The following is a 1153433-nucleotide window of genomic DNA, read 5'->3' as shown; positions in this document are numbered from 1 at the left end:
CTAATGTTTTATCCCTAGTGGCAACAAGACAACACAACCTTAGAACTTTCTCACATCGTCCTGTGTGTCAATGCAGGCATGAACCCACTATCGAGCATAAGTACTCCCTCTTGGAGTTACAAGCATCTACTTGGCCAGAGCATCTACTAGTAACGGAAAGCATGCAAGATCATAAACAACACATAGCATAACTTTGATAATCAACATAACAAGTATTCTCTATTCATCGGATCCAAACAAACGCAACATATAGAATTACAGATAGATGATCTTGATCATGTTAGGCAGCTCACAAGATCCGACAATGATAGCACAATGGGGAGAAGACAACCATCTAGCTACTGCTATGGACCCATAGTCCAAGGGTAGACTACTCACACATCACACCGGAGGCGACCATGGCGGCGTAGAGTCCTCCGGGAGATGATTCCCCTCTCCGGCAGGGTGCCGGAGGCGATCTCCTGGATCCCCCGAGATGGGATCGGCGGCGGCGGCGTCTCTGGAAGGTTTTTCGTATCGTGGTTCTCGGTACTGGGGGTTTCGTCACGGAGACTTTTTATAGGCGGAAGGGCAGGTCAAGAGGCGGCACGGGGGCCCCACACTACAGGCCGGCGCGGCCAAGGGGGGGGCCGCGCCGCCCTATGGTGTGGCCCCTCCGTGGCCCCTCTTCGTCTCTCCTTCGGACTTCTGGAAGCTTCGTGAGAAAATAGGCCCCTGGGCTTTGATTTCGTCCAATTCCGAGAATATTTCCTTACTAGGATTTCTGAAACCAAAAACAGCAGAAAACAAAGAATCGGCACTTCGGCATCTTGTTAATAGGTTAGTTCCAGAAAATGCACGAATATGACATAAAGTGTGCATAAAACATGTAGATAACATCAATAATGTGGCATGGAACATAAGAAATTATCGATACGTCGGAGACGTATCACCATGGTGATTCGAGCTTCTCGGTACTTTTTTGATTTAACCGCAGGACCAAATCCCCAACTTAAAAAGATCTTGGTCTTAACCGTCGACTGTGGTAGTTTTTGAGGTCTTGCTGGTATTTGGTGACTCGTGAAAGTACTTCATCGCGAGCTTCGTCTAGTGCGTCCATATCATCCTCCCGAGCTTTTTGTGATGTTTCTTCGTCATATTCTGTTACCCTTGGAGAATCGTTCTCTATTTCAATTGGTAGTACTGCTTCGTCTCCGTGGACGAGAAAAAACGGAGTTTCTTGTGTCGCTGTATTTGGTGTTGTTCGGATGCTCCACAAAACACTTGGCAGTTCCTCTGGCCAAGTATGTCGAGCTTTTTCAAGCGGTCCTAGCAGGCGCTTTTTGAGGCCGTTGCAGATGATACCATTAGCTTTCTCGACTTGTCCGTTAGTTTGCGGGTGCCCAACTGACGCAAAGTGCAATTTAATGCCTACTTCTGCGCAGTATTCCTTGAATTCCTTGGATGTGAAGTTTGAACCATTATCTGTAACAATGCTATGAGGCACCCCAAACCGAAAAACGAGACCTTACACAAATTTTATTGCCGACGCTGCATCTGGTGAATTTATTGGCTTCGCTTCTACCCACTTAGTGAATTTGTCGACAGCGACCAGCAAGTACTCATATCCTCCTGGCGAAGCCTTGTGCAACTTGCCCACCATATCAAGTCCCCATTGGGCAAAGGGCCATGACAATGGTATTGGTGTTAGTTCTGCCGCTGGAGAGTGAGGTTTTGCGGCAAACCTTTGACACGCGTCGCAAGTTCTTACTATTTCCTTGGCATCCTCGATTGCTGTCAGCCAATAGAATCCTGCTCGAAAAACCTTGGCTGCAATAGCTCGACTACTTGCGTGGTGGCCACATATTCCTTCGTGTACATCCTTCAGAATTATTCTTCCTTCTTCAGGTGTGACACACCTTTGCAGGACGCCTGAAATACTTCGCTTGTATAATTCCCCTTTGATCACTGTGAAAGCTCTGGATCGTCGAATAACTCGCCTTGCTTCAACTGGATCGTCGGGTATTTCTTTCCTGAGGATGTATGATATATATGCTTGCATCCACGGAATTTGTACCATCATCACAAGTTCTTGGTCCTCTTCATCCTCCGTGGTTTCTTTGAGAAGCGTCGAAGTTTTCTCTTCTTTTGCTTTTTTCTGCACCTTTTTTGGCTTCGTGGATCTCTCCGCTATTTCTTCCCAAAATACTCCTGGCGGGATTGGGAGGCACTGCGACCCGATGTTTGCGAGAATGTCGGCTTCATCATTGCTCAATCTACTGATGTGATTTACCTCGCATCCATCAAACAACTTCTCGAGCTCGTTGTATACCTCCTTGTATGCCATCATGCTATCATTGATTGCATCACATTGGTTCATAACTTGCTGAGCCACCAATTGTGAGTCGCCAAAGATTTTTAGTCGAGTTGCACCGCAAGCTTTTGCCATCTTCATCCCGTGTATGAGGGCTTCATATTCTGCTTCATTATTGGATGCGTTAGGGAACGTCATCCGAAGGACGTATTTCAACTTGTCGCCTTCAGGTGATATAAGTACTACTCCTGCGCCAGCTCCTTCTACTCTCTTGGACCCATCGAAGTTCATGGTCCAGGTTCTCGACAAATCTGGGGGTCCTGTGTTTTGCAGCTCCATCCACTCTGCGATGAAGTCTGGCAGAACTTGCGACTTGATTGCTTTTCTTTTTTCATACGTGATGTCCCGAGGGGAAAGTTCTATTCCCCAAAGGGAGACACGCCCTGTAGCTTCTGGATTGTTCAGTATGTTTGAAAGAGGTGCTTCGTTGACTACTATTATCGGGTGTGCCGAAAAATAGTGGCGCAACTTCCCTGCCGTTGCAATTACTCCATATGCTAGTTTTTGGTACTGCGGGTACCGCTGTTTGGAAGGCGACAGAACTTCACTGATGAAATATACTGGCCTTTGCACTCCATGGAGTTTTCCTTCCTCTTCTCTTTCAACGACTAGCACCGTGCAAACCACTTGGGGCGTGGCTGCAATATATAGCATGAGAGGTTCCTTTTCCTTCGGCGCCACCAAGATCGGTGGTGTCGAGATTGTGCGCTTTAAATCCTCGAAAGCTCTGTCGGCTTCTTCGTTCCACTAGAATTTTTCTCCTTGCTTTATCAGAGCATAAAATGGTAACGCTTTTTCTCCCAACCTGGCGACGAATCTGCTCAAAGCTGCGACTCGCCCAGTTAGTTGCTGTATTTCTTTCAACTTTGTTGGCTTCCTCATTGTTACGATAGCTTGTATTTTGTCGGGGTTTGCTTCAATTCCTCTTGCTGAAACTAGAAACCCCAGAAGTTCTCCTGCTGGGACGCCAAAAGAACACTTCGTCGGGTTCAGCTTGAGGCAGAACTTGTTGAGGTTGTCAAAGGTTTCCTTGAGATCCTCGATCAACGTTGCCCCCTTTTTTGACGTTATGACGACATCGTCGATGTATACTTGCACGTTTTTCCCAATCTGTGTCGCCAAACACTTCTGCATCATCCTCTGATATGTTGCTCCCGCATTTTTTAAACCAAAAGGCATTGTTCTGTAGCAAAACACGCCGTAAGGTGTTATGAACGCTGTTTTAGCCTCATCGTCTTCTTTTAGTCTGATCTGGTTATAACCAGAGTATGCATCCAAGAAGGAAAGACGTTCACATCCTGCCGTGGAGTCGATGATTTGATCGATCCTTGGGAGGGGAAAGTGATCCTTAGGACAATGTTTATTGAGACACGTAAAGTCGACGCACATGCGAAGAACTGTCGTGTGTTTCTTCGGCACCATCACTGGGTTAGCTACCCATATGGCTTCTGTAGATATCTCTTTGATAAAACCAGCATCTCTTAATCGATCGATTTCTGACAGCATAGCTTTGCGGTTTGGTTCCGAAAAACACCGCAAGGGTTGTTTGATTGGTCTCGCGAGGGGATCCAAGTTGAGGTGGTGCTCGGCAAGTTCCCTGGGTACTCCTGGCATGTCAGCTGGACACCATGCGAAGATTTTCCAGTTCTCACGGAGGAACTCGACGAGTGCGCTTTCCTATGCGAGGTCCATGTCGTTTGCGATGGACGTCGTCTTTTTCGGGTCTGTCGGGTGAATCTGCACTTCCTTAGAATTTTTCTCGGTGTTGAAAGTTGATTCTTTGTTTGGTCTTCCAACGTCTGGCAGCACGTCGTAATCAGTCATACTCCTTAACGCCAGATACTCAGCTTGCATCCCGAAAGTTTCTGATATCCGGTGAAAATCCTTATCGCACTTATCGGCTAAGGCGAAGCTTCCTTTGACCGTGATTGGTCCCTTTGGTCCAGGCAACCTCCACAACAGGTATGTATAATGTGGCACCACCATAAATCTAGCATATGCTGGTCGTCCCAACAAAGCGTGGTATTGCGACGGAAAATCCACGACCTCAAATTCCAGCCTCTCGATTCTATAATTCTCTCGGGTTCCAAATTGAACGTCGAGATTGATCTTCCCCAATGGGTGACTTGGTTTCTCCGGTGTAATACCGTGGAACCTTGTGTCTGTTGGCTTCAAGTTTGCTAAGGATATGTTCATCTTCCTTAATGTATCTGCATACATAAGGTTTAAGCTGCTGCCGCCATCTATGAACACTCGAGAGACATCAAATCCCGCAATAACTGCTGGTAAAATAAGTGCTAACTGCCCTGGTCGAGGAACTTGCTGCGGATGATCTGCTATGGTGAAGCCAATATCTTGCCCTAACCAGTTAAGATACTCGACTGTTGGTGGAGGCATTTTTTCTGCCATGAACACCTGTCGTGAGATTACTTTCTGAGCTCTATTGGATGGCCTTCCCTTCTGAATCATCGATACTGCTCCGTTGGAGTTAGGATCAACATAAGGTGGTGGTGGAGGTGCTGCCGCTATTCTGAGCTGATGTCGATTGTCTTCTGTAATCGCGGGGGGAGGTGGTAAGTGAATCTCGCTCCTGGGTTCTCGAGGATTTCTTTGTGCTGCCCGAGCGTTAGCGTGCTCTGCCCATCTTAACATTGCCTGAAAATTACGGCAATCTTTCTGCAGATGTCCTGACTGTCTTTTTCCGTTGTTATCGAGGAAAAAGTGCATCTGACACGGCCCATTCATCATCTCTTCAGGAGACACGAAAGGCCTCGGGAACCTAGTCCCGCTATTTTGCCTGTTGTTTCGAGAATCGTCTCTATTATCGCCTCGCTGCTCATTGCTTCTCTGATAATCATCTCTGTTGTTTCCTCCTGTGTTTGCCCGAAAACCTACCGAAATTTGTCCTGGAGCGTCATAGTTCGGGTACTGCCGAGGAAATCGTCGCCTCGGTTGATAATTTCGACCACGGTCCTCCTCTGGCGACCTGTGCCGTTTGTTGTGGACAACATCTTCTCCATCTTCCCATCTGTTTGCTATTTCCATTAACGCGGATACTGTCTTTGGGTTGGTCCTTCCCAAGTCCTCGACGAAATCTCCACGCCTGATTCCTGCGACAAACGCATCTATCGCTCTCTCGTCAGATATATTTTCTGCCGAGTTTTTGATGATGTTCCACCTTTGGATGTATTTTCTCATTGGCTCGTCCGGCTTTTGTCGACATGCTCTCAACTCCTCCAATGACGCAGGTTTCTTGCATGTGGACCGGAAGTTCTTGACGAACACATCCTCGAAGCTTTCCCAGCTGTCGATAGATCCTGGGGTAAGTTTCTTTATCCAAGATCGTGCGGCTCCACTCAGATGCACCTGGATGCTTTGCATAGCTATTGCTCTGGTTCCTCCTGTGAGCTTTACTGTCTCGAGATAATCAACTAGCCAATCCTCTGGATCTTGAAGGCCGTCGAATTTCTTGAAATTGTCGGGTAACTTGAATCCTGAAGGGACTCGAGTTTTTCGGACTCTCCTCGTGAAGCACGGCAAGCCGCACATATCTTCGTCGTTAAGCTCCGGGGATTGCCGATGTTCCCTTCTGCTTTGCCGCGCTCTATCGACCCTTGCTTGTGCTGCCGTGTCTCTTGCTCCGCTTGGTCCTTCAGGGGCTGCCGCTGTTGCTGCTGTAGGTCGTGGACTATTTTGCCTTGCCGCTCCTTCGGGAGGCGTTGATACAAATGTTGTCCCCATAGCTCCAACTCCTGCTATCGCCATATTGTATAGTGTTTCCCTTGGATCGCCTGGAGGTGGTTTAGATACGAGGATAAAAGCATGTGTCGCCATATACCCAGCCTCTGGTGTCTTAGGGATGATGTTTCCTCATGTATCTATCGACATAAAGGACATGTCGAGGTTTTGGACCAAATGCTCTCTTTCTGCTTCGGGTATATGTTGCAACCTTGATCTTGCTCTGTTCCGAGCCTCCCTGTGGCTATCACCCAAAGTTCTAGATTGTCGACTTAGATCTGCCCTTCTCCTGCTGGATGCAGAAGCTGCCTCCTTTCTCCTGTTTAACTCAGCTGTCTGTTTTTCCAATTCTCTAGCAGCTCGTGCGAGCCTATATTGATATGCTTGCAATTCCTCTGGTGTGGCCGTGGTGGCCATTGGTTCTGAGCCGTCCATAGCTCTCGCGGCTCTGTCCCATGCTGCTTGCGGGAGTTGAACTCTGTGTCGCGGCTGTGGCCCGACGTATTTATTGCCCAGGCCTCGTCGCAGATCGGAGGGATCGACGTATGGATTTCCCAGATCGTCGAAAGCCTCAGATGTTTCCTCTTGATCATTATTTGGCTCTTCAATGGCATAAATCTGATGATATTTTGTATTCAGATCTATGTTGGGTTTGGTGACACCATCGTTAAGATTGATGAAGACCTTGCCCACTGTAACAGACTTGTCGATGAAGTCGCAACTGTCGACACTGCTGGAGCCATCGCTTATATATGAGTCCGCAGATGACTCAAATGACATGTCGCTGAAGATCTTGGCGAGTTTCTCTCTTGCCCTGGTGCTGACGTAGCGTGTCGACGAAGTTTCTTCTTCTCCTGATTCGGTTAACGATGTATAGCTTGAAAAATCAGAATCGACCGCCGACGATCCCGACGAAATCGGAATTTCGACACGATACGATCCTTCCTTCTCGACGCGAAAGCGAAACCTTCCGAACATCATCTCCATAGGCTCCGCCAGATACGCATATGCATCCAAACGGGAGGGTGGGTGAGGAACAAAATCGACAGGACCAGCAGCGATCTGTTTACCTCGATCCATTACGTTGCTTGCAGTTGATGATGTCGAAGATCTTGAACGTGCCATCGAGATCAGATCCTTACGCCTCTAGTTCCCACAGACGGCGCCAATTGACAAGGTATCAACTTGTCAATGCCTATGGATTGTAGGCTAGGGTTTAGTTGGAAGTAGAGGGCAAGTAGATCTCGAAGGTTTCAGCCGAAAAGTACTTGACGATTATGAAAACTAGGGTTTGTAACAATGATTCGATGCCTTCCTCGTCCCTCGACTCCCCCTTTATATAGGAGGCGGAGCCGGGGGATTCGTGTTGTACAAGTTACAGAGTCCGGGATGGTTTCTAACTCATCCCGTAAGATTACAAATAACGCTTCCTATTACAACTCTAACTTTCCTTAATAATATCTTGGGCTTCCGAATCTTCTTATTCTTCGGGTAGTGGGCCTTCAGTAAACCCCGGGTACTATCTTCGGCAGGCCTATTTGGGATGCCTATGTCACCCGACATGTTCTCAAAGCAGAGAAGTAGAAGCTTAAGATTGGCAAGCCCAACCTCGGAGGGTTCCAGCAGAATCAAGGTGTCATCTACGTATTGGAGGTGGGTGATCCCGCTCGGGATAAGGTGGGGCACCACACCCTTGAGGTGCCTGATACGTCTCCGACGTATCGATAATTTCTTATGTTCCATGCCACATTATTGATGATATCTACATGTTTTATACACATTATATATCGTATTTATGCATTTTCCGGCACTAACCTATTAACGAGATGTCGAAGAGCCAGTTGCTGTTTTCTGCTGTTTTTGGTTTCAGAAATCCTAGTAAAGAAATATTCTCGGAATTGGACGAAATCAACGCCCAGGGTCCTATTTTGCCACGAAGCTTCCAGAAGTCCGAGGGAGAGTCGAAGTGGGGCCACGAGGTGGCGACACACCAGGGCGGCGCGGCCCAGGCCCTGGCCGCGCCGGCCTGTGGTGTGGGCCCCTCGCGTCGCCTCCTGACCTACCCTTTCGCCTACTTAAAGCCTCCGTCGTGAAACCCCCAGTACCGAGAGCCACGATACGGAAAACCTTACTGAGACGCCGCCGCCGCCAATCCCATCTCGGGGGATTCTGGAGATCACCTCCGGCACCCTGCCGGAGAGGGGAATCATCTCCCGGAGGACTCTTCACCGCCATGGTCGCCTCCGGAGTGATGAGTGAGTAGTTCACCCCTGGACTATGGGTCCATAGCAGTAGCTAGATGGTCGTCTTCTCCTTATGTGCTTCATTGTTGGATCTTGTGAGCTGCCTAACATGATCAAGATCATCTATCTGTAATGCTATATGTTGTGTTTGTCGGGATCCGATGGATAGAGAATACTAAGTTATGTTAATTATCAATCTATTACCTATGTGTTGTTTATGATCTTGCATGCTATCCGTTATTAGTAGAGGCTCTGGCCAAGTTTTTACTCTTAACTCCAAGAGGGAGTATTTATGCTCGATAGTGGGTTCATGCCTCCATTAAATCTGGGACAGTGACAGAAAGTTCTAAAGTTGTGGATGTGCTGTTGCCACTAGGGATAAAACATTGATGCTATGTCCGAGGATGTAGTTATTGATTACATTACGCACCATACTTAATGCAATTGTCTGTTGTTTTGCAACTTAATACTGGAAGGGGTTCGGATGATAACCTGAAGGTGGACTTTTTAGGCATAGATGCATGCTGGATAGCGGTCTATGTACTTTGTCGTAATGCCCAATTAAATCTCACAATATTTATCATATCATGTATGTGCATTGTTATGCCCTCTCTATTTGTCAATTGCCCGACTGTAATTTGTTCACCCAACATGCTATTTATCTTATGGGAGAGACACCTCTAGTGAACTGTGGACCCCGGTCCTATTCTTTACATCGCATACAATCTACTGCAATACTTGTTCTACTGTTTTCTGCAAACAATCATCTTCCACACAATACGGTTAATCCTTTGTTACAGCAAGCCGGTGAGATTGACAACCTCACTGTTTCGTTGGGGCAAAGTACTTTGGTTGTGTTGTGCAGGTTCCACGTTGGCGCCGGAATCGGCCGCACTACATCCCGCCGCCATCAACCTTCAACGTGCTTCTTGGCTCCTCCTGGTTCGATAAACCTTGGTTTCTTTCTGAGGGAAAATTTGCTGCTGTGCGCATCATACCTTCCTCTTGGGGTTCCCAACGAACGTGTGAGTTACACGCCATCAAGCATATTTTCTGGCGCCGTTGCCGGGGAGATCAAGACACGCTGCAAGGGGAGTCTCCACAATCCAATCTCTTTACTTTGTTTTTGTCTTGCTTTATTTTATTTACTTTCTTGTTTGCTGCATCATATCAAAACACAAAAAAATTAGTTGCTAGCTTTACTTTATTTACTGTCTTGCTCTCTATATCAAAAACACAAAAAAATTAGTTACTTGCATTTAGTCTACTTTTTGTTATCATGTCTAGCTCTGCACCTGTTACTTCTTCACCTGAGGAATTAGTTTTTACTTTTAAACAAGGGGATGAGGAGAGTTTTAAAGATGCTTGGTCGAGAATTTTTACTTCTTATCGTAAAGCTGAACCTCAAATGACGCTAAGTTTGCTCCTTAGTAATTTTTATTTTGGTCTTATGATTCGCTATAGATATGCCTTGGATGCTGTAGTGGGAGGAGATTTCCTTCATTGCAATGGGGATCAAGCTTTTAATGCCATAAAAAAGTTGGTTGCATCACATGATTCAGCTAATAACTTTGATTCAGCCCTTATTAGCATTTATAATAGATTAAACACTCTTGAGACAAGAGCATCTCGCTTGAATGAAAATTATAGATATGTTCGTAACCGTCTTGATCAAGTTTTAGTGAACTCTGAACCTTCATTATGGGATCCTACTATTAAAATTGTTATCGGTGACCAAACTCTTCATGCCAATTGTGATATTATGTCTGAATTTTGCTTAATGCCTAGGAGTATTCATGAATCTTTGCAACTTTGGGGATTCGTTGAAGGGGGAGAAGGAATAACTCTTATTGATAACTCTGTTATAATTCCTAAAGGAATAGCTGCGGGTGTGCATACAACCATTCTTGGGAGAACAATATCCATTGATTATCTTGTTATTGAATGTGCAGGAACAGGACAAATCACACTCGGAAGATCCCTGCTGAAACTATTGGGAGCAGTCATAGATATGGGAGAAGGCACCCTAAAATTCACCTCTACACCTGGGGGTAGACATATATTCCCTAAATCAAAGAGTAAGAAAAAGAACAAGAAAGGTAAGGGTAAAGCCCAAGGTAATGTCGATGCTTCATCTCTTGATAACACTTGATATACACTTTCTGCGCCTAGCTAAAAGGCGTTAAAGAAAAGCGCTTATGGGAGACAACCCATGTTTTTACTATAGTATCTTTGTTTTATATTTGAGTCTTGGAAGTTGTTTACTACTGTAGCAACCTCTCCTTATCTTAGTTTTGTGTTTTGTTGTGCCAAGTAAAGTCTTTGATAGTAAGGTTCATACTAGATTTGGATTACTGCGCAGTTACAGATTTCTTTGCTGTCACGAATTTCGACCTGCCTCTCTGTAGGTAGCTCAGAAAAATATGCCAATTTACGTGCGTGATCCTCAGATATGTACGCAACTTTCATTCAATTTGGGCATTTTCATTTGAGCAAGTCTGGTGCCATTTTAAAATTCGTCTTTACGAACTGTTCTGTTTTGACAGATTCTGCCTTTTATTTCGCATTGCCTCTTTTGCTATGTTGGATGAATTTCTTTGATCCATTAATGTCCAGTAGCTTTATGCAACGTCCAGAAGTGTTAAGAATGATTATGTCACCTCTGAACATGTTAATTTTTATTGTGCACTAACCCTCTAATGAGTTGTTTTGAGTTTGGTGTGGAGGAAGTTTTCAAGGATCAAGAGAGGAGTATGATATACTAAGATCAAGAGGAGTGAAAGCTCTAAGCTTGGGGATGCCCCGGTGGTTCACCCCTGCATATTTTAAGAAGACTCAAGCGTCTAAGCTTGGGGATGCCCAAGGCATCCCCTTCTTCATCGACAACATCATCAGGTTCCTCCCCTGAAACTATATTTTTATTCAGTCACATCTTATGTACTTTGCTTGGAGCGTCTTTTTGTTTTTGTTTTTATTTTGTTTGAATAAAATGGATCCTAGCATTCATTGTGTGGGAGAGAGACACGCTCCGCTGTTGCATATGGACAAATATGTCCTTAGGCTTTACTCATAGTATTCATGGCGAAGGTTGAATCTTCTTCGTTAAATTGTTATATGGTTGGAATCGGGAAATGCTACATGTAGTAATTCTAAAATGTCTTGGATAATTTGATACTTGGCAATTGTAGTGCTCATGTTTAAGCTCTTGCATCATATACTTTGCACCCATTAATGAAGAAATACATAGAGCTTGCTAAAATTTGGTTTGCATATTTGGTCTCTCTAAAGTCTAGATAATTTCTAGTATTGAGTTTTGAACAACAAGGAAGACGGTGTAGAGTCTTATAATGTTTACAATATGTCTTTTATGTAAGTTTTGCTGCACCGGTTCATCCTTGTGTTTGTTTCAAATAACCTTGCTAGTCTAAACCTTGTATCGAGAGGGAATACTTCTCATGCATCCAAAATCCTTGAGCCAACCACTAAGCCATTTGTGTCCACCATACCTACCTACTACATGGTATTTCTCCGTCATTCCAAAGTAAATTGCTTGAGTGCTACCTTTAAATTTCCATCATTCGCCTTTGCAATATATAGCTCATGGGACAAAATAGCCTTAAAAACTATTGTGGTATTGAATATGTACTTATGCACTTTATCTCTTATTAAGTTGCTTGTTGTGCGATAACCATGCTTCTGGGGACGCCATCAACTCTTTGTTAAATATCATGTGAGTTGCTATGCATGTCCGTCTTGTCTGAAGTAAGAGAGATCTACCACTTTAATGGTTAGAGCATGCATATTGTTAGAGAAGAACATTGGGCCGCTAACTAAAGCCATAAATCATGGTGGAAGTTTCAGTTTTGGACATATATCCTCAATCTCATATGAGAACACTAATTGTTGCTACATGCTTATGCATTAAAGAGGAGTCCATTATCTGTTGTCCATGTTGTCCCGGTATGGATGTCTATGCATGAGGCTTGCAACTTGTAAGATATAACTTACATAATACATATGCTTTATTACTACCGTTGACAAAATTGTTTCATGTTTTCAAAATAAAAGCTCTAGCACAAATATAGCAATCGATGCTTTCCTCTTTGAAGGACCTTTCTTTTACTTTTATGTTGAGTCAGTTCACCTATCTCTCTCCACCTCAAGAAGCAAACACTTGTGTGAACTGTGCATTGATTCCTACATACTTGCATATTGCACTTGTTATATTACTCTATGTTGACAATTATCCATGAGATATACATGTTATAAGTTGAAAGCAACCGCTGAAACTTAATCTTCCTTTGTGTTGCTTCAATACCTTTACTTTGATTTATTGCTTTATGAGTTAACTCTTATGCAAGACTTATTGATGCTTGTCTTGAAGTACTATTCATGAAAAGTCTTTGCTTTATGATTCATTTGTTTACTCATGTCATTTCCATTGTTTTGATCGCTGCATTCAGTACATATGCTTACAATAGTATGATCAAGTTTATGATGGCATGTCACTCCAGAAATTATCTTTGTTATCGTTTACCTGCTCGGGACGAGCAGGAACTAAGCTTGGGGATGCTGATACGTCTCCGACGTATCGATAATTTCTTATGTTCCATGCCGCATTATTGATGATATCTACATGTTTTATACACATTATATGTCGTATTTATGCATTTTCCGGCACTAACCTATTAACGAGATGCCGAAGAGCCAGTTGCTGTTTTCTGCTATTTTTGGTTTCAGAAATCCTAGTAAAGAAATATTCTCGGAATTGGACGAAATCAACGCCCAGGGTCCTATTTTGCCACGAAGCTTCCAGAAGTCCGAGGGAGAGTCGAAGTGGGGCCACGAGGTGGCGACACACCAGGGCGGCGCGGCCCAGGCCCTGGCCGCTCCGGCCTGTAGTGTGGGCCCCTCGCGTCGCCTCCTGACCTACCCTTTCGCCTACTTAAAGCCTCCGTCGCGAAACCCCCAGTACCGAGAGCCACGATACGGAAAACCTTACTGAGACGCCGCCACCGCCAATCCCATCTCGGGGGATTCTGGAGATCACCTCCGGCACCCTGCCGGAGAGGGGAATCATCTCCCGGAGGACTCTTCACCGCCATGGTCGCCTCCGGAGTGATGAGTGAGTAGTTCACCCCTGGACTATGGGTCCATAGCAGTAGCTAGATGGTCGTCTTCTCCTTATGTGCTTCATTGTTGGATCTTGTGAGCTGCCTAACATGATCAAGATCATCTATGTGTAATGCTATATGTTGTGTTTATCGGGATCCGATGGATAGAGAATACTATGTTATGTTAATTATCAATCTATTACCTATGTGTTATTTATGATCTTGCATGCTCTCCCTTATTAGTAGAGGCTCTGGCCAAGTTTTTACTCTTAACTCCAAGAGGGAGTATTTATGCTCGATAGTGGGTTCATGCCTCCATTAAATCTGGGACAGTGACAGAAAGTTCTAAGGTTGTGGATGTGCTGTTGCCACTAGGGATAAAACATTGATGCTATGTCCGAGGATGTAGTTATTGATTACATTACGCACCATACTTAATGTAATTGTCTGTTGTTTTGCAACTTAATACTGGAAGGGGTTCGGATGATAACCTGAAGGTGGACTTTTTAGGCATAGATGCATGCTGGATAGCGGTCTATGTACTTTGTCGTAATGCCCAATTAAATCTCACAATATTTATCATATCATGTATGTGCATTGTTATGCCCTCTCTATTTGTCAATTGCCCGACTGTAATTTGTTCACCCAACATGCTATTTATCTTATGGGAGAGACACCTCTAGTGAACTGTGGACCCCGGTCCTATTCTTTACATCGCATACAATCTACTGCAATACTTGTTCTACTATTTTCTGCAAACAATCATCTTCCACACAATACGGTTAATCCTTTGTTACAGCAAGCAGGTGAGATTGACAACCTCACTGTTTCGTTGGGGCAAAGTACTTTGGTTGTGTTGTGCAGGTTCCACGTTGGCGCCGGAATCCCTGGTGTTGAGCCGCACTACATCCCGCCGCCATCAACCTTCAACGTGCTTCTTGGCTCCTCCTGGTTCGATAAACCTTGGTTTCTTTCTGAGGGAAAACTTGCTGCTGTGCGCATCATACCTTCCTCTTGGGGTTCCCAACGAACGTGTGAGTTACACGCCATCAGTGCCCAGCATCGGTGGCCCTGGCAATGATAGCCGCCAGGGAGTCCACCATGAAGTCAAACAGGATCGGGGATAGCGGGTCTCCTTGCCTCACACCCCGAGCGTTCCTGAAGTTCTCCCCGATGACACCGTTAACGTTGACAGCAATCTGGCCACCCGAGACTAGCTGCATCAAGCGGTGGACAATCATGGGAGAGAAACCCTTCCTTAACAGAACTTCTCTCAGGAAGTCCCAACTTACCCGATCGAAGGCTTTCTCAAAGTCCAGTTTGAGGAGAAGGCCCTTGAGCTTCTTGACCCTCAACTCACGGGCAATCTCATGCAAGGCGAGCACACCCTCGTGCAGGCATCTGCTCCTGATGAAGGACGATTGACTACGGTCTATAGTCCTATGCGCAAGTGGTGCAAGACGGGTAGCGTAAGCCTTGGCGACGAATTTAAAAATGACATTTATGAGAGCGATAGGTCTAAATTGCTTGATGGTGTCCGCTCCCTGGATTTTCGGAATAAGGGATATGACTCCAAAATTAAGGCACGCAATGTCGACCCTCCCTTGGGCAAAGTCATTGAGAATCTGGAGAATGAGAGTTCTAAGGATGTCCCAGAATTTCTTGAAAAAGAGGACCGGTAACCCATCCGGACCCGGGTCCGAGTCAGGTTTCATGCCCTCCAAAACCTCATCAAGCTCGTCAGGAGTAAAGGTGAGCTCCAAACCCCTATTCTCCTCCTCGGAGATCCTCTTGTCAGCTGGCCACAGGTCCTGAGCTAGGGAGAAGGCCCTTTCCTCCCCCTCGGCACCCATCAAGCCTTAGTAAAAATGATATACGTGCCCCATCATCTCCTGCTGGTCAGAAATTTCCCCATTGTCCGTCAGTAGGCGAGGAATAAGACACTTCCTACGCCTCCCATTGGCAAAAGCATGGAAGAAGGCGGTACAGGAGTCCCCTTTAAGGGTCCATTGAAGCCTGCTGCGTTGTCGCCAGTAATCCTCTTCCGCGCCATCCAGCTGCACGATCTGGTCCTCTAGGAAGTATCGGAGGGCCCAACCCTCCTCATCAAGTCCAGACGAGTCGGCAAGCTCGTCAAGCTCCTTAATCTGGGAGAGGAGGTTATCCCGAGCCTCCCTCCGTAGTTTGCCAAGATTGCCCCCCCACCCACGAAGATGTTGGCGAAGGCACCTCGCGATGCATTGCCAGAGGTCAATGCTGCACCGGTGAGGCCCCTTCTCCTGGATGCAGAAGGTCAACTTATCCTTGACCATCTGCTCGAAGCCAGCTACCCTTAGCCACCAGGATTGGAAGAAAAACCTCGCCGGCCGGTGAATCCCCTGTTCGCCGTCATCCAAGAGAAGAGGACAGTGGTCAGAGCCCACACGGGTGACCGCCGTAAGAGAGCACAGAGGGAAAAGCGTCTCCCAGGAAGGAGAGACGAAGACCCTATCAAGGACCGAGCGGATAGGGGATAGCTGCTTATTGGTCCAAGTGAACCTAGCCCCGGTTCGATTGAGCTCTCTAAGGGAGAGGGAAGCAATAGTGTCGTTAAATTGGCGCACCCTTGGCCAATTGATATTGGCATTGCTCTTGTCCCTGGGTCCGCGAATGAGATTGAAGTCGCCCCCCACAATGAGGGGAAACCTGCAGTTACCAACCTCGGCAGACAGTTCCTCCAGGAACTCCCTAGTCCTGGAGTGGTCAGCCGGGCCATAGACCAGAATACAGGTCCATTTGACCCTTTGGCTGCGATGGAAAAGGTTGGCGCTGATGAAGAACCTCCCCTTCCGCCAGGTCCCTACCTCAAAGCAGGCATCACGGAACCCCAGGAGCATCCCCCCGGATTGTCCTGTGGCCGGCAACCAGTTCCAGCAGAACTGGCCGCCGCACTCTAGGCTCCGAAGCTCCGAGTCCGTGAAGTCTTGTCGGACCGTCTCCTGAAGGCCTAGAATGTCCACCCTGTCACGCTGCATGTAGTCGCGGAGCTGGGTACGACGCCCTTGTCCCCCAAAGCCCCGTAGGTTGTAGATCAAAGCTCTCATTTGGAAGCGCGCTTCTTGTACTGTCTCTTCGAAACAGCGAGCACTGGGGCCTTAGCACACTTCCGCCTTGGACGGGAACGCGAGGGGCCGGACCCTTCACAGGCCCCACGGTGGTAGCCAGTGTTGTGGATGCTGGCTCCGGGGCCCCTGCCCCGGTTGGGTGCGACGAAGCGGGGGGCTCAGCCTCAGCCTCACCCCCGGCCTGCTCCGCCCTGAGAGCAGGTTGCTTGTTTGGAGTACGGGTCTTCTAGATTCGTGTAGCCATGCGACGGCCTTTGAGACTTTTCTTCGAGTCGTTCCATAAACTCGTTGAATTTCTGTGACAAACTAGACACAAGAGTAGACTGAGGGCAAGCACAAATCATAGAGAACAGGAATAGAATGGAATAAGGAAAATATTATCAGTATATATTTGGTTAGACTATTTAATCATTAATTCCAGTAAAAATGACGGCCACTCCGAACCCTAGACCTTTTGGGTTGAGAGTCTCCCAATCAAACTCCTCTCCTCTCCCTCCTCTCCCTGGCGGCCTCGCCGGTCGGTGCGGATGGGGGCCGACCTCCCCTAGATATATTAGGGTCAAGTTTAGGTCTACGTTACTAGGGTTTCAGCGAGCATGTTGGTGTTTGGCGCTATGCTAGCGCCATATAGCCAGCTCCTGGAATTTCATCGCGGCAGTGGGAGTGTGTCTTTTTTTTTTTGCTTAGCTGACGATTCTTTGTTGTAGAGAGTGAGGCCAAAAGCTTGATCTGACGGATCAAGCACAAACAAACCTTGTTCTAGTGGTGGTGATCCAAATCTCAATGACATGGTTATGCTAATTCCTTCTAATCCTAAAGAGCCAAGTGGTATCAACTAGATAGCATATGCCTCATACTTTGTTGGTCGAAACAAGTACTAACATTCAGGGATGGAGTAAGTGAGGTCGGGTAGGATGCACAATATATTGATATTTGTGCCATCACACTAAGCTCACTTGCTCCACCCCCGAGTGTACAGATGACCAAACATTCTAATCATCGGCACTAAAATGGAAGAAAGAGCCAAGTGGTATCAACTAGATATCATATGCCTCATAATTTGTTGGTCGAAACAAATATTAACATTTAGAGATGGTGTAAGTGAAGCCAAGTAGGATGCACAACAAATTTATAAGGAGAACAGTTATAACCAGAGAATGCCCATTTTATTTCTATAGGCTATACTTTTCAGAGAAACATGTACAACATATACACATATATAGCAACCAAACCACTGAGCATGAGCATATAAACTGCAATCATTTTGAGCAACCAGTGAGCCTGATAGACAGAGCAGTAGCAGCAGCATTTCCTTTTATTTTCTAGCAGTAGCAATAAACTAATTCTCATAACTTATTGTACCTTCCTGATTTTCATTGTTTCCCTTCTTTCAATTAATCACACCTACTTGCTTCAGGTGAGGAGCGGGAGCGGTTCACCACCTTCACAATTGCTCCATGGCACAAGCAGGCATGCCCTACTCTTCACAAACTCACAATTGCCTTCCGATGAGAATCCTTTTTTTTAAACAGAAGGCCAAAGGCCCGGCTTTATAGATAAAGCGGCATCACCGACGAATAAGTTCTTACAACACCACGGGTCCTAGACCCACCACACCTCAAACAGATAACAAGCGACTACAAAACATCCGACGGGGCATAAAAAGTATCAAGTTATGAGGGTACAACACATGAGAGCACGCCCAGCAAAGCACGGCCAGCACATATCACCCCGTTTCTTCATTCCGCACCCGTTGTTGCAGCTTCCGGATCTCGTCCATCGTCACGTCAAGCAGCCCTCGGTCCTTCGTTCTGACCAGAGCCCTCCAACGCTGCATGTATAGCACCATTTGAAACATCGCATCAGCCGGAGAGTTAATCATTTTCCTTTCGATAGCCAGTTTATTCCTAATATTCCATAGAGTCCAGCATTGCGCCGCAAAAGTAAACCAAGCTATCCTACGCAGGGGCCCCGATAGGCTATGGACGATCGCGAGAAACTGCCCAGTTCCTGCCGGATTCCAAGCGTCACCAAGGAGTTCCCGCACTCCCGCCCACATAAACTTAGCTAGGGCACAGCCAAAGAAAATGTGAGCACAGTCCTCTCTATCCCCACAGAGAGCACAATTCCCATCGGATGGGCCATGCCGTTTGACCAGCTGATCCCCAGACGGAAGGCGTCCCCTGAGCAGCTGCCATAGGAAGATCCTAATCTTAGGCGGGACCCTAATTTTCCACACGTCTTTAAGATGAGTGACCACCGCACCCAAGGACATCCTGTGATAAATGGAGGTAGTGGAGTATTCCCCCGAAGCCTCCAGTCCCCAAGACACCAAGTCCGGACCCGTATCAAAAGGGTGGAGGTCAAAAATCCTGCATAAGTTCGACCATTCCACCGTTTCCGCCAACCCAAAGGCGCGTCTGAATCTAATGTGCCACCCCCCGTCATTGCGGACCCCTGCCACTGTAGCAAAGGGGTTGTCACACACCTCGAAAAGACGAGGAAAGCTCTCTCTTAGTGGCCCATTCCCGGTCCACCAATCAAGCCAAAAATAGGTTCGGGCCCCGTCCCTTACCTGGTGTTTCGCCCCCAATTTGAAATACCATTTTATCTTGTGGATGGAATTCCAGAATTGGGACCCTTTCGTTGGCACGAGAGGCGAGAAGAGGTCATTGTCTCCCAGGTATTTGGCGCGAATCAGGTCTGCCCATAGACCATCCGCATTCTGGTAGAGCTTCCAGACCCACTTCAGCATCAAGGCAATGTTCATAAACTTCGTGTTAAGGATCCCCAGACCCCCGAACGCTTTCGGCCTACATACAGTGGCCCAGTCCACCATGTGATACTTCCTTTTGTTCCCAACCCCTTCCCAAAAGAAGCGGGACCTGGACTTGTTCATCGTCCCATGCGTGGATTCGTGAAGCAGGTAAATGCCCATCGCAAACATGGGAAGGCTCGACAGACAAGAGTTCGTCAATTCCAGTCTGCCCGCCGAGGCGAGGAACAGCCCTTGCCAAGGGTCAACCCTATGACCCACCTTCTCAGTGAGGAAGTGCCAGTCCGCCACTGAGAGGGATTTATCCGAGACCGGGAGCCCCAAATACTTGATTGGAAGGGTTCCCAATTTGCAGTTCAGGCCGTCCGCAACCCTGCGTCGCACCTCGTCGGTGACCCCTGTCACCACCGCCTCGCTTTTCGCCAGGTTAATCTTAAGTCCTGACATGTTCTCGAAGCAAAGCAGAATGGTCTTAAGGTTGGCCACCCCCAGGTAAGACGGCTCCACCAAGACCAAAGTATCATCCGCATACTGCAGATGAGTGACTCCCCCTGGAATCAGGTGTGAGACCACACCCTGAATGTGCCTAGCCTGATTAGCCTTAGTGAGGATGGCCGCCAGCGCATCCACCATAAAGTCGAACAGGATAGGGGATAAGGGGTCCCCCTGACGCACTCCCCGTGCATTCCTAAAATAGGGGCCTATCTCCCCATTAATATTTACAGCGGTCTGGCCCCCAGACACCAACTGCATCAAGCGATGAGTCAATACTGCCGAGAACCCTTTCCTCAGCAATACCTCCCGCAGGAAACCCCAGTCAACTCTGTCGTAGGCCTTCTCGAAGTCCAGTTTGAGGAGTAGACCTTTAAGCTTCTTAGATCTGAGCTCATGAGCGATTTCGTGTAGTGCCAGCACACCCTCGTGAAGGCATCTACCCTTTATGAAAGCAGTTTGGCTACGATCAATCGTCCTGTGCGCTATCGGGGTGAGTCTAGACGCGTAGGCCTTAGCTATGAATTTAAAGATGACATTGATAAGGGCTATGGGTCTAAACTGTTTGACCGTATCCGCCCCTTTCACTTTCGGGATTAGCGAGAGGATCCCGTAGTTAAGGCGGGAGATGTCAACCCTCCCTAGGGCAAAATCATTAAGGATGGCAAGGATCGGACCCTTGAGAATCTCCCAGAATCTCTTGAAAAACGCCACCGGGAAACCATCCGGCCCTGGAGCGGAGTCAGGCTTCATGTCTGCCAGCACCTGGTCCAGCTCATCCGGGGTGAACGTTAGTTCCATCGCGGCGTTTTCCTCGGCTGCCACTTGCCGATCAGCCGGCCAGAGGTCCGCGGCCAAGGAGAAGACCCTCTCCTCCCCAGTAGCTCCCATCAACCCCTGATAGAAACCGTAAACATGCTCCACCAGATCTTTCTGTTCCGAGATCTCCCCTGTCTCAGTTAGAAGTCTGGGAATTAAACATTTTCGACGTCTCCCGTTCGCGAAAGCATGGAAGTACGCCGTGCAGGCATCCCCTTTAAGGGTCCACTGAAGGCGGCTCCGTTGGCGCCAGTATTCCTCGTCTAAGGCATCCAGCTGGGTAATCTGGTCCTCGAGGTGATATCGGAGTGCCCAGCCCTCCTCATCGAGTCCTGCGGCATCAGCCTGGCTGTCAAGAGAAGCAACCTCCCGAAGCAGCTCCTCTCGAAAGGACCGCTTCTCCTTTCCAAGGTTAGCACCCCACCCCTTGAGGAACAGCCGCAAGCCTCTAGCAATCCCCTGCCAGACATCAATACTACAGCGGTGCGGCCCAGAATCCACCATAGCTCGCAGGATTGAAAGAAAAACCTGGGTGATCGACGGATGCCCTTTTCCCCATTATCGAGGATAAGAGGGCAGTGATCAGACCCAATCCTGGTGATCGCCACCAGCGAGCACAAAGGGAAGAGGGTTTCCCAGCTATTGGACACAAACACCCTATCCAACACTGCCCTAATGGGGGCGGCTTGGTTATTAGTCCAGGTGAAACGGGCCCCTGCCCGACAGACTTCCCTAAGCGCAAGGCCAGCCAGCACATCGTTAAAACGACGCACCCTTGGCCAGTTAACAATCCCGTTGCTCTTATCCGCCACCCTGCGGACAAGGTTGAAATCCCCTCCCACCACCAATGGGAGGGGACAAGCCAGGACCTCAGCCTCTAGTTCCCCCAGGAACTCTGCCGTCCTAGCATGGTCCGCCGGTCCATATATTAACATGAACCGCCATTTAAGGTTCAGGTTTCGTTGTAGAATGTCCGCGCTTAGAAAGAAGGAACCCATCTTCCAACTCCCCACCTCAAAACAGGTGTCTCGAAAGCCGAGAAGCATACCGCCCGAACGCCCCTGCGCTGGTAGCCAGTTCCAAGCGAACTGGCCCCCTTGTTCGAGGCGTCGGAGTTCTACCGTAGAGAAGTCCTGCTTAATAGTCTCCTGAAGGCCAATAATATCCACCCGTTCCTTGTGTATCGTGTCCTTGAGTTGGGAGCACCTCCCTGGTGCACCGAAACCCCGAATGTTTTGGATAAGGAACCTCATGGCGCGGTTTTCCTTTTGGAGCTCCCTTTCCGTACCGTGAGGTTCGATTTGCGCCCCTTGCGCCGATGAGAATCCTTTTTAAACCGCCAATCATACAAACAACTAGCATTTATATCACAAGTACTGAAAATCAATTCAAACTGTTGGCTTTTAATCTTGATTTGTATCTGCATTAGTTCTTTTAGTTCTGCATGTAGTAGTCATGGGCAGGTAAGCTCCACCTGAGCGTGTACGGCCAGAATGTAGGAGCTGATCGCTCAGCTCCTTGGCCTCTCTCTGCTACCTCACGTAGCTCTCACGAGAAATACACAGAGACAAGTATATCTTTGGTTTTGGCTGAATCACACAGCCCTCTCGCCTTTTCTCTTCTTAATATCTGAAATAAACTTGATGAGTACATGGGCTTAAGTACACGCACGCACAGCTGGGGCACCACTTCTGCCACTAACCTATGCACGCACGAACTAAAGCCACTACTACCGGCCACTAACACTTGACCCGACCATGCACTAGCTAACCAACTAACTAACTATGACCACGTCTTCCTCCTAGACACGCTCTAGGAGAAACAACACGGCCATACTCGACCAGCTACACATGCACACATGCAGCTAGCTAGCCCAGGACACGCACAATAGCCTCTCGCCACCGTTGGCATCTCGCCGGAACGCCGCATCGCATGTGTACCTATGGGGTCAAAACTAGAGCGCATTGAAACTAGGGCACTCCACTATAGACTTACACAGTTCTCCATCGAATATATGGTCCATCTACATTGACAACAATCCACCATGTTGGAAGGAGGCTCACATCTTATCATGCTTTGCCAGTGCAAATACAATGTACGGCAACAACATTGAAGCATAACAAATGTAGGATTGCACATTTACACACATGGAGCAATCTGATGTAAGAATGTATGTGACATATGAGCATCTACACACACATCATGATTTTTTCTGTAGTTTGATGAACTTGTACATGTCCAATTTCCATCTACACACAACGCACCTGTGGGGAAGGGACTTGAGGTTGGAGGCGAGGGATGATGCGTGGTGGTGGACGCAGGCGGCGGCACCGAGGGAGAAGGCGCCGATCCAGGTGGTGGCGCCGAGGGCGAAGGCGCCAGCCCACGCCGAAGCGGGTTCTGCAGGTGGTGGCGGGGATGCGTGGAGCGTGGAGGCATCCGACCATCGCGGAGGAAGGAGGCGGAAGCGCGCTCCATCTAGGCCGGCCGTCGCGGGGGCAGGCGGCGGCAGTCGAGGCCAGCCGTCTCGGGGGTAGGTGGCGGCTGCGAGATCCGTGGAGGCCGCCCAGCGCAGGAGAAGGGGGCGGCGTCGAAGGGGACGCGCTACGTGGCCATCGTGGCCGTCGAAGGGGGCGGCGTCGATTTGGGGAGGGATACGGGCGAGGGGAGGAGGAGGGGATACGGGCGAGAGGGAGAGGGGAGGAGGTTCTCCCAACGAAAAAATGGAAACATGAAACATAGATCCCAAATCCAAGGTAAAAAAATAAGAAATCGGGAGAAATCAGAGCGAGAGAACTAAGATCTAACCTTCCCACCTTTGTCTTGCTCTCTCATTTCACAAATTTGCGCCAACAGTTGCCATTCTCCTCCTTTATAGTGACCTTTCGCTTAAGTGGCGTGATGCATGGGCAGGTAGGGCATCATGTCAGGGGCACTACACCATACCCCGACCATGAAGGACGGGAGGCCGAAGAGGAGCACGACATCTCTTGCCGGCTGGCGTTGCCACAACTCGTCACCATAGAATGGGTAGAAGAAGAATGGTTGGGGGAAAGGGGAGGCAATGGGGACATTAGGCACGGGCACGGGGATGGATCGAGCTACCATCTTGTACTAAAGCTGAGTTGAATAAGTTGTGGTTCTCACCCTGAGGTGCATATGTGGTGGGTCCTGCTCTGAGGTGGATATGTGGCGGGTCCCCTTCTCAGTGGACAGTTTGTGGGTCCTGTGCCAAGGTGGATAAGTTCTGGGTCCTGGTCACCTCACATGATCCAAAATACTAAGTATGTCTCCTGCACTTAATTAAGGCCGATGTCTGGCCATGAGAAACGCCGTGCGAGAGCTATTTGTGTGAACGATATCACTCTCCTGGCAATACCACACAAAAGCGTCGCACATGAGCTATTGTCACCCTTTTTGTGTAGCGGGAGAGAATATCTTTTTTTCATGTATTTCATCTAAGCAAAAAATATGATATGCCATATAACTTGAGAAGTGGGATGATTGTGGTAACATAATACATCCTAGAGAAGTAGTATACAATCTAATAAATGAAATGTTTTTTATATCAAACATACGGGTTATTACCTACTATGAAGATTTGAACATAGAGTAGTAATATATGCATGACATTAGTCTATATTACTTCTTACAGCTTACTATGAGTAACCTTATTTCAGCAATCAATTTTTGTGGGAGGATTTGTTTGCGGGATTTTCAAATTTATTCGATAACACACCAAGCATAACACTGTAGACTGTAGTACAACTTAACACACACTCAAGGCACTCAGCACTAAAATTATTAAGTTCTAGCAGGTTACACACACAGACTGCAACTGGACACCTCTGCACTCTCCCTTTCGTTCCTTGCCGACGTACGCTGCCGATGGATGCTCGGCCGTATACGATGCATGCATTGCATGGAGCCATGGGCGAGTAGCAGTGGATGCCAGCTACATGTCAATCACTTCTGTTGGAGCTGCTTGACGAGTCCGAGGTTGATGATGCCCCACGCGGAGCGCGGCCACTCCTTGTCCATGGCCTTGTCCCTCATCACCCTCCCCCACGACACCCACCCTTCCCACGACATCCTCTTGTCCCAGCTGCTTCCCCACTCCAGCACCAGCCTCAGCCCCTCCTCCGCCGCTGCGACCGCCTCTTCCCACCTCCCGCCACCGTTCAGCAGCACCTGTGCCAGCACCAGCCACGGCTCCCCCACGAACGGATTCTTCTCGATGCTCTGCCGCAGCAGCGACTCTATTTTCGTCCAGTCACCGTCGACGCCTTTCACGTCGCTGCATATCGCCTCCCAGTACAGGTCCCTTGCCGCGATCTGCTCGTCGGGGTCCAGCACCTTCCTGCACCGGTCGAACACCGGCGGAATGGAGAGCTCCAGCCCCGCGTCCTCATCCACGTTGTGGTCGATGGCGTCATTTTCCATGCGGCGGATGCGCTCGTCGGTGGCGATGAGGCGGTAGATGGCGGCCAGCCTGGACATGACGCACATCCACAGCCCCGGCTTGCCGGTGCCTGGCCAGAGTGCGGCCCAGTTGTCGCCGGTGAACTCCAGGCGTCCGTCCTCGTTGCCGAACAGCTTGTCCTGGTAATCTGTGTACTGGTCGCTGAAGTCGGCGACTGTCATCAGCACGAACACCGCCAGTACCCTCCGAGACAGCGCCACTGGCTCCCCCGTCCGGATGTGCGGCGCGACCACGCCCTCCTCCGGCACCACCGACCGCAGCTTCACCCGCCACGCCTCCGACCTCGCGTACTCGCCGTTGGCAGCCTTGACGAGGGAGGCCTCGGCTTTGGCGAGGTGGTCCCTGAGCTCTGCGTCGGTGTAACGGAGGTGTAGGTCATCGTGCATGAGAGCGTGGCGCGGGACGACGCAGAAGAGGTGCACGAGGCGCTCGGCGGCGTCGCCGATGATGGCGCGGACGCGTGCGCGGCTCACGTCGGGCTCGAAGATGGCGAGGTTGACGTAAGAGTTGGAGTAGGAAGAGTGGTAGAGGCCGCAGCGTGACACGGAGTCCGGCGCGCCCCACAGGTGGAGGATGCGGTAGACGTCCACGAGGTGGTCCAGGAAGGTGCCGTGCTTGTGGTAGCACTCGCCGGCACCAGCAGAGACGAGGACGGACACCAGCGAGGGGAGCTCCGGGTCGACGGCGGCGAGGTCGCCGCGGAGAAACGGCCGCGCGGCGGCGAGGAGGGACGGAAGCGCGTCGTGCGATGAGCCTGCTGTGCCGTTGGTGCTGCTGCTGCTGTTCTTGGTCGCCATGATCGATTCAGGTGGTGGGTATGCTTGGTGTGCGCTTCTCTGTTTCACACTTTCACCTGTGTTGTGTGGACTGCATTCTGATACCTGGAGTCTATTTATCAGCGGTCTCCTTGGCTACACGTACGGCCATTACCATAAAATTTTACAAGTTTGTTGGATCAAACTAACAATTCAGTGGGCGCATGCAGCAGAGCATTCACGTACGATTTTCCAGGACGGTGTTTTTCTTGCAAGCTTGCATTGTCACGTAGTACGAACCTAAGCTAGGCTAGCTGGTGTCCCTTGGATGTTCATGGAATGGCTCCAAGTTAGCTTTGAAGCGCTCCGTTGGAGCCTAGCTTAGCTGGTGTTTCACGAGCTATCTACTCTGACGTGCACCGATCAGCTGAGGTACGTTCATGATCGATGCGTCCATTTCAGATGAGATGAGATGAGATGTGATCGACTTTGCTTTTGGATCACTATTCCAACCACTACGGGAAAAAAAGGCCAGTGCCGTGCAGGGCTCTTTGCCGTGTGCTGCCAGCACCCTTTGCCGTGCGAAGATTCTTTACCGTGCGCCTCGCGCACGGCAATGAAATCTTTGCCGTGCAGCTTTGGGTCGACGCACGGCAAACAATCGGCTCACGGCAAAGCGCCAGCTCAGCGCTCGGCAAAGGCAGCAGCCCACGGCAAACAATTAAAAAACGCACGGCAAAGTAACCTGCACGGCAACAAGGAAGCCAAGGCGCACGGCAAAGACACTGGGCACGGCAAAGAATCCTTTGCCGTGCATACCATCCCTTTGCCGTGTGTTTTTGCACGGCACAGAGGGCAATTTTATTTCTTTTCCTTCTTTTGTAGTATTTATATTTATATTAATACTTATATTTGTTGTAAAATTAGTTTTTACTTTTTGTAGATTATTTGTTAGTGTTACTTAATACAATCTGTATACCGATAAAACAAGTAATCTACATCTTCATCGACCCTCTCCCCCAACATATCAGGGTTTCGGAGCACATTAACGGGGTTCGGTGAATCTACTAAGTGTTATCGCCCCCCACATATTTGGTGCAATTTCTTGCAGCTTTACACCTTACACGACACTTCCAAACATATTCTAGGTCCACATGCAAGTTTTGCTGGGATTCAACTGCTCCGGAGGTCTCCCCCCCCCCCCCCCCCCAAACAGCGGTCTACGGGCCCCGGCGGTCTACCCCCTATAGATTTCGCCTGAAAGAGAGGAATGTCACACATGGGAGCTATGCCTTGCACCATTTTGTGAATCACACCTTCCACCACACTTCCACACATATCGTAGGTCCACATGCAAGTTTTGGTGGCATTCCGGTGCTCCGGCAATCGTTCACCCCCCCCCCCCCCCCCCCGAAAACGGCGGTCTGCGTGCCTCGGTGGGGTCTACCCCCTAGATTTCACCGCGCGAGGTTCCACCAACATACTTTTGATAGGTTTGGTTTTGGTTAGTTCATATACACATGGAAAGCAAGGTTTGGCACCATTTGGCACATTATAGCCTCCGGTATACCCGCAGCGGGACACTTCAGCCTACAAATCGAGGAATCTTCCAAGTGGTATCGCCCGAAAGAGAGGAATGTCACACATGGGAGCTATGCCTTGCACCATTTGGTGAATCACACCCTCCACCACACTTTCACACATATCCTAGGTCCACATGCAAGTTTTGGTGGCATTCCGGTGCTCCGGCGGTCATCCCCCCCCCCCCCCCCCCGAAAACGGCCGTCTACGTGCCTCGGGGGGTCTACCCCCTAGATTTCACCGCGTGAGGTTCCACCAACATACTTTTTGATAGGTTTGGTTTTGGTTAGTCCATATACACATGGAAAGCAAGGTTTGGCACCATTTCGCACATTATAGCCTCCGGTATACCCGCAGCGGGACACTTCAGCCTACAAGTCGAGGAATCTTCCAAGTGTTATCGCCCGAAAGAGGGGAAGGTCACACATGGGAGCTATGCCTTGCACCATTTGGTGAATCACACCTTCCACCACACTTTCACACATATCGTAGGTCCACATGCAAGTTTTGGTGGCATTCCGGTGCTCCGGCGATCGTTTCCCCCCGAAAACGGCGGTCTGCGTGCCTCGGTGGGGTCTACCCCCCTAGATTTCACCGCGCGAGGTTCCACCAACATACTTTTGATAGGTTTGGTTTTGGTTAGTCCATATACACATGGAAAGCAAGGTTTGGCACCATTTGGCACATTATAGCCTCCGGTATACCCGCAGCGGGAGACTTCAGCCTACAAGTCGAGGAATCTTCCAAGTGTTATCGCCCGAAAGAGAGGAATGTCACACATGGGAGCTATGCCTTGCACCATTTGGTGAATCACACCTTCCACCACAATTTCACACATATCCTAGGTCCACATGAAAGTTTTGGTGGCATTCCGGTGCTCCGGCGGTCGTCCCCCCCCCCCCCCCGAAAATGGCCGTCTACGTGCCTCGGGGGGTCTACCCCCCTAGATTTCACCGCGCGAGGTTCCACCAACATACTTTTTGATAGGTTTGGTTTTGGTTAGTCCATATACACATGGAAAGCAAGGTTTGGCACCATTTGGCACATTATAGCCTCCGGTATACCCGCAGTGGGACACTTCAGCCTAAAAGTCGAGGAATCTTCCAAGTGTTATCGCCCGAAAGAGGGGAAGGTCACACATGGGAGCTATGCCTTGCACCATTTGGTGAATCACACCTTCCACCACACTTTCACACATATCCTAGGTCCACATGCAAGTTTTGGTGGCATTCCGGTGCTCCGGCGGTCGTTCCCCCCCCCCGAAAACGGCGGTCTGCGTGCCTCGGGGGGTCTACCCCCATAGATTTCACCGCGCGAGGTCCCACCAACATACTTTTTGATAGGTTTGGTTTTGGTTAGTCCATATACACATGGAAAGCAAGGTTTGGCACCATTTGGCACATTATAGCCTCCGGTATATATACCCGCATCGGGACACTTCAGCCTACAAGTCGAGGAATCTTCCAAGTGTTATCGCCCGAAGGAGAGGAATGTCACACATGGGAGCTATGCCTTGCACCATTTGGTGAATCACACCTTCCACCACACTTTCACACATATCCTAGGTCCACATGCAAGTTTTGGTGGCATTCCGGTGCTCCAGTGGTCGTTGCCCCCCGAAAACGGCTGTCTGCGTGCCTCGGGGGGTCTACCCCCCTAGATTTCACCGCGCGAGGTTCCACAAACATACTTTTTGATAGGTTTGGTTTTGGTTAGTCCATATACACATGGAACGCAAGGTTTGGCACCATTTGGCACATTATAGCCTCCGGTATACCCGCAGCGGGACACTTCAGCCTACAAGTCGAGGAATCTTCCAAGTGTTATCGCCCGAAAGAGGGGAAGGTCACACATGGGAGCTATGCCTTGCACCATTTGGTGAATCACACCTTCCACCACACTTTCGCACATATCGTAGGTCCACATGCAAGTTTTGGTGGCATTCCGGTGCTCCGGCGGTCGTTGCCCCCCGAAAACGGCCGTCTACGTGCCTCGGGGGGTCTACCCCCCTAGATTTCACCGCGCGAGGTTCCACCTGAAGGAGATATGCCCAAGAGGCAATAATAAAAGTGGTTATTATATATCTTTATGTTTATGATAAATGTTTATATATCATGATATAATTGTATTAACCGAAACATTAGTACATGTGTGATATGTAGACAACAAAGAGTCCCTAGTATGCCTCTTAACTAGCTTGTTGATTAATGGATGATTAGTTTCATAATCATGAACATTGGATGTTATTAATAACAAGGTTATATCATTATATGAATGATGTAATGGACACACCCAATTAAGCATAGCATAAGATCACGTCATTGAGTTATTTGCTATAAGCTTTCGATACATAGTTACCTAGTCCTTATGACCATGAGATCATGTAAATCACTTATACCGGAAAGGTACTTTGATTACACCAAACGCCACTGCGTAAATGGGTGGTTATAAAGGTGGGATTAAATATCCGGAAAGTATGAGTTGAGGCATATGGATCAACAGTGGGATTTGTCCATCCCGATGACGGATAGATATACTCTGGGCCCTCTCGGTGGAATGTCGTCTAATGTCTTGCAAGCATATGAATAAGTTCATAAGAGACCACATACCACGGTACGAGTAAAGAGTACTTGTCAGGAGACGAGGTTGAACAAGGTATAGAGTGATACCGATGATCAAACCTCGGACAAGTAAAATATCGCTTGACAAAGGGAATTGGTATCGTATGTGAATGGTTCATTCGATCACTGAAGTCATCGCTGAATATGTGGGAGCCATTATGGATCTCCAGATCCCGCTATTGGTTATTGGTCGGAGTGAGTACTCAACCATGTCCGCATAGTTCGCGAACCGTAGGGTGACACACTTAAGGTTTGATGTTGAAATGGTAGAACTTGAATATGGAATGGAGTTCGAATATTTGTTCGGAGTCCCGGATGAGATCCCGGACATCACGAGGAGTTCCAGAATGGTCCGGAGAATAAGATTCATATATAGGAAGTCATATTCCAAGTTTGGAAATGATCCGGTGCATTTATGGCAGGTTCTAGAAGGTTCTAGAAAAGTCCGGAAGAAATCACCATGGAAAGTAGAGTCCCGGAGGGACTCCACCTTGCATGGCCAGCCAACCCTAAAGGGGAGGAGTCCAAGGTGGACTCCCCAAGGGTGGCCGGCCAACCCCCCTCATGGAAGGGGGGAATCCCACCCCAAGTGGGATTCCCACCTTGGGTAGGTTTCCCTACACATGGAAGGTTTTTGGTTCGGGTCTTATTCGAAGACTTGTAGTCCAACACTTGGGGCTTCCACCTATATAATGAGGGGCATAGGAGAGGGGGCTGACCACCACAAGCCCATAGCTTGGCCGCACCCATAGGTGGCCGGCCACCCCCTCTCCCAAACCCTAGCCGCCCCTCTCTCCTCCTCTTCTCCCGCACGCTTAGCGAAGCTCCGCTGGAGATCTCCACCGCCACCGCCACCACGCCGTCGTGCTGCCGGATTCAAGGAGGAGCTACTACTTCCGCTGCCCGCTGGAACGGGGAGAAGGACGTCGTCTTCATCAACACCGAACGTGTGACCGAGTACGGAGGTGCTGCCCGATTGTGGCACCGTGATCAAGATCTTCTACGCGCTTTTGCAAGCGGCAAGTGATCGTCTACCGCAGCAATAAGAGCCTACTCTTATAGGCTTTGGAAATCTTCAAGGGTTAGTCTTGATCATCCCCTCGTTGCTCCCGTCTTCTAGATTGCATCTTGGCTTGGATTGCGTCTCGCGGTAGGAAATTTTTTGTTTTCTATGCAACGTTTTCCAACAGTGGTATCAGAGCCGTGTCTATGCATAGATGGTTGCACGAGTAGAACACAATGGTTTTGTGGGCATTGATGCTCTTGTTATCTTTAGTTTGAGTACTTTGCATCTTTGTGGCATAGTGGGATGAAGCGGCTCGGACTAACTTTACATGACCGCGTTCATGAGACTTGTTCCTCGTTCGACATGCAACTTATATTGCATAAGAGGCTTTGCGGGTGTCTGTCTCTCCTACTATAGTGAAGATTCAATTTACTCTTCTATTGACAACACTAGTATCACCGTTGTGGTTCATGTTCGTAGGTAGATTAGATCTTACTCGAAAACCCTAAACCACGTAAAATATGCAAACCAAATTAGAGACGTCTAACTTGTTTTTGCAGGGTTTGGTGATGTGATATGGCCATAATGTGATGATGAATATGTATGAGATGATCATTATTGTATGGTGGCAACCGGCAGGAGCCTTATGGTTGTCTTTAAATTTCATGTTGAGTAGTACTTCAAAGTAGTTGTAATAGTTGCTACATGAGGTGAACAACCATGAAGACGGCGCCATGAACCTTGACGCTATGCTGATGATGATGGAGATCATGCCCGTTGATGATGGAGATCATGTCCGTGCTTTGGAGATGAAGATCGAAGGCGCAAAGACTAAAGGGCCATATCATATCACATATGAATTGCATGTGATGTTAATCCTTTATGCATCTTATTTTGCTTAGGACGCGACGGTAGCATTATAAGATGATCCCTCACATTAATATCAAGATAATAAAGTGTTCTCCCCTCGTATGCACCGTTGCATTGTTTGACGTTTTGAAGCATCTCGTGATGATCGGGTGTGATAAACTCAACATACAACGGGTGTAAGCCATGTTGCACAAGCGGAATACTTGGGTTTGCTTGACGAGCCTAGCATGTACAGACATGGCCTCAGGACAACGGAAACCGAAAGGTTGAACACGAGTCATATGGATGATATGATCAACATGTTGATGTTCACCATTGAAGCTACATCATCTCATGTGATGATCGGTTTTGGTGTAGTGAATTTGGATCGTGTACCACTTAACAACTATGAGGGATGTTGTATTAAGTGGGAGTTCATTAGTAATTAGATTAGAACATGAACTAATTATCATAAACATAGTCTGAGTAGTATTTTGAATTAATTTTGTAGTATTGGCATCCGTTTTTTCTACCATGCGCTAGTCTTGTTATTGAGATAGAAATACTGTTAAAATCTGACAAGAAACTTTACGGATTGGTACCGTATTGTTAAAAGAATCAAGAATTGATTAAGTCCTATTGCAAACTTTTAGTAAACCTCACATTGTTGATTCAAAGAGCTATGGTTTCAATTAGTACCTAAAATTATCTTGTCTCCGTGAAACTTGAAGTTCAAATCAGTTTGAAAAGTAAGGAGCTGAAAATTTAGTTTTCAGAAATAATCAAGGTATGAGATATATGTGATATCTAAGACCTTATTGCAAGATGATAGAATATATTTTGGTGAGACTACATAAACTCATAAGTTTTATGGGAATGTACGAAGGTTGAAGACGCAAGGCGTCCCAATCCTCCAACTATTGGGGCACTAACGATATTCGCATATCCATGAAGTGATTGTCCTTAGTATGCACCGTTGCTGAGACTCGTCGTTTCGAAGCATCACGTGATGATCGGGTGTTATAGATTCTACGTGTGCTTACAACGGGTACAAGCCAGATTTGCACATGCGAATACTAAGGTTAAACTTTACGAGCCTAGCATGTACAGACATGGTCTCGAAAATTCATCATGATATGATGGATAAAATTATGAGTGAAATTGTTCATCATATTAAAAGGTTATTATAGAGAAATCTGGAACACTTGTCATATGATGATCAACATCAAAGTAAGAACCTCAAGGTTATTGGTATTTGACCAACAAACCTAGAAGTTATTGATGTTGAAGTGTTTTTCTGAATAATGAGAAAAGCTAAAAGAGAAACTGCAAAAGATATTTTGGCAGAAAGAAAGAAAAGACTAGAAAGTCTAGCTCAGGTGTATATAAATGATATACATGTTATGGTTGTATTCTTAGTTAGGTTACACTATGAAATTCTTGGGTATTAGTACTATATTGGTTGGTATGAAGTGTCATACAAAACAACACAATACAAGAATACAATGGCCTAAGTGACTGACAAGGAATATGATAGAAATACACGTCTGGAACAAAATAAAGTGTTATTATGTTCGTCGTTGGCATTCTATCTAGCCCTTAGAATTTATAATAAAGAACTTAATAATTGTTATTTTGCTCTCGTCAAATGAAAACAATGAGTTGTTCAAATTATGACATTACTCCATGTACGATGGATAAGTTATTATAAATCTTAATGGTGAAACACACATACATAACACTGACGCTAAAATGCCATAAGGCAAATGATTTAAATTCCACGTATTTGTGGAACCGCCATTTAGGTCATGTTAGAAAGGAACGCATGAAGGAACTCCATGCAAATGGATTTTGGAGTCATTTGATTTTTGAATCATTTGGCGCTTGCAAATCTTTTCTAAAGAGAATGATTAAAATACCGTTCATAGGCCAAGAGTTGAACGGGCAACTAACTTAGTGAAAAATACATGATGATGTATGTGGTTCACTGGGCATAGTTGTGTGCGGGAGATTCTTCTACTTCATGAAAACTTTCAACAATGAATTGAGTATATATATGTGGATATATTCAATAAGGAAGAAGTTTGAAACATTTGAATGGATTCAAATAAATTTCACCATGAAGTGGAAATCATCGTAATAGAAAAGTCAAATATCTATGATTGGATCATGGTGAAAATATTTGAATTACGAGTTTTAGCGAACATCTAAGAGAGTCATGAAATTGTTCTACAACTCACATTTCTTGGAGCATCATAATGATGATATAGTATCCGAGAGATGTATCCAAGCCTTGTTGGATTAATGATGAGATAAAATATTATGACGCCATTATATTTTTGTGGATTATGCTTTAGTGACTACCGCTTTTACACTGAATAGAGCATCATCATGATCCGTAGAAATGACACCATACAAGTTATGGCATGGGTATAAACCCTAATAGTCCTTTCTTTAAATTTTGGTCTAAAAGTTAACAACCAAAATCGGATGAATGTCTTTGTTGGTTATCCCAAAGAATTGATTGGGAATTCTTTCCACTATGAAGTAAACGACAAAAGTGTTTGTTAATGTTACTTGCTTATTTCCAAGAAATTGTTTTTTCTAACGAAGTATTTGAGTGTGAGGACAATAGAACTTGATAAGGTTTATGAACCTGAGCATAATGATCAGAGTAGCGCAGCATCGAAAATTGGTTCCGGAAGCGACCATGACGAACATGGCTCCCATGACTACAAAGTGTTTTAGCCATGGAGATCGAAGTACATATTGAACCTTGTAGGTATGGTTTACTTTGTGATCAAATAAATGATTTGTGAACAAAAGATTGATTTTGAACAATGATAAACCAACTACAAACAAAGAAGTTATGATGGGCCCTGACTCCGTTAAAATGGCTATATGCCATGAAATCCAAGATAGATAAATACTTTTTGAAAGTAAATGGATCTATAAAATTGATGGACTTGGATGAAATATCCTTGAAGAAGCTTGACTTGTCGAAAAGTTGTTTACGACAAAGTTCAAAGAGTTGACTACGACAAGATTAGATCTTCCGTAGCAATGCTTAAAGTCTATATGGATTATTCTAGTAATCACTACATATTTCCTTTATGAGATATGTTAGTAGGATGGCAAAATACATTACTTATCAGAAGTGTGTATTAAAGGTGTATACAAGATACAACCAAGAGTTTTGCTGGTCCGTGGAATACTAGATAGGTATACGAACTTCAAATTGGATGAAGTAAGTATCACGGAGTTGGAATCTTCACCAGATGAAATAGTCAAAGAGTTATTGATTTCATCAGAGACAATGAAGAGGCTTGCATTTGCAAGAAATTAAGTGGGAGCGCTAAGACATATTTATAATACTTTATGTAGGTGACATATAGTTGGTTATAAATGATGTAATTATATACTTGATTAAAAGGTTTCATTGAGAAATTAATTTCAATGAAAGGATATGGACTGAAACATATCTAGTGTCAAGATCTATGAAGATAGATTGAAACACAAAATAAGTTTAAGTCAAAGTACATAGAATGGATATTGAAATAGTTCAATATAGAAATATTAAGAAAATGTTCTTGTCATGTGAAGTTTTTACAAGATTTGAGTGTATCTGACACTCAATGAGTAAAAACACATGAGTGATTATAGATCACAAATAATATGTACACAATCAGATGTCATGTGCTCTTAAAAATGTTATGAGCATGTACCAGAATGATTCATGTGATGATCATTGAAAAACAGTAAGAATATTCTTGAGTACTTAAGAAGAACCAAGGATATATATATATATATAGTTTTGTATGGAGAAATGACAAACAAATTGCTGTAAGGTGTTGCACCGATATTTGTTTTGTCACATATGAAAATAAAATTTCAATCTCAAATTAGACTAAGTATTGTTTAAAAGGTAGCACAATGAGCTAGAAGTTGTCTATGCTAGATTTAGAAGAGTTCTAAATATTGTGACGGATTCTACAAACGAAAGGCAGAGTATGTTATTGTTTTAACAATGACTGAGGATGTTAAGTCAAGAAGTTCTTTGAGAATTTGGTGTAGTTCCGATTGTGTCAGAATTTTGAAGCTATATTGTATGTGACAATATTAGTGACTTATTTCAGACCGCGGAATTAAGGTTCCACCAGAAGATCAAACATATTTAATGCCAACTCATTTGGAAATGAGTGATGCGTTGAGACGCAAATGAATTACAAAATACATACGGTTCTGAGCATGTCAGATCCGTTGACTAAAACCTCTCCCGTGAGCAAAACATGATAAAGCACCAGAAGGCCAAGGTGTTATATCTTTACAAATGTAAACTAGATTATTGACTCTAGTGCAAGTGGGAGACTGAAGGAGATATGCCCAAGAGGCAATAATAAAAGTGGTTATTATATATCTTTATGTTTATGATAAATGTTTATATATCATGCTATAATTGTATTAACCGAAACATTAGTACATGTGTGATATGTGGACAACAAAGAGTCCCTAGTATGCCTCTTAACTAGCTTGTTGATTAATGGATGATTAGTTTCATAATCATGAACATTGGATGTTATTAATAACAAGGTTATATCATTATATGAATGATGTAATGGACACACCCAATTAAGCATAGCATAAGATCACGTCATTGAGTTATTTGCTATAAGCTTTCGATACATAGTTACCTAGTCCTTATGACCATGAGATCATGTAAATCACTTATACCGGAAAGGTACTTTGATTACACCAAACGCCACTGCGTAAATGGGTGGTTATAAAGGTGGGATTAAGTATCCGGAAAGTATGAGTTGAGGCATATGGATCAACAGTGGGATTTGTCCATCCCGATGACGGATAGATATACTCTGGGCCCTCTCGGTGGAATGTCGTCTAATGTCTTGCAAGCATATGAATAAGTTCATAAGAGACCACATACCACGGTACGAGTAAAGAGTACTTGTCAGGAGACGAGGTTGAACAAGGTATAGAGTGATACCGATGATCAAACCTCGGACAAGTAAAATATCGCGTGACAAAGGGAATTGGTATCGTATGTGAATGGTTCATTCGATCACTGAAGTCATCGTTGAATATGTGGGAGCCATTATGGATCTCCAGATCCCGCTATTGGTTATTGGTCGGAGTGAGTATTCAACCATGTCCACATAGTTCGCGAACCGTAGGGTGACACACTTAAGGTTTGATGTTGAAATGGTAGAACTTGAATATGGAATGGAGTTCGAATATTTGTTCGGAGTCCCGGATGAGATCCCGGACATCACGAGGAGTTCCGGAATGGTCCGGAGAATAAGATTCATATATAGGAAGTCATATTCCAAGTTTGGAAATGATCCGGTGCATTTATGGCAGGTTCTAGAAGGTTCTAAAAAAGTCCGGAAGAAATCACCATGGAAAGTAGAGTCCCGGAGGGACTCCACCTTGCATGGACAGCCAACCCTAAAGGGGAGGAGTCCAAGGTGGACTCCCCAAGGGTGGCCGGCCAACCCCCCTCATGGAAGGGGGGAATCCCACCCCAAGTGGGATTCCCACCTTGGGTAGGTTTCCCTACACATGGAAGGTTTTTGGTTCGGGTCTTATTCGAAGACTTGTAGTCCAACACTTGGGGCTTCCACCTATATAATGAGGGGCATAGGAGAGGGGGCTGACCACCACAAGCCCATAGCTTGGCCGCACCCATAGGTGGCCGGCCACCCCCTCTCCCAAACCCTAGCCGCCCCCTCTCTCCTCCTCTTCTCCCGCACGCTTAGCGAAGCTCCGCCGGAGATCTCCACCGCCACCGCCACCACGCCGTCGTGCTGCCGGATTCAAGGAGGAGCTACTACTTCCGCTGCCCACTGGAACGGGGAGAAGGACGTCGTCTTCATCAACACCGAACGTGTGACCGAGTACGGAGGTGCTGCCCGATTGTGGCACCGTGATCAAGATCTTCTACGCGCTTTTGCAAGCGGCAAGTGATCGTCTACCACAGCAATAAGAGCCTACTCTTATAGGCTTTGGAAATCTTCAAGGGTTAGTCTTGATCATCCCCTCGTTGCTCCCGTCTTCTAGATTGCATCTTGCCTTGGATTGCGTTCTCGCGGTAGGAAATTTTTTGTTTTCTATGCAACGTTTTCCAACACCACCAACATACTTTTTGATAGGTTTGGTTTTAGTTAGTCCATATACACATGGAAAGCAAGGTTTGGCACCATTTGGCACATTATAGCCTCCGGTATACCCGCAGCGGGACACTTCAGCCTACAAGTCGAGGAATTTTCCAAGTGTTATCGCCCGAAAGAGGGGAAGGTCACACATGGGAGCTATGCCTTGCACCATTTGGTGAATCACACCTTTCACCACACTTCCACACATATCGTAGGTCCACATGCAAGTTTTGGTGGCATTCCGGTGCTCCGGCGGTCGTCCCCACCCCCCCCCCCCCCCCGAAAATGGCTGTCTGCGTGCCTCGGGGGGTCTACCCCCTAGATTTCACCGCGCGAGGTTCCACCAACATACTTTTTGATAGGTTTGGTTTTGGTTAGTCCATATACACATGGAAAGCAAGGTTTGGCACCATTTGGCACATTATAGCCTCCGGTATACCCGCAGCGGGACACTTCAGCCTACAAGTCGAGGAATCTTCAAAGTGTTATCGCCCGAAAGAGAGGAATGTCACACATGGGAGCTATGCCTTGCACCATTTGGTGAATCACACCTTCCACCACACTTTCACACATATCCTAGGTCCACATGCAAGTTTTGGTGGCATTCCGGTGCTCCGGCGGTCGTCCCCCCCCCCCCCCCGAAAACGGCCGTCTACGTGCCTCGGGGGGTCTACCCCCCTAGATTTCACCGCGCGAGGTTCCACCAACATACTTTTTGATAGGTTTGGTTTTGGTTAGTACATATACACATGGAAAGCAAGGTTTGGCACCATTTGGCACATTATAGCCTCCGGTATACCCACAGCGGGACACTTCAGCCTACAAGTCGAGGAATCTTCCAAGTGTTATCGCCCGAAAGAGGGGAAGGTCACACATGGGAGCTATGGCTTGCAACATTTGGTGAATCACACCTTCCACCACACTTTCACACATATCCTAGGTCCACATGCAAGTTTTGGTGGCATTCCGGTGCTCAGACGGTCGTTCCCCCCGAAAATGGCTGTCTGCGTGCCTCGGGAGGTCTACCCCCCTAGATTTCACCGCGCGAGGTTCCACCAACATAATTTTTGATAGGTTTTGTTTTGGTTAGTCCATATACACATGGAAGGCAAGGTTTGGCACCATTTGGCACATTATAGCCTCCGGTATACCCGCAGCGGGACACTTCAGCCTACAAGTCGAGGAATGTTCCAAGTGTTATCGCCCGAAAGAGAGGAATGTCACACATGGGAGCTATGTCTTGCACCATTTGGTGAATCACACCTTCCACCACACTTTCACACATATCCTAGGTCCACATGCAAGTTTTGGTGGCATTCCGGTGCTCCGGCGGTCGTTCCCCCCCCCCCCCCCCGAAAACGGCGGTCTGCGTGCCTCGGGGGGTCTACCCCCATAGATTTCACCGCGCGAGGTTCCACCAACATACTTTTTGATAGGTTTGGTTTTGGTTAGGCCATATACACATGGAAATCCAGTCTTGGCACACTTTGGCACATTATAGCCTCCGGTATACCCGCAGCGGGACATTTCAGCCTACAAGTCGAGGAATCTTCCAAGGTTTATCGCCTGAAAGAGAGGAATGTCACACATGGGAGCTATGCCTTGCACCATTTGGTGAATCACACCTTCCACCACACTTTCACACATATGCTAGGTCAACATGCAAGTTTTGGTGCTCCGGCGGTCATTCCCCCCCCCCCCCTCGAAAACGGTTGTCTAGCTGCGTGCACCGGGGGGTCACTACCCCCTAGATTTCACCGCGCGAGGCTTCATCCGTGTAGTTTTAAAATACCATGATAATTATATTATTAAATAATACACATGTTAAAATATAGGTTTAATATAATTTTGAAATATATTTGAATCTTAACGATAATGAAAATGGTGAAGAAAAAAATTTATATGTGCCAACGCACACGGCAAAGGTGAATCTGCACGCCAAAGAGCTGTTTGCCGTGCAAAGCCGCACGGCAAAGCCTAGTGCGCACGGCAAAGGCCGCAACGCGCACGGCAAAGGCGTTTCGCACGGCAAAGAGCTCTTTGCCGTGCACCTTGCACGGCAAAGCCGCGGGGCACGGCAAAGGCTGATAACCTTATCTGTTGGCCCGCCCCTGATCCGGCAGATCCCCGCGCCTGATCCGGCTGTGATGGCGCTCCTCCAGCAAGCGCCAAGTCAGAGCCCGCTAACACCTGGCTTGACCGTCAACAATACAGGCATCATCCGGAGCCTACAGCAGTTTCTAGGTGAGTTCTCCTACACTTCTAATTCTTCCATACCATGTCACTTGTGAATTTTAGCCATTCAACCATGTCAATTTTAGCCATTATGTTCAATTTTAGCTATTTCATGTTAATTTTAGCCATTCCATGTCATTCTTAGCCATTATGTTGAATTTTAGCCATTTCATGTCAATTCTAGCGATTATGTTCAATTTTAGCCATTCCATGTCAATTCTAGTTCTTCCATGTCAATTCTAGTTCTTACATGTCAATTTTAGCCATTCCACGTCATTCTTAGCCATTATGTTGAATTTTAGCCATTTCATGTCTATTCTAGCGATTATGTTCAATTTTAGCCATTCAATGTCAATTCTAGTTCTTCCATGTCAATTCTAGTTCTTACATGTCAATTTTAGCCATTCCATGCCACTTATGCATCTATATATGAACTTGTAGGAGGACAAGGAGATGGAGGACAAGGAGGTGGAGAAGGACAAGGAAGTGGAGGACAAGGAAGTGGCGAAGGTTGACGTTGCTTGTATGAACTTTGTTGTGTGACTTGGAGCATTCTATGTATGAATTTGTTGTTGGACTTTGTTGTTGGACTTTGTTGTTGGACTATTGTATGGAACATTCTATGTATGGACTTTGTTGGACTATTAGTGGTTGAACTTTGTTGTTGATAGTGTGCAAATGTCTATATATTGTGCTATATATGTATCTGGAAATATATGTGTATTTTGTGAATTATATGTGCAGGGATTAAATGGAAACAGCAAAAAGCTGGAATTTTTCAGCACCTTTGCCGTGCACATGCACACGGCAAAGACAAAATCGCACGGCAAAGGCTGTCTTTGCCGTGCACATGCGCACGGCAAAGGATGCCCAGCTGTGCACTGCGCCGCCCAGCTGCCCAGCTGTAGAAGCTTTGCCGTGTGGGGTTGAGGGGAAGCGCATGGCAAAGCCTTGTCTTTGCCGTGTGGCTTCGTGGGGAGGCGCACAGCAAAGCCGGCCGCACGGCAAAGCTTGCAAGCGCACGGCAAAGGAAGGCGCACGGCAAAGGAAGGCGCAGCGCACGGTAAAGCAGCGTCGCTCGGCAAAGCCTTTGCCGTGCGATTTTCGCTCGACGCACGGCAAAGGTGGCTTTGCCGGGCGGGTCGTTGCCGTGCATTCTTTGCCGTGCAAGGCTGCACGGGAAAGGCTTTGCCGAGCGTGTTTGGGCCTTTGCCGTGCGTTTTGGCTGCACGGCAACGCCCTGTTCTGCCGTAGTGAACTCATGTGCACATATATCAGATGATCTGTATGATGTGATCACGCGTTACTTGTTTCTTTCTTCAAACTTGTTGGACATTACCAGCTGACATAGTGACATGTCGCACGTTACTTGTTGCTGGGTGGATGCACTAGTGGAAAACATGCCTAATGTCGCGGGTCGTATGAACCTTTTGTCGGGCGGCCAGCCGCGACAAGGGAGGCGCGACAAAAGGTCCACCCTTTTATCTCGGGTCATTTATCACCCGCGACATATGGTCCTCCACGTGGCAAGCGTGGGGGGACAACCCCTTTTGTCGCGCGCAGAGTATTTTCGGCCCCGTGGAGATTTGGGCTCTGCCCATTTGGTAGGTTGGTTTTCAGGCCTTCTAGCAGCCCAGAACAGCGCCCCTATTGTTTGCTTGCAACCCGGAATCTGTTTTTGCTTACCTCTTACCTTCGGTGATGAGGTTACCAGCGAACAACAACACAAGCAAGAACACAATTCACAGTTCAGGCAAACTTGGCACTGATCATAGTTCAAACATGGTCATAGTTCACGACACAGGACGATCATAGTTCATGACACACCATACACAGTTCAACAGACGACATGAACATCAACTAGACACAGACATGGTAGCAGCGACACGGAACCAAGTTAGCTTCAGATAAGACTTTGGAAGATGACACACCTGGTGACGTCCCATGGTAACGGCACATGGTCATCACCTAAGTGCAGGTGTGGTCGAAGATGACCACATTGTACTGGAAGGTGGACACCTTCTTGAAGATGAGGAATTGGCCTATCTGCAGGTGATGAGCGACGGCGAAGGCCGCCCACCCCTGGTCGATGTATGCATCGTCGCCTTCTCTCGCCGTAGTCATCCTCCAGTAGCAACCAGTGTTGGTGGTGACGATGACGTTCGAAGGGATTTCTCCGAACCACCTGACGAAATCATGAGGGATCCGTAGCCGGTTGAAGGTGGGCGTGAAGACGATGCGCATGAACTGGTCCGGCCCTACTTCTGGCTGGAAGTGGCTGACGTTAGCCACCCTTCGCTTCTTCGACGGTTCCTCCTCGGGGGTCTCAGTAGGTGACCCAAACTTGAGCTTCTCAGTCTTCCACAAGAACACATGGCATTAGAGGTGTGCCTGCTCACAAGTATATAGATGAAAACGAACATTGAAAACATGTGATGCCTCATACATTGAATCACACGGTAGCTCAAGGAACTACCCTCAAATTAAGTCTAGTGTGCCAGTAATCACACACACACGACTAAGTTTGATGGCAGCACATTGCCTTCCAGTGTTCCATTGTTTAATCATTGGCCAATGCACTAGACAAACAAAATGAGGCCTCATATATTGGATCACACGGCAGGCAAAGGGATTGTCCGCAAACTATGTCTAGTGTGCAAGTAATATGGAACATATGACTAACTTTGAGGGCAGCACCTGCCTTCCGTTGTGCCATAGTTAAATCATTGACCACTGCACAACTAAAGAAGTACAAACATGCAAAGAAATGTAGCATAGGCCTCATACAATGAGCACATATGGAGGAGATGTTTGATCAGAACCAATGGCATGGTGATGTTCAGTCATGCCATAGGTTCTGATCAATCATCTCCTCACACTATGATACCCGGTTACAATCATCGGGCTAGTTCAATCAGAAACAAAACAATCTAGACCAAACTAGCACGACTCATTCCGCATAGCTATCTGAACATGCTAAACCCCAGCACAAAAAACCCTTCCCCTCTTTGCATGCACAGTAAGATCTAGCAGTTTCAGCAATCTACAGTCCGATCTAGGAAGGATCTACCGCAATCCGATATTTAGAGTAACAAATTTAAGCAAATCCACACCGTGAAAAGCAAGAACTGGACAAGAACAACAATAAATGTGGACGAACACCTTGCAAACATCAATCCGAACGATATCCTAATGGAAACCCTAGCAGTTCTAATGTGCATGTCGTCGCAAATGACCGAGATTGGCATGTTCTGGTACAACGAGTACCAAGGTGAGAAGGAGAGGTCGTTACCGCCATTGTTCCGGCCGAGGACGAGCTCCTCGAGATGCCGATGAAGACTGCGGAGCAGGTTGCGGCCGATGTCGTGGTGCTGCGAGCCGATGTCTCCTCCTCTGGTACCGGTGCTCCTTCGTGCGGCCGTGCGGTGGATTGGTCGGCGGGAGGGGAACCGCCGAGTGATGTGACAGTTTGGGGGAGATCGCGACTAAGAGGAAAGAGAGGGAGCGATGAGCCTAATTATGGCGCGTGTTCCCGAAGGGACGCGGCATTTCCGCCTCCCTTCTCCACGCGTGCAGGCTTCAGGCCTCAACGGGCCTGGCCCTGGAGAAACTGTCATTCCGGGCGTTCCTCCAGGACCTGTCCCGGGATGCTTGAAAACCCGGTTCATGCAAGAACGCAGTGGGCTGTAGGCATCCAAACGAACCGAAATTTATTGGACCGATGCGAGCCAAAGTTCATCCAAGCTACCAAACGCGCCCCTAACAAACTCCACTAAACTAGCTAACACCTGGGCCCTGGTCTCACGCACCGAACAGAGCTGCAGCGACACATGCCATGCTGCCGTTTCTCCAACCACGACCACACGCGGCAGCGGCAAGCTAGCACACTGATCGGACGCACGGACGTCCATTGCCCCTAGCTACCTGAAGAGTAAAACCAAAACTAAATGCAGATACATGAATTAAGATTAAGCAATCTCTCCCTAATCTTAACTCGGGTAGTCGCCACGCCTTCAAGGCCTCCACGGTCGCCGCTCCACGGCCATTGTAAACCGCCGCTGCAGCCTCTGCACACCGCCGTGTGCACGCTGCACCACGCCGCGCCATGACGCTGCGCCTCCACGGCGACTGCACCACCACGCAGGTCCTTCTCCACCGGTGACACATGCCTGACGTTCTAGCGATATACGCCGTTGATGACGTCGCGCACAAATGCTTACCTTCTTTGACACCTCCTTGCCACGCCGTCGCGGCCTTGGTGCCACCACGCAGCGCCTCCAGAGCCTCCGCGCTCGCCGCACGTACGGCGTCACAGCGCGCCGCCTCCACATCTGCGTGCTCACTGTGAACTCACTGCGCACATAACCACAAAACACGAAGCTCTGATACCAATTGTTGGGACTACCTCCGGCCACGAATGCCGCACAACTCTTCGGCGACACGACCGCCGGAACGGAAGAAAACGAAGAAGACACCACAAAGTTTTCCCGCGACGAACGCCACAGCGCACGAACGCTTGTATGTTGACTATTTTTCACAGCGACTCGAACACATACATGGAGGTACACATGCACACACGGAGAACTACCTAGAGGAGCTCTCCTGCCCAGCAGGGTACACACCACGGTCGTGGCGAGACTACATCTCTGGATCCTCCCCACACGCTCACAACCACTAACTCATGCACGACCCGTCCACGAGCGCATGGTTGCATGTAGCTGATGCGCTTTGTCCGGCCATGCGCACGAGGCGGGCCTGCCCAACAGAATGTAGCAGCCAGCCCCTGAACGCCAACGGCCTGGCGTGGTTTAGTGCTAACACTCGGTTGATTTATTCCTCATGGATATGTCTTTCCTATGAACCAAACGAGCTTTTATTGTAACCGAGTTCGAATCCCACTGAGGCCTTGTTGGGTTTGCTTGGTATAGGGGTGAATTAACATGGATTGAGCTAGATAAAATTTCCTCTGCGTCAAAATTCACTCAAATCCACTATCTTTACTACTCCCTCCGTTCCATTCTATAGTGCATATAGTTTTTTGGCACGGAAATTAGCGCAAGAGTATTCTTTACATCAGACCCCCTGGCCTAACGATTTGAGATCAACGTAAAATGAGGAAAATCGGTAACTTCCTAAATTAACATAACAAATCCCACAAATCTCTCTGGTTGACTCTCCATGTATGTGCAGTCATGTTCTACTATTAAGGAAAGAAAAACAATGCTTCCTAAATCTAAGGAATCATTGGGTCATGCCTTAGGAATCTCAATTAATTTTTTCTCTTTTGTATGAATTTTTTTTATGCATGTCATGTGGGAGCTGATGGGTAGAGTGGGTAATTGAAAAAAAGCCAAGCTACAACCTTCTATTCCGAAACAAATGCCAAAAATCTATAGGCATTATAAAAAGGAACTGAGGGAGTATTAAATTGGAGTTGGTCGTTTGACACTCAACGCGTTTGATGGTTATCGTTGAAAGCATCCTAACTATTAAGTCTAATCTCACGGCCTCTACAGCGTCACGCTCTTTTCCACCCCCCCTATGATTTAAGGAATCGTCAATCAAAACGGTTCTCAGTCAATATACTCTCATATATAGGATGTTTAATTTCCACATATGTATCTTTCCTTGCCTTGGTATAGAATCAATCACTCCTATCATCCATGCTACAGTGTCGCCTAGGCAGACCAATTTAAACCGTCCGATCCACGTTTCAAGATAACCCGCTCCTTGTTTTCCATTTGTTGCATTCACCACCTGTGTAATCGTGGAAAGTGTCTCACATTCTATGAACACACACGGAGCGAGACGCAAATCCATGTATTCTCCCGAGCACACGCACCGGCCTCAAATCCTCCGGCAGCGGCGCTGGTCTTCGTCGCGCCAGCCCTAAATCCTCCGCTCGTCCTCGTCCTCTAGTGTGCTTGGGTGCACTGGCACGCGTACCGGGAGCGTGCTGAGCGAATGGAATGTGTTGGCCTTCTGACTGCGATGTATCCATGTAGGGTTACCTCCCCCACACGCTGACGCGCAGCTGGGAGCGCGCTGAAGACTCCTTCCAAGCCCGTGTTATCGGCCAGGGTGGCTACAGTGAAGAACCCGTTCATGTCCGCCTTTCGTGTGGTCCTATTACTTCCAAGTCTGAACTCTGACCTCAACATCCTCGACTCGCCTCCTCCGACCACATCCAAGACTCCGGCCAAGGCCCATGTCACCGCATTCCGCCAGGAAGAAGCGATGCACGCCCGTTGCCACTCCCGCAACAGCGTTCCTTGTGGCATAGAACTGTGCGCAGCGGCAGAGGCACAACAGCACCGCGAGTAGAAGAGGTGAGTTCGACTTTGACAAGTGCGGGGAGCGCTACGCTTGTCGTAAGAGTTCTTCCAAAAGGAGAGCGAGTTGTATGCCGCCACCAACGACGAACAGTCAAAAAAGGGGAGAAAGTGGGCTAAGAGGAAGCAAACAACCGATCAACGATAACATCTACGAGTTAGTTTTTACTGACAAACAATCTAGAGAGGATTTTTATTTAGGTTGCTATTGATGCAATGCATTTATCAAATTTTAGTCTCTTTTTAGACCGAGCTCGGACAGCCACACATCAACTACAGGGCAGAGGAGCCGGTGGAAGGTAATGGTAACTTAGCTGTTTTTCTCTCCGGAGTCGATTATAGTTTGACAGTCATCTGAATCATTAAAGTAGCAGCTGGAAAATCTCAAGGTCACCAGCCAACATCCTTTAAAGCCGATAACAGAGCTGAATGAAAAAAATTGGTTGTGGATATTTGTAGATTTTTGTTAGTTGATTTTCTTTAGCACATAGCTATGAAGGAGACCCGGCTATCAAGGGATCTTTTTTGATAACCGATATATTTGCATAATGTTTATACATGGCTTCTTCTAAATCACTACTACGGTAAGTGCCTGCACAAGATGATGTCAATGGACTGCGTCGTGCACAGTTCGATTATTCTACTTGAGTATGTTCTTGGTTCAATTCAAATGATGGCTAAAATGTGCGCCTTCATGACTTATCTACCTGATCGTTGTCTTCTATGATTGTTCAAGGGGATAGCTGAAATTGCAGGGTTCTCCTATCCCTTTCTTGATGCTATGTGCTCATGCACTTCCGACCCCTATGGCTAGCTAGAAATGTCAGCAGTCGCCGCTTGCCATTTGTGGCATGCTACCACTTAGGTGAGAAAAAGTTTATGTCTTACATATCTCTTAAATCTAGATTGATCAAGCATTGATATGTTAAAAGTAGCATGGTGACTGGCTTGTTTTTTCTGATTAATGTACTGTTTTGTTCAAGAAATATTTTACAAAGCATTTTAATTCACTGCCATGTGAATTTGAAAGGCTTGATTGCATTGTCAAACTATTTGTCTTCATATTTGCAAGAGAATAAAGAGGCTAACAAAACAAAATGAGTGCACATGACAATATATAGTGCCAAACTTCCCATCAAAAGGAACAATGCATCAGTGGGCGGTTTGTTCTTCTGGTTCAGATAAGTGCATGGACGACCAAATATGGATGCCCCTGGATCCTAGTTGCAGTCCAACAATTGGCACTTCAGAAAACTATTTTCCATTCACCACTACCTCCAATAGCTCAACAGATTTCTGGGTGCTGACAAACTCCAGCGAGTGAAGGCTGCACACCATAGGCAGCGTGAGCAAAATAAGATCCGTTGGGCTATGACCCAGCATTAGAAGGTGTCCTCATCCTCATTCATGGGTGAAAAATTACATTACTAGAACAAACGCAGCAGGTTTAGATGAACATTCACATTCATCTGATACACAAGAGTAGAGATGATCAAGAGAATTTTTCTCCTATGTCAGTATGAACAAGAGGGTGATGGATGCTGCAAGATGTGTTTTCCGCCAAGAGATCATTATCATGAATCGTGTAGATGGTACATTGGTCTCAAGTCTCTCGAGAGGGAACATATCAAAAACACTATCAAATTTCAAGCAACATGTCTTACGTTGATGAGGTCAGTCCTGCAACCCTTGCTGATATCTTGCATTTAGAAATGTAAATTCCAGCAAAATAAATTGGAAGCTGTGTACAACTACGCAAGCTGCTTTGCAAGCTCGATATAGTGTAGGAGATGGCACTGAACTCCCACTTGTAGGATCATGTCCTGATCTCATTTTCCGGAAAATGAATGAGGTGAAAATTTAGGTGACTAAAGGTGTTATTTTCATTGCATATTCCATGAATACTTTATTATGTGATCTTGAAATCTTGCAAGTGTATCTTCACTTGCATAAATGCAATGTTACTGTATGTGTGTGGGTCAAGTTTTATCATCAGAGATGAATTCATTTGGAAAATGTTGGTATGCTGTATATTTTGGTCGTTCGTCCTTATTTTAATTCGCTTAGTTCAGTCCTAGAAACATGAGCATATTTTGGGCTCTCGAGTCTGCATCCAAGATTGAAGATGCAATGTCATAGTGTGCAATGGCTACTGCATTTTACAAGTCCGTATACAGAACCTGAAAAAATCCAAGGAAGCTTTGTTGTTTGATATAAATGGTAATGCATCCGCTAGTGAAGTTGGCTCAGCAAAATCCTATTTGGACAAGTAGATCAAGTTTTTTACTCCATTGTTAGCTATTCTAGGGAAGCAGGTGCGTAATTTGGTGTGTACATGAAATTTTGTTAAAGTGGTCATCATATGGTGATCAAGCATTACAAATTTTCAGATTGCACCGTGGTACACCAAACTTAGGGATCCGTAGCAATGCACATGCATTCAACTAGTATTGATTAGAATTCGTGTTCGCTAGTGAAAATGTGTCACTTGCATGATTGCATCATATTCTAATTAATATACCACGGGCCTCCTTCCACACGATCTTGTTTAGCAATCTTAGTGAACGAAATTTGATTTCACGATTGAAATTTTCACAACTTTTGTCCAAAATTAATTATCATCTAGATTCACACGTATCTGAACACGTCTAAGTCAATTCAACAATCCACGACATCTAATTTGCATCCTCCACTTAATTGAAACGTGACCGCTCCTTCTCTACTGATCTTGTTTAACACGTTAGGTCCCGCTGCACCAAGCCGCCCCACCTCAGCCCTTCCAGCCATCACATACTCCAAAATCGAGGCCCTCACAAGTCTGAACGACGGCATGCGGAACCATCGTTCGATTCGGAAGACCCAGATCTGGGATTCCTCCTAGTGAAGCCCGGGCGACAAGACGGGAGCTAATAGCGATGCCTTCGTGAATGTAACGAACCAAAGACGTTGCAATCAGGGCCGGGCCGGCAAAATCCGGGGCCCTGTGCGAAAATTTTAAATGAAAAGTCCTCTCTTAGTAGAAAAAATCATATAGATGATTCCTTAAAAAAAGATGTTGAAGATTTGTTTATTTAGATATATCAATACACTAAAACATATCTAGATAAATTTAAATTTAGACTAATGTGTGACAGAGAAATTTCTAAAGATGAATAAAACGAGATTAAGAGGCTTGACATCATCAATCAACAAGAGTATTAACAAAATTTGCTAATTTTGCTTGGCCAATAGACAGTTTTTGATGAGCGTGGAATAGGTACAGGCAACAACGGAACAACTTGTGCATTATTATGTTCGTGGTGTACTGGTGTTGTAAAATTGAAAATGGGCCTTCCAAATCTCACTTAAGCCCACTACTAGTGCAGACCCATTTTTCTTTTCTTCCTCCTCTAGATCGTAACTGTTCGACAGAAAAGAGAGCTCTCGTCAATGGCGATGCTCACCTTTGAAAGAATCCAGCGGGGAGCTAAGAAGGATACGCTGCTCCACCCCGAATGAGCCGGGGAAGCCGCCGCTTCTCGCCACTGCCAGCGGCAGTACAGCCAGATGGACTCCCAAACCTAAGGAAGATACAAAAATTTGGGGCCCCCAAAAATTTGGAGCCTTGTGCGGGCCGCACATGTTGCACACCTGTCCGCCCGGCCATGGTTGCAATCATCCACCATGACTTAAGTCGGTGCAGCTTACACTGGCAGCCTTGTGTCCTCAACCCCCCGCCAACTAGATTGCCACCAACCGCGAGGTCGGTGCAACCTCCACTAGTAGTCTTGCATCCTCAAAACAACCACCCACTAGATCGCCCCCAGTCGCGAGGTCGATGCCGCCACCCGCTGCAATCCGCAGGTCCCGGATGGCTACACTTCTCCCGCATCCAGCAGCATCTACGCCGGAGGAAGCTCTAGCCGTCACGGACCCCCTGCACACTGAACCTGGGCTTGGGATCCTGTGATCCGACGCCCCTTTGTGCCACCACATGGAGCCGCCTCCTTGGAAAACATCCTTGATGGAGGGGATGGCACCACCGATACAGGAGCCGCTGCTTTGGGGTACTTGTGCCGCACATTGGTCGACACCTCCTGCTGACACTGACGTCCCCGCAAAGCCGACGGTGTAATGCCACGTCGCCGAGAGTACATGCCCAGAAGGTCGCGCGGCCACTCCAAATTTCCTCCGATTATTTCTCATTCCATCCACGTCACGGCTGCGATGTGCTAGGACTCTGCAGTCTCCTTCACCGGCGGTGCGTGGGGTTTCACGGGGGCCACCTCTGGGGACTGCGAGGGGTGGGGTGGGTAGCAGCTAGGGGCAAGGGTTTGTCCCTGGCCGCCTGGGAGGGAGGCGACGCGAGGAGATGCTAGAGCCTCTGCTGGATTCTACCCTATCTGGTGGCGGAGGATGATTAATAGTTTTGCACCTAGAAAAAGTGTAGCTATTAAAGTACATATATGATGATACTAAATAGACAACAGGTTGAAGATCATACCCTTTCTTACTGAGGTGGTACCATTTCTGCACCCAATGAATCCAACATATGTAGTACACCACCGTATGCTCAAATACCGTCGCATCCCGCTGCCAAGCGTGCTCTTATAAGGATGCTCATTCAGAGGAACAATGCATCAAAGTATTGGTAACAATGACAAGGCGTGACACAAATAGAAAAATAATTGGATTTAGCTAGAAAAGTGTTGTGATGAATTTGCCAAGGCTAACCTTCCCCCTATTATCTGCCCTCATTTATCTTGGTTGTTTTCCTTACTAGAAACAAAGTAACCACAATATGAATATGTGAGAATGAGAGTTGGAGGCATCATGAATTTTCATCTGTTGGACACGCTTGATATCCCCGTAGTTTTAAGCCACCACGGTTCGAAGTGCTATCAGGCCTGTACCCTGTGTTTTCTAGCATCAGTGCAATATATGTCCAACAGTCGGTGGTGCCATTTCGTGGTCTCCAACCCTGATGGGTTGCCCAAATGAAGGTAACCGAGCTTACATATGGCCAATACGTGACATGTCAAGAGATTCTTAATGGGGTTGTTGATTGTGGGCACATATCATGCTTTTGCCAGCTGAATTGACAAACTTAACAGAATCTTCCTTGAGCGCCCCCATGGAGTGAGTCATTCTCACTCTCAGGTTCTTAAAGGCACTCTTCACTTAACCATGGTCATTACGACGCTCAATCATTTGATTATGAGCTAAGCGGGCGAGTTCGTCCATTCTCGTTTATGACGGCCATAGAGTGTAAGAGCATCTCCACTCGTCTCCCCGAGAAGCCCCCCACGAGCCGTTTTTTACATCCGGACAGCGAAAAACGGCCCAGTCGCGCCCCCAGGTTCTCGTTTTCATCCGGAAAACGGCCTAATTTCGTCCGGACTCCCCGGGCCATCCTCGGTTTCCCGGGATCTCTCGGGGACTCCGGATGGAGCAAAACCAACCGCCCACGCCCACGTGTCTCCTCTTTCGTCCGGACTCCCCGGGCCATCCTCTTTTTCCCCGAGAAACACCGCTTGGGGAGCACACGACTGGAAATATACTGCCCCCCCATACCAAAAATTGATCCAATCCGGAGCTATTTTCATCCGGAATTCGCCCCGAGGGCCTCCAACGGCTGGGGATGCTCTAACTGGCGGCAGGTGGTTGTGAGTTGTGACATGGACTGCACCGCCGCCCATGAAGCTTTGTTGCATCTGTCGCGGCCATATGGAGCCCTCCGATGCCGCGCTTGAATCTGTCATGCTGGTGGGTCGGACCGTGACGAAGACCAAGAAGACGTAGGAGAAGAACAAAGCCCAAGAATACTTGATGTACCGTTATTTCGCTGGCTGCGTCCAGTCGGAGCGAGGGGCCAACCGGCCAAACCTATACACCGACTAGGTCGGTGGCTATAGGCCACCGCACAGCCCTCGCGCGGGTGTGGGCCTTGCCCAGGTAGGCTTTTTTGGTTTTCATTTTTCTTTTCTATTTTCTGTTTTCACTTTTGTTTATATTTATTTTCAAATTCGATTTTTTTTTAAATTGCTTAAAGTAAAAAAATGTCCAAATTTGAAAATCATTCGATTTTGAGAAACATTCAAATTTCAAAACCGTTCAAATTTGAATAATGTTTAAATTTGGGAATTTTTCATATTTAAAACAACAAATGTAAAAATGAAAATTTCCAATTTTTTTAAAATATTCAAATTGAAATTATGTTCATATTCTAAAATGTTCAAATTTTTTTAAAAAGTCTAAATTGAAATCAGAACATTTTTTGGATTTCAAAAATTTCGAATCTATTTTTTTCTTCAAAATTTTGTTCTCCGATTTTTTTTAAGTTAGATATTGTAAATGAAAAATTAACAAAAATAAACAGCAAAAAAAGAAAAAAAGAAGCACCTGATGTTAGTGGGCCACGACCCAACCAACCGAACTAGTCCCAGGGGTGTTCGGTGCCCCGTCGGTGTATAGACGCCTCCGGAACGAGGTCCTATTTGTAACATCCCAAAATTTCAAATCAATGAAGACAAGGAGTTTTCAATATTCAAAATTTAGAACCAACAAAAACTTTTATTTACATATGTGCCATGCATAGTGCTCATACTTAATTCTTTGTATGATTGCCATGATGAGTGTTTGCAACCTTGTACCATGTGCTAAAACCTCAAACCCTACCTTTGATTCTTGGAAGATCACAAAGAAGAACAAAGAAGAAGAAAAGAAAGAATTTAGGAAATCACAAAAACCCTCACATATGGTTATGGCCATTTTTTAAAATCTTTAACCTAGGCCAATTTGGCTTGTGCCATTGGTTGGAGAAGGTTACTAAACACTTATAAACACTTTTGGAATCAAATAAACTCAAATCAAATCAAATTTGAATTCAAATTGAGCTCACATGCAATAATGGTCAAATCTGCCATTTTTTACCTGATGCCTACTTTGAGCCTCTGTTTTAAGAGATTTTCAAACCAAACAATTCCAACTCTTTGCACCTCATCCAAGAACTCATCAAGGTGAACAACTTTGGTAAAGCACACCCCTGCAAATTCTTGCTAAATTCGAAGTTATGCTCAAGCAAAGTTGGAACATCAAAGCAGAAACAAGATCATACACTTTCTGAAATTTCACAAACCAACTCAATTTTGCACACCACCACCACCATTGTGTGCCAAATATAATATGAATCAACTCCACCAAAATTCCTTTCAAATTTTGAAATTTTCTTTCTTGCGGCCATTGTGTCGAACACTTGGTGGGCAGGAATCAAATAAAATCAAAATCACTATTTCAAATAGTGTTCTGGTCCAAATTTGAGTTGCACTTGATCTTACCTTGTCCCCTTGTCCCCTCCAACACAATGCCCCTGCTGCTCAACCCTAGACATGGCCAAACATGGCAATGCCATGCCATGCATGCAACATGCCATCCCTAGCTCCCCTCTCATCTAGCCTTGCCCACCATGTCCCTCTGCTCCTCCTAACTCTACTGAGCATGCCTGTGCTAGCCTTGGTCGGAGAGGAGCACCGCAGCGCCGGGAACGCCCCGTGCCCACGACGCCCAGAACGTGCCAGAGTTGGCATGGACGCCGCCCACGGGCACGACAGTACACGCGCCGCCCCGTCGACTCACCCCTCGCCTGGACCCCCTCTTCTGCCCTGAGCCTCTCCACAGTACCAGGAACCCACCGGACATCCTCTCTTCCCCAACCGTAGCCCACCGTCGCCGGAGAAGGAACCAAAGCCCGCCACGGCCGCACAGATCATCGCATGCCCCCGACCGCGTTAGGCACCGCCTAGCTGCGCCATTACCGCCAGGAGGACCGCCAGGACACGCTGAACAGCTCCACGCCCTCGCCTAGCTCGCTAGCGCTCTACAGACACGTCACCATGGTCGACCTCGCCGCAGCACACGGTCTCGCTCCGCCGCTATAAAAAAAGACCCTCCCCGCTCAATTCTTCCACACCACCTCGCGCCCCTCTTCTCCCTCGCTCTCCTCGACCTCTCGCCGCTCCACATTAGCCACCATCGCCGCCCAATTGTCTCATCGGAGCCGTAGCACCGCCGCAGACTTCGCCGTCGATTGGAGCCGCCCCAGGAAACGCCGCCGGTACCAGGAGCTTCGCCGTCATCGACAACGACCATGCGCACATCGCCGACCCTCGCCGGAGCACCGGTGAGCTCTCCAACCCCAACTTGCGCCGCCAGTGAGCCACCCTCTCGCCGTCAACAACGATGGCCGTGATCCGTTGGATCGTCGCCTAATTGTGCGTCCCAGATTAGCCGTACCGTTTCGCGTTTTAAGTGAGACTGGCAGGTGGAGCCCACCATGTCAGGCAGCCCACGCGTGCGAGACGCGTGGTGGGCTGGCTTTCTCATGTTTAAACCATTTCGGCCCATTTAGGTTTCCCGCGCTGGCCCAGGAGTTTGAATTCGAATTTTCGATTTAAATCAAATTGCTTGCAGAGACTTTTTCAAAACTAAATAGCTTCAAATCCTATGGGCCAAATTTTATGAATTTGATATTGTTGGAAAGCTTGTGAACATCTCTACCTAACCTCACTGGTCTCAACACTAGATTCTTTGTAGAATTAATGTGGTAAAAATAACAAGGCAGGGCCTTTTGCAAATTCAAACTTTTATTAAAAATCAACCAAAAATGCTTTTGAGTTGATTCCAACTCTCAAATTTCACATTTCATGTTGTCTATCTGAATATGTAAAAATATGACATAGTTACTTTGTATGATCATGGGCTAGAATAAGTAATGGCTCTATGGCTATTTCTAGTCCATTTAAATGATCCAAAACTATTTATTAAATCTTATGAGAGGTTTTTCCCTCATTTAAATCTTGTCTCAAGTAACTCAACATGAGGTAGTGACCATGGTCTACATAATCTAATATTGAATTATTTGGTGATATTAAATTATGATTAGGGTAGTGTTAAATTGCATGAGGTACTTTACCTCATTTAAATCATTTTCCCTAATGATAATTATGAATTGTTGACCTTGGTCAACATGGGTTCATACATTATTGATTTGAGGAGATTAAATCTTAACAAGATTCAGTGAGAGGAAATTATTTCTCCAAGAACTAAAGAGAAACCCTAATCATTAATTGTAATGTGAGGAAGTTATTTTTCTTAAAAAGGAAACAAAGTCAACCAACATGTGTTGACCACCAAAACCCACCGGCGAGCAGCGACGGGCAACACGTAGAGCCGGGAGGCTCCCAGGACTGCTGGTGGGCCCTGGTCCCTAGGGCGACAGCCCGCAATGCTCCGGCACGCACGTCCGATGCTGGTGCAAGGGCGTGCCACCTGACCTATACCTGGTCAGGAAGGTGATGGATTGCTTCGACTAGTTTCCTGCATGGCATACACGTAAACATTAAATACGAGCCTCGATCGGCTCTCAGGTTATCCTGTGAATCGCCTCATGGAGCCGATCCACCCATGATTCGTATTGGATCTACGATAACATGGTGGTCCTGCTTGATCAATACTAAGCTAAAACGATCTACGACGATTTAGGGTTTTCACCACACAACCGGAACATCTTACACGTAATTGAGCCTGGCAGGTACGAAAGATGACGGAAAATCAACCCTAGAAAAGGCCTAAAAACCAACATGAAGTTGATCCTCGGAACATCCCTTCTAGGATCAGCAAACCGTACCTCACGCCCTACTGGATCCTTCAACCCGTTTGCAAGGCCTAACCATATGGATATTAAACTAATCCTTGAAGAACAAGGAACAACCGTAACAAATCGAATCTACTAAATAAAGACTAAGCAAGGTGTTGTCCATACACCTAAGATAGGTGTAAGGACAGCTAGATATCTAGGGATAGCAAAGCTAAGCGAATACATCAAGTAAATATCGATGCAAACCCTAACATATCTATGATAATGGTGTTGCTCTCCATCAAAAAGGCTTCAGTACGAGCAACACATGAACAACAAATAAACAAGATACTGCCTAGATCGCAAGATGCGATCTAGGCAGCATAGCATTTACCCGGAAGAATACCTCGAAACAAGGGGTGGCGATGCGCCTATATTGGTTTGTTGTGAGCGTGATCATCCTCCTTTCTCAATAACCCTAGATACATATTTATAGTCCGTAGACTCTCTAACTTGGGAATAATCCCAACCGTGTACGAGCTAAACTCTATCTTTTAATCCTAACCGACATGTAACCTACTATAATTTACAGTTACACGGGCAATCTAGCCCAAATTCTTGCACGAGGCCGATTCATGAATATTTCCCGTGTATATTCTCCAAGCCCATCTCAATCACGGCCCACCTCCTGACTTGGTTAAAATCTGGTGATAACACATGCCCCCCTGGTTTTGGCATTGATAATCCAAAACCACTCTGTTTTTTCTTCGTAGGGTCATGTCGTGGCAGAGCAGAACCGTCGCAGTATCCTTTCATCATGATGCCTTGCCTTCTCAACTTCTCTGCACGATTTGACAGTTTTTTGGCATCGCTTCCTCGGAAACCGCTGTGGCATTAAATCTCCACTATATCCCCTTTTATTTAACCGCGCCGAACAGTTCGCCTCTTCATCCCCTTGCTCTGTACTAGCCATCGGCAAAAAAAACCCTTCCTCTGTAGCAATGTCTTCCTCCTCCTCCTCTGCCTCATCGGTTCTCTCCTCCTCATCTTCCTCCTCCCGCGAGCCCACACCGGAGTGGAATTTGATGGCGGCGTACAACCGCCGCGCCCCAGAGGAATGGGACTAGGAGGACCATGATTCCTCCGTCTGGTCCGACGATGACAAGTCCTTGACCGACGGAGACGACGACCTCCAATTCCTCGCCGATGGGGAGCTGGAGTCGGAGAGCGAGGACGACCGCTTCTCCTGGGACGACTTCACCTCCTCCGACGAGGAGGAAGAAGAGGAGTCCGACGATTCCCTCGAGGACTACCCGCCGGCGAAGCGCTTCCGCGCCGGGTCGGATGACGACGATGACGAGGAGGAGGAGGAGGAGGCTCCCATCGAGGGCTACGGGAGCAGCGACGAGGAGCCCGCCGGCAGCAGTGCCGACGGCAGCTTCGACGGCGACGACGAGGGCAGCGACGGCCCATAGAGTAGCATCTACTAGTATAGGACTAGTAGTAGTAGTAGATTGGTCAATAGATCTCTCTTTTGTTCTTCCTCCCTCGAGCAATCGGCTCTTCTCTGTAAGAAATTCCTTCTATTAATGAAGAAAATGTTCCTATATCGATTTTGCTTTCACACCAATTTTGCCGATTGTCAAAGTAAGTCAACGCGCCAAGAGCCGATGGCAGCGCATCGGCCTTTACCAAAAAACGCGATTAAGGCCAAATCAGTTGCCTATTCACACGGTAGACTGCAACTTTCGTCTGAGAGAATAAACTCAAATCCCCCAGATTGCCGTTCCAACAGGTCAATTCACGGCCACGCGAAACTTAGATCTCAAAAGCACAGATTCAGCTCCTCAGCGAATCCAATGGGAGAATCATCCCAATCCCTCGATTGAGCTTGTTCCTCTAGAGTCGATGGCTGTGCATCGGCTGTACTTGCATCTTGTTATTTTGCATATTTTTCTAAAGTCGATGTCCGTACATCGGCTATAGTTTGTATGTAAAAAAATTTTACTGGCCGATTTTATGCATCGGCCCCCATATTTCACTGTCTGTCATCCCACATGCTTGGGAAATATTTCTTGAGATGTTGACCATTGACAGCTACTGGGAATTTAACCCCGTCCAGCTGCTCGAGCATGTATGCATTACCCTTCAAAACCTGGTCGACTCTGTACGGCCCGTGCCAATTAGGAGACCATTTACCATATGCTTTATCCTTAGTTCCTAATGGCAACATACCTTCCCATACTAGATCACCAACCTGAAAGTCCTTTGGCCTCACCTTCTTATTGTATGCGCGAGCTACCTTGGCTTTATTCTCTTTAATCTTCTCCAACGACCAAAGTCTGAGTTCCGTTAGATCCTCAATACTATCACTCATCAGGGCCGCATATTCTTCAGATGTTAGATCATTCTGAAACGTAACATGTCTCGATCCAGCCGTAATTTCCCAAGGCAATACGGCTTCTTGTCCATAGACCAGCTGGTATGGCGAGGTTTTTATAGCCCCATGACATGACATGCGATAAGCCCACAAAGCTTCTGACAATACCTCATGCCAACGTCTAGGGTGCTCGTCAACTTTTCTCTTAATCAGCTTGATGAGGCTCTGGTTGGACGCTTCAGCTTGCCCATAGTATGGAGATGATCGGATCAACTTAATTCCCATGTCGTCACAAAACTTTCTGAACTCTTTAGAAATAAAGACCGAACCTCCATCGGTCGTAATAGTCTGGGGGATCCCGAATCTATGAATGACATGTTCTTTCACAAAATTGATAACATCTTCCGATTTTACCTTCTTCATAGGGACGGCCTCCACCCATTTAGTGAAGTAATCTGTAATGGCCAAAATCCACTCGTGGCCTTTGCTTGATGCAGGATGGATTTTGCCGATCATATCCATGCCCCAACCTCGAAATGGCCAAGGCTTGATGATGGGATTCATTGCTGATGCGGGTACCATCTGAATCTTCCCAAACATCTGACACGCTTGGCATTCTTTATAGTACCTGAAGCAGTCCTCAAGCATGGTGGGCCAGTAAAACCCTGATCGCCTGATCAGCCACTTCATCTTATGAGCCGATTGGTGAGTTCCACAGGCGCCTTCGTGTACCTCGTGTAAGAGCCGATTCGACTCGGCTGGTCCCAGGCATTTGAGAAGTAATCCCTCCAAGGTCCTGTAGAACATGTCATATCCTATAAGGACATATTTCATGGCCTTGTACCTTATCCGTTTAGGTGCCCCCCGAGCCGAATCTTTCAAGTAATTGAAGATATCGGCTCTCCAGTCATCCTGTTCCAGGAACTGCACCTGAACATCGTCTTCATCTGTTACGTCCTTGTAGCTGATGCCACCTGTGCGAGGTCGTTGGCCTCGGTATTTTGTGATCTTGGGATCCAATTAAAGTTTATGTACCTAAATTGTGCCATCAGCTCACGGCATTGCACCCATAATGGGAAAAGTGACTCACTTTCGCACTTGTATTCCTCTGTGAGCTGGGAAATCACCAACTTGGAATCTCCAAAAAGTTCCACCGCTTCTGCCCCGGCTTCCAAAAGCAACTCCATCCCCTTGCGTATTGCCTCATACTCAGCGACATTATTAGTGCAAGGGGTAGATAACCTGATTGAGAAGGAGTATGTTGCCCCCCGAGGCGACACGAGTAGAATGCCGATACCACAACCATCATCACAAGCCGATCCATCGAAGAACATGGCCCATGCACGTACAGATAGTGCTGCTATGTCAGTGTTGATTCGTTCAGCAATTAGATCGGCCAATGCTTGTCCTTTGACTGCCTTCGCAGGCTGATACCGAAGATCAAATTCTGACAACGCAAACATCCATTTGCCGAGCCGGCCTTTCAACACAGGGGCCGACAACATGTGTTTGATGACGTCTGACTTGCATATGACGACAATTTCCGCTGACAGAAAGATGTGACGAAGCTTGGTGCAGATGAAAAATAGGCAGAGGCACAACTTCTCGATCTCAGGGTACCTTGTCTCTGCATCCAACATCCTTCTGCTGAGGTAAAAAGCCACCTTCTCCAGACCATCATAAAGTTGTACCACCACTGACGCGATGGAAGTGTCAGCCACTGATAAGTAAATATAGAACGGTATGTCTTGCTGAGGTGGAACCAACACAGGCGGCGTCGTTAGGTACTGTTTAATCTCGTCAAACGCTCGCTGCTGCTCTGCCCCCCAGTGAAACTCGTCATCAGATTTAATTTTCACCAATGCCATGAACGGCTCGATTCGTCCTGACAGATTGGATATGAACCGTCGAACGAAGTTGATTTTGCCGATGAGACGTTGGAGTTCTTTCTTCGTGGTAGGTGGCTGCATGGTTAAATCGCCTCCTGACTCTTCAGGCCGATCTCAATTCCACGTTCATGAACCAAAAAACCCAAGAACTGACCGGCCGTTACACCAAAGGCACACTTCTTTGGATTCATTCTTAGCCTGAATTTTCTAATTCGGTCCAGGATGCATCGCAAATCATCCAAGTGCCCTTCTATGGAGACAGACTTGACCACCACGTCATCAATGTAAATTTCCACCAACTTGCCGATCAGATCATGAAAGATGTAATTCATGGCCCTTTCGTATGTTGCACCGGCATTCTTCAGCCCAAAAGTCATGACCACATATTCAAACAAGCCCACTGATCCTGGTACTCTGAATGCCGTCTTATGTATATCTTCTGGAGCCATGAAAATTTGGTTGTAGCCGGCATTGCCATCCATGAAACTTAGCATCTTATGACCAGCAGCTGCGTGGATCAATGTCTCTGCTACAGGCATTGGATACTCGTCCTTTGGAGTAGCTCTGTTGAGATCTCAAAAATCTATGGCGACACGCCATCGGTCGTCCTTTTTCTCTACAGGTACGATACTAGAAATCCATTCAGCGTACCTGCATGGCCTGATGAACCCGGTGGCCAACATCTTCTCGATCTCTTTCTTGACTTCTTCAAGAATTTCGGCCTTCATCTGACGTGCTCGTTGCTGAAATGGCCGAAATCCTTTCTTGAGAGGGAGCCGATGCTCAATTATGCTCCTGTCTAACCCAGGCATCTCTGTGTAATCCCATGCAAAGCAATCTGGGTATTCTTTCAATAGAGCTATCATCAGGCTCCTCAAGTGCGGATCTAACTTTTTGCTGATAAAAGTTGGTCGTGGCTTATCCCCAGGACCAATGTCAACCTCTTCTAGCTCATCAGCCGATGTAAACCCGTACCCTAGCTTTCCGTCTCCTGCTAGATCAATGCTCAACACAGGCAAAACGTATGGCGAGGATAATACGGGCCGATTGCTGGAATCGGCCCCCATTTTGATTGCATTGCTCAATGAAGGTTTACATCTTGTTCGTGCTCTACTATACCTGCGTGACATGCTTGAGTTGAGATCATTACTTCTTATTTTTTGGGGCCGGGGCCGATCACATGGATCGGCCTTGTCACGTACGTCCATAGGCTTTGCTCTTACTACACGGTCAGGCCGGTGGATAAGACCAGCCTCACCCCGTTTTTTGTCACTTTGATGCGCTCACAGCCGTCCAAACTGACTCCAGAGAGTGGCTCTTGGTCTACCGCATCCCAAATGTTCATGCCAGCCGTTGAGATTTCGGCTGAGTCATCTGCATGGACGACCTCCACTTCATATCCATCCCACTGTATCAAGCATTGGTGCATTGTGGATGGAATGCAGCAGTTGGCGTGAATCCAATCCCTCCCTAGCAGGACAGCGTAGGTGCTCTTGCTATCGACGATGAAGAATGACGTGGGGATGGTTTTTTGGCCTACCGTTAGATCCACGCTTAGAACACCTTGCGCTTCTGATGCTTGGCCGTTGAAGTCGCTCAATATGACGTTAGTTTTGATCAGATCCGCGCTAGAGCGTCCCAGGCGACGTAGCATGGAGTATGGCATTATATTGACTGCCGCTCCCGTGTCAACTAGCATCTTGTTGACAGGCTGACCGTTGATATAACCTTTCAAGTACAGGGCCTTCAGATGTCTGTAGCTTCTTTATCGCGGCTTTTCAAAGATAACTGGCCGTGGGCCGCAGTCAAGTTGTGCTACAGATGCCTCTTCTGCTCTTGGAGCGCAGAACTCTGACGGAAGTATGAACACCATGTTTGTGCCAGCCGATGTCTTATCATCGGCTTTCTTGGGGCGCCATTCTTTCTTCTGTGGACGACCCTCCTCGTCCAAAGTTTGCTGAATTTTCGCGGCCAGATCGGGCCGCGCCTTCCCCAGCGTGTGCAGGTATAACCTCTCGGCTTCCTCCAAACTACGTAGCCGCTGCACCCTACGATTCTGAGAGTGGCTGAGTCAATCAGGGCACCACCTTGGTCGGTGGTATCTATCTTCTTCTTCTTCCTCATCTTCTAACTCCTCGAGATCTTCCACTCGAGAGGACTCAGCTTGTTTGTTCCGAGATGGGAGAGGCCCTAGACGTTTGAACACTGACACGTCTCCTGCGTCCTTCTTCTTTGGTCTACATTCTGGGCAGCTTTCGATTGTAGGCAATCGGCTCATTCCTGAGTCCCAGCAATGTTTAAAGAAAGGGCAGTCCCAGTGACGGTCAATGTCTTCTCGCTCCCTTGACCTTCCCTTAGCGCGGCGCTCATATCCTTCGTCGTCTCTATCATACCGACGATACTTTCTGTCATTTATGTTAGGCCGACGATCTATGTCGTCGGCTGTGTCATACCGCCGGCGTTGGTCATACTGACGCTCATATTTGTTAAGAAGGTGCTCGGAGAGTGTTCGTTGGTACCGCACGCTTCTCACTTGTTCCTCGGTGACGTACCGTTTGTCATCATATCGGGGCCGGTCGCGTGAACCGGCCTCCTCCTTGTCCTTGCCACGAGAACGACTGCTCTCTTCTTTGTCCTTGCCAGGGTGGTATACAGGCCCTGCCATGTTAATACCGAACGAGAAATCTGGCTGACGCCTCGTGGGGTAACTGTACTCCACCATGTTGACGGCAAGGAACGGTTGCGTGTCCACTTTCATGGCATACTGGCTGAAAATCAGCCGGCCTTGTTCTATCGCCATTTGGATCTGCTGACGCAACACTTTGCAGTCGCTGGTGTTATGGGTGAACGAATGATGCCACTTGCAGTATGGCCTTCCGTTCATCTCTTGCACCATAGGGATTCTATGGCCTTTGGGTAACTTCAGCTGCTTCTCTTTAAGCAAAAGATCGAAAATCTGCTCAGCTTTGCTCACGTCGAAGTCAAACCCTTTTGCAGGACCTTGTGGTTTAACCCACTTGCAGGACACGGGGTTTGCCCCCCGAGCCCATTCAGCCACGGCTACTTCCTGGTCTCTTGGAGAGTCTTCATCCTCTTCTGTCTCAACCAGGCTTACCGCGCGTTTGAATTTGTCCTGGTACAATTCTGGGTGGCGCTGTTCATACAATGAAAGTTTCTGAACCATATGCGCCAGTGAAGTGTACTCCGCTTGGGAAGCCATGTCCTTGATCGGCGACGCGAGACCTACCACTGCCAGATCAACTGCTTCTTTCTCATTCAAACGAGCCGAATAGCATCGGTTCCTCACGTTCCTGAAGCGCTGAATGTATTCTGACACTGTTTCTCCGCGCCTCCGTCGTACTTGTGCCAGATCGGCAATGCCAGCCTCAGAAGCTTCTGAGTGATATTGCATGTGGAACTGCTCTTCCATCTGCTTCCACGTCCGGATTGAATCTAGTGGCAACGAGGTGTACCATCCAAAAGCCGATCCTGTGAGAGACTGCGCAAAAAACCTTACGCGTAGCGGGTCTGATGCTGAAATCATGCCCAACTGTGCCAAATATCGGCTCACGTGCTCAATTGAGCTAGAGCCTTCTGATCCACTAAACTTTGAGAACTCAGGGAGCCAATACTTGGGCGGCAGTGGAATCAAATCATACTCGTTGGGGTACGGCTTGGAATAGCCGATTGCCCTCCTTTTCGGCACCATGCCGAACTGGTCTCTCAAGATTGCACTGATCTGGTCCACTGTAGGAGCTGCTGGGGTTGAAATTTGCTGATCTATTGCGGTGGCATATTTAGCTAGCCACGCCTGTTTATCGGCGTCTCCTCCAGTAATTGCTCCTGTGGCTCCAGAAATTCCTCTTGTGGTTCCAGAAATTCCTCCTGTTGTAGTCTGGTTCATGCGCGCCAAGTTGTTGCAGTCCGGCACGTACATGCACGTGTATCCATGCGGGATTTCCTTAGGCGGTTCCAGCATGAACTGGTAATCAGCAGGGTCGCCTCCAATCTTGTAGACGACGAACTCCGGTGAACCCGGCGGCTCTGGAGCTGCTAGCGAGAACGGCAGCTGCGGTCTGGTGTAGAGCGGCATCTCTCCTTGGTGAGTCCCTAGTGTAGGACCTGACGGAGAGTACTGATGCTTCATGATTTCCTGGACCACGCGAAGCGCAACGCGCTCGAAAGCATTCACCAGGCTCTCGGAATGACGGTGTAGCGAATGAGCTACCATGTAGTTAACTTCCTGGCGTAGAGCTCTGGTGCGTTCTTCTGAAGAAGTAGACAGATCTACTTCATCGAGAGCGCCTTCAACTGAGAACCCCTTCCACCTAATGCCGTGTGAGCGGGTCCTCTGGAAAGAGCCGATGAGGTCGGCTTCGAATAGAGCTTTGATCTCGTCATACTTCTTCTTGTACTCCTCAGTCAGATCTTCGTACGTGACTGGGTCTTCCGCCATCCCTGATGCAGATGTTGATGCAGTTCATGTAGAAGAACGTCCCACCGGGCGTGCCAGAATGTGTTGACCACCAAAACCCACCGGCGAGCACCGACGGGCAACACGTAGAGCCGGGAGGCTCCCAGGACTGCTGGTGGGCCCTGGTCCCTCGGGCGACGGCCCGCAATGCTCCGGCACGCACGTCCGATGCTGGTGCAAGGGCGTGCCACCTGACCTATACCTGGTCAGGAAGGTGATGGATTGCTTCGACTAGTTTCCTGCATGGCATACACGTAAACATTAAATACGAGCCTCGATCGGCTCTCAGGTTATCCTGTGAATCGGCTCATGGAACCGATCCACCCATGATTCGTATTGGATCTACGATAACATGGTGGTCCTGCTTGATCAATACTAAGCTAAAACGATCTACGACGATTTAGGGCTTTCACCACACAACCGGAACATCTTACACGTAATTGAGCCTGGCAGGTACGAAAGATGACGGAAAATCAACCCTAGAAAAGGCCTAAAAACCAACATGAAGTTGATCCTCGGAACATCCCTTCTAGGATCAGCAAACCGTACCTCACGCCCTACTGGATCCTTCAACCCGTTTGCAAGGCCTAACCATATGGATATTAAACTAATCCTTGAAGAACAAGGAACAACCGTAACAAATCGAATCTACTAAATAAAGACTAAGCAAGGTGCTGTCCTTACACCTAAGATAGGTGTAAGGACAGCTAGATATCTAGGGATAGCAAAGCTAAGCGAATACATCAAGTAAATATCGATGCAAACCCTAACATATCTATGATAATGGTGTTGCTCGCCATCAAAAAGGCTTCAGTACAAGCAACACATGAATAACGAATAAACAAGATACTGCCTAGATCGCAAGATGCGATCTTGGCAGCATAGCGTTTACCCGAAAGAAACCCTCGAAACAAGGGGTGGCGATGCGCCTAGATTGATTTGTTGTGAACGTGATCGTCCTCCTTTCTCAATAACCCTAGATACATATTTATAGTCCGTAGACTCTCTAACTTGGGAATAATCCCAACCGTGTACGAGCTAAACTCTATCTTTTAATCCTAACCGACATGTAACCTACTATAATTTACAGATACACGGGCAATCTAGCCCAAATTCTTGCACGAGGCCGATTCATGAATATTTCCCGTGTATATTCTCCAAGCCCATCTCAATCACGGCCCACCTCTTGACTTGGTTAAAATCTGGTGATAACAACATGTTACTAGTATTGTGATGCTAGAATAGCTTGTGTGAACCAATTGTGTGCTTAGGCTAGCTCTTAAGCTTTGTTTGGTGATTGTTACCTTGTATCTATTTTTAGACGCTAGTACCGAGGAGTACCAGGAGGAGGAGGTTTACTTCCAGGGAGAAGAAGACCACTTTGATCAGTACACCAACCAAGGCAAGCAAATATTCTTGAAAGTGCAAAGCTCTACTAGGGCAAGGCACCATTACACTTTTACTTTATATTCAATGATCCAATCCCAAGTTTTTACCCTTACCAGCTTTTACTTTGTTTATCAAATCTTACTTTTATAGTTAACTTTGGTCCAAGTATAGAGTGTTAAAAGAGTATCAAATTTAGCCTCAAAGCTTTATAAGCTAGATAGCACCCCTCATGACTAGTGATAGTGCTAACACATAAAATTGGCTACTCTAGATGGGAACTTGTGATTTGAAATGACTTTGAAAACCTTGGAATGATGAGTCATTCTATTGAAAGATTTTTGAAGGTGAATATGGCTTGTGGATGACATGGTGAATTTAACAAAAACTGATGGTTGGGTTTGGATGTGATACCTTTCCAATTATTTAGTACCCCCACAATACCTGATTATGGGTAGGGCTTAACTGGAAGTTTATGCATCTTAGTATGGGTTCCCTCTAAACAAGAATCATAGGGGTTATGCCGAGGCTGCCTCCGTTGCAAGTGAAATGATGTGAACTGAGGTGAATGTCCGGCCCAATCCCTGTGCAGTTCCCAGGCTGACGGTTTGTCTTCACTGGGAGGCCAAGCTCATGGGGAGAGGTACCTATACTAGGGTATGTAAGTGAAAGGTTATGGTTGATGATCCGTGTACCGAGTTACGATGATTCATGGCTATCCCTGACGGATGTAATCAAATGTTGTGGCACAAGTGTGCAACCTCTACAGAGTGTAAATCTATTCGAATAGCCGTGTCCACGGTTACGGACGACTGGAAAGGCCATACTGTTCCGTTGTCAGATGTTTTCTCAAAAAGAAATGATGAATTGAATGGTGACTTGACTTGAATCACAACTGAGTTGTGGGAATGACACTAATGTTCCCACTTGAGTTAGTTAGCATATGAAGAGTCCGTTATTAAATGCTTGTGAACTAAAATTGGCTTTATGCAAATAAACCTAGAGCTTAGCACCCTCTTAATCAAATTGATAGTACTTACAGTAGTATTAGTTTGCGAGTACTTTAAAGTACTCACGGCTGTGTCCCTTGCTATTCCAATGGCCAGACTATGAAGAAGAGCAGCAATACCAAGATGACGGCCAGCAGGACGTCTACGACAACTAGGAGTATCTTCTGACATCAAGCGTTGGCATGTGGATTAGATAGTCCACTACTACTACTACGCTTCCGCTATGTAATTTGTTCGTTGATCCTTAGATCAACTATTTGTGTAATATTTGATCATGTGATCTATATTTGTAAGACGACTATGGTTTGTAATGAATTATGACTGATGATATCAACTGTTATGTCTCGCAACAACAATCTTCTTGGGATTGCGATGTATGACATAATAGGCATCTGGACTTAAAAATCCGGGTGTTGGCAAGTTGGTATCAGAGCCATTGTTTGACCTTAGGAGACCCTAGTTAGACTGGATGTTCGGAAAAACTTAGTTTCAAAAGCAAATGAAGTGAATATGTCTAACAAAATTATTCACCCCCTTTTCCTTGAGATCTTTTCAAAATGATAAGTCATGCTCTTCCTTATGAATCTACATAAAATTTTGACACACTTCTCTAACTTACTCATCCAATTCACTTTCAGATGGAGCCAACCACCACCAAGTTTTACCAGCTGGGGAATGGCGGGAGCCTAATCTTCGAGATGGACTTAGATGCCCTATCAGAGTTCCTTGGACGCCCGCACCCAGAGTTCCACGGAGTCAAAGTCAACGACCAGCCCGGAGGGGAACTTCAGTGGGTTATAACCGCTGATCTGAGGGGCAAGATGGAGCCTCCTACTTCTAAGAGGATCCTCTTTTCCTTCAGGGAAAGCAACTGGCTGGACGGACTCGCTCGTGCTCTTCTGGAAGCATTTGCCCGTCTGTGCGAGTAGAATGTGGTTGCAATCCAAGGGGCTCGCTTTGCTCACCTCGCAAGCCGTGACTCCATTGGAGGAACCATGGACTTGCAGTCCCACCCCGAGCTGAAGCACCACATGGAGCATCTGGACTTTATGCTGCACGAGACTTAGAAGGAGCTGGACAACGCTCGTGTTTACGCCAACCAGACTCACCTCCACCTGGCTCAGCATGCCGATGCCATCAAGATGCTTGCAAAGGACCGCAAGTCACTCCGCCAGCAGCGTGCCAAGAAGGACGCTACCATCGCGCGCCTTCGCGCAAAGATAGTATCGTTGGAGGCAACTGTCAAGGCCCAAGAGGACCAGCTGAGGGAGATGGAAGAAGATGGTGAAGACCTTCAGGGAGGAGAAGCCTTCCTGAGTGATGATGATGACTTCGAGGAAGACGAGAACACTGACGTTGAGGACTACGAGTTCCTGGAGGCCGGAGAAGATAACTTCATCCCGATCGATGTGGATGATGAAGAGTAGTTGCACTTGATCACTTGTGTAGGTGTGAGTTTGTATCCCGTCACATGTATCGTAGCGCGAGTAAATGGTTCTTAAAAGTTAAAACCATGGATGTGTTAGCTTGTAATATGTGATGTTTGAATGAATTAATGTGTGTTTGTGTTTAACATCAAAAGAATTCAAGTGTTAAATTTTTGAACTTACCAAAAATAAGCCATAGAAAATTCCCTCTTATCTCATGATCTATCTCAATGTTCAGATGGCCCCTCCAACTCGCAACAGCAGCCAAGATGCCATGATGCAACTGCTGCAGACCTTGATGGCAGATCGAGAAGATGAAAGAGCTGAAAGACAAGCCAACATAGCTGCACTAAAACAGATCGCTAACAACAATCATGGCCATGGAAACCATGATCACCCAGGATCAAAACTCAAGAACTTTCAGAACACCAACCCTCCTATGTTTAGCAAGACCGAAGAGCCACTTGATGCTGATGACTGGCTCCAGACAATGGAGAACAACTTAGAGGTTGCGGGAGTCGAAGCTGCAGAGAAAGTCCTGTTCGCCACTCATTACTTAGCAGGACCAGCCAGAGCCTGGTGGACCAGCATCCGTGCCATGAATGCCGGATAGATCATGACTTGAGCAGATTTCAAGCTCAGGTTCAGCAAATATCACGTGCCCCTGGGTCTGACTAAGAAGATGAGGGATGAGTTCCGGGAACTCAAACAAGGTAGGATGTCGGTGGTAGAATACCGCGACAGGTTCCTCACACTGTCAAGGTATGCCTCCGATGAGACCGACACCACAGAGAAGAGGAAGGAGAGATTTTTGAACGGACTGCACGACGAGATGCAGAATGTGCTAGTCAACATTCCCTTTGCCGACCTTGAAGCCCTGGTGGACTCCGCCATCCAGATGGAAGGAAATCTCAATCAAGCAAATGAGAACCGCAAACGCCGCATGATGCACCAGAGTGGGCCCAGCAATGCCCCAAGGTATCGCCCCAGCTCAAGCGGAGGTTTTGCCCCAAGAAACAACAAGCCGCAGATGCAGATGTCACGTCCGGGTTTTCAGAACCGGAGTGGAGGACACCCCAGGCCAGGAGGCCACAACAGCAACAACACCAACCACAACAACAACAACTTCAACCGTGCCCCGATGAGAGCCCCCCAACAACAACAACACCAACACTGCTCCAAGGACTGGGAGCAACACTGTCCCCATCACCCCCAAGGACAAGTCCACCATCATTTGTTATGAATGTTGAATTGTGGGTCACTACTCCAATGAGTGCCCCAAGAGGTTAGCCAAGACTGCCCCCAACACCGCTGCACCTACTTAGCAGTAACGTCGTGTCTCCACCGGCAGAAAGTTCACCCCCAACAACCCCAACAACCGCAACGGCCGTCTCTTCCACATGAATGCTGAAGAAGCCCAAGAAGCACCAGATGTTGTACTGGGTATGTTTTCTGTTAACTCAGTTCCTGCAAGAGTGTTGTTTGATTCTGGAGCATCGCATTCGTTTGTTACTGAAGATTTTGCATGCACTAGTAAAATTCAACCCATCAGTTTGAAGCATGTCATGATAGTTCAAATACCTGGTTCAACAACAAAAGCTAGAAAAATTTGCAAAGATGTGCCTATCAGAATACATGAAGTAGATTTTTATGCAAATTTGATTGTTCTGGGAACAAAAGGTTTGGAAGTAGTACTGGGTATGGATTGGATGTCAAAACACCATGGATTGATTAACTGTGCCAAGAAGGCCATCACCATGACTAGTAACACCGGTGTGTTAGTAGAACACGTATCTGAAAGGCTGCCCAGAAAATTTACCTGCAACCAGAGTGTAGCCAAGCCAACTTTGGATCAAATCAGGGTCGTCTGTCAATACCCTGAGGTGTTTCCCGAAGATCTACCCGGTATGCCCCCAGATCAGGATATCGAGTTTATCATTGAGTTAATCCCTGTAACAGGACCTATAGCCCAGAGAGCCTATAGTTTGAACCCGACAGAACTAGTGGAGCTGAAGAAGCAACTGGATGATATGTTAGCCATAGGTTTGATCCAACCAAGTGCATCACCCTGGAGATCACCAGTTTTGTTTGTGGATAAGAAGGACGGTGCCACTCGTTTATGTATGGATTACCGTAAGCTTAACGATGTCACCATCAAGAACAAGTACCCCTTACCCAAGATAGAAGACCTGTTTGACCAGTTGACCGGTGCCAAAGTGTTCTCTAAGATTGATCTTAGGACTGGTTATCATCAACTGAAGATTCGTGCAACGGATATCCCAAAGACTGCCTTCACCACCAGATATGGGTTGTATGAGTACAACGTCATGTCGTGGACTAACCAATGCCCCAGATTATTTCATGAACCTAATGAATAAGATTTTCATGACCTTTTTAGATAAGTTTGTCGTTGTCTTCATCGACAACATCCTAATCTACACCAAATCCGAAGAAGAACATGAGCAACATTTGGAGATTATCCTAGAAACCCTTAGACAGCATAAGTTGTATGCCAAGTTCAGCAAATGTGAGTTTTGGTTGAAGGAAGTAGGATTCCGGGGATATATCTTGTCTGCAGGAGGAATTGTCGTAGATCCCGCCAAGATCAAGACTGTTACAGAATGGAAAGCCCCAACCACTCAGACCAAGGTCCGCGAATTTCTTGGATTAGCGGGATATTACCGCAGATTTGTTGAAGCCTTTTCAAGCATAGCAAGACCAATGACTCAATTGTTGAAGAAAGACAAGTGATATGAATATCCGGGCCTGGTACTCTAGGACAGCCATTGATATGATATTTGGGTCTAAGGTTGTACCAATAGTTTATTATAATCTTGTTATTAGGAGATAATAATGTAGCCAGGTCATGCTGTGGGCCATCTAGGGTTTTATTAGAGTCTATTTGACTTGGGCCTGTCCAAGTCGAACTAGGTTAGGCCCAGTAAGGGGGCCGGCCGGCCACCTCTCCCTCTCATCTAAGGAGATGGCATGGCTAGGGTTTAGGACAGTTCAAGTTTTAGTCTAAAAGTTTAGGGTTCCCCTATCGCCTGTGTTCACGTGTATCATCCCTCCGGGGGTACGGCGCTGCCGTTATCTATTATATTCGCTGCGAAGGTTCTTGTGTTCATCAAGGATTGTCTAGCTCTTGGTTTGAGGCGTATCGTTCATTGATCCGTTGCTTGATGGATTCGTTCCCTCTTCTCCAGGCTGCGTTCATCGCGTTGTTGGGAGGATTCTCTACCCCAGGTTCTCGCTGTGAAAGATCGGGCATCAACCTAAGGAGGATCCAGTGGGTCTCTCCTTTATCATGCCAAATATCATATCAATGGTTGTCTTAGAGTACCAGGCCCGGATATCCATATCATCTAGGAACATGACACGTGATATGAACATGACAAATATCATATCAACCTAAGGTGACGTGATATGAACATGACACGTCCTCGCTGTCCTCAAGTCTTGCTTGCCTTCCACACCACATCCTCCCTCGCGGCCTTCTCGACTTGATACATCACTTGGCACCTCCTTTCTTCTCCATATGAGCTTGGACTTTAGCGCCAACACCTTCTTCTTCTGAGGTCTTGATGGAACCCTATGTTGCTGAACATGACCCTGCATAAGATGTGTAATGCATGGGCCACATAAATGTCTCACACATCCATCCTTGCCTCGATGCATCCGCGGTGTCGCGAAAAACTGGACTGCAATACACCGAGCACGGTAGTGCTGCTGCCCACTATCTCCACTGACGCGCTGTGCCACAGCCGGTCTAGGCGCCGGTTGACCGGGTGGTTGACCGGCCCGGCCGGTCCTGGAGCCGGTCGGCCGGCCCTGGCACCGGGCTGAAACACCATCAGCAGTGGCTTCTCTAACCTGCTCGCCTCCCACTCCTCCCACGCGCATCTGCGCCATATGTACTGGAACATCATCAACACAAACATCATCAGTCTGCATACAAGCATCAACACAAACTGGAACGGTAGCACATGCTGCAACATCCACATCAACAATAAGTGTAGCTTCATCCGGCTTGTCACCAACAAGAACTGGCTTGTCATCTACAGGCTTGGCTGAAACATCACCAACATCAATGCTCGGAACATCATGCACCTCTTGCTGCACTTTAGGCTTGTGCAACTTCTCTTTACGCACCACTATCTCCACATCGGACTTGATATAATCATCACCCATAGGCTTCAAAGTCCGCTGTTTGCCACCATGCATAAAAGAATATGTATTTGCTCGCCCAACATGTGTCACATTACGATCATACTGCCAAGGACACCCAAGTAGCAATCCACACACCTCCAATGGCAACACATCGCAATCGATCTCATCAACATAATCATCAACTGTAAATGGCACACGCACCTTATGAGTAATCTTCAGCATACCACAGCTATTCAACCACTCAAGAGGTTTAGGTTCAGGAAGACGCCATGTAGACAACCCCAATGCTGCCACCATCGCCTTGCTAATGCCATTAGTACAGCTACCACCATCAATCATCAACTTGCAAGCCTTGCCCTTGATCAAGCACTCAGTCTGAAACAAACTCCACCGCTGAATCTTGTCAACTGTCTTGCAAGCATCATCTTGTACCTTCTTGAGTTGCATATTCAGCCCGCTCAATGGTACATCCTCCTCAACAGTCACAATAGTGCTCTTGGTATCAGAGCCAGGTTTCTTCTCCTCTGAAGATTTCACCTCGACCGTTGTGACTGTTGGTAGTGGAACAACCTCCTGAATAGGGACTATGCACTTGTCCACTTCCTCTATTGCATGTACAACTCGGGACGACTGCTCACTATCCTCCATATACGGTAGCACGAAACTATTACGAAGAAAAGTTTTGTAATCCACCCAAGTTTCAGCAAATTCACCTCTATCAACTGCATCCCACCAATAAGCATACAACTCTTCGTCCACACGCCGGTGAGCAAGAATATATGCATCATAACCAGTGAACTTTCCTCCATATCGGCGACAACGAGTGAAACCCAATTCCATGTTCCTTTCCCAATGTTCATATTCCTCAACACTCACATCATGGTGTAAATACCACTTTAGTTTGGACAAATGACGTTGTACGCCCTTCCGTATGTCAAGGTAATCATTGAACACATAACCGGCCTTCATGCCACGCAAACACCGTATGCCACGCACATCGTCTGCAAACGAAGCAAGAACAGTAGTAGCATCAAGTAGCATCGCCGGAGATGAAACAGGAGCAGCAGTAGCTAGTATCGCCGAAGAAGCAACCGTAGTAACATGCGCCGGCCCGGCCCACCGCCCGGCTGAACCGGCCTGGGAACCGTCCGATCCGGCCTGGGACCCGGTCAAACCGGCCTGGGGACCGGACGGTCCGGCCAGGGACCCGGTCAGACCGGCCTGGTGGCCGGCCGCGCGTCTGTGCGGCTCAGTAACAGCGCCGGTTGGCGTCAGTACCTGGTCCGGTCCAGGCCGGCTGGACCCGGTCTGCCGCCCGGTTGACCGGCTGGTTGACCGGCCCGGCCGGTCCTGGGTCCGGTCGGCCGGCCCTGGCACCGGGGCGCGTCACGAATCTTCGTCTTCTTCCCGATTCCAGGCTCGATTTTTCGCGATTTTGACCTCCGAAACAGCCATGGATGACCTCCAAACTGCACCAAACAACGCCAAACTTCCTCCAACCAACCTCCTTCGATCGAGAGCCAAACTCCTCCGATCTTAGAGCTAATTATCTCCGATGTAAACCGATCAAAGAGATCGGTCAACAACACCTCGCCGTGAGCAACCCAGAAAGCTGATACCACATAATAAGGGAAAGACCCACTGGATCCTCCTTAGGTTGATGCCCGATCTTTCACAGCGAGAACCTGGGGTAGAGAATCCTCCCAACAACGCGATGAACGCAGCCTGGATAAGAGGGAACGAATCCAGCAAGCAACGGATCGATGAACGATACGCCTCAAACCAAGATCTAGACAATCCTTGATGAACACAAGAACCTTCGCAGCAGATATAATAGATAACGGCAGCGCCGTACCCCCGGAGGGATGATACATGTGAACACACGCGATAGGGGAACCCTAAACTTTTAGACTAAAACTTGAACTGTCCTAAACCCCAGCCGTGCCATCTCCTTATATGAGAGGGAGAGGTGGCCGGTCGGCCCCCTTATTGGGCTTAACCTAGTTCGACTTGGACAGGCCCAAGTCAAACAGACTCTAATAAAACCCTAGATGGCCCACAGCATGACCTGGCTACATTATTATCTCCTAATAACAAGATTATAATAAACTACTGGTACAACCTTAGACCCAAATATCATATCAATGGCTGTCCTAGAGTACCAGGCCCGGATATCCATATCAACAAGAAGTTTGAATGGACTGATAAATGTGAAGAGATTTTCCAGCAGCTCAAGAGCAGATTAACCTCAGCCCCAATATTAATCATGCCGGATATCACCAAACCATTTGACGTTTACTGTGACGCTTCCAAGATTGGTCTTGGATGTGTGCTGATGCAAGAAGGAAAAGTAATATCATATCTGTCAAGGCAACTGAAGCAACATGAGCAGAATTATCCAACCCATGACTTAGAGCTTGCAGCTGTAGTCTTAGCCCTGAAAGTTTGGCGTCATTACCTCATGGGTAATCGATGCGAGATCTATTCGGATCACAAGAGCCTGAAGTACATTTTCACCCAGAAGGAGCTGAATATGAGGCAGAGAAGATGGATAGAATTAATCAAGGATTATGATATGTAAATTCATTACCACCCCGGCAAGGCCAATGTGGTAGCGGATGCCCTGAGTAGACCGCTGTGTCAGTGGAACTCCATGATCGCAGAAGACCAACCTAGCCTGCATCAGGAATTTGAGCAGTTTAGACTGGAGCTAGTTAGTGAAGGATTCCTAGCCAGCATAGAGCTTCAGCCTACCTTGATTAGCTAGATCAAAGAAGCCCAGAAAGGAAATGCGAGCATCAACGGAATCAAGAGCCAAATAGCTGCAGGGAAGGCACCTGGATTCACCGAAGATGAAGCCTGAGTTCTTTGGTACAACACACGCCTATGTGTGCCAGCAGATTCAGAGTTGAAGCAAGTCATCCAGAAGGAAGCCCATGACACCCTTTACTCCATTCATCCCGGAGGGACCAAGATGTATCAAGATTTGAAGGAACAATTCTGGTGGCATGGAATGAAGAGAGAAATTGGAAGCTACATCGCCAAGTGTGATATCTGTCAGAGAGTCAAGGCGGAACATCAGCGACCCGCAGGATTGCTGCAGCCACTGCAGATTCCGAAATGGAAGTGGGATTCTGTAGGAATGGACTTTATCACTGGATTGCCCAAATCAAGAAAAGGAAATGATTCTATTTGGGTAGTGGTAGATAGATTAACTAAGGTAGCCCATTTCATCCCCGTCAAGACCACATACCAAGGCCCAAAGCTAGCTGAGTTATACATCGCCAGAATAGTCGCCCTGCACGGAACCCCGAAGTCAATTGTGTCAAATAGAGGATCCCAATTCACCTCAAGATTCTGGCAGAAAGTACATGAAGGACTAGGAACCCGGCTAAATTTCAGCACCGCATATCACCCGCAGACTGATGGACAGACTGAAAGAGTCAACCAGATACTCGAAGACATGTTGAGAGCCTGTGTATTGGAATATGGATCTAAGTGGGAAGACTACCTGCCTTACGCAGAATTCTCGTACAACAACAGTTACCAAGCCAGCTTACAAATGGCCCCCTTTGAAGCCCTGTACGGAAGGAAGTGTTGTACCCCTCTGAATTGGTCGGAAGTCAGAGAGAGCCAAGTCTTTGGACCAAATGTTCTCCGAGAAGCTGAAGAAAAGGTGCACAAGATCCGCGAATACCTCAAGACTGCGCAGTCAAGACAGAAGAGTTACGTCGACAAGAGACGCCGAGAGATGACCTTCGAGATCGGAGATTTTGTCTATCTCAAAGTATCCCCCTTAAAGGAATGCAGAGATTCCAGCTTAGAGGAATGCTTGCACCCCGATATGTTGGACCCTTCAAGGTTCTGAGTCGCCGAGGAGAATTATCTTATCAACTGGAGATGCCAGAAGAAATGTCGGCTGTGCACAACGTGTTTCACATCTCATTACTCTGGAAGTGCTTGGAAGTGCCCGAGAAGACCGAGGTTTTCAAGAATATTGATCACAGATCGGTGGATATCAACAAGGACTTGACCTATCGCGAAGTGCCTATTCGCATCCTGGAAGAAGCTTTCAGAACCACTCGCACCAGGAGTATCAGGTTCCTGAAGATTCAATGGAGCAACCATACCGAAGAAGAAGCCACTTGGGAGCGAGAAGACTATATGAGGAAGGAATTTCCAGATCTCCTTAGTACCTAGTTTTCTTTACGATCTCGGGACGAGATCTTTTGTAAGGGGGCAGGGTTTGTAACATCCCTCAAATCAATGAAGACAAGGAGTTTCCAATATTCAAAATTTAGAACCAACAAAAACTTTTATTTACATATGTTCCATGCATAGTGTTCATACTTAATTCTTTGTATGATTGCCATGATGAGTTTTTGCAACCTTGTACCATGTGCTAAAACCTCAAACCCTACCTTTGATCCTTGGAAGATCACAAAGAAGAACAAATAAGACGAAAAGAAAGAATTTAGGAAATCACAAAAACCCTCACATATGGTTATGGCCATTTTTGAAAATCTTTAACCTAGGACAATTTGGCTTGTGCCATTGGTTGGAGAAGGTTACTAAATACTTATAAACACTTTTGGAATCAAAGAAACTCAAATGAAATCAAATTTGAATTCAAATTGAGCTCACATGCAATAATGGTCAAATCTGCCATTTTTAACCTGATGCCTACTTTGAGCCTCTGTTTTAAGAGATTTTCCAACCAAACAATTCCAAATCTTTGCACCTCATCCAAGACCTCATCAAGGTGAACAACTTTGGTAAAGCACACCCCTGCAAATTCTTGCTAAATTCAAAGTTATGCTCAACCAAAGTTGGAACATCAAAGCAGAGACAAGATCATACACTTTTTGAAATTTCACAAACCAACTGCTCAACCATAGACATGGCCAAACATGGCAATGCCATGCCCATACCGGCCATGCCATGCATCCAACATGCCATCCCTAGCTCCCCTCTCATCTAGCCTTGCCCACCATGTCCCTCTGCTCCTCCTAACTCTACTGAGCATGCATGTGCTAGCCTTGGTCGGAGAGGAGCACCGCAACACAATGCCCCTACTGCTCAACCCTAGACATGGCCAAACATGGCAATGCCATGCCCATACCGGCCATGCCATGCATCCAACATGCCATCCCTAGCTCCCCTCTCATCTAGCCTTGCCCACCATGTCCCTCTGCTCCTCCTAACTCTACTGAGCATGCATGTGCTAGCCTTGGTCGGAGAGGAGCACCGCAGCGCCGGGAACGCGCCGTGCCCACGACGCCCAGCACGTGCTAGGGTTGGCCTGGACGCCGCCCACGGGCACGATAGTACACGCGCCACCTCGTCGACTCACCCCTTCCCTGGACCCCCTCTTCTGCCTTGAGCCTCGCCACAGTACCAGGAACCCACCCGACATCCTCTCTTCCCCGACCGTAGCCCACCGTCGCCGGAGAAGGAACCAAAGCCCGCCACGACCGCGCAGATCATCGCATGCCCCCGACCGCGTTAGGCACCGCCCAGCTGCGCCATTACCGCCAGGAGGACCGCCAGGACACGCTGAACAGCTCCACGCCCTCGCCTAGCTCGCTAGCGCTCTGTAGACACGTCCCCATGGTCGACCTCGCCGCAGCACACGGTCTCGCTCCGCCGCTATAAAAAGAGACCCTCCCCGCTCAATTCTTCCACACCACCTCGCGCCCCACTTCTCCCTCGTTCTCCTCGACCTCTCACCGCTCCACATTAGCCACCAACGCCGCCCAATTGCCTCATCGGAGCCGTAGCACCGCCGCAGACGTCGCCGTCGGTACCAGGAGCTTCGCCATCGTCGACAACGACCCTTCGCACATCGCCGACCCTCGCCGGAGCACCGGTGAGCTCTCCAACCCCCCACCTGCGCTGACAGTGAGCCACCCTCTCGCCGTCGATGACGATGGCCGTGATCCGTTGGATCGTCGCCTAATCATGCGTCCCAGATTAGCCGTACCGTTTCGCGTTTTATGTGAGACTGACAGGTGGAGCCCACCATGTCAGGCAGCCCACGCGTGCGAGACGCGTGGTGGGCTAGCTTTCTCATGTTTAAACCATTTCGGCCCATTTAGGTTTCCCGCGCTGGCCCAGGAGTTTGAATTCGAATTTTCGATTTAAATCAAATTGCTTGCAGAGACTTTTTCAAAACTAAATAGCTTCAAATCCACTGGACCAAATTTGATGGATTTGGTATTGTTGGAAAGCTTGTGAAAATATCTACCTAACATCACTGGTCTCAACACTAGATTCTCTGTAGAATTAATGTGGTAAAAATAACAAGGCAGAGCCTTTTGCAAATTCAAACTTTTATTAAAAATCAACCAAAAATGCTTTTGAGTTGATTCCAACTCTCAAATTTCACATTTCATGTTGTCTATCTGAATATGTAAAAATATGACATAGTTACTTTGTATGATCATGGGCTAGAATAAGTAATGGCTCTATGGCTATTTCTAGTCCATTGAAATGATCCAAAACTATTTATTAAATCTTATGAGAGGTTTTTTTCCTCATTTAAATCTTGTCTCAAGTAACTCAACATGAGGTAGTGACCATGGTCTACATAATCTCATATTGAATTATTTGGTGATATTAAATTATGATTAGGGTAGTGTTATATTGCATGAGGTACTTTACCTCATTTAAATCATTTTCCCAAATGATAATTATGAATTGTTGACCTTTGTCAACATGGGTTCATACATTATTGATTTGAGGAGATTAAATCTTAACAAGATTCAATGAGAGGAAATTATTTCTCCAAGAACTAAAGAGAAACCCTAATCAATAATTGTAATGTGAGGAAGTTATTTTTCTTAAAAAGGAAACAAAGTCAACCAACATGTTACTAGTATTGTGATGCCAGAATAGCTTGTGTGAACAAATTGTGTGCTTAGGCTAGCTCTTAAGCTTTGTTTGGTGATTGTTACCTCGTATCCGTTTTTAGACGCTAGTACCAAGGAGTACCAGGAGGAGGAGGTCTACTTCCAGGAAGAAGAAGACCACTTAGATCAGAACACCAACCAAGGCAAGCTAATATTCTTGCAAGTGCAAAGCTCTACTAGAGCAAGGCACCATTACACTTTTACTTTATATTCAATGATCCAATCCCAAGTTTTTACCCTTACCAGCTTTTACTTTGTTTATCAAAGCTTACTTTTATAGTTAACTTTGGTTTAAGTATAGAGTGTTACAAGAGTATCAAATTTAGCCTCAAAGCTTTATAAGCTTGATAGCACCCCTCATGACTAGTGCTAGTGCTAACACATAAAATTGGCTAGTCTAGATGGGAACTTGTGATTTGAAATGACTTTGAAAACCTTGGAATGATGAGTCATTCTATTGAAAGATTTTTGTAGGTGAATATGGCTTGGATGACATGGTGAATTTAACAAAAACTGATGGTTGGGTTTGGATGCGATACCTTTCCAATTATTTAGTACCCCCACAATACCTGATTATGGGTACGGCTTTACTGGAAGTTTATGCATCTTAGTATGGGTTCCCTCTAAACAAGCATCATAGGGGTTATGCCGAGGCTGCCTATGTTGCAAGTGAAATGATGTGAACTGAGGTGAATGTCCGGCCCAAGCCCTGTGCAGTTCCCAGGCTGACGGTTTGTCTTCACTGGGAGGCCAAGCTCATGGGGAGAGGTACCTATACTAGGGTATGTAAGTGAAAGGTTATGGTTGATGATCCGCGTACTGAATTACGATGATTCAGGGCTATCCCTGACGGATGTAATCAAATGTTGTGGCACAAGTGTGCAACCTCTGCAAAGTATAAATCTATTCGAATAGCCGTGTCCACGGTTACGGACGATTGGAAAGGTCATACTGTTCCGTTGTCAGATGTTTTCTCAAAAAGAAATGATGAATTGAATTGTGACTTGACTTGAATCACAACTGAGTTGTGGGAATGACACTAATGTTCCCACTTGAGTTAGTTAGCATATGAAGAGTCCGTTATTAAATGCTTGTGAACTAAAATTGGCTTTATGCAAATAAACCTAGAGCTTAGGACCCTCTTAATCAAATTGATAGTACTTACAGTAGTATTAGTTTGCGAGTACTTTAAAGTACTCACGGCTGTGTCCCTGGCTATTCCAATGGCAAGACTATGAAGAAGAGCAGCAGTACCAAGATGACGGTCAGCAGGACGTCTACGACAACTAGGAGTATCTTCTGACGTCAAGCGTTGGCCTGTGGATTAGATAGTCCACTACTACTACTACGCTTCCGCTATGTAATGTGTTCGTTGATCCTTAGATCAACTATTTTTGTAATATTGGATCATGTGATCTATATTTGTAAGACGACTATGGTTTGTAATGAATGATGACTTATGATATCAACTGTTATGTCTCGCAACAACAATCTTTCTGGGATTGCGATGTATGGCATAATAGGCATCTGGACTTAAAAATTCGGGTGTTGACACTATTTAACGGGACTGATATGCATCAACAGTCCCATAAGTTACCAACAATGGCTGAAAAGGTCCCGAAACTCAGAAAATGCATCAAAAGTCTCAGAACTTGTCCTCCAAGTTCACATACGGTCCTCTATACGGTAACGTGGCAATGTAAATGGAGGACCCACCGGAGACGTGACAATTTTTTATTTTTTCAAAAGTTTCAACAAAGTGACGTAAACCAATCATTAATTTCACGTTCCAAAACTTGTGAGGTGGCGACGATGATCCAGATAAATGCAGAGTTGAAGCCTCTTCAGTGCCAACAACTTGGGCGGTCGTGGGGGTCGCTGGCCATTGCCGGGGATGAAGTTGGGCGAGGGAGGCGAGATCGCGCATCCTTTGCGCCACCTCTACATGTACCCTCAACTGGCTCGCATCTGTGACCTATGGGCTATGGTTCCCCTGCTAACCACATGTGCATGACAAGTTCGATTTACAGTTTCACACACAGGATATATGAGGCATCCGGAACTTAATTTTGGGTGCAGTCTGTCATACCATGTCGGTCAGCAAATCCATATGCAATATTGATTTGTTTTTTGGTTTCTTCTTCCACGAAAAAAGACCAGTGCAGTTTAACGGTGTGAAAATAAAATTCCAGTTTTTACCCACTACTTTACATTTTTCGACATTAATTACCCATTTAGCAAACTTTCATCCTCACTACCCTATTTAGTGGATTTTTTGCCACTTTTTACCCTCTAAGATAATTATTGTTTCTGGGTTTTAGCCCCAGCATATTTGGTTGGCAGTTTTGTTCTCATAGCAAGGAACACCCTCGGGCGGTTAGATTTTGTCTCAAGGTAATGGACCGATATTTTGTTGCTCAACTCACCCTTTCTTAGTTCAGGAAGAACTGGACTAAGCTGCAGTCTACATCAATATGGAACTCGTCAAGATGATTGCCAGCGATCGTCGGCGCCGAATGGTCTAGGAGTACAGACCGTGAGAGAAGTTCAGGATTGCAGACCGTGAGAGATGTTTACCAGTGCAGATCGTTTGAGCTGGTAGAGTTAGGGATCAATGTTCCTTGTTTTGGTCTATCGGCGGACACTTCAGGCCGAAATACTTAAGCAGCATGTCCACATGCAGAGATAGTTGCACTCTATAGAAGGAAGGGCATTGGACTGCCGTCGAACAACTTATCCATGGTGTGGCTCATAGACAAGAGAAATCTCATTCGGTAATGGGTAAATTGCTGGTCCAACATGTTCCCTGCGCAAAAACAAAAAGAAAATGCTAGAGATAAACTGGGACGTGGTTCCCAAATATTCCAAGGGGGTAAATTTTAGCATAAATTTTGTTAAATGGGGTATTTAGGATGAAAATTTGCTAAATGAAGTAATTAATGTCAAAAACCTCAAAGTAGGGGGTAAAAATCGGAATTTACTTGCTAATTTAATATCAACCTACGATATTAAGAATTGATTTCTCAAAAGGCCCACAATAATGTAAAATTGCATTCTTCAGCAAACTCTACGGTTGATGGGATTCTTCCTTGTCAGGTAAAAGTGGACTAATAGTTTCGTGTCTGAAGAGATTGTAGATATTGAAGTATACGATGGTACTAAACACTATTATTGAAGATCCTACCCTTTCATAATTAAGTGGTACCAGTTTCCCCTCAATAAATACCACAGTTGTGGTGCACCAACGAATGCTCGAATACCGCCATATCCCGCTGCCACGGGCGCACCTCTTTTTTTCGATAAAGGGAATATATTAATATCAAAAAGATATCAATTACACCCAGCCTCTGCAACAACGCACCACCCTAATGGCACTACGGATGCACACAGCCAAAAAAAGGAAAAGAAAACTAAGAAATAAAAGTCCCGCTACAGTATCTCGGGCCTAACAACAACAATACATCCACCGTCAAGACAACACCTGAAATACAGACTCTCCAAAAACGACGCCTCCAAGAAGGGAACAGTGCTCTAACACCGTCGTCGCCCGATCAACGATCTTAGGTTTTCACCCTGAAGATAGTCCCCACTCTCAAAACAATGCCTCCAACAAGGTCATTGCCAGGCACAACCAGTTAAGGCCAGACCTTGGGATTTCACCCTGAAAGGTAGGACTCTGAACTTCACATGTGTTGTCGCCCCCACTATCATACCGCTGTTGTGAGGCCCGGAACACCAAGCAAGTCCCTCAACAGCGTTAAGACTTGAACCTCCCTTAGCTAGTCCTCCCCTCCGGCCTTCATGTACTTCTCTTCTTCCGACTTTCATCATGGATCCATAGTCACTTGATGTCAACACAGAAAAAGAGCTTCGCGCCGCTCCCTCCAGAACCAATCGGTCGGAATAAAATCATGGGTGCGCACGACCGAATACCACCGATCCAGCAAACTCCAGGCACAAAGCACTGTTACATTCGCCGGCGAAGCCTTCCGGAACTCAACACTCCGGCTAGATCACGAGTCCAGGCCACCTGTAGGTCTTCCTCTTCACGCAAGAGAGACCCTAGGACCACGCCCGCCACCTGCCACCAGGTCGACGGCGCCACCGCCAAACAGGGCCGCCGCCCTTGGTGCCGTGGTCCCAAACCTTGAGGAGGAGCAGTGCGAGATCCGTCTCCATCATTGCTGGCCCGGCGATGCCGAGGCTAGGACGGAAGGAGAGGATCGCGCCGCCATGTTCCGGGTTTGCTACGCCGCCCCCATCACCGCCCGCCCGAAGGCCGCGACGAGGAAGAGGAGAGCTGCGCCCCCAGATCAAGGCCATGCCGCCGCCACCAACACCGGCCGCCCGGCGAGGGGCCGCGCCGCCACCACCCTCCACGGTCCGGGGCCATCCCCCCCCGTGCGGAGGCTAGCCTCCTTCCGCCGCATGGAGGGACCACGCGAGGAGCCCCGCCGCCCCCATCACCGGCCGCGCCTGGCTTCGCCGGCGACGACCTCCGGGGACGACGAGGAGGGCGGGAGGAGGAGGGGAGGACGGCGGCGGCGGCTAGGGTTTCCGCCCTAGGTCGCCCAGGAGGGGGAGCGACCCGAGCGGCCTTCTTTCCCCGTAGTGTTAGACGTAGAGACACCTCTTATTAGTTTGCTTATAGATAGGAACAAGGCATCCAGAAGTAAGGTAGCAATGGCAAGCCGCAAGCCTAACTACTTCTATTTACCTTGTTGGTCTCCGTTTTATAAAAAAAAAGCAACAACAGTATAACTACAAGAGAGTAGGAGACATCTGGAATTTTGAGCTGTGGGGCATTCTTGATGTCCCAGTAATTTTAAAGAACGCAGGTTTGTTATACCAGAAGGAGCGTACATTTGTCTCTCAGATAGTATCAGTGGAAGATCTATACGACTTAGGGTCGCTGCTACCTCGTGGTCGTTAGCCCTGAGCTGGCTTGCGTAAATGAAGGCTACAAAGCTTCTCCTCGATGACCCTTGGGCTTGTTTGTGGGACTGCGGCCCCCGGTGCTTTGCCTCCTAGATTGACAACAGTACCAGTTTCCCCCCAATAAATTCAAAAAAAAAAATGTTGTTTTCCGACTGACACAAGATGTGTTCCAAGATTGCCGAGCCAGCTCTATCCACAACAGTAGCATCTGAAATCACATGTTGGAGTTCCATAATTTCCCAGAGTTGTTTCGCAGCAGGGCATAAGAACAACAGATGACGGATATCTTCTGCATCTAATTGACAAACTGGACATTCACTACTTTCACCGACATGCCAATTCGCCAGAATACAGTTCAGAGGAATAATACCATGCAGCGCCCTCCATGCGAAAATTGTAATCTTACTTGGCACTTTCAGTTTCCACATTATTTGCCAAACAGGATTATGCACTGAGGATCCGGGCAGGGTCATCTGATGTGCCCTAGCACCGAATTGGTGCTTCCACTGTAAATAATACACCGATTTGACAGTATATCTTCCATGTGGGGAGGCGCCCCAAGCAATAAAATCATCAAAGCTATCTCCGTAGAGGGGGATGTTGATAATTCTAGCCGCATCAACATTGTTGAATAGGCTATTTATAAGTTGCACATCCCATGTACCTGTAATAGGACATATGAGCTCACTGACTTTTGTATAAATCGCCCCCGCCCTAGGTGTAGGAATTCTTCTATCCGGGCTTGATGGAATCCATGGGTCAGTCCATATATTAATAGATTCACCCGTGCCGACTCGCCATATATATCCACGTTTAAACGTTGGTAATCCAGCAATGATACTACGCCAAGTGAAGGATGCACCTGCTTTTGGTCCTGCTCTAAGGATATCACCATCTGGGTAATACTTTGCTCTCAACATACTTGCACATAGAGAGTCTGGTGTCGAGATCAGCCTCCAAATCTGTTTTGCTAGCATTGCAAGATTAAAGGACTGGAAGTCCCTAAACCCCATGCCACCCTCATTTTTTGGATAACAAAGTTTCCACCAAGCGAACCAATGCATATGTTTTCCATTCTCATTATCGCCCCACCAGAATTGGGCAATAGCATCCATCATCCTTTTACGGACTCCTTTTGGGATTTAAAATACAGACATGGCATATACTGGAATTGCTTATGCCACCGCCTTCAATAACACCTCTTTGCCGCCCACTGATAGCATCCTCTCTTTCCACCCATTAATTCTCTGAATTATTCTTTCCACAAAGTGCAAGAAGCATTCACTTTTATCTGCCCTAACAATTGCATGAAGTCTGAGGTACTTATCAGAAATCGCCTCCGTATTGATATTAAGAATTCCAAATCTCTGCCTTTACCACAACATGAGTGTTTGGGGAGAAGAAAATACTTGACTTTGCCACACTCACCAATTGTCCAGAATTAGCATAGTAGGTGTCCAGAACTTGTTGCAGGGAAGTTGCATTATTCATATGTGCTTTCATGAAAATAAGGGAATCATCAGCAAAGAGTAAATGCGAGACTGACGGTGCATTTCTGCACACCCTTACCCCATCTATGCCACCAACTTCTTCTTCATACAGCAAGAGACTAGATAATCCTTCTGCACATAAGAGGAACAAATAGGGGGGGGGGGGGGGGAGCGGATCTCCCTGTCTAAGCCCTCTAGTTGGAACAAACATCTCAGTTCCCTCAGAATTAAATCTGACCTGATACTTCACAGATCTAACACAGGCCATCATTAGCTGAATCCACCTCTCAGCAAAACCCATCCTCCTCATCACATTTTTCAAGAAAATACATTCCACTCTATCATAAGCCTTGTGCATATCAAGCTTGACCGCACACCAACCATTAGAGCCACTCCTTCTATTTTTAATTGCATGGATTGATTCATAAGCCACCAGAACGTTATCCGTAATAAGTCTTCCAGGGACAAATGCGCTCTGCATGGGTGAGATAATATCTGGAAGACTTCCCTTGAGCCTATGAGCCAGCATCTTAGAGATAATTTTATAGATGACGTTACATAAGCTTAATGGACGATAATGTGTAATATTTTCTGGGTCATCAACCTTAGGAATAAGGACAATAGTAGTTTTGTTCCAATCCTCCGGAATAATGCCAGAATTCAGAGCTTGAAGAACTTCCTGATTAATAGCTACTCCACAAATATCCTAAAACTTTTTATAAAAAACAGCGTGGAGACCATCCGGCCCTGGAGCTTTAAGATCACAAATACTGAATGCCGCTTTTTTAACATCATTAGCATCAAAAGGGGCAAGCAATAGATTGTTCATATCATTATCCACTCTCTGGTTGATTTTCTCCAACATTGCCAGATCTATAGCGTGAACTTCCGAAGAAAAAGATTAGTAAAATAATTAAGAATTAAAGGCTTCAAAGCATCAGTACCTTCAACCCAAATACCATTATCATCTTTCAGCTTGGAGATAGTATTCTTTTTCCTTCTAGCCGAGGCGAAATTATGGAAGAAAGAGGTATTTCGATCTCCTTGATGCATCCAATTTGCTCTAGCTCGTTGAGCCCAGTAAACCTCATCCTGTTCCAACAACAATTCTATAAGATTGGCCATCTCATTCGCCGTCACCTCATTCTCATCTGTCATAGGGCCACTCATCGCCTTTTCGAAGTCACGCTGAGCTTTATGCAGGTGACGCTTCGGCTTCCGCAGGATTTGAAAATCCCATGCACGGAGGGTCTCATGCATACGGCCTAGGCGGCCCAACACACCATCATCGGATGTGCTCAACGCGTTGTCCCACGCCTTCCTTACCTCCTGTCTAAATTCATTTTCCTTTAGCCATGCAGCCTCAAACCGGCGAGGTCCAGACCTAGGAGACAGAGGAAACGATATGGTTGTCCTAGTTCTCGGTTTGTTCTCTTTTTTACACATCGTATATAAAGACTATTTAATCACCTCATGTTTGTGGAGAGCAGGAGAACAGTCTCCAGAACAACATCACTGGTTTGGTGAACTGCAATTTTGAATAGAAGAACTAAGAGAACAAGTATGAATAGTTTTCCCAGAAGGAAACATTCCTATCTTATCGTTTGGAACACATGAATAACTGTAGAAAATTAAGAATGCACTTCCTAGAAGAATTCTGCTGGATTACATACGTACTACGGAGTACCTCGTTTTTTTCTCGCTCGTGAATCTGCTGATTATGAGCGAGTCGGGAGATTTTGTCTATTCTCGCGTGATGGTCACATAATGGACTCTCCGGTTAGCGCCTTGGTGGTCGCGACCGCCGCCAGCACAGGGGTTTCCACCCTGTAATTGTTTCTGCCCCCTCCGAGGGGCGTCCAAACGAAGCCCTCCCACCAAGCGCATACATCGTGCTCTCTTTTTTTCCCGGATGAAGCTGCTGCGGGATGTTTCATGTTTTTACTATGGATACTTTGATAGAAACATTACTAGATTTTACCACCAACAAGATTTGTTAAGCAAGATGCAGCGAATATCTTAGCCAAGTTTTTTCATCTCGGTCACATTCTCATGTTTTTGTTTCCTTTTTTTTAAAAGAGACCTTGTAACAATACTTTTTTGAATAAAGCAAAAGATATTCCATTTTCATTAATTAAGAAGAAGTTAGAAGCCTTACAAGCCTAAAAAAACTTAGGATATTACACGGAGCCTACTCTCCTGACATTATGTAACTCAAGAATTTAGCTCCAGCTATCCTACAAGCCCTCGCCTCATCCTTCGCCTTATGATGACAGCGATTGCTGTGAATGCATGATTTCGAAAGATTCTCGCATTGCCTTCCTTCCACACTACCCATGAGATAATCATAGTCAAACAAGCCAAATCCTTCCTATTACCTCCATTTTGCAAGGTGAACTGTGCCCACCAGTCATGAACCATACCTTCATTTTCCCATTAAGCTGGTTGTATGTCTTTTAGACCACACCAGTCAAGCATGGCCGCCGAAATGAGTTTTGAAATGCCATTTGAAGAGAAGATGTGTCGCGGATTCTTGAACTTGGTTGCACAGAGAGAAATTGCCACAATTATTCCAACCACGATGTTGGATCCTATCTGCCGTCCAAATGCTATTTTGTAAAGCAAGCCACACAAAGAATCTGTTTTTTGGTGGAGCCCAAGGTTTCCACACCATGGGGTTCATTGAAGTTGAGGAGACACGTTCCCATAGACGGACAAATTGTTGGATATGTTCCGTGTACGATATATTAGGGTTATACTATTTATGATGTCCTTTGGCCTCCTGCATATTGGCCTTCGAACTCCATTATGCATGTATACACGATGGCTTTTGCCAATTCAAAATACAAAGTTACATATTTCCTCTAACATGAAATCAAAGCTAGGATTATTTTGCACACGTGATTATCCTGGATGCCTGCTTCTCGTCCTTGTTCTCCTCCTAAGATATCTTCAATATGGATTTCCCATCTCGAAGTCTATCTGAGCTGCTAATCAGTCGCAGCTAAAAATGGCAATCCAGGTCCATAATTCTTGTAATTTTATTTTGGATACGATACTTATGGTAATTTGGGAACACAATATATGAATACTTTTTTGATAAAGGAAATATGTTAGTACTAAGAAGATAATGGTTACACATAACTTCTGCAACAACACCATAACTAGATCAAGTCTTCAAAGATGCACACAGCTAAATAACAAAGGAAGAAAGAAAAAATATAAACACCCCGAAAAGCAATTAGAGACTTAGCAGCGCCAGTATTGATGACACCTCGACACTGAAGAGCTTCTCCAAAATAATGCCTTCCTTAAGCTAATAGCACACAAACACCATCGTTGGCTGATCTAACCATGGTTAGATCTTGTATGCAATGGCATGACAGATGATACGTACCAGGTGCAACAACATGACATATGTATCCAGTTAACTCAAACGCATAAACATAGAATTATACACCATAAGGATGGTTCAATCTCAGCATGGTGGTCTGGATTCTTGGAATTAATTTCGAGTGCAGTCGCTTGTACCATTTTTCTTCTCGATAAAGGGTGATTTATTACTTAAACGATAGTAATGCACACGCCCTACATAACGAGGATGCACACAACCCCAAAACGTCTAAAAGAAGCTAAAATGAAAAAGGGCGAAATACATATCATCATTTAGAAATCTGTCATACCATGTCTCTTATACAATGTCGGTCGGCAAAAGTAGTGGCTAGCTAGGGCTACCCCTTTTTGAAGAAAGAAAATTTGGTCAGCAAATCCATATGCAATTTTGATCAGTCGTTGTTTTCTCCTTTCACTAAAAGGATCAGCGCAACTAAGGGAGTCACAATATCTAACGGTTTGAAAATAAAATGCAGTTAATTGAAGATCAACCTAGGATTTAGAAATGATGATGTTCAAAAGGTCTACAGTAGCCTAAAATTCCCTTTCTTCAACAAACTCTCTCCTCATTTTTTTCGATAAAGGGAATATATTAATATCGAGAGATACCAATTACACCCAGCCTCTGCAACAACGCACCACCCTAATGGCACTACGGATGCACACAGCCAAAAAAAAGGAAAAGAAAACTAAGAAACAAAAGTCCCGCTACAGTATCACGGACCTAACAACAACAATACATCCACCGTCAAGACAACACCTGAATTGCAGACTCTCCTAAAAACAATGCCTCCAAGAAGGGAACAGTGCTCCAACACCGTCGTCGCCCGATCAAAGATCTTAGGTTTTCACCCTGAAGATAGTCCCCACTCTCAAAACAATGCCTCCACCAAGGTCACTGCCAGGCACAACCAGTTAAGGCCAGACCTTGGGTTTTCACCCTGAAAGGTAGGACTCTGCGCTTCACATGTTTTGTCGCCCCCACTTTCATACCGCTGCTGTGAAGCCCGGACACCAAGCAAGCCCCTCAACAGCGCGGAGACTTGAACCTCCCTTAGCTAGTCCTCCCCTCCGGCCTTCATGAAATTCTCTTCTTCCGACTTTCATCATGGATCCATAGTCACTTGATGTCAACACAGAAAAAGAGCTTCGCGCCGCTCCCTCCAGAACCAAACGGTCGGAATAAACGCATGGGTGTGCACGACCGAATACCTCCGATCCAGCAAACTCCAGGCAAAGCACTGTTACATTCGACGGCGGAGCCTTCCGGAACTCAACCCTCCGGCCAGATCACGAGTCCAGGCCTCCGGTAGGTCCTCCTCTTCACGCAAGAGAGTCCCTAGGACCGCCGCCTTTATTCAGGCCGGACCCCCACGTCGACGACCATCCCGGGCTGGCCAACCCAACCCTCCACCGGCGACACCATCGCCGGCTTCCATGCACCTCAATCTCACCGCCGGATGGCGATGATAGATCAACAATCCACCACCACCAACCGCAGGCCGACCCTCTCCGGCGAAGAAGAGGCCACCTCCTCCGTCAAACCCAAGGCTGCTGCCCGGGCGCCCTCGTGTCGCGGAAGATGCCCGAGATCGCCTCCACGCACCAACGAGAGGCGGGGGTGGATGGCATGGCGCAGACCGAGGGTCTGGCCGCTGCCCACCACCAACCCCTGCCGGAGTGCTGCGGGAAGCCGACGAGAAGAGGGAGACCGCAGCGCCGCCCATCCCACCCGCGCCGACCGGTCCGCCAGGGGACAGCCGATGGGAGGAGGGCCGCTGTCGCCCATCCCACGCGTGTATGCTCCGCCAAGCGTCGAGGAGGTGGGGATCCGGCCGCCGATCTCCACGCGGCGACGAGGAAGGGCCCCCGCCGCCGCCACGCCCCGAGGGACTTTGCCCCGGCGGCGCTACCGGCGGCGGCGGCGGAGGGTTGGGGGCGGAGGGTTAGGGTTGGGGGCCATGAATTGGACTAGTACTGCCAAAATAAACTATCGGAAGGACAAAATTTTGCTCTCTGACAAAATAAACTCTCTCCTCATGAAGGGATTCGACCTTGTCAGGTAAAGGTGGATTAATAGTTTTGTGTCTGGAGAGATTGTAGATATTGAAGTATACGATGGTACTAAATGGTAGTATGAAACAATAATCATCTCTTCTTTCCAACCACACATTGAAGTTCGTTCCCTTTCTTAACTACAAGTGGTACTTTGTATACCAGTTTGGTGCACCAGCAAATGCTCACTACCGTCGTGTCCCGCTGCCATGGGCGCGCCTATTATAAGACTTTCTTTGGTGAGGAACACGGCATCCGGATTGTAATAGTAACAATGGCAAGGCGTGGCACAAGTTCAAAAGGAGTACAATTTAGAGTAGTGGTTTGATTCGTAAAAACCTAACCTTCTTCCAGTTTACTTTGTTAGTATCCTTGCTAGAAAAATGTAAGCACGGTATAATTATATGAGAGTAGGAGGCATCAAGAAATCTCATCTGTTGGGCACAGTTGCTGTCCATGTAGCTTTGAACTACGCAGGTACATTATTCCAGAATGTGTGTACAATTGGCTCCCTTCTGGCTTTCAGTGGAAGATATATGCATCGGCGGTTTGCTGCGAGTCTACGATAGTCTTCAACCCTGAGCTGACACATGCTCAGCCACAGGTTCAATGTTGCTTTCATGGCATTGCGCTGCATTATACTTTCTAGATTTACGACAGTAACATAACCTCTCCTTTAGCGTCCGTCTCACTACGGGAGAAGAAAACGTTGCCATGCAAGCAAAATGCCTGGCAAAGGGCATAATTTGCACGGCAAAATCTTCGCCGTGCAACCCCGCCCGGCAAAGTCCGGACTGCAACGTTTGGCTCGGCAAAACGGTTGCTGCCGTGCGTCTCACCAAACTGCATGGCAAAACGGTCGCTACCGTGCGTCTCACCAAACTGCACGGCAAAGGCTGTGACGTGCATCGTCCGCTTTTCCGTGTGCCGCCCTTCTTTGCCGTGCGGCCCTTCTTTCCCGTGAGGCCCGCTCTTTGTCGTGCGCATTTGACCCGCGATGCACAGCAAATAAATTCAAGAAAAAAAAAAGGCAAGCGCCGGCGCCGGCGAGCCACCAGTGGTAAGCTAGCGGCAGAGGAGGGAGTCGAGCCCAGCGGCGCGGCGTCGGGCGGAGTGGGGTTGGCTGGTGGCGGAGGAGGGCCTCGAGGCGGTGGCTGGCGGCGCGGCGTCGGGCGGAGTGGCGGCGTAGCCAGGCGTCGATACCGGTGGAGCGTCGGGCGTTCAGGCCGGCGAGTCCTCCGGTGGCCGTGCGTGTGGAGAGCCACACGCCTCGCTGGCGCCGCCCTCCCAGCGACGATGCTGCTCCATCTTCCCGTCTCCCTGAGAGCCACACTCTCTTCCTTGGTGCGTTGTGCGTGTGTGGAGAGAAAATGAATAAGAGAGAGAGGGTGTGGTCACGGGTGGGTGCTGGTGGTTGAGTGGTGGTGGTGGGCCCAGAAAATTGGGTGTGCCATGTCATCTATCCAGGTGACTATCTATCTCGGCCGTTCAACACAAGTGCGATCCTACGGCCGTATTACTGCAATCTTTGCCGTGCATTATTTTAAAAGTGCTCGGTAAAGAAAACATTTGCCGTGAGTGGTCTATTTGCCGTGTGTTTCGGGTTTCTTTGCCGTGCACCTCCTGTTTCTTTTGCCGTCCGTTTTTCTTTACCGTGCGTTTTCTGTGTTGTTTGCCGTCCGACTATCTTTGCCATGCGTTTATCTAAACTTTGCCGTGCTTCAAATATTTGCCGTGCGTTTTACTGTGCCGGATTGGAAGCCGCGCACGGCAACAACCTCGTGGACGGCAGTGGCATTTTTTCCGGTAGTGTCTACTATGATGTAGTCGGGGTGAATGTACGTGACCAACATAAACTGTGTGCTTAAGCACCACCCTGAGCAGTTTTTCATCAAATTCATACACCCTCAGCATTGCCCTATCGTCGCTGTTTTGACGCACGTTGACAAGTGGTTTTAGCCATGTTCCTGACTATTCCACCGTAGCATATTGGCGCGTTGAACATCAAATCCTAGAGCCTGCGCAGGCATGGCGCGTTCACCACCAAGAATAGAATCGATCAAGTCATGCTTCCTAGATACTACGCACGCGTGTGTACGTGCGAAGTTGCGCATCTGGCCGGTACAGCTCTTGGAAGAATTCGGCACGAGCAGTGTATGCAATGCCTCGCAGGGGATGAGTTCGTTCATACTGTTGTCGAGCGCGCGGCGACGAACACTACACCCTCGATTCGGCAGTGCAGTTCACCTGGATGTGCGACACCGCAGGTTGCCCGTGCTCACAACCGTCAGGTCAAGAGCCATGCCCTCGTTCTCCGCTTCTGGTTGATATGGTGGCACCACGATCACAAAGTATTTCTCTGCGCGGGACATGCGTTAGCACAGCCACGCTCGGACGTGGTCGACCTTGATGAGTGTGCCGTGGGGGTGCTCCGATCCGTGGCATCCTTGCCGATGCTGGGGAGGTAGAGCTGGAAGGGGCGTGTAAGACGAGGGAGATCTCGAGCGACTCAACTTGGGCGTCGGCGTGGCGGGGTGAGGGCGTTGACGATGGAGGAGATGAAGCATGGAGCGTCTGCGGGCATGTGGGATTTCTTCTGCATCGACGCTCCCGAGGAGGATCTAGTTGAGGCAGCCGACCTCCTACTCCAGGTACCCGCTCTGCATACCCAGGGTGTGGTGACCCGGCATACCACTGCATGGTGTAGTATGCAAGTCTGATATAACACCGATGAAACACCGTTTCACTAGTATTATATCGCTCAGAGTGGTACAACAGAAACATATGCGGGTCCAAGGCATGTCTATAGAATTACATACAGACTCTTTACAAAAGATCCACACAGCCTCCTACTTTACAATGAGGTAAAACTGCAAATAAACTCCAGAAGAACGACTCGTGGTCTAAGCCTATCACGAACTCTATTTGTAGAGTATTTAACTAGCTATAGAGGCTATGAATAGATTCTAGCTAAATAGGAGCTAGGTTTAGGAAACTAGTTCCCTTCTATGGCTATACTAGGTTTTCTCCTTGTTGGATGTGGTATCTGACTCCTCTGACAGGGTCCTGTCTCTTGAAGTAGTTGTTGACTCCTCGGTCTTCGAGTTGCACTGTGGATCCTCCTTCGATGCCTCCATATCTAAGCAGGGGATTTAAGAGTGGGATGAGTACGAGCGTACTCAACAAGTTCATTATAGGAAAGAGGTATTTAATGCACTAGCTACAGCATTAGACCAGAGAGTCTAATACCAATGCAAGTTTTCATAACCATTTCTTCAAAAGGTTGCTTTTATTCAGAAGAACTATGTCCGTCAGCCTTCACCGGTTTACTAGAACTTCATGGAGCTCCTTTCCGGCCGCGTTCGCAGTTCCATATCCCGGAACAGGGAGTGACAGGTCACGGTTCTTTACACTCTGCAGAGGTGTGTTGCTTTACCCATAAGAGATCTTAACCTTGGTGCCAACCGAGCCGCGAGCTCGTCCACACTTCCTATGGTGTGAGGCCCGTTGTTGCATGCCCCGACCCTGGGTCCACGCCGGTCCCATTATTCCTGTAGATTTCAAGGTGGACCCCGACCACGACAACAGTGCTGGGCTCTACCATACACTCCTACGCCGGTAGCTGCAACCCATCATAGACCGCAATACCGTGGGGACTTAGGACTCCCCAGCCTCACCGCTTGCTCCTTCGGGCGACAAGTGTACTACGGACTATGCCGTGGGGACTTAGGACTCCCCAGCCCCACCGCTTGCCCCCTTGGATTACAAGTGTACTACGGTAAAGCGCATCCGTTGATGAACGAGAGGTGGAAACACTTTTGACTACTCCGTCCCACTCCGGATCTTATGGTTAACACGGGTATTACGGCACAAGAATCACTGGCGACATTTGTTGTTTAATCCTAGATGGATATAAACCCTTGCAATGGAACCTCCACCATATCAACACAATCCATGGTTCCATTGCCCACCACATAGTCATATTCATAGTTATGAAAGTAGTGGTTTTGGTTTTTTATGCAATAGTGATAACCATAGTACTTTGCAAGTAATTTGATAGAAATACTCAAATGACATGTGCAAGTGATGAACTTGCCTTTCTTGACTGCAAGATTATGCAGGCAAGGTCTTCGATACGCAATAACTCCAAATTCTGAAATAGCATCATCGTCCGGTAAGGACGATGTTGAAAAGATTGGCAAGGATGCAATAATGCATAAGAATGAGATGCAATCGCTCTAAGCGTGACCTAACCCTGATGATTTAGGATTAGTGAGTTGTGATGATTAGTTCAGGATGTGTTGCACTTTTAGAGTGATTCACAAACAAGGTTCTTATTAATGGTGGATTACTTGGTATCAGGTACAAGTCATATAATAAAGCATGGTAATCAATTAAGCACACACAAGGAATGATTGTTGGTATAATGTTAATATGTAAAGAACAGTGGTCAGTTTTAGTACTATATGGCATGGTTAATGATTGATTATCATATACTTTAAAAGAATAACTTTTGAAGAACATGTACTTTGATAAAGAACAAGTATGGTAATTAGGTTTGTGGGTTGCTATAATTTATTCTGGTTCTAAGTAGTTTCTGGAGTAAGTATAAGATGGATTACAACATAGTTGGATTCATCAGCAACTAGGCTTGATTGGTTTTACTTAAGTATGAGCAACTTAAGCAATTAGTTATACATGGTTGTTATTAAGATTGGTTCATCTAATGGGTGTTAGCTAGCTAGGGTTTATGGGTCCTTATAAGTAGGGTTGATGATGATTCCTTATTTTCTTCAAAAGAATAACTTTTGAAGAACATACTTCTTAATTAATAAAAAGTATTACAACTAAGGTTGAGGTTGTCTAGGTTTTGTTATTGGATTCACTAAGTAAGGATTGGTTAGTTCCTAAATAGGATGGTTCATAAGTATCTCACACTAGTAGGGTTTAGTGGAACAGGGTTATGTAATGTGAAATAATAGGTATGGTTGCTATTAGGGTTCATCACAATGGTGTGATGCTAAATAGGTATAAACAAGGATGATGGATTTTGTAATAGGAACTAGGGTTTTACACTTGGTTGACCCTACTTGATTATCTAGGTTTGATGAAGATGAACACATGGGATGCTAATTAGTAGTGCTAGGGTTCCCATATTTTATGTGGATTTGAATTAGTATTTAGTTGCTAGATAAGGATCTATGATTACTAATGAAGTAACATGATCACATGTTACTTGGGGTTTGGGTTTGGAAACCATTTAGGGTTTAAATGAAGTAATGGTTCTAGGGTTTCTAATTGAATTAGGGTTTTAGGAGTCACATGAAATAATAGAGTTGTGATATCATTCCATATTGAATTAGGGTTTGCTATTTACCATATAGTTCTATGATTAATAACTTCATTTTTAAAGTTGAAGTTGTTAGTAACTTGGAAATAAAAATAATATTGAATTTGTCATAATATTATTTTTATTGAATTAATAAATAAGGTAATTATTAATTAGGGTTTGAATTCCAATATTAAGGATTACATAAATTACAAATAAAGAAAATTATTGTCAATGTTTTCTTTATTTGATTAACTGGTTTTTATTTATTTTAGATAGTTTTCCTAATTATTGAAGTTTAATTGAGTTTAGATTTAATAAATAAGGTTTAAATAACAAGTATTAAATAATTGAATTTTTATTAAAAATAAAAATTTCATATTATATTTTTATTTGATAGAGTTTTATTTTCTAAGAATTTTGATATCTTATATTTATTTTTCTGAGTTTTTATGAATTTTCTATAATTAAATGAAGTTGCAGCAATTTTCTCGATTTTAATTAAATGGGTAAAACTTTTGGTACCGTGGCAGACCGAAGCAATAGACACTGACCCGTGGGGTCCGTGCCACGTCGGCTGCCACGCAAGCGGCGACGGGTCAAGTTTGACCGGGCTTGTTGACCTCGCCGGCGTTTAAACGCCGGTGGCCACCTGGGGACGGCGCCGCCGATATACGGCCCCCCAGGACGTGCGAGTAGGCTTTTCTGAACCTCCTCAACACGCTGAATCCGATGGTGGTATCGTTGCTTCCCAAAAGTTACCGGAACATCGTCGGCGACCACCCTCCGCGGCGGCGGGCTCCGGCCAACAAGCAAACTAGAGCTACGGGACGCGCAAGGATGCGATAGATAGCTCGGGAGATGCGCAAGAATACCAGGAACGCGATGATGAGGTCGGAGAAGCTCGCCGCAGTCTGGTTCGCCGGAATTTGGGGTCGCCGGTGTCAGAGCAGACGAGCTCGTTGGTGTCGATTTCGGGCACCTCGGCTCAATTCCTCCCGTGGGCGTAGCAAGTCGAGGACGGCGGTTGCGCTGGTGTGCTTGGCTTGGCTCGGGGAGGCCTAGTTCGCCGGTGGTAAGGGAGACTGGCGGGGCCAGGGTTTCGGCATGGATGGAATTGGAGCAGAGAGAGGAGAAAACAGAGATTGGTCGCCGTCCAGAGTACTTATAGGGTTCGGGAATGCGCCTCGTCGCGGATTCGGAGCAAGGGGAGGTCGACAGCACGAAGGGGAAGACGAGCACGGCGTCGCCGTGGCCTCCAGCGCACGGAGGGGATGAGGATGACCTCCTCTTCGTTTGTTTTTAACGAAGAGGTACATGGGTCGCTAATTGGGTTGCGGCTTGGGCCGCATTGGGCTGCTGCCAGGACGTTTGCTGGGCTTTCCTTTGGGTTGCTACATGGTCTGTTGCTGGGCTAGCAGGTAAGCTACTCCTCTCTCCATTTTCTGTTTTGTTTTCTATTTCTGTTTTATTTTCTGGTTTACAATTCTGTTTTTTGGTTTCTATTTGAATTCCATATTTGAATTCTTTTATTTTTGCAGGTTTCTCAATTGTTAATTTTATCAAGGTTTAATATACTGACTATTATGTTATTGTTCTACTTGAACAAGCATTTCATATGAGATTCTATTGCAAACTTGTGATTTTTTATTCAAAATGTTTAATAGACATGAATTGATACTCTCATTTTGATTTTCTTGTGAATTATATCTATTTGATATTATTAGAGTTGGGTATTACTACTATGAGTGTGCTAGAAGTTATTAGTTGGGTTTGATCTCATAACTGAGGATTTAACTCTATGCATATAATTTTATGTGAGCACTTGCTTGTTAAGGTCTTGTAGTTTTTATTATAACCATTTCAGGGTTATAATGTTATTTACCTAATGGCATATGGTTTGGGATCTCAATTATGACCTAGGTTTATATTATGATCACCATAGTGATGCATAACTAGGGTTGAGATATACTTCTAATTTGTAAAGTCGAGGTGATATCATATTGCATTTGCTAGGGTTTAATCTCCCCTAACCAAGGTGATATGGTTACTTGCTTAATAGTTTCTGTTCTTCTTTAATTACTAAGGACTTGAGAATTGATTTTATCTTATACCAATTGACTTTTATTACTATCCTCGATTTATCATTGAAGTAACTAGAGTGGTTATGGTTTTTCTATAGTTAACTTTGGTCATATGAATGGATGATTTCGCACCATATTAAGTATGGAGTTTTACACTAAGGTTTTCTTATGTTTCTTAGGTGAAGAATAAGTGGAATGCAGATGTGTTAGAATACTACTTATGATCACCAAGTTGTTCACGAGTTAAGGTTGGGATATAAGTCTAGAGTTTCTTACTAGTGATCTCCCTATAATTACATGTGGAAATGGGATCTACTTATACTAGTAGGGTTTAACTTATCCTCACATATCTCCAAAGCATGATCATATATTATATATGATCATCTTGTTCATAATATCTTTACTTCAAATTCTTAGGGTTTATGATCATTACACAATTTATAATGATCAAGGTTGGACTTCCTAAGGTATCTCTCCTTGAATGGGTTTCTCACTCTCAAGATCAAGTGTTGTCTTGATATATTAAATATATACTTTCTTTTATAGTTTCTTGAATGGACAGGGTTATGGTTGTCTCAATTATCTTGAGTATAACACCATAGGTTGAGCTTTCTCATTTAAGAATGGTTATTCTAGGGTTTATGGTGTACTCCTAATATCTCCTTAGGTATCTAGGCTAGGGTTTCATTTGTCTAGCTTAATTGGGTTAGTCTCTTCCTCACCTTATCAATTCAGGGGTATGGTATTATTCCATGTGATATTAGGTTATCCCACCACTCCAAGATGAAATGGTTAATCTCCTAATACTTCAGTTCCAAGGTTGTCCTTTATTCTTAAATAGGTAAATCTAATATTGGTATGAGTGGTCTCTCTCTCATTTGGGAAGGACTTTAATTCCATCCTAAGATTAAGTTCCATAGAGAATGATGTGATCATCAATATCAATGTTTAACATAAATGGATTCTCTCTCTAGGGATTGTCTTGAATAATATCCTAGGGTTCTTTCTAAAGATGATGATTTGAATACTTGGATGTATATCCAAGGTTTAGCTCAAGGTTTGTTAATGCTTCTCTAATAATTAAAATAGAACTCTCACCTCTCTAGGTTTGATGCTTAATAATTTGGAATAGAGAAGAATTATATTCCTTAGTTGGATCTCCATGTCTTGTTTCCAAAAATGGAGTAAAATGAATACCATGAGATTCATGGTAGGATTATGGATTAGTTTAAGACATGGAAAAGATAAGTCAAGAATGGTTTCTCCATTTTATTGTTACTTGGTTTGTAATTGAATAGATATTTATATGCTATGGCAAGGATTACTATATTATATTCTTTTATAAGATCAAGCAATTGATCATTGAGTAAAGTGTTGTTGTGTTGATTATTAGTTCCATTTGATCTAACCCCTTAGATCAAATCATCTCTACCCAAAACAAAGTTTTAGCAAAGTCACATTGAGGTTTATAACGCTTGACTTGATGAGCTACTTCAATTCCACCAAGGTCAAGTGAAACTTCAGTTACTGTGGCTGTTTTACTTTAAAGCGCGAAAATTCCCCAGATTTTCAATGCATGAATGCAATGCACACATCTGTTTCCTCTATTTTTGTAACCCCATGACCTGGGATATTACAGTCTCTACCCCTTAAACTAAACTTCGTCCTCGAAGTTTGATCTCTCTCACGTTTTGGAATGTGGATCTGACTTGTGCAGACTAAATCTTTTCTCGAACTCCATGGTGATCTTACTGGATATAATTGAATATATCCCTTGTCCAGATTCTTCCTGGAATCCATTAGGGTTTCTCGCTGATCATCAGTTTCTTACTCCAGTTCTATGATCTTTTTCTGGAATCTAATAATACCTGTCTCTGAGCCATGGCCTTTAATTATTTGATTTCTTTCAACTCTATAAGCTTGTTTCCTTTCTCATTGAAGACTCAATGATGGGACTTCTTCTGGTGCTGCTAGTCTTAACTGAAGACTGATTTGATAATACACTCCTAATTGATAAATAGGTCTTTGCTTTCCCTTACTACCAGAACTGCAATAATGGTACTAAGTAAGATACTTAACATGGAGATGATCATGGTGGTTTATTCCTCTAAGAATGGATTAGACTCATTTAGTCCATCCAATCATGGTTTATAGTTGATACCTATAACTATTTTGTGTTCTTTAGGTTCCATGAAAGGAATCATTCTATTAGTCGTTGATATTGGTATGTTCAATCTTCTTCATTCTTTGACCATCTTGGGTTTTATTGGTCTACGGTATTTCCTTCGTCCAACTTCATTAACCTTAGTTTTCTTGAGCTATCGTACTTCTGAGTAAATCTTACTCACTTTCTCAAGTTATAGTCCACTTCTTACTTCCTCGAGGTATAAACCTCGGCTTCTGGTCTGACATCCATCTGAAAGTAATGTTCAACAATCTTATGAAAATAAGATCGAACTTCCTCTCATTTCAGTCATTCTGCTTCTATCAGGCTTAAAGTATTGAGTTATTGTATACCCAACTCAATCTTTACTCTACCCCTTAGAGTTTTCTTATTGTCTTCAACTCCTTTTCTTCCAACTATTGGTCTTATGATTAGAATATTGGTCTAGGTCTAGCTTAGGGTTTGTACTTCTTCTAAGGTCTTACGAGGAATGTTTGTGGTATATCCACTCAATTGTGGACATCCAACATGAATCCTTCGACTGAATGATTATAAGTCATAATTATTTGGCTAACAAGATTTTATTGGTTCACAACTTCTAGGTACAAGTAATCCAATGGTGGGCTACTAGATATCAATTGTGGCTATTTGTTATCTAAGAATGGATTCTATTATTGGTTCTGATCAACTGGACGAGACATCTTCTACTCTATCTCGCAGTATTGATCCCATACCACAACAGTGGTCTTCTGATACCAACTATGATCTTCTTATCTCTGCTATGGTTTCATAGGTCATCTTCCTTCTGTCAGGGTTTATTTTGCAAGAGAACCACTAGCTAACACTATGATTATAGTATTCGAAGTGATTTCCCATGCATTCCCTCTTCTATGTGGATTATGGATCTGCTTCAGCTTCACCATAATCATCATATTTCTCACTTTCCTGCTTCTTCCGTACTAAAGTACTCCTCTGTTGAGGTAAAGCATGAGTTTTGATTGGTACTTACTTCTGAATATTGTGGTTGCTTCCCACAACTTTGTTTCCTTTATCTGGTGAACCTTCATCTTGTCTTCAGAATCTCCAGAATTCGTCACTTCCTCACACGAATATCATTACCCTCTAGATCTATAGCATCAAGTAAGGACTTGATATTGCAACATGCATTTGCATATCAACGTCAAACTTCATGTATGGATCTAGTCAAACAATGAAAATCCAATAAGATCCAAGAAGATTCAGCTTTGTCCATATAATACACATCATCATAAGCCTGAATATGCTAGTTGAGTAAGACATCTCTAAACATCAGGCTGAGATGTGTAGTATATAACACCACATAAAATAGGTTTATATCGTGATACTTAGCACGATTATATGGGATTCTACTATTTGTCTCAACATTTACCTTAATTGCACATTTGTAATGAGATAAACTTGAAACAAAGTGGTCTAGGATAGTTAAGGTTAACCTAGTTTTGTTTGGAAGTACTACTTAACTTTTATTTTATTGAGGACTATCTCACATGATATGTCTAGGTTCTAACATTGCTACTCTAAACACCTAACTATGGAAATATAGCTCCTATACTTCCAAGTGTTTTTACCATAAACCTATGGTCATGATGTGCTTGGCACACTTCCCATGGTTTTGGAACACAATTCCTGCACTTTTGTTGAACAACTGGATTCTTATTATTCTCCTCCTAAATGTTTATGATGTTCTATTCCCTCTCATAATGATTCTCAGGTGAATCATATATGATTAGCAACTCTACCATGTAAGTAGACATATATATTCCTATCACTCTTCCTTATTTTCCATGATTGACTCATCATGGTCTATACTACCTCATATCACTTGTTTTTATCACTTACTATCAGTTGATTCACAAGTTTGGATAATTTACTTACCCATTACTTGTATTGGTTTACACCTTCTAATAGGATATCTTCCTGATATACTGATTTTAATCACTTGCTATTACTCCTATTACAGGTCTGGATAACTCTTATTTATTCATGACAGGTGTTGGTACACATCTTCCAATAGGATATTTTCCTTATGGTTGTATCCTCTCTTTGGACTACCATGTATTGTATACCAACTGTGATCTACTCATCTATTGTTTTAAGGTCTTAATAGTGTACTACCTACTTGGGATTAGCTAACTAACTTTACTTTATCTTGGTAAGCTAGGTAAGAAATGTTGACTCAAGTGTGTCAGGATTATTCTCAAGTGAATATCCATCTCAAGTCATAGGAATTATTTGGTTTACCTAGGACAACTTCCTATAGACACTAACCTTCCTATAGGTCTCCTTTAAAGGGTTTTAATCCTAGGGTCAAAGCATTTGCTCTGATACCAACTGTGGTGACCCGGCATACCACTGCATGGTGTAGTATGCAAGTCTGATATAACACCGATGAAACACCGTTCCACTAGTATTATATCGCTCAGAGTGGTACAACAGAAACATATGCGGGTCCAAGGCATGTCTATAGAATTACATACAGACTCTTTACAAAAGATCCACACAGTCTCCTACTTTACAATGAGGTAAAACTGCAAATAAACTCCAGAAGAACGACTCGTGGTCTAAGCCTATCACGAACTCTATTTGTAGAGTATTTAACTAGCTATAGAGGCTATGAATAGATTCTAGCTAAATAGGAGCTAGGTTTAGGAAACTAGTTCCCTTCTATGGCTATACTAGGTTTTCTCCTTGTTGGATGTGGTATCTGACTCCTCTGACAGGGTCCTGTCTCTTGAAGTAGTTGTTGACTCCTCGGTCTTCGAGTTGCACTGTGGATCCTCCTTCGATGCCTCCATATCTAAGCAGGGGATTTAAGAGTGGGATGAGTACGAGCGTACTCAACAAGTTCATTATAGGAAAGAGGTGTTTAATGCACTAGCTACAGCATTAGACCAGAGAGTCTAATACCAATGCAAGTTTTCATAACCATTTCTTCAAAAGGTTGCTTTTATTCAGAAGAACTATGTCCGTCAGCCTTCACCGGTTTACTAGAACTTCATGGAGCTCCTTTCCGACCGCGTTCGCAGTTCCATATCCCGGAACAGGGAGTGACAGGTCACGGTTCTTTACACTCTGCAGAGGTGTGTTGCTTTACCCATAAGAGATCTTAACCTTGGTGCCAACCGAGCCGCGAGCTCGTCCACACTTCCTATGGTGTGAGGCCCGGTATAAGGTCTAGCCAATCATGTTCCTCCGCTACCTCGAACACCCACCCGTTGTTGCATGCCCCGACCCTGGGTCCACGCCGGTCCCATTATTCCTGTAGATTTCAAGGTGGACCCCGACCACGACAACAGTGCTGGGCTCTACCATACACTCCTACGCCGGTAGCTGCAACCCATCATAGACCGCAATACCGTGGGGACTTAGGACTCCCCAGCCTCACCGCTTGCTCCTTCGGGCGACAAGTGTACTATGGACTATGCCGTGGGGACTTAGGACTCCCCAGCCTCACCGCTTGCCCCCTTGGATTACAAGTGTACTACGGTAAAGCGCATCCGTTGATGAACGAGAGGTGGAAACACTTTTGACTACTCCGTCCCACTCCGGATCTTATGGTTAACACGGGTATTACGGCACAAGAATCACTGGCGACATTTGTTGTTTAATCCTAGATGGATATAAACCCTTGCAATGGAACCTCCACCATATCAACACAATCCATGGTTCCATTGCCCACCACATAGTCATATTCATAGTTATGAAAGTAGTGGTTTTGGTTTTTTTATGCAATAGTGATAACCATAGTACTTTGCAAGTAATTTGATAGAAATACTCAAATGACATGTGCAAGTGATGAACTTGCCTTTCTTGACTGCAAGATTATGCAGGCAAGGTCTTCGATACGCAATAACTCCAAATTCTGAAATAGCATCATCGTCCGGTAAGGACGATGTTGAAAAGATTGGCAAGGATGCAATAATGCATAAGAATGAGATGCAATCGCTCTAAGCGTGACCTAACCCTGATGATTTAGGATTAGTGAGTTGTGATGATTAGTTCAGGATGTGTTGCACTTTTAGAGTGATTCACAAACAAGGTTCTTATTAATGTTGGATTACTTGGTATCAGGTACAAGTCATATAATAAAGCATGGTAATCAATTAAGCACACACAAGGAATGATTGTTGGTATAATGTTAATATGTAAAGAACAGTGGTCAGTTTTAGTACTATATGGCATGGTTAATGATTGATTATCATATACTTTAAAAGAATAACTTTTGAAGAACATGTACTTTGATAAAGAACAAGTATGGTAATTAGGTTTGTGGGTTGCTATAATTTATTCTGGTTCTAAGTAGTTTCTGGAGTAAGTATAAGATGGATTACAACATAGTTGGATTCATCAGCAACTAGGCTTGATTGGTTTTAATTAAGTATGAGCAACTTAAGCAATTAGTTATACATGGTTGTTATTAAGATTGGTTCATCTAATGGGTGATAGCTAGCTAGGGTTTATGGGTCCTTATAAGTAGGGTTGATGATGATTCCTTATTTTCTTCAAAAGAATAACTTTTGAAGAACATACTTCTTAATTAATAAAAAGTATTACAATTAAGGTTGAGGTTGTCTAGGTTTTGTTATTGGATTCACTAAGTAAGGATTGGTTAGTTCCTAAATAGGATGGTTCATAAGTATCTCACACTAGTAGGGTTTAGTGGAACAGGGTTATGTAATGTGAAATAATAGGTATGGTTGCTATTAGGGTTCATCACAATGGTGTGATGCTAAATAGGTATAAACAAGGATGATGGATTTGGTAATAGGAACTAGGGTTTTACACTTGGTTGACCCTACTTGATTATCTAGGTTTGATGAAGATGAACACATGGGATGCTAATTAGTAGTGCTAGGGTTCCCATATTTTATGTGGATTTGAATTAGTATTTAGTTGCTAGATAAGGATCTATGATTACTAATGAAGTAACATGATCACATGTTACTTGGGGTTTGGGTTTGGAAACCATTTAGGGTTTAAATGAAGTAATGGTTCTAGGGTTTCTAATTGAATTAGGGTTTTAGGAGTCACATGAAATAATAGAGTTGTGATATCATTCCATATTGCATTAGGGTTTGCTATTTACCATATATTTCTATGATTAATAACTTCATTTTTAAAGTTGAAGTTGTTAGTAACTTGGAAATAAAAATAATATTGAATTTGTCATAATATTATTTTTATTGAATTAATAATTAAGGTAATTATTAATTAGGGTTTGAATTCCAATATTAAGGATTACATAAATTACAAATAAAGAAAATTAGTGTCAATGTTTTCTTTATTTGATTTACTGGTTTTTATTTATTTTAGATAGTTTTCCTAATTATTGAAGTTTAATTGAGTTTAGATTTAATAAATAAGGTTTAAATAACAAGTATTAAATAATTGAATTTTTATTAAAAATAAAAATTTCATATTATATTTTTATTTGATAGAGTTTTATTTTCTAAGAATTTTGATATCTTATATTTATTTTTCTGAGTTTTTATGAATTTTCTATAATTAAATGAAGTTGCAGCAATTTTCTCGATTTTAATTAAATGGGTAAAACTTTTGGTACCGTGGCAGACCGAAGCAATAGACACTGACCCGTGGGGTCCGTGCCACGCCGGCTGCCACGCAAGCAGCGACGGGTCAAGTTTGACCGGGCTTGTTGACCTCGCCGGCGTTTAAACGCCGGTGGCCACCTGGGGACGGCGCCGCCGATATACGGCCCCCCAGGACGTGCGAGTAGGCTTTTCTGAACCTCCTCAACACGCTGAATCCGATGGTGGTATCGTTGCTTCCCAAAAGTTACCGGAACATCATCGGCGACCACCCTCCGCGGCGGCGGGCTCCGGCCAACAAGCAAACTAGAGCTACGGGACGCGCAAGGATGCGATAGATAGCTCGGGAGATGCGCAAGAATACCAGGAACGCGATGATGAGGTCGGAGAAGCTCGCCGCAGTCTGGTTCGCCGGAATTTGGGGTCGCCGGTGTCGGAGCAGACGAGCTCGTTGGTGTCGATTTCGGGCACCTCGGCTCAATTCCTCCCGTGGGCGTAGCAAGTCGAGGACGGCGGTTGCGCTGGTGTGCTTGGCTTGGCTCGGGGAGGCCTAGTTCGCCGGCGGTAAGGGAGACTGGTGGGGCTAGGGTTTCGGCATGGATGGAATTGGAGCAGAGAGAGGAGAAAACATAGATTGGTCGCCGTCCAGAGTACTTATAGGGTTCGGGAATGCGCCTCGTCACGGATTCGGAGAAGGGGAGGTCGACAGCACAAAGGGGAAGAAGAGCACGGCGTCGCCGTGGCCTCCAGCGCACGGAGGGGATGAGGACGACCTCCTCTTCGTTTGTTTTTAACGAAGAGGTACGTGGGTCGCTAATTGGGTTGCGGCTTGGGCCGCATTGGGCTGCTGCCAGGCCGTTTGCTGGGCTTTCCTTTGGGTTGCTACATGGTCTGTTGCTGGGCTAGCAGGTAAGCTACTCCTCTCTCCATTTTCTGTTTTGTTTTCTATTTCTGTTTTATTTTCTGGTTTACAATTCTGTTTTTTGGTTTCTATTTGAATTCCATATTTGAATTCTTTTATTTTTGCAGGTTTCTCAATTGTTAATTTTATCAAGGTTTAATATACTGACTATTATGTTATTGTTCTACTTGAACAAGCATTTCATATGAGATTCTATTGCACACTTGTGATTTTTTATTCAAAATGTTTAATAGACATGAATTGATACTCTCATTTTGATTTTCTTGTGAATTATATCTATTTGATATTATTAGAGTTGGGTATTACTACTATGAGTGTGCTAGAAGTTATTAGTTGGGTTTGATCTCATAACTGAGGATTTAACTCTATGCATATAATTTTATGTGAGCACTTGCTTGTTAAGGTCTTGTAGTTTTTATTATAACCATTTCCCCAAAGGTAGTACTAGGGTTATAATGTTATTTACCTAATGGCATATGGTTTGGGATCTCAATTATGACCTAGGTTTATATTATGATCACCATAGTGATGCATAACTAGGGTTGAGATATACTTCTAATTTGTAGAGTCGAGGTGATATCATATTGCATTTGCTAGGGTTTAATCTCCCCTAACCAAGGTGATATGGTTACTTGCTTAATAGTTTCTGTTCTTCTTTAATTACTAAGGACTTGAGAATTGATTTTATCTTATACCAATTGACTTTTATTACTATCCTCGATTTGTCATTGAAGTAACTAGAGTGGTTATGGTTTTTTTATAGTTAACTTTGGTCATATGAATGGATGATTTCTCACCATATTAAGTATGGAGTTTTACACTAAGGTTTTCTTATGTTTCTTAGGTGAAGAATAAGTGGAATGCAGATGTGGTAGAATACTACTTATGATCACCAAGTTGTTCACGAGTTAAGGTTGGGATATAAGTCTAGAGTTTCTTACTAGTGATCTCCGTATAATTACATGTGGAAATGGGATCTACTTATACTAGTAGGGTTTAACTTATCCTCACATATCTCCAAAGCATGATCATATATTATATATGATCATCTTGTTCATAATATCTTTACTTCAAATTCTTAGGGTTTATGATCATTACACAATTTATAATGATCAAGGTTGGACTTCCTAAGGTATCTCTCCTTGAATGGGTTTCTCACTCTCAAGATCAAGTGTTGTCTTGATCAATTAAATATATACTTTCTTTTATAGTTTCTTGAATGGGCAGGGTTATGGTTGTCTCAATTATCTTGAGTATAACACCATAGGTTGAGCTTTCTCATTTAAGAATGGTTATTCTAGGGTTTATGGTGTACTCCTAATATCTCCTTAGGTATCTAGGCTAGGGTTTCATTTGTCTAGCTTAATTGGGTTAGTCTCTTCCTCACCTTATCAATTCAGGGGTATGGTATTATTCCATGTGATATTAGGTTATCCCACCACTCCAAGATGAAATGATTAATCTCCTAATACTTCAGTTCCAAGGTTGTCCTTTATTCTTAGATAGGTAAATCTAATATTGGTATGAGTGGTCTCTCTCTCATTTGGGAAGGACTTTAATTCCATCCTAAGATTAAGTTCCATAGAGAATGATGTGATCATCAATATCAATGTTTAACATAAATGGATTCTCTCTCTAGGGATTGTCTTGAATAATATCCTAGGGTTCTTTCTAAAGATGATGATTTGAATACTTGGATTTATATCCAAGGTTTAGCTCAAGGTTTGTTAATGCTTCTCTAATAATTAAAATAGAACTCTCACCTCTCTAGGTTTGATGCTTAATAATTTGGAATAGAGAAGAATTATATTCCTTAGTTGGATCTCCATGTCTTGTTTCCAAAAATGGAGTAAAATGAATACCATGAGATTCATGGTAGGATTATGGATTAGTTTAAGACATGGAAAAGATAAGTCAAGAATGGTTTCTCCATTTTATTGTTACTTGGTTTGTAATTGAATAGATATTTATATGCTATGGCAAGGATTACTATATTATATTCTTTTATAAGATCAAGCAATTAATCATTGAGTAAAGTGTTGTTGTGTTGATTATTAGTTCCATTTGATCTAACCCCTTAGATAAAATCATCTCTAACCAAAACAAAGTTTTAGCAAAGTCACATTGAGGTTTATAACGCTTGACTTGATGAGCTACTTCAATTCCACCAAGGTCAAGTGAAACTTCAGTTACTGTGGCTGTTTTACTTTAAAGCGCGAAAATTCCCCAGATTTTCTATGCATGAATGCAATGCACACATCTGTTTCCTCTATTTTTGTAACCCCATGACATGGGATATTACACAGGGCGGCCGACAGCAACCCGACCAGCGTGCTTCCCAGCCATGGATGAGAACCCTGGAATAGCTCTCCACCGTGGCTAAAACCACTTGTCCACATGACCAAAACAGCTACCAAAACAGAGAGACTGGCTATTGTCCCATGCACGGGACCTCCCGTGCATGTGGCTGCCATCGGATTTGCATTGTTTCCTGCTTTGTGATTCGGGCTGCCAAATATCATTAAGTTTCGTTATGTTTCCGTATCTGAAACATATTGATTTGCAACAGAACATAGTGTTTTCGTGCACGGGATGTCCCATGTACGGAACAATGTCAATTTTCTCCCAAATCTACACTTAGGGGGGTTTAGTATCCCAAACGCAATACTTAGGGAGATATCTGGACTTGTTTCCCCTGCAGGTATTATCTTAGCATTTGGAAACTCATGCAGGCAACGTATAAATGGATTATTATGTGCGCGTCAGGCTTGAAAGTTGAAATTAGTGTCCCTCTCTAGGGGTGGAAACTAAAGAGGCTCGCACCGGCCGCAACCTGCCGTAACCCTTTAGTTTCGGTTGTTATCTCCAAACGGAATTAAAGGTAACCGGGACTAAAACCGTACGACGTTCTAGCCGTTGGAACCGAGACCAATACCCACATTAGTCCCGGTTCCAAATACGGACTAATGCTCTGGGCAGCTTCGAACGAAAGACCCGTTTTTATTAGTGTTGCCTAATCTAATATGTTATAAAAATTAAACTAATCTGCTAAATATTAGTGGGTGTACTCCCTCGTGGCCACATATTGAGCATTCCACTACGGCAGTCCAAAAATCTCGCACTAGAAGTTCTTCAGCGTGTCATGTACTTAATTCCAAATCCAAAACACTAATCAAGAATGAAAATGACAAATGCAATTATGAATAGTAGCTAATCCAGTTTGGTCCGTGAATTGGGCCCATAGACAACATCAAATCCAGAGTTTTCTTTTCTTGTTTGTTTCTTTTCCTGTTTGTTTCTGGAGTTACATTCTTACACAGCATGTAATATCAGGTTCTCATTTCTTCTACTCCTTATTACATACCTAAAAATGACAGAAATATCAGGACTACTCCACGCCTTGAGTACAAGGATACTCTCTCCATAAATAGAACCCGAGCAACCACTTCGTTATGTATATTTGATGTATAGATCCCTAGTTCTATACAAATCAACTCAGCTAACTAGGATGTTTCCCTCATGGGCATTCGCCAAACATTTTGCATGCTCACAGATTTCGGCATTCGTGCCGCCAGAAAGGAGCTTGATGCAGAAATGGGAGGCCTCGGAAACGATAAGTGAGGAGTACAATGCGTTCTTCCTGCGGTGGTACTGACTGTGGCTATTCATGCCTGTTTGGCTCGCGGTTGAGACACCAGACGCGACGATATAGCACGTCGGTTCCACGGGAATATTGCCAACCAAGTCTCTATGCATAGCGTAGTCCTCACCGCAATGTGCCTGACCTGTTAGCGTGGTCCTTTTCAGCCTGAGCGTGAGGTATCCCGCGAGACCCAGCTTGCCAAGTGCAGCGAGCGTGAGAAGGGCTCTGCCCTACAATGATTAGTATCAGAGCCACTCGTTCAGACGTGTCCCGGCACACGCTCGGATGCGATCGAGGCCGCTGCAATGTAAGGCACAGAGCATCCGGCTCGCCGAAACCTAACGTGCCGCTTCAACAAAAAATATCGCGGGGCTACAAATCAGATGCGAAGCAACTTAGGTTATTTTAATCAACAAAGATCTAGCAAGAGCATACATCAAAATAATCTCAAGGCGCCACATAACACCTACAGACCCAACAAGACGAGAGATGGCCTTACGTCACCGTGTGAGAAGCACGCGGAGACTGGCACCCAGCCACCGAAGCCACCCACTTGTCCATCCAGCCAATGTATTTCCCTAAGACGATGCCATCATCCGATCTGGAAAGCCCGGATCTAGAGTTTCCCCGCAGCACATATGGTCCGAGGGGAGCCCTGCCGCCGCCATCCTCCCCAGCCTAGGCTCTGCCCTACAATGATTAGTCAGCGGCAAACCTAATCCAGATTGCCAAGGGGTCGTCCTTTGTTTCTTTGCATGTGTGAGGAGAAGACTGTTTCTTAGAATAAAAGAACCATTTAAAACACGAAGCTATTTTTCGATAATCATATTGGAAAATTTCTTAGCATGTTAAATAGGTCAGCGCTAGGTATCAGCCGGCTACAAAAAGGCCATTTATCAGTCGCCTTTGGAACCGTTGGATCAACTTAAGTAAATGAATTTCGCGTGTCCGATCATGGTACAAAACCGATTCGTATGTAACAATTTTGTAGATAATATGTAACACCGGTCTCCAACATTTTTCACTTAGTCGCAAAAAAGTGGTACAATTATTTTTGCCAATGGTACGAAAAATTCTCAAATGTATCAGATTTCTCTGCGTATGTAACATTTTTGAAAATGAGACATTGATATACAACGTTTCTCTGCAATCCAACTATTTTATCTAATGTATCGAACATTAAATGATAACACATGTAACATTGGCGCAAAATATCTCAGTATCAAATCCATGGAGACACCACAATGCCAAATTTGAGGTCGCCGACAACAAATCCACCGGCGGCGGAGAAGCTTCTGACGAGGACGCCGGCGCACTGCTTGTACGATGGCGGCCCGCTCGCTGCGGTCGGGGCAAGAGCTTGTGAATGCAGTCCGCTCGCTGCGGTCGGGGCAGGAGGTCATGGTGGGAGCATGCAGTGGCGACAGTGGCAACGTGCGGCGTGGAGATCGCCAGCGGGCGAGCACGCGGCGGTGGCCGAGCGGGGGAGGCAGTTGAAGAAGCGCGCGGCTTAGGCCGAGTGAGGGCGATGGTGACACGAATGCGCGACGCGGTGGAGGCCGAGCAGGGGCGGTGGTGGCAGAAACACACAGATGCGGAAGGCAAAGGAACGAGGAAAAATGGAGCGACTGGCGGTTGAACCGGCTGGTAGCAACAGCCGGTTGATCTAAAGAGTTTTATTAAAACATGCATGTACTACTATAAAATGGTTTTCATTATTCTCTTTTAGATAGGCTATCAGAAGGACATAAATATCGGAGTACTCTATGGCGCCTTGGGTACAAGTTATCTCTCCATAAATAGAAGGCGATCAACCTCGCCGGTGTGTGATAGCTCTAGTTCTCGACTTGTACACAAACCGACTCAGCTCACTGTAGTGCTTCCCTCCATGAAGTTCGTTAACATTTTCTCGTATGCGTAATCTGAAGGCTTTCGGTCGTCATGCCACTAGAAAGGTGAAGTTTATGGAAATAGGAGGCCTCGGAAACAATGAGCGAGGTGCACAATGCGTTCTTATTGCTAAAGTTGTTGATGTCCCTGCTCATGCATGTCTGGTTCGCGATTGAGACACCAGACGTGACGATATTTCCCGTCGGTTCCACGGGAACCTTGGCAACTAGGTCTGTACGATACACGTCCTCGCCACCAGGCCTCTGCCTCCTCTTGATCAGGGTCTGGGATGTGTTCTGTTCTTCATCTTGCCGAGAAGAAACACGTGTCCTGGATGTATGTGCTCGCCGCGAAGAGCCCTGGCAAGAGTGTCTGCAGGAGGCGGCCCTAGGATCTGCTTGGACAGTGTTTTGTTCGTGTCGCTTTGAGCTCGCTCCATCCGGACCTAACCACTGCTTCGGTTGGAGGACTTTTAGGGTACGCCCCGGCCAGTTTAAGGAGTACCGACTGGAAATCACTAGAAAGGTGAAGTTTATGGAAATAGGAGGCCTCGGAAACAATGAGCGAGGTGCACAATGCGTTCTTATTGCTAAAGCGGTTGATGTGGTTGTTCATGCATGTCTGGTTCGCGATTGAGACACCATACGTGACGCTATTTCACGTCGGTTCTACAGGAACCTTGGCAACCAGGCCTCTACGATACACGTCCTCGCCACCAGGCCTCTGCCTCCTCGAGAACAGCCCTGTTCATATCGGTCTGGGCTGTGTTCTGTTCTTCATCTTGCCGAGAAGAAACATGCGTCCTGGATGTATGTGCTCGCCGCGAAGAGCCCTGGCAAGAGTGTTTCCGGGAGGTGTGATACGTCTCCGACGTATCGATAATTTCTTGTGTTCCATGCCACATTATTGATGTTATCTACATGTTTTATGCACACTTTATGTCATATTCGTGCATTTTCTGGAACTAACCTATTAACAAGATGCCGAAGTGCCGATTCTTTGTTTTCTGCTGTTTTTGGTTTCAGAAATCCTAGTAACGAAATATTCTCGGAATTGGACGAAATCAACGCCCAGGGTCCTATTTTGCCACGAAGCTTCCAGAAGACCGAAGAGGAGACGAAGTGGGGCCACGAGGCAGCCAGAGCATAGGGCGGCGCGGCCCCTGCCCTGGCCGCGCGGCCCTATGGTGTGGGCCCCTCGTGACGCCCCTTGACCTATCTCTTCCGCCTACTTAAAGCCTCCGTCGCGAAACCCCCAGTACCGAGAGCCACGATACGGAAAACCTTCCAGAGACGCCGCCGCCGCCAATCCCATCTCGGGGGATTCAGGAGATCGCCTCCGGCACCCTGCCGGAGAGGGGAATCATCTCCCGGAGGACTCTACGCCGCCATGGTCGCCTCCGGAGTGATGAGTGAGTAGTCTACCCCTGGACTATGGGTCCATAGCAGTAGCTAGATGGTTGTCTTCTCCCCATTGTGCTTAATTGTCGGGTCTTGTGAGCTACCGAACATGATCAAGATCATCTATCTGTAATTCTATATGTTGCGTTTGTTGGGATCCGATGAATAGAGAATACTTGTCATGTTGATTATCAAAGCTATGTCTATGTGTTGTTTATGATCTTGCATGCTCTCCGTTATTAGTAGATGCTCTGGCCAAGTTGATGCTAGTAACTCCAAGAGGGAGTATTTATGCTCGATAGTGGGTTCATGTCTCCGTGAATCTGGAGGAGTGACAAGAACCTCTAAGATTATGGATGTGCTGTTGCCACTAGGGATAAAACATTGGTGCTATGTTCGAGGATGTAGTCACTGATTACATTACGCGCAATACTTAATGCAATTGTCTGTTGTTAGCAACTTAATACTGGAGGGGGTTCGGATGATAACCTGAAGGTGGACTTTTTAGGCATAGATGCATGCTGGATAGCGGTCTATGTACTTTGTCGTAATGCCCAATTAAATCTCACAGTACTCATCATAATATGTATGTGCATGGTCATGCCCTCTTTATTTGTCAATTGCCCAACTGTAATTTGTTCACCCAACATGCTGTTTATCTTATGGGAGAGACACCTCTAGTGAACTGTGGACCCCGGTCCAATTCTCTATACTGAAATACAATCTACTGCAATACTGTTCTACTATTTTCTGCAAACAATCATCATCCACACTATACATCTAATCCTTTGTTACAGCAAGCCGGTGAGATTGACAACCTCGCTGTTTCGTTGGGACAAAGTACTTTGGTTGTGTTGTGCAGGTTCCACGTTGGCGCCGGAATCCCTGGTGTTGCGCCGCACTACATCTCGCCGCCATCAACCTTCAACGTGCTTCTTGGCTCCTACTGGTTCGATAAACCTTGGTTTCATACTGAGGGAAAACTTGCCGCTGTACGCATCACACCTTCCTCTTGGGGTTCCCAACGGACGTGTGCTGTACACGCCATCAAGCAATTTTTCTGCCGCCGTTGCCGGGGAGATTAAGACACGCTGCAAGGGGAGTCTCCACTTCCCAATCTCTTTACTTTGTTTTTATCTTGCTTTATTTTATTTACTACTTTGTTTGCTGCACTAAATCAAAATACAAAAAAAATTAGTTGCTAGTTTTACTTTATTTGCTATCTTGTTTACTATATCAAAAACACAAAAAAATTAGTTACTCGCATTTACTTTATCTAGTTTGCTTTATTTACTACTGCTAAAATGAGTAATCCTGAAGTTGAAGTTCGTACGTTTAAGCAACGAGGGGGAGAATGTTTAAGAGATGCTTGGTACAGAATTAGTGATGCCCATAATAGGTGCATTAAGAAACACTCCACCACTATCCTACTCAGGAATTTTTATGTTGGTATCTCTAGCTGGAATAGGTATGTTCTTGATAGTCTCGCAAAAGGTAACTTCCTAAGTACTCCTGCATTAGAAGCTAGCTGCATTATTGAGAGTCTATTTGGAATACCCCCTGTTGATGAAGTTAAAACTGAAATCTCTCTTGAAGATGTTATGAAAAAATTGGAAACCTTAGAGAAAATTTTTCCAATTATTGGAGCTAAATTGGAAATGTTACTTGATAAAACTGATGAACTTGATAAATCCTTAGGAGGAATTGATGAAAGAATTAGTGTCCTAGGAACTTGTGTTGTCCATGACGATCAAAGCAATAGGATTGACGAACTTGAAAAAGCTATGGGAACCTTGGGTTCAACATTTTCTTCTCTTAAATATAAGGAGAAAGCTTATGTGGGTAAGGAGCAAAAGTTTATGTATGTCTCTAAAGTGCCTAAACCAAAGAAGTATTATTATAGGCCTAAAATTGACAAAGCCCTCAGTACCACTACGGATGGGGGAGCTCATGATAACGATGCACCATCTCTTGATAATACTTGATACACACTTTCTGCGCCTAGCTGAAAGGCGTTAAAGAAAAGCGCTTATGGGAGACAACTCATGATTTTACTACAGTACTTTGTTTTTATTTTATGTCTTGGAAGTTGTTTACTACTGTAGCAACCTCTCCTTATCTTAGTTTAGTGTTTTGTTGTGCCAAGTAAAGTCGTTGATAGTAAAGTTCATACTAGATTTGGATTACTACGCAGAAACAGATTTCTTTGCTGTCACGAATCTGGGCTGTTTTCTCTGTAGGTAACTCAGAAAATTATGCCAATTTACGTGAGTGATCCTCAGATATGTACGCAACTTTCATTCAATTTGAGCATTTTCATTTGAGCAAGTCTGGTGCCTCAATAAAATTCGTCAATACGAACTATTCTGTTTTGACAGATTCTGCCTTTTATTTCGCATTGCCTGTTTTGCTATGCTTGATGGATTTTTCGATTCCATTGACTTTCAGTAGCTTTGTGCAATGTCCAGAAGTGTTAAGAATGATTGTGTCACCTCTGAACATGTTAATTTTTATTGTCCACTAACCCTCTAATGAGTTGTTCTAAGTTTGGTGTGGAGGAAGTTTTCAAGGATCAAGAGAGGGAGATGATACAACATGATCAAGGAGAGTGAAAGCTCTAAGCTTGGGGATGCCCCGGTGGTTCACCCCTGCATATTCTAAGAAGACTCAAGCGTCTAAGCTTGGGGATGCCCAAGGCATCCCCTTCTTCATCGACAACATTATCAGGTTCCTCCCCTGAAACTATATTTTTATTCCATCACATCTTATGTGCTTTTCTTGGAGCTTCGGTTTATTTTTGTTTTTGTTTTGTTTGAATAAAATGGATCCTAGCATTCACTTTGTGGGAGAGAGACACGCTCCGCTGTAGCATATGGACAAGTATGTCCTTAGGCTTTACTCATAATATTCATGGCGAAGTTTCTTCTTCGTTAAATTGTTATATGGTTGGAATTGGAAAATGATACATGTAGTAAATTGCTATAATGTATTGGATAATGTAATACTTGGCAATTGTTGTGCTCATGTTTAAGCTCTTGCATCATATACTTTGCACCCATTAATGAAGAAATACATAGAGCATGCTAAAATTTGGTTTGCATATTTGGTCTCTCTAAGGTCTAGATAATTTCTAGTATTGAGTTTGAACAACAAGGAAGACGGTGTAGATTCTTATAATGTTTACAATATGTCTTTTATGTGAGTTTTGCTGCACCGGTTCATCCTTGTGTTTGTTTCAAATAACCTTGCTAGCCTAAACATTGTATCGAGAGGGATTACTTCTCATGCATCCAAAATACTTGAGCCAACCACTATGCCATTTGTGTCCACCATACCTACCTACTACATGGTATTTCTCCGCCATTCCAAAGTAAATTGCTTGAGTGCTACCTTTAAATTTCCACTCTTCACCTTTGCAATATATAGCTCATGGGACAAATAGCTTAAAAACTATTGTGGTATTGAATATGTACTTATGCACTTTATCTCTTATTAAGTTGCTTGTTGTGCGATAACCATGTTTCTGGGGACGCCATCAACTATTCTTTGTTGGATATCATGTGAGTTGCTATGCATGTCCGTCTTGTCTGAAGTAAGAGAGATCTACCACCTTATGGTTAAGCATGCATATTGTTAGAGAAGAACATTGGGCCGCTAACTAAAGCCATGATCCATGGTGGAAGTTTCAGTTTTGGACAATATCCTCAATCTCAAATGAGAAAATTAATTGTTGTCACATGCTTATGCATAAAAGAGGAGTCCATTATATGTTGTCTATGTTGTCCCGGTATGGATGTCTAAGTTGAGAATAATCAATAGCGAGAAATCCGATGCGAGCTTTCTCCTTAGACCTTTGTACAGGCGGCATAGAGGTACCCCTTTGTGACACTTGGTTAAAACATGTGCATTGCGATGATCCGGTAGTCCAAGATAATTAGGACAAGGTGCGGGCACTATTAGTATACTATGCATGAGGCTTGCAACTTGTAAGATATAATTTACATGATACATATGCTTTATTACTACCGTTGACAAAATTGTTTCATGTTTTCAAAATCAAAGCTCTAGCACAAATATAGCAATCGATGCTTTTCCTCTATGGAGGACCATTCTTTTACTTTCATTGTTGAGTCAGTTCACCTATTTCTCTCCACCTCAAGAAGCAAACACTTGTGTGAACTGTGCATTGATTCCTACATACTTGCATATTGCACTTATTATATTACTCTATGTTGACAATATCCATGAGATATACATGTTACAAGTTGAAAGCAACCGCTGAAACTTAATCTTCCTTTGTGTTGCTTCAATACCTTTACTTTGATTTATTGCTTTATGAGTTAACTCTTATGCAAGACTTATTGATGCTTGTCTTGAAGTACTATTCATGAAAAGTCTTTGCTATATGATTCACTCGTTTACTCATGTCATATACATTGTTTTGATCGCTGCATTCACTACATATGCTTTACAAATAGTATGATCAAGGTTATGATGGCATGTCACTCCAGAAATTATCTTTGTTATCGTTTTACCTGCTCGGGACGAGCAAAACTAAGCTTGGGTATGCTGATACGTCTCCGACGTATCGATAATTTCTTGTGTTCCATGCCACATTATTGATGTTATCTACATGTTTTATGCACACTTTATGTCATATTCGTGCATTTTCTGGAACTAACCTATTAACAAGATGCCGAAGTGCCGATTCTTTGTTTTCTGCTGTTTTTGGTTTCAGAAATCCTAGTAACGAAATATTCTCGGAATTGGACGAAATCAACGCCTAGGGTCCTATTTTGCCACGAAGCTTCCAGAAGACCGAAGAGGAGACGAAGTGGGGCCACGAGGCAGCCAGAGCATAGGGCGGCGTGGCCCCTGCCCTGGCCGCGCGGCCCTATGGTGTGGGCCCCTCGTGACGCCCCTTGACCTATCTCTTCCGCCTACTTAAAGCCTCCGTCGCGAAACCCCCAGTACCGAGAGCCACGATACGGAAAACCTTCCAGAGACGCCGCCGCCGCCAATCCCATCTCGGGGGATTCAGGAGATCGCCTCCGGCACCCTGCCGGAGAGGGGAATCATCTCCCGGAGGACTCTACGCTGCCATGGTCGCCTCCGGAGTGATGAGTGAGTAGTCTACCCCTGGACTATGGGTCCATAGCAGTAGCTAGATGGTTGTCTTCTCCCCATTGTGCTTAATTGTCGGGTCTTGTGAGCTGCCGAACATGATCAAGATCATCTATCTGTAATTCTATATGTTGCGTTAGTTGGGATCCGATGAATAGAGAATACTTGTTATGTTGATTATCAAAGCTATGTCTATGTGTTGTTTATGATCTTGCATGCTCTCCGTTATTAGTAGATGCTCTGGCCAAGTTGATGCTAGTAACTCCAAGAGGGAGTATTTATGCTCGATAGTGGGTTCATGTCTCCGTGAATCTGGAGGAGTGACAAGAACCTCTAAGATTATGGATGTGTTGTTGCCACTAGGGATAAAATATTGGTGCTATGTTCGAGGATGTAGTCACTGATTACATTACGCGCAATACTTAATGCAATTGTCTGTTGTTAGCAACTTAATACTGGAGGGGGTTCGGATGATAACCTGAAGGTGGACTTTTTAGGCATAGATGCATGCTGGATAGCGGTCTATGTACTTTGTCGTAATGCCCAATTAAATCTCACAGTACTCATCATAATATGTATGTGCATGGTCATGCCCTCTTTATTTGTCAATTGCCCAACTGTAATTTGTTCACCCAACATGCTGTTTATCTTATGGGAGAGACACCTCTAGTGAACTGTGGACCCCGGTCCAATTCTCTATACTGAAATACAATCTCTTAATACCGTTCTCTTGTTTCTGCAAACAATCATCATCCACACTATACATCTAATCCTTTGTTACAGCAAGCTGGTGAGATTGACAACCTCGCTGTTTCGTTGGGGCAAAGTACTTTGGTTGTGTTGTGCAGGTTCCACGTTGGCGCCGGAATCCCTAGTGTTGCGCCGCACTACATCTCGCCGCCATCAACCTTTAACGTGCTTCTTGGCTCCTACTGGTTCGATAAACCTTGGTTTCATACTGAGGGAAAACTTGCCGCTGTACGCATCACACCTTCCTCTTGGGGTTCCCAACGGACGTGTGTTGTACACGCCATCAAGGTGGCTCTGGGATCTGCTTGGTGTTGTCCCTAGTCTACAGTTCGAGAGAGAGGGTGAGTTCAGAGCTTGAAGACGGTGAACACGGTAGAGTTTTTGTGCAGCGTACAGTTCTGCTGCTTTTCTGTTTCTCTTATTATCTTGAAAGAAAACAAGATCCATAGTTTTAGCCACTCCTCCGACTAGATCGTGCCATCCCACGATCTGAGAGGTGGTCTACGGTGATCCTACTTTCACGCCCACGATGCACAGACGCGATCGGGACTCCTACGTGAATTGATCAAAAGGAAAACAAACGGGAAACTAAAACCCCTAAACAGTAACTTGACGAAACTGACGAAACTGTCTAAACCTAACAGCACACAAGCAACTAGCTTATTCAACAATGTCTCCCTAAGCTAAGTTGTGTCAGGGCTTGTTCACTTGATCTCGACGATGCCAATTCTCCCGCGGAGTTCCTGGAACTTTACTCGTCCAAGTGACTTCATGAAAATGTCCGCGAGTTGGTGGGAAGTGCCGATGTACTCCACCGTGATGCGCCCCTTTTCAAGCTGATCACGGATGTAGTGATACTTCAGCTCAATGTGTTTGCTCCGATCATGAAATACCGGGTTTTTGCAGAGCTGGATTGCGGTCTTGTTGTCCATGAGCAGTGTTGGAACCCCACCTTCCCTGCTAAAGAGTTCACCTACGAGCCGTCCGAGCCACACTGCCTGGCAGGATGCAGTTGACGCATCCATGTACTCTGCTTCGCACGACGACAATGCCGTGGACTTTTGCTTCTGTGACTGCCAGGTGATTGGGCACTCTCCAAAGAAGAAGATGGTCCCTGATGTGCTCTTCCTGTCGTCGATGTCTCCAGCTAGATCAGCATCGCTGAACCCGTCCTTGTTGGAGATCACATAACGACAACCAAAATTCAGTGTCCCAGAGATGTACCTCAAGATGTGCTTGACTGCACTCATATGCTCAGTGGTTGGGGACTCCATGAACACACTGACATAACCCACCGCAAAGGACAGGTCAGGCCTTGTGTGCACCAGATATCGCAGTGAGCCAACAATGCTTCGATACTCTGTCACATCCACAGGAGGATTCTTGCTCTCCTTCGACAGCTTCAGTCGTGGCTCCATTGGCACGTGAACCAGATTGCAGTCGCCCATGCCAGCTTTCTCCAGAAGCTTGCTAGCGAATGCGGTTTGCCTGAGAGTGATCTTGCTAGGCGCCTGGCCGACCTCGATTCCAAGGTACAGTTTGAGCAAGCCAAGGTCACTCATGGAGAACCTGATGCTCATCTCCTCCTTGAATTTTGTGATCGCAGAGGTGTTTGAGCCAGTGACGATCAGATCGTCGACGTACACGCCCAGAAGGAGCTGTTCACCGTTGATGACGCACATGTACACCGCGTGCTCTGACGGGCTGCGCTCAAACCCCGGAGTGATGAGCACGCCGTCCAGCTTGATGTTCCACGCGCGCGGTGCTTGACGAAGCCCATAGAGTGCCTTGTGCAGGCGCAGAACCTTGCTAGATTGGCCAGCATTGACGAAGCCTGCTGTGCGACGTACACCTCCTCTTCGAGCTCGCCGTTGAGGAAGGATGTCTTCACGTCCATGTGATGGACCTCCCACCTCCTTTGCTTGGCGACAGCAAGCAGGAGACGAACTGAGTCGAGTCGTGCCACCGGAGCAAAGACTTCGTCGAAGTCAATCCCCAGTCGCTGGACATAGCCCTTCGCCACCAGACGGGCCTTGTGCTTGAGCACGTTGGATTCGGCGTCGCCTTTGAGTTTAAAAACCCACTTGAGGCCGATCGGCTTCTTCCCTGCAGGTACCTCAGTTAGGCTCCATGTGTTGTTTTCCTCGATCGAAGCCAGTTCCGCGCGCATCGCGGCGCTCCACCTCTCGTCCTGCTCGACCTTGGCGACAGTCGCTGGTTCTCCGTGCGCCATCAGGAGAAGACTTTCGTCATGATCGTGCACTGCATCCTCCGCCTGGTACATGTCAGCAACACTACGGTAGCGGTGTGGTGCAGCAGGGGCGACGCCGTCCTCGTGGACCTCAAGGTCGGGCGACGCCGGTGGTGAGATGAACCGCACCGGCGCTGCCGGTGTCGTTGTCGTTGGCGGTGATGCTGACCATGTTGGCGTAGAAGTGGCATCCGATGGTGGCGTTGCAGGAGTAGAGGGCGTTGGAGGTTGTGCTCGCGACGGCGAAGAAGGAACGAAGTGGCCTGGCGTGGCCTCGCGCGAGTAATCCACGGTGAACTCCATGTCCTCACCACTCGCCGCGTCTGGGCCGGCCCAGTTGCAGCCTCTCCCCTCGTCGAACATGACATCGCGTGAGACAAGAACGCGCTTGGTCGCCTGGTTGTACAAGCGATAAGCTTTGCCGCCTGGCTCGTAACCAACCATCACCATAGGCTTGCTCCTATCGTCGAGCTTCTTCAGGTCCGGCCTCGTCACCTTTGCGTGCGCCCTGCAGTTGAAGACTCGAAGGAACTTGACGTCAGGTTTGACCCCGTGCCAGGCTTCATAGGGCGTGCGTCCCTCCACGCTCCTCGTGTAGGAGCGGTTGAGGAGGAAGACAGCGGTAGACACTGCCTCTCCCAAAAAACGAGCAGGCACCCCCACCCCATGCCCTTCAGCATGCACCGTGCGGTGCCCACCACCGTCTGGTTCCTGCGCTCGACGACGCCGTTCTGTTGCGGTGAATATGGCGCGGTGAGGTGGCACTTTGATAGGGCAAAGGTGGCCGATCTTTCGATGATACGTGGATAGATCGATTTGTTGGTGGAGTTCGTGCTTGACGATCTGACTACACGTGCAAAGCTCGTGCGCCAATGCAATCGCTAGGACAATCTCCGGGAGTTACTGATCTTGCGGATGCGCGATCAGCCTGACCAGCGAGGGTCTTAATTCCTACCTGAAATCGAGAACAAGTAAGAACTAATGATGCAATCAGAATATTGCGGATAAAAGATGAAAGCTTTATTGAAGAAGCTGGGATTCCGAATAGTAGGTCTTGTTCTGAGCGTTAGCCTCAAAAAAGTACACGAGATTTGCTGCAATGGCTAACTTTTAATCTAATCAAAATCCGAGTCTAAACGTGACGGCTATGGGGGTATTTAAAGGAGAAAAAGGTGGGGTTTCGGCCAGCCATACATATGGTGGCCGAACCAAACCCTAAAAGGCCTTTCCCCCTTCAATACGGACTCTAAAAAGTGGTTGACTTAATTCCTGCGAAAATGACATGGGCCTGGCCCAAAACTAAAGGTGACGCAGCACCATATTATGCTATGGATGAAATTATGAAATGGGAAACTCTATATTTCGTCCATGTCTTCATCTCTTCTTATGGTGGCTTCAAAGTTCTGAAATCTCCACTTGCGGCGTCATCTTCAATCCTCAAATGCTTGCTGCCATCTCCTCCATGTGTGATCATGCTCCAATGCTTGTCTTCCTCATCCATGCTTGGTCCATCATTCCTAAGAGTAACAAACATATCTGATTTAGGCAGCATCATATTCTCATGTATGTGAGGAATAGTTCCAAGAAATGAAAGTACATGATAGTTAAGTTGTTTGGCACGAGCTCGAGTGATTGGTCCTTGTATTTGTGTGGCTGCAGGTACAGCGGTTGTATCAAGAGATGGGATGTCCTCATCATGCCCCCCTTCTTGAATTGAAGTCGTCCTCGTCAAAAGCTCCTCTTCTTCACCAAAGTAAGGCTTCAAATCTGCAATGTTAATTGTAGGACTAACCGGACCCAATTCTGCAGGAAGCTCAAGTTTATATGCATTATCATTTATTTTCTCTAACACCTTAAAAGGACCAGCAGCGCGTGGCATTAGTTTAGACTTGCGCAATTCAGGAAAACGATCTTTGTGCAAATGCAACCAAACAAGATCACCAACATCAAACACAACATGTTTTCTTCTTCTATCCCTAGCAATTTTATAATTAGCATTCATGCGTGCTATGTTGTCTTTAGTAGTCTCATGCAATTGTAATATCAATTCAGCACGTTGTGTAGCATCCAAATTATTTTGCACCGAAGATGGTAAAGGCAATAAATCAATAGGTGCATGATGACCCACAAGTATAGGGGGTTGATACGTCTCCGACGTATCGATAATTTCTTATGTTCCATGCCACATTATTGATGTTATCTACATGTTTTATGCACACTTTATGTCATATTCGTGCATTTTCTGGAACTAACCTATTAACAAGATGCCGAAGTGCCGATTCTTTGTTTCTGCTGTTTTTGGTTTCAGAAATCCTAGTAACGAAATATTCTCGGAATTGGACGAAATCAACGCCCAGGGTCCTATTTTGCCACGAAGCTTCCAGAAGTCCGAAGAGGAGACGAAGTGGGGCCACGAGGTGGCCACACCCTAGGGCGGCGCGCCCCCCCCCCTTGGCCACGCGGCCCTGTGCTGTGGGGCCCTCGTGCCGCCTCCTGACCTGCCCTTCCGCCTACTTAAAGCCTCCGTCGCGAAACCCCCAGTACCGAGAGCCACGATACGGAAAACCTTCCAGAGACGCCGCCGCCGCCGATCCCATCTCGGGGGATCCAGGAGATCGCCTCCGGCACCCTGCCGGAGAGGGGATTCATCTCCCGGAGGACTCTACGCCGCCATGGTCGCCTCCGGAGTGATGTGTGAGTAGTCTACCCCTGGACTATGGGTCCATAGCAGTAGCTAGATGGTTGTCTTCTCCCCATTGTGCTTCATTGTCGGATCTTGTGAGCTGCCTAACATGATCAAGATCATCTATCTGTAATTCTATATGTTGCGTTTGTTGGGATCCGATGAATATAGAATACTTGTTATGTTGATTATCAATTCATGTCTATGTGTTGTTTATGATCTTGCATGCTCTCCGTTATTAGTAGATGCTCTGGCCAAGTTGATGCTAGTAACTCCAAGAGGGAGTATTTATGCTCGATAGTGGGTTCATGTCTCTGTGAATCTGGAGGGGTGACAAGAACCTCTAAGGTTATGGATGTGCTGTTGCCATTAGGGATAAAACATTGGTGCTATGTTCAAGGATGTAGTCACTGATTACATTACGCGCAATACTTAATGCAATTGTCTGTTGTTAGCAACTTAATACTGGAGGGGGTTCGGATGATAACCTGAAGGTGGACTTTTTAGGCATAGATGCATGCTGGATGGCGGTCTATGTACTTTGTCATAATGCCCAATTAAATCTCACTATACTCATCATAATATGTATGTGCATGGTCATGCCCTCTTTATTTGTCAATTGCCCAACTGTAATTTGTTCACCCAACATGCTGTTTATCTTATGGGAGAGACACCTCTAGTGAACTGTGGACCCCGGTCCAATTCTCTATACTGAAATACAATCTACTGCAATACTGTTCTACTGTTTTCTGCAAATAATCATCTTCCACACAATACGGTTAATCCTGCGGTGACAATGTGCAGCGGTGGAGACGGCAGTGATGATGATGTAGATGATGATGATGGTGATGAAGATGATGTCCAGCTCGATGGTGGTGACGATGGCTTCGATTTCCCCCTCCGGGAGGGAATTTCCCCGGCGGATCTCAGCCTGCCGGAGAGCTCTTTTCTCTCTGGTGTTCTCCGCCCCGCAGAGGCGGCTGTGACTCTTCGCGACTTACTTCCTGGAGCTTAGGTTTTCGGGACGAAGAAATACGCGAACGAGAGGAGGCCAGAGGGGGCTGTGGGCCCCCTCCCCACAAGGCGGCGCGGCCAGGGCAGGGCCCGCGCCGGCCTGTGAGGGGGGCCCATGGTGGCCCTCCTCGGCTCCTCCTTCTGGCTCTCGTCATCTTCTGGAAAAATAGGATTTTTCATATAACTTTCTTCAATTGTTGATCTTCCGAAATATTGCATTCTGACGGCGCTTTTTCCAGCAGAATCCTGACTCCGGTGCGCGATCCTCCAATAGTCATGAAACATGCAAAATAGATGAAATAACATAAGTATCATCTCCAAATATGAAATATATCAATGAATAACAGCAAATTATGATATAAAATAGTGATGCAAATTGGACGTATCAACCCCCCCAAGCTTAGACTTCGCTTGTCCCCAAGCGAAACTGAACTCGGTAAACAGGACCACATGTTTATGGAGTGAAGAGTCGATAAATAAAATACGGACAAGAAGCATCATATTCATTCACACAAGACATTCTAGTAAGCAACTTCCTCATATAATCGAACTTGAAACAAGTATAAGGTAATCACAAATAAAGGTGCATAAGAAATCATAGTTGATGATGGCAAACTTCGTTCTTGGTCAGAGAACAATTAACAGGTTATACTAATCTATCGAGCAGCGCTCTTATGTTAAAGTTTATATGGCACAACTTGCATACTCAATCATAATAATCTCCTCATGATCATTGATAACTTTCAAAGCTATATTCATTCAGATAAAACTTGTACTAAACAAGGAAGAGTAAAAGACATGATGAGGTAAATCACAATATAATGGTTTGATCACAACAACTCAAATGCTTGCTTAAGATGGAGGGAAATAGGTTTACCGCAACATAAAGTAAAAGACAGGCCCTTCGCTGAGGGAAGCAGGGATTAAATCATGTGCTAGAGCTTTTTCAGTTTTGAAATCATATAAAGAGAATAAAAGTAACATTTTGAGAGGTGTTTGTTGTTGTCAACGACTGGTAGCGGGCACTCTAACCCCCTTGCCAGACAAACCTTCAAAGAGCGGCTCCCATGAATTATTTTTATTTTTGTGTGGCACTCCTTCCAACCTTTCTTTCACAAACCATGGCTAACCGAAACCTCGGGTGCCTGCCAACAATCTCATACCATGAAGGAGTGCCTTTTTATTTTAGTTTTATTATGATGACACTCCTCCCCACCTTTGCTTTCTCAAGCCATGGCTAACCGAATCCTTCGGGTGCCGTCCAACAATCACATACCATGGAGGAGTGTCTATTTAGGTTAATTAATTTGGGACTGGGAACCCCATTGCCAGCTCTTTTTGCAAAATTATTGGATAAGCGGATGAAGCCACTAGTCCATTGGTGAAAGTTGCCCAACAAGATTGAAAGATAAACACCACATACTTCCTCATGAGCTATAAAACATTGACACAAATCAGAGGTAATAAATTTTGAATTGTTTAAAGGTAGCACACGAAGTATTTACTTGGAATGGCAGGAAATACCATGTAGTAGGTAGTTATGGTGGACACAAATGGCATAGGTTTGGGTTAAGGTTTGGATGCACGAGAAGTATTCCCTCTCAGTACAGGTCTTTGGCTAGCAAGGTTAATTAGCAAGCATAAGAGTCGAGGGAAACAAACAAATATACATGTGATAGAAACAATCATGCATCTTCCTTGTAAGCACAAACAATTTTAACTTCAGAATAATAAGCTATGAGCTAACAAGGAAGGAAGACAATGAAACAACTACATGTATTTCTCTTTTCTACTTAAACCTCAAAGTGTTGTTGCTATTGACCAATGCTAAGTTTGCCAAAACCAAATAGATTTATTCAATGCTCCCAAAGTGATACCAATACTAATAACAAGATCAATTATATAATAGAGATTGCAAACTAAAATAAGATGTGCAATATGTAAATGATAAGACTTCTCATTAATATTCCATAACGATAACTCACACCAAGGGATACATAGACAACCAACTAAAGGAGAGATACTTCCACACTGCAACCCATCTTATATGATAACTTCCCTACTCATGATATGACACTACTTGATAGTAAAAAGTAAAAGGTAGTGATGATGTGATACCGCGGCACTCCCCCAAGCTTGGAACAAACCAAGGGGATGTCAATACCGATGATGAATTACTCCTTCGGCGATGGTGGTGATGAATTCCTCCCGGGCTTCTTACAGATCTCCTTCAGCTTTAGTTTCTCAGTTTGGCAATTCTACACTAAGACTCGAAGAGATTCATTGTTATCTGAAGTTGGCGGTGGCGACCTTGTGATGGGAATCGAGTAATATTCCAGCATTCTACGGAGTCGGTAATTCTCCTCCTGGAGTATCTCCACTTCTCTTCTTAGAGCCCGGTATTGATCACAAAACTCATCGGTAGTCCGTAGAGCTTCTTCCAACACAGGGAAAGAGTCGAGGCTAAGAGCAGGTGGTAAGGGTCCCTGCAAGTTATGAGAAAAAGAACGTCGAGTGTCAACAGATCCCACCAAGATTTGCTTACTCCCAACGGCTTGTCGCTCTTGTTTTGACGACACCCTTTTCACTTCTTTCTCCGAAAGCCCCTTGCCCTTGTTGTTGGAGGCCATGGTGCTTCTAGATTGAAAACAGATCCTGGCAGAAACAGCTCGAAACAAAACACGTCGAGAAAACGATATACGAACCTCCAGGGGTCCGGGGGATTATATAGCAGGAATTTGTATGTCATAAGGAAAGTACCAGGTCGAACCAGAGTCGGAAAGAGGCGACGAGGCGGCCAGATCATAGGGCGGCGCGGCCTGGCTGGGGCCCGCGCCGGCCTATGGGGGCACGCCCTCGTGCGTCTCCTCCACTCCGTTTCGATCTCGTAATTTTTCATATTTTCCAAAAACAGCAAAAACATTGTTCGGAAAGTAAATCGCGAACTTTATATTACCAGTACTGTTACCTATTCAAAGTCGAGTTCTGGCGGACTGTCAGTTTGACCTTTGATGAAAGCCTCCGGTGTTTCCACTCGAATAACATCAACATCTACATTGTAAGAATCACCTGAAATATAATGCTTGAGTCTTTTTCCATTCACCACTTGTGTGGCATTGCCTTGGAGAGAGCTAATTTTAATTGCTCCTGAACGATACACCTCCTCAACAACATATGGTCCTTCCCATTTCAAGAGTAATTTCCCTACAAAGAATCTGAGACGAGACCGATACAATAGGACTTTATCTCCAATATTAAATTCCCTTTTGATAATCCTTCTATCATGCCATTTCTTAACATTCTCTTCAAAGAGTTTAGCATTTTCATAAGCTTCACTTCTCCATTCATCTAGAGAACTCAATTGTAGCAATCTTTTCTTACCGGCTAGTTTAGGATCTTTATTTAGTTCTCTTACAGCCCAATAAGCTTTGTGCTCTAGTTCTAAAGGTAAATGACAAGCTTTTCCATAGACCATTTTATACGGTGACATACCCATGGGATTTTTATAAGTAGTTCTATAAGCCCATAGTGCTTCCTTCAATTTACTAGCCCAATTCTTTCTAGTTTTATTAACAATATTTTGCAAGATAGATTTAATTTCTCTATTTGATAGTTCTACTTGCCCACTAGTTTGAGGATGATAAGCGGAAGCAATTCTATGATTAATACCATATTTAGCAAGAGTTTTCCTAAAACCACCATGAATAAAATGAGAACCTCCATCAGTCATAATATATCTAGGAACTCCAAATCTAGGAAAAATAATATCTAAAAGCATTCTTAAAGAAGTCTCACCATCAGCACTTTTTGTAGGTATGGCTTCCACCCATTTAGTAACATAATCAACAGCAACAAGTATATGAGTGTTACCTTCTGAAGAGGGAAAAGGTCCCATGAAGTCAAATCCCCAACAATCAAACGGTTCAATAACAAGAGTATAATTCATAGGCATTTCATTGTGTCTGGAGATATTACCAACCCTTTGGCATTCATCACAAGATAAGATAAACTTCCTTGCATCTTTGAAGAGAGTTGGCCAATAAAAACCTGATTGTAGAACCTTTTGCGCAGTTCTTTCTCCGGCGTGATGTCCTCCATAAACACTCCATGACATTTACTCAATATCTCTTGTTGTTCATATTCGGGAACGCATCTTCGCAGAATACCATCCACTCCTTCTTTATATAAGTGTGGGTCATCCCAGAAATAATGCCTCAAGTCATAAAAGAATTTCCTCCTTTGCTGAGCTGAAAAGGTTGGAGGCAAGTACTTGGAAACAATAAAGTTAGCATAATCAGCATACCAAGGACTGTCTCGCGAGCTCACCTTTATTACAGCCAATTGTTCATTTGGAAAACTATCATTAACAGGAACAGGATCATAAGCAATATTTTCCAATCTAGACAAATTATCAGCAACAGGATTATCAGCACCTTTCCTATCTACAATATGTAAATCAAATTCTTGCAACAGAAGTACCCATCTAATAAGCCTTGGCTTAGCATCTTTCTTTTGCATTAGGTATCTGATTGCAGCATGATCAGTATGTATAGTAACTTTTGAATCAACAATATAGGATCTAAACTTATCACACGCAAAGACTACAGCTAACAATTGTTTTTCAGTAGTAGCATAATTTCTTTGAGCAGCATCAAGAGTTTTACTAGCATAATGAATAACATTCAATTTTTTATTTACTCGCTGTCCAAGAACAGCGCCTACAGCAAAATCACTAGCATCACACATAATTTCAAATGGTAAGTTCCAATCAGGAGGTTCAACTATAGGAGCAGTTGTTAAGGCTTTCTTTAGAGTTTCAAAAGCTTCCTTACAATCATCATCAAAAACAAAAGGTACATCTTTTTGAAGAAGATTAGTAAGAGGCTTTGAAATCTTGGAGAAGTCTTTAATAAACCTCCTATAAAACCCAGCATGACCAACAACACTACGAATACCTTTAACATCCCTAGGATAGGGCATCTTCTCAATCGCTTAAACTTTAGCTCTATCAACTTCAATACCTCTCTCGGAAATTTTATGTCCCAATACAATTCCTTCATTAACCATAAAGTGGCATTTCTCCCAATTAAGAACAAGGTTAGTTTCTTCACATCTCTGCAAAACTTTATCAAGGTTCTGCAAGCAATTATCAAAAGAATTCCCATAGACAGAAAAATCATCCATGAATACCTCTACAATACTCCCGCAAAAGCCATGAAAAATAGCAGACATGCATCTTTGAAAAGTAGCAGGGGCATTACATAAACCAAAAGGCATGCGTCTATAAGCATAAGTTCCATAGGGACAAGTGAAAGTGGTTTTCTCTTGATCCTTAGTTTTAACAGCAATTTGTGAGAACCCAGAATAATCATCAAGAAAGCAAAAGTGAGTATTCTTAGACAACCTTTCTAACATTTGATCAATAAAAGGCAAAGGGTAATGATCTTTCTTAGTAACCTTATTAACTTTTCGATAATCAATGCACATTCTATACCCTACAACTACTCTTTGAGGTATGAGCTCATCATTATCATTAGGCACAACAGTCATTCCTCCTTTCTTAGGAACACAATGCACAGGACTAACCCATCTACTATCAGCAATAGGATATATAATACCAGCTTCAAGAAGTCTTAATACCTCATTTCTTACCACATCCTTCATCTTAGGAATTAGACGACGCTGAGGTTCAACAACAGGCTTCGCATCATCTTCCATATTAATGGCATGTTGGCAAATAGAGGGAGAAATCCCCTTCAAGTCATCAAGAGTGTAGCCAATAGCACCTCGGTGTTTCTTCAATATTTCCAATAACCTTTCTTCTTCAAAGTCTGAAAGCTTAGAACTAATAATAACATGATATATTTTCTTATCATCAATATGAGCATATTTAAGATTATCAGGCAATGGTTTTAAATCAAAGACAGGATCTTCCTTTGGTGGTGGTGTTGTACCCAGATCTTCCACCGGTAAATCATGCTTAAGAATAGGTTGACGAAGGAAAATTTCATCAAGCTCATCTCTTTCTTCCCTAAAAACTTCACTCTCACTATTCTCCAAATGCTGCTGCAAAGGATTATTAGGAGCAAGAGCAATAGATGCACACTGTTCAACTCTAAAATCATTATTAGGCAAATCAGCTTTATAAGGAGTTTTGGCAAATTTAGAGAAGTTAAACTCATAAGATTCACCAGCAAATTTAGTCAAAATTTTCTCTTTCTTGCAATCTATAATAGCTCCACAAGTATTTAGAAAAGGTCTACCAAAAATGATAGGACAATATTTACTAGCAGCAGAACCAAGTACCAAAAAGTCAGCAGGATATTTAATCTTACCGCATAGAACTTCCACATCTCGAACAATACCAATTGGAGAGATAGTTTCTCTATTAGCCAGCCGAATAACCACATCAATATCTTCAAGTTCACAAGAACCAATTTCGTGCATAACCTCCGTGTAAAGCTCATAAGGAATAGCACTAATACTTGCACCAATATCACATAAACCATAATAACAATGATCTCCAATTCTAACAGATAGCATAGGAACACTAGCTTCCTTAGACTTATTAGGATGTGAAACAATATTAGAAGCATCTTCACAGAAAATAATATGACCATCCTCCACATTTTCAGTCACAAGATCTTTAACTATTGCAACAGCAGGTTCAACTTTTATTTGTTCTTCAGGTTCTATAGGTTTCTTTTCACTTTTATGAACCGCACTATTTATAACAGAGTACTCCTTCATTTTAGCGGGGAAAGGAGTTTTTTCAATATAAGCTTCAGGAATAACATGATCAACAGTTTCAACTACAACACATTTATTTATAGATGAATCAATTTTATCTTTATACGGTTCATGATACTTGTCAAAATTCTTCTTAGGCAATTCATAATGAGAGGCAAAAGCTTTATAAAGATTTGCAGCAACTTGAGAATCAAGACCATAAGTAGCACTCATATTACGAAATTTATCAGTATCTATAAAAGCTTCAATGCATTTATAATCATAATTTATACCTGATTCTCTATCCTTGTCGTTCTCCCAACCTTCAGTATTTTCCTGGATCCGATTAAGAAGGTCCCTTTTAAACTATTCTTTGTTGCGCGTGAATGATCCAGAACAAGAAGTATCCAGCAAGGTCTTGTCTTGAAAAGAAAGTCTTGCATAGAAATTATCAATAATAACATTACCAGGAAGCTCATGAATGGGGCATTTGAGCATTAAAGACTTCAATCTCCCCCACGCTTGGGCAATACTCTCTCCATCATGAGGCCAAAAATTATATATGCGGTTCCGATCCTTGTGAATTTCACTTGGAGGATAGAACTTAGAATAAAACCGGGGCACAATATCATTCCATTCAAGAGAATCCCCATTATTCAGTAATTTATACCAATGCGCCGCTTTACCAGACAGCGATATAGAGAATAGTTTCTTCCTCACTTCATCCATAGCAATACCTGCACACTTGAATAAACCGCATAATTCATGTAAGAACAGTAAATTATCTCCAGGGTGGACAGTTCCATCCCCTGTATAACAGTTATCCACTACACGTTCAATAATTTTCATAGGTATTTTGTATGGTATTTCTTCCTCACCTGGCGCCTCATCCACCACCTTTGCAGTAGTAGTAGATTTTCCAAATAAAAACACAAGAGAAGATCTCTCCATAATGAATTATGGCAGCAGGCAGAAATAAAATCAGCACAAACAGTAGAAATTTCCCTTACCAATTCCACTTACCAATAGCGCTTCACTCCCCGGCAACGGTGCTAGAAAATAGTCTTGATGACCCACAAGTATAGGGGGTGTATCGTAGTATCTTCGATAAGTAAGAATGTCGATCCCAACGAGGAGCAGAAGGTGTTGACAAGCAGTTTCGATGAAGGATTCATTGTAAATGCTCACAGACAAGTATTCAGGGGGGTTTTGATGTAGCAGATGAATAAAGTACGAGTAAGTAAAGTGCGAGAGTAACAATTGCAGCGAGTGGCCCAATCCTTTTTAGCACAAAGGACAAGCCGGTTTGTTTACTTATAATGACCAAACGTTCTCGAGGACACACGGGATTTTAGTCTAGTGCTTTCGCTACATACGGCTAATTAATCTTCATTGTTTTGATAAGTGTTGTGTGGGTGAACCTATGCTAATGTACCGCCCTTCCTAGGACTAATACATACTTGTGATTATACCCTTGCAAGCATCCGCAACTACAAGAAAGTAATTAAGATAAATCTAACCACAGCCTTAAACTCTGAGATCCTGCTATCCCTCCTGCATCGATATACCAACGGGGTTCCGGTTTCTGTCACTCCGGCAACCCCGCAATTGGCAAACGAGTACAAGATGCATTCCCCTAGGCCCATAAAGGTGAAGTGTCGTGTAGTTGACGTTCACACGACACCACTAGAAGAATAACACCACAACTTAAATATCATAACATTGAATATTACTCAACCATACTTCACTACTAACATTTAGACTTCACCCATGTCCTCAAGAACTAAACGAACTACTCACGAGACATCATATGGAACATGATCAGAGGTGATATGATGATGAATAACAATCTGAACATAAACCTTGGTCCAACGGTTTCACTCAATAGCATCAATAACAAGTAGAAATCAACACCTGGAGAGTTTCCCCTATCAAACAATCAAGATCAAACCCAAATTGTTACAGCGGTGACGATGTGCAGCGGTGGAGACGGCTGTGATGATGATGTAGATGATGATGTAGATGATGATGATGGTGATGGAGATGATGTCCAGCTCGATGGTGGTGACGATGGCGTCGATTTCCCCCTCCGGGAGGGAATTTCCCCGGCGGATCTCAGCCTGCCGGAGAGCTCTTTTCTCTCTGGTGTTCTCCGCCCCGCAGAGGCGGCTGTGACTCTTCGCGACTTACTTCCTGGAGCTTAGGTTTTCGGGACGAAGAAATACGCGAAGGAGAGGAGGCCAGAGGGGGCTGTGGGCCCCCTCCCCACAAGGCGGCGCGGCCAGGGCAGGGCCCGCGCCGGCCTGTGAGGGGGGCCCATGGTGGCCCTCCTCGGCTCCTCCTTCTGGCTCTCGTCATCTTCTGGAAAAATAGGATTTTTCATATAACTTTCTTCAATTGTTGATCTTCCGAAATATTGCATTCTGACGGCGCTTTTTCCAGCAGAATCCTGACTCCGGTGCGCGATCCTCCAATAGTCATGAAACATGCAAAATAGATGAAATAACATAAGTATCATCTCCAAATATGAAATATATCAATGAATAACAGCAAATTATGATATAAAATAGTGATGCAAATTGGACGTATCAACCCCCCCAAGCTTAGACTTCGCTTGTCCCCAAGCGAAACTGAACTCGGTAAACAGGACCACATGTTTATGGAGTGATGAGTCGATAAATAAAATACGGACAAGAAGCATCATATTCATTCACACAAGACATTCTAGTAAGCAACTTCCTCATATAATCGAACTTGAAACAAGTATAAGGTAATCACAAATAAAGGTGCATAAGAAATCATAGTTGATGATGGCAAACTTCGTTCTTGGTCAGAGAACAATTAACAGGTTATACTAATCTATCGAGCAGCGCTCTTATGTTAAAGTTTATATGGCACAACTTGCATACTCAATCATAATAATCTCCTCATGATCATTGATAACTTTCAAAGCTATATTCATTCAGATAAAACTTGTACTAAACAAGGAAGAGTAAAAGACATGATGAGGTAAATCACAATATAATGGTTTGATCACAACAACTCAAATGCTTGCTTAAGATGGAGGGAAATAGGTTTACCGACTCAACATAAAGTAAAATACAGGCCCTTCGCAGAGGGAAGCAGGGATTAAATCATGTGCTAGAGCTTTTTCAGTTTTTAAATCATATAAAGAGAATAAAAGTAACATTTTGAGAGGTGTTTGTTGTTGTCAACGACTGGTAGCGGGCACTCTAACCCCCTTGCCAGACAAACCTTCAAAGAGAGGCTCCCATGAATTATTTTTATGGTGGGTGTATCTGGCAGTGGCAGAAGTATGTGGCAGGTGTATATAGCAATGATGGCGGTGATCTGCATATGGTGCGAGTGGCGGCGGCGGCGTAACTAATATGACCAGAACTCGAAACTCTAAAGGAAATAGACGCTAAGGCCAGCAACTCGACACGAAGATGCAGACACAAATTCAACAATACAAAACTGATATGATCTAAACCCTAACTGTAATTTTTTTTTTTTGGCTTTTTCGTGGTTTATGGGTATGATGGCAGATGCAATGTACACTAAGAAAACAGTAAATTCTCACCGAGCAACCTTAAATCTGATACCACTTGATAGGGCAAAGGTGGCCGATCTTTCGATGAGATGTGGATAGATCGATTTGTTGGTGGAGTTCGTGCTTGACGATCCGACTACACGTGCAAAGCTCGTGCGCCAATGCAATCGCTAGGACAATCTCCGGAAGTTACTGATCTTGCAGATGCGCGATCATCCTGACCAGCGAGGGTCTTAATTCCTACCTGAAATCGAGAACAAGTAAGAACTAATGATGCAATCGGAATATTGCGGATGAAGGATGAAAGCTTTATTGAAGAAGGTGGGATTCCGAATAGTCAGTCTTGTTCTGAGCGTTGGCCTCAAAAGAAGTACACGAGAGTTGCTGCAATGGCTAACTTTTAATCTAATCAAAATCCGAGTCTAAACGTGACGGCTATGGGGGTATTTAAAGGAGGAAAAGGTGAGGTTTCGGCCAGCCATACATATGGTGGCCGAACCAAACCCTAAAAGGCCTTTCCCCCTTCAATACGGACTCTAAAAAGTGGCTGACTTAATTCCTGCGAAAATGACATGGGCCTGGCCCAAAACTAAAGGTGATGCAGCACCATATTATGCTATGGACGAAATTATGAAATGGGAAACTCTATATTTCGTCCATGTCTTCATCTCTTCTTATGGTGGCTTCAAAGTTCTGAAATCTCCACTTGCGGCGTCATCTTCAATCCTCAAATGCTTGCTGCCATCTCCTCCATGTGTGATCATGCTCCAATGCTTGTCTTCCTCATCCATGCTTGGTCCATCATTCCTAAGAGTAACAAACATATCTGATTTAGGCAGCATCATATTCTCATGTATGTGAGGAATAGTTCCAAGAAATGAAAGTACATGATAGTTAAGTTGTTTGGCACGAGCTCGAGTGATTGGTCCTTGTATTTGTGTGGCTGCAGGTACAGCGGTTGTATCAAGAGATGGGATGTCCTCATCATGCCCCCCTTCTTGAATTGAAGTCGTCCTCGTCAAAAGCTCCTCTTCTTCACCAAAGTAAGGCTTCAAATCTGCAATGTTAATTGTAGGACTAACCGGACCCAATTCTGCAGGAAGCTCAAGTTTATATGCATTATCATTTATTTTCTCTAACACCTTAAAAGGACCAGCAGCGCGTGGCATTAGTTTAGACTTGCGCAATTCAGGAAAATGATCTTTGCGCAAATGCGACCAAACAAGATCACCAACATCAAACACAACATGTTTTCTTCCTCTATCCCTAGCAATTTTATACATAGCATCATGCATGCAATGTTGTCTTTAATAGTCTCATGCAATTGTAATATCAATTCAGCACGTTGTGTCCTCATCACGTTTGATGCCACGATCAGTGTACCAGTCCATGAATTCCGCCGCCGTGAACTCTCCGCCACGGTCAGTCCTGAACTCACGCAGAGTGTGGCGCAACTCGACCTCCGCGCCGGCATGGAATCAACGTATTGCGTCCGCGGCTTCATCCTTCGCGCGAAGGAGCTTGATCCACATGAACCTGGAGTAATCATCAACCATTAGAAGGAAGTATCGATTGCCCGCAGGTGTCGCCGGCGAGATGGAGCCGCAGAGGTCCCCATGTACCAGCTCCAGTGGCGCGGCGGCGCGGTACTTGGCCACTTGCGGGAACGGCGCCCGCCGGTGCTTGCCCGCTAGACACGCCTCGCACAGCTGCTCCGTGTGCGTGATACAAGGCATGCCACGCACCATGTCCTTGGTGGAAGCCCAGGTGCCCGAACCATGCGTGCCAGATCCAGGCGTCCTCAGCAGCGTGCGCAGCGAGGCAGATCGGCTGCTCGATCTTGAGGTGCACGACGTAGAGACGGTTCCTGAGGCGCGCAGCCTGCGTGATGATCCTTCTACCAGGGTCGCGCACCGTCATCACGCCGTCCTTGACCAGTGTCGGGCACCCGATCTCGTTGAGTTGCCCAATGCTGACGATGTTCGTCTTGAGCCGCGGGATCCAGTACACATTCGTCAGTGCCTTGTGACGCCCGCCGTTGACGAAGAACATGACGGTCCCACGACCCTGTATCTCGACGAGCGATCCGTCGCCGAAACGTACCGTGCCGGTCACCTTCTTGCTGATCTCCGCGAAGACGTGCTCGTCGACTGTCATGTGGTTCGACGCGCCCGTGTCGAGGTACCACGCCGTGTAGACATCGTTGGCGTGGCGGCGCAGCTCGACACGTGCACGCTCCTCGTTGAGGTAGACGCGCTCTCCCGTCACGGAAGGAGGGAGTTGCTCGATGACGGCGCCACGATCGTCCTGCATGGCGACACAGTCAATCGCCATGAGGAGGGAGGACTCCTCCTCCTCTTCCACTTCCACGAGATTCGCGACGCTGCCGCGCTGGGCGATCGCGTTTTGCCTTAAGGCATTCCTTGGCCCAATGGCCTGCCTTGCCGCAATAGCGGCAGTTACCCTTCTTGCGGTCACCGGAGCCCGCACCTTTCTCGCTGGTGTGGGACCCTCCCCCTTGGTTTCCCTGGGGTTTAGGATTTGCGGCCGGCTTGGTGCCGCTGGAGCTTCCGCCGCACTGGCGCTGCCGGGCAGCCCACTCCTCCTCCGTGAGAAGGAGTTTGCCAACGCCGTCAGTGGCGTCGTCAAGCTCATACCCTTCCTCCACGGTGAAGAAGCGGCCGGTGAGCTCCTCGATGGTCAGATCCCTGAGGACCACCGTTTGCTCGATGGCCATGGCCACCATGTGGTACTTGCGCGGCACCGAGCGCAGGTACTTGAGCACTGCTCTGTACTCGTCAATGGGGTCGCCCAGGAGCTCGAGGTCATTCATGATCGCCGTCAGATGAATCACGAAATCCTCAATGGACTCCCCGGACTTGAACCGCAGCTTCTCCCATTCGCGGCGACGTGTATGGGCCTTGGCCTCCCTGACGCGCTCGCAGCCGAAGCGCATCGTCTTGATGGTTTCCCAGGACGTCTTGGCGCAGTCCTTGACGGCGAGCGTGCGAACCAGCTCCAGAGGCACGGCGCGCAGCAGAGCCGCGAGCGCCGCACGATCGTCACCGTCATCGTCCGCGCCATACTGGATCACGTCCCAAAGGGGTTGTGCCTGCAACTGAACCCGCATTACTATTGCCCACTCGGCGTAATTCGATCGCGTGAGGGTTGGGTAGGTCGCGGAGCCGGTGCTCTCCCACACCACTTGCTCCCGGACCACCAGTTCTCCTCCACCGCGCCTCGATGGGCTACGCCCACGACGTCGGATCGGGGACAGAGACGTGCGGCGCGGTGGATCTTGCGGGGGCTTGGACTTCCCCGACACACCGCCCTTGTCCTTGTCCGTCCCGATCTTGTCTCTTGCCGCCGGTGAATTCGACATCTCTCTCTATGGCTCTGATACCACTTGTTGTCCCTAGCCTACAGATCGAGAGAGAGGGTGAGTTCAGATCTTGAAGACGATAAACACGATAGAGTTTTCTGTTTCTCTTATTACCTCTGAAATAAAACGAGATCCGTAGTTTTAGCCACTCCTCCGACTAGATCGTGCCATCCCACGACTTGAGAGGTGGTCTACGGTGATCATACTTTCACGCCCACGATGCACAGACGCGATCGGGACTCCTACGTGAATTGATCAAAAGGAAAACAAACGGGAAACTAAACCCCTAAACAGTAATCTGACGAAACTGACAAAACTATCTAAACCTAACAGCACACAAGCAACTAGCTTATTCAACACTTGGACAGTGTTTTGTTCGTGTCGCTTTGAGCTTGCTCCGTACGCTCCTAACCACTGCTTCGGTTGGAGGACTTTTACGTTACTCCCCGACCAGTCCAAGGAGTACCGACTGGAAATCGCTCAGGATAGTCGTGGAGTACCTCCATCCTAGGGGAATACAGTAATTTCTTATATTACGTGGCCTGTGTAGGGGTATTTCCGTTAGGGCTTGTTTGGTACTAGAATTTTAGTGAGGATTAAAGGAGATAACTCGCTGCAAACTTCAAATCTCCACTTATCCTTAATACATGTCTGCTACTAGAGTATGAGCAAGTTAATCTCCACTTATTTCCACTTTTTTTAAATTTTAGTGCAATTTTTCAATCCCCTATATTTTACCCCTATCTAGTGGATTGAGGATGGGGTTTTGTGGGGATTGGGTGACAGCAGAAATTCACATAATATTCTAAAGTATTATGTCGCTAATCCACACTAAGGCCTTGTTTACTTCTAGTATATTTATGGGGATGGGAAGGGATTATTTCGTATCCCGAAAAATTCCCATACTTCTCCGGTGTTGAACGATATAATCCCGAGATATCCCGCCCATACCCTCTCATCCCCATATTTTTGCCTAAATCAAAAACTCTCCATCATACTAGTGTATTTTTTAGAAAGAGTATTTGAGGGGTTGTATGAACACCAAATCCCCTCCCATCCCTATACCCAATGGGAAGAAAAATATGACAGAAGTAAACAAGGCCTAAAACACTTGTACCAAACAAGGCCTCACCGGGGAGGGCGACGAGGCGCCTCACGACCGTGGCGTACAGCCCCCCGACGGATGTGCGTATGAAGGGCCGACCAGGGAGGGGAGCGTGGCGCGGCCATGGCGTCCAGCCCTCGCAGGAGGAGCCGTACGCGGATTGGGACAAGGCGCAGCGCGGCCGTGGCGTTGAGCCCCCCGACGGATGCACGCGGACGGATGGACACCGTCTGCTCCCTGCCGCGGCGAGGTGGGGGAAAGGTAGGAGCGGCCGTGGCGGCCAGGTCAGTACCAGTGGTGGTTCCTCGTCGGCGTGGTGGGTGAAAGGGAGGAGCAGCCGCGGCAGGTGGTCGTCTCTCTTCACGGAATCACACTCTATGTGAGGAACAACCAAATCCCAATCCCAATCCCCCCTCTATTTTCTCTGCATGATTTAGAATGGGTTTTAGGGTTAGTCTGCGTTTTGCTATGGCTAGTTTCAGTTTTAGAATTGCTGTTATGGATTTAGTATTGCTGTTATGCGAGTTAGGTTACATATAAGCTTCTAATTCCAGGAAACGTGTTCTTCGGGACATAATGCTGATCTAGTCTTCAGGACTCAAACTCTTGGAAACATGTTCTTCTGTAACCATTATAGAGTCTGGACACAATTTACTTCTCATTTTCTATGAAGTTTTACTTATAATATCGTGCTCCGCATTTAACAGTTAACATCATATCTATGGAAAATAGGAGGATTGATAACAACACTAATAAATGTGATTCCAATAAAAATCAACTAGGCGCCAAGTAGGCATATTGATATTACTTGCACAAGATGGATTTCATAGAAAAAGCTAGAATTAACAAGATGCACTATACGGTTTTATTACCACTGCCACCGCGATGCTACTCACAGTGATCAACGCTCAATTGTCACAATATAGGGAGAACATGCGGAGAATTTGCTATCAGAGTGATATGTTTCTCAGTTTTAAGGTCTCTCATGATTTATGTTCCTGAATTGCATGAGGCACATGCCACAGGTACGATTTGTTCCTCCTTTGTAGAGCTATATGCACCGGTAGAAAAAGGGCCTTCCATCCGTCCCCATTAGTCCCCAAAATATACGAACCGTGACTAATGGGATCTTTAGTCGCGGTTCGGGAGGCGAACCGCGACCAAAGGCCTGGGCCCAGGGCGCTCGGTGGCCAGCTGGTGCACGGGAGGGGCTTTAGTCGCGGTGGCCTTTAGTCGCGGTTTGCCAGGCCAACCGCGACTAAAGCCCCTCCCCTATATATACCCGTTCAGCACACTCACTTAGCCATTTGGTGCCACTTTCTTCACAATCTTCATAAGTGGGTGGTTGGTTTGATTTTGGTTCCTCTTATGTATAGAAGGTGTTCGATGAAATGCCCGAGAGATAGAAAGAAACATGATATGAAGTGTCCGAGCCACACTTGAGCTTTCTCATTTATTTTTCCTCGATCGCGGTTAGCAACTTGAACCTTTCATGTGCCATTGATAAAATATGCATGTGTGTAGTTCATTGTTTAATTTCTATTATTTCTAGCTAGTTAGTTTAACAAATGCATGATGGTTAATTATATATACTTTATATAATAATAATGCAGATGAATCGGCAATGGATGTACGGTAACCGACTCTCCGGCGAGTTCACTACGGGTTTGAAAGATTTCCTCGTAGTGGCTAATGCGAACAAGCAGGGGGGTTTTGTTACCTGTCCATGTGTTGGCTGTAAGAATCAGAAGGGTTACTGTTCCTCAAGAGAAGTTCACCTGCACCTGCTTCGGCACGGTTTCATGCCAAGCTATAATTGTTGGACCAAGCATGGAGAAAGAGGGGTTATAATGGAAGAAGATGAAGAAGGGGATGATTTCATTGATGACAACTATCTTGATCATTTCGGTGATACTTTCATGGAGGATGCTGAAGGTGGGGAAGGTGAAGGGGAAGGTGAAGAAGAGGCACGTGATGAGCCCACTCATGATCTTGGTCGGACCATTGCTGATTCACGGAGACGCTGCGAAACTGAAAAGGAAAGGGAGAATTTTGATCGCATGTTAGAAGATCACAAAAAGTCGCTGTACCCCGGATGCAATAATAGTCTGAAAAAGCTGGGCTGCACACTGGATTTGCTGAAATGGAAGGCACAGGAAGGTCTACCTGACTCGGGATTTGAAAATTTGCTGAAAATGATAGAGAATATGTTTCCAAACAATAACGAGTTGCCCGCCAGTATGTACGAAGCAAAGAAGGTTGTATGCCCTCTAGGTTTAGAGGTTCTGAAGATACATGCATGCATTAACGACTGCAACCTCTATCGCGGTGAATACGAAAATTTGAATGAATGTCCGGTATGCACTACATTGCGTTATAAGATCAGAGGCGATGACCCTGGTGACGATGTTGAGGGCCAGAAACCCAGGAAGAGGGTTCCCGCCAAGGTGATGTGGTATGCTCCTATAATACCACGGTTGAAACGTCTGTTCAGGAACAAAGAGCTTGCCAAGTTGTTGTGATGGCACAAAGAGGACCGTAAGTCGGACGGGGAGTTGAGACACCCCGAAGATGGAACGCAATGGAGAAAGATAGACAGAGAGTTCAAAGATTTTGCAGCTGACGCAAGGAACATAAGATTTGGTCTAAGTACAGATGGCATGAATCCTTTTGGCAAGCAGAGCTCCAGCCATAGCACCTGGCCCATGACTCTATGCATCTACAACCTTCCTCCTTGGTTGTGCATGAAGCCGAAGTTCATTATGATGCCAGTGCTCATCCAAGGTCCGAAGCAACCCGGCAACGACATCGATGTGTACCTAAGGCCATTAGTTGATGAACTTTTACACTTGTGGGGCAGACCTGGTGTACGTGTGTGGGATGAGCACAAAGAAGAGTAATTTGACCTATGAGCGTTGCTTTTCATAACCATCAACGATTGACCTGCTCTTAGTAACCTTTCAGGACTGTCAAATAAGGGATACAATGCATGCACGCACTACTTACATGAGACTGAAAGTTTATATTTGCCAAATTGTAAGAAGAACGTGTACGTTGGGCATCGTCGATTTCTTCCGAAAATTCATAACGTAAGAAAGAAAGGCAAGCATTACAACGGCAAGACAGATCACCGGCCGAAGCCTGCGGAATGTACTGGTGCTGAGGTATTTGATATGGTCAAGGATTTGAAAGTCATCTTTGGAAAGGGCCTTGACGGACAATCAGTTCCGCAGGGAGCTGACGGGCACGCACCCATGTGGAAGAAGAAATCTATATTCTGGGAGCTACAATATTGGAAAGTCCTAGACGTCCGCTCTGCAATCAATGTGATGCATGTTACAAAGAATATTTGCGTGAACCTCCTAAGCTTCTTGGGCGTGTATGGTAAGACAAATGATACAAAGGAAGCACGGCAGGACCAGCAACGTTTGAAAGACCCTAATGACCGGCATCCGGAATGGTTTCAAGGTCGTGCCAGCTACGCTCTTACCAAAGAAGAGAAGATCACCTTTTTTGAATGCCTGAGCAGTATGAAGGTCCCGTCTGGATTCTCGTCGAATATAAAGGGAATAATAAACATGGCGGACAAAAAGTTCCAAAACCTGAAGTCTCACGACTGCCACGTGATTATGACGCAATTGCTTCCGATTGCTTTGAGGGGGCTCCCACCGGAAAATGTTCGAGTAGCCATTGTGAAGCTATGTGCATTCCTCAATGCAATCTCTCAGAAGGTAATCAATCCAGAAGATCTACCACGGCTACAAAACGATGTGGTCCAATGTCTTGTCAGTTTCGAGTTGGTGTTCCCGCCATCCTTCTTCAATATTATGACGCACCTCCTGGTTCACCTAATCGAAGAGATTTCCATCCTCGGTCCTGTATTTCTACACAATATGTTCCCCTTTGAGAGGTTCATGGGAGTATTAAAGAAATATGTTCGTAACCGTGCTAGGCCAGAAGGAAGCATTGCCAAGGGCTATGGAAATGAGGAGGTAATTGAGTTTTGTGTTGACTTTGTTCCTGACCTTAAGTTGATTGGTCTTCCTCGACCGCGGCACGAGGGGAGACTAAGTGGAAAGGCATCATCGGAAGGAAATAAACGATATGTATGGAAGGCCATTCTATGACTGAAGCACACCACACAGTTCTGACCAATTCCAGCTTGGTGGCTCCGTACTTTGAGAAACACAAGAATATTTTGCGCTCGGACAACCCGGGGAAGCCTGAATCCTGGATTAGGAAGGCCCACATGGAGACTTTCGGCAGTTGGTTGAGAAAACATTTAATGAATGAAAATGATGTTGGAGATCATCTGTACATGTTGGCCAAGACACCATCTTCGACTATAACGACTTTCCAAGGGTACGAGATAAATGGGAATACATTTTACACGATCGCCCAAGATAAAAAGAGCACCAACGAAAACAGTGGTGTCCGCTTTGATGCAGCAACCGAGAATGGGCAAAAGGTCACATATTATGGTTACATAGAGGAGATATGGAAACTTGACTATGGACCCTCCTTTGAGGTCCCTTTGTTCCGGTGCAAATGGTTTAAGCTAACATGAGGTGGGGTAAAGGTGGACCAGCAATACGGAATGACAATGGTGGATTTCAACATTCTTGGTTACCTTGACGAACCATTTGTCCTAGCGAAAGATGTCGCTCAGGTTTTCTATGTGAAGGACATGAGTAGCAAACCGAGGAAACGGAAAGATAAGAAAACGATCAGTACATCATGCGATGATCCAAAGCGCCACCTTGTTCTTTCAGGGAAAAGAGACATCGTGGGAGTGGAGGACAAGACAGACATGTCAGAAGATTATAATATGTTTGGTGAAATTTCGCCCTTCAAAGTGAACACCGACCCAAGCATTAAGTTAAATGATGAGGATGCTCCATGGATACGGCCCAATCATAAGCAAGCAGGGACATAAGGGAAGAAATGATGTGTAATAATTTATTGTACCAAACTTTGTTGAATGGATCATGTGAATTATATTATCTGTGATGTGTTTGGTGTCCATTTTCGAATGATTCGATTGATTCGAGATACCACTGATGATACATGAAATTTGGAGTGACTTAGTCATACTCCTGCCTAGGCGTATAATATGCATACAGGAAGCTGCAGGATGATCCATATGGACGCGTCTGCCAATCAGGTTATCATCGATGAGATAGAAATAAGAACGCATCCATGCATGATGGGAAAAGGACTAGAGGAGCCGTAATTGCATGGGATTTGGTGGATCTAGCATTGCCGAAATTGATTGGCCATGCCATAAATACCACTGATGATACATGAAATTTGGAGTGACTTAGTCATACTCCTACCTAGGCGTATAATATGCATACTCGTAGTCTTCATAGTCGCCGTCGTTGTACTGGTAGTCGTCGCCTTCTAAGTTGCCGTTGTCGTCGCTGTCGTCGTCGTCGCTGTCGTCGGGCGGCGCTCATGGCTCGAACTGAGGGTAGCGCAGGCGGGGGATATCGCCGGCCGTGATGTAGTCCATGACGCTCTGCAGAGTCCGGCCGTACCACCATAGCCGACGGCCGGCCTCGTGGAAGTTCCCAGGAGGCAGACCGTCCTCCTCATACCTGGCGAGCGCCCTGTCACGCCGATTGATGAAGAAGGCGTCTCAAGTATGCTGGTTATCGGGATGCCAGCGGGGATTCATCCGATGCTCCGGCGTGAGATCGAGGTAGTAGTGGATCGTGATGGCCGCCCGGCGCGCAGTACCCTGAAGGACGGGAGGGACCGGCACGCCTCCGGCGCTTAGGCTCCAGCCGACGGGGATGCGGTAGCCCTGTGGGCAAGGGTAGTTCGAGGCGCAAAGCTCCTCCACCTGCTGGTAGGTTAGAGTGGGTGCGGTGGAAGACATGAGAGAGTGATGGGAGATTGTAGAGATGTGATAATGCTGGCAAAGCCGGGCTACATATATGTAGTGAGAAATGGCGGGAAAAATGGGAGCGGGAAGACAGGAGGCGGGAAGAAAGTGGCAGGAAGAAAGAGGCGGGAAGACAGAGAAGAAATGGCGGGAAGAAGAGGAATCCAGAGCTGGTCATCTAACCTTTAGTCCCGGCTGGTGGGTGCAACCGGGACTAAAGGTGGTTTTGTATCATCTAACAAAACCGTCGGTGGGATAAGCACGTCTGGGTAAGCTTTAGTCCCGGCTGGTGGGTGCAACCGGGACTAAATGTGGTTTTTGTGTCATCTATGAAAACTATCGGTGGGACAAGGACGTTTGGGTAAGCTTTAGTCCCGGCTGGAGGGTGCAACCGTGACTGAAGCTGTCGGCAGGATAAGGACGCATGGGTGGACGCACTGCTCGATGAGATAAAGCATGTAGCGCACGACGCCCTGTCGGAGGAACAAGACAAAGCAGCAGCGGCGCCGTGCCTATAAAAGGAGCATCGATACGCCTTGGCAAGCAGACCAACAAGCCAACCTAGCAGGTAGGGAGAGTTTCATCCCCATGGATGGAGTTAAGGGTTGGAAAATCTCCTGTGGCGCAGCTTCTCGAAGATGTCATCGGTGCACACGCCGTACGACATCTTCGGAAGTTGCTCCTCGGGAAAATTTTCCTGCAAGCCCGTGAAAGACTCCATATCCTCTAACAGTGTTGGGTAAAGGGTTCGAAAATCTCCCGTGGCGCAGCTTCTCGAAGATGTCGTCGGTGCACACGCCCTACGACATCTTCGGAAGTTGCTCCTCGGAATTTTTTTCCTGCAAGCCCGTGAAAGACAGAGGCGGGAAGACAGAGGTGGGAAAGAACTGGCGGGAAGAGGGGCGGGGGAAGACAGAGGTGGTCGGGAAGAACTTGTGGGAAGCGGGGGCGGGAAGACAGGAGGTGGGAAGACAGATGAGGGAAGAAATTGGAATTTTCTGAATTTTTTGATACATTATTTGTAGTTTTAAGATTTTGAAATAAATTAGTTTTATTTTTCTGAATTTTTTCGTATATTATTTGTACTTTTAAGATTTTGAAATGAATTCGTTTTAATTTTCTAAATTTTTTGATATATTATTTGTATTTTTAAGAATTTGAATTGAATTAGTTTTATTTTTCTGAATTTTTTGATATATTATTTGTATTTTTAAGATTTTGAATTGAATTAGTTTTATTTTTTTGAATTTTTTCATATATTATTTGTATTTTTAAGAATTTGATTTGAATTATTTTTATTTTTCTGAATTTTTTGATATATTATTTGTATTTTTAAGATTTTGAATTGAATTAGTTTTATTTTTCTGAATTTTTCATATATTATTTGTATTTTGATGATTTTGAAATGAATTAGTTTAATTAAACTGGAAAAGGACCTTTAGTCGCGGTTGGTGTCCCCAACCGCGACTAAAGGTCGTTTCTGCGGGAACAACAAAATTGGCAAAAAAAAAAAGGCTTTAGTCGCGGTTGGGGTCACCAACCGCGACTAAAGGCACCAACCGCGACTAAAGGGTACCCTTTAGTCGCGGTTGTGACCCCAACCGCGACTAAAACTTCGCGCGCCCACGGTTCACTTCATCTTCTTTCTCTCGAACATGCCAACAAAGCTGCGACGCTACCGATCGATCTCCTGCGCCGCCGCCCTCCTCGACGCCTCCGCTGCCGCCGCCGTCGAGTCCACGACGCCCGCGCCGCCGAACTCTGCGCGCCGCCTCCTCGTCGCCGCGTCTGCGCCGGCCGCCGCCCTCTCGACGCCTCCGCTGCCGCCGCCGTCGACTCCACGACGCCCCGCGCCGCCGAACTCCTGTGCCGCCGCCTCCTCGTCGCCCGCGTCTGCGCCGGCCGCCGCCCACCGTACGTCGACGTCGAGCGTCTCTGCCGGCGCCCGCGCCACGCGCCGTCCTTCCTCCGCCGCCGCGCGTTACATACTACGCGCACACAACGCAGGCCGCGCGCTGGCGGCGGCCGCCGAGGCGCGCACACCACACGCGCCGCCGCCGGCCGTGTGCACCTTACGGCCGGCCACCGCCGGCGCGCCGCTCGCGCACGTACGGGAGATCGAGGGGCGCGTGTACTGTGTGCCATCGCCCCTCTCTCCACAATTTTTTTTTAAATTATAAATTTGACTTAACTACAAAATTAACTTAACAAAATTTGAATTAAATCTCTATCTTAACAAAATTTAATTATAAATTTGACTTAACTAAAAAATTAACTTAACAAAATTGACTTAACTAAAATTTAAATTCATTCTCTACCTTACCAAAATTTTAATTTCTGAACGTACGTACCACCGCGCGTATACGGAGGGGACGCGCGGCGAGGGGGCGACACACAACTTTGTGCGCCGCACCCCCTCGCCGCCCCCTCCATATACGCGCGAGTTTTTTTTATTTTTTTTACGAGAGAGAGGATCGGAGGGGCGGCGAGGGGGCGGTGCATGCACTACCGCCCTTTCGCCACCGCCACCGCCCTTTCACCACCGCCACCGCCCTTTCACCACCGCCACCGCCCTTTCACCACCGCCCCCCTTTCGCCACCGCCTCCTTCTTTACTTAATATAATTAGTTTTTAATTAGTACATGTTTTCAGGAGTGACACATATGGCGGACGATAGAGCCGACCCGATAAGGGACAACTATAATGCGGAAGCTGAGGCACATCTTTTCGGCATCATAAAAGGCGACATTCTTTATGTGCCGGCCGTAGAAGATGAAGAAGAGGATGTCTCTTCTTATCTGAACCTTGACGGTGAAGATGAAGGTCGTCAGCGAGGTGATGACTAAGGAACGGGCATTGTCGATGGAGGTCAACCGTCGACAAACACCTCCGGCGATGTTGATAAGCAATTAGCAACCACCTCCGGCGAGGTATATATATACATTGAGCCTCTGGTGATACAAATTTACCGATTTCAATAAATATGTGTATTAACTCGACTCTCTTTCTAATTTTATCCCTCGGCCAGCGGATCGTCGAAAAAATCGGTGAAGACAAAGCATGGCAAAACCAAGACGCTGAAACAAGGAGTAACATATAACATTGATGTTATCAGTCCAACCGGCAAGCCGCTGGAGCCCGAAGAGGCGTACACCAAGTTCATCAACCAATGCGGAGTCGTTGTTAGAGACAGCGTCCCGATCACCGTCCAGGAATGGCATGAGCCAGTGAAGGCACGTGTTGGTTCCAGTTTCGTCAGCAAGAGAACGAAAAAGGAATGCTGGAGAAAGCTTATGGAGCATTTCGTTCTACCTCCGGAATACAACAAAAAAGATGAATTCGGTAACGACGATCCGGAGGGACGTAAGAGGAGGAGGCCGTTCAAAGAGTTCGCTCTTCAGAAGATGGCCACAGCATTCCGGACCTACAAGAAAAATTTAGCGGCTCAATATGTCGAGAAGGGGAAGACTCCGGAATTCAACGGACAGTATGAGAAGCTGAAAGATGATTGGCCCGAATTTGTGAGGCAAAAGAAATCAGAGTAATTCAAGGCCATATCGGAAAAAAATAAGGCAAATGCGGCTAAGAAAGTGTACAATCATATTATGGGGCCAGGAGGATACCGCCTTTCGGAGCCTAAGTGGCAGAAGATGGAGGATGACCTGAGGGCGCGAGGAATCCCTCTAGGTACAGAGGGATGGGACCCTAGGGCCAAAAGCTGGTGGTACGGGCATGGGGAACGCTAGACCCGGTGACAGGGGAGTGTGTTCACCGAGACACAAAGTTTAAACCCACCCAAGTCCTTATTGACGCAATGAGGGATGCTCAACAGGGGAAGATCGAGTTCAACAGAGAGAATGACTAGCTGACAAAAGCCCTCGGGAATCCTGAACACCCAGGACGTGTACGAGGCAAAGGCATCATTCCGTGGAAAGAAGGGTTTTCCCAGGAAAATGACCCCTACAGTTAAAGAAGCCGTAAGAGAAAGGCGGATCGAGATGCAGATGTTGTGGCGCGGTTGGCATCGGAATTCGATGAGATGAAGAAAACCCTGAATGTACTAGTACAAGAAAGAGAGGCAGCTGGGACGCATGAAGATCATCCAGCGGATGTCGGAAGCCAGCTGCGGAGAAGCAGCGTGGCTTCCAAGGAGCCCCCACCGGCTGGTGCTAATGCACCGACGATCGATATTGTTGCACCGGAGCCTCCTCGCGACCCCGTGGACGATGTAAAGGAGATGAAAGAATGTCTGTATTATCCAATGGGGAAGATTTCCATGAAGGTAGCCATCGGCAGTGCTTTACCATGTTTACCTGGAGCACTCCACCACAACAACCCCATTCAAGATGGCTATGCTCGTGTCACGGTGGAGGACATAGTGCAAGGGTTTGAGGACCTGGAGATTGACATTGCTACACCTGAAGGGGAGACAAGACTTGGAGATGTCAAGCGCCATTTCATTCTATGGCAAAAGAAGTTTATCAAGTTTCCAGGCGAGGTGCCAAGGCCAACAAGTCCACCCCCCTACGGTGGTGGTGGCGGTGGCGGCGGTGGTGGTGGTGGTGGTGCTTCACCTACACCTCCTTCACGTCAGCCGACGCTGCCCCTGTAATGTCCCAGGTTTGGAGACGATCGAGGGGTAGATTTTAGAAATGGATGTTCATTGCATCGTAAATTCTGGGGAAATTTCGCGCTTTTAAACGAAAACTGCATCGAAGGGAGACAAGTTTCTCTCTCGACACCTTACATGGTTAGGGTTTCGAGAGTGCGACAAACTTGCACCTCACTTAACCTAATTTAGGTTTTTGAGAAGAGAGAGAGAGAGGTTAGTGCATCACAACTTTAAGTTGCATGATTGAATTCAAACAACTTGTGTTTGAATTTCAAATTCAAACATCACATGATTATTTAGTAATTTAAATTGAGATAAATCATGAAACAAATATAAATAATCAAGAATATAAATAGTACATCAATTAAGTAAAGCTCATTAGAGAAACATTGAGCTTTATTGATAATCACACAAGATACAAAGTCATTTACAATATCCGGAATTGAATTATGAAATATTACAACACATTACAAGAATGGAATAAATGGAAAAAGAAAAAGGAAAATTACAAATAAATGTAATGTCCTAAACTACACAAGATATCTTCATGAAGAGCTTGTGCTTGATGATCTTGATCACCTCATTGATTCCTGCAATCACACACACAAATCAAGCAAATTGATTATGCCAAGTGGCATTGCCACTTGGCAGGTTAGCAAAAGAATGTAGAATTAAGTGGATATGACAGGAACCAGCCGAGCTGATCCACTCAGCTGCTCAAGCCACACACACACACAAGCTGCTCACACAGCTTGAGTGCATGTGCAACAACAAGCCATGGGTGTGCATGCACAACAGCACACACACACGGCCAGGGGAGTCACCAAAGGATGTCAGGCCTTGTTGTCGACCAGATAGGCAAAGGAGAGGGCATATATAACATTTTCACTGCCCAAACCCTAGCCATTTCATCGGCAGCAACTCAAGTGGTAAGAACACAGCAAGAACAACAAGAACAGGTGAAGAGCTAGAGCTGCTCCACCTATTCCAGTAATCACTAGAAACCAACCAAGATCACAAGTTTGCAAGGAGGAGCAGGGCAAGCAAACCAAACCAACCAGAAGCAATCCTCTACACCAACAACTCATTCTAGGAGATGGAGTGAGGTATACACTGATGAACATGAGCAAGCCAAGGTTTTGCTCATAAAATAAGCATATGCATAAATCACAGGAACAGAAAAGGGTAGAAACCCTGTGTGAGTCATCATTTGGCTACTAGCCAATTGGTGCAAGTAAACAGGAGAAAAACCAATAGGAAATCACCAGGGAACATTGGTTAAGCCAAACCAGTGGCTTAACCAAAGGCATCCAGCAAGGAGATGAACCTATCTAGCTAGCCAGAGTTACTTAGCACCTAAAGCCTAGCACATCATCAGACAGATAGACAACTTGTGTCTATTCTTGTTTGTCAACAGCAAAGATCACTGGAAATCCAACAAGGAATTACCCAGTGAGGTATTCACTAAGCCACAGCAAGCCATCATGGGTGGGAGCTTCCTGAACAGCAAAGAGTTGCTGTTGAGGCCACCTCAACCACAAAACCAGCCAACAAAGCCACCCATCATAACCCAGAGGGTTCTGAGTGAGCTAGGGTCCCCAACAAATGGTTGGCATCCCTCTAGCTCAATCAAAGAAAAGAATCATCACTGAATTACAGTGCATCCATTTATCCATTTGACCAAGCCAAACTAGACAGAGAATTGAAATACACAAGCAACCAGTGGTGAGACACATGCAAATGATCCAGTGGATCACTGCAAGCATCAGCAGATGCTTGAGCAAGCACCAGCACACACCAGCACAAGTCTGTGTGACACACACACATCACAGATTGAGCAGCAGTGTGGCACAGACATAAACTGCAGCCTGTACAATCAACTAATGATCATCTGATCATCAGGAGCTTGTTAAAAGCATGACAGAGCATGTTACAGCTCAGCCTAGCACCAATACAGTAACAACATGAATTAAATAGCCACATAACTTGAACAATTGCATCACAGATAATTAAATAGAAGCATTACAATTGTATCCAGAAGCACTCCATCAAGGGATGGAGCTGTCTAGTCAAAACTATGCTCAATAGAGCATGTCCATGAATATAAGCACAAGAGATAGCACACTAGGGGCATAGGCTCTTGCAATATTGCAAGGATTATACACAGTAATCAAGCCAGGGCCAGAAATTGAATACACTTGAGTATATAGCAAGAGTAGCATAAGGAGCAGAGGCACAGAGAGTGATACAAGCAAGAAATGCAAGCATAAGCAAGCACATGGCTTAGGATATTTACACAGAATCACGAGAGTAGCAAGGCAAAGCTAGTCATACATCAGCAGCAGCCATAGCAAAGGAATAGGACAGGGCAAGTAGAGCAGTAGCAGCTCGAATCCATGGCAACAGCAGAGAGCACATCAGCATACACGCATCCACAGCAAGCACAGCAGCAGAGCACATAGGTGTAGCAGCAGCACAATCAGGTGGATGCCAGTGCATCCAGAGGAAGGAGAAGAGGCAGAACAGGTAGCAGAGGAGAAGGAGGAGCACATACCGGGGAGGAGATGGTCGACACGGCCATGGCGGCCATGGCGGCCACGGCGGAGCACGCCAGGGCACACGGCGGCACCAGGCCTGGCCAAGCCAAGCCACGACGACCACCACAGCACCCCAGCGTAGCACCACGCGCCCAGGGGAGCACCAGGAAGAAGGTCCACGGCCTCTCCAACGCGCGGCGGCGGCGCACGCCGAAAGCCAGGCGCACCGGAGGGTCGATGGCGAGCGAACGAGGACGCAAGCGTCAAATCGACGCAGACCAGCATGTCCGCCATCGAGAGGCGGTCCAGATCCGCACCATCTCGTCGCCGGCGATGGCCGGAGACGGCCGGATTAAAGCGGCGACGGCGGAGGCGATTTCGGTGTCGTGGGAGCCGAAAGGGGATTAGGGTTAGGACGCAGAGACAAGACGACGCAACTGGGTCGGTTGGACCGAGCCCAGTGGGCTGGTCCAACCTAACCAGCTCGGCCGCCTGACAGGTGGGCCCAAGGGGCAAAATGGTCTTTTCACAATTTCATTTAACCCTGAAACTTTGAAAATGCATAGAAAATGATAAATAGCTCTAAAAAATAATTAAAAATATGAAAACTACTCAGGATAAAATTCTCTATCATAATAAAATATGAAAAGGAATTTTTGGAGACAAACAAGATTAAGTCCAAATTTGATGATATAAATAATCATTTAAATCACACCTTATATTTTCAATAATGAAAATAAGTCCATAAATGCTTTTGGACTTTAAAAACACCTTGACAACATTTCAAGGTTGTATTTTACCCTAAACAGAGTATCCCTAAATCATTCTTAGTATTTACCTCTCACATGAAATGATAAAAACACCGGAAGGGGGGAAACAACCCTAAAAGCTGAATCATGCATAATTGCTTCTTTAACCATTGCCCTTATCGGACAATGATGCTATTTTTTCAGCAACAGAGGACAAGGGTCAGTCCACACCATCCAACTGCAACACTTTGCAGTGTTCAGGCAAGTTCATCACTTGCTCATGTCATTTGAGTATTTTTACCAAATTACTTACAAAGTACTATGTTTATCACTATTGCATAAAAAGCAAAACCACTATTTTCATAACTATGAATATGACTAAGTGGTGGTCAATGGAACCATCGATTGTGTTGATATGGTGGAGGTTCCATTGCAAGGGTTTATATCCATCTAGGATTAAACAACAAATGTCGTCCAGTGATTCTTGTGTCGTAATACCCGTGTTAACCATAAGATCTGGAGTGGGACGGAATAGTCAATCGTATTTCCACCTCTTGTACATCAACGGATGCGCTTTACCGTAGACACTTGTATTCCAAGGGGGCAAGCGGTAGGCTGGGTAAGCCATAAGTTCCCCACGGCAGAGACCGTAGACACTTGTCGCCCGAGGAGCAAGCGGTAGGCTGGGGAAGCCATAAGTTCCCCACGGTATTGCGGTCTATGAGGGGTTGCAGCTACCGGTGAAGGAGTTTATGGTAGAGCCCAGAACTGTTGTCGTGGTCGGGGGCCGTCCTTAATTGGAGTAAGTACACCGGCGAGGACCCAGGGTCGGGGCATGCAACAAAGGGTGGGTGTGCGAGGTAGCGGAGGAATATGATTGGCTATGACCTTATACCGGGCCTCACACCGAAGGAAGTGTGGATGGGAAAGCTGCCCGGTTGGCACCAAGGTTAAGATCTCTAATGGGTGAAGCAACACACCTCTGCAGAGTGTAATGAATCGTGACCTGTCACTCCCTGTTCCGGGATTTGGAACTGCGAACGCTGCCGGAAAGGAACTCCATGAAGTTCTAGTAAACCGGTGAAGGCTGACGGACATAGTTCTTCTGAATAAAAGCAACCTCTTGAAGAAATGTTTATCAAAACCTGCATTGGTATTAGACTTTATGGTCTGATATCGTAGATAGTGCATTAAACACCTGTTTTCTATAATGAACTTGTTTAGTACGCTCGTACTCATACCATTCTTAAATCCCCTGCTTAGATTGTCTGAATCGACTGGAGGAGGACAACGACGACCCTGAAGGAGCCGAAGTCATCGGCTATGAAGAACCAGACCTCTCCAGAGGTATAGAAGGAGTTGACTACCTCATCGTCTACGGAACCGGGGAGGGTTCCGGAGGAGAGCAAGCTTAGACATACCTAGTACTAGTAGTATCCGAGCAGTACGAACTCTTAGTACTTAACTGCTCGAGGAGAATAAATGTACAACCTAGTAAGACTTCTATATTGTAAGTTGAGTTGGGTTCGCCTCGAACCCAGGAGTATTCCTCTTAGGACCCAAGAGGAACTCCGAGATGATATGTACATGTTGCTTGTAATAATAAATGAATGAGTTATGGACCTGCTATGTTCTGTTGTACTACTCTGAGGGATGTAATATTTGCGGATTGGTACTTCGTGAATGTTATATCAACGACTGGCATACTACAACATGCAGTGTTATGCAGGGTCACCGCAGTTGGTATCAGAGCAAAAGCTTTGACCTTAGGTTGGAACCTAGTAAATGGGACGGAACGTTAGGAGTCAAATAGGATTAGTAAAGAATTCTCTAAAAATATGGTGTATATTCACTTGAGAATAAAACAATAATATCTTTTAGTGCGATAATTCTTTATTATCTCTATTATGATGCATCATTACTAATATTATATTCTTTCTATTCTACAGCCAACTATGGCAAGTTCACGTTCGGGACGTAACGTGAAAGTGATGGAGTCAACATTGAGTGACTATGACGGAGGACTCGCGGATATTCTTCGTGCCATGTTACTTGAATTTGGGTGCGATCCCCAGATCCAAGTAATGAAATACATGTACTACGACGGTACAGTATTGGCAAAGTGTAGCGTAGGACTAAGACTTCCAGAATCCCTAGGAATGAGTGTAGTGATGCCAGCAGGTGAGGCTAGAACCATTCGAACAGCCTACCACATAGCCATCATGAAAGCCATCACTGATATTCGGGAACATAAGACGAAGGAGCTTATTGGTTCCGAATTCGCACACATTCCTCATATGGAGGAGGAAGATGATCCTATGCTTAACTACTTCAAGTTTGCAAAACGCAAACCAGCAGAAGCCGCTAAGTACATGGATAACAGCCGCAACCTACTGTCATTGTTCTTTCAGTTGAACCGACATCTGTCGGGGGCAATTGATACAATGTTAGAAGAGTTCACTGAGCCCAAGGAGGAGACGAAGGGGAAGGAACCAATGGAGGGTGAGGTTCACACACCAATTTATTCAGCTGGTGACTTTATTAGTATTGACCATCCAGAACATCAAACCACACCCATTACACCTAGGTACTTTCGTAGTAGTTCCCACGGAGGATATGAGGGCGGAGAGGAATCCGGGGACCATCAGCGTTCCGAGACTCCTATAGAGAACTCCACAGGTTGGCGTTGGGGGTCAGACATGGGAACCTATGGCGATCCAGTCAGAGGTAATTCTGAGATGAATGAGGACGCCACAACCCAGTTCCAGAACTATCAGTATAATAGGGGAGACTATGAGGAGTATCCCATACTGATTGAGTCGGATACAGATGGTGGAAATACCTACAGCGGAGTCACAGGGGAGTACACCCCAGGGGTGGATTATGCTGCATTGAATGACCAGTTCATGAACACAAATTTCTCCCTGGGATCATCCTCTGATTCTGACTACCAGCCGACGGGAAGACCCTATGTTCCAGATTCTGTAAGGAGGACTACACGTTCGACCGGATGGAAGCCTGGGTTGTACCGGGAGTGAAGCACGACTAGAGACCACCATGGGAGGCGAGACTACAATACAGTTGTACCACATGTATTGTAGTATGTAATATTTATAGAAATTTGTACATATACTTCAATAAGTGAGTTTGCATACTCACATCGCTACTGAGTATTGTAATAAACCACTTAAGTATGTATATACATGGTATATGTTTTGTATGATTTGGATTTGCTTCTTGATTTCCATTGCGTGACTAGTTCTGTGCACAAAGTTGAGCTCAGAAAACTTGCGCATGGAGTAACTATGAGTACCACTTTGTGTTGCAGAACTAGGGGGATATGTCAGGAGCGACGGGTGAGGAGAGTGAAGCACAGCGCCTCGAGCGCGAGGCCAAGCAGAAGGAAGAGGCAGATGAAGCAGCCAGAAACCAGTTTCCACCACCACCAGCACCTATGACGTAGCAGAACTTCCTCCAATACATGCAAATGTTGGAGGAAAGGCAACGAGTGACCATGGAGCAGCAAAATAAGTTCTTTCAGGAGCTGCTTCAGCGGAACAAGGTGGAAAGGCCAGATAATCAGGGAGTCACTTTGTCGGACTTCCAGAATACAAAGCCAATATCCTTCGCATACGCGCCCGAACCCATGGACGCGGAGGATTGGTTGATGGACACTTCGCGAAAGCTCAACACGGTGGGATGCAACGACCTGGAGAAGGTCAGGTACGCAACACACTTGTTGTGTGGACCCGCCGCATCTTGGTGGGATAACATAGTAGCCGTTTATCCGACTGAAAAGGTGTTTTCATGGGAAGAGTTCAAGAGGAAGTTTAGGGAATCCAATGTCCCTGAAAGTATAGTGGATTTGAAGCGTCGAGAGTTTGAAAGTCTCGAGCAGAAAGATAAGGCCATCCTGACTTATGTCAGGGAGTTTTCAAAACTGTCCCGGTATGTCGTCGAGGAGGTCAACACCGAGGACAAGAAGAAGAAGAGGTTCTTACGGGGATTAAGTCCTCAGTTCAAGGTATATCTCAGGATGATGAGAGCTACCGAGTTCCAGGAGTTGGTGGATGCAGCCATCACTCTTGAAGATGACTTCAAACAGCTGCAAGAAGAGAAAAGGAAGAAGGCCAAATTTGAGCCTAAGAGATTTGTCAGCAACAAGCCTATCACTGGCTTGAGTTTCAAACCGAGGTACAACAACAACAACAACAACAACAACAAGAGGAGGAACCAAGGATTCCAGCCTGCAAACCAGATAATTTGCCGAAGCTGTGGGAAACCAGGACACTTTTCCAAGGATTGCAAGAGGCCAAGGATAATATGCTTTGATTGTCGCGAGGAAGGACACATGCTTAGGGATTGCCCTAAGAAGAAGAATGGAGGAGGACAGTCAGGAGGAGGAGGAAACCGAGGCGGAAATACCGGAGGGAACTGGAAGAACAAGAAACCCTTCGGCAAGTTGAACTGCACCAGCTTGGAGGAGGTGGTGAACTCCGATCAGGCAGTGATAGGTACGCTTCAGATACTCACTCATCCTGGCAAAGTACTTTTTGATACTGGTGCAACTACATCATTCATTTCTCAAAATTTCATCATCAAACATGGGATTAGTTGTACTAAGTTAGATACACCTATAACCATACTTTCTGCGGGGGGAACGATAGTAGTAACCCACACCAAACAAGGACAGGTCATTATGATCAATAAGTGCGCATTTGACGCAGACATGTTCATTTTACCGATGAAGGACATTGATGTCATTCTTGGTATGAATTGGTTAGAGGCAAATGGAGCCTTGATAGACTGTGTAAACAAAACAGTGTCTTTGAAAAGCCCCGATGGAAGTAGAATGATCTACCAAGGAGATAAGCATACCCAGATAGAAGTAGAGCTACAGTTGAATAGCATGAAGGAAGTAAAGCTGGAGGAAATACCTGTAGTTAATGAATTCCAGGATGTATTTCCTAAGAAATTACCTGGAATGCCACGAGATAGAGAAATAGAGTTTACTATCGACCTAATTCCAGGAACAGCTCCGATTGCTAAGGCACCTTACAAGATGGGGCCTAAGGAGTTGAACGAACTCAAGGAACAGTTGGATGACTTGGAACAGAAAGGATTCATTCAGGAGAGTATCTCACCATGGGGATCACCTGTGATATTCGTGGATAAAAGAGATGGAGGTCGAAGGATGTGCAGAGATTACAGGAACCTGAATAATGTTACTATCAAGAACAAGTATCCACTTCCTAGAATACAAGATCTATTTGATCAAGTTAGAGGCGCGGGAGTCTTTTCCAAGATTGATCTAAGATCCGGATACCATCAGATAAAGATCAAGAAGGAAGACGTTCCAAAAACTGCCTTTGTCTCAAGGTACGGACATCATGAATACCTAGTAGTACCCTTTGGATTAACCAATGCCCCAGCAATCTTCATGAATCTTATGAATAAGATCTTCATGCCATGCCTAGACAAGTTTGTCATCGTATTCACCGATGATATCTTGATATATTCCAAGGATAAAGCTGAACATGCTGAACATCTTAGGATAGTGTTGCAAACACTAAGGGAACATCAACTCTATGCCAAATTCAGCAAGTGTGAGTTTTGGCTAGATCAAGTAGAATTTCTTGGTCATGTTATCAGCAAGGATGGGATAGCAGTGAATCCAAGCAAAGTAGCAGCAGTTTTAGAATGGGAAGCACCCAAGACTGTCAAAGAAATCCGAGGATTCTTAGGAATGGCAGGATAATATCGGAGATTCATTGAAGGATTCTCTAAGATTTGGAACTGCGAACGCTGCTGGAAATTGAATACACGCATCCACAGCAAGCACGGCAGCAGAGCACATAGGTGTAGCAGCAGCACAATCAGGTGGTTGCCAGTGCATCCAGAGGAAGGAGAAGAGGCAGAACAGGTAGCAGAGGAGAAGGAGGAGCACATACCGGGGAGGAGATGGTCGACACGGCCATGGAGGCCATGGCGGCCACGGTGGCGCACGCCAGGGCACCCGGTGGCACCAGGCCTGGCCAAGCCAAGCCACGGCAACCACCACAGCACCCCAGCGCAGCACCACGCGCCCAGGGGAGCACCAGGAGGAAGGTCCACAGCCTCTCCAAGGCGCGACGGCAGCGGACGCCGAAAGCCAGGCGCACCGGAGGGTCGATGGCGAGCGAACGAGGACGCAAGCATCAAATCGACGCAGACCAGCATGTCCGCCATCGAGAGGCGGTCCAGATCCGCACCATCTCGTCGCCGGCGATGGCCGGAGACGGCCGGTTTAAAGCGGCGACGGCGGAGGCGATTTCGGTGTCGTGGGAGCCGAAAGGGGATTAGGGTTAGGACGCAGAGAGGAGACGACGCGAGTGGGTCGGTTGGACCGAGCCCAGTGGGCTGGTACATCCTAACCAGCTCGGCCGCCTGACAGGTGGGCCCAAGGGGCAAAATGGTCTTTTCACAATTTCATTTAACCCTGAAACTTTGAAAATGCATAGAAATTGATAAATAGCTCTAAAAAAATAATTAAAAATATGAAAACTACTCAGGATAAAATTCTCTATCATAATAAAATATGAAAAGGAATTTTTGGAGACAAACAAGATTAAGTCCAAATTTGATGATATAAATAATCATTTAAATCACACCTTATATTTTCAATAATGAAAATAAGTCCATAAATGCTTTTGGACTTTAAAAACACCTTGACAACATTTGAAGGTTGTATTTTACCCTAAACAGAGTATCCCTAAATCATTCTTAGTATTTACCTCTCACATGAAATGATAAAAACACCGGAAGGGGGGAAACAACCCTAAAAACTGAATCATGCATAATTGCTTCTTTAACCATTGCCCTTATCGGACAATGATGCTATTTTTCAGCAACAGAGGACAAGGGTCAGTCCACACCATCCAACCGCAACACTTTGCAGTGTTCAGGCAAGTACATCACTTGCTCATGTCATTTGAGTATTTTTACTGAATTACTTACAAAGTACTATGTTTATCACTATTGCATAAAAAGCAAAACCACTATTTTCATAACTAGGAATATGACTAAGTGGTGGGCAATGGAACCATGGATTGTGTTGATATGGTGGAGGTTCCATTTCAAGGGTTTATATCCATCTAGGATTAAACAACATATGTCGTCCAGTGATTCTTGTGCCGTAATACCCGTGTTAAACATAAGATCTGGAGTGGGACGGAATAGTCAATCGTATTTCCACCTCTTGTACATCAACGGACGCGCTTTACCGTAGACACTTGTATTCCAAGGGGGCAAGCGGTAGGCTGGGTAAGCCATACGTTCCCCACGGCAGAGACCGTAGACACTTGTCGCCCGAGGAGCAAGCGGTAGGCTGGGGAAGCCATAAGTTCCCCACGGTATTGCGGTCTATGAGGGGTTGCAGCTACCGGTGAAGGAGTTTATGGTAGAGCCCAGAACTGTTGTCGTGGTCGGGGCCGTCCTTAATTGGAGTAATTACACCGGCGAGGACCCAGGGTCGGGGCATGCAACAAAGGGTGGGTGTGCGAGGTAGCGGAGGAATATGATTGGCTATGACCTTATACCGGGCCTCACACCGAAGGAAGTGTGGACGGGAAAGCTGCCCGGTTGGCACCAAGGTTAAGATCTCTTATGGGTGAAGCAACACACCTCTGCAGAGTGTAATGAATCGTGACCTGTCACTCCCTGTTCCGGGATTTGGAACTGCGAACGCTGCCAGAAATTGAATACACTTGAGTATATAGCAAGAGTAGCATAAGGAGCAGAGGCACAGAGAGTGATACAAGCAAGAAATGCAAGCATAAGCAAGCACATGGCTTAGGATATTTACACAGAATCACGACAGTAGCAAGGCAAAGCTAGTCACACATCAGCAGCAGCCATAGCAAAGGAATAGGACAGGGCAAGTAGAGCAGTAGCAGCTCGAATGCATGGCAACAGCAGAGAGCATAGCAGCATACACGCATCCACAGCAAGCACAGCAGCAGAGCACATAGGTGTAGTAGCAGCACAATCAGGTGGATGCCAGTGCATCCAGAGGAAGGAGAAGAGGCAGAACAGATAGCAGAGGAGAAGGAGGAGCACATACCGGGGAGGAGATGGTCGACACGGCCATGGCATCCATGGCGGCCACGGCGGCGCACGCCAGGGCACACGGCGTCACCAGGCCTGGCCAAGCCAAGCCACGACGACCACCACAGCACCCTAGCGCAGCACCACGCGCCCAGGGGAGCACCAGGAGGAAGGTCCACGGCCTCTCCAACGCGCGGTGGCGGACGCCGAAAGCCAGGAGCATGGGAGGGTCGATGGCGAGCGAACGAGGACGCAAGCGTCAAATCGACGCGGACCACCATGTCCGCCGTCGAGAGGCGGTCCAGATCCGCACCATCTCATCGCCGGCGATGGCCGGATACGGCCGGATTAAAGCGGCGACGGCGGAGGCGATTTCGGTGTCGCGGGAGCCGAAAGGGGATTAGGGTTAGGACGCAGAGAGGAGACGACGCGACTGGGTCGGTTGGACCGAGCCCAGTGGGCTGGTCCAATCTAACCAGCTCGGCCGCCTGACAGGCGGGCCCAAGGGGAAAAATGGTCTTTTCACAATTTCATTTAACCCTGAAACTTTGAAAATGCATAGAAAATGATAAATAGCTCTAAAAAAATAATTAAAAATATGAAAACTACTCAGGATAAAATTCTCTAACATAATAAAATATGAAAAGGAATTTTTGGAGACAAACAAGATTAAGTCCAAATTTGATGATATAAATAATCATTTAAATCACACCTTATATTTTCAATATGAAAATAAGTCCATAAATGCTTTTGGACTTTAAAAACACCTTGACAACATTTCAAGGTTGTATTTTATCCTAAACAGAGTATCCCTAAATCATTCTTAGTATTTACCTCTCACATGACAATGATGTTTTCAGCAACAGAGGACAAGGGTCCGTCCATACCATCCAACTGCAACACTTTGCAGTGTTCGGGCAAGTTCATCACTTGCTCATGTCATTTGAGTATTTTACCAAATTACTTACAAAGTACTATGTTTATCACTATTGCATAAAAAGCAAAACCACTATTTTCATAACTATGAATATGACTAAGTGGTGGGCAATGGAACCATGGATTGTGTTGATATGGTGGAGGTTCCATTGCAAGGGTTTATATCCATCTAGGATTAAACAACAAATGTCGTCCAGTGATTCTTGTGTCGTAATACCCGTGTTAACCATAAGATCTGGAGTGGCACGGAATAGTCAATCGTATTTCCACCTCTTGTACATCAACGGACGCGCTTTACCGTAGACACTTGTATTCCATGGGGGCAAGCGGTAGGCTGGGGAAGCCATAAGTTCCCCACAGCAGAGACCGTAGACACTTGTCGCCCGAGGAGCAAGCGGTAGGCTAGGGAAGCTATAAGTTCCCCACAGTATTGTGGTCTATGAGGGGTTGCAGCTACCGGCGAAGGAGTTTATGGTAGAGCCCAGAACTGTTGTCGTGGTCGGGGGCCGTCCTTAATTGGAGTAAGTACACCGGCGAGGACCCAGGGTCGGGGCATGCAACAAAGGGTGGGTATGCGAGGTAGCGGAGGAATATGATTGGCTATGACCTTATACCGGGCCTCACACCGAAGGAAGTGTGGACGGGAAAGCTGCCCGGTTGGCACCAAGGTTAAGATCTCTTATGGGTAAAGCAACACAACTCTGCAGAGTGTAATGAATCGTGACATGTCATTCCCTGTTCCGGGATTTGGAACTGTGAACGCTGCCGGAAAGGAATGATACGTCTCAAACGTATCTATAATTTCTTATGTTCCATGCTACTTTTTTTTTGAAACCCATGACTGTGAGGCAACAGCCCCACAGCAATTTATTACTCCAACTTAAAGAAAGTTATGTACAGAAACCAAAAAACAAAAGAAAAAACTATGTACAAAAAGAGGAAAAAAGGCTCTAAGGCAGAGACCTAATCCAGTCTAACAATCTATCCTTATGCTTGATCCTGTATTGTAACAAAGAGATGTCATGAATAAACTTCCCCTTCCACTTAGTGAAAGAGTAAACCTCAGCACTGAAGATCTTCCCATTTCTAAGTAACCAGATGTTCCAACAGGCCAATATGACTACTTCCATGAAAAAAGGTTTAGCAAAACCCTTCCTTGCTCCATTCAAAACCTGCTGCATATCACCAGTACCTACCCACTCAATCTGTAGATAGTTCCAAATTCTCCTGCTGAAATTACACTCAAAGAACAGGTGAGTGCGATCTTCATAATTTCTACCTGGACAAAGCACACAATGCTCATCATCAGTAACATGCCAGTGCCTTCTCTTTAACAAGTCCCTTGTATTCAGCCTATCAGATAGCAGCAGCCAAGCAAACACCTTATGCTTCATGATACAAGATGATTTCCAAAGCCATTTATATACACTAGGTACCTGTATGTGTTCATGAATGTGCTTATAAAATTTAGCCGAAGCATAATGCTCTCCCCAAATATACACCCACTAATCATTGCCCTGTGTCAAAGGATTATCCTGTAAAATTTGCTTGACCTCCCCCAATTCCTGATAAGCTTGAACAGACAAAGGCCAAAAGAACATTGACTCCAAATCCTCCTCATTATACATATCCACCAAAGATGCATTTGGGAAGAGTGCATAAGAAAACAGCCTGGGATATCTTTGACACAAAGGTAAAGATGAACCATTAACCTTCCAATTATCAGACCAGAATAATAAAGTATCACCTTTACCATGAATAACAGCTGCTACTCCTCTAAAATTATCAACATGTTTCATGACATCTCTCCACCAAAAAGAACCACACAAATTCTCCTCATGAGGCACCTTACCCTGATAATGTGCAAACCATACCAGATCAACCCAAGGTAATGCCTTTCTATTATAGAACTTATCCAGGAATTTAATGAGTAGTGCAGCATTCTGCTTTTGAAAGTTGACAATCCCCAATCCTCCTTTTAATTTAGGTTTACATATCAATTCCCATGCAGCTAATGACTGTTTTGGCATACCATCCTTATCTCTCCACAAACACTGTCTCAAAATTCTATCCAACTGGTTAGTCAACCCAATAGGCATTTGCAAAGAGCACAGGAAATGCAATGGCATAGAAGATAGAGCAGAGTTAATCAGCTGCAAACGTGCCCCTTGAGATAAAAAACTAGAGCTGGATGTTAACTTCCTCTCAAGACGACACACCAGAGGTGACAATTCAGTGATTGTTGGTTTAGTAGTGCCAACAGGCAGGCCCAAATAAGTAAAAGGCATTTTACCCACCTGACATTGAAACACATCCACCAGTTGTTGGAGTAAATCCTATCTTTAGTCCAGTTGATAATGAGAATTTTCTCAAAGTATCCTTTATGAGCAACAACTGATCCTTATCAGCAGGCAAAATTAGCAGAGTATCATCAGCATATTGAACAATAGGGAAGTCAGGGTCATTTGTATGAATAGGCAGTGTTAATAACCCTTGCTGTACCAAGTCATTCAGGACAGACTGCAGCAGATCAGAGCCAAAAAGATAAAACAAAGGGGAAATTGGATCCCCCTGCCTGACTCCTCTTTTGCACTCAAAATGTTTCCCAGGTATACCATTCAATAGAATAGAAGATGTACCAGTGGATAAGATGATTCTAGCCCAATTTATCCATTTTTCATTAAAACCTTTATACCTCATAACTTGCAGTATAGCCTCATGCTCAATAGTATCAAATGCTTTGGCAAAATCCAACTTAAGGAGTATGATTGGTTTCTTAGAGGCATGACACAAAAAAAGATATTCAAAAGACCAAGCCAAACAATCTTGAATGGACCTACCCCTCAAGAAGCCATACTGATTCTTATGTATACAAGAAAGAATTTTATCTTGTAGTCTATTTGCAGCTAGCTTAGTAAGAAATTTCACACACACACTTGTCAAAGAGATAGGTCTAAAGTCATTGACCTGCACTGGGACAGGCTTCTTAGGTACCAAGGTGATGAAAGAACCATTAATATTCTTTAACTGGACAGACTCATCATAAAAATCAGCAGCTAGTTTATAAAAGTCTTGCTTGACAATAGACCAACACTTTTTTAAGAACAAACCATTAAAACCATCAGGCCCAGGAGCCCTATCTGCTGGCATATGCTTGATTATGTCATCCATCTCTGCCTCTTCAAAGGGTTTAGTTAGCTCTTGTAACCCATCCACTTTGTGCAAAATTCTATCCAAGTCAAATTGCATGGAGATGGGCTCAGATCTGCCCATCCTCTCCTTATACTCCCTCCAAAAAAGCCCTGCCATACTATCATGATCTGTTACTTCATTCCCATCAACATCTCTGAGCATGGCAATAGTATTCCTCCTATATCTTTCAGTAGCCATGGCATGAAAGAACTTTGAGTTATCCTCCCCAAGTTGAATCCACCTAATAGTGCAACGTTTCCTCCAGTAATTACACTCAGCCAGGAGCAAACTATCCAAATGCTCTTTAACAATTCTCCTGAAATTAAATTCAGCCACATACAAGGGTCTCTGCTCCTCCAAAGAGTCCATTGATAAAATCACTGAATTACAATTCTTGATCATCTGTTTTAATTTAGCCATACTAACATGCCATTTCTTCAGTTCATGTCTTAAAGTCTTCAATTTGTCTGCCAAAATAGCTGAGCTATAATTCTTTTTTGACCCCTTATCCCATGAACTCTTAACACATTCCAAAAAGCAAGGCATATTAACCCAATAGTTGTCAAATCTAAACAGAGATGCTTTAGGTATATTAGTATCCACATTTAAAACACATGGCACATGGTCAGAACCAATTTTTGCTAGAGGAAACACCATGGTATTGGGATAATCAGTTATCCAGTTAGCACTAGTAAAGAACCAATCCAACTGCTCTAATAATGGCTCCTTCTCCAGGCCTGTTCCTATTATCTTGTGATCTCACAAAATTAAAATCTCCCAAAATAATCCAGTTCTCATCAGCTGGAATATGGATATTATAAAGCCAAGACACAAAGTTATCCCTTTCTTCCCCTTGGCAGGGCCCATATACACAAATCAAATTCCAAGACTCATTATTATGCACAGATGTAAATTCCACTTGCACCCCATACTTGATAGATTGCACCAACAAACCAGTGAACACAGAGGAATTCCAAATGACAATTATACCCCCAGAAGCCCCCACAGATGGAGAAAAAGCAAAGTTATCAAACCTTTTGGGGCAAAATTTTCGAATTAGGGACCAGTCAAAAGATTCACATTTAGTTTATTGTAAGCAAATCACATCACAGTCACTTTCCTCTATCTTAGCTCTCACTTCCCTTTGCCTGTTATCAGAGTTTAAACCACGAACATTCCAACAGAACACACGCCATTTCCTCTTATACACCACACTCATGAAGAACAAGAGTAAAATACTTCACCAAGCTGACACATAGTGTCAACAGAGCCCATAATATAAGAGTGCTTTAATAGTTCATACACCATGGTCATACTATTGATAAAAACAGTAACTCCACTGCCATAAACACATAACACCACCACAAAAGCAACACATGACACCCACACTCCAAAAGCATCCCACCAGCAGCAGCAGTACTGCACTGAATTGACTAACATCTGCAACTTATTTATTGGAAGACTCCTTTCCTTGCTCATCATCAGGACCAGCCTGAAGCTGCTCCTTGCTCAATCTATCAGGTGCTATCCCCAATGAGTGACCCACTCTCTGCAACAAGCCAAAGGAATAGGTGGCACAGGCACTGCTTGTTCCTCATTCCTCTTCTCCTCCTCCTCCTGCACCTGCTTCTGCTCCCCTGCCTCTTTTTCCATTGTCATTAGCAAGTTCTTAGCTCTCACCTTCTTCCTAATCTTAGGCTACACTGCCAACACAGGTGTTGGCCTATATCCATCCAACTTGAGGCAACTCCTAGTAAATCTCCTTTCCGCAGATTGCACTAGAGGTGCAGTTGCCTTTGCTCTCCTCTTCTTAGCTCTGGGAATAAGGACTTCATGCTGCAAAACTCCATGTAAATCATGTCCTTTCTCCATAGTACTAATCACACCACCTCCAATTACAGATACCTGCAGCCTACCAGACTCCAGGAAGCTCTCAAAGAGCTGAGTCCCCCTTTGCAAATCCAATATAGGCCCAGCCCCAAAGATTTTCTTCAGAAAAACAAAAGGAACAGAGAGTCCCTTGGACACATGCATACTGAACCAGGAGGGAAGAGCCAGCTGTAAAGCTTGTGCATACAACATCTCAGGTGGCAATGCAGGTCCAACAACAGTATGAACCATCCCAATATTAAGCACATTATGCAGCATCTGCAAACCATCCTCTTGTTGCTGTTGCTGCACTTCCATCATGTTAACTGAAGATCCTGAGCTGTCAGACATATTGATCACCATAGACTCCTGAATATCATGCAGAATCACTTCACCCTGCTCCCAAGCACCATGTTGCTCATTGTTCATCATGCCCCAACCACCATGTTGCACATTGTTCCCCAAACCCCAACCACCTTGCTGTCCATGTGTGCCCCCCTGATTACCTTGTTGATCATGCCCAACATCCTGCACAGCATCCCACCCAATCTCTGGAAACTGAGGGTTAACAAAATTTTTGTTATTGGCCTGAAGCTCTCCTGGGAAGGGATGAGGATTACCATCTGGTGACATCTTGTCCTCATCAGCTGGCAATGCTTCAGCAAACTCTTCTGTGAGAATATAAACTGGAGCTGTCCAAGATTCTTTAACCCCTCCAACAGTAGCAAATTTCCCAAACACCATGATGGCGTGTACAGCACACGTCCGTTGGGAACCCCAAGAGGAAGGTGTGATGCGTACAGCGGCAAGTTTTTCCTCAGTATGAAACCAAGGTTTATCGAACCAGTAGGAGCCAAGAAGCACGTTGAAGGTTGATGGCGGCGAGATGTAGTGCGGCGCAACACCAGGGATTCCGGCACCAACGTGGAACCTGCACAACACAAACCAAGTACTTTGCCCCAACGAAACAGCGAGGTTGTCAATCTCACCGGCTTGCTGTAACAAAGGATTAGATGTATAGTGTGGATGATGGTTGTTTGCAGAAAACAGTAGAACAAAGATGGCAAGAGATTGTATTTCAAGAAAGAGAATTGGACCGGGGTCCACAGTTCACTAGAGGTGTCTCTCCCATAAGATAAACAGCATGTTGGGTGAACAAATTACAGTTGGGCAATTGACAAATAAAGAGGGCATGACCATGCACATACATATTATGATGAGTATTGTGAGATTTAATTGGGCATTACGACAAAGTACATAGACCGCTATCCAGCATGCATCTATGCCTAAAAAGTCCACCTTCAGGTTATCATCCGAACCCCTTCCAGTATTAAGTTGCTAACAACAGACAATTGCATTAAGTATTACGCGTAATGTAATCAGTAACTACCTCCTCGAACATAGCACCAATGTTTTATCCCTAGTGGCAACAGCACATCCATAATCTTAGAGGTTTCTGTCACTCCCCCAGATTCACGGAGACATGAACCCACTATCGAGCATAAATACCCCCTCTTGGAGTTACAAGCATCTACTTGGCCAGAGCATCTACTAGTAACGGAGAGCATGCAAGATCATAAACAACACATAGATATAAATTGATAATCAACATAACAAGTATTCTCTATTCATCGGATCCCAACAAACACAACATATAGAATTACAGATAGATGATCTTGATCATGTTCGGTAGCTCACAAGACCCGACAATTAAGCACAATGGGGAGAAGACAACCATCTTGCTACTGCTATGTATCCATAGTCCAGGGGTGAACTACTCACTCATCACTCCGGAGGCGACCATGGCGGCGTAGAGTCCTCCGGGAGATGATTCCCCTCACCGGCAGGGTGCCGGAGGCGATCTCCTGAATCCCCCGAGATGGGATTGGCGGCGGCGGCATCTCTGGAAGGTTTTCCGTATCGTGGCTCTCGGTACTGGGGGTTTCGCGACGAAGGCTTTAAGTAGGCGGAAGGGTAGGTCAGGGGGCGACGCGAGGGGCCCAGGAGACAGGGCGGCGCGGCCAAGGGTGGGGCCGCGCCACCTGCCCTCCTGGCCACCTCGTGGCCCCACTCCGTTGACTCTTCGGTCTTTTGGAAGCTTCGTGGCAAAATAGGACCCTGGGCGTTGATTTCGTCCAATTCCGAGAATATTTCCTTACTAGGATTTCTGAAACCAAAAACAGCAGAAAACAAAGAATCGGCACTTCGGCATCTTGTTAATAGGTTAGTTCCAGAAAATGCATAAATATGATGTAAAGTATGCATAAAACATGTAGATATCATCAATAATGTGGCATGGAACATAAGAAATTATCGATACGTCGGAGACGTATCAGCATCCCCAAGCTTAGTTCCTGCTCGTCCCGAGCAGGTAAACGATAAACAAAGATAATTTCTGGAGTGACATGCCATCATAACCTTGATCATACTATTTGTAAGCATATGTAGTGAATGCAGCGATCAAAACAATGTAAATGACATGAGTAAACAATTGAATCATAAAGCAAAGACTTTTCATGAATAGTACTTCAAGACAAGCATCAATAAGTCTTGCATAAGAGTTAACTCATAAAGCAATAATTCAAAGTAGAGACATTGAAGCAACACAAAGGAAGATGAAGTTTCAGCGGTTGCTTTCAACTTATAACATATATATCTCATGGATATTGTCAACATAGAGTAATATAATAAGTGCAATATGCAAGTATGTAGGAATCAATGCACAGTTCACACAAGTGTTTGCTTCTTGAGGTGGAGAGAAATAGGTGAACTGACTCAACAATAAAAAGTAAAAGAATGGTCCTTCAAAGAGGAAAGCATCGATTGCTATATTTGTGCTAGAGCTTTGATTTTGAAAACAAGAAACAATTTTGTCAACGGTAGTAATAAAGCATATGTATCATGTAAATTATATCTTACAAGTTGCAAGCCTCATGCATAGTATACTAATAGTGCCCGCACCTTGTCCTAATTAGCTTGGACTACCGGGATTATCGCAATGCACATGTTTTAACCAAGTATCACAAAGGGGTACCTCTATGCCGCCTGTACAAAGGTCTAAGGAGAAAGCTCGCATTGGATTTCTCGCTATTGATTATTCTCAACTTAGACATCCATACCAGGACAACATAGACAACAGATAATGGACTCCTCTTTTATGCATAAGCATGTAGCAACAATTAATTTTCTCATATGAGATTGAGGATATATGTCCAAAACTGAAACTTCTACCATGGATCATGGCTTTAGTTAGCGGCCCAATGTTCTTCTCTAACAATATGCACGCTCTAACCATAAGGTGGTAGATCGCCCTTACTTCAGACAAGACGAACATGCATAGCAAGTCACATGATATTCAACAAAGAGTAGTTGATGGCGTCCCCAGGAACATGGTTATCGCACAACGAGCAACTTAATAAGAGATAAAGTGCATAAGTACATATTCAATACCACAATAGTTTTTAGGCTATTTGTCCCATGAGCTATATATTGTAAAGGTGAAGAATGGAAATTTAAAAGGTAGCACTCAAGCAATTTACTTTGGAATGGCGGAGAAATACCATGTAGTAGGTAGGTATGGTGGACACAAATGGCATAGTGGTTGGCTCAAGTATTTGGATGCATGAGAAGTATTCCCTCTCGATACAAGGTTTTAGGCTAGCAAGGCTTATTTGAAACAAACACAAGGATGAACCGGTGCAGCAAAACTCACATAAAAGACATATTGAAAACATTATAAGACTCTACACCGTCTTCCTTGTTGTTCAAACTCAATACTAGAAATTATCTAGACCTTAGAGAGACCAAATATGCAAACCAAATTTTAGCATGCTCTATGTATTTCTTCATTAATAGGTGCAAAGTATATGATGCAAGAGCTTAAACATGAGCACAACAATTGCCAAGTATCACATTATCCAAGACATTATAGCAATTACTACATGTATCATTTTCCAATTCCAACCATATAACAATTTAACGAAGAAGAAACTTCGCCATGAATACTATGAGTAAAGCCTAAGGACATACTTGTCCATATGCTACAGCGGAGCGTGTCTCTCTCCCACACAAAGAATGCTAGGATCCATTTTATTCAAACAAACCAAAAACAAAAACAAACCGACGCTCCAAGCAAAGCACATAAGATGTGATGGAATAAAAATATAGTTTCAGGGGAGGAACCTGATAATGTTGTCGATGAAGAAGGGGATGCCTTGGGCATCCCCACGCTTAGATGCTTGAGTCTTCTTGATATATGCAGGGGTGAACCACCGGGGCATCCCCAAGCTTAGAGCTTTCACTCTCCTTGATCATGTTGTATCATCTCCCTCTCTTGATCCTTGAAAACTTCCTCCACACCAAACTTAGAACAACTCATTAGAGGGTTAGTGCACAATCAAAATATACATGTTCAGAGGTGACACAATCATTCTTAACACTTCTGGACATTGCACAAAGCTACTGAAAGTCAATGGAATCGAAAAATCCATCAAGCATAGCAAAACAGGCAATGCGAAATAAAAGGCAGAATCTGTCAAAACAGAATAGTTCGTATTGACGAATTTTATTGAGGCACCAGACTTGCTCAAATGAAAATGCTCAAATTGAATGAAAGTTGCGTACGTATCTGAGGATCACTCACGTAAATTGGCATAATTTTCTGAGTTACCTACGGAGAATTTTGCCTAGATTCGTGACAGCAAAGAAATATGTTTCTGTGCAGTAATCCAAATCTAGTATGAACTTTACTATCAACGACTTTACTTGGCACAACAAAACACTAAACTAAGATAAGGAGAGGTTGCTACAGTAGTAAACAACTTCCAAGACACAAAATAAAAACAAAGGTACTGTAGTAAAAACATGGGTTGTCTCCCATAAGCGCTTTTCTTTAACGCCTTTCAGCTAGGCGCAGAAAGTATGTATCAAGTATTATCAAGAGACGGAGCATCGTTATCATAAGCTCCCCCATCCGTAGTGGTACTAAGGGCTTTGTCGATTTTAGGCCTATAATAATACTTCTTTGGTTTAGGCACTTTAGAGACATACATAAACTTTTGCTCCTTACCGACATAAGCTTTCTCCTTATATTTAAGAGAAGAAAAGGTTGAACTCAAGGTTCCCATAGCTTTTTCAAGTTCACCAATCCTATTGGTTTGATTATCATGGACAACACAAGTTCCTAGGACACTAATTCTTTCATCAATTCCTCCTAAGGATTTATCAAGTTCATCAGTTTTATCAAGTAACATTTCCAATTTAGTTTCAATACTTGGAAAAATTTTCTCTATGGTTTCCAATTTTTTCATAACATCTTCAAGAGAGATTTCAATTTTAACTTCATCAACAGGGGGTATTCCAAATAGACTCTCAATAATGCAGCTAGCTTCTAATGCAGGAGTACTTAGGAAGTTACCTCCCGCGAGACAATCAAGAACATACCTATTCCAGCTAGAGATACCAACATAAAAATTCCTGAGTAAAATAGTGGTGGAGTGTTTCTTAGTGCACCTATTATGGGCATTACTAATTCTATACCAAGCATCTCTTAAACATTCTCCCCCTTGTTGCTTAAACGAACGAACTTCAACTTCAGGATTACTCATTTTAGCAATAGTAAATAAAACAATCTAGATAAAGTAAATGCAAGTAACTAATTTTTTTGTGTTTTTGATATAGCAAACAAGATAGTAAATAAAGTAAAACTAGCAACTAATTTTTTTGTATTTTGATTTAGTGCAGCAAACAAAGTACTAAATAAAACTAAGCAAGACAAAAACAAAGTAAAGAGATTGGGATGTGGAGACTCCCCTTGCAGCGTGTCTTGATCTCCCCGGCAACGGCGCCAGAAAAATTGCTTGATGGCGTGTACAGCACACGTCCGTTGGGAACCCCAAGAGGAAGGTGTGATGCGTACAGCGGCAAGTTTTCCCTCAGTATGAAACCAAGGTTTATCGAACCAGTAGGAGCCAAGAAGCACGTTGAAGGTTGATGGCGGCGAGATGTAGTGCGGCGCAACACCAGGGGTTCCGGCGCCAACATGGAACCTGCACAACACAAACCAAGTACTTTGCCCCAACGAAACAGCGAGGTTGTCAATCTCACCGGCTTGCTGTAACAAAGGATTAGATGTATAGTGTGGATGATGATTGTTTGCAGAAAACAGTAGAACAGTATTGCGATGGGTGTATTTCAGTAAAGAGAATTGGACCGGGGTCCACAGTTCACTAGAGGTGTCTCTCCCATAAGATAAACATCATGTTGGGTGAACAAATTACAGTTGGGCAATTGACAAATAAAGAGGGCATGACCATGCACATACATATTATGATGAGTATTGTGAGATTTAATTGGGCATTACGACAAAGTACATAGACCGCTATCCAGCATGCATCTATGCCTAAAAAGTCCACCTTCAGGTTATCATCCGAACCGCTTCCAGTATTAAGTTGCTAACAACAGACAATTGCATTAAGTATTGCGCGTAATGTAATCAGTAACTACATCCTCGAACATAGCACCAATGTTTTATCCCTAGTGGCAAGAGCACATCCATAATCTTAGAGGTTTCTGTCACTCCCCCAGATTCACGGAGACATGAACCCACTATCGAGCATAAATACTCCCTCTTGGAGTTACAAGCATCTACTTGGCCAGAGCATCTACTAGTAACGGAGAGCATGCAAGATCATAAACAACACATAGATATAAATTGATAATCAACATAACAAGTATTCTCTATTCATCGGATCCCAACAAACACAACATATAGAATTACAGATAGATGATCTTGATCATGTTCGGTAGCTCACAAGACCCGACAATTAAGCACAATGGGGAGAAGACAACCATCTAGCTACTGCTATGTATCCATAGTCCAGGGGTGAACTACTCACTCATCACTCCGGAGGCGACCATGGCGGCGTAGAGTCCTCCGGGAGATGATTCCCCTCTCCGGCAGGGTGCCGGAGGCAATCTCCTGAATCCCCCGAGATGGGATTGGCGGCGGCGGCGTCTCTGGAAGGTTTTCCGTATCGTGGCTCTCGGTACTTGGGGTTTCGCGACGAAGGCTTTAAGTAGGCGGAAGGGTAGGTCAGGGGGCGACGCGAGGGGCCCAGGAGACAGGGCGGCGCGGCCAAGGGTGGGGCCGCGCCACCTGCCCTCCTGGCCACCTCGTGGCCCCACTCCGTTGACTCTTCGGTCTTCTGGAAGCTTCGTGGCAAAATAGGACCATGGGCGTTGATTTCGTCCAATTCCGAGAATATTTCCTTACTAAGATTTCTGAAACCAAAAATAGCAGAAAACAGCAACTGGCACTTCGGCATCTTGTTAATAGGTTAGTTCCAGAAAATGCATAAATATGATGTAAAGTATGCATAAAACATGTAGATATCATCAATAATGTTGCATGGAACATAAGAAATTATCGATACGTCGGAGACGTATCACACCACATCACGAGGCACCAACTGAGGTGAAGGGAAAGAAGCATAAACCAACACCCTATCCATGACAGGATCATTATTGTTCCAAGTGTGATACTGACCAAAAGTAGCAACTGCCTGTGCAATGTCAAAATCATTGCGATAATCTGGATGCACACCTAAAAACATCAACCAACCACGACGAAACCCCAAAGCAGCGCGATGATTCTGCGGCGCCTCACCCACATGCACAAACCGCAGCAATCTATTCTGAATCTGATACTGGCCATGCTGAACGAGCGCTTTCACCGAATTCGGACTACTCATCTGATAAAGACCAACACCAAATAAGCTAGGCTGGGACGTTACCACATTGCGCTGAAGGGTCCCGACCAGGAAGTTATGCACTTGCTCCCTCCAAAGCGCCATTGCAGCCGGCGGCGGTGGAGGATCAACCAGCGCAATGCAATAGTCCATGTGTCGAGGTGGTGGATCTTGCGAGGCGAAGTAGAAGGTCCGCGGTAGGCGAGTCGGCCCGCCATCGATGATCTCGTGCCCCCAAGGAAGCCATGGAGTTGGATCTACCTCGAAAACCGCCATCGTCTGTGAGGAAGACGGACTCGCCGAGACAGGAGGAGAGACAGGGTTAATGTGCTCGAACTGTTGCAAGGCATCTAGCATATCATTAATAGAACCAGAAGCCAAGGCGGCAACTCCAGAAGTAGCAACTTCCTTATCCGTACAGGTACCCGACACCACACCAGATTGTACCCATTTAGGCACCCAAACTTTCCCTCTATCTTTATTAGCCAAGCACTTCTTTCTCACATGACCATAGCTAAAACAGGACCGACACCGAATCTCATTGGTACAATCAGGTGTACGATGGCCCATACTAAGACGTCGACCACAATTCCAAACCTTATAAGCCATGTCATCAATCATTTTCCCAAAATCCTCTTGAGTTGTCTTGGACATCTCCTGTTGGGAGTCCTTAGGCTCTTCCAAAATTAAATGTTCATTAGGAGCATCATCATTGATACAGATCTTCTCAGAAGGAAGAGGCATAGTAGTAGAATAAGAAATATGCGGTGTAGAGGAAGTAACAAGCGTGACAGGTGGCACTGTCACTTTGGTCGGCTGAGCAGTACTTTGATAACCCAAGCAAGCCTCATATCCAATATTTTTGGCAAACTCCAACTTCTTGTTAGCCCTGTTATTATGGTTTAGAATAGGTTTAGGCACTTGCTTCTTGAGAGCTGCTAACCCATGTTGCATGATTTTCTTGGATGGACTAACAAGGGTCCATTCCTCCTCCAATTCCTTCTGCTATCTCTGAAACTCCCATGTCCAATTGGGCCCTCCTCGACCCCACAAATAGAAAAAACACTTGAAATGCTTACATGAGAATTTCCGAAGCTTGAGAATATGAAAACCAACATCTTTATTAGAAAAAGTAAAAGAGAAAACTCGATCCTGTAGCAAAGATACCTTGAGTTGTCCACAAAACCCACCAATAGCAGCTTCTAAGGCAATCCCAACCAAATCCTCCTCAAGTTTGAAAGTGGCTCGGCCAAAAGCTACCACCATAAGAAAATGACCAGAGGAAGAAGATGGATGCACTTCCTTGCGAAATTTATTTTTAACATCTTTGGCAAAATTAATACCATGGGAAAAGTCCAGGTCTTTAAATAGAGCAGCATGAGCCAAAGAAGAAGAATCTGTAGGGTCTTGATCAGACTGTTTGGTATCCTGTGCCAACAAAGCCTCAAAAAGATTACCCCCTACTGCATCCTTAGAAGCACCAAGACTCTCTTGACCAGAGCTAACTTGTTGAACAGGAATATCATCCACAGCTGGATTAGATGTAATAGTCTTCCCCAATCTAACCACATGATCAGAGAAACAGATCTTTGAACCAACATGAAACCTATCCTTGGAGGAAACTCTCTGGCACCCAATGAGAGCTCTCTTAGCATTATACAGTCTGAGATGCTTGTCCATGCAATAACACAAAGATCCATCATAAGCTTTCATACATCCCCGATCCATTTCCTTAACCGTGGAATAGGTGATATTCCAAGACCTAACCAGACTAGCTAGATCTAGGGTTTTAGACTGATCATGCAGCGGCCCCTTATCCATCCCAGATTGATCAGGAGGAGCAAGAATGGAATGATCCACTAGTGCATGAAAAACCGAAAACTCAACCACAGATCCAACTTCCAGAACACCATCATCCTTACGCATGAACTTTCCAATGATTGGCGAACCCGCCGCATCGACCAAAGTAATCCATTTCTTGGCAGGCCAGATGTGTAACTCTCCATCCAACACATTTCGAACACCATTATCCAGATCGTCCACCGAAGAGTACCACACGTTCCAGATCCATGCAGGGGAAGACATGGGGGAGACAAGGTGAAGGACCAGTTACCTTGAAGGGGAGAAGGAGACGATCACAATGATCGGATCAGAATGACCCAATCACCAGAATCTCAGGTGATCACCGGCGATGACCCCCTAGGGTTTTAGTCGTCACGTCGTCGCCATCTTCCATGCTACTTTTATGATGATACCCACATGTTTTATACACACTTTATGTCATTATTATGCATTTTCCGGCACTAACCTATTAACGAGATGCCGAAGAACCAGTTGTTGTTTTCTGCTGTTTTTGGTTTCAGAAATCCTACAAAGGAAATATTCTCGGAATCGGACGAAATCAACGCCCAGGGTCCTATTTTCCACGGAAGCTACCAGAGCACCGAAGAGGGACCAGAGGGGAGCCAAGGGGGCCCCACCCCACATGGCGGCGCGGCCAAGGGGGGTGGGCGCGCCCCCTATGGTGTGGCTCCACCAGGGCCCCTCCGAGGCTGCCCTTCCGCCTACTTAAGGACTCCGTCGCGAAAACCCTAGACGAATAAGCCACGATACGGAAAACCTTCCAGAGCCGCCGCCATCGCGAAACTCCAATTTGGGGGACAGAAGTCTCTGTTCCGGCACGCCGCCGGGACGGGGAATTGCCCCCGGAGTCATCTCCATCGACATCACCGCCATCTTCATCACCATCGCTGTCTCCCATGATGAGGAGGGAGTAGTTCTCCCCCGAGGCTGAGGGCTCTACCGGTAGGTATGTGGTTCATCTCTCTCCCATGTACTTCAATACAATGATCTCATGAGCTGCCTTACATGATTGAGATCCATATGATGAGCTTTGTATCACTATCAATCTATGTGCTACTCTAGTGATGTTATTAAAGTACTCTATTCCTCCTCCATGATGTAATGTTGACAGTGTGTGCATCATGTAGTACTTGGCGTAGGTTATGATTGTAATATCTTGTAGATTATGGAGTTAACTATTACTATGATAGTATTGATGCGATCTATTCCCCCTTTCATAGCTGATGGTGACAGTGTGCATGCTATGTTAGTACTCGGTCTAAATTGCAACGGTCTATTATGCACTCTAGTGGTTACTTAAATATGAACTCCGGATGTTGTGGAGCTTGTTTACTCCGGCTTGAGGTGTGCTTTTGTATCCCTACACAATGAATGGTGTTTGTTATCCAACAAGAGAGTGTGAGAAAGTAGCACAAGTGAAGAGCTTTATTTAATTATGTGATCATTGTTGAGAGTGTCCACTAGTGAAAGTAGGATCCCTAGGCCTTGTTTCCAAATATCGAATCACCGTTTATTTACTATTCTACTGCATGTTTAATTTCTGCCATATTTATTTCAGATTGTTATTACCACTCATATTCATCCATATCACTTGTATTTCACTATCTCTTCGCCGAACTAGTGCACCTATACATCTGACAAGTGTATTAGGTGTGTTGGGGACATAAGAGACTTCTTGTATCATAATTGCAGGGTTGCTTGAGAGTGATATCTTTGACCTCTACCTCCATGAGTTCGATAAACCTTGGGTGATTCACTTAAGGGAAACTTGCTGCTGTTCTACAAACCTCTGCTCTTGGAGGCCCAACACTGTCTACAGGAATAGAAGCGTGCGTAGACATCAAGCTATTTTCTGGCGCCGTTGTCGGGGAGGTAAGGTAAAAGGTATTCACATCCTCCGACTACTAAGCTATTTCCTAGAATTGTTGCCGGTGTGTGAGTGCTCGAAGCTATTTCCTTTAGATCCTGCAATTGCATCTTTTTGTTTCTTGTTCACTAGTTAGGCATAATGGAAAATAACAGTGAGCTTTTTAATCTATTTAGTTAACACATAAATTGTGTGATGCGAAAATTAAAAAACCTATGGAACCTTATTTGCATGCTAGTAGCAATGTTATTAGTACGAACACCATTTTTGATAATGCTATGGAAGAATTTAAGCTTGGGGAAGCTGGTTTTGATGAGCATGATATTTTTAGTCCCGCAAGCATCGAGGAGAAAATTTACTTTGACGATACTTTACCTCCTATATATGATGATTACAATGATGACTATCATCCACCTACTATTAAGGAGAAAATTAATTATTATTATACTATGCCTCCTATATTTGATAATTATGGTGATAATGATAGCTACTTCGTTGAATTTGCTCCCACTACAATTAATAAAAATGACTATGCTTATGTTGGGAGTAGTAATTATTTTATGCATTTGAATAAGAATGCTTTATGTGATAGTTATATTGTTGAGTTTTTTCATGATGCTACTGGAAATTATTATGAGAGAGGAAAATATGGTTGTAGAAATTTTGATGTTACTAAAACACATCTCTACATGCTGAAAATTTTGAAGTTACTCGTGTTTTATCTTCCTATGCTTGTCACTTTGTTCTTCATGAATTTATTTGTGTACAATATTCCTATGCATAGGAAGCGGGTTAGGCTTAAATTTGTTTTGAATTTGCTTTTTGATGCTCTCTTTTGCTTCAACTCTTATTTCTTGCGAGCGCATCATTAAAATTGTTGAGCCCATCTTAATGGCTATAAAGAAAGCACTTCTTGGGAGATAACCCATGTGTTTATTTTGCTACTGTTTTTTTGTGTCTTGGAAGTTGTTAATACTGTAGCAACCTCTCCTTATCTTTATTTTATTGCATTGTTGTGCCAAGTAAAGTCTTTGATAGTAAGGTTGATACAAGATTTGGATTACTGCGCAGAAACAGATTTATTGCTGTCACGAATTTGAGTTAAATTATCTGTAGATAACTCAGAAAAATCTGTCAATTTACGTGAGTGATCCTCAGATATGTACGCAACTTTCATTCAATTTGAGCATTTTCATCTGAGCAAGTCCAATGCCTCTAAAAAATTCGTCTTTACGGACTGTTCTGTTTTGACAGATTCTGCCTTTTATTTCGCATTGCCTCTTTTGCTATGTTGAATGGATTTCTTTGTTCCATTAACTTTCAGAAGCTTTGTGCAATGTCCAGAAGTGTTAAGAATGATTGTGTCACCTCTGAACATGTGAATTTTTGATTATGCACTAACCCTCTAATGAGTTTGTTTTGAGTTTGGTGTGGAGGGAGTTTTCAAGGATCAAGAGAGGAGGATGATACAATATGATCAAGGAGAGTGAAATCTCTAAGCTTGGGGATGCCCCCGTGGTTCATCCCTGCATATTTCAAGAAGACTCAAGCATCTAAGCTTGGGGATGCCCAAGGCATCCCCTTCTTCATCGACAACTTATCAGGTCACCTCCACTGAAACTATATTTTTATTCCGTCACATCTTATGTGCTTTACTTGGAGCGTCTTTATGTTCTTGTTTTTGTTTGTTTGAATAAATTTGGATCCTAGCATTCTTTATGTGGGAGAGAGACACGCTCCGCTTGTTCATACGAACACCGGTGTTCTTAGCCTTACTCTTAATGTTCATGGCGAAGGTTGAAACTGCTTCGTTAATTGTTATATGGTTGGAAACAAAAAATGCTACATGTGGTAATTGGTATAATGTCTTGAATAATTTGATACTTGGCAATTGTTGTGCTCAAGTAGATCATGTTTAAGCTCTTGCATCATGTACTTTGCACCTATTAGTGAAGAAATACTGTAGAGCTTGTTGACATTTGGTTTGCATGATTGGTCTCTTTAAAGTCTAGATATTTTCTGGTGAGGGTTTGAACAACAAGGAAGACAGTGTAGAGTCTTATAATGCTTGCAATATGTTCTTATGTAAGTTTTGCTGTACCGGTTCATACTTGTGTTTGCTTCAAACAACCTTGCTAGCCTAGCCTTGTATTGAGAGGGAATACTTCTCGTGCATCCAAAATCCTTGAGCCAAAAACTATGCCATTTGTGTCCGCCATACCTACCTACTACATGGTATTTCTCTGCCATTCCAAAGTAAATTGCTTGAGTGCTACCTTTAAAATTCCATTCTTTGTCTTTGCAATATATAGCTCATGAGAAAAATAGCCTAAAAACTATTGTGGTATTGAATATGTACTTATGTATCTTATTTCTTAATAAGTTGCTTGTTGAGCGGTAACCATGTTCCTGGGGACGCCATCAACTATTTCACCTTTGTTGACTATCATGTGAGTTGTCATGCATGTTCGTCTTGTCTGAAGTAAGGGAGATTTATCATGATCAAATGGTTTGAGTATGCATATTGTTAGAGAAGAACATTGGGCCGCTAACTAAAGCCATGATCCATGGTGGAAGTTTCAGTTTGGACAACAATCCTCAATCTCTTATGAGAATATTATCTGTTGTTGAATGCTTATGCATTAAAGAGGAGTCCATTTTCTGTTGTCTATGTTGTCCCGGTATGGATGTCTAAGTTGAGAATAATCAAAAGCGAGAAATCCAATGTGAGCTTTCTCCTTAAACCTTTGTAAAGGTGGCATAGAGGTACCCCTTTGTGACACTTGGTTGAAACATATGTTATGCAATGATAATCCATGTAAATCCAAGCTAATTAGGACAAGGTGCGGGCACTATTGGTATACTATGCATGAGGCTTGCAACTTATAAGATGTCTTATGCATAATACATATGAATTATTACTACTGTTCACAAAATTGTTTCTATGTTTTCAAAATAAAAGCTCTAGCACAAATATAGCAATCCATGCTTCCCTCTAGGAAGGGCCTTTCTTCTACTTTATGTTCAGTCAGTTTACCTACTTCCTTCCATCTTAGAAGCAAACACTTGTGTCAACTGTGTGCATTGATTCCTACATACTTGCTTATTTGCATTCATCATATTACTTTGTGTTGACAATTATCCATGAGATAAACATGTTGAAGTTCAAAGCAACCGCTGAACTTATATCTTCCTTTGTGTTGCTTCAAAACTTTCTACTAAGAATCTATTGCTTTATGAGTTAACTCCTATGCAAGTCTTATTGATGCTTGTCTTGAAAGTACTATTCATGAAAAGTCTTTGCTATATGATTCAGTTGCTTAATCATTGTCTTTACCATTGCTTTGAATCACTTCATTCATCTCATATGCTTCACAATAGTATTGATCAAGATTATGATAGCATGTCACTTCAGAAATTATCCTTGTTATCGTTTACCTACTCGAGGGCGAGTAGGAACTAATCTTGGGGATGCTTGATACGTCTCAAGCGTATCTATAATTTTTTATGTTCCATGCTACTTTTATGATGATACCCACATGTTTTATACACACTTTATGTCATTATTATGCATTTTCCGGCACAAACCTATTAACAAGAAGCCAAAGAGCCAGTTGCTGTTTTCTGCTGTTTTTGGTTTCAAAAATCCTACAAAGGAAATATTCTCGGAATCGGACGAAATCAACGCCCAGGGTCCTATTTTCCACGGAAGCTTCCAGAGCACCGAAGAGGGACTAGAGGGGAGCCAAGGGGGCCCCACCCCACATGGCGACGCGCCCCCCCTATGGTGTGGCTCCACCAGAGCCCCTCCGAGGCTGCCCTTCTGCCTACTTAAGGACTCCGTCGCGAAAACCCTAGACGAATAAGACACAATACGGAAAACCTTCCAGAGCCGCCGCCATCACGAAACTCCAATTCGGGGGACAGAAGTCTCTGTTCTGGCACGCCGCCGGGACGGGGAATTGCCCCCGGAGTCATCTCCATCGACATCACCGCCATCTTCATCACCATCGTTGTCTCCCATGATGAGGAGGGAGTAGTTCCCCCCCGAGGCTGAGGGCTCTACCGGTAGCTATGTGGTTCATCTCTCTCGCATGTACTTCAATACAATGATCTCATGATCTGCCTTACATGATTGAGATCCATATGATGAGCTTTGTATCACTATCAATCTATGTGCTACTCTAGTGATGTTATTAAAGTACTCTAGTCCTCCTCCATGATGTAATGTTGACAGTGTGTGCATCATGTACTACTTGGCGTAGGTTATGATTGTAATCTCTTGTAGATTATGGAGTTAACTATTACTATGATAGTATTGATGCGATCTATTCCCCCTTTCATAGCATATGGTGACAGTGTGCATGCTATGTTAGTACTCGGTCTAAATTGCAACGGTCTATTATGCACTCTAGAGGTTACTTAAATATGAACTCCGGATGTTGTGGAGCTTGTTTACTCCGGCTTGAGGTGTGCTTTTGTAGCCCTACACAATGAATGGTGTTTGTTATCCAACAAGAGAGTGTGAGAAAGTAGCACAAGTGAAGAGCTTTATTTAATTATGTGATCATTGTTGAGAGTGTCCACTAGTGAAAGTAGGATCCCTAGGCCTTGTTTCCAAATATCGAATCACCGTTTATTTACTGTTCTACTACATGTTTAATTGCTGCCATATTTATTTCAGATTGTTATTACCACTCATATTCATCCATATCACTTGTATTTCACTATTTCTTCGCCGAACTAGTGCACCTATACATCTGACAAGTGTATTAGGTGTGTTGGGGACACAAGAGACTTCTTGTATCGTAATTGCAGGGTTGCTTGAGAGGGATATCTTTGACCTCTACCTCCCTGAGTTCGATAAACCTTGGGTGATTCACTTAAGGGAAACTTGCTGCTGTTCTACAAACCTCTGCTCTTGGAGGCCCAACTCTGTCTACAGGAATAGAAGCGTGCGTAGACATCAAGGAACTCCATGAAGTTCTAGTAAACCGGTGAAGGCTGACGGACATAGTTCTTCTGAATAAAAGCAACCTCTTGAAGAAATGTTTATCAAAACCTCCATTGGTAGTAGACTTTCTGGTCTGATATCGAGATAGTGCATTAAACACCTCTTTTCTATAATGAACTTGTTGAGTACGCTCGTACTCATACCACTCTTAAATCCCCTGCTTAGATTGTCTGAATCGACTGGAGGAGGACAACGACGACCCTGAAGGAGCCGAAGTCATTGGCTATGAAGAACCAGACCTCTCCGGAGGTATAGAAGGAGTTGACTACCTCATCGTCTACGGAACCGGGGAGGGTTCCGGAAAGAGCAAGCTTAGACCTACCTAGTACTAGTAGTATCCGAGCAGTACGAACTCTTAGTACTTAACTGCTCGAGGAGAATAAATGTATAACCTAGTAAGACTCCTATATTGTAAGTTGAGTCGGGTTTGCCTCGAACCCAGGAGTATTCCTCTTAGGACCCAAGAGGAACTCTGAGATGATATGTACATGTTGCTTGTAATAATAAATGAATGAGTTATGGACCTGCTATGTTCTGTTGTACTACTCTGAGGGATGTAATATTTGCGGATTGGTACTTCATGAATGTTATATCAACGACTGACAAGGTATCAACTTGTCAATGCCTATGGATTGTAGGCTAGGGTTTAGTTGGAAGTAGAGGGTAAGTAGATTTCGAAGGTTTCAGCCGAAAAGTACTCGACGATTATGAAAACTAGGGTTTGTTGACAATGATTCGATCCTTTCTTCGTCCCTCGACTCCCCCTTTATATAGGAGGTGGAGCCGAGGGATTCGTATAGTACAAATTACAGAGTCCGGGACGGTTTCTAACTCCTCCCGCCAGATTACAGATAACACTTCCTATTACAACTCTTGACTTTCCTTGATATATCTTGGGCTCCCGAATCTTCTTATTCTTCAGGTAGTGGGCCTTCAGTAAACTCCGGGTACTATCTTCGGCAGGCCCATTTGGGATGCCTATGTCAGTAGCCCCCGAGATTTTGTTTGAATCGTAGAATCAGGGAAAATCTCCACTGTTTATTTTTATTCGAGAGCTTCAACTTTTTTATATTTCTTCACATAAAATTCTATATTGTACAGGGATAGTGGTAGTTGGGGCTAGTTCATCTGACGGATCAGGTACTAGTTAACTGCTCTAGTGGCAATCCGCAAAAACCTACTTCAAAATCACGTCCCTGGACATGATCTCGGGATACTGGTGTAAACTTCGACAGGTGCCGCTTAAGGTCTTACCATTCGTCGAGTCCCGATCAATTTTATCGGGTACCTAACGCGTCCGTTAGGATTTTTCTTCGTATCTGTTGATACGGATAAAGGTAGCAGAGCGCATCTTTGGCGATGCCACGCCCAAATGAAACGGATCTGGGGTCTTACCTTCGCAAATTTGCGGCATTCAGAAATTGATCGCAACTTCGGCGTTCTGAGAATATATTGTCGAGTGCTTTTCCGGCTGTTGGAATGGCACATTTTATCGAGTCAAATATGACTTATATTATTCTCCCGATGGGAGTATATGTAGAGTTAATTATAACTCGAAATATACTCTCTTGCTTTTCTATCTTTTATTTTTGAACTTCATCGGGTACACGAACAGTGTTCCCGATGGGAGTAGCCCCCGAGGCTACAACCAAGAACTTGTGCTTGGTTGTAGGCTCGACATTTTAGTCCACCTTGTCGCTATATTGTCGTTATTTCCCAATATGATCTCTCTCTTCTTTTTTTATCTCTCGGGTGCGCGAACAGCGCTCCCGATGGGAGTAGCCCCCGAGGCTACAGCCAAGGACTTGTGCTTGGTTGTAGGCTCCCGCAATTTCTATATTGCCATACTCGAAATTTTACTTTTTATCGAAGTAGCCCCCGAGCATTTGGGCAAAAACTTGTATTTGATCAAAGGCTCCCGAAGTATTTAATAATTCCTCCTGTCGCCAATCTTCTTTTATTTTTCTTGTCGACATGCTTCCCTTAAACAAAATTGCTTCATCTCTGTTTATAATCTTGATTTTTCTGCCTTGTGGGTCCATTGTTTCCACCATGTTGACACGTCGTGCAAGTGGGGGACACACGTCCTCCGCTTTTTCTGGCGCACGTACAGTAACGCCTATCTCAAGAAAATACCTTTTTACCCTTGTATCTAGAAGATCTTTTTTCACCACACGATTTCTTCATCCAACGGCGCACTGCTTCACCCGATTCTTATATAAACCTTTCTTCAACCTCCGTTCATCCCCTCGCTTGCGCCGCTCATCTATTCCTCTTCGCAAAAGCTTCCCCTGCGCCCAACTCTCTCTAATCATCCGCACTCACGAGCATTGCTCTGCCCATTGCCGTTGATGCCACCGCGCACGCGACTCACTCGCCACAGTACTCCGGAATCCGGAAGGACAAGGGTTGAAAAAATTGTTGAACCTGCCCCTCAGTTGGGCAGTTCGTCGACTCTGCTCTTAGATGATGTAAGCTTGTCGACCTCTATATTTTCCTTATTTTGGTTTTTTTTTTTTTTTTTTTTTTTTTTTACGCCTTCTCTCTTTTTCATGCCGATGTTTCTCTTGCTGTGTTCACCTTGAATAGCCCATGATCAAAGAGCTTCTCCGCATCGGCTCCCAATTTATTGGGTACCGTGAATATGCTAACAGAGCCGAAGGTAACGACTTTTAAACTTGCCATTTTTTCCTTCACTTTTTGCTCCTGTTGCTTGTCGCGATTTTTGATCTTTCTTCTCTCTTTTTTTTTTATATCTCGACAGAGAAACTTGCAGAGGCCAACGAACGTGCCGACGCACTTGCTCGAAAACTTGAGCAAAGTGAGGCGGCTCGCAAGAAAGCCGAACTCACTGCTAGCAAAGCCAAGGCCGAAGCTGATGAAGCCAAGGCGAAAGCTGCTGGTGTCGAGGAACTGCAGAAAAAACTTGAGGATGCTACAGCTGCCTTGGATGAGCACAAAGCTGCGCAAGCTTCTCGTGAAGAAGGAATCCTCAAGCGCCCGAAAACTTCAGTCGCCGCACTTTCAGTAATTTTGCTGATCCCTTCTATTTTTATGAGAATCGTTGTTTCTTGTCTTTTCACTAATGCTTTGTTTCCTTGACAGCCCAAACAAACCAGGATTTTGATCTGACGAATCCTGTCAATGACCCTGTCCTTGACGCACTTTCCTATCTGGAGCTTCATGGATCCGAGATTCGTGAAGGTGTGTCGAATGCTAGCGCAGTGTTGTTGGCATTGTTCCCCTACTTCTTCCCGAAGAAAGAGGAGCCTGCGACTTTCCTCAACCTTGCCAAGATGTTCAATACACCGGAAGACCTTGGACTGAAGATGCGCCAAGAAAATATGAAGGTTGCCGTTGAGAACACTGTCGCGTTGGTTGCTGACAGTCGACAGACTATTGACTGAATGAAAGTTGGCGACACCGAGCAAATAGAGCAGTCAAGGTGGAAGTCGCTGATTAAGGCAGCCAAGCCCAGCACAAAGAAGATCTTGGCCTATCTCGGGATTAAGCCATCGTCGACTCCTAGCTCGTCAAGGCCGGAGGTCTAGTTGCATGCCTCTGTTTTTCTTTCTGTTTCTTTTGCTCTTGTCGCCAAAGTAGTCATTTGGCGACACGTACTTCCTTAGCTCCACTGTAATGCCCTTGTAATTATTCCAAGAGATTAATGAAAACTCTATCTTTGCTTGTTGTTTGATGTTGTCTTGTTTAAATTTCAGTTGATATTTGATAACTATACTCCATCTTCCGCTCCTTCCAATGTTTCGCCTTCTTCTTCTCGCGCGAGGAGAACTTTTGCTGATACTGCACCCGTCGACGATACCTTGTCGCAAGAACTGGATGAGCTTCGACAGCAACTTCAGTATGCAAAGAAGCAAACACTTGTGATGATGGAGCAATCTCGTAAGTCATCTGAAGCCGAAAAAGTTGCTCTTCAGCAAGCTCGCGAGGCCGTGGCTGCTAAGGAAATTGCTGCTTCCGAGGCTGAAAAGGCGACCACTCGAGAAAATTTCATGCTCGAATTAATGAATGAAGCCAGTGCAGATATGTCGGGTACGCTTGCTTCATCCTCCGATATCTTTCATCTTCATGCTATGTCTCTTAAAGGTTTCCCCTTTGTTGTTTTGATAGGTTCCTTTACTGATGCTGCTGCCGAGGAAGAGAGGGTAAATGCTAGGACGAACCTCCTTGTTAACCTTTCCCTGGACCATGGTTCTTTGTTTTGGGCTACCCCAGAGAGGACCCGACAAATTGTCAGATTCCAAGATCGCACCTCTCAAACTCGCGATTTCCTTGACTTCTGTACCAAGACCTTGTCCATGGTTTACAACTCCATGTTTCCTCGGAACGTCCAACCAAAAACTCTCCCTGAATTGATGGAAAGATTCAAGGATGCTGGCAGTATCCATGATTTTGTCAAAGCTCAACTGGTAGCTGGCGCCAGATTTGCTCTTATCATGCTCCAGATCTGCCACTCAAATCTTGACCTTACCCAAGTTGTCGCAAAAGTTCATCAAAAGGTACAACGTCGAAGAGTTGGTGTTGACAGGATTAACACGAAGGTTACGCCTATAGCCGAAGAAATGATTGAGGACCTTCTTCGGATGGACGCCGACTTTTTTGCCGATGGCCATTATGCCGATTTTCTTGGTGCTGCTCCTGAAGAAAACAGAGTTACTCTTGATGACATATTGAATCAAGACTAGTTATTTTCCTCTTGTAGATACTTCTTCTTTGTAATCTATGACTATATTGTAAAGCAATCATTATATTTCTCTGTTCGTCTAGCCCCCGAGTATTTCGGTGACTCTTTACTGTATTTATATATTTGCGAGGTTTTGAACCAAGGCATTTATATATTTATGACGAATATGAGCCCCCGAGCTTCTTTATTGAGTACTATTTTGTATTTTTACTGACTCACGAGGTATTTTAATACCAAGGCAAGGTTTTTTCTTTTTTGATGGACTATATTGAAATTCGTCGGAGCGAAGACTTTGAACATGTCGATAAAGAGAAAGGTATATTGACACTATCTTTATTATATTGCAGCACCGCGAGCCCGCCTCATTAAAAACCTTCTCCGGCCCCACTCGGTGCCCCGAAAAAGGAAAAGAGTGCGTCTGAAAACTCGCGGGCGTTTCAGTATATTGAAGTTGTACAAGGACTATATTTCGACTCTAGGCGTAGAACCGCCTGAGTTGCGCCACGTTCCAGGGGTTTGGTTCCTCCACCCCTGTCTTCTTGTCCTTTATCCTGTATGCTCCTCCTCCGATTACTTTCGTGACAATGTAAGGGCCAAGCCATGGTGACTCGAGTTTTTCATGACTTTTTTGCGTGAGCCGAAGAACTAGGTCTCCCACCTGAAAAGATCTTGGCCGCAAACGTCGACTGTGGTAATTCTTCAAGTCCTGTTGGTATTTGGTTACTCGAGACAATACTTCGTCTCGGGCTTCATCAAGTGCGTCCACGTCGTCTTCTAGTGCTTTTCTCGACACTTCTTCGTCATATTCGATGACACGTGGAGAGTTGTGCTCTATCTCGATTGGTAGTACTGCTTCTGCTCCATGAACCAAGAAAAACGGAGTTTCTGTGTTCTTGTGTTTGGTGTTGTTCGGATGCTCCACAACACACTTGGTAGTTCTTCGGCCAGTGTATGCCGAGCTTTTTCGGTGGTCCTAACAAGCGTTTCTTGATGCCATTGCAGATGATGCCATTGGCTTTCTCGACTTGCCCATTGGTTTGAGGATGTGCAACTGACGCAAAGTGCAACTTGATACCCACCTCTTCGCAATAATCTTTGAATTCGTGGGATGTGAAGTTACTGCCGTTGTCTGTGACGATGCTGTGGGCACTCCAAATCTGAAAACCGAGGCCTTTTATGAATTTGACTGCGGATGCTCCGTCTGGTGAATTTATCGGCTTCGCTTCTATCCACTTTGTAAATTTGTCGACAGCTACTAGCATATACTCCTTTCCTCCTGGCCAGGATTTGTGTAACTTGCCCACCATATCAAGTCCCCATTGAGCAAAGGGCCATGACAATGGTATTGGTGCTAGCTCTGCTGCTGGAGAGTGAGGTTTTGCGGCAAACCTTTGACACGCGTCGCAAGTTCTTACTATGTCCTTGGTGTCCTCGATTGCTGTCAACCAGTAGAATCCTGCCCGAAAGACCTTGGCTGCAATAGCTCGACTACTCGCGTGGTGGCCACATATTCCTTCGTGTACGTCCTTCAGAATTATTCTTCCTTCTTCGGGTGTAACACACCTTTGCAAGATGCCTGAAATACTTCGCTTATACAGTTCTCCTTTGACCACCGTGAAAGCTTTGGAGCGTCGAATTACTCGCCTTGCCTCAACTGGATCGTCGGGTATTTCTTTCCTGAGGATGTATGATATGTACGGCTGCATCCATGGTGTCTGTATCATCATGACCAGGTCCTGATCTTCTTCTTCTTCTTGCTTTTCCTTGGTAGCCCCCGAGGGTTTCTTCTCCTTCTTTTTTGATTTTGTTGATTTGGTGGACCTCTCTGTTATCTCTTCCCAGAATACACACAGCGGGACTGCAAGGCATTGCGACCCGATGTTTGCAAGAACGTCGGCTTCGTCGTTGCTCAATCTGCTAATATGATTTACTTCGCATCCATCGAACAACTTCTCGAGCTCGTTGTACACCTCCTTGTATGCCATCATGCTATAATTGACTGCGTCACATTGGTTCATAACTTGCTGAGCCACCAACTGTGAGTCGCCAAAAATTTTTAATCGAGTTGCGCCGCAGGCTTTCGCCATCTTCATCCCGTGTATGAGAGCCTCATATTCTGCTTCATTGTTAGATGCGTTAGGGAACGTCATCCGAAGGATGTACTTCAACTTGTCGCCTTCAGGTGATATGAGTACTACTCCTGCGCCAGCTCCTTCTAGTCTTTTGGACCCGTCAAAGTTCATGGTCCAGGTTCTCGACAAATCTGGAGGTCCTGTATTTTGCAACTCCATCCACTCTGCGATGAAGTCCGGCAGTATTTGCGACTTTATTGCTTTTCTTTTTTCATACGTGATGTCCCGAGGGGAAAGTTCTATTCCCCAAAGGGAGACACGACCCGTAGCTTCTGGGTTGTTCAGTATATTTGACAAGGGAGCTTCATTGACCACTATGATCGGATGTGCCGAAAAATAGTGGCGCAATTTTCGTGCTGTCGTGAACACTCCATATGCTATCTTTTGGTACTGAGGATACCTTTGTTTTGAGGGCGATAGAACTTCGCTGACGAAGTATACTGGCCTCTGCACGCCGTGGAGTTTTCCTTCTTTTTCCCTTTCAACAACTAGCACCGTGCTCACCACTTGGGGCGTGGCTGCGATATACAGCAGGAGAGGTTCCCTTTCTTTTGGCGCCACCAAAATTGGTGGTGTCGAGATTGTGCGCTTCAAATCCTCGAAAGCTCTGTCGGCTTCTTCGTTCCACTGGAATTTATCTCCTTGCTTTATCAAAGCGTAAAATAGTAACGTTTTTTCTCCCAGCCTAGCGACGAATCTACTCAAAGCTGCGACTCGTCCCGTTAGCTGTTGTATCTCCTTCAACTTTGTTGGCTTCCTCATTGTTACGATAGCTTGTATTTTGTCGGGATTTGCTTCAATCCCTCTTGCTGAGACTAGAAACCCCAGAAGTTCTCCTGCTGGGACGCCAAAGGAACACTTCGTCGGGTTCAGCTTCAGGCAGAATTTGTCGAGGTTATCAAAAGTTTCTTTGAGATCCTCGATCAGTGTTGTCCCCTTTTTTGACGTTATGACGTCATCGTCGATGTATACTTGTACGTTTTTTCCGATCTGTGTCGCCAAACACTTCTGCATCATCCTCTGATATGTTGCTCCCGCATTTTTTAAACCAAAGGGCATTGTTCTGTAGCAAAACACGCCGTAAGGTGTAATAAACGCGGTCTTTACTTCATCTTCTTCTTTCAATCTGATCTAGTTATAACCAGAATATGCATCCAGGAAGGAAAGACGTTCACATCCAGCCGTGGAGTCGATAATTTGATCGATCCTCGGGAGGGGAAAGTGATCCTTTGGACAATGTTTATTGAGACACGTAAAGTCGACGCACATGCGAAGGACCTTAGTGTTTTTCTTCGGCACCAGCACAGGATTTGCTACCCATGTGGCTTCTGTGAATATCTCTTTGATAAAACCAGCTTCTCGTAGTCGATTAATTTCTGACAGCATGGCTTTGCGGTTTGGTTCCGAGAAACGCCGCAAAGGTTGTTTGATTGGTCTCGCTACTGGATCCAAGTTTAGGTGGTGCTCGGCAAGTTCCCTGGGTACTCCTGGCATGTCAGCTGGACACCATGCGAAGATTTTCCAGTGCTCACGGAGGAACTCGACGAGCGCGCTTTCCTATGCAATATCCATGTCGTTTGCGATAGATGTCGTCTTTTTCGGGTCTGTCGGGTGAATCTGCACTTCTTTTGAATTTTTCTCGGTACTGAAAGTTGATTCTTTGTTTGGCCTTCCAACGTCTGGCAGTACGTCGTAATCAGTCATGCTTTTTGATGCCAAGTACTCAGCTTGCATCCCGAAGGTTTCTGACAACCGGTGAAAATCCTTGTCGCACTTATCGGCTAAGGCAAAGCTTCCTTTGACTGTGATTGGTCCCTTTGGTCCAGGCATCCTCCACAACAGGTATGTATAGTGTGGCACCGCCATAAATCTAGCATATGCTGGTCGTCCCAACAGAGCGTGGTATTGCGACGGAAAATCCACGACTTCAAATTCGAGCCTCTCGATTCTATAATTTTCTCGGGTCCCAAACTGAACGTCGAGATTGATCTTTCCCAGTGGATAACTTGGTTTTTCCGGTGTGATGCCGTGGAACCTTGTGTCTGTTGGTTTCAAGTTTGCTAAGGATATGTTCATCTTCCTCAATGTATCTGCATACATAAGGTTTAAGCTGCTGCCGCCGTCTATGAACACTCGAGAGACATCAAATCCCGCGATAATCTTTGGCGAATAAGTGCCGACTGCCCCTGGTCGAGGAACTTGCTGCGGATGATCTGCTATTGTGAAGCCGATATCTTGTCCTGACCAATTAAGGTACTCAACTGTTGGTGGAGGCATTTTCTCTGCCATAAACACCTGTCGTGAGATTACTTTCTGAGCTCTATTGGACGGCCTTCCCATCTGAATCATCGACACTGCTCCATTGGAGTTAGGATCAACATAAGGTGGTGGTGCAGGTGCTGCCGCTATTCTGAGCTGATGCCGATTGTCGTCTGTGATCGCGGGAGGAGGCGGCAAGTGAATCTCGCTTCTAGGTTCTCGAGGATTTCTCTGTGCTGCCCGCGCGTTAGCGTTTTCTGCATACCGCAACATTGCCTGAAAATTTCGGCGTCTTTCTGCAAGTGCCCTGACTGTCTTTTACCGTTGCTGTCGAGGAAAAAGTGCATCTGGCACGGTCCATTCATCATCTCTTCAGGGGACACGAAAGGTCTTGGGAACCTAGGCCCGCTATTTTGCCTGCTGCGTGAATCATCCCTGTTATCACCTCGCTGTTCATTGCTTCTCTGGTAATCATCTCTGTTGCTTCCTCCTGTATTTATCCGAAAACCTGCCGAAATTTGTCCTGGAGCGTCGTAGTTCTGGTACTGCCGAGGAAATCTTCGCCTCGGTTGATAGTTTCGACCACGGTCCTCCTCTGGCGACCTGTGCCGTTTGTTATGGACAGCGTCTTCTCCATCTGCCCATTTATTTGCTATCTCCATTAACGCGGATACTGTCTTTGGATTGGTCCTTCCCAAATCCTCGACAAAATCTCCACGCCTGACTCCTGCGACAAACGCATCTATTGCTCTCTCGTCAGATATATTTTCTGCCGAGTTTTTGATGATATTCCACCTTTGGATGTACTTTCTCATTGGCTCATCTGGCTTTTGTCGACATGCTCTCAACTCCTCTAACGACGCGGGTTTTTTGCACGTGGATCTGAAGTTCTTGACGAACACATCCTCGAAACTTTCCCAGCTGTCGATGGATCCTGGAGCGAGTTTCTTTATCCAAGATCGTGCGGCTCCACTCAAATGTACCTGGATGCTTTGCATAGCTGTTGCCCTGGTTCCTCCTGTCAGCTTCACCGTCTCCAAATAGTCGACTAGCCAATCCTCTGGATCTTGGAGGCCGTCGAACTTCTTGAAATTATCGGGTAACTTGAATCCTGAGGGGACTCGAGTTTTTCGGACTCTCCTCGTGAAGCATGGTAAGCCGCACATATCCTCGTCGTTAAGTTCTGGAGATTGCCGATGATCCCTTCTGCTTTGCCGCGCTCTGTCGACCCTTGCTTGTGCTGCTGTATCTCTTGCTCCACTTGGTCCTTCAGGTGCTGCCGCTGTTGCTGCTGCAGGTCGTGGACTATTTTGCCTTGCCGTTCCTTCGGGAGGCGTTGAAACGAACGCTGTCCCCATAGCTCCAACTCCTGCTATCGCCATATTGTATAGTGTTTCCCTTGGATCACCTGGAGGTGGTTTAGATGCGAGGATAAAAGCTTGTGTCGCCATATACCCAGCTTCTAGTGTCTTAGGGATAATGTTTCCTCTTATGTCTATCGACATAAAGGACATGTCGAGGTTTTGAACCAAGTGCTCTCTTTCTGCTTCGGGTATGTGTTGTAACCTTGATCTTCCTCTGTTCCGAGCCTCCCTGTGGCTATCACCCGAAGTTCTAGATTGTCGACTCAGATCTGCCCTTCTCCCGCTCGGATGCGAAGGCTGCTTCCTTTCTCCTGTTCAACTCAGCTGTCTGTTTTTCCAATTCCCTGGCAGCTCGTGCGAGCCTATATTGATATGCTTGCAATTCTTCTGGTGTGGCTGTGGTAGCCATTGGTTCTGTGCCGTTCATAGCTCTCGCGGCTCTGTCCCACGCTGCTTGTGAAAGTTGAACTCTATCTCGCGGCTCTGGCCCGACGTATTTGTTGCCCAGGCCTTGTCGCAGATTGGAGGGATCGACGTATGGATTTCCCAGACTGTCGAAAGCCTCAGATGTCTCCTCTTGATCTTCAATGGCGTAAATCTGATGATACTTTGTACTCAGATCTACGTTGGGTTTGGTGACATCATCGTTGAGATTGATGAAGACCTTGCCCACTGTGATAGATTTGTCGATGAAGTCGTAACTGTCGACATCGCTTGAGCCATCGCTTATATATGAGTCCGCAGATGACTCAAACGACATGTCGTTGAAGATCTTGGCGAGTTTCTCTCTTGTTCTGGTGCTGATGTAGCGTGTCGCCGAAGTTTCTTCTTCTCCTGACTCGGTTGACGACGCATAGCTTGAAAAATCGGAATCGACCTTCGACGATCCCGACGAAATCGGAACCTCGACACGATACGATCCTTCCTTCTCGACGCGAAAGTGAAACCTTCCGAACGTCATCTCCATGGGCTCCGCCAGATACGCATATGCATCCAAACGGGAGGGTGGGTGAGGAACAAAATCGACAAGACCAGCAGCGATCTGTTTACCTCGATCCATTGTGTTGCTTGCGGTTGACGATGTCGAAGATCTTGAGCGTGCCATCGAGATCAGATCCTTACGCCTCTAGTTCCCACAGACGGCGCCAATTGACAAGGTATCAACTTGTCAATGCCTATGGATTGTAGGCTAGGGTTTAGTTGGAAGTAGAGGGTAAGTAGATTTCGAAGGTTTCAGCCGAAAAGTACTCGACGATTATGAAAACTAGGGTTTGTTGACAATGATTCGATCCTTTCTTCGTCCCTCGACTCCCCCTTTATATAGGAGGTGGAGCCGAGGGATTCGTATAGTACAAATTACAGAGTCCGGGACGGTTTCTAACTCCTCCCGCCAGATTACAGATAACACTTCCTATTACAACTCTTGACTTTCCTTGATATATCTTGGGCTCCCGAATCTTCTTATTCTTCGGGTAGTGGGCCTTCAGTAAACTCCGGGTACTATCTTCGGCAGGCCCATTTGGGATGCCTATGTCAACGACTGGCATACTACAACATGCAGTGGTATGCAGGGTCACCGCAGCCCCCCAATTCACCTCCGGCTGGTAAGCAGCCGCCGCCCCTGATACGTCTGAAACGTATCTATAATTTCTTATGTTCCATGCTAGTTTTATGACAATATTCACATGTTTTATATACACTTTATGTCATTTATATGCATTTTCTGGCACTAACATATTAACGAGATGCCGAAGCGCCAGTTCCTGTTTTCTGCTGTTTTTGGTTTCAGAAATCCTACAAAGGAAATATTCTCGGAATTGGACGAAATCAACGCCCAGGGTCTTATTTTTCCACGGAGCTTCCAGAAGACCGAAGAGCATACGAAGTGGGGCCACGAGGCGGCCAAACCATAGGGCGGCGCGGCCAGGGAGGGGCCCGCGCCGGCCTATGGTGTGGGCCCCTCATCAGCCCTCCGACTCTGCCCTTCCGCCTACTTATACTCTCCGTCGTGAAAACCCTTTTACCGAGAGCCACGATACGGAAAAAGTTCCAGAGACACCGCCGCCGCCAATCCCATCTCGGGGGATTCAGGAGATCACCTCCGGCACCCTACCGGAGAGGGGAATCATCTCCCGGAGGACTCTACATCACCATGATCGCCTCCGGACTGATGTGTGAGTAGTTCATCCTTGGACTATGGGTCCATAGCAGTAGCTAGATGGTTGTCTTCTCCTCATGTGCTATCATTGTTAGATCTTGTGAGCTGCCTATCATGATCAAGATCATCTATTTGTAATGCTACATGTTGTGTTTGTTGGGATCCGATAAATACGGAATACTATGTCAAGTTGATTATCAATCTATCATATATGTGTTGTTTATGATCTTGCATGCTCTCCGTTGCTAGTAGGGGCTCTGGCCAAGTTGATACTTGTGACTCCAAGAGGGAGTATTTATGCTCGATAGTGGGTTCATGCCTCCATTGAATCTGGGACAGTGACAGAAAGTTCTAAGGTTGTGGATGTGCTGTTGCCACTAGGGATAAAACATTAATGCTTTGTCTAAGGATATTTGTGTTGATTACATTACGCACCATACTTAATGCAATTGTCTGTTGTTTGCAACTTAATACTGGAAGGGGTGCGGAAGCTAACCCGAAGGTGGACTTTTTAGGCATAGATGCATGCTGAATAGCGGTCTATGTACTTTGTCGTAATGCCCTAAGTAAATCTCATATTACTCATGATGATATGTATGTGCATTGTTATGCCCTCTCTATTTGTAAATTGCCCAACTGTAATTTGTTCACACAATATGCTATTTCTTATTGGAGAGACACCACTAGTTAACTGTGGACCCCGGTCCATTCTTTTACATCTGAATACAATCTACTGCAATCATTGTTCTCTACTGTTCATTGCAAACAAACATCATTTTCCACACCATACATTTAATCCTTTGTTTATAGCTAGGCGGTGAGATTGGCAACCTCACTGTTAAGTTGGGGCAAAGTATTTGATTGTGTTGTGCAGGTTCCACGTTGGCGCCGGAATCTCTGGTGTTGCGCCGCACTACACTCCGTCACCAACGACCTTCACGTGGCCCTTGACTCCTACTGGTTCGATAACCTTGGTTTCTTACTGAGGGAAACTTGCTGCTGTACGCATCACACCTTTCACTTGGGGTTCCCAACGAACGTGTGCTTCACGCATCATCAGCCCCCCAGTCCACCTCGGGCGGGTAAGCAGACGCCGCCCCCCAATCCACCTCCGGCGAAGAAGCAGAAGCAGTCCTGGACTATTAACCCGGACCCTTATGTACCTAAAACCACAAAGGTACCGAAGCCATCACTGAAGCCTCTCCCAACAAGGCCTTGGGAACGTAGTGCTGAGGAAGTCGACGCGGCTGCAGCTGCTCACCATGAGAAATGGAGGGCGGATATGAAGGCGAAAAGAGAGCCTGAGCCCAAGCCAGTATATTCTGACAAGGAAAAGAAGTGGGCTAAGTCATTTTTGAGCACACCGTCCCAAGCCGCGAAGAATCTGCCTAACGACTATGCACGTGAACTTCGTAGGCAAGCACTCATGTTGAAGGAGAAGAAAGAATTGGCCGAGAAAGAATTAGAAAGTAAAAAAAAGCGGGAAACGAGTTGCCCAGCTCGGGGAACAAAGTAAACAATCGATGCCCCGCTCATAGTGAAAGCCGCCGGTCCGGATGTTGAACTAATGGACCCCACAATCATAGCAGCTGCGGCAGAACAGGGAATGACTGTAACGGGTGCCAGAGAACAAGCGGCCCAGATGGGTATGACTCTTCGTGCAGTGTTAGGCCTTGAGGAGGCGCCAATGAGTGAGGTAGTAATTACATATGTGCCGAATGGGCCTCTCGTCGAGCCTGCGCAGGAAGACGATCTACCTACACAAATGAAAAATCTGCTAATTTGGTACAAGGGTTACATAAAAAATAAAGCCGCCAAAGCATATATTTATGCGGAAGTTAGACATGAGCATCACTTCAAACATTAATATGTAACAGTTCATCTGAGTGAATTGTTCCAGCTGTTCAATCTGCGCGAGCTCGACAAATCTATCATCAGTTGCTACGTTCTGTAAGTGATTTATTTCTACCCCATCTCATTCATTGTCTGCACTATATATATATATATTGTCCTAACTATCTTGTTGTGTACGCTATTATGCAGAATGAAGCTTAGGGAATGCAGAATAAGGAACATCCATGATGTTGGGTTCATTGACCCACAAATCTTTAATGGATATGTGTTACAAAACCACCCCGCCGATGTGGAGCAAGACCTGTGGCTTTTTCTTACAAAGCAGGAACTCAAAAGTGAAATTCTATTTCCTTACCATTTTGGGTGAGTGTTTCTATCTTGAGCACATTCTCTTTTGTTTACTCCATGCATGGTATGTGGCTAATCGATGAGTTATGCATGACTGTGCATGTATCGTGTCCTCAGGTTCCACTGGATTCTGCTAGTAATTCAATTTCACACCCCCACAGTTCTCGTCATCGACTCTCTGAATATGAATATGGATGCAAAGCTTTGGGTCGACATGAGAAAAATGATGCAAAAGTAATTATTTTCATTCATTTGCGCTCTATATCGATCGGCCTATTTCGTTTATTTCCTAATATCAAGTAACTAATAACTCTCTTGTTCATTTAATTTTCTTTGCCTCGTAGGGTTTGGAGACGGTTCGCAGATGAAAAGGTCGGTGAATTCAAAAAAGAGCTACAATTTAAAAGGTCAGTGACTGGGGATATTCAGCCACCTGGGACCAATCTATGTGGATACTATGTTTGTGAGATGATCCGGAGATACACCTCTGAGCGGCAGCCGTCTGATAACAATGTCAAGAGGAATAACCTCCGGAAGACGCTTAGTCCAGAAGCTCGCTTCCGACCACTTCAAGAGGAACTAGCAGGATGGTTCATGAGGGAAGTCTTCCATCCTAAAGGAGAACACTATTACGAGGACGTAGAACTTCTGATGCAGTAAATTATGTATGGAAACTTGTTCAAAATTGTATATGATCATCCGATATTGAATATATATTGTATATTCCTCTTGAATTCTTTTTTATTCTAATTTCAAATTTGTTTGAAATTGTACATTCATATGCATGTATGTAGTACCGTACAATATGTGAAACTCCTTCAAAGTTAAAATAAAATACAAAAGAAATAAAACAATACAAATTAAAAAGAAACCAGATTTAGGGGGTGGGGCTAAAACCCTAAACCTGCGGCGGCCTTTAGTCGCGGTTGGCCAGAAGAACCGCGACTAAAGGTCCTCCGCCCCGACGGTCGCCTGGCGCCCACGTGGACGGGCCTTTAGTCGCGGTTCGTAAGCAACCGCGACTAAAGGGGGGGAGTCCCGCTTATTTAATCCCGATTGCGCAACCGGGATTAATGGTAGTTGCCAACCGGAACTAAAGCCCCTTTTTCTACCAGTGATGCTTGGCAGCAGTGAATCCTCCGAGTGTGAGTAAACAAACATTTGATGTACCAACCAGTAAAAAGATATATATTGCACAAGTTGTTCAAGGAAAGAGAACATCAAGGTCTACTTGATTTAGTGATTTGGTCCGATCATTCCGGATTAGAATCGATTAATGTCTTTATCTCTATCTACTCCTTTCAGGTAATGGTGGAGTGCTTGCATTGTTGGCTGGCGTTTAGCAGTTCTCTGCAATAGTGGGTTGATCTGCTCACGTGAACTTTATTTAAGATACAGTTACATGCACCCATGTTTTTCTTTCCTCCACAATCGTAGGTAGTCCCTTCATAAATAGATGGTGAGCAGCCACTCCGGCGTGTGACAGCTCTCTCCTTCGGTACAAAAAAAATGAAACAAAAGGAAATGCTTTATCACCCGAGCGAGGTAACTAAAGTAAGATCTGTACATGTGACGTTTCTCTTCTGGAGGTTCGTTGCTTAGTGTAGCTGATCATCGGAAATGGGTTGCTTCAGGATCGATCTATGAGGAACAGACACGCGTTCTTCTTGCAGCTGAATGTCATGCGGTTGTTCAAGCGATTTTTCTGTTCGTAGGTCGCGTCGCTCCTGTAGAGAAACAGATGACCTGTCGTGGATGTCGCCGGTGTTTGATTTAGCATGCATGCGACTGCAACACACGAGGCTGATACCTGCTTGCGCATGATTAAATCAGAGAACCAGGTGCGGCAGGTGCAGAGTTCATGTCCCCTCCAACCTCACAGCGTCTGTGGACCGAGGCATAGCGTGGTGGCTAGGCAGTGCTAATAGTACCCGACCGTCCGATTTCGAGACTCCGCAGCTCGGTGCGTACGCACCAAATCTATACCTAATAATAAAAGCAAAAGTGTTTCCGTGGTTTGGTTTGGTTTGGTCCGTCGTAAAATCGTGCGCGTCCGTTCATAAGTGATCGTGAAATCATGTCCGTCTATGCTGATTTCCGCCCGTCCTTGCTTTGTATGTGTACGCGAGTACGTCGGCCCGCCAACCGCAATGGATTCCATGAGCTGTACCCGTGTGGGATTCTGTATCGATCACGGGACGACCTAGCTTCTGCCATGTAGGGTCCTTCCCAGCCCAGCAATCGATTTGTCTTCAACTCGTGCATGTTATCCGAAGTTCATAACAAAACGATTAGGCACAAGCTGATCGGTCTCATTTGTCCAAATTCAACGCTTATGCGTATCGGGTCCGGCCTCCACGTCAACCTGTGAAAGACACTGCCCGACCGTGGAACTCGATCGGCATAATCTCTTCCGAGTTCTCAATTCGGTAGACCGTAGGTGCCGCCAGGATGCTCATGCCTTCCCAGTAGTAGCCACCGATTTTGATGCCTTGTTTAACTCCGCCGAGGATGAGGAAGGGTTGGAGGTTAGAGCCGGACGAAAACGATGTTGGGCTGCTCCATGAGGCCACGCTGGCAGCGGTGCATCATGGCAAGCAACACCGTCTCTTACTGCGAGATCGGAGCTATTTCTCTTCGTATGTCAACAAACAATCGAATCGATATGGTTTCTTTCCATCGTAATGAAGCAGCTTGCCTATGTCGTATAATCGGGCAGAACAACGTACGTGCTTGACCAGATGGTCTGCCAACAGCAGGCTGCAGACGACATGAAGCTCACCCAGCCAAAATCGACGCTGAATCGAAACGGTAAGCAGGATAGCAGGCGGCTCGATGCATCGAAACGCAAGCCTTTTGCGTTTTCGCGAAAAGCAGGCGGCTCGATCTCCGAGTGGAGTGCCGAGCTGTCTGTGCATCGTCGGACAGGTTTCCGCTGAGTCCGTGCTCCTCGTGGCGAACCATAAGGGGAGGAGGACGCACAAGGGGCACGTGGACCGCCGCAGCGGCGGTGAAAGCCAGCAGGGCCTGCCGGAGCTAGCTCGCGGGATACCGCGTTTCGGCGAGGGATAGGAGTACGACCATAGTCTGGACATAGTCTTTGGTCGTACTCGTATGTATAAATATCTAGCTGCAGGTACAGTCGAGTGCTTGATCAGAAGAGGGATAGTTGCATGAGCAAACATGGTGAACCGCCAATTGATGCATGATATGATACACTGTTGGAGGAAAAAAAAATCAAGATGGCTGTCCTGTTTCAGCAGAACAAAAAACATAAGTAATTGTGCTTGGATGCGGTACCACCTAATTTTCATGGAAGATAGAGTATACGGATGCAATCTCTGCAAGTCGAACATGCCAAGTGACTGTTTGAAGGTCAGTTTCCAATCAATGGAGCTATAGCGTTAGTGCTGGTGGCTTAGAAGCCTGACGGCTGGTGTTCATCCGTCCGAGGAACTGCCTCACCACCGCTGTGAAGTCTGTTTTTGTTCAGCTGTTCTCCATTTGCTATCTAGATAAACTTAAAATTTCTAAAAACATAGAGGGATATATTATATTAGATTAAAGCAGAGTATAAGATAGTAGTACCATTCAATAAACGAGTATATCAACGTATATGTATCACACGGAAAATTGAAACTCACAATACATGATTTTTTATATGTGTGGGTTGTTCTTGTATTATATCAATTTATAATCAAAAAATAATAAATATATAGTAATGTCTTAGAGAGTCCACCATATATAAACTGAATCCGATTTATTTAGATATTCTTATATAACTGAACATATAGAGAGATATATTTGTACAGTCCATGCTATGTTGGAGGAGAAAATGGGATAAGGCCAAAGTAGGACTAGGGCTGTGTTGCTCGGCTCCTAGATTGTTGGGCAAAATTTGAGTCATACGATTATTTTAGTTCTGAATTTTTGAACTGTAAGAAAAAAAAATTCTAACTCTGAATTCATTTGAATTCATATCTTAATAGAATTTAATGTCTGCGTCCACCCCCTCATTACCGGTCTGTGGTATTGCAAGTCAGTATAGTGGGCTTGTAATCTATTTTTATTAGGTATGATTAGTTTTGTCATCAATAGCAAAAAAAGACATGACCACCATCACTGATGATGTCAAAAGTGGAAATTTCAACACTCGCTTTTGGGTATTTGTTTCTCCGGTGCAACGCACGGGCACTTTTACTAGTCCTCTATTAAAAAAACCTGAGGCTTCTCTCAATGACGTCCTTTTTAACCTTACATCGTTTGTGTGTCCATCTCGATCACTGCCCCGTCAAATCCGACCCAGAGACCGTTCTTAAATTGTATGAATTTGCTAACAATGTGCCTCCACTCAAATTTGTGAATTGAAAAAATATCCTCACATTTTTAATGAAAAAATCTTAAATTGTTTGTATTTGCTAACAATGTGCTTCCACTCATAAGTTCGGCCTCCACTAAAACTTTCGTCTGGGTCTCCTCGTGTGCGCCTTTGCCAAAGTGCTGACGAGAACATGCAAGAGAGGTGAATGCATTCCGAGGCCATTCATTTTTCTGGAAATACGGAGATCTAGATGATATTTTATACCATGGATATTTTCTGATTACCATAGTTTGTTCGATCACTGTTTGTTACACAATCGTTAGAAACATGGTAGCCTTTCCTAAAGTCTGGAACAAGAGGTAATTAACCCCCTTTTACTTGATAAAAATGTTCAAATTTTTGGATCTTCATTTTTACGATAGAATCTCTGAAAGGCAACTTTTACGGTACCTTTTACCTCCTTTGAAAATGGTAGTTATAAAAATTCACGGAATCTTCCAACTTTGTTCGTCAAATTTATTCCAGAATTATCCAGTTCCTTGTTTTTCCTAATACCATGCGTTCTAATGGGAAAAAGTATCCAAAGAACTACCAATTTATTTCTTTCTTCCGTCCATACCATTCATAGAATTTTGGATGTTCTGTTGAACTACGTTCTGATTTGTTTCAACCTTACAATTTTACTTTAAATGTATAAGGTGATCTTTTAACAAACACTTTTTTTAGTAAACCTATTATTTACATTTATGTTTATAACAATTTTAATCATCTTAGCCTTTCCATCGCTTGGATTGTCAAATGAATGAAACTAATTTCATGTCATCTAGATAGCGCTTCCACATGTGAGGGGCCATATTTATTTTGGTCTGAATGGTGAGTTGTCATTTCACCTAGTACTAAATTTACTTTGTATATAAAGACATGACAAGGAGTGCAGACATATCTGCCTTTATGAATGGGGATAAAAAGGTATAATTTTTTTTGCATAAAACAAGAGAGAAAGGGTTATATACCTCTCAAATACAACTAGCAAGCTCTGAGGTTTCATGTGTCGTTCGTGTGCCAGTATGCTAGATGTCTAATACTGTGCAATACATCTCTGTAGACAACTGCAGTACATACATGGGAGTGGGAGGCTGCAGAAATTAACGTACTGGCGGCGATGTGCAGGGAATGAGATTACCATAGCAACAAAGGTTGTGACCGCTAGATATTGGCCGGAACTCCAATGTACATAGTGTACCATGGTGCAGCTGAGTGCTATCGCGGAGATCTCATCCTTTGGGGGTTTTGTTGGCACAACAAGAGCTACGATCGTCTCCCTTCTCCGCGTGGACACACGCATACGATGTTCAGAATCCCTCCGGTGGAAGCATGTTTTCAAGCAGAGGAAAAGCAAAGCAAAGACAGAGTACTTTTCCGGCTCATGTTTTGCAACATTGCTTCGATACAGCAGTGCAGGGGATGACTACAGGGTCTCGTTGTAATCTTCTACCCGCCAGTTTGTTAATGCAGCGTCTCTGGCCTTCGGGGCATTTCCCGTTCAAAAAAAACATACATCAGCATTCCAAGCTACCTGTCTACCAGCTAACTCTGCTGACAGGTGCACCTGGCGTCTCTACTGCCATGCTGCTATACAAGTTACAGTCATTGTTGATGCTCACATACTAGATACTACCAGTTTTCTCATATGTTAGGGAGTTTTCTGCATATGTGCACATGTACATGTACTATATATTGTGGCATTTCCCCCCGGTAATACATCAAGCATATTGCCCTAATATGGTATCAGAACAAAACTTGGTCCTAGTCTGTACATTATCCCGGCCGTAGTTGCTGCTTTTCGTCCGCCGCCGCCGGCCGCCGCTCTCCGTCCGGCCGTCTCCGTCGCCGGTCTTCTTCCCGGCCGTGCCCACCCCGCCCGATCTTCTTCCCGGCCGTGTCCGCCCCGCCCGATCTCTTCCCAGCCGTGCCCTCCCCGCCCGATCTCTGATTCCGCCCGGCCGGCCGATTGGATCTCCCCAGCTCTGCTGATCTCCGCGCGTGGCCCTGCTCTGTGGTTTCGAGCTCCCGCGCGTGGCCCTGCTCCCTGGCTGGCTTCGATCTCCCGATCGGCTCGCGCCGTGAGATTTCCTTGCGCGTGCGTGCTCGTCTCCTGCCTACGTGCTTCCGCGTTCTCGTCTCCACGCGCCAGGATCCGCCAGACCCTGCCTGCTCATCCCGCGCCGGTCGCCCCGCGATCCGTTTTCTCTCTCCTCTGTTGACTTCGCCCGCGCCGGCCCCTGGTTATCCCGCGCCGGCCCCTGCTCATCCCGTGCCGGCCGTCCCGCGATCCGGTTTCTCTCTCCTCTGTTGAGTTCGATCTAAAAAAAAGGAAAAAAAACTGTCGTCGGCTGTTGTTACCCTATGTCTTCTTCCGCTGATCCCGCCTTATCTTTGGGCCCACCTTCGGTTCTTGGTATTTATCCGCTGCCTCCGTGCATGACGGCTAGCCATTCTTCCTCGTCGTTTGCGGCCTCTTCACGTGGCTCTGCCCGCGCTTCACCGACTCCGTCTACGCCGGCTCGCTGCTCTATACCGACTTTCACGGCCTCTTCCCGCGGCTCTGGCCGCGCTTCGCCGATTTTGTCTCCCTCGGCCTGCCGCTATACATCGACTTTTGCGGCCTCTTCACGCGGCTCTGCCCGCGCTTCGCCGACTTTGTCTATGTCGGTCTGCCGCTCTACATCGACTTTCGCGGCCTCTTCACGTGGTTATGACCGCGCTTTGCCGACTCTTTCTTCATCGGCGTGTTGCTCTCCATCGCCCCCTTTAGTGGCCTATGTGCGTGTGGGTGATAGCTCCTCGTCGGCACCTGATTGTACGTCGACCTCTCCAGTCGCGCCCCTCTCTGCGCATGAGATAGCGCAGCTTCACTGCCTGCTTGATGCTTGGGATTCCAGTTTACGTCAGCAGCCTCGCGATCCGAGTCTTCGCCCTCGTCCTCATTGCACCTACTGTGGCAAGGTTGGCCACACTTCTGCCACTTGCTGGACGCGGGATCCCAGTTTACGTCAGCAGTTCCAGGATCGTCAGCAGGCTGGCTCTTCAGGATCTTCTGCAGTTGCACTCTCTGATCAGGACATTATCAGGGGTCTTCGTGGTCTGCTCGCTACTACAGACTCTTCCTCGCCGGGCGCTGCTGGTTCTGTGACTGGCTCTTCTGGCACTACGCGACCACCACTTTCTACACAGTTAGGTACGTCCCCGTGGTATCTGGATTGTGGAGCTTCCTTTCATATGACCTCTGAGTCTTCTATTATGTCTGCTCTTCGGTCTCTTATTTCTCCTGTCCGTGTTGTCACGGCTGATGGTACCTCTATTCCTGTTTCTAGTAGAGGCACCCTTTCTACTCCCTATTTCTCTGTCCCTGATGTTTCTCATGTTCCTCGCCTTCAGATGAACCTTTTCTCTCCTAGCCAGCTCACCGATTCTGGTTGTCGCGTCATTCTTGACGCTGAGTCTTGTGCGGTTCAGGATCGTCGCACACAGGCCCTGGTTGGAGCTGGCCCTCGTAGCCGTAAGTCTCTGGGGCTTTGGGAGTTAGACTGGCTTCGTGTTCCTTCCGCTGCCACTCCATCTGCCAGTTCTCCTCCGGCTGTTGCCTCTGTCACCGGCTCTTTTCAGCAGTGGCATCATCGTCTTGGTCACCTTTGTGACTCTCGTCTGTCGTCTTTGGTTCATCGTGGTCTTCTGGGGTCTGTCTCTGGAGATGGGTCGTTACACTGTCAAGGTTGTAGGTTAGGCAAACAGATTCAACTTCCCTATCCTACTAGTGCGTCTGTATCTCAGCGACCGTTCGATTTAGTCCATTCAGATGTTTGGGGTCCGGCTCCCTTCGTTTCGAAAGGGGGCCACCGATACTATATTTTGTTCATTGATGATTTTTCACGGTACACCTGGGTGTTTTTCATGCACTCTCGCAGTGAGGTGCTCTCTATTTATCAACGTTTTGCGGCCATGGTCCGCACTCAGTATTCCTCACCCATTCGCGTGTTCCGTGCTGATTCTGCTGGTGAGTATATCTCCCAGCACCTTCGTGGTGTCCTTGCTGAGGAGGGCAACCTTGCTCAGTTTTCTTGTGCCGGCACGCATGCTCAAAATGGTGTCGCCGAGCGTAAGCATCGTCATCTTCTTGAGACCACCCGTGCTATGATGATTGCTTCTTCTCTTCCGCCACATTTCTGGGCTGAGGCTGTCGCTACGTCGGCCCACCTCATTAACATTCAGCCTTCCGCTGCTCTACAGGGTGGCATTCCTCTCGAGCGTCTCTCTGGTGTTTCTCCAGACTACTCGACTCTCCGTTAATTTGGTTGCGTTTCCTATGTTCTTCTCCCTCCTCGCGAACGCACCAAACTGACCGCTCAGTCTGTTGAGTGTGTTTTTCTCGGATATAGTGATGAGCATAAGGGCTATCGCTGTTGGGACCCTGTTGGTCGTCGGATGCGCATCTCTCGTGACGTCACGTTTGATGAGACGCGTCCCTTCTATCCTCGCCCCACCTCGGGTACTTACCTGGTGGATGATATCTCTTTTCTTCTTTTTCCGGATGCACCCCCTGTTGTCTCTCCTCCCCCCTCCTACTTCTGATGCACCCCCTTCGGTGCCATCCTCTCGTTCGTCTAGTCCACCTAGTACTCCTCGTTCTCCGGCTTCGGATCCTTCTGATGCTGTCCCTTCTTCCTCTTCTTCTGATGACTTGTCTTCTGCAGATGAGCTTCCCCCTTCACGGCCTGTTCGTCAGCGTCGTGCTCCAGCTCGTTACTCTCCTAGTCAATATGGTCCCTCTGTCGATTCCGAGCCGATTTCTTATCGGGATGCCGAGCGTTATCCTGAATGGCAGCTTGCCATGGCTGAGGAGATCGCTGCGCTTGAGCGCACTGGCACTTGGGATCTTGTTTCTCCCCCTTCTGGTGTTCGTCCTATCACGTGTAAGTGGGTCTATAAAATTAAGACACGCTCTGATGGATCTCTTGAGCGCTATAAAGCGCGTCTTGTGGCTCGTGGCTTTCAGCAGGAGCACGGCCGTGACTATGATGAGACTTTTGCCCCTGTGGCTCATATGACTATTGTGCGTACCCTTCTTGCTGTTGCTTCTGTTCGCCGATGGTCTGTCTCCCAGCTTGATGTTCAGAATGCTTTTCTTAATGGCGAGTTGAGTGATGAGGTTTACATGCAGCCTCCTCCTGGGTATTCAGTTCCCGATGGGATGGTTGGTCGTCTTCGCCGTTCTCTCTATGGTTTCAAACAGGCCCCTCGTGCCTGGTTTGAGCGCTTCGCCTCTGTGGTGACTGCTGCTGGTTTCTCTCCTAGTCTTCATGATCCAGCACTTTTCGTTCACACTTCTCCTCGTGGACGTACTCTTCCTCTTCTCTATGTTGATGATATGATCATTACTGGTGATGATCCTGAGTATATTGCCTTTGTCAAGGCTCGTCTTCGTGATCAGTTTCTTATGACTGATCTTGGTCCTCTTCGCTATTTTCTTGGCATTGAGATTTCCTCCACTTCTGATGGCTTTTCTATCTTTCAGGAAAAGTACATTCAGGATCTTCTTGCTCGTGCTGCTCTTGGGGATGAGCGCACAGTCGATACTCCTATGGAGCTTAATGTTAAGCTTCCTCCTACTGATGGTGATCCTCTTCCTGATCCCACTCGTTATCGCCATCTTGTTGGGAGTCTTGTTTATCTTGCTGTCACTCGTCCTGATATTTCTTATCCTGTTCATATTCTGAGTTAGTTTGTTTCAGCTCCTACCACTGTTCACTATAGTCATCTCCTCCGTGTTCTTCCTTATCTTCGTGGCACGATCACTCGTCGCCTTTTCTTTCCCCGTTCCAGCTCTCTCTAGCTCCAGTGCTATTCGGATGCTACGTGGGCGAGTGATCCTACGGATCGTCGTTTTCTTTCTGCTTACTGTGTGTTTCTTGGTGGTTCGCTTGTTGCTTGGAAGACGAAGAAACAGGTCGTAGTTTCCCGTTCGAGTGTTGAGGCTGAGTTGCGGGCTATGGCTTTGTTGATTGCTGAGATGACTTGGTTACGGTGGTTGCTTGCCGATTTGGGGGTCTCTGTTACGACACCCACTCCACTTTTGTCTGACAGTACAGGTGCTATCAGTATTGCACGTGATCGGTCAAGCATGAGCTGACCAAGCATATCGGTGTTGATGCTTTTTACACACGTGCACAGGTACAGGATGATGTTGTTGCGGTTCATTATGTGCCTTCAGATTTGCAGTTGGCAGATTTCTTTACGAAGGCACAGACTCGAGCGCAGCATGATTTTTTACTCTCCAAACTCAGTGTTGTGGATCCACCATGAGTTTGAGTGGGGGTGTTAGATGTATATATCTGTCTATTGTAGTTTCCCCATATGTTAGGGGGCTTTCTGCATATGTGCACCTGTACATGTACTATATATTGTGGCCTTTGGCCCCCTGGTAATACATCAAGCATATTTCCCTAACAAGAGCATCTCCAACGACGCGTCCCATAGCGGTCCCGATAGCGATTTTGGGCTGGCGTAGTTTTTAGCTCGCACATGTGCGTCCTAAACAGCGCCGGGTAGTTTTCGAGCCCAATAGAACCGCCGGTATCCACGTGCCGCCCCCCGCGTAGGGCGCGAATCGGACGCGCCGGCGCCTCGCAACACGACGGTTTTCGCGGATGGGGGCGTGTTGTCAGCGAGAGGACGCGACGGTTCGCATCGGCCGCGACGCGGAAAGGTTGGTCATCGGCGTTTAATGGTCTCCCGTGCGGAAACCAAGGCGGCGATGAGGGCAGCGACTGGCCCCGCGGCGTCCAGTCGCCTACGCCGCCGTAAATGCGGGTAGTTGCCACCACTATTTTTGTATGTACGCCGTCCACTACTGCTGCTTGTGACGGTAAAGCACACGTCCGTTGGGAACCCCAAGAGGAAGGTAGGATGCGTACAGCGGCAAGTAAAGGCATTGAAGCAACACAAAGGAAGATTAAGTTTCAGCGGTTGCTTTCAACTTGTAACATGTATATCTCATGGATAGTTGTCAACATAAAGTAATATGATGAATGCAAATATGCAAGTATGTAAGAAACAATGCACAGTTAATGTAACATCCCAAGTTTTAAATAAAAGGAACAAGAGAGAGATTTCAAGAATTCAAAAATCAGAGCCAACAAAAACTTTTCTCATCATATAGGACTATGCATATAGCTCACCTTATTAATTATTTGAGTGTGCTTTTTTCATGATGCTTGCTTATATGTTTACTCTTACTCTAAAACCCTAACAATGATCACTTGATCATCCATAGTCAAATAAAAAGAAAATAGAAAAGAAATTATAAAAATCAATTTCACACACACATATGGCCTATGCCATTTTTACAAATCTTTAATCTAGACCTTTTTGGTTTGCACCATTAGTTGTAAATGAATACTAAACACATATTAACACTTTTGGAAACAATCAAACTCAATTTAAATCAAATTTGAACCAAATATGAACTCACATGTGATTATGGTCATGTGTGACATTTTCAGCATGATACCCACTTTGAGCCCCTGGTTTTTAACTTTTCTTTTCTACACTTGGCCAACTCTTTGCACCTCTTCCAAGATCACATCAAGGACAACAACTTTGCTCAAAACCCTCACCCCAAACTCTGCCTAAATTTCAAACTAGAAGCAAGCCAAGAGGAGACATTGAAACAAAACTAAGATCATATGCAAAATGTGATTTTGCATTTCAATTCCATTTTGATCACCACCACCACCAATATACTCCATTTAAGATATGATTTCAACCCACCAAAAAGAATTGCAAAATTTAAAAATATTTTTTCTTTCGGGCATTACATCAAACACCTTTAGGGCAGGGTACACAATGTTTCCCATGCTGGATTTTGGAGAAGACCAAGTCCAACATGAGCCACCACACCAACCCCTGGACCCTCTTCTCACTTCACAACATCAGTGCTACCACTTGCATTCACCACTGCTCCATGATTTTGACCAAAGCTTGCCATGCCGTGGCATGGCATGCCACCCTCATGCCAACATCGCCTCTGGTCACCACAGGCCTGCACCACCATGCCATTTCTCTTCCCCTCACTCACCTGACGCTGCCCAGCCCTTGACTCGACGAAGCCAAGCATCAGAGACGCCAGAAATCGCCGTGCACAGTGGCGCCCAGACACGCCCAGGCACGCGCCAGAGCGCTCATGGCGTTCACCCTGGACGCGCCAGAGCGTGATGACGCCCGCGTCCTCGCACCACCTCGGCCTTTCCTCTCAGCGCCAGTCGACGCAAGACGACTCACTGAAGCGCCTGTAAACGCCCACTGGCCCGCGGGAACGCCATGCTCGACGACCACGACTCCGTTCACCCGCCGCTGCATTGACACTTCCCATCAAGCTCCCCATCGCCACATAGCCTCTGCCGCGCCACGATCAAGCGCGTCGTCATCGCCAGTGCAGCAGCAACCCGATGCGCCCATAACTTGCCTCTTCGCGACCTTGGAACGGTGACGACGACGACCACCGCTCCGCCCCACGGCCACCTCCCGCTCCTATAAAAGGAGGGCTCCTCCCACCGAATTGAGCACGCCAATCTCTTCCTCTCCTCACCACAGCTCTCCTCGACACCTCAATTTGTTCGATTAGCCACTCCTCTGCCTCAATCGCAAGATCGTCGCCGCCGCCAGTACACGGAGCACGCCGGAGAAGGAGACCACTGATACGCGTACAGAACGCGACCGTTGGGAACCCCAAGAGGAAGGTGTGATGCGTACAGCGGCAAGTTTTCCCTCAGTATGAAACCAAGGTTTAATCGAACCAGTAGGAGTCAAGAAGCACGTTGAAGGTTGATGGCAGCGAGATGTAGTGCGGCGCAACACCAGGGATTCCGGCGCCAACGTGGAACCTGCACAACACAAACCAAGTACTTTGCCCCAACGAAACAACGAGGTTGTCAATCTCACCGGCTTGCTGTAACAAAGGATTAGATGTATAGTGTGGAAAATGATTATTTGCGAAAACGATAGAAACGTATTGCGAGATTGTATTTCGATGAAAGAGAATTGGACTGGGGTCCACAGTTCACTAGAGGTGTCTCTCCCATAAGATAAACAGCATGTTGGGTGAACAAATTACAGTTGGGCAATTGACAAATAAAGAGGGCATGACCATGCACATACATATTATGATGAGTATAGTGAGATTTAATTGGGCATTACGACAAAGTACATAGACCGCTATCCAGCATGCATCTATGCCTAAAAAGTCCACCTTCAGGTTATCATCCGAACCCCCTCCAGTATTAAGTTGCTAACAACAGACAATTGCATTAAGTATTGCGCGTAATGTAATCAGTAACTACATCCTCGGACATAGCACCAATGTTTTATCCCTAGTGGCAACAGCACATCCATAATCTTAGAGATTTCTGTCACTTCCCCAGATTCACGGAGACATGAACCCACTATCGAGCATAAATACCCCCTCTTGGAGTTAATAGCAAAAACTTGGCCAGAGCCTCTACTAATAACGGAGAGCATACAAGATCATAAACAACACATAGATATAAATTGATAATCAACATAACAAGTATTCTCTATTCATCGGATCCCAACAAACACAACATATAGAATTACAGATAGATGATCTTGATCATGTTCGGCAGCTCACAAGACCCGACAATTAAGCACAATGAGGAGAAGATAACCATCTAGCTACTGCTATGGACCCATAGTCCAGGGGTGAACTACTCACACATCACTCCGGAGGTGACCATGGCGGCGTAGAGTCCTCCGGGAGATGATTCCCCTCTCCGGCAGGGTGCCGAAGGCGATCTCCTGAATCCCCCGAGATGGGATTGGCGGCAGCGGCGTCTCTGGAAGGTTTTCCGTATCGTGGCTCTCGGTACTGGGGGTTTCGCGACGAAGGCTTTAAGTAGGCGGAAGGGTAGGTCAGGGGGCGACGCGAGGGGCCCAGGAGACAGGGCGGCGCGGCCAAGGGTGGGGCCGCGCCGCCTGCCCTCCTGGCCACCTCGTGGCCCCACTCCGTTGACTCTTCGGTCTTCTGGAAGCTTCGTGGCAAAATAGGACCCTGGGCGTTGATTTCGTCCAATTCCGAGAATATTTCCTTACTAGGATTTCTGAAACCAAAAACAGCAGAAAACAGCAACTGGCACTTCGGCATCTTGTTAATAGGTTAGTTCCAGAAAATGCACGAATATGACATAAAGTGTGCATAAAACATGTAGATATCATCAATAATGTGGCATGGAACATAAGAAATTATCGATACGTCGGAGACGTATCAGCATCCCCAAGCTTAGTTTCTGCTCGTCCCGAGCAGGTAAACGATAAACAAAGATAATTTCTGGAGTGACATGCCATCATAACCTTGATCATACTATTTGTAAGCATATGTAGTGAATGCAGCGATCAAAACAATGTATATGACATGAGTAAATAAATGAATCATATAGCAAAGACTTTTCATGAATAGTACTTCAAGACAAGCATCAATAAGTCTTGCATAAGAGTTAACTCATAAAGCAATGATTCAAAGTAAAGGCATTGAAGCAACACAAAGGAAGATGAAGTTTCAGCGGTTGCTTTCAACTTATAACATGTATATCTCATGGATATTGTCAACATAGAGTAATATAATAAGTGCAATATGCAAGTATGTAGGAATCAATGCACAGTTCATACAAGTGTTTGCTTCTTGAGGTGGAGAGAGATAGGTGAACTGACTCAACAATAAAAGTAAAAGAAAGGTCCTTCAAAGAGGAAAGCATCGATTGCTATATTTGTGCTAGAGCTTTGATTTTGAAAACAAGAAACAATTTTGTCAACGGTAGTAATAAAGCATATGTATCATGTAAATTATATCTTACAAGTTGCAAGCCTCATGCATAGTATACTAATAGTGTCCGCACCTTGTCCTAATTAGCTTGGACTGCCGGGATTATCGCAATGCACATGTTTTAACCAAGTATCACAAAGGGGTACCTCTATGCTGCCTGTACAAAGGTCTAAGGAGAAAGCTCGCATTGGATTTCTTGCTATTGATTATTCTCAACTTAGACATCCATACCGGGACAACATAGAAAACAGATAATGGACTCCTCTTTTATGCATAAGCATGTAGCAACAATTAATTTTCTCATATGAGATTGAGGATATATGTCCAAAACTGAAACTTCCACCATGGATCATGGCTTTAGTTAGCGGCCCAATGTTCTTCTCTAACAATATGCACGCTCTAACCATAAGGTGGTAGATCGCCCTTACTTCAGACAAGACGAACATGCATAGCAACTCACATGATATTCAACAAAGAGTAGTTGATGGCGTCCCCAGGAACATGGTTATCGCACAATGAGCAACTTAATCTATACCTAATAATAAAGGAGCTAAGGTTTCTGCCAAAAAGTTTCGTCAACGCTTTTTTTTGGGACCGTTTTGCCCTCCCACCAAAACGCATAGTACATACCTATGCCACTATACCGGTTCGTTGTCTATTCTTCTCCCTACTCGAAACAAGGATGTGCTACTCCTTCCGCACAGATCAGATCGAAATTCCTGGATCCCGAGCGGTCCTCACTACCATGAATAATTCTACTTCGCCTAAGCAGGCCACCGCTCGCAGCCACGGATCCCTCAGGTGCCACCCGGCCGCGCCATGGGCTGACCCAAAGCAGCAGCACATCAGAAAAAATTCCACTCACGCTCCACCACGGGGGACAGAAACCAATCGACTCCATGGATCCCGGCCAAGCTTCCCGCTGAAGAGGACAGGTAGAGCTCGACGTCGGCGGGGGAACCCGACGGAGTCGACAGGGAGGGTCTCGCGGGCCCGAGCTGCTGCGGCAAGAGGCGGGGCCACGGGCGGGCTTGCCCCAGCCGGCAGACTATCAAGGCCGAGGCAAGGAGGCCGTCGCTGGTGGCAGAGCAAAGGGGATGGGCTCAGAGGAGGTGCAGCCGTGGGTGCAGGGGGAGGCAGCAGTTCAGGACAGTGAGCTCGGTCCTTGCCCGCTAGGGGAGGGAGCAAGAGTTGGCAGGGGGAGGTGAGCGAGACAGCGAGGAGGTCGGCGCTGTGCTGGAATCGACCAGATGCTACCGAGCAGCAAAGGTATGAGCGCCAGTTAATCAGATTCTTCAATCAGAACATTGCCCATGCAAACAAATCCTTCATGCAATTCGATTCACTTACAGCTGCACATGTCTATGGGCTGCATGTGTTTGGATGAACATTGTTTGTCAAGGTTTGGACATTACTTAGATTGGCAGATTAATTAATTTAGCATGCAATGGCACTACTAGGAATCCAGTGTCGAGTGATTTCGAGCATGCTACCTAAGCTGAATTGAAGCAGAAATTAGACTTGTTTCCCAGCATGAAAAGCTAAGTGGAGTAGCACTAGAATACGGACCGATTTCAGGGTAACATACATAAACCTCGTAGGAATGTAGCATCCGCTTGCTAGCATTTAGATGAGATATGAACATATCATTTACTAACGGCATCCAAATTGTCATGTAGGCAAGTGCTTTGGGTCATAATCTAAAGGATGTCAAGGGAAAGAAAGAAATAGGAATGCGGAATGCACAAATGAATGATGAAATATAGCAGGAAATACGAAAAATGGCCAGCAAGCTTATAAGCAAAACAAAACAAATAGAGGGACAAAGAAATATACAAATTTAGAGCATATTAGGTCGTGCCGACTTTATAGAGGAAAAAATGGTTGTTTTGTTCACTCCCATTGCAACGAACGGGTTGGATGAGAATAAATTTGGAAGGAGAAAACATTTAATGAAGTTCTACACTTATTTCAATATAAGAAAAGGCAATTTTATTTATTCTGCTATTTTTTGATTGTATGATTATCATATAAACTTGTTATTCAAATAAAGTGTGAGCTAAGATCAGAAATTTTCAAAGTGTAAATTTAGTTTGGAAAGAGAAAGTGTTGTCAAGCATACTCTCCTTATTAGATATATTTACTAGAACAAACTAACATCATTATTCAAGTATCTATTTTTCGTGGAATTTAATGGGGTTTATTGTACTTACCTCTTGGCATCTGTTGCTACGGAGGTGGCGCGTGGTGGTATGGGTTTTCGAGTAGACTTTTCAAGTAGCATTCAACAATAATCTACCCGTAGCAACGCACGGGCACTTTTTCTAGTAAGAGATAAAGTGCATAAGTACATATTCAATACCACAATAGTTTTTAAGCTATTTGTCCCATGAGCTATATATTGTAAAGGTAGAGAATGGAAATTTAAAGGTAGCACTCAAGCAATTTACTTTGGAATGGCGGAGAAATACCATGTAGCAGGTAGGTATGGTAAACACAAATGGCATAGTGGTTGGCTCAAGTATTTTGGATGGATGAGAAGTATTCCCTCTCGATACAAGGTTTAGGCTAGCAAGGCTATTTGAAACAAACACAAGGATGAAGCGGTGCAGCAAAACTCACATAAAAGACATATTGAAAACATTATAAGACTCTACACCGTCTTCCTTGTTGTTCAAACTCAATACTAGAAATTATCTAGACCTTAGAGAGACCAAATATGCAAACCAAATTTTAGCGTGCTCTATATATTTCTTCATTAATAGGTGCAAAGTATATGATGCAAGAGCTTAAACATGAGCACAACAATTGCCAAGTATCACATTATCCAAGACATTTTAGCAAATTACTATATGTAGCATTTTCCAATTCCAACCATATAACAATTTAACGAAGAAGAAACTTCGCCATGAATACTATGAGTAAAGCCTAAGGACATATTTGTCCATATGCTACAGCGGAGCGTGTCTCTCTCCCACATAAAGAATGCTAGGATCCATTTTATTCAAACAAAAAAACAAAAAAACAAAAACAAACCGACGCTTCAAGCAAAGCACATAAGATGTGATGGAATAAAAATATAGTTTCAGGGGAGGAACCTGATAATGTTGTCGATGAAGAAGGGGATGCCTTGGGCATCCCCAAGCTTAGACGCTTGAGTCTTCTTGATATATGCAGGGGTGAACCACCGGGACATCCCCAAGCTTAGAGCTTTCACTCTCCTTGATCATGTTGTATCATCTCCCTCTCTTGATCCTTGAAAACTTCCTCCACACCAAACTTAGAACAACTCATTAGAGGGTTAGTGCACAATCAAAATATACATGTTCAGAGGTGAAATAATCATTCTTAACACTTCTGGACATTGCACAAAGCTACTGAAAGTCAATGGAATCAAAATATCCATCGAACATAACAAAACAGGCAATGCGAAATAAAAGGCAGAATCTGTCAAAACAGAACAGTTCGTATTGACGAATTTTATTGAGGCACCAGACTTGCTCAAATGAAAATGCTCAAATTGAATGAAAGTTGCGTACATATTTGAGGATCCCTCACGTAAATTGGCATAATTTTCTGAGTTACCTACAAAGAATTTTGCCCAGATTCGTGACAGCAAAGAAATCTGTTTCTGCGCAGTAATCCAAATCTAGTATGAACCTTACTATCAACGACTTTACTTGGCACAACAAAACAATAAACTAAGATAAGGAGAGGTTGCTACAGTAGTAAACAACTTCCAAGACACAAAATAAAAACAAAGGTACTGTAGTAAAAACATGGGTTATCTCCCATAAGCGCTTTTCTTTAACGCCTTTCAGCTAGGCGCAGAAAGTGTGTATCAAGTGTTATCAAGAGACGAAGTGTCAACATCATAATTTGTTCTAATAATAGAATCAAAAGGTAACTTCATTCTCTTTCTAGGGAAGTGTTCCATACCTTTCTTGAGAGGAAATTGATATTTAATATTACCTTCCTTCATATCAATGATAGCACCAACAGTTCGAAGAAAAGGTCTTCCCAATATGATGGGACAAGATGCATTGCATTCAATATCCAAGACAACAAAATCAACGGGGACAAGGTTATTGTTAACGGTAATGCGAACATTATCAACTTTCCCCAAAGGTTTCTTTGTAGAATGATCAGCAAGATTAACATCCAAATAACAATTTTTCAGCGGTGGCAAGTCAAGCATATTATAAATTTTCTTAGGCATAACAGAAATACTTGCACCAAGATCACATAAAGCATTACAATCAAAATCTTTGACCTTCATCTTAATGATGGGTTCCCAACCATCCTCTAGCTTTCTAGGAATAGAGGCTTCGCGCTCTAGTTTCTCTTCTCTAGCTTTTATGGGAGCATTTGTAATATGTTGCGTGAAAGCCAAATTTATAGCACTAGCATTAGGACTCTTAGCAAGTTTTTGTAAGAACTTTATAACTTCAGAGATGTGGCAATCATCAAAATTCAAACCATTATAATCTAAAGCAATGGGATCATCATCCCCAATGTTGGAAAAAATTTCAGCAGTTTAATCACAGGCAGTTTCAGCAGTTTTAGCAGTTTCGGGCAGTTTTTCGCGCTTTGCATTAGAAGTGGAAACATTGCTAACACCAATTCTTTTATTATTAATAGTAGGAGGTGCAGCAACATGTGTAGCATTAGCATTACTAGTGGTGGTAATAGTCCAAACTTTAGCTATATTATCTTCTTTTTCATTTTCTTCTCTTTCCCACCTAGCACGCAATTCGGCCATCAATCTTATATTCTCATTAATTCTAACTTGAATGGCATTTGCTGTAGTAGTAATTTTATTATCTATATCCTCAGGTTTAGCAGCCATTTTATTAATTAGAGAAGATTGTGACGCAGACATGTATGAGATTCGGTTTTCAGCATTCGCAAGTTTAGTTTGCAACCCAGAGATCTCCATATTCAAATTTTCAAGTTGATTTCCTATATTCTTCGACAAGGTAGATTGCTCATTCATAGTTTTAGTAAACAATTTATTTTGCTCATATTATGATTGCATAAAGTTCTTGGTGGATCTTTCAATTTCTAACATCTTTTCCTCATTAGGTGAAGCGTATCTACCATAAGAGTTACCATTAGCAGGATATGGCCCAGAATTGTTATAATTGTTATTTTTAATGAAATTCACATCAACATATTCTTTTTGAGCACCCAATGACGCTAACGGAACATTACTAGGATCAACACTAGGCCTACCATTCACAAGCATAGACATAATAGCATCAATCTTATCACTCAAGGAAGAGGTTTCTTCGACAGAATTTACCTTCTTACCTTGTGGAGCTCTTTCCGTGTGCCATTCAGAGTAATTAATCATCATATTATCAAGAAGCTTTGTTGCTTCACCAAGAGTGATGGACATAAAGGTACCTCCAGCAGCTGAATCCAATAGGTTCCGTGAAGAAAAATTCAGTCATGCATAAAAGGTTTGGATGATCATCCAAGTAGTCAGTCCATGGGTTGGGCAATTTTTAACCAAAGATTTCATTCTTTCCCATGCTTGTGCAACATGCTCAGTATCCAATTGTTTAAAATTCATTATGCTACTCCTCAAAGATATAATTTTAGCAGGGGGATAATATCTACCAATAAAAGCATCCTTGCATTTAGTCCATGAATCAATACTATTCTTAGGCAGAGATAGCAACCAATCTTTAGCTCTTCCTCTTAATGAGAAAGGAAACAATTTTAATTTTATAATGTCACCATCTACATCTTTATACTTTTGCATTTCACATAGTTCAACAAAGTTATTGAGATGGGCAGCAGCATCATCAGAATTAACACCAGAAAATTGCTCTCGCATAACAAGATTTAGTAAAGCAGGTTTAATTTCAAAGAATTCTGCTGTAGTAGCAGGTGGAGCAATAGGTGTGCATAAGAAATCATTATTATTTGTGGTTGTGAAGTCACACAACTTAGTATTTTCAGGAGTACCCATTTTAGCAATCGTAAATAAAGCAAACTAGATAAAGTAAATGCAAGTAACTAATTTTTTTGTGTTTTTGATATAGCAAACAAGATAGCAGGTAAAGTAAAACTAGCAACTAATTTTTTTGTGTTTTGATTTAGTGCAGCAAACAAAGTAGTAAATAAAATAAAGCAAGACAAAAACAAAGTAAAGAGATTGGATTGTGGAGACTCCCCTTGCAGCGTGTCTTGATCTCCCCAGCAACGGCGCCAGAAAATCTGCTTGATACGCGTACATCACGCGTCCGTTGGGAACCCCAAGAGGAAGGTGTGATGCGTACAGCGGCAAGTTTTCCCTCAGTAAGAAACCAAGGTTTATCGAACCAGTAGGAGCCAAGAAGCACGTTGAAGGTTGATGGCGGCGAGATGTAGTGCGGCGCAACACCAGGGATTCCGGCGCCAACGTGGAACCTGCACAACACAGCCAAAGTACTTTGCCCCAACGAAACAGTGAGGTTATCAATCTCACCGGCTCGCTGTAACAAAGTATTAGATGTATAGTGTGGATGATGATTGTTTGCAGAAAACAGTAGAACATGTATTGCAGTAGATTGTATTTCAGTAAAGAGAATTGGACTGGGGTCCACAGTTCACTAGAGGTGTCTCTCCCATAAGATAAACAGCATGTTGGGTGAACAAATTACAGTTGGGCAATTGACAAATAAAGAGGGCATGACCATGCACATACATATTATGATGAGTATAGTGAGATTTAATTGGGCATTACGACAAAGTACATAGACCGCTATCCAGCATGCATCTATGCCTAAAAAGTCCACCTTCAGGTTATCATCTGAACCCCCTCCAGTATTAATTTGCTAACAACAGACAATTGCATTAAGTATTGCGCGTAATGTAATCAGTAACTACATCCTCGGACATAGCACCAATGTTTTATCCCTAGTGGCAACAGCACATCCATAATCTTAGAGATTTCTGTCACTTCCCCAGATTCACGGAGACATGAACCCACTATCGAGCATAAATACCCCCTCTTGGAGTTAATAGCAAAAACTTGGCCAGAGCCTCTACTAATAACGGAGAGCATGCAAGATCATAAACAACACATAGATATAAATTGATAATCAACATAACAAGTATTCTCTATTCATCGGATCCCAACAAACACAACATATAGAATTACAGATAGATGATCTTGATCATGTTCGGCAGCTCACAAGACCCGACAATTAAGCACAATGAGGAGTAGACAACCATCTAGCTACTGCTATGGACCCATAGTCCAGGGGTGAACTACTCACACATCACTCCGGAGGCGACCATGGCGGCGTAGAGTCCTCCGGGAGATGATTCCCCTCTCCGGCAGGGTGCCGGAGGCGATCTCCTGAATCCCCCGAGATGGGATTGGCGGCGGCGGCGTCTCTGGAAGGTTTTCCGTATCGTGGCTCTCGGTACTGGAGTTATTCTCGACGAAGGCTTAAGTAGGCGGAAGGGTAGGTCAGGGGGCGCCACGAGAGGCCCACACCACAGGCCGGCGCGGCCAGGGCCAGGGCTGCGCCGCCCTGGTGTGTGGCTGCCTCGTCGCCCCACTTCATTTCCTCTCCGGACTTCTGGAAGCTTCGTGGAAAAATAAGATCCTGGGCGTTGATTTCGTCCAATTCCGAGAATATTTCCTTACTAGGATTTCTGAAACCAAAAACAGCAGAAAACAACAACTGGCTCTTCGGCATCTCGTTAATACGTTAGTGCCGAAAAATGCACGAATATGACATAAAGTGTGCATAAAACATGTAGATATCATCAATAATGTGGCATGGAACATAAGAAATTATCGATACGTCGGAGACGTATCAACCACCCCAGGCGACGCCACTGCTACCGTTGGCTTCCTCATCGACGACACGGTCCCTGCGCACATCTCCGACGACTGTCGGAGCTCCGACGAGCTCGCCGACCCTCTACCTCCGTCGCCAGTAAGTCCACCTCTCGCCGGCGACGACGAAGCACCTCAGCCGTCGATCTCCTTTCTAATCGCACGGTTGAGAAATCCCGTACCGATTCGCTGCTTAACCCCCACAGACAGGTGGCCCCCACCATGTCAGCTGCCCGCTGCGAAGCTGGGCCGGCCCATTTCCTTCCCGCACTGCCCAGCCCGTTAGTTTTCCCGCCAGCCCACGATTCAAATCCAATTTGAAAAATAGAGAAATGATACAATCTGATGTCAACTTTGAAATTTAATAGGGACAAATCTACTAGGCCAAATTTTACAAATTTTATATATTTGGAAACCTTAGGAAATTATCTACACAGTGCCACTGGATTGAACCCTAGATCTATTGTAGAATTAAAGTGAGAAAATAAACAAAGCAGGGACTTTTCCGCCTTAGAATAATTCTTAAAAATCAACCATAAATGCTTTTAAGTTAATTCCAACTCCTATAAATCACATTACACTTATACTAATTGTTTCTGCAAAAATATGCCATGCTTAGTTTGAATGATCATGGCCTAGTTGAATTAAAGGACTTCATGGCTATTTCTAGTCAAAGATATTGTCCAAAACTATTAAGAAATCATATGGGAGTGTTTCTCTCATTTAAATCTTGTCACCACCAATTCAAAATGAGGTAGATACTCTGGTCATTTAAGTCTCATATGAATTGTTGGTGATATTAAATCTTTACCATGCTAGTATTAAATGGTATGAGGTGCTCACCTCATTTAAATCATTTTCTTAAATGATAAGTGTGAAGAGGTTGACTTTGGTCAACCTAGGTCACATATTATTCATGAGAGAAATTAAATCTTAATAAGATAATGAGGGGAAATTATTTCTCTAAGTAATTAAAAGTAACCTCCAAATTAGTATGAGAGGAAATTATTTTTCTTAAATAATAAGAAAAACCCCTCCACCAACTTAATAGTAATGTGTGATGATAGTTTAAGTGGTGTGCAGCATGAGTGTGCCTAGTTTAGTAAATAAGTTTGGTATGATGATTGTGTACCCCGTATTCGTATTTTAGACGCTAGTACCGAGGAGTACCAAGAGGAGGAGGAGGTCTACTTCCAAGGAGAAGAAGACCACTTTGACCAATTCCCCAACCAAGGCAAGATAATACTCTTGCAAAGTGCAAAGCTCACCATGAGCAAGGCATTACCCCATTTACTTTATGCTTATGATCCAGTTTCCCACTTTTACTTTCCAAGTTGTATTTATTTTTGTTTTATCAAAGTACTTTCTGATTCATGATTTACTTGGTTAGTATTGGATTAGTACAAGAGTATCAAAGTTAGCCTAGAAACAAAGCAAAGTACTTAGCACCCCTCATACCTAGATGCTAGTGCTAAATTAAAAATGACTACTCTAGATGGGAACATGTGTTTATGAAATGATGATGTTGAAAATCTTGGAATGATGAGTCATTTCTATTGAAAGATTTTGAAGGTGAATATGACATGAATTTGACTTGGTGAAATGACTAAAACTGATGATTGAGTGGGATGCGATACCATTCCAATTTTTGAGTACCCCCACAATACCTGATTATGGGTAAGGCTTAGCTGGAAATTTATGTGTCTTAGTATGGGTTCCCTCTGAACACACGTCATAGGGGTTATGCTTGAGGCTGCCTCCGTTGTTGAGAAATGATGTGAATTGAGGTGAATTGTACGGCCAAGCCCTATGCAGTTCCCGGGTTAATAGTTGGTTTTCACCGGGAGGCCAAGCTCATGGGGAGAGGTGCCTTTACTAGGGTGTGTAAGTGAAAGGTTAACGGTTGATGATCCGCGTACTGAGTTACGATTATTCGGGGTTTATCCCTGACGGATGTAATCAAATGTTGTGGCACAAGTGTGCAACCTCTGCAGAGTGTAAACCTATTCGAATAGCCGCGTCCACGGATATGGACAGTTGGAAAGGCCATACTGTTTCCGTCATCAGAATTTATATCTTTATGACTGGTGAATTTGAACTTGAACTTGAAAGGTGACTTTGAATTTGAATCACAACAGAGTTGTGGGAATGACACTAATGTTCCCACTTGAGTTAGTTAGCACATGAGGAGTTGTTTATAAAAAGGTTTCTAAACTAAAATTGGCTTTATGCAAATAACCCTAGAGCTTAGAACACTCCCAGTAGTAATGTTAGTACTTACATTAGTATTAGATTGCGAGTACTTAAAGTACTCACGGCTTTGTCCCTGGCTATTCAAATGGCCAGACTATGAAGCCGAGCAGCAGTACGAGGATGACGATCAGCAGGACGTCTACCACAACTAGGAGCTTCTAACGTCATGCGTTGGCCTGTGGACTAGAGAGTCCTTGTATCTTTACGCTTTCGCTATGAACTTGTGTTTGTTCGTTGATCAATAGATCAACTATTCGTGTAATATGGATCATGTGATTCCAAGTTGTAAGATATTATGGTTTGTAATGAATGATGACTGTGATACTTAACTATTATGCCTCGCAACAAAAATTTCCTGGGATTGCGATGTATGACATAATAGGCATCCGGACTTAAAAATCCGGGTGTTGACAAGTTGGTATCAGAGCCATTGTTTGACCTTAGGAGACCCTAGTTAGAAATGGACGTTCTGAAAACGTTTAGTTTCAAAAACAATGAAGTGAGTAATTGGAAAAATTTAGTCTTTGTCTTCTCTTTGAGTTCTTTGGGAAAATAAGAAGTCGTGCTCTTCCTTAGAAATGTAACTAAAAATTTGCCACACTTGTTCACTTCTCTAACTTAATCCTTCACTTCACTTTCAGATGGAGCCCGTGAACACGAAGTTTTACCAGCTCGGGAATGGGGGAAGCTTGGTCTTCGAGCATGACCTCAACGCCCTTTCCGATCACCTTGATCGCCCGCACCCGGAGTTCCATGGAGTTCAGGTCAATGACCAGCCAGGAGGCGAGCTGCAGTGGATCATCACCGCTGACTTGAGGGGCTAGATGGAGCCTCCCACTTCTGAGAGGATCCTCTTCTCATTCAGGGAGAGCAACTGGCTGGACGGACTTGCCCGCGCCCTTCAGGAGGCACTCGCACGCTTGTGCGGGATGAGCGGGGAGGCGTAACTCTGCTGGAGAGCCCATGGACATGCAGCCCCACCCGGAGCTGAAGCACCATGTGGAGCATCTCGACTTCATCCTATACCACACTCAGCAGGACCTCGATCACGCGCGTGAGTACGCCAACCAGACTCACGCCCACATCATCGAGCAAGGCAAAGCCATCAAGCTACTCAACAACGACCGCAAGGCCCTCCGCCAGCAGCGGGCAAAGAAGGATGCCACCATCACCCGCCTCCGCGCAAAGATAGCAGCGCTTGAGGCCACTGTCAAGAACCAGGAGGAACAGATGAAGAAGATGGAGGAAGATGGAGAGGACATTCAGGGAGGAAGCGCCTTCCTGAGTGACGACGACGACTTCGAGGAGGACGAGAACACCGAGGAGGAAGACTACGAGTTCCTCGACGCCGGAGAGGATGACCACATCTCCATAGATGATGAGTAGTTCACTTGTGCACTATCGTTGGTGTGAGTTGTATCCCGCCCCATGTATCGTAGCTTGGAGAAGAAGGGTTCTTAAAACCCTTAGTGTGTTAGCTTGTAATGTGTGTTGTTTGTTATGAATGAATGTATGTTTGTGTTATCATGAAAAGACTTCAAGTTTTAACTGTTGAACTTAAACACAAAACAAGCCATAGAGAATTTCCCTCTTATCTCATGATCTATCTCAATGCTCAGATGGCCCCTCCAACTCGCAACGCGACTCAAGACGCGATGATGCAGATGTTGCAAGCTATGCTAGAAGGTAGAGAAGCAGAAAGAGCTGAAAGGCAAGCCAACATTGCAGCACTTCAACAGCTTGCCAACAACAATCAAGGCCATCATGATCATCCAGGATCAAAGCTCAAGAACTTCCAAAATACCAACCCGCCAGTTTTTGATACGCGTACAGCACGCGTCCGTTGGGAACCCCAAGAGGAAGGTGTGATGCGTACAGCGGCAAGTTTTCCCTCAGTAAGAAACCAAGGTTTATCGAACCAGTAGGAGCCAAGAAGCACGTTGAAGGTTGATGGCGGCGAGATGTAGTGCGGCGCAACACCAGGGATTCCGGCGCCAACGTGGAACCTGCACAACACAGCCAAAGTACTTTGCCCCAACGAAACAGTGAGGTTGTCAATCTCACCGGCTTGTTGTAACAAAGGATTAGATGTATAGTGTGGATGATGATTGTTTGCAGAAAACAGTAGAACAAGTATTGCAGTGGATTGTATTCGATTAAAAGAATGGACCGGGGTCCACAGTTCACTAGTGGTGTCTCTCCCATAAGATAAATAGCATGTTGGGTGAACAAATTACAGTTGGGCAATTGACAAATAGAGAGGGCGTGACCATGCACATACATGATATGATGAGTATTGTGAGATTTAATTGGGCATTACAACAAAGTACATAGACCGCTATCCAGCATGCATCTATGCCTAAAAAGTCCACCTTCAGGTTATCATCCGAACCCCTTCCAGTATTAAGTTGCAAACAACAGACAATTGCATTAAGTATGGTGCGTAATGTAATCAATAATAACATCCTCGGACATAGCATCAATGTTTTATCCCTAGTGGCAACAGCACATCCATAACCTTAGAGGTTTCTCACACTCCCCCAGATTCACGGAGACATGAACCCACTATCGAGCATAAATACTCCCTCTTGGAGTTACAAGCATCAAGTTGGCCAAAGCATCTACTAGTAACGGAGAGCATGCAAGATCATAAACAACACATAGATTGATAATCAACATAACATAGTATTCACTATTCATCGGATCCCAACAAACACAACATATAGCATTACAGATAGATGATCTTGATCATGTTAGGCAGCTCACAAGATCCGACAATGAAGCACATAAGGAGAAGACAACCATCTAGCTACTGCTATGGACCCATAGTCCAGGGGTGAACTACTCACTCATCACTCCGGAGGCGACCATGGCGGTGTAGAGTCCTCCGGGAGATGAATCCCCTCTCCGGCAGGGTGCCGGAGGCGATCTCCTGAATCCCCCGAGATGGGATTGGCGGCGGCGGCGTCTCTGGAAGGTTTTCCGTATCGTGGCTCTCGGATGCGGGGTTTCGCGACGAAGACTATTTGTAGGCGGAAGGGCAGAGTCGGGAGAGTCACGAGGGGCCCACACGCTAGGGTGGCGCGGCCAGGGCTTGGGCCGCGCCGCCCTACTGTGGCGCCGCCTCGTGGCCCCACTTCGTCTTCTCTTCGGTCTTCTGGAAGCTTCGTGTGAAAATAGGCCCCTGGGCGTTGATTTCGTCCAATTCCGAGAATATTTCCTTACTAGGATTTCTGAAACCAAAAACAGCAGAAAACAGCAACTGGCTCGTCGGCATCTCGTTAATAGGTTAGTGCCGGAAAATGCATAAATATGACATAAAGTATGCATAAAACATGTAGATATCATCAATAATGTGGCATGGAACATAAGAAATTATCGATACGTCGGAGACGTATCAGCATCCCCAAGCTTAGTTTCTGCTCGTCCCGAGCAGTTAAACGATAACAAAGATAATTTCTGGACTGACATGCCATCATAACCTTGATCATACTATTGTAAGCATATGTAATGAATGCAGCGATCAAAACAATGTAAATGACATGAGTAAACAACTGAATCATATAGCAAAGACTTTTCATGAATAGTACTTTCAAGACAAGCATCAATAAGTCTTGCATAAGAGTTAACTCATACAACAATAATTCATAGTAGAGGCATTGAAGCAACACAAAGGAAGATGAAGTTTCAGCGGTTGCTTTCAACTTATAACATGTATATCTCATGGATAGTTGTCAATGCAAAGTAATATAACAAGTGCAATATGCAAGTATGTAGAAATCAATGCACAGTTCACACAAGTGTTTGCTTCTTGAGGTGGAGAGAGATAGGTGAACTGACTCAACAATAAAAGTAAAAGAAAGGCCCTTCGCAGAGGGAAGCATCGATTGCTATATTTGTGCTAGAGCTTTGGTTTTGAAAACAAGAAACAATTTTGTCAACAGTAGTAATAAAGCATATGTGTTATGTAAATTATATCTTACAAGTTGCAAGCCTCATGCATAGTATACTAATAGTGCCCGCACCTTGTCCTAATTAGCTCGGATTACCTGGATTATCATCGCAATGCATATGTTTTAACCAAGTGTCACAAAGGGGTACCTCCATGCCGCCTGTACAAAGGTCTAAGGAGAAAGCTCGCATTGGATTTCTCGCTATTGATTATTCTCAACTTAGACATCCATACCGGGACAACATAGACAACAGATAATGGACTCCTCTTTTATGCATAAGCATGTAGCAACAATTAATTTTCTCATATGAGATTGAGGATATTTGTCCAAAACTGAAACTTCCACCATGGATCATGGCTTTAGTTAGCGGCCCAATGTTCTTCTCTAACATTATGCAATGCTCTAACCATTCTAGCGGTAAATCTCCCTTACTTCAGACAAGACGAACATGCATAGCAACTCACATGATATTCAACAAAGAGTAGTTGATGGCGTCCCCAGGAACATGGTTATCGCACAACAAGCAACTTAATAAGAGATAAAGTGCATAAGTACATATTCAATACCACAATAGTTTTTAGGCTATTTGTCCCATGAGCTATATATTGTAAAGGTAGAGGATAGAAATTTTAAAGGTAGCACTCAAGCAATTTGCTTTGGAATGGCGGAGAAATACCATGTAGTAGGTAGGTATGGTGGACACAAATGGCATAGTGGTTGGCTCAAGGATTTTGGATGCATGAGAAGTATTCCCTCTCGATACAAGGCTTAGGCTAGCAAGGTTATTTGAAACAAACACAAGGATGAAGCGGTGCAGCAAAATTCACATAAAAGACATATTGTAAACATTATAAGACTCTACACCGTCTTCCTTGTTGTTCAAATTCAATACTAGAAATTATCTAGACCTTAGAGAGACCAATTATGCAAACCAAATTTTAGCAAGCTCTATGTATTTATTCATTAATAGGTGCAAAGTATATGATGCAAGAGCTTAAACATGAGCACAACAATTGCCAAGTATCAAATTATCCAAGACATTATAGCAATTACTACATGTATCATTTTCCAATTCCAACCATATAACAATTTAACGAAGAAGAAACTTTCGCCATGAATACTATGAGTAAAGCCTAAGGACATACTTGTCCATATGCAACAGCGGAGCGTGTCTCTCTCCCACACAAAGAATGCTAGGATCCATTTTATTCAAAAAAAACAAAAACAAAAACAAAAAGACGCTCCAAGCAAAGTACATAAGATGTGATGGAATAAAAATATAGTTTCAGGGGAGGAACCTGATAATGTTGTCGATGAAGAAGGGGATGCCTTGGGCATCCCCAAGCTTAGACGCTTGAGTATTCTTGATATATGCAGGGGTGAACCACCGGGGCATCCCCAAGCTTAGAGCTTTCACTCTCCTTGATCATGTTGTATCATCTCCCTCTCTTGATCCTTGAAAACTTCCTCCACACCAAACTCAAAACAACTCATTAGAGGGTTAGTGCACAATCAAAATTTACATGTTCATAGGTGACATAATCATTCTTAACACTTCTGGACATTGCACAAAGCTACTGAAAGTCAATGGAATCGAAAAATCCATCAAGCATAGCAAAACAGGCAATGCGAAATAAAAGGCAGAATCTGTCAAAACAGAACAGTTCGTAAAGACGAATTTTATTGAGGCACCATACTTGCTCAAATGAAAATGCTCAAATTGAATGAAAGTTGCGTACCTATCTGAGGATCACTCACGTAAATTGGCATAATTTTCTGAGTTACCTACAGATAAATTTCACAAAGTTCAACAAAATTATTGAGATGGGCAGCAGCATCATCAGAACTAACACCAGAAAATTGCTCTCGCATAACAAGATTTAGTAAAGCAGGTTTAATTTCAAAGAATTCTGCTGTAGTAGCAGGTGGAGCAATAGGTGTGCATAAGAAATCATTATTATTTGTGGTTGTGAAGTCACACAACTTAGTATTTTCAGGAGTACCCATTTTAGCAATCGTAAATAAAGCAAACTAGATAAAGTAAATGCAAGTAACTAATTTTTTTGTGTTTTTGATATAGCAAACAAGATAGCAGGTAAAGTAAAACTAGCAACTAATTTTTTTGTGTTTTGATTTAGTGCAGCAAACAAAGTAGTAAATAAAATAAAGCAAGACAAAAACAAAGTAAAGAGATTGGATTGTGGAGACTCCCCTTGCAGCGTGTCTTGATCTCCCCGGCAACGGCGCCAGAAAATCTGCTTGATACGCGTACAGCACGCGTCCGTTGGGAACCCCAAGAGGAAGGTGTGATGCGTACAGCGGCAAGTTTTCCCTCAGTAAGAAACCAAGGTTTATCGAACCAGTAGGAGCCAAGAAGCACGTTGAAGGTTGATGGCGGCGAGATGTAGTGCGGCGCAACACCAGGGATTCCGGCGCCAACGTGGAACCTGCACAACACAGCCAAAGTACTTTGCCCCAACGAAACAGTGAGGTTGTCAATCTCACCGGCTTGCTGTAACAAAGGATTAGATGTATAGTGTGGATGATGATTGTTTGCAGAAAACAGTAGAACATGTATTGCAGTGGATTGTATTCGATTAAAAGAATGGACCGGGGTCCACAGTTCACTAGTGGTGTCTCTCCCATAAGATAAATAGCATGTTGGGTGAACAAATTACAGTTGGGCAATTGACAAATAGAGAGGGCATGACCATGCACATACATGATATGATGAGTATTGTGAGATTTAATTGGGCATTACGACAAAGTACATAGACCGCTATCCAGCATGCATCTATGCCTAAAAAGTCCACCTTCAGGTTATCATCCGAACCCCTTCCAGTATTAAGTTGCAAATAACAGACAATTGCATTAAGTATGGTGCGTAATGTAATCAATAACTATATCCTCGGACATAGCATCAATGTTTTATCCATAGTGGCAACAGCACATCCATAACCTTAGAGGTTTCTCTCACTCCCCCAGATTCACGGAGACATGAACCCACTATCGAGCATAAATACTCCCTCTTGGAGTTACAAGCATCAACTTGGCCAAAGCATCCACTAGTAATGGAGAGCATGAAAGATCATAAACAACACATAGATTGATAATCAACAAAACATAGTATTCACTATTCATCGGATCCCAACAAACACAACATATAGCATTACAGATAGATGATCTTGATCATGTTAGGCAGCTCACAAGATCCGACAATGAAGCACATAAGGAGAAGAAAACCATCTAGCTACTGCTATGGACCCATAGTCCAGGGGTGAAATACTCACTCATCACTCCGGAGGCGACCATGGCGGTGTAGAGTCCTCCGGGAGATGAATCCCCTCTCCGGCAGGGTGCCGGAGGCGGTCTCCTGAATCCCCCGAGATGGGATTGGCGGCGGCGTCTCTGGAAGGTTTTCCGTATCGTGGCTCTCGGTACTGGGGGTTTCGCAACGAAGACTATTTGTAGGCGGAAGGGCAGAGTCGGGAGAGTCACGAGGGGCCCACACGCTAGGGTGGCGTGGCCAGGGCTTGGGCCGCGCCGCCCTACTGTCGCGCCGCCTCGTGGCCCCACTTCGTCTTCTCTTCGGTCTTCTGGAAGCTTCGTGTGAAAATAGGCCCCTGGGCGTTGATTTCGTCCAATTCCGAGAATATTTCCTAACTAGGATTTCTGAAACCAAAAACAGCAGAAAACAGCAACTGGCTCTTCGGCATCTCGTTAATAGGTTAGTGCCTGAAAATGCATAAATATGACATAAAGTATGCATAAAACATGTAGATATCATCAATAATGTGGCATGGAACATAAGAAATTATCGATCCGTCGGAGACGTATCAGTTTTTAGCAAGACTAAGGAACCACTTGATGCAGATGATTGGCTCCAAACTAGGGAGAACAATCTAGAAGTAGCTGGAGTAGTAGAAAATGAGAAAGTGTTGTTTGCCACGCACTACCTAGCAGGACCAGCAAGAGCTTGGTGGACAAGCACCCGTGCCATGAACGCGGGACAGTTTATGACTTGGACTGATTTCAAGCTCAAGTTCAGCAAGTACCATGTGCCCCCGGGTCTGATAAAGAAGATGAGAGATGAATTCCGTGAGCTGAAGCAAGGCCGGATGTCCGTGGTGGAATACCGCGACAAGTTTCTAACACTGTCAAGGTACGCCCCGGATGAGACTGATACTACTGAGAAGAGGAAGGAAAGGTTTCTGAACGGACTGCATGATGAGATGCAGACTGTGTTGACCAACATCCCCTTCGCCGACCTCGAAGCCCTTGTTGACTCCGCCATCCAAATGGAGGGCAAGCTGCATCAAGCCAACGAGAACCGCAAGCGCCGCATGATGAACCAGAGTGGGCCCAGCAATGCCCCAAGGTATCGCCCCAGCTCAAGCGGAGGATTCGCCTCCAGGAACAACAAGCCCAATGCACAGATGTCACGTCCGGGTTATCAGAACCGGAGTGGAGGAAACCCCAGGCCAGGAGGCCACTACAACAACAACAACAGCAACAACAACAACAACAACTTCAACCGCGCTCCACCGAGAGCCCCCAACCACAACAACAGCAACAACAACACCAACACCGCACCAAGGACTGGGAGCAACGCCATCCCCGTTGCAACCAAGGACAAGGCCACCATCACTTGCTATGAGTGTGGTGTAGTGGGGCATTACTCCAATGAGTGTCCCAAGAGGCTCGCCAAGCTCGCAGGCAACCCCGCAGCACCAGCTCAGCAGCAACGCCGTGTCTCCACCGGCAAGAAGTTCGCCCCCAACAACCCAAACAACCGTGGAGGTCGCCTCTTCCACATGAACGCCGAGGAAGCCCAGGAAGCACCTGACGTGGTGCTGGGTATGTTCTCTATTAACTCAATACCAGCAAGAGTGTTGTTTGATTCTGGAGCATCGCATTCGTTTGTTACAGAAGATTTTGTGTGCACTAGTAAGATTCAACTAATCAGCTTGAAACATGTCATGATAGTTCAAATACCTGGAGCAACCTCTAAAGCTAGAAAATTTTGCAAAGATGTACCCATCAGAATACATGAAATAGACTTTTATGCAAACTTGATTGTTCTGGGAACAAAAGGATTGGAAGTAGTACTGGGTATGGATTGGATGGCGAAACATCATGGATTGATAGACTGCGCCAAGAAGGCCATCACCATGACTAGTAGCACCGGAATAATAATAGAACATGTGTCTGAAAAACTACCCAGAAAATTCATCTGCAACCAAAGTGTAGCCAAGCCAACTCTGGACCAAATCAGGGTCGTCTATCGATACCCTGATGTGTTTCCGGATGATCTACCCGGTATGCCCCCGGATCGGGATATCGAGTTCATCATCGAGTTAATCCCTGGAACAGGACCTATAGCCCAGAGAGCCTATAGCATGAACCCCATGAGCTAGTGGGCTGAAGAAGCAACTGGATGATATGCTGTACAAAGGTCTGATTGGACCAAGTGCGTCACCTTGGAGATCACCAGTTTTGTTTGTGGATAAAAAGGACGGTGCCACTCGTTTGGTTACGGATTATCGTAAGCTTAACGATGTCACCATCATGAACAAATACCCCTTGCCAAAGATAGAAGACCTGTTTGACCAGCTGACCGGTGCCCAAGTATTCTCGAAGATTGATCTGAGGACAGGTTACCATCAACTGAAGATCCGAGCAACAGATATTCCAAAAACTGCCTTTACCACCAGATATGGACTGTATGAGTACAATGTCATGTCCTTTGGACTGACCAATGCCCCCGCTTACTTCATGAATCTCATGAATAAGATCTTTATGGAATTCCTGGATAAGTTTGTCGTTGTCTTCATCGACGACATTCTTATTTACTCCAAATCAGAAGAAGAACATGAGCAACATTTGGAAGTGGTCCTAGAAACCCTGAGGCAGCACCAGTTGTACGCCAAGTTTAGCAAATGTGAGTTTTGGTTGAAGGAAGTAGGATTCCTGGGACACATCTTGTCTGCAGGAGGAATTGTCGTAGATCACGCTAAAATCAAAACCGTTGAGGAATGGAAAGCCCCAACCACCCAGACTGAAGTCCGAGCATTTCTGGGATTAGCAGGATATTACCGCAGATTCGTTTAAGGATTTTCAAGCATCGCAAGACCAATGACTCAACTGCTGAAGAAGGACAAGAAGTTTGACTGGAATGACAAATGTGAAGAAAGCTTTCAGCAGCTCAAGCTCAGATTAACCACAGCCCAAATTCTGAGCATGCCCGATGTCACCCAGCCATTCGACGTCTATTGTGATGCATCCAAGACTGGTCTTGGATGTGTGTTGATGCAAGGAGGCAAGGTGATATCATACCTATCAAGGCAACTGAAGCAACATGAGCAGGACTACCCAACTCATGACTTGGAGTTAGCAGTCGTAGTCTTAGCCCTGAAGGTTTGGCATCATTACCTCATGGGTAATCGATGCGAGATATATTCAGATCACAAGAGCCTGAAGTACATTTTCACCCAGAAGGAGCTGAACATGAGACAGCGCAGATGGATAGAATTAATCAAAGATTACGACATGGAAATTCACTACCACCCCGGCAAGGCCAATGTGGTAGCGGATGCTTTGAGCAGACTGTCGTGTCAGTTGAACTCCATGATCGCAATAGAGCAACCCAGCCTGTATCAAGAATTTGAACAGTTCAGACTAGAGCTAGTAAGCGAAGGATTCTTAGCCAGCATTGAGCTCCAACCCACCTTGATGAGCCAGATAAAAGAAGCCCAGAAGGGAAATGCCAGCATTGACGGAATCAAGAGTCAGATAGCTGCAGGAAAGGCACCAGGATTCACCGTAGATGAAGAAGGAGTTCTTTGGTACAACGGGCGCCTGTGTGTACCGTCAGATTCAGAGTTGAAGCAAGTCATTCTGAAGGAAGCTCACGATACACTGTATTCCATTCACCCAGGAGGGACCAAGATGTACCAAGACCTGAAGGAACAATTCTGGTGGCACGGAATGAAGCGAGAGATAGGAAGCTACATCGCCAAGTGTGATATATGTCAACGCGTCAAAGCAGAACATCAACGACCCGCAGGACTGTTGCAACCCTTACAGATTCCTGAGTGGAAATGGGATTCTGTCGGTATGGACTTTATCACAGGATTGCCCAAATCTAGCAGAGGAAATGACTCCATTTGGGTAGTCATCGATAGGTTGACCAAGGTTGCGCATTTCATCCCCGTCAAGACCACATACCAAGGCCCAAACACCGAAGTCAATTGTGTCAGATAGAGGATCTCAATTCACCTCAAGATTCTGGCAGAAAGTGCATGAAGGACTAGGAACCCGTCTAAATTTCAGCACCGCTTATCACCCGCAGACTGACGGACAGACCGAGAGAGTCAACCAGATACTGGAAGATATGTTGAGAGCCTGTGTGCTAGAGTATGGATCCAAATGGGAAGACTGCCTACCATACGCAGAATTCTCCTACAACAACAGTTATCAAGCCAGCTTACAGATGGCCCCCTTTGAAGCCCTGTATGGAAGGAAATGCCGTACCCCTCTGAACTGGTCAGAAGTCGGAGATAGTCAAGTCTTCGGCCCCGATATTCTCCGATAAGCCGAAGAGAAGGTGCACAAGATCCGCGAATACCTCAAGACAGCCCAGTCAAGACAGAAGAGCTACGCCGACTAGAGACGCCGAGATATGACATTCGAGATCGGAGATTTTGTGTACCTCAAAGTCTCACCCCTTAAAGGAATGCAGAGATTCCAACTCAAAGGAAAGCTCGCCCCCAGATATGTCGGACCATTCAAAGTTCTGAGTCGTCGAGGAGAAGTTTCATATCAGCTTGAACTACCGGAAGAAATGTCCGCCGTACACAATGTGTTTCACATCTCACTGCTTCGGAAGTGCCTAGAAGTGCCGGAGAAGACCGAAGTGTTCAAGAACATCGACCATAGAGCCATTGATATCAACAAGGATCTAACATACCGCGAAGTGCCTATTCGCATCCTTGAAGAAGCTCTCAGAACCACCGCACCAGAAGTATCAAGTTCCTGAAAATACAATGGAGTAATCACACCGAAGAAGAAGCCACTTGGGAACGCGAAGAGGATATGAAGAAGGAATACCCATATCTCTTTAGTACCTAGTTTTCCTTAGATCTCGGGACGAGATCTTTTGTAAGGGGGGAAGGGTTTGTAACATCCCAAGTTTTAAATAAAAGGAACAAGAGAGAGATTTCAAGAATCCAAAAATCAGAGCCAACAAAAACTTTTCTCATCATATAGGACTATGCATATAGCTCACCTTATTAATTATTTGAGTGTGCTTTTGCCATGATGCTTGCTTATATGTTTACTCTTACTCTAAAACCCTAACAATGATCACTTGATCATCCATAGTCAAATAAAAATAAAATAGAAAAGAAATTATAAAAATCAATTTCACACACACATATGGCCTATGCCATTTTTACAAATCTTTAATCTAGACCTTTTTGGTTTGCACCATTAGTTGTAAATGAATACTAAACACATATTAACACTTTTGGAAACAATCAAACTCAATTCAAATCAAATTTGAACCAAATATGAACTCACATGTGATTATGGTCATGTGTGACATTTTCAGCATGATACCCACTTTGAGCCCCTGGTTTTTAACTTTTCGTTTCTACACTTGGCCAACTCTTTGCACCTCTTCCAAGATCACATCAAGGACAACAACTTTGCTCAAAACCCTCACCCCAAACTCTGCCTAAATTTCAAACTAGAAGCAAGCCAAGAGGAGACATTGAAACAAAACTAAGATCATATGCAAAATGTGATTTTGCATTTCAATTCCATTTTGATCACCACCACCACCAATATACTCCATTTAAGATATGATTTCAACCCACCAAAAAGAATTGCAAAATTTAAAAATATTTTTTCTTTCGGGCATTACATCAAACACCTTTAGGGCAGGGTACACAATGTTGCCCATGCTGGATTTTGGAGAAGACCAAGTCCAACCTGAGCCACCACAGCAACCCCTCGACCCTCCTCTCACTTCACAACATCAGTGCTACCACTTGCATTCACCACTGCTCCACGATTTTGACCAAAGCTTGCCATGCCGTGGCATGGCATGCCACCCTCATGCCACCATCGCCTCTGGTCACCACAGGCCTGCACCACCATGCCATTTCTCTTCCCCTCACTCACCTGACGCTGCCCAGCCCTTGACTCGACGAAGCCAAGCATCGGAGACGCCAGAAATCGCCGTGCACAGTGGCGCCCAGACACGCCCAGGCACGCGCCAGAGCGCGCATGCCGTTCACCCTGGACGCGCCAGAGCGTGATGACGCCCGCGTCCTCGAACCACCTCGGCCTTTCCTCTCAGCGCCAGTCAACGCACGACGACTCACTGAAGCGCCTGTACACGGCCACTGGCCCGCAGGAACGCCATGCTCGACGACCACGACTCCGTTCACCCGCCGCGGCATTGACACTTCCCATCAAGCTCCCCATCGCCACAGAGCCTCTGCTGCGCCACGATCAAGCGCGTCGTCTTCGCCAGTGCAGCAGCAACCCGACGCGCCCATAACTTGCCCCTTCGTGACCTTGGAACGGCGACGACGACGACGACCACCGCTCCGCCCCACGGCCACCTCCCGCTCCTATAAAAGGAGGGCTCCACCCACCGAATTGAGCACGCCAATCTCTTCCTCTCCTCACCACAGCTCTCCTCGACACCTCAATTTGTTCGATTAGCCACTCCTCTGCCTCAATCGCAAGATCGTCGCCGCCGCCAGTACACGGAGCACGCCGGAGAAGGAGACCACCCCAGGCGACGCCACTGCTACCGTAGGCTTCCTCATCGACGACACGGTCCCTACGCACATCTCCGACGACTGCTGGAGCTCCGACGAGCTCGCCAACCCCCTACCTCCGTCGCCAGTAAGTCCACCTCTCGCCGGCGACGACGAAGCACCTCGGCCGTCGATCTCCTTTCTAATCGCACGGTTGAGAAATCCCGTACTGATTCGCTGCTTAACCCCCACAGACAGGTGGCCCCCACCATGTCAGCTGCCCGCTGCGAAGCTGGGCCGGCCCATTTCCTTCCCGCACTGCCCAGCCCGTTAGTTTTCCCGCCAGCCCACGATTCAAATCCAATTTGAAAAATAGAGAAATGATACAATCTGATGTCAACTTTGAAATTTAATAGGGACAAATCTACTAGGCCGAATTTTACAAATTTTATATATTTGGAAACCTTAGGAAATTATCTACACAATGCCACTGGATTGAACCCTAGATATATTGTAGAATTAAAGTGAGAAAATAAACAAGGCAGGGACTTTTCTTCTTTAGAATAATTCTTAAAAATCAACCATAAATGCTTTTAAGTTAATTCCAACTCCTATAAATCACATTACACTTATACTAATTGTTTCTGAAAAATATGCCATGCTTACTTTGAATGATCATGGCCTAGTTGAATTAAAGGACTTTATGGCTATTTCTAGTCAAAGATATTGTCCAAAACTATTAAGAAATCATATGGGAGTGTTTCTCTCATTTAAATCTTGTCACTACCAATTCAAAATGAGGTAGAGACTCTGGTCATTTAAGTCTCATATGAATTGTTGGTGATATTAAATCTTTACCATGCTAGTATTAAATGGTATGAGGTGCTCACCTCATTTAAATCATTTTCTTAAATGATAATTGTGAAGAGGTTGACTTTGGTCAACCTAGGTCACATATTATTCATGAGAGAAATTAAATCTTAACAAGATAATGAGGGGAAATTATTTCTCTAAGTAATTAAAAGTAACCTCCAAATTAGTATGAGAGGAAATTATTTTTCGTAAATAATAAGAAAAACCCCTCCACCAACTTAATAGTAATGTGTGATGATAGTTTAAGTGGTGTGCAGCATGAGTGTGCCTAGTTTAGTAAATAAGTTTGGTATGATGATTGTGTACCCCGTATTCGTATTTTAGACGCTAGTACCAAGGAGTACAAAGAGGAGGAGGAGGTCTACTTCCAAGGAGAAGAAGACCACTTTGACCAATTCCCCAACCAAGGCAAGATAATACTCTTGCAAAGTGCAAAGCTCACCATGAGAAAGGCATTACCCCATTTACTTTGTGCTTATGATCCAATTTCCCAGTTTTACTTTCCAAGTTGTATTTATTTTCGTTTTATCAAAGTACTTTTTGATTCATGATTTACTTGGTTAGTATTGGATTAGTACAAGAGTATCAAAGTTAGCATAGAAACAAAGCAAAGTACTTAGCACCCCTCATACCGGAAATTCAATTCGGCTCCTGGGTGCGTATGCTCCCTCTACCAACAAAACATATTTCGAAGTGTGGAAAAATTTTGACAAAAAAATCTACATGTACATCTCCATAATATATGGGTATGCGTCAAGTTTCACGAAAAAATAAATTTTTTTGTGGCCTATGTAAAAAAGTGAAAACTTATCCTGTGAAAAGCATCGTTTTCAGCACTGAATTTTATCTTTTTTACACACGTCACATGATAAGTTCATTTTTTATGAAACAACTTTGTGAGCGCGTAGCACGTGAAGATGTATGTGCGAATTTTTCGTTTCAATTTTTAAAAATTAAAAATATGTGTAAGATGCATTTCAAAATATAGGGAGCATATGCTCCCATGTTCCAAAACACCACTCCCCCCTCATACCTAGATGCTAGTGCTAAATTAAAAATGACTACTCTAGATGGGAACACGTGTTTATGAAATGATGATGTTGAAAACCTTGGAATGATGAGTCATTTCCATTGAAAGATTTTGAAGGTGAATATGACATGAATTTGACTTGGTGAAATGACTAAAACTGATGATTGAGTGGGATGCGATACCATTCCAATTTTTGAGTACCCCCACAATACCTGATTATGGGTAAGGCTTAGCTGGAAATTTATGTGTCTTAGTATGGGTTCCCTCTGAACACACGTCATAGGGGTTATGCTTGAGGCTGCCTCCGTTGTTGAGAAATGATGTGAATTGAGGTGAATTGTACGGCCAAGCCTGTGCGATTCCGGGTTAACAGTTGGTTTTCACCGGGAGGCCAAGCTCATGGGGAGAGGTGCCTATACTAGGGTGTGTAAGTGAAAGGTTAACGGTTGATGATCCGCGTACTGAGTTACGATTATTCGGGGTTTATCCCTGATGGATGTAATCAAATGTTGTGGCACAAGTGTGCAACCTCTGCAGAGTGTAAACCTATTCGAATAGCCGCGTCCGCGGATATGGACAGTTGGAAAGGCCATACTGTTTCCGTCATCATAATTTATATCTTTATGACTGGTGAATTTGAACTTGAACTTTAAAGGTGACTTTGAATTTGAATCACAACAGAGTTGTGGGAATGACACTAATGTTCCCGCTTGAGTTAGTTAGCACATGAGGAGTTGTTTATAAAAAGGTTTCTAAACTAAAATTGGCTTTATGCAAATAACCCTAGAGCTTAGAACACTCCCAGTAGTAATGTTAGTACTTACATTAGTATTAGATTGCGAGTACTTAAAGTACTCACGGCTTTGTCCCTGGCTATTCAAATGGCCAGACTATGAAGCCGAGCAGCAGTACGAGGATGACGATCAGCAGGACGTCTACCACAACTAGGAGCTTCTAACGTCAAGCGTTGGCCTGTGGACTAGAGAGTCCTTGTATCTTTACGCTTCCGCTATGAACTTGTGTTTGTTCGTTGATCAATAGATCAACTATTCGTGTAATATGGATCATGTGATTCCAAGTTGTAAGACATTATGGTTTGTAATGAATGATGACTGTGATACTTAACTATTATGCCTCGCAACAACAATTTCCTGGGATTGCGATGTATGACATAATAGGCATCCGGACTTAAAAATCCGGGTGTTGACAGTTAACACAAGTGTTTGCTTCTTGAGATGGAAGGAAATAGGTAGACTGACTCAACATAAAAGTAGAAGAAAGGCCCTTCAAAGAGGGAAGCATCGATTGCTATATTTGTGCTAGAGCTTTTATTTTGAAAACAAGAAACAATTTTGTCAACGGTAGTAATAAAGCATATGTATTATGTAAATTATATCCTACAAGTTGCAAGCCTCATTCATAGATTACCAATAGTGCCCGCACCTTGTCCTAATTAGCTCGGATTACCTGGATTATCACTGCAATACATATGTTTTAACCAAGTATCACAAAGGGGTACCTCTATGCCGCATGTACAAAGGTCTAAGGAGAAAGCTCGCATTGGATTTCTCGCTTTTGATTATTCTCAACTTAGACATCCATACCGGGACAACATAGACAACAGATAATGGACTCCTCTTTAATGTATAAGCATTCAACAACAAATAATATTCTCGTAAGAGATTGAGGATTGTTGTACAAAACTGAAACTTCTGCCATGGATCATGGCTTTAGTTAGCGGCCCAATGTTCTTCTCTAACAATATGCATGCTCAAACCATTCAACTCATGGTAAATCGCCCTTACTTCAGACAAGACGAACATGCATAGCAACAAACATGATATTCAACAAAGGGTAGTTGATGGCATCCCCAGGAACATGGTTATCGCACAACAAGCAACTTAATAAGAAATAAGATACATAAGTACATATTCAATACCACAATAGTTTTTCGGCTATTTGTCCCATGAGCTATATATTGCAAAGACAAAGAATAGAAATTTAAAGGTAGCACTCAAGCAATTTACTTTGGAATGGCGGAGAAATACCATGTAGTATGTAGGTATAGTGGACACAAATGGCATAGTTATTGGCTCAAGGATTTGGATGCACGAGAAGTAATCCCTCTCAATACAAGGCTTAGGCTAGCAAGGTTATTTGAAGCAAACACAAGTATGAACCGGTACGGCAAAACTCACATAAAAACATATTGCAAGCATTATAAGACTCTACACTGTCCTCCTTGTTGTTCAAACCCTTACTAGAAAATATCTAGACCATAGAGAGACCAATCATGCAAACCAAATTTTAGCAAGCTCTATGTATTTCTTCACTAATAGGTGCAAAGTATATGATGCAAGAGCTTAAACATGATCCTTATGAGCACAACAATTGCCAAGTATCACATTATTCAAGACATTATACCAATTACCACATGTAGCATTTTCTGTTTCCAACCATATAACAATTAACGAAGCAGTTTCAACCTTCGCCATGAACATTATGAGTAAAGCTAAGGACATATTTGTCCATATGCAACAGCGGAGCGTGTCTATCTCCCACACAATGAATGCTAGGATCCAACTTTATTCAAACAAACAAAAACATAAACATACAGACGCTCCAAGTAAAGCACATAAGATGTGACGGAATAAAAATATAGTTTTACTAGAGGAACCTGATAATGTTGTCGATGAAGAAGGGGATGCCTTGGGCATCCCCAAGCTTAGGTGCTTGAGTCTTCTTGAAATATGCAGGGATGAACCACCGGGGCATCCCCAAGCTTAGAGCTTTCACTCTGCTTGATCATATTGTATCATCCTCCTCTCTTGATCCTTGAAAACTTCCTCCACACCAAACTCAAAACAACTCATTAGAGGGTTAGTGCATAATCAAAATTCACATGTTCAGAGGTGACATAATCATTCTTAACACTTCTGGACATTGCACAAAGCTACTGAAAGTTAATGGAACAAAGAAATCCATCAAGCATAGAAAACAGGCAATGTGAAATAAAAGGCAGAATCTGTCAAAACAGAACAGTCCGTAAAGACGAATTTTTAAGAGGCACCAGACTTGCTCAGATGAAAATACTTAAATTAAATGAAAGTTGCTTACATATCTGAGGATCACTCACGTAAATTGGCAGATTTTTCTGAGTTACCTACAGAGAATTCAACCCAAATTCGTGACAGCAAGAAATCTGTTTCTGCGCAGTAATCCAAATCTAGTATGAACCTTACTATCAAAGACTTTACTTGGCACAACAATGCAACAAAATTAAGATAATGAGAGGTTTCTACAGTAGTAACAACTTCCAAGACTCAAATATAAAACAAAAGTGCTGTAGTAAAATCATGGGTTGTCTCCCATAAGCGCTTTTCTTTAACGCCTTTCAGCTAGGCGCAGAAAGTGTGAATCAAGTGTCATCAAGAGATGAAGCATTGGCAGCGGGGTTTGGATCTTTCTCCACTATGCATTGTATCTTATCTATGTAAGTTTCAGAGGCTCCCTTTTCATTAGTCTTAGGCTTGCTATTATCATCAAATAAATTTTCAGGGACAAGCCAAGCATAGTTATTTTCTAGTGCTTCATGCATTCCTAGGAGCTTGCAAGGTATTGGTGCTTTAATCTCCCCACCATCATTAACATTATTAGTATACCTTATTCTATCCATGTCCATCTTTTCAAGTGTTATTTTAAAATCGGTGAACAAACCAAGCCTCTTATGCTTAATAAAAACTTTTCTAGCTTCTTTAGCTATATCCTCAAATTCTCGAACGAGGACTTTTAAAACAAAATCTCTCTTTTCTCCCCTCTCCATATCAGAAAGTGTAAGAAACATGTGTTGTATCATGGGGTTGAGACTAATAAATCTAGTTTCTATCATGTGTACCAAACAGGCAGAGGCACTTTCATAGGTAGGGACAGTTTTTGCCAGGGGTATATCTTCAAGATCTTCATTCATGCTAACATGGGTGAAAAATTCTTCTATATTATCTCTTCCAATTATAGACCCCTGTCCTACCGGTATATCTTTAAGAGTAAAATTAGGAGGAAGCATGATGAAATAAATAAAGTAAATGCAAGTAACTAATTTTTTTGTGTTTTTAATATGGAGAACGCAAACAAGATAATAAATAAAGTAAAGCTAGCACCTAATTTTTTTGTATTTTGATATAATGCAGCAAACAAAGTAGAAAATAAAAATAAAGCAAGATAAAAACAAAGTAAAGAGATTGGAAGTGGAGACTCCCCTTGCAGCGTGTCTTGATCTCCACGGCAACGGCGCCAGAAAATGCCTTGCTGCTTGTGACGGTAAAGCACACGTCCGTTGGGAACCCCAAGAGGAAGGTATGATGCGTACAGCGGCAAGTTTTTCCCTCAGTAAGAAACCAAGGTTATCGAACCAGTAGGAGTCAAGAAGCACGTTGAAGGTTGATGGCGGCGGAGTGTAGTGCGGCGCAACACCAGGGATTCCGGCGCCAACGTGGAACCTGCATAACACAACCAAGATACTTTGCCCCAACTTAACAGTGAGGTTGTCAATCTCACCGGCTTGCTGTGACAAAGGATTAGATGTATAGTGTGGATGATGATGTTTGCAGAGAATAGTAGAACAAGTATTGCAGTAGATTGTATTCGATGTAAAAGAATGAACCGGGGTCCACAGTTCACTAGTAGTGTCTCTCCCATAAGATAAATAGCATATTGGGTGAACAAATTACAGTTGGGAAATTGACAAATAAAGATGGCATGACAATGCACATACATGTTATGATGAGTAGTGTGAGATTTAATTGGGCATTACGACAAAGTACATAGACCGCTATCCAGCATGCATCTATGCCTAAAAAGTCCACCTTCAGGTTATCATCCGAACCCCCTCCAGTATTAAGTTGCAAACAACAGACAATTGCATTAAGTATGGTGCGTAATGTAATCAACAAATACATCCTTAGACATAGCATTGATGTTTTATCCCTAGTGGCAACAAGACATCCACAACCTTAGAACTTTCTCATCATGTCCTGCATTTAATGGAGGCATGAACCCACTATCGAGCATAAATACTCCCTCTTGGAGTTACAAGTATCAACTTGGCCAGAGCCTCTACTAGCAACGGAGAGCATGCAAGATCTTAAACAACACATATATGATAGATTGATAATCAACATAACATAGCATTCATTATTCATCGGATCCCAACAAACGCAACATGTAGCATTACAGATAGATGATCTTGATCATGTTAGGCAGCTCACAAGATCCAACAATGATAGCACAATTAGGAGAAGACGACCATCTAGCTACTGCTATGGACCCATAGTCCAGGGGTGAACTGCTCACTCATCAATCCGGAGGTGACCATGGCGGTGTAGAGTCCTCCGGGAGATGGTTCCCCTCTCCGGCAGGGTGCCGGAGGCGATCTCTTGAATCCCCCGAGATGGGATTGGCGGCGGCGGCGTCTCTGAAAGGTTTTCCGTATCGTGGCTCTCGATACTGGAACTATTATCGATGAAGGATTAAGTAGGCGGAAGGGTAGGTCAGGGGGCGCCGCGAGGGACCCACACAATAGGGCCGCGCGGCCAGGGCCTGGGCCGCGCCGCCCTAGTGTGGCATCGCCTCGTCGCCCCACTTCGTATCTCCCCCGGTGTTCTGGAAGCTTCGTGGAAAAATAAGATCCTAGGCGTTGACTTCGTCCAATTCCGAGAATATTTCCTTACTAGGATTTCTGAAACCAAAAAGAGCAGAAAACAGCAACTGGCTCTTCGGCATCTTGTTAATAGGTTAGTGCCGGAAAATGCATAAATATGACATAAAGTATGTATAAAACATGTAAGTATCATCAATAAAGTAGCATGGAACATAAGAAATTATAGATACGTTTGAGACGTATCAACTACCGCGGTGCTACCCTCTCATCTCCACCATCGCTGTCGCGCCATTCTCTCCTCTCCACCTCAAAAATGCCGCGCCGTCTGAAGACGACGTACTCCATGCTTGGCCTCAACGGCCGCGCGCTGCCTGCGACGCCTCCACCACCACCGCAGCCGGAGCCGGAGCCGCAGCCCGACGCGGACTACAGCTGCAACAACGAGGAGGCCTACGTCGCAGACGCGGAAGCTGAGGCGGCGGAGGAGGCAGCGCAGTGGGGCGAGCAGCCACATGCCCCCGCTGACCCGGAGCAGATGGTGATCCTGGCGTTGTTGAACGCGCAATGCTTCCAGAGGTTGAAGGAGGAGCAGCGGGAGTTCGTCAACGACGCTAACATCGAGCACGCCCTCGAGATCTCGCGCCAGCGAGCGGCCACGAAGGAGGTGGGACGCCTCCTCATGGAGGCGGAGCGACAGAAACTCTACGACCTCAACGATCATCGCCACTACAACGCGTTTGCCCGCGAGCAAGCGAGGCGCGCAGAGAACAAGGCTTCTCGGCAAAGGCTGGAAGCTCCTGCGATGCCAGCCGCCATGCTCCACCGCCAGATGCGCGAATCAAGTTACGAGAGGCGGGCACGGACGTAGGCGCCAAAGGCGAAGAACGACGATGAGGCAGGCCCATCGCACGCTCAACCGACGGCCAGTAGATTAGGATTAAGTTCAAGTTTTATTTAGGTTTAAATTCGAGTTACTTTTCTATAAACTTCGTATGAATTTCATATGAATTTCGGTTTTTAAATATCATTTTAAATTTAAATTTCTATTGGAGTGTAATATCCCAGGTATTGGGGTTACAAAAATAGAGGAAACAGATGTGTGCATTGCATTCATGCATAGAAAATCTGGGGAATTTTCGCGCTTTAAAGTAAAACAGTCACAGTAACTGAAGTTTCACTTGATCTTGGTGGAATTGAAGTTGCTCATCAAGTCAAGCGCTATAAACCTCAATGTGACTTTGTTTAAAACCTTGTTCTGGGTAGAGAAGATTTGATCTAAGGGGTTAGATCAAATGGAACTAAAATCAACACAAGAACTTATTAATCAAAGATCAACTACTTGATCTTATTAAAGATCACAACATGGTACTCCTTGCCATAACATATGAACATCCATTGAATTGGAAACCAAGTAACAATAATTGGAGAAACTATTCTTCACTTATCTTCTCCATGTCTTAAACTAATCCATATCCTTATCATAAACCCTATGATATCCATTCTACTTGAATCTTGGAAGCAAGACAAGGAGATCCAACTAAGGAATATAATTCTTCTCTATTCCAAATTTATTATACATCAAACCTAGAGAGGTGAGAGTTCTATTATAATTGTTAGATAAGCATTAACAAACCTTGAGTTAAATCTTGGATATACATCCAAGTATTTAAATCATCATCTTTAAGAGGAACCCTAGGAACTTATTCAAGATATTTCCTAGAGAGAGGATCCACCTATGTTAACCATAGATAGTGGGGACCACATCATTATCTATGGAACAAAATCTTAAGATGGTATTAAAAGTTCTTTCCTAGATGAGAGAGAGACCACTCATACCAATCTTAGCTTTACCTATTTAAGAATAAAGGACAACCTTTGAATTAAAGTATTAGGTTGAAAACCATTTCCCTTGGAGTGGTGAGATAACCTAATATCACATGGAATCATACCATACCCCTGAATTGATAAGGTGAGGAAGAGACTAACCCAATTAAATTAGACAAATGAAACCTTAGCAAAGATACCTAAGGAGATATTAGGAGTACACCATAAACCCTAGAATAACCATTCTTAAATGAGAAAGCTCAACCTATGGTGTTATACTCAAGATAATTGAGACAACTATAACCATGCCCATTCAAGAAACTATAAAAGATAGTATATATTTAATTGATCAAGACAACACTTGATCTTGGGAGTGAGAAACCCATTTAAGGAGAGATACCTTAGGAAATCCAACCTTGATCATTATAAATTGTGTAATGATCATAAACCCTAAGAGTTTGAAGTAAAGATATTAAGAACAAGATGATCATATATAATATATGATCCTGCTTTGGAGATATGTGAGGATAAGTTAAACCCTACTAGTATAAGTAGATCCCATTTCCACATGAAATTATAGGGAGATCACTAGTAAGAAACTCTAGACTTATATCCCAACCTTAACTTGTGAACCACTTGGTGATCATAAGTAGTATTCTACCACATCTACATTCCACTTATTCTTCACCTAAGAAACATAAGAAAACCTTAGTGTAAAACTCCATACTTAATATGGTGAGAAATCATCCATTCATATGACTAAAGTTAACTATAAAAAGAATTATAACAACTTTAGTTACTTTAACAATAGATTAAGGATATAATAGAAAACTATTGGTATAAGATAAAACCAATTCTCAAGTCCTTAGTGATTAAAGGAGAACAGAAACAATTAAACAACTAACCATATTACCTTGGTTAAGGGAGATTAAAACCTAGCCAATGCAATATGGTGTCATCTCAACTCCATAAACTAGAATTATATCTCAACTCTAGTTTATGTATCACTATGGTGATCATGATATAAACCCATGCTATAATTGAGATTCCAACCAAATGCCATTAGGTAGATATCATTAGAACCCTAATGGTTCATTAATTAAATACAATGTATCAATTATAAAACATAAGAGCCACCTAATGCTAAATCCTATAAGTAAACCATATGTGTAGTGATCAGCCATTTACCTTGTAACCAAGATAAACCATGATGGAAACAATCCCTACTGAGATACTTTCAAATGTAGTGATAGTATTAACCTTAACAAGGGGGTTGTACTAGAAATGGAAAAAAACCCTAATAAATATGTGCTCACATAAAATCATATGCAAGTGACAAAATCCTCAAATAGAAACCAAGCCCTAATAACAATCTCTGAAATACTTCGAGTTCAAAGTATCAACTCTAATACTTCAAACAGATTGATACACAAGAAAAACATAAAAATAAAATGAGGATATAAATTCATGCTTAATTGCCATTTTGAATAGAACACAAGTATGTAATATAATTCAAATATAAATACTTGTTCCAAAAGGAAAGAATGGTTTAACAATCACTGCTATACAACTTAATGGAAATAACAAAGTAAGAAAACTTGCAATTAAAATTTGAATTAAAACTAGAATTCAAATCAAGGAATAAAACAGAAAATGAATAAAAGAAATAAGGGAAGAAGGCCTACCTGGACCTTACCTGCCGCACCAGCCCAGCAAGGAAGCCCAAGAAGAGCCCCGTAACCGACCCACCTAGCAGCCCAATACCCCTTCGTGAAATATCAACACGAGGAGCTCGTCCTCATCCTCTTCCCCGCGCATGGTCGACAGCACGAAGACGTGCTCGTCTTCTCCCTCACGCTGGCACGCCCTCCTCGCTCGGCGTCGTGACGAGGCACGCTCCGCCGCCGTATAAAGTCTCCCGACGAGCCCTAGCTCGAGTTCTTTCTTCCTCGTCTCTCATTTTCCCCTAACCGAAACCCTCATCGAGTCGGACTCCGACCATCGCCGCCGGTAGGGACTTCCCCAGACCTCTCCGTGACCACCATTAGCACCGCCATGCTCAACAAGCTCTCCGTGCAAGAGGAATCGGTCCGGAAGGCTCTCAGTCGCCGGAGGGAGCTCGTTCCCTTTCGCCGGTCACCTCCAGCAAACCGGCGATTGCCGTCGATTAGGACCACCTCCGGCCATGCCGAGAAGCCCTACAGCCTCCTGGTGAGCTTCCGCATCTCACCGTGCCCCTGGCATGCTCGATTATGTCCTGTATCGCCATCGCGCCGCATATCTGTGAGCCCCGCCGCTCGGTCTCGCCGGCGAGGGGAGCTCCGGCGACCCAAAAATGGCGGCGCCACCCTCAAAAGGTTCCCTAGCATGCCGTGGTTCGATTAAGTGTAGTCGCCCGTCCTGGGGAGCAGCCCAGCTCCGGCGCCGTCGCCGTTTGACCGCCGGCGTGGAGCTCCCTGGCCACCTCATCTATTTTGACTAGTCAATGCCGGCGTGGCAGCCAACATGGCCACGGTCCCACCAGTCAGTGTCTCTGTGGGTGTGAAGCCCGGGTAGGTTTAGTCATTTCGTTTTATTTTTCAATTCAATAATTACTGCAACTTTAAAAATTTATAGAAAAATCATATTAACTCAGAAAAATAATAATAAGACATCAAAATTCTTATAAAAGTAAATACTATCCAATAAAAATAAAAAATGAAATTTTTATTTTTAATAAAAATTTAATCATTTAATACTTATTGTTTAAGCCTTTTCTTTAATTTTAAATTCAAGTAAAATTCAATAATTAGTAAAAAACTTTTCAAATTAAATAAGAACCAGTACATGAATAAAGAAAACATTAGAAGTAATTTTCTTTATTCATTATTTTGTTAAATCCTTATTCGAGGGATTTAAACCCTAATTAATAATTACCTTAATTATTAATTCATTGAAAATAATAAAATGCCAAATCCAATATTAATTTTATTTCAAAATTATTAATAACTTCAACCTTAAAGTGAAGTTATTAATTCAAGAACTTTAGGGTATTTAGAAAACCCTAATTTCATAAGTAATAAAACCAGGAACTCATCATTTCATGTGAAACCCTAAACCCTAAATACATTTAGAACCTAGTTCCATTATTACATGTGAACCCTAATTTGCTTCTAACCTAAACCCAAGGTTAGAACAGATGATCATGGTACTTTATTTCAAATCATAGAGCCATCCTTAGCAACTAAAAGACATACATATGTTCACATGAAATGTAGAACCCTATCACTAGCAATTTAGTATTCCATGTATGCATATCACTAAACCTAGTTGATCAAGTAGGATCAACCAAGTTTAAACCCTAGCCTCTACTGTCAAAACCATCATCCTTATTCATCCATGCTTAGCATCACACCATTGTGATGAACCCTAATAACAACTATACCAAATATTGTGCATTACCTAACCATATTCCACTAAACCCTACTAGTGTGAGATACTTATGAACCATCCTATTTAAGAACCAGCCATTCTCTACTTAGAAACCCAATAGCTAATACAAGACAACCTCAACCTTAATTGTTATACTTCTTATTATCTAAGAAGTATGTTCTTCAAAAGTTATTCTTTTGAAGTAAACAGAGAACCATCCTCAACCCTGCTTATAAGAACCTATAAGACCTAGCCAGCCATCACTAGCAAGATAAACCAACCTTGACCACAACCATATATAATGAATTGCTTAGGATGCCTAGGCTTATCTTAACCAATCAAGCCTAGTTGCTGATGAATCCAACTATGTTGTGATCCATCTACTACTTACTCTAGAAACCAATTAGAACCATAGAAAACCATAGAACCCCACAAACCTAATTATCATACTTGTTCTTTATCAAAGTACATGTTCTTTAAAAGTTATTCTTTTAAATTATATGATAATCAATCATTAACCATGCCATATAGTACCAAAACTGACCACTGTTCTTTACTTGATAACATTATGCCAATTGTCATTCTTTGTGTGCTCAATTGATTATTATGCTTTATTATCTACCTGTTTATAATACCAAATAAATCACACCTGAATAAGAACCTTGTATGTGAATCACTCTAAAAGTGCAACACACCCTAAACCAATCATTACAACTCACTGATCCTAAATCATCGGGGTTAAGTCACGCTTAGAGCGATTACATCTCATTCTTATGCATTATTGCATCCTTGCCAATATTTTAAACATCTTCCTTACCGGACGATGATGCTATTTCAGAATTTGGAGTTATTACACATCGAAGACCTTGTCTGCATAATCTTGCAGCCAAGAAAGGCAAGTTCATCACTTGCTCATGTTATTTGAGTATTTCTATCAAATTACTTGCAAAGTATTATGGTTATCACTATTGCATAAAAATCAAAACCACTACTTTCATAACTATGAATATGACTATGTGGTGGGCAATGGAACCATGGATTGTGTTGATATGGTGGAGGTTCCATTGCACGGGCTTATATCCAACTAGGATTAAACAACAAATGTCGCCAGTGATTCTTGTGCCGTAATACCCGTGTTAACCATAAGATCTGGAGTGGGACGGAGTAGTCAAAAGTGTTTCCACCTCTCGTTCATCAACGGATGCGCTTTACCGTAGACACTTGTATCTGTCAGGGCAAGCGGTTGGCTGGGGAAGCCTTAAGTCCCCACGGCATAGTCCGTAGACACTTGTCGCTCGAAGTGCAAGCGGTTGGCTGGGGAAGCCTTAAGTCCCCACGGTATTGCGGTCTATGATGGGTTGCAGCTACCGGCGAAGGAGTTTGGTTCGATCCCAAACTGTCATCGTGGTCGGGGTCCACCCGTGAGTGGGAATAATGGGACCGGCGAGGACCCAGGGTCGGGGAATGCAACAAAGGGTGGGTGTTCGAGGTAGCGGAGGAACATGATTGGCTAGACCTTATACCGGGCCTCACACCATAGGAAGTGTGGACGGGGAATATGCCCGGTTGGCACCAAGGTTAAGATCTCTTATGGGTAAAACAACACACCTCTGCAGAGTGTAAAGAACCGTGACCTGTCACTCCCTGTTCTGGGATATGGAACTGCGAACGCTGCCGGAAAGGAGCTCCATGAAGTTCTAGTAAACCGGTGAAGGCTGACGGACATAGTTCTTCTGAATAAAAGCAACCTTTTGAAGAAATGGTTATGAAAACTTGCATTGGTATTAGACTTTCTGGTCTAATGCTGTAGCTAGTGCATTAAACACCTCTTTCCTATAATGAACTTGTTGAGTACGCTCGTACTCATCCCACTCTTAAATCCCCTGCTTAGATATGGAGGCATCGAAGGAGGATCTACAGTGCAACTCGAAGACCGATGAGTCAACAACTACTTCACGAGACAGGACCCTGTCAGAGGAGTCAGATACCACATCCAACAAGGAGAAAACCTAGTTTAGCCATAGAAGGGAACTAGCTTCCTAAACCTAGCTCCTATTTAGCTAGAGTCTATTCTTAGCCTCTGTAGTTATTGAAATACTCTACAAATAGAGTTCGTGATAAGACTAGACTACGAGTCGTTCTTCTGGAGTTTATTTGCAGTTTTACCTCATTGTAAAGTAGGAGGCTGTGATGATCTTATGTAACAGAGTCGATGTTGTAATTCTATAGACATGCCTTGGACCCGCATATGTTTCTGTTGTACCACTCTGAGCGATATAATACCCGTGGAACTGTATTTCATTGGTGTTATATCAGACTTGCATACTACACCATGCAGTGGTATGCCGGGTCACCACAGTTGGTATCAGAGCAAATGCTTTGACCTTAGGATTAAAACCCTTTAAAGGAGACCTATAGGATTGGTAGTGTCTATAGGAAGTTGTCTTAGTTAAACCAAATAGTTCTTATGACTTGAGATGGATATTCACTTGATAATAATCCTGACACACTTGAGTCAACATTTCTTACCTAGCTTACCTAGATAAAGTAAAGTAGTCAGCTAATCCCAAATATGTAGTATACCATTAAGTCCTTAAAACAATAGATGAGTAAATCACAGTTGGTATACAGTACATGGTAGTCCAAAGAGAGGATACAACCATAAGGAAGATATCCTATTGGAAGATGTGTACCAACACATGTTATGATAAGTAAGAGTTATTCAGACCTGTAATATGAACGATATCATGTGATAAAGATAAATATATTAGGAAGATATTCCACTAGAAGGTGTATACCGAGACAAGTAATAGGGTAAGTAAAATTTATCTAAACTTGTGAAACAACTGTTAGTAATTGATACAAACAAGTGATATGAGGTAGTATAGACCATGATGAGTCAATCATGTGAGATAAGGAAGAGTGATAAGAATATTATATGTCTACTTACATGGTAGAGTTGCTAATCATATATGATTCACCTGAGAATCATTATGTGATGGACTAGAACCTCATAATTAATTAAGAGGAGTACAATAAGAAGCCAAGTGCAAAACAATAGTGCAAGAATTGTGTTCCAAAACAATAAGAAGTGTGCCAAGCACATCATAACCATAGTTTTATGATAGTATAAACAATTGGAAGTATATGAGCTATATCCTAATAAATAGGTGTTTAGAGTAGACATGATAGAACTTAGAGATACCATGTGAGGTAGTCCTCAACAAAATGGAAGTTAAGTAGTACTTCCAGAGAAAATTAGGTTAACCTTAACTATCCTAGACCACTTTGTGTCAAGTTTATCTCATTGGAATTGTGCAATTAAGGTAAATGTTGAGACAAATAGTAGAATCCCATATACTCGTGCTAAGTATCACAAAATAAACCTATCTTATGTGGTGCTATATACTACACATCTCAGCCTGATGTTTAGAGATGTCTTACTCAACTATTATATTCAGGTTTATGATGGTGTGTATTATATACACAAAGCTGAATCTTCTTGGATGTTATTGGATTTTCATTGTTTGACTAGATCCATACATGAAGTTTGACTTTGATATGCAAATGCATGTTGCAATATCAAGTTCTTACTTGATGCTCTAGATCTAGAGGGTAATAGTAATCGTGTGAGGAAGTGACGAATTCTGAAGATTCTGAAGACTAGATGAAGGTTCATCTGATAAAAGAAACAAAGTTGTGGGAAGCAACCACAATATTCAGAAGGAAGTACCAATCAAAACTCATGCTTTACCTCAACAAAGGAGTACTTTAGTACGGGGGAAGCATGAAGGTGAGAAATCTGGTGATTGTGGTGAAGCTCAAGCAAATCCATAGTCAACATATAAGAGGGAATGCATGGGAAATCGCTTAGGATACTATATTCATAGTATCAGCTAGTGGTTTTCTTGCACCAATGAACCCTCGAAAACGGAAAATGACTTATGAAACCATAGAAAATATAAGGAGACCATAGTTGATATCAAAAGACCACAATTGGTATAGGATCAATACTGCGAGATAAAGTAGAGAATGTCTCGTCTAGTTGATCAGAACCTATAATAGAATCCATTTTTAGATAACAAATAGCCACAATTGATATCAAGTAGTCCATAATTGGATTATTTGTACCAAGAAATTGTGAACAAACAAAACTTTGTTAGCCTAATAACACTGACTTATAATCATTTAGTCGAAGGATTCACATTGGATGTCCACAATTGAGTGGATACACCACAAACATTCTTCACGAGACCTAAGAAGAAATACAACCCATAAGCTACACCTAGACCAATATTCTAACCATCATCAATGGTTGGAAGAAAAGGAATTGAAAACCATAAGAAAACTCAAAGGGGTAGAGTAAAGATGGAGATGGATGTACAATAACTCAATATTTGGAGCTTGATAGAAGCAGAATGTCTGAACTGAGAGGAAGTTCGATCTTATTTTCATAAGATTGTTGAACATTACTTTCAGAAGGATGTCAGACTAGAAGCCGAGGTTCATACCTCGAGGAAGTAAGAAGTGGGCTATAACTTGAGAAAGTGAGTAATATTTACTCAAAAGTACGGAAGCTCAAGTAAGCTAAGTATAATGAAGTTGGACGAAGGAAATACCGTAGACCAATAAAGCTCAAGATGGTCAAAGAATGAAGAAGATTGAACATACCAATATCAAAGACTATTAGAATGATTCCTTTAATGGAACCTAAAGAACACAAAATAGTTATAGGTATCAACCATAAACCCTGATTGGATAGACTAAATGAGTCTAAACCATTCTTAGTAAAAGAAACAGTCAAAACCATTTCCATGGTAAGTACCTTACCTAGTACCATTATTGCATTTTTGGTAGGAAGGGAAAAACAAAGACCTATTTTATCAAATAGGAGAATGTTAACCAATTAGTCCTCAATTAAGACTGTCAGGACAAGAAGAAGTCCAAATCATTGAATATTCAATGAGAAAGGAAACAAGATTATAATATTAAAAGAAATCATGGAATTGAAGTAAGAACCATGGTTCAGAGACAAACCCTAATGGAGTCCAGGAAGAATCTGGACAAGGGATATATTCAAATATATCCAGTGAGATCACCACGGAGTTCTAGAAAAGTTTAAGTTTGCATAAGTCAGAACCACACTTCGGAAAAGTGAGAGAGATCAAACTTCGAGGACGAAGTTTAGTTTAAGGGGTAGAGACTGTAATATCCCAGGTATTGGGGTTACAAAAATAGAGGAAACAGATGTGTGCATTGCATTCATGCATAGAAAATCTGGGGAATTTTTGCGCTTTAAAGTAAAACAGTCACAGTAACTGAAGTTTCACTTGATCTTGGTGGAATTGAAGTAGCTCATCAAGTCAAGCGCTATAAACCTCAATGTGACTTTGTTTAAAACCTTGTTCTGGGTAGAGAAGATTTGATCTAAGGGGTTAGATCAAATGGAACTAAAATCAACACAAGAACTTATTAATCAAAGATCAACTACTTGATCTTATTAAAGATCACAACATGGTACTCCTTGCCATAACATATGAACATCCATTGAATTGGAAACCAAGTAACAATAATTGGAGAAACTATTCTTCACTTATCTTCTCCATGTCTTAAACTAATCCATATCCTTATCATAAACCCTATGATATCCATTCTACTTGAATCTTGGAAGCAAGACAAGGAGATCCAACTAAGGAATATAATTCTTCTCTATTCCAAATTTATTATACATCAAACCTAGAGAGGTGAGAGTTCTATTATAATTGTTAGATAAGCATTAACAAACCTTGAGTTAAATCTTGGATATACATCCAAGTATTTAAATCATCATCTTTAAGAGGAACCCTAGGAACTTATTCAAGATATTTCCTAGAGAGAGGATCCACCTATGTTAACCATAGATAGTGGGGACCACATCATTATCTATGGAACAAAATCTTAAGATGGTATTAAAAGTCCTTTCCTAGATGAGAGAGAGACCACTCATACCAATCTTAGCTTTACCTATTTAAGAATAAAGGACAACCTTTGAATTAAAGTATTAGGTTGAAAACCATTTCCCTTGGAGTGGTGAGATAACCTAATATCACATGGAATCATACCATACCCCTGAATTGATAAGGTGAGGAAGAGACTAACCCAATTAAATTAGACAAATGAAACCTTAGCAAAGATACCTAAGGAGATATTAGGAGTACACCATAAACCCTAGAATAACCATTCTTAAATGAGAAAGCTCAACCTATGGTGTTATACTCAAGATAATTGAGACAACTATAACCATGCCCATTCAAGAAACTATAAAAGATAGTATATATTTAATTGATCAAGACAACACTTGATCTTGGGAGTGAGAAACCCATTTAAGGAGAGATACCTTAGGAAATCCAACCTTGATCATTATAAATTGTGTAATGATCATAAACCCTAAGAGTTTGAAGTAAAGATATTAAGAACGAGATGATCATATATAATATATGATCCTGCTTTGGAGATATGTGAGGATAAGTTAAACCCTACTAGTATAAGTAGATCCCATTTCCACATGAAATTATAGGGAGATCACTAGTAAGAAACTCTAGACTTATATCCCAACCTTAACTTGTGAACCACTTGGTGATCATAAGTAGTATTCTACCACATCTGCATTCCACTTATTCTTCACCTAAGAAACATAAGAAAACCTTAGTGTAAAACTCCATACTTAATATGGTGAGAAATCATCCATTCATATGACCAAAGTTAACTATAAAAAGAATTATAACAACTTTAGTTACTTTAACAATAGATTAAGGATATAATAGAAAACTATTGGTATAAGATAAAACCAATTCTCAAGTCCTTAGTGATTAAAGGAGAACAGAAACAATTAAACAACTAACCATATTACCTTGGTTAAGGGAGATTAAAACCTAGCCAATGCAATATGGTGTCATCTCAACTCCATAAACTAGAATTATATCTCAACTCTAGTTTATGTATCACTATGGTGATCATGATATAAACCCATGCTATAATTGAGATTCCAACCAAATGCCATTAGGTAGATATCATTAGAACCCTAATGGTTCATTAATTAAATACAATGTATCAATTATAAAACATAAGAGCCACCTAATGCTAAATCCTATAAGTAAACTATATGTGTAGTGATCAGCCATTTACCTTGTAACCAAGATAAACCATGATGGAAACAATCCCTACTGAGATACTTTCAAATGTAGTGATAGTATTAACCTTAACAAGGGGGTTGTACTAGAAATGGAAAAAACCCTAATAAATATGTGCTCACATAAAATCATATGCAAGTGACAAAATCCTCAAATAGAAACCAAGCCCTAATAACAATCTCTGAAATACTTCGAGTTCAAAGTATCAACTCTAATACTTCAAACAGATTGATACACAAGAAAAACATAAAAATAAAATGAGGATATAAATTCATGCTTAATTGCCATTTTGAATAAAACACAAGTATGTAATGTAATTCAAATATAAATACTTGTTCCAAAAGGAAAGAATGGTTGAACAATCACTGCTATACAACTTAATGGAAATAACAAAGTAAGAAAACTTGCAATTAAAATTTGAATTAAAACCAGAATTCAAATCAAGGAATAAAACAGAAAATGAATAAAAGAAATAAGGGAAGAAGGCCTACCTGGACCTTACCTGCCGCACCAGCCCAGCAAGGAAGCCCAGCAGCAGCCCAGAACCGACCCACCTAGCAGCCCAATACCCCTTCGTGAAATATCAACACGAGGAGCTCGTCCTCATCCTCTTCCCCGCGCATGGTCGACAGCACGAAGACGTGCTCATCTTCTCCCTCACGCTGGCACGCCCTCCTCGCTCGGCGTCGTGACGAGGCACGCTCCGCCGCCGTATAAAGTCTCCCGACGAGCCCTAGCTCGAGTTCTTTCTTCCTCGTCTCTAATTTTCCCATAACCGAAACCCTCACCGAGTCGGACTCCGACCATCGCCGCCGGTAGGGACTTCCCCAGACCTCTCCGTGACCACCATTAGCACCGCCATGGTCAACAAGCTCTCCGTGCAAGAGGAATCGATCCCGAAGGCCCTCAGTCGCCGGAGGGAGCTCGTTCCCTTTCGCCGGTCACCTCCAGCAAACCGGCGATTGCCGTCGATTAGGACCACCTACGGCCATGCCGACAAGCCCTACAGCCTCCTGGTGAGCTTCCGCATCTCACCGTGCCCCTGGCCTGCTCGATTATGTCCTGTATCGCCATCGCGCCGCATATCTGTGAGCCCCGCCGCTCGGTCTCGCCGGCGAGGGGAGCTCCGGCGCCCCAAAAACGGCGCCGCCACCCTCAAAAGGTTCCCTAGCATGCTGTGGTTCGATTAAGTGTAGTCGCCCGTCCTGGGGAGCAGCCCAGCTCCGGCGCCGGCGTGGAGCTCCCTGGCCACCTCATCTATTTTGACTAGTCAATGCTCGCGTGGCAGCCAACATGGCCACGGTCCCACCAGTCAGTGTCTCTGTGGGTGTGAAGCCCGGGTAGGTTTAGTCATTTCGTTTTATTTTTCAATTCAATAATTACTGCAACTTTAAAAATTTATAGAAAAATAATATTAACTCAGAAAAATAATAATAAGACATCAAAATTCTTATAAAAGTAAATACTATCCAATAAAAATAAAAAATGAAATTTTTATTTTTAATAAAAATTTAATCATTTAATACTTATTGTTTAAGCCTTTTCTTTAATTTTAAATTCAAGTAAAATTCAATAATTAGTAAAAAACTTTTCAAATTAAATAAGAACCAGTACATGAATAAAGAAAAATTAAAAGTAATTTTCTTTATTCATTATTTTGTTAAATCCTTATTCGAGGGATTTAAACCCTAATTAATAATTACCTTAATTATTAATTCATTGAAACTAAAAAAATGCCAAATCCAATATTAATTTTATTTCAAAATTATTAATAACTTCAACCTTAAAGTGAAGTTATTAATTCAAGAACTTTAGGGTATTTAGAAAACCCTAATTTCATAAGTAATAAAACCAGGAACTCATCATTTCATGTGAAACCCTAAACCCTAAATACATTTAGAACCTAGTTCCATTATTACATGTGAACCCTAATTTGCTTCTAACCTAAACCCAAGGTTAGAACAGATGATCATGGTACTTTATTTCAAATCATAGAGCCATCCTTAGCAACTAAAAGACATACATATGTTCACATGAAATGTAGAACCCTATCACTAGCAATTTAGTATTCCATGTATGCATATCACTAAACCTAGTTGATCAAGTAGGATCAACCAAGTTTAAACCCTAGCCTCTACTGTCAAAACCATCATCCTTATTCATCCATGCTTAGCATCACACCATTGTGATGAACCCTAATAACAACTATACCAAATATTGTGCATTACCTAACCATATTCCACTAAACCCTACTAGTGTGAGATACTTATGAACCATCCTATTTAAGAACCAGCCATTCTCTACTTAGAAACCCAATAGCTAATACAAGACAACCTCAACCTTAATTGTTATACTTCTTATTATCTAAGAAGTATGTTCTTCAAAAGTTATTCTTTTGAAGTAAACAGAGAACCATCCTCAACCCTGCTTATAACAACCTATAAGACCTAGCCAGCCATCACTAGCAAGATAAACCAACCTTGACCACAACCATATATAATGAATTGCTTAGGATGCCTAGGCTTATCTTAACCAATCAAGCCTAGTTGCTGATGAATCCAACTATGTTGTGATCCATCTACTACTTACTCCAGAAACCAATTAGAACCATAGAAAACCATAGAACCCCACAAACCTAATTATCATACTTGTTCTTTATCAAAGTACATGTTCTTTAAAAGTTATTCTTTTAAAGTATATGATAATCAATCATTAACCATGCCATATAGTACCAAAACTGACCACTGTTCTTTACTTGATAACATTATGCCAATTGTCATTCTTTGTGTGCTCAATTGATTATTATGCTTTATTATCTACCTGTTTATAATACCAAATAAATCACACCTGAATAAGAACCTTGTATGTGAATCACTCTAAAAGTGCAACACACCCTAAACCAATCATTACAACTCACTGATCCTAAATCATCGGGGTTAAGTCACGCTTAGAGCGATTACATCTCATTCTTATGCATTATTGCATCCTTGCCAATATTTTAAACATCTTCCTTACCGGACGATGATGCTATTTCAGAATTTGGAGTTATTACACATCGAAGACCTTGTCTGCATAATCTTGCAGCCAAGAAAGGCAAGTTCATCACTTGCTCATGTCATTTGAGTATTTCTATCAAATTACTTGCAAAGTATTATGGTTATCACTATTGCATAAAAATCAAAACCACTACTTTCATAACTATGAATATGACTATGTGGTGGGCAATGGAACCATGGATTGTGTTGATATGGTGGAGGTTCCATTGCACGGGCTTATATCCATCTAGGATTAAACAACAAATGTCGTCAGTGATTCTTGTGCCGTAATACCCGTGTTAACCATAAGATCCGGAGTGGGACGGAGTAGTCAAAAGTGTTTCCACCTCTCGTTCATCAACGGATGCGCTTTACCGTAGACACTTGTATCTGTCAGGGCAAGCGGTTGGCTGGGGAAGCCTTAAGTCCCCACGGCATAGTCCGTAGACACTTGTCGCTCGAAGTGCAAGCGGTTGGCTGGGGAAGCCTTAAGTCCCCACGGTATTGCGGTCTATGATGGGTTGCAGCTACCGGCGAAGGAGTTTGGTTTGATCCCAAACTGTCGTCGTGGTCGGGGTCCACCCGTGAGTGGGAATAATGGGACCGGCGAGGACCCAGGGTCGGGGCATGCAACAAAGGGTGGGTGTTCGAGGTAGCGGAGGAACATGATTGGCTAGACCTTATACCGGGCCTCACACCATAGGAAGTGTGGACGGGGAATATGCCCGGTTGGCACCAAGGTTAAGATCTCTTATGGGTAAAGCAACACACCTCTGCAGATTGTAAAGAACCGTGACATGTCACTCCCTGTTCCGGGATATGGAACTGCGAACGCTGCCGGAAAGGAGCTCCATGAAGTTCTAGTAAACCGGTGAAGGCTGACGGACATAGTTCTTCTGAATAAAAGCAACCTTTTGAAGAAATGGTTATGAAAACTTGCATTGGTATTAGACTTTCTGGTCTAATGCTGTAGCTAGTGCATTAAACACCTCTTTCCTATAATGAACTTGTTGAGTACGCTCGTACTCATCCCACTCTTAAATCCCCTGCTTAGATATGGAGGCATCGAAGGAGGATCTACAGTGCAACTCGAAGACCGATGAGTCAACAACTACTTCACGAGACAGGACCCTGTCAGAGGAGTTAGATACCACATCCAACAAGGAGAAAACCTAGTTTAGCCATAGAAGGGAACTAGCTTCCTAAACCTAGCTCCTATTTAGCTAGAGTCTATTCTTAGCCTCTGTAGTTATTGAAATACTCTACAAATAGAGTTCGTGATAAGACTAGACTATGAGTCGTTCTTCTGGAGTTATTTGCAGTTTTACCTCATTGTAAAGTAGGAGGCTGTGATGATCTTATGTAACAGAGTAGATGTTGTAATTCTATAGACATGCCTTGGACCCGCATATGTTTCTGTTGTACCACTCTGAGCGATATAATACCCGTGGAACTGTATTTCATTGGTGTTATATCAGACTTGCATACTACACCATGCAGTGGTATGCCGGGTCACCACATGGAGCTACATTATGGGAGGCGCCGGCGTGGGAGCATCATCCCCAAATAGAGGATGCTCTGCCGACGCCCCTGCCGGTGACTATATGGAACGCGCTGGTGGAGATGCTCTTACATCAGGGAAGTATTTGTACATGAGTCTAAAATGTGCACTGTAACCATATTTATACAAGTTTAAACCCAACAGTTTTGGACCACCGGGCAGGTAGGTACACGGGAATGCCGGTCAGATTACTGCCAGATAAAGTGGGCGCCGCCCACATAGAAAAATATTTCCGGTCTCGAGTCAATAAGAGCATCTCCACTCGTTTGGCCTTCCCACGACGAAATTCGGACGAAACAACCGCCGGATTGGACGAAATAAAGTCGTGGGGAGTACCGTATTTCCAGTCGTCCACCCGGAGTTCGGCGGACATAGTTTAAATTCAAACAAACCATCGTCCCGCGCTACAAATATGGCCAGTTGATCGGCAAAAGGACCAGCAAAAGGATCAGCCACATATCGGCGATAGGAGGGAAATTACACGGAAACAGGCTCATCGGCAGTCCCGGCTGGCACGGCGGTGTCCGACGGACCAGTTTCCTCACACGCCGTGGTCGAAGCGGCGGCAGTCGACGACGAAGCAGCGGCAGTCGACGGCGTAGACGGTGAGGAAGACGATGTAGGAGCCAGCGGAGACGACGAAGAACTGACCGGAGTGGGTCGGAGGATGTCGCTGCGGTGGCCCTGGTACCAAATCCTCGTCTCCTCGTCCATCAGATCCGTGTTCCCGCCCATCAGAAACGCCAAGTCAGTGTTCCTCTTCTTCGCCGCCGCCGTCGTCTTCAGCATGGCGACCCGGACGCCTTGGTTGGCGAGCATCTCCCGCCACCTGCCGTCGAACTTGTCGTTCCTCCCGTCGGCGTGCGACCTCAAGTCGGCCCAGCACTTGTCGATCGACGCCTGCATCCTGTCGGCGGGATTGCCCGTCTTTTTGAGCTCTTTGAGCTTTTTCTGGCCGAGTTCCGGGCGCCCATCCGCCGAGCCAGCCGCCGGAGCATCGGGGTTGTACTGCTCGGTCTTGCTCTTCGAGAGGTTCTTGCGGGTTTCCGCCCACTTCTCGCACTTCTCGATGCGGGCGTAGACGTTCAGGAACTTGAACTGCATGCCGGTGTCGTCCATGTACATGTCCAAAGCACGACGCAGCAAGGAAAAAAGAGTACGGCGATACGGGCCAGCTCAGGACGATCTACACGGTGCACAGCTAACCTCGGTGATGCAGGGTCGACGGAGCATACCTTTTGCCCCAAGTCGTGTCCACTCATCGGCCGTTCTTCGATCTCCTCCTGTATGCCGTGCCATTTGCTGCACGCCGTCTGTATGATCCCCCAATGGGTGGCCATTGCCTTATCTCCCCGGTTCATGATCGTCTTGTTGAAGTAGGGATCGACGAGCTTGCGCTCGCCGAACGCCGACTTCACTCGAAGCCAATACGTGTCGGAGGACTGATTCGCCCCGGTTATGTCGTCCATGGACACGGTCATCCAAGCTTCGGCGAGGCACTCCTCTTCCCTCGGTGTCCATTTGATGCGCGGTTCGGCCAGTGGCGCGTCCTTCTTCCTCTTCTTCTTTCCCTTCGGCGGGTTGTCGTCGGCGACCTCGACTTGGGTTGGTTCTTCCTCTTCTTCTTCTTCGACGGCTTGGCTTCCGTCGGCCACATCCTCCACATACTCATTGCGCGCCGCGACAGCTGCCGTCGCCCTCGCCTCCTCTTGCGTGAAGAACCCCGGGCTCGCAGCGGCGGCGGCCATGAAGAACCCCGGGCTCGCAGCGGCGGCCATGGAGCCGGAGGTGATCATCTCGTGGATCTCCTCATCGTTCGGCGCCGCCATCGCACCGAACGGGAGCGACCCCCATCGCAGGGCCGGCGAGGTGCCCTCGTACTGGTTCCCGCTGCCGATGTCGAGCTCGGGCGGCGACGGCGTGAACCTGGACGGTTGGACGTAGGCGCCCTCTTGGAACCTGGCAAGCGGCGACGGCGAGTAGATCGAAGGGGAGAAAGTCGACGCGGAACTGCTTGTACCTTGCGTCGGCCATTGGCCGGGGAACATGGCGCCGCCGCCGTGAGCATGGCCCATGCTCATGGCCATGCTGATCTTCCTCGCTTGTTCGTCCTGGGCCGCCGCCGCCCTCTTGGCGGCGGCTTTTTTCACCCTCTCCGCCCTGCCGCTTGTTTTGACCTCGTGTCGGATCTCGTCCGCCGCCACTCTGCGTTCGACATACCCGGCGGCCGCTCCTTCGCCCGCGGCTTCCTCGTCGTCGCCTTCGGCGGCATGGTGGTGGATGAGAAGACGAGGAGGAGAACGGTGGTGGACGAGAAGACGAGGACGGGAACTGGAACTGGAAGACGAGGAGGAGACTGGACAAATTCGGCGGGAGAGTTTGGGGATATGCAAGCAAATTGGAGGGAAATCGACAGAATTTGACTTTCCTGTCGCCGACTACGAGGGTCCACATGACGTTTCGCGCCAAATGCTTTCGTCCGGAGTCCCCGAGCGCGCCCCGGGGGACCGGGGATGGCGTGGGCTCGCCGGATGGATGGAGGGCCAAATCCAGACGAAAACGAGGAACCGGGGGCGCGACTGGACCGAATTTCGCCGTCCGGATGGGAAAATCGTCGCTCGGGAGCCTTGTCGGGGAGACGAGTGGAGATGCTCTAAGGTTGTAAAAGGAAGTCAAGCTCGTCGAAACACCGTATTTCTACTTCCTTCAGTTTACGAGTCTGTGGGCACGATAGTTTTGTATCTGTAAGTGCTCTGTTTTCTGTCAAAGTGTTTACATAAACTGAACCTGATACGTGCTTCGGAGATGCGTCTAGTCTAAGAGCGAGTTGTCATCTCATTGGTGGGATGATACGATGGCATAGGATTCGGTCCAAGTTTGTTAGGATTTCCTTGATGAATAAAAGAAAAAACGAAAATGACGCAAATGTTACGCGTAGCAAAACTCTGTCTCTGTTCCTTGCTTGTATTCGTGCGTGTGGCAGCAGCGAAGTTTCAGAGCGACGAACCCAAAATCCAAGTGTTCGACTTGAGTTCTAGGACTTATATCCAACAGGTTGTACTTTCATGTTCTACATTGTGTCCGAAACCAAATGTACGTGAGTCTCCTCATAGCACGGGAGTCAGAGTTGATATTGCAATTTTTGCCCGTGCGCTAGGCATGAAACAAGAAAGTTAAAGACCCGTGCCACGCCCTAGTGCTTACCGGGCAATGCTACGATATCTCTGCCCCCATTAATTATCGATAAAGATCTCTGCACCCATACCTATTTGGTAATTTTCTAGAGATATTTGTCTACAGTACCGTGATACTCTTTATTAAGCTCTTGTGGAGTATTGGAGTTCCAGTTCGATCTAGCTTTTTGTGAGAGTCTTCTCGTCATCCCCGGGGCTTTCCCCTCTTCTCGCCGGAGTAGCTGGTTGTAGATGGTGGCGGACGGTCGCCGGTGTAGCTGTAGGTAGTAGTTTAGGTTCTGTGTTTGGCTTTGTGCCATTAGTTGGCCTCGTGCCTGTGCTTGGCCTTGTGCCTTTCCTTGGCTTCATGCCCGTAGCCAGATGCGGTGTTCCCGGCCGTCGCAGCCCGGCCGGTGTTCTAGGGTCCCTCCTTGCTGTCTTCCTGCTCCTGAGGCTCAAGTGGTTGGCGGCGGTGAGGACTGACGCATCATCAAATAAAGTAGAGGCTGCTGCCTTCTTCTTTCTCTGTGCTCTGCCTGTCTCTTTCCCTGGCTGTGGTGGCTCTGGGAGGACATGGGTGTGGTGGGGTGAAGAAGATGGCGAGGGAGTTGCTATCCTGGTGCGTGTGCGCGGCACCGGGTGGTGGCCGGTTTTCCTCTCTCCGTTGATTCATCCCCCTCTGTCCGGCCGTGGTGGCAAGGGGATGGAGATGGCGACGGCTCGACGGAAGGCGGCGAGCTCCCTCCTCCGCCAGCGTGGCTACTGGCTTTTCGAAGCTCGGCATCTGCTCTCCAACCTCCTGGCCGGCCGTGGCGGCGAGGGGGAGGCAGGAGATGGCGAAGCTGAGTTTCGAAGGCGTCGGTGGCCTTATCCATCAACATGGCTTCATCATGCGGACGACGTCGTGCTCGTCGTGGCATCTGGCCGGTTTGGCGGCCTCGCAACTTCGCTGCTGCATCTCGGAGCGCAACACATGGATGGCAAGATCGCCGCCATGATCTGTGGCCAAGAGGGCCAACCAAGTCGCCGCCCAGTTGGCGCTTCTTCAACCTCCATGAGGGAGGCCATTTCTCGAGTTTCTTGCCGGCGCTTCACTCCTCCTGGTTGCGAAGTGATTTGTTCCCCGCAGCCAGTAGTAGGAGGCCGGAGAAGGAGGCTCGCCGTCGGTGGAGATAGCCATGGACTGCATCTCACTTCCTGTTACTTTTCCATGGTCTTTTTTGCAAATCTCCAGGACTGCTTTAGAGGTGTTTTTATTGTAAGGTCCTGTGTGAAAATTGTACCCACCGTTTCAGATGTTTAATGCAGCATCCGGGGTCTTCTAGACCCCTCCCCTCGTTCAAAAAAAAAAAAAAAAAAAAAAGATCTAGCTTTTTGTTGAAAGGCTTCTGTCCCATCTTAGATTTATCTAAACTAGCTAAATGCTCGCGCGTTGCTGCTAGTCGAAGTCTCATATGTTGACGCTCAGTCAGAATAGCACCGACCTTGCCGCCTCGTTGATCATCCTCGGCAGCCGAGACCTTGTCACTATATTTATAAACAATTGCAGCACCCAACACCAAGTGGAAGTCTATCTGAAGAAGCATCAGGCTGGCATACTCGAGTCTGGTCATGTGTTGATGTGCGTGGATAGATATAGCCAATATAAAGGTTCAGAAGATAGAGATCTTTGTGTGAACGGAGGAAGCACGTAGCAGCATACATTGAAGAAATTAACTTGCTACCCTGGCTTCGGCAGCGCGCCACAGAGCATGGCTCAGCTTGATTCACAACTTGAAGGTATCGACCACGCGAAATACCTGTTATGACAACATCAACTATGCGAGCTGCACGGTAAACTACCACGATGAAGAGTGCACGTGCCCGTCAATATTGTGTGCCTGATTACGGTCTGACTGCCACGCCCAAAGTAGCTGCAATTAATTAACATGAAGAGAGCAGCAAGGCTGGCGCACTACTTCGTCGACATGGCGCAGGGGTTTGCCTACACAATTTCTCTCTCACGTGTCTGAGCTCATCTACCTGTCCGTCCTAATTCCCGCTGGTCTCCGGTGCCACCACGGCCACGCCGGAGCATGGCGCAGATCTACAACACCACATCTTGAGGATAACCCTTTTGTCGACACCACATCCGCCATCCCTGCGTGCACATCTGGCCGCCATCCCGTCCCTCAACACCGCATCTGGCCGCCGTCTCCATGTCGTACTCATGAGGCCGCCGTCCCTGTCCCGTTTATATTAAAAGCTCAGTGGCGATCGCCCCGACGAAAAGCTCCCAGCGAGCATGGGGAGGCGGTAGAGCTTGGTTTCCTAGCGAACTCGGGTCCGATCAGGATCCCGATGTTTCGATCTATTTTTTTGTATGACACGACCAAGATCTCCAAGAATAAGTCCTACGTACAGGGTTAAAAATAGGAAGATTTCTCTTACGTGGCATGCGGACGAAAGAAAAGGGTGGAATTGGGCCAGCCCACACCCAGCGATCTATATGCAGCGATCAATAGGGACGGAAGAGGAGAAATAGCGGATTTCCTATACACCGACCAGGTCGGCGCGTACCGCGCGCCGCACACCCCCCGCGCGGTTCGGGCCGGCCCAGTTCGGGTGTTGGGCTAGTTGGCCGTTTTTTTCAGAGTCATTATTCTGTTCTTTTTTTTTTCATTTCTGTTTCTTTTTTCGTTTTTAATATTTAATATTTTAAAGTTACATAAATTTTTGAATGTAAAATGTTCTAACTAAAAAATTTCAAGAAAATTTCAAATTTAAAAATTGTTCAAGTATAAAATTTGTTCAAATGCGAAAATTGTTCAAGTATAAAAATTGTTCAAATTCAAAAATTGTTCATATATAAAAAATAATAAATTTTAAAAAATATTTGTTCCAATTTAAAATTTGTTCTAATTTAAAATTTGTTCCAATTTAAAATTTGTTCCAATTTGAAAATTGTTCCAATCTGAAAAATGTTCAAATTTTGAAAATATTTAAATTTCTGAAAAACTAAAATAATTTGGAAAAATCGGGTCCAAAAAGAATCAGCTTTTGAAAAACATAAAAAGAAAAAAAACAGAAAAAACGAAAAAAAAAACAAAAATAACAAGAGTGGGAATGTGTTGGGCCGGCCCAACAACCTGCCTGGGGGTGTGTGACGCCTGGTCCGCGCCGACCAGGTCGGCGTACAGCACCCCCCGAGAAATAGCTACCGATAGATTAGTAGAGAAGATAGAGAGAGAAGAGAGATTACGTACCAATCTCGTTCGATGGAAACGATGTGGGCGCGTGTTGGGCAGTTGTTTTGGGATTTGGCCCATATAAAATTGGCCCAAATGTGACACCAGGCGGTCACCTATTCCAATTTAATAGTAAAGATTTAGATGCATCTATACACTATTTTTAAATTTGGATATATCTATATATATTAAAAATTTGAAATTTTTTTGTGGGACGAAGGAAGTACTTGTTGCCATACCAATGAGGGTAATTAATCTGGCATTGGAGTGATCGAATGTGTATTGCATGTATTTCTGCTTAAATCATCCGCCATGTATGCCTCCTTCTCCTCTTTGTGCATATCCTTTCATGGAAAATGTCTCCATCAGAAACTTCAAAAGCTAAAACCACCACAAAAAGGATTCTGGAATATTCTACGTGTGGCTCTCGTGCCTTAATTTTGTGTGTCAAGGTTCACATGCATCTTTGTCATCGGATGTAATATATATATATACTATCCTTAAAGGGGGAGGCTTTGCCTTTTTCTCCTTTATTTGGAATTTTTTATGGACTGAGGATTAACGATTGCGCGGCACGTATGCTCTTTGGCAGGTTTGCTTCTTGTGTTATTTTTCTATGTACACTTTTGGTGCTCCATGCCATTTACTTTGGGTTCTGGGGTTTAATATGGTGGTGACACCTATGGATACTGAGGTGTTGTCCTTCTTACAATTGGGTGATATTGTTCTTTGGTATGTTGCTGGTGTGGATGTAGCTGCCATGGTCCTGACATGGTGTATCATTATGGGTAGGCACTTGATGGTCAATGTGATCTTTGCGCTGATCATTTTTGTCGTTTGCTTCTTGATTTTGTATGGATTGTCAGTCGGTGGGTCTTGTGTGTGACGCGTGGCTAGTTGAATTTATATGTGGTCCTTACTGTAACCAAGGGAGAAGCACGGTAATTTGGCTAGTAGGTGCAACCGGTCAAAGAAGTTTGCACGTGATTTATACGGTCAATGTACCTGGTGTTTTGATCTTCGGATAACATGCTAGTGCAAAGTGTTTTCTATCCTTTTTAGATTGATATATGTAATGTGTCGGTAGTCTATTGGAGTCACTGCTAGGAACCTACTATGCGGGCAGCCGATAGCACGGTGAAGATGCCCTTGGACTTTCTGTCTTACCCAAAAGGGTAGTATTTGATGATTGATTTAATGCATGATGTTGTCATGGCTACTAGGCACTATGATAATTTCTAACTACAATGAACGTTTATATCCAAGTGTGGCGTCTTGGAGGCCAGCTACACGTAGCTCTTTATTTTCAACCACTTAAAATTTATGTTTTAAAGTGTCAAAAAAATCCGAAACAAAATTCTAGAGGTAGCCAATGATGAATGCTACAATGGTGTAAAATCTCATTGCAAAATAATTTGTTTTCTAGGCTACATGAAATTGACAAAATATATCTGACAAATTTTATAGTCTTGAAATGTGCACTATTCACTATAAATTTGTGAAAATTTGTTATTTTTGTGTAGCATGAATATGAATTAGTTTGTATTGAGATTTTACACCATTGTAGTATACATTATTATCTATTTGTAGAATTTTTATTCGCATTTTTTAAAACTTTAAAACATAAATTCTGAGTGTTTGCAAATAAAGGGGTACATGTAGCTCGGTCTCCGTTTGAAGTTTTATGTTTATATCCCTACTATTTCAATACGAAGCCGTTACCATATCCCGTTAATTACTATTCAAAGATGAAGGACTAGTAGTAAAATTTGTTGAAGCTAGGGAATACTCCGGCCCATTAATTGGCTCATATTTAACCATCATAACCATCATCACCTACTCTTATTAGTAACTAAAAATCATGTCGGTCGGTGATCTGCCTTGCCGTTGAAATGGTTGTCTTTCTTTCTTAAGTTATGATGTCGGCCAAGAAATCGACGATGCCCCATGTACACAGTTTTCTTACAATTATCCAAATATATACTTTCTGTCTCACGTAAGCAGTGCGTGCATGCCTTGTATCCCTTATTTATTTGTTCCGAAAGGTTACTAAGAGCAGCCAATCATTGATGGTTACGAAAAGCAACGCTCGTAGGTCAAATTCCTCTTCTATGTGCTCATCCCACACACGTATACCAGGTCTGCCCCACAACAGTAAAAGTTCATCAACTAATGGCCATAATTAGGTACACATCAATGTTGTTGCCAGGTTGCTTCGGACCTTGGATGAGCACTGGCATCATAATGAACTTCTGCTTCATGCACAACCAAGGAGGAAGGTTGTAGATGCATAGAGTCATGGGCCAGGTGATATGGCTAGAGCTCTACTCGCCAAAATGATTCATGCCATCTGTACTTAGACTTAATTTTAAGTTTCTTGCATCACCTGCAAAATCTTTGAACTCTCTGTCGATCTTTCTCCACTGCGTCATCAGCGGGGTGTCTCAACTCCCCGTCCGACTTACGGTCCTCTTTGTGCCATCATAACAACTTGGCATGTTCTTTGTTCCTGAACAGACGTTTCAACCGTGATATTATAGGAGCATACCATATCACCTTGCCGGAACTCTCTTCTTGGGTTTCTCGCTCTCAACATCGTCAGCAGGGTCATCTCCTATGATCTTATAACGCAATGCAGTGCATACCGGGCATTCATTCAAATTCTCGTATTCACCGCGGTAGAGGATGCAGTCGTTAATGCATGCATGTATCTTCTGAACCACTAAACCTAGAGGGCAGACAATCTTCTTTGCTTCGTACGTACTGGCAGGCAACTCGTTATTCTTTGAAAACATATTCTTCATCATTTTCAGTAACTTTTCAAATCCTGAGTCCATTTCAGCAAATCTAGTGTGCAACCCAGCTTTTTCAGACCATTATCGCATCCTGGGTACAACGACTTTTTGTGATCCTCTAACATGCGATCCAAATTCTCCCTCTCCTTTTCAGTTTTACAGCATCTTCGTGCATCAGCAATGGTCCGACCAAGATCATCAGCGGGCTTAGCACGTGCCTCTTCTTCACCTTCCCCTTCACCTTCCCCTTCTGCTTCCCCTCCTTCAGCATCCTCCATGAAAGTATCACCGAAATGATCAGGATAGTTGTCATCATCTGACGTGGGCATTACCCTTCGGGTAACCGACATTGCCCTATCCTGTATTGATTAATTGGAGGCCCATGAAGACACTTGGACGGCGCACCAGAGGAATCCTTGACGGGCAAGACAAGGAAGCGGCCGAACAAGGAAAGATTAGATCTGAAACTACTGTAAACCTAGTCGTACTCGGTTAGACCTCTTTAGACCTGGCCTCCTATATAAAGGCCAGGAGAGGGGCTGCCGAGGGACAGAATCAATCATAGCAACCTTAGCCACCAGAAACCCTAAGAGCTAGGTCACCGCAATATTTAGCCTCTCGACGAGATCTCAGCTGAACTATTCGGCACCCCATTGTAACCCATTATCATCATAATCAAGAACAGACGGCAGGACGTAAGGGTTTTACCTCATCGAGGGCCCCGAACCTGGGTAAATCGCTCTCCCCGCTTGTCTGTGAACCGATGTCTCGTGTCAGCTTGCAGGATTCCGCTAACCCTAAGCCCCAAACGGAGGGCATTGCCGAGGAGTACCCTCGACAATTGGCGCCGTCTGTGGGAAACTTGTCAGCACCAGGCAAGTCATCGGCAGTACTAGTCACGTCCGCAGCGTTCGTACTCGAGTCGCCAACGCCAGCGGAACCAAGGGATCCAATCCGCTGCGGATCTTTCGAATTCGTGCCGCACCGCGAAGCGCCTCACTTTATCCCCGCAGGATTGACTGGCGATATGGATGCTACTTTCGGTGGTGTTCACTTCATCATCGACTCTGGAGGTTTCCTTCGCCTCCCCGGGGCCAGCGTATCCGGTCTAAAGGCCGCAGTTCCAGAAAGCATCCCTCCAGTGGCAACCCTAAGGATTCCATCCAGGAGCATACAAGAGAACCACCAAGGGGGTTTCGACGTTGCAGCAGGGCGAAGGAAAAGACGAAGGGACTCGAACCATGGGGAGGAAGGACGAACAGTACCTCACCTTCGGCAGGTCAAGCAAGGATACCACGATACATTATCAATCAAGGGACGCACCCACTCACCGTATCTATCGGCTACAGAGCAGCTCGAGGCACCATGTTACCTCCACTCTTACTTCGATCCGAAGGATGGTCGAGAGAAGTCTAGCCACCTACTAAGGAACTGTCGACATTTTCTGGAGATTCGGCAGTTCTGCGATGACCTCAGAGCCGAGGCCATATCAAGAGTTCATGCAATGGAGAGAAGGGCAAGATCTTACAGTTATGCACCGGAGCCGTACGTACGAGAGCCGTACGTACCAGCAGGAGAAGATGAGCTTCGGAACGAGCGTACATCGGCAGAGGTGTTCCCGGAACCATGCGGGCAAGTCAATATGATCCACAAAACCAGCTTTTCGAAGAGAGAGATCAAGAAATTCTCCCGAGAAGTAAAGTACGCGGAGGTCGCCATGGTCGACACACCCGACTTCATCGACTGGTCAGATCAGAGTATTTCCTTCAGCAGGGCGGATCACCCGAAAGCCATTCCGAGGCATGGCCACGCAGCCCTTGTTCTCGAAGCGCAGATCGGAGGATACAATATGAGCAAAGTATTCATAGATGGAGGAAGCGGACTGAACTTATTGTTCGCCAGCACCATGAGAGCAATGGGTTTAACAGTCGATATGTTAAGAGAATCCGATACAGGATTTCACGGCATTATACCGACTCGACCCGCTTATTCTCTTGGAAAAATGTCATTGGACGTGGTCTTCGGCACGCCTAGCAATTTCAGGAAAGAAAAGATCGAGTTCGAAGTAGTCGACTGGGAGTCTCAGTATCACGCCATCCTCGGCAGGCCGCGTTTGCCAAATTTATGGCCGTACCCCACTATGCATACTTGAAGCTGAAGATGCCAGACAACAACGGGACCCCAATAACTGTCCATGGAAGCTTTGCTCGATCGGACAACTGCGACCGGGAGTTCCAGAAGATAGCCTCGAAGTTCGGAGTCAAGGAAGAGCTCAACGCAATTGACACCGTTACAGATCACATGCAACCACCAGCCGTCAATCGAAACGAGAGATCCGATGAGTTTGACGCTGCAAAGGAAACTAAGAAGCTACAGGTGCGCCCTACGGACCCGAAGAAAACGGTCAACACGTCGGCTGACCTTACTGGCGCATAGGAAGGCACGCTCATCGAGTTCCTCCGTGAGCGCTGGGAGATATTTGCATGGGAACCATCTGACATGCCAGGTATCCCCAGGGAACTCGCTGAGCACGCCCTTAACGTTGATCCGACAGCCAAACCAGTGCAACAGTCAATGCACCGGTTTTCCAAACCAAAGAGAAGAGCAATTGGCGAAGAAATCAGTCAACTCCGTAAAGCAGGATTCATTCGGGAGCTCAAAGACGCCAAGTGGGTAGCTAACCCCGTCATGGTACCTAAGAAGGACACCACCGTTCTACGCATGTGCATCGACTACACCAGCCTTAATAAGCACTGCCCAAAAGACCACTTCCCGCTGCCTCGCATTGATCAGATAGTCGATTCTACAGCTGGATGCGATCGCCTCTCCTTCCTTGACGCATACTCCGGGTATAATCAGATCAAACTGAAGAAAGAAGACCAGGAGCTAACCGCGTTCATCACCCTGCATGGCGTTTTCTGTTACAACGTCATGACCTTCAGGTTGAAAAACGCGGGAGCAACGTATCAACGTTGCATGCAGGCTTGCCTTGGGGAGCAGATTGGGAGGAACATCGAGGTTTACATCGACGACATTCTGGTGAAAACGAAGCATGCCGTCACTCTCATCGATGAATTACGGGAAACCTTCGACAACTTGGTGTTGCCTGCTAAAACCCACCGGCGAGCAGCGACGAGCAACACGAAGAGCCGGGAGGCTCCCAGAACTGCTGGTGCGCCCTGGTCCCTCGGGCAACGGCCCGCAAGAATCCGGCACACGTCCTGGCTATTGCGAGGGCGTGCCACCTGACCTATACCTGGTCAGGAAGGTGATGGATTGCTTCAATTAGTTTCCTGCATGGCAGACACGTAAACATTAAATCCGAGCCTCGATCGGCTCTCAGGTTACCCTGTAAATCGGCTCAAGGAGCCGATTGACTCATGCTTCGTATTGGATCTACGATAACATGTGGATCCTGATTTATCAATACCAAGTTAATTCGATCTACGACGGTCTAGGGTTTTTACCGCATAACTGGAACGTCCTACGCGTAGTTGAGCCTGGCAGATATGAAAGATAACAGAAAACTAGTCCTAGAAGAGGCCTAAAAACCAGCACAGAGTCGATTCCCGGAACAACTCCTCTTGGATCGGCAAACCATACCTTAGGCACTACTGGATCGTTCAACCCGTTTGCAAGGCCTAACCATGCGGATATCAAACTAATCCTTGGAGAACAAGGAACAACCATAACAGATCAGATCTACTAAATAAAGACTAAGCAAGATGTTGCCCTTACACCTAAGATAGGTGCAAAGGCAGCTAGATATGTAGGGGCAACGTAACTAAGCAAGCATATTAGAAAAGTATCGATGTTAACCCCAACACATCTATGATAACGGTGTTACTCGCCATCAACAAGGCTTCAGCACGAGCAACACAATACAACGAATAAACTGATACTGCTCAGATCGCAAGATGCGATCTGGGCAGCATGGCGCTTACCCGGAAGAAACCCTCGAAACAAGGGGTGGCGATGCGCCTAGATTGTGTTTGTTGTGAACGTGATCGTCCTCCTTTCTCAATAACCCTATGTACATATTTATAGTCCGTGGACTTTCTATCTTTGGAATAAACCTAACTGTGTACGAACTAAACTCTATCTCTTAATTCTAAACTGAAACGTAATCTACCATAATATACAGATATGCGGGCAATCTAGCCCAAAACTCCCGTACGAGGCCGATTCAGAAACACCTTATGTGCATATCCTCTAAGCCCATCTCAATCACGGCCCATCTCCTGATTTGGCTAAAATCCGGTGATAACACATGCCCCCCTGGTTTTGGCAATAATAATTCCAAAACCACTCTGTTTTCCTTCATCGGTCTACGCGTTGCAGAGCAGAACCGCTACAGTGCCCTTCCATCATGATGCCTTGCCTTCTCAACTTCTCCGCACTGCACGATTTGACAGTTTTGGCACCGCATCCTCGAAAACTGCCACATCATTGAATCATCTTCCACTATATCCCCTTTATTTAATCGCATCCGAGCAGTTCGCCTCCTCATCCTCTTGCTCCACATTAGCAATCGAAACTCCCCTCCTCTGCAACCATGGATTCCTCCTCTGCCTCTTCGGGTCTCTCCTTCCAATCCTCCTCCTCTCGTGAGCTGACGCCGGAGTACGACCTGATAGCGGCGTACGAGGCCCTCGCCCCACTGCATTGGGACGAGGCGGATTGGGACTTCGCCGTCGAGTCAGAGGATGACGAATCCTTGACCGACGGGGAGGATAACCTCCAGCTCCTTGCTGACGGGGAGTTGGAGGAAGAGAGCGACGACGACGCCTTCTCCTGGGGCGAGGACCTCTCCTCCGATGAAGAGGATGAAGCGGAGGATGACACCTCCTCCGACGAGTACCCGCCGGTGAAGCGCTTCCGCGCCGGGTCGGAGGACGACGACGACGCCGAGGAGGAAGAAGAAGCCCCTGCCGACGGCTACAGCAGCAGCGACGAGGACCTCGCCGGCAGCAGCGCCAATGGCAGCGAGGACGGCGACGACGAGGGCAGCGACGGCGGCGACAGCGCCGGCCCCTAGATTAGGGACTGCTAGAATAGGGCTAGTAGTAGTACATTAGGTAGCAGATCTTCCTTTTGTGAGCAATTAGCTCTTTATTGTAAAAACCCCTCTTTAATCAATGAAGAATGCTTCCATGTCTGATTTCTGATTGTCAAAGTAGGTCAACGCACAAAGAGCCGATAGCCACGTATCGGTCCAGCTAGGTCAGACTCAGTTACCTATTTAGACAGATCCAAGCGGACATTCCCCAAATTCAAACGGTAACCTGTGACCCTCGCCTAACCAAACTCAGATCCCCAATTGCCCATCGAACAGATTCAACTCGCGGCAACGCGAATCCCAGATCCCCAACCGTGCAGATTCATCTCCGCAGCGAATCAGATGGCGGAATCGTCCGACGCCAACGCAACGGTCTCTGGCCTGAAGGTAATCTTTAACTGCCCCTCGCCGTGCGAGCATAGTGTTAGAACTAATAGCAAACATCTGAATTAATGCCTTATTTCACCATTTATTTTAGGTATCAGACATTCTGTTGCCGCATCCTTCTCTTCCAAACTCTCTCTGTCTTGGCCCCCGTACTGTCGAGAGTCCTGCTCATCTAATTTCTTGCGAGGCCAATAGGATCCCCTTCGTGAGCCAGAATTTAGGTCTAGCTTCTTGGGCCGACTGCTTACGAGCCTAGCCTAACCCTCCTGAAGATTGGGTTTCCTGGTACAGTAGAGTATCCAAAACTCACCAATCCAAATGGGAAACCACAGGAATAGCCGATGCTCTATCCTTATCATTGTCTCCCCTTGAGAAGCATGAAAATCTTCTAAAAACCATCGGCTACTTCTGGTCTGATGCTCTGAACTGCTTCATGTTTGGCCACGGTCCCATGACACCAACTCTGCTAGATGTGGTCATGATCACTGGCCTAGACGTCACCTCCCCCAGCCCCTCTGCTTTTATGCTGCCAAGGGTTCCTTTCAAACTCTCTTCCAAAACAGAGTGCACAAACTGGGGTGCTTACCTTCGAGGCCCTGTAACAGAGAAAGAACACACGGCCTTCCTAAATTTCTGGTTGGAACACTTCATATTATGTGGCCCTTCACTTGCTCCGACCAAAAATTATCTTTCCTTGGAACACCCAGCTTGGCATCCGCAAACTGTTCCTTGGAGAGGTCTATCGATATCTCCAACTAATGTCTGTCAAATTATCTTCCCAACAGATAGTCAAAACAGGAGGTCCCTGGTGGTTTATTCAGCTATGGGCTCAGCTGTATTTCCAGAACCATATCCCAAACTTCCCACTTTTGGCCACCTGCACCTTTCCAGATGCTAACGGGAAGCAAATCCGATGCACTAGCTACGGCCAAGCTTTGTATAGCCTTCCAGGTAGTAAACTGATCCCCAAGGAAGCATCAAAGTGGTTCAGCATTTTCTTCCAAGGCCTGGACAATCCTCTCTTCTTTCCTTACACAGAATCTGAAAATTTTGAAAACCCAGTCTCCTTCAGGCTAGACAGCTTTGCCGATGACACCAGCACCCGGCAATTGTATTCCACCATGATCAGTCCTTGCTTCCTTCCAGTTGGCATGAGCACATCAAACAGGATAATCAAACCTGGTTATGAGTCCTATCAGCCGGTCGTAGGAGCTCGGCAATTTGGTCTTGGGCAGGTGTCTCCCCACTTCTTCCTCCACCACTTAACAGAGAGCAGAGCTGATTTGCCCGATGTCCTCACCGGTCAGAGGTGTTACTCTTTCTTTGATGCTCTAGCCATCCCAGTCCCCAAGAACCTCTCTTTCACCTCGTCAACCGATGATTTTGAGACCTGGTGGTCAATGTGGAAAACTCATGCCTTTAGGAGAGCACTGGGACCGTTGCTGAAACAACTCGATGCTGAATATGATATCCCTGCAGAATAGGTACTACCACTCGCAAATTTTCTTGAAGTGGCTTACAATGATTTTTATAACCTTGCTATGTCTCCTTGCAGCAACAAGATGGTCCAGAACCTACACACGATGACGGCTCCCCCTTTGAATTCTTCCCACCGGCTCCTGTGGTCCTCTTCTGCAAAAGCTCGCCACCCTTGAAAAAGGTCGTGATGCAGAGCCAGCCGATTTCACCAAAATCGGCTTTCAAGAGTAAAGTCTCTTCTGGGCCAGCTGCCCCCCGAGCCCCAACCAAGGCGAGAACGGCGGTGAGGAAAGTAGCCGCCAGGAAAACTTTGAAGCGCCGGAGCCCTTCTCCAGATCAAGAGAGCTTGCACGTACGTTGATCCATGCCTTGATTGATTTCATCTATCCTTATGGGCTCCTGCAAACATGCTTGTGCTTACTAACTCTTCTTTTTATAGGCCTCCACCGAAGACAACTCCAACGAGGAAACACAATCCAGTCGAGGGGATTCGAGCTCGAGCAACTCTGGGAAAATCATCACGCAGAGCCAGCCAGATTTTCCACCATCGGCTTCCAGGAAAAGGCCAGCTCCTGAACCTGCTGCCCCCAAGCTCCAATCAAAGCGGGGCAGGGCGGTCTACGCACAAAGAGCCGATGCATCAAGAGAGCTCGAAAGGAACCGCAAGCCCCTTCATCAAACCAAGAGGCTTCAAATGTAATTACTCTCCATACTCTCCCCGGCTCATCTTTCATGCTAATCCATTGCTGCTCACATCGGCTAACCACCTCCTTTGCAGACTGATGACACTTCTAGTGGGGAAGTCGAGGAAGTACTGATGCCCTCCGCAAACCTGGATCCAGTAATCCCTAAAGGTGTCGTTGACAAGGTCGCCAATTTGGCCAAGTCCCCAGCAGAAACACAAGAGCCGATTACCTCGTCATCGGCTGCCCCCTGGTCTCAGGAGAGGTAAACTCCTTTCGTTTGGCTTGCCCTTCCTTTCTGCTGCATACTAACGCTGTTTCTGTTTGTCAGGGTTGTAGCCTCTTGGGCTTGTTAACATTCGACCCTGAATCCATCGAGCCAGCTCCTTCTACGGCATGCGATGAACCACGACCCATCGCTGTCCTACATAAATTTCAGCGCCTCAAAGCCCTGCTTTCCTCCCCGATCGAGATGTTGGTCGAAGACCCCGAGGAAGTGAAGAGCGTTCTTGAAGAAATCCAGCACCACCTCCCGGTAACATTGCAGGTGAAACTTTGGCCAGTTGTGACTCTGTCTGCCTACAGGTCAAGGGTGAAGTTAGCTCGTCAGAGAATCGATCTACGCCACGCCCAACTTCCGTTGAAAGCCGATATTGCAGACAAATGTCAGCGGTTCAATGAGAAAAAGGCGGCCTTAGATGCCAAAACTGACACCTCTGTCAGCACCGCCGAACTTGAGACCTTGCGAAAGGAATTGGAGGACCTTGAAGAGAGGGTCCGGGCAACCAAACAGCTTATTCTCGATAAGGAAGCTCTTATTGCCCGCTCCCAAGAGGAAGCAGAAGGCCTCAAAGCTCAGCTGAAAACTGATCTGGCAGAAATACGTGCCCTGAGCAAACAGCTAGTGACGGGCGAGGACGAAGATGACGAGGCCAAGATCGCCGAGGTGGATCGCGTCCGTGCTGATGCCCTCCGTGCCTTCAAGGCATTCCTTCAGTAGAGCTGTAACATCCCAAATTTCAATAAAATGAGCAAGGGAGAAATTCAAGAATCCAAAAATCAGGGTTAACAAAAACTTTTTCTCATCATATAGGTTTATGCATATAGATCACCTTATTAATTATTTTGAGTGTGCAATTGCCATGATGTTTGCTTATGTGTTCTCTCTCACTCTAAAAACCCTAGCAATGATCACTTGATCACCCTTAGCCAATTAAATTTGAAATATAAAAGAAATCCCAAAAATCCATTTCACCCTCACATAAGGCCTATGCCATTTTTGCAAATACCTAACCTAGACCACTTTGGCTTGCACCATTGGTTGTAGATGGTTACTAAACACTTTTAAATACTTTTGGAAGTGAAGAAACTCAACTCAAACCAAAATCAAAGTCAAAATCCAAGTCACATGCAATATGGTCACTTGTGCCATTTTTAGTTTGATGGCCACTTTGAGCCCCTGGTTTTCTTCTTTCCACTTCTAAACTTTGTCAAACCTTTTCACCTCATCCAAGACAACATCAAGCACTACAACTTTGCCCAAAACCACCACCCCAAATTCATCACCAATTTCAAATGGGAAGCAAGCAAAGTTGGAACTTTTTCACACAAACAAGATCTTATGCAAAATGTGATTTTGCATCTCAATTCCATTTTGACCACCACCACCACCAAAATGCTCCATTTATTATTTGATTACAACCCACCAAAAAGAATTTCAAAATTCAAAAATATTTTTCTTGCGGGCATTCTGTCGAACACATTGCAGGCAGGGTAAAATTTTGAGCCCATACCTCATTTTCTACTTGGACTTGGTCCAACCTTGCCCTCTCTGCACCCTGGAGTCTCCCTTTCACCTCACTACACCATCACCACCACTTGCATTGGCCAGGGTTTGATTAAATCAACTCAAACATGCCATGCCGTGGCATGGCATGGCCTCACCGTGCCATCTCCCTCACCCTTCACTTCTAGCCTGCACCACCATGCCCACTGGCTCCCTCTCACCACCCTGGACGAGCTCGTGCCCTCCCTTGACCGAGACCAAGCTCACACGCGTCAGAACACGAGCGCCCAGACGCGCCCAGGACTCGCCCATGCCGTGCCAGAGCGCGCATGGCGCTCACCCTGGACGCCCAGAGCGTGACGACGCCCCGCGTCCTCGCATCACCTCCGCCCTCACGCTCACCACCAGTCGACGCACGACGACCGTCTGCAACGCCTGGACATGGCCCCTGGCCCGCGGGAACGCCGCAGACGACGTGAGCATCCACGCCCTTCCGCCATGACCTGCAAGCTCCCATCACGCTCGCCGCCGCTGTAGTGCCTCTTTTTCATCACCGTCACGCGCGTCATCCTCGCCAGAGCACCAGCTACCGTACGCGCCCACGCCTTGGCTCTTCGCAGCCCTGGACCGACGGCGACCATGGCGAACCCAGCTCCGCCCCACTGCCACCTCTCGCAGCTATAAAAGGAGCACTCCGCGCCCCAAACTGAGCACGCCAATCTCTTCCCCACCTCACCACAGTTCTCCTCGCCGCCTCAATTTCATCTATTAGCCACCGCACCGCCGCAATTGCTAGCTCGCTGCCGCCGCCCGTAGCCGAAGCTCGCCGAAGAAGGAGGCCGCCCCAGGACGCGCCGCTGCTTCCAGGCGCTTCACCCTCGTCGACAACGTCGCGGCGCACCACTCCGACGACCGCCGGAGCTCCGACGACCTCTCCGACCCCCTGCTGCCGCCGCGCTCGCCTCTGCTTCTCGCCGTCGATGACGACGACCCCTGGCCGTTAGATCATCGCCTGATCCAACGCCTCTCCTTCCCCGTACCGGTTCGGTGAGTAACTCCCGCTGACGCGTGGGACCCGCCGTCAGACGGCCTGCTCGCGCTGGACGCGAAGTGGGCCGGCCCAACTCTTTTTCTCTCCGCAGCCCAATTTATTTCAAGAGCGAATCCCACCGTTTGAACTCAAATTTGGAAATTAGAAAAATATCTTAATCTGATGCAAACTTTGAAATTCAATTGTGACAAGTATACTGAGCCAAATTTTACAAACTTTATATTTTTGGAAACCTTATGAAATTGTCTACACAATGCCACTGGATAGAACCCTAGATCTTTTGTAGAATTAAAATGGCAAAATAAACAAGGCAGGGACTTTTCTGCCTTATAATAATTCTTAAAAATCAACCATAAATGCTTTTCAGTTACTTCCACCTCCAATTTTTTTCACATTTCACTTATACTAATTGTTTCTACAAAAATATGCCATGCTTACTTTGAATGATCATGGTTTAGTTGATTTAAATGCCTTCTGGCTATTTTCTAGTCAAAGATAGTGTCCAAAACTATTAATAAATCTTATGTGGGAGTTTCCCTCATTTAAATCTTGTCACCACCAATTCCAAATGAAGTGGAGACTCTGGTTATTTAGGTCCCATAGGAAGGGTTGGTGATATTAAATCTTTGTTATGCTAGAATTAAATGGTATGAGGTGCTCACCTCATTTAAATCTTTTTCTCCAAATGTTAAGTGTGAAGAGGTTGACTTGGGTCAACCTAGGTCACATATTATGCATAAGAGAATTTAAATCTTAATAAGATAATGAGAGGAAATTATTTCTCTAAATAATTCAAAGTAACATTTAAGTTTAGTATGAGAGGAAATTATTTTTCTTAAATAATAAGAAAAACACATCCACCAACTTAATAGTCAAATGTGATGCTAGTTTAAGTGTGTGAACCATGTTTGTGCATAGTTTAGTAGATTAGTTTGGTATGATGATTGTGTACCCCGTATTCGTATTTTAGACGCTAGTACCGAGGAGTACCAGGAGGAGGAGGAGGTCTACTTCCAGGAAGAAGAAGACCACTTTGACCAGTTTCCCAACCAAGGCAAGATAATACTCTTGCAAAGTGCAAAGCTCACCATGAGCAAGGCATTACCCCATTTACTTTATGCTTATGATCCTATCTCCCGGTTTTACTCTACAAGTTTTATTTACTTTTGTTTTATCAAAGTACTTTTTGATTTATAATTTACTGGGTTAGTATGGAGTTAGTACAAGAGTATCAAACTTAGCCTAGAAGCAAAGCAAATACTTAGCACCCCTCATACATAGTTGCTAGTGCTAAGTTTTAAAATGACTACTCTAGATGGGAACTTGTGTTGAGGAAATGATGATGGTGAAAACCTTGGAAATGATTAGTCATTTCCATTGAAAGATTTTGAAGGTGAATATGACACTGAAGTTGACTTGATGACTTTGGCTAAAAACTGATGATTGAGTTGGATGCGATACCTTCCCAATTTTTGAGTACCCCCACAATACCTGATTATGGGTAGGGCTTAGCTGGAAATTTATGTGTCTTAGTATGGGTTCCCTCTAAACAAGCGTCATCGGGGTTATGCCGAAAGCTGCCTCTACAACAAAAGAGATGATGTGATATGACGTGAATATGAGGTGAATGTCCGGCCCAAGCCCTGTGCAGTTCCCGGGTTAACAGTTGGTTTTCACCGGGAGGCCAAGCTCATGGGGAGAGGTGCCTATACTAGGGTGTGTAAATGAAAGGTTAACGGTTGATGATCCGCGTACTGAGTACGATTATTCAGGGTTTTATCCCTGACGGATGTAATCAAATGTTGTGGCACAAGTGTGCGACCTCTGCAGAGTGTAGAACTATTCGAATAGCCGCGTCCGCGGATATGGACAATTGGAAAGGCCATTCTGTTTCCGTCATCAGAATTTTATATCTATGTGACTGGTGTTTTTGAACTTGAACTTGAACGGTGACTTTGACTTTGATTTACAACTGAGTGGTGGGAATGACACTAATGTTCCCACTTGAGTTAGTTAGCACTTGGGGAGTTGTTTACAAAAGTGTTTATGAAATAAAATTGGCTTTATGCAAATAAACTTAGAGCTTAGAATACCATTATGTCAATGCTAGTACTTACTTTAGTGTTAGATTGCGAGTACTTAAAGTACTCACGGCTTTGTCCCTGGCTATTCAAATGGCCAGACTATGAAGCCGAGCAGCAGTACGAGGAGGACGATCAGCAGGACGTCTACCACAACTAGGAGCTTCTAACGTCAAGCGTTGGCCTGTGGACTAGAAAGTCCTTGTATCTTACGCTTCCGCTATGAACTTGTGTTTGTTCGTTGATCATTAGATCAACTATTTGTGTAATATGGATCATGTGATTCCACGTTGTAAGACATTATGGTTTGTAATGAATGATGACTGTGATACTTAACTATTATGCCTCGCAACAACAATTTCCTGGGATTGCGATGTATGACATAATAGGCATCCGGACGTAAAAATCCGGGTGTTGACAAGTTGGTATCAGAGCCATTGTTTGACCTTAGGGGACCCTAGTTAGAAATGGACGTTCTGAAAAATTGAGTTTCAAAAAGGAATGAAGTATTTCTGAAAATTTTAATCTTTGTCTTCTCCTTGAGCTCTTTGGAAAAACAAAAAGTCATGCTCTTCCTTAGAAATATAACTAAAATTTTGCCACACCTGTTCACTTCTCTAACTTAATCCTTTACTTCACTTTCAGATGGAGCCCGTGAACACGAAGTTTTATCAGCTTGGGAATGGGGGGAGCTTGATCTTCGAGCACGACCTCAACGCCCTGTCCGACCACCTTGGTCGCCCGCACCCGGAGTTCCACGGAGCCCAGATCGCGAACCAGCCAGGAGGCGAACTGCAGTGGATCATCACTACTGACTTGAGGGGCAAGATGGAGCCTCCCACTTCTGAGAGGATCCTCTTCTCCTTCATGGAGAGCAACTGGCTGGACGGACTTGCTCGCGGACTTCAGGAGGGACTCGCACGCCTGTGCGGGATGAGCGGGGAGGCACTCAAGCACCCTCGCTTTTCGCACCTCGCGAGGCGTAACTCCGCTGGAGAGCCCATGGACATGTCATCTCACCCGGAGCTGAAGCACCATGTGGAGCATCTCGACTTCATGCTGTACCACACTCAGCAGGATCTCGACCACTCCCGTGAGCACGCCAACCAGACTCACGCCCGCATCATCGAGCAAGGAGACGCCATCAAGATGCTCGCCAACGACCGCAGGACTCTCCGCCAGCAGCGCGCGAAGAAGGATGCCACTATCACCCGCCTCCGCGCGAAGATAGCCGCACTCGAGGCCACTGTCAAAGCCCAGGAGGAGCAGATGAAGAAGATGGAGGAAGATGGAGAAGACATTCAGGGAGGAAGCAACTACCTGAGTGACGACAACGACTTCGAGGAGGATGAGAACACCGAGGGGGAAGACTACGACTTCTTGGACGACGAGGATGATGACCACACCCCCATCGATGTTGATGAGGAGGAGGAGTAGTTCACTTATGCACTATCGTAGGTGTGAGTTGTATCCCGCCCCATGTATCGTAGCTTGGAGAAGAGGGGTTCTTAAAACCCTTAGTGTGTTAGCTTGTAATGTGTGTTGTTTGTTATGAATGAATGTATGTTTGTGTCATCATGAAAAGACTTCAAGTTTTAAACTTTGAACTCAAACACAAAACAAGCCATAGAAAATTTCCCTCTTATCTCATGATCTATCTCAATACTCAGATGGCCCCACCAACTCGCAACACGAACCAAGACGCTATGATGCAGATGTTGCAAGTTATGCTAGAAGATAGAGAAGCAGAAAGAGCTGAAAGGCAAGCCAACATTGCAGCACTTCAACAGCTTGTCAACAACAATCAAGGTCACCATGATCACCCAGGATCAAAGCTCAAGAACTTCGAATACCAACCCGCCGTTTTCAGCAAGACTCGAGGAACCACTTGATGCAGATGATTGGCTCCAAACTATGGAGAACAATCTAGAAGTAGCTGGAGTGGAAGAAAATGAGAAAGTGCTGTTTGCCACGCACTACTTAGCAGGACCAGCAAGAGCTTGGTGGACAAGCACCCGTGCCATGAACGCGGGACAGTTCATGACTTGGACTGATTTCAAGCTCAAGTTCAGCAAGTACCATGTGCCCCCGGGTCTGATAAAGAAGATGAGAGATGAGTTCCGTGAACTGAAGCAAGGCCGGATGTCCGTGGTGGAATACCGCGACAAGTTTCTCACACTGTCAAGGTACGCCCCGGATGAGACTGACACTACTGAGAAGAGGAAGGAAAGGTTCCTAAATGGACTGCATGATGAGATGCAGACTGTGTTGATCAACATCCCCTTTGCCGACCTCGAAGCCCTCGTTGACTCCGCCATCCAGATGGAAGGCAAACTGCACCAAGCCAGCGAGAACCGCAAGCGCCGCATGATGAATCAGAGTGGGCCTAGCAATGCCCCAAGGTATCGCCCCAACTCAGGAGGAGGTTTCAGGACCAACAAGCCCAATGCACAGATGTCACGTCCGGTTTATCAGAACCGGAGTGGAGGAAACCCCAGGCCAGGAGGCCACTACAACAACAACACCAACAACAACTTCAACCGCGCTCCGCCGAGAGCCCCCCAACCACAACAACAGCAACAACAACACCAACACCGCACCAAGGACCGGGAGCAATGCAATCCTCGTCGCGAACAAGCAAGACAAGACCACCATCACTTGCTATGAGTGTGGTGTAGTGGGGCATTACTCCAATGAGTGTCCCAAGAGGCTCGCCAAGCTCGCAGGCAACCCCGCACCACCTGCTCAGCAGCAACGCCGTGTCTCCACCGGCAAGAAGTTCGCCCCCAACAACCCGAACAACCGCGGGGGTCGCCTCTACCACATGAATGCTGAGGAAGCCCAGGAAGCACCTGACGTGGTGCTGGGTATGTTCTCTGTTAACTCAATACCAGCAAGAGTGTTGTTTGATTCTGGAGCATCGCATTCGTTCGTTACAGAAGATTTTGTGTGCACTAGTAAGATTCAACCAATCAGCTTGAAACATGTCATGGTAGTTCAAATACCTGGATCAACAACTAAAGCTAGAAAATTTTGCAAAGATGTACCCATCAGAATCCATGAAATAGACTTCTATGCAAACTTGATTGTTCTGGGAACAAAAGGTTTGGAAGTAGTCCTGGGTATGGACTGGATGGCGAAACATCATGGATTGATAGACTGCGCCAAGAAGGCCATCACCATGACAAGTAGCACCGGAATAATAATAGAACACCTATCTGAAAAACTACCAAGAAAATTCACCTGCAACCAAAGTGTAGCAAAGCCAACTCTGGATCAAATCAGGGTCGTTTGTCGATACCCTGATGTGTTTCCGGATGATCTACCCGGTATGCCCCCGGATCGGGATATCGAGTTCATCATCGAGTTAATCCCTGGAACAGGACCTATAGCCCAGAGAGCCTATAGCATGAACCCCGCAGAGTTAATGGAACTGAAGAAGCAACTGGATGATATGCTGTACAAAGGTCTGATTCGACCAAGTGCGTCGCCTTGGAGATCACCAGTTTTGTTTGTGGATAAAAAGGACGGTGCTACTCGTTTGGTTACGGATTATCGTAAGCTTAACGATGTCACCATCAAGAATAAATATCCCTTACCAAAGATAGAAGACCTGTTTGACCAGCTAACCGGTGCCCAAGTTTTCTCAAAGATTGATCTGAGGACAGGTTACCATCAACTGAAGATCCGAGCAACAGATATTCCAAAGACTGCCTTTACCACCAGATATGGACTGTATGAGTACAATGTCATGTCCTTTGGACTAACCAATGCCCCCGCTTATTTCATGAACCTCATGAATAAGATCTTTATGGAATTCCTGGATAAGTTTGTCGTTGTCTTCATCGACGACATCCTTATCTACTCCAAATCAGAAGAAGAACATGAGCAACATTTGGAAGTGGTTCTAGAAACACTTAGGCAACATCAGTTGTACGCCAAGTTTAGCAAATGTGAGTTTTGGTTAAGAGAAGTGGGATTCCTGGGACACATCTTGTCCGCAGGAGGAATTGCGGTAGATCCCGCAAAAATCAAAACTGTTGAGGAATGGAAGGCCCCAACCACCCAGACTGAAGTCAGAGCCTTTCTAGGATTGGCGGGATATTACCGCCGATTCGTTGAAGGATTTTCAAGCATCGCAAGACCAATGACTCAACTGTTGAAGAAGGACCGGAAATTTGACTAGAATGACAAATGTGAAGAAAGTTTTCAGCTACTCAAGCTCAGATTAACCACAGCCCCAATACTGATCATGCCCGATGTCACCAAGCCATTTGATGTCTATTGTGATGCATCCAAGACTGGACTTGGATGTGTGTTGATGCAAGAGGGCAAAGTAATATCTTACCTATCAAGGCAATTGAAGCAACATGAACAGAACTACCCAACTCATGACTTGGAGTTAGCAGCCGTAGTGTTAGCCCTGAAGGTTTGGCGTCATTACCTCATGGGTAATCGATGCGAGATATATTCAGATCACAAGAGCCTGAAGTACATTTTCACCCAGAAGGAGCTGAACATGAGACAGCGCAGATGGATAGAATTAATCAAGGATTACGACATGGAAATTCACTACCACCCCGGCAAGGCCAATGTGGTAGCGGATGCCTTGAGCAGACTGCCGTGTCAGTTGAACTCCATGATCGCAATAGAGCAACCAAGCCTGTACCAAGAGTTTGAACAATTCAGACTAGAGCTAGTGAGCGAAGGATTCCTCGCCAGCATTGAACTCCAACCCACTCTGATGAGCCAGATAAAGGAAGCCCAGAAGGGAAATGCCAGCATTGACGGAATAAAGAGTCAGATAGCTGCAGGAAAGGCCCCAGGATTCACCGTGGATGAAGAAGGAGTTCTTTGGTACAACGAACGCCTGTGTGTACCATCAGATTCAGAGTTGAAACAAGTCATTCTGAAAGAAGCTCATGATACCCTGTATTCCATTCACCCCGGAGGAACCAAGATGTACCAAGACCTGAAGGAACAATTCTGGTGGCACGGAATGAAGCGAGAGATAGGAAGCTACATCGCCAAGTGTGATATCTGTCAGAGAGTCAAAGCAGAACATCAACGACCCGCAGGACTGTTGCAACCCTTACAGATTCCGGAGTGGAAATGGGATTCTGTCGGTATGGACTTTATCACAGGATTGCCCAAATCTAGCCGAGGAAATGACTCCATTTGGGTAGTCATCGATAGGTTAACCAAGGTTGCCCATTTCATCCCTGTCAAGACCACATACCAAGGCCCAAAGCTTGCAGAGTTATACATCTCCAGAATAGTCAGCCTGCACGGAACACCGAAGTCAATTGTGTCAGATAGAGGATCACAATTCACCTCAAGATTCTGGCAGAAAGTGCATGAAGGACTAGGAACCCGTCTGAATTTCAGCACAGCATACCACCCACAGACTGACGGACAGACTGAGAGAGTCAACCAGATATTGGAAGATATGTTGAGAGCCTGTGTGCTAGAGTACGGATCCAAATGGGAAGACTGCTTACCATATGCAGAATTCTCCTACAACAATAGCTATCAAGCCAGCTTACAGATGGCCCCCTTTGAAGCCCTGTACGGAAGGAAATGCCGTACCCCTCTGAACTGGTCGGAAATCGGAGATAGTCAAGTCTTCGGCCCCGATGTTCTCCGCGAAGCCGAAGAGAAGGTGCACAAGATCCGCGAGTACCTCAAGACCGCCCAGTCAAGACAGAAGAGCTACGCCGACAAGAGACGCCGAGAGATGACGTTCGAGATCGGAGACTTTGTGTATCTCAAAGCCTCACCCCTCAAAGGAATGCAGAGATTCCAACTCAAAGGAAAGCTCGCCCCCAGATATGTCGGACCATTCAAGATCCTGGATCGCCGAGGAGAAGTCTCATATCAGTTGGAACTACCGGAAGAGATGTCCGCCGTACACGATGTGTTTCACATCTCACTGCTTCGGAAGTGTCTAGAAGTGCCTGAGAAGACCGAAGTATTTAAGAACATCGACCACAGAGCCATTGATATCAACAAGGACCTAACCTACCGCGAAGTGCCTATTCGCATCCTTGAAGAAGCATTCAGGACCACCCGCACCAGAAGTATCAAGTTCTTGAAGATACAATGGAGTAACCACACCGAAGAAGAAGCAACTTGGGAACGCGAGGAAGACATGAAGAAGGAATACCCAGATCTCTTTAGTACCTAGTTTTCTCTAGATCTCGGGACGAGATCTTTTGTAAGGGGGAAGGGTTTGTAACATCCCAAATTTCAATAAAATGAGCAAGGGAGAAATTCAAGAATCCAAAAATCAGGGTTAACAAAAACTTTTTCTCATCATATAGGTTTATGCATATAGATCACCTTATTAATTATTTTGAGTGTGCAATTGCCATGATGTTTGCTTATGTGTTCTCTCTCACTCTAAAAACCCTAGCAATGATCACTTGATCACCCTTAGCCAATTAAATTTGAAATATAAAAGAAATCCCAAAAATCCATTTCACCCTCACATAAGGCCTATGCCATTTTTGCAAATACCTAACCTAGACCACTTTGGCTTGCACCATTGGTTGTAGATGGTTACTAAACACTTTTAAATACTTTTGGAAGTGAAGAAACTCAACTCAAACCAAAATCAAAGTCAAAATCCAAGTCACATGCAATATGGTCACTTGTGCCATTTTTAGTTTGATGGCCACTTTGAGCCCCTGGTTTTCTTCTTTCCACTTCTAAACTTTGTCAAACCTTTTCACCTCATCCAAGACAACATCAAGCACTACAACTTTGCCCAAAACCACCACCCCAAATTCATCACCAATTTCAAATGGGAAGCAAGCAAAGTTGGAACTTTTTCACATAAACAAGATCTTATGCAAAATGTGATTTTGCATCTCAATTCCATTTTGACCACCACCACCACCAAAATGCTCCATTTATTATTTGATTACAACCCACCAAAAAGAATTTCAAAATTCAAAAATATTTTTCTTGCGGGCATTCTGTCGAACACATTGCAGGCAGGGTAAAATTTTGAGCCCATACCTCATTTTCTACTTGGACTTGGTCCAACCTTGCCCTCTCTCGCACCCTGAGTCTCCCTTTCACCTCACTACACCATCACCACCACTTGCATTGGCCAGGGTTTGATTAAATCAACTCAAACATGCCATGCCGTGGCATGGCATGGCCTCACCGTGCCATCTCCCTCACCCTTCACTTCTAGCCTGCACCACCATGCCCACTGGCTCCCTCTCACCACCCTGGACGAGCTCGTGCCCTCCCTTGACCGAGACCAAGCTCACACGCGTCAGAACACGAGCGCCCAGACGCGCCCAGGACTCGCCCATGCCGTGCCAGAGCGCGCATGGCGCTCACCCTGGACGCCCAGAGCGTGACGACGCCCCGCGTCCTCGCATCACCTCCGCCCTCACGCTCACCACCAGTCGACGCACGACGACCGTCTGCAACGCCTGGACATGGCCCCTGGCCCGCGGGAACGCCGCAGACGACGTGAGCATCCACGCCCTTCCGCCATGACCTGCAAGCTCCCATCACGCTCGCCGCCGCTGTAGTGCCTCTTTTTCATCACCGTCACGCGCGTCATCCTCGCCAGAGCACCAGCTACCGTACGCGCCCACGCCTTGGCTCTTCGCAGCCCTGGACCGACGGCGACCATGGCGAACCCAGCTCCGCCCCACTGCCACCTCTCGCAGCTATAAAAGGAGCACTCCGCGCCCCAAACTGAGCACGCCAATCTCTTCCCCACCTCACCACAGTTCTCCTCGCCGCCTCAATTTCATCTATTAGCCACCGCACCGCCGCAATTGCTAGCTCGCTGCCGCCGCCCGTAGCCGAAGCTCGCCGAAGAAGGAGGCCGCCCCAGGACGCGCCGCTGCTTCCAGGCGCTTCACCCTCGTCGACAACGTCGCGGCGCACCACTCCGACGACCGCCGGAGCTCCGACGACCTCTCCGACCCCCTGCTGCCGCCGCGCTCGCCTCTGCTTCTCGCCGTCGACGACGACGACCCCTGGCCGTTAGATCATCGCCTGATCCAACGCCTCTCCTTCCCCGTACCGGTTCGGTGAGTAACTCCCGCTGACGCGTGGGACCCGCCGTCAGACGGCCTGCTCGCGCTGGACGCGAAGTGGGCCAGCCCAACTCTTTTTCTCTCCGCAGCCCAAGTTCTTTCCCGCGCGAAGCCCACCGTTTGAACTCAAATTTGGAAATTAGAAAAATATCTTAATCTGATGCAAACTTTGAAATTCAATTGTGACAAGTATACTGAGCCAAATTTTACAAACTTTATATTTTTGGAAACCTTATGAAATTGTCTACACAATGCCACTGGATAGAACCCTAGATCTTTTGTAGAATTAAAATGGCAAAATAAACAAGGCAGGGACTTTTCTGCCTTATAATAATTCTTAAAAATCAACCATAAATGCTTTTCAGTTACTTCCACCTCCAATTTTTTTCACATTTCACTTATACTAATTGTTTCTACAAAAATATGCCATGCTTACTTTGAATGATCATGGTTTAGTTGATTTAAATGCCTTCTGGCTATTTTCTAGTCAAAGATAGTGTCCAAAACTATTAATAAATCTTATGTGGGAGTTTCCCTCATTTAAATCTTGTCACCACCAATTCCAAATGAAGTGGAGACTCTGGTTATTTAGGTCCCATAGGAAGGGTTGGTGATATTAAATCTTTGTTATGCTAGAATTAAATGGTATGAGGTGCTCACCTCATTTAAATCTTTTTCTCCAAATGTTAAGTGTGAAGAGGTTGACTTGGGTCAACCTAGGTCACATATTATGCATAAGAGAATTTAAATCTTAATAAGATAATGAGAGGAAATTATTTCTCTAAATAATTCAAAGTAACATTTAAGTTTAGTATGAGAGGAAATTATTTTTCTTAAATAATAAGAAAAACACATCCACCAACTTAATAGTCAAATGTGATGCTAGTTTAAGTGTGTGAACCATGTTTGTGCATAGTTTAGTAGATTAGTTTGGTATGATGATTGTGTACCCCGTATTCGTATTTTAGACGCTAGTACCGAGGAGTACCAGGAGGAGGAGGAGGTCTACTTCCAGGAAGAAGAAGACCACTTTGACCAGTTTCCCAACCAAGGCAAGATAATACTCTTGCAAAGTGCAAAGCTCACCATGAGCAAGGCATTACCCCATTTACTTTATGCTTATGATCCTATCTCCCAGTTTTACTCTACAAGTTTTATTTACTTTTGTTTTATCAAAGTACTTTTTGATTTATGATTTATCAAGTTAGTATGGAGTTAGTACAAGAGTATCAAACTTAGCCTAGAAGCAAAGCAAATACTTAGCACCCCTCATACATAGTTGCTAGTGCTAAGTTTTAAAATGACTACTCTAGATGGGAACTTGTGTTGAGGAAATGATGATGGTGAAAACCTTGGAAATGATTAGTCATTTCCATTGAAAGATTTTGAAGGTGAATATGACACTGAAGTTGACTTGATGACTTTGGCTAAAAACTGATGATTGAGTTGGATGCGATACCTTCCCAATTTTTGAGTACCCCCACAATACCTGATTATGGGTAGGGCTTAGCTGGAAATTTATGTGTCTTAGTATGGGTTCCCTCTAAACAAGCGTCATCGGGGTTATGCCGAAAGCTGCCTCTACAACAAAAGAGATGATGTGATATGACGTGAATATGAGGTGAATGTCCGGCCCAAGCCCTGTGCAGTTCCCGGGTTAACAGTTGGTTTTCACCGGGAGGCCAAGCTCATGGGGAGAGGTGCCTATACTAGGGTGTGTAAATGAAAGGTTAACGGTTGATGATCCGCGTACTGAGTACGATTATTCAGGGTTTTATCCCTGATGGATGTAATCAAATGTTGTGGCACAAGTGTGCGACCTCTGCAGAGTGTAGAACTATTCGAATAGCCGCGTCCGCGGATATGGACAATTGGAAAGGCCATTCTGTTTCCGTCATCAGAATTTTATATCTATGTGACTGGTGTTTTTGAACTTGAACTTGAACGGTGACTTTGACTTTGATTTACAACTGAGTGGTGGGAATGACACTAATGTTCCCACTTGAGTTAGTTAGCACTTGGGGAGTTGTTTACAAAAGTGTTTATGAAATAAAATTGGCTTTATGCAAATAAACTTAGAGCTTAGAATACCATTATGTCAATGCTAGTACTTACTTTAGTGTTAGATTGCGAGTACTTAAAGTACTCACGGCTTTGTCCCTGGCTATTCAAATGGCCAGACTATGAAGCCGAGCAGCAGTACGAGGAGGGCGATCAGCAGGACGTCTACCACAACTAGGAGCTTCTAACGTCAAGCGTTGGCCTGTGGACTAGAAAGTCCTTGTATCTTACGCTTCCGCTATGAACTTGTGTTTGTTCGTTGATCATTAGATCAACTATTTGTGTAATATGGATCATGTGATTCCACGTTGTAAGACATTATGGTTTGTAATGAATGATGACTGTGATACTTAACTATTATGCCTCGCAACAACAATTTCCTGGGATTGCGATGTATGACATAATAGGCATCCGGACGTAAAAATCCGGGTGTTGACAAGAGCCCATCTATGTAACAGTTTGTACCTCTAGAGTCGATGGCTGCGCATCGGCTTTTTAGTCTAAAGTCGATGTCTGTGCATCGGCTGTACTTTGTGTCCTGTTGCTTTGCATTATTATTTTTTTACTGGCCGATTTCATGCATCGGCCCCCATATTTCACTGTCCGTCATCCCACATACTTGGGAAATATTTCTTGAGATGCTGACCATTGATAGCCACTGGGAATTTCACACCGTTCAGCTCCTCGAGCATGTATGCGTTACCTTTTAAAACTTGGTCGACCCTGTACGGCCCGTGCCAATCTGGAGACCATTTACCATACACTGCATCCTTAGTCCCCAATAGCAATACAGCTTCCCATACCAGATCACCAACGTGGAACTCCTTTGGTCTCACCTTCTTATTATATGCGCGAGCTACCTTGGCTTTATTCTCTTTAATTTTCTCAAGCGACCAAAGTCTAAGTTCCGTTAGATCCTCAATGCTATCACTCATCAGGGCTGAATATTCTTCAGTTGTTAAATCATTCTGAAACGTAATACGTCTCGACTCAGCCGTGATTTCCCAGGGCAGTACGGCTTCTTGTCCATAGACCAGATGATATGGCGAGGTTTTTATCGCTCCATGACATGACATGCGATAAGCCCACAAAGCCTCTGACAATACCTCGTGCCAACGTCTAGGGTGCTCGTCGACTTTCCTCTTAATCAGCTTGATAAGGCTCTGGTTGGACTCTTCAGCTTGCCCATTTGCTTGAGCATAGTATGGAGACGATCGGATCAACTTGATTCCCATGTCCTCGCATAACTTTCTAAACTCTTTAGAAATGAAGACCGAACCTCCATCGGTCGTGATAGTCTGGGGAATCCTGAATCTATGAATGACATGTTCTTTCACAAAATTGATAACATCTTCCGATTTCACTGACTTCATAGGGACGGCCTCCACCCATTTAGTGAAGTAATCTGTAATGGCCAAAATCCACACGTGGCCTTTGCTTGATGGAGGATTGATTTTGCCGATCATATCCATGCCCCAACCTCGAAATGGCCAAGGCTTGATGATGGGGTTCATTGCTGATGCGGGTACCGTCTGGATTTTCCCAAACATCTGACACGCTTGACACCCTTTATAGTACTTAAAGCAATCCTCAAGCATGGTGGGCCAATAAAACCCCGATCGCCTGATCAACCATTTCATCTTATGAGCCGATTGGTGAGTTCCACAGGCGCCTTCGTGTACCTTGTGTAAGAGATGTTTTGACTCGGCTGGTCCCAGACATTTGAGAAGTAACCCTTCCAAAGTCCTGTAGAACATGTCATCCCCAATAAGGACATACTTCATGGCCTTGTACCTTATCCGTTTAGGTGCCCCCCGAGCCGAATCTTTCAAGTAATTGAAGATATCGGCTCTCCAGTCATCCGGTTCCAGGAACTGTACCTGAACATCGGCTCCACCTGCTACGTCCTTGTAGCCTGACGCCATCTGTGCGAGATCGTTTGCCTCGGTATTTTGCGACCTCGGGATCCAATTGAAGTTTATGTACCTAAATTGTGCCATTAGCTCACGGCATTGCATCCATAATGGGAAGAGCGACTCGCTCTCACATTTGTATTCTTCCGTGAGTTGGGAAATCACCAATTTTGAGTCTCCAAAAAGTTCCACTGCTTCTGCCCCGGCTTCCATAAGCAACTCCATTCCCTTGCGTATTGCTTCATACTCAGCGACATTGTTGGTGCAAGGGGTAGGTAGCCTGATGGAGAAGGAATATGTTGCCCCCCCGGGGCGACACGAGTAGAATGCCGATCCCGCAACCATCATCACAAGCCGATCCATCGAAAAACATGGCCCATGCACGCACAGACAGTGCTGCTATATCAGTGTTGATTCGTTCAGCAATAAGATCGGCCAACGCCTGTCCCTTGACTGCTTTCGCAGGCTGATACCGGAGATCAAATTACGATAATGCAAACATCCACTTGCCGAGTCGGCCTTTCAACACAGGAGCCGACAGCATATGTTTGATGACATCTGATTTGCATATGATGACAATTTCCGCTGACAGCAAGATGTGACGAAGCTTGGTGCAGGTAAAAAATAGGCAGAGGCACAACTTCTCGATCTCAGGATACCTAGTCTCTGCATCCAACATCCTTCTGCTGAGGTAGAACGTGACTCTCTCCAGACCATCATAAACTTGCACCACCACCGAGGCGATGGAAGTGTCAGCTACTGATAAGTAAATATAGAATGGTCTGTCTTGTTGGGGCGGAACCCACACATGTGGCTTCGTTAGATACTCTTTAATCTCGTCAAACGCTCGCTGTTGCTCTACCCCCCAGCGAAACTCCTCATCAGATTTAATTTTTACCAACCCCATGAACGGCTCGATTCGCCCTGACAGATTGGAGATGAACCTTCTGACGAAGTTGATTTTGCCGATGAGACACTGGAGTTCCTTCTTCGTGGTAGGTGGCTGCATTGTTCGCACTGCCTCCTGACTTTTCAGGCCGATCTCAATTCCGCGTTCATGAACCAAGAAACCCAAGAATTGACCGGCCGTTACACCAAAAGCACACTTCTTTGGATTCATTCTTAGCCCGAATTTTCTAGTTCGGTCCAGGATGCGTCGCAAATCCTCCAAGTGTCCTTCTACTGAAACAGACTTGACTACCACGTCATCGATGTAAATCTCCACCAACTTGCCGATCAGATCATGAAAGATGTAATTCATGGCTCTTTGGTATGTTGCGCCGGCATTTTTCAGTCCAAATGTCATGACTACATATTCAAACAAGCCCACCGAACCTAGTACTCTGAATGCAGTCTTGTGTATATCTTCTGGAGCCATGAAAATTTGGTTGTAACCGGCATTGCCATCCATGAAACTTAAAACCTTATGACCAGCAGCTGCATTGATCAGTGTCTCTGCTACCGGCATGGGATATTCATCCTTTGGAGTGGCTCTATTGAGATCCCAAAAATCTATAGCGACGCCCCATCGGCCGTCCTTTTTCTGTATAGGTACGATACTAGAAATCCATTCAGCATACCTGCATGGCCTGATGAACCCGGCGTTCAACATTTTCTCGATCTCTTTCTTGACTTCTTCTAAAATTTCGGCCTTCATCTATCGTGCTCGCTGCTGGAACGGCCGAAATCCTTTCTTAAGAGGGAGCCGATGCTCAATGATGCTCCTGTCTAACCCAGGCATTTCTGTGTAATCCCAGGCAAAGCAATCTGGGTATTCTTTCAACAGAGCTGTCATCAGGCCCCTCAGATGCGGATCTAACTTTTTGCTGATAAATGTTGGTCGTGGCTTATCCTTAGGACCAATGTCGATCTCTTCTAGCTCATCAGCCGATGTAAACCCATATCCTAGCTTTCCGTCTCCTGCTAGATCGATGCTGAACATAGGCAAAACGTATGGTGAGGATAATTTGGGCCGATTGCTGGAATCGGCCCCCTTTTTGATTGCATTACTCAATGAAGGTTTACAACTTATTTGTGTTCTACTACGGGAGGGAGTCTCCCTACTACGACTACGTGACATGCTTGAGGTGAGATCATTGCATTTTATTTTTTGGGGCCGATCGCAGGGATCGGCCTTGCCACGTACGTCCATTGACTTTCCTCTTGCTACTCTGTCAGGCCGGTGGATAAGACCAGCCTCACCCCGTTTTTTGTAGCTTCGATGCGCTCACAGCCGTCCAAACTGACTCCAGAGATCGGCTCTTGGTCTTCTGCGTCCCAAATATTCATGCCAGCTATTGAGATCTCAACCGAGTCATCTGCATGAACGACCTCCACTTCATCTCCATCCCACTGTATCAGGCATTGATGCATTGTAGATGGAATGCAGCAGTTGGCGTGGATCTAATCCCTCCCTAGCAGGACAACGTTGGTGCTTTTGCTGTCGACGATGAAGAATGATGTAGGGATGGTTTTCCGGCCTACGGTTAGATCCACATTCAGAACGCCTTGCGTTTCTGATGCTTGGCCGTTGAAGTCGCTTAATGTGACATTGGTTTTGATCAGATCTGCACTAGAGCGTCCCAAACGCCGTAGCATGGAGTATGGCATTATATTGACTGCCGCTCCCGTGTCAACCAACATCTTGCTGACAGGCTGCCCGTTGATATAACCTCTTAGGTACAGGGCCTTCAAATGTTTGTAGCCCTTCTCTCGTGGCTTTTCAAAAATAACTGGCCGTGGGCCACAGTCAAACTGTGCTACCGGCGCTTCTTCGGTTCTCGGAGCACAAAACTCCGACGGAAGTATGAACACCATATTCGTGCCAGCCGATGCCTTTGCATCGGTTTTTATTTGTTTGGGGCGCCATTCTTTCTTCTGTGGACGAGTCTCCGTGTCCAAAGTTTGTTGAATTTTCACGGCCAGATCGGGCCGCGCTTTCCTCAACGTGTGCAGGTATTGCGCCTCGGCTTCCTCCAAGCTACGTAGCCGCTGAACCCTACGCTTTTGGGAGTGACTGAGTCCATCAGGGCACCACCTTGGCCGGTGGTATCTATCTTCTTCTTCATCTTCTGACTCCTCGACATCTTCCTCTCGAGATGACTCAGCTCGTCTGTTCTGAGATGGGAGAGGCCCTAGACGTTTGAACACTGAAACCTCACCCGCGTCCTCCTTCTGCTGTCGACATTCCGGACAGTTGTCGATTGTAGGCAATCGGCTCATTCCTGAATCCCAGCAGTGTTTAAAGAAAGGACAATCCCAGTGTCTGTCCATATCTTCCTGCTCCCTTGACTTCCCCTTAGCGCGGCGCTCATATCCGTCGTCGTCTCTATCATACCGACGATATTTTCCATTGTCTACATCAGCCCGACGATATCTTTCGTCATCTATGTCGTGCCGCCAGCGTCTGTCGTACTGACGCTCATATTTGTTAAGGAGATGCGCGGAGAGTGGTCGTTGATACCGCACGTTTCTCACTTGTTCCTCGGTGATGTACCGTCTATCATCATATCGGGGCCGGTCGCGTGGGCCGGCCTCCTCCTTTTCCTTGCCACGGGAGTGACCGATTTCTTCTTTATCCCTGCCATGGTGGTATACAGGCCCTTCCATGTTAACACCGAATGAGATATCTAGCTGACGCCTCGCGGAGTGATTGTATTCCACCATGTTGACGCCATGAAACGGTTGCGTGTCCACTTTCATGGCAAACTGACCAAAGATCAAACGGCCTTGTTCTATCGCCATTTGGATCTGCCGACGCAAATCTTTGCAGTCATTGGTGACATGGGTGAACGAGTGATGCCACTTGCAGTATGGTCTCCCGTTCATTTCTTGCACCGTAGGGATTTTATGGCCTTCGGGTAACTTCAGCTGTTTTTCCTTAAGCAATAAATCGAATATCTGCTCAGCTTTTCTTATATCGAAGTCAAACCCTTTTGCAGGCCCTTGCTGTTTCACCCATTTGCAGGACACGGGATCTGCCCCCCGGGCCCATTCAGCCACGGCTACCTCCTGGTCCTCTGCAGAGTCCCCAACTTCTTCTGTCTCGACCAGGCCTATCGGGCGTTTGAACTTGTCTTGGTACAATTCTGGGTGGCGCTGCTCATACAATGTTAATTTCTGGGCCATGTGCGCCAGTGAATTGTATTCCACTTGGAAAGCCAGATCCTTGATCGGTGCCGCGAGGCCCAACACTGCCAGATCGACTGCTTCTTTCTCATTTAAACGAGCCGAATAACATCGGTTCTTGACAGTCCTGAAACGCGGAATGTATTCCGACACCGTTTCTCCCCGCTTATGCCGCACCTGCGCCAGATCGGCAATGCCAGCCTCGGTAGCTTCTGAGTGACATTGAACATGAAACTGCTCTTCCAGTTGCTTCCACGTCAGGACTGAATCTGGTGGCAACGAGGTGTACCACCCAAAAGCTGGTCCTGTGAGAGATTGCGCAAAAAACCTTACACGTAACGGGTCTGATGCTGAAATCATGCCCAACTGTGCCAAATATCGGCTCACATGCTCAATTGAGCTAGACCCTTCTGATCCATTGAACTTTGAGAACTCAGGGAGCCGATACTTGGGCGGCAGTGGAATCAAATCATATTCGTTGGGGTACGGCTTGGAATAGCTGACTGTTCTCCTCTTTGGCAGGATGCCGAACTGGTCTCTGAAGATTGTACTGATTTGTTCCACGGTTTGAGCTGCAGGGGCTGAGCTTTCATGACTCGTCCCAGTGGCATATTTAGCTAGCCACGCCTGTTTATCGGTGTCCGCTCCAGAAATCCCTCCTGCTGCAATTTGGTTCGTGCGCGCCAAGTTATTGCAGTCCGGCACGTATGTGCACACGTATCCATGTGGGATTTCTTTAGGCGGCTCATGCAGGAACTGGTAATCGCCAGGATCGCCTCCAATCTTGTAGACGACGTATGCCGGTGAACCCGGCGGCTCTGGAGCTGCAAGCGCGAATGGCAGCTCTGGTCTGGTTTGGAACGGTATCTCTCCCTGGTGAGTTCCTAGGGCAGGCCCTGACAGAGAGTACTGATGCTTCATGATTTCCTGAACCACGCGAACCGCAATGCGCTCGAAAGCGTTTACCAGGCTCTCATAATGACGGTGTAGAGAATGAGCCACCATGTAATTAACTTCCTGGCGCAGAGCTCTGGTGCGTTCCTCTGAAGGGATAGACAGATCTACTTCATCGACAAGGCCTTCGGGTGAGAACCCTTTCCACCTAATGCCATGTTTACGGGTCCTCTCGAAAGAGCCGATGAGATCGGCTTCGAAGACAGCTTTAATCTCATCATACATCTTCTTGTGCTCCTCAGGCAGCTCTTCGTACGTGATTGGTGCTTCCGCCATCTCAGCTGCAGATGTTGACGCAGTTGCTGTAGAATATCCCACCGGGCATGCCAGAATGTGTTGCCTGCCAAAACCCACCGGCGAGCAACGACGAGCAACACGAAAAGCCGGGAGGCTCCCAGAACTGCTGGTGGGCCCTGGTCCCTCGGGAAACGGCCCGCAAGAATCCGGCACACGTCCTGGCTATTGCGAGGGCGTGCCACCTGACCTATACCTGGTCAGGAAGGTGATGGATTACTTCAATTAGTTTCCTGCATGGCGGACACGTAAACATTAAATCCGAGCCTCGATCGGCTCTCGGGTTACCCTGTGAATCGGCTCAAGGAGCCGATTGACTCATGGTTCGTATTGGATCTACGATAACATGGGGATCCTGCTTTATCAATACCAAGTTAATTCGATCTACGACGGTCTAGGGTTTTCACCGCATAACTGGAACGTCCTACGCGTAGTTGAGCCTGGCAGATACGAAAGATAACAGAAAACTAGTCCTAGAAGAGGCCTAAAAACCAGCACAGAGTCGATTCCCGGAACAACTCCTCTTGGATCGGCAAACCATACCTTACGCACTACTGGATCGTTCAACCCGTTTGCAAGGCCTAACCATGCGGATATCAAACTAATCCTTGGAGAACAAGGAACAACCATAACAGATCAGATCTACTAAATAAAGACTAAGCAAGATGCTGCCCTTACACCTAAGATAGGTGCAAAGGCTGCTAGATATGTAGGGGCAACGTAACTAAGCAAGCATATTAGAAAAGTATCGATGTTAACCCCAACACATCTATGATAACGGTGTTACTCGCCATCAATAAGGCTTCAGCACGAGCAACACAAAACAACGAATAAACTGATACTGCTCAGATCGCAAGATGCGATCTGGGAAGTATGGCGCTTACCCGGAAGAAACCCTCGAAACAAGGGGTGGCGATGCGCCTAGATTGTGTTTGTTGTGAACGTGATCGTCCTCCTTTCTCAATAACCCTAGGTACATATTTATAGTCCGTGGACTTTCTATCTTTGGAATAAACCTAACTGTGTACGAACTAAACTCTATCTCTTAATTCTAAACTGAAACGTAATCTACCATAATATACAGATATGCGGGCAATCTAGCCCAAAACTCCCGTACGAGCCCGATTCAGAAACACCTTATGTGCATATCCTCTAAGCCCATCTCAATCACGGCCCATCTCCTGATTTGGCTAAAATCCGGTGATAACACTTGGACAAGTATAAAATTAAGTTGAATCCCAAAAAATGTTTCTTCGGAGTGCCAGGGGGACAAGTGCTTGGATACTTCATTTCGGCCAAGGGGATTGAAGCTAACCCTTTGAAGATCAAAGCTATTCTCGACATGGAGCCGCCAAAGAATCTGCACCAAGTGCAGCAGTTGGCAGGACGACTGGCAGCGCTTAGCAGGTTCATCGCCAAGCTGGGAGAAAAAGCTTTGCCTTTCTATAATCTGATGAAAAAGTCAGAAAAGTTCGAGTGGACTAAAGAGGCGCAAGAGTCCTTCGACAACCTGAAGAAAATCCTGTCGACGTCCCCAGTCCTCGTCACCCCGCGCGAAAGGGAAAAGCTGCTTATGTACATAGCCGCAACAGCACAAGTCTTTAGCAGTGTTTTGGTTATCGAACGGGAAGAGGCAGGACATGTCCACGGTGTTCAAAGGCCCGTCTACTACCTCAGTGAAGTACTCACACCCGCAAAACAGAGATATCCTCATCATCAAAAGCTGGCGTATGCAGTTTGGAAGTCGGCTCGTAAGCTGCGTCATTATTTCACGGAGCACCCGATCGTCGTCGTAAGTGAAGCGCCGTTGAAGAACATAATGACTAACCCAGAAGCCACAGGTCGGGTGTCCCAATGGGCCATCGAGATAGCGCCGCACGATATAACTTACGTTAACCGAATGGCGATAAAGTCCCAAATCCTCCCAGATTTTGTGGCAGATTGGATCCAGTCGCAGACGCCAGCAGCACCCGACATGTCGGGATCATGGACAATGTACTTTGACGGGTCAAAACGGAGCACAGGCGCGGGAGCAGGAGTGATATTGATATCACCGCAGGGAGATAAGATGAAATACATACTACGTATGGACTTCCCCCTGCCGACGAACAATGAAGCAGAGTATGAAGCGCTGCTGCACGGAATGAGGATGGCGAAAGCATGCGGGGCAACTCGCCTAGAAATCTATGGAGATTCAAACTTAGTGGTGCAGCAGTCGATGAACTTATGCGACGCGGTCAGCGACAACATGATCGCTTATCGACAGTTGTACCAAAATATGGAAGCCAAGTTTGAGGGATGCGAGCTCAAACATATCGGCAGAGCCAGCAACGAAGAAGCCGATACTCTGGCAAATATAGGGTCCACGTGCTCCCTCATTCCAGACGGAGTGTTTTACGAAGTCATTGCCCAGCGATCGATAAAGGAGAAAGCTTCGGCACCTTCAAAACCATCGACCACCGAACCAGTGGCGGGCCAGCAGCAAACTGTCGAAGAACCTTCACCATCATCAGCAGAGCAAGTCCTCCTCCTTGAGCCGCTATGGACCAAACCTTTACTAGCATACCTAACGAAACAAGAGCTGCCAGAGGATTCTGTGGAAGCAAGGAGGATCGTCAGGCGGTCAAAGGCCTTCACCGTAATCAATGGTGAGCTTTACAAGCGCAGCATCTCGGGTGTCCTCCAAAGGTGTATCGCCATTGAAGATGGAAAAGCACTACTGCGCGAGATACATGAAGGAACCTGCGGACACCATGCAGCAAGCAGGGCCCTCGTAGCAAAAGCCTTCAGGGCAGGATTTTACTGGCCAACAGCAGCGTCGGATGCTCGAGACCTAGTCATGAAATGTGACCCCTGCCAGCGCTTTTCCCCAAAACCGCACTCCCCCGCAACAGATCTAATGACAATACCTCTAGCCTGGCCCTTTGCTCAGTGGGGTGATGCTAGCACGCAATCGTCATGCCCGTTGGGAAACCCCAAGAGGAAGGTATGATGTGTACAGCGGCAAGTTTTCCCTCAGTAAGAAACCAAGGTTTATCGAACCAGTAGGAGCCAAGAAGCACGTTGAAGGTTGATGGCGGCGGAGTGTAGTGCAGCGCAACACCAGGGATTCCGGCGCCAACGTGGAACCTACACAACACAACCAAAGTACTTTGTCCCAACGTAACAGTGAGGTTGTCAATCTCACTGACTTGCTGTAACAAAGGATTAGATGTATAGTGTGGATGATGATGTTTGCAGAGAACAGTAGAACGAGTATTGCAGCAGATTGTATTCGATATAAAAGAATGGACCGGGGTCCACAGTTCACTAGAGGTGTCTCTCCCATAAGAATAAGCATGTTGGGTGAACAAATTACAGTTAGGCAATTGACAAATAGAGAGGGCATGACCATGCACATACATGTTATGATGAGTAGTGTGAGATTTAATTGGGCATTACGACAGAGTACATAGACCGCTATCCAGCATGCATCTATGCCTAAAAAGTCCACCTTCAGGTTATCATCCGAACCCCCTCCAATATTAAGTTGCAAACAACAGACAATTGCATTAAGTATGGTGCGTAATGTAATCAATAAATATATCCTTAGACATAGCATTGATGTTTTATCCCTAGTGGCAACAGCACATCCACAACCTTAGAACTTTCTGTCACTGTCCCAGATTTAATGGAGGCATGAACCCACTATCTGCGGTGACCCAGCATACCACTGCATGTTGTAGTATACAAGTCGTTGATATGATCTTTGCGAAGGGACTTCTTCACAATTTGCCATATCCCTCAGAGTGGTACAACAGAAACATTGCAGGTCATAACACTCCATACTTTATTACAAACATTGTCTTAACAAGTTGGTATTCTCACAGGTCCTATGAGAACACCCTAAGATACTACTTAAGTACGATTACAACTCATAACAAATATAAAGAGAGCTCAACAACTTATTTAGGTAAGTTCTACGTTGCTCGGCTCTATGATGCTAGGGTATGTCACTACTCCTCCACCTCCGTGTCATCTGGTCCGTAGACTATCCCATAGTCTACGCCTTCCACTCCGCCGGTAAGATCAGGTTCTTCGTAGACCAGCTCGTAACTTCCTTCTGGTGCTCCATCGTTGATGGCCTCCACTTCCGGATCACAGTCTAGCAAGGGTGTCAAAAGAAAGTGAGTACAGGGGTACTCAGCAAGTTCTAAAAGAATAAAAAGGTGTTTGATGCACTAGCTACGACCATTGATCAGGAAATCGCAGGTCAATGCATGTTTTGCAATCATTTCTTCAAAAGGTTGCTTTTATTATGAAAACTATGCCCGTCAGTCTTCACAGGTTGACTAGAACTTCGTGGAGTTCCTTTCCTGCCGCGTTCGCAGTTCCCTTCCCGGAACAAGGAGTGACAGCCACAATTTGATACACTCTGCAGAGGTGCGTTACTTTTCCCACAAGAGATCTCACCCTTTTTGCCATCCGCAGGGACTTGCCCCCGTTCACACTTCCTTTGGTGTGAGGCCAGGTATAAAGATCCAAGCCCACACCGCCTTCTCAGCGACTGCAAACCCACCCTTTTGTCCAACCGTACACCTCCAGTAGACTTCCCCCGATAATACGGCTTTACTCATGGTGTACTCCGGACAATCCATCATAGATCGTAGAGCTTATCATCACAAATGGATGGGGATTTAAAAGGATATCCCAACCTATTGCGGCAGTGCCTCCAGCACCCCACCGGCTCTCCGATCCGTTGGCGTGCAGAAGGGAAAAGATACGGCTGGCTTCCCCAGAGCCATTATAGATCTCATGGTCAACGCGGTTTGTACGGCGCTAGAATCACTGGACGGCATCGGTAATTAATCCTAGGGTGATATAACCCATTGCAATGGAACCTCCACCATATCAACACATACCATGGTTCCATTGCCAGCCACATAGTCATATTCATAGTTGGAAAGTAACATTTTATTTGCGATGCAGGAATGATAAGTATATAGCTTTGCATTAAAGTAGTAGAAAATACTCAAGTTGACATGAGCAAGGGTGAACTTGCCTGTGGACTGCGAGATAGTGCAGTTCAATGCAGTTGATGGAACCTGGACCTCGGGTTCTGTAAGAAGCATCATTGTCCGGTAAGGACAATGTTATAAAATCCAAATAATGCAATCATGGATGTATTATTTTATGTTGGATCCCTTTACCCCGCTGAGTTATATCAATTTAGGGTTGCGTTTAAGATTTATGTCTTCGACAGTAATTTACAATTGATTTAAAAGTATAAATCATTGTAATTCACACAAAGTACACAATTCAAAGTAAAACTATTTTACTTGATGATTTCCTTAATCATTCCAAATATAATTTGAAATTATTGAGTTACCTCTATAGTTTTTGGAATAAAAAGGAATATAGTATTTTTCTTGGAAAAATACCCTTTTCAATAGAAATGACTTGGAATATTAGAATTTCATTTTGAAATGTTTGAAAATAAGTATTTGAACTTATTTGAGATTTTTCCTTGAATTTTAATTACAAGGAAATAATAATTTTAAATTCCAAGTTATTATTTAAATTTGATAAAATTCATAATTTTGAATTTGTTTCATAAATTCCATTTATATTTTATTCTTGTTAAGATTTATTTTTCATTCATTAATCCAATTTTTAATGGATTTTTAGAGTTGTATTTGATTTATTAAAATTTGGTAAAGTTCTGGCTTTTTATTAAATGTTAAAAGACTAAAATACCCCCTGGACCTTATTGGGCCCAGCCCAATAACCTAAGCCCATGGGACAGCCCACTAAGGCTTGCCCCATAGTGGCTCGGTGGAGCCGAACGGCCCACCGCTCTCACTCACTCGGCCCTCTCTCGCTTTTCGTTCCTAACCCTAGCTTCTCTCTGCGACGCCCTGGCGATGGCGTCGCCGCCATGGCCGCCGCCTCGCTCCGGCCATCGCCGTGCTCCTCCGCCGTAGCCACCTACCGATCTAGAACCGCCGCGTGCAGATCTATCGATCTGTCCACGCAGTTTTCCCCTTCTCGTCCTCTCCTGGCGAATCGCCTCCGTCCTGGATCTCGCGGAGATTCGCCTCGACGAACTCCGGCGAGCGCTCGTCCTCGCCGACGATGGTTGTGCTCCTGGGTTGACCTGGCGCGGGTGCTGCTCGCAGTACTCGTGCCGTCGCCTCAGGTGCTTCTGCTACGGTGGTGCTGGGTTCGTGTTTGGGTTCGCCGGCGTAACGTCGGTGCCTACTCTGGACTCGCAGCTGTTAGGGCCGCGCGAGCACTGCCTCGCCATGCCCTAGCTTCTGCTTCCAGGCACAAGTAAGTGTTGCATCTCCTCCTTCTCTTCTGTGCAACTCCCTTGCCACTGTTCTTCTTCCTCCTCATGCTCTGTTGCTCTCTGGTGATCCTGTGATCACGCAGAGCCATGCTATTGCTGCGCAATTTTCCTGTGCTTCTGTTTACTGCAAGCTCATGACCCAATTACCATTTACTGGTACTGGCACATGCTGATTTGCTTGCTATTCATGCTGTGCTTGCTTCTCTGCTGCTCCTAGCATGCTCTGTACTTGCCATGCTCTACTGTGTTTGCTCAAAAGCTAACTATGCCATGCTATGCTTGGTTATGACTTGCTTGTGCTTACTGGTATATCATGCTTGCTTGTCTAGGTGTATTTGTGATGCATCAGTGACACTTGTGTGTGTGCCAGTGGTGCCTGTGATCTGCTTCAGTGCTATCTATGCAAGCCAATGATCCATTGGATCATTCCTTGCTTGTTGGCTAACTTCCCTGTGTAGCTTGGCTTGCTGCAATTGATCCATTTGATCAATTCCATGTCAGTGATGGCTGACTGATTAATACTGTGGCTAAGTGATTCAATTTCCTTTGTGATACTGATGCTCAAGCATCACTATGATGTTGCTTACTTGTGCTGTTGCTCATCTTAGCTACCTAGACTTGCTCTAGTGGGTATGGATTAAACTGTGTTGCCTTATATTATGTTGCTGTCAGTATTAAGCATGGATCTGTGATAAATTCATGCTTGTATTAATTAAATTATGATGAACTGCTTATGCAGTAATGATTTAAATGACTTGCTTGCAAATGATTTGGCTGTTCATGATTATCTGGCAAGCAACTGAATCTGAATCCATTCCTGGATAATGATGTGCTATGTTTGGCTTCATTTTAATTGATGCTAAGTGTGATGTGACCTCAGTAGCCTTGCTACTGATTGGTTGCTCATTTAGTTAGTTGGATTTTGTGGCTACTCAACCTTTGCTTGCATATTTGGGAATCATCCTTGAGATGAATGCCAATATGCTTGCCTGATGAAAATCTAGGGTTACTGATGGTTCATAACTTAGGATTTACTGTGTAGTCTTAGCTGCTAATCCTTGCAATTCATCTACTGGTGCTATCTGTGCATGTGATCTGGCTATGGTGTGCATCTGTGCATATGTGCTAGTTTCTGTGTACAAGATCTGTACCTAGATGCTTTCTATTTTTAGTAGCTTTTGACTCGGCAAGAATCCTTGGTGAAAACCAAGTGATGATCTACCCATATGAGCATCTGCTCATCCCATGCTTATTTCATGCATATGTGATGGATCAGATCCATTGGATCTGTCCAGGTATTTGGTATACCTTGTTCCAGCTCCTAGTGTGAAATATTTGGTTGATGCAGACTTGGGTTTCTGTACTCAGCCCTTCACCTCCAATCTCTGGTTGATCTTCTCAGGTCACCATGATTCCTGGTGGCTAAGTTGGTTGTGTTGTTTTCTGTTCTTGGTTATGAACTGGATGAACTGTGCTTGTTCTTGCTTCACCCTTACCTGATGATTTGCAAATGTGGTCGACTGACATGGTTCTAGGGTTTGTGTGCTATTTATATGGCCTCTACTTCATCCCTGGCCATGACACACAGGCTCATTTACTTTATGACTCATCCTTTGCCTTGCCTTGCAGTTGCTTGCCTAGCAACAGCCTTGCTATGGTGAAACTTGAGCCCTCTGTGGCTGCTCAGGTTTGGTCTCCGCTCGATCCTATCCTCGTGTCTGTCCAGGCTTTGGACAAGCACAAGTGTGCAGTGACAGTGTTCACTGTCCAAACTGAATTTCTGTGATGTTTTTCACTCTGTCCAAACTGAATTTCTAACACTTAATATCCTGTCTAGCACTTGTGATTTGTTTTGCAGGTTTTGAAGTTGAGTATGACCGTAAGATGTCCTTCAAGCATTTAGTCTAGGTTTTAGTTTAGGAAAATCTTGTAATTTTCCTTTTTCATTTCTCGTTTATTATTATACATCAATTCTTGTATCAAAAATATTGTAAAGACTATGTATTCTGTGTTGATGATCAATAAAGCTCAAGTTTTGGTTTATGAGCTTTGTATTATATAATGTTTATATTCTTGATGAAATATTATTTGATATTCACTTTGAAATTCAAAGTGATTTGAATTTTATATCTTGTGTTTGAATTCTAAATTCAATGTTTATATGGTGTGATGTTTATAGTTAATTGTTTAACACTTATCAAATGCAAACATTCCCCAAAGTAACAAGTTACAAAAGAGATCATGTCGAAATTTCCCTAACTCACATTGCCTAACCCTAAGTGCAAAATGAGAGAGAACCTCGATCCCTCTTAGGTTTAGTTGCAATAAGGCGCGAAAATTTCCCCGTTTTGCAATGAAATGCACATCCCATTTCTAAATCTACCCTTCGTTGTTCCTATGTTCTGGGTTATTACAGCCTCTCCCCCTTAACAGAAACTTCGTCCCGAAGTTAAGATTGGTACCTGAACATCTCGGGGTAAGACTTCCTTAATTCTTCTTCCGTCTCCCAAGTTGCTTCTCGCTCAGGATGATGTTGCCATTGAACTTTGCAGTATTTGATTGCTCTGTTTCTTAACTTCTTCCATTGTACTTCTAAGATCTTTTCCGGTCTTTCCACATAAGTTAGGTCAGATTGCAATTCTATTTCTTCATATGTGATGGGATCATCCGGTGCCTTCAAACACTTTCTGAGTTGTGAAACATGAAACACATTATGAACTTGACTTAGTTGTGCCGGTAACTCCAACTCAAAAGCTGTTCCTCGATTCTGACTGAGTATCTTAAATGGTCCAATATATCGAGGACTTAACTTTCCTTTCACTCCGAACCTCTTAAGTCCTTTCATTGGGCTAACCTTTAAATAAACCATGTCTCCCACTTTCGGTTCCCAATCTCTTCTCTTTAAGTCGGCGTAACTCTTCTGACGACTCTGAGCTATTTTGAGTCTATCCCGGATCACCTCGATGACGTCTTGTCTCTCATTGATGTAGTCCGGTGTAAACTCCTTGTTTTCTCCGGTTTCAAACCAACAAATTGGTGATCGACACTTTCTTCCATACAATGCTTCGTACGGTGCCATCTGGATGCTACTCTGATAACTGTTGTTATATGAGAACTCCGCTAGAGGTAAATGGTCCTCCCATGAGCCTCCAAAGTTCAGAGCACAGGCTCTAAGCATGTCCTCAAGTATCTGATTGGTTCTTTCGGTTTGTCCTCCGGTTTGTGGATGATATGTCAGACCGAAATCCAATTTGGATCCCAAAGCTTCTTGTAGTCGTTTCCAGAATGCTGATGTGAAAATTGAACCTCTATCTGAAACTATCTTCTTTGGTACTCCATGCTTACTCACAATCTCTTTCACATATATATCCACAAGCTTTTCTGCAGTATCCTTTGTGTTTACGGCTATGAAATGAGCACTCTTGGTAAGCCTGTCCACTATTACCCATATCATATCCTTCTTCTTACTAGTCATTGGTAGACCAGTAACAAAATCCATTCCGATTTCATCCCATTTCCATTCCGGTATCTCTAGTGGTTTGAGTAATCCCGCAGGACTCGATGTTCGCCTTCACTCGTTGACATGTATGACATTCCGAGACATATTGTGCTATTTCTCTTTTCATGTTGTTCCACCGTAACATCTCCTTCAAATCCATATACATCTTAGTACTTCCTGGATGTATGGAATAAAGGGTTTCATGTGCTTCCTTTAATATGATTGACTTCACTTCTGGATCATCTGGTACACAGATCCTTTTCTGGAAGTATAATGAATCAAAATCCCCTAGATGGAATTCCGATGGTCTTCCTTCACCAATCCTCTTGATTTCCTCTTGTATGAACAAATCATCCGCTTGCTTCCGGATAATCTCATATTTCAAATCTGAATACATCTCATCCATAATCCTCATGGTTGCTATACTTCCCTTATCATCACCTTGAATAAACAAAATCTGAGCCTCCTCTAACTCTTTCCGAAGTTCCTTTGGAATCTCCCATTCCGTAGGTTGATTCTCCGTACTCTTCCTACTTAGGGCATCTGCTACTACATTAGCTTTGCCTGGTGTATAGTTGATCTTAAGGTCGTAATCCTTAATCAACTCTAACCATCTCTTCTGTCTCATGTTTAATTCCTTCTGAGTGAAGAAATATTTCAAACTTTTGTGATCGGTGTATAACTCACACTTGGATCCATATAGAAATTGTCTCCAACTCTTCAGAGCATACACAACTGCCGCTAACTCTAGATCATGTACTGGGTAGTTGTGTTCATGGGGTTTCAACTGTCTTGATCCATAAGCTATTACCTTCCGATCTTGCATAAGAACACATCCAAGTCCATTCTTGGAAGCATCACAATACACCGTGTAATCCTTTCCAGGTTCAGGAACTGCTAACACCGGTGCTGTGGTTAACTTATCTTTGAGTGTTTGGAAGCTGGCTTCACACTCATCAGTCCACACAAATGGAGTATTTTTCTTGAGTAACTTGGTCATTGGTCCTGCAATCTTCGAAAATCCCTCTATGAATCTCCGATAATAGCCTGCCATACCAAGAAATCCTCGTATCTCCTTAGCATTTTTAGGTGATTTCCATTCCAATACGGACTGAACCTTGCTTGGATTCACCGCTATGCCTTCTTTGGTTATGACATGTCCAAGAAACTCAACACTATCCAACCAAAATTTGCACTTGCTAAACTTTGCATATAGCTGATGTTCCCTCAAAGTTTGCAGAACTATCTTCAAATGCTTGGCATGTTCTTCTTTATCTTTGGAATAGATTAGAATATCATCTATGAACACTATCACAAACTTGTCCAAGTACTTCATGAATATCTTGTTCATCAAATTCATGAAAATTGCTGGTGCATTTGTTAGTCCAAATGGTAAAACCAAGTATTCATGGAGTCCATACCTTGATACGAACGCTGTTTTTGGTACATCCTCCTTCTTGATCTTGATTTGATGGTATCCTGACCTTAAATCTATCTTTGAGAAGACTCCCGCTCCTTGAACTTGATCAAAAAGGTCTTGAATTCTAGGTAAAGGATACTTGTTCTTGATAGTTACATTGTTCAAATTTCTGTAATCTCCACACATTCTCTTTCCTCCATCTCTTTTATCCACAAAAATAACTGGTGTACCCCATGGTGATACACTTTCTTGAATGAATCCCTTTTGTTCTAACTCATCAATCTGAGCTTTCAGTTCCACTAATTCCTTTTGCCCCATCTTATATGGTGGTTGTGCTATTGGTGCTGTGCCTGGAATCAGATCGATTGTGAATTCTATCTCTCTATCGGGTGGCATTCCCGGTAGTTCTTTAGGAAATACATCCTTAAACTCATTCACTACAGGAATATCTTCAATTCTCACCTCCTTCAGGCTATTTAGTTCCAATCCGATCTCCAACTCACTGTACTTATCTCCTTGGAACACTATTCAACCTCCGATGGAGTTGCGAAGTGATACTGTTTTGTCTCCATAGTTAATCACCGCTCCATTTTCTGTCAACCAATCCATACCTAGGATGACTGATATGTCCTTCATGGGTATGATGAATAGGTCCGCGAAATACACACAGTCACATATGGTTAGGACTTGTGCTTCTTTCACGTGGGTTACTAAGATCGTCCCCCCCGCGGATAGAACAGTTATAGGGGTTTCTAACTTAGAACATCTAAGCCCGAATTTTTCCACAAACTCCAATGCAAGAAACGATGTGGTTGCTCCAGTATCAAATAATACTTTGCCAGGATGAGTAAGAATGCTTAGCGTACCTAAGACTGTTTGATCCGACTCTTCCGCTTGTTCCAAAGATGTGCAATTCAGCTTTCCATAAGGTTTTCCCCTCTTGTTGTTGTTGTTGTTGTTGTTGTTGTGATTGCTGTTGTTGTTGTTGTTGTTGTTGCGGTTGTTGTTGTGGTTTCCACCTCGTCCTCCAGAGCTCTGTCCGCTCCAGGACGCTTTGTTTGGACAATCCGGCTTAATGTGTCCTTCCTTCCCACAACCATAACAGATGATTCTGGGTTTCTGACAATCTTTCTGCAAATGACCCCTCAGGCCACAATTGTTGCAGATGATTTGTTTGATTGGATTCTGACTCTGACCTCCCCGGTTGTATTGATTACCAGTAGTAGGTCGGTATCGGGGTTTGAAACTCCGACCAGGTGTTGGTTTACTGATTGGGTACTTCCTTGGCTCAATACGAGCCCTCTTCCTCCTATCCTCTTGGACTTGCCGGTAATCATCCTCGAAAGTGATTGCCGAGTCAATCAGTTCCTGGAATTTGGCAGTCCGTGCCAACCTTAGTTGCATCTTCATGTATGGATTCATGCCTTTCATGAACCGCTTCTTCCTCTTCTCCTCTGTATCTACATCCTCAGGTGCATACCTGGATAACCTGTTGAAATCCCGAACATATTGCATAATGGGTGCAGTATTCTGTCGTAGTTCGTCAAACTCCCTCTTCTTCAGCTCCACCACGCTGTCCGGAACATGAGCTTCCCGAAACTTCTTCTTGAACTCCTCCCAGGTGAACACCTTATCAGGAGGGTGTACTGCTACAAGGTTCTCCCACCATGACGCTGCTGGTCCTGACAACAGATTAGTGGTATATCTGATCTTCTCCTCATCGTTGCAACCAACGGTCTTCAGCTTCCTTTCCGTATCCATAAGCCAATCTTCAGCGTCCATTGGTTCTGGAGCTGATGTAAATGGTAGTGGTCTTGCATTTTGGAAGTCCGATAGAGTTACTCCCTTGCCTTCATTACCCTATCATTGATGACGTGGGTAAAGAAATCTTGCATGTTCTTGCTCTGGCTTTCCTGGTAACGCCTCCTATCTTCCTCCATTGACCTCATATACTGTTGGAAGTCTGGGTGCATCATTGGGTGTGGTGGTGGTGGTGCATTCTCTGCTCTAGCTGCTGCATCTGCCTCCTCTTTTTCTCTTGCTTCCCGCTCTCTGCGAGCCTCTTCGGTTTCTACTAACGCCATTTTCCCCTAGTCCTGTAACAAAGAGCGATTACTCATAATTACACCATGCAAATGCTTTCTGAGCTCAACTCAATGCCCAGAACTAGTCTCACAATGAAATCAAGAAGCAAATACAAAACAAACATTTATTATGCATATACTTTGTATAATACATAACACACTCACAAACTTATATTACATGTGGTACATATAAACCACTTATTTGGCTCAAAGCCCAAGCCAACGGGAATTTAAAATACGCTCTATTACAATACCACCTAGATTACTTTATTCTTCCTCGGAGCTCTACTCCTCGTCATCATAGCTCGCCTCCGCGTACATCCCTGGGGTCCATCCGGTACAGCGGTTTGTCCTCCGAACACCGTCCGGAATGAAGGTTCTTCCCGTAGGTATGTAGTCTGAATCGGACGAAGTGCCGAGACAGAGATCTGTCATGCCAAAGTAACTAGATAAAGACTCATATATATCCCCAGTGGGATACAGCTCATCTTCTCCTGTCATCCATGGAGGATTCCTATTCACTTGACCCCTCATCTTCTTCTTCTTCTTTTTCTTAGTTCCAGAACTCTCACCTACGACGTACTGGGATGTTTTGGGTAACCCCATCTCCAAATCTAAAGAAATGGAGTTGGTGTCTTTCTCTTCCTGCCCAAAGCTTTGGTTAACATTCTGGTTAACCGCGCCTCCTTCATCCTCTGACTCACAAGTGATGGGTTCTCCTTCATCTCCAAATGGTTCCCCGAAACGCCAACCAGTCGAATTCTCAATTGGTGACTCCGAGCAGTTTAGGTTCCTGGAATCATCTCCCCCATATCCAGACTCATATGATACTGACACATGTGGATAATGTGGAACAAAGTTGGGTGTGAGTGGATCTTTATGGGATAACTGGTCACTCAAATCTACATAGCTGTCTAGGATAAAGAAAGGTGTAGTATGTTGTCGTTGTGCCCTCAAATCACGCATCCGAGTTTGGACTTTATCAGGGTCCGTGAACTCAGCTAGCATGTGGTCAATCTCACCTCTCATCTTCATGTGTAAAAGGTACATCGTGGTCAATAAAGACTTACAGCTATCCATGTGCTGTGCTGCAGCTTCAGGACTTCTGTGTGCTAACACCAAATGATTTAGAGTGGGATCCTCATCTTCCTCGGCATGAGGTATATGAGAAAACTCTGAACATAGCAGTTCTACTGACTTATGCTGCCTTATCTCAAGGATTGCCTTGAATAGGCCCATGTGGTAGGCTGTGGTGATAGTTTTGGCTTCTCCGTATGGCATTATACGACTCATCAGCAGTTTTTCCGGTAGTTGGACCGATACTCTGCACTTGGCTAGGATTTCCCCATCATAGTAGGTATACTTGATAACAGGTATACGTGGATCACAATGAAGTTCCTTCAGCATCCCACACAGGAGAGCTGTTATTGGTCCATCATAATCACCAAGCCATTCCTCAACCTTCCTCAAAGTCCTCTTAGGAAAAGTGTTCGCCATTATGGCTGTATACAAAAAAACAGAATATTAGTAGTGATAATGCATCATAATAGCTATAATAAAGAATTATCGCACTAAAATATATGGTTTTGCTATTCTCAAGTGAATAATCACCATATTTCTAGAGAATCCTTTACTATTTCTACTAGACTCCTACAGGTTTCTTCCCTATACTAGGTTTTTCCAACCTAAGGTCGCAACATTTGCTCTGATACCAGCTGCGGTGACCCAAAGATACCACCGCATGTTGTAGTATACAAGTCGTTGATATGATCTTTGCGAAGGGACTTCTTCACAATTTGCCATATCCCTCGTGAGTGGTACAACGAAACATTGCAGGTCATAACACTCCATACTTTATTACAAACATTGTCTTAACAAGTTGGTATTCTCACAGGTCCTATGAGAACACCCTAAGATACTACTTAAGTACGATTACAACTCATAACAAATATAAAGAGAGCTCAACAACTTATTTAGGTAAGTTCTACGTTGCTCGGCTCTATGATGCTAGGGTATGTCACTACTCCTCCACCTCCGTGTCATCTGGTCCGTAGACTATCCCATAGTCTACGCCTTCCACTCCGCCGGTAAGATCAGGTTCTTCGTAGACCAGCTCGTAACTTCCTTCTGGTGCTCCATCGTTGATGGCCTCCACTTCCGGATCACAGTCTAGCAAGGGTGTCAAAAGAAAGTGAGTACAGGGGTACTCAGCAAGTTCTAAAAGAATAAAAAGGTGTTTGATGCACTAGCTACGACCATTGATCAGGAAATCGCAGGTCAATGCATGTTTTGCAATCATTTCTTCAAAAGGTTGCTTTTATTATGAAAACTATGCCCGTCAGTCTTCACAGGTTGACTAGAACTTCGTGGAGTTCCTTTCTGCCGTTCGCAGCCTCCTTCCCGGAACAAGGAGTGACAGCCACAATTTGATACACTCTGCAGAGGTGCGTTACTTTTCCCACAAGAGATCTCACCCTTTTTGCCATCCGCAGGGACTTGCCCCCGTTCACACTTCCTTTGGTGTGAGGCCAGGTATAAAGATCCAAGCCCACACCGCCTTCTCCGTGACTGCAAACCCACCCTTTTGTCCAACCGTACACCTCCAGTAGACTTCCCCCGATAATACGGCTTTACTCATGGTGTACTCCGGACAATCCATCATAGATCGTAGAGCTTATCATCACTAATGGATGGGGATTTAAAAGGATATCCCAACCTATTGCGGCAGTGCCTCCAGCACCCCACCGGCTCTCCGATCCGTTGGCGTGCAGAAGGGAAAAGATACGGCTGGCTTCCCTAGAGCCATTATAGATCTCATGGTCAACGCGGTTTGTACGGCGCTAGAATCACTGGACGGCATTGGTAATTAATCCTAGGGTGATATAACCCATTGCAATGGAACCTCCACCATATCAACACATACCATGGTTCCATTGCCAGCCACATAGTCATATTCATAGTTGGAAAGTAACATTTTATTTGCGATGCAGGAATGATAAGTATATAGCTTTGCATTAAAGTAGTAGAAAATACTCAAGTTGACATGAGCAAGGGTGAACTTGCCTGTGGACTGCGAGATAGTGCAGTTCAATGCAGTTGATGGAACCTGGACCTCGGGTTCTGTAAGAAGCATCATTGTCCGGTAAGGACAATGTTATAAAATCCAAATAATGCAATCATGGATGTATTATTTTATGTTGGATCCCTTTACCCCGCTGAGTTATATCAATTTAGGGTTGCGTTTAAGATTTATGTCTTCGACAGTAATTTACAATTGATTTAAAAGTATAAATCATTGTAATTCACACAAAGTACACAATTCAAAGTAAAACTATTTTACTTGATGATTTCCTTAATCATTCCAAAAATAATTTGAAATTATTGAGTTACCTCTATAGTTTTTGGAATAAAAAGGAATATAGTATTTTTCTTGGAAAAATACCCTTTTCAATAGAAATGACTTGGAATATTAGAATTTCATTTTGAAATGTTTGAAAATAAGTATTTGAACTTATTTGAGATTTTTCCTTGAATTTTAATTACAAGGAAATAATAATTTTAAATTCCAAGTTATTATTTAAATTCTTAAAATTCATAATTTTGAAATTGTTTCATAAATTCCATTTATATTTTATTCTTGTTAAGATTTATTTTTCATTCAGTAATCAAATTTTTAATGGATTTTTAGAGTTGTATTTGATTTATTAAAATTTGGTAAAGTTCTGGCTTTTTATTAAATGTTAAAAGACTAAAATACCCCCCTGGACCTTATTGGGCCCAGCCCAATAACCTAAGCCCATGGGACAGCCCACTAAGGCTTGCCCCATAGTGGCTCGGTGGAGCCGAACGGCCCACCGCTCTCACTCACTCGGCCATCTCTCGCTTTTCGTTCCTAACCCTAGCTTCGACGCCCTGGCGATGGCGTCGCCGCCATGGCCGCCGCCTCGCTCCGGCCATCGCCGTGCTCCTCCGCCGTAGCCACCTACCGATCTAGAACCGCCGCGTGCAGATCTATCGATCTGTCCGCGCAGTTTTCCCCTTCTCGTCCTCTCCTGGCGAATCGCCTCCGTCCTGGATCTCGCGGAGATTCGCCTCGACGAACTCCGGCGAGCGCTCGTCCTCGCCGACGATGGTTGTGCTCCTGGGTTGACCTGGCGCGGGTGCTGCTCGCAGTACTCGTGCCGTCGCCTCAGGTGCTTCTGCTACGGTGGTGCTGGGTTCGTGTTTGGGTTCGCCGGCGTAACGTCGGCGCCTACCCTGGACTCGCAGCTGTTAGGGCCGCGCGAGCACTGCCTCGCCATGCCCTAGCTTCTGCTTCCAGGCGCAAGTAAGTGTTGCATCTCCTCCTTCTCTTCTGTGCGCCTCCCTTGCCACTGTTCTTCTTCCTCCTCATGCTTTGTTGCTCTCTGGTGATCCTGTGATCACGCAGAGCCATGCTATTGCTGCGCAATTTTCCTGTGCTTCTGTTTACTGCAAGCTCATGACCCAATTACCATTTACTGGTACTGGCACATGCTGCTTTGCTTGCTATTCATGTTGTGCTTGCTTCTCTGCTGCTCCTAGCATGCTCTGTACTTGCCATGCTCTACTGTGCTTGCTCAAAAGCTAACTATGCCATGCTATGCTTGGTTATGACTTGCTTGTGCTTACTGGTATATCATGCTTGCTTGTCTAGGTGTATTTGTGATGCATCAGTGACACTTGTGTGTGTGCCAGTGGTGCCTGTGATCTGCTTCAGTGCTATCTATGCAAGCCAATGATCCATTGGATCATTCCTTGCTTGTTGGCTAACTTCCCTGTGTAGCTTGGCTTGCTGCAATTGATCCATTTGATCAATTCCATGTCAGTGATGGCTGACTGATTAATATTGTGGCTAAGTGATTCAATTTCCTTTGTGATACTGATGCTCAAGCATCACTATGATGTTGCTTACTTGTGCTGTTGCTCATCTTAGCTACCTAGACTTGCTCTAGTGGCTATGGATTAAACTGTGTTGCCTTATATTATGTTGCTGTCAGTATTAAGCATGGATCTGTGATAAATTCATGCTTGTATTAATTAAATTATGATGAACTGCTTATGCAGTAATGATTTAAATGACTTGCTTGCAAATGATTTGGCTGTTCATGATTATCTGGCAAGCAATTGAATCTGAATCCATTCCTGGATAATGATGTGCTATGTTTGGCTTCATTTTAATTGATGCTAAGTGTGATGTGACCTCAGTAGCCTTGCTACTGATTGGTTGCTCACTTAGTTAGTTGGATTTTGTGGCTACTCAACCTTTGCTTGCATATTTGGGAATCATCCTTGAGATGAATGCCAATATGCTTGCCTGATGAAAATCTAGGGTTACTGATGGTTCATAACTTAGGATTTACTGTGTAGTCTTAGCTGCTAATCCTTGCAATTCATCTACTGGTGCTATCTGTGCATGTGATCTGGCTATGGTGTGCATCTGTGCATATGTGCTAGTTTCTGTGTACAAGATCTGTACCTAGATGCTTTCTATTTTTAGTAGCTTTTGACTGGCAGTAATCCTTGGTGAAAACCAAGTGATGATCTACCCATATGAGCATCTGCTCATCCCATGCTTATTTCATGCATATGTGATGGATCAGATCCATTGGATCTGTCCAGGTATTTGGTATACCTTGTTCCAGCTCCTAGTGTGAAATATTTGGTTGATGCAGACTTGGGTTTCTGTACTCAGCCCTTCACCTCCAATCTCTGGTTGATCTTCTCAGGTCACCATGATTCCTGGTGGCTAAGTTGGTTGTGTTGTTTTCTGTTCTTGGTTATGAACTGGATGAACTGTGCTTGTTCTTGCTTCACCCTTACCTGATGATTTGCAAATGTGGTCGACTGACATGGTTCTAGGGTTTGTGTGCTATTTATATGGCCTCTACTTCATCCCTGGCCATGACACACAGGCTCATTTACTTTATGACTCATCCTTTGCCTTGCCTTGCTGTTGCTTGCCTAGCAACAGCCTTGCTATGGTGAAACTTGAGCCCTCTGTGGCTGCTCAGGTTTGGTCTGCCTGATCCTATCCTGTGCTGTCCAGGTTTTGGACAAGCACAAGTGTGCAGTGACAGTGTTCACTGTCCAAACTGAATTTCTGTGATGTTTTTCACTCTGTCCAAACTGAATTTCTAACACTTAATATCCTGTCTAGCACTTGTGATTTGTTTTGCAGGTTTTGAAGTTGAGTATGACCAGAAGATGTCCTTCAAGCATTTAGTCTAGGTTTTAGTTTAGGAAAATCTTGTAATTTTCCTTTTTCATTTCTGTTTATTATTATACATCAATTCTTGTATCAAAAATATTGTAAAGACTATGTATTCTGTGTTGATGATCAATAAAGCTCAAGTTTTGGTTTATGAGCTTTGTATTATATAATTTTTATATTCTTGATGAAATATTATTTGATATTCACTTTGAAATTCAAAGTGATTTGAATTTTATATCTTGTGTTTGAATTCTAAATTCAATGTTTATATGGTGTGATGTTTATAGTTAATTGTTTAACACTTATCAAATGCAAACATTCCCCAAAGTAACAAGTTACAAAAGAGATCATGTCGAAATTTCCCTAACTCACATTGCCTAACCCTAAGTGCAAAATGAGAGAGAACCTCGATCCCTCTTAGGTTTAGTTGCAATAAGGCGCGAAAATTTCCCCCGTTTTGCGATGAAATGCACATCCCATTTCTAAATCTACCCTTCGTTGTTCCTATGTTCTGGGTTATTACAATATCGAGCATAAATACTCCCTCTTGGAGTTACAAGCAAAAACTTGTCCAGAGCCTCTACTAGAAACGGAGAGCATGCAAGATCATAAACAACACATAGATGATAGATTGATAATCAACATAACATAGCATTCACTATTCATCGGATCCCAACAAACGCAACATATAGTATTACAGATAGATGATCTTGATCATGTTAGGCAGCTCACAAGATCCAACAATGATAGCACAATTAGGAGAAGATGACCATCTAGCTACTGCTATGGACCCATAGTCTAGGGGTGAACTACTCACACATCACTCTGGAGGCGACCATGGCGGTGTAGAGTCCTCCGGGAGATGATTCCCCTCTCCGGCAGGGTGCCGGAGGCGATCTCCTAAATCCCCCGAGATGGGATTGGCGGCGGCGGCGTCTCTGGAAGGTTTTCCGTATCGTGGCTCTCGGTACTGGAGTTATTATCGACGAAGGCTTAAGTAGGCGGAAGGGTAGGTCAGGGGGCGACGCGAGGGGCCCACACAATAGGCCGGTGCGGCCAGGGCTTGGGCCGCGCCACCCTGGCGTGTCGCCGCCTCGTCGCCCCACTTCGTTTCCTCTCCGGACTTCTGGAAGCTTCGTGGAAAAATAAGATCCTGGGCGTTGATTTCGTCCAAATCCGAGAATATTTCTTTACTAGGATTTCTGAAACCAAAAACAGCGGAAAACAGCAACTGACTCTTCGGCATCTCGTTAATAGGTTAGTGCCGGAAAATGCATAAATATGACATAAAGTATGTATAAAACATGTAGGTATCATCAATAAAGTAGCATGGAACATAAGAAATTATCGATACGTTGGAGACGTATCAGCATCCCCAAGCTTAGTTCCTACTCGTCCCGAGTAGGTAAACGATAACAAAGATAATTTCTGAAGTGACATGCCATCATGATCTTGATCAATACTATTGTAAGCATATGTAATGAATGCAGCGATCCAAAGCAATGGTAAAGACAATGAGTAAACAACTGAATCATATATCAAAGACTTTTCATGAATAGTACTTTCAAGACAAGCATCAATAAGTCTTGCATAAGAGTTAACTCATAAAGCAATAAATTCATAGTAAAGGCATTGAAGCAACACAAAGGAAAATTAAGTTTCAGCGGTTGCTTTCAACTTGTAACATGTATATCTCATGGATAGTTGTCAACATAAAGTAATATGATGAATGCAAATATGCAAGTATGTAAGAATCAATGCACAGTTAACACAAGTGTTTGCTTCTTGAGGTGGTAGGAAATAGGTAAACTGACTCAACATAAAAGTAAAAGAATGGCCCTTCGCAGAGGGAAGCATCGATTGCTATATTTGTGCTAGAGCTTTTATTTTGAAAACAAGAAACAATTTTGTCAACGGTAGTAATAAAGCATATGTGTTATGTAAATTATATCCTACAAGTTGCAAGCCTCATGCATAGTATACCAATAGTGCCCGCACCTTGTCCTAATTAGCTCGGATTACCTGGATTATCACCGCAATACATATGTTTTAACCAAGTATCACAAAGGGGTACCGCTATGCCGCCTGTACAAAGGTCTAAGGAGAAAGCTCGCATTGGATTTCTCGCTTTTGATTATTCTCAACTTAGACATCCATACCGGGACAACATAGACAACAGATAACGGACTCCTCTTTAATGCTTAAGCATTCAACAACAAATAATATTCTCATAAGAGATTGAGGATTGTTGTCCAAAACTAAAACTTCCACCATGGATCATGGCTTTAGTTAGCGGCCCAATGTTCTTCTCTAACAATATGCATGCTCAAACAATTCAACTCATGGTAAATCGCCCTTACTTCAGACAAGACGGACATGCATAGCAACTCACATGATATTCAACAAAGATAGTTGATGGCGTCCCCAGGAACATGGTTATCGCACAACAAGCAACTTAATAAGAGATAAGATGCATAAGTACATATTCAATACCACAATAGTTTTTAGGCTATTTGTCCCATGAGCTATATATTGCAAAGATAAAGGATAGAAATTTAAAGGTAGCACTCAAGCAATTTACTTTGGAATGGCAGAGAAATACCATGTAGTAGGTAGGTATGGTGGACACAAATGGCATAGTTATTGGCTCAAGGATTTGGATGCACGAGAAGTAATCCCTCTCAATACAAGGCTTAGGCTAGCAAGGTTATTTGAAGCAAACACAAGTATGAACCGGTACAGCAAAACTCACATAAAAACATATTGCAAGCATTATAAGACTCTACACTGTCATCCTTGTTGCTCAAACCCTTACCAGAAAATATCTAGACTTTAGAGAGACCAATCATGCAAACCAAATTTCAACAAGCTCTATGTATTTCTTCACTAATAGGTGCAAAGTATATGATGCAAGAGCTTAAACATGATCTATAACAATTGCCAAGTATCAAATTATTCAAGACATTCTACCAATTACCACATGAAGCATTTCCCGTTTCCAACCATATAACAATTTAACGAAGCAGTTTCAACCTTCGCCATGAATATTATGAGCAAAGCCAAGGACATATTTGTCCATATGCAACAGCGGAGCGTGTCTCTCTCCCACACAATGAATGCTAGGATCCATTTTATTCAAACAAAACAAAAACAAAAAACAAACAGACGCTCCAAGCAAAGCACATAAGATGTGACGGAATAAAAATATAGTTTCACTAGAGGAACCTGATAATGTTGTCGATGAAGAAGGGGATGCCTTGGGCATCCCCAAGCTTAGATGCTTGAGTCTTCTTCAAATATGCAGGGATGAACCACCGGGGCATCCCCAAGCTTAGAGCTTTCACTCTCCTTGATCATATTGTCTCATCCTCCTCTCTTGATCCTTGAAAACTTCCTCCACACCAAACTCAAAACAACTCATTAGAGGGTTAGTGCATAATCAAAATTAACATGTTCAGAGGTGACAAAATCATTCTTAACACTTCTGGACATTGCACAAAGCTACTGAAAGTTAATGGAACAAAGAAATCCATCAAACATAGCAAAACAGGCAATGTGAAATAAAAGGCAGAATCTGTCAAAACAGAACAGTCCGTAAAGAAGAATTTCTAAGAGGCACCAGACTTGCTCAAATGAAAATTCTCAAATTGAATGAAAGTTGCGTACATATCTGAGGACCCCTCACGTAAATTGGAAGAATTTTCTGAGTTACCTACAGAGAATTCAGCCCAGATTCGTGACAGCAAGAAATCTGTTTCTGCGCAGTAATCCAAATCTAGTATGAACCTTACTATCAAAGACTTTACTTGGCACAACAATGCAACAAAATTAAGATAAGGAGAGGTTGCTACAGTAGTAACAACTTCCAAGACTCAAATATAAAACAAAAGTGCAGTAGTAAAATCATGGGTTGTCTCCCATAAGCGCTTTTCTTTAACGCCTTTCAGCTAGGCGCAGAAAGTGTGTATCAAGTATTATCAAGAGACGAAGCATCAACATCATAATTTGTTCTAATGATAGAATCAAAAGGTAACTTCATTCTCTTTCTAGGGAAGTTTTCCATATCTTTCTTGAGAGGAAATTGATATTTAATATTACCTTCCTTCATATCAATAATAGCACCAATAGTTCGAAGAAAAGGTCTTCCCAATATAATGGGACAAGATGCATTGCATTCAATATCCAAGACAACAAAATCAACGGGGACAAGGTTATTGTTAACCGTAATGCGAACATTATCAACCCTTCCCAAAGGTTTCTTTGTAGAATTATCAACAAGATTAACATCCAAATAACAATTTTTCAATGGTGGCAAGTCAAGCATATTATAGATTTTCCTAGGCATAACGGAAATACTTGCACCAAGATCACATAAAGCATTACAATCAAAGTCATTGACCTTCATCTTAATGATGGGCTCCCAACCATCCTCTAACTTCCTAGGAATAGAAGCTTCATGATTTAATTTCTCTTCTCTAGCTTTTATGAGAGCATTTGTAATATGTTTCGTAAAGGCCAAATTTATAGCACTAGCATTAGGACTCTTAGCAAGTTTTTGTAAGAACTTTGTAACTTCAGAGATGTGACAATCATAAAAATCTAAACCATTATGATCTAAAGCAATGGGATCATTATCCCCAACGTTAGAAAAAATTTCAGCAGTTTTATCACAGGCAGTTTTAGCAGTTTCAGGCAGTTTTTCACGCTTTGGATTAGAAGTGGAAACATTGCCAACACCAATTATTTTACCATTGATAGTAGGAGGTGCAGCAACATGTGAAGCATTAGCATTACTAGTGGTGGTAATAGTCCAAACTTTAGCTACATTGTTATCTTTAGCATTTTCTTCTTTTTCCCACCTAGCACGCAATTCAGCCATCAATCTTATATTCTCATTAATTCTAACTTGGATGGAGTTTGCTGTAGTAACAATTTTATTATCAATATCCTCAGGTTTAGCAGCCATTTTATTAATTAAGGAAGATTGTGATGCAGACATGTATGAGATTCGGTTTTCAGCATTTGCAAGTCTAGTTTGCAACCCAGAGATCTCCATATTCAGATTTTCAAGTTGGTTTCCTATATTTTTCAACAAGGTAGATTGTTCATTCATAGTTTTAGTAAGCAATTTATTTTTCTCATATTGGGATTGCATAAAGCTCTTAGTGGATCTTTCAATTTCTAACATCTTTTCCTCATTAGGTGAAACATTTCTACCATAAGAGTTACCATTAGCAGGATATGGCCTAGAGTTATTGTAATTGTTATTTTTAATGAAGTTCACATCAACATGTTCTTCTTGGGCAACCAATAAAGCTAAAGGAACATTACTAGGATCAAAATTTGTCCTACCATTCACAAGCATAGACATAATAGCATCAATCTTATCACTCAAGGAAGAGGTTTCTTCGACAGAATTTACCTTCTTACCTTGTGGAGCTCTTTCCGTGTGCCATTCAGAGTAATTAATCATCATATTATCAAGGAGCTTTGTTGCGTCGCCAAGAGTGATGGACATAAAGGTACCTCCAGCAGCTGAATCCAATAGGTTCCGCGAAGAAAAATTCAGTCCTGCATAAAAGGTTTGGATGATCATCCAAGTAGTCAGTCCATGGGTTGGGCAATTTTTAACCAAAGATTTCATTCTTTCCCAAGCTTGGGCAACATGCTCATTATCCAATTGTTTAAAATTCATTATGCTAATTCTCAAAGATATAATTTTAGCAGGAGGATAATATCTACCAATAAAAGCATCCTTGCATTTAGTCCATGAATCAATACTATTCTTAGGCAGAGATAACAACCAATCTTTAGCTCTTCCTCTTAATGAGAAAGGAAACAATTTTAATTTTATAATGTCACCATCTACATCCTTATACTTTTGCATTTCACATAGTTCAACAAAATTATTAAGATGGGCAGCAGCATCATCAGAACTAACACCAGAAAATTGCTCTCTCATAACAAGATTCAGTAAAGCAGGTTTAATTTCAAAGAATTCTGCTGTAGTAGCAGGTGGAGCAATAGGTGTGCATAAGAAATCATTATTATTTGTGGTTGTGAAGTCACACAACTTAGTATTTTCAGGAGTACCCATTTTAGAAACAGTAAATAAAACAAACTAGATAAAGTAAATGCAAGTAACTAATTTTTTTGTGTTTTTAATATGGCAAACAAGATAGCAAATAAAGTAAAGCTAGCAACTAATTTTTTTGTATTTTGATATAATACAGCAAACAAAGTTCTAAATAAAATAAAGCAAGACAAAAACAAAGTAAAGAGATTGGAACTGGAGACTCCCCTTGCAGCGTGTCTTGATCTCCCCGGCAATGGCGCCAGAAAATTGTCTTGATGCTAGCACGCAATCGTCGTGCCCGTTGGGAAACCCCAAGAGGAAGGTATGATGCGTACAGTGGCAAGTTTTCCCTCAGTAAGAAACCAAGGTTTATCGAACCAGTAGGAGCCAAGAAGCACGTTGAAGGTTGATGGTGGCGGAGTGTAGTGCGGCGCAACACCAGGGATTCCGGCGCCAACGTGGAACCTGCACAACACAACCAAAGTACTTTGTCCCAACGTAACCGTGAGGTTGTCAATCTCACCGGCTTGCTGTAACAAAGGATTAGATGTATAATGTGGATGATGATGTTTGCAGAGAACAGTAGAACGAGTATTGCAGCAGATTGTATTCGATGTAAAAGAATGGACCGGGGTCCATGGTTCACTAGAGGTGTCTCTCCCATAAGAATAAGCATGTTGGGTGAACAAATTACAGTTGGGCAATTGACAAATAGAGAGGGCATGACCATGCACATACATGTTAAGATGAGTAGTTTGAGATTTAATTGGGCATTACGACAAAGTACATAGACCACTATCCAGCATGCATCTATGCCTAAAAAGTCCACCTTCAGGTTATCATCCGAACCCCCTCCAGTATTAAGTTGCAAACAACAGACAATTGTATTAAGTATGGTGCGTAATGTAATCAATAAATATATCCTTAGACATAGCATTGATGTTTTATCCCTAGTGGCAACAGCACATCCACAACCTTAGAACTTTCTGTCACTGTCCCAGATTTAATGGAGGCATGAACCCACTATCGAGCATAAATACTCCCTCTTGGAGTTACAAGCAAAAACTTGGCCAGAGCCTCTACTAGCAACGGAGAGCATGCAAGATCATAAACAACACATAGATGATATATTGATAATCAACATAACATAGTATTCACTATTCATCGGATCCCAACAAACGCAACATATAGTATTACAGATAGATGATCTTGATCATGTTAGGCAGCTCACAAGATCCAACAATGATAGCACGATTAGGAGAAGACGACCATCTAGCTACTGCTATGGACCCATAGTCCAGGTTTGAACTACTCACACATCACTCCGGAGGCGACCATGGCGGTGTAGAGTCCTCCGGGAGATGATTCCCCTCTCCGGCAGGGTGCCGGAGGTGATCTCCTGAATCCCCCGAGCTGGGATTGGCGGCGGCTGCATCTCTGGAAGCTTTTCCGTATCGTGGCTCTCGGTACTGGAGTTATTATCGACGAAGGCTTAAGTAGGTGGAAGGGTAGGTCAGGGGGCGACGCGAGGGGCCCACACAACAGGCCGGCGCGGCCAGGGCTTGGGCCGCGCCGCCCTGGCGTGTCGCCGCCTCGTTGCCCCACTTCGTTTCCTCTCTGGACTTCTGGAAGCTTCGTGGAAAAATAAGATCCTGGGCGTTGATTTCGTCCAATTTCGAGAATATTTCCTTACTAGGATTTCTGAAACCAAAAACAGCAGAAAACAGCAACTGGCTCTTCGGCATCTCGTTAATAGGTTAGTGCCGGAAAATGCATAAATATGACATAAAGTATGTATAAAACATGTAGGTATCATCAATAAAGTAGCATAGAACATAAGAAATTATCGATACGTTGGAGACGTATAATGGGGACTCGACCAAGTTGGACCACTGCCGAGGTCGTCGCCTGGGGGGCACACGTATTTACTGGTCGCAGTCGACAAGTTCACCAAGTGGATCGAGGCAGTGCCCGTTCGAAACCAAAAGGCCAAAACAGCCGTTCAGTTTTTCAGAGGAATAACTTGTCGGTTTGGTATGCCCCACAGTATCGTCACGGACAACGGATCTAACTTTGATTCCAAAGAGTTTCGGAAGTTCTGCGACGTCGGAGGAATCAAACTAAAGTTTGCATCAGTTAGCCACCCATAGACCAATGGGCAGGTAGAAAGGATCAACGGTCTAATAGGGGATGGCCTCAAGAAACGCCTTACAGGCGCGGCTGGAGCCTGGGAAGAGGAGCTACCATCTGTGCTATGGAGCTTGCGCACTACGCCTAACAGGTCAACTCAGTACACCCCGTTTTTCTTGGTGCACGGAGCCGAAGCAGTCCTACCAGCCGACGTTCGGTTCGAAGCTCCTCGGGTGACAGCATACACAGAATCTTCTTCAAACATCGCGCTGCAGGACGATGTGGACCTTCTCGACGAAGCACGAGACATTGCTTTAGCGAGAACGACGGTGTACCAACAGGCATTGAGGAACTATCACAGCCGACGAATACACAGCCGAAGCTTCAATGTTGGAGATATGGTGCTTCGGCTGAAGCAAGAAAGACCCCTGAAACTTGAATCCCAGTGGGAAGGACCATACATCGTCACTTAAGTGATACCAGGAGGAGCATACCGGCTCAAAAATCCAGCTTCAGGAAAAGACGTTGGGAATCCATGGAACATCGCACAGTCGCGACGGTTCTACACATAGGATACAATTGTTTTTACTTACTCGATAGCCTTTAAGGTTACTTTTGCATTATGAATAAAGTTCTAATCAGGTTTTCTACCTTTTTTCTTAATTCAGGCCCTATCACCCGACCATATCGTTTGGGGCCTTAAACAATCGGCTCTTACTCCCATCGGGAGCGTTGGCCTGAAGAATACTCTTACACGGCGTCATTGATTAAATACTCTCAACGAGAGCTAAGATTAATGACGCACCAAAACAACCAATCCAGGCCTCGAAAAAGCTTCGAGTGCTGCAGTCGATGGTTACATTATCCCAAAATAGGGCTCAAACCGGTGCACCGCGTGACGAAGCCAAGCATCTAATTCCCTCGACTAAGTCGATGGGTCTCGCTCTTACAAAAACTTACATATCGGCTTCGCAATAACATTGCAAAATTCAACAAAGTCGTCGAGCTGATCACTCAGCCGCCCTCGACAATAAATTAACAATCAAACCAGTATAGCGTGTAGCACGCAGTAAACTTGTACAAAACAATCTTATGCAGATACAAGGAGGCTATGTTCATGACTAGGTTCCCTGGCTTCCTGGACCCCTCGTTTCTTTCTCAAGACAAGACTCCATCCGAGAGACAATGGTATATGCGGGGCCTCTAGCAATGTCATAATATTGCCCTAAACTCCTATCAGTGTTTGCTACGGCCCTTAAATCTAAGGATGGGTGACACGCCAATACCGAAGCAAAGGCAAGTTCAGCACCGGCTAGAAGCTCTTTCCGCACCAACTGCCGAATCCTTTTTGGCGACTTGAATCGTGTGAACAGAGCAGATAAGGTTTCGGGAGCTTGATCCAGGGGAAACAAAGTATTCCAGACCATCGTAAGATGGGCATGGAACTTATAGAAGTAGTAATGTGCCTTCTCCACCCGATGCTCAAACTTCGCCATAATAACGGCCTTCGGACGATGCAGCCACAGATCGTGCTTTGGATGAGCAGTATCAGTCATTGCCTCGACCTTCTCACGGATTTTCCTGTCCTCCTCGGATTTATCTGAAGATACAACTGGAAAGGAACGAATATCAGTTAAAAAGAACATCCGAACTACGTCAGGAGTTAGAAGATGGGGAAAACACTCACAGCCCAAACTTTCGGTGGCAACATGAAGACCATCAAGAGCATATTGCTCGACAGCGGTTGCTATTTCCCCCTTTTTCTTCACCAACGCTGCCATGGCTCGAAGAGAAGCAATGTCTTTGTTTAAATGAGACACTTGGTCACGTAAGCGGCGAACAAGGGAAGAATCGTCATTAGTTGAAGGGTTCGAGAAAAGCTCTGCACGGGAAGAAGATGAAGGAATCTGCAGGACAATCTTCGATTCAGAAAGACATTAACATAAAACTCCCATCGGGAGGCGCTGGCATATATATTACATTCAAAAGGTTGTTCAAGCTGGCAACAGAGCCTAAATAAATGGGACTAAGTCAAGATTACGACTGGTCTTATTTACAAATTAACAAAGAAGCAAGTTTAAGGAGGCGCTGATGATGCGCCAGGGGCAGCTTCAGGAGCAGGCTTGGCTTGTGCTTCGTCTACCAATTTCAGCAATTGATTGGCACAAGTTACTGCCGACCTTTTGAAGGGTTCAAGGTCGACTAAGTGGTTGTCATCATCCATAGGCAGTGCCTTAGAAAACTTTTCCAAGTCGGACCCCAGCCCATGACCCATTAGCAGCTGGAAAGTAAGAACCACCCCAAACAATCGAGAGCGGCGTTTCAATACCTCCACAGGCTCGGAAGAGTCGACAAGAAAGGCATCCGCCATCTCGCCAAGGGTCTTGTCCTGCTTCACCTTTGGGAAGATCATCGAGTACAACCTCGACAGTGCTCCTTTGGTCTTTTGCAGAAGTCCAAGGACTTGGACATTTGACTCAGCGGCAAGCGACAAGGCATCGGATGTGGAGTCCTCCCGGAGCTGATCGCGTCGAGTAACAGTTATATTGGCGGCCTCTGGAAGAAAGACAGATTAGCAGCCAGTAAAGAAATACCAGAAAAAGAGATTATGTGTCGAGAATTTTACCCAATAAGTCTTTGATGGACTCACGGAGGACGCCTTCCTTCTTATCGACTGCAATCGCTGCCGCACGCCGGACCTCTTGCTCATCCTTCATCTGCTGCTTTAGCTTCGACAGCTCCCCCTTCAGCGAGACGTTTTCCTTCTTGGCATCGGTGGCAAGCCTGTTGGCCTCCAGCACCTGATCAGCCGAAGACTTGACGGTCTTCCGAAGTTGGGCGTTTTCAGCCTCCAGTCGGGTAAACTGCTCGGCGAAATCTACCACAGCATCGACTGTGGCATAAATCGGCTGTAGCAAGGAAGTCAGGGAGACTCAGTCGATAAGAAGAAGGTTCGAAATAAAGCAAAATAAATACTTACGTGATCACGAGAAGCCGACGAAGTAGGATCATCGCCAGGAGGAATAACCTTCGACACTGGGATTTTCTCCACGGCCGTCCTCGTAGGAGGCGTTGACTTGGCAGAAGAAGGGTTTGGCTCTTTAGCCGATGATGCTCTCTCGGCAGATAACTTAGCCCTTTTTGCGAGAGGGACGAGGTCATCGTCAGAGCTACTTCAGAAAATAAAATGATTAGCATACAAGATGACAAGAGTTAAATTACGAAGAGGTGAAGATGCTTACAGTTCCAGGTCATCCTCGGCAGCAAAAAAGCCTGATGGCCCCTTGTCGGCAAGAGAAGGCGGAGAAGCTCCAACGACATCATTATCTTGGTCACTGGGACTAGATTCAGCCGTCGTGATAAAAGCCTCGTCTATCTGCAAGCAACGCTTGCTCCTGACGAAAGCAACCTCCTCGACAGTGTCGCCCTCTTGGACATCTCTGACCTCGAAGATCTGCTGGGCATCCTCGGTCCCCTCAGAATCATCGTCATCATGCTCTGGCTCCACACCGCTTTCTGGTGTAGGAGGATAGCATCGAGCGACGGTGGAGGCCTATCAGAAAAAAAGAAGTTTTCAAAACACAACGAAGAAAGCAGAAATGAAGGCAAACAAGAAGCAGCAAAGGTTACCTCAGCCGGGAGGTGGTCGAGATCGAAAGGAGGGCGAGCCGATGTCAAGACAATGTTGTCCTTCATACTGAGGCACGTCAGGCGATGAACCTCGTCCCGAAGCTCATCCGCCGTTAGGTCGGCAGAATTGATCCTTGACCTGTCGCCTTCGCCAGTATAAAGCCATAGCTGGTGGGGTCGAGACATTAGCGGCTGCACTCGACGTTGCAAGAACACTGAAACTACTTCAGTGCCGCACATCATCAAGCCTCCAGTGTTCTTCAAGACGACGACCTGCTCAAACAGTCTATCGGCTGTCACCCTCTCTTCGGGAGAGAGGGCGTTTCGCCATGACTTCTTCTTGTGAGCCACCAAGACGTCGTCAAAGGGAGGAAGATTCGAGCGCCATCCAGACACTATGGGATCTCGCAGGTAGAACCACTTGTTGCGCCAGCCCTGGACGGACTTCTTCATTGGATAGTCGAAGTAATCAACCTCCTTCCTGACAACAAAGTCGACGCCACCGACGACGGGGGGGCCATTGCTGTCGTTGTGGCGCTTCACATAGAAGATCTTCCTCCAAAGGCCCCAGTGGGGGTCAATGCCGAGGAAGGCCTCGCAAATGGTAATGAAAATGGAGAGATGGAAAATAGAGTTTGGGGTGAGCTGCCAGAGCTGGATCCCGTAGAAGAAAAGGAGGGAACGAAGAAACTCGTGGGCTGGAAGTGAAAGACCACGAAACAAGAAGGCAGCAAACATGACAGTGAAGCCCTTCGGGGGCTTTGGGCGAGAAACCGCACTTGGAAGACGAATGTCCTCCTCAGATGCGGAGATGAAGCCGAGGGCGCGCAGCTTGTTGATATCGCGGTTGGAAATGGAGGAGGCACTCCAATCGCGGCTAAGTTTGGCCGCCTCCGAGGTGCTGCCGCTCTTCTTCTTGCCCATGGTGAACGGAACTTCTGATGAAGAGGCAGAGGAGGCAGGAAGGCTTGAGCGAGAAGATGAGCAGTAAACGGGGTGAAAGGTAAAAAAAAGAGGAGGCCCCCTATTTATGCCGTAAGAATTTGTGCGAAATCGTGGCCATAACTCCACAGGCGTCGTGGGAGGTGGAGCGGATCTCACTGTACACGTGGCGCTTGAAGAAGGAGTGGAACCGGCGGCCCATTATTCCCACGTTGTGCGAAAATCGAGGAGACGCCTCGGTCGCCGCGCGTGCACTGGTCAAGCCCTAAAAACTGCCCGCGCAGAGCTAGGGTGGGCCCGTCAGGTCAAGTCCTGTCAATCAAACCACAGCAGTCGCACGTCAACAGTGACGTCATAAAAAGCTTGAAGCACTCGAAAGAATAAAAAACTATCAGATGGTGAAATTGAATCTAAGCACAGATTACGAAGCATCTGCGCTTAGACTCGGGGGCTACTCCCATCGGGAGCACTGACGCGCACCCGATATATTGAGGACTCGAAGAAAAAAGGATGAAGAAAAAGAGGGTTACTTAGCTCGAGTCTGCACCCAGTTGCAAGCACCTGTGCCCAGAATCGGGGGCTACTCCCATCGGGAGCGCCGGAAGCGCACCCGATAAAAATTTTTGCACTCCAGGATCATGCCCGGGGACTTGATTCTGTGTAGATTAACGTTGTTTTGACATCGGTAGTTAACCAACAAAAGTTGGGCACGTTACTCATTATCCCTTGCAAGTGGAGAATATATCGGATGACCCATGAAGACCTGCAGAAAACTTCGGCACAGAAGAATGCTCGAGTGGTACAACTTGAGTCTACGCACGGATTGCAAGCATCCGTACCTAGACTCGGGGGCTACTCCCATCGGGAGCGCTGACGCGCACCCGATAAAAAGGACAATGCTGATTCAAGTCGAACAAGGACAATCAAGGAGAAGAACATCAACAGAAGACATGCTTCAGTATCTACCCGAACAATGTTCGGCTAGACACTCGGGGGCTACTGACGTGGACATTACCCTTCGGGTAACCGACATTGCCCTATCCTGTATTGATTAATTGGAGGCCCATGAAGACACTTGGACGGCGCACCAGAGGAATCCTTGACGGGCAAGACAAGGAAGCGGCCGAACAAGGAAAAATTAGATCTGAAACTACTGTAAACCTAGTCGTACTCGGTTAGACCTCTTGAGACCTGGCCTCCTATATAAAGGCCAGGAGAGGGGCTTCCGAGGGACAGAATCAATCATAGCAACCTTAGCCACCAGAAACCCTAAGAGCTAGGTCACCGCAATATTTAGCCTCTCGACGAGATCTCAGCCGAACTATTCGGCACCCCATTGTAACCCATTATCATCATAATCAAGAACAGACAGGCAGGACGTAAGGGTTTTACCTCATCGAGGGCCCCGAACCTGGGTAAATCGCTCTCCCCGCTTGTCTGTGAACCGATGTCTCGTGTCAGCTTGCAGGATTCCGCTAACCCTAAGCCCCAAATGGAGGGCATTGCCGAGGAGTACCCTCGACATCATCCCCTCTTTCGTTTTCTTCCATTCTAACCCTTCTTTCTCCATGCTTGGTCCAACAATTATAGCTTAGCATGAAACCGTGCCGAAGCAGGTGCACGTGAACAACTCTTGAGGAAGAGTAACCCTTCTGATTCTTACAGTCAGCGCATGGACATATAACAAAATCCCCCTGTTTGTTCGCATTAGCCACTGCGAGGAAATCATTCAAACCCGTAATGAACTCGCCCGAGAGTCGGTTACCATAGATCCTTGCCGATTCATCTGCATTATTATTATATAAAGTATATAATTAACCAGCATGCATTTGTTAAACTAACTAGCTAAAAATAATAAAAATTAAACTAATGAACTACGCATGCATATTTATCAATAACACATGAAAGGTTCAAGTTGCTAACCGCGATCGAGGAAGAAAAATAAATGAGAAAGCTTAAGTGTGGCTCGGACACTTCATGTCATATTTGTTTTATGTGCACACAAGTGGCATCATACTCTCGGGCATTTCATCGAACACCTCTTGTGCATAAGAGGAGAAAAGCCAAACCCACCACCCCTTTTGAATAGAAGTGGAAAACCAAGTGGCTCACACACACAAATCAAGTGTGCTGCGGCAGTATTTATAGTGGTGGACCTTTAGTCCCGGTTGGTCTGGCCAACCGTTCTCGTACTCTGACATAGGCGGGGTGATTGTACGTGACGACTAACATCAACTGTGTGCTTAAGCACCACCCCGAGCAGTTTTTCATCAAATTCATACACCCTAACCATTGCGCTATCGTCGCTGTTTTGACGCACGTTGACAAGTGGTTTTAGCCATGTTCCTGACTATTCCACCGTAGCATGTTGGCGCATTGAACATCAAATCCTGGAGCGTGCGCAGGCATGGCGCGTTCCCCACCAAGAATAGAATCAATCAAGTCATGCTTCCTGGATACTTCGCACGCGTGTGTACTTGCGAAGTTGCGCATCTGGCCGGTACAGCTCTTGGAAGAATTCGGCACAAGCACTGGTGGAAAAAGGGCCTTTGGTCGCGGTTCGCAACTGCCAATAGTCGCGGTTGCGCAACCGCGACCAAAGGAGCTCTACTAAAGGCCCCCCCCCTTTAGTCGCGGTTGCTTAAGAACCGCGACTAAAGGCCCGTCCACGTGGGCGCCAGGCGGCCGTCGGGGCGGAGGACCTTTAGTCGCGGTTCTTCTGGCCAACCGCGACTAAAGGCCGCCGCAGGTTTAGGGTTTTAGGCCCCCCCTAAACCTGCCCCCCCTAAACCTGTTTTCTGTTTAATTTGTATTGTTTTATTTCTTTTGTGCTTTATTTTAATTTTGAAGGAGTTTCACATATTCTACGGTACTACATACATGCATATGAATGTACAATTTCAAACAAATTTGAAATTAGAACCAAAAAGAATTCAAGAGGAATATACAATATATATTCAATATCATCGGATGACCATATACAAGTTTGAACAAGTTTCCATACATAATTTAATGCATGTATAGTTCTACGTCCTCGTAATGGTGTTCTCCTTTAGGATCGAGGACTTCCCTCGTGAACCATCCAGCTAGTTCCTCTTGAAGTGGTCAGAAGCGAGCGTCTGGACTAAGCATCATCTGGAGGTTATTCCTTTGAGCATTGGTATCACTCGGAACGCGCTCAGAGGTGTATCTCCGGATCATCTCACAGACATAGTATCCACATAGATTGGTCCCCGGTGGCTGAATATCGCCACCATTCTTAGCCTTTGACCGCATGAAATGTAGCTCTTTTTTGAATTCACCGACCTTTGTATCTGAGAACCGTCTCCAAACCCTATGAGGCAAAGAAAATTAAATGAACAAGAGAGTTATTAGTTAATTACTTGAAGCTTAATTAGGAAATGAACGAAATAGGCCGATCGATATAGAGCGCAAATGAATGAAAATAATTACTTTTGCATCATTTTTCTCATGTCGGCCCAAAGCGCCGGATCCATATTCAGAGAGTCATGGACGAGACATTCTGATTTGTCAACTTTAATTACTAGCAGAATCCAGTGGAACCTGCGGACACGATACATGCACAGTACGTCATGCATAACTCATCGATTAGCCGGCCACATACCATGCATGGAGTAAACAAAAGAGAATGTGCTCAAGACATAAACACTCACCCAAAATGGTAAGGAAATAGAATATCACTTTTGAGTTCCTGCTTTGTAAGAAACTGCCACAGGTCTGCCTCCACGTCGGCGGGGTGATGCTGTAACGTATATCCATTAACGATGTGTGGGTCAATGAACCCAACATCATGGATGTTCCTTACTTTGCATTCCTTAATCTTCATTCTGCATGTATAATAGCGGACACAACAATATAGTTAGGACATATATATATATATAGTGCAGGCAATATGAACGAGATGGGGAAGAAATAAATCACTTACAGAACGTAGCAACTGATGATAGATTTGTCGAGCTCGCGCAGATTGAAAAGCTGGAACACTTCACTCAGATGAATTTGTACAGAGTAATGTTTGAAGTGATGCTCATATCCAACTTCCGCATAAATATATTCTTTGGCGTTTTATTTTTTATGTAACCCTTGTACCATTTCAGCAGACCTTTCATTTGTGGAGGTAGATCCTCTTCCTGCGCAGGCTCGACGAGAGGCCCATTGTTCACATATGTAAGTACTACCTCCTTCACTGGCACCTCATCAAGGCCTAACAGTTCACGAAGAGTAATACCTAAGTTGGCCGCTTGTTCTCTGGCACTCGTTACAGTCAATCCCTGTGCTGCCGCAGCTTCTATGATATCGGGGGCATCCGGACCGGCGGCTGTCACTATAAGCGGGACAATCGATTGTTTACTTTGTTCCCCGAGCTGGGCAACTCGTTTCCCGCTTTTTTTACTTTCTAATTCCGCTTTCTCGGCCTCCTCTTTCTTCTCCTTGAACATGCGTGCCTGATTACAAAGTTCACGTGCATAGTCGTCAGGCAGATTCTTCGCGGCTTGGGACGGTGTGTTCAAAAATGACTTAGCCCACTTCTTTTGCTCATCAAAAAATACTGGCTTGGGCTCGGGCTCTCTTTTCTTCTTGCAGTCCGCCTTCCATTTCTCATATTCAGCAGTCGCGGCCGCCTCAACTTCCTCGGCACTACGTTCCCAAGGCCTCGTGGGGAGAGGCTTCAGTGATGGCTCCGGTACCTTTGTTATCTTAGGTACATAAGGGTCCGGGTTAATACTCCAGGACTGCTGCTTCTGCTTCTTCGCCGGAGGTGGATTGGGAGGCGGCGTCTGCTTACCCGCCCGGGGCGGACTAGGGGGCGGCGGCTGCTTACCCGCCGGAGGTGAATTGGGGGGCGGCGTCGGCTAACGTGAAGGAGGTGTAGGTGAAGCACCACCACCACCACCGCCACCGCCACCACCACCACCGTAGGGGGTGGACTTGTTGTCCTTGGCGCCTCGCCTGGAAACTTGATAAACTTCTTTTGCCATAGAATGAAATGGCGCTTGACATCTCCAAGTCTTCTCTCCCCTTCAGGTGTAGCAATGTCAATGTCCAGGTCCTCAAACCCTCGGACTATGTCCTCCACCGTGACACGAGCATAGCCATCTTCAATGGGCTTGTTGTGGTGGAGTGCTCCAGGTAAACATGGTAAATCACTGCCGATGGCTACCTTCATGGACATGTTCCCGATAGGATAATACAGATGACATTCTTTCATCTCCTTTATATCGTCCACGGGGTAGCGAGGAGGCTCCGGTGCAGTAATTTCGACCACCAGAGGCTCCGGTGCAGTAATTTTGATCGTCGGTGCACCAGCCGGTGGGGCCTCCGTGGAAGCCACGCTGCTTCTCCGCTGCTGGCTTCCGAGATCCAATGGATGATCTTCATGCTGCGCCCGAGCTGCATCTCTTTCGGCTACTAGTACACTCACGGTTTTCTTCATCACATCCATTTCCGATGCCAACCGCGCCACAACATCTGCTTCCCGATCCATCTTTCTCTTACAGCTTCTGTAACCGTACGGGTCATCGTTCTGGGGGAACCCTATTTTCCACGGAATGTGCCCCATGCCTCGTACACGTCCTCCGTGTTCAGGATTCCCGAGGGCTTTTGTCAGCGCGTCGTTCTCTCTGTTGAACTTGATCTTCCCCTCTTGAGCATCCCTCATTGCCTCAATAAGCTTTTGGGTGGGTTTAATTATTTTGCCCCGGTAAACACACTCCCCTGTCTCCGGGTTCAGCGATCCCCCATGCCCGTACCACCAGCTTTTGGCCCTTGGGTCCCATCCCTCCGTACCTGGACGGATTCCTTGCGCCCTCAGCTCGTTCTCCATCTTCTCCCACCTAGGCTCCCAAAGGCGATACCCTCCTGGCCCCATAATATGATTGTACTCCTTCTTAGCCGCATTTTCCTTATTTTTTTCGATATTTGAATGAACTGCTCCGATTTCTTTTGCTTCACAAATTCTGGCCAATCATGTTTCAGTTTCTCATATTGTCCTTTGAAATCCGGAGTCTTGTTCTGCTTGACAAAGTCATGGGCTAGATTTTGCTTGAATTTCCGGAATGCGTCGGACATCTTATGAAGAGCGAACTGTTTGACTAGCCTCCTCCTCTCCTTGTTTTCCTCAATCTTGTTACCCTCCTCATCGAATTTGTTGTATTCCGGAGGTAGAACGAAATGTTCCATAAGCTTCTTGAAGCAATCTTTTTTTGTTCTCTTATCGACAAAAGTGAAACCAAGACGTGCCTTCTTTGGCTCATTCCACTCCTGGACGGTGATCGAGACGTTGTCTCTAACAACGGCTCCGCATTGGCTGATAAACTTGGTGGCGTTCTTGCGGGGCTCCAGCGGCCTGCCGGTTGCACTGTCGACAACCTCGATGGTACATGTTTCTCCATGTTTCATCGTCTTGGTTGCGCCACGCTTTGACGACGTACTCGATTGTTTCGACGATTCGACCGAGGGCTAAAATAAGAAAGAGAGTCGCGCGCGTTAGTACACACATATTTATTCAAATCAGTTAGTTTGTATCACCAGAGGCTCAATGTATATATATACCTCGGCGCCGGAGGTGGTTGCTACTTCCAATTGAAGATCGTCGTTTATCGACGTTTCTTCGGCATCATCTTGCTGACGGCGCCCTTCATCTTCACCGTCAAGGTTCAGATAAGAAGAGATATCATCTTCTTCTTGTCCGGTCGGCACATATAGAATATCGCCGTTTATGATGCCGAACATATGGTCTTCAGCGTCCGGATCATAGTTCTCCATAATCGGGTCAGCTCTATCGTCCGCCATATGTCAGTCCTGAAAACATGTAGTCAAAACAAATTAATTGTGTATATGCATTATCACATCTCTTCTACATATAAAGAGAGAGGGCGACGAGGGAGGCGAGAGGGGGGACGCAGTGACCGCGTGACCGAGAGAACGGTGGCAGTGGCGAAAGGGCGGTGGCGAAAGACCGGTGGCGGTGGCGAAATGGCGGTGGCAAAAGGAGGGGGCGAGGAAGGGGTGGGAGAGGGTGTCGCGGAAGAGGGAGGCGAGGATGAGCGCGTTATTTTCGTTTACAATTTAATTAAGTTACAAATTTAATTAAGTTTTTAGTTTTGTTTTTTGAATTTGTAACTAAGTTTGTTTAGTTTCTTCACATATACACGTTTACAATTTAATTAAGTTACAAATTAGTTCTTCACATATATGCACGTTTACAATTTATTTAAGTTACAATTTTAATTAAAAAAACTTAGTTACGATTTAAAAAAAAACAAAAAAAAAACCGGCCAGGGTGCCCCTGGAACTTCTCTCCTCTCCCTTTGCTCATCTCTCTCTCTCTCTGCGCCGATGGCGCCCACGGCGGTGCGCGCTGGCCGGGCGATCGAGGGCGGCGGGAGCTAGGGCGCGCACGGCAGTCGAGGGCGGCGAGGGAGGCGGGCGGCGACGTCGCGTCGGGCGGCGAGGCGGCGGCGGCCGGCGAGGGAGGCGGCGGCGCGCGCGACAGTACCGGAGAGGCGCGGCGCGGCGCGTCGACTTACGGCGGTGGAGGATGATGTCTACTGGAGCTTCTATTCTTGTAGACAGTGTTGGGCCTCCAAGAGCAGAGGTTTGTAGAACAGCAGCAAGTTTCCCTTAAGTGGATCACCCAAGGTTTATCGATCTCAGGGAGGAAGAGGTCAAAGATATCCCTCTCATACAACCCTGCAACCACAATAGGGCTTCTCGTACCGTGGCTTTTTCGTATCGAAAATTTAGGTCGAGGGGCTACTTATAGGCGAAGAGGCGGCGTCAGAAGGCTGAAGAGGTGGTGACACAATAGGGCGGCGCGGCCAGGGCCTGGGCCGCGCCAGCCTAGTGTCTGGTGGGCCTGTGGCCCCCCTCTGGCTCCTCTCGGGTGTTCTGGAAGCTTCGTCCAATTCTAAGATGCTGGACGTTGATTTCGTCCGATTCCGAGAATATTTCCTTACTAGGATTTCTGAAACCAAAAACAGCAGAAAACAGCAGCTGGCCCTTCGGCATCTCGTCAATAGGTTAGTTCCGGAAAACACATAAATATGACATAAAGCATGCATAAAACATGTAGATATCATCAATAATGTGGCATGGAACATAAGAAATTATCGATACGTCGGAGACGTATCAGCATCCCCAAGCTTAGTTTCTGCTCGTCCCGAGCAGGTAAACGATAACAAAGATAATTTCTGGAGTGACATGTCATCATAACCTTGATCATACTATTGTAAGCACGTGTAATGAATGCAGCGATCAAAACAATGGTAAATGACATGAGTAAACAAATGAATCATATAGCAAAGACTTTTCATGAATAGTACTTCAAGACAAGCATCAATAAGTCTTGCATAAGAGTTAACTCTCAAAGCAATAATTCAAAGTAGAGGTATTGAAGCAACACAAAGGAAGATTAAGTTTCAGCGGTTGCTTTCAACTTATAACATGTATATCTCATGGATAGTTGTCAATGTAAAGTAATATAACAAGTGCAATATGCAAGTATGTAGGAATCAATGCACAGTTCACACAAGTGTTTGCTTCTTGAGGTGGAGAGAGATAGGTGAACTGACTCAACATAAAAGGTAAAAGAATGGCCCTTCGCAGAGGGAAGCATTGATTGCTATATTTGTGCTAGAGCTTTGGTTTTGAAAACATAAAGAGAGCATAAAAGTAAAGTTTTGAGAGGTGTTTGTTGTTGTCAACGAATGGTAGTGGGCACTCTAACCCCCTTGCCAGACAAACCTTCAAAGAGCGGCTCCCATTTTATTTTATTTTTGTGTGGCACTCCTTCCAACCTTTCTTTCACAAACCATGGCTAACCGAATCCTTCGGGTGCCTGCCAACAATCTCATACCATGAAGGAGTGCCTTTTTATTTTAGTTTTATTATGATGACACTCCTCCCCACCTTTGCTTTCTCAAGCCATGGCTAACCGAATCCTTCGGGTGCCATCCAACAATCACATACCATGGAGGAGTGTCTATTTTTGTTAATTAATTTGGGACTGGGAATCCCATTGCCAGCTCTTTTTGCAAATTTATTGGATAAGCGGATGAAGCCACTAGTCCATTGGTGAAAGTTGCCCAACAAGATTGGAAGATAAACACCACATACTTCCTCATGAGCTATAAAACATTGACACAAATCAGAGGTAATAAATTTTGAATTGTTTAAAGGTAGCACTCAAGCAATTTACTTCGGAATGGCGGAGAAATACCATGTAGTAGGTAGGTATGGTGGACACAAATGGCATAGTGGTTGGCTCAAGTATTTGGATGCATGAGAAGTATTCCCTCTCGATACAAGGTTTAGGCTAGCAAGGTTTATTTGAAACAAACACAAGGATGAAGCGGTGCAGCAAAACTCACATAAAAGACATATTGTAAACATTATAAGACTCTACACCGTCTTCCTTGTTGTTCAAACTCAATACTAGAAATTATCTAGACTTTAGAGAGACCAAATATGCAAACCAAATTTTAGCATGCTCTATGTATTTCTTCATTAATGGGTGCAAAGTATATGATGCAAAAGCTTAATCATGAGCACCACAATTGCCAAGTATCACATTATCCAAGACATTTTAGCAAATTACTACATGTATCATTTTCCAATTCCAACCATATGACAATTTAACGAAGCAGTTTCAACCTTCGCCATGAAAATTAAAAGCTAAGAACACATGTGTTCATATGAACCAGCGGAGCGTGTCTCTCTCCCACACAAACATTTATTCAAACAAAAACAAAAACAAAAGCACACAGACGCTCCAAGCAAAGTACATAAGATGTGGCCGAATAAAAATATAGTTTCAAGAGAAGGAACCTGATAATTTGTCGATGAAGAAGGGGATGCCTTGGGCATCCCCAAGCTTAGACGCTTGAGTCTTCTTGAAATATGCAGGGATGAACCACCGGGGCATCCCCAAGCTTAGAGCTTTCACTCTCCTTGATCATAATATATCATCCTCCTCTCTTGACCCTTGAAAACTTCCTCCACACCAAACTCGAAACAAACTCATTAGAGGGTTAGTGCATAATCAAAAAATCACATGTTCAGAGGTGACACAATCATTCTTAACACTTCTGGACATTGCTCAAAGCTACTGGAATTCAATGGAACAAAGAAATCCATCCCACATAGCAAAAGAGGCAATGCGAAATAAAAGGCAGAATCTGTCAAAACAGAACAGTCCGTAAAGACGAATTTTATTGAGGCACCAGACTTACTCAAATGAAAATGCTCAAATTTAATGAAAGTTGCGTACATTTCTGAGGATCACTCACGTAAATTGGCATAATTTTCTGAGTTACCTACAGAGAATTTTCCCCAGATTCGTGACAGCAAAGAAATCTGTTTCTGCGCAGTAATCCAAATCTAGTATGAACCTTACTATCAACGACTTTACTTGGCACAACAAAACACAAAACTAAGATAAGGAGAGGTTGATACAGTAGTAACAACTTCCAAGACACAAATATAAAATAAAGTACTGTAGAAAAATAAACACATGGGTTATCTCCCAAGAAGTTCTTTCTTTATAGCCATTAAGATGGGCTCAGCAGTTTTAATGATGCACTCGCAAGAAATAGTATTTGAAGCAAAAGAGAGCATCAAGAAGCAAATTCAAAACACATTTAAGTCTAACATGCTTCCTATGAAAAGGAATATTGTAAATAAACAAGTTCATGAAGAGCAAAGTAACAAGCATAGGAAGATAGAACAAGTGTAGCTTCAAAAATTTCAGCACATAGAGAGGTGTTTTAGTAACATGAAAATTTCTACAATCATATTTTCCTCTCTCATAATAACTTTCAGTAGCAACATGAGCAAACTCAACAATATAACTATCACATAAAGCATTCTTATCATGAGTCTCATGCATAAAATTATTACTCTCCACATAAGCATAATCAATTTTATTAGTTGTAGTGGGAGCAAATTCAACAAAGTAGCTATTATTATTATTCTCATCATCAAATATAGGAGGCATATTGTAATCATAATCAAATTTATCCTCCATAACAGGCGGTAACAAAAGACTACTATCATTATATTCATCATAAATAGGAGGTAAAGTATCATCAAAGTAAATTTCCTCCTCAATGCTTGGGGGACTAAAAAGATCATGCTCATCAAAACCAGCTTCCCCAAGCTTAGAATTTTCCATAGCATTAGCAACAATAGTGTTCAAAGAATTCATATTAATAACATTCCCATTAGCATGCATATAAAGTTCCATGGGTTTTTTAATTCTCTCTTCAAACACATCATGTCCTAATTCAAGATAAAGTTCATAAAGATCTCTCATATTTTTGTTGTTTTCCATTATGCCTAACTAGTGTAAACAAGAAACAAAATGATGCAATTGCAGGATCTAAAGGAAATAGCTTCGAGCACACACACAATGGCGCCAGAAAATTACTGTTACCTGGAACCGGAGTATGAGTGCCTTTTACCTTTCGTCACCGGCAACGGCGCCAGAAAAGTGCTTGATGTCTACTGGAGCTTCTATTCTTGTAGACAGTGTTGGGCCTCCAAGAGCAGAGGTTTGTAGAACAGCAGGAAGTTTCTCTTAAGTGGATCACCCAAGGTTTATCGATCTCAGGGAGGAAGAGGTCAAAGATATCCCTCTCATGCAACCCTGCAACCACAAAGCAAGAAGTCTCTTGAGTCCCCAACACACCTAATAGGTGCACTAGTTCGGCGAAGAGATAGTGAAATACAGGTGGTATGAATAAGTATGAGCAGTAGTAACGGTGCCAGAAAAGTGCTTGCTCGCATGTGGTTGATGGTGGTAATATTGCGGGCAGTAGAAATGCAGTAAAATAGTAAACAAGCAGCGATAGCAGTATTTAGGAACAAGGCCTAGGGATCATACTTTCACTAGTGGACACTCTCAACATTGATCACATAAATAAATAGATAGATGCTAGACTCTACACCCTCTTGTTGGATGATGAACACCACTAATTGTGTAGGATTACACGAACCCTCAATGCCGGAGTTAACAAGCTCCACAATATTCAATGTTCATTTTTAAATAACCTTAGAGTGCATGACAGATCAACATAACCAAACCAAGTACTAACATAGCATGCACACTGTCACCTTCACACTACGAAAGGAGGCATAGATCACATCAATACCATCATAGCAATAGTTAACTTCATAATCTACAAGAGATCACAATCATAGCCTACGCCAAGTACTACACGATACACACACTGTCACCATTACACCGTGCAGGAGGAATAGACTACTTTAATAACATCACTAGAGTAGCACATAGATGAATTGTGATACAAAGCACATTGCAATCATAAAGAGATATAAATAAGCACTTCACTATGCCATTCATAACAGTGAATAAGTATTCTGTGAAATATAGCCTAAGAGACCCACACGGTGCACACACTGTCACCTTTACACACGTGGGACAAGGAGTCTCCAGAGATCACATAAGTAAAATCCACTTGACTAGCATAATGACATCTAGATTGCAAGCATCATCATATGAATCTCAATCATGTAAGGCAGCTCATGAGATTATTGTATTGAAGTACATAGGAGAGAGATGAACCACATAGCTACCGGTACAGCCCCGAGCCTCGATGGAGAACTACTCCCTCCTCATGGGAGACAGCAGTGGTGATGAAGATGGCGGTGGTGTCGATGGAGAAGCCTTCTGGGGGCACTTCCCCGTCCCGGCGGCGTGCCGGAACAGAGACTCCTGTCCTCCAGATCTTGGCTTCGCGATGGCGGCGGCTCTGGAAGGTTTCTCGTACCGTGGCTTTTTCGTATCGAAAATTTAGGTCTAGGTGCTTCTTATAGGCGAAGAGGCGGCGTCAGAAGGCTGAAGAGGAGGTGACACAATAGGGCGGCGCGGCCAGGGCCTAGGCCGCGCCAGCCTAATGTCTGGTGGGCCTGTGGCCCCCTCTGGCTCCTCTCGGGTGTTCTGGAAGCTTCGTCCAATTCTAAGATGCTGGGCGTTGATTTCGTCCGATTCCAAGAATATTTCCTTACTAGGATTTCTGAAACCAAAAACAGCAGAAAACAGCAGCTGGCCCTTCGACATCTCGTCAATAGGTTAGTTCCGGAAAACGCATAAATATGACATAAAGCATGCATAAAACATGTAGATATCATCAATAATGTGGCATGGAACATAAGAAATTATCGATACGTCGGAGACGTATCAGAGGACGACAACGCTGGGGGCCGGCGTTGGCGGCGGGCGACGGCGGGCGTTGGCGGCGGGCGACGGTGGCGAGGCCAACCGCGACTAAAGGGCATTTTTAAAATTTCTTTTCTTTTTCAAAAATATATCAATAAAAATAAAACTAGTTCAATTCAAAATTTTAAAAATACAAATAATATATCAAAAAATTCATAAAAATAAAACTAATTCATTCAAAATTTTAAAAATACAAATAATATATCAAAAAATTCATAAAAATAAAACTAGTTCAATTCAAAATCTTAAAAATACAAATAATATATCAAAAAATTCATAAAAATAAAACTAATTCAATTCAAAATTTTAAAAATACAAATAATATATCAAAAAATTCATAAAAATAAAACTAATTGAATTCAAAATTTAAAAAATACAAATAATATATCAAAAAATTTATAAAAATAAAACTAATTCAATTCAAAATTTTAAAAATACAAATAATATATCAAAAAATTCATAAAAATAAAACTAATTCAATTCAAAATCTTAAAAATACAAATCTTAAAACTCTTCTTCCCGCCATTTCTTCCCTGTCTTCCCGCCTCTTTCTTCCAGCCTCTTTCTTCCCGCCTCTTTCTTCCCGCCAATTTCTTCCCGCCAATTTCTTCCCGCCTCTTTCTTCCCGCCACTTTCTTCCCGCCTCCTGTCTTCCCGCTCCCATTTTTCCCGCCATTTGTCACTACATATATGTAGCCCGGCTTGGCCAGCATTATCACATCTCTACAATCTCTCATCACTCTCTCATGGCTTCCACCGCACCCACTCTAACCTACCAGCAGGTGGATGAGCTTTGCGCCTCGAACTACCCTTGCCCACCGGGCTACCGCGTCCCCGCCGGCTGGAGCCTAAGTGCCGGCGGCGTGCCGGTCCCTCCCGTCCCTCAGGGTACTGCGCGCCGGACGGCCATCACGAACCACTACTACCTCGACCTCACGCCGGAGCAGCGGATGAATCCCCGCTGGCATCCCGATAACCAGCATACTTGGGACGCCTTCTTCATCAATCGGCGTGAGAGGGCGCTCGCCAGGTATGAGGAGGACGGTCTGCCTCCTGGGAACTTCCACGAGGCCGGCCGTCGGCTATGGTGGTACGGCCGGACTCTGCAGAGCGTCATGGACTACATCACGGCCGGCGATATCCCCCGCCTGCGCTACCCTCAGTTCGAGCCACGAGCGCCGCCCGACGACAGCGACGACAGCAGCGACGACGACGGTGGCAATTTAGAAGGCGACGACTACCAGTACAACGGCGGCGGCTATGAAGACTACGAGTATGCATATTATACGCCTAGGCAGGAGTATGACTGAATCACTCCAAATTTCATGTATCATCAGTGCTATCTCGAGTCAATTGAATCATTCGAAAATGGACACCAAACACATCACGGGTAATATAATTCACATGATCCATTCAACAAAGTTTGGTACAATAAATTATTACACATCATTTCTTTCCTTGTGTCCCTGCTTGCTTACGATTGTGCCGTATCCATGGAGCATCCTCATCATTTAACTTAATGCTTGGGTCGGTGTTCACTTTGAAGGGCGGAATTTCAGCAAACATATTATAATCTTCTGACATGTCTGTCTTGTCCTCCACTCCCACGATGTTTCTTTTCCCTGAAAGAACAATGTGGCGCTTTGGATCATCGCATGATGTACTGATCGTTTTCTTATCTTTCCGTTTCCTCGGTTTGCTACTCATGTCCTTCGCATAGAAAACCTGAGCGACATCTTTCGCTAGGACGAATGGTTCGTCAAGGTAGCCAAGATTGTTGAAATCCACCATTGTCATTCCGTATTGCTGGTCCACCTTTACCCCACCTCCTGTTAGCTTGAACCATTTGCACCGGAACAAAGGGACCTTAAAAGAGGGTCCATAGTCAAGTTCCCATATCTCCTCTATGTAACCATAATATGTGACCTTTTGCCCATTTTCGGTTGCTGCATCAAAGCGGACACCACTGTTTTGGTTGGTGCTCTTTTTATCTTGGGCGATCATGTAAAATGTATTCCCATTTATCTCGTACCCTTGGAAAGTCGTTATAGTCGAAGATGGTGTCTTGGCCAACATGTACAGCTGATCTACAACATGATCGTCATTCATTAAATGTTTTCTCAACCAACTGCCGAAAGTTTCCATGTGGGCCTTCCTAATCCAGGATTCAGGCTTCCCAGGGTTGTCCGAGCGTAAAATATTCTTGTGTTTCTCAAAGTACGGAGCCACCAAGCTGGAATTGGTCAGAACTGTGTGGTGTGCTTCAGTCAGAGAATGGCCGTCCATACATATCGTTGATTTCCTTCCGATCGTGCCTTTTCCACTTAGCCTCCCCTCGTGCCGCGATCGAGGAAGACCAATCGGCTTAAGGTTAGGAACAAAGTCAACACAAAACTCAATTACCTCCTCATTTCCATAGCCCTTGGCGATGCTTCCTTCTGGCCTAGCACGGTTACGAACATATTTCTTTAATATTCCCATGAACCTCTCAAAGGGGAACATATTGTGTAGAAATACAGGACCGAGAATGGAAATCTCTTCGACTAGGTGAACCAGGAGGTGCGTCATAATATTGAAGAAGGATGGCGGGAACACCAACTGGAAACTGACAAGACATTGGATCACATCGTTCTGTAACCGTGGTAGAACTTCTGGATTGATTACCTTCTGAGAGATTGCATTGAGGAATGCACATAGCTTCACAATGGCTACTCGAACATTTTCCGGCAGGAGCCCCCTCAAAGCAATCGGAAGCAATTGCGTCATAATCACGTGGCAGTCGTGAGACTTCAGGTTTTGGAACTTTTTCTCCGCCATGTTTATTATTCCCTTTATATTGGACGAGAATCCAGACGGGACCTTCATACTGCTCAGGCATTCAAAAAAGATGACCTTCTCTTCTTTGGTCAGAGCGTAGCTGGCACGACCTTGAAACCATTCCGGAGCCGGTCATCAGGGTCTTTCAAACGTTGCTGGTCCTGCCGTGCCTCCTTTGTATCATTTGTCTTCCCATACACGCCCAAGAAGCTTAGGAGGTTCACGCAAATATTCTTCGTAACGTGCATCACGTCGATTGCAGAGCGGACTTCTAGGACTTTCCAATATTCTAGCTCCCAGAATATAGATTTCTTCTTCCACATGGCTGCGTGCCCGTCAGCTCCCTTCGGAACTGATTGTCCGCCAGGACCCTTTCCAAAGATGACTTTCAAATCCTTGACCATATCAAATACCTCAGCACCAGTGCGTTCCGCATGCTTCGGCCGGTGATCTGCCTTGCCGTTGTAATGCTTGCCTTTCTTTCTTACTGGATGAATTTTCGGAAGAAATCGACGATGCCCAAGGTACACGTTCTTCTTACAATTTGGCAAATGTACACTTTCAGTCTTATGTAAGCAGTGCGTGCATGAATTGTATCCCTTATTTGACAGTCCCAAAAGGTTACTAAGAGAGGGACAATCGTTGATGGTTACGAAAAGCAACGCTCGTAGGTCAAATTCCTCTTCTTTGTGCTCATCCCACACACGGACACCAGGTCTGCCCCACAGCTGTAAAAGTTCATCAACTAATGGCCTTAGGTACACATCGATATCGTTGCCGGGTTGCTTCGGACCTTGGATGAGCACTGGCATCATAATGAACTTCCGCTTCATGCACAACCAAGGAGGAAGGTTGTAGATCCATAGAGTCACGGGCCAGGTGCTATGGCTGGAGCTCTGCTCGCCAAAAGGATTCATGCCATCTGTACTTAGACCAAATCTTATGTTCCTTGCGTCAGCTGCAAAATCTTTGAACTCTCTGTCGATCTTTCTCCATTGCGTTCCATCTGCGGGGTGTCTCAACTCCCCGTCCGACTTACGGTCCTCTTTGTGCCATCGCAACAACTTGGCATGCTCTTTGTTCCTGAACAGACGTTTCAACCGTGGTATTATAGGAGCATAACACATCACCTTGGCGGGAACCCTCTTCCTGGGTTTCTCGCCCTCAACATCGTCACCAGGGTCATCGCCTCTGATCTTATAACGCAATGCAGTGCATACCAGGCATTCATTCAAATTCTCGTATTCACCGCGGTAGAGGATGCAGTCGTTGATGCATGCATGTATCTTCAGAACCTCTAAACCTAGAGGGCAGACAACCTTCTTTTCTTCGTACGTACTGGCGGGCAACTCGTTATTCTTTGGAAACATATTCTTCAACATTTTCAGCAAGTTTTCAAATGCCGAGTCAGCTACACCTGCCTGTGCCTTCCATTTCAGCAAATCCAGTGTGCAGCCCAGCTTTTTCAGACCATCATCGCATCCGGGGTACAACGCCTTTCCGTGATCCTCTAACATGCGATCCAAATTCACCCTCTCCTTTTCAGTTTCGCAGCGTCTCCGTGCATCAGCAATGGTCCGACCAAGATCATCAACGTGCTCATCACGTGCCTCTTCTTCACCTTCCCCTTCACCTTCCCCTTCACCTTCAGCATCCTCCATGAAAGTATCACCGAAATGAGCAAGATAGCTTTCATCGATGAAATCATCCCCTTCTTCATCTTCTTCCATTATAACCCTTCTTTCTCCATGCTTGGTCCAACAATTATAGCTTGGCATGAAACCGTGCCGAAGCAGGTGCATGTGAACATCTCTTGAGGAAGAGTAACCCTTCTGATTCTTACAGTTAACACATGGACAGATAACAAAACCCCCCTGCTTGTTCGCATTAGCCACTACGAGGAAATCTTTCAAACCCGTAGTGAACTCGCCGGAGAGTCGGTTACCGTACATCCATTGCCGATTCATCTGCATTATTATAATATAAAATATATAATTAACCATCATGCATTTGTTAAACTAACTAGCTACAAACAATATAAATTAAACAATGAACTACACACATGCATATTTTATCAATGACACACATGCATGAAAGGTTCAAGTTGCTAACCGTGATCGAGGAGGAAAAAATAAATGAGGAAGCTCAAGTGTGGCTCCAACACTTCATATCATGTTTGTTTCATGCCCTTGGGGCATTTTATCAAACACCTTGTGTGCATAAGAGGAACCAAAAGCAAACCTACACCCCCTTGTGATGCTTGTGAAGAGAAGTGGCACCAAATGGCTAAGTGCTGTGAGCTGAGGCCCTTTTATAGGGATGGGCCTTTAGTCCCGGTTGGCCTGGCCAACCGCGACTAAAGCCCCACCCGTCCACCAGCTGGCCATCGAGCGCGCTGGGCCCAGCTCTTTAGTCGCGGTTCGCCACCCGAACCGCGACTAAAGACCCCATTAGTCGCGGTTCCTATATTTTGGCGACTAATGGGGCTGGACGGAAGGCCATTTTTCTACCAGTGGAGCAGTGTACGCAGTGCCTCGCAGGGGATGAGTTCGTTCATATTGTTGTCGAGCGCGCGGTGACGAACACCACACCCCCGATTCGGCAGTGCAGTTCACCTGGATGCGCGGCACCGCAGGTTGCCCGTGCTCCCAACCGTTAGGTCAAGATTCATGCCCTTGTTCTCCGCTTCTGGTGGATATGGAGGCACCACGATCACGAAATGTTTCTCTGTGCGGGACATGCCCTAGCGCAGCCACGCGCAGTCGTGGTCTGCCTTGATGAGCACGCCGCATGGGTGCTCCGTGGCGCCCTTGCTGATGCTGGGGAGGTAGAGCTGGAAGGGGCGCGTAAGACGAGTGAGATCTCGAGCGACTCAACTTGGGCGTCGGCGTGGCAGGCGAGGGCGTTGACGATGGAGGAGATTAATCCTCTGGAGCGTCTACGGGCATGGGCGTTCTTCTCCATCGATGACCCCGATGAGGATCTAGTCGAGGCAGCCGGCCTCCTACTTCAGGTATCCGCTCTGCATACCCAGGGCGCCCGACACCAGCCCGAGCAGCGTGCTGCCCAGCCATGGATGAGAACCCTGGAATAGCTCTCCACCGTGGCTAAAACCACTTGTCCACATGGCCAAAACAGCTACAAAACAGAGAGAGCGGCTATTGTCCCATGCACGGGACAGTAGCGGAGGACTAATTGAAATTTTTGTATGGCGAAATCCGGAACCATAGCCTCTGGAGTCTGAAGTTTATTCAAAATGTTTAAGTTATGAACAGTAGATTCCATTTTTTTTGTTACTTATACTAAATTGAACCTAAGTGCAACTAGATTAAGGTATGGCTAAGGCCATAGCTTGCCATAGTGGCTCCTCCGCCGCTGCCTCCCGTGCATGTGGCTGCCATTGGATTTGCATTGTTTCGTGCTTTGTGATTCGGGCTGCAAAATATCATTAAGTTTCGTTAGGTTTCTGATATCTGAAACATATTGATTTGCAACGAACCATAGTGTTTTCGTGCACGGGATGTCCCATGTACGGAATAATGTTTTTTTTTCAAATCTAAACTTAGGTGGGTTTAGTATCCCAAACCCAATACTTAAGGGGTTCTCTGGACTTCTTTTCCCTGCACGTATTAGCTTAGCATCTGGAAGCTCACCCATGCAACGTATGAATGGATTCTTATGTGCGCCACTTGAAATTAGTGTCCCTCTCTACGGGTGGAATCTGGATAGGGTCTTGAGGAGAGGATAATCGGCAAGTTTTCTTCACTGGACTACATCAAGCCTCGCTCCATGCAGGCTTGGGTGTGGACGACGAACTGAAACGACATAGCCAAGGTGAACTGGGTCACACTTCCGGTGCTTGACCCTGTTCAGATTCCACCATGTGCTCGTGCACCTGGCAATCGTTGAGGGGGTGTGGAGCAAAAAAATCTAGAAAGTCTTTAATACTGGTTGGTGTCTCTAACCGGAAATTTTGATAGATTTTCATATATTAAACTTTTTTCGAGTTCATATGCAAAAATTATTACCATCTTATCTAAACATACAGTTTTTTTTGGAAAATAAGTCAAAATTCATGTTTGTTATTTTCATAATAACTAGATCTCCTAACCTACATACATAAAAAATGATTTCTAATTTTGAATTTTCTGTCATTTTATTTTGTATTTTATAAATCCAAAAAAGGCAATCCAGGGGGGGGGGGGGGGTGCTACAAGGATTTTAGTCCCGATTGATGTCTCCAACCGGGAATTTAGATATATTTTCATATATTAAACATCTTTTTTTGGAGTCCGTATGTAAAAGTTATTGCCATCTTATTGAAAAATACAGATTTTTTCAAAATAAGTTAAAATCCATGGTCGTTATTTTTCATAATAACTAAATCACCTAACCTACCTACATCTAAAAGAATTTTCAATTTTGAATTTTGTACATTTTTTATATATTTTACAAAGCTAAAAAAGGTGATCGGGGAGGAGGGAGGCCATGGAGAGAAAAAAACGTAGAAAGTCTTTAGACCCAGTTGGCGTCTCTAACCAGGAATTTAGATAAATTTTTATATATTAATTTTTTTTCGAGTTCTTATGCAAAAGTTATTGCCATCTTACCGAAAAATACAGTTTTTTTGTTGAAAATGAGTCAAAATTCAAGATTGTTATTTTTCATAATAACTAGATCACCTAATCTACCTACATGTAAAGGATTTTTAATTTCGAATTTTGTATAATTTTATTTTGTATTTTATAAAGCTGGAGAAAATACCTAGAAGATCGTTAGTCTCCAACCGGGAATTTAGATATATTTTCATATATTAAACATTTTTTCGAGTACGTATGCAAGAGTTATTGCCATCTTACTGTAAAATACAGTTTTTTTTTTCAAAATAGATAAATTTCATGTTTGTTATTTTTCTTAATAACTAAATCATCTAACCTACGTACATGTAAAATAATTTTTAGTTTTGAATTTTGTATCATTTTTTGTTTGTATTTTACAAAGCTAAAAAGTTGATTCGGGGGGTGTGGACAAAAACAACCTAGAAAATCTTTAGTCCCGGTTGGTGTCTCCAACCGGGACTAAAGAGGCTCGCCCCGGCCGCAGCCTGCCGCAACCCCTTTTGTTCCGGTTGTTATCTCCAACAGGAATTAAAGGTAACCCGGGACTAAAACCGTACAATGTCCTAGCCGTTCGAACCGGGACCAATACCTACATTAATCCCGGTTCCAAACACGTACTAATGCTCCGGGCAGCTTCGAACGAAAGAGCCGTTTTCTACTAAAGTTGCCTAATGTAATATGTTATAAAAATTAAATTAATTTGCTAAATATTAGTGGGTGTGTACTCCCTCGTGGCCACATATCGAGCATTCCACTACCGCATAGTCCAAAAATCTCGCACTAGAAGTTTTTCAACGTGTCATGTACTTAATTCCAAATCTAAAACACTAATCAAGAATGAAAATGACAAATGTAATTATAAATATTAGCTAATCCAGTTTGGTCCGTGAATTCGGCCCATTGACCACATAAAATCCAGAGTTTTCTTGTCTTGTTTGTTTCTTACACAGCATGTAATATCAGGTTTTCATTTCTTCTATTGCATACCTAAAAACGACCGAAATATCAGGAGTACTCCACGCCTTGAGTACAAGATACTCTCTCCATAAATAGAAGGCGAGCAACCACTCCGTTATGTATTTGATAGGTCCCTAGCTCTATACAAATCAACTCAGCTAACTAGGATGTTTCCCTCATGGGCACCCCTAGCTCTATTCAAATCAACTCAGCTAACTAGGATGTTCCCCTCATGGGCATTCGCTAAATATTTCGCATGCTCACAGATTTCGGCCTTCGTGCCACCAGAAAGAAGCTTGATGCGGAAATGGGAGGCCTCGGAAACAGGAGTACAATGCGTTCTTCCTGCGCTAGTACTGGCTGCGGTTAGGACACCAGACGCAACGATACATGTCGGTTCGACGGGAGTATTGCCAACCAAGTCTCTATGCATAGCTTAGTCCTCACCGGAATGTGCCTGACCTGTTAGCGTAGACTGCGTAGTCCTTTACAGTCTGGGACGTGTTCGCGGTTCGAGCGGGAGGTGTCCCGCGCGCGAGACCCAGCTTGCCACAGCCTTACAAGTGCAGCGCGCGTGAGAAGGGCTCACGTAACACACACGCGTGTCCATCTCGTATTAGAGGAGCCACTCGTTCAGACGTGTCCCGGCACACGCTCGGATGCGATTGAGACCGCTGCAACGTAAGGCACAGAGGATCCGGCTCGGCGATACCTAACGTGCCCCTTCCACAAAAAATATAGCGGGGCTAAAAAATCAGATGCGAAGTAACTTGGTATATAGGTTAGTTTATTCACAAAGGTCTGGCAAAAGCATACGTCAAAATTATCTGAAGACACCACCACACAACAATTACATACCCGACAATGGGAGAGATGCCTTATGTCCTAAAAACACAAATAACGTCCATAAGCTAGCTACTGGGGCACACAAGTCACCCTATAGTGAACCGGGGTGACGCATCCGTTCCAACAGACACTCGGCTTGCACCCCATGCACACGTTTTAGAAGCCGTCAGTGCCATCAAACCGCCAAGTCATCGTCAAGTCAGAGTGTAGCTAGGGATTCATAGCATAGAAAACAAAAAAATTCCTACCGCAAGAACGAATAACAAGCCAAGATCTAATCTATTAGATGGTAGAAACGAGGTGAAGATCATCATACCCTTGAAGATCGCTAAGCGTTAACGAGATAGATCTCGTGCTTGATATAGCCGATCAATTGCCGCTTGCAAAAGCGCGTAGAAGATCTTGACGGTGCCACAATCGGGTAGCACCTCCGCACTCGGCCACACGTACGGTGTTGATGACGACATTCTTCCCCCCCGTTCTAGCGGGCAGCGGATGTACTAGATCCTCCTCGGAATCCCACCAGCACGACTGCGTGGTGACGGTGGTAGTGGAGATCTCCGGCAGCGCTTCGCCGTAAGCACCACGGGAGAAGAAGGAGGAGGGAGTAGCTAGGCTTTGGGAGAGGGGGCATTTGGGGCGCCGGCCTTGAGTGCCCTTGGGTGGTGCGGCTTCTGTGGTGGCCGGCTAGCCCCTCTCTTCCTCTCGTTATATAGGTGGAACCTCTAGGGTTGCCCCAAAACCAATTTGAAGTCCAACTCCGAAAACTGCCATAAGGGGGAAACCTAGGTGGAGTGGGATTGCTCCCTTTTCTTCTCCTTTGGCCGGCCAAGGTGGTGGAGTCCACCATGGCACTAGTAGGAAAAGCCTCATCAGTGGCGCACCAAAAATGGATTCTGTGGCGCATGAGAGGTGCGCCACAGAAACTTCGCCACGAAAATAAGGTTTCTGTGGCGCACTGGCCGATGCGCCACAGAATTAACGTATCTGTGGCGCACGTGCTCTTAGGTGCGCCACAGAAAAGCGTGCGCCACAGAATTGGTTTTCAGTGCGCCACAGAATTTGCTTGTATTATACACGATTTTGTGTTGCCTGCTATACACATGCAGTTTATAGACAGCAATATACAGATATACAGGTTATATACAGCAACATTCAGATATAATATAAATATCATGTACATTGCACAGATATAACATAGACATCATCATCACATTACTTAGATCCCGATCGAGATACATATATAGTGGCAAGTGTCAAATGTTTTGCATACAACTCTTAATTCATACAAAATTCACAATTTCGAGATACAAAGTAGTCTTCATCCTACAAAGTAGTCTTCATCCGGTTCCTCCTTTGCTCCCTCATCTCTACCCACCAGGCTCGCTTGCATCGGGGTCCTTCATCCAGTTCCTACTATGATGAAAATGGAAGAAAGTGAGACCAACAAGTCCGATGCACAAGAGAAATGGAATAAATGCCTCATACATTGTTGGTCAACACAAATATTAACATTCAGGGACGGTGTAAGTGAGACCAAGTCCGATGCACAAGAGATTGATATTTGTGCTATCTTACCAGGCTCACTTACGCCGCCCCCGAGTGTACGGTGACCAAACATTTTAATCATCGGTATTTTGAAAATCCCAAAGCAAATGGAATGACAAAATGGAATAAGTGCCTCATACATTGTTGGTCAACACAAATATTAACATTCAGGGATGGCGTAAGTGAGACCAAGTCCGATGCACAACAGATTGATATTTGTGCTATCTTACCAGGCTCACTTACGCCACCCCCAAGTGTACGGTGACCAAACATTTTAATCATCGGCATTTTGAAAATACCAAAGCAAATGGAATGACAAAATGGAATAAGTGCCTCATACAATGTTGGTCAACACAAATACTATGGTCAGAAACCATAGTTGCAGTATACACCGCAGTATACTTTGCAAAAGGGCCCCCTTTGCCCGGCCGCCGTTCCGTGAACGGGTCCTTGACGACACAACAACGCCGATCTGCCTCTCCGGCGCAGAACCACGGCAGTCCCAGCCGCCTCCCTTGCGGCCACAAGGGAGGCGGCTTGGACTGGCGTGGTTCTGCACCGGAGAGACAGGCTGGCGTTGTTTTCTCGTCAAGGACTCGTTCACGGAACGACGGCCGGGGAAAGGGGGGCCCGTCTACAAAGTATATTGCGGCGTATAGGTGACCAAACATTCTAATCATCAGCACTAAAATGGAAGAAAGAGCCAAGTGGTATCTCAACTAGATATCATATGCCTCATACTTTGTTGGTCGAAAGAAATATTAACATACCGGGATGGGGTCAGTGAGGCCAGGTAGGATGCACAAGAGATTGATATTTGTGCCATCGCACCAGGCTCACTGGCCCCACCCCAGAGTGTAGAAGTGACCAAACAATTTAATCATCGGCACTAAAATGGAAGAAAGGCCAATGCAATTAAGAAGTAGCTAGCATGAACTAAATGGAATGCCTCATACTTTGTTGGTCGAAACAAATATTAACATCCAGGGATGGAGTAAGTGAGGCCAGGTAGGATGCACAAGATATTGATATTTGTGGCATCACACCAAGCCTCACTTGCTCCACCCCCGAGTGTACGAGTGATCGACCAACCATCTAATCATCGGCAAGTAAAAAAACACCAACAAACCAGCAATCATGGTGACATAAGTCAAGATGCTCGAAAACACATAGCATGCATGGAGCAGATGCTCCAAAGGGATTATTCATCACTTGGTATATAGACCAAGTGATGCTGGCAAAAGAGAGACCAATCAAGAACCAAGAACTAAGTAAGTGATAGATATGCCTAAACAAGCAACAACACATAGCATATCCCAGCTAACCAGATGAGACAAGTCTTGGTAGCCAACTGAATCACCTAGCACCACCTAGCCTTTTAAAACCATCAGAAACAGTCCTTTTTCTTAAAAGGATACCACAGTGGCATTCATTTACATGATCCCCTACTGTGGATATCTCTATTTTCATCAAAGCCAACAAGAAATAGAAATTTATCATTACTCAGTTGAGTTCAAAACAAAGTTGGGGTACCATAAGGGATTATTCATCACTTGGTAGTAACCAAGTGATGCTGGCAAGAGAGAGGCCAAGCCTGAGCTAGTCAATCCAGTAGAGATGGATATGCATAAGTAAGCAAGAACACATAGCCTATCCAAGTTAACCAGATAAAACCAACCTTGACAGCCAACTTAATAACCTAGCATCACCTAGTCTTTTAAACCATCAGAAACTTCCCATTTTCTTCAAAGGATACCACAGTGGCATTCATTTACATGATCCCCTACTGTGGATATCTCTATTTTCATCAAAGCCAACAAGAAATAGAAATTTATCATTACTCAGTTGAGTTCAAAACAAAGCTGGGGTACCATAAGGGATTATTCATCACTTGGTAGTAACCAAGTGATGCTGGCAAGAGAGAGGCCAAGCCTGAGCTAGTCAATCCAGTAGAGATGGATATGCATAAGTAAGCAAGAACACATAGCATATCCAAGTTAACCAGATAAAACCAACCTTGACAGCCAACTTAATAACCTAGCATCACCTAGTCTTTTAAACCATCAGAAACTTCCCATTTTCTTCAAAGGATACCACAGTGGCATTCATTTACATGATTCCCTAATGTGAATATCTCTTTTTTAGTATCTGTTCTTATCCAAGTTTTTGCCTCAGCCTTTGCATCATTGGCTGAGCCAAGACATCAAGCATCTGGCCAGGGAGCATTCTTTCTTTTCAGGGAACTATATGAACTATATGCACATGATCCAGTAAGCATCCCCACTAATCAGAGCATTATAAGCATAGTAGCATACCATAAGCTCACAACAATCCATCAAGTAAATCTTCACAAGGATACCACAGTAGCATAGTAGCATACCATAAGCTCACAAGAATCCATCATTTTCTTCACAAGGATACCACAGTAGCATACCATAGTAGCATTTAATGCATTTAAATGAACCAGTAGCATCAAAACCAACCAAATGTCCAACTAGCAAGCAATACCAAGTGAGCAAGTCTTCATTACCTTGTACAGGTTCAGACATGGATTTATTTCCAACAAAGGATGGAAATCAAATTAACATCATTGAATTAAATTGAATCATTACCATCACATGGTTCATCAATAACAATTAGGGGCAATGCATCCAGAGCAACAAGAAGAATGCATCCAGAGCAACAAAGAAGAATGCATCCAGAACCACTACTGAGGTACATCAACCATGAGCAATGAGCCAGTAAGTAAATCACTAGCACATGATGATCATTTGACCATTTAGAGCATGGACACACAAGCAATAGCAACAGTATAGTTCACCAGGAATGGTGAGAAGCTGCAAGAGCATGCATCTAGCTGCAGCAACAATGACAACAAGCTAGGATAGATAGATCAACAACAACAGCAGCCAGTACATCAACAGCAACAGCAGCACAACCAGAGCATGCATCTAGCTGCAGCAACAATGACATCAAGCTAGGATAGATAGATAGATTGCATCCAGTAGCACATCAACAGCAACAGCAGCTAGCACATCAACAGCAACAGCAGCACAACCAGAGCAACACAAGCATTTCGTCGAGCACTTTGTGCTCGCGCGGGAGAGGAAGAGGGAGGGGAGGGGAGAGAGTTCACCGACGACAGGGGTGGAGGAGGAGGTTGACGACGACGGCAGCGGTGGAGGAGGAGGAGGACGCGGCGGCTCCTCCACCTTCACGCGATGGCGGCCCCTCCTCGCGGCGGCCCCTCCTCGCCGTAGCGGCAGCTTGTGCTGCAGGTGGCGGGGATGGCAGGACCGTGGCGGCATGCGGCCCTCGCGGAGGAAGGCGGCGGCGATGGCGACGACCATGGCGGCGCGCGGCGGATCGGAGGAGAGGGGAGAGGGGAGAGGGGAGGGGAGAGGGGAGAGGGGAGAGGTGAACAGGCGGGGGAGGGCACGGGCGAGATGATATAAGTTACCTTAATTCTGTGGCGCACCCGAGCAAGTGCGCCACAGAATCAACTACTTCTGTGGCGCATCGAAGCACGTGCGCCATAGAAAGAGTTATTTCTGTGGCGCAGCACGCCATGTGCGCCACAGAAATACCTACACTAATAGTTGGTGGTGGCAGGATGTGGGCCCCACATAATTTCTGTGGCGCATGGTTCAGTAGTGCGCCACAAAATTAAGCTATTTCTGTGGCGCACCCAGCATGGTGCGCCACAAAATAATATTCTGTGGCGCATTTTTAGTGGTGCGCCACAGAACTAAGCTCCGCCTATAAGGGTTTTCCTACTAGTGTGGACTCCACATTCCCTCTTGGTTGGCCGGCTAGGGTTGGTGGACTCCATCCGGGACTCCACCTTCCATAGTGATTTATTCCGGAAGTTTCTAGAACATTCTAGCGCCTTCCATAAATGCACCGGATCATTTCCAAACTTGGAAAGTGACTTCCTATATATGAATCTTATTCTCCGGACCATTCCGGAACTCCTCGTGATGTCCTGGATCCCACCCGAGACTCCGAATAACATTCTAACTCCATTCTATATTCCATATCTATTTAAAACGACATCAAACGTTAAGTGTGTCACCCTACGGTTCGAAAACTATGCGGACATGATCGAGACTCTTCTCTGATCAATAACTAATAGCGGGACCTGGAGCTCCATAATAGCTCCCACATATTCAACGATGACTTCGTGATCGAAAGAACCATTTACAAAAAATAATGATTCTCTTTGTCTCGCGATATTTTACTTATCCGAAGTTTGATCGTCGTATCTCCATACCTAGTTCAAACTTGTTACCGATAAGTTATCTTTACTCGTACCATGATATGATATCCCTTGTGAACCAGTCACATGCTTGCAAGCTAATTGGATGTCATTCCACTGAGAGGGTCCAGAATATATCTATCTTTAATTAGGATGGACAAATCACACTATTGATCCATGTGCCTCAGCCCTATACTTTTCGAATACTTAATGCCACCTTTATAACAACCCATTTACGAAATAGTGTTTGGTGTCATCAAAGCATCCATCCGGTGTAGGTGATTACCGTGATCTCATGGTCGAAGGATTAAGTTACTATGTATCTTAAAGCTTGAAGCACAACGAACTAAATGACTTGATCATATCCTACGCTTAGTATGGGTGTATATCCATCACATCATTCATCCAATGATATGACCTTGTTATTAATAACATCCAATGTTTATGATCATGAAACTATGATCATCTATTAATCAACAAGCTAGTTTAACAAGAGTCTTACTAGGGACTCTTTTATGTTTATAAAACACACATGTATTAATGTTCCGGTTAATATAATTATAGCATGGGATGCAAATATTTATCATAAACACAAAGATATAATAATAACCACTTTATTATTTCCTCTTGGGCATATTTCCAACAGTCTCCCACTTACACTAGAGTCAATAATCTAGATTACATAGTAATGTACCTAACACCCATGGCGTTCTGATGTAGGTCATGTTTTGCTCTAGGGAGAGCTTTAGTCAACAGATCTGCTACATTCAGATCAGTGTGTACTTTGCAAATCTTTATGTCATCGTCTTTGACATACTCGCGAATAGAATGAAAACGTAGCTTGATATGCTTCAGCTTCTTGTGTGACCTTAGCTCATGTGCATTGGCTATGGATCCCATGTTGTCCCAATAGATGGTCATTGGGTCAACACCGCTGAGACTCCCCGTTTTTGACACACTGTTCCACATTGATCACCCTGTGACAAGCATGCGGAGACTGGCACCCATCCACTGAAGCCACTCACTTGTCCATCCAATCGATGTATTTCTCTAAGACGATGCCATTATCCTATATGGAAAGCCCGAATCTAGGGTTTCCCCGCAGCACATATGGTCCGAGGGGACCCCTGCTGCCAATCTCCCCAGCCCAGGCTTTTCCCTACATCGATTAGTCAGCGGCAAACCTAATCTAGATTGCCAGGGGGTCATTCTTTGTTTCTTTGCATGTGTGAGGAGGAGACTATGTTACTTAGAATAAAAGACCCATTTTAAAACATGCAAATACTATTTTTCTCAGATTCATATTGGAAATTTTCTTAGCTTGTTAAATAGGCCAGCGATAGGCACTAGCTGTCTGTAAAAATGCCATTTATCAGCCGCCTTCCGAACCGTTGGATCAACTCAAGTGAACAAATTTCGCGCATCCGATCATGGTACAAAAATGGTTCGTATGTAACTATTTTTTTGATGATATGTAACATCAGTCTCCAACATTTTTCACTTGGTGCCAAATGTTTTGTTTTTCTCTGTCTATGTAACATTTTCTAAAAATGAGACATTGGTATACAACATTTCTCTGCAATGCATCCAACTATTTTATCTAATCTATCAAACATTAAATGCTAACAGATGTAACATTGGTGCAAAATATATTTGTATCAAATTCATGGAGACACCACCATGCCCAATTTGAGGTCGCCCGCAACAAATCCTCCGGCGGCGGAGAAGCTTCTGATGAGGATGCCGGTGCTCTGCCCCGTGCGATGGTGGCCCGCTCGATGCGGTCGGGGCAAGAGCTTGCGGCGGCGGCCCATTCGCTGCGGTTGGGGCGGGAGGTCATGGTGGGAGCATGCAGTGGCGATAGCGGGAACGTGCAGCGCAGAGACTAGCCAGCAGGCGAGCACGCGGCAGCGGGCTAGCAAGAGCGGCGCCGGCCAGAGCGTGATGCACGGCGGCGGCCGAGCGGGGGCAGCGGTTGAAGAAGCGCATGGCTTAGGCCGAGTGAGGGGGGTGGTGACAGCAACGCGCGAGGTGGCAGAAACACGAGGCTGCGGAAGGCAAAGGAGTGACGGATAAATGGAGCAACCGTGGTTGAACCGGCTGGTAGCAACAGCCGGTTGATCTAAAGTGTTTTATTAAAACATGCATGTACTACTATAAAATGGTTTTCATTTTTTTCTCTTTTAGATAGGCTATCAGAAGGACATAAATATCGGAGTACAAGTTATCTCTCCATAAATGCAGTCCGCTCGCTGCGGTCGGGGCAGGAGGTCATGGTGGGAGCATGCAGTGGCGACAGTGGCAACGTGCGGCGTGGAGATCGCCAGCAGGCGAGCACGCGGCGGTGGCCGAGCGGGGGAGGCAGTTGAAGAAGCGCGCGGCTTAGGCCGAGTGAGGGCGATGGTGACACGAATGCGCGGCGCGGTGGAGGCCGAGCAGGGGCGGTGGTGGCAGAAACACGCAGATGCGGATGGCAAAGGAACGAGGAAAAATGGAGCGACTGGCGGTTGAACCGGCTGGTAGCAACAGCCGGTTGATCTAAAGTGTTTTATTAAAACATGCATGTACTACTATAAAATGGTTTTCATTTTTTTCTCTTTTAGATAGGCTATCAGAAGGACATAAATATCGGAGTACAAGTTATCTCTCCATAAATAGAAGGCGATCAACCTCGCCGGTGTGTGATAGCTCTAGTACGTTCTCGACTTGTACACAAACCGGCTCAGCTCACTGTAGTGCTTCCCTCCATGAAGTTTGTTAACATTTTCTCGTATGCGTAATCTAAAGGCTTTCGGTCGTCATACCACTAGAAAGGTGAAGTTTATGGAAATAGGAGGCCTCGGAAACAATGAACGAGGTGCACAATGCGTTCTTATTGCTAAAGCGGTTGATGTGGTTGTTCATGCATGTCTGGTTCGCGATTGAGACACCAGACGTGACGCTATTTCACGTCGGTTCCACGGGAACCTTGGCAACCAGGCCTCTACGATACACGTCCTCGCTACCAAAGCCTCAGCCTTAGCTAGAACAGCCCTGTTCATATCGGTCTAGGCTGTGTTCTGTTCTTCATCTTGCCGAGAAGAAACACGCGTCCAGGATGTATGTGCTCGCCGCGAAGAGCCCTGGCAAGAGTGTATGCGGGAGGCGGCCCTGGGATCTGCTTGGACAGTGTTTTGTTCGTGTCGCATTGAGCTCGCTCCGTCCGGTTCTAACCACTGCTTCGTTGGAGGACTTTTACGGTACTCTCCAGCCAGTCCAAGGAGTACCGACTGAAAATCGCTCGGAATAGTCGTGGAGTAAGTCCATCCGAGGGGAATAAAGTAATTTCTTATATTATGCCTTGTGGACCGTGTAGGGTGATTTGTTATTTGTGCGAGGATGTTTTTGCAAAAGCTATTCCATTCGTCTCCCCCCACCGATTCATTTCCTGGACGAACCCTAGAAGATGAAGCGCGGCGAGGTATCTATCCCCATCAGGCCTTGTTTAGACTAGAGTTTTAGTGGGGATTACCGGGGATAATCCGCTCCAAACTTTAAATCCCTACTTATCTTTAATACATGTTTGTTGCTAGAGTATGAGGGAGTTTAATCCCCACCTATCTCACGTTTTTCCAAATTTTAGTATAATATTTTCAATCCCCAATACTCTACCCTTACCTAGTGGTCTGGGGATGAGATTTACTCTAAAGCATAACCATAGTACACTGGTACCAAAGGCCTCACCGGGGAGGAGGACGAGTCACCTCACGGCCGTGGCGTACAGCCCCCCGACGGATGCGCGTATGAAGGGCCGACCAGGGAGGGGAGCGTGGCGCGGCCATGGCGTCCAGCCCTCGCAGGAGGAGCCGTACGCGGATTCGGACGAGGCGCCGCACAGCCGTGGCGTCGAGCCCCCCGACGGATGCGCGCGGACGGATGGGCGCCGTCTGCTCCCTGCCGCGGCGAGGTGGGGGAAAGGTAGGAGCGGCCGTGGTGGCCAGGTCAGTAGCAGTGGTGGTTCCTCGTGGGCGAGGTGGGTGAAAGGGAGGAGCAGCCGCGGCAGGTGGTCGTCTCTCTTCACGGAATCACACTCTATGTGAGGAACATCCAAATCCCAATCCCAATCCCCCCTCTATTTTCCCTGCGTGATTTAGAATGGCTTTTAGGGCTAGTCTGCGTTTTGCTATGGCTAGTTTCAGTTTTAGAATTGTAGTTATGGATTTAGAATTGCTGTTATGAATTTAGTATTGCTGTTATGCGAGTTAGGTTACATATAAGCTTCTAATTCCAGGAAACATGTTCTTCAGGACATAATGCTGATCTAGTCTTCAGGACTCAAAAGTCTTGGAAACATGTTCTTCTGTAACCATTATACAGTCTGGACACAATTTACTTCTCATTTTCTATGAAGTTTTACTTATAATAGCATGCTCCGCATCTAAAAGTTAACATCATATCTATGGAAAATAGGAGGATTGATAACAACACTAATAAATGTGATTCCAATAAAAATCAACTAGGCGCCAAGTAGGCATATTCATATTACTTGCACAAGATGGATTTCATAGAAAAAACTAGAATTAACAAGATGCACTATACAGTTTTATTACCACTGCCACCGCGATGCTACTCACAGTGATCAACGCTCAATTGTCACAATATAGGGAGAACATGCGGAGAATTTGCTATCAGAGTGATATGTTTCTCAGTTTTAAGGTATCTCATGATTTATGTTCCTGAATTGCATGAGGCACATGCCACAGCTACGATTTGTTCCTCCTTTGTAGAGCTATATGCTTGGCAGTAGTGAACCCTCCGAGTGTGAGTAAACAAACTTTTGATGTACCAACCAGTAAAAAGATATATATTGCACAAGTTGTTCAAGGAAAGAGAACATCAAGGTCGTCTACTTGATTTAGTGATTTGGTCCGATCATTCCGGATTAGTATCGATTAATATCTTTATCTCTATCTGCTCCTTTCAGGCAATGGTGGAGTGCTTGCATTGTTGGCTGGCGTTTAGCAGTTCTCTGCAATAGTGGGTTGATCCATCTTTCTGTTCACAAGTTTTATCAAGCAATGGACTATGCTTGGCCGCTTGAGATATCTATGGTATGTATCCTTTCTATTTTAATTATGTAATGATCTCAGACGACATATCAAACTGAAGATGCCTTTGTTAGTGAACTTGACGTAGAAAACACAGGAACATTCACAAGTTATACTCTATCTCTTACACATTTGACTGCAGTTGAGAAAAAACACCAGATACATAGATTACAGTACCATAATATTTAGGTATGTTTCTTTTTTATAATTTTCCTTGGATACCTAAGGAGATGCAGATTAGGTTGATGTTGCACATAAACAAAAGCACAATTATTTTCATGGTGTAAAAAATACTACCAAGTTGCCTCTTCTATTTTGTTATTTCTTTTGAGAGGTTGGCGTCTATTTGCCGAAACTTGCTTTTTCCTCATGGGCAGATTTATGGTGCTATCTCAAGGATAATTTCTAGGCGTGGGCTAAAGCTCCTTGCGCTTGATGAAAATGGAGAAACAAGAGACATAGTGGTGTACTAAGAGGTGCTTGATCATCTCTGGAAGATATATTTCAATATGTGTAGGTACATCTTCATGCTTAATTTGGAAAATTCCATTACTATATACAGAGCACAAGCTAGCTAATCAGTATTTATTGTAGGATCAGGACTATGTTCAGGGGCAACCCGAAGTTCCTCCAGCAGATGGTTAGAGATTTTCGGTGCTAAAACGATCTATGTGAAATGGATCCCTTGCCAACATAATGGACTTAGGCTAGACAGAAGAACCATATAGACAATGTTCTTTTCTCTGTACCTTTTAAGCTATAGTGTTAAAGTTTACCTTCTTTAGTTTTCTTCTCTGTTGTTTTTTTTTTTGAAACGGAGGCAAAAGTTTTGCCTCATTCATTCATTAAGAAGAAGGTGCCCGATTTTTAGGAGAAAATCGGGCCAAAACCAACAACAACAGTGCAAAGCACACCCAAGACCACACACCCCGCCACAAGGGCACACCCAGCCATCCTGGCTACCCACAAAAGATAAGAAGCTCAAGCCGGCCTATGCCAAACAGATGACTCCTCGAAGAGAGACCCGTAGCTTCGCTTCTAGCAATGAGCCTCGGAGAGGAGATGCGCAGGACAAGCGTCGAATAGGACCTTCACCGGACCGCCCATCGAAGGTCATCGTACACCGCCCGAGGGTAGCTTCGACTTCACATCAAGAAGAGACCACCGTGAAGACATTCGAACACGCCGGAACGGAGCCGACTAACATGACCTTGCCGCAACCAGACCTTGGTCACCACCATCGTTGTTGCCTCTCAAGTCTCCACCCGGAAGACCCGCATCACCGGTGGATCTCCTGCCAACCCAGATGCCCAGTGTGTCGAGGCGCAGGAGGGCGCGAAGGAAATCATCAACTTCAAGACGACGCCCTCAAGAGGGGGCACGACGAAGGATCGACGCCGTCGTCCGATCCCGCGGGATCTAGGCTTTCGCCCGAAGATGTGAACCCGAGGCAGCGAAGGTCGTAGAGCTCCACGACCACCCTCCAAGAAGGACGGCGACATCCGCAGACGCCGCGCGGTCAGGCTTTCGCCCGGAGCAAACGAGCCACCACGGCCTCACGCGGCCGGACAGCGAGACGAAGACCGAAACCGCTGCCAGCCCGCACTCCACAGACACACCTCATGCGCAGAAGCGGCGCCACCGCCGCACACAAGCCACCACCGCCACCACAACCAGACCAAGGAGCCCGCAAGCTCCACTGCCACCACCCACGCCACGCGGGGCTGAAGAGCCGAGCCGCACCATCGCTGCCTACCAAGCTCGCCGAGAAGAGCTCCGCGGGCGCCGCCAACCGCCACAGAGAGGGAGCTTCGACAGACGCCAACACAGGGGTCCAAGGCCCAGCCGTCGCCGCAGCAGCGCGAGCTCCCCGGTCCAGCCGCCGTCGCGGCCACAGCGGCCGCCAAACCAGCCGGAGCACACATCGGGCCGCCACTCCGCAGACCGCCTCCGCAGCAACGTCCCGCGCCGCTGCCCACAGGGCAGCACACCGCGCACCCCAGCCACCCCCGCGCCGCACGCCGGCGCCCCAGCCAAGCCCGCACCGCACGCCGGCCGAGGCCGCGCTCGTCGCCGCTCTACCGCCCACATGGCCCGAACGCCGCCGAATCCGCCGAGCCGCCGCCACAGCCCGCCTCACCACCAGATCGGGGCGTGCTTGCCCCGGATCCGCCACCCCACGGTCCCGGAGCCGCCGCTCCGGCGTCCTAACGCCGGCGAGCCGCCATTCCCGCCCCAGCCAGATCCGGCGGCCGCCCGCAACGCGACGAAGAAGGAGCCACCCCCGGCACCATTTGGCAGCGGGGGGCCGCCGCCACCGCGGCGCGGAGGCCGGCAGCAGCGGCGGCGGAGGGTCGCCGAGGAAGAGAGGACGGGGGCGGCGCGGGATTTTCGCCCCCGGTGTCGCCTGGGGTGCGACACGGGGGGAAGTTATCTTTTTTTCTTCTCTGTTGTTGTACATGGCTGTAAGGAAGAAGTATATCTGAAGCCTCCCTTTCTATTTCTTGCTTTTATGTTGGTCCTTATTGTAACAGAAAAGCTGCTTTATAGTGATCTGCTATGTCTATGAGATTTGCTCGGCTTACAGCTCTCCGGTTTTATTTACCAAGCAGACTAACAAAGGAAAGCTTTAGTAGAACGAACAGTCTGAATTTATCTTCGAGAGTTTATGCTTCAGAGTGATATGGTTGTTCTTTTCCTCTAATGTAGGACGGCTTAGCTTCTACCACAACTAAATAGAAACAGACGGCTCAGCTTCTACCACAACTAAATAGAAACATAATTCCTTTGGTGTCATATACCTACGGCTGCATATTCTAGCATATATTGCTTCACGTTTCATGAAACCACATAAGAAAAGATAACATACCAGTTGATGTCACCACCAACAATACTTACACCATTAGTCCGCTACTCACCGAATGTCGCTAATTCAAGCTTAATAAGCTTTTCAGTAACAGGCACGGCGGCACGCCGCGTCAATGTCTAGCTCCTAGTTATATACTGACGTCTGGTTAGAAACTCAATTCGGCTCCCGGGTGCGTATGATCCCTCTACCATAAAAACATATTTCCAAGTGCTAAAAAAATTTGACAAAAAATTTACATGTACATCTCCATAATATATGTGTATTCGTCAAGTTTCACGAAAAAATGATATTTTTTGTAGTCTAAGAGAAAAAGAGAAAATTTATCTTGTGATAAGTCTTTGTTTCAGCACCGAATTTTGTCTTTTTTACACACGCCACATGACATGTCGATTTTTAATGAAACGACTTTGTGAGCGCGTAGCACATGAAGATGTACGTGCGAAATTTTTGTTTCAATTTTTTTGACATTTTAAAATATGTCTAACATGTATTTCAAAATAAAGGGTGCATACGCTCTCATGTGCCAAAACATCACTCCCGACGTCTGGTGCCCTAGATTTGTTGTGACGTAGTTTTTTTTATATATTCTTGTTACGCAAGACAATTCATTAACCATATATATTCAAAAGGAAGAAAATCTTATTCAATCGAGTTTATTTAGAAATACCATCACGTCATAGATTTAGCTTTTTGAGCATTGGTCATCATCAAATATTCTCCCCTCGCCTCTGTGACATCATCACTACCATCCATCATCCAAACCTGTCATTTGGTTCAAAACTATATATATGATACCACAGACGTTCAACAAAAACTTCTGGCATAACAAATAAGTGAACTCATAAATTAAAACATCAACATCAACTGATTGGCTCCAGTTTTGTTCAAAACTATATATGATACCACAGACATGTTTGTTCCTTTTCAAATTTCCCACCACTTGGAACACACAGGCTACGTTAAAGAATTATAATCTGCACAAATGAAGTACAGTACTACTGTATCACTGTAGGGCCACCACTAATGTACTTCTACTTCATCACAAAGAAACACAAGAACTAACCAGCTCGAGACAGCAATGAAGAGCGCACGCGCCGGGCAGATTGATTCGGGTCGGCACAGCGCGTTGAGGAAGATGGGACTTCCAACAAGGATGTCGGAGGCGGCGGCGCGAGGCGGCCAACAAGGCCAGAAGCAGTGGCAACGCAATGGGGCCGCGGAAACGTCGGAGTCGGCGGCGGCGCAGTGGGCGGCGGGGACGCGGAATTGAACGACCCGGCGACGAAGTGGGGGGCACGAGGCCGGAATCGAGCGAGACGGCGGCGTAGTGGGGACCGTGAGGTGCGGAATCGGCGACGCGAGGCGAAGCGGCGATGACGCAGTGGGCGGCCAGGACGCGGAATCGAGCTTCCCGGCGGCGCTGTGGGGGCCGCGAGGCCGGAATCGAGGGAGGCGACGGCGCTGTGGGGGCCGCGAGGCCGGAATCGAGGGAGGCGACGGCGCAGTGAGGCCGGAATCGAGGGAGGCGACGGCGCAGTGGGAATCGAGTGAGGTTTAAAGTCCAAATTGATGCGATTTACCCTTTTGGCACTCTTAGAAAAATAAAATTTACACTAGTCCTACATGACCGACGGTCAGATATGCCTGGTACTCCAACGCATGATTTTGGAGTACCGGGTACCGTAAAAGACAACTAATTTTGACACTACTAATTTCAAGCTCGCGAGGTTGGAAAAATGGTAACTGAACTAGTGTTGGAGGTTTTATTTTTTTAGATATGGGAGCATCGCTCTAGCCTCTGCATCAATAGATGTGCACGGCTATCTTTATTGAACTAGTGTTGGAGGTCAGGGGCGAAGCTCCCCTTTGGGCAAGGTGTGGCACTTGCCCTACCTTGATTTTTGGCAAACCATATAGTATATATATGCATATGTGGATATACCATCAGTTTTGTACAGTTTTTGAAGGGAAAACAAAAGAAAAAGATGAGTTAGACCAGCAGGAGAACAATCAAGTAAGAAAACGAACTGGGCTTATGCTAGCTGGGCCGCACGTGGTTGGCGGAAACCAATTGTCCGTGTCCTGCTATTTGTTCGCTCCGATCATGAGAAGGACCAGCGATCGTGATTCGTGACTGTTGTTTCGTCTACTCGTCTTCGACGGTCGACGCGAGTCAGGCTAGACGCCTAGACGCGATTTTCGCCCGGGAGACCAAGTGCGGTATGAACTCGTCTTTGATCGTTTCACTATGCCGTTGGCTGCCCACACACTAGCTGCTTCCCTCTGACGAGATCTCTCCGACTTCCTCGCCCCCGGCCAAGCCGTTCGGCCGCGCGCCCTTAGTCCAGCAAATCACGTGGGTCTAGCTTCTAGGTTTTATGGAGACCGCGGAGCTATTTTGATTTTGAATATGTTGCTATTACCATATTACTGAGCGACTATGCTTACCATCATATAAACTAATAGTATATTTTGTTGCGTCATTTTTTGCGTTTAAAATTTCGCCCGACCTTAAATTTTTTTCGTCCTCCGCCACTGTTGGAGGTGAATGCATCTTAAAGTTTTCTTTTGGAAAACAATATATCTGGAGATGTTGTCTCTATTTTCTTATTCAAAGATCTCATAGTTTCCTTATTGCATTCGTGGTGGAGTTCATGGTAGTCACATGGTGCCACAGCCAACATATCATGACCATCATTTTTGCAATCGAATGGACGCACTTGGTATGCATGCCACTGCTGAATGCAACTTGGTTTATTGAGATGTTAGGCTTCCAAAGCGATTGGCGAGGAGAATGTATGTGTTCGTCTTGCCTATCATCAACCTGGTTCTTCAAGGACCTCTTTGTTTCGCGGTTCCCTATTGAAATGGCAGGGGTGATGCTACAACACATCGCGGTGCCGCGCGACATAGGAGAAAAGTAACAGTGAACTATTCAATAAATGAGAAAATTAAAAAAATATAAAAATATCCGCTTTGGAAAAAATAAATGGATTTGAAAATAAAAATATTTATTTAATAAATGCAAATGTGTCATTGGATTTGGAAGCAAATGGGATATGGTAATGTCTGCAATTCTATTTTCTACATGAAAACTATCCAGCCTAAAAAACTAACATATGGTCAAATGTATTTTTGTGTGGTCCAACTTAGAAACTATCTTGCATTATCATAGTGTATTTATCTGCCTAACAGTCTATGGTTTGACTTCCATATGAATGAACCTATTATGTGTGTCACTTTGTTGGTGAGTCCGTTTCCCTAATTTATCGGTAAAATTGTAAAATATATGTTTCTATTTTGATTTGAGTACTCACATGACCCCTATCCATAGTAGAGTAACATTCACTCCACATCTTTATACGATACCATCTATATTATATCTAGATTTGTTTCACAATATGATAATGGAAATGGGCAGTTTCCACACCTGAAAGAAACCTCGTTCACATCTTAAAAGGAGTGTGCCTACTTTTCATAGAACATGAGCCCATTGTGGGAATGTTCTAAACATATTTTGTGTTCAATTTGATAACATGTGCAGTGTAAAGTTTCAGTTATTTGTCACACTATGACAAAAAAACATTAAGTTATCTCAACAAAGAGTATTCAAATATATCACAAAAAGCGATCATATGCTCATAAATAATTGGTTTGTATGTTTCCGAAATGTTTCCCCGTCCATGAAATAAGTGTTAGTCTATCATCTATTCCAATATGTTCCACTACCTCTCTAGGGTGAAGAGAACGTACTTGTATTTTTTCGGGCACTTAGCTCAGCTAGTTTTAGGAGAATATGTGATCCTTTTGTAGCTAGCTCTCGAATTCTAAGACAGTTATTTATCTCCTTCAATTAAATTTTGTTTGTTTCGGTTATTTATTTGCCTCTGCTAGCTAGTATGGTGCTCGACGGGTCGATATATTCCACAAGGAAAACTTTTCCAACACTTTCTTTTTTACTATTGTGTCTCAATGATTGCAACTTTCTTAGGTTTTGCATTGGTGTAAATATTATGACGGCGTGACTGGCCAAAACGAATAAGTTTATTGAACACATTAAATTTCGCTCATTGACATTCAACAGACTTACCTACTTTACTTCTGAGAATTCAACTCATTGGTCATATCTCTCCCTTGTACGTGCTTGATAAAAGAGAACACGTGCGACACATCTCTGCCTTGTATAGAAAGGAAGTGACTCGTTTCTCCAACAAAATTAAGATGATGATATGTACCAAGACATCAGAATAGTGCTAGCTAGTAGACAAAACTAGGTGAAAAGGTTAACCAAATAGTCATCTCCATAAATAAATGTAACAAAGCTTGATCATTCGATATGGTTCATGCTTAGATTTTCTGGTATGCTAGGTGTCTAAGTCTGATTCATCCATTTGAGGATATGGGAGGCTCCGGGAACAATCAGGAGAAGAAAAGCGACAGATGTGGTTCCCATGAGGTGGATCATCCTTGACTATTGGCTGATTGAAACCCCATGTATGCCAGAATAGTTAAACAATGGTGTTATAGTGTAGTACTTTTGTTTCTATGGCAACTATAAAGTGGTTATGTTTGAGGCCATTTTCCCTAGTTGCTTTAAAAAAAGACTAAAATAAAAATGGATGCTTTCATCACCCAAGAGAGCTAAAGCAACATGTCCCGAGCTAGCTACATGTGTTTTCTCGTCGTAATTGTCTATTATAGGCTTTGTAAAAGTTTCGTTCTCTATGCTCGGCCTTTCGATCAAGTGTCTCAAACTTAAGTTGGTTAATGCAACTGGTGTATGGAAATAGGAGGCTTTGGAAACGATCTCTGGGGAACATACCTGCCGTCTTCTTGCAACGGGCAGCCACCTGTTGAGGTGAGCATATGTGGAGGACTGATTTATACATAATAGAAGATTGATGCGATCGGATACCCGTCAATTACATAGGAGACATATAACATCTACCGACTTTGCGGGAAGAACGGCTGTAATATTATGCACGTGCACCAATGATGCAGCCAAATTTCCCTAGAGAAAGAGTGCAGTTGCTCAGTGGCATATAAGACTAGTCATAGTGGGGAGTAACTTACTACCTCCATAGTGGGTAGTTACTAATATGTGGTGTCATGCATTGTGTTATTTACTATGGTGTAGACTCAACTTGTCTTGGGGTGTGTGATGTTATGGTAACATAGCTAGTTACCACCTCATTCTCTTTCTTCATTCATTACCATGCCATGTCACCAAAATGTCTTGGATTGTGTGATGTTACTAGCTAAGTTACTCCACTATGAGCAGTCTAAGCTGGTGTTCTCGATCTCGCAGTTAATTACATTTCCTACTTAAATACATGTCATCATCTTAGATTATAAATCCATAATAAATATGTAAGTTGTCTCTATCCTCCTATGTGTTGACGGCAGGGCAATAAACCGTGCTTCTAAATAAAACAAGCATGATGGCCCGTGCAAATGCTCGAGCAGACCTATATTGTAATGTCTGTACATTTCTTTTGATAATTATCGATGTCTACACAACCAATCTAGTGTACTCCCTAATTATGAAATATAGGCATATGTTGATTAGAAATAATTTTGTGTACTATTTATTTCTAGAATGCATAAAGTACATGCCTAGAATTATTCTAGTTCAGATTAATACATCATAGCCAATTGCTCGATATTATATAGCTCACTACCAAGAAAGCATATATTCACAATATTTCTAGCAGTGGTGCACCACTCTAGGTGCGCCATAGCTATTATACTTACCAGGTGAGGTAGTGCGCCACTACTATGTTTTGCCAAGGTGCGCCATTACTATTTGAGGTAGCAGTGGCGCACGTGGTGCGCCACCACTTCTGCTACGGTGCTTATCCCTTAGAGAAATTATGGGCGCGTCAAATACAAGGACGGTGGAGATCTTTCAATACCTCTTCATAAGCGTGGCACGATCGATCGTAATTTCACCAAATCTGGCATATACATATAACCTTGTACAGACTCGTATGCCCCGCTTTGTCTTGTATGAACCAATCATGTATGCCGCCAATAGGTTTCAAATCCGCGCAAGCAGGAAGTGGGGCGGTACTTAGCAGATGGGATCGTTAACTGGTCACTTGACCTTTTCTTTTTCTTACCGTATACATACCATATCTATGCAGACGGGTATACATGTGCTGGACATGGGTTTCGGTGGACCAACCGTAGGAGAAAAAAAACCGAATATGACCCCTCAACTTTGGTTAGGGGGAGCACTAAAGCAAGGCTCGGTGCGCCATTGGTAATTAAGTCTGTAAGGGGGCTGGGATTTTGGGCACCACCTAGTGGCGCACATGTCATTGTGTGCCAGGGCTTAGTGGTACCCAAAATCCCCCGCCCCCCCAACCACCGTTTCACTTTTGAAAAAAATAGAAAATAAAATTTAGAAAATTCAAATTTCAAAATACTTTGAGATGGCCATGTTGTTGGATATAATGCCCTAGAGGCAAATAAAAAAGTGTTTATTATTATATATCAATAATTTATAATAGTTTTGTGCCATGCTATAATTGTATTAAGCGGAAATATTAATACTTTTGAGATCGTAAACAAATCAGGGTCCCTAGTAAGCACACATGTGCACAACTAGTTCACTAAGGTCAATCGATGATCGAGATTTTCCGATCATGGATAGACACGTCATTGAAAATGGAGTCATATCATTTGGTGAATGATATGATGGACATTTCCAACATAAGTATTGCAACACGGTCAAGTCACAAAGTTCACGCTGCGATACATACTGATGGAAATGTACGTTGTAACCTAATCCTTAGACCGCGAGGCCATATCAAATTACTGTCACCGGTGGCTTCTTTGATTGCATCAACTATCACTTCGTAACAGGGTGATCATAAAAGTGTAATTGGTATTTCAATGGGATGGGTCGAGAAGTATGTGTCAAGAGCGGGATTTGTTCATCTGCATGACAAAAGATACTCTAGGCCTACTGGGTGAGTTTACATCCAAGTTAACACATGACTAGGTCATTAGGATGGAATCACACGAGAATGAGTTGAATTGCCTTGTCGGTAACGAAATCGAACTACGTATAGGAATGATATTGTTTTTGACAAGCAAAAGGATACTAACTTTTCTGCTGGTAATCCATCAAGCCGCATTGCATACATGTTTAGGCATGCCCTCTTCCGGAGGATCAACAGAAGCATATGCTCACTTTGTGACTTCTTTTTTCAGACTACTACATGGCTGCATACTAGAAGAGTTCAAAACTGATGTTGGTTTTAATTTTGCAAATTGATACGGAGAGGCGCCACACAAACGAACTAACCGTGCGGCGGTTCAGTATTACGAAAGAAAAAGGCATCGCTGCCCCTAATAAGTGATTACTACATCTCATCCGCTGCACCTTATCACCTCACGCGTGCCCTCGACCACAGAATACATCTTTTCAAAACCGCCATGACAGAAAAGCAGCGCCCAAAGGGAGCAGCGGGGGAGGTCGCGCCGCGCTAGCACGGAGCAGCGAGGGTGTCCGTGGCCGCCGCGGCGGACGGAGCCTCGGGGGATGCCGCCGCCGCGGAGCACGGAGCAGCGGGAGAGGCCATCGAAGCCGAGCACGGAGCACCGGTCATCGCCACCGAGCACGGAGCCGCGAGGCAGGTCGTCGACACCACCGAGCAAGGAGTGGGGTGTAGCCCGCCGGCGAGTGCATCGAGCCACGGCAGAGAGTTCCTCTAGTATGGAAAAATACGGCAATAGGAGCTCACCCACGAGAAGAGTTTGCCGGACGGTAGAGGTGGGCGATGCATTTTTGCATCTCTATCATGCTGGTCGTGGGTGGGGAATGTTGTATTGTGATCCAAATTCATATACTAAAGGGAGGCTGAAAGGACATGGAGCCCCCATGTGTGGTTTTGGTAATTGATGACGATCCCTATGGACTAATGGTTGTATTGAGAATATATCTTAGGTCATGTCCATAGCCATATGTTGGTCTCAAGGTTGCAAGATGAAGAAGATCGAGTGCAATGAAGAAGACGGATGAAGACGGTGTCGAAGAGAGATGAAGACGGTGTAGAAGATGAAGAGAGATAAAGATGGCGTAGAAGATGGATGAAGACGGTGGTATGCGTAGAAGATGGATGAATACGGTGACGTGTATGTTGGAAGAAGATGGTGGCATGTACAATGATGAAGAGGGTGAAGACGGAGCTTGCCGACTCGAGTGGAACGCTCAAGGACAAGGTTTGTGCTCGATAGGATAGTGGGTTGCGTCATCGGAGAGAGCTCAAACCTCGCATGCATTGCATCGTGTTTCTTGGTTGTTACTGGTTCTTATCCATGAGATGTTTTAGAGCTTTTGTTCATTCTCATGACAAGCTCTAACTCATCGGAAACGGATTCCGGATGCATCGCATGTTGCATGTTCGAGTTGGATGTTTTTCCTGGTTTACCACATTGAGAGGTTGCACCTCTAAATTCATAAGAAAATCATCCTCCCTTCCTTTTCATGTTTTCACCTTGTGTGGAGGTAGCTCTTGTCATCCTCTTTCCAGCAAAATAGGTTTCACCCAAATTGGAGCTTCCTATCTTGAGTTATCGCATTTGCCGTATCGCTCTTTATTTGGAAAAAGAAAAAGGGAAAAAAGGTGGGGCGGTACTACCGGCCTGGGTTCCGGCCCAGTACCGGCAGGGTCTCTGCAAGCCTTGGAGCCCAGCTGGTACCAGGCCGGTACCGGGCCCGGTAATAACGGCCCGGCCGGTTCTTCCTCTTCCCAACTGCCGACCAGCCCAATCCCACACGTGCCTGGGCCGCACCTGCCGTCCCACCCCACACTGGGCCACCGCCCGGACGGCCCGGTCGGCCCGCTCACGCCTCTTGCTCGCCAGGCCACCGCCAGCTTCCTGTGCCCTGGCCCATCCACCGCCGCGAGCTTCACGGCCACTGCTCGCTCGCTCCCGCGCGGGAGTACATCGACAGCGTTGACCCGCGCTGGGAGAGCACGGGCTCGATCCCCACGTGCGCCTGTGCTCTACCTGGATCCCATTACTTGCACCGGCCCCACCTAGCGCTGCTGCCGCTACTTTTTCTCTCTCTCTCTTCTGTCTGTTAAATTCTCTGTGATTTGGTGCAACCGGTACTACCGGTCCCAAATCCGGTAGTACCGGTTCAGGCCGCATTTTTGCATGTTTATGTCTGCTTCTGTTCGTAAACGGTAGTACCGTTTCAACAAGCGGTACTACCAGTTTACGCGGATCTGACCGTTTTTCCAGCCCCCAACAGTCATATTTTTTGGCCCCTATTAATACCCTCCTTCCACCTCCATCCACATGTTCTTTCCACCCATTCTCTCTCCTCCATTGTTGACCTTGAAGAGCTTGATCCTCCTCTTGATTCCCCCACTATTTCTTGCATCTTTTTGGGGAAAGGAGAGAGGAGATCTAGATCTAGTGCACCACCAATTGAATCCCTCTCCAAGTGAGGGGATCTTGCTAGATCTAGATTTTGGAGTAATTTGGTGTTCCTCCTCATATTTGTTCGTCCTCCCTTATCCCCCAATAGCTTTTGTAGCTTTGTTGAAATTTGGGAGAGAAGAACTTGGGCATCTGATACGTCTCCGACGTATCGATAATTTCTTATGTTCCATGCCACATTATTGATGTTATCTACATGTTTTATGCACACTTTATGTCATATTCGTGCATTTTCTGGAACTAACCTATTAACAAGATGCCGAAGTGCCAGTTGATGTTTTCTGCTGTTTTTGGTTTCAGAAATCCTAGTAAGGAAATATTCTCGGAATTGGACGAAATCAACGCCCAGGGGCCTATTTTGCCACGAAGCTTCCAGAAGTCCGAAGACGAAACGAAGTGGGGCCACAGGGTGCCCAAACCCTAGGGCCGCGCGGCCCCCCCCCCCTTGGCCGCGCCGGCCTATGGTGTGGGGCCCCTGTGCCCCCTCCTGACTTGCCCTTCCGCCTACTTAAAGCCTCCGTGACGAAACCCCCAGTACCGAGAGCCACGATACGGAAAACCTTCCAGAGACGCCGCCAACGCCGATCCCATCTCGGGGGATCCAGGAGATCGCCTCCGCACCCTGCCGAGAGGGGAATCATCTCCGGAGGACTCTACGCCGCCATGGTCGCCTCCGGTGTGATGTGTGAGTAGTCTACCCCTGGACTATGGGTCCATAGCAGTAGCTAGATGGTTGTCTTCTCCCCATTGTGCTATCATTGTCGGATCTTGTGAGCTGCCTAACATGATCAAGATCATCTATCTGTAATTCTATATGTTGCGTTTGTTGGGATCCGATGAATAGAGAATACTTGTTATGTTGATTATCAAAGTTATATCTATGTGTTGTTTATGATCTTGCATGCTCTCCGTTACTAGTAGATGCTCTGGCCAAGTAGATGCTTGTAACTCCAAGAGGGAGTATTTATGCTCGATAGTGGGTTCATGCCTGCATTGACACCGGGACAAGGATGTGAGAAAGTTCTAAGGTTGTGTTGTGCTGTTGCCACTAGGGATAAAACATTGATGCTATGTCTAAGGATGTAATTGTTGATTACATTACGCACCATACTTAATGCAATTGTTCTGTTGCCTTGCAACTTAATACCGGAGGGGTTCGGATGATAACCTGAAGGTGGACTTTTTAGGCATAGATGCAGTTGGATGGCGGTCTATGTACTTTGTCGTAATGCCCAATTAAATCTCACTATACTCATCATGATATGTATGTGCATGGTCATGCCCTCTTTATTTGTCAATTGCCCAACTGTAATTTGTTCACCCAACATGCTGTTTATCTTATGGGAGAGACACCTCTAGTGAACTGTGGACCCCGGTCCAATTCTCTATACTGAAATACAATCTACTGCAATACTTGTTCTACTGTTTTCTGCAAACAATCATCTTCCACACAATACGGTTAATCCTTTGTTACAGCAAGCCGGTGAGATTGACAACCTCACTGTTTCGTTGGGGCAAAGTACTTTGGTTGTGTTGTGCAGGTTCCACGTTGGCGCCGGAATCCCTGGTGTTGCGCCGCACTACATCCCGCCGCCATCAACCTTCAACGTGCTTCTTGGCTCCTCCTGGTTCGATAAACCTTGGTTTCTTTCTGAGGGAAAACTTGCTGCTGTGCGCATCATACCTTCCTCTTGGGGTTCCCAACGAACGTGTGAGTTACACGCCATCAAGCTCTTTTTCCTCGCGCCGTTGCCGGGAGATCAAGACACGCTGCAAGGGGAGTCTCCACTTCCCAATCTCTTTACTTTGTTTTTGTCTTGCTTAGTTTTATTTACTACTTTGTTTGCTGCACTAAATCAAAATACAAAAAAATTAGTTGCTAGTTTTACTTTATTTGCTATCTTGTTTGCTATATCAAAAACACAAAAAAATTAGTTACTTGCATTTTTCTTTATCTAGTTTGCTTTATTTACTGTTGCTAAAATGGCCAACCCTGAAAATACTAAGTTGTGTGACTTCACAACCACAAATAATAATGATTTCTTATGCACACCTATTGCTCCACCTGCTACTACAGCAGAATTCTTTGAAATTAAACCTGCTTTATCGAATCTTGTTATGCGAGAGCAATTTTCTGGTGTTAGTTCTGATGATGCTGCTGCCCATCTTAATAATTTTGTTGAACTATGTGAAATGCAAAAATATAAAGATGTAGATGGTGACATTATTAAACTAAAATTGTTCCCTTTCTCATTAAGAGGAAGAGCTAAAGATTGGTTGCTATCTCTGCCTAAGAATAGTATTGATTCATGAACTAAATGCAAGGATGCTTTTATTGGTAGATATTATCCCCCTGCTAAAATTATATCTTTGAGGAGTAGCATAATGAATTTTAAACAATTAGATACTGAACATGTTGCTCAAGCTTGGGAAAGAATGAAATCTCTGGTTAAAAATTGCCCAACCCATGGACTGACTACTTGGATGATCATCCAAACCTTCTATGCAGGACTAAATTTTTCTTCACGGAATTTATTGGATTCAGCTGCTGGAGGTACCTTTATGTCCATCACTCTTGGTGAAGCAACAAAGCTTCTTGATAATATGATGATCAACTACTCTGAATGGCACATGGAAAGAGCTCCACAAGGTAAGAAGGTAAATTCTGTCGAAGAAACCTCTTCCTTGAGTGATAAGATTGATGCTATTATGTCTATGCTTGTGAATGATAGGACTAATATTGATCCTAATAATGTTCCATTAGCTTCATTGGTTGCACAAGAAGAACATGTTGATGTAAACTTCATTAAAAATAGTAATTTCAACAACAATGCTTACCGGAACAATTCTAGTAACAACTATAGGCCATATCCTTATAATAATGGCAACGGCTATGGTAATTCTTATGGTAATTCTTACAACAATAATAGGAATTCACCCCCTGGACTTGAAGCCATGCTTAAAGAATTTATTAGTACACAAACTGCTTTTAACAAATCGGTTGAAGAAAAGCTTGGGAAAATTGATATACTTGCTTCTAAAGTCGATAGTCTTGTCATGATGTTGATCTTTTGAAATCGAAAGTTTTGCCTAATGAGAATCATCATAATAAAATTGTTACTACAGCAAATGCCATCCAAGTTAGAATTAATGAGAATATAAGATTGATGGCCGAACTGCGTGCTAGGTGGGATAGAGAAGAAAATGAAAAACTAGCTAAAGAGAAGAATGTAGCTAAAGTTTGGACTATTACCACCACTTGTAATGCTAATGCTACACATGTTGCTGCACCTCCTACTAATACTAATAAAAGAATTGGTGTTAGCAATGTTTCCACTTCTAATGCAAAGCTCGAGAAACTGCCCGAAATCGCTAAAAGCTGAAACCGCTTGTGATAAAGCTGCTGAATTTTTTCCAACATTGGGGATGATGATCCCATTGCTTTAGATTATAATGGTTTGAATTTTGATGATTGCCACATCTCTGAAGTTATAAAGTTCTTGCAAAAACTTGCTAAAAGTCCTAATGCTAGTGCTATAAATTTGGCTTTCACACATCATATTACAAATGCTCTCATAAAAGCTAGAGAAGAGAAACTAGAGCGCGAAGCCTCTATTCCTAGAAAGCTAGAGGATGGTTGGGAGCCCATCATTAAGATGAAGGTTAAAGATTTTGATTGTAATGCTTTATGTGATCTTGGTGCAAGTATTTCTGTTATGCCTAAGAAAATTTATGATATGCTTGACTTGCCACCGCTGAAAAATTGTTATTTGGATGTTAATCTTGCTGATCATTCTACAAAGAAACCTTTGGGGAAAGTTGATAATGTTCGCATTACCGTTAACAATAACCTTGTCCCCGTTGATTTTGTTGTCTTGGATATTGAATGCAATGCATCTTGTCCCATTATATTGGGAAGACCTTTTCTTCGAACTGTTGGTGCTATCATTGATATGAAGGAAGGTAATATAAAATATCAATTTCCTCTCAAGAAAGGTATGGAACACTTCCCTAGAAAGAGAATGAAGTTACCTTTTGATTCTATTATGAGAACAAATTATGATGTTGACACTTCGTCTCTTGATAATACTTGATACACACTTTCTGCGCCTAGCTGAAAGGCGTTAAAGAAAAGCGCTTGTGGGAGACAACCCATGTTTTTACCTACAGTACTTTGTTTTTATTTTGTGTCTTGGAAGTTGTTTACTACTGTAGCAACCTCTCCTTATCTTAGTTTTGTGTTTTGTTGTGCCAAGTTAAGCCGTTGATAGAAAAGTAAGTACTAGATTTGGATTACTGTGCAGTTCCAGATTTCTTTGCTGTCACGAATCTGGGTCTACCTCCCTGTAGGTAGCTAAGAAAATTAAGCCAATTTACGTGAGTGATCCTCAGATATGTACGCAACTTTCATTCAATTTGAGCATTTTCATTTGAGCAAGTCTCGTGCCATTTTAAAATTCGTCAATACGAACTGTTCTGTTTTGACAGATTCTGCCTTTTATTTCGCATTGCCTCTTTTGCTATGTTGGATGAATTTCTTTGATCCACTAATGTCCAGTAGCATTATGCAATGTCCAGAAGTGTTAAGAATGATTGTGTCACCTCTGAATATGTTAATTTTTATTGTGCACTAACCCTCTAATGAGTTGTTTCGAGTTTGGTGTGGAGGAAGTTTTCAAGGATCAAGAGAGGAGTATGATGCAACATGATCAAGGAGAGTGAAAGCTCTAAGCTTGGGGATGCCCCGGTGGTTCACCCCTGTATATTCTAAGAAGACTCAAGCGTCTAAGCTTGGGGATGCCCAAGGCATCCCCTTCTTCATCGACAACATTATCAGGTTCCTCCCCTGAAACTATATTTTTATTCCATCACATCTTATGTGCTTTGCTTGGAGCGTCGGTTTGTTTTTATTTTTGTTTTGTTTGAATAAAATGGATCCTAGCATTCACTTTATGGGAGAGAGACACGCTCCACTGTAGCATATGGACAAGTATGTCCTTGGTTTCTACTCATAGTATTCATGACGAAGTTTCTCCTTCGTTAAATTGTTATATGGTTGGAATTGGAAAATGATACATGTAGTAATTGCTATTAATGTCTTGGGTAATGTGATACTTGGCAATTGTTGTGTTCATGATTAAGCTCTTGCATCATATGCTTTGCACCCATTAATGAAGAAATACATAGAGCATGCTAAAATTTGGTTTGCATATTTGGTTTCTCTAAGGTCTAGATAATTTCTAGTATTGAGTTTGAACAACAAGGAAGACGGTGTAGAGTCTTATAATGTTTTCAATATGTCTTTTATGTGAGTTTTGCTGCACCGGTTCATCCTTGTGTTTGTTTCAAATAAGCCTTGCTAGCCTAAACCTTGTATCGAGAGGGAATACTTCTCATGCATCCAAAATACTTGAGCCAACCACTATGCCATTTGTGTCCACCATACCTACCTACTACATGGTATTTTCCGCCATTCCAAAGTAAATTGCTTGAGTGCTACCTTTAAAATTCCATCATTCACCTTTGCAATATATAGCTCATGGGACAAATAGCTTAAAAACTATTGTGGTATTGAATATGCAATTATGCACTTTATCTCTTATTAAGTTGCTTGTTGTGCGATAACCATGTTCACTGGGGACGCCATCAACTATTCATTGTTGAATTTCATGTGAGTTGCTATGCATGTCCGTCTTGTCTGAAGTAAGAAAGATCTACCACCTTATGGTTAAGCATGCATATTGTTAGAGAAGAACATTGGGCCGCTAACTAAAGCCATGATCCATGGTGGAAGTTTCAGTTTTGGACATATATCCTCAATCTCAAATGAGAAAATTATTAATTGTCGTTACATGCTTATGCATAAAAGAGGAGTCCATTATCTGTTGTCTATGTTGTCCCGGTATGGATGTCTAAGTTGAGAATAATCAATAGCGAGAAATCCAAATGCGAGCTTTCTCCTTAGACCTTTGTACAGGCGGCATAGAGGTACCCCTTTGTGACACTTGGTCAAAACATGTGCATTGTGATGATCCGGTAGTCCAAGCTAATTAGGACAAGGTGCGGGCACTATTAGTACACTATGCATGAGGCTTGCAACTTGTAAGATATAATCTACATGATACATATGCTTTATTACTACCGTTGACAAAATTGTTTCATGTTTTCAAAATCAAAGCTCTAGCACAAATATAGCAATCGATGCTTTTCCTCTATGGAGGACCATTCTTTTACTTTCAATGTTGAGTCAGTTCACCTATTTCTCTCCACCTCAAGAAGCAAACACTTGTGTGAACTGTGCATTGATTCCTACATACTTGCTTATTGCACTTATTATATTACTCTATGTTGACAATATCCATGAGATATACATGTTACAAGTTGAAAGCAACCGCTGAAACTTAATCTTCTTTTGTGTTGCTTCAATGCCTTTACTTTGAATTATTGCTTTATGAGTTAACTCTTATGCAAGACTTATTGATGCTTGTCTTGAAGTGCTATTCATGAAAAGTCTTTGCTTTATGATTCACTTGTTTACTCATGTCATATACATTGTTTTGATCGCTGCATTCACTACATATGCTTTACAAATAGTATGATCAAGATTATGATGGCATGACACTCCAGAAATTATCTGTGTTATCGTTTTACCTGCTCGGGACGAGCAGAACTAAGCTTGGGGATGCTGATACGTCTCCGACGTATCGATAATTTCTTATGTTCCATGCCACATTATTGATGTTATCTACATGTTTTATGCACACTTTATGTCATATTCGTGCATTTTCTGGAACTAACCTATTAACAAGATGCCGAAGTGCCGATTCTTTGTTTTTCAAGTTGTTTTTGGTTTCAGAAATCCTAGTAAGGAAATATTCTCGGAATTGGACGAAATCAACGCCCAGGGGCCTATTTTGCCACGAAGCTTCCGAAGTCCGAAGACGAACGGAAGTGGGGCCACAGGGTGCCCAAACCCTAGGGCGGCGCGGCCCCCTTGGCCGCGCCGGCCTATGGTGTGGGGCCCCCGTGCCCCTCCCGACTTGCCCTTCCGCCTACTTAAAGCCTCCGTGACGAAACCCCCGCATCGAGAGCCACGATACGGAAAACCTTCCGCAGACGCCGCCAACGCCGATCCCATCTCGGGGATCCAGAGATCGCCTCCGGCACCCTGCCGGAGAGGGGAATCATCTCCTGAGGACTCTACGCCGCCATGGTCGCCTCCGGTGTGATGTGTGAGTAGTCTACCCCTGGACTATGGGTCCATAGCAGTAGCTAGATGGTTGTCTTCTCCCCATTGTGCTATCATTGTCGGATCTTGTGAGCTGCCTAACATGATCAAGATCATCTATCTGTAATTCTATATGTTGCGTTTGTTGGGATCCGATGAATAGAGAATACTTGTTATGTTGATTGTCAAAGTTATATCTATGTGTTGTTTATGATCTTGCATGCTCTCCGTTACTAGTAGATGCTCTGGCCAAGTAGATGCTTGTAACTCCAAGAGGGAGTATTTATGCTCGATAGTGGGTTCATGCCTGCATTGACACCGGGACAAGGACAGTAAAAGTTCTAAGGTTGTGTTGTGCTGTTGCCACTAGGGATAAAACATTGATGCTATGTCTAAGGATGTAATTGTTGATTACATTACGCACCATACTTAATGCAATTGTCTGTTGCCTTGCAACTTAATACTGGAGGGGGTTCGGATGATAACCTGAAGGTGGACTTTTTAGGCATAGATGCAGTTGGATGGCGGTCTATGTACTTTGTCGTAATGCCCAATTAAATCTCACTATACTCATCATGATATGTATGTGCATGGTCATGCCCTCTTTATTTGTCAATTGCCCAACTGTAATTTGTTCACCCAACATGCTGTTTATCTTATGGGAGAGACACCTCTAGTGAACTGTGGACCCCGGTCCAATTCTCTATACTGAAATACAATCTACTGCAATACTTGTTCTACTGTTTTCTGCAAACAATCATCTTCCACACAATACGGTTAATCCTTTGTTACAGCAAGCCGGTGAGATTGACAACCTCACTGTTTCGTTGGGGCAAAGTACTTTGGTTGTGTTGTGCAGGTTCCACGTTGGCGCCGGAATCCCTGGTGTTGCGCCGCACTACATCCCGCCGCCATCAACCTTCAACGTGCTTCTTGGCTCCTCCTGGTTCGATAAACCTTGGTTTCTTTCTGAGGGAAAACTTGCTGCTGTGCGCATCATACCTTCCTCTTGGGGTTCCCAACGAACGTGTGAGTTACACGCCATCAGCATCTTAGTGGTGTTCTTAGCCATTGCATTAGGTGCATCGGTTTGGGTTCTCTCCGGGGTTTCGATCTCGTAGAGGGCTTGTTGACCTTAGTGGTGTTGTTGCCTTCGTGGCCTTGTTGCCTTTGTGGTGTTGTAGCCTTTGTGGCCTTGTAGCCTTTGTGGCCTTGTCGTGTTTCTGGCGTGGTAGCCTTTGTGGCGTTGTTGCCTTTCTGGAGTGTGGTAGCCTTTGTGGTTTTGGAGCCGGTTGTGGCGCGTTGGAGTCTTTGTGGCCTTGTTGCCGGTGTGGTGTGTTGTAGCCTTCGTGGCCTTGTACTTGAGAGCCTCCGTATTGTGGAGTTGCATCAAGCTTGATACTTGGGTGTTTTTCTCAAGCTTGTACGGGTTCGGTGACCACGCTCAAGGGTCCCTTAGTGGATCAAGGCTTTCCCTTTGGTGGAAAGGCTCGAGGAGAATACGGTGGCCCTAGCGGCTCATTGGAGTGTCTCGTGCCTCCACACCGCTCCAACGGAGACGTAGCACCCTTGGGTGTGAACTTCAGGGTACATCATCATCTCCTCGTGCACCAGTTACTTCTCAACCCGAGCTCTTTTACCTATGCGCTTTACATTGTGATATCCGTCATGCTTGATGTTCTATATCTAGTTTGTTATCACCTTGTTGCTCATCACGCTTAGCATAGGTTGTTGGAGCACATAGGCAAACCCCTAGTTGATAGGCTTTGTGCTAAACAAGTAAACCTATTTTGCATTCATATTGGCGGGATAGCTGAAATTTGAACCAGCAGTAATGTCGCATATATCCCTAACTCAGGCAATTGTAACATCTCAACCGCTTCTGAGGTCAAGGATATTGTAGTACTTTTAACCGAAGGGCACCATAACCCGAACCCAGTCGAAATGAACATGGTTTTCCCCATTTCAACAAACCCTAGATCCGCCTTTGCCTCCGCCTCCGTCTCCGTCTCTGGCCACATCCACCACCGTCCTTAGCCTATTTCTCCGTCCCTTTATTCTTACAGATCCCTGCCGCTTCGGTCACATCGTGGCCCTCCATTCATCTCCTTCCCTACCTCCCGCCCGCCGGTGCCGTTCACGCTCATCTCGGTCAGCTGTGTCTTCGGTGCGCGAGCATTGGTGCGGAGCAATGATGACCCACAAGTATAGGGGGTGTATCGTAGTATCTTCGATAAGTAAGAATGTCGATCCCAACGAGGAGCAGAAGGTGTTGACAAGCAGTTTCGATGAAGGATTCACTGTAAATGCTCACAGACAAGTATTCAGGGGGTTTTGATGTAACAGATGAATAAAGTACGAGTAAGTAAAGTGCGAGAGTAACAATAGCAGCGAGTGGCCCGATCCTTTTTAGCACAAAGGACAAGCCGGTTTGTTTACTTATAATGACCAAACGTTCTCGAGGACACACGGGATTTTAGTCTAGTGTTTTCGCTACATACGGCTAATTAATCTTCATTGTTTTGATAAGTGTTGTGTGGGTGAACCTGTGCTAATGTACCGCCCTTCCTAGGACTAATACATACTTGTGATTATACCCCTTGCAAGCATCCGCAACTACAAGAAAGTAATTAAGATAAATCTAACCACGGCCTTAAACTCTGAGATCGTGCTATCCCTCCTGCATCGATATACCAACGGGGGCTTAGGTTTCTGTCACTCCGGCAACCCCGCAATCGGCAAACGAGTACAAGATGCATTCCCCTAGGCCCATAAAGGTGAAGTGTCATGTAGTCGATGTTCACACGACACCACTAGAAGAATAACACCACAACTTAAATATCATAACATTGAATATTACTCAACCATACTTCACTACTAACATTTAGACTTCACCCATGTCCTCAAGAACTAAACGAACTACTCACGAGACATCATATGGAACATGATCAAAGGTGATATGATGATGAATAACAATCTGAACATAAACCTTGGTTCAACGGTTTCACTCAATAGCATCAATAACAAGTAGAAATCAATACCGGGAGAGTTTCCCCTATCAAACAATCAAGATCAAACCCAAATTGCTACAGCGGTGATGATGTCCAGCGGTGGAGACGGCGGTGATGATGGTGGAGATGATGGTGATGGCGATGGAGATGATGTCCAGCTCGATGACGGTGACGATGGCGTCGATTTCCCCCTCCGGGAGGGAATTTCCTCGGTGGATTTCAGCCGCCGGAGAGCTCTTTTCTCTTTGGTGTTCTCCGCCCCGCAGAGGCGGCTGTAACTCTTCGCGAGGTACCCTCTGTGGCTTAGGTCTTCGGGACGAAGGATTTCGCGAAGAAAAGGAGGCGAGAGGGGCTGTGGGGCCCCCTCCTCACCAGGTGGCGCGGCCAGGCCATGGGCCGCGCCGGCCTATGGTCTGGGCCCACCTTGGGTCCTCTCGGCTCCCCCTTCTGGCTTCCTTCGTCATTTGGAAAAATAGGATTTTTGGTATAATTTCCTTCCACAGTTGATCTTCCGAAATATTGCGTTCTGACAGTGCTTTTTCCAGCAGAATCCTGGCTCCGGTGCTCGATCCTCCAATAATGATGAAACATGCAAAATAGATGAAATAACATAAGTATTGTGTCCAAACATGAAATATATCAATGAATAACAGCAAATTATGATACAAAATAGTGATGCAAATTGGACGTATCAACTCCCCCCAAGCTTAGACTTCGCTTGTCCCCAAGCGAAACTGAACTCGGTAAACAGGACCACATGTTTATGGAGTGAAGAGTCGATAAATAAAATACGGACAAGAAGCATCATATTCATTCACACAAGACATTCTAGTAAACAACTTCCTCATATAACTCAACTTGAAACAAGTATAAGGTAATCACAAATAAAGGTGCATAAGAAATCATAGTTGGTGATGGCAAACTTCGTTCTTGGTCAGAGAACAATTAACAGGTTATACTTATCTATCGAGCAATGCTCTCATGTTAAAGTTTATATGGCACAACTTGCACAATCAATCATAATAGTCTCCTCATGATCATTGATAACTTGCAAAGCTATATTCATTCAGATAAAACTTGTACTAAACAAGGAAAAGTAAAAGACATGATGAAGCAAATCACAATATAATGGTTTGATCACAACTACTCAAATGCTTGCTTGGGATGGAGGGAAATAGGTTTACTGACTCAACATAAAGTAAAAGACAGGCCCTTCGCAGAGGGAAGCAGGGATTAAATCATGTGCTAGAGCTTTTTCAGTTTTGAAATCATATAAAGAGAATAAAAGTAACATTTTGAGAGGTGTTTGTTGTTGTCAACGACTGGTAGCGGGTACTCTAACCCCCTTGCCAGGCAAACCTTCAAAGAGCGGCTCCCATTTTATTTTTATTTTGTGTGGCACTCCTTCCAACCTTTCTTTCACAAACCATGGCTAACCGAATCCTCGGGTGCCCGCCAACAATCTCATACCACGAAGGAGTGCCTTTTTATTTTAGTTTTATTATGATGACACTCCCCCCAACCTTTGCTTACACAAGCCATGGCTAACCGAATCCTTCGGGTGCCGTCCATCAATCACATACCATGGAGGAGTGTCTATTTAGTTTAATTAATTTGGGACTGGGAATCCCATTGCCAGCTCTTTTTGCAAAATTATTGGATAAGCGGATGAAGCCACTAGTCCATTGGTGAAAGTTGCCCAACAAGATTGATAGATAAAACACCACTTACTTCCTCATGAGCTATAAAACATTGACACAAATAAGAGATACTAAATTTTGAATTGTTTAAAGGTAGCACATGAAGTATTTACTTGGAATGGCAGAAAATACCATATAGTAGGTAGATATGGTGGACACAAATGGCATAGGTTTGGGTTAAGGTTTGGATGCACGAGAAGTATTCCCTCTCAGTACATGTCTTTGGCTAGCAAGGTTAATTAGCAAGCATAAGAGTTGAAGGAAACAAACAAATATACATGTGATAAAACAATCATGCATCTTCCTTGCAAGCACAAACAATTTTAACTTCAGAATAATAAGCTATGAGCTAACATGAAAGAAAGACAATGAAACAACTACATGTATTTCTCTTTTCTACTTAAACCTCAAAGTGTTGTTGCTAATGACCAATGCTAAGTTTGCCAAAACCAAATAGATTTATTCAATGCTCCCAAAGTGATACCAATACTAAGATCAAGATCAATCATATAGTAGAGATTGCAAACTAAAATAAGATGTGCAATATGTAAATGATAAGACTTCTCATTGATATTCCATAACGATAACTCACACCAAGGGATACATAGACAACCAACTAAAGGAGAGATACTTCCAAACTGCAACCCATCTTATATGATAACTTCCCTACTCATGATATGACACTACTTGACAGCAAAAAGTAAAAGGTAGTGATGATGTGATACCGCGGCACTCCCCCAAGCTTGGAACAAACCAAGGGGATGCCAATACCGATGATGAATTACTCCTTCGGCGATGGTGGTGATGAATTCCTGACAAGCTTCTCAACAAGCTCCTGAAGCTCATCAATCTTGTACGTGAGGTTGCGAATCATCTCCGAATTGTGCTCGACGCGGTTAAGAAGTATGTCCGACGGCGAGTCCCAACTCTTGGAGTTATTTCCCCACTCTTCACCCTCAGGCTTCATCCTTCCTGCAGTGTTAGAACGATCTATATCCCAATTGCTAGGCAATGCTGCCCTGGGAATCCTTTCAATTTGATTATTGAAAATTAGATTGCGGAAGGGATGGTGAGTGCCTGATAAAGATGTCTTCGGAGCTAGGTAATGGCGTGGAACCCCTCCTCCGGTGCGAATTCTTGCGCTCTTGTTTGCACTAAAAGGGTTGTCCACCACCTTGATGCTTGCGATGGTAGCACGCGGGTGTGCGCTCGAGTCTTCCTCCACCTCTTCTTCATCCTCTTCCTTGACGCTCTTGTCCTCCTCTTTCCACTCAGGATCTTGATTATCTTCATCCGGAAGCTCCTTGCCCTTGTTCTTGGAGACCATGGTGCTTCTAAACTGAAAACAGATCCTGGCAGAAACAGCTCGAAACAAAACACGTCGAGAAAACGATATACGGACCTCCAGGGGTCCGGGGGATTATATAGCAAAAAATTTCACGACAAAAGGAAAGTACAAGATCGAACCAGAGTCGGAAAGGGGCGACGAGGCGGCCAGCTCATAGGGCGGCGCGGGCCAAGGCCAGGCCGCGCCGGCCTATGGGGGCACGCCCTCGTGCGTCTCCTCCACTCCGTTTCGATCTCGTAATTTTTCATATTTTCCAAAAACAGCAAAAATATTGTTCGGAAAGTAAATTGCGAACTTTTTATTACCAGTACTGTTACCTATTCAAAGTCGAGTTCTGGCGGACTGTCAATTTATCCTTTGATGAAAGCCTCCAGTGTTTCCACTCGAATAATATCAACATCAACATTATAAGAATCACCTGAGATATAATGCTTGAGTCTTTGTCCATTCACCACTTGTGTGGCATTGCCTTGGAGAGAGCTAATTTTAATTGCTCCTGAACGATACACCTCCTCAACAACATATGGTCCTTCCCATTTCGAGAGTAATTTCCCTGCAAAGAATCTGAGACGAGACCGATACAATAGGACTTTATCCCCAACATTAAACTCTCTTTTGATAATCCTTCTATCATGCCATTTTTTAACTTTCTCTTTAAAGAGTTTAGCATTTTCATAAGCTTCACTTCTCCATTCATCTAGAGAACTCAATTGCAACAACCTCTTATTACCGGCAAGTTTAGGATCTTTATTTAATTCTCTAACAGCCCAATAAGCTTTGTGCTCTAGTTCTAAAGGTAAATGACAAGCTTTCCCATAAACCATTTTATAAGGTGACATTCCCATGGGATTTTTATAAGCAGTTCTATAAGCCCATAGTGCATCCTTCAATTTACTAGCCCAATTCTTTCTAGTTTTATTAACAGTCTTTTGCAAGATAGATTTAATCTCTCTGTTTGATAATTCTACTTGCCCACTAGTTTGAGGATGATAAGCGGAAGCAATTCTATGATTAATACCATATCTAGCAAGAGTTTTTCTAAAACCACCATGAATAAAATGAGAACCTCCATCAGTTATAATATATCTAGGAACTCCAAATCTAGGAAAAATAATATCTAAAAGCATTCTTAAAGAGGTCTCACCATCAGCACTTTTTGTAGGTATGGCTTCCACCCATTTAGTAACATAATCAACAGCAACAAGTATATGAGTGTTACCTTCTGAAGAGGGAAAAGGTCCCATGAAGTCAAATCCCCAACAATCGAACGGTTCAATAACAAGAGTATAATTCATAGGCATTTCATTGCGTCTGGAGATATTACCAACCCTTTGGCATTCATCACAAGATAAAATAAACTTTCTCGCATCCTTGAAGAGAGTTGGCCAATAAAAACCTGATTGCAGAACCTTTTGCGCGGTTCTTTCTCCGGCGTGATGTCCTCCATAAGCACTACCATGAAATTTACTCAATATCTCTTGTTGTTCATATTCGGGAACACATCTTCGCAGAATACCATCCACTCCTTCTTTATATAAGTGTGGGTCATCCCAGAAATAATGCCTCAAGTCATAAAAGAATTTCCTCCTTTGCTGAGCTGAAAAGGTTGGAGGCAAATACTTGGAAACAATAAAGTTAGCATAATCAGCATACCAAGGACAGTCTCGCGAACTCACCTTTATTGCAGCCAATTGTTCATTTGGAAAACTATCATTAACAGGAACATGATCATAAGCAATATTTTCCAATCTAGACAAATTATCAGCAACAGGATTATCAGCACCTTTCCTATCTACAATATGTAAATCAAATTCTTGCAACAGAAGTACCCATCTAATAAGCCTTGGCTTAGCATCTTTCTTTTGCATAAGGTATCTGATTGCAAAGATGATCAGTATGAATAGTAACTTTTGAATCAACAATATAAGATCTAAACTTATCACAAGCAAAGACTACAGCTAACAATTCCTTTTCAGTAGTAGCATAATTTCTTTGAGCAGCATCAAGAGTTTTACTAGCATAATGAATAACATTCAATTTTTTGTTTACTCACTGTCCAAGAACAGCGCCTACAGCAAAATCACTAGCATCACACATAATTTCAAATGGTAAATTCCAATCAGGAGGTTCAACTATAGGAGCGGTTGTTAAGGCTTTCTTTAGAGTTTCAAAAGCTTCCTTACAATCATCATCAAAAACAAAAGGTACATCTTTTTGAAGAAGATTAGTAAGAGGCTTTGAAATCTTGGAGAAATCTTTAATAAACCTCCTATAAAACCCAGCATGACCAAGAACACTACGAATACCTTTAACATCCCTAGGATAGGGCATCTTCTCAATTGCTTCAACTTTAGCTCTATCAACTTCAATACCTCTCTCGGAAATTTTATGTCCCAATACAATTCCTTCATTAACCATAAAGTGGCATTTCTCCCAATTAAGAACAAGGTTAGTTTCTTCACATCTCTGCAAAACTTTATCAAGGTTCCGCAAGCAATTATCAAAAGAATTCCCATAGACAGAAAAATCATCCATGAATACCTCTACAATACTCTCGCAAAAACCATGAAAAATAGCAGACATGCATCTTTGAAAAGTAGCAGGAGCATTACATAAACCAAAAGGCATACGTCTATAAGCATAAGTTCCATAGGGACAAGTGAAAGTGGTTTTCTCTTGATCCTTAGTTTTAACAAAGAATTTGTGAAAACCCAGAATAACCATCAAGAAAGCAAAAATGAGTATTTTTAGATAACCTTTCTAACATTTGATCAATAAAAGGCAAAGGGTAATGATCTTTCTTAGTAACCTTATTAACTTTTCGATAATCAATGCACATTCTATACCCTACAACTACTCTTTGAGGTATGAGCTCATCATTATCATTAGGCACAACAGTCATTCCTCCTTTCTTAGGAACACAATGCACAGGACTAACCCATCTACTATCAGCAATAGGATATATAATACCAGCTTCAAGAAGTCGTAATACCTCATTTCTTACCACATCCTTCATCTTAGGAATTAGACGACGCTGAGGTTCAACAACAGGCTTCGCATCATCTTCCATATTAATGGCGTGTTGGCAAATAGAGGGAGAAATCCCCTTCAAGTCATCAAGAGTGTAGCCAATAGCACCTCGGTGTTTCTTCAATATTTCCAATAATCTTTCTTCTTCAAACTCTGAAAGCTTAGAACTAATAATAACAGGATATATTTTCTTATCATCAATATGAGCATATTTAAGATTATCAGGCAAAGGTTTTAAATCAAAGACAGGATCTTCCTTTGGTGGCGGTGTTGTACCCAGATCTTCCACCGGTAAATCATGCTTGAGAATAGGTTGGCGAAGAAAAATTTCCTCAAGCTCATCTCTTTCTTTCCTAAAAACTTCACTCTCGCTATTCTCCAAATGTTGCTGCAAAGGATTATTAGGAACAAGAACAATAGATGCACATTGTTCCATTTTAAAATCATTATTAGGCAAATCAGCTTTATAAGGAGTTTTGGTAAATTTAGAGAAGTTAAACTCATAAGATTCACCGGCAAATTTAGTCAAAATTTTCTCTTTCTTGCAATCTATAATAGCTCCGCAAGTATTCAGAAAAGGTCTACCAAAAATGATAGGACAATAATCACTGGCAGCAGAACCAAGTACCAAAAAGTCAGCAGGATATTTAATCTTACCACATAGAACTTCCACATCTCGAACAATACCAATTGGAGAAACAGTTTCTCTATTAGCCAGCTGAATAACCACATCAATATCTTCAAGTTCACAAGAATCAATTTCGTGCATAATCTCCGTGTAAAGCTCATAAGGAATAGCACTAATACTTGCACCAATATCACATAAACCATAATAGCAATGATCACCAATTCTAACAGATAGCATAGGAACACTAGCTTGCTTGGGTTTATTAGGATGTGAAACAATATTAGAAGCATCTTCACAGAAAATAATATGACCATCCTCCACATTTTCAGTCACAAGATCTTTAACTATTGCAACAGCAGGTTCAACTTTTATTTGTTCTTCAGGTTCTATAGGTTTCTTTTCACTTTTATGAACCGCACTATTTATAACAGAGTACTCCTTCATTTTAGCAGGAAAAGGAGTTTTTTCAATATAAGCTTCAGGAATAACATGATCAACAGTTTCAACTACAACGCATTTATTAATAGATGGATCAATTTTATCTTTATACGGTTCATGATACTTATCAAAATTCTTCTTAGGCAATTCATAATGAGAGGCAAAAGCTTTATAAAGATTTGCAGCAACTTGAGAATCAAGACCATAAGTAGCACTCATATTACGAAATTTATCAGTATCCATAAAAGCTTCAATGCATTTATAATCATAATTTATACCTGATTCTCTATCTTTGTCGATCTCCCATCCTTCAGTATTTTCTTGGATCCGATTGAGAAGGTCCCTTTTGAACTCTTCTTTATTGCGCGTGAATGATCCAGAACAAGAAGTATCCAGCAAGGTCTTGTCTTCAAAAGAAAGTCTTGCATACAAATTATCAATAATAACATTACCAGGAAGCTCATGAATGGGGCATTTGAGCATTAAAGACTTCAATCTCCCCCACGCTTGGGCAATACTCTCTCCATCATGAGGCCAAAAATTATATATGCGATTCCGATCCTTGTGAATTTCACTTGGAGGATAGAACTTAGAATAAAACCGGGCACAATATCATTCCATTCAAGAGAATCCCCATTATCCAGTAATTTATACCAATGCGCCGCTTTACCAGACATTGATATAGAGAATAGTTTCTTCCTCACTTCATCCATAGCAATACCTGCACACTTGAATAAACCGCATAATTCATGCAAGAACAGTAAATGATCTCCAGGGTGGATAGTTCCATCCCCTGTATAACGGTTATTCACTACGCGTTCAATAATTTTCAAAGGTATTTTGTATGGTATCTCTTCCTTACCTGGCGCCTCATCCACTACCTTTGCAGTAGTAGCGGATTTCCCAAATAAGCATTCAAAAGGAGAACTCTCCATAATGAATTATGGCAGCAGGCAGAAATAAAATCAGCACAAACAGTAGATATTTCCCTTACCAATTCCACTTACCAATAGCGCTTCACTCCCCGGCAACGGCGCCAGAAAATAGTCTTGATGACCCACAAGTATAGGGGGTGTATCGTAGTATCTTCGATAAGTAAGAATGTCGATCCCAACGAGGAGCAGAAGGTGTTAACAAGCAGTTTCGATGAAGGATTCACTGTAAATGCTCACAGACAAGTATTCAGGGGGTTTTGATGTAACAGATGAATAAAGTACGAGTAAGTAAAGTGCGAGAGTAACAATTGCAGCGAGTGGCCCAATCCTTTTTAGCACAAAGGACAAGACGGTTTGTTTACTTATAATGAACAAACGTTCTCGAGGACACACGGGATTTTAGTCTAGTGCTTTCGCTACATACGGCTAATTAATCTTCATTGTTTTGATAAGTGTTGTGTGGGTGAACCTGTGCTAATGTACCGCCCTTCCTAGGACTAATACATACTTGTGATTATACCCCTTGCAAGCATCCGCAACTACAAGAAAGTAATTAAGATAAATCTAACCACAGCCTTAAACTCTGAGATCCTGCTATCCCTCCTGCATCGATATACCAACGGGGGCTTAGGTTTCTGTCACTCCGGCAACCCTGGAATCGGCAAACGAGTACAAGATGCATTCCCCTAGGCCCATAAAGGTGAAGTGTCATGTAGTCGACGTTCACACGACACCACTAGAAGAATAACACCACAACTTAAATATCATAACATTGAATATTACTCAACCATACTTCACTACTAACATTTAGACTTCACCCATGTCCTCAAGAACTAAACTAACTACTCACGAGACATCATATGGAACATGATCAGAGGTGATATGATGATGAATAACAATCTGAACATAAACCTTGGTTCAACGGTTTCACTCAATAGCATCAATAACAAGTAGAAATCAATACCGGGAGAGTTTCCCCTATCAAACAATCAAGATCAAACCCAAATTGCTACAGCGGTGACGATGTCCAGCGGTGGAGACGGCGGTGATGATGGTGGAGATGATGGTGATGGCGATGGAGATGATGTCCAGCTCGATGACGGTGACGATGGCATCGATTTCCCCCTCCGGGAGGGAATTTCCCCGGTGGATTTCAGCCGCCGGAGAGCTCTTTTCTCTCTGGTGTTCTCCGCCCCGCAGAGGCGGCTGTAACTCTTCGCGAGGTACCCTCTGTGGCTTAGGTCTTCGGGACGAAGGATTTCGCGAAGAAAAGGAGGCGAGAGGGGCTGTGGGGCCCCCTCCTCACCAGGTGGCGCGGCCAGGCCATGGGCCGCGCCGGCCTGTGGTCTGGGCCCACCTTGGGTCCTCTCGGCTCCCCCTTCTGGCTTCCTTCGTCATCTGGAAAAATAGGATTTTTTGTATAATTTCCTTCCACAGTTGATCTTCCGAAATATTGCGTTCTGACGGTGCTTTTTCCAGCAGAATCCTGGCTCCGGTGCTCGATCCTCCAATAATGATGAAACATGCAAAATAGATGAAATAACATAAGTATTGTGTCCAAACATGAAATATATCAATGAATAATAGCAAATTATGATACAAAATAGTGATGCAAATTGGACGTATCAAGCAACAGCATAGAAATGGGTATACTCTACTTTTACGCCTAGTTAACTCGATTGTTTCTTGATCTGCCCGATTGTATGGTTGATCTTGCTAGTTGCCAGTTCATTTGTTTGTTTATATAGATCTCGGGAGAAGATAGTTGGTTATTCTAGAAGATACTCCCTGTAAGATGTTATAGGTGCTTGTAAAGTAGACTAGATCCAAACTAAAGTGAGTGAACACCTACATAGTACTAAAAATAGACTAGATACAAACTAAAGTGGGTGAACTAAAGAAAGTGCTTCAACATCTTATATTTCCAAAAGGAGGGAGTAGTTAGTTATTTTAAAGGATCTGTCAGGTGCACCTTGATTTCGTTGGTTCTAATTTCTTACATTTGTGTCTCTGCATCATTTTTTCCTTCTGTTCATCCCTCACGCACATCATAATACACGCGTCTTTTCTGTCGTTATTATCCCATCTGGAAACAGACTCAAAATATGTAGATGAAGGAAGGTAGAAATAAGGCTTCATGGTTCTAACTCGTTTAAGTTCTACTCTTCCAAGCCAAGTTCCTGTGGAAAAGTCTAGTAAAAGGGGAGGCTTAGTATCCTAGTTCTTATGCACGTTTAGTAGGTAACTTCCTCCCTCTAACACAGGTAATGATGATACAGGACCATGACCTTAGAGATATTGAATTCCACAATGCGGTAGTAGTGATGTTTGTTGTATTTAGTAAGTTACTTTCAGGAGTATGATACGTCTCAAACGTATCTATAATTTCTTATGTTCCATGCTAGTTTTATGACAATACTCACATGTTTTATATACACTTTATATCATTTATATGCATTTTCCGGCACTAACCTCTTAACGAGATGCCGAAGCGCCAGTTCCTGTTTTCTGCTGTTTTTGGTTTCAGAAATCCTACACAGGAAATATTCTCGGAATTGGACGAAACAAAAGCCCAGGGTCTTATTTTCCACGGAGCTTTCCAGAAGACCGAAGGAGATACGAAGTGGGGCCACGAGGTGGAGACACCACCTGGCGGCGCGGCCAAGGAGGGGCCCACGCCGCCCTATGGTGTGGGACCCTCGTGAGCACCCCGACTCTGCCCTTCCGCCTACTTAAACTCTCCATCGCGAAAACCCTACTACCGAGAGCCACGATACGAGAAAAGTTCCAGAGACGCCGCCGCCGACAATCCCATCTCGGGGGATTCAGGAGATCGCCTCCGGCACCCTGCCGGAGAGGGGAATCATCACCCGGAGGACTCTACATCACCACGATCGCCTCCGGACTGATGTGTGAGTAGTTCATCCTTGGACTATGGGTCCATAGCAGTAGCTAGATGGTTGTCTTCTCCTCTTGTGCTATCATGCTAGATCTTGTGAGCTGCCCATCATGATCAAGATCGTCTATTTGTAATGCTACATGTTGTGTTTGTTGGGATCCGATGAATATGGAATACTATGTCAAGTTGATTATTGATCTATCATATATGTGTTGATTATGATCTTGCATGCTCTCCGTTGCTAGTAGTGGCTCTGGCCAAGTTGATACTTGTGACTCCAAGAGGGAGTATTTATGCTCGATAGTGGGTTCATGCCTCCATTGAATCTGGGACAGTGACAGAAAGTTCTAAGGTTGTGGATGTGCTGTTGCCACTAGGGATAAAACATCCATGATTTGTCTAAGGATATTTGTGTTGATTACATTACGCACCATACCTAATGCAATTGTCTGTTGTTTGCAACTTAATACTGGAAGGGGTGCGGATGCTAACCCGAAGGTGGAGTTTTTAGGCATAGATGCATGCTGGATAGCGGTCTATGTTCTTTGTCGTAATGCCCTAAGTAAATCTCATATTAGTCATCATGATATTTATGTGCATTGCTATGCCCTCTCTATTTGTCAATTGCCCAACTGTAATTTGTTCACCCAACATGCTATTTCTTATTGGAGAGACACCACTAGTGAACTGTGGACCCCGGTCCATTCTTTGACATCTGAAATACAATCTACTGCAATCATTGTTCTCTACTGTTCTTTGCAAACAAACATCATTTTCCACACCATACGTTTAATCCTTTGTTTACAGCAAGCCGGTGAGATTGACAACCTCACTGTTAAGTTGGGGCAAAGTATTTTGATTGTGTTGTGCAGGTTCCACGTTGGCGCCGGAATCCCTGGTGTTGCGCCGCACTACACTCCTCCACCAACAACCTTCACGTGGCCCTCATCTCCTACTGGTTTGATAATCTTGGTTTCTTACTGAGGGAAACTTGCTGCTGTACGCATCACACCTTCCACTTGGGGTTCCCAACGGGCGTGTGCTTTACGCGTCATCAAGCTAAATTTCTGGCGCTGTTGCCGGGGAGGTAAGGTAAAAGGTATTCACAATCTCCAACTACTAATCTATTTCCTAGCACTGTTGCCGGTGTTTGAGTGCTCGAAGCTATTTCCTTTAGATCCTGCAATTGCATCTTTTTGTTTCTTGTTTTTATTTTTCACTAGTTAGGCATAATGGAAAACAACAGTGAGCATTTAATCTATTTCCTGAGTTAAGACATGAATTATGTGATGCGAAAATTAAAAAACCTATGGAACCTTTGAATGGATCGTAGCGAACAAGAGGGGGGGGGGGGTGAATGGCGCTACGGCAAGTTTTAACCTTTTTCAATTTTAGCGCAACGGAAGGTAAAGGTGACAACTTTAGCAATAGCGATGTTCCTACAATGATGCTAGAACATGTACAACAAGTAAAGGAATCAACAAGATAGGAAGAGTAAGGAGCGAGACAACCGGAGGGCGCGGAGGCGAGGCGAGGTTTGTTTACCGCAGTTCCTTCCACAACAGGAAGTACGTCTGCGTTGAGGAGGTGCTAGTCTCAAACAAGAGACTAGACGGCCACACCACGAAGGAAGGCCTCACCTTCTTCCTCGAGAGAGCTCCACGGAGGTGCTCTCCCTCTTCCACTAAGGCACCGGTCGAGGCGGTGATTCCTTCACAAGGTTGGGGCGAGCTCCACACACAAGGATGCTCCCAACACCCTATGGAGCTAGTACATCACCAAGCTAGGCTCCATAGCTGCACATCTCCAATGCTCCACCATAGGAACCCATCTCCAATGCTCCACCAAAGGAACCCTTCCAATACTCCACCAAGAAGCTCTTCCAGTGCTCCACCAAGAAGCTCTTCCACCAAGGAACCCTAACACCAAGATCCACTAAGGACAACCACGAATTGGTGAACTTTCTCTCGGTAGAATGATAGATCGGGGTCTCCTCCACCACCTCTCAAAGTATGAGCAAGATTGGTTGGGTGGATGACGAGATCCCCACAATTTTGAGCTCAACAACAATGGAGGAGAGAGAGAGAAGAGCTGAGGATGGCTGGAGAAGAAGGGGCCTTTATATAGGTCCCTCCAAATCCAACCGTTACCTACTGTTTTTGCCTAAGCGGTACTACCGCTTCTGGAAGCGGTACTACCGCTCTGAGTTCGAATCCCCACTGAACTTGTCCACATGGACACATTGCGGTACTACCGCTCGCGGTACCGCTTGAGGTACCGCAATAGGGTCCAGACCTTACTGGATCCCAAACGGTACCCGAGCGGTACCAGAGCGGCACTACCGTAACGCATTACGGTACTTGAGCGGTACCGTGGGCGGTACTACCGCTCTCAAGCGGTACTACCGCTCATGGTACCGTAAAGGTACCGTAACGGGTTCTGTGGGACATTTCCATGTGCAAGCCTCAGAGCGGTATCTCGGGCGGTACCAGTAGGGGTAGCGGTACTACCGCTCCTGGTACCGGTAGTACCGCTATGGCTAAAACAGCTTTTCCTCTTTCCCTCTCCTACCATGTTACCTCACGACACACACACAAAACCAGAAACCCTAAGAACTACGCTTCGGTCTTCTGATCATAATGTGCTCAGCGAGGGTACCGTGCATCTTGCAAACCTATCAATGACAAACTTTGTGCACGGTTATAATTGTTCGAGTGTTGTTATCAAACACACAAAACACGGGATATGGATCTTGCTCTTTCAATCTCCCCCTTTTTGGTGTTTGATGACAACACACGAATTTGCAATAATTCATAGGATATTATGATAAGGTATTTGGTTTGCAAGTATAGGCGAAGCTCCCCCTAGATGTGTGCATATTTAAAATATGCATTTGTATACAAATGCACACATCCTAGAGAGAACTCCCCCTAAATTTTACAAACCAAGCACAAGTGCTAAGAGGAACATATGACAAGATTATGTAGCACAAGTACACTATAGAGGCAAGAATATTTGTATATAGGGGAGTTTGGGTGAACCTTTTCATACCTTTGCCTTGAGAAAACCCAAACTCACCATAATAATAAGTGCTTCCATAGGAATGATGTGGCCAAACAAAGAATAAATAATGGAGACCATTGACCATTAAGCTACGCACGATTAAGTCTTAATACAAACGGGGGGATCGGGAGATCCACGAATAGAGTAGCAAACACACATACGAATAAAGTTTCGAATAACTAGGGGGAAGATTTGATGCCAAGGCCGAAAGAACCAAAACGAAGCCACCAAGCCCTTGGCATCCCCTTGCAAATTCCGTCCTAATAGATCAACTTCTCCCCCTTTGGCATCGAGACACCAAAAAGGGAGAAGAAGCATACTGGCGTCCCAAGGGAATAACTCGTCGTCGTCATCCTCCTGGTCATCATCATCCTCGTTGTCATCACCTTCATCCTCGACATCCTCCTCCTCTTCATCATCGTCCTCTTCATCTTGGGCAAGGCCCTTGCCATGAGGTGGCTCGGGGATGGATTCCTCGGAGCTAGACCAAACGAGCTTTGACTTCCACTCACCGGGAGGAGTGATGTTGTCCTCGAAGCCCTCGGAGACCGGGAGTTGCATGTGCCTCATCATCTCCTTTTGGCGTTGGCGGATCTTCTTGTTGTCGTGATGAGCTTGATACATCCTATCTTCGAGATCCCTCTTGAAGCAAAAGGACTTCTTGAGGCGAGCGGTGAGCTTGGCGAAGAGGCCCTTTTGCTTGATGGAGTTGGGCACATAGTCGGAGTCGTCGCTATCGGCTTCGTCTTCATCCTTGTCCTTGGGAGCTCCTTTGCCAAACCTTGGAAGGTCATGGTCCTTGACAAGAGGACTCTTCTCCTTGTGAATGGTGACGTTGGGGCGGCATTGTTCCAGAAGATCTCCGCGGCCTTCTTGATCCCACTTGATACAAATGAGCCTCATGAGGTAAGGAGCGTATTGAGGGAGCTTGCGAAGGAAAGCACAATCACGCATCTCATGCCAAATGTAATCCATGACATCCAGTTGCTTGCCGCGGCCCCTCAACTCATGTGTGCGCACAAGGAGATTCACAAGGAATCCATGCACCTCATCGTGGTTGGTATGCTTGGGGTTGATGGTGCTGCGGTAGATGCGGTTCATGATGTCGTAGACGGGTAGAAGGCCCTTGGTGCTTCCACACAACATTCTCCCTCGAATGTAGAGATCGGCCATTTTCTCCTTGGCCATGGGCTTGGCTTGGACATGAATGCGGAAGGTGTTGGAGTTGTCTTCGGGGAGCTCATAACCAATGCCTCTAGCAAAGTCTTGCCATGAGGCCTCCATCACATGCTCCTTTGTCATCCACTTCAAGGAGCGATAGCCTCCTTCATCCTCAAGAAAGACCACGGTGGCATAGAATTGGCAAATCACCTCCCGGGAGAAATCATGAGAAAAGGTCATTATAGGAATAAGACCTTGTTCATCACATATCTCAAGTGCTTCTCCAAAGTAGTCGAGGTCGGAGTTGAGCTTGTCCATGCTTATTGAGTATTGGGGGAAACACTTGAACTCTTTGGCCCCATAGACCTCAGTGTAGATCCTCTCTTGATTGATATGATGAAAATAAGCATTGGGGCATTGGCGAGCATTTCTTGGGAGCAAATAAGGATTAGCCCCCCGCACCTCCAAGAACTGGCCTTTCTTTACATCAAGCATTGATTTTTGAGGTCCCCTTGCCCCTGCTGCTGCTTCTCTCTGTCGTTTAGTGGTCCTTGTTGGCATAATCTCCTCTTGCTCTTCCTCTCGATGACGACGAGAGGATGGCTTGACCTTGCCACCACGGGTCTTAGGAGCTCCTGTGAATAGCAAAGGTTTGGGAGGGAATAGGGGATAAGTGCACAAGCTGAGAAATTAAAGATCAAATTGGACACTAACAAGCAACATTGGTGACTCTAGACAGAGCGGTAGTACCGCAAATTCTGTCCGGTAGTGCCGCTTTGACCGGTAGTACCGCTCGAGAATGAGCGGTACTACCGCTTAAGCTCTGCACATCCAGATCGAAAATGAGGCCATGGCAAGATCGACCCTAGAGTCACACATTGTTGCTAGCTAGTATCCCTGCACATGAATAGCTTCCAATAGTGATTCTCCACCACAAAACTCCAACAAACCCTAGCATATCATCTAGGGAGTTCAACACACCCTAGAGAGAGAAATTAGGGTTCATACCGGAGGACATGGCAGAGAAGGGGTTGGGGAAGCGTCTCCACGGAGGAGATTTGGCCGACGGCGGCTGGAAAAGGAGATCGGGGCCGATCTCCTCGAGTTCTTGAGCTTGGGGAAAACTTTTGACTTGAGGTGGAAGAGGAAATGTGAGGATTTGGGGTAAATCCGACCCCAACCGGTACCTCTTGTCAAAGGGTGCAAGCGGTAGTACCGCTTACCGGTACTGGCCCGGTACTTGGAGCGGTAGTACCGTTCTGGGGATAATTGTTCAGTTTCGTCAGAGAACTGCCCCAGAGCGGTAGTACCGGCCCAAGAAGCGGTAGTACCATCCTCCAAATTCAAAAAACCTCAGATTTTGGTGTAGACTTGTGCTTTTAGACGGAGTTGGCTCAAGAGGTAGATGATGGCTTGGGATTAGATTACGGAACTGTTAAGGTACTACACAACCAAGCTTGCAAGAATCAAAGCAAGAAAAACCAAGCTTGGGTGAATCTCCCGTGAAGAAACAAGGAGAAAAGAAGAAACGACAAACAAAAACAAGAAGAGAAAAGAAAAAGACAACAAAAAGAACAAAAACTCCTCGAGGAGGAGGTTTGGTGGCCGAAGCCACCGTGTACGAGTTCGGTAGTGTGACGTCGCGTAGAGACCTAGGACTCACGACTACAACTCAACATGAAGCTCATAGTCACTTGATTGACGAATGGCATAAGCGTTTGGGTTTCTTTGTGCATCATGGGGGGAGGGATAGCTCAATAATTTAAACCGCACTCCCCCTATGTTCATGCGTGCTTTGCATCTAGACATATGGCACAAGAGTGGTATAGGTATCCACTTATGACACAATGTCCGGATGAGAAGCACAAAGGTAGAGAGGCAAACCTTGACGATAATCGATAGGGAGTGAGTCCATTGTTTTGTTGGGCACATTCGGGAAGAATTGATACTTGGGATTGCTATACCGTTGAATCCCATCATATCTTGATCTTGAGTATGTCTTGTTCTTTGCTTGAATTATGAGAGAGTCTTGACGCTTTAGCACCCCGGCGAGAATCGATCAAGAGGATAGGTTCTTGTGAAGTTCCTTGATCTTCATCATGATTTGAGTCCTCGCCTTGACCTCATTATTGTTGATGCCGAACTTGAGGTTGTGGAAGAGGTCACCTAGCACTTGGTTGTCCAATGGAAGAGACTTGGCCTTGTGGTGTAGATGGCTCCATAGAGATGGAATTTCGTCCTTCCCCGGTACTCATAGAAGGTAGCTTTTGAGATTGGCGAATGCCAAGACTCATCCTTCCTATGGTAATCGGGGGAATTGCATCTCCTTTGTAACAAGAAGCACTTCGCCTTCTCCAAAGAACTATCATATCTATCGAAAATTCTCATCACTCAATACCACAAACCTCCCAATAGACTCATACTCCATCATTATGCTTGAGTGTCTTCTTAGGTTTGTCTCTCACTTCCGGCAACCCTATGAGGTTAGGGTAAGAGTATGGCTAGGAGCAAAAGGTGGACTCCTTCTTTGCCAATGAAGAAATCCAAGATCTTGAGAACAAACTCCGTTCCATTGTTGCTTCTTATTGCATGGATTATGTCATAGAACTTGTATCGAAATTGTTTGAGATACTCCATCATGATTCATTTCCTTTCAACACAAATCCTACAAAACACGATCTCTACACAAAGAAGCAAATTCCATTAGTCCTAGACCGTGGCCTCTTGAAGAGACTAGCTCCACAAGAGGACCACTACATGTTCATAATAGTAGGTACAAAGACCCAAGAGTGTAGAGCAATGAACAAAGAGTACATATGTAAGAGTCTTGACAAGATAGGACTTGATCACCACCTTGTCAAGGCTCCAATACCTTTAAGCTTGCTTGTGTCGTCGTCATGAGAAAGATAGATATACGTACTTGATGACGACAACAAATTCCTTGCTTCCGGACATAAGACTTGTGGCTTCAAGATAACCACCCAATAAGAACCTCCGAAAGCAAGGCCGTTCATGGATCAAGAGTTGGAAATAGGAGCCCACTTTTCAATGGGCCCTACCTTCATATTCTTTGCTTCATTGATCCTTCCTTCTCTCTCAATCTTCTTTGGCATAATTGCCACTTCTCCTTCACTGCATAAGTCCTCGTGGGCTTCAATGACTCCTTCCAAGAATTGGACTTGAATTTGGAGACTCTCAATCTCGGACCTCAAGTCATTAGCTTCATCTTCTCGGTCCACTAGAGCTTCCTCAAGAAGAGAATTCCTTCTCAAGAGTGAATGCTTGTGTCTCTCCAAGGTGGCAATGTCGTCCTCATGATTGCGACAAATGTAGTCTTTGATTGAGCGTTTTGTATTCTTCTATGGCTTCATCTTGCATAAGCTTGATCACCATAAGTTTGTCCTTGCTCCTCTTAAGATAAGCAATTTCATCCTCATGGTTACAACAAGTGACCTTTTCTTTGCTCAAACGGATACACTCCAACAAGGACTCATTTTGCCTCTCATTCACTTCGACTAGCTTGGCCTTGTGTTTCTTTAGGGTGGCAATCTCTTCTTCATGATCACAACATTGCACCTTCTCTTTACTCAAGCGATAGTATTCATCTAGAGCCTCCTCTTGAGTTGAGATGACATCCAAGAACTTTGCATTGTGTTTTCTCAAGAAGCATACTTCGTCAAGGAGCTTGTCAAAACATGAATTAGGACCTTCATCTTCTTTCTTCTTGGCAAAGGTTGCAACATCCTCAATTGACCATTCATGATCTTCTTCAAGATAATCCTTCTTTGTCTTGAGCTTGTCCAACCAACCAAGAGCATAATCTCGATCCTTGAGTTGGGATATGAGAGAGTTGTTGTAGTCTTCAAGAATAAGAGCACTAGTTTCAAGAGTCATACGCATGCACACTTCTTCCTCATAAGCTTGGGTGAGAGAGATAAGCTCCAATTCCTTCTTCTTTTCGAGCCCTTCATTTTCTACCATATGATCTTCATCTTCAAGCATATTAGTTCTAGGCTTCTCGGTGGAGGAGATCTTGGAGACCTCGTTGTTGGGGAATAGCTTGGGAAGCCCTTTGGGAAGAGGTCTACACCCGCTCTTGCGAACGAGCTTTCCATCATGTTCATCTCTTCTCTCATAGATACATTCCGCAACAAGATGCCTTTTGTCACCACCATTTTAGCAAGATGATCTTGAGCTTCGTCTCTTGATTCCCACCCAAAAACTCTTGGTGATAGGGGCCATGTGTTCACGATACAATGCAAACTCAAGCTTGCGGGTAGAGTGTGGGTGAGCAACATGGTCTTCCGCATTCTTCTTAGATATGGCCATTGGCTTCGTCATGGCCATGTTGTTCACTTCATTTAAGCAAGAGCTTTGGATGTTCACATGTTCGAGGAAGATCATGTCAAGTTTGTCCCAAGCTTCCTTGGCTGTCTTGAGCGAGCGGATATGAGCGCGATCCTTGGGAGTAATGGCCAAGTGGATCATGTTGATGGCGATGGCGTTGAGTTGGTTGTCCACCACTTTTCTTCTTGTCAAGTTCATACGGTCTCGTGGTGAATAGCCTTCCTCAATGATACACCACAACTCGGTGGAAGCACTGCGCATATGGGAACGCATTAAGAATTTCCAATCACCAAACCGATTATAATCAAGTAGTAGAGGTGGAGAACCATGAGGCAAAATGCATGGCATGGGTATTGGGAATTTTAAGGCACAATCACTTGGTGAGAACACCGCATGAATATCTATTAATTTTCCCGCAACCGGAGATTCATCCTTCCCTTTTGATGAGGTGTCAACATTCTCAAGATCCTTTTCCCGATGTGAACTTGTTGATTGCTCAACAACCTCAACACAAGGAAAAGAGTTAACTTGTGGTGGGGAAACGTTGACACCATTCTTAGAATCTATCATGGGGTTTGTTTTTGGAGTAATCAACTCCATCATCATAGCCTTCAATTGAGACACAATGGATGACTCCAATTTCTTGAGATCATCCAAAGTAGCCGGAGTATTATCGACACTCGCCTCTTGTTCGGCCATTTCTTAGGCGGTAAAGCCCGAGCAAGAAAACCCCGCTCTGATACCACTTGAATGGATCGTAGCGAACAAGAGGGGGGGTGAATGGCGCTACGGCAAGTTTTAACCTTTTTCAATTTTAGCGCAACGGAAGGTAAAGGTGACAACTTTAGCAATAGCGATGTTCCTACAATGATGCTAGAACATGTACAACAAGTAAAGGAATCAACAAGATAGGAAGAGTAAGGAGCGAGACAACCGAAGGGCGCGGAGGCGAGTCGAGGTTTGTTTACCGCAGTTCCTTCCACAACAGGAAGTACGTCTGCGTTGAGGAGGTGCTAGTCTCACACAAGAGACTAGACGGCGACACCACGAAGGAAGGCCTCACCTTCTTCCTCGAGAGAGATCCACGGAGGTTCTCTCCCTCTTCCACTAAGGCACCGGTCGAGGCGGTGATTCCTTCACAAGGTTGGGGCGAGCTCCACACACAAGGATCCTCCCAACACCCTATGGAGCTAGTACATCACCAAGCTAGGCTCCATAGCTGCACATCTCCAATGCTCCACCATAGGAACCCATCACCAATGCTCCACCAAAAGAACCCTTCCAATACTCCACCAAGAAGCTCTTCCAGTGCTCCACCAAGAAGCTCTTCCACCAAGGAACCCTAACACCAAGATCCACTAAGGACTACCACGAATTGGTGAACTTTCTCTCGGTAGAATGATAGATCGGGGTCTCCTCCACCACCTCTCAAAGTATGAGCAAGATTGGTTGGGTGGATGAGAAGATCCCCACAATTTTGAGCTCAACAACAATGGAGGAGAGAGAGAGAAGAGCTGAGGATGGCTGGAGAAGAAGGGGCCTTTATATAGGTCCCTCCAAATCCAACCGTTACCTACTGTTTTTGCCTAAGCGGTACTACCGCTTCTGGAAGCGGTACTACCGCTCTGAGTTCGAATCCCCACTGAACTTGTCCACGTGGACACATTGCGGTACTACCGCTCGCGGTACCGCTTGAGGTACCGCAATAGGGTCCAGACCTTACTGGATCCCAAGCGGTACCCGAGCGGTACCAGAGCGGCACTACCGTAACGCGTTACGGTAATTGAGCGGTACCGTGGGCGGTACTACCGCTCTCAAGCGGTACTACCGCTCATGGTACCGTAAAGGTACCGTAACGGGTTCTGTGGGACATTTCCATGTGCAAGCCTCATAGCGGTATCTCGGGCGGTACCAGTAGGGGTAGCGGTACTACCGCTCCTGGTACCGGTACTACCGCTATGGCTAAAACAGCTTTTCCTCTTTCCCTCTCCTACCATGTTACCTCGCGACACACACACAAAACCAGAAACCCTAAGAACTACGCTTCAGTCTTCTGATCATAATGTGCTCAGCGAGGGTACCGTGCATCTTGCAAACTTATCAATGACAAACTTTGTGCATGGTTAGAATTGTTCGAGTGTTGTTATCAAACACACAAAACACGGGATATGGATCTTGCTCTTTCAACCTTATTTGCATGCTAGTAGCAATGTTATTAGTATGAACGCAATTACTGCTAATGCTATGGAGAAGTCTAAGCTTGGGGAAGCTAGTTTTATGATCTTTTTAGCTTCCCATCTTTAGGGGAGAAAATTTGCTCTGATAATACTTTATCTCCCATATGCGATAACTCTAATGATACTTGTGATATTTTAAATCCACCTACTGAAAGTATTCCTTTCAAGATACCTATGAAAATTGTTGAACTTGCTATGAACAATTGCTATTTTGGAGATGGGACTGTCCATCCTAGTGATCATTTACTATTTATACATGAATTATGCGAGTTGTTCGAGAGTGCAGGTATTTCAAAAGACCAAATTAAGAGGAAGAGCTAAAGATTGGTTGCTATCTTTGCCTAAAAATAGTATTGATTCATGGACTAAATGTAAAGATACTTTCATTGGTAGATATTATCCTCCTGCTAAAATTATATGTTTGAGAAGTAGCATAATGAATTTTAATCAATTGGATAATGAACATGTTGCCCAAGCATGGGAAAGAATGAAATCTTTGGTAAAGAATTGCCCTACCCATGGACTGACTACTTGGATGATCATCCAAACCTTTTATGCAGGATTGAATTTTTCTTCAAGGAACCTATTGGATTCAGCTGCTGGAGGTACTTTTATGTCCATCACCTTGGGCGCCGCAACAAAGCTTCTTGATAATATGATGATCAACTACTCTGAATGGCACACTGAAAGGACTCCACAAGGTAAGAAGGTAAATTCTGTTGAAGAAACCTCCTCCTTGAGTGATAAGATTGATGTTATTATGTCTATGCTTGTTAATGGTAGATCTAATGTTGATCCTAATAATGTTCTTTTAGCTTCATTGGTTGCTCAAGAAGAGCATGTTGATGTGAACTTCATTAAAAATAATAATTTCTACAACAATGCTTATAGGAATAATTCTGGTAACAACTATAGGCCATATCCTTCTAATAATGGTAATGGTTATGGTAATTCTTATGGTAATTCTTATAACAATAATAGGAGTGTACCATCTGGTCTTGAAGCCATGCTTAAAGAATTTATTAGTACACAAACTGCTTGTAACAAATCTGTTGAAGAAAAGCTTGGTAAAATTGATGTTCTTGCTTCTAAGGTTGATAGTCTTGCTGCTGATGTTGATCTTTTAAAATTGAAAATTATGCCTAATGAAACTAAATATATTAAGTCATTTGTTACAGCAAATGCTATCCAAGTTCGAATTAATGAAAATATTAGATTGATGGCTGAATTTCATGCTAGGTGGGAAAGAGAAGAAAATTTTTCTAAAGAGAATAATGTAGCTAAAGTTTGGACTATTACCACCACTAGTAATATTGATGCTTCACATGTTGCTAAACCTCCTACTATCAATGGTAAAATAATTGGTGTTGGCAATGTTTCTACTCCTAATGCAAAGCGTTCAAAACTGCCTGAAACTGCTAAAACTGCTGAAACTGTTTGTGATAAAAGTGCTGAAATTTTTTAGAATATTGGGGACAATGATCCCGTTGCTTTAGATCATAATGGTTTAGATTTTGATAATTGTCACATCTCTGAAGTTATTAAGTTCTTGCAAAAACTTGCTAGATGTCCTAATGCTAGGGCTATAAATTTGGCCTTTACAAAACATATTACAAATGCTCTCATAAAAGCTAGAGAAGAGAAATTAAAACTTGAAACTTCTATTCCTAGGAAGTTGGAAGATGGTTGGGAGCCCATCATTAAGATGAAGGTCAATGATTCTGATTGTAATGCTTTATGTGATCTTGGTGCAAGTATTTCTGTTATGCCTAAGAAACTCTATGATATGCTTGACTTGCCACCATTGAAAAATTGTTATTTGGATGTTAATCTTGTTGATAATTCTATAAAGAAACCTTTGGGGAGGATTGATAATGTTCACATTACGGTTAACAATAACCTTGTCCCCGTTGATTTTGTTGTCTTGGATATCGAATGCAATGCATCTTGTCCTATTATTTTGGGAAGACCCTTTCTTCGAACTGTTGGTGCTATTATTGATATGAAGGAAGGGAATATTAAGTATCAATTTCCTCTTAAGAAAGGTATGGAACACTTCCCTAGAAAGAGAATGAAGTTACCCTTTGATTCTATTATTATAACAAATTATGATGTTGATGCTTCATCTCTTGATAATACTTGATTCACACTTTCTGCGCCTAGCTGAAAGGCGTTAAAGAAAAGCGCTTATGGGAAACAAACCATTATTTTACTTCTGCAATTTTTGTTTTATATTTGTGTCTTGGAAGTTTTTACTACTATAGCAACCTCTCCTTACCTTTATTTTATTGCATTGTTGTGCCAAGTAAAGTCTTTGATAGTAAGGTTGATACTAGATTTGTATTACTGCGCAGAAACAGATTTCTTGCTGTCACGAATTTGAGTAGGTCTCTCTGTAGGTAACTCAGAAAAATCAGCGAAAATTCATGAGTGATCCTCAGATATGTACGCAACTTTCATTCAATTTGAGGTTCTTCATCTGAGCATGTTAAGTGCCTCTAAACAATTCGTCTTTACGGACTGTTCTGTTTTGACAGATTCTGCCTTTTATTTCGCGTTGCCTCTTTTGCTATGTTGAATGGTTTTATTTGTTCCATTAACTTTCAGTAGCTTTGAGCAATGTCCAGAAGTGTTAAGAATGATTGTGTCACCTTTGAATATTTGAATTTTTGATTATGCACTAACCCTCTAATGAGTTTGTTTTGAGTTTGGTGTGGAGGAAGTTTTCAAGGGTCAAGAGAGGAGGATGATACAATATGATCAAGAAGAGTGAAAAGTCTAAGCTTGGGGATGCCCCCGTGGTTCACCCCTGCATATTTCAAGAAGACTCAAGCATCTAAGCTTGGGGATGCCCAAGGCATCCCCTTCTTCATCGACAACTTATCAGGTCACCTCTAGTGAAACTATATTTTTTATTCCGTCACATCTTATGTGCTTTACTTGGAGCGTCTGTATGTTTTTATTTTTGTTTTTGTTTGAATAAAATCGGATCCTAGCATTCTTTGTTTGGGATAAAGACACGCTCCGCTCGTTCATATGAACACTGGTGTTCTTAGCTTTACTTTTAATGTTCATGGCGAAGGTTGAAACTGCTTCGTTCATTGTTATTTGGTTGGAAACAGAAAATGCTTCATGTGGTAATTGGTATATGGTCTTGAATAATTTGATACTTGGCAATTGTTTTGATCAAATAGATCATGTTTAAGCTCTTGCATCATGTACTTTGCACCTATTAGTGGAGAATTACTGTAGAGCTTGTTGAAATTTGGTTTGCATGATTGGTCTCTCTAAAGTCTAGATATTTTTTGGTAAAGTGTTTGAACAACAAGGAAGACAGTGTAGAGTCTTATAATGCTTGCAATAGGTTCTTATGTAAGTTTTGCTGTACCGGTTCATACTTGTGTTTCCTTCAAACAACCTTGATAGCCAAAACCTTGTACTGAGAGGGAATGCTTCTCGTGCATCCAAATCCTTGAGCCAAAACCTATGCCATTTGTACCTACTATGTGGTATTTCTCTGCCATTCCAAAGTAAATTGCTTGCGTGCTACCTTTAAAACTTCATTCTTTGTCTTTGCAATACATAGCTCATGGGAAAATAGCTTAAAAACTATTGTGGTAAAGAATATGTAGCTTATGTATCTTATTTCTTATAAGTTGCTTGTTGAGCGGTAACCATGTTTCTGGGGACGCCATCAACTATTACACTTTTGTTGAATATCATGTGAGTTGCTATGCATGTTCGTCTTGTCTGAAGTAAGGGTGATTTATCATGATTAAATGGTTTGAGTATGCATATTGTTAGAGAAGAACTTTGGGCCGCCAACCAAAGCCATGTATCATGGTGGAAGTTTCAGTTTGGACATTAGTCCTCAATCTCTTATGAGAATATTATCTGTTGTTGAATGCTTATGCATTAAAGAGGAGTCCATTATCCTCGAGTTGAGATCTATCAAAAACGAGAAATCAAATGCGATCTATCTCCTTGGACCTTTGTACAGGCGGCATAGAGGTACCCCTTTGTGACACTTGGTTGAAACATATGTAATGCAATGATAATCCATGGAAATCCAAGCTAATTAGGACAAGGTGCAAGCACTATTGGTATTCGATGCATGAGGCTTGCAACTTATAGGATGTCTTATGCATAACACATATGAATTATTACTACCGTTGACAAAATTGTTTCTATGATTTCCAAATAAAAGCTCTAGCACAAAAATAGTAATCGCTGCTTCCCTCTGCGAAGGGCCTTTCTTTTACTTTATGTTGAGTCAGTTTACCTACTTCTTTCTATCTTAGAAGCAAACACTTGTGTCAACTGTGTGCATTGATTCCTACATACTTGCTTATTTGCATTCATCATATTACTTTGTGTTGACAATTATCCATGAGATATACATGTTGAAGTTGAAAGCAACTGCTGAAACTTATATCTTCCTTTGTGTTGCTTCAAAACCTTCTATTAAGAATTTATTGCTTTATGAGTTAACTCCTATGCAAGTCTTATTGATGCTTGTCTTGAAAGTACTATTCATGAAAAGTCTTTGCTATATGATTCAGTTGTTTAGTCATTGTCTTTACCATTGCTTCGAATCACTTCATTCATCTCATATGCTTTACAATAGTATTGATCAAGATTATGATAGTAGCATGTCAATTCAGAAATTATCCTTGTTATCGTTTACCTACTCGAGGGCGAGTAGGAACTAAGCTTGGGGATGCTTGATACGACTCAAACGTATCTATAATTTCTTATGTTCCATGCTAGTTTTATGACAATACTCACATGTTTTATATACACTTTATATCATTTATATGCATTTTTTGGCACTAACCTATTAACGAGATGCCGAAGCGCCAGTTCCTGTTTTCTGCTGTTTTTGGTTTCAGAAATCCTACACAGGAAATATTCTCGGAATTGGACGAAACAAAAGCCCAGGGTCTTATTTTCCACGGAGCTTTCCAGAAGACCGAAGGAGATACGAAGTGGGGCCACAAGGTGGCAACACCACCTGGCGGCGCGACAAAGGAGGGGCCCGCGCCGCCCTATGGTGTGGGCCCCTCATGAGCCTACCGACTCTGCCCTTCCGCCTACTTAAACTCTCCGTCGCGAAAACCCTATTACCGAGAGCCACGATACGAGAAAAGTTCCAGAGACGCCGCCGCCGCCAATCCCATCTCGGTGGATTCAGGAGATCGCCTCCGGCACCCTGGCGGAGAGGGGAATCATCACCCGGAGGACTCTACATCACCATGATCGCCTCCGGACTGATGTGTGAGTAGTTTATCCTTGGACTATGGGTCCATAGCAGTAGCTAGATGGTTGTCTTCTCCTCTTGTGCTATCATGTTAGATCTTGTGAGCTGCCTATCATGATCAAGATCCTCTATTTGTAATGCTACATGTTGTGTTTGTTGGGATCCGATGAATATGGAATACTATGTCAAGTTGATTATTGATCTATCATATATGTGTTGTTTATGATCTTTCATGCTCTCCGTTGCTAGTAGAGGCTCTGGCCAAGTTGATACTTGTGACTCCAAGAGGGAGTATTTATGCTCGATAGTGGGTTCATGCCTCCATTGAATCTGGGACAGTGACAGAAAGTTCTAAGGTTGTAGATGTGCTGTTGCCACTAGGGATAAAACATCAATGCTTTTTCTAAGGATATTTTTGTTGATTACATTACGCACCATACTTGATGCAATTGTCTGTTGTTTGCAACTTAATACTGGAAGGGGTGCGGATGCTAACCCGAAGGTGGACTTTTTAGGCATAGATGCATGCTGGATAGCGGTCTATGTTCTTTGTCGTAATGCCCTAAGTAAATCTCATATTAGTCATCATGATATGTATGTGCATTGCTATGCCCTCTCTATTTGTCAATTGCCTAACTGTAATTTGTTCACCCAACATGCTATTTCTTATTGGAGAGACACCACTAGTGAACTGTGGATCCCGGTCCATTCTTTTACATCTGAAATACAATCTACTGCAATCATTGTTCTCTACTGTTCTTTGCAAACAAACATCATTTTCCACACCATACGTTTAATCCTTTGTTTACAGCAAGCCGGTGAGATTGACAACCTCACTGTTAAGTTGGGGCAAAGTGTTTTGATTGTGTTGTGCAGGTTCCACGTTGGCGCCGGAATCCCTGGTGTTGCGCCACACTACACTCCTCCACCAACAACCTTCACGTGGCCTTCATCTCCTACTGGTTCGATAACCTTGGTTTCTTACCGAGGGAAACATGCTGCTATACGCATCACACCTTCCACTTGGGGTTCCCAACGGGCGTGTGCTTTACGCATCATCAGAGTACCACTTTAATGTTCTAAAAGTTTGTTCTTTTATGTTGATCCAGACGGTGAAGGTGATTGTTCTGTTGAAAGGGGAGAAAACAAGTCAAACGGACTCAAAAGGTTTCCCCTGCCTATGTGTGCCAAACTTCTAGTTTTCAATCCAAAAGGGAAGACAAGGCTTGAGCCTGCCATCATAGCATCAAAGTTTGCAAGAGAACACAACAATGCACTCAGGAATCATGTGCATGTGCGGTCACATTAGATTAAGAACAAAAGAGACACTAGATCAAATTTCCCCCGAAAGAACTATGTGTATGAACACCATGCAGTGGTATGCAGGGTCACAATATATATCAAACTATGTGTATGAACTTTTGACATATTTCCTTGTGTATTTTACATCTCTTCATTCACTCCATGCCGCCTCCTCCACGTCCACCTCCCTCACCAACGCGTTTCTTGTATCTCTGCATGCCGCCACCTCCACGTCCACCCGCATCACCATCACGCTGCACCCATCGCTCCACCATCACTGTCTGGATTACATGAATAATTATTTGGCCATATTATATGAATAATGCATATATTATTAGATAATAATAATAAGTGAATAAAAACATAATTTTTTCATATTCAAATTCCTCACATTTTTCCAATAATAAAGCATATATTATTTGTCCAGTTGCGGTTTACAAATTTCAATATATTAATTATTTGGTCATATTATATGAATAATGCATATATTATTTGATAATAATAATAATAAATTAATAAACAAATAATTATTTCATATTCAAATTCCTCACATTTGTCCAATAATAAAGCATATATTATTTGTCCAATTGCAGTTTACAAATTTCAAGATATTAATTATTTGGTCATATTATATGAATAATGCATATAATATTTTATAATAATAATAAATGAATAAAAACATAATTATTTCATATTCAAATTCCTCACATTTTTCTAATAATAAAGCATATATTATTTGTCCAATTGTGGTTTGCAGATTTGAAGATGTTAATTGTTTGGCCATATTATATGAATAATGCATTTATTATTTGCTAATAATAATAAAAATGAATGAAAACCTAATTATTTCATATTCATATTCCTCACATTTTTCTAATAATAAAGCATATATTATTTGTCCAATTGCGGTTTACAGATTTCAAGACATTAATTATTTGGCCATATTATATGAATGATGCATATATTATTTGATAATAATAATAATAATAATAAAAAATGAATAAAGATATAATTATTTCATATTCAAATTCCTCATATTTTTCTAATAATAAAGCATATATTATTTGTCGAATTGTGGTTTGCAGATTTGAAGATATTAATTATTTGGCCATATTATATGAATAATGCATATATTATTTGCTAATAATAACAAAAATAATAAATATAAAAATAATTATTTCATATTCAAATTCCTCACATTTTCTAATAATAAAGCATATATTATTTGTCCAATTGCGTTTTACAGATTTAAAGATATTAATTATTTGTCCATATTATATGAATAATGCATATATTATTTGCTAATAATAATAAATGAATAAAAACATAATTATTTCATATTAAAATTCCTCACATTTTTCTAATAATAAAGTATATATTATTTTGTCCAATTGCGGTTGACAGATTGTTTTTGGTTTCAAAAAATACAGAAATGTGACACAATGGTATAAGAGTTAATAGGATTGATATGGTAGTATTTACAACAAGGTACAATCACATTCGCGGGAGCACAGCAGGAAGACCCGAGGAGTTAAGCGTGCTGAGGGTGGAGTAGTATACGGATGGGTGACTGACCGAGAAGCGATGACCAAGTCTACAATTTGACTATAGATTAAGTGTAATTAATATTAAAAATGGTCCAAGTGAGACCATGGTATTAGTATGGTGGAGGTTCCATTGCAATGGGTTATTCATCTAGGATTAATAACCAATGTCGTCCAGTGATTCTTGCACCGTAATACGTGTGTTAACCATAAGATCTGGAGTGGGACGGAGTAGTCAGTTGTATTTCTACCTTTCGCACATCAACGGACACACTTTACCGTAGCATTTGTGTCCTGCTGGGAACAGCCGGAGTGGTGGGGAACCCTAAATTCCTCATGGTATTGTGGTCTATGATGTGTTGTAGAAGACCGACGAAGGTACCAAGGTCGTATTATACCTAAGGGGGTATGTTGACCGGCAGGGGTATTAGTCGAGGTCGAAACAGACCGGCGAGGACCCAAGGCCGGAACTACAACATGGGTGGGTGTACGGGATCGCGGAGAAATGCAATGATTGGTTAGGACCTTACTCCTGGCCTCACACCAAGGAAGTATAGATGGGTTGCACGCCCGGCAGGTAACAAGGATAAGATCTCTTATGGGTAAAGTAACACACCTCTGCAGAGTGTATCAAATTGTGGCTTGTCACTCCCTGTTCCGGGTTTGGAACTGTGAACGCAACTGGAACTGAACTCCACGAAGTTCTAGACACCCTGTGATGGCTTACGGACATAGTTCTTCAGAATAAAAGAAACATTTTGAAGAAATGTTTACAAAAACTTCCTATGAATTTCTAGTTTATGGTTGTAGCTAGTGCATTAAACACCTCTTTCCTATAATGAACTTGCTGAGTATGCTTGTACTCATCCCTCTTTGAATCTCTTGCTTAGATCTAAAGGCATTAAAGGAAGATCTACAGTGCAACTCGAAGACTAAGGATTCAACAACTACTTCAAGAGACAGGACCCAGCCAGAAGAGTCAAACACCACCCCCACCATGGAGAAAACCTAGATTAGCAGTAGAAGGGAACTAGCTCGCTAATCATAACTCCTAATTAGCTAGAATCTAGTCATAGCCTCTATAGCTAGTCAAATCCTCTATAGATAGAGTTAGTAATAAGTTAGACTACGCGTTGTTCTTTTGGAGTTTATTTGCAGTTTTACCTCATTTTAAAGTAGGAGGCTGTGATGATCTTATGTGAAGATTCTATGTGTAATTCTATAGACATGCCTTGGACCCGCAAATGTTTCTGTTGTACCACTCTGAGGGATGTAATACTAGTGGAACGGTGTTTCATTGGTGTTATGTCAACGACTTGCATAGTACACCATGCATTGGTATGTTGGGTCACCACAAAAGCCTAGGATGGAATAGAAGAAATCCCACAAATAAATCCAAAAGGATCCGAAGACATCACGTTAGGAAAGCAAAGCCCATATCGGGTGAACCGACTTTAGTGTAACTCGACCTCGAGGTGGACTCTGAGACCTAACCCGCTATATAAGAGCTGGGAGGAGCCACCGAGAGGAGGGAGGGGATCGAACCAGAGCAGACACCCTGTAACCCTAGTTCTACATTATACGATTTTGGCGATTCGCCTTTGAAAATAATATATGTCGGCTGCCTAGGTTGGCTGGCCGGTTTGTTGTTTCGCCAGGTAGTAAGCACAACCTTGCTAGTCAAACGAATGGAGGAAGCAAAGGTCCATGGAGTCCAACGACCTGTATACTTAAGAGAGGTGTTATCGCCCTCAAAACAGCGGTATCCACAGTACTAGAAGATTGTGTATGGAGTCTTCACGAGAGCAAGGAAGCTGTATCACTACTTTTCAGAGCACCCGATTATAGTGGTCAATGAAGCACCTCTGTCGAATATATTTAATAATCCAGAGACAACGGGATGCGGCTCCCTTTGGGGAATCGAGCTTTCCTCTCAGGACATCACGTACGAGAAGGCAAGGCCATCAAGTCGCAAGTACTACCCAACTTCACGACATAATGGATGGAGCTTCAGAACACAGGACACCCAGATCTATCGAGTGCCTGGACAATGTACTTCGACGGTCCAAGAGTTTGGAAGGCGCATGAGCTGGTGTAGTATTGATATCACCACAAGGAGACAAGATGCGATATATTCTACGGATAAGCTTTTCAAACAAGTCCAACAATGAAGCAGAGTACGAGGCCTTGTTGCATTGTATGCATGCGTATGGCAAAAGTGTGCGGTGCGACTCATCTCAAGATTTTGGCGACTCAAACCTCTCGGTCCAGCAAGTTGTAAAACAATGTGATGCCATAAGCGACAATATGATACCATACCGAGATATGTATAGCAATCTTGAGGGATTTTTTATGGCTGCGAGGCTTCACACATTATTAGATCAAGTAATGTCGCGTCTCGCCTACGTGGACACCGGGGATGATCACACCCCCATTTCTTGTTGGTTAGTGGGCACGAAGGTGTTACGGCCTCTACGGCGCCGTAGGATCATTCCCATGCGTAGCAAGATCATACACAAAGTACACACGATCATTTTTTTACCCAGGTTCAGGCCGCCCTTCGGCTAACAGCCCTACATCCTTCTTTGGTGGATTATCTTTTGGAACAAAGTACAATGGTGATGAACTCTCGGCCGGGAGGACGCTTTGATAAGCTCCTATACCTCCCGGACTTCCTTAATCTTTTCCTCACACTCTAACTCTCTCGATCCTGGCCTTGATGTTGCGAAGAACTCGGCTCTCTCTCTCTCCCTCTCTTGAGTATCCAGAACATAAATTCGACAACCCTCTCAACTCTCCAAAATGACGAATGTCAACCCCATTCTCTCCAACGTGTGAATCTTTGGTTTATGTACCTCCAGAGGTGATCACAACAGCTCGCTGGGGAACCGCCCAAGAGCGTTCCCGGGATCAATCGGATGGAGCCACGCGGGCGACGTGCAGGTGGGTGGTGCGCGTGGCCGATGTATGGCCACGGGCGCTGTGCTGGTGCACTTGATGATGGCGTGACAACTCGGACAGCGTGGTGTCACTCCGGTCCACGGCGCAAGCCTCTGCCGGTCCGCGTCATGATGACGAGAAGGGGTGCAGGTGCCTCGCCTATTCCCCATGCAAGGCCTAACGCGTCCCATCGATCTTGGTTGTCCACTACTTCTTGGCCTCGCCTGGCGAAGGAGAGGAGGCTCCCGAGCCCTTCCCAGGGCCGTCCGAGAAATGACTTGGCTCAGAGGCCTCGCTTCTGAGCAATTAGTCTCTCCCCAGGGAATGCTCCTCGGAGGAGGCCAATGGAAGCGCTTGGCTCCATTTATCTTGTTCTCATCATCATGTCTGCTCGTCTAGACTTAGCTTTGTCTGGGAGCACTTGTTCTCCTCTGGTTGTCCTACGTAACAATGTAAATTTAGCACTATTGCACAAGTTTTACCACAAACAATACCTGTCTGGCTTGCCACAAAAGCGTCGTGGAGGTCGTGGCCTAGGGCCCGCGCGTGCCGCGCCTTAATCGTGTGGGCCCTGGGTCCCATTACACCGACAAGTAATGAGGAAGCCGACATGCTTGCAAAACATTAGGTCCCAATGCCTACCAGTCCCACCTAGAGTGTTTTGGGAGGAGATCAAGGAACGCAATATAAAGAAGCAGAGTAGTTCAAAGACGTGAAAGAACAAGGGGAAAAATAATCTAGGGGCTACAAATAAAGAGTTGCCGGATGAAGCATGTAAAATGCATACATAAACTTTGCACTTTATTGCAACATATTACCACATATTTGCATATTATATAATGTTATTACCATGTTTTATGATGTTTTAGGATATTTTCTAAACAATCCCCGTCCTCCGGTTCTAATTCTATTTGGCAGGAAACACAACTTTTTATTGTTTTTTACTTTCCAGGAGCTACGTGACTCGAAAAAGGGCAAGTTCAAGGTCCATGCTTTGGAATTTTCAAGACGAACAAAATGATATAAAGTGAGACACTTGGAGATGAAGGAGGTGGCAAATAGGGCAGGTGGCACGCCCTCCCCCTTTGGCTGTGCCACCTGGGGTCGTTTGCATCTCTGTAAGATAACGTTGCATAGAAAACAAAAAATTTCCTACCGCGAACACGCAATCCAAGCCAAGATGCAATCTAGAAGACGGGAGCAACGAGGGGATGATCAAGACTAACCCTTGAATATTTCCAAAGCCTATAAGAGTAGGCTCTTATTGCTGCGGTAGACGATCACTTGCCGCTTGCAAAAGTGCGTAGAAGATCTTGATCACGGTGCCACAATCGGGCAGCACCTCCGTACTCGGTCACACGTTCGGTGTTGATGAAGACGACGTCCTTCTCCCCGTTCCAGCGGGCAGCGGAAGTAGTAGCTCCTCCTTGAATCCGACAGCACGATGGCGTGGTGGCGGTGGTGGTGGAGATCTCCGGCGGAGCTTCGCTAAGCGTGCGGGAGAAGAGGAGGAGAGAGGGGGCGGCTAGGGTTTGGGAGAGGGGGTGGCCGGCCACCTAGGGGTGCGGCCAAGCTATGGGCTTGTGGTGGTCAGCCCCCTCTCCTATGCCCCTCATTATATAGGTGGAAGCCCTAAGAGTTGTAGTCCAAGTCTTCGAATAAGACCCCAACACTAAAACCTCCCATATGTGGGAAACCTACTCAAGGAGGGAGTCCCACCCAAGGTGGGACTCCCACCTTTCTTTGAGGTGGGGTGGCCGGCCACCTTTAGGTGGAGCCCACCTGGGACTCCTCCTTTAGGGTTTGGCTGGCCAAGCTTGTGGAGTCCTTCCGGGACTCCACCTTCCATAGTGCGTTTCTTCCGGACTTTTCTAGAACTTTCTAGAACCAGCCATAAATGCACCGGATCATTTCCAAACTTGGAATATGACTTCCTATATATGAATCTTATTCTCCGGACCATTCCGGAACTCCTCGTGATGTCCGGGATCTCATCCGGGGCTCCGAACAAATATTCGAACTCCATTCCATATTCAAGTTCTACCATTTCAACATCAAACCTTAAGTGTGTCACCCTACGGTTCGCGAACTATGCGGACATGGTTGAGTACTCACTCCGACCAATAACCAATAGCGGGATCTGGAGATCCATAATGGCTCCCACATATTCAACGATGACTTCAGTGATCGAATGAACCATTCACATACGATACCAATTCCCTTTGTCACGCGATATTTTACTTGTCCGAGGTTTGATCATCGGTATCACTCTTTACCTTGTTCAACCTCGTCTCCTGACAAGTACTCTTTACTCGTACCGTGGTATGTGGTCTCTTATGAACTTATTCATATGCTTGCAAGATATTAGACGACATTCCACCGAGAGGGCCCAGAGTATATCTATCCGTCATCGGGATGGACAAATCCCACTGTTGATCCATATGCCTCAACTCATACTTTCCGGATACTTAATCCCACCTTTATAACCACCCATTTACGTAGTGGCGTTTGATGTAATCAAAGTACCTTTCCGGTATAAGTGATTTACATGATCTCATGGTCATAAGGACTAGGTAACTATGTATCGAAAGCTTATAGCAAATAACTTAATGACGAGATCTTATGCTACGCTTAATTGGGTGTGTCCATTACATCATTCATACAATGATATAACCTTGTTATTAATAACATCCAATGTTCATGATTATGAAACTAATCATCCATTAATCAACAAGCTAGTTAAGAGGCATACTAGGGACTCTTTGTTGTTCACATAACACACATGTATCAATGTTTCGGTTAATACAATTATAGCATGGTATGTAAACATTATCATAAACTCAAAGATATTATAATAACGATTTTATTATTGTCTCTTGGGCATATCTCCAACAGTCTCCCACTTGCACTAGAGTCAATAATCTAGTTTACATTTGTAAAGATATAACACCTTGGCCTTCTGGTGCTTTATCATGTTTTGCTCACGGGAGAGGTTTTAGTCAACGGATCTGACACGCTCAGAAACGTGTGTATTTTGTAATTCATTTGCGTCTCAACGCATCACTCATTTCCAAATGAGTTGGCATTAAATATGTTTGATCTTCTGGTGGAACCTTAATTCCGCGGTCTGAAATAACTCACTAATATTGTCACATACAATATAGCTTCAAAGTTCTGACACTATCGGAACTACACCAAGTTTTCAAAGAACTTCTTGACTCAACATCTTCAGTCATTTGTCAAAACAATGACATATTTTGCCTTCTTTTGTAGAATCCATCACAATATTTAGAACTCTTCTAAATCTAGCATAGACAACTTCTAGCTCATTGTGCTACCTTTTAAACAACACTTAGTCTAATTTGAGATTGAAATTTTATTTTCATATGTAACAAAACAAATATCGGTGTAATCACCTTACAGCGATTTGTTTGTCATTTCTCCATACAAAACTATATATATATATATTCTTGGTTCTTCTTAAGTACTCAAGGATATTCTTACTGTTTTCCAATGATCATCACATAAATCATTCTGGTATATGCTCCTAACCTTTTAGAGCATAAGATATCTGATTTTGTACATATTATTCATGATCTAAAAGTCACTCATGTGTTTTTACTCATCGAGTGTCAGATACACTCAAGTCTTGTTAAACCTTCACATGACAAGAACATCTTCTTAATATTTCTATATTGAACTATTTCAATATCCATTCCATGTACTTTGGCTTAAACTTATTTTGTGTTTCAATCTATCATCATAGATCTTGACACTAGATATGTTTCAGTCCATATACTTTCATTGAAGTTAATTTCTCAATGAAACCTTTTAATCAAGTATATAATTACATCATTTATAATCAACTATATGTCATCTACATAAGTATTATAAATATGTCTCAGCGCTCCCACTTAATTTCTTGCAAATGCAAGCCTCTTCATCGTCTCTAATGAAATGAAAAACTCTTTGACTATTTTCATCCGGTGATGATTCCAACTCCGTGATACTTACTTCATCCAATTGAAGTTCGTATACCTATCTAGTATTCCACGGACCAGCAAAACTCTTGGTTGTATCTTGTATACACCTTTAATACAAACTTCTGATAAGTAATGTATTTTGCCATCCTACTAACATATCTCATAAAGGAAATATGTAGTGATTACTACAATAATCCATATAGACTTTAAGCATTGCTACAGAAGATCTAATCTTGTCGTAGTCAACTCTTTGAACTTTGTCGTAAACAACTTTTCGACAAGTCAAGCTTCTTCAAGGATATTTCATCCAAGTCCATCAATTTTATAGATCTATTTACTTTCAAAAAGTATTCATCTATCTTGGATTTCATGGCGTATAGCCATTTTAACGGAGTCAGGGCCCATCATAACTTCTTTGTTTGTAGTTAGTTTATCATTGTTCAAAATCAATCCTTTGTCCACAAATCATTTATTTGATCACAAAGTAAACCATACCTTTCAGGTTCAATATGTACTTCGATCTCCATGGCTAAAACACTTTGTAGTCATGGGAGCCATGATCGTCGTGGCCGCTTCCGAAACCAATTCCGGTGCTACGCTACTCTGATCATTATGCTCAGGTTCATAAACCTTATCAAATTATATTGTCCTCCCACTCAAATACTTCACTAGAAACAATTTCTCGGAAATAAGAAACATTGACAAACACTTTTGTCTTTGTCTCGTGGGAAGAATTCCCAATTAAATCTCTGGGATAACCAACAAAGACATTCATCCAATTTTGGTTGTAAACTCTTAGACCACAATTTAAAGAAAGGACTATTAGGGTTTATACCCATGCCATAACTTGTATGGTGTCATTTCATCGGATCATGATGATGCTCTATTCAGTGTAAAAGCGGTAGTCACTAAAGCATAATCCACAAAAATATAATGGCGTCATAATATTTTATCTCATCATTAATCCAACGAGGTTTGGATACATCTCTCGGATACTATATCATCATTATGATGCTCCAAGAAATGTGAGTTGTAGAACAATTTCATGACTCTCTTAGATGTTCGCTAAAACTCGTAATTCAAATATTTTCACCATGATCCAATCATAGATATTTGACTTTTCTATTACGATGATTTCCACTTCATGCTGAAATTTATTTGAATCCATTCAAATGTTTCAAATTTCTTCCTTATTGAATATATACACATATATACTCAATTCATTGTTGAAAGTTTTCATGAAGTAGAAGAATCTCCCGCACACAACTATGCCCAGTGAACCACATACATCATCATGTATTTTTCCACTAAGTTTGTTGCCCGTTCAACTCTTGGCCTATGAACGGTATTTTAATCATTCTCTTTAGAAAAAAATTGCAAGCACCAAATGATTCAAAAATCAAATAACTCCAAAAATCCATTTGCATGGAGTTCCTTCATGCGTTCCTTTCTAACATGACTTAAATGGCGGTTCCACAAATAAGTGGAATTCAAATCATTTTCCTTATGGCATTTTAGCGTCAGTGTTATGTATGTGTGTTTCACCATTAAGATTTATAATAACTTATCTATCGTACATGGAGTAATGTCATAATTTAAACAACTCATTGTTTTCATTTGACCAGAGCAAAATAACAATTATTAAGTTCTTTATTATAAATTCTAAGGGCTAGATAGAATGCTAACGACGAACATAATAACACTTTATTTTGTTCCAGACGTGCATTCCTATCATATTCCTTGTCAGTCACTTAGGCCATTGTATTCTTGTATTGCGTTGTTTTGTATGACACTTCATACCAACCAATATAGTACTAATACCCAAGAATTTCATAGTGTGACTTAAGTAGGAATACAACCATAACATGTATATCATTTATATACACCTGAGCTAGACTTTCTAGTCTTTTATTTTCTTTTTGCCAAAATATCTTTTGCAGTTTCTCTTTTAGCTTTCCTCATTATTCAGAAAAACACTTCAACATCAATAACTTCTAGGTTTGTTGGTCAAATACCAATAACCTTGAGGTTCTTACTTTGAAGTTGATCATCATATGACAGGTGTTCCGGATTTCTCTATTAGTAACCTTTTAATATGATGAACAATTTCACTCATAATTTTATCCATCATATCACGACGAATTTTCGAGACCATGTCTGTACATGCTAGGCTCTTAAAGTTTAACCTCAGTATTCGTATGTGCAAATCTAGCTTGCACCCATTGTATGTACACGTAGAATCTATAACACCCGATCATCACGTGATGCTTCGAAACGACGAGTCATAGCAACGGTGCATACTAAGGACAATCACTTCATGGATATGCGAATATCGTTAGTGCCCCAATAGTTGGAGGATTGTGACGTCTTGCGTCTTCAACCTTCGTACATTCCCCTAAAACTTATGAGTTTATGTAGTCTCACCAAATTATATTCTATCATCTTGCAATAAGGTTTTAGATATCACATATATCTCATACCTTGATTATTTCTGAAAACTAAATTTTCAGCTCCTTACTTTTCAAACAGATTTGAACTTCAAGTTATACGGAGACAAGATAACTTTTAGGTACTAATTGAAACCATAGCTCTTTGAATCACTAATGTGAGGTTTACTAAAAGTTTGCAATAGGACTTAATCAATTCTTGATTCTTTAACAATACGGTACCAATCCGTAAAGTTTCTTGTCAGATTTTAACAGTATTTCTATCTCAATAATAAGACCAGCGCATGGTAGAAAACGGATGCCAATACTACAAAATTAATTCAAAATACTACTTAGACTATGTTTATGATAATTAGTTCATGTTTTAATCTAATTACTAATGAACTCCCACTTAATACAACATCCCTCATAGTTGTTAAGTGGTACACGATCCAAATCCACTACACCAAAACCGATCATCACGTGAGATGATGTAGCTTCAATGGTGAACATCAACATGTTGATCATATCATCCATATGACTCGTGTTCAACCTTTCGGTTTCCGTTGTCCCGAGGCCATGTCTTTACATGCTAGGCTCGTCAAGCAAACCCAAGTATTCCGCGTGTGCAACATGGCTTACACCCGTTGTATGTGAACGTTGAGTCTATCACATCCGATCATCACGAGATGCTTTGAAACGACGAACTGTTACAACAGTGCATACGAGGGGAGAACACTTTATTATCTTGATATTAATGTGAGCGATCATCTTATAATGCTACCGTCGCGATCTAAGCAAAATAAGATGCATAAAAGGATTAACATCACATGCAGTTCATATGTGATATGATATGGCCATTTTGTCTTTGCGCCTTCGATCTTCATCTCCAAAGCACGAACATGATCTCCATCATCAATGGGCATGATCTCTATCATCGTCGGCGTAGCGTCAAGGTCCATGGCGCCGTCTTCATGGTTGTTCACCTCATGTAGCAACTATTACAACTACTTTGAAATACTACTCAACATGAAATTTAAAGACAACCATAAGGCTCCTGCCGGTTGCCACAATACAATAATGATCATCTCATATATATTCATCATCACATTATGGCCATATCACATCACCAAACCCTGCAAAAACAAGTTAGACGTCTCTAATTTGGTTTGCATATTTTACGTGGTTTAGGGTTTTCGAGAGAGATCTAATCTACCTACGAACATGAACCACAATGGTGATACTAATGTTGTCAATAGAAGAGTAAATTGAATCTTCACTATAGTAGGAGAGACAGACACCCGCAAAGCCTCTTATGCAATACAAGTTGCATGTCGAACGAGGAACAAGTCTCATGAACGCGGTCATGTAAAGTTAGTCTGAGCCGCTTCATCCCACTATGTCACAAAGATGCAAAGTACTCAAACTAAAGATAACAAGAGCATCAACGCCCGCAAAACCATTGTGTTCTACTCGTGCAACCATCTATGCATAGACACGGCTCTGATACCACTGTAAGATAACGTTGCATAGAAAACAAAAAATTTCCTACAGCGAACACGCAATCCAAGCCAAGATGCAATCTAGAAGACGGGAGCAACGAGGGGATGATCAAGACTAACCCTTGAAGATTTCCAAAGCCTATAAGAGTAGGCTCTTATTGCTGCGGTAGACGATCACTTGCCGCTTGCAAAAGCGCGTAGAAGATCTTGATCACGGTGGCACAATCGGGCAGCACCTCCGTACTCGGTCACACGTTCGGTGTTGATGAAGACGACGTCCTTCTCCCCATTCCAGCGGGCAGCGGAAGTAGTAGCTCCTCCTTGAATCCGGCAGCACGATGGCGTGGTGGCGGTGGTGGTGGAGATCTCCGGTGGAGCTTCGCTAAGCGTGCGGGAGAAGAGGAGGAGAGAGGGGCGGCTAGGGTTTGGGAGAGGGGGTGGCCGGCCACCTAGGGGTGCGGCCAAGCTATGGGCTTGTGGTGGTCAGCCCCCTCTCCTATGCCCCTCATTATATAGGTGGAAGCCCCAAGAGTTGTAGTCCAAGTCTTCGAATAAGACCCCAACACTAAAACCTCCCATATGTGGGAAACCTACTCAAGGAGGGAGTCCCACCCAAGGTGGGACTCCCACCTTTCCTTGAGGTGTGGTGGCCGGCCACCTTTAGGTGGAGCCCACCTGGGACTCCTCCTTTAGGGTTTGGCTGGCCAAGCTTGTGGAGTCCTTCCGGGACTCCACCTTCCATAGTGCGTTTCTTCCGGACTTTTCTAGAACCTTCTAGAACCTGCCATAAATGCACCGGATCATTTCCAAACTTGGAATATGACTTCCTATATATGAATCTTATTCTCCGGACTATTCCGGAACTCCTCGATATGTCCGGGATCTCATCCGGGACTCCGAACAAATATTCGAACTCCATTCCATATTCAAGTTCTACCATTTCAACATCAAACCTTAAGTGTGTCACCCTACGGTTCGCGAACTATGCGGACATGGTTGAGTACTCACTCCGACCAATAACCAATAGCGGGATCTGGAGATCCATAATGGCTCCCACATATTCAACGATGACTTCAGTGATCGAATGAACCATTCACATACGATACCAATTCCCTTTGTCACGCGATATTTTACTTGTCCGAGGTTTGATCATCGGTATCACTCTATACCTTGTTCAACCTCGTCTCCTGACAAGTACTCTTTACTCGTACCGTGGTATGTGGTCTCTTATGAACTTATTCATATGCTTGCAAGACATTAGACGACATTCCACCGAGAGGGCCCAGAGTATATCTATCCGTCATCGGGATGGACAAATCCCACTGTTGATCCATATGCCTCAACTCATACTTTCCGGATACTTAATCCCACCTTTATAACCACCCATTTACGCAGTGGCGTTTGATGTAATCAAAGTACCTTTCCGGTATAAGTGATTTACATGATCTCATGGTCATAAGGACTAGGTAACTATGTATCGAAAGCTTATAGCAAATAACTTAATGACGAGATCTTATGCTACGCTTAATTGGGTGTGTCCATTACATCATTCATACAATGATATAACCTTGTTATTAATAACATCCAATGTTCATGATTATGAAACTAATCATCCATTAATCAACAAGCTAGTTAAGAGGCATACTAGGGACTCTTTGTTGTTCACATAACACACATGTATCAATGTTTCGGTTAATAAAATTATAGCATGGTATGTAAACATTATCATAAACTCAAAGATATTATAATAACCATTTTATTATTGTCTCTTGGGCATATCTCCAACAATCTCGAGCGTCCGTTTCGCTTCAATCCAACGCCAACTGACTTGTTTTGACATAAAAACCACTATATATACGACCCGCAAGGGTTTCGTCGAGGCTACGGAAGCGGATATCAAAAACACATAAACATAGACTTAGTAGGCCGTTGTCGGCGGAGATCGGAGGGGGGGAAACACTGCCAAAATCACCTCCGGTGGATGCCACCCCCTCCGGTGAAGGCATTAGCACCATCTTCATCATCTTCTCAACATCTACATCAACACTTCATTCCTCCCCCTCTGTAATCTCTTGGCAAACATGAATTATGATGCAATATATTATTTTTCCATGATCTATTGTATCTCCATGTTAATGTTTGAGTAGTGAATTATTCACGGAAATTGAGAGATAGTTTGTTGCTGGTTGCATATAAGTATTTGTTATCTTCTATGATGATCCTTTGTACTGATATATGAGTGCACACATATGTCGGGTGATGCATAAGGTTGTCACCATTGCATGTTGATAGGGAGAGGGACAACGGGAGCTGACAGAAACCTTGTCCTAATTCTTAGATGCATGTTATATTAATCATGATTAATCAAACGGGGGTATAAATATGTGGACCGTTAATCTTACATCGGTGGTTGGACTTTATGTCTTAATAATTCCCATGTTTTTCTCTTAATTGGCCTTTGGATCAATCACTAGGGGTGTACTTGCTCATATCCATGGCTACACCTATCTATGGCTCGTCCACTACAAGAAAAGTTGCCATGGCCGACGAATTCAAAGTTGGGCCGTGGTTGTTGATGCACCATCCCCGAAGATTTTTGCTCTCTTCTGTGGTACATGTCAAAACTTTTTTCTCTCGTTTTTTGGCCATCTAGCACGATGGAAACGTGAAAATGTCACATATGGTGGCCCGGGACAAGGTGCATGATGAATTCTCAGGTGCGCGGCCAAGTCAACGCAAATCCGCACTGCCCAGGGCTATAGGGCCCATATGGCAGCGTCTCTAGTGATGTTTTCTTGCAATCGCGCCCTCTCATTCACATTCTCTGATCGAGCCGTTTAAGCTGATGGCTCATGGGTCCCTCATGTCATCTGCTCTGAACGGTAAATTTTCTTTTCTTGGATTTTTTTGACCCCCCTAATTTTTGGTTGCTTATTTTTTCTTTCGATCCTGTGCCGCCTTGGAACGTTGAGGATGATGCGGCCTCATGGGTACCGCATATCATCTTCTCTGAACGATAAATGTTTCTTTTCTTGGAATTTTTTTTACCCCCTGATGTTTGGTCACCTACTTTTTTTTCGATCCTGTGCCACCTTGCAAACGTTGAGACCGCTCCTACTAAATGGGACCCATATGTCACCCTCTATGTACAATACAAGTTTTTTTCTTGGATTATTTTTGGCACCAAATATTTTGCCATTTGCCTTTTTCTTTCGATCCCATGCCGCCTTTGAAACGTTGAGGGCGCAGTTGGCTCATGGATCTCACATATCAGCCTCTATGAACAATAAACCTTTGTTTTGTTGGATGTATTTTTGACCAGTAATTTTGAGCAACTTGCCTTTTTCTTTTGATCCCCATGCCGCTTGGTTAACGTTGAGGACGCTGCTGGTAGATCGGTCCCACATGCTAGCCTCTCTAAACTATAAACCTTTCCTTTATTGGATTTATTTTTTACCCATAATTTCTGGCTATTTGCCTTTTTATTTCGATCCCCGGCCGCCTTTTATACGTTGAGGACGCTACAGGCTCATGGGTCCCACATGTCAGCATGTATGAACAATAATCCTTTCGTTTGTTGAATTTATTTTTGACCCCTAATTTCAGGCTATTTGCCATTTTCTTTTGATCCCCTTTCGCCTTTGAAGCATTGACAATGCTGCTAGCTCATGGGTCTCACATGTCAGCCTCGATGAACAATAAAAGTTTCCTTTCTTGGAATTATTTTTTACCCCTAGTTTCTGGCTATTTGCCTTTTTCTTTCGATTCCCTCCCGCCTTTCAAACGTTGAGGACGCTTCTCGCTCATGGGTCCCACATGTCAGCCTCTATGAACAATAAAACTTTCCTCTTTTCGATTTATTTTTGACCCCTAATTTCTGTCTATTTATCTTTTTCTTTCGATCCCCTGCCGACTTTCAAACGTTGAGGATGCTGCTGGATCATGGGTCCTACATGTCAGCGTCTATGAACGATAAAACTTTACTTTGTTGGATTTATTTTTGACCTCTAATTTCTGGCTATTTTCCTTTTTCTTTCGATCCCCTGCCGCCTTTGAAACGTTGAGGACGCTGCTAGTTCATGGGTCCCACATATCAGCATGTCTGAATGATAAACCTTTCCTTTCTCGGATTTATTTTTTACCCCTAATTTCTGGCTATTTTCCTTTTTTTCGAGCCTCTGCCGCCTTTGAAACATTGAGGCTGCTCCTGCAAAATAGGACCCATATGTCATCCTCTCTGTATAATATACATATACGTTTTGTTTTCTGAATTATTTTTGGCCACTAATTTTTTAGCAAATTGACTTTTTCTACGGATCCCCTGGTGCCTTGTAAAGGTTGAGGCGACTGTTGGCTCATGGGACCCGTACGCCAGCCTCTATGTCCAATAAATCTTTCCTTTCTTGGATTATTTTTGGCCTCTTGATTTGGCTACATGGATTTTTCTTTCGATCCCCTGTCACCTTTGAAACGTGAGGCCGCTGCTGTAAAATGGGTCCCACATATCAGCCTCTCTGAACGGTAAATTTTCCTTTCTTGGATTTTTAAACCCATGATTTTTTGCCTACTTAACTTTTTCTTTCGATCCCATGCAGCCTTGTTGACGTGGCAGGATGATGGGTCCCTAGTGTCAGCCTCTAAGTACAATAACAGTGTGATATCTCTATTATTTTTTACCATTGATATTACGGGATATTTACCTTTTTTATCCACTCCGTTTAATTTTGACCTTGTTATAACTTTGAGGGACACTGACGTTGCTGGCTGATGGGTCCCGGATGTCACACTACAAATAGATCATAAATCCATAACGATTTTAGTTCGTCAGTAAATATGCAAAAACCATCACGGAGACGTGATGATGGTGGTTTGGAATTCCGTGGCGAACACTACAAGAGAAACACCCCTACTACAATGCAATTATGTGTATCTAAATGGCCATATGAGCGTTGCTAGCAACTCTACCAACGGATAAAAATATGTTGCGTTTTTGGTTGTTGCTAGGGTACAATGCAATGAATATGCATGCGCTGGTAACCAATGGGATAATCGTTGCAAAATAGCTACATATTTGGGGCAACACGTGTATACGTTGTTGGAGATATCCCGTAGAGCTTTAAAATTCTATTTTCTTTACCCCATTGGTTTGATCGCTATGGTAGATTAGTTCTGAGCGAAGGAATATAGTTCATCTGTGACAAACCACATCACACAAAAAATATAATATGAACGTATTCAGTGACCAAATTTTAATATTTATTATTGGAATCACCATTCATACATGAAAATTATTTGAAGAGTAGACAATTTACAATCTTACATCTGAAGATGATATTCTACCTACTCCTATATACATGTGTTCTAAATTTTGCCAACAAATTTCATAGCTGATATCCGATATAACAAGTCTTCTGATGTATGAAACTTGATGGAACCTGCACAGACAAAATTTTCTATTCAGCATTAAAGTGGCAGAAGACAAGGAAGGCGTGTAGTCAATAATCAAATTGCCAAAAATTTGCAGGTAAACTAACCTTTGGTTGCATGCCAAGCTAAATCAGCATGAAGACATGTTTGCAGTCCTCTGCATTTAAATTAGCCCATCAGAACCCAGCTCACTGTGGTCACCACCCAGATGGAAATAAACAAGGAAATCTAGATAAGAGAAAACCACAAAGGGATCTGAACGAATACATCAACAGAAGATCAAAATACATTAATTAACTAGACCGTCCATGCAACAACATATCAAAATTCCTCATTAACTATATGAAATGGCCAATATAATGTCACTTGAAACTCCAATGGTTTCCATGGTGTGTTTCGAAAATTTCAAGTGAGACCTATATCATGCGAAGCTAAAAACAAATCTTTACTATTAAATTGAAATAGGTGGCTACCTGGTGTCACAAACAGTCCTTAGGTTTCTGCCCCAATCCTAGGCCCGAAGTCTCGATGGCCCATCTGGAATCCATCGTACACGTAGGTCTGTGTGTCGAGCGAGAGGAATCTATCGCAGAGAAGATTGGGCCGTCTCTGTCGACGAAGGCGCCCTTCACCACCCAGCACTTCGGCTGCACATCCAAGAGCGACGGCTGACATCAAGCCATCCAGGACGATGAACACATTGACGTGAAGGCCATCGACTCTACAGAGGCTCCAGTCATTGGCGACGTTGACGTGGGCATTACCATTCGGGTAACCATTATTGCACTACCCCTTGCGGCCCAACCAGAGGCCCATGAAGACACTCGATAGCCAGGTGGCCACTACGTCGGTTCCGAAGAGGAATTCTTGAAGAACAAGGCAAGGAGACGAAGAATACAAGGAAAGTTTAGAACTAGGACTCTTTGTAACCTAGTCATACCCGGACAGATCTCTCGAGACCTGGCTCCCAATATAAGGGCCAGGAGAGAGGCTGCCGAGGACACACACACAATTTTAGTAATCATAGCCACCATAAGTCTAGAGCTACGTCCCTGCAGAACTTAGTCTCTCGACAAGATCATAGCCGAAACCTTCAGCACCCATTGTAACCCGATATTTTCATAATCAAGATCAGATAGGCAGGACGTAAGGTTTTTACCTCATCGAGGACCCCGAACCTAGGTAAATCGCTTTCCCCGCTTGTTCAATAACCGATGTATCGTGTCAGCCTACAGGATTCCATCTACCCTAAGCCCCAAACGGAGGGCATTGCCGAGGAGTACCCTCGATAATTGGCGTCGGCTGTGGGAACCCTGTTGGCACAAGATCCATCATCGGCAGATCCAGCCATGTCGTCGACAGCTTCATCGACACCGCCGGCATCACCACCAGTACCTTCATCGCCAAGTGATACGTCTCCGACCTATCGATAATTTCTTACGTTCCATGCCACATTATTGATGATATCTACATGTTTTATGCATACTTTATGTCATATTTATGCGTTTTCCGGAACTAACCTATTGACGAGATGCCGAAGTGCCAGTTGCTGTTTTCTGCTGTTTTTGGTTTCAGAAATCCTAGTAAGGAAATATTCTCGGAATTGGACGAAATCAACGCCCAGCATCTTAGAATCTCCGGAAGCATCCAGAACACCCGAGAGTCGCCAGAGGGGGGCCACAGGCCCACCAGATGGTAGGCCGGCGCGGCCCAGGCCCTGGCCGCGCCACCCTATCGTGTCACCGCCTCGTTGACCCTCCGACGCTGCCTCTTCGCCTATTTAAGCCCCCTCGACCTAAAACCTCGATACGAAAAAGCCACGTTACGAGAAACCTTCCAGAGCCGCCGCCATCGCGAAGCCAAGATCTGGGGGACAGGAGTCTCTGTTCCGGCACGCCGCCGGGACGGGGAAGTGCCCCCGGAAGGCTCCTCCATCGACACCACCGCCATCTTCATCAACGCTGCTGTCTCCCATGAGGAGGGAGTAGTTCTCCATCGAGGCTCGGGGCTGTACCGGTAGCTATGTGGTTAATCTCTCTCCTCTGTACTTCAATACAATGATCTCATGAGCTGCTTTACATGATTGAGATTCATATGAGTTTTGTATCACTACTATTCTATGTGCTACTCTAGTGATGTTATTAAAGTACTCTATTCCTCCTGCATGATGTAATGTGGGCAGTGTGTGCATCATGTAGTACTTGGCGTAGTTTATGATTGTGATCTCTTGTGGATTATGAAGTTAACTATTACTATGATGGTATTGATGTGATCTATTTGGTTATGTTGATCTATCTTGCACTCTAAGGTTATTTAAATATGAACATTGAATATTGTGGAGCTTGTTAACTCCGGCATTGAGGGTTCGTGTAATCCTACACAAGTGGTGTTCATCATCCAACAAGAGGGTGTAGAGTCTAGCATCTATCTATTTATTCTGTCATGTGATCAATGTTGAGAGTGTCCACTAGTGAAAGCATGATCCCTAGGCCTTGTTCCTAAATACTGCTATCGCTGTTTGTTTACTGTTTTACTGTATCTGTACTGCCTGCAATATTACCACCATCAACTACACGCTAGTCCTGGGCAAAGCACTTTTCTGGTGCCGTTGCTACTATTTATTCATACCACCTGTATTTCACTATCTCTTCGCCGAACTAGTGCACCTATTAGGTGTTGGGGACACAAGAGACTTCTTGCTTTGTGGTCGCAGGGTTGCATGAGAGGGATATCTTTGACCTCTTCCTCCCTGAGATCGATAAACCTTGGGTGATCCACTTAAGGGAAACTTGCTGCTGTTCTACAAACCTCTGCTCTTGGAGGCCCAACACTGTCTACAAGAATAGAAGCTCCCGTAGACATCACCAAGCTCAGGGAGTTCGATTCGATTCAGTTCCTTCAAGTTCACCCCACACTGCGACTCGGCCCGTCTGACTTTTTCGGGTCTGCAAGAAAACTTGGGCATGAAGTTCGGAAGCGTCCACTGCAACGCCAACACGAAAGGAGTCCTTCGGTTGCTGGAACCGTTCGTCCCCAGATCACCAAGGAAACCGTCCCCGTCGGCCGCAGGATCGATCATATCGTCGTCAATCGATCTTTCGGCTGGTTTAACGGACTCGACGAATTCGTCTCCACCATCGACCCCTCGGTCGATATCTTCAATGATGACTGGATCTGATGACTCCATGTCGTCAGATATGACCTTGTACTACTTCTTGAACCGCGACAACGGGCACGGATTGGGATCAAGTGACACACCGTTCATCTGTAGCGCAAGATATTCGTCGGGAGAGGAGAGTATCGACAACGTCGTTAGGATAACCACCTGGAAGATAGCGCATCATTAAGTCTATGCTACCAACAGCGTAGGAAACGCGGGGAACGGAGGAGAAGAAGGAGACCGCACCCCCCGCTCCGGTAGACGATGAAACTTTGAAAATAGTGCCAGTAACAACAACATCGATTACACCATCGCGGAGGAAGAATGGGTAGCAGCCCAGGCGGCTGTATTCAACAACACGCCACTTCCCACCGGAACTTCGGTTGGAACTCTTAATGCCTATCGTTCTATCTTGGAGAAGAATCGGGAGCGGCTGCCGAACGAGCAGGCCACCCTCGAAAGGCGCTTGCTGGCAGCAGATTAATCTAGTGAACGACGAAGGGTCTCGCGAGGAAGTGCGTCTCGAAGCAGCCAAGGTGCAGGAAAGCATCGATCAAGACTGTCCCGACTTTCGGAAGACGATGCTAGAGAAATAACATCAAACTTATCCAAGTCCTTCATGACCACGGACACTGCGGGTATGATAAGGCCATAGACCATCGAGGGAGCGACCGCCAACCTTGCGGCATACCTCATTAGCCAGCAACCATCACCCGAAGGTCCTATGGCTCAAGCCCATCGTGGTGCCCTGGAAAGCCTTGCGATCCTGGGAGACGGTCTAGTCCCACGGAAAGTGAAATCTACGCTTCAAGCCAGCGGTTCGAAGCACCGTTCAAGGGACGCTCGAGATGAAATCACCCAGAGTAGAATCGACAGTGCCAGGTGACGGCGAGACGCAAGGGAAGAGTATGACAGTGATGAATCCGAAGAAAGCCAGGAATACGATGGCGAGATGAGGGGGGCTGATTGCTTAAGTTATAAGATCCGCGAGACTATGCCACCCAAAAGGTTCAAACCTACTCCTACTGATGCCGCCAAGTACGAAGGATAACAGAAGCCGAGGTCTTGGATAGATGATTATTTGCAGACCGTGATTTTACACAAGGGAAACCAAATAGCGTCAATGCATTGCTTGCAACTCTACCTGAAGGATTCGACACGAGCCTGGTTGACAGGCCTACCAAAGGGATCCATTAAGTCATGGGATGATCTGGTAGATGCTTTCGTCAAAAACTTCCAAGCGACATACAAGAGGCCCATTGGAATCGATGAATTGCGGCATTGCCAGCAAAAGCCAAAAGAGTCGATGCGTACATACATCGGGAGGTTCACTAAACTCTTGAACGCTGCCGAGGATGTTTCCATCGACAGAGAAATCGATGCCTTCAGTGATGGTATTCGACGTGAAACCTACATAGAAGAGCTTGGGCGCAAGAAGCCGAAGACCATAACCAAGTTAATGGAAATTGCCAACAGTTGGGCTGATGGCGAGGATAACGTACGAAGGCCGCGACCACGTAGTGACGATGAAGATGATGATCAGCCGAGGCATGACTCGGGTGGCCGAAGAGACCGTCGCAAGAAGAGGAAGGACCGCAGTTACGATGATAGTAACATGGTAGCCGCAGGATATTCTGATCGCCGAGACGATCGGTATGACGACAGGCGAGACGATCAACAGGACAACAATCGAAGTAACTCTAGGAATAGTGGCAACTACAAACCACGGCCTCTAAGGACCCCCCGAGTTACCCTTCGCTGAGTAGATAAACGCCCCTTGCTACTTGCACGCGTACATCGATCCTAAGGATGACAAGAAGTCGAGTCATTTGCTCAGGGATTGTCGACAGTTCATTGAGATGCTGAAGCTCATCCAGCAGCAGCAGCAGCCAAATCCACCACCACCGCCACCTCAACACCAAGTCCAGCAGGTGCAGCCTCGCAACTCTAACGAGTCTTTCCCGCCACCACGTGGACAAATGAGCATGATTCAAAGAACTGGTGTTTCGAGAAGGGAGATGAAGAAGCTCACCCAAGAAATCAACCTAGCGGAAAGTATTATGGCCAACATTCGTGAATACATCGACTGGTCATCTCAGAGCATTCTGTTCAGCAGTGCAGACCACCCGATGACAATTTCAAAGCCAGGACATGCTGCCTTAGTAGTCGAAGCACAAATTGGAGGATTTAATATAAGCAAGGTCTTCATGGACGGTGGAAGTGGATTAAATTTGATATTTCTCGACACAATCAAAAACATGGGAATTACAATGAGGATGCTGGACGAAACAGATACTTGTTTCCACGGGATTCTCCCCACTTTACCGGCGTACTCTCTTGGCAAAGTTTACTTGAACGTTGTCTTTGGGAAACCCGGAACCTTCAGAAAAGGAAAACATCGAGTTTGAAGTAGTAAACTGGGAATCACAGTACCATGCTATACTCGGGAGATCAGCTTATGCCAAGTTCATGGTTGCCACATTATGCGTACCTCAAGCTCAAGATGCCTGAGAACAATGGAACAAACATCACAGTCTATGGAAGTTTTTCATGCTCAGATAACTGTGATCGCGAATTTCAGAGGATTACTGCCAAGTTTGGACTAAAACAAGAACCTGACGACTACCCTTCAAAATCGTCAGCACTCGACAATAAGGAGGACGAATGTGTCATGAAACCAAAGAAGAAACCGGACGACCTCGCTCTGAAAGCATCGACAGTAGAACCTTTGGCAGCTGACGGCAAGGCCATTGTCGAAGAAATCAAAACTCTAGTACCTGCCGCAATAACTCCTGATGAAACCAGTGATGCCTCCAAAGCCACCGGCACATCGGAGAAGATCGAAGATAAGAAGAACCCTCCTCTTGTTTAAAAGGATGGGTATCATTATATTTAGCTTTTCTCATTTCAGTAGGGCTCTTTTGGCCCCTTTGTTCTCGCTTATTTTTATTAATAAAGACTCAAGTATCGTTTTGTCTGAAGTACTTCAGTAATTCGGGACACCCGAACAAGTTTATGAAGACCTCTTTTCGTATACTACAACGAACATTGGTTTACTTGAAAATATGCCCAAGATTGCAGTCTAAAAGGCTCTGAAATTACGAGTACTATGATGCAAAACTAATGGGAATCTTGCTTTTTATCCTCTGCTACAGACGCCTCAATAATACAAGAGTGCCGCGGATAGGAAGGATCATGAAACACATATAAAAACGACCCATGTCCGGTACTTTAAACTACAGAAGTAATAAATAGCGATGGAGTCATCGGCAGACCCAGTTCCACCGATTTATTCGGGAGCTGCTGTCAAGTCATACATCGGTTGAAAGCAAAGTTGCACATACAACAAGTTTAGCAAAACCTGCAACACGAGCTGATCACTCAAATAATTTTCTGCCGATAAACATACGTATACATCATAATACAGATGTACAACGAGTAATTAAGATTTACTCTATTTAATAAAATTGCCAACTGCATTTACAAGCAATTAAAAAAGATACACATATATACAATTCCCATCGGGTCAAGTGCACCCGAACATTCGGATGCAATAAGTGTTTATATTCCTAAATATAAAGGTTTTTCAGGTCTCCCCTTCTAGAACCTTTTCGCTTACCTTTGAACTATGTTCCAGCCTGTCGGCTACAATGGTAGAAGGAATAAGAACCTTGTCAAAAAGATGGCCTACATCGCCATCAGCATTTGTGACGGTCATCAGATCTATGGCTGGATGTTTCGACAGGAGTAGAGCGAAAGCGGATTGAGCTCCAGCAACTAGTTGTGAACGGACCAACCTTCGGATCTTCCTGACGTTACCAAATTCATACATTAAAGCCAGCAATGTTGGAGGAACTGCATTCAGGGGGAACATAACTTTCCACGTTATTCTTAGGACAATATGACACTTGGTGAAACATCGGTGCACTTGTTGCATTCGATCCTGAAATTTCACGATAACGGAAGCTTTCGATTGATTCCTCCAGAAGACTTCCTTGAGAGTTTCGAGATGAGTCAAGGCGTTTACACGTTCATGAATACGCTTGTTCTCTTCCGATAAGTTCAGAGCTATAACTGCAGGAGGCAATCAAGCAAAATCAAATCAAGGGATGATTTTTTGTTCCAGAAGTTGAGAAACAGAAAGTTAGAATACTTACAATTCAAGCTTTCTGTAGCTTTGTGAAATTTAGCAAGGGCGTAGCGTTCTGCGTCGGCAGCCAGTTCGTTCTTCTTCCTTATAATAGCAGCCAGGGCATAAATACAAAACATGTCCTTCTCCATCTGAGCGATCCAATCTTTCATACGCTGGAGGCGATCACTTTCAGAAGAAGCACCCGAAGAATCGTCGGCAAAGGAAGGTACAGGAAATACCTGCAAAGTTATGTCATCAATAACTCAGTGAAGCATATGATATCATTATCGGGATTAACTCCCATCGGGAGCGTGCAATTGAAACTTCAAAGGTATTACAACACAAGGGTATCGGCAACATTGCCAATATGAAATTCGTTACAATCAAAGAGGGTCTTAAACATGAGATTGTCTTAAAACCAAGCAAGATTACAATCCAATAAAAAAGAAGTCAGGGGCTTGGGTCTGAGTTGACATGCTCGGGCCAGCAGCTGATCTGTTTGATGAAACTAAGTCAAGAAGCTGGCGGGCACACTTGAGCGCTGAAGTTTTATGGACACTTAAATCAATAAGTTGCCCATCATGTTCCTTTGGCAGCTCCTTGGTCATTTGTTCAATATTGGCTTCAAAGCCATGACCCGTCATAAGCTGAAAAGCTAGGAGAGCGCCGCAAGTACGTGAAGTACGTTTGAATACCTCGATAACTCCCTTCGTGTCGACAGCAAAAGTATGTATCAGTTGCTCCAGAGTTTTGTTCTGGTCGACCTTCGGGAAAATTATCGAGTGCAACCTCGCCATGACTCCTTTGTTCTTCTGGAGAAGATCTTAAATAAGCTTGTGGGATTCAAGAGTCAATGTCAAAGCATCAGCAGGCAAGTCATCAGGAAGTTTCTTCAAATCGTCAGCAGAGATATCGTCAGATTCTGCAAGGAACGAGCAGGAAAAATTAGTTAATAATAATGATTGAATTCAGAAAAGGGGAATTGACAAACAAGTTGGTGGGAATTACTAAGCAAGGCCAAAACAGATTGGCGAAGAAGATTATCTTCCTTATTCTTTCGAGCTTCGGCAGCAAGCTTCGAGTTTTCTTCGTCCTTTAGCTTGTTTTTCAGCCTCTCCAGTTCCTCCTTCAAAGAATCAGCATTTTGGCGGGCTTCGTCAGCAATTTTAATTGCGCCTTCAAGCTTCGAAGAAGAAGACTCGACCTCCTTTTGCAGTCGAGCTTTCTCAGCTTCAAGAGAAGTGAATTGGGAAGCGAATGCCTCCAAGGAAGAAATAACCGCCCGAAAATCCTAGGAAAATGTCAGTAAGATAATAATTTGAGGATCCATTTGGGAGTTACCGGAGATGAACATACTATCAAATCAGGAAAAGCTTACAGGTTATTCAGGAGGCGAAGCTGGGACCACAGTAGCCGAAGGAATCTCCTTCCCTTTAGAAAGGGAAGAAGCTGTAGAGACTTGAGCCGCTGGGGCCGTAGCTGGAGCCGAAGCCTCAGAGGCTACCGGAGCTGGCTTGCTAAAGCTGGTCTTGGCCTTCTTTGATGGAGGTTCTATGAAGCCTTCCTCACTGCAAGTATGCGAATTAGATAAAATGGGAGCTGAATACGAATAAACTCCATCAAAGCCAGAGTTCGAGTAAAGCAGTAAGGACTTACAAGTCGAGAAGATCATCTTCGTCGGCAAAGCCGCCGGACGATCTCTTTGCGGCAGCACGTCGGCCTTCTCCGCAGCTGCATCAACAAAGGCAGCGCAGTCATCATCATCATCATCATGATTCGACTCCGATGTATCGCTGGTGTCGTTAGCAAGCGATTTAGGATCTATCTAAAGAGCTTCAGGATTCATCAGGTCATTTTCTTCGTCTTCTGGACCCCTATAGGACTCTACAGGACCGGAAGGGTTTCTTTCTTCAGGAACGTTATCCGACAATTCTTGAGAACATTCGGGAGTTATCAGGATCTGTCGAAAGAATCAAGTAAGAATAATGAAAACTGTGAAGTTGGAAGTAACATGTCAATGAAAACACGAAGAAAAAATTACCTCGCTCGGTGGGTGACCGACATCAAAAGGCGCATGAAGGGACACGAGTGGAATCGAGTCCTCTTGACTAAAATGAGTGAGGCGCCTAACTTCATCGAGCAGCTCCTTCTCGGATAACTCAGCAACGTTCACTCTAGTCTCGTCCTTAGGACATGAATACAACCACATCGGGTGTGCCTTGGAAATGATTGGCTGGACTCGACGTTTCAAGAAAACGGCGGCTACCTCGGTACCTATCATGGTCTGGCCGTCGGATTCCTTGATTCGAAGAAATCTCTCGAATAATCTATCGGCTGCAGGCTTTTCCTCGGGTGAGAGGATGTTTTTCCAGGAACTTCTAGGCACAGCCTCCAAGACATCGGCAAATTGAGGAAGTTGAGTGTCGTCTGCTGATGAATCTCTGATGTAGAACCATTTCAGCCTCCATCCTTGGACAGATTCTTTCATTGGAAAATTGAAGTAATTAACTTCTTTACGAACAACAAATCCAACTCCGCCAGTGACGAAGGACCCGTTGCTGCAATTGTATCTCTTCACAACGAAGATCTTCTTCCACAAACCAAAATGGGGCTTGATGCCCAGGAAAGCTTCGCAAAGGGTGATAAAGATAGCGAGATGGAGGATTGAATTGGGGGTCAATTGCCACAATTGGATCTCGTAAACCCGAAGGAGACGCCGAAGAAATTCGTGAGCGGGAAGGGAGAGACCACGATAGAGAAACGACAAGAACATGACAGTAAAACCGGTGGGGGGATTGGGGCGTGAAGCCGCACCTGGAAGGATGACGTTCCCCTTGTCAGACGAGATTATCCCAAGGCTTCGAGCCCTCTTCTCGTCGCGCTTGGTGGTCGTGGAAACCGGCCAATCACCTGGCGCGGGTCCAGCTGTGGAGCTTTCCAGCGCGGGCGGCGCAGGAGCTGGCGGAGGAACATCCGATGCCCCCTTTTTCGGTGTGCTCGATGAAGCCTTGGTGGCGGCGCCACTAGGTGCGGCGCCGGCAGTGAGAGTGAGGTTCTTCTTTTTCACCATCGCGAGATCTGGAGAAGGTCCAAAAAGCAGCGGCGACGGCGCAGCGGTTGTAAGAAAGGAGGAAGAAAGGGCGTGAGAAGAAGGAGTGAGAAGAATGCGTGAGAAGGGTAAAGTCTACCCTCTGAGATTATAAACTAGAAGGAGTTTGAGATTGGGAGACCACGTGTCCTTGTCTTCGATTTATTAAAGGACCTCTTTTCATCATTAAGCGCGGAAATCGAGGAGACACCTTGGTAACTGCACGAAAGTACTGGTCATTTCCCAAACTGGACTGCGCAGAAGTGGGGTGGGCCCGTCAGGTCACGTCCCGTCAATCAAAACCGTAGCAGTGGCTACGTCATCAATGATGTCACGAAAGGCATCGATTCCATATGAAGCAACCGAAGAAAATTAAAACCATCGGGTGGATTGATTTGAGTCTACACACGTATGCGAGCATCCACGTCTCGACTCGGGGGCTACTCCCATCGGGAGCACTGGACCTGCACCCGATATAATTCAGACTCGAAGACTTTTTACAAGGAAGATCGCATCACGAGTATCTGAAGAAAGATTGAAATATTCAAATCGTTCGACCTAAGTCTGCACTCGGTTGCAAGCACCCGCGCCTAGACTTGGTGGCTACTCCCATCGGGAGAGTTGATTGCACACTCGAAGAAACTTTTTTTCACTCCAGGATCATGCCCGGGGACTTGATTTTGCGTAGGGTAGCGTTGTTTTGCCATCGGTTGTTAACCAGCAAAGCTGGGCACCCTACTCGATATCCTTTACGTACTGAACCTTATTTGGAAAAATTAAAGACCCGATATAAACGTATCGGGTAACCTTTGAAGATTTGCAGGAAGCTTTGACAGAAGAAAACATTCTGGTAGTACAACTTGAGTCTACGCACGGGTGCAAGCATCCGTACCTAGACTCGGGGGCTACTCCCATCGGGAGCGCTGGACGCGCACCCGATAGAAGAAGATGCTACTGTTACAGGAAGATCAAGATTTGTCGGGTGAGACGAACATTCGACAGAGGCATGCTTCAGTCCCTTCCCGAAGTATCTTCGGCCAGACACTCGGGGGCTACTGACGTGCGCATTACCCTTCGGGTAACCGTTATTGCACTACCCCTTGCGGCCCAACCAGAGGCCCATGAAGACACTCGATAGCCAGGTGGGCCACTACGTCGATTCCGAAGAGGAATTGTTGAAGAACAAGGCAATGAGACAAAGAATACAAGCAAAGTTTAGAACTAGGACTCTTTGTAACCTAGTCGTACCCGGACAGATCTCTCGAGACCTGGTTCCCAATATAAGGGCCAGGAGAGAGGCGGTCGAGGACACACACAATTTTAGCAATCATAGCCACCATAAGTCTAGAGCTAGGTTCCTGCGGAAATTGGTCTCTCGACGAGATCATAGCCGAAACCTTCGGCACCCCATTTTAACCCGATATTTTTATAATCAAGATCAGACAGGCAGGACGTAAGAGTTTTACATGATCGAGGGCCCCGAACCTGGGTAAATCGTTTTCCCCGCTTGTTTGATAACCGATGTCTCGTGTCAGCCTACAGGATTGCATCTACCCTAAGCCCTAAACGGAGAACATTGTTGAGGAGTACCCTCGACAAACATGCTGCTGCATGAAGAGGTTGCTCTGGTCGTGCAGGGCCTGTCGGAAGGAGGACCGCAAGACGCAGCCCACGCTGGGTCGTCGACGTTGAAACGGGCAGAGAAGTCGGTGTAGAAGGAGAACATGGTGCGGCTAGAGAAAGAAATAGATAGCGACAGAGACCAGGGAGACGTCGGGACGAGCGCGTCAGCGTGTCGGCGTCGGCGAGAAGCAGGGTAACGCTCTGGGTGGCATCGTAGTGGCGCTAGAGAATTCAGGCGCGTGTCAGCTGGCGGGAGGTGGATGACTGGAGGTCGACCAGCCGAGGAAAGAGCCTCTAGGTGGGTAGACTCGGCAGAGTATACGATGGGAGGCAGGTGACGAGGGAGATGTTGTAGGCATGGGTGGCGGCCAGGCTGCTCAACGGGGTAAGGTGGCCCATGCCGGCGCTCTGGAGGAGGACCACGCGCGGTCGAACTGCAGTCACCTTGGCGCTGGATATTGGTTCAGTTTTCCAGAAGACAAAAGAAGCAACAATAAGCAGATCGATTAGCTAGCCAAGAGAAAATCGATCAAGCTACTTGGAACGTGTACTACGTAGTAAAGATAATCGATTAGTATATCAACAAAAAGAGAATGAATCGATCTACTTGCTTCGTGATGTACGGTGGCCAACGGAATCAATCCAGCTGGTTTGTACTTTATACGGAGTACATGCGCATCTGAATCATTACACCATCATTTACTTAGCAGATGTGAGCCGATTTATCTTTCTCCACAAGAACAACACAAAAACGTGTAAATAATTGGATCGATTATTTGAATATTTAATTGAGGATCAGATGATTCAGATCACATATCGATTCGACTGAGCATTGGATCGGGGTCGCCGGGCAACATGAAAATTGGCACTAGAAAACTACATACAAACACGGATTACTCCCGATCAAGAAAATTCTCATTTCCAGTGAAAATGAAGATCATACCTTTTAAAATACTTATTTTTTCAAAAGATCTAATTTTCCTTATTAATGATGGCTCGTTGCAACGCTCGGGTATTGTGCTAGTATGAATCTAAATCTTCTCACAAGTGAGATGATAGTTCTAGCTTTTGGCAAGTTGTAGTTGTACATGTAACATGAGGGAAGAATTAATTGTGAGAAGGAATTAACTACATGGTCTAGTTAGAGTGAACTATGTTTGGTGTTAGAAGGCAGATTCTGTATGTGCCACCGACCAAAACTAGCAGCAGATAAATAGAATAGTTCAGTAATAGCATGGACCAGTTAAACAAAATACATAAATAGTCTATATTGGAATGCTGCAAAACTATATCCGAAGTCAAACTTAATATAGGCTTATGAACAGCTGCATGATAATGAAAGTATACCTTCAGTAAGATATCATCAACTCCCTTGGTGAGAGTGAATAGAATGAACTCGGCGGCATTTGATCCCACGTCAAGTCGGCATTCCATTGGTCAAGCGAGATGTGTGGGATCCATTGCTGAAGATGTCTTCACGTATAGTACAATCTAAAATATAGAACAGAATACAACATGTGAGGGGCCCTTAGTGGAGGAAATTAATTACTTCTTGCTGTCGATCGGGCCAGGATTAGGGAATTCATTGCTTCTTGCAGGTGGATCACCGGTTCCCTGCCCAGTTCCCACACTCCACAGGAACCGCGCTGCCTGGAGCTCTCCAGGCCACGAGCCATCTCTTTCAGTTGTGACGGTGAGAACGCGCTCGATCTCTTTCAGTTGCGATGCTGAGAACGCGCTCTTGCTGCCGAAACCGAAGAGAGGAACACGACGCTTTTCTCCGGCTGCGCGTCCAGCCATGCCAAGCATTCATGCCGCTTCCCGTCAACACCCTTGGCGTCGGGCAAATGGTTACGCAGACTCCACCGGCGAGTGCCTTCTGGGCCGTGGGCTCCAGCCAGTCTCGCCCATGTCCTTGAACGACGGCAGGTTCGGGTAGCTGTCCGGTAGGTTGAGGAAGACGACAAGGTCGCTAGCCGCGGATGCGAAGAAGAAGTATGCGGAGAGGGCGAGCTCGATCGGTGGCGACGTGAGCGCTTCAACGCCTGTCATGCCGCCCGCCACCGTCCGCGCATAGCAGCACGATGACGCCCAAGCCAGCACGCGCACTCCGCCTCCGCCTGTCATGCCGCCCGCCGCCGTCTGCGCATACCAGCATGACGACGCCCACGCCCGCACGCACATTCCGCCTCCGCCTATCTTGCCGCCCACCACCGCACGCGCATAGCAGCACGGCGACGCCCACGTCCGCACGCGCATTCCGCCTCCGCCTGTCATGCCGTCCCCGACTTGGAGACCAGCCGGGTCTCGTGCACCACGGCCGCGTCTGGGGAGAAGGTCATCGACACTTCTTCACTAGAAATGACGCCGTCATACGCGTGTCCCGCCGCCCGTCCTCCTCGGCGTCGCCTAGCAACGCATGCCACCCGCGCCCACACGCGCATGCCGCCGCCCGCGCCTGTCGTCCCCAAAGTGCTCCAGCTCCAGGGACGCCACAACGGCGTGCTCCACCGTGGATCTCGATCCACAGCGGCAGGGACGATCCCTGCTGCATCGAGAAAAATAGCTTTCGTGAGAGAGACTAGATTCTTTAATTGCTGGTCCCGCGGTGCTGTATTTCTACTCGTATTTTTCATCGGTTAGAAAACGACAGTTGCTGCTGTGGTCCCATTCTCAAAAGCTAAGTCCAATAGAAGTTTGCCATCTGCCCAGTTCACTTGCCAAGGATGCACAAAATTCCTACAAAAATTGTGAACACGGGTAGAGCCAAAGGAAAACCAAAAGATGAATCTGCAAGGGAAAAAAAGAGAAATTGCACATGGAGCTCAAAGCCCTGTCGTACCCTTGCACCATACACCCACGGGGGCAACTGTCGGTGTTATGGAACCTAGGGTACCATGTATAGGGGTGGACTAACGAGCTGCTCGGATCGTTAAGGCTCGGCTCGTTAAGCTCGTGATCGTTAAGACTCGAATCGTTAAGCTCGTTAAGAATAACGAGCTAAAATCATTGTTCGGCTCGACTCGTTATGTTCTTTCGAGCGCTCGCGAGCAGCTCGTTAAGGATCATTAAGGAGGCAATGCAAAGCAAACATGTGTGCATTGCCTAGTGAGGAAGAGCGGAAGCATAGGTTTTTAGATCCTACTGTAGGAGTTTCAAGCATGCTTAAAGAGCACTATTTTGCTTGGCCCCTTCGTGCCAAATATTTGAGATAACTAAAGTGATTCATTGTCAAAACTGATGAAGCCTAGCTTGTTACCGATCTTAACGAGTAGCTCACGAATATAGTCGGCTCGATTGTTTAGCTCATTAACCTTAACGAGCAAAAACTGTTGCTCAGCTCGGCTCGTTAACAAAACGAGCCGAGCTCAAACGAGTCGAGCAAACGAGCACTCATTTAACTCGTCGAGATTCGAGCTTTTTGTCCAGCCCTAACCATGTACACCTGCTGCTGGGCTCCCGTGGCGGCCCACTAACAGAAGATAAGGAGCAGCCCTCCGAGAGACAGGAGGTCTCCTCGAGGGTTGGAACACCTCTCCAAGGGACACCTCGCCAAGGGTCCAAGACTTAGCCGTTTCAAGGCTACCACAAGGTCTCGCGGATTTTCCCTCTCCGAGGGGTATCTCAGGAGATGCCATCAAGATGCCACAACGAGCTGGTGGCGTAACAGCAACGCTACTGGAGGATTATGCTAGCCGTGACGCATGCGGAAGAGGAGTGAAGGTCTAAGTTTGCCTACATAAAGTGAGCTGGTTGTTGCCCCCACTCCTAAAGGTGTGGGGTGGACGGTGCAAGTACACATGGCGTGTCGACATCGTCCACAATAACCCCCTATGATCCACAATAACATGGCGTAGTTGTGGACCTAGTCCATATTTAGGTTAGTGACAACTCTACGCTTCCTTGGGCCATCCTATGGTTCCCTCTCCGCCAAGTTTTCTTGGGGAGGAGAGGCAAGGCCTCTATGAAAGGAGGGGAGGTGTCCTGTAGGAGGGGTCAATTCCTCCCTTTCAGATCCCCGGCAGATGCTCTTTAGATGCCATCGTCTTCTACCTATAGAAGACCCCATCTAGATCCAGGAGAAGAAAAGCACCACCACCTTGTACATCATACCCCTCTCGGGGCAAGATCAATACCACTCCAAGGCAGGACGTAGGGGTTTTACCTCATCACGAGGGCCCTGAACCTGGGTAAAACGACGTGACTCTCTCTGTCATGCCATTCTTCCAATACCTCTGCTTCCTCATGTCGATGTTGAGATTAGAGCGTTGCTTCTAGTCCGCTGTGGTCTGATAACCTCAAGGGTCTCGACGAGGGATCTGTGTCCTGTCAGATACCAAAACCCTCGACAACCACGCCCGGCCTCGGCCACACCCTTGCCACTGTAGTCAGGGCATTCCTGACGGCGCTCATGATTAGCTCGGGCGTTGCCCGGCGCACGCATAATTTCCTGGCAGCTGAGGTTGCGACAGGGCGAGTCAACTCTATGTGAAGCTATCCTCGCCGATGGTTGCGCGTTTCGGTGTGGAGGGCCCTCGCGAGAAGGACGAGACGGAAGAGGTGGTGCCTCGCGACATTCCCCGTTTGCGCGCACACCGTCCGGGGGCGGAGTGTGCTCCGCCTTGCGATGGAGGTGTGACGTGGGTGATGGCGATGAGCTCGGCGACGCGTGCGAGCCATTCGTCCCTACCCGTGTCGGTGGGCTGGTAGCAGAGAAGTTCATGGGCAGCCAGGAGCACTGCCAATGGGCTGGGTTGCCTGGCGGAGAGTGCACGCGAGGTGGCCGTGGAGGTGTAGGAGACTGAATTCCCAGGGTCATGGGAGCCGATTGCCTTCTTGCGTCGTTGCACCTCAGCGCACGCTGATCTTGAGCGTCCAACATGCCGATGAAGCACTTGAGACACGCTTTAGCCCCCTACCTGGCGCGCTAGCTGTCGAGGGTTTTGGAATACGAGAGGACACGGGTACCTCGTCGAGACCTTTGTTGAGGTTATCAGACCATAGGGGAATTGAAACAATGCTCCAAGCTCAACATCGACTTTGCTGGGCTGAAGCGGCGCGAGAATGACATGACAGAGAGAGACACTGTGTTTTACCCAGGTTCAACGCCCTCGTGGTGAGGTAAAACCCCTACGTCCTACCTTGGATGGCATTGATCTTGCTCCAAGAGGAGTGTGGTGTACAAGGTGGAGCTTCTCTTCGGCAGATCTAGATGGGATCTAGTCTAGGTAGAAGATGATGGCACCTAAAGGGCATCTAGGGGAGAGAGACTGCTCGGGATCAGATCGGCCAACACTACTGGGCAACTGCCCTTCATTTTATAGCGGCGTTGGCCTGCCTCCCCAAGAAAACATGGCGGAGGGGAAACCATAGAATTGCCCAAGGAAGCATACAACTGTCCTTAACCTAACCATGGACTAGTTCCATGGCCACACCAACTTGCTTGGCTAACAAGGAGTGGTTGTCAACGATGTAGACACCCCCTGCTGTACTTGCACCGTCCACCTCAGACCTTTTGGAAAGGGGGCAACGGACAACTAGCTTTGTGTAGGCAAATTTGGACCTTCGCTCCACTTCCACGTACATCATGGCTGGCATCACCCTCCAGTGGTGTTGCTACTGCGTGACTGGCTCGTAGTGGCATTTTGACGGCCTCTCCTGAGATATCTCTTGTGGAGGGAAGCTCCGCGAGGCCTTCTGGCAGCCTCAAAATGGCTAAGTCTTGGGCTCTTCGCGAGGTGTCTCTTGGCGAGGTATCCCTTTTCTCGTGGAGACCTCATGTCTCTCGAGAGGTTCTCCTTGTCTTCTGTTAGTCGGTGCAATTACATGACATAGAAATGCAAGTGTCAAATTATCTAGAGATGCAAGCATGGTCACTATAGTCTACCATAGTCATTCAGTTAAGTATCCATAGAAAGCTGGAACATACCTTATAAAATGTTGGAACATGAGTATAATATGAGAAATATAGCAAGAAAAGCTAGCACAATAAAAATACATTCATGCCATCATAAATGGGCTTTTGATGCGCTGCTCTAAAGGATTGAATGATGAATACTCCCTATGTTCATGCTTATTAGTCATACGCGTATTTGTACGCCATTCATTTGATCAACTTAATACAAGCTATATTTAAAAAATATTACTTTAGATGTTATATTGTATAATGCTATAATTTAAATGTTATGTTACATTATATATGTCAAATTGGGGACCTAGTGACACAACTAATAAACTAAACCAGAGGGAGACCTTCAATCTTACACATATATTATGTGATCATACACATGCAGTTGATGTGTTCGTCGAAAGGAGCAAGGCCGGCCACTTAAATTTTAGGATTAGCAGAGAGACAAATTGTAGATCATCATACCACTCCAATAACATTAGGACTACATTACTAGGAGGTACATTACAAGCACTCAAACCAATTGATGGAGTACATGCATTATTATGAGATCAAGAAAATGTGTGATTGAACTATTTCGGATGTGCTGGATACACTGAATGCCGCGACATAATGCCACAGACGCCGCCATCAACCTCATGACCACGCTCGACGAGCATATAGCCCCTCTCTCCCCATGACTCCCCCCATGAGTTCTGCACCACCCAATACTTGACGCCGGGATCGTTGGCATCGTCACTTGGCATCGTGCCGTAGCCCACGAGCAGGAATTGGTGCCTTTGTGTATCGTTGCAAGGCCCTCTGAAGATGCCACCACTATAGCGCATGAACGCGGTGCTGTTGGTTCCAAAAAAAGGAACCACTACGGGCCAGTGGGACACCGCGTCCATGAGCTGCTTCTCATTATGTCGACGCACGTAGACATATCTCCCAATGGACATGACGCGAGATCCCGAGGGAGTGGTGCAGCGCGACCCATTTCCCACATAGGGGTACTGCTCCGAGGAATGGATTCCGTGCTTGTTGATGACGTATTGGAAGGCCTTTTCAGCCCAGCCGCCATCGCAACCCATGTTCTCAGAGCTGCAGTCAACCAGTTCCTGAACGGAGAGGTTGGTGCGCTTGTTGTTCTTGAGGAAGTGGATGCTCTCCATCGCCCCGGTGGCAGCAATAGCCCAGCAACTTCCGCATCTCCCCTGTTTCTTTACGCCGGTGAGAACGCCATCCACGGTCCGCCAGTCGACCATGTGTGGCAGATTGTCAGGGTAGTACTGGCTGGGCTGGTGAAGGTTGAGCTTGATCTCGTCGCGGGGTTGGATCTCAAGGGGGGAGCAGTTGGCAAACCCTTCGGCGTACTCATCTTGGGTCATGTCCGCGAACAAGTTCAGATGATGTTTCACGCGCGCGGCATCCTCGTTCAGCTTGTACACAGCGCGCGCCTCCGCATTGAAGATGGCGAACCGCTTCTCCTTGTCGTTGGGGTCACCATCACGCCTGTGGAGCGCGTACCAGCGCTCGTACAAGACACGCATGCTCTCCTCCGAAGCAACATTCTCCGAGCTGACGTAGATTCTGTCTGCCTCCGTGATGCTCGCCGCCATTGTGCTTGCCACTAGAGCCATGGCCACCAGTGTGGTCACCATGGTGAGCGCAGGGAGTATGCCTCTCGCCATTAAAACAGTATACTATGTAGTTGTCTAGATGGATTCTGGTGAAGTGAGTGTTATATGGACATCCGATCAACCTCCTTATATAGGTGAGCGTTGGGCGTGTCCTTTATTTTACCGTAGCCTCAGGCTGGCATAGCTCTGGCTATCATGCATTATATGCATACATAAAAGTGGATATGTCACTAAAATTAATGATATTGGTATCAGAGATAGATACCATAAAATAGCATGTAGAACTAGAAAATTAATGTCAAATAGTTCTTGTACGTATATTTGCATTAAGATTTTTCAAATTTAAAAAAAAAAACAATAAGACTACAATGGTATAACATCATATCATTCATTGTATAGGTAGTATCATACACTACTATCATATCAATGCTACCGCTATATGGTACTCCCCGTTGTGACAAATGTCATAATGCATCTATTATGTCACGACATCTGTGCACAGCAGTTATGTGATGAAACAACATAATAGATGTGTGTTGCTATGGATAGATCAAGTTCTTAGCCCATGTATTTAATAATACAATTATATTTGATTATTATTAAAAACTACCGTGGGGCGCCCGCAAATGTGAGGGCGGCATTTGTCTTCTTTAATTATTTTGTATCTTTGCTATTTTATTGTTTTAACTTTACTCATTAATTACTTATCAATGTACTGTGTTCTCAAAAAAAAAAAAAGATTTTTTCATAACCACCAAAGATATTATAGAAATAAATATCATAGCTGCAGGTAACATCTTTAATTGTATTTCACTTTTCATAAAAGTGATCTTTGTGCTCATATCGATATGATTTCCACAATAATGTACATTTGCCTCATTTGTACGTGATACTTTAATTCCACATTGAATTGTAGTTAGGCCGCTACCTATCTCATAGTATTTAACTGGGTCATTTATGAAGCAAAGTATGTTTCATTCCAAATTATGTGTAATCTAGAGAATATTTTGTAAAATCATATTCTAGTAATATCAAACATTCATCCTTACTTATTATGATTTGTTTTTGGTTGTAAAGAAGATGTTTTGCTTGATGCTGATTTTTAATAATAATATACAATTATCTCTTGTGCAAGTGCATGACTAATTATCTACCATCAAGACTCCGTCTTGCACCACTGAACCTATCTATTTCATTTGACTATAAATATGGTAATAGGTTATGGATCACAACTAAAGTGAAAACACTCATCTAGTTTGTCGCGTCTCCTCTACGCGGACACCGGGATGAACACACCTCCATTTATATATGTTGGTTAGTGAGCACGAAGGCGTTTCGGCCTCAACTCCGCCTTAGGATCGTTTCCAGGCGGAGGAAAAGCATACACAAAGCACACACGATCATGTTTTACCTAGGTTCAGGCAGCCCTTCGGCGAACAGCCTTACTTCCTGATTTGGTGGATTATCTTGGATGCAAAGAGTACAAGATAATGAACTCTCTACTGCTGGGAGGACGCTTTGATTAGCTCCTACACCTCCCAGTCTTCCTCTTTCTTTTCCTCAGTCACTCTGAATCTTGGTGTTGACGTTGTCAAGAACAAAGCTCAGTTTCTCACTTCTCTCACTTCTCTCTTCTCTCTGTTCTCTCTCGATTGAACGAACCAAATTGAACCTAACCTAACTAGGCTGAAATGAACCCTCCAAAAGTTGACCCCCTTGTCTTTTGTTGATTCCAGACATATACATATACCTTCGGAGATGGTCTCAACGGAAGGTCCGTGCACCACCCAAGAGTGTTCTCAGGCTCAATCTGGAGGAGCCACGCGGGCGACGGGCAGGTGGGTGGTGCTCGTGGCCAATGGACGGCCATGTGCAGTGCGCTGACGTCCGTGCTGATGGCTTGACAGCTCGGGCGGCGAGCTGTCACTCTTGTCCGCGGCGTAGTAGGCCTCTGTCGGTCTGCGCCATGATAGCGCGCAGGGGTGTAGGCGCCTCGCCTGTTCCCCACACAAGTATTGACTTGTCCAAGCAATCCCATCTGTCCCCTACTCGCTGGCCTCACCTTGCCAAGGAGGGGCAGCTCTTGAGCCCTTCCCGGGGCGGTTCGAGCCAGGCCTTGGCCTGGTTGGCCTGCTACCTTGTCCTTAGCCTTTCTCCACGCGAAGTCCCTGGGAGGAGGTCGTGGGCAGCTCCTTGCCTAGTTTGTCCTGTTCTTCGTGTCATGTCTGTTCGTCCAGACTTGCCTTTGTCTAGGAGTACTTGATCTCCACTGGAGGGCCTACGTCAAAAGCAGGCCCGGCGCTGAGGCAGTGCATGCGGTGCGGCCGCACTGGGCCCCCGGTCGCTAGGGGCCCTCACCCAGATATGTTACGTAGAGTATACATGGTTGATGCTAGGCTCGTTTAGAAAAAAATATCAAATAAAATCAGCCCACGTTGGAGACTTGCAGTACCGCTGTACACCCACGCATCGGAAATGAAAAGCGCCGGCCGCACCGACCGATAGACGCATCGTCTTTTCTCCCCGCCTGCTCATTCTCTTTTGTGTCTCCCAACCCAAATCAGCGCACAGCCACCGCCGATGGGGCGCCTCTCGCTCGTTGAGATTTTCAGCCCTTTTGGAGAAATTAATGGAGGAAGAGATCATGATTCATTGATTTTGAACAAATCTCTTCCGAATTTGCAACGGTCAGAAAAATACTCTTCTATATATTCATCTAGATTAGCTTGTTCTTGCTCATCCCTCCCGTTTTGATTTGATTTGTTCTCCACTTATCTTCCTTATTTCCCAATCCTCATGTTCTTTAGCAAGACAAAAGGTTGAAGAAAGGGGAAAGCGGAAGGGGAATCGGCAGCCGTGCAGGGGCCAGCGGCAGCGCCCGGCGGTCAGCAGCAAGGAGCCAACATGGTGGTAGACTAGTAGGACAAGGCGGCAAGCCGGCGAAAGCGAGACGAGCATCATCACCACCATCCTGGCTCCAGGTGCATTTTGGAAGAAAATGTTTTACATAGTTAAATGATTATATTTATATGAAATAAAATATCCTCCTAATATGCGAGATGAGTTCAGGAGTCCTTGGTTCGAAATACATCAGTCGCTTTACATAAAACAAAAGATTTGTATTAAATGATTAAATTTCCATGTAATAAAATATCAGAAATCATCTCTATTGCTTGCGTATGAGGGGGGGTTTTTTTTGTATTGCACCGGGGCCCAAGACATGCTAGGGCCGGCCCTGGTCAAAAGGTAAACATTAGTGAAGTTAGGCCGTTTTTACCATGAGTCATACCTGGGTTGCTTATCGCGGTTGCATCCGTGATGCCATGGGCTAGAGCCCGTGCGCGTCGCAGCGTAATCGTGTGGACCCAGGGACGCCGATAGAAGCGCTTGGGCGAGGGTATGGCAACGCCATGGAGTAGCCCACGATCGGTCTTCAGCTTGTTTTCTTCAGGATGATCCGTTGCCGGGCTTCGCCCTACTGCGGCGAGTGGGCCCAGCTTGTCGTGGAGCACGAAGCGACGGGTCGATTCACCATGTCGATGAGATTCGGCACGTGCAGGGGCTATTACTCAAGTGCGGGTGCAGGCGATGCGCCTCGCCTCGTCTTCCACAGAGAGTCCTTATTAATTGTGTTTTCTTCGAATATTGCTATAAAAAGGGATGAGGCTTGGGCAGCAGCAGAGGCGCATCCACCCCACTTCCTTCCAATATTCTCGACCCTTTGTTCTCTTCTTGCTTGCGGTGATAGCGTCAGAGGGCTCTGATGATGGCCATGGAGACAAACTCTACGTCCATGGTGACGATCATGCTCACCCCTCGGAAGAAGGAACACGGTGCAGGCGGAGGCGCCGATGCCACGGCCGCCGAGGCGCTCCTCCGGTTGATGAAGATCCTCCAGTGTTGGACGGCAGGGCTGCGGCCCGCCGCGATCGTCGCGGTCGAGATCGTCAGTCAGGGGTCTCCCTAGCGCGTGGCTCTTCGGGGCCAAGGCGCGGCAGCAGCCCCCAGCCCATCAATCGGGAGGGCGGAAACTACGCGCGCCACCACGATGTGTCCATATCCCCCTGCCAATCTCAAGAGGAGTATATGGACGATTTGGTGGGCTTCAAATTCCTGGTCATCTTGGTCGTGGGGTACAAGAGACAGTTGGTCCTTCCCCATCTCTTAGCCGACGAACTAGAAGACCACCTTCTCCGCGACATCGAGTTGCGTGAGTCGAGCGGCGGCCAGCCCTACTGGGATCTACTGGTGAGGGTAAACGAGGAGGGCCGCATGTACCTGGATGAAGGATGGGCCGGGTTCGCTGACTGGTACCTGCTGCGGACCGGCAACGTGCTGAAGTTCTGGTATCGCGGGAACATCCAGTTCATCGTGAAGATCTTCGACAGGTCCATGTGTTGCTGCAGCTACTGGCCGTACTTCCCCGCCGATGGAGCGTCGGACGGGTCACTGTCGTGATCATGTGCATCTTGGACAGGCGAGCGCACCTGGGGTCGTAGAGGGTGGTTGATCCCCTTTCCCCCGAGCGCGCTGCCCGGCACCCGCTCCTCCTCCTCGTTTCATCGTTAGAGCTAGTTGTTGCATTGTGTTCTATAGAAATGTAATGCCGACTAGCCTTATAATATTAGAGTTACCTTTGTTGCTTTATTTCCTTCCTCCTCGCCTGTTTCGCTCTTCTCCACCTTGGTCACTTGGCCCGTTGCGGCGTTGTTCGTTCTCCGGTTCTGCATCCTTGCTTTGATCAGTTAAGCCATGTCGACGCCAAAACTTCACGTGTAGCTCATCTTCAAGTCCGTTTTCCCTTTGTTCATCGGCTTTCGCCTCATTCTGTTTCTAAAACGTGGAGAGAAAAACCTTACGACATCTTGCCCATGCCTCGGGTCTAGAAATAAAGGCGTTGTGCGCTTGATCAGGGTGCACGATTATGCCTGTCTCGTAGGCCTTACGTGAGAGGTAAGTCTGCGAAATTTAGTGTCCCCGGCCGTACCGGTCGCAACGCTTATACCTCAGAGCGAATTATGGGAGTACGACATTTCCTAGCAATGACGATTCTTTACCCACGCCAGGCCGGACATGAGAGACGTGTCGATACGATTTAGTGCTCCCAGCTGCACTGGTCGCACAACGCTCATACCTCAGAGTGAATCATGAGATTACGACGTTTCCCGATGTTGACAGACTCCTGCGCTCACGTCTTGACCCGAGAAAGATCCAAAGAAACACAAAACCCTGAAAATACTTGACAAATAAAACGGGCAGAAGAAGCATGAGCAGCAGGATTTCCATTCCAACACAGGCGGTTTACTCATAGGCCGGGTAGGAAAGATACGTCTGTTTACATCCAGATACATGCGGTTTACTCATAGGCTTTGTAGTCTAGATACGTCTGCTTACACTGCACTTGCCGCGAGCACAACTCGGTCGCAGGCTTTGGGGGGTGGCAGGTGTCTCTAAGGCGTTCCCGGGCTTTTTTTTGGGGTTGCCAGGAGTCTCTAACACGCTCCCGGGCTTTGAGGGTGGCAGGGCTTACTTCGAATGGACCTAAGTCCGCTCGGAACATCACCTCAGCCGGGTATGTCTCTTCCCGGAAAAGGGCGCAGCCTCTTTCTGGATGAGCCAAGAATCGGGGCGCAAGGGTGGTCCGAATCGGACGACAGGGAGGGAGAGGTGGTGGCAGCTGCTTTGAATATCTGTTCAGCACAGACACTAAAAACAATTCACAAGCCCGTAACGATTTTACTTCGTCAGCGAATGTGTAAAATCCATCACGGAGACTATAATGACGGTTTGCAAGACCGTGGTGAACCTTGCATCACAGATGGCCCGGCTAACGGTTAGGAATGTCCGTGATGGATCCATGACGGCTAGGACCAAGCACAAAGCCCAGCCAGCCCGGTGCGTTGTGACGGACTTACACCTTGTCGAGCGGTCCCCGTATACCCGACCGATATGAAAGTCGTGTGAGGCCAATGATTGCGCCGTTATTATGATCGCGTGATACCGTTTTGTTGCCTAGCATATTCTCAGCGATGTCGTGGCTTTGCCCACAGAGGACATGTGGCACCTTCCCATGGAAACACGTGGCGGCATCTGCTCTGAAATAAACTAACATTGTTGCGACAAATGTGCCATTTGATTTGTAACACGTGGCGACACATGGCGACATACATCTGGTGAGCCCATCCGTCGATGGGCCTCGAGGCCCGTTGGTTGATGGGCCTTGGAGGCCCGTTAGTTGGTGTGCCTTGAGCCCGTCAGTTGACGCGCCTTGAGCCCCGTCAGTTGATGAGCCTTGGGGCCCGTTAGTTGATGGGCCTTGGGGCCTGTTAGTTGTTGAGATCCGTTAGTTGATGGTCTTTGAGGCCCGTTAAGCTCAAGCACATGTTGATCGCTTGTAGCAGTCGAGTAAATTGTCGCTCCATTTCAAAGAATAGATGTGGCATTCTTTATGTATCTGCATATGAAGGTGCCTCATGCGTATGTCAAGTAGCAAGGTAGAAATACGTAATTGTCCGTACATAATTATATACGCAGATAACTTGCTTCATTTTCCTTGCCATATTTCAATTAGAGAGTTTGTATATAAGTATATAACGAAATGCTCTGAATCCTACAACAATTGTCAATTAATCATTTAACTGCCCAAGAAGAAGAAACTAATTATTTAATAGAAGAATCAATCTACAAACATATAATAGACCATGGAGCACGCCGATCTTATCATTAGTTCTGTGAAAATCCCACACGACGTCTCCAGTGCAACAGATTTCTGTATGTATTTTGCCACAAAAAATAAGGAATATCTAGATAATGCCTACATTAGTTGATACTTGAGTTGTATGTGCAAGAGCAGAAGCAATTTCAACGTGTGATAAATAATTATGCCATATTGTATTTGGTAGTAGCTAAAATATCTAATGCCGAAGATGAAGAGATTCTAAATCATATTTGCAAAGGGGATAAATAATGTTACGTGTATCTCTAAATATTCATATGTACAAGACGGAAGGTGTAAATTACTAATTTGGTGAAACTTTTCACTAAATTAACAGTATGTGACCATTAGCAGTCTAGCTAGTAAACTCACGGTCATAGCTGAAACTTAATTATATACTATGAGCAGCAGCTCTAGGCTCCAAATTCCAGACTTAAAAGGAAAGATCCTACAATTGGTTGTTCCCATGTAAGCAATGGGATATTATTTTTTCAGTCATACGTGTTAGCTGGTTGAGCACTCATGGTTGATAAATTTCACTGGTTGCCTAAGATCCTTCGATGAAACTTCACTGATTTTACACATCACTTGTCACGCTTTGTTTATCCCATCATGGTGGTGTACTGTTATGACCGGGCTCACTTATACCCGAAGAAGGTCCAATGGGCAGACTCAGTTAGGGGCTTAGCCCACAAGTTATCTTATTTTAGTTATATAAACAGCTGTAAGGACTACTTGCAAGATTAAGCAATAAGAATATTTCTATTGCCGGCTCCCCGAGGAGCCGGAACCCTAACCCTAGCCGCCTCCTCTCTCACGCGCCGCCTTCTCCCTCGCGCACGACGGCGCCCAGCAGCCGGCAACCGTGACCTCGCCCGCACACAACTCCCTCCTTCCCCTACAACCTCCACCCTAGACCCGGCAGAACCCTAGCTCCTAACACCTTGGTATCAGATTGCTCTTGTTCGATCATGTCTTCACCGCCGCCCACCACCGCCACCTCGCTGCCAGGTGCTCCGCCGCTGCCGCCCCAACCGTTCGCGCCGCTGGCCACCACTGCGGCCGCCGCCACCATGCAGGCGTCCCCCCACACGCCGGCCGCTGATGTCTACACCCCCGAGCAGACGAACGGGGTCCTCAACGATCTCGTAAGCATGGTCCAGGGGATCCGTCTGTACTTGATCGGCCCCCATATGCCGCCACCCACCATCACCGGCCTGCCGGCCATGCCGTGGCCCTCGCCATTCTCGACGGTTTCCGCGGCGTTCCCCGGGGTGTAGCTGCAGCCGCCGCCCACGTCATCCCTGCTGTGGCAGCAGTGGCAGTCGCCGCTCAACATCGGCCCGATTTCCACCACCTCGGGAGCCGTCCCAATCCAGCACGTCCACTTCCCACCGTCGTCATCGCCGCTGCCGGCCTGGCTTTCCGGGTCATCGCCTCCGCCGGTATACACTATGGCCGAGGACCGGCCGGGGCCCACCCTTCCGGACGCCACCGCGTCGGGTTTCGCGGGTCCGCACGTAGGCCGCCGAGCCATCCGGGCACGGCGGCCATACATCGACACCGCCACGGTTCGCCAAGATCGACTTCGCCACCTACGACGGTACGGCGGACCCCCTCAACTAGCTCAACTAGTGCGAGCAGTTCTTCCGCGCGCAGCACACCCTCGCGTCTGACCGAACGCACCCTCGCGTCTGACTTTCATTAATTTTGACTTTTCTGATTTGAGGTACGTAGATAGGTCGAAAAATTCGATCTTTACTGACTGTTCTGTTTTAGACAGATTTTGTGCTTCTCTGTAAATAAAATCGTGATAAATATCAGAATATTATTTTGACTTGAAATTATTTGTGCATAGACCTGAGCTTATAATCTGTATTTCATTAATTTTGAGTTTTTTCATTTGAGCTACATAACTATCTCGTTAAGTGTCATCTTTACAGACTGTTCAGTCTTGACAGATTTCTATTGTGTGCATTCAATATTGTACTTAGGGTCTCTTGATTTCCTTAGTTTTCGACGGACAACGGAAATAATAAGAACCTCGGTATATACAGTGGCTAATGTTAAATAAATATTTTGTAATTTGTCAATGCTTGAACATGAGTGGATTTGATTTAATGAGTACTAACCATATTAATGAGTTTTGTGAAGTTTTATGTGGATGTAGCTTATAAGTTCTAATCAATATGGTGATATGAGATGAACAAGAAGATGCAAGAGCTCAAGCTTGGGGATGTGTAGGTTTATCCCAAGAACATATTCAAGAAGATACAATCATCTAAGCTTGGGGATGCCCGAGTCATCCCCCTATTCATCAACAAACATGAGGTTATCTCGTTCATACTCTATAGTACCTGTCCACATGATATGAATTGTCTTAACTTTATTATAATTGTTTTTATATTTCTTGGTTTTACCTTCTTTAGTTTTCTTAGGCTCTTTATTTGGTTTCTATTGCTTCTTTGCTTTCACTTATAATTTCAAAACAACAAAAATATTTTCTTTTGTTTTGTTTCTTTGTGGGGTTCTTTAGTTGGTTGTTACTTTTGGTTTTCCTTTAGAGTTTTCCATGTTGTAACTAGCATGTTTCGGTCTTGTTTAGCCTCTCGTCTCTTAGTTTATCAAAAATAAAATACCAAATTTTATTCATTTAGCTTAGTTGATACATTTGTAAAAAGTGATTTTCTGTTTTCAGAATCTACTGCTCATTGCGTGATTTTTCATGTTTTACTGGTGGTTCTAAAAATCACGAAAACATTACTGATTATGTATCACCTAATTATGTGCATGCAAAAAAATTGGCTAAAATCTCGGACATGTTTAAGTGCACCTAATAATTACGTTTTCCAGCTGCTGTTTTTTGGACAGATTCTGACTTTTGTTGCAAGAGTGGCTTTTTTCGTTTTCATTTGATTTTTATGGGTTCTTACCTTTCATTTATAACTTGGCAATTTAAGCAACCTTTCTGTAACTGAAAAACAAAATTTGATTTGGTTTAATAGCAGCACTTTGGAAATATTATCTATTGCACTAATGTCTAACCGCAGAAAAGAATGAGAAAGTTTTTGTGTTGAAATTTTTCACAGAGAATGAAGGAACACCAAACTCTGAAATATTGAAGAATGGCCAAAGTCATAAGTTTGGGGACGTCCCCGCATCCCTCTTCATCAATAACCCCTCGGTTTGCAAACCTTCAAACTTTGTTTTTTAAGCAACATATGAATTTGACTAAACTTGAAGCGGTTGTATCTTATTATCTATTTATCCTAGCATCAAACACTGATTACATTAATAAGTGGATCGTCACATATTTTATTTATCTTCTATTTTCAACGTTTACTTGGTTAATGTATATTTGATGAAACTTAAAAAAGATGTGTGAATGATATTGTTTAGCGGTTATGTTTTCTTATGGATAGTCTCAACTAGCTAATAGTGTATATTATGATATTTTGATGTTAACATGCATTGTCCTGTTCATAAGATGGTATGGTATCGTGGTGTCCTCCTTTGAATGATTCATTTGAAATTAACTTGGCACATGCTCACACATGCATATGACTGAAAAAACAAAAGTCAATTAAGCCTCGATGATTTACTTTGCTTCAGAGTTCTTGTATCACTTTTATGCCTCCGTTAATTTTGTTCTGTCGCAAGCATGATTATGACGGTTACTGCTCTCTTGATTGTCGCTTCCCAGTCTATTGCTAGCCTTCACTTGTACTGAGCGGAAATGCTGCTCGTGCATCTAAATCCCTATAAACCAAGTTGTTCCGAAGTGTCCATTATCTATACCTAATAATAAAAGCAAAAGAGCTTCTCGTTGGTCTGTTTTTCCTTGCCATTGATTTTGATCCAAATTACAAGACTGCCACCGCTTAGTCAAATAAAAACGGTTCAGACCGTTTCATCTAAAGAAAAAAACAGACGCGGTCCACGATCCCTTCCATGGCTATGTCGTGTAATCGCCCCCCATCCCCTGCTACTCCGACACCCGGCGGCCACGCCCGTTAATGAATCTCCACGCCGGATGAGCCCACCCCGCCACTCCTGCTGCCAAGCCAGACGGTGGAGCTCCTGCTCCATCCTCTCCACTCTCGCATAGGCAAGAAGGCGGAAAACGGTCGCGTCCCAGCAGGGTAGATAAGACAGGCTGATGCGAGGAGACGGCGCCGACGAAGTAGTAGTGATTGGAAACTGGGGCGGAGGTGCTGGAGCGTAGTTAGCATGCCGGTAAAGGGGCAAAGGGGCGTCGGGGCTCCTGGCGACGAGAGGAGGGATCGAAGGGGAACGGCCGAACCAACGATAGGTAGGGATTGATCTTGATCGAGCAGGCTAATTAGCGACAGGTAGGGATCGATCTTGACGCGACAGGTAGGGATCTATCTTAGCGCCTCGGCACCGCTGGCCCGCTGGCCTCACCCGCCTACCACCTCTGAGACATGTGACTGAATTTGTGCAAAACGATGTGTAGCAGCTTGGTGATTTGGGACTTCCTCAAATATTTGTGGCCTCGGGTGCATTGGCATGGGATCTCACCATGTGGTTGAAAGAGCACGGATATGTGCAGCGCAAAGGATTTGTTTCGCATCTAAAAAAAAGAGGAATTGCTTCGCTGGTCGTTTTTTTTTAAACAAGAACGGCCCCGAAAGGTCTGGAAGCATTAATTAAAAGCGGTGGGTACAGGAATTACAGCAATGCCCTTTTACATCTCTAGCCCTAAAAAACCTGAAATTTGAAGAAAAGACATTGCACTTTACAGAAAGGACCCTAGCAAGAAATCTGGAAAAGCAATCAGGTGCTCGGTTTCCTTCTCCACACCTCGAGGCGCAGGACGCTGAGGTCAGAGAGGAAGTAGCTCGGGGCGCTCTCCAATCCGACGAAGATCTACCAGCGACGGCCATGTCAACACCACCGGGGACGAACCACTTGGGGGTGTAGCCACGGCGAGCTCCGACGCTGTGTAGCAGAGGGCCTCCAGAGGAGGTAGGGCTTCTGGTCGAGGGCCACCCTTCGGCCATCGAACAAGGGGGCGAGGCAGCGAAGCCAGCAAATGTCCCCCAAGGAAGAACTCGCCAGACAGCACGGCAGCGCAACAGCATGCCAAGATCAACCAAAGCTTCCAAATAGCACCACAGAGGCATTTTATTGCAGCAAGAAGGGGTGGGGAAAACAAGAGCAAGACCAGCCAAGAACAGATCTTGCCATGGACGTGGCAGCAAGGTGGTAGCATGAGATCCGCCAATGCTTTTCTCAGTTCCAAGAATCAGAGATTGAAGAACAAGAGAAATAGCATCACCAGATCCAAATCTGCCCACCTTTTTATTCGCCGGGGAGAAGCTACAAACTATAGAAACTAAAACGAGAAGAAGCCAGACCTCTCTCCCACCCACCGTCAGCCACCATGGCCACCGGCGGCGAGGGGGAGAGAGGCCGGCGGGAGGAGCAAGGAGAGGAAGGCTCAAAAAGAGCAAAACTCCACAGAGGGTACTGTAGCACAAGGAGAGCTGGGTGTGGAAATATAATTGCTTCGCTGGTCGTGAAGCTCCCCATGGCAATACTGGTCGATTAGCCTTGCGGATTGGAAAGAGTCGACGGCGACAGTCGGGATGTCCATAGCAGACACCAACGCACTACACCCTCAGGGCATCTCCAGCGGCGCGACGCAAACGGACGCTCAGCGACCGTTTTCATCCGCTGTGACCGGAAATGCGTCTGGGGCCTGTTCCAGCGGGGCGACGCAAAGTGATCGGGCCGTCCGCGGAGACGCAAACCTGGCCCAAATATGCGCCAGCGATGCGTCTCTGCGGACGTCCGGAAACGTCCGCTCGTGTCCGGCGGACGTTTCGACTGGCCCGCCTGGCAGCGACCCTGCGTCGATGCGTCTTCTAAAACGCGCCAGCGACTGCAAAGCTGCGTCGCTGCATCGCTTCGGCACACTGCGCCACTTTAATGGCGACGATGCCTCGGCTGCCGAGCGGCCGCCCACCTCCGCCAACCAGGTTAATGGTGACGCCACGCGTCCCGCGGCCACAGCATGCCGCCGGCCTATATAAAGGGGGCGCGCGTTCTTCTTCCTCATCCACTCCTCCAAAGAAACCCTAGCTAGCCGCCACAAAGCTCGACCGTAGCGCCGTCTAGGTGTTCCTGCGACGCAGCCAAGTCCGCGAGGAAGTCCATGGCCGGTCCTGGTGGCCGGCAAGGCGGTCGAGGCCGCGGCCCTGGGCGCCCCCGTGGCCGGGGCAGGGGCCGCCGTGGTGGAGCAGCTACGGCCCCACGCTCGCCGTCGCCTGCGCCCTCCTCGTCCTCGCAGGAGGAGCGCTGCTTCGAATTCCTCCGCTGGAGCAGAGGGAAGAAAGGAAAAAAAAATTAAATACGTCGCTCCGCTGGAGCAGACCCCAAACGCAAATGGACGCGCGGACAAAAACGGTCATTTTTACGTCCGCAGCGCGACGCAAACGGACGCTCGCGAATATTAAAATACATCGCACCGCTGGAGATGCCCTCGCTAAATCCCGCCGGCGCAACCAATGGAGCTGAATGACCGCACGGACAGGCTAACGACCAGCCTCGCCGTCGCCAAGACCGCGCCGGGGAAGCGTACAACGCCGCGGAGCGATGCTGCGACGTCTGCTGCAGGTCGAGTGGTCGACTCGACCACCTACTTGATCCTGGGCCGCGTGTCGCTGTCCAAGGTGCCGACGACCTCACCGATGTGCCACGCTGGTCGGCCGCGTCCGGTACACCGGCCACATGATCTGTAGACCGTGTTCTGTACTTCTGTCCGCACCATTGATCGCTACTTGTTGGTCCTTCTTGATGGATCGTTTGCATATGGCGTGGTTGGCATCACGTTGGTGCTGTGGACTGTGGTGGACTGGTAGTGTTGGCCCGGCGTTTTTTAGCAGTAAGATGATGTCATGAAAACAGAGGCTACGGCGTGTCTGCCTGCTTGCTTTCTCGCCTGCAGCGTGAGTTAGTCATTTGTAAATTCAGCTGTAATTCTAAAATATTTAGCCTGAACTTTTTACTGAAACTATTGTATTTTCCATACTGAACTAGCCATTTTAGTACTAAATTTCGAACCATTAGCAGAATATTATGAGTATAAAATTTTCTTACTGAACTAGCCATTTTTTTTTGTTAATTCAGCTCTAATTTTCGTTTGAATTCATATTTAATAAAATTTAAGGATGATGCCCACCATCATTACAAGTTTACAGAAGCAAGGGGCTTTGCTATCTAATACTATTATGAATAGTAGAAAACATGACCACCGTCCCATAAGAGGAGAATTATCGAGGAATATGGTTTGCTGAAGTGTTTGGTTATTTAATTACCCGGTGCAACGTACGGGCACTTTTGCTAGTAAATACCTATGCATGGCATTTTAAACCATTCCAAGTAAATTTTCATGTGCTACCTTTAAAACCTTCAAAGTACTTCTCAATTTGTGTTAATGTTTTATAGCTCATGAAGAAATATGTGGTGTTTTATCTTTCAACCTTGTCATTTACTCCTGACAGACTTTCACCAATGGACTAGTGGCATATACATCCACTTATCCAATAATTTTGCAAAAAGAGCTGACAACGGGGTGCCCAACCCCAATTAATTACAACTTTCATTAATAATTCTCTTCACATGTTTTGCCCTGATACCAGTAAGCAACTTAATTTGCAAATAGACACTCCTCCATGGTATGTGAATGTTGGAAGGAACCCGAGGATTCGGTTAGCCATGGCTTGTGAAAGCGAAGGTTGGGAGGAGTGTCACCTATAAATAAAACTAAAGTACATGTGTAAACAAAAGAGAAGAGAGATGATCTACCTTGCTGGTAGAGATAACGTCCTTCATGGGAGCCGTTCTTGAAAGTTTGGTTGACAAGGGGGTTAGAGTGCCCACTACCATTCGTTGACAACAACAAACACTTCCCAAAATAATTTTACTTCTGTTTAAAAAATAAAAAGCTCTAGCACATGTTAATCCATGCTTCCCTCTGCGAAGGGCCTATCTTTTACTTTTATGTTGAGTCACCATCCTTTCTTTGAGCACCTTTTTGAGAGCATAACTGCCATTCTTAGTGTAATGTGCTTGTCCCAGAACGCGGTTAACTGTGGCATAACTTTGATGCTTTTATCTTTGATATTCTTACTTCTAGTCTTCACTTGAACTTCAGAGGTGCCTTGGCATTTATGTTTTGCTCCACAATTAAGGGCAAGCGAGATACCGCTCTACCATGATTTAGTATGATCATTACAATCTTGTTGATGTTTATAAATTTCATATTATGAACTCTTAGTTGGTTGATACTTTTCATTAGGTAACATGATTGCTAAGTTTTATTATCCATACATCATGCAATTGTTAAAGACCTGATCACAGCATTTACAATCAAAAATTATTTTGTTATCATTTAACTACTCGAGGACGAGCAGGAATTAAGCTTGGGGATGTTGATAGGTCCAAAACGTATCTATAATTTTTGATTATTTCATGTTAATATTATGCCTTTGGCACTTGTTTTTGTATTAAGTTTATGATTTATTTGCACTAACCTATTAATAGTTACAAAAGTGCACAATGTTCTTGTTTTACACTTTGATGTGTAGGCACTATCAAGAATACAAGAGGAAACCTTGTTGGAGTCGAATTGGAACTTTGCTGAAATCTGTCCCAGAACTGTTTTCGGAGATTGTCTGTTTGACCCTCGAAGACGACCTCCAACGGAGTTGGACCTGAAAAGGAAGTTGTAGATAATTTTCTGCTGAACGTTCTGGAGTTAAAATTCGGCCAAATCGGAGTTTGGACGCGGCCCGTTTTGGTGGAACCCTAAAAGGGGGTGACGGAAATCCGAGAAGCTATATAAAGGGAGGAAACCTAACTCGTGAAGGACACCTCCACCCACGAATTTCCAGCCACCAAAGCCATGTTTTTGCCTTCCCCGTGGATCCCATCTCCATGGGGGAGGGCTCCCAAGAAGCTATGAAGGAGGGAGGCTAAGGGGCGGCGCTCCCCAAGCTTGCCGGCGGTGGGGAAAGGAGTTCCCCGCGCCGCCGGCGCCACCGCCGCCCTGCGCCGCCGCGCTGCCCCTCTCCGACGTCTTCACCGCCATCTCCATCACCATCTCCTCCTTGTATTCAGTGGTTCATCCTCTCATAAACCTCTGTACCGTCCTATGTAAACATGGTGTTTGATGCTATAATATTTATCCTATGATCTATGTCATGTTTATGTAGTATATTTGTCTTTTGATTGCTTTGTTGAATGTCTATGGTTCATTAGAGTTGTATGTTGATATGGTACTGTCCTTTGGTGTCCATTATACTTGTGCGCGCATGGATCAACACCATAGGGTTAGTAGTATGTGCAAAGGAAGGGGGGTAGTCCTGCCGGAGTGATAGAAACCTGAGGGCTCAAACCGGTTAGTTGCATGTATGGGAGTAAGAAGACCATAAACTTAAGGCTATGGTTGGGGAAACCTTAATGCATTGCTAGTATTTACGGATGTTTGCTAACAATCCAATCATATAGTACTTGTAAACCCAAGTAGTGGAGCGCTTGTATATTTAGCCTCTCCCAAATTGAAAACTACATCAAAGACAATGAACTAAATGTCTTCACTAATTAATCTTGGACAAAGCCACCACAATTACCACCACTTTTCCACACTCATGGTACCGTTGGTATATGGTTACTTAGTGTACTTTATTGCTGCAGCACTAACATTTACTTTCATGTATTTATTATCTTGCAAAGCTATCTCTCATACCTGTATTGCTACAAGAGTTTTATTTCCTAGATAATGCAAACGTTTAGTGCGCGTAGAGTTGTATCAGTGGTTGACAGAACTTGAGAGAATACTTATCCTACCTTTAGCTCCTCGTTGGGTTCGACACTCTTACTTATCGAAAAGGCTATACACGATCCCCTGTACTTGTGGGACATCAATGGCTTGCTCCTCCATGGGCGCCGTATCTTCGTGCCGGACCACGATGACCTCCATTACCAGGTGCTGCTGATGAATCACTCGGCAGGCCACGAGGGTGTGCAGAAGACCCTCCATCATCTCCGCGCCGAGTTCTACATCCCTGGTGATCGGGCCCTGGTCCGGGACTGGGTGCGGTCTTGTGAGACGTGCCAGCATAACAAGACAGAGACGTTGCGACCGGTGGGTATGCTACAGCCCTTGGAGGTGCCCTCTCAGGTCTGGGCCGATATCTCCATGGACTTCATCGAGGGCCTTCCCAAGGTGTGCGGCAAGTCCGTCATCCTCACGGTGGTTGATCGTTTCTCCAAGTACGCCCACTTCATCGCGCTCGGCCATTCATACACTGCCACGTCTGTGGCCCATGCCTTCTTCGATGGAATTGTCCGCCTTCACGGGTTTCCCGCTTCGATCGTCAGTGACCGAGACCCGGTGTTTACGGGGCATGTATGGCGCGATCTCTTCCGGATGGTTGGAGTGAAGATCCGGTTTAGCACGACATTCCACCCTCAGACGAATGGCCAATCGGAGGTGGTCAACAAGGTGATTGTCGTGTGTTTGCGTTGTGTCACAGGTGATCGTCCTCGCGCTTGGATGGATTGGCTCGCGTGGGCGGAGTACTGCTACAACACCTCCTATCACTCCGCCCTGCGTGCCATGCCATTTGAGGTGGTCTACGGGCGTCCGCCCCCGCCCATACTGCTGGTTGACCCAGCGACGGCACGGACGGAAGCGGTGGGAGAGCTTCTCCGCAGTCGCGACGAGATGCTTGCAGAGGTGCGGCAACGCCTCATTCAGGCCCAGCAGCTGGCCAAGCACTACTACGACGGCCACCATCGCGAGGTGGAGTTCGCGGTCGGTGATTGGGTGTGGCTGCACCTTCTTCACCGCTCCACTTAGTCTCTGGACCCGCGTGCAAAGCGCAAGCTGGGTCCTCGCTACGCCGGGCCGTTCGCCATCCTGGAGCGCATAGGGCAGCTGGCCTACCGCCTTCAGCTCCCGGTCGGGGCACGCATCCATGACGTATTTCATGTGGGGTTGTTAAATCCTTACCGTGAAGAGACACCGGCAGCAACGCCGGCGCTTCCTCCGACCTCTGATGAGTGTCTTCTTCCGAGCCCGGTGAAGGTGTTGCGAGCACAACTACGTCGCGGAGTGTGGTACTTGTTAATTTAGTGGGAGGGTCTTCCGGAGGAGGAGGCCACTTGGGAGCCGCATGACGAGTTCCGCCAACACTACCCCGACTACCAGCTCGAGGATGAGCTGTTTGCGCAGGCGGGGAGAGATGTTATGACCGGGCTCACTTATACCCGAAGGAGGCCCAATGGGCAGGCTTAGTTAGGGGCTTAGCTGTCAACACCCGGATTTTTAAGTCCAGATGCCTATTATGCCATACATCGCAATCCTAGGAATATTTTTTTTGCGAGACATAATAGATTGATATCACAGAACATCATTCATTACAAACCATAATAGTCTTACAACACAGGATCTCATGATCCAAGTCTTACAATAACAGTTGATCTAAGGATGAATTACAAAACACACAGCGGAAGAAACGTAGTAGCGGTCCATCTTTTCCACAGGCAACGCATGACGTCAGGAGTAGTCCTAATTATCATAGACGTCCTGCTGTCCATCTTCATGGTACTGGTGCTCCTCTTCATAGTCTGGCCATTTGAATAGCCAGGGACAAAGCCATGAGTACTTTTAAAGTACTCGCAAACTGTCATCAATAAAAGTTCGAATATCTCTAATGGATCCTAAGCTCTAGGTTCATTTGCACAAAGCCAGTTTTATTTAATAAACACTTTAATAGCAAAGACCCTTCTTTTGTCAAAAGTTACTCAAGTGGGAACATTAGTGTCATTCCCACAATTAGTGGTAGTCAAGTCAAAGTCACCATTCAAATTCAAGTCACAAGTCACCAGTCACATTTTGAAAAGCTCTGATGACGGAACAGTATGGCCTTTCCAACTTTTCATGACCGTGGACGCGGCTATTCTAATAGTTTTACACTCTGCAGAGGTTGTACACTTGTGCCACAACATTTGATTACATCCGTCAGGGATAGCCCTAAATAATCATACTCAGTATGCGGATCATCAACCATTAACCTTTCACTTACATACCCTAGTATACGCACCTCTCCCTGTGAGCTTGGCCTCCCAGTGAGGGCAGACCGCCAACCTGGGAACTGCACAGGGCTTGGGTAGGACATTCACCTCATTTCACGTCATTTCAGTTTTCACGGAGGCAGCCTCGGCATAACCCCTATGACGCTTGTTTAGAGGGAACCCATACTAAAGTGCATAAATTTCCAGTTAAGCCCTACCCATAATCAGGTATTGTGGCGGTACTCTAAAATTGGAATGGTATCGCATCCGAACCCAACTGATAAGGGGAATCCTAGTAGATCCTCCTAGGGTGTTGCCCGATCTTTCACAGCGAGAACCCGGGTAGATAGAATCTCCCAACAACGCGATGAACGTAGCCTGGAGAAGAGGGAACGAATCCAGCAAGCAATGGATCGATGAACGATACGCCTCAAACCTTGAGCTAGACAATCCTTGATGAACACAGGAACCTTCGCAGCGGATATAATAGATAAACGGCAACACCGTACCCCCGGAGGGATGATACACGTGAACACACACAATGGGGAAAACCCTAATCTTTAGTCTAAACTTGTCTGTCCCTAACCCTAGCCGCACCTCCACCTTATATGAGAGGTGGTGGCCGGCCAAGCCCTTATTGGGCCTAACCTAATTCGACTTGTACATGCCCAAGTCAAATGGACACAACTTAAAACCCTAATTTGGCCCACCACATGACCTGGCTACATTATTATTTTCTAATAACAAGACTATAGTAAAATACTGGTACAACCTTAGACCTAATTATCATATCAATGGTTGTCCTAGTGTACCAGGCCTGGATATCCATATCATCTCTCCCTTCTTCAAGAAGCGTTGTCCCCAACACGTGAGGGTCTTCTGGAAAAAGGTGACGTGATATGAACATGACACGTCCTCTCCGTCCTCAAGTCTTGCTTGCCTTCCACACCACATCCTCCCTCGTGGCCCGCTTGACTTGATACAACACTTGGCGCCTCCTTTCTTCTCCACATGAGCTTGGACGGTGGCGCCAATACCTTCTTCTTGCGAGGTTTTGATGGACCCTTGTGTCGCTGCACATGACCCTGCACAAGATGTGTAATTCCTGGGCCACATAGATGTCTCACACGTCCATCCTTGCCTCGATGCATTCGTGGTGTTGCGGAAAACAGTACTGCAGTACTCCTAGCACGGTAGTGCCGCTGCCCACTGTCTCCACTGACGCGCTCGCCTCCCACTCCTCCCACGCGCATCTGCGCCATATGTACTGAAACACCATCAGCACAAACATCATCAGTCTGCATACTAGCATCAACACAAACTGGAACTGTAGCACATGCTGCAACATCCACATCAACAACAAGTGTAGCTTCATCCGGCTTGTCACCAACAAGAACTGGCTTGTCATCTACAGGCATGGCTGAAACATCACCAATATCAATGCTCGGAACATCATGCACCTCTTGCTGCACTTTAGGCTTGTGCAACTTCTCTTTACGCACCACTAACTCCACATCGGACTTGATATGATCATCACCCATAGGCTTCAAAGTCCGCTGTTTGCCACCATGCATAAAGAATATGTATTTGCTCGCCCAACATGTGTCACATTGCGATCATACTGCCAAGGACACCCAAGTAGCAATCCACACACCTCCAATGGCAACACATCGCACTCTATCTCATCAACATAATCATCAACTGTAAATGGCACACACATCTTGTGAGTAATCTTCAGCGTACCACAGCTATTCAACCACTCAAGACGTTTAGGTTCAGGAAGACGTGCTTGTGACGGTAAAGCACACGTCCGTTGGGAACCCCAAGAGGAAGGTATGATGCGTACAGCAGCGAGTTTTCCCTCAGAAAGAAACCAAGGTTATCAAAGCAGTAGGAGATGAAGGCCACATGAACGTTGTTGGTGAAGGAGTGTAGTGCGGCGCAACACCAGGGATTCCGGCGCCAACGTGGAACCTGCACAACACAATCAAACTACTTTGCCCCAACTTAACAGTGAGGTTGTCAATCTCACCGGCTTGCTGAAAACAAAGGATTAAACGTATGGTGTGGAGAATGATGTTTTCTTGCAGAAAACAAAAGAGAACAATGATTGCAGTAGGTTGTATTTCAGATGTAAAAGAATGGACCGGGGTCCACAGTTCACTAGTGGTGTCTCTCCAATAAGATAAATAACATGTTGGGTAAACAAATTACAGTTGGGCAATTGACAAATAGAGAGGTGATGTCTACGGGAGCTTCTATTCTTGTAGACAGTGTTGGGCCTCCAAGAGCAGAGGTTTGTAGAACAGCAGCAAGTTTCCCTTAAGTGGATCACCCAAGGTTTATCGATCTCAGGGAGGAAGAGGTCAAAGATATCCCTCTCAAGCAACCCTGCAACCACAAAGCAAGAAGTCTCTTGTGTCCCCAACACACCTAATAGGTGCACTAGTTCGGCGAAGAGATAGTGAAATACAGGTGGTATAAATAAGTAGCAACGGCACCAGAAAAGTGCTTTGCCCAGGACAAGAACAAGCGAGAGTAACGCAGCAAGAGAGTCGCAAGAAACAAGAAACAAGCAGCGATAGCAATATTTAGGAAAAAGGCCTAGGGATCATACTTTCACTAGTGGACACTCTCAACTTTGATCACATAACAGAATAGATAAATGCATACTCTACACTCTTGTTGGATGATGAACACCATTGCGTAGGATTACACGAACCCTCAATGCCAGAGTTAACAAGCTCCATAATATTCAATGTTCATATTTAAATAACCTTAGAGTGCATGATAGATCAACACAACTAAACCAAGTACTAACGTAGCATGCACACTGTCACCTTCACGCTACGAAAGGAGGCATAGATCACATCAATACAATCATAGTAATAGTTAACTTCATAATCTACAAGAGATCACAATCATAGCCTACGCCAAGTACTAACACGGATGCACACACTGTCACCATTACACCGTGGAGGAGGAATAAACTACTTTAATAACATTACTAGAGTAGCATGCAGATATATTGTGATACAAAACATATTGCAATCATAAAGAGATATAAATAAGCACTTCACTATGCCATTCATAACAGTGAATAAGTATTCTGTGAAATATAGCCTAAGAGACCCACACGGTGCACACACTGTCACCTTTACACACGTGGGACAAGGAGTCTCCGGAGATCACATAAGTAAAATTCACTTGACTAGCATAATGACATCTAGATTACAAGCATCATCATATGAATCTCAATCATGTAAGGCAGCTCATGAGATTATTGTATTGAAGTACATAGGAGAGAGATGAACCACATAGCTACCGGTACAGCCCCGAGCCTCGATGGAGAACTACTCCCTCCTCATGGGAGACAGCAGCGTTGATGGAGATGGCGGTGGTGTCGATGGAGGAGCCTTCCGGGGGCACTTCCCCGTCCCGGTGGCGTGCCGGAACAGAGAGCCCTGTCCCCCAGATCTTGGCTTCGCGATGGCGGCGGCTCTGGAAGGTTTCTCGTACCGTGGCTTTTTCGTATCGAGGTTTTAGGTCGAGGGGGCTTAAATAGGCGAAGAGGTGGCGTCAGAAAGTCAACGAGGCGACAACACCATAAGGCGGCGCGGCCAGGGCCTGGGCCGCGCCGGCCTATCATCTGGGGCCCCTGTGGCCCCCCTCTGGCGGCTCTCGGGTGTTCTGGATGCTTCCGGGGATTCTAAGATGCTGGGCGTTGATTTCGTCCGATTCCGAGAATATTTCCTTACTAGGATTTCTGAAACCAAAAACAGCAGAAAACATCAACTGGCCCTTCGGCATCTCGTCAATAGGTTAGTTCCGGAAAACGCATAATTATGACATAAAGTGTGCATAAAACATGTAGATATCATCAATAATGTGGCATGGAATATAAGAAATTATCGATACGTCGGAGACGTATCAGCATCCCCAAGCTTAGTTCCTGCTCGTCCCGAGCAGGTAAACGATAACAAAAATAATTTCTGGAGTGACATGCCATCATAACCTTGATCATACTATTGTAAGCATATGTAATGAATGCAGCGATCAAAACAATAGTAATGACATGACTAAACAAGTGAATCATATAGCAAAGACTTTTCATGAATAGTACTTCAAGACAAGCATCAATAAGTCTTGCATAAGAGTTAACTCATAAAGCAATAATTCAAAGTAAAGACATTGAAGCAACACAATGGAAGATCAAGTTTCAGCGGTTGCTTTCAACTTATAACATGTATACCTCATGGATATTGTCAATGTAAAGTAATATAACAAGTGCAATATGCAAGTATGTAGGAATCAATGCACAGTTCACACAAGTGTTTGCTTCTTAAGATAGAGAGAAATAGGTGAATTGACTCAACATAAAAGTAGAAGAAAAGCCCTTCGCAGAGGGAAGCATTGATTTCTATATTTGTGCTAGAGCTTTGGTTTTGAAAACATAAAGAGAGCATAAAAATAAAGTTTTGAGAGGTGTTTGTTGTTGTCAACGAATGGTAGTGGGCACTCTAACCCCCTTGCCAGACAAACCTTCAAAGAGCGGCTCCCATTTTATTTTTATTTTTGGGTGGCACTCCTTCCAACCTTTCTTTCACAAACCATGGCTAACCGAATCCTCGGGTGCCTGCCAACAATCTCATACCATGAAGGAGTGCCTTTTTATTTTAGTTTTATTATGATGACACTCCTCCCCACCTTTGCTTTCTCAAGCCATGGCTAACCGAATCCTTCGGGTGCCGTCCAACAATCACATACCATGGAGGATTGTCTATTTTTGTTAATTAATTTGGGACTGGGAATCCCATTGCCAGCTCTTTTTGCAAAATTATTGGATAAGCGGATGAAGCCCCTAGTCCATTGGTGAAAGTTGCCCAACAAGATTGAAAGATAAACACCACATACTTCCTCATGAGCTATAAAACATTGACACAAATCAGAGGTAATAACTTTTGAATTGTTTAAAGGTAGCACTCAAGCAATTTACTTTGGAATGGCGGAGAAATACCATGTAGTAGGTAGGTATGGTGGACACAAATGGCATAGTGGTTGGCTCAAGGATTTTGGATGCATGAGAAGTATTCCCTCTCGATACAAGGCTTAGGCTAGCAAGGTTATTTGAAACAAACACAAGGATGAACCGGTGCAGCAAAACTCACAGAAAAGACATATTGTAAACATTATAAGACTCTACACCGTCTTCCTTGTTGTTCAAACCAATACTAGAAATTATCTAGACCTTAGAGAGAACAATTATGCAAACCAAATTTTAGCAAGCTCTATGTATTTATTCATTAATGGGTGCAAAGTATATGATGCAAGAGCTTAAACATGAGCACAACAATTGCCAACTATCACATTACCCAAGACATTATAGCAATTACTACATGTATCATTTCCCGTTTCCAACCATATAACAATTAACGAAGCAGTTTCAACCTTCGCCATGAACATTAAAAGCTAAGAACACATGTGTTCATATGAACGAGCGGAGCGTGTCTCTCTCCCACACAAGCATTTATTCAAACAAAAACAAAAACAAGAACAAACAGACGCTCCAAGCAAAGTACATAAGATGTGACCGAATAAAAATATAGTTTCAAGAGAAGGAACCTGATAATTTGTCGATGAAGAAGGGGATGCCTTGGGCATCCCCAAGCTTAGATGCTTGAGTCTTCTTGAAATATGCAGGGGTGAACTACCGGGGCATCCCCAAGCTTAGACTTTTCACTCTCCTTGATCATAGTATATCATCCTCCTCTCTTGACCCTTGAAAACTTCCTTCACACCAAACTCAAAACAAACTCATTAGAGGGTTAGTGCATAATCAAAAACTCACATGTTCAGAGGTGACACAATCATTCTTAACACTTCTGGACATTGCCCAAAGCTACTGGAAGTTAATGGAACAAAGAAATCCATCCCACATAGCAAAAGAAGCAATGCGAAATAAAAGGCAGAATCTGTCAAAACAGAACAGTCCGTAAAGACGAATTTTATTGAGGCACCAGACTTGCTCAAATGAAAATGCTCAAATTGAATGAAAGTTGCGTACATATCTGAGGATCACTCACGTAAATTGGTATAATTTTCTGAGTTAGCTACAGAGAATTTTTCCCAGATTCGTGACAGCAAAGAAATCTGTTTCTGCGCAGTAATCCAAATCTAGTATCAACCTTTCTATCAACGACTTTACTTGGCACAACAAAACACAAAACTAAGATAAGGAGAGGTTGCTACAGTAGTAACAACTTCCAAGACTCAAATACAAAATAAAGTACTGTAGTAAAATAAACACATGGGTTATCTCCCAAGAAGTTCTTTCTTTATAGCCATTAAGATGGGCTCAGCAGTTTTAATGATGCACTCGCAAGAAATAGTATTTGAAGAAAAAGAGAGCATCAAGAAGTAAATTCAAAACATATTTAAGTCTAACATGCTTCCTATGCATAGGAATCTTGTAAATAAACAAGTTCATGAAAATCAAAGTGACAAGCATAGGAAGATAAAACAAGTGTAGCTTCAAAAATTTCAGCACATAGAGAGGTGTTTTAGTAACATGAAAATTTCTACAACCATATTTTCCTCTCTCATAATAACTTTCAGTAGTATCATGAGCAAACTCAACAATATAACTATCACATAAAGCATTCTTATCATGAGTCTCATGCATAAAATTATTACTCTCCACATAAGCATAATCAATTTTATTAGTTGTAGTGGGAGCAAATTCAACAAAGTAGCTATCATTATTATTCTCATCATCAAATATAGGAGGCATATTGTAATCATAATCAAATTTATCCTCTATAACAGGTGGTAACAAAAGACTACTATCATTATAATCATCATAAATAGGAGGCAAAGTATCATCAAAGTAAATTTTCTCCTCCATGCCCGGGGGACTAAAAAGATCATGCTCATCAAAACCAGCTTCCCCAAGCTTAGAATTTTCCATAGCATTAGAAACAATAGTGTTCAAAGTGTTCATACTAATATGTTCCATGGGTTTTTTAATTTTCGGATCAAACCATCCATGTCTTAAATCAGGAAATAGAATAAGAAGCTCATTGTTGTCCATTATGCCTTACTAGTGTAAACAAGAAACAAAAAGATGCAATTGCATGATCTAAAGGAAATAGCTTCGAGCACACACACAATGGCGCCAGAAAAGTACTGTTACCTGGAACCGAAGTATGAGTGCCTTTTACCTTTCCTCCCCGGCAACGGCGACAAAAAATAGCTTGATGTCTACGGGAGCTTCTATTCTTGTAGACAGTGTTGGGCCTCCAAGAGCAGAGGTTTGTAGAACAGCAGCAAGTTTCCCTTAAGTGGATCACCCAAGGTTTATCGATCTCAGGAAGGAAGAGGTCAAAGATATCCCTCTCAAGCAACCCTGCAACCACAAAGCAAGAAGTCTCTTGTGTCCCCAACACACCTAATAGGTGCACTAGTTCGGCGAAGAGATAGTGAAATACAGGTGGTATAAATAAGTAGCAACGGCACCAGAAAAGTGCTTTGCCCAGGACAGTAAACAAGCAGTAGTAACGCAGCAGTAGTAACGCAGTAAAACAGTAAACAAGCAGCGATAGCAGTATTTAGGAAAAAGGCCTAGGGATCATACTTTCACTAGTGGACACTCTCAACTTTGATCACATAACAGAATAGATAAATGCATACTCTACACTCTTGTTGGATGATGAACACCATTGCGTAGGATTACACGAACCCTCAATGCCGGAGTTAACAAGCTCCATAATATTCAATGTTCATATTTAAATAACCTTAGAGTGCATGATAGATCAACACAACTAAACCAAGTACTAACGTAGCATGCACACTGTCACCTTCACGCTACGAAAGGAGGCATAGATCACATCAATACAATCATAGTAATAGTTAACTTCATAATCTACAAGAGATCACAATCATAGCCTACGCCAAGTACTAACACGGATGCACACTGTCACCATTACACCGTGCAGGAGGAATAAACTACTTTAATAACATTACTAGAGTAGCATGCAGATATATTGTGATACAAAACATATTGCAATCATAAAGAGATATAAATAAGCACTTCACTATGCCATTCATAACAGTGAATAAGTATTCTGTGAAATATAGCCTAAGAGACCCACACGGTGCACACACTGTCACCTTTACACACGTGGGACAAGGAGTCTCCGGAGATCACATAAGTAAAATTCACTTGACTAGCATAATGACATCTAGATTACAAGCATCATCATATGAATCTCAATCATGTAAGGCAGCTCATGAGATTATTGTATTGAAGTACATAGGAGAGAGATGAACCACATAGCTACCGGTACAGCCCCGAGCCTCGATGGAGAACTACTCCCTCCTCATGGGAGACAGCAGCGTTGATGGAGATGGCGGTGGTGTCGATGGAGGAGCCTTCCGGGGGCACTTCCCCGTCCCGGCGGCGTGCCGGAACAGAGAGCCCTGTCCCCCAGATCTTGGCTTCGCGATGGCGGCGGCTCTGGAAGGTTTCTCGTACCGTGGCTTTTTCGTATCGAGGTTTTAGGTCGAGGGGGCTTAAATAGGCGAAGAGGCGGCGTCAGAAGGTCAACGAGGCGACGACACCATAAGGCGGCGCGGCCAGGGCCTGGGCCGCGCCGGCCTATCATCTGGGGCCCCTGTGGCCCCCCTCTGGCGGCTCTCGGGTGTTCTGGATGCTTCCGGGGATTCTAAGATGCTGGGCGTTGATTTCATCCGATTCCGAGAATATTTCCTTACTAGGATTTCTGAAACCAAAAACAGCAGAAAACAACAACTGGCCCTTCGGCATCTCGTCAATAGGTTAGTTCCGGAAAACGCATAATTATGACATAAAGTGTGCATAAAACATGTAGATATCATCAATAATGTGGCATGGAACATAAGAAATTATCGATACGTCGGAGACGTATCAAGAGGGCATAACAATGCACATACATATCGTGATGACTACTATGAGATTTACTTAGGGCATTACGACAAAGAACATCGACCGCCATCCAGCATGCATCTATGCCTAAAAAGTCCACCTTCGAGTTAGCATCCGCACCCCTTCCAGTATTAAGTTGCAAACAACAGACAATTGCATTAAGTACTATGCGTAATGTAAACAATACAAATATCCTTAGACAAAGCATTGATGGTTTATCCCTAGTGGCAACAGCACATCCACAACCTTAGGGGTTGCTATCACTCCCCCGGATTCAATGGAGACATGAACCCACTATCTAGCATAAATACTCCCTCTTAGAGTTACAAGTATCAACTTGGCCAGAGCCTCTACTAGCAACGGAGAGCATGCAAGATCATAAACAACACATATATGATAGATCAATAATCAACTTGACATAGTATTCCATATTCATCGGATCCCAACAAACACAACATGTAGCATTACAAATAGATGAGCTTGATCATGATAGGCAGCTCACAAGATCTTAACATGATGGCACAAGAGGAGAAGACAACCTTCTAGCTACTGCTATGGACCCATAGTCCAAGGATGAACTACTCACGCATCAGTCCGGAGGCGGGCATGGTGATGTAGAGCCCTCCGGTGATGATTCCCCTCTCCGGCAGGGTGCCGGAGGCGATCTTCTGAACCCCCCGAGATAGGGTTGGCGGCGGCGGCGTCTCTGGAACTGTTCTAGTATTCTGGCTATCGGTACTAGGGTTTTCGCGTCGGGAGGATTATATAGGCGAAGGGGCAGCGTCGGGGGACTCCCGAGGGGCCCACCCCATATGGCAGCGGGGCCAGGGGCCCCACCGCGCCGCCCTATGGTGTGGCCGCCTCGTGGCTCCTCTTCGTCTCTCCTTCGGTCTTCTGGAACACTCCATGGAAAATAGGGCCGTGGGCTTTTGTTTCGCGCAATTCCGAGAATATCCGTAAACTAACTTTTCTGAAATCAAAAATAGTAGAAAACAGGAACCGGCACTGCGGCATCTTGTTAATAGGTTAGTCCCAGAAAATGCATAAAAACCTTATAAAGTGTGAGTAAAACATGTAGGTATTGTCATAAAACAAGCATGGAACATAAGAAATTATAGATACGTTGGAGACGTCTCAAGCATCCCCAACATTAGTTCCTACTCGTCCTCGATTAGGTAAACGATAAAAAGAATAATTTCTGAAGTGACATGCTACCAACATAATCTTGATTAACACTATTGTAAAGCATATGAGATGAATGAAGTGACCCAAAGCAACGGTCTATAGTTTGCTAACAAAAAGATAATGACTAAACAACTGAATCATATAGCAAAAAAATTTCATGAATAGTACTTTCAAGACAAGCATCAAAAAGTCTTGAATAAGAGTTAACTCATAAAGCAATAGATTCTTAATAAGAGGTTTTGAAGCAACACAAACGAAGATTTAAGTTTCAGAAATTGCTTTCAACTTTCAACATGCATATCTCATGGATAATTGTCAACACAAAGTAATAAGTGCAATAAGTAAGCATGTAAGAATCAGTGCACACAGTTGACACAAGTGTTTGCTTCTAATATAGAAAGAAGTAGGTAAACTGACTCAACATAAAGTAAAAGAAAGGCCTTTCGCAGAGGGAAGCAGGGATTACTCATGTGCTAGAGCTTTTATTTTGAAAACATGGAAACAATTGTGTCAACGGTAGTAATAATTCATATGGGTTATGTATAAAACTTCCTATAAGTTGCAAGCCTCATGCATCGAATACTAATAGTGCCCGCACCTTGTCCTAATTAGCTCGGATTTCCATGGATTATCATCGCATTACATATGTTTCAACCAAGTGTCACAAAGGGGTACCTCTATGCCACCTGTACAAAGGTCCAAGGAGATAAATCACATTTGATTTCTCAATTTTGATAGATCTCAACTTGAGGACATCCATACCGGGACAACATAGAAAACATATAATGGACTCCTCTTTTATGCTTGAAGCATTCAACAACAAATAATATTCTCATAACAGATTTGAGGATTAATGTCCAAGCTGAAACTTCCACCATGATACATGGCTTTGGTTGGCGGCCCAATGTTCTTCTCTAACAACATGCATACTCAAACTATTTCAACTCATGGAAAATCTCCCTTACTCCAGAAAAGACGAACATGCATAGCAACTCACATGATATTCAACAAAGGTGTAAAAGGTTGATGGCGTCCCCAGATAACATGGTTACCGCTCAACAAGCAACTTATAAGAACTAAGATACACAAGCGACATATTCCTTACCACAATAGTTTTTTAGGCTACTTTCCCATGAGCTATGTATTGCAAAAACAAAGAATGAATTTTTGAAAGGTTTTAAAGGTAGCACACAAGCAATTTACTTGGAATGGCAGAAAAATACCACATAGTATGTAGTTATGGTGGACACAAAAGGCATTTGGCTCAAGGTTTTGGATGCACGAGAAGTATTCCCTCTCAGTACAAGGCTTTGGCTAGCAAGGTTGTTTGAAGCAAACACAAGTATAAACCGGTACAACAAAACTTACATAAGAACATATTGCAAGCATTATAAGACTCTACACTGTCTTACTTGTTTTTCAAACACTTTTACCAGAAAATATCTAGACCTTAGAGAGACCAATCATGCAAACCAAATTTCAACAAGCTCTACGGTAGTTCTCCACTAACAGATTTAAACTACATGATGCAAGAGCTTAAACATGATCTACATGAGAGCTCAAAACAATTGCCAAGTATCAAATTATTCAAGACAATACACCAATTACCACATGAAGCATTTTCTGTTTCCAACCAAATAACAATAAGTGTTGCGGCTTTCAGCTTTCGTCATGAACATGAAAAATAAAACTAAGAACACAAGTATTCAAATGAAAAAGCGGAGCGTGTCTCTCTCCCACACAAGCATGTTAGGATCCGATTTATTCAGAGAATGAAAATAACAAAATGAAAATAAAAGCATACAGACGCTCCAAGTAAAGCACATAAGATGTGACGGAATCAAAATATAGTTTCACTAGAGGTGACCTGATAAGTTGTCGATGAAGAAGGGGATGCCTTGGGCATCCCCAAGCTTAGACGCTTGAGTCTTCTTGAAATATGCAGGGGTGAACCACGGGGGCATCCCCAAGCTTAGACTTTTCACTCTTCTTGATCATATTATATCATCCTCCTCTCTTGATCCTTGAAAACTTCCTTCACACCAAACTCAAAGCAATCTCATTAGAGGGTTAGTGCATAATCAAAAATTCACATGTTCAGCAAGGACACAATCATTCCCAGCACTTCTAGACATTACCCAAGGCTACTGAAATTTAATGGAGCAAAGAAATCCACTCAAACACAGTAAAAGAGGCAATGCGAAATAAAAGGCAGAATCTGTCAAAACAGAACAGTCCGTAAAGAAGATTTTTTTCGAGGCACTTAACATGCTCAGATGGAAAAACTCCAGTTGAACGAAACTTGCGTACATATCTGAGGATCACGCATGAATTTTTTCAGGATTTTACGAGTTTCCTACAGAGAGATCAACTCAAATTCGTGACAGCTAAAAATCTGTTTTTCCGCAGAAATCCAAATCTAGTATCAACTTTCCTATCAAAGACTTTACTTGGCACAACAATGCAATAAAATAAAGATACAAAGGTATTGCTACAGTAGTAACAAGTACCTTGACTCAAATATAAAACAAAAAATGCAGAAATAAAATAATGGTTTGTCTCCCATAAGCGCTTTTCTTTAACGCCTTTCAGCTAGGCGCAGAAAGTGAAAATCAAGTAACATCAAGAGAAGAAGCATCAACTTCTTAATTTGTTCTAATAATAGAATCAAAAGGCATCTTCATTATATTTCTAGGGAAGTGTTCCATACCTTTCTTAAGAGGGAATTGATATTTAATATTTCCTTCTTTCATATCAATAATAGCACCAACGGTTCGAAGAAAGGGTCTTCCCAAAACAATAGGACAAGATGCACTGCATTCAATATCCAAAACAACAAAATCAACGGGGACAAGGTTATTGTTAACCATAATGTGAACATTGTCAATTCTCCCCAAAGGTTTCTTTATAGAATTATCAGCAAGATTAACATCCAAATAACAGTATTCCAAAGGTGGCAAGTCAAGCATATCATACAGTTTCTTAGGCATAACGGAAATACTTGCACCAAGATCACATAAAGCATTACAATCAAAATCATCGACCTTCATTTTAATGATGGGCTCCCAAGCATCTTCCAGCTTCCTAGGGATAGAAGCTTCAAGTTTTAATTTCTCTTCTCTAGCTTTAATGAGAGCATTTGTAATATGTTTTGTAAAAGCCAAGTTTATAGCACTAGCATTAGGACTTCTAGCAAGTTTTTGCAAGAACTTAATAACTTCAGAAATATGACAATTATCAAAATCAAAACCATCATGATCTAAAGCAATGGGACCATTGTCCCCAACACTTTGAAAAATTTCAGCATTTTTATCACAAACAGTTTCAGCAGTTTCAAGCAGTTTTGCATGCTTTGTAGTAGAAGTAGAAACATTGCCAACACCAATTATTTTACCATTGATAGTAGGAGGTTTAGCAACATGTGAAGCATCAACATTACTAGTGGTGGTAATAGTCCAAACTCTAGCTATATTATTCTCTTTAGCAAGTTTTTCTTCTCTTTCCCACCTAGCATGCAATTCAGCCAACATTCTAATATTGTCATTAATTCGAACTTGGATAGCATTTGTTGTAGAAAGAATTTTGTTATCTTTATCTTCATTAGGCATAACTTTCAGTTTCAAAAGATCAACATCAAGAGCAAGACTATCAACCTTAGAAGCAAGAACATCAATTTTACCAAACTTTTCCTCAACAGATTTGTTAAAAGCAGTTTGTGTACTAATAAATTCTTTAAGCATGACTTCAAGATAAGAGGGTACACTCCTACTATTGTTGTAAGAATTGCCATAAGAATTACCATAACCATTGCCACTATTAGAAGGATATGGCCTATAGTTGTTGTTACCAAAATTATTCCTGTAAGCATTGTTGTTGAAATTATTATTTTTAATGAAGTTCACATCTACATGCTCTTCTTGATCAACCAATGAAGCTAAAGGAACATTATTAGGATCAACATGAGATTTACCATTAACAAGCATAGACATAATAACATCAATCTTATCACTCAAGGAAGAGGTTTCTTCAACAGAATTTACCTTCTTACCTTGAGGAGTTCTTTCAGTGTGCCATTCAGAGTAGTTGATCATCATAACATCAAGAAGCTTTGTTGCAGCACCCAAAGTAATAGACATAAAAGTACCTCCATCAGCTGAATCCAATAGGTTCCTTGAAGAAAAATTTAATCCGGCATAAAAGGTTTGGATGATCATCCAAGTAGTTAGTCCATGGGTAGGGCAATTCTTTACCAAAGATTTCATTCTCTCCCATGCTTGGGCAACATGTTCATTATCCAATTGCTAAAAATTCATAATGCTACTTCTCAAAGATATAATTTTAGCAGGAGGATAATATTTTCCAATGAAAGCATCTTTACATTTAGTCCATGAACTAATACTATTTTTAGGCAAAGATAGCAACCAATCTTTAGCTCTTCCTCTCAAGGAGAAAGGGAACAATTTCAGTTTTATAATATCCCCATCTATATCCTTATACTTTTGCATTTCACAAAGTTCAACAAAATTATTAAGATGGGAAGCAACATCATCAGTACTAACACCAGAAAATTGCTCTCTCATAACAAGATTTAGTAAAGCAGGTTTAGTTTCATAAAATTCTGCTGTCGTAGCAGGTGGAGCAATAGGAGTGCATATGAAATCATTATTATTTGTGCTAGTGAAGTCACACAAGTTAGTATTCTCAGGAGTATTCATTTTAGCAATAGTAAAGCAAACCGAATTAAATAAAGTAAAACAAGTAACTAAATTTTTTGTGTTTTTGATATAAAGAAAGCAAACAAGACATAAAATAAAATAAAGCAAGACAATAAACAAAGTAAAGAGATTGGGTGTGAGAGACTCCCCTTGCAGCGTGTCTTGATCTCCCTGGCAACAGCGCCAAAAAAGTAGCTGCTTGTGACGGTAAAGCACATGTCCGTTGGGAACCCCAAGAGGAAGGTATCATGCGTACAGCAGCGAGTTTTCCCTCAGAAAGAAACCAAGGTTATCGAACCAGTAGGAGATGAAAGCCACGTGAAGGTTGTTGGTGAAGGAGTGTAGTGCGGCGCAACACCAGGGATTCCGGCGCCAACGTGGAACCTGCACAACACAATCAAACTACTTTGCCCCAACTTAACAGCGAGGTTGTCAATCTCACCGGCTTGCTGAAAACAAAGGATTAAACGTATGGTGTGGAGAATGATGTTTGCTTGCAGAAAAGAAAAGAGAACAATGATTGCAGTAGGTTGTATTTCAGATGTAAAAGAATGGACCGGGGTCCACAGTTAACTAGTGGTGTCTCTCCAATAAGATAAATAACATGTTGGGTAAACAAATTACAGTTGGGCAATTGACAAATAGAGAGGGCATAACAATGCACATACATATCATGATGACTACTATGAGATTTACTTAGGGCATTACGACAAAGAACATAGACCGCCATCCAGCATGCATCTATTCCTCAAAAGTCCACCTTCGGGTTAGCATCCGCACCCCTTCCAGTATTAAGTTGCAAACAACAGACAATTGCATGAATTAAGTACTGTGCTTAATGTAAACAATACAAATATCCTTAGACAAAGCATTGATGTTTTATCCCTAGTGGCAACAGCACATCCACAACCTTAGGGGTTGCTGTCACTCCCCCAGATTCAATGGAGACATGAACCCACTATCTAGCATAAATACTCCCTCTTGGAGTTACAAGGATCAACTTGGTCAGAGCCTCTACTAGCAACGGAGAGCATGCAAGATCATAAACAACACATATATGATAGATCAATAATCAACTTGACATAGTATTCCATATTCATCGGATCCCAACAAACACAACATGTAGCATTACAAATAGATGATCTTGATCATGATAGGAAGCTCACAAGATCTAAACATGATGGCACAAGAGGAGAAGACACCATCTAGCTACTGCTATGGACCCATAGTCCAAGGATGAACTACTCACGCGTCAGTCCGGAGGCGGGCATGGTGATGTAGAGCCCTCCGGTGATGATTCCCCTCTCCGGCAGGGTGCCGGAGGCAATCTTCTGAACCCCCCGAGATAGGGTTGACGGCGGCGGCGTCTCTGGAACTGTTCTCGTATTCTGGCTCTCGGTACTAGGGTTTTCGCGTCGGGAGGATTATATAGGCGAAGGGGCAGCGTCGGGGGACTCCCGAGGGGCCCACCCCATATGGCGGCGCGGCCAGGGGCCCCACCGTGCCGCCCTATGGTGTGGCCGCCTCGTGGCTCCTCTTCGTCTCTCCTTCGGTCTTCTGGAACACTCCGTGGAAACTAGGTCCGTGGGCTTTTGTTTCGCGCAATTCCGAGAATATCCGTAAACTAACTTTTCTGAAATCAAAAACAGCAGAAAATAGGAACTGGCACTGCGGCATCTTGTTAATAGGTTAGTCCCAGAAAATGCATAAAAACATTATAAAGTGTGAGTAAAACATGTAGGTATTGTCATAAAATAAGCATGGAACATAAGAAATTATAGATACGTTGGAGACGTATCAAGACGCCATGTAGACAACCCCAATGCTGCCACCATCGCCTTGCTAATTCCATTAGTACAGCTACCACCGTCAATCATCAACTTGCAAGCTTTGCCCTTGATAACGCACTAAGTCTGAAACAAACTCCACCGCTGACCCTTGTCAATTGCCTTGTAAGCGTCATCTTGTACCTTCTTGAGTTGCATATTCAGCCCGATCAATGGTACATCCTCCTCAACAGTCACAGTAGCGCTCTTGGTATCAGAGCCAGGTTTCCTCTCCTCTGAAAATATCACCTCATCCTTAGTGACTGTTGGTAGTGGAACAATCTCCTGAATAGGAACTATGCACTTGCCTACTTCCTTCATAACATGCACAACTCTGGACGGCTGCTCACTCTACTCCATATATGGTAATACGAAACCATTACGAAGAAAAGTTTTGTAGGCCTCCCAAGTTTCAGCAAATTCACCTCTGTCCACCGCATCATGCCAGCAATGTTCTAATGCCTCGTCCACACGCCGTAGAGCAAGATAATATGCATAAGATCCATTGAACTTCCTATTGTATAAGCAACATCGAGCAAAACACAATTCCATGTTCCTCTCCCAATCTTCATACTCCTGAACTGTCGCAAGACGGTGTAGATACCAACGAAGACTGGAAGGCGGACGCGCTTCTCCCTTCAAGGTGTCCAGATAGTCATTGAATACCTTACTAGATTTCTTCGGAAGAGTACACCTCATGCCCAGAACATCGCCCGGAAACGAAGTAGCATCCTCAGCAGCAACAACCAACTTCGTCGGAGAAACAACAGAAATAGCAGCAGCTTGCCCGGCCCAGGGCCCGGTTGGACCGGCCTAGGGACCGGTTGGTCCGGCCCAGGGCCCGGGTGGACCGGACTGGGCACCGGACTGACCGGCCTGGCGGCTGTGCGGCGCAGTAGTCTGCCCGGATGGCATCAGCGTCTGGTCTGGTCTAGACCGGATGGGGCCGGTCTGTAGCCCGGTTGACCGGCTAGGGAACCGGAGAGCCCGGTCCTGGGTCCGGTCGGCCGGCCCTGGAGCCGGATCGCGTCGCGAAACTGCCTCTTCTTCCATATCCCAAACACGAGAAAACGCGATTTTTGCACCTGGAACCGCCATAGATGACCTCCAAACTGTACCAGAACAACTCCAAACTTCCTCCAACCAACCTCCTTCGACCGAGAACCAAACTCCGCTAATCTAGAGCCAATCTTCTCCGATGCAAACCGATCCAAAGATATCGATCAACAAAACCTCGCCGTGAGCAACCTAGAGCTCTGATACCACATGATAAGGGGAATCCCAGCAGATCCTCCTAGGGTGTTGCCCAATCTTTCACAGCGAGAACCCGGGTAGATAGAATCTCCCAACAACGCGATGAACGCAGCCTGGAGAAGAGGGAATGAATCCAGCAAGCAACGGATCGATGAACGATACGCCTCAAACCTTGAGCTAGACAATCCTTGATGAACACAAGAACCTTCGCAGCGGATATAATAGATAAACGGTAACGCCGTACCCCCGGAGCGATGATACACGTGAACACACGCAATAGGGAAAACCCTAATTTTTAGTCTAAACTTGTCTGTCCCTAACCCTAGCCGCATCTCCACCTTATATGAGGGGTGGTGGCCAGCCAAGCCCTTATTGGGCCTAACCTAATTCGACTTGGACAGGCCCAAGTCAAATAGACACAACTTAAAACTCTAATTTGGCCCACCACATGACCTGGCTACATTATTATTTCCTAATAACAAGACTATAATAAAATACTGGTACAACCTTAGACCTAATTATCATATCAATGGCTGTCCTAGTGTACCAGGCCTGGATATCCATATCACCAACCATCAGTTTTTTTCAAAGAGTCACCTTTTCATTCAAAGATCACATTCACCTTCAAAACTTTCAATAGAATGAATCATCATTCCAAGGTTTTCATAATCATTTGCTTCACAAGTTCCCATCTAGAGTAGTCAATTTTAGTTAGCACTAGCAACTAATCATGAGGGGTGCTAACTAAGTTTTAGCTCTCTAGGCTAAGTTTGAAGCTCTGATGATACTCTACTCTTGTACACAACTTCACTACAGCAAGTAAACCTTGATAAATCAAAGTAAAGTTAAAGCAAGATAAAACTTGGATTTGGATGAATAAGACTTTAAATACCAATACTAGTGCCATAGTCTCTTGCACTAGTAACTTGGCAATAGTAGAACTTGCATTGGTAATAGCTTGCCTTGATTGGTACAGTTGTCAAAATGTGCTTCTTCTTCTTCGTTGAAGACCTCCTCCTCGTAGCCTTCGGTACTAGCTAGCGTTTATAAACGGATACGAGGTATACAATCACCAATCAAATCTTAAACACTAGACTTAACACTCAAAGGGATCACACAAGCTAATCTAGCATCACAACATTATTAACTTGGTGGTTGGCTTTGTTCCCTTTTAAGAAAAATAATTTCCTCTCATTGAAATATTGATTAGGGTTTCTCTTTATTTCCTTTGAGAAATAATTTTCTCTCATTGAATATTACTAAGGTTTAATATCCTCAAATAATAAGTATGAGATCATGTTTACCAAAGTCAACACTTCATATTTACCATTTGGGAAAATGATTTAAATGAGATACTACATCTCATGCAATATAAATACTATTATGGAAATGATTTAATATTCTCAAATAATAACATAGTTTCATGAAGTATAATGTCATCAACTCACATTGAATTACTTGGGAAAGTGATTTAACTGAGATGCTACACCTCATAGAATTAAAATACTATTTTTGAAATAATTTAAATGAGCTAGAAATGGCCACATAGCCACTATTTAAATCTAGCCCATGATCATATGAAACAACCATGCCATATTTTTACATATTCAGATAGAAAATATGAAATGTGATTTTTGAGAGTTGGAATGAACTCAAAATACTTTATGGTTGATTTTTAATAAATGTTTGAATTTTGGAAAGGTACTGCATTGTTATTTTTATTGCAGGTGATCTATAATGAACTAAGGTTTGAAACCGGTGGGGTTGGATACAGAATTTCATAAGCTTTTTAACAATATTTAATTCATGAAATTAGGCTCAGTAGATATTTTCCTATTTAAATTTGAAGTGGGCAGCAGTATTCAAATTTTGGTTAAATTAAATTAAACGAATTCAAATTAAACGGGCGCGCGGGAAAACTAACTGGGCCGGCCCAACTGTGCTCCAGAGCGCAGCGGGCCGCCTGATAAGGGGTCCCACTGTCAGCGAGATGTTTCAAACACCGAAGCGGTACACAGCGTGCACCGTCGGATTAAAAGGCGATCAGACGACCGAGGCTTGTCTTCGTCATTGACGAAGAAGTCCGGCGAGATAACCCTACTGGCGACGGTGGTGGGGGGTCGGAGGCTCACCTTGGATCCGGCGAGGCTTGGCGTCGGTGGCGTTCGACGTGGAAGAGGACGACGAGGCTAACGAGGGTTGTGGGAGCGGCGGAGGTGGACGGGGGCGTCTCCTCCGTCTGGCTACTGCCGCGACGTTCTCCGACGAAATTCCGGCGGCTCCGGTGTTAATGTGGAGGGGCGAGGGGTCGAGGAGAACGAGAGGATGTAGGGGAGCAGGATGGTGTGAGGATTGAAGGCAATGGAGGCCGGTTTATATAGCGGACGAGAGGGGTGGCGCGGCACGGGCAGGTAGTCCCCGGCGATGATGCTACAACGGCTCCGAGGAGTGGGCGAGGACGCGGAGATGTTCAGTGACATCTGGCGGTCCTAGTGCGCGTCATGGCGAAGCAGGGGGTGGACGGAGTGGCTCGGGCGACGTCGTCGTCCTCGCTATACCGTGGCGGAGATCGTCGACGGTGACGGCGGCTACAGTGCACACGCGGGCATGTGAGGTTGTCTGGAGGTTGCTGGTGACGTGCTTAGTGCGCGTGCGAGAGGAGAGAGCGAGGGGAGGGCTGACGCAACGGGGCGAGGCGGTGTACTGGCGCGTCCAGGGCGTGTCCACGCGCGCTCTGGCGCGTTCTGGGCGTCACTAGGCGCGTCGTGTTCTGGTTGTTTCTTGCATCTCCTCGGTCGATGGCGTGCACGAGCGTGCTCAGGAGGGTGAGGTGAGCGTCCAGGACATGGTGAGGTGGGCTGGAGTGGATGGGAGAGGGAAATGGCATGATGAGTGCCATGATGCCACGGCATGGCATGGTTTGTGTAATTTTCTCTCATGGGCTGTGGTGCAAAAGCATGGCATGATCCAGGGGATGCAAGAGGGAGCTGTAGTTGACAAATGTGGTGATGGTTGAGGCAAGAATCCAGTGGATAAAAGGATGTATGGAGTTGGCAGATTGGTGCACACCAAGTGTTCGATGAAATGGCCGAAAGAGATTCAAATTTGAATTTTGGCAAACTCTTTTATGGAGATGATTCAAATAATGTTTGGCACCTTTTGGTGGTCTTGGTTTGCAAAGTAGAGTTGATTTGAAAAATATCCAAATGTGACATGATCTTGAATCTGATTTGATGTTGCGTCTTTGCTTGATTATATTAAGCAAATGAGAAAGATTTTGGAAGGTTGGTCAACACCAAAAGTATTCATCTTGATGAGGTCTTGGATGAGGTGCAAAGAGTTGAGAGGGTTTAGTTTAAAAATCTCTTAATACAGGGGCTCAATGTAGCCATCATGTTATAAAATGTCAAAATGACCATTATCATATGTGAGTGAATTTTGCTATTTCTTTTGATTTGCTTTGGATTTCCTTGATCAAAATGTGATTATTATTAGTTTAGTAAGGATTCCAAACCAGTAATGCAAAGTCAAATGGCCTAGGTTAATGTCGGGGGGAAGACCCCGGGTAGGGCAATGGACGCGGAGCAGCCGGCTGGCGACTGGCCGGCTCGCGGCAAAGGCCGGCTGAGGAGCAGCCGGCTGGAGCCGTGGCCGGCTAGTCCGGAAGCCGGCTAGCTCTAAGTCCTAGTCGGCCTGACCGCGGCCGACTTCGCTATGGTTGGGCCGGCTTCTACAAGCCATATCCGACTGTGGTTTGTACCTCAGACCGACTCGAGGCTGGCGAGTCTTGCACTAGAAGGAACTGGGTAGGTGGTCCGGGTTCGCAGGTCCACGCTGACCTCATCCCCCGTAAAGCGCGGGGCACTGTGGAGCAATAGTGCCACGCGCCGGATAGGCCATCATGGCGTACGTCGGTCTGTACCAGCTACAGGACATGATGGCGACAGAGACGCTTCCTCTCCATGCCGCTGACTCAGGCAGCCGGATGGGACAGGCCATGAGGCCTCAACGGACACTGACGTCAACGCCTCGGGAAGGAGCGGAAGCCGAAGCCGGCCAAGCCAGCCAGTAGATTACAGGGACTTCTATGTAAAAGTGTCGGTGCCTATATAAGCCGCACTACCCCCTCTCATGCAGGGGATCGATCATTCTCACTTCATTCTAACCCTAGCGCTGCCCTGTGAGAGAGACCATCGTCTACCTTAGCCTCCCAGGGCAAGCCGGATACAGCTCAAGGAGCACCATTGTACTGTGTGATCATCATATACACTCATAGCAGGAGTAGAGGTGTTACCTCCATCGGAGGGCCTCGAACCTGGGTACGTCGCCGTGTCGCTCGTCCCCATACCCGCATCCGGATACCGCCTTGAGACCACTAGGAACCACTCTCTTTAGCCATCCTATGGCATATGCCGTGACGATACCACGACATTTGGCGCCCACCGTGGGGCCTTCAGCGTCCTCGGCCGGTGTCTTCATCCGGACGGGCCTCACCATCAGCACCGGCGAGCGTGTCGCTTCAGGCTTGATCTGGAGATTCGGCTCCCACGACTGCGTCAGCGACAACGCTGGTTGCTTCGCCGACCGGCCCTTCCCTGCCGGCGGTAGCATCATATCCTTCGGCGGCCACGATGTCTACGTCGCCACCGTCGCACCGCCGCGCTACCCGCGGCAGGTGCTGCGCTGCGCAAGCCCTCCTCCAGGACCCGGTGCCAGCAGCATTCCCTCCAGCCCCTGCGTCGAAGTCATGACGGCTGGCGAGGAGCTCCCCACCAAGTCCACTCGCATTCGCGGCCCCAACTTGGAGCGCAACGTCGACCCCCACGCATCCGGCTCGGGCCCAAAGGCGCCCGCGCCACCATCCCGGCTGGACGAAGTCCGGGCAAAGCTGAGCTCTCCGCTCACCGCAGGCGGCGACGCCACCACCGTCGAGGCGGACCTGGAGGCGCATCGCCAGCTCCTCCTCAAGCAGGCTGACGAGCTGGCCTCTGCCAAACGCCAGCTGGAAACCACCCAGCGCGAGTACGAGCACGCCCATGGCTTCACGCCAGGCGGCAACAACCCCAGCCGAGCCGGCATGATCCGCCGGCGAGGAGGCGGCCTAGGCGCCGAGATCGAGCGCGACGGCGCGGAAGCGCCGACTCCATCCATGGAGCTACCCGTCTACAACACCCCCAATAAGAACATCCTCGCAGCCGAAGCCGCTGCGAAGGAGCTGGGCCTCCTCGAGGGAGAAGAGCTGCGCTGCCAGATGCAGCGCGTAGCTGACCTGTGCCGGGCCGCAGCCGAGGAGACAAAGGATCCCAGGTACAGTGCCCCCAAAGCTCCTCTCGTCCGCGCTGCTGCTGCAGGCAACAGCAAGGACCCCCATAGGGACACGGCCGAGTCCTCCTCGCCCGCGCCAAGCCGCGCAAAGACTCCCGTGCCACCCACGCAGATTCAAGCCGGACAAGCCGCTGGACAGCGACCACAGCGGCCGCAGCCGCCCACCACCAAGCCGGAACCAGGAGCACGACTCCGAGCAGGCGGCGCCAAGGCGCCAGCACCGGCCGGCTCCAGAGCCAACCGGCACCCGCCAGCCGGCACGTTCCCGACTGGGCCCCCGCATCGAGCCCACTGACGCCAGAGACCGCCTTGACCGGCTGGTCGAATCCCGCATCGCGGAAGAAGAGGGGCCGGCTTGCCCAAAGTGCTTCGGGCCCCGCATCGCCAACGAGCCCATGATAGACGGCTTCCAGCTCCCGCGCGACACCCCCAAGTACGACGACACCGCCAAGCCGGAGGACTGGCTGCTGGACTACTCCACCGCAGTCGGCATCTCCAGGGGCAACAAGCGTTGGGCGGTGCGATACTCCCCCTGATGCTAGTCGGCTCCGCCCGCACCTGGCTCAACAACCTGCCAGCCGGCAGCATCAATGGCTGGCTTGATTTTGAAGAAGCCTTCATCAGCAACTTCACCGGCACCTACTGCCAGCCGGGTCGCCCCCAGCAACTAGAGATGTGCAAGCAGGGCCCGGACGAGACGGATCACGCGTACCTGACGCGCTGGTGCGAGATGCGCAACTCCTGCGAGGGCGTGCACGAGATCCAAGCCATCAGCTTCTTCACGGGCGGCTGCCGGCCCAACACCATGATGTGGCACAAGCTGCGTCGTAGCGAGCCCAAGTCCATGGCCTCCCTCGTGGCCATCGCCGACAAGTACGCGCTGGCTGAAGAAGCCGGCAAGGCGCCGGCTGAGGCATCGCGGGCTCCCTCCAGGTGGGACCACCACAAGTCGGCTGAGCACAAGCCGGCAGAGGGAGCCTCCCACGGCAGCCGGCGGGACAACTACCGCGGCAAGCGGCACAGCGACCAGCCGGACCGCCGGTACGGCTCTGCCCATGTGGCAGCCGTGTCGGACAACGCGGCAGGCTGCAGCCGGCGCCAGAAGCAAGACCGGCAATGGAAGCCGAAGTTCACCTTCGAGCAGATGCTCGACTCGCCGTGCAAGTACCACAGCGGCAAGAACCCCTCCAACCACACCACCCGCGACTGCCACTTCATGAAGCGGCTGACCAGCGGCGAACCCCTCCCGCCTCCACCCCCGCCCCCTCCAGCCGGCGGGCCGGGTGGCCAAGCCGGCGCAGAGAACGCCAACCTCGAGCACCACGAGGCTAACCAAGTGCACCATGGCCGATACCTGGCCGAAGATGCTACCTACATCATCTTCACCTCCGAGCTCGAGGACAAGACGAGCCAGCAGAGCCGTTCCATCGAGGTCAACGCGGTCATACCGCCGGTCCCCCGGTACCTAAACTGGTCAGAGCAGGCCATCACTTTTGATCGCCGCGACACACCGGCTGTCCTTCCGAAGCCGGGCAGCTACGCCATGGTCCTCGACCCCACCATTGGCACGACCCGGCGCAGCGTGTGCTTCTCGCGCGTCCTCATCGATGGGGGCAGCAGCATCAACATCCTCTACCGCGACACCGCCCGCAAGCTAGGCATCTAAGAAGCCGAGCTGCGTCCCACCCCCACTGTCTTCCATGGCATCGTGCCAGGCCATTGCTGCCAGCCGATTGGCCGGATTACGCTGGAGGTGATGTTCGGGAAGCCGGATCACTTCCGCACCGAGAGAATCGAGTTCGAGGTGGTGGACCTCGTCAGTGCCTTCCACGCGCTCCTGGGCAGGCCGGCCCTGACCAAGTTCATGGCGGTGCCCCATTATGGGTACCTGAAGATGAAGCTGCCTGGCCCTAAAGGGATCATCACCATAGCCGGCGACTATCGCCGCTCCATGGACTGCGCCACGCAGAGCTCCAAGATGGCCCAGACGCTGGTCATCGCCACCGAGAAGCAGTTCATCCACGACGCTGTCGCCTTGTCCAAGGCCGCGCAGATGGACATGCCGGCTGCAGGCAACCCGGCTGGGACGACTCACTTCCAGCCGGCCGACAACACCAAGAAGATCCTTCTAGACCCGGCGCAGCCGGACAAGTACGTCACCATCGGTGCCGGCTTGAGCAAGAAATAGGAAAGCGAGCTCACCAGCTTCCTCCGTGAGAATCGGGACATCTTCGCATGGACTCCAAGAGACATGCCGGGTGTGCCGAGGGAGTTGGCTGAGCACCTCCTCCACGTCCGGCCTGAAGCCAAGCCGGTGAAGCAGCCTCTCAGGCGCTTCGCCGAAGAAAGAAGGAAAGCCATCGGTGAAGAAATCGCCCGGCTGCTGGCAGCCGGCTTCATCATGGAAGTACTGCACCCGGACTGGTTGGCGAACCCGGTCCTGGTCCTGAAGAAGAACGGCTCCTGGCGCATGTGTATCGACTACACCAGCCTGAACAAGGCGTGCCCGAAGGACCCCTTCCCCCTGCCGCGCATAGATCAAGTCATAGACTCGACTGCCGGCTGTGAACTTTTGTCTTTTCTAGATGCCTATTCAGGCTACCACCAGATTCCTTGGAATCCGGATGATCAAATAAAGACTTCGTTCATTACCCCGTATGGGGCTTATTGCTACACGACTATGCCGTTCGGCTTGAAAAATGCAGGCTCCACCTATCAAAGGTGCATGCAAAAATGCTTGCAGGATCAAATCGGCAGAAACGTTCACGCATATGTGGATGATGTCGTTGTAAAGACCAAGGAGACGACTACCCTCCTTGATGACCTGAGAGAAACCTTCACCAATCTGCGAAGATTCCGGATGAAGCTCAACCCGGCCAAGTGCACGTTCGGCGTGCCATCCGGCCAACTGCTTGGCTACCTCGTCTCTCAGTGAGGGATCGAAGCCAACCCGGAGAAGATCAGTGCCCTAGAGAAGATGGAATTGCCGCAGTGCCTGAAGGACGTCCAGAAGTTCATTGGTTGCCTGGCCTCCTTGAGCCGCTTCGTCAGCCGGCTGGGGGAGAAGGCACTGCCCCTGTACCAGTTGCTGAAGAAATCGGACAAATTCGTCTGGTCACCACAGGCGGATGAAGCCTTCCGTGACTTGAAGCGCATGCTCTCAACCGCGCCCATCCTCGCAACGCCAGCTTCATTGGAGCCGATGCTGTTGTACATCGCTGCCACCAATCGAGTGGTTAGCGTCGTCCTGGTGGTGGAACGCAAAGAAGCCGGCATGGAGCAGCTGGTTCAGCGCCCAGTCTACTACCTCAGCGAAGTGCTCTCCCAGTCGAAGCAGAACTACCCCCACTACCAGAAGGTCACCTACGGCGTGTACATGGCGGCCAAGAAGCTCAAGCACTACTTCCAGGAGCACCCCATCAAGGTGGTTGCCACGGAACCCTTGGCGGAAATCATTGGCAGCAAGGACGCCAACGGCCGGGTTGCCAAGTGGGTTCTGGAGCTAGCCGCTCACACCATCCTCTACGAGGCACACACAGCCATCAAGTCGCAGATCCTCGCGGATTTCTTCATCGACTGGGCCGAGATGCAATACTTGCCGCCTGTGCCTGATTCCACACATTGCAAGCTGCACTTCGACGGCTCGAAGATGCGCAACGGTTTGGGAGCCGGCATCGTCATCACCTCTCCCAAGGGAGACCGGCTGGACTACGTCCTGCAGATCCACTTCGCCGCATCCAATAATGTGGCGGAGTATGAAGCGCTCATCCACGGGCTGAAGCTGGCCAAGGAGATAGGCGTGAGTCGCATACTCTGCTTCGGCGACTCCGACTTGGTTATACAGCAAGCGTCTGGCGACTGGGACGCGAAGGACGCCAACATGGCCTCGTACCGCTTCCACGTCCAGCAGCTATCCGGCTTCTTTGACGACTGCGAATTCCATCATGTGCCACGGGCAAACAACGAGGCGGCTGACGCCCTATCCAAGATTGGCTCAACCCGGCAAGCTATTCCGCCGGGCGTTGCCCTGGCGGTTCTCAAGAAGCCGTCCATCACACCGTCACCGGACTCGGATTCAATATTCGTGCCGGCTGACCCGGGGGCTCCTCAGCCGAACCCGGGGGCTTCATCGCCCAAGTCGGGGGCTTCAAAGCCAAACCCGCCGGCTTCCATGCCGAACCCGGGGACTTCTCAGTCCAACGCGGGGGCTTCATCGCCAAACTCGGGGGCTAGCAAGCCGAACCCGCCGGCTTCCAAGCCGAACCCGGCGACCATGCTGTCGAATCCGGAAGCTCCCACGCAGGAGGCCCTGTTGGTTAGCATATTCGAGATAAGATGCGTACATGATACGTCTCCGACGTATCGATAATTTCTTATGTTCCATGCCACATTATTGATGATATCTACATGTTTTATGCATACTTTATGTCATATTTATGCGTTTTCCGGAACTAACCTATTGACGAGATGCCGAAAGGCCAGTTGCTGTTTTCTGCTGTTTTTGGTTTCAGAAATCCTAGTAAGGAAATATTCTCGGAATTGGACGAAATCAACGCCTAGCATCTTAGAATTCCCGGAAGCATCCAGAACACCCGAGAGAGGCCAGAGGGGGGCCACAGGCCCACCAGATGCTACCCTGGCGCGGCCAAGGGGGGGCCCGCGCCCCCCTGTTGTGTCATCGCCTCGTTGACCTTATGACGCCGCCTCTTCGCCTATATAAGGGTCCCTGACCTAAAACTTCGATACGGAAAAACCACGGTACGAGAAACCTTCCAGAGCCGCCGCCATCGCGAAGCCAAGATCTGGGGACAGGAGTCTCTGTTCCGGCACGCCGCCGGGACGGGGAAGTGCCCCCGGAAGGCTCCTCCATCGACACCACCGCCATCTTCATCACCGCTGCTATCTCCCATGAGGTGGGAGTAGTTCTCCATTGAGGCTCGGGGCTGTACCGGTAGCTATGTGGTTAATCTCTCTCCTATGTACCTCAATACAATGATCTCATGAGCTGGCTTACATGATTGAGATTCATATGAGTTTTGTATCACTATTCATCTATGTGCTACTCTAGTGATGTTATTAAAGTAGTCTATTCCTCCTCCATGATGTAATGTTGACAGTGTGTGCATTATGAAGTACTTGGTATATGCTATGATTGTGATCTCTTGTAGATTATGAAGTTAACTATTACTATGATGGTATTGATGTGATCTATTCCTCCTTTCATAGTGTGACGGTAACAGTGTGCATGCTATGTTAGTACTTGGTTTGGTTATGTTGGTCTGTCATGCACTCTAAGGTTATTTAAATATGAACATCGAATATTGTGGAGCTTGTTAACTCCGGCATTGAGGGTTCGTGTAATCCTACACAATTAGTGGTGTTCATCATCCAACAAGAGAGTGTAGAGTCTAGCATCTATCTATTTATTCTGTTATGTGATCAATGTTGAGAGTGTCCACTAGTGAAAGTATGATCCCTAGGCCTTGTTCCTAAATACTGCTATCGCTGCTTGTTTACTATTTTACTGCATCTCTACTTACTGCAATATTACCACCATCCATCACACGCCAGTCCTGGGCAAAGCACTTTTCTGGTACCATTACTATTGCTCATACTTATTTATACCACCTGTATTTCACTATCTCTTCGCCGAACTAGTGCACCTATTAGGTGTGTTGGGGACACAAGAGACTTCTTGCTTTGTGGTTGCAGGGTTGCATGAGAGGGATATCTTTGACCTCTTCCTCCCTGAGTTCGATAAACCTTGGGTGATCCACTTAAGGGAAACTTGTTGCTGTTCTACAAACCTCTGCTCTTGGAGGCCCAACACTGTCTACAAGAATATTAGCTCCCGTAGACATCAAGCACTTTTCTGGCGCCGTTGCCGGGGAGGAAAGGTAAAAGGCTCTCATACTTCGGTCCAAGGTAACTAAGTACTTTTCTGGCGCCATTGTGTGAGTGTTCGAAGCTATTTCCTTTAGATCCTGCAATTGCATCTTTTTGTTTCTTGTTTACACTAGTTAGACATAATGGACAACAATGAGCTTCTTATTATATTTCCTGAGTTAAGACATGGATGGTTTGATCCGAAAATTAAAAAACCCATGGAACATATTAGTATGAATACTTTGAACACCATTGTTGCTAATGATATGGAAAATTCTAAGCTTGGGGAAGCTGGTTTTGATGAGCATGATCTTTTTAGTCCCCCAAGCATTGAGGAGAAAATTTACTTTGATGATACTTTGCCTCCTATTTATGATGATTATAATGATAGTAGTCTTTTGTTGCCACCTGTGATGGAGGATAAATTTGATTATGATTACAATATGCCTCCTATATTTGACGATGAGAATAATAATGATAGCTACTTTGTTGAATTTGCTCCCGCTATTACTAATAAAATTGATTATGCTTATGTGGGTAGTAATAATTTTATGCATGAGACTCATGATAAGAATGCTTTATGTGATAGTTATATTGTTGAGTTTGTTCATGATACTACTGAAAGTTATTATGAGAGAGGAAAATATGGTTGTAGAGATTTTCATGTTACTAAAACACCTCTCTATGTGCTGAAATTTTTGAAGCTACACTTGTTTTATCTTCCTATGCTTGTCACTTTGTTCTTCATGAACTTGTTTATTTACAAGATTCCTTTTCATAGGAAGCATGTTTGGCTTAAATGTGTTTTGAATTTGCTTCTTGATGCTCTCTTTTGCTTCAACTCTCATATTTATGAGTGCATCATTAAAACTGCTGAGCCCATCTTAATGGCTATAAAGAAAGAACTTCTTGGGAGATAACCCATGTGTTTATTTTGCTATAGTATCTTTGTTTTATATTTGTGTCTTGGAAGTTGTTACTACTGTAGCAACCTCTCCTTATCTTAGTTTTGTGCATTGTTGTGCCAGGTAAAGTCGTTGATGGTAAGGTTCATACTAGATTTGGATTACTGCGCAGAAACAGATTTCTTTGCTGTCACGAATCTGGGCATAATTCTCTGTAGGTAACTCAGAAAATTATGCCAATTTACATGAGTGATCCTCAGATATGTACGCAACTTTCATTAAATTTGAGAATTTTCATTTGAGCAAGTCTGGTGCCTCAATAAAATTCGTCTTTACAGACTGTTCTGTTTTGACAGATTCTGCCTTTTATTTCGCATTGCTTCTTTTGCTATGTGGGATGGATTTCTTTGTTCCGTTGACTTCCAGTAGCTTTGGGCAATGTCCATAAGTGTTAAGAATGATTGTGTCACCTCTGAACATGTGAGTTTTTGATTATGCACTAAACCTCTAATGAGTTTGTTTTGAGTTTGGTGTGAAGGAAGTTTTCAAGGGTCAAGAGAGGAGGATGATACAATGTGATCAAGAAGAGTGAAAAGTCTAAGCTTGGGGATGCCCCGGTGGTTCATCCCTGCATATTTCAAGAAGACTCAAGCATCTAAGCTTGGGGATGCCCAAGGCATCCCCTTCTTCATCGACAAATTATCAGGTTCCTTCCCTTGAAACTATATTTTTATTCCATCACATCTTATGTACTTTACTTGGAGCGTCTGTTTGTTTTTTGTTTTTGTTTTTGTTTGAATAAATGCTTGTGTGGGAGAGAGACATGCTCCGCTGGTTCATATGAACACATGTGTTCTTAGCTTTTAATTTTCATGGCGAAGGTTGAAACTGCTTCGTTAATTGTTATATGGTTGGAAACGGGAAATGCTACATGTAGTAATTGGTATGATGTCTTGGATAATTTGATACTTGGCAATTGTTGTGCTCATGTTTAAGCTCTTGCATCATATACTTTTCACCTATTAATGAAGAAATACATAGAGCTTGCTAAAATTTGGTTTGCATAATTGGTCTCTCTAAAGTCTAGATAATTTCTAGTATTGGGTTGAACAACAAGGAATACGGTGTAGAGTCTTATAATATTTACAATATGTCTTTTATGTGAGTTTTGCTGCACCGCTTCATCCTTGTGTTTGTTTCAAATAGCCTTGCTAGCCTAAACCTTGTATCGAGAGGGAATACTTCTCATGCATCCAAAATCCTTGAGCCAACCACTATGCCATTTGTGTCCACCATACCTACCTACTACATGGTATTTCTCCGCCATTCCAAAGTAAATTGCTTGAGTGCTACCTTTAAAATTTCTATCCTCTACCTTTACAATATATAGCTCATGGGACAAATAGCCTAAAAACTATTGTGGTATTGAATATGTACTTATGCACTTTATCTCTTATTAAGTTGCTTGTTGTGCGATAACCATGTTCCTGGGGACGCCATCAACTACTCTTTGTTAAATATCATGTGAGTTGCTATGCATGTCCGTCTTGTCTGAAGTAAGGGCGATTTACCATGAGTTGAATGGTTTGAGCATGCATACTGTTAGAGAAGAACATTGGGCCGCTAACTAAAGCCATGATCCATGGTGGAAGTTTCAGTTTTGGACAAATATCCTCAATCTCATATGAGAAAATTAATTGTTGTTAAATGCTTAAGCATTAAAGAGGAGTCCATTATCTGTTGTCTATGTTGTTCCGGTATGGATGTCTAAGTTGAGAATAATCAAAAGCGAGAAATCCAATGCGAGCTTTCTCCTTAGACCTTTGTACAGGCGGCATAGAGGTACCCCTTTGTGACACTTGGTTAAAACATATGTATTGCGGTGATAATCCAGGTAATCCGAGCTAATTAGGACAAGGTGCGGGCACTATAAGTATACTATGCATGAGACTTGCAACTTGTAGGATATAATTTACATGATACATATGCTCTATTACTACCGTTGACAAAATTGTTTCTTGTTTTCAAAACCAAAGCTCTAGCACAAATATAGCAATCAATGCTTCCCTCTGCGAAGGGCCTTTCTTTTACTTTTATGTTGAGTCAGTTCACCTATTTCTCTCCACCTCAAGAAACAAACACTTGTGTGAACTGTGCATTGATTCCTACATATTTGCATATTGCACTTGTTATATTACTTTACACTGACAATATCCATGAGATATAGATGTTACAAGTTGAAAGCAACCGCTGAAACTTCATCTTCCTTTGTGTTGCTTCAATACCTGTACTTTGAATTATTGCTTTATGATTTAACTCTTATGCAAGACTTATTGATGCTTGTCTTGAAAGTACTATTCATGAAAAGTCTTTGCTTTATGATTCATTTGTTTACTCATGTCATTTACATTGTTTTGATCGCTGCATTCATTACATGTGCTTACAATAGTATGATCAAGATTATGATGGCATGTCACCCCAGAAATTATCTTTGTTATCGTTTACCTGCTCGGGACGAGCAGAAACTAAGCTTGGGGATGCTGATACGTCTCCGACGTATCGATAATTTCTTATGTTCCATGCCACATTATTGATGATATCTACATGTTTTATGCATACTTTATGTCATATTTATGCGTTTTCCGGAACTAACCTAGTGACGAGATGCCGAAAAGGCCGATTCTGTTGTTTCTGCTGTTTTTGGTTTCAGAAATCCTAGTAAGGAAATATTCTCGGAATTGGACGAAATCAACGCCTAGCATCTTAGAATTCCCGGAAGCATCCAGAACACCCGAGAGAGGCCAGAGGGGGGCCACAGGCCCACCAGATGCTACCCTGGCGCGGCCAAGGGGGGGCCGCGCCCCCCTGTTGTGTCGTCGCCTCGTTGACCTTCTGACGCCGCCTCTTCGCCTATATAAGGGTCCCTGACCTAAAACTTCGATACGGAAAAACCACGGTACGAGAAACCTTCCAGAGCCGCCGCCATCGCGAAGCCAAGATCTGGGGGACAGGAGTCTCTGTTCCGGCACGCCGCCGGGATGGGGAAGTGCCCCCGGAAGGCTCCTCCATCGACACCACCGCCATCTTCATCACCGCTGCTATCTCCCATGAGGAGGGAGTAGTTCTCCATCAAGGCTCGGGGCTGTACCGGTAGCTATGTGGTTAATCTCTCTCCTATGTACCTCAATACAATGATCTCATGCGCTGCCTTACATGATTGAGATTCATATGAGTTTTGTATCACTATTCATCTATGTGCTACTCTAGTGATGTTATTAAAGTAGTCTATTCCTCCTCCATGATGTAATGTTGGCAGTGTGTGCATCATGAAGTACTTGGTATATGCTATGATTGTGATCTCTTGTAGATTATGAAGTTAACTATTACTATGATGGTATTGATGTGATCTATTCCTCCTTTCATAGTGTGACGGTAACAGTGTGCATGCTATGTTAGTACTTGGTTTGGTTATGTTGGTCTGTCATGCACTCTAAGGTTATTTAAATATGAACATCGAATATTGTGGAGCTTGTTAACTCCGGCATTGAGGGTTCGTGTAATCCTACACAATTAGTGGTGTTCATCATCCAACAAGAGAGTGTAGAGTCTAGCATCTATCTATTTATTCTGTTATGTGATCAATGTTGAGAGTGTCCACTAGTGAAAGTATGATCCCTAGGCCTTGTTCCTAAATACTGCTATCGCTGCTTGTTTACTGTTTTACTGCATCTCTACTTACTGCAATATTACCACCATCCATCACACGCCAGTCCTGGGCAAAGCACTTTTCTGGTACCATTACTATTGCTCATACTTATTTATACCACCTGTATTTCACTATCTCTTCGCCGAACTAGTGCACCTATTAGGTGTGTTGGGGACACAAGAGACTTCTTGCTTTGTGGTTGCAGGGTTGCATGAGAGGGATATATTTGACCTCTTCCTCCCTGAGTTCGATAAACCTTGGGTGATCCACTTAAGGGAAACTTGCTGCTGTTCTACAAACCTCTGCTCTTGGAGGCCCAACACTGTCTACAAGAATAGAAGCTCCCGTAGACATCAGTACCTTCATGGGCACAAGAGTTCCTCTCCTACCTCACCGACGGTGTGTTGCCTGATGACAGAGTCCAGGCCAGGCAGATTGAGAGAAGGGCGAAGGCCTATACCATCATCAACCACCAGCTGTACAAACGCAGCGTAAGTGGGGTGTTCCAGCGGTGCGTCGAGCCGGCTGAAGGGATTGAACTCCTACGGGAAATCCATCAAGGAGTGTGCGGCCATCACGCCTCCTCCAGAGCCATAGTGGCTAAAGCTTTCCGGCACGGTTTTTACTGGCCGACTGCGCTCAAGGACGCAGAAGAATTGGTGCAGAAGTGCAATGGCTGCCAGCGCTTTTGCAAAGAAGAGGCACTCGCCGGCTTCCGCCTTGAAAACCATCCCCATCACATGGCCGTTTGCCGTATGGGGCTTGGATATGGTGGGCCATTCAGAACGGCGCGAGGCGGCATGACACACCTCTTGGTGATGATTGAAAAATTCACCAAGTGGATTGAAGCCAAGCCAATCAAGAAGCTGGACGGCTCCACAGCCGTCACATTCCTCAAGGAAATCATCGTGAGATACGGCTACCCCCACAGCATCATCACCGACAACGGCAGCAACTTCGCCCAAGGCATCTTCTCTCACTATTGCGAGGAAATGGGGATCCGGATGGATCTAGCGTCCGTGGCGCATCCGAATTCCAACGGGCAGGTGGAGAAGGCCAACGGCTTGATCCTAGCCGGCATCCGGCCCCGGCTGGTGGAGCCGCTCGAGCGAGCAGCCGACTGCTGGATTGAAGAGCTGCCCAATGTGCTGTGGAGCCAGCGTACAACGCCAAACCGCTCAGTCGGCTTCACACCATTCTTCCTCGTATACGGGGCCAAAGCCATCCTGCCGACTGATATCGAGCACGACGCGCCAAGGCTCAAGCTCTACACGGAAGCTGAAGCTAAAGAAGCTCGCGAAGATGGAGTCGACCTGGTCGAAGAGGCCCGACTGCTGGCCGCGTCTAGATCTACCATTTACCAGCAAAGCCTCCGACGCTATCACAGCCGGAAGGTCCAGCCCTTAGCATTCCGAGAAGGAGACCTAGTGCTCCGGCTGGTCCAACGGACAGCCGGACAGCATAAATTGTCATCCCCATGGGAGGGACCCTTCATCGTGAGCAAGGCAGTAGGCAATGACTCCTACTATCTCGTAGATGCCCAAGAGGCTAGAAAGAATAAGCCAGACAAGGCTGACGAGGAGACTAAACGTCCCTGGAATGTCAACTTGCTCCGCCCATTTTACACTTGAGAGCAGGAATGTATGTATCCCTTGTACTCCTTTTGTAAGTTATGAAAAAGCAAGCGCCAAGAGCGCCGTTTCCGACAAGTTTTTCGCGTACTCTACTTTGTTTCGCCGATTGGCTAACACCCTCTCACTTGGCCGGCTAAGTAACGTGATCCGTTTTCCGACAGCCGGCTTCCGATCCAGCTACAGACCGCAACCCGGCTGTTCGGCTGGCGGGAGTAAGGCCTAGGGAGCCGGCACGTGAAAGACGGCTAAGGGAAAGAGTGAAAGTGAATTGACTTGCAACTTTTCATAAAAGTGCCGGATTGCCAAACTCGGCTTGTCCGACTGAAATACTATCGGCCTCACCCAGCGGCCCGCTCTTGATCCGGCGACGGATCGCAAGTCGGACGTATGATCGGCAAAAGCAAAGCCAAAGAGTGGGGTGGATGGGAAAAAGCGAACGAGTCGGAAGAAGGCAAGCCGGCACACAAATGATTAACAAACACATTAAAGTGTGACATAATAAAAGGATAATAATATTCATACATATGCACCCGACATTCCGGGGATTTAATGGATTGTTTTGCAAAATCAACGCCTAAGACAGGTACATCTAAACACCGGCTGAATCAGGACCAGCCGGGGGAGCATCAGCGGAGCCAGCTGCCGGGTCGTCCTCAGGCACGTCCTCCGCCTCCTCGTCTTCTGTCTCCTCGCCCTCGTCTTCAGACGGCGGGTTCGGATCCGCGATGAAGAGGCCCTTGTCGATGAAGTCGGCAATGGCGCAGGCTCGGGCAAGCCGGGCTGTCTTGGTCTCGGCCGGGAGTGCATCCTCCACGCCGGCCCGCCGGCACTTAAGCTGCTCAAGGTCGACCTCGCTATACCAGGAGAGCACGAAGGACAACGCCATGTTGGCTCCAGCGCGCGCAGCGGACTCCTTCCAGTCGAGGAAGCGGTCGGGCGCCTTCTCCGGCCAGGTGATGAGGTTGGAGAGATCCTGCGGCAGCGTCTCTGTCGGCCACAGCAGCCGGATCAGCTCCTCCGCCACCTTCCGGAGCTCCCAGCCAAGCTTCGTGATGGGCTCGACGCGGGCGGCCATGGACGCCATGTAATCCTCCATGGTGAAGTACTCGGCGCTGCCCTCGCCGGTTTCCCACCTACTGGCGTCGCGCGCAGCACCAACGGCTGCTAGCGCCGCCTCCTGCGCCTCTGGGAAGGCCGCTGCAAAGAAGAAGTACGTCAGAAATCTATCAAAGCCGGAAAAAGATGAAAAATGCAAATTTCCGAAGTCCTAAAGTAAGACTGGCGGCAGCCGGCATGAGCCGACTGCCCCCAGCCCGAGGATGGAGATTTCGAAGTTAAAAGAAAAAATGACTGGCGGCAGCCGGCATGAGCCGACTGCCCCCAGCCCGAAGATGGAAATAGCGAAAAAATCAGAGTTTCCGCTGCAGGCTGCCAACCTAAGCCGGCAGCCGACAACCGAAAGCCGGCAAAGGGGAAGGAAAGAGAAAAAATAAAGGACATACCCGCCAAGCCGCGGTCGAGCGTGCCAATCTCCTCCACCCACCGCCTGGCGGTGGCCGACAGCTCCTCAGACTTGGCGGTCACCTCCTGGCGAAGCGGAAGCCACTGCTGGTCCACCTCCTCCAGCCGCTTGCTCAGGTCCTCCACCTTCGCCTCCTCAGCCTTTTTGAGGGCGGCGAGCTCCTTGAGGTGATTCTCCTCAAGCCGGCGCAGCCGCGCTAGCTCCCCCTCGGCCACCTTGAGCTTGGCGGCAGCAACCCGGCCCGCCTCCTCGCTCTCGGCGCATTGGGCGCAGGCGGCCCGAAGGTCCGCCTCCAGCTGCGGAACCCTGGCGGCTTCAGCTGCAAGTCGGCCGGAAAAATCGTTAGCCGAGTAAAATCAAAGAAAAAGAAATCAAGTCAAAAGGAAGAAAAACCCTACCCTTGGCGACCTCCAGCTCGCGAGCCAAGCCGGCCCGCTCAATCTTGGCCTTGTGGTAGCGGGTCACAACCTGGTTATACAAGGCGGTACGCCGCTCCGTAACCGTCTGAGAAAAAACAGAATCAGATATCTAGGCGAAACCCGGACCGGCTCCAAGCAGCCGGCCCATGCCTCGGAGGGCTACCAGGATGATAACAAAATTGCAAAAAGATAAAAAAGCACCTACCTTGTTAGCTTCCTCCAGCTTGGCGAGGTTGGCGGCGGTCTCAGCGGCCCTGGCCTTGAGGTTGGCGCGGAAGCCGGAGAAGAACATCTTCATCGGCGCCACGCCTGGATTCCCCTCCCGGCTGGTCACCTCGTAGGAATCCGCGTTGTGCCACGCCTTCTCCATGGTGCCAGCCGAGCCAAGGCTGGAGTCGGAGGCGGACGCCACGTTCGGAAGCCGGGCGCCCTTGGCCACGTGAAGGACTTCAGGCGGCGCCGACGGGCCCTCAATCCTCACCAGCGCCCGCGAGCCGGTGTCTCTCGAGCGCGCCGGCTCGTCCCTGGCCGGCTCCTTCCCAGCCGGCTCCTCCCTCGACGGCTCCGAAGAGGGAGGCGGCACAGTCGAAACAGTCGGCCCGGTGGGAGCCGCCGTCTCCGGCGCCTGAGGCGCTCCCTCCGGGCTCTCCTCCAACACCACCACGCTGGGCGCGGCACCGCCGATCCCAGTCTCAGGCGGCGCAGCCCCGCCGGCTCCGGCTCCAGTCGCAGGCGGCATACCCCTGCCGGCTCCAGCCGCTGGATCTAGAAAGCGAGCGTGGCGCGGAAACATATCATCCAGAGTTGGCCGGCGGGCCAGCTCACCCTGGGCGCCGCGTCCAGGCGCCGTAGCAAGAGGCACATATGAAGAAGATGCCCCCGCGGAAGGCGGCGTAGCCGCAGGCGGCACGACGACGAGGGGCAGCGTGGGCGCACGCGCCGACGGCTGCGGTGTCGGCTCCCTCCTCTGCCGCGGGAGCGGCGACACGACGCAGGGAGCCTGCCGAGAGCCGCCGCCCTGGGTAAACTTGATGGGAGCCCTAGTCGGACAGATAAGAAAAGATAAATATAGAGAGAAAGGAAAGAAAAGGAATCAAACAGCGGAGAAGAAAAACTCACTCGGCTTGCTCCGGAACCTTCTTGGGCCCCAGCTGGCGCTGCTTCTTCACCTTCGCCTCCAAGGCGGCGGTGGAGTGGTCGCTGACCCGCTTCTTCCCCTTGGGCGCCGAAGTCGCCGAGGCGCCAGGCGGCCTCATGCGCAGGGGCACCGCAGGGATCGGCCCTGTGGCGGACGTCGCCGGCTCGTTCTCCTCCTGCTGCTCTGGCGAAGGGGGCGGGTTGTGCTCCCCTTGGCCGCCTTGGTCGGGCACCTGCAGCAGCTCGTCATCGCCGGCTTGATCGCCGGCTTGGTCAGCCGGATCGGCATGATCCGGCATCCAGACCTTCTACGCTAGGTCGCCGTCCTCAAGGCCCTGGCGGTCGAAAAGCTAGAAGACAAAGCAAAGATATGGGTAAGATGCAAGCCGGAAGTCGGCAAAAAGCAAAGTCGGCCATGCAGCCGCAAGCCGGAAGTCGGCCAACACACAAAAACTCACCAGTTCGGGCGGCATCTCCCAGCTGAAGGGCGCCAGCCCCCAGTTCCAGTTGTCCGGCAGGTTGGCCTTGGTGATGTTGTTCACCCGGCGAGCCACCTGGGCCTTGGAGAGCTCTGCCTTGGACGTCCGGGTCGGATCAAACCGGCCGGACATGTGCCCGATCTTGTGGGTGCGCAGCTGGAGCGGCAGCACCCGGCGCTCGCCGTAGGTGCAGAGGAGGTCCTCGGCGCTCAGCCGGCCCCCACTGACGCAGGCCCCCAGGAAGTCCCACAGCTGGTTCACCTCCGCGTCCGAGTCCGTAGTCCTGGCGTTGTAGCCCCAGTTGATCCTACCGACTGGCGGCGCCGGGTTGTACTCCGGCAGGTTGATCCGGTCGAAGGCCGGGTTCTCGTTGCGCACGTAGAAGAACGACATCTGCCAGTTCTTCACCGAGGTCACCGTCGGGATCTTCGGGATGGGCATGCCCGGGCGGGAGTAGATCGAGGCGGCACCGCAGGCCCGCAGGTGGCCGTCGGTCGTCTGCGCCTTGATGTAGAAGAGCCGGCTCCAGAAGTAGATATCCGACCACAAGCCGGCGTACCCCTCCAAGAAAGCCACATAACAGCTGAGGAGGACGCAGGCGTCGGCCGGCAAGTGGTGAGGCTGCAAGCCAAAGTAGTCCAAGAATTCGCGGAAGAAGTTTGAAGCCGGCAGGCCCAACCCACGGTCGAGGTGCGCGCCGAAGACCACGCGCTCGCCGGGGTTCGGCCTGGGCTCCAGCTCTTCGCTGGGCACCCTCGTGATCACCTCCGGCGGTGTAATATCCCAGGTTTAGAGGCAAGAAAAAGAGAGAACACGAGAGTGTGCACTGCATTCATGCATAGAAAATCCGGGGGATTTTCGCGCGTTCATCTAAAACCCAAAGTGATCGAGGTTTCTCTTGTGTCGATGGAATTGATGTGTGTCATCCACACAAGTGCGATAAATTTCGACATGACCTTTGTTGATTTATTATGGTTTCGAGGGAAATAGTTTGAATTCAAATTCAAATATGGAAGACAGAATTCAAACAAGATATTGAATTGGAATTTAAACTTTAAACAAGTAAATAGATATAATATGTACAAGTAAATACTTGATAGTTCCAAATAAATAAATGTGTTAAACTTTATTACAAATGACATTATTCAATACACTACAAGTTAGAAAAGAAATAGAAAATTACAAAAGAATAAAAGAAAACCCTAAACTAAATCTTCCATTTCTCTTTTTATCATTCCTTCCTGTAAAACAAACAACAAAGATAAAAGAGAATCGTGTTACGATTAAAATGTCGCCATCATCAAGGATGAGGCATTTTGATATTGGAACTCAACTATTAGACATTAGGAACTTGTCCTAATATCTAAATTATGGTTTAGAGGGATCAATTTCAATCTACAGGCAGCTTTGTGAATCAGATATCATCTCTGGATCATAAGAGGGATAGATGAATCATTTTGTATCATTAAGTAACAATGAGCAAATAGGCAACATGGAAAAGTGACAACATTTGATCCATATCAAATAAGGGAAAAAGGGCAACAATATTTGATCCACTTATTTTAGGCAACAAAGGCAACTAATTAATCCCTCTAACCTAGTCAAGTTCCTATTTAAAACAAGCCCACATGCTTCAAATAAAATAGTTCACCATTGACATTAGATGATCAAGATGAATGATCAGTAGCCACACAATTTAATCCCACAAGTTAAAATGCAAAGCCAACATGCTAGCAGCCAATAGGAATAAATATTAGACAATACATAGTAGCATGGTCAGGCAAGGGATAAAGATGGACCAGTCATGCCCTGCACCAGTAAGTAAGGTAAACCAATTTAGCCACCTCCACATGGAGGAAGGGGCCACTTGCAAGCACCTTAATCACTACATGCAACCTGTGTCTGTCAACCACACAACAAGTACTCCGATAGTATAAAAGCCAATCACATGCATCCGCAGGGTGTTTCTCTTTAGCCAAACAGTATCAACCATTTCTAGAACACATAGGCTTATCAACTCAAGACCACCATCAGATGTCCATGGATCATCAAACCACCAGGAAGCAAACCAAGCAGCCAGGAGGAGGAGGAATATCACAAGATGCAGTTTAGTTCAGAACCAACAAGAACAAGCTACCAAGCTACAGAGAGCAGCAGGTAGAATCTCACCAGAAATACAAGCTAGGAGTATCTGTTCTTAGTCTTTGCATCTCGGGGAAAATAAAAGGGTAATATGCAAAGAAAGAAGATCCATCTACCCTTCCACTAAATTTTCATCTAGGAGGATTAGAAGGATTTTTCTCTCAGATCTGCATAGAGGTGCTATGCAATAATCATCACAGAGAAATTATAAAGCCACACTTTAGTATATGTTCTTATCCAGTATTTTTGCCTCAGCCTTTGCATCACAGGCTGGGCCAAGATCTCAAGTGCAACATATGTTCTTATAAAATTTACACAACACATCTTTCACCAATAAATTCACCATCTACAGTGGTCTACTTAGGGTCCAGGAAATCATCCTAGGCCGACCAAGTAGTACCAAAGCAGCAATCAGAGGCTATAAGCATACAAGTTAACACAAAGAAGCCCTCCAGTAAATAGCCAAGTCAAGCATCAAGTAAATAATACATCCTTTCAGTAAAAGCAAAACAATCAGTGCATATGCATGGATGAATAACTCATCCAAACAGGGGCATCACAAATAGATAGTAATTGGTAGAGCAGCCAGTGATTAATCAACTTGATACATGAAGCTACTTAGGGTCCAGGAATCATTCCTAGGCCAACCAAGTAATTTCCTGGAACACCATAACAATGACCAGCCTTAGAAAAGCATCACCCAACAACCTGGACAAGCATGTATGTAGCTGTTCTTATCAAATACCAGTACTACAACACTTTACCAAAATATAGATCACATAAAGAAGTATCTAGAGGATCATAAGATCATTGTATATATCCATACAAATGCCAAAGTACATAACCATCAGTACATAATAATTAGCCAAGAACAGGCTTATGATAAGGTTTAAACTGAAACTGTCAAGCTTCAGTTTTATCAGAGATAATAACACAACAAGCAAATTATATTTGGATGAGTAAATCACCCAAACAGGGGTTAACCTAGACCACACATGCTTTGGCTGATTAATTCATCCAAAAGGAAAGCAGGTCACTTCACACATGAATTACCATCATATGCAGTAGATGTAGTAATTATAGGCATTGAATTACACACAGGTATCCAGCAACAATTGCACGACACAGGACATCATGGTCATAGACAGAGAGAGAGAGGGAAAGAGGGTATGAGTAGCTCACAGTGGGATAGAGGAGTAGTCGTAGCAGCTGACGCCGGGGTTGCGTCGGCGACGCTGTCCTGCCGGCGTCGAGGTCGAGGATGCCGTGAGGACAGCGATAGCACCACCAGTACACCGACGCCGAGGTTGCGTCTATGGCGCCGTCCATCGAGGTCGAGTCATCCACCAGTACATCAGCACCGCAACACACCACTAGGACACCACCACGTGAGGAACCAGAGCAGCCGGGTAGGGCAGAGCCGAGCTGGGGCTCGTGGCGCTCCAAGAGGAGGTCCAGTTTGCCTAGGAGAGCAGCCGGAGGCGGTAGCGGCCGGTGGCGACCATGCCAACCCACAGCAGGGTGTTGCCCCGGGAGTGCAAGCGAAGGTGTAGAGAGGATGGCATCGTTGCGGCGGCTGGGAAAGGAGAAGTCACGATGGAGCCACATCGACCAATGGTGGCGCCGGAATCGGCCGGCAACGGCCGGGTATACAGGTGGCGGAGCTAGGGTTCCGGGGTCGGGGATGTCAGTGGAGAACCACAAAAATCAAATCGAGTTGGAGGAGGTTGTAGGACTCATCGAGGAGGACGAAAGCCCTAACTCACCGGTGACAAAGAGGACAGGGAGCAGCCGGCGGCGAGCGGCGACGCCACGCCATCGCCAGGAGCTCGAGGGCGTCGTGTGCGTGAGACGAGAGAGAGGAGAAGAGTGCTGGGGGTCGGTGGCCAAGCGGGTCTGGTCCACTCGACCTAACCCAACCTGGTTGGGCCGGACCTGGTTGACCAGGTTTGGGCCAAACCAATTGGGCCAGCCCAACAGACCACTTGGTCTATTTTTTTTTATTCTTATTTTATTTTATTTTTAGGAAAATCTTTTAAAGATTTAAGTAAAATAAAGAAAACAATAAGTAGAAGTGAGTATCATAAAATAACCTCTATAAATAAAATAGAAAAACAAATACTTAAAGTTTAAAGGAACAACAATATGAATTTCCCTTAAAATTTTAGAAGACCAAATTTTAAATCTTAAACTATTAAAACCTAAAAACTAAGGAGATAATTTTTTGTTTCAATTCTTCACATAATAAAATATTAAATATTACTTCACATTAATATGCCATATAAAACAACAATTGTTTCTTAATGGATATGTTTAGTCACATGAGAATCCTAATTGATCATTATTTCAATTAAAAACCCTAAACCCTAATAGTATTTATCATATTTAATTCTTTTGAAAATAATATAGTGTTAAATCCATTGTTACTTCTATCTTCAATTTAGTAATAATATCTACCAATTATCATGTTAATAATGAAATCAAAATTTAGAAACCCTAATTCTAATATAAACAAGAATCTTGGTCTCATCATTTTATGGGATCATCCTAAAATAGTTCCAATCCTAAAACCCTAGGGGTTTAGCCCATGTGATCATAGCCACTTCACTTTTACATGTAAGACCTTAATAAACAACCAATAAGTGCATACTCATGATCCACTAAAATAAAACTAGGTACAATTCACATGAGACCATCATTCCATGTCTTTATTCTTGGTTAACACCTATATGATCCACTAGTGCCACCTAGATATAAACCCTAGCTTGAGACCACATGTTAACATCATTGATCACCATTCCTATTTACCATACCATTAAGTTCAACCTCAATCATCCAATCCTAGTAAAACCATAAAATAAACCCTAGTACCAACCTTGTGTATCAATTCACATCACATGCTCCTATTACACTAAACCCTACTTAGGAAATGATAAGCCACTTAGCTTAGAAACCATTAGAGATTATTTAGTAAAGCAAATGTGAAGCCATAGTAAAACTAATAGAAACCTATAGAACTATCTTAATAACCATCCTTCAATATGGTGTATATGGGAAACCATAGTAATAACCCTATCAATACTTGCTACATATAAACCCATTCTACTTAAAGAACTCCACTAGTTCCTATTAGTGAACTAAATGAATCCAATAGTAAACCCTAGCAAGCCATAGCTCCTATGTATAGTAGTTCATCTTCTTATTTAATCTGTTCTTCAAAAGTTATTCTTTTGAAGTACAAAGGTTAATCAAACCATAGAAGCCATAGTTCTTATTTGAAATACTTGCTAGTTCTTAATTAACATGTTCTTCAAAAGTTATTCTTTTGAAGTATAATATAAATAATTATCAACCATGTCCTGTAGAACTTAAAATTGACCACTGTTCTTTACATATTGTTCCACCACTATTCTTTATGTGTGTACTTGTTATGATGTCTTATATCACTTGATTATGATGCTAATATAACCAAACCCTAATAAGAACCTTGTTTGAGAACCATTCTAAAAGTACAACACACCCTAAAGAAATCTTTACAACTTATCAATCTTAAATCATCGGGATTAGGTTACGCTCGGGACGATTGCATCTCATACTATGCATTATAGCATCTTTGCCAGTTCTTTAAACATTGTCCTTACCGGACGATGATGGTATTTCAGCATTTGGAGTTCTCACGTATCGAAGCTTTTGCCTGCATAATCTTGCAGTCAAGAAAGGCAAGTTCATCGCTTGCTCATGTCATTTGATTATTTTTATCAAACTATATGCAAAGTACTATACTTATCACTCATGCATTGAAAAGCAAATATTATTTTACAATTATGAATATGACTATGTGGTGGGCAATGGAACCATGGTATGTGTTGATATGGTGGAGGTTCCATTGCATGGGTTATATTAACCTAGGATTAACTACCAATGCCGTCCAGTGATTCTAGCGCCGTACATATCGCGTTGACCATAAGATCTATAATGGCTCTGGGGAAGCCAGCCGTATCTTTTCCCTTCTGCACGCCAACGGATCGGAGAGCCGGTGGGGTGCTGGAGGCACTGCCGCAATAGGTTGGGAAATCCTTTTAAATCCCCATCCATTAGTGATGATAAGCTCTACGATCTATGAGGGATTGTCCGGAGTACACCATGAGTAAAGCCGTATTATCGGGGGAAGTCTACTGGAGGTGTACGGTTGGACAAAAGGGTGGGTTTGCAGTCGTGGAGAAGGCGGTGTGGGCTTGGATCTTACACCTGGCCTCACACCAAAGGAAGTGTGGACGGGAAAGTTAACGCCTGGTTGGCAACAAGGATAAGGTCTCTTATGGGAAAAGTAACGCACCTCTGCAGAGGATACTGAATTGTGACTGTCACTCCTTGTTCCGCGAAGGGAACTGCGAACGCGGCAGGAAAGGAACTCCATGAAGTTCTGGTCAACCTGTGAAGACTGACGGGCATAGTTTTCAGAATAAAATAAACCTTTTGAAGAAATGATTATGAAAACCTGCATTGGCCTATGACTTTCTGGTCTATGGCTGTAGCTAGTACATGATACACATATTTCCTAATATGAACTTGCTGAGTACGCTCGTACTCATTCTATCTCGTTTGAACCCCCTTCTTAGATCAATGTACCGAAGGAGAAACTACCGTGGAACTCGAAGACAAAGGAGTCAACTGCAACAAGATGAAGAATTCAAAGAAGTCAATGGAGTCAACTTCTGCATCAGCTGAAGTGGAAACTTAGACTAGTAATAGAAGGGAACATTTCCCTACTCCTAGCTCCTAAGTAACTAGAATTCTATAGCAAGCCAAGTAGCTCTTAAACTTGAGTTAGCAATAAGATAGACTACGAGTCGTTCTTCTGAAGCTTTATTTGAAGTTTTACCTCACTGTAAAGTAGGAGGTTGTGTTGATCTTATGTAAGCAGCTCGTGTGTACTTCTATAGACATACCTTGGACTCGCATATGTTTCTGTTGTACCACTCTGAGAGATGTAATATGAGTGGAACGGTGTTTCACTTGTGTTATGTCAACGACTTGTGTACTACACCATGCAGTGGTACGCTGGGTCACCACAGCTGGTATCAGAGCAAATGCTTTGACCCTAGGATTAAAACCCTTTAAAGGAGACCTATATGTTTTGGTAGTGTCTATAGGAAGATGTCTTAGTTAAACCAACCCTTATTTTGACTTGAGATGGGTATTCACTTGAGAATAATCCTGACACACTTGAGTCAATCCTTCTTATCTATCTTTCTTAAGTGAAGTTAGTTAGTTATCTTGCTTCATTCCAAATAATTAGAACACCATTGAAGCTTAAGATAATGGGTGGTAGTAGACCACAGTTGGTATACAACACATGGTAGTCCAAAGAGAGGATATAACCCCAAGGTAGATATCCTATTGGAAGAAGTATACCAATACAAGTATGGTTAAGTAAAAGTCAGTTAAAATGTCAAATGACTGATGTTAAGTAATGGAGATAAGTTATAAAAGGTAGTATATGTCTATGATGAGTCAATCATAGGAGGTAAGGAAGAGTGATAGGAGTTATACAAGTTTACTTTTCATGGTAAAGTTGGTAATCATATATGATTCACTTGAGAATCATGATGTGAGGGAGTAGAACATCATAAGTAAGTTAACAGAAGTATGATGAGGAGTAGGATTTAGGGAATAGTTCGAAAGCTTAGGCCTTAAAATCCTAATAACCGTACCAAGTATGTTAGAACCATAGTCCTTAATTTAAAGAAGGCTTATTTAGAGCATATCACATAGAGAAATCCTAGAGTTAGAGGTGGTATATTCTAAACAATCTTGTGTTTTGAATAGACATGTTAGAACTAATTGTATTATAGGAAGTAGTCCTCAATAGCACATATATATGGTAGACTATTTTGTTAGTACTTCCAAAGAAAACTAGGTTAACTTCAACTATCCCAGGCCATTTTGTTTCAAGTTTGTCTTATTGCAAATGTGCAATTAAGATAAATGTTGAGACAAATAGTAGAAATTCACGTATTGTACTAAGTATCACAACCTAAACCTATCTTATGTGGTGTTATATACTACACATCTGATCCTGATATTTAGGGATGTCTTACCCAATTATTATATTCAGGCATATAAGGATGTGTATTATAAGCACAAAGCTGAATCTTCTTGGATTTTCTTGAATCTTCATTGATTGACTAGATCCATACATGAAGTTTGACTTTGATATGCAAATGCATGTTGCAATATCAAGCTCTTACTTGATGTTATAGGTCTAGAGGGTAAAGGTATTCGTGTAAGGAAGTGACGAATTCTGAAGATTTTAAAGACAAGATGAAGGTTCACTGGAAGAAGGAAGTCAAATTGTGGGAAGCAACCACAATACTCTACAGGAAGGACAAATAAAACTCATTTTTATCCTTAATCAAGGAGTACTTCAACATGGAAGTATCATGAAAGTGAGGAAAATAGTGAATATGGAGCAGAAGAAGTAGAGCCATATTCATTATGGAAGAAGGGAATGCAAGTGAAGTCACTTATAATACTATTTTCATAATATCAATAAGTGGTTTTCTTGCAAAAACAACCCTGGAAGAAGGAAAATAGACAAGTGAAGTCGTAGCTAGTATAATAAGACCGCAGCTGATATCGGATAATCATGAAGAGAAAGTATGTGAAGTGAGGTATATCTTGACTAAAACTATAAAAGTAGCCACAGCTGGTAGGTAGATAGTACCTGAAACCATAACATAGCCACAGCTGGTATCCAATAAGTCACATCTGGTACTAGGTAGTTTGCAGCTGGTACCAGATAGCCCACAGCCTGAACATTTCTTTACCCTAAAAGAAAGGGGGATTCCGCAGCTAGTATTTCACAGCTGGTATCTCGTAGTTGGTAAATATTTAGTCGGAGGATTCATAATGGATACCCACAACTGTGTGGATACACCGCAAAGAATTCTTTGTGAGACTTTAGAAAGGTACAAAATATAAACCAGACTTAAACCAACTACCTAACCTTGGAGTTTAATGATTATAAGAAAAGATCATTAGTAAACTCCAAGGGGGGGAGGAAGGTTAAATGAGAAGTATTAAGATATAATATTTGGAGTATGATGGACCAGGAAGAAGGTCTGAACGGAGAGGAAGTCCGATCTTATTTTAATAAGGTTGTTGGGAACTACCCATATAAAAGTACTCTCAGGAGGTTGCCAGACCAGAAGCCGAGGTTCATATCTCGAGGAAGTAAGGGTTAGACCCTAACTTGAGTGGGTAATTGTAATTACTCGAAACCAAGAGAACTTAAGTAAGTCTTCGATAATGAAGTTGGAGGAAGAAGATATCGGAGAACAATCAAAGCCTAAGAAGATATTATACGAAGGAGTTTGACCATACCAAAACTAATGATTGTTAGAAAGATTCCTTTCATGGAACCTAAAGAAACCAAAAGGAAGATAACTAGTATGAACTAGAAGCCATGATTGGATGGACTAAATGAGTCTAATCCATTCGTAGGACTAAACCACCTGGACCATACCTATTGTAAATACCTTACGAAGTACCATTACTTTCGTTATGGTAGTAAGGGAAAACAATACCCTACCTTAAATAAATCTATTAGAATTAAGGTTTGGGCACCGCAGCTGGTACACCGTTGTGCCATATTACACCGTAGCTGGTAGAACCAAGTTTTTGGGTACCCAGATAGGAAGCTATCACCACAACCTTTAGTAAAGCCCATTAGCATAAGAAGTTGTCCTAATCCAAGGATCTTTGAAGAATAAGACTAGAAGTTTCGAATGTTAGAAGGAAATCCTAGAATTAAAAGGAAGTATCAGTACCAGACATCAGAAGACTACAGGAAGAATATGGATAAGGGATATATCCAACTATATCTAGTGTGATCACCATGGAGTTGAAGGATGGTGATCTGTTCAAGACATTTCAACAATTCCGAAACATGAGAGCGTTCGAACTTCGGGACGAAGTTCAGTTTAAGGGGGAGAGGCTGTAATATCCCAGGTTTAGAGGCAAGAAAAAGAGAGAACACGAGAGTGTGCACTGCATTCATGCATAGAAAATCCGGGGGATTTTCGCGCGTTCATCTAAAACCCAAAGTGATCGAGGTTTCTCTTGTGTCGATGGAATTGATGTGTGTCATCCACACAAGTGCGATAAATTTCGACATGACCTTTGTTGATTTATTATGGTTTCGAGGGAAATAGTTTGAATTCAAATTCAAATATGGAAGACAGAATTCAAACAAGATATTGAATTGGAATTTAAACTTTAAACAAGTAAATAGATATAATATGTACAAGTAAATACTTGATAGTTCCAAATAAATAAATGTGTTAAACTTTATTACAAATGACATTATTCAATACACTACAAGTTAGAAAAGAAATAGAAAATTACAAAAGAATAAAAGAAAACCCTAAACTAAATCTTCCATTTCTCTTTTTATCATTCCTTCCTGTAAAACAAACAACAAAGATAAAAGAGAATCGTGTTACGATTAAAATGTCGCCATCATCAAGGATGAGGCATTTTGATATTGGAACTCAACTATTAGACATTAGGAACTTGTCCTAATATCTAAATTATGGTTTAGAGGGATCAATTTCAATCTACAGGCAGCTTTGTGAATCAGATATCATCTCTGGATCATAAGAGGGATAGATGAATCATTTTGTATCATTAAGTAACAATGAGCAAATAGGCAACATGGAAAAGTGACAACATTTGATCCATATCAAATAAGGGAAAAAGGGCAACAATATTTGATCCACTTATTTTAGGCAACAAAGGCAACTAATTAATCCCTCTAACCTAGTCAAGTTCCTATTTAAAACAAGCCCACATGCTTCAAATAAAATAGTTCACCATTGACATTAGATGATCAAGATGAATGATCAGTAGCCACACAATTTAATCCCACAAGTTAAAATGCAAAGCCAACATGCTAGCAGCCAATAGGAATAAATATTAGACAATACATAGTAGCATGGTCAGGCAAGGGATAAAGATGGACCAGTCATGCCCTGCACCAGTAAGTAAGGTAAACCAATTTAGCCACCTCCACATGGAGGAAGGGGCCACTTGCAAGCACCTTAATCACTACATGCAACCTGTGTGCTGTCAACCACACAGCAAGTACTCCAGTAGTATAAAAGCCAATCACATGCATCTGGCAGAGGGTGTTTCTCTTTAGCCAAACAGTATCAACCATTTCTAGAACACATAGGCTTATCAACTCAAGACCACCATCAGATGTCCATGGATCATCAAACCACCAGGAAGCAAACCAAGCAGCCAGGAGGAGGAGGAATATCACAAGATGCAGTTTAGTTCAGAACCAACAAGAACAAGCTACCAAGCTACAGAGAGCAGCAGGTAGAATCTCACCAGAAATACAAGCTAGGAGTATCTGTTCTTAGTCTTTGCATCTCGGGGAAAATAAAAGGGTAATATGCAAAGAAAGAAGATCCATCTACCCTTCCACTAAATTTTCATCTAGGAGGATTAGAAGGATTTTTCTCTCAGATCTGCATAGAGGTGCTATGCAATAATCATCACAGAGAAATTATAAAGCCACACTTTAGTATATGTTCTTATCCAGTATTTTTGCCTCAGCCTTTGCATCACAGGCTGGGCCAAGATCTCAAGTGCAACATATGTTCTTATAAAATTTACACAACACATCTTTCACCAATAAATTCACCATCTACAGTGGTCTACTTAGGGTCCAGGAAATCATCCTAGGCCGACCAAGTAGTACCAAAGCAGCAATCAGAGGCTATAAGCATACAAGTTAACACAGCAAGCCCTCCAGTAAATAGCCAAGTCAAGCATCAAGTAAATAATACATCCTTTCAGTAAAAGCAAAACAATCAGTGCATATGCATGGATGAATAACTCATCCAAACAGGGGCATCACAAATAGATAGTAATTGGTAGAGCAGCAAGTGATTAATCAACTTGATACATGAAGCTACTTAGGGTCCAGGAATCATTCCTAGGCCAACCAAGTAATTTCCTGGAACACCATAACAATGACCAGCCTTAGAAAAGCATCACCCAACAACCTGGACAAGCATGTATGTAGCTGTTCTTATCAAATACCAGTACTACAACACTTTACCAAAATATAGATCACATAAAGAAGTATCTAGAGGATCATAAGATCATTGTATATATCCATACAAATGCCAAAGTACATAACCATCAGTACATAATAATTAGCCAAGAACAGGCTTATGATAATGTTTAAACTGAAACTGTCAAGCTTCAGTTTTATCAGAGATAATAACACAACAAGCAAATTATATTTGGATGAGTAAATCACCCAAACAGGGGTTAACCTAGACCACACATGCTTTGGCTGATTAATTCATCCAAAAGGAAAGCAGGTCACTTCACATATGAATTACCATCATATGCAGTAGATGTAGTAATTATAGGCATTGACATACACACAGGTATCCAGCAACAATTGCACGACACAGGACATCATGGTCATAGACAGAGAGAGAGAGGGAAAGAGGGTATGAGTAGCTCACAGTGGGATAGAGGAGTAGTCGTAGCAGCTGACGCCGGGGTTGCGTCGGCGACGCCGTCCTGCCGGCGTCGAGGTCGAGGATGCCGTGAGGACAGCGACAGCACCACCAGTACACCGACGCCGAGGTTGCGTCTATGGCGCCGTCCATCGAGGTCGAGTCATCCACCAGTACATCAGCACCGCAACACACCACCAGGACACCACCACGTGAGGAACCAGAGCAGCCGGGTAGGGCAGAGCCGAGCTGGGGCTCGTGGCGCTCCAAGAGGAGGTCCAGTTTGCCTAGGAGAGCAGCCGGAGGCGGTAGCGGCCGGTGGCGACCATGCCAACCCGCATCAGGGTGTTGCCCCGGGAGTGCAAGCGAAGGTGTAGAGAGGATGGCATCGTTGCGGCGGCTGGGAAAGGAGAAGTCACGATGGAGCCACATCGACCAATGGTGGCGCCGGAATCGGCCGGCAACGGCCGGGTATACAGGTGGCGGAGCTAGGGTTCCGGGGTCGGGGATGTCAGTGGAGAACCACAAAAATCAAATCGAGTTGGAGGAGGTTGTAGGACTCATCGAGGCGGACGAAAGCCCTAACTCACCGGTGACAAAGAGGACAGGGAGCAGCCGGCGGCGAGCGGCGACGCCACGCCATCGCCAGGAGCTCGAGGGCGTCGTGTGCGTGAGACGAGAGAGAGGAGAAGAGTGCTGGGGGTCGGTGGCCAAGCGGGTCTGGTCCACTCGACCTAACCCAACCTGGTTGGGCCGGACCTAGTTGACCAGGTTTGGGCCAAACCAATTGGGCCAGCCCAACAGACCACTTGGTCTATTTTTTTTTATTCTTATTTTATTTTATTTTTAGGAAAATCTTTTAAACATTTAAGTAAAATAAAGAAAACAATAAGTAGAAGTGAGTATCATAAAATAACCTCTATAAATAAAATAGAAAAACAAATACTTAAAGTTTAAAGGAACAACAATATGAATTTCCCTTAAAATTTTAGAAGACCAAATTTTAAATCTTAAACTATTAAAACCTAAAAACTAAGGAGATAATTTTTTGTTTCAATTCTTCACATAATAAAATATTAAATATTACTTCACATTAATATGCCATATAAAACAACAATTGTTTCTTAATGGATATGTTTAGTCACATGAGAATCCTAATTGATCATTATTTCAATTAAAAACCCTAAACCCTAATAGTATTTATCATATTTAATTCTTTTGAAAATAATATAGTGTTAAATCCATTGTTACTTCTATCTTCAATTTAGTAATAATCTCTACCAATTATCATGTTAATAATGAAATCAAAATTTAGAAACCCTAATTCTAATATAAACAAGAATCTTGGTCTCATCATTTTATGGGATCATCCTAAAATAGTTCCAATCCTAAAACCCTAGGGGTTTAGCCCATGTGATCATAGCCACTTCACTTTTACATGTAAGACCTTAATAAACAACCAATAAGTGCATACTCATGATCCACTAAAATAAAACTAGGTATAATTCACATGAGACCATCATTCCATGTCTTTATTCTTGGTTAACACCTATATGATCCACTAGTGCCACCTAGATATAAACCCTAGCTTGAGACCACATGTTAACATCATTGATCACCATTCCTATTTACCATACCATTAAGTTCAACCTCAATCATCCAATCCTAGTAAAACCATAAAATAAACCCTAGTACCAACCTTGTGTATCAATTCACATCACATGCTCATATTACACTAAACCCTACTTAGGAAATGATAAGCCACTTAGCTTAGAAACCATTAGAGATTATTTAGTAAAGCAAATGTGAAGCCATAGTAAAACTAATAGCAAACCTATAGAACTATCTTAATAACCATCCTTTAATATGGTGTATATGGGAAACCATAGTAATAACCCTATCAATACTTGCTACATATAAACCCATTCTACTTAAAGAACTCCACTAGTTCCTATTAGTGAACTAAATGAATCCAATAGTAAACCCTAGCAAGCCATAGCTCCTATGTATAGTAGTTCATCTTCTTATTTAATCTGTTCTTCAAAAGTTATTCTTTTGAAGTACAAAGGTTAATCAAACCATAGAAGCCATAGTTCTTATTTGAAATACTTACTAGTTCTTAATTAACATGTTCTTCAAAAGTTATTCTTTTGAAGTATAATATAAATAATTATCAACCATGTCCTGTAGAACTTAAAATTGACCACTGTTCTTTACATATTGTTCCACCACTATTCTTTATGTGTGTACTTGTTATGATGTCTTATATCACTTGATTATGATGCTAATATAACCAAACCCTAATAAGAACCTTGTTTGAGAACCATTCTAAAAGTACAACACACCCTAAAGAAATCTTTACAACTTATCAATCTTAAATCATCGGGATTAGGTTACGCTCGGGACGATTGCATCTCATACTATGCATTATAGCATCTTTGCCAGTTCTTTAAACATTGTCCTCACCGGACGATGATGGTATTTCAGCATTTGGAGTTCTCACGTATCGAAGCTTTTGCCTGCATAATCTTGCAGTCAAGAAAGGCAAGTTCATCGCTTGCTCATGTCATTTGATTATTTTTATCAAACTATATGCAAAGTACTATACTTATCACTCATGCATTGAAAAGCAAATATTATTTTACAATTATGAATATGACTATGTGGTGGGCAATGGAACCATGGTATGTGTTGATATGGTGGAGGTTCCATTGCATGGGTTATATTAACCTAGGATTAACTACCAATGCCGTCCAGTGATTCTAGCGCCGTACATATCGCGTTGACCATAAGATCTATAATGGCTCTGGGGAAGCCAGCCGTATCTTTTCCCTTCTGCACGCCAACGGATCGGAGAGCCGGTGGGGTGCTGGAGGCACTGCCGCAATAGGTTGGGAAATCCTTTTAAATCCCCATCCATTAGTGATGATAAGCTCTACGATCTATGAGGGATTGTCCGGAGTACACCATGAGTAAAGCCGTATTATCGGGGGAAGTCTACTGGAGGTGTACGGTTGGACAAAAGGGTGGGTTTGCAGTCGCGGAGAAGGCGGTGTGGGCTTGGATCTTACACCTGGCCTCACACCAAAGGAAGTGTGGACGGGAAAGTTAACGCCTGGTTGGCAACAAGGATAAGGTCTCTTATGGGAAAAGTAACGCACCTCTGCAGAGGATACTGAATTGTGACTGTCACTCCTTGTTCCGGGAAGGGAACTGCGAACGCGGCAGGAAAGGAACTCCATGAAGTTCTGGTCAATCTGTGAAGACTGACGGGCATAGTTTTCAGAATAAAATAAACCTTTTGAAGAAATGATTATGAAAACCTGCATTGGCCTATGACTTTCTGGTCTATGGCTGTAGCTAGTACATGATACACATATTTCTTAATATGAACTTGCTGAGTACGCTCGTACTCATTCTATCTCGTTTGAACCCCCTTCTTAGATCAATGTACCGAAGGAGAAACTACCGTGGAACTCGAAGACAAAGGAGTCAACTGCAACAAGATGAAGAATTCAAAGAAGTCAATTGAGTCAACTTCTGCATCAGCTGAAGTGGAAACTTAGACTAGTAATAGAAGGGAACATTTCCCTACTCCTAGCTCCTAAGTAACTAGAATTCTATAGCAAGCCAAGTAGCTCTTAAACTTGAGTTAGCAATAAGATAGACTACGAGTCGTTCTTCTGAAGCTTTATTTGAAGTTTTACCTCACTGTAAAGTAGGAGGTTGTGTTGATCTTATGTAAGCAGCTCGTGTGTACTTCTATAGACATACCTTGGACTCGCATATGTTTCTGTTGTACCACTCTGAGAGATGTAATATGAGTGGAACGGTGTTTCACTTGTGTTATGTCAACGACTTGTGTACTACACCATGCAGTGGTACGCTGGGTCACCACAGGCGGAATCCGGCGGAGGCGTACCAGGCGCTCGACGTCGTCCTCCCGCATGTATGAACCCCTCCAAGAACCGCTCGGTTGGGCCATCGACGAGGAGGAGGAAGAAGAAGACCAAGAAAGACGAAAAGGCGAGGAAGAACCACGCGACGGCGGCTACGGCGGCGGCGGAGAGCGTACCGTGGACACGCGCGGCCCCGTGGCGCCGGATTGACGGAGTGGTGGTGGCGGATCGGCGGAGAAATGTCGAGGCTGCTACCCGCCGGAGTTCGCCAGGGCGACGGTGAAGAAATCTCGCCGAGGCAACGAGGAGCTCGAGCGAAAACAAAGGAACGAGTGGGAGTGCGAGGAAGACGAAGATGGCACAATGGCCGCCTCGGTGCCTCCCCCGCGGCATTTATAGCCATCTGCCGCGGGCGGTTGGCCTCCAAGTGGCAGACGTGGCCACGTTCCCAGGATTAACTGCGCCATAACGCTCCCCACGACCGCAGCGGTTACCAGAAACTGCCACACCACGTCCCCCACGACCGCACTGGATATGGAGGCGACATTGATGTGACCAGACGAAGCGGCAGCAGCAGCCAGACGTCAGACCAGTCAAGTTAGGCGCAGGGCCCGAGGCGACGGAGACTCCGGCGCACCCAAGCCGGAGCCGGACATTAAATTCGATCCGGCCCCAAACTCTCCCAGCAAGGCGGAAACGTCGCCAAGACTTATAAAAAAGCAAAAGCTGCAGAAGCGAAAATAGCGTCCGGCTAGAAGCAGCCGGACAGGACGAGCCGGATGAGGGCGCAGCCGGCTGAATGGAAATTCTCAGTCGGCCCCTCCGAGTGCCGTCAAACATATTCAAGAGATCTAGAAGCCAGGGAAACCTGCCTAGGTCCCTCTTAACACAGGACCTTGCCAGCTTCGGGGGCTAATGTCGGGGGGAAGACCCCGGGTAGGGCAATGGACGCAGAGCAGCCGGCTGGCGACTGGCCGGCTCGCGGCAAAGGCCGGCTGAGGAGCAGCCGGCTGGAGCCGTGGCCGGCTGGTCCGGAAGCCGTCTGGCTCTAAGTCCTAGTCGGCCTGGCCGCGGCCGACTTCGCTGTGGTTGGGCCGGCTTCTACAAGCCATATCCGACTGGGGTTTGTACCTCAGACCGACTCGAGGCTGGCGAGTCTTGCACTAGAAGGAACTGGGTAGGTGGTCCGGGTTCGCAGGTCCACGCTGACCTCATCTCCCGTAAAGCGCGGGGCACTGTGGAGCAATAGTGCCACGCGCCGGACAGGCCATCATGGCGTACGTCGGTCCGTACCAGCTACAGGATATGATGGCGACAGAGATGCTTCCTCTCCATACCGCTGACTCGGGCAGCCGGATGGGACAGGCCATGAGGCCTCAACGGCCACTGACGTCAATGCCTTGGGAAGGAGCGGAAGCCGAAGCCGGCCAAGCCGGCCAGTAGATTACAGGGACTTCTATGTAAAAGTGCCGGTGCCTACATAAGCCGCACTACCCCCTCTCATGCAGGGGATCGATCATTCTCACTTCATTCTAACCCTAGCGCTGCCCTGTGAGAGAGACCATCGTCTACCTTAGCCTCCCAGGGCAAGCCGGATACAGCTCAAGGAGCACCATTGTACTGTGTGATCATCATATACACTCATAGCAGGAGTAGAGGTGTTACCTCCACCGGAGGGCCTCAAACCTGGGCACGTCGCCGTGTCGCTCGTCCCCATACCCGCATCCGGATACCGCCTTGAGACCACTAGGAACCACTCTCTTTAGCCATCCTATGGCATATGCCGTGACGATACCACGATAGTTAAGATTTTACAAAAATAGCCATAGGCTCATATGTGATGTTATTTTTAATTCCCTTTCTTTTGTTTTCATTTTCTTTGACCAAAATGTAGTCCTTTGGGTTGCTTGAGGGTTCACTTGAGTTCATTTAGGGTTTCAACCCATTTAATCAAAATGGATCATGGCATAGGCCAAGATTTGCAAATATGGCTCTATGCCCATATGTGCTTCTCTTTTTCTTTGTTTCTCCTTGATTTTGAGATGGGGTATGGTTTAGGGTTTAGCAACCATGCTCAACACCTTAAACAACCAAACCTGGCAAACAACACAATACAAATGCATGATCACGATGCATCACACTTTAACTTTAATTCAAGCGTTTGGTTGGCTCCAAATTTTGGAAATAGCTTTTGATTGTTTGTCAACATATTAAATAAGGTTTCCAATGAACCTAGTTTGGTCCAAAATGGTTTTGAAAATATTTATTTTAATATAATTTTGGGAATGTCCCTATTAGAACATTCAAAGTTTGATTGATCAAAATAAGAAATATAAAAGTTATTTTGGGGAACTAGGACCAGGCCTTGCATCTTTGATACATGATCTTGGATGATAGCCAAAAAGATCTAAAGGTTAAACAATAGGATTTTTATAACCAGAGGGATGAAGTAGTGTGGTTGTTAACTTTCACTAGATCACCAAACTATGGCTAAGTGTGGAAATGAGATATTTTGATTCTTGTTGCTTCTAGTTTTAGTTGATTGGTTTGATTCCTTTTCTTTTCTTAATTTAAGTACCGAATTCTATTTAATGGAGCAAGGCAATTATTATGGCAATAAACAATTAAAACACTCATTCAAACAATATTAACATAAAAGTTTTTGTTTATTCTTAATTTTGGCCTCTTGAATTCTTGATAATTAACATTTCAATTTTTGGGATGTTACAAACCTTCCCCCCTTAAACTAAATCACGTCCCGAGATTTAAGAAAAGTAGGAACTAAAGAGATCTGGGAATTTTCTATGGCTTGTTTGGTTAAATTTTGTAAAAGTTTAAGACTTGAGTGCTTGTCAGGTTGAAATCAAACAACACTTTCATTCATTCCAAACAACACACATTACAGAATAACACACCAATGGTTTTAAGAACCATTCATTCGTTCTATGATACAAGGGACGGCTCACACTTGGTGCTCTCTAGCATAGGTATAAATTCTACTAAGGTGATCAAGTGTGCAAAATTTTATGTAGAATTACAAGGAAAAGTAGAGCATGGATTTATTATTTTGAAAAGGTCTCAAGGATAAGAGTGAGAATAACTTTTCATAAATATTCACTTCATTTGTTTTGAAACTAGCCTTTTCAGACGTCCATTCTAACTAGGGCCTCCTAAGGTCAAACAATGGCTCTGATACCAACTTGTCAACACCCGGATTTTTAAATCCAGATGCCTATTATGCCATACATTGCAATCCCAGGAATATTGTTTTTGCGAGAAATAATAGATTGATATCACAAAACATCATTCATTACAAACCATAATAGTCTTACAACACAGGATCTCATGATCCAAGTCTTACAATAACAGTTGATCTAAGGATCAATTACAAAACACACAGCGGAAGAAACGTAGTAGCGGTCCATCTGTTCCACAGGCAACGCTTGACGTCAGAAGTAGTCCTAGTTATCATAGACGTACTGTTGTCCATCTTCATGGTTCTGGTGCTCCTCTTCATAGTCTGGCCATTTGAAAAGCCAGGGACAAAGACATGAGTACTTTTAAAGTACTCGCAAACTGTCACCAATAAAAGTACTAATATTTCTAATGGATCCTAAGCTCTAGGTTCATTTGCACAAAACCAGTTTTATTTCATAAACACTTTAATAACAAAGACCCTTCTTTTGTAAAAAGTTACTCAAGTGGGAACATTAGTGTCATTCCCACACTTAGTGGTAGTCAAGTCAAAGTCACCATTCAAATTCCAGTCACAAGTCACCAGTCACATTTTGAAAAGCTCTGATGACGGAACAGTATGGCATTTCCAACTATCCATGACCGCGGACGCGACTATTCGAATAGTTTTACACTCTGCAGAGGTTTTACACTTGTGCCACAACATTTGATTACATCCGTCAGGGATAGCCCTGAATAGTCATACTCATCATCCATTAACATTTCACTTACATACCCTAGTATAGGCACCTCTCCCTGTGAGCTGGGCCTCCAAGTGAGGGCAAACCGCGAACCTAGGAACTACACAGGGCTTGGGTAGGACATTCACCTCATTTCACGTCATTTCACTTTTCACGGAGGCAGCCTTGGCATAACCCCTATGACGCTTGTTTAGAGGGAACCCATACTAAAGTGCATAAATTTCCAGTTAAGCCCTACCCATAATCAGGTATTGTGGGGGTACTCTAAATTGGAATGGTATCGCATCCGAACCCAACCATCAGTTTTTGTCAAAGAGTCACCTTGTCATTCAAAGATCACATTCACCTTCAAATCTTTCAATAGAATGAATCATCATTCCAAGGTTTTCAAAATCATTTTCTTCACAAGTTCCCATCTAGAGTAGTCAATTTTAGTTAGCACTAGCAACTAATCATGAGGGGTGCTAACTAAGTTTTAGCTCTCTAGGCTAAGTTTGAAGCTCTGGTGATACTCTACTCTTGTACACAACTTCACCACAACAAGTAAACCTTGGTAAATCAAAGTAAAGTTAAAGCAAGATAAAACTTGGGTTTGGATGAATAAGACTTTAAATACCAATACTAGTGCCATAGTCTCTTGCACTAGTAACTCGGCAATAGTAGAACTTGCATTGGTAATAGCTTGCCTTGATTGGTACAGTTGTCAAAATGTTCTTCTTTTTCTTCGTAGAAGACCTCCTCCTCCTCGTAGCCTTCGGTACTATCGTCTATAAATGGATACGAGGTATACAATCAACAAACAAATCTTAAACACTAGACTTAACCCTCAAAGGGATCACACAAGCTAATCTAGCATCACATCATTATTAACTTGGTGGTTGGCTTTGTTCCCTTTTAAGAAAAATAATTTCCTCTCATTCAAATATTGATTAGGGTTTCTCTTTATTTCCTTTGAGAAATAATTTCCTCTCATTGAATGTTACTAAGGTTTAATATCCTCAAATAATAAGTATGAGATCATGTTGACCAAAGTCAACACTTCATATTTACCATTTGGAAAAATGATTTAAATGAGATACTACATCTCATGTAATTTAAATACTACTATGGAAATGATTTAATATTCTCAAATAATAACATATGAGGTCATGAAGTCTAATGTCATCACCTCACATTGAATTACTTGGGAAAGTGATTTAAATGAGATTCTACACCTCATATAATTTAAATACGATTTTTGAAACAATTTAAATGAGCTAGAAATGGCCACATAGCCACTATTTAAATCTAGCCCATGATCATATGAAACAACCATGCCATAGTTTTACATATTCACTGAAGGAGATATGCCCTAGAGGCAATAATAAAGTTGTTATTTTTTATATCTTTATGTTTATGATAAATGTTTATATATCAAGCTATAATTGTATTAACCGAAACATTAGTACATGTGTGATATGTAGACAAACAAAGAAGTCCCTAGTATGCCTCTTAACTAGCTTGTTGATTAATGGATGATTAGTTTCATAATCATGAACATTGGATGTTATTAATAACAAGGATATGTCATTGTATGAATGATATAATGGACACACCCAATTAAGCGTAGCATAAGATCTCGTCATTAAGTTATTTGCTATAAGCTTTTCGATACATAGTTACCTAGTCCTTATGACCATGAGATCGTGTAAATCACTTATACCGGAAAGGTACTTTGATTACACCAAACGCCACTGCGTAAATGGGTGGTTATAAAGGTGGGATTAAGTATCCGGAAAGTATGAGTTGAGGCATATGGATCAACAGTGGGATTTGTCCATCCCGATGACGGATAGATATACTCTGGGCCCTCTCGGTGGAATGTCGTCTAATGTCTTGCAAGCATATGAATAAGTTCATAAGAGACCACATACCACGGTACGAGTAAAGAGTACTTGTCAGGAGACGAGGTTGAACAAGGTATAGAGTGATACCGAAGATCAAACCTCGGACAAGTAAAATATCGCGTGACAAAGGGAATTGGTATCGTATGTGAATGGTTCATTCGATCACTAAAGTCATCGTTGAATATGTGGGAGCCATTATGGATCTCCAGATCCCGGTATTGGTTATTGGTCGGAGTGAGTACTCAACCATGTCCGCATAGTTCACGAACCGTAGGGTGACACACTTAAAGTTGGATGTTGAAATGGTAGAACTTGAATATGGAATGGAGTTCGAATATTTGTTCAGAGTCCCGGATGAGATCCCGGACATCACGAGGAGTTCCGGAATGGTCCGGAGAATAAGATTCATATATAGGATGTCATTTTATGTGAATTAAAATGATGCGGAAGGTTCTATGGAAGGTTCTAGAAGGTTCTAGAAAAGTCCGGAAGAAACCACCAAGGAAGGTGGAGTCCCGGTGGGACTCCACCACCATGGCCGGAAAACCCTAGTGGGGGAGGAGTCCCAAGTGGACTCCCCCATAGGGGGCCGGCCAACCCCTCCATGGAAGGTGGAACTCCCACCTCAAGTGGGAGTCCTAGCTTGGGTAGGTTTCCCTATTCTATGGAAGGTTTTGGGTTCGGGTCTTATTCGAAGACTTGGAGTCCATCACTTGGGGTTCCACCTATATAATGAGGGGCCAAGGGAGGGGGCCGGCCAACCCCAAGACCACAAGCTGGCCGCCCCATTGAAGTGGCCGGCCACCCCCTCCCAAACCCTAGCCGCCCCCCTCTCCTCCATATCTCCCGCGTAGCTTTAGCGAAGCTCCGTCGGAGTTCTCCACCGCCACCGACACCACGCCGTCGTGCTGTCGGATTCAAGAGGAGCTACTACTTCCGCTGCCCGCTGGAACGGGAGGTGGACGTCGTCTTCATCAACAACCGAATGTGTGACCGAGTACGGAGGTGCTGCCCGTTCGTGGCGCCGGAGCGATCGTGATCAAGATCTTCTACGCGCTTTTGCACGCGGCAAGTGAACGTCTACCGCAGCAACAAGAGCCTCATCTTGTAGGCTTTGGAATCTCTTCAAGGGTGAGACTCGATACCCCCTCGTTGCTACCGTCTTCTAGATTGCATCTTGGCTTGGATTGCGTGTTCGCGGTAGGAAATTTTTTGTTTTCTATGCAACGTTATCCTACAGTGGTATCAGAGCCGTGTCTATGCATAGATGGTTGCACGAGTAGAACACAATGGTTTTGTGGGCATTGATGCTCTTGTTATCTTTAGTTTGAGTACTTTGCATCTTCGTGGCATAGTGGGATGAAGCGGCTCGGACTAACTTTACATGACCGCGTTCATGAGACTTGTTCCTCGTTCGACATGTAACTTGTATTGCATAAGAGGCTTTGCGGGTGTCTGTCTCTCCTACTATAGTGAAGATTCAATTTACTCTTCTATTGAAAACATTAGTATCAACGTTGTGGTTCATGTTCGTAGGTAGATTAGATCTCTCTCGAAAACCCTAAACCACGTAAAATATGCAAACCAAATTAGAGACGTCTAACTTGTTTTTGCAGGGTTTGGTGATGTGATATGGCCATAATGTGATGATGAATATGTATGAGATGATCATTATTGTATTGTGGCAACCGGCAGGAGCCTTATGGTTGTCTTTAAATTTCATGTTGAGTAGTATTTCAAAGTAGTTGTAATAGTTGCTACATGGAGGACAATCATGAAGACGGCGCCATTGACCTTGACGCTACGCCGACGATGATGGAGATCATGCCCGAAGATGATGGAGATCATGTCCGTGCTTTGGAGATGAAGATCAAAGGCGCAAAGACAAAAGGGCCATATCATATCACATATGAACTGCATGTGATGTTAATCCTTTTATGCATCTTATTTTGCTTAGATCGCGATGGTAGCATTATAAGATGACCCCTCACTAAAATCTCAAGATAATGAAGTGTTCATCCTTAGTAGCACCGTTGCCAAGACTTGTTGTTTCGAAGCATCTCGTGATGATCGGGTGTGATAGAATCAACAAGTGCATACAACGGGTGCAAGACAGTTTTGCACATGCGGATACTAAGGTGGCCTTGACGAGCCTAGCATGTACAGACATGGTCTCAGAACACGTGATACCGAAAGGTAGAGCATGAATCATATGGTTGATATGATGAACACTTTGAGTGTTCGCCATTGAAATCACACCTTGTCTCGTGATGATCGGACATAGGTGCAGTGGATTTGGTTCGTGTGATCACTAAGACAATGCGAGAGATATTGTTTTGAGTGGGAGTTCACCTAGATTTTTAATTACGTTGAATTAAAATTTGAACTCAATTTGTCATAAACTTAGTCTAAACTTTTGCAAATATATGTTGTAGAGATGGTGTCCCCAATCAATTTTAACCAGTTCCTAGAGAAAGAAAAACTTAAGAGCAACGGTAGCAACTTCACCGACTGGTTCCGTCATGTGAGGATCTTCCTCTCTGGCAGAAATCTGCAATATGTGCTTGATGCACCGCTAGGTGACCCTCCTGCAGAAACTGAAACCGATGAAGTAAAAGCTGTTTATGAGACTCGGAAAAGTCGGTACTCTCAAGTTCAGTGTGCCATCCTGTGCAGTCTGGAATCCGATCTTCAAAACCGTTTTGAGCACCACGATCCTCATGAGTTGATGAATGAGCTGAAAGCTATATTCGAGACTAATGCGGCCGTGGAATGCTATGAAGCATCGAAACATTTCTTCAGCTGTATGATGGAAGAAGGCAGCTCCGTTAGTGAGCACATGCTCGCCATGACCGGGCATGCGAAGAAACTCAGTGACTTGGGAATAGTGATTCCTAACAGACTGGGGATTAATCGTGTCCTTCAATCACTGCCACCAAGTTACAAGAACTTTGTGATGAACTACAATATGCAGAACATGAACAAGGAGTTACCTGAACTCTTTGGCATGCTAAAAGCTGCTGAGATTGAGATCAAGAAAGAGCACCAAGTGTTGATGGTCAACAAGACCACCAGTTTCAAGAAACACGGCAAGTCTAAGGGAAAATTCAAGAAGGGTGGCAAGAAAGCTGCCACGCCTCCTATGAAACCTAAGAACGGCCCTAAGCCTGATGCTGTGTGCTATTACTGCAAGGAGAAGGGACACTGGAAGCGTAATTGCTCCAAGTATCTGGCTGATCTGAAGAGCGGCCTTGTCAAGAAGAAGAAAGAAGGTATATTTGATATACATGTTATAGATGTTTATCTCACTGGTTCTCGTTCTAGTACCTGGGTATTTGATACTGGTTCGGTTGCTCATATTTGTAACTCGAAACAGGAACTAAAGAATAAACGAAGACTACTGAAAGATGAAGTGACGATGCGCGTTGGAAATGGATCCAAAGTCGATGTGATCGCTGTCGGCACACTTCCTCTACATCTACCTTCGGGATTAGTTTTAAGCCTAAATAATTGTTATTTTGTACCCGCGTTGAGCATGAACATTATATCTGGATCTTGTTTAATGCAAGACGGTTATTCATTCAAGTCTGAGAATAATGGTTGTTCTATTTTTATGAATAATATCTTTTATGGTCGAGCACCAGAAAAGAATGGCTTATTTCTGTTAGATCTCGATAGTAGTGATACGCATATACATAACATTGATGCTAAGCGAATTAAATTGAATGATAATTCTACTTATATGTGGCACTGTCGTCTTGGTCATATTGGAGTGAAACGCATGAAGAAACTCCATACTGATGGATTACTTGAATCACTTGACGTTGAGTCACTTGATAGATGCGAAGCATGTCTGATGGGAAAAATGACTAAGACTCCATTTTCTGGTATGATGGAGCGAGCTACTGACTTATTGGAAATCATACATACCGATGTGTGTGGACCAATGAGCGTAGCATCGTGCGGTGGTTATCGTTATGTTCTAACCTTCACAGATGATCTGAGTAGATATGGGTATATCTATTTCATGAAACATAAATCCGAAACTTTCGAGAAGTTTAAGGAATTCCAAAGTGAAGTAGAAAATCAACGTAACAAGAAGATTAAATTTCTACGATCTGGTCGTGGAGGTGAATATCTGAGTTATGAGTTTGGCATGCATTTAAAGAAATGCGGAATACTTTCACAATTGACACTGCCGGGAACACCTCAACGAAACGGTGTGTCCGAACGTCGTAATCGAACTCTCTTAGATATGGTTCGTTCTATGATGTCTCTTACTGATTTGCCGTTATCATTTTGGAGTTATTCATTAGAGACAGCCGCATTCACTTTAAATAGAGCACCATCAAAATCCGTAGAAACGACACCGTATGAATTATGGTTTAATAAGAAACCTAAGCTGTCGTTCCTGAAAGTTTGGGGTTGCGAAGCCTATGTAAAGAAGTTACAACCGGACAAGCTAGAACCCAAAGCGGAGAAATGCGTCTTCATAGGATACCCTAAGGAAACTATAGGGTATACTTTCTATCACAAATCCGAAGGCAAAATCTTTGTTGCTAAGAACGGAACCTTTCTTGAGAAAGAATTTCTCACTAAAGAAGTGACTGGAAGAAAAGTAGAACTCGATGAGATTGATGAATCTATACTCGTTATTCAGAGTAGCGCAGTACCGGAAATTGTACCTGTACCGCCTACACCGGCAACAGAGGAAGCTAATGATAATGATCATGAAACTTCGAACAAGGAAACTACTGAACCTCGCAGATCGACAAGGGAGCGTACCACTCCTGATTGGTATGATCCTTGTCTAAATGTCATGATTGTGGATAACAATGATGAGGACCCTGCGACGTATGAAGAAGCGATGATGAGCCCAGATTCCAACAAATGGCAAGAAGCCATGAAATCCGAAATGGGATCCATGTATGATAACAAAGTATGGACTTTGGTAGACTTACCTGATAGCCGAAAGGCTGTCGAGAATAAATGGATCTTCAAGAGAAAAACAGATGCTGAGTGTAATATTACTGTCTATAAAGCTCGACTTGTCGCAAAGGGTTTCCGACAAATTCAAGGAGTTGACTACGATGAGACTTTCTCACCTGTAGCGAAGCTAAAATCTGTGAGGATTTTGTTAGCAATAGCTGCATTTTTCGATTATGAGATTTGGCAGATGGATGTCAAAACGGCGTTCCTTAATGGAGACATTGAGGAAGAGTTGTATATGGTACAACCCAAAGGTTTTGTCGATCCTAAAAATGCTGACAAAGTATGCAAACTTCAGCGTTCAATCTATGGACTGAAGCAAGCATCAAGAAGTTGGAACCGACGCTTTGATAAGGTGATCAAAGACTTCGGGTTTATACAGTGTCATGGAGAGGCATGTATTTACAAGAAAGTGAGTGGGAGCTCTGTAGCATTCCTGATATTATATGTAGATGACATATTATTGATCGGGAATGATATAGAACTATTAAGCAGTGTAAAAGGTTATTTGAATAATAGTTTTTCAATGAAAGACCTTGGTGAAGCATCGTATATATTAGGCATCAAGATTTATAGAGATAGATCAAGACGCCTAATAGGGCTATCACAGAGTACATATCTGGACAAGATTCTAAAGAAGTTTAGAATGGACGAAAGTAAGAAAGGGTTCTTACCTATGTTACCAGGCAAGGTCTTGAGTAAGACTCAAGGACCGGCTACGGCAGAAGAAAGAGAAAGGATGAGTAATATCCCCTATGCCTCGGCAGTAGGATCTATCATGTATGCCATGCTATGTACTAGACCGGATATAGCACATGCTGTTAGTTTGTCTAGCAGATATCAAAGTGATCCAGGAATGGAACACTGGACAGCGGTCAAGAATATCCTGAAGTACTTGAAAAGAACTAAGGATATGTTTCTTTGTTATGGAGGTGACCAAGAGCTCGTTGTAAGTGGTTACACCGATGCAAGTTGGAACACTGATCCTGATGACTCTAAGTCACACGGTCGGGTACGTGTTTATATTGAATGGTGCTGCAAAGAAGGTGGCAAGCTCAAGCAAAGGTGCACGGTGGCGAAGTCTTCAACAGAATCGGAGTACATAGCGGCTTCAGAGGCTTCATCAGAAGCGGTATGGATGAAGAGGTTCATTGTAGAGCTCGGTGTGGTTCCTAGTGCATTGGACCCATTAATCATTTACTGTGATAACATGGGTGCCATCGCCAATGCACAAGAGCCAAGGTCACACAAGAGGCTGAAGCATATCAAGCAGCGGTACCACTCGATTCGCGAGTACATCAAAGATGGAGAAGTAAATATTTGCAAAGTACACACTGATCTGAATGTAGCAGATCCGTTGACTAAAGCTCTCCCTAGGGCAAAGCATGACCAACACCAGAATGCCATGGGTGTTAGGTATATTACAATGTAATCTAGATTATTGACTCTAGTGCAAGTGGGAGACTGAAGGAGATATGCCCTAGAGGCAATAATAAAGTTGTTATTATTTATATCTTTATGTTTATGATAAATGTTTATATATCATGCTATAATTGTATTAACCGAAACATTATTACATGTGTGATATGTAGACAAACAAAGAAGTCCCTAGTATGCCTCTTAACTAGCTTGTTGATTAATGGATGATTAGTTTCATAATCATGAACATTGGATGTTATTAATAACAAGGTTATGTCATTGTATGAATGATATAATGGACACACCCAATTAAGCGTAGCATAAGATCTCGTCATTAAGTTATTTGCTATAAGCTTTTCGATACATAGTTACCTAGTCCTTATGACCATGAGATCGTGTAAATCACTTATACCGGAAAGGTACTTTGATTACACCAAACGCCACTGCGTAAATGGGTGGTTATAAAGGTGGGATTAAGTATCCGGAAAGTATGAGTTGAGGCATATGGATCAACAGTGGGATTTGTCTATCCCGATGACGGATAGATATACTCTGGGCCCTCTCGATGGAATGTCATCTAATGTCTTGCAAGCATATGAATAAGTTCATAAGAGACCACATACCACGGTACGAGTAAAGAGTACTTGTCAGGAGACGAGGTTGAACAAGGTATAGAGTGATACCGAAGATCAAACCTCGGACAAGTAAAATATCGCATGACAAAGGGAATTGGTATCGTATGTGAATGGTTCATTCGATCACTAAAGTCATCGTTGAATATGTGGGAGCCATTATGGATCTCCAGATCCCGCTATTGGTTATTGGTCGGAGTGAGTACTCAACCATGTCCGCATAGTTCACGAACCGTAGGGTGACACACTTAAAGTTGGATGTTGAAATGGTAGAACTTGAATATGGAATGGAGTTTGAATATTTGTTCGGAGTCCCGGATGAGATCCCGGACATCACGAGTAGTTCCGGAATGGTCCGGAGAATAAGATTCATATATAGGATGTCATTTTATGTGAATTAAAATGATGCGTAAGGTTCTATGGAAGGTTCTAGAAGGTTCTAGAAAAGTCCGGAAGAAACCACCAAGGAAGGTGGAGTCCCGGTGGGACTCCACCACCATGGCCGGCCAACCCTAGTGGGGGAGGAGTCCCAAGTGGACTCCCCCATAGGGGGCCGGCCAACCCCTCCATGGAAGGTGGAACTCCCACCTCAAGTGGGAGTCCTAGCTTGGGTAGGTTTCCCTATTCTATGGAAGGTTTTGGGTTCGGGTCTTATTCGAAGACTTGGAGTCCATCACTTGGGGTTCCACCTATATAATGAGGGGCCAAGGGAGGGGGCCGGCCAACCCCAAGACCACAAGCTGGCCGCCCCATTGAAGTGGCCGGCCACCCCCTCCCAAACCCTAGCCGCCCCCCTCTCCGCCATATCTCCCGCGTAGCTTTAGCGAAGCTCCACCGGAGTTCTCCACCGCCACCGACACCACGCCGTCGTGCTGTCGGATTCAAGAGGAGCTACTACTTCCGCTGCCCGCTGGAACGGGAGGTGGACGTCGTCTTCATCAACAACCGAACGTGTGACCGAGTACGGAGGTGCTGCCCGTTCGTGGCGCCGGAGCGATCGTGATCAAGATCTTCTACGCGCTTTTGCAAGCAGCAAGTGAACGTCTACCGCAGCAACAAGAGCCTCATCTTGTAGGCTTTGGAATCTCTTCAAGGGTGAGACTCGATACCCCCTCGTTGCTACCGTCTTCTAGATTGCATCTTGGCTTGGATTGCGTGTTCGCGGTAGGAAATTTTTTGTTTTCTTTGCAACGTTATCCTACATTCACATATACAATATGAAATGTGATTTTTGAGAGTTGGAATCAACTCAAAATACTTTATGGTTGATTTTTTAATAAATGTTTGAATTTTGGAAAGGTACTGCATTGTTATTTTTATTGCAGGTGATCTATCATGAACTAAGGTTTGAAACCGGTGGGGTTGGATAGAGAATTTCATAAGCTTTCCAACAATATTTAATTCATGAAATTTGGCTTAGTAGATCTTTTCCTATTTAAATTTGAAGTGGGCATCAGTATTCAAATTTTGGTTAAATTAAATTAAACGAATTCAAATTAAACGGGCGCGCGGGAAAACTAAATGGGCTGGCCCAACTGTGCTCCAGTGCGCAACGGGCCGCCTGACAAGGGGTCCCACTATCAGCGAGATGTTTCAAACACCGAAGCGGTACGCAGCGTGCACCGTCGGATTAAAAGGCGATCGGACGGCCGAGGCTTGTCTTCGTCATCGACGAAGAAGTCCGGCGAGCTAACCCTACTGCGATGGCGGTGGGGGGTCGGAGGCTCACCTGGGCTCCGGCGAGGCTTGGCGTCGGTGTCGTTCGACGTGGAAGAGGACGGCGAGGCTAACGAGGGTTGTGGGAGCGGCGGAGGTGGACGGGGGCGTCTCCTCCATCTGGCTACTGCAGCGGCGGTCTCCGACGAAATTCCGGCAGCTCCGGTGATAATGTGGAGGGGCGAGGGGTCGAGGAGAACGAGAGGATGTAGGGGAGCAGGATGGTGTGAGGATTGAAGGCAATGGAGGCCGGTTTATATAGCGGACGAGAGGGGAGGCGCGGCACGGACAGGTCGTCCCCGGCGATGATGCTACAACGACTCCGAGGAGTGGGCGAGGACGCGGAGCTGTTCAGTGACGTCTGGTGGTCCTAGTGCGCGTCATGGCGAAGCAGGGGGTGGACGGAGTGGCTCGGGCGACGTCGTCGTCCTCGTTGTACCGTGGCGGAGATCGTTGACGGTGACGGCAGCTACAGTGCACACGCGGGCGGGTGAGGTTGTCTAGGGGGTTGCTGGTGACGCGCTGAGTGCGCGTGCGAGAGGAGAGAGCGAGGGGAGGGCTGACGTGACGGGGCAAGGTGGTGTACTGGCGCGTCCAGGGCGTGTCCACGCGCGCTCTGGCGCGTTCTGGGCGTCACTGGGCGCGTCATGTTCTGGTTGTTGCATGCGTCTCCTCGGTCGATGGCGTGCACGAGCGTGCTCAGGAGGGTGAGGTGAGCGTCCAGGACATGGTGAGCTGGGCTGGAGTGGATGGGAGAGGGAAATGGCATGATGAGTGCCATGATGCCACGGCATGGCATGGTTTGTGTAATTTTCTCTCATGGGTTGTGGTGCAAAAGCATGGCATGATCCAGGGGATGCAAGAGGGAGCTGTAGTTGACAAATGTGGTGATGGTTGAGGCTAGAATCCAGTGGATAAAAGGATGTATGGAGTTGGCAGATTGGTGCACACCAAGTGTTCGATGAAATGGCCGAAAGAGATTCAAATTTGAATTTTGGCAAACTCTTTTATGGAGATGATTCAAATAATGTTTGGCACTTTTTGGTAGTCTTGGTTTGCAAAGTAGAGTTGATTTGAAAAAATCCAAATGTGACATGATCTTGAATCTGATTTGATGTTGCATCTTTGTTTGATTATATTAAGCAAATGAGAAAGATTTTGGAAGGTTGGTCAACACCAAAAGTATTCACCTTGATGACGTCTTGGATGAGGTGCAAAGAGTTGAGAGGGTTTAGCTTAAAAATCTCTTAATACAGGGGCTCAAAGTAGGCATCATGTTATAAAATGTCAAAATGACCATTATCATATGGGAGTGAATTTTGCTATTTCTTTTGATTTTCTTTGCATTTCCTTGATTCAAATGTGATTATTATTAGTTTAGTAAGGTTTCCAAACCATTAATGCAAAGTCAAATGGCCTAGGTTAAGATTTTACAAAAATAGCCATAGGCTCATATGTGATGTTATTTTTAATTCCCTTTCTTTTGTTTTCATTTTCTTTGACCAAAATGTAGTCCTTTGGGTTGCTTGAGGATTCACTTGAGTTCATTTAGGGTTTCAACCCATTTAATCAAAGTGGATCATGGCATAGGCTAAGATTTGCAAATATGGCTATATGCCCATATGTGCTTCTCTTTTTCTTTGTTTCTCCTTGATTTTGAGATGGGGTAGGGTTTAGGGTTTAGCAAACATACTCAACACCTTAAACAACAAAACATGGCAAACAACACAATATAAATGCATGATCACTATGCATCACACTTTAACTTTAATTCAAGTGTTTGGTTGGCTCCAAATTTTGGAAATAGCTTTTGATTGTTTGTCAACATATTAAATAAGGTTTCCAATGAACCTACTTTGGTCCAAAATGGTTTTGAAAATATTTCTTTTAATATAGTTTTGGGAATGTCCCTATTAGAACATTCAAAGTTTGATTGATAAAAATAAGAAATATAAAAGTTATTTTGGGGAAGTAGGACCAGGCCTTGCATCTTTGATACATGATCTTGGATGATAGCCAAAAAGATCTAAAGGTTAATCAATAGGATTTTTATAACCAGAGGGGTGAAGTAGTGTAGTTGTTAACTTTCACTAGATCACCAAACTATGGCTAAGTGTGGAATTGAGGTATTTTGATTCTTGTTGCTTCTAGTTTTAGTTGATTGGTTTGATTCCTTTTCTTTTCTTAATTTAAGTACCAAATTCTATTTAATGGAGCAAGGCAATTATTATGGCAATAAACAATTAAAACACTCATTCAAACAATATTAACATAAAAGTTTTTGTTTATTCTTAATTTGGGCCTCTTGAATTCTTGATAATTAACATTTCAATTTTTGGGATGTTACATTAGCCCACAAGTTATCTTATTTTCATTATATAAACAGTTGTAAGGACTACTTGCAAGATTAAGCAATAAGAATATTTCTATTGCCGGCTCCCCGAGGAGCCGGAACCCTAACCCTAGCCGCCTCCTCTCACACGCGCACGACGGTGTCTAGCCGCTGGTGACCGCGACATCGCCCGCACACAACTCCCTCCTTCCCCTACAACCTCCACCTAGACCCGGCAGAACCCTAGCTCCTAACATGTACCTGCAGACGATGGACTCTACGAATTAGACTCTGTGATGCATCAACAAAAGAAATTTTCATAGTGTAATTAGCATTACGGTGTATATATGTATGAAACATTAGTAGTCCCGCCGTCCCAGATCCAGATGTATCTATACACTAAAACATATCTAGATACATGTAAATCTAGATAGTCATCAACCCGTGCACGACACGGGCTACATATGTCTTGCACATGGATATCTTAAAAATATTTAGTTTTAATACTTGGCATGGTTCAGTTCTGTCAGTGTATGACCATGTCAAGCATATAGCTATTTAGAACCGTAGTTTGTTTATTCCATCATTTTAATCTTATTTTGGCAGGCGGATATTGAATTATCATATATTTTTTCTTTAATTCACTGAAGCATATATCTCGATCTGGAGATTCTTGTTAAATCATAAGAGGCTTGCTCTGGTACAATCCCCTCCCAAAACTCACTTTGGGTACCAGGGTCATTATCCAATTAATTAGAGTTGGCCCTCGTGAGCCCATGTCCAAACCCAGTACGAATACCCACGTATGCGTATACCGTATACCGCATAGAACTTCTCCCCAAGCCCACATCTCGCGGTCCTTGCCGCCATGATCCTCTCCCCGTCGTCGGCAGTAGCGTCAAGGCTAACCGCTCCACATCACTCCTCGTCACCGGCATCGGCGAAGGCGATCGCCCAAACCACTGTCACTCACTGCTGTTAACATCATCTCCTCTAGGTACAATTTCTGTTTTGCACCTCACCGGCTATGGTAGGAGCAGGGACGGACATGTTTTTCATTGCCGCTGGAGATGTCTTTCATTGCCGCCGGATTTGTTTTCCGTTGCCACCGGAGTGTCTTGTGCGGAAAAAAACAGGGCTACATGTACATATCCGTATACTTGCGTGTAATATCCCAGGTTTAGAGGCAAGAAAAAGAGAGAACACGAGGGTGTGCATTGCATTCATGCATAGAAAATCCGGGGGATTTTCGCGCGTTCATCTAAAACCCAAAGTGATCGAGGTTTCTCTTGTGTCAATGGAATTGATGTGTGTCATCCACACAAGTGCGATAAATTTCGACATGACCTTTGTTGATTTATTATGGTTTCAAGGGAAATAGTTTGAATTCAAATTCAAATATGGAAGACAGAATTCAAACAAGATATTGAATTGGAATTTGAACTTTAAACAAGTAAATAGATATAATATGTACAAGTAAATACTTGATAGTTCCAAATAAATAAATGTGTTAAACTTTATTACAAATGACATTATTCAATACATTACAAGTTAGAAAAGAAATAGAAAATTACAAAAGAATAAAAGAAAACCCTAAACTAAATCTTCCATTTCTCTTTTTATCATTCCTTCCTGTAAAACAAACAACAAAGATAAAAGAGAATCGTGTTACGATTAAAATGTCGCCATCATCAAGGATGAGGCATTTTGATATTGGAACTCAACTATTAGACATTAGGAACTTGTCCTAATATCTAAATTATGGTTTAGAGGGATCAATTTCAATCTACAGGCAGCTTTGTCAATCAGATATCATCTCTGGATCATAAGAGGGATAGATGAATCATTTTGTATCATTAAGTAACAATGAGCAAATAGGCAACATGGAAAAGTGACAACATTTGATCCATATCAAATAAGGGAAAAAGGGCAACAATATTTGATCCACTTATTTTAGGCAACAAAGGCAGCTAATTAATCCCTCTAACCTAGTCAAGTTCCTATTTAAAACAAGCCCACATGTTTCAAATAAAATAATTCACCATTGACATTAGATGATCAAGATGAATGATCAGTAGCCACACAATTTAATCCCACAAGTTAAAATGCAAAGCCAACATGCTAGCAGCCAATAGGAATAAATATTAGACAATACATAGTAGCATGGTCAGGCAAGGGATAAAGATGGACCAGTCATGGCCTGCACCAGTAAGTAAGGTAGACCAATTTGGCCACCTCCACATGGAGGAAGGGGCCACTTGCAAGCACCTTAATCACTACATGCAACCTGTGTGCTGTCAACCACACAGCAAGTACTCCAGTAGTATATAAGCCAATCACATGCATCTGGCAGAGGGTGTTTCTCTTTAGCCAAACAGTATCAACCATTTCTAGAACACATAGGCTTATCAACTCAAGACCACCATCGAGATGTCCATGGATCATCAAACCACCAGGAAGCAAACCAAGCAGCCAGGCGGAGGAGGAATATCACAAGATGCAGTTTAGTTCAGAACCAACAAGAACAAGCTACCAAGCTACAGAGAGCAGCAGGTAGAATCTCACCAGAAATACAAGCTAGGAGTATCTGTTCTTAGCTTTTGCATCTCGGGGAAAATAAAAGGGTAATATGCAAAGAAAGCAGATCCATCTACCCTTCCACTAAATTTTCATCTAGGAGGATTAGAAGGATTTTTCTCTCAGATCTGCATAGAGGTGCTATGCAATAATCATCACAGAGAAATTATAAAGCCACACTTTAGTATATGTTCTTATCCAATATTTTTGCCTCAGCCTTTGCATCACAGGCTGGGCCAAGATCTCAAGTGCAACATCTGTTCTTATAAAATTTACACAACACATCTTTCACCAATAAATTCACCATCTACAGTGGTCTACTTGGGGTCCAGGAAATCATCCTAGGCCGACCAAGTAGTACCAAAGCAGCAATCAGAGGCTATAAGCATACAAGTTAACACAGCAAGCCCTCCAGTAAATAGCCAAGTCAAGCATCAAGTAAATAATACATCCTTTCAGTAAAAGCAAAACAATCAGTGCATATGCATGGATGAATAACTCATCCAAACAGGGGCATCACAAGTAGATAGTAATTGATAGAGCAGCCAGTGGTTAATCAACTTGATACATTAAGCTACTTAGGGTCCAGGAATCATTCCTAGGCCAACCAAGTAATTTCCTGGAACACCACAACAATGACCAGCCTTAGAAAAGCATCACCCAACAACCTGGACAAGCATGTATGTAGCTGTTCTTATCAAATACCAGTACTACAACACTTTACCAAAATATAGATCACATAAAGGAGTATCTAGAGGATCATAAGATCATTGTATATCCATACAAATACCAAATTACATAACCATCAGTACATAATAATTAACCAAGAGCATGCTTATGAGAAGGTTTAAACTAAAACTGTCAAGGTTCAGTTTTATCAGAGATAATAGCACAACAAGCAAATTATACTTGGATGAGTAAATCACCCAAACAGGTGTTAACACGGACCACACATGCTTTGGCTAATTAATTCATCCAAAAAGGAAGCATGTCACTTCACATATGAATTACCATCATATGCAGTAGATGTAGTAATTATAGGCATTGTATTACACACAAGTATCCATCAACAATTGTACAACACAAGACATCATGGTCATAGGCAGAGATGAGGGGAGGATTAGCTCACATTGCAATTGCAGCAGTAGAAGAAGTTGACGCCGGGGTTGCGTCACGGCACCGTTCCGCCGGCGTCAAGGTCGAGGGGGTAGTAGTAGCAGCAGGGCACCCTAACCAGCACTATGCCACCACCACCAGCACATCACCACAATAGCAAGGTCACGAGATGGCGGATCGAGACACCGGGGTTGCAGCAACGTTACCGTTCTGCAATCATCGGAGAGGAGGCGGACGAGCACAAGCTCATGAAGAGGCACAATTGATGCAGAGGGCCAGAAGAGGCACAGCGGCGCGCCTGGGGAAGCAGGGAGTAGTTGCAGCAGAGAGGGATGACGGAGAGGTCCGTGGAGGCGGCGCGACCGCGGACGTCGATGCTCGCCGAGGCCGGCGGTGGCCAGAACCAACGCCAATAGAAGATAGGGTTCCAGGCTGGGGACGAGCACAAGGAAGCACTAGAGTCAAATCGAACTGGGGGGAAAGGAAGAGCACGTCGAGACTCAGCCTATAAGTGGGTAGGCTAGTGGCGGCCCACCAAGTGCCCTTTTGTGTCCATACAATTGGAACGGGCAGTCACTTCGTGGCCGAATAATAGGCTCATGCTAACCGGCGTCCGGCCAGCCCGATTAAACCCGCCAGCGGCCCAGCACCCTATGAGGAAAAGCCAGCGCAGCCCGAAATTAGATCTTCACCTCGCGCTTGAGGCTATCCTCGCAGTCGATGTGGTCGGGCGCTTGAAGGAGGAGCAGGTGTGGCGTCAGAGGCAGGCGACGGTGAAGGTGGTAAGGGAATCCTCGTCATGTTCGTCTGAGCGGGAGGAGGACGGAGATCTGGCTGCCGACCTGCTCGTCACATCACCGGCCACGGGCGGCTCACCATGTACCCGCCGGACGGGACGGAGGCGGCCAGAGAAGGGGAACGGAGGGGGAGCGGAGGGGTAGAGCTGCAGCGGCGAGGGAGTTCCGCCCGTTATGGTGCCCGCCGCCATCGACATGGATGGAGTTTCGATGTGGCGGCACGGCGGCGGTAGCGGGCGCCCTGTAACAGTCCGTCAGTTTTCTGCGTGTTCCCGTGGGTGTTCGCTTGAGCGAATTTGGTGGGCTGGGCTGGCGGCGCCGTGGATGGCCCGTGTTCACTTACAGGCCTAGTCGAGACAGTCCAGCTCTCCATCTCGCCGGCGCCTGGGAGGGCCGGTGATGGCCGGGGAAAATCGGCGAGGCGGCAGGGGCCATGAGAGCGTGCGTGTGCGTGAGGATAAGAGAAGGAGAGGGCAACGAGTGAGGGAGCGTCTGGTCTGGGTTTGACCCAGACCAGGGTGAGTCGGTCTGGTCCAGCCAGACTAGCTGGGCCAGCCCATTGGAGGATTTGGTCCATTATTATTATTTTTTCCCTATTCACTTTTCCCTATAAAATTTTATCATTTAAAGATTAATTAAATAACAATCAATAAATAAAAGTGAGTAACATAAACTTACCTTTATAATAATAATATAAATCAAATACTTTAAAGTCAAAGGAACAATAATTTAAATTTTCCTCTAAATGTTAGAAGGCTAATTTAAATCTGAAATCATTAAGTCCTAAGTACTAAACATATAATTTTTTTTTGTATTAATTTTTCTTTTTACATAAATAAAATATTAGATATTAATTTGCATTAAGATGCCATATAAAACAATAAATATTTCTAGATGGTTATAACTAAACCTATAAAAATACTAAATTGATCATTACTTCAATTATTATTTAAAACCCTAAACCCTAATAGTATTTATCATATTTTACTTAAGTTTTGTAAAAATAATATAATGTTAAATTCCTTATTGATTTTATTTCAAAGTAATTAGTAACCTAAACTCTATTTTCAATTATTATGTTAAGGATAGCATCACAATTTAGAAACCTAGTTCCAATAGGAATATAAACCTTAACCCTATTATTTTTGTTAGAACCCTAAATAGTTCACACTTCTAAAACCCTAGGAAGTTATGGGTGTGATCATATGATTTGCACTACTACTCATAAATCCAACCTAAGAGAATTGATTCATGCTTATGATCTACTAAGATAGAACAAGACCAAATCACATGAAGTCATCATTTCATGTCTTCAATTTCTAATAACCCTAATATGTAACCAATTACTTCCACATTGGGTAAACCCTAGATTGTTACTCTCATATTGGCACCGTTAATCATCATTCTTTAATACCACATCACTGGAATCAACCATCATACCCTAGTAGAACCATGGTGAGCAACTATAACACCAACCTTAGATAGTAGTTCACATCACAGGCTCCTATTCAACTAAACCCTATTTAGGAGATAATAAACCACCTAGTATAGAGACCATTGTTTAGTACTTAGTGAAACAAATAGGAAGCTACAGTAAACCCTAACTCATAGCACCACCTTGACCATCATCCTTTAAGATGATATCTATGATCAACCATAGTAATAAACCTGCAAATACTTGCTGCATATAGACCCATTTCACTTTAGAATCAACTAGTCCCTAACTAACTTAAATGGTAAATCCTAAAAGCCATAGCTCCTACTTATAGTAGTTCTTATTCTTATTTAAACTGTTCTCCAAAAGCTATTCTTTTGAAGCATAAATGTCAATCAAACCTTAGAAGCCCTAATCCTTCTTTGATATACTCATTGTTTCTTAAACAACATGTTCTTCAAAAGTTATTCTTTTGAAGTATAGTATAAGTAATCATCAACCATGTTCTATAGAACTTAAAATTGACAACTGTTCTTTATACATTATTTCACCACTATTCCTTATGTATATGATTGTTATGATGTCTTATATCACTTGGTTATGATGCTAATATAACCAAACCCTCATAAGAACCTTGTTTGAGAACCATTCTAAAAGTGCAACCAACCCTAAAGAATCTTTACAACTCATACATCTTAAACCATCGAGGTTAGGTTACGCTCGGGACGATTGCATCTCATACTATGCATTATAGCATCTTTGCTCGTTCTTTAAGCATTGTCCTTACCAGACGATGATGGTATTTCAGCATTTGGAGTTATCACGTATCGAAGCTTTTGCCTGCATAATCTTGCAGTCAAGAAAGGCAAGTTCATCGCTTGCTCATGTCATTTGATTATTTGTATCAAACTATATGCAAGGTACTATACTTATCACTCATGCATTGAAAAGCAAAGAATTATTTTACAATTATGAATATGACTATGTGGTGGGCAATGGAACCATGGTATGTGTTGATATGGTGGAGGTTCCATTGCAATGGGTTATATCACCCTAGGATTAATTACCAATGCCGTCCAGTGATTCTAGCGCCGTACATATCGCGTTGACCATAAGATCTATAATGGCTCTGGGGGAGTCAGCTGTATCTTTTCCCTTCTGCACGCCAACGGATTGGTAGAGACGGTGGGGTGTTGGAGGCACTGCCGCAATAGGTTGGGAAATCCTTTTAAATCCCCATCCATTAGTGATGTTAATCTCTACCATCTATGAGGGATTGTCCGGAGTACACCATGAGTAAAGCCGTATTATCGGGGGAAGTCTACTGGAGGTGTACGGTTGGACAAAAGGGTGGGTTTGCAGGGTCGCGGAGAAGGCAGTGATTGGCTTGGATCTTACACCTGGCCCCACACCAAGGAAGTGTGGACGAGCATGCATCTCGGATAGGTATCAAGGATAAGGTCTCTTATGGGAAAAGTAACGCACCTCTGCAGAGGATACTGAATTGTGTTGTCACTCCTGTTCGGGAAGGGAACTGACAGCGGCAGGAAAGGAACTCCATGAAGTTCTGTTCAACCTGTGAAGACTGACGGGCATAGTTTTCAGTATAAAATAAACCTTTTGAAGAAATGTTTACAAAAACTTGCATTGGCCTATGACTTTCTGGTCTATGGCTGTAGCTAGTGCATGATACACATATTTCCTAATATGAACTTGCTGAGTACGCTCGTACTCATTCTATCTCGTTTGAACCCCCTTCTTAGAGCAATGCACCGAAGGAGAAACTACCGTGGAACTCGAAGCCGAAGGAGTCAACTGCAACAAGATGAAGAATCCAATCAAAGAAGTCAATGGAGTAAACCTCTGCAACAGCTAGAGTGGAAACTTAGACTAGTAATAGAAGGGAATCTTTCCCTAATCTTAGCACCTAAGTAGCTAGATTTCTATAGCAAGCCAAGTAGCTCTGGAACTTGAGTTAGCAATAAGATAGACTACGAGTCGTTCTTCTGGAGCTTTATTTGAAGTTTTACCTCACTGTAAAGTAGGAGGTTGTGTTGATCTTATGTAAACAGTTCGTGTGTACTTCTATAGACATACCTTGGACTCGCATATGTTTCTGTTGTACCACTCTGAGAGATGTAATATGAGTGGAACGGTGTTTCACTTGTGTTATATCAACGACTTGTGTACTACACCATGCAGTGGTACGCTGGGTCATCACAGCTGGTATCAGAGCAAATGCTTTGACCCTAGGATTAAAACCCTTTAAAGGAGACCTATAGGTTTGGTAGTGTCTATAGGAAGTTGTCTTAGTTAAACCAACTATTATTTTGACTTGAGATGGGTATTCACTTGAGAATAATCCTGACACACTTGAGTCAATCTTTCTTATCTATATTTCTTAAATAAGGTTAATTAGTTATCTTGCTTCATTCCAAATAACTAGAACACCATTGAAGCTTAAGATAATGGGTGGTAGTAGACCACAGTTGGTATACAATACATGGTAGTCCAAAGAGAGGATACAACCATAAGGAAGATATCCTATTGGAAGAAGTATACCAATGCAAGTTATAGTTAAGTAAGAGTCATTTAAAATGTCAAATGACTGATGTTAAATAAGGGAGATAAGTTATATAAGGTAGTATATGTCTATGATGAGTCAATCATAGGAGGTAAGGAAGAGTGATAGGAGTTATACAAGTTTACTTTTCATGGTAAAGTTGTAATCATATATGATTCACTTGAGAATCATGATGTGAGGGAGTAGAACATCATAAGTAAGTTAACAAAAGTATGATGAGGAGTAGGATTTAAGGAATAGTTCGAAAGCTTAGGCCTTAAAATCCTAATAACTGTGCCAAGTATTCTAGAACCATAGTCCTTAATTTAAAGAAGGCTTATTTAGAGCATATCACATAGAGAAATCCTAGAGTTATAGGTAGTATATTCTAAACAATCATGTGTTTAGAGTAGACATGTTGGAACTAATTGTATTATAGGAAGTAGTCCTCAATAGCATATGTATATGGTATACTATTTTGTTAGTACTTCCAAAGAAAACTAGGTTAACTTCAGCTATCCCAGACCATTTTGTTTCAAGTTGTCTCATTGCAAATGTGCAATTAAGATAAATGTTGAGACAAATAGTAGAAATTCACGTATTTGTGCTAAGTATCACGACCTAAACCTATCTTGTGTGGTGTTATATACTACACATCTGGGCCTGATATTTAGGGATGTCTTACCCAACTACTATCTTCAGGCATATAAGGATGTGTATTATAGGCACAAAGCTGGATTTTCTTGGATTTTATTGGATTTTCAGTGTTTGACTAGATCCATACATGAAGTTTGACTTTGATATGCAAATGCATGTTGCAATATCAAGCTCTTACTTGATGTTATAGGTCTAGAGGGTAAAGGTATTCGTGTGAGGAAGTGACGAATTCTGAAGTTTTTGAAGTCAAAATGAAGGTTCACTTGAAGAAGGAAGTAAAAATTGTGGGAAGCAACCACAACAATCTGAAGGAAGGACCAATTAAAACTCATTTCTATCCTTAATCGAGGAGTATTTCAACATGGAAGTATCACGGAAGTGAGAAAAATAGTGAATATGGAGTAGTAGAAGTAGAGCTGTATTCATTCTGGAAGAAGGGAATGCAAGTAAAGTCACTTACAATACTATTTTCATAGTGTCAACAAGTGGTTTTCTTGCAAAACAAACCCTGGAAGAAGGAAAATCGACAAGTGAAGTCATAGCTGGTATAATAAGACCGCAGCTGATATAGGATAATCATGAAGAGAAAGTATGTGAAGTGAGGTATATCTTAACTAAAACTATAAAAGTAGCCACAGCTGGTAGGTAGATATTGACTAGAACCATAACATAGCCATAGCTGGTATCCAATAAGCCACATCTGGTACTAGGTAGTTTGCAGCTGGTACCAGATAGCCCGTAGCCTGAACATTTCTTTAACCTAAAAGAAAGAGGGATTCCGCAGCTAGTATTTCACAGCTGGTATTCCGTAGTTGATAAATATTTAGTCGGAGGATTCATAATGGATACCCACAACTGTGTGGATACACCACAAAGAATTCTTCGTGAGACTTTAGAAAAGTACAAAATATAAACCAGACTTAAACCAACTACCTAACCTTGGATTTTAATGATTAGAAGAAAGGAAGTTTGAAGATCATTAGTAAACTCCAAGGGGGAGAGGAAGGCTGAAGGAGAAGTATTAAGATATTATTGGTAGTGTGATAGATGGAGAAAAAGGTCTGAACTCAAAGGAAGTCCGATCTTATTTTTATAAGATTGTTGGGAAGTACCCATATAATAGTACTCTCAGGAGGATGTCAGACCAGAAGCCGAGGTCCATATCTCGAGGAAGTAAGGGTTAGGCCTTAACTTGAGTGGGTAATCATAATTACTCGAAACCAAGAAAACTCAAGTAAGTTTAAGATAATGAAGTTGGATGAAGAAGATATCGGAGGACAATCAAGGCCAAAGAAAAACAAAAGATCGAAGGGTTTGACTATACCAAAAACTAATGACTATTAGAAAGATTCCTTTCATGGAACCTAAAGAAACCAAAATGAAGATAACTAGTATAAGCTAGAAGCCATGATGGGATGGACTAAATGAGTCTAATCCATTCGTAGGACTAAACAACCAGGACCATGTCTATTGAAAATACCTTACGAAGTACCATTACTTTCGTTATGGTAGTAAGAGACAACAATACCTTACTTTAAACCAATCCTTTAGAATTAAGGTTTGGATATCGCAGCTGGTACACCATAGTGCCATATTACACCACAGCTGGATTACTGCAGCTGGTAGAACCAAACTTTGAGTACCCAGATAGGAAGCTATCACCACAACCTTTAGTAAAGCCCATTAGCATAAGAAGCTGTCCTAATCCAAGGATCTTCGAAGAATAAGACTAGAAGTTTCGAATGTTAGAAAGAAATCCTAGAATTAAAAGGAAGTATCAGTGCCAGACATCAGAAGACAACAGGAAGAATATGGATAAGGGAAATATCCAATTATATCTAATGAGATCACCATGGAGCTTGAAAGAGATCGTGATCAGTTCAAGTCAGTTCCACATTCCGAAACGTGAGAGCGTTCGAACTTCGGGACGAAGTTCAGTTTAAGGGGGAGAGGCTGTAATATCCCAGGTTTAGAGGCAAGAAAAAGAGAGAACACGAGGGTGTGCATTGCATTCATGCATAGAAAATCCGGGGGATTTTCGCGCGTTCATCTAAAACCCAAAGTGATCGAGGTTTCTCTTGTGTCGATGGAATTGATGTGTGTCATCCACACAAGTGCGATAAATTTCGACATGACCTTTGTTGATTTATTATGGTTTCAAGGGAAATAGTTTGAATTCAAATTCAAATATGGAAGACAGAATTCAAACAAGATATTGAATTGGAATTTGAACTTTAAACAAGTAAATAGATATAATATGTACAAGTAAATACTTGATAGTTCCAAATAAATAAATGTGTTAAACTTTATTACAAATGACATTATTCAATACATTACAAGTTAGAAAAGAAATAGAAAATTACAAAAGAATAAAAGAAAACCCTAAACTAAATCTTCCATTTCTCTTTTTATCATTCCTTCCTGTAAAACAAACAACAAAGATAAAAGAGAATCGTGTTACGATTAAAATGTCGCCATCATCAAGGATGAGGCATTTTGATATTGGAACTCAACTATTAGACATTAGGAACTTGTCCTAATATCTAAATTATGGTTTAGAGGGATCAATTTCAATCTACAGGCAGCTTTGTGAATCAGATATCATCTCTGGATCATAAGAGGGATAGATGAATCATTTTGTATCATTAAGTAACAATGAGCAAATAGGCAACATGGAAAAGTGACAACATTTGATCCATATCAAATAAGGGAAAAAGGGCAACAATATTTGATCCACTTATTTTAGGCAACAAAGGCAGCTAATTAATCCCTCTAACCTAGTCAAGTTCCTATTTAAAACAAGCCCACATGCTTCAAATAAAATAATTCACCATTGACATTAGATGATCAAGATGAATGATCAGTAGCCACACAATTTAATCCCACAAGTTAAAATGCAAAGCCAACATGCTAGCAGCCAATAGGAATAAATATTAGACAATACATAGTAGCATGGTCAGGCAAGGGATAAAGATGGAGCAGTCATGGCCTGCACCAGTAAGTAAGGTAGACCAATTTGGCCACCTCCACATGGAGGAAGGGGCCACTTGCAAGCACCTTAATCACTACATGCAACCTGTGTGCTGTCAACCACACAGCAAGTACTCCAGTAGTATATAAGCCAATCACATGCATCTGGCAGAGGGTGTTTCTCTTTAGCCAAACAGTATCAACCATTTCTAGAACACATAGGCTTATCAACTCAAGACCACCATCAGATGTCCATGGATCATCAAACCACCAGGAAGCAAACCAAGCAGCCAGGCGGAGGAGGAATATCACAAGATGCAGTTTAGTTCAGAACCAACAAGAACAAGCTACCAAGCTACAGAGAGCAGCAGGTAGAATCTCACCAGAAATACAAGCTAGGAGTATCTGTTCTTAGCTTTTGCATCTCGGGGAAAATAAAAGGGTAATATGCAAAGAAAGCAGATCCATCTACCCTTCCACTAAATTTTCATCTAGGAGGATTAGAAGGATTTTTCTCTCAGATCTGCATAGAGGTGCTATGCAATAATCATCACAGAGAAATTATAAAGCCACACTTTAGTATATGTTCTTATCCAATATTTTTGCCTCAGCCTTTGCATCACAGGCTGGGCCAAGATCTCAAGTGCAACATCTGTTCTTATAAAATTTACACAACACATCTTTCACCAATAAATTCACCATCTACAGTGGTCTACTTGGGGTCCAGGAAATCATCCTAGGCCGACCAAGTAGTACCAAAGCAGCAATCAGAGGCTATAAGCATACAAGTTAACATAGCAAGCCCTCCAGTAAATAGCCAAGTCAAGCATCAAGTAAATAATACATCCTTTCAGTAAAAGCAAAACAATCAGTGCATATGCATGGATGAATAACTCATCCAAACAGGGGCATCACAAGTAGATAGTAATTGATAGAGCAGCCAGTGGTTAATCAACTTGATACATTAAGCTACTTAGGGTCCAGGAATCATTCCTAGGCCAACCAAGTAATTTCCTGGAACACCACAACAATGACCAGCCTTAGAAAAGCATCACCCAACAACCTGGACAAGCATGTATGTAGCTGTTCTTATCAAATACCAGTACTACAACACTTTACCAAAATATAGATCACATAAAGGAGTATCTAGAGGATCATAAGATCATTGTATATCCATACAAATACCAAATTACATAACCATCAGTACATAATAATTAACCAAGAGCATGCTTATGAGAAGGTTTAAACTGAAACTGTCAAGGTTCAGTTTTATCAGAGATAATAGCACAACAAGCAAATTATACTTGGATGAGTAAATCACCCAAACAGGGGTTAACACGGACCACACATGCTTTGGCTAATTAATTCATCCAAAAAGGAAGCATGTCACTTCACATATGAATTACCATCATATGCAGTAGATGTAGTAATTATAGGCATTGTATTACACACAAGTATCCATCAACAATTGTACAACACAAGACATCATGGTCATAGGCAGAGATGACGGGAGGATTAGCTCACATTGCAATTGCAGCAGTAGAAGAAGTTGACGCCGGGGTTGCGTCACGGCACCGTTCCGCCGGCGTCAAGGTCAAGGGGGTAGTAGTAGCAGCAGGGCACCCTAACCAGCACTATGCCACCACCACCAGCACATCACCACAATAGCAAGGTCACGAGATGGCGGATCGAGACACCGGGGTTGCAGCAACGTTACCGTTCTGCAATCATCGGAGAGGAGGCGGACGAGCACAAGCTCGTGAAGAGGCACAATTGATGCAGAGGGCCAGAGGAGGCACAGCGGCGCGCCTGGGGAAGCAGGGAGTAGTTGCAGCAGAGAGGAACGACGGAGAGGTCCGTGGAGGCGGCGCGACCGCGGACGTCGATGCTCGCCGAGGCCGGCGGTGGCCAGAACCAACGCCAATAGAAGATAGGGTTCCAGGCTGGGGACGAGCACAAGGAAGCACTAGAGTCAAATCGAACTGGGGGGAAAGGAAGAGCACGTCGAGACTCAGCCTGTAAGTGGGTAGGCTAGCGGCGGCCCACCAAGTGCCCTTTTGTGTCCATACAATTGGAACGGGCAGTCACTTCGTGGCCGAATAATAGGCTCATGCTAACCGGCGTCCGGCCAGCCCGATTAAACCCGCCAGCGGCCCAGCGCCCTATGAGGAAAAGCCAGCGCAGCCCGAAATTAGATCTTCACCTCGCGCTTGAGGCTATCCTCGCAGTCGATGTGGTCGGGCGCTTGAAGGAGGAGCAGGTGTGGCGTCAGAGGCAGGCGACGGTGAAGGTGGTAAGGGAATCCTCGTCATGTTCGTCTGAGCGGGAGGAGGACGGAGATCTGGCTGCCGACCTGCTCGTCACATCACCGGCCACGGGCGGCTCACCATGTACCCGCCGGACGGGACGGAGGCGGCCAGAGAAGGGGAACGGAGGGGGAGCGGAGGGGGAGCGGAGGGGTGGAGCTGCAGCGGCGAGGGAGTTCCGCCCGTTATGGTGCCCGCCGCCATCGACATGGATGGAGTTTCGATGTGGCGGCACGGCGGCGGTAGCGGGCGCCCTGTAACAGTCCGTCAGTTTTCTGCGTGTTCCCGTGGGTGTTCGCTTGAGCGAATTTGGTGGGCTGGGCTGGTGGCGCCGTGGATGGCCCGTGTTCACTTACAGGCCTAGTCGAGACAGTCCAGCTCTCCATCTCGCAGGCGCCTGGGAGGGCCGGTGATGGCCGGGGAAAATCGGCGAGGCGGCAGGGGCCATGAGAGCGTGCGTGTGCGTGAGGATAAGAGAAGGAGAGGGCAACGAGTGAGGGAGCGTCTGGTCTGGGTTTGACCCAGACCAGGGTGAGTCGGTCTGGTCCAGCCAGACTAGCTGGGCCAGCCCATTGGAGGATTTGGTCCATTATTATTATTTTTTCCCTATTCTCTTTTCCCTATAAAATTTTATCATTTAAAGATTAATTAAATAACAATCAATAAATAAAAGTGAGTAACATAAACTTACCTTTATAATAATAATATAAATCAAATACTTTAAAGTCAAAGGAACAATAATTTAAATTTTCCTCTAAATGTTAGAAGGCTAATTTAAATCTGAAATCATTAAGTCCTAAGTACTAAACCTATAATTTTTTTTTTGTATTAATTTTTCTTTTTACATAAATAAAATATTAGATATTAATTTGCATTAAGATGCCATATAAAACAATAAATATTTCTAGATGGTTATAACTAAACCTATAAAAATCCTAAATTGATCATTACTTCAATTATTATTTAAAACCCTAAACCCTAATAGTATTTATCATATTTTACTTAAGTTTTGTAAAAATAATATAATGTTAAATTCCTTATTGATTTTATTTCAAAGTAATTAGTAACCTAAACTCTATTTTCAATTATTATGTTAAGGATAGCATCACAATTTAGAAACCTAGTTCCAATAGGAATATAAACCTTAACCCTATTATTTTTGTTAGAACCCTAAATAATTCACACTTCTAAAACCCTAGGAAGTTATGGGTGTGATCATATGATTTGCACTACTACTCATAAATCCAACCTAAGATAATTGATTCATGCTTATGATCTACTAAGATAGAACAAGACCATATCACATGAAGTCATCATTTCATGTCTTCAATTTCTAATAACCCTAATATGTAACCAATTACTTCCACATTGGGTAAACCCTAGATTGTTACTCTCATATTGGCACCGTTAATCATCATTCTTTAATACCACATCACTGGAATCAACCATCATACCCTAGTAGAACCATGGTGAGCAACTATAACACCAACCTTAGATAGTAGTTCACATCACAGGCTCCTATTCAACTAAACCCTATTTAGGAGATAATAAACCACCTAGTATAGAGACCATTGTTTAGTACTTAGTGAAACAAATAGGAAGCTACAGTAAACCCTAACTCATAGCACCACCTTGACCATCATCCTTTAAGATGATATCTATGATCAACCATAGTAATAAACCTGCAAATACTTGCTGCATATAGACCCATTTCACTTTAGAATCAACTAGTCCCTAACTGACTTAAATGGTAAATCCTAAAAGCCATAGCTCCTACTTATAGTAGTTCTTATTCTTATTTAAACTGTTCTCCAAAAGCTATTCTTTTGAAGCATAAATGTCAATCAAACCTTAGAAGCCCTAATCCTTCTTTGATATACTCATTGTTTCTTAAACAACATGTTCTTCAAAAGTTATTCTTTTGAAGTATAGTATAAGTAATCATCAACCATGTTCTATAGAACTTAAAATTGACAATTGTTCTTTATACATTATTTCACCACTATTCCTTATGTATATGATTGTTATGATGTCTTATATCACTTGGTTATGATGCTAATATAACCAAACCCTAATAAGAACCTTGTTTGAGAACCATTCTAAAAGTGCAACCAACCCTAAAGAATCTTTACAACTCATACACCTTAAACTATCGAGGTTAGGTTACGCTCGGGACGATTGCATCTCATACTATGCATTATAGCATCTTTGCTCGTTCTTTAAGCATTGTCCTTACCGGACGATGATGGTATTTCAGCATTTGGAGTTATCACGTATCGAAGCTTTTGCCTGCATAATCTTGCAGTCAAGAAAGGCAAGTTCATCGCTTGCTCATGTCATTTGATTATTTGTATCAAACTATATGCAAGGTACTATACTTATCACTCATGCATTGAAAAGCAAAGAATTATTTTACAATTATGAATATGACTATGTGGTGGGCAATGGAACCATGGTATGTGTTGATATGGTGGAGGTTCCATTGCAATGGGTTATATCACCCTAGGATTAATTACCAATGTCGTCCAGTGATTCTAGCACCGTACATATCGCGTTGACCATAAGATCTATAATGGCTCTGGGGAAGTCAGCTGTATCTTTTCCCTTCTGCACGCCAACGGATTGGTAGAGACGGTGGGGTGTTGGAGGCACTGCCGCAATAGGTTGGGAAATCCTTTTAAATCCCCATCCATTAGTGATGTTAATCTCTACCATCTATGAGGGATTGTCCGGAGTACACCATGAGTAAAGCCGTATTATCGGGGGAAGTCTACTGGAGGTGTACGGTTGGACAAAAGGGTGGGTTTGCAGGGTCGCGGAGAAGGCAGTGATTGGCTTGGATCTTACACCTGGCCCCACACCAAGGAAGTGTGGACGAGCATGCATCTCGGATAGGTATCAAGGATAAGGTCTCTTATGGGAAAAGTAACGCACCTCTGCAGAGGATACTGAATTGTGACTGTCACTCCCTGTTCCGGGAAGGGAACTGCGAACGCGGCAGGAAAGGAACTCCACGAAGTTCTGTTCAACCTGTGAAGACTGACGGGCATAGTTTTCAGAATAAAATAAACCTTTTGAAGAAATGTTTACAAAAACTTGCATTGGCCTATGACTTTCTGGTCTATGGCTGTAGCTAGTGCATGATACACATATTTCCTAATATGAACTTGCTGAGTACGCTCGTACTCATTCTATCTCGTTTGAACCCCCTTCTTAGAGCAATGCACCGAAGGAGAAACTACCGTGGAACTCGAAGCCGAAGGAGTCAACTGCAACAAGATGAAGAATCCAATCAAAGAAGTCAATGGAGTAAACCTCTGCAACAGCTAGAGTGGAAACTTAGACTAGTAATAGAAGGGAATCTTTCCCTAATCTTAGCACCTAAGTAGCTAGATTTCTATAGCAAGCCAAGTAGCTCTGGAACTTGAGTTAGCAATAAGATAGACTACGAGTCGTTCTTCTGGAGCTTTATTTGAAGTTTTACCTCACTGTAAAGTAGGAGGTTGTGTTGATCTTATGTAAACAGTTCGTGTGTACTTCTATAGACATACCTTGGACTCGCATATGTTTCTGTTGTACCACTCTGAGAGATGTAATATGAGTGGAACGGTGTTTCACTTGTGTTATATCAACGACTTGTGTACTACACCATGCAGTGGTACGCTGGGTCATCACATTGCGGCTGGGCCATACGGGTTTTTACTGGGCTAACATATTAATTAGGGATTTCTATTTTCGTGCCCTCGGGTCCTTAGTTGTACTCAGTTTTCCCCAGCTCCTTAGTTTTTCCTCAGTTTTCCCCAAACCCTTGTCTGAACCCGCAGAAGGAGCTCGGACGGAAGGAATCCGTTAAGTTGACTGTTCCGTGCTGACGAGTGGGGTCGTGTCGTTTGTGGGGTTGCGTCGTGTGGGACCGCGTCGTGTGGGGCTGGTAGGAAGGGACCGCGTGGGACAGGACGAGACCATGTTTGTGGGGCCGTAGCGTGTGGAGCCGTGTGGGTCCGGGACGGGAGCATGAGTGGTTTCTGTCTCTTTCGCCCAGATTAGCAGTTTTCAATGTACCTTTTTCCTCTCCCTCGCTCGATCTCATTCATATTTGATAGCCCAAATTGGTAGCAAATCTAGAGCAGCTTGTCCTTTTGTTTTTTAACGCCATTCATTTCTTTATGCCTTCGTTTTTACCCAATCAGGTAGGAAATCTAGGGCACAAATCCAGAGAGAAAATATAGGATAAGCTGCATACAGCAACCAACATAGCATAGATATATTCAGGACAGATCCAAAAGTAGTACCGATAGATCCAACATAAGCTACATTTTACATTAATTTAAGCTGCTCTACAGATAGAGCAGTCACATACAGAGAGTGCAGTAGGCACGTTCAACGCCTCCAGGTAGCGCGTGTGACTCGCTTGGAGGTTGCGCAGGTGAATCCCAAGTGCTTTGTGTTTGGCCATGTACGCATGCACGTTCACGGTCCTTCCAACTCTAGCGCCACATCTGCCAATGGATTCAGCATGGTTCACCAGGGAGTTGAAGTCGGTGGCGCGGAGCTTCCTGTTGCAGAAGGGGCACTTGTAAATGCCTCGAGCAAAGGGGCCATCGTAATGGCCGGACTGCAGCCTCCTGAGGACGTGACGAGTCTTGGTGTGGAAGGACTCGTCGTCGCTGTCGACGTCGCTGCTCTGCACCTGTCACGTAGCACCAAAGATCGTGCAAAAAAAACGGAGTCAATTGCAACGATGATGGAACAGAGAGTGAACAAAAAATCATGCATGATAATATGGGCTCGAAAAAAAGAAGTAGCCTCAGTTACATTGGACACACTTATATCCAGGATTTGAGTCAGCAAACCAAAGATCATGCACAACAAATTTGTACACACCAATTGTTTACTGAACAAACCCTGAATCAATTTATGCCCAAATATTCATCATCATCGGCACAAATCTTAAACAAAAGCAAATCACAAACACTAATAACACAAGATCTAACACAAAAGGATCGAACTAGGAACAGACGAACAGTAATAACGCAAGATCTAACACAAAAGGATTGAACTAGGAACAGACGAACCGTAATAACGCTAGATCTAACACAAAATGATTGAAATGAGATAAGAACAAGGGAACAAAGGGTTACCTCCGGCTCGTTGTCGACGATGCTGGTGTCGTAGGGGTTCTCCGGCGCGTCGTATTGCACTGGTTCGTACGGGTCCCAAGCGACGGGGGACTGGACGGTGGCGGCGGCCGATGCGCCGGCTGCTACGTTGGAAGCAGCGACAGGGGCCTGGACGGAGGCGGCGGCCGATCCGCCGGCTGCTACGTTGGAAGCAGTGACAGGGGCCTGGACGGGGGCGGCGGCCGATCCGCCGGCTGCTACGTTGAAAGCAGCGACAGGGGCCTGGACGGGGGCGGCGGCCGATGCGCCGGCTGCTACGTTGGAAGCAGCGACTGGGGCCTGGACGGCGGCGGCGGCTGATGTGCCGACAATGGGCATCTCATTCTTCTCCATCGCCGGCGGTTTTCTTCGGGGTTTTTTCTTCGGTTGTGGAGAAGATGATGGGACAGGAGAGGCGGTTGCAGTGAGCCAGTGAGAACGTGCGTCGAGGGAGAGAAAGAGGGGCTCTATAAAGACGAAGGTGGCGTGTATCGCAACACACGTCCGCTATGCACGTCTGCAGCGTGCACCGCTACACGAGTCTAACCCTGGGACGTTTGGTGTACTCAGTTATAACCTCAGGCCTTATACAGAAATTTTATCTGTACTCAGTTTTCCCCTCGAGGACTTAGACCGGCAAGTGCAATATACTCAGTTTTACCCTCAAGTAGCTGGTCAACAGAGAGTCAACAAATGAGATTAACATAGCTAATTGAGTCATTTCATGCGCAAAAAAATCCAAAAAAATAAAAACATAGTGGCAACTACTCATGGAGTCTTCCTACGCAACCTGCCACCTAGAAAACCTTAACAAACATATATAAATCAAGTTTTACCACAAATTGCCACTTCTCAGAATCACTAGTGTAGCTATGAAGATGATTGGTTTTCCACCCAAACCCCTTTGCAAAACATCTTTCCCAAAACATAGTTTGTCTAAATGATGCCATAATTGTCACACTCATGTATATTTGAATTGCAAATAATTTGATGTAGCCCAATATGAATTATATTGTACAAAACACACATTTTTCATTTTGTAATTCTTTTGTTTGAATCCCTTAGTCTGTTTACTATTTATGTGCCCTTGGATTCTTAGTACTACTCAGTTTTGTCCTCAAGTACTGTCACAAATGCTCTGAGAAGCCCAAACTTATCCTGATTGGTTGAGCCGTTGTCACACGGATCGACTCCACGAACCGTTGATCCACTGAACTAACGGGCAGTATACCCCTATCCGTCTCTTCGTGGCAACCTCTCTCTCTCTCTCTCTCTCTCTCTCTCTCTCTCTCTCTCTCTTCGTGGCCACCCCTCTCTCTCTCTGTCGGTGGAGAATGCCCACCCCTCTATTTATGTGCAATAACGAGATTGCCACTTAATATAGTTTGGGATATAGTATTGGTATAAACATGAGGCATACATATTTGCGGATTTCGGTGATTGCATTATTTGTCACCCCTCTAACAATTATCAACTATCTTTAGCTGTCCTTTTCTTTTAGCGTATATAGTTTGGGATATAGTATTGGTATTTTGAAACGGCCTAAAAGTGGTATAATTTTGTTATAAACATGAGGCATACATATTTGCGGATTTCGGTGATTGCTATCAACTATCTTTAGCTGTCCTTTTCTTTTAGGGAATATAGTTTGGGATATAGTATTGGTATTTTGAAACGGCCTAAAAGTGGTATAATTTTGTTATAAACATGAGGCATACATATTTGCGGATTTCGGTGATTGCATTATTTGTCACCCCTCTAACAATTATCAACTATCTTTAGCTGTCCTTTTCTTTTAGGGAATATAGTTTGGGATATTGTATTGGTATTTTGAAGGGACCCTATTTTGAAAGGGATCCCATTTTGAAACGGCCTAAAAGTGGTATAATTTTGTTATAAACATGAGGCATACATATTTGCGGATTTCGGTGATTGCATTATTTGTCACCCCTCTAACAATTATCAACTATCTTTAGCTGTCCTTTTCTTTTAGGGAATATAGTTTGGGATATGGTATTGGTATTTTGAAACGGCCTAAAAGTGGTATAATTTTGGTATAAACACGAGGCATACATATTTGCGGATTTCGGTGATTGCATTATTTGTCACCCCTCTAACAATTATCAACTATCTTTAGCTTTCCTTTTCTTTTAGGGAATATAGTTGGTAATTTCGGTGAATGCACACACTAACTTTGAAAACAACTACAAGTACATGTAACTGAATAATGGATTTGTAAGGTATCCCTTGTAACAACTTCTAGCGCCTGGTGAGCAATGATAAAAATCCGATCGTAATTATACAACAAAAAAAAACCAGCCATCAGGTTAGCTTGCTTCTTCAACTCGATCAGCTGCCTTAACTGCTTGTTCATTTTCTTCAGTTCTCCCTTCACTTCCACCAGTTCTGCATTGGGAGCATTAGGCATAATCGGAACGGCTCCTCTCTCCGCCGCATTCTCTACAGCAAGTCCCCCCCTCCCAAATTGCGCCCCCCAATAGCGCCAATTGATTCCTGCAACTGAAGCCTCTGAACATACACATCGATCCACTCGAAATGCCTGCATTTCTTCAAGATCTGAAAACAACAACGTGAACCCTAAATCCCAAATTCGAGGGAATAATAAGAAAATCGAGAGAAAACAGAGAAATTGGAGCGAGATCTAACCTTATCCCCCTCTCTATATGGCAAGCTCTCGCATGCAACGAACTCACGTCCACGGTTGCCGTTCTCGTCCGTCTTACAGATCGACCGCTTCAGAGGCTCCTGGCGTGGGCAGTCAGGGCATCTTGTCAAAGGCACGGGTCCATACTGCGGCCATGAAGAACGGGAGGTCGAAGAGAAACTAGACATCACCCGCCTACCGGAGAAGGGCTGCCGCTGGCGGAGAAGAAGAACAATGGGGCGCGGAGAAAGAAAGGGGAAGCAATGGCACGGGCATGGGCGCGGGGCTGGCTCGGGCTCCCATTTTGCAACGGTCACCTGGGTAAGCTGTGGGTCCGGCGCGCTAACGTGGACAAGTTGTGTGTCCCACGATGATCTGGATAAGTGGAGACGTGTCCACTGCGGGGCACCAACAGCGGCCCCACTTGCCAGCACCAACCAACGTTAACTAAACGGGATTCCTTCCGTCCGAGCTCTTTCTGCGGGTTACAGACAAGGGCTTGGGGAAAACTGTGGAAAAACTAAGGAGCTGGGGAAAACTGAGTACAACTAAGGACCCGAGGGCACGAAAATAGAAATCCCTATTAATTAATTATTCGTTAATTAGTCATAAAAGACAATCATGCCCTTAATCGCGAAGGGGTATCGGAAGAATTCATCCATCCTTGTGTTTGAGCTTGGATGAGTTTGAGAAGAGGAGGTTGTAGCATATTTCAACTTATGTGTGTTTAGCATAAGAACGTAACTATTTTTGCCAAGTTTGTTAAGTATATCATATATTCTAATATTTTCTTAAGTAATACCAAATTCACGGTAGTCCATAATTAAATTTTTGAACACATGCTTATGTATATTGTTCTTGTCGCCTGGCAACGCACAGGTAGTTTCCTAGTTATAGTTATATATTTTTAGAATCTCAATACCAAATTGTGTATAATATCTATTTGACATTGTTTTTTTCTCTACTTCTACGTGCTAAGATACAATTCTCCATATCTACCTACAATACCACCATGATCTCTCTCATCATTAATTATAGTGATGCATTAGCCCATTGTGGGAATGTTCTAAACATATTTTGTGTTCAATTTGATAACATGTGCAGTGTAAAGTTTCAGTTATTTGTCACACTATGACAAAAAAACATTAAGTTATCTCAACAAAGAGTATTCAAATATATCACAAAAAGTGATCATATGCTCACAAATAATTGGTTTGTATGTTTGCGAAATGTTTCCCCTTCCATGAAAGAAGTGTTAGTCTATCATCTATTTCAATATCTTCCACTACCTCTCTTGGCTGAAGAGAACGTACTTGTATTTTTTCGGGCACTTAGCTCAGCTAGTTTCAGGAGAATATGTGATCCTTTTGTAGCTAGCTCTCGAATTCTAAGATAGTTATTTATCTCATTCAATTAAATTTTGTTTGTTTCGGTTATTTATTTGCCTCTGCTAGCTAGTATGGTGCTCGATGGATCGATATATTCCACAAGGAAAACTTTTTCAACACTTTTTTTTACTATTGTGTCTCAATGATTGCTACTTTCTTAGGTTTTGCATTGGTATAAACATTACAATGACATGACTGGCCAAAATGAATAATTTTATTGAACACATTACCTTTCGGTTATTGACATTCAACAGAGTTACATACTTTACTTCTGAGAATTCAACTCATTGGTCATATATATCTCGCCCTTGTAGGTGCTTGATAAAAGAGAACACGTGTGACACATCTATGTCTTGTATAGAAAGGAAATGACTCGTTGTTTCTCCAACAAAATTAAGATGATGATATGTACCAAGTCATTAGAATAGTGCTAGTAGACAAAACTAGGTGAAAAGGTTAACCAAGTCATCTCCATAAAGAAATGTAACAATGCTTGATCATTCGATATGGCTCATGCTTAGATTTTCTGGTACGCTAGGTGTCTAAGTCTGATTCATCCTTTTTGAGGATATGTGAGGCTCCGGGAACAATCAGGAGAAGAAAAACCATAAATCTGGTTCGCATGAGGTGGATCATCCTTGACTATTGACTGATTGATTGTGCTATACAGCTAATGGGAGTGTAAACAGCCCTATTGGCGACTCTGTTGTACCGTCACCTATTGCAGACCACCTTCTTCGCTGTTGTCAAGCCCCTCGAATGGCTTGACCAAGGATGGCGCAGCTCTTGTCGGACTAAATTGTTCATGTTTTAAAGTCAGATACTCACTGTCACTACGGGAGAGATGGAGTATGCCGTCGGCACAGCCCAGAAGACCGTCGGCGTAGCGTCGTCGGCACAGTTTTGGTCGGGGACGGCCCGATCACCGTCGGCACAGACTGGCCGTCGGCCATAGTATTTCAAAATTTTCAAATTTATTTTCAAAAAAATATTCAATTTTTTTTGAATTTTTTTATTTTTTTCACTTTTCTTCTTCTACTTTTTTACTTGTTAATCTTTCACAATCACACTTAGTACACTTAAGCTTAGGTAAAATTGCACTTATGGTCAAACTTCTCAGTTGGTCACCCATCCTCACACACTACTCCCGCCCCAGCACGCTTAACTTCTTGGTTCTCTTCGGATGAGCATCCATGAAAGAAATGACACCTTGATGTTAATATTACTATATCTATCATATTAACCCTTTGACCGTGATGTCACACCTCTATATTTTTGAATTCTAAACAATTACTTAAGTAAACAACAATGAATATATAAAAATAATAATAATATAGAATTTGAAAAACAATTAAATGATTTTTTGTTTTTTATTTAATAAGGAATAATTAATATCAGTAAATGCGAATTTGGCAAATAATATGTCTAAATTGATCATAAAAATGAGAGGAATACAAATATGACGTCCATATCATCTTTTGAACCTACAAAGTTAACTTACCCAAAAATTATGAGCATTAGATCAAGTACCTCTAGCTTAAATTTGACTGACTTTATCGAAAATGAGGTGGGAAACGGCCTCGGCATGGCATAGTTTGCGAAACAAAGTCATATTTGGCACGTGTGTGGACCCTAGGATGGGAAGCAAGACCCCGGATGCGGATTTCTAATCCGACACACGGACAGCCATCTTTTCATTTTAGTATGACGTGAAACCTCCGTGCGATGATAGTAGACCACCTACGCACCACCTATCACATGACATGTGCACGCGTTAGCTTTTTGGAAACCCATGCGGCTTCCGGCGGTGTCCCGCCGAATCCGCTGGAAACTGACCGGATTTGAACTAGGGGTGAACTATCCGTCGCTGTAGAAATTCCGAAAAAATTGATTTTAGCTCAACGACGCATCATTATATGTACTAATTTTTGTCCGTTTAGTTTGTTCGCGAATGGGTGCACCCGCACGCCCGGTACGGCGATACTGCATGTCTCGGGGTCCTGTTTTGGCCAGATGGCAATTTGAACGAAGTCAAAAAAAATCCCATAGAGCCGCGTGACGTCATTTTATATGTCATAGTAACTATTACGTTTGTTAAAACTGGGATACGACAATTATTTTGAAAAACCCCTCACGAAAAGGGTTATCACGTCCGGAGTTCTATGGATTTGATGGGAAATGAGGTGGGAAACGGCCTCGGCATGGCATAGTTTGCCGAAACGAGATCATATTTGGAACGTGTGTGGGCCCTAGGATGGAAAGTTAAACCCCGGACGCGCATTTCTAATACGATACACGGTCGGCCATCTTTTCATTTTTAGCGTGCCCTAACGGTTTTTATTTGTGAAGCAGCTACATGGGCGCATTTTAGTATGACGTGAAACCTCCGTGCGATGATAGTAGACCACCTACGCACCACCTATCACATGACATGTGCACGTGTTAGCTTTTTGAGAACTCATGCGGCTTCCGGTGGTGTCCCGCCGTATCCGCTAGAAACTGACCGGATTTGAACTAGGGTTCAACTATCCGTCGCTTCGGAAATTCCGGAAAAAATGTTTTTAGTTCAACAACGCATCATTATATGTGCTATTTTTTGTCCGTTTAGTTTGTTCGCGAATGGGTGCACCCGCACGCCCGGTACGGCGATACCGCGTGTCCCGGGGGCCCTGTTTGGGCCAGATGGCTTTTTGAACGAAGTCAAAAAATCCCACGGAGCCGGGTGGCGTCATTTTATATGTCACAGTAACTATTTCGTTTTTCAAAACTGGGATACGGCAATTATTTTAAAAAACTCTTCATGAAAAGGGCTATCACGTCCGGAGTTCTATGGATTTCAGGTGAAATGAGGTGGGAAACGGCCTCGACATGGCATAGTTTGCCGAAACAAGGTCATATTTGGCACGTGCATGGTCCCTAGGATGGGAAGCAAGACCCCGGACGCGGATTCCTAATCCGACCCACGGAGGACCATCTTTTCATTTTTAGCGTGGCCAAATGGTTTTTATTTGTGAAGCAGCTACATGTGACGCATTTTAGTATGACGTGAAACCTCCGTGCTATAATAGTAGACCACCTATGAATCACCTATCACATGACATGTGCACTCATTAGCTTTTTGGAAACCCATGCGGCCTCCGGCGGTGTCCCGCCGAATCCGCTGAAACTGACCGGATTTGAACTAGGGGTGAACTATCCGTCGCTCCAGAAATTCCGGAAAAATTGTTTTAAGTTCTACGACGCATCATTATATATGTTATTTTTTGTCCGTTTAGTTTGTTCGTGAGTGGGTGCACCCGCAAGCCCGGTACGGCGATACCGCATGTCCCGGGGGTCCTGTTTTGGCCAGATGGCAATTTGAACAAAGTCCAAAAATCTCACGGAGCCGCGTGACGTCATTTTATATGTCATAGTAACTATTCCGTTTGTCAAAAATGGGATACGGCAATTATTCTGAAAAACCCTTCACGAAAAGGGCTATCACGTCCGGAGCTCTATAGATTTTAGGAGAAATGAGGTGGGAAAAGGCCTCGGCATGGCATAGTTTGCCGAAACGAGATCATATTTGGCACGTGTGTGGACCCTAGGATGGGAAGCAAGACCCCGGACGCGGATTTCTAATCCGACCCACGAGCGATAATTTTTTTCATTTTTGGCGTGTGTGAAAGACATGAAATCTCAAACATTATAGCTCATTTCTAAAAAGATATGTTTAGGTATTTGAAATATTCCATTTTTATATTTTTCTATGATAGATCTTGTTATTCTGCAAAATTTAATATATTATACTTATTTTTCTCAATTAGAATGATTTAGTTATGCTTTTTTGAAGACTGCCGTGCAGAAATAGAAAAAATCTATGCCGACGGTATAACCGTCGGCACATGTCTGTAGTAAAAAGAAGGAAAAAAAATGTTGTGCCGACGGCCAGATTGGTCCTGTGCTGACGGTGGCCGTCGGCACAACCGGACTGTACCGACGGTCATTTTAACGCCGACGGCCATCCTTATCGCCGCAGTTCGAAGGCTTCTGTGTCGACGACCCCGATATTTGGCCGTCGGCACAAACGACGGCCGTCGGCACATCTGTGCTCTCCCGTGGTGTGTCTATCGTTGAAAGATTGAGTTTCTTGATGCAATATTATTGTTGGACCAAATATGACCGTGATGTCATGAAATAATGTTCCTTTTCTAGCCATTTGCAAATAAAAATCTACTTCATCAATAAAAAAGAAACAACAAAGTTTGTAAGTTGTTCCAAATAGATAGCTGGAAACAATGTAGCTTGTCCTGGCTGCAGCTTGTTTAGAGCTTACTAGTGGCACGGGAATTGGAGAGAAGTCCCAAACTGAAACGGAGGTGACATGAAGGGAAGTCGGCGCCGCACGATAGACCAAAACTGCCAAGTACTCTAGCGGCGAAGCGGTACCACCCTACCAGGTAGGCCGCAATGAGCACCACGTCCCGAGAAACCATGAGCTCTCAAAAATTGGAAGCGCAAAACTGATGTAGCTAATTTTCCACCTCTTTGCATGCAAACAAAAAAAAAAGATGTTTTTTTACTTATCTATTGCATCGAAATAAAACATCAAAATATTATACAACTATTCAAAATCAAACATACATTTTTTGTTTTCTCATACGTTTTATCGGTAGCACTAAGACCATGAGAAATTGCTACATTTAAAAAAATTATAAAACAGTATTACCGTGAATATGAAAAATAAAAGAAAAGATTATTGTATTGAAATATTGATAGTTTTTTCTTACATTTTTCTAACTCTTAACTACTTCATAATTTGTTTTGTGCCAAAGACAGCTAGACCCGTGGGGAGCATATATTTTGTGCCAAAGCACAAAGTTTCGGGAAAGTTTGGTGGGACCAGTAGAAACCCCATCTATGCCAGAATAGTTAAACAATGGTGTTATAGCGTGGTACTTTTGTTTCCGTGACAGCTATAAAGTGGTCATGTTTGAGGCCATTTTCCCTAGTTGCTTTAAAAAAAGAGTAAAAAAAAATGGATGCTTTCATCACCCAAGAGAGTTAAAGCAAACATCTCCCGAGCTAGCTACATGTGTTTTCTCGTCATAATTGTCTACTATAGGCTTTGTAAAAGTTTCGTTCTATATGCTCGGCCTTTCGATCGAGTGTCTCAAACATAAGTTGGTTAATGCAACTGGTGTATGGAAATAGGAGGCTTTGGAAACGATCTTTTGGGAGCATACCTGCCGTCTTCTTGCAACGGGCAGCGGGTCGCGCGGTGCACCCAACGCATCAGCCACCCACCAACGCGGCCAATATATGGTCTATTTCTTTGGAAAATAGGTCATTTGACCACATAGATTTATAAATAACATCTAAAAATTATAGAATAATATTAAATAAAATGTAGCATGATCATGAAGCGAAATGTGTCATAGTTTGAACAAGAAATAGATATAAAAATTACAAATTGATATTGTCAACTCAATTTATGCAGTCTAGGATCTCCTTCTGCTTCTTCTCGAACCAAACTCTATTCACCTCGTTCATGGTGGTCAAGTCGGCGGTCATGATAATGTGGTCCTTAGCTTGGCGTTTCAGCTCAACTTCTCTCTCCTTCAGCTCCACCTCTTTGGCCCTTGCCGCTGCAATGAGCTCCACTCTTTCTCGTTGAGCTTCACTTCCCTAGCCCTCATCTTGGCATTGGCCTATTAAATCTCAAGCTTCCTATTTTGGACATCGTAGTAGGTCTTCATGTCCTCTTCCTTCTCCTGGCGCTTCCTCTGATCCCTCTTGTACGTGGATACCTCTTTTTCAGCATGCAAATCCATCAAGGTGCCGACCAAATGCATGGCCGAAGCATCACGCTTCATGTCGTCCTTGGTTGCCTTGTGGCCTCGTGGACGGCTTGCACGGGAATCAGAGCTACCGCAAGGCTAGCCACCATCAAGGTCAATGGCCGTGGGATCTTTGGCATTATTGTTGCCAATCAAGCTCGCCATGTATGACTCGTACCCCTCGTTGAACTTGGGGATGCCCTGGAGTTCCTTCCAACATTGAGAGAAGGCAAGGGCTGTTCCTTCATTCACCGTTTTGAAGTAATCCGAAGTGTGCCACACCTAGAGCAAAGGGAGACAATAATGACAAATGTATATGCAAACAAGAAAGAACAAGTTGAGGTTGAGAACTATACCAAGTCCTTCATGTGATGCCTCTAACGGGAACCCGCTTCACGTGATTATACGCCGCCTGGAACTTGTTGCATTCCGTTTGAATTGTTACCCACCTCTTTTGGAGGGAGCGTTCGTTGCGGGGTCGCTGTCAAATCGCTCCTCCCCATATCAGCGATGCTCATGGAAGTAGTCATGGATCCGGCGCCAGAATGCAACCCCCTTCCGCTCGGCACCTATCAGTGGATCTTCCCAATGGCCAACCACCCCTCAACGATCATTTTGTGCTCCAGCTCCATTAGTTACTGGTTTTTTTGCTAACCCGGCGACCTCGACCTTGTGCAGCTGCGGCTTGTGTGCGCTCGTCAACGAACAACGGCTCCTTGTCGATGTTCATGGTATCGGCATGGCCAATGTTGTCCTCCTCTATGTCAATGGGAGGGGGGAGCCTGCTCGATCGCCGGAGGTTGCATGGTGGTCGGCATCATCGGCGCGCAATACGGAGGGGCCTGCATCATGGTCACTGCCTGCATAGATGGCGGCGCGCACTCACCCGACAAATCGTCGAACAGGGTGCAGGCACCGGCCAACGCTCCTGTGAGCAGCTGCCTGGGGCCCTTGGAGTGCGTCGCCGGCGCACGGTTGAGGTCAATGGACGCAGGCGACGGCCCCATCGTGGACTCGCCCACCTCTGATGACCCATCCGGTGCCATCATTTCGTGCGCGCCGGGAGGGTACCCAAACGGGGCAGTCGGCGGTGCTGTTGACTGGGGAGACCGGGTCACGGACGAGCCAGAGCTTCCCATCGAGGCTAAGCCGGCGCCCGTCGTGGCCAGCTGGACGAGTGCGGTGTGGCTGTAAAAGACCATGGCATGCTCTTGCATGGCCTTCGCCTTCGCCTCCGTTTGGAGGAGTTGGAGATGCTCGGCCGCCCTCTGCCTCTCCTCCAAGGCAGCGGACTCCCTCTTTCGTTGTTCGAGCGCCCTGCGCCGGTCGGCCTGCTTCTTGCTCTCGATCGCCCTCTGCTCCGCTGTGAGCTCGGGCTTCGTCTTCTTCGTCGCCGCCGCGGACTGCGTGACCACCGGAACTTCCGGGGCCTCCTCCACGATAGGAGCGACAACGGCCACGAGCTCGGCCTTGTCTCCAATGGTGGCGGCGGCAGCAGCTTTGTCGGCCATCCTCTAGGTTTGTTTCGGGAGTGGAGTGGTTGTGTTTTGCGAGACAGATATGCGGGCCACGGAGGACAAGAGAGGATGCGATAGGCCATCCCCCGGTGTCCGTGGCCACGCAAACGAGGCCCAAATTTGGGCCAGCTTTGGATCGTTCCGGATACCGCGGCCATCTGTTTTTGGGATGGATCCGCGCACTGGCCGCGTTTTTGTCCGATTTGATCCATCCAGACGCGCAAACACTGGATGAGTTGCCCCCTTGGAGATGGGCTTAATGCTCACGTGAACTTTATTTAAGCTATAGTTACATGCACCCATGTTTTTCTTTCCTCCACAATTGTAGGTAGTTCCTTCATAAATAGATGGTGAGCAGCCACTCCGGCGTGTGACAGCTCTCTCATTGGGTACAAAACAAATGAAACAAAAGGAAATGCTTTTTATCACCAGAGCGAGGTAACTAAAGTAAGATCTGTACATGTGACGTTTCTCTTCTGGAGGTTCGTTGCTTAGTGTAGCTGATCATCGGAAATGGGTGGCTTCAGGATCGATCTATGAGGAACAGACACGCGTTCTTCTTGCAGCTGAATGTCGTGTGGTTGTTCAAGCGGTTTTTCTGTTCGTAGGTCGCGGCGCTCCTGTAGAGAAACAGATGACCTGTCGTGGATGTCGCCGGTGTTTGATTTAGCATGCATGCGACTGCAACACACGAGGCTGATACCTGCTTGCGCATGATTAAATCAGAGAACCAGGTGCGGCAGGTGCAGAGTTCATGTCCGCTTCAACCTCACATCGTCTGTGGTGGCCAGGCAGTGCTAATAGTACCCGACCGTCCGAGTTCGAGACTCCGCAGCTCGGTGCGTACGCACCAAATCCTCTACTCCGTATTAAAAAGATCTGGGACTTTTTCTCAATGGCGTCCTTTTTAACCTTATAGCGTTGCCCTGTCACATCCGACCCAGAGACCGTTCTTAAATTGTATGAATTTGCTAACAATGTGCCTCCACTCAAATTTCTGAATTGAAATAGTATCCTAACATTTTAATGAAAAAATCTTAAATTGTTTGTATTTGCTAACAATGTGCTTCCACTCATAAGTCCGGCCTCCACTAAAACTTTCGTCTTGGTCTCCTCGTGTGCGCCTTTGCCAAAGTGCTGACGAGAACATGCAAGAGAGGTGAATGCATTTGGAGGCCATTCATTTTTTTTTTTGGAAATACGGAGATCTAGATGATATTTTATACCACGGATATTTTCTGATTACCATAATTTGTTCGATCACTTTTTGTTACACAATCGTTAGAAACATGTTAGCCTTTTCTAAAGTCTGGACCAAGAGGTAATTAACCCCCTTTTACTTGACAAAAATGTTCAAATTTTTTGATCTTCATTTTTACGATTGATCTTTGAAAATGGTAGCTATAAAAATTCACGGAATCTTCCAACTTTGTTCATCAAATTTTATTCCGGCTTTACCAGTTCCTTGTTTTTCCTAATACCATGCGTTCTAATGGAAAAAAAAATCCAAATAACCACCAATTTATTTCTGTCTTTCGTCCATACCATTCATAGAATTTTGGATGTTTTATCGAACTATGTTATGATTTGTTTCAAACTTACTATTTTATTTTATATTATGTATAAGATGATCTTTTAAAAGAATCTTTTTTTAGGAAACCTATTATTGACTTTTATTTTTATAACTAAATTTTAATCATCTTAGCGTTTCCATCGCTTGGATTGCCAAATGAATGCAGCTAATATCATGTCATCTAGACAGCGCTTTCACTTGTGAGGGGCCATATTTGTTTTGGTCTGAATGGTGAGTTGTCATTTCACCTAGTACTAAATTTACTTTGTATATAAAGACATGGCAAGGAGTGCAGACATATCTGCCTTCATGAATGGGGATAAAAAGTTATAACTTTTTTTTGTGCATAAAACAAGAGAGAAAGGGTTATATACCTCTCAAATACAACTAACAAGCTCTGAGGTTTCATGTGTCGTTCGTGTGCCAGTATGCTAGATGTCTAATACTGTGCAATACATCTTTGTAGACAACTTTTAGTAGATACGTGGGAGTGGGAGGCTGCAGAAATTAACGTACTTGCGGCGATGTGCATGGAATGAGATTACCATAGCAACAAAGGTTGTGACCGCTAGATATTGGCCGGAACCTCAGTATACATAGTGTACCATGATGCAGCTGAGTGCTATGGCGGAGATCTCATCCTTTGAGGGTTTTGTTGGCACAACAAGAGCTACGATCATCTCCCTTCTCCCCGTCGACACACGCATACGATGGTCAGAATCCCTCCGGTGAAAGCATGTTTTCAAGCAGAGGAAAAGCAAAGCAAAGACAGAGTACTTTTCCGGCTCCCGCGTCCCCTGGCGAGAAGGAGCTCGCCCGGGCGCGGCGATGTGCGGCGGGCGCGGTGGGCCGGTGGCTGGGCGCCGGTGGGGCTGCGGGCGGCCGGTGGTCCGTGGCCAGGTCGAGGTCGGGGGCGGAGGTGGTGCAGCGGGGCGCGGCGGGGCTTGGCGGCGCGTGCACTGGGCCCAGATGGGCTCCTGCGGGCCTGCCCGGGCTTGCTCCGGGTCGCTGGCTCGGCCTGGTCGGCCGGCGGCCTGGCTCGGCGCCCCCATCTGCACCCCCGGTGGTTCGAAGCAGCGCGGCGGCGGGCGGAGCTCTGGCTCCTCCCAGATGTGGCGGCGTCGACGGCGGCTCACAGCTGCTGTCCGGCGAGGGTGAGCGGGGTGGCGGCCCCTCTCCCCTGCTTCTTCCTCTGCGGGTGGTGATCTGCTGGTTGTTGTTGGTTGCTCGTCGCGGCGGGCGTCGGCTCCTGCCGGCGGTGAGGTTGGTGGTCCTACGTGGTGTGGCGTCGTCGCCACGTGGGAGGTGCTTGTGCCAGTGGTTCGCAGGCCGGCGGCGTTGTGGGTCTCCCTCATCTCCGTTCGGCAACGTGGGGGTGCGGAGGTTCGGCTGCTCCGAGCGAAAGCTGATGGCGCGGCAGCTGCGGATGTCGCTATCCTCTTGGGGGCCTTCATGGAGCCTTCGACCTCCTCCGCTCCCGGAGCTTAGTTCTTCGGGTGAAAGCCTAGGCCGTGGCAGGGCCGGACGATGGCGTCGATCCACGTCGCTTCCCTCTTGGGGGCGTCGTCTTGAAGACTTTGTTCTCCAGCGTGCTTTCCTGAGGCTGGACTTGTACGGCATCTCGGCGGGTGGCCGGTGATGTGTGAGGTCCGTGTGGTGGCTTGTGTGGCAACGATGGCGGTGGTGAGCGATGATTTGGTAGCGTCAAGACCTTGGCTTCAGCGAGCGTCCGAGCTTCTTCGTCTTGTGTTTCGCTTGCGGTGGAGTCGGAGCTGCTATGGTTTGTCAAGTTTCTTCATTTGAGCAGCGTACGATGACCTGCAGGGTGGCCCTCTGGCGATGATCTTCCTCGGCGCATGTCTTGCGCTTATCCTCTTCGGAGCTCGTCATCAGAGTCGGAGTTGCCTGTTGCTTCACGAGGAGTCGCTTGTTTGGCGGTGGCCGGCTTGAGCTTCACGGTGCCGCTTCGGCGGGGTCTTGGTGGTTGGTTCTTCGTGAAGTCGGAGTCGCTGAAGAGTGATGACGATGACGTTGAAGGTCAACCGCGACGACTTCTCGCTTCGGAGGCCTGTGTATCTTGTGTGGGTTGCCAGGGTGGCTCTGTGCCCCCGCGGCGGTCGTGCTCCATGACGAGCGTCGCGGCACTTGTTTCGGTTTTCGGCTGGTTTTCCGTTAATAAACCGGCCAAATTCTGTATTTTTTCTCTATTAATGAAAATGGCAAGTCTTTTGCCTCGTTTCAAAAAAAAAAAAAACTTTTCCGGCTCATGTTTTGCAACATTGCTTCGATACAGCAGGGCAGGGAATGACTACGTACAGGGGTCTCGTTGTAATCTTGTACCCACCAGTTTGTTAATGCTGCTTCTCTGCCCTTCGGGGCATTTCCCGTTCAAAAAAAAGATACAGCAGCATTCCAAGCTACCTGTCTACCAGCTAACACTGCTGACAGGTGCACCTGGCGTCTCTACTGCCATGCTGCTATACAAGTTACAGTCATTGTTGATGATGCACTGACATACTACCAAATCCAGTGCTTGCACAATTACATCAGGAAAGTCTAAAATGTGCACTGTCACCATATTTGTACAAGTTTAAACCCAACAGTTTTGGACCACCGGACAGGCAGATACACGGGAATGCCGGACAGATCACTTCCAGATAAAGTGGGCGTCACCCACATAGAAAAATATTTCCGGTCTACTTCCTTCAGTTTACGAGTCTGTGGGCACGATAGTTTTGTATCTGCAAGTGCTCTGTTTTCTGTCTAAGTGTTTACATAAGCTGAACCTGATACGTGCTTCGGAGATGCGTCTAGAAGAGCGAGTTGTCATCTCATTGGTGGGATGGCACGATGGCATAGGATTCGGTCCAAGTTTGTTAGGCTTTCCTTGATGAATAAAAGAAAAAAACTAAAATGACGCAAATGTTAAGCGTACCAAAACTCTGTCTTGTCACACGCACGAATACAAGCCCAACTGCAACTGATCGTGCCCACACCGCCGCCTACTGATCGAGCTCACGCGCAACCTACTGATCGAGTGCACGCCGCTGTGACTGCCTTCTCAATTCCTCCTTCCCATGGATCCGTGATGTCGCCTCCGCCATCAACCATCGTCGTATAAACGGATAGTCTAGGATAGTTACAGGACTCTCGTGTCTTGTCTTGCACTTCAAGATGATCCCTGTACGTCTATATATACTCGCCCATGAGACTCAATAATACATCCAACATATTCATCCAATCTCTCTCCCTCTCTATCGTTCTACATGGTATCAGAGCGACGCCGATCCTAACCTAGCCGTCGCTCAAGCTTCCGCGCCGCGCCGCCCCCGGGGAGGTCGATCTCCATGATCTACTCCGGGGGCCCCGCAACCCGTATGAGGGTTCGTCCGCCGATCTGTTGATCCGCTGCCCTCGAGTATTTTTTTTCCGATCTGTAGATTGGTTTTCTTTTTGCGCCGCCGGTCGCTCGACCGGCGTTTTCTTTTTTGGTTTTGCCGATCATAGATCGGATTGAGTCGCCCACCGCCGTCGTCATCACGCGCCTCTACTCCAACATCGGCATCGACTGCACCGACCATCTTCATCAACCGCGCGGCACGGCCGCACGCGTCACACACGGGACGCCTACGTGCGACGCAGCAGGCTGTCTCGCCCGCGTGGTCTCCATCGCTGGTCCGTCTTCGCCGTCATCGCCCGGGACATCACCGACAACGTCGCCAACGACTCCAATATGCGGCACGTCGTCCACGCCATGGCGCGTACAGCGACGCCGTCAGTCTGATCAACCGACCGCGCGCACGTCTCCACCAAGCACGTCCCCGAGCACGCGTCTACCACCGATCGAGCTACGGGTTGCCGCTGCGTCGCCCCGTCGGGCCGCGGCGCCGCCACCTTTGGTCCATGCTACCGGCCTCCGACGCGCCTTCCAAGGCGTGTACGTTGCTGGTGGTCTCTCGCACCGACTCGCGACCTGCAGCTACGCCGGCCCCTCGAGCCGAGACGTCGCCGCACGCAGTCTACTTCGCCGTCACCGCGCACCGACGTCCCAGCCAACCTCCACGCCGCCTCCCTTGGCGCGGTACGCCACCGTCAGCGCAAGGTCTACGTCAAGCCGCCGGGTTCTTCCTCGCCTACTTCGAGTACCGCCGCCTTCTACGTCTCTGTCCACCATGACCTCGCGGTCCATGATGGTCCCTTCCCTCGCACGCCCGGTATTGGCAACACCGACGCGTGCCTTCGTCCCCGACGCGTCCCCGAGCCTGGAAAGCTTGGGCCAGCGCCTCGTCTTCATCGGTTTCGACAACATCTTCATCGGCATCGACTCTTCTACGACTGCCTCGACCGCGTCGCCAACTTCGTCTTTGCATACTCAGTTCTGGCAAAGCCGGAGTATGCCTTCATCCCCGACGTGCGCCTAGTTCTGACAAAACTAGGGCAGCACCTCGTCCTCGACGGCTCGGACTGCATCGACTTCGACATCGACAACCTCCACGACTGTCTCGACGCGTGTCCGTCACTCTCCTCGCGCACTATGCGCTTGCGGCTTCATGTGCGGTGATACGTCTCAAACGTATCTATAATTTCTTATGTTCCATGCTAGTTTTATGACAATACTCACATGTTTTATATACACTTTATATCATTTTTATGCATTTTCTGGCACTAACCTATTAACAAGATGCCGAAGCGTCAGTTCCTGTTTTCAGCTGTTTTTGGTTTCAGAAATCCTACACAGGAAATATTCTCGAAATTGGACGAAACAAAAGCCCACGGTCTTATTTTCCACGGAGCCTTCCAGAAGTCCGAAGAGGAGACGAAGAGGGGCGACGAGGCGGCCACACCCTAGGGGGGCGCGGCCCCACCCCTGGCCGCGCCGCCCTATGGGGTGGGCCCCTCGAGCGTCCCCCGACTCTGCCCCTTCGCCTATATATTCTCTCCGTCGCGAAAACCCTAGTACCGAGAGCCACGATACGAGAAAAGTTCCAGAGACGCCGCCGCCGCCAATCCCATCTCGGTGGATTCAGGAGATCGCCTCCGGCACCCTGCCGGAGAGGGGAATCATCACCGGAGGGCTCTACATCACCATGCCCGCCTCCGGACTGATATGTGAGTAGTTCATCCTTGGACTATGGGTCCATAGGAGTAGCTAGATGGTTGTCTTCTCCTCTTGTGCTATCATGTTTAGATCTTGTGAGCTGCCTATCATGATCAAGATCATCTATTTGTAATGCTACATGTTGTGTTTGTTGGGATCCGATGAATATGGAATACTATGTCAAGTTGATTATTGATCTATCATATATGTGTTGTTTATGATCTTGCATGCTCTCCGTTGCTAGTAGAGGCTCTAGCCAAGTTGATACTTGTGACTCCAAGAGGGGGTATTTATGCTCGATAGTGGGTTCATGCCTCCATTGAATCTGGGACAGTGACAGAAAGTTCTAAGGTTATGGATGTGTTGTTGTCACTAGGGATAAAACATCAATGCTTTGTCTAAGGATATTTGTATTGTTTACATTACGCACAGTACTTAATGCAATTGTCTGTTGTTTGCAACTTAATACTGGAAGGGGTGCGGATGCTAACCCGAAGGTGGACATTTTAGGCATAGATGCATGCTGTATAGCGGTCTATGTTCTTTGTCGTAATGCCCTAAGTAAATCTCATATTAGTCATCATGATATGTATGTGCATTGCTATGCCCTCTTTATTAGTCAATTGCTCAACTGTAATTTGTTTACCCAACATGCTATTTATCTTATTGGAGAGACACCACTAGTGAACTGTGCACCCCGGTCTATTCTTTTACATCTGAAATACAATCTACTGCAATCATTGTTCTCTGCTGTTCTTTGCAAACAAACATCATTCTCCACACCATACGTTTAATCCTTTGTTTACAGCAAGCCGGTGAGATTGACAACCTCACTGTTAAGTTGGGGCAAAGTATTTTGATTGTGTTGTGCAGGTTCCACGTTGGGCCGGAATCCCTGGTGTTGCGCCGCACTACACTCCTTCACCAACAACCGTCACGTGGCCTTCATCTCCTACTAGTTCGATAACCTTGGTTTCTTTCTGAGGGAAAACTTGCTGCTGTGCGCATCACACCTTCCTCTTGGGGTTCCCAACGGACGTGTGAATCACGCGCCATCAAGACTGTTTTCTGGCGCCGTTGCCGGGGAGATCAAGACACGCTGGAAGGGGAGTCTCTCACATCCAATCTCTTTACTTTGTTTATTGTCTTGCTTTACTTTATTTTATTTTATGTCTTGTTTGCTTTCTTTATATCAAAAACACACAAAAATTAATTACTTGCATTTAATTTATTTACCTTTTGTTTATTTCATCATGTTTCCCCCTAAGTTCACTTTGAAAGATATATCACTAGGGCGTGGGTCTATCATTGGAAGAGATAATATAGAAGAATTTTTCACTCATGTTAGTACAGTTAAAGATTTTGAAGATAGACACTTGGTAGAACTTGCTCCTACTTATGAAATTGCTAGTGCCTCTTTAGTACACATGTTGGTAGCTAGATTTGTTAATCTTAACCCTATAATGCAACATATGTTTTTTACACTCTGTGATATGGAAGAAGGAGAGGAGATTTTGTTTTAGAAACCCTTCTTAAAGAATTTGGTGATGTAGCTAGAGAAGCTAGAAAAGTCTTTATTCAACATAAGATGCTTGGCTTTTATACCAATTTTGCAAATACCCTTGATAGATTAAAGTACACTACTAAAGTCAATTGTGAGGGGGAGATTAAAGTACCAATACCTTATAATCTCTTAGGAATGCATGAGGCACTAGAAAAGAATTTGATTGGATTGTTCCTGAAAATTTATTTGAGGAGGATAGTAAGCCTAAAAGTAATGAAAGAGGAGTCTCTGAAACTTACATAGATAAGATACAATGCATTGTTGAGAAAACTCCCAACTCCTCTGTTGATGCTTCTTCTCTAGATAATACTTGATTTACACTTTCTGCGCCTAGCTGAAAGGCGTTATGAAAAGCGCTTATGGGAGACAACCCATTATTTTATTTCTGCAATTTTTGTGTCTTGAAAGTTGTTACTACTGTAGCAACCTCTCCTTATCTTTACTTTATTGCATTGTTGTGCCAAGTAAAGTCTTTGATAGTAAGGTTGATACTAGATTTGGATTTCTGCGCAGAAACATATTTCTAGCTGTCACGAATTTGAGTAGATCTCTCTGTAGGAAACTCAGAAAAATCTGGAAAAATTCATGAGTGATTCTCAGATATGTACGCAACTTTCATTCAATTTGAGCTTCTTCATCTGAGCATGTTAAGTGCCTCTAAAAAATTCGTCTTTATGGACTGTTCTGTTTTGACAGATTCTGCCTTTTATTTCACATTGCCTCCTTTACTGTGTTTGAATGGATTTCTTTGCTCCATTAACATTCAGTAGCTTTGAGTAATGTCCAGAAATGTTGGGAATGATTGTGTCCTCTCTGAACATGTGAATTTTTGATTATGCACTAACCCTCTAATGAGATTATTTTGAGTTTGGTGTGGAGAAAGTTTTCAAGGATCAAGAGAGGAGGATGATATAATACGATCAAGAAGAGTGAAAATTCAAAGCTTGGGGATGCACCCGTGGTTCGCCCCTGCATATTTCAAGAAGACTCAAGCATCTAAGCTTGGGGATGCCCAAGGCATCCCCTTCTTCATCAACAACTTATCAGGTCACCTCTAGTGAAACTATATTTTTATTCCGTCACATCTTATGTGCTTTACTTGGAGTGTTTGTATGTTTTTATTTTTGTTTGTGTTTGAATAAATTCGGATCCTAGCATTCCTTGTGTGGGAGACCTTGTGTGGGAGAGAGACACGCTCCGCTTGTTCATATGAACACTGGTGTTCTTAGCTTTACTTTTAATGTTCATGGCGAAGGTTAAAAACCGCTTCGTTCATTGCTATTTGGTTGGAAACAGAAAATGCTTCATGTGGTAATTGGTATATTATCTTGAATAATTTGATACTTGGCAATTGTTTTGAGCTCTCAAATAGATCATGTTTAAGCTCTTGCATCATGTAGTTTGAACCTATTAGTGGAGAATTACTGTAGAGCTTGTTGAAATTTGGTTTGCATGATTGGTCTCTCTAAAGTCTAGATATTTTCTACTAAAAGTGTTTGAACAACAAGGAAGATAGTGTAGAGTCTTATAATGCTTGCAATATGTTCTTATGTAAGTTTTGCTGTACCGGTTCATACTTGTGTTTGCTTCAAACAACCTTGCTATCCAAAAGCCTTGTACTGAGAGGGAATGCTTCTCGTGCATCCAAAAGCTTGAGCCAAAACTTATGCCATTTGTGTCCACCATAACTACCTACTATGTGGTATTTCTCTGCCATTCCAAAGTAAATTGCTTGCGTGCTACCTTTAAAATTTCATTCCTTGTCTTTACAATATATAGCTCATGGGAAAGTAGCTTAAAAACTGTTGTGGTATAGAATATGTCGCTTATGTATCTTATTTTTTATAAGTTGCTTGTTGAGCAGTAACCATGTTTCTGGGGACGCCATCAACTGTTACACTTTTGTTGAATATCAAGTGAGTTGCTATGCATGTTCGTCTTGTCTGAAGTAAGGGTGATTTGCCATGAGTTGAATGGTTTGAGTATGCATATTGTTAGAGAAGAACATTTGGCCGCCAACCAAAGCCATGTATCATGGTGGACGTTTCAGCTTGGACATTAATCCTAAAATCTCTTATGAGAATATTATCTGTTGTTGAATGCTTAAGCATTAAAGAGGAGTCCATTATCTGTTTTCTATGTTATCCCGGTATGGATGTCCTCAAGTTGAGATCTATGAAAATCGAGAAATCAAATGTGATTTATCTCCTTGGACCTTTGTACAGGTGGCATAGAGGTACCCCTTTGTGACACTTGGTTGAAACATCTGTAATGCAATGATAATCCATGGAAATCCGAGCTAATTAGGACAAGGTGCGAGTACTATTGGTATTCGATGCATGAGGCTTGCAACTTATAGGATGTTTTATGCATAACACATAAGAATTATTACTACCGTTGAAAAAATTGTTTCAATGTTTTCAAAATAAAAAGCTCTAGCACATAAGTAATCCCTGCTTCCCTCTGCGAAGGGCCTTTCTTTTACTTTATGTTGAGTCAGTTTACCTACTTCTTTCCATCTTAGAAGCAAACACTTGTGTCAACTGTGTGCATTGATTCCTACATACTTGCTTATTTGCACTCATCATATTACTTTGTGTTGACAATTATCCATGAGATATACATGTTGAAGTTGAAAGCAACTGCTGAAACTTATATCTTTCTTTGTGTTGCTTCAAAACCTTCAGTTAAGAATCTATTGCTTTATGAGTTAACTCTTATGCAAGACTTGTTGATGCTTGTCTTGAAAGTACTATTCATGAAAAGTCTTTGCTATATGATTCAGTTGTTTAGTCATTATCTTTACCATTGCTTTGAATCACTTCATTCATCTCATATGCTTTACAATAGTATCGATCAAGATTATGATGGTAGCATGTCACTTCAGAAATTATCCTTGTTATCGTTTACCTACTCGAGGACGAGTAGGAACTAAGCTTGGGGATGCTTGATACGTCTCAAACGTATCTATAATTTCTTATGTTCCATGCTAATTTTATGACAATACTCACATGTTTTATATACACTTTATATCATTTTTATGCATTTTCCAGCACTAATCTATTAACAAGATGCCGAAGCGCCAGTTCCTATTTTCTGCTGTTTTTGGTTTCAGAAATCCTACATAGGAAATATTCTCGGAATTGGACGAAACAAAATCCCACGGTCTTATTTTCCACGGAGCCTTCCAGAAGTCCGAAGAGGAGACAAAGAGGGGCGACGAGGCGGCCACACCCTAGGGGGGCGTGGCCCCACCCCTAGCCGCGCCGCCCTATGGGGTGGGCCCCTCGAGCGTCCCCCGACTCTGCCCCTTGATGTCTACGCACACTTCTATTCCTGTAGACAGTGTTGGGCCTCCAAGAGCAGAGGTTTGTAGAACAGCAGCAAGTTTCCCTTAAGTGAATCACCCAAGGTTTATCGAACTCAGGGAGGAAGAGGTCAAAGATATCCCTCTCAAGCAACCCTGCAATCACGATACAAGAAGTCTCTTGTGTCCCCAACACACCTAATACACTTGTCAGATGTATAGGTGCACTAGTTCGGCGAAGAGATAGTGAAATACAAGTGATATGGATGAATATGAGTGGTAATAACAATCTGAAATAAATATGGAGCAAGTAAACATGCAGTAGAACAGTAAATAAACGGTGTTTCGATGTTTGGAAACAAGGCCTAGGGATCATACTTTCACTAATGGACACTCTCAACATTGATCACATAACTGAATAGATAAATGCTACTTTCTCTACACTCTCTTGTTGGATGACAAACACCATTAATTGTGTAGGGCTACAAGAGCACCTCAATGCCGGAGTTAACAAGCTCCACAACATTCGATGTTCATATTTAAGTAACCTTAGAGTGCATGATAGACCAACGCAATTATACCGAGTACTAACATAGCATGCACACTGTCACCGACAGACTATGAAAGGAGGAATAGATCACATCAATACTATCATAGTAATAGTTAACTTCATAATCTACAAGAGATCACAATCATAACCTATGCCATGTACTACATGATGCACACACTGTCAACATTACATCATGGAGGTGGAATAGACTACTTTAATAACATCACTAGAGTAGCACATAGATGTTATTCAACTAGATCACAAAGAGAGAGATGAACCACATAGCTACGGTAGAGCCCTCAGCCCCGGGGGAGAACTACTCCCTCCTCATCATAGGAGACAGCAGCGGCGATGAAGATGGCGGTGGTGTCGATGGAGATGCCTTCCGGGGGCAATTCCCCGTCCCGGCGGCGTGCCGGAACAGAGACTTCTGTCCCCCGAATTGGAGTTTCGTGATGGCGGCGGCTCTGGAATTTTTCTCGTGCCGTGGCTTATTCGTTTAGGGTTTTCGCGACGGAGACCTTAAGTAGGCGGAAGGGCAGCCTCGGAGGGGCCCTGGTGGGGCCACACCATAGGGGGGCACGCCCCATCCCTTGGCCGCGCCGCCCTGGCGTGTGGGCCTGATACGTCTCCGACGTATCGATAATTTCTTGTGTTCCATGCCACATTATTGGTGATATCTACATGTTTTATGCACACTTTATGTCATATTCGTGCATTTTCTGGAACTAACCTATTAACAAGATGCCGAAGTGCCGATTCTTTGTTTTCTGCTGTTTTTGGTTTCAGAAATCCTAGTAAAGAAATATTCTCGGAATTGGACGAAATCAACGCCCAGGGTCCTATTTTGCCACGAAGCTTCCAGAAGACCGAAGAGGAGACGAAGTGGGGCCACGAGGTGGCCACACCCTAGGGCGGCGCGGCCTGGCCCTTGGCCGCGCCGACCTGTAGTGTGGGGCCCTCGTGTGGCCCCCTGACCTGCCCTTCCGCCTACTTAAAGCCTCCGTCGCGAAACCCCCAGTACCGAGAGCCACGATACGGAAAACCTTCCAGAGACGCCGCCGCCGCCAATCCCATCTCGGGGGATTCAGGAGATCGCCTCCGGCACCCTGCCGGAGAGGGGAATCATCTCCCGGAGGACTCTACGCCGCCATGGTCGCCTCCGGAGTGATGAGTGAGTAGTCTACCCCTGGACTATGGGTCCATAGCAGTAGCTAGATGGTTGTCTTCTCCCCATCGGTGAGGTAGGAGAGGAATTCTTGTGCCCATGAAGGTACGCATCTTATCTCGAATACGCTAACCAACAAGGCCTCCTGCGTGGGAGCTTCCGGATTCGACTGCATGGTCGCCGAGTTCGGCTTGCTAGCCGGCGGGTTCGGCTTGCTAGCCCCCGAGTTTGGCGATGAAGCCCCCGGGTTGGACTGAGAAGTCCCCGGGTTCGGCATGGTAGCCGGCGGGTTTGGCTTTGAGGCCCCCGACTTGGGCGATGAAGCCCCCGGGTTCGGCTGAGCAGCCCCCGGGTTAGCCGGCACGAATATTGAATCCGAGTCCGGTGACGGTGTGATGGACGGCTTCTTGAGAACCGCCAAGGCGGCACCCGGCGGAATAGCTTGCCGGGTTGAGCCAATCTTGGATAGGGCGTCAGCCGCCTCGTTGTTTGCTCGTGGCACATGGTGGAATTCGCAGCCGTCGAAGAAGCCGGATAGCTGCTGGACGTGGAAGCGGTACGAGGCCATGTTGGCGTCCTTCGCGTCCCAGTCGCCAGATGCTTGTTGTACAACCAAGTCAGAGTCGCCGAAGCAGAGTATGCGACGCACGCCAATCTCCTTGGCCAGCTTCAGCCCATGGATGAGCGCTTCATACTCCGCCACATTGTTGGATGCGGCGAAGTGGATCTGCAGGACGTAGTCCAGCCGGTCTCCCTTGGGAGAAGTGATGACGATGCCGGCTCCCAAGTTGTTGTGCATCTTCGAGCCGTCAAAGTGCAGCTTCCAATGCGTGGAATCCGGCACAGGCGGCAGGTACTGCATCTCGGCCCAGTCGACGAAGAAGTCCGCGAGGATCTGCGACTTGATGGTCGTGCGTGCCTCGTAGAGGATGGTGTGGGCGGCTAACTCCAGAGCCCACTTGGCAACCCGGCCGTTGGCATCCTTGCTGCCAATGATTTCCGCCAAGGGCGCTGTGGCAACCACCTTGATGGGGTGCTCTTGGAAGTAGTGCTTGAGCTTCTTGGCCGCCATGTACACGCCGTAGATGACCTTCTGGTAGTGGGGGTAGTTTTGCTTCGACTGGGAGAGCACTTCGCTGAGGTAATAGACCGGGCGCTGAACCAGCTGCTCCCTGCCGTCTTCTTTGCGCTCCACCACCAGGACAACGCTAACCACTCGATTGGTGGCTGCGATGTACAACAGCATCGGCTCCATCGAAGCCGGCGTTGCGAGGATTGACGCGGTTGAAAGCACGCGCTTCAAGTCACGGAAGGCTTCATCCGCCTGCGGTGACCAGACGAACTTGTCCGACTTCTTCAGCAACTGGTACAAGGGCAGTGCCTTCTCCCCCAGCCGGCTGACGAAGCGGCTCAAGGAGGCCAGGCAGCCAGTGAACTTCTGGACGTCCTTGAGGCACTGTGGCAGTTCCATCTTCTGTAGGGCACTGATCTTCTCCGGGTTGGCTTCGATCCCTCGTTGAGAGACGAGGTAGCTGATACGTCTCCGACGTATCGATAATTTCTTATGTTCCATGCCACATTATTGATGTTATCTACATGTTTTATGCACACTTTATGTCATATTCGTGCATTTTCTGGAACTAACCTATTAACAAGATGCCGAAGTGCCAGTTGCTATTTTCTGCTGTTTTTGGTTTCAGAAATCCTAGTAACGAAATATTCTCGGAATTGGACGAAATCAACGCCCAGGGTCCTATTTTGCCACAAAGCTTCCAGAAGTCCGAAGAGGAGACGAAGAGGGGCCACACCCTAGGGCGGCGCGGCCCCCCCTTGGCCGCGCGGCCCTGTGGTGTGGGGCCCTCGTGCCGCCTCCTGACCTGCCCTTCCGCCTACTTAAAGCCTCCGTTGCGAAACCCCCAGTACCGAGAGCCACGATACGGAAAACCTTCCAGAGACGCCGCCGCCGCCGATCCCATCTCGGGGGATCCAGGAGATCGCCTCCGGCACCCTGCCGGAGAGGGGAATCATCTCCCAGAGGACTCTACGCCGCCATGTTCGCCTCCGGAGTGATGTGTGAGTAGTCTACCCCTGGACTATGGGTCCATAGCAGTAGCTAGATGGTTGTCTTCTCCCCATTGTGCTTCATTGTCGGATCTTGTGAGCTGCCTAACATGATCAAGATCATCTATCTGTAATTCTATATGTTGCGTTTGTTGGGATCCGATGAATAGAGAATACTTGTTATGTTGATTATCAAAGTTATGTCTATGTGTTGTTTATGATCTTGCATGCTCTCCGTTATTAGTAGATGCTCTGGCCAAGTTGATGCTAGTAACTCCAACAGGGAGTATTTATGCTCGATAGTGGGTTCATGTCTCCGTGAATCTGGAGGGGTGACAAGAACCTCTAAGGTTATGGATGTGCTGTTGCCACTAGGGATAAAACATTGGTGCTATGTTCAAGGATGTAGTCACTAATTACATTACGCGCAATACTTAATGCAATTGTCTGTTGTTAGCAACTTAGTACTGGAGGGGGTTCGGATGATAACCTGAAGGTGGACTTTTTAGGCATAGATGCATGCTGGATGGCGGTCTATGTACTTTGTCGTAATGCCCAACTAAATCTCACTATACTCATCATAATATGTATGTGCATGGTCATGCCCTCTTTATTTGTCAATTGCCCAACTGTAATTTGTTCACCCAACATGCTGTTTATCTTATGGGAGAGACACCTCTAGTGAACTGTGGACCCCGGTCCAATTCTCTATACTGAAATACAATCTACTGCAATACTGTTCTACTATTTTCTGCAAACAATCATCTTCCACACAATACGGTTAATCCTTTGTTACAGCAAGCCGGTGAGATTGACAACCTCACTGTTTCGTGGGGCAAAGTACTTTGGTTGTGTTGTGCAGGTTCCACGTTGGCACCAGAATCCCTGGTGTTGCGCCGCACTACATCCCGCCGCCATCAACCTTCAACGTGCTTCTTGGCTCCTCCTGGTTCGATAAACCTTGGTTTCTTTCTGAGGGAAAACTTGCTGCTGTGCGCATCATACCTTCCTCTTGGGGTTCCCAACGAACGTGTGAGTTACACGCCATCAGTAGCCAAGGAGTTGGCCGGACGGCACGCCGAATGTGCACTTGGCCAGGTTGAGCTTCATCCGGAATCTTCGCAGATTGGTGAAGGTTTCTCTCAGGTCATCAAGGAGGGTAGTCGTCGCCTATGTCTTTACAACGACATCATCCACATATGCGTGAATGTTTCTGCCGATTTGATCCTGCAAGCATTTTTGCATGCACCTTTGATAGGTGGCGCCTGCATTTTTCAAGCCGAACGGCATAGTCGTGTAGCAATAAGCCCCATACGGGGTAATGAACGAAGTCTTTATTTGATCATCCGGATTCAAAGGAATCTGGTGGTAGCCTGAATAGGCGTCTAGAAAAGACAACAGTTCACAGCCGGCAGTCGAGTCTATGACTTGATCTATACGCGGCAGGGGGAAGGGGTCCTTCGGCACGCCTTGTTCAGGCTGGTGTAGTCGATACACATGCGCCAGGAGCCGTTCTTCTTCAGGACCAGGACCGGGTTCGCCAACCATTCCGGGTGCTGCATTTCCATGATGAAGCCGGCTGCCAGCAGCCGGGCGATTTCTTCACCGATGGCCTTCCTTCTTTCTTCGGCAAAGCGCCTGAGAGGCTGCTTCACCGGCTTGGCTTCAGGCCGGACGTGGAGGTGGTGCTCAGCCAACTCCCTCGGCACACCCGGCATGTCTCTTGGAGTCCATGCGAAGATGTCCCGATTCTCATGGAGGAAGCTGGTGAGCTCGCTTTCCTATTTCTTGCTCAAGCCGGCACCGATGGTGACGTACTTGTCCGGCTGCGCCGGGTCCAGCAGGATCTTCTTGGTGTTGTCGGCCGGCTGGAAGTGAGTCGTCCCAGCCGGGTTGCCTGCAGCCGGCATGTCAGTCTGCGCGGCCTTGGCGAGGGCGACGGCGTCGTGGATGAGCTGCTTCTCGGTGGCGATGACCAGCGTCTGGGCCATCTTGGAGCTCTGCGTGGCGCAGTCCATGGAGCGGCGATAGTCGCCGGCTATGGTGATGACCCCTTTAGGGCCGGGCAGCTTCATCTTCAGGTACCCATAATGGGGCACCGCCATGAACTTGGTCAGGGCCGGCCTGCCCAGGAGCGCGTGGTAGGGACTGACGAGGTCCACCACCTCAAACTCGATTCTCTCGGTGCAGAAGTGATCCGGCTTCCCGAACATCACCTCCAGCGTGATCCGGCCGATCGGCTGGCAGCAGTGGCCCGGCACGATGCCATGGAAGACGGTGGGGGTGGGATGCAGCTCGGCTTCTTGGATGCCTAGCTTGCGGGCGGTGTCGCGGTAGAGGATGTTGATGCTGCTGCCGCCATCGATGAGGACGCGCGAAAAACGCACGCTGCGCCGAGTCGTGCCAATGGTGGGGTCGAGGACCATGGCGTAGCTGCCCGGCTTCGGCAGGACAGCCGGTGTGTCTTGGCGATCAAAAGTGATGGCCTGCTCTGACCAGTTTAGGTACTGGGGGACCGGCGGTATGACCGCGTTGACCTCGAGGGAACGGCTCTGCTGGCTCGTCTTGTCCTCGGGCTCGGAGGTGAAGATGATGTAGGCAGCATCTTCGGCCAGATATCGGCCATGGTGCACTTGGTTAGCCTCGTGGTGCTCGAGGTTGGCGTTCTCCACGCCGGCTTGGCCACCCAGCCCGCCGGCTGGAGGGGGCGGGGGTGGAGGCGGGATGGGTTCGCCGCTGGTAAGCCGCTTCATGAAGTGGCAGTCGCGGGTGGTGTGGTTGGAGGGGTTCTTGCCGCTGTGGTACTTGCACGGCGAGTCGAGCATTTGCTCGAAGGTGTACTTCGGCTTCCATTGCCGGTCTTGCTTCTGGCGGCGGCTTCCGCCTGCCGCGTTGTCCGACACGGCTGCCACATGGGCGGAGCCGTACCGGCGGTCCGGCTGGTCGCTGTGACGCTTGCCGCGGTAGTTGTCCCGTCGGCTGCCATGAGAGGCGCCGTCTGCCGGCTTGTGCTCGGCCGACTTGTGCTGGTCCCGCCTGGAGGAGGCCGGCGTCGGTTCAGCCGTCGCCTTGCGGGCTTCTTCAGCCAGCGCGTACTTGTCGGCGATGGCCATGAGGGAGGCCATGGACTTGGGCTCGCTGCGGCGCAGCTTGTGCCACAGCATGGTGTTGGGCCGGCAGCCGCCCATGAAGAAGCTGATGGCCTGGATCTCGTGCACGCCCTCGTAGGAGTTGCGCATCTCGCACCAGCGCGTCAGGTACGCGCGATCCGTCTTGTCTGGGCCCTGCTTGCACATCTCTAGCTGCTGGGGGCGACCCGGCCGGCGGTAGGTGCCGGTGAAGTTGCTGATGAAGGCCTCCTCGAAATCAAGCCAGCCGTTGATGCTGCCGGCTGGCAAGTTGTTGAGACAGGTGCGGGCGGAGCCGACTAGCATCAGGGGGGAGTATCGCACCGCCCAGCGCTTGTTGCCTCTGGAGATGCCGACTGCGGTGGAGTAGTCCAGCAGCCAGTCCTCCGGCTTGGTGGTGCCGTCGTACATGGGCGTGTCGCGGGGGAGCTGGAAGCCGTCGATCATGGGCTCGTTGGCGATGCGGGGCCCGAAGCACTTGGGGCAAGCCGGCCCCTCTTCTTCCGCGATGCGGGATTCGACCAGCCGGTCGAGGCGGTCTCTGGCGTCGGTGGGCTCGATGCGGGGGCCCAGCCGGGAACGTGCCGGCTGGCGGGTGCCGGTTGGCTCTGGAGCCGGTCGGTGCTAGCGCCTTGGCGCCGGCTGCTCGGAGTTATGCTCCTGGTTCCGTCTTGGTGGTGGCCGGCTGCGGCCGCTGTGGCCGCTGTCCAGCCGGCTCGTCCGGCTTGAACCTGAGTGCGTGGTGCGGGAGTCTTTGCGCTGACTTGGCGCGGGCGATGAGGACTCGGCCGTGTCCCTGTGGGGGTCCTTGCTGTCGCCTGCAGCAGCGCGGACGGGAGGAGCTTTGGGAGCACCATACCTGGGGTCCTTGGTCTGCTCAGCTGCAGCCCGGCACAGGTCAGCTACGCGCTGCGTCTGGCGGCGTAGCTCTTCTCCCTCGAGGAGGCTCAGCTCCTTGGCAGCGGCTTCGGCTGCGAGGATGTTCTTGTCGGGGGTGTTGTAGACGGGTAGCTCCATTGATGGAGCCGGCGCTTCCGCGCCGTCGCGCTCGATCTCGACGCCCAGGCCGCCTCCTCGCCGGCGGATCATGCTGGCTCGGCTGGGGTTGTTGCCGCCTGGCATGAAGCCATGGGCGTGGTCGTACTCGCGCTGGGTGATGGCCAGCTGGCGCTTGGCAGTAGCCAGCTCGTCAGCCTGCTGGAGGAGGAGCTGGCGATGTGCCTCCAGGTCCGCCTCGACGGTGGTGGCGTCGGCGCCTGCGGTGAGCGGAGAGCTCAGCTTTGCCGGACTTCGTCCAGCCGGGATGGTGGCGGGGTGTAATAACCCAGAACATAGGAACAACGAAGGGTAGATTTAGAAATGGGATGTGCATTTCATCGCAAAACGGGGGAAATTTTCGCGCCTTATTGCAACTAAACCTAAGAGGGATCGAGGTTCTCTCTTATTTTGCACTTAGGGTTAGGCAATGTGAGTTAGGGAAATTTCGACATGATCTCTTTTGTATCTTATTACTTTGGGGAATGATTGCATTTGATAAGTGTCAACACATTTAACAATAAACATCACACAATATAAACAATGAATTCAAATTTCAAACACAAGTTATAAATTCAAATCACTTTGAATTTCAAAGTGAATATCAAATACAATATTTAATCAAGAATATAAACATTACATAATACAAAAGCTCATAAACAAAACTTGAGCTTTATTGATATACAACACAAATTACAAAGTCTTTACAATATTCTTGATACAAGAATTGAGACATAATGAACAGAAATGAAAAAGGGAAAATTACAAGTTGTCTAAACTAAAACCTAGACTATGCAACTTGAGGATGATCTTCTGGCCATAATTCATTTCAAACCTGCAAAACAAATAACAAAGTGCTAGCCGGAATGTAAGTGTTAGAAATTCAGTTTGGATAGTTAGCAAAACAACACAGAAATTCAGTTTGGACAGTGAACACTGTCACTGCACACTTGTGCTTGTCCAAATTCCTGGACAGCACAAGATAGGCATAGGCAGACCAAAACTGAGCAGCCACAGGGGCTCGAGTTTCAGTATATGAGGGCTGTTGCTAACGAAGGAACAGCAAGGCAATGCAAGGGGTGAGTCACAAAGTAACCAGGCATTGTGTGTCATGGCCAGAGTAGAAGTAGGGACCATATAAATAGCACACAAACCCTAGAATCAGGACAGTCGACCAGATAGAGAATTCACCAGGTAAGGGTGAAGCTAGTGCCAACACAAGTTCATCCAGTTCTTGTCAAGAACAGAACCAAAACACAACCACTCATCCCCAGGAATCATGGTGACCTGAGAAGCTCAACCAGAATCTGGAGGTGAAGGGCTGTGCACAAAACCCCAAGTCTGCAACAACCAAATATTTCAATCTAGGAGCTGGAACAAGGTATACCAAGTTCCTGGACAGATCCAATGGATCTGATCCATACAATATGCATGACATAATCATGGGATTGAGCAGATGCTCAAGTGGGTAGATCATCACTTGGTTTTCACCAAGGATTACTGCCAGTCTAAAAGCGACTAAAAATGGAAATCATCTAGATACAGATCTTGTACACAGAAGCTAGCAACCATGCACAGATGCACACACTAGCCAGATCATATGCACAGATAGCACCAGTAGATGTATTGCAAAGATTAGCAGCTAATAAAGAATATACAGTAAATCCTAAGCATTTAACCATCAGTAAACCCTAGATTTCATCAGGCAAGCATATTGGCATTCATATCTAGTATGATTCCCAAATATGCAAGCAAAGGTTGAGTAGCCACAAGATCCAATCAAATAAGTGAGCAACCAATCAGTAGCAAGGCTACTGAGGTCACATCACACTTAGCACCAATTAAAAGAAAGCCAACTATAGCACATCATTATCCAGGAATGGATTCAGATTCATTTTCTTGCTATACAATCATGAATAGCAGATTCAGTTGCAAGCAAGTCATTTAAATCATTACTGCATAAGTAGTTCATCATAACTTAATTAATTCAAGCATGAATTTATCACAGATCCATGCTTAGTACTGACAGTAGCATAATATAAGGCAACATAGTTTAATCACTGCATAATAGCTACTGGATCTAGTCCAGTTAGCTTGAATGAGCAACAGCACAAGTAAGCAGCAGCATAGTGATGCTTGAGCATCAGCATCAACAAAGAAAATGAATCACTTAGCCACAGAATTAATCAGTAAGCCATGACTGACATTTAATTGATCAAATGGATCAATTGAATCAAGTCAAGCCACACAGATAAGCTAGCCAACAAGCAATGGATGATCCAATGGATCATTAGCTTGCACAGGAAGCACAAAGGCATTTCACAAACACCACTGGCACACACAAGTGTCACTGATGCACCACAGTACACCTAGACAAGCAAGTATGACATGCCAGTAAGCACAAGCAAGCCATAAGCAAATACAGCATGGTATAGCAAGCTCATAAGCAAGCACAGCAGAGCATAGCAAGAACAGAGCATGCTAGGAGCAACAGATAAGCAAACAAAGCATATATAGCAAGCAAAGCAACGCTGGCCAGTACCAGGAATTGGTGATTTGGCCATGAGCTTGCAGCAGATAGAAGCACTGGAAGATTAAGCAACCATGGCAGAGCTCTGTGTGATCACAGGATCACCAGAGAGCAACAGAGCATGAGGAGGAAGAAGTACAGTAGCAAGGGAGGCGCACAGACATGGAGAAGAGAAGGAGGTGGTGAAGCAACTTACACGCGCCTGGAAGCAGAAGCTAGGCCATGGCGAGGCAGTGCTCGCGCGGCCATAGCAGCTGCAAATCTAGGGTAGGCGCCGACGTTACGCCGGCGAACACGAACACACCACCGCAGCAGAGCACCAGAGACGACGGCACAAGTACTGCGAGAAGCACCTGCGCCAGGTCGGTCTCAGGGGCGCACACATCATCGGCGAGGACGAGGACTCGCCGGAGATCGTCAATCGCCAGAGGCGATTCTCCATGAGATCCAGTGAGGGGCGATTCGCCAGGATAGGAAGAGATGGGAAAAACCACGCGGACAGATCGGTAGATCTGCACGCGGCGGTCTCGATTTGGTAAGTGGCTAGAGCAGGGGAGCTCGGAGATGGCCGGAGCGCGGCGGCGGCCATGGCGGCGACGCCATCGCCACGGGCGTCGCGAGAGGATTGGGGTTAGAGACGAGCGAGTGAGAGAGAGACGAGTGAGTGAGTGAGGTGGGCCGTTTCGGCGCCACCGACCCATAAGGGACAAGCCTTAATGGGCTGTCCCTGGGCCTTAGTTAAATGGGCTGGCCCAATAGGGGCCAGGGGTATTTCTGTCTTTTTATTTTTAGAAAAAGACAGAATTTCACCAATTTTTAGTAAATAAAATACAACTCTAAAAATCCATTAAAAATTGGATTAGTGAATGAAAAATAAATCTTAACCAGAATAAAATATGAAATAGAATTTAAGAAACAAATTCAAAATTATGAATTTTAAGAATTTAAATAATAACTTGGAATTTTAAACCATTATTTCCTTGTATTTAAAATTCAAGGAAAAATCTCAAATAAGTTTAAACACAAACATTTCAAAATGAAATTCTACTATTCCAAGTCATTTCTATTGAGAAAGGTATTTCTCAAAGAAAACTACTCTATTCCTTATTTATTCCAAAAATATATATAGAGATAACTCTATTATTTTAATTCAGTTTTGGAATGAATGATAAACCACCAAGTCAAATAGTTTTACTTTGAATTATTGTACTTTATGAGAATTAAAATGATTTATACCTTTAAATCTATTGCAAGTTACTGTCAAAGACATAAATCGTAACTCAACCCTAAATTGCTATAACTCAGCGAGGTAAAGGGATTAACATAAAATCATACATCCATGATTGCATTATTTGGATTTTATAACATTGTCCTTATCGGACAATGATGCTTCTTACAGAACCCGAGGTCCAGGTTCCATCAACTGCATTGAATTGCACTATCTCGCAGTCCACAGGCAAGTTCACCCTTGCTCATGTCAACTTGATTATTTTCTACTACTTTAATGCAAAGCTATATACTTATCATTCCTGCATCGCAAATAAAATGTTACTTTTCAACTATGAATATGACTATGTGGCTGGCAATGGAACCATGGTATGTGTTGATATGGTGGAGGTTCCATTGCATGGGTTATATCACCCTAGGATTAATTACCAATGCCGTCCAGTGATTCTAGCGCCGTACATACCGCGTTGACCATGAGATCTATAATGGCTCTGGGGAAGCCAGCCGTATCTTTTCCCTTCTGCATGCCAACGGATTGGTAGAGCCGGCGGGGTGTTGGAGGCACTGCCGTAGGTTGGGATAGCCTTTTAAATCCCCATCCATTAGTGATGATGGCTCTACGATCTATGAAGGATTGTCCAAAGTACACCGTGAGTAAAGCCGTATTATCGGGAGAAGTCTACTGGGGGTGTGCGGGTGGACAAAAGGGTGGATTTGCAGTCGCGGAGAAGGCGGTGTGGGCTTGGATCTTTATACCTGGCCTCACACCAAAGGAAGTGTGAACGGGGGCAAGTCCCTGCGGATGGCAAAAAGGGTGAGGTCTCTTGTGGGAAAAGTAACGCACCTCTGCAGAGTGTATCAAATTGTGGCTGTCACTCCTTGTTCCGGGAAGGGAACTGCGAACGCGGCAGGAAAGGAACTCCACGAAGTTCTAGTCAACCTGTGAAGACTGACGGGCATAGTTTTCATAATAAAAGCAACCTTTTGAAGAAATGATTTCAAAACATGCATGGTCCTGCGATTTCCTGATCAATGGTCGTAGCTAGTACATCAAACACCTTTTTACTCTTTTAGAACTTGCTGAGTACCCCTGTACTCACTTTCTTTTGACACCCTTGCTAGACTGTGATCCGGAAGTGGAGGCCATCAACGATGGAACACCAGAAGGAAATTACGAGCTGGTCTACGAGGAACCTGATCTTACCGGCGGAGTGGAAGGAGTAGACTATGGGATAGTCTACGGACCCGATGACACCGAGGTGGAGCAGTAGTGACCTACCCTAGCATCATAGAGCCGAGCAACGTAGAACTTACCTAAATAAGTTGTTGAGCTCTCTTTATATTTGTCATGAGTTGTAATCGTACTTAAGTAGTATCTTAGGGTGTTCTCATAGGACCTGTGAGAATACCAACTTGTTGAGACAATGTTTGTAATAAAGTATGGAGTGTTATGACCTGCAATGTTTCTGTTGTACCACTCTGAGGGATATGGCAATTTGTGAAGAAGTCCCTTCACAAAGATCATATCAACGACTTGTATACTACAACATGCAGTGGTATGCTGGGTAACCGCAGCTGGTATCAGAGCAAATGTTGCGACCTTAGGTTGGAAAAACCTAGTATAGGGAAGAACCCTGTAGGAGTCTAGTAGAAATAGTAAGGGATTCTCTAGAAATATGGTGATTATTCACATGAGAATAGCAAAACCATATATTTTAGTGCGATAATTCTTTATTATAGCTATTATGATGCATTATCACTACTAATATTCTGCTTTTGTATACAGCCATAATGGCAAACACTTTTCCTATGAGGACTTTGAGGAAGGTTGAGGGATGGCTCGGTGATTATGATGGACCAATCATAGCTCTCCTGTGTGGGATGCTGAAGGAACTTCATTGTGATCCCCGGATACCTGTTATCAAGTATACCTACTATGATGGGGAAATCCTAACCAAGTGCAGAGTATCGGTCCAACTACCGAAAAAACTGCTGATGAGTCGTGTAATGCCATACGGAGAAGCCAAAACCATCACCACAGCCTACCACATGGGCCTATTCAAGGCAATCCTTGAGATAAGGCAGCACAAGTCAGTAGAACTGCTATGTTCAGAGTTTTCTCATATACCTCATGCTGAGGAAGATGAGGATCCCACTCTGAATCATCTGGTGTTAGCACACAGAAGTCCTGAAGCTGCAGCACAACACATGGATAGCTGTAAGTCTTTATTGACCATGATGTACCTTTTACACATGAAGATGAGAGGTGAGATTGACCACATGCTAGCTGAGTTCACGGACCCTGATAAAGTCCAAACTCGGATCCGTGATTTAAGGGCACAACCACAACATACTACACCTTTCTTTAGCCTAGACAGCTATGTAGATTTGAGTGACCAGTTGTCCCATAAAGATCCACTCACACCCAACTACGTCCCACACTATCCACATGTGTCAGCATCATATGAGTCTGGATATGGGGGAGATGATTCCAGGAACCTAAACTGCTCGGAGTCACCAATCGAGAATTCGACTGGTTGGCGTTTCGGGGAACCATTTGGAGATGAAGGAGAACCCATTACTTGTGAATCAGGGGATGAAGGAGGCGCGGTTAACCAGAATGTTAACCAAAGTTTTGGACAGGAAGAGAAAGACACCAACTCCATTTCTTTAGATTTGGAGATGGGATTATCCAAAACATCCCAGTACGTCGTAGGTGAGAGTTCTGGAGCCAAGAAAAAGAAGAAGAAGAAGATGAGGGGTCAAGTGAGTAGGAATCCTCCATGGATGGCAGAAGAAGGTGAGCTGTATTCCACTAGGGATACATATGAGTCTTTATCCAGCTACTTTGGCCAGACAGATCTCTGTCTCGGCACTTCATCCGACTCAGACTACATACCTACTGGAAGGACTTTCATTTCGTACGGTGTTCGGAAGACAAACCGCTGTACCGGATGGACCCCAGGAATGTACGCGGAGGCGAGTTATGATGACGAGGAGTAGAGCTCCAAGGAAGAATAAAGTAATCTAGGTGGTATTGTAATAGAACGTATTTTAAATTCCCGTTGGCTTGGGCTTTGAGCCAAATAAGTGGTTTATATATATGATACGTCTCCGACGTATCGATAATTTCTTATGTTCCATGCCACATTATTGATGATATCTACATGTTTTATGCACACTTTATGTCATATTCATGCATTTTCTGGAACTAACCTATTAACAAGATGCCGAAGTGCCAGTTGTTGTTTTCTACTGTTTTTGGTTTCAGAAATCCAAGTAACGAAATATTCTCGGAATCGGACGAAATCAACGCCCAGGTTCCTATTTTGCCCGGAAGCATCCAGAACACACGAGAACCGCCAGAGAGGGGGCACAGGCCCACCAAACCCTAGGCCGGCGCGGCCAAGGGGGGCCCGCGCCCCCCTATAGTGTCGGCGCCCCTTCGACCTTCTGACGCCGCCTCTTCGCCTATATAAAGCCCCTAGACCTAAAACCTCGATACGAAAAAGCCACGGTACGAGAAACCTTCCAGAGCCGCCGCCATCGCGAAGCCAAGATCTGGGGGACAGGAGTCTCTGTTCCGGCACGCCGCCGGGACGGGGAAGTGCCCCCGGAAGGCTCCTCCATCGACACCACCGCTATCTCCATCAACGCTGCTGTCTCCCATGAGGAGGGAGTAGTTCTCCATCGAGGCTCGGGGCTGTACCGGTAGCTATGTGGTTCATCTCTCTCCTATGTACTTCAATACAATAATCTCATGAGCTGCCTTACATGATTGAGATTCATATGATGATGCTTGTAATCTAGATGTCGTTATGCTAGTCAAGTGAATTTTACTTATGTGATCTCCGGAGACTCCTTGTCCCACGTGTGTAAAGGTGACAGTGTGTGCACCGTGTGGGTCTCTTAGGCTATATTTCACAGAATACTTATTCACTGTTATGAATGGCATAGTGAAGTGCTTATTTATATCTCTTTATGATTGCAATGTGTTTTGTATCACAATTTATCTATGTGCTACTCTAGTGATGTTATTAAAGTAGTTTTATTCCTCCTGCACGGTGTAATGGTGACAGTGTGTGCATCCGTGTTAGTACTTGGCGTAGGCTATGATTATGATCTCTTGTAGATTATGAAGTTAACTATTGCTATGATGGTATTGATGTGATCTATTCCTCCTACATAGTGTGAAGGTGACAGTGTGCATGCTATGTTAGTACTTGGTTTAGTCGTATTGATCTTTCATGCACTCTAAGGTTATTTAAATATGAACATTGAATTGTGGAGCTTGTTAACTCCGGCATTGAGGGTTCGTGTAATCCTACGCAATGGTGTTCATCATCCAACAAGAGTGTAGAGTATGCATTTATCTATTCTGTTATGTGATCAATGTTGAGAGTGTCCACTAGTGAAAGTATGATCCCTAGGCCTTGTTCCTAAATATCGCTATCGCTGCTTGTTTATCGTTTTACTTGCGTTACTACTGCTGCGTTACTACTGCTTGTTTACTGTCCTGGGCAAAGCACTTTTCTGGTGCCGTTGCTACTACTTATTTATACCACCTGTATTTCACTATCTCTTCGCCGAACTAGTGCACCTATTAGGTGTGTTGGGGACACAAGAGACTTCTTGCTTTGTGGTTGCAGGGTTGCATGAGAGGGATATCTTTGACCTCTTCCTCCCTGAGTTCGATAAACCTTGGGTGATCCACTTAAGGGAAAACTTGCTGCTGTTCTACAAACCTCTGCTCTTGGAGGCCCAACACTATCTACAGGAAAAGGAGGGGGCGTAGACATCAAGCTATTTTCTGGCGCCGTTGCCGGGGAGGAAAGGTAAAAGGCACTCATACTTCGGTTCAGATAATGATGCTTTTCTGCGCCATTGTGTTTGTGCTCGAAGCTATTTCCTTTAGATCCTGCAATTGCAACTTTTTGTTTCTTGTTTACACTAGTTAGGCATAATGGAAAACAACAAAAATATGAGAGATCTTTATGAACTTTATCTTGAATTAGGACATGATGTGTTTGAAGAGAGAATTAAAAAAACCCATGGAACTTTATATGCATGCTAATGGGAATGTTATTAATATGAATGCTTTAAACACTATTGTTGCTAATGCTATGGAAAATTCTAAGCTTGGGTAAGCTGGTTTTGATGAGCATGATCTTTTTAGTCCCCCAGGTATGGAGGAGAAAATTTTCTTTGATGATACTTTTCCTCCTATTTATGATGATTATAATGATAGTAGCCTTTTGGTGCCACCTGTTATGGAGGATAAATTTGATTATGATTACAATATGCCTCCTATATTTGATGATGAGAATAATAATGATAGCTACTTTGTTGAATTTGCTCCCACTACAACTAATAAAATTGATTATGCTTATGTGGAGAGTAATTATTTTATGCATGAGACTCATGATAAGAATGCTTTATGTGATAGTTATATTGTTGAGTTTGCTCATGATACTACTGAAAGTTATTATGAGAGAGGAAAATATGGTTGTAGAAATTTTTATGTTACTAAAACACCTCTCTATGTGCTGAAATTTTTGAAGCTACACTTGTTTTATCTTCCTATGCTTGTTACTTTGCTCTTCATGAACTTGTTTATTTACAAGATTCCTATGCATAGGAAGCATGTTAGACTTAAATGTGTTTTGGATTTGCTTCTTGATGCTCTCTTTTGCTTCAAATACGATTTCTTGCGAGTGCATCATTAAAACTGCTGAGCCCATCTTAATGGCTAAAAAGAAAGAACTTCTTGGGAGATAACCCATGTGTTTATTTTGCTACAGTACCTCTATTTTATATTTGTGTCTTGGAAGTTGTTTACTACTGTAGCAACCTCTCCTTATCTTAGTTTTGTGTTTTGTTGTGCCAAGTAAAGTCTTTGATAGCAAGGTTCATACTAGATTTGGATTACTGCGCAGAAACAGATTTCTTTGCTGTCACGAATCTGGGCTGTTTTCTCTGTAGGTAACTCAGAAAATTATGCCAATTTACGTGAGTGATCCTCAGATATGTATGCAACTTTCATTCAATTTGAGCATTTTCATTTGAGCAAGTCTGGTGCCTCGATAAAATTCGTCAATACGAACTGTTCTGTTTTGACAGATTCTGCCTTTTATTTCGCATTGCCTCTTTTGCTATGTTGGATGAATTTCTTTGATCCATTAATGTCCAGTAGCTTTATGCAATGTCCAGAAGTGTTAATAATGATTGTGTCACCTCTGAACATGTTAATTTTTATTGTCCACTAACCCTCTAATGAGTTGTTCTAAGTTTGGTGTGGAGGAAGTTTTCAAGGATCAAGAGAGGGAGATGATACAACATGATCAAGGAGAGTGAAAGCTCTAAGCTTGGGGATGCCCCGGTGGTTCACCCCTGCATTGTCGTGGTATCGTCACGGCATATGCCATAGGGTGGCTAATCGAAGTGGTTCCTGAGAGATCTCACGGCGGTATCCGGATGCGGGTATGGGGACGAGCGACACGGCGACGTACCCTGGTTCGAGGCCCTCCGATGGAGGTAACACCTCTACTCCTGCTATGAGTGTATATGATGATCACACAATACAATGGAGCTCCTAGAGCTGTGTCCGGCTGTTCCTGGGAGGCTAAGGGAGACGATGGTCTCTCTCACAGGGCAGCGCTAAGGGTGGAGTGAAGTGAGAATGATCGATCGATCCCCTGCACGAGAGGGGGTAGTGCGGCTTATATAGGCACCGGCACTTTACATATAAGACCCTATAGTCTACTGGCCGGCTTGGCCGGCTTCGGCTTCCGCTCCTTCCCGAGGCGGTGACGTCAGGAGCCGTTGAGGCGTCGTGGCCTGTCCCATCCGGCTGCCAAGGTCAGTGGTATGGAGAGGAGGTGTCCCTGTCGCCGTCAGCCACTGTAGCCATTACGGCTCGACGTAGACCATGATGGCCTGTCCGGCGCGTGGCACTATTGCTCCACAGTGCCCCGCGCTTTACGGAAGATGAAGTCAACGTGGACTTTGGGAACCCGGATCACCAACCCGGTTCCTTCCAGTGCAAGACTCGCCAGCCTCGAGTCGGTCTGAGGTATAGACCCCCAGTCGGATATGGCTTGTAGAAGCCGGCCCAGCTACAGCATTGGTGGCCGTAGCCAGGCCGACTAGGACCTAGAGCCAGCCGGCTTCCGGACCAGCCGGCCACGGCGCCAGCCGGCTGCTCCTCAGCCGGCCTTTGCCGCGAGCCGGCCAGTGGCCAGCCGGCTGCTCCGCGTCCATTGCCCTACCCGGGGTCTTCCCCCCGACATTAGCCCCCGAAGCTGGCAAGGTCCTGCGTTTAGAAGGACCTAGGCAGGTTTTCCTGGCTTCTCGAATATACTTGACGGCACTTGGAGGGGCCGACTGAGAATTTCCATTCAGCCGGCTGCGCCCTCATCCGGCTCGCTTCGGCCGACTGCTTCTAGCCGGCCACTTTTTACACTTATGCAGCTTTTGCTTTCTCGCAAGATCTGGTAGCGTCTCCGCCTTGCTGATGACTTTTGGTCCAAGTTGAACTTATTGTCCGGCTCCGGCTTGCGGCGCGCCGGAGTCTCCGCCGCCTCGGGTCCTGCACCCGACTTGACCGGTCTGACGCCTGGCTCTGCGGTCGGTTCGTCTGGTCACATCAATGTCTCCTCCGGATCCGGTGCGGTAGTGGGGGACGTGGTGTGGCCGTTTTCGGTAACCGCTGTGGTCGTGGGCGGAGTTACGGCGCAATAAATCCGGGGACGTGGCCCACGTTCGCCACTTGGAGGCCAACCGCCCGCGGCAGGAGGCTATAAATGCCGCGGGGGAGGCATCGAGGCGGCCACTTGCCCCTTTCTTCCTCCTCGCGCTCTCGCTTCGCTCCCTCTTCGCTCGAGCTCCTCGCTACTCCGGCGCAGTTTCTCCGCCGTTCCCCTGGCGAACTCCGGCGGGCGAATCTCCGCCGATCCGCCGCCGCCACTCCGTCGAGCCGGCGCCACGGGGCCCCGCGTTTCAACGGAGCGTCCTCAGCCGCCGTCGTCGCCGCCGCCGTCGCAAGGCTCTTCCTCGCCCTTTCGCCTCTCGTGGTCAACTTCTTCTTCTTCCTCTACGATGGCCTCCGCCAGCGGATCGTGGAGGGGCTCGTACATGCGGGAGGACGACATCGAGCGGCTGGTGCGCCTCCGCCGGATCCCGTCGGCGGTGGTCTGGCGGGCGCCCGGCGAGGAGACGGAGCCCGCGCCAGAGCCCGGCGAGCGCGTCGTCTTCGGCGCGCACCTCGATCGCGGGCTGGGCCTGCCGGCTTCCACATTCTTCCGGCAGTTCCTCGACAACTTCGGCCTGCAGCCGCACCACCTGCCGGCCAACGCATGCGTCCTCCTCAGCTGCTTCGTGGCGTTCATGGAGGCCTACGCCGGCTTGTGGCCGGATATCGACTTCTGGAGCCGGCTGTTCTACCTCAAGGCCCAAACCACTGAGGGCCGCCTGCGGACCTGCGGCACCGCCTCGATCTACACCCGGCCTGGTACGCCTTTCCCCAAAATCCCCACCGTTGACTCAGTGAAGAATTGGCAGATGTCATTCTTCTACGTGCGCAACGAGGGCCAACTCGTCGACCGGATCAACTTGCCGGAGTTCAACCCGGCTCCTCCAGTCGGCCGGATCAACTGGAGCTACAACGCCCGCACGACGGATCCGGACGCTGAGGTGAATCAGCTCTGGGACTTCCTGGGGGCGGCCGTTGAGAACGGGCTGACCGCCGAGGACCTCCTCTGCACCATCGCCGAGCGCCGGGTGCTGCCGCTCCAGAGGCGCACCCACAAAATCGGGCACATGTCCGGCCGGTTCGACCCGAACCGGACGTCTAAGGCGCTGCTCTCCAAGGCCCAGGTGGCCAGCCGGGTGAATAACATCACCAAGGCGAACATGCCGGATGACTGGAACTACGGGCTGGCGCCCCGCGACAGGGACCACCCGCCCGAACGGGTAAGCTTTGTGTTTTTCGCCGGCTTCCGGCTTGCGGCTGCGAGGCCGACTTCCTTTTGCTTCTGCCGATTTCCGGCTTGTTGTTTGCTCATGTTTTCTGCTTTTCTAGCTCTTTGAGCGCCAGAACGTCGAGGACGGCGACCTGGCGATGAGGAGGTGGACGCCGGATCACGTCGATCCGGCTGACCAAGCCGGCGACCAAGCTGGCGACGACGACCTGCTGCAGGCGCCTGACCTAGGCGGCCAGGGGGAGCACAATCCGCCCCCTTCACCGGAGCAGCAGGAGGACGAGGAGCCGGCGACGTCCGCCACGGGGCCGATCCCGGCCGTGCCCCTGCGCGCGAGGCCGCCAAGCACCACGGCGACTTCGGCGCACAAGGGGAAGAAGCGGGCCAGCGAGCCCCGCTCCACTGCCGCCTTGGAGGTGAAGGCGAAGAAGCTCCGCCGGCAGCAGCCGAAGAAGGTTCCGGAGTAGGCCGGGTGAGTTTTCTTTCTCTTTCTTGTTTGATTCCTTTTCTTTCCTTACTTTTTATGCTTATCTTCTCCTTGTTTGTCCGGCTAGGGCTCCCATCAAGTTTGCCCAGGGCGGCGGCTCCCGGCAGGCTCCGCGCGTCGCGTCACCGCCTTTGCGCCAAAGGAGGGAGCCAACGCCGCAGCCTCCATCGCGCGCACCTACGCCGCTGCCGCCTGCGGGTACTCCGCCTCCCGCAGGGGCGCCTTCCTTCGCCGTGCCGCTGGCCTCAGCGCCTGATCGCGGCACGCGGGCCGAGCCGACGCGGCAGCCGACGCTGGATGACATGTTCCCGCGCCGGATTCGCCTTACGGACCCAGCCGGCAGGGCCGGCCGGGCATGCCGCCTTCAACCGGAGCCGGAGCCGGCAGGGCTGCACCGCCCGCGGCTGGAGCCGGGCTGGCGGGGCTGCGCCGCCCGCGACCGGAGCTGGAGCCGGGCCAAGCGTGGTGGTCTTGGATGAGAGCCCGGAGGGGGCACCTCGAGGCGCCGGAGACGGCTGCGCCGACCGGGCCCTGCAGCCGCCCGGAGCGCCGCCACCACCGGAGCCGACGACGGGGGAGCCGGCCAGGCAGGAGCCGGCAAGGGATGAGCCGGCGCGCCCGGAGGGCGCCGACTCGCGCGCGCTGGTGAGGACGGGAGCCCCATCGGCGCCGCAGCAGGGCCTGCACGTGGCCAAGGGTGCCATGCTTCTGCATGTGCCATCCGCCTCCGACTCCAGCCTTGGCTCGGCTGGCACTATGGAGCAGGCGTGGCTCCGCGCCGACTCCTACGAGGTGACCAGCCGGGAGGGGAACCCCGACCAAGCATCGGTGGAGATGTTCTTCTCCAGCCTGCAGGCCAACCTCAAGGCCAGGGCTGCCGAGGCCGCGGCCAACGTTGCCAAGGTGGAGGAAGCCGGCAAGGTAAGCTTCATCTGTTTTTTGATTTGGTTATCATCCTGGTAGCCCTCCGAGGCATGGGCCGGCTGCTTGGAGCCGGTCCGGGTTTCGCCTAGCTGACTGTTTTTCTCTTTTCCTTAGGCTGTGATGGATCGGTGCACCACTCAGTACAACCGCGTCGTGACCCATTACCACAAGGCCAAGCTGGACCGGGCCGACTTGGCTCGCGAGCTTGCGACCGTCAAGGGTAGGATCTTGCTTCTTCTGACTTGATGTCTTCTTTCTTTTTAGCCTTCGTTGGCTGACATTTCTTTCCGGCTGCCTCGCAGTTGAAGCCGCCAAGGTCCCGCGGCTGGAGGCGGATCTCCGGGTTGCTCGCGCCCAGTGCGCCGAGAGCGAGGAGGCGGGCCGATCTGCCACCGCCAAGCTCAAGCTGGCTGAGCAGGAGCTGACGCGGCTGCGCCTGCTGGAGCAGAACCATCTCACTGAGCTCGCCTCCCTTAGGACGGCGGAGAAGGAGAAGGTGGAGGATCTGAGCCGGCGGCTGACTGAGGTGGAGAAGCAGCGGCTTGCGCTGCAGGAGGAGGTCACCACCAAGTCCACGGAGCTGACGGCTACCGCCAAGCGCTGGACGGACGAGATTGGCGCGCTTGACCGCGGCTTGTCGGGTGAGTGCATCTCTATGTTCCTTTCCCTTTGCCGGCTTTCGGCTGTCGGCTGCCGGCTTTCGTTGGCAGCCGGCGGCAGAAACTTCTGATTTCTTCGCTATCTCCATCTTCGGGCTGGGGGCAGTCGGTTCTTGCCGGCTGCCGCCAGGCTTTTCCTTTTGTCTTAGGACTTCGAAAATTTGCATTTTTCAGCTTATTTCGGCTTCGATGATTTCTGACTTGCTTCTTCTTGCAGCGGCCTTCCCGGAGACACAGGACGCGGCCTTGGCAGCCGTTGGCGTTGCGCGCGATTCCAGGAGGCGGGCGATTGGCGAGGGCAGCTCGGAGTACTTCACCATGGAGGACTACATGGCGTCCATGGCTGCCCGCGTCGAGCCCATCACCAAGCTTGGCTGGGAGCTCCGGAAGGCGGCTGAGGAGCTGGTTCCGATGCTGTGGCCTGAGGAGGCGGTGCCGCAAGATATCTCCCATCTCACCTCCTTGATGGAGCGGGCGCCGAATCGCTTCCTCGACTGGAAGGAGTCGGCCACGCGCGCTGGTGCCGACATGGCGTTGTCCTTTGTCCTCTCCTGGTACAACGAGGTGGACCTGGGGCAGCTTGAGTTCCGGCGAGCCGGCGTGGAGGACAAGCTCCCAGCCGAACACAAGACCACCCGTCTTGCCCGAGCCAGCGCCATCGCCGACTTCGTCGACAAGGGCGTCTTCGTCGCGGACCCGAACCCTCCATCCGATGAGGATTATATGGAAGACGAGGAGGCGGAAGACGAGCCCAAAGACGACCCGGCAGCCGGCTCTGCTGACGCTCCTCCGGCTGGTCCTTCTCTAGCCGCTGCTTAGTTTTACCTGTTTCTGTTGCTGCTTTTGCCAAGACAGTTTATTAAATCCCCGGGATGCCGGGTGCATATGTATGGATATTATCGTCCTTTCGTTATGTTACAGTTTAATGTGTTTGTTAATCATTTGTGTGCCGAGTTGCTTTCTTTCGACTCGTTCGCTTTTTCCCATCCGCCCCACTCTTTGGCTGTGCTCTTGCCGGTCGTATGTCCGACTTGCGATCCATCGCCGGATCAAGAGCGGGCCGTTGGGTGAGGCCGACAGTATTTCAGTCGAACGAGCTGAATTCAGCGATCCGGCACTTATATGAAAAGTTGCAAGTCAACTCGCTTTTACTCTTTCCCTTAGTCGTTTTTCGCATGCCGGCTCCCTAGGCCTTATTCCCGCCAGCCGGACAGCCGGGTTGCGGTCTGTAGCTGGATCGGAAGCCGGCTGTCGGAAACCGGATCACGTTACTGAGCCGACCGCGTGAGAGGGTTCAAGCCAATTGGCGAAACAAAGTAGAGTACGCGGAAAACTTGTCGGAAACGGCGGTCTTGGCGCGTGCTTTTTTATAGCTTACAAAAGGGATACAAGGGATACATACATTCCTGCTCTCATGTGTAAAATGGGCGGAGTAAGTTGACATTCCAGGGACGTTTAGTCTCCTCGTCAGCCTTGTCCGGCTTGTTTTTCTTAGCCTCTTGGGCATCTATGAGATAGTAGGAATCATTGCCTACTGCCTTGCTCACGATGAAGGGACCCTCCCATGGGGATGACAGTTTATGCTGTCCGGCTGTCCGCTGGATCAGCCGGAGCACTAGGTCTCCTTCTCAGAATGCTAAGGGCTGGACCTTCCGGCTGTGATAGCGTCGGAGGCTCTGCTGGTAGATAGTAGATCTGGACGCGGCCAGCAGCCGGGCCTCTTCGACCAGGTCGACTCCATCTTCGCGAGCTTCTTTGGCTTCGGCTTCGGTATACAGCTTGATTCTTGGCGCGTCGTGCTCGATATCAGTCGGCAAGACGGCTTCGGCCCCGTATACGAGGAAGAATGGTGTGAAGCCGACTGAGCGGTTTGTCGTTGTGCGCAGACTCCATAGCACATTGGGCAGCTCTTCAATCCAGCAGCCGGCTGCTCGCTCGAGCGGCTCCACCAGTCGGGGCCGGATGCCGGCTAGGACCAAGCTGTTAGCCTTCTCCACTTGTCCGTTGGACTCTAGGTGCGCCACAGAGGCTAGGGCCATCCGAATCCCCATTTCCCCGCAATAGCGAGAGAAGATGCCTTGGGAGAAATTGCTGCCGTTGTCGGTGATGATGCTGTGGGGGTAGCCGAATCTCACAATGATTTCCTTGAGGAATGTGACGGCTGTGGAGCCGTCCAGCTTCTTGATTGGCTTGGCTTCGATCCACTTGGTGAATTTGTCAATCATCACCAAGAGGTGTGTCATGCCGCCTCGTGCTGTTTTGAACGGACCCACCATATCCAAGCCCCATACGGCAAATGGCCATGTGATGGGGATGGTCTTCAAGGCGGAAGCCGGCTGGTGTCTCTTCTTTGCGAAGCGCTGACAGCCGTTGCACTTCTTCACCAATTCTTCTGCGTCTCTGAGCGCAGTCGGCCAGTAAAAACCATGCCGGAAAGCTTTGGCCACTATGGCTCTGGATGAGGCGTGGTGTCCGCACTCTCCTTGATGGATTTCCCGTAGGAGTTCAATCCCTTCAGCCGGCTCGACGCACCGCTGGAACACCCCACTTACGCTGCGTTTGTACAGCTGGTGGTTGATGATGGTATAGGCCTTGGCCCTTCTCTCAATCTGCCTGGCCTGGACTCTATCATCAGGCAGCACACCATCGGTGAGGTAGGAGAGGAATTCTTGTGCCCATGAAGGTACGCATCTTATCTCGAATACGCTGACCAACAGGGCCTCCTGCGTGGGAGCTTCTGGATTCGACTGCGTGGTCGCCGGGTTCGGCTTGCTAGCCAGCGGGTTCGGCTTGCTAGCCCCCGAGTTTGGCGATGAAGCCCCCGGGTCGGACTGAGAAGTCCCCGGGTTCGGCATGGTAGCCGGCGGGTTCGGCTTGTTAGCCCCCGACTTGGCCGATGAAGCCCCCGGGTTCGGCTGAGCAGCCCCCGGGTCAGCCGGCACGAATATTGAATCCGAGTCCGGTGACGGTATGATGGACGGCTTCTTGAGAACCGCCAAGGCGATGCCCGGCGGAATGGCTTGCCGGGTTGAGCCAATCTTGGACAAGGCGTCAGCCGCTTCGTTGTTTGCTCGTGGCACATGGTGGAATTCGCAGCCGTCGAAGAAGCCGGATAGCTGCTGGACATGGAAGCGGTATGAAGCCATGTTGGCGTCCTTCACGTCCCAGTCGCCAGATGCTTGTTGTATGACCAAGTCGGAGTCGCCCAAGCAGAGTATGCGACGCACGCCAATCTCCTTGGCCAGCTTCAGCCCATGAATGAGCGCTTCATACTCCGCCACATTGTTGGATGCGGCGAAATGGATTTGCAAGACGTAGTCCAGCCGGTCTCCCTTGGGAGAGGTGATGACGATGCCGGCTCCCAAGCCGTTGCGCATCTTCGAGCCGTCAAAGTGCATCTTCCAGTGTGTGGAATCCGGCACGGGCGGCAGGTATTGCATCTCGGCCCAGTCGACGAAGAAGTCCGCGAGGATCTGCGACTTGATGGCTGTGCGTGGCTCGTAGAGGATGGTGTGGGCGGCTAGCTCCAGGGCCCACTTGGCAACCCGGCCGTTGGCATCCTTGCTGCCGATGATTTCCGCCAAGGGCGCGGTGGCAACCACCTTGATGGGGTGCTCTTGGAAGTAGTGCTTGAGCTTCTTGGCCGCCATGTAGACGCCGTAGGTGACCTTCTGGTAGTGGGGGTAGTTTTGCTTCGACTGGGAGAGCACTTCGCTAAGGTAATAGACTGGGCGCTGGACCAGCTGCTCCCTGCCGTCTTCTTTGCGCTCCACTACCAGGACAACGCTAACCACTCGATTGGTGGCTGCGATGTATAACAGCATCGGCTCCATTGAAGCCGGCGTTGCAAGGATTGGCGCGGTTGAGAGCACGCGCTTCAAGTCACGGAAAGCTTCATCCGCCTGCGGTGACCAGACGAATTTGTCCGCCTTCTTCATCAATTGATACAGGGGCAGTGCCTTCTCCCCCAGCCGGCTGACGAAGCGGCTCAAGGAAGCCAGGCAGCCAGCGAACTTCTGGACGTCCTTGAGGCACTGCGGCAGTTCCATCTTCTCCAGGGCACTGATCTTCTCCGGGTTGGCTTCAATCCCTCGCTGAGAGACGAGGTAGCCAAGGAGCTGGCCAGACGGCACGCCGAATGTGCACTTGGCCGGGTTGAGCTTCATCCGAAATCTTCTCAGATTGGTGAAGGTTTCTCTCAAGTCATCAAGGAGGGTAGTCGTCTCCTTGGTCTTTACAACGACATCATCCACATATGCGTGAACATTTCTGCCGATTTGATCCTGCAAGCATTTTTGCATGCACCTTTGGTAGGTGGCGCCTGCATTTTTCAAGCCGAACGGCATAGTCGTGTAGCAATAAGCCCCATACGGGGTAATGAACGAAGTCTTTATTTGATCATCCGGATTCAAAGGAATCTGGTGGTAGCCTGAATAGGCATCTAGGAAAGACAACAGTTCACAGCCGGCAGTCGAGTCTATGACTTGATCTATGCGCAGCAGGGGGAAGGGATCCTTCGGGCACGCCTTGTTCAGGCTGGTGTAGTCGATACACATGCGCCAGGAGCCGTTCTTCTTCAAAACCAGGACCGGGTTTGCCAACCAGTCCGGGTGCAGCACTTCCATGATGAAGCCGGCTGCCAGCAGCCGGGCGATTTCTTCACCGATGGCCTTCCTTCTTTCTTCGGCGAAGCGCCTGAGAGGCTGCTTCACCGGCTTGGCTTCAGGCCGGACGTGGAGGTGGTGCTCAGCCAGCTCCCTCGGCACACCCGGCATGTCTCTTGGAGTCCATGCGAAGATGTCCCGATTCTCACGGAGGAAGCTGGTGAGCTCGCTTTCCTATTTCTTGCTCAAGCCAGCACCGATGGTGACGTACTAGTCCGGCTGCGCCGGGTCCAGCAGGATCTTCTTGGTGTTGTCGGCCGGCTGGAAGTGAGTCGTCCCAGCCGGGTTGCCTGCAGCCGGCATGTCTGTCTGCGCGGCCTTGGCGAGGGCGACGGCGTCGTGGATGAGCTGCTTCTCGGTGGCGATGACCAGCGTCTGGGCCATCTTGGAGCTCTGCGTGGCGCAGTCCATGGAGCGGCGATAGTCGCCGGCTATGGTGATGACCCCCTTGGGGCCAGACAGCTTCATCTTCAGGTACCCATAGTGGGGCACCGCCATGAACTTGGTCAGGGCCGGCCTGCCCAGGAGCGCGTGGTAGGGGCTCACGAGGTCCACCACCTCGAACTCGATTCTCTCGGTGCGGAAGTGGTCCGGCTTCCCGAACATCACCTCCAGCGTGATCCGGCCGATCGGCTGGCAGCAGTGGCCTGGCACGATGCCATGGAAGACGGTGGGGGTGGGGCGCAACTCGGCCTCCTGAATGCCCAGCTTTCGGGCGGTGTCGCGGTAGAGGATGTTGATGCTGCTGCCGCCGTCGATGAGGACGCGCGAAAAACGCACGCTGCGCCGGGTTGTGCCGATGGTGGGATCGAGGACCATGGCGTAGCCGCCCGGCTTCGGCAGGACAGCCGGTGTGTCGCGGCGATCAAAAGTGATGGCCTGCTCTGACCAGTTTAGGTACTGGGGGACCGGCGGTATGACCGCGTTGACCTCGAGGGAACGGCTCTGCTGGCTCGTCTTGTCCTCAGGCTCGGAGGTGAAGATGATGTAGGTGGCATCTTCGGCCAGGTATCGGCCGCCATGGTGCACTTGGTTAGCCTCGTGGTGCTCGAGGTTGGCGTTCTCTGCGCCGGCTTGGCCACCCGGCCCGCCGGCTGATGGAGGCGGGGGTGGAGGCGGGAGAGGTTCACCGCTTGTCAGCCGCTTCATGAAGTGGCAGTCGCGGGTGGTGTGGTTGGAGGGGTTCTTGCCACTGTGGTACTTGCACGGCGAGTCGAGCATCTGCTCGAAGGTGTACTTCGGCTTCCACTGCCGGTCTTGCTTCTGGCGGCGGCTGCCGCCTGCCGCGTTGTCTGCCACGGCGGCTACGTGGGCGGAGCCGTACCGGCGGTCCGGCTGGTCGCTGTGACGCTTGCCACGGTAGTTGTCCCGCCGGCTGCCATGAGAGGCGCCGTCTGCCGGCTTGTGCTCAGCCGACTTGTGGTGGTCCCGCCTGGAGGGAGCCGGTGCTGGGTCAGCCGGCGCCTTGCCGGCTTCTTCAGCCAGCGCGTACTTGTCGGCAATGGCCATGAGGGCGGCCATGGACTTGGGCTCGCTGCGGCGCAGCTTGTGCCACAGCATGGTGTTTGGCCGGCAGCCTCCCATGAAGAAGCTGATGGCTTGGATCTCGTGCACACCCTCGCAGGAGTTGCGCATCTCGCACCAGCGCGTCAGGTACGCGCGATCCATCTCGTCCGGGCCCTGCTTGCACATCTCAAGTTGTTGGGGCCGACCCGGCCGGCGGTAGCAGCCGGTGAAGTTGCTGATGAAGGCCGCCTCGAAGTCCAGCCAACCATTTATGCTGCCGGCTGGCAAGTTGTTGAGCCATGTGCGGGCGGAGCCGAGCAGCATGAGGGGGGAGTAGCGCACAGCCCAGCGCTTGTTGCCTTTGGCGATGCCGACTGCGGTGGAGTAGTCCTGCAGCCAGTCCTCCGGCTTGGCAGTGCCGTCGTACTTGGGGGTGTCGCGCGGGAGCTGGAAGCCGTCGATCATGGGCTCGTTGATGATGCGTGGCCCAAAGCACTTTGGGCCGGCTGGCGCTTCCTCTTCCGCAATGCGGGATTCGATCAGCCGATCGAGGCGGTCTCTGGCGTCGGCGGGCTCGATGCGAGGGCCCAGCCGGGAACGTGCCGGCTGGCGTGTGCCGGCTGCTTCTGGAGCCGGCCGGTGCTGGCGGCGAGGCTCGGAGTCTTGCTCCTGGTTCCGGCTTGGAGGAGGCCGGCTGCGGCTGCTGCCGCTCGGCTGGTGGCTCGGCCGGCCCGAGCTTGCGTGCGTGGCGCGGGAGTCACGGTGCCGGCTTGGTGCTGGGGAGGCGGACTCGGCCGTGTCCCTGGCGCCTTCCCTGTCGTTGCCTGCAGCGCCACGAGCGTGAGAAGCTCTGGGGGCATTGACATACCTGGGGTCGGCCGCCTGCTTGGTGGCTGCGTTGAGCAGCTCAGTCACCCGCTTGGTCTGGCGGCGTAACTCTTCGCCTTCAAGGCGGTTCAGCTCTTCTGCGGCGGCTTGTGCCGCGCGCATGTTCTTGTCGGGGGTGTTGTAGACGGGTAGCTCCGCGGACGGAGCCGGCGAAGGAGCGCCGTCGCGGGCGATTTCGGCGCCAAGGTCGCGGCCCCTGCGGCGGATCTGGCCGGCTCGGCTGGGCTCGTCGCCGCCTGGAGTGAGGCCGTGGGCGCGGTTGTACTCGCGCTGGGTGATCTCCATCTGGCGCTTAGCAGCAGCCAGTTCTTCGGTTTGCTTGAGGAGGAGCTGGCGGTGCGCCTCCAAATCCGCCTCGATGGTGGTGGGGTCGCCGCCAGGCGTGAGCGGGGTGCTCAGTTTTGCCCGGACTTCGTCCAACCGGGACGGTGGCGGTGGCGCCTTTGGGCCCGAGCCGGAGGCGTTGGGGTCGACGTTGCGCTCCAGGTTGGGGCCACGGGTGCGCGGGTTCTTGGTGGGGAGCTCCTCGCCAGCCATCATGACTTGCACGACGGCGGGGCTGGCGGGAGCGCTGCTGCCGGCTCGCGGAGGAGGGCTTGCGCAGCGCACCACCTGCCGCGGGTAGCGCGGCGGTGCGACGGTGGCGACGTAGACGTCGTGGCCGCCGAAGGAGATGATGCTGCCGCCGGCTGGGAAGGGCCGGTCAGCGAAGCAGCCAGCGTTGTCACTGACGCAGTCGAGGGAGCCGAATCTCCAGATCAAGCCTGAAGCGACTCGCTCGCCGGTGGTGATGGTGAGGCCCGTCCGGATGAAGACACCGGCCGAGGACGCTGAAGGCCCCACGGTGGGCGCCAAATGTCGTGGTATCGTCACGGCATATGCCATAGGGTGGCTAATCGAAGTGGTTCCTGAGAGATCTCACGGCGGTATCCGGATGCGGGTATGGGGACGAGCGACACGGCGACGTACCCAGGTTCGAGGCCCTCCGATGGAGGTAACACCTCTACTCCTGCTATGAGTGTATATGATGATCACACAATACAATGGAGCTCCTAGAGCTGTGTCCGGCTGTTCCTGGGAGGCTAAGGGAGACGATGGTCTCTCTCACAGGGCAGCGCTAAGGGTGGAGTGAAGTGAGAATGATCGATCGATCCCCTGCACGAGAGGGGGTAGTGCGGCTTATATAGGCGCCGGCACTTTACATATAAGACCCTATAGTCTACTGGCCGGCTTGGCCGGCTTCGGCTTCCGCTCCTTCCCGAGGCGGTGACGTCAGGAGCCGTTGAGGCGTCGTGGCCTGTCCCATCCGGCTGCCAAGGTCAGCGGTATGGAGAGGAGGTGTCCCTGTCGCCGTCAGCCACTGTAGCCAGTACGGCTCGACGTAGACCATGATGGCCTGTCCGGCGCGTGGCACTATTGCTCCACAGTGCCCCGCGCTTTACGGAAGATGAAGTCAGCGTGGACTTTGGGAACCCGGATCACCAACCCGGTTCCTTCCAGTGCAAGACTCGCCAGCCTCGAGTCGGTCTGAGGTACAGACCCCCAGTCGGATATGGCTTGTAGAAGCCGGCCCAGCTACAGCATTGGTGGCCGTAGCCAGGCCGACTAGGACCTAGAGCCAGCCGGCTTCCGGACCAGCCGGCCACGGCGCCAGCCGGCTGCTCCTCAGCCGGCCTTTGCCGCGAGCCGGCCAGTGGCCAGCCGGCTGCTCCGCGTCCATTGCCCTACCCGGGGTCTTCCCCCCGACATGCATATTCTAAGAAGACTCAAGCGTCTAAGCTTGGGGATGCCCAAGGCATCCCCTTCTTCATCGACAACATTATCAGGTTCCTCCCCTGAAACTATATTTTTATTCCATCCCATCTTATGTGCTTTTCTTGGAGCGTCGGTTTGTTTTTGTTTTTGTTTTGTTTGAATAAAATGGATCCTAGCATTCCTTGTGTGGGAGAGAGACACGCTCCGCTGTAGCATATGGACAAGTATGTCCTTAGGCTTTACTCATAATATTCATGGCGAAGTTTCTTCTTCGTTAAATTGTTATATGGTTGGAATTGAAAAATGATACATGTAGTAAATTGCTAAAATGTCTTGGATAATGTGATACTTGGCAATTGTTGTGCTCATGTTTAAGCTCTTGCATCATATGCTTTGCACCCATTAATGAAGAAATACATAGAGCATGCTAAAATTTGGTTTGCATATTTGGTCTCTCTAAGGTCTAGATAATTTCTAGTATTGAGTTTGAACAACAAGGAAGACGGTGTAGATTCTTATAATGTTTACAATATGTCTTTTATGTGAGTTTTGCTGTACTAGTTCATACTTGTGTTTGCTTAAAACACCCTTGCTAGCCTAAGCCTTGTACTGAGAGGGAATACTTCTCGTGCATCCAAATCCTTGAGCCAACCACTATGCCATTTGTGTCCACCATACCTACCTACTACATGGTACTTCCTGCCATTCCAAAGTAAATTGCTTGAGTGCTACCTTTAAACAATTCGAAATTTATCACCTCTGATTTGTGTCAATGTTTTATAGCTCATGAGGAAGTATGAGGTGTTTATCTTTCAATCTTGTTGGGCAACTTTCACCAATGGACTAGTGGCTTCATCCGCTTATCCAATAATTTTGCAAAAAGAGCTGGCAATGGGATTCCCAGTCCCAAATTAATTAACAAAAATAGACACTCCTTCATGGTATGAGATTGTTGGCAGGCACCCGAGGATTCGGTTAGCCATGGTTTGTGAAAGAAAGGTTGGAAGGAGTGCCACCCAAAAGTAAAATAAAATGGGAGCCGGTCTTTGAAGGTTTGTCTGGCAAGGGGGTTAGAGTACCCGCTACCATTCGTTGACAACAACAAACACCTCTCAAAATTTTACTTTTATGCTCTCTACATGTTTTAAAAACCAAAGCTCTAGCACAAATATAGCAATCGATGCTTTCCTCTTTGAAGGACCATTCTTTTACTTTTATTGTTGAGTCAGTTCACCTATCTCTCTCCACCTCAAGAAGCAAACACTTGTGTGAACTGTGCATTGATTCCTACATACTTGCATATTGCACTTGTTATATTACTTTGCATTGACAACTATCCATGAGATATACATGTTACAAGTTGAAAGCAACCGCTGAAACTTTATCTTCCTTTGTGTTGTTTCAATGCCTTTACTTTGAATTATTGCTTTATGAGTTAACTCTTATGCAAGACTTATTGATGCTTGTCTTGAAGTACTATTCATGAAAAGTCTTTGCTATATGATTCATTTGTTTACTCATGTCATTACCATTGTTTTGGATTGCTGCATTCATTACATGTGCTTACAATAGTATGATCAAGGTTATGATGGCATGTCACTCCAGAAATTATCTTTGTTTATCGTTTACCTGCTCGGGGACGAGCAGGAACTAAGCTTGGGGATGCTGATACGTCTCCGACGTATCGATAATTTCTTATGTTCCATGCCACATTATTGATGATATCTACATGTTTTATGCACACTTTATGTCATATTCGTGCATTTTCTGGAACTAACCTATTAACAAGATGCCGAAGTGCTAGTTGCTGTTTTCTGCTGTTTTTGGTTTCAGAAATCCTAGTAACGAAATCAACGCCCAGGTTCCTATTTTGCCCGGAAGCATCCAGAACACACGAGAACCGCCAGAGAGGGGGCACAGGCCCACCAAACCCTAGGCCGGCGCGGCCAAGGGGGGGCCCGCGCCCCCCTATAGTGTCGGCGCCCCTTCGACCTTCTGACGCCGCCTCTTCGCCTATATAAAGCCCCTAGACCTAAAACCTCGATACGAAAAAGCCACGGTACGAGAAACCTTCCAGAGCCGCCGCCATCGCGAAGCCAAGATCTGGGGGACAGGAGTCTCTGTTCCGGCACGCCGCCGGGACGGGGAAGTGCCCCCGGAAGGCTCCTCCATCGACACCACCGCCATCTCCATCAACGCTGCTGTCTCCCATGAGGAGGGAGTAGTTCTCCATCGAGGCTCGGGGCTGTACCGGTAGCTATGTGGTTCATCTCTCTCCTATGTACTTCAATACAATAATCTCATGAGCTGCCTTACATGATTGAGATTCATATGATGATGCTTGTAATCTAGATGTCGTTATGCTAGTCAAGTGAATTTTACTTATGTGATCTCCGGAGACTCCTTGTCCCACGTGTGTAAAGGTGACAGTGTGTGCACCGTGTGGGTCTCTTAGGCTATATTCACAGAATACTTATTCACTGTTATGAATGGCATAGTGCAGTGCTTATTTATATCTCTTCATGATTGCAATGTGTTTTGTATCACAATTTATCTATGTGCTACTCTAGTGATGTTATTAAAGTAGTTTTATTCCTCCTGCACGGTGTAATGGTGACAGTGTGTGCATCCGTGTTAGTACTTGGCATAGGCTATGATTATGATCTCTTGTAGATTATGAAGTTAACTATTGCTATGATGGTATTGATGTGATCTATTCCTCCTACATAGTGTGAAGGTGACAGTGTGCATGCTATGTTAGTACTTGGTTTAGTCGTATTGATCTTTCATGCACTCTAAGGTTATTTAAATATGAACATTGAATTGTGGAGCTTGTTAACTCCGGCATTGAGGGTTCGTGTAATCCTACGCAATGGTGTTCATCATCCAACAAGAGTGTAGAGTATGCATTTATCTATTCTGTTATGTGATCAATGTTGAGAGTGTCCACTAGTGAAAGTATGATCCCTAGGCCTTGTTCCTAAATACTGCTATCGCTGCTTGTTTACTGTTTCACTGCGTTACTACTGCTGCGTTACTACTGCTGTCCTGGGCAAAGCACTTTTCTGGTGCCGTTGCTACTACTTATTTATACCACCTGTATTTCACTATCTCTTCGCCGAACTAGTGCACCTATTAGGTGTGTTGGGGACACAAGAGACTTCTTGCTTTGTGGTTGCAGGGTTGCATGAGAGGGATATCTTTGACCTCTTCCTCCCTGAGTTCGATAAACCTTGGGTGATCCACTTAAGGGAAAACTTGCTGCTGTTCTACAAACCTCTGCTCTTGGAGGCCCAACACTGTCTACAGGAAAAGGAGGGGGGCGTAGACATCAAGCTATTTTCTGGCGCCGTTGCCGGGGAGGAAAGGTAAAAGGCACTCATACTTCGGTTCCAGGTAACAGTACTTTTCTGGCGCCATTGTGTTTGTGCTCGAAGCTATTTCCTTTAGATCCTGCAATTGCAACTTTTTGTTTCTTGTTTACACTAGTTAGGCATAATGGAAAACAACAAAAATATGAGAGATCTTTATGAACTTTATCTTGAATTAGGACATGATGTGTTTGAAGAGAGAATTAAAAAACCCATGGAACTTTATATGCATGCTAATGGGAATGTTATTAATATGAATGCTTTGAACACTATTGTTGCTAATGCTATGGAAAATTCTAAGCTTGGGGAAGCTGGTTTTGATGAGCATGATCTTTGTAGTCCCCCGGGTATGGAGGAGAAAATTTTCTTTGATGATACTTTGCCTCCTATTTATGATGATTATAATGATAGTAGCCTTTTGGTGCCACCTGTTATGGAGGATAAATTTGATTATGATTACAATATGCCTCCTATATTTGATGATGAGAATAATAATGATAGCTACTTTGTTGAATTTGCTCCCACTACAACTAATAAAATTGATTATGCTTATGTGGAGAGTAATTATTTTATGCATGAGACTCATGATAAGAATGCTTTATGTGATAGTTATATTGTTGAGTTTGCTCATGATACTACTGAAAGTTATTATGAGAGAGGAAAATATGGTTGTAGAAATTTTCATGTTACTAAAACACCTCTCTATGTGCTGAAATTTTTGAAGCTACACTTGTTTTATCTTCCTATGCTTGTTACTTTGCTCTTCATGAACTTGTTTATTTACAAGATTCCTATGCATAGGAAGCATGTTAGACTTAAATGTGTTTTGGATTTGCTTCTTGATGCTCTCTTTTGCTTCAAATACGATTTCTTGCGAGTGCATCATTAAAACTGCTGAGCCCATCTTAATGGCTAAAAAGAAAGAACTTCTTGGGAGATAACCCATGTGTTTATTTTGCTACAGTACCTCTATTTTATATTTGTGTCTTGGAAGTTGTTTACTACTGTAGCAACCTCTCCTTATCTTAGTTTTGTGTTTTGTTGTGCCAAGTAAAGTCTTTGATAGCAAGGTTCATACTAGATTTGGATTACTGCGCAGAAACAGATTTCTTTGCTGTCACGAATCTGGGCTGTTTTCTCTGTAGGTAACTCAGAAAATTATGCCAATTTACGTGAGTGATCCTAAGATATGTACGCAACTTTCATTCAATTTGAGTATTTTCATTTGAGCAAGTCTGGTGCCTCGATAAAATTCGTCAATACGAACTGTTCTGTTTTGACAGATTCTGCCTTTTATTTCGCATTGCCTCTTTTGCTATGTTGGATGAATTTCTTTGATCCATTAATATCCAGTAGCTTTATGCAATGTCCAGAAGTGTTAAGAATGATTGTGTCACCTCTGAACATGTTAATTTTTATTGTCCACTAACCCTCTAATGAGTTGTTCTAAGTTTGGTGTGGAGGAAGTTTTCAAGGATCAAGAGAGGGAGATGATACAACATGATCAAGGAGAGTGAAAGCTCTAAGCTTGGGGATGCCCCGGTGGTTCACCCCTGCATATTCTAAGAAGACTCAAGCGTCTAAGCTTGGGGATGCCCAAGGCATCCCCTTCTTCATCGACAACATTATCAGGTTCCTCCCCTGAAACTATATTTTTATTCCATCACATCTTATGTGCTTTTCTTGGAGCGTCGGTTTGTTTTTGTTTTTGTTTTGTTTGAATAAAATGGATCCTAGCATTCCTTGTGTGGGAGAGAGACACGCTCCGCTGTAGCATATGGACAAGTATGTCCTTAGGCTTTACTCATAATATTCATGGCGAAGTTTCTTCTTCGTTAAATTGTTATATGGTTGGAATTGGAAAATGATACATGTAGTAAATTGCTAAAATGTCTTGGATAATGTGATACTTGGCAATTGTTGTGCTCATGTTTAAGCTCTTGCATCATATGCTTTGCACCCATTAATGAAGAAATACATAGAGCATGCTAAAATTTGGTTTGCATATTTGGTCTCTCTAAGGTCTAGATAATTTCTAGTATTGAGTTTGAACAACAAGGAAGACGGTGTAGATTCTTATAATGTTTACAATATGTCTTTTATGTGAGTTTTGCTGTACTAGTTCATACTTGTGTTTGCTTAAAACACCCTTGCTAGCCTAAGCCTTGTACTGAGAGGGAATACTTCTCGTGCATCCAAATCCTTGAGCCAACCACTATGCCATTTGTGTCCACCATACCTACCTACTACATGGTACTTCCTGCCATTCCAAAGTAAATTTCTTGAGTGCTACCTTTAAACAATTCGAAATTTATCACCTCTGATTTGTGTCAATGTTTTATAGCTCATGAGGAAGTATGAGGTGTTTATCTTTCAATCTTGTTGGGCAACTTTCACCAATGGACTAGTGGCTTCATCCGCTTATCCAATAATTTTGCAAAAAGAGCTGGCAATGGGATTCCCAGTCCCAAATTAATTAACAAAAATAGACACTCCTTCATGGTATGAGATTGTTGGTAGGCACCCGAGGATTCGGTTAGCCATGGTTTGTGAAAGAAAGGTTGGAAGGAGTGCCACCCAAAAATAAAATAAAATGGGAGCCGCTCTTTGAAGGTTTGTCTGGCAAGGGGGTTAGAGTACCCGCTACCATTCGTTGACAACAACAAACACCTCTCATAATTTTACTTTTATGCTCTCTACATGTTTTCAAAACCAAAGCTCTAGCACAAATATAGCAATCGATGCTTTCCTCTTTGAAGGACCATTCTTTTACTTTTATTGTTGAGTCAGTTCACCTATCTCTCTCCACCTCAAGAAGCAAACACTTGTGTGAACTGTGCATTGATTCCTACATACTTGCATATTGCACTTGTTATATTACTTTGCATTGACAACTATCCATGAGATATACATGTTACAAGTTGAAAGCAACCGCTGAAACTTTATCTTCCTTTGTGTTGTTTCAATGCCTTTACTTTGAATTATTGCTTTATGAGTTAACTCTTATGCAAGACTTATTGATGCTTGTCTTGAAGTACTATTCATGAAAAGTCTTTGCTATATGATTCATTTGTTTACTCATGTCATTACCATTGTTTTGGATTGCTGCATTCATTACATGTGCTTACAATAGTATGATCAAGGTTATGATGGCATGTCACTCCAGAAATTATCTTTGTTTATCGTTTACCTGCTCGGGGACGAGCATGAACTAAGCTTGGGGATGCTGATACGTCTCCGACGTATCGATAATTTCTTATGTTCCATGCCACATTATTGATGATATCTACATGTTTTATGCACACTTTATGTCATATTCGTGCATTTTCTGGAACTAACCTATTAACAAGATGCCGAAGTGCCAGTTGCTGTTTTCTGCTGTTTTTGGTTTCAGAAATCCTAGTAACGAAATATTCTCGGAATCGGACGAAATCAACGCCCAGGTTCCTATTTTGCCCGGAAGCATCCAGAACACACGAGAACCGCCAGAGAGGGGGCACAGGCCCACCAAACCCTAGGCCGGCGCGGCCACGGGGGGGCCGCGCCCCCCTATAGTGTCGGCGCCCCTTCGACCTTCTGACGCCGCCTCTTCGCCTATATAAAGCCCCTGGACCTAAAACCTCGATACGAAAAAGCCACGGTACGAGAAACCTTCCAGAGCCGCCGCCATCGCGAAGCCAAGATCTGGGGGACAGGGCTCTCTGTTCCGGCACGCCGCCGGGACGGGGAAGTGCCCCCGGAAGGCTCCTCCATCGACACCACCGCCATCTCCATCAACGCTGCTGTCTCCCATGAGGAGGGAGTAGTTCTCCATCGAGGCTCGGGGCTGTACCGGTAGCTATGTGGTTCATCTCTCTCCTATGTACTTCAATACAATAATCTCATGAGCTGCCTTACATGATTGAGATTCATATGATGATGCTTGTAATCTAGATGTCATTATGCTAGTCAAGTGAATTTTACTTATGTGATCTCCGGAGACTCCTTGTCCCACGTGTGTAAAGGTGACAGTGTGTGCACCGTGTGGGTCTCTTAGGCTATATTTCACAGAATACTTATTCACTGTTATGAATGGCATAGTGAAGTGCTTATTTATATCTCTTTATGATTGCAATGTGTTTTGTACCACAATTTATCTATGTGCTACTCTAGTGATGTTATTAAAGTAGTTTTATTCCTCCTGCACGGTGTAATGGTGATAGTGTGTGCATCCGTGTTAGTACTTGGCGTAGGCTATGATTATGATCTCTTGTAGATTATGAAGTTAACTATTGCTATGATGGTATTGATGTGATCTATTCCTCCTACATAGTGTGAAGGTGACAGTGTGCATGCTATGTTAGTACTTGGTTTAGTCGTATTGATCTTTCATGCACTCTAAGGTTATTTAAATATGAACATTGAATTGTGGAGCTTGTTAACTCCGGCATTGAGGGTTCGTGTAATCCTACGCAATGGTGTTCATCATCCAACAAGAGTGTAGAGTATGCATTTATCTATTCTGTTATGTGATCAATGTTGAGAGTGTCCACTAGTGAAAGTATGATCCCTAGGCCTTGTTCCTAAATACTGCTATCGCTGCTTGTTTACTGTTTTACTGCGTTACTACTGCTGTGTTACTACTGCTTGTTTACTGTCCTGGGCAAAGCACTTTTCTGGTGCCGTTGCTACTACTTATTTATACCACCTGTATTTCACTATCTCTTCGCCGAACTAGTGCACCTATTAGGTGTGTTGGGGACACAAGAGACTTCTTGCTTTGTGGTTGCAGGGTTGCATGAGAGGGATATCTTTGACCTCTTCCTCAACCTTGGGTGATCCACTTAAGGGAAAACTTGCTGCTGTTCTACAAACCTCTGCTCTTGGAGGCCCAACACTGTCTACAGGAAAAGGAGGGGGCGTAGACATCAATATACCACATGTAATATAAGTTTGTGTGTGTGTTATGTAATATACAAAGTATATGCATAATAAATGTTTGTTTTGTATTTGCTTCTTGATTTCATTGTGTGACTAGTTCTGGGCAATGAGTTGAGCTCAGAAAACATTTGCATGGTGTAATTATGAGTAATCGCTCTTTGTTACAGGACTAGGGGGAACATGGCGTTAGTAGAAACCGAAGAGGCTCGCAGAGAGCGAGAGGCAAGAGAAAAAGAGGAGGCCGATGCAGCAGAGAACGCACCACCACCACACCCAATGATGCACCCAGACCTCCAACAATATATGAGAGCAATGGAGGAAGATAGGAGGCGTTACCAGGAAAGGCAGAACAAGAACATGCAAGATTTCTTTACCCACATCATCAATGATAGGGGTAATGAAGGCAAGGGAGTAACCCTATCAGACTTCCAAAATGCAAGACCACTACCGTTTACATCAGCTCCAGAACCAATGGACGCTGAAGATTGGCTTATGGATACGGAACGGAAGCTGAAGATCGTTGGTTGCAACGATGAGGAGAAGATTAGATACACTACTTATCTGTTGTCAGGACCAGCAGCGTCATGGTGGGAGAACCTTGTAGCAGTACACCCTCCAGATAAGGTATTCACCTGGGAGGAGTTCAAGAAGAAGTTCTGGGATGCCCATGTTCCGGACAGCGTGGTGGAGCTGAAGAAGAGGGAATTTGAAGAACTACGACAGAATACTGCACCCATCATGCAGTATGTTCGGGATTTCAACAGGCTATCCAGGTATGCACCTGAGGATGTTGATACGGAGGAGAAGAGGAAGAAGCGGTTCATGAAAGGCATGAACCCATACATGAAGATGCAACTGAGGTTGGCACGGACTGCCGAATTCCAGGAACTGATTGACTCGGCAATCACTTTCGAGGATGATTACCGGCAAGTCCAAGAGGACAGGAGGAAAAGGGCTCGTATAGAGCCAAGGAAGTACCCAATTAGTAAACCAACACCTGATCGGAGTTTCAAACCCCAATACCGACCTACTACTGGTAATCAATACAATCGGGGAGGTCAGAGTCAGAATCCAATCAACCAGATCATCTGCAACAATTGTGGCCTAAGAGGTCATCTGCAAAAGGATTGTCAGAAACCCAGGATCATTTGTTATGGTTGCGGGAAGGATGGACACATCAAGCCGGATTGTCCAAACAAGGCGTCTTGGAGCGGACAGAGCTCTGGAGGACGAGGTGAAAAAACAACAACAACAACAACAACAACAACAACAACAACCGCAACAACAACAACAACAACAACCGCAACTACAACAACAACAACAACAAGAGGGGAAAGCCTTATGGAAAGCTGAATTGCACATCTTTGGAACAAGCGGAAGAGTCGGATCAAACAGTCTTAGGTACGCTAAGCATTCTTACTCATCCTGGCAAAGTATTATTTGATACTGGAGCAACCACATCATTTCTTGCATTGGAGTTTGTGGAAAAATTCGGGCTTAGATGTTCAAAGTTAGAAACTCCTATAACTGTTCTATCCACGGGGGGAACGATCTTAGTAACCCACGTGAAAGAAGCACAAGTCCTAACCATATGTGACTGTGTGTATTTCGCGGACCTATTCATCATACCCATGAAGGACATATCTGTTATCCTTGGGATGGACTGGTTGACAGAGCATGGAGCGGTGATTAACTGTGGAGACAAAACAGTATCACTTCGCAACTCCATCGGAGGTCGAATAGTGTTCCAAGGAGATAAGTACAGTGAGTTGGAGATAGGATTGGAACTCAATAGTCTGAAGGAGGTCAGGATTGAAGATATTCCTGTAGTGAATGAGTTTCAAGATGTATTTCCTAAGGAACTACCGGGAATGCCACCCGATAGGGAGATTGAATTCACAATCGATCTGATTCCAGGCACAGCACCAATAGCTCAACCACCATATAAGATGGGGCCAAAGAAATTAGTGGAACTGAAAGCTCAGATTGATGAGTTAGAACAGAAGGGATTCATTCAAGAAAGTGTGTCACCATGGGGTACACCAGTTATTTTTGTGGATAAAAGAGATGGAGGAAAGAGAATGTGTGGAGATTACAGAAATTTGAACAATGTAACTATCAAGAACAAGTATCCTTTACCTAGAATCCAAGACCTTTTTGATCAAGTTCAAGGAGCTGGAGTCTTCTCGAAGATAGACTTAAGGTCAGGATACCATCAAATCAAGATCAAGAAGGAGGATGTACCAAAAACAGCGTTCGTATCAAGGTATGGACACCATGAATACTTGGTTGTACCATTTGGACTAACAAATGCACCAGCAATTTTCATGAATTTGATGAACAAGATATTCCTGAAGTACTTGGACAAGTTTGTGATAGTGTTCATAGATGATATTCTAATCTATTCCAAAGACAAAGAAGAACATGCCAAGCACTTGAAGATAGTTCTGCAAATTTTGAGGGAACATCAGCTGTATGCCAAGTTCAGTAAGTGCAAATTTTGGTTAGATAGTGTTGAATTTCTTGGACATGTTATAACCAAATAAGGCATAGCGGTGAATCCAAGCAAGGTTCAGTCCGTATTGGAATGGAAATCACCTAAAAATGCTAATGAGATACGAGGATTTCTTGGTATGCATGGCAGGCTATTATCGGAGATTCATAGAGGGATTTTCAAAGATTGTCGGACCCATGACCAAGTTACGCAAGAAAAATACTCCTTTTGAGTGGACAGATGAGTGTGAAGTCAGTTTCCAAACACTCAAAGATAAGTTAACCACAACACCGGTGTTAGCAGTTCCTGAACCAGGAAAGGATTACACGGTGTATTGTGATGCTTCCAAGAATGGACTTGGATGTGTTCTTATGCAAGATCGGAAGGTAATAGCTTATGGATCAAGGCAGTTGAAACCACATGAACACAACTACCCAGTACATGATCTAGAGTTAGCGGCAGTTGTGTATGCTTTGAAGAGTTGGAGACAATTTTTGTATGGATCCAAGTGTGAGTTATACACCGATCACAAAAGTTTGAAATATTTCTTCACTCAGAAGGAATTAAACATGAGACAAAAGAGATGGTTAGAGTTGATTAAGGATTATGACCTTACAATAAACTATACACCAGGCAAGGCTAATGTAGTAGCAGATGCTTTAAGCCGGAAGAGTACGGAGAATCAACCTACGGAATGGGATATTCCAAAGGAACTTCGGAAAGAGCTAGAGGATGCTCAGATTTTGTTTATTCAAGGTGATATTAAAGGAAGTATAGCAACCATGAGGATTATGGATGAGATGTATTCAGACTTGAAGTATGATATTATCCGAAAACAAGCGGATGATTTGTTCATCCAAGAAGAAATCAAAAAGGATTGGAGAAGGAAGACCATCGGAATTCCATCTAGGGGATTTTGATTCATTATACTTCCAGAAAAGGATATGTGTACCGGATGATCCAGAAGTGAAGTCAATCATATTAAAAGAAGCACATGAAACCCCTTATTCAATACATCCGGGAAGTACTAAGATGTATATGGATTTGAAAGAGATGTTCTGGTGGAACAACATGAAAAGAGAAATAGCACAATATGTCTCGGAATGTCATACATGTCAACGAGTGAAGGCAGAACATCAGAGTCCTGCGGGATTACTCAAACCACTTGAGATACCGGAGTGGAAATGGGATGAAATCGGAATGGATTTTGTTACTGGTCTACCAATGACTAGTAAGAAGAAGGATATGATATGGGTAATAGTGGACAGGCTTACCAAGAGTGCTCATTTCATAGCCGTAAATACAAAGGATACTGCAGAAAAGCTTGTGGATATATATGTGAAGGAGATTGTGAGTAAGCATGGAGTACCCAAGAAGATAGTCTCAGATAGAGGTTCAATTTTCACATCAGCGTTTTGGAAACAACTCCAAGAAGCTTTGGGATCCAAGTTGGATTTCAGTACGGCATATCATCCACAAACCGGAGGACAAACCGAAAGAACCAATCAGATACTTGAGGACATGCTTAGAGCCTGTGCTCTAAACTTTGGAGGTTCATGGGAGGACCATTTACCTTTAGCGGAATTCTCATATAACAATAGTTATCGGAATAGCATCCAGATGGCACCGTACGAAGCATTGTACGGAAGGAAGTGTCGATCACCAATTTGTTGGTTTGAAACCGGAGAAAACAAGGAGTTTACACCGGACTACATCAAGGAAAGGCAAGAAGTCATCGAGGTGATCCGGGATAGACTCAAAATAGCTCAGAGTCGTCAGAAGAGTTACGCCGACCTGAAAAGAAGAGATTGGGAACCGAAAGTGGGAGACATGGTTTATTTAAAGGTTAGCCAAATGAAAGGACTTAAGAGGTTCGGAGTGAAAGGAAAGTTAAGTCCTCGATATATAGGACCATTTAAGATACTCAGTCAGAATCGAGGAACAGCTTTTGAGTTGGAATTACCAGCACAACTAAGTCAAGTTCACAATGTGTTTCATGTTTCACAACTCAGGAAGTGTTTGAAGGCACCGGATGATCCTATCACATATGAAGAAATAGAATTGCAATCTGACCTAACTTATGTGGAAAGACCGAAAAAGATCTTAGAAGTACAGTGGAAGAAGTTAAGAAACAGAGCAATCAAATACTGCAAAGTTCAATGGCAACATCATCCTGAGCGAGAAGCAACTTGGGAGACGGAAGAAGAATTAAGGAAGTCTTACCCCGAGATGTTCAGGTACCAATCTTAACTTCGGGACGAAGTTTCATTAAGGGGAGAGGCTGTAATAACCCAGAACATAGGAACAACGAAGGGTAGATTTAGAAATGGGATGTGCATTTCATCGCAAAACGGGGGAAATTTTCGCGCCTTATTGCAACTAAACCTAAGAGGGATCGAGGTTCTCTCTCATTTTGCACTTAGGGTTAGGCAATGTGAGTTAGGGAAATTTCAACATGATCTCTTTTGTATCTTATTACTTTGGGGAATGATTGCATTTGATAAGTGTCAACACATTTAACAATAAACATCGCACAATATAAACAATGAATTCAAATTTCAAACACAAGTTATAAATTCAAATCACTTTGAATTTCAAAGTGAATATCAAATACAATATTTAATCAAGAATATAAACATTACATAATACAAAAGCTCATAAACAAAACTTGAGCTTTATTGATATACAACACAAATTACAAAGTCTTTACAATATTCTTGATACAAGAATTGAGACATAATGAACAGAAATGAAAAAGGGAAAATTACAAGTTGTCTAAACTAAAACCTAGACTATGCGACTTGAGGATGATCTTCTGGCCATAATTCATTTCAAACCTGCAAAACAAATAACAAAGTGCTAGCCAGAATGTAAGTGTTGGAAATTCAGTTTGGACAGTTAGCAAAACAACACGGAAATTCAGTTTGGACAGTGAACACTGTCACTGCACACTTGTGCTTGTCCAAATTCCTGGACAACACAAGATAGGCATAGGCAGACCAAAACTGAGCAGCCACAGGGGCTCAAGTTTCAGTATATGAGGGCTGTTGCTAACCAAGCAACAGCAAGGCAATCCAAGGGGTGAGTCACAAAGTAACCAGGCATTGTGTGTTATGGCCAGAGTAGAAGTAGGGACCATATAAATAGCACACAAACCCTAGAATCAGGACAGTCGACCAGATAGAGAATTCACCAGGTAAGGGTGAAGCTAGAGCCAACACAAGTTCATCCTGTTCTTGTCAAGAACAGAACCAAAACACAACCACTCATCCCCAGGAATCATGGTGACCTGAGAAGCTCAACCAGAATCTGGAGGTGAAGGGCTGTGCACAAAACCCCAAGTCTGCAACAACCAAATATTTCAATCTAGGAGCTGGAACAAGGTATACCAAGTTCCTGGACAGATCCAATGGATCTGATCCATACAATATGCATGACATAATCATGGGATTGAGGAGATGCTCAAGTGGGTAGATCATCACTTGGTTTTCACCAAGGATTACTGCCAGTCTAAAAGCCACTAAAAATGGAAATCATCTAGATACAGATCTTGTACACAGAAGCTAGCAACCATGCACAGATGCACACACTAGCCAGATCATATGCACAAATAGCACCAGTAGATGTATTGCAAAGATTAGCAGCTAATAAAGACTATACAGTAAATCCTAAGCATTTAACCATCAGTAAACCCTAGATTTCATCAGGCAAGCATATTGGCATTCATATCTAGTATGATTCCCAAATATGCAAGCAAAGGTTGAGTAGCCACAAGATCCAATCAAATAAGTGAGCAACCAATCAGTAGCAAGGCTACTGAGGTCACATCACACTTAGCACCAATTAAAAGAAAGCCAACTATAGCACATCATTATCCAGGAATGGATTCAGATTCATTTGCTTGCTAAACAATCATGAATAGCAGATTCAATTGCAAGCAAGTCATTTAAATCATTACTGCATAAGCAGTTCATCATAACTTAATTAATTCAAGCATGAATTTATCACAGATCCATGCTTAGTACTGACAGTAGCATAATATAAGGCAACACAGTTTAATCACTGCATAATAGCTACTGGATCTAGTCCAGTTAGCTTGAATGAGCAACAGCACAAGTAAGCAGCAGCATAGTGATGCTTGAGCATCAGCATCAACAAAGAAAATGAATCACTTAGCCACATAATTAATCAGTAAGCCATCACTGACATTTAATTGATCAAATGGATCAATTGAATCAAGTCAAGCCACACAGATAAGCTAGCCAACAAGCAATGGATGATCCAATGGATCATTAGCTTGCACAGGAAGCACATAGGCATTTCACAAACACCACTGGCACACACAAGTGTCACTGATGCACCACAGTACACCTAGACAAGCAAGTATGACATGCCAGTAAGCACAAGCAAGCCATAAGCAAATACAGCATGGTATAGCAAGCTCATAAGCAAGCACATCGGAGCATAGCAAGAACATAGCATGCTAGGAGCAACAGATAAGCAAACAAAGCATATATAGCAAGCAAAGCAACACTGGCCAGTACCAGGAACTGGTGATTTGGCCATGAGCTTGCAGCAGATAGAAGCACTGGAAGATTAAGCAACCATGGCAGAGCTCTGTGTGATCACAGGATCACCAGAGAGCAACAGAGCATGAGGAGAAAGAAGTACAGTAGCAAGGGAGGTGCACAGACATGGAGAAGAGAAGGAGGTGGTGAAGCAACTTACACGCGCCTGGAAGCAGAAGCTAGGGCATGGCGAGGCAGTGCTCGCGCGGCCATAGCAGCTGCAAATCCAGGGTAGGCGCCGATGTTACGCCGGCGAACACGAACACACCACCGCAGCAGAGCACCAGAGACGACGGCACAAGTACTGCGAGCAGCACCTGCGCCAGGTCGGTCTCAGGGGCGCACACATCGTCGGCGAGGACGAGGACTCGCCGGAGATCGTCAATCGCCAGAGGCGATTCTCCACGAGATCCAGTGAGGGGCGATTCGCCAGGATAGGAAGAGATGGGAAAAACCACGTGGACAGATCGGTAGATCTGCACACGGCGGTCTCGATTTGGTATGTGGCTAGAGCAGGGGAGCTCGGAGATGGCCGGAGCGCGGCGGCGGCCATGGCGGCGACGCCATCGCCACGGGCGTCGCGAGAGGATTAGGGTTAGAGACGAGCGAGTGAGAGAGAGACGAGTGAGTGAGTGAGGTGGGCCGTTTCGGCGCCACCGACCCATAAGGGACAAGCCTTAATGGGCTGTCCCTGGGCCTTAGTTAAATGGGCTGGCCCAATAGGGGCCAGGGGTATTTCTGTCTTTTTATTTTTAGAAAAAGACAGAATTTCACCAATTTTTAGTAAATAAAATACAACTCTAAAAATCCATTAAAAATTGGATTAGTGAATGAAAAATAAATCTTAACCAGAATAAAATATGAAATAGAATTTAAGAAACAAATTCAAAATTATGAATTTTAAGAATTTAAATAATAACTTGGAATTTTAAACCATTATTTCCTTGTATTTAAAATTCAAGGAAAAATCTCAAATAAGTTGAAACACTTATTTTCAAACATTTCAAAATGAAATTCTACTATTCCAAGTCATTCAAAGAAAACTACTCTATTCCTTATTTATTCCAAAAATATATATAGAGATAACTCTATTATTTTAATTCAGTTTTGGAATGAATGATAAACCACCAAGTCAAATAGTTTTACTTTGAATTATTGTACTTTATGAGAATTAAAATGATTTATACCTTTAAATCTATTGCAAGTTACTGTCAAAGACATAAATCGTAACTCAACCCTAAATTGCTATAACTCAGCGAGGTAAAGGGATTAACATAAAATCATACATCCATGATTGCATTATTTGGATTTTATAACATTGTCCTTACCGGACAATGATGCTTCTTACAGAACCCGAGGTCCAGGTTCCATCAACTGCATTGAACTGCACTATCTCGCAGTCCACAGGCAAGTTCACCCTTGCTCATGTCAACTTGATTATTTTCTACTACTTTAATGCAAAGCTATATACTTATCATTCCTGCATCGCAAATAAAATGTTACTTTTCAACTATGAATATGACTATGTGGCTGGCAATGGAACCATGGTATGTGTTGATATGGTGGAGGTTCCATTGCATGGGTTATATCAACCTAGGATTAATTACCAATGCCGTCCAGTGATTCTAGCGCCGTACAAACCGCGTTGACCATGAGATCTATAATGGCTCTGGGGAAGCCAGCCGTATCTTTTCCCTTCTGCACGCCAACGGATTGGTAGAGCCGGCGGGGTGTTGGAGGCACTGCCGTAGGTTGGGATAGCCTTTTAAATCCCCATCCATTAGTGATGATGGCTCTACGATCTATGAAGGATTGTCCAAAGTACACCGTGAGTAAAGCCGTATTATCGGGAGAAGTCTACTGGGGGTGTGCGGGTGGACAAAAGGGTGGGTATGCAGTCGCGGAGAAGGCGGTGTGGGCTTGGATCTTTATACCTGGCCTCACACCAAAGGAAGTGTGAACGGGGGCAAGTCCCTGCGGATGGCAAAAAGGGTGAGGTCTCTTGTGGGAAAAGTAACGCACCTCTGCAGAGTGTATCAAATTGTGGCTGTCACTCCTTGTTCCGGGAAGGGAACTGCGAACGCGGCAGGAAAGGAACTCCACGAAGTTCTAGTCAACCTGTGAAGACTGACGGGCATAGTTTTCATAATAAAAGCAACCTTTTGAAGAAATGATTTCAAAACATGCATGGACCTGCGATTTCCTGATCAATGGTCATAGCTAGTACATCAAACACCTTTTTACTCTTTTAGAACTTGCTGAGTACCCCTGTACTCACTTTCTTTCGACACCCTTGCTAGACTGTGATCCGGAAGTGGAGGCCATCAACGATGGAGCACCAGAAGGAAGTTACGAGCTGGTCTACGCATCATTTTAATTCACATAAAATGACATCCTATATATGAATCTTATTCTCCGGACCATTCCGGGACTCCTCGTGATGTCCGGGATCTCATCCGGGACTCCGAACAAATATTCGAACTCCATTCCATATTCAAGTTCTACCATTTCAACATCCAACTTTAAGTGTGTCACCCTACGGTTCGTGAACTATGCGGACATGGTTGAGTACTCACTCCGACCAATAACCAATAGCGGGATCTGGAGATCCATAATGGCTCCCACATATTCAACGATGACTTTAGTGATCGAATGAACCATTCACATACGATACCAATTCCCTTTGTCACGCGATATTTTACTTGTCCGAGGTTTGATCATCGGTATCACTCTATACCTTGTTCAACCTCGTCTCCTGACAAGTACTCTTTACTCGTACCGTGGTATGTGGTCTCTTATGAACTTATTCATATGCTTGCAAGACATTAGACGACATTCCACCGAGAGGGCCCAGAGTATATCTATCCGTCATCGGGATGGACAAATCCCATTGTTGATCCATATGCCTCAACTCATACTTTCCGGATACTTAATCCCACCTTTATAACCACCCATTTATGCAGTGGCGTTTGGTGTAATCAAAGTACCTTTCCGGTATAAGTGATTTACATGATCTCATGGTCATAAGGACTAGGTAACTATGTATCGAAAGCTTATAGCAAATAACTCAATGACGTGATCTTATGCTACGCTTAATTGGGTGTGTCCATTACATCATTCATACAATGATATAACCTTGTTATTAATAACATCCAATGTTCATGATTATGAAACTAATCATCCATTAATCAACAAGCTAGTTAAGAGGCATACTAGGGACTCTTTGTTGTCTACATATCACACATGTACTAATGTTTTGGTTAATACAATTATAGCATGATATATAAACATTTATCATAAACATAAAGATATATAATAACCACTTTTATTATTGCCTCTTGGGCATATCTCCTTCATTCTCCCACTTGCACTAGAGTCAATAATCTAGATTACATAGTAATATACCTAACACCCATGGCATTCTGGTGTTGGTCATGCTTTGCCCTAGGGAGAGCTTTAGTTAACGGATCTGCTACATTCAGATCAGTGTGTACTTTGCAAATCTTTACTTCTCCATCTTCGATGTACTCGCGAATCGAGTGGTAACGCAGCTTGATATGCTTCAGCCTCTTGTGTGACCTTGGCTCTTGTGCATTGGCGATGGCACCCATGTTATCACAGTAAATGATTAATGGGTCCAATGCACTAGGAACCACACCGAGCTCTACAATGAACCTCTTCATCCATACCGCTTCTGATGAAGCCTCTGAAGCCGCTATGTACTCTGATTCTGTTGAAGACTTCGCCACCGTGCACTGCTTCGAGCTTGCCCAGCTTACTGCAGCACCATTCAATATAAACACGTACCCAGACTGTGACTTAGAGTCATCAGGATCAGTGTTCCAACTTGCATCGGTGTAACCACTTACAACGAGCTCTTGGTCACCTCCATAACAAAGAAACATATCCTTAGTTCTTTTCAAGTACTTCAGGATATTCTTGACCGCTGTCCAGTGTTCCATTCCTGGATCACTTTGATATCTGCTAGTCAAACTAACAGCATGTGCTATATCCGGTCTAGTACATAGCATGGCATACATGATAGATCCTACTGCCGAGGCATAGGGGATATTACTCATCCTTTCTCTTTCTTCTGCCGTAGCCGGTCCTTGAGTCTTACTCAAGACCTTGCACAGTAACATAGGTAAGAACCCTTTCTTACTTTCGTCCATTCTAAACTTCTTTAGAATCTTGTCCAGGTATGTACTCTGTGATAGCCCTATTAGGCGTCTTGATCTATCTCTATAAATCTTGATGCCTAATATATACGATGCTTCACGAAGGTCTTTCATTGAAAAACTATTATTCAAATAACCTTTTACACAGCTTAATTGTTCTATATCATTCCCAATCAATAATATGTCATCTACATATAATATCAGGAATGCTACAGAGCTCCCACTCACTTTCTTGTAAATACAGGCCTCTCCATGACACTGTATAAACCCGAATTCTTTGATCACCTTATCAAAGCGTCGGTTCCAACTTCTTGATGCTTGCTTCAGTCCATAGATTGAACGCTGAAGTTTGCATACTTTGTCAGCATTTTTAGGATCGACAAAACCTTTGGGTTGTACCATATACAACTCTTCCTCAATGTCTCCATTAAGGAACGCCGTTTTGACATCCATCTGCCAAATCTCATAATCGAAAAATGCAGCTATTGCTAACAAAATCCTCACAGATTTTAGCTTCGCTACAGGTGAGAAAGTCTCATCGTAGTCAACTCCTTGAATTTGTCGGAAACCCTTTGCGACAAGTCGAGCTTTATAGACAGTAATATTACCATCAGCATCTGTTTTTCTCTTGAAGATCCATTTATTCTCGACAGCCTTTCGGCTATCAGGTAAGTCTACCAAAGTCCATACTTTGTTATCATACATGGATCCCATTTCGGATTTCATGGCTTCTTGCCATTTGTTGGAATCTGGGCTCATCATCGCTTCTTCATACGTCGCAGGGTCCTCATCATTGTTATCCACAATCATGACATTTAGACAAGGATCATACCAATCAGGAGTGGCACGTTCCCTTGTCGATCTGCGAGGTTCAGTAGTTTCCTCGTTCGAAGTTTCATGATCATTATCATTAGCTTCCTCTGTTTCCGGTGTAGGCGGTACAGGTACAACTTCCGGTACTGCGCTACTCTGATCAACGAGTATAGATTCATCAATCTCATCGAGTTCTACTTTTCTTCCAGTCACTTCTTTAGTGAGAAATTCTTTCTCAAGAAACGTTCCGTTCTTAGCAACAAAGATTTTGCCTTCGGATCTGTGATAGAAAGTGTACCCTATAGTTTCCTTAGGGTATCCTATGAAGACGCACTTCTCCGCTTTGGGTTCTAGCTTGTCCGGTTGTAACTTCTTTACATAGGCTTCGCAACCCCAAACTTTAAGGAACGACAGCTTAGGTTTCTTATTAAACCATAATTCATACGGTGTCGTTTCTACGGATTTTGATGGTGCTCTATTTAAAGTGAATGCGGCTGTCTCTAATGCATAACTCCAAAATGATAAAGGCAAATCAGTAAGAGACATCATAGAACGAACCATATCTAAGAGAGTTCGATTACGACGTTCGGACACACCATTTCGTTGTGGTGTTCCCGGCGGTGTCAATTGTGAAAGTATTCCGCATTTCTTTAAATGCATGCCAAACTCATAACTCAGATATTCACCTCCACGATCAGATCGTAGAAATTTAATCTTCTTGTTACGTTGATTTTCTACTTTACTTTGAAATTCCTTAAACTTCTCGAAAGTTTCGGATTTATGTTTCATGAAATAGATATACCCATATCTACTCAGATCATCTGTGAAGGTTAGAACATAACGATAACCACCGCGCGATGCTACGCTCATTGGTCCGCACACATCGGTATGTATGATTTCCAATAAGTCAGTAGCTCGCTCCATCATACCAGAAAATGGAGTCTTAGTCATTTTTCCCATTAGACATGCTTCGCATCTATCAAGTGACTCAAAGTCAAGTGATTCAAGTAATCCATCAGTATGGAGTTTCTTCATGCGTTTCACTCCAATATGACCAAGACGACAGTGCCACATATAAGTAGACTTATCATTCAATTTAATTCGCTTAGCATCAATGTTATGTATATGCGTATCACTACTATCGAGATCTAACAGAAATTAGCCATTCTTTTCAGGTGCTCGACCATAAAAGATATTATTCATAAAAATAGAACAACCATTATTCTCAGACTTGAATGAATAACCGTCTTGCATTAAACAAGATCCAGATATAATGTTCATGCTCAACGCGGGTACAAAATAACAATTATTTAGGCTTAAAACTAATCCCGAAGGTAGATGTAGAGGAAGTGTGCCGACAACGATCACATCGACTTTGGATCTGTTTCCAACGCGCATCGTCACTTCATCTTTCAGTAGTCTTCGTTTATTCTTTAGTTCCTGTTTCGTGTTACAAATATGAGCAACCGAACCAGTATCAAATACCCAGGTACTAGAACGAGAACCAGTGAGATAAACATCTATAACATGTATATCTGATATAGCTTCTTTCTTCTTCTTGACAAGGCCGCTCTTCAGATCAGCCAGATACTTGGAGCAATTACGCTTCCAATGTCCCTTCTCCTTGCAGTAATAGCACTCAGCATCAGGCTTAGGGCCGTTCTTAGGTTTCATAGGAGGCGTGGCAGCTTTCTTGCCACCCTTCTTGAATTTTCCGTTAGACTTGCCCTGTTTCTTGAAACTGGTGGTCTTGTTGACCATCAACACTTGGTGCTCTTTCTTGATCTCAATCTCAGCAGCTTTCAGCATGCCAAAGAGTTCAGGTAACTCCTTGTTCATGTTCTGCATATTGTTGTTCATCACAAAGTTCTTGTAACTTGGTGGCAGTGATTGAAGGACACGATTAATCCCCAGTCTGTTAGGAATCACTATTCCCAAGTCACTGAGTTTCTTCGCATGCCCGGTCATGGCGAGCATGTGCTCACTAACGGAGTTGCCTTCTTCCATCATACAGCTGAAGAAATGTTTCGATGCTTCATAGCATTCCACGGCCGCATGAGTCTCAAATATAGCTTTTAGCTCATTCATCAACTCATGAGGATCGTGGTGCTCAAAACGTTTTTGAAGATCGGATTCCAGACTGCACAGGATGGCACACTGAACTTGACAGTACCAAGTTTTCCGAGTCTCGTAAATAGCTTTTACTTCATCGGTTTCAGTTTCTGCAGGAGGGTCACCTAGCGGTGCATCAAGCACATATTGCAGATTTCCGCCAGAGAGGAAGATCCTCACATGACGGAACCAGTCGGTGAAGTTGCTACCGTTGCTCTTAAGTTTTTCTTTCTCTAGGAACTGGTTAAAATTGATTGGGGACGCCATCTCTACAACATATATTTACAAAAGTTTAGACTAAGTTTATGACAAATTGAGTTCAAATTTTAATTCAACATAATTAAAAATCTAGGTGAACTCCCACTTAAAACAATATCCCTCGCATTGTCTTAGTGATCACACAAACCAAATCCACCGCACCTAAGTCCGATCATCACGAGACAAGGTGTGATTTCAATGGTGAACACTCAAAGTGTTCATCATATCAACCATATGATTCATGCTCTACCTTTCGGTATCACGTGTTCCGAGACCATGTCTGTACATGCTAGGCTCATCAAGGCCACCTTAGTATCCGCTTGTGCAAAACTGTCTTGCACCCGTTGTATGCACTTGTTGATTCTATCACACCCGATCATCACGAGATGCTTCGAAACGACAAGTCTTGGCAACGGTGCTACTAAGGATGAACACTTTATTATCTTGAGATTTTAGTGAGGGATCATCTTATAATGCTACCGTCGCGATCTAAGCAAAATAAGATGCATAAAAGGATTAACATCACATGCAGTTCATATGTGATATGATATGGCCCTTTTTGTCTTTGCGCCTTTGATCTTCATCTCCAAAGCACGGACATGATCTCCATCATCTTCGGGCATGATCTCCATCATCGTCGGCGTAGCGTCAAGGTCAATGGCGCCGTCTTCATGATTGTCCTCCATGTAGCAACTATTACAACTACTTTGAAATACTAGTCAACATGAAATTTAAAGACAACCATAAGGCTCCTGCCGGTTGCCACAATACAATAATGATCATCTCATACATATTCATCATCACATTATGGCCATATCACATCACCAAACCCTGCAAAAACAAGTTAGACGTCTCTAATTTGGTTTGCATATTTTACGTGGTTTAGGGTTTTCGAGAGAGATCTAATCTACCTACGAACATGAACCACAATGTTGATACTAATGTTGTCAATAGAAGAGTAAACTGAATCTTCACTATAGTAGGAGAGACAGACACCCGCAAAGCCTCTTATGCAATACAAGTTGCACTACAAGAAAAGTTCTGATAGACAACGTCTCAAAATCGTCCGCTAAGGGGTATTTTTCGTCGCCTATGGGCCTAACCCGACGATATGGGTTCTGTTGTCGAAACTGCGTCAGGCAAAGTCCTACCACGTTTTTTTCGGTCCGTCGCGCTTGGGCGCCCTTCCGCCACGGAAAATCGGACCGTTGCAGAAGTGTTTCCGGGAGCCCGTTGACTGCTGACGTCATGCAACCGCCACGTGGCGTACGCCGTTAATCGCGCTAACGGCGTTAACCGCTGAAACCCCGTGGTAGATGGTAGGCCCACACGAGGCCTGCCACGTCTTAAGCGGGCCGGCCCATTAAGCTTGCGGGCCGGGCCAGCTGACTTACTTTGACCGGTCAACTATATAGCTGGGCTGGTCCATTAGTTATGTGGGCCGGGCCTAACCTCTAAGGTTGACTGGTCAAAACATTAATGGGCCGGCCCACTAAGCATGTGGGCCGGGCCGAATGCACTCGTTTGACCGATCAACAGGCAAAAGGGCCGGCCCACAAAACATGTGGGACCCACTTTCCTGTTATCAGGCCGGCCCATTTATCAAGTGGGGTCCACCTTAAAGCAAGTGGGCCGGCCCAAGAAGTTATTGGGCCGGCCCAATTAGCATGTGGGTCCCACTTTCCTGCTATCGGGCCGGCCCATTTAGTACGTGGGGTCCACATTAGATCAAATGGGCCGGGCCAAAAGCACAGGTGGGTCCCACTTTCCTGTTAAAGGGCCGGCCCATTTAGTATGTGGGGTCCACCATATAGCAAGTGGGCCGGCCCAACAAGATAGTGGGCCGGGCCAAAAGCACAGGTGGGTCCCACTTTCCTGTTAAAGGGCCGGCCATTTAGTATGTGGGGTCCACCATATAGCAAGTGGGCCGGCCCAACACGCAAGTGGGCCGGGCCAAAAACACAGGTGGGTCCCACTTTCCTCTTAAAGGGCCGGCCCATTTAGTATGTGGGGTCCACAATGTAGCAAGTGGACCGGCCCAACAAGATAGTGGGCCGGGCCAAAAGCACAGGTGGGTCCCACTTTCCTGTTAAAGGGCCGACCCATTTAGAACGTAGGGTCCACCATATAGCAAGTGGGCCGGCCCAACAAGATAGTGGGCCGGGCCAAAAGCACAGGTGGGTCCCACTTTCCTCTTAAAGGGCCGGCCCATTTAGTATGTGGGGTCCACCACAAAAGCAATTGGGCTAGCCCAACTTGTTAGTGGGCCAGCCCGTTTAGTTGCTGTTTATATGCCGGCATAATAGGCGCTTTAGGATTTTGCGGGCCGGCACATATGTGATTTCGCTTAATTGGGCCGTTTAAGGGATGGGAATTCATGATTTAGATACTTAGAATATTTACGCAGCATTGATTTCTGTCAGATAGCCTCACTTACCACAAGCACCAAAGAAAAAATGCGCGAAAGAACTATAAAAACTAACTAAATATTACATCAGCTGCAAGGCTTTGAAAAAATATTACAGAACCCAGCCAAATTGAATGGTAATTAAACCTAGCAATACAATGAAGCGATCCGGCAATCTTTTAAGTTGTCCATGCAGCACCTATATCTGAAACAAAGACATTACAAGTTAAGACAGCAACAATGGAAAGGCAAATACACTACAATATTGTTTGCCAAAGAATTTGGAAGTCATCATTTCGTCGTTATAACAAGATCATTGTAATGCGCACAATAAGCAAACAAAGAGTGCATGCCACATACCAACAGCCAATATAACGGAGCATGTTAGAATGAAACAGCAGACTTACTACTGTCGAGTCCCATGCAAACCAACATGTTCAGGGAGTACAAAATTGGCATGAACAACATAGTAGAAGGCTATAAATTTTGTAACAACGACTGAGCAAGATGAAGTTATGATGGCTACATCTACAGAGCAGGGAATGTAAACCAAACATAGTAGCAGGCTATAAATTTTGTAACAACGACTGAGCAAGATGAAGTTACAATGGCAAAAGCTAAAGAGGAGGGAATGTGAACCAACATGTGCCAAGTGCAATTACTTCATTTTGGCCGTGAACTAAATAATACTCCTGAACTTATAGTGAAGGGGATGCAAATCAAGATGTTTCGGGATATAAACTTGTAATGAGCAACACATAGAGGATAGTTAATGCTGGAGCTTAGGATGGACCAGATACAGAATATAGTGGGATCACCTGTGAACTTGTATAAGAGGGAATGCAAACCAATATGTTCAGCATTCCATATGTGAGCGTCATGCCAAGTCAGAGAAACAAGTCAATAATGCAGCTTTTGAAGAACAAGATGGCACGCAAAATTATTATCTAGTAATATGACAAGTTTATTTGTACTACAGGCTAGATAGCAGAGTGATAGCATGCCAAACTAAGTCCTTACTTTGTTAGCTTACAATGAAGTAGATACAAAACAATGGCATCACCTGTAGTACAGGGAATGCAAGCCAACATGTTCATGGAGTAAAAAATTGGCACAAACAACATAGTAGCAGGCCATAATTTTTGTAACAACGAAAGCAAGATAAAGTTATGATGGCTAGATCTACAGAGCAGGCAATGTAAACCAAATATAGAAGTTACGATGCCAAAAGCTATAGAGCAGGGAATGCGAACCAACATGTGCAATTACTTAAAATTGGCCATGAACTAAATAATAGCAGGATGTTACTATAATACCTATAATTTTTGTAACAACGATCGAAAGCAAGATAGAAGTTATGATGGCTACATCTACAGAGCAGGGAATGCAAACCAAAATGTTCAATCGCTTAAAGTTAGCAATGAACTAGAAAATAGCAAGGTGTTACGGTCATAGCTAGGAATGAACTAAAAGAGCTTCAGACAAACAAGCATCTGAACCCAGAACATGGCGCTAAAACAAGGGACTTACATTAGGAGAAGCACTCTGTGGGAGTCACAGCAGATCTTCCTGGGGTTGATAGATCCGGTGATGAAGTACGCAACATGTGCTACTTGGGGTTGGAGAGACGGCCATTACACTTCATGGTTACTCATCTCATCTGCAAAAATGTAACGGCGTGTCGTTAGCACAAACAGGTTCCCCCAAGATTAAACAAGAACTTGCAGGCAAGCAATAGAAAAGCGACAGTAGAGGAGTTTAGATCATGCACAGCGCCGGTGAAGCAGATCCGGTTCATGCACAGCGGTGTCGGTGAGCAAGATCCGATGCGGTGGACGACGGATCCGGCGAAGCGGCTCCGGTGGGGTGGACGATACCGCAGCTGAAGCGACTGCGGTAGACTGCTGGATGAGCATATGGTTTCGAGGTTCGGCGGGGATGATCCGGTCCGGTTGATGACGGCGTTGATGAAGCGGCTCCGGCAGGCAGCCGGATGATGAGGATCGCGAGGCCTCGGGTAGGCCAGGGAAGTCCGGCGGGGATGTTCCGGTGCGGTGGTCGTGGAGGTGGGAGAGAGGGACTTGGGAAGTTCCGGTGGGTGGTCTGAGGGAAATGAATTTTTTTTGGGAGGGTTTCCGGGCTAGGGAGGTGGTGATCCAAAAAATGACGGGCATACCCCCCACCAACCGACTTTGCTGTCATCTCCACAGGGGTAGAATGGGAATTTGAAAGCGTGTGAAATTTTTGTATTTTGTGGGCGGGAAGATTTGCCGCTATGAGATTTTGAATTTGGCTACCATCCAAGTATAATGATAAAAAATTGTGACACCGTACTAGTACCTCTGTTCAAGGCCGAGTGCAAAATCAAATCATCATAACATTAAATAACGGTCACTACCATGATCATGTTCTATCTCTGAAATTAGCGTATCCGCTAGATCTTGCAAAGTATAATGATAAAAATAATTGTGAGACCGTACTAGTACTTCTCTTCTAGGCCGAGTGCAACAGCAAATCATCATCACGTTGAAAAATTGTTACCATGATCATGATCTATCTCTAAAATTGGCGCATCCACTATATCTTGCAAAGTATAATGATAAAGAATTTGTGAGACGGTACTTCTGTTCAAGCCCGAGTGCAACATCAAATCATCATCACGTTGAAAAATTGTTACCATGATCATGATCTATCTCTAAATTTGGCGCATCCGGTAAATCTTGCAAAGTATAATGATAAAGAAATTGTGAGACAGTAGTAGTACTTCTGTTCAAGGTCGAGTGCAACATCAAATCATCATCACGTTGAAAATTTGTTACCATGATCTACCTCTGAAAATGGGCGCATCCGCTAAAACTTGCAAAGTATAATGATACAAAATTGTGAGACCGTACTAGTACTTATGTTCAAGGTCGAGTGCAACATCAAATCATCATTACATTGAAAAGTGTGTTACCATGATCATGATCTATCTCTGAAATTGGCGCATCCGCTAAATCTCGCAAAGTATAATGATAAAAAAATTTTGTGAGAATGTACTAGTACTTATGTTCAAGGCCGAGTGTAGGATCAAATCATCATCACGTTGAAATTTGTTACAACGATCATGACACATCTCTAAAATTGGCGCATCCGCTAAATCTCGCAAAGTATAATGATAAAAAAATTGTGAGATTGTACTACGGAGTAGTACTTATGTTCAAGGCTGAGTGCAGGATCAAATCATCATCATGTTGAAAATTGTTACAACGATCATGACATATCTCTGAAATTGGCGCATCCGCTAAATCTTGCATGTGGCGCATCTCATTACGGAGCAACAGGCCAGTGCTATCAAGGTTGAGGCGTCAGTAGCGTCTTCGGGCTCTCCTCTTTTGAAAGATCTTCTACATGGCGCGGCGCACCGCCCGTCGAGAAGCAGTCACATGTGATACCGAGGTGGAGACGTTGCCGGCATCCTCGAGGTGCGACCGCCCTTCTACGAGCCAGCGTCGACTCAAGGTATGAATCCTTGCGTTGTCGCGCCCCTTCTTCCGATGAAGTGGGGTGCCTTAGATTTATTGTTCTTCTCTTACGATTATTTCAAGCCGAACATGTGTGCTCTTTCTCTGAATATATTGCTTGAAAAGCTAACCAAGTTACTTAAATTCACTTCATTCTTAATCTTGCGTGCTAATTTTGTTATTTTTGCTGACAGTGGTGCGTGCAAGGAGATTTATTTGTGGGTGTGCTGAGCTGTTAGGCAGTGGCGGACGCAGCAAAGAATTGGAGGGGGCACACCCCCAAAAAAAAATTTTACGCCGTCAAAATTGTGAAAAACGTTTGCCAAATGAACAATATATAAGGCTCTGTTGGGATGTTTATATTGGGAGACTTGTCATTGCGTTTAGTTGAATGTTGATAACCTAGGATATTGAGATTGAATGCCAATATTTCTGTTTGGATATTTAGATATTTAGAAGCTCGACTTAATATGGAGGGTGAATGCCAAAATAGTCGGATCAACTTTGAAATTTTGAAAAACTAAGAAACAATGTGTACAACACAAGGAGCTCGGTGGAACCACGCGCTAGGGTTTCCGTCTCGCCGCCGCCGCTCCGGCCGCCGGCGGGGCGGGCGCCGCGTGTCCGCGTTTTTGAGATCGTCCACAACCACCTCAACATTTTGCTACAGATATGCAACTCAGTGATGAAAATATCTTCAGTACTTTACATTTTTGTGACATACAACAAGCACCCATTTTCTGAACATCGATTCATTATTTTAGGAATTATTAAAAACTAAACTTTTCAGTGTGGGGAGAATAGCTGAATATGGGCAATTTTAAGTTTTGAACACTTAACACTAACACACAGTATAGCACATGGAAATAGAAACAGAGAATGGGGAGGCGGAAGCGGACACTGGACGTGGACCTGCTAGAGCGCAGTGGTGTGGCGGCCGGCGGGAAGAGCCGGGGAAGGTGTACAATGGCGGTCGGTGGCCAGCGCTGCGGCGGCCGAGCCCTAGCCCGCTTCTTTTTGAGCGTCGAGCGGCGGCCATCCGCAAGCCTCAGAAGTGCAGAGGGAGTCCAGAAAGGGGGCAGTGACGAGTGGATAGGCTAACGGGCGGGCGACAGCCCCGGACGGGAGAGAGTGTAGAGGGCGAAGCGAGAGATTGGCAGTGGCGCGGCGGGGAATTGTGTGGTCGCTCACCTGGTCTCTCGTCGATCCTTGATACGAGACAGGCTTATTGGGCCTTTTTCAGCACTTAAATTAGGTGTATCAAAAACATTTTCAACAATTGTCGAAATCCTCAGCTAAACACATGAAAAAGGTGTTCAATCTCGCCCACAATGTCCTCTTCTTTCCTCTTCCTTTATTGGAACTTGTTTTGCAGACAAGGAAAGTGGCACATGTAATGTGAGAAAAACCCTCTTAGCCAAAATCAGCTACAAGCAAGATTTTCTGTATTGTAGATGCCCCAATTGACTCTCATCCCCAATGTAGTTTTTTTTATGTCAGTATAGACTTCTTTACATGGCATGCATTTGCCTAATGAGCGGCATTGTATTGCCATTCTAGCCAACCTGATCGATATGTCAAGCTTCATGCAGGAGATGCCATGTTTAATTTACTCCCTCACTCCGATCCATATTTCTTGGTGTAAAATGAATGTGAATCGAAGGGAGTACTTCTCTTAGATAGTACTATACCAGTTCAAAAAAAAAGTACTACTCCTACTACATCACAAATGCATCAAAAGAGTACTACATCACAAGACCACCACGGTTGTACTAGTAGAGTTTAATGCTGAACTTCCAAAGGGAATAAGATTACACATATGAACTTTAAACAGGACCATGAGCATGAGGGCCAGCAACAGGGGCGTTGACCGGGAACAAGCCAGGCAAGACGTAATTCTGGAGGAAGAGGCCATATGCTGCGTGCTTGGCCTTGGTTGCAGGGCGGTGCTTCCCCGATGTACTTAGGCCTACACCCGTCGCATGCTGGATCAGGCTGCGGATGTCCTTCTGGAGGATTTTTCCACAGAATGGGCAAAATAGCTCCCCGCGCATGCGGAAACGAATTTCACCACCCTTCAGCCGCTTCAGAACGTAGCGGCTCTTCTGGTCCCTACGCTCCTTGTTGTCGTCCATGTCATCAGAATATTCCTGTGAATTATAAAGTACATAATAATCAGGTGTTTAATGACAGATCGAATAAATACTGCACTATCATAAGCAAACCTTAGAAACCCTAAAATTAAATGTTTAGAACAAGTAAATGGCAGAAGAAATCATACTAAATCACGAGAAAACCCTATGAACAGCAATGAACATAAGCCACAACAATAGCAAGTCCACTAAGTATGAACACATAAATTAATTATATGACTAATCAAGCCAACTACATGGCAGATTAGTCGAAATTAAACTAGAATCTGACCGTACGAACCGTAGAATCAAGTACGTCTACAAGAACAAGGTAGGAGATCAAATCAATCAAGAACCAGGTTCGTGCAAACCACGTGAACAGTAATATGACACAAAGAGGATCGGGACAGTTTCGGTAAAAGAGCAGTACCTCCTCGTCGTCACCCTCGACATCCTCCTGGAACTGAACGTTTGGGCCGAAAGTCGAAGGGGTCGAGGTCCGCGTCCAGCACCGGGTCTAGGAAGACCTCGCCGTGGTGGCCTGCAACGCCTTGCAGATCTTCGGCGGGAGCAACGGCGTTGCTATCCACCTTCTCCTCGACGGCCAGGACGCCCGTTTCGACCGAGGTCGAAGAATCAGACAAGCAGAGGAGACGAGTGGCCTGGGTGCCCGGTGAAGCCTCACCCGCCGCGACGGCCACTACCGCAGAGGAATCCTCTGTGCGAGCGGCCGCCGATTGCTCCGCCTCGTACGCAAGACCTGTCTTCATGCTGCTGCGGTTGGAAATGAGGAAGTCGATGCCTCGGAGGTGCGGTGAGTTGATGGGGGGTTTTTTCACAGTGTGGGGGAGGGGAGAGGACGAGCTCGCGAGAGACGATGAGGCCGATTATTTTATAGCCTCTGACTCTCTGTATCGAGTTGTGGACGCGTGAAGTCGTGCATGTACTCGATTTTCCACTTTCTGAGAAACGTGTACGAAACCTTTTTTTCTTGGACCATTTAACTTCATGTGGGGCTCATGTATACCAATACTTCTAAACGTCATAAGTAATTCACAATCATTCAGAAAAATATGAGACCTTAACATTTTATTGTTTGTGTCAGATATTGTCCATGAAAAATAACATCCTTCAAAAAATAAATCCCCTATGCCAATCCGGCCATGCCCGTCTACTCCAACTAGCTTCCTCGAGTAATTTGTCACCTTACATTCTTAGAATGAACCAAAATTTGGCACAGGGGCAACACGTGGAAAATGATGTTACCATTCTCTCTTCCCATTTTTGTTTGAATTTTTCAAAATTTTCATGCCCTAACGGAAAAAATGTATGTTCCTTCTATGAAGCATGTATCAAATGGCATTACCAAAACCTGGGGGTGGCGGGGCACATGGTGGTGTGATGATACATCACATTTGGACCACACAACACAATTTGGACCAACAAAAAAAAATCAACCACCCTACACAAACCCTGGTCAAAACTAGTTTGACCAATATTACAAAAGTTGTACATAATTCAGAAACCGTCAGAAATATACGAAGCATTCCGGAGTCAATACTGAAGACAAAGCAATTATGCCAAAAGACGAAGGCAGGGGAGGAACAGGTCTTGCTATATTGCACAGCAAAGCCAAATTCAACTTTTCATTGATTGCAAAATTCTGGCTGCAATTAGCACACCCTGGTCTCCTGATGTCGCAATAGTTGGCTGCTGGGAGCGGAGACACTCGACTTCCTTCTTCAACTTATCGCACTCTGTGCGAACTTTCAAGTACTTCGTCTCAAAATATTGCGCATGTTCAGCATGCAACTCCAATTCATGTCGAAAACTTTCACAGCCACAGTTGCAATCACACTGACCAGCCTTGTCAGTGACCACACTCATCGGTGGCTGGGCGCGTAGTTCCTTGACTTCCTTCTTCAACTTCTTACACTCAGCGACAACGTCTGAGTACCGTTTATCAAAAGAAGATTGCACGGAACGGGCATTCTCCTCCGACATGGCACGATCTAAAATGCACCTGCCCACGAGGTGGCGGATTTTCTTATGAAGGATGGTGTTGTGGCCCTTGATCTGGTCCAGTTTCACGGAGAATCGTGTTATCACATCCTGCATTGCAAATTCAAGAGCAATGAAGTATGCAGAGTGCAGATGAGGGGGGAGAAATAAACAAATGGAGTGCCAACTTCTTCAATATGCCTGAGAGCTGCAAAGTCCTTGTCCATAGGAACCTCTTCAACGATGGAACCGCCATTCCTGGAAGAAAGACAGTTAAGTAGTTGGATCTGGCATCCAGCAAGGAGGCGATGAAACTGCGGCACGGCAATGGAAACATACACGGCCGAAGATGCATACACGCGCACTGGCTGCTCCTCTCCCGGAGACTGAGCATTCGTCTCTGATTCTGCATTCAGGATACCAAACCTATGCATGTTCTGGCCCTTGATCTCGGCGGCTGTCGCCGATAATCTCATAATCCCTTCCTGCATTGAAAAATTCACCAGTAACGAATCAGGGATCCTTTTTCATTCACAGGATAGGAAAATCATAAGATTAGGAAAAGCATAGGATTTTGTATACATTAGAGTGGGTGTATGCGCTATTTTATGGGCTATTTGGAATGTACAAAATGAATTCGTGTTTAATAAACCTAAATCTCATACCTTCTTGCAGGTTATCCCTATGATTATTCACTAGATCTGTATGTTTCTTATCTCCCGCCCGAGGATCAGCAGGATATCATGGAGTCTGGGTGCAACTGACTAGAGACACAAGACACGGGATTTTTACAGCCGTGGTGGTCGCGCTTTCCTCATAGAATTACTTACTGGTGTGTTTTTGCCTTTTTGGCACCCGCTGTTTTCTATATATGTTTTGTTGGTGGATCTTTGTGTCGACTCTAGCTGATCCGTGAGAAGTTGTCATAATTTGTGTATGAACTGAAGAAAGGAATAAAGCAGCCATATACATCATTTTGATGCAGAGGCTGTGGTATGTCCCCCATTTCGAAAAAAGAAACAAACATAGGATTGAGATGTCATGGCTAGTTGAATTAATGTTTTATTCCTATATTATTCGCACTACTAGATTCCTATAGGATTAGTTCCTATAGGATATGTTCCTATAAATCAAACAACTAATGTAGGAAAAAATCCCGTAGGATCTAAATGCTACACAATTCTTATAGGAGTCCTACGAATTAAAGAAGCCCTCATGCAGTACGAAGATGAAGAGGAAGAAAAAAAGCAATGGATATATATTATATAGTGCATACATTATTAATGCTCTTGAGAGCTAACAAGTGCTCATCAAACAACGGGTCCTCGATAGCTAAGTACGAAGTGGATCCTGCAGTAGAAAGCACGAGCCTGGAACCGTCGGCCTGGAAGATGATAGCCGGTTTAGTTGGCACCGCCTGCCAGCAAGGACTCAACGAAAATCCGGCATGGCGATGGAAACATACCCAGGAGCTTCGTACCCACCAGGTTGGCGAGAAACGAGTGATTTCTCAACTTGGGTAGGAATGGCGCTGAAACCAGCCGCCATGGAAGAAAGACGGTTAAATTGTTTGATCCGCTAGCCAGCCAGAAGGCAGAGAAACTTCGGCATGGCGATGGAAACATACCGGGGAGCTTCGTACCCACCATCTTGGCGAAACACAGGCGATTTCTCGGCATCGGTAGGAAGGGCGACACTTGAACGGGCGGCCCTGGAAGAAAGACGGTCAAATAGCTGGTTCTCCCGGGTAAAAAAAATAGTTGGATCTGTTTGCCTTGCTGTAATCTGCGTTCATGGGAGCAAAGAAAGCACATGGCGATAAAAACCTACCAGGACTCTTGCTGGATTACTCTGCCCTGACACAACAAGCCCGGCGCATCGAGCTTGCGATGGAAGCGCAGACATGCATGTCCGCCGGCGCCGCTGGTACACTTTCAAAGTCGGAGTTTGCAGGACTTTCAGCGGGATGGATTTCACCGCGGATTTAGTCTCAGACACCAACGCCTCCTTCCTCTTCTTACTCTTCTTCATTTTCTTCTTAGACAACTTGTTGAACGAGGGATGAATCGCTGGAGGAAGAAGGAAGGGACAAGCAGGTGGGGATAGAAGGGGTCGGTGTAGAGCTCTCCGGGGAGGGTTCCCTGGGGAGGAGGATGAAACTGGAACGAACAGGACAGGGATGGGACTGGGCAATCATGTCCGTCCATCAAAAATCGAAGGGTGGGAGCACATAAGACTTTGGGCCATTGACAGGCTGGTCCTGCCACAGGCGGACCCCAAGTTTCAGCGATTCAATGTCAGTGAAAAGATATATCGGCAATGTAAAAGAATCTTGTTCGGGGTCGGCCGCGGAAGCCAAATCTCTGTGTCGCAAAGTCTACTACGAGTAGTATTCTACTTCTATATAGGTATAGCTGCATAGCCATCATACCATTGCATTGATCGAGCTGTACGCCTTCACCACTCTGATTCATGTCCAAAATATTAGTGTTCTCTTGTCAAATCAAAGGCCATGTCAGTTTGACGAAAGGGACGTTCTTTACGGACTACTCAGTTCGGCAAAAAGATTCTTGAAGCCATGTACATATTTTCTGGATCGATTTAAGTAATTTGCTACAACTGTAATATTATTTCCAATTTTTAGCAATTTATTTGAATTTTAGGATTTTACTTATAAATTTCGCTAATTGACATGTGTAGGGAAGATAGAAAACAACTAGTGTATGCATGACCAATTAATCTGACTAAATAAATCTTATAGTGGCCACTTTGCATCACTCGAACTGAGAGGGCATGTTCATATGATAGAAAAATGGAGAATCGCTATGACATATGCCTCCTTGAATCCTACGGGAAAATCTACGGGAATTGGCAAAGCTAGGTGTGTGATGGTATCATAGGAAAGCCAAAGGAAATTTCTACTAGAGATTGAGAGTGCATAGCATAGTTGTCACAAATGCATATGAATTTTTCCAAGAGGTCTAACCTCTTATTAGAAATCCTATAGGGTTGTACTAGTATAAGAAAACAATACATAGAAATTTTGGAGGATTCAATTCTTCAAATCAAACAAGCTATATAGGGGGGAAATCATATCCTTTGATTCGTACAATTTGTATAGGAGTTATGTAGGATTTGACTATAGGAGTTACGTAGGATTTGACTATAGGATTTGAATATTTGTACGGTTGTGTAATATTTTTACCCAGATCAATTCACATACCACCGGTTATGTTTTTTTTGGGCCATAAAAATAGGATGTGTGGTATATTTGATGTGTGTAGAGATAATCTCACCATCTTATAGCCACCCATAACATTTCGAGCAAACAAAAAAAATCTATACTACCACTAACCACCTCTCGTCCTACACTCAATTCCTACACAACCAAACAACAAAAATTGGCTATCCCTAGCCAGGTGGTTGGGGATACTCTCATCCCATAAACCTATCCCCTAAACTAAACAACCCAGATAGGGAGGGAAGGAAAACCTAGTATTTGATACTGTACAAAAAACACATAAAGCAATCTGGAACCGTCCACATAGAATCAACAGGCCAGAGCAGATGCCTTCTTTAGGAAGGGTCTTGCGCGGAAGCCAAGGAATCCTCTGCGTCGACAATCTGCTGTAGCAGTAAAATTGACCATCATAGCGGAACATTGATGGAGCCACTATAATGCGTCCAAATCCGGGTATAGTCTTGTCATATCAATGGCTATGTCAGTTTCTCCAGATATAATCTACTATCCGTTAGCTAGTACTACTACTCTAGAGGCTTCTACAACCATCTTGTACGCCACATGCAGAAGTTGTACAGTACTACGACTACTATCAGGTATCGACTAGTCCGATCACATCCAGGTCGCAACTACTAAAATATGGCCGTAAAGAAAATGCAGAAGTAGGATGGGGCCACGACAAAAGACATATCATATCAGCATGCATAGCATCTCATTTGCAACTAGTTGCACCCGCATCCTATTATCGGATATCACACTTCTGCACTTTTAAAAAATATGAAGAAAATCAAAACTGGGACACATATTATGTTGTGTATTGCTCCACGCCTCCACAGGTCACAAGATGAGTATGCATCTGTGAAGTTTCATCAAAAAAATGAAATTTTCTAGCTTGCACAAAAAAGACAAATTATATGTGAATAGTTAAGGAATATTATTAACTTTGGTCTTTTCTTTTTTCCACAGCTCACATATGGTCACTTTTTGAAAGTGTTCGACGATTACCAAGGCATCTAGGATACCTTAAAAGCACTTTTTTGTGATGTTGATCAAATTGTACTCTAAAATCGTCACTGGACAACAGGCCGGCCTATTGCAAACTTGTTTGAATGAGCTAAAATAGTTAGAAATCTAGAAAATTTGTCAATTCAGTGAATTTTCATCCTATAACGTTTACTTAATTTGAAAAACGAATGGGGACATTTGCCATAATGGGACAATCATTTCTACAAAAAAAATAAGATGGAAAGTCTCACAATGTTATTTATCATGACAACATTGACAATGTCACAACCGTGGGGTGATTAGGGAATCCACTCCGCTAGAAAAAACAAACTTATATAAGGCATGTGTGGCAATGCAGTTTGTATACCTTATACAAATATCTCGATGTGGAGCTATATATGGATTTTATTTTCCAACTTTAGATGATCAGTTTTTAGTTCACCATTTAATTAGAATTCATAATTTTGGGGAATAAAATACTTGGAGGTACGTACCCTGCAAGTGTGGTACCACAAACAAAGCCCAAACATGGGTCCCAATAGTATAACATATATAGCACGCATAGGAAGTTTGAGAAAATTTGAAACCAACCAAATGAGGTAGAAACAAATCAAAAAAAAAAGTTGTGAAACATGTGCATGGAGCCATCACATGACATGTACTTACTACTAACAAGTAAAAAATATAAAACCCAATCATACATAGAGGTTTGGGGTGAAGAGTCATTATTCACACACATATACAATAAATATGGACTGCTTTTGGCTTTCTACCCATTAATTTGAGCAAGCTTCATGCATTGTCCACTTCAAACTTGACAACATTGGAACCATAGCTGCTTGAGTTCGCCTCGCTAGCCTCTTCCCATATGTAAGCTTAATTAATTGGTTACACTACGAAAACCACAGTCAACTTCTGAATAATGCATGCATTTCCCCCCTTTTGCACATATGCAACTTTGCAAATTAGGGATGTTTGGTTTACCACACATTAGTGTGTTGTTTTATTTTTATTAGGACCCCTGTTTGGTAGCCACATTTTTTCCAAAGCCAAAGTGTGGTTAGCCAAAAAAAAATACTCCAAATTGTGTGGCTAGCCACCAAATTGTGGCTTAAAATATTAAAGCCAAACTTTGGCAAAACTTTGTAAAAAAAAGTTGAGTCTATGACAAATGGACCATACATGCAATAAAGCATGATAAGCCAAATTGTGGCAAAAACCAAACACATGCCTAATAAACTATATGGCTGCCAAATTTTGGCTTCTTGGCAAATTGTGGCTAGGAACCAAACATGCCCTTGCTGGCCAAAGGGGTCCAAATAGGTGTTTTTTTATTCACTATCATGTGCAGTGTGTGCACAATACCACAAATCAAAATTTCCCAGGTAGGCCAAACATGCATGCATGGTAGGCGAATCGTCATTTCGAAGGTTAATTTGTCAAACTAGCTTACCATGAAACCATAAACTAAATCATTTGTACTCCAATTAATTAAGTTTGGATATGAATGGTGGTCATCAACCAAACTAATAAGAATTCAAAATTTGGGATGATATAGGGATGTGCCCTATTGTTGTGGAATCAGAAAACATTAGCCAACGAAAATGTGGGTTGCATCCAAGTATAGTAGATCACAAGTCGATTGCCAAGAAGTTTTTGCCTAAATTTGAAATAAAGCCAAAATGAGGTTCAAACTTATTGAAATCAGCAAGCAAGGCAATCAAGAAGTCGCCAATTACTACTTTTATCTAGGAAAAATAGCAAACATCATGGCATGCAAATATTCTTGAGAAGCAGAATCATTCTGTAAGATATATATTTTTGGAACCATGCATGTTGGACATTGATTCGCTTCTTGCCACATGGGTGAGCTAGCTTGGTTACCGCAAGAACCATGCATGGCGAACTTTTGAATCATGACCCCTTTTTTAAGAGATCAATGAAAAACTTCGTATTTTCAACTATACTTTGCCAAATACAGTTTTTTTGGTTTTCCACGTAAAGTCTTTTCATTTTTATTGGCCGATTTAAGGGGGGCAAAATTAAAAGGATGTATTTGTGAAATGGCTACCGTGTGTATTGCGCACACTACCACCTATACAATTTTCACAAGCGGGTGACATGGTTGGATGGCCATCCATTTCCATGGTTTGTTGGATTATATCATCATGTAGTATATAATAAATTAATTTTGTAAATATTTTTCAATTCAAGTATTAACGATGGTTATATTACAACTCAAATAAATTGGGAAAATACTGGGATTCACCTCCCTAGAATCAATCTTGCCCGTCCATTTCCTATCAACTGACTATAGGAGTACTAGATTTAAATGGCGGTTGGAGTTAATTCCTCAACCTCGTCGCAGATATTCCCATCTGTCCCCACTAAACAACCCCTGGCGGTTCGTTCTCCCGTGCATTTTGGCAAGTTCCAAAAAACCCCATTGTTTGCAGTTGCTCTCCCTCCCTCCCCCTCAATCCCTCCGATCAGTTCGACGTGCTTCAGCGCTGCCATGGCTGACGGCGGCCTGTTTACTCTAAAGAGGAGCGTCGTTCCCCATGGGACGACCAAGGTGAACGTGGTCTACACGAATGACCCTTCCGTTCTCGAGCGCACCCTCAAGATGTACGAACAAAAGCTTCTAGAGGACAGGCCCAGGTTCGTCGGCCTCGACCTAGAATACACTTCGGACCAAGTAAGTACCGCCGCTCGTTCGCTTGGCCATGGACGACCACGTCCTGGTGTACCATTTCTGCAGGTATGTTCTTCACATGCCTTCCTTTATCTTGGATCTGCTTTTCTATTTCGAAATAGACTAGGTTCTAACTTGTATGAAAACACGAACAAACTAACTTGTATGAAAAATGTGGTCTGGAACGTAATATCCAACAAACTTGTATTTTTTTTTGGATTGACCACGATATCTAGTTTCATGATTTTGGTACTCAAAATTTGCACAAATTTCATGTACTCATACTCACCGATAATCGGCATGGATGTCAAGATATTTTTATTTTACATATAGTAACTGAATCTTAACTTGACACTTAAATAATTAGATCATATAGTCGCAACAATAATTCATGTTATTTTGATGTGTATCACTGATGCAAAATCATTGTTTCACTGCAACAAGTATACAGTTTACTGGAAGAAAAATATGTGTACTATTTCAGCATATACGATCTTACAAGATTGATTTGTGTTAACATGCAGGAGTCCTGACAATCTGGCACTGCGAGAATTCCTTCAACATAAAGGAATTTGTTTCACAACTGTTGACATCAGGAGTGACTCTAGAAGGTTTGCTAGAGATGGCATTAAAATTCCTGAACATAATTGGATTGACATTCGGGATATGATCAATTTCAATGGTCCTGGCAAAAGGACTGGCATGGGTGATTTGGCTGCCGCCATCATTGACCCATCTTACAAAGACATGAAGACCAAGTTCCCTACTAGCAGCCACGATCAATGGGAGTGCATGCCATTGCCTCAAGTAAACTTGAGGTATGCTGCGATCGATGGGTATGTTAGTTTTGAGTTGTACAGGCGACTCAAAAAAATCAATTATGGGCAGCGTCAAGCACAACCAATTCCAAGGGAAGTGGTTTGCCCGGATTGCAAGGAAGCGGCTAGGTTGGCCGCTCTTCCCCCTGCCTGGCGCGACGAGAAGAAGCAGTTTGTCGGGACAACCTACTGGGAATTTGTATCTTATTGCTTTAGGTACAACATACCATTTGATCCGAAGAATATGCCACCATGGATAAAGGACCCGCGCGAGCCTACTTCGGGGTCTCCGTGGGATGGCGGTTCACATGGTGAGCAAGCTAGGGCAACGGCTGGATGTGGTGAGCTAGCAAGGGCAGGGCCTGTATCTGGTTGGGAAGCTCCAACAAGGATTCCCGACACACGAAGTGCGAACGAGTGCAGAACTTGGACTGCCAACCCATGGGAGGCAGGTACAAGCGGCACCAGCAAGCGCATCAAGAGGGATGATGATAATTGGTGAACTAGGCTCGCGTTATATGTTTCTTTGATTGTACATAAGTTTGGAATTATGAACTAGTAGTATTGTTTAGGTGATGTAATTACTTTTGCAACAATGTGTATGAGGTTTCAGAACCACGCTTCCTTATTTAAACATGTTTAAACCATGAAAATGAAAAGGTAAGCCTGCATCCTTCTTAATCACTCCAAAATGAAGCTTTTGGAAAGGTATTTGAAATTTCCATGTTTGAAACCCAAAACGATTTCTCTTCGTGATTGACTTCATAAGACAAAGTTTAGGCTTAGGGGTAGATACATGATTTTTCTGGTTTGAATATGTCTAGACCTTGTTTATCAACTTGAGTGCTTACTATATGACATAAGAAGGCTATGTGCTTTGGTTTTTCATTTTTTTTCATTTTTTTTGAAATTTTATGCCCATTTGAATCTTGGTCAAATCCTAGGTACGTTTGACCAAGATTTGAACAAGTTTAAAATATGAAAATAAAATGTAAGCCCGGTCTGGATCCTTCTTAGTCACTCTGAAATGAAGCTTTTGGGAGGTTTTTGAAATTTCCATGTTTGAAACCCAAAACCACTTCTCTTCATGCTCGACTTCGTAAGATAGAGTTTAGGGTTAGGGGTAGATACATGATTTTTCTGGTTTGAATATGTCTAGACCTTGTTTATCAACTTGAGTGCTTATTATATGACATAAGAAGGCTATGTGCTTTGGTTTTTCATTTTTTATGCCCATTTGAATCTTGGTCAAATCCTAGGTTTGACCAAGATTTGAACAAGTTTAAAACATGAAAATAAATGGTAAGCTCGACCTGGATCCTTCTTAGTCACTCTAAAATGAAGCTTTTGGGGGGTTCTTGAAATTTCCATGTTTGAAACCCAAAACCACGTCTCTTCATTCTTGACTTCATAAGACATAGTTTAGGGTTAGGGTAGATACATGATTTTTCTGGTTTGAATATGTCTAGACCTTGTTTATCAACTTGAATGCTTAATATATGACATAAGAATACTATGTGCTTTGGTTTTCATTTTTTGATTTTTTCTGAATTTTTATGCCCATTTGCTCTTGGTCAAATCATAGGTTTAACCAAGATTTAAACAAGTTTAAAACATGAAAATGAAAAGGTAAGCCTGCATCCTTCTTAGTCACTCCAAAATGAGGCTTTTGGGAAGGTTTTTGAAATTTCCACGTTTGAAACCCAAAATGACTTCTCTTCGTGCTTGACTTCATAAGACAAAGTTTAGGGTTAGGGGTAGATACAAGATTTTTCTGGTTTGAATATGTCTAGACCTTGTTTACCAACTTGAGTGCTTACTATATGACATAAGAAGGCTATGTGCTTTGGTTTTTCAATTTTTTTGAATTTTTGTGCCCATTTGAATTTTGGTCAAATCCTAGGTACGGTTTGATCAAGATTTGAACATGTTTAAAACATGAAAATAAAAGGTAAGCATGGATCCTTCTTAGTCACTCTAAAATGAAGCTTTTAGGAGGTTTTTAAAATTTCCATGTTTGAAACCCAAAACCACTTCTCTTCATGCTCGACTTCATAAAATATATAGAGTTTGTTAGGGTTAGGGGTAGATACATGATTTGTCTGGTTTGAAAATGTTTAGACCTTGTTTATCAACTTGAATGCTTACTATATGACATAAGAATACTATGTGCTTTGGTTTTCATTTTTTTGATTTTTTCTGATTTTTTATGCCCATTTGATCTTGGTCAAATCCTAGCTTTAACCAAGATTTAAACAAGTTTAAAACGTGAAAATGAAAAGGGAAGCCTGCATCTTTCTTAGTCACTCCAAAATGAAGCTTTTGGGAAGGTTTTTGATATTTCCATGTTTGAAACCCAAAACGACTTCTCTTCATGCTAGACTTCATAAGATCAACATGGGGTAGATACATGATTTGTCCGGTTTGGATATATCTCGACCTTGTTTATCAACTTGAATGCTTACGATATGACATAAGAAGACTATATATGTGCTTTTGTTTTTCATTTTTCTGATTTTTTTTTTATTTTGTGCCCATATTTGTATCTTGGTTAAATCCTAGGTTTGACAATGATTTAAAAAAGTTTAAAATATGAAAATGAAAAGGTAAGCATGGATCCTTCTTAGTCACTCTAAATGAAGCTTTTGGGAGGTTTCTGATATTTCCATGTTTGAAACCCAGAACCACTTCTCTTCATGCTTGACTTCATAAGGTAGAGTTTAGGGGTTAGGGGGTAGATACATGATTTGTTTGGTTTGAATATGTATAGACCTTGTTTATCAGCTTGAATGCTTACTATATGACATAAGAAGACTATGTACTTTGGTTTTCATTTTTTTGTTTTTTTCTAATTTTATGCCCATGTGAATCTTGGTCAAATACTAGCTATGACCAAGATGTAAACAAGTTTAAAACATGAAAATGAAAAGGTAAGCATGGATCCTTCTTAGACACTCTAAAATGAATATTTTGGGAGGTTCTTTAAATTTCCAAGTTTGAAACCCAAAACCACTTCTCTTCATGCTTGACTACATAAGACAGAGTTTAGGGTTAGGGGTAGATACATGATTTTTCTTGTTTGAATATATCTAGACCTTGTTTATCAACTTTAAAGCTTACTATATGACATAACAAAACTATGTGCTTTGGTTTTTAATTTTTTAATTTTTTTAATTTTGATGCACATTAGAATCTTTGTCAAATCCTAGGTTTGACCAAGATTTAAACAAGTATAAAACATGAAAATGAAAAGGGGAAGCATGTATACTTCTTATAGTCACTCTAAAATGAAGTTTTTGGGATGTTCTTGAAATTTTCATGTTTGAAACCCAAAACCACTTCTCTTCATGCTTGACTTCATAAGATAGAGTTTAGGGGCTAGGGGGTAGATACATGATTTGCCTAGGTTTGAATATGTCCAAACCTTGTTTATCAACTTGAATGCTTACTATATGACATAAGAAGACTATATTCTTTTGTTTTTCATTTTTCTGATTTTTTTTAATTTCATGCCCATTTGAATCTTTTGGTCAAATCATAGGTGTAATTTGACACACAGATTTAAACAAGTTTAAAATATGAAAATGAAAAGGTGGTAAGAATGGATCATTCTTATATTAGTCACTCTAAAATGAAGCTATTGGGAGGTTTTTGAAATTTCCATGTTTGAAACCCAAAACCACTTCTCTTCATGTTGTTGACTTCATAAGATAGAGTTTGGGGGTTAGGGGTATAGATACATGATTTGTCTTGTTTGAATATGTGTCTAGACCTTGTTTATCAACTTTAATGCTTACTATATGACATAATAAAACTTTGTGCTTTAATTTGGTTTTTAATTTTTCTATTTTTTTTTAATTTTGCTGCACATTTTGAATCTTGGTCAAATCCTAGGTTTGACTAAGATTTAAACAAGTATAAAACATGAAAATGAAAAGGTAAGCATGCATCGATCCTTCTTAGTCACTCCAAAGTGAAGCTTTTGGGAAGTTTTTGAAATTTCCATGTTTGAAACCCAAAACGACTTCTCTTCGTGCTTGATCGACACTTCAGAAGACAAAGTTTAGGGTTAGGGGTAGATATATGATCGATTTCTCTGGTTTGAATATGTCTAGACCATGTTTATCAACTTGAGTGCTTACTACATGACATAAGAAGGCTCTATATGTGCTTTGGTTTTTCTTTTTTTTTTTGAATTTTTATGCCCATTTGAATCTTGGTCAAATCCTAAGTTTGACCAAGATTTGAACAAGTTTAAAACATGAAAATGAAAAGGGGAAGCATGTATCCTTCTTATAGTCACTCTAAAATGAAGTTTTTGGGATGTTCTTGAAATTTTCATGTTTGAAACCCAAAACCACTTCTCTTCATGCTTGACTTCATAAGATAGAGTTTAGGGGCTAGGGGGTAGATACATGATTTGCCTAGGTTTGAATATGTCCAAACCTTGTTTATCAACTTGAATGCTTACTATATGACATAAGAAGACTATATGCTTTTGTTTTTCATTTTTCTGATTTTTTTTTATTTTATGCCCATTTGAATCTTTTGGTCAAATCATAGGTGTAATTTGACACACAGATTTAAACAAGTTTAAAATATGAAAATGAAAAGGTGGTAAGAATGGATCATTCTTATATTAGTCACTCTAAAATGAAGCTATTGGGAGGTTTTTGAAATTTCCATGTTTGAAACCCAAAACCACTTCTCTTCATGTTGTTGACTTCATAAGATAGAGTTTAGGGGTTAGGGGTATAGATACATGATTTGTCTTGTTTGAATATGTGTCTAGACCTTGTTTATCAACTTTAATGCTTACTATATGACATAATAAAACTTTGTGCTTTAATTTGGTTTTTAATTTTTCTATTTTTTTTTTGAATTTTGATGCACATTTTGAATCTTGGTCAAATCCTAGGTTTGACTAAGATTTAAACAAGTATAAAACATGAAAATGAAAAGGTAAGCATGCATCGATCCTTCTTAGTCACTCCAAAGTGAAGCTTTTGGGAAGTTTTTGAAATTTCCATGTTTGAAACCCAAAACGACTTCTCTTCGTGCTTGATCGACACTTCAGAAGACAAAGTTTAGGGTTAGGGGTAGATATATGATCGATTTCTCTGGTTTGAATATGTCTAGACCATGTTTATCAACTTGAGTGCTTACTACATGACATAAGAAGGCTCTATATGTGCTTTGGTTTTTCTTTTTTTTTTTGAATTTTTATGCCCATTTGAATCTTGGTCAAATCCTAAGTTTGACCAAGATTTGAACAAGTTTAAAACATGAAAATGAAAAGGGTAAGCCTGGATCCTTCTTAGTCACTCTAAAATGAAGCTTTTGGGAGGTTTTTGAAATTTCCATGTTTGAAACCCAAAACGACTTCTCTTCGTGCTTGATCGACACTTCAGAAGACAAAGTTTAGGGTTAGGGGTAGATATATGATCGATTTCTCTGGTTTGAATATGTCTAGACCATGTTTATCAACTTGAGTGCTTACTATATGACATAAGAAGGCTATATATGTGCTTTGGTTTTTCATATTTTTTTTGAATTTTTATGCCCATTTGAATCTTGGTCAAATCCTAAGTTTGACCAAGATTTGAACAAGTTTACAACATGAAAATGAAAAGGGTAAGCCTGGATCCTTCTTAGTCACTCTAAAATGAAGCTTTTGGGAGGTTTTTGAAATTTCCATGTTTGAAACCCAAATTAAACCACTTCTCTTCATGCTTGACTTTACAAGACATAGTTTATGGTTAGGGGGTAGATACATGATTCGTCTGTTTTAAATATTTCTAAACCTTGTTTATCAACTCGAATGTCTTACTATATGACATAAGAAGACCATGCGCTTTTTTTTGAATTCTTATGCCTATTTGAATCTCTTGGTCAAATCCTAGCTAGGTTTGACCAAGATTTAAACAAGTTTAACACATGAAAATGAAAAGGTAAGCTTGTATCCTTCTTAGTCACTCTAAAATGAATCTTTTGGGAGGTTTTTGAAATTTCCATGTTTGAAACACAAAACCACTTCTCTTCATGCTTGACTTCATAAGACAGAGTTTAGGGTTAGGGGGTAGACACATGATTTATCTTGTTTGAATATGTTTAGACCTTGTTTATCAACTTGAATGCTTACTATATATATGTGACATGAGAATACTATGTGCTTTGGTTTTCATTTTTTCATTTATTTTTATTTTGATGCACATTTGAATCTTTGTCAAATCCTAGGTTTGACCAAGATTTAAACAAGTATAAAACATGAAAATGAAAAGGGGAAGCATGTATCCTTCTTATATAGTCACTCTAAAATGAAATTTTTGGGATGTTCTTGAAATTTTCATGTTTGAAACCCAAAACCACTTCTCTTCATGCTTGACTTCATAAGATAGAGTTTAGGGGCTAGGGGGTAGATACATGATTTGCCTAGGCTTGAATATGTCCAAACCTTGTTTATCAACTTGAATGCTTACTATATGACATAATAAGACTTTATGCTTTTGTTTTTCATTTTTCTGATTTTTTTTAAATTTTATGCCCATTTGAATCTTTTGGTCAAATCATAGGTGTAATTTGACACAGATTTAAACAAGTTTAAAATATGAAAATGAAAAGGTGGTAAGCATGTATCCTTCTTATATTAGTCACTCTAAAATGAAGCTTTTGGGAGGTTTTTGAAATTTCCATGTTTGAAACCCAAAACCACTTCTCTTCATGATGTTGACTTCATAAGATAGAGTTTAGGGGTTAGGGGTATAGATACATGATTTGTCTTGTTTGAATATGTGTCTAGACCTTGTTTATCAACTTTAATGCTTACTATATGACATAAGAAAACTTTGTGCTTTAATTTGGTTTTTAATTTTTCTATTTTTTTTTGAATTTTGATGCACATTTTGAATCTTGGTCAAATCCTAGGTTTGACCAAGATTTAAACAAGTATAAAACATGAAAATGAAAAGGGAAGCATGCATCGATCCTTCTTAGTCACTCCAAAGTGAAGCTTTTGGGAAGTTTTTGAAATTTCCATGTTTGAAACCCAAAACGACTTCTCTTCGTGCTTGATCGACACTTCAGAAGACAAAGTTTAGGGTTAGGGGTAGATATATGATCGATTTCTCTGGTTTGAATATGTCAGACCTCGTTTATCACCTTGAATGCTTACTATATGACATAAGAAGACGACGTGTTTTTTTTTTGATTTTTTTGAATTTTTATGCCCATTTGAATCTTGGTCAAATCATACGTTTGACCACAATTTAAACATGTTTAAAACATGAAATTGAAAAAGTAAGTCTGGATCCTTCTTAGTCACTCCAAAATGTACCAATTGATATATGAGTTAACTTGGCTTCATGGAAAAAATAATTTCATGTAAATGAGTTAACTTGGCTTTCCTACCCTTGAATCCATAGGAGTAGTATAATAATCAACCGAGTTTTTAAACCAACAGGTCTGTCACTTACGTGTGGTGCCCATGCGTGAGGTCCCACACTTCAGTGAGCACAAGCCAAGTGCGGTAGGTACGCAAACTCATCAGGATGCGTACTGGAAGTCTCTGGGTCCTTCAGGATTCGGTTGTCCCTCTCACAAAAAAAACTCTCATTCTCGGCCTCGCTCGACTCGCTCGCTCGCTCGCTCGCACCTCCTACTCACTGACAAAACCTGCAGAACAGTCAACATCATCACCCGAAAAAGGGCAGACACCATAATTCTCTCCCTTCTTCTCTCCTTCCGAGTGATCCCTCTTCCTCCGAGTTTCACTCGACGGGCAAACACACGTGTGCTGCATAGTAATAATATAAAAGTAGAAAAATCGACCTACGAATCTATGATTAAATAGGTTAATCTAGGGTTTTGCCCACTACTACAGATCAAGTTCAAAAATATCCAACTACTGGTTCGATTTCGGGCTACTAATATAAAATTAAATAAGTTGAACTAGTATTCCTCTAAAAAAATCATTTTGGTATGCATTGTTTTATAATTTTCATAGCTGTAGTGCATCACAAATTCATGATTTCATGCTTTGCGTTGCCAATTTCGATTTTTTCTAACCACCTTCTCTTTGATTTCAAATTTAGGTCAAACTATTGGTGCCTGGTATGTGTTCTAATTGAATTGGATGCTGCGTGTGCACATGTTTTGCCATTTTTTTGGGCTTCCACACATCTTTGGGGCATCCAAGTATTTAAGTTACCTTGTGTTTTCTTGAATTGTAATTCATGTACCATTCCTCCCAATTTTTATGCCCATTTGAATTTGGTCAAATCATAAGTTTGACCAAGATTTGAACAAGTTTAAAACATGAAAATGAAAAGGTAAGCCTGGATCCTTCTTAGTCACTCTAAAATGAAGCTTTTGGGAGGTTTTTGAAATTTCCATGTTTGAAACACAAAACCACTTCTCTTCATGCTTGACTTCATAAGACATAGTTTAGGGTTAGGGGGTAGATACATGATTTGTTGTTTGAATATGTTTAGACCTTGTTTATCAACTTGAATGCTTACTATATGTGACATGAGAATACTATGTGCTTTGGTTTTCATTTTTTTGATTTTTTCTGAATTTTTATGTCCATTTGATCTTGGTCAAATCCTAGGTTTAACCAAGATTTAAACAAGTTTATAACATGAAAATAAAAAAGGTAAGCCTGCATCCTTCTTAGTCACTCAAAAATGAATCTTTTGGGAAGGTTTTTGAAAATTCCATGTTTGAAATCCAAACGACTTCTCTTCGTGCTTGACTTCATAAGACAAAGTTTAGGGTTAGGGGTAGATACATGATTTTTTTCTGGTTTCAATATGTCTAGACCTTGTTTATCAACACTTGTGTGCTTACTATATGACGTAAGAAGGCTCTATGTTCTTTGGTTTTTCATTTTTTTTTTGAATTTTTATGCCCATTTGAATCGTGGTCAAATCCTAGGTACGGTTTGACCAAGATTTGAACAAGTTTAAAACATGCAAATAAAAGGTAATCCCGACCTGGATCCTTTAGTCATTCTAAAATGAAGCTTTTGGGGGGTTCTTCAAATTGCCATGTTTGAAACCCAAATAAACCACTTCTCTTCATGCTTGACTTCGTAAGATAGAGTTTAGGGTTAGGGGTAGATACGTACATGATTTTTCTAAGTATTTTTATGCCCATTTGAATCTTGGTCAAATCCTAAGTTTGACCAAGATTTGAACAAGTTTAAAACATGAAAATGAAAAGGTATGCATGGATCCTTCTTAGTCACTGTAATTAAATGAAGCTTTTGGCAGGTTTTTGAAATTTCCATGTTTGAAACCCAAAACCACTTCTCTTCATCCTTGATCGACTTCATAAGACGGAGTTTAGGTTTAGGGGTAGATACATGATTTGCCTGGTTTGAAAATGTTTAGACCTTGTTTATCAACTTGAATGCTTACTATATGACATAAGAATACTATGTGCTTAATTTGGTTTTCATTTTTTTCTATTTTTACTGAATTTTTATGCCCATTTGATCTTGGTCAAATCCTAGGTTTAATTAACCAAGATTTAATTAAACAAGTTTAAAACATGAAAATGAAAAGGAAAGCATGCATCGATCCTTCTTAGTCACTCCAAAGTGAAGCTTTTGGGAAGTTTTTGAAATTTCCATGTTTGAAACCCAAAACGACTTCTCTTCGTGCTTGATCGACACTTCAGAAGACAAAGTTTAGGGTTAGGGGTAGATATATGATCGATTTCTCTGGTTTGAATATGTCTAGACCATGTTTATCAACTTGAGTGCTTACTATATGACATAAGAAGGCTATATATGTGCTTTGGTGTTTCATTTTTTTTTTGAATTTTTATGCCCATTTGAATCTTGGTCAAATCCTAAGTTTGACCAAGATTTGAACAAGTTTAAAACATGAAAATGAAAAGGGTAAGCCTGGATCCTTCTTAGTCACTCTAAAATGAAGCTTTTGGGAGGTTTTTGAAATTTCCATGTTTGAAACCCAAATTAAACCACTTCTCTTCATGCTTGACTTTACAAGACATAGTTTATGGTTAGGGGTAGATACACGATTCGTCTGTTTTAAATATTTCTAAACCTTGTTTATCAACTCGAATGTCTTACTATATGACATAAGAAGACCATGCGCTTTTTTTGAATTCTTATGCACATTTGAATCTCTTGGTCAAATAGCTAGGTTTGACCAAGATTTAAACAAGTTTAACACATGAAAATGAAAAGGTAAGCTTGTATCCTTCTTAGTCACTCTAAAATGAAGGTTTTGGGAGGTTTTTGAAATTTCCATGTTTGAAACACAAAACCACTTCTCTTCATGCTTGACTTCATAAGACAGAGTTTAGGGTTAGGGGGTAGATACATGATTTGTCTTGTTTGAATATGTTTAGACCTTGTTTATCAACTTGAATGCTTACTATATATATGTGACATGAGAATACTATGTGCTTTGGTTTTCATTTTTTTCATTTTTTTTTTGATGCACATTTGAATCTTTGTCAAATCCTAGGTTTGACCAAGATTTAAACAAGTATAAAACATGAAAATGAAAAGGGGAAGCATGTATCCTTCTTATATAGTCACTCTAAAATGAAATTTTTGGGATGTTCTTGAAATTTTCATGTTTGAAACCCAAAACCACTTCTCTTCATGCTTGACTTCATAAGATAGAGTTTAGGGGCTAGGGGGTAGATACATGATTTGCCTAGGCTTGAATATGTCCAAACATTGTTTATCAACTTGAATGCTTACTATATGACGTAATAAGACTTTATGCTTTTGTTTTTCATTTTTCTGATTTTTTTAAATTTTATGCCCATTTGAATCTTTTGGTCAAATCATAGGTGTAATTTGACACAGATTTAAACAAGTTTAAAATATGAAAATGAAAAGGTGGTAAGCATGTATCCTTCTTATATTAGTCACTCTAAAATGAAGCTTTTGGGAGGTTTTTGAAATTTCCATGTTTGAAACCCAAAACCACTTCTCTTCATGATGTTGACTTCATAAGATAGAGTTTAGGGGTTAGGGGTATAGATACATGATTTGTCTTGTTTGAATATGTGTCTAGACCTTGTTTATCAACTTTAATGCTTACTATATGACATAAGAAAACTTTGTGCTTTAATTTGGTTTTTAATTTTTCTATTTTTTTTTGAATTTTGATGCACATTTTGAATCTTGGTCAAATCCTAGGTTTGACCAAGATTTAAACAAGTATAAAACTTGAAAATGAAAAGGGAAGCATGCATCGATCCTTCTTAGTCACTCCAAAGTGAAGCTTTTGGGAAGTTTTTGAAATTTCCATGTTTGAAACCCAAAACGACTTCTCTTCGTGCTTGATCGACACTTCAGAAGACAAAGTTTAGGGTTAGGGGTAGATATATGATCGATTTCTCTGGTTTGAATATGTCAGACCTTGTTTATCACCTTGAATGCTTACTATATGACATAAGAAGACGACGTGTTTTTTTTTGATTTTTTTGAATTTTTATGCCCATTTGAATCTTGGTCAAATCATAGGTTTGACCACGATTTAAACATGTTTAAAACATGAAAATGAAAAAGTAAGTCTGGATCCTTCTTAGTCACTCCAAAATGTACCAATTGATATATGAGTTAACTTGGCTTCATGGAAAAAATAATGTCACGTAAATGAGTTAACTTGGCTTTCCTACCCTTGAATCCATAGGAGTAGTATAATAATCAACCGAGTTTTTAAACCAACAGGTCTGTCACTTACGTGTGGTGCCCATGCGTCAGGTCCCACACTTCAGTGAGCACAAGCCAAGTGCGGCAGGTACGCAAAATCATCAGGATGCGTACTGGAAGTCTCTGGGTCCTTCAGGATTCGGTTGTCCCTCTCACAAAAAAAAACTCTCATTCTCGGCCTCGCTCGACTCGCTCGCACCTCCTGCTCACTGACAAAACCTGCAGAACAGTCAACATCATCACCCGAAAAAGGGCAGACACCATAATTCTCTCCCGTCTTCTCTCCTTCCGAGTGATCCCTCTTCCTCCGAGTTTCACTCGACGGGCAAACACACGTGTGCTGCATAGTAATAATATAAAAGTAGAAAAATCGACCTACGAATCTATGATTAAATAGGTTAATCTAGGGTTTTGCCCACTACTACAGATCAAGTTCAAAAATATCCAACTACTGGTTCGATTTCGGGCTACTAATATAAAATTAAATAAGTTGAACTAGTATTCCTCTAAAAAAATCATTTTGGTATGCATTGTTTTATACTTTTCATAGCTATAGTGCATCACAAATTCATGATTTCATGCTTTGCTTTGCCAATTTCGATTTTTTCTAACCACCTTCTCTTTGATTTCAAATTTAGGTCAAACTATTGGTGCCTGGTATGTGTTCTACTTGAATTGGATGCTGCGTGTGCACATGTTTTGCCATTGTTTTGGGCTTCCACACATCTTTGGGGCATCCAAGTATTTAAGTTACCTTGTGTTTTCTTGAATTGTAATTCATGTACCATTCCTCCCAATTTTTATGCCCATTTGAATTTGGTCAAATCATAAGTTTGACCAAGATTTGAACAAGTTTAAAACATGAAAATGAAAAGGTAAGCCTGGATCCTTCTTAGTCACTCTAAAATAAAGCTTTTGGGAGGTTTTTGAAATTTCCATGTTTGAAACACAAAACCACTTCTCTTCATGCTTGACTTCATAAGACAGAGTTTAGGGTTAGGGGGTAGATACATGATTTGTCTTGTTTGAATATGTTTAGACCTTGTTTATCAACTTGAATGCTTACTATATGTGACATGAGAATACTATGTGCTTTGGTTTTCATTTTTTTTTGATTTTTTCTGAATTTTTATGTCCATTTGATCTTGGTCAAATCCTAGGTTTAACCAAGATTTAAACAAGTTTATAACATGAAAATAAAAAGGTAAGCCTGCATCCTTCTTAGTCACTCAAAAATGAATCTTTTGGGAAGGTTTTTGAAAATTCCATGTTTGAAATCCAAAACGACTTCTCTTCGTGCTTGACTTCATAAGACAAAGTTTAGGGTTAGGGGTAGATACATGATTTTTTTCTGGTTTGAATATGTCTAGACCTTATTTATCAACACTTGCGTGCTTACTATATGACGTAAGAAGGCTCTATGTTCTTTGGTTTTTAATTTTTTGAATTTTTATGCCCATTTGAATCTTGGTCAAATCCTAGGTACGGTTTGACCAAGATTTGAACAAGTTTAAAACATGCAAATAAAAGGTAATCCCGACCTGTATCCTTTAGTCAATCTAAAATGAAGCTTTTGGGGGGTACGTTCTTCAAATTTCCATGTTTGAAACCCAAAACCACGTCTCTTCATTCTTGACTTCATAAGACATAGTTTAGGGTTAGGGTAGATACATGATTTTTCTGGTTTGAATATGTCTAGACCTTGTTTATCAACTTGAATGCTTAATATATCACATAAGAATACTATGTGCTTTGGTTTTCATTTTTTGATTTTTTCTGAATTTTTATGCCCATTTGCTCTTGGTCAAATCATAGGTTTAACCAAGATTTAAACAAGTTTAAAACATGAAAATGAAAAGGTAAGCCTGCATCCTTCTTAGTCACTCCAAAATGAGGCTTTTGGGAAGGTTTTTGAAATTTCAATGTTTGAAACCCAAAACGACTTCTCTTCGTGCTTGACTTCATAAGACAAAGTTTAGGGTTAGGGGTAGATACAAGATTTTTCTGGTTTGAATATGTCCAGACCTTGTTTACCAACTTGAGTGCTTACTATATGCCATAAGAAGGCTATGTGCTTTGGTTTTTCAATTTTTTTGAATTTTTGTGCCCATTTGAATCTTGGTCAAATCCTAGGTACGGTTTGATCAAGATTTGAACATGTTTAAAACATGAAAATATATAAAAGGTAAGCATGGATCCTTCTTAGTCACTCTAAAATGAAGCTTTTAGGAGGTTTTTGAAATTTCAATGTTCGAAACACAAAACCACTTCTATTCATGCTCGACTTCGTAAAATATATAGAGTTTATTAGGGTTAGGGGTAGATACATGATTTGTCTGGTTTCAAAATGTTTAGACCTTGTTTATCAACTTGAATGCTTACTATATGACATAAGAATACTATGTGCTTTGGTTTTCATTTTTTTGATTTTTTTTGATTTTTTATGCCCATTTGATCTTGGTCAAATCCTAGGTTTAACCAAGATTTAAACAAGTTTAAAACGTGAAAATGAAAAGGTAAGCCTGCATCCTTCTTAGTCACTCCAAAATGAAGCTTTTGGGAAGGTTTTTGATATTTCCATGTTTGAAACCCAAAACAACTTCTCTTCATGCTAGACTTCATAAGATCAACATGGGGTAGATACATGATTTGTCCGGTTTGGATATATCTCGACCTTGTTTATCAACTTGAATGCTTACGATATGACATAAGAAGACTATATATGTGCTTTTGTTTTTCATTTTTTTTGATTTTTTTTATTTTGTGCCCATATTTGTATCTTGGTCAAATCCTAGGTTTGACAATGATTTAAAAAAGTTTAAAATATGAAAATGAAAAAGTAAGCATGGATCCTTCTTAGTCACTCTAAATGAAGCTTTTGGGAGGTTTCTGATATTTCCATGTTTGAAACCCAGAACCACTTCTCTTCATGCTTGACTTCACAAGGTAGAGTTTAGGGGTTAGGGGGTAGATACATGATTTGTTTGGTTCGAATGTGTCTAGACCTTGTTTATCAGCTTGAATGCTTACTATATGACATAAGAACACTATGTACTTTGGTTTTCATTTTTTTGTTTTTTTTAATTTTATGCCCATTTGAATCTTGGTCAAATACTAGCTATGACCAAGATGTAAACAAGTTTAAAACATGAAAATGAAAAGGTAAGCATGGATCCTTCTTAGACACTCTAAAATGAATATTTTGGGAGGTTCTTTAAATTTCCAAGTTTGAAACCCAAAACCACTTCTCTTCATGCTTGACTACATAAGACAGAGTTTAGGGTTAGGGTTAGATACATGATTTTTCTTGTTTGAATATATCTAGACCTTGTTTATCAACTTTAATGCTTACTATATGACATAAGAAAACTATGTGCTTTGGTTTTTAATTTTTTAATTTTTTTTAATTTTGATGCACATTTGAATCTTTGTCAAATCCTAGGTTTGACCAAAATTTAAACAAGTATAAAACATGAAAATGAAAAGGGGAAGCATGTATCCTTCTTATAGTCACTCTAAAATGACGTTTTTGAGATGTTCTTGAAATTTTCATGTTTGAAACCCAAAACCACTTCTCTTCATGCTTGACTTCATAAGATAGAGTTTAGGGGCTAGGGGGTAGATACATGATTTGCCTAGGTTTGAATATGTCCAAACCTTGTTTATCAACTTGAATGCTTACTATATGACATAAGAAGACTATATGCTTTTGTTTTTCATTTTTCTGATTTTTTAAAATTTTATGCCCATTTGAATCTTTTGGTCAAATCATAGGTGTAATTTGACACACAGATTTAAACAAGTTTAAAATATGAAAATGAAAAGGTGGTAAGCATGGATCATTCTTATATTAGTCACTCTAAAATGAAGCTATTGGGAGGTTTTTGAAATTTCCATGTTTGAAACCCAAAACCACTTCTCTTCATGCCACTACTAGGGAAAGGCCCATTGCCGGCGCACCACGAGCCCGCCGGTGCGAACGCGCCGGTGATAAACGGACACTGCCGGCGCAGCAGGTAGTGCGCCGGCGATATCTCAGCTACTGCCGGCGCACCACCCTGCTTCGCCGGCAAAGATCTATTCCACCGGCGCACTATCAGGTGCGCCGGCAGTAGTGCTTCCAGCACTGGCGCATGCTACGTGCGCCGGCAATGTTTCATTTAGGTGCGCCGGCAATTAATTCGAAAATTCTTTTTTCCACTTTTTTCCAGCATATTACAATACAATTTTGACAGCAGTATATATTTACAACGCAGTTCATATTTATACAGTATTACATGCAATATGAGAAGCACATAGAGAGCCAAGTTTCATTTCGGTATCAGTACACAAATACGCAAGTCTCGTTTCGGAATGTGTTGATTCATACAACACATGTGCATATGCAACACCGAACGACGAAGTTTCACAAAGTTAGAAGTCTTGGTACATAGTCGTCACAAGTATCGTCATACACCTCACAATGTAGGTCCTAACCTAAACTAGAATCACATAGAACATGACCAACATGGTCATGACCATCATCACGAAGGCCATGGTCTTCATCCGGTTCCTCCTCATGTCCCTCATCTCTCCCGCTAGATAACGGGCGTATCTTCCTTCCGCCTCCACCCTAGTGGGGTATCCCTTGTAGCCGTTGCCGCTGAAACGGTGCACCTGTCTCCGACAGTCCTCCCGATCGTCGTAGACTCAGGAACCCTCCCCTTGTACACGACATATGTCGTCGGCATCTCCATTCACAAGACAAGTAAAACGTTAGTACCAATGCAATGAACAAGTGCCAACTCAAATAAGAGACAAGTAGTATGAACTAAATAGCATGTGCCTCATACTTTGTTGGTCGAAATAAATAATAACATACGGGGATGGGGTCGGTGAGGCTAGGTAGGATGCACAATAGATTGATATTTGTGGCCTTCACACCAAGCCTCACCGGCCCCACCCCGGAGTGTACAAGTGACCGAACATTTTAATCATCGGCCAATGCAATTAAGAAGTGCGAACTCAAATAGAAGACAAGTAGTACGAATTAAATAGCGTGCCTCATACTTTGTCGGTCGAAACAAATATTAACATCCAGGGATGGAGTCAGTGAGGCTAGGTAGGATGCACAATAGATTGATACTTGTGGCCGTCGCACCAAGGCTCACCGGCTCCACCCCGAGTGTACGATTGACCGAACATTCTAATCATCGGCGAACTCCAAATACGAGGCAAGTAGTGGTCGAGTAAATGCAAATAATTATTAAGCTATGTACGCCATAATCTTGAAATATATAGCAAAGTAAATGAAACTACGAGACACATGTTCACATGCACATTCATACAACTAAATAAAAGCAACTAGTCGATTCTATGGGAATATATAACAATTATTACAGTACGGAAGTTCAAGGACATATCGTTCAAGCTTTAGCAAGTGTTCCCGTCGTAGGATCAGGTTGTACGCCTAGGGGGAATGGACGGCAGCCCTCAAGCGAGTTGAACGGCCTCTCATCACGCGACATCTCCAAGCGGAGGTCTATCTCGTCATTAGGTGGTAGACCATAGCCGTAGAAGAACTCGCTGCACCTATCGTTGACATCCTGCAGGATTATCGTGCAAATGAACCGCTGGATGCGACCCGATTCTTTCTAATCTCTCTATCAGGGACATCCGCCATGTTTGCAAACCTGTTTCGAGATTATCTCGGCAGCAACATGTCATCTGCGTACTTTATGTACTCCTGCATCGAAGGATGGCGTACCACGCGTCCATCCCATTGTCGGGCGTCGATCGCACGAGGCAGGGAAGTTGGTTGTGTGGGTTAAGACGAAGCCTCCTCGGGATTTCCTCTCTACTTTGAGGGGGCCTGCCTTGTTGGCGAAGCCGGTGAGAGCATCATTGAGAAGGGCCCTGATGTGGGAGTAGTCTTTCTTGCGGTCCCTACCCGAGTCGAGATAGACCGCATGCGAGTGTTGCGGGTGCACGTACGATGAGGGTGCAGAACTTGTCTCTGCGGAAAACACACGGATTAACCTTTGGAAATGCAAATGGAGATATAGGATAGAATGGTGATGGGGGACTAGCGAGTGATTACTTACTCGGGGAAGTAAGGGATGAGAATGGCGCCCTTCTTAATGTTCGCCAACATGAAATCCTCGACCTGCTGGGTGGCAATCGCGCGATCCCTGTGGTTGCAGATGATGCTCTCCCGCATATAGAAGGGGTCCATGATCGCGATGGTCGGCGTCCCCTCCTTAACAATCTGGGAAGACATGCTAAGAGCAACTAGGCGAACCACACTAAAGTGGAGCGCTTGCATGCGATAGATGCTGAAGATGTCGTTGAACCGGATGAAGCACAAGTCCGCGGGGTACTTCTCGACGAAGTTCATGCCGCTTGGCACCTTCGCCACGAAGAGAGGGTAACCAGGATCTTTTGATTTGAGAAGAAGGTTCTCCACATGCAAGACAGTCTCATGCAAGCTCCTCATATCCGGGGTGAGTTTCTTCACGACATGCTCCGGCAGCATCGGTTGACCCAAGTGATGCAGAGGTCGCCAATTGTTTGGCAACTTGTCAAGGAGTGGGACCTTGTCCTTGGATTTGGCCGCCGCCGCCTTGTCTTGGGCGTCCTTCTTATTTGCCCTCTTCCTCTTCTTGGGTTGTAGTGCTGGACCATCCATCGCCGTAGTGGCCGTAGCACGGAGTGTGTTTGGGCTCAACATATTTTTGACGGCGGCGGTGGCAACCTCCTCAGGATTTTCCTCCTCATCAGCCGTTTCTTGAGAATCGAACAGCTTCTTGGAGCACACATATTTGAAGCCCGGCGCATCCTCATGGACAACTTGTGAAGACGTAGGAATATCCCATTGGAAGTTGTCACGTTCATATTCCTCGGCCTCGGCGCAGCTGGTCGTTGTGGTGGGGCGCTGACCTCTCGGCGCAGCCGGCCGTTCGTGGGGCGATGACCACGGCGCCGCCGGGCTGTCGTGGAGGGACGCTGACATGTGGCGCCGCAAGGTGCTTGTCTTTGCTTGCCGTCGACCCCGAGTAGGTGTTGATCCGAATTAGGGTCTTCGGCCATAGCAGTACCCAACCCTTCAGTGAGGCCAGATTCAATGGGCTATCGTCATCGGCACCATGCGGTTGATTAGGAGGAAACAAATCCTCATAGCCCGGTAACGCCCGATCCACTTCAACCCGGTAAACGTCATCCGCCATATCTCGTGTGTGCCACTTCTTATCCAGGGGCCGAATGATGGACCCCCTCGCGACGTCTTTGATTTCGTCGTTTACTCTCATCAAAAAGGTGCATGGCGTCGAGAGCGCCTGCGAGAACATGTGTATGGCGTTAGAGAGAGGGCAAGGATGATGAAACTAATATATTAACTTGATGTACACATTAGTTAATTACCTTGAGGGCGTTGAGCTCGGCTAATGTCGACGGGCCAGCACATGCGGCGGCGGGCGTGCAAGTGACGGAGGGGCTGCTACCCGGCATGGACGGTGAATCCCTAGCACCAGCCGACATTGCCGGCGGCCGGAGGAGTCTCCATTATAACATTGTCATTGCCGGCGGACGGCGGCACCATCGAGTTGCTGCCGTTGAAGCTAACCACTTGCATTTTCGGGGGCCTTGTTTGCCACCCTCATACCACGCTTGCATAGCGTTGAAATCTGCTTGGACTCCAGCGGCGACTTCAGCTTTGACTTCAGGTACGAGTGTAGCTTTGAGTTGCGGTACCAGTTGCGGTACCAAACCAGCTTGGACTTGGGCTAGGATTGACTCCCTCATTTCCTCCGCCTCCCGCTGCTTCCTCTCATTACGCGCATTTTTATCGGCCGCAGACGACAAGCCATAGTGACCATGCTTGTAGCCTGTACCGGCGCCAGCCACACGGCCTCTATGCGGCCTTCTCGTCGGTGAATGCTCATTAACGATGTTTAGCGCCCGTACGAGAGGCTTGTCCTGTGCTACCCTGCCCGTCGACGCCTGGGACGAGGAGCCTTCGTCACCTTGGGAGGCTTGAGAAAGTCTTTGTCTTTCTTCTTCCTGCGGAAGAAACGCGAACCATTTAGAAATGTTGCTACTATTATATGAACGATACTTGATCTAATAAAACCGGTAAATTGCTTACCAGTTTTTTCTCCAACGCCAGGACCTTCTGGTCGTTCGTGAACCAAATTATGTCGGTTACGACCATAGGGTCCCTGACAAGTTCCCCGGTTAGATTCTTATTATGGTACCGGGACCTGATGAATCTTCTTTCAAGCGGGTCCTTGTACTTGAGCCAGGGGTTCTCAATGCCGGCATTTACATACGCCTCGTCCTCCTTCGCCCAATAGGGCTCCTTTCCCTCGTACCCACGGCTCCCAAGGTTGTGGTTGCCGATGTTAAGCTCCCGCATTTCCTTCCCCCACAACTTGCGATTCTTGGTTGCTTGTAGCTCTTCATTGGCTACAAAAGCATCAAAGTCCGCCTGGGTGACATGCGGAAAGGCGGAGTGGACCTCTTCGAAACCTTTGCCCTCAGCAATCAGCCTCCGCACCATGTACTTATAGCTGCTGAGGTGTTTGGTGAACTTCAGGAGGGCTTGTGAGTTCACAATGTTGTTGGTTTGATGACTGGAAGCGTAGTCGCCTAGGAACTTGTATCGTGCGTGCAACCTCGCAATGAGCTGGGCTCGCAAAGGCGCTTTGCTCTCAGCTCGGAGGTCCGTCTCGTTGAGATTGACGACCTCTCGAAGGATACATGCCAGTTGGTTGCCGTACCCCTTGGCAACATCCTTAGGCAACACCGGCAAACCACTGGCGGGGTCCACCTCTCGTGATCGTGTCTCTGCCGGTGCCGACCGTGTTTTGGCGCCTTGCCTTCCGCGGCCTCTTGGCTCCACTTGTCCCGGTGCCACTACTCCCGGCGGCGGCGCTAGGATCGTCGCCGCTTGTCTCGCCGCCACCCCCGGCGGCGCCGGTTGCCTCATCGCCGCTAGGCTCGTAGGTACTACCCCCGGCGGCGGCGCTTGCCTCGTTGCCGCTCGGCTCGTCGGCACTACCCCCAGCGGCATCCTCCATCTCATGGTCCTCGTCGCCGCCAACACCAGCGGCCTCGGCATCCTCCTCCGTCCTAAAGAAGTGCCTATTGTAGTGCTCCTCTAACTCTTCTTGAGACGACATGGTGGCTTGCACTAATAGAAGACGAAAAAGAGTTAGAATTCACGGAAAAATTCGGCATGACCTTTGCTAAAAATTGGTCATGCCGAGTGCTAGAATTGCCGGAACGGAAATGAATCGACATTCCGGCACTCAATAGCAACTCAATCCCTGTAATGTAAATGCAAACATAGAAATGCCATAACCATAACCATAACCATCTCCATAACCATGCCATCACCATAACCATCACCACATAAATTACAGTAGCTAGCTTTGTAGCATATACATTACAGTGGCATTTTACATCAGCATAAAAATAACACTTGACAACCTCCATTTAAAACCAGAGAAGTATGGGAACAATCAAATAAGACCACAAATTGCATAGCTAATCAAATATGTTGGGTGAAACTTCCATGTGCACTTTCTGTGCTACCGAGATAACATCTCTTCCTTTCTACATGCTGAGAATTTTTCAAACTAGAAAACAAAGATGTATATATAGCAACCATCTTACCACACTATTTCATGATTCAGCAAAAGTGCATAACAGGTAAGATCACAAACTATAGAGGAAATCAAACAAGCCAAAGAACAGTCAAGTTTCAAATGCAGCAATGTAGCATCATAGCAGAATTCGAAGGCTCAACAAATAAAGATCCCAATAGAATTTGAAGGTTCAACAGTTCTGCGGCACCAAGTGCACAGATGTCCAACATGACAACTTAGGAATAGACATCCCAGGTGTCCTACTAACAACAATAGGATGTTACTAAACAACAGTCTAAGAATTGTTCAAACCACAAAACATGTACATCAACAATTAGCAGCATCCTACACTCTTGCAATACTAATTTCAAATTCAATAGAAGTTTTAAACATCAAGATAATACCATAAATTTTAGAGCATATCAAACAAGCTAGGTGAAACATGCTTTTGCTCTAGGAAACATTTCTCCATTTCTACAGAGGACCATTTTCTCTGGTTAAGGGGACCATTTTCTCTGCAATGGCATTTTCTTTTGTCCAGAGAATGAATTGAACCACCATACCACCATATCTCAAATTCTCAAACAAGCATAAATGAATTGAACCAGAGAATGAATTTAAAAGAATGAATTGAACCAGAATTTTAGCCAGCAAACATCTATAGAATTTATAGAATAGCATGAACATCTATATAATTTAAATGTATACTAGTTCTCTGAATGAACATAGCACTTGTTCTTTTTAAACCAACCAGAGAACAAATTTTATCAACTAAACCAACTAATACTAGCTATTTACATTTTTTCATTTAGTTATTTCTATATCACAATTTCCAACCAGAGAACAATTTCCAACCAGAGAACAATTTTTAGCATTTAACTAAATCAATTAAATGAAACCAGAGAACCCTATTTCCAATTTGAACCCTATTTCTTGCAATGTTAACCAAAGGTAACCAAGCAGAAATCCAAGGGATCATATTGACTTGCACTAGTTCTCTGAATGAACATAGCACTTGTTCTTTTTAAATAAACCAGAGAATGAACATATCACTTGTTCTTTTTAAATAAAGTAAACCTACTGCTAGCATTCTTGGCAGTAGGCATTTAAATGAAGAACCACTACTGCTAGCATTCTTGGCTAACCCTAACCCTAGCATTCTTGGCAGTAGGCATTTAAATGAAGAACCACTACTGCTAGCATTCTTGGCTAACCCTAACCCTACCATTCTTGGCTAACCCTAACCCTAACCCTATAAGTGGAATTAAAGTGGAATTAAAGTGACATTCCTTCACCTTGTACATGCACTGGCCAATTAACTAAACAAAATCAATTTTCATTTTAGCTACTGCAAGTAAAATCAATTTTGAGCCAAACCTCTATTTCATTTTCTTTTTTTGGCAGTAGGTAATGATGCATGAGCATTTTGAACCAAATTAATTTACAACCGGTGAGCATGCATGAGCATTTTGAACTAAACAATTGAACCAAAGTGAGCTACGCCAACTAGAGAACCATCATATTATTATGAACATACCTAAAAAACATGAAAAGAAGCACGAAAATCCCCATTTTTTGCTACCGCATTTCATCATTTAATTTCAAACCAGAGAATGAATTCATGGTAGTGCTCTCTCAAAATTTCAAACCATAGAATGAATATGAGTGCAGTTCATCATTTGCTACTGCATTTCATCATTTGCTACTGCATTTCATCATTTAATTTCAAACCAGAAAATTTCAAATTGATGATTTTAGTGCTGATTGCTGTTTGTTCATTCTGTATGAACCCTAACATTGAAAAAGCAATGGGGGCAGAGGGGGATTGGGGGCGGAGGGGGATTGGGGGCAGAGGGGGTGGACCTACCTGACTACCAGCAGGGGTCGACGGCGGCGGCTAGCGGCAGGTACGGGTCTCCTGCTCCTGCTCCTCCTCGAGCGGCGGATCCGACGGCGGCGGTGGATCCGACAGCGGCGGCGGCTCCTCCTCGACCTGATCCGACAGCGGCGGCGGCGGCTCCTCCTCGACCGCGGAGGCAGGTGGTGGGGGGCTGGTGGAGGTGGATGGTGGTGGGGGGCTGGTGATGATGGTGCAGAACGGCGGGTGGCGGCGCTGGCGGGTGGTCGTCGTCGTCGGTACGGGGAAGATTGATGTGAGGAAGAGAGGAAGAGAGCACGCGCAGCGGTTAAGTCCCAGGTATAGCTGGGCTCACCTTATTGCCGGCGCACCACGTGTTTGGTTCGCCGGGGATAACTATACCCCCGGCGAACCAAACATGTGGTGCGCCGGCAATAAGGTGAGCCCAGCTATACCGGGACTTAACCCCCAACCTGGCTGGCCATTTCATTTTATTCTTTTCTTTATTTCTTTTCACTTTCTTTTTTTATTCTTTTCTTTTATTTCTTTTCACTTTCTTTTATGTTTCTTTTCTTTTCCCACAAATCCTATACTATTTTATTTCCTTCTCTTTTCAAGATAATAACCAAGCAATATGAGTTTATGCATTACAAAAAATATGAGTTATATACATGCATGCATAAAATATTGACCAACACAATATTAATTAGTCATACATAAAATATTGGCCATGACAATATGAGTAGTTATGAATTACACAAAATATGAGTTATACATTGCAAATAAAGTTTTACATCATCGATTGAGAAGAGTGTTTCGCTTTCTTCTTTCTTTTCTTGCTCGTCGTTGAATAATTTAGCCCCGTGTCGTGACTTCTTCTTTTGAAGGGTCGACCTGACCTCGGTAGCGTGGTCCTGCTTCTTCTTGTGGTGTATGTTGTGTCTTCGTCCTCGGATTCTTCCATCATTGGGTCTCCGACTTGTCCTTCGAAGTCTTCCTCGTTGGCGACTCCATCCATTCCGACGATGGTCCTCTTGCCTCTCCTCACGATAACACGGCTAGGCCTGGATGGGTCGGTTATGAAGAAGCATTGGTGCACGTGTTCTGCCAGTACCCATGGCTCATTCTGCGCGGTGGCGTTCGTGGACTTTGATTTGTTGGCTTCGGGTAGAAACATGGTGGTGAAATACCGGTCTTCGTTTCTGACGCTCTTAGACCATCCGATACGGAACATCGGCACTTTCTCCCCAGCGTAGCTAAGCTCCCAGATTTCCTCGATTCTTCCGTAGTATCTAGTCTTTACGTCACCCGTCCAGGAATCCATCGTTACCCCTGAGTTCTGGTAAACACTGTTCTTGTCTTTTTCTTCCGTGTAGAATGTGTACCCATTGATATCGTACGCTTGGTAAGTCATGATGTTGGGCGCGGGGCCATGTGACAAGGCCAATACTAGTTTATCCTTGTCAGAATCCATTGGTGGGGGATTAGCAACAATGTGGTCTTTGAACCAGCGCGCGAAAGAGGAGTTGTGCTCTCTGTATATTTCTGCTTCCGTCATCATCGGCTTGCCACTGTTCTCTATCATGGTTTTGTGCTCTTTCAACCAAGGATCGATCAAGTCAATGTGTTGTAGTGCTACTAAGTTGGCCCTGTCAAAGTCGGAACTCCGACCAGACATGTGCACGTGCAGTTCCTTCCTTCCATTTTTGTGGCCTACTCCCTCGAACCTACGGAGGTACTTGTTTTGAGGCAAACCAACAGGGTCCTCGATGTCTAGATAATTCGTGCAGAAAGAGATGCACTCTTCGGTGAGCCAGCCCGTACGATGCTTCCATCTCGGATGTGACCTGTTACGAACGTATCCTTTAATGACCCCATTCATTCTTTCAAACGGCATCATGTTGTGTAAGAATGCCGGCCCTAGATCGACGATATCATCCATTATATGGACCAACAGATGGACCATCACATCAAAGAATGCAAAGCGGAAGTACATCTCCATCTCACATAGGATCACCACGATCTCTTCCTGGAGCCTTGCGAGTTTCTTCACGCTTATCGACTTCCGAGTTATGACGTCGAAGAAGTTCTGAGCCCGATCAGCGTTGCACGGACATGGTCATCCATTATACCTCGGATTGCAACCGGAAGAATCTGCGTCATCATCACGTGACAGTCATGAGACTTCATGCCGCTGAAGTTTCGTTTCTTGGGGTCCATGTATCTGCTTATTACCCCGGAGTAACCGAAGGGCACTCTGACTCCTACAAGGCAATTGAAAAATTGATCGACCTCGGCCGGACTAAAAGTGAAGCGGAGGGGGACAAGAATAGTCTGGCTGCTTAATCCTTTTGCGCTTCTGACCGCCGTCCGCCTCCTCCTCCGACTGTCCCTCTTGGGCCGGCGGGATCTGAAGCTCTTCCTTGATGGCCAAAACTTTCAGGTCCTGTCTTGCTTTCGGCCCATCTTTGGTCCGGTCCGGCATGTTGAGAAGAGTGCCAAGCAAGCTCTCGCACACGTTCTTTGTAATATGCATGACATCAAGGCAGTGAGGTGTATCGAGAATTTTCCAAAGACGGCAAGTCCCAAACCACGGACCTCCTTTTCCATACACCAATGAGCGGCGTCGTTTCCTTTTTCTTCTTCTTCTCTCCAGGCTTTTGACGAATCTTTCCGGCGCAGGGCACTCCTTCCAACCTTTCAGTAATGTATCGATCTCTTCGCCGCTCTTCTTACGTGGAGGTCCTCGGGGTTCATTTGTACCATCGAACAGATCTCCACGCTTTCTCCACGGGTCAGTTTTCTGTAGCCACCTTCGATGCCCCATGTAAACTGTTTTCGAAGAGCCATCCTTACCAAGCTGCAAAAACATCGTCTCTTCCATGCACCTGACACATGCCTTGTGTCCATGGCACACCTGGCACGAAATGTAACCGTATCCTAGGTAGTCCTGCACCTTCGTGATCAACGCGGCTCTCAAAGGGAAATATTCTTCCGCGACGGCGTCCCATGTATCTACCCCTTCCTCCGCCCACAACGTTTCAAGCTCCTCCTTTAATAGTTCGAGATACATGTTGATATCGTTTCCTGGCTGTGTCGGCCCTTGAATTAGCATACTCATCTGTATGTACTTCCTCTTCATGCACAGCCAGGGCGGGAGGTTGTAGATCCATACAAACACGGGCCATGTGCTATGTGTGCTGCTCGGTTTCCGAACGGATTGAATCCGTCCGTGCTCGCACCCAACCTGATGTTTCGGGATCTGCCCCAAAACTTCCGAATTCATTGTCTAATGCTTTCCACTGGCTTGCATCCGAAGGGTGCGTCAGCACTGGGTGCTCAATCCGCTCTTTATCATTCAACACTGCCTCCTTTCTTTCTGCGTGCCAGCGCATGAGCTTTGCTTCCTTGCGGTCCGCGTAGAACTGTTGAAGCCGGGGGGCGAGCGGGAAGTACCACACAACTTTCCGAGGAGCTTTCTTCTTCCCTTTCTTGTACCGTTCAGCTTCACACACAGGACATTTGGTCTTGTCCATGTGCTCCTTGCGATACATGATACAGTCGTTGATGCAAAGCGTGATACTTTTCGTGGGGTAAGTCGAGAGGGCACGTGATTCTCTTGGCCTCGGCTAGACTACCAGACACGTGTTCCCGGCAGGAAGGAGATCTTTCACGTATTCCAGGATGTCGTCGACGCTTGTGTCCGTCCATCCGTGTTTCGCCTTCATCTCGCAGCACATCGAGAGCTACTCTCAAGCGAGACTCCCCCAACCCGCGACCTGAGTCGTACAACGGAGTATTCGAGTCTATCTCGAGTTGCTCAAGCTTTGATTTCCGCTTGGCGCCTTTCGTCTTTTCGAGAAGCAGATCTTGAAGATGAGGGTCCCGCACGACTGAAGCTAGCGGCACCTCTTCGTCGTCGTCAAGGTTATTGTCGTCGTCAAGGTTATCGTCATGTGCGACAAACTCTTCATCGTCATCAGTATCATGATGCCCTCCTTCTTGCCGGCCATTTTTACCACCTGCCGCCGTCGCCCCATTGACCTCCGCGCCATCATCACTCATCCATTGAGTGTGTCCATGCATGAAACCATTAGTGAGCAGGTGCCCCCGCAACGTGCCCGAATACGGGTCAAACCATTTCCCTCGTTTGCATCTCCGTCACGGACACAATACCTCCGTGCGGTTATTTTCATACATGTCGATGATCGCGTGTTTCAGATATCTCATCACGATGCTTTCACTCATCTCGATAACCATTATCGCCTGCATGGTAAGATTACATAATTCATTAGAACCATGCATCCGTCGGTAGTTTTCACGGAAAATTTCGGCATGACCTTCCTACACGGTAGGACATAGGAGCGCCGTAAATGTGCCGAAACGGAAACTTGAAGAATCAACATTTCGGCGCAACGTTGGCAACTCATTTTCAACGCCAACACACACACAAGCACAAGCACAACATATATATATGCCACACACGAGAGCTTTTCTTCAAATGTCCAACATACATCGATTTCATTCCTTAATTTGTTCATTAATCACCTATTTGTTTGATATATTCGTCGATAAGATCGAGACGACGCGCCGCGACAATGGCGTATGGAAGCCGACTTTCTAGATCTAGATCTAGATTGAGCGGTCAATGTGGGATAGTAGATCTAGATCTACATAGGGGGATGTGGGAGATGCATGTAGGAAGGGAAGATTTGCTCAAAAATTTTGATTTTGTTTGGTCAAATTGGTGAAATTGGGGATAGAAATGGGCAAAAATGAGCTGGGTTGGGAGAAGGCTCGGGTTTGTGTGGAGAAGTGGAGTGTAGTGAGTGTGTGAGTGAGTGGGCTGGTTGGTGGCTGAAATAACTGCCAGGTTATTGCCGGCGCACCTGGACCATGGTGCGCCGGCAACATATACCCCTTTCGGCTATATCACAACCGGGCCAGGCCCAAGAATCATTGCCGGCGCACCGGCCCAGGGGTGCGCCGGCAATAGCAAACTTTCCACCGGCGCACCACTGGGCCGGTGCGCCGGCAATGATTCTTGGGCCTGGCCCGAATCGGCCCGGGCCATGCCAGGAAATAGCGCCGGCGAGCCTTTCCCCGAGGTGCGCCGGCAGTATCCCTTCATCGCCGGCGCGGCTGAAATGTGGTGCGCCGGCAATCCTTTCCACCGGCGCATGCACAATGTGGTGCGCCGGCACAACTTGCCTCCACCTATAGGCTTTTCCCTAGTAGTGTGCTGTTGACTTCATAAGATAGAGTTTAGGGGTTAGGTGTATAGATACATGATTTGTCTTGTTTGAATATGTCTCTAGACCTTGTTTATCAACTTTAATGCTTACTATATGACATAATAAAACTTTGTGCTTTAATTTGGTTTTTAATTTTTCTATTTTTTTTTTTGAATTTGGATGCACATTTTGAATCTTGGTCAAATCCTAGGTTTGACCAAGATTTCAACAAGTATAAAACATGAAAATTAAAAGGTAAGCATGCATCGATCCTTCTTAGTCACTCCAAAGTGAAGCTTTTGGGAAGTTTTTGAAATTTCCATGTTTGAAACCCAAAATGACTTCTCTTCGTGCTTGATTGACACTTCAGAAGACAAAGTTTAGGGTTAGGGGTAGATATATGATCGATTTCTCTGGTTTGAATATGTCTAGACCATGTTTATCAACTTGAGTGCTTACTATATGACATAAGAAGGCTATATGTGTGCTTTGGTTTTTCATTTTTTTTGAATTTTTATGCCCATTTGAATCTTGGTCAAATCCTAAGTTTGACCAAGATTTGAACAAGTTTAAAACATGAAAATGAAAAGGTATGCATGGATCCTTCTTAATTAGTCACTCTAAATTAAATGAAGCTTTTGGGTATTTCCATGTTTGAAACCCAAAACCACTTCTCTTCATCCTTGATCGACTTCATAAGACGGAGTTTAGGTTTAGGGGTAGATACATGATTTGCCTGGTTTGAAAATGTTTAGACCTTGTTTATCAACATGAATGCTTACTATATGACATAAGAATACTATGTGCCTTGGTTTTCTTTTTTTCTATTTTTACTGAATTTTTATGCCCATTTGATCTTGGTCAAATCCTAGGTTTAATTAACCAAGATTTAATTAAACAAGTTTAAAACATGAAAATGAAAAGGTAAGCATGCATCGATCCTTCTTAGTCACTCCAAAGTGAAGCTTTTGGGAAATTTTTGAAATTTCCATGTTTGAAACCCAAAACGACTTCTCTTCGTGCTTGATCGACACTTCAGAAGACAAAGTTTAGGGTTAGGGGTAGATATATGATCGATTTCTCTGGTTTGAATATGTCTAGACCATGTTTATCAACTTGAGTGCTTACTATATGACATAAGAAGACTATATATGTGCTTTGGTTTTTCATTTTTTATTTGAATTTTTATGCCCATTTGAATCTTGGTCAAATCCTAAGTTTGACCAAGATTTGAACAAGTTTAAAACATGAAAATGAAAAGGGTAAGCCTGGATCCTTCTTAGTCTAAAATGAAGCTTTTGGTAGGTTTTTGAAATTTCCATGTTTGAAACCCAAAACCACCTCTCTTCATGCTTGACTTCACAAGACATAGTTTATGGTTAGGGGGTAGATACATGATTCGTCTGTTTTAAATATTTCTAGACCTTGTTTATCAACTTGAATGCCTTACTATATGACATAAAAGACCATGCGCGCTTTGGTTTTTTTTAATTCTTATGCCCATTTGAATCTCTTGGTCAAATCCTAGCTAGGTTTGACCAAGATTTAAACAAGTTTAACACATGAAAATGAAAAGGTAAGCTTGTATCCTTCTTAGTCACTCCAAAATGAAGCTTTTGGGATTGTTTTTGAAATGTCCATGTTTGAAACCCAAAACAACTTCTCATCGTGCTTGACTTCATAAGACAGAGGTTAGGGTTAGGGGGTAGATACATGATTTTTGTGGGTTGAATATGTCAGACCTTGTTTATCACCTTGAATGCTTACTATATGACATAAGAAGACGACGTGCTTTTGTTTTTCATTTTTTCGATTTTTTTGAATTTTTATGCCCATTTGAATCTTGGTCAAATCATAGGTTTGACCACGATTTAAACATGTTTAAAACATGAAAATAAAAAAGTAAGCCTGGATCCTTCTTAGTCACTCCAAAATGTACCAATTGATAGATGAGTTAACTTGGCTTCATGGAAAAAATAATGTCATGTAAATGAGTTAACTTGGCTTTCGTACCCTTGAATCCATAGGAAACTTTGTACAGTACAAATGTATTAGTATAATAATCAACCGAGTTTTTACACCAACAGGTCTGTCACTTACGTGTGGTGCCCATGCGTGAGGTCCCACACTTCAGTGAGCACAAGTCAAGTGCGGTAGGTACGTAAACTCTAAGCCATCTTCTTTGTCAAGAGAAGACGCATCAGGATGCGTACTGGAAGTCTCTGGGTCCTTCAGGATCCTTCGGTTGTCCCTCTCACACACACAAAAAAATCTCTCTCATTCTCGGCCTCGCTCGCTCGCTCGCTCGCACCTCCTGCTCACTGACAAAACCTGCACACAGTCAACATCATCACCCGAAAAAGGGGAGACACCATAATGCTCTCCCTCCTTCTTCTCTCCTTCCGAGTGATCCCTCTTCCTCCGAGTTTCACTCGACGGGCAAATACATATGTGCTGCATAGTAGAGTAATAATGAGGTACGTAGAAAAATCGAGCTACAAATCTATAATTAAATAGGTTAAACTAGGGTTTTGCCCAGTACTACAGATCAAGGTTCAAAAAATGTAAAATTGTGAAACAAGCTCTTGGAGCCATCACATGCCATCTTGCTAGTACTATATTGTAAAAACACCAAAGCTTACATATACTCCTGGAATACTGTTTTGGGTGATTTGTCATTCAAAAATTTGGTACTGTATCATTCGGATCGGAGGAAGTATAGTTGGAGATGAATGGCCCACCAAGTCTCTGCCTTGAAGTTTGCTCTTTGACCAGATAAGTATTACTCCTACTACTCGCGAGGAGCCGAGGAGACGGGGAGGCCAAATTTAAGGACTAACCTTTGCTCTAGCCATCTTCCTCAGTTCACCACTTCGTTTACCTCTTGGAATACTACTTCGCCACCATGACCAGGAGCAAGTCTCGCCACAGAAGGGCTCGTGCGGCTGCGGCGAAGCTGAGGGAATCCCAGCAATGGCGTCCCTGTGCTGCTGTCGAGGTGCCTTCTGCGCAAGAGTCTTCAAGGGCGTCGCAGCCCGCGACTGCTACCTTCAGGCGATCCTCCGTTCTTGCGCATCTTTCTATGTCTTTCAGAACTTATCATCCCCTCCTTTTCGAACCTTCTCTCAATCGTATTTTCAGGTCGGGCGGCCTTAGTTTTCCCGCAGCCCTCCTGCCTGTGGAAACATCTTCCACGGAGCCAACTTCTCAAAGCAGCGAGGTATAGACATTCGTGCAAATTGGGATTCCCATTCTCTCTTTCTTGGTAGTTCTCTGGGTACACTTCTGATTTTGTGCTCCATCCCCATCTGATAGAAGCCCGCTACGAGATCGGGACCATTTTAGAAATGGTTGTGGGCGATTTCTGCGTCGAGACGGCGGACAGAAGCGCCCTCGCCGATGAGTGCATGAGACTTTATTCTGAGCTCGCCACTGAGAAGATCCGGATTCGCATTCTCGACGATATCGCCATGAAATCGTTCACTGAGAGTAACGAGATCCAGCGGCGGAGCCTCGGCCAGGCGGAGACCATGGACAAACTCGCCGGACTGATCCTGAACCTCACGGTTAGGACGGACAAACTAGAGGCCGAGCTGTCACAGGAGAAGGCTCTCAACTCCGAGCTGAAGCGTCAAGCAGGCTCAAGGTAGATCTTGACAAGGTCACTGTGTACCGCTAGCTGCAATCCTTGATGACTGCTGTGTCACCTGGCTTCCGAATGTCTGAAGGTTAATTTTCGAATTTTTGTTCGTAAAAGTGGCCTGTGGAAATGTAAACAAACTAGTACTCTTACTTTATTATATTATTAGTACTTGTGTCCATGTAGTATTATTATTATGGTGGTGTACTTGTGTTCATGTACTTGTTTCAGACAGGTATTGCTGTTTTGGTGAAGGAGACATGCGTCACCCTTTTTTGGTGGGGTTAATTGGTTCTATGCCACTCCCCAATTCACAAGTTGTGTTTATGCCATTAAAAAACTGAAGTTGTGTCTATGCCACTCTCAGTTCTCAATACCCCTTTCTATGCCATTTTCAGCAATACAACATCATATACTGCCTATGTATCCAGTATTTGTACCCTATACTACAGTTTGTACATACTCTCAGATAATCTGGACCGTACTTTGCACATATTTTTAATGGTTCATATGTGCCCAGAAATGGCTCATATTAGAATAGTAGACTCACATTAGTGTTCTTGGCATTCTATAAATTTTTCAGATTTTTTGAAAGAGTTTGATTTTTTGGACAAAATTTTACAATTTCTAGACAGAACATAAAATGTCAGTTTTTTATGCAAATCCGCACATAAATGGCTCAAATTAAAACAGTATACTCGTTTCAGTGTTTTTGATTTCCTGTAAAAAATTTTTACATTTTCTGAGAAGTTATAATTTTTTTTCAGAATTTGAAAATTTTGGATTTTTTGTGTGCCCGAAACACCCAAATGTCGCTCCAAATCTGAACACAGTATTATTTTGGTCAATATGAAAGTATAAACTGAAAATGGCATAGAAGGGGTTATTGAGAATTGAGAGTGGCATAAACACAACTTCAGTTTTTGTAATGGCATAAACACAACTTGTGAATTGAGGAGTTGCATAGAACCAATTAACCCTTTTTGGTGATGTCGTCCTGTAGCCCTTGTCAAATTAAATTCCTCTGATACTAATGGGAGGGCTTGCTCACCCCACATGCCAGGAAGAAGTGGAGAGAAACTACTCGTCCCTTGTTGGACACGGGACCATTGGAAACTTATTTTTATGCCCTTTTGAATCTTGGTCAAATCCTTGGTTTGACCAAGATTTAAACAAGTTTAAAACATGAAAATGAAAAGGTAAGCCTGCATCCATCTTAGTCACTCTAAAATGAAGCATTTGGGAGGTTTTCGAAATTTCCATGTTTGAAACCCAAAACCACTTCTCTTCATGCTTGATCGACTTCATAAGACAGAGTTTAGGTTTAGTGGGTAGATACATGATTTGTCTGGTTTGAATATGTTTATACCTTGTTTATCAACTTGAATGATTACAATATGACATAAGAATACTATGTGCTTTGGTTTTCATTTTTTATTTGTTCTGAATTTTTATGCCCATTTGATCTTGGTCAAATCCTAGGTTTAACCAAGATTTAAACAAGTTTAAAACATGAAAATGAAAAGGTGAGCATGTATCCTTCTGAGTAACTCCAAAATGAGGCTTTTGGGAAGGTTTTTGAAATTTCCATGTTTGAAACCCAAAACGACTTCTCGTCGTGCTTGACTTCATAAGACAAAGTTTAGGGTTAGGGGTAGATACATGATTTTTCTGGTTTGAATATGTCTAGACCTTGTTTATCAACTTGAGTGCTTACTATATGACATAAGAAGGCTATGTGCTATGGTTTTTCATTTTTTTTGAAGTTTTATGCCCATTTGATTCTTGGTCAAATCCTAGGTACGGTTTGACCAAGATTTGAACATGTTTAAAACATCAAAATAAAATGTAAGCATGGATCCTTCTTAGTCGCTCTAAAATGAAGCTTTTGGGAGGTTTTTGAAATTTCCATGTTTGAAACCCAAAACCACTTCTTTTTATGCTTGACTTCCTAAGATAGAGTTTAGGGTTAGGGGTAGATACATACATGATTTTTCTAAGTATTTTTATGCCCATTTGAATCTTGATAAAATCCAAGGTTTGACCAAGATTTAAACAAGTTTAAAACATGAAAATGAAAAGGTAAGCCTGCATCCATCTTAGTCACTCTAAAATGAAGCATTTGGGAGGTTTTCGAAATTTCCATGTTTGAAACCCAAAACCACTTCTCTTAATGCTTGATCGACTTCATAAGACAGAGTTTAGGTTTAGTGGGTAGATACATGATTTGTCTGGTTTGAATATGTTTATACCTTGTTTATCAACTTGAATGATTACAATATGACATAAGAATACTATGTGCTTTGGTTTTCATTTTTTATTTGTTCTGAATTTTTATGCCCATTTGATCTTGGTCAAATCCTAGGTTTAACCAATATTTAAACAAGTTTAAAACATGAAAATGAAAAGGTGAGCATGTATCCTTCTGAGTAACTCCAAAATGAGGCTTTTGGGAAGGTTTTTGAAATTTCCATGTTTGAAACCCAAAACGACTTCTCGTCGTGCTTGACTTCATAAGACAAAGTTTAGGGTTAGGGGTAGATACATGATTTTTCTGGTTTGAATATATCTAGACCTTGTTTATCAACTTGAGTGCTTACTATATGACATAAGAAGGCTATGTGCTATGGTTTTTCATTTTTTTTGAATTTTTATGCCCATTTGATTCTTGGTCAAATCCTAGGTACGGTTTGACCAAGATTTGAACATGTTTAAAACATCAAAATAAAATGTTAGCATGGATCCTTCTTAGTCGCTCTAAAATGAAGCTTTTGGGAGGTTTTTGAAATTTCCATGTTTGAAACCCAAAACCACTTCTCTTCATGCTTGACTTCGTAAGATAGAGTTTAGGGTTAGGGGTAGACACGTACATGATTTTTTTAAGTATTTTTATGCCCATTTGAATCTTGGTAAAATCCAAGGTTTAACCAAGATTTGAACAAGTTTAAAACATGAAAATGAAAAGGTAAGCCTGTATCCTTCGTAGTCACTCCAAAATGAGGCTTTTGGGAAGGTTTTTGAAATTTCCATGTTTGAAACCCAAAATGACTTCTCGTGGTGCTTGACTTCATAAGACAAAGTTTAGGGTTAGGGGTAGATACATTATTTTTTTGGTTTGAATATGTCTAGACCTAGTTTATCAACTTGAGTGCTTACTATATGACATAAGAAGGCTATGTGCTTTGGTTTTTCATTCTTTTGAATTTTTATGCCCATTTGATTCTTGGTCAAATCCTAGGTACGGTTTGACCAAGATTTGAACATGTTTAAAACATTAAAATAAAATGTAAGCGTGAATCCTTCTTAGTCACTCTAAAATGAAGCTTTTGGGAGGTTTTTGAAATTTCCATGTTTGAAACCCAAAACCACTTCTCTTCATGCTTGACTTCGTAAGATAGAGTTTAGGGTTAGGGGTAGATACGTACATGATTTTTCTAAGTATTTTTATGCCCATTTGAATCTTGGTAAAATCCAAGGTTTGACCAAGATTTGAACAAGTTTAAAACATGAAAAATAAAAGGTAAGCCTGGATCCTGCTTAGTCACTCCAAAATGAAGCTTCAGGAGTTGAGGTTTTTGAAATTTCCATGTTTGAAACACAAAACCACTTCTCTTCGCGCTTGACTTCATATGACAGAGTTTAGGGTTAGGGGTAGATACGTACATGATTGTTCTAAGTAATTTTATGCCCATTTGAATCTTGGTCAAATCCTAAGTTTGACCAATATTTGAACAAGTTTAAAACATGAAAATGAAAAGGTAAGCATGGATCCTTCTTTGTCACTCTAAAATGAAGCTTTTGGGAGGTTCTTGAAATTTCCATGTTTGAAACCCAAAACCACTTCTATTCATGCTTGATCGACTTCATAAAACAGAGTTTAGGGTTAGGAGGTAGATACATGATTTGTCTGGTTTGAATATGTTTAGACCTTGTTTATCAACTTGAATGCTTACTATATGATATAAGAATACTATGTGCAAAGAAGTGAGCCTAGCTCATTCGGTTAGGGAAGTGGATGTACAACCCAGCCACCCAGGTTCAAGTCCCCACGGGCGCAGAATTGGGTTCTTATTATAAAAAAACACTGTAGGCGATTCCCTTACCGTATTCCTTTCATAAAAAAATACTATGTGCTTTGGTTTTCTTTTTCTGATTTTTTCAGTATTTTCATGCTTTGATCTTGGTCAAATCCTAGGTTTAACCAAGATGTAAACAAGTTTAAAACATGAAAATGAAAAGGTAAGCCTGCATCCTTCTTAGTCACTCCAAAACGAAGCTTATGGGAAGGCTTTTAAAATTTCCATGTTTGAAACCCAAAACGACTTCTCTTCGTGCTTGACTTCATATGACAAAGTTTAGGGTTAGGGGTAGATACATGATTTTTCTGGTTTGACATGTCTAGATCTTGTTTATCAACTTGAGTGCTTACTATATGACATAAGAAGGCTATGTGCTTTGTTTTTTCAATTTTTTTTTGAATTTTATGCCCATTTTACTCTTATTCAAATCCTAGGTTTGACCAAGATTTGAACAAGTTTAAAACATGAAAATAAAAGGTAAGCCTGGCGTGGATCCTTCTTAGTCACTCTAAAATGAAGCTTTTGGGGGGTTCTTGAAATTTCCATGTTTGAAACCCAAATTAAACCACTTCTCTCCATGCTTGACTTTACAAGACAGAGTTTAGGGTTAGGGGGTAGATACATGATTTTTCTGGTTTAAATATGTCTAGACCTTGTTTATCAACTTCAATAACTACTATATTAAAGTGTAACCAACATCTGTTTTCTCAAAATCTTGTATTAATTTTTAAACTACGGATGGGTGGACGCGTATGTGGCTGATTACCATGATGTATTTTTGGTGCAGTCTTTGCAATTTTCTAAGGGTTTTTCCCTTTGTTTCAGTGTGTTTTCTTGTTGTTTAGGTGGCTCTAGCTTCTTTTCAAACCGCTTTGACTACTTTTGTCTCACCGCATGGCCTCTTACTAGAGAAATCACGTGCCATACCGTTCTTGGTTTCCTCCCGGCTCTCTCTCTCTTCCTCATTATCTTCCCCACTATCGCGACTCGCGAGCTCCTCCCTGACAATCCCCTACGCTCCCTGCAGGAGCTCCTCTCCTTTCCTAATTCTCTTCCAATGGAGGATAGAGGGACTGGCATTGACAATCGCTTCAGGCGGTACAGCGCGGGGCGGTGGTGCCAGGCCCTGAGGCAGCAGCAGGTGCCGCTGCTTGGACGACGAGGTAAAGGCGGCGGGGAACGGCGGCCGGCAGTGAGTTCGGCCGGAGCCTGACCGTGACAAGCTGCTGGTGAGGTGCAGCCGTCGCGGACGTTCGCGTCGACCTGCGCTAGTGGCGGGAGCGGAGGGGAGGACCGGCGCCGGAGAGGAGGCGGCGACGGTGCAAAGAGCGATGTGCCCAGCGTCCGGACGAGCTCCACATCCTCCACCCGCCAATCCCCTACACATTCACCGGCTTCCGCCGCCGGAGCTTCTCGCCTCGCCTGATCCCTTCAGGGAGAGATAGAGGGACGGGCGCTACGGCCTGGCGTCGAGAGGCGCTTCAGGTAGTTGGCAATCTACGACTCGGGGCGGTGGAGCCAAGCACTGAGGCAGGAGGTAGGCGGCAGCAGGCAGCACTGCTTGGGCGACGAGGCAGAGGCGGCGAGGTCGGCCGGGGCTTGGCCGGCACAAGATGCTGGTGAGGTGCATCCTGTGTGGTCGCTGACATCCGTGTCGAGCTGATGCTATCACAGAAGTGGCGGGGAGGAGCAGCGCCGGCGAGGAGGCTGCCAACCAAGGTCGACCACGAGCTTTCGATCCCCGTTTTCCAATGTATCGTCCAGTTTCTTTTTTGAATTTTTTGTGTATGTTGACTGAGTTGCAGATCTAGGAGACCAAGAGCCGTCGCCGCATCGCGGTAGCAACAAGAATTTCTCCCCCGCTACCAGACTACCCTGCCGCAGCGCCTGCTCCACGTACGTCAAATTCAATCAGCCAAACCAAACCAACTCTCTACCTTTTCTCTTGCAAGTTAAACACAAATGGTTTCGTGATGCCATAAGTAGTCTTTTGCTTACCATAGCCAAGTGATGAGTCTTCTTTTGCAATCAGATCTGGGCTATTTTTTTTAGCTAGGAATAAGATCATCTTTTACGTGCTTAGTTACAGAAATCCTCTTTCATAGCTCTTTCAGATCAGGTATAATTATTTTTTTTCTTGGCTATAACTTTCATGTATATGCGGAGAACAACTAGATTAACAGTGGAAGCTCAACTTGGGAGATCAAGATCAGCTTCGTCGAGCCTTATACTTTGTGCTCTCAAATTCTGTAGGTTCCCTTTTATATGCACTATAAATGGCAGCAAAGTTTCCATGTGTTGAAATTATAAGAATAATCAGTAAGGAAGATTGTATCAAACTGAAAAAGCATGCATGTATGTTCGTTTTGTCATCTCTAGCAGACCTTTTCTATTTAGTAAAGTTACACCGGTGTATTCCATGCCAATCGTAGTTGTTCAAATGAAATTGCTTTTGCTTTAGAAAATCAAATCTCATGTCAGGATATGTCATGCCTGCAGGTCCAAGCACTAAAACTGATTTTTTTAAGGATATATCTTATTTGCAGTAGAGATCTCTGCAACAAAATAATTTAATCATTCTTATGAAGGAACTTTTTATTTAGAGATTAGATCACAAAAATTGCTATGCAATATCTTTTTTATACCCAAATTCGTGAATTTGCAGCAAGCTTTAACAATTATGTATATAAGTATTTTAGCTTTACAACTGGGTTTTCTTCGACGTGCCCATGCGGTGCTGACCATGGATGTATAAATGAATCAAAAATACTTTTTTCCTTATACGATACGATTCACCTTTTTTATGCTGAAACTATGCTTACATGTCACTGCAATATTTTAAGGTCATGTGCTCTTCTTCCTGATTGATGTGCTGCTAGGTATTTTGGAAGACTGGAGGTAACATGAACTAGGTCATATGTATGATTAGTGTAACTTCAGCCACTTTACAACAACTGAATTGGCCTCTGGTCTGGACAGCTCCAAGATAACAGAATCATAAGGTTAAATTTTCTGTGGTGCGTTGTACATCTTCTCCTTCTTTTCTTTCACTTGCTCTTCCATTTTGATTCCTCTTCCCACATTTTTCCATGAGAAATTGGATCTCTATGTAAGTTTCATGGACTGTTCTTAATTCTTTGGTACGATATCTAGGATCAGATGCTGAATATTCACTTACATGCAGGTCAAAGAAAGTGGGAAATACAACTCTCTCTAATCAATTATGTATCATCTTGACAATTCCAATAAAAGGTCTTTGTGTGTGTTGCTCGAATCTAGGAATGCATGGGTAAACAAACAAGACACAATGTATATGAACTGACTTTATTTCTGCAGACCATGAGATATTAATTCTGCCATGTTATTTTGGAACTGCTTTCTTGGCCCGAAGTAGTTGCTTGCTTGGTATATATTAGGATGAAGTGGTGGAGGCAGGTTTTATTATTATGATATTTAGATAGGATTCTTTCTTGATATACATTTTCCTGCATAACGGAACATATGCAGAGCTAGCATCATGTTGCAGATACATGAGGAGCACATTTAGTTTCATGCTGTAAAAATAGAAGCAGGTTACCTCTTTATTTCCATGTCCTGGCAGGTCTTCAGTTCGAATCATGGGTATTTCACTCCAGTAGGACACAAAATGCTTACATGCAGGAAACAAAATGAAGCATTCTTATAGAGGTGTGTCCTACTGGAGTGAAAGAAAATTCTTCTGCCTTATAACTCACGCCTTGGTTTATTATTCACAAGTAACTTGAAGTTCAGTATATCATCATCTTTAGGCTCCTGCAACTTTAAATTTTCTACAACTCTTGCTATTTTACATAAACCTAACATTTTATCATGATATTTCTCTCGGTTCTTACAAAGTATACCACATAAATTTTGTCGTATTTTAAATTTTGTCACTAAAGAAATTCAAATGTTTGCATACATTGTTTCAGTAAAAATAGATTCCTCCTGTGTGAGTATATTTTACTATACCGATGATTAACTATATTTGAATTTATGAATTAAAGCGAATTGGATTTGCGGTGGGATTAAAACATCTGTGTGGCCCTATCGTCTAGGGTTGTATTCCTTCCCCAGGTTTAGATACTTGCAAATACGAGAAAATTAGGTTATTTATATCTATTGTTGTTTTATACTGTTTGATGAAATAAGGGTACGCACAAAAATATTAGTCATGGACTGAACATAAGTCTTGAATTATTGGTCATATGAAGAAACAGAGTTAGCATGTAGGCCCTTAATTTACATTTCAAGCTGTACCATCTTTTATATCACCATTGTGTCTGAGCCAATATAATCAAAATTTCATGTTCTGTATCTTCTTTCGAGGTTCCCGTTCTATTTCATACCCCAGTTGATGCAATTTATTATTCTGTGAAAGTATAGGATAAACTAAAGTTTACTTAATTACTACTTGCCTCTTACAGTTTTCTTGCGAATAGCTGCATACGAGAGTTGCCCTCGAGCCTTTTCATGCTGACAAACATGAAAGGTTTATACGTCTAATTGATGTTTAATTACTAAATTTCTTGCGCTAATGCCATCTTGGATTTAACAAACTAGGTAATGTTTTGTCATAAGTACCACGGATTTCTATTTTCTAGCATTATTGCATTGTAGTACTTTGTTCTGTAAATTACATGAAGGCATGGAGTTGAATGAGAAAATTGGCAGAAGTCTTTTTTTGCATTGGTAGTACATAATCATAGGTCTGAGCCATTAATGCTTGAAACAAAACACATCGGGAAGCATTTGTATATTTTTATTAGGATTCTTTTTTGTGTGTCTTCCTCTGTCCTACAAAGGAGATCTGCTCAAAATAGTTATACTTTTGTCGGTGATTGTAGTTTTGTTACATTTAATTGCGAGGAAGATTTATAAATTTACTAAAATGGTAACAATGCTACAATTATTTGCTTGACAAGAAAATTCGTTAGTTAATACACAAATATGAACTACAGTTATTTTTGTCTCTACTAAACTCCAGGGCAAGATGACCCGAGGTTGGCGGACAATCTTTGATCATCATACTGCAACATGAAGCAATACTATTGAGCCTGAATTTAGCAATGTCAGCCACGGACGGTTGAGGTAACGTTGGCATGATTTAATATGTTCTGTATTGTCAATTGTTGTTCATATCTGAATTGTTTGGGTGTAGACACTGCTTCAGGCTCTGGTCTTCACACTGTTTCTTGTGATGGGTGCAGGGATGTACAACGTGCCAGTCTAATGACCCAACTGGACACGTTTTAGATTCTACATAGCCTAGCTTAGAAGTTTTTTACTTCATTTTTCTTCTTTTCTTTTTGATATTGCTTTGAGAGTTGTATTTGCACTACTTTAGTGCTTTCTTCTAATACAGATGACACAGTTTGGTGTGTATTCGAGAAAAAGAAGGTATATCCATCATTTGCAGAGAAAAAAAAGGTCGGTCCAATTTCCATTCACTACACTATTAGCTACGCATCAATAGTAACCTAGATGACACAAATGCTAAAACTGCAAGAATGCTCGATGTCGACCACGTAAACATGATTGCAGTACCACTTTAGTATGTAAACATCAGTCAAAGTAACAGAAGGACTCAAATAGAGTTAGCTACTCAATTCATTCTTATCCTGATGTAGAGTTAGTTTCTATATATTATTAGGACGTTTCTGATGCTTAGTTTCCTGTTGGGCTTTTCACCTGGACAAATCATTAGCTGAAATGGGCAGCTACTATTTTTAGATTATATCAACTAAGGCAGCTGTTACTTTTCTCTGTTCTTACTAATTACTGTTCATGAAACTATAGTTCATATTACATGTGTCAAGGTGAGACGATTGCTAAAGTAGAATTATCTGCATTTACTTTGCCGTGCTTTCCCTGAAAATAGTCTGTTGTTTTTGGCTACTAATTCATACGCTCACATATTCACATGTTAAACATGGATGTACACTAGACCAGCTTAGATGAGGCAATTGTCCACTTTTGCTGGTGTAGCAATTTTAGTATTTCATCTTACACTCAATTACTTCAGGGTAGCCGTCTTTTGTTTTCAGATGTCTTTTAATAGATCAAATTCTTAGAAGGATGCAATTACCTTCACACGGTCAGTTTCCTACATGGGGTAGCTAGCTGAGCATTTGGCTAAGTATATGAACTCTTACTTTCACAACTGGAGACATGAACCATCAGTAACCATCAGTATTAGTAGATGGCCTAGCAATTTAACCGATACTGCACAAGATACACACCAAGGAGTGATAACAAATGGCATCACAAAATTGTGTTCTGTAAAAAATAATCCTGAAGTTGTGTTGTGATCTATTTATGAGTTGCAGCAATATGTGCAAAGGATTCGTTCTCTACACATCAGGATTAGACAGTTTTGTTAAATTAAATGTTGATCTCTTCACAGTTGAGATTGTTTCAGACTTCCGGATAGCATGATGTTTGATTGCGTTGTCTCAGGGCTTAGGGAAAGTGTGTATGTGCCTAATATCAGCTCCCTTAACGTTGTAAGGGCAGTTTGAGAATCGGTGAGTTTGAGCATCATTTATTCAAAAAGAAAATCATGCTACAACTGCTAAACTTCACTTCATGTTGTGCCATCATCATTGCTGATGAAAAGCCCATAAATATTTACAACTGCTAAACATTTACTCCATCTCACAGCTTAAGGTGTAAATAAATTGGCGCTAGGATTAAGGAGGGTTGGCGTGCAAATGAGCTTCCATACTTGCCCCTCATAAATCTCTAATAACTCACTCCTTTTACTCCGTATTTCTCTCTCTTCCCTAAAGTAGCCGCATCAGACTCCTCGTTAACTACCATCTCATGCATGCACCGTATACAACCAATGAGGCACCGGTTTTAGAGGAGATTGACTGGAGGAGCAGTTAATTCAGCGTGAATACCGTGTGCATGCCATAGCTGGGTCAATCGTCTCCTTGTTTTTAGCAAACGAGAAACGGCTGCGAGGGGCATCTTCGGTAGAAATAGGATAGAGTTCACCCTACGCCTTATGCTTTGATCAAAAATCGAATTTATTTTTACGCCTTAAGCTCTGAGATAGAGGGAGTATATTAGTTAGACACGCCGCGCCGATCATTGCTAGTGCCTTACTATATGACATAAGAAGACCATGTGAAGGATACATGCATCACCTTTTTTGGTGATGTAACTAGTCGTCCTGTAGCCCTTGTCAAATTCCTCTGATACTGATGGGAGGGCCTGCTCACCCTATACGCTAGTACAGTAGTAGTAGTTGCCTTTTTTGGGCTCACACCGGCGAAGGGCGCGAATCGGGCGCGTCGGCACCTCGTGGCACGACGGTTTTCGCGTGTGGGGCCGCCTTGTCAGCGGGAGCACGCGACTGTTCGCATCAAAGGCGATGCGGGAAGGTTGGTAGTCCCCGGCGTTTAATGGTCTCCCGCGCCTAAACCTAGGCGGCCATGAGGGCAGCGGCCGGACACGTGGCGTCCAGTCGCCTACGCCGCCGTAAATGAGGGTAGTTGCCTACCACCAGCATGAAGTACCTACTACGCCGTCCACCCCCGCGGTGCTATCCTCTCATTTCCACCACCGCTTACGCTCCATTCTCTCCTCTCCACCTCAAAAATGCCGCGCCATCGGAAGACGAGGTTCTGTAGGCTTGGCCTCAAAGTCCGCGCGCAGCCTCCACCACCATCGCAGCCGGAGCCGGAGCCGCAGTCCGACGCGGAGTACAGCTCCGGTAACGACGAGGACCCACGGTTGAAGGAGGAGTACAGCGAGCACGACCTCCGGATCTTGGAGGCTTCCCAACGGAAGTTCTGCGAGGACAGGGCTCATCGCCATTATGAGGCGTTCGCCCGCCAGCAAGCGATACTCTTCTTCCAGAAGGAGATTTCTCGGCTAAGGACTGAACCGCTGGGACAGCGCCACCGGCAAGGTCTTTTGACGGCGTCCGCCATGCTCCAACGTCTGAAGCGCGAACAGTGGCTGCGCCAGTGATGATGTGCTGGGTATTCATTTTCAACCTGTGTATTCATTTTGCCAAATCCTCATGTATTTGCCAAATTTTTCACTGATTTATGAGGAAATTCTAAGGTTTTGTCAAAATCTTGGGTATTCAGCTGCATACGCAAGAATACCCCTGGCGCCGCCCCTGTCGCGAAGCATGGGACGAGAAGCGGGCACGGACGTAGGCGGCATAGGCGAAGAACGAGGACGAGGCAGACCCGTCGCGCGCTGATGGCGTGTAACTCACACGTTCATTGGGAACCCCAAGAGGAAGGTATGATGCGCACAGCAGCAAGTTTTCCCTCAGAAAGAAACCAAGGTTTATCGAACCAGGAGGAGCCAAGAAGCACGTTGAAGGTTGATGGCGGCGGGATGTAGTGCGGCGCAACACCAGGGATTCCGGCGCCAACGTGGAACCTGCACAACACAACCAAAGTACTTTGCCCCAACGAAACAGTGAGGTTGTCAATCTCACCGGCTTGCTGTAACAAAGGATTAACCGTATTGTGTGGAAGATGATTGTTTGCAGAAAACAGTAGAACAAGTATTGCAGTAGATTGTATTTCAGTAAAGAGAATTGGACCGGGGTCCACAGTTCACTAGAGGTGTCTCTCCCATAAGACAAACAGCATGTTGGGTGAACAAATTACAGTTGGGCAATTGACAAATAAAGAGAGCATGACCATGCACATACATATCATGATGAGTATAGTGAGATTTAATTGGGCATTACGACAAAGTACATAGACCGCCATCCAACTGCATCTATGCCTAAAAAGTCCACCTTCAAAGTTATCATCCGAACCCCTCCAGTATTAAGTTGCAAAGCAACAGACAATTGCATTAAGTATGGTGCGTAATGTAATCAACAACTACATCCTTAGACATAGCATCAATGTTTTATCCCTAGTGGCAACAGCACAACACAACCTTAGAACTTTCGTCACATTGTCCTGTGTCAATGCAGGCATGAACCCACTATCGAGCATAAATACTCCCTCTTGGAGTTACAAGCATCTACTTGGCCAGAGCATCTACTAGTAACGGAGAGCATGCAAGATCATAAACAACACATAGATATAACTTTGATAATCAACATAACAAGTATTCTCTATTCATCGGATCCCAACAAACGCAACATATAGAATTACAGATAGATGATCTTGATCATGTTAGGCAGCTCACAAGATCCGACAATGATAGCACAATGGGGAGAAGACAACCATCTAGCTACTGCTATGGACCCATAGTCCAGGGGTAGACTACTCACACATCACACCGGAGGCGACCATGGCGGCGTAGAGTCCTCCGGGAGATGATTCCCCTCTCCGGCAGGGTGCCGGAGGCGATCTCCTGGATCCCCCGAGATGGGATCGGCGTTGGCGGCGTCTCTGGAAGGTTTTCCGTATCGTGGCTCTCGGTACTGGGGGTTTCGTCACGGAGGCTTTAAGTAGGCGGAAGGGCAAGTCAGGAGGGGGCACAGGGGCCCCACACCATAGGCCGGCGCGGCCAGGGGGGGCCGCGCCGCCCTAGGGTTTGGGCACCCTGTGGCCCCACTTCGTTTCGTCTTCGGACTTCTGGAAGCTTCGTGGCAAAATAGGCCCCTGGGCGTTGATTTCGTCCAATTCCGAGAATATTTCGTTACTAGGATTTCTGAAACCAAAAACAGCAGAAAACAGCAACTGGCACTTCGGCATCTTGTTAATAGGTTAGTTCCAGAAAATGCACGAATATGACATAAAGTGTGCATAAAACATGTAGATAACATCAATAATGTGGCATGGAACATAAGAAATTATCGATACGTCGGAGACGTATCAGCATCCCCAAGCTTAGTTCTGCTCGTCCCGAGCAGGTAAAACGATAACACAGATAATTTCTGGAGTGACATGCCATCATAATCTTGATCATACTATTTGTAAAGCATATGTAGTGAATGCAGCGATCAAAACAATGTATATGACATGAGTAAACAAGTGAATCATAAAGCAAAGACTTTTCATGAATAGCACTTCAAGACAAGCATCAATAAGTCTTGCATAAGAGTTAACTCATAAAGCAATAATTCAAAGTAAAGGCATTGAAGCAACACAAAAGAAGATTAAGTTTCAGCGGTTGCTTTCAACTTGTAACATGTATATCTCATGGATATTATCAACATAGAGTAATATAATAAGTGCAATAAGCAAGTATGTAGGAATCAATACACAGTTCACACAAGTGTTTGCTTCTTGAGGTGGAGAGAAATAGGTGAACTGACTCAACATTGAAAGTAAAAGAATGGTCCTCCATAGAGGAAAAGCATCGATTGCTATATTTGTGCTAGAGCTTTGATTTTGAAAACATGAAACAATTTTGTCAACGGTAGTAATGAAGCACATGTATCATGTAAATTATATCTTACAAGTTGCAAGCCTCATGCATAGTGTACTAATAGTGCCCGCACCTTGTCCTAATTAGCTTGGACTACCGGATCATCACAATGCACATGTTTTGACCAAGTGTCACAAAGGGGTACCTCTATGCCGCCTGTACAAAGGTCTAAGGAGAAAGCTCGCATTTGGATTTCTCGCTATTGATTATTCTCAACTTAGACATCCATACCGGGACAACATAGACAACAGATAATGGACTCCTCTTTTATGCATAAGCATGTAACAACAATTAATAATTTTCTCATTTGAGATTGAGGATATATGTCCAAAACTGAAACTTCCACCATGGATCATGGCTTTAGTTAGCGGCCCAATGTTCTTCTCTAACAATATGCATGCTTAACCATAAGGTTGTAGATCTCTCTTACTTCAGACAAGACGGACATGCATAGCAACTCACATGAAATTCAACAATGAATAGTTGATGGCGTCCCCAGTGAAGATGGTTATCGCACAACAAGCAACTTAATAAGAGATAAAGTGCATAATTACATATTCAATACCACAATAGTTTTTAAGCTATTTGTCCCATGAGCTATATATTGCAAAGGTGAATGATGGAATTTTAAAGGTAGCACTCAAGCAATTTACTTTGGAATGGCGGAAAATACCATGTAGTAGGTAGGTATGGTGGACACAAATGGCATAGTGGTTGGCTCAAGTATTTTGGATGCATGAGAAGTATTCCCTCTCGATACAAGGTTTAGGCTAGCAAGGCTTATTTGAAACAAACACAAGGATGAACCGGTGCAGCAAAACTCACATAAAAGACATATTGAAAACATTATAAGACTCTACACCGTCTTCCTTGTTGTTCAAACTCAATACTAGAAATTATCTAGACCTTAGAGAAACCAAATATGCAAACCAAATTTTAGCATGCTCTATGTATTTCTTCATTAATGGGTGCAAAGCATATGATGCAAGAGCTTAATCATGAACACAACAATTGCCAAGTATCACATTACCCAAGACATTAATAGCAATTACTACATGTATCATTTTCCAATTCCAACCATATAACAATTTAACGAAGGAGAAACTTCGCCATGAATACTATGAGTAGAAACCAAGGACATACTTGTCCATATGCTACAGCGGAGCGTGTCTCTCTCCCATAAAGTGAATGCTAGGATCCATTTTATTCAAACAAAACAAAACAAAAACAAACCGACGCTCCAAGCAAAGCACATAAGATGTGATGGAATAAAAATATAGTTTCAGGGGAGGAACCTGATAATGTTGTCGATGAAGAAGGGGATGCCTTGGGCATCCCCAAGCTTAGACGCTTGAGTCTTCTTAGAATATGCAGGGGTGAACCACCGAGGCATCCCCAAGCTTAGAGCTTTCACTCTCCTTGATCATGTTGCATCATACTCCTCTCTTGATCCTTGAAAACTTCCTCCACACCAAACTCGAAACAACTCATTAGAGGGTTAGTGCACAATAAAAATTAACATATTCAGAGGTGACACAATCATTCTTAACACTTCTGGACATTGCATAATGCTACTGGACATTAGTGGATCAAAGAAATTCATCCAACATAGCAAAAGAGGCAATGCGAAATAAAAGGCAGAATCTGTCAAAACAGAACAGTTCGTATTGACGAATTTTAAAATGGCACCAGACTTGCTCAAATGAAAATGCTCAAATTGAATGAAAGTTGCGTACATATCTGAGGATCATGCACGTAAATTGGCTTAATTTTCTGAGCTACCTACAGGGAGGTAGACCCAGATTCGTGACAGCAAAGAAATCTGGAACTGCGCAGTAATCCAAATCTAGTACTTACTTTTCTATCAACGGCTTAACTTGGCACAACAAAACACAAAACTAAGATAAGGAGAGGTTTCTACAGTAGTAAACAACTTCCAAGACACAAAATAAAAACAAAGTACTGTAGGTAAAAACATGGGTTTTCTCCCACAAGCGCTTTTCTTTAACGCCTTTCAGCTAGGCGCAGAAAGTGTGTATCAAGTATTATCAAGAGACGAAGTGTCAACATCATAATTTGTTCTCATAATAGAATCAAAAGGTAACTTCATTCTCTTTCTAGGGAAGTGTTCCATACCTTTCTTGAGAGGAAATTGATATTTTATATTACCTTCCTTCATATCAATGATAGCACCAACAGTTCGAAGAAAAGGTCTTCCCAATATAATGGGACAAGATGCATTGCATTCAATATCCAAGACAACAAAATCAACGGGGACAAGGTTATTGTTAACGGTAATGTGAACATTATCAACTTTCCCCAAAGGTTTCTTTGTAGAATGATCAGCAAGATTAACATCCAAATAACAATTTTTCAGCGGTGGCAAGTCAAGCATATCATAAATTTTCTTAGGCATAACAGAAATACTTGCACCAAGATCACATAAAGCATTACAATCAAAATATTTAACCTTCATCTTAATGATGGGCTCCCAACCATCCTCTAGCTTTCTAGGAATAGAGGCTTCGCGCTCTAGTTTCTCTTCTCTAGCTTTTATGAGAGCATTTGTAATATGATGTGTGAAAGCCAAATTTATAGCACTAGCATTAGGACTTTTAGCAAGTTTTTGCAAGAACTTTATAACTTCAGAGATGTGGCAATCATCAAAATTCAAACCATTATAATCTAAAGCAATGGGATCATCATCCCCAATGTTGGAAAAAATTTCAGCAGCTTTATCACAAGCAGTTTCATATTTAGCTTCAGGCGATTTCTCGCTTTGCATTAGAAGTGGAAACATTGCTAACACCAATTCTTTTATTAGTATTAGTAGGAGGTGCAGCAACATGGGTAGCATTAGCATTACAAGTGGTGGTAATAGTCCAAACTTTAGCTACATTCTTCTCTTTAGCTAGTCTTTCATTTTCTTCTCTATCCCACCTAGCACGCAGTTCGGCCATCAATCTTATATTCTCATTAATTCTAACTTGGATGGAATTTGCTGTAGTAACAATTTTATTATGATGATTCTCATTAGGCAAAACTTTCGATTTCAAAAGATCAACATCAGCAGCAAGACTATCGACTTTAGAAGCAAGTATATCAATTTTCCCAAGCTTTTCTTCAACAGATTTGTTAAAAGCAGTTTGCGTACTAATAAATTCTTTAAGCATGGCTTCAAGTCCAGGGGGTGAATTCCTATTATTGTTGTAAGAATTACCATAAGAATTACCATAGCCGTTGCCATTATTATAAGGATATGGCCTATAGTTGTTACTAGAATTGTTCCGGTAAGCATTGCTGTTGAAATTACTATTTTTAATGAAGTTTACATCAACATGTTCTTCTTGTGCAACCAATGAAGCTAATGGAACATTATTAGGATCAATATTAGTCCTATCATTCACAAGCATAGACATAATAGCATCAATCTTATCACTCAAGGAAGAGGTTTCTTCGACAGAATTTACCTTCTTACCTTGTGGAGCTCTTTCCGTGTGCCATTCAGAGTAGTTGATCATCATATTATCAAGAAGCTTTGTTGCTTCACCAAGAGTGATGGACATAAAGGTACCTCCAGCAGCTGAATCCAATAAATTCCGTGAAGAAAAATTTAGTCCTGCATAGAAGGTTTGGATGATCATCCAAGTAGTCAGTCCATGGGTTGGGCAATTTTTAACCAGAGATTTCATTCTTTCCCAAGCTTGAGCAACATGTTCAGTATCTAATTGTTTAAAATTCATTATGCTACTCCTCAAAGATATAATTTTAGCGGGGGGATAATATCTACCAATAAAATCATCCTTGCATTTAGTCCATGAATCAATACTATTCTTAGGCAGAGATAGCAACCAATCTTTAGCTCTTCCTCTTAATGAGAAAGGGAACAATTTTAGTTTAATAATGTCACCATCTACATCTTTATATTTTTGCATTTCACATAGTTCAACAAAATTATTAAGATGGGCAGCAGCATCATCAGAACTAACACCAGAAAATTGCTCTCGCATAACAAGATTCAGTAAAGCAGGTTTAATTTCAAAGAATTCTGCTGTAGTAGCAGGTGGAGCAATAGGTGTGCATAAGAAATCATTATTATTTGTGGTTGTGAAGTCACACAACTTAGTATTTTCAGGGTTGGCCATTTTAGCAACAGTAAATAAAGCAAACTAGATAAAGTAAATGCAAGTAACTAATTTTTTTGTGTTTTTGATATAGCAAACAAGATAGCAAATAAAGTAAAACTAGCAACTAATTTTTTTGTATTTTGATTTAGTGCAGCAAACAAAGTAGTAAATAAAACTAAGCAAGACAAAAACAAAGTAAAGAGATTGAGAAGTGGAGACTCCCCTTGCAGCGTGTCTTGATCTCCCCGGCAACGGCGCCAGAAAAAGAGCTTGATGGCGTGTAACTCACACGTTCGTTGGGAACCCCAAGAGGAAGGTATGATGCGCACAGCAGCAAGTTTTCCCTCAGAAAGAAACCAAGGTTTATCGAACCAGGAGGAGCCAAGAAGCACGTTGAAGGTTGATGGCGGCGGGATGTAGTGCGGCGCAACACCAGGGATTCCGGCGCCAACGTGGAACCTGCACAACACAACCAAAGTACTTTGCCCCAACGAAACAGTGAGGTTGTCAATCTCACCGGCTTGCTGTAACAAAGGATTAACCGTATTGTGTGGAAGATGATTGTTTGCAGAAAACAGTAGAACAAGTATTGCAGTAGATTGTATTTCAGTAAAGAGAATTGGACCGGGGTCCATAGTTCACTAGAGGTGTCTCTCCCATAAGACAAACAGCATGTTGGGTGAACAAATTACAGTTGGGCAATTGACAAATAAAGAGAGCATGACCATGCACATACATATCATGATGAGTATAGTGAGATTTAATTGGGCATTACGACAAAGTACATAGACCGCCATCCAACTGCATCTATGCCTAAAAAGTCCACCTTCAGGTTATCATCCGAACCCCTTCCGTATTAAGTTGCAAAGCAACAGACAAGTGCCTTATGCAGCGTGCCTAAGGTAATGAACAACTACATCCTTAGACCTAGCATCAATGTTTTATCCCTAGTGGCAACAAGCACAACACAACCTTAGAACTTTCTCACATCGTCCTGTGTCAATGCAGGCATGAACCCACTATCGAGCATAAATACTCCCTCTTGGAGTTACAAGCATCTACTTGGCCAGAGCATCTACTAGTAACGGAGAGCATGCAAGATCATAAACAACACATATATATAACTTTGATAATCATCATAACAAGTATTCTCTATTCATCGGATCCCAACAAACGCAACATATAGAATTACAGATAGATGATCTTGATCATGTTAGGCAGCTCACAAGATCCGACAATGATAGCACAATGGGGAGAAGACAACCATCTAGCTACTGCTATGGACCCATAGTCCAGGGGTAGACTACTCACACATCACACCGGAGGCGACCATGGCGGCGTAGAGTCCTCCGGGAGATGATTCCCCTCTCCGGCAGGGTGCCGGAGGCGATCTCCTGGATCCCCCGAGATGGGATCGGTGTTGGCGGCGTCTCTGGAAGGTTTTCCGTATCGTGGCTCTCGGTACTGGGGGTTTCGTCACGGAGGCTTTAAGTAGGCGGAAGGGCAAGTCAGGAGGGGGCACAGGGGCCCCACACCATAGGCCGGCGCGGCCAAGGGGGGGCCGCGCCGCCCTAGGGTTTGGGCACCCTGTGGCCCCACTTCGTTTTGTCTTCGGACTTCTGGAAGCTTCGTGGCAAAATAGGCCCCTGGGCGTTGATTTCGTCCAATTCCGAGAATATTTCGTTACTAGGATTTCTGAAACCAAAAACAGCAGAAAACAGCAACTGGCACTTCGGCATCTTGTTAATAGGTTAGTTCCAAAAAATGCACGAATATGACATAAAGTGTGCATAAAACATGTAGATAACATCAGTAATGTGGCATGGAACATAAGAAATTATCGATACGTCGGAGACGTATCACGTGCCCCAACCGACGTCCATTAGATTAGGATTAAGTTTAAGTTTTATTTAGGCCTCCCCAACCGACGGCATCACATGTGTTCATGTAGTATTATTATGGTGGTGTACTTGTGTTCATGTACTTTCTTCGGACATGTACTGATGTGTTTGTTGAAGGAGACATGCATCACCCTTTCTTGGTGATGTCTTCCTGTAGCCCTTATCAAATTAAATTCCTCTGATACTGATGGGAGGGCTTGCTTACCACACACGTCAGGATGAAGTGGAGAGAAACTACTCGTCCCTTGTTGGACACGGACCATTGGAAACTTATTTTCATTATCAACATCCTACGTATTATTTTTGTGGCATATATCTTATATTACACCTTGTCAGTGCCCATGATGATGGACTTGGGTGTCTAGGACGGAGGACACTAGCGAATAAACAAAACGGTCAGCCAAACTGGGCAGCCGATGACAAGTATGATCAAGTACGAATCGTCAAAATTGCAATACAATAATTTCCGGGCAAAATAATTGTTGATATGAACTTGCAATACAATAATTTCCGAGCTGCTTGTTGGCCCCACCCCATTATTTAAATCTTTTCTTCCTTATCCCCATAGCAGCTACTTGCAGCCATTGCTACACCAGCGAGGTGATCTCTATGATAGGCACGGTTTTAGTAAGACAGCAAGTTGTAGATAGCTAACCATGAGACACATGCCTCTCTGGTTGAGACGACTGATCGAGCTCGCTCTTGTGATTGGGCTCCAATGGTCGAGGTGAGTCACAGCTGCAATGACAGAGGTTTGTGCTGGATGTAGGCACTGGGATAGAATTAATTAGCACAGAGGCGTAACTACCACTAGATGGAGAAGGCATATTACACATATCGGACACGAAGTCGCGTCTGGCGAGCAGCTCGCATTCACTTGCATCAGTGCGGTACAACAAAGATGATGAAGAAGGATTGGAGCTTCGAAGGTAGTCAGAAAAGTTAGTACAAAAAATAATACGTGCAAAACTTAACCTGTATAAACGCACATGCATGGATAATTTTAATTTCTGCATGAGAAAGACATGTCAATTTTCAGTAAGACATGGTTTGATTTGTCAAATTTGATGCTCCTTAATGCATTTTAAGTGAAGATTACAGGTTTATTCATTATAATTGCTGATTTTAACGTTACGTGCAGCTGACTAGCAAACTATAAGTGTGTGATTGCTTGCTTCCAAAATAAGGATATGTAATCATTTTGTATAAGGTAGTCCCAATTAGTCGTTATATTGCAGAACTTAAAGAGTTTTGAGAGATTCAACTCGTTGCTACTCCATAAAAATGGTCATGTTGACAAATTTGATCCAGTGTTGAACAGAGCCAGCAACATTTCTAAAACTTGAGCATGGAAGAGGCTAGGGGTAAATGCCTCAAGGCCAGCCGAGCCTATCGTAGGTGCCGTCGCTAGGCCGATGTGCTCGTCACCGGTACGTATCTCCGCTTAATAGGTACCTTAATTTGGGGCGCGCGCGGACGCTGCGCTACCCCGAGCTCGAGACGCCGCCGTACCGCTAGCTCGACCATGGCGGCGGCGGCGGAAGGTAAAGCTCCTGCTGACAAACATATTGGGCACAAATGGGCAACCTTCAGTAACCCATGTTCCATTTTTTATTGTCAGGATAACCCCATGTACCACCTTCCCAATAGAAAAAGTACTGTTCAACCTTCCCCTGTTGGGCCCAATATTTCACTTTTGGGTTGCCAACGAACATCTACATGGTAATTGTTATCGGTCTACTTGTTCCGGCTGTCGAAGCCCAATAACCACAAATGGGCCTTTCTGCTCATTCAATTTCGGCCCTTTTCTAATGAAAAACAGATCCTATGATTGGCAAAAAACACGGAGATTCTACATAAAAGTTGTTTTTATTTATTTTGAATTATTGGGTTCCAATTTTTGAAACTGCTCATGCACAATATGAAAATCCTTGATCGCTCCATAACCACATGGATAACGGTATTTTTAAAAATTCATAAAGTGGATTTGAAATTTAAAACATATCCTGATAATTCCATGATTTAATCTATCAACTTGCAAGATCTTGGAGCGAAAGAGCTTGTATTAGTCTGCAAAAATAATACTGATAAACCTGTAGTTAACAAGAAATGAAGGTTTATCGTTCGGAAGAAGGATGCCATGTGGGACCCATGAGACAAGAGCGTCCTCAACGTTTCAAAGAAAAAGGCAAGTAGCCCGAAAATAGGGGTAAAAAATAAATCCTAGAAAGGAAACATTTATAGTTCATAGAGGTGACATGTGGGACCGATCTGCCAAAGATCCTCATCATTTCGAAGTCGGCAGGGATCAGAAGAAAAAGGCTAATAGCCAGAAATTAGGGGTCAAAAATAAATCCAAAAAAGGAAACTTTTATTCTTCATAGAGGATGACATGTGGGACCGACCTGCCAGCAGCGTTTCAAAGGGGGCATGGGATCAAAAGAAAAAGGCAAATAGCCAGAAATTAGGGGTAAAAAATAAATCCAACAAAGGAATGGTTTATTGTTCATAGATGCTGACATGTGGGACCCTTGAGCCACCTGCGACCTCAATTTCAAAGGCGGCATATGATCGAAAGAAAAAGGCAAGTGACCAAAAATCAGGGGGTAATTAAAAAAAATCTAAGAAAAGAAACTTTATTGTACATAGAGGATGACATGCGGGTCCCATGTGCCAGCACCTTACTCAACTTTTCAGAGGCGGCATGAGATCGAAAGAAAAAGGAAAGTGACCAAATATCTGGAGCAAAAAATAATCCAAGAAAAGAAAGTTTTATTGTATATAGAGGATGGCATATGGGTCCCACTTATACAAGCTCTTTCGCTCCAAGATCTTGCAAGTTGATTGTACATAGAGGATGACATGCGGGCCCCTTGTGTCAGCAGCTTACTCAACGTTTCCAAGGCGGCAGGGGATCAAAAGAAAAAAGGAAATAGCCAAAAATAAGAGGGTGAAAAAAATCCAAGAAAAGAAACTTTTATCATACCGAGGATGACATGTGGGTCCCATGAGCCAGCAGCTTCCTCAATGTTTCAGAGGCTGCATGAGATCGAAAGAAAAAGGCAAGTGACCAAAAATAAGGGGGTAAAAAAAATCCAAGAAAAGAGACTTGATTGTACATAGAGGATGACATGCGAGACCCATGAGGTAGCAGCATACTCAACGTTTCCACGGCAGCACAGGACCAACAAAAAAAGAGGAAGTAGCCAGAAATCAGGGGGTCAATAAAATTCAAGAAAAGAAAGATTTCAATTGGGCTGCATCTGGCCGTCTGGGCCTTCGAACTATCTTGCTGGACGCCTTTGGACTCGTACAGTTTTAGCCCACTCCAAAACAGGAAAGTCCTATGCTTCGCAAAAACAAAAACAAGGAGATTCAACATATATGTTTGTTTATTTAATAATAAAGATTTATTTTTTCCGTTTGCAACAGCTCAGAGCGAAATACACTGTTTATTGTGTGCAAAATAATCAAGATATCACATGTTTCTTGTACGGGGAGGCTGGCATCGGGGACCCATGAGCCAGCAGGGTCGTCAACGTTTTAAAGACGGCAGAGGATCGAAAGAAAAAATAAACCAAAAATCTGTTGGTAAAAAATCCAAAAAAATAAACATTTTTTATTCTGAGAGGATGACATGCAGGACCCATGAGGCAGCAGCATCCTCAACGTTTCCAAGGCGACACAGGATTTAAAAAAAGGCAAAATAGCCAGAAATTAGAGGTCAAAATAACTCCAAGAAAGGAAAGGTTTATTGTTCATATAGGCTGACATGTGGGACCCATGAGCCAGCAAAATCCTCAACGTTTCAAAGGCGGCAGGGGATCAAAAGAAAAAGGAAGTAGCCAGAAATTAGGGGTAAAAAGTAACTCCATGAAAGGAAACTTTTATTGTTCGTAGAGGATGACATGCGGGACCCATGAGCCAGCAGCTTACTCAACGTTTCAAAGGCGGCATGAGATCGAAAGAAAAAGGCAAGTGACCAAATATGAGGTGCCAAAAACAATCCAAGATTTATTGTACATAGAGGATGACATGCGGGTCCCATTTTACAGCAGCTGTCAAAAGAAAAAGAAAGTAGCTAGAAATTAGGGGTAAAAAAACTCCAAGAAAGGAAATCTTTATCGTTCATACAGGCTGACATGTGGGACCTATGAGCCAGCAGAGTCGTCAACGTTTCAAAGGCGGCAGGGGATCAAAAGAAAAAGGAAATAGCCAAAAATCGGAGGGTGAAAAAAAACCAAGAAAATGAACTTTTATAGTACATAGAGGATGACACGCGGGTCCCATGAGCCAGCAGGTTCCTCAACGTTTCAAACGTGGCATGAGATCGAAAGAAAATGGCAAGTGACCAAATATCAGGATCTAAAAATAATTCAAGAAAAGAAACTTGATTGTACATAGAGGATGACATGCGTGTCCCATTTTGCAGCAGCGGTATCACCGTTTGAGAGGCGGCAGGGGATCGAAAGAAAAAGGCAAGTGACCAAATATCAGGAGCCAAAAATAATCCAAGAAAAGAAATTTTTATAGTACATAGAGGATGACATGCGGGTCCCATGAGCCTGTAGGTTCCTCAACGTTTCAAACGTGGCATGAGATCGCAAGAAAAAGGCAAGTGACCAAATATCAGGAGCCAAAAATATTCAAGAAAAGAAACTTGATTGTACATAGAGGATGACATGCGGGTCCCATTTTGCAGCAGCGGTATCACCGTTTGAGAGGCTGCACGGGATCGAAAGAAAAAGGCAAGTGACCAAATATCAGGAGCCAAAAATAATCCAAGAAAAGAAATTTTATTGTACATAGAGGATGACATGCGGGTCCCATTTTGCAGCAGCGGTCTCAACGTTTCCAAGGCGGCACAGGACCAAAAGAAAAATGAAGTAGCCAGAAATCAGGGGGTGAAAAAAATCGAAGAAGAAAGATCTCAATTGGGCTGCATCTGGACATCTGGGCCTTCGCACTATCCTGCTTGGCCTTTTGACTCGTACAATTTCAGCCCACTCCAAAACAGGAAAGTTCGGAATTTTCTAAAAAAACAGGAAAGACCTATGCTTCGCAAAAACAAAAAAACAAGGAGATTCAACATATAAGTTTGTTTATGTAAAAATAAAGATTTAATTTATCCGTTTGAAATAGCTCAGAGCGCAATACACTGTTTATTGTCTGCAAAATAATCAAGATATCACATGTTTCTTGTACGGGGAGACTGACATCGGGGACCCATGAGCCAGCAGCGTCGTCAACGTTTTAAAGGCGGCAGGGGATGGAAAGAAAAAATAAACCAAAAATATGTTGGTAAAAAATCCAAGAAAAGAAACATTTCGTTCAAAGAGGATGACATGCGGGACCCATGAGGCAGCAGCATCCTCAGCGTTTATTGTTCATAGAGGCTGACATGTGGGACCCGTGAGCCAGCAGCGTCCTCAACGTTTTAAAGGCGGCAGGAGATCGAAATAAAATATAAGCCAAAAATCATTTGGTAAACAAAATCCAATAAAAGAAACATTTACCGTTCTGAGAGGATGACATGCGGGGCCCATGAGGCAGCAGCATCCTCAACGATTCCAAGGCGGCAGGGGATCAAAGGAAAAAAAAGGAAATATCCAGAAATTAATTAGGGGTTCAAAATAAATCCATCAAAGGAAACTTTTATTGTTCACAGAGGATGACATGTGGGACCGACCTGCCAACAACGTCCTCATTGTTTCAAAGGGGGCAGGAGATCAAAAGAAAAAGGCAAATAGCCAGAAATTAGGGGTCAAAAATAACTCCAAGAAAGGAAACTTTTATTGTTCGTAGAGGATGACATGCGGGACCCATGAGCCAGCAGCTTACTCAACATTTCAAAGGCGGCATGAGATCGAAAGAAAAAGGCAAGTGGCAAAATATCAGGAGCCAAAGATAATCCAAGAAAAGAAACTTTATTGTACATAGAGGATGACATGCGGGTCCCAATTAGCAGCAGCGGTCTCAACGTTTCAAATGCGGCTTGAGATCAAAAGAAAAAGAAAGTTGATTGTACATAGAGGATGACATGCGGGTCCCATGAGTCAGTAGCTTACTCAACGTTTCCAAGGCGGCAGGGGATCAAAAGAAAAAGGAAATAGCCAAAAATCAGAGGGTGAAAAAAATCCAAGAAAATAAACTTTTATAGCACATAGAGGATGACATGCGGGTCCCATGAGCCAGTAGGGTCCTCAACGTGGCATGAGATCGAAAGAAAAAGGAAAGTGACCAAATATCAGGAGACAAAAATAATCCAAGAAAAGAACTTTTATTGTACATAGAGGATGACATGCGGGTCCCATTTTGCAGCAGCGGTCTCAACGTTTCCAAGGCGGCACAGGACCAAAAGAAAAATGAAGTAGCCAGAAATCAGGGGGTGAAAAAAATCGAAGAAGAAAGATCTCAATTGGGCTGCATCTGGACATCTGGGCCTTCGAACTATCCTGCTTGGTCTTTTGACTCGTACAATTTCAGCCCACTCCATAACAGGAAAGTTCGGAATTTTCTAAAAAAACATGAAAGACCTATGCTTCGCGAAAACAAAAAAACAAGGAGATTCAACATATAAGTTTGTTTATGTAAAAATAAAGATTTAATTTATCCGTTTGAAATAGCTCAGAGCGCAATACACTGTTTATTGTCTGCAAAATAATCAAGATATCACATGTTTCTTGTACGGGGAGACTGACATCGGGGACCCATGAGCCAGCAGCGTCGTCAACGTTTTAAAGGCGGCAGGGGATGGAAAGAAAAAATAAACCAAAAATATGTTGGTAAAAAATCCAAGAAAAGAAACATTTCGTTCAAAGAGGATGACATGCGGGACCCATGAGCCAAGACATCCTCGCCGTTTATTGTTCATAGAGGCTGACATGTGGGACCCGTGAGCGGGCGTCCTCAACGCTTTAAAGGCGGCAGGAGATCGAAATAAAATATAAGCCAAAAATCATTTGGTAAACAAAATCCAATAAAAGAAACATTTACCGTTCTGAGAGGATGACATGCGGGGCCCATGAGGCAGCAGCATCCTCAACGATTCCAAGGCGGCAGGGGATCAAAGGAAAAAAAGGAAATATCCAGAAATTAATTAGGGGTTCAAAATAAATCCATCAAAGGAAACTTTTATTGTTCACAGAGGATGACATGTGGGACCGACCTGCCAACAACGTCCTCATTGTTTCAAAGGGGGCAGGAGATCAAAAGAAAAAGGCAAATAGCCAGAAATTAGGGGTCAAAAATAACTCCAAGAAAGGAAACTTTTATTGTTCGTAGAGGATGACATGCGGGACCCATGAGCCAGCAGCTTACTCAACATTTCAAAGGCGGCATGAGATCGAAAGAAAAAGGCAAGTGGCAAAATATCAGGAGCCAAAGATAATCCAAGAAAAGAAACTTTATTGTACATAGAGGATGACATGCGGGTCCCAATTAGCAGCAGCGGTCTCAACGTTTCAAATGCGGCTTGAGATCAAAAAAAAAAGAAAGTTGATTGTACATAGAGGATGACATGCGGGTCCCATGAGTCAGCAGCTTACTCAACGTTTCCAAGGCGGCAGGGGATCAAAAGAAAAAGGAAATAGCCAAAAATCAGAGGGTGAAAAAAATCCAAGAAAATAAACTTTTATAGCACATAGAGGATGACATGCGGGTCCCATGAGCCAGTAGGGTCCTCAACGTGGCATGGGATCGAAAGAAAAAGGCAAGTGACCAAATATCAGGAGACAAAAATAATCCAAGAAAAGAACTTTTATTGTACATAGAGGATGACATGCGGGTCCCATTTTGCAGCAGCGGTCTCAACGTTTCCAAGGCGGCACAGGACCAAAAGAAAAATGAAGTAGCCAGAAATCAGGGGGTGAAAAAAATCGAAGAAGAAAGATCTCAATTGGGCTGCATCTGGACATCTGGGCCTTCGAACTATCCTGCTTGGTCTTTTGACTCGTACAATTTCAGCCCACTCCATAACAGGAAAGTTCGGAATTTTCTAAAAAAACATGAAAGACCTATGCTTCGCGAAAACAAAAAAACAAGGAGATTCAACATATAAGTTTGTTTATGTAAAAATAAAGATTTAATTTATCCGTTTGAAATAGCTCAGAGCGCAATACACTGTTTATTGTCTGCAAAATAATCAAGATATCACATGTTTCTTGTACGGGAGATCGACATCGGGGACCCATGAGCCAGCAGCGTCGTCAACGTTTTAAAGGCGGCAGGGGATGGAAAGAAAAAATAAACCAAAAATATGTTGGTAAAAAATCCAAGAAAAGAAACATTTCGTTCAAAGAGGATGACATGCGGGACCCATGAGGCAGCAGCATCCTCAGCGTTTATTGTTCATAGAGGCTGACATGTGGGACTCGTGAGCCAGCAGCGTCCTCAACGTTTTAAAGGCGGCAGGAGATCGAAATAAAATATAAGCCAAAAATCATTTGGTAAACAAAATCCAATAAAAGAAACATTTACCGTTCTGAGAGGATGACATGCGGGACCCATGAGGCAGCAGCATCCTCAACGATTCCAAGGCGGCAGGGGATCAAAGGAAAAAAAGGAAATATCCAGAAATTAATTAGGGGTTCAAAATAAATTCATCAAAGGAAACTTTTATTGTTCACAGAGGATGACATGTGGGACCGACCTGCCAACAGCGTCCTCATCGTTTCAAAGGGGGCAGGAGATCAAAAGAAAAAGGAAAATAGCCAGAAATTAGGGGTCAAAAATAACTCCAAGAAAGGAAACTTTTATTGTTCGTAGAAGATGACATGCGGGACCCATGAGCCAGCAGCTTACTCAACATTTCAAAGGCGGCATGAGATCGAAAGAAAAAGGCAAGTGGCAAAATATCAGGAGCCAAAGATAATCCAAGAAAAGAAACTTTATTGTACATAGAGGATGACATGCGGGTCCCAATTAGTAGCAGCGGTCTCAACGTTTCAAATGCAGCTTGAGATCAAAATAAAAAGAAAGTTGATTGTCCATAGAGGATGACATGCGGGTCCCATGAGTCAGCAGCTTACTCAACGTTTCCAAGGTGGCAGGGGATCAAAAGAAAAAGGAAATAGCCAAAAATCAGAGGGTGATAAAAATCCAAGAAAATAAACTTTTATCGCACATAGAGGATGACATGCGGGTCCCATGAGCCAGCAGGGTCCTCAACGTGGCATGAGATCGAAAGAAAAAGGCAAGTGACCAAATATCAGGAGCCAAAAATAATCCAAGAAAAGAACTTTTATTGTACATAGAGGATGACATGCGGGTCCCATTTTGCAGCAGCGGTCTCAACGTTTCCAAGGCGGCACAGGACCAAAAGAAAAATGAAGTAGCCAGAAATCAGGAGGTGAAAAAAATCGAAGAAGAAAGATCTCAATTGGGCTGCATCTGGACATCTGGGCCTTCGAACTATCCTGCTTGGTCTTTTGACTCGTACAATTTCAGCCCACTCCAAAACAGGAAAGTTCGGAAATTTCTAAAAAAACAGGAAAGACCTATGCTTCGCGAAAACAAAAAAACAAGGAGATTCAACATATAAGTTTGTTTATGTAAAAATAAAGATTTAATTTATCCGTTTGAAATAGCTCAGAGCGCAATACACTGTTTATTGTCTACAAAATAATCAAGATATCACATGTTTCTTGTACGGGGAGACTGACATCGGGGACCCATGAGCCAGCAGCGTCGTCAACGTTTTAAAGGCGGCAGGGGATGGAAAGAAAAAATAAACCAAAAATATGTTGGTAAAAAATCCAAGAAAAGAAACATTTCGTTCAAAGAGGATGACATGCGGGACCCATGAGGCAGCAGCATCCTCAGCGTTTATTGTTCATAGAGGCTGACATGTGGGACCCGTGAGCCAGCAGCGTCCTCAACGTTTTAAAGGCAGCAGGAGATCGAAATAAAATATAAGCCAAAAATCATTTGGTAAACAAAATCCAATAAAAGAAACATTTACCGTTCTGAGAGGATGACATGCGGGACCCATGAGGCAGCAGCATCCTCAACGATTCCAAGGCGGCAGGGGATCAAAGGAAAAAAAGGAAATATCCAGAAATTAATTAGGGGTTCAAAATAAATCCATCAAAGGAAACTTTTATTGTTCACAGAGGATGACATGTGGGACCGACCTGCCAACAGCGTCCTCATCATTTCAAAGGGGGCAGGAGATCAAAAGAAAAAGGCAAATAGCCAGAAATTAGGGGTCAAAAATAACTCCAAGAAAGGAAACTTTTATTGTTCGTAGAGGATGACATGCGGGACCCATGAGCCAGCAGCTTACTCAACATTTCAAAGGCGGCATGAGATCGAAAGAAAAAGGCAAGTGGCAAAATATCAGGAGCCAAAGATAATCCAAGAAAAGAAACTTTATTGTACATAGAGGATGACATGCGGGTCCCAATTAGCAGCAGCGGTCTCAACGTTTCAAATGCGGCTTGAGATCAAAAGAAAAAGAAAGTTGATTGTACATAGAGGATGACATGCGGGTCCCATGAGTCAGCAGCTTACTCAACGTTTCCAAGGTGGCAGGGGATCAAAAGAAAAAGGAAATAGCCAAAAATCAGAGGGTGAAAAAAATCCAAGAAAATAAACTTTTATAGCACATAGAGGATGACATGCGGGTCCCATGAGCCAGCAGGGTCCTCAACGTGGCATGAGATCGAAAGAAAAAGGCAAGTGACCAAATACCAGGAGCCAAAAATAATTCAAGAAAAGAAACTTGATTGTACATAGAGGATGACATGCGGGTCCCAATTAGCAGCAGCGGTATCACCGTTTGAGAAGCAGCAGGGGATCGAAAGAAAAAGGCAAGTGACCAAATATGAGGTGCCAAAAAGAATCCAAGAAAAGAAAGTTTTATAGTACATAGAGGATGACATGCGGGTCCCATGAGCCTGCAGGGTCCTCAACGTGGCATGAGATCGAAAGAAAAATGCAAGTGACCAAATATCAGGAGCCAAAAATAATTCAAGAAAAGAAACTTGATTATACATAGAGGATGACATGCGGGCCCCATTTAGCAGCAGCGGTATCACCGTTTGAGAGGCTGCACGGGATCGAAAGAAAAAGGCAAGTGACCAAATATGAGGTTCCAAAAAAATCCAAGAAAAGAAAGTTTTATAGTACATAGAGGATGACATGCGGGTCCCATTTTGCAGCAGCGGTCTCAACGTTTGAGAGGCGGTAGGGGATCGAAAGAAAAAGGTAAGTGACCAAATATGAGGTGCCAAAAAAATCCAAGAAAAGAAAGTTTTATAGTACATAGAGGATGACATGCGGGTCCCATTTAGCAGAAGCGGTATCACCGTTTGAGTGGCGGCAGGGGATCGAAAGAAAAAGGCAAGTGACCAAATTTGAGGTGCCAAAAAAAACTCCAAGAAAAGAAAGTTGATTGCTCATAGAGGTTGACATGCGGGTCCCAATTAGCAGCAGCGGTCTCAACGTTTCCAAGGCGGCAAGGGATCAAAAGAAAAAGGAAGTAGCCAGAAATCAGGGGGTCAAAAAAAATCCAAGAATAGAAAGAATTTTGGTTCATAGAGGATGACATGCGGGACCCATGATCCTGCATCGTAAACGGCTCGATCGGAGAGCGTTGAACGAGATGGCGCGATCGAGAAAAAAAACAATGCCAGAGAGGCTGCCATCCGGGCCCTACATCCCTCGGCGGTGCGGATTTGCGTTGACTCGGCCGGCGAACCCGAGAATTCGAGATGCACCACGTCCCGGGCCACCATACGCAACGTTTTGGCCGGTTTCGTTGGGCTAGGTGGCCTCAAAAACGAGAAAAAAACGTTTTGACATGCACAACGGAGAGACCCAAAATCGTCGGCCATGGTACACCAGCAACCACGGCGCGACTTCAACTCCGTCGGCCATGGCAACTTTTCTTGTAGTGTTGCATGTCGAACGAGGAACATGTCTCATGAACGCGGTCATGTAAAGTTAGTCCGAGCCGCTTCATCCCACTATGCCACAAAGATGCAAAGTACTCAAACTAAAGATAACAAGAGCATCAACGCCCACAAAACCATTGTGTTCTACTCGTGCAACCATCTATGCATAGACACGGCTCTGATACCACTGTAGAATAACGTTGCATAGAAAACAAAAAAATTCCTACCGCGAACACGCAATCCAAGCCAAGATGCAATCTAGAAGACGGTAGCAACGAGGGGATTATCGAGTCTCACCCTTGAAGAGATTCCAAAGCCTACAAGATGAGGCTCTTGTTGCTGCGGTAGACGTTCACTTGCCGCTTGCAAAAGCGCGTAGAAGATCTTGATCACGGCGCCACGAACGGGCAGCACCTCCGTACTCGGTCACACGTTCGGTTGTTGATGAAGACGACGTCCACCTCCCGTTCCAGCGGGCAGCGGAAGTAGTAGCTCCTCTTGAATCCGACAGCACGACGGCGTGGTGTCGGTGGTGGTGGAGAAATCCGGCGGAGCTTCGCTAAGCGTGCGGGATGTGGTGGAGGAGAGAGAGCCGCTAGGGTTTAGGAGAGGGGGGCGCCGGCCTCAAGGGGTGCGGCCACCTTGGTGGTTGTTGGGGTGGCCGGCCCCCTCCCCTTGGCCCTCATTATATAGGTGGAAGCCCCAAGTGTTGGACTACAAGTCTCCGAATAAGACCCGAACCCAAAACCTTCCATGTGATAGGGAAACCTACCCAAGGTGGGAATCCCACTTGGGGTGGGATTCCCCCCTTCCATGTGGGGGGTGGCCGGCCCCCTAAGGGGGAGTCCACTTGGGACTCCTCCCCCACTAGGGTTGGCCGGCCATGGAGGTGGAGTCCCTCCGGGACTCCGCCTTCCTTGATGGTTTCTTCCGGACTTTTCTAGAACCTTCTAGAACCTTCCATAGAACCTTCCGGATCATTTTAAATCTTATAAAATGACTTCCTATATATGAATCTTATTCTCCGGACCATTCCGGGACTCCTCGTGATGTCCGGGATCTCATCCAGGACTCCGAACAAATATTTGAACTCCATTCCATATTCAAGTTCTACCATTTCAACATCCAACTTTAAGTGTGTCACCCTACGGTTCGTGAACTATGCGGACATGGTTGAGTACTCACTCCGACCAATAACCAATAGCGGGATCTGGAGATCCATAATGGCTCCCACATATTCAACGATGACTTTAGTGATCGAATGAACCATTCACATACGATACCAATTCCCTTTGTCACGCGATATTTTACTTGTCTGAGGTTTGATCATCGGTATCACTCTATATCTTGTTCAACCTCGTCTCCTGACAAGTACTCTTTAATCGTACCGTGGTATGTGGTCTCTTATGAACTTATTCATATGCTTGCAAGACATTAGACGACATTCCACCGAGAGGGCCCAGAGTATATCTATCCGTCATCGGGATGGACAAATCCCACTGTTGATCCATATGCCTCAACTCATACTTTCCGGATACTTAATCCCACCTTTATAACCACCCATTTACGCAGTGGCGTTTGGTGTAATCAAAGTACCTTTCCGGTATAAGTGATTTACATGATCTCATGGTCATAAGGACTAGGTAACTATGTATCGAAAGCTTATAGCAAATAACTCAATGACGTGATCTTATGCTACGCTTAATTGGGTGTGTCCATTACATCATTCATACAATGATATAACCTTGTTATTAATAACATCAAATGTTCATGATTATGAAACTAATCATCCATTAATCAACAAGCTAGTTAAGAGGCATACTAGGGACTCTTTGTTGTCTACATATCACACATGTACTAATGTTTCGGTTAATACAATTATAGCATGATATATAAACATTTATCATAAACATAAAGATATATAATAACCACTTTTATTATTGCCTCTTGGGCATATCTCCTTCAGCGTTGGGGTCGACGTTGCGCTCCAAGTTGGGGCCACGGATGCGATTGGACTTGGTGGGGGGCTCCTCGCCAGCCATCATGACTTGCACGACGGCGGGGCTGGCGGGAACGCTGCTGGCGCCGGCTCGCGGAGGAGGGCTTGCGCAGCGCAGCACCTGCCGCGGGTAGCGCGGCGGTGCGACGGTGGCGACGTAGACGTCGTGGCCGCCGAAGGAGATGACGTTGCCGCCGGCAGGGAACGGCCGGTCGGCGAAGCAGCCAGTGTTGTCGCTGACGCAGTCGAGGGAGCCGAATCTCCAGATCAAGCCTGAAGCGACTCGCTCGCCGGTGCTGATGGTGAGGCCCGTTCGGATGAAGACACCGGCCGAGGACGCTGAAGGCCCCACGGTGGGCGCCAAATGTCGTGGTATCGTCACGGCATATGCCATAGGGTGGCTAACGAAGGTGGTTCCTAGATGATCTCACGGCAGTATCCGGATGCGGGTATGGGGACGAGTGACACGGCGACGTACCCAGGTTCGAGGCCCTCCGATGGAGGTAACACCTCTACTCCTGCTATGAGTGTATAAGATGATCACGCAATACAAGGGTGCTCCTAGAGCTGTGTCCGGCTGCCCCTGGGAGGCTAAGGAAGACGATGGTCTCTCTCTCAGGGCAGCGCTAAGGGTGGAATGGAGTGAGAATGATCGATCCCCTGCACGAGAGGGGGTAGTGCGGCTTATATAGGCACCGGCACTTTACATAAAAGAACCTATAGTCTACTGGCTGGCTTGGCCGGCTCTGGCTTCCGCTCCTTCCCGAGGCGTTGACGTCAGTAGCCGTTGAGGCCTCATGGCCTGTCCCATCCGGCTGCCTGAGTCAGCGGTATGGAGAGGAAGCGTCTCTGTCGCCATCATGCACTGTAGCCGGTACGGATCGACGTACGCCATGATGGACTGTCCGGCGCGTGGCACTATTGCTCCACAGTGCCCCGCGCTTTACGGGAGATGAGGTCAGCGTGGACCTGCGAACCCGGACCACCTACCCGGTTCCTTCTAGTGCAAGACTCGCCAGCCTCGAGTCGGTCTGAGGTACAGACCCACAGTCGGATATGGCTTGTAGAAGCCGGCCCAGCCACAACATTGGCGGCCGTAGCCAGGCCGACTAGGACTTAGAGCCAGCCGGCTTCCGGCCAGCCGGCCACGGCTCCAGCCGGCTGCTCCTCAGCCGGCCTTTGCCGCGAGCCGGCTAGTGGTTAGCCGGCTGCTCCGCGTCCATTGCCCTACCCGGGGTCTTCCCCCCGACAGTAACTATGTATCGAAAGCTTATAGCAAATAACTTAATGACGTGATCTTATGCTACGCTTAATTGGGTGTGTCCATTACATCATTCATACAATGATATAACCTTGTTATTAATAACATCCAATGTTCATGATTATGAAACTAATCATCCATTAATCAACAAGCTAGTTTAAGAGGGATACTAGGGACTCTTTGTTGTTTACATATCACACATGTATCAATGTTTCGGTTAATACAATTATAGCATGGTATATAAACATTTATCATAAACATAAAGATATATAATAACCACTTTATTATTGCCTCTAGGGCATATCTCCTTCAGTCTCCCACTTGCACTAGAGTCTATAATCTAGATTACATTGTAATGTACCTAACACCCATGGCATTCTGGTGTTGGTCATGCTTTGCCCTAGGGAGAGCTTTAGTCAACGGATCTGCTACATTCAGATCAGTGTGTACTTTGCAAATCTTTACTTCTCCATCTTCGATGTACTCGCGAATCGAGTGGTAACGCAGCTTGATATGCTTCAGCCTCTTGTGTGACCTTGGTTCTTGTGCATTGGCGATGGCACCCATGTTGTCACAGTAGATGACTAGTGGGTCCAATGCACTAGGAACCACACCGAGCTCTACAATGAACCTCTTCATCCATACCGCTTCTGATGAAGCCTCTGAAGCCGCTATGTACTCTGATTCTGTTGAAGACTTCGCCACCGTGCACTGCTTCAAGCTTGCCCAGCTTACTGCAGCACCATTCAATATAAACACGTACCCAGACTGTGACTTAGAGTCATCAGGATCAGTGTTCCAACTTGCATCGGTGTAACCGCTTACAACGAGCTCTTGGTCACCTCCATAACAAAGAAACATATCCTTAGTTCTTTTCAAGTACTTTAGGATATTCTTGACCGCTGTCCAGTGTTCCATTCCTGGATCACTTTGATATCTGCTAGTCAAACTAACAGCATGTGCTATATCCGGTCTTGTACATAGCATGCCATACATGATAGATCCTACTGCCGAGGCATAGGGGATATTACTCATCCTTTCTCTTTCTTCTGCCGTAGCCGGTACTTGAGTCTTACTCAAGACCTTGCCTGGTAACATAGGTAAAAACCCTTTCTTACTTTCGTCCATTCTAAACTTCTTTAGAATCTTGTCCAGGTATGTACTCTGTGATAGCCCTATTAGGCGTCTTGATCTATCTCTATAAATCTTGATGCCTAATATATACGATGCTTCACCAAGGTCTTTCATTGAAAAACTATTATTCAAATAACCTTTTACACTGCTTAATAGTTCTATATCATTCCCAATCAATAATATGTCATCTACATATAATATCAGGAATGCTACAGAGCTCCCACTCACTTTCTTGTAAATACAGGCCTCTCCATGACACTGTATAAACCCGAAGTCTTTGATCACCTTATCAAAGCGTCGGTTCCAACTTCTTGATGCTTGCTTCAGTCCATAGATTGAACGCTGAAGTTTGCATACTTTGTCAGCATTTTTAGGATCGGCAAAACCTTTGGGTTGTACCATATACAACTCTTCCGCAATGTCTCCATTAAGGAACGCCGTTTTGACATCCATCTGCCAAATCTCATAATCGAAAAATGCAGCTATTGCTAACAAAATCCTCATAGATTTTAGCTTCGCTACAGGTGAGAAAGTCTCATCGTAGTCAACTCCTTGAATTTGTCGGAAACCCTTTGCGACAAGTCGAGCTTTATAGATAGTAATATTACCATCAGCATATGTTTTTCTCTTGAAGATCCATTTATTCTCGACAGCCTTGCGGCTATCAGGTAAGTCTACCAAAGTCCATACTTTGTTATCATACATGGATCCCATTTCGGATTTCATGGCTTCTTGCCATTTGTTGGAATCTGGGCTCATCATCGCTTCTTCATACGTCGCAGGGTCCTCATCATTGTTATCCACAATCATGACATTTAGACAAGGATCATACCAATCAGGAGTGGCACGTTCCCTTGTCGATCTGCGAGGTTCAGTAGTTTCCTCGTTCAAAGTTTCATGATCATTATCATTAGCTTCCTCTGTTGCCGGTGTAGGCGGTACAGGTACAACTTCCGGTACTGCGCTACTCTGATCAACGAGTACAGATTCATCAATCTCATCGAGTTCTACTTTTCCTCCAGTCACTTCTTTAGTGAGAAATTCTTTCTCAAGAAAGGTTCCGTTCTTAGCAACAAAGATTTTGCCTTCGGATCTGTGATAGAAAGTGTACCCTATAGTTTCCTTAGGGTATCCTATGAAGATGCATTTCTCCGCTTTGGGTTCTAGCTTGTCCGGTTGTAACTTCTTTACATAGGCTTCGCAACCCCAAACTTTAAGGAACGACAGCTTTGGTTTCTTATTAAACCATAATTCATACGGTGTCGTTTCTACGGATTTCGATGGTGCTCTATTTAAAGTGAATGCGGCTGTCTCTAATGCATAACTCCAAAAAGATAACGGCAAATCAGTAAGAGACATCATAGAATGAACCATATCTAAGAGAGTTCGATTACGACGTTCGGACACACCGTTTAGTTGTGGTGTTCCCGGCGGTGTCAATTGTGAAAGTATTCCGCATTTCTTTAAATGCATGCCAAACTCATAACTCAGATACTCACCTCCACGATCAGATCGTAGAAATTTAATCTTCTTGTTACGTTGATTTTCTACTTCACTTTGGAATTCCTTAAACTTCTCGAAAGTTTCGGATTTATGTTTCATGAAATAGATATACCCATATCTACTCAGATCATCTGTGAAGGTTAGAACATAACGATAACCACCGCGCGATGCTACACTCATTGGTCCGCATAAATCGGTATGTATGATTTCCAATAAGTCAGTAGCTCGCTCCATCATACCAGAAAATGGAGTCTTAGTCATTTTTCCCATTAGACATGCTTCGCATCTATCAAGTGACTCAAAGTCAAGTGATTCAAGTAATCCATCGGTATGGAGTTTCTTCATGCGTTTCACTCCAATATGACCAAGACGACAGTGCCACATATAAGTAGAATTATCATTCAATTTAATTCGCTTAGCATCAATGTTATGTATATGCGTATCACTACTATCGAGATCTAATAGAAATAAGCCATTCTTTTCAGGTGCTCGACCATAAAAGATATTATTCATAAAAATAGAACAACCATTATTCTCAGACTTGAATGAATAACTGTCTTGCATTAAACAAGATCCAGATATAATGTTCATGCTCAACGCAGGTACAAAATAACAATTATTTAGGCTTAAAACTAATCCCGAAGGTAGATGTAGAGGAAGTGTGCCGACAGCGATCACATCGACTTTGGATCCATTTCCAACGCGCATCCTCACTTCATATTTCAGTAGTCTTCGTTTATTCTTTAGTTCCTGTTTCGAGTTACAAATATGAGCAACCGAACCAGTATCAAATACCCAGGTACTAGAACGAGAACCAGTGAGATAAACATCCATACATGTATATCAGATATACCTTCTTTCTTCTTCTTGACAAGGCCGCTCTTCAGATCATCCATATACTTGGAGCAATTATGCTTCCAGTGTCCCTTCTCCTTGCAGTAATAGCACTCAGCATCGGGCTTAGGGCCGTTCTTAGGTTTCATAGGAGGTGTGGCAGCTTTCTTGCCACCCTTCTTGAATTTTCCCTTAGACTTGCCCTGTTTCTTGAAACTGGTGGTCTTGTTGACCATCAACACTTGGTGCTCTTTCTTGATCTCAATCTCAGCAGCTTTTAGCATGCCAAAGAGTTCAGGTAACTCCTTGTTCATGTTCTGCATATTGTAGTTCATCACAAAGTTCTTGTAACTTGGTGGCAGAGATTGAAGGACACGATTAATCCCCAGTCTATTAGGAATCACTATTCCCAAGTCGCTGAGTTTCTTCGCATGCCCGGTCATAACCAGCATGTGCTCACTAACGGAGCTACCTTCTTCCATCATACAGCTGAAGAAATGTTTCGATGCTTCATAGCATTCCACGGCCGCATGAGTCTCAAATATTGCTTTCAGCTCATTGATCAACTCATGAGGATCGTGGTGCTCAAAACGTTTTTGAAGATCGGATTCCAGACTGCACAGGATGGCACACTGTACTTGAGAGTACCGAGCTTTCCGAGTAGCGTAAACATTCTTTACTTCCTCGGTTTCTGTTTCTGCAGGAGGGTCACCTAGCGGTGCATCAAGCACATATTGCAGATTTCCGCCAGCGAGGAAGATCCTCACATGACGGAACCAGTCGGTGAAGTTGCTACCGTTGCTCTTAAGTTTTTCTTTCTCTAGGAACTGGTTAAAATTGATTGGGGACGCCATCTCTACAACATATATTTGCAAAAGTTTAGACTAAGTTTATGACAAATTGAGTTCAAATTTTAATTCAACATAATTAAAAATCTAGGTGAACTCCCACTCAAAACAATATCCCTCGCATTGTCTTAGTGATCACACTAACCAAATCCACCGCACCTAAATCCGATCATCACAAGACAAGGTGTGATTTCAATGGCGAACACTCAAAGTGTTCATCATATCAACCATATGATTCATGCTCTACCTTTCGGTATCACGTGTTCCGAGACCATGTCTGTACATGCTAGGCTCGTCAAGGCCACCTTAGTATCCGCATGTGCAAAACTGTCTTGCACCCGTTGTATGCACTTGTTGATTCTATCACACCCGATCATCACGAGATGCTTCAAAACGACAAGTCTTGGCAACGGTGCTACTAAGGATGAACACTTTATTATCTTGAGATTTTAGTGAGGGATCATCTTATAATGCTACCATCGCGATCTAAGCAAAATAAGATGCATAAAAGGATTAACATCACATGCAGTTCATATGTGATATGATATGGCCCTTTTGTCTTTGCGCCTTTGATCTTCATCTCCAAAGCACGGACATGATCTCCATCATCTTCGGGCATGATCTCCATCATCGTCGGCGTAGCGTCAAGGTCAATGGCGCCGTCTTCATGATTGTCCTCCATGTAGCAACTATTACAACTACTTTGAAATACTACTCAACATGAAATTTAAAGACAACCATAAGGCTCCTGCCGGTTGCCACAATACAATAATGATCATCTCATACATATTCATCATCACATTATGGCCATATCACATCACCAAACCCTGCAAAAACAAGTTAGACGTCTCTAATTTGGTTTGCATATTTTACGTGGTTTAGGGTTTTCGAGAGAGATCTAATCTACCTACAAACATGAACCACAACGTTGATACTAATGTTGTCAATAGAAGAGTAAATTCAATCTTCACTATAGTAGGAGAGACAGACACCCGCAAAGCCTCTTATGCAATACAAGTTGCATGTCGAACGAGGAACAAGTCTCATGAACGCGGTCATGTAAAGTTAGTCCGAGCCGCTTCATCCCACTATGCCACAAAGATGCAAAGTACTCAAGCTAAAAATAACAAGAGCATCAACGCCCACAAAACCATTGTGTTCTACTCGTGCAACCATCTATGCATAGACACAGCTCTGATACCACTGTAGGGATTCGTTGCATAGAAAACAAAAAATTTCCTACCGCGAACACGCAATCCAAGCCAAGATGCAATCTAGAAGACGGTAGCAACGAGGGGATTATCGAGACTCACCCTTGAAGAGATTCCAAAGCCTACAAGATGAGGCTCCTGTTGCTGCGGTAGACGTTCACTTGCCGCTCCTCCGTACTCGGTCACACTTTCGGTTGTTGATGAAGACGACGTCCACCTCCCCGTTCCAGCGGGCAGCGGAAGTAGTAGCTCCTCTTGAATCCGGCAGCACGACGGCGTGGTGTCGGTGGTGGTGGAGAATCCCGGCGGAGCTTCGCTAAGCGTGCGGGGAAGAAGGAGTAGTGGGGTGGCTAGGGTTTGGGGAGAGGGGGGCGCCGGCCATCTAGGTGGTGCGGCCACCTTGTGTTGTTGGGGTGGCCGGCCCCCTCCCCTTGGCCCTCATTATATAGGTGGAACACCCAAGAGTTGGTCTACAAGTCTTCGAATAAGACCCCAAACCAAAACCTTCCATATCACATGAAACCTACCCAAGCTAGGACTCCCACTAGAGGTGGGATTCCCACCCTTCCTTGGGAGGGGGTGGCCGGCCCCCTTAGGGGAGTCCACTTGGGACTCCTCCCCCTTAGGGTTGGCCGGCCATGGGAGGTGGAGTCCCTCCGAGACTCCGCCTTCCTTAGTGGTTTCTTCCGGACTTTTCTAGAACCTTCTAGAACCTTCCATAGAACCTTCCGGATCATTTTAAATCTTATAAAATGACTTCCTATATATGAATCTTATTCTCCGGACCATTCCGGAACTCCTCGTGATGTCCGGGATCTCATCCGGGACTCCGAAAAAATATTCGAACTCCATTCCATATTCAAGTTCTACCATTTCAACATCCAACTTTAAGTGTGTCACCCTACGGTTCGCGAACTATGCGGACATGGTTGAGTACTCACTCCGACCAATAACCAATAGCGGGATCTGGAGATCCATAATGGCTCCCACATATTCAACGATGACTTTAGTGATCGAATGAACCATTCACATACAATACCAATTCCCTTTGTCACGCGATATTTTACTTGTCCGAGGTTTGATCATCGGTATCACTCTATACCTTGTTCAATCTCGTCTCCTGACAAGTACTCTTTACTCGTACCGTGGTATGTGGTCTCTTATGAACTTATTCATATGCTTGCAAGACATTAGACGACATTCCACCGAGAGGGCCCAGAGTATATCTATCCATCATCGGGATGGACAAATCCCACTGTTGATCCATATGCCTCAACTCATACTTTCCGGATACTTAATCCCACCTTTATAACCACCCATTTACGCAGTGGCGTTTGGTGTAATCAAAGTACCTTTCCGGTATAAGTGATTTACATGATCTCATGGTCATAAGGACTAGGTAACTATGTATCGAAAGCTTATAGCAAATAACTTAATGACGTGATCTTATGCTACGCTTAATTGGGTGTGTCCATTACATCATTCATACAATGATATAACCTTGTTATTAATAACATCCAATGTTCATGATTATGAAACTAATCATCCATTAATCAACAAGCTAGTTTAAGAGGCATACTAGGGACTCTTTGTTGTTTACATATCACACATGTATCAATGTTTCGGTTAATACAATTATAGCATGGTATATAAACATTTATCATAAACATAAAGATATATAATAACCACTTTATTATTGCCTCTAGGGCATATCTCCTTCACGATCTCCGGCAGCCTCCGCAACCTCAGCATGGGCGGCGCTTTGAATCTCTCAACGACGGTGACCACAACACGAACTACACGAGTGCTGCCGCCGGGAAAGCGCTCCTGGCTGGATCAGCTTGTTGTTGCGGGCCGTAGTGGGCGGCATGTTGATGAGCCACGCGATGTAGCCTGACAGCGTCCTGGAGCGCGTCATCGCGATCGTGCTGATTATGCTCTCGGCTGGCGTGGCTCTGTTCGCTTCGCTGCTGCTCGCCTCTGCCGTGGAAGAGAGTATCTTCGGTCTGGTTGTGCTGGCCTGTATATGGAACCAGGAGCGGGAGCTTTGGTTCGTGATCGATCTGGAGTTATTTTCATATAGGATGCAAACACACCAAGCAATCAACCTGACGTGGAAGTGAAACGTGTGACATATGAAAACGCGACGTTTTTTTCCTTCTTTTCTTGCAATCCAGATGGGAATTATAACATGGTGTGATTGGAATTTGATCGGGAGTGGTACTGGAATTCGATCGGGACTGCTACCGAACCAAGGTGTTGTTGAGTTTGGCACCAAAAAAAAGGCCACGACAGACCGAAACAAAACAAAAGAAACATTTTGAAACGGGTTTTTTTCACAACTTACGGGTGGCGTAGGTGGGTAATTTTTCAAAACTTTAGGGGCAATAAAAAACGGACCAACAAGAAACCTTATTTTTTTTATTATTAGGTATAGATTAAACAACATCATGAAGTTCGAGTAAAAGGACTCAAACTCGGGTGGGTGGAGAGGCATGGATCAACCCTCCTCTAGGGTCTAGGCTATGCCTTATTTTTTTCCGATAAGGTATATATATTAATATCGTGGAGATACCAATTACACCCAGCCTCTGCAACAACAGCATGCCCTAATAAAATAAGGATGCACACAGCTAAAAAAAGGATTACAAAAAAAGGTCCCGCTATAGAGATCCATAACTTGAAACAGCAACACTAACACCACCAAGACAACACCAGAAGATCAGCTTCTCCATAAGCAACGCCTCAAAGAAGAAAACAGTGCACAAACGATGTTGTCGCCCGATCATAGATTTTCGGTTTTCACCCTGAAGAAAGTTATATCTCTCAGAACAATGCCTTCAGCAAGAACATTGCCAGGCACAACTAATTAAGGCCAGACCTTGGATTTTCACCCTGAAAGATAAGACTCTGAATTTCTCATGTGCAGTCGCCCCCACATACCATTCGCTGTTACAATTCACGAATCGCCAAGCCAATTCCAGCTCAGCACCAAGATCCGACAATCATAGCTATTCCACCGATCTCGGCTTGATGACCTTCTCCGCTAGCACCATTGAAAGAAAACGTGCTCCATGATATTAACAGCCAGCAGAGCTTCGAAGCGCACCCTCTGAAACCAAACGGTCAAATAAAAACATGGGTGCGCACGACCGAAACCACTCAATCCAGCAATCTTCAGGTATTATTCGCACAATGAATTTCGCCGGCAGGGCCTTCCGGAACACGACAATCCACCCAGACTGGTAGGAACAAGCATCCTTAGATCTTCAAATTTGGTCCGAGAAGAATCCTAGAACCGCCACCTTTATTCTTCGACACGGATGGATGATACGTCTCAAACGTATCTATCATTTTTGATGCTCCATGCTTGTTTTATACCAATTCATATATGTTTTTCTCATACTTCGTTGCACTTTTATACATTTTTCGGCACTAACATATTAACAAGATGCCACAGTGCTAGTTCCCTATTTTCTACTGTTTTGTATTTCAGAAAAGTTGTACAGGAAATATTCTCGGAATTGGACGAAACAAAAACCGAAGTCAATGGTTTACCATAACGGAGACATAGTCCCGAGGGGAGCCGAAGGGGGGCAGCAGGGCGGCCACGCCAGCCCTAGGTGTGGCCTAGCCCTGGCCCGCGCCTAGGGGTGGTGTGGGACACCCTGGCCTCCACCGACATCGCCCATCCACCTATTTAATGATGATCTCGGGAAAACCCTGAACACCCGAGCCTCCATCCAGGAAAAGTTCCGTCGCGGCCGCCATTCCAGAACCCATCTTGGGATGGTTCTGAAGCTCTTCCTGCCACCTTGCCGGAGGGGGAAATCATCGCCGAAGGCATCTACATCACCATGCTCGCCTCCGAAGTGATGCGTGAGTAGTTCATCCCTGAACTATGGATCCATAGCGGTAGCTAGATGGTTATCTTCTCCAATTTGTGCCTCATGTTTAGATCTTGTGAGCTTCCCTACATGATCAAGATCATCCTTATGTAATGCTACATGTTGTGTTTGCTGGGATCCGATGAATATTGTATACTATGTTGAGATCGATTATATATTCTTGTCATATGTTATTTGTGATCATGCATGCTCTCCGTTGGTAGTAGATACTCTGGCTAAGTATATGCTTGTGACTCCAAGAGTGGGTATTTATGCTCGATAGTAGGTTCATGCCTATAGTTTTCTGGAAGAGTGACAATATCTTCTAAGATTGTAGATGTGATGTTGCTACTTGGGAGAAAATAACAATGTTTTATCCAAGGTTAATTATATTGTTTACTTTACACGCATTGCTTAATGTGATAATCTGTTGCTTGGAACTTAATACTGGAAGGGGTTCGGACGATAACCGGAAGGTGGATTATTAGTCATAGACGCAGTTGGATTACGGTCTATGTATTATGTTGTAATTCCCAAACTAATCTCATAGCAATCATCTTGTCATGTATGGTCGATATTCTGTCAATTGCCCAACTGTAATTTGTTCATCCAGCATGCTATTTATCTTTATGGAGAGACACCTTTAGTGAAATGTGGACCCCGGTCCTTTCCTTTACACTGATAAATTCAACCGTTGCAATCCTACTCTGTTTACTTACTGTAAGCTCTGTTCTCTTTTATTACTGCAAACATCTCTTTCCACTCGATACGTTTGATCCTTTGTGTTCAGCAAACTAGTGAGATTAACAACCTCACTGTAAGTTGGGGCAAAGTATTGTGATTCTGTTGTGTGCAGGTTCCATGTTGTTGCTGATGCCGGTAGTGTGCCCTGCCAATAGTCAGCCAGCAACACCTTCAAAAGACACTTCTCCTACTGGTCGATTAAATCTTGGTTTCTTACCAAGGGAAAATTTGGCGTTGTGCTCATCACACCTTCCTCCTCTTGGCGTTTCCCAACCGCTTCCATCAATTACACGCCATCAACGAACAGACCCCCACGCCGTGATCCGCCGCCCGACGACAACGAAAGAGGTATGCCTCGCTAAGCCGTCGCCGCCAAGCGCATGGCGACTGCAGAGAAGAAGACTCGGCAGCAGGTTGCGATCCCCGGCCAGGAACCCGGGGGCGCTGCATGGTCCGAAACAGAATGGCTAGGCCCTCTAGGCCCAGATCGGGCCCGCGCCAACGCCGCCCAAGAGCCGGCATCCCGCATCCCGTCGCCTTGCTGCCTCCTCCGCCGCGCCAAGCTCACCCGCTGCCGCACCTCCCCACTTAGATGCGCCGCCGGACTTGCCGCCTCCTTTCCCCTCCACCGTTTTGCGGGTCGGGCACCGCCAGCGCCGACAACGGCAGCGGCCTGGCCGGGGCAGGCATAGAGAGGAACAGGGTCATGGTAGATGGATCTCCTCCGAAGCCGTCGGAGGTAGGAGCAACCCGTGAGGGAGAGGGGGTCGGGAGGGTGCCTGGATATCTAGATCCGAACAAACCTCTAGTGTGTGTTCTTGAAGAAAAAGGGGTTATTAGCACCTAAAGGATAAGAAGAAAAAAATGCGATTCGAAGCACAGCTATACCTCGAACAAATTCCCGCCAAAGTCATCTACACTATATCACACAGTCCATATTGACGTTTCATGATTTACTTTACCACAAAATATTTATTTGCTTCACCAAACGATTGCTCTTTATTTTAGAAAAGATCTAACTTTATTAATCAACTAGCACAGTGGCCCTTGCAAATGCGAGAGTGGCATTTGAAAGTGTCTAAAAAAAAATATTGTTTCATACATAATTATATGTATTACGCGTTTAGGATTAACATGGGTCTAATCCATAGTCATGATAAATTTTATGGTAAGTAAAAAATATTAGTGTGGAGGAAAGCTCTTTCAATTATCTTTACTTTATCAGCAAATCATTTCCTCGAGATTTAGTATTCATATCAATGAACATATGTAATTTTGTATATGAGATCAATTCACAGAACTATATTTACATGGAAATATAGCATGTATCTTAGTTGTCGTTATATTAGATCGATTTAAGGCTAACAAAACATAAGTTTAATTATGTCTAGTTAATAATTAGGACATCAATAGATGACATTAATATTATCTACTCAGATATGTTAATTCTGGCATATTAGGGTAAATATTATTACTACCTCCATTCCAATGAACAAGCTAGCCTTTCTTTTTGAAAAGTCAAGCTAAACAAATCTTGACCAAACTTTTACAAAAATCTGTTAACAAATATGATATGCTACCGATATCAATTATCAAATGAAAATATATTTCATAGTTTATCTAATGATATTGACTTTGTATTTTTATGTTAATTTGTTTAGTAAAAACTTGGTCAGACTTTAGATGATTTGGCTTTTCAACAATAATATAAGAGCGCATTATACATATTGGAATCTATACTACTAGGTGAGGGGAGCATTTGATGCCCTTGGACTTGCTGTCTTACACAAGAGAGGAGCATTTGATGACTGGTCTAATGCATGATGTTGTCATGGCTACTAGGTGCTATGAGAAATCTATAATTTCTATCAAGCTAATGCCCGCTAAGTTCATTTAATGTTTGCAAGCTGCACATGCAGCCTGTCCACGTCGACATGCTTCTGTTGTCTTCAGTTTTCGCCTGACTATCTCCCGTCCGCAGTGCTCGATGCCTCTGTTCGCTGCAGTTCAATCTAATTTGTTTCGGCGTCCTTCCGTCTCCTCAAGTATTGTATCACCGCAACAGCGAAAAAAATCGTCATGCTTTGATTGGAGAGGCAGGCAAGCCACCAGCTACCACTTCATCTTCTTCTCCCACCCACTCGATCCCTGCATAAATTGTCGCTATGTTCCCGGTTTTCCACCGCCTTCTTCCTTTCCCAGTTCTTCCCATCCTGTCGTGGTTGGGGAACAATCCACCTCAATAGGAGTAAAAAACATTCAAAGATTGTTTGAGCTGCAATGATTCAATCGGCATGCAGCCTGCTCAAAGATCCCACGTCATGATGATCCTCGGCAAACCCCCCTCTCTTTCTCTGTATAAATCGCAGGAGCCGGCCAACCAAACTCTCCATCGCGCCTCTGCCTTCGTTCATTTTTTTGCAGGGAAAAGAGAAATTCATTAATCAGACTGGCCTCTACCCTCATTCCCGTTCTCCTGTTCGAGGTTCCCACCTTTTTCTTATCGATTAATATCTATTCAGTTTTAGATCGAGATCTACTGTACACCCGAAGCTTATAAGTTTACAATTTTCTTCTGTTTGTTGCAGAATTACCATGTTGCTCGCAAATTTCTTTAGACCTCCTTTATTATGTGTTCGAGCTTACCTATTTGTGATACTCCAAAATCTATGCCTAATAATCAAGCTTTCATCCCTCCCATCCCAGGTTATGATGCATCAATGGCGAAGATTCAGATGTGAAGTGAATAATTCAGATTTTCTCATCATCAGGTAAGGTTGTGATCCCCGTAGCCACCGTTAACCCATTGTAATATTTTATATGTATACAATTTTGATATATTCTTCTTTGGGCCACCTAATTAACTATAATTAATATAAATCTCAGTTGTTCACTTTACACATAGTCCTACTTGACATCACATGCTGAAGTGCACATCCCTGTTTTCCATGATGAGAAATTAATTTATGATCCCTTAATTTCCTTCTTTACATGTCAATTATCGTTACTCTTTCTTCTCAAAACTATCTTTATTCTTTCCAAGATTGTATTGTATATCTCCCATATTCCTTACCATTATATTCTAGATTTTCATTAGAATGTAATATACTGTATATATTACCACGGATTTTGAACAACATGAATGCTTCTTGCAATTAGGTCGCGTTGGTTTATTACAACACTGCTCAAAGAGGTTTTCTTTTTAGCACATTCTGCTTTATATGGGTAATACTAAAGTATCCATAATCATGGCATAAAAGACCATCTCCAGAGCTTAGTCATCCGTGCTTGCTGCTAAATCAATCGATGGTTCCCACACCCTCCACAAGTACTTGGGCGTTAATCAAGCTACCTGACACCTTCTTTGAAAAATGTTTGGCTGAGTAATTGTTGTTCAAAAATATGATTATGCCAGGCATATGTAATTGGTTAACTCCTGACAAGCTTTGCATACAATTCTTTGTTTCTAACGTGAGGAATCCATAGTAATCATTTCATCATGACAAATTAGACATATATTGGTACAATGCCATTGGTGTGCTATGAATTAGAGTGTTATGCTATTCTTCTATATCTGAAACGTCATCTATCAATACCGCAGCAACGCGCGGGGTCTCCACTAGTTATAACTACAATGAACGTTTATATCCCTACCTTGCAATTTATTGTGGTATTCACTAGTAGTGCAAAAATACTGTATATTCACAGTGATATTTCAATATCAAGCCGCTACGTTATCCAGCTTAATTAATTACTCTTCAAAGGCCAAGGACTCTGTGTACTCCGTAGTAAAAAAAAATTGAAGTTGAAGACTACGTACACCCATCAGCTCACATTTAACCATCATCACCTACTCTTATTAGTAACTAAATATCATGTCGGTCTGTTTCCCATATTCAGATAGACGATTCTTTATATAAATAGAAAGAGACACTAGCTCTACAAATCAAACAAAATGTAGGTGTGTTCTAGGACCCACGGGTGTACGTTGAAGCACCTAGTAGCCTAAAGCAGTTGCAAGATATCCTTAGCTAGGAAAGAGCGTGGTTTCTCTGTCGCCGATCTAGTAAGCGCCGCACTTTCATATTTTCGGCGATGTTTGCGTCTACGAGTATTCAAATGGAAATGGGAGGCTTCAGAAAAAAGTTGAGACCAATCAATGGCTCTGCTCTCTATGGGATCTGACAATGTAGTACGGATTGCGCTACACCAGATCGAAGATCCCATCTCACCCGCAGTCAGGTAATAGAGGAGAGCCGCTACGACTCGTATATATTCTTCGACTCGATGGTCACTTATGTGTTTAACCGAAATTGTATTTTCTCACAGACTGGTAGCCGCTGGTGAGCTCGGAGGTGTTGGCTTTTTTTCGATAAAGGATGCTTTATTACTTTTGGAAGCAATTACATCCAGCCTCTGCATAATCAGGATGCACACAACCGTTTTGTTGTCTCGAGTTCAAAAGGATAAATAATAAAAACTTGGCGAGATACATATCGAAACGATGAATCATATAACGCCTAAGGTGTAGGTGGGGCATCTATCCGTAGACTATGCTGCCACCCACGTAGGGAAAAAGTATCCCTCGTCGTAGCCTCCAACCGTGTACAGACCTCCGTAAATAGGTCTCGGTTCTCCACTCGCTGAAGAGGTAACCATGAACGGAGAATACCTGTACATCTGTAGATGACCTGCAACAAAGAGCATTTTTTGTCATTAAAGATCTTGTCATTTCTACATAGCCAAAGCGTCCAGATAACTGCTAGCGTCCCCACCCTAAGAAGCAACTTAAACCTTTAATCGATAGCATCAAGCCAATTGCCAAAGACATTGGGGACACTAGTCGGAGGATACAGGGTAGACGCTACTTGGATGACTGACCATATAGATCTCGCGAACTGGCACTGGAAAAATAAGTGTTTGATTGTTTCGTCCTGATGACAAAAAACGCACCGTGTACTTTCATGCCAATTCCGCTTAACAAGATTGTCTTTGGTGAGAATAACCCCACGACGAAGATACCATCCAGAAAATTTAATTTTTAATGGTATCTTCATCTTCCAAATCTTCTTATTGCTATCAACTGGTAAATCAGAGAGAAGGATCTCATTGTAGAAAGATTTTACAGAAAAAGTACCATCTACATGAAGGTTCCATCTAAATTCGTCTGGTTCAGGCGATAAATGAATATCTCCGAGTGATAAGGTATTAACTTGTCAATGCCTACGGGTTTTAGACTAGGGTTTAGTTGGAAGTAGAGGGCAAGTAGATCTCGAAGGTTTCAGCCAAAAAGTACTCGATGATATGAAAACTAGGGTTTGTGAGACAATGATTCGATACTTTATTTGTCCCTCGACTCCCCCTTATATAGGAGGTGGAGCCGAGGGATTCGTATTGTACAAGTTACAGAGTCCGGGAGGGTTTCCAACGCATCCCGCAAGATTACAAATATTATCTCCTAATACAACTCTAGCTTTGCTTAATAACAACTTGGGCTTCCGATTCTTCTTATTCTTCGAGTCGTGGGCCTTCAGTAAACCCCGGGTACTATCTTCGGCAGGCCTATTGGGGGTGCCTATGTCAGTAGCCCCCGAGATTTTGCTTGAATCGTAGAGTCAGGGAAAATCTCCACTGTTTATATTTACTCGACAACTTTAAACTTCCCTATATTTCTTCATATGAATTTCTATATTGTACAGGGATAATGGTAGTTGGGGCTAGTTCATCTGACGGATCAGGTACTAGTTAACTGCTCTAGTGGCAATCCGCAAAAACCTACTTCAAGATCACGTCCCTAGACATGATCTCGGGATACTGGTGTAAACTTCGACAGGTGCCGCTTAAGGTCTTTCCATTCTGTCGACTCCCAGTCTTATTTATCGGGTACCTAACACGTCCGTTAGGATTTTTCTTCGTATCTGTTGATACGGATAAAAGTAGCAAACCGACGTCAGAGACGGCGCCACGCCACACAGAACGGATCTGGGGTCTTACCTTCGCAAAGTTTTGCGGCATTCAGAAATTGTTCGCAACTTTGGCGTTCTGAGAATATATTGTCGAGTGCTTATTCGGCTGTTGGAATGACACATTTTATTGAGTCAACGGATGACTTATATTGCTCTCCCGATGGGAGTATATGTAGAGTTACTTATAACTCGAAATATACTCTCTTGTTCTTCTATCTTTTTTTTTTTATAATTTCATCGGGTACGCGAACAGCGTTCCCGATGGGAGTAGCCCCCGAGGCTACAGCCAAGGACTTGTGCTTGGGTATAGGCTCCACGCCTCATGTCGCTATATTTTCTTTCTCTCTCGAAATTTTTCAAATCTCTCGGGTGCGCGAACAGCGCCCCCGATGGGAGTAGCCCCCGAGGCTATGAGCAAATATTTGTATTTGATCATAGGCTCACACCATTTCTATTTTGTCTTTTCTTGAATTTTTCATTTTTCCAAAGTAGCCCCCGAGCATTTGATCAAAAACTTGTATTTGATCAAAGGCTCTCCGATATCTTTTGCTGTCGCCTTTTTTATAAAACTGTTGAGTCGAAATTTTCTCTTTGCTAAGATGACATCATTGCTGACGATAGCCATGACCGCTGTTCCTGGAAATCGCGAGAAGTTCTCTCTCGCTGCCTTGCGGGCCCAAATTACGCATCGTATTGACACGTCGTGCAAGTGGGGGACACACGTCCTCCGCTTTTCCTGGCGCACGCACTGTAACTCTTCCAGGGTGAAATTACTTTTTTACCCCTGTTCCACGTGTACATCATCTGCCTCACGCTTTTTCCATCCAACGGTACGCCGCTTCGCCGCACCTCTATTTAAGGTCTCCATCTTCTTCCTCCAGCACTTTCGCTCGCGCCGCTCCTCTGCTCTCCTCTGCAAAAATCCCCTCTTGCGCCCCATAACTCCTTGAGCTCAACCACTCTCATACTGTACTCCTGCGCCATTGTTGATGCCACCGCGCAGATTGATCAGGCACAGCACTCCTGAATCAAAGATGGCTTCCGCAGATCTAGGGAGCGCTGAGTGGGATAGATCCAAAATCTCTGCCCAAGACATCAACCTCCTGAAGAAACTGGGGATCAGCAAGAAGCCAAAGGCGCTGTGCTTCCCCAGCGAAGAGAGCTACCCAACCCCTCCAATGGAGTATCGGGTTAGTTTCGTTGATCATCTCATCCGCGGCCTCTCTGCCCCCATTCACCCTTTTCTTCGGGGGTTGTGTCGTTGCTTATTCGACGGTACCTCGGAGGAGGGATCCTCACGAGGGGGAGAAGAAGTAGGGGCCATAGGGCGGAGTGCACACGGGACGGTGGTACGCGATTTACCCAGCTTCAGAACACCTGCACGATGACAGGGCCTACTGCTGCTTGTCTGGAATTATCTGGGCGCTTTCGCGTTGTTACAATGAGTTGTGGTTGTGCCTCTAGGGCTCCCGGGATCCGGCTTATATAGGCGCACGGATCTAGGGTTTACATGGAGAGTCCTAGCCGGAATACAAGTTACCTAACTACAGTACAATATCTTGCCGTGTACATCAAGGATCCGCCTTCCTTCTAGGTCGTGCTGGATCCGGATACTTTATGGGCCTCCACGGATCCGGCCTCCTTCGTAGGTCGGTTAAGATCCGGCTCCTCGTTCCTGGGCTGGACTTCATCCTTCACGATCAACAGCAACTGGACCGCCCGATGGGCCACATGCCACCATCACCGTCGGTGGGCCACCCGGGCTTGCCGGATCCAAGCCATGTCGTTGATATACCCATAAAGTATACCCACAACAGTAGCCCCCGAAGTTCTCCGAGATTCATCATTCCTCCGACTTCATTCAGCTCGGAAACGAAGAGAATCTTGAAGAGCTTCAAAACTTTTTACTTGATTCCGGGTTCATTCATTCGGAAATCCTTCGTCTTCAGATTAGGTATTGCAACGGAGACTCCGTTTTCCCCGTGCACACCTTCCTTTTTTCCCGCGCTAAATTTTCGCAGATGCAAATCTTTAGCTAGAAATCTCGGGAGTGCATGGTTAAGTTACCTCCACGTCGTTTTACCGCACTTGACCTAAGACACGTGTCATCCATCCAACGGTGCGACCGTTCCGTTTCCACCGTTGGATCCGAATCCCGAATCTCCGCGCGTGGCCTATATATAACCCTCGCCCGCGGTAATTTCTCATTCTTTCACCTTCTCACCCACGTCGTCTTCTTCCTCGCGCCGCGCCGCCCGACAGATCTCATCTCCGGCGAACTTTGCCACGGTGAGCCTCACGCGCTGCCGGCTCAAGCCTCTCCTCGCGCCAAGATTCCCTCGGTTGAACGGGAAATCCTTCCCGCCGCCGATTTGTGGTCACGCGAAGCGATTCCCTGTAAGTCCGGCGACCTCGACTCCACCGGAGCTCCGTCGAGCCACCGCGCCATTAACGGTACGTGCGCCGGCCTCGTAGAAGATAAACTTAGTGTAGATCCGGATACTCAACTTAGCTCGCATGGGTGCAGCCGGAAGCATGCCTCACGGTTCTCCTCACTGCACTGGTAGTTCTCCGAGTAGCCCGGATCCCAGTGCCGTGGAACCAATTTGCCCGGATCCCATTGCGTATCTACCACCATATGTTTCCGACGTTAGACTTGCTCAACCGTTCTCCGCCTCTTCCAGTACTTTATTAGGCCGGATCCCATCAGCCCAAGAGCTCGAAGAGGAGCTACAAGGCCAAGCTAGAATGGCAGCCAAGGTACAAGAAGTAGAAAACAAGAAAGCTTCCAAGGCCCGGAGCCGTGAAGGGGTGCGGGGGCAATGGTGGCCCTGTGAGACAACTGACGCGGAGCTTCGGGAGCTTCAAAACGAAGGCATGATCTCCGAGCATTGGAGTTTCACGCGCGACTCCGACATTCCCAAACCCGACGCGGATGAACGCGTTATGACAAAGGCGTGGGTCGAGCGCGGATTATCACTCCCTTGCTCGGAGTTCTTCCTCTCCGTCCTCGACACGTACGGGCTCCAGCCCCACAACATCTGCCCCAACTCCTACCTCCTGCTCTCGAACTTCGCAACTCTTTGCGAGGGGCATCTCGGAATCCGACCCGACATCAAACTATGGCAATTCTTTTTCCGGGTGAAGAAAGAGACGAAGGACAAGGCTATGCTAAACTGCGGAAGTATGACGTTCATGCTCCGCTCTGGTCGGATGTATCCTCCTCACGACTCCCACGAATCCGTCCGGTACTGGAACGCCGGATGGTTTTATGTGAAGAACGCGTCAGTTCCGAGCGTCCACGATGGACTCCCGCCCTTCAGCAACACGCCTCCGGAAGAATTGGCGAGCTGGAGCTTCATCCCCACGCTTGCCCAAACACCCATACTGGAGAAGGCCGCGCGGAGGATTTCCTGGTTAGTTCATGATGGACTAACCGGGGCCCAGCTCACCCTCAGCTGGTTTACCCGGAGGATCCAGCCCCTGCGCTACAACGCACGCCTGATGTGCGCTTACACTGGGGCGGACGATCTCCTCCGAGTCACTCGCCACGATCTTCCGGTCGACTCCCTCAAGAGAAGGTTCAAGACGTTGGTGAAAATTCCTAGGGGCCAACAGGTCCCGGAACTGATTAAGGATATTAGTACACACGACAAATGTCCTCCGGTAAGCACTTAATCCTTCGCATTCCTTTATCCTTTCACAATTTTCTAAGTGTTTAACTTGTTCTGCTCACCCTTTTCGCAGCTTGACTCTTTGGCGGAAGAAAACCTACGCACCATACTCCGAGTTCCCGTTAGCGGTGACTCGGTGGAAGAGGATCCGGAAGACCCTGAGGAGGAAGAAGAACGAGTGCCCCGAAAGGCTGCTCCTCGACCTACAAAGCGTTCCCGCGCCAAAGTCTCTGGCTCCGACGCCGGAGGCAGCGGCGAGGCTTCCGCCAAGAAACCCAGGGTGAACAAACCACCTCCGCTTGACTCCAGGAAGGCGGAGCGCCAGCGCCTGAAGAAGCTTTCGACAGCAGGGAAACCCTCACGTCCCAACATTCCGAGCGCAGCGTAAGCTTCCAAGTAACATGCGTTGTTTATCTTGGTAAGCTGTGTTATGTATACTTTTCTTTTACTTGCTCACAGGAATCCAAACCCTACCACCGCGCGGACCAATGTTCAGGAGCATATCACTAAGTATATGCAGAAGAAATCTCCCGCCGTTGGTCCTTCGACGCCAGCTCCACCGAGCGCTCCACAAGCCCCCCTGCAGCCTTCTCCTCCTCCCACGGACCAGTCTCCAACTCCTGCCGCACCCACTCCACCGGAAGTAATTCCGGTTAGCAGCGACAAAGCGAGCGGAGATGGTTCTGGCGGCAAGGGTCCCATCAACGACGAAACTGAAGGACGAAACCAGGGGGATGCAGAAGTTAATTCCTCTGGCAAAGCTGAAGCCACCACAGGTGATATGGTCGTTTTCCCCAAAAACTTTGGAGATCCGGCTGATCTTACTTCCACCCCGAAAGCCTATGCCACGAAGTTTTTTAACAAACTAACGGAGGCAGAGAAGTGGGAGCTGGAGCAAGATTTGCTCAATGCTATGCTGAACAATGCCTGGGGCAAACCGGACGTTGAAACGTCGGAGATCCAGGACGTCAAGAAAAACATTGGCGAATTCTTCGACAAGCTTGTTTGCAAGCAAAAGGTAACTCCCCAGTAGCCCCCAAGTATTTAGGCGGAAACTTTATCAGTTAGCGTCTGAATACTTTTAGAGAACTCAATCTGAAAGGAAAGTTTTAAATGTCGTGGTAGCCCCTAAGCATGATGGCGGAAAGAATTTCCAGCGACAATGCTTTAGAAAGACTTAAACCATGATGGCGGAACTCACTCCATTTCTGACTGTGTTTGCAGGAACAAAAAGCCCTGCATTACGAGTTGCACAAAAACATTGCGCTGCAGCGTCGTGTGACCATCAGCCAGGCGGAGAAAATCCAGCACTTTCAGGCGGAGAATGCGGATCTGAAGAAACAACTTTCAGAAGCTCAAGGTTGGTTTCCGACTATCTGACGGCTATGGGTTATGTTCCGCATTTTCCGACCTCGATGCTTTATATAACTATGAGCAGGTGCCTCCTCTTCTCTCGATGCAGCTTCCTCCGAGTTGGAAACTCTACATGCTTCACAGAAGAATCTTGAAGCAAAACTCGCAGAAGCAGAACAGAAAATTTCTGAGAAGAACTCGGAGCTTGCTCGGAAAACTGGTGAGTTTGAGCTGAAAAGACAAACTGACAGCGACATCATCCAGAAGCAGCAAAAAGAAATTGGAGGTCTTCGCAAGTATATGGAAACAGCAGAGAGCTGCTGGGACCTGCTCAACTCCGACGTCATGGGTACGTCCTCGAAACTTATACGACAGCATATGTGTAGCTTGTTGTTTTTAACAAAATTTGCATCTTCCAGATCCACTCGGATATGACGAGGAACGTCGGAGCCAGTTCCCGCGCGATGACCTGCTTCAGCTGGCCGGAGAAGACTGCAAGGATCTCATCTCCGCCTCCAGGAAAATCTGTCACAACCTCAACATCAAGAAGAGCCGAACCTGCGATGTGCGCAAGCTCATCAAGAGGATGGATTTGCTTCCGGAGCTGGTTGTGGACCTGCAATCCTCTTCAGCACGGGGTGCAGCTGCCATGTCCTTGGCTATGTGCTTAGCGCATAATCCGAATTTAAACCTGGACCGGGTGACTTCTGGCGTTCCTCCGGAATGTGATGTCAATGCGCTGCTTGACGCGGTTAGCGGCTATGATACACGCATTGCTCGGAGGATCCGCCATGATGAATTTTATGAGAAGGTGGTTCTTCCTGCTGACGAACCTCTCGAAGCTGAGCTTTTGGAGGATCTCGAAGCGGAAAACAAGCCCGCCCAATCTGGAAGCCAGTATACGTGGACAAGCTCAAAGAACCAAGGTGGCGCTGCTTCTCCGACTGCGGCTGGAGCGGAAGGAGATGAAGATGTCTCTTCGCCTGCCAAAGACGCAGAGAAGGAAGCTCCGACTGACGCAGGGGGAGCTGATGCCAACGTGGAAACTTCTCCGGTTAAGGAGAAGTAAAAACTTAGTCCTGCGGAAAAACAATGCATCATTTTGGCCCCAGCGAGGGTTTGTAATATAACTTTAATTCTTAAGTATCTAGGGACGAAACAATTATGCGTGGGCGGAAAACTTATCCTGCTATCCGTTAGAATTATTTGCATGTTTCGTTTGTTAAAAGCAAGTGCTGGTTTGTTAATTTTCTGGCTTGCTCGTTTGACCTTCCACGAGCCGGAAAACCTTTGGCCGGAAACGCTCGCCTGCGGTGACGAAACCCAATGGCGTCCGTCCATAACCGCGGAAACAAGCCCCCAGCCTAGGTGCCGGAAGTCGCTACCAGGAATCCACGAGTTCGCAACAAAAAAAATTTCCACCAGAAAACTTAGGCTTACGTCTTAAAGGACGATTTTGAAAATCACAACTTTCATACACGCCTAGGCGGAAACATCCAGCTCTGCGGTTTTAGTCGGAAAAACATACACGATCTAAAATGAACAAGTAAAGGAGGTAAAAGACTCAAAGAGTGAACCATAAGCTTTATTTCATTGACCATGTATAACTATTACAGAGTTTGTAACTCGGAAAAAATATGCTAAGTGTAGAAAGGACGTAGCTGTGCGATGTTCCAAGGGCGATCTGTCTCGTCGTAGATGTCATCCGGATCCTCACGCTTGCGTTTCCGGTGCCAATTAGCAGGTCTGTCCTTCAGCTCGCGGAAATCAACAAGGTAGTACGACCCGTTATGAAGCACTTTGCTAACGACGAAGGGTCCTTCCCATGGAGATTGCAGCTTATGGTCTTTCACCTGTCGAAGGCGGAGGACCAGGTCTCCTGCCATGAAGGAGCGATTCCGAACTCGACGACTGTGATAGCGTCAGAGCTTCTGCTGGTAGATGGCGGAGCGCTGGTCAGCTAAGTTCCGAGCTTCCTCGATCAGGTCCACAGATAGCTGTCTGGCCTCGTCAGCTGTTTCTTCATTGTAGGCGGAAACGCGCGGTGAGTCGTGAATGATGTCGGAGGGAAGCACGGCTTCGGATCCATATACCAGGAAAAATGGGGTAAACCCTGTTGACCTGTTAGGGGTAGTTCGCAAACTCCACAATACAGCTTCCAACTCGTCAGCCCAAGCTCCAGCTGCTCGTCGCAGCGGTTCTTCAAGGCGTGGCTTAATTCCTGATAATATTAGGCCGTTAGCCCTTTCAACTTGACCATTGGATTGTGGGTGAGCCACAGATGCAAGGTCCAGCTGAATCCCTACTGTCTCACAATAATCCCTCATCTCTCCTTGAGCGAAGTTTGTGCCATTATCTGTGATTATGCTGTGTGGGATGCCGAATCTCATCACGAGGCTGCAGACAAATTTTAGTGCCGTAGCACCGTCAGCTTTTCTCACTGGCTTAGCCTCGATCCATTTGCTGAACTTGTCAACAGCGACCAAAAGGTATTCAAAACCGCCAGGAGATGATCTTTTTAACTTACCAACCATATCGAGCCCCCAGACCGCAAACGGCCAGGTGATAGGTATGGTCTTCAGCTCTTGGGCTGGAGCATTTGGTTGAGTAGCATAGTACTGGCAACCTCGGCAGGTTTTTACCAACTTGTCAGCATCTTCTTTAGCTGTGAGCCAGTAAAATCCTAGCCGGAAAGCTTTGGCAACGAGGGACCTGGGGGCGGCATGATGCCCGCAATCCCCTGCATGGATCTCTCTGAGGATTTCAATGCCATCTTGATTGGAGACGCATTTAAGAAATACACCTGTTGCACTTCGTTTGTAGAGCTGTCCATTAACAATTGTGTAGGATCTTGCTCGTCTGACGATCTGTCGCGCGAAGACCTCGTCCTCTGGCAACTTCTGATCGATGAGGTAGTCCAGGAAAGGCTGGGTCCAAGCCGGAATGATAACCATCACTTCCTTTGCCGGAGATACTGCCACCTCTGGGTTTTCCGGGTTAGCGCCCTTAACTGAGGGTATCCGTAGGTGCTCCAGGAAAATGCCAGGCGGAATTTGCTTCCTGCCGGATCCGAGCTTGGATAGCATGTCTGCCGCTGTGTTATCGTCTCTCCTGACGTACTTGACTTCGTATCCGAGGAAGCACTTGGCGATCTCGTCAACTTCGTCTCTGTAGGCCGCCATGACGGAGTTTCTGGCGTTCCAGGTTCCGGCTACTTGTTGTGCCACCAGGTCGGAATCTCCACAACATATAATGTGCTTGATCCCGATTTCCTTAGCGATGCGCAGACCGTGTAGTAGAGCCTCGTATTCCGCCATATTGTTTGTAGCTTCGAAGTGGATCTGCAGAACATACTGCAGTTCTTCTCCGGTAGGGGACTTCAGGGTGACTCCGGCTCCTGAGCCTTGATGCTACTTGGATCCATCGAAGTGCATGACCCATGTTTCTGGTTCCGGCTCTAGACTTGCATCCGGAGCTTCTGTCCAATCTGCGACGAAATCTGCCAAAACTTGGGATTTAACCGCAGTCCTAGGCTTGTAAGCGATGTCGAAGGCGGATAATTCGATGCCCCATTTAGCCGTACGCCCTGTTGCGTCAGCGTTGTTGAGAATTGTTGACAGCGGAGCCTTGCTCACGACTGTTACTGGGTGCTCTTGGAAGTAATGTCTCAGCTTCCGGCTGCCTAGGAACACTCCATAAGCTAGCTTCTGAAAGTGGGGGTATCTTTGCTTTGACTCCGTCAGTACCTCGCTAATATAATAGACAGGTCTTTGGACGTCATATTCATGACCTTCTTCCTTTTGCTCCACCACGATGATGAGGCTGATGACTTTGTTGGTAGCTGCCAGATAAAGGAGCATTGGCTCTGACTCTGCTGGGGCTGCCAAGATGGGTGGGGAGGTGAGTATTTCCTTCAACCCCCGAAGAGCTGCGTCGGATGCGTCGTCCCAGACGAATTTGTCTGTTTTCTTCAGCAGCTTGTACAAAGGTAGCGCCTTCTCGCCAAGACGGCTAACAAACCTACTGATTGCTGCGATGCAACCAGTTAGTCGTTGCACATCTTTAAGACAAGTTGGCCGTTTGATACACAGGATTGCCTTGATTTTTTCCGGGTTAACCTCAATACCTCTGTGAGAGACTATGAAGCCAAGGAGTTTTCCGGCTGGCACGCCAAAGACGCACTTCAGCGGATTCAACATCATCCTGTACCTGCGGAGGTTGTCGAAGGTTTCTGTGAGGTCGCTGATCAAGTCGGATCCTTTCCGGGTCATGACCGCGATGTCGTCGACGTAAGCGTTCACGTTTCGGCCGATTTGGTCCTTCAGGCACCGCTGCATCGTACGTTTGTAGGTGGCACCTGCATTTTTCAAACCAAAGGGCATGGTGACATAACAGTAAGTGCCGAAGGGGGTGATGAACGAAGTTGCCTTTTGGTCAGACTCCTTCATCCGGATCTGATGATACCCGGAATACGCATCAAGAAAACACAGAAGTTCCGCCCCCGCCGTCGAATCAATGACTTGGTCAATGCGCGGCAAGGGGAACGGATCCTTCGGGCAATGCTTGTTCAAGCCGGAGTAATCGATGCACATTCTTAGTATTTCAGTGTTCTTTTTGGGTACAAGGACGGGATTTGCGACCCAATCGGTGTGGATAACTTCTATTACAAAACCTACCTCTAGTAACTTAGCTAGTTCCATTCCTATGGCGCGGCGCTTCTTATCTCCAAAGCGTCGCATAGCTTGCTTCACCGGTTTAGCCCCCGGATTTATGTTGAGGTAGTGCTCGGCGAGTTCCCTAGGTACTCCGGACATGTCAGAAGGTTGCCATGCGAAGATATCCATGTTAGCGCGGAGGAACTCGACGAGCGCGTCTTCCTATTTGGGGTCCATGTTGGCTCCGACTGAAACCTGCTTGGAAGGGTCGCCTATGATGAGGTCGTGCTTCTTGGTTTCTATCGCGGCCTTGAAGGAGTTTTTGTGCTCGGAGATCTGCTTCTTGGTGGTCTGCATCTCAGTCGGATCCACCGCGGCTCTGTAGCCTTTCAGCTCTTCTCCAGATATCACAGACTCTGCGAAGGTGGCTTCGCCTAACTCGCACTCATGAGCCTTTTTGTAGTCTCCGGATACGGTAATCATACCCTTAGGACCCGGAATCTTGAGCTTGTTGTAGATGTAGCATGCTCTTGCGTGGAACTTGTGGTAGGTGGGCCTGCCGAAGATGACGTGGTAGGAGCTCTTGAAGGGCACAACTTCAAACGTGATCTTCTCTTCGCGGAAATTGTGAACATCGCCAAAAGCCACGGGAAGTGTGATGCTGCCGAGGGAATTCGCCTTCTTACCCGGAACCACGCCATGAAACTCAGTTGTGCTGTGTTTGAGCTGTTCCTTGGTGAGGTTCATCCGCTCTAGAGTCTGCATGTACATGATGTTCAAGCTGGCTCCACCATCCATGAGGCACTTGGAGAAGTCATACCCGTCTATGCGGGGACTTACAACCAAGGCGTAGCATTCTTTTGGCACAATGGCAGGGTGATCCTCCCTATCAAATGTGCACGGGACTTCCGACCACCTGACATACTGCGGCACAGCCGGAACTGTGGCGTTCAGGATCCGGGTAGCTGACTTGGCAGCGCGGACTGTTGGGGTTCCGAGGAAAGTGTGGTAAGCCCCCACGCTCTTTTTCTCGAATGGGTTGGATTTACCTGCGGATCCTACCTTGGGATCCGGCGAGTTATCATCCTCATCCATCGCCTCGGAACTATCTTCCTCTTTGTCCTTGTTCTTGCCCTTGCCTCCCTTGCCGCGTGGGCGGTGCTTCCGGGCTCGCTTGTATCCTGCCTCCGGGTCATTCTTTAGATCATTGACCCACTTGCACTTGCGGTTGGTGTGAGTGGACTTCCCTGTAACCGGATCCAAGTGGGCCAGGCAGGGCATGTCTCTGTACTCCTCGTAGGTTTGCGGGGCGCGGGATCCGCCAGCCGTGACCTCAGTGGCATGCTGCTGACCCCTGCCGGCTCCGCCTCCACGGCCGCGTCCTCTTCCGCCTCCTGAACCTCCGCGTTGAAACGCCATGGCGACCATCTCGGATCCGCCACTCTTCTGGTCATCAGGATTCTTGCGCTTATGGCTGCTGCTGTTGCCGTTATCACGGTTCTTCTTTTGTTGATGTAGGGGGATTGCTGTAGCTGCGAGATCACCGCCTGCGTCATCATCGGCGGCAGTATGATCACTGGCAATGGAGATCATTTCATCCAAAGTCAGCTTGTTTGAGTTAGCCAAACGAGTGAGCGTATGCCTCAGCAATCCTCCCCTCTGCAGTCCACCAATGAAGGCGTACATGGCGGTGGTGTGGTCGACGTTTTCGCACTCGTTCCTGCATGCCAACCATCGTGTGAGGTAGTGTCTTGAGGTTTCTCCCTTCTTCTGGATGCAGGCTTGCAAGTCGCTTGCCGTGGCAGGTCTTTTGTAGGTGCCTCTGAAGTGTTTCTCGAAAGCGGTCTTCAGGTCGAACCAGCAAAAGATGGAGTTCTTCTCGAGGTCACTGAGCCAGATCCGGGCTGGACCTACAAGGTACAACTGGAGCATGCGGCAGGCGATGTTAGGGGTTCCTCCGGCAAAGGTTACTGCATTATAGTAATCCTCAATCCAGGTATCCGGCCTTTCGGTGCCATCATAATGCTTCAGGTTTCCGGGTAGCTTGAGGTTCATCCTTGGCTTTGGTTCCTCTCGAATCATCCTGCCAAAGCACTTTGGACCAATGTAGTCGGTTCTGTATTCGTTAAGGCGTTCCCGCGCGTCGCGCGAGCCGTGGCGAGGAGATTGTGAGCAAGAGCGAGATCTCCGGCCGTCGCCTCCGCCTCCACCTCCGCCGCCACCGCTAGGTGGTGGTGAGGGAGACCTGCGAGGTGGTCGATCCGACTTCTTGCTTCCGCCTTCCGATTCTCCTCGGCCTTCCCGGTGCTGGCTCCGGCTTCTGCGGCTGCCTTCGCCATGGCGCTGGCTGCCCTGGTCGTTCTGGCTCCGGCGAGGCTCTGGGTCGCACTCCTCATTCCGACTCCTCCTGGGCTCGGGCTCACGATCGTTGTTCTGGTTCCGGCGAGGTTCCGGCGAGCGCTCCCTGTTTCTGTTTCTTGGCAGCACGTTGTCGCGGATAACAATCCCACCATGCCCTGGGGGCCTGGTGTTTCCGGCTGGACTACGGCGGCGAGGGGGTCGCGGGTAACCATTAGGTGGAGGAGAGGGGTTGCGGTACTTGTCTCTTCCAGAGTACATTGCATCCTTTCCCTTTCTTGGATCTGACGAAGGCGTCTTTGACGGTACGGGGATCGGATTTGGGTGTTCCCTGGCTTTTCTTCTGCGCTCCGAGGATCCGGTGTGTGATTCATCGTCGGGATGTCGATCGGCACGAGCGTCCTTCTGCGCGGTAGATACACAGTTATCCGGATTGGATTCTAACCTGCGCGAGGTATCCGCCTTGCTTTGCTACTGCATTGCTGAAGCGACAAGTTTGCGGAGGTAGTTGATATCAACTTCTTCGTCCTTCTTTTTCAATAGCTCCGCAGCTTTTAGCATGTTATCCTTTGGGGTTTCCAGCGGCTGCTGCTCTGCGGGCGTGGCGAAATTGATTCTGCGGGGCGGAATTGCTTCTCTAACGATTCGATCGGCCTCCGCCTGCGCATAGGTCATCTTTACTTCCCACTCTTGCCTCATGCTCTTGACATGCTCGAGTGTGTCAGCAATTTCGCGATCCTGTCTTTCGAAGTGGTCCATCAAGCTTGCAGCTTCTGCCCTTTCATCCCTTATTGCGGCTGCGGTATTGGCGAGCTTCTTGGCTGTGGCCAGCATTTCCTTTCTCGTGGCCTCTAGAGCCTCCGGATCTGCGGCGTCGCCCGAGGTTATAGGTTTGTTAAGAACCGCTCGTGCAACCATCTCTTCAGGTGACAGGAGTTCCTCCGAGGAAGAATCCCTGCGGGGTCGCTCCCGTGACATTGGAGATCCTTGGCGGGATGGCTGAGGGTCGGATTGGTTGGTTGCCTCTTCTGATCCAGGTTGTCCCAGCGCTGCTACGGTTGTGAGAACCTGCTTAGGCTGGGCGGATTCAACTTCAGGCTGATCACCGTATCCGTATTCCCTTATCTTGCGATCGAACTCTTCAGTATCCATGGAGGGGGTATCTCCCGAAATTGGGCTCAGATTGCCCAAGATCAACTCTTCAACCGGAGTTTCGCTTTCTCCGACAGGCTCAGCCTGATCCGGATCCGCGTCATTTTCCGGTGCCTCTACCTGCTCAGGACCAGCTCCGTCTTCTTGAGGGGCGGTTCCGGCGGTATGGGCCAAGAAGTGTACAAAGTGGCACCTCTGCTTTTCTAACACCTGGGAGACCCAGGCGGATCTGCATTGGTCTTCCACTGTTGTTTCCTGCTCAGGGGCGGATTGGGTGGGCTTTGATTTTTCCAGATCCAAGGCGGAATCTTCCTTGGGAAGTTCCTGCATCTCAGATCGGATCTTCGCGACAGCGTCCAGCTCTGCGGCGGTCGCGTCTGCGTTACTTACCAGTGGGTTTCCGTCGGAATCTACGGTTTCCCCGATGAAGATGTGTATGCCGCCAACTGGGACGATGGAGAGCTTGACAGGGTTTGTCCTAGCCGGAATCCAACACTCGTCCGGAGGGACGATCGGCAGATTTCCGGCGTAGAGGACGCGCCCCACAGCGATGGTGTCGTCGTAGCTTCCCATGGCGGAACCCTCCCGGTTCCGGCCTCCAGACGCCACAGGCCCCACGGTGGGCGCCAACTGTCGTTGCTTATTCGACGGTACCTCGGAGGAGGGATCCTCACGAGGGGGAGAAGAAGTAGGGGCCATAGGGCGGAGTGCACACGGGACGGTGGTACGCGATTTACCCAGCTTCGGAACACCTGCACGATGACAGGGCCTACTGCTGCTTGTCTGGAATTATCTGGGCGCTTTCGCGTTGTAACAATGAGTTGTGGTTGTGCCTCTAGGGCTCCCGGGATCCGGCTTATATAGGCGCACGGATCTAGGGTTTACATGGAGAGTCCTAGCCGGAATACAAGTTACCTAACTACGGTACAATATCTTGCCGTGTACATCAAGGATCCGCCTTCCTTCTAGCCCGTGCTGGATCCGGATACTTTATGGGCCTCCACGGATCCGGCCTCCTTCGTAGGTCGGTTAAGATCCGGCTCCTCATTCCTGGGCTGGACTTCATCCTTCACGATCAACAGCAACTGGGCCGCCCGATGGGCCACATGCCACCATCACCGTCGGTGGGCCACCCGGGCTTGCCGGATCCAAGCCATGTCGTTGATATACCCATAAAGTATACCCACAACAGGTTGCTTTTTGTTTATGGAATGCAACTTCATCACCTCACTCCCAACTCTATCCTCCATATTTCCATCTTCATCACCCTTTGTGAGTCCTTCCTTGGCGTCCAGCCTAACTGGGCGTTGTGGAAACGCATCTTTTTTTGTCATCGTAATGGCTCTCCCAATGTCGCCTATAACATAGGTGGCGTTGTTATCTGCGTTCGCCCTGATGTCGAGTACTTCGATGTCAAATTTCCTGACTCAGTTCAAGGGTGGCGCAAAAAATGGCTGTACATCCACGATTAGAATCATGGGTCTGCTGAAGACAACATCCCTCCTTTTGATGGTGCCGAGAAAATCTACCGCATCCATGAGCTTCAAAGCACCCGCGGCAAAGAGCTGTCGGGTATCCAAATCACGGCCTATTTCCTTAGAATCAGAGTGCAGCCTCTGCAGGCTCGCAAAAATCCCCTCTGGAAGTATGCTGGCGACAATGATGTGGATCGGCTGTCGGTGGATTTGTCGGTCAAGGATTTAGAAAAACTTGTCCGAAAAATCTCCTCCCTCAGCAAGAAAGATGTTGTCCCCTCTTCTTGTCGCGTAAAACCATATAGCGCCACCAATGTGCTTCCCAAGGTAACCTTTGTCGACTTGCTCATTTTTGTTTGACATCCTTTGCATAACTCTTTTATTGACATCTCCTTTTGCTTTTTATAGAACCATCCAGATCTTGTCTATCTTCCTCCCCTTCCTGAAGGTGGAGAAGTCGAAGAACGAGCCGTTGTCACTGATGACAACCAGGGTGCTCCTTGCCCTGAGAGTGAACCCGCAGGTTCTCGAAAATCTGCGGGATCCTCTGAAAAGGAAGCTGAATCTGAGGCTACCACATCGGCACACTCTCCTCCTCCTGTTGTTTCTCCAAAGAACAAGAGGAAGAGGACAGACGTCGAAGATTCCGGCACCTCCAAAGCCGAAGAAGCTGCTCCTTCAAATCGGAAGGCAGCTTTCGATCCATACCTTGATGCCCTCGTCAGTTCGTAAGTCACCCCTTGTTTCTTACTGTTTTGCCTCTTGAAATTTTTTGTCTATCTTGCTTCTTATACCGTCACCATTTAATCGTAGTGGTGACGAGGAAGAAACGCCAGCTATTGATGCGACTGCTCGAACGAGTACTTCGCATACTTTAGTTGTTTCTGAAGTGCAAGTTGAAGGAGAAGAATCTTCGCCTCCTCAACAAAACACCGACGCACTGTTATCACCAGATTTTGGTCAAATCAGGAGGTGGGCCGTAAGAGAGATGGGCTTAGAATATTACACGTGGGAGATCTTTGAAGCGGCCTCGCACGAAGAGTTTGGGCTAGATTGCCCGTGTATCTTCAATTATGGTAGAATATATCTTAGATTAAAAGTTAGAGTTTGTATCGTGCACGGTGGGGATTATTCCCACGTTAGAAAGTCCCCTGGACTATAAATATGTATCTAGGGTTTATGGAATAAACAACAACCAACGTTCAACCAACAAATCAATCTCGGCGCATCGCCAACTCCTTCGTCTCGAGGGTTTCTACCGGTAAGCAACATGCTGCCTAGATCGCATCTTGCGATCTAGGCAGCACAAGCTCCACGTTGTTCATGCGTTGCTCGTACTGAAGCCTTGTTGATGGCGAGCAGCGTAGTTATCATAGATGTGTTAGGGTTAGCATAGTTCTTCGCGTAACATGCTATCGTAGTGCAACCCTTGCATGTCTAGCCGCCCTCACACCTATCTTAGGTGTGGGGGCGGCACCCCGCTTGATCATTGTTTAGTAGATCTGATCCGTTACGATTGCTCCTTGTTCTACAAGGATTAGTTTAATATCTGCAATAGTTAGGCCTTACAAAGGGGTGGAGGATCCAGCGGCACGTAGGGTGTCGTTCGCTGGCCCTAAACAGGATGTTCCGGGGATCAACCTTGTGTTGGTTTTTAGGCCTTGTTTAGGATCGGCTTACGATCACCGTGCGTGGCCGCGAGGCCCAACCGTGAGTAGGATGATCCGATTATGCGGTGAAAGCCCTAAATCGTCGTAGATCTCATTAGCTTTATCTTGATCAAGCAGGACCACCATATATTCGTGCACCTCGTACGAATCATGGGTGGATCGGCTCCCTGAGCCGATTCAAAGGGTAACCTGAGAGCCGATCGAGGCTCGTATTTAATGTTTACGTGTATGCCATGCAGGAAACTAAGCGAGGCATCTCCATCACCTTCCTGACCAGGTATAGGTCAGGTGGCACGCCCTTGCATCAGCATTGGACGTGTGACCAGAAGGCTTTGCGGGCCGTCGCTCGGAGGGACCTCAGCCAGCCGCAGCTCTAGGTTGTTCCCGGCTCTACGGTGTTGCCCGTCGCTGCCCGCCGGTGGGTTTCTGACGACAACACATTCTGGCACGCCCGGTGGGACAAGCTTCTACATCAACCACATCGCCATCTACATCTGAGATGGCGGACGGCACGCCAGTCACGTACGAGGATCTGACGGACGAACTCAAGAAGAAGTATGACGAGATCAAAGTCATCCTCGAAGCCGACCTCATCGGCTCTTTCCACAGAACCCGTTCACATGGCATCAGGTGGAAGGGGTTCTCGCCTAATGGTGCACTAGATGGGATAGACCTCTCTGCCCCGTCTGAAGAACGCACCAGGTCCCTGCGGCAGGAGATCAACTACTTGGTGGCTCACTCGCTACACCGCCACTCTGAGAACCTGGTCAACACGTTGGAGCGTGTCGCTCTTCGCGTGATCCAGGAGATCATGAGGCACCAGTACTCGCCGTCAGGACCAGCTCTCGGGACGCATCAAGGAGAGTTGCCACTCCAGTCCCGTCCACCGCTGCCATATGCGTTGGCAGCACCAGAAGTGCCGGCTACACCGGCATTCGTCGTCTACAAGATCGGTGGTGACCCTAGTGACTACCAGTTCTTGCCCGAGGCGCCTAAGGAGATCCCTCACGGGTACACGTGCACGTATGTGCCAGATTGTGGCAGCTGGGCACTCACAAACCAGGCCACAACATCAGGGACTTCTGGGAAAACAGGAGGGACGTCAGCGACAGAGCTTGAGAAGCAGACGTGGCTAACTAAGTACGCCACCCCGACGAACCTCCAGAGCTCAGCTCCTGCAGTTGGCTCAGAGCTGGAAAAGCAAACATGGCTGGCTAACTACGCCACCCCGGCGAATCTTCAGAATTCAACTCCTGCAGCCAGCACAGCGGATCAGATCAGTACCATACTGAGAGACCAGTTCGGCATGGTGCCGAAAAGAAGGGCCATCGGCTATTCCAAGCCGTACCCCGACGACTACGAGATGATCCCGCTACCACCTAAATATCGGCTCCCTGACTTCTCCAAATTCAGTGGATCAGATGGTTCCAGCTCCATCGAGCACGTGGGCCGATATTTGGCGCAACTAGGACCGGCTTCAGTGTCGGATCAACTACGCGTGAGGCTCTTCTCACAGTCCCTCACGGGATCGGCTTTCGGATGGTACACCTCTTTGCCACCAGACTGCATCCGGACTTGGAAGCAGTTGGAAGAGCAGTTCCATATGCAGTACCATTCAGAGGCTTCCGAGTCTGGCATTGCCGATCTAGCACAACTACGTCAGAAGCGCGGAGAAACTGTGACAGAATACATCCAGCGCTTCAGGAATCTTAGGAACCGATGTTATTCGGTTCGTATAACTGAAAAAGAAGCAGTCGAGTTGGCAGTAGCAGGCCTTGCAACACAGCTCAAGGACATGGCCTCCCAAGCAGATTATCCCTCAGTGGCGCACATGGTTCAGAAACTATCGGCATATGAACAGCGCCACTCGGACCTGTACCAAGACAAGTTCAAGCGTGCAGTAGTCCTGGTCGATGCAGAGGAAGACGAAGTTCATGCGGGAGACCAAGAGGTAGCAGTGGCTGAATGGACTCGGGGAGGAACCCCCGTATCCTGCAAATGGGTAAAGCCACCAGGCCCGCCCAGGGGATTTGATTTTGACGTGACCAAGACTGAGCAAATCTTCGACCTCCTGCTCAAGGAGAAGCAGTTGACGATTCCTGAAGGTCTCAAATTCCCCACGGTGCAAGAGCTGAACGGAAAGCCATACTGCAAATGGCATAACTCGCTCTCCCATGCCACCAACGACTGCAGGGTATGGCGTCAGCACATCCAAGTGGCGATAGAAAAAGGGCGTCTAATTTTCAACCAGTACGCTATGAAGGTCGACACCCAGCCCTTCCCCGCCGTTAACATGGTAGAATGCACTTACCCTGAAGGTTGCCAGCCAGGATCCTTGTTCAGCATCAACATGGTAGGACACAGGCGCCACTCGGCAAAGATGGAGACGAGGGCAGCTGCTCTCGTAGCAAAGACACAGAGGAGGCCGCTCCATGCGATCGGCTCCGTCATGATGGCAAGCGCTACGTCACAGAGGGAGAAGTGAAGAACATGAGATATCAAAGACCCCTCTCTGATCACCTCCTCAACAAGTATGTGAGTCAGTATGATCAACGCCGACGATCCAGCGATGATGATGAGAGAGATCGTCTGGCTAGAGAAGCCAGAAGACATCGTCGGCACGATCGCGATGAGGAGGAGCACGAGCGCCGTGCCACGGAAAAATCAAGGGAGCAAGATGACAACGACAGGCACTGGGACTGCCCCTTCTTCAGACACTGCTGGGATTCAGGAATGAGCCGATTGCCCACAATCGGCAATTGCCCAGAATGCAACCAGAAAAAGAAGGAGGCAGCCAACGTGTCTGTGTTCAAGCGCCTAGGGCCTCTCCCGCCACGAAGCAAACGTGCTGAGTCCCCTCGGTGGGCAGATCTCGAGGAGTCCGAAGACGAGGGACAAGAAGAAGAAGAAGACAGGTACCACCGGCCAAGGTGGTGCCCTGATGGACTCAGCCGTTCACAAAAGCGCAGGGTTCAGCGATTGCGCGGCCTGGAGGAAGCCGAAAGGTTATACTTGCATACGTTAAGGAAGGCACGACCTGATCTGGCTGCGAAAGTTCAGCGAACCCTGGACGAAGAGGGTCGTCCACGGAAAATGGAGTGGCGCCCCAAGCAAAGGAAAGCCGATGATGAAACATCGGCTGACACAAACATGGTGCTCGTCCTTCCGACGGAGCTTAGTGCTCCACGATTCTACGATGCACTCAAGGTGGACGACAGCAGGCGCATCAAGTCAGAGGTTGGGCTGGTTTTATCCACCAGCCTGACCGAGTAGCAAGATTAAACCGATGAGCAAACGGGGCGAGGCTGATCCTTGTGATCGGCCCCAAAAATTATGAAGGAGCATTACAGAACCTTCAGTCAACACTTCAATAGATATGGAGGCCGATTCCAGCGATCGGCCAAAATTATCTTCACCACGTATTGCTGCTTGTGTTTAACATCAATCTATTGGGCAGCAGCCACGTCAGCGGATGAAAGTCAGCACGAATCCTCGCGGAGCCGACGTACAAGTGCAGTGCCCTGGCTAACCATAAAAGCCGATATCTGCAGTCATCTGGCAGATTCGGCTCGGGGGGCATATAGTCAGATGAACATGTACATGTGCAAATAAACATTAAGGGCCGATTAGGGAAAATCGGCCAGTAAAAATTTTTTTTACAGCCGATGCAAGGGCATCGACTTTAGAATTAAGACCTACTGTGATGGAGGCCTAAGGTGATGGTCGACCCTACGTGTGAATGACCAACGTTGGAAGCCGATGCGTAGCCATCGACCCTAGTACGGTTACACAAGACATCGACGTTCAGAGGAAGAAAGCTGATCAACGATCTGTCCATCCTCGCCGGTATTCTCGCCTTGATTAAGGCTCGGAGGGCGACTCGCCCGAGAGGTTCTTGGCTTTCGGAGCCGATTTTGTTGGAATCAGCTGGTTCTACGTTGCAGCTGTTCTGAAGAATGATGCTTGGTTACAGAGTCATCAGTTTCAGCATCCAAGCTGATTCAGCAAAAGTTCCGGGACTCTCTTGGGAACGACCGCTCAAAATCAAAGGAAGCCGGTCTGCTGCGATCGGCTGCACCCAGTGCTATCGTCATCGGCGGGGCTAGTTAACTTGGAAGTTAACTTGGAAGGATGACTGAATTGGTTTGTCTCGCTGGTCATTAAGCATTGGTTAGCAACCGTCAAGGTCAGATGAGGAAAATCGGCTGAGTCGGCATAAAGAACATCGGCAAAATCAAAAGAAATTTTTCATTGATAATAAGATTTCTTACAAAGAGGAGCCGATTGTTCAGCAAAAGGGACAGATTGCTACTGCTAATCTTATGCTAGTAGGTCCCTATTCTAAGGACTGTTGCCGTCTTCGCCGTCGCTGAGGTAGCTGCCCTCATTGCTGCTGTCGACGAATCCCTCGGTGCTGCTACTGTGACCTTCAGCGGAGGCTTCTTCCTCGTCATCATCATCGTCCTCGTCTGACCAAGCCCAGCCCCGGATGCGTTTCGCCGGCGGTTCGTCGGAGGAGGTGTCGTCCTCCTGTTCCTTCTTCATGTCGGAGGAGATGTCTTCGTCTTCAACATCCTCTTCTTCTCTTTTGGTGACGGATGTGAATTTACCCCGGAAGGGAGGGTCGTCTTCGCCGCTCTCTGCCTTCAATGCTCCGTCAACCAGGTACCGGAGGTCATCTTCCCCGTCGGTTAGGGGCATGGCCCCATCTGACCAGACGAGGTCCTCACCCTCCGGCACGAAGTCGAAGTCCCACTCCTGCTTGTCCCAATGTTTGGGAGCCCGGCGGTTGTACGCCTCCATCTTTTCGTGCTCTGGGACCAACTCGTTTGAGGAAGAGGATTGGAGAGAGACGAAAGAGGAGGAAGAAGAAGACATGGCTGAGAGAGAAGAGGGTTTTTTTGGTGCCGATGGACGGAACAGAGGAAGGGGATGAAGAGAGCTAATCAATCGGCACAATTAAATAATGAGAAGCCTGGTGGAAATTTAATGCCATTGCAGTTTTCGAGGAAATGATGCCAAGGTTATCAAATTTTGCAGAGAAGCTGGAAAGACAAGGCATCATGATGAGGAATACTGCGACAGGTCTGCTCTGCCATGACATGACCCTTCGAAGGAAAAACAGAGTGGTTTTGAAATTATCATTGCCAAAACCAGGGGGGCATGTGTTATCACCAGATTTTGGTCAAATCAGGAGGTGGGCCGTAAGAGAGATGGGCTTAGAAGATTACACGTGGGAGATCTTTGAAGCGGCCTCGCACGAAGAGTTTGGGCTAGATTGCCCGTGTATCTTCAATTATGGTAGAATATATCTTAGATTAAAAGTTAGAGTTTGTATCGTGCACGGTGGGGATTATTCCCACGTTAGAAAGTCCCCTGGACTATAAATATGTATCTAGGGTTTATGGAATAAACAACAACCAACGTTCAACCAACAAATCAATCTCGGCGCATCGCCAACTCCTTCGTCTCGAGGGTTTCTACCGGTAAGCAACATGCTGCCTAGATCGCATCTTGCGATCTAGGCAGCACAAGCTCCACGTTGTTCATGCGTTGCTCGTACTGAAGCCTTGTTGATGGCGAGCAGCGTAGTTATCATAGATGTGTTAGGGTTAGCATAGTTCTTCGCGTAACATGCTATCGTAGTGCAACCCTTGCATGTCTAGCCGCCCTCACACCTATCTTAGGTGTGGGGGCGGCACCCCGCTTGATCATTGTTTAGTAGATCTGATCCGTTACGATTGCTCCTTGTTCTACAAGGATTAGTTTAATATCTGCAATAGTTAGGCCTTACAAAGGGGTGGAGGATCCAGCGGCACGTAGGGTGTCGTTCGCTGGCCCTAAACAGGATGTTCCGGGGATCAACCTTGTGTTGGTTTTTAGGCCTTGTTTAGGATCGGCTTACGATCACCGTGCGTGGCCACGAGGCCCAACCGTGAGTAGGATGATCCGATTATGCGGTGAAAACCCTAAATCGTCGTAGATCTCATTAGCTTTATCTTGATCAAGCAGGACCACCATATATTCGTGCACCTCGTACGAATCATGGGTGGATCGGCTCCCTGAGCCAATTCACAGGGTAACCTGAGAGCCGATCGAGGCTCGTATTTAATGTTTACGTGTATGCCATGCAGGAAACTAAGCGAGGCATCTCCATCACCTTCCTGACCAGGTATAGGTCAGGTGGCACGCCCTTGCATCAGCATCGGACGTGTGACCAGAAGGCTTTGCGGGCCGTCGCTCGGAGGGACCTCAGCCAGCCGCAGCTCTAGGTTGTTCCCGGCTCTACGGTGTTGCCCGTCGCTGCCCGCCGGTGGGTTTCTGACGACAACACGCACCTACTCCTCCTGCAAGCCCCCTCGCCCCTTCACCAAAAAGGGCGAGGGATGAAACAATCACGGAGCCTACCTTACAATTGGGTAGCTCCTCGACTCCTTTTTTGGATGATGTAAGTCCTTGAATGCTTTCTGATGCGGTCGATGTTTTCACTGTTTGCTTCTTTTCATTTTGTGCTATCGCACTTTTTCCCATACCGACGCTTTCTTTCTCTATCTTTCTTTGACAGCCTTTGATTAAGGAATTCATTCGCTTCGGTGCCCAATTCGTTGGGTACCGCGAGTATGCTAGCAAAGCTGAAGGTAGTGACTCCCTGCTTCTCTTTACCCATGACTTCTTGCTCCTTTTTTGTCGCGATTTTGACTATTTTTGACTATTTTGGCAGAAAAACTTGCGGAGGCCAACAAACGTGCCGACACACTTGCTCAAAAATTAGAGCAAAGTGAGGAGGCTCGTAAGAAGGCCGAATCAGATGCTAGTAAGGCTAGGGCAGATGCTGAAAAGGCCAAAGAAGAAGCTGCTGGTGTCGAAGAACTTTAGAAGAGGCTTCATGACGCCGAGACTGCTTTGAGCGAGCATAAAACCGCACAAACTGCTCGTGAAGAAGCGATTACTAAATGCTTGGACTCACAAAACCGTCGCTTTGTCAGTAAGTGCCCGATCTATTTTGCATTCTTTGGACTTGCTTTTCTTTACTTGTTTGTTGACCAATAATTTTTTTGCCTCGACAGGGAAAACATCTCAACAATATGAACTTGAAGATCCCGACAATGATCCTCTTCTTGACGCACTTGCTTTCCTTGAGTTTCACGGAGATGAAGCACGCGAAGGCATTGATCAGGCCAAGGAAGGATTGTCGCGGCTCTATCCTTACTTCTTCCCGAAGAAAAAGGAACCCGCAACCTTTCTTGCTCTTGCCAAGTGCTTCAATCCCGCAGAAGATCTTGGACTAAAGCTTCGCCAAGAAAATATGAAAGTTGCTGTTGAAAGCACAATTGCCCTGGTAGCAGATAGCCAGCAAAACATTGACTGGACCAAAGTTGGCGACACACAGGAGATGGAGACCACAAAGTGGCAATCACTGATCAGGGCTGCAAAGCCCAATTCAAAGAAGATCCTTGCCTATCTTGGATGCAAGCCAAATTCTACTCCTAGCTCGTCGAAGCCGGAGGTCTAGTAGAATGCCCTATCTTTTTCTGTTTTTATTTTTACTGTTTCTTTTGATGTTATCATCACAGTAGCTTTGGCGACAACTGTCGTAGTAATTCTTTTGGAAAACTCCTTCTGTAATATCTGTGTAAATTTCCCGAAGATCAATGGAATTCTATTTTGCGTGATCATTGATACTGAAATTTTCTTTTCCAGTTGATATTTGATAACTACTCCGCAAATCCTCATCCTGCCGACACTTTTCCTGCTTCCTCCTTCTCGAAGAAAACACTTGTCGATGATAACCTTATCGAAGGTTCTTCGAGTAGACACTCCTCGCAAGATTTGCAAGAACTTCGCCAACAACTTCAATCCATGAAAAAAAATGCTTGTACTAATGGAACAGTCTCGAAGATCTTCGGAGAGGGAAAAAGTTGCTCTTCAACAGGCTCAGGATGCTATGGCTGTGAAGGATGCCGCGGTTGCTGAGGCTACCGAAGCTTCTTCTCGAGAAAATTATATGCTTCAACTGATGAATGACGCCAGCCTGGATATGACAGGTATGCTTCATGCATTTAACCATGCTTGATGTCGTTCCTGCTATTTTTCCTTCCTTAATAATTTCTCCGCTGAAACAGGCTCATTTTTGGATACTGCTGCCGAAGATCAACGTGTTGAAGCTCGAGCCAATGTACTACTCAGACTTGCTGCAGAACATGGTTCTAACTTTTGGGTTACGCCTGAGCGTACCCGCCAAATTGTCGGATTCCAAGATCGCGCGGGTCAGGTCCGTGATTTCCTCGACTTCTGTACAAGGACCTTGTTTTTAGTTTATGGGACCATGTTCCCGCGCAACAAGATGCCAGAAACTCTTCCTGCTTTGATGGAAAAATTTCGAGATTCCAACTATCTGCTGGCGCAAGATTTGCTATGATGATGATAAAAATTTGCTATCCAAAATTGCCCATGAATCAAGTTGTTTCCAAGTGCCCGGCCAAGATGTCAAAAAGGAAAAGAAACGTGGGCAAAATTGACGACATTGTGACTCCTGTAGCAGAAGATATGATGGATGAACTTCTTCGGATGGACGCTGAGTTCTTCGTGAAGGGTAGCTATGCTGTGCATAGTACTCGTGCTACAAATGAGCGAATAACCATAGATCATGTGCTAGGCATCCACTGAGGGTTTTTCTTTTATCTTGCCGTACTTTATCCATTGTTGCGTCTTGTATGTTGTGAGCATAATCTATATTGTAAAGCCGCCAAATATGTATATCTATTTTTTATTTTTGATCGTCAAGCCCTTGAGTGTTTTGGTGGCGACTTTCTATATTGTTTTTTGCGAGGTTTTAAACCAAGGCAATCGAATTGTAACGAGTATACTATATTTATGGGCGTTAGCCCCTAATCTTCTTTTTATTTGGCGAGGTGTTTTGTACCAAGGCGAAATATTTTTTGCAAGTTGAGTTCATCTATGTTGTGTATATTTTGTAACCTCGAAGGCGTTAGCCCCCGAGCGTGTCGAAGAACAAGAAGTATATCCCCACTATTTTTATTATATTGCAGCACCACGAGCCCGCCTCATTAAAAACCTTTCCAGTCCCACTCGGTGCCCTGAAAAGGAAAAGAGTGCGTCTGAAAACTCGCGGGCGTTTCAGTACATTGTATTTTTACAGCGGAGGACTATATTTCGACTCTAGGCGTAGAACCGCCTGAGTTGCGCCACGTTCCAGGGATTTTTCTCTGGAGCTCCTGTCTTCTTGTCATTGATCCTGTACGCTCCTCCTTCAATTACTTCTGTGACGACGTAAGGGCCCAGCCATGGTGACTCAAGCTTTTCAATACTTTGCTGATTGAGCCATAGGACCAAATCGCCGACCTGGAAAGATCTTGGCCGCAATCGTCGACTGTGGTAGTTTTTCAGGTCCTGCTGGTACTTGGTGACTCGTGAGAGTACTTCATCTCGAGATTCGTCGAGTGCATCCACATCGTCCTCCAAAGCTCTTCTTGAAGTTTCCTCGTCATACTCTGTGACTCTTGGGGAATCATGCTCTATTTCAATCGGTAGTACTGCCTCAGCTCCGTGGACTAAAACGAACGGAGTTTCTTCTGTCGCCGTATTTGGTGTTGTTCGGATACTCCACAGAACGCTTGGCAATTCTTCTGGCCAAGTATGTCGAGCCTTTTCAAGCGGTCCTAGTAGGCGCTTTTTAATACCATTGCAGATGATACCATTGGCTTTCTCGACTTGACCATTGGTTTGCGGGTGCCCAACTGACGCAAAGTGCAATTTGATGCCTACTTCTGCGCAGTATGCCTTGAATTCCTTGGATGTGAAGTTACTACCATTATCTGTGACGATGTTGTGAGGTACTCCAAATCGAAAAACGATGCCCTTCACAAATTTTATTGCTGACGCTGCATCTGGTGAATTTATCGGCTTTGCTTCTATCCACTTGGTGAATTTGTCGACAGCAACGAGTATGTACTCGTGTCCTCCTGGCGAGGCCTTGTGTAACTTTCCCACCATATCGAGACCCCATTGCGCAAAGGGCCAAGATAATGGTATTGGCATCAGCTCTGCTGCCGGGGAGTGTGGTTTTGCGGCGAATCTTTGGCACACGTCGCAAGTTCGTACTATCTCTTTTGCATCCTCGATTGCTGTCAACCAGTAAAATCCAGCCCGAAAAACCTTGACCGCGATAGCTCGACTGCTCGCGTGATGACCACATATTCCCTCTTGTACGTCCTTTAAGATTATCCTTCCTTCTTCAGGTGTCACGCACCTTTGCAGCACGCCCGAAATACTTCGCTTGTATAATTCCCCTTTGATCACTGTAAAGGCTTTGGATCGTCGAATAACTCGCCTTGCTTCAACTAGATCGTCGGGTATTTCTTTCCTTAGGATATATGATATATACGCTTGCATCCATGGGACTTCCACCATCATCACCAGCTCCTGGTCCTCTTCTTCTTCTTGTGCTTCTTTGTTAACTGTCGAAGTTTTCTCCTCCTTTGTCTTCTTCTGCGCCTTCTTTGGCTTTGTGGATCTCTCAGCTATCTCTTCCCAAAACACACCTGGCGGGATTGCAAGGCACTGCGACCCGATATTTGCGAGAACATCGGCTTCATCATTGCTCAGCCTACTAATGTGATTTACTTCGCATCCATCAAACAGCTTCTCAAGCTCGTTGTACACCTCCTTGTATGCCACCATGCTGTCATTGACTGCATCACATTGGTTCATAACCTGCTGAGCTACCAATTGTGAGTCGCCAAAGATTTTTAGTCGAGTTGCGCCGCAAGCTTTCGCCATCTTCATCCCATGTATAAGAGCTTCATATTCTGCTTCGTTGTTAGATGCGTTTGGGAACGTCATCCGTAGGACATACTTCAATTTGTCGCCTTCAGGTGATATGAGTATCACCCCTGCACCAGCTCCTTCTACTCTCTTGGATCCATCGAAGTTCATGGTCCAAGTTCTCGACAAATCTGGGGGTCCTGTATTTTGCAGCTCCATCCACTCTGCAATGAAATCTGGCAGAATTTGCGACTTGATTTCCTTTCTTTTTTCGTACGTGATGTCCCGTGGGGAAAGCTCTATTCCCCAAAGGGAGACACGCCCTGTAGATTCTGGATTGTTCAGTATATTTGATAGAGGTGCTTCATTGACCACTATTATCGGGTGTGCCGAAAAATAATGGCGCAATTTTCTTGCTGTTGTAATCACTCCATATGCTAACTTCTGGTACTGCGGGTACCGCTGTTTTGAAGGCGATAAGACTTCACTAATGAAATATACCGGCCTTTGCACTCAATGGAGTTTTCCTTCTTCTTCTCTTTCGACGACAAGCGCCGTGCTGACCACTTGAGGTGTGGCTGCGGTATATAACAGGAGAGGTTCCTTTTCTTTCGGCGCCACCAAGATTGGTGGTGTCGAGATTGTGCGTTTTAGATCCTCGAAGGCTCGATCTGCCTCTTCATTCCACTGAATTTCTCTCCTTGCTTGATTAGAGCATAGAACGGTAACGCTTTTTCTCCTAGCCTGGCGACGAATCTGCTTAAAGCTGCGACTCGCCCACTTAACTGTTGTATTTCCTTCAACTTTGTTGGCTTCCTCATTGTTACGATAGCTTGGATTTTTTCGGGATTTGCTTCAATCCCTCTTGCTGAAACTAGAAACCCAAGAAGTTCTCCTGCAGGAACACCAAAGGAACACTTCGTCGGGTTCAGCTTGAGGCAGAACTTGTCGAGGTTGTCGAAGGTTTCCTTCAGATCCTCGATTAACGTCGTCCCCTTTTTTGATGTTATGACGACATCGTCGATGTATACTTGTACGTTTTTCCCAATCTGTGTTGCTAAGCACTTCTGCATCATCCTCTGGTATGTTGCTCCCACGTTTTTCAGACCAAAAGGCATTGTTCTATAGCAAAACACGCCATAAGGTGTGATGAACGCTGTTTTGACCTCATCTTCTTCTTTTAATCTGATCTGGTTATAACCAGAATATGCATCCAGGAAGGAAAGACGTTCACATCCTACCGTGGAGTCGATAATTTGATCGATCCTCGGGAGGGGAAAGTGATCCTTTGGGAAATGTTTATTGAGACACGTAAAATCGACGCACATGCAAAGGACTTTAGTGTTTTTCTTCGGCACCAACACTGGATTTGCTACCCATGTGGCCTCTGTATGCAGCTCCTTGATAAAGCCAGCTTCTCTCAGTCGATCGATTTCTGACAGTATAGCTTTGCGGTTTGGCTCCGAAAAACGCCGCAAAGGTTGTTTTATTGGTCTCGCTAATGGATCCAAGTTTAGGTGGTGCTCGGCAAGTTCCCTGGGTACTCCTGGCATGTCAGCTGGACACCATGCGAAGATTTTCCAGTGCTCACGGAGGAACTCAACGAGCGCGCTTTCCTATGCGAGGTCCATGTCTTTTGTGATGGACGTCGTCTTTTTCGGATCTGTCGGGTGGATCTGTACTTCCTTAGAATTTTTCTCAGTGTTGAAAGTTGATTCTTTGTTTGGCCTTCCAACATCTGGCAACACATCATAGTCAGTCATGAGCCTTGACACCATGTACTCTGCTTGCATCCCGAAAGTTTCTGACAGTCGATGAAAATCCTTGTCACATTTGTCTGCTAGCGCAAAGCTTCCTTTGACTGTGATTGGTCCCTTAGGTCCAAGCATCCTCCACAACAGGTACGTGTAATATGGTACCGCCATAAACCTAGCATATGCTGGTCGTCCCAACAAAGCGTGGTACTGTGATGGGAAATCCACAACTTCGAATTCCAACCTTTCTATTCTGTAGTTTTCTCGGGTCCCAAACTGGACATCGAGATTAATCTTCCCCAGCGGATAACTCGGCTTCTCCGGTGTAATACCGTGAAATCGCGTGTCGGTTGGTTTCAGGTTTGCTAGGGATATGTTCATCTTCCTTAGTGTATCTGCATACATAAGGTTTAAACTGCTGCCGCCATCTATGAACACTCGAGATACGTCGAATCCTGCGATTACTGCTGGTAAGATGAGTGCTGACTGCCCTGGTCGAGGAACTTGCTGTGGATGATCCTCTATTGTGAAGCCAATATCTTGCCCTGACCAATTAAGGTACTCGACTGTTGGTGGAGGCATCTTCTCTGCCATGAACACCTGTCGCGAGATTACTTTCTGAGCTCTATTGGATGGCATGACTTTCTGAATCATCGAGACCGCTCCGTTAGAGTTGGGATCAACATAAGGCGGTGGTGCAGGTGCTGCCGCTATTCTAAGCTGATGTCGATTTTCGTCCGTAATCGCGGGAGGATGTGGCAGGTGAATCTCACTCCTGGGTCCTTGAGGATTTCTGTGTGCTGCCTGGGCATTGGCATGCCCTGCCCACCTTAACATTGCTTGGAAATTTCGGCAATCCTTCTGCAAGTGCCCTGACTGCCTTTTTCCGTTATTGTCGAGATAAAAGTGCATCTGACACGGCCCGTTCATCATCTCCTCGGGGGACACAAAAGGTCTTTGGAACCTTGATCCAGTATTTTGCCTGTTGTTTCGAGAGTCATCTCTATTGTCGCCTCGCTGCTCGTTGCTCCTCTGGTAATCATCTCTATTGTTTCCTCCGGCGCTTGCTCGAAAGCCAGCCGAAATTTGCCCAGGAGCATCATATCCTGAGTACTGTCGAGGAAATCGCCGCCTGTTTTGATAATTTCGACCGCGGTCCTCTTCTGGTGACCTATGCCGTTTGTTGTGAACGGCATCTTCTCCATCTGCCCATATTTTTGCTATTTCCATTAATGCGGATACTGTTTTTGGATTGGTTCTCCCCAAATCCTCGACAAAATCTCCTCGCCTGATTCCTGCGACAAACGCATCTATCGCTCTCTCGTCAGATATATTCTCTGCCGAGTTTTTAATGATATTCCACCTTTGGATGTATTTTCTCATTGATTTGTCTGGCTTTTGTCGACACGCCCTCAATTCCTCTAGCGATGCAGGTTTTTTGCAGGTGGACCGGAAATTCTTGACGAATACGTCCTCGAAGCTATCCCAGCTGTCGATAGATCCTGGAGGAAGCTTCTTTATCCAAGATCGCGCGGCTCCACTTAAATGCACCTGGATGCTTTGCATAGCTGTTGCTCTGGTTCCTCCTGTGAGCTTCACTGTCTCGAGGTAATCAACTAGCCAATCCTCTGGATCTTGCAGGCCGTCGAATTTTTTGAAGTTATCAGGCAATTTAAATCCCGAAGGGACTCGGGTTTTTCGGACTCTCCTTGTGAAGCATGGCAAACCGCACATATCCTCGTCGTTTAGTTCTGGGGAATGCCGATGTTCCCTTCTACTTTGCCGTGCTCTGTCCACCCTTGCTTGTGCTGCTGTGTCTCTTGCTCCACTTGTTCCTTCGGGAGCTGCTGCTGCCGTAGGTCGTGGACTGTTTTGCCTTGCTGTTCCTTCGGGAGGTGTTGATGCAAACGCCGTTCCCATGGCTCCGACTCCTGCCATTGCCATGTTGTACAATGCCTCCCTTGGATCTCCTGGAGGTGGCCTGGATGCAAGGATAAAGGCCTGTGTTGCCATATACCCAGCTTCTGGTGTCTTGGGGATGATATTCCCTCTTGTGTCTATCGACATAAAAGACATGTCGAGGTTTTGACACAAGTGCTCTCTTTCTCCATCTGGTATGTTTTGCAGCCGTGATATTGCTCTGTTCCGAGCTTCCCTGTGGCTATCGCCTGAAGTTCCTGATTGTCGACTTAACTCTGCCCTTCGTCTGCTTGATGCAGAGGCTGCCTCCCTTCTTCTGTTCAGAGCAGCTGTCTGTTTTTCCAATTCCCTCGCAGCTCACGCGAGCCTATATTGATATGCTTGCAATTCTTCGGGCGTGGCTGTTGTGGCCATTGGTTTTGAGCCATCCATAGCTCTCGCGGCTCTATCCCATGCTGCTTGTGGGAGTTGAACCCTAACACGTGGTGTAGGCCCAACATATTTGTTGCCTAAACCTCGTCGTAAATCAGAGGGATCAACGTATGGATTTCCCAAATCGTCGAAAGCCTCAGACGTTTCCTCCTGATCTCGGCTTGGCTCTCCGATGGCATAAATCTGATGATATTGTGTATTCAGATCTCTGCTGGGTTTGGTGACACCATCATAAAGATTGGTGAAGACCTTGCCCATTGTAGCGGATTTGTCGATGAAGTTGAAGCTGTCGACACTGCTTGAGTCATCGCTTATATAGGAGTCCGCGGATGACTCGAAGGACATGTCGCTGAAGATCTTGGCGAGCTTTTCGCTTGCCCTGGTGCTGATGAAATGTGGCGATGAAGTCTCCTCTTCGCCTGACTTGATTGACGATGTTGAGTTCGAAAAATTGGAATCGACCGCCGATAATCCCGACGAGATCGGAATTTCGAGACGATACACTCCCTCTTTCTCGACGGGAAAGTGGAATCTTCCGAACGTCATCTCCATAGGCTCCTCCAGATACGCATATGCATCCAAACGGGAGGGCGGGTGAGAAACAAAATCGACAGGACCAGTTGCGATCTGTTTACCTCGATCCATCGCATTGCTTGCTGTTGATGAAGTCGACGATCTTGAACGTGCCATCGAGATCAGATCCTTGGCGCCTCTAATTCCCACAGACGGTGCCAATTGACAAGGTATTAACTTGTCAATGCCTACGGGTTGTAGACTAGGGTTTAGTTGGAAGTAGAGGGCAAGTAGATCTCGAAGGTTTCAGCCGAAAAGTACTCGACGATATGAAAACTAGGGTTTGTGAGACATTGATTCGATACTTTCTTTGTCCCTCGACTCCCCCTTATATAGGAGGTGGAGCCGAGGGATTCGTATTGTACAAGTTACAGAGTCCGGGAGGGTTTCCAACTCATCCCGCAAGATTACAAATATTATCTCCTAATACAACTCTAGCTTTCCTTAATAACAACTTGGGCTTCCGATTCTTCTTATTCTTCGAGTCGTGGGCCTCCAGTAAACCCCGGGTACTATCTTCGGCAGGCCCATTGGGAGTGCCTATGTCACCGAGCCGTTGAATTAGGGTATTCCATGCCACAAGTCTTTGTCCAAGTAAAACCCGTCTGAACGTCACATTCAGAGGTGAGGTAGCCATTACAGTAGCAATGGTATCACATTGGCGACGAGCAATCCTATACAGAGCAGGATACTGTTCACTTAAGGGTGCATTGTCTAGCCAAGCATCTTCCCAGAACCGTATCTGTGCTCCATTCCTGATTGAGAAAGTACCATGGCGAAAAAATACATTTTTTGTCGCCATAAGACCAGCCCAAAAGTGAGAATCCCCAGGTTTCCAAACCACTTGGGATAATGCCTTCGAACCGATATACTTTCTCCAAAGAATAGTTTGCCAAGTCCCATCCTCAGTAAGTAGCTTAAACATCCATTTACCCAGTAGAGCTGAATTCTTGACCTCCAGGTCATGAACTCCAAGCCCTCCTGGATCTTTGGGACTACAAACTATACTCCACTTAACCAGTCGATATTTCTTTTTCTCGATGTCCCCTTGCCAAAAGAATCTGGATCGATAGTAATTGAGTTTATGCAGAATTCCTTTCGGTAGGATGAAGAAAGATAACATATACAGTACCATATTTGTGAGTACCGAATTAATGAGTACCAATCTTCCTCCCAGGGACAACAATTTACCTTTCCAGCTACTAAGGCGTTTTTGTAATCTTTCTTCTACTAATTTCCATTCCGCGATTGTAAGTCTCCGATAATGAATCGGAATACCAAATAACGAATAGGAAATTGGCCTTGCCCGCAACCAAACAACTCTGTATACAGAGCCGTATCATTTTGGGCATCACCGAAACAGAACAATTCGCTTTTATGGAAATTGATTTTCAATCCTGACAACTGCTCAAAAGCCGCCAAAATTAATTTCAGATTTTGAGTTTTTTCAAGATCATGATCCATAAACAGAATTGTATCGTCGGCATATTGAAGTATAGATAAACCACCATCAACCAGATGTGGAATCACTCCTTCAATCTGGCCATCAGCCTTGGCCCGCTCTATGAGTATAGCCAGCATATCCGCTACAATGTTAAACAACATCGGTGATAACGGATCCCCTTGGCGTAACCCTTTTCGTGTTTGGAAATAGTGGCCGGTGTCATCATTAACCCGGATTGCGACACTACCTCCATACACAAAATCATTTATTAGAGCGCACCACTCTGGAGAAAAACCTTTCATCCTGAGTGTCTGCTGTAGGAAAGACCACTTGACTTTATCATACGCCTTTTCAAAATCTAGTTTTAAAATAACCCCATTTAATTTCTTAGAATGCATCTCATGTACCGTCTCATGCAAGACCACCACTCCATCAAGGATGTTCCTTCCTTGCATAAAGGCTTTCTGTGATGGCTGGACAACATGATCCGCAACCATATTAAGTCTAATGGTGGCCACTTTCGTGAAAATCTTGAAACTTACATTTAAGAGACAAATAGGTCTATATTGTTGAATCCTTTCTGCCTCATTAACTTTCGGTAACAAGATTACTTCACCAAAATTTATACGAAATAATTCTAGTTGTCGAATGTGTAGGTCACTGAACAAAGCTAGAAGGTCCGATTTAATCGTATCCTAGAAAGTTTGATAAATCTCCGCTGGAAAACCATCAGGATCCGGTGCTTTGTTGCATTCCATTTGGAAAATTGCCTTCTGAACCTCTTCCTCAATATAAGGTGCGGTTAGTAGACCATTTTCTTCCATAGAAACTTGGGGTATATCATCCGTTAAGTCCTCATTAAGAGAGAAGTTGCTTTCCTCCGGAGGACCAAACAGATGTTTATAATAATTAGTAATGTAAGATTTGAGTTGCTCATGGCCTTCAATCAACCCTTCATCTTGAATAAGCGAGTGAATACGTTTTTTCCGATGTCTCCCATTGGCTAAGCCATGGAAATATCTCTTATTTGAATCTCCTTCCAATATGAATTGAGCTTTGGAACGTTGATACCATTTGAGTTCTTCCTCGCAAAGAAGACTCGCCATCTGCGCATTTGATTGATTTTTAAGTTCAATCTCTTGCGTAGAAAACGGTCTAACCTCCGCAACAGCCTCAAGCTCGTCAATTCCATTTGATAAGCGAGCCTTCTCTTTTTTAAGGATACCAGCCGTATGGGCAGCCCAACCAGAGAGATGTTTGCGCATTGTGCGCATCTTATTATTCCATCTCAAAATTGGAGAGCTGCCCCCGATCGGTCTCTCCCAAATCTTCTTAACCATATCATGAAATTCCTCTCGATGTAGCCAGCCAAGTTCAAATTTGAACGGCCGTTTACAAACAGGACGGGGATTCACAGTAGTTAGGAGGATGGGAGCATGGTCAGACAGTTTTTCAATACGTTCTAGTGCACGGACTGACACCATAGGGTATTATTTTCCCATTCGGTATCCATCAACACGCGATCTAGTTTCTCGTATCTGGGTTCAGGCAAGCTGTTGGCCCAAGTAAACTGTCGACCAGACATAAACACCTCTCTTAAATCAAGGCTATCAATGACAACGTTGAACAAGAAAGGCCAATGTCCATCGAAACGGCCTTTACTTTTCTCATGAGGAAATCTCAAAAAATTAAAATCACCTCCGATTAAAATCAAAATCGGATAAGGATTATCTTTTGTAAGATTTACCAACTCACGTAAAAAAGTTAGCCTTAAAAGCATCCTGGGCGGCACCATACACAGCAACCAGACTCCACGTGAAACCGTCTGCTTTATTCTGAATGTCGAGCTTAATGTGATACTCTCCATCAGAACTAGCTAAGACAGTCATGGTGTCTATACGGACGCCAAGTAAATGCCACCGGACCTACCACGAGGCGAGCGAGAAAACCACTGAAAGTTAATCCCGCCTGACAGTCGGTCGAGAAAACTTTATGTGAAATTTCGCCTACCCGTCTCCGATATAGCAATGAAATCTAAATCATAATCTCTACAACCATCGGTAATGTGGGAATGCTTAGCCAAGTCACCAAGACCTCTTCTATTCTGAAACATGCCATTCATCGAGAAACTACTTTAGATTTAGTATTCTTGCTATATCTACGAGATTTCTTTCCAGCTAACGATTGAGAACCACGTTCAGAAGCTTGTAGATCAGAACTAAGCTCCACGTGTTCTAAATCGACTTCTGAAATATTACCAATAATAGCTGAGAGAAGCTGACCATCTAGGATGTCATCCTCTACCTCATTGTCTAGTACTGTTGTTTTAGGCCAAGTGGAGACATTCGGAACAACCGTTAGACGGTCAAGCTCCGTATGTCTCAACACATTGGCCGAAACTGAAATCTCATTAGACCGACTACCCATATTAACCCCTATGCTACTCAAATTTGAAGAAATATGAGTATCTGAAAAAAAAAACCAAAAGACTTGGAAGGTTGTTTAGTACCTGCCGTGTCGAGATTCTTCTCAGCCTTACGCCGCATGGCTCTCTGCATGGCATCCTCATCCGTCGCCCCCGCCCCATCCGCCGCAAGAGCGTACCTCCCACTCCGCCTCACCGTCGGCTGAACAACGGGAGGAGGGACCGTGGGTGGCGGCTGCTGCAGGGAGGAGACCAGCGATTGAGAAGTCGAGCGCGATGGGGCCCCAGCCGGTGAAGAAGAAGATGCTGGTGAAGTAGAAAGAGCCGTCGATACAGGGGTAGAGGGTGCTGCAGCCCCCTATATCATGCCAGCCCCTGGCGAGCTCCCCAATGCAGGGGAAAACGGCGACGAAGTAGGCTGAACCGTGACCTCCAAAGATCCAGCCGTCGGACACGGCGAGGCTCCTAGGGTCTGCAGTCCCGCAGCAGGGTGGCGCTGCTCCACACCACGGCCAGACGCATCATCCTCCGAAGACCGTGAGCTCGATGAAGATGGCAACACGGCCGGCTGCTGCAAGGCCGGTGTGAGAACCGGCCCTACGGACGACTGCTACAAGGCCGTCTACCCCGCGGGACGCAGCAGCGACGCCATGGCCTAGGTCGCCGCGTCCGGCTGCTGCGTGGCGAGCCACTCCGGCGATGACGAGGCGGTCTGCTGAGGCGACGTGGCGGACTGCAGCACATCCGACACCTACGTGCAAGGTGCCTCCACAAGCAGCTGCGATGGCAGCGTAGGCGGCGTCGAATCCCCGGGCCGCCCGTCCTGGCGCGCCGAGGCCGAGGGAGGTGGCTGTACCACCGTCTTCGGCTGCTGCCCCAAAACCGCCTGGGGTGGAGTAGAAGGCGTAGACGGAGGTCCCCGCTGCGAGCTCGATGAAGAGGTACCTGGACGAGTCCGACCCTGGATGAAAGTCCTAACTCTGGAAGGTGAAGGATACCGTGTAGGCGTCGAGGTAGAAGCGACTGATGTCTACGCACACTCCTTTTCCTGTAGACAGTGTTGGGCCTCCAAGAGCAGAGGTTTGTAGAACAGCAGCAAGTTTTCCCTTAAGTGGATCACCCAAGGTTTATAGAACTCAGGGAGGAAGAGGTCAAAGATATCCCTCTCATGCAACCCTGCGATCACAATGCAAGAAGTCTCTTGTGTCCCCAACACACCTAATACACTTGTCAGATGTATAGGTGCACTAGTTCGGCGAAGAGATAGTGAAATACAAGTGGTATGAATGAATATGAGCAGTAGTAACGGCACCAGAAAATAGCTTGCTGCTACAACTGGCGTGTGGTTGATGGTGGTAATATTGCAGGAAGTACAGATGCAGTAAAACAGTAAACAAGCGATCATTGCAGTATTTGGGAACAAGGCCTAGGGATCATACTTTCACTAGTGGACACTCTCAACATTGATCACATAATAAAACCACTCTACACTCTATTGTTGGATGATGAACACCACTAATTGTGTAGGGCTACAAGAGCACCTCAATGCCGGAGTTAACAAGCTCCACAATATTCGATATTCATATTTAAATAACCTTAGAGTGCATGATAGATCAACACAACTATACCAAGTACTAACATAGCATGCACACTGTCACCTTCATACTACGAAAGGAGGAATAGATCACATCAATACCATCATAGTAATAGTTAACTTCATAATCTACAAGAGATCATAATCATAAACTACGCCAAGTACTACATGATGCACACACTGTCACCATTACATCATGGAGGAGGAATAGAGTATTTTAATAACATCACTAGAGTAGCACATATTAATAGTGATATAAGCACATTGCAATCATAAAGGGATATAAATAAGCACTTCACTATGATATTCATAACAGTGAATAAGTATTCTGTGAAATATAGCCTAAGAGACCCACATGGTGCACACACTGTCACCTTTACACACGTGGGACAAGGAGTCTCCGGAGATCACATAAGTAAAATCCACTTGAATAGCATAACGACATCTAGATTACAAAGCTCATCATATGGATCTCAATCATGTAAAGCAGCTCATGAGATCATTGTATTGAAGTACATGGAGAGAGAGATTAACCACATAGCTACCGGTACAGCCCTTAGCCTCGATGGAGAACTACTCCCTCCTCATGGGAGACAGCAGCGGTGATGAAGATGGCGGTGGTGTCGATGGAGGAGCCTTCCGGGGGCACTTCCCCGTCCCGGGGGCGTGCTGGAACAGAGACTCCTGTCCCCCAGAGATCTTGGCTTCGCGATGGCGGCGGCTCTGGAAGGTTTCTCGTACCGTGGCTTTTTTCGTCTCGAAGATTTAGGTCAGGGAAATTTAAATAGGCAAAGAGGCGAAGTCGGAGGGCTGACGAGGCGGTGACACCACAGGGGGGCGCCCCCCCCTGGGCCGCGCCGGCCTGTCATCTGGTGGCCCTGTGGCCCCCCTCTGGTTCCTCTCGGGTGTTCTGGAAGCTTCGTCCAATTATAAGATGCTGGGCGTTGATTTCGTCCAATTCCGAGAATATTTCCTTACTAGGATTTCTGAAACCAAAAACAGCAGAAAACATGAACTGGCACTTCGGCATCTCGTCAATAGGTTAGTTCCGGAAAACTCATAAAATCATCATAAAATGTGAACAAAACATGTAGGTATTGTCATAAAACAAGCATGGAACATCAGAAATTATAGATACGTTGGAGACGTATCAGCATCCCCAAGCTTAGTTCCTACTCGTCCTCGAGTAGGTAAACGATAACAAAGATAATTTCTGAAGTGACATGCTACCAACATAATCTTGATCATACTATTGTAAAGCATATGAGATGAATGAAGTGATTCAAAGCAATGATAAAGACAATGATTAAACAACTGAATCATATAGCAAAGACTTTTCATGAATAGTACTTTCAAGACAAGCATCAATAAGTCTTGCATAAGAGTTAACTCATAAAGCAATAAATTCAAAGTAAAGGCATTGAAGCAACAGAAAGGAAGATTAAGTTTCAGCGGTTGCTTTCAACTTGTAACATGTATATCTCATGGATATTGTCAACATAAAGTAATATAATAAGTGCAATATGCAAGTATGTAAGAATCAATGCACGGTTAACACAAGTGTTTGCTTCTTGAAATAGAAGGAAGTAGGTAAACTGACTCAACATAAAAGTAGAAGAAAGGCCCTTCGCAGAGGGAAGCATTGATTGCTATATTTTTGCTAGAGCTTTTATTTTGAAAACAAGAAACAATTTTGTCAACGGTAGTAATAAAGCATATGTATTATGTAAATTATATCCTACAAGTTGCAAGCTTCATGCATAGTATACCAATAGTGCCCGCACCTTGTCCTAATTAGCTCGGATTACCTAGATTATCATTGCAATACATATGTTTTAACCAAGTATCACAAAGGGGTACCTCTATGCCGCCTGTACAAAGGTCTAAGGAGAAAGCTCGCATAGGATTTCTCGCTTTTGATTATTCTCAACTTAGACATCCATACCGGGACAACATAGACAACAGATAATGGACTCCTCTTTAATGCATAAGCATTTAGCAACAAATAATATTCTCATAAGAGATTGAGGATTGTTGTCCAAAACTGAAACTTCCACCATGGATCATGGCTTTAGTTAGCGGCCCAATGTTCTTCTCTAACAATATGCATGCTCAAACCATTCAACTCATGGTAAATCGCCCTTACTTCAGACAAGACGAACATGCATAGCAACTCACATGATATTCAACAAAGTGTTGATGGCGTCCCCAGGAACATGGTTATCGCTCAACAAGCAACTTAATAAGAAATAAGATGCATAAGTACATATTCAATACCACAATAGTTTTTAGGCTATTTGTCCCATGAGCTATATATTGCAAAGATAAAGAATAGAAATTTTAAAGGTAGCACTCAAGCAATTTACTTTGGAATGGCGGAGAAATACCATGTAGTAGGTAGGTATGGTGGACACAAGTGGCATAGTGTTTGGCTCAAGGATTTTGGATGTATGAGAAGTATTCCCTCTCAATACAAGGCTTAGGCTAGCAAGGTTATTTGAAACAAACACAAGTATGAACCGGTACAGCAAAACTCACATAAAAGACATATTGCAAGCATTATAAGACTCTACACCGTCTTCCTTGTTGTTCGACCCTTACTAGAAAATATCTAGACCTTAGAGAGACCAATCATGCAAACCAAATTTTAGCAAGCTCTATGTATTTCTTCACTAATAGGTGCAAAGTATATGATGCAAGAGCTTAATAATGAGCACAACAATTGCCAAGTATCACATTGTTCAAGACATTATACCAATTACCACATGTAGCATTTCCCGTTTCCAACCTTATAACTGTAGGATAACGTTGCATAGAAAACAAAAAATTTCCTACCGCGAACACGCAATCCAAGCCAAGATGCAATCTAGAAGACAGTAGCAACGAGGGGATTATCGAGTCTCACCCTTGAAGAGATTCCAAAGCCTACAAGATGAGGCTCTTGTTGCTGCGGTAGACGTTCACTTGCCGCTTGCAAAAGCACGTAGAAGATCTTGATCACGGCGCCACGAACGGGCAGCACCTCCGTACTCGGTCACACGTTCGGTTGTTGATGAAGATGACGTCCACCTCCCGTTCCAGCGGGCAGCGGAAGTAGTAGCTCCTCTTGAATCCGACAGCACGACGGCGTGGTGTCGGTGGTGGTGGAGAAATCCGGCGGAGCTTCGCTAAGCGTGCATGATGTGGTGGAGGAGAGAGGGCCGCTAGGGTTTGGGAGAGGGGGGCGCCGGCCACTAGGGGTGCGGCCACCTTGGTGGTTCTTGGGGTGGCCGGCCCCCTCCCCTTGGCCCTCATTATATAGGTGGAAGCCCCAAGTGTTGGACTACAAGTCTCCGAATAAGACCCGAACCCAAAACCTTCCATGTGATAGGGAAACCTACCCAAGGTGGGAATCCCACTTGGGGTGGGATTCCCCCCTTCCATGTGGGGGGGGGGTGGCCGGCCCCCTTAAGGGGAGTCCACTTGGGAATCCTCCCCCTCTAGGGTTGGCCGGCCATGGAGGCCTTGGTGGTTTCTTCCGGACTTTTCTAGAACCTTCTACAACCTTCCATAGAACCTTCCGGATCATTTTAAATCTTATAAAATGACTTCCTATATATGAATCTTATTCTCTGGACCATTCCGGGACTCCTCGTGATGTCCGGGATCTCATCGGGACTCCGAACAAATATTCGAACTCCATTCCATATTCAAGTTCTACCATTTCAACATCCAACTTTAAGTGTGTCACCCTACGGTTCGCGAACTATGTGGACATGGTTGAGTACTCACTCTGACCAATAACCAATAGCGGGATCTGGAGATCCATAATGGCTCCCACATATTCAACGATTACTTTAGTGATCGAATGAACCATTCACATACGATTCTAATTCCCTTTGTCACGCGATATTTTACTTGTCCGAGGTTTGATCATCGGTATCACTCTATACCTTGTTCAACCTCGTCTCCTGACAAGTACTTGCTGGCGTGTAGTTGACGTGGGAATTAGAAATCTTTGTGGTGTAACTTTTCTTCAAGTCCCCGGCAATGGCGCCAGAAATTTAGCTTGACACGCGTACAGCACGCGACCGTTGGGAACCCCAAGTGGAAGGTGTGATGCGTACAGCAGTAAGTTTCCCTCAGTTAGAAACCAAGGTTTATCGAACCAGTAGGAGTAAAGAAGCACGTTGAAGGTTGATGGTGGCGAGATGTAGTGCGGCGCAACACCAGGGATTCCGGCGCCAACGTGGAACCTGCACAACACAAACCAAGTACTTTGCCCCAACGAAACAGCGAGGTTGTCAATCTCACCGGCTTGCTGTAACAAAGGATTAGATGTATAGTGTGGATGATGATTGTTTGCAGAGAACAGTAGAACAAGTATTGCAGTAGATTGTATTTCAGTAAAGAGAATTGGACCGGGGTCCACAGTTCACTAGAGGTGTCTCTCCCATAAGATAAACAGCATGTTGGGTGAACAAATTACAGTTGGGCAATTGACAAATAGAGAGGGCATGACCATGCACATACATATTATGATGAGTATAGTGAGATTTAATTGGCCATTACGACAAAGTACATAGACCGCTATCCAGCATGCATCTATGCCTAAAAAGTCCACCTTCAGGTTATCATCCGAACCCCTTCCAGTATTAAGTTGCTAACAACAGACAATTGCATTAAGTATTGCGCGTAATGTAATCAATAACTACATCCTCGGACATAGCATCAATGTTTTACCCCTAGTGGCAACAGCACATCCATAACCTTAGAGATTTATGTCACTTCCCCATATTCACGGAGACATGAACCCACTATCGAGCATAAATACCCCCTCTTGGAGTTACTAGCAAAAACTTGGCCAGAGCCTCTACTAATAACGGAGAGCATGCAAGATCATAAACAACACACAGATATAAATTGATAATCAACATAACAAGTATTCTCTATTCATCGGATCCCAACAAACACAACATATAGAATTACAGATAGATGATCTTGATCATGTTCGGCAGCTCACAAGACCCGACAATTAAGCACAATGAGGAGAAGACAACCATCTAGCTACTGCTATGGACCCATAGTCCAGGGGTAGACTACTCACACATCACTCCGGAGGCGACCATGGCGGCGTAGAGTCCTCCGAGAGATGATTCCCCTCTCCGGCAGGGTGCCGGAGGCGATCTCCTGAATCCCCCGAGATGGGATTGGCGGCGGCGGCGTCTCTGCAAGGTTTTCCGTATCGTGGCTCTCAGTACTGGGGGTTTCACGACGAAGGCTATTTGTAGGCGGAAGGGTAGGTCAGGGGCGTCGCGAGGGGCCCAGGAGACAGGTCGGCGCGGCCAAGGGTGGGGCCGCGCCACCTACCCTCCTGGCCACCTCGTGGCCCCACTTCGTTGACTCTCCGGTCTTCTGGAAGCTTCGTGGCAAAATAGGACCCTGGGCGTTGATTTCGTCCAATTCCGAGAATATTTCCTTACTAGGATTTCTGAAACCAAAAACAGCGTAAACAAAGAATCGGCACTTCGGCATCTTGTTAATAGGTTAGTTCCAGAAAATGCACAAATATGACATAAAGTGTGCATAAAACATGTAGATATCATCAATAATGTGGCATGGAACATAAGAAATTATCGATACGTCGGAGACGTATCAGCATCCCCAAGCTTAGTTCCTACTCGTCCCGAGCAGGTGATGTCTACGCCCCCTCCTTTTCCAGTAGACAGTGTTGGGCCTCCAAGAGCAGAGGTTTGTAGAACAGCAGCAAGTTTTCCCTTAAGTGGATCACCCAAGGTTTATCGAACTCAGGGAGGAAGAGGTCAAAGATATCCCTCTCATGCAACCCTGCAACCACAAAGCGAGAAGTCTCTTGTGTCCCCAACACACCTAATAGGTGCACTAGTTCGGCGAAGAGATAGTGAAATACAGGTGGTATAAATAAGCAGTAGCAACGGCACCAGAAAAGTGCTTTGCCCAGGACAGTAAACAAGCAGTAGTAACGCAGCAGTAGTAACGCAAAAAACGATAAACAAGCAGCGATAGCAGTATTTAGGAACAAGGCCTAGGGATTACACTTTCACTAGTGGACACTCTCAACTTTGATCACATAACAGAATAGATAAATGCATACTCTACACTCTCTTGTTGGATGATGAACACCATTGCGTAGGATTACACGAACCCTCAATGCCGGAGTTAACAAGCTCCACAATTCAGTGTTCATATTTAAATAACCTTAGAGTGCATGAAAGATCAACACGACTAAACCAAGTACTAACATAGCATGCACACTGTCACCTTCACACTATGTAGGAGGAATAGATCACATCAATACCATCATAGCAATAGTTAACTTTGTAATCTACAAGAGATCACAATCATAGCATAAACCAAGTACTAACACGGATGCACACACTGTCACCATTACACCGTGCAGGAGGAATAAAACTACTTTAATAACATCACTAGAGTAACACATAGAATAGTAGTGATACAAAACTCATATGAATCTCAATCATGTAAAGCAGCTCATGAGATTATTGTATTGAAGTACATGGGAGAGAGATTAACCACATAGCTACAGCGGAGCCCTCAGCCTCGGGGGTGAATTACTCCCTCCTCATCATGGAGGCAGCGATGGCGGTGAAGATGGCGGTGGAGACGGCGGTGGAGATGGCTCCGGGGGCAATTCCCCGTCCCGGCAGGGTGCCGGAACAGAGAGTTCTGTCCCCCGAATTGGAGTTTCGCGACGGTGGCGGCGCCCCTGGAGTCTTTCTGGAGTTTCGTCAATTGGTACTGCGTTTTTAGGTCGAAAGGGGTTTTATAGGCGAAGAGGCGGCGCAGGAGGGCTGACAGGGTGGCCTCACCCTAGGCCGGCGCGGCCGAGTCCGGCCGCGCGGCCCTATGGTGTGGGGCCCCCCTGGCTCTCCTCCGACTCTCCTTCGGTGTTCTGGAGCCTTCTGGGAAAAATAGGAGGTTTGGCGTTGATTTCGTCCAATTCCGAGAATATTGCCCGAACAGCCTTTCTGGAACCAAAAATAGCAGAAAACAGCAACTGGCCTTTCGGCATCTCGTCAACAGGTTAGTTCCGGAAAACGCATAATAATGACATAAAGTGTGAACAAAACATGTCGGTATTGTCATAAAACAAGCATGGAACATCAGAAATTATAGATACGTTGGAGACGTATCAGCATCCCCAAGCTTAGTTCCTACTCGTCCTCGAGTAGGTAAACGATAAAAGATAATTTCTGAGGTGACATGCTACCAACATAATCTTAATCATACTATTGTAAAGCATATGAGATGAATGCAGCGATTCGAAACAATTTAAATGCAATGAGTAAACAATTGAATCATATAGCAAAGACTTTTCATGAATAGTACTTTCAAGACAAGCATCAATAAGTCTTGCATAAGAGTTACTCATAAAGCAATAAATTCTTAGTAAAGGTATTGAAGCAACACAAAGGAAGATTAAGTTTCAGCGGTTGCTTTCAACTTGTAACATGTATATCTCATGGATATTGTCAACATAGAGTAATATAACAAGTGCAATATGCAAATATGTAGTAATCAATGCACAGTTCACACAAGTGTTTGCTTCTTGAGGTGGAGAGAAATAGATGAACTGACTCAATAATAAAAGTAAAAGAAAGGTCCTTCAAAGAGGAAAGCATCGATTGCTATATTTGTGCTAGAGCTTTGATTTTGAAAACAAGAAACAATTTTGTCAACGGTAGTAATAAAGCATATGTATCATGTAAATTATATCTTACAAGTTGCAAGCCTCATGCATAGTATACTAATAGTGCCCGCACCTTGTCCTAATTAGCTTGGATTACTGGGATTATCACAATGCACATGTTTTAACCAAGTGTCACAAAGGGGTACCTCTATGCCGCCTGTACAAAGGTCTAAGGAGAAAGCTCGCATTGGATTTCTCTCTATTGATTATTCTCAACTTAGACATCCATACCGGGACAACATAGACAACAGATAATGGACTCCTCTTTTATGCATAAGCATGTAGCAACAATTAATTTTCTCATTTGAGATTGAGGATAAATGTCCAAAACTGAAACTTCCACCATGGATCATGGCTTTAGTTAGCGGCCCAATGTTCTTCTCTAACAATATGCATGCTCTAACCATAAGGTGGTAAATCGCCCTTACTTCAGACAAGACGAACATGCATAGCAACTCACATGATATTCAACAAAGAGTAGTTGATGGCGTCCCCGGGAACATGGTTATCGCACAACAAGCAACTTAATAAGAGATAAAGTGCATAAGTACATATTCAATACCACAATAGTTTTTAAGCTATTTGTCCCATGAGCTATATATTGTAAAGGTGAAGAATGGAAATTTAAAGGTAGCACTCAAGCAATTTACTTTGGAATGGCGGAGAAATACCATGTAGTAGGTAGGTATGGTGGACACAAATGGCATAGTGGTTGGCTCAAGTATTTTGGATGCATGAGAAGTATTCCCTCTCGATACAAGGTTTAGGCTAGCAAGGCTATTTGAAATAAACACAAGGATGAAGCGGTGCAGCAAAACTTACATAAAAGACATATTGAAAACATTATAAGACTCTACACCGTCTTCCTTGTTGTTCAACCCAATACTAGAAATTATCTAGACCTTAGAGAGACCAATTATGCAAACCAAATTTTAGCAAGCTCTATGCATTTCTTCATTAATAGGTGCAAAGTATATGATGCAAGTGCTTAAACATGAGCACAACAATTGCCAAGTATCAAGTTATTCAAGACATCATACCAATTACTACATGTAGTATTTTCCGTTTCCAACCATATAACAATTAACGAAGCAGTTTCACCCTTCGCCATGAAAATTAAAAGCTAAGAACACATGTGTTCCTACGAACTAGCGGAGCGTGTCTCTCTCCCACACAAGAATTTATTCAAACCAAAACAAAAATAGAAACAAATAGACGCTCCAAGTAAAGTACATAAGATGTGACCGAATAAAAATATAGTTTCAAGAGAAGGAACCTGATAATTTGTCGATGAAGAAGGGGATGCCTTGGGCATCCCCAAGCTTAGATGCTTGAGTCTTCTTGAAATATGCAGGGATGAACCACCGGGGCATCCCCAAGCTTAGAGCTTTCACTCTCCTTGATCATATTGTATCATCCTCCTCTCTTGACCCTTGAAAACTTCCTCCACACCAAACTTAGAACAACTCATTAGAGGGTTAGTGCACAATTAAAATATACATGTTCAGAGGTGACATAATCATTCTTAACACTTCTGGACATTGCCTAAAGCTACTGAAAGTCAATGGAATCAAAATATCCATCGAACATAACAAAACAGGCAATGCGAAATAAAAGGCAGAATCTGTCAAAACAGAACAGTCCGTAAAGACGAATTTTATTGAGGCACCAGACTTGCTCAAATGAAAATGCTCAAATTGAATGAAAGTTGCGTACATATCTGAGGATCACTCACGTAAATTGGCATAATTTTCTGAGTTACCTACAGAGAATTTTGCCCAGATTCGTGACAGCAAAGAAATCTGTTTCTGCGCAGTAATCCAAATCTAGTATGAACCTTACTATCAACGACTTTACTTGGCACAACAATGCACAAAACTAAGATAAGGAGAGGTTGCTACAGTAGTAACAACTTCCAAAACACAAATATAAAACAAAATTACTGTAGTAAAATAAACACATGGGTTATCTCCCAAGAAGTGCTTTCTTTATAGCCATTAAGATGGGCTCAGCAGTTTAAATGATGCACTCGCAAGAAATAGTATTTGAAGCAAAAGAGAGCATCAAGAGGCAAATTCAAAACACATTTAAGTCTAACATGCTTCCTATGCATAGGAATCTTGTAAATAAACAAGTTCATGAAGAGCAAAGTAACAAGCATAGGAAGACAAAACAAGTGTAGCTTCAAAAATTTCAGCACATAGAGAGGTGTTTTAGTAACATGAAAATTTTTACAACCATATTTTCCTCTCTCATAATAACTTTCAGTAGCATCATGAGCAAACTCAACAATATAACTATCACATAAAGCATTCTTATCATGAATCTCATGCATAAAATTAGTACTACTCCCAACATAGGCATAGTTATTCTTATTAATTGTAGTAGGAGCAAATTCAACAAAGTAGCTATCATTATTATTCTCATCATCAAATATAGGAGGCATATTGTAATCATAATCAAATTTATCCTCCATAACAGGCGGCAACAAAAGACTACTATCGTTATAATCATCATAAATAGAAGGTAAAGTATCATCAAAGTAAATTTTCTCCTCAATGCCCGGGGGACTAAAAAGATCATGCTCATCAAAACCAGCTTCCCCAAGCTTAGAATTTTCCATATCATTAGCAACAACGGTGTTCAAAGTATTCATACTAATATGTTCCATGGGTTTTTTAATTTTCGGATCAAACCATCCATGTCTTAAATCAGGAAATAGAATAAGAAGCTCATTGTTGTCCATTATGCCTTACTAGTGTAAACAAGAAACAAAAAGATGCAATTGCAGGATCTAAAGGAAATAGCTTCGAGCACACACACAATGGCGCCAGAAAAGTACTGTTACCTGGAACCGAAGTATGAGTGCCTTTTACCTTTCCTCCCCGGCAACGGCGCCAGAAAATAGCTTGATGTCTACGCCCCCTCCTTTTCCTGTAGACAGTGTTGGGCCTCCAAGAGCAGAGGTTTGTAGAACAGCAGCAAGTTTTCCCTTAAGTGGATCACCCAAGGTTTATCGAACTCAGGGAGGAAGAGGTCAAAGATATCCCTCTCATGCAACCCTGCAACCACAAAGCGAGAAGTCTCTTGTGTCCCCAACACACCTAATAGGTGCACTAGTTCGGCGAAGAGATAGTGAAATACAGGTGGTATAAATAAGCAGTAGCAACGGCACCAGAAAAGTGCTTTGCCCAGGATAGTAAGCAAGCAGTAGTAACGCAGCAGTAGTAACACAGTAAAACAGTAAACAAGCAGCGATAGCAGTATTTAGGAACAAGGCCTAGGGATTACACTTTCACTAGTGGACACTCTCAACTTTGATCACATAACAGAATAGATAAATGCATACTCTACACTCTCTTGTTGGATGATGAACACCATTGCGTAGGATTACACGAACCCTCAATGCCGGAGTTAACAAGCTCCACAATTCAATGTTCATATTTAAATAACCTTAGAGTGCATGAAAGATCAACACGACTAAACCAAGTACTAACATAGCATGCACACTGTCACCTTCACACTATGTAGGAGGAATAGATCACATCAATACCATCATAGCAATAGTTAACTTTGTAATCTACAAGAGATCACAATCATAGCATAAACCAAGTACTAACACGGATGCACACACTGTCACCATTACACCGTGCAGGAGGAATAAAACTACTTTAATAACATCACTAGAGTAACACATAGAATAGTAGTGATACAAAACTCATATGAATCTCAATCATGTAAAGCAGCTCATGAGATTATTGTATTGAAGTACATGGGAGAGAGATTAACCACATAGCTACAGCGGAGCCCTCAGCCTCGGGGGTGAATTACTCCCTCCTCATCATGGAGGCAGCGATGGCGGTGAAGATGGCGGTGGAGACGGCGGTGGAGATGGCTCCGGGGGCAATTCCCCGTCCGGCGAGGTGCCGGAACAGAGAGTTCTGTCCCCGAATTGGAGTTTCGCGACGGTGGCGGCGCCCCTGGAGTCTTTCTGGAGTTTCGTCAATTGGTACTGCGTTTTTAGGTCGAAAGGGGTTTTATAGGCGAAGAGGCGGCGCAGGAGGGCTGACAGGGTGGCCTCACCCTAGGCCGGCGCGGCCAGGGTCTGGCCCGCGCGGCCCTATGGTGTGGGGCCCCCCTGGCTCTCCTCCGACTCTCCTTCGGTGTTCTGGAGCCTTCCGGGAAAAATAGGAGGTTTGGCGTTGATTTCGTCCAATTCCGAGAATATTGCCCGAACAGCCTTTCTGGAACCAAAAACAGCAGAAAACAAAGAAGCGGCCTTTCGGCATCTCGTCAATAGGTTAGTTCCGGAAAACGCATAATAATGACATAAAGTGTGAACAAAACATGTCGGTATTGTCATAAAACAAGCATGGAACATCAGAAATTATAGATACGTTGGAGACGTATCAGCAGGTAAACGATAAACAAAGATAATTTCTGGAGTGACATGCCATCATAACCTTGATCATACTATTTGTAAGCATATGTAATGAATGCAGCGATCAAAACAATGTATATGACATGAGTAAACAAATGAATCATATAGCAAAGACTTTTCATGAATAGTACTTCAAGACAAGCATCAATAAGTCTTACATAAGAGTTAACTCATAAAGCAATAATTCAAAGTAGAGGCATTGAAGCAACACAAAGGAAGATGAAGTTTCAGCGGTTGCTTTCAACTTATAACATGTATATCTCATGGATATTGTCAATGTAAAGTAATATAACAAGTGCAATATGCAAGTATGTAGGAATCAATGCATAGTTCACACAAGTGTTTGCTTCTTGAGGTGGAGAGAAATAGGTGAACTGACTCAACAATAAAAGTAAAAGAATGGTCCTTCAAAGAGGAAAGCATCGATTGCTATATTTGTGCTAGAGCTTTGGTTTTGAAAACAAGAAACAATTTTGTCAACGGTAGTAATAAAGCATATGTGTTATGTAAATTATATCTTACAAGTTGCATGCCTCATGCATAGTATACTAATAGTGCCCGCACCTTGTCCTAATTAGCTTGGATTACCGGGATTATCGCTATGCACATGTTTTAACCAAGTGTCACAAAGGGGTACCTCTATGCCGCCTGTACAAAGGTCTAAGGAGAAAGCTCGCATTGGATTTCTCGCTATTGATTATTCTCAACTTAGACATCCATACCGGGACAACATAGACAACAGATAATGGACTCCTCTTTTATGCATAAGCATGTAACAACAATTAATTTTCTCATATGAGATTGAGGATAAATGTCCAAAACTGAAACTTCCACCATGGATCATGGCTTTAGTTAGCGGCCCAATGTTCTTCTCTAACAATATGCACGCTCTAACCATAAGGTGGTAAATCTCCCTTAATTCAGACAAGACGAACATGCATAGCAACTCACATGATATTCAACAAAGAGTAGTTGATGGCGTCCCCAGGAACATGGTTATCGCACAACAAGCAACTTAATAAGAGATAAAGTGCATAAGTACATATTCAATACCACAATAGTTTTTAAGCTATTTGTCCCATTAGCTATATATTGTAAAGGTAGAGGATAGAAATTTTAAGGTAGCACTCAAGCAATTTACTTTGGAATGGCGGAGAAATACCATGTAGTAGGTAGGTATGGTGGACACAAAGGGCATAGTGGTTGGCTCAAGTATTTTGGATGCATGAGAAGTATTCCCTCTCGATACAAGGTTTAGGCTAGCAAGGCTATTTGAAACAAACACAAGGATGAAGCGGTGCAGCAAAACTCACATAAAAGACATATTGTAAACATTATAAGACTCTACACCGTCTTCCTTGTTGTTCAAACTCAATACTAGAAATTATCTAGACTTTAGAGAGACCAAATACGCAAACCAAATTTTAGCATGCTCTATGTATTTCTTCATTAATAGGTGCAAAGTATATGATGCAAGAGCTTAAACATGAGCACAACAATTGCCAAGTATCACATTATCCAAGACATTATAGCAATTACTACATGTATCATTTTCCAATTCCAACCATATAACAAATTAACGAAGAAGAAACTTTGCCATGAATATTATGAGTAGAGCCTAAGGACATACTTGTCCATATGCTACAGCGGAGCGTGTCTCTCTCCCACACAAAGAATGCTAGGATCCATTTTATTCAAAACAAAAACAAAAACAAATCGACGCTCCAAGCAAAGCACATAAGATGTGATGGAATAAAAATATAGTTTCAGGGGAGGAACCTGATAATGTTGTCGATGAAGAAGGGGATGCCTTGGGAATCCCCAAGCTTAGACGCTTGAGTATTCTTTATATATGCAGGGGTGAACCACCGGGGCATCCCCAAGCTTAGAGCTTTCACTCTCCTTGATCATGTTGTATCATCTCCCTCTCTTGATCCTTGAAAACTTCCTCCACACCAAACTTAAAACAACTCATTAGAGGGTTAGTGCACAATCAAAATATACATGTTCAGAGGTGATATAATCATTGTTAACACTTCTGGACATTGCACAAAGCTACTGAAAGTCAATGGAATCGAAATATCCATCGAGCATAGCAAAATAGGCAATGCGAAATAAAAGGCAGAATCTGTCAAAAACAGAACAGTTCGTAATGACGAATTTTATTGAGGCACCAGACTTGCTCAAATGAAAATTCTCAAATTGAATGAAAGTTGCGTACATATCTGAAGATCACTCACATAAATTGGCTTAATTTTCTGAGTTACCTACAGAAAATTAGGCCCAGATTCGTTACAGCAAAGAAATCTGTTTCTGCGCAGTAATCCAAATCTAGTATGAACCTTACTATCAACGACTTTACTTGGCACAACAAAACACTAAACTAAGATAAGGAGAGGTTGCTACAGTAGTAAACAACTTCCAAGACACAAAATAAAACAAAGTACTGTAGTAAAAACATGGGATGTCTCCCATAAGCGCTTTTCTTTAACGCCTTTCAGCTAGGCGCAGAAAGTGTGTATCAAGTATTATCAAAAGACGGAGCATCGTTATCATAAGCTCCCCCATATGTAGTGGTACTAAGGGCTTTGTCAATTTTAGGCCTATAATAATATTTTTTTGGTTTAGGCACTTTAGAGACATATATAAACTTTTGCTCCTTACCCACATAAGCTTTCTCCTTATATTTAAGAGAAGAAAATGTTGAACCCAAGGTTCTCATAGCGTTTTCAAGTTCGCCAATCCTATTGGTTTGATCATCTTGGACAACACAAGTTCCTAGGACACTAATTCTTTCATCAATTCCTCCTAAGGATTTATCAAGTTCATCAGTTTTATCAAGTAACATTTCCAATTTAGTTTCAACACTTGGAAATTTTTTCTCTATGGTTTCCAATTTTTTCATAACATCTTCAAGAGAGATTTCAATTTTAACTTCATCAACAGGGGGTATTCCAAATAGACTCTCAATAATGCAGCTAGCTTCTAATGCAGGAGTACTTAGGAAGTTACCTTTCGCGAGACAATCAAGAACATACCTATTCCAGCTAGAGACACCAACATAAAAATTCCTGAGTAGGATAGTGGTGGAGTGTTTCTTAGTGCACCTATTATGGGCATCACTAATTCTATACCAAGCATCTCTTAAACATTCTCCCCCTCGTTGCTTAAACGTACGAACTTCAACTTCAGGATTACTCATTTTAGCAGTAGTAAATAAAATAAACTAGATAAAGTAAATGCAAGTAACTAAATTTTTTTTTGTGTTTTTGATATAGCAAACAAGATAGCAAATAAAGTAAAACTAGCAACTAATTTTTTTGTATTTTGATTTAGTGCAGCAAACAAAGTAGTAAATAAAATAAAGCAAGACAAAAACAAAGTAAAGAGATTGGGATGTGGAGACTCCCCTTGCAGCGTGTCTTGATCTCCCCGGCAACGGCGCCAGAAATTTACTTGCTGGCGTGTAGTTGACATGGGAGTTAGAAATCTTTGTGGTGTAACTTTTCTTCAAGTCCCCGGCAACGGCGCCAGAAATTTAGCTTGACACGCGTACAGCACGCGACCGTTGGGAACCCCAAGTGGAAGGTGTGATGCGTACAGCAGTAAGTTTCCCTCAGTTAGAAACCAAGGTTTATCGAACCAGTAGGAGTCAAGAAGCACGTTGAAGGTTGATGGCAGCGAGATGTAGTGCGGCGCAACACCAGGGATTCCGGCGCCAACGTGGAACCTGCACAACACAAACCAAGTACTTTGCCCCAACGAAACAGCGAGGTTGTCAATCTCACCGGCTTGCTGTAACAAAGGATTAGATGTATAGTGTGGATGATGATTGTTTGCAGAGAACAGTAGAACAAGTATTGCAGTAGATTGTATTTCAGTAAAGAGAATTGGACCGGGGTCCACAGTTCACTAGAGGTGTCTCTCCCATAAGATAAACAGCATGTTGGGTGAACAAATTACAGTTGGGCAATTGACAAATAGAGAGGGCATGACCATGCACATACATATTATGATGAGTATAGTGAGATTTAATTAGGCATTACGACAAAGTACATAGACCGCTATCCAGCATGCATCTATGCCTAAAAAGTCCACCTTCAGGTTATCATCCGAACCCCTTCCAGTATTAAGTTGCTAACAACAGACAATTGCATTAAGTATTGCGCGTAATGTAATCAATAACTACATCCTCGGACATAGCATCAATGTTTTACCCCTAGTGGCAACAGCACATCCATAACCTTAGAGATTTCTGTCACTTCCCCAGATTCACGGAGACATGAACCCACTATCGAGCATAAATACCGCCTCTTGGAGTTACTAGCAAAAACTTGGCCAGAGCCTCTACTAATAACGGAGAGCATGCAAGATCATAAACAACACATAGATATAAATTGATAATCAACATAACAAGTATTCTCTATTCATCGGATCCCAACAAACACAACATATAGAATTACAGACTGATGATCTTGATCATGTTCGGCAGCTCACAAGACCCGACAATTAAGCACAATGAGGAGAAGACAACCATCTAGCTACTGCTATGGACCCATAGTCCAGGGGTAGACTACTCACACATCACTCCGGAGGCGACCATGATGGCGTAGAGTCCTCTGGGAGATGATTCCCCTCTCCGGCAGGGTGCCGGAGGCGATCTCCTGAATCCCCCGAGATGGGATTGGCAGCGGCGGTGTCTCTGGAAGGTTTTCCGTATCGTGGCTCTCGGTACTGGGGGTTTCGCGACGAAGGCTATTTGTAGGCGGAAGGGTAGGTCAGGGGGCGTCGCGAGGGGCCCAGGAGACAGGTCGGCGCAGCCAAGGGTGGGGCCGCGCCGCCTACCCTCATGGCCACCTCGTGGCCCCACTTCGTTGACTCTCCGGTCTTCTGGAAGCTTCGTGGCAAAATAGGACCCTGGGCGTTGATTTCGTCCAATTCCGGGAATATTTCCTTACTAGGATTTCTGAAACCAAAAACAGCAGAAAACAGCAACTGGCACTTCGGCATCTTGTTAATAGGTTAGTTCCAGAAAATGCACAAATATGACATAAAGTGTGCATAAAACATGTAGATATCATCAATAATGTGGCATGGAACATAAGAAATTATCGATACGTCGGAGACGTATCAGTACTCTTTACTCGTACCGTGGTATGTGGTCTCTTATGAACTTATTCATATGCTTGTAAGACATTAGACGACATTCCACCGAGAGGGCCCAGAGTATATCTATCCGTCATCGGGACGGACAAATCCCACTGTTGATCCATATGCCTCAACTCATACTTTCTGGATACTTAATCCCACCTTTATAACCACCCATTTACGCAGTGACGTTTGGTGTAATCAAAGTACCTTTCCGGTATAAGTGATTTACATGATCTCATGGTCATAAGGACTAGGTAACTATGTATCGAAAGCTTATAGCAAATAATTTAATGACGTGATCTTATGCTACGCTTAATTGGGTGTGTCCATTACATCATTCATATAATGATATAACCTTGTTATTAATAACATCCAATGTTCATGATTATGAAACTAATCATCCATTAATCAACAAGCTAGTTAAGAGGCATACTAGGGACTCTTTGTTGTTTACATATCACACATGTATCAATGTTTCGGTTAATACAATTATAGCATGGTATATAAACATTTATCATAAACATAAAGATATATAATAATAACCACTTTATTATTGCCTCTAGGGCATATCTCCTTCAGTCTCCCACTTGCACTAGAGTCAATAATCTAGATTACATTGTAATATACCTAACACCCATGGCATTCTGGTGTTGGTCATGCTTTGCCCTAGGGAGAGCTTTAGTCAACGGATCTGCTACATTCAGATCAGTGTGTACTTTGCAAATCTTTACTTCTCCATCTTCGATGTACTCCCAAATCGAGTGGTAACGTAGCTTGATATGCTTCAGGCTCTTGTGTGACCTTGGCTCTTGTGCATTGGCGATGGCACCCATGTTATCACAGTAGATGATTAATGGGTCCAATGCACTAGGAACCACACCGAGCTCTACAATGAACCTCTTCATCCATACCGCTTCTGATGAAGCCTCTGAAGCCGCTATGTACTTTGATTTTGTTGAAGACTTCGCCACCGTGCACTGCTTCGAGCTTGCCCAGCTTACTGCAGCACCATTCAATATAAACACGTACCCAGACTGTGACTTAGAGTCATCAGGATCAGTGTTCCAACTTGCATCGGTGTAACCGTTTACAACGAGCTCTTGGTCACCTCCATAACAAAGAAACATATCCTTAGTTCTTTTCAAGTACTTCAGGATATTCTTGACCGCTGTCCAGTGTTCCATTCCTGGATCACTTTGATATCTGCTAGTCAAACTAACAGCATGTGCTATATCCGGTCTAGTACATAGCATGGCATACATGATAGATCCTACTGCCGAGGCATAGGGGATATTACTCATCCTTTCTCTTTCTTCTGCCGTAGCCGGTCCTTGAGTCTTACTCAAGACCTTGCCTGGTAACATAGGTAAGAATCCTTTCTTACTTTTGTCCGTTCTAAACTTCTTTAGAATCTTGTCCAGGTATGTACTCTGTGATAGCCCTATTAGGCATCTTGATCTATCTCTATAAATCTTGATGCCTAATATATACGATGCTTCACCAAGGTCTTTTATTGAAAAACTATTATTCAAATAACCTTTTACACTGCTTAATAGTTCTATATCATTCCCAATCAATAATATGTCATCTACATATAATATCAGGAATGCTACAGAGCTCCCACTCACTTTCTTGTAAATACAGGCCTCTCCATGACACTGTATAAACCCGAAGTCTTTGATCACCTTATCAAAGCGTCGGTTCCAACTTCTTGATGCTTGCTTCAGTCCATAGATTGAACGCTGAAGTTTGCATACTTTGTCAGCATTTTTAGGATCGACAAAACCTTTGGGTTGTACCATATACAACTCTTCCTCAATGTCTCCATTAAGGAACGTCGTTTTGACATCCATCTGCCAAATCTCATAATCGAAAAATGCAGCTATTGCTAACAAAATCCTCACAGATTTTAGCTTCGCTATAGGTGAGAAAGTCTCATCATAGTCAACTCCTTGAATTTGTCGGAAACCCTTTGCGACAAGTCGAGCTTTATAGACAGTAATATTACCATCAGCATCTGTTTTTCTCTTGAAGATCCATTTATTCTCGACAGCCTTTCGGCTATCAGGTAAGTCTACCAAAGTCCATACTTTGTTATCATACATGGATCCCATTTCGGATTTCATGGCTTCTTGCCATTTGTTGGAATCTGGGCTCATCATCGCTTCTTCATACGTCGCAGGGTCCTCATCATTGTTATCCACAATCATGACATTTAGACAAGGATCATACCAATCAGGAGTGGCACGTTCCCTTGTCGATCTGCGAGGTTCAGTAGTTTCCTCGTTCGAAGTTTCATGATCATTATCATTAGCTTCCTCTGTTGCCGGTGTAGGCGGTACAGGTACAACTTCCGATACTGCGCTACTCTGATCAACGAGTATAGATTCATCAATCTCATCGAGTTCTACTTTTCTTCCAGTCACTTCTTTAGTGAGAAATTCTTTCTCAAGAAAGGTTCCGTTCTTAGCAACAAAGATTTTGCCTTCGGATTTGTGATAGAAAGTGTACCCTATAGTTTCCTTAGGGTATCCTATGAAGACGCATTTCTCCGCTTTGGGTTCTAGCTTGTCCGGTTGTAACTTCTTGACATAGGCTTCGCAACCCCAAACTTTCAGGAACGACAGCTTAGGTTTCTTATTAAACCATAATTCATACGGTGTCGTTTCTACGGATTTTGATGGTGCTCTATTTAAAGTGAATGCGGCTGTCTCTAATGCATAACTCCAAAATGATAACGGCAAATCAGTAAGAGACATCATAGAACGAACCATATCTAAGAGAGTTCGATTACGACGTTCGGACACACCGTTTCGTTGTGGTGTTCCCGGCGGTGTCAATTGTGAAAGTATTCCGCATTTCTTTAAATGCATGCCAAACTTATAACTCAGATATTCACCTCCACGATCAGATCGTAGAAATTTAATCTTCTTGTTACGTTGATTTTCTACTTCACTTTGGAATTCCTTAAACTTCTCGAAAGTTTCAGATTTATGTTTCATGAAATAGATATACCCATATCTACTCAGATCATCTGTGAAGGTTAGAACATAATGATAACCACCGCGCGATGCTACACTCATTGGTCCACACACATCGGTATGTATGATTTCCAATAAGTCAGTAGCTCGCTCCATCATACCAGAAAATGGAGTCTTAGTCATTTTTCCCATTAGACATGCTTTGCATCTATCAAGTGACTCAAAATCAAGTGATTCAAGTAATCCATCAGTATGGAGTTTCTTCATGCGTTTCACTCCAATATGACCAAGACGACATGCCACATATAAGTAGAATTATCATTCAATTTAATTCGCTTAGCATCAATGTTATGTATATGCGTATCACTACTATCGAGATCTAACAGAAATAAGCCATTCTTTTCTGGTGCTCGACCATAAAAGATATTATTCATAAAAATAGAACAACCATTATTCTCAGACTTGAATGAATAACCGTCTTGCATTAAACAAGATCCAGATATAATGTTCATGCTCAACGCGGGTACAAAATAACAATTATTTAGTCTTAAAACTAATCCCGAAGGTAGATGTAGAGGAAGTGTGCCGACAGCGATCACATCGACTTTGGATCCGTTTCCAACGCGCATCGTCACTTCATCTTTCAGTAGTCTTCGTTTATTCTTTAGTTCCTGTTTCGAGTTACAAATATGAGCAACCGAACCAGTATCAAATACCCAGGTACTAGAACGAGAACCAGTGAGATAAACATCTATAACATGTATATCATATATACCTTCTTTCTTCTTCTTGACAAGGCCGCTCTTCAGATCAGCCAGATACTTGGAGCAATTACGCATCCAGTGTCCCTTCTCCTTGCAGTAATGGCACTCAGCATCAGGCTTAGGGCTGTTCTTAGGTTTCATAGGAGGCGTGATAGCTTTCTTGCCACCCTTCTTGAATTTCCCCTTAGACTTGCCCTGTTTCTTGAAACTGGTGGTCTTGTTGACCATCAACACTTGGTGCTCTTTCTTGATCTCAATCTCAGCAGCTTTTAGCATGCCAAAGAGTTCAGGTAACTCCTTGTTCATGTTCTGCATATTGTAGTTCATCACAAAGTTCTTGTAACTTGGTGGCAGTGATTGAAGGACACGATTAATCCCCAGTCTGTTAGGAATCACTATTCCCAAGTCACTGAGTTTCTTCGCATTCCCGGTCATGGCGAGCATGTGCTCACTAACGGAGCTGCCTTCTTCCATCATACAGCTGAAGAAATGTTTCGATGCTTCATAGCATTCCACGGCCGCATGAGTCTCAAAAATAGCTTTCAGCTCTTTCATCAACTCATGAGGATCGTGGTGCTCAAAACGTTTTTGAAGATCGGATTCCAGACTGCACAGGATGGCACACTGAACTTGAGAGTACCGAGTTTTCTGAGTCTCGTAAACAGCTTTTACTTCATCGGTTTCAGTTTCTGCAGGAGGGTCACCTAGCGGTGCATCAAGCACATATTGCAGATTTCCGCCAGAGAGGAAGATCCTCACATGACGGAACCAGTCGGTGAAGTTGCTACCGTTGCTCTTAAGTTTTTCTTTCTCTAGGAACTGGTTAAAATTGATTGGGGACGCCATCTCTACAACATATTTTTTCAAAAGTTTAGACTAAGTTTATGACAAATTGAGTTCAAATTTTAATTCAACATAATTAAAAATCTAGGTGAACTCCCACTCAAAACAATATCCCTCGCATTGTCTTAGTGATCACACGAACCAAATCCACCGCACCTAAGTCCGATCATCACGAGACAAGGTGTGATTTCAATGGAGAACACTCAAAATGTTCATCATATCAACCATATGATTCATGCTCTACCTTTCGGTATCACGTGCTCCGAGACCATGTATGTACATGCTAGGCTCGTCAAGGCCACCTTCGTATCCGCATGTGCAAAACTGTCTTGCACCCGTTGTATGCACTTGTTGATTCTATCACACCCGATCATCACGAGATGCTTCGAAACGACAAGTCTTGGCAACGGTGCTACTAAGGATGAACACTTTATTATCTTGAGATTTTAGTGAGGGATCATCTTATAATGCTACCGTCGCGATCTAAGCAAAATAAGATGCATAAAAGGATTAACATCACATGCAGTTCATATGTGATATGATATGGCCCTTTTGTCTTTGCGCCTTTGATCTTCATCTCCAAAGCACGGACATGATCTCCATCATCTTCGGGCATGATCTCCATCATCGTTGGCGTAGCGTCAAGGTCAATGGCGCCGTCTTCATGATTGTCCTCCATGTAGCAACTATTACAACTACTTTGAAATACTACTCAACATGAAATTTAAAGACAACCATAAGGCTCCTGCCGGTTGCCACAATACAATAATGATCATCTCATACATATTCATCATCACATTATGGCCATATCACATCACCAAACCCTGCAAAAACAAGTTAGACGTCTCTAATATGGTTTGCATATTTTACGTGGTTTAGGGTTTTCGAGAGAGATCTAATCTACCTACGAACATGAACCACAACGTTGATACTAATGTTTTCAATAGAAGAGTAAATTGAATCTTCACTATAGTAGGAGAGACAGACACCCGCAAAGCCTCTTATGCAATACAAGTTGCATGTCGAACGAGGAACAAGTCTCATGAACGCGGTCATGTAAAGTTAGTCCGAGCCGCTTCATCCCACTATGCCACAAAGATGCAAAGTACTCAAACTAAAGATAACAAGAGCATCAACGCCCACAAAACCATTGTGTTCTACTCGTGCAACCATCTATGCATAGACACGACTCTGATACCACTGTAGGATAACGTTGCATAGAAAACAAAAAATTTCCTACCGCGAACACGCAATCCAAGCCAAGATGCAATCTAGAAAACGGTAGCAACAAGGGGATTATCGAGTCTCACCCTTGAAGAGATTCCAAAGCCTACAAGATGAGGCTCTTGTTGCTGCGGTAGACGTTCACTTGCCGCTTGCAAAAGCGCGTAGAAGATCTTGATCACGGCGCCACGAACGGGCAGCACCTCCGTACTCGGTCACACGTTCGGTTGTTGATGAAGACGACGTCCACCTCCCGTTCCAGCGGGCAGCGGAAGTAGTAGCTCCTCTTGAATCCGACAGCACGACGGCGTGGTGTCGGTGGTGGTGGAGAAATCCGGCGGAGCTTCGCTAAGCGTGCGGGATGTGGTGGAGGAGAGAGGGCCGCTAGGGTTTGGGAGAGGGGGGCGCCGGCCACTAGGGGTGCGGCCACCTTGGTGGTTCTTGGGGTGGCCGGCCCCCTCCCCTTGGCCCTCATTATATAGGTGGAAGCCCCAAGTGTTGGACTACAAGTCTCCGAATAAGACCCGAACCCAAAACCTTCCATGTGATAGGGAAACCTACCCAAGGTGGGAATCCCACTTGGGGTGGGATTCCCCCCTTCCATGTGGGGGGTGGCCGGCCCCCTTAGGGGGAGTCCACTTGGGACTCCTCCCCCTCTAGGGTTGGCCGGCCATGGAGGTGGAGTCCCTTTGGGACTCCACCTTCCTTGGTGGTTTCTTCTAGACTTTTCTAGAACCTTCTAGAACCTTCCATAGAAACTTCCGGATCATTTTAAATCTTATAAAATGACTTCCTATATATGAATCTTATTCTCCGGACCATTCCGGGACTCCTCGTGATGTCCGGGATCTCATCCGGGACTCCGAACAAATATTCGAACTCCATTCCATATTCAAGTTCTACCATTTCAACATCCAACTTTAAGTGTGTCACCCTACGGTTCGCGAACTATGTGGACATGGTTGAGTACTCACTCCGACCAATAACCAATAGCGGGATCTGGAGATCCATAATGGCTCCCACATATTCAACGATGACTTCCGTGATCGAATGAACCATTCACATACGATACCAATTCCCTTTGTCACGCGATATTTTACTTGTCCGAGGTTTGATCATCGATATCACTCTATACCTTGTTCAACCTCGTCTCCTGACAAGTACTCTTTACTCGTACCGTGGTATGTGGTCTCTTATGAACTTATTCATATTCTTGCAAGACATTAGACGACATTCCACCGAGAGGGCCCAGAGTATATCTATCCGTCATCGGGATGGACAAATCCCACTGTTGATCCATATGCCTCAACTCATACTTTCCGGATACTTAATCCCACCTTTATAACCACCCATTTACGCAGTGACGTTTGGTGTAATCAAAGTACCTTTCCGGTATAAGTGATTTACATGATCTCATGGTCATAAGGACTAGGTAACTATGTATCGAAAGCTTATAGCAAATAACTTAATGACGTGATCTTATGCTACGCTTAATTGGGTGTGTCCATTACATCATTCATATAATGATCTAACCTTGTTATTAATAACATCCAATGTTCATGATTATGAAACTAATCATCCATTAATCAACAAGCTAGTTAAGAGGCATACTAGGGACTCTTTGTTGTTTACATATCACACATGTATCAATGTTTCGGTTAATACAATTATAGCATGTATATAAATATTTATCATAAACATAAAGATATATAATAATAACCACTTTATTATTGCCTCTAGGGCATATCTCCTTCAATAACAATTAACGAAGCAGTTTCAACCTTCGCCATGAAAATTAAAAGCTAAGAACACATGTGTTCATATGAACCAGCGGAGCGTGTCTCTCTCCCACACAAGCATTTATTCAAACAAAACAAAAACAAGAAACATACAGATGCTCCAAATAAAGCACATAAGATGTGACCGAATAAAAATATAGTTGAAGAGAAGGAACCTGATAATTTGTCGATGAAGAAGGGGATGCCTTGGGCATCCCCAAGCTTAGATGCTTGAGTCTTCTTGAAATATGCAGGGATGAACCACCGGGGCATCCCCAAGCTTAGAGTTTTCACTCTTCTTGATCGTAGTATATCATCCTCCTCTCTTGACCCTTGAAAACTTCCTCCACACCAAACTCAAAACAACTCATTAGAGGGTTAGTGCATAATCAAAAATTCACATGTTCAGAGGTGACACAGTAATTCTTAACACTTCTGGACATTGCCCAAGGCTACTGGAAGTTAATGGAACAAAGAAATCCATCCAACATAGCAAAAGAAGCAATGCGAAATAAAAGGCAGAATCTGTCAAAACAGAACAGTCCGTAAAGACGAATTTTATAGGTGCACCAGACTTGCTCAGATGAAAATGCTCAAATTAAATGAAAGTTGCGTACATATCTGAGGATCACACACAAAAATTGGCAGATTTTTCTGAGTTACCTACAGAGAACCCTGCCCAAATTCGTGATAGGCAGAAATCTGTTTCTGCGCAGAAATCCAAATCTAGTATCAACCTTACTATCAAAGACTTCACTTGGCACAACAATGCAATAAAATAAGATAACGAGAGGTTGCTACAGTAGTAACAACTTCCAAGACACAAATATAAAACAAAATTACTGTAGTAAAAGAAAAACATGGGTTATCTCCCAAGAAGTGCTTTCTTTATAGCCATTAAGATGGGCTCAGCAATTTTAATGATGCACTCGCAAATAACAAGAGTTGAAGCAAAAGAGAGCATCAAGAAGCAAATTCAAAACACATTTAAGCCTAACATGCTTCCTATGCATAGGAATCTTGTAAATAAATAAATTCATGAAGCATAATGCAACAAGCATAGAAAGACTAGACAAGCGCAACTTCAAGATTTTCAGCAAAAAGAGAGGTGTTTTAGTAACATGAAAATTTCTACAACCATATTTTCCTCTCTCATAAAGATTTTCAGTAGCATCATGAGCAAACTCAACAATATAAGTATCACATGAAACATTCTTATCATGAGCTACATGCATAATATTATTACTACTCCCAACATAAGCATAGTCAATTTTATTAGTAATAGTGGGAGCGAATTCAACAAAGTAGCTATCATTATTATTCTCATCATCAAATATAGGAGGCATATTGTAATCATAATCAAATTTATCCTCCATAACAGGCGGCACCAAAATACCACTATCATTATAATCATCATAAATAGGAGGTAAAGTATCATCAAAGAAAATTTTCTCCTCCATGCTTGGGGGACTAAAAAGATCATGCTCATCAAAACTAGCTTCCCCAAGCTTAGAATTTTTCATATCATTAGCAACAATGGTGTTCAAAGTATTCATACTAATATGTTCCATGGGTTTTTTAATTTTCGCATCAAACCATCCATGTTTTAACTCAGGAAATAATTTTAAAAGCTCACTGTTCCTTTCCATTATGCCAAACTAGTGTAAAACAAGAAACAAAAAGATGCAATTGCAGGATCTAAAGGAAATAGCTTCGAGCACTTACAACGGCGCCGGAAAATAGCTTAGTAGCCGAGATCCGGAGTGTGAGTACCTTTTACCTTTCCTCCCCGGCAACGGCGCCAGAAAATAGCTTGATGTCTACGGACACTCCTTTTCCTGTAGACAGTGTTGGGCCTCCAAGAGCAGAGGTTTGTAGAACAGCAGCAAGTTTTCCCTTAATTGGATCACCCAAGGTTTATCGAACTCAGGGAGGAAGAGGTCAAAGATATCCCTCTCATGCAACCCTGCGATCACAATGCAAGAAGTCTCTTGTATCCTCAACACACCTAATACACTTGTTAGATGTATAGGTGCACTAGTTCGGCGAAGAGATAGTGAAATACAAGTGGTATGAATGAATATGAGCAGTAGTAACGGCACCAGAAAATAGTTTGCTGCTACAACTGGCGTGTGGTTGATGGTGGTAATATTGCAGGAAGTACAGATGTAGTAAAACAGTAAACAAGCGATGATTGCAGTATTTGGGAACAAGGCCTAGGGATCATACTTTCACTAGTGGACACTCTCAACGTTGATCACATAATAAAACCACTCTACACTCTATTGTTGGATGATGAACACCACTAATTGTGTAGGGCTACAAGAGCACCTCAATGCCGGAGTTAACAAGCTCCACAATATTCGATATTCATAATTAAATAACCTTAGAGTGCATGATAGATCAACACAACTATACCAAGTACTAACATAGCATGCACACTGTCACCTTCATACTATGAAAGGAGGAATAGATCACATCAATACCATCATAGTAATAGTTAACTTCATAATCTACAAGAGATCATAATCATAAACCACGCCAAGTACTACATGATGCACACACTGTCACCATTACATCATGGAGGAGGAATAGAGTACTTTAATAACATCACTAGAGTAGCACATATTAATAGTGATATAAGCACATTGCAATCATAAAGGGATATAAATAAGCACTTCACTATGCTATTCATAACAGTGAATAAGTATTCTGTGAAATATAGCCTAAGAGACCCACACGGTGCACACACTGTCACCTTTACACACGTGGGACAAGGAGTCTCCGGAGATCACATAAGTAAAATCCACTTGAATAGCATAACGACATCTAGATTACAAAGCTCATCATATGGATCTCAATCATGTAAAGCAGCTCATGAGATCATTGTATTGAAGTACATGGAGAGAGAGATTAACCACATAGCTACCGGTACAGCCCTTAGCCTCGATGGAGAACTACTCCCTCCTCATGGGAGACAGCAGCGGTGATGAAGATGGCGGTGGTGTCGATGGAGGAGCCTTCCGGGGGCACTTCCCTGTCCCGGCGGCGTGCCGGAACAGAGACTCCTGTCCCCCAGATCTTGGCTTCGCGATGGCGGCGGCTCTGGAAGGTTTCTCGTACCGTGGCTTTTTTCGTCTCGAAGATTTAGGTCAGGGACCTTTAAATAGGCGAAGATGCGGAGTCGGAGGGCTGACGAGGCGGTGACACCACAGGGGGGTGCGCCCCCCCTGGGCCGCGCCGGCCTGTCATCTGGTGGCCCTGTGGCCCCCCTCTGGTTCCTCTTGGGTGTTCTGGAAGCTTCGTCCAATTATAAGATGCTGGGCGTTGATTTCGTCCAATTCCGAGAATATTTCCTTACTTGGATTTCTGAAACCAAAAACAGCAGAAAACAGGAACTGGCACTTCGGCATCTCGTCAATAGGTTAGTTCCGGAAAACGCATAAAATCATCATAAAATGTGAACAAAACATGTAGGTATTGTCATAAAACAAGCATGGAACATCAGAAATTATAGATACGTTGGAGACGTACCAGCGACCAAGTGTGGATGCTGAGCTCTAGCACGGGCCACAATCTGACATCCTCTGTCCGTCATCGGTGAGTGGTTGAAAGGAGTCAAAGCCACATGCGCAGACGGAACCGCCGAAGTGCCAGCAGTATGTGTCGGAGCCTGTCCGTCAACATCCATACTGGCGGTCTCTGGCGCCACATCAGCTGTGGCCTCATCATATCTCTCCTCCTCAAAGCCGTGCGAACCATCATCATCCCCTCCGTCCTTCCAAAAAAAAGGCCGGAACCGAGGATCTGGCTGAAATCCCACCGACTCTCGACTGAAACGAAACATGTATCCATTAAGCTGTAGCAGCGCAATCACCTCCAAGCAACCATTATCTTTCTCCAGAGCTATAGGATCACGCATAGCCACAAGAACACGAATAATCCCCTGACTCCGAAGAGAATACAAATCAACATCTAGAGTGGTACCAATAAGAGAACCCACTGCCCATAGACCAAGAAAATGACGAACAGAGTCAGGTACTCCGTCAACGTGCACCCAAACCGGCTGCATAACAAAAACAGGCTTCACATCCTGATGCACCCATGACGAAACTAGAGCATGAGCATTAATCTTGGGCACACTCATCTGCATACCATCAATCTTGGACAAGTCATCAGCTGTAGGAATACCAATAAGAAAAGCATTAGCCCCATGGGGCACCGCCTCCCATGTCCAGGCAGCGTTCCCGGGACACATACGGGCAATAAGACTCTGAATATCTGCTGCAGAGACAAACCCCTCCCATGACACCTGTACCAAAGCTGTAGGTGCTCCAGAAGTAATCAGCTCAGGCTTAACCACTGAGTCCGGAAGCTGAAGATCAAGAGTTGCGTCATTGCCGCAACCAACAAAGCAACTTGTAGGTCTAGGCACCTTCAGAACTGGGCACCGAATGGTCGGGTGTGCCCTAGAATCACAAACCAAACAATAATGAATAGCCTTACAGTCTTTCGTTGCATGAGTATTAATTAACGGCACATTTCCAACAACGTCCCACTTTTTTCTGCTTCCCCACTGGTGCTGCAGGGTCAATAACAGGGACAACCGGCTGCACAGGAATCAAAGGAGTATCAGAAGTTACCACCAAAGATGGTTGTCCCGTGGACGCCGGAGCAGTATGTCCCGAAGGCGGCAGTGACTGCCCCAAGGGCGATACTGGCTGCCCCACCGGAGCCACCGTGTGCTCCACTGTCACGACACTCTTCTTCTTCCTCCTCTTCTTCACTTGCCCAGGTTGCGGCGGTGGTTGCTGGTGTGATGGTTGCTGCACCTGTGGCTGTACCATAACTTGCTGGGCATGCAACGGGTATTGATACGGCTGATACGGTTGTTGCGGCATATATTGCATCTGCGGAGGTACCGGCAGCCGAAAAGGCGGGCGATACCCCATAGACGACCTCGGCGTCGGAGCGGCCGGCCTTGGGGCGGGAGCGGGCTGTGGCATGGGAACCCCCGCTGGCCACCCTTGGAAGCCTGGGGTCCCATGTAGGGGCCCGAAGACACCGCAGGCACTACCACAGAAGGAGCAGCCCCAGGTGGTGCCGGTGCGGTCGCAGGCGACGCCACAGGTGCCCCGGGAGGCACCGATGGCCGCGCAGGCCCGGCCATCTCCGCACACGAAGAGGACCCGACGACGACCTGCGCGAACGAGCGCCGCTGCCCTGGACTTGGTGATGGCGAGGATGACGGCAACGACGCGAACGTGACGACGGCAGGTCCTTGAAGGCGTTCGGCGGCGGCGATGGAGGGTCTGGAACGAAGAGCTTCGGAACCGATCGAAGATCGTATGTGTGTACCCACACAGCGAGGCGCACATTGCAACGCCATCATGGCCCGTCCAAACCAGGCCCACCTGGCCTGAGGCCCACCAGGGGAGGCCTCCAGCGCCGCGTCCTTCGGTTTGAAATGCGGCTGCAAACCCACCGCGATCATCGCCCGCTCCACCGGCATCAAGGGCGCCACGGACGGCACCGTCGAAGCCTCCACTGCCGCGCAGCTCGACGTCAAGGACGACCCAAGCACCATGGAGGCAGCAGGTCCCGGCGCTGACCCCAACGCCGTCCTCTCCGCCGGCAAACGCGACGAGGCCGTAGCGAGGAAGTCCCCGAAGACCAGCGCCGGCGTGACCCGCCGTCGAGGAAGCGGGCCTCTCCAAGGCTTCATCCGCGGCATCCGAGACAACCGCAGTCCAACCGGTGAAGAAGACGCCGCCCTAACCGCGAAGACCGTAGCCTTCTCTCCCGGCGACGGCGACGCGGACCTTGCCCGCACCGACGACCTACAAGAAGATGAGCGTACCTCCGGAGACGACGATCTTGGCCAAACCCTGGACTCGCTCGTTGGAAAACCAATCTTGGTCCAGAAATCGTCTCGCACCTCCTCTTGGGACATCGACGGCGCCCGTCCGATCTGCTGCACAGTTGGCTCTCGCCCTAGCGCAGACCACGCCACTTCCTCCGCCGTCACCCGCGTCTCCTCATCAGAATCCCCATCCTCCACTAGGCATAGAAACCTGGATCCGATGGATTGTCCCGCCGGCTCGAGCGATCCGGCGGCCGGCTTGCATGCGCTCATACCATGCACGGCGGGGGCTAGATCGGCGGCGCGCGGGGGTCTTTAGATCATGGCTTCGCCCTAAGCTCTGACCTTAGTCCCTTTATGTATTGTCAAAATTGTGCTTTAGGCGCCTGTTAGGTTAGATCATTAACCTTGAAGAAGCGAGGAGGCGGCTAGATTTCGATTTGGAACTAGCTTAAGACGGGCATGGGCACTAGGTATTCAGAATATCATGGGCAAGGCGGCACCGGAGACGACTCCCTCCCATCTTCATGAGCAGGACGGGCCTCGGAGGTGTTGGCTAGCAACGGGAGGGAGCTGAACTCGAGAATAATTATCTCATTGTGTTCCTTCTGGTTAGAGAGGAATAGTCAAGTACTCCGTACTTGATCGTGCCGCGACGCTGCCGCGGAGCTTCTGAGACACGTCGTCTAACTTCGCGATGTGGAAAATAGCTTGGTCCAGGGGATCGGGCGAGCCTGTTTTTCAGTTTGATTTTTGTTCCCCTCTGCTGCTGGTGCTGATTACGCTGGCCGCCTGTGGCTACTGTTGTGTGTGTTCTGTAATATTTCTATTCTCAACATTTTTTTATTTTTTATACTTTCTATAAACAGAATTCTATAACATCATATATTGTGGCAAGAAAAGAATAACTACCGAAGGCCCTTCACATTTTAATAAAGAAGAATAATGCACAACATCATGAAGTTGAGAGTAACATGACTCAAACCCGGGTGGAAAGTCATCGACCAACCCCTTTCTAGGTTATGCCTTAATATGTCCTCTATACCTAATAATAAAAGCAAAAGTGTTTCGGTGGTTTGGTTCGGTTTGGTTGAATGTCAATAAAACTACGCCCGAAGTTAACACAAATTACCCACCATGTCATTCGTAAGTTGTTCTCGTGTTTCTCGAAATCAACCGCGGTACAAATTTTGTGTCCAACTTTTGTCCGTCCTAGACCTCCATCCTGAGACATACCGAACTTTTTTTTTTGAAACGGGGGCAAAAGCTTTGCCCCAATCTATTGATTAAGAAGGAGTTTTACATGACAGAAGCATAGCTCTTTTTTTCTTTCGAAGGAAAGGCCTGTCCCCCTTTCTCGCGTAAAAGCGATCATCGTCTTCTGAGTCTTTCTCTAAAGTCCTATATTCGTTCTCTGGCACTTAGTGATCGGTCCGCTAGTTCACGCAAATCCGAAGAAGTTATCACGGACGAGACCGAAAAAAGAAAAAAAGCCTACTCTCTCGGCATGATTTGTCCCATTCTCTTGGCGCCCGCAATGACCCAAAGACGCGCCTCCCTCTTAACCCTATCTAACATTACATGCAACGGTGCGCTCTTATTATGAAAGACATAACGAACATGATTACTACCGATCGATCATACTAGATTTCCGTTCGATTTCTTGCACCCTTCCCACGATGATCCACCCATATGTAACTCGTCTCCTCTGCATACGATTCCCACTAAACCATGGAAAAATCGGCCATCCCTCACGCACGGCGCAGCTGGCCGGCCAGACGGCCATGGAACGACCCTCCTTGTCTATCATCACCTGTATGGGCCTGGCCGACGCCCCCGATTCCCTCACACCACGAGGTAGCAATTGAGGTAGCAATTGAGAATTGAGATAGGGGAAAAGTGTGAGAGAGCATGTACGCTTTGCGCATCCTCACATTTTTTGATTTTGTCTTTTTTATATCTCTCAATTATGTAATATTTTGATTTGATTTTTTTGCAAGTCACTAAAAAATAAAAAATGGAACGGGACAAAAATAGTTTGGAAATTTGTGTGCAATCTAAAATTTCAAATTATTTAAAATTTAAAATAATTTCTTGAAATATATATATACACAATGAAATAAAAAATCAATGATCTGAATTTTTTTGTTCAAACAATGTGTGGTGTGAGAGATACAAAAATGAAAAATAGTTTAAGAGAGGAAAAAAGAATTTGCACGAATCTTGATGTAGTATACACAGTATGAATACGGTCACCAAACAGCTGCTCCAAAAGTCCACTCTCGTTGAGATAGAGATAGGGGATGCCACTTCGGCTGCAACTTACCGCCGCCGCTCGAGGCGGAGACAAGAGGAGGTCGCGCCGGCGATTTGGCGCAGGTGCTCGCGGCGATTTCGTCCGGGTGGTGCCCTCACCAATTGCAGCAGCGAGTGGACGCGTACCAGCGCGAAATCAGACGACAGTCGTCGGCCCCTGCCCTCCCAGAGCACCGCGAAGGGGAGAATCCTTGGTATGGCTGTGTGCGTACATGGCCGGAGAACGGTTGCTTTGATGGGATTCGATGGCGAAGGCGAGCTAGACGAGGACAAGAGGTTGCTGCATCGACACAGTGTTTTCATATAAGCGGCGCGACGCATTTCAGACGTCCGAAATATCCGTTTGCGTCGCGCGGCGGACGCTCGACAGACTGTTTTTGTCCGCGCGTCCGTTTACACCTAGGGATGGCTCCAGCGGGCCGACGCATTTCCGTGTTTGCATCAATTTACGAAGTTTCCAAACAACAAAATAAGGAAATCAACAAAGTCATAGTTATTACATTTAAATTTTTAAAAGTTGACATGAAAATAAGATAGTATTTCTCTAGGCATGATCTTCATGGCCAGCCAATGTCCACTGATGCTTAATCAGATCCGTTTGCAGCTGTTTGGAGACGATCTCGTCAGTGACTTCTACATTCCTATGTAGATAGTCCTCCAAGATGAAGCTCCAGGAAGTGGCGCAACCAGCTCATCTTAGAATTCCTAGTGGTTCTCATTGCGGCCATCAGGACGTTCGTTCTCAACGATCATGTTGTGCATGATCACGCAGCATGTTATCACCTCATGCATGGTCTTCAGCGACCATGTTCTTGCCGAGTGACGGACAATTGCCCACCGAGCTTGGAGCACACCAAATCCGCGCTCCACATCTTTCCTGCAAGCCTCTTGCATCTTGGCAAACCTCCTCGTCTGCGGCGCTGCGGCCGGATGGCGACTACTGCGGCGCTGCGGCCGGGCAGCGGCGGGTGGGGTTGGGGTGGTGGCGACGCACTAGGGCAGCAAAGAAGGGGAAAAAGAAGCAAATCGAAGCGGTCGATTTCGCTGTCCCTGACATGCGGGACCGGGTAAGAAATGGAGGACGCTCCACCCGACCGCCGAGCGTCCGCAGAGACGCAAACCTGGCGCATATTTGGGTCAGGTTTGCGTCTCCGCGGACGGCCCGATCACTTTGTGTCGTCCTGCTGGAGCAGATCCTAGACGCATTGCCGTCACGGCGGACGAAAACGGTCGCTCAGCGTCCGTGTCGCGCTCTAAGTAGAAGGTCCGTAGAAAATAACGAGCAAGTTGCCTGTAGTAGAGTTTTTCCCTTTCTCTACAAATCAAAGAAAGAAAGAAAAAAGCAAGTGTTTTCTTACAAAACGGTATATAAATTAGAGAGGGTAGTAGCACAAACCACAAGAGAGGAAATGGAAGATGTTCTTGCCAAGGAACGAGCGTGTGCTTTTCATATCGATCCACAAAACATTTTACAGCCATTATTTTCGGCGACAGTTGTGTCTACAATCATTTTTTACGTGATAAGTGGAATTCGAAGGCTTCGGCAATTACTGTATCAGAGACCTAGAGGTAATTAAGCCTCGTACTGGATTTTGGTACACGCGTAATGATGAGCATATGATGCTACAGCGCATCGAGTCATTGGAAGTCTTTGAGGAGCCTATGATTTGACAAGATCCCAACATTTGTGTGTGCTGAGGGGATCTCCAACGGGGCGACGCAAACCGTCCGCGCGGATCGGAAATGTGCCTGCCGCTGCTCCAGCGGGCGATGCATCGTGTCCGAGGCGTCCGCAGCGACGCAAACGTGGTGCAAATATGCGGCACGTTTGCGGATCTCCGTGGACACTGCGCGGTCGCGCCGAGCATCCTCTCGCTTCCCCACATACCCGCCTGGCAGCGATCCTGGCTCGATCGGCGCGAATTAAAGCACAACAACTGCCGGGGAGGTCAACCGCCGGAGTGGCAACCGCGCCGATCAACCCGCCAACCGTCGGAATGGAGCACCGAACCGCCGCGGAAGAGCAACCGCAGGTGAAAGGACACGGATGTCGCCTAGAGGGGGGGTGAATAGGCGATTTAAAACTTTTACGAGATGGGCTTAACAAATGCGGAATAAAACTAGCGTTTACTTTGTCAAGCCCAAAGCCTATATACTATTGTTCATCTATGTGCACCAACAACTTATTCTAAGCAATGGTTCACCTATGTGCACCAACAACTTATGCTAAGCAATACAAGCAAGTATGTGATAGCAAGATATATATAACTTCAAACACGATGGCTATCACAAGGTAAAGTGCATAAGTAAAGAGCTCGGGTATAGAGATAACCGAGGCACGCGGGAGACGATGATTTATCCCGGAGTTCACACTCTTGCGAGTGCTAATCTCCGGTGGAGAGGTGCGGTTGCTTAGTGCTCCCGAACGCCACAAGAGGCTCACCTTGAGGTGTGGTTGCTCGATGCACACCAACGCCACAAAGGCCTCACCCCAAGATGCGGTACTCACACCACACACCGAACGCCACGAAGGCGCCTCACCTAAATCTCCGGTGACCCTCGCCACAAAGGCCTAGGTCACGGTTCCACTAAGGGATTTCCTTCGAGGCGGAAACCGGGCCTTACACAAAGCTTGGGGCACGCATCCACAACTTAATTGGAGGCTCCCAAGAAATCGCCACAAAGGCCTCAAATCCGTCTAGGGTTCCAAGAACCCAAGAGTAACAACTTTCTTGCTTTCACTTCCACGAATCACCGTGGAGAACTCAAACCGATGCACCAAATGCAATGGCAAGAACACCACAAAGATGCTCAAGTCCTTCTCTCTCAAATTCCAACAAAGCTACAAAAGCTATTGGGTGAATAAGAGAGGAAGAACAAATAGGAGGAGGAACACCAAATTTCTCCAAGATCTAGATCTAGTGGATTCCCCTCACAAAGAGAGGGATTTGATTGGTGAAGATGTAGATCTAGATCTCCTCTATCTATCTCTCAAATAGATGCAAGATTCATGGGAGGGAGAGGGAGATAGCAAGCTCAAAGAAGGTCAACAATGGGGGCAAAAACGAGCTCAAACGGTTGGGAAACTTTGGGGAAGAAGACCCCCTTAAATAGGGCAAGAGAAATCTGCCCGTTATGCACAAAACTCGTCAAAACCGGAACTTCCGGTCATTTGGGGCGGAACTTCCGCCCCCCGGAAGTACCGGCCAACTTCCGGGTGAAGTCGGGCGTCCCCGGAATGCTTACAGTATAGTTTCTGCGTGCAGATTCGTCATTTCCGGAAGTTCACCGGAAGTAGGGCAGAAGTTCCGGTCACCGGAACTTCCGGCCAACTTCCGGCCAAAAAACTGCTTCACGAAAACTTCAATAACTTTTGCATCCGGACTCCGATTTTGATGATCTTGGGCTCGTTTCGAAGCTAGTAAAAAGCTCTACAAGATCATGCATGGAACCATCATAGTCCAGTAAGGTAGGATAGAAACAAATGGATAAAGGTTTTACCTATCTATAAACAGCAAACCGGTAAAACCTCCAATATGGAAAATGCAACAACTTGAGTTAGGAATCTCGGATTTAGGTGAAACCAATTTTGTTGTAAAGAAGATGACAAGAGCTACCCCACAAAGAGTGAAAGGCTTAAGAACAAGTGGGGTAGGTTTTTCTATGTATTTTAGAGTGAAACCTCTCAATACGAGAAACCGAGAAAAACTCCAATATCGAAAACGCAACAAGTGATTCATGCGGAATCCGTTTTCGATGAACTAGAGCTTGCTATGGAAATAACCACAAGCTCTAAATCACCACATGGATAAGATCCAAATAACAACCAAGAAATATGATGCAAGGATGCAAAGGTTTGAGCTCTCTCCGAACGATACGATCGAGTTACTCACTCGAGAGCCCTCTTGATAGTACCGCAACTAAACTATAAAACTGTCTCCAACTACACCATGAGACCTGTAAGAAAGAAACCCTATCAAGAGCAAACCTTAACCTTGCGCGTTCCTCTCGAGCTCGATGAAGACGATCTTGATCACAACAAGATGGAACACCTTTCTTGATTGTGCTTGCTTGATGAAGTCTTGTGGATTGCTCCCCCATAATCCACCATGGGAGAGCATTTTCTTCGGCATATCTTCACATATCCATGATCACCATATGGATGGAAAGCTTCAAGCAAATGATCTCTTAGAGATGGCTCATCTTGAACTTGCACTTCATTTCTTCATTCTTCATCATGTTGATGTCTTGAAGTTAACTTTGAGGGATCACTTCATCTTCATCTTCAAGACATACTTGATACTTGATATCCTTCATTAATTTCTTCTTAATGCAACCTTGAAGCCAACATATGGTTCAAGCATTGCCTATGGACAACACCTATAAATATAACTCAATGCAAATATTAGTCCATAGGGATTGTCATTAATTACCAAAACCACACATGGGGGTCCATGCACTTTCAATCTCCCCCATTTTGGTAATTGATGACAATCTCTTTGAGAGGGTTTATATAAGGAATTTAAGTAACAAACAAGTTGAATATATAGAGCAAACTCCCCCATAATATATGCATGTGTGAATGATCTAGACTTTCATTGCATATATTGGCATTCAAAGCCTAGTGGAGTTTTCTCTAAATATTCAACTATGCAAAGCAACAAGATGCAATGCAATAAAGGCACATGCTTAAGCACAAAGCAAAGACATAACCAAATTCCCTTAAACCCTCCAAACTTCTCCCCCATTGGCACCAATTGCCGAAATGGGTGACAAATTTAGAAGGCCAAAATAGTGAGAGTTCCTTCATAGCGTGTGCATTTCTCATAATTTGAGTGGAATCAAATGCACGTATCCAATGACGAATATTCGGAAGGAATCACACTATAGATAGGATCAAAGATTGCAAAAAGATAACAAAGTCAAGAAGCTTCAACAAATGAAGCAAGCAACCAAATGAACCACAAAGAAGATACCACAAGAAAGATAGATATTATGATAAGATCAAGAAGATTGCTCTAAATAATATGAGGAAGCTCCCCAAGGTTTGTGCACAAAACCAGACAAATTGCATTGGAGTATAAAGTGCACAAACATGGAATCATCACTCCCATAATATCATTCGAAACAAAAGATACCAAGTGAATCAAACTCTAATGATCACGACAAAATAGTGCCTTAAATAAAATGAGGAAGCTCCCCAAGGTACATGCATAAATTAAAATGTTGCATTTGAATACAATATGCATAACATGGAATCCTTACTCCCTCATTACCATTTAAAACACAAACATTTGCAATAGATCATAGATAGAAAATTAAGCTTAACACTTGCAACAAACAAATGGTTGAGCAACAAGTAAGAGGCACCATAATAAAAGGCTCAACCAAGACTATTACAAGGATGAGCAAAAAGCATCATCATAGTCTTCAATGAATTATATTGCTTAGCATGACCAATCAACACGCAACAAATAAATAAGATATCAAATGGAGATGTATCATCTCTTATGTGTATAAGTTTCTCTAAGTGAGCAATATCATAAAGATATTTATCCACAAAGAAACATGCACACACAAAATAGATACACAATAAATATAGCATGATATTCCAAAATGAAGTCATGCAATATACCAATAAGAATTTTTGCTTAATAGCATGGCCAAAGGCTCAATTTTATCTTATTGTACATTCATGAACTTCAGCCACAAACATCTAAAATACATCACAAATATCAACAAGGGATAGAAGATAGTTGGTATGCATTGAGATAGGCAACAAGTATCACAAACGAGGATACCAAAAGAAATAACTAAATTTGCACTTTCATCGATATTGCACATGTGAGAGGTTTGATGAATTGATATGCAATAAAATTGCTAGATAGGCATAGTTGGGATGGATGAAACATGAGCATGATTTAATATACTTCCCAACAAATGCACTCATCTCAACTTACTCACATTCACAATAAAGAGGTTTCATTAAGACTTTTGCAAGAAGCACAACATTTGCAAATCAAGAGATTCATGCCAAGATGCAACCACATGGTTGGATGCTAGAAAAATATGCATGAGAAGATACTTGTTACCGAGATAGCATTGGTGTGGATGTAGTAGATATGTGTTTGTTGACCATCCTAGCTTGCCTCAAGTTACCATTGAGTCACCACTTCTTCCCAAGAGTGAGACAAACATCCAATGCATATCCATTGCACCTAACACAAAGGTAAGTACAAAATGGTCCCCAAACTAATTGGGTCCGAAGTAGTTAGACACACTACAACATATAGGACAAACTCCACAATTCTATGTGCATATAGATATGAAATTGAATTTCATGCACATCTTAGCCAAATTAAGATTTGATGGAGTTTACCCTATATATTGGATCAAAGAAAGTGACACATGCCATAAGATATACATATATTAAATATGCATGCACAATACTTTCAAGAACCAAAGGAAGATACAATTTGGACAAAACACCAAATAAACCAAGAGACAATGGTTGTCCAAATTGTATCAAAGAATCAAATCAACACAAGATTGACTACAAAGATTTATCTCATTATGAGAAACTAATTAAACCTAAACACAAAGGAATGAGATAACCAACTCCCAAGAGAGCAAGGTTCCAACAAATAAACCAAACCCTCGACACTTCTTATGATGGCACAAAGTACCAAAGAGAAAGTTTATGTATCCCAAAACCAAATTTTTGATAATGATCAAGAGATGTTAAGCATTTTAATAAATATAGAAGAGCTCCCCCAAGATTGGTGCATTATCTAGGATTTTTCATATGAATACAAAATGCACAAAACTAGGATCATCACGCTACCTATATCTTCTTAAAATGCTAGAAAGTTTGAATAGACAACTTAGATCCATAAGTTGCAAGGAAGACACATGGGAGTCAAAGCACAACAAATTCATGGCAATAAATAAGGCAATTTAAACACAAGAGCCAATGTAGATATGATCAATAAATATCTACCTCATAATTGATTACCAATTGTCCTAGGACAAGAGGTATTAGGAAATATTTCCCGGTGGTAGTTTGTAAGTATACATAAGATCATATTTACAACGAACAAAGCATATGGTAAAAGATACGAGTTAACCATCATGCAAAGAAAGTTTCTTGATAGCTTCATTTAGTCATACCAACATGCAAGGCAATTAATAGTATTCATACCAATATGCAAAGCAATTAATAGTATTCATACCAACATGCAAAGCAATTAATAGTATGACTTGAAGCACATGGTTTTCCAAAAATGTATTGAGGGACACGTTGTGAAAAACCATGCCAAGAAAAACTTTCACAAATAAGATCCACAAAGATATTAGCAATAAAGCTATTTAAGCAAATTGGAGCTTGTTTGAGCAAACATGCCACATAGGAGAGAGATAATTTTTACGATATCAATTCTATGTGACACGACCTCAAATGTTCACATTTTCTAGGCTTGTAATATGCACAAAGCTTATTACCCCCCCATAATGTGATAAGGAATTTATTTTCACAAGAGGCAAATAAGATCCAACTAGAGATATTAATGGACATTAGAATTTGAATTTCTCATGAAGATGACATACCACATAGAGACTAGATAATCTTGCAATATCAATTCTAAGTGATATTCCTCATGTACACACATTGTTAGGATTGTGAAATTCCTAAAGGCATATCACTCTCCCAAAATGTTATAGTCCATTAATCTCTCATAAGAGCCATATAAGATACAACAAGATGCAAAGAGGCTCCAACACAAACACAAATACATGGTGTGCAACCCAACATGCATAGACTTGATTTCTCAAGCAAAACTATTAGGAAGCACAACATATACAAACACATGTTAGGAACAAAACTAACACATGCAAAGGGGCGAGTAACTTTCAATATAAATGAGTTGAGCACATGTTACCGCAAGGAGGAACATTGAATATATGATAGAAGCAAGATAACCAAGACTTGGCTTGAGATAATATAAATGATGAAGATCCCTTAATTCTTCATGATGTAGCCAAGTCTCCAATGCCCTCCAACAATCACCTATTGATCAAGTTTTGGATTGTTGGTCCCCAACTAAGTTGGGTCCTAAGAGGTTAGTCACAATAGGCTTGGCAACCCAAATGGTTCTTTTCTTGACACCACTTTGAGCACCAACATATTTGGCAAACACATTGCCACCCTCATCCTTATGAATAGAATAAACATCATCAATGGTGATAGAGTTGGATGAGGTACCAATAGTGCAAAAGGAGGAGATGTGGCCCTTCTCGCGACATATGTAGCAAGTTCTTTTCTTCTCCTTCTTCTCACTAGATTTCTCCACAATGGGAGCATTGGCTTGGTTCTTCTTGGGAAGTGGCATTTCTTCAACTTGAGGTTGAATATGAGTTTGAACTTGAGGCCGCTTCACTTTTTGCTTCTTCTTCAAAGGGCAAGATCTAACATGGTGCCCTTCAATTTTGCACTTGAAGCAAACAATCTTGGCCGGGTCTTTGACTTGTACTTGGCCCTTCTTCTTGTTGTTGTTATTGTTCTTGTTGTTGGATTTGAATCCAAGTCCACTCTTGTCATTGGGGGATTGTTGCACACTTAACATCGTGTCAAGTTTGCATTTCCCTTCATGACTCTTTACCAAGTCGGTCTTCAAAGAAGTGACTTGGGCCTTGAGCTCTTTGATTTCCTCTACATGGTTAGTAACAACACAAGTACTAGAGGAAGTAGAACCTTCATTGTTAGAGCAACAAGGCAAGGAAGATAATTCATCACAAGATTTAGCAATACTATGAGTGGATGAATTACTAGGACTAGCACATGGCAATATAGCTTTTTGGGTAGTAGTGCTAGTATCCACATGAGGCTCACAAGGTGTTGCCTTTGATATGATAGCCTCATGAGCTAACTTTAGCCTATCATGGGAGGCTAGAAGATCCTCATGGGAGCTAGAAAGCTTTCCATGATTTTCTTCCAATTTCCCATAATTGCTAGTTAGCAATTCAAGTTGAGCCCTTAGCTCAACATTCTCCTTCAAGATAGATGCTTCACAAGAAGTAGAGTTAGTAACACAAGCATCATCACAAGACATATTAAGAAGAGAGGGTAACATAGCATGATCTTTTAAATAGGAAGCTTGAAGTTGCTCATGGGACTTGGTGAGGATAGAGTGTTCGCTCTCCAAGACCTTGTGGGCCTTGTCTAGATCATCTAGATCCTTAACAAGTTTATCATGACCAACACCAACTTTGGGATTTTCCTTTTTAAGCATTTTTACTTGAGCTTTAGCATGGTCTCTTTCCTTAGTGAGTTTAGAAACTATTTCATTTTGAGACACTTCAAGGGTTTCAAGTTGCTCTTCAAGAGAGGCTATGGTCTCTTGTTCTTCTTCAAGGTCATTCTTTAGGGATGCTACATCATTGGCATACTCTCGTTCAAGAGCACCCTTTTTATCAATGGTGTTCTCATGCATCCAAATAAGTTTTTGGCTCTCAATAGCGGTAGTCAAGATTTCAAAGAAGTGAGTGCTAGCAATTTTATCTTTGCAAATAACCTTGAATACGCTCTCACCCTTATCGCGTAGAGAGACAACCCAATCCTCTTCTTCATATTCATCCTCATCCTTATCACCACGAGACATATTAGGTTCCATGGTAGGAGGTACCGTGGAACCCTTGGCCATAAGGCATATATGAGGACCGTGAGATAAAGATGAGGAGTTACTTGAGGCTCCTTTCAAGATCTTGTCTTGACCAATAGAATCTTTGGTTTCCTCTACAATGTTAGTCACACAACAACTAGAGGAAATAGAAGCATTTTTATCATGGCCACAAGACAAAGCAAGCATATCATCATTAGATTTATTCAAGCAATTTACACATGATATGCAAGGACTATCAACACAAGCATGTAAATCATTTCTAGTGCTAGATGTGTTTAAGTCCAAAGATGAACCATTGCAATGAGATAGAGATGAAGAATCATCAATAGTAAGCTCAATATCAACATTGCAATTTTCATCACCACTCACCATATCATTACCTTGTGTCTTACCACACTTTGGTGAAGTGGATGAAGATGAGAACTCATCACGGCCGAAAGTGGAAGCAATACAATCATCCTCAATAATATTGGACACATCATATTTGTCTTGAAGCTTTGTCCATAATTCATGAGCGCTCCCAAAAGGCATGATTGAAGAAGTAACTACATTGCTCACAACAATGGAAAACACATGAGAAGCAAGAGCATCGATACAAGAGTTTTTCTTCTCCTCATAAGATAAATTTTGGGGATCCTTAGGAGAAGAAAAACCCATGTCAAGAATTTGCTCCATGTTCGGGGAAATACCCCGCAAAATATTAAGCACATAAATTTTCCATAGATCATAGTTTGTGCCATCAAATATAAACAAGTTATTGTGATCTAATCCCCTAACCGACATCTTTACTCTCAAGGCGGTGAAGCCTAAGAATGAGAGACCTTGCTCTGATACCAATTGAAAGGACACGGATGTCGCCTAGAGGGGGGGGGTGAATAGGCGATTTAAAACTTTTATGAGATGGGCTTAACAAATGCGGAATAAAACTAGCGTTTACTTTGTCAAGCCCAAAGCCTATATACTATTGTTCACCTATGTGCACCAACAACTTATTCTAAGCAATGGTTCACCTATGTGCACCAACAACTTATGCTAAGCAATACAAGCAAGTATGTGATAGCAAGATATATATAACTTCAAGCACGATGGCTATCACAAGGTAAAGTGCATAAGTAAAGAGCTCGGGTATAGAGATAACCGAGGCACGCGGGAGACGATGATTTATCCCGGAGTTCACACTCTTGCGAGTGCTAATCTCCGGTGGAGAGGTGCGGTTGCTTAGTGCTCCCGAACGCCACAAGAGGCTCACCTTGAGGTGTGGTTGCTCGATGCACACCAACGCCACAAAGGCCTCACCCCAAGATGCGGTACTCACACCACACACCGAACGCCACGAAGGCGCCTCACCTAAATCTCCGGTGACCCTCGCCACAAAGGCCTAGGTCACGGTTCCACTAAGGGATTTCCTTCGAGGCGGAAACCGGGCCTTACAAAAAGCTTGGGGCACGCATCCACAACTTAATTGGAGGCTCCCAAGAAATCGCCACAAAGGCCTCAAATCCGTCTAGGGTTCCAAGAACCCAAGAGTAACAACTTTCTTGCTTTCACTTCCACGAATCACCGTGGAGAACTCAAATCGATGCACCAAATGCAATGGCAAGAACACCACAAAGATGCTCAAGTCCTTCTCTCTCAAATTCCAACAAAGCTACAAAAGCTATTGGGGGAATAAGAGAGGAAGAACAAATAGGAGGAGGAACACCAAATTTCTCCAAGATCTAGATCTAGTGGATTCCCCTCACAAAGAGAGGGATTTGATTGGTGAAGATGTAGATCTAGATCTCCTCTATCTATCTCTCAAATAGATGCAAGATTCATGGGAGGGAGAGGGAGATAGCAAGCTCAAAGAAGGTCAACAATGGGGGCAAAAATGAGCTCAAACGGTTGGGAAACTTTGGGGAAGAAGACCCCCTTAAATAGGGCAAGAGAAATCTGCCCGTTATGCACAAAACTCGTCAAAACCGGAACTTCCGGTCATTTGGGGCGGAACTTCCGCCCCCCGGAAGTACCGGCCAACTTCCGGGTGAAGTCGGGCGTCCCCGGAATGCTTACAGTATAGTTTCTGCGTGCAGATTCGTCATTTCCGGAAGTTCACCGGAAGTAGGGCGGAAGTTCCGGTCACCGGAACTTCCGGCCAACTTCCGGCCAAAAAACTGCTTCACGAAAACTTCAATAACTTTTGCATCCGGACTCCGATTTTGATGATCTTGGGCTCGTTTCGAAGCTAGTAAAAAGCTCTACAAGATCATGCATGGAACCATCATAGTCCAGTAAGGTAGGATAGAAACAAATGGATAAAGGTTTTACCTATCTATAAACAGCAAACCGGTAAAACCTCCAATATGGAAAATGCAACAACTTGAGTTAGGAAACTCGGATTTAGGTGAAACCAATTTTGTTGTAAAGAAGATGACAAGAGCTACCCCACAAAGAGTGAAAGGCTTAAGAACAAGTGGGGTAGGTTTTTCTATGTATTTTAGAGTGAAACCTCTCAATACGAGAAACCGAGAAAAACTCCAATATCGAAAACGCAACAAGTGATTCATGCGGAATCCGTTTTCGATGAACTAGAGCTTGCTATGGAAATAACCACAAGCTCTAAATCACCACATGGATAAGATCCAAATAACAACCAAGAAATATGATGCAAGGATGCAAAGGTTTGAGCTCTCTCCGAACGATACGATCGAGTTACTCACTCGAGAGCCCTCTTGATAGTACCGCAACTAAACTATAAAACTGTCTCCAACTACACCATGAGACCTGTAAGAAAGAAACCCTATCAAGAGCAAACCTTAACCTTGCGCGTTCCTCTCGAGCTCGATGAAGACGATCTTGATCACAACAAGATGGAACACCTTTCTTGATTGTGCTTGCTTGATGAAGTTTTGTGGATTGCTCCCCCATAATCCACCATGGGAGAGCATTTTCTTCGGCACATCTTCACATATCCATGATCACCATATGGATGGCAAGCTTCAAGCAAATGATCTCTTAGAGATGGCTCATCTTGAACTTGCACTTCATTTCTTCATTCTTCATCATGTTGATGTCTTGAAGTTAACTTTGAGGGATCACTTCATCTTCATCTTCATCTTCAAGACATACTTGATACTTGATATCCTTCATTAATTTCTTCTTAATGCAACCTTGAAGCCAACATATGGTTCAAGCATTGCCTATGGACAACACCTATAAATATAACTCAATGCAAACATTAGTCCATAGGGATTTTCATTAATTACCAAAACCACACATGGGGGTCCATGCACTTTCAGCAGGCCTCTTTGTTATACGTGCCGCCATTAATCCCCGCTGAATATAACCCTTGTGCCTGCTGTAATTCACGTCCAACCAGCTGCCATTCTTCTTCTTCTTCTTCTTCTCCAACACCAGCTAGCTACCATGAGCAACTTGTCGTTGTCGTCGGACACGGACAGCGAGGGGAAGCCACCAAGATGGCGGCATTGGTGGGATAGGGCTGCGACACCCAGCAACCGTAGCTCCCCGCCGAGAAAGGTCGAGAAGGAGGGAGGCGTCGTTGGCCTCGATGGCCAGGAGGAGGAGGACTGTGACGCCAAGTGGGCACATCTGGAGGCGCTGGAGGCGCTGGAGGCGGCTGACGACGCGGCGGCGGCAAGGAAGGAGGCAAGGGCACGGTTTCTATTTTTTTAGATTCTTAAAATTTCAATTGCATGGAAATATGAAAGCATGGGATTTTAGTTTTTTCTACAAATTCAGGGTTTTAAAAAAAATTAAGTTAATATTGCATCTTGCATAAAGATTATTATTACTTAACCAATGATGTTTATTTAAATAATTGTTTAAAATTCAAAATAATAAAGAGTTGTGATATCACGGTCTAAGAGTTAATATGATTGACATAGTAGTATTATTAGCAATGTTTTGTTTCTTTCATGGAAGCTCAACCGAAAGGAACGAAGATGTTAAACGTGTAAGGGCTAGAGTATTGTGAGGATGGTGACCAAATTGGAAAGTTTGACCATAAGTATGATTTGACCTAACATTAAGTGTAGTTAGAGTTAAAATGATCCATGTGAGAGATTAAAAACATTGTAGCTTGTGATTGTAACCCTATTATTGAGTAATAAAGATCCCGCCTTCTACGCAAAAAAATTTGAAATTTTATGTAAAAGAATATTATTTTTTTGGAGTTAACGGACGGCGTGGCCTGCGCCGAGGGTCATCTAGACGCCGACGGTGGCCATCGGCGTATACGGGCTACGCCGAGGGCCGGGTCTATGCCAACGGCTCACGTGGCTCTGCCGAGGAGGACCTTCCTTCGGCGTAGCCTACACCGATGGCTCAATGTGGCTATGCCGAGGGCTTCCGTCCGTCGGCGCCTTGCGTCATCCCTATAGTGTTTGTTTTTTTAAAACATTTCCAATCTTTGCAGATTTCTTCTTTCCTTTCTAAACAGATAAAGAATCACAATATTTTTCTGTTTTTAATCTCTCACTGAGCCAAGCTATCAACGATCGCCACCTACTCTCTCAAGATTGAGAATACTCTCGTTGGTGGACATTTAACAACCGCAATCGCCAATCGTGCTAGAAATCTTGTCGTTCTTCTACCGTATTCAAATACATATGCTCTCATATATATAGATAGAAGATAACGATCCAGTTGTGCGTGGTAGTAGCTCATTCTCTACAAATGAAAGAAAAACCAGGTGTTTTATTCGAAGTAGTGCATAGAATTTAGCAGCCTAAATCATAAGAGAGAAAATGGAAGATGTTCATGGCAAGGGACGAACAAGTGCTACTCATAATGGTCCATTTAGCATTTTACAGTCAAGATTTTCGGTGACAGTTGTGTCTACAGGGACTTTTAGGTTTCATAAACAGAAATGAGAGGCTTCAGCAATTATCTGAGACGTACATTAATACTTGCTTGATGAGGAATCACGCGAGCACGTAATGATGAGTAGATGATGCTACAGCGCATCGAGTAATTGGAGGCCTCCGATCCGCCTATGGTTTGACAAGATTGTACTCTTCGTGCATTCCACATTTGTTGGACACGTCAGCCCAATTATGTAGTGAACATCTACTGTGAGACTTGGAATACCAAATTCCCATCCGGTATATACTAGATGGGTTAGTTTTTTTTTTTTTTGAAATAAAATATATTAAGCAAGCAAGCCGCCTCATTAAAAACCTTCCAGTCCCCTTCGGTACCCTGGTAAAGAAAAGAGTGCGTAAGAAACTTGCTGCCGTGGGTTCAAATATTTGGTACAATCTCCAGCAGAGTTACATCATGAATAACATCAGCTCTAATAAAATCAGGAGGCCTATCATCCCATACTAGACTAGTACTATTTTCATATCCATGCTTTGCTAAGTTATGAGCCACCATATTTGCTTCTCTATGACAATGTTGGAAAATCACCAAGTCCATCGTACTGGCTATTTGAAAACAATCAGCAAGCACTGCCGTGTAGGGACTAAACACTTCAGTATCTCCATTGCATGCTTGAATTAATTCCAGAGAATCCGATTCAATATACGCCGAAGAACACCCAATCTGCTCCAGAAACTGTAACCCTCTTAACAGCGCCATTGCTTCTGCCTGAGCCGAACACATGAGATCATTCAACAAGCAAATCTTACCAGCTATGGCCTCACCCTTGTCATTTCTCAGAACAATACCAGCAGAACCCGAACCATCCACATGATAAGAAGCATCTACATTTAACTTTTGATGACCCCTGGGCGGTTTTGACCATTTAACCACTCTCTCAACAGCAGAGTGTTTGACAGCACCAAAATTTGCTGCCAAAGCGTTTATAGCAAAAGCCGAACTCTTTGGAGGACTGACATTCTCTCCTTTCACTAATTCCCTACGTTGCCACCAGATGTACCAACAACCAACCGCCAGCAGTTCATGAGTTTTAACATTTTCAAGCCAAGATACTTTAGAATTTGGAGAGCAGAGTATATGTTCCAAAACAACCGAACCTGATCTGTCAACCATTATTGCATGCTCAATTACAGCAAGTAAACCGAGCTCCCCCCAAACCTGTCTTGCTCGGGGACAACAGAATAGAAGGTGTTTTATATCCTCTGGGCCAAGCATACAAATAGGACATTGTGGCTGGACTTTGATATGTCTGGATGCCAGAATTGCCATTCCTGGGACTACACCATGTAAGGCTTTCCATATGAAAATTTTCACCTTACTCGGAACCTCCAAAGACCATACTTTTTCCCAGACTGGATTATCTTGCGATGAACCTTGACCATCTCTTCTCCTCACTTGTGATCCGAACTGATGATCCCATTCTATGTAGTAAGCTGATTTGACAGAAAAGATATAATTTTTTGTATGGTGCCAAGCAACGAAATCTTCATCTAATTGAGAACTCAGAGGTATTCTTAGTATCCGCTCTGCATCAATATTCAAAAAGAGCATACGAACCAGATCCTCATCCCAGAGATTCGTATTTGGATCAATGAGTTGATCGACCGTTTTGTACAGGATTTGTCCTCTTCTAGTTATCACCTTCCTCGTCGGACTAGTTGGGATCCAATGATCCTCCCATATATTTACTTTCTCTCCTGTACCGATTCTCCAAACATGACCTCGTTTAAAAGTTTTCAACCCCGCAACAATACTCTGCCAGGTATAGGAAGACCCTTTCTTTGGCCCCGCATGTAATAGTGAACAGTTAGGATAATACTTGGCCTTCAGAACTTTTGCAAAAATAGAGTCTGGCTTTGAAATCAATCTCCAACACTGTTTGGATAACATGGCCATATTAAAAGTATGGAGATCACGAAACCCCATACCTCCCTTTCTCTTCGGTATACACATTCTCCACCATGCAAACCAATGCATCCTCCGTTGATCATCTGTATCTCCCCACCAGAAGCTGGCCATTGCATCATTCATTTCCTTACATAGTTGTTTTGGGATTTTAAATACTACCATCGCAAACACTAGGATAGCTTGGATAATAGCTTTAATAAGAATCTCCTTTCCCCCCATAGATAAAAACCTCTCTTTCCATCCTTGCAATCTTGCAATAATCCTTTCCAACATATAATTAAAGCTATCAGTTCGGTCTAGGCCAACCATAGCGGGCAGGCCAAGATATTTCTCAGAGATAGCTTCAGTCATAATATTAAGTTCCTCACAGACCTTAGCTTTTACCTCTACATCAACATTAGAACTGAAGAAAATGCTACACTTTGCCTCACTCACCAATTGTCCCGAGCTTGCACAGTATTGATCCAGAACTCTTCTCAATGAGGTTGCATTAACTAAATTAGCCTTCATAAGTATCAGGGAATCATCAGCAAATAGTAAATGGGAAACTGATGGTGCATTTCTACACACCCGGACACCTTCAATGCCACGAACCTCCTCTTCATGAGCTAGAGCAGTAGATAACCCTTCTGCACAAATAAGGAATAAGTAAGGTGATATAGGGTCTCCCTGACGGAGGCCCCTACTAGGTATAAAACCTTCTGTTTCTTGATCATTGTATCTGATTTTGTATCTCACTGATTGTACACATGCCATAAGAAGGTCAACAAACTCCCTCTCAAATCCCAGCTTTATCAACATACGCTCCAGGAAGACCCACTCCACTCGGTCATATGCTTTATGCATGTCTAATTTCACAGCACATAAACCCTCCTTCCCCATCTTCTTGTTCTTTATCTTATGCAAGCATTCATAAGCCAACAAAATATTATCAGTGATCAAACGGCCAGGGACAAATGCACTTTGTACCTCAGAAATTATCTCATCCAAAATTAGCTTTAAACGAAAAGCCAGCATTTTTGATATTACCTTGTATAACACGTTGCATAAACTTATAGGCCTGAATTGTGTAATTTTATCTGGGCTTTCACCTTTGGGATTAACACAATGATAGTGTCATTCCATCCTTCTGGAATGCTTTTATTATTGATGGCATTCAACACCTCTTCTGTCAGGCTAGTACCGAAAATATGCCAACATTTTTTGAAGAACAGAGCATGAAGACCATCCGCACCCGGCGCCTTCATATCACCAATGGAGAACAAGGCTTTCTTCAGTTCTTCCGCAGTAAACGGCTTCAATAATTCTGTGTTAATTTCCTCAGTGACCCGTGGTGTGACTTTCTCTATTAATTCTGGGTCCGGCTCATCAACTTCAGTTGTAAACAACCCTGCAAAATAATCCGAGATTAAGGGATTAAGCTGCTCCGTACCCTCCAGCAGATTTCCATGATCATCCTTTAATTTTTTAATTCTATTCCTCTGCCGCCGACTAGTAGCAAAATTATGAAAGAAATTTGTATTTTTGTCACCAAATTGCAACCAATTAATTCTACTTCTTTGAGCCCAATAAATCTCCTCTTGTTCAAGCAATTGCTCAATCTCTTTTGCTAGCTCTTTTTCTTTTCGGATATTCTCTTCTGTCAGCTCACTGCGTGTTAGCTCTTCAAAATCTTTTTTAAGGGACTTTATTTTCATTATTGGCTTCTTCAGGACAGATCTATCCAATCGATGAAGGCTTTTATGTATCACAGATAGTCTACTAGCCAGATCTGATTGGTTGCTTTGGCCTGACGAGTTCTAGGCTTCTTGGACAATATCATGGAAGTTCTTTTCCTTAAGCCAGCGTGCTTCAAACCGTAACACCGAGGGCACTCTATCATCCCGAACTGGATTATCTCCAAACTTTAGCAGAATAGGCCGATGATCCGATCAACTATAATCGAGATTTTCCACAGTAGCATCAGCAAATTTTGATCTCCAAGCATCACAAGCAATTGCTCGATCCAGGCGTTCTTTGATTCCACCCCTGTGCCAAGTAAATTTATCACCACTATACCCCAAATCTGTCAAACCACAATCAGCCAACGCCTCTTGGAAAGCAATGAGAAACTGATTTGGTCTTGGTCTACCTCCCTCCTTTTCAAACGAGTATAGTACTTCATTCAAATCTCCCATGACTAACCAAGGCATAGATGTTACCTCCTTTAACTCTCTAAGCCGAATCCAAGACATATATTTGTCTTCCCATCTTGGCTCACCATAAAAACCAGTGAACCTCCAGATATTTTCTTGTCCCACACCAATAAAAACATCAATGTAATTCTGTGTCTTGTGCCTTAGTGAGAGAACTACCTCTTTCTTCCATAACAATAAGAGCCCCCCTTTGCGGCCATCACTTTTCACAACTTCCTTATATTTCATGTCTAGTCTCCTTCTCAGACATTCAGCCGGCCATTCATTTAAGTGTGTTTCCATTAAAAAAATTACATCCGCCTCATGACGCTTCTGAATATTCACAAGCGCCGTCACAGCCGTGGCCTTCTGAAGACCACGGCCGTTATAACTTAGGAGTTTCATTGCTCCCGGACAGCCCCCGTATTGGAGACCGTCGATAAATTTTCTGCTGCAATATCCTTATCCTTCCTTGATCTCTTCGGGGCCTGAAATTTCCCCGGGGTTGCTATATTTGCATCTATCTCCTTAGTCCCTGGTTCCAATTGGTTGATTAGACCTGCCACTTTAGAACCATTACCATCACCATTATCATCTAGACCCGTCTGACCTCCGAAGGTCAATCTTTTCCTTGCATTAATCCCATCTGTGAGTTCATCATCCTCCTCCATGTCATCAGTCGTCCTGGGGTTACGAGAGAATAACTCATTATCATAAAAAGACCGTCCCCTACCTCTTCCCATAGGTGGTACCCGTCCAGCTGACGATCCCCGGCCACCAGTCCATCCTCTACCTCGACCTCTACCTGCATCAGCTAGTATAAAATCTCCCCACTCCAGTTTTCCTTCTTCATGCTCTCCTGTACCACATTCCTGATACCAGTGACCCAGCAGTCCGCAAGCACCACAGAAAACAGGTAATTTTTCGTACTTCAGTTGGTACCAGTCTCTCTTTTTATCCTTTGTCATAGAAACAAACCGAAAAAGTTTATTCGCCACATTTATTTTCACTCTAATGCGCACGATTTCCCCAATAAAACCCGCCGGGAGTTTTACTTGTACCTCTGTGATCTCCCCAATCTGCCTACACATACCTCTGATGATCGGTTCCTTAAGATAGTTATCTGGCAGCTGCATCACCCTGACCCAAACTGCAACCTTGTCAAGCACAATCGATCGCGGATTTTTGAAGCCGTCATATTCTTCCATGATTAAAGCATAGTTGTTACGGAATAACCAGGGACCCATGTTCATCGCCTTGTCCCAATCAGCCAAACAACCAAATTGTACCGTAAACAGATTATCATCTATCTTCCTCCACGCAACCTCTTTTGCCGGGTTCCATGCAGATCGCATATCAGCGTATAGAGCACTAGGGCTAAACCCTCTAGATGTATGTACCTTTGCAATTGCTAGCCACTTTTCCTTCGCTTTGGGATCCGGCGCTTCCTCCTCCGAGACGAATTCCTCAGCTTCTTCTTCATGCAGATTTAGTCTTCCCAACAGTTCTTCAAAGTCGCTTTTCCCTCTTTCCTTAGGGTTACTCGACTCCCCCTTCTCTTCCATCGAGGATGGCGATCAGGGTTTACCGGAGGGCAAACGGAGGGCAGACAACACGGAGAGAAAGCACGCCGGGCGAGCCCGCGGCAAGAGTACAACTCACGGCGGGGTAGATCGCCGGAGGACAGAAACCCTAGGTTAGACTAGGGAAAAAAAAAACGTCCTAGATGGGTTAGTTGGATATATGCCACTACAATTTTGGGCTATTTGAGAAAGGTCATTGCAATTAACTTTTAACTTTTAAAAAATGTCACTACGTACAATTCATTGTATATTTCATAATCATCATTTTGTCAATTTTGACACACATACTATGGAATATACACTTGTATTTTCGTTCTACTTACGTAGGAACTAGAATTAGCTTGTGCTCTCGGCTCATTTCTTGTGTAATAATGATTTAATTATTTTTTAGTATTTCTTTGTAATAAGTCAATACACACGTGCTGTATTTATGCCATATGAGAATAACATGGCAGCAAGTATAAAGTTCTCTCTTTGCTTGCTAATTTTTTTTCTAACGAGCGCACTAATACTGTGTTTATCCATCATATAATATTTAGTCGGTAAATAATATAATTTAGTTTCTACGGTGCATACAGATAACCATAGAAGCATATCACTATATAAACTATATCTTCAATACTCTTTGCTAAAAACGTGGAGGCAGCTGAAAGGAACCAGTCATGCATGCCCGGCCCTAAGCTGTTTTGGGTGTGGAACATAGTGCAGTACATATGTAGGATGAAAATACGAGTACAAAATTATATGTTATGTGTGTTAACATGAACATAGTTGTATTTATGAAATATATAGAGAAACACAATGGTTTTTTTTAAATAAAAGTTGTAGTGATGTTTCTTAAATAGCTAGTATTTTAATGATGCCTATCCAACTAACCCGTACTAAAAAGTTTGGCAAACTAGGTTGTTATACATGTTTATGTTAAAATCCAGTTTAAATAAAATTACTTAATTCTAAAACTAAGTCCAGTTGGCATTTTACTTACGAACATTGCCTATAGTGAAGAAACGAAATACACGTAACCATGATCTGTAGCCACTTATGTTCCACTTAGGCCGGTGCCAACGCGGGCGGCAGCCGGGGCGCTACCGCCCGGGGCGGGGCGGGAGAGGGGCTGGAGGCGGGCGGGACGGGAGGCAGGGGCGCCCGGCGGTAGCGCCCGCTCCCGCCCGGCTGGCGCCCGCGTTGGCGGCGGGAGGGAGGCGGGAGAGGGGCGGGAGGCGGGGCGGCGCGATGGCGGGGTGGGGCGGGAGGCAGGCGGGCGGTAGGCGGGCGGGAGGCGGGCTGGAGGCGGGCGGGAGGCGGGCTGGAGGCGGGCGGGAGTGGGCGGGAGCGGGGCGGGAGTGGGGCGGCAGGGCCCAACGGCTAGCTGACGTGCCGCGACGCGATTGGTCCACGTCAGCTAGCCGTTGCTGGTTCAAAAAACCCTATAAATACCCCCATATGTTTTCAGCCATTCCACACCTCCACTCTCCATTTCCACTCCACTCTACACCATGTCTTCATCCAGCAGCAGTTCGAGCGACGGAGTGGAGGGTGATTTCATCGCTGCATTCCAGCAGGAGTATGAGGAGGAGATGCAAGCCGAGGAGGTGGTGCCAAGACGTCGGCGCCGCCGACAGTTCATCAGGCGTGATCGTCTGGGTGCCCACGATCGGCTCTTCGAGGACTACTTCGCCGACGACTGCAACTATCCTCCGAGCTTCTTTCGGCGAAGGTATCGGATGAGACGATCCCTCTTCCTGACCATTGTGGCTAGATTGGGTGAATACTCTCCGTATTTCACCCAAAGAAATGATGCTCTCAACCGTGCTGGTTTCTCTCCCCTGCAAAAGTGTACTGCGGCTTTGCGTCTGTTAGCTTATGGAGCCGCTGCAGATACAATAGATGAGTGGCTTAAGTTAGCTAGACAAACTTCATCAGATTGTCTAGATAGATTCTGTGAAGGCATCATTGATTGTTACGGGGAGACGTTTTGCCGTCGCCCAACTGTGGAGGATACTCAGCGGCTGTTAGCGAAAGCCGAGGAGCGTGGCTTTCCGGGCATGTTAGGGAGCATCGATTGCATGCATTGGCAGTGGAGGAACTGCCCAGTGGCTCATGCTGGCCAATTCACAAGGGGAGACATCAAACACCCTACCATCATCTTAGAAGCCGTTGCGTCGTATGATCGTTGGATCTGGCATGCCTTTTTTGGAGTGGCCGGGTCCAACAACGACCTTGCCGACGGCATCTACCCCTCCTGGCCGGTGTTCATGAAAGGTGTTACTCTTCCACAAAATGAAAAGCAGCGAGTGTTCACTGCTGCTCAATCAGCGCATCGCAAAGATGTCGAGTGTGCCTTTGGAGTGTTGAAGTCTAGGTTCAACATTCTAGCAGTTCCGGGACGCTCCTACTCCAGGCGTACTCTTGGATTGATCATGCGTGCATGTGTCATTCTGCACAACATGATCATTGACGATGAGCGTGGACAAAATTTGGACAACATCTATGAGACAGTTGATTCAAATGTCGGCCCTGCAATACACCACCATGCACCACCAAGCCTAGCAGCCAGGATTCAGATGGACACCGAAATGAGGGACTCACCGATGTATACACAGCTCCAGCATGATTTGATGGAGCATGTGTGGGCTAATTCCTAGATTATGTAATTTTTTCAGATTTTTATGTAATCTTTTCAGATTTTTATGTAATTTTTTTTATGATGTAATCGGTAACAATTTTAGTTCAATAAAATAATTTCCTTGCATTATTTATATTGTTGTAACGTAAACAAAGATATGCTCATGTTGAAGAGAGAGAAAAGCTGACGTGGAGGAGAGAGAACTAAAGCTGGCACTATAGCCTGTGCATTGGCACCGTGTGGTGAGAGTGGGGTGAGAGTGGGGTGAGAGTGGGCCAAAAGCTGACGTGGCGGGGCTGGAGGCGGGCGGTGCGTTGGCACCAGCCTTAGCACAGCCTGACATCAATTTCTTGGGTGCACTCCCATGCAAAGAAAAAACAACGAGTTTCCGTGTCCTTTCACGGGAACGTCTTTTTTCGTAGGCGTCCAAATTCTGGAATCTTCCAGGTGTAGGGCGCGTTCTCCCCAATATTATACGGGCGGTTTTATTGGGTAATATTTTGGCATCTTCCTCAAGGTAGTTTTGGGAAAATATTTTTAAATTTCTAATTTTTAGATACCCTCATACTCCTTAGCAATTAAAGAAGGTAATTTAGACTTTTTGGTTTGCCTTATAGGCAAACAATCTGGCATTTCAATCATCTAATGCATGTTCAACATGCTGCTTTGGGGAAAAGATGAATAGTCATTTCAAGGTGGTGTATGCACCTGTCTTTTTTCGAAATGGTGGCATACGCTAGCCTATGCATCAAACTTATGCATATGGTCTATTAATTGTCCTATTCAAAGTATGTTCAATATTTGAGAATTGATCAACCACCGTGCATACACATGTTTTCCATGGTTTTTTCTGTCCAAAATAAACCTCTGTTTTTTCTACATGTTCCAAACATTGCAGCTTACTCCTTTCCTTTTTAGACAGAAAAAGAATCACAATTTCTTTCTTTCTATTTTCTTCTGATGTTTACGAACATAGCAAGACAAATGTCGTCCTCTAGATAGAAGATATTCTCTTCAAGAAAGAGAATTATCCTCTAGAGTACATGAAGTACCAACTAAGCATCTACCTCGATCACCACCTACTCTACTAAAGATAGAGAATACTCTCGTTGTCAGACATTTAATAACCGCAACCTCCCATGGTGCTAGAAATCTTGTCGCTCTTCTACCCTATTCAAATACATATGGTCTCATATATAAATATAAGACAACAAGCGAGTTGTTGCGTGGTAGTAGCTGATTCTCTACAAACGAAAGAAAAATCAGGTGTTTCAGTCCAAGTAGTGCATGGCGAATAATTTAGTAGAGTAAATGGTAAGAGATGAAATGGAAGATGCTCATGCCACGGGACGGAGATATGCTTCTCATATCGATCCATTTAGCAATTTACACTCACAATTTTCGGTGATAGTTGTGTGTCTAAAAGGGTTTTTAGACTTTTGAAATGGAAATAGGAGGCGTCAGAAATTATTTGAGATCCCCAAAGATACCTTCGAGTGGCAGGATCTTGTCGACAAGCAAATATCAGTTTATGATGCTACACGCATGAAGCCATCGGAGGTTTCCGATCCGCCTATGGATTGACAAGACTACAATGTTCGTGTGCAATATACTCGTTAGACACCTCAGCCCAATTATCTACTGATGTTTGGAAAACTTGAGCATTATAGACGTTTATGTAAATGTTCAATTTGGTTGAAATTTGCTTCTACAAGTAAGTCACATTTTAGTTACGAACTTTGCCTACTATTCAATGGGAACGAAATGTACATTACCGTCAAATTTGGGCGGTAGGATAGACAATGATGAGCTATGCATACGGGGGATGAACTACCTTGATTGGGATTATGACTGGGATTTAGCCATTTAGGCATGTCTCAGTGAAAAAGTACTACCTCTATTCTCATAGGTTTTTAAAAATTCTTATATTTTGAAACATAGGTAAAATTAAAATACACGTGACCATGATCTGTAGGCACTTTTTCCCCCTTTTTAGGGAAATCTGTAACCACTTATGTCGTGAAACCGTAGCACAGTTCCAGCACAGCGTGACATCAATTCCTTGCGTGCAGTGCCCTGCTGTTTTGCCAAGAAGTTTCCGTGTCCTTTCACGGGAAACGTCTTTCCCCGTGATTTCAGCCGCGTAGGCGTCCAGATTCTGGAATCTTCCAGGTGTGGCGCGCGTCCTCCCCAATTTTATACGGCCGGGGTTTCCGTCTTCCAGGTCGTCCACCGTGGTTTCGCCGTCGGATCGAATAATTTCTCTTTCCCCCCTCCTCCCCCGCCGCGGTCGCCGGTCGGCCTCCGCTCCCTCGCTCGTCGGAGGTAATGGTGCTTCCTCCCCATCGGATTCCGCTTCAAATTCTGCCTTGATTTAGGGCCTAGGTGTGTCGTGCGGGGACGGATTCGTTAGAGGGGATTTTTCTCGGTCAGTCTGGCTATCGATCGGCGTCCTGGCGGATCGAGCTGACCTAGAAAGGTAGGTTGTGATTTGGTTGCGGAGTCGGATCCGCAGGCGCCGCTGTACGGTGCGTGAAATTTTACTTTTTTGGGGGGGAAATTAGATCTTTTGAGGAAAACAGTCCAGAATCTTCTCCTATTGCTGGAACAGATCGATTCCATTTCCTAGAGTCTTGTATCGAAAACTGATCTTGTGATGTGATTTTCAGCTCAAATCAGCCTCGTTCCTCTGGCCTCCTCAATGGATAACCCACAGTAATTATTTGTGTAAATAGACTTCTGCTTGTGGGATTTGAATTAGTGGGTTGGTTAATTTTTTTTGTCGATATAATAAGGTTGTCCTTTCAGAAGATATTCTCGTTTTCAGAAATATAGCCAATCACCTTTTTGGGTGAGAGTTTGCAATAATCAGATGACATGTTTGTCGTAACAAATAGCTGAATCTCCTGAGTAAATGTGTGGATACCAAAATATTTATGATCACAAATATCTTATGTTTTTCTTTTGCAAGGCGGTTGTTTTTATAAGAAGGTTTCAACTGTATGGTGTATTTCTAGGTGGTTTGCTTGTTAGAGTAACTACTTTGTTCTATGAACATGGATGATGTGAGTTTTACCTTCGCCCAGAATTTAGACCCTTTAGTACTTGCAGTCCGAGTAAAGAATACGTGTTGTTCTGTTGGGTTAAGTAAATTCTTTTTCTGCAGACAACGTATTAGTGACTTATCACAAGTTTATAATTGCTTGTAGTGTTGCACAGCTTTTCTCTTCTTTTGACATAGCTACTTCTGGCAGTGTTTCTGACTGTAGTATCACTGGATGTTGCAGCTTGTTTCACCTCCGAGAACTGCAAGATGGCTACCAACGCTGGGGAATCGACAAGCGTTGGCAGCAGCAGTGAGGCTGCTGGGGGGAGCTTCGAGTGCAATATCTGCTTCGAGTTGCCACAAGAGCCAATAGTAACTCTCTGCGGCCACCTGTTCTGTTGGCCATGCCTCTACCGGTGGCTGCACATGCACGCGCACACTCCGGAGTGCCCTGTGTGCAAGGCCATCGTTGAAGAAGACAAGCTTGTTCCTCTCTATGGTCGTGGCAAGGACCGTGTCGATCCAAGGTCAAAGAACACACCTGGAGCTGACATTCCTAACCGCCCAGCTGGCCAGAGGCCTGCAACAGCCCAACAGGCTGATCCTAACAACAACTTCGGGAATGCCCATGCGAATCCATGGTTCATGGGCATGGGCGCAGGAGTCCCGTTGGCGAATGCACGGTGGGGTAACTACGCCTTCTCCGCCGCATTCGGGGGTCTGTTCCCTATGCTTAGCTTCCAAATGCATGGTATTCCTGATCCAACTGCCTATGCCCAGCCTGCTGGGTTTCACTATGGGTATGGTCATGGCCATGGGTTCCACGGCGGGCATATGGGGCCTGCCCATGGCGTCCCCCGCCAAGGACCTCTTGGACAACAACAGCAGGCAGATGTCTACCTGAAGGCCCTGCTACTCATGGTTGGAGTTCTTGTGATTGCGAGCCTGCTTGCATTTTAAGTTAAAGTTGTCAGTAGTTTGCAGGTGTAATGGTTGTTTGGTGGTAAGAATTGCTAGAATTCCTGGGGTGGTGTCGTGGTGTGGGCTTATCAATCTACCAAATGTGACGTAAGTTAGTTAAAATGTTTATACGAAGTGTCCATGGTATGTAGATTTAGATAAGCTTCAGCATGTTAAAGCATCATATCTGTTATTTGGATGAAGATTGTGTATTGTGTAGCTTTGAAGCTTTTGGTGAATGTGATGTACAATTGGGAGGTAGTCTCCTCGTGGGTAGTCTGTATACTGTATCCATTTATACTGGACCACATTTTCAGTACATGTAAGAATTTATCTTGTTTGCACCAGGTCATTTCATTCATTTGACAGTAATTTAACCGTATTTAATTCAACAAATAAACACAATATGGGTACGGAGTAGATATGGGTACGGAATAGTTCTACAGTGGTTCTAGTACTACAGTGGTTCTTGACGATGAAAAACAAAGATATTTTTGGTTGAGCACATGAGAGCAACCTCGGTTCTTTCTGAATATCAACCATACTCACCTTATGTTTGTACAAATCAGCACCTACAGTCATCGCCTGATGTTGCATATTTCATTGTATGCTCGCAATATCGAAACCTTCAGCATAATTATGCTGTTGCAGCTCCAAACCTCTGTTGCACAGAACCTGCAAATTTGGCAGGGTCCAAAGCAGTTCCGACGCACCACCACGCCAAATTAGAATGTTGCGCCGACCACACTGATGAAAACAAGCCTGAACTGGACTTTTGTATTCCAACCGTGCACGCTACGTGATTCCCCATTTTCACAGTTCATTGCTCAGTTTTCTCACGCCGATAATTTGACAGCTACACGTCTCTTTTATGGGCACATGCTTCTTAGGGGACGCTCATGTGGACGACTTTGCAGGAAAATACATTGTTTGTACACAGATGGAGTCAGAGGCACTGGTTGGATTGGAGTGTAGATCTGATCGGCAAGCCACACTAATCGTTGCTTTCCTTGATCATCCAGATTCTTTTTGATCAACAAATTCTTTAATCAGGCTACAAAATATAGTTTGGTAAATGAGCAGATAGCAATTGGACAAACTTATCATGCACAGCTCCTCAACCAAGAAATATTGAAATAGAGTAGCAATTAAACAGTATGTCTGAGACTCGCCAGCCGATGTAATAAGGAACGTTATTTTATGGCTTTGCTGAAATACACCGCTCGATTGTGTTTTTGCCAGACACCATTATAATTTTGTGGTACATTTACCAGAACACACTATATAACTAAAAACGGAAAGTTTTGCACTTTTGCATGGGATGACTGGTTTTAAAGACAAAGGGCAAAACTTTCCATTTTTAGCCAGGTGGTGTGTTCTGGCAAATGTGTCACAAAATTGTAATGGTACCTGGAAAAGACACAATCAGGTGGTATGTTTCAGCAAAAACCCAAAAATAACGGTGTCATGTGGCAAATTTTCCCATGTAATAAACTTATCAACTTGCAACCTCTATCACATATGTCCCCCCTAGTACCCCAAATCTAGTGTAGTGGTTCAATCAAACATCACCAAAGATCAGTAGACAGCACAAGAGCTTGTAGGCTGGCTATGCATTTTCAACACAAGAAGATCTATCAGAAAATATTATCAACTAGTTAATATTTAAGCATCGAACCAACAACAGTGTCTAAAATCTAAAGTCCGCAAACTATCAGCTTTATTTTGGTAATTTACAGCCATGTAATTTGTTGCCTACAAAGGTTGATTTTTCTTGTCAAATTAGCAACAGCCACAAGCACACACACAACCTTTCTTAACTGAGATGAAAGCACATGGTCGTATTTTTAGTTGTGAAACGAAGTAATAAGGAGTGACACATAGTGACATAGGCGAGAATCCGATAGAGCATATGAAATGGTTTGCAGGCGATCAGTGGAATAGCCATAACCTCTGCCCGCGTAGCGACCAGTTGACGGACCAATCTAGTAGGTACTACAAGTTTGCTTCAGCTGCTTCTTTGGTCGATGTGTTTATGTATGTATAACTAAATTAGTCAGATATCTGACTTTTCAGACTCATACACTCAGGTTGAAGTTAGAACTTGCAACAACTCGATCGTGCCGCCATGTGTTAGGATTTAAAGAATTACTCATTAGATATTAATCCCGCTGTTAGTCATGTACCTGCGGTTGCCATTTTGGCAACAAACTCTCTCCTGAACAAGCGCATCCCTAGAATCTACATGTATCTTTTGCCCTTGTGTAAATATGTTCCTCATCAATAAAGAGTCACACTTGAATCATTGTTCTTGTCTCTCGTGATGAGCGGTAATCGATGTACGCGTCGACATCCTCGGCTGACAGTTAGCGAGGAGACTTTGATGGGCAACTCCTACATGAGTTAAATCCTTCTGATGTGGCTCTCTTACCAAACATCTAGCACTCCATTATTCCAACATATCTACCCCTTTTTGCAGCGTTCCTTTACTACTAACCAGTCACCAGCCACCCTTCCTAACTCACTGTTTTATATCTCGATTTTCATGGAAAACCTTCAAGCATGGTAGGAAAAGGTTGTCTCTTCTTACTTTCCTGGTGTATGAGAATTTTCTCATATCCCGTCACAAGTTTGGAATAAGAAGCATCTGGAAATACTATGGTAGCGAGTGATATAAGATACGGGCTAAGCTGGATTGCATCGGATCTTGGCATGTGGTATGCGGCACCTGGATTCTTCATGTCGGTGCATCTCTCCCTCAGCCTACAGGGACGGATCACGGATGTCATCGGGCCAAGGAGTATCCGGTTGGCTGGAAAAGAGATGACTGGAAAGCTAGAATAGCAACCGCTACTGCCTTCCTAGCGATCTCGCCAACCTGTAGACCAAGCCACTAGTACTACAGACGGTAGGTGAAGTTCATGCTTTGATCAATGTAACTATGTAACTACTAGTCAGATCGGTGCATTTTTTGATTGGGTCATAGCCATACACTGCTGTATAACTCGTAATGTCTTGCGACTGTTCAAGTGAGCTCATTTTCCCCGCGATGCATCTGTAAGCGACTCCGTCATATGGTCTCCAAAATTCCGTGCTTTTGCTTTTCTGCCGTTCATTCTTCTATTTGAATTGGCAACGTTAAGTTATTTGAGTTCATGCACACCGTCTCAAAGGTAAAATAAGAGAAATCAGGAGAGAAAATGGCAAGTGTGTGTGTCTATGTCTAACATTGGCCGAAAGGTTGACCAACGGCTTACCTATTTAATCTACCCGTCATAGTCACCTTAGACTTGTTGGATTGCTCTCCTTTGTGTGACATGCATACTTATACAGGATTTTAGGCACGGGGCTTCTCGATCGCACCGGTATGCACATCAGTCGCGGTGGAGACCTATGCGGCATGAAAAACAATGTTGAGAAAGGATAGGGTTTTTCCATGTTTGAAGTAAGGGGCTTGTATATTCTCAATTGATAATTAACCCATGGATCCTGGGTTATTTTCTGTGACCAAATTTCACTTTTGCCTTTGGTTTCACATATTTAGCGAATGATTTTACCTCCAGATGTACGTCTTTGAAAATTAAAAGATGAAACCAGATCTACTAAAACAGTGGTGATGTATGACCTACAACTTTGTACCAGTTGTTTTTTCAATTCAAAGGTACTCTAAGGAGTACGGATTGCAACAGTTCATCCGTAGTACAAGTGTACAACTCAATTATACTGTCTCATGAATCATATCACTCACATCTGCATTTTCTGCTTTGAGAACAATGAGTTATCTTAAAATTAGGATGACTTTCATAGGCGCTCCCTTTGTTTTAATAAACTAGCATAATGACCCTCGCAAATGTGAGGGAAACATGTCCATTGTGTTGAAATAAAGTTTCAATGTCATGGATATCATATTTTTTATAACATATAGTACACTATCACACATGTTATGGTAAAAAGTATCATAAATTCTAGTAACATAGGACTTGAAGAAGCAAGCGAACTTGAAGAAGCAGTTGTTTCGACATCTACTTTATCCCAAGTGCAATAATGGTCCAAGTACGGGTTTCCTAATTCATTCCTCGCTGATCGCGCATCATCTTCAGTTCAAGATTGAGGCTTAGATGGAGACATATGAGATATAAGCTCTGGCTAAGGTTGACATCCAGGCTCTAGACAAGTGATAACTGAAACTTTCTCAAGGATCCAACTAAGAAAGTGAAATAGGTTAGTGGGAACAAGCTGCTAACGCGCAAAGGTAAGGATGAGCTTAAAAAATTCGAATTTGAATGATAACTAGTGGTGTATTGATATTTTGAGCTTCTGCAACGATCACTTTTGCAGAAGCAGCTCAAATTTGCCCAAGTAAAATCTAGCAAAATGTGAGGTTGTAGATCTACTCAACTGATCCATTCATTATCGTAGGAAGTTTGGTGGATCCAATACCAGACATACCCTCTTGTTTATTCAATTGAAATATCACTACATCGAAATAGTAAAAAAAGGTGTAACTTCACTCAGTTCGAGGGATGGATGTTGCTTTTTTGTGTGTATCGACATGTCACATTGCTTTGTATATGAGAAAATGACAAAAACTACCATATTTCAGACGATCTTGTCATATGACTACCACTTTAGGGTTTATTTACTCATAAATACAACTTCAGGGGTATGGTCGTGACAAGAAGCACTGATTTTGCTTATTTGCCGTTTTAAATCGTTTTCTGACCGTTCGGACCCACCTGTCAGATCTACGTGGCAATTGAAAACTTGAACGCCAATTTTATTTTGCAAAAGTAACCTCAAAATATTTTTTTTTATCACACCCAGGTCCTCCTCTGTCCAATAAAAACCCAAGCATAGCCAACGCTAGAAAAGAAAAAAAAAACAATGTTCATCCACGGCAATCGTGCACGCCGGACAACATGGTGCGTCACCCCTCTCCTCCCCCACATGTCACGCGTAGGCCCCCTCTTCCTTGCATCTCGCATGCCGCCACTCCCCTCCTCTGCTGCTCGCTCCATGGCGATCGGCGCTGCATCCGACGAATGGGGGCAATGGCGATGGAGATGCCCCACCCTTGGAGTATTCCCGGAGCCTCGTAGGAGAGCCGAGTAACTCCGCCACCTCGCCCCCTTCCTCCCAGCGAAAGGAATCAAAGTGCAGAGACCCGGTTCGCGGCCATCGTCCGTTTCTTCTCCCTCTAGGGATGAAGCACACGAGAGCAGCAGAGCGACGAGCTCGCCTATGTCGCCCCCGTCCTATAGGGCTGATGCTGCCCAGCTCCGCTCTCATGCACGGCTCCGCCACCTGCTCCTGGCCCGTTCCCCTCTCTACCTCGCTTGCTCCTGCTCCCCTGCACGGCCGCGACCTCCCCTGCCTCCGCTACCCTGCTTTCATTTCGAGCTCTGGCCTCCCCAGTGGACCACGGCGCGGGGGCCTCCTTCCATCGCCGTCCTGGCTCGCCTGTCACGGTTGAGTACATCCGCACTGGCCCCGATCTGTCGCGCTGAACTAGTCCCAATAGAGAGGCGGAGCTCGTCGGGGAGTTGCCCGGAGAGGAGCGGCTGCCGCGAGGCGCCGCAGGCGCAGCGGTGCACGGGGGAGCGGGGACGGGGAACCGGCCACCGACTTGCCGATTTGGCACAGCTGGGCGCGAGCGTGAGACACCATGCAGTGGTCGCGCCGGCGAGAAAGAAGACCAGGAGAAGATTCTCCTCGTTGACAGACTGAGGATTTTTTTTTCTTTCTTTTATTTATTTTGTACTCAGTAGGTGGTGAATAGGACCTACATGTGGTACCAAAATAAGATTTTTTTGGGGGGGGGGGGGGGGGGGGGGGGGGGTTTGCAAACTGAAACTGGCAGTTAGGGTCTTACCAAACATTGCAATATTTATGAGTGCTTCTTTAAATCATTTTGATGTGGCCTCTTAGGGTCTTACCAAACATTGCAGTTTTGAAACGGCAAATGATTAGGCTGCAACTTTAGGGTTTTAAAATCACTGGCAGTTAGGGTCTTACCAAACATTGCAGTTTTTTGACTCATAAATACCACTTTTTGGGGGGTTTTTTGCAAAATTAAACTGGCAGCTAGGGTCTTACCAAACATTGCAATTCTCAGCACCAAACATTGCAATATTTCTTTTTTCCTTTACTTCTTCAAATCATTTTGATGTGGCCCTCTTAAGTCTTACCGAACATCTAACATGGTCCATTATTCCAACAAATCTCCCCCTTTCCGTAGCGTCCCTTTATTACTCCTCAAGAGCCCTCACAACTCCCTACTTTATATCTCGGTTTTCAGGAAACCCTTCAAGCATGATACATAGAGGTCGTCTTCTTGCTTGCCCGGTGTATGCATTTTATTCAAAGCATCTTGTCCTACCCTTCACAAGTTTTGGAATAAGAAGCATCTGGAAATAATATGCTAGTTAGTAGCAGATGGCACGGGCGAGGCTGTATTGTATCTGAACTCGGCAGGCTGCCTGCGGTACCAGGCCGGATACGTGGCGTCGCTGCAAGTTGCCCTTTGCATGCATAAGCGATGATAAGCGCCACCACTACCGGCGCTAGCAGCGCGACCTGTGTGGACGAGGAAATTGCATATAACACCATATGTTGGGGCATGTTTTGCAATGAACCACAACCATGACTCGTTTTTGCACAAAACACCATATTTTGTTGTAACTGTTGCACAAAACACTAAGTAGTGTCGTTATCTCGTTTGATACATAATTAGTCCCATAAGCTGTACATACGTGGACTCCGGCGTGGACCCCGACTAGGACCTGCCGCATAACTCTTCCTACTGTTCGACCCTGCCGCCAAGCGTAAGCGCTGGCTACCTCGGCGACGTAGACTACTTCGAGCGCGAGATCTTCGCAGAAGAAGAAGAGAACGACCAGGAGGACGCAGACGAAGACGAGGACGCGGACGAGGACGTGAACATGGCACACTACGACCACGACGACGGCGGGCCGGCGTGGGATCCTGAGACCCAGCCGCCGGACATTTCCGAGGAGGAGGCCATTGCCATGGCACTGGCCAACAGCGAGCAGGACGAGCTCAACGACCTCGCTTTGTGGGACGGGCTCGCAATCCAGCTCCGCGAGTTAGCGCTCGCGCAGGGGAGGCCGACGACTCCTCCGGCCATGCCCACGCGTTCCAACGACCGCGCTCCGCCTGCTACTCCGGCGTGGGATCCCTGGCCACAGCCTCCTGCCCATGCGGCGGTACCTCGTCCACCGCCGGCGTACGAGCTTCCATGGCCGACGCCGGAGTTCATTGACCTCGTCAGCGACGACGAGCAGTAGGCAAAAAAAATTATGCGTCGTACCGCTGGAGCCACCCCCGACGTAAACGGACGCCCGGACGATTTCGACCATTTGGGCCGACACAAACGGACGCGACGGACGTCCGAAATGCGTCGCGCCACTGGAGATGCCCTCAGCTAGCGCGTGTGTATGGGGATGACAAGTGATTGGAGCGCGACCGCGATCTTCATTTATGAAGACTAGCCGACGTTTGTACGTGTGTGTGGGCCCGCGTCTCCTCACCTCCCTCGACCACTAATGGCCGGGCTCGAGGATTTTCTGAGAGGATGCGTGCATACACGTTGCCGTCCGTGGACAGCACATAACCAACCAATGGGCCTAATTGTGTGTCAAACGAACTAATATCAATATTTAGTGTTTTATGCAACAATTACATCAAAATATGGTGTTCTATGCAAAAACAAGACATGGTTGTGGTTCTATGCAAAACATGCTCCAACATATGGTGTTACGTGCAATTTCCTCTGTGTGGACCAAGCTCCTAGTTTTTTTTGTGGGTGACCAAGCTCCTTGTTAGTGCCTCGGTGCAGTCTTACCTGTGGATCGCTGCCTTTTTCGATAGGGTCAGTCAAACACCTCTGTAGATCTTGTAATATCTTACGGCCGTTCGGGTCAGCTCATCATTTGCTGACGAGCCACAGTTGATCTGCGCGTCGAGACATTTTACCCGGGACGCCGGCATACGGCCTCCATAATTCGGCGCTAGTTTTCTTCGCCTGTACTTTTCTCCCGTTTTTCTTCTATTTGAAGGGACAATTTTAAGCTATTTCAGTTCATGCACGCCGGCTCAAAAGGTAAAATGAGAGGAAGCATGAGAAAATATCGCAGGTGTAGGTGCCTAACAGTGGCCTAAAAGATGACTAACAGTTTACCTATATTTCATTTTACCTGCTCGTCAAATTCACCTTTGGACTTGTTGGCTTGATCTCCTTTGTGAGACAAGCATACATATAACGGATCTTAGAGCATCTTCAACCGCGTCGCCCAAACTGTCCTCCAAAACGCGTCGGATTGAGCGTTTGGGGGACGTGTTTCGTTCGTGCCGCGTTTGGGGGACGTCGCTCCCCAGTCGCGTCCCCAAACAAAATTTCGGAAATTTTAAACTTAACGAGATTCGATTAGATTCGTCCAAACTTACACAGATTCGAATGAAATTTGACTAAATTTAAACTAAACCTAATCTAGAAGTACTTGCGGCGGCCGGAGGCATCGTAGTACTGCTGGAAGTTGTACATGTCGTCGGTGACGACCTCCTGCTTGACGCGCTCGTCGACGGGCTCGTCCTTCACCAAGCCGCTTGGTCCTGCCTCGCCGTCGTCGGTGAGGTCCACCAGCGGCTTGCCGAAGTCGCGGATGGACATGGCGATCGCCGTGTCGAGGTCGCCCGTAGCCCTGGGCAGTCCTCGGGGTCGTCGCTGCTGACGATGAGCCGCTGCTGGCGATGAGCCGCTGCTGCCGCTCGTACTCCGCCAGCAGCGCCGCCTGCGACGCTTCCTCCGGCTCCTCCTTCACCTCCGGCTTCGGGATGAGGAGGGCGCCGCCGCGCCTCCCTTGCTATAGTCTAGCTCTTAGGTAGATACATACGGGCTTTGCTTTACTTGAACGGGTTGTTACTGACTATGATCACACTTACCAATTACCATGTGCACCAAACATGGCTACAAGTCATATGGGCGAATTGACCACCTACAACATCTTACGATTTTTCTCTCCACCGTTTCCCATCATGGATTTTGGACTTGTTTGATTGCATATTGCATCTTTTGTTGGCCATACCAAACCTTTCAACACTTGCTTAAATTGTCAGCAACTTTTATACGGGTCTCTCCAGGGCTCAGTAATGATGTAAGCAACTTTTATAGTTGTTCATGTTATGTTTTTCTTTTCATTGTTTACAATCTAACCATTTTTCTTTTAGAAAACTCACAATTTAATTTTGCTCCCTCTCATATTCGGTAAAATAAAATCACGCGACACAAATAATTCGGTAACATGTGAAAGAACATGTCCATTACCCCATGTGTGGTTTTGGTAATTGATGACAATCCCTATGGACTAACGGTTGCATTGAGAATCAATCTTAGGTCAAGTCCATAGCCATGTGTTGGACTCAAGGTTGCAAGATGGAGAAGACGGAGTACAATAACGAAGACGATGTCGAAGAGAGACGAAAACGGTGTAGAAGATGAAGAGAGACGAAGACGGCATATAAGATGGATGAAGATGGTGGCGTGTATGTTGGAGGAAAACGGTGACTTGTACAATGATGAAGAGGGTGAAGACGGAGCTTGCCGACTCGAGAGGAACGCGCAAGGATAAGGTTTGTGCTCGATAGGATAGTGGATCGCATCATCGGAGAGAGCTCAAACCTTGCATGCATTGCATCGTGTTTCTTGGTTGTTCTTGGTTCTTATCCATGAGAAGAGTTAGATCTTGTGTTCATTCTCATGATAAGCTCTAGCTCATCGGAAACGGATTCCGGTTGCATCGCATGTTGCATGTGCGAGAGTGATGATTTTCCCGATATACCATATTGAGAGGTTACACATCTATGACCATGAGAAAATCATCATCCACTTTTTTCCATAATTTCATCATGTGAGAAGGTAGCTCTTATCGTCCTCTTTTCAACAAAATTTGTTTCACCTTAATCGGAGTTTCCTAGCTGGAGTTATTGCATTTTCCGTGTTGCAGAGAAAAAGAAAACGATTTTAAATCTTATTGGGCCGAGCGGTACTACCGTGGGCGGTACCGACCAAAGTACCGCACGCGCGTTTTTGCTTACTGGACTTGAAGCGGTACCAGGCCGGTACCGGCCCACTTTATTTTTCTTTTTCTCCTTCCTCTCTCCAGCCTCCACCCGTTCTTGGGCCGCACCGCCACTGCCAGCCTACCGCGCCGCTGCTTCGGCCCGCTCCACCCCACGCCTGGGCAGCCGCCTCACTGGGCCGTTGCTGGCCCAGCTCCACTCCGCGCCAGGCCACGCTGCTGCTGCACGCTCTCGTTTGCGCTGCCAGGTCGCCGCAGCTGGTCCTCGCTCCCGCGCGGGAAGCGTTGACCCGCACGACGAGGGAATCGATCCCGCGCGTGCGTGGCTCGCTCGCTTCCATGCGGAGCTGCTGCTGCCGCTGCATGCCCCACAAAAATAACCCAAAAGTTAAAGAAAAGCACAGAATCCTCCGGCGAAACTATTTCACTAATCTAACTCTTTTATGTGGCGTCCCTTACATCGGCGCCACTCTCCCAGCCGACGTGGCGCCCTCGACGCTGAGCTGGTCTGCCGATCCGACGTGGCAGCATGTGTGGCACCCCTCCCAACGGCGCCACACATGCCAACTTATATCAATTTTTGGGTCGAAAACATCCAGGGGCTCCGGACGTCTGGGACTTAGCCGTTTTGGCGAGCCTCTACGTGTGGCGCCGATGCCACGGGCGCCACACATCCACTTAAGTGTGGCGCCCGCGCCCGCCCCAGCCCGACCACACCTCTTCTTCTCTCTTCTTTCTTCTCTGCTCCCAGGAAACCGCCGCCGCCCGCCTCCCCTTCGCCCCCACAAAATCGACCAAGGATTCGTCAGATCTATCCGGCCAACTCCTTCCTCATCCATTCCTCAAGGTATTCCCCTTCGATTCCCTCCGATTCATCCACTAGTGTTGGTGGATTTGGTAGATTTGGATATGAACCCTAGACATGGAAATTTATGTTGGTGGATTTGGATATGAACCATTGATATGGAAATTAATGTTAGTGGAATCTACATTGTAGTATATGTGTTTGAACCAAAGATTTGTTGGAACCCTAGATATGAAATTTTACATGTATGTGTTGAAATCCTATGTATGTATGTGTTGAAATGTTGGTTGTGTTTGAACCATAGATTTGTATGCATGTGTTTGAACCATAGATTTGTTGGAACCATAGATTGTATGCATGTGTTTGAACCATAGATGTTAAATTTTGCTAGATTGTATGCATTGTATCCAAAGATGTTTGAAATGGCTATGTATGTGTTGAAATGGGTATGTAAGTGTTGAATGTGTATGTGTAGGAACCCTAGATATGTATGTATCCTAGATTTGTGGAGGAACCCTAGGCATCAAATTTCATGAATGTGTATGTGTAGGAATAACTCATATGGTGTTCTATCCCTAGATATGAATGTATATGTATGTATTTGATGTATTTGTGATGGCTTATTTGGATATATTCTCATGTATGTGTTGCTCATAATATGTTGTATTTGTGTAAACATGTAGGATGGTGTGGCTCTTGGATCAAGAGTACGACAGGGATCACCGGGCTGTTCATATGACGGAGAGGACAACGGATCTTCACCCTTTGAAGATTCGATACCATGGCACAGTGGATATACCGTATGACGAGAGGTACACGGAGTTCATCGAGCCTACCGGTCTTCTGCCGTTCATATCCCTTGTAAGCCGTGGGGGGCCGAACATGAACCCCTCGGCACTCACCGCCCTTGTCGACCGGTGGAGGCCGGAGACTCACACCTTCCACTTGAGGGCCGGTGAGATGGCCCCTACTCTCTAGGATGTTTCCATGATCCTTGGACTACCTATTCAGGGCGAGCCACTGTGTATGAACACAGCTTCTGATGGGTGGCGCCAGCAGATGGAGGCGCTTATTGGCAGGGCTCCTCCGCTGCCAGCACAACCAAAGGAGAGAGCTCCCGCCGGCGCGTCTTTCTCTTGGATCAGGACTAACTTTGGAGAATGCCCGGAAGGGGCCAACGAGGACACTCTGAGGACGTACACCAAAGTGTACTTATGGTACATGATTTCGAGGACTCTCTTTCCTGATAGTGGGGGGAAGCTGGCCCATTGGTGTTGGCTGAAGGCGCTTACGGTGTTGGAGCACCGGTGGAGTTGGGGAACAGCGGCACTTGCCTATCTATGTACTATTTTCCTATAGTAGTGTGCTAGACAAAGTACTAACCAAATGTCTTATGTGCGCAGTTGGACGAAGCTTGTCGCAGGACTGAGAGCAGGACTGGGAGCGGCGGTATTGGTGGATGCATGCTCCTACTTTCGGTATGGAGCTAGGACCGCCTATCAGTTGGGCGTCCCAGGGTACTCAACGAGAGGCCATGGCCTCATCACCATGAGAACCTTGATCGGGATCCCACTTGGGCATACCTTTGGGACAATGTCTCGGAGATGACGAGCGATCCAATGGTCATGTACAGGCAGTACACTGCGGAGTTGGACACTCTTACCGCTGAGCAGGTAACCGATCACTCTTTTGATTCTACTGGCATGTTCTAAATTCTGAAATATTTGTATGCTGCAGGTGGAATGGGAGCCATATGGTAGCTACTACCATATTGGCGCCGGGATGACTGACCTCAACCACAAGTGCACGGAGGAGGTGCGGTTCTGGCGTATGCGCTGCCCACTCATATGCATGTGGCTTGTTGAACACCACCAGCCGCACAGAGTGATGAGACAGTTTGGGCTGTATCAGGAGTGCCCACCACAGTGGCAAGACACGGACAAGACGCTTCATAGGTAAACTTCTGGAATCATGCGATGGAAGATTCTTGATAGAAGAGGTACAAACTAACTTCTTGATTCTTGCAGGCTTGATAGGCAGCAGCAGAGGAAGATCACAAATTGGCCAGTTCATCATAGCGGCCACGTCGCAGCGTTCTGATACGTCTCCAACGTATCTATAATTTCTGATGTTCCATGCTTGTTTTATGACAATACCGACATGTTTTGTTCACACTTTATATCGTTTTTATGCGTTTTCCGGAACTAACCTATTGACGAGATGCCGAAAGGCCAGTTGCTGTTTTCTGCTGTTTTTGGTTTCAGAAATCCTAGTAAGGAAATATTTTCGGAATCGGACGAAATCAACACCGAAAGTCTTAGAAATACGCGAAGCTTCCAGAGCACCGGAGAAAGGCCAGAGGGGTGCCAGGGGGGCCCACACCACAGGGCGGCGCGGCCCAGGGGGGGCGCGCCCCCTATCATCTGGGCACCCTGTGGCCCCTCCGACTCCGACTCTCCGCCTATATATTCGTCCCTGACCTAAAAACATCGACCAGTTCGATGAAAACAGAGAAAACCATCCAGAGCCGCCGCCATCGCGAAAGTCCAATTCGGGGGACAGAACTCTCTGTTCCGGCACCCTGCCGGGACGGGGAATTGCCCCCGGAGCCATCTCCACCACCGTCTCCACCGCCATCTTCACCGCCATCGCTGCCTCCATGATGAGGAGGGAGTAATTCACCCCCGGGGCTGAGGGCTCCGCTGTAGCTATGTGGTTCATCTCTCTCTCTTTGTGATCTAGTTGAATATCCTCTATGTGCTACTCTAGTGATGTTATTAAAGTAATCTATTCCTCCTCCATGATGTAATGTTGGCCGTGTGTGCATCATGAAGTACTTGGTTTATGCTATGATTGTGATCTCTTGTAGATTATGAAGTTAACTATTACTATGATGGTATTGATGTGATCTATTCCTCCTTTCATAGTGTGATGGTAGTAGTGTGCATGCTATGTTAGTACTTGGTTTAGTCGTGTTGATCTATCTTGCACTCTAAGGTTATTTAAATATGAACATTGAATATTGTGGAGCTTGTTAACTCCGGCATTGAGGGTTCGTGTAACCCTACACAATGGTGTTCATCATCCAACAAGAGGGTGTAGAGTAGTCCTATTATGTGATCATTGTTGAGAGTGTCCACTAGTGAAAGCAGGATCCCTGGGCCTTGCTTCCAAGCATCGAATCACCGTTTGTTTACTGTTTTGTTGAATGTTTACTCGCTGCCATATTTTACTCAGATTGCTATTATCACTCATACTCATCCATATTACTTGTACCTCACTATCTCTTCGCCGAACTAGTGCACCTATTGTATTAGGTGTGTTGGGGACACAAGAGACTTCTTGCTTTGTGGTTGCAGGGTTGCTTGAGAGGGATATCTTTGACCTCTTCCTCCCTGATATCGATAAACCTTGGGTGATCCACTTAAGGGAAACTTGCTGCTGTTCTACAAACCTCTGCTCTTGGAGGCCCAACACTGTCTACAAGAATAGAAGCTCCCGTAGACATCAAGCTATTTTCTGGCGCCGTTGCCGGGGAGGAAAGGTAAAAGGCACTCATACTTCAGTTCCTGTGTAACGATGCTTTTAAGGCGCCATTGTGTTTGTGCTCGAAGCTATTTCCTTTAGATCCTGCAATTGCATCTTTTTGTTTCTTGTTTACACTAGTTAGGCATAATGGAAAACAACAAAAATATGAGAGATCTTTATGAACTTTATCTTGAATTAGGACATGATGTGTTTGAAGAGAGAATTAAAAAACCCATGGAACTTTATATGCATGCTAATGGGAATGTTATTAATATGAATGCTTTGAACACTATTGTTGCTAATGCTATGGAAAATTCTAAGCTTGGGGAAGCTGGTTTTGATGAGCATGATCTTTTTAGTCCCCCGGGCATTGAGGAGGAAATTTACTTTGATGATACTTTGCCTCCTATTTATGATGATTATAATGATAGTAGTCTTTTGGTTCCACCTGTTCTGGAGAGTAAATTTTGTTATGATTATACTATGCCTCCTATATTTGATGATGAGAATAATAATAGCTACTTTGTTGAATTTGCTCCCACTACAACTAATAAAATTGATTATGCTTATGTGGGTAGTAATAATTTTACGCATGAGACTCATGATAAGAATGTTTCATTTGATAGTTATATTGTCGAGTTTGCTCATGTTGCTACTGAAAGTTATTATGAGAGAGGAAAATATGGTTGTAGAAATTTTCATGTAACTAAAACACCTCTCTATGTGCTGAAATTTTTGAAACTACACTTGTTTTATCTTCCTATGCTTGTTACTTTGCTCTTCATGAACTTGTTTATTTACAAGATTCCTATGCATAGGAAGAATGTTAGGCTTAAATTTGTTTTGAATTTGCCTCTTGATGCTCTCTTTTGCTCCAAATACTATTTCTTGCGAGTGGATCATTAAAACTGCTGAGCCCATCTTAATGGCTATAAAGAAAGAACTTATTGGGAGATAACCCATGTGTTATTTTGCTACAGTACTTTGTTTTATATTTGTGTCTTGGAAGTTGTTTACTACTGTAGCAACCTCTCCTTATCTTAGTTTTGTGTTTTGTTGTACCAAGTAAAGTCGTTGATAGTAAGGTTCATACTAGATTTGGATTACTGCGCAGAAACAGATTTCTTTGCTGTCACGAATCTGGGCAAAATTCTCTGTAGGTAACTCAGAAAATTATGCCAATTTACGCGAGTGATCCTCAGATATGTACGCAACTTTCATTCAATTTGAGCATTTTCATTTGAGCAAGTCTGGTGCCTCAATAAAATTCGTCTTTACGGACTGTTCTGTTTTGACAGATTCTGCCTTTTATTTCGCATTGCTTCTTTTGCTATGTGGGATGGATTTCTTTATTCTATTAACTTCCAGTAGCTTTGAGCAATGTCCAGAAGTGTTAAGAATGATTGTGTCACCTCTGAACATGTGAATTTTTGTTATGCACTAACCCTCTAATGAGTTTGTTTCGAGTTTGGTGTGGAGGAAGTTTTCAAGGGTCAAGAGAGGAGGATGATACAATATGATCAAGAAGAGTGAAAGCTCTAAGCTTGGGGATGCCCCGGTGGTTCATCCCTGCATATTTCAAGATGACTCAAGCATCTAAGCTTGGGGATGCCCAAGGCATCCCCTTCTTCATCGACAAATTATCAGGTTCCTTCTCTTGAAACTATATTTTTATTCGGTCACATCTTATGTACTTTACTTGGAGCGTCTGTATGTTTCTTGTTTTTGTTTTTGTTTGAATAAATACTTATGTGGGAGAGAGACACGCTCCGCTGGTTCGTATGAATACATGTGTTCTTAGCTTTTAATGTTCATGGCGAAGGTTGAAACTGCTTCGTTAATTGTTATATGGTTGGAAACGGAAAATGCTACATGTAGTAATTGGTGTGATGTCTTGAATAACTTGATACTTGGCAATTGTTGTGCTCTTGTTTAAGCTCTTGCATCATATACCTTGCACCTATTAGTGAAGAAATACATAGAGCTCGTTAAAATTTGGATTGCATGAGTGGTTTCTTTAGAGTCTAGATATTTTCTAGTGAGGTGTTTGAACAACAAGGAAGACGATGTATAGTCTTATAATGCTTGTAATATGTCTTTTATGTAAGTTTTGATGTACTAGTTCATGCTTGTGTTTGCTTCAAACAACCTTGCTAGCCTAAGCCTTGTATCGAGAGGGAATACTTCTCATGCATCCAAAATACTTGAGCCAACCACTATGCCATTTGTGTCCACCATACCTACCTACTACATGGTATTTCTCCGCCATTCCAAAGTAAATTGCTTGAGTGCTACCTTTAAACAATTCAAAATTTATCACCTCTGATTTGTGTCAATGTTTTATAGCTCATGAGGAAGTATGTGGTGTTTATCTTTCAATCTTGTTGGGCAACTTTCACCAATGGACTAGTGGCTTCATCCGCTTATCCAATAATTTTGCAAAAAGAGCTGGCAATGGGATTCCCAGTCCCAAATTAATTAACAAAAATAGACACTCCTCCATGGTATGTGATTGTTGGACGGCACCCGAAGGATTCGGTTAGCCATGGCTAGTGTAAGCAAAGGTTGGGAGGAGTGTCATCATAATAAAACTAAAATAAAAAGGCACTCCTTCATGGTATGAGATTGTTGGCAGGCACCCGAGGATTCGGTTAGCCATGGTTTGTGAAAGAAAGGTTGGAAGGAGTGCCACCCAAAATAAAATAAAATGGGAGCCGCTCTTTGAAGGTTTGTCTGGCAAGGGGGTTAGAGTACCCGCTACCATTCGTTGACAACAACATACACCTCTCAAAACTTTATTTTTATGCTCTCTTTATGTTTTCAAAATAAAAGCTCTAGCACAAATATAGCAATCGATGCTTTCCTCTTTGAAGGACCATTCTTTTACTTTTATTGTTGAGTCAGTTCACCTATTTCTCTCCATCTCAAGAAGCAAACATTTGTGTGAACTATGCATTGATTCCTACATATTTGCATATTGCATTTGTTATATTGCTTTGCATTGACAATTATCCATGAGATATACATGTTACAAGTTGAAAGCAACCGCTGAAACTTAATCTTCCATTGTGTTGTTTCAATGTATTTACTTTGAATTTATTGCTTTATGAGTTAACTCTTATGCAAGACTTATTGATGCTTGTCCTGAAAGTACTATTCATGAAAAGTCTTTGCTATATGATTCAATTGTTTACTGATTGCATTTACATTGCTTCGAATCGCTGCATTCATCTCATATGCTTTACAATAGTATGATTAAGATTATGTTGGTAGCATGTCACTTCAGAAATTATCTTTTATCGTTTACCTACTCGAGGACGAGTAGGAACTAAGCTTGGGGATGCTGATACGTCTCCAACGTATCTATAATTTCTGATGTTCCATGCTTGTTTTATGACAATACCGACATGTTTTGTTCACACTTTATATCGTTTTTATGCGTTTTCCGGAACTAACCTATTGACGAGATGCCGAAAGGCCGATTCTTTGTTTCTGCTGTTTTTGGTTTCAGAAATCCTAGTAAGGAAATATTTTCGGAATCGGACGAAATCAACACCGAAAGTCTTAGAAATACGCGAAGCTTCCAGAGCACCGGAGAAAGGCCAGAGGGGTGCCAGGGGGGCCCACACCACAGGGCGGCGCGGCCCAGGGGGGGCGCGCCCCCCTATCATCTGGGCACCCTGTGGCCCCTCCGACTCCGACTCTCCGCCTATATATTCGTCCCTGACCTAAAAACATCGACCAGTTCGACGAAAACAGAGAAAACCATCCAGAGCCGCCGCCATCGCGAAAGTCCAATTCGGGGGACAGAACTCTCTGTTCCGGCACCCTGCCGGGACGGGGAATTGCCCCCGGAGCCATCTCCACCGCCGTCTCCACCGCCATCTTCACCGCCATCGCTGCCTCCATGATGAGGAGGGAGTAATTCACCCCCGGGGCTGAGGGCTCCGCTGTAGCTATGTGGTTCATCTCTCTCTCTTTGTGATCTAGTTGAATATCATCTATGTGCTACTCTAGTGATGTTATTAAAGTAGTCTATTCCTCCTCCATGATGTAATGTTGGCCGTGTGTGCATCATGAAGTACTTGGTTTATGCTATGATTGTGATCTCTTGTAGATTATGAAGTTAACTATTACTATGATGGTATTGATGTGATCTATTCCTCCTTTCATAGTGTGATGGTAGTAGTGTGCATGCTATGTTAGTACTTGGTTTAGTCGTGTTGATCTATCTTGCACTCTAAGGTTATTTAAATATGAACATTGAATATTGTGGAGCTTGTTAACTCCGGCATTGAGGGTTCGTGTAACCCTACACAATGGTGTTCATCATCCAACAAGAGGGTGTAGAGTAGTCCTATTATGTGATCATTGTTGAGAGTGTCCACTAGTGAAAGCAGGATCTCTGGGCCTTGCTTCCAAGCATCGAATCACCGTTTGTTTACTGTTTTGTTGAATGTTTACTCGCTGCCATATTTTACTCAGATTGCTATTATCACTCATACTCATCCATATTACTTGTACCTCACTATCTCTTCGCCGAACTAGTGCACCTATTGTATTAGGTGTGTTGGGGACACAAGAGACTTCTTGCTTTGTGGTTGCAGGGTTGCTTGAGAGGGATATCTTTGACCTCTTCCTCCCTGAGATCGATAAACCTTGGGTGATCCACTTAAGGGAAACTTGCTGCTGTTCTACAAACCTCTGCTCTTGGAGGCCCAACACTGTCTACAAGAATAGAAGCTCCCGTAGACATCACGTTCCTACACACTTTGGAAGCGACACGGAATGCTGGCCCTGAGGAGATTGTGCCTCACGACTTGGCCGCTTTCAACAACTACCTCGAGTGGTTCCATGAAAACACGCGTATCGAGTTAGTGAAGCACGCGTATGCTGAGGACATCTTGGACGACCCCATCCAGTTCGATGAGATTGCGCAAAGCCAGCACGACACCTTTGCTCGCAGAGGGAGATCGACTTCTATTGCTTCCGAGCTGAACTTCGTGGTAATGGATTCTCTCACTAACTAGTACATCATCTAGATTGCCATGTGCTCGCTTCAATTGTGTATGCTATGTTTGTCACAGCGGGAGGAGATCCAAAAAACAGCTCACGAGTGCGAGATTATGTGGGAGCACAGCCATAGAGATGAAAAGCCTGTCGGACCGTTGCGGCATTTCATTAAGGTATGATCACCAACTTTGAATGTACGCTATTATGTTGTGGTGGCTTTGTAACCATGAGTTCCATGACGCAGAACACTGCACGAAAGATGCAGCGGTTAGCCAGCTTGCTAGGTTGCCGCGAAGGCGAAATCGCTACATCTTCCTCTTCTGAAGAGCGGGAGGTATGGACTATTTTGTTGCTGTCAAACATGTTCTTACTAATTTCAACTTTTTTAATCTCATGTGTTCATTTTTGTGAAGATTCCTGACGACGAGCTAATTCTGAGTCAAAGCATACCTCCAAGCAAGCCCCACGGTCAGCTTACCTGTTGAAGCCAAGGGGCAAGGCTCCAAACCGGTACACTCCGGAAGATTATGTCAACCGAGGAAAGAAGGTTGTCATTGAGGAGGATGAGGGGCCGCCGCGGAGATCATCTTTCGAGGATGAGGAACGACGAGCCGTTATCTTCAGAGGAGGAGGAGCAGCAGGAGCAGCAGCAACAAGAGCCACGGCAGCGGACGAAGAGGATGGCCGTCCGGAAGCAGCCCGCGAGGACGGCATGTCGAGGACGACACTAGGATGTGCTACGTGTTGTTGTGAACTATATCTTCATAAGTATCGAGTTGTGAACCCTATGTCATTTCGAACAATCTCTGTAATGCTACTTGTTGTTTGAATTTACTTGCTACGATGTAGACTACATCTTCTGAGATTGCTACTTGTTGTGTATGTTCTGAGATTGCTACTTGTTGTGTCCAATGAAAACTGTTGGAGTTTGGTAGGTTTTTTTATGTTTTTAACACAAGTCAATGTGTGGCGCCCTTCACACTGGCGCCACACTGCACTATGTGGCGCCCGTGGCATCGGCGCCACACATGCCAACTTATATCAACTTTTGGATCGAAAACATCCAGGGGCTCCGGACGATAAGTCCTTAGCCGTTTTGGCGAGCCTCTTTGTGTGGCGCCCGTGGCATCGGCGCCACACTGTGAGGTGTGGCGCCCATGGCATCGGCGCAACACATAGAGCCTCGCCAAAACGGCTAAGTCCCAGACGAATTGTCTCACAGTATGTTTGGGCAATTACAAGTGCATGTGTGGCGCCGTTGGGAGGGGCGCCACACATGCTTCCACGTCGGATCGGCAGACCAGCTCAGCGTCGAGGGCGCGACGTCGGCTGGGAGAGTGGCGCCTGCAGGAGGGGCGCCACACTGGCATGTGTGGCACCGATGTGAGGGGCGCCACACAAAAGAGTTAGATTGGTGAAATAGTTTCGCCGGAGGGTCAGTCTGTGTTTTTCTTTAACTTTTGGGTTATTTTTGTCCAAATCGTCCCGCGCTGCTGCCGCTGCTCCCTGCGCGCGCTGTCCCCCGCATGCAATCACGCTGCTGTCCCGTTTTTCTCCCCCTCTCTCTTCAGTTTGATTCAGCTTTTGGTACAAGCGGTAGTACCGCTCGGGCGCGAATCTGACCGTTTTTCCAGCCCAATGGATATATTTTGGAGCCCCCTATTTATACCTCTCTTCCACCTCCGATCCAACAACTTCTCCCCACTCATTCTCTCTCCTCCATTGTTGACCTTGGAGAGCTTCTTCCTCCTCTTGACCCCCCCACTATTTCTTGCATATTTTTGGTGGAAAGGAGAGAGGAGATCTAGATCTAGAGCTTCACCAATTGAATCCCTCTCCAAGTGAGGGGATCTTGCTAGATCTAGATCTTGGAGTTATTTGGCGTTCCCTCTCTATTTTGCTCTTCCTCCCTTATTCCCCCAATAGATTTTGTAGCTTTGTTGGAATTTGGGGGAGAAGAACTTGGGCATCTTAGTGGTGTTCTTAGCCATTGCATTAGGTGCATCGGTTTGGGTTCTCTCCGGGGTTTCGGTCTCGTAGAGGGCGTGTTTGACCTTAGTGGTGTTCTTGTAGCCTTTTGTGGCCTTGTAGCCTTCGTGGCCTTGTCGTCTTTGTGGCGTGGTAGCCTTAGTGGTGTTGTTGCCTTTGTGGAGTGTGTTAGCCTTTGTGGTTTTGGAGCCGGTTGTGGCGCGTTGTTGTCTTGGTGGCTTTGTTGCTGGTGTGGCGTGTTGTAGCCTCTTGTGGCCTTGTACTTGGGAGCCTTCGTGTTGTGGAGTTGCCTCAAGCTTGATACTTGGGAGTTTTCCTAAGCTTGTACGGGTTCGGTGACCACCCTCAAGGGTCCCTTAATGGATCGAGTCTTTCCTCCTTGGAGGAAAGGCTCGAGGAGAATACGGTGGCCCTAGTGGCTCATTGGAGTGCCTCGTGCCTCCACACCGCTCCAACGGAGACGTAGCACCCTTGGGTGTGAACTTCGGGATACATCGTCGTCTCCTCGTGCACCGGTTACTTCTCAACCCGAGCTCCTTTACCTATGCGCCTTACATTGTGATATCTATCATGCTTGATGCTATACCTATCTTGTTACCACCTTGTTGCTCATCATGCTAGCATAGGTTGTTGGTGCTCTTAGGCAAACCCCTAGTTGATAGGCTTTGAGCTAAACCAGTAAACACTTATTAGTTTTATTCCGCCTAGTTTAGCTCTCAAGTAGAAGTTTTTATACACCGCCTATTCACCCCCCCTCTAGGCGACGTCCTAGTACATTCAATATGTCATTATTTGAACATTTATAAAAAAATCGGATGCAACCCCTCTTTTAACTGGAAAATTCTCAGTTGCAATCACACTTGCAACTGAGGAAAATCTTGGATGCAACCATAATTACAACTAGATAAATTTTCAGTTGCAACCACAGGCAACTGGAAAAATTCTCGGTTGAGTCTCGGTTGCAACCGTACTTGTAATTGAAAAAATCTTGTTGTAGCGACACTTGCAACTAGGAAAAATCTCAGCTGCAACCTCACTTGCCACTGCAAAAGAAAATCCCAATTGCAACCACACTTGCAAATGAAAAATATTTTATTACTGAAAAAGTCACAATTAAAATCACACTTGCAACTAGTTTTTTTTCCAGTTGCAACTCCACTTGCAACAACAACAAAAACTATGTTACAACCATACCTACAGCTGACAAAAAGTTTCAAATACAACACAAAATATCTCGGTGACAAACCCCACACAATTGTAATAATCTCAGTTGCAACCTTGCACCTTACTTGCAAGTTGCAACTATAATGAATAACAAAAAAACTGCCATATATGCTCTCTCTAATAACCTGATCGGCGACCGAACCGGTAGGCCTAGGGGTTCGTGGTTTAATGGTCGACATATAGCAAATCAGAGAAGGCCGAACTGCACCAGATTTTGATGCATAGCTCGCTTTTGACGAGTGGGAACCACAGGCATACAAGACAATTCTTTTGACGCTTGACAGACGGAGAGCCCAGAGAGCAACAACATGAGGCCACGTGGCCATGCTTTGACGAGCAAGAACCCCAGCTTACATGAGAACTCTTTGCTGAGCAGAAACTCTCAGCAAAAGGAGCACCCCAGGAGCCCCCATGTGAGGCCACGTGGCCCTCGTTGCCGACCACACATGCTCCGCACAAGTTTAACCTTTGCTGATTGTACGCTCTGCAAATAGAGTCCATGTGGCAGAACCTGGGTCCTTGTCCTACTATTTGGCGAGCGCCAGCCTTCTCGGCATATACACCGATGCCGTCAGACTGATGGAGATAAAGAGTTTGTTCAGATTTTTTCCTTCCCTTGTTTTCAGGATCGTGAACCGCCCACACCATAAGAGCAAGATTAATAGAGTAGCCCACTGCTGGCTATATAGCCATGCCATGTCACCCTACAGCCATTGTAAAGCCCATTCATACAATAAGCTAGCTATTGGATTGACTCTTAGATGGGCTTTAATTCAAATTTAATTATTTAAGCACGCATGGCATTGGACCTGAGCTGCATGCAAGCCCCTTTTTCCTCGTTCCGTGTGTTGTAGCCCGGCGATACTGCAAGCGCCAGCTCCTCTCTCTCTCCTCCTTCCTCTCTCTTCCACATCAGATTTTTCTGACATGTCCCTTGCTGTAGCCTGCTAAGCGTTCATTGTTGTACTTGCTCTAACACCACGTCAGCCCGTATATGGATTCCCGTAACATATTCCCGTAGGTGTAGGATTAAATATTGGGGAGACGCGGCGAGGCAACTCGCACGGAAAGTCTGGGCACTTTCTTCTCACAAGGAATAAGTGTGTGCACTTTAGTTTAAAATCGCCCTACAACTTTTTGTCAGCCACCGACGTTCTAATAAGAATCACCACAAATATTCATCTTGGACAAAACAGGCAAATACGACTTACTAAAGCATCGGTAGTCTCTGACCTATAAATACGTGAGATTTCTATAGGTTTAAGGAACTCTTACTCAAAGACCACATAAATTAGACTACAAAGTAAGGAGTACTTGAAATAGGAATAAGCCGTACGTGTTGTATTTGTCACCATTAAGTATCTTTTTGATGAGTATAAATTTATTCACACAGCTTGGTGTACCATCCAGGTTGCATCTAATTCACATCAAACCATGCAAAAAGTGGCGAAGGACGAAATAAATTGAGGTAGGGCAAACTAAAAAAAAATGATGCAAATACCAAAATAATCGTAAGACATGAACGTCACATATCATTCTAACGAAATAACTTAGTACCTAAATGTATGTGCATGCCATTTTTTATACCTAAATGTAAAAGTATGTACCTTGGGGAAAAAATGACAAATTTCAGATGAATTGTATGAAGGAAACTCACCTGCACAGTTTTTTTTTTCTGTAACTTAGCGGTCCGAACAACTACGAAACTCACTGCTGAGTAAGTTTAATCGGGTTTCATAGCACGCAGGTTCAAAAAAATCGCTTTATCCTAGGTGAGCTTCTCCAGGAGCGTTGCGGAGACGGACAAACTTTGTCACCGGTGTCAAAGACAACATCAGTTATGTGCGCGTAGTCACTACGGGAACCCGCCGAGGGGCCAACATGCCGGCGGGCGTCGGCACAGCCTACCTCGCCGTCGGCCCACGCCTGTGCACCTTGCCGTCGGCACAATATGGCCTCGGCACAGCCATAGCAGCCGTCGGCACACGTCTGGCCGTCGGCACAGTAGCTAGCCCGACGGTGGGACGTCGCCGTCGGCACAGTTGCCGTCGGTCCCTTCGTCGAGGGCCCCACAACACCCAAACGGCCGTTAGCCTAGCCCATCTTCTGTGTCGACGGCCAAGCCGTCGGTCCAGTCGCCTCGCTCGGACAGCCAGCTCCTGCCACGCGTCCCCTGTCCATCTTTTGCGCCGACGGCCAAGCCGTCGGCGCAGTCGCCTCGCTCGGACAGTCAGCTCCTGCCACGCGTCCCCTGTCCATCTTCTGTGCCGACGGCCAAGCCTAGGTTCATCAGCCCAGCCGCGTCGCAGCAGCTCCGCCCAGCTGCTGGCCGCCACCTATGCCGTCGGCACAGACCATACCATTTGGTTTTCCGCTTCATTTTCTGGCACAACACAGCACGCACAGCAAAAATAGCAGTAATATACATTGAAATGCATCACAAATGTTGCACAGCACATAATCAATATCGTCATCATATCAAATGTAGCAACAACATCATCATCATCATCATATCAAATGTAGCAACAACATCATCGTGATACAAATATGTGGCATGTAGCACACACGATCATCATACATCGTCGACACATGGCACACTCGATCAACGCACACCCGCTAGACACCTAGCTAAGGGAAACTAAGATCAGGGGAACCAACCAAGTTCCTGACTCGTCCATTCAGGCGTTCGGCCTTTGTCGAGGTAGACTGAGGTAGAACCATGGCCTGAACCATCGCCAGAAGGAGAAAACCCTGAAGCACCGGGAGAATGGCGGCCGGGGTGGATCGGTGTGCCCTCGCGCGACGAACCAGGAGAGGGTCGGTTCCGCGAACTTCCCGTGCCCTACATGTTTGACAAGAGTTAGCATCTTAGACATGCGAAAGGAAAGCGGTGAAAGCATCTTAGACAATGGTTAGGCACAGGACTTACCGGAGTCCGTGCGTAGTATGTGGCCGCGAAAGCTTCCCTTGATGGGCACACTGGAGTCGGCCCCGGCCTAGCTGGCTCCTCTTCCGGAAGTGCGATCCTCTCTCCAGCCAAGAAGAACGTCCTGAGCGCCTGCAAGATAGTTTAGATGTCAAGCGCTGCAGATATAAAAAAAGGGGAGGTGAGACTTGTCATGTCTTGGAACCATAAAAGATTGGAACTTACACGACTCGTCGCCTCCTGGTACTCTTCCCAAGCCGCTCACTTGAGGTCCCACTCTGCTACAACCGTCAAATGCTTCTCATAAGTGGCCGCGTAGGCGGCCTCAAAGTTAGCCTACAATTTCCAAGAAAAGGAGTCATGTCAATTTAGCCATTCAGGAATGAATGTTGGAAAGAAGATGGAAATGAGAAAACTTACATCCGTACGACGGTGTCGAGGAGGCGCAATCGGTGGGTCGCCGGTGGTGAGGGTAGACCTAATCTGCGTGAGGGTCCTCTGCGGCTTGATCACCCCACTAAGAAGCTTCGTGCGGCCATGCTCCGCGCCGCTCCCCGCCACCATAATAGCCGTCAAGTCGGTCTCCTGCTCAATAGGATCATCCACCTCCGGATGAAGACCCTTGAACACCGAGCAGTACTTCTCCAACTCCTCTTCGGCATAGCCGAAGTACTCGGGCAGCGAGGGATGAGGCTGGCTCAGATCTGGCTGCTTCAGCTTCATCTTCTGCCACCCTCCCACCTCGGTGAGAGGCTCCCCGAGTTCTGCCTCCTGCACAGCAAGAGAAATGTTATGTGTATCAAGTAGTAATATGAGGGGAAATAAATGCAAGTTGTTCCATGTATATATGTACCTTGTGCTTCCTGTAGCGCTCAGTGATGCGGCTTCCCGCACTGTGTGTTCCTCCGGTGCCCCGGTTTGCCTTGTTGCGCGCGCTCTTGGCGTTGAAGTCGGCGTCTTCGCCAACCCACCTCGCTACCAAGGCCTCAAATGCGTCTTCCTTATTCTCGCACCATAGGGGCATAACCTGAAAAACCAAAACTCATTTGAAGAACACATAATGCAATCCCAACTATGCAGCAACATAGAGTCTCATTGAATATTTACTTACCTTCAAGTAATCTTCCTTCGTCAGCTGAGTATCGTCCCTGATATTGTCAGCTTTCTTGACCCTCGTGCCCTGCTCAGCCTTGAAGTGCCCGATGCAGGTATGCTTCTGATCGTACCATTGTTGCCTTGTCAACCTCTGACAAGCCCTAGTCAGTACCGCCTTCCCTTGCTCAACCATATCATCAGGCACCTTATAATGGGTCTGCAATCATGCATAAGAATAATTGTGAGAGAGACATGAGTTAGCATAGTGTGGTCATCAACTATGAAGTAAACTCGAGAAGCATCCTTTACCCAAAACTTGGTGTACACGGCGTCAGAAGCTTTCCCAAAGGCCGGGCAAGGAGCTGCCTCATAGTCCGCCCAAGTCTCGGCTAGCTCACTACTAGGAAAAGGGCTATAGCTGCACGGAAGGGTGCCGGCGCACCATCATTGACGCGCGCCGGTGGCAAAATACCGCCGGCGAGCCATGTTAGGCCGCGCTGGCGAAGAACCTATACTGCCGGCGCACAAGAAAATTTAGTGCGCCGGGAATAAAATTCGAAGAGTTCTGGCCGGAAACAGAAAATATGGGCACCTTACCCCCGTCGCACCTCTATGGTGGTGCGCCGGTGGTAGACAATTTACCACCAGCGCACCACCATAGAGGTGCGCCGGGGGTAAGGTGCCTAGATTTTTCTCTCCACCCCCCCGGGAATCGCCTTTTCAGTTTTCGAAAAAATAAAAGAAAATGGTAGAAAATTCAAAAAATAAAATCCTTTGAACTGCCCATGTATTATGTAATCTAGCTTTCATGAAAATTTGAAAAAATGAATTTCGATATATTATGCAAAATGGCACCATCTTTCGGTAAAACGGGTTTTCTGGTTGCATACGACCTCCGATGAAGAACTTTTTTATATCAAAATCGATCTACGCGAAATTTCCTATTCGAATTCAACGGCCTACGGCCGTTTGGAGAAAAAATGGATTCGTCATTTGGAAAACAGAAACAGGACTTTTTTGAGATTTAAGATTTGGGTGAAAAAATAAAAAAATTACCCCTGGCGCACCACCCTACTTGGTGCGCCGGCGGTAACCCACACTATATAGTCAAGCCGGCCCTCATCCCTCTTCTCCTTCCTCACGTCTCCCCTTCTTCTCTTTCCCTCCTGCTCTTCTCCTTCCAATACTCACCGACGGCCTCCGAAGACGACTACTACTACGGTGACCTCCTCCTACTCCGGTGACCTCCTCCTCCTACGGTAACCTCCTCCTCCTCGGGACTCTACCTCCATCTCCGCCTTCTCCTTCTCCTCTTCCACCACCTTCACCTCCGGCCATCTTCTCCTCCTCCTCCTCCTCTTCCTAAACCACCACCACCTCCGGCCTTATCCTCCTCCTCCTCCTCCTAAACCACCACCTCCGGCCTCATTCTCCTCCTCCTACACCGGTGCGGCAACGGCGACAAGGCAACGCACGGCCACTGTTTTCGAGGACCCGAACTAGATGAACCCGAGCTAGATCTAGATCTAGATCTGAATCGGGCTTTTTTTTTGAATTTCGAAAAAACATACCGCCGGCGCACCAGGCCTGGTTCGCCGGGGATATTTCATGTTACTGCTGGCGCACCTGCTGGTGCGCCGGCGGTAACTCATTACCACCGGCCTGTTCCCACCGGTGGGCTCTGGTGCGCCGGCAATAGCCGTTTTTGGTGCGCCGGCAATAAGGCTGTTCCTTGTAGTGACATCTTCTCGCCGCCGGGGACCGGAGTGTAAAAGCCCGGCCAATACTGCCTAATAAGAGCTCCAATCATGCTCGACGGCTGGCGAACCCCCTTGTCATATGTCCAATTGCTGCAAAATAATCAAAACATTAGTATGCCAATCAGTTATGCACAATAATGAAAACATTAGTACATAGCAAAATGAATCTACATGTTCAAAATTAAACTTATTCTTTGTCGTTCGAGATGATGAGGGTTTTCGCCTCCTGGCTAGTAGGCTCCCTCCTCTCATCAGGGACTTGCGCTTCACCACGAATGCGCAACTTCTTCGGCGCCATCTCCCTCTCCGCCTCCTCGTCCTGCCCCTCCACCTCCATCTCCACCTCAGTAGACTGTGTGTGAGCGGACTGGGAAGCCACGTCGCCAGAAGCAGAGGGTATGTCACCAAGGAAAGGTCCACCTCCACCTCCACCTCGTCCTCGTCCTCCACCTCCACCTCGTCCTCGTCCTCCACCTCCGCCTCGTCCTCCAGCTCCAGCTCCACCTCGTCCTCCACCTCCACCTCGTCCTCCACCTCCACCACGTCCTCCACCTCCACCTCGTCCTCCACCTCCACCTCCACCTACACCTCCACCTCCAACTCCACCCGTGTCATCGTCCGCGTAACGCGAGCTGGCACTTCTAGTGGTCCCGGTGAACTTCTGTTGGCTCATGCTCTTCAGAATGGAGTTCATGGATTCCTTGCTTCCGCTCATATTGATCAATCACCTGCATTGACAAAGAGTAAACAAGTAAGCATTCATGCCTTAATAAAATGTAGACACTAAGCAAAAAAAAACATATGGCGAAGCATGTTGAAAAATAGATACTAAGTATAAGAAGCATATTGAAAAATAAATACTAAGTATAAGAAGCATATTGAAAAATAGATACTAAGCATAAAGACATAAAGGACCCTCACCTCGAATCATCACTATCATAATGAGGCATTGGGTTCTCATAAAGAGGCATTGGGTTCTCATTTTCACTATCACTATCAGTATCATGTGAGTAATGAGGTTGGGTGGGAATGTCCGGTGGAGGCTCATCATTGAAGCCATTGCCCTCATGTAACTTGGTGAGCATTTGTATGTCCTTTAGGTCCACCACTGTTTCACCATGAAGATGTGCCTCGTTCTCGAGGTCCTCAAGACCAATTTCTATTTCGAAATCCCCAAAGTTCTCTTGCTCTTGATAAAAAATTCCCTCGTATGTTACAGGGTCAATGTTGTTGTAATCCTCGTCGGAGGGCATGGGTAGCTTACCATGTGGTGATACCTTGAACACGACTTCCCAGCCTTTGCGGTACTCCTTTTGACATGGGTAGGGCAAATAATAAACTTGCTTGGCTTGGTGAGCCACAACAAAGACATCGGCTCCGCTATAGTAGGTTGAAGGCCTAACTTCAACTAACCCAATGGAAGGAGTGCTTCTCTGTCCAACTTGTGGGTCGAACCAGTGGCATTTGAACACAATGAGATTGAGTTGTATGTTTGTCCTATTGAATGTCAGCTCGTATACATTCTCTAACCTTCCGTAGTATTCTATGTCATCGGATCCTTTGGTGAAGACCCCAATATTTATAGTTTTTGGGTTAGGCCGATTCTTCTGGTGATACTCTGTATGGAAGCGATACCCATTCACATCGTACTTCTCATAAATTGAGATTCTACGGTTGCAACCCTGGGAAACACATCTCAGCTCATTCATCATCTCAACGTTGGGATCACCTCCCTACAAATTCAGTTCAAATTGTTTCGTTGCATTAGTTACGTGTAATAAGAGGGATAAGTCACGGATTGCAAAAGTATTGGCTAAAATGGACTTGTTAGAAATTACTTTTTCGTAGAACCAATCCAGGATTTTTTTCTTTCTGGGACGACTCTCTTTCAAAAGAATCTCCATCTCCGCATCAGAGGGATCCGTCGATCTCGTCCAATATTCATCCTTGTATTGGCTAAAAGGGAGAAAATACGTATTAGACCAAAATCGAGTTACTAATTGCAAATTAATTTGTTCACCATTTTACCTTATGAATTTGAGCACTTCTTGCAGGTTCGTAACCACATAAAACATTATGCAATCTTTCTCTTCCTTTGTTAAGATGCCTTTTTTAGAGGCACCAGCCTTGCTGGTGCGCGAACGGTGTAACAATGGATTTTTTTATTTGTTTTGGTTTGTTTAGGACATATGTACATGGGAAACCATAGGTTGGGCTTACTTTACCATAAAATAGGCTCCGTTTAAGCCGTACCAGGAGTTTGCACATACAGATCCTGGATTTTCACCAAGTGCTGGCCCATTTCTGCGAAAATCGTCAACGCCGGGTACATGCAAGGTTATCCAAACCCTACATCACACTTGTGCACATATGCTAGGGACATATGCAAGTTTTTAAGCGGTTCCGACGCTCCGGTGATCTGTATCTTCGGAAACCCTAGGGCGGGGACCCCGCAGATCTACCCCTATAACTTTCTCCGTGTGACGGTGTAACAATGGATTTTTTATTTGCTTTGGTTTGTTTAGGACATATGTACATGGGAAACCATAGGTTGGGCTTACTTTACCATAAAATAGGCTCCGTTTTAGCCGTACCAGGAGTTTGCACATACAGATCCTGGATTTTACCCCTACAATCTATAATCTGCCTGAGTTTTGGGACCATTTACACCCTCCGATGCTCGATTTCTGACGACACACAATAATGATACACTTAAGAACTTGAGACCCACACACGATACAAAGCACTTAAAAAACTAGACCCAAACACGAACCGAAACACTTAAAGAACTACACCCACACAGGAACCAAAACACTTAAAGAACTACACCCACACAGGAACCAAAACATTTAAAGAACTAGACCCACACACAAACCAAAACATTTAAAGAACTACACCCACACACGAACAAAACACTTAACACTGGGTCGACGCATGACCCGCTAGACACACGGACTCGACACACACACATATTAATCAGAGAAGTCGAAATCTTCGTCCTCGCTGGGGGTGTCCTCTGAAGCGGTAGTTGTGAGGTTCCACGACCACCGTTCATCATCCTCCCCCCATGTCGACGCCTCTCCTTTGGCATACTCTGCTTCAACCTCGGCCTTCCTCTACCGCTTTCCCGCCCTCCTCTCTCTCCTGTACGTCTGCTTGTCCTTCCAGAATGCGCGCTCTGCCTCGACGGCTCCGGGATGGTCTTTGCGCCACGGTGCCATGAACTGCTCGTCCGCCTCGGTGGTATCAATCCGCCGCTGGCCAGACCTGTACCGCCGCGCCTCACCCTGTGAGCGAAGTAGCGGCTCAGTAGAGAGACTCTGGGCTTCCGTCAGAGACCTGACCTCCGGGAAGTTCAATTCGTGGCGCGGCCGGCCAAACCTCCCAGCCGCAACGTCGTATGCGCGGGCAGCAGCCTCCTTCGTGTAGAAGGTGCCGAGCCACACACGCACACCACCGGCGGTGATTTCAGACGCGAAATGGCCCGCAGCCCGCTGGCGAACGCCGATGAAGCCCGTGTTGCTACGGCGACGAGGAGCCATCTCGACGGCAGCTGAGCTCAGAGGATTCTGTGGTGTTTTTGAATAAGAGAGTTGATGAGGAGAGAAATGTTGCTGGTGATGTTAGTGGAGAAGACATGGCTATATATAGGACGACGACGGCTGAAATGGCGGGAATACTTGGCGGGAGAGAATGGGCGCGAGAAGAATGGCGGGAAAAAAGGGCGGGAGGGAAGGAGCGGGGAAAAATGGCGGGAATGTTGGAGGAAAAATTGGCGGGAAGCTGTGCCGACGGTCTGGCCGTCGGCCCACATAGTGGGAAACTGTGCCGGCCTGGCCGTCGGCACAGTTTGACGCCGCTTGCCACCTGCTGACGCCGTTGTCGGTGGCTGTCGGTGGCCCTACCATCTGCCGACGGCTAGGTTACGTGCCGTCGGCACAGACGGGGTGCGTGCCGACGGCTGAACTGTTCCCACGGTGGCCTTCGGCCCTGGAAGTGCTGTGCCGGCGGCCAAGCTGTGCCGACAGCCACTTTACTGGGCTGACGGCGTGTCGTTATGTGCCGACGGCGGGCGTCGGCACAGATTCTGGCCGTCGGCCCCGCGGCGGGTTCCCATAGTGAGTGGCATCGAAATGTCGATATTAGTCGAAATGACTATATTTAAAAGTGTAGGAGCCAAGTGTTTACAGAATGAGAGCCTCATTCAAGAATGAGATGGCGCTACTTCTTCACAAGGCTACTAGGAAATCTTATGCTGGCATGAAATCCTGGTGCTCCTCTTTTGCATAGGGCTTTCTGTATGTTTTTAGATTACTTAGCCTTTCTGAGCTTCCTTCAAGCTCAGTTTTGTTCTTACTGAAACTCATATCTATACCTAATAATAAAGAAAATAAGGTTTCTTGTTCGTCCGTCGAAAATAACCCCTGTTTTTCGCTGAATTTACACCATATGCCACCGCCAAGTGAAAGGTACCGGTTCATCTGTACTCTTCATCCGATAATGGCCCGTGGCGTTGAGCCTTCATCCGGTCTGGGCTTTCTTTCGCTAGACGTGTGTAGGACCCGGCCCAAATAACCTGGAATCGAGCAGGACTCGTGCATGCACAGTTCCTTCCTACGTCGTACTCAGTACACCATCTAGAAAAAGACTCCATGTTATGCACGTCCCCTGTCGTTCACCCCGGAATTCCGTACCATATATACACGTGAGATTGAACAGACACGATCGAAATATTTGCGGCACACGCACGACTCCTTCCTGTACCGGTACTCCGAACCCAGCGGCGCCCAACCTCGGCCGCCCTTGATTTCACCCGCCGCAAACCTGGTGCCCGCTCCTGCGCGTCGGGAGGCCGCTTCTGTGGTTTGCCATGCGGTGGCGCTGCGCTATACCTCTCGCCGAGGCCGCATCGGTGTCGACTGTGCGCCTGTCGCTGTGGCGGCCATCGTCAACTCGCGGTCGGATGAACCTCTAATGAAGAAAAAATCACTATTTGTTTGAGCAGAACTTCGCCCACGGCTATTTTGATGAAAGAAGTGGGGATGGGCAACAACACACATCATCAGAGCGAGGGGAGGGGAGGCCGATTCTGTGGCTGCTATGGACGCTGTGGCAGACCTCTCGTTGTGACCTCGATCTTACAAGTAGCTACCAGTCCGGCTTGCTATCTCTCGTCAGAGCATCCGTGGGTAGAATAGATGGGATGGGAGCGAGGAAGCAACAACAACAAGTCAACAACTCGTGGTTGCGGCCACCAGCAAGGATCAGGCACCATGGCCGACTGGCCATCCTCATTACTCTCCCCTTCTTCTCGTGTGACATTTGGGGGAAGCAAGATGGTTTTTCCTGTAGAATCTTGATGCTATACGTTTTAGTTGCGATCTGAGTTAGTATTGCCTGATTCATTGCACACTAAATGAAACAAAGGAAGCAGTAGAGACAGTTGAAGGACATGACAAAGATGTATAGATTGGCTCACTACAGGGAAGCAGATTGCATGCTGAGTGGTGATGGAGCAGCTGCCCTACTCCTACAGCATTGAAATCTCCTTCACCGGCCATGTATAACATGTAATTTCTTTATACTCTCTCGAGCGGACTGATTGACTGACTAGATAATTAACGATCGATCATACTTTCCATATGGTCACTAGTGGAAAACAGGCCTTTTGATCCGGGTGGTTAGGGCCTTTTGTCGCGGGCGGCCAGCCGCGACAAGCAAGGCGCGATAAAAGGGTGGCCTTTTATCCCGGGTCACTTACGACCCGCGACATAAGGTCCACCACGTGGCAGCCGCGGGGCGCGCAGGGCACAGGCCCTTTTGTCGCGGGCGGTATTACCACCCGCGACAAAAGGCCTTCTACGTGGCGCGCGCACAACGCTTCTGCTTTAGGGTTTGAGGGGTGCAGCACCCCTCCCCCCCCCGCCACCGACCGCCTGTTATTTCATTTTTTTCGTTCGAAAATAAAAGTTGCATATATTTGTACGCTACTAGAAGTTGTACACATTCATTCATTATATATATATATAGATCGATCAAACAAATATTGGAAGCAGAAGTCGATTCCCCTTACACATATTCGTAGGTTCCCTACATATATACATGGAGCTCACGATCGACAAACGGTACTAACGACCGTCTATTTGGAGGTAGAACAACTATCTGGACTAAACAAGCCTTTGTTGTTTATTACTTCTCTAACCAAAAGTCCCGCCACTTCCTCCGCGATTCCTAGTGCGTGTTCCTTTGGTTGGAGTCTGTCCCGCATGAAGTCGACCTATATACGAAAATGAGATGAGTATGACTATATCAGTCTTGATAACGAAATATTGATGATAATAAATAAAGTTGTGAATGTTATTGCTTACGTCGAATTTATTTCTGTTCTGCTTCTCAGTGGTTAACATGCGAATGGACTCGCAAACGTAGTATCCACATAGATTCGTCCCTTGTGGCTGCTGGGGGCACGCTACAGGAGTAAATGTTAGCTTCTTTGCAAAGGTAATGTCCTTATGAACATTCTTCAAAGCTTGCCAAGCCCTGCCAGGCAAAAGAATGATTGAATGAGTGGATAATTAATTGATATCTCACGAAAGATAAAGCGCGGCGATGAAGGAAATTACACTTGGAGCAACTTCGCAAGTCCCGGAACCCGTCCAGGCCTCTACTCAGTGGGTCTCTTACTTCAACTATTCCCTTATCAGGTTGAATGTCTAGTAGAATCCAGTGGAAGCTGCACATGTTATGCATATATACGTCAGGAATTACACTTAACATCGAGTAAGAAAAATTGAATGTGCATAAAAGATCATTAAGACTCTCACTCGTAGTTGTAAGGAAACAATATTGAATCACAGAAATATTGCTGCCCCAAAAACCTTAGTAGGTTTCCCCCCGTTTCTTCGCGTTTATGCTTCACCGTTTCAACATGTATTTTATCCGGGTCAACAAACCCAACATTGATAATATTATTACTTTTGCACTCACTGATCTTCATCTGCAAAAGAGAACCCATAAGATATAATGAGTATATATATGCAATGAAAACGAACATGAACTGAATGAAAATGAACTTATATGTAGTTAACAACTTACAAGCAATAGCAACTCATGAGAGATTTGTCGAGGGCTTCTAGATTGAATAACTGCCGAGTTCATTCATCTCAATATGGATCTCCTCGTTTCGGTAGTAATATTCCCATGGTATACTCGCCACGATGTACATTTTTTCTCCTTGCATGCATCAAGGTACCACCGATGCAAATTCCGCATATGTGTTGGCAGTTTATGCAGCTGCTCTCGGCTGACCAAGTCTTCCCCGTAGACAAATGTAGGAGCTATATCAGCAGTGGGTAGTGCAGCATCTGCGGCACCAAACAATTCGTCCACGGTAACTCCACATTGAGCCGCTAGAGTTGCAGCTTCTTCCATATTGACAGCACCACCATGTTCCTCGTACACCTTGGGAACATTAAACACTTTGAGTGGTGGGATCGATTGTTTGGGCTGAGCACCGAGGAGGGGAACTTCCTTTCTCTTTTTGCCTTTTGTCGTTTGCTTGGCCTTGAGGGGTGCACTTGTTGAACTTGACCTTTTCTCATCTGCACTTCTAGCTGATGATTTGCTCGTGCCAGCAATGTCCTTCTCCTTAGCCTTTTCATCCTTCTTTTGGTCAATAACCTTCGCAAGAGTGCGTGTATAGTCATCCTTCTTCTCGTGTAACTCATCTTTGCGATGGTGTGTTCGTAAAACTAGTAGCATATTCTATTTGCTTCTCTCGTGTATGGCTCGGCGCTGGAGGTTTTGGCTTATGTAAATGATGATAGGTGTGTTTCGAAACATCGGCCGCATTTTCCTCGACGTAAGATCCCAAGGACGGGGGAGGAACCTTTGGTACTTTTGGGAGGGGCGACCTCTTGGGGACAGGACTCTTGAAACGCTTCCGGCTGGGTGCATTCCGAGTCTTAGTGGGCGGAGGCGGCGGCGCTGGAGATGGAGATGGAGTACCGATGTCGTGGTCGACGTCGTACCCACGGGGTGATGGTGTCGACATGTGATCGGTAGGAGGAGGTGATGGTGGCCTGCGATCACCTGGAGGAGGTGATGGTGACCTGCTTTGGGGACGACCGGTACTAGGTGCTACCCAGCCTGGCAGCCTGATGTTCTTCTTTTCCCAGAGAATGATTTCTCCCAGCACCTCTCTGAGTGTAAGCCCCCCATCACCTCCAGGGATATGGAGCTCCAATGTCTCCCACTGCGGGACAACTGAATCCACCCCGACACGAGCATAGCCAGCTGGAATCGGATTGCCATGCCATGTTGCCGGCTCACCTTCAGGTCCAAATGCCGGTAAGACATAGCCGACCGCCACCTTAACAGAAACCTTCCTGAACACCTCATGGAGATCACAAGGTGTTGTCTCCTTGATTCCATCCAAGGGGTCGCCAGGACCGGCATCTATCATCATCCGTGTAGGAGGGGCCTCCGAGTCGGCCACGCTGCTGTCTCGTCGCTGAGATATTTCAGCGGTATTATCTGGCGGGCGCTGTCCTTTTAGTTCATTTATCTCCCGCTGCTGCTGCTGAAGCTCCCGCTGCTGCTGGTCAAGTCGGCGTTGGAACTCGGCCATCCGGTCATTCTCGCACCTCCACCGGCGTTGTTTAGCTCTCGCTCGGCTTCTATAAGTCTCCGCGTCGGCCGGAAACCCAAGCGACCACGGAACACTAGGGCCGAAGCCTCTTGTTCGTCCTCCCTTCTCAGGATTACCGAGGACAAGCGTCAGCAAGTCTTTCTCTCTATCGGGAGCAAACTTTAGTTTTCCCGCCTTTATATCTGTCGTCACTTCAATCCATTTTTGCCTGGGTACCCTAACCCTGGTGTCACTTTCAACAATGTTCCCTGTCTTCATGTCATACTCACAGCCATGCGCGAGGAACCAATTTCGAGCCCTTATGTCCCATCCTTCTCGCGTGGGTTCTGGAGTGATCCCGTTCAACTCCATCTCAGCCTCTTGTGCATCCCACTTAGGCATGGCTCTTCCGTAGCCCCCTCGCCCCGTATGATGGTGATATTTCTTCTCGCTTGCATTCTTCTTGTTTTTCGCTGACAGGTTCACAGCCTCCTCTGATTCTTTGTACCTCACAAATTCTTCCCAGTTATGCTCCTGCTTCGCTAGGTAGTTCTCGAATACTGGAGGCTTCTTGTCTTTCTTATAATTTTTCCATAACCGGTTCTTATACGCCCGGAAAAGTTCGCCCATCTTCTTAAGAGCCCATTTCTTCACTAGCTCTCGCTGCTTAGCATTCTCAGACTCCGATCCCAAATCTGGCAAAGTGAAATGTGCCATGAGGTCTCTGAAAAGTGTGTCCTTGTACCTATCGGCAACCTGATTTTCGGACACATTCTTCGTCTTGTTCCATTCTCTGACAGTGATCGGGACACGATCTCTAACCACAACTCCGCACTGATTTTTGAACTTCACTCCGACATTCTCGGGTGCCACCGGTTGGCCTTCCGGTGATATAACTTCAATTGTGAAGTGGTCTTTCTTGGTCAACTTCTTTGCCGGGCCTCGTTTCTCTATCTTATCTTCGGAGGCCTAAGAGAATACATATAGAATTGCATTAATGCCTCTATACTAATGCCTCAATACATATGTACATATAGAATTCCATTAATACCTCGTCACCGGAGCCGTCGTCGGCTTCTCCGTCACCGGAGCCGTCGGCTTCTCCGTCACAGGAGCTCCGGCTTCTCCATGACCGGAGCCGTCGGGTTCTCCATGACCGGAGCCGTCGGCTTCTCCATCACCGGAGCCGGCTCGGTCGGCTTCTGTACCATCGCGGATCATGTCCTCGAATATGTCTTCCTGTTCCAAGTCCCGTTCGAATTGATCCATTGTTTCTGCAAAAGAATTAAATCGATAAGTAAATGTTCAAACACAAACCAAACCCTAACCCTAATCAAACACAAACCAAACCCTAACCCTAATCGGCGACACGTGTTTGCGAGAGGGAGAGGGGTGTCGGCGACGCGTGTTTGCGAGAGGGAGAGGGTCTCGGCGGCGCGTGTTTGCGAGAGGGAGAGGGGTGTCGGCGCGTGTTTGCGAGATGGAGAGTGCGCGTGTTTGCGAGAGGGAGAGGGGTGTCGGCGCGTGTTTGCGAGCGGGAGAGGGCGCGGGTTTGCGAGAGGGGAGGGTGTCGGCGACGGGTTTTTGCGAGGGGAGGGAGTCGACGTCGCTTGTTTGCGAGTGGGGTCTCGGCGGGTGTTTGCGAGAGGGGTGTGTTTTGCGAGAGGTGTGTCGGCGGGTGTTTGCGAGAGGGTGTGTGTCGGCCGATCCGAATTTGAACTAACTAATCAAATTTAAACTACAAATTTGAACTAACTAATTACATTTAACAAAAATAAACTAACTAATTACAACAAAATACTTACAAAATTTAAACTACAAATTTGAACTAACTAATTACAACAAAAATAAACTAACTAATTACAACAAAATACTTACAAAAATGAACTAACTAATTACATACTAAAATGTCTATATACAAAAATGAACTAACTAATTACATACTAATTATCTAACTAATAACTAATTACTAAAATGTCTATATACAAAAATGAACTAACTAATTACATACTAATTATCTAACTAATAACTAATTACTAAAATGTCTATATACAAAAATAAACTAACTAATAACTAATTACAAAAATGAACTAACTAATTATACAAATTATCTAACTAAGAAAAAAAAAATTAAAAAAAAAGAGGGCCGGCCGGGCGCCACATGCGGCGCCTTGCGCACATGGCCGGCGGCTTGTACTCTGCGGAGGGGCGCGGCGCGCGCGGCGGGCCGCACGGGCACAGGCGGCGGCGGCGGGCGCGCGGCACGGCGGCAATCGACGGCGCGGGCGGCAGCGCGGCGGCAATCGACGGCGGCAGAGGGCGCGGGCGGCAGAGGGCACGCGCGGCGAGAGGGAGCTCGAGGAGGCCTACGGCGGCGACGGCGCGGCAGAGGAGATCGACGGCGGCGACGGCGCGGCAGATCGACGGCGGCACGGCAAAATCCGGCAGCCTGGCGGCGTGAATTTCGCTAAGTGTTGGCCTCCGTGTGTCGCGGGTGGGGCTCCGCCCGCGGGTTAGGTATTTATACCTAACCCCTTTTGTCGCGGGTGGTGGCACGACCCGTGATAAAAGGCCCCCTTTTATCACGGGTCGTGCCACCACCCGCGACAAAGGGGTCCTTTTATCGCGGCCGTGGCTCGACCCGCGACAAAAGGGGTGGGAGGGGGAGGCGGCCGATCCGCGTGAAGCGCATCCAACGGCTCCAGGCCGTTGGATTCAAACGGCCTGGAGCCGTTGGATGCGCTTCACGCGGATCGTGCCTGCAACAGTTTTTGTTTTTCTGTTTTTTTCTGTTTTTTGTTTTTCTGTTTTTTTTTAATAAAAACTATTATTTCAATAACTTTTAAATGGTAACTCAAAAAGAAAAGTTTTATATATGAAAATTGATCAGAAAAATCCAATGAACATGAATATGATATCCATATAACTATTTGCATCTCGCATCATATCCACTCGTGTCGCGTCCCCGTGCCACGTGTCGCCACCTCTTCCACGTGCCTCGCCCCGCCGACGCCGGCGTGCGACGTGTAGCCACCGCTGCCACGTGCCTCACCCCGCCGACGCCGGCGTGCGACGTGTAGCCACCGCTAACACGTGCCATGCCCCGCGTGCGCTATATAGAGCGACGAGTGCGGGCGCAACCACACGTCGCCACCGCCTCCGCTCATTCATCTCCGGATGCCTCCATGTCGTCGAGGCGTCCGGTTTCCGTGGCGTTCGAGTGCATCCGAGCGGTAGGTTCACCGCCGAGATACGCGCGGTGGCTTCCGCCTCACCCTCGGCACGTACAACACGCCGGAGGAGGCGGCGCGCGCTACGACGCGGCGGCGTGGCGCTTTCGGCGGCGAGGGCACGACATCAACTTTCCGGATGTTGAATCGCTAGAGGAGGCGGAGTTCCTCGCGCCACCGCCGTGCCTCGTCACCGACGAGGACCGTCGCCGGCATCGCCAGTGCAGCGCGGGATCGCCATCGCCGAGCGCGACGAGCAGTTGATGCGCCGGTGGAGGGCGCGGTCCCCGACGCGTTCTTTGCTAACCTTAGGGCACAACGCAGGTCCAACAGGCGCAACCGTCGGGCCGTCGCCGCCTTCGAGCTCGAGAACTCGAATACAACTTGGACCGAAACGACCCTCGGTGGGATGACCTTTGGACGGAGACAACCTCCGACGACGAGTAGAGACTAGACTAGTAATTTATCTATTTTATTGTAATTTCAATAAAGTCGTTGTCGGTTCTATTAGTTTAAATTTAGTTTATAAAGTCGTTGTCGGTTGTTTTTGTTCAATAAAGTGGTTGACACGAAATTTATTACGATTGAACTGAAATTAAAGTACGTAGCTCAACCGAAAAATAAGATACATGGCTAGATTCGAATGTTGGAGCCATTCAATCATAGTCGTGCCTAGTCCTATACACGTCGCCACCGTAGTCATCAAAGTCGCCGACGTCATCGTCGCTAGCATCGGGGTCGCGGTTGTCGAACCTCGGCGGATGACCACGCGTGGGCTGGGATTGAGGGTAGCGCAGGCGGGGCCACGATAGGCCAGACGCTCTGGAGAGTCCGGCCGCGCCACCACATCCGACGGCCGGCCTCGTTGAAGTTCGAAGGAGGCGGGCCGTCCTCCTCGTACTGGCAACCGCCCTCTCACGCCGATTGATGAAGAAGCTGTCCCAAGTCGGGCTGTAGTCGGGATGCCACCGGGGATTCCTCCGCTGCTCGTGCGTGAGCTCGAAATAGTAGTGGTTCGTGATGGCCATCTCGCGTGGCACACCTACAGGGATAGGAGGGACCGGTACGCCTCCGACGCTCAGCAACCAGCCGGTCGGGACGCGGTAGCCGGGCGGGCAGGGGTAGTTCGAGGCGCAAGCGCCTCCGCCTCCCGGTGTTAGACATACGATGGAAGCCATGGGAGAGAGTGATGAGGTTTGCAGATATGAGAGTCCAAGCCTACATATATATAGTGGAAAATGGCGGGAATGCGGGAAGAAAATAGGCGGGAACGAAGTGGCGCGCGAAACTTTCATCCCGGGTTGAGGCTCAAACCGCGACAAAAGACTTGGGGAGGCTTATATAGGAGGGCCTTTTGTCACGGTTGGTGGCTGCAACCGCGACTAAAGATGTCGGCAGGATAATAAGGATGTGTCGGTAACCTTTTGTCACGGTTGGTGGCTGCAACCGCGACTAAAGCTGTCGGCAGGATAAGGATGTGTCGGTAACCTTTTGTCACGGTTGGTGGCTGCAACCGCGACTAAAGGTGTCGGCAGGATAAGGACGCGTGGGTGGACGCACCGCTCGATGAGATAAAGCATGTAGCGCACGACGGCCTGTCGAAGTAATAAGACAAAGTAGAAGCGGTGCCGTGCCTATAAAAGGAGCATCGATACGCCTTGCCAAGCGGATCAACAAGCCAAGCACGGTTTAATCTTCATTATTACATAAATGTAGAGATTGTCTTGGGAACTATATATGAAGAATACATTATTACATCGCCATCTAGTGTTGTGATCTTCTACGCCGTAGCCATGGAGAATCTTCATCATTTAGCAAGATGCTTGGGTCAATTTTCACCGTGAAGGGCGGAATTTCTTTAAACTTATTATAATCTTCGGACATGTCTGTCTTGTCATCCACTCCCACGATGTTTCTTTTCCCCGAAAGAACTATGTGGCGCTTTGGCTCCTCGATTGATGTATTCTTTTGTTGATTTCTTTTTCTTGATTTGCTAGACATGTCCTTCACGTAGAAAACTTGAGCCACCTCGCTGGCTAGGACAAAAGGCTCGTCCAGATACGCAAGATTGTTGGGATCCACATTTATCATACCGTACTTATCGTCAATATGTATAGCGCTGAGCTTCACCCATTTGCACCGAAACAAAGGGACCTTAAAAGTGGGACCATAGTCAAGTTCCCATATCTCCTCTATGTATCCATAATATGTGGTGGTCTGCCCATTCTCGTCTGTTGCATCGAAGCGGACACCGCTGTTTTGGTTGGTGCTCTTCTTATCTTGGTCGATCGTGTAAAATGTATTCCCATTTATCTCGTACCCTTGGAATGTACATATGTTTGAAGATGGTAACCTGGCCAACAAGTACAGCTGCTCCACCGCAGATGGGTCATTAATGAGATGTCTTTGCAACCAACTGCCGAAGGTATTCATGTGTTGACGTGTAATCAAGGACTCGGGCTGGCCCGGGTTTATTTCTCGTAAAACATTCTTATGTTTCTCGATGTACGGAGCCACCAAGCTGGAATTGTATAGAACTGTAGTGCGCTTGATTGAAAGAAATCTTGTCCCTCCACACCGTTGCTTTCCTTCCTAGTGTGCCTTTTCCAGTCAGCCTCCCCTCATACCGAGATTCAGGAACACCAATCGGCTTAAGGCAGGAAGAAAGTCAACACAAAACTCAATGACCTCCTCAGTTCCGTAGCCCTTTGAGATACTTCCTTCCGGCCTAGCTCGGTTATGAACATATTTCTTTAAGACTCCCATGAACCTCTCGAAGGGGAACATATTGTGTAGAAATACAGGACCGAGAATTCTAATCTCTTCAACTAGGTGAACGAGGAGGTGCGTCATAATATTGAAGAAGGATGGTGGGAACAACAACTCGAAGCTGACAAGACATTGGACCACATCTTCCTGTAATCCTGACAAAGTTTCTGGATCCATTACCTTCTGAGAAATTGCGTTCAGAATGCACATATCTTCACAATGGCTAGTCGAACATTTTCTCGGTAGAAGTCCCCTCAATGCAATCGGAAGCAATTGTGTCATAAGCACGTGATAGTCATGGGACTTCGTGTTCTGGAATTTTTCTCCTTCATATTTACTATCCCCTTTATATTCGACGAGAAACCAGACGGAACCTTGATACTGAATAGGGCTTCAAAAAAGATCTCCTTCTCTTGTTTGGTAAGAGCATAGTGGCAGGCCCTACAAACTGCCCTGGATGATTGCCGTTTCGTCCTTTATGAAGTTCCTGGTCCTCCCGTGCTTCGTTGTATCTTTTGTCTTTCCATACACGCCCGTAAAACCTAGAATATTCACACAAAGATTCTTGGTCAGGTGCATCACGTCGATTGCGAGAGCGGACTTCCAGGACTTTCCAATATTCTAGCTCCCGGAAAATAGATTTCTTCTTCCACATGGGCGCGTGTCCGTCATCGTCTTTCGGAACAGTCGACCGCCTGGACCCTTTCCAAAGATAACATTTAAATCCTTGACCATGTCAAATATATCAGCACCACTACGGGGACAGGCTTCGGACGGCGGTCTGCCTCGCCATCGAAATGCTTGCCTTTTTCCTTAAGGGATGCTTTCGCGGGAGGAAACGACGATTGAACGGATACACAACTTTTCTGCTTTTTCCCAAATATTTACTTTCAGTATCATCTAAACAGTGTGTGCAAGCATTGTATCCTATGTTCGTCTGTCATGAAATCTTACTGAGAGCAGTCCAATCATTGATGGTTACGAATAGCAACGCTCGTAGGTCAAATTCTTGCTCCGTGTGCTCATCCCACACACGTACACCTGGTTTGGCCCACAACTCCAAAAGTTCATCGACTAATGGCCTTAGGTACACATCAATGTCGTTGCCCGGTTGCTTTGGGCCTTGGATAAGCACTGACATCATAATGAACTTCCGCTTCATGCACAACCAAGGAGGAAGGTTGTAGATACATAGAGTCACGGGCCAGGTGTCAGGACTGCAGCTCGCTCTCCCCAAAAGGATTCATGCCATCTGTACTTAGACCAAAGTATAAGTTCCTTGCCTCACCCGCAAAATCCGGAAACTCTCTCCCGATGTTTCTCCACCGCCGACCATCAGCGGGGTGCCTCAACATCGCGTCTTTCTTACGTTCTTCCATGTGCCATCGCAACAACTTGGCATGCTCTTTGTTTCGAACAAACGTTTCAACCGTGGTATTATTGGAGCATACCACATCACCTTCGCAGGAACCCTCTTCCCGGTGGCTCGCCCTCAACATCACCAGGGTCATCTTTTCTGATCTTATACCGCAATGCACCACATATCGGGCATTTATTCAAATTCTCGTACTTCTCACCGCGGGAGAGGATACAGTCATTAATGCATGCATGTATCTTCTGCACATCTAATCCTAGAGGGCAGACAAGCTTCTTTGCTTCATATGTACTGACGGGCAATTCATTATTTCTTGGAAACAGCTTCTTTAATATTATCATCAATTTCTCAAATCCCGAGTCAGTCACACCGACCTCTGCCTTCCATTTCAGCAATTCCAATATGCTACCCAGCTTTCTATGCCCATCTTCACAACCTGGGTACAACAATTTGTGGTGGTCCTCTAACATCTTGTCGAACCGCAACCTCTCCTTATCCGTGTCACAGTCTCTTCTTGCATCGTAAATGGCCCGACGAAGATCATCATCAACAGGATCATCTCGATGCCTGTTCTTCACCTCCTTCTTCTTCATTGTCGTCCATTGCGGTATCAAAGCATTCAGAGAACATAGATCGATAATACTTCTCATCATTATCTTCTTCCTCATCGCCGTCTTCCATCATAACCCCTTCTTCTCCGTGCTTGGTCCAAACATTATAACTGGACATGAACCCAAACCGAAGCAGGTGGCTCTTAATATCTCTTGAGCAAGAGTAATCCTTCTCGTTCTTACATTTTAGACATGGACAGCACATAAAACCTTGCTTCGACTTGTTGGCCTCGGCCACAAGCAAGAAAGAATTCACGCCCTCTCTGAAAGCGGGAGCACATCGGTTACCGTACATCCATGGATGACTCATCTGCATCATAAGCACAATTATATATGTATCAGATGCAATCACCTTGCTAAAATTAGTATTGTACGGACTATGCATATATATATAGTCAAGAAAATAGTTGCTAACCTTTTTGGATCAAAAAGAGGAGAAATCTTATCAAATAAACCAAGTGGCATCCCTCTCACAAGCATTCCATCAAACACCTCTTGTGCACATGTAGAAAAAATGAGCTAGCATACACCTCCACCTTCACCACCAAGGAAAAAATGAGGTGGGGGGTGGCTGGCTGCTTCTATATATAGGGCGGGGACATTTTGTCGCGGGCCGTATTACGACCCGCGACAAAAGGGGTGGCCACGTCGCTCCTACCCCTTTTGTCGCGGGTCGTAATACGGCCCGCGACAAAAGGCCGCGACAAAAGCCTCCGCGCGCTCCACATGGTTTCGGGGCGACGTGGCCAGGCCATTTGTCGCGGGTGCAGGCGCGCCCGCGACAAAAGGCTCCCACGGAAGCCCTGTTTTCCACTAGTGGGTACATATAGTGGTGTAGCTTTTGGCTCGTGATAGCACCTTCTAATTTGGCCAATTCATTTAAGTAGATCCCCTATTTCAACATTATGGATAAAAGGTGCATCAGCACACACTGCTATGATTTTTGGTCTTACATTGAATGCGTAACTAAACCTTTTTATTTCTAACGTGATGATACGACCAAAAGAATTTCTGACAAGGGTGTCACGCGAAGGATTAACGAGTTTAACGTGGTGATATACTCACTAATCGGTGGAAACACTTGCACACCACAAAGCGGCATCTCGGTGTTGCCAGGCGAGGATCTGCGACGGCAAGCACTCCGGCCTCTAGCCCCGAAGCTATGGCTCCGCGACCAATAGTTGGAAGATGGGTAACATGAACATATATAGAGTAAAATAAAATGGCATGTCGACTTTTTCACCCGTTGCAACGCACGGGCAAATTTCCTAGTAAAACCAAAATAAACAGAAATATGCAGTGGGGAAACCGGAAACCTACTGTGCAGCTTTAAAAAAAAAATCCCACGGCAAGCTCCCCAATGAGCGGATAGTGAGAGGGCATGCGCGTGTTTTAGCGAGGACAGAAAACAAGCCATGAGTGGAATAGCCACGGCTCTGCCCGCCTAGCGACCAGTAGACGGCCGGACCAAACTAGTACAGGATAAAAGTGTGCTACAACTGCTGCTTTGATTGATTTATTCATGTATGTATAACTAACTATAGTCTTTTCAGATCGTAGTCTTACATTTTGGTTGATATAACTCGAAGTATATTGCGGCCGTTGAGCTCATCATGGCTGATGAGCTGCAGTCCAAGGTTGGTGCGGCAGAAATCTTCAGTGGGCGGTGCAGCCGTGATTCCTAAAAAATCTGCTTCCGTTGTTCTGCTCTTTGAAGGGACAATTTTAGCCGTTCTGACTAAATGTATGTCGTCTCAAAAGGTAAAAAAGGTTAGAAACGATGGGAGAGAAAAAAAAAGTTGACTCGCAGGTTTACGTGCCTAACACTGGCCTAAAGGTTGACTAGCGGTTTACTTGTTTGACTTGTTTGTCGAAGTCACCATGGACTTGTTGGTTTGTTGCTCTTTGTGTGACAAAGCGTGCGTGTACGGGATTCTAACAACGCGGCTGCTAGATTTTTTTCTTTTGAGGGAACGCGGCTGCTCGATGTGGTGGTCTTGCGATGTGGAAGAGCAAGCGTAGGGACCTTTTTTTCTTTTTGATGTAAGCTGCGTGTGCATATATTTTTTTTAAATTTATGTACTAGGTAATGCCGTGGTGGTGTTTGATCTATGAGCGTGCATGATCAATTCACTGCAAGAGAATAGGCATATAGAGATACTATTTTGATCCAGTAAAGACACTTAAATTGTTCTTACGTAGTTATAGAGATACTTTCCATGTTGTCTTAAAACTGTCACTACGGGGGGTGTCTCTATGTGCTAAGAACAATAGTAATAATGTCTTTACATTCTAGAAGATGTAAAATAGGCATTATATTGTGTCTCTAGACTAAAAAAATGTGAAAAAACCATGTGAAAAGCAATACTCAAACTCATGACCTTAATGATAAAGACTTATTTCATTAACCATCTCATCCTTTCACAAGTATATGTTGATACTTGGAACAAATTTTTAATTAGTATTGCCCACCATAACCTTACACATAGAACAAATATCTCTAGGGAACAATCAAAATGCCTCAAACATTGCCTCTAGATAAAAAAAGCAAAGACATACAATGAAGTGCCTCACGGGTTGCCTTTTGATAACTTATCTGTGACACTTTGAAACATCTCATAAGTTGTCTATAGAATAAAAATTGCAATCCCTTACGGAAATGTCTCAACTAATGCCCCTACATTTGAGACTATTTCCGAAGTGTCCCATAAAATATCACTACAACATACAAAGTGTCTTAGTGTAATTTTTAAAGAGACAAAGTAGGACGTGTCTCTAGTAAAATGTCTTTATGGCGGGTTTTTCTTGTAGTGATTATTTCTTCACATTCTAAGAAACTCTTGCTCAAATATCACAGTATCAGGGTACCAAATAAGGAAGGTGCGTGTCAAAAATTACTTTTTAGCAAGTATCTTCACTTCAAAATCTTATCAATTTTTTTGCTTTATAATTTTGACGTATGTGAAATTCTAGTAGTGCTATTGGTTTTAACAAGCACATAGCTTTCTTTTTCTTAAGGGTTATCTATATGACTGCCTACTGGTCTTACTGCATCAATTGGAAGGATATGATAATCTTGCTTTGAATGCATGTATCTGAAATACTACAGATGATAGCACAAACTTTATCCATCTCATGTGGGGTGACATTCTAGTACTAGAATATATGATGTATAATTTGTGCCATTCGGTATATTTCTTTTGAAAGAAAGGCAAAAGGTTTTACTTAATTCATTTAATAAGAAGAAGCAACTAGCACAAAGTCTTTGTCTTATGCCCAAGGCTAAAACCCAACAAAAAGACCTACTCTCGTGGAATAAGATTAACCAAATGCGTTGCACCGGCAAGGAGCCAAGACATCGTGTGTAACTTCATGCAGGCAAAGACGAACGAGGCCACGGGGATCTTGCTCTTGAAAACTCGAGCATTGCACTTGTTCGAAATCTCCCAACCAACGAGTATAACAAGGGTAGCCATGGCTTTCCTCCTGCCAGGTTGGGCATGAACGATGTCGATCTACCAAGAGTTGACTTCTTGAAAACGCCACCCAATCCGCCGGGGCGAAAGAGGGAAGGCCAAGAAAATCTTTGATCATAACCAAAATCCTAGAGGCATCATAAAATTTGAAGAGCATGTAAGCCCCCGACTTGGGAGCCCTATTGCAAAGGTGGAAATTACCACATTTAGGCCATTCTCTCCATTCTAGACTGTATGCCGCCAAACTCGGGTTTGGATGATTGTCCAAGAGAGAAAATGCACTTAGGAGGTGCCCACATCTTGCAAATAGTAGTAGTCATTTGCGTGGAGATAAAGTTGGTGAATTGTGTACCCGAGATGGCGAGCTTCTAAATAATGGAGTCACAAACATCATCAAGGAGCAGAAGTTACCAGTCTGATGCAAATGGTGGGTTAATTCCTCAAGGTGATGGCCCAAAAGTCCGTTGGAGTAGTAGATTTGATGGACCTAGGATTTTCATTAGTGTCCTTCCAGACCGTCCAAGTTTTGTTTTGGAGAGGGCAAAATATTTTTTTACGAAATGAGGATTAAACCCCGGCTTCTGCATCATGATGATGCACACGGTGTCGAGGGTACTCCTCGGCAATGCCCTCCGATTGGAGCTTATGGTTGACGGAATCCTGCAAGCTGACACGAGACATCGGTTCACAGACAAGCGGGGAGAGCGATTTACTCAGGTTCGGGGCCCTCGATGAGGTAAAACCCTTACGTCATGCCTGTCTGTTCTTGATTATGAAGATAATGGGTTAAAATGGAGTGCCGAATAGTTTGGCTGAGATCTCGTCGAGAGGCTAAGTGCTGCGGCAACCTAGCTCTGGACTTTTTGGTGGCTAAGATTGCTAAGATTGATTGTGTCCCTCGGCAGCCCCTCTCCTGGCCTTTATATAGAGGACCAAATCTCAAGAGGTCTAACCGAGTACGACTAGGTTTACAGTAGTTTTAAATCTAATCTTTCCTTGTTCGGCTGCTTCCTTGTCTTACCCGCCAAGGAATCTTCTGGTGCGCCATCCAGGTGGCCCATCTTGCCTCCAAGTGTCTTCATGGGCCTCCAACTAGATAATATGGGATATGGCAATGTCAGTTACCCGAAGGGTAATGCCCACGTCAGCAGCAGCATCATCAGAACTAACACCAGAAAATTGCTCTCTCATAAAAAGATTTAATAAAGTAGGTTTAATTTCAAAAAATTCTGCTGTAGTAGCAGGTGGAGCAATAGGTGTGCATAGGAAATCATTATTATTTGTGCTAGTGAAGTCACACAACTTAGTATTTTCAGGAGTACCCATTTTAGCAATAGTAAATAAAGCAAACTAAATAAAGTAAATGCAAGTAACTAATTTTTTGTGTTTTTAATATGGAAAACGCAAAGAAGATAATAAATAAAGTAAAGCAAGTAACTAATTTTTTTGTATTTTTGATATAGAGAACAAACAAAGCAGTAAATAAAATAAAGTAAAGCAAGACAAAAACAAAGTAAAGAGATTGGAAGTGGAGACTCCCCTTGCAGCATGTCTTGATCTCCCTGGCAACGGCGCCAGAAAAAGAGCTTGATACGCATGAAGCACACGTCCGTTTGGAACCCCAAGAGGAAGGTGTGATGCGTACAGCAGCAAGTTTTTCCTCAGTAAGAAACCAAGGTTATCGAACTAGTAGGAGTCAAGAAGCACGTGAAGGTTGATGGTGGCGGAGTGTAGTGCGGCGCAACACCAGGGATTCCGGCGCCAACGTGGAACCTGCACAACACAATCAAAGTACTTTGCCCCAATGTAACAGTGAGGTTGTCAATCTCACCGGCTTGCTGTAACAAAGGATTAGATGTATAGTGTGGAAGATGATGTTTGCGAAGAACAGTAAGAACAAGTATTGCAGTAGATTGTATTCAATGTACTGAAGCATGTCTCCTTTTAATGTTCTTCTCCTTGATTGTTCTTGTTCATCTTGAATCAGCATCATCCTGTTCTATCGGGTGCGCGTCAGCGCTCCCGATGGGAGTAGCCCCCGAGTCTAGGTACGGATGCTTGCAATCCGTGCGTAGACTCAAGTTGTACCACTCGAACGTTCTGCTCTGCCGAAGTTTTTCTGCAAGTTCTTCACAAGTCATCCGATACATTTTCCCCATGCGAGGGATAATAAGTAACGTGCCCAACTCTTGCTGGTTAACTGCTAATGGCAAAACAACGTTACCCTACACAGAATCAAGTCCCCGGGCATGATCCTGGAGTGCAAAAAAGTTCTGTCGGGTGCGCGTCCAGCGCTCCCGATGGGAGTAGCCCCCGAGTCTGGGCACGGGTGCTTGCAACCGGGTGCAGACTCGAGCTGAGCAAACACCTTTTTCTTCATCCTTTTTTCTTCGAGTCCTCATTCTGTTGGGTGCCCGTCCAGCGCTCCCGATGGGAGTAGCCCCCGAGTCTGGACGCAAGTCCATCCGATGTTTTTTCATTTTTTTCTTCGGCTGCTCACAACAATCTCTATGATGTCATTGTTGAGGTGCGGCTGCTGTGGTTTGATTGAAAAGACTTGACCTGACGGGCCCACCCTAGTTCTGCGCGGGCAGTTTTTAGGACTTGACCAGTGCACGCGCGGCGACCGAGGCGTCTCCTCGATTTTCGCACAACGTGGGAATAATGGGCCGCCGGTTCCGTTCTTTCTTCAAGCGTCACGTGTACAGCCAGATCTGCTCCACCTCCCACGACGCCTGTGGAGTTATGGCCATGATCTCGCACAGATTCTTACGTCATAAATAGAGGGCCTCCTCGTTTTTACCTTTCACACCTCTTACTGCTCATCTTCTCGTTCAAGCCCTCCTGCCTCCTTTGTCTCTTCGTCAGAAGTTCCGCACGCCATGGGCAAGAAGAAGAGCGCCAGCACCTCGGACGCCGCCAAAGTCAGCCGCGATTGGAGTGCCTCCGCCATTTCCAATCGCGACATCAACAAGCTGCGCGCCCTCGGCTTCATCTCCGCATCTGAGGACGACATTCGTCTTCCAGGTGCGGTTTCTCGCCCAAGGCCCCCAAAGGGCTTCACCGTCATGTTTGTTGCCTTCTTGTTCCGCGGTCTCTCTCTTCCGGCCCACGAGTTCCTTCACTCCCTTCTTTTCTTCTACGGGATCCAGCTCTGGCAGCTGACCCCAAACTCCATTCTCCATCTCTCCATCTTCATCACCGTTTGCGAGGCCTTCCTTGGCATTGACCCTCACTGGGGTCTTTGGAGGAAGATCTTCTACGTGAAGCGTCACAACGACAGCAATGCCCCTCCCCCTCGTCGTTGGTGGCGTTGGCTTTGTCGTCAGGAAGGAGGTCGACTACTTCGACTATCCAATGAAGGAATCCGTCCAGGGCTGGCGCAACAAGTGGTTTTACCTGCGAGATCCCGTGGTGCCTGGGCGGCGCTCGAATCTTCCTCCCTTTGAAGACGTCCTGGTAGCTCACCAGAAGAAGTCCTGGCGAAACGTCCTTTCTCCCGAAGAAAGGGTGACAGCCGACAAGTTGTTCGAGCAGATCGTCGCCCTGAAGAACACGGGAGGCTTGATGATGTGCGGCACTGAAGTAGTTTCAGTGTTCTTGCAACGTCGAGTGCAGCCGCTAATGTCTCGACCCCACCAATTATGGCTTTATACTGGCAAGGGCGACAAGTCAAGGATCAGCTCTGCCGACCTGTCGGCAGATGAACTTTGAGACGAGGTTCGCCGCCTGACGTGCCTCAGTATGAAGGATACCATTGTTCTGACATCGGCTCGCTCCCCTTATGACTTTGACCATCTCCCGACTGAGGTATTCTTTGCTGCTACTTGCTTGCTTTCATATCTTCTTTCTTCGTTGTGCTTTATAAACTTCCTTTTCTCTTCTTGATAGGCCTCCTCCGTCGTTCAATGCTATCCTCCCACACCAGAAAGCAGCGTGGAACCAGAGGATGACGATGACGATTCCGAAGGGACCGAGGATGTCCAGCAGGTCTTTGAGGACAGCGATGTCCAGGAGGACGACACTGCCGAGGAGGCCGCTTTCACCAGGAGCAAGCGCCGCTTGCAGATAGACGAGGATTTTATCACGACGGCTGAATCTAGTCCCAGCGAGCAAGATAATGATGCCGTTGGAGCTTCTCCGCCTTCTCCTGCCGACAAGGGGCCGTCAGGCTTCTTTGCTGCCGAAGATAACCTGGAACTGTGAGCATCTTTACTCCTTCGTAATTTGACCTTTGTTATTTTGTATGCTAATCATTCTGTTTTCTCGAGTAGCTCTGATGATGATCATGTTCCTCTCGCAAAGAGGGCTAAATTATCTGCTGAGAGAACAACATCAGCTAAGGAGCCGACTCCTTCTCCTGCCAAGTCGACGCCTCCCACGAGGATGGCCGTGGAAAAAAATCCAGTGTCGAAGGTTATTCCTCCTGGCGATGTTCCTACTTCGTCGGCTGCTCGCGACCACGTAAATATTTAATCCAAGCCCTGTTTTGCTGAATTTTCTCCATATCAACTGAGTCTTCTTGATTTCCCTTGCTGCAGCCGATTTATGCCACAGTCGATGCTGTGGTAGATTTCGCTGAGCAGTTTACCCGACTAGAGGCTGAAAACGCCTAGCTTCGGAAGACTGTCAAATCTTCAGCTGATCAAGTGCTGGAGGCCAACAGGCTTGCCACCGATGCCAAGAAGGAAAATGCCTTGCTGAAGGAGGAGCTGTCGAAGCTGAAGCAGCAGATGAAGGATGAACAGGAAGCCAGGCATGCGGCAGCGGTTGCAGTCGATAAGAAGGAAGGCATCCTCCGTGAATCCATCAAGGATTTATTGGGTAAAATTCACGACACATAGTCTCTTTCTTGGTATTTCCTTACTGGCTACTGATCCTTCTTTCTTTCAGAGGCCGCCAATATAACCGTCACTCGACGCCATTAGCTTCGGGAGGACTCTACATCCGACGCCCTGTCGCTTGCTGCTGAGTCTAATGTCCAAGTCCTTGGGCTTCTGCAAAAGACTAGAGGAGCATTGTCGAGGCTGTACTCGATGATCTTCCCGAAGATGAAGCAGGACAAGACTCTTGGCGAGATGGCGGATGCTTTTCTTGTCGATTCTTCCGAGCCTGTGGAGGTATTGAAACACCGTTCCCGCTTGTTTGGGGCGGTTCTTACTTTCCAGCTGCTAATGGGCCACGGGATGGGGTCCGATTTGGAGAAGTTATCTAAGGCTTTGCCTGTGGATGACGACAACCACTTAGTCGACCTTGAACCCTTTAAAAGATCGGCAGTAACTTGTGCCAATCAACTCCTGAAGTTGGTAGATGAAGCACAGGCCAAGCCTGCTCCTGAAGCTGCTCCTGGCTCATCATCAGCGCCTCCTTGAACTCTTGCTTGAATACTTGTAAATAAGACCACTTGCAATTTGACTTAGTGCTGTTTTGTTTCGGCTCTGTTGCCAATTTCGAACAATCCTTTGAATGTAATATATATGCCAGGCGCTCCCGATGGGAGTTTTATGTTAATGTCGTTCTGAACCAAAGATTGTACTGCAGATCGCTTCATCTTCTTCCCGTGCCGAGCTTTTTCCAAATCCTTCGACTAACGATGAATCTGACCTTGTTCGCCGCTTGCGTGACCAAGTGTCTCGTTTGAACAAAGACATCACTTCTCTTCGGGCAATGGCAGCGTTGGTGAAGAAAAAAGGGGAAATAGCAACTGCTATTGAGCAATACGCTCTCGATGGTCTTCATGTTGCTACCGAAAGTTTGGGCTGTAAGTGTTAACCCGTCTTCTAATTCCTGACGTAGCTTGCTTATCTTTTTAACTGGTATTCGTTCCTTTTCAGTTGTATCTTCAGATAAATCTGAGGAGGACAAGAAGATCCGTGAGAAGGTCGAGGCGATGACTGATGTTGCTCACCCGAAGCACGACTTGTGGCTGCATCGTCCGAAGGCTGTTATCATGGCGAAGTTTGAGCATCGGGTGGAGAAGGCGCATTACTACTTTGATAAATTCCACGCTCATCTCACGATGGTTTGGAAGACTTTGTTTCCTCTGGACCAGCCACCCGAAACTTTGTCTGCCCTGTTCACCCGATTCAAGTCTCCCGAAAGGATTCGACAGTTGGTGCGGAAAGAACTTCTGGCTGGTGCTGAACTTGCCTTTTCTTCGGTATTGGCATGTCATCCATCTTTAGACTTGAGAGCCGTAGCAAACACCGAGAGGAGTTTAGGCCAATATTATGATATTGCTAGAGGCCCTGCATATACCATTATCTCTCGAATGGAGTCATGCCTTGAGAGGGATCTGAGTGCTCAAGGGGACCAGGGAGCCCAGTCATGAATGTAATAATCTTGTACCTGCATAAGATTGTTTTGTATAAATTTACTGCGTGCGTTTCACACTATCTCAGTTTGATTGGTAATTTATTGCTGAGGGCGGTTGAGTGATCAGTTCAACCTGCTCTCTCGACGACTTCGTTGAATTTTTCAATGTTATTGCGAAGTCGATATGTAAGTTTTTGCAAGAGCGAGACCCGTCGACTTAGTCGAGGGAATTAGATGCTTGGCTTCGTCGCGCGGTCCACCGGTTTGAGCCTTATTTTGTGATAATGAAACCATCGACTGCAGCACTCGCGTATTTTCTCGAGGCTTGGATTGGTTGTTTTCTGTGTGTCATTAATCTTAGCTCCCGTTGAGAGTATTTAATTAATGACACTGTGTAAGCGTATTCTGTAGGGCAGCGCTCCCGATGGGAGTAAGAGCCAATGGTAGGGGCCCCGAACGATCTGTTCGGGTGGTAGGGCCTGGATGAAGAAAAAGGTAGAAAACCTTATTAGAATTTTATTCATAACGCAAAAGCAACCATAAGGGCTGTTGAGTAATAAAAAACAATTGTATCCTATGTATAGAACCGTTGCAACTGTGCGATGTTCCATGGATTCTCAACGTCTTTTCCTGAAGCTGGATTTTTGAGCCGATATGCTCCTCCTGGTATCACTTCAGTGACGATGTATGGTCCTTCCCATGGGGATTCAAGTTTCAAGGGTCTTTCTTGCTTCAGCCGAAGTACCATAGCCCCAACATTAAAGCTTCGACTGCGTATTCGTCAGCTGTGATAATTCCTCAACGCCTGTTGGTATACCGTCGGTCTTGCTAAGGCAATATCTCGCGCCTCGTCAAGGAGGTCCACAGCATCTGATACGTCTCCGACGTATCGATAATTTCTTATGTTCCATGCCATATTATTGATGATATCTACATGTTTTATGCACACTTTATATCGTTTTTATGCATTTTCCGGAACTAACCTATTGACGAGATGCCGAAGGGCCGCTTGTCAAGTTTGCTTTTTTTGGTTTCAGAAATCCTAGTAAGGAAATATTTTCGGAATCGGACGAAATCGACACCGAAGATCTTAAAAATCCCGGAAGCTTCCAGAGCACCGAAGAAGGGCCAGAGGGGAGCCAGGGGGGCCCCACCCCACAGGGCGGCGCGGCCAAGGGGGGGGGCGCCCCCTAGTGTGTGGGCCCCCTGTGGCCCCTCCGACTCCGACTCTTCGCCTATTTAGTCGTCCCTGACCTAAAACCTCGACCCCGTTCGACGAAACCAGAGAAAACCATCCAGAGCCGCCGCCATCGCGAAACTCCAATTCGGGGGACAGAAGTCTCTGTTCCGGCACGCCGCCGGGACGGGGAATTGCCCCCGGAGTCATCTCCACCACCGTCTCCACCACCATCTTCACCGCCATCGCTGTCTCCATGATGAGGAGGGAGTAATTCACCCCCGGGGCTGAGGTCTCCGTTGTAGCTATGTGGTTCATCTCTCTCTTTATGTGATCTAATTGAATATCATCTATGTGCTACTCTAGTGATGTTATTAAAGTACTCTATTCCTCCTGCACGGTGTAATGGTGAAAGTGTGTGCATCGTGTAGTACTTGGCGTAGGCTATGATTGTGATCTCTTGTAGATTATGAAGTTAACTATTACTATGATGGTATTGATGCAATTTATTCCTCCTTTCATAGTGTGACGGTAACAGTGTGCATGCTGTGTTAGTACTTGGTTTGGTTTTGTTGATCCATCTTGCACTCTAAGGTTATTTAAATATGAACATTGAATATTATGGAGCTTGTTAACTCCGGCATTGAGGGTTCGTGTAATCCTACACAATTAGTGGTGTTCATCATCCAACAAGAGGGTGTAGAGTAGTCCTATTATGTGATCATTGTTGAGAGTGTCCACTAGTGAAAGCAGGATCCCTGGGCCTTGCTTCCAAGCATCGAATCTCCGTTTGTTTACTGTTTTGTTACATGTTTACTCGCTGCCATATTTTATTCAGATTGCTATTACCACTCATACTCATCCATATTACTTGCATCTCACTATCTCTTCGCCGAACTAGTGTACCTATACATCTGACAAGTGTATTAGGTGTGTTGGGGACACAAGAGACTTCTTGCATTGTGATCGCAGAGTTGCTTGAGAGGGATATCTTTGACCTCTTCCTCCCTGAGTTCGATAAACCTTGGGTGATCCACTTAAGGGAAACTTGCTGCTGTTCTACAACCCTCTGCTCTTGGAGGCCCAACACTGTCTACAAGAATAGAAGCTCCCGTAGACATCAAGCACTTTTCTGGCGCCGTTGCCGGGGAGGAAAGGTAAAAGGCACTCATACTCCGGTTCCAGGTAACTAAGTACTTTTCTGGCGCCATTGTGTGTGTGCTCGAAGCTATTTCCTTTAGATCCTGCAATTGCATCTTTTTGTTTCTTGTTTTACACTAGTTAGGCATAATGGACAACAATGAGCTTCTTATTTTATTTCCTGAGTTAAGACATGAATTGTGTGATGCGAAAATTAAAGAACCTATGGAGCCTCAATTGCATGCTAGTAGCAATTTTATTAGTATGAACGCAATCACTGCTAATGCTATGAATAAGTCTAAGCTTGGGGAAGCTAGTTTCTGTGATCTTTTTAGCTTCCCATCTTTAGGGGAGAAAATTTGTTCTGATAATGCTTTATCTCCCATATGCGATAACTCTAATGATGCTTGTGATATTTTAAATCCACCAACTGCAAGCAGTGCTTTCAAGATACCCACGAAAATTATTGAACGTGTTATAGATAACCGCTATGAAGGGGATGGAACTGTCCATCCTGGAGATCATTTACTGTTTTTGCATGAATTATGCGGGTTATTCAAGTGTGCAGGTATCTCTATGGATGAAGTGAGGAAGAAGCTATTCTCTGTTTCGCTGTCCGGTAAAGCGGCGCATTGGTATAAATTGTTGAAGAATAGTCATTCTCTTGGTTGGGAGGAAATTGTATCTCTCTTTTACTCTAAATTTTATCCTCCTTATGAAGTGCATATTGATAGGAATTATATTTATAACTTTTATCCTCGCGATGGAGAAAGTATTTCTCAAGCGTGGGGGAGATTGAAGTCACTAATGCTCAAATGTCCCATTCATGAGCTCCCCCGTAATGTTATTGTTAACAATTTTAATGCGAGGCTTTCAGGACAACACAAGGACTATCTGGATGCCTGTTCGGAGGGATCTTTCACAAGCAAGGAGGTTGAAGCTAAGTGGGATCTTCTTGATCGGATTGAGGAGAACGCTGAAGGATGGGAGAACAACAAAGGTGAAGAGTCAGGTATAAATTATGATTATGAATGCATTGAAGCTTTTATGGATACTGATAAATTTCGAGATATGAGTGCTACTTATGGTCTTGACTCTCAAGTTGTTGCAAATCTTTATAAAGCCTTTGCTTCTCATTTTGAATTGCCTAAGAAGAATTTTGATAAGTATCATGGACCTTTTAAAGAGGCTTGCATGAAGAATGAAATTGTTGTTAATGATTGCAATAAGCATGCTCAAACTCCTAAGAATGCTATTTCCTATAAGCATGTTAATTTTTGTGGAATGCATAGACCTTGTGGAATTAATCAAATCAAAGATGAATATTGTATCCATCATATTAATGAAAAAATTAGAAAGTGGTTTAGGGCTCTAGATGATCTTGGTAAAAAAGTGTGTGCCCTCTATCCTTTTATTTGTGAACTTTGCCATGGAGTGGGTCATTTTAATTTTCAATGTTCCTCCAATGATAATTTGAACCCCATGATTGCTACAAATTGGTATTGTGATGATGAAATTACTCCTAGTCAGCAAGATGAACTTACTTTATTTTTGTGGTGTGAAGAGCTCTCAAGAAAAATCTCTTTGTTACATATGAGTGATCTTGATATTGATGACGTCATGCATGGGTGTTTTTCTTATTGCATTGATAATAGCCATACAAATACTTACATACAAAATATTTTAGAAGATGACACCTTGCCAAAATATGATAGGACCGCTGTGTGTTTTGAACTAATAAATGAAAAGGAGGAATCCTCCCAAGTTTCTTCTATTGTTTCTGAAAGTAAATCAGGTTATGCGGACAAGCCACCCTTCAAGCCTCCTCCTCCTAAAGAACGGAACGAGGAGAAGAAGAGGAAGAAGGGAACGAAGAAGAAGAAGAAGAAGAAGAAGAAGAAGGAGAATAAAGAGAAAGAGGTAACGGCATATCCCCGCGTGAATGAGATAACGCTAGGTAACCGTAAGTATGTTGCTCCTAATGATTATTATAACAATGAATCTGAATACAATGATCTTCCTATGCCCTTTACATACATTAGTGATCATGATTTGAATGAGCACACTACTTTTGATATTGCAAATCTCTGGGAAACTAATTCTGAAAATGATGATGATAATAATTGCCATAGTATCAGTATTATCCATGCTTCCTCCCATAATGATATAGAAAGCTCTAAGCTTGGGGAAGAGGTGTTTGAAAATCCTTTTGCTACTGATCATTATGTGTTTGATACATCTCCTTCTAATAACAATGATGGTATGGTCACAGATAAACCGACTGTGAAAGATAACTATTCTATTTCTTGTGATGACACTGTGCCTCCGACCTTTGATGATTATTATAAAGAATGCTATGATATAAGTTATAACTATCCTTATGAAACTTGTCATAGTTATGATTTGATTTCCAAAAACAATTCCCTTAATATGCAACTTGTTTACCATGTTCAAATTCTTGATAATAATCTTGCTCCAATTACTATTAATGAGAAGAACTCTTCTTATGCCAAAATTAATGATACTTCTATGCATATGAACCATGATAATAATGTTTTAAGTGATGGGTATATTGTGGATTTCATCAATGATGCTACTGAAAGTTATTATGAGAGAGGGAAACATGGTTATATGCATCTTAATAGTATTAAGTTTCCCCTCTTTATGTTGAGAATCTTGAAGTTACTCGTGTTTTATCCCCTTATGCTTGTCACTTTGGTCTTCATGAATTCATTTGTGTATAAGATTCCTTTGCATAGGAAGTAGGTTAGACTTAAATGTGTTTTGAATTTGCCTCTTGATGCTCTCTTTTTGCTTCAAATACTCTTTCTTGCGAGTGCATCATTAAAACTGCTGAGCCTATCTTAATGGCTATAAAGAAAGAACTTCTTGGGAGATAACCCATGTGTTTATTTTGATACAGTAATTTTGTTTTATATTTGTGTCTTGGAAGTTGTTACTACTGTAGAAACCTCTCCTTATCTTATTTTATTGCATTTTTGTGCCAAGTAAAGTCTTTGATAGTAAGGTTCATACTAGATTTGGATTACTGCGCAGAAACAGATTTCTTTCTGTCACGAATCTGAGCCTAATTCTCTGTAGGTAACTCAGAAAATTATGCCAATTTACGTGAGTGATCCTCAGATATGTACGCAACTTTCATTCAATTTTAGCATTTTCATTTGAGCAAGTCTGGTGCCTCTTAGAAATTCATCTTTACGGACTGTTCTGTTTTGACAGATTCTGCCTTTTATTTCGCATTGCCTCTTTTGCTGTGTTGGATGGATTTCTTTGTTCCATTAACTTCCAGTAGCTTTGAGCAATGTCCAGAAGTGTTAAGAATGAATGTGTCACCTCTGAACATGTGAATTTTTGATTATGCACTAACCCTCTAATGAGTTTGTTTTGAGTTTGGTGTGGAGGAAGTTTTCAAGGGTCAAGAGAGGAGGATGATACAATATGATCAAGGAGAGTGAAAGTTCTAAGCTTGGGGATGCCCCGGTGGTTCACCCCTGCATATTTCAAAAAGACTCAAGCATCTAAGCTTGGGGATGCCCAAGGCATCCCCTTCTTCATCGACAAATTATCAGGTTCCTTCTCTTGAAATTATATTTTTATTCGGTCACATCTTATGTACTTTATTTGGAGCGTCTGTGTGCTTTTGTTTTCATTTTTGTTTTTGTTTGAATAAATGCTTGTGTGGGAGAGAGACACGCTCCGCTGGTTCATATGAACACATGTGTTCTTAGCTTTTAATTTTCATGGCGAAGGTTGAAACTGCTTCGTCAATTGTTATATGGTTGGAAACGGAAAGTGCTACATGTAGTAATTGGTAAAATGTCTTGGATAATTTGATACCTGGCAATTGTTGTGCTCATGTTTAAGCTCTTGCATCATATACTTTGCACCTATTAATGAAGAAATACATAGAGCTTGCTAAAATTTGGTTTGCATAATTGGTCTCTCCAAGGTCTAGATAATTTCTAGTAAAGTGTTTTGAACAACAAGGAAGACGGTGTAGAGTCTTATAATGTTTACAATATGTCTTTTATGTGAGTTTTGCTGCACCGCTTCATCCTTGTGTTTGTTTCAAATAACCTTGCTAGCCTAAGCCTTGTATCGAGAGGGAATACTTCTCATGCATCCAAAATCCTTGAGCCAACCACTATGCCATTTGTGTCCACCATACCTACCTACTACATGGTATTTCTCCGCCATTCCAAAGTAAATTGCTTGAGTGCTACCTTTAAATTTCTATCCTTCACCTTTGCAATATATAGCTCATGGGACAAATAGCCTAAAAACTATTGTGGTATTGAATATGTACTTATGTGTCTTATTTCTTATTAAGTTGCTTGTTGAGCGATAACCATGTTCCTGGGGACGCCATCAACTACTCTTTGTTGAATATCATGTGAGTTGCTATGCATGTCCGTCTTGTCTGAACTAAGGGAGATTTACCGCTAGAATGGTTAGAGCATGCATAATGTTAGAGAAGAACATTGGGCCGCTAACTAAAGCCATGATCCATGGTGGAAGTTTCAGTTTTGGACAAATATCCTCAATCTCATATGAGAAAATTAATTGTTGTTGAATGCTTATGCATAAAAGAGGAGTCCATTATCTGTTGTCTATGTTGTCCCGGTATGGATGTCTAAGTTGAGAATAATCAATAGCGTGAAATCCGATGCGAGCTTTCTCCTTAGACCTTTGTACAGGCGGCATAGAGGTACCCCTTTGTGACACTTGGTTAAAACATATGCATTGCGATGATAATCCAGGTAATCCGAGCTAATTAGGACAAGGTGCGGGCACTATTAGTATACTATGCATGAGGCTTGCAACTTGTAGGATATAATTTACATAACACATATGCTTTATTACTACCGTTGACAAAATTCTTTCTTGTTTTCAAAACCAAAGCTCTAGCACAAATATAGCAATCGATGCTTCCCTCTGCGAAGGGCCATTCTTTTACTTTTATGTTGAGTCAGTTCACCTATTTCTCTCCACCTCAAGAAGCAAACACTTGTGTGAACTGTGCATTGATTCCTACATACTTACATATTGCACTTGTTATATTACTTTACATTGACAACTATCCATGAGATATACATGTTACAAGTTGAAAGCAACCGCTGAAACTTAATCTTCCTTTGTGTTGCTTCAATACCTTTACTTTGAATTATTGCTTTATGAGTTAACTCTTATGCAAGACTTATTGATGCTTGTCTTGAAAGTACTATTCATGAAAAGTCTTTGCTATATGATTCATTTGTTTACTCATGTCATTCACCATTGTTTTGGATCGCTGCATTCATTACATGTGCTTACAATAGTATGATCAAGGTTATGATGGCATGTCACTCCAGAAATTATCTTTGTTATCGTTTACCTGCTCGGGACGAGCAGAAACTAAGCTTGGGGATGCTGATACATCTCCGACGTATCGATAATTTCTTATGTTCCATGCCACATTATTGATGATATCTACATGTTTTATGCACACTTTATATCGTTTTTATGCGTTTTTCGGAACTAACCTATTGACGAGATGCCGAAGGGCCAGTTGCTGTTTTCTGCTGTTTTTGGTTTCAGAAATCCTAGTAAGGAAATATTTTCGGAATCGGACGAAATCGACACCGAAGATCTTAAAAATCCCGGAAGCTTCCAGAGCACCGAAGAAGGGCCAGAGGGGAGCCAGGGGGGCCCCACCCCACAGGGCGGCGCGGCCAAGGGGGGGCGCCCCCTAGTGTGTGGGCCCCTGTGGCCCCTCCGACTCCGACTCTTCGCCTATTTAGTCATCCCTGACCTAAAACCTCGACCCCGTTCGACGAAACCAGAGAAAACCATCCAAAGCCGCCGCCATCGCGAAACTCCAATTCGGGGGACAGAAGTCTCTGTTCCGGCACGCCGCCGGGACGGGGAATTTCCCCCGGAGTCATCTCCACCACCGTCTCCACCACCATCTTCACCGCCATCGCTGTCTCCATGATGAGGAGGGAGTAATTCACCCCCGGGGCTGAGGGCTCCGCTGTAGCTATGTGGTTCATCTCTCTCTTTATGTGATCTAGTTGAATATCATCTATGTACTACTCTAGTGATGTTATTAAAGTACTCTATTCCTCCTGCACGGTGTAATGGTGAAAGTGTGTGCATCGTGTAGTACTTGGCGTAGGCTATGATTGTGATCTCTTGTAGATTATGAAGTTAACTATTACTATGATGGTATTGATGCAATTTATTCCTCCTTTCATAGTGTGACGGTAACAGTGTGCATGCTGTGTTAGTACTTGGTTTGGTTGTGTTGATCCATCTTGCACTCTAAGGTTATTTAAATATGAACATTGAATATTGTGGAGCTTGTTAACTCCGGCATTGAGGGTTCGTGTAATCCTACACAATTAGTGGTGTTCATCATCCAACAAGAGGGTGTAGAGTAGTCCTATTATGTGATCATTGTTGAGAGTGTCCACTAGTGAAAGCAGGATCCCTGGGCCTTGCTTCCAAGCATCGAATCTCCATTTGTTTACTGTTTTGTTGCATGTTTACTCGCTGCCATATTTTATTCAGATTGCTATTACCACTCATACTCATCCATATTACTTGCATCTCACTATCTCTTCGCCGAACTAGTGCACCTATACATCTGACAAGTGTATTAGGTGTGTTGGGGACACAAGAGACTTCTTGCATTGTGATCGCAGGGTTGCTTGAGAGGGATATCTTTGACCTCTTCCTCCCTGAGTTCGATAAACCTTGGGTGATCCACTTAAGGGAAACTTGCTGCTGTTCTACAACCCTCTGCTCTTGGAGGCCCAACACTGTCTACAAGAATAGAAGCTCCCGTAGACATCAGCGCGATGTTGGAAGAAGATTCTGTGTATGCCGTCACCCGAGGAGCTTCAAAACGGACGTCGGCTGGTAGAACTGCTTCGGCTCCATGCACCAAGAAGAACGGGGTGTACTGAGTCGACCTGTTAGGTGTGGTACGCAAAATCAAGAGCACGGACGGTAGTTCCTCGACCCAGGCTCCAGTCGCACCCGTAAGGCATTTCTTGAGGCCATCCGCTATTGAACCATTGATCCTTTCCACCTGGCCGTTGGTTTGTGGGTGGGCCACTGATGCAAACTTCAACTTGATTCCTCCGTCGTCACAAAATTTTCGGAATTCTTTGGAATCAAAATTAGATCCGTTGTCTGTGACGATACTACGGGGCATACCGAATCGACAGGTTATTCCTCTGAAAAACTGAACTGTTGTTTCGGCTTTCTGGTTTCGAACGGGTACTGCCTCGATGCACTTGGTGAACTTGTCGACTGCGACCAGTAAGTACGTGTGCCCTCCAGGCGACGACCTCGGCAGTGGTCCAACTTGGTCGAGTCCCCACTGAGCAAAGGGCCATGCTAGAGGTATTGTCATTAGATCTTTCGCAGGGGCGTGCGGCTTTGGAGAAAAGCGCTGATAGGGGTGATGCGTGTAGTTGACACGTCCGTTGGGAACCCCAAGAGGAAGATGTGATGCGCACAGCGGCAAGTTTCCCTCAGTAAGAAACCAAGGTTTAATCGAACCAGTAGGAGTCAAGAAGCACGTTGAAGGTTGATGGTGGCGGGATGTAGTGCGGCGCAACACCAGAGATTCCGGTGCCAACGTGGAACCTGCACAACACAAACCAAGTACTTTGCCCCAACGTAACAGTGAGGTTGTCAATCTCACCGGCTTGCTGTAACAAAGGATTAACCGTATTGTGTGGAAGATGATTGTTTGCAGAAAACAGTAAAACAAGTATTGCAGTAGATTGTATTTCAGTATAGAGAATTGGACCGGGGTCCACAGTTCACTAGAGGTGTCTCTCCCATAAGATAAACAGCATGTTGGGTGAACAAATTACAGTTGGGCAATTGACAAATAAAGAGGGCATGACCATGCACATACATATTATGATGAGTACTGTGAGATTTAATTGGGCATTACGACAAAGTACATAGACCGCTATCCAAACATGCATCTATGCCTAAAAAGTCCACCTTCGAGTTATCATCCGAACCCTCCGTATTAAGTTGCTAACAACAGACAATTGCATTAAGTATTGCGCGTAATGTAATCAGTAACTACATCCTCGAACATAGCACCAATGTTTTATCCCTAGTGGCAATAGCACATCCATAATCTTAGAGATTTCTGTCACTTCCCCAGATTCACGGAGACATGAACCCACTATCGAGCATAAATACTCCCTCTTGGAGTTACAAGCATCTACTTGGCCAGAGCATCTACTAGTAACGGAGAGCATGCAAGATTATAAACAACACATAGACATAAATTGATAATCAACATAACATAGTATTCTCTATTCATCGGATCCCAACAAACACAACATATAGAATTACAGATAGATGATCTTGATCATGTTAGGCAGCTCACAAGATCTGACAATTAAGCACAATGGGGAGAAGACAACCATCTAGCTACTGCTATGGACCCATAGTCCAGGGGTAGACTACTCACACATCACTCCGGAGGCGACCATGGCGGCGTAGAGTCCTCCGGGAGATGATTCCCCTCTCCGGCAGGGTGCCGGAGGCGATCTTCTGAATCCCCCGAGATGGGATTGGCGGCGGCGGCGTCTCTGGAAGGTTTTCCGTATCGTGGCTCTCGGTACTGGGGGTTTCGCGACGGAGGCTTTAAGTAGGCGGAAGGGCAGGTCAGGGGGCCACACGAGGGGCCCACACTTTAGGTCGGCGCGGCCAGGGCTTGGGCCGCGCCGCCCTATGGTGTCGCCACCTCGTGGCCCCACTTCGTCTCCTCTTCGGTCTTCTGGAAGCTTCGTGGCAAAATAGCACCCTGGGCGTTGATTTCGTCCAATTCCGAGAATATTTCGTTACTAGGATTTCTGAAACCAAAAACAGCAGAAAACAACAACTGGCTCTTCGGCATCTTGTTAATAGGTTAGTTCCAGAAAATGCACGAATATGACATAAAGTGTGCATAAAACATGTAGATATCATCAATAATGTGGCATGGAACACAACAAATTATCGATACGTCGGAGACGTATCAAGGGGCCACATTTCATGACTAGATCTCGAGCATCCGACGCCGCCGTTGGCCAGTAAAATCCTGCCCTGAAGGCCTTTGCCACAAGAGCCCCGCTTCCTGCATGGTGTCCGCAAGTTCCCTCGTGTATCTCACGTAACAGTGCCTTTCCATCGTCAATGGCGATACACCTTTGGAGGATACCTGAGATGCTACGCTTATAAAGCTCGCCATTAATCACAGTGAAGGCTTTCGACCGTCTGACGATTCACCTTGCTTCCACAGAATCCTCTGGTAGCTCCTGCTTCGTCAGGTATGCTAGGATTGGTTTGGTCCATAGTGGCTCGAGGAGGAGGACTTGCTCCGCCGATGGAGGTGAAGGTTCTTCTATAGTTTGTTGCTGGCTTGCCTCTGATTCATCAGTCGACAGTTTTAAGGGTGCCGAAGCTTTCTCTTTTATCGATCGCTGAGTAATGACTTCGTAGAACACTCCGTCTGGAATGGGGGAGCACATGGACCCGATATTCACCAGAGTATCGGCTTCCTCGTTGCTGGCTCTACCGATATGTTTGAGCTCACATCCTTCAAATTTGGCTTCCATATTTTGATACAACTGTCGATAGGCGATCATGTTGTCACTGACCGCGTCACATAAGTTCATCGACTGCTGCACCACCAAGTTTGAGTCTCCGTAGATTTCTAGGCGAGTCGCCCTGCATGCCTTTGCCATCTTCATTCCATGCAGCAGAGCTTCGTATTCTGCTTCATTGTTTGTCGGTAGAGAGAAATTCATACGTAGTATGTACTTCATCTTATCTCCCTGCGGTGATATCAATATCACTCCTGCTCCTGCGCCCGTGCTCCGTTTTGACCCATCGAAGTACATTGTCCATGATCCTGACATGTCAGATGCTGCTGGTGTCTGTGACTGGATCCAATCTACCACGAAATCTAGGAGGACTTGGGATTTTATCGCCGTTCGATTAACGTAAGTTATGTCGTGTGGCGCTATTTCGATGGCCCACTGGGACACCCGGCCCGTGGCTTATGGGTTATTCATTATATTCTTCAATGGTGCTTCACTTACGACGACAATCGGGTGCTCCGTGAAATAATGCCGTAGCTTGCGAGCCAACTTCCATACTGCATACGCCAGCTTCTGATGATGGGGGTACCTCTGTTTTGCGGGTGTGAGTACTTCACTGAGATAATAAACAGGCCTCTGAACACCGTGGACTTTTCCTGCTTCCTCTCACTCAACAACCAAAACGCTGCTGAAGACTTGTGCTGTTGCGGCTATGTACATAAGCAGCGTTTCTTTGTCACGTGGGGTTACGAGGACCGGGGACGTCGACAAGATTTTCTTTAGGTTGTCGAAGGACTCCTGCTTCTCCTTTGTCCATTCGAACTTTTCTGACCTTTTCATCAGGTTGTAGAAAGGCAAAGCTTTTTCTCCTAGCTTGGCGATGAATCTACTAAGTGCTGCTAGACGTCCTGCCAATTGCTGCACTTGGTGCAGATTCTTTGGCGGCTCCATGTCGAGAATAGCTTTGATCTTCAAAGGGTTGGCTTCAATCCCCCTGACTGAAATGAAGTACCCGAGTACTTGTCCCCCTGGCACCCCGAAGAAGCATTTTTTGAGATTCAGCTTGATTTTATACTTGTCTAGGTTGTCGAAAGTTTCCCGCAAGTAGTCGATGAGAGTGGCGGCGTGCTTCGTCTTTACCACGATATCGTCGATGTAGACTTCGATGTTCCGCCCAATCTGCTCGCCAAGGCAAGCCTGCATGCAACGTTGATAAGTTGCTCCTGCGTTTTCAACCCGAAGGTCATGACGTTGTAACAGAAAACGCCGTGTGGGGTGATGAACGCGGTTAGCTCCTGGTCTTCTTTCTTCAGCTTGATCTGATTATACCCGGAGTATGCATCGAGGAAGGAGAGGCGGTCGCATCCAGCTGTGGAGTCAACTATCTGATCGATACGAGGCAACGGGAAGTGGTCCTTCGGACAATGTTTATTCAGGCTGGTGTAATCGATACACATGCGCAGAGCGGTGGTGTCCTTTTTGGGCACCATGACAGGGTTGGCCACCCACTCGGCTTCTTTGAGCTCCCGAATGAATCCTGCTTTACGAAGTCGAATGATTTCTTCGCCAATTGCTCTCCTCTTTGGTTTGGAAAATCGGCGCATTGACTGCTGCACTGGTTTGGCTGTTGGGTCAACATTAAGGGTGTGCTCAGCGAGTTCCCTGAGGATACGTGGCATGTTGGATGGTTCCCATGCAAATATCTCCCAGCGCTCACGGAGGAACTCGATGAGCGCGCCTTCCTATGCGTCAGTAAGGCCAGCCGACATATTGATCGTTTTCTTCGGGTCGGTGGGGTGCACCTGCAGCTTCTTGGTTTATTTCGCGGCATCAAACTCGTCGGATCTTACGTTTCGATTGTCAGCTGGTGGTTGCGTGTGATCTGTAACGGCGTCGAGTGCGTTGAGTTCTTCCTTGGCTCTAAATTTCGAGGCGATCTTTTGGAATTCCCTATCACAGTTGTCTGATCGAGCAAAACTTCCATGAACGGTTATTGGGGTTCCGTTATTGCCTGGCATCTTCAGTTTTAGGTACGCATAATGAGGTACAACCATGAATTTAGCAAACGCGGGTCTGCCAAGGATGGCGTGGTACTGAGATTCCCAATCAACCACTTCGAACTCGATCTTCTCTTTCCTGAAATTGTTGGGCGTGCCGAAGACCACATCCAATGACGTTTTACCAAGAGAATAAGCGGGTCGAGTCGGTATAATGCCGTGGAATCGTGTGTCGGATTCTCTTAGCATATCGACTGTTAAACCCATTACTCTCATCGTGCTGGCGAATAACAGGTTCAGGACACTTCCTCCATCCATGAATACCTTGCTCATATTGTACCCTCCAATCTGTGCTTCAAGAACGAGGGCTGCATGGCCAGGCCTTGGAACAGCTTTCGGGTGATTTGCCCTGCTGAAGGAGATACTCTGATCTGACCAGTCAATTAAATCGGGTGTGTCGACCATGGCGACTTCCGCATATCTTACTTCCCGGGAGAACTTTTTGATTTCTCTCTTTGAAAAGCTGGTTTTGTGGATCATGTTGACTTGCCCGCATGGTTCCGGAAACGCCTCAGTTGGTACATGCTCGCCTCCTCCTGCTGGTACGTATGGTTGCGGTACGTACGGTTCTGGTGGATAACTGTAGGACCCTGCCCTTCTCTCCATTGCATGAACTCTTGACATGGCCTCGGCTCTGAGATCGTCGCAGAACTGCCGAATTTCCAGAAAATATCGACAGTTCCTTAACAGGTGACTGGATTTCTCTCGACCATCCTTCGGATCGATGTAAGAGTGGAGGTAACATGGTGCCTCGAGCTGCTCTGTAGCCGATAGATACGGTGAACGGGTGCGACCCTTGATTGATAATGTGTCGTGGCATCCTTGTTCGAACTGCCGAAAGTGAGCTGCTGTTCGTCCTTCCTCCTCGCGGTACGAGTCCCTTCGTCTTTTCCTCCGCCCTGCCATAACGTCGAAACTTCCTTGGTTGCCCTCTTGCATGTTCCTGGGTGGAATTTTTAGGGTTGCCATTGGAGGAACGCCTTCCGAAACCGCGGCCTTCAGGCCGGATGCACTGGTCCTAGGTAGGCGAAGGAAACCTCCGGAGTCGATGATGAAGTGGACACCACCGAAGGTGGCATCCATGTTGCCAAACGATCCTGCAGGGATCATGTGAGGCGCTTCGTGGTGCGGCACGAACTCGAAGGACCCGCAGCGGATTGAATCTCTTGGTTCTGCTGGCGTCGGTGATTCGAGTAAGAACGCCGCGGACGTGACTGGTGCTGCCGATGACTTGCCTGGTGCCGACAGGCTTCCCACAGACGGCGCCAATTGTCGAGGGTACTCCTCGGCAATGCCCTCCGATTGGGGCTTAGGGTTGACGGAATCCTGCAAGCTGACACGAGACATCAGTTCACAGACAAGCGGGGAGAGCGATTTACCCAGGTTCGGGGCCCTCGATGAGGTAAAACCCTTATGTCCGGCCTGTCTGTTCTTGATTATGAAGATAATGGTTTACAATGGAGTGCCGAATAGTTCGACTGAGATCTCGTCGAGAGGCTAAGTGCTACGGCAACCTAGCTCTGGACTTTTTGGTGGCTAAGATTGCTAAGATTGATTGTGTCCCTCGGCAGCCCCTCTCCTGGCCTTTATATAGAGGGCCAGGTCTCAAGAGGTCTAACCGAGTACGACTAGGTTTACAGTAGTTTTAAATCTAATCTTTCCTTGTTCGGCTGCTTCCTTGTCTTGCCCGCCAAGGAATCTTCTGGTGCGCCATCCAGGTGGCCCATCTTGCCTCCAAGTGTCTTCATGGGCCTCCAACTAGATAATATGGGATAGGGCAATGTCGGTTACCCGAAGGGTAATGCCCACGTCACACGGTCTTTTATTAAGAAGTCTCAAATTCAGTAGTTATTACAATTCAATCATCGCCCATAGATGATACAACAATCAACCAGCGAAAAAAGCAAAACATAGTATCACTACACATCAATGTAGCCACCTATTATGTCGCCAGCCAGCCTGGCACAAGATATCCCGAGCGACCATCTAGAGTCGTGTACATCCAGAAACCATGGCATCCTGCTGCCCCTCCGGTGACAGTAGAGCCCATAGCTGAACCCAATGTGACACCATATGGATAACCTGCAAAAAGTGAAAAGATTATTTTTTGTTAAAGATAATATCATTTCTCACCCTCCATATAGACAAACATAAAGAAGAAACCCCAATTCAGATGAATGCCTTAGACTGTCTATCAACTCCATTTAACCAATTACCAAATATATTCGTAATATTTGTTGGAGGTGGAAGATCATAGGTGAAATTAACGGTGTGCCAAAGAAGTTTAGCTAAAGGACAATCAATAAAGAGTTGTTCAATAGTCTCGTGATGTCCACAGAAAACACATTTCATACACCCATTATTACTCAGAAACCACATGAAGATTTTTATCTTAAGTGGAATTTTAACTTTCCAGAGGTATTTTCTCAAAAAATGGGTATGGTCATTCATAAGATCCTCGTACATAGACTTCACCGTAAAAAAATCATTGGTTGTCACTCCAAACAAAACGATCAGTCTCTTCATTTAGATTTACCATCATTAGTTTTTGGCATAACTGTAACCATAAAGTCCATTTGTTTCCCAACAACACCCGTCTGAAACTAATATTCGGAGGTGTTTGAGCTAACACATGAGCTACCGTTACATTTTTGTGATGCACAATATTATACAAGGATGGATATTGTTGGGCTAACGGTGTTTTTCCTAACCAAGTATCTTCCCAGAATCGAATATTTACTCCATTACCAACTTAAAAAAACCTCTAGTAAAGAACTCGTCCTTAACCCCCATCAATCCCTTCCAGAAGGGAGAATCGGTAGGCTTAGCTTGCACCTCAGATAAGGTCTTTTGTTTTAAGTATTTATTATGTAGCAGTTCTTGCCACGCCCCGTCCTCATTAAGAAGTTTAAAGAGCCATTTACTCAAAACATGGAGGGCAAAACAGAGGGCACGATGGTCTTGATGATTCCATCAGCCCAAAAGCATTCCAAATGAAATCCTCTCTCCATGTGTAACATCCCAAAAATTCAAAACAAAGAAGAAAATGAATTTCCCTCATTCCAAATTTTGGAGCCAACAAAAACTTGGTTTGATTTTTAAATTGTGTGCATAGTGTTCATGCATAAAGGTTGTGATGTTGCCATGATGTTTGTTTGAAGTGTTGAAAATATTTCAAAACCCTAAACCTTGCCATTTTTCAAATTCAAAGAGAAACAAAGAAAAGAAATAAAAATAAAAATAAAGTCTTATATGAGAATATAGCCATATTTGCAAATCTTGGCCTATGCCATATTTACTTTACCTCAATGGTTTGAAACCCTCAATAAACTCAACCTAACACTCAAGCAACCCAAAAGAATACATTTTGGTCAAAGAAAATCAAAACAAAACAAAAGAAATTGAAAAACCCTAGCACATGTGATAATGGTCATATGTGACATTTTTAACATGATGCCTACTTTGAAGCCCTGTGGTTATTTTTGTCTAAACCAAACCTTCTCATCTTTTTTGCATAGGTCTATAGTACTCACAAAAGTGAGCCACTTAATGTTGACCAACCTTGCTGATTCAAATTCAAATGAATTTAAATGGCATTCAAAGTGGCAACTTTGAAACAGATTATAGATCATCCCAAATTTGATTTTCACCAAACCTTCTCCAATTTTCAAACCAAGGACATCAGTAGGTGCCAAATATTATTTGATTCACACCCATAAAATATTTTGGCAAAATTCAAATTCAAAGTTCTTGCGGCCATTTTTACAAACACCTTATGTGCAAGATTTGGTTATGTGCATACACTCTATTATCCTTTGGATTTTTGCCTAAACCATCACTTCTCTGGTCAACCATAGTGCCCTCTTGCATCACCTGGACCAAGCCAAGCACCAGCACCAATGATCACTGATGATAATGGCAATGCCAAGCCCATGCCGTGAGCTCATGCCACTCCTCATGCTAACCCCTCTCTCCACTCACCTGGCCTACATCACCATGTCCTGGAGCTTGCCCTTCATCCCCTGACCCTGCTGGTACAAGCCATCGACCAAGGAGAGCGCAGCAAAGCCCTGTCCAGGACGTGCCCACGGCGCTTTGTGACGCCAGCGTGCGCACGGACACGCCCACGGGCACGCCAGAGCACGAGCTCGCCTCGTCGTTGCTGACCTCCCCTTGCCCTCTCCTCTCGCACACACACTCACCAGGACCACAGCAACCTCCCAGACATGACCACTCGAGCCGGAGAGCCCTGTAGCCGCCGTCACCGTCGACAATCTCCGCCACGGTACCACACAGCCAACTAATGATCATGAACTCTCCCGACCTCCATTTTCTGTGCAATCAAGCGCGTGACGATCACCATCACACCAGGAACAGCGCAGCGTCCTCGCCTTGCCCCTTCGCCGCCCAGAACGCCACCTCCATGCTCGCCACCGTGACCACCCCGCAGCACTCGTCGACCCTATAAACGCACTCCCCCGCTCAATTCCTTCACACCACTCCACTCCCCTCCTCTCACTGAGCCTCCTCGAGGAAGCCCTCTGTCCAATTTAGCCCACCGTGCCCCAATCGATCGCCGGAGTACCGCAGAGCCGTCGCAGAAGAAGCCGAAGATTGGAGCCACCCCAGGAGTTGCCGCCGGTACCAGGAGCTTCACCATCGTCGACAACGTCGCTCTGCATCAACGCCGATCATCGCCGGACCTCCAGTGAGCCTCCGACCCCCTAGGTTCGCCGCCAGTAGGGTTGGATCTCGTCGTTGATGACGATGAACCTCAACCGTAGATCTTGATTCTAATCCGACGGATCTCTTTCAAACATACCGATTCGGGAATTATGAGCCACTGACATGTGGGGCCCGTTATCAGGCAGCCCACGCATGCGAGACGCGCTGCTGGGCCGGCCCTCTTCCTTTTCTCTCTCTAGCCCGTTTAGCTTTCCCGCCCGAGCCCACAAATTCAAATTCGAATTATTCTTTTTAGCTGAAATATAATGCTGCTGCCATATTCAAAATTAAATACAAAAATATCTACTAGGCCAAAATTTATGAATTAAATATTTCTGGAAATATTATGAATTTATCTACCCAACCCCACTGGTCTCAACCCTTGATCTATTACAGAACACTTGCAATAAAAATAACAAGGCAGTATCTTTTGAAAATTTAAACATTTTTATAAAATCAACCATGAATTATTTTGAGTTGGTTCCAACTCTCAAAAATCACATTTCATATTGTCTATCTGAATATATAAAAATATGACATGGTTGTTTCCTATGATCATGGGCTAGATTCAAATAATGGCTATGTAGTCATTTCTAGCTCATTTAAATTACTTAAAAATAGTAATAAAACCTCATGAGAGGTATCCTCTCATTTAAATCACCTTTACAAGTATTTAAATGTGAGGTGATGACATTAGCCTACATGACCTCATATTTTATTACTAGAGAAAATTAAATCTTTTCCAAAGTAGTATTTAAATTGTATGAGATGTAGTATCTCATTTAAATCATTTTTCCAAATGGATAAATATGAAGTGGTGACTTTGGTCAACATGATCTCATACTTTATTATTTGAGGGTATTAAATCTTTGTAATATTCAATGAGAGGAAATTACTTTTCAAAAGAAATAAATGAAAACCCTAGTAGGAATTAAATCCTAGCATTTGTTTTTCAATGAGAAGAAATTATTCTTCAAAAAGAAAACAAAGCCAACGACAATATTAAAAATGGTGTGATGCTAGATTATCTTGTGTGAGCCATTTGAGTGTTAAGTCTAGTACTTAAGGATTGTTTGGTGATTGTATACCTCGTATCCGTTTATAGACGCTAGTACCGAAGGCTACGAGGATGAGGAGGTATTCTACGAAGAAGAGGAGGAACACTTTGATCATTGTACCAACCAAGGCAAGATATTACCAATACAATCTACATACTACAAGCTATATCTTTGCAAGATACTCTTGCAATATTATTGTATTTAAGGATTTGTCTAAGCCCAAGTTTTTATCTTGCAATCTTTACTTTGTTTACCGAGATTTTTCCTTATAGTTGATATTGGTCTAGAGATAGAATACTACAAGAGCTTCAAACTTAGCCTAGAGAGCAAAACTTAGTTAGAACCCCTCATGACTAGTTGCTAGTGCTAAAACTAGAAGTGATTACTCTAGATGGGAACTTGTGAATCAAATGACTTTGAAAACCTTAGAATGATGAGTCATTCTATTGAAAGTTTTGAAGGTGAATATGACCATTGGTGAACAACGTGACTCTTTGACAAAAACTGATGGTTGGGTTCGGATGCGATACCATTCCAATTTTAAAGTACCCCCACAATACCTGAATCTGGGTAGGGCTTAACTGAAAACTTATGTATCTTAGTACGGGTTTCCTCTGAACAAGCGTCATAGGGGTTATGCCGAGGCTGCCTCCGTGAAAAGTGAAATGACGTGAAATGAGGTGAATGTCCGACCCAAGCTCTTTGCAGTTCCCAGGATGGCGGTTTGCCATGGCTGGGAGGCCAAACTCATCGGGGGAGGTGCCTGTACTAGGGTATGTAATTGAAAGGTTATGATTGGTAGTCCGCACACTGAGTGTGATAAATCAGGGCCAGTTACCCCTGACGGATTATTGCAAATATTTTGGCACAAGTGTACAACCTCTGCAGAGTGTTAAACTATTCGAATAGCCGCGTCCGTGGTCATGGACAGTTGGATGGCCATACTGTTCCGTTGTCAGTTCTTTTCTAAAAATGACTTGTGACTTGAAAGGTGAATTTGACTTGATCACAACAGAGTTGTGGGAATGACACTAATGTTCCCACTTGAGTAAATTTAGACAATTAAAGAGTCTTTGACTATTAAGTATTTATGAAATAAAACTAGCTTTGTGCAAATAAACCTAGAAGCTTAGAACCTTGATTAGAGCTATTAGTACTTCTATTAGCGGTAGTTTGCGAGTACTTTAAGTACTCATGGCTTCGTCCCTGGCTATTCAAATGGCTAGACTATGAAGAGGAGCAACAGTGCCAGGAAGATGGACAACAAGACGTCTATGATAACTAGGACTACCTCTTGACGTCAAGCGTGGCCTGTGAAATAGATGGACCGCTACTACGTTTCTTCCGCTATGTGTTTTGTATTTGATCTTTAGATCAACCTTTGTTGTAAGACTGGATCATGTGATCCCTTGTTGTAAGACGATTATGGTTTGTAATGAATGATGTTCTGTGATATCAACTATTATGTCTCGCAAAAACAATATTCCTGGAATTGCGATGTACGGCATAATAGGCATCTGGAATTAAAAATCCGGGTGTTGACACCATGTCTGCAATGAAAAAAATTATGCCATAGAAGAAGTCCGTAGCATCCTCGTTACAAGGGAGATCGGTACCAACACATGCCCATTATAGCTCCATCCAATCTAACCACAGCAAATGAAGGTGCGCGGTGCGGGAAAACTTCTCCAAGTTGAGTGCACCAAGGCCACCAAGGGATTTTGGCCAACAAACAACATCTCAATTGATTATGCAATTTCCTTATTAATATGAAACTTGGCCTTTTATTTTTCCCTTAATAAGTTGGTTGTGTACATTCATGATGACATGACTTCCCTTGAAATTTGTTGTTTCAGAGAGGTGGAGTGGTACCAACTTTATATTAATACAATATCCTTTATCGAAAATGATTCTCTTACATCTGTAAACTGATTGTTACCGAGAATAAGGACTGGTCTGCAAACTAATGTGTGTTTAATAGGTATAGACCTTATTTCAAAAACCACTCGAGATATGATTTCGTAGAAGAATTACTCTTCATTCTAAAATACATAATTTATAACGTGTATCTGGTAAATTCTTGAGGTTTTGTTCTAGAACATATTGTCAAAGTATTATGTCGTGTCTGACAAAATAGAATTACTCATTGGAAGTACATGTACAGACGTACCGGTCCTTAAGGCACAAAGTTCACGACTCACCACACTGAATATGCTCGGGAGCACAATATGCTCTGGAGCACAATATTAAGACCTGTGAAGCTAAGGTTTGTATCATAGAGACGATGGTAAATAAAGTGTTTTGAAAATGCATAAGTTTAGTTATTTTTTGTCCATCCATAGCACTGTGAAAAATGATGTACACTACCAAGGAACAAAGTGAACACGATGGTTGATCTGCACCTCAACGTCACCTTGGAGTTATTGGCTTGTTGTCCTGATGCTAGAAGTAAAATTTATGATGCGGCATATTCAGTGGCGGACGCACAAGAAATCTGTTGGATGGGCACACCCCCTAATTTTTAAATTTTCCTGCCCATGTGTGATAAAAATTTGCCCAAATAACTAAATATTAATGGTTTTCCAAAAAATAAGGGGGGGCCATGGCCCACCCAGCCACCCAGCTGCGTACGCCACTGGGCATATTTGCAATCATGTTGGATGCCAAGGTTGAGGTGTCCTTATTTTCAAAATAACATCGAAGAAGTTAGAATTGTTTATCAGGTTGTTTAAAATTGATTGGTTCTCAATTATAGAATGAAACAAAATTAAAAGATCTAGAATTATTAGGTTTGCATTTTTCGTACTACCTTACAACCTTTTAATGTAACATGGCTCCATTATTGAAATTAACCAATCTTCATCTATCTCAAGAGCCCTTTTGTACTCTTGACTTTCTATTTATATCTCGATGGCTATGGCCCATGGAGAAACTCAATAGGCGTTATATTCTTGCCTCTCTTGTGACTAGTCAAACGTGTTTTAATTACTGTATTTGCCCACCTCATCTTGTCACAAGTTCCGAATAGGAAGCACCGGTAAATTCTGTGTTGTTCGGCCTATGTTTCAGTCGTATGTGTGCACATGGATAGCATTTCATGGATATCTTCACGAGCTGCTTTCCTAGAGGTTTCAGGAGCAGAACAACATGTGTATCGGGTAAATCCGTTTTGTGCGAAAGTGGGGCAACCTATATGGCTGCAGTACTTCTCAAAACATAGGCGGATCGATATGGTGCTACAAGGTTCCACTTATGGCTATGGCACCATCTAGAAGGCAACCCCAGCACCCTGGCCATTTTTGCTCTACCTCCATCTCTGCACGTTCTCCAGATGGCTCCCAACTACTGACCCGGAGATCCCCGGTTTACCCTTTGTTCTCATGCACAACCCGACCTGAAGCCTCGCCGACAAACAATGTATAATCATCTCTGCGCTGCGCGTTCCTGACAGGAAGAGTGGTACAACATCTCGTTGCTCACGTCGTAGCGCCGGAACATGCCTTTGTACGGGATGATGAATTTATAGTCAAAATTGAGCTCAATTTTTTAGGGAGAGGCAGATCTTAAAGTAAAAAATTCTGATTAATAGGAAAGCCAACCGGACTCTTAGTAAGTGCTAGTTGCTCCATTTACACGGGCATGTGCATCACCGAGTATACCAAAAAATAGTATATATTCACGTCTAATAACCACGCACAAATTGACCACCATTTGCTAAACAAGTAGTACAAGTTTTCTAGAAAAATCAGGAAACTGCCGTACAAGCTATCCATGAAAAGAAACGCGCCCTACAAGGGAAAGACTTGCAAAAACCTTACACTGAAATGCATGAATTCAAATACAAAAACTAAAAATTACAATTAAAGTAAGAGATCATAGAATAGAACAGAGGTAGTTGAGTTTTTCTTATTATTTTGACTGAGTCCACCCACCCAAAAAGATCATCAATATCTCTCTCTAGGGAATCCTCCTCATCGTCTGACTTGGAGTTTTAATCCAGAAGATATTCTCGGAATACAACATGGAGCTTTGATGGAATATATCTGGAACTTGGAAGTAGCTGTATGGTTGGAAGATATTTTTGACGTGACAAACCTTGCCGAATTTGAGGCTTTAATTTGTATCATTTTGTATCCTCTCATATTAGGCTGTGTTGACATGTCTTATGTGGTGGGCTTGTAATATGCTGTACCACCGAGAACTACGAGACGCTCTATCACCCAGCAGATTACCGGCCCAACAGGGTTGCTCACTTGCTCCTGCAGTCCGTCGCCACGGACCAGAGTTCACTGCTCCTCCAGCCCGATGATTTGGACGAGATGTACGCCTGTGGCATCATGCGGGTGCCACACATGCCCTTCATGTTGTAGCCACTGTCGAAGACCGTCACGTTCGGATCCAGCTTGCTCGTCGTCTTGAACATTGCGACGGAGATGTCCTTGCTGAGCATGTCCTAGTAGAAGAAGCCAATTCAACATCTCGTTGGTCATGTTGTAGTGCTTTGAATTTCCCTTCTAGGTTGTACCGGGTGAGTGGCTCGTCGATCTGGTACTTCACGACGGAGGACATGCCTATGTGAGCCACTCCTTCTACCGGGTGAGCCGATGTATTGAAAACCTTGTCAAATTGTGTGCTTTATGTTGGGGGTATGTGGAGTTTTCGTATTAACGATATCGGATATAACAATTATTAAGGGTCACCCATATATCTATCTACTAGATTAGTACTTTGTTCTCCATGCAGACTGTATATGATTTTGATACGCCGGATTTGAATGGGGGTCATCTGGGATTCCATATGGTAGAACGTACTTCATAAGTAATTGGATCTGTGATGCATACATTGTACCCTTTGTTGCATATCCCTCTGTTTGAAATTAGTTGTTGTAGAACTGTATTGGAACAAGGAAGTAGCTTTTAAGAAATGATGCACTTGAGAATATTTAAAATAAAACTAAGTTTGTATCCATCATTGATACAGAGGCGGGGGTGTTCTTCCTTTTTGAAGTAAAATGAAAGAAGCTATATTAGATTTTTCTGGGGTTGCTTGAAATTCATAGGTTCTCATCTGTAAAATAAAAAATAAAAACAGGTACTAAAGTACACCCCAATTGATTTTATCTCCTCATTTTATTTATCATGTCCTGCTCCTGTTTTCTTTTCACTAGTAACATAATGATTTAAAATTACTGTGTGTTTAATACATATGCATTTTATTCAAAGGACACATAAGATATGATTTCACATAACACAATTGAAGGTTTTGATTTACCCATTTCGTACTTACAACTCTTTTTATGTAGCTTTTTTACCAATTATCTAACATCTTCCATTAATAAAATCAACCAATCTTCTCCTTTTCCTACCCCTTTGTTCTCATCTTCGTCTTCTCGATTGACTATTTATATCTCAATGACGATGGAGAAGTTTCAACAATTCTACGTAGAGGTCGTCTTCTTGCTGTTCTTGTGTCTAGTCATTAGTGTTTTATTGGGAGCATTTTCCCCTTATCTAGTCACAATTTCGGAGTAGGAAGCACCGGAAAATATTGCGTTATTGCGACTATGTTTTCTTTGAATATGCACATGCATAGAGTTGCAGCGACGTGTTGACACGGTGCGGTTCTTGACTATCCTGGAGCGGAAAAAGATATGTTCCCGTAAGTCTGTTTGGCTGGAGAGCAGGGTAATGCGTACAGTTGTACTACCACTCGATCCACTTGGAAATCCTCATGGAGCTAGGGGCTCGCACGTTCGCACCAAGGTGTCACGCGCTATCTTCTTCAGCTTGTCACTCGGGCCTTTTCTATGGAGCTCTGCCTCCGGATCAAGCTACAGGACTCACGAATCGCGACTTTGAATGTGCATGTTAAATGTACTGCTATGAAACCTTGAACTCACAATGCAGGATCCTATTGAGGGTTCACGGAGTCGTTTTTTGTTCATCTTCGAGCACAGAGCCGTACGTCAATCTTTTGGGCACACGCCAACATTGGTCGCATGGACAAATCTGTCATTGGCATCAAAATTTGTCGTAAAAAAAACATCCATGAAAATAAACAACAACAAAATGGGTTTCCCCTTCACCAGCACACTTGCAAAAATATCACCATGCACTAAAATGCACAAATTGGTTAACTCATGCTTGAAATATAGGTACAGACCAAGTGTGCTGCTAGCTGGTTTTATCGTTTTATATATCTACGTGTAACTAACTAGTCAGATCGCTAGTACTCCGTAATTCATCATACAGTGGGGTAAAACGGAACACGGCTTCGTCTTCTGCGAACCTGTTTTGGCGAGCGTCATAGATGATGGTTTTTTGCTTCCTGTTAATGGTGTTGCCTCGCCTACCGCATGGCGGTGCTGATGCGTGAGGCAATGAGCCTCTGCGGACTGCGTCAGGCATTGAAGGCAAAGGCAGCGGCACCCGCCCTCATCAGCATTACCATTGCCTTCGCTAGCTCCCGCGTCAACTTCCACCAACCACGCCGGCGCAATGGGCAAAGGATGGCCGTTTCACAAGACCAAGAATAACCAAGAGGCTAGCTCGTCTCGCGATGGCAAGAAAAAGGAGCAAGACCTCCTCTATATCCCGATGGATCACGCGCGCAAGTTGTTCAACGAGGACCACGCGGTGCCCTTGCCGGACGTCAACCTGCCAGCGGTTTGGCTCCTCAACTCGTGGCGGGAACTGGTACCTCCGGTGCCACGCGAGGGCCAGGAGCGGCGCGGCGAGATCCGCTGCCGCTGCTTCATCCTCCCGCCGGATCCGCATGAATATTTTTCTTTGGACATCGACTCGTTCAACTAGCAGACGTTCACCACGTGGGAGTTTGACCCACGCAACCGAGCAGGCTACCTAGGCGACATGGGCTTCTTCAATCGGGAGGGATGCACCGTTCTAGATAATGACGGGGAGGAGGACAAACACGGGGACCACATCGATGACCCCTTCAACAACGGCGGGGCGCCTGCTCTGTCCTTCGGTGTGAACCCGGAGGTCAAGCCACTGGACTCATGGACGAAGAGGCCATCGGTCAGAGCCATCTGGACGAGCTCGCGCAGTGGCATGGTTTCGCTGTCTAGCTGCGGGACTGTGCTGGCTCAGGGCAAACCGGTGACCCTCCGGTCATCCCTGGGCACATCCAGGCTGCCACCTCCTCCCATGCCTATGGCACCGCCACCAACCCCTCCCGCACCGGCATCGCCATCGCCGCCACCACATCCGACTCTGTATTGTTCATGGCATTGTTCGCCTCCAGTCTTCCTCGACCTCGTCGACAATAACGATGAGGAGTAGGCGGCCACAGCGAGGACCCTAGATAATTTTTTACTTTTAAGTATTTTTTTGGCACTAGATAAATTACTTTTGTACTAATAAAAAGTATTATTAAAAAATGTAGCATGCTGCTAGATAGACCTCGACCCAAACAAACAAGCCCTAAAAAATAGCCGTTTTTGTGTCAACGATCCGATCCAGACACACGCAAACGGACGCTTTCTGTACCCAAAATATGTCCCGCAGCTCGCGCTGTTACTGTATTGAGGTCACATATGCCTAAACATAACCTGCAAATTTGGCTGGGTTGAAGCTATAAATTACTGTGTATGATGACCACGACGCCAATTTAGCCTGTTGTGCCGACAATGCGGATGAAAGCAAGCCCGGACCGTTAAATGGCACATACCGCTTTGTCACACTTTTCGTTTACGTCTGTTTAGCTCGAAAAACGCTGAACCAAACGTCCCCTATACGTGTAATTACATGAATCGTCAGGGTATGGTATATGTTGTACAGTATGCATGGTACAGTACCTTAAATCTTTGCACAGTTTGCACAAAGATTAAGATTGGACCGGATCAGATCAACAGGTTACGCGCGGCGCCGGGCAAGCTTCACCTTAAGGGCATCTCCAACCGCGCGACCCAAACCGCGCCCGCTCGTCCGTTTGGGTCGAGTCGGACAAAAACGCGGCCCAACGCGGGGACGCACCGCAAAAGCGGACGGCCGCGGAGTCCGGAACGACGCAAACCCGGCCCAAATCTGGGCCGGTTTTGCGTGGCCGCGGATGGCACGCGGCGTCCTCGCGTGTCCGCCTCGTCCGCGTGGCTGGCCCACCTGTCGGTGCCCCAGTCCTATTAAATGTGGACTGGGGAAGGGGACTGTCCCTATCCAGTCCCCACTTTCCACTCCGGCCGCACGCGCGAGCTCGAAGCTTCCGCGCCGCCATGGTCCCGAAGCGCGAGTTCTCGCCATCTGCCAACGACCACGAGGCCGGCAGCAGCCGGCCAGTCGCGCCGGCGCCGTTCGCCATGGGGCCGCCGGCGACGCCCAGACGCGACCGGATCTACGTCACCGTAGCGGTGGCGCAGATGTTCTGGGACGCCGGCGTCCCAATGCCGTGGGGGGACGTGCACCACCCCCACGGCTGGCACCTGAGCCCAGATCGGGTTCCGGTGCCGCCCATCCCGAGCTCCGGCCGCGCCCGCTACACCGAGATCCGGAGGCGCCGCGCTCAACTGCCGGCGGACCTCCAGCAGGACCCTGCGTACGGCGACGCAAGTCCCAACTGGGACTTGTGGTTCGAGGTGGAGCACGATGCGCGCCGGCGCACGTGCTTCACATCCGCGACGGCGCGGCCTCGCGCGCAGCCGCGCACACCTGCTAGGCGGGCAGGCCGCCGCCCCGGCGGCCTCTACATCAACGAGCCCGCGCCCCAGCCCCAGCCACAGCCGCAGCCGCAGCCCCAGGAGGAGGACGACGACCCGGAGCTGCAGGCGGCGCCGCGGCGTCCCGCGAGCGAGGCGACCTCGACGAGCTGGCCAAATGGCCGCACCTCGCCGAGACGCTGCGCACCTCCGCGCTGGAGGAGGCGGCCAGAAGGCCCGGGGAGGACGCCCGAGGCGGAGGCGTGGGCCTTCCTCGAGCCGGCGCGCCGTCGGAGGAGGCAACGCGTCGGCGGCGCTCCGGGAGGAGGAGGAGCGCCGAGCCGCGCGCTCGGCGGAGGAGGAGCGCTCGGCCACGCTCCGGCTACGAGGCGGAGCTGCAGGCCGCAACGGAGGAGCAGCTCCGCGGTGAGTCCGCGCGGAGGGCACGGCTGCGCAGGCCGGCGAGCCCGCCGAACCCGGACTCCGCCTGGGAAAGGGCGCAGTGGTCGCCCTGGCCGGAGTCCCCGGTGCCCTCCGGCGTTTCGAGCCGGAACAGCGCGTCGCCGCCGTGGGGCGTCGTCGTCATCGACGCCGACGACGACGAGTACTACTGGGGGTAGTACTGCCGGCGGCCACCGCGTGCTCGCAAACCCTGGCTGGGGTTTTTATTTAGTTTAAAGCCATATATGGCTTTCTTTTGTGTAAAATTTGCCTAAAATAGGGCTAAGTTTAATGACCAACTAGTTTAAATTTATGTTTTGTTCTTTTCCTTTTTTATTTTCATTTTTGTTTTATTTTATTACAAATGCGCTGCGTCCGCGCGTTGGGCGCAGCGCGCGACCCAAACGGACACGCGGACGCGGGCCGCTGTCCGGGTGTCCGCTTGGCCACCCAAACGGCACAAAACGGACGGCCCAGCACGTCCGTTTGGGTCAGCCGGTTGGAGATGCCCTAAGGCGAGCTGCGGGCGCTAGAAGAGGAGCGGATGTGATACAGTCAGGCAGGGGCGGGGGTAGACACGTGATGCGTGGAGAAACCATCTGCCTCAGAAGGTTCTTTGGATACTTATTATGGATCCTATAATTTGCTGACCTTAAAAATTCGTAATTCCAGCACTTCAAAAGTCTAGAAAAAAATACGGGTAGAGCACACTTATTTATTAGTACATAATTTTACAAAAAACGTGACCTTCAAATTAATGAGCCTTTAATAAGTATATATATCTTATATTTATAAAAACACCGAGATATGATTTCACCAACTATGATTGAATGTATTATTTGTGTACTTCAGTTAAGTACTTTGGACGTGCCTCGCTTACCAAACATCCATCCTAGTTCCATTACAGAAACCAATAATCTCCTTTCCGGTAGCGTCCCTTTCCCACTCCTTACATCACCCTCAACTCACTATTTATATCTCCATTGCAATGAACAAGATTCAATCATGGTGTGCAGAGATCATCTACTTCTTATCTTGTGACAAGGCATATGCGTTTTATTCAAAGAATTTGCCCCTATCTTGTCACAAGGTTGGAATAGGAAGCGTTGGGAAATATTATGTTATCGAGCCAACCTCGTTTTGTTTGCAAGTGCACATTGTTTCCACGAGATCCCTGCATTGCGTAGGCTGATTTTTCAGCCAATCAACCCACCCTAGACGATGTATCATGCCAGGACATTGTACCCTGGATTACTCTAAACGGGACTTCGGCACATGGCAATTTGTTTTGCCAGGCTTCTTTTTTCCAGTGCTGCCGCGAAGCATCACGGAAATGCAAGTTGCGACCACTATATGTAGAACAAGTGATCGATTCAGGGAAGTTGGCTTGCTCTCTCTCCTCTCTGAAACCTCCCCTTCTTCCACCTCCTTTTGAAAGTCGCCTGTGTAGAGCCGGGCCGATCTGATGTCCCTCTCGCCGGAGTAGCTGGCCGGAGATGGACTAGGAGAGGCGCCGGTTTTAGGCTTGTATATATTAGTTTAAATAAGAGTAGATCTTCGTGTGTTCGGCTGCTTGCCAGTCTTCGGCTTCTTGCCGGGAGGGAGATGCTTGATCTGTTGGCCAAGATCTGGTGTCGCCTGCTTGTTCTGCTCTCCGATGCGGTGCTCCCATGGCCGGAGCCAGAAGCGGCGGAGTGGGGAGCCACTCAGGGGCGGAGCCAGGATTTTACCATAGGGGGGGCGAAGCCGCAAAGGGGACACTTATAACTCAGCCTATATGAACATAAAGTTCTAGTCTTAGATATAGTAATAAAAAGAAGGAAATCGTTGATTCAATGTAGGGCCTCTCCTACTACTGCTAGATGTGTTGATTAATTGATATTCTCGCTTCATTCTTTAAGGATAATACAAAACTCACAAGTAGAACTTTTTAGCAAGACAATTTGGTTATTGATTAATAACTGGAAAACTATATCAAATCTGAGAAACTAAAACAAGTGTGGAGGAAATGAACTCAATGATAATAAATAGATAAATCAGAATAGAACATAGATCCTAATGGTAAATAAACAACACTTACCATCGACAAATTAATTTCTTGGCCTTCAACCAGGAATTTGTTATCGATCAAATGAAAGCCCTAGCTAGTTGTTACAGCTAGCACACGATACCTGAGGCTTGGTCCTTGATTAGACGATTAGATTAGCTGTGTTGCCGGAAAGCGGCGGCCGGCCGTGCGCTGCTGGAAGATGTGGCTGCCATGGTGATCATCGATAACGACGACGGACCAGATCGGTAGATAGAAAAATGCCATGAGCGGCGGCGGCGAGGCGATTCCTGACTACTATTGAAGGAAACTGCTATTTTCTCTCCAGTCATGTAGTACGTGAAATTGACTAGGCTTGGATCGGTGATTATGGGCTTATGGATGTGGGCTTGCCGGTTGTAAAGGCATGTATTGGGCATATTCTGTTGGAATCCAGCATCTAATTGAGCCTAGCTAAGTAGAATACGCACATAACATGTCAGTCCTTATACACATACATGACGAAATCCATTGAGGGGGGCCGATCGATGGGGGGGGTCTAGCCCCTGCTCGCCCCCCCTGGCTCCGCCCCTGGAGCCACTAGAACCTCCACAAATAAGGTCTCTGGTGGAGTTCTTGATCTCGTTGGAAATCTTCGAGTTGCCTGTCGTGGTGGCAGGTTGAGGAGGCTTCCCACGAGATCTGGTGCTCTGGGGAAGATCGATGAAGCTGCCTCGAGGAGTTCATACACTGCGGCAAGATGCAGCCGTGGTGACCAGTGGTCGGCATGGCGACCGCTCCTCACGCCGGTGCAGTTTCTGCGCACGAGCGTCTTCAACCTCCTTCAGTGGAGGCCTACCAACCTCGACGCGACGATTCAAGCTCATCTCAGGCCAAGTGGTGTAGTCCCCGGCGCTGGAATGGGTCGCCGTGGTCGCAGGTTCATCAGCGCATGCGGTGACGAAGAAGAAGGACCCGATGGCTTTTTGTCAGTTTTTTGTAGGGGCTTCTTCGAAAGAAGTTGGGACCTTGTTATTATTTCTTTCTTTGGGAAGGTCCTTTATGTAACTTGTAAGTCTACCGCTGATATTTAATGCAGTTTCTGGGCCTTTTGAGGCCCTTCCCTGTTCAAAAAAAAAAAAAAAAAAAATTCAGGGAAGTTGGTTGGGTAAACAGGTGATCGACTAGTGGAATAGCGCGCCACCGCCTCGGATCGACATATGCATGTATGTAGAACTAACTAGTTAGATTGCTGCCTTCTAATCATGGGCAGGGCTGAAAACCCACAGTCGACGTACGTGCCGGCATTTTACCGGAGATATACCTGTGTGAGCGACGGAGACACGCTGCCTAAATAATTCGGCGCCTGTTTTATTGTGCTTTCTTACCAGTGTTGTGCTCTCTGAAGGATCATATTTAGCTGTTTGATTGAATGAGTGCAGTGTCGTCTCAAAAAGGTAAAGAAAAGTAGAAAAGGTATACGCAACTAGGGAGAACAATGTTGGATTTACGTGCCTAACAGTCGCCTAAAACTTGACAACCGGTTTACCTCTTTGACCTGGTTGTCAAAGTCACCTTCGAGTCTTGGTCTTGTTTTGCTTGTTGCCCTTTGCGAGACATGCTTACGTGTATAGGATCCTTGGAACATGGCTGCCCGACGATGGAGGATTTGTTGATTCATTAATTAATGAAACTTCATGCGGACCTGGTGAACAATAGTAACGAGTCTCAGAGAACATGCGAAACAAAGCTAGTAGAACCACTCACAGTCACCAATTAGAGCAAGGCCAAAGTATAATCGTTTCTATCAAAATTTATGCACAACCTATTCATTTACATGTTAAAACATTTTTTATGAACCCTATAGCAGCATTTGTTGGTGTTTTGGAACATGGGAGCATATGCTCTCTATATTTTAAAATGCATCTTACACATATTTTATATTTCAAAAAAATTGAAATAAAAAATTCGCACGTACATCTTCATGTGCTACGCACTCACAAAGTCGTTTCATAAAAAATAAACGTATCATGTGACGTGTGCAAAAAAGACAAAATTCATTGCTTAATACAATGCTTTTCACAGGATAAGTTTTCTCTTTTTTACATAGGTCACAAAAAATATTATTTTTTCGTGAAAATTGACACACACACATATATTATGGAGATGTACATGTAGAATTTTTTTAATTTTTTTTCACATTTTGAAATATGTTTTGTTGGTACAGGGAGCATACGCACCATGGAACCGAATTGAATCATAGCACTATTTAGTTTGTTGTGTTTTCTTTGAGATAAGCACATCAAAGGAATCTTTGTATGCGGCCTACCCCATACTATTACTCCTCATTCTTTAATACATGAAATTAATTTCTTGTATTGAATTTTAAATATCCATATTTATTGAAATATATATCAGATTAAAAATTTCTTAATTTTTTGTATTTATTTCTATTGTATATTTTAAACAATCCTAAAAAAGTTTATTTCGAAAAACAAACAAATTCTAAATTTTGAAACACATTCAAACCTGATGATGCATGGTAAAACTTGATAGCTCTAAACTGAACTCTATGACGATTGACAAATATTTTCTAACTTGGCTGAGCTACGTTTGAAACAGAGTGAAACAAATTATTTTAAAGAAAACTTTCACTAAGTTCCAAAATTCAATTTTGAAAAATTATCAATATATATTTAATATTAGTCTTTTGTAGCTCCACAACCAGGAACTCAAATATTCTAACGGTTCACTGGTTTAAAAGCAACGAATTTTTTGTCTTTTAAAACTAGCTTGAATAGTGTAGTGGGGAAATCTGCCTCACAAAAACTCTGGAAAATAGAAATGAGATAGAGGATCGGCCATGCACGGGTTGTCTTGTGCATTGAGCAAACTCGTTTCTCTCACCCAGCTCCTTATGAAGGAGAGAGAGAACAATGCTTTCAATGTGGCTTTCTTACCGAACATCTAACATGGTTCCTTTAGTGAAGTTAACTATTCTTCTTCTTACTCATAGGGCCCTCTTGTACTCACCATCCTCTTGACTGACTATTTATATCTCGATGGCCATGGAGAAGTTTCAATCGTTCTATGTAGAGACCGTCTTGTTCATTTTGTGACTAGTCATATACGATTTTACTCAGAGCATTTGCTCCCCTATCTCCTGAGATGTTCGGAATTGGAAGCGCCAGGAAATACTATGACATTGGGCCTATCTTTTCTTTGTATGTGTACATGCAGAGCACTTCAACTAGATACTCAACAGCTGCAATTACCCTAGCTGCAATCTCTCCAGAACACTGAGCAGAACAACATCTATTTACGGTGAATCCATTTCGTCGGAGCTTGCAAGTATGCGTACAGTTGTATTATTGCTTAAACCATAGGGGATTACTCGTGTATCTAGGGCGCTGCCCTGTGTCTTCTGGCCAGTTGTACCGCATGACACCCTGGCCGTTTCTCCTCTAGCTGTGCGCCTGGGTTCAACTTCGTGGTTCAGGGCTCACCATGTTGAATGTGCACGCTGAATGTACTACAACGGGAGCTTCAACGGAGACAAATCTGCCATTGAGAAGCAACGCTACCACGTAGCACGTTCTCGAGAGGGTCCAACCGAAGACCCCTGCATAATGTTCGTTCTCTTGCATGGCCGTCGCCGGCAAAACAATGTAAACACATTCCTGGGCTGCGCGTTCTCAGTGGGCGCGTTTGGTAGGCTGGATGCCCTCGCATCGGCCCAGCAAAAATTAGCCCGTTTGGTTGCCTGAAAGCTTTTTGCGTTGTGGCTCAATCGGTTCTCAAAGCACCCTTGGGACAGGCCCAGAACGAACGCGTGAATCGGCAGTTTCCAGCGGGCCTATCCCGTTGTTGTGCGACTTTGCACGTCCTTGTACAACGGTTGCACACGTGGAGAAGCGTGGGAGACACCGCGTTGTCTTTGGCCTTCGCTCCCCACTTTCAGTCACCGGTTCCCATCTTCTCTCTCGCTCATCCCTATTCACTCTCTCACTGACACTCACAGCCTGTCGCATCAACCGCCGCCCATGGCCTCCTCGCCTCCTCCGCTTCCTTCCGCTCTAGGGCCGATGGATCCAGCCGTACGACCGACGGTGACGAGATCCAACGAGGCGCTCCTGCGCATCGTCCCCGGGTACGAGGCCGGCGGCCGCGATTCGGCGGCGCAGATCGATGTCGGTCGCGTACCGGTGTTGAATCGGCCGTCGCCAGTCGCGACCAGGCCGGCCGGCATGGCAACTCGCAGCACAGCCGTCGCGGCTCTTCAAGCCGCCGGCTCCCTAGGGTTTCTGTCGCCGAGGGCGATAGCAATGGCGGCAAGAGCGCCGGTGTAGTGATCCTGCATACCACTGCATGTTGTAGTATGCTAATCCTGCACATATGAATGGGGTGCTGTAAATTACTCATCCAGTGCCTGCTATAATTTATGCTTCAGAGAGTGCACTGCTCATGTATCTCTTTCTCCTGGCTCTGGAAGTCCAAATGTACCCCCAAGCTCAAATTCTTTTGGTGGCTAGTTCTAGTAGATCGACTGAATACCAGAAACATGCTACCCAGAAGAAACTACAAACTAAATTCCTCAAACAACTGCTTGATGTGCCCATCACCACCTGAAGAAACACTTGAGCACATGATCTTCCACTGTGACTTCAGTAAATCTTGTTGGAGCAAGTTACAGATGGTCTGGTCACAGACTAGGAACAGACTAGATATTATAGAACATTGCCTATTGAAAAACTCCCTTATACATGGAAGTGACAATTGTTGCATCATGAAGCATATCGAAAGAAAGAAACAACAGGCTTTTCAATGGCATTGATCCAGACATTGACTCTTGGGCCAGGAGGTTCAAAAAAAGACTTTGCTTTGTTAGTCCATAGAACAAAAAAGGATCTGCATCCCTTTATAAATATTTTTGTAGACACTCTTTAGATCCTCCTCTACCCTCTTGTACTTCTGATACCACGCCCCTGTAAAGGTGTAAACTCTGGGTCTTCTTGACCCATTTTCAATATATTAAAATAGTAGGAGCCTTTCCTACTGTTAAAGGTTAAAAAAAGATATAATATGTGCGAAGTACCAATCCATAAATATCACATCCCTCGGAGTGGTACAACAGAAATATAGTTGGTCCAAACTTACTCACTTATTATTATTACAAGCCATAAATGTACATCATAAAGGAGCGCATCCTAGGTCCATAGAGGATAACTTGGAAGTTCTAGTTGAACTCTGCGAAGCCTATAAACTAGTGGTAGAAATAGGCTAAGTACCATCACTACTCAAGTAGCGTTTATTCTATAATGTTCGGTGCTTCTCGACTACAACTACGATAACACCTTCTATCTTAAGCCTCCTCTTCTGCATCCTCGGTTCTGTACTCGATCAGATAGTCCACCCCTTCGATGCCTCCCGAGAGATCTGGCTCCTTCGTTGGTCTCTTCCGAGTTGTTCTAGTAATCTAAGCATGGGATTCAAAGAGGGATGAGTACGAGCGTACTCAACAAGTTCATTATAGGAAAGATGTGTTTAATGCACCAACTATGGCCATGAACCAGAAAGTCCAAGGCAATGCTGATTTTTGTAATCATTTCTTCAAAAGATTGCTTCTATTCTGAATAACTATGTCCGCCAACCTTCACCGGGTGTCTAGAACTTCATGGAGTTCCTTTCCAGCAGCGTTATTCGCAGTTCCAAACCCAGAACAGGGAGTGACAAGCCACAATTTGATACACTTTGAGGTGTGTTTCTGTACCCATAAGAGATCTTAACCTTGTTACCATCTGGGCTATAGACTCCGTCCACACTTCCTTGGTGTGAGGCCAGGTATAAGGTCATAGCCAATCATTGGGCCTTCCCGCGACCCTGTCTACCCACCCTTTTGTAAACCACTGGCCGCGAAATGATTCTCTGATCTAGTCCCTTGGTCCAGCCCATTACAATCCATCATAGATACACCAAACCGTAGAAGTGATAGGGGCTTCCTCCCTTCTAGCAGATGCTAGCCCACCAACAGGTGTACCCGTTGATATGCGAGAGGGAAAAGAACAACTGAGTAGCCCGTCCCACTCCAGATCTTATGGTAAACACGGGTATTACGACACAATAATCACTAAACGACATTTGATGTTAAGTCCTAGGTGAATAACCCAATGCAATGGAACCTCCACCGAACTCATAACATGGTTCCATTGTCCACCACGTAGTCATATTCATAATTATTAAAGTAATAATTTGCTTTTAATGCAAGAGTGATAAGTATAGTAATTTGCAAGTAATTTGGTGAAAATACTCAAAGTGACATCAGCAAGCGATGAACTTGCCTGAATACTGCAAGGTATTGCAGTTGGATGGTGTGAACTGACACTTGTCCTCGATTTCTGAAAGATAGCATCATTGTCCGATAAGGGCAATGGTTAAAGATCCAAATGATGCATGCTTTAGGTTTTTAATGTTGCCCCCCAGCTGATGTTTTAGGGTTTTATTTTAATTTTTCAGAGTTTTGAGGGTAAGAAAGATTTATGGTTCCTCCTTAAGAGTCATATGAAATAACTTTTGATGATTTTCAATAAAAATCATGTCAAAGAAAACATTCATTTTCTTTGTTAATTATTAAGAAAAATAAGGTTTGGTTTAATTACTCCTTTTCTTATTTTTTTAAAGGTGATTTTTTCCTTATATAATTTCTTTTGTAATTTTTCTTAATAATTATTTTTAACTTTGGTTCAAATTTTCATGGAAACATTTGTTTTGGATAGAGCACAATTTTTAAAGTGGTATACATATTTTACTTTATGTTTTTATAGTTTTTCTAGGGTTTTTGGATTTATTTCTATATTTCAAATAAAACTTACTCGTCATATGACCAAAATGCCCCTCGGGCCCACTGGTCCGGCCAACCAGTTGGTTAGGCTAGACCAGCCCACCTGGCTTGGCCCAACCGGCCCCATTCGCCCCCTCTCGCTCGCGACGAACCCTAATCCTAATTTCTTTTGCTCCTGCGATTCCCCTTTCGCCTCCACGGTCGCCGGTTGCCTCCGACCGACTCCGGCAGTCCTGGACCTCGCCGTGGTCGCAATCGATGCGCCCCACGACACTGATGCTTTCTATTCGCGTCGATTTGGAAGAGAAGAGTCCTCCTGCTCGCCATCGCCCCCATACTTGAACTAGGGTTGCGGCGATTTTGGCAATGCGCGTCGGGCTGGCGTTCCTAGGCTCCCCGGTGCTGCTCGGCGGCTCGTCGGTGCCGTGCTGGTAGCGCGGCGCTCGGCGTGGCCTGGTTTGGCCGTGGCTTGGCGCTACCGTGGCTGGCCCATGCCGCCGTGTCGTCATGGTCGCGTCTGCGGTGCTATGGCTCCAGGTACACGACACTGCTCCACTCTCTCTTCTCTCGCTTCATCTCCAACCTCTAGGGTTACTAGCCAGATTCTTCTCTCAGGGTACTGACCCTGCTGTGCTGCTAGCATGCTTGTGCTGGCTGCTGATGCTACTGGCCTAGCTGGGCTTTCTCATGCTGCTGCTGGGTTCATCACCCCTTATCTATGTAATTGTTTCTCTGGCTTACTGCTGCTAGCACTTCTTGCTTTAGCAAGTGCCAGTGGTGCTTGTGTGATTATTGCTAGGCTCCAGTACATTCTAATGCTCTACTTGGGGTTGCCTAATACTTGTGTGCATCAATTCCTTGACTGTATGCTTCTGGATACAATTACCTGTCTATTCTAGCTTGATGTTATTGCTGATGTTGCTAGATGCAGTTGCTCATCATTCCTGGTGAGCTACTGATTCTCTTGCTTGTGTGTGCACGCTCTAGATGATCCAGTGATCATCATATGCTAGTTGTTTTACTTATTGGCTCAATATGTGTGCTTTACTTGTTGTCCAATGTTACTGCGTGGGTCTGTGGAGCTCCTCACGATATACTGGTGGTTGCTTATGCTTGTAAAAGCATGCTGGATGGTTGTGGTGATATATCTGATGTTTGATATTGATTGATTTAATTATATGAGAAGCATTGCTTTATTGTTGTCAGATATTTGGAATGAACTGCTTATGCAGTGATGATTTCCTTGTTATAATCATAAGATTGGATGGAAGCCAACTATTGTTGGTACCACAACTTTGTTTTGAACTCATTTGAATAATGATAATTGTGTATTGCTTGTTGGTTTGGATGATCTAGTGGCTGATGTGACCTTAGCAGTGATTCACTGCTATGTTTGGTTGCTCCTACCTGTTGTGTGGCTTACTGTGCAAGGGCTTATGCTTACTGGTGATCAATCCTTTTATTTTCAGTAGCTTTTGATGTTGAAAACAATACAAATATTTAATGTCTATACTTTCTGATGGTTTTACTAGGCTAGTGATGCTAGGTGGGTTTTGTTAGGATTTCAGTGGATTGACTCCGTACTAGATTTACTTGGCTATGCCACTAGCTTGGCTTAACTTGGCATGTCCATAGTGTTGGCTTGGATTTGTATCTCTCGCCTATCCATCTTTGCTAGCATCACATCGTCTAGGATCATATGATAATCAAACAGGGTTCTTTACCCTATGAGGCTTTGTGTTTGGGCATGCTGGTGCAAATATGAACAAAACCATTTGTTTGTTCATGATTTTTGATATACCTTACTCCATCTCCTAGATATGTTTGTTGATGTAGAGGTTTTACTTCAGTTGGTGTTGTTGCTAATGATCCTTCCCTTCTCCTCCTGGATAGCTGATACTTGCAAGAATTTCTAGCTTCCCATCTTACTGGTTCTGCTATGGTTTGTTCTTGTGGATGAACAACTAAGCTGTTGTGGATGAACTGGTCGATGTATGAGTTGTTTTCCTGAAACTCTTCCTTTTATATGGTTGGGCAGTGCTTTGCTTGGTCGACAACAAGGTTTTTGGGCTGTGGTGACTAGCCCTAGTGGCTGTGTGTTGTTGAGCATGCATACAGCCTTGTGAGTTGTGTGCTAGCTTATGTTGGGACTTTCTCCCAAGCTGGACCAGCTCGGCTGATTCATGTATATCTACTCTTGGTCATTATTTTCTAATAGCCAAGTGGCATTGCCACTTGGTTCAATTCTTTCTTTATTGTTTTTGATCTTGTGCAGGTTTGAGATGAACAAGATAATCCAGATTATCAAATTGATCAAGTGAAGATGAACAGTAGCTAGGGTTTTAGTATAGTTGCTTGTAATCTTCTTGTTCTTATTTGATTCAATTTCACATTGTTCTAATATAAATGAATTATGTAAAGACAATGTATGTGTGTATGTATATCAATAAAGCTCAAGTTTCTCTATATTGAGCTTGTAGTAATTTATTTCCATTGTATTATACTTTGAATTATATTGTTATATAATTATTGTTTGAATTATATAATGCATTGTTCCATAGGAATTGTTTGAGTTTGAATGTGAATTCAAACTCATTTCATTATTCAATATTAAAATAAAATCATATAATGATCAACTTCTTTTCAAAACCCTAGTTCAAAAGAGGTCATGTCAAGGTTTATCGCACTCTCGCAACCCTAAACCCTAGATGGTGTCGAGAGAGGAACTTGGTCCCCCTTAGGTGTTTTATGCAATTAACACTAGTAGGAAAAGCCTCATCAGTGGCGCACGAAAATTGGCTTCTGTGGCGCACGTGTGGTGCGCCACAGAAACGTCGCCACAAAAATAAGGTTTCTGTGGCGCATCTGGCTGTGCGCCACAGAATTAAGGTTTCTGTGGCGCACTGGGTCCTGTGCGCCACAGAAATAGGTAGTTCTGTGGCGCATGAGATGTAGCTGCGCCACAGAAATAGGTGCGCCACAGAATTATGTTTTGGTGCGCCACAGAACAATCTACAGGTATACTCGATTTTGTGCTCCCTGGTGTATTATACAGGTTTTATACTGGTTTTATACACCGTATACAGGTTATATACTGATATAATATAGATAGATATAATATGGACATATATAATCATCACATCATCATCACATTACTTAGAGCCCGATCGAGTTATACATATAGCTCCATACAACTCATAATCGATGCAAATTAAGAAAGTTCTCATCATCTCAAGATACAAACGAAGTGACACCGGCCGCCGCCTACACTAGGATGAAATAGAGTACCGCCGCGACGATGGTTAGCAAGAGCGAGAGCACAAGGAAGGTCTTCATCTTGCTCTTGTTCGCTTGGTGCGCCCTCCACTTGGCAACCGCCTCGTGTCTAGTCGGGTACCCTTTGTAGCAGTGGCCGCTGAACTTGTGCACCTGTTTCTTGCACTCCTCCCACTCCTCGTACACTCCTGGAACCTGCCCCTCGAACACGACGTAGTACGTCATCTCTATGGACACAAGGCATATTAGTATATAACGCAATGGAAAGAGTTAGAGGGTTCACATGCATACATATTCACAAGAATTAAAGCAAGGAAATAATAATAAACCTAAAAGACATATAGCATCTGTATCACATAAGTAATATGGTTCAACGATAACGACTACAATAGTAATTGAAGTCCAACAACGACAACCACCATTTCGAGCAAATTAAGCAAGTTTAGTTTACAACACTGTACAAATTGTCCATCGATTCAAAGTAATGCTAGACACACCGGCCTCGGTCAACGAGACGTCTTCTTGAGCGGCTCCGGGAACGGCTTGTACAAGTCCTTCATCGTCCACGTCCTTCCATCACCCTGCCTATGTAGGCGTTCTTCGATATCCCTCTTAGACAACCCTCTGAGTTGGTGTAAGAGCCCCGATGAGTTGGATACATCTTGTAAGATAATTTCCGAGATCTTTACTTGGATGCGATGGAAGTCTTCTCTAAGATCATCATCATTGATTTGCCTCGACATTTTAATGGGGTCTCGCTTACTAGGTGGCAAAGACATCATCTCTGCATCCTCGACAAACCCTTTAAGGTGATGGAGGACATAGAAGGCCTCCTTAATGCTGCCAGCTAGCTGCTTGACACAAGGGAAGTCGATCACGTGCTTGAACCCGGGCTTTTTAGTGTCCGGCCTGATATGTTGCCCATTTTTGTCGAAGGTGCCTCCATTTTTGGAGTAGCCAAGGATAGCCTCATCGAGAACACCCCTTATTCTCTTGTAGTCTTTCCTCGTCGTCGTACTCGACGAGTCGAAATACTGGGCTAGTGAAAACTTCGGATCTAGGATGATGAGTGTGCAGTATTTGTCCCTGCTCAACACATGCAATTGAAATGGAATGTTGGAAATGATCGGAAATGGAAGAAATATATAAGAAAGCATAAGTTACGACGGCCGTGAGCGGATGTGTACTTACTCGGGAAAGACAGGCAGAAGAATGGTGTTGCTCTCTTTGTACATGAGCATGAAGTTCTGGAGGTATCGCACCGCCTTGGTCCGTGTCCTTGAGCCGTCCTGGAGCTGGCTATCGCGCATGTAGTAGGGATCCGCTACCGCGATGTGGCGGGGTCTCTCTCTGTTGATCTTCATCTGAAGATTGATCGCGTATAGGCGGAACAAGTTATAGTCGAGCCGTTTCGAGTGAAATAGGTTGAAGACGTCCTCGAACGCTATGAAGAAGATATCCGCGGGGTCTTCATTGACGAAGTTCTGGTCGGACGGCACCTTGACTGAGAACACCGGGTAATTTGGATCCTTTTCTTTAAGAAGGACGCTCTCTAGATAAATAATAGTGTTCTGCAAAGGGAGCATTGGTCCACTTGCGAGGTGTTCCATGTCCGGAGGCAGTATCAGTTTACCAGCTTCATGACACCGGGGCAAGCCATCCGGTGTAGGTGGTACCATGTCGTCGGCCCGGATCCTCTTAGGAGCAGGCTGGCTCGAAGATGCGCCCTTCTTGGCTCCTCTCTTCCTTGCCTTCTTCACCTGACCTACTGGGGGTGCTGGTGGTGCAGATGGTGGTGCTTCGGGTGCTGGTGGTGCTTCGGGTGCTGGTGGTGCTTCTGAGGTCGCTGGGGTTGATTTGGGTGGCTCCCCGATGATCGTCTTACGCAGCGTGTTAGGGCTGAAAATGGTAGCAGGCTTGACTTGAGCTAGATTGCTAGCCTCCGGAGGAGTGTCTTGAGAAAGACCCGTGAAGACCAGGCGCTGCTTCGTCACTGTAGGGGGACGACCAAGTTGATCGCCGTGTGTGCGGAAGGCTTGTTCATCCATAGGAGGCATGTACATATCTTGGCTGCAGGCGCCAGTGTTGATGTAGGCATCGATGTCATCATCATCATCTGCATCGTTGCCATCAAGTGGCGCCATGTCCTGGACCTTAGGTGGTGGCGGTTGCGATGCCGCCACTTGGCGTACCGTGCGTCTAGTTGACGGTCGTTGCGGTAGCGCTCCCAACAACTGTTTGTGGCGTGTGGTGGTGGCGGCGATCGTCGGTTCCTTCCGGGTGGCGGCGGCGACCGCCGGTTCCTTCAGGGTAGTGGGGGCGGCGACCACCGGTTCCTTAAGGGTGTCGTCGGCGCTGGCGATCTTGGGCCGGATGATAGGGGAGGTGGCGCCGGTGCTTTTCTTAGCACTCGGAAGACCCCCCCCCCCCCAGACGAATCTGGTTCATTCGGCCATTTCATAACCCATGAGGTGCAATCCCCAAGGGTCAAAACGTCGCCTTCGTCTGTGCCCGGAGGTTGAAAGGGGGCCATGGCGTAGCGGTACTCCGGCACTACCATTACCAACTTGACCTTCGCCACGTCTTCCGCCAATCTAGCGCCATGCATAATGCGGGAAGCCATGACATGGCCGCTAGCAACTTCCACCAACTTGCCGCCGGGCTCCACCGCTTGCAGAAATATGCATGGTTCATCCTGAGTCAGGGGCGCCATGTTGGGCTTCGTGAGATGGCAGTCATGAAAGGCATATATAGTTAAAGAAGATGACGCGAAGGAGTAACTAATGAGTTTACCTCCTTGATGGCGTCGATCTCGGCTACTGTCGATACAAGGGCGGCGGTTGGGGGCATCGATGCGACCAGTTGGAGCTGCGGCGGCGGTTGGAGCTGCGGCGTCGAGTGGAGCGGCGGCGTCTGGTGGAGCCCCGACGCCGGCGTCGGGTGGAGCGGCACTGTCGGCGACACGTGGAAGCTTGAGTTGCTGCCGCTGATGCTGGGCACACGTATCGGCCCCACTTGACCTCCCGCATTCCAAGCAGCTAACCCCTCCATCAACCCAGGGGGGATGATCTGTCGGATCTTCTCGTCCAATAACTTGTTCATCATCTCCGTGTTCTCCACAGGCTTTTCGGCCACCAGCTTCTCTAGTGACTCCACCTTCTTCTTCAGCTCCTGAACCTCGGATTTATCCTTAGCCGACGACCTCCTCTCCAGCTTTCTCGTCTTGGCATCCGATCCGTAGTACTCGGATAGCTTCATACTTGTGCCAAAGCCGGACACATGGCCACCCGACGTCGGTGGCTTGTCCAGCTCCCTCTCCTTGTATTTGTTCATCGCCCTGTTGAAAGGCGTGTCCCACAGTTCCGTCGACCCCTGGGACGACGGGCCAGCCTTCGTCAACTCTTCATCCTTCAGACAAAGGAACTTAAGGTTAGCCCATTTGGCTTCATTGCCTGATAAGATGAGCGAAATAATATAGAACTATCCTTACCAGGTACTTCTCGAAATCCCTCACGTCTTCGTGATCCGTAATAAATTCCCCCGTCTTCGAGTCTAAGTAGTAGCGGGACCGGACAAAGTTCCTAGCCTGTTCATCCTGGATTTTGTGCCAGGGGTTTTCTTTCCCCAGACGTACCATCTCGGCATCCTCCTTGTCCCAAGTGGGCTGTTTTCCTCGGTAACCGCCGCTTCCGCAATGGTGGGTCCCTAAGTTCAACTCCCACATTTTCTTCCCCCAGGCGGTCCATTTTTTAACAGTGTCACTCTCTAAGTAAGACTTGAATGCATTAAAGTCTTCTAAGGAGAGCGACGGTTCTTTGGTACTTATCCTCTCCCAGCTTGCACCGGCATCGATCTTTTTCTTCAGCCGGTTCTTCCAGCTGCTCAAGGCGGTGCTCATCTCCGTGAGAGCTAAAGAGTCCACCTTCTTATTGAACGGCTCCGGGAACGTGTATCGTTGGTGAAGCTTCTGGAGGAGGGATTGGGCGAGAGCCTCGTTCTCCTTGCTTCTGAGGTCCTGAGTTAGGATCGGCACGGTTTCACGGACGATGTACCCTAGTTGCATGCCGTACCCTTTGGCAACCCACGAAGGCTCCAAGGGTAGGCCACTTTCGGAGACTACCGTGAAATGATCGGTGACGTTGGCGAGCACTTGCGGCCTCCGATCCCTCCTTGGCCTCCTCACCGTCCTCTTCTTCTTACCCTCCTGAGGGTTGCCGCCGCTATCACCTTCCGTGTGGTTGGCCGCGTTCTCTTCACCGGTCGTCTCTTCACCGGTCTCGGCGGCGGCGTCCCAGTTATCATCATCGTCGCCGGTGTCGGCGGCGCCCCCCCGGCCCTCTCCCTCGGAGGCGGCGTCCCGGCCCTCGTCGGTGTCGTCGGCGGCCTCCTGGCCCTCTCCCTCGGAGGCGGCGTCCCGGCCCTCTTCCTCATCGCCGGGCGACTCGGCGGCGGCCTTCCGGGGCTGCTCGTAGCCCTCCCAGAAGTCCTTGTTGGCCTCTCTCGCTTCTTCGTTCTGGCTCCTGGGCTTAGAAGTGCTGCCCGACATGTTTATTTGCACTTCATTAAAAAGAGGCAACAAGTTAGTACAAAAGTCAACAAAAAAATTCGGCATGACTTTTGCTAATTTTTCTACGTAGGAGTGCCCATTTCTCAACTGAAATGGAAGTTAATCAACGCTTCGAGAGAAATGGGCAACTCAATGAAATCCCTGCAAAAATATCCACCATATACACCATATATCCAACATATCCACCATATATCGACCATACAAAGTTGCATCAACACAGAGGAAATAGGGTTTGCAAGGAGCACAACCTGGAGCACTACAACCTGGAGCACAACTTCATATATATTGTATCAAATGGAACCTGGAGCACTACAACCTGGAGCACTACAAAAATCTAGAGCACTATATTGTATCAAATGGAACCTGGAGCACAACTTCACCACAACCTGGAGCACTACAACCTGGAGCACTACAAAAATCCTAAAGCACTACAACCTGGAGCACTACAACCTGGAGCAGTACTACCTGCTTCATATCAGCTTCATATCAGCTTCATATCAGCACAAATAAATGCAATATCAGCACAACCTGGAGCAGTACTACAACCTGGAGCAGTACTACCTGTTACAACCTGGAGCACTACATTTCCATTAATAGATAACATTTTCTATCTGCTTCATATCAGCACAAATAAATGCAATATCTGCTTCTATCAAATGGAGCTTCATATTTTCTATCTAGCATATTCACTTCATATATATTGTATAAACAAGCATAAATGAATTCAAACAAGCATATACAAGATATTGAGCATGACCATGAGCATGATCATTTCATAAATGAATTCAAACAGTAGCATTTCATGAACAGTAGCATTCTTATCTTGAAACCAATAGCTAATCAAATTTTAAATGAATTCAAACAGTAGAATTTCATGAACTAGTACTATAGGATTTTTTCCTACCATCTGCATAGAAGCATTACATAAACCTTACATTACATACATTATTTCCTACCATCTGCATAGAAGCATTACATAAACCCTTTTATTCATCATTGCATGGAAGCATTACATCAACCCTTACATTACATAATTATTCAGACAACCTAGGACACACACTAAAACTAGATGGCTGAAACTACAACTAACTACAACAAACTAGGATAACAAATCTTTGATTTTTTTCATGCCCTTCCTCAGCCAGCACAAGATAACTCCAGCTTTAACCTTTTCTTCAAGATTTGGTTCTACATAGTAGGGCAACACCTCTGTGGGTCCTCCTTCCCTCAACTGATGCTTATACTTTTTCAGTTTGATCATGCCCTTAGGTCTGGATTTTGGAACTGGGAGAACTTGTGTAGTGTATGTGAACACACCTAGCTGGTTCAAGCCATCTGCTGCTTCTTCTTCCCTGAACCTGGCAGCAGAAGCTTCCCTCTCTTGCACACTTCTCCTACGATACACTAGCAACTCCTTGTCTGCCCTACCCATAGAAAAAGTCTTGGAAAGAGTGGCATCCCTAGAGCCAGAGGCACCAAGGGAGCCAGTGCTCCTCCTCTTTGCACTCCAGGACAGGTTGTCCATGTTTGGTGTGGTTTTCAGGTTCACTACACTAGGCATTTATATAGGATGGAGGGCATGCACAGAGGGTATGAGAACACAAGCTGAACAGTTGTGTTACATAGGACAATGCCATCAGTTTCTTTTTTTGAATTGTGATGTCAATCCACAAGAGGGAGAATATTCTCCAAAATGGGTCAGAGACAAGCCATTGGGAATATTCCCCAAAATGGGTCAGGAGAGCCTGTCCATTTTTGGTTCAGGAATATTCTTCAAAATCTGTCATATTTGGTCAGGAGAGACAATGCATGTACTGATGGTTCTTGCTACTGCATTACTGATGGTTCTTGCTACTGTCCACATCATGTACTGATGGTTCAGGAATATTCTTCAAAAGCTTTTTTATCTCTAAATTTCTACTGCATTCATTTGCTACTGCCAACAAATCCTAGCAGTAATTCAAAATCAACTAGGCAGTGGTTGGTTCACTGCATTCCAATGATGATATGCATTCAAATAGTAGGCAGTGGCTTTTTTATCTTTGAACATTTATTTAGATATATCTTATCTTGCTAGGTGTTCTTCTTTTACAACATTCATCTAGTCACTACCAGGCATGATTTATGCATCCATTATATGCTTCATATAAATGAAGTTTCATCATACAAATACTGCATTATGATTGTCAACAGAGAAATGAAAAAAGAACCACTGCAAACAACCACTGCGCAAACCACTCTGCTACAACTCTGCTATTGATTTAGACTATAATGGATATTTACCAACAATTACTTGGCATCCATTCATTCTATGCAAACAAATTGAATCATTATGAATACATAGTTCATCAATAAATAGTTCCAGTAATTCATACTGACTCTCTGTTAACCCTCTTTTAAACATTGTCAAAATTCTTATCATCTGTCTAAATCAAAATTCATACTGACCATCAAATTTCTATTTGACTAACACATCAAAATTCATAAATTGAAGGTCCACATAAGCTATAGCAGCACTACATCAAAATTCATACTGACCATCAAAATTCTATTTGACTATATGTATATGCAACATTGTCAATTGCTCAATCAAAATTAACTACATCACCAGCAAGAAGTTAAGCAAATTGAGAACCAAATTGAGAGGCATAGGGGAGAGGGAGGGAGGCATAGGGGAGAGGGAGGGGCCGGGGCACAGGGGAGACGGAGGGAGGCACAGGGGAGAGGGAGGGAGGCACAGGGGAGAGGGAGGGATCTCACCGACGGCGGCGCTAGGCGGTGATGGCGAGCGCAGGCGATGGTCCTCCTCCTCCTCCCGCTGCTGCTCGCGGCACGGGCGGGGTGGTCCTCCTCCTGCTCGCGGCGTTGGCGGGGTGGTCCTCCTCCTCCTGCTCGCGGCGTGGTCAGGGTGGTCCTCCTCCTCCTCCTCGGCGGTGCTAGGTGGCGGTGGCGAGTGCAGGGAAGCGCTAGGGTTCGTCACGCGATACGAATGGGGAAGAGAGAGATGAGGGGAAGAGCGAACCGCTCATTTCACCAAGTTAGTAAATTCTGTGGCGCACCTAGAGGCACGTGCGCCGTAGAATTCCTTAATTCTGTGGCGCACCAAGTGAGACATGCGCCACAGAATTAAGGAATTCTATGGCGCATGTGCCTCTAGGTGCGCCACAAAATTTACTAACTTGGTAAACAAACTGTGCTAATGTTGTGATCTGTCAGAAACACAGCATTAGCCCAGTGGTTAAGCCCACTGGTAGGCTTGGGTAACCCAGGTTCGAACCCTGGTTGCCCCTACTTTTTTCCCTTTTTAAAAATGTTTTTCTTACATTTTCAAGAAACAACACAACATTTAATAATTACTAGGGATTTTCAATTACAAATTACTTGTCTCACACACACATGTTCTTGTCTCTCTCACACACACATGCATGTACTTGTCACACACACATACACCAAAAAAAGATCTTCATCCCGGCTCCGAGCTCTAGCGTCTGTTCGCAATGTTCTTGCCCATTCTCACACACACATGCATGCATGTACTTTTCTCATACAAACATTATTTAGTAATTAGTAGAGAATTATAAATTACTTGTCTCATACAAACATGTTCTTGTTTCTCTCATACACACATGCATGTACTTGTCTAACACACACACTCACACACATGTGATAGACCAAAAAAAGATCTTCTTCGTCCCGGCTCCGAGCTCTAGCGTCTCTTCGCAATCTTCTTGCCCTTTCGGTTGTTGGTGGTTGAATACTTTATGCCAGCCACCTTGAGATTTCTTCGCGTGAACGGACAACCTTTAGAGGGTAGGGAGGTCTTCCTTCTTACTTTACTAGTAGTAGGCATGTCGAAGTGCCTGTCGAATTCCTCCTCCATCTTCGGGTCACCGTTCTTGTCCAAGTCTTCCTCGTTGGTGTCTCCTTGCATTCCTATGATGCTCCTCTTGCCCCTCCTCACGACAACACGGCTAGGCCTCGACGGATCGGTGATGAAGAAGCATTGGTCAACTTGGCTACCGAGTACCCATGGCTCATTTTTCGCGGCTGCGTTCTTTGATTTTGCATCGGGTATAACCATGGTTGTGAAATATCGGCCTTCTTTTTCGACCTTCTTGGCCCATCTCACACGAAACATTGGCACCGTCTCTCCACAGTAATTGAGCTCCCATATCTCCTCGATCCTTCCAAAAAATCTTTCCTTGACATTAGTCTCGTCATCGGCGTATGACAGCATAGTTACACCTGAGTTTTGATTTTCACTATTTCTCTCCTTTTCCTCGGTGTAGAATCTGTAACCGTTGATGTCGTACCCCTGATAGGTCCTTACGTTATGCGCGGGTCCCTGTGATAAGGTGTTTATGAGTTTTTCATCTTCGGTAGAAGGCCTTTTTCTCTGTGCTTCAACCAGTTCAGTTTTCTTGAACCAACGCGTGAAGCTGGAGTTGTGCTTTTTGGTTACGTCTCCCATCTTCCTTGGCCGGCCCATATCGATGTAATTCTGCTCGACCATGCTTTTGTGCTCTTGCACGAAAGGTTCGATCAGTTTTAAGTGTTGTAGCGTGACCCGGTGAGCCCTCTCAAAGTCGTCGCGTCGATTTTCAATGCCGACATGGACTGAGCGGTAGCCCTCGCGGTGACCGACTCCAGCGAGCCTCCCGAGGTGCGTCCTGGGGGGTAGACCAACATGATCCTCGTCGTCCTCGGTGCTTAGATAATTCTGGCAGAAGGAGATGCACTCGTAGGTTAGAAACCCCTTGGCCATGCTTGCGTCTGGATGGGCCCTATTGCGAACGTATCCTTTCATGACACCGTTCTGCCTTTCGAAAGGCATCATGTCGTGGAGGAACGTTGGGCCGAGCTGCTTGATGTCTTCAACGACATGGAGAAGGAGATGGACGCATATATCACAGAATGCAGGCGGGAAGTAAATCTCGAGCTCACATAGTATCACCACGATCTCATCCTGTAGCATCTTGAGCTGCCTCACAACGATCGACTTCCTGGTGATAACGTCAAAAAAGTTGCAAAGGCCAAACAGCGTATCACGGACGTGCTCGTCCATTATGCCTCGGATCGCAACGGGAAGTATCTGCGTCATTAGCACGTGGCAATCGTGAGACTTCATCCCGGTGAACCTCTTCTTCGCTACGTCCAGATATCTTCTTATATTCCCCGAGTAACCGTGAGGAACTTTCACTCCTAGGAGGCACCTGAAAAACTGCTCGAGCTCCTCCGGACTCGTTGTGAAGCAGGCAGCGGGAAGCTGCACCGCGTTCTTCTTAGCCCTTTTGCGGAGACATTGAGTCCCTTCCGTCTGATCATCATCATCATCATCATCGTCGTCGTCAATATCGGGGGCTTGAAGATCTTTCCTGATGCCAAAATGTTTAAGATCGTATCTTGCTTTCGGTCCACCCTTGGACTTTTCTGAGTTGCAAAGAGTGCCAAGCAGACTCTCGGTAACGTTCTTCGTAATGTGCATGACATCGAGGCTGTGGGGCGTGTGGAGGACCTTCCAGTACTCCAAGTCGTGGAAAACAGACCACGCTTTCCATACACCGAGCAGCGGCTCTGGCTTCGGTCGCTTCTTTTTTCAGAAGATCATCGATTTCTGCGCCGCTCCTCGGGCGTGGGGGTCCATCGGGCTCATCTTTACCATTGAACAGATCACCGCGTTTTCTCCACGGGTGATCCAAGCGAAGCCACCTTCGAGCACCTGGGTAGACGGTTTTCGAGGACCCGGGATCCCTTGGTAGTTGTAGATGCGGGGTATCGTCCATGCACTTCACACAGCCGTTGAATCCGTGGCCGACACAGGCGGATACATATGCGTAACCAGGATAGTCCGTGACCGTCGTGATCAACGCGGCTCTCATATCGAAATAAGTTCTAGTGTAGGCGTCCCACGTACGGGGTGGCGTCTTCCACAACGTGTCTAACTCCTCTTTCAGCAGCCCGAGATACAAATGCATGTCGACACCTGGTTGTTTCGGCCCCTGAATGAGAATACTCAGGTGTATGTACCTTTGCTTGGTGCACAGCCACGGGGGTAGGTTTTAAGGCCATACAAACACAGGCCAGGTGCTATGCGTGCTACTCTGGTTGCCGAACGGATTGAGTCCATCGGTGCTCATACCCAGCCTGATGTTCCTTGCGTCGCCCCCGAACCTAGGGAAGGCGATGTCCAATGCTTGCCACTGTCCAGCGTCTGAAGGGTGTGTCAGCATATAGCCCATCTCCGGATCTTCTTCGGGCTTCTACCTTTCCACGTGCCATTGCATGAGCTTTGCTTCCTTAGGGTCCACGAAATACCGCTGCAGACGGGGAGTGATAGGAAAGTACCATACCACTTTTCGAGGTACCTTCTTGTTCCCAACCTTGTACCGTCCGTGGCCACACACCGGACATGTGGTTCTGTCCTTGTACTCGCACCTATAAATCACACAATCATTAATGCAGGCGTGGTATTTTTCGTGCGGTAGGTCAAGGGGACACACGACTTTCTTGGCCTCCTCGGTACTACTTGGCAATGTGTTCCCCTCCGGGAGACGATCGTGCCAGAATTTTAAGTTCTTGCTGAAGCTGGAATCGGTCCACTTGTTCTGCGTCTTCATCTGCAGGTAATCAAGCGTTACATGCAAGCGCGTATCCTGCGGACGACACCCAGGAAAGATCGGAGTCATCCCATCTTTCTCCATTTGCGACAGCTTGGCTCTCTCTCTAGCTGCAACTCTATCGTTGCTCGTCTCCTGGAGGAGAAGATCTTGAACATGAGAGTCCCGCAAGGCCGAGATTAGCGGGGTCGCGCCGGAATCTTCTTCTTCATCATGATGATGTTCTCCGCCGGCATCTTCTTCTTCATGATGATCTTCTCCGACGACTTCTTCTTCATGATGATAGTCCCCGTCGGCATGATGATAGTCTTCTTCATGATGATAGTCATCTCGCTCGACATGGTCTTCATGCGCACCATTTGATGGGGCCGGCCGCGCCTGGTTGTCTTGCATGAAACCGCGCCTCAGCAGGTGCTCCTCCAGTTGTCCGGAATCAGGGTTGATCCAGCGCTCGAGTTTGCATGATCGACACGGACATCTTATCTGGCGCCTATTGTTCCGAATCATGTCCTCCTTCGCGTCTATCTTGTATCTAGAGAATCGAGCGGAACTCATCGAGAGGACCATGCTTGCCTGCAAATGGTATACATAGAACAGGAAATTAGAACCGCACCAAATGCACACACATGCATGGGCCGTACCTCTCCTCAAGGTATTACATGGAGCGGAAAAATTCGGCATGACCTCTCCTCAAAGTAGGACATATGGGTAGTGCAAAATTTGCCGAAACGGAAATGAATCAACATTTCGGCAAACATCCATGCACCACACCGGCACACACACAAGCGCTTCACCTGCAACAAGCATCCATACACACGACGGCCACACAAGATCTACAAGCATATGCATGTCTCCTCCAAGCATATGTATGTCTCCTCCAACTACTCACCTTCTAGATTCGATACCGAGATGAGACCGGGATCGATGAGTTCGAGAGGAGGAGAGAGTATGGAGAGCCTTCTCCTCAACTCCAATTAAGTATCAACCAAAGTAAGTGCAAGAAATACCCAAGCAAGTGAAAAGTAGTGTCAAAATGGTATGAGAGAGAAGGGGGGGACGAGCTAGATGGAGGAAGAAGAATGGCTTGTGTAGTGTGGTAGGTGGGAGGTTGGCTCACTTTTGTAGATATGGGTCGCTAATTCTGTGGCGCACAGAGAACAATGCGCCACAGAATACATTATTTCTGTGGCGCACCAGGAAAACTGCGCCACAGAATAGCTTATTTTTGTGGCGCACCGTGGCCGTGCGCCACAGAATATCTTATTTTTGTGGCGCACCGTGGCCGTGCGCCACAGAATATCTTATTTTTGTAGCGCACTGTGGTACGTGCGCCATAGAAATAGTAAAACCAATGATTGGGGGTGACTGGTTGTGGGGCCCACCAAGTTTTTGTGGCGCACAGTTCGCCAGTGCGCCACAAAATTAAGCTATTTCTGTGGCGCACCTTTCCTGGTGCGCCACAAAATAAATTTCTGTGGCGCATTTTTCGTGGTGCGCCACAGAACTAAGCTCCGCCTATAAGGGTTTTCCTACTAGTGTAAGCGCGAAATTTTCCCAGATTTTATGATGAAATGCACATCCCTTTCCTAAATCTACCCCGGGATGTTACAACCGGGCTCCATCAGGGAAATGGAGACCCCGTCGGGATTCGTGTCGACCCCGATGCACGTGCCGATGCCATGGGGCATGCCGCGTCCAGCTGCTCCAAATGGCGCGCGCGCGTCGCGCCGCTGTCGTTCGGTCGACCACGTGCTCGTCGGCAGCCGACAGCTCCATAGGCGCCCTGCTTCCCGACCGCGGCACCGGCGCCCTACCAGATGACCTCTGCTCCGGCTCCGCCTCCTCCTCCACCCGGGTTTGGAGTGCGACCTCTTCGAGGACATGCCGGTGCGCATCCTCCTCCTCCTCTGACGGGGGCGCTTTCACTCCACCCCATCGTAAGTAGTCTCAATTGCTCCCTCATCTATAAGATGCTAGTGTAGATCGATCCAATGACATTGTAGATCAGATATTTTTCTAGCTGCTTCGATTGATGTGAATGTGTGGTGCATGTGAAGTGTTAAGCGCTGCATGTCATGGACATGACAATGTCAAGTCCATGATGGATCTTGAGCTTGTCATGGCAATGCCAAGCTCAAGATCCATGAGGGACATAACATTGTCAAGTCCATCATGGAGCTTGACATTGGCAAGCTCCATGAGGGACATGGAAATGTCATGTCCCTCATCGAGGTTTCCAATGTCAAGTCCATGGCAATTCTTGACATTGGCATGCCAAACATCATGGCCTTGTCATTGGCATGCCCCATAATGGAGCTTGACATTGGCATGCTCCATGAGGGACTTGATATTGTCAAGTCCATGACATTGCTTGACATTGCCATGCTCCATCATCGACTTGACAATGTCATGTCCATGATAGTTCTTGACATTGGCATTGGCATGACGATCTCGTGATTGTCATAGCCATCATGGAATTGATGCATGTCTATGCTGCTGACAACGCAAGTATGGCTAACACTTCGCATTGTCATTGCATCTGCAGAACTGGCTCTTCTTGGAAACCTTCCCGGAAGGGCCCATACTGGATGCAAGGGACATGGCCGTTCGGGTGCAGCTTCGTAACCCCAATGAAGGGTTCATGGAAGCGCACCGCAGATCACCGCGCCAAGGGTTCACGCTGGCCATCCTGCTGAACTAGGGCATGCTCCCAGGCAGCAGGTGTCGGCGTTCTTCGTGCAGCTGGAGAGCCCGGACCTCCTTGCCCTCACCGTGCTGCCCTACATGGAGCAACTCCTGAACAACGAGTACAAGCTGAAGAACAATGGCCCGCCGGTGAAGGTGTGGTTGTACATGGGCGAGCGCTGCGAGTGGAAGTTGCAGCTCCAGTGGTCGACCCAACGCGTCGGATTCATCAAGTCCTAGAGCGAATTCGCCGCCTGGCTTGGCCTCCGCGTCGACGACACGATCGTCTTCACCCCTAAGGACTACGGCTTCAAGGTCGACGTCTTCAGGAAGGATACTTCGTGCTCTAGCATCTTCAGCTGCAAGAGGCATCGCGAGGGCCCTTATGCCGATCCTCGTCGTTAAGGTCCAGGTGCTGGATCCATGTCTCTGCTGCTGTCTGGTCGTCGCCGCTAGTAGTTGTGCTCGCCTCTAGGAGGATGTTAAACACTTCCTTTTGTGTATATGTGACCGTAATGTTTGCCAGTAGAGGCTATTGAACATTGTTTTTGTACCTGGGTAGTCTGTCCCAGGTTTAAGTAGACGTCTTACCACTCTGACGCTAGGATTAGGTACTAAGTACTCTGTTCGTTGTGTATAACTGTGTGATGTGTTTATGCCTATGTTTGAGCTCTTTTGCTATGGTAAGGTCACTATATTTGAATGTGGTGAGGATAAACTTTGCCTAGGTTCCCAAAATAGCATCCAAACACATGTATTGTTGGTGAACAGAGATGGAACACTTTATCTAGCCATCCAAACAACCTGCACTTCTGTTCGGGTAGATGCAACACAGGCTGCCAAACACTGAGCCGAATGTACCCCGTGGCTTGTTCGCGATGCGCAGAGATGCCCATCTCGCTGCGTCAGTGATGCAGGAATTTGGTCAGCCTACCAAACGCGTCCAGTGTGGTTGGCTGGCCGTGCCCGTCCTCTAGCAGTGCATGAATGCTGAGAAAGGGAGAATCCACATGGACAACTGGTCCTAGTTTTTGGTAATGGATTGTTTTCCATCTACTAGGATTTAATCGACGCGAATCATGGGAGTGAGAGCGAGCGGATAGGGACATGTATGTACATGCTCACGCTGATTAAGCCGGAACGGAGTAGTATTACTGAACGCATTTAAGATCAAAATTTTGGTTAGGAAAGCCAACCGGACTCCGGTGAGTACTTTTTTTTCCAAACGATCCACCAGGGGGATCGAATTTTCATTATCATGGGAGATAACGAAAATACATCAGTGTTATCGCATAAAAGGAAAAGCAAAAGGAGGGGATCGCCGCCTAATGCTAGCGTTCATGGTAACGATTACAGAACCAGAACAAGTTTTCAGGACATAAGCCCCTGCCTACAGCCAAGGGGAGCTAGCACTAGTAGAAACAAGGGCTTTGGTTTTTTGCCCCAGATGGCTTTTGCACCGGATTTGGCACGAACCGGTGCTAAAAGGGGTCATTAGCACCGGTTCGTGGGGCGCAGCCGGCCGAGGGACCTTTTGCACCGGTTTGTGTTACGAACCGGTGCAAATGATCTATCTTTTGCACCGGTTCGTAACACAAACCGGTGCAAAAGGTTCGTCGCCAGGCATGTGTCAGCCGAGGAACCTTTAGCGCCGGTTCATGTTACGAACTGGTGCAAAATATAGATCATTTGCACCGGTTCGTAACACGAACCGGTGCTAAAGGTCCCCAGCCATATTTCAGCTCAGCTACCCGGCCAAACAGCCCACTCACTTCATTTTTGCTAGGAGAAGGTGTGCGTGTTGAGTGCTAACTTGCTTCTCTTTGGCATGCACATAAGGTGCTCGATGAAATGTGTGAGAGAGTGATGCCGCTTGATTTTACACACAACAAAAATGAGCTGAGGTGCCGGAGCGACACTTAAGCTTTCTCCTCTTTCTTTCCTCCTCGATCAAGGTTAAGCAACAACTTTACCCTTTCATTTGTACGGTGCTAATTTCCACTATTTATAAATATTATGATGTTTTGTAATAGTTTATTGATAAACTGAATTAATTATTTGATGTAGATGAACCGGCGGCAATGGATGTACGTTAACCGACGTCTACCCGAGTTCAGATCGGGCCTGGAAGAATTTATCCGTGTGGCTCAGGAAAACCCACAGGCGGATGGTTTTATGTGTTGTCCATGTGTTGATTGCCATAACTTGAAGCAATACACTGAATGGCAAGTCATTCACTCCCACCTGCTTTGGAAAGGTTTCATGCGCAGCTATAATTGTTGGACCAAGCATGGAGAAAGAGGGGTTATGATGGAAGACGATGATGTCTACGGGAGCTTCTATTCTTGTAGACAGTGTTGGGCCTCCAAGAGTAGAGGTTTGTAGAACAGCAGCAAGTTTCCCTTAAGTGGATCACCCAAGGTTTATCGATCTCAGGGAGGAAGAGGTCAAAGATATCCCTCTCATGCAACCCTGCAACCACAAAGCAAGAAGTCTCTTGTGTCCCCAACACACCTAATAGGTGCACTAGTTCGGCGAAGAGATAGTGAAATACAGGTGGTATGAATATATATAAGCAGTAGCAACGGCACCAAAAAAGTGCTTTGCCCAGGACTAGCGTGTGATTGATGGTGGTAGTATTGCAGGCAGTACAGATACAGTAAACAGTAAACAAGCAGCGATAGCAGTATTTAGGAACAAGGGCTAGGGATCATACTTTCACTAGTGGACACTCTCAACATTGATCACATAACAGAATAGATAAATGCCAACTCTACACTCTCTTGTTGGAGGATGAACACCATTGCGTAGGATTACACGAACCCTCAATGCCGGAGTTAACAAGCTCCACAATATTCAATGTTCATATTTAAATAACCTTAGAGTGCAAGATAGATCAACATAACCAAATAGATCACATCAATACCATCATAGTAATAGTTAACTTCATAATCTACAAGAGATCACAATCATAAACTACGCCAAGTACTACATGATGCACACACTGCCACCTTTACACCATGCAGGAGGAATAGAGTACTTTAATAACATCACTAGAGTAGCACATAGATGAATTGTGATACAAAACTCATATAAATCTCAATCATGTAAGGCAGCTCATGAGATCATTGTATTGAGGTACATAGGAGAGAGATTAACCACATAGCTACCGGTACAGCCCCGAGCCTCGATGGAGAACTACTCCCTCCTCATGGGAGACAGCAGCGTTGATGAAGATGGCGGTGGAGATGGCAGCGGTGTCGATGGAGAAGCCTTCCGGGGGCACTTCCCCGTCCCGGCGGCGTGCCGGAACAGAGACTCCTGTCCCCCAGATCTTGGCTTCGCGATGGCGGCGGCTCTGGAAGGTTTCTCGTACCGTGGCTTTTTCGTATCGAGGTTTTAGGTCGAGGGGGCTTAAATAGGCGAAGAGGCGGCGTCGGAGGGTCAACGAGGCGGTGACACGATAGGGTGGCGCGGCCAGGGCCTGGGCCGCGCCAGCCTACCATCTGGGTCCCCTGTGGCCCCCCTCTGGCGACTCTCGGGTGTTCTGGATGCTTCCGGGGATTCTAAGATGCTGGGCGTTGATTTCGTCCGATTCCGAGAATATTTCCTTACTAGGATTTCTGAAACCAAAAACAGCAGAAAACAGCAACTGGCCCTTCGGCATCTCGTCAATAGGTTAGTTCCGGAAAACGCATAATAATGACATAAAATGTGCATAACACATGTAGATATCATCAATAATGTGGCATGGAACATAAGAAATTATCGATACGTCGGAGACGTATCAGCATCCCCAAGCTTAGTTTCTGCTCGTCCCGAGCAGGTAAACGATAACAAAGATAATTTCTGGAGTGACATGCCATCATAATCTTGATCATACTATTGTAAGCATATGTAATGAATGCAGTGATTCGAAGCAATGTAAATACAATGAGTAAACAATTGAATCATATAGCAAAGACTTTTCATGAATAATACTTTCAAGACAAGCATCAATAAGACTTGCATAAGAGTTAACTCATAAAGCAATAAATTCAAAGTAGCGGCATTGAAGCAACACAAAGGAAGATGAAGTTTCAGCGGTTGCTTTCAACTTATAACATGTATATCTCATGGATAATTGTCAATGCAAAGTAATATAACAAATGCAATATGCAAGTATGTAGGAATCAATGCACAATTAACACAAGTGTTTGCTTCTTGAGATGGAGAGAAATAGGTGAACTGACTCAACATAAAAAGTAAAAGAAAGGCCCTTTGCAGAGGGAAGCATTGATTGCTATATTTGTGCTAGAGCTTTGGTTTTGAAAACAAGAAACAATTTTGTCAACGGTAGTAATAAAGCATATGTGTTATGTAAATTATATCTTACAAGTTGCAAGCCTCATGCATAGTATACTAATAGTGCCCGCACCTTGTCCTAATTAGCTCGGATTACCTGGATTATCATTGCAATGCATATGTTTTAACCAAGTGTCACAAAGGGGTACCTCTATGCCGCCTGTAGAAAGGTCTTAAGGAGAAAGCTCGCATCGGATTTCTCGCTATTGATTATTCTCAACTTAAACATCCATACCGGGACAACATAGACAACAGATAATGGACTCCTCTTTTATGCATAAGCATTCAACAATAGTTAATTTTCTCATATGAGATTGAGGATATTTGTCCAAAACTGAAACTTCCACCATGGATCATGGCTTTAGTTAGCGGCCCAATGTTCTTCTCTAACATTATGCATGCTCTAACCATTAAATGAGTGGTAAATCGCCCTTACTTCAGACAAGACGGACATGCATAGCAACTCACATGATATTCAACAAAGAGTAGTTGATGGCGTCCCCAGGAACATGGTTATCGCACAACAAGCAACTTAATAAGAGATAAAGTGCATAAGTACATATTCAATACCACAATAGTTTTTAAGCTATTTATCCCATGAGCTATATATTGCAAAGATAAAGGATGGAAATTTTAAAGGTAGCACTCAAGCAATTTACTTTGGAATGGCGGAGAAATACCATGTAGTAGGTAGGTATGGTGGACACAAATGGCATAGTGGTTGGCTCAAGGATTTTGGATGCATGAGAAGTATTCCCTCTCGATACAAGGTTTAGGCTAGCAAGGTTATTTGAAACAAACACAAGGATGAACCGGTGCAGCAAAACTCACATAAAGGACATATTGTAGACATTATAAGACTCTACACCGTCTTCCTTGTTGTTCAACCCAATACTAGAAATTATCTAGACTTTAGAGAGACCAATTATGCAAACCAAATTTTAGCAAGCTCTATGTATTTCTTCATTAATAGGTGCAAGGTATATGATGCAAGAGCTTAAACATGAGCACAACAATTGCCAAGTATCACATTATTCAAGACATCATACCAATTACTACATGTAGCATTTTCTGTTTCCAACCATATAACAATTAACGAAGCAGTTTCAACCTTCGCCATGAAAATTAAAGGCTAAGAACACATGTGTTCCTATGAACCAGCGGAGCGTGTCTCTCTCCCACACAATCATTTATTCAAACAAAAACAAAAATAGAAACAAACAAACAGACGCTCCAAGTAAAGTACATAAGATGTGACCGAATAAAAATATAGTTTCAAGAGAAGGAACCTGATAATTTGTCGATGAAGAAGGGGATGCCTTGGGCATCCCCAAGCTTAGATGCTTGAGTCTTCTTGAAATATGCAGGGATGAACCACCGGGGCATCCCCAAGCTTATACTTTTCACGCTTCTTGATCGTAGTATATCATCCTCCTCTCTTGACCCTTGAAAACTTCCTTCACACCAAACTCGAAACAAACTCATTAGAGGGTTAGTGCATAATCAAAAACTCACATGTTCAGAGGTGACACAATCATTCTTAACACTTCTGGACATTGCTCAAAGCTACTGGAAGTCAATGGAACAAAGAAATCCATCCCACATAGCAAAAGAGGCAATGCGAAATAAAAGGCAGAATCTGTCAAAACAGAACAGTCCGTAAAGACTAATTTTATTGAGGCACCAGACTTACTCAAATGAAAAAGCTCAAATTGAATGAAAGTTGCGTACATATCTGAGGATTACTCACGTAAATTGGCATAATTTTCTGAGTTACCTACAGAGAATTAGGCCCAGATTCGTGACAGCAAGAAATCTGTTTCTGCGCAGTAATCCAAATCTAGTATGAACCTTTCTATCAAAGACTTTACTTGGCACAACAATGCAACAAAACTAAGATAAGGAGAGGTTGCTACAGTAGTAACAACTTTCAAGACACAAATATAAAATAAAGGTACTGTAGCAAAATAAACACATGGGTTATCTTCCAAGAAGTTCTTTCTTTATAGCCATTAAGATGGGCTCAGCAGTTTTAATGATGCACTCGCAAGAAATAGTATTTGAAGCAAAAGAGAGCATCAAGAGGCAAATAAGAAACACTTTTAAGCCTAACATGCTTCCTATGAAAAGGAATCTTGTAAATAAACAAGTTCATGAAGAGCAAAGAAACAAGCATAGGAAGATAGAACAAGTGTAGTTTCAAAAATTTCAGCACATAGAGAGGTGTTTTAGTAACATGAAAATTTCTACAACCATATTTTCCTCTCTCATAATAACTTTCAGTAGCATCATGAGCAAACTGAATAATATAACTATCACATAAAGCATTCTTATCATGAGTCTCATGCATAAAATTATTACTCTTCACATAAGCATAATCAATTTTATTAGTAATAGTGGGAGAAAATTCAACAAAGTAGCTATCATCAAATATAGGAGGCATATTGTATTCATAATCAAATTTATCCTCCATAACAGGCGGCAACAAAAGACTATCATCATCATAATCATCATATATGGGAGGCATATCATAATCAACATAAACTTTCTCCTCAATACCCGGAGGGCTAAAGAGATCATTTTCATCAAAACCGACCTCCCCAAGCTTAGAATTTTCCATAGCATTAGCAACAATAGTGTTCAAAGCATTCATATTAATAACATTCCCATTAGCATGCATATAAAGTTCCATGGGTTTTTTAATTCTCTCTTCAAACACATCATGTCCTAATTCAAGATAAAGTTCATAAAGATCTCTCATATTTTTGTTGTTTTCCATTATGCCTAACTAGTGTAAACAAGAAACAAAAAGATGCAATTGCAGGATCTAAAGGAAATAGCTTCGAGCACAAACACAATGGCGCCAGAAAAGTACTTTACCTGGAACCGGAGTATGAGTGCCTTTTACCTTTCCTCCCCAGCAACGGCGCCAGAAAAGTGCTTGATGTCTACGGGAGCTTCTATTCTTGTAGACAGTGTTGGGCCTCCAAGAGCAGAGGTTTGTAGAACAGCAGCAAGTTTCCCTTAAGTGGATCACCCAAGGTTTATCGATCTTAGGGAGGAAGAGGTCAAAGATATCCCTCTCATGCAACCCTGCAACCACAAAGCAAGAAGTCTCTTGTGTCCCCAACACACCTAATAGGTGCACTAGTTCAGCGAAGAGACAGTGAAATACAGGTGGTATGAATATATATAAGCAGTAGCAATGGCAACAAAAAAGTGCTTTGCCCAGGACTAGCGTGTGATTGATGGTGGTAGTATTGCAGGCAGTACAGATACAGTAAACAGTAAACAAGCAGCGATAGCAGTATTTAGGAATAAGGCCTAGGGATCATACTTTCACTAGTGGACACTCTCAACATTGATCACATAACAGAATAGATAAATGCCAACTCTACACTCTCTTGTTGGATGATGAACACCATTGCGTAGGATTACACGAACCCTCAATGCCGGAGTTAACAAGCTCCACAATATTCAATGTTCATATTTAAATAACCTTAGAGTGCAAGATAGATCAACATAACCAAATAGATCACATCAATACCATCATAGTAATAGTTAACTTCATAATCTACAAGAGATAACAATCATAAACTACGCCAAGTACTACATGATGCACACACTGCCACCTTTACACCATGCAGGAGGAATAGAGTACTTTAATAACATCACTAGAGTAGCACATAGATGAATTGTGATACAAAACTCATATAAATCTCAATCATGTAAGGCAGCTCATGAGATCATTGTATTGAGGTACATAGGAGAGAGATTAACCACATAGCTACCGGTACAGCCCCGAGCCTCGATGGAGAACTACTCCCTCCTCATGGGAGACAGCAGCGTTGATGAAGATGGCGGTGGAGATGGCAGCGGTGTCGATGGAGAAGCCTTCCGGGGGCACTTCCCCGTCCCGGCGGCGTGCCGGAACAGAGACTCCTGTCCCCCAGATCTTGGCTTCGCGATGGCGGCGGCTCTGGAAGGTTTCTCGTACCGTGGCTTTTTCGTATCGAGGTTTTAGGTCGAGGGGGCTTAAATAGGCGAAGAGGTGGCGTCGGAGGGTCAACGAGGCGGTGACATGATAGGGTGGCGCGGCCAGGGCTTGGCCGCGCCGGCCTACCATCTGGGGCCCCTGTGGCCCCCCTCTGGCGACTCTCGGGTGTTCTGGATGCTTCCGGGGATTCTAAGATGCTGGGCGTTGATTTCGTCCGATTCCGAGAATATTTCCTTACTAGGATTTCTGAAACCAAAAACAGCAGAAAACAGCAACTGGCCCTTCGGCATCTCGTCAATAGGTTAGTTCCGGAAAATGCATAATAATGACATAAAATGTGCATAAAACATGTAGATATCATCAATAATGTGGCATGGAACATAAGAAATTATCGATACGTCGGAGACATATCAGACGACGAAGAAGAAGAAGAGGATGATGATATGTACCCTAACTACGGTGATACTGCAACAGGGCATGATGAAGACGAAGATGCAGGAGGAGGTGATCAAGATGAAGAGGCATCAGATGAGCCCGTTGATGATGATCTTCGTCGGGCCATCGCCGATGCACATAGAGATGCAGAAACAGAAAACGAGAAGCGAAAGTTAAAGGGCATGTTAGATGATCACAAAAAGAAGTTATACCCAAATTTCGAAGATGGCAACACAAAGCTCGGTGCCACCCTGGAGTTGCTGCAATGGAAGGCAGAGGCTGGTATATGTGACAAGCCATTTGAGAAGTTACTGAAAATAATGAAGAGGAGGTTTCCAAAGAATAACGAATTGCCTGACAGTACGTATGAAGCAAAGAAGGTTCTCTGCCCTCTAGGATTAGAGGTGCTGAAGATACATGCATGCATTAATGACTGCATCCTCTACCGCGCTGAGTATGAAAATTTGGAAAAATGTCCGGTATGCACTGCACTTCGGTATAAGATCAGGCGAGATGACCCTGGTGATGTTGAGGGCGAGCCCCCTAGGAAGAGGGTTCCTGCCAAGGTTATGTGGTATGCTCCTATAATACCACGGTTGAAACGTCTGTTCAGAAATAAAGAGCATGCCAGGTTGTTGCGGTGGCACAAAGAAGACCGTAAGAATAACAAGATGCTGAGACACCCCGCTGATGGGTCGCAGTGGAGGACAATCGATAGAGAGTTCCCGGATTTTGCAGATGACGCGAGGAACTTAAGGTTTGGCCTAAGTACAGATGGAATGAATCCTTTTGGGGAGCAGAGCTGCAGTCATAGCACTTGGCCTGTAACTCTATGTATCTATAACCTTCCGCCTTGGTTGTGCATGAAGCGGAAGTTCATTATGATGCCAGTGCTCATCCAAGGCCCAAAGCAACCCGGCAACAACATTGATGTGTACCTACAGCCATTATTTGAAGAACTCTTACAGTTGTGGAGCAAACCAGGTGTACATGCATGGGATGAGTACAAACAGGAGTCATTTAACCTACGAGCGTTGCTTTTCGTGACCATCAATGATTGGCCTGCTCTTAGTAACCTTTCAGGACAGACAAACAAGGGATACAATGCATGCACTCACTGTTTAGATGAGACCGAAGGTGCCTATTTGCATAAATGTAAGAAGTTTGTGTACCTGGGGCATCGTCGATTTCTTCCAAAGAGGCACCCCGTCAGAAAGAAAGGCAATCATTTCGGAGGTGAGGCAGATCGCCGGGTGAAGCCTGAACTCCGTACCGGTGATGCTTTACTTGATATGGTCAAGGACATAAAAGTAATCTTTGGAAAGGGTCCTGGCGGTCAATCTGTTCTGAATGACGTCGTTACCGGACACGCACCCATGTGGAAGAAAAAATCTATATTTTGGGATCTACCCTATTGGAAAGTCCTAGAGGTCCGCTCTTCAATCGACGTGATGCACGTGACGAAGAATCTTTGCGTGAACCTGCTAGGCTTCTTAGGCGTGTATGGGAAGACAAAAGATACACCAGAAGCACGGGAGGACCAGTATCGTATGAAAGTCCCAAAAGACAAGCAAGAACAGGATTACAAGGATACAGGGAGTCGCTTAAGTCCTGCCAGCTACGCTCTTACCAAAGCAGAGAAGGATATCTTTTTTGAAGTCCTTTACAGTATCAAGGTGCCGTCTGGATTCTCATCAAATATAAAGGGAATTATAAATATGGCGGAGAAAAAATTCCAAAACCTGAAGTCGCATGACTGCCACATTATTATGACGCAGTTGCTTCCGGTTGCACCGAGGGGGCTTCTGCCGGAAAATGTTCGAATACCCATTGTGAAGCTATGTGCATTCCTTAATACGATATCTCAGAAGGTAATCGATCCAGCTAGTCTTCCAAGGTTACAGAAGGATGTGGTGCAATGTCTTGTTAGCTTTGAGTTGGTGTTTCCACCATCTTTCTTCAATATTATGACACATCTCCTGGTTCACCTTGTCGAAGAGATTGCCATCCTCGGTCCTGTCTTTCTACACAATATGTTCCCCTTCAAGAGGTTCATGGGGGGTCTTAAAGAAATATGTTCATAACCGTGCTAGGCCAGAAGGAAGCATCTCCAAGGGCTATGGAACAGAGGAGGTCATCGAGTTCTGTGTTGACTTCATTCCTGACCTTAAGTCGATTGGTGCTCCTGAATCACGACATGAGGGGCGATTAAGTGGAAAAGGCACGCTAGGAAGGAAATCAATGATATGTAGGGACGGCATTTCTTTCACTCAAGCACACTACACAGTTCTACAAAGTTCCACCTTGGTGGCCCCGTATATCACTGATCACAAGAATATTGTACGCTCCGAACATCTGGGGCAGTCTGAAGACTGGATTACGCATAAACATATGCAGACATTCGGCGGTTGGCTCCGAGAACATCTCATTAATAACAACGATATTGTAGATCAGTTGTACATGTTGGCGTGAGTGTTACTGTCTTCACACATTAAAAGGGCAATACTATTTCCTTACAACTTCGCGTGAGTGTTACTGTCTTCACACATTAAATCTTTTTCGCTTACTCCATGTGTTAAGTGTAATTGATGAGTTATGCATATATATATATATGTGTGTGTGTCCGCAGGTTTCACTATATCCTGCTAGTCATTGAACCCGACACCGGGATAGTAGAAGTCATGGACTCGAAGAGTAAACCGCTTGAGGCGTGGGGGGACATGGCTGATATCCTCCACAAGGCTTGGAAACGGTTCACCAACAAAGCTCCGGGTTTCAAGAATAAAGAACTTCGAATAAAACATGTACCGGTAAGTACTACTGGCTAGGCCGCGCATCTCTTTGATTCTAGTTTCAATACCATTATTATCATCCTTGATTATATATATATTATTTTGATTGAACTTTGTTCTCGTAAAGTGCTTGAGGCAAGAGGACGGGAATAATATATGCGGGTTCTACGTTTGCGAGTTCATCCGCCAGAATACCCACCATGTGAGGGACATTTTGGAACAACTTGATGTAAGTAATTAAACAACATTCATGGCTTTATTTTATCACCTTGTGTTTCATTCACATACACACACATATATATATTGACCACCGTACCTTCTTCAAACTATTAGATCGAACGGTTGCGGGACGGTCTTCTAGCAACTGAGCGTGTACGAGCAATTCAAGAAGAACTGGCGGGATTCTTACTTGAGCAAGTCATAGCTCCAGACGGAGAACACTATGTGGCCAACATCCAATATCAAAGTTGATGTAGACATATATATATATATATATATGCATGAACGTGTGTCACTTTGATCGATATATGTAATATAATGGTTTCCTATATATATATTTGAATTGTCTGCATTAATATTATACCGTGTTTTCGAATGGGGCAGAGTCTCTGCCGCGGCACAACCCTTTTGCACTGGTTCGTATTACGAACCGGTGCAAAAGCGCCCCCGCCGAGCGCCCCACAGCCTGCCACGTGGTGACCCCTTTAGCACAGGTTCGTAAGTGAACCGGTGCAAAAGGGGGGGCCCTTTGCACCGGATGGTTTGCACCGGTTGGCCATCCGGTGCATATGGCCCATACCAACCGGTGCAAAAGGCCCCGTTTCCACTAGTATAGGAAGCAGAACAGCAAAAGCAAATTTAGTCAAACAGGACAGTTCTTCCATCATCAAACATCTGGAAGTGGTGCCATGCATCGGTTGTGTCGTCAGGCTTCTTGTCCTCCAGCCGGAGTTGATCAGCACGCCCAGCATTTCCAGAAGTAGAATTTCCAGCTCCAGCCGCCGCAGCCAGGCGCAAGAGACCATCAGCGCCAGCTCGAAGCTCAGAGGCATCTTGTTCGCCATGCAGACCTGACCAGTAGTTCATAAACACAGCAGCGTAGCTGATTAGATCAAGAGGGGAGCTAATTAGCTTTTTTTCATCGTGCTCCGGTGAGTACTAGCTGCTCCATTTATAAAGGAACGAATAACTGACTATTCGAAGAGTATTCACGGTAATAACCTCACACAAATCGATCCAATTTGCTAAATTAAGTAATTAACACGTAGAACAAGTTTTTTTAGAACAATCAGGAAACTGCCGTACAGGCTGCCCATGAAAGGAAACACACCCTAAAAGGGACTTGCAAAACCTTACATTGAAATGCATTCGAAAATTTGAAACTAAAATTAAAGTAAGAGATCATAAAGTACAATAGAGGTGGTTGAGTTTTGCTTATTATTTCGACTAAATCCACACACTCAAAAAGATCATCAATATCTCTCCAAGGAATCTGCATCGTTTGACTTGGAGTTTCACTCCATAAGATATATATTCTCAGAGTGCTACTCGTTTATTTTTTAATTTGTTTCCTACTACTTTATTTTCTAACATTGTTTGATTTGGAGTAGTACAGATTTTTATGTTCGGAAGCATGTTCGTACAAACTATATCCTGTAACTATTCTCGCAAAACCGCTCCATAGAACCGCCATAACCATTGGTCACTGAGGAGGCGTATTATCAAAGAACCCATATCTACCGCTGTGTTAATGAGGGCGTGGTTTGGTAATAAGACAATTTGACCACTATTAGTGGATACAATGTTGTTTTACAACCATTAAAAGGTCTTCTCCTTTAGTAACATAGGACTTCCATGTGCCTAACAGATGAACTTGAAGCTGAACTAAGCACTCTAAGTAGGGTCTATCCTTGGCGATGCGGTGGTGTGTAACCAATCCCTGATCTTAGAGATGGATTGTTTGGAGATAATCAAAATGATACAGAATGAAGTCATGGACAGGTCAGTCTATACGACTTTGGTTGAAGATATTAAATCCTTGTTGAAGGATCGTCACATTTGTTTTACTTATATTGAGAGGATTCAGAATATTACTGATAAGGGGTTGCCCGATCTTCTCAGTAAGCACGGTGGATGGTGATGAACACGCGATGAACACGACGGAGATAACACGATGATGAAGTGGATGATAACTTGTATGACGCAACGAGTCTCTCGATTGGTCCCTGTCGCCAATGCAACAGCTCTCAACCCTGCAAGACATTCGCAACTCCACACACTTGCGCACTTAGCCGCCGACCATGAAGCGGTAAGTTGCAATCGTCTAATTTTCAATGGAACAACAGACCACACAAGACTTTCAGTAGGAAAAGACCAGATCGATGCGAATTGGTGTAGAAATTCAATAGAGTTGCAAAGCAATCAAATATGAATTATGGTTTATCTTAGACGTGGTCTAAACCTAATTTGGGGGCGTCCTGGGCACTTATATAGGGGTTCAGGACGACTAGAAGTCGTGAAAATACATTAAAAACCGACACAGATCGGGATCTGGTCGAGACTGACTCGGACACGGCCGGCCTAGGGGCCGGTCGTTCGGGCCAGGGACTGGGCAGGCCGGTTGAAACCGGGCCTGGCACCGGGTGAGAACCGGATAAGGGTTCCAGAGCCCCTGGATGGTGCCCGGTGTGCACCTGTCCATGGTCCGGTCGACGCCGGGCTCACCTGGTGTGGCGTCCGGTTGGACCGGACGTGAGACCGGGCCGTCCGGCGTGGCGCTGGCCTGGACATCATCTTCGTCCCTCGCGCATGCCTCCCTCTCCTCCCTCGCGCGTCCTTGGGATGTCTTCTTGTCCAGCTTCATGTCCAGCTTCACGTTCAGCTGCTCCCCTTCTCCTCGTGCGATGCTTGCTCCAACTTCGTACCTGATCACACATAAGTAAAAGGACTTAGGCAGTATAAAGTTCTTGTCGATCAAAGTATCACTTAGGAACAAGTTCACGTGTTGTTTGAGTAGCTTCGCACGAGCTCTTATCATAGGTCCAATCCTAACTTCATTGGACTTGAGCTTCACAACAATATCGTCTTCATTTTGTAATGACGGAGGTAGTAGTTCGGTTGGGATGTCCTCATCAATTACTATCCCCTCCGGTAAATATTAATTGACTCAACTTTGTCAAGATACAGATGTATCTTTGTTAGAGTACGTAATGGGCTTGGGCTGGCCGTATAGCCCATTAGTCTTAGGGTTAATTAGAGATAAGGGTCGTTTGCTTAGGGGTCAAGTAAACCTCTCTATATAAGGAGAGGAGACGTATCAATCTAAGGAAGCAAGAATTAAGAGGGAAATCCCTTCCCTCTTGCCACCGGCCATGGGCAAAAGGCCCCCGGCCGGCCTTCTTGCGCCCTCGCAGCTCTCTCTCTCCCTCCCAAACCCTAGCTGCCACATAACAACTTGGTATCAGCTTTCCCGGGTTCGATCATGTCCAGTCCTCCACCGAGTTCTTCCCACCCGCCGCCGCCGCACTCCGAAGTCCCTGCCGTTCTCTCCCCGGCGGAGATCACCGCAGCCCTCCGCGATCTCACCACTGCTGTCCAGGAGATCTGCCTCTTCCTGGCCGGTCCCTACGGGCCGCCGGAGCCGGCGGCGCTGCTGCCGTGGCAGCTGACGCACCAGGCGGCCTCCGCCGCGATCGCCGGGCCCCTGCAGCCGACGCTGCTGCTGTCGTCGCCGCCACCCGACGCCAGGCTGCTGCAATCCCCGCTACCGCTGTCCACCATCTCCGGGCCGGGCCCTACCTCGGAGCCAGGGGTCCCTCTTCTCCATCAACCGGCCGCCTTCTTCCCCACCGGGACGCTTGTGCTTGCGCCTTCTTGGTAGTTGCATGGTGGAGCACCCTTGTGCTTGCGCATCTTTTACTGCTCCCTTGAGCATCAAGTACTTGGTCCAAGAGCAATCCTTCGTCAGATGATTTGACGGGTGAGCCGGATTCGGTGTGTGCCACCGGCAAGGTTGATCCATGGCAGCTTCCATGGTGTACTTCACAGGTTCTTGCCAGTTCTTTTTCTGGCCCCATGGTTTCTTTTCGACCCACTGTTTCTTAGGACCCGCCCATGGCTGCGATCCGGTTCTTTGCCTCTGACTGCCGCTGGCCTCAGAGTTTTCTTGTACAACAGCAACTTGCTGCGGACCGTATCTTCGATCCGGGAAATCTTCCCTTCTTTTGTTGTTCCGGTTATCCCGGTGTTGCTCTTGGCGCTGCTGAGGCGGGTTTGACTGTTCCGGCTCAGCTTGTACTGCCGGTCGCATTGGGTCTCCCAATGCATAGTTATCCGCCACACGTATCATCTCCGCCAGCGTTGCCAGCATGTTCCGCTGCAGCTTTTGCCACAACGGTGAACCTCTTCTGCACCCACTGCTAAACCAAGCAATGGCTTGCGCCTCTATCACCCCTTCACAGGAGTTCCTTGTGGTGTTCCACCGGGCCAGGTAATCCCGGTCTGTTTCATTCGGGCGCTGTACGCACAGGGCGAGCTGCTGCGGCCTGTTTGGCCTCCGGTACATGCTGCTGAAGTTACTCACAAATGCTTCCTCAAAGTCCAACCAACCGTTTATGCTTCCTGCCGGTAAGTTGTTTAGCCAGATTCGAGCCGGTCCCACCAAGAATGACGGATGATTCTCACGGCCCAATGCCGGTTTCCTCCTCCAGCTACGGTTCCTCCGCCACCAGCAACGTATACCGCGGTCACGTAATCCGCGAGCCAGTCTTCCGGCTTAGTGGTGCCATCATACGTTTTTGTGTCACGGGGCAACTGGAAGTTGTGAACCGGTGGCCCCTCTTTCATGATCCTTGGACCAAAACACTTTGGGCCCGGAGGACCTTCCGCCTCGATCATTTCCGAGAAATATACTCTATCCAGACGGTGTCTCGCATCCCGTTCCGGCAGGTATCTTTCTCCCAGGCGTTCTCCCAATGGGTTCCGGTACGCTGCCGGTCTTGTTGAATGAACCTCGTCATCATGCTCCGGTACCGCGGCCCTTGCCTGCCGGTACCTTGGGGGATCCATTTCCTCCTCGTCATACGCTGTCCTTGCAGCTCGATAATTTTGTCCGGTTTCGTGTCTACCGGCATGATTGTTTCCGGCATAGCCTCCTTTGGCGTAGCCTCTGTCTGCCCCTTGGCTTTTTCTACCGGCATCGTGTTGCCCGGCTTGTTGTTTTCCGGCAAGAACTGGATCATACATAGTCTTCTACCACGCATTCATCTCTTTTTCTCTTCATCTGTCCGGATGGGGGGACGAGGCCTGCCCGTGGGACTTGCTACCGGCATTCTTTGTTGAACGCGCGGATTTTGAAGCCACAGCCTTGTTCAGCTTAGCAAGCTGCTCAGCGTTTTGCTGCTCGATAGTTTCAAGCATCTCCCGGACACGCTCTTATTGTTTTGCCAGAGCGTCTCCGGAAAGCGATTCACATAGCTCTACTGCAGCCTTAGCAGCTTTTATGGTTTTATCCGGGCTACTGTACTTAGGTTTCTCTACGATGCTCACAGATGCAGAGACACTTTTGCCGGCAAGAACTTCCTTACGCAAATCCTGATCTAGATTGCGAGCCTTAAGCCGGTTTTCCGGTATCCTAGCAGCATGAGCGCTAACTGAAGCAAAGCCATGGGCAGTGTTATACTCACGTATGGTTAGGTTCAGCTCGCGCTGCGCCCTGACGACGTCCTTGCCGTTCTCGAGCAGCTTCTGGCGCTGCGCCTCCAGCTCCGCCTGAGCCGCTGCCGGGTCGATGTTCTGCGCGATGGGCGTGGCGAGGACGCTCATTGCCGCTTGGAGCGGTGTCTCCGGTAGCGCGGACGATGCCCCCGCAGCGCCTGCGTCGCGCTCCAGCGGTGGCTTGGCTGCACGGGTTGATGCCGCACGCCCAGCACCTTCATCCACAGCTTCTTTGCCGGCGCCGACCACACCAGCCATCATCACCTCCACGCTGCCGGGGGCGCGGCCAGCATGTAGCCACCTTGGCGGATCCGGCGCCACCAGCACCGGTGAGGGGCGCTGGCGCACAGGGACAGTGCCGAAGTAGATGCGGTGGCTGCCGAACTCGATGATGCGGCCGTTCTTGGGGAAGATGCCGCCGTTGGCGAAGCAGCCCGCATTGTCGTTGATGAAGTCCATGGAGTAGATGCGCTGCACCAGCGCGGACACCGTACGCTGGCCGGCGACGTCGAGGATGCCCGCCCGAATGTGAACTCCAGCAAGCGCCACTTCATGCCCCACGGTGGGCGCCAACTGTCGTCGTGGTGAACGAGCAGATGCCATGGGATGGCTTAAGTTGGGGCCGAATGGGCGCAAGAGGATTCGGGGGAGGGTTTGTGATTAGATGGGATGAACTTCCGGATGCTTTCCTCAAGAACTCAGCCAAAGGCAGTGATACAAGAAGAAACACACAAGGAAGAAATCTGCTCTAGATCACTCTCTTCATTGATATCAACAGGATACAGGTTTTTGGGTACAAGGTTCATCTAGAGATCGACCATCCCGGATACGGGTGTGCCCCCACTCCTTATATACGGGAGAGGGTGGCTTACAGAGCAAGAAACCCTAATGGCAACTTTGACTGGACAGACTACTTTACAAAGTAACTTTAATCATAGATGACGTCGGGGTCTTCTTTAATCAGGGGAGCTGACGTCCTCCGGCTTCTTTCAGCGTCATCTTCCTCTTTGGCGCCAGGGCTTCATTTAAAGCTACTTTGCTTAGCTCATCCTTGTCCTCTAGCTCCGAAGAGAATCTTTGACCAGTCTTGCCGACATGCTCTTCTTACCGGTAGCCCGGTGTCTTCTTTATCCGGTTCCGGTATACCCCTCTTGGGGATACCGTCTTAGCTTTACTTAGCCAAACACCTATCTTTGTGCTCCGGCATAAACATTAAACTGGTATCTTGATGGCTAAAACCATCCGGTTTGGCATGCCTTTGGCATACCGGGGGTCATCCCCCCAACACCGAGAGAATGTAAAGCCCGCAGAATTTAGGAAGGTACATATCTTCAAGCGAGAGTTTAGATCTAATTTATTTTTACATATGTGTATCTGGTTCGGTGACGTATTGGGATCTCAACATGCACAACTTATTGTTAAACTAAACCCGCATGACTGGTAAATCTATCTATATGTAACCAGGCTTGACATGTACGACAATACAACTCCACGTCCGGTTATTTTTTAAAGGAAAACGCTGACGTTCCCCCGGGGGAACAGCGTTCTGATCCTCCGCTTCGAGAACACGACGCGTGTCCACGACTAGCGACAGAAACGAGTGGACAGCACTGCTTGCACGATAGTCCCACCCACGTTATCCCTTCCTCCTCCCCACCGCCGAATCCCCAGAGCTCCGTCGTCCCCGCTGCAGGAAGCCGTCGTGGCGCGCCACCCCATAGGAACCGGCCCCGCCGCTCCATCCCGGCCGCGCCTCCTAGATTCCCGCCGGCCCCCGTCGAGAGCACCGTGATACGTCTCAAACGTATCTATAATTTCTTATGTTCCATGCTAGTTTTATGACAATACTCACATGTTTTATATACACTTTACATCATTTTGATGCATTTTTCGATACTAACCTATTAACAAGATGCCGAAGCGCCAGTTCCTGTTTTCTGCTGTTTTTGGTTTCAGAAATCCTACACAGGAAATATTCTCGGAATTGGACGAAACAAAAGCCCACGGTCTTATTTTCCACGGAGCCTCCAAGAACACCGAAGAGGAGATGAAGAGGGGCCACGAGGCGGCCACACCATAGGGTGGCGCGGCCCCACCCCTGGCCGCGCCGCCATATGGGGTGGGCCCCTCGAGCGTCCCCCGACTCTGCCCCTTCGCCTATATAATCCTTCCGTCGCGAACACCCTAGTACCGAGAGCCACGATACGAGAAAAGTTACTGAGACGCCGCCGCCGTCAACCCCATCTCAGGGGTTCTGAAGATCGCCTCCGGCACTGATACATCTCAAACGTATCTATAATTTCTTATGTTCCATGCTAGTTTTATGACAATACTCATATGTTTTATATACACTTTACATCATTTTGATACGTTTTCCGGTACTAACCTATTAACAAGATGCCGAAGCGCCAGTTCCTGTTTTCTGCTGTTTTTGGTTTCAGAAATCCTACACAGGAAATATTCTCGGAATTGGACGAAACAAAAGCCCACGGTCTTATTTTCCATGGAGCCTTCCAGAACACCGAAGAGGAGACGAAGAGGGGCCACGAGGCGGCCACACCATAGGGGGCGCGGCCCCGCCCTTGGACGCGCCGCTGATACGCGTACAGCACGCGTCCGTTGGGAACCCCAAGAGGAAGGTGTGATGCGTACAGCGGCAAGTTTTCCCTCAGTATGAAACCAAGGTTTAATCGAACCAGTAGGAGCCAAGAAGCACGTTGAAGGTTGATGGCGGCGAGATGTAGTGCGGCGCAACACCAGGGATTCCGGCGCCAACGTGGAACCTGCACAACACAAACCAAGTACTTTGCCCCAACGAAACAGCGAGGTTGTCAATCTCACCGGCTTGCTGTAACAAAGGATTAGATGTATAGTGTGGATGATGATTGTTTGCAGAAAACAGTAGAACAGTATTGCAGTAGATTGTATTTCAGTAAAGAGAATTGGACCGGGGTCCACAGTTCACTAGAGGTGTCTCTCCCATAAGATAAACAACATGTTGGGTGAACAAATTACAGTTGGGCAATTGACAAATAAAGAGGGCATGACCATGCACATACATATTATGATGAGTATTGTGAGATTTAATTGGGCATTACGACAAAGTACATAGACCGCTATCCAGCATGCATCTATGCCTAAAAAGTCCACCTTCAGGTTATCATCCGAACCCCCTCCAGTATTAAGTTGCTAACAACAGACAATTGCATTAAGTATTGCGCGTAATGTAATCAGTAACTACATCCTCGAACATAGCACCAATGTTTTATCCCTAGTGGCAACAGCACATCCATAATCTTAGAGATTTCTGTCACTTCCCCAGATTCACGGAGACATGAACCCACTATCGAGCATAAATACTCCCTCTTGGAGTTACAAGCATCTACTTGGCCAGAGCATCTACTAGTAACGGAGAGCATGCAAGATCATAAACAACACATAGATATAAATTGATAATCAACATAACATGGTATTCTCTATTCATCGGATCCCAACAAACGCAACATATAGAATTACAGATAGATGATCTTGATCATGTTAGGCAGCTCACAAGACCCGACAATTAAGCACAATGGGGAGAAGACAACCATCTAGCTACTGCTATGGACCCATAGTCCAGGGGTAGACTACTCACACATCACTCCGGAGGCGACCATGGCGGCGTAGAGTCCTCCGGGAGATGATTCCCCTCTCCGGCAGGGTGCCGGAGGCGATCTCCTGAATCCCCCGAGATGGGATTGTCGGCGGCGGCGTCTCTGGAAGGTTTTCCGTATCGTGGCTCTCGGTACTGGGGGTTTCGCGATGAAGGCTATTTGTAGGCGGAAGGGCAGGTCAGGGGGCCACACGAGGGGCCCACACTACAGGTCGGCGCGGCCAAGACCTGGGCCGCGCCGCCCTAGGGTGTGGCCACCTCGTGGCCCCACTTCATCTCCTCTTCGGTCTTCTGGAAGCTTCGTGGCAAAATAGGACCCTGGGCGTTGATTTCGTCCAATTCCGAGAATATTTCTTTACTAGGATTTCTGAAACCAAAAACAGCAGAAAACAGCAACTGGCACTTCGGCATCTTGTTAATAGGTTAGTTCCAGAAAATGCACGAATATGACATAAAGTGTGCATAAAACATGTAGATATTATCAATAATGTGGCATGGAACATAAGAAATTATCGATACATCGGAGACGTATCAGTATCCCCAAGCTTAGTTCCTGCTCGTCCCGAGCAGGTAAACGATAAACAAAGATAATTTCTGGAGTGACATGCCATCATAATCTTGATCATACTATTTGTAAGCATATGTAGTGAATGCAGCGATCAAAACAATGTATATGACATGAGTAAACAAGTGAATCATATAGCAAAGACTTTTCATGAATGGTACTTCAAGACAAGCATCAATAAGTCTTGCATAAGAGTTAACTCATAAAGCAATAATTCATAGTAAAAGCATTGAAGCAACACAAAGGAAGATTAAGTTTCAGCTGTTGCTTTCAACTTATAACATGTATATCTCATGGATATTGTCAACATAGAGTAATATAACAAGTGCAATATGTAAATATGTAGGAATCAATGCACAGTTCACACAAGTGTTTGCTTCTTGAGGTGGAGAGAAATAGGTGAACTGACTCAACAATAAAAGTAAAAGAATGGTCCTTCAAAGAGGAAAAGCATCGATTGCTATATTTGTGCTAGAGCTTTGATTTTGAAAACATAAAGAGAGCATAAAAATAAAGTTTTGAGAGGTGTATGTTGTTGTCAATGAATGGTAGTGCGCACTCTAACCCCCTTGCCAGACAAACCTTCAAAGAGCGGCTCCCATTTTATTTTATTTTTGTGTGGCACTCCTTCCAACCTTTCTTTCACAAACCATGGCTAACCGAATCCTTCGGGTGCCTGCCAACAATCTCATACCATGAAGGAGTGCCTTTTTATTTTAGTTTTATTATGATGACACTCCTCCCCACCTTTGCTTTCTCAAGCCATGGCTAACCGAATCCTTCGGGTGTCGTCCAACAATCACATACCATGGAGGAGTGTCTATTTTTATTAATTAATTTGGGACTGGGAATCCCATTGCCAGCTCTTTTTGCAAAATTATTGGATAAGCGGATGAAGCCACTAGTCCATTGGTGAAAGTTGCCCAACAAGATTGAAAGATAAACACCACATACTTCCTCATGAGCTATAAAACATTGACACAAATCAGAGGTGATAAATTTTGAATTGTTTAAAGGTAGCACTCAAGCAATTTACTTTGGAATGGTGGAGAAATACCATATAGTAGGTAGGTATGGTGGACACAAATGGCATAGTGGCTGGCTCAAGTATTTTGGATGCATGAGAAGTATTCCCTCTCGATACAAGGTTTAGGCTAGCAAGGCTATTTGAAACAAACACAAGGATGAACCGGTGCAGCAAAACTCACATAAAAGACATATTGAAAACATTATAAGACTCTACACCGTCTTCCTTGTTGTTCAAACTCAATACTAGAAATTATCTAGACCTTAGACAGACCAAATATGCAAACCAAATTTTAGCATGCTCTATGTATTTCTTCATTAATGGGTGCAAAGTTCATGATGCAAGAGCTTAAACATGAGCACAACAATTGCCAAGTATCACATTATCCAAGACATTTTAGCAAAATACTACATGTATTTTTTTCCAACTCCAACCATATAACAATTTAACGAAGAAGAAACTTTGCCATGAATATTATGAGTAGAGCCTAAGGACATACTTGTCCATATGCTACAGCGGAGCGTGTCTCTCTCCCACAAAGTGAATTCTAGGATCCATTTTATTCAAACAAAACAAAAACAAAAACAAACCGACGCTCCAAGAAAAGCACATAAGCTGTGATGGAATAAAAATATAGTTTCAGGGGAGGAACCTGATAATGTTGTCGATGAAGAAGGGGATGCCTTGGGCATCCCCAAGCTTAGACGCTTGAGTCTTCTTAATATATACAAGGGTGAACCACCGGGGCATCCCCAAGCTTAGAGCTTTCACTCTCCTTGATCATGTTGTATCATCTCCCTCTCTTGATCCTTGAAAACTTCCTCCACACCAAACTTAGAACAACTCATTAGAGGGTTAGTGCACAATCAAAATATACATGTTCAGAGGTGACATAATCATTCTTAACACTTCTGGACATTGCACAAAGCTACTGAAAGTCAATGGAATCGAAATATCCATCGAACATAATAAAACAGGCAATGCGAAATAAAAGGCAGAATCTGTCGAAACAGAACAGTTCGTATTGACGAATTTTATCGAGGCACCAGACTTGCTCAAATGAAAATGCTCAAATTGAATGAAAGTTGCGTACATATCTGAGGATCACTCACGTAAATTGGCATAATTTTCTGAGTTACCTACAGAGAAAACAGCCCAGATTCGTGACAGCAAAGAAATCTGTTTCTGCGCAGTAATCCAAATCTAGTATGAACTTTACTATCAACGACTTTACTTGGCACAATAAAACACTAAACTAAGATAAGGAGAGGTTGCTACAGTAGTAAACAACTTCCAAGACACAAAATAAAAACAAAGTACTGTAGTAAAATAACATGGGTTGTCTCCCATAAGCGCTTTTCTTTAACGCCTTTCAGCTAGGCGCAGAAAGTGTATATCAAGTATTATCGAAGGGTGGTGCATCGTTATCATGAGCTCCCCCATCCGTGGTGGTACTAAGGGCTTTGTCAATTTTAGGCCTATAATAATACTTCTTTGGTCTAGGCACTTTAGAGACATACATAAACTTTTGCTCCTTACCCACATAAGCTTTCTCCTTATACTCCTATTTAAGAGAAGAAAATGTTGAACCCAAGGTTCCCATAGCTTTTTCAAGTTCGTCAATCCTATTGATTTGATCATCATGGACAGCACAAGTTCCTAGGACACTAATTCTTTCATCAATTCCTCCTAGGGATTTATCAAGTTCATCAGTTTTATCAAGTAACATTTCCAGTTTAGTTTCAATGCTTGGAAAATTTTTCTCTATGGTTTCCAATTTTTTCATAACATCTTCAAGAGAGATTTCAGTTTTAACTTCATCAGCAGGGGGTACCCCAAATAGACTCTCAATAATGCAACTAGCTTCTAATGCAGGAGTACTTAGAAAGTTACCTTTCGCGAGACTATCAAGAACATACCTATTCCAGCTATAGATACCAACATAAAAATTCCTGAGTAGGATAGTGGTGGAGTGTTTCTTAGTGCACCTATTATGAGCATCACTAATTCTATACCAAGCATCTCTTAAACATTCTCCCCCTCGTTGCTTAAACGTACGAACTTCAACTTCAGGATTACTCATTTTAGAAGTAGTAAATAAAGTAAACTAGATAAAGTAAATGCAAGTAACTAATTTTTTTGTGTTTTTGATATAGCAAACAAGATAGCAAATAAAGTAAAACTAGCAACTAATTTTTTGTATTTTGATTTAGTGCAGCAAACAAAGTAGTAAATAAACTAAGCAAGACAAAAACAAAGTAAAAGAGATTGCGATGTGGAGACTCCCCTTGCAGCGTGTCTTGATCTCCCCGGCAACGGCGCCAGAAAAAGTGCTTGATACGCGTACAGCACGCGTCCGTTGGGAACCCCAAGAGGAAGGTGTGATGCGTACAGCGGCAAGTTTTCCCTCAGTATGAAACCAAGGTTTAATCGAACCAGTAGGAGCCAAGAAGCACGTTGAAGGTTGATGGCGGCGAGATGTAGTGCGGCGCAACACCAGGGATTCCGGCGCCACCGTGGAACCTGCACAACACAAACCAAGTACTTTGCCCCAACGAAACAGCGAGGTTGTCAATCTCACCGGCTTGCTGTAACAAAGGATTAGATGTATAGTGTGGATGATGATTGTTTGCAGAAAACAGTAGAACAGTATTGCAGTAGATTGTATTTCAGTAAAGAGAATTAGATCGGGGTCCACAGTTCACTAGAGGTGTCTCTCCCATAAGATAAACAACATGTTGGGTGAACAAATTACAGTTGGGCAATTGACAAATAAAGAGGGCATGACCATGCACATACATATTATGATGAGTATTGTGAGATTTAATTGGGCATTACGACAAAGTACATAGACCGCTATCCAGCATGCATCTATGCCTAAAAAGTCCACCTTCAGGTTATCATCCGAACCCCCTCCAGTATTAAGTTGCTAACAACAGACAATTGCATTAAGTATTGCGCGTAATGTAATCAGTAACTACATCCTCGAACATAGCACCAATGTTTTATCCCTAGTGGCAACAGCACATCCATAATCTTAGAGATTTCTGTCACTTCCCCAGATTCACGGAGACATGAACCCACTATCGAGCATAAATACTCCCTCTTGGAGTTACAAGCATCTACTTGGCCAGAGCATCTACTAGTAACAGAGAGCATGCAAGATCATAAACAACACATAGATATAAATTGATAATCAACATAACATGGTATTCTCTATTCATCGGATCCCAACAAACGCAACATATAGAATTACAGATAGATGATCTTGATCATGTTAGGCAGCTCACAAGACCCGACAATTAAGCACAATGGGGAGAAGACAACCATCTAGCTACTGCTATGGACCCATAGTCCAGGGGTAGACTACTCACACATCACTCCGGAGGTGACCATGGCGGCGTAGAGTCCTCCGGGAGATGATTCCCCTCTCCGGCAGGGTGCCGGAGGCGATCTCCTGAATCCCCCGAGATGGGATTGGCGGCGGCGGCGTCTCTGGAAGGTTTTCCGTATCGTGGCTCTCGGTACTGGGGGTTTCACGACGAAGGCTATTTGTAGGCGGAAGGGCAGGTCAGGGGGCCACACGATGGGCCCACACTACAGGTCGGCGCGGCCAAGACCTGGGCCGCGCCGCCCTAGGGTGTGGCCACCTCGTGGCCCCACTTCGTCTCCTCTTCGGTCTTCTGGAAGCTTCGTGGCAAAATAGGACCCTGGGCGTTGATTTCGTCCAATTCCGAGAATATTTCTTTACTAGGATTTCTGAAACCAAAAACAGCAGAAAACAAAGAATCGGCACTTCGGCATCTTGTTAATAGGTTAGTTCCAGAAAATGCACGAATATGACATAAAGTGTGCATAAAACATGTAGATATTATCAATAATGTGGCATGGAACATAAGAAATTATCGATACGTCGGAGACGTATCAGCCGCCATATGGGGTGGGCCCCTCGGGCGCCGCCCCGACTCTGCCCCTTCGCCTATTTATTCCTTCCGTCGCGAAAACCCTAGTACCGAGAGCCACGATACAAGAAATGTTCCAGAGACGCCGCCGCCGTCAACCCTACCTCGGGGGTTCTGAAGATCGCCTCCAGCACCCTACCGGAGAGGGGAATCATCACCGGAGGGCTCTACATCACCATGCCCGCCTCCGGACTGATACGTGAGTAGTTCATCCTTGGACTATGGGTCCATAACAGTAGCTAGATGGTTGTGTTCTCCTCTTGTGCTATCATATTTAGATCTTGTGAGCTGCCTATCATGATCAAGATCATCTATTTGTAATGCTACATGTTGCGTTTGTTGGAATCCAATGAATATGGAATACTATGTCAAGTTGTAAGGGTACATTGCCCCTATGTGTGGTTTTGGTAATTAATGACAACCCCTATGGACTAATGTTTTCATTGAGTTTATATGAAGGAATATTCCATAGGTTCTACTTGTATTCCATGTGTTGGATTCAAGTATGGATGCCATGTAAATAAAGATACATCTTGTGTATTGTCATCAAGATCATCGATTTGAAACATATATGTGATATGATCAAGAAGATGAAATGAAGATGGAGTTCTTATGTGGAACTCAATATTAGCCATGCTCTATCTTAAGTGAGTATGAGAAGATGCAAGGTTGAGTTGGGCAAGTTCAAGATGAGCATCTCAAGTGGATCACATGCTTGAAGCTTGCCGTCCATTTGGTGATAATGGTCATGTGAAGATGTGCATCAATGGAGCTTTCCCATCATAGTGTATGGGGGAGAATTTGTGAGTCTTCACGAAGCAACATTGGTCAAGTGAGGCATTCCGACTTGAGTGAAGGTTGAAGAGTTATCATCAATATCAAGCGGGATGCGCAAGGCAAAGGTATGGCCTTGCTAGGTTTTCCTTATACCGGTCTCAAGGTGGTTGTTGGGAGACCGGATTAAAGGATAGATAGCCGCACTATCAAGAGGGGCATTCGGTTGGGTAACTTGATCACATCGTCTTAGGGAGATCAATCCTTTGCATACTTTGCATATCCTTATTGCTTCTTGGTGTTTCTTTGTGTGAGGTTCTTGAGCTTGTTGCTAGCTTTACAACAAGCCCAAGTTCATCGAAAACGGAATCCGCATGCATCTTCTATTGCGTTTTCGAGTTTGGACATCTTCACCGTTTCTTGACGGTGGGAGACTCCCTCTCTAAAATCATCTAAAATGTTCTGTGAGGAGTCTCCATATTCGTCATTGTCTTTCCAACAAAATTAGTTTCATGTCAATCGGGGTCCGGACACAAAAGTTGTCACAGTTTTTGTATAACTTGTTTTCCTACTCACCCGGTCAGGGACCCGGTCGGACCGACCCATGCGCCGGCCGGTTCCGGTCAGCCGCCCGGTCAGCCGGCCTCCCAACCGGTTGGCCCGGTGTGCTGACCGGTCAACCGGGCGCCAACCGGGCGCCATTCGGGCGCCAACCGGGTGACCTCCTGGACGACACAAAGTTACCCCGGTCGGGGTCCGGCCTGCCGACCGGTTTGGACCGGTTGGTCCGGTCTGTGGCCCGGTCTGGCCGGGCCCTGGACCGGATAGCCCGGCCCCAGCCCCGGTTGACCGGCCTCCTCGATGGTTGACTCAGCCCAACTTTTCCCCAACGGTTATATTTGCTCTTGGGCTATAAATAGCCCTTCTTCCACCTTGGGCTGAATTAGTTCTTCCCCTTTCTTCACCTCCATTGTTGCTCTTAGAAGAACTTGCTCTCCCCTTTGATTCCTCCCATGATTCTTGCTCATTCTTGAGGGATCTAAGAGAGGAGATCTAGATCTACACTTCCACCAATCCATTTCTCCTCTAAGTGAGGGAAACTCTTGGGATCTAGATCTTGGAGTCTTTTGTTGACTTTCACCATTGTTCTTCCTCTCCAATCTCATCTTAGCATTTGTTGCTTGGGTGGGATTTGAGAGTGAAGGATTTGAACACCTCTAGTGTTCTTGCTTTGCATCATTGCATAGTTGAGCTCTCCACCACGATTAGTTCGAGTGAGAGACCGTGAGCTTGTTACTCTTGGAGGGAGACCTCCTAGTTGGCTTGGAGGTTGGTTCTCCGGTGATCTCTTCAAGAAGATTGTGAAGAGGCCCGGGCTTTTCCTTCGTGGAGCTTGTGAAGTGGTTGTGGAGCTTGCCATCTCCTGAGCGGAGGAAAAGATAACCATAAGGAAAGGGCCATTATCCTTCGTGGGTGTGGTTCGAAGAATAGGGTGAGCCTTCGTGGCGCGGGGAATCCTTCGTGGGACCTCCACTCCTCCAAACGTGACATACATTCTTGCAAAGGAAGGGAACACGGGAATACATCCTCGTCTCCGCGTGCCTCGGTTATTTCTATACCCGAGCTATCTTTCCTTGTGATAGCCATCGTGCTTGAAGTACATATATCTTGCTATTACTTGTGCTACATATATCTTGTGCCTATCTTGCTTAGCTCTAGTTGCTATTGTTACACTTAGTTGAGTGATGACCCACAAGTATAGGGGGTGTATCGTAGTATTTTCGATAAGTAAGAATGTCGATCCCAACGAGGAGCAGAAGGTGTTGACAAGCAGTTTCGATGAAGGATTCCCTGTAAATGCTCACAGACAAGTATTCAGGGGTTTTTGATTTAACAGTTGAATAAAGTACGAGTAAGTAAAGTGCGAGAGTAACAATTGCAGCGAGTGGCCCAATCCTTTTTAGCACAAAGGACAAGCCGGTTTGTTTACTTATAATGACCAAACGTTCTCGAGGACACACGGGATTTTAGTCTAGTGCTTTCGCTACATACGGCTAAATAATCTTCATTGTTATGATAAGTGCTGTGTGGGTGAACCTATGCTAATGTACCGCCCTTCCTAGGACTAATACATACTTGTGATTATACCCCTTGCAAGCATCCGCAACTACAAGAAAGTAATTAAGAATAAATCTAACCACAGCCTTAAACTCTGAGATCCTGCTATCCCTCCTGCATCGATATACCAACGGGGGTTTAGGTTTCTGTCACTCCGGCAACCCCGCAATTGGCAAACGAGTACAAGATGCATTCCCCTAGGCCCATAAAGGTGAAGTGTCATGTAGTCGACGTTCACATGACACCACTAGAAGAATAACACCACAACTTAAATATCATAGCATTGAATATTACTCAACCATAGTTCACTACTAACATTTAGACCTCACCCATGTCCTCAAGAACTAAACGAACTACTCACGAGACATCATATGGAACATGATCAGAGGTGATATGATGATGAATAACAATCTGAACATAAACCTTGGTCCAATGGTTTCGCTCAATAGCATCAACAACAAGTAGAAATCGATACCGGGAGAGTTTCCCCTATCAAACAATCAAGATCAAACCCAAATTGCTACGGCGGTGACGATGTCCAGCGGTGGAGATGGCGGTGATGATGGTGGAGATGATGATTATGGTGATGGAGATGATGTCCAGCTCGATGACGGTGACGATGGCGTCGATTTCCCCCTCCCGGAGGGAATTTCCCCGGCGGATCTCAGCCCGCCGGAGAGCTCTTTTCTCTCTGGTGTTCTCCGCCCCGCAGAGGCGGCTGTAACTCTTCGTGAGGTACCCTCTGTGGCTTAGGTCTTCGGGACGAAGGGTTTCGCGAAGAAAAGGAGGCGAAAGGGGCTGTGGGGCCCCCACACCACAAGGTGGCGCGGCCAGGCCATGGGCCGCGCTGGCCTGTGGTCTGGCCCCACCTTGGGCCTTCTCAGCTCCCCCTTCTGGCTTCCTTCGTCACCTGGAAAAATAGGATTTTTGGTATAATTTCCTTCCACAGTTGATCTTCCGAAATATTGCGTTCTGACGGTGCTTTTTCCAGCAGAATCCTGGCTCCGGTGCTTGATCCTCCAATAATGATGAAACATGCAAAATAGATGAAATAACATAAGTATTGTGTCCAAATATGAAATATATCAATGAATAACAGCAAATTATGATACAAAATAGTGATGCAAATTGGACGTATCAACTCCCCCCAAGCTTAGACTTCGCTTGTCCCCAAGCGAAACTGAACTCGGTAAACAGGACCACATGTTTATGGAGTGAAGAGTCGATAAATAAAATACGGACAAGAAGCATCATATTCATTCACACAAGACATTCTAGTAAACAACTTCCTCATATAACTCAACTTGAAACAAGTATAAAGTAATCACAAATAAAGGTGCATAAGAAATCATAGTTGGTGATGGCAAACTTCGTTCTTGGTCAGAGAACAATTAACAGATTATACTTATCTCATTGAGCAGCGCTCTCATGTTAAAGTTTATATGGCACAACTTGCATACTCAATCATAATGGTCTCCTCATGATCATTGATAACTTGCAAAGCTATATTCATTCAGATAAAACTTGTACTAAACAAGGAAGAATAAAAGACATGATAAAGCAAATCACAATATAATGGTTTGATCACAACTACTCAAATGCTTGCTTGAGATGGAGGGAAATAGGTTTACTGACTCAACATAAAGTAAAAGACAGGCCCTTCGCAGAGGGAAGCAGTGATTAAATCATGTGCTAGAGCTTTTTCAGTTTTGAAATCATATAGAGATAATAAAAGTAACATTTTGAGAGGTGTTTGTTGTTGTCAACGACTGGTAGCGGGTACTCTAACCCCCTTGCCAGACAACCTTCAAAGAGCGGCTCCCATTTTATTTTTATTTTGTGTGGCACTCCTTCCAACCTTTCTTTCACAAACCATGGCTAACCGAATCCTCGGGTGCCTGCCAACAATCTCATACCATGAAGGAGTGCCTTTTTATTTTAGTTTTATTATGATGACACTCCCCCCAACCTTTGCTTACACAAGCCATGGCTAACCGAATCCTTCGGGTGCCGTCCATCAATCACATACCATGGAGGAGTGTCTATTTAGTTTAATTAATTTGGGACTGGGAATCCCATTGCCAGCTCTTTTTGCAAAATTATTGGATAAGCGGATGAAGCCACTAGTCCATTGGTGAAAGTTGCCCAACAAGATTGAAAGATAAAACACCACATACTTCCTCATGAGCTATAAAACATTGACACAAATAAGAGATAGTAAATTTTGAATTGTTTAAAGGTAGCACACGAAGTATTTACTTGGAATGGCAGAAAATACCATGTAGTAGGTAGGTATGGTGGACACAAATGGCATAGGTTTGGGTTAAGGTTTGGATGCACGAGAAGTATTCCCTCTCAGTATAGGTCTTTGGCTAGCAAGGTTAATTAGCAAGCATAAGAGTCGAGGGAAACAAACAAATATACATGTGATAGAAGTAATCATGCATCTTCCTTATAAGCACAAACAGTTTTAACTTCAGAATAATAAGCTATGAGCTAACAAGAAAGAAAGACAATGAAACATCTACATGTATTTCTCTTTTCTACTTAAACCTCAAAGTGTTGTTGCTATTGACCAATGCCAAGTTTGCCAAAACCAAATAGATTTATTCAATGCTCCCAAAGTGATACCAATACTAATGACAAGATAAATCATATAATAGAGATTGCAAACTAAAATAAGATGTGCAATATGTAAATGATAAGACTTCTCATTAATATTCCATAACGATAACTCACACCAAGGGATACATAGATAACCAACTAAAGGAGAGATACTTCCAAACTGCAACCCATCTTATATGATAACTTCCCTACTCATGATATGCCACCACTTGACAGTAAAAAGTAAAAGGTAGTGATGATATGATACCGCGGCACTCCCCCAAGCTTGGAATAAACCAAGGGGATGCCAATACCGATGATGAATTACTCTTGCGGTGATGGTGGTGACGAACTACCATCATCAAACTTCCAAGGAAGAGGTTCTCCATCAAGAAACGACATCTTGGTCTTGGGGATCCTGAAACTAGCAGCACGGCTTATGTATTTAAACCTGTTTTCATACTCACAGTTCTGATTCTGAACGTCATAGAGTTGTGCTTGGAGCTTGTTGGTGGTGTCGTGAAGTGAGAGGATGTCGCCCCAAAGCTTTGCAGTTTCCTTCTCGTGTTCAGCAATGAGTTCAGACACAATCTTGTGGAAGATATCCACCTCACGCTCAGCCATCTTCTTGTATTTGAAGACCTCTTGTTCTAGCTTCTCCATCTTGTCTTCCAAGCTTCCTTCTCCTTTAGGACCCTGAACATCCTTGATCTGCAGTTCTCCCTCGACGAGCATCAACTCCTTTGGGTGCATCTTCAGCTCCTCCATGTACAAGTTGCCAACATCCTTGCGGGAGCTGTCCTTCGGAGTTTCCGACGAAGACATGATGGCTCTAGATCCGAAACAATTCCTGGCAGAAACAGCTCGAAACAAAACACGTCGAGAAAACGATATACGGACCTCCAGGGGTCCGGGGGATTATATAGCAAAAATTTCCACGACCAAAGGAAAGTACCAGATCGAACTAGAGTCGGAAAGGGGCGACGAGGCGGCCAAACCATAGGGTGGCGCGGGCCCAGGCTAGGCCGCGCCGGCCTATGGTGGCACGCCCTCGTGCGTCTTTTCCACTCCGTTTCGATCTCGTAATTTTTCATATTTTCCAAAAACAGCAAAAATATTGTTCGGAAAGTAAATTGCGAACTTTTCATTACCAGTACTGTTACCTATTCAAAGTCGAGTTCTGGCGGACTGTCAATTTGCCCTTTGATGAAAGCCTCCGGCGTTTCCACTCGAATAATATCAACATCAACATTATAGGAATCACCTGAGATATAATGCTTGAGTCTTTGTCCATTTACCACTTGCGTGGCATTGCCTTGGAGAGAGCTAATTTTGATTGCTCCTGAACGATACACCTCCTCGACAACATATGGTCCTTCCCATTTCGAGAGTAATTTCCCTGCAAAGAATCTGAGACGAGACCGATACAATAGGACTTTATCTCCAATATTAAATTCTCTTTTTATAATCCTTCTATCATGCCATTTTTTAACTTTCTCTTTAAAGAGTTTAGCATTTTCGTAAGCTTCACTTCTCCATTCATCTAGAGAACTCAATTGCAACAACCTCTTATTACCGGCAAGTTTAGGATCTTTATTTAATTCTCTAACAGCCCAATAAGCTTTGTGCTCTAGTTCTAAAGGTAAATGACAAGCTTTCCCATAAACCATTTTATAAGGTGACATTCCCATGGGGTTTTTATAAGCAGTTCTATAAGCCCAAAGTGCATCCTTCAATTTACTAGCCCAATTCTTTCTAGTTTTATTAACAGTCTTTTGCAAGATAGATTTAATCTCTCTATTTGATAATTCTACTTGCCCACTAGTTTGAGGATGATAAGCGGAAGCAATTCTATGATTAATACCATATCTAGCAAGAGTCTTTCTAAAACCACCATGAATAAAATGAGAACCTCCATCAGTTATAATATATCTAGGAACTCCAAATCTAGGAAAAATAATATCTAAAAGCATTCTTAAAGAGGTCTCACCATCAGCACTTTTTGTAGGTATGGCTTCCACCCATTTAGTAACATAATCAACAGCAACAAGTATATGAGTGTTACCTTCTGAAGAGGGAAAAGGTCCCATGAAGTCAAATCCCCAACAATCAAATGGTTCAATAACAAGAGTATAATTCATAGGCATTTCATTGCGTCTAGAGATATTACCAACCCTTTGGCATTCATCACAAGATAAAATAAACTTCCTTGCATCTTTGAAGAGGGTTGGCCAATAAAAACCTGATTGTAGAACCTTTTGCGCGGTTCTTTCTCCGGCGTGATGTCCTCCATCAGCACTACCATGGCATTTACTCAATATCTCATGTTGTTCATATTCGGGAACACATCTTCGCATAATACCATCCACTCCTTCTTTATATAAGTGTGGGTCATCCCAGAAATAATGCCTCAAGTCATAAAAGAATTTCCTCCTTTGCTGAGCTGAAAAGGTTGGAGGCAAGTACTTGGAAACAATAAAGTTAGCATAATCAGCATACCAAGGACTGTCTCGCGAACTCACCTTTATTGCAGCCAATTGTTCATTTGGAAAACTATCATTAACAGGAACAGGATCATAAGCAATATTTTCCAATCTAGACAGATTATCAGCACCTTTTCTATCTACAATATGTAAATCAAATTCTTGCAACAGAAGTACCCATCTAATAAGCCTAGGCTTAGCATCTTTCTTTTGCATAAGGTATCTGATTGCAGCCTGATCAGTATGAATAGTAACTTTTGAATCAACAATATAGGATCTAAACTTATCACAAGCAAAAACTACAGCTAACAATTCCTTTTCAGTAGTAGCATAATTTCTTTGAGTAGCATCAAGAGTTTTACTAGCATAATGAATAACATTCAGTTTTTTGTTTACCCGCTGTCCAAGAACAGCGCCTACAGCAAAATCACTAGCATCACACATAATTTCAAATGGTAAGTTCCAATCAGGAGGTTCAACTATAGGAGCAGTTGTTAAGGCTTTCTTTAGAGTTTCAAAAGCTTCCTTACAATCATCATCAAAAACAAAAGGTACATCTTTTTGAAGAAGATTAGTAAGAGGCTTTGAAATCTTGGAGAAATCTTTAATAAACCTCCTATAAAACCCAGCATGACCAAGAACACTACGAATACCTTTAACATCCCTAGGATAGGGCATCTTCTCAATTGCTTCAACTTTAGCTCTATCAACTTCAATACCTCTCTCGGAAATTTTATGTCCCAATACAATTCCTTCATTAACCATAAAGTGGCATTTCTCCCAATTAAGAACAAGGTTAGTTTATTCACATCTCTGCAAAACTTTATCGAGGTTCCGCAAGCAATTATCAAAAGAATTCCCATAGACAGAAAAATCATCCATGAATACCTCTACAACACTCTCGCAAAAACCATGAAAAATAGCAGACATGCATCTTTGAAAAGTAGCAGGAGTATTACACAAACCAAAAGGCATACGTCTATAAGCATAAGTTCCATAGGGACAAGTGAAAGTGGTTTTCTCTTGATCTTTAGTTTTAACAGCAATTTGTGAAAACCCAGAATAGCCATCAAGAAAACAAAAATGAGTATTTTTAGATAACCTTTCTAACATTTGATCAATAAAAGGCAAAGGGTAATGATCTTTCTTAGAAACCTTATTAACTTTTCGATAATCAATGCACATTCTATAACCTACAACTACTCTTTGAGGTATGAGCTCATCATTATCATTAGGCACAAAAGTCATTCCTCCTTTCTTAGGAACACAATGCACAGGACTAACCCATCTACTATCAGCAATAGGATATATAATACCAGCTTCAAGAAGTCGTAATACCTCATTTCTTACCACATCCTTCATTTTAGGAATTAGACGACGCTGAGGTTCAACAACAGGCTTCGCATCATCTTCCATATTAATGGCGTGTTGGCAAATAGAGGGAGAAATCCCCTTCAAGTCATCAAGACTGTAGCCAATAGCTCCTCGGTGTTTCTTCAATATTTCCAATAGTCTTTCTTCTTCAAACTCTGTAAGCTTAGAACTAATAATAACAGGATATATTTTCTTATCATCAATATGAGCATATTTAAGATTATCAGGCAAGGGTTTTAAATCAAAGACAGGAACTTCCTTTGGTGGCGGTGTTGTACCCAGATCTTCCACCGGTAAATCATGCTTAAGAATAGGTTGGCGAAGAAAAATTTCCTCAAGCTCATCTCTTTCTTTCCTAAAAACTTCACTCTCGCTATTCTCCAAATGTTGCTGCAAAGGATTATTAGGAACAAGAACAATAGATGCACACTGTTCCATTTTAAAATCATTACTAGGCAAATCAGCTTTATAAGGAGTTTTGGTAAATTTAGAGAAGTTAAACTCATAAGATTCACCAGCAAATTTAGTCAAAAAAATTTCTTTCTTGCAATCTATAATAGCTCCACAAGTATTTAGAAAAGGTCTACCAAAAATAATAGGACAATAATCACTAGCAGCAGAACCAAGTACCAAAAAGTCAGCAGGATATTTAATCTTACCACATAGAACTTCCACATCTCGAACAATACCAATAGGAGAGATAGTTTCTCTATTAGCCAGCTGAATAACCACATCAATATCTTCAAGTTCACAAGAACCAATTTCATGCATAATCTCCGTATAAAGCTCATAAGGAATAGCACTAATACTTGCACCAATATCACATAAACCATAATAGCAATGATCACCAATTCTAATAGATAGCATAGGAACACTAGCTTGCTTGGGTTTATTAGGATGTGAAACAATATTAGAAGCATCTTCACAGAAAATAATATGACCTTCCTCCAAATTTTCAGTCACAAGATCTTTAACTATTGCAACAGCAGGTTCAACTTTTATTTGTTCTTCAGGTTCTATAGGTTTCTTTTCACTTTTATGAACCGCACTATTTATAACAGAGTACTCCTTCATTTTAGCAGGGAAAGGAGTTTTTTCAATATAAGCTTTAGGAATAACATGATCAACAGTTTCAACTACAACGCATTTATTAATAGGTGAATCAATTTTATCTTTATACGGTTCATGATACTTATCAAAATTCTTCTTAGGAAATTCATAATGAGAGGCAAAAGCTTTATAAAGATTTGCAGCAACTTGAGAATCAAGACCATAAGTAGCACTCATATTACGATATTTATCAGTATCCATAAAAGCTTCAATGCATTTGTAATCATAATTTATACCTGATTCTCTATCTTTGTCGATCTCCCATCCTTCAGTATTTTCCTGGATCCGATTAAGAAGGTCCCTTTTAAACTCTTCCTTATTGCGCGTGAATGATCCAGAACAAGAAGTATCCAGCAAGGTCTTGTCTTCAAAAGAAAGTCTTGCATAGAAATTATCAATAATAACATTACCAGGAAGCTCATGAATGGGGCATTTGAGCATTAAAGACTTCAATCTCCCCCAAGCTTGGGCAATACTCTCTCCATCATGCGGCCAAAAATTATATATGCGATTCCGATCCTTGTGAATTTCACTTGGAGGATAGAACTTAGAATAAAACCGGGGCACAATATCATTCCATTCAAGAGAATCCCCATGTAACACCCCAAATTTCAATAAAAAGAAAGTTAGAGAAATCCAGAAACCAAAATTTCAAACCAACAAAAACTTTTCTTTTTGCATATAGTACCATGCATAGGACTTGTGCATTTGAGTGATATGCCATGATGATTGCTTTTACTTATATTTGCTATGCTCTAAAAACCCTAGAGTGATCATGTGAAGATCACCAACCAAATAAATCAAAGAGGAAGAAATTCCATAAATTGCAAAACCCTAAAAACCCTAACATAGGCTCTATGGCATTTTTATAAATCTTGACCCTAGACCTATTTGGTCTTCACCATTAGTTGGATAATGTTATTAAACACTTATTACAACTTTTGGAACCAAGGTTGCACAATTCAAATGAAATTCAAACACAATTCCCACTCACATATGATAATGGCCAAATCTGCCAAATTTAGTCTGGTCACCACTTTGAGCCCCTGCAATTCAATTTTCCCAAACCAATTCTTGCTAATTCTTTGCACCATTTCAAAGTCAACATCAAGGTGAACAACTTTGATGAAGATCACCCTGCCAAATTCATCCTTGATCAATAGCTATGCTCATCCAAAGTTGCAACATTTTCACAAGTGCAACAATCTCCACTTAGCCATTTTGGCCAATCTTTGAAATCAAATTTTTCCACCACCACCTCCAATCACCCCTGGTCATTTACAACTTATCTCAACACTCACATTTCAAAAACTTTCACTTTTTGAATTCATTCAAATTTGGAGAATTTTGCAAATTGCAAAATATGGCACTATTTGACACTATTTAAAATAGTGTTCTATACACACCAAACCTACACTACACTACCCCAAATGGTTCCCCTGCCCCCTTTCACCCTGAATGGCAACATTGAAACCCTAGGGAGAGAGAGAGAACAAGCAAGACATGGCCATGCCGGCCCATGCCGGCCATGTTCTTCTCCCCCTCTCTCCATTGCTTCTCTACACTGGCCCTGGTGCCCACACTCGCCACCGCACACTCCTACCTCACCCTAGCCAAGCCACGGTCGAGCTCGACGCCAACCATCGCCGGAGATCACGCGCCGAGATCAGCCCTGGATGCCGCTCGCGTCGCGCATGGACGCCACTGGCCACGCGCCGCGCAGCCACTCCGCTCACGCCCTGGCCCCGCTTGCAACGCTTTGAGCACCGCAGTGACACCGCGACGCCCCCAGACACGCGCCCAGCCCAGACCCATGACCGCCGGCACCGGAGACGACGACTTGTTCCCGTACGCGCCGCGGCCGTCGTGGAAGCAATGCGACCCAACCAAGCCTCCCCCGACCAAGCTGTCGCTGCCGCTAGACTCGCCTGGACCCGTAGAGCATCGCCATGACCACGCCCAGCTCGACCAGCCGCCGGAGAAGCCGCGCCATGGTCGACCTTGCCACTGCCCCGCACCCCTTGCTCAATCCTATAAATAGAGCGTTCCCTGGAAGCAACTGAGCACACCACCTCACTCCCCACCCTTCACCACTTCGCCTTGCACCATTAGCCACCTTGATCGTCGTCGGAGCAAGGCCAATTGCAAGATCGGAGCCGCGGAAGCCCTGGAGAAATCGCCATTGATCCAGGCCGCCTCGAGCTCCGCAACTGCTACCAGCTGCTTCGTCGTCGTCCACATCTACCTCGCGCACACTGCCATACCTTGCTGGAGCCGCGGTGAGCTCTCCGACCCCCTACCCTTGCCGCCAACCTCCCTGCCTCTCGCCGGAGAAGACGACGCACCAGCGCCGTCCGATCCCGATCTAATCCTACGTCCCACAATAAAACATACCGTTTCGGGTTTTAAAAGAGGCTGACAGGCGGACCCCACCCTGTCAGGCAGCCCACGCGGGCACAGACGCGTGGTGGGCTGGCCGTGGGCCTGTTTAAATGAGTTGGCCCAGTAGCTTTTCCCGCCGGCCCTTTTTATTCAAACTTAGTTTAATTAATTCAAATGAATTTGAATACTGCCTCCACTTTGAAATTCAACCATTTCAAATTGGCTAAACCAAATTTAGTGAATTTTATATTGTTAGAAAGCCACTGAAATTTTCTACAACATGCCCCTGGCCTCATGGTCAAATTCTTTGTAGAATTAATGTGACAAAAATAACAAGGCAGGGACTTTTTCCCTATTCAAATAATTCTTAAAAATCAACCAAAATAGATATTAAGTTAATTCCAACTCTAATAGCTCACATTTGACTTACACTAATTGTTTATGCAATAAAATGGTGTGGTCACTTTGCATGATCATGCCATGGTTTAATGAATGGATATTTTGACTAGTTTAACTAGTTGATATTGTCCAAAACTATTAAAGTTAATTTGTGTGAAGTCTTACCCTTCACTTAAACCTTGTCTCACATGGATTCATGGGATGTTTGGACCCCTGGTCCCAAACTCTCTTATATGAATTACTTGAGATTTAAATCAAAGGTAGTGTTATTTAAATGGTATGAGGTGATCCACCTCATTTAACTCATTTTCCCAAATGATGATGATGAACATTTGACTTAGGTCAATATGAGTTCATCCATGATTGTGGAGAAATTAAATCTTAAGAAGATTTCAATGAGAGGAAATTATTTCTCAAGAACCCTATGGAAACTATCATTTACATATGGAATACAAATTCTATTTAAACCCCACAACCCATGCACCCTAGTTTATTTATTTTGTGTGCATAGAGTAGTATGTGTGTTTATTTGTGAGGTGTGGAATAGCCATTGAATTAGTGAGTAATTATACTCGTATTCAAATTTAGACGGTAGCACCGGAGATTACGCCAAAGAAGAAGGTTGCTATCAGGAGGAAGAGGAGGAACAGTTTGAGAACTACCAAGGCAAGCTAAAATACCTAGATTGCAAGCTATTATTCTTGCAAAGTGCAAAGCCCCTTGGGGCAAGGCACCATGTTCTTACCCTTTCTTATATGAACCCATCCCAAGTTTTTACTTTACAAGTTTTTACTTGTTTTCTAAATGAGTTACTTTTATAGTTAACTTTGGTCAAAGTACAAGTTGATTACTAGAGTAGGGAGTTAGCCTTCTCCAAGCAAAGCAAGTTAGCACCCCTCATGAATTAGAGCTAGTGCTAATGAATTAAAACTTGACTACTCTAGATGGGAACAATGTGATTTTGAAAGGATTTTTGAAACCTTGGAATGAAGATGCATTCCATTGAATGATTTTTGAAGGTGAATATGACCAAGAGAAGATGGTGATTTTTGAGAAAACATGATGTTGGTTTGAATGCGATACCTTTCCAATTATCAAGTACCCCCACAATACCTGATTATGGGTAGGGCTTAACTGGAAGTTTATGCGTCTTAGTATGGGTTCCCTCTAAACAAGCGTCATCAGGGTTATGCCGAAAGCTACCTCTACCACAAAAGAAACGATACGATATGATGCGAAATGAGGTGAATGTCCGGCCCAAGCCCTGTGCATTTCCCAGGCTGACTGTCTGTCTTCACTGGGAGGTGAAGCTCATGGGGAGAGGTGCTCATACTAGGATTCGTAAGTGAAAGGTTATGGTTGATGATCCGCGTACTGTGTTACGATGATTCGGGGAAATCCCGACGGATGAAATCAAATGTTGTGGCACAAGTGTGCAACCTCTACAGAGTGTAAACCTATTCGAATAGCCGCGTCCACGGTTACGGACGGTTGGAAAGGCCATACAGTTTTCGATGTCATATCTTTGAAAATGATGTTGAAAGGTGATGGTGAAATGACTTGTGGTGGATTGAAGTGAAATCACCACGAGAATGGTGGGAATGACACTAATGTTCCCACCTGAGTTAGTTAGCACTTGAGTAAGCTTTTCTCAAAACTTTGTGAACTAAAACTAGCTTTATGCAAATAAACTAGAGCTTAGCAAACCATACTAGAATGTCTAGCACTTACATTAGTATTAGTTTGCGAGTACTCAACGTACTCACGGCTTTGTCCCTGGCTATTCAAATGGCCAGAGTATGAAGATGACCAAGGAGATGACCAGCAGGATGCCTACGACAACTAAGCGCCTTCCGACGTCAAGCGTTGGCCTGTGGACTAGAGAGTCCTTGTATCTTACGCTTCCGCTATGTTGAACTATGAACTTGTGTTTGTTCGTTGATCAATAGATCAACTATTCGTGTAATATGGATCATGTGATTCCAATTTGTAAGACTTATGGGTTGTAATGAATGATGACTGTGATACTTAACTATTATGCCTCGCAACAACAATATTCCTGGGATTGCGATGTATGACATAATAGGCATTCGGACTTAAAAATCCGGGTGTTGACAAGTTGGTATCAGAGCCATTGTTTGACCTTAGAAGACCTTAGTTAGAATGGGCGTTCTGAAAAATTTAACTTTGAAATCAAATGAAAGAAACTATTTGTGAAAATTTACTACACACTTGTCTTTGAGACTTTGCCAAAATTTGATGAATCATGTCTATCTTGTTGAATCAACTTAAAATTTTGCCACACTTTGCACTCTCTAACTTACTCATCCAATTCTCTTTCAGATGGAGCCGAATGAACCCCTCAACACCAAGTTTTACCAACTTGGGAACGGAGGAAGCTTGATCTTCGAGCATGACCTCGACTCCCTGTCGGATCACCTTGGCCGCCCACACCCCGAGTTTCACGGGATTCAGGTGGATGACCAGCCGGGAGGGGAACTGCAGTGGATTATCACCGCTGACTTGAGGGGCAAGCTGGAGCCTCCCACCTCGGAGGGGATCCTTTTCTCTTTCAGGGAAAGCAACTGGCTCGACGGGCTTGCACGTGCTCTTCAGGAAGCACTTGCCCGTCTGTGCGGACAGAATGCGGAAGCACTTCGTGAGGAACGCTTTGCGCATCTCGCGAGGCGTAACTCTGACGGAAGACCCATGGATGTGCCACTGCACCCCCAGTTGAGGCACCATGTGGATCACTTGGACTTCATGCTCTACCAGACTCAGAGGGACCTCGACGCCTCTCGCGCTTACGCGAACCAGACCCATGCTCACATCACCGAGCAGGGTGAGGCGATCAAGCTACTCAACAACGACCGCAGGAGCCTTCGCCAGCAGCGTGCCAAGAAGGACGCTACGATTCGCCGCCTTCGCGCCCAGATCGCGTCACTTGAGGCCACTGTCAAGGCCCAGGAGGATCAGATTCGTCATCTGGAGGATGACGATGGAGGCATCGATATTCAGGGAGGAGACGCCTTTCTGAGCGATGACGACGACTTTGAGGAGGACGAGAACACCGAGGAGGAGGACTACGAGTTCCTGGAGGCAGGACCCGACGACTACGTCCCGATCGATATCGATGATGAGGAGTAGTTGCACTAGTTCCACTTATAGTAGGTGTGAGTTGTATCCCGTCCTTTGTATCGTAGCATGAGAATGGTTCTTAAAACCATTGGAGTATGTGTGTAGTTTGTACTATGTGTTGCATGAATGAGTGAATGTTATGTTTGTCATGAAAAGATTACAAGTTTTCAAATGCTTTTCAAACTTAACCAAAATGAACCATAGAATGTTCCCTCTTATCTCATAATCTTCTACATCTTCAGATGGCCCCTCCGAATCGCACCAACGACGCGATGCTGCAACTTCTGCAAACCCTGCTTGCCGACCGGGAAACTGAAAGAGCCGAGCGCCAAGCCAACCTCAACGCCTTGCAGAACATCGCCAACCAAGGCCATGGAAATCATGACCACCCCGGATCCAAGCTCAAGAACTTCCAAAACACCAACCCTCCGGTGTTTAGCAAGACCGAGGAGCCCCTCGACGCCGACGATTGGCTCCAGACTATGGAGAACAATCTGGAGGTAGCTGGAGTGGAAGCCAATGAGAAGGTGTTGTTCGCCACTCACTATCTCGCTGGACCAGCTCGCGCTTGGTGGACAAGCACCCGTGCCATGAACGGAGGACAATTCATGACTTGGGAGGATTTCAAACTCAAGTTCAGCAAGTACCATGTACCCCCGGGTCTTATCAAGAAGATGAGGGATGAATTCCGTGAGCTGAAACAAGGTCGCATGACGGTGGTTGAATACCGCGACAAGTTTCTCACCTTGTCAAGGTATGCCCCTGATGAGACCGACACCGTTGAGAAGAGGAAGGAGAGATTCCTGAACGGACTGCATGATGAAATGCAGACTGTCCTCGTCAACATCCCCTTCGCCGACCTCGAAGCCCTTGTTGACTCCGCCATCCAGATGGAAGGCAAGTTAAACCAAGCAAATGAGAACCGCAAGCGCCGCATGGCAAGTCAGAGTGGATCAAGCCACCCCCAGAAGTTTCGCCCTAGCTCAAGCGGAGGTTTCCCTCCGAGAAACAACAAACCCCCGGTGCAGAACTCTCGCCCCGGTTATCAGAACCGGAGTGGAGGAAACTCCAAGCCGGGAGGCTACAACAACAACAACAACTACAACCGCGCTCCACCCCGAGCCCCTAACAACACCAACACCAACACCACCCCCAGAACCGGAAGCAATGCCATTCCCGTTGCGAACAAGCAGGACAAGAGCACTATCACTTGTTATGAGTGTGGTGTAGTGGGACACTACTCCAATGAGTGCCCCAAGCGTCTTGCCAAGCTCGCCGGCAACACCGCTGCACCTGCTCAGCAGCAACGCCGTGTCTCCACCGGCAAGAAGTTCGCCCCCAACCACCCCAACAACCGCAACGGCCGCCTCTACCACATGAACGCCGAAGAAGCCCAGGAAGCACCAGATGTTGTGCTGGGTATGTTTTCTGTCAACCACACCCCTGCTAGAGTGTTGTTTGATTCTGGAGCATCTCATTCCTTTGTCACCGAAGATTTTGCATCAACAAGTAAAATTCAACCCCTCAGTTTGAAGCATGTTATGATAGTTCAAATCCCCGGATCAACCACCAAAGCTAGAAAATTTTGCAAAAATGTGCCAATCAAAATCCATGATGTAGATTTCTTTGCAAATCTAATCATTCTTGGAACCAAAGGTTTGGAAGTTGTCCTAGGAATGGACTGGATGTCCAAGCACAATGGATTGATAGACTGCGCCAAGAAAGCCATAACCATGACTAGCAGCACCGGTATCGTAGTTGAGCACGTCTCTGAAAAACTACCCAGGAAATTCACCTACAACCAAAGTGTATCCAAGCCAACTCTGGATCAAATCAGGGTCGTTTGTCGCTACCCTGATGTGTTTCCGGATGATCTACCCGGTATGCCCCCGGATCGGGATATCGAGTTTATCATCGAGTTAATCCCCGGAACTGGACCCATCGCCCAGAGAGCCTACAGCATGAACGCAACCGAGCTTGTGGAGCTAAAGAAGCAAATAGATGACATGTTAGCCAAAGGTTTGATTAGACCAAGTGCATCCCCCTGGAGATCCCCCGTCTTGTTTTCGACAAGAAGGATGGTGCAAATCGTTTATGCACGGACTATCGTAAGCTTAACGATGTCACCATCAAAAACAAATACCCCTTACCCAAGATAGAAGACTTGTTTGACCAACTCACCGGATCCCGAGTTTTCTCCAAGATTGATCTTAGAACTGGATACCACCAACTGAAGATCCGAGCCACCGACATTCCAAAAACTGCCTTTACCACCAGATATGGGTTGTATGAGTACAACGTCATGTCGTTTGGACTGACCAATGCTCCCGCCTATTTCATGAACCTCATGAATAAGATCTTCATGAACTTTTTGGACAAGTTTGTCGTTGTGTTCATCGATGACATCCTCGTCTACTCCAAGTCCGAAGAGGAACATGAACAGCATTTGGAGATTGTTCTAGAAACCCTTAGACAGCACAAGTTGTATGCCAAGTTTAGCAAGTGCGAGTTTTGGCTGGAAGAAGTTGGATTCCTCGGACACATCTTGTCTGCAGGAGGAATTGCCGTAGATCCCGCCAAAATCAAAACTGTTATGGAATGGAAAGCCCCAACCACACAAACCGAGGTCCGCGCTTTTCTTGGATTAGCCGGATATTACCGCAGATTTGTAGAAGGATTTTCGAGCATCGCTCGACCAATGACCCAACTGTTGAAAAAGGACAGAAAGTTTGAGTGGACCGACAAATGCGAAGAGAGCTTTCAACAGCTCAAGAGTAGACTGACAACAGCCCCCATCCTGATCATGCCAGATATCGCAAAGCCCTTTGACGTATATTGCGACGCCTCCAAGACTGGACTTGGATGCGTGCTTATGCAAGAAGGCAAGGTTGTATCCTACCTTTCGAGACAGCTCAAGCAACATGAACAGAATTACCCAACCCATGACCTCGAACTTGCAGCCGTGGTCTTAGCCCTGAAGGTTTGGCGTCATTACCTCATGGGTAATCGATGCGAGATCTACTCCGACCACAAAAGCCTCAAATATATTTTCACCCAGAAAGAGTTGAACATGAGACAACGCCGATGGATCGAATTGATCAAGGATTACGACATGGAGATTCACTACTACCCCGGCAAGGCCAATGTGGTAGCGGATGCTTTGAGTCGACTGCCGTGCCAGTTGAACTCCATGCTCGCAACCGAACAGCCCAGTTTGCACCAAGAGTTTGAACAGTTCAGACTTGAACTTGTGAGTGAAGGATTCCTAGCCAGCATAGAACTGCAACCCACCTTGGTTGGTCAGATCAAGGAAGCCCAGAAGGACAACGCTAGCATTGACGGAATCAAGAAACAGATAGCCGCAGGAAAAGCCCCCGGATTCACCGTAGACGAAGCCGGAGTGCTTTGGTACAAAGAACGTCTCTGCGTACCATCGGACTCTGACTTGAAGCAAGTCATCTTGCAAAAAGCCCATGACACCCTTTATTCAATCCACCCCGGAGGTACCAAGATGTACCAGGACCTGAAAGAACAATTTTGGTGGCACGGAATGAAGAGAGAGATCGGTAGCTATATCGCTAAGTGTGACATCTGTCAGAGAGTCAAGGCAGAACACCAACGACCCGCCGGACTGTTGCAACCCCTTCAGATTCCGGAATGGAAATGGGACTCCGTAGGAATGGACTTTATCACCGGACTGCCCAAATCCAGCAAAGGCAATGATTCAATATGGGTAGTGGTCGATAGATTGACCAAAGTCGCCCATTTCATAGCCGTCAAAACCACCTATCAAGGCCCCAAGTTAGCTGAACTTTACATCTCCAGAATAGTCGCTCTACACGGAACCCCCAAATCGATAGTGTCAGATAGAGGATCACAGTTCACCTCAAGGTTCTGGCAGAAGGTGCATGAAGGACTAGGCACTCGCCTAAATTTCAGCACCGCCTATCACCCTCAGACCGACGGACAGACTGAGAGAGTACACCAGATACTGGAAGACATGCTTAGAGCATGCGTACTGGAATACGGATCCAAGTGGGAAGACTGCCTACCTTACGCAGAATTCTCTTACAACAATAGTTACCAAGCCAGCCTACAGATGGCCCCCTTTGAAGCCTTGTACGGAAGGAAGTGCCGTACCCCCCTGAACTGGTCAGAAGTCGGAGAAAGCCAAGTTTTCGGCCCAGATGTTCTTCGTGAAGCCGAAGAGAAAGTCCACAAGATCCGCGAGTACCTCAAGACTGCGCAATCCAGACAGAAGAGCTACGCCGACAAGAGACGTCGGGAGATGACCTTTGAGATCGGAGACTTCGTCTATCTCAAAGTATCCCCCTTGAAAGGAATGCAAAGGTTCCAACTGAAAGGAAAGCTTGCACCCCGCTATGTCGGACCTTTCCAAGTCCTTAGCCACCGAGGTGAAGTATCTTATCAACTGGAGTTGCCTGAAGAAATGTCGGCTGTGCACGACGTGTTTCACATCTCACTCCTCCGGAAATGCCTTGAAGTCCCGGAGAAGACCGAAGTGTTCAAGAACATCGATCACAGATCGGTGGATATCAACAAGGATCTGACCTACCGCGAAGTGCCGATTCGCATATTGGAAGAAGCTTACCGAACCACCCGCACCCGAAGCATCAAGTTTCTGAAGATCCAATGGAGCAATCATACCGAGGATGAAGCCACATGGGAACGCGAAGACTTCATGAAGAAGGAGTACCCAGATCTCTTTAGTACCTAACTTTCTTTTCGATCTCGGGACGAGATCTTTTGTAAGGGGGAAGGGTTTGTAACACCCCAAATTTCAATAAAAAGAAAGTTAGAGAAATCCAGAAACCAAAATTTCAAACCAACAAAAACTTTTCTTTTTGCATATAGTACCATGCATAGGACTTGTGCATTTGAGTGATATGCCATGATGATTGCTTTTACTTATATTTGCTATGCTCTAAAAACCCTAGAGTGATCATGTGAAGATCACCAACCAAATAAATCAAAGAGGAAGAAATTCCATAAATTGCAAAACCCTAAAAACCCTAACATAGGCTCTATGGCATTTTTATAAATCTTGACCCTAGACCTATTTGGTCTTCACCATTAGTTGGATAATGTTATTAAACACTTATTACAACTTTTGGAACCAAGGTTGCACAATTCAAATGAAATTCAAACACAATTCCCACTCACATATGATAATGGCCAAATCTGCCAAATTTAGTCTGGTCACCACTTTGAGCCCCTGCAATTCAATTTTCCCAAACCAATTCTTGCTAATTCTTTGCACCATTTCAAAGTCAACATCAAGGTGAACAACTTTGATGAAGATCACCCTGCCAAATTCATCCTTGATCAATAGCTATGCTCATCCAAAGTTGCAACATTTTCACAAGTGCAACAATCTCCACTTAGCCATTTTGGCCAATCTTTGAAATCAAAATTTTACACCACCACCTCCAATCACCCCTGGTCATTTACAACTTATCTCAACACTCACATTTCAAAAACTTTCACTTTTTGAATTCATTCAAATTTGGAGAATTTTGCAAATTGCAAAATATGGCACTATTTGACACTATTTAAAATAGTGTTCTATACACACCAAACCTACACTACACTACCCCAAATGGTTCCCCTGCCCCCTTTCACCCTGAATGGCAACATTGAAACCCTAGGGAGAGAGAGAGAACAAGCAAGACATGGCCATGCCGGCCCATGCCGGCCATGTTCTTCTCCCCCTCTCTCCATTGCTTCTCTACACTGGCCCTGGTGCCCACACTCGCCACCGCACACTCCTACCTCACCCTAGCCAAGCCACGGTCGAGCTCGACGCCAACCATCGCCGGAGATCGCGCGCCGAGATCAGCCCTGGATGCCGCTCGCGTCGCGCATGGACGCCACTGGCCACGCGCCGCGCAGCCACTCCGCTCACGCCCTGGCCCCGCTTGCAACGCTTTGAGCACCGCAGTGACACCGCGACGCCCCCAGACACGCGCCCAGCCCAGACCCGTGACCGCCGGCGCCGGAGACGACGACTTGTTCCCGTACGCGCCGCGGCCGTCGTGGAAGCAATGCGACCCAACCAAGCCTCCCCCGACCAAGCTGTCGCTGCCGTTAGACTCGCCTGGACCCGTAGAGCATCGCCATGACCACGCCCAGCTCGACCAGCCGCCGGAGAAGCCGCGCCATGGTCGACCTTGCCACTGCCCCGCACCCCTTGCTCAATCCTATAAATAGAGCGTTCCCTGGAAGCAACTGAGCACACCACCTCACTCCCCACCCTTCACCACTTCGCCTCGCACCATTAGCCACCTTGATCGTCGCCGGAGCAAGGCCAATTGCAAGATCGGAGCCGCGGAAGCCCTGGAGAAATCGCCATTGATCCAGGCCGCCTCGAGCTCCGCAACTGCTACCAGCTGCTTCGCCGTCGTCCACATCTACCTCGCGCACACTGCCATACCTTGCTGGAGCCGCGGTGAGCTCTCCGACCCCCTACCCTCGCCGCCAACCTCCCTGCCTCTCGCCGGAGAAGACGACGCACCAGCGCCGTCCGATCCCGATCTAATCCTACGTCCCACAATAAAACATACCGTTTCGGGTTTTAAAAGAGGCTGACAGGCGGACCCCACCCTGTCAGGCAGCCCACGCGGGCACAGACGCGTGGTGGGCTGGCCGTGGGCCTGTTTAAATGAGTTGGCCCAGTAGCTTTTCCCGCCGGCCCTTTTTATTCAAACTTAGTTTAATTAATTCAAATGAATTTGAATACTACCTCCACTTTGAAATTCAACCATTTCAAATTGGCTAAACCAAATTTAGTGAATTTTATATTGTTAGAAAGCCACTGAAATTTTCTACAACATGCCCCTGGCCTCATGGTCAAATTCTTTGTAGAATTAATGTGACAAAAATAACAAGGCAGAGACTTTTTCCCTATTCAAATAATTCTTAAAAATCAACCAAAATAGATATTAAGTTAATTCCAACTCTAATAGCTCACATTTGACTTACACTAATTGTTTATGCAATAAAATAGTGTGGTCACTTTGCATGATCATGCCATGGTTTAATGAATGGATATTTTGACTAGTTTAACTAGTTGATATTGTCCAAAACTATTAAAGTTAATTTGTGTGAAGTCTTACCCTTCACTTAAACCTTGTCTCACATGGATTCATGGGATGTTTGGACCCCTGGTCCCAAACTCTCTTATATGAATTGCTTGAGATTTAAATCAAAGGTAGTGTTATTTAAATGGTATGAGGTGATCCACCTCATTTAACTCATTTTCCCAAATGATGATGATGAACATTTGACTTAGGTCAATATGAGTTCATCCATGATTGTGGAGAAATTAAATCTTAAGAAGATTTCAATGAGAGGAAATTATTTCTCAAGAACCCTATGGAAACTATCTTTTACATATGGAATACAAATTCTATTTAAACCCCACAACCCATGCACCCTAGTTTATTTATTTTGTGTGCATAGAGTAGTATGTGTGTTTATTTGTGAGGTGTGGAATAGCCATTGAATTAGTGAGTAATTATACTCGTATTCAAATTTAGACGGTAGCACCGGAGAGTACGCCAAAGAAGAAGGTTGCTATCAGGAGGAAGAGGAGGAACAGTTTGAGAACTACCAAGGCAAGCTAAAATACCTAGATTGCAAGCTATTATTCTTGCAAAGTGCAAAGCCCCTTGGGGCAAGGCACCATGTTCTTACCCTTTCTTATATGAACCCATCCCAAGTTTTTACTTTACAAGTTTTTACTTGTTTTCTAAATGAGTTACTTTTATAGTTAACTTTGGTCAAAGTACAAGTTGATTACTAGAGTAGGGAGTTAGCCTTCTCCAAGCAAAGCAAGTTAGCACCCCTCATGAATTAGAGCTAGTGCTAATGAATTAAAACTTGACTACTCTAGATGGGAACAATGTGATTTTGAAAGGATTTTTGAAACCTTGGAATGAAGATGCATTCCATTGAATGATTTTTGAAGGTGAATATGACCAAGAGAAGATGGTGATTTTTGAGAAAACATGATGTTGGTTTGAATGCGATACCTTTCCAATTATCAAGTACCCCCACAATACCTGATTATGGGTAGGGCTTAACTGGAAGTTTATGCGTCTTAGTATGGGTTCCCTCTAAACAAGCGTCATCGGGGTTATGCCGAAAGCTGCCTCTACCACAAAAGAAACGATACGATATGATGCGAAATGAGGTGAATGTCCGGCCCAAGCCCTGTGCAGTTCCCAGGCTGACTGTCTGTCTTCACTGGGAGGCCAAGCTCATGGGGAGAGGTGCTCATACTAGGATTCGTAAGTGAAAGGTTATGGTTGATGATCCGCATACTGTGTTACGATGATTCGGGGAAATCCCGACGGATGAAATCAAATGTTGTGGCACAAGTGTGCAACCTCTGCAGAGTGTAAACCTATTCGAATAGCCGCGTCCACGGTTACGGACGGTTGGAAAGGCCATACAGTTTCCGATGTCATATCTTTGAAAATGATGTTGAAAGGTGATGGTGAAATGACTTGTGGTGGATTGAAGTGAAATCACCACGTGAATGGTGGGAATGACACTAATGTTCCCACCTGAGTTAGTTAGCACTTGAGTAAGCTTTTCTCAAAACTTTGTGAACTAAAACTAGCTTTATGCAAATAAACTAGAGCTTAGCAAACCATACTAGAATGTCTAGCACTTACATTAGTATTAGTTTGCGAGTACTCAACGTACTCACGGCTTTGTCCCTGGCTATTCAAATGGCCAGAGTATGAAGATGACCAAGGAGATGACCAGCAGGACGCCTACGACAACTAAGCGCCTTCCGACGTCAAGCGTTGGCCTGTGGACTAGAGAGTCCTTGTATCTTACGCTTCCGCTATGTTGAACTATGAACTTGTGTTTGTTCGTTGATCAATAGATCAACTATTCGTGTAATATGGATCATGTGATTCCAATTTGTAAGACTTATGGGTTGTAATGAATGATGACTGTGATACTTAACTATTATGCCTCGCAACAACAATATTCCTGGGATTGCGATGTATGACATAATAGGCATTCGGACTTAAAAATCCGGGTGTTGACACCCCATTATCCAGTAATTTATACCAATGCGCCGCTTTACCAGACAGTGATATAGAGAATAGTTTCTTCCTCACTTCATCCATAGCAATACCTGCACACTTGAATAAACCGCATAATTCATGTAAGAACAGTAAATGATCTCCAGGGTGGACAGTTCCATCCCCTGTATAACGGTTATCCACTACATGTTGAATAATTTTCATAGGTATTTTGTATGGTATCTCTTCTTTACCTGGCGCCTCATCCACTACCTTTGCAGTAGTAGCGGATTTCCCAAATAAACATTCGAGAGAAGATCTCTCCATAATGAATTATGGCAGCAGGCAGAAATAAAATCAGCACAAACAGTAGATATTTCCCTTACCAATTCCACTTACCAATAGCGCTTCACTCCCCGGCAACGGCGCCAGAAAATAGTCTTGATGACCCACAAGTATAGGGGGTGTATCGTAGTATTTTCGATAAGTAAGAATGTCGATCCCAACGAGGAGCAGAAGGTGTTGACAAGTAGTTTCGATGAAGGATTCCCTGTAAATGCTCACAGACAAGTATTCAGGGGTTTTTGATTTAACAGTTGAATAAAGTACGAGTAAGTAAAGTGCGAGAGTAACATATGCAGCGAGTGGCCCAATCCTTTTTAGCACAAAGGACAAGCCGGTTTGTTTACTTATAATGACCAAACGTTCTCGAGGACACACGGGATTTTAGTCTAGTGCTTTCGCTACATACGGCTAAATAATCTTCATTGTTATGATAAGTGTTGTGTGGGTGAACCTATGCTAATGTACCGCCCTTCCTAGGACTAATACATACTTGTGATTATACCCCTTGCAAGCATCCGCAACTACAAGAAAGTAATTAAGAATAAATCTAACCACAGCCTTAAACTCTGAGATCCTGCTATCCCTCCTGCATCGATATACCAACGGGGGTTTAGGTTTCTGTCACTCCGGCAACCCCGCAATTGGCAAACGAGTACAAGATGCATTCCCCTAGGCCCATAAAGGTGAAGTGTCATGTAGTCGACGTTCACATGACACCACTAGAAGAATAACACCACAACTTAAATATCATAGCATTGAATATTACTCAACCATAGTTCACTACTAACATTTAGACCTCACCCATGTCCTCAAGAACTAAACGAACTACTCACGAGACATCATATGGAACATGATCAGAGGTGATATGATGATGAATAACAATCTGAACATAAACCTTGGTCCAATGGTTTCGCTCAATAGCATCAACAACAAGTAGAAATCGATACCGGGAGAGTTTCCCCTATCAAACAATCAAGATCAAACCCAAATTGCTACGGCGGTGACGATGTCCAGCGGTGGAGATGGCGGTGATGATGGTGGAGATGATGATGATGGTGATGGAGATGATGTCCAGCTCGATGACGGTGACGATGGCGTCGATTTCCCCCTCCCGGAGGGAATTTCCCCGGCGGATCTCAGCCCGCCGGAGAGCTCTTTTCTCTCTGGTGTTCTCCGCCCCGCAGAGGCGGCTGTAACTCTTCGTGAGGTACCCTCTGTGGCTTAGGTCTTCGGGACAAAGGGTTTCGCGAAGAAAAGGAGGCGAAAGGGGCTGTGGGGCCCCCACACCACAAGGTGGCGCGGCCAGGCCATGGGCCGCGCCGGCCTGTGGTCTGGCCCCACTTTGGGCCTTCTCAGCTCCCCCTTCTGGCTTCCTTCGTTATCTGGAAAAATAGGATTTTTGGTATAATTTCCTTCCACAGTTGATCTTCCGAAATATTGCGTTCTGACGGTGCTTTTTCCAGCAGAATCCTGGCTCCGGTGCTTGATCCTCCAATAATGATGAAACATGCAAAATAGATGAAATAACATAAGTATTGTGTCCAAATATGAAATATATCAATGAATAACAGCAAATTATGATACAAAATAGTGATGCAAATTGGACGTATCATTGAGCTTAGCATATTTAGGGTTTGTGCTTGTAAACTAAACGATAGTTTAATTCCGCATTCTTACAAGACAAATCCGCAAGAGTTTTTAATTAATTGCCTATTCACCCCCCCTCTAGGCGACATCTCGATCTTTCACAAGTTGATTATTTATCTATCATATATGTTATTTATGTTCTTGCATGCTCTCCGTTGCTAGTAGAGGCTCTGGCCAAGTTGATACTTGTGACTCCAAGAGGGAGTATTTATGCTCGATAGTGGGTTCATGTCTCCATTGAATCTGGGGGAGTGACAGCAACCTCTAAGGTTGTGGATGTGCTGTTGCCACTAGGGATAAAAAATCAATGCTTTGTCTAAGGATATTTGTATTGTTTACATTACGCACAGTACTTAATGCAATTGTCTGTTGTTTGCAACTTAATACTGGAAGGAATGCGGATGCTAACCCGAAGGTGGACTTTTTAGGCATAGATGCATGCTGGATAGCGGTCTATGTTCTTTTTCGTAATGCCCTAAGTAAATCTCATAGTAGTCATCATGATATGTATGTGCATTGTTATGCCCTCTCTATTTGTCAATTGCCTAACTGTAATTTGTTCACCCAACATGCTATTTATCTTATTGGAGAGACACCAGTAGTGAACTGTGGACCCCGGTCCATCCTTTTACATCTGAAATACAACCTACTGCAATCATTGTTCTCTGTTGTTCTTTGCAAACAAACATCATTCTCCACACCATACGTTTAATCCTTTGTTTACCGCAAGCCGGTGAGATTGACAACCTCACGGTTAAGTTGGGGCAAAGTATTTTGATTGTGTTGTGCAGGTTCCATGTTGGCGCCGGAATCCCTGGTGTTGCGCCGCACTACTTTCCTTCACCAACAACCTTCACGTGGCCTTCATCTCCTACTGGTTCGATAACCTTGGTTTCTTACTGAGGGAAAACTTTTGTTGTACGCATCACACCTTCCTCTTGGGGTTCCCAATGGACGTGTGCTTCACGCGTCATCAAGCATATTTTCTGGCACCGTTGCCGGGGAGATCAAGACACGCTGCAAGGGGAGTCTCTCACACCCAATCTCTTTACTTTGTTTATTGTCTTGCTTTATTTTATTTTCTATTTTGTTTGCTTTCTTTATATCAAAAACACAAAAAAATTAGTTACTTGTTTTAATTTACTTAATTTGGTTTGCTTTATTACTGCTAAATGAATACTCCTGAGAACACAAGTTGTGTGATTTCACTAGCACCAATAATAATGATTTCATATGCACTCCTATTGCTCCACCTGCTACTACAGCAGAATTTTATGAAATTAAACCTGCTTTACTAAATCTTGTTATGAGAGAGCAATTTTCTGGTGTTAGTGTAGGGATTCGTTGCATAGAAAACAAAAAATTTCCTACCGCGAGAATGCAACCCAAGCCAAGATGCAATCTAGAAGACGGGAGCAACGAGGGGATTATCGAGACTCACCCTTGAATATTTCCAAAGCCTACAAGAGTAGGCTCTTTTTGCTGCGGTAGACGTTCACTTGCCGCTTGCAAAAGCGCGTAGAAGATCTTGATCACGGTGCCACGATCGGGCAGCACCTCCGTACTCGGTCACACGTTCGGTGTTGATGAAGACGACGTCCTTCTCCCCGTTCCAGCGGGCAGCGGAAGTAGTAGCTCCTCCTTGAATCTGGCAGCACGACGGCGTGGTGGCGGTGGCGATGGAGAACTCCGACGGAGCTTCGCTAAGCGTTGCGGGAGAGGTGGAGGAGAGGGGGCGGCTAGGGTTTGGGAGAGGGGGAGGTGGCCGGCCACTATGAGGGGTGCGGCTACAATGGCTTTGGTGTGGCCGGCCCCCTCCCCTTGCTCCTCATTATATAGGTGGAACCCCCAAGTGTTGGACTACAAGTCTTCGAATAAGACCCCAACCCAAAACCTTCCATGTGTAGGGAAACCTACCCAAGGTGGGACTCCCACCTCAAGTGGGATTCCCACCCTTCCATGAGGGGGGGGGGGGGTGGCCGGCCACCTAGGTGGAGTCCACCTTGGACTCCCCCCTCTAGGGTTGGCCGGCCATGGGAGGTGGAGTTCCTTCGGGACTCCGCCTTCCAAATTGATTTCTTCCGGACATTTCTAGAAACTTCTAGAACCTTCCATAAAATCTTCCGGATCATTTTAAATCTTATAAAATGACTTCCTATATATGAATCTTATTCTCCGGACCATTCCGAAACTCCTCGTGATGTCCGGGATCTCATCTGGGACTTCGAACAATACTTCGAACTCCATTCCATATTCAAGTTCTACCATTTCAACATCAAACCTTAAGTGTGTCACCCTACGGTTCACGAACTATGTGGACATGGTTGAGTACTCTCTCCGACCAATAACCAATAGCGGGATCTGGAGATCCATAATGGCTCCCACATATTCAACGATGAATTTAGTGATCGAATGAACCATTCACATACGATACCAATTCCCTTTGTCACGCGATATTTTACTTGTCCGAGGTTTGATCATCAGTATCACTCTATACCTTGTTCAACCTCGTCTCCTGACAAGTACTCTTTACTCGTACCGTGGTATGTGGTCTCTTATGAACTTATTCATATGCTTGCAAGACATTAGACGACATTCCACCGAGAGGGCCCAGAGTATATCTATCCGTCATCGGGATGGACAAATCCCACTGTTGATCCATATGCCTCAACTCATACTTTCCGGATACTTAATCCCACCTTTATAACCACCCATTTACGCAGTGGCATTTGATGTAATCAAAGTATCTTTCCGGTATATGTGATTTACATGATCTCATGGTCATAAGGACTAGGTAACTATGTATCGAAAGCTTATAGCAAATAACTTAATGACGTGATCTTATGCTACGCTCAATTGGGTGTGTCCATTACATCATTCATATAATGATATAACCTTGTTATTAATAACATCCAATGTTCATGATTATGAAACTAATCATCCATTAATCAACAAGCTAGTTAAGAGGCACACTAGGGACTCTTTGTTGTTTACATATCACACATGTATCAATGTTTCGGTTAATACAATTATAGCATGATATATAAACATTCATCATAAACATAAAGATATATAATAACCACTTTTATTATTGCCTCTTGGGCATATCTCCAACAGTCTCCCACTTGCACTAGAGTCAATAATCTAGATTACATTGTAAGGTACCTAACACCCATGGCATTCTGGTGTTGGTCATGCTTTGCCCTAGGGAGAGCTTTAGTCAACGGATCTGCTACATTCAGATCAGTGTGTACTTTGCAAATCTTTACTTCTCCATCTTCGATGTACTCGCGAATCGAGTGGTAACGCAGCTTGATATGCTTTAGCCTCTTGTGTGACCTTGGTTCTTGTGCATTGGCGATGGCACCCATGTTGTCACAGTAGATGACTAGTGGGTCCAATGCACTAGGAACCACACCGAGCTCTACAATGAACCTCTTCATCCATACCGCTTCTGATGAAGCCTCTGAAGCCGCTATGTACTCTGATTCTGTTGAAGACTTCGCCACCGTGCACTGCTTCGAGCTTGCCCAGCTTACTGCAGCACCATTCAATATAAACATGTACCCAGATTGTGACTTAGAGTCATCAGGATCAGTGTTCCAACTTGCATCGGTGTAACTTGTTACAACGAGCTCTTGATCACCTCCATAACAAAGAAACATATCCTTAGTTCTTTTCAAGTACTTCAGGATATTCTTGACCGCTGTCCAGTGTTCCATTCCTGGATCACTTTGAAATCTGCTAGTCAAACTAACAGCATGTGCTATATCCGGTCTAGTACATAGCATGGCATACATGATAGAGCCTACTGCCGAGGCATAGGGGATCTGACTCATCCTTTCTCTTTCTTCTGCCGTAGCCGGTCCTTGAGTCTTACTCAAGACCTTTCCTGGTAACATAGGTAAGAACCCTTTCTTACTTTCGTCCATTCTAAACTTCTTTAAAATCTTGTCCAGGTATGTACTCTGTGATAGCCCTATTAGGCGTCTTGTTCTATCTCTATAAATCTTGATGCCTAATATATACGATGCTTCACCAAGGTCTTTCATTGAAAAACTATTATTCAAATAACCTTTTACACTGCTTAATAGTTCTATATCATTCCCGATCAATAATATGTCATCCACATATAATATCAGGAACGCTACAGAGCTCCCACTCACTTTCTTGTAAATACAGGCCTCTCCATGACACTGTATAAACCCGAAGTCTTTGATCACCTTATCAAAGCGTCGGTTCCAACTTCTCGATGCTTGCTTCAGTCCATAAATTGAACGCTGAAGTTTGCATACTTTGTCAGCATTTTTAGGATCGACAAAACCTTTGGGTTGTACCATATACAACTCTTCCTCAATGTCTCCATTAAGGAACGCCGTTTTGACATCCATCTGCCAAATCTCATAATCGAAAAATGCAGCTATTGCTAACAAAATCCTTACAGATTTTAGCTTCGCTACAGGTGAGAAAGTCTCATCGTAGTCAACTCCTTGAATTTGTCGGAAACCCTTTGCGACAAGTCAAGCTTTATAGATAGTAATATTACCATCAGCATCTGTTTTTCTCTTGAAGATCCATTTATTCTCGACAGCCTTGCGGCTATCAGGTAAGTCTACCAAAGTCCACACTTTGTTATCATACATGGATCCCATTTCGGATTTCATGGCTTCTTGCCATTTGTTGGAATCTGGGCTCATCATCGCTTCTTCATACGTCGCAGGGTCCTCATCATTGTTGTCCACAATCATGACATTTAGACAAGGATCAAACCAATCAGGAGTGGAACGTTCCCTTGTCGATCTGCCAGGTTCAGTAGTTTCCTCGTTCGCTTCAAGATCATTATCATTAGCTTCCTCTGTTGCCGGTGTAGGCGGTACAGGAACAGCTTCCGGTACTGCGCTACTCTGATAAACGAGTAAAGATTCATCAATCTCATCGAGTTCTACTTTTCTTCCAGTCACTTATTTAGTGAGAAATTCTTTCTCAAGAAAGGTTCCGTTCTTAGCAACAAAGTTTTGCCTTCGGATCTGTGATAGAAAGTGTACCCTATAGTTTCCTTAGGGTATCCTATGAAGATGCATTTCTCCGCTTTGGGTTCTAGCTTGTCCGGTTGTAACTTCTTTACATAGGCTTCGCAACCCCAAACTTTAAGGAACGACAGCTTTGGTTTCTTATTAAACCATAATTCATACGGTGTCGTTTCTACGGATTTTGATGGTGCTCTATTTAAAGTGAATGCGGCTGTCTCTAATGCATAACTCCAAAATGATAATGGCAAATCAGTAAGAGACATCATAGAACGAACCATATCTAAGAGAGTTCGATTACGACGTTCGGACACACCGTTTCGTTGTGGTGTTCCCGGCGGTGTCAATTGTGAAAGTATTCCGCATTTCTTTAAATGCATGCCAAACTCATAACTCAGATATTCACCTCCGCGATCAGATCGTAGAAATTTAATCTTCTTGTTACGTTGATTTTCTACTTCACTTTGGAATTCGTTAAACTTCTCGAAAGTTTCGGATTTATGTTTCATGAAATAGATATACCCATATCTACTCAGATCATCTGTGAAGGTCAGAACATAACGATAACCACCGCGCGATGCTACACTCATTGGTCTGCACACATCGGTATGTATGATTTCCAATAAGTCAGTAGCTCGCTCCATCATACCAGAAAATGGAGTCTTAGTCATTTTTTCCATTAGACATGCTTCGCATCTATCAAGTGACTCAAAGTCAAGTGATTCAAGTAATCCATCGGTATGGAATTTCTTCATGCGTTTCACTCCAATATGACCAAGACGACAGTGCCACATTTAAGTAGAATTATCATTCAATTTAATTCGCTTAGCATCAATGTTATGTATATGCGTATCACTACTATCAAGATCTAACAGAAATAAGCCATTCTTTTCAGGTGCTCGACCATAAAAGATATTATTCATAAAAATAGAACAACCATTATTCTCAGACTTGAATGAATAACCGTCTTGCATTAAACAAGATCTAGATATAATGTTTATGCTCAACGTGGGTACAAAATAACAACTATTTAGGCTTAAAACTAATCCCGAAGGTAGATGTAGAGGAAGTGTGCCGACAGCGATCACATCGACTTTGGATCCGTTTCCAACGCGCATCGTCACTTCATCTTTCAGTAGTCTTCGTTTATTCTTTAGTTCCTGTTTCGAGTTACAAATATGAGCAACCGAACCAGTATCAAATACCCATGTACTAGTACGAGAACCAGTGAGATAAACATCTATAACATGTATATCAGATATACCTTCTTTCTTCTTCTTGACAAGGCCGCTCTTCAGATCAGCCAGATACTTGGAGCAATTACGCTTGCAGTGTCCCATCTCCTTGCAGTAATAGCACTCAGCATCAGGCTTAGGGCCGCTCTTAGGTTTCATAGGAGGCGTGGCAGCTTTCTTGCCACCCTTCTTGAATTTTCCCTTAGACTTGCCCTGTTTCTTGAAACTGGTGGTCTTGTTGACCATCAACACTTGGTGCTCTTTCTTGATCTCAATCTCACCAGCTTTTAGCATGCCAAAGAGTTCAGGTAACTCTTTGTTCATGTTCTGCATATTGTAGTTCATCACAAAGTTCTTGTAACTTGGTGGCAGTGATTGAAGGACATGATTAATCGCCAGTCTATTAGGAATCACTATTCCCAAGTCACCGAGTTTCTTCGCATGCCCGGTCATGGCGAGCATGTGCCCACTAACGGAGCTTCCTTCTTCCATCATGTAGCTGAAGAAGTGTTTCGATGCTTCATAGCATTCCACGACCGCATGAGTTTCAAATATAGCTTTCAGCTCATTGACCAACTCATGAGGATCGTGGTGCTCAAAACGTTTTTGAAGATCGGCTTCCAGACTGCACAGGATGGCACACTGAACTTGAGAGTACCGAGTTTTCCAAGTCGCGTAAACATTCTTTACTTCATCGGTTTCAGTTTCTACAGGAGGGTCACCTAGCGGTGCATCAAGCACATATTGCAGATTTCCGCCAGAGAGGAAGATCCTCACATGACGGAACCAGTTGGTGAAGTTGCTACCGTTGCTCTTAAGCTTTTCTTTCTCTAGGGACTGGTTAAAATTGATTGGGGACGCCATCTCTACAACATATATTTGCAAAAGTTTAGACTAAGTTTATGACAAATTGAGTTCAAATTTTAATTCAACATAATTAAAAATCTAGGTGAACTCCCACTCAAAACAATATCCCTCGCATTGTCTTAGTGATCACACGAACCAAATCCACCACACCTAAGTCCGATCATCACGAGACAAGGTGTAATTTCAATGGCGAACATTCAATGTGTTCATCATATCAACCATATGATTCATGCTCTACCTTTCGGTATCACGTGTTCCGAGACCATGTCTGTACATGCTAGGCTCATCAAGGCCACCTTAGTATCCGCATGTGCAAAACTGGCTTGCACCCATTGTATGCACTTGTTGATTCTATCACACCCGATCATCACGAGATGCTTCGAAACGACATGTCTTGGCAACGGTGCTACTAAGAATGAACACTTTATTATCTTGATATTTTAGTGAGAGGGATCATCTTATAATGCTACCGTCGCGATCTAAGCAAAATAAGATGCATAATAGGATTAACATCACATGCAGTTCATATGTGATATGATATGGCCCTTTTGTCTTTGCGCCTTTGATCTTCATCTCCAAAGCACGGACATGATCTCCATCATCTTCGGGCATGATCTCCATCATCGTCGGCGTAACGTCAAGGTCAATGGCGCCGTCTTCATGGTTGTTCACCTCATGTAGCAACTATTACAACTACTTTGAAATACTACTCAACATGAAATTTAAAGACAACCATAAGGCTCCTGCCGGTTGCCACAATACAATAATGATCATCTCATACATATTCATCATCACATTATGGCCATATCACATCACTAAACCCTGCAAAAACAAGTTAGACGTCTCTAATTTGGTTTGCATATTTTACGTGGTTTACGGTTTTCGAGAGAGATCTAATCTACCTACGAACATGAACCACAACGGTGATACTAATGTTTTCAATAGAAGAGTAAATTGAATCTTCACTATAGTAGGAGAGACAGACACCCGCAAAGCCTCTTATGCAATACAAGTTGCATGTCGAACGAGGAACAAGTCTCATGAACGCGGTCATGTAAAGTTAGTCCGAGTCGCTTCATCCCACTATGCCACAAAGATGCAAAGTACTGAAACTAAAGACAACAGAAGCATCAACGCCCACAAACCATTGTGTTCTACTCGTGCAACCATCTATGCATAAACCTGGCTCTGATACCACTGTAGGGATTCGTTGCATAGAAAACAAAAATTTCCTACCGCGAGAACGCAATCCAAGCCAAGATGCAATCTAGAAGACGGGAGCAACGAGGGGATGATCGAGACTCACCCTTGAAGATTTCCAAAGCCTACAAGAGTAGGCTCTTGTTGCTGCGGTAGACGTTCACTTGCCGCTTGCAAAAGCGCGTAGAAGATCTTGATCACGGTGCCACGATCGGGCAGCACCTCCGTACTCGGTCACACGTTCGGTGTTGATGAAGACGACGTCCTTCTCCCCGTTCCAGCGGGCAGCGGAAGTAGTAGCTCCTCCTTGAATCCGGCAGCACGACGGCGTGGTGGCGGTGGCGATGGAGAACTCCGACGGAGCTTCGCTAAGCGTTGCGGGAGAGGTGGAGGAGAGGGGGCGGCTAGGGTTTGGGAGAGGGGGAGGTGGCCGGCCACTATGAGGGGTGCGGCCACAATGGCTTTGGTGTGGCCGGCCCCCTCCCCTTGCTCCTCATTATATAGGTGGAACCCCCAAGTGTTGGACTACATGTCTTCGAATAAGACCCCGACCCAAAACCTTCCATGTGTAGGGAAACCTACCCAAGGTGGGACTCCCACCTCAAGTGGGATTCCCACCCTTCCACGAGGGGGGGGGGGGGTGGCCGGCCACCTAGGTGGAGTCCACCTTGGACTCCCCCCTCTAGGGTTGGCCGGCCATGGGAGGTGGAGTTCCTTCGGGACTTCGCCTTCCAAATTGATTTCTTCCGGACTTTTCTAGAACCTTCTAGAACCTTCCATAAAATCTTCCGGATCATTTTAAATCTTATAAAATGACTTCCTATATATGAATCTTATTCTCCGGACCATTCCGGAACTCCTCGTGATGTCCGGGATCTCATCCGGGACTTCGAACAATACTTCGAACTCCATTCCATATGCAAGTTCTACCATTTCAACATCAAACCTTAAGTGTGTCACCCTACGGTTCGCGAACTATGTGGACATCGTTGAGTACTCTCTCCGACCAATAACCAATAGCGGGATCTGGAGGTCCATAATGGCTCCCACATATTCAACGATGACTTTAGTGATCGAATGAACCATTCACATACGATACCAATTCCCTTTGTCACACGATATTTTACTTGTCCGAGGTTTGATCATTAGTATCACTCTATACATTGTTCAACCTCGTCTCCTGACAAGTACTCTTTACTCATACCGTGGTATGTGGTCTCTTATGAACCTATTCATATGCTTGCAAGACATTAGACGACATTCCACCGAGAGGGCCCAGAGTATATCTATCCGTCATCGGGATGGACAAATCCCACTGCTGATCCATATGCCTCAACTCATACTTTCCGGATACTTAATCCCACCTTTATAACCACCCATTTACGCAGTGGCGTTTGATGTAATCAAAGTACCTTTCTGGTATAAGTGATTTACATGATCTCATGGTCATAAGGACTAGGTAACTATGTATCGAAAGCTTATAGCAAATAACTTAATGATGTGATCTTATGCTACGCTCAATTGGGTGTGTCCATTACATCATTCATATAATGATATAACCTTGTTATTAATAACATCCAATGTTCATGATTATGAAACTAATCATCCATTAATAAACAAGCTAGTTAAGAGGCACACTAGGGACTCTTTGTTGTTTACATATCACACATGTATCAATGTTTCGGTTAATACAATTATAGCATGGTATATAAACATTCATCATAAACATAAAGATATATAATAACCACTTTTATTATTGCCTCTTGGGCATATCTCCAACAGTTAGTACTGATGATGCTACTGCCCATCTTAATAATTTTGTTGAACTTTGTGAAATGCAAAAGTATAAAGATGTAGATGGGGATATTATAAAACTGAAATTGTTTCCTTTCTCCTTAAGAGGAAGAGCTAAAGATTGGTTGCTATCTTTGCCTAAGAATAGTATTGATTCATGGACTAAATGTAAAGATACTTTCATTGGAAGATATTATCCTCCTGCTAAAATTATATCTTTGAGAAGTAGCATTATGAATTTTAAGCAATTGGATAATGAACATGTTGCCCAAGCATGGGAAAGAATGAAATCTTTGGTAAAGAATTGCCCTACCCATGGACTAACTACTTGGATGATCATCCAAACCTTCTATGCAGGATTAAAATTTTCTTCAAGGAACCTATTGGATTCAGCTGCTGGAGGTACTTTTATGTCCATCACTTTGGGTGCTGCAACAAAGCTTTTTGATGATATGATGATCAACTACTTTGAATGGCACACTGAAATGACTCCTCAAGGTAAGAAGGTAAATTCTGTTGAAGAAACCTCCTCCTTGAGTGATAAGATTGGTGTTATTATGTCTATGCTTGTTAATGGTAGATCTAATGTTGATCCTAATAATGTTCCTTTAGCTTCATTAGTTGCTCAAGAAGAGCATGTTGATGTGAACTTCATTAAAAGTAATAATTTCAACAACAATGCTTATAGGAATAATTTTGGTAACAACAACTATAGGCCATATCCTTCTAATAATGGTAATGTTTATGGTAATTCTTATGGTAATTATTACAACAATAGTAGGAGTGCACCCTCTGGTCTTGAAGTCATGCTTAAAGAATTTATTAGTACACAAACTGCTTTTAACAAATCTGTTGAAGAAAAGCTTGGTAAAATTGATGTTCTTGCTTCTAAGGTTGATAGTCTTGCTGCTGATGTTGATCTTCTAAAATTGAAAGTTATTCCTAATGAAGATAAAGATATTAAGTCATTTGCTACAGCAAACGCTATCCAAGTTCGAATTAATGACAATATTAGAATGATGGCTGAATTGCATGCTAGGTGGGAAAGAGAAGAAAAACTTGCTAAAGAGAATAATGTAGCTAAAGTTTGAACTATTACCACCACTAGTAATGTTGATGCTTCACATGTTGCTAAACCTCCTACTATCAATGGTAAAATAATTGGTGTTGGCAATGTTTCAACTTCTAATACAAAGCAGGCAAAATTGCCTGAAACTGCTGAAACTGTTTGTGATAAAAGTGCTGAAATTTTTCAGAGTATTGGGGACAATGATCCCATTGCTTCAGATCATAATGGTTTTGATTTTGATAATTGTCATATCTCTGATGTTATTAAGTTCTTGCAAAAACTTGCTAGAAGTCCTAATGCTAGTGCTATAAACTTGGCCTTTACAAAACATATTACAAATGCTCTCATTAAAGCTAGAGAAGAGCAATTAAAACTTGAAGCTTCTATTCCTAGGAAGTTGGAAGATGGTTGGGAGCCCATCATTAAAATGAAGGTCAATGATTTTGATTGTAATGCTTTATGTGATCTTGGTGCAAGTATTTCTGTTATGCCTAAGAAACTCTATGATATGCTTGACTTGCCACCATTGAAATATTGTTATTTGGATGTTAATCTTGCTGATAATTCTATAAAGAAACCTTTGGGGAGGATTGACAATGTTCACATTACGGTTAACAATAACCTTGTCCCCGTTGATTTTGTTGTCTTGGATATTGAATGCAATGCATCTTGTCCTATTATTTTGGAAAGACCCTTTCTTTGAACAATTGGTGCTATTATTGATATGAAAGAACGAAATATTAAATATCAATTCCCTCTTAAGAAAGTTATGGAACACTTCCCTAGAAAGAGAATGAAGTTGCCTTTTGATTCTATTATTAGAACAAATTATGATGTTGATGCTTCTTCTCTTGATGTTACTTGATTTGCACTTTCTGCGCCTAGCTGAAAGGCGTTAAAGAAAAGCACTTCTTGGGAGATAACCCATGTTGTTTTTTATTTTTCTACTGTCACTACAAGAAAAGTTGCCATGGCCGACGAAGTTGAAGTCGCGCCGTGGTTGCTGGTGTACCATGGCCGACGATTTTGGGTCTATCCGTTGTGCATGTCAAAACGTTTTTTTTCTCGTTTTTGAGGCCACCTAGCCCGACGAAACCGGCCAAAACGTTGCGTATGGTGGCCCGGGACGTGGTGCATCTCGAATTCTCGGGTTCGCCGGCCGAGTCAACGCAAATCCGCACCACCGAGGGATGTAGGGCCCAGATGGCAGCCTCTCTGGCATTGTTTTTTTTCTCGATCGCGCCATCTCGTTCAACGCTCTCCGATCGAGCCGTTTACGATGCAGGATCATGGGTCCCGCATGTCATCCTCAATGAACCAAAATTATTTCTATTCTTGGATTTTTTTTGACACCCTGATTTCTGGCTACTTCCTTTTTCTTTTGATCCCTTGCCGCCTTGGAAACGTTGACACCGCTGCTGCTAAATGGGACCCGCATGTCATCCTCTATGTACTATAAAACTTTCTTTTCTTGGATTTTTTTTGGCACCTCATATTTGGTCACTTACCTTTTTCTTTCGATCCCCTGCCGCCTCTCAAACGGTGAGACCGCTGCTGCTAAATGGGACCCGCATGTCATCCTCTATGTACTATAAAACTTTCTGTTCTAGGATTTTTTTTGGAACCTCATATTTGGTCACTTGCATTTTTATTTCGATCCCGTGCAGCCTCTCAAACGGTGATACCGCTGCTGCTAAATGGGACCCGCATGTCATCCTCTATGTACACTCAAGTTTCTTTTCTTGAATTATTTTTGGCTCCTGATATTTGGTCACTTGCCTTTTTCTTTCGATCTCATGCAACGTTTGAAACATTGAGGAACCTGCTGGCTCATGGGACCCGCATGTCATCCTCTATGTGCTATAAAAGTTTATTTTCTTGGGTTTTTTTCACCCTCTGATTTTTGGCTATTTCCTTATTCTTTTGATCCCCTGCCGCCTTGGAAACGTTGAGTAAGCTGCTGACTCATGGGACCCACATGTCATCCTCTATGTACAATCAACTTTCTTTTTCTTTTGATCTCAAGCCGCATTTGAAACGTTGAGACCACTGCTGCTAATTGGGACCCGCATGTCATCCTCTATGTACAATAAAGTTTTTTTCTTGGATTATCTTTGGCTCCTGATATTTTGTCACTTGCCTTTTTCTTTCGATCTCATGCCGCCTTTGAAACGTTGAGTAAGCTGCTGGCTCATGGGTCCCGCATGTCATCCTCTACGAACAATAAAAGTTTCCTTTTTTGGAGTTATTTTTGACCCCTAATTTCTGGCTATTTGCCTATTTCTTTTGATCTCCTGCCCCCTTTGAAACGATGATGACGCAGCTGGCAGGTCGGTCCCACATGTCATCCTCTGTGAACAATAAAAGTTTCCTTTGATGGATTTATTTTGAACCCCTAATTAATTTCGGGATATTTCCTTTTTTCCTTTGATCCCCTGCCGCCTTGGAATCGTTGAGGATGCTGCTGCCTCATGGGTCCCGCATGTCATCCTCTCAGAACGGTAAATGTTTCTTTTCTTGGATTTTGTTGACCAAACGATTTTTGGCTTATTTTTCTTTCGATCTCCTGCAGCCTTTAAAACGTTCAGGGCGCTGCTGGCTCACGGGTCCCACATGTCAACCTCTATGAACAATAAATGCTGAGGATACTGCTGCCTCATGGGTCCCGCATGTCATCCTCTCAAAACAAAAATGTTTCTTTTCTTGTATTTTTCACCAACAGATTTTTGGTTTATTTTTTCTTTCCATCCCCTGCCGCCTTTAAAACGTTGGCGACGCTGCTGGCTCATGGGTCCCCGATGTCAGCCTCCCCGTACAAGAAACATGTGATATCTTGATTATTTTGCAGACAATAAACATTGTATTTCGCTCTGAGCTATTGCAAACGGATAAATTAAATCTTTATTTTTACATAAACAAACTTATATGTTGAATCTCCTTGTTTTGTGTTTTTGCGAAGCATAGGACTTTCCTGTTTTTTTTAGAAAAATCCGAACTTTCCTGTTTTGGAGTGGGCTGAAATTGTACGAGTCAAAAGGCCCAATAGGATAGTTCGAAGGCCCAGATGTCCAGATGCAGCCCAATTGAAATCTTTCTTTTCTTGGATTTTTTTCACCCCCTGATTTCTGGCTACTTCATTTTTCTTTTGGTGCTGTGCCGCCTTGGAAATGTTGAGACCGCTGATGCAAAATGGGACCCGCATGTCATCCTCTATGTACTATAAAACTTTCTTTTCTAGGATTTTTTTTGGAACCTCATATTTGGTCACTTACCTTTTTCTTTCGATCCCCTGCCGCCTCTCAAACGGTGAGACCGCTGCTGCTAAATGGGACCCGCATGTCATCCTGTATGTACTATAAAACTTTCTTTTCTAGGATTTTTTTTGGAACCTCATATTTGGTCACTTGCCTTTTTCTTTCGATCCCGTGCAGCCTCTCAAACGGTGATACCGCTGCTGCTAATTGGGACCCGCATGTCATCCTCTATGTACAATAAAGTTTTTTTCTTGGATTATCTTTGGCTCCTGATATTTTGTCACTTGCCTTTTTCTTTCGATCTCATGCCGCCTTTGAACATTGAGTAAGCTGCTGGCTCATGGGTCCCGCATGTCATCCTCTACGAACAATAAAAGTTTCCTTTCTTGGAGTTATTTTTGACCCCTAATTTCTGGCTATTTGCCTTTTTCTTTTGATCTCCTGCCCCCTTTGAAACGATGAGGACGCTGTTGGCAGGTCGGTCCCACATGTCATCCTCTGTGAACAATAAAAGTTTCCTTTGATGGATTTATTTTGAACCCCTAATTAATCTGCCGCCTTGGAATCGTTGAGGATGCTGCTGCCTCATGGGTCCCGCATGTCATCCTCTCAGAACGGTAAATGTTTCTTTTATTGGATTTTGTTTACCAAATGATTTTTGGCTTATATTTTATTTCGATCTCCTGCCGCCTTTAAAACGTTGAGGACGCTGCTGGCTCACGGGTCCCACATGTCAGCCTCTATGAACAATAAACGCTGAGGATGCTGCTGCCTCATGGGTCCCGCATGTCATCCTCTTTGAACAAAATGTTTCTTTTCTTGGATTTTTTACCAACATATTTTTGGTTTATTTTTTCTTTCCATCCCCTGCCGCCTTTAAAACGTTGACGACGCTGCTGGCTCATGGGTCCCCGATGTCAGTCTCCCCGTACAAGAAACATGTGATATCTTGATTATTTTGCAGACAATAAACAGTGTATTGCGCTCTGAGCTATTTCAAACGGATAAATTAAATCTTTATTTTTACATAAACAAACTTATATGTTGAATCTCCTTGTTTTTTTTTTTGCGAAGCATAGGACTTTCCTGTTTTTTTAGAAAATTCCGAACTTTCCTATTTTGGAGTGGGCTGAAATTGTTCGAGTCAAAAGGCCAAGCAGGATAGTTCGAAGGCCCAGATGTCCAGATGCAGCCCAATTGAAATCTTTCTTCTTCGATTTTTTTCACCCCCTGATTTCTGGCTACTTCATTTTTCTTTTGGTCCTGTGCCGCCTTGGAAACGTTGAGACCGCTGCTGCAAAATGGGACCCGCATGTCATCCTCTATGTACAATAAAATTTCTTTTCTTGGATTATTTTTGGCTCCTGATATTTGATCACTTCATTTTTCTTTCGATCCCGTGCAGCCTCTCAAACGGTGATACCGCTGCTGCTAAATGGGACCCGCATGTCATCCTCTATGTACACTCAAGTTTCTTTTCTTGAATTATTTTTGGCTCCTGATATTTGGTCACTTGCCTTTTTCTTTCGATCTCATGCCACGTTTGAAACGTTGAGGAACCTGCTGGCTCATGGGACCCGCATGTCATCCTCTATGTGCTATAAAAGTTTATTTTCTTTGATTTTTTTTCACCCTCTGATTTTTGGCTATTTCCTTTTCCTTTTGATCCCCTGCCGCCTTGGAAACGTTGAGTAAGCTGCTGACTCATGGGACCCGCATGTCATCCTCTATGTACAATCAACTTTCTTTTCTTTTGATCTCAAGCCGCATTTGAAACGTTGAGACCGCTGCTGCTAATTGGGACCCGCATGTCATCCTCTATGTACAATAAAGTTTCTTTTCTTGGATTATCTTTGGCTCCTGATATTTTTCCACTTGCCTTTTTCTTTTGATCTCATGCCGCCTTTAAAATGTTGAGTAAGCTGCTGGCTCATGGGTCCCGCATGTCATCCTCTACGAACAATAAAAGTTTCCTTTCTTGGAGTTATTTTTGACCCGTAATTTCTGGCTATTTGCCTTTTTTCTTTTGATCTCCTGCCCCCTTTGAAACGATGAGGACGCTGTTGGCAGGTCGGTCCCACATGTCATCCTCTGTGAACAATAAAAGTTTCCTTTGATGGATTTATTTTGAACCCCTAATTAATTTCTGGATATTTCCTTTTTTTTCGTTTGATCCCCTGCCGCCTTGGAATCGTTGAGAATGCTGCTGCCTCATGGGTCCCGCATGTCATCCTCTCAGAACGGTAAATGTTTCTTTTATTGGATTTTGTTTACCAAATGATTTTTGGCTTATATTTTATTTCGCTCTCCTGCCGCCTTTAAAACGTTGAGGACGCTGCTGGCTCACGGGTCCCACATGTCAGCCTCTATGAACAATAAACGCTGAGGATGCTACTGCCTCATGGGTCCCGCATGTCATCCTCTTTGAACGAAATGTTTCTTTTCTTGGATTTTTTACCAACATATTTTTGGTTTATTTTTTCTTTCCATCCCCTGCCGCCTTTAAAACGTTGACGACGCTGCTGGCTCATGGGTCCCCGATGTCAGTCTCCCCGTACAAGAAACATGTGATATCTTGATTATTTTGCAGACAATAAACAGTGTATTGCGCTCTGAGCTATTTCAAACGGATAAATTAAATCTTTATTTTTACATAAACAAACTTATATGTTGAATCTCCTTGTTTTTTTGTTTTTTGCGAAGCATAGGTCTTTCCTGTTTTTTTAGAAAATTCCGAACTTTCCTGTTTTGGAGTGGGCTGAAATTGTACGAGTCAAAAGGCCAAGCAGGATAGTTCGAAGGCCCAGATGTCCAGATGCAGCCCAATTGAGATCTTTCTTCTTCGATTTTTTTCACCCCCTGATTTCTGGCTACTTCATTTTTCTTTTGGTCCTGTGCCGCCTTGGAAACGTTGAGACCGCTGCTGCAAAATGGGACCCGCATGTCATCCTCTATGTACAATAAAATTTCTTTTCTTGGATTATTTTTGGCTCCTGATATTTGGTCACTTGCCTTTTTCTTTCGATCCCGTGCAGCCTCTCAAATGGTGATACCGCTGCTGCTAAATGGGGCCCGCATGTCATCCTCTATGTACAATCAAGTTTCTTTTCTTGAATTATTTTTGGCTCCTGATATTTTGGTCACTTGCATTTTTCTTTCGATCTCATGCCACGTTGAGGACCCTGCAGGCTCATGGGACCCGCATGTCATCCTCTATGTACTATAAAACTTTCTTTTCTTGGATTCTTTTTGGCACCTCATATTTGGTCACTTGCCTTTTTCTTTCGATCCCCTGCCGCTTCTCAAACGGTGATACCGCTGCTGCTAATTGGGACCCGCATGTCATCCTCTATGTACAATCAAGTTTCTTTTCTTGAATTATTTTTGGCTCCTGGTATTTGGTCACTTGCCTTTTTCTTTCGATCTCATGCCACGTTGAGGACCCTGCTGGCTCATGGGACCCGCATGTCATCCTCTATGTGCTATAAAAGTTTATTTTCTTGGGTTTTTTTCACCCTCTGATTTTTGGCTATTTCCTTTTCCTTTTGATCCCCTGCCGCCTTGGAAACGTTGAGTAAGCTGCTGACTCATGGGACCCGCATGTCATCCTCTATGTACAATCAACTTTCTTTTCTTGAATTATTTTTGGATCCTGATATTTGGTCACTTGCCTTTTTCTTTCGATCTCATGCCACGTTTGAAACGTTGAGTAAGTTGCGGACTCATGGGACCCGCATGCCATCCTAATTTCTGGAGTTTTTTTTACCCCCTAATTTCTGGATACTCTTTTTCTTTTGATCTCAAGCCGCAATTGAAACGTGGACACCGCTGCTGCAAAATGGGACCCGCATGTCATCTTTTATGTACAATAAAGTTTCTTTTCTTGGATTATTTTTGGCTCCTGATATTTGGTCTCTTGTCTTTTTCTTTCGATCTCATTCCGCCTTTGAAACGCTGAGGAAGCTGCTAGCGCATGGGTCCCGCATGTCATCCTCTATGAACAATAAAAGTTTCCTTTCTTGGAGTTATTTTTGACCGCTAATTTCTGGCTACTTCCTTTTTCTTTTGATCCCCTGCCGCCTTGGAAACGTTGAGTAAGCTGCTGACACAAGGGGCCCGCATGTCATCCTCTATGTACAATCAACTTGCAAGATCTTGGAGCGAAAGAGCTTGTATAAGTGGGACCCATATGCCATCCTCTATGTACAATAAAAGTTTCTTTTCTTGGATTATTTTTTGCTCCTGATATTTGGTCACTTTCCTTTTTCTTTCGATCTCATGCCGCCTCTGAAAAGTTGAGTAAGGTGCTGGCACATGGGACCCGCATGTCATCCTCTATGTACAATAAAGTTTCTTTTCTTAGATTTTTTTTACCCCCTGATTTTTGGTCACTTGCCTTTTTCTTTCGATCATATGCCGCCTTTGAAATTGAGGTCGCAGGTGGCTCAAGGGTCCCACATGTCAGCATCTATGAACAATAAACCATTCCTTTGTTGGATTTATTTTTTACCCCTAATTTCTGGCTATTTGCCTTTTTCTTTTGATCCCCTGCCCCCTTTGAAACGCTGCTGGCAGGTCGGTCCCACATGTCATCCTCTATGAAGAATAAAAGTTTCCTTTTTTGGATTTATTTTTGACCCCTAATTTCTGGCTATTAGCCTTTTTCTTCTGATCCCTGCCGACTTCGAAATGATGAGGATGCTGCTGGCAGATCGGTCCCACATGTCAGCCTCTATGAACTATAAATGTTTCCTTTCTAGGATTTATTTTTTACCCCTATTTTCGGGCTACTTGCCTTTTTCTTTGAAACGTTGAGGACGCTACTGTCTCATGGGTCCCACATGGCATCCTCTCTGAACGATAAACCTTCATTTCTTGTTAACTACAGGTTTATCAGTATTATTTTTGCAGACTAATACAAGCTCTTTCGCTCCAAGATCTTGCAAGTTGATAGATTAAATCATGGAATTATCAGGATATGTTTTAAATTTCAAATCCACTTTATGAATTTTTAAAAATACCGTTATCCATGTGGTTATGGAGCGATCAAGGATTTTCATATTGTGCATGAGCAGTTTCAAAAATTGGAACCCAATAATTCAAAATAAATAAAAACAACTTTTATGTAGAATCTCCGTGTTTTTTGCCAATCATAGGATCTGTTTTTCATTAGAAAATGGGCCGAAATTGCATGAGCAGAAAGGCCCATTTGTGGTTATTGGGCTTCGATAGCCGGAACAAGTAGACCGATAACAATTACCATGTAGATGTTCGTTGGCAACCCAAAAGTGAAATATTGGGCCCAACAGGGGAAGGTTGAACGGTACTTTTTCTATTGGGAAGGTGGTACATGGGGTTATCCTGACAATAAAAATGGAACATGGGTTACTGAAGGTTGCCCATTTGTGCCCAATATGTTTGTCAGCAGGAGCTTTACCTTACGCCGCCACCGCCATGGTCGAGCTAGCGGTACGGCGGCGTCTCGAGCTCGGGGTAGCGCAGCGTCCGCGCACGCCCCAAATTAAGGTACCTATTAAGCGGAGATACGTACCGGCGACGAGCACATCGGCCTCGCGACGGCACCTACGATAGGCTCGGCTGGCCTTGGGGCATTTACCCCTAGCCTCTTCCATGCTCAAGTTTTAGAAATGTTTCTGGCTCTGTTCAACACTGGATCAAATTTGTCAACATGACCATTTTTATGGAGTAGCAACAAGTTGAATCTCTCAAAACTCTTTAAGTTCTGCAATATAACGACTAATTGGGACTACCTTATACAAAATGATTACATATCCTTATTTTGGAAGCAAGCCATCACACACTTATAGTTTGCTAGTCAGCTGCACGTAACGTTAAAAATCGGCAATTATAATGAATAAACCTGTAATCTTCACTTAAAATGCATTAAGGAGCATCAAATTTGACAAATCAAACCATGTCTTACTGAAAATTGACATGTCTTTCTCATGCAGAAATTAAAATTATCCATGCATGTGCGTTTATACAGGTTAAGTTTTGCACGTATTATTTTTTGTACTAACTTTTCTGACTACCTTCAAAGCTCCAATCCTTCTTCATCATCTTTGTTGTACCGCACTGATGCAAGTGAATGCGAGCTGCTCGCCAGACGCGACTTCGTGTCCGATATGTGTACATGTACTATGCCTTCTCCATCTAGTGCTAGTTACGCCTCTGTGCTAATTATTTCTATCCCAGTGCCTACATCCAGCACAAACCTCTGTCATTGCAGCTGTGACTCACCTCGACCATTGGAGCCCAATCACAAGAGCGAGCTCGATCAGTCATCTCAACCAGAGAGGCATGTGTATCATGGTTAGCTATCTACAACTTGCTGTCTTACTAAAACCGTGCCTATCATAGAGATCACCTCGCTGGTGTAGCAATGGCTGCAAGTAGCTGCTATGGGGATAAGGAAGAAAAGATTTAAATAATGGGGTGGGGCCAACAAGCAGGAAAGCTATCTATAGCTTTATGGATGTTTCTGGAATTGGGTAGAAAATAGTAGATGACACTGTAGCAGCGAATCCCAGAGACCAAGGCCGTTGGATGATGTCTAATGAACGGCAGAACTGTGTTCAAGAAAAAAACGGCAGAACAAAATAGGCAAAATTAGCTTGAATTTTGATACTCCCTCCGGTTCATATTAATTGACCCTAATATGGATGTATCTAGACATATTTTAGTTCTAGATACATCCATATTGAAGTCAATTAATATGAATCGGAGGGAGTAATAAATCTTGGGCATTTTCCCTCGAACATGATGTACTAGTACTACTGTACTCAACTTTGGGTAGTCTCTGGACTAGTCTCCCTCGTCCACCAATTATTATTATTATATTATACTATATACTACTGAGGAAAGTTGAGGGGAGTCCCTAGTCCCGAGCACTTCGCCCACTTCCCCTGGCCTCATCCCAGAGATCTCACACCAACCACCTCACCGTCGACTACCCGCCAGTCTACACCCCTCCGAAGAATCCCCAATGGCGGCGACGCCCCTACTAGAGCGCTCCTCACGCGAGCGCATCATCGAGTCTGGCCCACATGTCTTCCGTGCTTGCCGTGTGTCGGCAAGCACGACCAACTTCTCCGTCGGCGAGCCGCCGGCCGTGGGCGAGGGCGAGGCGTCCCCGTACACTATGACAGTGCACATCTTCTTCTCGAGGACATACGAGCTCAGGAGGATGGCCGGCCCCCTCCCTGCCCCACTGGATGAGGACGATATCGCCACTACACCCTGCGAAGAGGTGGTGCTGGATCTAGGCTTGCCTCCGACGGAGCTGCGTAGTGGGGGCTATGTCGTGCGAACTATGCGCGAGATTCTTGCCCGTGTATGACTGCTCAAGAACCTGAACCTCACGGAGGAGGAGTGGGACATCATCATGCCTTACGATGTTATGCACCTGATGTGGCAGCAGGCGTGTCGTCGGGTCGGTGGCCTCCACTTCGACCTCACCCTTAGGGTGGACCACCGGCTCATCGTCAACTTGCCTGCGCTGCAAGACAGTTGGGTCCTAGTTGCGCCGGAGGACGGCCACTGCAGCATATGCATGCAGGGGCTGTCGCGGCGCACAACGGTGCGTCTCCGGGGATGCAAACACCCGTTCCATAGGAAGTGCATCTTCTCCTGGTTTGTAACGAATGCCAGCTGCCCTATCTGCCGCGATAAAGTGCTGACCCATCTTATTTTCGATTTTGTAGCATAGTATGAATAAAAACCCTGTATGATAGGGATGCCATGCCAACTTGAATCCTATGTCAAGAGAAATTCTATTTGATTGTGGTTATAAGATATTTTGCATTAGTTTGATCTATTATCATTCTATTTTCCTATGGGATATGACCCTATGAATCAAACAGCCTGGGATTACTTCCACACAATTAAGTTTGACCAACTTTTAGTAGGACAACAAACATAAATAATTAGTCATCATGGGATTACAGTCCAACAGATAATTGTCTTCAGGACTCATACATTTTCCAAATAGAAAAATCAAAACAAATCATGGTTCTTCATCTCACAGCATGATACAGAGACAAGAGTCTAATCATCATCATCATCATCATCATCATCATCATCATCACCTCCGTCTTCATTCTGATATTCGTGCATGGTCTCATCCTGCTCGTCGTGTCCATTCTCCTCCTGAGATTCACCAGGTAGCTTCAGTTTATCCATCTCTTTGTCGACTATACTAACCTCAACAGTGAAATCTACTTCTCCATCATGTGCAGGGATACCTGTATCCAACGAGGTTTCATCAATGTCAGCAACTTTAGTTTGCCTAGAACGAGCGAAATCATCTTGCTGGGCACCAATTATTGGATCCGCATTCTCATCCAAATCATATATGTTCCTTGCCACAAACTTTTGCACATACTGCCATCCTTTTCTAGATCTGTCTTCCAAGAAAAGTACCTTGGCCGCTTGAGGTACCAAAATATAAGGATCATCCTTGTACCACTGAGCAGTAGTATTGACTGATATGAAATACCCATCATTTCTGGCACCTTTGCCCTTGTTTGGATCTTGGTTGTACCAGTAACACTTAAATAGAACCACAGATCGGACAGTAACCTTATCACTATAGAACAACTGAATAACCTCTTCTATGTGACCATAATGGTCAAATGACTCTGATCTCTTCTTTCTGGTTGTCAAGTGATCTCCACTGGTTGTGATGCCACTATTTCGTGTCTTCAAATGTTGTTCACGCTCATAGGAGCTGTAATGGACACCATTGGCATTGCAAGCTGCAGCTACCAACACCCTCTTATCTGGACCACGTGATAGGACAAGGAGATCAGCACTAACAGCGCCTGGATTCTCCGCATGGAGTTTCGAGATCTACGATTACAAAATAGACAAGAGGTCATCTCATGTGAAAACACATAGACAAGTCAGAGTGCAATTGAACATCTTACATGTTTCTCAAACCAGTCCTGAAACCCACTCCCACGTGCCGATAGCTTTCCATTCGTTTCCATGTACAACCTGCAAAACATAGCCAAGTCAGCTGAATATATTTCATTTTGATACAAGTTCATAGTATATGCGAGGAACTGAGGATTTTGTGTGCATAGTACTCACTTAACATATTCATCAGCCTCTACAGCATTATTCAGCACATACCAAGACAGCCGTTCAAATTCAGACTGCTCTAATGTTTTTTCGGTCCTCTTTCCTATTAGCTTAACACCATGATTAAAAACAGATCCTCCAACTTCCAAAATTCTGCGACCCCGGTTGAATCTGGTCTCAATATCAGGAATATATCTTGATGCAAATGTATATGCTTCAGCAGCAATATACGCCACTGCAATGCAAGCCTCCGGTCTAGCTTTGTTCCTAACTGTATTCTTGAAAGTGCACAGTCGACGTTCTATAGGGTACATCCATCCATACTGTACCGGACCTCTTAAAAGTGCCTCATCAGGTAGATGAACAGCCAAATGCACCATCACATCAAAGAACGCTGGAGGATATATCAGCTCCAGCTTGCACAGGATTACTGCTATGTCCACCTTAAGACGTTTTACAACAGCTCTGCTTAGAGTTTTACTACATATTTCCCTAAAGAACCTTCCCAACTCTGCAATCACGTTGTACATATTTGGCTTCACTAAATCTTTAATGCCAATAGCTAAAAGCCTTTGCAGCAGGATGTGACAATCGTGAGTTTTCAACCCTTGGAGCTTGTTTCCTTCAGCATTGAGACAATTTGCAATGTTGGAAGCAAATCCGAACGGGAACATCACACCTCGGAGGTACTCACAAAATAATCTCATTTTAGGCATCGGCAATGTGAATTCCGCGCCTCGAAACTTATAATGTTTTTCCTTGCCTTTGTTCACTTTGTCATTACGATCCAGTTGCAAGTGCCTGTTAACATTCAATGTTGCACAATCAATCCTAGCATTTGAGCTATCTTTTGTCTTGGATGGAATGTTGAGTAATGTGCCGACAATGCTGTCACATATATTTTTCTCCATGTGCATGATATCAATATTATGCCGAAGCTTCTTACCAGCCCAATACGGCAAGTCCCAAAGAGTGGCCCTGCGCTTATAAAATATTCTCGGTCTATCATTTTCCATTTCCTTCCTCTTAGTACATGCTGCTATTTCACCTCCCATCTTCCTTTTGGTAGCTGCTAGACTCAGTGCATCTCCTCTCTTCTTCCTTTTTCTACCTGCTACTACTGCTGCTGCATCTTCTGTATTCTTCTCTGCTGTACCTGCTGTGGCGGCTGGTGGTTTTCCTGGTTTAACATTTCTGACAGTTTCTAGGTGCGCCTCCAACTCGTGACTCGTAAAGTGCTGCGGTTCAGTCTTTGCACAGGCCTGATCACCAATAAATTGCAATTTTTTATTATTTTTTCGGAAACTGTGACCTCTTGGAAGGAAACAGCGATGGCCCATATAGCATATCTTGTTTATTATCCTCACTGCCAGCTGATCTGTATCACATTGAACACATGCATTATAACCTGATGTTACTCTGCCTGACATAGTGCCCAAAGCTGGATAATCATGGGTGCAATACAAAGACAAAGAAAGACGTAATAGAAAATTTTGTTCTTTAGGTTGACACACATCCCGTGTAGGGACACCCTTCCATAATGTTTGCAAGTCTCTAATAAGAGGCTGCATGAACACATCAAAATCCTTCCCAGGAGATTTGGGACCTGGGATGAGTAAGGCCATCATACAGTTCGACTGATCGGTGCATGTCCAGGGAGCCTGGTTGTATGGTGTAACTAGTACTGGCCACATGCTATACGAGTTGCTCATGTTGCCAAATGGGTTGAATCCATCTGTAGCAAGGCCAAGTCTCAGGTTCCTTGGATCTGCAGCAAAATCTGGATGATCCAGGTCGAATTGCTTCCATTCATCGCCATCAGCAGGATGCCTCAGTAAATCAGGGTCGGGCATGAGAATCTCTTTGTGCCATCTTGTTTCCCGAGATGTTTGTTCTGAAGCAAACAACCTCTGCAATCTTTGTACAAGTGGAAAGTATCTCAGAACCTTCCAAGGAATCTTTTTCTTACCACCAGCTCCATCATGTTTCCATCTTGATTCCTTACATACTGGACATTCATCGAGGTCATTATACTCCATCCAAAACAAAGTGTACGCTTATTTTTGCAAAAATCAATCTTCTCATATCCAAGTCCCAGTACCTTGATGTACTGCTTCACCTCATAAAAGGATTTTGGCAGTCCAGCCCCAGGGAGTGCATCGCTGTATGTCTTCGCAACTGCATTGAAGGCTTTATTGGTTATCCCCTGGTATGACTTGTCATGAAGTAATTTCACAATTAATTCGAATCTTGACACAACAGAACCAGGGCCACTAAGCGCTTAGCATCTTCTATCAGGTCATGGAAAAGAGGCTTTTTGTGATAACCATGGGGCTGTTGGCTTGCATATGGATACAGATCCCGTAACAAATTAGCAGTAGCCTCATCCTGGACGAGATCTTCAGGCTGATAACCATCAGAATAAAGAGGATCAATAATCTCAGGCTGATCATAGTGTTCACCATGGTTAATCCACCTGATATATGTCTGGTCCATCCCATAAACGAATAAATGATCTGAGACTACATGTTGAGGCTTGGACCCAATATTCAAACATACGCGGCATGGACAAATCACTTCCTTTGTTGTGTCGCCGTCAGTAAAATCACTAACTTGCTTCATGAAGTCTTCAATACCACTCAAATATGTTGGTGTGTTTAATGAGTGAAATAATATCCAAGTTCTGTCCATCTGTTGAGGGAATAGATGGTCAAAGAAGCGATAAGCTATTTCAACAAACAGGTCACCTATGAATGTAAGCAAACATACCTGAGCAAACAGGTCGAATATAAAACTATAAATGCTACATTATTTGAGCCGATTTTAGCAAACGAACTGAGTGTAAAACTACGGCTACCTAGCGAACAGATTTTATTTTAGGCTGACCAGTGGGTTTCCCCACTTTGTATTTTTTTCTTTTTATTAATTAAAAGAGGGAAATATGTACAAAAATTGCTGGAGAGCAGCAACTAAAAGGATCATAGATCCCAAACAGCAAAATATATATAAAATGTTCTACCCATGATATGATTTCCTCTTTGCCTTATGAACAAGGAGAGCAATTTCATCCTTGAATCTCTTGTGCCATCTGTAAATGCTTGGGGGGGGGACAGATATATCGAAAGCAATACAATACCAACACATTATTTCTTCTTTTTTGCCGTAATTCCGCCGATCTATTAGCAGTGCAAAGAAGTCAAAAGTAATAAGATTACAAACAGGTCCATAGACCACCAAGGCCGTACCTGAGAATACGGAGGGCCTGAGCAAAACAAGAAATAGAGGACCTCAACATGATCATTGGCAACTAAAATGATTTTATATATACTACTCACTCCATTTCAATAAACAATGCACCCTTGTTTTTCGTTTTTTATCTTCGAAAAAATATTAATCTATATCTCTCTATTTAAAAATGATTTTTCAATTTTATGTAGATATACATGTATTTAGATGAGTTTAGTTTGCAGATACATGCAAGTTTTGATGAAGTTGAAACATATTTTTCAAGATGAAGTATATAAAAAAATTGATATAAAACTGGTATCATTAGAAAGTATTTTCCATCACGGTTCTAACAATGCTGCTTATGTATTATATGATCGTGATATTATTGTCCTATTTATTTGGTCAAGGTTCACATTGAAATGTGCTAAAATAAATTAAAAGAAGTGCATCGTGTGAAAAAGCAATCTAAGAATTCAAAAGTGCTAATTGTTAGTCGAAACATGACATCTTTCAAAAATGAATCTTCAATTAGTACTTCATACAAATCACTGATTCAAAATATTAATATTCATTGGAAGACTAACTGAATTAGCTGCACTCGCGATGAAAGAGAAAGAGAAGATACGGGTAAGAGCAAGTACAATAAGGTACAGTCTTTTGTTTGTTTGGGTTGCTCATCAAGCTTATCGCTCGATACAATAAGTTACAGTCAGCGGGAGTGGTGTTTTGGAACATGGGTGCATAGTGGGTGGTATCATGGAGTACTATAATAGGTATGCTATATCTATACTCCTATATAGTGTAGCAATTTTGATAGTTTGAATCCAAGCATCATAGTGCAATCTCTACTGTTGATTGTGCACCATCGGATGGTCTAAAACATTGGGATTCGCAGCTACAGTAGCACCCATCATTCTCTACGTCATTCTGGAAACATCTATATATTTGTTCTAGCCAATTCACGCTCCCTCCATACGCGACGCTGCTGGTCACGGCCTGACAACAAAACTCACGGACGCCTATGCTCTCCATAGATCAGTCAGAGTTGAATGCGATGCATACGAATGGTAGTCACGCTCAAACTTCAGTCAGAGCCGAAAGTGTGGCGAGTAGGTCGGTAGCACTGCACGGACATGCAGTTGCATAAGTGCTGGTACGTTCCCTATAGGTGGCAATGGGCTTGGATGGGAGGATAAATTATTGAAGATCTGAATTTTGACAGCTAAAAAGAAATAAGTACAAAACCTAAGACGTGCAAAATTCAATAGTATATTCAAGAGCACATACATGGCAGAAAATTGCAATTCTGCATGAGAAATACAATTCAATGTTAGTAATACATAGTTTTCCCACATTTTACGCTATGCAAGCTATTTTGAGTTGAAATTGTAACGACTGATTTTTAACGTGCAAAGCACATGAAGCTGACTAGTTTATTATAGTGGATTATTGAAAATGGCATAGAAGGGGATATTGCGAATTGAGAGTGGCATAAACACAACTTCAGTTTTTGTAATGGCATAAACACAACTTGTGAATTGAGGAGTGGCATAGAACCAATTAACCGTTGTTTCAATAACAGCCATCAAAAGCCGATCGAACGCACGAGGATGGATCCAAAATTTACCCATTTTTAGTTTCACAGGAAAATTTTAAACTTAAAATTCGTACTGCCTAGAAGTATTTGAAACAAAAATCCAGTAAATCTTATATGTTGGGTTATGCATTCTGGGGGAGTTTCATCAGATTCAGCCATATTGTTTATCAATAAACCTCATTTTATGTTTTACAACCAACTTTAAACTTAAAATTCAAACTGTCCAGAAAAAAGAACAACATTCCAGTAAATCTTATACTATATTTCTTCTGCATTCTGGGAAAGATTGGTCGGATTCAAAAAATAGTTTGGGAATAAACATTGTTTTAGTCTGGACACGACTTATTGTAGAGTGATTTTTGGTTGGATACATTCATGTGCGTTCGATTGGCTTTGGATGGTTATAATTGAACCAAAGTCAACGCTGGACTTCTGACCTGGACGTCACTGGAGCTGCGTCAAAAGTCCAGCCATGACTTTGTCTCAATAACAGCCATCAAAAGCCGATCGAACGCACAGGAATGGATCCAACCAAAAATCACTCAACCGCTGGAATTTTGACCTGAAAGTCACTGAAGCTGTGTCCATACTTGCCCAACAGGTTGCGTATGAATGTAAACCAACATATCTGAGCAAACAGGTCGAATATAAAACTATATAACTAAATGCCACGTTATTCTTTATCGAAAAAAATGCCACGTTATTTGAGCCGATTTCAGCAAACCAACTGAGGTCTATTTTTTTAGGCTGGACAGTGGTTTCCTCGCTGTGTATTTTTCACTGTAATAAAAAAGAGGGAAAAGGTTACTGGAGAGCAGCAACTAGAAGGATCATAGATCCCAAACAGCAAAATCTAGCTAAAAAAGTTCTACCCATGATGATAAGCCATGATATGATTTCCTCTTTGCCTTACAAACAAGGAGAGCCATTTCATCCTTGAATCTCTTGCGTCTTCTGTAAATGCTTGGGGGCGAACATATCAATCGAAAGCAATATAATACCAACAAATTTTTTCTTCTTTTTGGCCGTAAATCCACCGATGTATTAGCAGTGCAAAGAACCCAGAAGTAATAAGATTACAAACAGGTCCATAGAGGACTGGCACCAAGCAACGACTACAGACATTGGGCAATGGTGAGCAGTACAGTGTACAGTACGAATGAATTCGAGCAAATAGGTAAAGCGGAAAACAATGTCTGCCTATGTTTATGTTATCTTTTTTTGAGATCCCGGTGGGGTTAAGAAAAAGGCTAGACTATTATAGATCGCGTTTCTTTTGGCAGAGTGATGGTCATAAGCGTAAGTATAGGTTATCGAGGTGGGATATCTTGTGTCGCCATAAAGACCATGGAGGGTTGGGAATTGAAGTATTGGAACTAAAGAATAAGAGTCTAATTAGTAAGTGGTTGTTTGAACTTTTGAATGGAGACGGGGCGTGGCAGGAATTGCTTCGTAACAAATATATTCAATCTAAAACATTATCTCAAGTAAAAGCAAAGCCACTTGATTCTCCTTTTTGGAAAGGTTTGATGAAAGTGAAAGATGATTTTCTTAAGCGTGGATCTTTCAAAATTGGCGATGGAAAGAATACTAGTTTCTGGGAAGATAAGTGGTTGGGGAACGCACCTTTGTCACAGCAATACCCATCTCTTTTTAACATTTCTAAAAGAAAACATGTCTCAGTTGCGCATGTTTTAGAGAATAACCCTCTTCAGATTTCATTTAGAAGGATTCTAACACCCAACAAGTGGGTTCTCTGGTTAGAATTAGTGGAACGTCTTATGCATGTTCGGTTGTCTAATGAAAATGATTCCTTTGTTTGGGCTCTAAATAGTTCGGGCAATTTTACTATAAAGTCATACTATCTTGATTTGTTACAAGATAAAAGGATCTTCTTAAGGAAATATATTTGGAAAATGAAGGTACCGCTGAAGATTAAGATCTTTATGTGGTTTCTCTATCGGAGAGTTATTTTAACCAAAGATAACCTTGCAAAAAGAAATTGGCAAGGATGCAAGAAATGTGTTTTCTGTGATAAGGATGAATCTATTCAACATTTGTTTATTGACTGCCCTCTAGCTAAGGTTGTTTGGCGCATAGTATATATGACTTTCGGTTTATCCCCACCTGTGAATATCACTCATCTTTTTGGTACTTGGCTTAGTGGTATTGCAAAGAAAGATGTACTGCAGATTCGTGTGGGTGTATGCGCTTTGATTTGGGCTATATGGAATGTGCGTAATGAAGTGGTTTTTAACAAGCCGAAACCTCAACCTTTCTTGCAGGTAATTCCTTTGGCTATTCATTGGATCCGTACGTGGTCTTATCTCCAACCAGAGGATCATCGGGCTGCCATGGAGTCTGGGTGCAACCGACTAGAGATGGTCGCACGGGATTTTTACAACCAGTGTGGCTGGCGACATCAGCTTAGATTAAATCTTTGATGTTTTCTTGGAGACAACTTCTTTGTTTATTTAGATGGTTGATTTTAGTCTCGACTTTAGTCGATGAGTGAGATGTAATAAACTGTAAACGCTGGAGTCTCTTTTAATAAGGTAATAAAGCAGCCATATGCATCATTTTGATGCAGAGGCTGGGGTATTATCCCCATTTCGAGAAAAAAAAACACATCGAGAGGAAAACAATATCAACCGATCGATTCGAACGAACTAACGAACTTATAAGGGCTGGGCGACGGCGACTGACTTCGATTGAGCTATAATGAATCGTACTTGCCCAGGCCTGAAGATAGCATGCATACCGTGAGGATCTACCAGCTGACCGCGCCTGCCGGTGCGGCTGGAGAAGAACGGCGCCACCAGCAGTCGCCGGCTGACGCGGCTGATAGACAGCGTGGGGAAGTTTTGGTGCGCGGCCTGGTTCACCGAGGGTGTGTCTAGAGAAGAACAGGGCGCCGAAGGAGGTGTCTAGAGAAGAACAAGGTGGGCTGGGTGCTGGGTTAAAGGCGAGCGTTCGAAATATTGGGCGCGCGTTCGAAAGTTTAGGTGCGCGAGGGAGGTGTCTGCTGGTGAAAATTTCCCCGTCCTCTACTTCTTCTTTTTTTTTTTTCTTTTGAGAACACAGTACAACGCAGACGCTCACAAACACGCATGTACAAACACCCCTATGAACGCACGCACGCACGCACACCCTACCCCTATGAGCACCTCCGAGGGACTGAGCCGGCATATCTTGAGGTTGACGAAGTCACCACTGGCGCCTCCTCTTCTTTTTTGGGCTAATCTATTTATCTATAATATCTATCTATACCTCTATCGATCTACATGTTTTTTAAGTTTTTTCTATTCTATACATGAGTTTTTGAATTTGAATTTTTTCACTCTGTGAGCCTTCCCGGCCAATGCTCATTTGTAGCTTAAAGGTGCTATCTACCGCTCATCATACAAGGACTCTTCAGATCTAACGGCTGTGAATGCATGGATTCGTCACCCATGCTTCCCCTTGGACTGGCGATGCTGAAAGAAAGCCTGAAACACTGGAACCCTCTAGATACTTCGGGGTACCTCACTGCTCCACATTATTAAACAGGCCTTTTCCGACATGGGAAGTCAAAAGTTGGGGGCTCCATCCAGTACATATGAATGCTCGCTAGCTGCATGGTCTAGAAGCAGACTAGAGTAAATCATCAATTCATCAAATCAATTGGTGTATATTTTTTTTAGGAGCTAAGACGCCGGCATGAACCATTTTCAAGCGTTTAAATTCCTCCTACCTGAAAAATGATTCTTTAGATTGACATCAACAAGAGAACTCTTTTAGAAAGAGTGAGAGAAAGGGAGATATGATTGCATACACTATTCTTAGAAGGGAAATCATGTACTTGTTCATGGAGAGATACAAGTATATCGACTATCTACACTACAATTTTGAAATAAAAGAAACAAAATTGCAAATGTCTATTCTAACTAGATATGTTGATATTTCTAAATAGTACCAAAGCAATACTTATTCTAAGCTGGGCACTCAACTTCTGAAATGCGCGAGTATTCGTAGGTCGATTTTTTTTTCGTTTTTATTATTATTACTAGGCAGCACATGTGTTTGCCCGTCCAGTGAAACTCTTTCATTTCATTTTTCTTTTCCGCAAGGTCGGGAGTCGGAGGAAGAGGGATCACACGGGAGGAGACGAAGGGAGAGCAGTCACGGGGCCCCACTTATTTATGGTGTCTACATTTTTTCGGGTGATGCTGACTGTTGTGCAGGGTTGTCAGTGCGCAGGGGGTGCCCCAATTATCCAATTGTTGGATAATTGGAGAGATGGAGAGAGAGAGAGAGAGTCTTGATGCCTCTCTCTTGACAAAGAAGATGGCTGGGAATTTGCCTACCTAGCGTACGTGACTTGTGCTCAGTGAAGTGTCGGACCTCACGCATGGGAACCACACATAAGTGACAGACTTGTTGCTCTAATAACTCGGGTGATTATTATATTGTATTAGTACATAGTTTCCTATGGATCCTTCTTAGTCACTCCAAAATGAAGCTTTTGGGAGGTTTTTGAAATTTCCATGTTTGAAACCAAAACGACTTCTCTTCATGCATGCTTGACTTCCTAAGACAGAGTTTAGCTAGGGGTATGGGGTAGATACATGATTTTCCTGGTTTGAATATGTCTACACCTTGTTTATCAACTTAATTGAATGCTTACTATATGACATAAGAAGACTATGTGCCTTGTTTTTTCATTTTTTTAATTTTTTTCTAAAATTTGTATACCCATTTGAATCTTGGTCAAATTCTAGGTTTCACCAAGATTTGAATAAGTTTAAAACATGAATATGAAAATGTAAGCATGTATGCTTCTTAGTCACTCCAAAATGAAGCTCTTGGGAGGGTTTTTGAAATTTCCATGTTCGAAACAAAAACCACATATCTTCATGCTTGACTTCGTGAAACAGAGTTTAGGGTTAGGGGGGAAGATACATGATTTTTCTTGTTTGAATATGTCTAGACCTTGTTTATCATCTTAATTGAATGCTTACTATATGATATAAGAAGACCTTGGTTTTTCATTTATTTATTTTTTTGAATTTTTATGCCCATTTGAATCTTGGTCAAATCCTAGGTTTAACCAAGATTTAAACAAGTTTAAGACATGAAAATGAAAAGGGAAGCCTGCATCCTTCTTAGTCACTCTAAAATGAATTTTTTAAGAGGTTTAGGGTTAGGGGTAGATATATACATGATTTTCTAGTCTGAATATGTCTAGACCTTGTTTATCAACTTGAATGCTTACTATATATATGACATAAGAATGCTATGTCCTTTGTTTTTTCATTCTTTTGATTTTTTCCTGAAATTTTATGCCCATTTGAATCTTTTGGTCAAATCCTAGGTTTGACCAAGATTTAAACAAGTTTAAAACATGAAAATGAAAAGGGAAGCCTGCATCCTTCTTAGTCACTCTAAAATGAATTTTTTAAGAGGTTTTTGAAATTTCCATGTTTAATTTGAAACCCAAAACCACTTCTCTTCATGATTGACTTCATAAGACAGAGTTTAGGGTTAGGGGTAGATACGTACATACATGATTTTTTCTGGTTTGAATATGTCTAGGCATTTGTTTATCAACTTTAATGCTTTACTATATGATCGACATAAGAATGCTATGTGCTTTGGTTTTTCATTCTTTTGATTTTTTATGAATTTTTATGCCCATTTGAATCTTGGTCAAATCCTAGGTTTGACAATGATTTAAACAAGTTTAAAACATGAATATGAAAATTAAGCATCTATCCTTCTTAAGTCACTCCAAAATGTAACTCTTGGGAGGGTTTTTGAAATTTCCATGTTTGAAACCAAAAACCACTTCTCTTCATGCATGCTTGACTTCATAAGACAGAGTTTAGGGTTAGGGGTAGATATATACATGATTTTCTAGTCTGAATATGTCTAGACCTTGTTTATCAACTTGAATGCTTACTATATATATGACATAAGAATGCTATGTCCTTTGTTTTTTCATTCTTTTGATTTTTTCCTGAAATTTTATGCCCATTTGAATCTTTTGGTCAAATCCTAGGTTTGACCAAGATTTAAACAAGTTTAAAACATGAAAATGAAAAGGGAAGCCTACATCCTTCTTAGTCACTCTAAAATTAACTTAACTGAGAATGCTTACTATATGACATAAGAAGACTATGTGTGCCTTGGTTTTTCATTTTTTGATTTTTTTTAAATTCTTATGCCCATTTGAATCTTGGCCAAATCCTAGGTTTGACCATGGTTTAAACAAATTTAAATCACGAATATGAAAATTAAGCATCTATCCTTCTTATTAGTCACTCCAAAATGTAAATCTTGGGAGGGTTCTTGAAATTTGCATGTTTGAAACCAAAAACCACTTCTCTTCATGCATGCTTGACTTCATAAGACAGAGTTTAGGGTTAGGGGTAGATATATACATGATTTTCTAGTTTGAATATGTCTAGACCTTGTTTATCAACTTGAATGCTTACTATATATATGACATAAGAATGCTATGTCCTTTATTTTCATTCTTTTGATTTTTTCCTGAAATTTTATGCCCATTTGAATCTTTTGGTCAAATCCTAGGTTTGACCAAGATTTAAACAAGTTTAAAACATGAAAATGAAAAGGGAAGCCTGCATCCTTCTTAGTCACTCTAAAATCAACTTAATTGAGAATGCTTACTATATGCAGTGGCAGAGCGTGAACAAAATATAAGAGGGGGCAATTCCATAGGAAACACAGAATATGCATGAAACAATGGCCTCGGTAGTGAATAGTGTAAAATTCGAAAACCATCAGATATTTTAGTATTGTTATTTTTGTCTAGGATGAAATACGAACTATTTCGCATTGAAATCTTACAATACCACAGAAAACATCATTGTCAACATCTGAAATTTTGTTCGGAATTTTTTGAAAATTCAGAATTTTGATTTCAACAAAATTCAATACAAGGCTCCATGGAGCCCGCCTTCTAAAGCCGGTTTTCGCAGTGTTATGAACTCATGATGATATACTCAAAACCAGTTAAATCACGGCTTAGTATATTTAAAGTTTGCTCAAAAATAGGATACATAGCTGGTTCACATATAGACAGGCATTGTTCCAAAGTATTTTTTATGAAACAAAAGAGGAAAAAATAAAAATAAATGTTTTTTTAAATAACTTCCAAGTAATTCTTGGTACTGCAAAGAAAAGAACATTGCTAAATAAAAAAATCAAAATTTGCATTGATGCATCTAAATTATATAACCTGTGTTGGGCATCATTACTACCAATCCTGAACGACATAATCATCTAACATGGGCAGTGGTAGGGGGCTGTAGCCTGCAGGCTGCAGGACTGGTCGCTGGCTGCCGTGGCTGTCGTTTGCACCGGTGCAGGCAGCTAGGCAGGGGAGCAACGTGGATCATAATCACGACACTGAGATGACGAGAAAAATAGGATTGGGGAGTAGGCCAGACGGGGAGCCAGATAGAGGAATCGAGGAAGTCAGAAAACAGCCTGAGATATGCTGATGTGCTGAGCACTTGAGCACAACTGCTGAGTATACATGGTAGTAGAAAATTTGCACTTTGGAAGGGGGCGTCGTGGCCCAGTTTCGCCTCCACGAGGCTCTGCCCATGACTATATGACATAAGAAGACTATGTGTGCCTTGGTTTATCATTTTTTCATTTTTTAAAATTCTTATGTCCATTTGAATCTTGGCCAAATCCTAGGTTTGACCATGGTTTAAACAAATTTAAATCACGAATATAAAAATTAAGCATCTATCCTTCTTAGTCACTCCAAAATGTAAATCTTGGGAGGGTTCTTGAAATTTGCATGTTTGAAACCAAAAACCACTTCTCTTCATGCATGCTTGACTTCATAAGACAGAGTTTAGGGTTAGGGGTAGATATATACATGATTTTCTAGTTTGAATATGTCTAGACCTTGTTTATCAACTTGAATGCTTACTATATATATGACATAAGAATGCTATGTCCTTAATTTGTTTTTTCATTCTTTTGATTTTTTCCTGAAATTTTATGCCCATTTGAATCTTTTGGTCAAATCCTAGGTTTGACCAAGATTTAAACAAGTTTAAAACATGAAAATGAAAGGGAAGCATGCATCCTTCTTAGTCACTCTAAAATCAACTTAATTGAGAATGCTTACTATATGACATAAGAAGACTATGTGTGCCTTGGTTTATCATTTTTTCATTTTTTAAAATTCTTATGTCCATTTGAATCTTGGCCAAATCCTAGGTTTGACCATGGTTTAAACAAATTTAAATCACGAATATAAAAATTAAGCATCTATCCTTCTTATTAGTCACTCCAAAATGTAAATCTTGGGAGGGTTCTTGAAATTTGCATGTTTGAAACCAAAAACCACTTCTCTTCATGCATGCTTGACTTCATAAGGCAGAGTTTAGGGTTAGGGGTAGATATATACATGATTTTCTAGTTTGAATATGTCTAGACCTTGTTTATCAACTTGAATGCTTACTATATATATGACATAAGAATGTTATGTCCTTTGTTTTTTCATTCTTTAGATTTTTTCCTGAAATTTTATGCCCATTTGAATCTTGTCAAATCCTAGGTTTGACCAAGATAATTTAAACAAGTTTAAAACATGAAAATGAAAAGGAAAGCTTGTATCCTTCTTAGTCACTCTAAAATGAAGTTTTGGGAGGTTTTTGAAATTTCCATGTTTGAAACCCAAAACCACTTCTCTTCATGCTTGACTTCATAAACATGAAAATGAAGACTTTTGCTAACAGAGGGAGTAAGCACTCTAGCTATGAAAAGTACCAAACGATGCATACCAAAATGATTTTTTAGAGGAATACTAGTTCGGATTATATATTTTTATATTAGCAGGCCAAATCGAACCCCGTAGTTGGATTTTCAGAAATTGATCCGTAGTACTGGGCAAAACCCTAGTTTAGCTTATTTAATAATAGATTTGTAGGTCGGTTTTTTACGTTATTATTATTATTACTAGGCAGCACATGTGTTTGCCCGTCCAGTGAAACTCTTTCATTTCATTTTTCTTTTCCGCAAGGTCGGGAGTCGGAGGAAGAGGGATCACACGGGAGGAGACGAAGGGAGAGCAGTCACAGGGCCCCACTTATTTATGGTGTCTAGATTTTTTCGGGTGATGCTGACTGTTGTGCAGGGTTGTCGGTTGCTAGGTGCGAGCGAGCGAGGCCGAGAATGAGAGAGAGATTTTTTTTAGAGGGACAACCGAACGATCCTGAAGGACCCAGATATTCCAATACGCATCAGAGCACAGTTTACAGCAGGACACAAAATAAACAGGAAATTACGTCTAAATCCCTAAGATTTAGATGGTAGACCCCAAGCTGAAGGCAAGAAATGCGATCGGGTCCTTAACAGCCACCGTCCGGATTGATCCTCGTCGGAGCCGGGCACGAACAACTTGGCGCGACCAAATCAGCATGGCTACAGAGCCTGCACACCATGGCCTCCGAGCTGAGCTAGAAACGCCCTGCCAAAACCGGCAGCCAACGGAGGTGGATAATTGGAGAGATGGAGAGAGAGAGAGAGTCTTGATGCCTCTCTCTTGACAAAGAAGATGGCTGGGAGTTTGCCTACCTAGCGTACGTGACTTGTGCTCACTGAAGTGTGGGACCTCACGCATGGGAACCACACGTAAGTGACAGACTTGTTGCTCTGATAACTCGGGTGATTATTATATTGTATTAGTACATAGTTTCCTATGGATCCTTCTTAGTCACTCCAAAATGAAGCTCTTGGGAGGGTTTTTGAAATTTCCATGTTCGAAACCAAAAACCACATATCTTCATGCTTGACTTCGTGAAACAGAGTTTAGGGTTAGGGGGAAGATACATGATTTTTCTTGTTTGGATATGTCTAGACCTTGTTTATCAACTTAATTGAATGCTTACTATATGACATAAGAAGACCTTGGTTTTTCATTTATTTTTTTTTTGAAATTTTATGCCCATTTGAATCTTTTGGTCAAACCCTAGGTTTGACCAAGATTTAAACAAGTTTAAGACATGAAAATGAAAAGGGAAGCCTGCATCCTTCTTAGTCACTCTAAAATGAATTTTTTAAGAGGTTTTTGAAATTTCCATGTTTAATTTGAAACCCAAAACCACTTCTCTTCATGATTGACTTCATAAGACAGAGTTTAGGGTTAGGGGTAGATACGTACATACATGATTTTTTCTGGTTTGAATATGTCTAGGCATTTTGTTTATCAACTTTAATGCTTTACTATATGATCGACATAAGAATGCTATGTGCTTTGGTTTTTCATTCTTTTGATTTTTTATGAATTTTTATGCCCATTTGAATCTTGGTCAAATCCTAGGTTTGACAATGATTTAAACAAGTTTAAAACATGAATATGAAAATTAAGCATCTATCCTTCTTAAGTCACTCCAAAATGTAACTCTTGGGAGGGTTTTTGAAATTTCCATGTTTGAAACCAAAAACCACTTCTCTTCATGCATGCTTGACTTCATAAGACATAGTTTAGGGTTAGGGGTAGATATATACATGATTTTCTAGTCTGAATATGTCTAGACCTTGTTTATCAACTTGAATGCTTACTATATATATGACATAAGAATGCTATGTCCTTAATTTGTTTTTTCATTCTTTTGATTTTTTCCTGAAATTTTATGCCCATTTGAATCTTTTGGTCAAATCCTAGGTTTGACCAAGATTTAAACAAGTTTAAAACATGAAAATGAAAGGGAAGCATGCATCCTTCTTAGTCACTCTAAAATCAACTTAATTGAGAATGCTTACTATATGACATAAGAAGACTATGTGTGCCTTGGTTTTTCATTTTTTCATTTTTCTAAATTCTTATGTCCATTTGAATCTTGGCCAAATCCTAGGTTTGACCATGGTTTAAACAAATTTAAATCACGAATATAAAAATTAAGCATCTATCCTTCTTATTAGTCACTCCAAAATGTAAATCTTGGGAGGGTTCTTGAAATTTGCATGTTTGAAACCAAAAACCACTTCTCTTCATGCATGCTTGACTTCATAAGACAGAGTTTAGGGTTAGGGGTAGATATATACATGATTTTCTAATTTGAATATGTCTAGACCTTGTTTATCAACTTGAATGCTTACTATATATATGACATAAGAATGCTATGTCCTTTGTTTTTTCATTCTTTTGATTTTTTCCTGAAATTTTATGCCCATTTGAATCTTTTGGTCAAATCCTAGGTTTGACCAAGATTTAAACAAGTTTAAAACATGAAAATGAAAAGGGAAGCCTGCATCCTTCTTAGTCACTCTAAAATCAACTTAATTGAGAATGCTTACTATATGACATAAGAAGACTATATGTGCCTTGGTTTTTCATTTTTTGATTTTTTTAATTCTTATGCCCATTTGAATCTTGGCCAAATCCTAGGTTTGACCATGGTTTAAACAAATTTAAATCACGAATATAAAAATTAAGCATCTATCCTTCTTAGTCACTCCAAAATGTAAATCTTGGGAGGGTTCTTGAAATTTGCATGTTTGAAACCAAAAACCACTTCTCTTCATGCATGCTTGACTTCATAAGACAGAGTTTAGGGTTAGGGGTAGATATACACATGATTTTCTAGTTTGAATATGTCTAGACCTTGTTTATCAACTTGAATGCTTACTATATATATGACATAAGAATGCTATGTCCTTTGTTTTTTCATTCTTTTGATTTTTTCCTGAAATTTTATGCCCATTTGAATCTTTTGGTCAAATCCTAGGTTTGACCAAGATTTAAACAAGTTTAAAACATGAAAATGAAAAGGGAAGCCTGCATCCTTCTTAGTCACTCTAAAATCAACTTAATTGAGAATGCTTACTATATGACATAAGAAGACTATATGTGCCTTGGTTTTTCATTTTTTGATTTTTTTTTAATTCTTATGCCCATTTGAATCTTGGCCAAATCCTAGGTTTGACCATGGTTTAAACAAATTTAAATCACGAATATAAAAATTAAGCATCTATCCTTCTTAGTCACTCCAAAATGTAAATCTTGGGAGGGTTCTTGAAATTTGCATGTTTGAAACCAAAAACCACTTCTCTTCATGCATGCTTGACTTCATAAGACAGAGTTTAGGGTTAGGGGTAGATATACACATGATTTTCTAGTTTGAATATGTCTAGACCTTGTTTATCAACTTGAATGCTTACTATATATATGACATAAGAATGATATGTCCTTTGTTTTTTCATTCTTTTGATTTTTTCCTGAAATTTTATGCCCATTTGAATCTTTTGGTCAAATCCTAGGTTTGACCAAGATTTAAACAAGTTTAAAACATGAAAATGAAAAGGGAAGCCTGCATCCTTCTTAGTCACTCTAAAATCAACTTAATTGAGAATGCTTACTATATGACATAAGAAGACTATGTGTGCCTTGGTTTTTCATTCTTTGATTTTTTTTAAATTCTTATGCCCATTTGAATCTTGGCCAAATCCTAGGTTTGACCATGGTTTAAACAAATTTAAATCACGAATATAAAAATTAAGCATCTATCCTTCTTATTAGTCACTCCAAAATGTAAATCTTGGGAGGGTTCTTGAAATTTGCATGTTTGAAACCAAAAACCACTTCTCTTCATGCATGCTTGACTTCATAAGACAGAGTTTAGGGTTAGGGGTAGATATACACATGATTTTCTAGTTTGAATATGTCTAGACCTTGTTTATCAACTTGAATGCTTACTATATATATGACATAAGAATGCTATGTCCTTTGTTTTTTCATTCTTTTGATTTTTTTCCTGAAATTTTATGCCCATTTGAATCTTTTGGTCAAATCCTAGGTTTGACCAAGATTTAAACAAGTTTAAAACATGAAAATGAAAAGGGAAGCCTGCATCCTTCTTAGTCACTCTAAAATCAACTTAATTGAGAATGCTTACTATATGACATAAGAAGACTATATGTGCCTTGGTTTTTCATTTTTTGATTTTTTTTTAATTCTTATGCGCATTTGAATCTTGGCCAAATCCTAGGTTTGACCATGGTTTAAACAAATTTAAATCACGAATATAAAAATTAAGCATCTATCCTTCTTAGTCACTCCAAAATGTAAATCTTGGGAGGGTTCTTGAAATTTGCATGTTTGAAACCAAAAACCACTTCTCTTCATGCATGCTTGACTTCATAAGACAGAGTTTAGGGTTAGGGGTAGATATACACATGATTTTCTAGTTTGAATATGTCTAGACCTTGTTTATCAACTTGAATGCTTACTATATATATGACATAAGAATGCTATGTCCTTTGTTTTTTCATTCTTTTGATTTTTTCCTGAAATTTTATGCCCATTTGAATCTTTTGGTCAAATCCTAGGTTTGACCAAGATTTAAACAAGTTTAAAACATGAAAATGAAAAGGGAAGCCTGCATCCTTCTTAGTCACTCTAAAATCAACTTAATTGAGAATGCTTACTATATGACATAAGAAGACTATGTGTGCCTTGGTTTTTCATTCTTTGATTTTTTTAAATTCTTATGCCCATTTGAATCTTGGCCAAATCCTAGGTTTGACCATGGTTTAAACAAATTTAAATCACGAATATAAAAATTAAGCATCTATCCTTCTTATTAGTCACTCCAAAATGTAAATCTTGGGAGGGTTCTTGAAATTTGCATGTTTGAAACCAAAAACCACTTCTCTTCATGCATGCTTGACTTCATAAGACAGAGTTTAGGGTTAGGGGTAGATATATACATGATTTTCTAGTTTGAATATGTCTAGACCTTGTTTATCAACTTGAATGCTTACTATATATATGACATAAGAATGCTATGTCCTTTGTTTTTTCATTCTTTTGATTTTTTCCTGAAATTTTATGCCCATTTGAATCTTTTGGTCAAATCCTAGGTTTGACCAAGATTTAAACAAGTTTAAAACATGAAAATGAAAAGGGAAGCCTGCATCCTTCTTAGTCACTCTAAAATCAACTTAATTGAGAATGCTTACTATATGACATAAGAAGACTATATGTGCCTTGGTTTTTCATTTTTTGATTTTTTTTAATTCTTATGCCCATTTGAATCTTGGCCAAATCCTAGGTTTGACCATGGTTTAAACAAATTTAAATCACGAATATAAAAATTAAGCATCTATCCTTCTTAGTCACTCCAAAATGTAAATCTTGGGAGGGTTCTTGAAATTTGCATGTTTGAAACCAAAAACCACTTCTCTTCATGCATGCTTGACTTCATAAGACAGAGTTTAGGGTTAGGGGTAGATATACACATGATTTTCTAGTTTGAATATGTCTAGACCTTGTTTATCAACTTGAATGCTTACTATATATATGACATAAGAATGCTATGTCCTTTGTTTTTTCATTCTTTTGATATTTTCCTGAAATTTTATGCCCATTTGAATCTTTTGGTCAAATCCTAGGTTTGACCAAGATTTAAACAAGTTTAAAACATGAAAATGAAAAGGGAAGCCTGCATCCTTCTTAGTCACTCTAAAATCAACTTAATTGAGAATGCTTACTATATGACATAAGAAGACTATATGTGCCTTGGTTTTTCATTTTTTGATTTTTTTAATTCTTATACCCATTTGAATCTTGGCCAAATCCTAGGTTTGACCATGGTTTAAACAAATTTAAATCACGAATATAAAAATTAAGCATCTATCCTTCTTAGTCACTCCAAAATGTAAATCTTGGGAGGGTTCTTGAAATTTGCATGTTTGAAACCAAAAACCACTTCTCTTCATGCATGCTTGACTTCATAAGACAGAGTTTAGGGTTAGGGGTAGATATACACATGATTTTCTAGTTTGAATATGTCTAGACCTTGTTTATCAACTTGAATGCTTACTATATATATGACATAAGAATGCTATGTCCTTTGTTTTTTCATTCTTTTGATTTTTTCCTGAAATTTTATGCCCATTTGAATCTTTTGGTCAAATCCTAGGTTTGACCAAGATTTAAACAAGTTTAAAACATGAAAATGAAAAGGGAAGCCTGCATCCTTCTTAGTCACTCTAAAATCAACTTAATTGAGAATGCTTACTATATGACATAAGAAGACTATGTGTGCCTTGGTTTTTCATTCTTTGATTTTTTTTATATTCTTATGCCCATTTGAATCTTGGCCAAATCCTAGGTTTGACCATGGTTTAAACAAATTTAAATCACGAATATAAAAATTAAGCATCTATCCTTCTTATTAGTCACTCCAAAATGTAAATCTTGGGAGGGTTCTTGAAATTTGCATGTTTGAAACCAAAAACCACTTCTCTTCATGCATGCTTGACTTCATAAGACAGAGTTTAGGGTTAGGGGTAGATATATACATGATTTTCTAGTTTGAATATGTCTAGACCTTGTTTATCAACTTGAATGCTTACTATATATATGAAATAAGAATGCTATGTCCTTTGTTTTTCATTCTTTTGATTTTTTCCTGAAATTTTATGCCCATTTGAATCTTGTCAAATCCTAGGTTTGACCAAGATAATTTAAACAAGTTTAAAACATGAAAATGAAAAGGGAAGCTTGTATCCTTCTTAGTCACTCTAAAATGAAGTTTTGGGAGGTTTTTGAAATTTCCATGTTTGAAACCCAAAACCACTTCTCTTCATGCTTGACTTCATAAACATGAAAATGAAGACTTTTGCTAACAGAGGGAGTAAGCACTCTAGCTATGAAAAGTACCAAACGATGCATACCAAAATGATTTTTTAGAGGAATACTAGTTCGGATTATATATTTTTATATTAGCAGGCCAAATCGAACCCCGTAGTTGGATTTTCAGAAATTGATCCGTAGTACTGGGCAAAACCCTAGTTTAGCTTATTTAATAATAGATTCGTAGGTCGATTTTTTTACGTTATTATTATTATTACTAGGCAGCACATGTGTTTGCCCGTCCAGTGAAACTCTTTCATTTCATTTTTCTTTTCCGCAAGGTCGGGAGTCGGAGGAAGAGGGATCACACGGGAGGAGACGAAGGGAGAGCAGTCACGGGGCCCCACTTATTTATGGTGTCTAGATTTTTTCGGGTGATGCTGACTGTTGTGCAGGGTTGTCAGTGCGCAGGGGGTGCGAGCGAGCGAGGCCGAGAATGAGAGAGAGATTTTTTTTAGAGGGACAACCAAACGATCCTGAAGGACCCAGATTTTCCAATACGCATCAGAGCACAGTTTACAGCAGGACACAAAATAAATAGGAAATTACGTCTAAATCCCTAAGATTTACATGGTAGACCCCAGGCTGAAGGCAAGAAATGCGATCGGGTCCTTAACAGCCACCGTCCGGATTGATCCTCGTCGGAGCCGGGCACGAACAACTTGGCACGACCGAATCGGCATGGCTACAGAGCCTGCACACCATGGCCTCCGAGCTGAGCTAGAAACGCCCTGCCAAAACCGGCAGCCAACGGAGGTGGATAATTGGAGAGATGGAGAGAGAGAGAGTCTTGATTCCTCTCTCTTGATAAAGAAGATGGCTGGCAGTTTGCCTACCTAGCGTACGTGACTTGTGCTCACTGAAGTGTGGGACCTCACGCATGGGAACCACACGTAAGTGGCAGACTTGTTGCTCTAATAACTCGGGTGATTATTATATTGTATTAGTACATAGTTTCATATGGATCCTTCTTAGTCAGTCCAAAATGAAGCCCTTGGGAGGGTTTTTGAAATTTCCATGTTCGAAACCAAAAACCACATATCTTCATGCTTGACTTCGTGAAACAGAGTTTAGGGTTAGGGGGAAGATACATGATTTTTCTTGTTTGGATATGTCTAGACCTTGTTTATCAACTTAATTGAATGCTTACTATATGACATAAAAAGACCTTGGTTTTTCATTTATTTTTTTTGAAATTTTATGCCCATTTGAATCTTTTGGTCAAACCCTAGGTTTGACCAAGATTTAAACAAGTTTAAGACATGAAAATGAAAAGGGAAGCCTGCATCCTTCTTAGTCACTCTAAAATGAATTTTTTAAGAGGTTTTTGAAATTTCCATGTTTAATTTGAAACCCAAAACCACTTCTCTTCATGATTGACTTCATAAGACAGAGTTTAGGGTTAGGGGTAGATACGTACATACATGATTTTTTCTGGTTTGAATATGTCTAGACATTTTGTTTATCAACTTTAATGCTTTACTATATGATCGACATAAGAATGCTATGTGCTTTGGTTTTTCATTCTTTTGATTTTTTATGAATTTTTATGCCCATTTGAATCTTGGTCAAATCCTAGGTTTGACAATGATTTAAACAAGTTTAAAACATGAATATGAAAATTAAGCATCTATCCTTCTTAAGTCACTCCAAAATGTAACTCTTGGGAGGGTTTTTGAAATTTCCATGTTTGAAACCAAAAACCACTTCTCTTCATGCATGCTTGACTTCATAAGATAGAGTTTAGGGTTAGGGGTAGATATATACACGATTTTCTAGTCTGAATATGTCTAGACCTTGTTTATCAACTTGAATGCTTACTATATATATGACATAAGAATGCTATGTCATTTGTTTTCATGCTTTTGATTTTTTCCTGAAATTTTATGCCCATTTGAATCTTTTGGTCAAATCCTAGGTTTGACCAAGTATAAACAAGTTTAAAACATGAAAATGAAAAGGGAAGCCTGCATCCTTCTTAGTCACTCTAAAATTAACTTAATTGAGAATGCTTACTATATGACATAAGAAGACTATGTGTGCCTTGGTTTTTCATTTCTTGATTTTTTTTAAATTCTTATGTCCATTTGAATCTTGGCCAAATCCTAGGTTTGACCATGGTTTAAACAAATTTAAATCACGAATATGAAAATTAAGCATCTATCCTTCTTATTAGTCACTCCAAAATGTAAATCTTGGGAGGGTTCTTGAAATTTGCATGTTTGAAACCAAAAACCACTTCTCTTCATGCATGCTTGACTTCATAAGACAGAGTTTAGGGTTAGGGGTAGATATATACATGATTTTCTAGTTTGAATATGTCTAGACCTTGTTTATCAACTTGAATGCTTACTATATATATGACATAAGAATGCTATGTCCTTTGTTTTTTCATTCTTTTGATTTTTTCCTGAAATTTTATGCCCATTTGAATCTTATGGTCAAATCCTAGGTTTGACCAAGATTTAAACAAGTTTAAAACATGAAAATGAAAAGGGAAGCCTGCATCCTTCTTAGTCACTCTAAAATCAACTTAATTGAGAATGCTTACTATATGACATAAGAAGACTATGTGTGCCTTGGTTTTTCATTCTTTGATTTTCTTTAAATTCTTATGCCCATTTGAATCTTGGCCAAATCCTAGGTTTGACCATGGTTTAAACAAATTTAAATCACGAATATAAAAATTAAGCATCTATCCTTCTTATTAGTCACTCCAAAATGTAAATCTTGGGAGGGTTCTTGAAATTTGCATGTTTGAAACCAAAAACCACTTCTCTTCATGCATGCTTGACTTCATAAGACAGAGTTTAGGGTTAGGGGTAGATATATACATGATTTTCTAGTTTGAATATGTCTAGACCTTGTTTATCAACTTGAATGCTTACTATATATATGACATAAGAATGCTATGTCCTTTGTTTTTTCATTCTTTTGATTTTTTCCTGAAATTTTATGCCCATTTGAATCTTTTGGTCAAATCCTAGGTTTGACCAAGATTTAAACAAGATTTAAACAAGTTTAAAACATGAAAATGAAAAGGGAAGCATGCATCCTTCTTAGTCACTCTAAAATTAACTTAATTGAGAATGCTTACTATATGACATAAGAAGACTATATGTGCCTTGGTTTTTCATTTTTTTGATTTTTTTAATTCTTATGCCCATTTGAATCTTGGCCAAATCCTAGGTTTGACCATGGTTTAAACAAATTTAAATCACGAATATAAAAATTAAGCATCTATCCTTCTTAGTCACTCCAAAATGTAAATCTTGGGAGGGTTCTTGAAATTTGCATGTTTGAAACCAAAAACCACTTCTCTCCATGCATGCTTGACTTCATAAGACAGAGTTTAGGGTTAGGGGTAGATATACACATGATTTTCTAGTTTGAATATGTCTAGACCTTGTTTATCAACTTGAATGCTTACTATATATATGACATAAGAATGCTATGTCCTTTGTTTTTTCATTCTTTTGATTTTTTCCTGAAATTTTATGCCCATTTGAATCTTTTGGTCAAATCCTAGGTTTGACCAAGATTTAAACAAGTTTAAAACATGAAAATGAAAAGGGAAGCCTGCATCCTTCTTAGTCACTCTAAAATCAACTTAATTGAGAATGCTTACTATATGACATAAGAAGACTATATGTGCCTTGGTTTTTCATTTTTTGATTTTTTTAATTCTTATGCCCATTTGAATCTTGGCCAAATCATAGGTTTGACCATGGTTTAAACAAATTTAAATCACGAATATAAAAATTAAGCATCTATCCTTCTTAGTCACTCCAAAATGTAAATCTTGGGAGGGTTCTTGAAATTTGCATGTTTGAAACCAAAAACCACTTCTCTTCATGCATGCTTCACTTCATAAGACAGAGTTTAGGGTTAGGGGTAGATATACACATGATTTTCTAGTTTGAATATGTCTAGACCTTGTTTATCAACTTGAATGCTTACTATATATATGACATAAGAATGCTATGTTCTTTGTTTTTTCATTCTTTTGATTTTTTCCTGAAATTTTATGCCCATTTGAATCTTTTGGTCAAATCCTAGGTTTGACCAAGATTTAAACAAGTTTAAAACATGAAAATGAAAAGGGAAGCCTGCATCCTTCTTAGTCACTCTAAAATCAACTTAATTGAGAATTCTTACTATATGACATAAGAAGACTATGTGTGCCTTGGTTTTTCATTCTTTTATTTTTTTTTAAATTCTTATGCCCATTTGAATCTTGGCCAAATCCTAGGTTTGACCATGGTTTAAACAAATTTAAATCACGAATATAAAAATTAAGCATCTATCCTTCTTATTAGTCACTCCAAAATGTAAATCTTGGGAGGGTTCTTGAAATTTGCATGTTTGAAACCAAAAACCACTTCTCTTCATGCATGCTTGACTTCATAAGACAGAGTTTAGGGTTAGGGGTAGATATATACATGATTTTCTAGTTTGAATATGTCTAGACCTTGTTTATCAACTTGAATGCTTACTATATATATGACATAAGAATGCTATGTCCTTTGTTTATTCATTCTTTTGATTTTTTCCTGAAATTTTATGCCCATTTGAATCTTGTCAAATCCTAGGTTTGACCAAGATAATTTAAACAAGTTTAAAACATGAAAATGAAAAGGTAAGCTTGTATCCTTCTTAGTCACTCTAAAATGAAGTTTTGGGAGGTTTTTGAAATTTCCATGTTTGAAACCCAAAACCACTTCTCTTCATGCTTGACTTCATAAACATGAAAATGAAGACTTTTGCTAACGGAGGGAGTAAGCACTCTAGCTATGAAAAGTACCAAACGATGCATACCAAAATGATTTTTTAGAGGAATACTAGTTCGGATTATATATTTTTATATTAGCAGGCCAAATCGAACCCCGTAGTTGGATTTTCAGAAATTGATCCGTAGTACTGGGCAAAACCCTAGTTTAGCTTATTTAATAATAGATTCGTAGGTCGATTTTTTTACGTTATTATTATTATTACTAGGCAGCACATGTGTTTGCCCGTCCAGTGAAACTCTTTCATTTCATTTTTATTTTCCGCAAGGTCGGGAGTCGGAGGAAGAGGGATCACACGGGAGGAGACAAAGGGAGAGCAGTCACGGGGCCCCACTTATTTATGGTGTCTAGATTTTTTCGGGTGATGCTGACTGTTGTGCAGGGTTGTCAGTGCGCAGGGGGTGCGAGCGAGCGAGGCCGAGAATGAGAGAGAGATTTTTTTTAGAGGGACAACAGAACGATCCTGAAGGACCCAGATTTTCCAATACGCATCAGAGCACAGTTTACAGCAGGACACAAAATAAACAGGAAATTACGTCTAAATCCCTAAGATTTACATGGTAGACCCCAGGCTGAAGGCAAGAAATGCGATCGGGTCCTTAACAGCCACCGTCCGGATTGATCCTCGTCGGAGCCGGGCACGAACAACTTGGCGCGACCAAATCAGCATGGCTACAGAGCCTGCACACCATGGCCTCCGAGCTGAGCTAGAAACGCCCTGCCAAAACCGGCAGCCAACGGAGGTGGATAATTGGAGAGATGGAGAGAGAGAGAGTCTTGATGCCTCTCTCTTGACAAAGAAGATGGCTGGGAGTTTGCCTACCTAGCGTACGTGACTTGTGCTCACTGAAGTGTGGGACCTCACGCATGGGAACCACACGTAAGTGACAGACTTGTTGCTCTAATAACTCGGGTGATTATTATATTGTATTAGTACATAGTTTCCTATGGATCCTTCTTAGTCACTCCAAAATGAAGCTCTTGGAAGGGTTTTTGAAATTTCCATGTTCGAAACCAAAAACCACATATCTTCATGCTTGACTTCGTGAAACAGAGTTTAGGGTTAGGGGGAAGATACATGATTTTTCTTGTTTGGATATGTCTAGACCTTGTTTATCAACTTAATTGAATGCTTACTATATGACATAAGAAGACCTTGGTTTTTCATTTTTTTTTAATTTTTATGCCCATTTGAATCTTTTGGTCAAATCCTAGGTTTAACCAAGATTTAAACAAGTTTAAGACATGAAAATGAAAAGGGAAGCCTGCATCCTTCTTAGTCACTCTAAAATGAATTTTTTAAGAGGTTTTTGAAATTTCCATGTTTAATTTGAAACCCAAAACCACTTCTCTTCATGATTGACTTCATAAGACAGAGTTTAGGGTTAGGGGTAGATACGTACATACATGATTTTTTCTGGTTTGAATATGTCTAGACATTTTGTTTATCAACTTTAATGCTTTACTATATGATCGACATAAGAATGCTATGTGCTTTGGTTTTTCATTCTTTTGATTTTTCATGAATTTTTATGCCCATTTGAATCTTGGTCAAATCCTAGGTTTGACAATGATTTAAACAAGTTTAAAACATGAATATGAAAATTAAGCATCTATCCTTCTTAAGTCACTCCAAAATGTAACTCTTGGGAGGGTTTTTGAAATTTCCATGTTTGAAACCAAAAACCACTTCTCTTCATGCATGCTTGACTTCATAAGATAGAGTTTAGGGTTAGGGGTAGATATATACATGATTTTCTAGTCTGAATATGTCTAGACCTTGTTTATCAACTTGAATGCTTACTATATATATGACATAAGAATGCTATGTCCTTAATTTGTTTTTTCATTCTTTTGATTTTTTCCTGAAATTTTATGCCCATTTGAATCTTTTGGTCAAATCCTAGGTTTGACCAAGATTTAAACAAGTTTAAAACATGAAAATGAAATGGAAGCATGCATCCTTCTTAGTCACTCTAAAATCAACTTAATTGAGAATGCTTACTATATGACATAAGAAGACTATGTGTGCCTTGGTTTTTCATTTTTTGATTTTTTTAAATTCTTATTCCCATTTGAATCTTGGCCAAATCCTAGGTTTGACCATGGTTTAAACAAATTTAAATCACAAATATAAAAATTAAGCATCTATCCTTCTTATTAGTCACTCCAAAATGTAAATCTTGGGAGGGTTCTTGAAATTTGCATGTTTGAAACCAAAAACCACTTCTCTTCATGCATGCTTGACTTCATAAGACAAAGTTTAGGGTTAGGGGTAGATACATACATGATTTTCTAGTTTGAATATGTCTAGACCTTGTTTATCAACTTGAATGCTTACTATATATATGACATAAGAATGATATGTCCTTTGTTTTTTCATTCTTTTGATTTTTTCCTGAAATTTTATGCCCATTTGAGTCTTTTGGTCAAATCCTAGGTTTGACCAAGATTTAAACAAGATTAAAACATGAAAATGAAAAGGGAAGCCTGCATCCTTCTTAGTCACTCTAAAATCAACTTAATTGAGAATGCTTACTATATGACATAAGAAGACTATGCGTGCATTGCTTTTTCATTTTTTCATTTTTTTTAAATTCTTATGCCCATTTGAATCTTGGTCAAATCCTAGGTTTGACCATGGTTTTAACAAATTTAAATCATGAATATAAAAATTAAGCATCTATCCTTCTTAATTAGTCACTCAAAATGTAACTCTTGCATGGGAGGGTTTTTGAAATTTGCATGTTTGAAACCAAAAACCACTTCTCTTCATGCATGCTTGACTTCATAAGACAGAGTTTAGGGTTAGGGGTAGCTAGATACATGATTTTTTTGGTTTGATAATGTATAGACCTTGTTTATCAACTTCATTGAATGCTTACTATATGACATAAGAATAATATGTGCACTGGTTTTTCATTTTATCGATTACTTTTTGAATTTTTTTCCCCATTTGTTGAATCTTGGTCAAATCCTAGGTTTGACCAAGATTTAAACAAGCTTCAAACATGAATATGAAAAAGTAAGCCTGTATCGATCCTTCTTAGTCACTCCAAAATGAAGCTCGTGGGAGGTTTTTGAAATTTCCATTATTTTTCTTGTTTGAATATGTCTAGACCTTGTTATCAACTTGAATGCTTACTATATGATATACAAAGACTATGTGCTTTGGTTTATGATTTTGTTGTTGAATTTTTATGCCCATTTAAATCTTGGTCAAATCCTAGGTTTGACCATGACTTTAACAAGTTTAAAACATGAATATGAAAAAGTAAGCATGTATCCTTCTTAGTCACTCCAAAATGAAGCTCTTAATTAGTAGGGTTTTTGAAATTTCCATGTTTGAAACCAAAAACCACTTATCTTCACCATGCATGCTTGACTTCATAAGACGGAGTTTAGGGTTAGAGGTAGATACATGATTTTCAGGTTTAATATTGTTTATCCATTTAATTGAATGCTTATTATATGACATATATAAGATGACCTTGGTTTTTCATTTTTTTTGAATTTTTATGCCCATTTGAATCTTGGTCAAATCCTAGGTTTGACCAAGATTTGAACAAGTTTTAAACATGAATATGAAAAGGTAAGCATGTATGCTTCTTAGTCACTCCAAAATGAAGCTCTTGGGAGGGTTTTTGAAATTTCCATGTTTGAAACCGAAAACCACATCTCTTCATGCTTGACTTCATAAGACAGAGTTTAGGGTTAGGGGTAGCCACATACATGATTTTTCTGGTTTGAATATGTCTAGACCTTGTTTATCAACTTAATTGTATGCTTATTATATGACATAAGAAGACTATGTGCATTGGTTTTTCATTTTATTGCTTTTTTTGAATTTTATCCCATTTGTTGAATCTTGGTCAAATCCTAGGTTTGACCAAGATTTAAACAAGTTTAAAACATGAATATGAAAAGTAACATGCATCGATCCTTCTTAGTCACTCCAAAATGAAGCTCGCAGGAGGTTTTTGAAATTTCCATGATTTTTCTGGTTTGAGTATGTCTAGACCTTGTTTATCAACTTGAATGCTTACTATATGAAATACACAGACTATGTGCTTTGGTTTTTGATTTTTTTTTGAATTTTTATGCCCATTTGAATCTTGGTCAAATCCTAGGTTTGACCATGACTTAAACAAGTTTAAAACATGAATATGACAAAGTAAGCATGTATCCTTCTTAGTCACTCCAAAATGAAGCTATTGGGAGGGTTTTTGAAATTTCCATGTTTGAAACCAAAAACCACTTCTCTTCACCATTCATGCTTGACTTCATAAGACAGAGTTTAGGGTTAGGGGGTAGATACATGAATTTTCAGGTTTAATATGTCTAGACCTTGTTTATCAACTTAATTAAATGCTTACTATATGACATAAGAAGACCTTGGGTTTTCATTGTTTTTTTTTGAATTTTTATGCCCATTTGAATCTTGGTCAAATCCTAGGGTTGACCAAGATTTGAACAAGTTTAAAACATGAATATGAAAAAGTAAGCATGTATGCTTCTTAGTCACTCCAAAATGAAGCTCTTGGGAGGGTTTTCGAAATTTCCATGTTTCAAACCAAAAACCACATCTCTTCATGCTTGACTTCATATGACAGAGTTCAGGGTTACCGGGAGATACATGATTTTTCTGGTTTGAATATGTCTAGACCTTGTTTATCAACTTAATTGAATGCTTACTATATGACATACACTACAAGAAAAGTTGCCATGGCCGACGAAGTTGAAGTCGCGCCGTGGTTGCTGGTGTACCATGGCCGACGATTTTGGGTCCCTCCGTGGTGCATGTCAAAACTTTTTTTCTCGTTTTTGAGGCCACCTAGCCCGACGAAAGCGGCCAAAACGTCGCGTATGGTGGCCCGGGACGTGGTGCATCTCGAAATCTCGGGTTCACCGGCCGAGTCAACGCAAATCCGCACCGCCGAGGGATGTAGGGCCCAGATGGCAGCCTCTCTGGCATTGTTTTTTTTCTAGATCGCGCCATCTCGTTCAACGTTCTCCGATCGAGCCGTTTACGATGCAGGATCATGGGTCCCGCATGTCATCCTCTATGAACCAAAATTCTTTCTATTCTTGGATTTTTTTTGACCCCCTGATTTCTGGCTAATTCCTTTTTCTTTTGATCCCTTGCCGCCTTGGAAACGTTGAGACCGCTGCTGCTAAATGGGACCCGCATGTCATCCTCTATGTGCAATCAACTTTCTTTTCTTGGAGTTTTTTTTGGCACCTCAAATTTGGTCACTTGCCTTTTTCTTTCGATCCCCTGCCGCCTCTCAAACGGTGATACCGCTGATGCTAACTGGGACCCGCATGTCATCCTCTATGTACTATAAAACTTTCTTTTCTTGAATTATTTTTGGCACCTCATATTTGGTCACTTACCTTTTTCTTTCGATCCCCTGCCGCCTCTCAAACGGTGATACCGCTGCTGCTAAATGGGACCCGCATGTCATCCTCTATGTACTATAAAACTTTCTTTTCTTGAATTATTTTTGGCTCCTCATATTTTTTCACTAGCCTTTTTCTTTCGATCCCCTGCCGCCTCTCAAACGGTGATACCGCTGCTGCTAAATGGGACCCGCATGTCATCCTCTATGGACTATAAAACTTTCTTTTCTTGAATTATTTTTGGCTCCTGATATTTGGTCACTTGCCTTTTTCTTTCGATCCCCTGCCGCCTCTCAAACAGTGAGACCGCTGCAGCTAAATGGGACCCGCATGTCATCCTCTATGAGCAATCAACTTTCTTTTCTTGGAGTTTTTTTTGGCACCTCATATTTGGTCACTTGCCTTTTTCTTTCGATCTCATGCCACGTTTGAAACGTTGAGGAACCCGGGCTCATGGGACCCGCATGTCATCCTCTATGTGCTATAAAAGTTTCCTTTGTTGGATTTTTTTCACCCTCTGATTTTTGGCTTGCCTTTTTCTTTTGATCCCCTGCCCCCTTTGAAACGTTGAGTAAGCTGTTGGCTCAAGGGACCCGCATGTCATCCTCTATGTCCATCAACTTTCTTTTCTTGGATTTTTTTTCACCCCCTAATTACTAGCTACTTTCTTTTTCTTTTGATCTCAAGCCGCATTACAAACATTGAGACCGCTGCTGCAAAATGGGACCCACATGTCATCCTCTATGTACAATAAATCTTGGATTATTTTTGGCTCCTGATATTTGGTCACTTGCCTTTTTCTTTCGATCTCATGCCACCTTTGAAACGTTGAGTAAGCTGCTGGCTCATGGGTCCCGCATGTCATCCTCTACGAACAATAAAAGTTTCCTTTCTTGGAGTTATTTTTGACCCCTAATTTCTGGCTATTTGCCTTTTTCTTTTGATCCCCTGCCCCCTTTGAAACGATGAGGACGCTGTTGGCAGGTCGGTCCCACATGTCATCCTCTATGAACAATAAAAGTTTCCTTTGGTGGATTTATTTTTGACCCCTAATTAATTTCTGGCTATTTCCTTTTTTTTCTTTTGATCCCCTGCCGCCTTGGAATTGTTGAGAATGCTGCTGCCTCATTTTTCTTTTGGTCCTGTGCCGCCTTGGAAACGTTGAGACCGCTGCTACAAAATGGGACCCGCATGTCATCCTCTATGTACAATAAAGTTTCTTTTCTTGGATTATTTTTGGCTCCTGATATTATGTCACTTGGCTTTTTCTTTCGATCTCATGCCGACTTTGAAACGTTGAGGATGCTGCTGCCTCATGGGTCCCGCATGTCATCCTCTCAGAACGATAAATGTTTTCTTTTCTTGTATTTTTTTACCAACTGATTTTTGGCTTTTTTTTATTTTCGATCCCCTGCCGCCTTTGAAACGTTGACGACGCTGCTAGCTCATGGGTCCCCGATGTCAGCCTCCCCGTACAAGAAACATGTGATATTTTATTTTGCAGACAATAAACGTTGTATTTCGCTCTGAGCTATTGCAAACGGATAAATTAAATCTTTATATCTACATAAACAAAATTATATGTTGAATCTCCTTGTTTTTTGTTTTTGCGAAGCATAGGACTTTCCTGTTTTTTTTTTGAGAAAAATCCGACCTTTCCTGTTTTGGAGTGGGCTGAAATTGTACGAGTCAAAAGGCCCAGCAGGATAGTTCGAAGGCCCAGATGTCCAGATACAGCCCAATTGAAATCTTTCTTTTCTTGGATTTTTTTTCACACCCTGATTTCTGGCTACTTCATTTTTCTTTCGGTCCTGTGCCGCCTTGGAAGCGTTGAGACCGCTGCTACAAAATGGGACCCGCATGTCATCCTCTATGTACAATAAAGTTTCTTTTCTTGGATTATTTTTGGCTCCTGATATTATGTCACTTGCCTTTTTCTTTCAATCTCATGCCGACTTTGAAACGTTGAGGAAGCTGCTGGCTCATGGGTCCCGCATGTCATCCTCTATGAACAATAAAAGTTTCCTTTGTTGGATTTATTTTTTCCCTAATTTCTGGCTATTTGCCTTTTTCTTTTGATCCTCGCCCCTTTGAAACGATGACGACGCAGCCGGCAAGTCGGTCCCACATGTCATCCTCTATGAACAATAAAAGTTTCCTTTGATGGATTTATTTTTGACCCTAATTAATTTCTCGCTATTTCCTTTTTGTTTTGTTCCCTGCCGCCTTGAAATAGTTGAGGATGCTGCTGCCTCATGGGTCCCGCATGTCATCCTCTCAGAAAGGTAAATGTTTCTTTTCTTGAATTTGTTTACCAACTGATTTTTGGCTTATTTTTTCTTTCGATCTCCTGCCACCTTTAAAACGTTGACGACGCTTGGCTCATGGGTCCCCAATGTCGACCTCCCCATACCGCAAATCCTCTTTCTGCAAAGGTTGTATTTCTAGATAGATAAGGTGGATTCGAATCTGCCATGGTTCAGGCAGCTCAGGTAAGCCTTCTTGCACTGATTAATGGAAGTAGTGTATAGCAAGGTCAAGACATGTGGCTCGGTGTAATGAATCTATTTGAATCATGTTGTGGGTTCAATCTGATAGTTCTCTAACAGGTCAGCCAAAATAGAAATTAAGTTTTTTTCTAAAACGGAAATGCAAATTAAGATGAACACAAACATTAGTTATCATAATAGCTGATCATACATACATACTTGCTAAGAGCAAAAGCTTGCCAGAGTTTTACCACCCATACAATTAATTAGCAGTTCAGATAAGATAACCTTATATAAGTATAACTACAAATGCATTTGCTAAGGGCTCATGGGGCAACAGAACTAGACAACCGCGAACTTTATGACCAGCATGTCACAGCGGCATCGAAAGATCTTGACCTTCAACTTTGATCCAATGCGAAGTTTGGCACCGTCAATGAACTTTTTCCACCTGGAAGTAACAGCCAAGCGGCCATCTGTGGGACTGACGAAGTACCGTCCCTCCACGGTGAGACCTTGACTCTCCATGACGAGGGATATCTTGCCCCTTCGGCCAGCATTGAGATCCTTGGAGATACTTTTAGGCAATTTCTGATTCAAAGCAAGAGATACCACCAAAAATTAGTCAATGGCACCAATGCACTGAACCATGTGAGACTTTGAGCAGAGAAGACATCAAGATAAGAGCAGTTATGCTGTCATATACTCACGAACATAGCCTTCAGATGCGTCCTGGTCACCACACGGGTGGCCACAGCAATGAGCTGAGACCTCGGTGATCTGGCTGGGGCAGGTGCAGGAGCCTGGGCTGGTACACGAGCTGGTGCTGATGCAGGAGACAGCTGGGCAGGTGCAGTAAACGGTGCCTCTAGAGGAACCGGTGCTGATGCAGGAGACTGTTGGGCAGGTGCAGTAAACGGTGCAGCTAGAGGAACCAGTGCTGATGCAGGAGCCTGCTGGGCAGGTGTAGTATATGGGGCCTCTACAGGAACCAATGCTGATGTAGGGGACTGCTGGGTAGATGCAGTAAACGGAGCTGGTACAGGAACCGGTGCTGATGCAGGAGAGTGGGAAGCCGGTGCCGGTGCTGGTGTGGTTGCCCTTTGTGACATCCGCTCATGTTCCATCAGGGGATCTGCAGCTTTGATCATGTTAAACCCAGCAAGCTAGAACAGAGGGAATGGTTTAGAACAACTGCTCAGAACAGTTATCAAAAGATATGAGTAGAAAAAAGTTACATATTATATATTTGGAAGTGTCTCCAACTCTGTAAGCAGTTACGTATATCTGCCCGTTTGAGTTTCTGATCCTCAGCTCGTCGCCCTTCTTCAGACCGTAGTCAAAAGCAAACTTTCTCCAATCATGTCCATACAAATATGTGATGGCCTACGTCTTGTAGACATACACCTCATAGACCGTGTAGGTGTTCATCAATTTGCCATTGCCATGCATAGTGAAAGACCCTTCATGCGGACACATCTGGTTAATCATTGGACGAAGTTCACAAGGTATAGTCTACATGTGAAAATTGATACAAATGTAAGAAGAAGGAAGACTAAAAACAAGACTTTACTATATGCCAATTCATGCTAAACCACTGAGAATACATACCTGTAACTCTGTGAAGGAGCTACTAGAAAGGTAGATAGAGCCATAGGAGGTGTTATATGCGGGGTATGTACATGGGCCCGCCATATTCCCGCAAGCTCGGCATCGGGATGGTGAAGGAAACATGGGAGGTACTACTGGTGCGTAGCGCTGAATGTAAGTGGAAGAATTAGGTTGTGTAAAGTGCATAGTTCAGAGCAATGCAAATGTTGACAAGCGAGTGCATAACACTATGTTACAAACTGAACAGTGAAAAATTAGTGTATGATGAATATAAGCATGCTAATTTGGTGTTTCCGAATTCCAAAAAGCATTAGACAGAGCCGGTGATAATATCAGACATAAATCATGGCATGTATATGTGGCTTAAGAAAATATACCCGAACCCTTGGATGGTTACGGCCCGGCTGGTCCTTGGACTTGAGCTTATATAAGCATCCAGAAGGTGGGGCTGACAGTAACTTGGTGGCAGCCTCTGCAGATGCCTCATCAGCAGCAGTTGCAATCCTTTTGACCAATGAAGGGTTAGCAGTTTCAGTCTGCATATGAAAATTGAAGAGCAACAGACATCAGCAGTGATATATAAAATGAATCTATGAGACACTGATGCATATAGTGCTGGATGTAAGTGTAAGAATAGGTGTGTGTGTTTCTGAACTATTGGTAAGCATTAGACAAAGCCGGCAATAAACAGACAAAAATCAAATCATGTATGAGGATTAAGAAAATATACCTGCTTACTGAAAAGGGTACCACCCAGCTGGCCCGTGGCCTTGTGCTTGAGGAGGTTTTCAGAAGATGGTGGCGGCACCATCGTCTTCACAGCAGCCTCATCGGGATCATTTTTTATCCATTTGAGTAGAGGCACAGAAGTTTCATCCTGCATATGAATAGCAACAGAACTCATCATTGATATTTAATAAATCTATGAGATAGACTGATGCAAATAGTGCGGGTGTAAGTGGAAGAATAGGGTTGTGCATAGAGAACAGTTGACAACAATGCAAATGATTACAAAAGAAGCCAATGGAAATCAACAGTTTATATACTGGATGAGACAGACTGAAAAGTGAAAAATTAGTGTATGATGATTGTAAGCAAACGCAGTGTTTCTGAACTTTTGGTAAGCATTAGACAAAGCCAACAGTAATTAAACAGATAATAATGAAATCATGTATGTGGATTAAGAAAATATACCAGATTCATTAAAAGGTCACCACCCAGCTGGCCCATGGCCTCGTGCTTGTAGAGGTTTTCGAAAGATGGTGCCGGCACCATCGTCCTCACAGCAGCCTCATTAGCCTCATTTTGCATCCACTTGAGTAAAGGCGCAGCAGTTTCAGCCTGCATAAGAATGGGAACAGATCTCAGCAGTGATATTGAATGACTCTGAGACAGACTGATGCATATAGTGCTAGATGTAAGTGGAAGGGTATGGCCGTGTATGGACAACAGTTCACAACAATGCAAGGGTGTGTTCGGTTCTGAAACAGCGTGGAATGGAATGGAATGGTTCCATTTCAGAGGAATGGAATGGTTAAATTTTTGTTCGGTTGGGATAAATGGAGAGCAGAAGAGATCGAGGTTAAACTAACCATTTGTCTCAAAATTGTAATTAACAATTGCAAATGACATTTTAATCTCAAAGTCGTAATTAACAGCGCCTAATGGTGCTCTTTTAATCTAAAAATCGTAATTAACATCATTTTTTGTTGGGTTAGGGGAACTGGAGTAGATGAACATTACTGTATGATGATTGTAAGCAAACGAATTTGGTGTTTCTAAACTTTTGGCTTCGAGATCTTATGGGTTTCAACTCTAGCCTACCCCAACTTGTTTGGGACTGAAAGGCTTGGTTGTTGTTGTTGTTGTTGTAAACTTTTGGCAAGCATAGAAAAAACCGACAATAAACAGAGAAAAATCAAGGCATGTTTTGTGGATTAAGAAAATATACCATATTCATTAAAAGATCACCACCCAGCTGGCGCGTGGCCTTGTGCTTGTAGAGGCATTTAGAAGATGGGGGCGGCATCAACATACTGGCAGCCTGATCAGCCGCAGTTTTGATCTTCCTTTTGAGTAAAGGCCCTAAAGTTTCAGTCTGCATATGAATAGCAAAACAAAAGGCAGACCTCAGCAGTGATATTGAATTACTGTATGAGATAGACTGATGCATATAGTGGATGCTCTTAGCCTTTTGCAGCGTGAACACTAGCTATGGACAGACAAAAAACTAGTTAACTCAGCTTTGTCTAGATATGAATGTACTACCACCATCCAAAAGCTTAAGCCTTATTTATTTTTGAGAAATCAAAACAAGCAAAGTTTGACCAAAATTTTAGAACATTCTATCAACAAATATAATACTGTGTAGATACCGTAGGAAAATATATTTTATTATCTATTTAATGATATTAATTTTGTATTTTGCATGTTACTGATTTTTGGTAAAAGCTTAGTCAAACATGGTATAGTTTGACTTTCTAAAAATAATATAAGCCCAAAGCTTTGGGATGGAGGCAGTAGTATCTAGAGCTAAAACACATCTAGATACATCCGTATCTACAGATAGTTGAGTCAATTAATTTGGATCTGAGGGAGTATCAGATTCAGACTACATCATGGTAAGTTGGTTAAAAAAAATTACCCCTGGCCGGTCCCTCGCCCAAATTTCTCGGGCAAAGGCATTTCGCTTCTTGTGCTGCAGATCGGGCCATGCTCCTGCAGCAGTGGGGCGCTATTCTCGTTCCCCATAGCCTCAAAGACGGAACCCGGAGGTACCAACCTGATACGAGAGAATATAGAGCATGGTGTCACAGAGGCTTTACGCACAAACACCTGAAGACATGTGCTACTTTAAGCATATTCCAGAACATGAACAGATTGAGGATGCAGAGAGACACTTAAAAGGTAAAGAGTGGATAAGCAAACGGAGTACCTGCTTCGCGGGGCTGGGGACGCAGCTCAGGCTCAGCCAACTGCCCACATGCGTGGTGGCCTTACGCTCCATTGCCCCCACCGCCGAGGTCTTACCTTTCCTGTACAAGCTGACAAAAGATACAGTGAGGATCAGCAGAAACTACAAAGGTTGCAAATGTCGACAAATAAAGGAAGAACACCCCAATCCAAGCAAAGGTAGCCCCTGCCCCCCACCCCCATCAATCACTCCCAGCTCGAGGGTGACCAGAAAGACACCCCTTCGCCCAGAATAGGAAAGAGATGCGGAAGATATCGAGGAGAGGAAAAAAGAACTGATCTCGAGAAAGGAAAGAACATTACTAGTCCTACCTAATCCGCTTGGTCTAGATGCAGCTTGCCCCTCCAAGCTGGATGCCTGGACGGTGGAGGCGAAAGGAGGGGATCGAGCTAGCGGCTTGCATCCGTCGGCAATCGGCACTCGATCGGGAGAGAAGGGGTGCTACATAAAGGGGAGGGGTAACATATTTTATTACACAGTGAACTTACTGATGTGACTAGTCATTACATGTCTCACTGAAACTAGGGCCCATAGCATGGCACCCCAAATTCACTTGAAGCTGCCCGGCGGGACGCATTGGCGCGTCAAGAAACCCCCGAATTGTAGCGGGGAAATGAAACATTTCACAAAAATTCGAAATTCAAGCACACCGCCACGCGCCAAGCACGCGGCTGTTCCTTCCTCTTCCTCGGTTCCTCCTCCCCTATCCGAAAAAACCCCAAATCCCAAGCTCAAACCAAAAAAAAAAAAAAAAATCCCCTGGCCGCCATGCATGTCCTCGTTAACCCGCTGGAGATCGTTCCCGGACGATGCGGACCCCCCGCCCTGAGATCCAGAATTCCATCCACCTCGAGGCACTGCGTGCTGTCTCGCAGCAGCGGCTTGAGGGCGCTGAAGAGGAAGTTCCGCCGGAAAGTGCTCATGGCAACCGTGCAAGCTCACCGGCGTGCTGCATCCCGAGAGGAACTGGTCAAAGCTTTGCTATTCGCCACACACAAAAAATTGCGGGCCAAGATCTGGTCAAAGCTTCGTCGATGGCTTGCCGCGAGAGGCTTGGAGTCCAGAGTCAATAAACTAGTTGCTCGAGGATCAAGGCGGTTTACACGGATTCATATTAACTGACTCAAGTTTGTTAGTCTAGTTAACAAATGCATCTAGATACATCCATATCTAGACAGAATTGAGTCAATTAATATGAATCAGAGGGGAGTACCTGAAAGTGTTTCATGCTACCAACTAATGCGCTGGCAGGAATCGCTGTAGAAGTAATTGTGCTACTACTCATACGATGAACTGATTGTGTGGGTGTCGAATTTTGCAACGCGATCATCCACTGAATGCTTAATCTAGCGCCAAAGGCGTACAAATCATAACATACTACAGCACCAGAACATAAGAGTACGAATCATAAAGTAGCTCAACATTTTGCATCAGGGCTGGGTGGTCCTGAGACTACCGGGACGCCCCTGATGATCTCCGGGTGTGCATCCTCTTCAACGCAAAGCTGTGTACTCGGTCCACGGCCTCCTTCTATAGGCTGGATAATCTCAGGTGCAGGACCTTCGTCTATGAGAGGCTCGTCATCAGTACCATCCACAGGTGCATCAGGGCTGGGTGGTCTTGAGACTACCCGGACGCCCCTGATGATCTCCGGGCGTGCATCCACTTCAACGCAAAGCTGTGTACTCGGTCCACGGCCTCCTTCTGTAGGCTGGATAATCTCAGGTGCAGGACCTTCGTCTATGAAAGGCTCGTCATCAGTACCATCCACAGGTGCATCAAACTGAGATTCATCTTCAAATCTCCCATCAAACTGAGAGACCTCTTCAACTCTATGCTTCTGCAATTAGTACATCAACCGATTAGACAAACATCTAAGGGATGCAACCTGAACAAATGCCGTTTTACATATTTACCTTCTCATCTGGCACAACACATGTCCCAGAGCTGAAACCCGTTTCCTGAAGCAAGCGCTTTTTCTCTCCTTCCCGTCCATCCATCTGCAACAAGTTAAATTTGAGTACAGAACCTTGCACAGCAATGCAAACTATTGATTGAAACAGCGGCAGCATCAATATAAATAATTAACTACATATGCCAGCACACATACAGTGTGAGCAAGATCTGCTTCTCCTGCTAAAGGATCATTATATGGTTCACCATGCTAAACCCGCCTAACATATGTGCGGTCCATCCCAAAAATGTGTAAATGATCTGCCACTACAGGGTGAGGCCTCTTCTCACCATTCATACATGTGTAGCGCGGGCAATACACGTCCAGGTTGTGACCTTCATGAGCTCTAATAAACCCCATAAAGGGTTGAACACCATTTATATATGAAGGGGAACATAAGTGTCCATGCAGTATCCAAGTTCTGTCCATCTGTTTAATTATGAGATACAGTGGTTGGTGATTAATTTAAGGCGAAGTAGGAAATGTATATCCATCGAGTACAAAACTATACTACATGATTATGCATTTCAGCAATCATGTCGAGTACAAAACAAAAAATGCCCATCGACATTTTAGCAAACAGATCGTGTACACAACTCTGCCATGGCATTTCAGCAAATTAACGGATCGAGTGCAGAACTGACTCTATATGCCCACGCAAATGAACAAATTGATCGATGACAAATCGAGCGGAAAACTATAAAGTGCCAATTAGTTCGAGCATACTGATGAATTTTTTTAGCAGCATCAAGAAAATATAAATCGTTAGGCCGTCTTGCCCGATACATGATTGAGCTAGAGATAGCAGCCCTACCGTGGATCAACTTGACCGCCGGTGCGTCTCGAGAAGAACGACGGGGAGGGGAAGCTTCTTCTTCGCACGGACGGGACGGGGAGGGGAAGCTCTTCGCACGGACGGGGATAAGTTGTGTAGGGGTGGGTGGGGGGTCATGCGGCCGGGCCGCCGGGGTGATAATTAAGGTCGGTAGGTGGCGTTTAATGGAGTTGCGTGTGTAATTTGCCGTGCACAAGGTTGAGGAATAGGCGGTTCCCTTTGCCGCGCGCACAATTCAAACTATCCCGTCCATGTAGTTTAAATTCGCCATATTTTCGTTAAATCGACATAAAGTCATGTGAGTGGGGGAAAATTAGCAAAGTTGCTTGAAAAATAGTAAAACTCTGGAATTATCCTTTAAATATGCTCTACTTCGTGTGGAAATCGGGGTGTGGAAGCATGTTGAGCTGTTTTATTTGTACTTTCTTCATTAAAACTCCCATTTTATGCACTTTGGATGGAAAGAAATCATTTGTACATAGATTTTGACAACACCATTTGCAAACACTAATTGTTTTACATGCCAAGATGCACCCATCCACCAAATATATATGGGGCAAAAGTTTATCACAATCTAGCAGATATGCACAATTAGTGAGGGACCCCTTTTGATTTTGTGCAATTTCCACTAATTAGGTAGAGAGAAGGGGTTAATTAATTAGGCCATGTTAGGGGTTATGTGTTTTAGATTAGGTTGTGTGGATTCAAATACAACTTCTTTATTTGTGTGCTATGATTAATCAAAACTAGATTGATCGACTGCGCACACATTATTAGAGGCGCATGCCTTTGCGCACAAAGTGCATGTGTGTATTGTTGGCCACCAATTAACGAGAGAGAGAGAGACAGAGAGAGAGAGGTAGAGAGAGATCTACATACGAGAGAGCGATTGAAATCCCCAAATTAAACACATATATATATGCATGGCACATTTAATTTAATTAGAGGACCGCGAGCTAAGGCACCCCTGGCCTGCTTGATGCACAATTAAGTGTCATTGGCCTATATATAGGGTTTAATTAGGGTTTAGGGTTTAGGGTTAGGAGGTTAGGGTTTAGGGTCTAGGGTCTAGGGTTTAATGTTTATGGTGTTTAGGGGTTTAGGGATTAGGGATTAGGGTTTATTTAATTAGGGTTTAAGGTTTATGGATCATCGATCGAGTGCGCACACACACATTATTAGAGGCACACGCGCCTTTGCGCATAAAGTGCATGTGTATATGTGTGTGTTTTTTTGGCCAACAACGATATATAGATGATCGAGAGAGAGAGAGAGATTGAAATCCCCAAGAATATGTTCAAATATATATTAAAATATATGCACGAATGCATGCATGGTAGGCCATGCATGCACACTAATTATATATATTATGAGGAAACTTAATCAAATGTGTTTTCATTCGAGAGAACTTGTCAAAATTCAAGTTAATTAATTTATCATCGATAATTATATAATTAATTAATGAATCTCAGGGAGATGTTATACAACATATGATCGATATAGGCCATGTCGTATATATTAATTGGTGTTAATCTACCGTTTAATTTGCTAGCTAGCTGCTATATATAGATCGAGCATGTTTTTATTAGATCGGGTTATAGCTAGCTAGTATAGTTTAGGGTTATGTGTTTTAATGAACTAGGGTTTGATTATCTAGGGGTTAGTTATATATATGGTTTAGGGTTAATGCATGGCACATTTAATTTAACTAGAGGACCGCGAGCTAGGCACCCCTGGCCTGCTTGATGCACAATTAAGTGTCGTTGGCCTATATATAGGGTTTAATTAGGGTTTAGGGTTAGCTAGGGTTTAGGGTTTAGGGTTTAGTGTTTAGGGTGTTTAGCTAGGGTCTAGGGTTTAGTTTAGGGTGTTTAGGGTCTAGGGTTTAGGGTTTAATTAGTGTTTAGGGTGTTTAGGGTTTAGGGTTTAGGGTTTAGTGTTTACGGTGTTTAGGGTCTAGGTTTTAGGGTTTAGTGTTTAGGGTGTTTAGGGTCTAGGGTTTAGTGTTTAGGGTGTTTAGGGTTTAGGGGAGTTTTAGGGTTGGTTTAAGGTTTAGGGATCATCGATCGAGTGCGCACACACATTATTAGAGGCACCCCGCGCCTTTGCGCATAAAGTGCATGCGTATATATGTACGTGTGTGTTTTTTGCCACCAACAATGATATATATATGATCGAGAGAGAGAGATTGAAATCCCCTAGAATATGTTCAAATATATATTAAAATTGATATAGGCCATGTATATTTTAATTGGTGTTAATCTACGGTTTGCTAGCTAGCTGCTATATATAGAGCATGTTTTTATTAGATCGGGTTATAGCTAGCTAGTAAAGTTTAGGGTTATGTGTTTTAATTAAGTAGGGTTGATTAGCTAGGGTTAGTTACATATATATGGTTTAGGGTTAATGCATGGCACATTTAATTTAATTAGAGGACCGTGAGGCACCCCCTGGCCTGCTCGATGCACAATTAAGTGTCGCTGGCCTATACATAGGGTTTAATTAGGGTTTAGGGTTAGCTAGGGTTTAGGGTTAGGGTTAGGGTTAGGGTTAGGGTTAGGGTTAGGGTTTAGGGTCTAGGGTGGTTTAGGGTCTAGGGTTTAGGGTTTAGGGTTAGCTAGGGTTTAGGGTTAGGGTTAGGGTTAGGGTTAGGGTTTAGGGTCTAGGGTTTAGGGTTTAGTGTTTAGGGTGTTTAGGGTTTAGGGATTAGGGATTATTAGGGATTAGGGATTTAAGGTTATAGGGGTTGTTTAAGGTTTAGGGATCATCGATCGAGTGCGCACACACATTATTAGAGGCACCCGCGCCTTTACGCATAAAGTGCATGCGTATATATGTGTGTTTTTTGGGCCACCAACGATATATAGATGATCGAGAGAGAGAGATCGAGACTGAAATCCCCAAGAATATATATGTTCAAATATACATTAAAATATATGCACGAATGCATTGTAGGCCATGCATGCACACTAATTATATATATATTATGAGGCAACTTAATCAAATGTGTTTTCATTCGAGAGAACTTGTCAAAATTCAAGTTAATTAATTTATCACGATAATTATATAATTAATTAATGAATCTCAGGGATATGTTATACAACATGATCGATATAGGCCATGTATATTTTAATTGGTGTTAATCTACGGTTTGCTAGCTAGCTGCTACATATAGAGCATGTTTTTATTAGATCGGGTTATAGCTAGCTAGTATAGTTTAGGGTTATGTGTTTTAATTAAGTAGGGTTGATTAGCTAGCTAGGGTTAGTTACATATATATGGTTTAGGGTTAATGCATGGCACATTTAATTTAATTAGAGGACCGCGAGGCACCCACTGGCCTGCTCGATGCACGTACAATTAAGTGTCGTTGGCCTATACATAGGGTTTAATTAGGGTTTTAGGGTTAGCTAGGGTTTAGGGTTAGGGTTAGGGTTTAGGGTCTAGGGTTTAGGGTCTAGGGTTCAGGGTTTAGGGTTAGCTAGGGTTTAGGGTTAGGGTTAGGGTTAGGGTTAGGGTTAGGGTTAGGGTTAGGGTTTAGGGTTTAGGGTTTAGTGTTTAGGGTGTTTAGGGTTTAGGGATTAGGGATTATTAGGGATTAGGGATTTAAGGTTTTAGGGGTTGTTTAAGGTTTAGGGATCATCGATCGAGTGCGCACACACATTATTAGAGGCACTGCGCGCCTTTACGCATAAAGTGCATGCGTATATATGTGTGTTTTTTGGGCCACCAACGATATATAGATGATCGAGAGAGAGAGAGAGAGAGATTGAAATCCCCAAGAATATATATGTTCAAATATACATTAAAATATATGCACGAATGCATTGTAGGCCATGCATGCACACTAATTATATATATATATTATGAGGCAACTTAATCAAATGTGTTTTCATTCGAGAGAACTTGTCAAAATTCAAGTTAATTAATTTATCACGATAATTATATAATTAATTAATGAATCTCAGGGATATGTTATACAACATGATCGATATAGGCCATGTATATTTTAATTGGTGTTAATCTACGGTTTGCTAGCTAGCTGCTATATATAGAGCATGTTTTTATTAGATCGGGTTATATCTAGTATAGTTTAGGGTTATGTGTTTTAATTAAGTAGGGTTGATTAGCTAGGGTTAGTTACATATATATGGTTTAGGGTTAATGCATGGTGCATTTAATTAATTTAATTAGAGGACCGCGAGGCACCCCTGGGCTGCTCGATGCACAATTAAGTGTCGTTGGCCTATACATAGGGTTTAATTAGGGTTTAGGGTTAGCTAGGGCAGATGGTTAGGGTTAGGGTTAGGGTTTAGGGTCTAAGGTCTAGGGTTTAGTGTTTAGGGTGTTTAGGGTTTAGGGATTAGGGATTAGGGATTTAGGGTTTCAAGCTTGTTTAAGGTTTAGGGATCATCGATCGAGTGCGCACACACATTATTAGATCGAGGCACCCGCGCCTTTACACATAAAGTGCATGCGTATATATGTGTGTTTTTTGGGCCACCAACGATATATAGATGATCGAGAGAGATTGAAATCCCCAAGAATATGTTCAAATATACATTAAAATATATGCACGAATGCATTGTAGGCCATGCATGCACACTAATTATATATATATTATGAGGCAACTTAATCAAATGTGTTTTCATTCGAGAGAACTTGTCAAAATTCAAGTTAATTAATTTATCATGATAATTATATAATTAATTAATGAATCTCAGGGATATGTTATACAACATGATCGATATAGGCCATGTATATTTTAATTGGTGTTAATCTACGGTTTGCTAGCTAGCTGCTATATAGAGAGCATGTTTTTATTAGATCGGGTTATAGCTAGCTAGTATAGTTTAGGGTTATGTGTTTTAATTAAGTAGGGTTGATTAGCTAGGGTTAGTTACATATATATGGTTTAGGGTTAATGCATGGCACATTTAATTTAATTAGAGGACCGCGAGGCACCCCTGGCCTGCTCGATGCACAATTAAGTGTCGTTGGCCTATACATAGGGTTTAATTAGGGTTTAGGGTTAGCTAGGGTTTAGGGTTAGGGTTAGGGTTAGGGTTAGGGTTTAGGGTCTAGGGTTTAGGGTTTAGTGTTTAGGGTGTTTAGGTTTAGGGATTAGGGATTAGAGATTTAAGGTTTTAGGGTTGTTTAAGGTTTAGGGATCATCGATCGAGTGCGCACACACATTATTAGAGGCACCCGCGCCTTTACGCATAAATTGCATGCATATATATGTGTGTTTTTTGGCCACCAACGATATATAGATGATCGAGAGAGAGAGATTGAAATCCCCAAGAATATGTTCAAATATACATTAAAATATATGCATGAATGCATGGTAGGCCATGCATGCACACTAATTGTATATATATTATGAGGCAACTTAATCAAATGTGTTTTCATTCGAGAGAACTTGTCAAAATTAGAGTTAATTAATTTATCACGATAATTATATAATTAATTAATGAATCTCAGGGATATGTTATACAACATGATCGATATAGGCCATGTATATATTAATTGGTGTTAATCTATGGTTTGCTAGCTAGCTGCTATATATAGAGCATGTTTTTATTAGATCGGGTTATAGCTAGTATACTTTAGGGTTATGTGTTTTCATTAAGTAGGGTTGATTAGCTATGGTTAGTTACATATATATGGTTTAGGGTTAATGCATGGCACATTTAATTTAATTAGAGGACCGCGAGGCACCCCTGGCCTGCTTGATGCACAATTAAGTGTCGTTGGCCTATATATAGGGTTTAATTAGGGTTTAGGGTTAGGGTTAGGGTTTAGGGTATAGGGTTTAGTGTTTAGGGTGTTTAGGGTTTAGGGATTAGGGATTAGGGTTTCAGGGTTGTATAAGGTTTAGGGATCATCGATCGAGTGCGCACACACATTATTAGAGGCACCCAAGCCTTTGCGCATAAAGTGCATGCGTATAGTTTAGGGTTATTTGTTTTAATTAAGTAGGGTTTGATCAGCTAGGGTTAGTTACATATATATGGTTTAGGGTTAATGCATGGCACATTACATATAGTTTAAATCTCAAGAATGTTTATACATGATAGGCCATATGTGCAAAGGAATTTTTTTCCCTGTGAACTTGTCAAAATTCAAGTTTATCAGTGCCAATGGAAACTAGTCCAAAAAATTACATAGAGGACCAAAAGTACTAGACAATAACTAATAGAACCTGCAACTTTACAAAAAGGACCCCAAAACATATAGAAGAAAATCAATCGAGTCCTTCTCGACCGCACATCAGATCTCTGCTCCGCATCCTTTCCAGCAACTCCGTCGCCGGGGACGCACCACTTGGGACGGTGTCGCCGGTAGTCGCCAGGACGAAGGAGAAGAAGGGCCTCAGCAACGGCATATTGGCTCTGAGAAGGGCCGCTGAAAGGCCAAGATGTGCACGGGCAAGACGGATGACGCCGTCGTATGCCCCGAGCTTGTGAACTCTAGCAGCTTGACTTCCCCATTGGCCAGATCTGAAGCACTGACCAAAGCAAGCCTCACCGTTAGCGCCATCACATTGATGGCACCAGATCGGGGTTTGGCCGGCAAGATCCGCCAGATTCACCATAGGCCAGATCTGAAGCCGATGACGAGATCCCCGACTCCATTGCGCCATTCTGCTCATGGGAAACACTGGATCTAAGCTTACAACAACACTAACTCCCTCGGATCCAAATTAGCTGACTCAACTTTGCTTATCTAAATATGGATGTATCCACACATGTTTTTACTCTAGATACATACACGTCTAAGGAAAGTTGAATCAATTAATTTAGTTCGGAGGGTGTACAATATACAGAGAGAAGTCGGCCTCGTCTCCGGCCGGCGAGGCCGCCGGAGAGAAGGGGGAGAGGAGCCGGGGGAGTGGGAGAGACTCGAGAGAGAAAGAGAAGAGGAAGAAATGAGAGCTCCCTGGGGAAGAACATTATTTTTGTCGTTCTGCTCGTAGCTTGAAACTGAAAATTTCGGCCGCGCGCCAAATCATCCCGCCGCATCCATTCGAAAATCCCGTGACCAGTTTTACCCTTTTAACCCTGGTCCGGAAGCTACAACCCACCGACCATGGAGGGCTCATTCGGTAACAATGAAATATCTTGCCTAGATCCCGAACCCTCCCCACATGCCCACACCCACCCACCAACCATTCGCCCCATTAGCTCAAAAATACTCTCACACGCCAAAGCTCTGACTCTCTACAGTACTAGATCTGCTTCGCCGCCGGCATACTCCTCCACAGCGTAGCCTTGATCGTGTTGGCTGTCCACCCACCTGATCCGCTCCCCCGCCGCCCTCGTCATCGACGGATCTGCTTCACCGCCGACCTCGCCACCGACGGATCTGCTTCACCGCCGACCTCGCCACCGACGGATCTGCTTCACCGCCGACCTCGCCACCGACTACCTCGGCGCAGCGGCTGTATCAACTTCACCGAATCCCTTGCCAGCCATCCAGATCTGCTTCACTAACGCCCGCTTCTACTGAAACAGGGTCGATTCATCGTCTCCCGCGTTCGCCGCCGCTGGAATGCAAGTTGCCGCCCCCGTCCACCCCGCCGCAGCTTGGTTAGTACGCTGGCCCGTTAGATCGCGGTGTTTCTTTAGCCATGTTTTGTGTAGTTATTTGCAGATCTCATATGCCGTTAACTTTCTTGATGTGTTGCTTCGCATGAAGTTTGTTTAAATATTGTGCAGGACAAAGGCATTGTCCGGTCGCTACCATCCTGTTCATTCTATCTGACACTGTGTGCATCCACATATTTATAGCCTTATACCCATTCATCTGCTGCCAATCGTTTTTGTACTGCATGCTATTGTCGCACTGCTTTTATAGTCATGCTATGGGCATTTCCAATCTGCTTGTTCTTATACCACGTCATTAGCTCACCGCTAGCTGCTAGCTGTTTTCTCGTGTCTGCTATTCTCACACTGCTTTTATAATCATGCTATGTGCATTTCCAATCTGCTTGCTCTTATACCTCGTCTTTAGCTTATATAGTTATTGTTGCGTGCATGTCTGGTCTTTGTATTATTGTAGACTGACTTGTCAATGTTATTTTTCCTAGGGATTGATCATGCGAACCACTTATTAGAACATCCAACATTAACAGCGGGGACGCTAGGGAAGGTTGGAATCTGAGTTCTTGGTTGGTAATTTTGGCAGTTTACTTCCGTTATTATCTATAACCTATATGCATTGTTCCTTATGCAAGAGATTAACACTTGGAACCCTGCCATAGCAATGCCATTCATGCTTTACTATGTTTCTGCCTATTTGATATGCTTGTCTTGGAGAAACTGCGAAGGTGATTTGAACCTGACATTTGGTCATTCTTAATGCCAGTTTACTTTATGTGGAAAACCTTGGCATTACCCTACTCTAAATCTGAATGTCTGAAATTCGTATCTCATGCAAAGCAACATCTAGTTGGTTTTAATCTGATATCTGGTAAATATTGGCTTATTCATTTGGCAGCTCAAGTTTTTTGTTATTTGAAACCAGCTGACTTGGTCTTAAATGTGATATCTAAACACAGATTAAGGACAATGGAGCAGGAGGATTAGCATTTCACTTGATGGCTGAACCTAAAATGACAGGCATGTTGACCACGACTAGTGCACGCAAGAGAAGGACCTGCAGCGAGCCAGTATGTGCTTAGTACATGCATCTTATCTTATCTTGTGCTTATTTCTGCTACATGTTGTTATCTGATCTCTACATTGCGTAATACATGTTTGAATAGTTAATTGTTGTAACTATATTTGCAATGTTACCAGAATGCAGTTTTAATGAAGCAGTCATCATTAGAAGATAGTCGCCAAAAAAGGATCTGTAGCGACCCTGTGCAACATTATGATGTAAGTTTGTGCTTAGTACAAGTTCCATACATTGTCTTATTTATGCAACTTGTTATTATCTTATATCTACATTGCATAATAAATGTTTGCATAGTTCATCGTTTAACTCTTTTTGCATTATTATCAGAATGCAGTTGTGATGAAGCAATCTTCATTAGAAGTGAGGCCCACAAAAAGTTCTGATATTTCTTCTGATGCATCTTCTCATAGCCGTCAACCTAGACCATTGCTTTCATCAAACAGTAAATATCTCAAGGCTGTACTTTATAAAAGACATGCTATTGCTGCTTTAAGATCTGTAGCTGATATGTTGACAAAGAGTACACAAGATTCAATCAAGGCGATTGCCAAATGTCAACGTGTTATTGATGATGCTAATAGAAGTCCTCAATGATTCTATGTAATTTTTTTATTTGGGCACATTAATTGCCTTGTAATTTTCCTACTTGTTTTATTTGTGTATGTAATTGTGTGTATCATTGATATCAGATTTTAGGCTCATGAAATTTAATGCAAGTTGACTAGTCAAACAAGTAGGGCACTACAACAGATTGGGCCGGCCCACTTACAGTAGTGTGGGACCCACTTTCATTTTGGGCCAGCCCACTTCTTTAGTAGGTCGGCCCGGTTACACGATAGTGGGATCCACATGCTTATTGGGCCGGCCCACTATCTTGTTGGGCCAGCCCATTTGCTATATGGTGGTCCCACATGGTAAATGGGCCGGCCCTTTAACAGGAAGGTGGGACCCACCTGTGTCTTTGGCCCAGCCCACTATCTTGTTGGGCCGACCCACTTGCTATATGGTGGACCCCACATACTAAATGGGCCGGCCTTTTAACTGGAAAGTGGGACCCACCTGTGTTTTTGGCCCGGCCCACTATCTTGTTGGGCCGACCCACTTGCTATATGGTGGACCCCACATACTAAATGGGCCGGCCTTTTAACAGGAAGGTGGGACCCACCTGTGCTTTTGGCCCGGCCCACTATCTTGTTGGGCCGGCCCACTTGCTATATGGTGGACCCCACACACCAAATGGGCCGGCCCTTTAACAGGAAAGTGGGACCCACCTGTGTTTTTGGCCCGGCCCACTATCTTGTTGGGCCGGCCCACTTGCTATATGGTGGACCCCACATACTAAATGGGCCGACCCTTTAACTGGAAAGTGGGACCCACCTATGTTTTTGGCCCGGCCCACTTGCTATATGGTGGACCCCACACACTAAATGGGCCGGCCCTTTAACAGGAAAGTGGGACCCACCTGTGTTTTGGCCCGGCCCACTTGCTTCTTGGGCCGGCCCAGTTGCTGTAAGGTGGACCCCACATGTTAAATGGGCCGGCCCATTTAAGTTTTGACCAGTCAACCTTAGAGGTTAGGCCCGGCCCACGTAACTAATGGACCAGCCCAGCTATATAGTTGACCGGTCAAACTATGTCAGCTGGCCCGGCCCGCTTAAGACGTGGCAGGCCTCGTGTGGGCCTACCATCTACCACGGGGTTTCAGCCGGTTAACGCCGTTAACTGCCAGTTAACGGCGTCTGCCACGTGTTAGTTTGCATGACGTCAGCAGTCAACGGGCTCCCGGAAACACTTGCGCAACGGTCCGATTTTCCGTGGCGGAAGGGCGCCCAAGCGCGACGGACCGAAAAAAACGTCGTTGGACTTTGCCTGACGCAGTTTCCACAACAGAACCCATATCGTCGGGTTAGGCCCATAGGCGACGAAAAATACCCCTTAGCGGACGATTTTGAGACGTTGTCTATCAGAACTTTTCTTGTAGTGATAAGAAGACTATGTGCCTTGGTTTTTCATTTATTTCGATTTATTTTGATTTATAATTTTATGCCCATTTTTATGCCCATTTAAACAAGTTTAAATCATGAATATGAATAATTAGTCACTCCAAAATGTAGCTCTTGGGAGGGTTTTTGAAATTTCCATGTTTGAAACCAAAAACCACTTCTCTTCATGCATGCTTGACTTCATAAGACAGAGTTTAGGGTTTGGGGTAGACAGCACGCGCCGACGCGTGGACGCAATTTATTCTCTGTCCCCCTGACATGCACTTGCCACTGTCTTCAACAGTCTGACACGAGCAGTGAAGCTTTTATTGGAGCCCAACGGAGAGGGCCTCCATTTCTCGAGCGGTAGCGAGGTGACATGCACCCCGTGTGACATGCGGCCTAAATCCAAATTGAAACGTTGCGAAAAAATCTGAAATAAATCATGCACGTTCACAGCACATATTAAGATAACCCCTAAAAATTTCAGATCAAAATTCGAAATATACATCGAGAAACAAAAATGAGAAACTCAGATGTGAATAGTTTTGCGGTGACGCTGGGGCTAAAAAGAAGATTTTTTTTCTCCATCAAGTCAATGAAAAAAATATCCCTTTTTTCACCTTGCGCGACATGAGAAGCAGTTCGACCGGGGGGAGTACTGTTATCGGGTCTGGTCGTCGCCCTCCTCCTCCCCACCTCATTTCCTCCACTGTTTCACATATTTTAGCTTCTATTTATGCGGTGCCGTGGAGGTGGGGGTCTGGTCGTCACCCTCCTCCTCCCCACCTCATTTCCTCCACTGTCTCGCAACTCCTTTGATCCACTACTCCTATCCATATACATGCCACTCAAATGGATGTATTTGTAGATACATCCATTGTAGTGGCAGTTAATATGGACCGGAGGAAGTACAAATAATATGAGGCATGTTTTGGAGTTGGCCCTGTTTAGTAGAGTTTACATTGAAGAGTTTACATCTTTCTACCACCATTATTTTTGGTTTAGCTTGTCTTTTGTGCCCACCATTTTATCGAGCAGGGTTAATGCAAGATCCATAGCAAACTAGCTTGTCACATTTTTTTGGCGGAGTGCATCGTCTCATGGCGAGCTAGCGACTTTGCCTACTAGAGTTTTTTTTTTGTTGAACTACATTTTTTGGATTTTCCCATTTTATTTGTGCACAAGCTATGAGCCGCCCGCAATTCAGCACCATATATTGGCGGGATTTTCTAGTTCAATTGTTTTGTACTAGGATATTAGCAGGATGCTATCTTCTAGGGCTTTCATTTCCCCTATATCCAGCCACACCCACGGACAAGCAAGGGCCTCTCTCCCTACCTCGCTCCTAGTCCGTCTCGCTCCCTCTCAGTCCTCCATCCGTAGCCGACATCCACCGCGCCGGAGCCAGCTCAGCGACGCCGTCAACCACACTCCGTCCGCTTTGTCGGATCTGCTTCCCCGACTCACTGGTTCATCGTACCGGCCGGCGAGATCGGTACACAAAGCGCCACCATGATCCACCGAACCAAACCGAACGGCCAACGCGCCACCTCCCCAGTCGACCAAGGTTGAACACTTTGTCTGGCAGCTTTTGTTATGTATTTGATTTCCGAGACTAGTTTATTGCTTGCTTCCACTGCTTGTTATTAGCATCTGTTTTTTTTTTGTAATGCCTGCTAGATATTCCACTCGAGAATGCCTACGAAGAATCTCGGAGGCAAAATATCTTGCAGAATAAGATAATTGCAGCCTCGATCGGCATACCGTGGAATGGGACAAAATCACCGCACCCCAAGTCGTTGCCGAGATTTTTCACCCGTGTGATGTGCCGCCAAAATGACGATCCCGTGGGGCTGCTGCTGAAGAAGGTATTTAGCCGCACTGCTCAAAATTCATATGTGTTGTTTGCTGATTGATTTGATGAACTTTGATTTGCAGCAGCTAGCCACTGCTCATGTTCCTAACAAAGACAGTGAGTGCGCCAGTGATGCAGACATTGGTACAAAGGAGGCGGGATTTGGTCCTATTGTTCTAGCAAGCAATCATTTGAGGGGCCACCTAGGATCAGCACATCTGGATCCTCCTGAGCTCAACATTAAGGAGGTAATTTTATAATAGTGTTTTAAACATGACATAATCTAATGTACTGAAAGAGATCAAACTGTCAACAGGAGTGGAGTGGTATAGATGGTAGAGATATAGATATAGATTTCAGATTTCCTAATATTTTCTTCAAAATAGGGTCGCCCCGGCCTCTGCATCCAAATGATGCACCCACCCTTTTATTGCAATGTTTTAGACTCCATTTAAGGTTTAGAAACTCATGGGTTGCTCAAAGTGGTGACATGAATCAACCAACATATTTCCTTTTAATCTGTTGATTGATTTAATGCATGGCAAATCGCAGAAGCAAGTGACTGCTCATGTCCCTGCCAAGCAGCATTGTAGCACGGATGTCCGAGTTCCAGTTGATGCAAACGTTTGTAGGAACAAAACAGAAGGATGTGGCACTGGGAAGCTAAGATTAGGCGTCTTCAAAAGGACTTGGATGTGGCCACTTGGCGGAACAAAGAAATGAACCGAGGATGGAATTCTACAATTCAAGATGGCCTACATCGTTGCTGATCTGCAGAAGCTAGTGGCTGGCAACTTGGTTACCGCTTTGGCTGATGCAGATGTCCATGAGATCAATCGGACGATCTTGGAACAGGTGAAAGCACGAGCAGAAACTCGCACTCATCTTTGCAGTAGATGATTTTCAAAGGGTGATGCAAGAGCCGCTATATGAATAGATTGTTGTTTCAGTTGATGATGTCCCTGGTTCCTTTGTTTACTTATGTGCTGGTAGTTCTTAGGGGAACTAGCTTGTACAAGTAATTATTTTCCGATAAAGTTGTACAAGTAAATGGCACATGCTTCGCATGTTTGACCAATTAAGTTAAAAAGCTTCACAAAATCCTGCTATCATGTAGGCGGGCTTGCATTGGCTTTCAACCCAAGTGACTGTTGACTGCAATCTGTAATATGTACCCCTCTATTGCACTTAATGGTATCCAAGCCCTTGGGCCCCCCTCCTTTGTTAAAAAAAGATCGAATTCTTATTGCATCGAAGTTGTTTCACTAAAAAAAAGAGCTCTCACGTGCAAGGCACATGCAATTTACTAGTATATACTACTACTAGTAGAGATGTTACACCTAGACATTAGAAGATGGAAAATATAACTTTAGCAAATTCCTAGTATTTTTCATGGTCAATGTAAAAAAAGTATTTTTCATGGTTGATGTAAAAAAACAAGTTTTTTTCATGGTCGATGTAAAAAAAGAGAGAAAACATGTCTCATAAAAAGCCTTATGGTTAGCACAATTTTTTTACGGAGTAACTCTTTTTTACATAGCCCAAATTACTATTCGATTTTCCATTGAAATATTTTATGTGTATATAGCAAGCGAAGAAGTACACATGCATTTTTCGTTTTATTCTTTCTTGACATTTCAAAATGTATAGAAGATGAATTTCGAAATAAAGAGATCATATGCACCCAAGAACCAACAAGCATATCCCCTTGACCCCGAACCTACTCAGGGCCCTTTTGTTGTGGCTTTTTTTTGGCTTTTTGGCTTTTGGATTTTGGAAGCCATAAACAAAGATCCTATTCTTTTGGCTTCTAAATAGGTGCTTTTTTGGCTTTTGCCAAAGTCAAAAAGCCAAAAAAAGCCACAACAAAAGGGCCCTCAGCTTCAGACCTGGGATTTCGTAGGCTAGGGTTCCACAGTTTTCCACCAACCAGTAATAATTTCAACTCTGCCCCAAAATTCCCGCCGAAATCCCCCCCGCTTCCAAAATTCAAAGCGATGTGAAATAAGTACAATGCCGATCTTATCCCCCCGGACCGCTCAATTTAGACCTATCACCGGCGGCGCCGAAACCCGCATCTCTCTCTCACGCTTCCACCTTGCATGACCCACTGGATCATCTCACACGCCGGCGCCGGCCCACTGTCCCATTCCCACACCAGCACTACTGCCTTCTCATCGGCCACCGTAGTGACCGACGACGTTCCACCGTCTCCCTTGCTTTTTAGCAAGCCGGAGTAGCTTCCACCTCCCCCCACCCCCACCGACGACCACTGTACCATACGAGCTCCTCCGTAGCCGACTTCCACCGCCGCCTTGTCAGCGACATTCACCTTCGCCGGGTTCTCGTATCTTAATCCCCGACTCCTTCCGTCCACCGGACTGGAGAGATGGGTACACAAAGCGCCTCCATTGTCCACGGCAGGAAAACAAAGCGTACACGCGCACACTCCCAAGAAGGTTGATATGGCCGCTTTCCTTATGCAGGTGATTTCGAAAAGTATTTTTTTGCTTACTTGCACCGCCATCTCATTAGCATTTTTTTTGTAATGCATGCTAGATATTATTGCACTACAGAATGAATTAAAAGAGAAACGGAGACGGAAGATATGTAGCAGATGTGCAAGCCGTGTGGGCACAAACATCTGTAATGCTATTGCCTCTAGTGCAAACCTGAACAAAATCGGAGAAGAACCCTTTCCCCTCCCCAAAGATAAAGAACAATGTTATGATTCACAATTTGATCCTGCTGAGCCTCTTGGAGAGCTGACTCAGGAAGATGCCTTGCCTGACCATTCTCCTCAACCCCACCAGGTGATTTCTGTTTTTTTACTTGGAGATATCTGTTGCAACTTCCATGTGTTGTATACTTGTATCCTGAATCCCACCAAACATGTTCACATGCCACCTCTAGGTCTCCTTAACGCATCATATATATGTTTCAGCATGCACGTCATCCTTTACTATTCTTCATTCTATTCCATTTGCATATCATCATATATGGGACTTCTGTAGACTGAAATATCATTTATGTGTGCTAGGAATCTGCAGCTTCAAGTAAGAATTTCGCAGGAACCACCAACGAGAGGAAGACCTTTCAACAGGTACCTGAATCGGTGATAGAACAGCTGCAACCAAAAAAGAAATCTACTTCTGCTACTAGACAGTCTCAGCGATTCATGGCACTAGCTGAAGAAAATAACGCAAATGCTAAGAGTACTGAAATAAAAAAACGTGGTGAACACCCCAAGCGGTTGAATCAGCCACCTGTTACCAATCCATTCAACCAGCGACAATCGGCAGCAGAACCAGTTTCCACAGCAACTTCTCAGCCACAATTGGCAGCAGAACTAGTTTCCACAGCAACTTCTCAGCCACAATTGGCAGCAGAACCAGTTTCCACAGCAACTTCTCAACCACAATTGGCAGCAGAACCAGTTTCCACGACAACTTCTCAGCCACAATTGGGATCAGCAGTAGCTGTGGTAGGAAATACTGCCCAAGGGCACACTGTACCAGTCCCAGCTGACACAACCACAACTGGCCAAACACTGCTAGCACATCAACAAACTGTTGATGATCTCCCACTGACCCATATTAGTCCTGCCATAGACAACTCCCCTGAGGATGAGCCCCACACCGAAGAAGGTACATTTTCCAATGCTTATAGTTTCATTCTCCATTATAAAGTTATACTTTATGATAGCTTGATGTAATGCTTAACTTTGTAGTTGCACCATGATCAAGAAAAACGAGGGGCCCAACAGTAGGGAAAATGTTCGTAGCTAAGCTTGCTGGGAAGGAATCAAGATTTCGCCTTTCATCTATCGTAGGTGGCAGAAGGCCACTGGACCCAGAAGAATCTTGTAAATTAGCATCGGATGTAGGAATTTTCGTCAGGAATGAAATTCCTATCTTCCCAACATGGAAAGAGCACGTAGACACCTCTGCGCATTTTGAAAAATTAGTGCACAGGTTACACGTAAGTCATCTTTCTCTTGGTAATGTTACTCATACTAGTATACCACATTGGCACGACCCGTTCCTTCTAGCTTGTTGTTGGCTCTATGTATATCGCACCAACGGTTTATATTGTTGTGAACAGTTAAAGTTCGAGTTCGATGAGGACCAAGAGGAAGTAAAGCATGTTCTCAACAGTCTATTCTCAGACTGTCTGCGCCAGTATCGCAGCAGGCTAAAGAAGAAATACTTCACTGGAAAGATTACTGGGAGTGTTCCAACTAGATCTTCTCTTAAGAAAATGACTGACAAACAGTGGGGAGATCTTGTGAAGCACTGGTCTGATCCAAAGAATATGGTATGATTTGTAATACTGAGACCAGATCACATCTTGGATTCTTATTTATAGCAGTGTCTCACTAGTATCCTTTTTGCAGAATTTGGCTAAACAGAATCAGGAAAACCGCGGTAAACTACTTTTACCTAGCCGTACGGGATCTCGTAACCTTATAGTGCACATTCGGCAAAAAGTAAGGACATGTTGTTTTATACTGCTATTTAGAAATATTTTAGTAAAAGATCATGCAGAGTATATACACCAGTGTGCAGCTTATATTATGATCCTCCATTTCAACCACGTTATTCGATTTATAAATGGTAGTACTAAAATGCAGATGTTACATAATGCAAGTAAAAGGGAACCAAACAAAGAGATGACTCTGCCAGAGATTTTTGAAGCATGCCAGAAGAACAAACTTGATGTGATTGGAGAAGTCGCACAGAGTGTTCTTGTAAGTCTTCTCTAAGATTGAAATTTTGTGACGACTCACATCCCAACTTGTAGGAGTAGTAAAGTACATGTCAATATGATATTATAGATGGTTATTAAAATTCATGTGATGTGAATCAGACATGCCAAACTGTAGGAATAAAAGTAGGTCATACACATGATAAACCTACTATCAGCAAGTTTCTCTGTAGTAACTATCATGTTTACACATGTGTACGAACTGAATGTTTTGCAGGAAGATATGAAATTAGAGATGGCAAAACCCGGTAAAAACGGTCTGGAAAAAACCGATGAAGAATGTGTGAAGGCATTTTCCATGGCAATAAAAAAGAAAGGCATTGCCAAAAACACTTTCTTACGGAATGCTGGACTGGTGAAGTGCAAGTCCATGTCCAAGTCAAAGTATTTGCATGCTCAAGTTCTAGAGGAGCAACTCCAAGTAGAACGAGCTGCATCAGTTGCGCTAAGACTAGAAGTCGACAATTTTAGAACGATAGCAGCACAGAAGGAGGCCCTACTGGAGCAGGTTAGGAATGCTAGTAAGTAGTAAGAAGAGTATCTGCTAGATAATTGGAGATGAACGGGGACAGCGTGGCAGGTCAGTATCTTGGTCTTGTAAAATGGTTCCTTAGTCTGAGCATATTTCGTAGGTGCATTTATCTGCAATTGCTATTATCTTGGTGGTCGTTTCCTTGTTGTGATGTGGATTTTTTTTGAACCGGAACCCTGCTGATTGTTAATATTATAAGTGGATTACCTAGCTCTTTCTATCAGTTCTGACTTGTGGTTCCGTTGGCTTGTGGATGAAGCTTTGACATGGTATCAGAGCCCATAGTCTCAAGTTCGAGTCATCGCTTTCGCAAACCTTCTCTTCTCTTCTCCCGGTCTAGCCCTTTCTGTCAGTTTGGACTTTTTGTTGCGTTGGCTATGTTGAGATGTATAAAGTGGATTGCCTAGCCCTTTCCATCAGTTCGTACTTTTGGTCGCGTTGGCTAGTGCATTAAAGCTTGACACTGATGATTTTCTGTGATCCATTGATTTCCAGCTTTCTACATATAGCCCAGGTCTAGAAGCTTGTCAACTGGTCTAGTTCATTCATTGTTGTATTGAGTGCAATGAATGGAACAGTGGCTTCTCCTTTGTGTTGTGCTGCAACTCAACAGCTGTTCCTGCTTCTGTAGAGGCGAGTTGTGAACAGAGATACTTATGTATGCTACGCACCAAATTTCGATCGCATATAATCAATAGCTTAACAACCGTCTAATTCACAATCTCGAAACTGTAGCATTTAGTACCTCCTGCCTATCGAATACAATTATTTCACACACTGAAATATTTTGTACGCGTTTTGAATTGGAGAACATGGGAACCGACTTTGGTTCTGATTATGACTTGATGTGACCCTAGACTCGTTTTGGCGCGCGCTTCGAGCGAATCAAATGAATTTTGACCGTTCTATTAAAAAAGGGAACTTTGACCGTTGGATCAAGCATTGGAGAACTGATGTGCCAACGGCCAATAATTGCTTGTGCATCATGGTGATGGCTTATCTGATTTCAAAAACTGAGATTTTTTCTATATATAGTGGATAGGTGGACAAATATAGATATAGATGGACAGATACAGATATAGCTTCGACTGTAGCCACACTCAAACTCAAAATCAGTTGAGCTGCAAAACCACTAGCCAATTAAGTCTGAAATATTTCAGAGGCATTTTTTAATTGCAGTTCGGAGGACATGGGAGTAACTGATTTTGTTTGTGATAATGGCATGATATGACCGCTGGGAATAAATGCCTGAGCAGAGCTACTTCGCATGGTCTACCATTTTTATATTAGACTAGTCATAGTGGTAAGTACTACCTCCGTCCCAAGGAATAAGGCCCAAGCGTATTCCAAGACGAACTTTGACAATAAAAATTGAGCAACACAATCTTGATTATATTATATGTAATTAATATCATTGGATTCGTATTGAAAAGCACTTTCTAATGATGCTAATTTCATACAAACAATCTTTATATATTTAAAGTAATTCTTTGTCAAACAAAAATCACTTTCTAATGATGCTAATTTCATACCCACTATAGGAATAGTATCATGTAGTAGTATCATAGTCATGCTATATTTATTATTTCTTAGAATCTCAATGCCAATTTGTGTACAAGATTTGTTTATCATTAACTTTTCTCGTTGTTTGCGCTATGATACAGTATCTACCTATGTTACTCTAATCTCCTCTCTCCTACTTAATTAGCTGCCACATGAGCATTTTTGTGAGACCAATGCGCATGATACTAGCACTATGGCTAGCCTTAGTATTACTACTCCTGGAGTAGTATATTTCTCTCGTGTACTTGGCTATTTTCGGGAATAAATAACAAACGATGGGGTTTTCCCCTCCGTCCACCTCCAAAAATAATATTAGTATTATATTACTTGGACCATAGTCATAATCAAAATCAAATTTCAGTTCGTCGGCAAAATGTCCCGCCAATCCTGAAATATTTCAGACGCATTTTCAATGGGATTTTGAAGATAGATAGTGATCATTGTAACCGATATTCAAGGTGATGATGATTTGATGTGTAACTCGGCCTTCAACATAGTACTAGTACGGTCTTACAATTTATTGTTATTATATTTGGTCCTTAGCCAAATTCAATATCTCAATACTGCTGTAGAACTTCCTGCCCACTAAATACAAATGTTTCAGATGCTTCCAAATTCCCATTCTACCCTCGTAAAATGACATCAATGTCCATGTATAAGTCGATTGGTGGGGGGTCTGCCCGTCATTTTTTCGATCACCGCATCCCTTGCCAAGGAAACTCCTCGAAAATCCAAAATTGAAAATCTCTGTCAAGCGCAACAATCTCCCGCCAATAAATTCCAAAATATTCGCTAAGCGTTTTCAAATTTATGTTTTTTTAGGAGATAGTACATGGGAACCGATTTCGGTTGTGATTATGACTTTATGTGACCGTAGGCCTTGGATTCTTGAACAGAGGCACTACGCCGATCTACCATTTTTCTAGTACTAATATTGCTTCTACTGTAGCAAAGTTCAAAGTTCAAAATCTCAGTCGAGAGGCAAAACCCCCCCGCAAAATGAATCCGGAATATTTTAGACGCGTTTTTGGATTGAACTTTGAAAGAACTTGGGTGTAAATTATGATGATGGCTTGATGTGACCCCTGGCCTTTTTTTTGCTGAACAGGGCTACAAAGTAGCATGGTCTACCCCTGGCCTTATATATTACAATCACGAGTGTATTACTTGCACCATAGCCGTATTCAAAATCAATTTTCAGTCAAGCTGCAAAATCTCCAACCAATCCTGAAATAAAGGGCTTTTCAAAATGGATTTTCAAGATACATCATGATTATGATCGTGGTAACCAATTTTCAACGTGATGATGACTTGATGTGACATTTGGCCGTACTAGTATGGTCTCATATTTTTGTATTACTTGGACTGTAGCCAAATTCGAAATCTTATTCCAGCGGCAAAACTTCCCGCCCGAAAAATACAAATATTTCACACGCTTCTAACTTCCCATTCTACCCTCGTAAAGATGACAACAATGTCCATGTATAAGTCGGTTGGTGGGGGGTCTACCCGTCATTTTTTTCGATCACCACCTCCCTAGCCCCGGAAACTAACCGAAAAAGAATTCATTTCCCTCAGTCTCTCCTCTGAGACCACACCCACCGGAACTTCCCAAGTCCCTCTCTCTCCCACCTCCACGACCACCGCACCGGAACATCCCCGCCGGACTTCCCTGGCCTACCCGAGGCCTCGCGATCCTCGTCATCCGGCTGCCTGTCGGAGCTGCTTCATCGACGCCGTCATCAACCGGACCGGATCATCCCCGTCGAACCTCGAAACCATATGCTCATCCAGCAGTCTACCGCAGTCGCTTCAGCTGAGGTATCGTCCACCCCACCGGAGCCGCTTCGCCGGATCCGTCGTCCACCGCATCGGATCTTGCTCACCGACACCGCTGTGCATGGATCGGATCTGCTTCACCGGCGCCGTGCAAGATCTAAACTCTTCTACTGTCGCTTTTCTATTGCTTGCCTGCAAGTTCTTGTTTAATCTTGGGGGAACCTGTTTCTGCTAACGACGCGCCGTTACGTTTTTGCAGATGAGAGGAGTAACCATGAAGTGTAATGGCCGTCTCTCCAACCCCAAGTAGCACATGTAGCGTACTTCATCACCGGATCTATCAACCCTAGGAAGATCTGCTGTGACTCCCACAGAGTGCTTCTCCTAATGTAAGTCCCTTGTTTTAGCGCCCTGTTCTGGGTTCAGATGCTTGTTTGTCTGAAGCTCTTTTAGTTCATTCCTATCTATGACCGTAACACCTTGCTATTTTCTAGTTCATTGCTAACTTTAAGCGATTGAACATTTTGGTTTGCATTCCCTGCTCTGTAGATGTAGCCATCATAACTTCTATCTTGCTCAGTCGTTGTTACAAAAATTATAGGTATTATAGTAACATCCAGCTATTATTTAGTTCATGGCCAATTTTAAGTAATTGCACATGTTGGTTCGCATTCCCTGCTCTATAGCTTTTGGCATCGTAACTTCTATATTTGGTTTACATTGCCTGCTCTGTAGATCTAGCCATCATAACTTTATCTTGCTCAGTCGTTGTTACAAAAAATATGGCCTGCTACTATGTTGTTTGTGCCAATTTTTTACTCCATGAACATGTTGGCTTGCATTCCCTGTACTACAGGTGATGCCATTGTTTTGTATCTACTTCATTGTAAGCTAACAAAGTAAGGACTTAGTTTGGCAAGCTATCACTCTGCTATCTAGCCTGTAGTACAAATAAACTTGTCATATTACTAGATAATAATTTTGCGTGCCATCTTGTTCTTCAAAAGCTGCATTATTGACTTGTTTCTCTGACTTGGCATGACGCTCACATATGGAATGCTGAACATATTGGTTTGCATTCCCTCTTATACAAGTTCACAGGTGATCCCACTATATTCTGTATCTGGTCTATCCTAAGCTCCAGCATTAACTATACTCTATGTGTTGCTCATTACAAGTTTATATCCCGAAACATCTTGATTTGCATCCCCTTCACTATAAGTTCAGGAGTATTATTTAGTTCACGGCCAAAATGAAGTAATTGCACTTGGCACATGTTGGTTCACATTCCCTCCTCTTTAGCTTTTGCCATCGTAACTTCTATTTTTGGTTTACATTCCCTGCTCTGTAGATGTAGCCATCATAACTTCATCTTGCTCAGTCGTTGTTACAAAATTTATAGCCTGCTACTATGTTGTTCATGCCAATTTTGTACTCCCTGAACATGTTGGTTTGCATGGGACTCGATAGTAGTAAGTCTGCTGTTTCATTCTAACATGCTCTGTTATATTGGCTGTTGGTATGCGGCATGCACTCTTTGTTTGCTTATTGTGCACATTACAATGATCTTGTTATAACGACGAAATGATGAGTTCCAAATTCTTTGGCAAACAATATTGTAGTGTCTTTGCCTTTCCATTGTTGCTGTCTTAACTTGTAATGTCTTTGTTTCAGATATAGGTGCTGCATGGACAACTTAAAAGATTGCCGGATCGCTTCATTGTATTGCTAGGTTTAATTACCATTCAATTTCTCTGGGTTCTGTAATATTTTTTCAAAGCCGTGCAGCTGATGTAATATTTAGTTAGTTTTTATAGTTCTTTCGCGCATTTTTTCTTTGTTGCTTGTGGTAAGTGAGGCTATCCGACAGAAATCATTGCTGCGTAAATATTCTCAGTATCTAAAACACGAATTCCCATCCCTTAAACGGCCCAATTAACCGAAATCACATATGTGCCGGCCCGCATAATCCGAAAGCGCCTATTGTGCCGGCATATAAACAGCAACTAAACGGGCTGGCCCACTTACTTATTGGGCCAACCCACTTGATTTACGTTGGACCCCACACTCTAATTGGGCCGGCCCATTTGCTTTAAGGTGGACCCCACCCACTACTGGGCCGGCCCACTAACTAGCTGGGCCAGCCCAATTGCTTTTGTGGTGGACCCCACATATTAAATGGGTCGGCCTTTTAAGTGGAAAGTGGGACCCACATGTGTTTTTGGCCCGGCCCACTTGCTATATGGTCGACCCCACATACTAAATGGGCCGGCCCTTTAACAGGAAAGTGGGACCCACCTGTGCTTTTGGCCCGGCCCACTATCTTGTTGGGCCGGCCCACTTGCTATATGGTGGACCCCACGCACTAAATGGGCCGGCCCTTTAAGATGAAAGTGGGACCCACCTGTGCTTTTGGCCCGGCCCACTATCTTGTTGGGCCGTCCCACTTGCTATATGGGGACCCCACATACTAAATCGGCCGGCCCTTTAACAGGAAAGTGGGACCCACCTGCGTTTTTGGCCCGGCCCACTATCTTGTTGGGCCGGCCCACTTGCTACATGGTGGACCCCACATACTAAATGGGCCGGCCCTTTAAGAGGAAAGAGGGACCCACCTGTGTTTTTGGCCCGGCCCACTAGCGTGTTGGACCGGCCCACTTGCTATATGGTGGACCCCACATACTAAATGGGCCGGCCCTTTAACAGGGAAGTGGGACCCACCTGTGTTTTGGCCCGGCCCACTTTCTTGTTGGGCCAGCCCATTTGATCTATTGCGGACCCCACGTACTAAATGGGCTGGCCCGATAGCAGGAAAGTGGGACCCACTTGCTTATTGGGCCGGCCCAATAACTTCTTGGGCCGGCCCAGTTGTTTTAAGGTGGACCCCACTAGGTAAATGGGCCGGCCCGATAACAGGAAAGTGGGTCCCACATGTCTTGTGGGCCGGCCCTTTTTGCCTGTTGACCGGTCAAATGAGTGCATTCGGCCCAGCCCACATGCTTAGTGGGCTGGCCCATTAATGTTTTGACCAGTCAACCTTAGAGGTTAGGCCCGGCCCACGTAACTAATGGACCAGTCCAGCTATATAGTTGACCGGTCAAACTAAGTCAGCTGGCCCGGCCCGCAAACTTAATGGGCCGGCCCGCTTAAGACGTGGCAGGCCTCGTGTGGGCCTACCATCTACCACGGGGTTTCAGCGGTTAACGCCGTTAACTGCCAGTTAACGGCGTCTGCCACGTGGCAGTTTGCATGACGTCAGCAGTCAACGGGCTCCCGGAAACACTTCTACAACGGTCCGATTTTCCGTGGCGGAAGGGCACCCAAGCGCGACAGACCGAAAAATACGTGGTAGGACTTTGCCTGACGCAGTTTCGACAACAGAACCCATATCGTCGGGTTAGGCCCATAGGCGACGAAAAATACCCCTTAGCGGACGATTTTGAGACGTTGTCTATGAGAACTTTTCTTGTAGTGTGTTTTGTTGTGTCTTGGAAGTTGTTATTACTGTAGCAACCTCTCCTTATCATGTTCGTTGTTGTGCCAAGTAAAGTCTTTGATAGAAAAGTTCATACTAGATTTGGATTCCTGCGCAGAAACAGATTTGTACCTGTCACGAATTTGAGTTGATCTCTCTGTAGGAAACTCGTAAAATGCTGAAAAAATTCATGCGTGATCCTCAGATATGTACGCAACTTTCGTTCAACTGGATCTTTTCCATCTGAGCATGTTAAGAGCCTCGAAAAAATTCAACTTTACGGACTGTTCTGTTTTGACGGATTCTGCCTTTTATTTTGCATTGCCTCTTTTACTGTGTTGAGTGGATTTCTTTGCTCCATTAACTTTCAGTAGCTTTGGATAATGTATAGAAGTGTTGGGAATGATTGTGTCCTCGCTGAACATGTGAATTTTTGATTATGCACTAACCCTCTAATGAGAATACTTTGAGTCTGGTGTGAAGGAAGTTTTCAAGGATCAAGAGAGGAGGATGATATAATATGATCAAGAAGAGTGAAAAGTCTAAGCTTGGGGATGCCCCCGTGGTTCATCCCTGCATATTTCAAGAAGACTCAAGCATCTACGCTTGGGGATGCCCAAGGCATCCTCTTCTTCATCAACAACTTATCAGGTCACCTCTAATGAAACTATATTTTTATTCCGTCACATCTTATGTTCTTTACTTGGAGCGTCTGTTTGTTTTTATTTTTGTTTATGTTTGAATAAAATCGGATCCTAGCATTCATTGTGTGGGAGAAAGACACGCTTCGCTTTTTCATTTGAACACTTGTGTTCTTCGCTTTTAATGTTCATGGCGAAAGTTGAAAGTCGCTTCATTTATTGCTATTTGGTTGGAAACAGAAAATGCTTCATGTGGTAATTGGTATATTGTCTTGAATAATTTGATACTTGGCAATTGTTTTGAGCTCTCAAGTAGATCATGTTTAAGCTTTTGCATCATGTAGTCTAAACCTATTAGTGGAGAACTACTTTAGAGCTTGTTGAAATTTGGTTTGCATATTTGGTCTCTCTAAAGTCTAGATATTTTCTGGTAAAAGTGTTTGAGAAACAAGGAAGACAATGTAGAGTCTTATAATGCTTGCAATATGTTCTTATGTAAGTTTTGCTGTACCGGTTCATACTTGTGTTTGCTTCAAACAACCTTGCTAGCCTAAGCCTTGTACTGAGAGGAAATGCTTCTCGTGCATCCAAAACCTTGAGCCAAAACTTATGCCATTTGTGTCCACCATAACTACCTACTATGTGGTATTTTTCTGCCATTCCAAAGTAAATTGCTTGCGTGCTACCTTTAAAAAAAATTCATTCCTTGTCTTTTCAATACATAGCTCATGGGAAAGTAGCCTAAAAACTATTGTGGTAATGAATATGTCGCTTATGTATTTTAGTTCTTATAAGTTGCTTGTTGAGCGGTAACCATGTTTCTGGGGACTCCATCAACCAGTTACACCTTTGTTGAATATCATGTGAGTTGCTATGCATGTTCGTCTTGTCTGAAGTAAGGGAGATTTCTCATGATTAAATGGTTTGAGTATGCATATTGTTAGAGAAGAACATTGGGCCGCCAACCAAAGCCATGTATCATGGTGGAAGTTTCAGCTTGGACATTAATCCTCAAATCTCTTATGAGAATATTATCTGTTGTTGAATGCTTAAAGCATAAAAGAGGAGTCCATTATCTGTTTTCTATGTTGTCCCGGTATGGATGTCCTCAAGTTGAGATCTATCAAAATTGAGAAATCAAATGCGATCTATCTCCTTGGACCTTTGTACAGGTGGCATAGAGGTACCCCTTTGTGACACTTGGTTGAAACATATGTAATGCAATGATAATCCATGGAAGTCCGAGCTAATTAGGACAAGGTGCGAGCACTATTGGTATTCGATGCATGAGGCTTGCAACTTATAGGAGGTTTTATGCATAACACATATCAATTATTACTACCGTTGACAAAATTGTTTCCATATTTTCAAAATAAAAAGCTCTAGCGCATGAGCAATCCATGCTTCCCTCTGCGAAGGGCCTTTCTTTTACTTTATGTTGAGTCAGTTTACCTACTTCTTTCTATCTTAGAAGCAAACACTTGTGTCAACTGTGTGCATTGATTCTTACATGTTTACTTATTGCACTTGTTATATTACTTTATGTTGACAATTATCCATGAGATATACATGTTACAAGTTGAAAGCAATTGCTGAAACTTTAATCATCCTTTGTGTTGCTTCAAAACCTTCTATTAAGAATCTATTGCTTTATGAGTGACGCTTGTCTCGAAAGTACTATTCATGAAAAGTCTTTGCTATATGATTCAGTTGTTTAGTCATTATCTATTTGTTAACAAACTATAGAACATTGCTTCGAATCACTTCATTCATCTCATATGCTTTACAATAGTATTGATCAAGATTATGATAGTAGCATGTCACTTCAGAAATTATCCTTGTTATTGTTTACCTACTCGAGGGCGAGTAGGAACTAAGCTTGGGGATGCTTGATACATCTCAAATGTATCTATAATTTCTTATGTTCCATGCTAGTTTTATGACAATACTCACATGTTTTATATACACTTTCCATCATTTTGATGCGTTTTCCGGTACTAACCTATTAACAAGATGCCGAAGCGCCAGTTCTTGTTTTCTGCTGTTTTTGGTTTCAGAAATCCTACACAGGAAATATTCTCGGAATTGGACGATTCCACGGAGCCTTCCAGAACACCGAAGAGGATACGAAGAGGGGCCACGAGGCGGCCACACCATAGGGGGGCGCGGCCCCACCCCTGGCCGCGCCTCCATATGGGGTGGGCCCCTCGGGCGCCCCCGACTCTGCCCCTTCGCCTATTTATTCCTTCCGTCGCGAAAACCCTAGTACCGAGAGCCACGATGCCAGAAAAGTTCCAGAGACGCCGCCGCCGTCAACCCTACCTCGGGGGGTTCTGAAGATCGCCTCCGGCACCCTGCCGGAGATGGGAATCGTCACCGGAGGGCTCTACATCACCATGCCCGCCTCCGGACTGATACGTGAGTAGTTCTTCCTTGGACTATGGGTCCATAGCTGTAGCTAGATGGTTGTCTTCTCCTCTTGTGCTATCATGTTTAGATCTTGCGAGCTGCCTATCATTATCAAGATCATCTATTTGTAATGCTACATGTGGCGTTTGTTGGGATCCGATGAATATGGAATACTATGTCAAGTTGATTATTGATCTATCATATATGTTATTTATGTTCTTGCATGCTCTTCGTTGCTAGTAGAGGCTCTGGCCAAGTTGATACTTGTGACTCCAAGAGGGAGTATTTATGCTCGATAGTGGGTTCATGTCTCCATTGAATCTGGGGGAGTGACAGCAACCTCTAAGGTGGTGGATGTGCTGTTGCCACTAGGGATAAAACATCAATGCTTTGTCTAAGGATATTTGTATTGTTTACATTACGCAAAATACTTAATGCAATTGTCTGTTGTTTGCAAATTAATACTGGAAGGGGTGCGGATGCTAACCCGAAGGTGGACTTTTTAGGCATAGATGCATGCTGGATAGCGGTCTATGTTCTTTGTTGTAATGCCCTAAGTAAATCTCATAGTAGTCATCATGATATGTATGTGCATTGTTATGCCCTCTCTATTTGTCAATTGCCTAACTATAATTTGTTCACCCGACATGCTATTTATCTTATTGGAGAGACATCACTAGTGAACTATGGACCCCGGTCCATTCTTTTACATCTAAAATACAACCTACTGCAATCATTGTTCTCTATTGTTCTTTGCAAACAAACATCATTATCCACACCATACGTTTAATCCTTTGTTTACAGCAAGCCAGTGAGATTGACAACCTCACTGTTAAGTTGGGGCAACGTATTTTGATTGTGTTGTGCAGGTTCCACGTTGGCGGCGGAATCCCTGGTGTTGCGCCGCACTACACTCCTTCACCAACAACCTTCATGTGGCCTTCATCTCCTACTGGTTCGATAACCTAGGTTTCTTACTGAGGGAAAATTTGCTGCTGTACGCATCACACCTTCCTCTTGGGGTTCCCAACGGACGTGTGCTTCACGCGTCATCAGGCACCCTGCCGGAGAGGGGAATCATCACCGGAGGGCTCTACATCACCATGCCCGCCTCCGAACTGATGCGTGAGTAGTTCATCCTTGGACTATGGGTCCATAGCAGTAGCTAGATGGTTGTCTTCTCCTCTTGTGCTATCATGTTTAGATCTTGTGAGCTGCCTATCATGATCAAGATCATCTATTTGTAATGCTACATGTTATGTTTGTTGGGATCCGATGAATATGGAATACTATGTCAAGTTGATTCTCGATCTATCATATATGTGTTGTTTATGATCTTGCATGCTCTCCGTTGCTAGTAGAGGCTCTGGCCAAGTTGATACTTGTGACTCCAAGAGGGAGTATTTATGCTCGATAGTGGGTTCATGTCTCCAATGAATCTGGGGGAGTGACAGCAACCTCTAAGGTTGTGGATGTGCTGTTGCCACTAGGGATAAAACATCAATGCTTTGGCTAAGGATATTTGTATTGTTTACATTACGCACAGTACTTAATGCAGTTGTCTGTTGTTTGCAACTTAATACTGGAAGGGGTGCGGATGCTAACCCGAAGGTGGACTTTTTAGGCATAGATGCATGCTGGATAGCGGTCTATGTTCTTTATCGTAATGCCCTAAGTAAATCTCATAGTAGTCATCATGATATGTATGTGCATTGTTATGCCCTCTCTATTTGTCAATTGCCTAACTGTAATTTGTTCACCCAACATGCTATTTATCTTATTGGAGAGACACAAGTAGTGAACTGTGGACCCCGGTCCATTCTTTTCCATCTGAAATACAACCTACTGCAATCATTGTTCTCTGTTGTTCTTTGCAAACAAACATCATTCTCCACACCATACGTTTAATCCTTTGTTTACAACAAGCCGGTGAGATTGACAACCTCACTGTTAAGTTGGGGCAAAATATTTTGATTGTGTTGTGCAGGTTCCATGTTGGCGCCGGAATCCCTGGTGTTGCGCCGCACTACACTCCTTCACCAACAACCTTCACGTGGCCTTCATCTCCTACTGGTTCGATAACCTTGGTTTCTTACTGAGGGAAAACTTGCTGTTGTACGCATCACACCTTCCTCTTGGGGTTCCCAACGGACGTGTGCTTCACGCGTCATCAGGCACCCTGCCGGAGAGGGGAATCATCACCGGAGGGCTCTACATCACCATGCCCGCCTCCGAACTGATGCGTGAGAAGTTCATCCTTGGACTATGGGTCCATAACAGGAGCTAGATGGTTGTCTTCTCCTCTTGTGCTATCATGTTTAGATCTTGTGAGCTGCCTATCATGATCAAGATCATCTATTTCTAATGGTACATGTTGTGTTTGTTGGGATCCGATGAATATGGAATACTATGTCAAGTTGATTATCAATCTATCATATATGTGTTGTTTATGATCTTGCATGCTCTCTGTTGCTAGTAGAGGCTCTGGCCAAGTTAATACTTGTGACTCCAAGAGGGAGTATTTATGCTCGATAGTGGGTTCATGTCTCCATTGAATCTGAGGGAGTGACAACAACCCCTAAGGTTGTGGATGTGCTGTTGCCACTAGGGATAAAACATCAATGCTTTGTCTAAGGATATTTGTATTGTTTACATTACGCACAGTACTTAATGCAATTGTCTGTTGTTTGCAACTTAATACTGGAAGGGGTGCGGATGTTAACCCGAAGGTGGACTTTTTAGGCATAGATGCATGCTAGATAGCGGTCTATGTTCTTTGTCGTAATGCCCTAAGTAAATCTCATAGTAGTCATCATGATATGTATGTGCATTGTTATGCCCTCTCTATTTGTCAATTGCCCAACTGTAATTTGTTCACCCAACATGTTATTTATCTTATTGGAGAGACACCGCTAGTGAACTGTGGACCCCAGTCCATTCTTTTACATCTGAAATACAACCTACTGCAATCATTGTTCTCTGTTGTTCTTTGCAAGGAAACATCATTCTCCACACCATACGTTTAATCCTTTATTTACAGCAAGCCGGTGAGATTGACAACCTCACTGTTAAGTTGGGGCAAAGTATTTTGATTGTGTTGTGCAGGTTCCACGTTGGTGCCGAAATCCCTGGTGTTGCGCCGCACTACACTCCTTCACCAACAACCTTCACGTGGTCTTCATCTCCTACTGGTTCGATAACCTTCGTTTCTTACTGAGGGGAAACTTGCTGCTGTACGCATCACACCTTCCTCTTGGGGTTCCCAACGGACGTGTGCTTCACGCGCCATCAAGTATTTTTCGGGCGCCGTTGCCGGGGAGATCAAGACACACTGCAAGGGGAGTCTCTCACACCCAATCTCTTTACTTTGTTTATTGTCTTGCTTTATTTTCTGTCTTGTTTGCTTTCTTTATATCAAAAACACAAAAAAATTAGTTACTTGCATTTACTTTATTTATCAGTTTACCTTTGTTTATTTCATCATGCTTCTCCCTAAGTTTACTTTGAAAGATATATCGGTAGGGCATGGGTCTATCATTGGAAGAGATAATATAGAAGAATTTTCACTCATGTTAGTACGGTTAAAGATTTTGAAGATAGATCCTTCGTGGAACTTGCTCCTAATTATGAAATTGCTACTGCCTCTTTAGTGCAAATGTTGGAAGCTAGATTTGTTAATCTTAATCCTATAATGCAACATATGTTTCTTACACTCTGTGATATGGAAGAAGGAGAAAAGAAAGATTTTGTTTTAGAAACCCTTCTTAAAGAATTTGGTGATGTAGCTAGAGAAGCTAGGAAAGTCTTTATTCAACATAAGATGCTTGGATTTTATACCAATTTTGCAAATACCCTTGAAAAGATGGAAAAAGATAGGCTAAAATACACTAATGAAGCCAATTGTGAAGGGGAGATTAAAATACCAATACCTTATAAACTCATAGGAATGCATGAGGCACTAGAAAAGAATTTTTATTGGATTGATCCTGAAAATTTGTTTGAGGACGATAGTAATCCTAAGAGTAATGAAAGAGGAGCTTCTTACATAGATAAGATACAATGCATAGTTGAGAAAACTCCAAACTCCTCTGTTGATGCTTCTTCTCTTGATGTTACTTGATTTACACTTTCTACGCCTAGCTGAAAGGCGTTAAAGAAAAGCGCTTATGGGGGACAACCCATTATTTTATTTCTGCAATTTTTGTTTTATATTTGAGTCAAGGTGTTTGTTACTACTGTAGCAATACCTTTGTATCTTTATTTTATTGCATTGTTGTGCCAAGTAAAGTCTTTGATAGTAAAGTTGATACTAGATTTGGATTTCTGCGCAGAAATAGATTTTTAGCTGTCACGAATTTGAGTTGATTTCTCTGTAGGAAACTCGTAAAATGCTGAAAAAATTCATGCGTGATCCTCAGATATGTACGCAACTTTCGTTCAACTGGAGCTTTTCCATCTGAGCATGTTAAGTGCCTCGCAAAAATTCGTCTTTACGGACTGTTCTGTTTTGACAGATTCTGCCTTTTATTTTGCATTGCCTCTTTTACTGTGTTGAGTGGATTTCTTTGCTCCATTAACTTTCAGTAGCTTTGGATAATGTACAGAAGTGTTGGGAATGATTGTGTCCTCGCTGAACATGTGAATTTTTGATTATGCACTAACCCTCTAATAAGAATGCTTTGAGTCTGGTGTGAAGGAAGTTTTCAAGGATCAAGAGAGGAGGATGATATGATATGATCAAGAAGAGTGAAAAGTCTAAGCTTGGGGATGCCCCCGTGGTTCATCCCTGCATATTTCAAGAAGACTCAAGCATCTAAGCTTGGGGATGCCCAAGGCATCCCCTTCTTCATCAACAACTTATCAGGTCACCTCTAGTGAAATTATATTTTTATTCCGTCACATCTTATGTGCTTTACTTGGAGCGTCTGTGTGCTTTTATTTTTGTTTGTGTTTGAATAAAATCGGATCCTAGCATTCATTGTGTGTGAGAAAGACACGCTCCGCTTTTTCATATTAAACACTGGTGTTCGTAATTTTACTTTTAATGTTCATGGCGAAAGTTGAAAGCCGCTTCATTTATTGTTATTTGGTTGGAAACAGAAAATGCTTCATGTGGTAATTAGTATATTATCTTTAATAATTTGATACTTGGCAATTGTTTTGAGCTCTCAAGTAGATCATGTTTAAGCTCTTGCATCATGTAGTTTAAACCTATTAGTGGAGAACTACCGTAGAGCTTGTTGAAATTTGGTTTGCATGATTGGTCTCTCTAAAGTCTAGATATTTTCTGGTAAAAGTGTTTGAACAACAAGGAAGAAAGTATAGAGTCTTATAATACTTGCAATATGTTCTTATGTAAGTTTTGCTGTACCGGTTCATACTTGTGTTTGCTTCAAACAACCTTGCTAGCCAAAGCCTTGTACTGAGAGGGAATGCTTCTCGTGCATCCAAAACCTTGAGCCAAAACTTATGCCATTTGTGTCCACCATCACTACCTACTATGTGGTATTTTTCTGCCATTCCAAAGTAAATTTCTTGCGTACTACCTTTAAAAAAAATTCATTCCTTGTCTTTGCAATACATAGCTCATGGGAAAGTAGACTAAAAACTATTGTGGTAAAGAATATTTCGCTTATGTATTTTAGTTCTTATGAGTTGCTTGTTGAGTGGTAACCATGTTTCTGGGGACGCCATCAACCTGTTACACCTTTGTTGAATATCATGTGAGTTGCTATGCATGTTCGTCTTGTCTGGAGTAAGGGAGATTTGCCATGAGTTAAATGGTTTGAGTATGCATATTGTTAGAGAAGAACATTGGGCCGCCAACCAAAGCCATGTATCATGGTGGAAGTTTCAGCTTGGACATTAATCCTCAAATCTCTTATGAGAATATTATCTGTTGTTGAATGCTTAAAGCATAAAAGAGGAGTCAATTATCTGTTTTCTATGTTGTCCCGGTATGGATGTCCTCAAGTTGAGATCTATCAAAATCGAGAAATCAAATGCGATTTATCTCCTTGGACCTTTGTACATGTGGCATAGAGGTACCCCTTTGTGACACTTGGTTGAAACATATGTAATGCAATGATAATCCATGGAAGTACGAGCTAGTTAGGACAAGGTGCGGGCACTATTAGTATTCGATGCATGAGTCTTGCAATTTATAGGAGGTTTTATGCATAATACATATGATTTATTACTACCGTTGACAAAATTATTTCCATGTTTTCAACATAAAAAGCTCTAGCACATGAGTAATCCCTGCTTCCCTCTGCGAAGGGCCTTTCTTTTACTTTATGTTGAGTCAGTTTACCTACTTCTTTCTATCTTAGAAGCAAACACTTGTGTCAACTGTGTGCATTGATTCTTACATACTTACTTATTGCACTCATCATATTACTTTGTGTTGACAATTATCCATGAGATATACATGTTGAAAGTTGAAAGCAATTGCTGAAACTTAAATATTTCTTGTGTTGCTTCAAAACCTTATATTAAGAATCTATTGCTTTATGAGTTAACTCTTATGCAAGACTTGTTGATGCTTGTCTTGAAAGTACTATTCATGAAAAGTCTTTGCTATATGATTCAGTTGTTTAGTCATTATCTATTTGTTAACAAACTATAGACCATTGCTTCGAATCACTTCATTCATCTCATATGCTTTACAATAGTATTGATCAAGATTATGATAGTAGCATGTCACTTCAGAAATTATCCTTGTTATCGTTTACCTACTCGAGCGCGAGTAGGAACTAAGCTTGGGGATGCTTGATACGTCTCAAACGTATCTATAATTTCTTATGTTCCATGCTAGTTTTATGACAATACTCACATGTTTTATATACACTTTACATCATATTGATGCATTTTCCGGTACTAACCTATTAACAAGATGCCGAAACGCCAGTTCCTGTTTTCTACTGTTTTTGGTTTCAGAAATCCTACACAGGAAATATTCTCGGAATTGGACAAAACAAAAGCCCACGGTCTTATTTTCCACGGAGCCTTCCAGAACACCGAAGAGGAGACGAAGAGGGGCCACGAGGCGGCCACACCATAGGAGGGGGGGCGGCCCCATCCCTGGCCGCACCGCCATATGGGGTGGGCCCCTCAAGCGTCCCCCGACTCTGCCCCTTCGCCTATATAATCCTTCCGTCGCGAAAACCCTAGTACCGAGAGCCACGATACGAGAAAAGTTACTGAGACGCCGCCGCCATCAACCCCATTTCGGGGGTTCTGAAGATCGCCTCCGGCACCCTGCCGGAGAGGGGAATCATCACCGGAGGGGTCTACATCACCATGCCCGCCTCCGAACTGATGTGTGAGTAGTTCATCCTTGGACTATGGGTCCATAGAAGTAGCTAGATGGTTGTCTTCTCCTCTTGTGCTACCATGTTTAGATCTTGTGAGCTGCCTATCATGATCAAGATCATCTATTTGTAATGCTACATGTCGTGTTTGTTGGGATCCGATGAATATTGAATACTATGTCAAGTTGATTATCGATCTATCATATATGTGTTGTTTATGATCTTGCATGCTCTCCGTTGCTAGTAGAGGCTCTGGCCAAGTTGATACTTGTGACTCCAAGAGGGAGTATTTATGCTCGATAGTGGGTTCATGCCTCCATTGAATCTGGGGGAGTGACAGCAACCCCTAAGGTCGTGGATGTGTTGTTGCCACTAGGGATAAAACATCAATGCTTTGTCTAAGGATATTTGTATTGTTTACATTACGCACAGTACTTAATGCAATTGTCTGTTGTTTGCAACTTAATACTGGAAGGGATGCAGATGCTAACCCGAAGGTGGACTTTTTAGGCATAGATGCATGCTGGATAGCGGTCTATGTTCTTTGTCGTAATGCCCTAAGTAAATCTCATAGTAGTCATCATGATATGTATGTGCATTGTTATGCCCTCTCTATTTGTCAATTGCCCAAATGTAATTTGTTCACCCAACATGTTATTTATCTTATTGGAGAGACACCGCTAGTGAACTGTGGACCCCGGTCCATTCTTTTACATCTGAAATACAACCTACTGTAATCATTGTTCTCTGTTGTTCTTTGCAAGCAAACATCATTCTCCACACCATACGTTTAATACTTTGTTTACAGCAAGCCGGTGAGATTGATAACCTCACTGTTAAGTTGGGGTAAAGTATTTTGATTGTGTTGTGCAGGTTCCACGTTGGCGCCGGAATCCCTGGTGTTGCGCCGCACTACACTCCTTCACCAACAACCTTCACGTGGCCTTCATCTCCTACTGGTTCGATAAACTTGGTTTCTTACTGAGGGAAAACTTGCTGCTGTACGCATCACACCTTCCTCTTGGGGTTCCCAACGGACGTGTGCTTCACGCGCCATCACACCGCCGCCGGCCCCCGTCGAGAGCACCGTCGCCGGCCCCCGTCGAGAGCACCGCCGCCGGCCTCTTGGGCCTACTCCGCCCCTCCCTCGTGTTTTCTACTATGCGTCGCCCCCCATCAAGCTTCGTCGGCTTCTTGGACCTGCAGATCCGCCGCGCCACCATAGGCTTCCGCCGCCACGCGGGGAGGGCAAGCTCCGGCTACCGGCGGGGAGTAGCAGCAGGGGTCGCGGACCATGGCCATCTGCCGCTCCTCCGCTGCCCTGCTATCGACGATGGTGGGTGCTGCTGCTACCGGCGGTGGCCCCTGCTGCAACTGGCGGTGGCCGCTGCTATCGTCGGCTTTTGGCTTCTGCTATGACCGGCCGACGTCTCTGCTACCATGGCATGGAGGTGGTGCTCCATGCGGTGGCCTGCTCTGCTACCATGGCACGGCGGCTGTGCTACAGTCCTCCGGCGAGGTCTCCGGCGAGTCTTCGACGAGATCGGATTTGCTACAATAGCAAAAAAAAGCTGCTACATTTTTCCTGTTATTTGCTACTTTAGCATATTCTTTTTGCTACCATGTCTCCGGTGAGGTTTCCGGCGACGCCTCCGGCGAGTTCCCGGGTGACATCTCTGGCGAGTTTTTTTTTGCAAGCTCTCCGATGAGGTCGGTGTTGCTACAATACCAGATTTTTTTTGCTACAATAGTACAACATTTTCGCTACATCATCTCCGGCGAGTCTCCGACGAGATCTGTGTGTATTTCGGATGAAGCGTGTTTTGCTACAATTGTGTTGATTTTGCTACAAACGAACCGTTTTTTGCTACTTTGGTACATTATGGTAGAAAAAATGGGACTAAGGTATACTGTGACACGTATCATGATCTGGACGGTCCAATCGAGCTAATCCAACGGGCTGTCCACCCGGGGGATTAGAAATCTAATCCCAGCGTGACCCTTTTTTAAATGCCCCATCCTTTATATTAAATCTTCTACCAATAAGACTCTTATGTACACGGACATGACATGACACGTTGATGTGTTATCTAATTTTGACGTGCCATTGGTTACTATTGTACACATATATTGTTCTACGTAACACCATTTATCCTTTAATCTCAAACGTGCTTCAAAAAACATCATTATTTTTCTTTTAGTATACTGGGAAATATGCCCGCGCGTTGCGGCGGACTGAGTTTTACTAAATATTATTTTAAGGGAAGGCAAATACCATAAAAAAATTGAGAATACGTTTTTTCCGTAGAGTATTGTTTTTTTTGTTGTATATTTGGTTTTCATCAATTTGGACACTTCGACATCCTTTTATGGACAGAGGTGTACAAAATTTGAGGTCTTCGGTATTATCATGGCACTTCTATTTTCCATTGTTCAGGTTAGGACATGAGGCATATATAGGTAAATATTAGCAAGAGAGAACATAAGCGAGATGACTAAGATACGAAACATTACCCAATGCAGACATCTCTCTATGGCACTCAATTTTTAAAGATCGCAAAACTTTAATTAGAGCGTTAGCTGTGGCTTCAACCTGAATAGCACGTCAGAAAATAATGGACGAGATCATGTGGCCGAGTTTATTCGCGCAGACTAACAAGCATTAGGACAATTTAGTCTTCAGATTAAGAGCAAAACGATTGTGCCGAACAAATCAGCAGGCTAAAAGATGCCAAGACTGCCCCTTATCAATGCCACTGGATTGCAAAAGAAAAGGAATATTTTATCAATTCTACTCATAGCTTTTGTACATTAGTATAGTTGAAAAAGAATCATTCACCCAGCATATTGAAATTGGCATCGTGGGTTAAAGAAAAGCAGGGGAGAGAGGCCGGGCGGCCATGTGGTCAGGGTAAGGCGCCGGACAGCCGTCTGAGCAGCCGTTTGAAGGTAAGGGGAGATAAAGATAGGGCGCCGAGGGAAGGGGATTTGATCAGGAGAGGTAGGAGCTGGACGGGAGAGGAACCAGGGTACCGCGACGGAGTAGGCCTTTTCGTCTCCCATGGCGCCGCCTGCGCCCCAGCCCTTCTGGCCACATCCCCCTGCAGGGCTGCAGCTACCTCCGGGACTCCCTCCCATGGCACCACACAGCTCGCCCTCTAGCCACTGCGAACGCTGCCACATCCTCTCCTCTGGCAACCGCCCATCCTCCCGGTTCCCACTTCCCATACTGAAGCTCGACGGTGTGCAAAGGCGGACCCAGAATTATTTTGAAGCCTGGGCACAGAACAAACTGCAGTCAGATTCTAAGAAAAAAGCAAGAAACGAGGCCATATTTTCCCAAGAGAGCCAACACTTAAGCCCGGGCAAGTGCCTAGGCAAGAGGGATGCTGGGTCCGCCCATGACGGTGTGGCGCCTTCCGCCCCTCTCCCTCCCCGAGCTTTATGATCCTTCTCCGGTCTTCCATGGGCCAGGCCGATGCGGGAGAGCACAGACGCATGCGCTCCTACCGCAGCGATGTATAGGTGAAATTGAGGTCGATCTGTGCCAACCGCAGCGACTTGGAGGTGAACTTGAGGTCGATCTGTGCCATCAGCTTCTCCAGGTTGGCCATGGTGCTTCCCATCTAGGATTCAGATGTATTTCTGGTGGGAGATTAGTTCAGGCAAGCATCTCCCTCTCGGTGTAGCGGAGGTCACTGTCGGGCGGAAAACTCTCCAGGTCGTGGGATCCCGGCGGGGGATAGGAAGGGCCAGCCGGCGGGGAGGTTGTGGGCTCCCTGGGTCGGAGGAGGATGGGGCCATCATGGGAAGGGCTTTGGCCTGAGGGCGTCGGCGGAGGATAGGCTCGGCTCAAGTGTGTGCTGAAGGCGTCGGCAGAGGATGGAGCCATTGAGGAGCGATGTGGGGGTACCGGCGGCGCGCGACCCTTTCTTAGTCGTGGAACTGGGGGGAGGGCGAACCGGGTGGTGGCGCCGTGGCCGAGTAAGATGAGAGAGAAAGGCTCGTGGAAAAGCAGCTATGTTGGCCGAACCGTTATTTTTCCACTTGGGGGTGGCAGGAGCCGTAATTTCAATGAAAATAAGGGGTAATAAAAGATGGACAAACAAGAAGTCTTATTTTCTTTATTATTAGGTATAGATAATAGATTAGTATATAATAGATAGATATTACTCCCTCTGTTCCAAAATATAAGATGGCTAAGATTAGTTAAATGTCAACATTATCTGAGAATATTCATGATACTGAATCAATGTTAAATAGATTCACCATGAAGTGTATTTTCTTAATATATCTATTTAATATTATAGATGTAGATATTTTTCTAAATATTTTGCAAAAAATAGTAGGATTTGACTTTTAAATAACTTTAGACTCCTTAGATTTTAAGATGAAGGGAGTATTCTTTAGAGCCTCTTATATGATTTTTGCTACAACGTGCCTAGCTGGGAGCCTAGTATGACTTTGGCAAGTGAACGTGAAAGCTAACGGTGCACGTCACGTGTAAACTGGAGATCGATCAATTTTTTTGTGTTAACTCTCTGTACGCCTCGTGTTTGCCATCAGATCTGCTAAACTAAATTTTAAACTAGAGTCCTGCACTTATACGACTTCTGATTTCCGGTATGTTATGACTATAGATGTAATCTGGGACCGGACCACTCTAAAATATAGATGTGGGTCTAGTTAAGTTCCTTACGTGACATAGCGTACCGTGTACTAAAACGTTTTCTGACCTAGCGCTCCTGCGATCACAGGGCGACTAGGGTTTGGGACTCCGCCGCCGACCTCGATCGGAGAAGGAGGGACGCGGTCTTCACCAATCCTCGCCCCCGGGTCCTCGGGCCTGGGATCTTGGCCAGTTGTGGAGCGCTCGTTCTGCAGTTCGTGTTCGTCAAGGTCTGACCATGGTGAGCCCAGCAAACTCTTCGAACAAAACCAGCGGTTTGGGAAGTAAACAAGAGGAGAAAATTGGTGATCTGATGCAGCGCTTGGGGATTGAGGAAGATGAAATTGACGATCTAGTCTTTGAGGATGAAGAAGAGGCCCCAAAGCAAGGTATAAAGTGGCTTGCCCTAGCTAAGGTTCAGACTTCAAATCAGTTCAGTCCGATTACCTTTGAACAACATATGCGCAATGCGTGGTCTCCAGCGCAACGTATCGAATTCAATCACCTTGAGGGAAATTTGTTCACAGTCCAATGCTTTTGTCTCGGAGATTGGATCAAGGTGAAGGAAGGGGGGCCGTGGCTTTTCAGACAGAATGCAGTTTGCATAGAAGAATATGATGGGCTGATGTCTACCGATTTGATTGATCTGAATTTCTTTGATACATGGGTTCAAATCCATAAACTACCAATTGGATATAGGAAGGATTCAATTGTTAAACATCTCTTGGAGAATAAAGGTGTAAAGGTCTGGAAAGTGGAGCTTGATTCAATGGGTATGGGTAATTTCGTCCGGGCTCGGGTAAAACTAGATGTCCGGAATGTGTTAGCTCGCTTTGTTTCTATCTCAAGAGGTGGAGAAAGAGAATTCTACCAATTACAATATGAAAAGATACCTAAATTTTGTGGAGCGTGTGGTTTCTTTGGCCACTCCCATCTAGAGTGTGGCTCAGGTGAACATAACGAGGCAAATCTGAAGTGGGGAGAATTCTTGAGGGCTGATTGGGAAACTTGGCATGGACGCGGTACTAATTTTGCAAGGGGAACTGGCCGGTGACAAGGTATCAACTTGTCAATACCTATGGATTGTAGGCTAGGGTTTAGTTGGAAGTAGAGGGCAAGTAGATCTCGAAGGTTTCAGCCGAAAAGTACTCGACGATTGTGAAAACTAGGGTTTGTAGACAATGATTCGATTATTTCTTCGTCCCTCGACTCCCCCTTTATATAGGAGGTGGAGCCGAGGGATTCGTGCTATACAAGTTACAGAGTCCGGGACGGTTTCTAACTCATCCCGCCAGATTATAAATAACACTTCCTATTACAACTCTTAACTTTCCTTAATATATCTTGGGCTCCCGAATCTTCTTATTCTTCGGGTAGTGGGCCTTCAGTAAACCCCGGGTACTATCTTCGGCAGGCCCATTTGGGATGCCTATGTCAGTAGCCCCCGAGATTTTGCTTGAATCGTAGAGTCAGGGAAAATCTCCACTGTTTATTTTTATTCGAAAGCTTTAACCTTTTTATACTTCTTCACATAAAATTCTATATTGTACAGGGATAATGGTAGTTGGGGCTAGTTCATCTGACGGATCAGGTACTAGTTAACTGCTCTAGTGGCAATCCGCAAAAACCTACTTCAAGATCACGTCCCTGGACATGATCTCGGGATACTGGTGTAAACTTCGACAGGTGCCGCTTAAGGTCTTACCATTCTGTCGAGTCCCAGTCAAATTTATCGGGTACCTAACGCGTCCGTTAGGATTTTTCTTCGTATCTGTTGATACGGATAAAAGTAGCAGAGCGCAGTCTTTGGCGATGCCACGCCCAGCAGAACGGATCTGGGGTCTTACCTTCGCAAATTTGCGGCATTCAGAAATTGATCGCAACTTTGGCGTTCTGAGAATATATTGTCGAGTGCTTTTCCGGCTGTTGGAATGGCACATTTTATCGAGTCAAATATGACTTATATTGCTCTCCCGATGGGAGTATATGTAGAGTTAATTATAACTCGAAATATACTCTCTTGCTTTTCTATCTTTTATTTTTGAACTTCATCGGGTACGCGAACAGCGTTCCCGATGGGAGTAGCCCCCGAGGCTACAGCCAAGAACTTGTGCTTGGTTGTAGGCTCAACATTTTAGTCCACCTTGTCACTATATTGTCATTATGTTCCAATATGATCTTCTTTTTATCTCTCGGGTGCGCGAACAGCGCTCCCGATGGGAGTAGCCCCCGAGGCTACAGCCAAGGACTTGTGCTTGGTTGTAGGCTCCCGCAATTTCTATACTGCCATACTCGAAATTTTACTTTTTGTCGAAGTAGCCCCCGAGCATTTGGGCAAAAACTTGTATTTGATCAAAGGCTCCCGAAGTATTCAAATAACTCCTCCTGTCGCCAATCTTCTTTTATTTTCTTGTCGGCATGCTTCCCTTAATCAAATTTACTTCATCTCTGTTTAATAGTCGTGATTTTTCTGCCCTGTGGGTCCATTGCTTCTACCACGTTGACACGTCGTGCAAGTGGGGGACACACGTCCTCCGCTTTTCCTGGCGCACGTACGGTAACGCTTATCTCAGTAAAAATACCTTTTTACCCTTTTATCTAGAAGATTTGTTGTCACCACACGATTTCTTCATCCAACGGTGCATTGCTTCACCCGATTCTTATATAAACCTTTCTTCAACCTCCGTTCACTCCCTCGCTTGCGCCGCACATCTGTTCCTCTTCGCAAAAGCTTCCCCTGCGCCCAACTCTCTCTGATCTTCCGCACTCACGAACATTGCTTTGCCCATTGCCGTTGATGCCACCGCGCACGCGACTCACTCGCCACAGCACTCCAGAATCCAAGATGGCCGCCGAAGATCTTGAGTGGGAGAGATCTAAAATCTCCAACCAGGACGTCAACACGCTGAAGAGGCTTGGCCTCATGAAGAAGGAAGACGCCATCCGCTTTCCCAGCGAAGAAAGCTACCCCAACCCTCCAATGGAGTACCGGGTTAGTTTCGTTGATCACCTCATCCGCGGCCTTTCGGCCCCAATTCACGATTTCCTCCGCGGCCTTCTTTTTGTTTACGGGATTCAACTGCACCAGTTGACCCCCAATTCCATCCTTCACATTTCCATTTTTATCACACTTTGCGAATGCTTCCTCGGAATCCCTCCTAATTGGGCTCTGTGGAAACGCATTTTCTGCCTCCGCCGCAATGGCTCCCACAACGCCACCTATAACATAGGCGGCGTTGTTATCTGTGTCCGAACTGATGTCGATTACTTCGACGTCAAATTTCCTGATTCTGTCCAAGGATGGCGCAAAAGGTGGCTCTACATTCACGAAGAAAGCGCCAACTCTATTGAACACAACATAGATCCTTTCGACGGAAGTGCCAAAATTCAGCGCCGCCGCTCCTGGGATGCCGAAGCTTCCGATGAAGAGAAAAAGGCGACAGAGGCACTCATGTCTCGTATTCATCAGCTTCAAAACACTCGAGGCAAAGAGCTGTCTGGTGTTCAAATCACTGCCTACTTTCTTAGGATTAGAGTGCAGCCTCTTCAGGCTCGCAAAAATCCCCTTTGGACGTATTCTGGTGAAAACGACGCCAATAGAATCTCCAGTGATCTTTCTGCAAAGGACTTGGAGAAATTGATTCGAAGAGTTTCCCGCCTGGCCAAGAAGGATCCTATTCCCTCCTCTTGTCGCGTGGAACCATACAGCTCCGCCAATCCTCTCCCCGAGGTATTTTGTCTTCTCGAGTTTCTATCTTGTTCCGAATTTTCCCTGCATCTCATTGTATTGGCATCGCTCTAATTTTTCGTTTGTCGCTATTTTCTTGCAGAACCATCCTACTATGACTTCCCTTCCTCCTCTTCCTGAGGATGGAGAAGTCGAAGAACAGGCTATCGTTGCCGAAGACACCCAAGGTTCTTCTATTCCTGAAAGTGAAGTCGCAGGTTCTCACAAATCTGCGGCTTCCCATGAAAAAGAAGTTGAATCTGAAGCCAGTGAGTCGACGCAATCCCTTCCTCCTGCTGTTTCCCCAAGGAACAAAAGGAAAAGGAATAATGCCGAGGATTCTGGCACTTCTAAGGCTGAAAAAGTTGTTCCTTCTCATCCGAAGGCAGCTTATGATCCTTATATTGAATCCCTCGTCAGCTCGTAAGTCGTCTTTATTTCTCCCTATGTTTGTACTCAAAATATTTATCTTGTCTTGCTTTTTATGCTGCCGATTTTTTGATCAACAGTGATGACGAGGAAGAAGTACCAACTGTTGACGTAGCTCCTCGGACAAGCACGTCATATACTGTACTTGCCTCAGACACGCTAGTTGAAGGAGAAGAATCCTCGCCTCCTCAACAAAACGTCGTCACCACAACTCCACCAGCAAGCCCCCTTGCTCCTTCACCAAAAAGGACAAGGATTGAAACAAGTATTGAACCTGCCCTTCAATTGGGCAGCTCGTCGACTCTGCTCTTAGATGATGTAAGTTTGTCGATATCTATATTTCCGCTATTTTGCTTCTTCGCGCCTTCCCTCTCTTTTTCATGCCTATGTTTCTCTTGCTGTGTTCTTCTTTAACAGCCCATGATCAAAGAGCTTCTCCGCATCGGATCCCAATTTATTGGGTACCGTGAGTATGCTAGCAGAGCCGAAGGTAACAACTTTTATACTTGCCGTTTTTCCTTGACTTTTTGCTCCTGTTGCTTGTCGCGATTTTTGATCTTCCTTCTCTCTCTTTTTTATATCTCGACAGAGAAACTTGCAGAGGCCAACAAACGTGCCGACGCACTTGCTCAAAAACTTGAGCAAAGTGAGGCGGCTCGTAAGAAAGCCGAACTTGTTGCTAGCGAAGCCAAGGCCGAGGCTGATGAAGCCAAGGCAAAAGCTGCTAGTGTCGAGGAACTGCAGAAAAAACTTGAGGATACTGCATCTGCCTTAAACGAGCACAAAGCTGCACAAGCTTCTCGTGAACAGGGGATTCTCAAGCGCCTGAAAACACAAAGTCGCCGCACTTTCAGTAATATTATTGATTTCTTCTATTTTTATGAGAGCCGTTGTTTCTTATTGTTTGACCAACGCTTTGTTTCCTTGACAGACCAAACAAACCAAGATTTTGATCTGGCGAATCCTGTCGATGACCCTCTCCTTGACGCACTTTCCTATCTGGAGCTGCATGGGTCCGAAATTCGTGACGGCGTGGCAAATGCTAATGCAGGATTGTCGGCGTTGTTCCCCTACTTCTTCCCGAAGAAAGAGGAGCCCTCGACTTTCCTTAACCTTGCCAAGATGTTCAATTCACCAGAAGACCTTGGACTGAAGATGCGCCAAGAAAATATGAAAATTGCCGTCGAAAGCACTGTCGCTTTGGTTGCCGATCAACAAAGCCGTTGATTGGACGAAAGTTGGCGACACCGAGCAGATAGAGCAATCAAGATGGAGGTCGCTGATTAAGGCAGCCAAGCCCAACACGAAGAAGATCTTGGCCTATCTCGGGATCAAACCAGCGTCGACTCCTAGCTCATCAAGGCCGGAGGTCTAGTTGCATGCCTCTTTATTTTTCTTTCTATGTTTCTTTTGCTCTTGTCGCCAAAGTAGTCATTTGGCGACACGTACTTCCTTAGCTCCACTGTAATGCCTTTGTAATTATTCCGAGAGATTAATGAAAACTCTATCTTTGCTTGTTGTTTGATGTTGTCTTGTCTAAATTTCAGTTGATATTTGATAACTATACTCCGTCTTCCGCTCCTTCCAATATTTCGCCTTCTTCTTCTCGCTCGAGGAGAGCTTTTGCTGATACTGCACCTGTCGAAGATACCTTGTCGCAAGAACTGGATGAACTTCGACAACTACTTCAGTATGCGAAGAAGCAAACACTTGTGATGATGGAGAAGTCTCATAAGTCATCTGAAGCCGAAAAAATTGCACTTCAGCAAGCTCGCGAGGCCGTGGCTGCTAAGGAAATTGCTGCTTCCGAGGCTGAAAAGGCGACTACTCGAGGAAATTTCATGCTCGAGTTAATGAATGAAGCCAGTGCAGATATGTCGGGTATGCTTGTTTCATCCTCCGATATCTTTCATCTTCATGCTATGTCTCTTAAAGGTTTCTACTTCGTTGTTTTGATAGGTTCATTTACTGATGCTGCTGCCGAGGAAGAGAGGGTAAATACTAGGACGAACCTCCTTGTTAACCTTTCCCTTGACCATGGTTCTCTGTTTTGGGCTACTCCGGAGAGGACCCGCCAAATTGTCGTTTTCAGGATCGCACCTCTCAAACTCGCGACTTCCTTGACTTCTGTACCAAGACCTTGTCTATGGTTTATAACTCCATGTTTCCTCGGAACATTCAACCAAAAACTCTTCCTGAGTTAATGGAGAAATTCAAAGAAGCTCACAGGATCCATGACTTCGTCAAAGCTCAATTGGTAGCTGGCGCTAGATTTGCTCTTATCATGCTTCAGATCTGCCACTCAAATCTTGACCTTACCCAAGTTGTCGCGAAAGTTCATCAGAAGGTAAAACGTCGAAGAGTTGGTGTTGACCGAATTAACACGAAGGTTTCGCCTATAGCCGAAGAAATGATTGAAGACCTTCTTCCGATGGACGCCGATTTTTTTGCCGATGGTCATTATGCTGATTTTCTTGGCGCTGCTCCTGAAGAAAACAGAGTTACCCTTGATGACATATTGAATCAAGGCTAGCTATTTTCCTCTTGTAGATAATTCTTCTTTGTGACCCATGACTATGATTATATTGTGAAGCAATCATTATATTTCTATGTTTGTCTAGCCCCCGAGTGTTTTGGTGACTCTTTACTGTATTTGTATATTGCGAGGTTTTGAACCAAGGCATTTATGTATTTATGGCGAATATGAGCCCCCGAGCTTCTTTATTGAGTACTATTTTGTATTTTTATTGACTCACGAGGTATTTTAATACCAAGGCAAGGCTTTTCTTTTTCGATGAACTATATTGAAATTCGTCGGAGCAGAGACTTTAAGCATGTCGATAAAGAAAAGGTTATATTGACACTATCTTTATTATATTGCAGCACCGCGAGCCCGCCTCATTAAAAACCTTTCCCGGCCCCACTCGGTGCCCCGAAAAAGGAAAAGAGTGCGTCTGAAAACTCGCGGGCGTTTCAGTACATTGAAGTTTTACAAGGACTATATTTCAACTCTAGGCGTAGAACCGCCTGAGTTGCGCCACGTTCCAGGGGGTTTGGCTCCTCCACCCCTGTCTTCTTGTCCTTTATCCTGTATGCTCCTCCTCCGATTACTTCCGTGACAATGTAAGGGCCAAGCCATGGTGACTCGAGTTTTTCATGACTTTTTTGCGTGAGCCGAAGAACTAGGTCTCCCACCTGAAAAGATCTTGGCCGCAAACGTCGATTGTGGTAATTCTTCAAGTCCTGTTGGTATTTGGTTACCCGAGACAGTACTTCATCTCGAGCTTCATCAAGTGCGTCGACATCATCTTCTAGCGCTTTTCTCGACACTTCTTCGTCATATTCGATGACGCGTGGAGAGTTGTGCTCTATCTCGATTGGTAATACTGCTTCTGCTCCATGAACCAAGAAAAACGGAGTTTCCTGTGTTGCTGTGTTTGGTGTTGTTCGGATGCTCCACAACACACTTGGTAGTTCTTCTGGCCAGGTATGTCGAGCTTTTTTCAGTGGTCCTAACAAGCGTTTCTTGATGCCATTGCAGATGATGCCATTGGCTTTCTCGACTTGCCCATTGGTTTGAGGATGTGCAACTGACGCAAAGTGCAACTTGATACCCACCTCTTCGCAATAATCTTTGAATTCGTGGGATGTGAAGTTACTGCCGTTGTCTGTGACGATGCTGTGGGGCACTCCAAATCTGAAGACGAGGCCTTTTATGAATTTTACTACGGATGCTCCGTCTGGTGAATTTATCGGCTTCGCTTCTATCCACTTTGTAAATTTGTCGACAGCTACTAGCATATACTCCTTTCCTCCTGGCCAGGATTTGTGTAACTTGCCCACCATATCAAGTCCCCATTGGGCAAAGGGCCATGACAATGGTATTGGTGCTAGCTCTGCTGCTGGAGAGTGAGGTTTTGCGGCAAACCTTTGACACGCGTCGCAAGTTCTTACTATGTCCTTGGCGTCCTCGATTGCTGTCAACCAGTAGAATCCTGCCCGAAAAACCTTGGCTGCAATAGCTCGACTACTTGCGTGGTGGCCACATATTCCTTCGTGTACATCCTTCAGAATTATTCTTCCTTCTTCGGGTGTGACACATCTTTGCAGGACGCCTGAAATACTCCGCTTGTACAATTCCCCTTTGACTACCGTGAAAGCTTTGGAGCGTCGAATTACTCGCCTTGCCTCAACTGGATCATCGGGTATTTCTTTCCTGAGGATGTACGATATGTACGTCTGCATCCATGGTATCTGTATCATCATGACCAGGTCCTGATCTTCTTCTTCTTCCTCTTGCTTTTCCTTAGTAACCCCCGAGGGTTTCTTCTCCTTCTTTTTTGATTTTGTCGATTTGGTGGATCTCTCTGTTATCTCTTCCCAGAATACACCTGGCGGGACTGCAAGGCATTGCGACCCGATGTTTGCAAGAACGTCGGCTTCGTCATTGCTCAATCTACTAATATGATTTACTTCGCATCCATCGAACAACTTCTCGAGCTCGTTGTACACCTCCTTGTATGCCATCATGCCATCATTGACTGCGTCACATTGGTTCATAACTTGCTGAGCCACCAATTGTGAGTCGCCAAAGATTTTTAGTCGAGTTGCACCGCAGGCTTTCGCCATCTTCATCCCGTGTATGAGAGCCTCATATTCTGCTTCATTGTTAGACGCGTTAGGGAACATCATCCGAAGGATGTACTTCAACTTGTCGCCTTCAGGTGATATGAGTACTACTCCTGCGCCAGCCCCTTCTAGTCTTTTGGACCCATCAAAGTTCATGGTCCAGGTTCTCGACAAGTCTGGAGGTCCTGTGTTTTGCAACTCCATCCACTCTGCGATGAAGTCTGGCAGAACTTGCGACTTGATTGCTTTTCTTTTTTCATACGTGATGTCCCGAGGGGAAAGTTCTATTCCCCAAAGGGAGACACGACCCGTAGCTTCTGGATTGTTTAGTATATTTGACAAGGGAGCTTCATTGACCACTATGATCGGGTGTGCCGAAAAATAGTGGCGCAATTTTCGTGCTGTTGTGAACACTCCATATGCTAGCTTTTGGTACTGAGGGTACCTTTGTTTTGAGGGCGACAAAACTTCGCTCACGAAGTATACTGGCCTCTGCACTCCATGGATTTTCCCTTCTTCTTCTCTTTCAACAACTAACACCGTGCTAACCACTTGGGGTGTGGCTGCAATATACAGCAGGAGAGGTTCCTTTTCCTTTGGCGCCACCAAAATTGGTGGTGTCGAAATTGTGCGCTTCAAATCCTCGAAAGCTCTGTCGGCCTCTTCGTTCCATTGGAATTTATCTCCTTGCTTTATCAGAGCGTAAAATGGTAACGCTTTTTCTCCCAGTCTGGCGACGAATCTGCTCAAAGCTGCGACTCGCCCAGTTAGCTGCTGTATCTCTTTCAACTTTGTTGGCTTCCTCATTGTTACTATAGCTTGTATTTTGTCGGGATTTGCTTCAATCCCTCTTGCTGAAACTAGGAACCCCAGAAGTTCTCCTGCTGGGACGCCAAAAGAACACTTCGTCGGGTTCAACTTCAGGCAGAATTTGTCGAGGTTGTCAAAAGTTTCTTTGAGATCCTCGATCAGCGTTGCCCCCTTTTCTGACGTTATGACGACATCATCGATGTATACTTGCACGTTTTTCCCGATCTGTGTCGCTAAACACTTCTGCATCATCCTCTGATATGTTGCTCCCGCATTTTTTAGACCAAAGGGCATTGTCTTGTAGCAGAACACGCCGTAAGGTGTAATAAACGCTGTTTTGGCTTCATCATCTTCTTTTAATCTGATCTGGTTATAACCAGAGTATGCATCCAAAAAGGAAAGACGTTCACAGCCTGCCGTGGAGTCGATGATTTGATCGATCCTTGGGAGGGGAAAGTGATCCTTAGGACAATGTTTATTGAGACACGTAAAGTCGACGCACATGCGAAGGACTGTCGTGTGTTTCTTCGGCACCATCACTGGGTTAGCTACCCATGTGGCTTCTGTAGATATCTCTTTGATAAAACCAGCCTCCTCAAGTCGATTTATTTCTGATAGCATGGCTTTGCGGTTTGGTTCCGAAAAACGCCGCAAAGGTTGTTTGATTGGTCTCGCTACTGGATCCAAGTTTAGGTGGTGCTCGGCAAGTTCCCTAGGTACTCCTGGCATGTCAGCTGGACACCATGCGAAGATTTTCCAGTTCTCACGGAGGAACTTGACGAGTGCGCTTTCCTATGCGATATCCATGTCGTTTGCGATAGATGTCGTCTTTTTTGGGTCTGTCGGGTGAATCTGCACCTCTTTTGAATTTTTCTCGGTATTGAAAGTTGATTCTTTGTTTGGCCTTCCAACGTCTGGCAGTACGTCGTAATCAGTCATGCTTTTTGACGCCAAGTACTCAGCTTGCATCCCGAAAGTTTCTGACAGCCGATGAAAATCCTTATCGCACTTATCGGCTAAGGCAAAACTTCATTTGACTGTGATTGGTCCCTTTGGTCCAGGCAACCTCCACAGCAGGTATGTATAGTGTGGTACCACCATAAACCTAGCATATGCTGGTCGTCCCAACAGAGCGTGGTATTGCGACGGAAAATCCACGACTTCAAATTCGAGCCTCTCGATTCTATAATTTTCTCGGGTCCCAAACTGAACGTCAAGATTGATCTTCCCCAATGGATAACTTGGTTTCTCCGGTGTGATGCCGTGGAACCTTGTGTCTGTTGGTTTCAAGTTTGCTAAGGATATGTTCATCTTCCTCAATGTATCTGCATACATAAGGTTTAGGCTGCTGCCACCGTCTATGAACACTCGAGAGACATCAAATCCCGCGATAATCCGCCGCGTAATAAGTGCTGACTGCCCTGGTCGAGGAACTTGCTGCGGATGATCTGCTATGGTGAAGCCAATATCTTGTCCTGACCAATTAAGATACTCAACTGTTGGTGGAGGCATTTTTTCTGCCATAAACACCTGTCGTGAGATTACTTTCTGAGCTCTATTGGACGGCCTTCCCTTCTGAATCATCGACACCGCTCCGTTGGAGTTAGGATCAACATAAGGTGGTGGTGTAGGTGCTGCCGCTATTCTGAGCTGATGCCGATTGTCGTCTGTAATCGCGGGAGGAGGCGGCAAGTGAATCTCGCTTCTGGGTTCCCGAGGATTTCTCTGTGTTGCTCGCGCGTTAGCGTTTTCTGCATACCGCAACATTGCCTGAAAATTTCGACAGTCTTTCTGCAGGTGCCCTGACTGTCTTTTACCGTTGCTATCGAGGAAAAAGTGCATCTGACACGGTCCATTCATCATCTCTTCAGGGGACACAAAAGGCCTTGGGAATCTAGGCCCGCTATTTTGCCTATTGCGTGAATCATCCCTGTTATCACCTCGCTGCTCATTGCTTCTCTGATAATCATCTCTGTTGCTTCCTCCTGTGTTTGCCCGAAAGCCTGCCGAAATTTGCCCTGGAGCGTCATAGTTCGGATACTGCCGAGGAAATCGTCGCCTTGGTTGATAGTTTCGACCACGGTCCTCCTCTGGTGACCTGTGCCGTTTGTTGTGGACAGCATCTTCTCCATCTGCCCATCTGTTTGCTATCTCCATTAACGCGGATACTGTCTTTGGATTGGTCCTTCCCAAGTCCTCGACAAAATCTCCACGCCTAATTCCTGCGACAAACGCATCTATTGCTCTCTCGTCAGATATATTTTCTGCCGAGTTTTTGATGATATTCCACCTTTGGATATACTTTCTCATTGGCTCTTCTGGCTTTTGTCGACATGCTCTCAACTCCTCTAACGACGCAAGTTTTTTGCACGTGGATCTGAAGTTCTTGACGAACACATCCTCGAAACTTTCCCAGCTGTCGATGGATCCTGGAGTGAGTTTCTTTATCCAAGATCGTGCGGCTCCACTCAAATGCACCTGGATGCTTTGCATAGCTGTTGCCCTGGTTCCTCCTGTGAGCTTCACCGTCTCCAGGATAGTCGACTAGCCAATCCTCTGGATCTTGAAGGCCGTCGAACTTTTGAAATTATCGGGTAACTTGAATCCTGAGGGGACTCGAGTTTTTCGGACTCTCCTCGTGAAGCATGGTAAGCCGCACATATCTTCGTCGTTAAGCTCCGGAGATTGCCGATGATCCCTTCTGCTTTGCCGCGCTCTGTCGACCCTTGCTTGTGCTGCTGTGTCTCTTGCTCCACTTGGTCCTTCAGGTGCTGCCGCTGTTGCTGCTGCAGGTCGTGGACTATTTTGCCTTGCCGCTCCTTCGGGAGGCGTTGATACAAACGCTGTCCCCATAGCTCCAACTCCTGCTACCGCCATATTGTACAGTGTTTCCCTTGGATCACCTGGAGGTGGTTTAGATGCAAGGATAAAAGCATGTGTCGCCATATACCCAGCTTCTGTGTCTTAGGGGATGATGTTCCTCTTGTATCTATCGACATGAGGGTCATGTCGAGGTTTTGGACCAAGTGTTCTCTTTTCTGCTTCGGGTATGTGTTGCAGCCTTGATCTTGCTCTGTTCCGCGCCTCCCTGTGGCTATCACCCGAAGTTCTAGATTGTCGACTTAGATCTGCCCTTCTCCTGCTGGATGCAGAAGCTGCCTCCTTTCTCCTGTTCAACTCAGCTGTCTGTTTTTCCAATTCCCTGGCAGCTCGTGCGAGCCTATATTGATATGCTTGTAATTCCTCTGGTGTGGCCGTGGTAGCCATTGGTTCTGTACCGTTCATAGCTCTCGCGGCTCTGTCCCACGCTGCTTGTGAAAGTTGAACTCTATCTCGCAGCTCTGGCCCGACGTATTTGTTGCCCAGGCCTTGTCGCAGATTGGAGGGATCGACGTATGGATTTCCCAGATCGTCGAAAGCCTCAGATGTTTCCTCTTGATCTTCAATGGCATAAATCTGATGATACTTTGTACTCAGATCTATGTTGGGTTTGGTGACATCATCGTTGAGATTGATGAAGACCTTGCCCACTGTGATAGATTTGTCGATGAAGTCATAACTGTCGACATCGCTTGAGCCATCGCTTATATATGAGTCCGCAGATGACTCAAACGACATGTCGTTGAAGATCTTGGCGAGTTTCTCTCTTGCTCTGGTGCTGACGTAGCGTGTCGCCGAAGTTTCTTCTTCTCCTGACTCGGTTGTCGATGCATAGCTTGAAAAATCGGAATCGACCGCCGACGATCCCGATGAATTCGGAATTTCGACACGATACGATCCCTCCTTCTCGACGCGAAAGTGAAACCTTCCGAACGTCATCTCCATGGGCTCCGCCAGATACGCATATGCATCCAAACGGGAGGGTGGGTGAGGAATAAAATCGACAAGACCAGCAGCGATTTGTTTACCTCGATCCATTGTGTTGCTTGCGGTTGACGATGTCGAAGATCTTGAACGTGCCATCGAGATCAGATCCTTACGCCTCTAGTCCCCACAGACGGCGCCAATTGACAAGGTATCAACTTGTCAATGCCTATGGATTGTAGGCTAGGGTTTAGTTGGAAGTAGAGGGCAAGTAGATCTCGAAGGTTTCAGCCGAAAAGTACTCGACGATTGTGAAAACTAGGGTTTGTAGACAATGATTCGATTATTTCTTCGTCCCTCGACTCCCCCTTTATATAGGAGGTGGAGCCGAGGGATTCGTGCTATACAAGTTACAGAGTCCGGGACGGTTTCTAACTCATCCCGCCAGATTATAAATAACACTTCCTATTACAACTCTTAACTTTCCTTAATATATCTTGGGCTCCCGAATCTTCTTATTCTTCGGGTAGTGGGCCTTCAGTAAACCCCGGGTACTATCTTTGGCAGGCCCATTTGGGATGCCTATGTCAGCCGGGGTGGTGGCAGGTCTGGCCGAAGTGGAGACCTCCCCTTTGGAGGCAGGGGTAGAGATTTGCGGGGTCGTGGGGGCCCGGTGATACCCTGGAGACATAATGCAAATTTACCAGGAATGACATCTGAGGATCCGAATCTCAAGGATACGGCTACAAGTCTAGGGAAGATTAAGGACATGGATCTTGATAAGGATAATCTGAAGAACTCTCTTGCAAAACGATCTTTGATTTTAATGGAAGATGAAGATTTAGAAACCACCGTAGGAGTACACCAGGAGACTCAGAATTTGGAAGTGCCAATGGTTACAGATGGGAAGACTCCAGCTGATATTGTGACTGGAGAGGAGGTTAAAGACAGGAACAAAAGACCAAAGAAGGATGGAGCTGACTCCCCTTCACCCGGATCGGCGGGCTCGTTTGACGGGCCTGTCCGGTCGCAATGAGGATCCTGTCTGTGAAATGTCAGGGTGCAGGGAACGATCCGACAGTTCGATCGCTTTTGGACGTCCAAAGGCGCCATGTTCCTGATGTGATGTTCTTATTAGAGACTCACTTAGATTCTTATCCGGCAGATTGTTTGAGAAGAAGGCTGAAGATTGATTTTCATATTGTCAATCCTAGTACTACTAGGAGTGGTGGAGTTTTGTTACTGTGGAGAAGAGAAATTACAATCCAACAAATATTTTCACATCCCAAGTATATTGACGTTCGTATTATTGAGGGACAGAATAAAATTTGGAGGCTGACAGGGTTGTATGGTGAACCCCGTTGGGAGGATAAGCACTTGACTTGGGATCGGATTAGGGCGATGCATACTCAGTATAACCTTCCCTGGGTGATCATTGGTGATTTTAATGAAATTCTATACTTGCATGAAAAAAAAGGAGGAAATCCGAGATCTCAAAGAAGTATGCAGGCTTTCCGTGATGCCCTGGCTGATTGTGGCTTAGAGGATTTGGGTTGTTTAGGTGATACTTTCACGTGGAGGCAAGGTAGAATCAGGGAAAGATTAGATCGTTCTGTGGCTAATGAGGCCTGGGCGCAGATGCATCCGGGGGCAACTCTAAAAAACCTTGAGTTCATGCGCTCCTATCACCGTCCTATACTGCTTGACATGGAGGCTCAGCTGGCCCCGAACTACGATAATAGGGATCCGAAAAGATTTGAAGCAAAGTGGTTTCATGAACAGAAATTCAGAGAGGTGGTGCAACGTGCATTGAATGATGCTGCCGTGCGAGTGCCAGGTGTTGGCGTGTTGGGCAAGCTAGGGTTTCTGCATGGCGAAATGCATGCTTGGGACGACGCTGTTCTCAAGACGCCAAAGAAGCGGATTAGGCAAGCTCAACGTGATTTGGATAATGCGCTCAGTGGACCAATGAATGATGAAAATGAAGCTATAGCAAAGCAAAAGGCCGCCCTCATCGAGCTTCTCTTGGAGCAACAGGAGGTCCATTGGCTGCAATGATCCAGGGCCAATTGGCTTAGGCAAGGAGATAGAAACACGTCTTTTTTTCACCAGTTTGCTTCAGCTCGCAGGAAAAAGAACCGTATCGTTAAACTGAAGAATGACCAAAATATTTGGGTGGAAGGTACGGAGGCTTTAAAACCACTTATTTTGGAGTATTTTTCTAACCTATTTTCTTCGGAGGTCCATATGACCGATCCTGCGGTGCTTGAGAAAATTGTTTCTAAGGTTGATCAAGATATGAATGATAAGTTGCTGGCTCCTTTCTCTTATGAAGATGTTAAGAAGGCTATTTTCAGTATCGGTGATTTGAAAGCTCCAGGACTAGATGGCCTCCATGCAATATTTTATAAGAAGTTCTGGGATCTGTTTGGTGACGAGATATCTTAGGAAATTTTACAAGCTCTGAATACAGGTATTATTCTGGATGGTTGGAATGATACTACAATCGTCCTTATTCCGAAGGTGGATGATCCTGAGTTGGTTACTCAATATAGACCAATCAGCTTAATTATGTAATGTGATTTATAAGATCATATCAAAAATGTTGGCTGTTAGATTGAAGGCAATTCTCCCTGAAGTCATTTCTCCAATGCAAAGCGCATTTGTGCCTGGGCGGCTTATTACAGATAATGTTCTGGTGGCCTATGAGAGTATTCATATGATTAAGAATAAATGTGCCGGGGCGACGGGAGCTTGTGCGGTAAAACTTGATATGCATAAGGCCTATAATCGTGTGGAGTGGATATTTCTGGAAAATATGATGAGAAAGTTGGGTTTTGCTGAGAGGTGGGTACATGATGGCCTGTGTCAGGTCTGTGAGATATCATGTTAGATTCAATTTTGAGGAGACTGAGATGTTTGTTCCTACCAGAGGGCTCCGTCAGGGAGATCCTCTCTCTCCGTATCTGTTCCTTATTTGTGCTGAAGGATTATCTGGTCTTTTGTTGTATGAAGAAGAAGTTGGTGGCATCAATGGGGTTAGGGTGTGCAGAAATGCACCATCAGTTTCACACCTTTTATTTGCTGATGATTCCCTTATTCTCATGAAGGCGGACATGAACAATGCAACTTCCCTACAACAAGTTCTAGATACCTATTGTGCAAATTCAGGCCAGTTGGTCAGTTTGGCTAAGTCAAGTATCTTTTTTTCTCCTAATACTAATGCTTTACTGCGAGCTGAAATTTGTGAGGCGCTTCATATTGATACGGAAGATCTCTCGGATAAATATTTGGGTCTCCCTGCTCTTGTGGGAGCAGATAAAAGTGACTGTTTTGAGCACTTCATTGAGAGGATCATTGAGAGAATAAATGGCTGGAAGGAAAAGTACCTATCTATAGGGGGAAAAGAAATTCTGCTAAAGGCTGTGGCGCAGGATATTCCAGTTTATGCTATGTCAGTGTTTCTAATTCCTAAGGGGATTTGTAAGAAGATGACTGATGCAATTGCCCAATTCTGGTGGGGTGACGACGAGAATGATAAGAAGATGCACTGGCTTGCTTGGTGGAAGATGTGCTATCCGAAGAGTGAGGGTGGTATGGACTTCCGTGACTTCCATTCTTTTAATCTTGCCATGCTATCTAAACAAATTTGGGGTTTGATATGTGACCCTGATTCTCTGTGTGCTAAAGTTCTTCGGGCTAAATACTACCCTCATGGAAATATTCTTAAGGCGGGACCAAAAGGGGGTTCCTCCTTCACCTGGCAGAGCATTGTTGCAGGTCTTGCTACATTCAAAATGGGATATATTTGGAGGATTGGTACTGGTGAAAATGTTGATATCTTCTTAGACCCTTGGATTCCCTCAGGCTCTGATAGAAGGATCATTACTCCTGGGGGGCACATTACGCAGAGGAAGGTGGCGGAGCTGATTGACCCGCTAACCGGGACATGGGATGAAGGCCTCCTTCGTAGACTTTTCCTTTCTGCTGATGTTAACCGAATTATGCAAGTTCCTCTGAATATTCATGGGTTTGATGACTTTGTTGCATGGCACTACGAACAAGAATGGACGATTTTCTGTTCGTTCCGCATACCATCTTCAATGGACACATTCTTTTGGTCCTTATGCGAGCCAGCTCGCCTTGCCAGGGACATCAATCAATAATCCGGTATGGAAAGAATTATTGAAGCTTAAAATTCCGAGTAAAATCAAAATCTTCACTTGGCGCGCTCTCCATGGACTTCTACCTCTGAAATCTATATTGGTAAACAGACATGTTGGAACTAGTGGTGAATGTCCAATTTGCCACCAGGCTCCTGAGGATATTAGGCACCTACTGTTTCAATGTATTCCTGCGAGAGAATTATGGTCATTACTTGAGCTCGAGGAGATTGTTGACGAAGCTCTAGTTGTTGACTTATCCGGCTCTGTTGTTCTTGAGCATGTGATTAGAATTCCAAGTGTGCCACTTCATGGCTTTCAGTTTGGTCTCAAGGAAACAGCGGTTATTGCATGTGGTACTTATGGTGGCTTCGGCAAAAAAGAACACATGATGAAATCATCCCGCCTATGGTACAATGCAAGATGTCTGTGCTGGCCATTGCTTCAAATTCATCTAAGAGAGAGAATAGTAGAACACAAGACGTGATCAAGTGGTGTAAACCTGATTTACGCCAAGTTAAAGTCAATACTAATGGGTCTTTTTCTGCAGATTCCTTACTAGGTTCTGTGGGAGCAGTTCTTAGAGACTCCAATGGTAAGTTTATAGCCGGTGTGGCCATTTACTTTCCACATATGGCATCGGCTAAATTAGCTGAAGCAAGAGCAATGAAAGAGGGTCTAATTCTTGCTAATCAGATGGGCTGCTCGGATATTATTGCGGAATCGGACTCAATTGATATTGTGGAGGCATGCTCTGGAGATATGAGATGGTTTGACGAGGCTGCAGTGGTGTTTGCTGATTGTGTGGACCTTTGCACCCTCATCGGACGTGTGAAATTCAAGCATTGTTTTAGGGAAGCTAATAGTGTAGCCCATGAGTTAGCTAGGCATGGCTTGTCTACTAAATCTACTTGTACTTGGGTCGATGAGCCCCCTAGCTTCCTCCTTCCCTCTATTCTGAACGATGTAACTATCATGTAACTTTGGAACCCAGCAGGTTTCAGACGCACTCTTTTCCTTCCATGGTACCTAAGGGGGCTGGAGGGTTTTTAATGAGGCAGCCTGCTGGTGGTTATATATATATTTGAAATTTCAAAAAAAAAAAGTTCCTTACGTGACAAATAATATTGTTGTACATACTTACGTAAACTTAAGTTTGTTAATCTCAGCCGTTATAATTAGGTCACACCAAATTTGGATGATTTAGATAATTGTAGTGATGTGGATTAACCTCGCGTCTCTATTTTAAATCCTTTATTTTGCTTTTAATATATAATAGATAGATAGATGTTTATGCACTTGAGCACTGCTGCAGTACGGTTCATGATGAAAACCAAAGATATTTTTTTACACGAGTGCAATCCCTGGCTTAGATGCAGAGGCCAACCTCGATTCTTTCTGAATGCTGAATGCTGATCACAGCATCATACTCTGCCTTGTCCAACAAAGAGCAGCGATGAGTTATGGGTGGACAGATCACGCACCTACAGTTCTCTTTTGTTTTAATCTATCCGTCGTTTCCCAGCATGGAATGTCGACTGTTGGCTGATAGCCTATTTCAACTTTTAAATTGGCTATGTCTAAGCTTACAGAACTTGCTTGATTTATAATGGCGCTGTCGCTGCGTCGCAAATGCCACCTACACGTACATGGTCAAAGTTTACAGAATTTTAATAACTAAACCAAGAACCCGAAGTAATTGTAGACGGGGGAGTACCTTGTTCCAAACTTCACTCTGACTCCTCCGCCCCGTGGGCATGCTGGTTCCGACGTTTCTATGGTTGGAGCCAAACTAAGGACCTTGGGGACCGCCATTATCTTGACACCCCGGTCTGGAAAGATATCATTGCTGGGCTTGATGCTTTCCGCCTTGCCTCCAAAGTGGTTGTCGGTAATGGAGCCTCCTCTTCCTTCTGGTTCGACCTGTGGCTCGGGGACGCCACACTCCACACTCGCTTCCCCTGCTTGTTCTCCCATTCCTCTAGACCTCAAGTCAACATCTCCTTCATTGTGCAGCATGGCCTCCCGGTCGCCCTTGGACCTCGTCTTTCAGTTGCTGCTACGGCTGAGCTTCGTACCCTCACCTCCGAGTTAAGTGTCGTGGACCTTAACGATGCCACGGACTTTAGGAACAGCCGCCTCACTAACAAAAAGCTTTCAAACAAAAGTTTCTATGTCAACTCTTTCAGGCATCTGCAGACTGATGATCTAGCCTCGGGGATTTGGAGGAATGCTGCCCCCTTAAAGTGTAAAGTTTTCTGCTGGCTTGCTCGAAGATGGCGTCTTCCAACCAATGAGCGACGTTTTAGACATAACCTATCATCCTCGGCCACCTGCCTCTCATGTCCAGAAGACGAAGACCTCGATCACATGCTCCTCCTTTGCCCCCGTGCTCAGGAGGTCTGGACCTTCTTCCACAGAGACTTTGGCTCCCGCAGCCTAAGATATTTTGCTGATATTTGGCTCGCACATGATCACACCTACGTGGAAGCTACAATCAACACTGCCATCGCTTGGACTATCTGGAAAAGAAGGAATGCTCTTCCTTCAATGGAACTGCGGAGGATCTTCCCTCTATCAGGCGTTGTATTGAAGATGTTAGACTCTGGGCTTTTCTACTCCCGCCTATTCCTCTGCTCTTAATTTTTGGTGTAATAACTACGACCCTCCCTGAACTCCTACCTTTCCTTTTTTTTTTCTCCCCTCCCTCTAAAACTATTGTAATGCTCCTGTAATCCCCCTTGGGGGCTGCTTAATATAAGGTTCAAGCTGGCGTAAGCCCGCCGTAGTCCAGGTCAAAAAGATATAGCTTTAAATGACAAGATGTTGTAAAGTAGCCACAACCCACAAGTTTTTTGGTGGGTTGGTTGAATTTCATATATCATCTAGATAATAATAAATTGAGTACCACAAGTCTACAGCTCGGTTGATTATATATTTTATCTTGTATCATGTCTCTCTCACTTCTGTCCCTATTTTTCCCACTAAGAATAATGAGTTGTTTCGAAATAGATGTGTTTTAGTAAGTACAAATCTTACTTTTACTGACACATGAGACAAATTTTGCTTACCGTGGTTGCTTAGTTATTCCCTGCATTTACGTTATACACGTGAAAACAATCTTTTCCTTTTCGAACTAGGATTAACTATTTTGGCCTACCTCTCTTGGCTTGCATCCAAATGGTTCCATTATTCAAGTCAATCTACTCCTTCTCCATAGAGTCCCTTTTCTACCCCTCACCATCCCCTCCAGTTGTCTACTTATATCTCCATTGCCCTGAGCAAATTTCAACCATGCTATATAGAGGTTATCTTCCTGATTTTCTTGTGACTATTCGTATGTATTTTATTCTGAGCATTTGCCCCTATATTGTCCCGAGTTGGAATAGGAAGCATCAGAAAGTGCTAAGTTATTTAGCCTATGTTTTCTCTCTTTGTGCAAGTGAATATAATCTCCACGATGATGTTGATACCTCAAGCTTTCAGCGAATGTTGGACTTCCTCTGCTGCCCCATAATTAAGATGCTTGTGAGCTCTGACATGCTCATCCCAATTTCTCGGAAGGGGCAGAATTTCCCAATGTATTTCGAAGTACTAAGCTATTGGTTGTGATCTACGATGGCACCGTGATATAGGGAAGTAATGTGTATGAAGTCTCTTGCTTGCACTGCCACAACTGAATAGCTGATGCGTCGACAGTAAGTTTAACTTGTTTACAGATGTACAAGATACACGTACGTGAGTAGTGCTACAGTATGGTTCATGATGATAACCAAAGATATATTTTGGTTTAGTATGAGTGCAATCCCTTGCTTCGATGCAGGCCAACCTTGGTTCTTTCTAAATCATGATCACACTCGCGCTGTCCAACAAACATATCGAATGAATCATGGGTGGACAGACCATCCACCTACATTTCTCTCAATTTTTTTCTGGCCGCCGTTTTCCAGCAAAGAATGTGTGGGCTTGGTTGATGGCCTATTTTGACTTTTAAATTGGCTATGTCGAAGCTTACGGCACTTGCTTGAATTATAATGGCACTGTCACTGCTGCACCAATGCCATCTCCGCATACACAGAATATCTCTCGCACGTGTAACAAAACATGCAAATTTGGCCATATTTGTTCTATGTCGAAGCTTACATCACTTGCTATATATCAGCTTGTTGTGCAGACCACGCCGGGGAAAACAAGCGCCCGAACCGTCTTGTTGCACATGCTGCGTGATTCCCCATTTCCACACATCGCACAGTTTCCCTTCTCGGACGTGAGTGCGATGTGTAAATGTGTGCAGTCACAAAAGTTCGGGTTATGATGATTGTTCTACTATATACCTCAAATCATAGATACGTGTCTGATTGCACATGCTCTGGAGTTTCTCTAAGAAACTATCTGGGGAAGGTCCATTTTTGCACCATAGATTCATATCTTGGCCAAACTGAACCGTAGAGACGGTACCGTCATGTTCAGATGGACGACTTTGCACTGAAAACTTTCCATGGAGCAAGCAATAAAAGGTACTCCACTGTAGTATCGACGAGATTGGATCGCATCGGCAGGTTGCGCGCGGCGCTGGGAAGCTTCACGGAAATGCAAGTTGCGAGGACTATAGGGGGAACGGATGTGATCGAGTGAGCAGAGTAGGTGATGAGTGGAATAGCCACCGCCTCTGCCTGCCTATGACCAAGCTAGTATGTAAGTGTGCTGCTACTGCTGCTTTGATCGATATGTAGGTATTCATATATGTAGAACTAACTAGCTGGATTGCTGCCTTCTCGGGTCGTAGTCATACACTGGTCGATAAAACTCTTGGAAGTATCTTGCGGCCGTTCAGCTCATCATGGCTGACGACCCGCAGTCGACGTACGCGCCGAGACAATGAGCGAGGCGGTCACAAGTCCTAAAAAATTCGGCGCCTGTTTTATTGTGCTTGTTTACCAGTGTTCTGCTTTATGAAGCAACATTTTTGTCGCGCTGTTTGATTGAACGAAGGCTTTTGCTCCGGTGTTCCCCCTCTAAACTTTGTTCTATTTAGATGGCTAGGATCTGCTGATACCTCTTCGTGAGTTGACTTAGTGTGTGTGTTTGGTTCATGGGCAAACATGTACGGGATGGAATGGGATAAACTATGTTTAATTAACGATTAATAGAAAAAGATAAATATACCATAACACATCGGTTAATATGTAATTTACGGGTCCTTTTCCCTTCGTGGCGGAGGCCGGACCTAGCGGGGCCACCGCCCACCCGTGCCTAGCAAGGTCAACGCCCGCACGTATTTAGCGAGCCCGTTTCTATCGACTTGGGTGTCACGCAGACGTAGCAAGCTCGCTGCTCGCCACGCCATGGAGGCCGCCGCCGCCAAGCTAGGGAGCCACGTTGAAAATCAAGCATGCCGCTCACCGCGCCCTAGAGGCCGTCGATGCCGAGCTGGGGAGCCAAACGAAAAAAGCAAACCCACTGCTCGCCCCGACATGGTGGCCGCTGCCGCCGAACTAGGGAGCCACACATACAATGGTGGCAGGTGTTGGAGTCGCGTCGACGGCCATGGATTCTCAGGCGGCTGGTGAGATTAGACATGAAATTCACGGAACATATGGTCCAGCCTTTCTCGGAAATATTTAGCTTCTAGGATGAGATCATCCATATTTTCTGGTCACGAACCAAACACAATTGTTTACCCCTCCAAGTTTGGTTGGAAGGGGGGGCATTGAAGCACGCCCCAGGAACGAATGCACAGTCGTCTCAAAAAGGTAAAGCAAAGGAGAAAAAGGTATATGCGCATGGGCAAAAAAAGTTGGGTTTAAGTGCCTAACAGTGGCCTAAAACTTGACCACGGTTTACCTCTTTGACCTGGTTGTCAAAGTCACCTTGGATTTGAAGTCTTGGTCTTGTTTGCTTGTTGCCCTTTGCGAGACATGTGTACGTGTATAGGATCCTTGGAACGCGGCTGCTCGACGATGAAGGATTTGCTGATTCATAATTAATGATACTCAAAACATGTCAAGAAAAGCAAAGTCTAAAATTCGCACAGGTGTTTCAGCTACATGTTGGCTAATTTGAAATTGTATAAACGACATTGTGTTTAACAGGAGGGATTCTACAATCTGGTGGCTCATTGAATTTAGCTATTATGTTTCCTTTTCCTAGTGATCACCAGAAATGCAAGATTACTGGATGCAACTGCCTACTAATGGTTGCAAAGGATAATTTCTACCGGTTATTTAGCGGCCTATTAGTAGATTACAAGATGTCTAGGCATAGCATTACTGGATTTTTTTGTTATGGTTGATTTTTGTATCGATCCTATCGAATCTATGATTTATAAACTTTGAATTATTGGTACTTTCTTAATAGTTGGTTGTGTGCATCTTTTGATGCAGAGGCCGGGCATCCCTATTTCGAAAAAAAGCAAATGTTAGCAAAGAATTTTAGAGAACATACGAAGCTACGTATATCTGAACCACATGGAAAACTACACCCACTCGCACTCACCAATTAAAGCAAGGCTCAAACATAATCGTTTACATCAAAATTTATGCACATCCTTTTCTGACATGGTAAACTTTCTGATCCCGAGAGCAGCGTTTGTTTCGGGATATCCCGTGCACGTATCCATCGTTTATTTGGTTGTGTTTGCTTTGAGATTAGCACATCAAAGGAATCTTTGCATGCAGCTAGACTCTCTCTTTATTTAATACATGGAAATAATTTCAATTGTTGAATTTTAAAATAGCCATATTTATTAGAATATATATCAGATAAAAAATCCACTTAAATCTGTGTATTTCTTTCGACGCTACCTTTAAACAAGCCTAAAAAGTTTATTTTGACAAAATTCAAGTTTTGAATTCTAAAACACATTCGAACACGATGATACATAATAAAACTCGATATAAAAAATTGTGTCTCCAAACTGAACTCTAAAACAAATTGTCAAATATTTTTAACTATGATGAACCAAGTACAAAACAGAGTGAAACAAATTGCTTCAAAAAAATGTTTCACCAAAGATTCACAAAATTTCGGAAGTTGATTTCCAAGAATTATCAAAACATTGTCAATATTGGTCTTAGTTTATAGCTCGTTCACTAGGAACAGAATTGTCCAAACGGTTCACAAATTGAACTTCTGGTTCAATAGCTAGGAAAATTTGATCTAGTAGCATAGTTGGAGAGGGAAACTGCTTGATAAAAAATCTAGAAAATAGGAAGGAGAGAGAGGACGGGCATTCACGAGATGTCCTGTGCACGGAACAAACTTGTCGTGGCATGGTCGCGACAGTTGATACTTTACAAGAGGTGGGACAAGACTATGTAGAAGAATCCAAACATGAGATTTACACACGATGTACCCAGGTTCAAGATCCATAACGGTGGTGGATTTGTACTCCCGCTATCATTCACTATATGATCATAGATGTGTTTACAAGGCTGCCGCGAAAGGTGGAGTATGTAGTGTAGATTTTATCTCATTGGATCTCGTGTGAGCAAATCTATCCCATAAGGGGTGCCTTTGTTTAGATTTATATATGCAACCAACTAGGCTTTGCGCGTGTTTTCCTGCCTTCTACTCCAATTCATTGTGACGTGCGGGGCCAGTCTATGTGAGTCGTCGTGCTGGGATACCTCCATGTTGGGCCATGTTCCCCCCATGAGGACACCCATATCAACATATCCTTGTCAAAAATTGTTTCTCTCACCCAGCTCCCACACTCTAGTTCTCTGCATGTAGTTGATTGGGTACATCCTATATGGGGGATGCCAAGAATGATGCGGAACATGGGCTACATGGGCGACCTCCGAAGGGTTCTGTGACCATTCTTTGGGCCTAACCAGGGGTAGCTTCGGTATAGATAGTGAAGAAGACGTTAGAGAGGAGAAGGCAAGATCGCTAGAGATGGATTTGATATTATGAACTTTGAGATATTTATGCGTTCGCCGGAGACCATATCTAACATAAATCTCAAAGAAACATGTATTGTGCGGTCGGGAGTCTGACAAGGGGTGCGGAGGAGTTGGACGTTCCAGCGGTGCTGATGCTAGTCGTGGCAACATGGCGAACACATCGGGAAGCTAAGGATCAGAGAATTTCCAGGAGAATTTCCAATAATTTTTTTTCCATGGTTTCCATTTGGGCTCTGGTTTCCATTCTGGTCATCATGATTTCAGCTTTGTCCATGGTAATCGTTATTGTCATCATCATGATTTTGAAAGAAGTCACGGAGATACCAGACATTGTGGAAACTATGGGGCCAATCGTACGTGGTTGTGCTTGGCAGGGACCTTGTTGTGCCCGGCAATGACCTTGTTCAAGGAATTGTTTTCGGGAACGGTGACTTTTTTTCAGGGTGAAAACCTAAGATCTTTGATCGGGCTATGAAAGTGCTTGTGCGTTGTTCATTCAAGGCGCCGCTTTTGGAGAAGCTGGACTTCTAGTGTTGTCTAGGTGATGTTAGTGCTACTGCTCCAAAGAATAGATCTCTGTAGCAGGATTTTAATTTTATTCTAATTCTTCTTCTTTTTTAGCTATGTGTATCTGTAATGCCGCTAGGGCAATGCATTGGTGCAGAGGCTAGATCTAATTGATATCTTTGTGATATTAATATATTCTCTTTATCGAAATAGTAGGAGGAGGCCGGGGAACCAAATTTCATTCCAATTGAGTCTAGAGACACAATGAGCATTGCAAGAAATTCTAGCACCGTATTCAAAGCTCTATTTTCTTGGACTTCTGGGGGTATGACATTGACTCAACGCAAATATGCACTTGATCTTCTTTATCGTGTTAGTATGGAGCAAGTTCACTTCAACTCCACTAGCTCCTACGGAACAGCTAGCTCGAGATATTGGTTCACCATTGGGCACCGAAGATTCTTTTCGGTACCATAGTATCATTCATGGTTTACAGTATTTGACTCTCACACATCTAGATATTTCTTTTACTTCCAAGTCTGAAAGGAGATTAAATACTTTGGATATGGAACTCTTACCAAACATTTAACGGGGTTTCATTATTCACTCCAATCTTCGCATATCTCATAGGGTTTGTTTTGTACTCCTCGTCATCCTACTATTTATATCTTGATTTCCATAGAGCAGTTTCAGTCATGCTAGACGTCACTTTCTTTCATTTCTTGTATCTGGTTGGTTCAAACTCACAGGTTGTCAACTATAAAATCAAATAAAGTCAAAAAAGTTAAAGAAGTATTCTAGTACACCCGAATTGACTCTATCTTATCCCTTGTGTCATGCCTCTCACATCTGCAGTTTCTTTTTCAATTTTTAATAGAGAGTAATTTTTGAATTAGTGTGTTTTAAGGGTACACCTTATTCAAAAGACACATGAGTAATCTTCCTAATGTGACCTTATTCGTAGTGGGTTAAATCCTTTCAGCGTGGCTTTCTTACCAAACATCAAACATGTTTCCGTTATTAAAACCCATATCCTTCTGTCCCAAAGGGTCCTTTTGTACACCCTCATGGTTGAATGAATATTTATATCTCAGCGGCCATGGAGGAGTTTCGGTCAATGCTATGCAGCTAGGGGCATTTCATGCTTTTATGTGACTAGTAAAATGACCTATATTCAGAGCAATTTCACCGTTTACTTGTTCCAAGTTTAGAATAGGAAGCACCGGAAAATACGATGATATCGAACATATCTTTTCTTTGCACGTGCACAGGCATAGCATTTCAATGGCAGCTTCACAAGCTGCTTGCTTGAATGATCCATGAGAAAACAATATACGTATTCGGTAAATCTGTTTCTTGAGATGGTAGGGTAATCTGAACATTTGTAGTGTGGCTCGAACCACTGGCAGATCATCACGTAGCTACGATGTTGAACACTACGATCTGGCACCGGCTTGTAGCGTGACGCTCTGGCCTTTTCTGATGTACCTCTGTCCCTTGCTCGAGCAATAGAGTTCATGACTCGCGATATGAATCTGCATGTTGGTATACATTGCGAAAAAGCTTCTACTCAGGATACCGAATGCAGAGTTTCCGAGATCACAAATCATTTACCTTCGATTCATATTACTTGATGCTAAAGTGAATGTATCTACAAGGTTTGAGAACATAGCACTTCACCAAATCACTCTTCGTCACACGCGAACATGGGTCGCATAGACAGAACTGGCATGCTCTCCAGACGGTCCTGGAGCCACAGACCGGAACACTCCCGCCGACCGTTCGGTAATACATGACCATCACCGACAAAACAATTAGCCATCATCAAAGCACCGCGCGTTCTCAATGGCCGTGCCCATCATGTATAGTACATGAATGTTAGGATGCACAAAACCGGTGAACTGGTTTGTTTTACCGATCAGTAAATCAAGTCGTGTAATCATCTTCAATCACCATGAATGTGGTAAATATGTAAAGGATGAGTTTTACGGAAAAACAACATGCTGTACAGGCTATCCACGAAAAGGAGCACACCCCTGAAACGTTTTTTTCTTTTCTTTCAATAACACAATTGCAGAAGTATTAAATTGTACTGAAATGCATAAATTAAATTACATAAATTCAAAATCAAAATTAAAGGAAAATATCTTAGAGTCCAACAGAACAGAGGTGGTTAAGTTTTTCTTCTCGTACTTATCGTTTGTTTGGACATAAACTATTGTAAGTTTTGATCTCAAATTGTGTACTACTAGTCTACTACAAAAGCCAATACAAATTAGAAGTGGGATTTTAGCGGGATGCCGGGATCTCACTTAAGACCTTAACTCGAGTGTTTTATGTGCAGTTGATTAGGTACATTTTGACCGAAATCTCTTTTACTACTACTCAGTTAGACATGCATGTTGCACAGTAAGGCACGATTTCCGGAGGTGGCGTTTTGGCACACGCGTGCATATGCACCCATTATAGATAATAATAAAAAACAATTTTAAAAATGTTAAAAAAATCTGACATAAATTTTTTGGTATACATCGTGACATCCTATGTTCGTTCACAAGTTTTAATGGAAAAACAACATTTTGTGTGGTGTGTACAAAAAAGACAAAAAAATGTCCTGTACGTAGTCGTGTTACAGCATCAAAATTTGTTTTCTTTTACAGGAGCCATAGAAAAATGTTTTTTAAAAAAAACTTGTGTACCAACATAAAATGTCTAGATGTACATGTAAAAATTTAGTTTAGAATTTTTTAACACTTTGAAATATGGATTCATATAATGGGAGCATATGCTCCTATGAGCCAAAGTGCATTTCCCACGATTTCCTCGGTCCAAACTTTACTCGAGTCCTCTTGTAACATGTTTCACATTCTCTCTGGTTTCTTTTCCCACATATAGTAGAGAGTGGATTCAAATTGGTGCGTTTTGAATAAGTATACACCTTATTCAAAAGATGCATGGGATATGATTTTGCCCACTGTTGTTCGAAGTTTTGGTTTGACCTTTTTGTATTTTAAAGCCTTTTAATGCAGCTTTCTTACCAAACATCTAACACAGTTCCAATATTGAAATCAATCTTCTTCTTTTCATAGGGTCCTTTGGTACCCCTCACAGTCCTCTCGATGTAATATTTATATCTTCACGCGGAAGTTTCAGGCATGCTATGTAGAGGTTGTATTCTTGCTTTTCTTTTTACTAGCCATATGTATTTCATTCATAGCATTTGCCCCCATTATCTCGTTACAAGATTCGAATAGGATGCACCGGAAAGTAATGTGTTATTATGCCTATCTTTTCTTCGTATGTGAACATGCATAGAATTTGAGGGTGGTGTTTTGTGGTTGTTACCATCATAAAGTCCGACCAGAACAATGTATGTATCCGGTGAATCCGTTTCATCGGAGAGTAGGTTAGTTTGTACGGTTGTAGTACTGCTCAAACCATGGGAAGACTATCATGTAGCTGCGATGTTGAAATCTGGGATTCGGCGCCATCGTGCTGAGCCTAGGTGTGACACCCGACCTTTCTCTGCTCTACCTCTGACCATTCCACCAGCCATATAGTTGGTCACTCAGCAGTTAAGATGCAAAGCGGTGATACGTCTCAAATCGTATCTATAATTATTGATGTTTCATGCTTGTTTTACACAAATTTTACTATGTTTTACTTACAATTTATTGCACTTTTATACATTTTTTGGCACTAACCTATTGACAAGATGCCACAGTGTCAGTTCTCTGTTTTTTGTTGTTTTTTATTTCAGAAAAGTTGTACAAGAAATATTCTCAGAATTGGATGAAACAAAAGCCGAAGTTAATATTTTACCGTAATGAAGACGAAATCCGAAGGAGAGACGAAGAAGCGCCACAGGGTGGCAAGACCAGGCCTAGGCATGGCCCAGGCCCTGGCTGCGCCTAGGGGTGGTGTGGGCCACCCCGGCACCCGACCGACCTATCTCATCCGCCTATTTATTCACGATCTCGGGAAAACCCTGAATACCAGAGCCTCCGTCCATGAAAAGTTCTGTCACCGCCGCCATCATTCAGACAAGTTTCGAGGGTCAGAAGTTCCTATTCTGGCACCCTACCGGGACAGGGATTGACCCCTGGAGCCATCTCCAACGACTCCACCGCCTCCACTTCGACTCCATGATGGTTCGTGAGTAGTTTCCCCTTGGACTATGGGTTCTCAGCTGTAGCTAGTTGGTACTTGATGGCGCGTGATGCACACGTCCGTTGGGAACCCCAAGAGGAAGGTGTGATGCGCACATCAGCAAGTTTTCCCTCAGAAAGAAACCAAGGTTATCGAACCAGTAGGAGATGAAGGCCACGTGAAGATTGTTGGTGAAGGAGTGTAGTGCGGCGCAACACCAGGGATTCCGGCGCCAACGTGGAACCTGCACAACACAATCAAAATACTTTGCCCCAACTTAACAGTGAGGTTGTCAATCTCATCGGCTTGCTGTAAACAAAGGATTAAACGTATGGTGTGGAGAATGATGTTTGTTTGCAAAGAACAACCGAGAACAATGATTGCAGTAGATTGTATTTCAGATGTAAAACAATGGACCGGGGTCCACAGTTCACTAGTGGTGTCTCTCCAATAAGATAAATAGCATGTTGGGTGAACAAATTATAGTTGGGCAATTGACAAATAGAGAGGGCATAGCAATGCACATACATATCATGATGACTAATATGAGATTTACTTAGGGCATTACGACAAAGAACATAGACCGCTATCCAGCATGCATCTATGCCTAAAAAGTCCACCTTCGGGTTAGCATCCGCACCCCTTCCAGTATTAAGTTACAAACAACAGACAATTGCATTAAGTATTGTGTGTAATGTAAATAATACAAATATCCTTAGACAAAGCATCGTTGTTTTATCCCTAGTGGCAACAGCACATCCATAATCTTAGAACTTTTTGTCACTGTCCCAGATTCAATGGAGGCATGAAACCACTATCGAGCATAAATACTCCCTCTTGGAGTTACAAGTATCAACTTGGCCAGAGCCTCTACTAGCAACGTAGAGCATGCAAGATCATAAACAACACATATATGATAGATCAATAATCAACTTGACATAGTATTCCATATTCATCGGATCCCAACAAACACAACATGTAGCATTACAAATAGATGATCTTGATCATGATAGGCAGCTCACAAGATCTAAACATGATAGCACAAGAGGAGAAGACAACCATGTAGCTACTGCTATAGACCCATATTCCAAGGATGAACTACTCACGCATCAGTCCGGAGGCGGGCATGGTGATGTAGAGCCCTCCGGTGATGATTCCCCTCTCCGGTAGGGCGCCGGAGGCAATCTTCTGAATCCCCCGAGATGGGATTGGCGGCGGCGGCAGAGTCGGGGGACGCTCGAGGGGCCCACCCCATAGGGCGGCGCAGCCAGGGGTGGGGCCGCGCCTGAAGGAGATATGCCCTAGAGGCAATAATAAAGTGGTTATTATTTATATCTTTATGTTTATGATAAATGTTTATATATCATGCTATAATTGTATTAACCGAAACATTAGTACATGTGTGATATGTAGACAACAAAGAAGTCCCTAGTATGCCTCTTAACTAGCTTGTTCATTAATGGATGATTAGTTTCATAATCATGAACATTGGATGTTATTAATAACAAGGTTATATCATTGTATGAATGATGTAATGGACACACCCAATTAAGCGTAGCATAAGATCTCGTCATTAAGTTATTTGCTATAAGCTTTCGATACATAGTTACCTAGTCCTTATGACCATGAGATCATGTAAATCACTTATACCGGAAAGGTACTTTGATTACACCAAATGCCATTGCGTAAATGGGTGGTTATAAAGGTGGGATTAAGTATCCGGAAAGTATGAGTTGAGGCATATGGATCAACAGTGGGATTTGTCCATCCCGATGACGGATAGATATACTGTGGGCCCTCTCGGTGGAATGTCGTCTAATGTCTTGCAAGCATATGAATGAGTTCATAAGAGACCACATACCACGGTACGAGTAAAGAGTACTTGTCAGGAGACGAGGTTGAACAAGGTATAGAGTGATACCAAAGATCAAACCTCGGACAAGTAAAATATCGCGTGACAAAGGGAATTGGTATCGTATGTGAATGGTTCATTCGATCACTAAAGTCATCGTTGAATATGTGGGAGCCATTATGGATCTCCAGATCCCGCTACTGGTTATTGGTCGGAGTGAGTACTCAACCATGTCCGCATAGTTCACGAACCGTAGGGTGACACACTTAAAGTTGGATGTTGAAATGGTAGAACTTGAATATGGAATGGAGTTCGAATATTTGTTTGGAGTCCCGGATGAGATCCCGGACATCACGAGGAGTTCCGGAATGGTCCGGAGAATAAGATTCATATATAGGAAGTCATTTTATGTGAATTAAAATGATTCGGAAGGTTCTATGGAAGGTTCTAGAAGGTTCTAGAAAAGTCCGGAAGAAACCACCAAGGAAGGTGGAGTCCCGGAGGGACTCCACCTCCATGGCCGGCCAACCCTAGTGGGGGAGGAGTCCCAAGTGGACTCCCCCAAGGGGGGCCGGCCACCCCCTCCATGGAAGGTGGAACTCCCACCTCTAGTGGGAGTCCTGGCTTGGGTAGGTTTCCCTATCACATGGAAGGTTTTGGGTTCGGGTCTTATTCGGAGACTTGGAGTCCAACACTTGGGGTTCCACCTATATAATGAGGGGCCAAGGGAGGGGGCCGGCCACCCTAAGACCACAAGCTGGCCGCCCCCTTGAAGTGGCCGGCCACCCCCTCCCAAACCCTAGCCGCCCCCCTCTCCTCCATATCTCCCGCGTGCTTTAGTGAAGCTCCGCCGGAGTTCTCCACCGCCACCGACACCACGCCATCGTGCTGTCGGATTCAAGAGGAGCTACTACTTCCGCTGCCCGCTGGAACGGGAGGTGGACGTCGTCTTCATCAACAACCGACCGTGTGACCGAGTACGGAGGTGCTGCCCGTTCGTGGCGCCGGTGATCAAGATCTTCTACGCGCTTTTGCAAGCGCAAGTGAACGTCTACCGCAGCAACAAGAGCCTCATCTTCTAGGCTTTGGAATCTCTTCAAGGGTGAGACTCGATACCCCCCTCGTTGCTACCGTCTTCTAGATTGCATCTTGGCTTGGATTGCGTGTTCGCGTTAGGAAAATTTTTGTTTTATATGCAACGTTATCCTACAGTGGTATCAGAGCTGTGCCTATGCATAGATGGTTGCACGAGTAGAACACAATGGTTTTGTGGGCGTTGATGCTCTTGTTATCTTTAGTTTGAGTACTTTGCATCTTTGTGGCATAGTGGGATGAAGCGGCTCGGACTAACTTTACATGACCGCGTTCATGAGACTTGTTCCTCGTTCGACATGCAACTTGTATTGCATAAGAGGCTTTGCGGGTGTCTGTCTCTCCTACTATAGTAAAGATTCAATTTACTCTTCTATTGAAAACATTAGTATCAACGTTGTGGTTCATGTTCGTAGGTAGATTAGATCTCTTTCGAAAACCCTAAATCACGTAAAATATGCAAACCAAATTAGAGACGTCTAACTTGTTTTTGCAGGGTTTGGTGATGTGATATGGCCATAATGTGATGATGAATATGTATGAGATGATCATTATTGTATTGTGGCAACCGGCAGGAGCCTTATGGTTGTCTTTAAATTTCATGTTGAGTAGTATTTCAAAGTAGTTGTAATAGTTGCTACATGGAGGACAATCATGGAGACGGCGCCATTGACCTTGACGCTACGTCGACGATGATGGAGATCATGCCCGAAGATGATGGAGATCATGTCCGTGCTTTGGAGATGAAGATCAAAGGCGCAAAGACAAAAGGGCCATATCATATCACATATGAACTGCATGTGATGTTAATCCTTTTATGCATCTTATTTTGCTTAGATCGCGACGGTAGCATTATAAGATGATCCCTCACTAAAATCTCAAGATAATAAAGTGTTCATCCTTAGTAGCACCGTTACCAATACTTGTCGTTTCGAAGCATCTCGTGATGATCGGGTGTGTTAGAATCAACAAGTACTACAACGGGTGCAAGACAGTTTTGCACATGCGGATACTAAGGTGGCCTTGACGAGACTAGCATGTACAGACATGGTCTCGGAACACATGATACCGAAAGGTAGAGCATGAATCATATGGTTGATATGATGAACACTTTGAGTGTTCGCCATTGAAATCACACCTTGTCTCGTGATGATCGGACTTAGGTGCGGTGGATTTGGTTCGTGTGATCACTAAGACAATGCGAGGGATATTGTTTTGAGTGGGAGTTCACCTAGATTTTTAATTATGTTGAATTAAAATTTGAACTCAATTTGTCATAAACTTAGTCTAAACTTTTGCAAATATATGTTGTAGAGATGGCGTCCCCAATCAATTTTAACCAGTTCCTAGAGAAAGAAAAACTTAAGAGCAACGGTAGCAACTTCACCGACTGGTTCCGTCATGTGAGGATCTTCCTCTCTGGTGGAAATCTGCAATATGTGCTTGATGCACCGCTAGGTGACCCTCCTGCAGAAACTGAAACCGATGAAGTAAAAGCTGTTTACGCGACTCGGAAAACTCGGTACTCTCAAGTTCAGTGTGCTATCATGTGCAGTCTGGAATCCGATCTTCAAAAAACGTTTTGAGCACCACGATCCTCATGAGTTGATGAATGAGCTGAAAGCTATATTCGAGACTCATGCGGCCGTGGAATGCTATGAAGCATCGAAACGTTTCTTCAGTTGTATGATGGAAGAAGGCAGCTCCGTTAGTGAGCACATGCTCGCCATGACCGGGCATGCGAAGAAACTCAGTGACTTGGGAATAGTGATTCCTAACAGACTGGGGATTAATCGTGTCCTTCAATCACTGCCACCAAGTTACAAGTACTTTGTGATGAACTACAAAATGCAGAACATGAACAAGGAGTTACCTGAACTCTTTGGCATGCTAAAAGCTGCTGAGATTGAGATCAAGAAAGAGCACCAAGTGTTGATGGTCAACAAGACCACCAGTTTCAAGAAACAGGGCAAGTCCAAGGGAAAATTCAAGAAGGGTGGCAAGAAAGCTGCCACGCCTCCTATGAAACCTAAGAACGGCCCTAAGCCTGATGCTGAGTGCTATTACTGCAAGGAGAAGGGACACTGGAAGCGTAATTGCTCCAAGTATCTGGCTGATCTGAAGAGCGGCCTTGTCAAGAAGAAGAAAGAAGGTATATCTGATATACATGTTATAGATGTTTATCTCACTGGTCCTCGTTCTAGTACCTGGGTATTTGATACTGGTTCGGTTGCTCATATTTGTAACTCGACACAGGAACTAAAGAATAAACGGAGACTACTGAAAGATGAAGTGACGATGCGCGTTGGAAACGGATCCAAGGTCAATGTGATCGCAGTCGGCACACTTCCTCTACATCTACCTTCGGGATTAGTTTTAAGCCTAAATAATTGTTATTTTGTACCTGCGTTGAGCATGAACATTATATCTGGATCTTGTTTAATGCAAGACGGTTATTCATTCAAGTCTGAGAATAAAGGTTGTTATATTTTTATGAATAATATCTTTTATGGTCGAGCACCAGAAAAGAATGGCTTATTTCTGTTAGATCTCGATAGTAGTGATACGCATATACATAACGTTGATGCTAAGCGAATTAAATTAAATAATAATTATACTTATATGTGGCACTGTCGTCTTGGTCATATTGGAGTGAAACGCATGAAGAAACTCCATACTGATGGATTACTTGAATCACTTGACTTTCAGTCACTTGATAGATGCGAAGCATGTCTAATGGGAAAAATGACAAAGACTCCATTTTCTGGTATGATGGAGCGAGCTACTGACTTATTGGAAATCATACATACCGATGTGTGTGGACCAATGAGCGTAGCATCGCGCGGTGGTTATCGTTATGTTCTAACCTTCACAGATGATCTGAGTAGATATGGGTATATCTATTTCATGAAACATAAATCCGAAACTTTCGAGAAGTTTAAGGAATTTCAAAGTGAAGTAGAAAATCAACGTAACAAGAAGATTAAATTTCTACGATCTGATCGTGGAGGTGAATATCTGAGTTATGAGTTTGGCATGCATTTAAAGAAATGCGGAATACTTTCACAATTGACACCGCCGGGAACACCACAACGAAACGGTGTGTCCGAACGTCGTAATCGAACTCTCTTAGATATGGTTCGTTCTATGATGTTTCTTACTGATTTGCCGTTATCATTTTGGAGTTATGCATTAGAGACAGCCGCATTCACTTTAAATAGAGCACCATCAAAATCCGTAGAAACGACACCGTATGAATTATGGTTTAACAAGAAACCTAAGCTATCGTTCCTGAAAGTTTGGGGTTGTGAAGCCTATGTAAAGAAGTTACAACCGGACAAGCTAGAACCCAAAGCGGAGAAATGCGTCTTCATAGGATACCCTAAGGAAACTATAGGGTACACTTTCTATCACAGATCCGAAGGCAAAATCTTTGTTGCTAAGAACGGAACCTTTCTTGAGAAAGAATTTCTCACTAAAGAGGTAACTGGAAGAAAAGTAGAACTCGATGAGATCGATGAATCTATACTCGTTGATCAGAGTAGCGCAGTACCGGAAGTTGTACCTGTACCGCCTACACCGGCAACAGAGGAAGCTAATGATAATGATCATGAAACTTCGAACGAGGAAACTACTGAACCTCGCAGATCGACAAGGGAACGTGCCACTCCTGATTGGTATGCTCCTTGTCTAAATGTCATGATTGTAGATAACAATGATGAAGACCCTGCGACGTATGAAGAAGCGATGATGAGCCCAGATTCCAACAAATGGCAAGAAGCCATGAAATCCGAAATGGGATCCATGTATGATAACAAAGTATGGACTTTGGTAGACTTACCTGATAGCCGAAAGGCTGTCGAGAATAAATGGATCTTCAAGAGAAAAACAGATGCTGATGGTAATATTACTGTCTATAAAGCATGACTTGTCGCAAAGGGTTTCCGACAAATTCAAGGAGTTGACTACGATGAGACTTTCTCACCTGTAGCGAAGCTAAAATCTGTGAGGATTTTGTTAGCAATAGCTGCATTTTTCGATTATGAGATTTGGCAGATGGATGTCAAAACGGCGTTCCTTAATGGAGACATTGACTAAGAGTTGTATATGGTACAACCCAAAGGTTTTGTCGATCCTAAAAATGCTGACAAAGTATGCAAACTTCAGCGTTCAATCTATGGACTGAAGCAAGCATCAAGAAGTTTGAACCGACGCTTTGATAAGGTGATCAAAGACTTCGGGTTTATACAGTGTCATGGAGAGGCCTGTATTTACAAGAAAGTGAGTGGGAGCTCTGTAGCATTACTGATATTATATGTAGATGACATATTATTGATCGGGAATGATATAGAACTATTAAGCAGTGTAAAAGGTTATTTGAATAATAGTTTTTCAATGAAAGACCTTGGTGAAGCATCGTATATATTAGGCATCAAGATTTATAGAGATAGATCAAGACGCCTAATAGGGCTATCACCAGTACATATCTGGACAAGATTCTAAAGAAGTTTAGAATGGACGAAAGTAAGAAAGTGTTCTTACCTATGTTACCAGGCAAGGTCTTGAGTAAGACTCAAGGACCGGCTACGGCAGAAGAAAGAGAAAGGATGAGTAATATCCCGTATGCCTCGGCAGTAGGATCTATCATGTATGCCATGCTATGTACTAGACCGGATATAGCACATGCTGTTAGTTTGACTAGCAGATATCAAAGTGATCCAGGAATGAAACATTGGACAGCGGTCAAGAATATCCTGAAGTACTTGAAAAGAACTAAGGATATGTTTCTTTGTTATGGAGGTGACCAAGAGCTCGTTGTAAACGGTTACACCGATGCAAGTTGGAACACTGATCCTGATGACTCTAAGTCACGGTCTGGGTATGTGTTTATATTGAATGGTGCTGCAGTAAGCTGGGCAAGCTCGAAGCAGTGCACGGTGGCGAAGTCTTCAACAGAATCAGAGTACATAGCAGCTTCAGAGGCTTCATCAGAAGCGGTATGGATGAAGAGGTTCATTGTAGAGCTCGGTGTGGTTCCTAGTGCATTGGACCCATTAATCATTTACTGTGATAACATGGGTGCCATCGCCAATGCACAAGAGCCAAGGTCACACAAGAGGCTGAAGCATATCAAGCTGCGTTACCACTCGATTCGCGAGTACATCGAAGATGGAGAAGTAAAGATTTGCAAAGTACACACTGATCTGAATGTAGCAGATCTGTTGGCTAAAGCTCTCCCTAGGGCAAAGCATGACCAACACCAGAATGCCATGGGTGTTAGGTATATTACAATGTAATCTAGATTATTGACTCTAGTGCAAGTGGGAGACTGAAGGAGATATGCCCTAGAGGCAATAATAAAGTGGTTATTATTTGTATCTTTATGTTTATGATAAATGTTTATATATCATGCTATAATTGTATTAACCGAAACATTAGTACATGTGTGATATGTAGACAACAAAGAAGTCCCTAGTATGCCTCTTAACTAGCTTGTTGATTAATGGATGATTAGTTTCATAATCATGAACATTGGATGTTATTAATAACAAGGTTATATCATTGTATGAATGATGTAATGGACACACCCAATTAAGCGTAGCATAAGATCTCGTCATTAAGTTATTTGCTATAAGCTTTCGATACATAGTTACCTAGTCCTTATGACCATGAGATCATGTAAATCACTTATACCGGAAAGGTACTTTGATTACCGGAGACGAGGTTGAACAAAGTATAGAGTGATACCGAAGATCAAACCTCGGACAAGTAAAATATCGCGTGACAAAGGGAATTGGTATCGTATGTGAATGGTTCATTCGATCACTAAAGTCATCGTTGAATATGTGGGAGCCATTATGGATCTCCAGATCCCGCTATTGGTTATTGGTCGGAGTGAGTACTCAACCATGTCCGCATAGTTCACGAACCGTAGGGTGACACACTTAAAGTTGGATGTTGAAATGGTAGAACTTGAATATGGAATGGAGTTCGAATATTTGTTCGGAGTCCCGGATGAGATCCCGGACATCACGAGGAGTTCCAGAATGGTCCGGAGAATAAGATTCATATATAGGATGTCATTTTATGTGAATTAAAATGATTCGGAAGGTTCTATGGAAGATTCTAGAAGGTTCTAGAAAAGTCCGGAAGAAACCACCAAGGAAGGTGGAGTCCCGGAGGGACTCCACCTCCATGGCCGGCCAACCCTAGTGGGGGAGGAGTCCCAAGTGGACTCCCCCAAGGGGGGCCGGCCACCCCCTCCATGGAAGGTGGAACTCCCACCTCTAGTGGGAGTCCTAGCTTGGGTAGGTTTCCCTATCACATGGAAGGTTTTGGGTTCGGGTCTTATTCGGAGACTTGGAGTCCAACACTTGGGGTTCCACCTATATAATGAGGGGCCAAGGGAGGGGGCCGGCCACCCTAAGACCACAAGCTGGCCGCCCCCCTTGAAGTGGCCGGCCACCCCCTCCCAAACCCTAGCCGCCCCCCTCTCCTCCATATCTCCCGTGTGCTTTAGCGAAGCTCCGCCGGAGTTCTCCACCGCCACCGACACCACGCCGTCGTGCTGTCGGATTCAAAAGGAACTACTACTTCCGCTGCCCGCTGGAACGGGAGGTGGACGTCGTCTTCATCAACAACCGAACGTGTGACCGAGTACGGAGGTGATGCCCGTTCGTGGCGCCGGTGATCAAGATCTTCTACGCGCTTTTGCAAGCGGCAAGTGAACGTCTACCGCAGCAACAAGAGCCTCATCTTGTAGGCTTTGGAATCTCTTCAAGGGTGAGACTCGATACCCCCCTCGTTGCTACCGTCTTCTAGATTGCATCTTGGCTTGGATTGCGTGTTCGCGGTAGGAAATTTTTTGTTTTCTATGCAACGTTATCCTACAGCGCCCCCCTAGGGTGTGGCCGCCTCGACACCCCTCTTCGTATCCTCTTCGGACTTCTGGAAGGCTCCGTGGAAAATAAGACCGTGGGCTTTTGTTTCATCCAATTCCGAGAATATTTCCCGTGTAGGATTTCTGAAACCAAAAACAGCAGAAAACAGGAACTGGCGCTTCGGCATCTTGTTAATAGGTTAGTGCCGAAAAATGCATAAAAATGATATAAAGTGTATATAAAACATGTGAGTATTGTCATAAAACTAGCATGGAACATAAGAAGTTATAGATACGTTTGAGACGTATCAAGCATCCCCAAGCTTAGTTCCTACTCGCCCTCGAGTAGTTAAACGATAACAAGGATAATTTCTGAAGTGACATGCTACTATCATAATCTTGATCAATACTATTGTAAAGCATATGAGATGAATGAAGTGATTCAAAGCAATGGTAAAGATAATGACTAAACAACAGAATCATATAGCAAAGAATTTTCATGAATAGTACTTCCAAGACAAGCATTAATAAGTCTTGCATAAGAGTTAACTCATAAAGCAATAAATTCTTAATAGAAGGTTTTGAAGCAACACAAAGGAAGATATAAATTTCAGCAGTTGCTTTCAACTTCAACATGTATATCTCATGGATAATTGTCAACACAAAGTAATATGATGAGTGCAAATAAGCAAGTATGTAAGAATCAATGCACACAGTTGACACAAGTGTTTGCTTCTAAGATAGAAAGAAGTAGGTAAACTGACTCAACATAAAGTAAAAGAAAGGCCCTTCGCATAGGGAAGCAGGGATTACTTTTGTGCTAGAGCTTTTTATTTTGAAAACATGGAAACAATTTTGTCAACGGTAGTAATAAATCATATGTGTTATGCATAAAACATCCTATAAGTTGCAAGCCTCATGCATCGAATACCAATAGTGCTCGCACCTTGTCCTAATATAATTAGCTCGGATTTCCATGGATTATCATTGCATTACATATGTTTCAACCAAGTTTCACAAAGGGGTACCTCTATGCCACCTGCACAAAGGTCCAAGGAGATAGATCGCATTTGATTTCTCGTTTTTGATAAATCTCAACTTGAGGACATCCATACCGGGACAACATGGAAAACAGATAATGGACTCCTCTTTAATGCTTAAGCATTCAACAACAGATAATATTCTCATAAGAGATTGAGGATTAATGTCCAAGCTGAAACTTCCACCATGATACATGGCTTTGGTTGGCGGCCCAATGTTCTTCTCTAACAATATGCATACTCAAACCATTCAACTCATGGCAAATCACCCTTACTTCAGACAAGACGAACATGCATAGCAACTCACATGATATTCAACAAAAGTGTAACAGTTGATGGCGTCCCCAGAAACATGATTACCGCTCAACAAGCAACTTATAAGAAATAAGATACATAAGCGACATATTCTTTACCACAATAATTTTTAAGCTACTTTCCCATGAGCTATGTATTGTAAAGACAAGGAATGAAATTTTAAAGGTAGAACGCAAGCAATTTACTTGGAATGACAGAGAAATACCACATAGTAGGTAGTTATGGTGGACACAAATAGCATAAGTTTTGACTCAAGGTTTTGGATGGACGAGAAGCATTCCCTCTCAGTACAAGGCTTTGGGTAGCAAGGTTGTTTGAAGCAAACACACGTATGAACCGGTACAGCAAAACTTACATAAGAACATATTGCAAGCATTATAAGACTCTACACTGTCTTCCTTGTTGTTCAAACACTTTTACCAGAAGATATCTAGACTTTAGAGAGATCAATCATGCA

At 44.6% G+C, this 1153433-nt stretch overlaps 7 protein-coding genes and 2 long non-coding RNA genes across 9 annotated transcripts; 5 read left to right on the top strand and 4 right to left on the bottom strand.

The window, feature by feature from the left end:
* Window positions 1-15307: 15307 nt before the first annotated feature.
* On the bottom strand, window positions 15308-16531 carry LOC139839051 (uncharacterized). Its single transcript, XM_071829096.1, has one exon. It carries the CDS (start codon window positions 16529-16531, stop codon window positions 15308-15310), a length of 1224 nt encoding a protein of 407 aa, XP_071685197.1.
* A 7809-nt stretch (window positions 16532-24340) lies between these two features.
* LOC127293488 (uncharacterized) lies at window positions 24341-25961 on the bottom strand. The gene has a single exon (XM_051323122.2). The coding sequence runs from the start codon at window positions 25917-25919 to the stop codon at window positions 24606-24608; it is 1314 nt and encodes a 437-aa protein (XP_051179082.1). The 5' UTR covers window positions 25920-25961; the 3' UTR covers window positions 24341-24605.
* Window positions 25962-139254: 113293 nt separating this feature from the next.
* On the bottom strand, window positions 139255-140313 carry LOC139839050 (uncharacterized). Its single transcript, XM_071829095.1, has one exon. The coding sequence runs from the start codon at window positions 140311-140313 to the stop codon at window positions 139255-139257; it is 1059 nt and encodes a 352-aa protein (XP_071685196.1).
* A 227375-nt stretch (window positions 140314-367688) lies between these two features.
* LOC127293487 (uncharacterized) lies at window positions 367689-369880 on the top strand. The gene is made up of 4 exons (XR_011744385.1): window positions 367689-368058; window positions 368947-369073; window positions 369448-369587; window positions 369665-369880. It is a non-coding gene; the product is annotated as an uncharacterized lncRNA (long non-coding RNA).
* An 86413-nt stretch (window positions 369881-456293) lies between these two features.
* LOC127348535 (ervatamin-B-like) lies at window positions 456294-457364 on the bottom strand. The gene has a single exon (XM_051374529.2). The coding sequence runs from the start codon at window positions 457362-457364 to the stop codon at window positions 456294-456296; it is 1071 nt and encodes a 356-aa protein (XP_051230489.2).
* Window positions 457365-839663: 382299 nt separating this feature from the next.
* LOC127347045 (uncharacterized) lies at window positions 839664-840263 on the top strand. The gene has a single exon (XM_051373273.1). It carries the CDS (start codon window positions 839664-839666, stop codon window positions 840261-840263), a length of 600 nt encoding a protein of 199 aa, XP_051229233.1.
* Window positions 840264-842375: 2112 nt separating this feature from the next.
* On the top strand, window positions 842376-844594 carry LOC127293486 (uncharacterized). The gene is made up of 2 exons (XM_051323117.2): window positions 842376-842569; window positions 843532-844594. Exon 2 carries the CDS (start codon window positions 843558-843560, stop codon window positions 844248-844250), a length of 693 nt encoding a protein of 230 aa, XP_051179077.1. The 5' UTR covers window positions 842376-842569; window positions 843532-843557; the 3' UTR covers window positions 844251-844594.
* A 234884-nt stretch (window positions 844595-1079478) lies between these two features.
* Window positions 1079479-1080884, top strand: LOC139830877 (uncharacterized). The gene is made up of 4 exons (XR_011744384.1): window positions 1079479-1079591; window positions 1080092-1080153; window positions 1080563-1080673; window positions 1080804-1080884. It is a non-coding gene; the product is annotated as an uncharacterized lncRNA (long non-coding RNA).
* Window positions 1080885-1126472: 45588 nt separating this feature from the next.
* LOC139839049 (uncharacterized) lies at window positions 1126473-1127129 on the top strand. The gene has a single exon (XM_071829094.1). The coding sequence runs from the start codon at window positions 1126473-1126475 to the stop codon at window positions 1127127-1127129; it is 657 nt and encodes a 218-aa protein (XP_071685195.1).
* Window positions 1127130-1153433: the final 26304 nt, after the last annotated feature.

The sequence above is a fragment of the Lolium perenne genome, chromosome 4 (assembly GCF_019359855.2).
Source record: "Lolium perenne isolate Kyuss_39 chromosome 4, Kyuss_2.0, whole genome shotgun sequence".
Lineage (NCBI taxonomy): Eukaryota > Viridiplantae > Streptophyta > Magnoliopsida > Poales > Poaceae > Lolium > Lolium perenne.
This window is presented reverse-complemented; position numbering and strand designations above follow the sequence as displayed.

Bases quoted from the DNA above. Each gene is read 5' to 3' on its own strand.
- LOC139839051 (XM_071829096.1), bottom strand. From the start codon at position 16,531: ATGAGAGCTTTGATCTACAACCTACGGGGCTTTGGGGGACAAGGGCGT.
- LOC127293488 (XM_051323122.2), bottom strand. From the start codon at position 25,919: ATGGCGACCAAGAACAGCAGCAGCAGCACCAACGGCACAGCAGGCTCA.
- LOC139839050 (XM_071829095.1), bottom strand. From the start codon at position 140,313: ATGTCGAATTCACCGGCGGCAAGAGACAAGATCGGGACGGACAAGGAC.
- LOC127348535 (XM_051374529.2), bottom strand. From the start codon at position 457,364: ATGGTGACCACACTGGTGGCCATGGCTCTAGTGGCAAGCACAATGGCG.
- LOC127347045 (XM_051373273.1), top strand. From the start codon at position 839,664: ATGTTAGGGAGCATCGATTGCATGCATTGGCAGTGGAGGAACTGCCCA.
- LOC127293486 (XM_051323117.2), top strand. From the start codon at position 843,558: ATGGCTACCAACGCTGGGGAATCGACAAGCGTTGGCAGCAGCAGTGAG.
- LOC139839049 (XM_071829094.1), top strand. From the start codon at position 1,126,473: ATGCATACTCAGTATAACCTTCCCTGGGTGATCATTGGTGATTTTAAT.